At 46.1% G+C, this 1,148,485-nt stretch overlaps 3 protein-coding genes across 6 annotated transcripts; 2 read left to right on the forward strand and 1 right to left on the reverse strand.

The window, feature by feature from the left end:
• Nucleotides 1–122,945: 122,945 nt before the first annotated feature.
• COL26A1 (collagen type XXVI alpha 1 chain) lies at nt 122,946–745,217 on the reverse strand. Of its 2 annotated transcripts, none has more exons than XM_069226960.1 (15): nt 744,041–745,217; nt 573,375–573,497; nt 535,150–535,247; nt 253,988–254,049; nt 229,618–229,771; nt 222,737–222,784; nt 217,381–217,497; nt 210,134–210,277; nt 191,448–191,540; nt 187,242–187,303; nt 173,315–173,377; nt 172,444–172,488; nt 140,373–140,417; nt 138,803–138,887; nt 122,946–130,228 (listed from the first exon to the last, which is right to left on the reverse strand). In XM_069226960.1, the coding sequence occupies exons 1-15, from the start codon at nt 744,193–744,195 to the stop codon at nt 130,068–130,070; spliced, it is 1,455 nt and encodes a 484-aa protein (XP_069083061.1). In that variant the 5' UTR covers nt 744,196–745,217; the 3' UTR covers nt 122,946–130,067. The 2 variants fall into 2 exon arrangements, with proteins under 2 accessions (XP_069083061.1, XP_069083060.1); XM_069226959.1 differs by having other exon boundaries at nt 535,150–535,253; nt 744,041–745,215.
• A 94,021-nt stretch (nt 745,218–839,238) lies between these two features.
• LOC138286569 (post-GPI attachment to proteins factor 4-like) lies at nt 839,239–850,931 on the forward strand. Of its 2 annotated transcripts, none has more exons than XM_069226962.1 (2): nt 839,239–839,420; nt 845,640–850,931. In XM_069226962.1, exon 2 carries the CDS (start codon nt 845,754–845,756, stop codon nt 846,957–846,959), a length of 1,206 nt encoding a protein of 401 aa, XP_069083063.1. In that variant the 5' UTR covers nt 839,239–839,420; nt 845,640–845,753; the 3' UTR covers nt 846,960–850,931. The 2 variants fall into 2 exon arrangements, with proteins under 2 accessions (XP_069083063.1, XP_069083062.1); XM_069226961.1 differs by lacking the exon at nt 839,239–839,420 and adding an exon at nt 839,449–839,569 and having other exon boundaries at nt 845,640–850,371.
• A 143,849-nt stretch (nt 850,932–994,780) lies between these two features.
• LOC138286570 (post-GPI attachment to proteins factor 4-like) lies at nt 994,781–1,087,652 on the forward strand. Of its 2 annotated transcripts, XM_069226965.1 has the most exons (3): nt 994,781–995,202; nt 1,044,704–1,044,873; nt 1,085,810–1,087,652. In XM_069226965.1, the coding sequence occupies exon 3, from the start codon at nt 1,085,912–1,085,914 to the stop codon at nt 1,087,073–1,087,075; it is 1,164 nt and encodes a 387-aa protein (XP_069083066.1). In that variant the 5' UTR covers nt 994,781–995,202; nt 1,044,704–1,044,873; nt 1,085,810–1,085,911; the 3' UTR covers nt 1,087,076–1,087,652. The 2 variants fall into 2 exon arrangements, with proteins under 2 accessions (XP_069083066.1, XP_069083064.1); XM_069226963.1 differs by lacking the exon at nt 1,044,704–1,044,873.
• The last annotated feature ends 60,833 nt before the right edge of the window (nt 1,087,653–1,148,485 follow it).

Here is a 1,148,485-nt window from a genome sequence, read left to right on the forward strand (position 1 = left end):
ATTGATGTATCCTGGGGAGTGCAAAGCCACAGTCTCTCAAGTCTCTACAGTGGGTGGGATGCCCACTGCTGCATCTTGGGGAGTGCAAAGCCACAGTCTCTCAAGTCTCTACAGTAGGTGGGTTGACCACTGCTGCATCCTGGGGAGTGCAAAGCCACAGTCTCTCAAGTCTCTCCAGTGGGTGGTTTGCCCACTGCTTTATCCTGGGGAGTGCAAACCACAGTCTCTCAAGTCTCTCCAGCGGGTGGGTTGCCCACTGCTTTATTCTGGGGAGTGCAAAGCCACAGTCTCCAAGTCTCTACAGCGGTGGGTTGCCCACTGCTGCATCCTGGGGAGTGCAAAGCCACAGTCTCTCAAGTCTCTACAGCGGGTGGGTTGCCCACTGCTTTATCCTGGGGAGTGCAAAGCCACAGTCTCTCAAGTCTCTACAGTGGGTGGGTTGCCCACTGCTGCATCCTGGGGAGTGCAAAGCCACAGTCTCTCAAGTGGTTCTGGAGGGGGCTTTGTGCCCAGAGTGCTTCATCCTGCCAAGGACTGAGGTAGTAGATGGATCTCTCCACTGGTTCTGGAGGGGCCTTTGTGCCCATAGTGCTTCATCCTGCCAAAAACTGAGGTAGTGGATGTGATACTCCACTGGTTCTGGAGGGGGCTTTGTGTCCAGAGTGCTTCATCCTGCCAAGGACTGAGGTAGTGGATGGATCTCTCCACTGGTTCTGGAGGGGGCTTTGTGCCCAAAGTGCTTCATCCTGCTTGTGGCCGCCTCAGTAGCGTCGGAATCTTTGGTGCTCACTGGCCTACGGTGCTTGTTGCGGCGGTGTCCTGTTCTTCGGTGCTGGTGGCAGCGGTGTCCTTGGCAGTGGTGCTGGTGGCGGCGGTGTCCTGTTCAGTGGTGCTGGTGGCGGCGGTGTCCTTGGCAGCAGTGCTGGTGGTGGCGGTGTCCTGTTCAGAGGTGCTGGTGCAGAGGCTGTTGTGAGGTGCATGGCTGTTGGGTGGGTGTGTGGCTGCTTTTGTGTACCTTGGGAGGGGGCTCACAGACACACTGGGAGAGGACACAGGGGATGTGTGAATGGTAGTGGGGATGGTGAGTGCATGTGAGCCGGGTGTGGTGGTGGGTGTGCTGGTGATGGAGGTAGTGGCTGATGATGTAGTGCATGCAGGTGTGAGTGGAGACGAGACAGGGAGGGAGGAGGGAGACGAGGAGGAGGGGGACACAGTGGAGGTAGTGGATGTTGGTATGTCTGCATGTGTATGATGCTTGCATGAGTGCCTGTGGGATGTGTGGTGCTTATGTTTGCCTGAGCTTCCCTTGTGTGTTGACGTGTGTGCATGCTGGTCTGATGGTGTGCTTGGGATAGGCTGAGGTACAGGGGTTTGGGTCTGGGTGGAGGAAGTTGGAGGGGGGAGGCTAGAGACAGGGGCAATGGCTGCCATCAGTGCTGAGGCCAGAGTCTGAAAAGCTTGCTGTTGGGCTGCCTGACCAGAATGAATGCCCTCCAGGTATGCATTGGTTTGTTGCAACTGTCTCTCTACACCCTGAATGGCATTCAAAATTGTACACTGCCCAACAGTGAGGGACCTGAGGAGGTCAATGGCCTCCTCACTGAGGGCAGCAGGGGTGACAGGGGCTGAGGTGCCTGGGGCGAAGGAGATGCCCACCCTCTGGGGTGAGCGGCCACGGGCAAACGCTGAGGTGCTGCTGGGAGGGCGGTGCTGGTGGTGGGGGGGTGGTGGCTGTACCTGTAGATGCGGGAGGCACAGATGGGCCCGCCACCGCAAGGGAGCTCCCATCAGAGGAGGAGTCCGTATTGCTAGTCTCAGCTCCTGTCCCAGCCGTGGAGCTCCCCTCGCCCTCCGTCCCACTGGTGAATTCAGACTCTGTTGTGTCACCATCCAGGACCATGTGGGATGCAGCTCCCTCCTGCTCCGGTGCCACTGCTCCTCCACCTGATGGTGCTAATGCACACAAGAACAGGGAGACCACAAAAAGGGAGGGGAAGAAAGAAGAAAGTGCATGCAATACCGCTACCGTTAGCGGACACTACAGACACAGAAGCCCCCTGCACTACGCCGTGCACTTGGAGTTCCCTAATCAATCACAGGGACATGGGTTAAAAGGCTATGCCCGATTGCTGCACACATGGATGTCACAAGAGCCTGACTAGGTGTAGTTGGCTCTGTACACAGGTGGGGTGGGGTGCCACAGGGCCTTGCCTACTAAAGTCGCCCTGGCCTAGGGGAACCCACAGCCCACCTCCCCCACCCAGACACCTACAATGCGCGCTGAATCAGCTGAATGAGAGTCACTCACCCCCTTGTGGCTGCTGTGATGCCGTCAAGCGCCCATCCACCGCCAGGATCCACCACCAGGATCCGGAACATCAGGGGGGTCATGTTGCGACGGGCACTCCTCCCACGTTGGGAGGCCATCCCCAGCTGGGCCTCCGCCGTCTTCTTGCTCCAGCGGCGAATGTTCTCCCATCTTTTACGACAGTGGGTGCTCCGTCCGTGGTAGACCCCCAGGGTCCGGACTTCCTTGGCAATGGCATGCCAAATATCCTTCTTCTGGTGGGCGCTGACCTACAGGAATAGTACAGGGGAAAAGGAGAAGATATAACCGTCCGCACCGTCACAGTCATTGGCCCGCATCCCTACCCTTGCCATGACGCACATGCTCTCACCGTCGTTTCATGCACTCCTCATTCTCCCCCCCCATCTTTCATCCACACCACTCCAAAAAGCCATTGCCCATACAGCATGCTCAGAGTGTAAGCACCTGTTTGTCTGGAGGACCGTAGAGTAATGTGTACTGGGGAAGGACCCCATCCACTAGTTTCTCCAACTCCTCCGTGCTGAAGGCAGGGGCCCTTTCCCCAGACACACGAGCCATTGTCTCTTCCAGACTGAGGTCACAGCAGCACTTGCAGTGTAGGTCCTCTCCTGTCGAAGATCAGGTATCAAGTGATTGAACAGAGAGAAAATGGCGGTCACGTCCGCGGCGGTGCGTACCATCATCGCCGGCTTACATCGGCTTTGGCTCCTGGGAACCATAGGGTCAAATGTTAACCAATGCAGGATTGCGCTGCGGTCTTCGACCGCCTACCGCGACGGTGTACAACGCCAGCGCAGTTACCTCATATCCTCTTGTCTTTACAGGTCAGGCAGCCGCCATTTCAGGGGCCCACATGGCATTCTTTTGGACTGCGTCACACATATCTAGGCCTTGCTTAAACACTAATACAGCCATATGTCGATTTGCAAACATTTTCCGATTAAGTTGTGTTTACGTACCTCAGAGTTGGTTGACTCTGAGGCAACGTCCACTGGGGCAGGTGAGGAGATGGCAGCATCCTCCGGTGTACAGACCGCTGGTGGACCTGTCGACAATGGAGGAGCGACATGTGATCACCTACAGACTTGATCGTACCACAGTCCTGGAACTGTGTGCCCAGTTGGAGCCAGACCCGATGTCAGCTATCCGCCATCCCACCGGAATCCCCCCTCTAGTGCAGGTGCTGTCAGTACTCCATTTCCTAGCAAGTGGGTCTTTTCAAACAACAGTGGCCATAGCATCAGGGATGTCCCAGCCTATGTTTTCCAACGTGTTGTCCAGAGTGTTGTCTGCCCTGCTGAAACACATGCGGAGCTACATCGTTTTCCCTCAGATGGAGGATTTGCCTACAGTGAAAGGTGACTTCTATGCCCTGGGACATATCCCTAACATATAGGTGCCATCGATGGGACACATGTGGCCTTGGTCTCCCCACACAGGAGTAAACAGGTGTACAGAAACCGGAAGACTTACCATTCGATGAATGTGCAGATGGTGTGTTTGGCCGACCAGTACATCTCCCATGTGAATGCCAAATTTCCTGGCTCAGTGCATGACGCTTACATTCTGAGGAATAGCAGCATCCCTTATGTGATGGGGCAACTCCAGATGCACCGTGTGTGGCTATTAGGTGAGGACATGACCCTATACAGTGTGAATAGGTGTCTGGGTCTGGGGATGTCCCTATGAGTTAGTGTGTGTCTAACAGTTGTCCCTCGCCATTTACAGGTGACTCTGGTCACCCCAACCTGTCATGGCTACTGACCCCTGTGAGGAATCCCAGGACAAGGGCAGCCCATGGGCGAATTAGGAGGATTATAGAGAGGACCTTCGGCCTCCTGAAGGCCAGGATCCGGTGCCTCCATATGACAGGTGGTTCCCTATTCTACTCACCAAAGAAGGTATGCCAGATCATCGTTGCCTGCTGTATGCTTCACAACTTGGCTTTGCGACGACAGGTGCCTTTTCTGCAGGAGGATGGTACAGATGGAGGTGTTGTGGCAGCTGTGGAGCCTGTGGTCAGTGAAGACAAGGAAGCAGAAGAAGAGGACATAGACAACAAGAACAGGGTGATCCACCAATATTTCCAGTGAGACACAGGTAAGAAGACAACACTGCCTGCTACATCTGATTTAATTCTACTACCTCTCATCTGTCTGTCATTTTCACCCAGTGTATGGTCATTGAGTTGTCACTTTCCCTTACGATTTCACAGATGTGGGTCCCACTGTGTGACATCTGCTTTGTTTCTGCATGGACTAGAGCTGTGTGACATAGGTATGTTGACAATACAATGGACATTGCTATATCCCTCAGTTATTGCAAATACACAATTGTGAAAACACAGACTGACTCCAGATTGTTTTGTGATTTAAGGGTGTTTATTTAAGTGCTAAATAGTGGAGGGGGTTGTAAAATGGTCAGGGGTGATGGTGGAGGAATGTCCATGGCAGAGTCCAGTCTATTAGTCTCACAGGTGCATTGTCCAAAGGGGCATAGGAAGTGGAGCTGGGGCAGTTTAAGTATGGACAGGGTGACAAAGTGGGACAGAAGGATGACATTCAGGGTGGTCTTATTTCTTGGCGGGGGTCTTGGCACTGTTCTCTGTCTTTGTCCTGGATTTCAGGGACTGCTTGTGGGGTGGTTCTCCATCTACAGGGGGTGGGATGCTGGTGTCGTAGTCCTGTGGCGGTGCCTCCTGTCCACTGGCGCCGGCAGAGGTGGTGGGCAGTTCATTGTCCAGGCTAGTGTCAGGGGCCCCTTGTTTTGCCACAGGAGTTGCCTCCTGGTGTTAATGAGTTCCTTCAGCACCCCTACAATGGTGCCCAGGGTGGAATTGATGGATTTGAGTTCCTCCCTGAAGCCCAGATACTGTTCCTCCTGCAGCCGCTGGGTCTCCTGAAACTTGGCCAGTACCGTTGCCATCGTCTCCTGGGAATGGTGGTAGGCTCCCATGATGTTGGAGAGGGCCTCGTGGAGGGTGGGCTCCCTGGGCCTGTCCTCCCCCTGTCGCACAGCAGCCCTCCCAGTTCCCCTGTGTACCTGGGCCTCTGTCCCCTGAACCGTGTGCCCACTGCCACTGTCCCCAAGTCCCTGGTGTTGTTGGGGTGGTGGGTTAGCCTGGGTTCCCTGTAGTGGTGGACACACTGCTGATTGACGAGTCCTGGGGACAGAGGGATGGGCCCGCTGGGTGGGTGCTGTGCTGGTGTTTCCAGAGGGGGCTAGCTCTGTAGTGGCCTGTGCCAGTGTGAGGAGAACCGACTGTCCCGAGGTCCCAGATGGGCCGGGCTGGTCATCTTGATCCAGTTGGACAGAGCTGCTGTCATCACTGTGGGCCTCTTCTGTGGGTGGAATGGACATGTCTGGACCCTCCTGTCCAGTGACGTTGGGTAGGGGTCCTGCAGGGGTGTAAAGGCATGATTATTGCATCTGTTTGTGCAATGGGTGGGTGACCCTGTACCCCAGTGCTTGCATTCCTGTGTAGGACCTTGTGTGATAATGGTTTAGGGGGGTGTATTGGTATGTGCAGTGGACATGCAGGGCTTTGGTTTGGGATGTGTAGTTTGTGATATTGGGACATATGTGAGGAGTTGGAGTGATGGGGGAGAGGGCGAGGGTGGGGGTACGTGATAGCATGCAGGTGGGTGGGGGATGAAGTAGTGAAAGATTTGCCTTACCAGAGTCCATTCCTCCAGCTATTCCTGCGAGGCCCTTAGGATGCAGTATAGCCAAGACCTGCTCCTCCCATGTTGTTAGTTCTGGGGGAGGAGGTGGGGGGTCCGCCGCCAGTCCTCTGAACTGCAAGGTGGTGTCTTCAGACCACGGAACGCACCTTCCCCGTAGGTCGTTACACCTCTTCCTGATGTCATCCTGTGTTCTTGGGTGCTGTCCCACTACATTGACCCTGTCCACGATTCTTCGCCATAGCTCCATCTTCCTAGCTATGGTGGTGTGCTGCACCTGTGATCCGAATAGCTGTGGCTCTACCCGGATGATTTCCTCCACCATGACCCTGAGCTCCTCCTCAGAGAACCTGGGGTGTCTTTGCAGGGCCATGGGGTGGTGTGGGTGATGTGTGGGGTGATATTTAGAAGGGTGTTGTGTGAGGTGCTTGGATGTTGTGTGAGTGATGGTGTAGGGTTCCTGTGGATGCTATTGTTCTTTCTGGTGGTGTCTCTCTCTGGCCTTCTGTCTCAATTGTTGACGTAAGGGTTTGTGGGTGATGTGGGTGTGTGTTCTATATTGTATTGGATGTGTGGGAGTGGTGTGTGTATGTATATCAGGTGTGTGTATTTCAAATTGTCCAATATGGATGTGTTTTGTAAATGTGTGTGTATTTTGAGCGCAGCAGTGTGTACCCCCAATGGAATACCGCGGTTGAAAGACCGCTGTGTGGATTCGTGGGTCGTGATAGTGTGGGCGTATTCCTGTTGGTGTGACGGTGGAGGTTTTGTTATCGCCAGTTTATCACTGACCTTTGGTGTGGCGGACTTGTGTGGCTGTCTGGATTTTGGCGGATTCCGAGCTGTGGGTCATAATGACCGTGGCGGAATTCCGCGGCCGCTGCGGTGTGTTGGCAGTCTTCTGCACGGCGGTAAGCAGCTTTTACCGCCAATGTTGTAATGACCCCCTAAGTCATCAATGTACTGAACCAATGTAGATTGGAAAGGCATTTCCAATGATTCCAAATTCTTTTCCAACACCTGATTAAATATTGATGGGGAATCTGAAAAGCCTTGTGGAATTCTATACCAGAAGTACATACGATTGCAGAATTTAAAACAAAAGAGAAACTGTCTATCCTCATGTAAAGGCACTAAGAAAAATGCTTGTGACAAATCCACTACTGTGAACCATTCTGCTTTACATGGAATTTGAAACCAAATCACTGCTGGATTAGGTACCACTCGACAACTTTTGACCACTATGTAATTAATTTTTCTCAAATCCTGAACTATGCAAAAATTCCCACTAGGTTTTTGCAAACCCATAATAGGTGAATTACATGGGCTGCTCAGCACTTCGTTCGAAACCCCTTGCTCAACAAAATCTGCAATTATAGGAGTTACATCTGGTGCCATGTGATGAGGAGTTTTCAGGAAAACTGCATTAGGTTTAACTGTGACTTTGGCTGGTTCCACTCCTTTGATTAGACCAATATCTTTTACAGAAAGATCCCACACTTTTAGAATACCTGTATCTTGTATGTCACTTGGTAGATCCTGTACCGTAAATGGAGGAAAAAGAGTAATGGTAATTCTTCCTTAATTAGATTACAGCCAACTGGTATGCATGATTCCTCATCATCACTATTTGTTTGAATAGTAACCAAACATCATAACTTGCACAGCAAATCTCTTCCCAGTAGACATACTGAACTTGAGTCACAGACTACAAATTTGTGCATAACTTCAAAAGTACCAATTTTTAACAGTAATCTATTCAGTAATCAGATTCGCCAGGTGTTGATTCGCTATTCCTGCAACCTGTACTGTTCTCCCAGAGAGTGGCACATTGGGAACTTATGCAGTTCTGACAGTACAGCATGCAGCTCCTGTTACCCATAACTGTTCAATTTACATAGGGACTGCTCTGATCCACCTCCAATGAAGCTGATAGCACACATTCTTCTTCATCCGAATTCTCACTCACAATTTCATCACTCAATTCATCCTCGCTGTGTAATAGGTATTGTGTGATCAATTGGTGACCATTTTGATTTAACATTTGACCCATGCTCTACTGAGGAACTACTACCTGCTGCTGTGCCATTGGAGCTTGAGGTATTTGCATTTGCTGCGGTTGTAGCATCATTTGCATCTGCTGTTGCATTTGTTGTTGTAGTACCTAAAAACATTGCACCTGCTGTTGGGGAATATGCATTTGTGGAATCTGCATTTGATTATTCATATTCTGAACATTTACATTAGGTTTCCTATTTCTCCATCCTCTCAAATTTGGAAAAAGATAATGTTTATTTATCAGCACAACACCTTCCTGCACCATCAAAGGACATTCCTGCTTCCATTGTTCAAGATCCTCACACCCATGACAAGGTAACATTTTCTTCATTGCCTACACAACACCTAGAGTAACAGTAGTATTCAAATCAGCACAAGTTCTATTTCTAACACCGCCACATCCTCTTCCCCTCGCCTTGACCCAGAATCACTTACATTTTTGTAGTTGTGTTCCCTGCATCCCCGATTGTGCTGCTCTAATGTGCATCACCATTTTCTTTTTTTCAGTCTTTTCTGCTTCATGTAGATGTCATCACCTCAATATTTAGCAAACTGCAATACTTCATCAATTAGTTTTGCTTGCCAGCAAATCAAATGACTCTTAATCATGTTACCAATTTCGAGTCTCAACCCATGCACAAACCTGAACACAAATTGAATTATGTCTTTAGGCTCAATTGTTTCTGAACCTCTATAATGCTTGAATGCCTGCAAGAACCTTACAAAATATGCATGTATTGACTCGTGAGCTTCCTGAGCTGTCCTATCAATTCTGTAATAATCAATATCTTTAGGGTAAATTCTCGTTTTCAAAAATTCAATCACTTTGTAATAGCTTTTCATTACTTCAGGAGATGGTGTACCTGTAACTGGATCTCGTGGAGGCTCTCTTGTCGGCCAGTCAGCACTCCTTTTGCATTCAATCAGTAAATCAGCTGGAACCACCATTTCTAAAAGAGTATTTAAATCCTCTCATAGGCATTTTGCAAGTTTCACAAACCTGTCTATCTGCTGATACCATTCCACTGGTTTCTTTCTCAGTCCTAGGTAATCATTTGTGAATGACAAAATATCACTCCTACTCCAAGGGACATGAACATAATTCCATCCAGGAATTTCTCTCAATCGCAATATTTTTACTGGACTATCAATCTGCTGAGTGTCAGTAGAGTTCGAAGTTGCAGACTCTTTTCTTCTGTTCTCTCTTCTTTACCCATCTGCCTTCCCATTTATCTAATGCTCCCCATGGTTGAATACTTTAGATTAATTCTCTAATATGAATTTTAATTCCAGGTGATCTCATGTTTGCAATGCCTTTTGAATTGATTTTTTGTCTATAACTCCTCTTTAATGGTTTGGGTTTCTCAATATCCACTTCATATTTTTCTGCAAGTTCTGATTATTTCTGATGTGCCAACTCTGCTCTGTTTGTGGCAGATTTACACATAAAACATAATTCAGGAGTTATTGAATTGGGTGTAGCCTCCACCTGGCCCATCATCGGTTTCTGTATAATCTTTGGTGCCACCGGTACTCTAATACTCAGTGCAGAACTAACAACAGGAACTGTAGAATATACTACAGGCAGAGCTACAGTTTGAATCACAGGAGTCTGAGTTGCTGCAATAATAAGAACATTAGTTGTAACTTGAACTTGTCTCTGTGTTACCACAACTGGAGGTGCACTTGGACTAGCACTAACACTTTGATTTGCCTCTTCAGCTGCATATGGAGGAGGGCGATTTCTCAATAATTGTGTTACAAATTCATCATCATCTGAATCACTATTGTAAGTCAGTGATTTTTTTAACTTCATCTGACCTCAACTCAGTTGCTACAGAATTCTTTTTATTTGTCTTTGGTCTGACACTGTTCCCTTTATCTTGTAAAATTACAGGAAATATTCCAAAACCTTGCAAGGTTTCTATTCTCCAAAACTTCTGCTCAATATCCCATTTGGCTTCTAGAAATGTTTTCTCAGCTTTTCGCATTGTCTCCCAAATTTTAAATTCTATTGTTATCTGGCTACTAACTCCCAAATATCTAAAGCTTCAAATTGTGCTGGTCTCAGAGGGGGCTTTAGTTCATAAAGTACTGTGCTTTTGTATGTTCTGGCAGGGCAATTTCATTTCTCCTATTCTAACTAGAATGAAAGCATCTCCTCTTATTGCACTTTTGAATGCTTTGAAAAATTTAATTTTTACCTTCAATAGGGCTTAAACTACAAACAAGGAAGTATTTCAATCCAAAAATCCTTTTTGCTTGCTATTCTCAACCAATAGTTGTTCACGGTTGTCCACCAATCCGTGTGCGGCTCCTTTCACCAACCGACCAATCTCAGTGCGGACCCAGTGAGGTCACATTTTCTCACACAGCTGCTGACAAAGCCTTGCATCTCGCCATTCACACAGAAAACTAACTGCAAATTATTGAGAGCACTAAGAATCAACTAAACTAACTTGTATGCTTACTACAGATAGGACTCAATCACTTTGAAAGCTGTACGGAAATTTCTACTGTGGCCTTTTGCTCAAACAGCTACTCTTCTGGCTGTGGCTTTCTCTCATGCTCAAGTAAAATTCGACCTGCGAATTTCACTCTTGACTAATACCAGATCCTCCTTGTGCACTCAGGAATCACCTAGTACCTGTCAAATCTGCACTCACTTAACACACACACACTAGGAATACAACAAACACCAACATTGTAGACAAGTAAACAACAAGAACTAAACAAGTGTCTCATACACTTGTACAACACTCCAGAGTCTTAGACCTTGCAGAATCTGTTACAACAACACCCATGTGTGCACTTTTTGAGCACACAGCACCAAATTCACTTGACGTTTGATGACTTCCCTACTCTCACCCTCCCTACTCAACTACTTTGGAGTACGCAAACTCACTACACTGAGAACATACCAGTCTCCTCTAACTAACCATTGACAAAACCAAATCTCTCAAAACCAGGATGATCTCTCTCCTATTGAGACAAAACCATGAATGATCTCTGTTAGAAATGGGGTTTTAGAAAAATAGACAATATTTATTTGTGTAAAATAAGACCAAAACGATAAAAATCCAACATACAGGTGGTCATTCTGACCCTGGCGGTCTTTGACCGCCAGGGCGGAGGACCGCGGGAGCACCGCCGACAGGCCGGCGGTGCTCCAATGGGGATTCCGACCGCGGCGGTAAAGCCGCGGTCGGACCGGCACCACTGGCGGGGTCCCGCCAGTGTACCGCGGCCCCATTGAATCCTCCGCGGCGGCGCAGCTTGCTGCACCGCCGCGGGGATTCCGACCCCCCCTACCGCCATCCAGATCCCGGCGGTCGGACCGCCGAGATCCGGATGGCGGTAGGGGGGGTCGCGGGGCCCCTGGGGGCCCCTGCAGTGCCCATGCCACTGGCATGGGCATTGCAGGGGCCCCCGTAAGAGGGCCCCTACAAGTATTTCACTGTCTGCTGCGCAGACAGTGAAATACGCGACGGGTGCAACTGCACCCGTCGCACAGCTTCCACTCCGCCGGCTCGATTCCGAGCCGGCTTCCTCGTGGAAGCCTCTTTCCCGCTGGGCTGGCTGGCGGTCTGAAGGCGACCGCCCGCCAGCCCAGCGGGAAAGTCAGAATTACCGCCGCGGTCTTTCGACCGCGGAACGGTAACCTGACGGCGGGACTTTGGCGGGCGGCCTCCGCCGCCCGCCAAGGTCAGAATGAGGGCCACAGTGTTACAGATATGAATTTTGCAAGATTTACTCAAAAATAGAGTTCCTTGTAGTCAATAGCTCCAATTGGGGCTATCATGGCGTTGTGATCAAGAAAACCAACCGTTCAGGCTGACTGCGGCATCGCACGCCAGACACAGTGTCAGGGAGACCAGCAAACAGTACCTTTTGGAATTGCAGGGCGTCGTGATCCTCGCAATGAGCTCAGGAGAGCAGCGTCACTGGTGTCGCGGTGTCTGTTCCGGAGTCGGTGCGGGGGTTGTCGGGCCCTTGAAGTCACACACATTGCAGATCGAACTCCGGGCTGATGAAGTCAGGAGCGCTGGCATGGATGGCATCCGAGCTGCAGTGCGAAGTGGGATGATGCGACGTGCGGTGCCCACAGGTCATGGCGCAGGCAGTGACTCTGTGATGGTGTCTAGCGGCGTCGGTGAGACCAGGGCTGCGGTGTGAAGCGGGGCAGTGCAGCGTGTGGTGTCACCAGGTCACGGTGCAGGCAGCAGAGTTGTCATTGCTGAAGCGCTGTCGTCGGTAGGCCCAAGCCGGCGATGCGGGATGGGACAGTGCTTCGTGACCCTCATGAGCTTTGTCCACAGACCATGGTGCAGGCAGGGATGCCTGGTGACGACAATGGAGTAGATGGTGCTGGTGTCAGTGGACCAGGGCTGTGGTGAGGGACAGGACGGTGCTTCGTGTACCTCACGAGCAGTGTCCACAGGCCACAATGCTGGCAGCAGTGCCGGTGTCAGCAGGAGTAGTGGAGTCAGGGATGCCCAGGATGCGGTGTGAGCAGGAGATGCCGGAGTGCGGGGCCCACAGGTCACGGTGCGAGCAGCGGCTTGGTGAAGTTGTCCGTCATCGGTGAGACCAGGGTCACGGTGTGAAGCGGGGCAATGGGGCTCCCTGCGGTGTCAGCAGGTCACGGTGCAGTCCAGCGGCGTCATTGATGGCGGCGCAGTGGTTTCTCCTCTTCAACAGCACAAAACACAGTTCCCAGTGCTGCAGGTCGAGGAAACTGAAGTCTTTGATGTCCCTGAGACTTTTAACAGGAAGCAAGCTCTACTCCAAGCCCTTGAAGAACCGTCTCAAGCAGGACACACAGCAAAGCTCACCCTTTGCGCTCTTTTTAGGCAGAAGCAGCAACTGCAGGCCAGTCCAGCAAAGCAACTCAGCAAAGGGACAGTACTCTTCTTCAGCTCTTCCAATGGATAGAGGTTCCTCTTGATTCCAGAAAGATTCTAAAAGTCTTGGGTTTTAGGTTTACTACTTATACCCCTTTCTGCCTTTGAAGTTGGCAAACTTCAAAGCAAAGTCTCACTTGTTTGCAAGATCCTTCCTTGTCCAGGCCAGGCCCCAGACACACACCAGGGGGTTGGAGACTGCACTATGTGAGGGCAGGCACAGCCCTTTCAGGTGTGAGTGACCACTCCTCCCCTCCCTCTCAACAGAGATGGCTCATCAGGATATGCAGGCTACACCCCAACTCCCTTTGTGCCACTGTCTAGAGGAGAGGACAGCCCAACTATCAAACTGACCCAGATGGGGAATCCACAAAGAGGCAGAGTGACAGAATGGTTTAAGCAAGGAAATGCTACTTTCTAAAAGTGGCATTTTCAAACTCACAATCTAAAAACCAAATTCACTAAAAGATGTATTTTTAAATTATGAGTTCAGAGATCCCAAACTCCATATTTTCATCTGCCTTTAAAGGGGATCCACGTTTTAAAGTTATTTAAAGGCAGCCCTCATGTTATCCTATGAGGGAGATAGGTCTTGCAACAAGGAAACCCGAATTTGGTAGTATTTCACTATCAGGACATGTAAAACACACCAGTACATGTCCTACCTTTTAAATACACTGCACCCTACCCATGGGGCTACCTAGGGCCTACCTTATGGGTGCCTTTCATGTACCAAGAGGGAAGGTTTGGGCCTGGCAAGTGGGTACCCTTGCCAGGTCGAATTGGCAGTTTAAAACTGCACACACAGGCACTGCAGTGGCAGGTCTGAGCCACGTTTACAGGGCTACTTTTGTGGGTGGCACAATCAGTGCTGCAGGCCCACTAGTAGCATTTGATTTACAGGCCCTGGGCAACTCTGGTGCACTTTACTAGGGACTTACCAGTAAATCAAACATGCCAATCATGGATAAACCAATCAACAGTACAATTTACCTAGGAAGCACTTGCACTTTAGCACTAATCAGTAGTGGTAAGGTGCGCAGAGACAATAAACCAGCAAAAACAGGAGGAAGAAGGCAAAAAGTTTGGGGATAACCCTGCAAAAAGGGCCATTTCCAACAATCTCCCTCCTACTGTGACGAAACCATGAATAATCTCTCTCCTGTTGCTACCAAATTCTGTGGGCATGTGACCTCCTAATATTAGGCAGGCAGTGACATCTACTACCCTCAGAGGTTAATTCAAATCTTTTGACTCAGACAACAGTGATAGGATCATCAAATCAAACAATGAAAATCAATAGCCATAAACAACAACAATATGTAATAAGGGTTCAGAAGTGTATACGAACCATCACCTATGTGGTCATGAATCACCACACCAATTTAGTAAAGTTTAAACATTTATTGCCCTTTGATTAACAAAGCTAAAGTCACGCAAATGATGCGCAAAACAAAGTTATAGCAATACAGAAACAACCCCGGCTGTCCAAATCGTCTGACGAATCTCAATCTTATAATAGCAATTATCATTAAACACTCGAAAATAATTTTACAGAAAAATAACAGAATTTTTTGAGAAATAATAACAGATTTCATCAGTTGTGCAGTTGAAGCAACCACAATCAATTAATGAACATTTAATTCAGTTATTGGGTCAGACATCCTAACTACCAAATTCTAATTCGAAAAGCATGTGTGGACAACATTTAGGGGGTCATTCCAACCCTGGCGGTCGGTGTTAAAGCAGCGGCCAACCCGCCAACAGGCAGGCGGTAAAAAAAATGGAATTCTGACCCTGGCGGGAACCGCCAACAGAGACCGCCACTTTAACACTCCGACCGAAACGGCGGGACAAACAAACAGCGCGGCGGTCACCGCCAACAGGCAGGCGGCAGACAATGTACCGCCCACCCTATCACAACTCACCAATCCGCCACCTTTTCCGGGGCGGGAGCCCCGCCGATAAAAACACGGCGGAAACAGACTACGAACGGGAAAACGCTCACCTCTATACACTCCACGAGGAATCTGGACAGCATGGAACCCGAATTAAACATCCTACCAGCTATTGTCTACCTGCTCCTCTACCAGGAGCACGAACGCCGGCGCAGATGACAACGGTGAGTACTGCACCTATGACACAGGGGAGGGGGGAGGAGAAAAGATTACGGGCACACACATACGCGACACACCCACACCCCCCCCCCAAATACCTACACACCAATGCAGAGCAACAAGTCAGAGTGACACCCCCCCAAACCCCCCGGAATAATGCAAAGACAAAATAAAATGATCATTAAAAATGAAGTATATTATAGCATATTTGAAGTTAAGTGAAATATTAAATATATACATAAAATATATTACAACATGAACAATATATACATAGCTCAAAAGTCCAGCACATATTGGCTACCTTCCATTGTTCGTGGGCCAGTGTGCATAAACACATGGGCAAAGCCCACACACGAGACCCGATTCCATTGGAGAGAACACTGCTGGGGCATCAGATAATAAAACTACAGGCACCTCAGGGGGAAGGGAAGGGGGGGCACCTCAGCCACATGAGTCCACGACGCCAGATCCACGAGGGGCCTCCATGCCCACTGTACCATCCAGGGGAGTGCAAAGCCACAGTCTCTTAAGTCCCTACAGTGGGTGGATTGCCCACTGCTGCATCCTGGGGAGTGCAAAGCCACAGTCTCTCAAGTCTCTACACTGGGTGGATTGCCCACTGCTGCATCCTGGGGAGTGCAAAGCCACAGTCTCTCAAGTCTCTACAGTGGGTGGGTTGCCCACTGCTGCATCCTGGGGAGTGCAAAGCCACAGTCTCTCAAGTCTCTACAGTGGGTGGATTGCCCACTGTTACATCCTGGGGAGTGCAAAGCCACAGTCTCTCAAGTGGATTACAGACTCCACTGGTTATGGAGGAGGCATGTTGCCCAGAGTGCTTCATGAAGCCCTGCCCGACACAGATCCGGCCCTGCCAATGGGCCAGCGGTGCTTGAGATGAAGGGCCCAGTGGAGCAGTTCAGAGACGGCGGTGCCCAGCGGAGCGGTGCTTGAGATGAAGGGCCCAGCGGAGCGGTGCTTCACAGGAAGGGCCCAGCGGAGCAGTTCAGAGACGGCGGTGCCCAGCGGAGCGGTGCTTGAGATGAAGGGCCCAGCGGAGCGGTGCTTGACAGGAAGGGCCCAGCGGAGCGGTGCTTGAGATGAAGGGCCCAGCGGAGCGGTGCTTGACAGGAAGGGCCCAGCGGAGCGGTGCTTGACAGGAAGGGCCCAGCGGAGCAGTTCAGAGACGGCGGTGCCCAGCGGAGCGGTGCTTGAGATGAAGGGCCCAGCGGAGCGGTGCTTGACAGGAAGGGCCCAGCGGAGCGGTGCTTGACAGGAAGAGCCCAGCGGAGCGGTGCTTGACAGGAAGGGCCCTGTTCATTGGTGCTTGCCACGGCGGGGCCCTGTTCAGCAGTGCTTGTCACGGCGGGGCCCTGTTCAGCGGTGCTTGTCTTGAAGGGCCCTGTTCAGCGGTGCTTGCCACGCCGGGGCCCTGTTCAGCGCTGCTTGTCTTGAAGGGCCCTGTTCAGCGGTGCTTGCCACGGCGGGGCCCTGTTCAGCGGTGCTTGTCTTGGCGGGACCCTGTTCAGCGGTGCTTGTCTTGAAGGGCCCTGTTCAGCGGTGCTTGCCACGGCGGGGCCCTGTTCAGCGGTGCTTGTCTTGAAGGGCCCTGTTCGGCGGTGCTTGTCTTGGTGGGGCCCTGTTCAGCGGTGCTTGTCTTGGCGGGGCCCTGTTCAGCGGTGCTTGTCTTGAAGTGCCCTGTTCAGCGGTGCTTGTCTTGAAGGGCCCTGTTCAGCGGTGCTTGCCACGGCGGGGCCCTGTTCAGCGATGCTTGTCTTGAAGGGCCCTGTTCAGCGCTGCTTGTCACGGCGGGGCCCTGTCAGCGGTGCTTGTCACGGCGGGGCCCTGTTCAGCGGTGCTTGTCTTGAAGGGCCCTGTTCAGCGGTGCTTGCCACGGCGGGGCCCTGTTCAGCGGTGCTTGTCTTGAAGGGCCCTGTTCAGCGGTGCTTGTCTTGAAGGGCCCTGTTCAGCGGTGCAGGCCACGGCGGGGCCCTGTTCAGCGGTGCTTGTCTTGGCGGGGCCCTGTTCAGCGGTGCTTGTCTTGGCGGGGCCCTGTTCAGCGGTGCTTGTCTTGAAGGGCCCTGTTCAGCGGTGCTTGTCACGGCGGGGCCCTGTTCAGCGGTGCTTGTCTTGGCGGGGCCCTGTTCAGCGGTGCTTGTCTTGAAGGGCCCTGTTCAGCTGTGCTTGTCACGGCGGGGCCCTGTTCAGCGGTGCTTGTCTTGGCGGGGCCCTGTTCAGCGGTGCTTGTCTTGAAGGGCCCTGTTCAGCGGTGCTTGTCTTGAAGGGCCCTGTTCAGCGGTGCTTGCCATGGCGGGGCCCTGTTCAGCGGTGCTTGTCTTGAAGGGCCCTGTGCAGCGGTGCTTGTCACGGGGGGCCCTGTTCAGCGGTGCTTGTCACGGCGGGCCCTGTTCAGCGGTGCTTGTCTTGAAGGGCCCTGTTCAGCGGTGCTTGCCACGGCGGGGCCCTGTTCAGCGGTGCTTGTCTTGAAGGGCCCTGTTCAGCGGTGCTTGTCACGGCGGGGCCCTGTTCAGCGGTGCTTGTCACGGCGGGGCCCTGTTCAGCGGTGCTTGTTTTGAAGGGCCCTGTTCAGCAGTGCTTGCCACGGCGGGGCCCTGTCCAGCGGTGCTTGTCTTGAAGGGCCCTGTTCAGCGGTGCTTGCCACGGCGGGGCCCTGTTCAGCGGTGCTTGTCTTGAAGGGCCCTGTTCAGCGGTGCTTGTCACGGCGGGGCCCTGTTCAGCGGTGCTTGTCACGGCGGGGCCCTGTTCAGCGGTTCTTGTCTTGAAGGGCCCTGTTCAACGGTGCTTGTCTTGAAGGGCCCTGTTCAGCGGTGCTTGTCACGGCGGGGCCCTGTTCAGCGGTGCTTGTCTTGAAGGGCCCTGTTCAGCGGTGCTTGCCACGGCGGGGCCCTGTTCAGCGGTGCTTGTCTTGAAAGGGCCCTGTTCAGCGGTGCTTGTCTTGAAGGGCCCTGTTCAGCGGTGCTTGCCACGGCGGGGCCCTGTTCAGCGGTGCTTGTCTTGAAGGGCCCTGTTCAGCGGTGCTTGTCTTGAAGGGCCCTGTTCAGCGGTGCTGGCCACGGCGGGGCCCTGTTCAGCGGTGCTTGTCTTGGCGGGGCCCTGTTCAGCGGTGCTTGTCTTGGCGGGGCCCTGTTCAGCGGTGCTTGTCTTGAAGGGCCCTGTTCAGCGGTGCTTGTCACGGCGGGGCCCTGTTCAGCGGTGCTTGTCTTGGCGGGGCCCTGTTCAGCGGTGCTTGTCTTGAAGGGCCCTGTTCAGCTGTGCTTGTCACGGCGGGGCCCTGTTCAGCGGTGCTTGTCTTGGCGGGGCCCTGTTCAGCGGTGCTTGTCTTGAAGGGCCCTGTTCAGCGGTGCTTGTCTTGAAGGGCCCTGTTCTGCGGTGCTTGCCACGGCGGGGCCCTGTTCAGCGGTGCTTGTCACGGGGGGGCCCTGTTCAGCGGTGCTTGTCACGGCGGGGCCCTGTTCAGCGGTGCTTGTCTTGAAGGGCCCTGTTCAGCGGTGCTTGCCACGGCGGGGCCCTGTTCAGCGGTGCTTGTCTTGAAGGGCCCTGTTCAGCGGTGCTTGTCACGGCGGGGCCCTGTTCAGCGGTGCTTGTGTTGAAGGGCCCTGTTCAGCGGTGCTTGCCACGGCGGGGCCCTGTCCAGCGGTGCTTGTCTTGAAGGGCCCTGTTCAGTGGTGCTTGCCACGGCGGGGCCCTGTTCAGCGGTGCTTGTCTTGAAGGGCCCTGTTCAGCGGTGCTTGTCACGGCGGGGCCCTGTTCAGCGGTGCTTGTCACGGCGGGGCCCTGTTCAGCGGTGCTTGTCTTGTAGGGCCCTGTTCAGCGGTGCTTGTCTTGAAGGGCCCTGTTCAGCGGTGCTTGTCACGGCGGGGCCCTGTTCAGCGGTGCTTGTCTTGAAGGGGCCTGTTCAGCGGTGCTTGCCACGGCGGGGCCCTGTTCAGCGGTGCTTGTCTTGAAAGGGCCCTGTTCAGCGGTGCTTGTCTTGAAGGGCCCTGTTCAGCGGTGCTTGCCACGGCGGGGCCCTGTTCAGCGGTGCTTGTCTTGAAGGGCCCTGTTCAGCGGTGCTTGCCACGGCGGGGCCCTGTTCAGCGGTGCTTGTCTTGAAGGGCCCTGTTCAGCGGTGCTTGTCTTGAAGGGCCCTGTTCAGCGGTGCTTGCCACGGCGGGGCCCTGTTCAGCGGTGCTTGTCTTGAAGGGCCCTGTTCAGCAGTGCTTGTCTTGAAGGGCCCTGTTCAGCGGTGCTGGCCACGGCGGGGCCCTGTTCAGCGGTGCTTGTCTTGGCGGGCCCTGTTCAGCGGTGCTTGTCTTGGCGGGGCCCTGTTCAGCGGTGCTTGTCTTGAAGGGCCCTGTTCAGTGGTGCTTGTCACGGCGGGGCCCTGTTCAGCGGTGCTTGTCTTGGCGGGGCCCTGTTCAGCGGTGCTTGTCTTGAAGGGCCCTGTTCAGCTGTGCTTGTCACGGCGGGGCCCTGTTCAGCGGTGCTTGTCTTGGCGGGGCCCTGTTCAGCGGTGCTTGTCTTGAAGGGCCCTGTTCAGCGGTGCTTGCCACGGCGGGGCCCTGTTCAGCGGTGCTTGTCTTGAAGGGCCCTGTTCAGCGGTGCTTGTCACGGGGGGGCCCTGTTCAGCGGTGCTTGTCACGGCGGGGCCCTATTCAGCGGTGCTTGTCTTGAAGGGCCCTGTTCAGCGGTGCTTGCCACGGCGGGGCCCTGTTCAGCGGTGCTTGTCTTGAAGGGCCCTGTTCAGCGGTGCTTGTCACGGCGGGCCCTGTTCAGCGGTGCTTGTGTTGAAGGGCCCTGTTCAGCGGTGCTTGCCACCGCGGGGCCCTGTCCAGCGGTGCTTGTCTTGAAGGGCCCTGTTCAGCGGTGCTTGCCACGGCGGGGCCCTGTTCAGCGGTGCTTGTCTTGAAGGGCCCTGTTCAGCGGTGCTTGTCACGGCGGGGCCCTGTTCAGCGGTGCTTGTCTTGAAGGGCCCTGTTCAGCGGTGCTTGTCTTGAAGGGCCCTGTTCAGCGGTGCTTGTCACGGCGGGGCCCCGTTCAGCGGTGCTTGTCTTGAAGGGCCCTGTTCAGCGGTGCTTGCCACGGCGGGGCCCTGTTCAGCGGTGCTTGTCTTGAAAGGGCCCTGTTCAGCGGTGCTTGTCTTGAAGGGCCCTGTTCAGCGGTGCTTGCCACGGCGGGGCCCTGTTCAGCGGTGTTTGTCTTGAAGGGCCCTGTTCAGCGGTGCTTGCCACGGCGGGGCCCTGTTCAGCGGTGCTTGTCTTGAAGGGCCCTGTTCAGCGGTGCTTGTCTTGAAGGGCCCTGTTCAGCGGTGCTTGCCACGGTGGGGCCCTGTTCAGCGGTGCTTGTCTTGGAGGGGCCCTGTTCAGCGGTGCTTGTCTTGAAGGGCCCTGTTCAGCGGTGCTTGTCTTGAAGGGCCCTGTTCAGCGGTGCTTGCCACGGCGGGGCCCTGTTCAGCGGTGCTTGTCTTGAAGGGCCCTGTTCAGCGGTGCTTGTCACGGGGGGCCCTGTTCAGCGGTGCTTGTCACGGCGGGGCCCTGTTCAGCGGTGCTTGTCTTGAAGGGCCCTGTTCAGCGGTGCTTGTCACGGCGGGGCCCTGTGCAGCGGTGCTTGTCTTGTGTTCCTAGGGAACCAGATCTGGCCAATATTTCCCGCTCAGTCGCCATCCGACCTTTCGCTTGCGGGGCCCTCCTGTGCTGGAGTCCTGGGCCCGTGGGTGTCCTCCGTCACACCCGAAATGGGGCTGTTGGGGCCCTCCTGGGCAGCTCGCCTGCTGCCGGACTTGTCTGCCCTGCTGCCCTTGCCCTCCTTCGGCGAATCTCTGAGGCCCTTGCCTCCCTTTGTGGATGTGCCAGGTGACGGTGCAAGGGTAGTGTCCTTGGGGGCAGCCGTCTCAGGCCTGTCGCGCAGGCTCTTCCCTTTTTTGGTTCTTTTCCCAGGGGGTGGGCTGGCTGTCCCCTTGCTGCTGGCCGATGTTCCTGCCCTAGGAGCTGGTGGACTCCAATAGCCCTGAACTATGGTCCTAGTAGGTGCAGGGCTTGTGGTGGCTGAGGTGCTGTTTGGACTCTTACGAGATGGAGGGGGTGAGTCAGGTGATGCAAAGAGGTTAATTTTGGAGAGGAAAAACTTTTTAGGAGCAATGGGAAGGGTAGGTGCAGTGGGTATGGGAGTGGAGGAAGAGGATGTGGTTGTAGGAGAGTCAAGTGTGCTGTCTTTGGGTGCAGGTGCTTGTGACGGAGGCTGTCGTGAGGTGGATGGCTGTTGGGTGGGTGGCTGCCTGCGTTTGTGTGGTTTGGAAGAGGGGGTGACAGACACAGTGGGAGAGGACACAGGGGACGTGTAAATGGCAGTGGGGGTGGTGACTGCACATGTGCGGAGTGTTCTGGTGGGTGTGCTGGTGATGGACGTACTGGCTGATGGTGGTGTGCATGCAGGTGTGAGTGGAGACGTCACAGGGAGGGAGGAGGGAGACGAGGAGGAGGGGGACACAGAGGAGGCAGTGGCTGTTGGCATGTCTGCATGTGGATGTTGCTTGGGTGAATGCTTGTGTGATCTGTGGTGCTTATGTCTGGATGAGCTGCCCTTGGGTGTTGAGGTGTGTGCAGGCTGGTCTGTAGGTGTGGCTGGGATAGGCAGAGGAACAGGGGAGTGGGACTGGTGGAGGGAGTTGGAGGAGGAAGGCTGGAGACAGGGACAATGGCTGCCGTCATTGCTGAGGCCAGAGCGTTGAACGATCGCTGATGGGCAGCCTGACCCGAATGAATGCCCTCCAGGTAAGCACTGCTCCGGTGCACCTCCCTTTCTACACCCTGGATGGCATTCAAAAGGGTAGACTGCCCAACAATGAGCGTCTGGAGGAGGTCAATGATCTCCGCACTGAGGGCAGCAGGGGTAACTGGGGCAGGGCCTGAGGTGCCTGGGGCGAAGGAGATGCCCGCCTTCCTGGGCGAGCGGGCGCGGGGCAAACGCTGAGGGGCTGCTGGGAGGGCGGAGCTGGTGCGCTGGGTGGCGGCTGTACCTGTTGTTGCAGTGGGCACGGATGTTGCCGCCACCACAAGGGAGCTCCCTTCCGAGGACGTGTCTGTGTCGCTGACGTCTCCACGGGTCCCCGTTGTGGAGCTCCCCTCGCCCTCCGTCTCACTGGTGAACTCGGAGTCGGTTGCATGGCCCTCCGGGGCCATGTGAGATGCAGCTCCCTCGTGCGCCGATACCACTTCTCCTCCGCCTGATGATGCTAATGCACACATGAACAGGAAGACCAAAAAAAAGGGGGGGGGGAGAAAGAAAGACATGTTGAGTGCATGCATTGGTGACTCCGTTGGCGGAGAGGACAGACACAGAAGCCCACTGCACTACGCCACGCACTCGGGGTACACTACTCAATTATTGTGACTTGGCCTACAAGTCTATGGACGACAAATGCACACATAGGTGAGCCCGGGCCATGGATAGCTGTACTTAGCACCCTACAGAGGTGGGGGGCGGGGGCACAGGGCCATGCCTTACGGAGGAGCCTAGCCTACAGAAACCGCCCTGGCCTAGAGATAGCCACAGCCCTCCTCCCCCACCCAGACACCTCCACTGTGCGCTAATATAGCAGAATGTGCTGATACTCACCCCCTTGTGTCTGCTGTGATGTCCTCACGCGCCCATCCAAATCGGGGTAGGCCACCGCCAGGATCCGGGACATCAGGGGGGTCAATTGCCGTGTGGCACCCCTCCTAGGTTGGGAGGCCATCCCCAGCAGAGCCTCGGCGGTCTTTCTGCTCCCGCGGCAGATGTCCTCCCACCTCTTGCGGCAGTGGGTGCCCCGTCTGTTGTGGACCCCCAGGGCCCGGACGTCCTTGGCGATGGCACGCCAAATGTCGATCTTCTGATGGGCGCTGACCTATGTGACATGTACAGGGTGGGAAAAGAAATATCATCACTTTTCTGCATGGTCGATGTGAGTGGCCCCCCCTCCCCAACCTTGCCATGTGGCACATGCTCTCATCTGTCGTGCGATGCATTCCTCATTCGCTCCCCTCACCACCATCGTTCATTCACCCCACTCAACCCGGCATTGCCCACTAAGCATGGTCCCAGTGTTCTTACCTGTTGGTCTGGAGGACCGTAGAGTAGCGCATACTGAGGGAGGACCCCATCACGAGTTTCTCCAACTCTTCTGAAGTGAAGGCAGGGGCCCTTTCCCCAGTCGCAGCAGCCATTGTCACTTCCAGACCGAGGTCACAGCAGCACTTGCAGTATAGGTCCTCTCCTGTGGATGATCAGGTCTCGAGTGATTAAGCAGATCGAAAATGGCGGTCACGCCCGCGGCGGTGCGTACCGCGACCGCCGGCGCACTTCCTCATTGGCTCCTGAAACCCATAGGGTTCAATGTTAACCAATGCGGCTTTGCACCGCGGTCTTCGACCGCCTACCGCCACGGTGTGCCACGCCATCGCAATGAGCTCACATCTCATTGTCACACTTCACAGGTCAGGCAGCCGCCATTTCAAAGGCCCACATGGCTTAATTTCTACTGCGTCACGCAGGCCTAGGCCTTGCATTGCCACTCATACAAGCCATTCAATGCATAGAGAATCGTGTACTGTGCAAGCTGTGTGAACGTACCTGTGGGTTGATTGACTCTATGCTCCATGTTGTCATTCCTAGGCCCCGTCCGCTGGGACTTGTGAGGAGATGGAGGACTGTTCCCGTGTACAGACCGCTGGTGCACCTGTCGACAATGGAAGAACGACATGTCATACTCACATACAGACTTGACCGTGCCACTATACAGGAACTGTGTGCCCAGCTGGAACCAGACCTGATGTCACCCATCCGCCATCCCACAGGGATTCCCCCTCTAGTGCAGGTTCTGTCAGTACTCCATTGTTTGGCAAGTGGATCGTTCCAAACAACAGTGGCCATTTCATCTGGGATGTCTCAGCCTATGTTTTCTAAGGTTTTGTCCAGAGTGTTGTCTGCCCTGATGAAATACATGCGGAGCTACATTGTTTTCCCTGAGGTGGACGATTTGGCTACAGTGAAGGGTGATTTCTATGCCCTTGGACATATTCCCAACATCATTGGTGCCATTGATGGGACCCATGTGGCTTTGGTTCCCCCCCAGAGGAAGTGAACAGGTGTACAGGAACAGAAAAAGTTATCATTCGATGAATGTCCAGGTGGTCTGTTTGGCAGACCAGTACATCTCCCATGTAAATGCCAAATTCCCTGGGTCAGTGCATGACGCGTACATCATGCGAAATAGCAACATCCCTTATGTGATGGAACAGCTACAGAGACACCGTGTGTGGCTAATAGGTGACTCTGGTTACCCCAACCTGTCATGGCTACTGACCCCAGTGAGGAATCCCAGGACCAGGGCAGAGGAACAGTACAATGAGGCCCATGGGCGTACTAGGAGGGTGATTGAGCGGACCTTCGGCCTCTTGAAGGCCAGGTTTAGGTGCCTGCATATGACAGGTGGATCCCTAATGTACTCACCAAAGAAGGTGTGTCATATCATCGTGGCCTGCTGTATGCTTCACAACCTGGCTTTGCGACGCCAGGTGCCTTTCCTGCAGGAGGATGGTCCAGATGGTGGTGTTGTGGCAGGGGTGGAACCTGTGGAGAGTGAAGAGGAGGAAGACGACGGGGACGACACAGACAACAGGGACAGAGTGATACTACAGTATTTTCAATAACACACAGGTAAGAATCAACACCGGCATTTTACAATTACTTACAGTCTCCTGCCTCTCTACTGTCTGTCCTATTCCCCCAGTGTATGTTAACTGAGTTGTGACTTTCCCTTCAAATTTCAGAGATGTGGCCCCCACTGCGTGACCTCTGCTTTGTTTCCCCATGGACTACAGCTGTGTGACAGTGGTATGTTTTCATCACTGTGTAACTGGACATTTTGGCAGCATTATGTTTAATACATTTGTTCACAATACAGGCAGACTCCAGATTGTTTTTGTGCAATACGTGTTTTTATTAAAATGCTGAATTTAGGGACATGGTGGGAAATCGGTGATGGGTGATGGTGGAGGAATGTCCATGGCAGAGTCCAGCTTTTCAGTCTCACAGGTGCATTGTCCATATGCCTGTGGAAGGTGGAGCAGGGGCAGTTCAAGGTTGGACAGGGTGACAATGTGGGACAGTGGGATAACATCAGGGGGTATCCTTTGCTGGCGGGGGTCTTGACATCCTACTATGTCTTCTTACGAGATCTCAGGCCCGCTTGCGGGGTAGTTCTTCTTCTGCAGGAGGTGGGGTTCTGGTGGCCTGTTGTTGTGTGGGGGCCTCCTGTCCACTAGCGCCGGCGGAGGTGGTTGCCTGTTCTTGGTCCATGCTAGTGACAGGGTCCCTTTGTGGTGCCACATGGTCCCGCAATGTGGTGACAATCTGGTTGAGTGCCCATACGATGGTGCCCATTGCGGAACTGATGCTTCTAAGTTCTTCCCTGAACCCCATGTACTGTTGCTCCTGCATGACCTGGATCTCCTGGAACCTAGCCAGTACCGTCGCCATCGTCTCCTGGGAGTGGTGGTATGCTCCCATGATGGAGGAGAGGGCCTCGTGGAGAGTGGGTTCCCTGGGCCTGTCCCCCCCCTGTCGCACAGCAGCCCTCCCAGTTCCCCTGTTTCCCTGGGCCTCTGTCCCCTGGACGTGTGCCCACTACCACTGCCCCCAGGTCCCTGTTGTTGTTGGGGTGGTGGGTTAGCCTGGGTGTCCTGTAGTGGTGGACACACCGCTGATTGACTTGTCCTGGAGACAGAGGCATGGGCCCGCTGGGTGGGAGCTGTGCTGGTGTTCCCAGAGGGGGTTGGGTCTGCTGTGGCCAGTGGCTGTGTGAGGGGAACCGACTGTCCAGAGGTCCCCGATGGTCCGGGCTGGTCATCTGGGTCCAGGGAGACAGAGCTGCTGTCATCACTGGTGGCCTCTTCTGGGGGTGGGATGGACATTTCTGGACCCTCCTGGGCGGTGTGGTGGCGTTTGGGTCCTGCAGGGGTATAGAGGTATGGTTATTGCTTCAGTGTGTGCCATATCGGTCAATGGGTGGGTGCCCGTGTACCCCAGGGCTGGCATTCCTGTGTGTGGGCTTTTGTGAGGGTGGCTTGTGGGGGAGATTTGTATGTGCAGTGGGCATGCTTTGGTGATGGGTGTCCATGCTTTGTGGACGCATGCAGGTCTAGGTGTTGGGATGGGTGGGTTGTGATGGTGAGACATTTGCAGGGAGTGTGTGTGATGGGGGTGGGGGTGAGGGTGGGGGTATGATTTGGGATGCAGGTGGGGTGGGGGTGGGAAGAAGTAGTTAAGATTTGACTTACCAGAGTCCATTCCTCCAGATACTCCTGCGAGGACTTCAGGATGCAGGATGTGCAAGACTTCCTCCTCCCATGCTGTAAATTCAGGGGGAGTAGGTGGGGGTCCGCCGCCAGTCTTCTGCACCGCGATGTTGTGCCTTGATACCATGGAACGCACCTTCCCCCGTAGGTCGTTCCACCGCTTCCTGATGTCATCCTGATTTCGTGGATGCTGTCCCACAGCGTTGACCCTGTCGACTATCCTTTGCTATAGCTCCATATTCCTGGCAATTGTGGTGTGCTGCACCTGTGTCCCGAAGAGCTGGGGCTCTACCCGAACTAGTTCCTCCACCATGACCCGGAGTTCGGCGTCTGAGAACCGGGGGTGTCTTTGGGGTGCCATAGGGTGGTGTGGATGAGGTGTGGGGTGGTGTATGTGTTGTAGAGTGTGGTGAGTGTGGTGATGTGTGGTGTTTTGTGCGTGGATATTGTGTGGGTGATGGTGTGGTTTGCCTCTGTGTGATGGTGTTGTCTAAGCAGTGCTGTCTATCTCTGGCTTTCTGTCGGTTTTTTTTGTCGTAGGGGTTTGTGGGTGATGTGGGTGTGTGTTTTATATTGTATTGGGTGTGTGGGTGTGTTGTTTGTATGTGTATCAGGTGTGTGTATTTCAAATTGTCCAATGTGGTTGTGTTTTGTAAGGGTGTGTGTATTTTGACCGCGTCGGTGTGTACCGCCAATGGAATACCGCGGTTGAAAGACCGCCGTGTGGATTCGAGGGTCGGAATGGCATGGGCGTATTTCTGTTGGCGTGACGGTGGAGGTTTGGTCATCGCCAGTTTTTCGCTGGCCGTTGGTGTGGCGGATTTTTGTGGATGTCGGGTTTTTGGCGGTTTGCCAGTTGCGGGTCAGAATGACCGTGGCGGTTTAGCGCAGCCGCAGCGGTGTTATGGCGGTCTTCTGACCGGCGGTAAGCACCTTTTACCGCCGAGGTCAGAATGACCCCCTTAATTTGGAAATCATCTAACTATGGCACTAACAAAAATATGTGGTTAGATTTCTAAGGTAAAAAGCTACAAAGGAAAAACAAATGCACATTGGTTATACCTCTCCTAAGTAAAACAGCAGTTAGCAGAGACTTTGTCAGCAGACCACAGGAATAGCAGGTCTTCAGCAATCAGCATCAGGAACATGGAAAGGGGCAACAGTTCAGTAATGTTGGGCCTAATGTACCTGAACTGTTCCAATCACTTATTATTTCACATATAATTCGAAGTGGTGGACTCCATGTCAACCACATTTTAAACATGCATGTTGTACATTTCTAGTACAAGTTTCACTAGTTAGGCCTTTTAGTAAATATTATGGGGGTCAATATGACCCTGGCCAGGGCCACAGTGGGGGTTTCACCACCGATGGGCCGGCGGTGCAGACAGCCACATTATGAGTGTGGCGGGTTGTCCTCTGCCAACCCACCACATCTCCGATCATACTCCCATGGTGGTCGGAATCGCCGGGTTGGAGATGATCATCTCCGACCTGGCGGTCCACAGAAGACCACCGCCACGAAAACCATGGCAGATGGGCTTCCGGTGACAGGGAATTCTTTCCCTGTCACTGGTAGTCGGCTCCCCCACCCTCCCATCAAGCACAAGACTCCTCTCCCCTCAGACCCCCTCCCCCCCTTCAGCCACATTACCCCCCACTTCCCCTTCAGCCACATCACCCTCCCTCCCCACCCTCTCCTGCATACATGCACACAGACACCCACAAGAACACGCATACACCTATTCACCTACACTTACATACACGCATCCATTCACACACATCCATGCACACATTCACAACATCCCTACACACATGCACAACAACTTTCATACAAGCATTCACAACACCTTTCATACCTGCATTCATGCACGCATACTCACACCCATCCAAACATGCATACGCACTTGCAGACAAACACGCATTCACCACAGCACTCACACTTGCATACTCACACGGCTACACACTGACTTGCAAACAGGCATTCACTTCAACATTCAGACACGCATACACACATTCATGCACACACGCATACACCACACACTCATACATGCGCACACAACACCCCCCACCCTCCCGCCACCCTCCCCTGTTGGACGATAACCTTACCTGTTCTGGGGAGTAGGTCATCCGGCAGGGAGCGGGATAGGGTGCTTCCACCGCTGGCAGCGGCCCGCCAGCAGGACACCGCCAGGCCATATTATGGACCATAATATGGCAGGCGGTGTCCTACTGGTGGGGCGGGGCCTGTGGTGGAACCGCCAGGGCACCTCCGCCCACCAGCAAAACTACTGGATTTCTGCCCAAAGTGTGGTGGAAATCCTGCAGTACCCCTGATATGGCAGACGGGAGACCTCCTGTCGCCCGTGGCTTTGGCCGTCTTATGAAAAGACCGCCAAAGTCATAATGAGGGTGTATGTGTTATGTTTTGGTTATTCATATTTTATTAGTAATGTTTGCTCTCTAATAACACGTAGCCTGCTATTTGCCTGTGGCTTCCAGTTCTTGATTGTCCCAGACTGATCCAGTGACCCCTCAGCTGCTTGGGTTTTCCACACTGGATTTTCCCACTCACCTTTCTTCCTGACAACAGAAGCCCTGCCCACTCCAGGCCCTACTTAATGCAGGCCACAGTGTGACCACATCAGTAGGCAGCATGACACCTAGGCTGCCACTTGCCTGTGGCTTCCAGTTCCCACTTGTTCCAGACTGATCCAGTGACACTGTAGCAGCCTGGCTTTTCTTGTCGGGGTTTTCCCAACCGGTTTTTCCTACCTAATGCAGGCCACAGTGTGACAGCGCAGTGGACGCGTGCAGGGGGCATGCTACGGGCACACCAAAGGCAAGCCCTTCTGTTCATGTCTGCTGTAATGCACCCAGCACCATGACCCTTAGGCATCCTTCTCCCTGAAGGTACACCATTGCCCGAGCGCTAAACCCTTGACCCTGGATGCCATAACAAACACTGGCATGTTCCTGACCCATGCTCCATTTTAGGACCTTTCACCTGCACCTACTGCCACTTCACCTGCCACAGCACACACACCAGCCCACTGACCAGCCCCATCCCAAACACACCACAGACATCACCTGAACAAATACGGCAACTTGCATGTGCCCTTCTCAACACATCCTCATTATGCAAGCATTCCACCAAATTATGTGACCTCATCGCCACCCTCGCAACTGACATTGTCTTCCTCACCGAGACCTGACTCAACCCCACATACCCCCAGACATTGCTACAGCGATCCCCGACAGATATAAAATCACTCACCATGACCGCACCAACAAGCTGGGAGGAGGAACAGCCATCATCCAACACAAAGAGACCAGACAGTGCACCACCAACAACACCACCAACCCCTTGGAACATCTCAACGTCAACCTTCACATGGACGACAAAATAACCATCAGAGGCACCCTCGCTTACCGACCCCGTTGGCCCACCCTCCAGGTTGTCAACACCATTGCAGACTTTATTGTGTCCCAGCCTTAGACTCCAAGGATTACATCTTCCTCTGTGACCTAAATTTCCACATCGACAACCCCAACAACACTGTACACCTCCATGACAATATGAGCAGCCTTGGATGGCCCAGTTCAGCCATGACCCTACACACACCACAGGAAACACACTGAGCCCCATTTTTACCTCCAGCAACCGTGTCAAATAGTCATGTCACAGAACTCACATGCACTGATCACTCCATTGTCCATTTCTGCATCTCCAGTCTCTGCACTTCCACCCCTAAGATGGCCAGTGCCCCCCATCAGAGGTTGAACAAAATCTCAGAGACCAGCTGGGCAGGCCCCCTCAACACCTCCAACCCTGCTACCACCACCAACCTTCAACACAAAGTGAAAAACTTCAACACCTGGATCACCAATTGTGCCAACAGCATTGTCCCTACCAAGAGCAACAGCCAGAGAATGTCCTCAAAAAAGGACAGCTGGTGTACCCAGGAACTCAGAACAGTGAAATGAGAGAGCAAACAGCTAAAGAGGAGATGGTGTACCAGCAAAGACACCTCTGACAAAGCACCCTTCAAGACCTCCCTCAACCTCTACCACCGCCTCCTGAGGGCAACAAAAAGACAGCTCTTGCTGCACGCATCAAGCTAGCACCAACAACGCTGAGGATGTTCAACATCGCTAAGGAATTCTCCAACCCAGCTATCAGCGAAAACAACATCGCACCCTCACATGAGCTGTGAAACAACCTTGCCCACTTCTTTCATGACAAGATTACAACCATATTCAGAAACTTCGTATCCCAACCCAGACCTATGGACTTCCTTGACAGATACGCTGCTACCGTAACCAACACAAACCACACACTGACCACCTGGAACATCCTCTCCACCATGAAATCCATTCACTCTCCACCATGAAATCCATTCACTCGGGAGCTCCCACACAACCATGCCCTCACCACATCTTCATCCTTGGAAACCAAAGGATCGGCAGGAGCTCACCACCCTGGTCAGCACCTCTATCAGCATCTCAACATTTCCCGATGCCTGGAAACACACCAAAGTCAGACCACTACTAAAAGACCCTGCACCGACCCCAGTGCACCCAAAAACTACCAGACAATCTCCCTGCTCCCATTCCCAGCGAAGGTACTGGAAAAGATCATCAACAAGCAACTCACGACATACCGAGAGCAGAACCAGCTACTCTACACCTCCCAATGTGACTTCTGCAGCAATCACAGCACCAAAACTGTCCTGATCATATCCATCTAAACCCTCCTTGACCAGAGAAAAACAGCAGCTTTGATCCTCCTCCACTTCTCGGCAGCCTTTGACACCATAGCCCCCCACATGCTGATCAAAAGACTTCCAAGGGGACAAGCTCTGATGGATCACCTCCTTCCTCAATAGAAGAACCCAGAGAATCCACCTCCCACCTTTCACCTCCGAAACCAAGGAATTCACCTGCAGTGTCCTCCAGGGCTCATCCGTCAGCCCCACACCCTTCAACGCATATATGACCCTTCTGGTCAACATCCTCAGATCCCACGGTATCAATATAATTTCCTATGCAGGTGACAACCAGCTGATCCTCTCACTCACCACTGCAGCTGAACCCACTCCCTCCGGCCACATCAGAAACCTCTGAATCATTATTAACAACAAGCTCACCTTGAAATGCCAGGTCAATGCTGTCTCCTCCACCTGTTTCCCCACTTTGCGCATGCTACATAAGACCCTCAAGTGGTAACCCCACACACAAGATGCACCATAACACAGACCCTCATCACCAGCCGACTGGATTAAAGCAACACCCTCTGCATAGGAATCACCACACACCTCCTACAGACCATACAGAATTCTGCAGCCAGACTCATCCTCGGTCTTTCCTGATGAACCCACATCACACCCCACCTCAGGCAACTCCACTGGTTCTCCGTACAGAAGAGATGCCAATTCAAGCTTCTGACCCATGTACACAAGGCTCTACATAACCACAGACCTGCGTACATTAACCACCACCTAAACTTTCACCAACCATCAAAAAGACTAGACTCTGCCTCTCTTTCATTTGCCCATACTACCCGCATCTACCTGAAACTGAAGTGGAGGGTGTGTCTTCTCTAACATTGCAGCAAAAGCCTGGAACATCCACCCCATGCACCTCTGGACCATCACCTCACTTCAGGAACTCCGAATGGCCCTCAAAACCTGGCTGTTCGAATAAGCCTGCAAGCGCCTTGATACCCTATGGGTTGATTAGCCAGGCTTTATGAATCCTGATTGATTGATTCCTTAGGTAACTTTACAATGCAAAGTTGGATGTGTGTTGGAAAGTAAATTCCACCATAACACTTGGGGCCTCCTTAAGACCCTGGCGATCACCAGACCGCCAGAGTCACGGTCGAACCACCGTCAAAGTGGTGGTCTGGCCGCGACATTATGACTGGTGAAAGTGCCATGGTCGGACCGCCAGTACCGCCACTTTTCAGCCGCCAGACGGCCCCAGTGGTCCCAATCCGCCAGGGCAGTGCTGCAAGCAGTGCTGCCCTGAGGAATATGACCCCTCTCTCCACCAGCATTTACATGGCGGTTTTACCGAGACAGGGTGCACTTGCCATGGGCAGTGCGAGGCCCCCCCGCCAGCCCCATCACGCAAATCACTATCTGCTTTGCAGACAGTGATTTGTGCAATGGGTGCTGGTGCATCAGATGCACAACAGCATTGCCACCAGAAGTATTATGAGCCGGCGTCAATTTATTTGTGCGTTTCCCGCTGGGCCAGCAGGCTGAACCTGTGTTTCAGTTCACTGGCCCAGCAGGAAACTCATAATAGGGCCAGCGGGAAGGAGACTGCACTGGCTGTCTTCTGATCTGCAGGAGTTTGGCAGGCGGCCTTTTCCGTCCGCCAAACTCCTAATGAGGGCCTTGGTTTCTGTCCCTTTTTAGTGGTACAACCTAGTGAAAGAGTTTAATCAATTTCCCCTTGAGTATTTCTTCATACTTTGAGTCTATTATAAACTGTGTGCAGTCAGTAATACATTTTGGAATTGTCCCACATATAGCGTTAGATTTATGAGGCCCTAGCTCCACCGGAGCGTCACTTTATGTGATGCTCTGGTGGAGCTGTGCAGTGCGCCATATTTACAAGGTGGCGTTAAGCCACTTTTTGTGGCTTAATGCCACCTTGTAAATACGGCTCCTTCACACGCAGCACTTTGCGTGGCAAGGGCGTGCAATGGGTGTTGCTCTGGTAGTTCCACAGCAACACCCATTGCATTTTGATGCTGCCCCAGATTTATGAGAAATTATAAATCTGAGCCCTTGCCAAAATCTAACGCTACCCCAGTGGTGGCACTAGCATGGCGCAATGAGGAGAAATGCTTTCATTTCTGCTCTTTTTTGCTCTTTCTATGTGTACTGCTTTCTGCTGCACACATAGGAGGAGCAACTCACCATTGAAGATTGTTTTTGTGCAGGAAGGTATCCCATCCTGCACCAAAAAGTATCCACCTCAACGCAGCCATCCTTGCACTATGGCCCAAGGGTGTCTGCTTTGGCGCGCAGCAGCAACCTTAGCGGCGGCGCAGGGGGAAACACAGGGCTGCGCCATAATATTGTAAATACAGAGCAGCCCCGTGTTTTAGAAGTGATGCAGTGCGGTGTTGCCAATTTTGGTGCAACAGCCACTTCTTGTAGATCTGGCCCATAGTGCTTTCACTCCCAGACTGGGACCTCATAGCTCTATAAACACAGAAGTCACTAGTCCCCAGTCCACCAGCCGGTTATACATACAGATATCTGAAGTAATCATATTAACCTAAAGGTGTAGAAGTGGACCAGCCACTGAAAACTCAAGCAGGCTTGAGCCTGAAGCCTGGCTCAGATTGGGTTCCAGTTAGAACCTCAAGCCCATAATGAGATGAGCTTTCATGTGGCTTCTGCCTGTCACCCTCCCTCTACCCTCATGCACAGAAGGTAATAACAAAACATTAATATTTGAGATAAAAAAGAGACAAATAAATGCCAATTTAGTGTCTGATTTGTACAAAGTCAAACCAGAAAACCTGGATTAATCATGGCTTCCCCGCTTAACCAAATTGTGTGACCTTAGGCACATGTTTTATTTTACCCATTTTCTTTTTCTTCAGTATTGCATATGAAAGCACCGTCAGATACATGAGTTCAGAGTACCAGCTGTACAAAAGCTATTGGCCCGAATGTAAGAAAAGTGATGCTGCATCCAATGCAGCAACACTTTTCTTGCGCCTCTTAGTGCCCCTCTACTGCCACCATGTGTGTGCCGTATTTAATATATGGTGCACCATGGAGCAGGGTAGAGGCAATAGCATCAAAACTTGGACGCTATTGGTGTACTGTGCAGGATTAGCATCACAATTTGGGCTCTAATACTGCAGAAAACATAGGGGCCCATTGAAAACAATGGGATGCCCCCTTTTAACGACTGCTCTGTGCAGGTGCTAAAAATAGGCTCTAAAAATGGCCCAGTGGAAATCCTTTAGATTCTACTGGGCCATTTTTGCAGTCTCCCTAACAGTGCAATGCCTCCCTTGCATACATTATTCCTGGCGCAGGCATAATGTGCCGCAAGGGATTACAAAGTAGCACAATGCATGCACTGCAGCACTTTGTAAATATGGCGCTGCGAATTTGGCCTCATTGGGCTACACTAGTGTCATAAAAAATGGCACTAATGTGGTGCAAGGAGGCGCTAGGCCCATTAAATCTGGGCCATTGTGTTTCATTTGATAGACAATCATGTTGCTCTATTTATAAGAATGTGGATTGCATAAAGGATTCACATCACATGACACCTGTCAGGACAGGAATGGTTCTAAGTTCATGTTTAAAAACTCACTTTTAATATATACTTCTCAGTGAAGTGCTATAACATGACACATTGTTGTCAAAACTTCCACATGTTAACGAAATACACTTTTTTGAATTCTCAAGAGAACATATCATAGTTTAAGGATGTTTGGTGTGATTTTCATGACAAACATTTTAAGGGCTCAGCTTGTGCACAGACTCTAAGAGCCAAGCCTTGGCTCAGCTCTGACATGGCTTGCATTGTTAATTTGTGGGCCCGTCCATATCCATATTAACCAACTGAACTTTACTCTCAGAACAATGCATTTCTTACAGATTAATTTATCTTGCATTTTTTTACTTAATGTGTCTGCACTTATATTTTACATGCAGTTATTGCCATAGTCACGGCCACTGGGATTATGTGGCAGGAAAGACCTAATTATCTGACAGTACTGACTAAATTATGCAACAGTAAAAAGCAAATTGTGCTGTCTAATATGACACTTTTTGTGATGGATTCACTTGTACACCTCCTAACACTGTCTGAACAAAAGTTTCACCTCAGTACCGATTTAATGCTCAATATGATATGATATGAAGGCTACCAACCTTCATAGGTGCAAACCTAGCGCTTCAAGCAGGAAGACGGCCGTTGCATTCACCGAATCACTCCCAACCATCTTCAGCACAAGAAATATGTGAGATGCACTTTACAGTGCAACTGGGCCTGTACCATCCACTTTAAAGTTTGCTAAAGGCAACCATTAACTGGAATGAGAAGAGAGGATGGACATGGAGGGCTGGGCCATTAAATAAAATGAATTATAGAACCTGATGACAGACCATAACTTTTTTCATTAAAGATTCTGTTTAAATGCCTTATGTAATGAATAGCTTCAAGGCACTAAGAAAATTAAAAAAGTTATTAACATTGGTATTCTGTCATAAATATTTATGCGACAGTTCCTTGGCACTCACAAGAGTTAGCAAATCATTTTGAAATGCCATTATAATACAATGTGACAGGCTTGCTTATTTATATTTGAAGGAAACTTGCACGACCTTTCCTTTGTAGTAGTTTAATGTGTGAGAAGGTGCTACTGCAGTGTATTTGTCAATGAGTGAAAGATATGGTAATGGAGCCGTTCACCCCAGTTTATCTGCCCCTATCAAGTCATTAGTTGACACCATGGAAGTGTACTGAAGAGTGTGCGAGACCCACAGAGGGCACAAGAAGCCATTAAATAAAAACAGAAAGACTCTTCTACTTTTTTTTTAAACTCTTTATATAACATTTTCAAGCGGTATATAGCAATGCAAGTACAGCGAAGTAGATCCACGTTCAGATAAAATAATCACTGTTCCAGAACACAATATATCATAAGACAGCGAAAACATGGTAGACAGTCTCACGGCATAAACATGACAGTGCAGAACATGGATTTAAACAGTATCATAGAGAAGTGGTCAAGTAATCCCATAGAGGCAAAGTGGTTTATATAAGAATGGCAGGGTCATGGGCTCATCATGCTTCAGCTGATGACTGTGAGGTCGGAGGAGTGTCCAATGTGTGTAAGTCGTCCCTCAACAGCTGCCAAATATCCTGAGGTCTAGATGTTAAAGGCCGTAGCGATGCATAGAGTTCACTGGTATTATCACAATATGTGAGGCTTGTAAGCCATTTACTAACGGATGGCGTGTGTTTAGTGCCCCAAAGGAGCGCTAGCTCACGCTTGACTGGTAATGTGATTGACCAGTAAAAGTGATATGGCTGTGAGGCACCTAATAGTTTTAGGCAGCTCTCCAGTATAGCCCAAGAGGGCCAGGAGCGGGTCAGGGCGTAAGGTAATCCCTCAATACTAGACAATCAATCAAAAAAATCACTCCAAAAGCGCCTGATATTTGGGCAAGTCCACGCCATGTGTGGAAAATCAGCAAGGGGCGCACAGCACTTGAGGCAGGCTGGAGAACGGGCATGATCAATACAGGCCGTATCACACGGTGCAATGTAAATCCTCCTCAAGAATTTATATTGTATTAATTTATGACGATGGTTGAAAGAAACAAAATGACTGTGCACATCACGCTTCCCAGATTTTCTGGGACAAGGGTTGTCCTAGGTCTGTTTCCCAGGATTCTCTGAGCCTGCTGTCGGAGATAGGCAGGCTGTCAATACAAGCAAGGTACAGTTTGGAAACCAGTCGTGCTTCGGAATCTGCTGCAATGACCAGAGTGAGAGAAGCAAAGTCACCCGAAGCTAGCAGATAAGTAGAACACTGTGCATGTAAAGCGCTTTGCAAGCGACAAAGCACAAAGTGTTGCACGTGAGTGCCATTGGTGAAGCGTGCATCCACTGTGCATGAGAAAATATGATCATAGGGGAATACATCACCCAGTGTCTGGAGATTAAGTAATTTTAGGGTTTGTTGAATGCGCGCTTCCTGTGTGATAGCCAAGAAGGGGTTATTTAACAGTGTCAGTGCCAGGGAGTATAGTGCGTCGCTCTGGAGAAGACGAAGCAGTCTGCGCCAGGCCCAGCTAGTGGTGGAAAGAGTTTGAATATCTCTGCGGCACAGGGGCATTCCCTGAGGTAAGAGCGCGCGTAGGGGGACCGGAGAGGCCAGGTCAAGTTCTGGGATTGCACACGGAATGCACGCATCAGGGCGGAACCAGTGGTATGAATAATGGCATTGTTCCATAAGATAATAAATTTGAAAATGGGGAACACCAAAGTTACCCCGCTCGTACGGGAGAGTGAGGATTTCCCAGCAGATGTGGGGGTGTCTATCCGCCCACACAAGCCTAATAAGCGAACTGTGGCGTGTGGCAAAGAAGGAGTTCTTGAGTTGTATGGAGATGTTCAGAAAAAGATATAGGAATTGTGGGAGGATCACCATTTTAATGAGGGATATACGGCTCGCCATAGACAGCGGGAGCTTCACCCATCTATCCACCTGGGCGGTAAGGTTCTCAACTGTAGACCCATAATTTAAACAAATGACCTGGTCCTTGTACCCCTGAATTTGTATACCAAGGTATTTTGTGGTTTTATCACACCATCTGAAGGGAAATTCTACCACAGGTGGGAGGGTACTGTGAGTAAGCGGAAATAGTTCTGACTTACACCAATTAATGTGCAGTCCTGAAAATGTACTGAAGTGGACTACTTCATCTAATATGGGTTTGAGGTTAGCTTTGGGGTGGTGGATGAACAGCATTATATCATCTGCATAGAGCGTGACTAGTAGCCGCATGCTAGTAAACTGTAATCCCCTGTGTATGTCTCTCCTGCAGGTGACACACACGGGGAGCCATTGCTATTATAAAAAGCAAGGGGAAAAAGGGGCATCCCTGCCGAGTACCACGCGTTATGGGGAAAAAAGGGGAGAGTGCTCCATTCAGTGCCTATGTATCCACGCAGAAATCCTAGTTTGCGAGGGATGCCATTCGGGCGAGCCAAATGCCTTTTTGGCATCTAGTAAGGCAATAGCCCCCGCCATCTCTGGTGGCACTCTGTTGAGCACTGCAAAAACAGTACGGAGATTAAGAGACGTGCAGCGTGGTCGAATAAAGCCAGATTGAGCTGAAGAAATAATCTGGTCTAAAAAATGAGAGATGCGGTTAGCAATCGTTTTGGCCAGTATCTTATTGTAAAAATTAAGCAAACAAAGGGGTCTATATGACTCCCAATAAAGAGGATCTTTACCAGGTTTTGGCAGAAGGGTAATGACAGCCTCAATGCATTATTGCAGGGAGTACCCCAGCATGAAGTGCCTCCGTGTAAACAGATACTAGGCGTGGGCACAATATGTTTTTCAATTTTTTATAGATTGTACATGTGAACCTATCAAGTCCCAAGTCATGCACGCCCTCCAGGGAATCTACTGCCTGCATGACCTTTTCTGCAGAAAAGGGCTCGCTGAGAAATTGCTGCTGAGCAGAGGTTAGCCATACCATAGCTATGTTACCTAAATATTTAAGTAATGCAGTGCATGGCGGCATTGGGTGAGTTGTATAGAGGTGTGAATGATATGTATAGAATTAAGATTGGACCTCTACAGTACCAATGGCATGACTGCCGTCCGATCTCTTGATTTCTAGTATGTGAGCCGCTGAATACGGACGGATGAATCTAGCCAGTTTCTTCCCCGTCTGTCACTCTCCCTGTATTTACGTTCCAAAGTGTATTTACCCATGTCATTTGTCGTCCTTCCAACAAGGTCATTAAACTCATCCAGCAGCAATTTACGCCAATGTAATTGAGAGTCAACACCCATCGCCCCAAGCTCCCGATCAAGATCCACAAGCTGCGCCTCCAGCGAATGTCACGCAATACCCCAGAATGCTTAGATATGTAGATGCCCCGGATGTATGCTTTCAACGCATACCACAACACTGCCCAGGTGTCCCACCGATCCCTCATTTAATCAGAAAAATTATATTATTGTTTCCTTGAGGTCTGCACAAAATGGTACATCCTGAAGTGCCATGTCAGGGAACTGCCAGGACCTTCTGGCCGCCCCAGACACTGGGATAACAAGTGTAGTTAGCACTTGTAAGTGATCTTACAGTGTGTGTTGGAGATGCTTGACAGAAGCGACCCACTGGGCAATAGTACTAGTTAGAAGCCAATAGTCGATATGTGACCATGTGCCATGGGGCGCTGAGCGGACTGTGTAGGCCAGTGAATCGGTACCATATAGTCTCCAGGGTCATGTAAAGAATATGCTTCACAGATAGTTTTTAAGGCGCAGTGGGACCAAGGTTTGGACACCGAAACTCAGGAGGTAGTGTCTAGAGCAGGGTCCATTGCCATATTAAGATCGCCTCCAAGGATAATGTGATCGACCTCGAAGTGGTCAATGTGGAAATGGAGATCATGAAAAAAATAAGGGGCGGCAACATTTTGAGCATAAACATTTACAAACAAAATGTTGAGGGTATCGAGCAACCCTGCTACCAGAACATATCTACCATCCCTGTCAGAGTAGGTTGATAGGAGGCGGAATGGAACACTCTTGTGCACCAAGATGCATACCCCTGGGAGTAAGGGCTATAGTTAGCAAAATAACTGTGCGAGCCCCAGGTGGATGCAAACAAGGGCGCAGCGCCAGCAGGAAGGTGTGTCTCTTTAGAAAGGCCACCTGTACGCTGTGCCTATGGGAGTATTGCAGCACTTGCCCTTATGGGGGTTATTGAGATCATGAATGTTCCATGACATGAAGTTGATGTCCAGAGACTGTTTAACTACAGAAGCGTTATACACCATGTGTAACATATGTGTGATCATTTTGAGTTAAAGAGGTAAATGTATGGTCTGCATTGCATAACAAAGAAAGATTTAAACAAATATTCCACAGAAGTAAAGTTGCCCACCCACCTCCCAAACCCGGCCTTGATCTGCCAGGTGGATCTCATGTAACCCCAAATAGGGGTAAACCCAACAAAACAACAAGTATCAAGGTATCAACCACGTTTACAAAGCAACACAATCGCGAGGCGCACCCAGACATCAAAACAGGAGTAATAGCACATTGGAAAGGGAATGGGTGGACTGTAAAAAAAGATCCATCTAAGGTGGGGACAGAGCAATGAAAATTGTTAAAGTCTTATATAGCTCAGTAAAGGCAAATCAGAACTGCGCAGAACACAATTTCCCAGGTAGGCCCAGCAATTTAGTCTGGGGGGAACAAGTCCATGCTAGAGGAGGGCCACGCTTATAGATTGTTATGCAACGGTGCAGTCCCACGGGGCAACGAACCTTGTTTGGACTGTAGCTTGCAGAAGGCCATGGCATCACTGGGGTTGTCTAAGTAAAGTGGCTTACCATTCACCTCCACCCACAGCCAGGCCGGATATAGCATTCCATAGAGAATATCAAGGTTCAGAAATGCCCTCTTGACCTCCGAGGACTTCCATCTAGCGTCCTGCATAGCAGGCGTGAAGGCAGGGAATAGGGACACAACAGCACTCTGGTAATGTTGGGGGCCCTTCTCCCAGGCCAGACGAAGGGCGGTGCCACGGTCTCTGTAATTTAGTAAACGGGCAATAATGAGGCGGGCAGGAGCCCTAGGGGCAGGATGTGGCCCCAAAGTGCAGTGAGCTCTCTACACTACAAACGCGGTGGTGAAACTCTGGCGGCCGAGCAATTCCGCCAGCAGATTCTTAACAAACAGATCCAACCGGCCTGTGTTAGTGGATTCAAAGATTCCAGAAATGCGCAGGTTGTTGCAGCGTCCCCTCGCCTCCATGTCATCATTTTTCACTGCTACTGCTTTTAACCTGCCCTCCACTTTCTCCAGACATTTCAATAGCTTAGCTGTTTCATCTTCTATGTTAGAGATCTGACTATCCACTCCTTCCAAGCAGGTCTGCTGCTTATCCAGTCTGCTCCTCATATCATCCAGCCTGGCAGTCAGGGAATCAAATCGGGTGTCAATAGCATGGAACCCAGCACAAAGTTCTGCCAGTATATCCTCTGTGCCCCCGATTGATCACGGGAGGGGCCACCGGCAGCGCCATCCTCGCTCCCAGCGGGCCCAGTGGCCATATCGGGCGGCGCCTACTATTCAAACGGCAATTTTCTCTGTTTTGGATCGCCACGGCCCATGCCAGAGCAAAAGCGGGGGCCGCCAGTTGCCGCAAACACTGTACCTGGTGGACTAGGGAACCACCAAACTCAGCACTATGGTATCTCAGAGTGGGGCGGGGGACTGCAGTCTTGGAGTTGTATCACTGTGAGGCAAGGGAGGTAGATGTTACCCCACCATTCAGGAGCAGTGTCATCAGTTTTTCCCATGGGGCAAGAGCAGTCCAAAACAAGGGCCCTTGACGTGTCCCAGTTGTCAGGCAGTTATGTGGTGGTCACCCCACCACCCACGGCTGCACAGCACGCAAAGCAATATGAGGAGCCAAGGGTGAGCTCTCCGTTATGATCGCCGGCAAGGTCGTGCCACCCATGAGCCACAACCTCCAGCCCGGGCGCCTCCGTTATTTCACTGACAGGGGGTGGAGTGGGTGATGATTTGGAGCCAGCAGTCACTACTGCCAGGCAGCACTGCGCTGCACGGCTGGCCACCCTCCTCAGGCTCACCTGAGGCCCCTGTGGCCTCAATGGCCTTGGAGACGTGAAAACAGGATAAGCGCAGGCCGCAACAAGAACGGTGGCTGCACACCACACTATAAAGCTAACCGCGGCCCTATGGTACCTCCGACCTGCATGCTCTGCTACGCTACCATCCCCCGACTGGAAATGCTCCGTATTGGCCCATTCCGGTGGATTGCTTGGGAGCCAAACGCAGAGCTTCACCACCAAGCAGCCATCATGGTGTTAAGCATGGCCACGCCCTCCTCTACTTTTAAAGGTCTTTGAATGACCTGTGAAGTACTAGAGCCCAGCACACAAATCAGATAAGGATCCTCTCTGTCATTGAAGCTGCAGCAGGTCAGGCTACCACACAGGAGGTGGGTGGGGTAGAAGATCTGAAGCACTTGTAGAGCAATAGGCATTGTGTGTTTGGAGTCGGGAAAAGAGCTGTGCTGTATTGAAGTCAGCAGCTTATTTAAACTTAATTTCTTTTTCAGTCCCTATGCTTTTAATGCACTTAAAACCAATGGAGTTGAAACAGGGACTGCAGTGCTGCATATTTTTAAACTTTAGGGTTGTTTGTCCCCCTCGTCCTCCCCACCTTTTTTCCCCTGTGTCCTCTCACCTCCAAAAATTGGGGGTGATAAATCCTCCATGTCCTCTACACTTCTTACACCCATGCCCAGTGCAAGCCTTCTGCTCCACTGGGTGATCCACTTTGCGGCAGGGAGGGAGCCGATATGTGCCCTGGTGCTCTTGCTCTTCGGAGCAAGCTGATCGGTGCCTCCAGTCTGACACAGCCCGAGTTGCAGCCAGACCATTCTAGCCTCTCACACAGCTCTCACTTCCAAGGCGGATGGAGGTCTCCATCAAGCGGCTTAAGGTGTAGTCCAGTGGTTGTGAAGGGTAGTAAGTCCTATATAAGTGCAATTACAATTACTCAATCTCTGCAAGCCACTCATAAAGATGACTGACTTGGAACATGTCGAGAAAAAGTAATGCTATTAACCCTTCTTGATAGATTTAGGAATAAAGTTTCATATGAAAAAAATTACTTGACCAAGCAACCTTAGATTTTGTAGGGAAGCATAGAAACATGAAGACCTCTGAATGCACCCATATGCTATTTTAGATTGGGTCACTGCTGATGTTTCACACATTGAATTGTGTTTTTTTGTCTGAACATGACAACGGATTTTCCCTTTCACTATCCCCCATTAAGGGATTCTCAAACTTATGCTCTGTTTGTATAAGCTTTGCAGACTTCAGCATAGAATTAACAATCATTTGAACAATAATGCATTTATGTTGTCACTTAATATAGAGGAACATCTAGAAACGATCTGAGGGATTTCACCCTTTCTGTTGACATCAGAATAATCACAAGTAATGATCTGAATTATGCACCCTTTTTGCTGACTTCAGTGGGACACTTAGGTGGTCATTCTGACCCTGGCGGTCTTTGACCGCCAGGGCGGAGGACCGCGGGAGCACCGCCGACAGGCCGGCGGTGCTCCAATGGGGATTCCGACCGCGGCGGTAAAGCCGCGGTCGGACCGGCACCACTGGCGGGGTCCCGCCAGTGTACCGCCGCCCCATTGAATCCTCCGCGGCGGCGCAGCTTGCTGCACCGCCGCGGGGATTCCGACCCCCCCTACCGCCATCCAGATCCCGCCCGCCAAGGTCAGAATGAGGGCCTTAGTAATGACTTCTGGTACTGGATAATGGTGCAGCTGGCAATATGAAAATGAGGGAGAAGATTAAAAAATCACTTTTGGGGGAGGATGCGTAGATATGTAGTGTCACTAGTAGAAATGCTATGGGCCTCATTTAGGGTTTGCCGAATATTACACCTGCAGTTATAAACCACCTGCCAGAGTGAAGTATCATGCACTCACTGCTAGAGCTCCGTAAGGGGATTTCACACTCGCAGAACTGAACTGGTGTTTGTTGTTACATACCCATTTCTAGAAACTAATAACCAGTACGTGATATCATTTACTAATTGCAAGAAACCAAAAAACAACATATGATACCATACTTTGACTTATAAAAACCAAGTCACAAATGATGTATTTCACACTCATAAACAGAAATCAACAACCAGTGCATGATACGTCAGTCTAACTTCTAGAAATCAGCAGCCAATGTGTGAGACCAAACACTTAAAAATGGAAACACAGACTACCAACTCTTTATGATTTAGAGCAGTGGGTGTGTGATATGAAACAGTCAATAACCAGTGTGAGGTAGTCTGCTCTTAAAGATGCCAACTAGTAATAAAAGGATGAAGACATGGCATTTCAGTCCTACAGTGCCGGAAAATTACATGCATTCAGAAGAGTGCTTGTTGTGCTGTCAGGCAGCATGTTGCTGTATGCCATGCTTAACAGCATGGTTAAGTCACCTCCCTGTTTAGATTTCTCTCAATCAGTCATTCAACCAATCAATCATTTGTAGAGTGCAGCACTATGGCCCCTGGGGGAATCCGGGTGCTGGGGTTCAAGGTCGACGTCGAAAAGCCAGATCTTGAGTTTGTATCTGAAGTGCATTTGTTCCGGGGTGGTGTGTGCGAGGGTCAGTGAGGAGGAGCGCAAGTGTCTGGCAGATTGTTGGAAGTTCAGTCAGTGGTGGCTGTAGGCTGCTCCTTGATCTTTTGGATGAGGAGCCAGTGTAGGTTTCTGAGGTGGGGAGTGATGAGGGCACATTTGGGGAGGTCCAGGATGAGTCAAGCTGCCATATGGTCTAAAGCGTTTGAGGAGTTGGGTGGAGATACTGAAGTAGAGTGCATTACTGTAATTGAGGCGGCTTGTGACGTTTTTGTCTGGTGTTGACTGGAATCCATCTGAAGATCCTGCGGAGCATGTGGAGGGTTTGGAAGCATGTGAAGGCTCCGTATCAACCAGGGTGAGATTTGCTGGTCATGCTTCACTTGTGTAATTCTGGAAGCCACAATCAGAAGTGTAGCCCGTACAGCTTCAAAAGCGTTTGAGTTCCTATCTGTAGTGAACAGACAGGTGTTCTTATTTTTCCGAGTGATTGAAATATTTTGCTTTTACCGTATGTGTGAGCAGTAGTGTAGGAGACAGTTGCAAAACGACTGCAGCTGCGAGTGAAGTGAGTGTGACATCAGTTGTATTGCGCTGGGATAGGCCGGTTAGTGTGAAAGGTGCACACGTATTAGTGCATTGCCATTGGTTGAGAACAGCTTGCAAAAATAATTGTGGGGCTTAATTTACTTCCTGCTTCATTGAAATTCATATTATTGATTGAAAATGAGTACAAAGATTACATTTTTCAAAGCTTTAAGAAGTGTGCTGAGAGGAGATGTGCTTATTCCAGTTAGGGAGGGTAAACAGACAGCACAGTAAGGAACACAAAGGAACACCAACCTATGAAGTGGCAGAGGCAAGAGGAGTTTCAGCATGCATTTGGGTTAAACAGTGGTGTAAAATCACTGAGAAAGAAGGTTCATGGCTTTTTCATGTTACAGAAGCTTTCATTTAAAGGACTATAGAAAAGTTGAGGAGAATATTGTGCCAATTAAAGCCTCCTCCAAATCCCACAAAATTTGATGCTTTAGCTATTTGGGAACTCATTGCTAGACAAAAAGAAACAGCAACATTTCAGAATAGAATGAGGAGAGCAGAGAAGACATTAGCAATAACTAGATGGGATGAGGAACAGAAAATGTGGAGATGAAAGATGTTAGATGGGGTGAAAATGTTTCCAGCTATTATAGAAGAAGGTAATGGGAGTACAAAACCAAAGACAAAAAAGAAGCAGACAGAAAAGACAGAGCAGACAGCAGATGAGGGTAAAAAGACAGCTACACATGAGAGTGACTCAGAAGATGACTTTGTGAATCAGCTTTTACTGAATTGTACCCCGCCACATCATTCAGTTAAGAGGGCAGCTCGGAATATAGGCTCAAGTGTACCAATAGCTCCAGTTTCACAAAGCCCGAGTCAGGTAGCCCCAAGTACACCTGCAAGTTCAGTGATACAGGTGCCCCCAATTTACCCATCAGTTCCTGTTGTTAGTACAGCATAGCAAATTACAAGCCCAGTTGTGAATCAGGTAGTGCCAAGAACAAAAATGATTCAGATGGAATCTGCACCTAGTGTGACAACACCTGTGCCCATTTTTAATCAGAACCTGACTATGCACATGTGTACTCCAATGCAGACAATCTCAAGTATTACCCCAAATCAATCAGGACTGACTTTCAGTACAGTATTAACAGGTCAAAGTGCTGGGGATGTCAATTCCTCAGAGTCAGACAGGACCTGATGGTCCCTGTAACCATAGGTCCGGTTATTCCATTGTATGCTTCAGGTAATTCTGGAAGCAATCTCCAGTCTCCTAATCTTATATCTGCAGGGTTCTCACCATATGATATGCAGTGGTCACTATACTCAGCTAATTTGGAAATGGAAAGATTAGCTTTGTTTGTTCCAACTTTAACCCCAACACAAATTGAACATTCTAATCAGATGTTAAATCAAACAGGGCCGATAGTTGATGTGAGATGTCTGCAGGGAACGCAAATTCCACACATGCCAACACCAGACCAGATTGCCAATATGGATTGCAATACTCTGCAAAATATGACACAGAGGAGTAATATTGGTTTGCAAGGTTTTTTCAGCACAACAGTTAAATGAGTGGTTGGACAGTCTGAGAGACCCCAGAAAGAGACAGGACAGTGAATCTGTCCAGATTAAAATTAGAGTTAAATGAATTATTGAGGGAATACTTGAGCTGGAAAGACTGGATATGTACAATGAAGAAGAATTTTGCTTCACATGCAAAGATGTTACACAATGTGCAGGACTGACATATGAGAAATTAGTAGAATTGGAAGAAAAATATGATGTGGAATTAGGGAAATCAAAGCCTCTAAGAAGGAGTTGCAGCTTAGAATTTAGTTCCAAAGATATTGCAATCAGGAGATCGCCCAGCATGAGAATGCACATTAAAGAATTAATTATGAATATTCAAACATGGGGAGCATTAGGCAAATGGGATGGAAGATGGGCAAAGAAATTAGGTCAAAAGAAAGCAAAGCAGAATTTGCCTCCGGCTGCAGCAAATCAAGCTGACAAGAGTGTAAAAATGCTGCCAATGAGGAATATTCCAGGTGGAGGTTATATACATGTCCCGTGAAGCAGAAGTGACATTGTCATTCATAAATGACCACCCAAGATTGAGGGAGAAACCTGTAGAAATGTATAGGCAAACACAGACGCTTTTAGAACTTTCAAAATGCCTGTGGGAAGATTTGAACACTTTATTTGACACTGTGGCTCCAGTCGATTTATGGGTTTAGTGCAAGCAGAGTGCTGATTGGCCAACTCATGAACCACAGACAGATCCAGTAATAGGTGCCCTGTCTGAAGAGTTGATGCAAGGGTACTAGAAAGTGATTGAGTTTCTGAAAAAAAAAAAGTTCCCCCGAAAGATCTTGATTGGCAAAAGACTGACAGGACAGCACAGGAAACGAAACAGTCAATTCATGCCTAATATGAAATATTGCTGCAAGCTTTTAAACAGCATAGTGGGTCTGAAGTTATTGAGCCAAAAGACATGGCTCATTTTGTGTTTAGATTCATGCAAGGATTGAAACCTGAAATTGGCAACATGATTCAGCAGCATTTGTTTTGTTTGCAAAATAAACCAATTGATGAAGCACTGCAGTTCCAATGAGAAAGAATGCATGTTAGCCGCATCCTTAGACGTAGATCAACGTGGTCCCTAATACATATCAGCATTATTGGCCATGATGTTTCATTCCTGGTTGACAATGGAATAACGCGTTCCACTGTCAGAACTGCAGAAGTACCAAATGTGCCCCTGTCAGGAAGAAGGGTTCTGTGGTAGGAGAAGCAAATCAGCAGTTAGCTAACCTGATTATAGAACATATTCCAGTAAAAATAGGGTAAGTTGAGGACCGGCACCAATATGTGGTTTGCGTTTTAAAAAACCGATGAGCTTGTTAGGACGTGACCTAATGTGTAAGCTAAATTGTTCCATTAGCTGCACCCACAAAGGAAAAGCCATTCAGATAAATAGTGATGATGAAACATCTAGCACAGCTGATGAAATGTATGGAAGTAGCCCCACTGAGACAAACCAAAATTTCTTGATGACAGCAATTGATACCTGGGAAGAGGTTAAGAGATTGCAGGGAGAAGTGACTGAAAGGGAATGTATAGGCTGGAATAGAGCAGGAACTGTTCAGACAGATGAGGATGATGTTTGGGTTTCCAGTGAGGGGAAAGCACTGTTGGCAAATAGTTTGCTACCGTCAATGGCAAGCTACTACCATAGTCAGGCAGACATTGGCAGAGATGCCATGATCAGATCTTTCAAGCAAACATGGTACAATCCCAGATTCAGACAGGTTGCAGAAGCTGTGTGTCACAGATGTGTAACATGCCAACAGATGAATGTAGGGAAATGCACTGTGGTTAATCTGAGCTACATAGGTAGATCAGGAGGTTGTTTCAACCAAATGCAACTTGATTTCATTAAGATGCCTGTTGAGGTATGTGTTGGTGTTGGTGTGCATGTATTGACATTGGATAGAAGCTTACCTAACCCACAAGAATGATAGCCTCACTGTTGCAAAGCTGCTTTTAAGGGAATATATACCCACATTTGGATTTCTGGCTTCTTCAATTCAGACCGAGGATCTCATTTTAATAATGAGATCATAAAATTGTTATTTGTGGCATTACAAATTGAGCAAAGTTTGCACTGCAGTTACAAGTGCCTCTGGATTGTTCAAGCAGATGAATGGAACTCTAAAGTCTCAACTGACTAAAGTGTGTGCATCTACAACATTGAAATGGCCGGATGCATTGCCACTTGTTCTGATGAGCATGTGTAGCACACCCGACAGGCCTGCCCCCCACATGAAATCCTTATGGGGCATGCTATGAGGTTACCAGCTGTGCCTACAAATGCACTTGTGAACATTTCAGATGACTTAGTGCTGGATTATTGCAAAGGACTAGCTGATGTGGTTCACTGTTTGTCTGGCCAAGTTAAAGAAGCAACTGTTCAGCCACCACAAGAAGTGTCACAACTTGAATCCAGGAAATTGGGTTCTGATAAAGAAGCATGTAAGAAAGTCATGCTTAGAACCACCTGAAAAGGGCCATTCCAGGTTATCTTAGTGACTACAACAGCCGTGAAGTATGCTGGTCTTCTGAATTGGGTTCATGCGAGCCATGCATGCAAAGTTCCAAGTCCTCTTGAAGATACAGTGCCTGTTCCTCTAGGGTGAGAATTGGTGAGTGAAGGGGTCCAGAACAGACCTGCACAGACTGGTGGAAATCTGAGTGTGTCAAAAGCAATCGAAGGTGCAGGAGGATCAAACTCCTGCTAGCTTAGTGAACACTGAAAATCCAGTTGTGCCTGAAATGAGAACTATGAGAAGAGTCGAGTGGCCCGCAAATAGGCCAGACCCAGTAGCAGATGTGCTTCTAACTGGAGCTAAAGTAGCTGAAGAATCAGCTCTAAGTGACAGTGAAAGTTGTGCAGCAAGGGGGTCAAAAAGAAAAAGAGTGCCAAGTCGCAGGTACTCAGCACCTGAATGGACTTACTTTGCTGCTAATGAATGGGAGAAGGAATTAATTGTTTTTTGTTTGACAATTTGGATTCAGCTTAATCTTTTGGAACTTCAAATTGCTTTACAACTGAACTTTGAAATGTTATTGCCGCTTAATAAGCAGAGACATTATATGCTGGAAGTGCTAGTAAGTAATTACCAGATTATTACTAGACACATCTAAACTTGTAGTAGTGATGTTTTAACATTTGAAAGTAGAGGAAAAACTTGTTGAACTGTCTAGAAGATTAAGAACTGTTGTAAATAAGTCTGAAAAGACTTTGAGAAGAGATTTCTGATTTTGTTTTGCTTTGTTCACTCACAGAAAAAAAAAAATGAAAGCGGCTTTGCATTTTTTTGATTTTGCATTTTGGATTTTAGCATTTTGATTTTTGATTTTTGAATTTGATATCTTGGTCTGACTCTAGATGAGTTTGAATCAAGGTAAATAACGTAAATGTGTAGGATTAGCAATAGTGCGTGTGATTATGAGTATTTTATTGATTACTGGTTTGAGTGTATCTGTGAAATAAAAGATTAAGCGCAAAATTACACCAGTGCTGGAAGAGTCACATACAAAATGAGATACCCTATATGACGATGAGAGATTGCTTAATTTTGACGACTCAAAGGGAGATTTGTTTTCAAATGTATAGTACAGGTTACTGTATGAATACATTGAAACTATGAATGTGCGTGATTGTTATGTTTGCACACAGATCCCTTCATCAGTGCAGGAAGGAATCAACCTATGGTATTACTTGCAGTCCTTTACTAACTCCAACCAAGAGTAAATACAATCTTTCTATTCTACTGTAGATTTAGGCCCATATTTAAGAAAAGTGGTGCTGCATTATAGCCCTCCCTTACGCCACCATTTGTGAGCCATATTAAACATACTGTGCACCATGGTGCACGCTAGGGACAATAATGTCATCATTTTTTACGCTATTGTAGTACATTGCAGGATTCACGCCAAAAATGTTGGTGATAATCCTGCAAGGTACATAGGGGCCCATTAAGAATAATGGTGCGCCCCCTTTTAATGCCTGCTCTCTGCAGGCGTTGAAAATCACCGCTAAAAAAGGCACAGTGGAATCTCAGAGATTCCACTGCACCATTTTTGCGGTCCCCCTCATGGGGGAATGCCCCCCTTGCATACATGCCTGGCGTAGGCATTATGTGGCGCAAGGTGTTACAAAGTGGTGCAATGCATGCATTCCACTACTTTGTAAATCTGGTGCGGCAAATTTGGCCTCGTTGAGTCACATTAGTGTAAAAACAAATTACACCAATGTGGCGCAAGAAGGCGCTAGGCCTTCCTAAATCTGGGCCTTAGTGTTTTCCTTTGTGCTTATTAATCAGCATCTGAGTAGTATTGCTAAAGTGAAAAACATTGAAATTGTGGGAGGTTTCTTTGAACCAACCCTAACTTTTGGAACTGCATACACACACAAGAATAATTTAAATTGCAATCTCACACAAGTTGAGAAGGAGTTCATTAATCAAGTGGATGAAAGGAGAAAAGCAATGAAAACCAAAATAGAAAAAGAAGTAGTTTTACAGAATTGGCAAAAGAATACTAACCATATTGTAGGTGGTGATACACAAGGAGGCTTAGTTTTAGATTGGCAACATGAGGGAAGCTGTGTATATATATATATATACCGCAGCCAAAGACTGACACAAAATATGTAGGGGCTTGTTGTGTTTGGGATTTTATGTTAAATGGACAGGACCCTGTCGTACCAGGTGTTTATTCCATTTGGGGGGAAAATGTCTATTACAAACTGCCGAAAGGCTGGTATGGTTAATGTTACTTAGGGGTAGTTTTTCCTAAAATCTTCTATGTGGACAATTTCGACAATCTGGAAGGAGAAAGAAAAATCCAGAACAAAGAGAGGAACTAGTGCAGCAGAGATCACAGGTGATGTATTTGGTGCCATTATGCCATCAGTTGGTGTGATCTTGAATGATATCAAGATTAGAAAGATGTCAACAATTGGGTTCAAGATATCTACTGATTATGTTGGAGAACTGTTGCTCATGGATATGGAAAAGGTTTCTGTGAGATCAATGGTTTTGTAAAATTGTCTTGCGTTAGACATCTTATAGGTGAAGGAAGGCAGAGTCTGTAAAGTTTTAAAGGTGCAACATTGTTGCACATTTATATCGGACAATAGTAAGGAGATAAGGAAGCTTATCTCTAACATCACACATTTGAAAAATGACCTGAAAGACCTAAAGGAGACAAGTATTTGGGAAGCAATAGGTAAAGGATTTGCAAGTATTGGATCATGACTTGGAGACTTGGGAAAGGAAATAGTAAGGATGATCCTGAGACATTTATTGATTGTGACTTTGTGTGCTATAATCACACTTAGATTTTACAATCTATACAGTTTTTGGAAGGTACAAAGAGCTAAGAGTAAACATAGGAGGGAAGACATTGAAATGGAGAAAATGAGAAGTGCTTATTACAAGAACCAGAAGAGAATTGAGAGTTTCATTAGACCACGGCCAATACGTTATCAGACCACAAGGCTTTGAGTTGTCTCACTGAAATTAGAGTGTACTTTTTGTGACTGCATACATTGCTGTCAGAGGAGGGACTGTTGAAGCGTCAATTTTAGTAATGCCTTAGTGACCCCGTCGTCAGCATTAGGTGACATTTATAGTCACGTTTAAGAACCTCAGATAGAGAGAAAAAGCTTCATTGACCTGTATTTTAAAAGTACTCACGTTTTATTTTTGTGGTGGACATTGTGCATACGAGACTTGACAATGTGTTAACAAGACTAAACTAATGTTGAAGTATATTTTCAATCAGTAGAGTAACTGCAAGTGGAAATTCATGCGATTAATAATGTGATTTATTAGTATAAAGTTACATGTGCAGAAAAATAAATGCACATCTCTGTCATATTTAATGTAATGCCTTAACAAAGAGTACAATTATGAATGAAATGTTTTTAAATACTCTGATGACACATTATCAATGCTGAATTTATATGTTTGCATATTACATGTGTTTTATTAATAACAATATTAATGCATTATATTTCTTGTGTTAGCATAACTAGGTCTGAAGACTTCATATTTGCTGTAATGTAAAAGTGATAAATCATTACTTTCTCCTCTAAAATAAATTTTTCCATTAGGTTGTTTCTCATGAATAGTATGGGGTCCCATTGTTCAATATGTAAAACTTGTTTCCCATTGACCTTGATTCTAGTACACCGAAACCTGGAGACTGAAAGCTAAAGAAGTTGCTACTTTTCAACTGAACTTTCTCATGTGACCTGTGGAAATCTTCTTGTACCATGAGAAGGAATGCAGATTGCAACAAGTGATGTACAAAACTGTTAAACTATTGGATTGACACGGAGAGACGACTTCTCACCAAACCTGGGAACTTAATATGATGTTACAAATTTGATTTGTGTTCAAAACTGACTGGATGTTGTCCTTTTTGCATAATGTAGGACCACTGAACTGTTGAATCAGAGACATTTGTGCACTTTACTATAGGGATGGACTTACAAAGTATCAGTCAGTCCCCTTTCAAATTGTGTTCTGTTAACTTGCCCCTTGGATGTTTCCTGATTTCACTGTGCAGCTTGTGTATTGCACTTTTCCCTGATGGTGCTTCTAACAGACTTTGCTCATGATCTACATGCTTTGGTGACGAAACTGAATTGAATGCTGACACTAGGAGAGGTATATTCTAATGCAAATGTTAGTTTCCCCTGACCTGCTTTTCTTTAGTAGAAGTTAGCATGCTTACACTTGCCTATTTTAGTTTTCTAGTTAGTTTAACTTAGCCCGAGATAGGTGATTTTCCAAATTATTTTGTGTCTTTCTTTTTGACCATTGCCCGCATGTGTTAGCCCGTTCCCACACAAGCTTCTCATAATTTGGCTAGAAGTAGGGATAACCTATGGCCAAATCCTGATTTCTGAATCTTTGTAATCTGATTTGACTAATGTATTTACATTTTGATTTAAAGAATGGTATAGTGTCACAAATTGGGTCCCTATTAATATGCATTATTCTTCTTGAATGTTTAATGGTGTTGATGTTGAGTAGATTAAACTTGTTTCCTAGATTTGGTTAACCAATGGTCTTTATTTACCTTTACAATCTAATTTTGTGCACTATTTACGTGACTTTGGCTTTGTGGTTATAAAATAAAGCTTTAAACTGTTTTATTGATTTAAGTATTCTTCCGTGGCCACATGGTTCATGGTGTTTAAATTTGTTGTTTGGGTTTCAACTGATTGTGTATGGTTACCACACTCTTCACTGGGGCAAAAGATCCCATCAACCTCAGAAAAACTAGTCTGAATCCTGCAAAGGATGAGAAAAACGCATTAGCAATTGTCACAGGGTTGTTGCCAATAAACGTCATCTTTCATCAATGAAAACCTGCATTGATTAATTTTGACAATTGTGAGGATAATCAAGCCAAGGACCCTCTCCCTGGGACAACCCCTAATGACAATGCTCTCTACTCATATATGTGTGGAAATGTTACATGCCAGCAATAAGAATCAAAGACTTTACATTTTGGGAAAAAAAGAGTCCCTATCCTACCTAGAATTGCGCCCGCCACCCCACTCATTCTATCAGCTGCAAATTGCCATAAATTTAGGTTTTGTCTAACTGCTTGAGTAATGGCCTGTACAAGCATGAACTCTCGTCCTCCTGCAGCCTTTTCTAGTCCCATTGCAAGCTTGTGCACAGTTATCTGAGGGTGCAGCTCTCTCAAATAGTTGTGAACCTCGTACTTCACTGCAGCCTTCAAATATAAGCAATTATAATTAAAACTCCAACTACCGCCATAAAAACCAATTCTCTGCTACTTATGATCCTTTCCCCAGGCCCCTCTCTGCCCTCACGAATCCTCCTCATCATGACACATCATGTGACTCCTCCCACCTACTGGTTACATTTCATATCACTCTCAATTCAACTGTGTTATTGCGAACAATACAACTTCACCTACAGGAGGAAATTAACTATAATATCCTAATATTTTTTTTAAAAGATGAACATTTCTCAAGCAATAATTCCTCCTCCATACTTTATTATTCATCCAGGAACCCCTCCCACACCATAAGAAGTTTGGGTAGAAATTTTGAAAAACTATTGTATGCAATGGATGGCTTAGAATGCTTTTCTGTATGAAAGAAACTATTGCAGCTATGTGGCAGGGGAGAATGCTGCACACATATAATGAGGAAAAACAAGGAGAAATAAAGATGTATCTTCTTGTTACGCCTCCTTTGGAGAGGCGTAAGGTTTTGGAGCATCCTCAGGTTTACAAGGCCTTGTATATCTGCCGATGTATCAAAATCCATGGGTGTGGCATGGGGAAACCCACAGCACTGCCCATGGAATGCCTCCCTAACGCAGAGTAAGGCAACGCAGCGATTTGCACTGCCTTGCCTTACTTTATATCTTTGAAGCAATTCAAAGCCATGTAAAGTGGCTATGCGTGGCCTCATAGATATGATTTTAAGGTTTGTGATGCCATTGGGTCACAAAACGTGATGTCACAGCAGCACAAGGGGCTTTTAAATATTCCCTAACATAACTACCTTTACTGTGGTCCTCATTAAGGCTTGCTGGAAAGAACAGCTCCTGATTTTGACTCTAGATAATTCCAAGAATGCAGCTTGTGGTCTTATTACAGCAAAAATTATTGATCCATTCCAGTTTTCACAAGTTGGAATAACGATTAAACAGCAGTATTGACGTTTGTGCATTCAGTTGCTGCAACTTTTCCTCTTTTGAGTTTAATGCTTAAAAATATTTAGAAGGAAATAAAATCTATGCAGTGTGGTATCACCACACACTTCGGATTACCAGAATTTTACTTAAACAGTGTTTCAGCCCAAATCATAAGAAGGCCCTTAGCCACTGTTATTATTAAATGCACATTTTTAACAGGAGTTAGGGATACAGTGGGTGCACACTACAAATAAAAAATATATCTCAAATGTACATACTCTGTTTTGGTACTTTTGACAAAAACACAAAGTACTATACACAAATGTAACCAATTCGGTCTGATCATCAATAAGACAAGGCTCCCTGCAATACTCAGAAGTAGTTGATGTTTTGTAGTGTGTGGGTGTATTTAAAAAAACACCATAACAGATGTGTTTCATTACTTTTGAGAATTGTTCTTTTTATATCTCGCCTACACACAGATTTTAATTACTGATTGTTTAAAATCTATTCTGGACAATACCAATACTTACAGTTGGGTCAGTCCATTATTTACCATTGGATTCCTTTCTTGCCAATCTCAGTACTTTCCTTCCTCTTTCTGTGCTTGTCTCTCCTCTGGATAGTTTCTTTCCTTTTGACTGAATGACTTGTACACTTTCACAGCTCCACACCACGGAGCTACCTTTTTCTTTTTTTATCAGTGCTCCATGGGAGTGCATGTTCTTTTGGTGTTTCCTCCATGTGCAGCTTTTTCCCACATTCCTGCTCCTCACACTCTGTGTTGTTACCTACTTCCCCTCCTAAACTCATCCGTTGCTCATCCAAGAGTTTTTTTTCAACCCCCACAATCTCCTCAGTTGCTCTCTGCCCTACCACCACTCCACTTCGCTTTTGCTGAGGTTTTGACTTACACCCAATACTTTTCTACATCCTACCCATTGTGTTTTTTATTTTTTAATTTTTCTTTATCTAAATATTTTTGGAGGGCCCAATGGCTAGTTTGCTACTAGGTGACTCCATTATCTTTGGTACTCTTTTGTGCATACTTTTTGTGCATAATTTTGTGAATTTGCTGCTCCAAGATTAGAGTCCACCATCTTGAATTGTATATTAAAAGTTAAAAAATGGCTTCCAGTTAATGATTTATGCACACATATAAGTTATTAAGCTGATATGTTTTTGTTATTGCTGTTTTCCCTGATGCTGCATGGGTAAACAAACATTTTTTTTTCTTTTTGCCCATGTGTAATTGTGTGGGCAAAAAAATATAGGCACTGCCAGAAGGTCTGGTAAAGCCACTGAGGGTCGAGCCAGGGAAATGTCCTTAATAATGTGTTGTAAACAGCGCAGATGTTTACCACGCAAGCGTAACAATGCTTGCCATAACAACAACTGCCTTTTTCTGTGCCTTAACCATGCATGTGCAAAACTATGCATATGTGTGGCTAAGACAGAGAAAAAGGCAGAGAGCTCAGGATAGGACGCAGCGGTAAGTGGGGCTGGGACAGGTTTGGGGTAGTTTTTAGGGGTGGAGGTGTAATAAGGGCTTGGGGTGTGTGGGGGGGTTGGGCTACTTTATTTATAAGGATGAGGAAGTTTTGTTTTTAGGGCTTAGGATAGGTGGGGGGAACTGGGTAGTTTATTTTTTAGGGGCCGGGTGGGGGTTGGGGTATTTATTTTAGGGCTTAGGGTGGGTGGTTTCGTTTTTAGGGGTGCGGAAAGTTTTAAGGAAGGGTGGGAAGAGAGGAGGAAGGATCGGGAGAGGACACAGTGAGGTAAGAGGGGTTGGATTTAGTGTTTAGGGTGGGTGGAGGGTCGGGGTAGTTTATTTTTTAGGGGCAGAGGTGGGCGGTTGGGGTAGTTTTTTTAGGGCTTAGAGTGGGTGGGTGGTTGTGGTAGTTTATTTTTTAGGGGCAGGGTGGGGAGGCGGGGTAGTTAATTTTTTTGGGGTGGGGCAGTCAGCATAGCTTTATTTTTTTAGGGCCTAGGGTTGGTGGGGGGTAGTTTAGTTATGTGGGGTGGGGAAAGGTTTTAAGGCTCAGGGCGGGGGGGGTGTTGGGGGAGTTTTGTTTTTAAGGACGTGGTGGGGTAGTTTTTTTTGTGTTAGGCTTAGGGTGGATGGGGTTCGGGGTAGTTTAGTTATTAGGGGTGTGGAAAGGTCTTAGGGCTTAGGGCAGGTGGGGGGTGTCTGGGTAGTTTACTTATTAGGGTGGGGTAGTTTTGGGCCCAGGGCAGGTGGGGGTGGTTGGGGTACTTTTTTAGGTTAAGAGGGAGGGGTTGTATGACAGATTCACACATGCCGTTCCCACATATGCTTTTACTAGGCATGTCTTTACAACGAAATTTCATGTAAAGGCATTGGTGGTAAAGGCATGTGTGGAAATGACATGCTCGTGGTTCCAACCGCGTTCTTAAGGCATGCGTTGTTCCGGCATGTGTGATTCTGTCATTCAACCGTCAAGACACATTGGCTTTACCAAAGCTTGTTTGTGTGGTGCAGACTACAACTATTGTAACTTTAATATCCGTTGAAACTTTTGTTTGTTAAACAATCATGTGAATTTGGTTTTCTTGTAGTGCTTGATAAAATACATTTAGCTATTTTGTAGCTCTTGAAATTAGCAAACTTTCCTACTCGTTCAGTCAATGATAAAAAAATTATTAGTCCCAGAAAGATAAAATGCTGAAACCAGTGTGCTGCAGGTTACACATGACTGTCACAATACTGCTACAAACACCTGACTAAATACACATGCATTTCGTGTGAATTAAGTAGAATCATTTACATACTGGTCCTTAACTGTCATGATGCAACTTTTTTATGTAGTGCTTCAAGTCAGGATCTGCCTGGCAGTAAAATAACTTAGGGCCAGATGTAGGAAGCGTTTTTTGCATTAGCAAACGGCCTGATTCACAGAATGCAAAAATACATTTTCGTATGTATGAAGACCAAATTGTGATTTGGTAACCTGTTAACGCATGGATACTCAAAGTACGGCCCGCGGGCCTCATGCGGCCCCTCTGACCTTTACATACGGCCCTTCAAGCAACAGGAGCACTGGGCAGCTGTTTGCTCCGCTGCACTAACAATAAAAATATGAAATACACGCACAATCATTTATTTCATGCTCAACTGGTGTTAAAGGAAGTAACTAGGGACTCCTGCACTTAACTTTAGAAATGCCTTCATTTTTAAAGACATCTTGCAACACAAGTGTAAAACTAAGACAGCCTCTTCAAAATTAAAAAAGTGTATTTAGTTAACTGCAGAACCTTTTCGCCTTAGTACAATTTATTTTATCAGTGCATTGAGATGTATCCATTTAAAGTGATATTTTTCAAACATAAATTTGGAAACATGAATTATTTCCCTCACCCTGAGAACACCACCAATAGTAAATTAAAGAGACAAGGCACTTGGTATGTGCGCTTTATAGGTGGCCTGGGTTCCTATCATACATGAACAACATTACACTTTAATAAATCAAACATAGAAGCAGGTTTTGTGCAGCACACACCATGCATCATGTATTTGGAGGTCATCTTAAATGTGATAATGCAGAAAAAGGAGGGAAAGTGAGACTAAACAATTGCCAAGGATCACACAATTTGGTAAAGTGGGTAAGCCGGGATTAGTTCCAGGTTTTCTGGTTTCCCATTGTTTATTTCAGCCACTAGATGTATATAATTTGCTTCTCCTACACCTACTTTGCCACCAATCCCCCCAGCCACCCCACCCGACCGCCACTGCCCTGGCATCAATGCGGCCCCCAGGCACATCACAGACCAAACTTTTTGGCCCCTGGGAAAATGTTTGCGAGTACCCATGTGTTAACGAGTCTCAATTTGGGTTTGCGATTTGGTATTAGGAAGGGGCATGTTTATCTTGGTGAATAAATGTTTTGCAACCGAAATGTGCTCGCAAACATTTGCATTTTAATACCAACTTCAAGTTGGTGATAACCCATTCGCAAATGGGAAGGTGTCCCCAAAGGCCTCTTCTCCTTTGAGAATGGTTGGAAAAATATTTTTTAAGAGCAGGCAGTGGTCCCACGGACCACTGTCTACTCTTAAAAAATTAAAAGAAAACTCTCCATTTTTCTTTTTGAAACGCATCCTGTTACCCTTTAAGGAAAACAGGCTGCATTTACAAAAAAAAGATTGCTTTGTTGAAAAGCAGTCACAGACATGGTGGTCTGCTGACCACAGCAGGCCGCCCTCCCTGTGATTTTTGCGATCCGCAGTGGGTCGCAAACAAAGACCTGCCTTATTAACATTGTTAACAAATTTTTCATCATCCTTCACAGGAATCAGAAAGGCTTCACCGAGGTTGATGGACTTTTGGACCCAGTGAAGTGTATGGTTAACAATGGCGATTGGCACTTCTATGTGTCGTTAGCATGGCAAAATGAGGAATTCTTTTATTCCTCTTCTTTTTTTGCTTTTTCTATGTGTGTTGCAGAATGCAGCACACAGAGAAGTACCAAAGCGTCATTTTTTGAATGATTGTTTATGTGAAGGAAGGGGCACCTTCTTGCACATAAACAATCATCCATGGCACTTTAGCCCACATTTATACTTTTTTAGTGCTGCATTCGCGGCATTTGTTGACGCAAAAGCAGCGCAAACTTGCAAAATACAAATTGTATTTTGTAAGTTTGCGCCATTTTTGCGTCAAAAAGTGGTGCAAATGCGGCGCTAAAAAAGTATGAATATGGGCCTTTGCTTCTTCTATGTGTGCTGTAGAATGGACCAGAGCGGCCTGGCACCGGCACGTAGGTACTCTCCTCTGTAACCCCTCTGGAGTGAGTATGACTACAAGGGAATAACCCTCCCCGTGCACAAGCCAGACCAGAGGCCACCCGCCCCTGATCCCGGGCCATTATAGACCTACCACACCATGAACCACCTGTTCAGGTAGGCCCTTCAATATTCACTTTGAGCACTTTCACTTATTGTTAGTGCTCTGGGATCCTAGACCCTGACGAATGCCCCTGACCCACCAGCACTTTGAGAGGGCAGAAACATGTTGGTCATACGTATTCCTTTTTAGACTCTAAGAGACATTACTCTCTAATGAGCCTTCCCCCCTGTTCTTAACCTTACCAACATGCACCCCATTAAAATTTAACTAGTAGTAATTGGTGACATGTATGGTAATTTTATCTCCACCTCATCTGGATCCCTGTAATTTATCCAGTTAGTATAATTTCAGCACTCCCTCTGGTTCTTATAACCAAGAGGTTGAGTCCGCCCAAGTAGTATCATCTTACTTGGGTGGGGCTAGGTGGTCAAATGATGAAGCAAGACACTATTATGTGTGTGAGACCACCTAGTCCGTAAGGGAACTCCCCCCTTCCCCCCGTAGAGCAACACAGCCTTCCACCCCCGGGGACACTCTCCACCCACACCTTTTCTATTCCGTATCACAAGGCGACCCAAGAGATACCGCCTTTTGAGGGAACACTGACTCGGTTCCACCCTCAAACCCTACACCCTTAGTGGTTATATAGATTTCTTTTGGGAGATGGTGTGGGATAGCAACACTCCCAGTACTCTCTTTTTGTGTTTTATGCTGTAGAATGCAGCACACATATAAAAACAAAAAAAAGAAGAGGAAATAAAGCATTCCTCCTTCTTTTGCCATGCTAACGCCACCCCGTGGGTGGCGTTAGTTTTTGGTGCTGCCACAAATTTCTGATTTCTTGTAAATCTGCAGCAGCATCAAATACAATGGGTGTTTCGATGGAACACCCACTGTAACACCCATTGCACGCCCGACTGATGCAGAAAACTGTGCCGGAGGAGCCCATATTTAGAAGGCGTCGTAACGCAAAAAAAGTGGCGTTACACCTCAGTGAAAAGTGCTAGGGCCTTTTAAATCTGGCCCGTTGTGTTTGGTTTTCAGCACCATGTAACATCCATAAAAATGTTCTTTTATATCGAAACAGAACCTCACATATTCAAAAAGGGAGAGCATCATAGAGATAATTTGCAATAATGTTGATGAGCTACTGCTGCACTACAGCATTGATAATACATGTCACTACCCCTAAATATTAGAATTTGGACCAATGTGTCTGTGGGTGCGTCAGGTACCTGGCCAAACAGGACACGAACGAGCTGTAATTAGATCATAAATTCAAAGTACTTTCGAATAGGGGCCCCCAAAATATGTTTGGCCCAGAGCTCCCAAAATTCTCAACCTGCCCCTGCCTTTTCCTCAGAACCGTGCATGCTATAATAAGCCCAGCCCGTGTCACGAACCCATAACTAGTGCGTCAAGGACACCTCCTGCAAGGTGAACATCAAGTTCACGGCTGCGGCCTTGACTTGGCGCCAGGCACCGTCGTACGAGCGCCCCGGAGGGCACTGCCCTGCGGCCCGGTGCTCCGGGTATACAAACACCGCACTAGCATCAACACCTGCAGGTGCCCCTCTCGTGACAGTCCGACGAAACACTCCGCTCGCTGGACCTGGGCTTGACGACAGGGAAGCAGTTAACACTTTGTGCGCCTGCGCTATTTGCATAATATTACTAAAGGGATTTCACCAAATTAATTTTATAACGTGATTGGGCTCGATGTGTCCGAACCAGAAAAGCAGGTCTTCCTGAAACTCCACAGTTCTCAGACTCAATAAACAACACACAAGGGGGTATAACCCGCTGCGCCATCTTACCACGTGACCTGAGCCTCAGAGAAGATGAAACTCTTTTCTGGAAGGAAAACTTCATTGATCCTAGCGGCCCGTGGTACTCGCTCAGTACTAAGGTTAACTTCCACTCCTGTAGCAAGTTAATTAATGTGTAATTAGCGAAAACAGAAGTGCGGGGGCCCAAAAATATTCTTACGCCACAAGTGCACTGGCCATTTTTATTCTTTTTTTCCTCTGTGCAAAAAACGGAAGCACATGGATTGGCCACAATCATAGCTGCGTCCTTGTCCTCGGTTAAAAACAAAACAAAAATACAATACATAAAAAACAATTACACTAAGGAAAACGGATATTTTTCCTTTTTTAACTTGCTGGAAAAAATGGCGCCACCTTAACTGCTCAGTGCAAGATTTTTTTCGTCACCCTGGAGGCACCTGTGCTGTTACTGCGGAGGCTTAAACTTCTAGGCCCACATTTAAGAAAAGTGGCACTTCATGTTATGAAGCGCCACTTTCTTGCAGCTCATTGCACCCCCTAACGCCACCATGTGTGCGCTATACTTAACATGCAGCGCACCATGGTGCAGGTTAGGGACAATAGCGTCATCATTTTTGACGACATTGTTGTACTTTGCAGGATTGGCACCAAAAATGTTGGCACTAATCCTGCAAAATACATAGAGCGGCATTAAAAATAATGATGTGCCTCCTTTTAACGCCTGCTCTGTGCAGGTGTTAAAAATGGTGCTAAAATGGTGCAGTGGAATTTTATACATTCCACTGCACCATTTTTGTGGCCGCCCTAATGGGGGAACACACCCCTGCATACATTATGCCTGGCGCAGGCATAATGTGGCAAAGGGTTTACAAAGTGGGGCAATGCATTCATTGCCCCACTTTGTAAATATGGCGTTGCATTTTTGCCACACTATTGCCACACTATCGTAAACAAATTATGCTAATGGAGTGATAGTAGGCACTAGGCCCTTCTTAAATTTGGGCTCACAGCTCTAGAAAAGGTCTACTGCAACCAACATCAAGGCATACAGCAAAGTCAAGCGCTAGCTTACCGCAGCGGCCATCCATCCATCGTGAAATTTCATTCCACTCACCCATTCGTAAAACGTAATTCCACCACCCGCCCGTCTATTCCTATAGCCTCACATAGCCACATAAAGAAACTAACATTTCTTTACACCTATCCATCTTCTGCCCTACTGGCCCACTATGCGACATACATTTGATGTATTTTCGGGCAACCAGTCATCTCCCCATCCCTGAAGCTCCACAAGACCACATAATGTTTCTGAAATGTAATCACAGCTGTGAGGCATCCTTTCCTATTACCTCCACAACTTCACTTAAAAGTTGTGCACTTTTGTCGTTCATCCCTTTTCACAGCGTAGCTCCATCAGTGACTGAGGTCCCATCCGTTGAGGACATACATTCTCCATAATTAAACAAAAACGGAATAATGACGTCCGGCATTGATGGGACTCAGATTTATTTTATACGATCACAAAGGATGACCAGCCTTCATGCGAAAGAGAACAAAAGTAAATAAAAGAACGAGAATACAAACTATGGAGCAGTTATTCTGAATTATTTAAAGGAGTTTGTTGATGTCTCTTAATTTTACAATTACATTCTACACCACCTCACTCATGCTGTCATAACATAATGCCTATTTGGAAAGCCAGCGGACACCGCTGGGGGCAACCTGGCACTGAATAACAGTTTATTGTTACCCAACTCGAGGCACTCAGTTATCACATTTGGAAGGATTAAAAGGGGAGTGGTTCAACTGGTATTTGATCCTGATAGCTTAGGGTCAAACACGGATCCCTGGAGTGAGTGAATTAGTCCGAAGGCCCAATAGCCAGTGGCACCTGGTTTACGTGCTCCATTGTCAAGAATTACATTCAATTGGCCAGCACCACCATTTTGCCAGGGTGCGCTGTATTTCAAAGATTACTGTCACTATGCCAGCGACATAATTTTACTATGGGTGGCTCAGAAAGTCTAGGATTTTCTCCAATATGTAGATCACATAATAAAGGATAGGTGGGAGAGATGAGGGGGCTGCTTGGATTGGTAATAGGGACGCCATGCTTGAGTTGGTTCTGCCCCCTAGGAGAGGTGGCTTGTCACCAGTCTATAGGCTTTCCCTTGCATTCGGAGACACTAAGGGGAATAATTATGTAAAAGTGGCACATCATTGCTGATGCACCACTTTTCTAGCACCCCACTGCGTTCCCCTACCCACACTAAGTGTGCACTGTATTCACAATATGGCGCACCATGCTGGTCGTGTCCACATAGTATCATAATTTATGGCGCTAATGTGGCGCTCTGCTGGATTAGTGCCATAAATTATAGCGCTAATGCAGCAAAGCACAGGGAGGCCCTTTGTTTTCAATGGGAGAGTCACCTTAGCACCTGCCTTAGGCAGGTGTTAATAATGATGCTTAAAATGGTGCAGTGAAATCTAGTAAATTTCAGTGCGCTATTTTTCTGTGCCTCCTTACTTGGGAACGCCCCCCTCCTTGCATACATTATGGCTGGCGCAGGCATAACGTGGTGCAAGGGTTTACGAAGTGGCGCAATGCTTGCATTGTTCCGCTCTGTAAATATGAGCGTGGGAAATGCCACCTTAATGCCACATTTGCATAAACAAATGATGCAAACGTGGCGCAAGGTGGCGCTAGGGGCATCATAAATATGCCCCTAAGCTGCCTGCAGTGTAGCCTATCAAAGGCCTTGCTCTTGTGTTGCTTACCCAATTAGGGAGCTGCCTGGGATTTGCTGTGTCTATATTTACGAGTGTTGGGAAGTGTGAGATGGGGCACAAACTCTACTACTTCAGACCAGCTATGTGTGACTTTGGGCAGTTTGAAGAGCACAGCTGTGAGAAACTTGATTTCATAAAGTTAAATGTCTAGGGAACTTACGTATTATTAAAAACAAAGATATGTGTGAGTGTTACCAACAGCAGAATGTATGTGTGTTTGTAGGTATATATGTGGTATTTGTATTGTGCAAATCAAGCCAAATGGAAAAGGAGCACTGTACAGGGTCAAGGACGAGTATACAGTCAAAGAGTGATCAGAGTGGTAGCTGATGCTGGCACTGTTAATGCATTATGATGTAGTCAGTGGCGGTTGGTGACTCACAAAAGTGGATGGGCTTAAGTCACCAGGCAAGCCAAACTTTACATAACTTCGCATTATTTCAATACTTTGTGATGATGGATAGTTTGCACTCGCACAAACACATACATTTCAAAACCAGTCAGCCGTCCAATTCACTGTGGCAGGGCCCGTTCTTAGGCCCGAATTTAAGAAAAGTGGCGCTGCATGCAATGCAGCGCCACTTTTCTTGCACCCCTTAACGCCCCCATACCACCACCATGTGTGCGCCATATTTAATTTACAGTGCACCATGGCGCAGGGTAGGGGCAAAAGCGTCAACATTTTTTACGCTATTGATGTAGTGTGCAGGGTTAGTGGCATCATTTTATTGCTAATCCTGCAGAGTACATAGGGGCCCATTGAAAACAACGGCATGCCCCCTTTTAATGCCTGCTTTGTGGAGGCGTTAAAAATAGCTGCTACAAATGGCGCAGTGGAATCTGTTAGATTCCATTACACCATTTTTGCGGTCCCCTTAACGGGGAAACACCCCCCTTGCATACATTATGCCTGGAGCAGGCATAATGTGGAGCAAGGGGTTACAAAGTGGGTGAGTGTGGGTGTTTAGGTGTACTGGGAGGAGGGGCTGAGGGGATGCAGGGAGATGGCAAGGGGGAAGTGTGAGTGAATGTTGGGGTGGTGTCTGCAGGTAGGGTGGATGTGCTGCATGTGGGGATGTTCAATGCAGTGGTGTGTGCTCATGTGGTGTATGGGGTGCATGTATGGGGGTCTGATACCGTGGTGAGGGTGCAAGTGAGGGCACATGTGGCAGGATCTTGGACTGATGAGGTTCTGACTGCAGGTGTGAGTGGTGTCATGATTGTCAGGGGGGAGATGGTGGATGAGTCGGTGAAGGGAGTGGATGTTAGCATGTCTGCATCTGAATGTTGTGTGTATGCATGGCGGCAGTGGCTTTTGTGGTGTTTGTGTCTGTCCTTGTGTACCGTGTCTGTTGATGTGGATGCATGTGGGTCAGTAAGTGTGCCTTGGATGGGTGAGGGGAGAAAGATGTGGGTTTGGGAACAGGTAGCTGGAGGGGGGACAGAAGAAGAAGGGACACTGCGTGCCATCAAGGAGGAGGCCAGAGACTGAAACTATCTCTGCAGGGAAGATAGGGCACCGTGAATGCCTTCCAGGAACGCATTGGTCTGCTGCCTCTGGGATGACAGTCCCTGGATGGCATTCACAACGGTTGTCTTCCCCACAGGAATGGACCTCAGGAGGTCAATAGCCTCCTCATTGAGGGCAGCAGGGCTGATTGGGGCAGGGGCGGAGGTGCCTGTGGCGAAGGAGACGCCCACCCTCCTGGGAGAGCAGGCATGGGCAACTGGGTGGGGAGCTACAGGGAGCGCGGTGCTAGTAAGGGGAGTTGCGGACAAGGACGGTGCTGGGATAGTCCCACCTGGCTCGGCCACCGCCAGGGAGTGTCCATCGGAGGAGGAATCTGAAGATGGTGTCGACGATCCTGTCTCCCCTGTGGCACTCCTCTTGCCCTCCGTCCCACTGGCGCCCTTGGCTCTGCTGTCTCAGCCTTGTAGGTCTTGTGGGCTGCAGCATCCCCACTCGCCGGTGGCCCTTCTCCTTCGCCAGATGATGCTGATGCACTCAAAGGCAGAGGAGGAGAGGGAGGGAGGGTGGGTGGTAGAGAGAGAGAGAGAGAGAGAGACAGGGTGCAGACGGTCAATGCCAGCACAACAGTCACAGAGAGTAACTACAACATCTTCTGATGCCATGCCATTACACTCCATGCCCTCATCTATACATGCTACAAAAATGGAACACCATGGGGGGCACCACAGCAATGCACATGTACCCCACTGAAGCTGATACGGATGCAATCCTGTACATGATGAGAGGCCTACCCGCCACACCTGCCCAGGACCTGCACTCTTCACATGCCCGTAGAGACACACTATTCCTGGACTACAGAACCAACAGAATCCTGCATGGCTAGTTGGCATGCCAACTAGGCCATTGTCAAATTGCACAGCGACATCCTGGCCCACCCTACCTCACTACACATACAGTACCTGCTGCTCTGGTATCCCATACAACTGTCCATACAGTGGTAGGACCCCCTCTACGAGCTTCTCCAATTCCTCCTGGGTGAAGGCTGTGGCCCTATCTACTGCAGGATGTTGCATCTTGGTGAACAGAGTCAGAACACAGGAGCACATGCAGTGGAGGTCTTCTGTGCACAACTTTCAGGAGTCAAGTGAGCATGAGCACATGAAATGGCAGTCACGGCCGCCGCGGACCTCACCGTCAACGCTGATGGCTATCGCCATTGGCTCCTGTCTCCCATAGGCAACCATGTTAATCAATGAGAAGTTGCACAGTGGTTTAGACCGGCTACCGCCATGACGTGTTATGCCAGCACGATGAGCACATTTCAATCTGTCCAGTGCATGCAGGACAGGTGGCCGCCATTTTACATGTGCGATGTGTATTCAGGGTGCATTTAAGGTGCGTCATGGATGACATATGTTGCCCTGTGCATAGCTGATAAGCGTCCACACAATAAATGCTGCATATCATGATTTCTACTCCTTCCCATTTGCAGGTATGGTGGAAGGTTGAAGATGAGGAAAGCTCCAGTGTACAGGAACCTAGTTGACCTTGCCACCCTGGAAGACCGACATGGCATACAGACCTATTATCTGTACTGTCAGACCATCATGGATCTGGTGACCCAGTTGGAGCCTGAACTATTGCCTGCCATTCGACATCCCAATGGTATCCCTCCCACAGCGCAGGTCTTGTCAGTCCTCCACTTCATTGCCTCAGGGTCCTTCCAGATGACAGTGGGTTTGGCAGCAGGGATGTCACAGCCCATGTTCAGCAACATCCTGTCTTATCTGTCCTATGTGCCCTGCTACAACATATGGCCTGCTACATCAGGTTCCCACGTCGTGCTGATTTGCCCACTGTGAAGGCTGCCTTCTATGATCTGGCAGCTGTCCCTCATTTGATAGGGGCCATAGATGGCACCCACATTGCCCTGGTGCCACCCAGGAGCAGTGAACAAGTGTATAGGAACCGTAAAACCTTCTATTCCACCAATGTGCAAGTGGTTTCTCTGGCTGACCAATATATCACACAAGTGACGTCCAGGCTCCCTGTGTCTGTGCGTGACTCCTACATTCTGTGGAACATCACCGTCCCACACCTGATGGCAACACTACCTAATCGGTATGTATCCTCACATATGTGTGCCCCTCTGCTCTGAACACTCCTCTCAACCTGCACTACATCCTCCTGGTCCTGACATGCTCTTACCTCTGTGCACAGGTGACTCTGGCTATCCCAACCTTCCCTGGCAACTGACACCTGTGAAGCATCCGACTACAGCTGCAGAAAACAGGTACTATATGGCCCACAGTAGTACAAAACAGTTGATTGAGTGGACCATTGGCCTGCTGAAAGCCAGATTCTGGTGTCTGCACATCTCCGGAGGTGCCCTACTCTACACACCACAGAAAGTGTGCCAGATCCTTGTTGCTTGCTGTATGCTACTCAGATTGGCCCTGAGACGTCACATCCGATTGCTGGATGCAGAGGAGGTGGCAGCTGTACCAGTGGCTGATGAAGGGGACATGGGGAGTGATGATAAGGAAGATTATTAGGATGTATCTGACTCTGGAGCAAAGCTGATATGACAATACTTCCACTGAGATACAGGTATGTATCGTATGTATGGTATATGTCCAGTTCCACTGTCTTCCCTGTGCCATGGTACCACCTGTTGTCTGTGTTAACTGTAGATATTGGAGACCTGACTCTGGGTGGTTTGGGGGAGTTACATGGGGCCATGAGTTTGGTAGTTCATGTGCACAGGTCAGTGCTATTCTCATCCTGCTGTTGTGTTGCTGCACTTGTGACATCTATGTGCAGGGCCATTGTCCCCTGAACTGCCAGATCCAGTGCAATCTGTGTGCTACACTAGGTGGTCTCATCTGTATTGCATCCTGTACTGGGATTCAACATTGGGAGGCAGTGCAACATTATTGTCCGTGGCAGTGTGAACTGCCTAACGTGTGGCTCTGTTTGCTGTGAGGGTGGGGCCATGTGGGTGGTATGCCTTGTGAATGTGGGTTTGTAATGGCCATATGTTTTTGGACTTGACTTGCCATCTCTACCTTTGCTTCCTGTAGTTACAGTGCATGTGTTTTGAACTGGCATATGTGACGCCTATAGTGATTGATGTTCCTGTTTTTTTCCTACTTTCAGTACATTGCTGTGGTGAACTCTGGTCCCTGCCTCACCTGTTGCCTTCCTTTACCCATCTCTCCAGCCACTGCCTGCTCCACTGTGATCCTTGCTACATATCGCTCCCCCTGTCACTCACACATACATTGCCAGGACAATGGGTTAACTGTTGCACACGGAATGGCTGTCTCTTACGTGCTCATGACAATAAAGACGTAGGCAGTAATTGTGGTGAATGGTGTTTATTTGGGATGTACAAGTGCAAGGGGTGATGAGTGGGGTCATGGCAGGTGGATTCAACATAGTACTTGGGCCAGCTGTGATAGTTGAGGTCCAGTATAGTGCCCATGGGAGTACGGAGAAATGACAGTGGACAGTCAACCGGGTGCCTCAGTGACACACAAGGGAGAATGTTCAGGAGAGGGTCACTTCCTGGAGGTGGTCTTGGTCGTGGCATCAGTTCCAGCAGGATGTCTGGTTGGATGTCCTCGCTTGCGTGGGGGCTCGTCGGCTACAAGGGTAGGGGTGCTGGTGTCCTGTGGGTCCTGTGGTAGGGCCTCCTTTGCCCTAGCTGCCACTGACATGGAGGGCTCAGAAGTGATGTGGCAAATGGAAGGGGCCTGCTGGTGGGAGATGGACTCATGCAGGATGGTGGTGAGTTCCTTCAGCACCCCTGCCATGGAGGCCATGGTGGTATTGTTTGTCTGCCACTGTGAATAGCCTCCTGATGGTATTCACTCTGTAGCCTCTGGCTCTCCTTCACAGTGGTGAGGGTATGGCCCATGGTGTCCTGGGGTTGGTTGTTTGCACCCAGGATTTGGGTGAGGGCCTCCTGGGCAGCCAGTTGTGTCTGCCCAGTCCGTTGGGCCACTGATCCCTTCCCGTTGCCACTAGCCCCCTGTGCCTGTGTCCCAGTAGCACCAGGCCCTTTATTGTCTGCGGTGTGTGCCCTTGACTCTGGCTCCTGTACTGGGGGGCGCACTTCTGATTGAGATGTCCCTGGGGCACAGTTTTGGGTAGGAGGGGCTGGCTGAGGTGTTGTAGCCACATGGGATGGGGAGTCGGTGTGGCCAGGGTGGCTGCGGTGGGGCTGCTGAGAGTGGACTGACCAGTCACCCCAGATGGCCCAGGTAACTCGTCCCCATCCAGACATCCACTGGAGTCTTCATCACTGGAACTGCTCACTGAGCCTGGCATCCTCTGCTGGGTGGCAGTGGCAGGGTTACCTGTGGATGGAAAGAGGAAGAGTTTCTATGTGGGTGAGTAGTTGTCGTTTTTATGGTGTGGTGCATGCAGTGGCTTCATTTGCTTCCCAGTGATAGCAGTGACAGCTGCAGCACTGCAGACATTGAATTGGTTATGGGGACTGTGTCATGGTTTCTATGTGTCATGGTGGGTTGTGGATGGTGGTTGGCATTGCTGTCATTGCCATGTGTTGGGAGGCAATCGTAGCACACAGTAGGTGTGGGCTGTGATATGGTTGTCCGTGCATGTGTTCCACTGTGAAGTGGTACATTGAATTTTAGCTGTGTGAGATGTGATGCATTGTGGGAATTGTGGTTCTTCACATTGTGATCTGTGCATGAGGGGGGGAGTGTGTGGGTATGGTGGGAGAGGGGTGGTGTGGCATGCAGGGGAGGGGTGTGGGGTGATTGGGGGTTGCAGTAGTGTTGGATGGGATGGATAGGCGATTGGTGGGTAGGCATGCTGGCTAGGAGTGGTTGCTGCCTGGGGCGTATTGTTGCCTTACCAGTGTTGAGCCCTCTGTCATTTCCAATAAGTCCCTCCAGATGCATGATGTCCAAGACCTTCTCCTCCCAGGATGTTACGTGAAGGGGTGGAGGTGGGGGCCCACCGACAGTCTTGTTGAGGGCGATCCTGTGCCTGGAAGTCATGGAACGGACTTTCCCCCTGTGGTCGTTCCACCTCTTCCTGCTATCCTCCCTTATGCATGGATAGGTGCTGAGTGAATTGATCCTGTTGACAATCCTCTGCCATAACTCCGTTTTCCTGGCCAATGATGTTTGCTGGTCCTGGACTCCCATCAGTCCTGGAAAAGGTGGAAAAGTCGGAGTTCGCTTCGTGTCAGTGTCTTTGTGTATTATCAAGGGAAGAGTCTGAGTGTCTCTTGTGATAAGCAGGGAGAACACTCTGAGGGCCTCATTTACAAGGCCCTAGTGGAACATTGCACCACTGGAGCGTCATTTTTTTAATACTCCTGTAGCGCAGTGTGCCAGCCCATATTTACAAGGTCATTCAAAGCCCCCTTGTGTGGCTTTTCATGGCCTTGTAAATATGGCCCCCTTTCCTGCATAACTCTGAATGAAAGGGGTGTTCCATGGGTGTTGCTGTGGGTGATCCCACGCAACACCCATGGCACCTGACGGAATCTGACGCATTCCCAGATTCACAAGGCTGTGAACACATCAGATTCCTACGCCACCTCAGGGGTGGCTTTAAAGTGGCGCAATGGGGAGGAATAACATTATTTCCTGCTGCACACATAGAAAGAGGAAAACACCTTTAATGATTGATTAAGTGCAGGAAGGTGTCCCTTATTGCACATAAACAATCATCCCTGCAACATAGGCACCCTTGCACTACAATGCAAGGGTGCCTGCATTGGCGCTAGGCAGAAGTTTGTGCCCCAGCAAAGAGGAAAGTACAGGCATGTGTCGTATTTCTGTAAATCAGACGCATCCCTGCACTTTAAAAATTACACAGTGCGGTGCAGCAAGCTGGCTTGCAGCCCCACGCTGAGTCATTTCCTCATAAATGAGGGCCTAAGTGCCTCTCGGCATTTAGAAGTCCTTTACCTGACTGCCAGTAATACCTGGCATTCAGAGCTGATGGAATATAGGTGTTTAAAGTAGAGCTCTGCTTCTGGTGAGAGTTGGGTATTTTCAACATTGCTCTGAGTGTAAGTGACTGGAACAGTTTTAGCAAAGCAGAATATCTCATTATACACTCAACATGCAAAGTCCGCTCACCTTATCTGAGTTGACGTAGGTAACGCAAACAGGTAGAATATTCCCATAAAAGTCCGAACTTTCGTTTGTGTCTACTTACTTTCACATAGCAATAATTGCAGGTTGAGACGTGTGTTGGAAATGCTGTCATACAATCATCTTCTGGCAGCTAAAATGAGGGTTTTATCCTACCATGAAATAGTCTGAGGGCAAATAATGTGGTCCAGTATTCTGTGGGCACGGTTTAGGTCCAATATATTAAGAAACATTGTACAAATCCATAGCAGTGGTACCCTGAGTAGTATTTCTTAAAGACTTCTTAGTTTGGGCATTATTGCTACTGGATGTATTGTATTTCAGATGATCCTTGTGCAGTATTCATTAGTGTGTTTTTATGGTCTGGCTTGACAGCGTAGGTGTCACCAGACAAGTATGTATAATATATTTGTATTGGGTAGAAATGTTGTGTTTTCACAAAACAAGTACTTGCTCTCACAAATCATTTTGTTTATTTATCCAGCTGCCTAAATTTGAAATTTCAGGGGCACATTCACATAAAGTTGTAATGCTATTAAACTGTGTTACATATAACTAGATAATTTATGGTGTTTTTCTATGGCAGTAGCACAGATGGGAGGAGGGGAGTCATCATTAACTTATCACGTCTTTTAGGTCTGACCTGGCAGTGCAACTGTCACCTGGGGCCAGATGCATCAAGATGTGCTGCAGGGCAATTCAGCAAGACATCTTGGTGTGCTGCATCAAATAAAGAGGGCAGGAATGCACCACTTTTATTAACATATGGCACATTCTTGATCTCTCTCTGCACTGGTGCACTTGTGGCTGCCATGTGCCAATGCAGACACCCTTGCGTCATGTTGCAAGGCTGCCTGTGTTACACCCAGGATTGTTTTTGTGCAGGAAGGGTCACCTTCCTGCACAAAAAGGATTTTCCCCTTTCTAAGTGTGCTGCGACATGCAGCACACTTAGAAAGCAGAAACAATAAGGAGAAATAAAGATCTTTCTCCTTGATGCGTCTCTGTCAGGAAGGTGTACAATGTTGACACATTCCTAGGTTTACTACTTTTAGTAAACCTGTGAATGTGGCAAAGAGCATGAGTGGATGTGTGGGAACAGCCATTCTCTACCCACGTAACACCTTCCCGGCACAGAGTAATCGAAGGCAGCGACTTGCACTGCCTTGCTTTACTGCAGATTTACCAATCCAAGCAAGGCCACACAAAGTGGCCAAATCTGACTTAAGGATCACATTGCCCTTGTGTCACCTTGCGTGACACAAGAGCCTTGCAACAGCTCGATAAATATGGCACCTGATCTTGTAATCTACCCCAATATTCTTGTACAATCTTTTGCTTCCACACAAATACATATCCATTCCCATGCTATTTACTTTTAATGCTTCATATTACCATATGGCATTCCTTTAAAGACAGGCCTATTGGCATTGTCAATGCTTGTTCTAACCGTAACATGGTATATTTTTCTTGGCATCATATTTTTGGATGGGCATTGCTTGAGCTGTGGTTGTTTTATACGGACGGCGTTTGCAACCACATTTTTCTGTAGTGCATTCAGGGTTGCATATGGACACAATATACCCGAGGGGCTTACATATTTAGTATGGGCTGCAGAAGGCTGCTATATCTCTGCACTGTTGAAAATGTTCTTACACTAGATGACCTTACAAGAGTCACTTCAGACCTGTTTGAAGACAAACAAGTTTAATTTGTGATAAGCATTTACGATTAGGTTGCCAAGAGCTTGGATCTGGCATGTTCTTTGCCCTCTGGTTGATGCAATTTCAACAGATAATGTACCTTCCAGAAACAAATTATTTTGTACCACGTTTTCACCATGTTCTATCAAAGTATCTAGGAATATGTGCTACAAAATGAACCCACTGAATTTAAATGTTTCACAAGTATATTTACAATCCTTAGAACCCTCCCCCATCACTCCCCCGCCCGATGCAGAAGAGGAGGATGGTTCATTAGCTGCACCTACCTTTTTAGCAATGTAGGTACTTTTCAAAACCCTCAACACTGAGCTGTGACCAGCAATCCAACTCTGAAAATTGTTCCAGCTCTTCCTTGATATTTCCAAGGCCAGGGAAACATCTAACCAGTGTTTGTAGACGCTCGGTGTGTCTAAAAGTCGTGGACTTTTATTTCAGCTAGAAATGTGGCATTTTAAAACTATTTGTCTATATGTCAATGATTAGTGATTGTTCTTTCTGTACATTTTAGGGATGGATATGAGTATTTAATTTGCCAATTATATCAACGCATATCTCAGACTTCTGTTACCTGACTCAGTGAAGCCCTTAACATTTATAAAAAATAAAAATAAAAATATTCACATACCATGTGCGATGAAAAACTATATGATGCCGGCAAGCAGTGTTTGCAGTGAAATTATAGAAATACTCCCACCAAGACTATTTGGTAGTGAGAGTTGCCAGTACTCTCGCTTTAAATTACCGTACCCTAGCTAAGAAATAGTTATATTTTCCTGTTCAACTTAAGGAAATGCAGGTACTTAGGGGCATATTTATACTCCATTTGCGCCGAATTTACATAATTTGTTTTTAAAGCAGATTCGCGCAATCCTAACTCCATATTTATATTTTAACGTTTCACACGTCTAACGTCAAAATATTGGAGTTTGCACCATTTTTTAGAAGCGCGAACCTACCTTGCGTTAATGAGATTTAAGATAGGCGTTTCCATCTAAACAATGGTGCTATCCCTATAGCCCCATATTTATCCCCCGTGCTAAAATGAAGCACGGGTGGGAGGAGGGGCCAAATAATGGTGCAAAGCTTGCTTTCCACCATTATTTAACACCTGGGTCAGACCAGGCGTTAGGGGAGCAGTGGACCCATTGCCATGGTTAAACACCATGGAATGGGTCTACAGGTGCCCTCCGTAACCCCCCGGAACACCCCCATCCCCACCAGGGGGACACCGGAGGATGGGGGACCCCATCCCAGGTAAGTAGGGTAAGTATTGGTAAGTATTTTTTTTTTTTGCATTAAAGTGCCATTGGAACCCTAACCTGGGGCCCCCTGCATGGTACAGGGTGCAATGGGCATGCCCAGGGGACACTTGTCCCTTGTGCTGGTCATTGGGGTGGTGGGCATGACTCCTGTCTTTCGTAAGACAGGAGTCATGTTTTTGGTGGTTGTGCGCCAGGAAATGGCACTAGTTTGGTTAGAGGCATTTTTTGCCACAAACCGGGCTATTGCCATTTCCTGGTGCACAACCCCCCTCCTTCCCTACTGCCACCCCCACCCGGCTAGCGTCTTTTTTGTAGATGCTAGCCCAAGTTTAGTGCCAGCTTGCACAATTCAATCATTACGGTGCCCAGCCGGCGTTGCGGAATGGCGCAAGCCGGCTCTATACTTTTTGCCGCAAAACTGCGTTTGTGCAGTTTTGCAGCAAAAAGTAGAAATCTGGGCCTTAGTACCCAACAGTAACAAGCTTTTGCAATGCAAGAAGTCTCTCATATTTAGACCAAATTAATTGTCATCTTTTGACAACAGCACCCACGAGCAAAACAAAAAAAACAAAAAAACATAAGTGGAAACTGAGAAAAGACGACTTAACAAAATAAAATAAAGTTAGATTTAAAAAATAAAACTTTGGAATTTTGTTGCTGAGCACGTTTTTGCCAGTCACAAGCCTTTTTGTTTGTGGGGCACTGGAAGCTAGAACAAAATATTACCTTGATCACGTCTGGAGCAGCGGACGGGCACTAATTAAGTTGAAATCAATTAGTGCTTGATCCCTGCTCCACACAGAGGAATGGAAATTATGCCAGACATGCTTGATAAATTACAAGAGTGCCACACAAACCAACAAATGGTGAGCAACAGGTGGTCTCCAAGCCCTTTACCGAACACAGTGTCTCGCATATGAGACGCATGCGCAAGTGCATGCACTCGCAGACTCGACCCCAAAAACGGGTAGAGCTCATTACATGGGAACACAATGATCATGATATTTCTACTTGTGTTCAACTGGAAAACCTTGAGGGGGAATAAAAGAGAAAAGCAATCACTGCAAACAGCACTTGAAACAAAAGAGCACACAGCATTGAGGGAGGACATTATACACACAATTAAGCATCTCACTTCTCAAATTAAGATTTCATACCTTTAGGGAGTTCTAACAAAGGCCTAGCAGGGCCAGATACAATCCAGCCTCTCAGGTTATCCGTTTAAGACACATGTAAGACAAATTAATTCAAATTAACTAATTAACACTGTTAATCTTGGAAATCTGAGAGGGATCCATTCCTCCACCACCTACGTTGGACACCCCTGTAAAGTGAACTGAGGTTGAACGTCAGGAGAAGAGAAATAACTAGTTTTAGTGCAGGGAATAATTTGTTTTCAAAATATTATTAAGATCAAAATGCTGATAGGTCATAAAGTATTAATCGGCATGATTTTTGTTGGTTTTCAGGTTTAAATTTAACCCACAAAACATAGATCTTTAGAGAATAGTTCTCATGTTGTCGTTTGAAAGGATTTACATACATGTATACATTGTATAGTTGATACAAACTATCTTAGGGGCAGTATCTGTTATCACACATACTCTAGGTGTGGACACTGCTTTTTTGCACAACGAAAGATAAATTAATTTTAAATTAATGAACATCCCTGCCCTAGAATTCACCTGCAAACCGTGGAATGCTGCTAATGTCAAAGGAACTGAGCATGTTCAGCCTTTACATTTTTCTATACTGGTCCACACAGCACATTACACTAGTCCATTTTAGAAGACATTAATCCACCATAGAAAAGTTACTTCTTGGAATGGTCCTTCTTTAGTTGAATGAAATGTGTGTGGATGTAATTATCTAGTAGATTTATGAAAGCTGTGAACCTATCCTGATGAACAGCTCTGCTGTTCAATGGATTACTGAGAGAAGGGGTGCGGCTTCAGGTAGTGCTTGGGGTGTTACACCCCCTAACAAATTCATTTCCTGGAAAATATTTGGGAACTCTTTCAGTCGGGTATGGTGAGTTGTCCGGTAGCGGCTGGCGACTCGGCATAGTAGCGGGGCGGGGGCTGGGGGGAAGCAAATCAAAAATACAAAAAATATATATATAAACATTTTTGTACTTACATCGTCGCTGTGCTGCTCCCGCGTCGCCGCCGTCGCACTCCAGGCACAGGCTCCCAACCTGCCCTGCGCCAATCATGATGATGCTCAGAGCAGCTTTATGATTGGCTGGAGCGCCCTCCAATGCAGACTGGGAGCCTGTACTGGCTCTCTCCAACTCGGCTACACAGTGCCGGGTTGGAGAGAGCCCTTGTGTGCATGTGTGTTTGGCTGGCCCGAGAGGGCCGGCCAAACATACATGCGCACTAAGGGGAGTTCTCTGCGCATTCTCTAACTATTTGTCACCCCCATGGTCCGTCCCTTTAGAAACAAAATGACAATAAGCAGCGTTTATACTCGTTTTGCTTCTAAAGGTTTGTAGCTCCTGCTGCTGCTGGTGGGGTTGGGGGGCGACCGCTCCTCCGCCCTAACGGAGGAGCTACCCCTGGAGATGTCTGTCAAACTTAACCAGGAATTGTTACATAAACACTGACAAAATGCGCACACAGACACACACACATACACTCTCTGCTTTGAAAGACTTAAAAAATGTTGGTTATTTTATAAAATATTAAGTTTCTCTCACTTAGTACCCCTACCAATCAGAATTAGTCTCCCTTTCACTGCCCCTTTAGCCCCACTCCTGTCCTGCTTGTTGTACATTTTGACATTATATGCCAGCATGATAGTTGGAAAATCTGAAGCTCACGTCCCACTGATCTCACTGACCCAGTGTAACCTGCCCTCACTCGGCGAGGCGTGCTGTTCACGGAGTAGCTGACAGCTGTGTATCCTGTCACCTGAGGAACAGCTCTGCTGCATAAAAGGTTTCTGTAAGTTGTGTAAAGAGAGGAATAGCTCTGATGTCCAATGTGTTGCTGAGAGCTGCATACTTATTCATGGACAGTGGCTATTTAGCCGACCAATGGGTAACATTTGGCTGGCAGCCATCCAGCCATGCAAATATCAAAGACACCTTATTATTTACTTGGTTTGTAGCTCCACAGCAAATACTGGTCTTCATTAAAAGTTACTGGAGCAGGATCGGGAGAAGGGATACTGCTCCAGGCAACTACGGTGCTTTGAAGGCTGGAATTATTGGGTTCTTCAAATCCAGACCTATGAATCCCAGCCCCAGAGATACCTGGGACCAGATTTACAAGGCCCTAGCACCAGCAGAGCATCGTGGCGCTTTTCACTGCACCATATTGACAAAGAGGGGCTAAGTCACTTTTTGTGGCTTAACTCCTTGTAAATATGGACCTGTCTGACACAGTTTTCTGCGGCAGAGGAGCGTGCAATGGGGGTTGCTGTGGGTGTTCCACTGCGACACCCATTGCTTTTGACACTGGCCCAGATTTACAAGAAGGTGTAAACCTGAGGCAGCGCCAAAAATGAACACCACCCCAGGGGTGGCGTTAGCATGGCACAATGAGGAGGAATACTTGTATTCCTCCTAGTTTTTTGCTCTTTCTATGTGTTCTGCACACATAGAAGGAGCAAAAGGCCATGAATAATTGTATATGTGCAGGAAGGTGTCCCTTCTTGCACATAAATAATCATTCCAAAATGACCCTTTGGTACTTCTATGTGTGCTACATTTTGCAGCACACATAGAAGTGCCAAATCGCCATTGTAGATTGTTTATGTGCAGGAAGGGATACCTTCCTGCACATAAACAATCTATCCCCTTAATGCAGGCACCCTTGCACTATGGTGCAAGGATGCCTGCGTTGGCGCAGGCAGCTTAATTCAGTGCCCACGCAGGGGGTAACATAGGAGTGTGCCATATTCCTATAAATATGGTACATCCATGTATTTCAAAAGTGGCGCAGCAGAGCACTGCTATTTTTGCTGCGCCACTTTGTTGTAAATCTGGGCCCAGGTACATCTAAGGAGCTGCGGGGGCTGCTGCAATATCAGTGCCCAGCCGACACCTGCCCTCATACTTGAGCTGGGGAGAGCAGACCCCATCACCCAGATGATGTGAAAACATGTTTACGCTCCTGCTGCCTTTGCACCAGACCACCCCCTACCACCAAGTAAAAAAGCCCCCACAACCTTTACCACTTGCTCCACATATGATTTAGACCCATTATTTTGCCCGGAAGGGGGAACACGTGTGCAATTGGACCTGGAATTACCAGGTTTGCATGCTATTCCCTGTCCCGAGTGGAAAGCTTATAATCATCATTATTCCACTGGGAGACAGTGGACGGTACAGCAAAATCTGCTCTGGTAAAACCCCATGGAGAAATGTCTGGCTAAATTGATCCTCATTACACAAATGCAGGTTCAATGCAAGTGGAACACACACTTGTTCATTGATGTTGTGTTAAGGAAGAGAACTATGGATGGTGAGTATGGGAAGAAGATGAGTGGTAGTGAGTGTTGGTGGAAAAATGGAGAGCTATATAAAAAGAAGCCAGAAGAGCTACAGTCGGCCATAGACTCTAGAATCCAGTTAAGCAATTCCTTGAGGTTAGGAGGGACTGGAAGGGGAGAATGAGTAGGTAGGTCATGCCAGGAATGTCGAGACAGGTTTAAGGGTTTCAGATAGAGAGTGTTAGAAAATGAGATAAAAAGGTGATTGGAGGAGTGCTTGAATATTTGAAAAATGCTTCCAGTTATCCTTGGCTTCCTTTCCTAAACAACAGAGAAGATTTCATTTTGGATTTGCCGACTAAGAATTTTGTAAATGATCTGGATGCTAAGGATAAGCTGCACACCAGCATTGGCAAGACGTATCAGTAAAAATTCCTACTCCAATCTTCTTTAAATTAAGATTTATTGTAAATGAATTTACTGGTATCATAGAGTCACAGGAGCTCAACCGTTGCCCTGTGTCTCCAGCTTCTCTCCAGCATAGAATCCCACATCCCGCTACATTCTAAGAATACATCATACTGAACCAAACTGTCAAATAAGGTGCAATAAAGTAAAAGCATCATAATAATGAATACATAACATGCAACCAGCAACCAATACATAACATACTATCACTGCACATCCATTCCCTTTCTTAACAAAAAAGAAAGAAAATTAAAACCTTATTTCTAATCACAATATTGCTAAAATGTACTTATTACTATTATGTATCCGTAAAAGGAGTTATATAACATTTTATTAACATAGGTATTCCCTTAATTTCTTAGGCTTAATAGACATTCTATCAGGCCCACTTACTTTATCACTCTCAGATGTTGGTTGAAATAATAAAGGTTGCTGTAAAGGTTTTTGCACACCCCTTGATCAGAACACGCCTCATTTTGTTCAATAATAAAATTCTCATTTATTACACTTTCCTCATTATGATTATCATCAGATAACCGATAAAAATTCTTATCTTTGTTACTTCATCAATTATTAGTTTCATGTCAACCATCAACTCCTTCACTTTCCACCTCTAAATCTTTATTTTTTAATGAGAAATAGAATTGAAATTCCACATTTTGCCATCACTGAGAAAAGCAGAATTATAAACGATTTTCTCCTCTGTAAGTTATTGTGAAAATTTGCTTTGACCACCTTTAAGGGGGTCCCGATCTCTTCACTTTAATAAAATCTCCAACATTAAATTGAATACTTCTGCTACCATGTTCCTTATCATAATGGTTTTTGTAAACTGCTTGAGCTATATCCGATTTCCCTTTATCCACCACAAATGACCACAAAACCCTTCTGGAGCAAGGCATCCAGCCAATTTTATCCGTAGAGATGGGCGTCTTATCTCCCATAATTTCACAAGGACAAGGAGGATAAGTATAATTGCTTTTGCATTTCCTATAACAATTTCCTAATGGCAATAGGAATTTCTATCAGGAAATCACAATTCTAGTACATTCCATTTTGCATTTCCTAAATAGCGATTTATTAGGATTCGCTATTTAGGAAATACAAAATGGAAGTTCCGTGCATACTGTCCTAGGTTCTTTGTATCCTTAAATATCTCACACATTATTCTCTGAAACATTGCAGTTGCCGAAGCCAAACCAGATGGGACCCTTTTAAATTGGTAGTGATCAAATGGTGAAACAAATGTAGTAAGGCTCTTGCTGTTAGGATGTAGGGGAACCTGCTAGTACACTGTAGTAAGATCTATTGTGGTGAACTACTACACTCCCTTTGTCAAAGCAAAGATAACATCTCATTTATCCTTGGGAAAGGAAATTGATCCACCAAAATGTTTCTATTGAGATACTGTAAATTGACACAAAGCCTTAGTTTACAATTGGTCTATCATGCCACAACCAAAGGCGATACGCATTCTGAGCATTCAACTTGTTCAGTAATATCCGCTGAGCATAACTTGTCTACTTCCTTGATTACTTCATCTCTTTTTTAAAAGAATAATCTAATGCTGAAACCCATTTAATTTTCCAATTCTACCTGTAAAGACTTCAGGATAAGAACATAGAATATTTGACCAAATTTTTCTTCAGGTTCAATTGACAATACCAGTTCCAGACTATTGGGATTTAATTTATCCCCAAATGTCCTTGGTTCCTCTATCCTGGAACAGAAGGTCCGGTTATAAATGGATTCAATTTACATTGTGCTCCTCGATTTTTTTATTTAATAATAACCTTCTGAAACCCACCATATCAATGCGTTCACCTGAGAAAGTATTTGGGTACATATCTGCTGGTTCAAGATCTTCTCCAACTACTAGGGCAAATTCCTTATACCAGACATCTTTGTTCACAATGGTATAAGGTGAACCAGAATCAGCCACTATAGGCATTACCATACCTCCAAAAGACATTCTCCACACAGTTCTTTCTGTCCCTCAAGCTTTAAGACATCAGTGTCCCATTTCAAAACACACATATTCAAACCATCATCAACTCTTTCTTTGGAATCTGAATCAGGGCCACGTTCTATCCCTTTCACAGATTTGTCCTTCCTTTTGTTTTTTACAAACTCTGTTAAAATGACAAATCATTCTGCAATGTGCAGGGCACTTCTTATCATTTGCAAAATGGCCAATATTACCACAGTTATTTTGAAAAAATGGGGCAACCCAGTACCCTGGGACCTGGGTAAGTGAATTATATATCAAAAAATGTTTTGGTCCCTCTGGAGGAAGGATATGAATTAACCTCCACAACAGTGTTTGTACCATAAAGAACTTTCTGTACCAATGAGGTTTGTGAGTAATACATCACATTTACTGGAAGCTTAAATTCAACAATTTGAAGTAAAGTAATTGAGGTGCTCCTGTATTACGGCGCAGTGTGAGTGAATTATGTGTTAGTATAAGTGTTGCAGTGCTATTTACATGAAAACTAAAACCAAACTGTGGTTAAAAGTATCAGGTCTCAAATAGGCACCTATAACCATAGGTGCTGTGATCCTGCTGAATTTTTCAAAGTCGATCCACAATTTCTAATACAATGTCGACGTTTCGACCCCAATCAAAGCAATTAATTCATGCAGTTCATCATCAAGACAGAATATTGAAATAGGAAGCACCTAAGGGCTTCAGAAAGGTCTTAGATCATTCCATGAAAATGAGCCGTGTTTAAAGTCATTTTTAAAATGTGTTGGCGTGGTCCTATGTTAAAGTTAAGGATCTGCGGCCCTGATTTAATCAGGTTAAATGATTTGGCTGGTAGTTCAGCAGCACAGTGAATTTCCATTAAATGTGATATATTACTCACAAACCTCATCGGTACAGAAAGTTCTTTATGGTACCTCCACTGTTGTGGAGGTTAATTCATATCCTTCCCCCAGAGGGACCAAAACATTTTTCGATATATTTTTGATATACAATATTACCACAGTGGTAACGCTTTCCAGAAACTATGCTTTGGTCAGTTTTACTTTTAGCATAGAACTCTGAATTATAGATTGGCTGATCCTTTTTCTCTTCTTAGTATCAGTCTTCGCTACATTCTTATTTTTTTCTCTTCTTCTTCAGTCAGAACTGCTTTTGCGCACCTTCCTATAAGATTATCTCTTTTTACAATATCTATTATATCATTTAATGGTGATTCACCTTTTGCCAATAAATTATTTTGAATATTCGAATTGGCCTCATGTGTAACAATTTAGGCACAAGTTAATTCATCATGCAAGTTCCCAAAGTGGCAAGTAAGTGCTGAACTCTTCAGTACAGTCACATAATCCTTAACAGATTAGCTTTTTCCATTTTTTCTATGATAACACGTATATCTAAAGATGGCAACATATTATGCTGGTTTAAAGTAAGCATGTAAATCTTCCAGCGCATTAGCAAATACATCATCCTGATCATCTTATAATCCACCTCAACCTAAACAATGTGAAAGGATTTTCTTTTTCTTTTCAGTTGTTATTTCCTCATCATCCTCAAAAGTTGAAATATAATAGATGAAATATTCCTTCCATTCATCGTGTTTCAAGGTAGATTCACTAGGAGCTGCAAGGGTGGCAAGGTTCCATACATTGGCTGATGCCATTGCTATTGTAAAGAGATAATGAGAGTACAAAATATATATAGTTGAAAAGAAGATTAAACCTGGAGGTAAATTCTCCCCTTGTTCAAGTTCCTTAGTAGAAATACTCTGTATACCTACTCAAAGTGTAACTTGAGGTAAGATGCAGTTGTATTTTTCATGAAGCATGTGCAACTACAAAATAGAAGCTCATAGTAAATTGACTGCACACTCCTAGTAGCATAGTGCAGCAAATGCAGCCAGCCCGTTAAAAATGGCAGCACGTTGCATTATCCTTCATGACTTGGCAACGTGAGTTGATGATGAGCCTTTCCCGTCATGCAAAGCCTTCATTACGACTATCTTCCCCTTTATGCAATGACAGTGTAAAGCGATCTAGTTACTAGATTGATGCATTCTCATGATGTGATGGACCACCAAGGATTTAACGGCAATCAACTCCAGTGCTCAGCCTTTAAAATAAAATGGCACTGTTTTGATTGCCAAAAATGAATTTTTGTACTCGCTGAAAATAAAGTCTTGGTTCAAGATATCTTGGACTGTTTCCCACAAAGGTCAAAACCGACAAAGCTATAGCACGATTATTAGGTCCCTGCTTCCACAATAACTGGAGGAAATGTAAGACGTGTTGGGTTCAGGTGCCAGGAGCTCGTTGTTAAGTCTGTAAATATTCACACGCCAAACTTCCTTTAAATTCATAATTATTTACATAAATTTCCTGGCACCATACAGTCACAGGAGATCAAACGTTGCATTGTCTCCTCAGCTTCTCTCCAGCATAGAATCCATACCCACTACATTCTAAGAATGCACCATACTGAACCAAACTGTAGACGGTGTCCACTAAAGTACAACAAAGTAAAACCAAAGTTATAATGAATACATGACATGCAAGCAATACATAACATACTATTACTGCGCAATCACCCAAAGCTGAACCTATGTTATGTTGCTGTGGTTCTTTTTGAGAAGGTGCCTAATCTGACCTAATAAGATACAGAGATTACCTACTATCACAAAGCTCTAGCCTGTACTATGTGAGTAGCATAACTGATTCATGGAAGCCTTCAGAACCCCCATCTGACTAAGAAATCTACATGGAGGACAAATGAATTGCAGAGATTGCACAGGTGCCCTTTGATCGCCAGACCTTAGTCAGGAGAAGAAAGAAGCAAGAATTGCAGTTTGTGGGTTTTTGATGAGAGGGGTGATAGCCATACCTCGAGGTACAACCTGACTCGCAGGCTCACCAACTCTAGTCCTGGAAAGGTCAGTGGGCAGCCCACCTTCACCATGAACATGGAGTTTGGATATGTTGAGCCCAGGAGCTTGCCTTGTTTTCAGAATTGTTTTAACCACCTTTTAAACCAACCCTATTCTAGACATTCTGACAATTTCAGTCATGCCTGAGACCCTGATCTTAAATCCAGTTCATACTGAGACATGGGAAGTTATTGGCCTAATGGTACTCAGACCACCATACATTTTCAACTATCATGGGTAGACTTAGGTACTGATAAGAACAGTGTGGTCCCAAACTGGATTTGGACTCCAGTGAAATGAAGCATTTCTTAAAAGAACACCAGTGACAGAATCCTATGTTCCCACTGCCTTCAGTACAGAAGTTCACAAAAATACTTTGGGACACCAGTGCTTTCATTGGGGTGGGGTCCTCACTGTTTAAGTGGTGGACTTTCGGGCCTTGGGATGTTTAAAATATTTTGTTTGGTGCCAGCTAATCAGCAGGTGAGTCCAGTTGTTGATTCTGGTACCCAGGATTGATAATCCTGGTCCCTTTTTCTACTGGCCAAAGTCCTCCTGATCCTCTTAACCCTAGTTTGCTACCAAGGTTTTGGTCCCGTGGCTCCACTTGGTATTCTGTGCTCTAGTGCCAAGGTTCCCACCCTACTGACTTTCCTAGCAACGTGTTCTCTTAGCCCTGATCCTTCTACTCCACCTTATCCTCCTTGCTGTGATCATGGTCCCTATGGCCTCTCTAGCTCATCACCTGCTTTACGTGGTCACTTGGTCTTATTAGCCTTAGTCCTCCTGCTTCTCCTAGTTCCTGTTGGTTTGCCCTATCCTTCAGTCCCTAGCTCTCTTGTTCAGTGGACTCATGGTTCCACACTGACTGGTGATAATTCTCCTTGTTCTAGTTTTTCTGGGCCTGCTTATCCTGTTTCATATCCTCCTGGCCATCTCAGTCCTAGACCTCTGACCCTCCTGGCTGTGGTTAAACTGATCCTGATCTCCCTTGACCTGGTCTTCCTTTAACTCCTCACCCTAGTCCTTCTGGTCTTGAAAGACCAGGTTCTTGTTCTATGTGCCATTGCTTTCCTGGTCCCCTTAGACCTGATCATTTTGACTCTCTTTACCTGAGACCCTGGTCTGATCATATTAGTTCTCTAGAGTCTAGGGTCCATATTCATACTTTTTTAGCACCGCATTTGTGCCGCTTTTTGATGCAAAAGTGGCGCAAACTTACAAAATACAATTGTATTTTGCAAGTTTGCGCTGCTTTTGCGTAAAAAACTGACGCAAATGCGGCGCTAAAAATCTATAAATATGGGCCTAGATGTCCTGGCCCAGATCCTCCTGGTCTGCCTCTCCCAGATGCTGATTCTCCTGACTGTGGTCTTCCAATTCCTTGCCTCAATAGTCCTAGTTTTCCTCATGATGCGGAGCCCACTGGGCTTGCTCCTATTGCTCCTGGTACTTCCTGTTCAGGATCTCTTGCCCCTAGTGCTACTAGACCTTTTTCTCCTAGCCAACCTATTCCTGGTCTCCTTAGCCCTGGCCCTCCTTGTTCTAGTCTTCCTGTACTAGTCTTCCTGATCCTTGGCCTTTTGGCCACCTTTCTCCTTCCAGGTTCTCCCAGCCCTAAGCCCTCCTGGTCCTATTCCTTCCTGGACTACTTGGCCCTCTTCCATTTGGCCCTGGTAATGCCCCGCTAATGTTCCTCCTAGCCCTGGTACTGCAGGTCTTGGTCAAGCCGAACCACTTGGCCCACCTGTTCTCCCATGTCCTGGTTCTCCTAGGCATGACACTCCTAGTCTTCTCCTCCTGGTTTGTGTCATCATGGTTCTCATGCCCCCCATCTGTGTCTTCTTGGTAGTGCACACACTGGTCCTGGCCCACAGACTTTGTTATCTGTGTTTTCAGCATTTTGGGCCTGGGCCTCATGGCCATTCTGGTATAGTCCACTTAGTCTGGCTCTGTTGTCCCAATAATCCTGATCCTCCTTACCCTCAGCTTACTACCCCAGGTCCTGGTCATTATACTCTTCTTACTCTGGTTCCCTTTCCCATTGGTGTAAGTAATCTGACCCTCTAAGCCCTGATCCTGGTCCTCTTGGTTCTGATCCTTCAAGTCCACCTGGTCCACCCGGTCCCCCTTCCTCTGGGTGTGGTCCTCCTGGCCCTTTTCCTCCTGGTATAATTGGCCCTGGACTATGGTCTTCAATCTTGGTAGGCCTGTCTTGTTTTTCCTAGTTGCCTGGTCCGGCTTGCCATATTCCTCCTGGTATCCTAGTCCTACTCAATCTAGTCCTAATACCTGTGGTCCTCCAAGTAATTCTGCTTCTTGTGGTGCTCACCAACTCCTCTTGACCTCCCTTGATCCTCCTTGCCCTTCCTAGTCATCCTGGTTCAGGACCCCCTCTTCCTGCTAGACGTAGTTCTTACTGGTCCTTATGGCCAGTATTATCAGGTACTCTTGCACCTAGTCCTCTGAATCCTAGTCCTCCTGGTTTACAGACTCCCTGTCTTGACCTTTTTATCTTCCTCACCCTAGTCCTGGTCCTCTTTGGTTCACCTGGTTCTGCTCCCCTGGTAATTCTATACCCCCATGCTTTGCCTCTTATGAATTCTTGTGCTCCTAATCTTTGTGCTTTTGGTGCCCGTGGTAAATGTAGTCTTGGTCTTCCTTGTTCTGATATTCCTGTGTCTGGTCCTACTGAACCTGTTTTCTTGGACCTGTCGTCCAGTCCAACGGTTTGACTGATTGACTCTGGCCCCTTTGTTGTCGTGCTCCAGGCACTTGTCTTCCTACTCATTGCCACCTCCGCCCTGCTCCTCCTACTCCCCCTGGTTCGGGTCCATGTAGCCCTTGTCATCCTGGTTTCTAGTCATCCCCAGTCTAACCCCAAAGGACCTTCTGATCATTCTCCCACTAGCTCTGGACCACCTGGGCCTTATTATTCCTCTTGCTCTTCCTCTGCTGATCTAGGGCCTCCTTGACGTTCTAGTTCTGGTCCTTCTTGGTCCCAGTCATTTCAGCTCCTGTCCACTAGTTCCTAGTGCCCTGGCCATCCTTAACTTGCTTTCTGTGGCACTGGTCCTCATGGTCCTTGCACTCCTTGTACTAGTCTTCTTAGGTTTGGGTCACCTTGGTCTGATCTTATCGGTCCTTCTCTCTCTAACTTTCATAGTCCTCCTGGTCTTAGTCAGTCCTCACCGACCTCCAAGTCCTTGTCCTGGTATAGCAGCTACTACCGGTCACTTACTTCCATTACCTCATGTAAGTACTTCATCCAGTAGTTACCACCTGTCCCTCTGTGCACCCCGTTTGCTGCTGCTGTTGTGTTGTTGTGACTGAAATCCTAAGCAAGCACACCCCCTTTAAAAAGAAGCCCAAAACTAGCACAGGGCATTCCATACGAAGCCCAAAAAGAGATAGCGACCAGCTTTCAAAAATCATCAACAGGAGGGGCGTGAACAGTGTGAAAAATACAATGTATTCTTATGGGTTAATAAAAAATGTAAAGGCATACTCATTCTTTTTGCAGGCATAACTTTGGAGAGAGATAAACAAATAGTATAAAACTCGGGGCGTGGCCAAGGACCCGGAGATGGCGCACGCCTGAATTTCTCGCTCCGGAGGGGCCGGCGAGAAAACGTTTAAAAGCGTGCCTTCTCTGGGCCGATCAGGGTCCGAGCGGAGGGGCGGAGCTGACGGAAGTGGCCGGGCGTGATCGGGCCCCTGTGGCGACCCCGGAGGGTGCCGGGGGCGGAATCGGCCCGTCGGCGAGATCAAGGGCCGGAGGCCTGGGCGCGCGGCCAAAGCCGCAGCCTTGCGTGGGGCCGCGACCCGATGCGGCATGAGGGCGGACGGCCCAAAAACAGCGGGGGACTCTGGACGAGTCTCCCCGCGACTGCGGTGATGCCAGAGGGGGCCCGGGAGCCCAAGTAAAGACGCGCCCCCGTCGGGGTGCGGCGAAGCGGCGCTTCTGGAGGCGGGCGGCCCCCTGAAAACACAGGGGCTGACCCGCGAAGGAGATTGTGGCCTCGCGCTGGGCTGCGGGCCGAGGCGGCTCGGGGGTGGTCGGCCCGAGGACAGCAGGGGACTCCAGACGAGTCTCCCCGCTGCGACGGAGATGCCAGTTGGGGCCCAGGGGCCCAATTAAAGACACACCCCGTCGGGAGGCGGAGCGGCGCTGCTCCTGGGCACAGGCGTGACCTCAGAGAGGGTCGGGCCGGTGTGGGGCCACGAGGGAGAAGGAGCAAGACGATGCTGAGGTGGCGGAGCGACCAGGGGGCATGCTGCGGGGCCGCTTGACTGGAGGTGGAGCCCTGGGCCCTGGCAAACGCTGAAGAGACGGAAAGAGTAGCGGACAGCGAACCCTGGTAAGCCCCTGTGGGCACTGATGAGACTGTGGCGGGACAGGTAGACCATTTGAGGTGGGTGCCGGAGTGGAGCGGCCTGGGCCCGCGCCGAGCTGAGACCCCTGGGAGCTGACCTGGAGGCAGGGGCAGGAGGATCCAACGGACAGGATCAAGCCAGCGACGCAAAAGGATCAATCAGTGGTGCTGGTGAGTGGCGGCTCGCGCCCTGGGGGGGAGCGGTGGGTGGAAGGCCCAGCAGATGGAATCGCGGACTCCCCCAGGTACCCGGGAGCGCCAGAGACCCCTAAGCGAGCAGGATGAAGGACAGCATACAAGAGGAGAAAAGCCCTAGAGGGGTGACTGAGGGTGCCTAAAAGTGACTATTGCGCAACAAGGAGTGCAAGAGGGAGGTAACACCGGAGCCAGGAGGAAGGGGGATAGATGCGAGCCTATGACGCACTAAAGGGTACGGAGCTGAAGAGATTAGTGGCTAAATAGAAAGTTTCAGCGCGGAGCCCCCAGCGCCACAACCCGGAAACAGCGGGTCCCGATGGGGTGCAGGGATCCTGCTGAGGACGAACTGGGAACAAAGGCGCGGCCTAGGGAGAGTGGGAGTGAAGACCTGGAGAGGAATTATAGACACCGTTGGGGCTGCTGTCAGGGCCCCTGAGGTGCGGCATCCCACCGGTCTGATGTCCCCCAAGAGCCGCCACAAGAACAGAACCATGGACACCGCGGCACCGGCCGAGAGCGGGGAACTGGGCCCACGGGACCACACGCAGGTCAAAGTCCAAGATACTCTAGATAAAATACTCGGGGCGATTGAGGACACAAAAGCAACGTTGCAGCGGGAGATCAGCCAAGTCGCGGTCGAGGTGAGCCTATTGAGAGCGGATCACCACAAACTAGTAGACAGAGTCAAAGAGACAGAAACCGTACTGGCGGACATCGCACCAAAACAGAAAGACCTAGCGGCCGAAATGACTTCCCTTGTTGACAGAGTGACGCGCCTCGAAAAGAGAGCTGAAGACGCGGAGGGGAGGAACAGAAGGAATAATGTTTGCGTGGTGGGCCTCCCAGAGGGGGCCGAGGGGACGAACATTGTTGAATTCCTGGAGAAGTGGTTCAGTACGACAGTGGCGCCGGAGCGCCTGACTCCTTTCTACACACTGGAGCGGGCGCACCGGGTACCAGCGAGACCCCTTGCTCCGGGTAGGCCCCCCCGGGCCGTTGTAGCTAAACTGTTACACTACAAAGACAGGGACACCCTCCTGCAGAGGGCCAGAGAATCGGGCCCATTTAAAGTTGCAAACGGGGAGGTGACACTATTCCCGGACTTTACCCTGGAGGTACAAAACAAGCGAGCTTCGTTTCTGACAGTCAAGAGAGCCCTAAGAGAAGAAGGAATCCAGTACTCGCTACTCTACCCAGCCAGATTAAGAGTGATGCTGGAAGGGAAGACAACGTTCCTCCGGACTCCAGAGGAGGCATGGGAGTGGCTGGAATCACATGGCTCCCAGGCGGGGGGGCCCGCAGGAGAGGGCCCGACTGGAGGCAGGGCTCGCCGAGCTCTGAAGGGAAGGAAACCCAGAGACTGTTGACGACTGGCGCCAATGCAAACACAGAAGGAGAAAGGCAGGAAAGAAGCGCTGGAAGCTGCGGCATGCATGGGTGGTGAGGCGTCCCCCCAGGAAGGCTCCGAGGAGGAATCGGACAACACATTGGTGTCATCTGCGGGAGACCTGGAACACTCAGCCCGAGCCCCGAAGGTGACTCCGCAAACGGCCGACGAACTTGGCTAACCTGGACCTGCAGTGGGCTCCGGAGATAAGGCATGTCATGGGAACTAGCGGCCCCTCCGGACTTGGCCACCCCCCGGACCAGAACCTCGCCTATCCAACAGAATGGCGAGTACTGCTGACAAGTGGTTGAACAAGTTGCACTGTTGCACAGTTTACTGGGCAACCTATAGGTTGAGAGGCGCCCTGGGGATCGGGAGTTGGGCTACACAGTTACAAGTTAATATGGCAAAGTGGGTGGCGGAACTAGTTTATGGCAAAGACATGAACATGCGGAAAAACAACACGAGGCCTGGGAGAGCCGGGGACAATGTCACCAGACTGATATCATGAAATGGCAGATTACAATCTCTTGACCTGGAACGTTAGGGGGATAGGCACACCAGCGAAAAGGCACAAAATACTCTCCTATTTAAAGAGAAGGGGTGTACAGGTGGCATTGCTGCAGGAGACCCACTTGGCGCCAGGGGAGGGACAGAAGCTTAGACGCAGATGGAGGGGGCAGGTGTTCGCATCGGAATACTCAGCCTACGCGAGAGGTGTATTGGTATGGATCAGAGCAGGGGTCCCTTTCACAATGATCTCTTCCAACATAGACCGGGAGGGAAGATTCGTGATATTAGAGGGGAGGCTACATGGTATACCGATAGTCTTGAGTTGCATTTATGCCCCCAACCAAGACCAGGTACCCTTCATGACGGGCCTATCGAGACACCTTATACGCCAATGCACCGGAGAACTATTAGTAGGGGGGGGATTTTAACGCAGTGCTAGACACAAACATGGACAGGTCCACCCCGCCTCTATAGGGGGCAGCGACAATTAAAACAGCCAAAAGGTTAGGCGAGAGGTTGGACACGTGGGGGTTGACGGATGTCTGGCGAGTGCATCACCCAACTGCTAGAGACTACTCTTACTACTCAGGTCTCCACCGGGTGCACACTAGAATTGACAGAGTGGTCTGCACTGCAGGCCTGATAAATAATATGACACGCTCAGAATATCTAGCCCGCACCCTGTCTGACCATAATCCCTTGCTAGTAACGATGAGGGTGTTGGAGGATAGACCCCCAATACCATCATGGAGACTGCCCCCCTCAGCACTTGAAGACCAGGCGTATAGGGAGGCCCTACAATGTCATCTAACAGAATATATCGAGATGAACAGTGGGTCCACCTCCTCTAGGGCCTTGGAGTGGGAGACACTCAAGGTAGTGACGAGGGGCTACTGCTTGGGGCAATCAGTGGGGGTGAAGCGCACACTTGAAAAGGAACTGAATGCCCTGGAGAAGGATATACATGAGGGGGAATTGGGAAAGGGGAAAGCAGCTCAGGGGAATGAAGAATATAACTGTGCCCGCAGGGAACACTCCCGGATTGAAGAACAGCTTAGGTGCCACAATATGCAAAAATATTTAGCATCCATTCAGGCGGAGGAGGGCAGATCGGGGAAACTGTTGGCATGGCTGGTCCGCCCAGGGGGACAGGGTGAGCCTATCACATGTGTGCTAGATGGGGAGGGATCTCGCAGGCTCAGACCGGGCCCCATAAATGACGCATTCAGGGAATACTATACGCAATTGTACGGGAAACCCAGCGAACTGCGGACGGAGACCTTCGATAGGTACTTACAGCAAACTCCACTGCCAACATTGAGTGCAGAGGAGAGAGTTAGCCTGGGGGGACCAGTGTCGGTGGAGGAAGTAAGCAAAGCCATTGCGCAGTTAGCACCTGGGAAGACCCCTGGAACAGACGGTCTCCCCATGGATTTTTATAAAAAATACAAGTCTCTGCTGGCTCCCCAACTGGCAGAGATGTATGCGGAGGCACTGCATCAAGGAGAGCTACCATGCACGCTGCGGGAAGCTTTAGTGGTGCCACTCCCCAAGACAAAAATCAGGGAAGCTCCGGTGACGGACTTTAGGCCTTTATCAATGCTAAACAGCGATTTCAAGATCCTTAGCAAGATTATGGCGGATCGGCTGCTCCCCCTTATGACCAAGTTAGTCCACGCTGACCAGAACGGCTTTGTCCCTGGCCGCAGTACCTCCCTGAATCTGAGACGGGTGTTTACGGTTTTGCACATGCCTGAGGACCTGAAGCCGCCAATGGGGGTCTTGCTCGCGGTAGACTTCGAGAAGGCCTTCGACTCTATCAGGTGGGACTATCTAAGGACTGTGATGCTTAAAATGGGGATGGGGGAGGAGTGGGTGAAATGGGTGGACCTGTTATACTCATCCCCACTAGCAAGAGTTAAGACTGGAAGGACGATTTCCAGTGCATACCCAGTATACCGGGGAACCAGGCAGGGTTGCCCCCTGTCCCCACTATTGTTTGCCCTGGCAATTGAGCCCCTGGCATCGCAGCTGCGGTGCGAAGGCATGGGCAAGGGAATCATTTGGGGTCCGACTGAGCATATTGTTTCTCTGTATGCTGATGACATACTTCTCTACCTGAGTGACGGGACAAGAGAACGTACGTGGGCATTGGGGATCCTGGAAGACTTCGGGGGCTTATCCGGACTTCACCTTAATCGGAGGAAAACATTTGTGTTCCCCGTGCAGTCAGGCAGCGCGCGCCCTGATGCATGCCCAGCGGATGTAAACTGGGCCCCGCGGACTTTTAAATACCTGGGCATACAAATATTTCACGAAGTGAGCGACCTCAGGGACGGTAATCTTGGCAGGACACTCAGATCCCTGCGCTCCTCGGTGGGGTTCTGGAGATCATTGAAACTATCAATAATGGCCAGAGTGGCGCTCTCAAAAATTATCATGCTTCCACGCCTCCTCTACTACTTTGCTAACTTACCGCTACAGATCCCCTCTGCATGGTTTCGAGAGTTGAACGCTCTGCTTAGAGAGCTGATATGGGATGAGGGCCGCAGAGAACGGCGCTCTCGACTATCTGTAGACCGACACATCTGGGGGGTCTGGGTGCCCCTGACTTCGAGGCTTATTACTTGGCATCCCAGTTACAATGGGTGGCCGGCTGGCTGGCGGGCAGGGGACAGCTGGACCTGTCTACCGCACACAGAGTAATAGACACAGCTCGGTTAGCAGCCAGTATGACGGGCAGGAAGATTGCCCCCATAAGAGACAATATACTGTGCAATGTGGCAATGAAATGCTGGAAACGGTGCTCGAAAAGGACTGGAGAGGGGCCGCCATACTCCCCCGCTCTGCCGATGGCGGTCGTCGCCCTGGACCCGGGAGTGGAGGTGAGGGGGGGACTGGGACTGGGACCATGGACGAGAGCAGGGATGGAGACAATCGGGGGGCTATTCAAGGATGGCGTGTTGAGGAGCTTCACTGAGGTAACAGAGGGGGGAGTGCCACGAGGACAGTTTTTACTCTTCAGGAAGCTGGTGCACACCCTGAAAGATCATTGGGACACGATTAACGCAGAACCCACTGTCCACGGGGTGTTGCATCTCCTATTGACAGCAGGAGAGGAATCTCACTTGATTACTAAAATCTACCGGGCCCAAGTGGAGGCAGCGGTGGACCCCCTGCATTCCCTAAGAGAAAAATGGGTGGGGACAATTGGACGGGACCTGTCTGAATCAGAGTGGGCCAGAGCACTAGCTTATCCCAGGATGATCTCACGCAACACAAGGTTGAGATACATCCAATACAACTACCTACACAGAACATACCTCACTCCTCAACTACTGCACCGCATATATGGTGGGGCGCCCAGGACATGCCGCAGATGTGGGGATGGTAGGGCCGACTATGATCACATGATGTGGGGATGCCCGATACTCCAGAGGGGTTGGGGCGCGATGATGGCAGCCCTCACAGAGATGTACGGGGCGGAGCTTCGGCCAGCCCCCGCCATGTGCCTATTGGGCCTTAGAGCTGGCGTCAAGTGGAGTAGGGTTGGGGGTCGTTTCCTTGACTTGTCCCTAGCTCTCTATAAAAGACTGATTGTAAAAGGCTGGAAATCACCCGGCTGCCCCTCTCTGTCTGGGTGGAGAAGTGATGTCACAAGATGGTCCAGGGCTGAGCTGCAGGTCCTTAAAGCCGGGGAGGCCAGGGGAGTTCGCCAGACCCCCATCGCTTCGGAGTGGGAAAACCTAGTGACAAACTGGGACGACCTAACGAAGAGACCGTTAGCACCTGAGGGGGTGGGATGAACTAGCTGAAACGGCCAATAGATATGATTGCTGGGGAAGATCCCCGAATCCAGGACGAGAGAAATACCAGACGCCCCGCCAGGATAAACGTAGGGACGAAGAGCAGGGGGGATAGGACACAATAACTAAAGGATAGAGGAGGAGGGGGAGTGGAGTACAGGCCACTACTACATGATAAGGAACGCCCCGGTAATCCTCCCTTTAGAAATTAAGCAGATCCACCCACATAAGCCAATAAGTTTACTTACAGTTTGAAGTTGGGTTAAGTCTGTTATTAGGTCACCAAGCACAAAAGTAACAAGGGGCACTGAAAGAACTGATGCCCAAAAAACGGATTGATTAAAGAGCTGGAAACAATGATGTATAAATGCTAATTTGTAATCGAAATGAACAGATGATCATGAAGCACATTGCAAGCAAAGTTAAACAGAGACGCGGCTCAGATAATAGAAATGTACAATAAAGACAAAATGTTATTGCAAATAGACACACTTATGTAAAACAGCAAAAAGTTAATAAAAACATATTTGAAAAAATAAAAAAATTAAAAAAAATAGTATAAAACTCGTTGACTGCAGTAAAAAATATTTGTGTGCCATAAACTGATTTTATAGTTTATATTAACTCTACTTTATGACTTTAGACTAACTTCAGTGTATTTATCCCAAATTTATTTTACAGTTTGTATTTTATCTGTAAGTAATTTAGCTTGATTTATAGGCTTACTTGTAAACATTTGCAACCATTTACTTTGAAATATTTCACCCTTTCATGCACCACCATTACAATATGGCCACCACCCTGCCATTGTCCCTATTTTGCTCATGTCTGGCTAAGTAAAGACCTCCTTTAGATTTGTTATAAGGTCGCTAGGCAAATAGTATATCATTTTTGTTATGTAGTCAGGAGCTGGCTAAGTAATGAAGTTTTTGGATATTTAGCAAGCTATTGGCTAAATAGCAGATATTAAGTAACACTTGGTCATCTGTCAGATAAACAGAAGTGAATATTGAATAACTAGGGCACATTCACCTTTGATATCTTGGCCCGAGGAAACATTAGGGAATATAAACAGTGAAATTAAAATCACAGGTAACAACTAAGGAAATAATAGCATCACTGAAGCCCTGCCAATTTGCCAGAAATCAGAAATACAGGGAAGGGTCGAAGGGTGGGAATTCCAAATTTGGTGACCAAGGACCTAAAAAGCTCTGCCCGAACAATGGGCTTCTTTACTGAGGAAGCTATGACTGGGTGCATTCCCGCATATGGGATCAGTTGGAAAGAAGCAACACACTGCTCTGTACTTACACTTTCTATTCTTGTCAACGCTATTGCGCCAAAAAGTTCTAGCTTAACTTTATGGAAACAGAGCTCCTCCATTAGTTAAACGCCTAACCACGATCATTGGATCATGTGTGGACTTTCATCGTAGGCGTTCTCCATGCATTGTGTTAGGGATCCAAGGATTATAAAGTGGAAGAGGTTCTTCAAAAGTAAAGAAGAAGGGGATTGAATAGATCTGGACAGTCAGTGCTTTGCATGCATCATGGGCTGTTTACAGCAGCAAGTCAGGGTAATGTTAGAGCAGGATTCCTTGGGGGAAGCATGTCCACCTTTCTGCTGCACAAATACTGCGCTGGAATTAGCACGGAGGTTCAGTGTGGCCAAAAAAGGGGAGACCTGCAATGTGTCAATCACGCATCTAGTGGAAAATCTCCCTCGACTATTCATACAGTTACACCTTGTCTGCTCCGATAGATAACTAAAACATTTTACCATAGTTGTCACTTTCTACGGAGCAAGAGACACTGTGCTTTCTGTGTTTTTTAAACAGATACTTACAGAAATTGTTGATATCACAACTCTTTTATAATATGAGATCCTTGTTGCAGAAGTATGGAAGACAAGTGTTTGAGTCATGGCAAAGGGGACATAGTAACCTTGTGTTTTTTCCAAGGAGCTGCCTGCCCCCCTCATTTGCCACCATGTGTGCCTTTACACACAAAGTTTCAGTGTTGTTTAAAATTTCAAACACTTGTGTGTTGATGCACTTGGTGGTCACCTCCAGACTGGTCGGGTAGCTACAAATGTCCCCTGTTGTCCTACAATGAGACGAGGAGTACCGCGTCACAACATGAGAACTCAGAGGTCTTTGGTCAGCAGAGCACCTGCGTCAGCAAGAACTGAGGACAACAGTAGATAAAAGATGGGCCCGAAGTGCCGTAAAACTGCAACTGTGGACTTCAGCAGAATACAGAATGATGTTCAGTTGGCTCTTTATATGGTCCTTATTAGCTTAAAATGGCCAGTGTGGGGGTGTTGTTTGGATTTTTTAGTAAAGCGAGTCCTGCTTTCAAACAAAAAGGTGCCCCAGTTGTGCTAAATTATCTTGCATCTTTGGAAGCAGTGATGGTGACCCAGGACAGGCTACTTTTTCATCTCCAGAGGACGAGGGCAAAGCTGTGGGATTACCTGGTGAAGATGCGAGTTTGTCCCTTTTTATTTGGAAGAATCAAGTCTTTAGTGGACTGTGGAAAACAATTAAATTGTAAGTTGAACTGGTTTTGAAGTGTTACCAGGTGGTGTGCAATTGTGGTGCCGCTTTGGTGCAGCAGTAGTTGTAGTATAGGCAGTTTACCTGCTAAAGATTTAGCTGTGTGTGACAAACTAGCAAATTTAAACTTGGCATACCTCACAAAAACCTGCATTTTTCTTTAGGTGCTAGGTTCTTTTTGTTATTGACTGAATGGAAGCTCAGTCCCCGCCAACCCCAAAACAGAGGCCTCTCTTCCCACATAATCTAACAACTTGATTTTCCCATCTTTCAAACAAAACATCAGAAGGCATAGACTTCCTCTAGCCTTCTTCTCCGTGATGGGATCCACCCATCAAACAACTGATTGTGTATTCAACCCGGTGAAACACCTAAATGAGAATCAGAAACGCCCACATAAAAGCACATCATTGTCATGGGAATGCACAATGTGAATGCTTTAAGTGACACTAATTGACATGCTTGTCACCTTACAGACTGAGCAAAGGTAAGGATGGAGTCAGCATTGTGCTACACTGATCTATTTCTATAGTGGCACAAGAATAAACCCACAGGATATTTTCCATTTTGTTTTATATCTGGAAGAGATGCATGTTTACTGTTGACTTGACCTGTGTTGAGAAAATAGTCATGATTGAGTCTGTTGAACCACACTCTGAAGTATATTCAGAGACTGAAAGTGTTGTCAATTCACAACTGCCACAATAAGTTGCAAGAGCTGAGATGTGGTCGGCAGGTCAATGGCACTTGTAATCTAGACATAGAGTCTCAGGTCACTCTTGAAGTCATTGAAAAAGAAACAAACTAGAGGATATGTGAAACTATAAACCATACCTTGTGGAGAGCAAAACATCTGATCTGTGGTCAGCTGCAAGATAGGTTCGGAATATGACATGAAACAGAACACGTTTCTTCAGAAGGATCATTTCCTCGCAATAAGAAATGAGGTGCAAATGGAAGAACAAGATGTTCCATGAAGACCATGACAAGATGGCAGAAGAAGCAAAAAAGAAAGGTGTCTGAGGAAAAGATGAAACATGCAGGCCCGTATTTATACTTTTTTTGCGCCGCATTTGCGTCGTTTTTTGACGCAAAAACGGCGCAAACTTGCAAAATTCCATTGTATTTTGTAGGTTTGCGCCGTTTTGCGTCAAAAAGCGGCGCAAATGCGGCGCTAAAAAAAGTATAAATACGGGCCGCAAAGTCCTGAAGGAAAGGACAGCACAAAATGAGACAATCAGAAAGACACGGAACACTGAAACTCGAGCACTTCTGACATTAGCCTTGAACAAATATGTGGACCCAGAAGTTCTTAGTCCACAAGCCAATGAACCGTCACCAGATACTCCAGATGTGTACGCAGCCATCAAAGAACAAACCTACATTGGTATCATACAGTGAGACCTCTGTCTTTTCTGATGTGGTTAAGGTGAGTTTCATGTCATCAGACAATGAAACACCTTCATTGGCCAGAATATCAGGTAATGAGGTTAGGTCTGTAGCCCTTAGTTACAGGTAATCTGAAATTCAGCTGCAGAGTATCAATGAGGCTGTGTTAAAGGATCTGTCTGCAATTTTATGTAGATCGAATCAATGTTTCAGGGTTTCAGGTTGTGTCATTTGTAAACAGCTAATTAAACTCTTTTTTCCCATGCATTGCCATGTGTCTCACAAGTGACATGGACAATGCTGTGGATAATGCTCTAGCAAATGAGAGTGTAATGCCAATGACATCCGGGTCATCAATAATGTGTTAACATCTTAATTTGCAACGCAAATGATGTAAAAATGATTGTAGACACCAAACGAGAATTCCAAGTCAGCTTTGCTGAGCATAATACACTTTCTTTACACATTTTGTCAGTCATGTTAAGTTAAAGTTAAATGTTTATAGTGAAGTGAATAAATATGTGTTGTGATTATACACGCTTTGTAATCCTTGAAATACTTGCATCACCACTTACGAATTCTGCAGCCATAAAGTAAGGCCACGTTGTGCATTTTCATTTGAAGAAGATTCCATTTATTTCAAATACTTAGGGCCAGATTTACAAGATAGTGGTGTATCAGCTGTAATGCGCCACTTTTCTTGCACCCCGCTGACACCATGTGTGTACCACAACACGGCGTACCATGGCACACATTAGGACAATAGTGTCAGAATTTATGACTCTATTGTGGTACCTTTCAGAATTAGAGCCATAAATTATGGTTCTAATCCTGCAAAGTAAAGGGAGGCCTTTTGAAAGTAATGGGCGCGTCATTTCAATGTGTGCTCTGAGCAGGTGTTGAAAACAACACTAAAAATAGTGCAGTGAAATGTTGTAAATTTCACTGTGCCATTTCTACGGGCCTCCCTACGGGGGAACTTCCCCCTTTTATACAGTATGCCTGGCACAGGCATAGTGTGGAGCATGACGGGCGCAAAGTGGCACAATGCAAGCATTGCGCCACTTTGCATATATGGCAAAAGAGAATGGCCTCCTTAAGGCCACATTAACGCTAAAAAAAAATACGCTAGTGTGGCTCTAAGAGGTGCTAGGGCCCTGTAAATGTGGCCCTTTGTGACATACTAGTCTTTGACCAGAGCTCCAGGCAGTTCTGACAGCCAGAGGTAGAAAGGCTCAATAACTGCTTCTTAACCTGTCACACTGAAGTTGCATAATGGTATCAGTGACTTATGATCTCTTTATAGAGGCTGCTGCATAAGTCCCATTACCACTTGCAACTGAAAGAGCTTTGCAGACAAACCAAGTAGCAATTATCAATTATACTTGTTAGGCTAATTACATTCATGGGCACTCACCATTATTCTGCAGGGATTGATGCCTACTTTCTACACTTAGGATCTCATTACGACTTCGGCTGTCTTTTTCAAAGACCACCGAAGCCACGGGCGCTATCATACCGCCAATGCTGGCGGTATGATTGCCGCTCTATTCGGAGTTTTCCGCTGGGCCAGCGGACGAAAACAGCATTTCCACCCACTGGCCCAGCAGAAAACTCATTACAACATTGAAGCCGGCTCGTAATTGAGCCGGCGACAATGTTGAGGTGCGTCAGGTGCAGCAGCACCCGTCGCGCATTTCACTGCTCGTAATTCGGGCAGTGAAATGTGCGATGGGGCTGTGCCCTGGGGGCCCCTGCACTGCCCATGCACCTGCCCATCCCTGACGCCCCCATTCTGCCAGCTTTTCCATGGCGGTCTTTGCCGTCATGGAAAGGCTGGCGGTTGGGGACTCGTAATCGCTGCCATGGCGGATTATAACCGCCGGGACCGCCAAGCTGCAGGCTGGCTGCAGCCTGGTGGTGTCGGCGGTATGATTGTGGCGGATCAGCCAGGGTCATAATGGGGCAGTCCGACCCCCCTGTCTGCGACGTCTTAAGACGGGCAGCCTCGTAATGAGGATCTTATATCGGGGCTGATAGAACTGCTGGCATTAGACTGAACCATACATTTACTCAGAGCTCTAAAAATAAAAAGTTCTTACTAACATGTTTTCCTTTGGGCTAGTTATCCAACACAGGAAAGTCCTAGTACTTTATTCTGTATCAGATTGTTTTTTACGTAGCAACTGCACTGTAGTAAAGGAATCATGTTTAAGCTATTTCCCAAATGTGTGTAGATTTTTACATTCCAAAAGGCAAGAGATTGCTAGAAACTATTAATACATTCAGGCACATTGTCAACTATTGATGACTTTTATGTGGTGGTATTATCATTTCTACACCTCTAAATGTTGTGAATAAAGTATTTTTTTTCAAGGAGCAGTGTTTTACGACAAGGGAGATCTTTGCTTTTGCTAAGGCATGCGTATCTGTCTGTGTCTCCTAGTACTCTTGCCTCATGTTAAGAATATTACTAATGCATTACTAGAACAGAGTCTAGTTAGATTGATTAGGATTTACTGTTTTGGGATAAAACCAAACACCAAATATTTTTAATGTAATTGGTTATAAATATGTCTTCATTTCTGTCTTTCATTATATTTTCTCTTATTTTGGCTAGCATCTTTACAATGTTTATTATCACTTTGATTCATCAATTGTGTTACAAATCCAAAAATTCCATTATTATCAATAAGATACTGATAACAAACATTTATTATATCATTATTGGTATATGCAGAGTCAGTGTGTCTTAGGTTCCTTACACAATAACCGGCGAGTCTATTAAAGGTATAAAGGCCCATATTTATTGGAAAATGACGGAATGTGACACTGCGCCAAAATTGGCAGTGCCGCGCTTCGTCATTTTCACAACGCAGGGGTGTGTTGTCCCCTGCGCTGGCGCTAAATTTTGCTGCCAACGCAGGCATTTTTGCACCATCATGCAAGGATGTCTGCATTGAGAGGTGTGATTGTTTTTGTGCGGGAAGGTGTCCCTTCCTGCACATAAACAATCACTAATGGCGCTTTGGCACTCTGTGTGCTGAAAAATGCTTCATTTTCAAATGATTGTTTATGTGCAGAAAGGGACACCTTCCTGCACATAAACAATAATTTCTGGCATTTTGCTCTTTCTCAGCACGCATAGAAAACACAAAAAATGAGGAGGAATAAAAGTACTCCTCCTCGTTGCACCTTGCTAACGCCACCCTGGGGTGGCGTTAGATTTTGGCGCTGCCTCAGGTTTACGAAATCTCATAAATCTGAGGCAGCGTCAAAATGCAATGGATTTTGCTGTGGCACGCCCACAGCAACACCCTTTGCAGGCCCCTCTGATGCAGAAAATGGTGTCGGAGGGGCCCATATTTACAAGGAGGCGTAATGCCACAAAAAGTGGCATTACACCTCATGCAAATATGGAGCAGAGGTTAGCGCCACTGGAGCGTCACTTAAAGAAACGTTCCAGTGGCGCTAGGGGCTCTTAAATATGCCCTTTATAGCTAAACTGATTGACCTGTCATTAGGCCTGGCCTCCACACTTTTTGGCTAAGAAATCTAAACAGTGATTTGCCTGTGTTCTTCGTCAGTCACTAGGATCCAGTCCTTCCCTGTGAAGGTAGTAGTAATCAACTGATTAAAAGGTTTAGGGCCATATTTATACTTTTTGACGAACAACTGCGCCAACGCAGTTGTGCGTCGAAAAAGTTAACGCCGGCTAACGCCATTCTGAAGCGCCATGTGGGCGCCGTATTTATACAATGACGTTAGCCGGCGTTGGCCGGCGGAGCTGCCTGGTGTGCGTTAAAAAAAATGACGTACACTAGGCAGCGCCGGCGTTGGGGAACATGGAGCTTGGGCGCCAAAAAATGGGGCAAGTCAGGCTGAGGCAAAATTTTCGCCTCAACCCGATTTGCGCCATTTTTTTTTTTACTCCCAACCCCCATTGACATGACTCCTGTCTTAGCAAAGACAGGAGTCATGCCCCCTTGCCCAATGGCCATGCCCAGGGGACTTCTGTCACCTGGGCATGGTCATTGGGCATAGTGGCATGTAGGGGGGCACAAATCAGGCCCCCCTATGCCACAAACAAAAAATAAATATATACTTACCTGAACTTACCTTAATGTCCCAGGGGTGGGTCCCTCCATCCTTGGGTGTCCTCCTGGGGTGGGCAAGGGTGGCAGGGGGTGTCCCTGGGGGCATGGGAGGGCACCTCTGGGCTCCTTCCGAGCCCACAGGTCCCTTAACGCCTGCCCTGACCAGGCGCTAAAAAACGGCGCAAAAGCGGCTGTACGTCATTTTTTTTGACCCACCCACTCCCGGGCGTCATTTTTGCCCGGGAGTATAAATACAGCGCACATGCCTTGGAGTCAGTTTTTTAGACAGGAACGCCTACCTTGCATATCATTAACGCAAGGAAGGTGTCCACGCTAAAAAATGACGCAAACTCCATGAACTTTGGCGCTAGATGCGTCTAACGCCAAAGTATAAATATGGAGTACGTTTTGCGTCGAATTTGCGTTAAAAAAAACGACGCAAATCCGGCGCAAACAGAGTATAAATATGCCCCTTAATGTTTTGAGCATAGTTTGGCAAATATGTTTGGCCAAAGTTTTAAAAAACCATTAATACTTGAATTTGTTTAGTGTATTTGGAGACTCTAATGTAGCACATTTGTCAAGAGAAACAGACGCTAAGCCTTGTCCTTAACTTGACAGCCCATAACCCTGAAAAATCACATTTAAATGACCATTCTTACTCTTTCTAAAATTAAACTTGTAACTTGTTGTCGCACGACTAGCCTTAATTTTTCTAATATTAATCTTATAACCTGCAAGCACAAGAATGGTAATTACCTTATCCATATGCTTTAAGTGGTCATATAATTCATCATCTGTAATGAAGCTATTATCCACATATACTACAACTAAGTCATCCTGTAAGAGTTCAATTATTCTTGTATTATTTTTATACCCTTGCAGTAATCAGGTAAATCTTTATCGGATTTCTCCCAGCGAGCAAGCTGTAGGATATTATGACTCACAAGCTATGTTAATCATACAAACCCATTACTCTCAATTATGTTGTTAAATGTTTTCCTTACTAATTGGTTCATTACACTTGCACTGCCAGCATTCCATACAACTTGGGTTTTACAATGTTGGTTCACATTGTGAACATCCAAAGTTAATCTCAAACTTAAATCTACTTTCAAGATTGAAAAAATTGGGGAGCTTGTGGTAGATTGTTTAGGGCCTTCTATACCCTAGAACTGTAACTCGTCTCTGATTCTTTTCAGGTCTCTTTAGCTTTTGGCTTCATTTTACATAGTCTCTGAAATTGTGGTTGAATATGTTATGAATTAGCATGTAATGCTACATCCTATCCCACCCTGATTGTTATAAAGAGCATGAACAAATTACAGGGCCCATTTGTTAGCATAGAACAGTCTAAGAGGTTTTGAGACAAACGTAGAGAAGGCATTCATAAATATTCCTTCTTCTTCAAGAGATGTTATCACTTCTTGTGGGGGCATTGGAAAGATGAGGCCAGAATATTAGCCAAGTAGTCCTTTCATGATCTCTCTCAACTTGATATTCAGTTTCCAAGGATAGATTTGGTTCACTCGAATGTCCAGCAAGTGTTTCAACCAAGCCATATTCCGTTGTCTCAGTTTTTCTCACTGTGTACTTGAGGGCTTGTCAGACAATTGTTCCTTCTGCTATGCTGTGCTGTTTGAGGCAATGCACCGTTTTTCAGAAGAAATCGTTTTTAGCAGAAATTCTCTGACTGATTATGAACCACTTTCTTCTTATCAAGATATCCCTTCTCTACTGAACCTTCCACTTTTTCAGTTGGAACGATAATTTTAAGCTCCTACTGCTGAATTCTTTTGAGAGTATTGATGTTTTCTTGAATTACTTGAGCGTTTCTGATCTCCTTGATCCTGTTGAGAGTAAGAGTATCGCTTATCAAAGTAATATCTTCCAGAAGGCTTTATTTTCCTCACACTTCTAAAATTAAACTCAATCTGAGGGTCATCATCTGTATGTGGCCCTGTGTTTCCTGTATAGGTTTGCCTTTATATATAGATATTTTCTTTTCAGAAGACTTCTTGTCCTGATTCTTGAGGTTTAGAAGCCTTGTACCAGTCCATATTTGCCAAGCACATATTTACATATACTTGTACAATGATTTTAGGAAGTTTAGATTCCCTATTTTCAAAGGCAAATTGAAGCATCTCTGATCAGGCTACTAAACATTGTGCCTAGGCTTTTAAAGGCGAGAATATTTAAAGAAGACTTACCCATTCCTCTATTTATGGATGAACAACCCACATTTATTCTCATTAGTTCAGATCCAAATACAATGATTTCCCCTTAGATCTCAGTAAATCAGAAATGAAATGATATTACCTGTAACATCTGTGCAGGGCTTCAAATGTTCCAATTTCTCTTTGACCGAAGAGACCATTATATGACATATCCAGTTCAAACTAAGAGCATACCTGGATGTTATTGCTTTCTGTTTGACTTCAGCTGGTAGCTCAACCTGTGTTACACCATTACTGAGCAGAATCTGTGGCACGCCATTACTTTCATTACTTACTCAATCATAAAATGCTCTTAAAAATACACAGTATTTCATTTACATGGATTTCACAGGTAACATTCTATAGGAAATGAGATATAGAGAAGATTTACTTTGGTACCTGATGCACTATGGTAAAGGTTCAACCTATCAATGACACAGTTCCTTGACCTTCTTAAAGCCAAAAGAATCATCATGAGACTGCCATAGTTCTGATGTTCTATAGCAGATGTTAATGCTCCACAACTTGATCAGAGACAAAAGTTCACATGGAATCTGCATATAACACTGCACAGGCCCAAAACACAGTTATTACGATATAACATTGAGGGTGTGACTGAATCCCAGTATACTGGTGCATGGGACAGTATATGGGCCCAACTGGAATCCCAAATTTACACTTAAAAATTATTGGAGGAGATGGAAGGGGTAGCTAATAATGCCTAGGACAAGAGGTGGTTGTGAGTGTCTTAGCACCTGTGACAAGTCATGACACCAGGGCGTTCATCGCCCTTCGACGCAGTAAAGTACCATGTCTTGCTACCAAGACCGTGGGACCTCAGAAACCAAGGGAGTGTGCTTGACTTGATATCTTTATATCTCACCAAGAGATTTTATTTATCTCTTTGCCATGGTCATCACCATCCTTCAAGACTTCATCACTGCACTTCTCTTTAACATCTACGTTAGACCTATTTCCCAGATCAATTCCTTCAAACCTTCTACTACAGCCACACTGAAGACACATAGAAAATCCTCAAAGGCTTTGGACATAGACTTTTGAGATGCATGCTTCAGCCTATGGACAGTGGACCAGTGGCTGATAAAATATCACCAAAAGATTAACTCTTCAAAAACTGACATCCTCCGCTTCAACGCTGGTCCATACACCACTTCATTGCCAACAGCCAAAGGAACTAAGGTTCCTTAACTACCACCCGCAAAGTGAAAAACCTTTACTTAACTATGTACATTGAGCTGTCTTCTGCTCCAGATAAATCAGGTTAGCAAAGTGTCATCCTCCACCATGAAACCATTTTATTTTTCCATACCTTCTCATACCTCATATAGATTATACCAATTATTTTTGCCTGGGCCACCTATGTCTGTCCTTCACAGACGTCAGTGTACCTTGAATGCTGTCGCAAGATAGCTACTAAACCTTCATTCTCATGATCAAATTTCTCCTGTCCTTCATGCTCTTCGCTAGTTCCCAGAGGCCAGGAATGTTTTATTAGGGCCTTCTGCATCATCCATCAAACACCCATGGTAGAAGTCCAAACTTTCTCCTACAAGAACTCTATCCAAGAAGGACCCTTGGGTATAGAGTAGCACCGGTTCAATCCATTGTCAGAGAGAGGAAGTCCATGACCTCTTTGAAATACAAAAGTCAAGCTCTGGAGCTCTTTATGCAAGTGTCTGAAACGTTTATATTCACCTGTAAGTTAGAAGAGCTGTAAGGACCTGGCTGTTCCCTGCTAAGTAGCCATCACTCAATCATAGATCACCTGACAACTTTTGGTCCTCCGGTGATCTCCCACTCCAGAGTTCAATCCTCTGATGCTGAGTTCCATCAAGCACATCACTGACTTTATTCCACTTCTTTGTATCACTGTCATGTGTAAGCACCCCACTGAATCTGCAACACAGGCAATGAGTGCCTCTTGAACCTTCACGTATGACGCTGGATGCATCTAGTATAGTTCACTGTGAGAAATTGGGTTAATCCTTGTCAAAGTGAACCACAAATAGTCACTTAATTTACCTGTGCTTAACCCTCTGATAGCTTGGCACAAAAGCAGTCAGGCTTTACTTAGAGGCAATGTGTAAAGTATGTATGCAGCACAGAAACAGAAATAAAGTGAAAACACAAACCAAGAACAAACCTGCACCAATTTAGAAAAACTGAGAAAATGTTAATAAATAATTTGACACCAAAGCAACAAAAATCTAAGTGGTAGAACCAGAGTTATGATTTTTAAAACTTTTTAGTGAAATCTAGCACCTTAATGATAAAAGTGCCAACCACAGATATCTAGTTATGAGAGACCAAGGCAAGTTCAAAAGTTATGGCCTACTGCGATTGAGGGTGGCTTGGATACAAAGAGTGGATTGGGACTGCTCTTGGTTTACCTTCGAATTTAGAACACATTTTGAAGAACAATGTCTGAGAAGAAAGGTTCAGTGGGGCAAGGCAGCCAGCAGTATCCAAGGAGGAGATGTTGTTGTAGGAAAGGCGCGGGACAAAGTCACAGTGAAGATTTCTACGTTCAGACAAAGATTAGGAATAGCGATTTTCAAATAGCATTTTTATTTGAATCTCTGGCAATCGTTATCCCTTATGCATGAAAAGTTTTGTTTATACTTGCGATTCCTAGTGGGTAGTAAAGATACCTACCTCATGAATAGTAATAAAGTAGGTAGCAGTTAGTGACCCCTTAGGAATGCCTGCCATCACAAGGATGGTGGCCTGCTGAGGTCAGCAGACCACTATGTCTGTGATTGCTTCTGGGTAAAGGTTTATATTTTGTTGAAATGCAACCCTTTTTCCTCAAAGGAAAACAGGCTGCGTTTCAACAAACATTTTTTTTTAAATGATATGTTTTCTTCTCATTTTTTAAGAGCCGGCAGTGGTCCTTGGAACCACTGCCTGCTTAAAAAAATAAATTTCAAACATTCACAAAGAGGAAGGGGTCCCATCCCTTGCCATTTGAGAATGAATTACCAACAACTTTGAGTTGGTGGTAAAATATCAAGGTTTTGCCACTGCATTTTGACCATCCTAAACACGCCCCTTCGAAATAGCAATTTCAACACCCAACCTGTGATTCTGGAGAATCATAGTTCGGATGTTTTTGACATCAGGAAAATCATTTTTACAGTCACAAATGGCCTGATTTTGTGAATTGGGCTGTTTGTAATGACAAAATTGCTCTGGTCTTTTAGCACTTAGGCTCATATTTATGGATTTTGACACAAAATTGCACTAACGCAGTTTGGCGGCAAAATCCATAGCGCCTGCTAGCACCATTCCATAGCGCCAACCAGGTGCCATATTCATGGAATGGCACACGCTGGCACTAAGGAATGGCTAGCATTTAAGAAAAAGACGCTAGCTGGGGGGGTGGCAAGTGGGAAAAAGACGTTAGTGGGCCAGAAATTACGTTAGGCTGGTAAGCAGCAATAAATATGCCGCTAACCAGCCTAGCGTCATTTTCTGACACTCTACCACCCAAACATGACTCCTGTCTTAGTAAAGACAGGAGTCATGCCCACCACCCCAATGGCCAGTACAGAGGACCAGTGTCCCCTGGGCAAGCTCATACTACCCAGTGCTGGGCAGAGGATCCCATGTAAGGGGCCCCCAGTGGCACAGAAAAAAAAAATTATACTTACCCAGGATGGGGTCCCCGATCTTATGGCGTCCCTCTGGTGTGGTTGGGTGGTTCCTGGGGCTTGTGGTGGGCATCTGTGGGCCCATTTAATGGTGTTTAGCCATGGAAATGGGTCCACAGGTCCCCTAACACCTGGTCAGACCGAGGCGTTAAATAATGGTCTAAGCAGGCTTAGCGCCATTATTTTGGTCTGCCTACTCGTGTGCGTCATTTTTGCACCAGAGTATAAATATGGCAGTAGGGGGGTTGCGTGATATTGTGGATGGGAATGCCTACCTTGCATCTAATTAGCGCAAGGTAGTTTACTGCATCCACAATATGACGCTAACCCCTATATTTTTATGCTAGACAGGTCTAGCATCCTAATATAAATATGGAGTTAGCAATGTGCCATTTTAGCGTCAACATTTCTGACGCTAAAACGGCGCAAGCAGAGCATAAATATACCCCTTAGTCTCTTTTTCGGAAGTTGAAAATCTCCAGCGGGACAAAGCTGTAGGATGTGTCCAACGAGGGCTCAAGGATGCCGGATACTCTTCTGAAGAGGAGTCATTGAACAGGATTTGCTACTTCAGAGAAGAACATAGGTGGAGCTACTGCGAACGTAGGCCTACCAGTGATGCACCCTGGGTAGATCAGCGAGCAGGTAGGTTTTATTGACTTGTTGGTTCTCAGAGCACTTTTTGTCTGAAATTTTTCCATGTCCTAAGTTATGAATTTTGGATATCTGGGCGCATTTAGCACCACTTTCAATGTACATGGCTATGTGGACACAACTTGCAAGATTGGACTAAATTCAGGCAGGGGACAGGTGCAGGGTTTAAGTTGCTGGGGCTTTTGTGTCCCTGTAGCTCAAAACAAGAGGTCAGCCAACTAGCCCTGGGAGTCACTATGGCAGTGCTGGAGTGAAGCAGTAAGGTAGGACTCCAACAACATGAGGGTACAAAACAGGCTTCTAGCAGTAGGGTAGTCTTATGTTAGCAGCAGGGCAGTACTATGAGGTATGAAGCAGGCCTCAGCAGCAGGGCAGTCCTCTGAAATACAATGCAGGCCTTCTGAGTGTCCTCAACAGGTCCAGCTGTGAATTGAAGAGGGGGTGTAAGGGTCCTATTTTAACACCTGGTGCAAGCATTGAAGTGAAAGAAACTTATGTTGTTTTGCCTTTATAATTTCCTTGCTACCTGCCCCAGCTCTAAGAGATCTGAGGTGACAAAAAGTTTGTATGAAGTCCTTTATGAGTGTTCTGAGCCAGCTTGTTTGAAAAGTAAGTGGGAACTGGGTCAGCTCCTTCCCTCCCATCCTGGCAGAATGGCCCATCCTGCCAACACCCAGTTCTCCTTTGTTTCACTGTTGGGGAGGAATACACAAAGGCCAACTACCATGCGAATCACAGTAATTTGACCCAGGACACAGCTGCCGGCACCAAATAGTTGGGGCTAGAAAATATCAACTTTCTAAGTGTGGCACTTTCAGAATTGTGACTTGAAATCCGACTTCACCATTAAAGAGTATTATAAATTACAATTCTTTAGAGACAAAACATGAAACTTTAACCTATTCCCCAACAAAAGCTATTGCTTATTAAATGTAATAAGGCAATGGTCTCCAACCTGTGGTCTGGGGATCCCTGGGAGTCCATGAAGCCTCCTCAGGGGGTCTGCGACGGCTTAGAAATTTAAATAATATTAAAAGATTAATGAGGTGTACATAGATTAAGTGAATAAATGTATATTTGAAAATGCTGAGATGTCCTGTAAATTTCAAGGAATTGGGAATTGGAGGCTAAAACTTCAGTTTGTATCCTCAGATTGATTTGTAGGAGCAGGATATATCGAATATAGTATGGATAATGTGTGGCTTCAATTAAATTTAGAAAAGCTCCAACCTTCCTATTAAAATTCATTTTTATATTTGTTTGCAAGTTAAATAAAATGTGTTATCATTTGTGTATGTATTTGATTAATGCTTGTTTCTGTATTTTTGTGTATTGTTTTGCATTTCATATCACCAGTAATGTTTAGGCCGTGGTCCCCAGCTCCAGTAATGACTTGGTGGGGGGGTTCCCAGATTCCAATAAAGATTCAGTGGGGATACCCGGGTTCCAGTATTGATAAAATGAGGGTTCACAGAAGTCAAAAGGTTTGTAACCACTGTAATAAGATAACCCAATTTTATCCTTTGATCGAGCTAGGTCTTGCAGTGTTAAAAAATTAATTTTTAGAGTTTTTCACTACCAGGATATGTAAAACTTAAAGGTATATGTTCAACTTTTTGAATACACTGCACCCAGCCCTAAGGGCTATTTAGGGCCTACCTTGGGGGTGGCTTATATGTATTAGAAAGGAAATGTTAGGCTTGACATAGGGGTTATTTTGCCAAGTCGTATTGGCAGTTTAAAACTGCACACAGGCTGCAATGGCAGACCTGGGACATGTTTTAAAGGACTACGTAAATGATGACACAATAAGTGCTGCTGCCCACTACTAGCATTTAATTTCCAGGCCCTAGGTACCCATGGTATCACATACGAGGGACTTAAATGTACTAAACAGGTGTAAGCCAATTAGACCATGTTTTCAGGGGTGAGTACAACACCTTTAGCACCAGTTAGCAGTGACAAAGTGCACAGAGCTTTAAAAGCCAACAAAAACAGTTCGGTGAACAGGAGGGTGCCACTGCAGAGAGGGCGAAGTCCAGCATTTACACTATGTACACAAACACATGTCACAACCTGACATGTAGTAGGAAAGGCTGCAGGGTCAAAGATCACTTGAATGTGTGATATCAATAATATAGTGCAACACAAACCAATAAAGAATCATTATGTAAAATGTGGTTAATGGTGGAAACTGTGCATGAAACGTGGGTAACCACGTATTTCTGGCAATTGTTAGACTGTTACCATTATGATTTACTTGTATTCCATGACAGGTTAGCATTAGAGTACAAAACAATTGTGATAACTTGGTACTGTACCTCGTGCTATTACGTATTCCCCTTTTGCTCGTTGCCAAACATCATGTGGCAATATCATGCAGTATTATTACTACTACCTCTTCATATTACCCAAGGCATGTGCAGCATCATGAACTAATTATTGAGATCTCTGGAAGAATACTAAACACAACTTGCACCCATTTTAGGTCTCAACACTATTAGTGGTCAAGTGCACATTGTGACATTTTCAGCCCAGATCCTTATCACAAGATTTAGGGGGTCATTCCAACCCTGGCGGTCGGTGATAAAGCGGCGGCCAACCCGCCAACAGGCAGGCGGTAAAAAAAAATTAATTCTGACCCTGGCGGGAACAGCCAACACAGGCCGCCACTTTAACACTCCGACCGCCACGGCGGGACAAACAAACAGCGCGGCGGTCACCGCCAACAGGCAGGCGGCAGACAACGTACCGCCCACCCTATCACAACTCACCAATCCGCCACCTTTTCCGGGACGGGAGCACCGCCGATAAAAACACGGCGGAAACAGACTACGAACGGGAAAACGCTCACCTCTACGCACTCCACGAGGACGGAGGACAGCATGGAGCCCGAATTGAACATCCTACCTGCTCTCGTCTACCTGCTCATCTACCACGAGTACGAACTCTGGCGCAGATGACAACGGTGAGTACCGCACCTACGACACAGGGGAGGGGGGAGGAGGAAAGGTTACGGGCACACACATACGCAATACACCCACCCCCCAACTATCAACACACCAATGCAGAGCACCAAGTCAAAGTGACACCACCCAAACCCCCGGAATAATGCAAAGATATAATTAAAGTGAGAAACTAAATTTATGTTGAAAATAGGTTCATTGAAGTCATGGTAAAATAGGAAAATGAAATTAAAAATTTAAGTTTAAACATTCCGTAACCGATAAATAGAGGCAATAAGTCCAGCACAGTCACTGAAATTGCAACAGTCCGTGGGCCAAAGTGCATCAACACATGGGCAAAGCCCACACAGGAGACCTGAGTCCGTTGGAGAGAACACTGCAGGGGCATCAGATGAGAAAACTGCAGGCACCTCAGGGGGAACGGAAGGGGGGGCACCTCAGCCACATGAGTCCATGATGCCAGATCCACGAAGGGGCCACCATGCCCGCTGTTCAATCCTGGGGAGTGCAAAGCCACAGTCTCTCAAGTCTCTACAGTGGGTGGTTTTCCCACTGTTCAATCCTGGGGAGTGCAAAGCCACAGTCTCTCAAGTCCATACAGTGGGTGGGTTGCCCACTGTACCATCCTGGGGAGTGCAAAGCCACAGTCTCTCAAGTCTCTACAGTGGGTGGTTTGCCCACTCTTCAATCCTGGGGAGTGCAAAGCCACAGTCTCTCAAGTGGATAACAGTCTCCACAGGCAATGGAGGAGGCAGGGTGGGCCGAGTGCAGCGTGAACAGTAGGTCGACACAGAACCAGCACTGTCATTGGGCCAGCGGTGCTTGAGACGGCGGGGCCCAGCGGAGCGGTGCTTGACAGGAAGGGCCCAGCGGAGCGGTGCTTGAGACGGCGGGGCCCAGCGGAGCGGTGCTTGACAGGAAGGGCCCAGCGGAGCGGTGCTTGAGATGAAGGGCCCAGTGGAGCGGTGCTTGAGATGAAGGGCCCAACGGAGCGGTGCTTGAGATGAAGGGCCCAGCGGAGCGGTGCTTGAGACGCCGGGGCCCAGCGGAGCGGTGCTTGAGACGAAGGGCCCAGCGGAGCGGTGCTTGAGATGAAGGGCCCAGCGGAGCGTTGCTTGAGACGGCGGGGCCCAGCGGAGCGGTGCTTGACAGGAAGGGCCCAGCGGAGCGGTGCTTGAGACGGCGGGGCCCAGCGGAGCGGTGCTTGAGACGGCGGGGCCCAGCGGGGCGGTGCTTGACAGGAAGGGCCCAGTGGAGCGGTGCTTGAGACGGCGGGGCCCAGCGGAGCGGTGCTTGAGACGGCGGGGCCCAGCGGAGCGGTGCTTGACAGGAAGGGCCCAGCGGAGCGGTGCTTGAGATGAAGGGCCCAGCGGAGCGGTGCTTGAGACGGTGGGGCCCTGTTCAGCGGTGCCTTCCTGCACGGCGGGGCCCTGTTCAGCTGTGCCTTTCTGGACGGCGGGGCCCTGTTCAGCTGTGCCTTTCTGGACGGCGGGGCCCTGTTCAGCGGTGCCTTTCTGGACGGCGGGGCCCTGTTCAGCGGTGCCTTTCTGGACTGCGGGGCCCTGTTCATCGGTGCCTTTCTGGACGGCGGGGCCCTGTTCAGCGGTGCCTTCCTGCACGGCGGGGCCCTGTTCAGCGGTGCCTTTCTGGACGGCGGGGCCCTGTTCAGCGGTGCCTTCCTGCACGGCGGGGCCCTGTTCAGCGGTGCCTTCCTGCACGGCGGGGCCCTGTTCAGCGGTGCCTTCATGCACGGCGGGGCCCTGTTCAGCAGTGCCTTCCTGCACAGCGGGGCCCTGTTCAGCGGGGAGTGCAAAGCCACAGTCTCTCAAGTCTCTACAGTGGGTGGCTTGCCCACTCTTCAATCCTGGGGAGTGCAAAGCCACAGTCTCTCAAGTGGATAACAGTCTCCATAGGCAATGGAGGAGGCAGGGTGGGCCGAGTGCAGCGTGAACAGTAGGTCGACACAGAACCGGCACTGTCATTGGGCCAGCGGTGCTTGAGACGGCGGGGCCCAGCGGAGCGGTGCTTGACAGGAAGGGCCCAGCGGAGCGGTGCTTGAGATGAAGGGCCCAGCGGAGCGGTGCTTGAGATGAAGGGCCCAGCGGAGCGGTGCTTGAGACGGCGGGGCCCAGCGGAGCGGTGCTTGAGATGAAGGGCCCAGCGGAGCGGTGCTTGAGATGAAGGGCCCAGCGGAGCGGTGCTTGAGACGGCGGGGCCCAGCGGAGCGGTGCTTGAGATGGCGGGGCCCAGCGGAGCAGTGCTTGACAGGAAGGGCCCAGCGGAGCGGTGCTTGAGACGGCGGGGCCCAGCGGAGCGGTGCTTGAGATGGCGGGGCCCAGCGGAGCGGTGCTTGACAGGAAGGGCCCAGCGGAGCGGTGCTTGAGACGGCGGGGCCCAGCGGTGCTTGAGACTGCGGGGCCCAGCGGAGCGGTGCTTGACAGGAAGGGCCCAGCGGAGCGGTGCTTGACAGGAAGGGCCCAGCGGAGCGGTGCTTGAGATGAAGGGCCCAGCGGAGCGGTGCTTGAGACGGCGGGGCCCTGTTCAGCGGTGCCTTCCTGCACGGCGGGGCCCTCTTCAGCGGTGCCTTTCTGGACGGTGGGGCCCTGTTCAGCGGTGCCTTTCTGGACGGCGGGGCCCTGTTCAGCGGTGCCTTTCTGAACGGCGGGGCCCTGTTCAGCGGTGCCTTTCTGGACTGCGGGGCCCTGTTCAGCGGTGCCTTTCTGGACGGCGGGGCCCTGTTCAGCAGTGCCTTCCTGCACGGCGGGGCCCTGTTCAGCGGTGCCTTTCTGGACGGCGGGGCCCTGTTCAGCGGTGCCTTCCTGCACGGCGGGGCCCTGTTCAGCGGTGCCTTCCTGCACGGCGGGGCCCTGTTCAGCGGTGCCTTCCTGCACGGCGGGGCCCTGTTCAGCGGTGCCTTTCTGGACAGCGGGGCCCTGTTCAGCGGTGCTTGTTCGGTAAGTCAAGGGAGCCAGACCTGGCCAGGACTCCCTGCTCAGTCGCCCTCCGACCGTGCAGTTGCTGGACCCTTCGGGGACGGTGTCCTGGGCCCTTGGGTGTCCTCCCTCACACCCGGGATGGGGCTTGTGGGGCCCTCCTGGTCCGCGCTCCCGCTGGCTGACTTCTCCGCCCTGCTGCCCTTGCCCTCCTTCGATGTGGCTCTCTGGGCCTTGCCTCCCCTGGATGTTGTGGCAGGTGAAGTGGCAGAACTTTGGTCCTTGGGGGCAGCCGTGTCAGTCTTCTCGCGGCGGCCCCTTACTTTACGGGTCCTCTTTCCAGGGGGGGGGGCTGGCTGTCCCCTTGCTGCTGACCGATGTATCACTGCTGGCAAAGGGGGGACTCCAAAATCCCTGCACAACGGTGACCCTTGAAGCCGGGCTGGTGGTGGCTGAGGCGCTCTTGGGACTCTTAGCAGATGGAGGGGGTGGGTCAGGTGAGGGAAAGAGGTCAAGAGTGGAGAGGTAAAGTTTTTTAGGACCAAGGTAAAGGGTAGGTGTAGTGGTTATGGGAGTGGAGGAAGAGGAGGTGGTTGTAGGAGAGTCAGGTGTGCTGTCCTTGGGTGAAGGTGCATGGGCTGGAGGCTGTCGTGAGGTGGTTGGCTGTTGGGTGGGTGGGTGGCTGCGTTTGTGTGTCTTGGAAGAGGGGGTGACAGACACAGTGGGAGAGGACACAGGGGACGTGTAAATGGCAGTGGGGGTGGTGACTGCGTGTGTGTGGACTGTACTGGAGGGTGTGCTGGTGATGGAAGTACTGGCTGTTGGTGGTGTGCATGCAGGTGTGAGTGGAGACGTCACAGGGAGGGAGGAGGGAGACGAGGAGGAGGGGGACACAGAGGTGGTAGTGGCTGTTGGCATGTCTGCATCTGGGTGTTGCTTGGGTGAATGTTTGTGTGATCTGTGGTGCTTATGTCTGGATGAGCTGCCCTTGGGTGTTGAGGTGTGTGCAGGCTGGTCTGATGGTGTGGATGGGATAGGCTGAGGAACAGGCGACAGAGACAGGGTGGAGGCAGTTAGAAGAGGGAGGCTGGAGACAGGGACAATGGCTGCCGTCAGTGCTGAGGCCAGAGAATTGAACGATCGTTGATGGGCAGCCTGACCCGAATGAATGCCCTCCAGGTATGCATTGCTACGATGCACCTCCCTCTCTACCCCCTGGATGGCTTTCAAAAGGGTAGACTGCCCAACAATGAGCGTCCTCAGGAGGTCAATGACCTCCTCACTGAGGGCAGCAGGGGTAACAGGGGCAGGGGCTGAGGTGCCTGGGGCGAAGGAGATGCCCGCCTTCTTGGGCGAGCGGGCACGGAGCGAAGGCTGAGGGGCTGCTGGGAGGGCGGAGCTGGTGCGCTGGGAGCTCCCATCCGAGGACGTGTCGGTGTCGCTGGTGTCACCACGGGTCCCCGTTGTGAAGCTCCCCTCGCCCTCCGTATCACTGGTGGCCTCGGTGTCTGTGCCATTGCCTACCGGGGCCTTGTGAGTTGCAGCTCCCTCGTGCTCCGGTGCCAATTCTCCTCCGCCTGATGATGCTAATGCACACATGCACAAGAAGATAAAGAAAAAGAGTGGGGGGAGAAATAAAGACAGGTTTAGTGCATGCATTGTCAACACCGTTGGCGGAGAGGACAGACACAGGAGCCTCATGCACTAAGGCGCGCAATCGGGGTACACTACTCAGTACTTGTGACTAGGCCAACAGGTCTAGGGACAACAAACGCGCACATGGGTGATGCAGGACCATGGATAGCTGTACTTGTCACCCTACAGAGGTGGGGGGCGGGGGCACATGGACATGGCTAAAGGAGAGGACTACACTACAGAAAGCGCCCTGGCCTAATGTCACCCACAGCCCTCCTCCCCCACCCAGACACCTCCACTGCGCTTAAACATAGCTGAATGTGCTGGTACTCACCCCCTTGTGTCTGCTGTGATGTCCTCATGCGCCCATCCAAATCGGGGTAGGCCACCACCAGGATCCGGGACATCAGGGGGGTCAGGGTACGACTGGCACCCCTCCTAGGTTGGGAGGCCATCCCCAGCAGTGACTCGGCGGTCTTCCTGGTCCCGCGGCGGATGTCCTCCCACCTCTTGCGGCAGTGGGTGCCCTGTCTTTTGTGGACCCCCAGGGTCCGGGCTTCCTTGGCGATGGCATGCCAAATGTCGATCTTCTGATGGGCGCTGACCTATTTGACATGTACAAGGTGGAATAGGAAATATCATCAATTTTCCGCATGAGAGATGTGATTGCCCCCCCTCCCCAACCTTGCCATGTGGCACATGCTCTCATCTGTCGTGCCTTGCACTACTCATTCTCTCCCCGCCCCACCATCTAATCTGCACCCCACTCAACACAGGCATAGCCCATTCAACGTGCACCCAGTGTACTTACCTGTTGGTCTGGAGGACCGTAGAGTAGCGCATACTGGGGCAGGACCCCATCCACAAGTTTCTCCAACTCTTCTGTAGTGAAGGCAGGGGCCCTTTCCCCAGTCGCAGCAGCCATTGTCTCTTCCAGACCGAGTTCACAGCAGCACTTGCAGTATAGGTCCTCTCCTGTGGATGATCAGGTCTCGAGTGATTAATCAGATAGGAAATGGCGGTCACGCCCGCGGCGGTGCGTACCGTGGCGGTGCGTACCGCGACCGCCGGCGCACCTCGTCATTGGCTCCTGAAACCCATAGGCTTCAATGTTAACCAATGCGGCTTGCCGCCGCGGTCTTTGACCGCCTCCCGCCACGGTGTGCCACGCCACCGCATTGACCTCACATCCCACTGTCACACTTCTCAGGTCAGGCAGCTGCCATTTCAAGGGCCCACATGGCTTAATTTCTACTGCGCCACACAGGCCTAGGCCTTGCATTGCCACTCATACAAGCCATTCCATGCATTGCGATTAGTGTACTGTGCAAACTGGGTGAACGTACCTGTGGGTTGCTTGACTCTGTGCTCCATGTTGTCCTTCCTAGGCACCGTCCGCTGGGACTTGCGAGGAGAAGGAGGAATCCTCCCGTGTACCGACCGCTGGTGGACCTGTCGACAATGGAGGAACGTCATATTATACTTCGATACCGACTTGTCCGAGCCACTATACATGAACTGTGTGCCCAGCTGGAGCCAGCACTGATGTCCCCCATCCGCCAACCCACAGGAATTCCCCCTCTGGTGCAGGTTCTGTCAGTACTCCATTTTTTGGCAAGTGGGTCTTTTCAGACAACAGTGGCCATGTCATCAGGGATGTCTCAGCCTATGTTTTGTAAGATTTTGTCCAGAGTGTTGTCTGCCCTGACGAAATACATGCGGAGCTACATTGTTTTCCCTGAGGAGGGTGATTTGGCCACTGTGAAGGGTGACTTCTATGCCCTTGGACATATCCCCAACATCATTGGTGCCATTGATGGGACCCATGTGGCCTTAGTACCCCCAAAAGACGATGAGCAGGTGTACAGAAACAGGAAAAATTACCATTCTATGAATGTCCAGGTGGTCTGTTTGGCTGACCAGTACATCTCCCATGTAAATGCCAAGTTCCCTGGGTCAGTGCATGACGCGTATGTTTTGCGAAATAGCAGCATCCCCTATGTGATGGAACAGCTACAGAGACAACGTGTGTGGCTAATAGGTGACTCTGGTTACCCCAACCTGCCGTGGCTACTGACCCCAGTGAGGAATCCTCGGACCAGGGCAGAGGAATGGTACAATGAGGCGCATGGGCGAACAAGGAGGGTTATAGAAAGAACCTTCGGCCTCCTGAAGGCCAGGTTTAGGTGCCTGCATATGACAGGGGGATCCCTAATGTACTCACCAAAGAAGGTGTGCCAGATCATCGTGGCCTGCTGTATGCTTCACAATCTGGCATTGCGACGCCAGGTGCCTTTCCTGCAGGAGGATGGTCCAGATGGTGGTGTTGTAGCAGCTGTGGAGCCTGTGGAGAGTGAAGAGGCGGAAGACGACGGGGACGACACGGACAACAGGGACACAGTCATACTACAGTATTTTCAGTAGCACACAGGTAAGAATCACCCACGCCATGTTACATTTACTTCAGGCCTCCTGCATCTCTACTTTCTGTGTTTCCCCCCAGTTCCTTTCAACTGAATTGTGACTTTCCCTTCCCTTTTCAGAGCTGTATGACCCACTGCGTGACTTCTGCTTTGTTTGCCCATGGACTAAAGCACATTGACATTGGTATGTTGTCATCACAATGTAACTGAACATTATTGAACCGTTATGTGTAATACATTTGTTAAGAATACAAGCAGACTCCTGAGTGTTTTAAGTGCAATTAGTGATTTATTTGTAGTGCTACATATAGGTCCATGATAGTAAAACGGTGATGGGTGGTGGTGGAGTAATGTCCATGGCAGAGTCCAGTTCTCAGTCGCACAGGTGCATTGTCCATATGCCTGTGGAAGGATGGAGCAGGGGCAGTTCAAGGTTGGACAGGGTGACAATGTGGGACAGTGGAATGACATCAGGGGGTATCTTATGCTGGCGGGGGTCTTGGCATCCTACTCTGTCTTCCTTTGTGATCTCAGGTTCCTCTTGCAGGGTGGTTGATCTTCAGCAGGAGGTGGGGTTCTGGTGGCCTGTCGTTGTGTGGGGGCCTCCTGTCCACTAGCGCCGGCGGAGGTGGTAGGCTGTTCCTGGTCCAGGCTAGTGGCAGGGGCCCTTTGGGGTGCCACATGGTCCCGCAATGTGGTGACTATTAGGTTGAGGGCCAGGACGATGTTCCTGAGCTTCTCTCTGTACCCCATGTAGCGTTCCTCCTGCTGTGCCTGGATCTCCTGGAACCTGGCCAGTACCGTCGCCATCGTCTCCTGGGAGCGGTGGTATGCTCCCATGATGGTGGTGAGGGCCTCTTGGAGAGTGGGTTCCCTGGGCCTGTCCTCCCCCCCCTGTCGCACTGCAGCCCTCCCAGTTCCCCTGTTTCCCCGGGCCTCTGTCCCCTGGACGGTGTGCCCACTACCACTGCCCCCAGGTCCCTGTTGTTGTTGGGGTGTTGGGTCAGCCTGGGTGCCCTGTAGTGGCGGACACACCGCTGATTGACCTGTCCTGGAGACAGAGGCATGGGCCCGCTGGGTGGGAGCTGTGCTGGTATTCCCAGAGGGGGTTGGTTCTGCTGTGGCCTGTGTCTGTGTGTGGGGAACCGACTGTCCAGAGGTCTCCGATGGTCCGGGCTGGTCATCAGGTTCTAGGTCGACAGAGCTGCTGTCCTCACTGGGGGCCTGTTCTGGGGGTGGGATGGACAAATCTGGACCCTCCTGGTCGGTGTGTTGGCGTTCGGGCCATGGAGGGGTAAAAGAGTATGGTTATTGCTTCTGTGTGTTCCATGGCGTTCGATTTGTGGGTGCCCTTGTCCCCCAGTGCTGGCATTCCCTTGTGGGAGGAGTTGTGAGGGTGGTTTGTGGGGGGGGGATGGGTATGTGCAGTGGTCATGCATAGGTGATGGGTGTCCATGGTTTGTGTTGGCATTCAGGGTTTGGTTTTGGGTTGGGTGGGTTGTGCTGGTGAGACATTGGCAGGGAGGATGTGTGCTGGGGGGTTGGGGGTGAGGGTGGGGGTGTGGGTTGGCATGCTGGTGGTTGGGGGGGGGGAGTAGTTGAGATTCGACTTACCAGAGTCCATTCCTCCGCCTACTCCAGCGAGGCCCGCAGGATGCAGGATGTTCAAGACCTCTTGCTCCCATGCAGTGAATTCGGGTGGAGTGGGTGGGGGTCCGCCGCCAGTCTTCTGCACAGCGATGTTGTGTCTTGAGACCATCGACCGCACCTTCCCCCGTAGGTCGTTCCAGCGCTTTGGGATGTCTTCCCGGTTTCTGGGATGCTGTCCCACAGCGTTGACCCTGTCGACGATCCTTTGCCATAGCTCTGCCTTCCTGGCTATTGTGGTGTGTTGCACCTGTGTGCCGAAGAGCTGGGGCTCTACCTTTATTATTTCCTTCACCATGACCCTGAGTTCTTGTTCCGAAAACCTGGGGTGTCTTTGGGGTGCCATGGGGTGGTGTGGATGAGGTGTGGGGTGGTGTTTGTGGTGATGTGAGTGGTGGTGTGTGGTGATGTGTGCGTAGATGTGGTGTGGTTGATGATGTTGGGTTCCTGTGTGTGTTGGGGTTTCCGATAGCTGTGCTTTCTCTCTATCTCTCGCCTTCTCTCCGATTTTCTAGTAGTGGGGGTTTGTGGGTGATGTGGGTGTGTGTTTTATAGTTCCTTGGATGTGTGGGAGTGTTGTTTGTATGTGTATCAGGTGTGTGTATTTCAAATTGTCCAATGTGGCTGTGTTTTGTAAAGGTGTGTGTATTTTGACCGCGGCGGTGAATACCGCCAATGGAATAACGCGGTTGAAAGACCGCCGCGTGGATTCGTGGGTCGTAATGGCATGGGTGTGTTTGTGTTGGCGTGGTGGTGGAGGTTTGGTCATCTCCAGTTTTTCGCTGCCGGCTGATGAGGCGGCCTTCCGTGGATGCCGGGTTTTCGGCGGTTTGGCAGTTGGAGGTCAGAATGACCGTGGCGGTTTACCGCGGCCGCGGCGGTATGATGGCGGTCTTCTGACTGGCGGTAAGGGCCTTTTACCGCCGAGGTCAGAATGACCCCCTTAGTCTGCAAGGAAAAATATTTTGACATGTTACTAATATTTCTTTTTTACTATAGCAGTATAAATGAAGTGCAAAAACAAACATGCTACAAAACACAAATCGCTTGAGCAGAGGGTTTTGCATGTGCTATTACCGCACTGGTCAGCAGTATATAATATATTTTGATCTGGGACAACTACTAGACGAGATGCTAGTATAAGCTTTTTTAGTAGCATGGTAGCTTTAGATCAGGACCAGTGCTTTCATTAGGTGTAGTAAGACAGGCATAGGGCACCACCTATTGGTGGGACTAGATCACTACAAAAGTTCAGAAAATTGCTTGCTTTTTGTGTATGGGGACCATTCTAGGAGGGCAAATTATATTTTGCCCGAAGAATTGAAAATCTGTGTATATCATTTCTGCCACATAAACACCACTTAAGTACTAAGGCTTGAGTTCAGACGCTGCACACAGAGTGAATAAATGCACACGAGCAGACACCAGCCTTCCTTACAGCATGTTTATTTCTCAGTGCACTATATGACAAGTCTTTAGTTGGCTGTGGGTGCTTGACAACAAACCCCACACCACTCGACACAAAAGCTGAATACAAAACATTTTCCATATGGCAGAAAAATCCACATGAAATACAGAGGAAGAGATTATATGCATTACTCAAGTATAAGACAATAGGCAAATACACAGACTGTGCATTGTAACCACTTATCAAAAGCGGACTGCTCTATTCAATTATTTAGACTAACATGTGTGGTGATTAAATTAACAACAGATAAAAAAACACACAGATTTATGCCAAGGGGTGTAGGGTTCTAGACCCATGGATGCCCCAGTTTCTTTGAAACACACTAGAATGATAACAAAAAACAGAAGTGGGCATTTGTCACATGCTAGACATTATAAATAAAGGCACATTCTTGGTGGACGTTCTAGCTGCTTCTGGACACATTTTAGCACCTTTAGTTAAGCATCAGTGATGGTAGCTGATTAAATAGTCTTAAACACATAGAGTCAATGCAGTCATGTCAGGGAGGGTTTCGGATTGGCCAATAGACGAAGGCAACCTTGCTGGTGAAACAGGCTCTTGGACCCCTGGGGGGAGGATGAGGGCGTGCTGAGGTATAGTGAGTTGTTGTGTTTTTGGTCTCACACATTGATGCTTCACCTCTTGTGAGGTTATGTCTGCAGCTTAAAGAAGCACACTTGTCAATTATCCAACTTCATGCTTTCCTACTGGATTTTATCTGGGACCGCCCCTTCAGTCTGGCCAAATCACCCTGTTTTCCTACATTTACGTGATCGCTTGTTATCTTGAAGAAGGCTATCACTCCTCAGGCACAATCGGTTTATATGACCCTAGTTAATCTGTGTTTGTAAAGAAACCTACAGGATAGCAAACAATAAAAAAAGGGTCCGTATGAGTCCCAGAGGGTGATTTATGAATGAAGGACAGGAGGGTGAGGAAATAACCCATATTCTATTTGTATTTATCCATATTTAGTAGCAATACATCAATTATTAAAGATAATTTACACAGGCTAACTAGGATTGTCCAAAATATTTATTCTTCAAAGGACAGACATTCACATCAGAAAGTGCACTGATCTGATTCATATTATTAAAGTACCAATGAAAAACGCACAAGACAGAGTTTAAATCTCATTATTTGTGAAATAATTATTCGTTTCAAATAAGTCTGTCATTGGCCAAACAATATACTATAAGCATTTTTTCTGATACAAAGAAGTGTCCGAGTAGGTACACATAAGTTTGTTGCATTTTGGCTACGGCGATGATTTTTATGGGCCTTCATCAGGTAAGGAAATAATCTACTCCCAGCAATTCATTTTAGATGTCTCTCAAAAAGCTCCAGCAGGTATGCAAGAGTGCAGAGAGGCATGGGGAATGAATCCGGATGTTCAGGAATGGGATGAACAGAAAGCTGCCTGTAGGGGTCGCAGCTAGAATTGTATGTGGGTGAATTTACTGTTGTTTGAGGAGATTAGATCCAGTGAATGACAGAGACGTTTATTGCCCCAAACATTATTCAATATGTTTTTGAGTCACATAGAATGAAGCCTTGTTGAGCTGCAAGCAACTTTCCAAGGAAAACAGGCTAAAATGAGTGCGCAGTAATATACAAATGATCTAGCAGTCCTTGATAGGACGCAATCAATTTTTGCCATTGGTCAAGGAAAATTAAATGGTAGGACCCAGAAATGATGCAGTAAAACAATAAAAGTGGCCTGGCATACTATTTGACTTTAATTTGTCATGGGAATGGTGTATGCCAACCAATGCCACCTTCTAAAAGGTCTCTGCCAGATATTGCAAATTCTAATGGCAAAAATCCTATCCTTTCATGCCTATTAATCAAGGCCTATGAGGTCAAGTTTCATTCAACTGTAACACATCTTTGTTTACCCAAAATGTTCCTACTCAATTGATAAGATTGAAGCAAGGGCTTGGAAGGAACTGCTTCCACATAGATCCATCCACCAATTGAATTTGTTTTCAAGCTGGAGATGTGCATCAGGTCTGGTTGGATTATTCTACTATTTCCATTTCAGAAGAAGAAGATTTCCACCCAGCTACCTATTACCCTGGATGTGGTCCGAGCTCCACTCAAGTACCCAGGACAGGATTTAAACTAATACATACTCTTGCATGAGGGGGATCACATTGTGAGGTCTTTTGAGCAACTATAACCATTGTAGTGTTTTAATGTTAATAAAGACATCCAATGAATGATGTCTCAAAAGGGCTCAAACCCAAAGGTAAATCATCAAACAAAGGAAACTCGTGCAATGCCTAATGTGGGTGACGGTTAGAGATGTAAGAATATGCAGAAAGAAGTGTTTTTCTACAATGGTTGGTCTCTTTTTGGCTAAGATCTAATTTCTAGGGCACTGCACATAAAAAGTTAAGAGCCGCTGACCTAGCCACAGTCGCGGAGAGTAAAGGATTTAAAACCTACTGTAGTCTATAGTGGTCCTATTTATTTATTTATTGTTTAATTAAAAAATGCCCCACTATGACCGACAGATCAATGCACCTAGAGTAATTACCCATTTTTCAGCTTACAGCACCTTGTCCCAAGGCTCAAGATGAGAATAGACATTGCTAGTCTTCTGGAACTAGTCTGGAATTTCCTCAACATATTTGATTGCATTATTTTTTCGCTTTACAGGAAAGCATGTTCAACGTTCTATTTAATAAGTTACAAATAGCAGAAGGGAGACTGTATGTAAAATAATGAGCAGTGTGGTGGAATGTTGCAATTAATACAGAATTTTGCTAAAAATGTATTTATTAATAATAATAATGTTCTCAGCAGAGGGACGTAATGCACCTACTTGCACCAATCTGGATATTCCTTTGGATCAGAGAAATGTTTCTATACATAGCTTCGTGACTGAACGCCTGATTTGAAACGAGCAGTGACTACTGCAATATCAGGCTTCCACTCTATTTTCAGCATTTTGTCTACAAATATTCAATGGTATAAATATAATAAGTTCATTTTGATGCTGGTGCCAAGAAACACTTTATACGTGTTATTTCATTCATTCATTAATTCAAGTGTACATTTTTTCTTTGAAAAATAAATGTTTTGGAACAAATGTGTTAGCATGCATTTAATTGATTGCTTCAACTATGACTAAAATAGGTAAACAGGACTGGAGGAGGGGTTTGGGTGGAACACAGTCCCTCTCTCATACATGCCTCTCTGGGACATAGATGGACACTTGGATATAAACCCTAGGTCTGGGGACTTTACTAGGGCAGCATACCCCACCACACCAAGGCAGCGCCATCACCAGGATTTCTCCAGGTCTGTCGTGGCAGAGGTGTTTCAGCCGGAAATGCCTTGGTTGCTGACATTAGGGCTGGTGCCGTAAAGAAAAAACACAGAGCAGCCACTGAAACATGGTGGCGTTGGTTAATGACAGATGTGTGCTGAGAAGCCACTTTCAGTGCTTCAGTACTCTTGATAAATCAGACATTTAAGTTTACAATGAGAACTTCTGTCCAATAGACAGCGCAAGGACCTTCAGTGAAGGAGAAGGGTCAATAAACCAAGGAGTAAACCGCATTACATGTAGTCAGGGGCTCCCTGCTGGTGGTGGCCCACAGCTTCCCCAGGTGACTAGAGTTTGGTGCTGGTTTCTGCAGGAGTCTGCCTGAGAGTGGAGCGTGCTGGGCCAAGTTGCTGTTTGACTGAATGTTTAATGCTCCATCTCATCTGGATTATCTCAAGGCTATCCACAATATGTGTGACACTGTGTAACTCATGCCCTCTTCAAGGCAAAGGTGCTGGTGGTCTGACCTCACCTCTGAAGGTAGGTACAGCTGACTCCCTCTAAACGCCTGTCATCCCAATTCCCAGGGGGACAGGGCCTGCCACTTTATCTTCATACAATATACTTATTTTTTTGTACTGGCACATTTTCAGGGTGTGACCCACACAACACAGAGCTTTACAACTCATGAAATCATGTAACAAAGGAATAAAAAAGCAAGATTCCAAGTGACCATTTAGAATAAAAAACTAAAATATCAACCATGCAAATGCATCTTGAACATATGTGCTTTAAGATGCTTCCAAAAACTGAGTAATGGCTTATATCCAGAGGTCAACAGCAGAGAATTTGAAAAGTAATCGCCGCACCGGTAAACAATAGGGTATCTCTAGATGGAGGATCTGCTCGTTTCACAAGGATCTAATTTTTGTAGCCACGTAGGCAAGTTGGGCAAATAACCTTGATGATTGACCTAAGCTTGATGAATGGCCTAGTAGAAGAGACAGCCAAGATTAAGAGTTTTGCTGAGAACCCATTCGAGTGGGCGTGGAGCAGGGATTATACTGTCAAAGTTTACGGCAACAATTATCAGATGAGCCAGAGAATGTAGCATAGCCTGGACAACTATTCTGATGGCCAAAGCAAAAACTTTAATATCTCAGTCGGTGCCAATAGAATTTGTAGAACTGGTGTATAATCCGAATGTGGGCCCACCTGCTCAATTAAAAAGCCAAAGTAAAGTTAAGGGTCTTAGCAAGTGAATCAGAGTAAGCAATATGTAGCCCAAGGAGAACTCCTTAAGCCACTGATGAAAAGGTATGAGGCTACACAAGAGAAGAGTTGCAAGGCCAGAACCAACTCAGTCATGCTGACTTTAAATCCTATATGGGTCACAAAGATCTTCAAACAAATCCCATGAACAATAGTGTTATTTTCCAGCAAGATATCATAAGATAGAAAAGTTATTATCTACAGTACCAGCAATATCTAGCAAATGTGAACTTCTGTGTCTCAACAAATAACAAACAACAAAAAGGTAAATTTTTTAAAAGATCAATATTTCATGAGGGATATTGGTAGCACCATTTTCTCTAAAAAAGCCTAAACATTTAAAGATTTATCAAAAAACAGTTGTACAATTAACGGTGAAAGTGCACAATCACCACCTCAAACGCAAAAGTTGGATTCTTCTAACACCAACCTTTTCTTTGCTGAAAGCAAATGAAGACACGTTGGACGCTAATAATTGTCATGGAGATATGCACAGTTTTTCAACAATTTAACACATTTTCTCAAATTCTTCCCAGTCAGAAGCAAACCCATTAAAGACACTATGAATGCAGGTCAGAGTTGCACCATTTGTAACTTTTCCCACTTCATGAGTCTTTAATATTTAACTCCATCTACAGATCTCTGCCTACCTTGTGATGTGCAGCTTCTTTACTTGCGCACATGGTCTGCGCTCTGTATACCGGCTATCCTGGGTAGACGGCTCTCTGTGCCCTTTCATTTGCAGATATAGGGGCATCTATCTCCTTAGACTGTATGTTTATCAGTGTTGACTTTGGTTTGTATTTTTGTGCATGGAATATGCCTGATGTGACTTCAGGAGAATCTAGATGTTTGCTGATGTCAGGGAGCTGTGTGAAGCTAGTGTGCTAGAATCCCTCTGCCTTGTCCCTGTTGTGGAGGCAGAAGGTCATGGGGATGCCAAATGCGGAATTGCATTGGATGATTCGTGGTCAGCCAAAGACACTAGAAACCATGTATCTGCCCTTCTCTGGGATTGGCAATCCTGCTGATGGCTTTCCGTTATGGCACTTATGGAATGCTAGCAAGCGATCTAGAGCACCCTTCCCAGAAGTGGCTCATGGATGTGAGTCTATCTTTAGGGGACATGTAAGGCAATTTCTTATGAGCCTACCTCTGCAGTTTCAGGCTTTCCATTATCCTGACTGCTTTGTGCAATTCTTGCAAAGAGAGGATTCCCTAAAGTGTTTTTCACAAATTTGTAGCTGAAGACTCAAGTCTGATTCCTTAAAAAGTTAAAATACTGACGTTTCCAAGGCACAGTACATAATCTAGTGGACAGTAAAATGGTAAATTGCAGTACAGCTCTGTAGCTGCCGATAGCAGAGAATTCGGACATTTCTTCTCTACATTGGAAATGGACTAACTTTCAATAGCAGGGCATGGTGAGTGCATGCAAACCAGGTCACAGACGATTGAGAAATTTAAAATGAATAGAAGTGAACACTGCAAGTGAAAATATGTACTTGGTCAACAGGTTTCTGATCAAATGCAGTAATGGCACCTACAAGCAAAGTTTACATATGGTTGGGTATTCTGCTTTTCATAGGGGAGCAAATCTGAACATCAGGAATGATGCCACCTCCCTGCAGTAAAAACTACAGCCCAACATCTGAAGAAAAACACTAGAAAAAAGACAGATATTCGTTTCCAGCTGGTGTTGGGGTTGATAGAATACATAGCACAGAGTTGCACCCCGTGTGCCATATAAATTCACAAGCGTACAGGCATGGTGTCCATGGAGATTACATAACTGAGTGTAAATACAGTAATTCGACATATCTGGTATCACACAGTGTACATTTAGTGTTCCAGGTTGTCATTATATGGTTATGTCATGTTGTGTGGTCAAGTATTCTGGTGGACAAACTTCCTAACCCTTGACATTCCATGTGGAAGGTCTTTCTTACAATGTTTAGATTCCTCTGCACTGCTGCGGATGTGCCATTACCCAGTTCTAATTAGAGGGTGGATAAGGTATGATTCTAAAGTTTCTGTCATGCTGATCAGGAAGAGGGGCCCTGAGTGAGTCAACACAGTGCCCACTGCGATCATGGTCTTTGTTGGGCAATAATCCAACCACAAAGAGTCATAGAAGAAGGTGACAAACTGAGGAACAGTATGAATGATAATTGGATGATGGCAAGCAATAATTTTAAGAGGCTAACTTGGGATGAATGGACACAAAGAAAATCCTCACAGATAATAGCAGTGTTTTCTTCCGCAAATTTTGCATTCAAATATAAGCATTAAAAGTTGGAATATAGGAAACAAAACCTATAGCGAGGTGTAGATGTAAGTAATATCAAACGTGCTAACTTCATCTTGGACGGGAAGCACTCATACATGAGTGTGACCATGGAGAAGTCTTTGGGGAGGATACGCTGCAAAGACAGCCCCTGAAATGCCACTGCCATCAGGTGGTGCACCGGGAGGGGTGCAGGCGAGGGCATCTGTCGGCTCCTAGGAATGTCCATACGCTCTTTCCCATTGCTTCACTTCCTGCGTCGGCTCTCCCGATTGTCCAGCAGTGAGGAGAAGACGTGGTACGGGTAGTGCCTCTGCCGGTGTCCTGCACGCTTGGTTTTGCTGCTTGAAGGGATGATGGGGCCCAAGGTTTCCAGCCCTGAGCCGGGTTCAGTGGAAGAAGACGGATCTGGAATAGGAATTTGGAAAAATATGCTATTTATGATAAAAGAAAGCATGAATTGTTTGGATTACCACACTTGTTGTAAGATTATTAGACAGGTTCAACAGGGACAGTAAAGGATATTGATAAAGCCAAGCTTTGATTTGCTAACACAAGGGAACACGTGCATACCTATCAATGCATGTGTTAACTTTTAATATCTATACCTAGGTCTATATTAAAGCAGAGAGGGAAGAACAATGGCAAAAAGATAACTGAAAAAGAACTAGACATTCATACAGGGCAAAAAGCAAGAAAGTCAATAGGAAAGACTTAGAAGGGAAAGGAAAGAACTATGGGGAAGACAAACAGGAAAACATGTGTATAAGTCCTTATTAAAATATTTTTTAAAAAGCCTGCTGCATTTATTTAAAAAAAGGATTGCTTTTGTAGGCAATGCATGTAAGAGATAAATAATGTGTGATGATTCAGTGCACGCCATTGGAGATAGAAGGATCCACCAACCACAAACAGCCAACAGGATGAGGTGAGAGACAGCATACTCCTTTAGGCAGAGCCAAAGCCCCCTCTATTTATACCTTATTGAATTGGTAACAACACGTCTTGCAGACATCTGTGCTATCAAGTCAGACCTGGAAAAAGGGGACTAGGACAAACATCATACATTTTGTAATTAGTCGACAGATAACCCAACCCAAGAATATCATTCCACAAGCTTTCAAACATGTCATCAGTACTTCTATTATATAGAAATTTTTCATAAGCCGGTGGGGATCCATCCATCTATGTTGAGGAGTCTGTGTTACATTCCTACCAGGATTACTGCAGTGGACAGTATGTAGATCTCACATCAGATTGCTTTGCTTGAGAAGTGGAAACAGTTTTTATTTATGTGCTTTCTCTCAGGGCACCGCCGGACACATCCTAGGAGTGAGGATGTGTGTTCATGCCATAACACTCCCATTTCTGCCCATAGATAAGTGAATATTACTCTGGATTTCATTCTGCAATCTTTTTGGATGTCGATTATCCATTCTGAGTTCGAGGAACATGTTGTTGCTTGTTGTATTTGCTCCCAATATAAATCCATGCACTCTATGGCGTTTGGCTAGCTGCAGCCTTTATCATTGACTTCTGAACCGTAGCATTTTTACAGATAGTTGACCTTCCACCCTCATAATGGAACCATGTGATATAAGTTGCAGGGGGCACTTTTTCAAGTATAGCTAATTTTTCACCTTTGTTGAAACTACCAATGGCTCAGGCAAGGCCTAATGCTCCCTAACATATACTTTTGCCTTTCATGGACTGCCTCATACTATCATCTGTGATAGAGGTACTAAAAATCTATCATGCTTTTAGAAAGCTTTGAGTAGGGCATTCGATGCTGAACAAGCTTTATCTTTGGATTACCCCTGTGTAATGGGCAGATACAGCAAACTAATCAGAGTTTAGAGTAATATCTACCATGCTACTATAATGCATATCAAGACATTTGGGCATCTTATTTGGCAATGTCAGAATTTTCTTACAGTAATACAACTCATAGTGCTACTCAAGTTTCATCATTCTTTTGTATACAAGATTTTCATCACATCATTTTTTCCATCGTTGTCTTGTATTATGCTGTTGGTTCCTGCACCTACCGAATATTTGAATCAATTGCAAATGCACAGACAGCTTGTTTCACAGAGTTCACATCACTCATATGCCAACATAAATATGGTGATGAATAAAGATGAAATTATGTTTCCTTGTTACCTTGACAGACAGTTTGTCTGTGTTCTCGTTTACTTCCAGTTCATACACTGCCAATGAGTTTTTGACCACGTTTGGTCCTTTTGTGATAACTCATCAATTGATGCTTGTGCTTTACAATAGAAATTGCTTTGACCCTGGAAGATTCATTCTGTTTTTTCGTTCTTCTCAGCTGAAGCTATATGTCAGTGAGCTATATTTTCAATTTGCATCTGAACTTCCACCAGAATTGGACAAGTAAATCTGTGAGTCTCTGAAGGTTTGAGGTTGAATTCAATTTCTGATCCAACGGAAGGATTATCCTCCTAGTGAGCATCCTTAATAGATGCTTCTTCTTTTCACACCACGTCTAAACCACTGTTTCTTCCAAAAGGAGACTTGATAACCCCAGGGCTTGATGAGCGGGCCATAGTGTTACATTCATACAGGTTCTAGTGTTGAGCAGAGTGCCCAGAAGCATGGCTTCAGAAGGTAAATACGTTTTTCATATACTTCCCCTCTGCATGTTGCCAAATGTGCACTTGAGCAAATAATGGGCATTGTGGTCACCTAGATATTTGATGTGACTATGCACTTGTGGTGACCAGGAAGTGTTTCCTGCAAGTCACATGAAGTGTGAAAGACAGCACCAGGACTCCACTGCTCTGTGAGGGGTGCAGAGTGTCAAACTGGAGCTTCTTGTTCAAAATTGAACAAATGCCATTAGCTCTTGGAAAGGCATGGAACTCAATCTTATAAAATACCTTTGCAAGATGGTGGAGTGGTTACCTGTATTGAGAATATCCGAGAGGTCTAAGAGGATTAGTAAACAAATATAACTTTTATCCAGAATTCATAATGCATCAAATCATTCACCATTTGCTGCATCAAATTCTCTACTGTGACTGAAAATTGTTGAATAAATAATTTTCCAGCTTTACTGTGCAGCTATACAGCTTCCTGAAATGTTTGCTAGGAAAAGGTTTGTCATAGGGCAAAAATTGTTTAGATTTTCTGAATCTCCTCTAAGTTCTTCTTTTTCAACAGGGGTTACCTGACTACATTTTAAATAATCAGGGACCACTCAATGTCACACGGAAATCTTCGCCACCTTCTCCAGAGAAGAGCAACATAAGTGCCTGTGCCTTTAAGAACGGTGTTGTGATGGCTTAAAGTTAGCTATGTCGATAAGCACCCTGAATTCTCTTTTTTAACTATGTTCAAACATCAGAGCATCTCTTCTCCAGTGATATCTCCAAAGACTGGCAAGAACTACTTAAACGTTTCTTTGGGATTATGGACCAAGAGAAGAGTTGAAGTCTTGTTGACAACTGCAAAGGGTTTCGTTGTAAGATTTTTAATTAAAACTGTTTGTTTCCTGAACAATGAGGATTTAGCTTGAAAAAATATATTTTTTTAAATAATTCTTGCAGTCCTTAAATAGTTTTTGGAGGTTTTTAGCAAAGGGACTATGAAACGATTAAAAAATATATTTTTTCATTTTGGGTGCCTCATTGATCCAGGATGTTTGACATAGTCTCATTGTAGCTGACCATGACATAATTGATCTCTACGTAATTTATAAAAGTAACTAAATCGTAGGAGACTCATCCAGCTAACGAAAAGGCAGTGATGTGTTTCCTGTCTCCGACTCAGTGCATGGGTCTTTTGAGTTTGCCATTCATAAGTACTCCAGGGATAGCATAAAAGCTGTTTTATCTTTTGGACCTCCTACACTCAGAGTGCACTAGAAGTCACAGGCTTGTAAGGTACTACTTAACCCTGTGCCACTGGCAGGGGCATAACATGTAGGGGTTTATTAAAGATTGACTTCTCATGTATGCAACCAAATCTTTGATAAAATTCAGGTTTTGCCTTTTGCTGAATTTCTTTGTTTTTATCTACCGGAAACTGACTAGTTTGGACTGAGCTTCATCAAATGCTGATTCAGTTAATAATTACTGTAGTTCATCAAAAATGTCAATTTACAATCAAGTGAAATAACATTACTGCTTGATAACAGTGTACTGTTTTGTAACTTTCATTTTTGATTTAAAGAAGTGCTGATACAAATACGATAAATAAAAGAAATATGGTGTCAGAGTTATAGGAGGTGCTTTATAGTTTTTAGAAAAGTGTATAAACAATTTGGAATTATAGTCAGTCGCGGCACAGCGATGCGCGGGGAGTCGCACGGGGGAATAAAAAAGAAATTCATTGTTTTTAAAAACCACTTACATCCATAGCCGCACCGCTCCACCCCGCTCCTCTGCTGGCTGCAGGCACAGGCTCCCAGCCTGCCCTGCGGCCAATCCTGACGCTGTTCAGAGCAACGTCAGGATTTGCTTGGAGTGCCCAGCCAGGGCGCTCCCAAGCAGACTGGAAGCCTGTGCATGCTCTATCCAGAGAGAGCTTACTACGCATGTGTGTTTGGCCGGCTCGAGAAACCACCACAGTTTATTTTCGATTTTTGGTAAAAAGGTTTGCAGCTGACGCTGCTGACAGGGGGGGCGATGCTCCTCCACCCTAATGGAGGAGCTGTCCCTGATTATAGTACAAAAACATTGAGGTTGTATGGTATCAATAGACTTCTAAAAATAAATTGTTTTTATTGTCCTAATTATTGTCATAATTTTCTTTGCTTGAAAGAAGTGTATTATTCTTTATTTGAACAAAACCTCTAGAGAATCAATTATGAAGGCACTGAACAATATAAAATACCATATGAAAAACAGAAAAGTAGGAGTAAACACACTGGGCGAAGTAATAGGAAAAGTCAGATTTACACAGGCTGCAACATAACAGCAAATGAGTGCATCAGAGACCTCTTGTGATAGCGAGTCTCAAATATTCGACGCCATTCAAGAAGACAACACTGGATCTAATAAGTGCCATGAGACCTTTGGCTGGAAGAGTCATGGTGTCATGGTGATGCTGATCACCATATGCCTGGCACCAGAAGGGATTATCAGTCCCACAGACCAGGCATGTTCTTGATTTCCCAAGTTTTTAGTGCATGTTCGCAAACTGTACACTACTGACACAGTGGCTGGCCAGTTCTCTCAGGGACTTGTACTCCTGAGCAGTTTCTGCCACAAATTCAGTTAGTGTTGAAAATCAACAATTGTCCACGATTTAATGGTGAATTTCAGTCCAACGTTATCCACCCACCTGGTGGTCAAGGATTGACTTCTATACAGGTCAAAGATCTGAATGTCACCAACATATTGATGGGGCTGCACACCGGGGCTCTGCAGCCAGTCACCTAGATCCCGTACATGCGCACTGAACAACAGTGACACCATTGAGATGTTTGACGGTCAGGATCTATGCATTCAGCCAGTAGTTTCTGCCAGGGTTTGATTACTCAGTACTAGAAAATCAATGGAATTGGTCCTGAGTAGTTTTTATTGTTTTTCAGTGTTGTGTGACACTCATAGACAAAAGCAATAATCTCTCATAAAACACTGTTCTAGTCTTCTGCAAGACCAAAAATAGAGTTTTCACGTTCACAGCTTTCTAGTGCTTTGATGCGGAGTACAGTGCACCCACAAGTTTCATCTCTCTCAATGCCCTATTACGGTTTACTCAAAGACCTGGTAGCAGAGTCTTTTCTTTGTACTATTCGAGATGCTGTGCTCATGCAGCCATAATCACCACACTACTGTGACCTACCAGTAACTATGGCCCGTATTTATACCTTTTTAGTGCCGCATTTGCGTCATTTTTTGACACAAAATCGGTGCAAACGTAAAAAATATAATTGTATTTTGTACGTTTACGATGCTTTTACATCAAACAATTACGCAAATGCGGCGCTACAAAAGTATAAGTATGGGCCTATGTATCTAGAGTTGCCATCCTCCCCCATACTACACACTGCCACCTTGCAACCAAAAACTACAGCCGCCAAGGTAAAAATATTGGTGAAGAATGCCTGGGCTAAAAGGACCATCCAGTGAAGAGAAGAAACAGTTCTCTGTATCCAGTCCTCCATCTCTATTACGTATTCTATTGATGTTTTTGATGATATCAGCTAGAGCTTTGAGATGTATTGTGAAATCATTCACTGGATGCCCCCTTTAAATCCTTCATAAGTGCAGCCCGTTTACCTGTCCACTTGTGAAGGTGGCTTTCGTATGGTGCCTCTCTGTTCAATATGTGTGCTCTTGGCACAGTGTTGGTCATGGCATGCAAGCATCACAAGCAAACTGCATCTAATGCTAGTGCATTAACCGCCTGAGTTCTGCACTATTCTTGGGATTGAACAAAAGATGTGTGTGCCAGAGGAGTAGTGAGCATTCACCACGTGGTCCCAGAGCCTCCTTACAATGCAAACAAGAGTTCGTCAGAAGATGTGGGGATGAAAGTCCATATGACAACCTTCTCCTCAATGTATTACACTAGAAGGCCGGGTATGTATTCTGGTGAGGATCTCCTTTCTCTCAAGTCTCCTGACCTGCACTACCTGATTATAGCATATTTCTCATCAGTGCTAGACTTTGCTAGGTGTTTTGGGTTCACCCAAAATGGTACTTATTTAACTTAGGTGAATACCATCCCTATTACCATACCAACACAATGTTTACGGTTGCACACTGCTGACTGTGTAGAGCAGCAGAGCACTTTTTACTGAATATTAATTGGGGAGATGGTGTACTAGCTATTCCTGATAGGTCTATGAAGTAGGTGTTGAGTGGGTCTCCTTAGGCAGCCGTGATTGTATGTTGATAGTACCTGTGTCTTGTTGGATAACATGTTGCGTTGGATACTCTTATGGGATTCCTTGGGTAAATGTGCTCCCTTAAAGTTGTAGAGTGGTCCGTAGGGTCAGTGATAGGCAGATTTAGCTGCCTCCCCTTCTCCTACATGTTCTTCTGTTCTTCCCCCTATGATTTCATCTTTCCTTTGACATTTATTCTGAATCTAAGGGCATTGTTTGGTTCTGGAAAAACATTCTGCGGAAGGACACTTTGTTGCACTTGCCTAAAGCTGAACCAGTTCCAACAGGTCTTGGTTCAGCAACACTCGAGAGCAACACATGAGCATTCACCGCGGCCTGAAAGGTATGGTCTGCGTCACAACACTTACAGCAGCACGTGGTGCACCTGCTGATCCCCAAAACTATTTGATTTGTATTGATACCAGAAACCTGGAGCCATCATTAAGGAAGTTGTGAGTTTAATCTACTGATGAGTGCCATGGACTACAGCCAGACTATACACTTCACTGTGATTCGTAACCCTCAAAATTTAGGGCATCTCACTCCTGTTACCGAAGCAAGACTCGCCTTGCACCCAACGATTGCAAACATCTTGTGAGCCTAGGATGGCTGCATACAGCAGGCTTACATATTTTCATTGCAGCGGTCAATCCTTCTACATAGCATAGATTTCAGCGTTGCCGCGACCAGTGACCGCTAAGACTGTGCAACCACTGCTGGTGAGCATGGGCTTCAGATGGTGGCCCCATCGGTTCCCTACTCACAGATGACCACCAAGTCTCTAGGTACTGAGCTAGGCTAAATCTAACCCTTACTACCAGGCTTGACTACTAGGTGGGATTTTCCCTCTTTCTCTATCCCTTATGCACAGGAGTAAGTCTGGAACACAGCTCAATACCAAGATAACTCTAGATAAGCTGTCAGAAGACATGCCCATTATATAAAACAATATAGCTACTGAGCGTATTTCTACTCTACCCTTTCAGAAATATACCTTGACCTATCAACCTTTCCATCTCTGGAGGTCACAGCCTAAAGAAGATGTGCATCTGTTTCCAAGGACAGAGGCAGTACTTGTTGCAAGGATTGCTACCTGGTCTTGCATCTCAGAGGCCACCATAGAACTGCCCTAACACAAGGCTTGCAGAAAGAGACAGGATAGTTTCCATGGCCTCCATTGCCATCCATGGTATATGGTGTCTTCCCTCAAACCCCTTCAGGACCAGGACCTCCACAGCTGTGAGGCCTACATCAAATACCAATGTCCGGCACTGTCCCCTGACAACTCTTTCATAACAATGACCAGGTCGGAAGTAACTGCAGAATGCATCCACTCGACCAACCACTTTCTCATCATAGTTTCAGCAGTACTTCAAGTCCCTTTGATTTCAGTTTATTTTTACATTTGCAGACTGTTATGTTGGAGTTGTACATTTATTGTATAGTTATTCGGAGGGGACCACAAAATCACTCTCTCCTGTGAAAACCAGGGGGAGGCACTCCTCCTTCGGGGCGCAAGGGAGGGCATTGGTTAAATTTGTGCATCTGAATGGGAAGTGGGTGTGGCATTTCACACGCTGTGGGAGGGGAGGCGGGGCAGAGGTGTAATGAAACTTGCAGGGGCCTCCCTGAAAGGTACATGGACCCTCCTCCTCTTGGACTCAGTCAGGAGGACTAAGGCCAGGGTACTGGGCTGAAGTGGGAGGCCTGGAGCCCCCCGTACCACAGGGGCTGCGGGAGCTTATGTTATGCCACTGTGGCAGGGCTGGGTTGCCCATTTATTCCTTTTGTGAGTGTAACTCCTGTGGTGGGGACTGGAACCACAAGTCTGGTCAGAGGGGCGTTATGGCATTTATGTGCTTTCTCAAACTTCTCCAGGCAGTTAGAGAAGGCACACACAGATGAGAAAGGAGGGTGGTTTAAACATTTTTGCCAAGGCTACTTGTGGTTTCCTGTCTGGCTCTGGTAGCCTTAACAGAGAGCCAAAGGACCACTGGGAGTTTAGCACAGAGCCTGGAAGGTTCAGGACAAATTCCACCCCCTCCCCCCAACCAGAATTGACTCATTAAGTGCCATGGCTGACCATCAAGAAACACCAGCACAATTTAAGCACGACTCACCATGTATTCCAATCATATGCTCCAAAATTAATACTCTTTCAGCCAAGATCTTCAAAGCCTCTCGCAGCTGCTGAACCCCTTCTCCCTGAAAATAAAAATAAGCTTACACCTTAATGTTTACTTATGACCACTCACGACATGTTAGGACACAATGCCTTGCATCCTGTCTAAAGGGGGTCATGTGTGGTCTGTGTTTATCTTCGGTCGACCCAGTAATGGGTCCGGCATATGCAAGTTCACTGATTGCTGTAGGAGAGTGGCTCTTCACCTGTTTTCTTTTGTGGACCCCCAATTAATCACCACTGAAATCCAGGGACCTCCCTCCTGAATAATTATTGGATTCCGGATACCTCCACAGAGTAATTATTGAAATCCTTGCACCACAGGCTAAGCAATTTTGATGATTTGAACAATAAACAAAAATACAGAAACAAGCATTCGTCAAACCCATACACAAACAATGAAGTATTTTATTTACTTCAGAAAAAAATATATTAAAAAATCAACATTCAATTTGTGATGGGAAGGTTGGAGCTTTTCTAAATTCAATTGTCCCATCGTCCATACCATATTCTCTTTAATGCACTTGCACTGCTCCCCCAAATCAATCCGAGGATACAAACATAGGGTCATATTTACAAGCCCCTCGTGCCTCCTTGCGCTGCCCAACCGTCATTTCTTTTTATGCTAAGAAGGCATTAAGGAGGCCTCCAGTGTGCGCCATATTTATAAAGTGGCACAGTGCATGCATTGCGCCACTTTGTAACTCCTTACACCACATTATACCTGCGCCATGTATAAAGTATGCAAGAGGGGTGTTCCCATGCAGGGAGGAGCAAACAAATGGTGCAGAAATTTACAAGATTTCTCTGCACCATTTTTTCAATCATTTTTAACGCCTGCTCAGGGCTCAGAGCAGGCATTAGAGTGACACTCCCACTATGACTTATGGGCCTCCCTGTGCTTTGGTGGACTAGCGCCATAATTTTTCCTGCTAACCTATGACGCTATTGTGCTAACGTGCGCCCTGGTGCCCTGTATAGTGAATACAGTTCTACCATAGTGACGTTAGGAGGGTGCAGGACAACACAGCAAAAGTGGCGCACCAGAGCTGATGCGCCACTTTCTTGTAAATATGGCCACTAATTCTTCATTTCCTAAGCAGTGGTGGACCCCCTGCGAAGGCATCGCCAACCCCCAGGGGTTCCTGTGCGGCAGGTTAAAAACCGCAGCCCTAAGCTGAAGGACTCCTTAACGCAGCAGACTTGTGGGTCACCTGTGGCTTAGGTCTATAATCAGGGAAGAGGACAATTCACAGTTGGTATAGTTCTCGATTTCAGGGTTTAAAACTATAATACCCCACAGCTGTACTATCCCAGAGGGCTGAAACAAGATCAACTATTGTGCAAGTAATGCATACTGCCCACTACTTAAAAATTTTTAGGAACCACAATACATGTACATGTGCTAAAGGCAATATATCCCAGGCCTCGCTGCCTATTCACAGCCCTTTGGAAGCAAATAGTCTGACCCAGAGCTGCTGCCTGCCCAAGAAGGCTACACTTCTTACCTCGGCCCCTTTTTCTCCGTCGTCTCCTTTCATGCCAGGTTCTCCCTGTGGAAAGGAAGTATTCAGCGTTACTACATAGACAGCGCTCTTTCTATTTATTTCATAATCATGCTTTATTAGGCGAAAATCTTATTCAAGTAACACAAGGGAAATGGAGAACAATAACACTGAACGTACAAATATCACATATGCACTAATTCGATAAAAACATGATGTAAAGGAAAGGTTTAAGCCACCCAGCATCCTTGCTTAGTTGTACCAAATAGCACAGCTCAGAAATAATATCTAACAGGAAACGACGCGTCGGTTCATTCTAATAGTTTGTACACGTCCTGGCAACGAATTAGCTCAGGCCTACAATGAATAAATGAAGACATTTATTATGTGCACCAGAAGGCATCGTGCCAATGGGACTGATGCGCCGGGGGTCAAAAGTGACACAAACCAGTCACTCACCGGAACAAGGAGTGCTGGGAGACGAGACTCACAAAACAGCTGACCATGTGAGACCCAGAGTGGTGGAGGAGAAACGGAGCCCATGCCACTGCCGGGCATCCAGGGTGAAACAAGTATTGGCAAAAAGAGTAGATCAAGCTCTGCTGTGGCAACACCCACAAGCACACTCATGCCGAAATGCCATGTAACCACACACGAAGATCATTCCTAAGCTTGGTAGTCACTCTAATGTTACTGATACTGGTAGTGGTGGTGTGGTATTGGTGGGGATGATACTGGTGACGTTTTTAGGGTTACTGCTGGTGCAGTTGGTTTTAGTGTAGTATTGGTGGAGCGTATAGAGGTGGTAATGTGGAACTGCTGCACTGTTGGAATTGATGGCATTGGTGGTTGTGTTTAATTAGTGGTGTGGTGTTTTTGGTGGTGGCATTAGTAGCATTGTTGGTGGCATTAGTGATGCCAGTGGTGATATTTCTTGTATTGATGCTTGTAGTATTGGTGCTGATGGTTTTGACAGTGTGATATTTGTGGCGGTTGTATTGGTGGTAGGTAACAGTGGGGGGGTGGTATTGGTGGTGATATTGTTAGTGCTAAGGGTATTGGTGTGGTAGTACTGCAAGCTGTGGCGATATGCATTGACAGTATTAGGGCTGATATTTGAGGAGGTGGTATTGTTAGTAGCACTGGTGGTGATTTATGGATGGTGATAGTATTTTTTTTGTAAAATAAGGCAACTGTAGCTTGCACCACCGATTGACCCTGCCAGTGGTGCCCATGACACTACCAACCCAAATACTAACCATCACACTCCTATAAGTGTGGTAATTCAGACTATTCCAGGCCCCCAAAGCAAAAAGAATGGCTTGGACAGCAGGTATTTGTAATTTTGTTAAGTTTATTTGACTTCTAAACAACTGCTGTTTATGCTCATTTCTAAATGAGGTGAACAGTGCCACCACGTGGCAGACTGTAATAAGTGCAAGTGTTGACATTTAATTATTGGTGCCGAGCACTGGAAACTATTGGCTCAAATTAAGCACTGAAGCACTGAAGGTAGGTAACCTACCTGAGCAAATTCTCCCACCAGTGTGCTAAACTAGCTCTTAGTCTGGCTAAGACAGCCTATTCTTTAAGACAGCCTCATCTAACCCTTACTAGTAAAGGGCCGAGACAGCAGGCTACTTCAGGGAGTGTGTGTTCCAACACTTGGATCAAGACTGCACACAGTAAAACTCTTAAACAAATATAATAAAATCATCAGGCATTTTATGATTAAAGAAGCCAAAAATGACAAAAATTGGACAGGTAACTGTATCGGTATAGCTTTTCAAAGTAATAGTTCCGCTCCACATGTCTTCTCCTTTGTGCATGGATAGTCAATTAAATTTCCTATCCAGTATTCAAAAGTGGTCAATGGATGATTTTTATCCCCTGCAGTCATGCCTTAGCATCATGACCCTCATCACCAGGCTGCCTCTTACCTGCAGATAGGCAAGAGGGGCTGGTTGGGAGTCAGTCGACTTGTGCAGGCAGGCACCATTCGCTGCTTTGGAACTTTACAGAGTTCCTGTGGTTGTCTCTCTGGTGGGTGTCTTCCTAGCAGACTGAGAGGGTCATTACGACCCCGGCGGTCGGTGAAATAGTGGCGGTAGTACGGCCAATAGGCTGGTGGTACATACCGCCACTATAATGACATTGGCGGTTTGGCCCAAGCCAAACCGCTAATTCAACACACCGACCGCCACGGCGGTAATGACTGCCGGGATACACACATTCACCCGCGCATGCATACATTCATACACACTCACAGCAACACTCACGAACAACCACCCTTGCACACACGCAATCACACGACACAAAATACATGAACACACACACCCACTCATGCACACACGCATTACACATGCATGCACGCATTCACAGTCACACACACCCCTACACACGCACACAATACCCCCAACCCCCTCTCCTGTCGGAGAACCCAACTTACCTGCTTGCAGGGGGTCCTCCGGCAGGAGACGGGACGCAGCGTTGCTGCCAGCAGCAGCTTCCGCCAGCAAAAAAAACCCAGGTCGTATCATGGAACATGATACGGTAGGCGGTGTTTTGCTGGCGAGGCGCTGCTGCTGGCAGCAGGGCCACCTTACTGCCATTCGCCGCCATGACCGTAGCCAGAATTCCGCCAGCCTTCTGGCGGAATTCCGGCTACAGTCATATTATAGTGGAAGGTCAGTAGCCACGGCGACGGTCTTTTGGAGGCCGTCGCCATGGCGGTAGGTGGAATATTCTGCCAAAGTTAAAATGAGGGCCTGAGTCTCTTCTGGTCCTCCCATGTCTGACTGGGTCCGTATGTGGTACCCCCTCCTCACTTCCCAGTTCCATCCATGATGCTGAGACCAAAGTCCTTGTCTTCTTGTGGAGACTCCTCTTTCTGGGTACCAGTTCACAGTGAGTGCAAGCTGGCTTTGACACGCACCTCCCAGTTTCAACAAAGTTCCAACAAAGACTATTCAGCAAGTCCAATGCCAGACCAGTTACAACTGGTCTGCTTCACAAGAAGAGTCTATTGTGTGCTTTATTGAGACCCTGAAAGCTATCTGGAGATCAGTTGGCACAGATCCTTTCGTAGAACAAAACACACAGGACTTGGTTGGGGCGGTCTTATTCCCATCCACAGTTCAGTCATCTATCATCACCTTCCAAGTCTTCCAAGTCCTTCACCATGCACCTTCATGAATCTGTCTTTCTTTCACGGTCAGACATTCAGCTGTGTTCTGTCTCTTGGAAAACTTACAAATCTGGGCTCAATGGCTAACAAGTTGTTGAAGTTAAATAAAAGGGTCTTCATACAAGTGTCTGATTGAATTAGGATGTGAGATCTTTATTCCATGTAAGGTCCTTAGGTTACAATAACCGAAGGTAGGTCCGTTCAGGGTTCCATCCTCCCTCCTACTCTGCCTTACTCCTAGATACCATTCCACACTGCACATCAATCTTCTATTACAGACACCAGGTCAGGCATACAGGGAATGAGAACACATAGAATCCTGCACAAGCTTTCAGGGCAGGGGGTCTGTCTCCTGGTCTTCTAAGCAACAGATTGAACTAAGCCTTTGTACAATCCCATGCGTCAGTCTGAAAAAACGTCAGATGTTTCACCTAGCAGAGGAGCCAGGGAATGCCCCTATTCTGATTTATACCAACCACAACTTACCACAGTCTCTGACTTACCATGAAAACTCTGCTAAATGGTCAGTTCGACATTTTCAAAGGATTGTGCTACTAAGGTTCAAACCAGGGATGCCCTTGCATAGCCCATTTCCATTGAGTCCCTCCCACAGAATACCAAGGCTTATCTCACTCAAACTGGTTTGGTGACCCCTGATCTTAGACTTCCATGAAGGAACAGGTTAGAACTATATTTCTGTCCAGCTCAGCATCCCAGCTGTGCTGGTTCTTTAAAGCTTCCCTAGCAGTGACCTGGCCTCACCCACACACATTCCTTTCTTATTTACTCTCTGGCTTTCTAGGAAGGTGGTGGGACCCCTTCCTCCAGAGTAAGACTGCAGACCCCTCTGAGGTCCTGGAAAGGGAATCAGCCCTTCTGCAGCTCTCTATTGCAGTTTCGGCTAGTTAAGCGCCTGCAGCTCAGAAACGAAATACAGTGAACTTAAATGGCTTGAAAGAAACGCATATGCTTAGAAGCCATTTAGCAGTTTCTCAGTGCACAGAGTCAAAATACCAGCAGTGACCAGCAGAGTAAAATGGATGGAAAGCATACAAAATGGCAGATTTTCTTACATGTATTCTCATCTACACATAGAGATTCTAATGGTTCCCGCCTGTGCTGATGTAGTAGCTAATGTATCACCTTCTCTTCATTTATGAGCTTGTCTAACACCTTTGGTAAATGTTGATGCTGTACATAACTGCATAGATAAAGAAACAAAGTAACACCTGTGGAGACACTGTTCCCTGTTGTTCTGCTTTGTCTGAATATCTTACATCTCCCTAGGCCTGCTCTGTCTGAAGATACCACTGCTCCTATTTACTACAACTCAGGAAGCCTCGTGCTGCGTAAACTTCTTCAGCCATGTGTTGTGTAAAATGAATAAAATGCACAGCACCATGTTTACAAAGAGTCGAACACGATGATGTCATAAACCACACTCATGCTGCAAATGAGGGTGCAAGGTGTTTGCACGAGATCTAGTGATTGCATGATTAAGGTATACCTCCCATTACAAATATTTGTTGGACAAGGCTAAGCCTACTAAAATATATAATTGGGCAGAATTCACACATTATGTAATACAATATACTGGCAATTTCCGCTTGCCCACTGCTTGCTCCTAGTTTCATTTGGAGCTAGGATTCCAAGCAAAGCCTGGTTGATGCACTTAAGTTCTGGCTTTCCATAAATCTTGGGGTGTCTGAGCTGTTCCTGACCCATTAAGTCCACTTTGCATAGACCAGGGGTTTGGCGCTACATGTTGCAAAGGCATTAGGTGTGAAGCTTGCATTAACTTTTGACACTTTTTTGTCAGCAAATGTTGATCAGTGCTGCAAATTGAGTTGCTTAGTGTTGCACAAGTGCCAAAGCTAATGAACAGTAAAGTTGGGCTCCAGTGGCCTGAAAGCACTGTCGCTTACGCCAGTGTTTAATTTGTAAAAATAAATTCGTGCTTGGGCCCTCGTTAGGTGATCACAGCAGCTTGCACCACATATTGTCACTGTCAGGGCCAAGGGCAGCAACTACACAACTTCTAAGCACCACACTGCTACAAGTGTGATCATTCATATTGTTAGAGGCCCCCAAATCTATAAAAATGGCTTGCGTCTGGTATTAGTTGTTTACAACGTATATTGAATTAGTAAACAACTTCTGTTCTGCTCATCTTTAAATTACAAAAAACAGTGCCACCATGTGGCAACTGTCAAGCACTGGAAACCACAGGCTCAGATTAAGCATTGGTGATAGTATTAATAGTGGTATCAGAAGTATTGATGGTGGTGGTGTGGTTATTGATGGGCGTATTGGTGGCAGTGTGGTATTGTTATTGTTGGTGGTATGGTATTGGTTATTATATGTGTGTTATTGGTGGTGGTGGTGTTGGTGATGATCATGAACTGGAGATGGTGGTACTGATATAGGTGATACTGGAGGAGGTGGTATCGAGCCTTATTCATGGTCGTATTAGTGGTGGTCATAGTGGTGGTACTGCTAGTGTTGTTTGTGGTTAAGAATTGACATTGTAGTGATGGTATTGGAAGTGGTAGTGGTAGTGTGGGTATTGTATGTGGCAATATTAGTGGTGGTTGTATTGGTGATAGCCTAGTATTGAAGGTGGGGGGGTGTTAGAAATGGTGGTGGTGGTGTTATTGGTGATGGTACTGTTTGTGTTATTATGAGAAACCAGGACTTTTTACAGTGTACTCCCACTTTTTGCCCCTATTTTTGACTACTAGATGCTTTTTTTCTGACTCTGAGGGTGCCCTAGGCTCTGCTAACCAGACACAGGGTTTGTACTCTGATTAAAAGTATATGGTAACTAAGTGTAATTATAGTTGGTACTGACAACCTAACTGTAAGTTCCTAGTATATGGTACGGCATGTAGGTTTGGAGACCCGGCAGACTTAATGCACTTAAGTGTGCACTGCTGTGGTGCCCGTGGTGGCATAGCAAGCACATGACCCACGTTTGGGCATACCCTCCCCACTTAGGGTGACAAATGCAAAAAGAACAGACAATGGATTAACCACAGATCTGTGACTGGACACTGTGAGTGTTTGAAAAGTGTCAGCACTCTGTCCATCATCCTTTTGTGTTGCTAAAGTCGCCCTAAGTGGCCAGGGTTAGCCAAGACGTGGGTCCCTTGCTCACTATGCCACTGGATTCAAGCTAGCCTGGCTGATGAAGGGTGATACCCTGAAACCTGTCCCAGGATAATTGTTTCCGTTCCAAGAAGGTCCTGGCCTGGCAGTTCGGGCTGGACTGTTCCCATAGGGAGCAGGGACAAGACTGATTTGCATATGGCTCAGTCCAAACTGGGGTGCAAAAGATTGATGGCTTAAACCCAGATCTGTGACTGGGGGTGAGTGTTTGAGAAGTTTCAGCACTCCGTCCATCGTCCTTTTGTGTTGTTAATGAGGTGTGAAGTGGTCTGCATTGGGAACTGCAGAGCAAAAGGTAGGAATGGGGCTGGTCTTCAAAGGGTGAATGACAGTTAAGACAGGACACAGGCTCACTCCCACTTCTTGCCACCCCAGCCAGATGGGAGCCCCAGTAATAAGACTGGCAGAGGGGCTGGAGGGGGAATGTTGAAGAAAGTTAGCCACACCAGTGGGACTGCTTAGCCAGATGCTAACCTCCAGGGGAAAGTTTCTCCATCTTGGATTTTTAAGAATAGTGCTTTCTGGGAGAATAATATGCCACATTTTGGAGGAAGTGGTCATACTTCTGAATGTCACCCTGTACCCCATTGGTCAGGGGTGGCCCCTCTGCCTGCCAACCCAGGAATACTGAATAGATATGACAGAGTTGTCCAACAACTCACATCCCTGATTGAAACTACAGGGAGAAGAAGGACTTTCCTGCTGAAACCCCAGTCTGCACCCTATCAATCAATCAATATTTGTAAAGCGTGGCTACTCACCTGTGAGGGTCTCAAGGCACTGGGGGAGGGAAGGGGCCTCAAACCCAAAGAGCCACGTCTTGAGGTTCTTCCTGAAGATGGTGAGCGGCGTGCTTTGCCTGAGGTGAAGGGGGATATTGTTCCAGCTCTTTGCTGCAGTGTCTGTGAAAGATCGTCCTCTGGCGGTGGTTTTGCGGATGCGAGGGACAGTGGCCCAGGCCATCTGGGTGGAGCAGACGGATCTGGTGGGGGTGTGGAAGGAGATGCGGTTGTTCAGGTAGGCTGGTCCTGCGTTGTGTATGGCCTTGTACAAGTGGGTGAGAAGTTTGAAGGTGATTCGCTTCTCGACCGGTAGCCAGTGCAGGGCCCTCAGGTGTTGGGAGATGTGTTCTCAGCAAAGGAGGTCCAGAATGAGTCTGGCGGTGGCGTTCTGGATGAGGTGACTGCCCTGCGACAATCTGCTGCAATCCATCTGAAGATCTTCCAAAGTTTGTGGAGTGTGTGCCAGCAGGAAGCGGTGACACAGTTTACCTGGCGGGTCGTGGATAGGGAGGAGTTGAGGATGATTTCTAAGTTGTTGGCATGTTCGGTCAATGCAGGGGGGGGGGGCCTGAGGGATGTGAGCCACCAGGAATCGTCCCAAGCTGAGGTGGCATTTCAAGAGATGATGAGCTCTGTCTTGTCCGAGTTAAACTTGAGGCAGCTTTCTCTCATCCAGGTGGTGACGGCTTCCATTCCTGAGTGAAAGTTTGTTTTGGCCGTATCCAGGTCTTCTGTGAGGGCAATGATGAGTTGTGTGTCATTGGTATATGACACGATGTTCATACCGTGGCTTGTGACGATGGCAGCATGTATACGAGGGGCCATGTATACATTGAACAGTGTGGGACTCAGTGATGATCCCTAGAGGACTCCGCAGTTGACTCCTGTGGTTCTGGAAGTGTAGGGCGGTAGTCTGACCCTCTGCGTCCTCCCGGAGAGGAAGGAGTGGATCCATTCCAGGGCTCTTCAGCGGGTTCCTATGTTGTGGAGTCTGGTGTGCAAAGTGCTGTGGGAAAAGATGCTGAGAGGTCGAGGAGTATGAGTGCTGCAGTGTGGCCGTGGTCTAGGAGTAATCAGGTGTTGTCGGTGGCTGCCAGGAGTGCTGTCTCCATGCTGTGATTGCTGCGGAAGCCGGACCTGGAGCTTTCGAGGGAGTTGTTCGCCTCAATGAAATTCCATACGTGTGCATTGATTACTTTCTCTAGTACTTTGGTGGGGTAGGGTAGCAGCGAGATGGGCCGGAAATTATTTCGTTTTGATGGGTCGGCTGAAGGTTTCTTCAGGAGAGGGCGTATTTCGGTGTGTTTCCAGTCCTCGTGGAAGGTGCCCGTGCTGATGGAGCAGTTGATTGTGTTACGAAGCTCGGGGGCGATGGATGCACTGGCTCTGATGTATATGTGGTGTGGGCAGGGGTCCGAGTAGGCTCTGGAGTGGGTATTGTTCATGATGTTGACTGTTTTCTTTGTGGTGAGCATGGACCAGCCGTGGATGGTCTGGGGCGATTGCAGGTTCTGGTGCCTTGATTATCCTAGAGGAAGCTGTTGTAGATCTCCTGGATCTTGTGTTGGAAAAAGGAAGCGAGTTTGTCACAGAGGTCCTGTGACGGGGATGCTGGTGGCTTCGGTGGGGTGATGTGTGAAGTAGTTGATGACTGAGAAGAGTTCCTTCAAGTTGTGTGCGGAGGAGTTGATGTGTTCTTGTACTGCATCCTTCCTTACGTTCTTGATTTTTCGTCGGTGGGTGGCGGATGAGGCTCTGAATGAGGTGAGGCCTTCACTGGATTGGCTGTTCCTCCATTTTTTCTCTAAATGTCTGCGGGTACGCTTTGATTCATGGAGTTCGGTGGTGAACCAGCTAGCTTACTTAGGTACGCATTTGGCCGATATCAGCCAGAGAGGGGCTAGAGAGTTGGCGCATTTGGTGATCCATGCGTTGAGATTGCGTGCTGCTGTATTGGTGTCGTTAGAAGGGGGATGGAGGGATTTGGCAAGCGATGAGGTGACTTGCTCGTTGATGATTTTGTTCTATTTCCTGTGAGGGGTCCTGGAGGTGCGGGTGCGACTGCTGGGTGCAATGATTGTGAAGTGTATGCAGCGGTGTTCGGTCCAGTCTGGGGTGGAGATGGTCTCGATGGTGATCTGCTTGCTTGAGGTGAAGACAGGGTCCAGGGTTTGTCCTGTGATGTGTGTGGGTTTGGAGACCAGTTGACTGAGGCCGAGGGTGGCAAGGTTGTCAAGTAGAGCGGTGGTGTGTGGGTCGGTGCAGTCCTCAAGGTGAAAGTTCAGGTCGCCGAGAAGGAGGTAGTCGACTGTAGGCCAGGGCCTCGGGGGTAGCGATGTCTATGACATCATGTATGAAAGATGGGCGGGGGCTGGGTGGCCTGTACACCAGTGTACCACGGATGGAGGAGTTGTGGTTGGAGGGGACCAGGAAGTTAAGATGTTCCATGGTGGTGCAGTGTTCTTCTTGGACAGCCTTGACAAGTAGTGAGGATGTGTGCACGATGGCGAGTCCTCCGCCCGGGCGGGAGGGCCGATCTCTCCCTAGGATGATGTAACCGTCGGGAATGGTGATGGTGATGTCTGGACCCGAGGTGGGGTTGATCCAGGTCTCGGTGAGGAAGGCGATGTCCGGTCGGGTGGTGTCAATCAGGTCCCAGAGTTCCGTGGCGTGTTTGTGGAGGGAGCGCATGTTCAGGAACAGGCAGTTGATGGGGTTGTGGAGGTTGATGGTATCTTTGTGTGCGGAGAGTACCTTCGGTTTGTTGAGGCTGGCGCTCAAGTTGCAGTTCCTGCAGGTGAAAGGTCCATGGGTGTCCTTGGGGGAGATGGTGCAGCAGTTGTTGAGAAGTCTGGTGTTGAGATGGAGAAGGCACGGAGTCGTAACGGAGGCAGTCCATGAGGTGGTTTAACGGATGTCCAGGGTTCCTGGCACTGGGCGCGGTCCAGGCACGGACGGATGCAGTCAGGCTTTCCTTTGGCGTGCAGGTGGCACGGCTGCCATTAAGAAGGGGAGGGGGTGGGAGGAGCAGTGAGCTGGAAGGCAGGAAAGGTACTTTGCGGGGTGCAGAGGAGAGAGGGGAGAAAGGAAAAAGAAATAGAGAAATGCAGGGGATGATAGAAGAAAATGGCAGAAAACACAAGAGTGAAAGATTGAGAGAGAGAAAGAAAAGAAAAGGAAATACTTACTTGTGATGGCTACTAGACCACCAGGGATGAAGTACAGGGATGAGCCTGCTGGTGGAGGAGGGCCTCGAACTGAGAGTCAGGTGACTCTCAGTTCGTCCCAGCAAAGGCAGAGGCAGCAGCAGCCAGAGGGGCTGGGGAGGGCCCTAAAGGTCTGCACTCTGGATGACTGCACCTGCTGCACACTGAGGAACTACAGCTCTGAGTCCTTTGCCTGGCTTCAAAAGAGTGAAGGAGTGGACTCCCTGAAAGCAACAGGTTAAAAGAGCTTCACCTGCATCATCTCCACCAAGACGAATCGAGCTAGCCACCTTCACCTTCAATGGACCTTTAAGGATTTTACAGATGTATTCTGGGAAATGTAGTCTCAACATCTCAAGGACCATCACAGAGCTTCTAGACCCTTAGATTGGTTTTGAGGACCACTGGAATGAGATCCAGAAGTTTGGAGCAACTTTGGAAAAAAGTTCAATAAGGTGACCATTCCATCATTGATTGTCAAGCCGCCGGCGTCGAACCGCGACCCGACTTGAATTTCAGGTTCATCCCACACAAGCGCCAGAGCTTTTGCTTATCAACAAGACTTCCAGAAGTTCACCGGGACCTCGTGCTGAGCCAATGCAATATTGTTCACCAAGAATACAATATTGTAAAGTAAAAGAACACAGATTTCCTGTTGCAGGAAAAATTCGAAGCTTTGTTTCCAAAGGTGCAGCTTAGTTAGAGCCGATGGTGTGAATCTCAAATTTATGTCTAAAAAAGTGGTGGGTGGTGGAGTGGAGGGGTGAGATGATCAAGAGTACAGCATCCATGAGAGATCCAACACCTATGGGTTCATCTTTCTGACTTTTGTTTTAATCAGCTACGTCTTAGCCAATACGTATTTTTGAAAATTGGGATGTCAAGTTAATTGTTTTGCCCCAATTTGTGTCAGATTTTGTTGGTGGGATAACCCAAACCTTCCTGGAGAGGTTCAGACTGCCTTGCTATGTTGCACCTGATCAGTGCACTAAGGAACTGGGTTTAAAACATTTTTCAAGGATGTTTTCAGCTCACGGTCTAGCGCTGCAATATTAAGCATTAAAGTATCAGGAGGGTCATTGTGTTCTTTTGATCTACTGTCCCATATCACACGCCACCCCCTCCCCTGGAAAAAAGGGAACCATTGTTATTTACACTGCACTCTTCACCTTCTCAAAGCCAAATTTATGACCAAACGAACAAACTAACGTTTAAACTCTAAAAAACACTGAATTTCACCAGATATATTCACCTCAAGTAACTGTACCATATGCCCCAAGGTAACTATACCTCACGCCCCACCAAGCACAGTTTTCCCATCAACAATTTCATTTGTAAATACTGCAGGGATATTATCAATGATGTCATAAAAGATATCATTAGTCCCAGTGGACTCTATCCCCTAAGGCTGTTTTTTTTTAAATAAAAGGGTTGAAGAAGCGTGCCCCCCCCCCCCTCCTGAAGCCACATTAGACCCTGGGAACCCCATCTTCCAGGGCTGTTTTTTTTAACATAGAGGAGGGGGCCACGTGGCCCCTTTCTCTGAGCTTTATTAGGCCATGGGGACCCCAACTTCTAGGGCCACTGCTTAAAATGAAGGCAAGGTGAGCCGCACTGCCCCATTCCCCAAGCCATTGCTCCTGTCTGCAGGGAGCAGCTATTTATGCTGCTCCCTCCAGGAAGGAGTAATTTGTTGATCTGTTTCTGTGCCTGCATCAGTGCAGGCAGGGAAACAGCTCAAAGTCTGCTCCTAGCCAGTGGGGGCATTTTTAAAGCTCTTTGTATTTGCTCCTGCATAGTGGGAGTTTTTAAAATGCTCCTGCCAGACAGGAGAAAACACAAGGTTTCCTGTCCACGCCGGGGCAGGCAGGGAGACTGCTGTGTCCTGGGGGTGGGTTCCCCAGGGACACAGCTAGTAAGCCGGCCCCAGGAGTTTAGCAGCCCCAGGGTTTCGTGTCACTGGGGCCTTTAGAGGCTTGGGAGTGGGAACTGCGGACCCCTCCCCTTAAAACATAATTCAGGTCACAGGGGATGGGGTCCCTGGGGCCAAAAGCGGTCTAAAAAATAAATAGCATTGTTCCCCCGGGCCCTGGCCCACCCTGGGGTTTAAAACAAGATGCACGTCTTATTTTATTTTTTTAATTGCTGCAAATTTGTGGATTTCTGTAAAATCATGGCCAAATCTAAAAGTAGCAAGGCAGGCAGGATCCCTCTGGGACCGCACAAGCAGGCTAGGGGATCATAGTATTCCTACCATGCCCCGTCTGTTTTTTTTTTTAACCTTTTTGTGAGGGTTTGGGACTGAGCCCTGAGTCCAAAGATGGCTGCCACCACTTCCTTGTGGAGGTGGTGGCAGCCAATCAGATCTCACTTTGAGATCGTCCGGCTTCGCTGAGTGAAATATAGAACTTTTATTATCCTTACTTTCTCCAAAACTACTGAATGGATTTGCACCAAAACAGAAAAAAGTACTCTTTCTGGGCCATGATCTAGCTTCCAGTCAAATTTGGAGTAAATCCGTTTGATGGTTTGGGCTGTATTGGTGTCTGTAGTTCCTATGGAAAAATGAATGGGAAAAAATGTCCTTTTAGGACCCCATGTTTTTCTCAGCCCCCCCCCTTGACGGATCACCTCGAAATGTTCCATTTGCAAACTAGTCAAAAAGAAGATATTTTTGGAAAGTTTTGTGGAGGTTCATCAAATGGGGCCAAAGTTATTAGTAACACAAATATGATCAAAATCAAAGTTTAAAGTAACGTTATAGTTAGGTGAATATGTCAGTGACAAAATTAGTGTTTTGAACGAAAAAAAAAACAGAAATTCACGAGTCATAGTTAGCAGAGCTAACTATAACTTGTGCCTCGCCATGCACTGATTATGTCCTAAAATATTACATCACTCATGACATTTTCTTTGACATCATTTATCACATATCAAACTACATCATTGATGACATCACTGATTACATCATCCACTGAGTGTGTTTGTTTTATAGTTTCCATAGTGGCAGATAACTACCATTTTACTTTTCTACCTATTTTCGCACACCCCGTGCCCAGCTAATGGGTGTAAGTGATTACAAAATCATGGGATTCTAAGGCATCATTGATGTGGAGAGCTATCAAACACATTGTAAATCTTTGTATTGAAGAATAGCTCTGTGTGCAGGTGACAGTTGATGACTTGTGTTCCTTATGTTCCACACAAGATTTTTGTTACTGCTCAAAAAGTTTCCAGCAGGGCAAATATCCTATATAAAACATATTAAGTACTGTAAACAGCCTTAAGTTATTAGACAGAAACGTCTCAGCATGGCAGTTTCTACATAACATACCTAACTGTGTACACCAGGTACTAACCTATGTACATGTGCTTATTGTGCTCCAGAAGATGAGTTATCTGTAACGTTTTCACCATATTATGAAGGCTGCAGGTAGTATGATCTTTAGCAACTTTAGACCTTAATAGTCACTCTTTGAACAAGTTTTACATAGCTTGCACACTTTTCTTAGTAGATAATTTTTAACACTATGTGGTGTATTTCTCATGAGAGTTTTACTGTCTGCAAGCGGTCTCATACACAATAAACTATCTCCATAGAGCAAACTGTGTTAACAGTCACCACTGCTCTATTTATATCTATTTATATCCATTTTTTTCCCAGTGTAGGTTCAGTGACTGTCACAGGTTTGATACTGGTCCATAGTAGGGCATTAATTATGTAACAGGGCTTAAGAATCTGGAGGAAATTGGTTTTCCTTGAACAGTTGTATACAGGTTGAACACTGAGCACAGGATAGGTTACCCTTGATTTTGTGGTTCATAGTCAACATGAACTCGACTACCCATAGCGTGTATGGCATAGGTCAATGTTGCACATAATACAAGCTTGCTTTACCTATGGGGGTTGAATACATGATATCAGTAATAAAGCGTCATATTATTCTGAGCTATCTTGCACCAATATTCACTGCTCTAATGCTATACCCGTTTATAAAGCAACGTGTACATCAATGGTGTCATCTGTGATGTCATAAATAATGTCATAGAGCAAGTCATGAGTGATGCAATATATGAGGTAATAAGCATGGATTGGCAGGGGTGCAAGTTATAGTTAGCTCTACTAACTATAACTGGGGAGTTTCTGTGTTTTTTTAAATTCAAAACGTCAATGTTGTCACTGACATATTCACCTAACTATAATATTACTTCATCCTTTGGGTTCTTTTAAGTAAATTTTTATATATATTTTTTTGTACAGAAACAGATCCACGTGCCCTTCTCCCGTGCCTTATAAGGCCCTAGGGACTAAATCTCCCAGGACCTTTTTTATGTAAGTGGAGAGCGGTGAGTGGCCCCCATCCCAGAGCCTTGTTACTCCCTGGGGACCCCATTTCTCAGGGCCATTTTTTAAATTAAAAAGGAGGAGGCTGTGTGGCATCCCTCCCCGAACCTTATTAGGCCTTGGAGACTTCATCTCCCAGTGCCTTTCTTTTTCTTGAAAGTGGAGGGGGGCCACGTGGCCCCCTTCCATGAGCCATGGTAGGCTCTGAGGACTCGATCCCCTAGGGACACTTCTTTAATTAAAGGGGAGGAAGGCTATCCAGCCCCCCGCTCCAACCGTTGTTAAGGTCTGGGAACCCTATCACAAAGGGCCACTATTACAATTAAAGGGGAGGGGCCCTGTGGCCGTCCTCCCAAGCCTTGTTAGGCCTTGAGGAGCCCATCCCACAGAGCTGTTTTTTTTTTTTTTTATTAAAGGGAGGAGTTCCACATGGCCCTCCATTCCCCGAACTTTCTTAGGTCTTAGGGACCCCATCCCCCAGGGCCTTGTTTAATGAAAGAGGCGCAGCTAGGTGTCCCCCATCCCAAAGCCTTATTAGGCCCTGAGCCCCTTTTTTAAATTTAATGGGGAGGGGAGCTGCATGGCCCTCCTCCCTGATCCTTGTTAGGCCCTGAGGGCTCCACCTCTAAAGGCCACCACTTAAAATAAAAGGGAGGGGAGAAGTGCAGCCCCTCCTCCCCAAGCCTTTCTAGGTCCTGTGACCCACCCTCCCCAAGCCTTCTTCGGCCCAGAGGACCCCATCCCCCAGTGCTGTTTTTTTAATTAAATGGGAGTGGGTGCACTTGCCCCCCTCCATGAGCCTTCTTAGGCCTTAGGGACCCCATCCCCCTGGACATTGTTTAATGAAAGGGGGGGAGGCTACGTTTCTCCCATTCTGCAGCCTTATTACCCACAGCTCTTTTTAAAATTTAAAGGGGAGGGGGCTGCGTGGCCCCCCTCCCTGAGCCTTGTTAGGCCCTGGGGACTTATCTCTAAGGGACACCACATAAAATAAAAGGGAGAGGAGCAGTTCAGCCTCTCCTCCCCAAACCTTCTTAGGCCCTGGGGACCCCATCCCCCAGGGTCTTATTTAAAATTAAAGGGGAGTGGGGCTGTGCGGCCCCCTCTTCAGAGCCTTGTTAGGCCCTGTGAACCCAATCCCCCAGGGCTGTATTTTTAAAATAAAGAGTAAGGGGGCATATGGTCCCACCCCTGAGCCTTTATAGGCCTTAGGTACCCCGTCCCCCAAGACCTTTTTTTTATTTAGAAAGGGGAGGGGGACTGTGTGTGTCCCCCCCCACAAGTTGTTTTAGGCCCTGGGGACCCCAATCCACTAGGGCCCTTTTTGACATTAAAGGGGAGTGGAGCTGTGTGACTCCTCCCCCCACCCCAAGAGCCTTGTTATGCCCTGGGGACCCCAACACTCCGGGCTGTTTATTTAAATTAAAGCAGAGGGGGGCACATGCCCCCTCTCCCCTAGCCTTCTTAGGCCCTGGGTACACAGTCCCCTACAGCCTTTTTTAAATGAAAATGGGGAGGGGCCATGTGGCCTTCCCTCCTGAGTCTTCTTGTGCCCTGGGGGCCCCATCCCCCAGGGACCTTTTTTAATTGAAAGGCAGGTGGGGGCTGCATGGCCCCCTCCCCAAGCCTTGTTAGGTACTGGGGAACCCATCCCCCAGGGCCCTTTTTTTAGAATCAAAAGAGAATGGGGGCATGTGCCCCCGTCTCTGGGCCCTGTTAGGCCCTGGGGACCCCATGTCCCAGAGCCACTAACATAATGAAAGGGAAAGTGGGCTGTACAGCCCCACTCCCTAAGTGTTTTTTTGGCCCCGGGGACTCAATTTCCAGGGGCCTGCACTGTTAAAGTTGGGTGTCTTGGTGCCCCAAACTTGCCATGGCTTCCCACAGCTCCCCCGCATGCAGTGGGAGCCGGCATTGCTCCCACCCGAGGAGAGCAGCTACTAATGCTGCTCCCTCTAGGAAGGAGCAATATTTTTATATGTTTCACTGTCTGCATCAGTGAAAGCAGGGAAACAGATCAAAAGTCTGCTCCCAACTGGCAGGAACATTTTTAAAGCTCCCATCGGCTGGGAGCAGACTTTGTGTTTGCTCCTGCTAGGCGGGAGATTTAAAAATGCTCCCGCCGAGCGGGAACAAACATAGGTTTCCCTGCTCATGCTTGTGCAGGGAAGGAAACCATTATGTCCTGGGCGTAGGCTCCCCAAAACATAGCATAAGAGCCGGCCCCGGGGAATGAGATCCCCTGCACCACTGATAGCTTCGGGAGGGGAGCCACACAGCGAACTTCACCAATCCATTAGAAACACTGGGAAGTACACCTTTGGGGCCAAAAACCATTGTATATGGGGGGGGGGAAATTCACAGCGCCCCTCCCTGAGCCATTAGAGGCCCTGTGTGCCCCCTTCCTTGTATATATTTGTTTCAGACCCGGAACGGGCTACTCGGGCTTGTAAATGCTAGGGAAGGGGGCCACATGCCCCCCCACCCATTATTTTTTAAAAAGCAGCCCTGGCTACCATTTTGTATTTTGTTTTTATGATCCACAAGAGGTTTGGGCAATCATGGCAATTTTTGCCAATTGTTTTTTGTTTTTGGCTCGGGACGGGGGAGTAGGTCCTTCTGTGTCCCCTCCATGGGGCCTAGGGGATCTGGGGATCCTTACCCTGCCCCTTAAAAAAATTTTTTTAAACATGTTCCGGATAGAGACATAGGGCCACATGTACTAATGTTTTTGCATGTCGCCATCTGACCATCTGTAGAGGCAGCTGATTATAGGCTAAGGATTAGTCAAATAAGGTTCGGGCATGGCGCACAAAATATTTCAAACCAACAAAGAGAGTGTGTGTGAGCGCCAGCTGCCTTGTCCCAATTAATCCCTGGCTAAAATCCTCTATATACAACTGAGCCCTAGTTGTAATGATACATGTCTAATACAAGGCTGATGTAGTCCTTAACTGCCTGGGAGGATCAATATACAGAGTTAGTCGTAACAAGGAGCAGATCACTTTGTTCGTGATAGTTACTAGAAGATTTTGCACAAATGTACTTTACATCCCTGCTGTCCCTGAAAAGAATCCTTCATTCAAGTAATAAAAATAATGAAAAAGACAGGAAGACGATGGGAGAGTAAGTCTGATTTCAGGACACTCACGTACAGCTGTCTTCTCTATAGTATGAGTGACAGCACGTATGGCGTATGCCTGGAGACTTCAAGCCTTATTTAGAGTTGGGCAGGTGTGAACATCAGCCAAGAAAGTGGCAGATATACCCCCACCGTATTAAGACTGCATTGATGTCAATGGCACTTTAAATACGGTGAAAGTGACATCTACCGCACTTTAGCAGTCGGCCTGCTCCACTGTGCACTAAATAAGGCCCTTGGCATTGTGCATGATATGCGGAGAGTTCACTTCAATACATCTTCCAGGGCTGCCATGGTCAGTTTGCCCAGGAGTTCAGTAGATACATTGTGTCTCAATGGTGAGTGCAGTATTTTAAGAGAGAGACAGAGAGAGCTATAGATGAAGGGAGAGAAAGAGAGATAGTGTCATGCTGGCAGTGATGCTGTTTTAGGGTAGTGTGAGGCTTGCAGTGATACTGCTTTGGTGTGTTGCCCTGTGGGGCCTTGGCACTGCCGTCCTATCATATATTATTTCACAAGGAAGCGGCTATCAATGGTGCAAAAGGTGCAGTTGAACTGGGGCATGAGGCCTCTAATGAATGCTGATTATTTTTGTACGTTAATATCCAAATAGCAGTCCAGGGCCAATATTCCTTACTTGTAGTAGGCCCCATGGCGCCACTGGTACCCTGTTACTTTATGGGGTATTTGTACTGCTTTACATATGCGAAGGCTTCTCAATGCTAAGTGACATAAGATACAGAATTATAGATGGGTAACAGAGAATTAAGGGGATGTTGGTCACTGAGGGGTTTGAGTGACATCTAATAGACAACAAGAGCGAAGCTCCAGAACTCAAGGTGAAAATCATCACTGTAATCCACTTTTTAACAGTCTATAATTTTATGCAATGAATGGCCCTCAAGATCATCTGCCCCTACAATCAACTGCTATACAAGGTGTTGGACCTGGCCCTTTTTACAGGGTCATCCCCAATCTTTTTGCCTCCTTCCCCCAATTTTTTCTTACCTGTTTTTGTTGGCTTTAGGACTCTGGGCACTTTACCACTGCTAGCCAGTGTCAAAGTGCATATGTTCTCTGTGTCAATTGTATTGTTGATTGGTTTACCCATGATTGGCATATTTGTTTTACTAGTAAGTCCCTGGTATAGTGCACTAGAGGTGCCCAGGGCCTGTAAATCAAATGCTACTAGTGGGCCCGCATCACTTGTTGTGCCACCCACATAAGTAGCCTTGTAATCATGTCTCAGACCTGCCACTACAGTGTCTGTGTGTGCAGCCTTGCACTGCGAATTCAACTTGGCAAGTGTACCCACTTGCCAGGCCTAAATCTTCCCTTTTTATACATGGAAGGCACCCCTAAGGTAGGCCCTAGGTAGCCCTATGGGCAGGGTGCAGTGCATGTTAAAGGTGGGATATGCACTGATGTGTGTTACATGTCCTAACAGTGAAATACTGCTAAATTCAGTCTTCACTGCTGCAAGGCCTATCTCTCTTATAGGTTAACATGGGGGCTGCCTTTAAATATTCTTAAAGTGTATATTCCCTTTGGGAGCAGATAGAAATCTGGAGTTTGGGGTCTCAAAACTTACAATTTAAAAATACATTTTTTAGTAAAGTTGGTTTTTACATTGTTAGTTTGAAAATGCCACTTTTAGAACGTAGACATTTTCTTGCTTAAACCATTCTGGGACGGCCTGTTTGTGGACTGCCTGTCTGGGTCTGCATATCCTGATGAGCTATATGTGCTAGAGTGGAGGGAGGAGTGGTCACTCACACCTGAAAGGGCTGTTCCTCACCTCACACAATGCAGTCTCCAACCCGCTGGATTGTGTCTGGGGCTTGGCCTGGGCAAGGCAGGATCTTGTGAACACCATAGACTTTCCTTTGAAGTAGGCCTACTTCAAAGGCAGAAAGTGGTATAAGTATTGGATCCGAAAACCCTGAAAATCAGATCACTTCTGGAACCACGAGGAACCTCTGCCAAGGAAAACAGCTGAAGAGCTGAGGAGGAGTGCTGCCTCTGCCTGCGACTGTGCTTTGCTGGGCTATCCTGCAGTTGCTGCTTCTGCCTGTGACAGGGGACAAAGACTGGACGTTGTGGTATATTACTGCTTGTGAGGACCCTCCAAGGGCTTGGACTGAGCTTACCTTCTGTTTTGAAGTCTCAGGGCCATCAAAGACTTCCTCTGCTAACACCTGGACTCTCTGCTGAGACTCCTGCCCTGCCAAGTGGTTTCCTATACAGTCCCTGGGCACTTGAAAGGTGAAGTTGGCAGACGAGAGCTCAAAATCCACGCAATGTGTGGGGGGATATTTTCGGTGCACTATCTGCAGAGGCTGATAAACAATGTGCCGCCTGCTTTGCTGCTAAAATCAAAGCTCCACCTGCATTGCGGCTGGGAGATTGACACATTGCGACTGGAGAAATGTCATGCACACCTGCTGGCGGCTGCTGATAATGACGCAAACCCCACGCAGCGCGGTTTTCTTACACTGTGCAACAGGATTTTCCACACATCACCCCTGGGCAGCAAAGTCAACCCGACTCTGCCCGGATCCGAGGTGCCCCATCTGGAAATCGATGCATCGCTCTCTTGTGAGGGAGAAAAACATTGCATTGCCGACCGGAGAAGAAACAACGCACAGCCTCCCTTGCAAGGACAGAATCAACACATTGCTGGGTTTTCTGACGCACGCTCTCCTGTGTGGCTTTATTTTCTACACTAACGAGGTACTTATTCTTTTAAAAATTAATTTCTTGACTTATGTATGTTGGATATTTGGTCTTGTTTGATTTAGATAAATATTACCTATTTTCTAAACTGGTGTGGTGTCCATTTTGTAGTGTTTTCACTGTATTACTGTGTGTGTTGGTACAAATACTTTACACATTGCTTCTGAGTTAAGCCTGCCTTCTCGTGCCAAGCTACCAAAGGGGTGAGCGGGGGTTAACTGAGTGTGAGTATGGGGAGCTATACATAACATGGTCTCTACCTCTTGACTCAAATGTGCAAAAATAAATACCTTACCTACCATCCTTGACCAGTCCCACCACCTTCTCTGCCTTCCTTCCCCCTCCTGAAGCTCTGCTTTCTATTTCAGTCAAAGCTGGCAAGCAACACTGCTCTGACAGGCTCTCAGAGAGACCTGCCTCCTGGCCTGAAAGGCTTTTAAGGCTTAGCAACAGTGGGTAACAAGTGTTGTTATCTATTAGTGCTATTCATGGCTGTGCGTTACCATATTTATATTTTGGTGTAAACCATAGAGGTTTCCCATTGAAGCCATGCGTACATAACAAGGTAAAAAATTGCAGGTATTTAAAAGTGACAGTGGGAAATGAGAAGTCAAAGATTAAAAGCCTTTAAAAAGCTTTTAAAGTGAAACGTGCTAGCATGGTGGTAGAGACAAGAAGGAAAGAAGATCTTTGATGGGAAACCTGAATCTCAGTGGGCCCCTCCTGCTCCTTGAGGATAGACCGTACCGTCATGGAAAGAAAATGTGGCCGGCCTAGCACAATGGGAAGGTCTGAGCCACTGCCGGGCAGTTTGCTCACAGCCAACCTGGGCCCACCCAGTCTTTTGAAAGTACACAACATAGAAAAAAGAGGACCCTGCGACCTCAGCATTGGTTGTGCAGGAAGTGTATGACTCTCTAAGAGCCACCACTGATTGTGATTCCAATCCCGGTCGTTGTGGAAGACTAGTTATGACATCAGTATCTCAGCACAAGACATATAGCACCACTTAACTGTAGATAGAGCAGCAGTGAAGGCCATCATACAGACTTGCAATGCTGGATTGCCAATTTGCTGCTAAGAAATGCTGTACTCTCCCCTTAAGAGTATTGAACCTCTGTTGAAAAGTGCAGGTACACTTCCTCTCAAATTAAAGAAATGCTGGTCCATTTAGAATACTGACTAGGGTTGTGTGTGTGTGTGTGTGTGTGTGTGTGTGTGATGCAACCATGTGTGTTGACTGGGCTACCAGGCATTGTTGTGTTAGCTCTCGTTATAACAATGAGACTGCTAGATTTGGGTGGCAGCACCACTGGATTGTGGAGAACCGAGTCCAATCCCACACCGTGTGACCACTGTCGGCCTAACCCTTTCGGCCAGCTAGCAGTACCTCACCTGCACCCGAAGGTGGCAGTAATTTGTGGCAGCCATGCACGTGACATTCTGATTTCTAAGGAAAATCGTGGTGGAACAGGTCTCATCCTTTTCTATCAGTTATATTTGTCTCACACATGCAAAGACAAATGGAAGCAGAAGACTGGTTCAATGTATTTTATTAAATCAACTGCATTCTAGATAAAATGGCATGTACTGCAATGATTAGGATAATGAATCATAATAATAGCAGAGCGGTGACCAAGAAAGTGAAACACTAGAAAAGTCCCACCATAGTGTCACAGTGCTAGGTATAAGAATGCCTACCGACACCACCAAGGTTCTAGAGTAGAGCACAGCAGTGCTAAAACTAATCTGCCCTTCAGGAACCCTGGGAAAGCACCTTCCCCCATACCTGAATATGGTAGTAGCGAAGAGGGCTGTTGATCTACAAGAGTCCTCTCCCATGTAGGCGGAAAAGACAAAGGGGGTCATTCTGACCTTGGCGGTAAAAGGTGCTTACCGCTGGTCAGAAGACCGCCATAACACCGCCGCGGTCGCGGTAAACCGCCACGGTCATTCTGACCCGCTACTTGAAAACCTCCAAAAACCCGACATCCACAATAGTCCGCCACACCAAAGGTCAGCGAAAAAATGGCGATGACCAAACTTCCACCATCACGCCAACACAAATACGCCCATGCCATTCCGACCCACGAATCCACGCGGCAGTCTTTCAACCGCGGTAGTCTATTGGCGGTACACACCGCCGCGGTCACAATACACACACCCTTACAAAACACAACCACATTGGACAATTTGAAATACACACACCTGATACACATACACACACCAATCCCACACACCCAATACAATATAAAACACACACCCACATCACCCACAAACCCCTACGACCACAATTGAGAATTAAGGACAGAGAGAGACAGCACTGCTTAGAGTAGACCATCACACAGAGGCAAATCACAACATCACCCACACAATTACCACGCATAAAACACCATACACCACCACACACATCACACTCTACAACACATACAACATCCCTCACCTCATCCACACCACCCCATGGCACCCCAAAGACACCCCAGGTTCTCTGACGCAGAACTCAGGGTCATGGTGGAGGAAATAGTTTGTGTAGAGCCCCAGCTCTTCGGGGCACAGGTGCAGCACACCACAATTGCTAGGAAGATGGAGCTATGGCAAAGGATAGTGGACAGGGTCAACGCGGTGGGACAGCATCCACGCAATCGGGATGACATCAGGAAGCGCTGGAACGACCTACGGGGGAAGGTGCGTTCCATGGTATCAAGGCACAACATTGCGGTGCAGAAGACTGGCGGCGGACCCCCACCTACTCCCCCAGAATCTACAGCATGGGAGGAGGAAGTCTTGCACATCCTGCATCCTGAGGGCCTCGCAGGAGTAGGCGGAGGAATGGACTCTGGTAAGTCAATTCTTAACTATGACATCCCCCACCCAACCTGCATGCCAGCACATACCCCCACCCCCACCTCCACCCCCACCACAACAACTCCTTGCAAATGGCTCACCATCACAACCCACCCATACCAACACCAAGCCCTGCATGCGACCACAAACCATGGACACCCATCACCAAAGCATGCCCACTGCACACACACATCACCCCAACAAGCCACCCTCACAAGAGCCCCCACAAGGGAATGCCTGCACTTGGGTACACGGCCACCCACCCATCACACGAAATGCCACACACAGAAGCAATAACCATACCCTTATACCCCTGCAGGACCCGAACGCCACCACACCGCCACGGAGGGTACAGAGATGTCCATCCCACCCCCAGAAGAGCCCCTCAACGATGACAGCAGCTCTGTCTCCCTGGACCCAGATGACCAGCCCGGCCCATCGGGGACCTCTGGACAGTCGGTTCCCCACAGACAGCCACAGGCTACACCAGACCTAAACCCCTCTGGGAACACCAGCACAGCTCCCACCCAGTGGGCCCATGCCTCTGTCTCCAGGACACGTCAATCAGCGGTGTGTCCGCCACTACAGGGCACCCAGGTTGACCCACCACCCCAACAACCACAGGGACCTGGGGGCAGTGGTAGTGGGCACACCGTCCAGGGGACAGAGGCCCAGGGAAACAGGGGAACTGGGAGGGCTGCTCTGCGACAGGGGGGGGACAGGCCCAGGGAACCCACTCTCCAAGAGGCCCTCTCCTCCATCATGGGAGCATACCACCACTCCCAGGAGACAATGGCTACGGTACTGGCCAGGTTCCAGGAGATCCAGGCACAGCAGGAGGAACGGTACATGGGGTTCAGAGAGGAACTGAGGAACATTGGTTCCGCAATGGGGACCATCGTCGTGGCCCTTAACCAGAAAGTCACCACATTGCGGGACCATGTGGCACCCCAAAGGGCCCCTGTCACTAACCCAGACCAGGAACAGCCTACCACCTCCGCCGGCGCTAGTGGACAGGAGGCCCCCACACAACAACAGGCCACCAGAACCCCACCTCCTGCTGAAGAAGAACCACCCCGCAAGCGGAACCTGAGATCTCACAAGAAGACAGAGTAGGATGCCAAGACCCCCGCCAGCATAAGATACCCCCTGATGTCATCCCACTGTCCCACATTGTCACCCTGTCCAACCTTTAACTGCCCCTGCTCCACCTTCCTCAGGCATATGGACAATGCACCTGTGAGACTGAGAACTGGACTCTGCCATGGACATTACTCCACCCCCACCCATCACCGTTTTACAATCATGTACCAATATCTAGCACTTGAAATAAATCACTTATTGCACTTAAAATAACAGGAGTCTGCTTGTATTCTTAACAAATGTCTTGCACATAACGGTGCAATATTTTTCAGTTACATTGTGATGACAACATACCAATGTCAATAAGCTTTAGTCCATGGGCAAACAAAGCAGAGGTCACGCAGTGGGGGCCACATCTCTGAAATTTGAAGGGAAAGTCACAAATCACTTAACAGGAACTGGGGGGAAACACAGACAGTAGAGAGGCAGGAGGCCTTAAGTAAATGTAAAATGGCGTGGGTGATTCTTACCTGTGTGCTACTGAAAATACTGTTGTATCACTGTATCCCTGTTGTCTGTGTCGTCCCCGTCGTCTTCCTCCTCTTCACTCTCCACAGGCTCCACAGCTGCTACAACACCACCATCTGGACCATCCTCCTGCAGGAAAGGCACCTGGCGTCGCAAAGCAAGATTGTGAAGCATACAGCAGGCCACGATGATATGGCACACCTTCTTTGGTGAGTACATTAGGGATCCACCTGTCATATGCAGGCACCTAAACCTGGCTTTCAGGAGCCCGAAGGTCCTTTCTATTATCCTCCTAGTTCGCCCATGGGCCTCATTGTACCGTTCCTCTGCCCTGGTCCGGGGATTCCTCACTGGGGTCAGTAGCCACGACAGGTTGGGGTAACCAGAGTCACCTAATAGCCACACACGGTGTCTCTGTAGCTGTTCCATCACATAAGGGATGCTGCTATTTCGCATGACATACGCGTCATGCACTGACCCAGGGAACTTTGCATTTACATGAGAGATGTACTGGTCAGCCAAACAGACCACCTGGACATTCATTGAATGATAACTTTTTCTGTTCCTGTACACCTGCTCACTTTCTTTGGGGGGGACCAAAGCCACATGCGTCCCATCAATGGCACCAATGATGTTGGGGATATGTCCAAGGGCATAGAAATCACTCTTCACTGTAGGCAAATCTCCCACCTCAGGGAAAACAATGTAGCTCCGCATGTATTTCATCAGGGCAGACAACACTCTGGACAAAACCTTAGAAAACATAGGCTGAGACATCCCTGATGACATGGCCACTGTTGTCTGAAAAGACCCACTTGCCAAAAAATGGAGTACTGACAGAACCTGCACCAGAGGGGGAATCCCTGTGGGTTGGCGGATGGGGGACATCAGGTCTGGCTCCAGCTGGGCACACAGTTCATGTATAGTGGCTCTGTCAAGCCTGTATCTAAGTATGATATGTTGTTCTTCCATTGTCGACAGGTCCACCAGCGGTCGGTACACGGGAGGATTCGTTCTTCTCCTCGCAAGTCCCAGCGGACGGTGCCTAGGAAGGACAACATGGAGCACAGAGTCAAGCAACCCACAGGTTCGTTCACACAGCTTGCACAGTAAACGAATCGCTTTGCATTGAAAGGCTAGTATGAGTGGCAATGCAAGGCCTAGGCCTGTGTGACACAGTATAAATTATGCCATGTGGGCCCTCGAAATGGCGGCTGCCTGACCTGTGAAGTGTGACAGTGGGATGTGAGGTCAATGCGCTGGCGTGGCACACCGTGGCGGTAGGCAGTCGAAGACCGCGGTGCTAAGCCGCATTGGTTAACATTGAACCCTCTGGGTTTCAGTAGACAATGACGATGTGCGCCGGCGGTCGCGGTACGCACCGCCGCGGGCGTGACCGCCATTTTCTATCTGATTAATCACTCGAGACCTGATCATCCACAGGAGAGGACCTATACTGCAAGTGCTGCTGTGACCTCGGTCTGGGAGATACAATGGCTGCTGCGACTGGGGAAAGGGCCCCTGCCTTCACTTCAGAAGAATTGGAGAAACTTGTTGATGGGGTCCTCCCCCAGTATGCGCTACTCTACGGTCCTCCAGACCAACAGTTTAGTACACAGGGTGCACGTTGAATGGGCTATGCCTGTGTTGAGTGGGGTGGATGTAAGATGGTGGGGAGGTGAGCGAATGAGGAGTGCAACGCACGACAGATGAGAGCATGTGCCACATGCCAAGGTTGAGGAGGGGGGGCCACTCCCATTGACCAGGCAGAAAAGTGATGATATTTCCTTTCCCACCCTGTACATGTCACATAGGTCAGCGCCCATCAGAAGATCGATATTTGGCGTGCCATCGCCAAGGACGTCCGGGCCCTGGGGGTCCACAACAGACGGGGCACCCACTGCTGCAAGAGGTGGGAGGACATCCGCCGCAGGACCAAAAAGACCGCCGAGTCTCTGCTGGGGATGGCCTCCCAACGTAGGAGGGGTGCCAGCCGCCAATTGACCCCCCTGATGTCCCGGATCCTGGCGGTGGCCTACCCCGATTTGGATGGGCGCGTGAGGACATCACAGCAGACACAAGGGGGTGAGTAGCAGCACATTCAGCTATATTTGCGCGCAGTAGAGGTGTCTGGGTGGGGGAGGAGGGCTGTAGGTATCCCTAGGCCAGGGCGCATTCTGTAGGCTAGGCCCCTCCGTTAGGCATGGCCCTGTGCCCCCTCCGCCCACCTCTGTAGGGTGCCAAGTACAGCTATCCATGGTACGGCCTCACCCATGTGTGCATTTGTCGTCCATAGACCTGTAGGCCTAGTCACAATAACTGAGTAGTGTACCCCGATTGCGCGGCCTAGTGCTGAGGGCTTCTGTCTCTGTCCTCTCCGCCAACGGTGTTGCCAATGCATGCACTCAACCTGTCTTCATTTCTCCCCCCCCCCCATTTTCTTTGTCTTCCTGTTCATGTGTGCATTAGCATCATCAGGCGGAGGAGAAGTGGCATCGGCGCACGAGGGAGCTGCATCTCACATGGCCCCGGAGGGCCATGCAACAGACTCCGAGTACACCAGTGAGACGCAGGGCGAGGGGAGCTCCACAACGGGGACACGTGGAGACATCAGCGACACTGACACGTCCTCGAAAGGGAGCTCCCTTGCGGTGGCGGCAACATCCGTGCCCACCGCCACAACAGGTACAGCCGCCACCCAGCGCACCAGCCCCGCCCTCCCAGCAGCCCCTCAGCCTTCGCTCCGTGCCCGCTCGGCCAGGAAGCCGGCCATCTCCTTCGCCCCAGGCACCTCAGGCCCTGCCCCTGTTACCCCTGCTGCCCTCAGTGAGGAGGTCATTGACCTCCTGAGGACCATCATTGTTGGGCAGTGTACCCTTTTGAATGCCATCCAGGGTGTAGAAAGGGAGGTGCATCGGAGCAATGCATACCTGGAGGGCATTCATTCGGGTCAGGCTGCCCATCAGCGATCGTTCAACGCTCTGGCCTCAGCACTGACGGCAGCCATTGTCCCTGTCTACAGCCTCCCTCTTCTAACTCCCTCCACCCAGTCCCAGTCTCCTGTTCCTCTGCCTAGGCATGGGGCCCACGCCTGGTACCCCGGTATCACGTCATTTTGCTCTACAGTTTTAACATTTACATTTTTTTATAGCTCGAAGCTTAGAGGCGTGAACGGCCGGGTAGAGGCGCGCGGTGTTAGCGGGACAGCTTGTCCTGGCTGCGCGTGGTTCGGTGAGCAGCTGTCAACAGTGAAGAGGTGTAGAACACCAGGGCTTTAGGGGAACAGTTTAGGGTTCAACTGCACCCCTACTGTGACTGTATTCCACTCCCCAATTGGGAGCGGGGGGCCATTTTTCTTGCTTTTCCAGGGACCCGTGAAACCCTTGCTGCGTAGCTGCTCTCGTCTCCCCTCATCACAGGCTCATTGCAATATACACTCACTCCCTTCATCCCAGGCTTACTGCCCACTCACTCCCCTCATCCCAGGCTCGTTGCCCACTCACTCCCCTCATCCCAGACTCGTTGCCCACTCACTCCCCTCATCCCAGGGTCATTACCCACTCACTCCCCTCATACCAGGCTCATTATCAACTCACTCCCCTCATCCCAGGCTCATTACTCACTCACTCCCCTCATCCCAGGCTCATTACTCACTCAATCCCCTCATCCCGAGCTCATTGCCCACTCACTCCCCTCATCCGAGGCTCATTACCCACTCACTCCCCTCATCCCGAGCTCATTGCCCACTCACTCCCCTCATCCCAGGCTCATTACCCACTCACTCCCCTCATCCCGAGCTCATTGCCCACTCACTCCCCTCATCCCAGGCTTATTTCCCACACACTCCCCTCATACCAGGCTCATTGCTTACTCACTCCCCTCATCCCAGGGTAATTACTCACTCCCCTCATCCCAGGGTCGTTACCCACTCACTCCCCTCATCCCACCACTCACTCCCCTCATCCCAGGGTCATTGCCCACTTACTCCCTTCATCCTTAACTCATTGCCCACTCACTCCCCTCATCCCAGGCTCATTGCCTACTGATTGCCTTCGTGCCCGTAAAAAAGGCCACCTCTTGTTCGTTTCCAGCAGGGGAATTATCTCCCCTCGTGACTGCCTTAGCCGGCAACAGGCGGATTCCCCGTAAATCATTTGAAAGAAGCTCACAAACAGAACAAACTGTGCCCAGCGCCCTGAGTAGAGCGCGTGTGGGCACGCGGCAGCTCGCGCCCAGGGCGGGGCCGAGGATCACAAGTTGTCGAGCTCCGTCGGCGCAGAGCCCATCCCGGCGCGTGCCGCGAGCACTGGAGAACGAGAAAGAAAGTTAACACTTTCGCAGAGGCCTCCTGAGGAAAACGTGCAGCCTGCGGGAGAGGGAGCCGCTATCGCCAGGCACGGAAGAATATGCAGTATGCTCCTTCACGTGTCTGAGGTGTTCCAGGTAACCGGTAGCTCAGTGAGTTAAATGCTCCCATTCAATGCTTTAAATGGCCCGGTACTGAGTACCGGCACTTTTTTATTTTGAGAGGGAGAGTACCGCCACATCTTAAGAAAAACGTTATACTTTTAATTGGAGAGTACCGGCACTTATCGGAATCAAGCAGCTCCTCCGGCACAGTGGTGGGACTCATTAAGCCAAAAATGCCACAAAAGGCCTGGAATGACCATCTGTATACCATGGTCAACATAATGGCAATTATTGCCATCATCATTCCAAGGATTCCCTCGATAAGCCAAGTAAGGCAAGAATTAAGCAGATGTAGGCACCATCATGCCAAGGCTGCTCTTAGGATCCTGACTAACGTTCCTTTACGGAAAAATTTAATTGAAGTTCAATTCATCTTGTATCTAAGTCCAGGTCTGGAGTAAAACAAAAAGCTACACATCAGGAATAAACACTATGGCCCTCATTACAACTTCGGCGGTCTTACAAAAAGACTGCCGAAGCTGCGGGCGCCACTATACCGCCAGTGCTGGCGGTATTTGTGGCTCCCTTTTATCACTTCTCCACTGGGCCAGCGGAAAAGTCACATCAACATTGCAGCTGGCTCATAATAGAGCCAGCGGCAATGTTGATGTGCAGCTGGTGCAGCAGTGCCCGTCGCGCATTTCACTAACCGAAATTCAGGCAGTGAATGCGCGATGGGGCTGTGCCTGGGGGCCCCTGCACTGCCCATGCCAGGTGGCTTGTAATTATGGCAGGGGTGCGGGCGGAAGAGTAATAATTATTACAAAAAAACAAAGGGCCTGATTCTAAGCTTTGCGGGCGGCGGGAGCCGCCCGCCAAGTGGGAACCACCAGAAGACCATTCCGCGGTCATTCTGGGTTTCCCACTGGGCTGGCGGGCGACCGCCAAAAGTCCGCCCGCCAGCCCAGTGGGAAACACCCTTCCCACGAGGAAGCCGGCTCCGAATGGAGCCGGCGCAGTGGGAAGGTGCGACGGGTGCAGTTGCACCCGTCGCGAATTTCAGTGTCTGCAAAGCAGACACTGAAATTCTTTGTGGGGCCCTCTTACGGGGGCCCCTGCAGTGCCCATGCCATTGGCATGGGCACTGCAGGGGCCCCCAGGGGCCCCACAACACCCCATACCGCCATCCTGTTCCTGGGGGGCGACCCGCCAGGAACAGGATGGCGGTATGGGGTGTCAGAATCCCCATGGCGGCGCAGCAAGCTGCGCCGCCATGGCGGATTCCCATGGGCAGCGGAAAGTCGGCGGTACACCGCCGGCTTTCCGCTTCTGGCCGCGGCTGTACCGCCGCGGTCAGAATGCCCGGCGGAGCACCGCCAGCCTGTTGGTGGTGCTACCGCCAACCCCCGCCCTGGCGGTATTTACCGCCAGGGTCAGAATGACCCCCAAAGTCACTTACCTGCGGCTGTCTTCCTCCCGTCATCCTTCTGCTCCTGGAAACTTGAACGCGGGACCAGGAAACACCACTAACAAATCCTGATGCTGTTTTCATGCTGGTAACCAGCGTCAGGATTGGTCTGAGCGGCTCGGACTGCTACTTAGACACAACTCTGGGGTCTGTGCAGTTTATCCAGCCCGGGTGTGTACACAGCCAGGTTGGAGAAGCTTAAGTGCGCATGTGTGTTTGGTTGGCCATAGACGGCCGACCAAACACACATGCGCACTTAGTGCACTCTCTCCTCATCCACACTCCCACCTCCCATGCCCAAGCCCCTCCCCTCCCTGCACTGTTGGCTGAGCCAGCAGATGAAAAACAAAACAATAATAAGCTATCAATTTATTTTTCATATCATGACTCTTAGCCGGGGGGGCAACGCCCCTCCGCCATTGCAGAGGAGCCGCCCCTGCCAGGGAATGTCCCTTCACTACCAATTAGACGTTGTAGTGGCTTAGCTCTAAGTTGACTCGAAGTCATCTGAGACTCTTGAACTAAAAACGAGCTGAGTCAAGAGGCTTCTGCCTCCCCTTACTTTCCTCTTATATACTATTGCAGCATTCTCCAGGCATCCCTGCGGCAGCAGAGGAGGGGCTGTCCTGCGCCGCTGGCCATTTGCATTTCGACAATCAAAAAACAAAAAGCTAAGCATGCAAGGGAGGCTGAATGGTAGGACTTCAGCGCCTGTGTAGGCAGGTGTAGGGAAGCATGCCCATTGACTCCGGGAGCAGAGGGTCGAGTGCTAATCTCTTACTGAGGTATGCCCATTGGTGTGGAAGCGAAGGGCTGGTGCTGGGTTGTGCGTGTGTTGGTGCAGGCGCTCAACACAGATTTGGGATGCACTCACTGTGAGTGGGTAGACACAAAGGTGGGAACGTGACAGTTTTTTGTTGGCTCCGCACAAGTTTTGGCTCTTGGAGCCAAGTTGGACCCCTGGCTTGGCCCTTCCCGTAAATTTTCTGGCTTGCCTACCTGAGTTGGTGGTGATGATCTGCAGTTGATGGTTTGAGGTATCCTGGCTTCCATCAGCTCCCTACTATCTGTAGACTCAACAAGTCTTCCCCAGGAGCAGCACTGGCTGGTCTAGTGGATTCATGGCCACAGCTCCCAGACACACATTGCATCAGATAAATAAATCATTTACTTACAGGCAGTCCCTTAGCACCCTTCTCCCCTGCTGCTCCAGGATGCCCCTGTTTAAAGAAAAACACAAAAAGTGCATTTTAAGTGAAAAAAAGGAAAACTTAAGAAACCTTTCTTGAAACGTTACTCCAGTGTTGCCATGCTGCACCGTATTACTTCCATGCACGCAAGAGGAGGATAATGATGCACATTCATGTACATGTGTCTATGTAAGGATTAGCTCAGACAGTGTTCAACCTATGAAGCATCATGGAACAGATAACTGTGCCTGAGAGGCGGAACAAAGGACACAAGGACAGTGAAGTCCCCCAAGTCTGGTCAAGGTGTAAACAGAGCAGATGCTCAAAGTGTTGGGTCATTTTATCTCTAGCATTCAATATTTACCAATTATCTATCTCTAGGGTGCCTGTGATTACCAAATATGGTGAATGTACATGAAGTCTCAAAATATTCTCAACCCCTTGAACTATGATCTATGGAATGTCAACTACTGAATAATATGAATCAGAAAATGTAAAATAATTCGAGCAGCAAACAGCTCACCATTGCAATGCATAGATATGAGGTATAGTTGTTTAGTAATTTCTGTGCAGAAGTTTGCTAGCATAGAAAAAGGATGGAATGATTCAAGTAAGGATCGGTATGCAGACATCATACATGCCAACGTTTTCGAAAAGGAAGGTGGGAGATTTTTAAGAAACAATTGGGAGAATGTATTTCCCTCATTGACTTCCATTGAATCAGAGGCAATGTTAGGCAGGAGATAGCTAAAATAAAGCCATTGGTGGCTTACAAAATACAGAGTCTCCCGCCACAGCATGTATGAGACAGTCAATGTGAACATATTTTATTGTGCATTGTACGCGACTAACTTACTTTGTCTCCATCGTCTCCTTTCATGCCCTTCACTCCAGGTTGTCCTCGCATTCCTGGCAAACCCTATGAAACACATTGAAAGGATGCTATTAGAAGTTATTGGAACATGGTAAACAAAAAAGTATGTGGGAATGAGTACATTTTAACACAAATTATAGCCTGGAAGAGTCGTATGAGAAGAAAGTTATATTCTGGACCCTTTAAGCGTTGATTGCATCAGACAACCTGGTGGCCAGGTTACTTGAGTCTATAATCTCCCCGATGAGCAGCATTGCTGTCTATAAATCTTATGATTGAATTAGGCAGTTTTTAGGGAAGGTTTTGGAGCACATCATCACCGTTAGAGCTGGAAACCTGTTTTATATGGTTTGTTGTTATCCATTCAGGGTCAGTGTTGCTCAGAACCAGGTCTGCTTGTTTTGTTGTTCTGTAGAAGGCCTTCTGGGTGGAGCTAATTACTAATGATGTCTAGTATACTGAAAAAATCAGTACTAGAGACCAAGTGATACAAGGCTAACCATACAGCTATGGTGAACGTTACTCCTAATCTGAGGCACCCAGGATATACCTTGAGCGGAGCATGCTAAAATATGAAGCTCCAAATCACTGTGCAAAATCTGTTGGCTATCCAAGTGCCCACCGAAGAGCTTTCTGTTGAAGATTTCTGACCATGAAAGATGCTTACTAAAAGACAATGGGTTGCTAAAAACAAACAAAAATAAAGGGCTGCACACTCTTAAAATCAGTGCATTGAAATTAGGGGTGGCCGTAACTTCATGTTACGCAGTCACGCGGAATTATCTAAGAATTCCCCAAGATTATGGTTGAGTTACGTATGAAGAGTGATTCTGCATATAACCCTATTTTTTTGTGCAAAAATACCCTCTCCTCCCCACATTCATGAAAGATGTGAGGGTGGATTTTGGACTAAGAAATAGGGCTAATTGCAACAGAACCTGACTAGCAGCTGCTTGTGCTCGCTAAATGTGCTTTTGGCGTAGGATTTTCCACCGTTTACAACTGGCATTTAGCACTATTTTCATTGTGCAAAATGCACCTCATGTCTAAAATGGATGTGAGGATGCATTTTGTGGTAAGAAACAGAAAATGAACAGAGGGTGTGAGTGACCGTTCGCACTAGCCAAATGAGCTTCACAGTAGGATTGTTTTTCCACCAAATTACTCTTAACTGTTCAAGGAATAATTGCAAAACTATTGATAACTCTGCATCAAAGAGTAACGCAGAATTACCAAAATTACTCCGATTAATTCAGCGTAATCGAAATTTGCCCAGGTCTAATTGAAGAATGGTTAGGAGCAAATGATTCCTTAATATTAAATTGTAAAAAAAAGAGAGACGAACAAGGGAAAGCACAGTGAGTAGGAGATAAACCAGGATAAAATTCACTAAGGAAATAGATTAAGAGCCATAAAAGTAAGGGGCATATTTACACTCTGTTTGCGCCAAATTTACGTCAAAATTTTTGATGCAAATTTGTGCAAACCTAACGCCATATTTATACTTTGACGCCCGACCCCGTGAACGTCAAAATTTAGCAGTGTGCTTCATTTTCGGGATGCGTGAAACCGCCTTGCGTTAATGACATGCAAGGTAGGCATTCACAGCCAAAAGGCCTGTGCCCCTTATTTATACTCCTTCATCATTTTGACGCCCGGGGGGGTGGGCCTTAAAAAAAGGCACCCAGCCTGATTTGCGCCGTTTTTTAACGCCTGGGTCAGGGCAGGCGTTAAGGGACCTGTGGGCTCATTTCCATGGTCTCTGACCATGGAAGCAGTCCACAAGTGCCCTTCCCTGCCTCCAGGGCCACCCCCTGCCACCCTCGCCCACCCCTGGAGGACACCCATGGATGGGGGAACCATCCCAGGTAAGTAGAGGTAAGTATTTTATTTTTATTTTTTTAAGGTGCATAGGGGGGCCTAACTTGGGCCCCCCTACATACCACTGTGCCCAATGGCCATGCCCAGGGGACAGAAGTCCCCTGGGCATGGCCTTTGGGCAGGGGGGCATGACTCCTTTCTTTGTTAAGACAGGAGTAATTTCAATGGGGGTTGTGCGTCGAAACATAGCGCAAGTCCGGTTTGAGCGATGATATTTTACTCTAACCTGACTTGCACCATTTTTTGACGCACAAACCCCATTCTTCCCTACGCCTGAGCTGCCCGGTTAGAGTCATTTTTTTTTACTCTGACCAGCCCGCAGTGCCGGCTAACGTCAATCCATAAATAATGTGCACGCCTGGCGCGTTGGAATGGCGTTAGCCGGCGATAAATATTTTTACGCAAACCAGCGCTGGCGCTGGTTTGCGCAAAAAAGTATACATATGGGCCTAATTCTTTTATTCATCAGTAGCAGACACTGCATTAGCCTGGACAGCTCCTTCAAGAATAAGCCTGTGTGGGAGGAGGAGCAGATACTGAGCCAACTAGCTGGAGGACAAAGAAAACAAAAATCGGATCTAAGTCCGAACTAGAATCTAGAACCAAGTACCCCAAGAGAAATATTGAAATGATATACAACATTGATAATAGTGTTGTCCACTAGTGGAAGCTAAGCTCCAGGAGGAACCATGGATAACCACAGCATTTGTTCATAGAAACTACTGGATGTCTTGGTCAGAAGAATAGAGAACTACTGCCACAGTGGCTAAGATTCTAGCCAGTTCTCTGATCATCTAAGAAAGCTCCTACTGAAGAGAGATCCAGAAGAAAGCGAGAGGTCTATTCAGGCAACTCAGTTTCTATTAAATAGAGAAGACGATTGTGTGAATGTCACAAATATTTGCAAAGTATAAATGACTCATTAACCCAAATCCCCAAAATACCCTACAGTACTATTGATAAGATATGGCCCACTTTGTTAAATCCTGCACCATCTTGTCCTTTAAGATGAAGTCTCTTGGTATCTATTTTGATGCCAAACTATTGATGGAACATCAGAGTAAACTTGTTTCATCATCCGGTTTCTTTCACCTTACGCTGATAAGGAAGAGCCTGCCTTTTCTTTCAAAGCATCTTCACACAGATGGCTTCTGCTCAAGACCTTTCTAGAATGGACTATTGCAATCTTCTTTATTTAGGGCTTCTGTAGACTTCCATTAAAATCCTACAGAGAATTTGGAACTTTACTGTCAAGAGTAGTGTGGGAAAACAGGGCTGATTGCAGAGGCCCCCTAACTTTTTGCCCCCATTTTCCACTTTATGCTGGTGTTTTCCTGACTCTGATGGTGCCCTGGGTACTGCTAACCAGTCCCAGGGCCTGTGCTCTGTGTAAAATGGATATGCAAATTAGGCTAATTATAAGTGGCTAAGTTAACCTACCTATAAGTCCCTAGTATATGGTAGGGCATGTAGGTTTAGGGACCACAGCATAGGTGGTTTACACCTAGGTGCATTGCTGAGGTGCCCAGTGTCATTTTAAAAGCAAGCCTGCCTTGCTGGCTGCTTTTAAATTAAAGTTATATGCAAATTCGACTTTGGAATTAAAGGTACTTCCAAAGTCTTAAACTACCTTATTTTTACATATAAGTCACCCCTAAGGTGTGCCCTATGTGCCCCTAGGGCTGGGTGCCATGTAACTATAAGCAGGGACTTTATAAAAATAGATTTATAAGCCCTGGTGAGGTAAAAACAGCCAAATTCGTTTTTCCCTCATTGAAGTAAATGGCCTTCATAGGCTAGAATGGGCAGACTTTATTTTAAATTTTAAAGTCTCCTTAAATGTTACATACCAAGAATTTGGTATCAAATTAATTGTTGTAATAAATCCCACAACTTCCAGTTGTTGGATTTAATATAACTTGTTCAGGTAAAAAGTTTAGACTTTACCTAAAAAGTTGCCAATTTCAGCTCTGCATTGTTTTTGCTGCTGTGCTCTGATTGGCCAGCCTGCAGCAGCTTCTGCCACGCTACTTTGATGAGGTGTGAAGTGGCCTGGCTTCACACAAAGGAATGTGCTTGGGGGAGAGAATCTCCCCTCAGCAGATGGTGAGGCAGGAAGGGGGAGGGCTGCCAAACTGGTCTTCAAAGGCAGAGAAGGACATCTGGAGCACCCAGCAACACCCCCACATCCTGCAACCCCAGACAGCTAGGTGCCCCCTTGATTAGATTAGGAGAGGGCAGGAGAGGGGTGTGTTTATGATTTTTAGCCACACCAGTGGGTGGGCTCAGCCAGATGTAACCTCCAAAAATCAGATTCAGCCATGTTGGATTTTTAGAGACTGTTGCCTTTTGGGATGGATTTTTGCCACACTTCCCAGGAAGTGGTCATCACAGGGGGACAACCCTGTACCTGATTGGAGAACCAGGGCCCCCCTGCTTTTCACCCAGGAGCAAGAATAAAACTGGCAGACCTGCCCCCACACCTCAGATCCCCTCCAGAATTCAACAAGAAAGGAACTAAAGAAGAAGAAGGACTGCCCTGCTGGACCCCTGGCCTGCACCTGGACCCTGCACTCAGAAGGACTGCACCAGCTGCACACTTGGGCTTCACCACAAGAAGGACTTTGCCTGGCTTCAACTGGTTCAAGGAGGGACTCCCTGTTTGCTACAGGTAAAAAATTGCTAACCAGAGTCCCCTGCACCAACTCCTGAAGAAAGCGACCAGCTGACCACTGTCCAGTGGCCAAAAAGGAGTTTGCGCCAGGTGCATTCTGGGAGTTGAAGTCCGCACCCCCCAAGGACCATCACAGAACTTCTGGACCCTTGGGGTGAGCTGTGGACCCCAAAAGAACCTTAAAAGAACATCTGGGTGAAGCCCCAGAAGTTTGGAAAAGATTTGAGAATTTTTGGAAAAAAGCTCCAGAGAGGGACCGACCCGCCGCAGAAATTCTAGCCGGCTTGCCTCAACCGCGACCCGGCCTGACTTCGTGGTTCGTCCCGGTAAAGAAAAACATCCAAAAAAGAGACTAAGGCCCTCATTACGACCCTGGCGGTATAGAACCGCCAGGGCCGCGGCACGCGGGAGCACCGCCGACAGGCCGGCGGTGCCCCGCGGGGCATTCTGACCGCGGCGGCTTAGCCGCGGTCAGAGAAGGGAAACCAGCGGTCTCCCGCCGGTTTCCCGCTGCCCCCAAGGAATCCTCCAAGCCGGCGCAGCTTGCTGCGCCGGCTTGGGGATTCCGACTCCCCCTCCCGCCATCCAGTTCCTGGCGGTTCTCCCGCCGGGAACCGGATGGCGGGAGGGGGAGTCGCGGGGACCCTGGGGGCCCCTGCAGTGCCCATGCCAACGGCATGGGCACTGCAGGGGCCCCCGTAAGAGGGCCCCAAAATGTATTTCACTGTCTGCATAGAAGACAGTGAAATACGCGACGGGTGCAGTAGCACCCGTCGCACCTTCCCACTCCGCCGGCTCGATTACGAGCCGGCTTCATGGTGGGAAGGTCGTTTTCCCCTGGGCTGGCGGGCGGCCTTTTGGCGGCCGCCCGCCAGCCCAGGGGAAAACTCTGAATACCCACCGCGGTCTTCCGACCGCGGTGCGGTATTCACGACGCGCAACTTTGGCGGGCGGCCTCCACCGCCCGCCAAAGTTGTAATGAGGGCCTAAGTCCGAAGGTAAAAAGTTGACCGGGACCTCCCAGCCATCGTATCCGAGAAGGGCTCCATGGACGTCGGATCAAGATCCAGGTTTACCCCGGTCGAAGGATTTTCATCTCGAAAAAACGACTAAGTCCGAAGGTAAAAGTCTCCACCGAGGAAACCCACATCGCGTATCCGGACAAGGGCTCCAGGAGGTCGGATTCGACTGGCAGGTTCGTCCCGCTGAAGAAAAATCTTCAAAATAAAGACTAAGTCAGAAGGTAACTTTTTAACCGAGGCCTCCCGCGACCTGTAGCCGAGCAGGGCTCCATCGCGGTCGGCCTGAAAGTTTGACTTTGCCCCGGTCGAGGTGCAACCAGATGACCCGATTGGCGCTTTTTGTTTCTAAGCGCTAGAAAAGTAATAATTCTTTAAAAATTCATATCTCCGGTTCCCTTTATCCGATTTTATTCGTTTTGGTGTCATTTTAAAGATAAAAATATAAACTATTGTTATAAATTGGTTTTGGATTTTTAAACTGTTTCCTGTGTTTTATTTAATTACTGTTTTGTGATATTTGAATGCTTTACACTTTGTCTCCTAAGTTAAGCCTTGACGCTCGATGCCAAGCTACCAAGGGTTGAGCTGGGATTAATTTACTGAGACCCAACTGTACCTATGTGGAGGTTAGTGGCTTGTTGCTAGGTGTAGGTACCTACCTGCCCTACCAATAACCCATTTTCCAACATAATTGGAAGCAGCGACGGGATCCTGTACTTGTGTTCAATATCACGTTACAGTTTTAGGTAAAACAAATTAAAAATCCTTTAAATTGTCCTAGTGCAAAAATTGTTTTTAATTTTTAATTTGGATTAATTTCAATTATTGAATTTTTGTAATTTTTCTAAATTCTTGTTTCCAATTTTTGCAAAAAGTTTTTGTTGACACAAAACTAGGGAACCATGGAGCTTGATCTGGCTAGCCTACCCACACTGACAGTAGTCCAGCTTAGGGGGTTGTGTATTGAAAGAGGGTTGCCTGCAACCACTGATCTCAGGAAGCAAATCCTGATCACATCCCTGACAGCATGGGCTGAGGCCCAAGAGGTAGAGTCAGAAGAAGCTCCAGAGGAGGGAGAAAGAAGGGAGGATGCAAGCTCTAACCACTCAGGGGAGGGAAGGCATCTGAGCCCAAGTGAGGATGAGGAAGAACGGTCCTCAGTAAATACAGTCACTAGGGGCAGATCCAAAGCTAGTGGTGGGAAGGGGGTCCATTCAGGAGGAGAGAACCCATCCATCAGAGAAAGAGAGCTGGAGGCCCAGCTATCATACATAGCTTTGGAAGCAGAGAAGCTGGCCCTAGAAAAGAAAAAGTGGGCATACAAAGAGAAAAGAGATGGAAGCAGCGATAAAGAAGCTGAAGTGTCCATGGGTGGGGGAGTTTGCCCCAGATTACCCAAAGGGGTAGTTCCTGCTTATGTAGAGGGGGATGACATAGATAAGTGGCTGGGGGCCTTTGAGAGGGCACTCCAAATGAGAAGGGTTAGGCCTCAATACTGGGGTTCCCTTTTGTGGGAGTTGGTCCCCAACTCAGGGAGGGATAGGCTTCTGACCTTAAGGGTGGAGGAGGCAGATTCATACCCTAGTATGAAGAGGTGCTTAGTCAAGAAGTTTGGTCTGACCCCAGAGCAATATAGAATGAAGTTCAGGGACACCCAGAAGGTCAGTACCCAGTCTTGGGTTGACTTTGTGGACATTTCACTAAAGGCACTAGAGGGCTGGATTATTGGCAACAAAGTAAATACTTATGAGGGGTTATACAATTTGATCATGAGAGAGCACATCTTGACCAATTGTATCCAAGAAAGGTTACGCCAGCATCTAGTGGACTCTAAGCAGACCAACCCTAGAGAGCTAGGGGAGGCAGCTGATGAGTGGTTGAGAACCAGGGTGGTTGTCAAGTCCCAGGGGGGAGACTCCAAGAAGGGGGGGACAGGTCCCCAAAAACCTAAGGAGGGAGGTGGTAAGCCCACCACAGAGACTCCCTCTGTACCCCAGAACCCTAAGAAGGAGGAGAGTAAATCCCACTCTGACCAGCAGAGACAGTTAGACCCAGGGTTAAAAAAGCTCTTGGACAGTAGGGCTTGCTTTGACTGTCAGCAGACAGGTCACTTCAGAGGAGATGCAGCCTGTCCAAAGAAGGTGGTTAGCACTGGGCTGTCCAGTGTAGCCATAGAGGAGGATTCCTCAGATGATGAAGTCCTCCTAGCATTGTGCTGGGAGACAGGACCAGATGGTAAGCTGGTGATCCCTGAGGGTGGGAGTAGGTACTTCCACCACATTCAAGTGAATGGGATCCCTACCACTGGCCTGAGAGACACCTGTGCCAGTCACACTATAGTGAGTGACCGGTTAGTGACCCCAGACATGTATGTCCCAGGAAAGACAAAGAAAGTCAGGATAGCCACAGGGGAGGTCACCTCCAAACCTGTAGCCATAGTGCCCCTAGAGAGGGAGGGTATCCTTGACTGGATTAGGGTGGTAGTCAGTGCTGACCTTCCCCTAGATTGTATCCTGGGCAATGACCTCCCAGAGGTGAGTCTGGTCACAGATTGGGTGGTCGCCCAGGGCGCCCCCCCAACCCAAAGTCCTGGGGAGTCAGTCCCTACAGTTAGGAGACAGGGGTCCCCAAGAAAAGGAAAGAAGAAAAGGAAGGGTAGGCCACTCTTAAAGAGAGTTCCAGGGAGCCAAAGGCCTTCTGCCCCAGTAGGGGGGAAGCCCAGAGTTGGCACTGGTGAGGCCTCCCCTGACCCCAAGGAAGTCCTGAGTAGTCAGGCAGCTGTCCAGATGCAAGGTGTTGCCCCTGCACTGACAGAAGGGAGAGTGGAAGGAGGGTGTCTGCCACAGGAAGTGGTAGCCCCCCACTCTAGACAGCAAGAGGGGTGCCAGGACCTCACAATTGCCCCTAAAGCAGCTCAGCCACCTGTCAGTGGAGCGCTTAGGGTGTAGTTCTGGGTACTGACAGCTGTCAGTAGCCTCTGCTGGGTGCTAGCCTTCCTGGCAGCACTGTACTTGGCCTGGGAGGCAGACCCCAGGGCCAATAGCAAAGTAGGCCCCCTGACCCTATTGGTCATGGTGGGGTTGCTCAAGTGTTGGGTGACCTCTTTGGGTAAGCTAGGTGTTGCCCTAGCAAAGTTTGGAGTAGGGGAGGTGGGCACCTCACTACCCAAGTTGGCAGAGAGAGAGGAGGAAGACCCCCCTAGAGGGAAGTTTCAGTTTGAATTGGGTCCTTTTACTGTTGGGATGGCTTCACTACCCAGAGGGAGTGACCCTGACAGGAGGATGTAAGGCAGAGTAGGCCCTGCAAAGGGACAGCCAGTTTTCTTCACTGTCTTCCTCGCCTAACAAGCCAGGAAGACTCTCCCAGGGTTGGGCTGAGTCTCCTGGGCGTGTGGGCTGGGGGGGGGTTGTGTGGGAAAACAGGGCTGATTGCAGAGGCCCCCTAACTTTTTGCCCCCATTTTCCACTTTATGCTGGTGTTTTCCTGACTCTGATGGTGCCCTGGGTACTGCTAACCAGTCCCAGGGCCTGTGCTCTGTGTAAAATGGATATGCAAATTAGGCTAATTATAAGTGGCTAAGTTAACCTACCTATAAGTCCCTAGTATATGGTAGGGCATGTAGGTTCAGGGACCACAGCATAGGTGGTGCACACCTAGGTGCATTGCTGAGGTGCCCAGTGTCATTTTAAAAGCAAGCCTGCCTTGCTGGCTGCTTTTAAATTAAAGTTATATGCAAATTCGACTTTGGAATTAAAGGTACTTCCAAAGTCTTAAACTACCTTATTTTTACATATAAGTCACCCCTAAGGTGTGCCCTATGTGCCCCTAGGGCTGGGTGCCATGTAACTATAAGCAGGGACTTTATAAAAATAGATTTATAAGCCCTGGTGAGGTAAAAACAGCCAAATTAGTTTTTCCCTCATTGAAGTAAATGGCCTTCATAGGCTAGAATGGGCAGACTTTATTTTACATTTTAAAGTCTCCTTAAATGTTACATACCAAGAATTTGGTATCAAATTAATTGTTGTAATAAATCCCACAACTTCCAGTTGTGGGATTTAATATAACTTGTTCAGGTAAAAAGTTTAGACTTTACCTAAAAAGTTGCCAATTTCAGCTCTGCATTGTTTTTGCTGCTGTGCTCTGATTGGCCAGCCTGCAGCAGCTTCTGCCAGGCTACTTTGATGAGGTGTGAAGTGGCCTGGCTTCACACAAAGGAATGTGCTTGGGGGAGAGAATCTCCCCTCAGCAGATGGTGAGGCAGGAAGGGGGAGGGCTGCCAAACTGGTCTTCAAAGGCAGAGAAGGACATCTGGAGCACCCAGCAACACCCCCACATCCTGCAACCCCAGACAGCTAGGTGCCCCCTTGATTAGATTAGGAGAGGGCAGGAGAGGGGTGTGTTTATGATTTTTAGCCACACCAGTGGGTGGGCTCAGCCAGATGTAACCTCCAAAAATCAGATTCAGCCATGTTGGATTTTTAGAGACTGTTGCCTTTTGGGATGGATTTTTGCCACACTTCCCAGGGAGTGGTCATCACAGGGGGACGACCCTGTACCTGATTGGAGAACCAGGGCCCCCCTGCTTTTCACCCAGGAGCAAGAATAAAACTGGCAGACCTGCCCCCACACCTCAGATCCCCTCCAGAATTCAACAAGAAAGGAACTAAAGAAGAAGAAGGACTGCCCTGCTGGACCCCTGGCCTGCACCTGGACCCTGCACTCAGAAGGACTGCACCAGCTGCACACTTGGGCTTCACCACAAGAAGGACTTTGCCTGGCTTCAACTGGTTCAAGGAGGGACTCCCTGTTTGCTACAGGTGAAAAATTGCTAACCAGAGTCCCCTGCACCAACTCCTGAAGAAAGCGACCAGCTGACCACTGTCCAGTGGCCAAAAAGGAGTTTGCGCCAGGTGCATTCTGGGAGTTGAAGTCCGCACCCCCCAAGGACCATCACAGAACTTCTGGACCCTTGGGGTGAGCTGTGGACCCCAAAAGAACCTTAAAAGAACATCTGGGTGAAGCCCCAGAAGTTTGGAAAAGATTTGAGAATTTTTGGAAAAAAGCTCCAGAGAGGGACCGACCCGCCGCGGAAATTCTAGCCGGCTTGCCTCAACCGCGACCCGGCCTGACTTCGTGGTTCGTCCCGGTAAAGAAAAACATCCAAAACAGAGACTAAGTCCGAAGGTAAAAAGTTGACCGGGACCTCCCAGCCATCGTATCCGAGAAGGGCTCCATGGACGTCGGATCAAGATCCAGGTTTACCCCGGTCGAAGGATTTTCATCTCGAAAAAACGACTAAGTCCGAAGGTAAAAGTCTCCACCGAGGAAACCCACATCGCGTATCCGGACAAGGGCTCCAGGAGGTCGGATTCGACTGGCAGGTTCGTCCCGCTGAAGAAAAATCTTCAAAATAAAGACTAAGTCAGAAGGTAACTTTTTAACCGAGGCCTCCCGCGACCTGTAGCCGAGCAGGGCTCCATCGCGGTCGGCCTGAAAGTTTGACTTTGCCCCGGTCGAGGTGCAACCAGATGACCCGATTGGCGCTTTTTGTTTCTAAGCGCTAGAAAAGTAATAATTCTTTAAAAATTCATATCTCCGGTTCCCTTTATCCGATTTTATTCGTTTTGGTGTCATTTTAAAGATAAAAATATAAACTATTTTTATAAATTGGTTTTGGATTTTTAAACTGTTTCCTGTGTTTTATTTAATTACTGTTTTGTGATATTTGAATGCTTTACACTTTGTCTCCTAAGTTAAGCCTTGACGCTCGATGCCAAGCTACCAAGGGTTGAGCTGGGATTAATTTACTGAGACCCAACTGTACCTATGTGGAGGTTAGTGGCTTGTTGCTAGGTGTAGGTACCTACCTGCCCTACCAATAACCCATTTTCCAACAAGTAGCAAGAGGATTTAAGAAAACTATGCGTGTCTCTAACACTCAGGCACATTTATACTGGCTGCCTATTAAGAAAAGCATTACATTTCAAACCTTGTCCCATGAGCAGGATCTTTACAGTTCAGAAATTCCCTCCTTGACTTATGGTTTGAGCCTCATCACCCAGTTTTAAACCTTTGCTCTAATTCTCATTTGTGATTCTTAGTTCCTTGTGTGTAAAAGACCAAAGTTGGAAGACATGTCCTGTCCTTGCTAGTACCACAATGTTTCAGTAAGCTTTCCCTGGAGATTATGGCCCTCATTATATTATTGCCAGTAAAAAAAAGCCTACCACTGTGGCGACGGCCGCCAAAGGCCCGACGGCGAGGCTTCCAGCTGTCTGATGTATTATGACCCGGATTTCTGCCAGAAGAAGGGCCGAAATCCAGCTGTGGCCATGCCGGTGGATGGCAGTAAGGTCGCGCTGCAGCCACCAGCAGAGCCAGGCCAGTAGACTGCCGACAGCTGTATTATGACCCATAATACGGCCTGGCGGTGTTCTGCTGGCAGACGCTGCTGGTGGCAGCAGCGCCCCGTCCTGTCTCCTGTCGGAGGACCCCTTGAACACAGGTAAGTGGGTGCTCCGACAGGGCAGGGGGGTGTTGTGTGTGTGTGTGGGTGTGTGTGTGTATGTTTGTGCGTGTTTGTATGCGGTTGTGAGTTTCGTGTTGAATGTGTGTGCATGTATGGAGGTGTGAGTGTGTGTATGTTGTGTTCTGTGAATGCGTGCCTGCGTGTATGTATGAAAGTGTGTGCGAATGTGTGTGTGAATGGATGTATGCATGCATGGGTGCATGTGGGAATGGGTGTGTGTGTGCATGTGTCTGTGTGTGTAGGGGGCGTGAATGTAGGGGGTGGGGTTTGGAGAAGAAGGGGGGTGAGAGGGTATCTGGAGAGGGGGTGGGGAAGACCTCTATCAGTGACAGGGAAGGGATTCCCTGTCACTGATAGTGCCTACTGCCATGGTTTTCGTGGCAGTAAGGAAGCCACGGAAACCATGGCGGTATTTGGGGTCATTATCCCGCAGGCAGTACAGTGACGGCCACCAGGCTGGAGATTGATATCTCCAGCCCGGCGGCTGTTACTGCCGTGGGGGTCGGTGTGGTACATTGGCGGTTTGGCTGCCAAACCACCAATGTCATAATATGGTGGAAAGTACCGCCAGCCTGTTGGCAGTACTTTCCACCATATGACTGCCGACCGCCAGGGTCATAATGAGGGCCTATATCTATTAGCTCATACATGACCTTCAAGAAGTGTTTAAATACTTAACTATTTGGTTAATTGCTTGCTGACAGTTGTGGTCGTCAATTTGCCATTAGGCTGTTTTTCTATAGCGACAAGATACCTTTTTGGGTGAACATTTGCACTTAACAAATTTAATCCAATCTGAGACAATCATGAACCAAAGGCTGAGAAGAGAAGGAACTAGTAGGTTCTATCCCTGCTGGAGGATCCGGTACCCTTGCAAAAGGAAGACTCAATCAAGACCGTGGAGAACTGAAGATTTCCTCACATCTGTGCCTGCAAATAGACTTTGTCTCACACTCAAAAGGTTGAAAATACTAGGGGAAAGAACTGATGAGGGGGGATTTTCCTAAAATCATAATAATCCTCTTAACTAAACAAGATATTTATCACATTGTTATGTTTCTAAATTAAAGTGTTAATACACCATTGAAGCAATTGTCAAGCTTTCACACCACACGCAGACCACTTCTACCCTGGATGAAGTCAAGAGTCAGGGTTTAAACTGAGCCATAATCAGCAAGTAAATCAGTTTAGTCTTCTAAAGGTTTACAGGCAACATCAACACTTATTTCAGCTGTACTACAAACAAAATATTGACATTTTAATCATGGCACTTATTTCCACACTAACTAAGCAAATTTTACAGTGGAAGATTTGTTTCTCAATAAATACACATATAGCCTTCATTCGGGGTGAGTAAATGAAATCTTATCCTGCTCCATTAGAATTAGACTTACAGTCACATGTCGATTGGACCTTTACTGTCATTAAAGTCTAAGAACTTGGCGAAGGAAACAGGAGCTAAAAGGAAGAACAATACTATGGCCTTTCACCCTGTTCTTCTGGACTCCTTTAAATTTGTCTTCCCATAAATGGCTGTCGTCTTCATAGCACTAGAAGACGGTATCTGTCTGTGATTTTCTTAGAACTTACTCAGCAAGATTTCAAAACCTTAAAACGTGACGGCGTCAAAGTTTACTCCACATAGTAATCTATTCATTCATTTGCTCCGTCATTTATTTTTTGCATCATTCATTAACAGGAACTATTATTTGCTGTTTGGAAATGATAATTTAAGCAATAACTATGTTCATACCATGGAGAAACAAACAATATCTAACCAAGTGTTAAGCAAATGCTTACCTGTGTGCCTGGAACTCCCATTGGTCCCAAAGGCCCACGTGGTCCTGGTGGTCCTGCTGGCCCTAGTAAATACCAAAATTTGTAATTAGGTGAAAAGTACATATTTCCATTCACCTAACTGTTCCATTTTTCCCAGATCATTCAGAAAAGGTTTGGACCTTAAAGTATTATCTAACACCAGCGTTACCAGCCTTAGGGCCAGATGTAGCAAAATCCGTTTTTGCGACTTGCAAATTGAGAGTCTGAGCGACTCGCAATCTGCAAGACGCAAAAACGGATGCAGAATGGTGTCTCAGACACCTTCTGTGACTCGCTATGGGGTCGCAAAGACCCACCTCATCAATATTCATGAGGTGGGTCGCATTTTGCAACCCCAAAGCGCGTCCCTGCACCCACAGGGATGGTGGCCTGTTGTAGTCAGCAGACCTCCATGTCTGTGACTGCTTTTTAAATAAAGCAGTTTTTTTATTCATTTTGCAGCCCGTTTTCTTTAAAGGAAAACGAGTTGCAAAATGAAAAAAAATCCGAAACCATTTGGTTTCGTTTTTTTCAGAGTACGCAGTGGTCCATAGGACCACTGCCTGCTCTGAAAAAATATTTATGTCGACATTCACAAAGGGGAAGGGGTCCCCTGGGGACCCCTTCCCTTTTGCGAATGTGTTACCACCAGTGTGACACTGGTGGTAACTGCGAGTTGGTTTGCGACCGCATTCGCGGTCACAAAGCAACGCTGAATTGCGATGCGAGTCACAAATAGGAAGGGAACACTCCTTCCTATTTGCGAGTCGCATTCCCAAATTGCGAGTCGGTACCGACTCGCAATTTGGGAACGAGCATCGTGTGAGGCCGTTTGCATGGCGCAAACTGCGTTTTTCGCAGTTTGCGCCATGCAAACGGCGTGCTACATCTGGCCCTTAATGTCTCCACCATCTGCTGCAGGGATGAGATACCTTTAGATTGTGCCATTAGATTCAGCGTAACTCGACCGGCAAAGATGGCAGCCGTCATTTAAATTAAAGGCTGTAGTATTCACGTATATTGTAGCATCAGACATCCTGCACAGTACAATCAGTGCAGCATTTATGAGTAATATATCCTTGGTGGACTCTTTGACAGCAGCAGTGACAGTCCATGGACAGGCTTCCCTTTGTAAACATGGTGTTTTTTTTTTGTTTTGAGTCAGATCCAGGTCACTTTTTAACCACACTCACTCTCTTCTGTGCTCTAAATACAAATCAGTGGTTCAGACCACAGGAGTTTACACTAGATGAACTATTAGAGACTCACATGTAATTCCAATTCGTGTGAAAACTCACTTTTGTACCTGCATTAGGATTTACGCAGGAGTTGGGATGAGAGCCTAAAACTTGTTTTATGAAACTGTAAGCTGACAATGTTGTTTGTCAAGGAACCACAGCACAAAATAGCATCCTTCGACCCAGTAAGGGACGATGTTACGGGGGTGCCACCCCGCATCCTCTAATAGAGGGTCAAAGTACATTCGGAGTGTATGTCTGGGATCATACCATGACTATACATCTTAAAAGTAAGGCAGGCCTAATGCACCCTGTGGCTTTTCGCACGGCCTACCAGTGGCCATGCCTACATAACAGAGCTAGGAGTTTAATGAGGGACTAGCCTTTGCCTCTGTACAGAGTTTTTATCAATATTTGTATAATTAAATCAAGTGTTTAGAAGCCCAGGTCTAGCTGCTAGTAGTATCTATATGTAACTTTACAGATAAAAGACTCGTTCAAATAGATGTTTTAGAAACTTATAGAAATTCTTGATAAGTTTTAGCCACGAGGTTGTGTGCAATACCCACTATCACACATCGCTTTAGAGTTGAGAAACATTCTACTGTCGGCCACCTGGTGAAGGGGGAGACATGAACTCACTATCAGATGCATTCTCAGCACCTGCTGCAGTCATTAAACGAATACAACCACACTCTGCTTTTTATCACTGCAAAAGAACAAGACTATAATATGAACACGGTTTCATTTTCTTCCTGAAACACACGTTCCATTTTTTATTGTTTCAGATTGGTAGAAATTTCACAAAGTTTTATTCGCATTGAACCTTTCATTAATCAATTGATTTTTAAACAATGAACTGAAAGATTGAATATTTATGGTAGTGAATTAATTCAGCTCGCTCCTTTATCGCGTATTGTGCTAGAATACTAACTGCACATCAGTGAGGGCTAATACAATAATTTCAGTGTGAGACCCTTGGGGAGAGGTCAAGAGATGCTACGTGTCCTGCGAAACCTATAACAGGTTTAATCCTAGTAGGACGGAAATTCATTAATCTCAAGCACAGTTTTTGACCTTTTAGTGTTACAATTCAAAAGCACGTCCCTGTTGTGCAACCCTACTGTCCTCCATCTTGGAAGGGTACTGCATTAACAGATGATCCATGGACTTTTGCCGGGGCCTGCAAAGCCTTTTGACAATTGTCTCAGGAAGTAATAGAGACATTGGAAGTTGGTACACCGGGTGGGTGGTTGGTTAATCAGATATCCCTGCGGGAGAGGGGGCGCCATCAAGAGCTGGGATGCGTGGTCAAGCAGATGGAAGGACTCTGGAGCCGTAAGAAGCTGCTGTTCTTCGAAGAGAGGCTGGCGGAATAAAGACATTAGTTTGGATAGTTCTCCTGGAGGTGTCACAGGTCCGGGCCTGCAGTTCCCATAAATCCTGGTGATGTTTAGGACGGTGACCCATCTCAAACAAAGGGGCATATATACAGGAAAGTGGCGCATCAGTCCTGATGCGCCACTTTTCTTGTGTCGCCCGCCCCACAAAATGACACCATGGTTGCACTGTATTTACAATATGGTGCACCACGGTGGTCGTTAGGACAACAGAGTTAAAAATGTAACTTACATTTTTTTACGCTATTGTGTTGCTTTGCTGCACTAGCATTAAAAATGTTGATGCCAGTGCAGCGAAGCACAGGGAGGTCCATTGATTAAAATGGGTGCGGCATTTTAACGTCTGCTCTGTTGTAAATTTCAATGCACCATTTTTTCAGGCCTCCGTGTGTCAGAACAGCCCCCTTGCACACATTATGTCTGGTACAGGCATATTGTGGTGCAAGAGTTTACAAAGTGGCGTACTGCAAGCATTGTGCCATTTTGCAAATACCCCGTGGGAAAAAGGCCTCCTTAGCGTAAAAAAAATGATGCTAGGGTGGTGCAAGGGGACGCTAGGAGGTTGTATATTTGCCCCAAAGTCCACAGGCCATGACCTCCAAGCACAGTTGCAGAAATTGCAGAGAAAAAGCTTTAAAATGATACAGCACCGTGGTGTGTTGTAAGGTACATTTCAATCACCATGTCTTTCAATATGTGTAAAGAATAATCCCGGGCCCTGGATTGACACTGGGGCGGCTGGACCTACTGCAACCCAAGCTCTGGAAAGAACCTAAGAAAGCGCAAAGGCTGCAGGCACAGCTCAACGACCACTGTTGGTTCTCACATTGCTCCAACAGACAAGATGTCAGCACAGACCCTCAGCCTGAAAGCAACACTTCGGTGCAGGAAAAATACTTTCCCCTCCTCCAGTGATGTTGCATAGCCTTCTAAATGAAAGGCCAGCAATGGCTCGAGTATAGACCAAAATTAATACCCCCACTACAGAAAAGGCGCACCACCACAGAGTCCACACTTTACATCTTGGAGCAATACGGGCCCACCCACAGACTCCATTCGTCTCACACACAGGAGCAGCAGTAAGTGCTCTGCCACAAACTGCAGGTCCATCACCGAGTCCGCCATTTACATCCAGGAGCAGTGAGTGTCCACCACAGACTCCCACTTCACACCGAGGAGCGGTAAGCCCTCTGGGACCTTACACCAAGGAGCCCTGACTACAGACTGCACACTCGCCACATGAAGAAAAAGTAAACTCACCACATCCGACTACGCCCGGGAGGGTTAAGCGATCCGCCACAGATTTCACTCCTCACACTCAGGAGTGGTAAGTGCTCTGCTACACGCTCCATGCTTTACACTCCGGATCAGTAATGGGCCGCGCCACAGGCTCCACCCTTCACAACCAGGAGCATTAAGAGCGTTGCCTCAAACAACTATCCTCATGGAAGTGACCACCAAATGTGGCAGTGCTTAACTCATCTCTTATGCAGAGGTAGCACACTAACCAGGGAGGAGCCTTCTCTTACTTTCCCTTTCTTTTACGTTACCTGGAGGCCCGCTCGGGCCGGGTGGCCCCCGGGGACCAGGTAGCCCTGCCCCAGCAGTATCGGTAAACGTGGACGCCAGGTGTGCTTCTCCATCTGTGGGAAAAAGCACATCAATCAGTGAATCAAAATGAATGTTTGATGCCAATCATGAGAAACTTACAGATGCAATATTACTTAGAAGTTGGTTTTAAACCAGACACTAAACAGGTCTCCATGAAAAGTACGAGGTTCCACCAGTCTGCACACACCTCATATTTGTTACTACAGCACACAAAGCAAACATACTGGCGTGCACTGACCAAATCCAGAAACATTCACTGAAATGCAGAGACCACACACATAGTGCAGACGTACCTGTACCCACACAACACACACACATATACACATACACATGCGAGAGAACAGGGCGTTTTTCAGAGCTTTTACTTCCATAGTTTACCCAAAAGAGTAACTTTCATGCAATTGGTTTGTGGTGCTCATTCTTTACCCCTCTGTTCTTGTTGGGTTCATCCTGTTGGGATGTGGTGATAAACTTCAAAGATTGGTGAGATGGTTGGGGACTTACCAGCTGTATGGTTGGCACTGTGATGGAACCTTAGTAAGTTGTACCTTAGGGCAGAGAGTGCATATGTTTAACACTGCTGACGGTGACTGCCAGTGGAGAGTGCCTACCTGAGGACTGTGGTCCCAGAAGTCTACTTTTCAAAGAGGGTTTTTGCAAAAAAAATTGTGGTGGTGTACAGTATATGGAAAAGCAATACAGTTAGCTGTCGACGTTTTTTGTGTTGAATTGGTTTCAAGTCGCGAAAGCGGACTCGAAGGACGCTTGCAAGCTCGGCGCGAGCACATAGTTCCCACTTGCGTTTGGGCGTTCCTTCAGCCCGCTTCCGTGAGTTTACACAGACTGCTGCTCTTGAGCGCGCCATCGATATCTCCGCCACTGTGCGGATGCTGAACAGCATCTCCAAAAAAAAGTCAAACTAATCACCGCCAGCATTTTGATATATACATGATCATAACTCAACGAGCATGTGCACATCTGCGCCATGAGCCTGCGGCAGCCCCAAAGTGATGCCTTATATGCATCACTATGTATGTGTCATGAAGCTCTGCAGCCTTTTTTACTTTTAATTTACCGTTCCAAGATGGCAGACGTCTTTCGTGGAGTAGTACAATAAAAAGAATACAGAAGTGCTTTAAAGTGGAATTAGAGAAAGGAGCAGTCCGATAACAAATTGCAACTGCTGGGCCCTAATAAAAGCTTAAAACAAATAATTAAATAACACAGGTACGACCAACAGAGCTACGGGTAGAAGTGGGAACGCAAGAAGAACCATGCCATCGAGAGCCAGTGAGGTGACAGGAGCACAGGGGGATGATGTCAAAGGGAAGCAGCACATGGCGTATGTCGTTGCCATTTGCACCATTTTGAATGTGTGTGCACCACACATCCGAGTTGAATTGACATTTTTTTAAACATTTTTTTTTGTTTTTTTTTTCACGTGGATGAGTGAAGCAGCATAGAAGTGCGGGTGGGGGAAGCAACATGGAATGCAGGGGAGCTTGAGAAATACGGAGGGCAAGGGGAGAAGTACCCAACATGGGTGAGAGAGAGCAAGATGGCACGTGGGAGGAAGAGAAGCACACGGGCAAGACAGACAGCAAAATGGAGATGAAGTGCTACACAGGTGGGAAAACAATGTGGAGGAAGGACATGAGGGCGAGACCATGGAGACGAGCGAGAGAGAAGCACAAGGGAGAGCAACATGGACTGCAGAGTTGGGGAAAGAAATAAACAGGGAAGACAGCTGTCTCATGGAGCTGTCTCATGGAGTGCTTAAACAAAAAGAAAAAAGTAGTGCCTGAAAATTAATCAGTGGAAGGACGCAGGTAATGAGGACATGCTCCAGGGGAGAGACAAACACTAAAAAAGGAAGGAAAACCCACATAAGCTGACTAATAAAAGAGAAGCAAAGGAGAGTGATGAAAAGTCAACCAATGGTAAGCAACAGGCGAGCTCTGAGCCCACTGTAAGCTAACATTAGGTCTTTTTCACAAACAGACATATCATCCAGCCAAAAAGACTCTAAAGAAGCTCTGCTTCTGGGAAGGGACAAAGAGAGGACAAAAAGCTATAAAAAAAAATAAGCAAATGAGATTGACAAGAAAGCCAGCCACCTATTGGTATTGTACACAATAGGTAGCAGCACTCTGTTTTCAATGATTAATAAAAAACAACTCTCTCGGGGCTCCTAAATAATAATCCCAAATCCTGGGCAGGAAATGTTTTAAAAATAGCAACTTTGCAAAATAGCATTTTAGGCAAAAATTTAACATACCCTGATTCCATATTAATACAATGCTGCTGCTGCACAAAAGAAAGAAAAACAAACAAGCCCATTGCTGTTTATTGGCGCCATGTCATGAGGGTGACTTTCAGTCATGGCTGTAGTTTAACATTTGCACTAGAAATACAGTTCCCATCATGCATTGTATTGCAGACTGAAAAACGGAACTGCCTGGAAGTTACTCTCAGAACATGGACCCATGTGACAGCAATGTAGACAGCAGAAACTGTGTGAAATACAAGTGGTAGCAATTGTTTAAAATGACAAAGAGAGCAACCCTAGCAACGATGCCTCCTCGTCTCTGTCTGTCAGCTGCCTCTACCCAAACTTAAAAACCATTCCGAGAGCGAAGACTTTCATCTAGTGATGGGAGTTCAAGTCACAGGAGCCACATCAAGTCACCTCTGCAGACTCACAAATACCTCCCTTTCACTACTTGTCTAGCTCCTTGTTTATATCCACACTGCTCCCAAGAACCTTCAGTCAAATCAAGCTTTCTGTCCAAGAGAATGATGTGGGATTAGACTCCCGCCTTCAATACAGATGGCCTTCTGTTCACATCGTAACTGGGGATCAGCCAGTTTTTCTAAAGCAGTAACAGATCACCCTATTCTGGTTGCTTGGCCCCATGTGCAAAAGCAAACTAACACAAATGATGGACGGAATGCGGAACCAATCAAACATTCACTCCAGTCACAGATCTGGGCTTAATCCATCAAGTCTTTTGCTCACCACGCCACTGCAGTTTGGACCCAGGCATATGCAAATCAGACTTGACCATGTTCCCCTTGGGAACAGTCCAGCCCGAACTGCTAGGCCAGGTCCTCCCTGGACCGGAAACAAGCATCCTGGGACTGGTTTCAAGGTATCACCCTTCATCAGCCAGGCTAGCTTGAATCAAGTGGCATAGTGAGCCCAGCACCTACGTCTGGGCATACCCGGCGCACTTAGGGTGACAAAACCAAACAAACACAAATGATGGATGGAATGCGGAACCAATTAAACATTCACCCCTAGTCACAGATCTAAGTTTAATCTATCAATTATTTTGCTCACCATGCCACCCCATGTGCAAGGCAGATGCAATGCCCCATATGTGGATCACCTAAAAGAGTCAACCATATGCGCCCTCCTCCACCCAAGTGGCTACCACAAATGCTTTCTTATTGAGACCTGTCCCAAGTGATGCTCGTCAGCAACGATAAAGAACGAGCAGGTAATGCAAGAACTGGGTGGACCCAAAGCCACCATGGGGGGCATGTGTGCTTGGTCATAAAGCACGAACCTAGAGACAATGCAGAGTCTGTGACTCATTCAGGGGATGGGCATACTGTATGGTATGAAGCAGACACATTGACAGCAAATGACTTGGCCATCATTAGCATTATTATTACCCAACCTCTCTCCTGATTGGCTGTAAGTGTGAGGACTGGGCTAAAACAAAGGCTTATACATGCAAAAGATGATGTTTAAAGATCACTGAAGTCAGCTTTAGCTATGTTGATGTGTGGACCCGGAAGGAATGCTGGGAAATTCCAAGTTGCAATAATTTAACCCGGGATGTGTGACACTTGGTGGGGATGCACTTGGCCCTCATATTATTGCATTAACTTGACACTAGAAAAAGGCATTGTTAACACATTGAAGTTACAGTTTGAAAATGTGGGAGTCTGCAGCAGCTGTACCTCCTCATAGAGCTAATTATAATACCCAGGGCCCCCTGAAAGGGGTGGGTGCGGGGGCTACAAAGAAACAAGCAAAGCCATGGAGGGATGAGGGAAACAATGGTGGAGCTGTGGAGGGGGAGGAGGTAGCATTACAGAGCACATGGGGAGAATGGGTGAGTTTTTAAGGGGAAAAGAAGCACATGAGGGAGAGAGCAAGGAAACACGTGCACTTTCCTGAGAGGCCAAAGCCCTTTCCATTGCAGAGAGGGATTCATGGGATAAGATAGTACAGTCCAAGCTCAGGTTATGCAACCATAGGAGAAACCTTAGAACATGTGTGGCCCCAGACCTGTTTTCTCCCCTGGGGGGTAACTCCTTCCCAGAGCAGATATTCAGGCTCTGAAATGCACTCAAACAGGACAACAACCAACAACAACCATCGAAAATTTAGAAGAGAAATAAAAACTTGGCCTTTGCAAATGCTGGACCCAACTGAACCCAAGCTGCAACTGCTGTGTGGTTTGTATATGCTGCTTGTGACCCCTTAGCCCATCTCTTTGGTTTACAGCCACCAGCATTAACCACACATCCATGCTGCTCGCGAGTCTTGGGCACATTGTCTGGGCCTCACAAATGACACTAAAACTCAACAGTAATAGATGTGAATTATACCAACACCTTCTCCCATACACTCACTACACATGGAGTAATTACTTGATGGCACTTTGGGGCCTCAACAAGAGGTAGGAAAGGGCTGTATAGAAATTCCACAATACAATATGAACATGTTAATACTTATAAGTAAACAAATAGAATATGAGCAGCCAGTGGCAATTTTTTTGGGCACAAAACACGTCCTCGTGTTTTTCTGCTAATAACATAGCACTAAAAAATAACACAAAATGTCAGACTGGCGTTGTGCCTAATTTCACATCATTTTTTGCCATTTTGTGACATTTCCGCAGAGGAAATTATACAAATTCCACCAAGACCTAAAGTTATGCCAACAACAGTTACTTCCCTATTTATAGGTTGGCACAGTAGTAAAAAAATAAGAGGAACTGGTCTTTGAAATAGATATTAGCAGTGTTCTAGTCAAAGACAGCTCCTTTATTTTTTGTGCTATGAAGTTTTTTTCCCACTTTTTTTCTTCAGGTCTACAAATGAGTGCCTTACATCTGAAACAACGAGGCATCTCCCATGTGCTGTTTGTGGACTGCAGGGATATTTAATTAGTTCTGGCAGGTCTGGAAACAAACACTCCCATCTTTATATCTCTTCAATACTCAGTGCTTAATTTGAACCGGTGGTTTCCGATGCTTGGCACCGATACTTGATTTTCAACAACGGAATTTATGACAGCCAGGCACATGGCGCTGCTTGTCTAATTTTGAGATGAATACAACAGCAGTAGTTTCCTAATTCTATATACATCAAAAATGAATGACAGCTGCCACTCAAAGCTATAACAATAGCTTGGGTGGCTGGCATTAGTCATTTATAATGTATAAAACGCTTGAATTGTCATTAGTAGCGCTGACAGAGGCGATGGGTGGTGCCAGCAGCAGTGGTCTCCTGTCAAGGGCCCGGGCACTTATTATTATTATTATTATTTTTTAACTAATTATGCACTGTCAAAACCTGATCTGTTCCAGACACAGGTTGCCCTAATGTTATTCACCGTGAAATTATTTTAAAAAAGTGTGAGAACATTTCCTTGCTCCCTCCTAGCTTTAGAGCACAGAGATCACCGGCGAAAGCCAATTTGTTCGGATTAGTAAAAGTCTGACGTTAGCAGATAAACCGACCAGGAATGCCAGAGAATGGACCGCCCAGAATGATTTGTCAGGCTCTAACACAACGAAACAGAGGCTCTGCTGCCCTCTGCTGTTCATATTTGGGATATCGGTATACTAACAGGAAATCTTTAGGTACCATTAGCAGCTGTAGCTGCATGAAAAGCTGGTGACGACCTTACACAGAATTTAAGGCCCGTTTTAGAATCAGACCACGTCATTCCGTAAATGTTTAAATTATCCGCCATTACATTTGTCATTGGTAACTGACAATGGAATATTCCCTCTCAGTCATGCGGTCACCTCCAGGGGCGTAACGCAGGCACCTGAAGCCCCTGCGGTGCAGTGGCGGCCCCAATCTTTGGAAGGGGCCCCTAAACACTGACTGGACCCCGCACCCTTGTGTGTGTATGTGTGTGTTGAGGAGGGGCGGCGAAGGGGAACCCTTGAAAATCAGTGAACATCTGTGAGATCTGATACACTCGGGCCCTCGTCATCACTTTGGTGTTATCATTTTGTGGTACGCACTAGTCAGCTGGGAGTACGGAATCCCACTTTTCTGTCCTCGGTTCTGTGGTCGTTCTCATTGGTGGCTCAGTGTCCTCTGTCGCAGTCCGGCCAACAGCATGCGGTGGCCATCCCTACGATTCCGTGTGTGTGTACATCTCCCACAGAATCACAGAGGGTGGCAGAGAATACACATGAAAGCTGCTATGTTCAAGTGACAATGCACGTGCGTCGTCATTGCTGCAAGTCCCCTACTATCGCCGCTGGCCTGCAAAACACTGCATTCCTCCCCAGGACTGTGGGTCTCTGTAAGCATGGACACACCGTTTCACACAGCCTTGTTCCCCTTACAGGGTGAGTGGGTGTCTCACTGAATCAGTTTAATGCCATGTAAACAGAAAAATAACACAAACCTCAAAGGTCAGCAAAGGAGTAGTTACGCTTCTGCATAAGGCACATGGATTCGAGTACAGGTTTCTTTCCGTAAGGGATCGGGGCTGCTGCAGAACCCAAGCACCCACTCACCCCCCTCCCCCCAAAATAACGTGCAGGAGTTCGGAAAGTGAATGAGCAGTAAACTTGCCTTTAAACTTTGTTTTTGTCTTGCCACATTTGCGGTGCATTCAAGTACAGAGGTCAAATGTCAGGCTGTTCCTTTTGACAAACTGTTTCTTATTGTTTTCACAAGAAAATTGGTGTTTACTTTTCTTATCAATAAAACTGCATGTAAATGCAAATGTAATGGTCATTTCAATGAAGAAGCTGCTGTCTGTAAATGGCAATGTGCTACCAGCACACTCAAGGCGCTGAGGAGGTGGGGGGGAAGAAGAGAGGGGAGGTGCTGCTACTGCTCGAACAGCCAGGTCTTGAGAAGTTTCCTAAAGGTAAAGAGGTCTTTGGTCTGGCGCAGGTGGGTGGGAAGAGTGTTCCACGTTTTGGCGGCGAGGTGTGAAAATGATCTACCGCCGGTTGTAGTTCTGCGGACGTGTGGGATGGTTGCGAGGGCGAGGTCAGCGGAGCGGATATGCCGGGTCAGGGTGTAGAAGGAGAGTTGTTTGTTGAGGTATTCTGGCCCGGTGTTGTGCAGTGCTTTGTGAGCGTGGGTGAGGAGTTTGAAGGTGATTCTCTTGTTGACTGGGAGCCAGTGCAGGTGTTTCAGGTGGTCTGTGATGTGGCAGTGGCGGTGGATGTCCAGGATAAGGCGTGTGGAGGCGTTCTGGATGCGTTGCAGCCTCTTCTGGAGTTTGGCCTTGGTTCCTGCCTAGACGGCATTGCCGTGGTCCAGTCAGCTGCTTACGAGAGCTTGGGTGACTGTTCTTCTGGTTCACAGCATCCCCCCTCAGAGTGCATGTGTGTTTGGACGGCCGTCTCGGGCTGGCCAAACACACATGCGATGTAGGCTCTCTCCAGCCCAGCAGCACATTTTCCCTCACTACAACTGGGCAAAAGTGCCCCTCATGTCTCCATAGCCCCTATTTCACATACATTTCAGTTGTTTTAAAACACTGATGAAGGCTGGTTTTAATAATAAGAATGTATATCTACCCAAACAAACCCTTTTAAGCGACATTATGACAAGATAATAAAAGACTGTGAAAAAAAACATAACGTCCTAACCTGTTTTATGCAGTTTGCATGCAGCTCTTTGATGACAGTTCATAACAGTCACTGTTCTATACTAGGTTGTATCTTATGAACTGTGGTAACAAACGCGGTAATCCACTCAGCTATCAACATAAAATAAGGATCTGTGATTTGCACAGTACGCGTCCTTTGCAGCAGACATATTAACCCTCTGTGCTACTTTATGGCAAGTCAAAACTTCCATTAGTCAAAACTCTGATTTCTCTCTAACAGGAACATTAATCACAAGAGTTATCTTGACATTTTTATTGCTGTCTGAAAGATGGACACACATGGAACTCTGCTGCAGGTGTTTTTAAATCGTACGTTATTGATAAACACAGCGCCCCGTCTCCAGGTCAGTGCCCCCTCTCCAGGTCAGCACCCAGTTTGGCTGCACCAGCCACACCACCATAAGGCCGGCCCTGGCTGCACTTGTGTTCTGTATGATGCATTGCTTTTGCACAATCCCTATAACTTCAATGATGTCTCCTTGATGGCACAACCCCTCTTTGAAAATTGTTCCAGCACCACTGTCTACTGCCATGCTTGTAGTCTGTGTTCAAATCCTGTACCTGCTGGCTGCCCTGAAGTGTCCTCAGAATAGGGAGGTCACCTGCCTGATACAGTGGTGTAAAAAGGCCCCTGCAGACTCCGCGGTGCAGGGGGACCTGAGCTCAAGGGGGCCCCCTCAGCATAGTACCCTGTCCTGAGAGCTCATGAGCGAGTTTGGAGGGGGGACCTCCATGTACTTTGCAGCCCTTGCCCCCAAGTTTCGTTATGCCACTGGTCTGATATTTACCTGGACTGCTGTGATTTCAGACGAGGTTCGACACAAAGATATTAAGAGCCCTTTTGAGTTTGCAACACCATTCTTATTTCCCTCCTGCTGTTTTCACTGGAGCATGCCACCTGCAACTGTCTTGTAAAGGATAATAAAGAAGAATCCATGCAGCCTGACTTCATGAGTTCTTCACGTTACTTGTTTGATATTAAGATGGGCCAGTCACCCTTTTTGTTCAGCTTTGCATACTTCTTTTCTATAAAGTCCCTCCTTCTCTTGAATCTATCTCACTGCAGCAGTAAAGTCGGATATCTGGGAATGTGGATGGAAGAACAATTGTGCAGAGGAAGTTACCTAAAGGATGAGAAGACAATAGCTGGAAGAATGAAAACACTGATGTAGCATGGCTCTCTGCAATGCACTGTCTCACTATGTTTCTGGAGCTGTGATTGGAAAAGGTGGATCAGAGCACAAGTTTGAGCTTTTTTTTGGAGGATAAGGAGCTTAGCTTTGGTGAGAGGTTGTGAATATTGTTGCAAGGTTGTCATCTTTGATGCATGATGAGTGGCATTGCTGTGTGACATGTCATTGTTGTGAGGTGGGTGGTCTTGCTGCAAGATCTTTGCCATTGTTACACTGGGGTCGGCTTTGTTGTGAGATTATTAGTATTGTATTGAGGGTGTGTAATTGGCAGGTTTGCAGTTAAAGTGTTTGCATTGTTGAATATGTTAATTTAGAGCAAGTTCCATAGTAAAGGCTCTTAACTTGCAACATATCGACCTCTTGCAGCGGGTTCATGGGACCTGGTGAAGGCTTTCGTCAGAAGACCATGGGGCAGATTTAAAAGAATGTGGCGTATCAATCCTAATGCACTACTTTTCTTCTGTCCTCCTTGCCCCCCTTAACAACACCATGGTTGCACCGTATTTACAATACAGCACACAATGGGGGTCGTTACTACAACAGAGTCCCAAAAATTTACGCTGTTGTGGAGCTTTGCTGTACTAGCATAAAAAATGTTGACACTAGGGCAGAAAAGTACAGGGAGGCCCATAGATTATTATGGGTGACCTGAGCCTGTGTTAAAAATGACGGAAAAAATGGTGCAGTAAAATCTTGTGTTCAGCATCAATGAGGTGACATTCATATGCTGTTTCCACACTACCAGCCCTGTGGCAGTGTTCTAAATCACTTAAAAGTTGGAAGTTGGCTACATGAAAATTTCACAGTAGCGTTGGGTAACTTAGTAAGGAGTTGAAGCTGAACTACTTCTCTGAGGTGGCTGTGGGCGAGATGTCCTGGAAGGCAGATGTAGTGGAAGACATAAGGGAGTCAGCTGATTTTGAAGTGAAGAATGAGTTCTATTTTCTCATCTTGATGCTGGGGGTCATTAACCAAGGTTGAATGCAAGTATTTGAATGTGTTTGGGGTATTAGTGTGTTTAGGGTAAAGCAGAAGAAATTGCACTTTGCACTTAAGAAAAACTCCCTGCCAAGGTAGGGCCAGTACTAATCAAGCAGATCTCTTCACATGTCATTGGTTTTGCTTGGTCGTGACCTAGTCCTCAGGGAGTGAAACAGAGGTTAAGGGAGATGGTTTGTTCCAATGAGCTCTAGTGGAAGAGGTGTATTTAGAGACAGTATCAGGCCTTAATCCTGCCCAATCAATGGGGAGAAGGATGTAAGTGAAGGAAACTGGAGAGAACCTATACATGATTGCAGTAGCAGGTAGTTTCAGAGTGGGGCTGCTGCCATCAACATTACATCACTGAAGTCATAGGGTTTGTGAAAAATCCAAGTGTCAGACAAAGAACAAGTATAGCAACATATTCATCAGGAGTGTGGTAAGGGGGCAGTATGTAACTGGTGGTGGATTTTGTAGCACATTGTACCAAATGTATGACTGAAGTGTGGTGTGGTAGTGCACTGTCATTACAGACAGTACATTTTCCATTGAAATGACCACTAAAATTTCATAATAAAATTATATGGCACCCAAATGATGCAGTGGTAAAATTGGGTTTCAGAGAATATTTATCATTTTGTACCACCAAGTAGAGTATCTTGATATAGATCCTGTTAACATCTTTGTTTCCGTTACACTTCAGATGTACAAAAAGTGTCTATTTGTGCTGTTCTAACTGCTAATGTATTTTGAAATATTTGCACAGTCCATTCACAGGTATTTAAATGTTGTTGTGTTAGAAAAAAGATAACATCCTACAGCCTTTCCTTTCACACTCCCTGTACTCCAGCGTGATTAACAGATAGTTCACTTTACAAAATCTTCTCACTTTACAGTGAAAGAAAGAAAAGTAGACACCAAAGTGAAAATAATAAGCAGCAATTTGTCAGAAGACATAGCCTAATATTTGACATCTTTTTTTAAAACACCACACGTGATAAGATAAAAACACATTTTATGGCATCTTTTTTAAAATATTCACCTTGTGAACTCATGCATGGTTATTATGGGGGTGCTGCAGTACTACTCACCCCTGCAATCTTACTTCTAGCACCTATGCTTGAATGAGAGGAACTGCCAATCAAAGGAGACTTTATCAGACATCTTTTCTGTTCCTGAATCCCCTCAGGAAAAGCGAGTCATAATGCTCTGATCCTGGGCATCATGATGGGGAGTTACATTTTGATTTGTGTGGGCTTCACAATGATGAGTTCTATTGGTCATGTTCCCACATTGTTGGGTTTGAGGGACATGGTTACTCCTTTGTGGGTGACCTAGAGTGCATTTTCTTGTTTGAGGTTATCATAGGGAGAGAGTATCTTCTGGGCCATAGACCCCAAGCCTCCAACAGGTGCGTGAGGTCCAGTGTTATAGTGTTCCATAAAAATAAGGGGAAAGTAAGCTAAGGGGTATCTGCATGTTTGCTATGTTTTTAGTGTTTAAGTAAGTCAGTTACATGTGAATGTTCGCTCCGTACAGCTATGTGTTATACAAACCAAAGAACGTAAACCTATTTTGGGTAGTACTTGAGTCCGCCGTCTATTTACTTACTTTTACATTATTGCTTGATTTCTGCAAATGGGTCCGTAAAATGTACCTTTTATCCTGCATTTTGACCCTTAGCCCTGACTTTTCACAGTAACTGCCCGGAATCTGCCTCCGTGCCAGTTGGTCACCCTATCTCAGGCCCAGTCCTACTCTGTACCTGCTCAGCATCCTTACACCGCAGAGCACCATCTCTCGCACTCTCTTCTTCCATCCTTCTCTCCCTCTGTCTCTTACCTGTGCCTTCCTGTCTCCTCCTCTCCTCCCTCCCCTTCTCCTTGTCCCCCTCCCCGCCACCTTTCACTTCCCCTTCCTTGCCCTCTCTTCGTCTTCCTCTCACCCCATTTAGACGGTCTCCTTCTCCAGTCTCCCTCTAGCCACTCATTCTCCTATCACTCTTTCACCTTCATTCATTCTTGCCTCTCTCCCCATTTTCTTTTCCATGTCTCTCCTCTGCCCACTTTCACTCCCCTTCGTTTCTTCTCTCCCTCCGTCTACCGCCGTGTATCACCGCTGCCTATCAATTTGTGGAAATGCTGTTTTTTAAGCCCACCACTGGATACTCTTGGAAAGCTCCTTAGCTCAGCAGGATTTAGAGGTTCTAGGGGTCAGAGTGACCTGCTCCCCTCCCTGCACTCCAACACATTCAATCCCCCCACCCCTCCAGGATGCTAGTGGAAAGTCTGAGCACATCACAGGCTTCAGCATGAGCTAAAGATAACCTGGCTGGTGTCTAAGAAAGGGATGCCTTCTTCTACAGGGGGAGAGGGGTGGGTGAGCAGATTCGGATACCGGGGGATCCCTGGCAGCTTCACTGATGCAAAAGGGCGTGCAAGGATATCTTTCTGCAGCCCCTGCCTGGCCTTCATTCAGCAATGAATTCCATTACAGTGCCATATCTCTGTTCCACCAGCCTGTCCTCCCTGCAGAAGTAATACTTGTTCTGGGAAAAGATCTCTTCTCAGTCCCAGCTTGTCCCTCCCCAAGGCCCATACTACCCTTCCTCGCAGAAGTAATTCTTGTTCCAAGAGCATCTCTCCACAGCTCAGCCTGTTACTCCTGGCGGTTGTAATTCATTTTATAAGAATATCTCTCGATTAGCGCTGCCTGATCTCCCTGTGAAATGAATTTCCATTTCAAGAATATTTTTCCACAGTCCCAGCCTATCCTTCCCTGTGGAGGTAAGCCCTCTTCTGATGACATCTCTTCACAGCCCGACCATCTCCCTCCTGCAGACGTAACTCTTGATATCACTGTCTCTCCAAGGCCCTAGCTGCCTCGCTGTCGAAGTAGCTCCTATTTTAACATTTCCCCCAGTCCCAGACCGTTCCTTCATGTAGAAGTCCTGTTATGAGAATATCCCTTCTGCTGAAGTAATTCTCGATAAAAGACTACCTCTCCATATCTCCGGCCTCCCCTACTTTTCGAAGTAATTCACGTTAATACTTCACAGGCCCAGCCTGCCCCTCTCTGTAGAAGTCCTGTTCTAAGAACATCTCTTCACAGCCCCACCATGTCCCTCCTGCAGAAGTTATTCTTGATATGACTGTCTCTCTATAGCCCCAGCCCCCTCCTTGTCGAAGTAATTCCTGTGTTTATATCACTACAATACCCCAACCTGCTCCTTATTTTCTAGAAGTCATTCCTGTAATAAGCGCATTTCTCATCGCTGCAGTCTGCCACTCCCTGTGAAAGTCATTCCGATTACGAGTGTTTTTCTCCAGATCCCTTCTCCAAAGGATGTTAATCATGTCTTTGAGAACTGCCTAGGTTCTCTGCAGGTCTCCTTATCCCTAAGTATAAGCACTGACAAAGCTGTTAGGTCTGGCCCTTATGTACTTACTAATACAAATACAGACAGGCACAAATTCTCATTAACTATTTATGTGTATCTGCACAAAATGCCTCTTTCTGAGCCTCCTATTTGTGTGTCCTATTTTTATTCCCTAACAGCACACACTTAGGACATGCTGTCTACTCTCCATTTTGAATGAGGAAGGAAACCTCTACTGAATTATGGAAAAGCTTGGGAGGTACAACACTGGAATTTATTTTTATTGGGAAGAGCATTCATCATTAGAATAGGCTACAAATATCGGGTTTATTTGATGGAAGCAATCATTCAACTTTGTTAGACTGATGTAAAAAATATCTGAATACAAATTAACTGTTCATATTCTAGATAAACTGGATAGGGGAATAATTTATTGTGAAAGCAGTTGTAGATTTAGGCGTCCACTGCACAAAGCAGTGTTGCAGATGCAAAGTCTGTGATATGCAAAATCACAGAATTTGAGACAACGAAAAGCAGTCGCAATGTACAAAAGACACACTGGTAGTTAGAAATGTCTTTCTTCCTTCCCAGGTGCACTTTGTGACCTACATCGAATGTACGGGCGGGCTATAGGCACTCTCCACTCATTTGCTATTTGTTATGCAATATATGAAAGCTTTGCGACCATGAATGCAATCACAAACCTCCTGAAAGGAGGTTTTATTGCACTGGATAGCTGCTACAAGTACAACAATACTCGTATCCCCTTCTTTCATGACCACCTCTCTCTCACTCTTCCCCCGTCTTCTCCTCTTGTCCTTTCACTCTCCTTTCCTTACCCACAATTACTCCTCCTGTTCTCTTTCTCCCTCTACCCACTCATTCTATCTTTCTTTCCTACCTCTTTTCTTTTACGTCACTCACCTTTTCCTTTCCCTCTGTCTCTCTCCTGCGTCACTTCCCCTTGTCCATGTGCAGCAGGGGGGTGTTGCCAAACTCCTATGCAGCCAGCTCCTATACGGATCTATCCGCGGATCAGAAGGCCCAAATTTAGAGCTATCAATGCTGCAATGAAAACGTTTTCTCATTTCTGGGGGCAGTGTCTGTGGGACTACCCCAGATCATCCTTAGAGTCAGGGTAAGCTCACCCATCCTCCATATTTAGTGCCTTGCCAGTTTCTGTCGGGATGCAGGCTTCAGTGCCTCGCATCCTGCAGTGACCCCCTGCTAATCAGACTCCCTGGATCACTGAATTCTCAGAGGATCTGAAGATCCTGCATTATCATGCATTAAATGAAGAGAAAAAAGTGGGATACAACTGGGATTTGTTTCAAATGTATTTTCCTGGGATGGCTTGAGGATCCGTATCGGCAAATCATCTGAGGATAAGCTGTCAAGACATACAGATGTCCATCTCTGATCAACCCTTTGAAGCCATCCCAGCACATTTTGTAATGCAAATATATTGAAAACTCCTGAATAGATTTACAATAAACCACCAAAAAGACGTAATCCGAATAAAGTTCTAATTTCCAGAAAATTTGTTGTAGTTCTGTTTCTCGGATTTGATTATGATGATAATCTCAGTAAATCTTTCCCAATTCAATAGTTACAACTTCCACAAACTTAATGAATGAGGCAGCAATGTAGAGGTCCTGTCCATACAATTAAAAATGTACGGCTTCCCTACATGAGCATATTCCCTGCTCAAGAAGTAAGGGCCTATGTTATACCTGTACAATGCACCAAGGATGAGCAAATTCAAACAAGATGTACCACATTTTATATGGAAGTATCATATACACAACAGAGGTCAAGCAAAGTTTTACAAGAGGCTTAGTGTAAGTATTGGTAAAATTGTAAGCACACAGATACATGTTTAATATATTTTGGAAGCGGTCATGCAATATATGTTTATTATTTGTGCGAGGGGTAACTATCTTAGATGTGCTTAGCTGGCTTTTTGGCTTTAAATTCCAGAAGATCTGTTTATTGGCAGAGGATCTTATATTATCTTTGTAATGGACTTGAAAACTCTAGCAACACTTGTGATGCTCACGCAGTGAAGTAAAAAACTTTAACAGACTGAGTCAGAAGCAGATCAGCAATTGTCCCCCACTTCCCTCTAAGTTAAGGGCTTAATTACTGGTGATGCTTCAGAATGCCTATGACATATACCCAGAAATTGTGATTATACCCTCAGGGTTTGCCTGTAAAGGTAAAACTCATTCTGAAGTTTGCCTGGGATTATGCTTCAGGAACAGTAAACAATGCAGAAATTGTCACACACTGGGACAAATCTAACTATCAGGACATTTTACCAGAAAAAGAAACCTGGTCATAAAGACGACATGGCACCTTGCTGATGTGACTGACAGAACAGGAGTTACTGATGTGAAATCAACTTTGCATATAGGAGTCTTAAGAGCAGCCACACAGCACTTGTAGCTCCTTTGTTCATCAAACCAAATGCCTGAGTCGTTGTAATTGGCCTTAACCTCCATCATAAGATCACCATCAACCCACCTATTCTTGCCATTAACCTCATGCCAAAGACCACCATTGAAGTGGTGTCCACAAGCTTGTTTTTGATAATAAAACTCTAATTCTGACAAGGACTGATGTAACTCAGTAGTTGTATTATCTAATAATGCAATGCTGTCGGCATACTGCAGGAGCAAAATGTGACTTGACCCGAACTTTGGAGGAAAGTCTCTACCTTTTTGTAGATATACTTTTTCTCAGAGATGTGCATGCTACAACTAATCGGGTGCTAAGATGCACCCCTTCTTCTAGTCCTGATTAGCATAACTTTTCCAACAAACTGACTGATTCTCACCAAGCTGAACCCCTGCCCATGTCCCAGAGGTTTTACTCTTGGAACCAGAAATGGAATCTCCAGTCCTCTTACATTCTCCATAGAAGGGTCCTACAAAACCCATTAAAGGTGGTTTTGTAGCCTAAGGAGCAAACACAAAGCATAGCCTATTTTATGTTGATGGGTGAAGAATCGTAAGAGACAGGGTAAGAAAATAATCTCTGGTTGTCTTAAGAGGATCTGAAACCTATCTGATGACATGGAATAAGAATGTCCAGCTTGGTACAAGCCTCCTTAAAAAGTAAAAGCAAAAACCGTGTCCAAAAAAGCAATTAAATTATACTTGGAGAATGCCCCAGGGGGACCGTTTTTAAAGATGGGATGTTTCACATTTCTGGAATAAACTTGTGTCAAGAAAAGTGTCATAGAAAAGAATATAACGAGTCACGATAATATTCAGGGTCCACCTAAAATGAGTATGCTTGAAGGCCTTTTGGGCCCGAGACTTCACCAAACCAATCAGCAATCATCTGTGCAATGAATTCTGTAGTCAAAGCCCAATCGTGTCCTAGGCACTTGGTAACAGGTCCAGTTTCCTGAATCATTATAAAGAGGTGACATGGTCAATCGAAGGTGTTTCATAATTAGAGCCTTCCCTTAATCCAAGCTTACTTCTAATTCAGATTACATTTGTAGGCAAAGTGCCTGTTTGCTGGTAGGCTTCTATTATTACAGATGCTTATGTTCAACAATATTCTGCGCTGTTGTAAATGTTATGCTTGCATTCAGGCAGATGGACCCTTGCTCTGTTTGGCAGTGGACCACAATGGTCAGACTCATCAGTAAAGTACACTGACCTTTTCAAGTGTCATCTTGTTCTTCTTTACAGGTTGCAATGTAGGTCAGATCCTCCTAAGGCAGTTCAAATCCCTTCTTGCCCTTTCATAATGAAAGCAGCGAAGAGCGTCTATGACAATTCTATTGACAATGGGATTTTTGTAAGTGTGTTTCTGTTCTGTGAAAGTATGCTGACTGCCTTTATTTCGATGTATGTTGTATAATATGCGAAGCTAGTCTAGCAGATAATTTGCCTGCAAGATGTTCAGAAACACTGCCTGATAACCTCTATACATGCATTCCCAGTACTGTGAGGAACAAGTCAGCAAATGCCACGTTCTGTGTGAAACCAAACTTCACAATTATCTTTTGAGAAAATATAGGTTTCAAAATGTACACAGTCACAATTTCCCCTTGTATGTAATTCGTAAATCCTATATTTCAATCCAAATCCCACCTATGTGTAATGTGTAATTCTCTCTTCTAACTCTATTCCTGAAATATCTGGGGCAAGTACTTCTTAGAGGGAGGAGGTGCAAATCAACACTGTAGGCAGGAAGATATTTATGTGAAGTCGAGTTTATGGTCATCTATGATGAATCCATGTCTTTAAAGGCCTAACACACACACCATTTTAAATCTGCAGTGGTTACCCCTGCATGACAGGAATGTAGTTGAACCATATGTTGAAATTCCTTGGCCATCTAAAGGCAAAATAGATCCAGGTTTAGCTTCAACAACTGAAATCCTTGTCATCACTGCAAATTTGAGTTTACGTTTTGGCATAAGCTTTGGCTATATGTCAGACTTCGACTCAAAATGTGTTGTTCCATGCTGGGCATCATAAGAAGACTCCATCCGCCCTAATAGACGACAGGTACTGCACGCAATATCCACAGTTTCCTGCGAGACCAAAGCATTTCATGGCTAGTTCTTTTCTTTCTCTACAGTTGACCTAATGCCAAAGTCTGCAGAAGAGTTTCAGGCCAGAACAAGGGCCTTCCATGTAAATCAATTCAAGCTGTTTCTGCCTAGAAAGCATCCCCCAACCCACACCTGTCCTGTCATCTCCAATGGCAGTGTGATAGGTACAAGCAACTCAAGGAGGAAGGTGGAAGTGATATAGATTGTTGGACATCAAGGCAACAACGTCTGCAGGTTATCACAGCTGAGTTCATATCCATGTAACACAAAATTACCATTTTTGTAGCAGCACGGGAAGTTAAAAGGGAGGACGCACCCTGTGGTCCTGCCTACCTAGTAACCATCCTTCAAAGTAAAATATTCATAAACTGCTGTGCTCTGGGATAACTGAAATCTTCAAACATCGCAGTAGAGCCCATCTCAAGCGCACCCGGCCTAGTACAACACCCCTATGGCACCAGACTGCTGCCAAGGGCAGAACATCCAGTGGGGCTATGAATACCAGTAGGCATTAAAAATGGTGAACTCCTTCATTCAATTTTTGTGCTCTGTATATTACTAATGTATTCATACATTTGGTAACAAGCACAACCACATACTTTCTCTCTCGACTGTGGGCAGCAGAGAGTAGACAACTCCTTGTGGAAAAGGGTGGGGAGGGCCTGGAGGCCCCGGTGGACCGGGGGGGCCGGGAAGCCCCGTCTCGCCAGGATATCCCCTCGATCCTTGTGATCCCGGGAACCCTAAAATGGATAAGAGAAGAAAGAGTTAAATGTCTTTCATCCAAAAATGCATTTAATTACACGACTGGAAATTATTTATTTAACATGCATACTCAGGAGGTCAGGAACTTCTGAAAATAGTCTTTACATTCTATGTTTTATATTTTGCATGTTTCGTTATATAATAATCAAATTATCACCCAAGCAAGATAATGTTCCACTCAGTCTCTGTTTCCAGTTAGAAACTGCCTGCTGGATGCTCTCGATTTCCCACTATGACTTCACTTCTTCTCTTTGTGTTCTACCTCCAAGGTCACAAGTCATCAATACCTGCAACACCTGATGTGGGGCATGGAAGAGGCTGGAGTTGTGCAATCTCTGGTGTCCTACCTGGAGCAGAGACGGACAGAGTACCACTGTCTCTTACAACGCCCTACCAAATCGACTCATGTAGGCTTTTACCCTGGCTCAAAACCCTGTTCTTTCCCAGATATGCCAGTCTTAGGGAACATTTAGTAGTATTCAAAGTTCAACTACATGTACGCCCCACTGCCCAGGATGCTGGATACTTGATCTAAAACTGAAGGCTGGATGCCACACCCTCCTTGACTCTCTTGATAGCTTCGCTGAGCAGTCAATTCATAGCCCCTGGGAGATGGTGTGAATGATGAGCCACACACAATAAAGCACACTTATTACACACAAAATAGATATAAATGTCCAGTCAGAGTTACAGCATAGAAGGAAGATTGTAGGCACCGTCCTGTTGCTAGGGGAAACGAATAGTTGTCCTGCCTTCATTAGTCTATGTTTAGCACTGCCACCTAGACTCCAACAGAGGACTTTTAAGAGATTTTTCATCACTCTTATAGTGAAGTCTATTCCCATAACCTGTGCCTCTCAGTCACCACTGCACTCACTGTGTAGGTAGGATCCCTTACCGAATGACCAGACAACCACATTGGAATTTAGAGCAGAATGACCAGTGCACCAGCCTAGAAATCTATGTATGTGAAAGCCTTCAGGTGAATGAGAAACACTAAAAATGATGAGATGGACTCAGCGGGGTTCCTTGCAGACCTTAAGGGAGACAACTTGCACTGCATCCTCAAAAACATTATCATATAGAATTTTAAGTGACAGAGTTGATTTTCATAAAAGAGTTCCAAGTGAAAACAAAGCGACAACGAGATCAAAGCTTGAGTTAGCTATGATGCCTTTTGAAACTGTGATGTAAACTCAAGACTACTGATAGCTACCCAGAAACATTTTTTACTTGTGTGTGGTCCCCTAAATTCTCTTCACCAACTCAGCGGATCAACTATGTTGGGTAAGAGGAATTACTGAAGAGCAATCTAAAACATTGCCCATCACTATACTAGAACAAGGTACATACAGCCATCCAGCAGACCACCCCAACACCATCTGCACTTCTTCCCACCATCCCCCAATCAAATATTGTTTTAACAAAATACTGCCATCCTGCCACACTCCCCACCACTGTTAACCATATGGACCCTTCCTCACCCAAATGCAGCAGAAAATCTGGAAGCTGCATAATACAAGTATATACAACATATTAAAAGCAGATGAAAAGAAAGTGGTAGATAGAAGGAGCTCAAAGGTAAAAAAGAATCCTGTGAAGTAAGGATTCACCTCTCACAAGGACCATCATGCTGACCACATATGTTCATAACATAAGTTGCTAAGAGCCATAAGTTGCCCATACTTATACCATTAGTGATATTTCAAAAACAATAACTCATCGCAGAATCATAACTGGCATCAGCAGCCTTGCCAGAGAAGAATAACAGCATAAAGTCCACCTTGTGGGAATTTACAAAGAATTCTGTCTTCAAACTATCCACCTTGCAGATCTTTGTAATGTTTTATGTATTGCATCCTCGGAACCACTCATTCATGTAAGACCGCTTAAGAGATGGTGTATTGAAGGACAATAGATTCAAGATTGGAAGAGTAGTAGCAGCATTGGTCACTTATTTCTCCTTTTCATCCCATTGAGAATAAACCGTGATCCTGATGCAGTGAAGCAAAGGAAAAATAAGGATCCACAGCCTTCGGTCGAGTACCCTTTGGAGTTAGGCCTCTGTAGGAACATCACGGTCTTATTGACCATATTTTAGAACCGATGAGGGAATGGATCTGAATCCTTAGGTGCCTCAACAGAGAAACATGTGAAGTATGTTTCTAGAGTCTAGAAGTCTTCAGGATCAATGATTCAATATCCCACAAATATGATTTGGTTTAATGCCCAATGTACACCACCTCAGAACAACTTTAACCAGTATCTAATTAGAATATGGATAATTACAGTGGTAGCAAGGCCACTCTGTAATCAGTGATTAGTGGCCACTGTTGTGGGGAAACAGCCTTTACAATGCAGGCATTACCTCATAATGCCTTTACCACACAAACCTTTACTACGCATAATCCTTTACCACCATTACTTTACCACACATGGTAAGTTTAGTTAAGGTATGCATATATATATATATCTTACCTACTGGTGGTCGCCAATAGGTAGTTATAGTTAGGACCTAGATTTCATTGAAAAAGCATTTTTTGACTTGCCTATATCTTTGGCATCATTTGACCAAATGTTCATGTATTTTTTCCAAAATAAGTGTCCCTGAGAATCTTGTTGTGCATGGGAAGTTTTGTGGTGATCTGTCAAACAGGGGCCGAGAAAAAGGGGGGGTTAAAAATAAGTATATTTACTATTTTAACTCTAATTGGGATTTTAGACATGACTACAGCCAGAACTGCTGGACGGAATGACACCAAATTTGGCAGAAAGTTAGCTCTATGTCCAGAAAGAGTGCTTTTTGTTATTGGGTATAAATGTATTCAATGTTTTTTGAAATATTAAAAGAAAACCGAATTTGTATATCTGGAAGCATGAAGGCTTCTCAAATCCTCCGAAGGAAGTGCGCGTTGGTGGTTGAATTAACGTATTGTAATTAAAATTACTTTACCTTACAAAAACCATGAACATTATAGTTAGGAAATAGAATTAAGAAAACATAGAAGTTCATTTAAAAAAAAAAAAAAAAAAAGGTTACAGGGACATTATAGTTAGGCTCACATTTTAAACATACAAAATCATAGAAATTCACTGGTTAACTTTAGAATTATCTCAAGTAACTATAACTTAAGCCCTAAGGTAACTATAACGTTCACCCTCACCATGCATTGCTATTTACCCCACAAATTACAGCACTCATGACATATTTGATAACATCATTGATGATATCAATGTAATATTTGCAGTAAAATATTTGATTAAAAAACTGTGTGTGGATTTGGGGATGAGTATGGGTGTAAAGTGAGTATTGGGTGATAAGGGTTATTTTAGGGTTTAGGGGTAGGTAAGGACATAGGGTCATAAGGGTGTTTTCAGGGTTAAGCAGTTGGTAGGGTTATAGGGTGGAAAGGGTATTTTAGAGTTTGGCTTTGGTAAGGGCATTTTTTTAGGGTTTAGGGTGGGTAGGAGTATAGCATGGTAAGGATTTTTTTAGGGTTTGGGTTGTGTAAGGGTAGTGAGTGTTGTTTACTGTTTAGGGGCAGATTAGGGTCTTGGGTTGTAAGAGTGTTTTTAGGGTTTAGGGATGGGTAGGTGCATGGGGTAGTAAGGGTATTTTTAGAGTTTAGGGGTGGGTAATGGTATTGGGCTGTAAGAGCAGAATGACCAGTGCACCAGCCTAGAAATCTATGAGAGCTCTGTGAGCGTGGACCAGGAGCTTGAACGTGATCCTCTTGTTGACAGGAAGCCAGTGTAGGTCTCTGAGGTGAGCTGTGATGTGGTTGTGGCGAGGGATGTTGAGGATGAGGCGTGCGGAGGCGTTCTGAATTTGTTGCAGTTTCTTCTGGAGCTTGGCCGTTGATCCTGCGTAGAGGGCGTTGCTGTGGTCCAGTCTGCTGCTGACGAGGGTGTGGGTGACCATCTTTCTAGTTTCGGTGGGGATCCATCTGAAGATCTTGTGGAGCATGCGAGGGTGTTGAAACAGGCGGATGAGACGGCGTTGACTTGCTAGGTCATGGTGAGAGATGAGTCAAGGATGAAACCTAGGTTGCATGCGTGGGTGGTGGGTGTTCCTAGGGTGGCTGGCCACCAGGAGTCATCCCATGCGGAGCGGTTGGAACCGAGGATGAGGATCTCAGTCTTGTCTGTGTTCAGTTTGAGGTGGCTCATCTTCATCCAGTTGGCGATGGCATGCAGTCCATTGTGGAGGTTGGTCTTAGCGGTGGCGGGGTGCCTTGGTGAGGGACAGGATTAACTGGGTATTGTCTGCGTAGGAGATGATGTTGAGGCTGTGGGATCTGACAATGTTGGCGAGCGGAGCCATGTAGATGTTGAAGAGAGTAGGGCTGAGAGAGGATCCTTGGGGAACGCCGCAGATGGTTGTGGTGACTTCAGACAGGAACGGAGGGAGGCGGACTCTCTGGGTTCTGCCGGAGAGGAAGGAAGTAATCCAGTCCTGGGTCTTTTGGCAGATCCCAGCGTCATAGAGGCGCGTGCGCAGGGTGTGGTGACAGACGGTGTCGAAGGCTGCCGAGAGATCTAGGAGGATGAGGGCAGCAGTTTCGTCTTTGTCGAGCATGGTCCTGATGTCGTCGGTTGCGGCGATGAGTGTGGTCTCGGTGCTGTGGTTCCTGCAGAATCCGGATTGGGAGGTGTCTAGCGCATTGTTGTCCTCCAAGAAGCAGGTCAGTTGGCCGTTGACGATCTTCTTGATGACCTGTGCAGGGAAGGGTAGGAGGGAGATGGGCAGGTAGTTCTTGAGGTCTCCGGGGTCTGCTTTGGGCTTCTTTAGCAGGGCGCTGACTTCGGCGTGTTTCCACATATCCGGGTAGGTTGAGGTCTCGAAGGAGCTGTTGATGATGGCCTGGAGTTGGGGAGCGATGATTTCGATGACCTTGTTGAGGATGTGGTGGGGGCAGGGGTCTGTAGGGGAGCCTGAGTGGATGGAGCTCATGGTTTTGCTGGTGTCTTCATCATTGGTGGGGGTCCAGGAGTTCAGTATGTTGGTGCGGCAGGGTGCTGTGGTGTTGGCTGTGTCGGTGGTGGTGATGGTGGGAGATGCCGATGTGAAGCTTTCGTGTATGTCTATGATCTTGTGGTGGAAGTAGTTGGAGAGGGAATTGCAGAGGTCTTGGGAGTGTGGAGGGTCGGTGGCACAGGATTTGGGTTTGGTGAGTTCTTTAATGATGGCAAAAAGTTCCTTGCTGTTGTGCGCGTTGTCGTCAAAGCGTTCTTTGTAGAAGGATCGTTTGGTGGTCCGGATGAGATGGTGATGTTTGCGCATGGATGATCTGAGGGCGGAAAAGTTGCTCACTGAAGGTTCTTGGCGCCAGGCTTTCTCAATTTTCCGGCATTCTTGTTTGAAAGATTGAAGTTCTGCGGTGAACCAGGGGGCTGTCTTGTTGGTGTGGGTGTTGTTGGGTTTTTTGAGTGGGGCGAGGGAGTCTGCGTATGTTTATAGCCATCGAGTGAGGTTGAGAGCGGCAGTGATGGGTCGTTGGTACTGGGAGGTGGAGCTTGTGCGAGGTTGGAGATCAGTTGTTCTTTGGAGATCTTGTTCCACTTGTGATAGGGGATCGAATGTTGTTGGTGGTGGGTGGTGGGCTTCAGGAAGGAAAAGTGGATGCAATGGTGGTCAGTCCAGTGGAGTTCGGTGGTGTGAGTAAAGGTGATGTGGTTGCTGGAGGAAAAAATGGTGTCTAGCGTGTGACCGGCTGAGTGGGTGGGTGAGGTGACTAGTTGCTTGAGGCCGAGGTTAGCGAGGTTGTCCAGCAGGGTAGTGGAGTTGCAGTCGTTGGTGCTCTCAAGGTGGAAGTTTAGGTCACTGAGGAGTAGGTAATTTGTGGAGGCGAGGGCTTGGGAGCTGATAATGTCGGCAATGGCATCACAGAAAGGGGGGCGGGGTCCTGGTGGTCTGTAAATGCATCTTAGGGTGGTGTTGGCGTTGATGTGTACCCGAAAGTGCAGGTGCTCTGCGGTGTCTAGGGTGTTTTTGGTGTTGGTGGAGATTTTGATGGAGTTTTGTGTATTACGGCGACTCCACCTCCAGGTTTGTTGATACAGTCTCTACGGGTGATTTTGTATCCTTCTGGGATGGCTTTGGCAATGTCGGGTTCCGATGATGAGTTCATCCATCAATTAATCATTCCCCAGGCTCTTCATGAGTTTTCATTTCTGATACAAGCTTTGTCTGTTGACAACTTTCTCTAGGGGGTGGTTCATGGGAAATATATTTTGAAAGGCAAAGCTAGTTTTAGATTCATCAGTGGCCAGACTCAACTTGCCGTCAGTGCTTAATTTGTAAAAAAAAAAAAATAGATCCCAGGCCAGAAGCCCACTGCAGCTTGGGCCACCCATGGCCTCTGCCAGCGCTGCCAAAGACAGTACCAGCTGCTAACCAGCGTCCCCCTACAAGTGTGACAATTCAGTCTATTCCAGGACTCCAAAGCTATAAGAATGACTTGGACAGCCAGTACCATTAATTCTAATGTATATTTATTTAATAAAAGACTGTTGTGGTCAACTCTAAATTAGATAGACAGTGCCACCATGTGGCAGACTGTATAAGTGTGGTGTTGACAATTAAGAGCTGGTGCTGGTCACCGTAAACCACTGGCTCAAATTAAACACTACTTGCCACGCTCACAATATTGGAATTAGCAAGGATGGTGTCTCAGAACACAAGAGATGGCCAATGTTGGTCCATTAGGGCCACAGCCATGCCGGATGTTCAATTTAACTATTTAGGTAAGTTCAAATTTGAATCAGGCCATGTAAATGAAACTAATGAAGATATCCTGAGACTTTGGCATGGCTACAGCCTTCATGAAACACCGCTGCTTGTTCACTTTCTGATTTGTAAACCTTAGGGTCATTATTTGGGTCTGAAAGAACATATGAACTGATAGGTCCAGTATTATGTATGATGTGAAAAATGTCTGTTGCACATTTGTGTGAAATAATTGTTGTCTGAACCAATCTTTAACCCATCATATGGGTGACCGTCCTTCCCTTCACTCTTACTGCCAATCTACATAGAAGAACACACCTTCAGACATACCAGCACACATACATGCCGTACCTGGGGGACCCGCTGGCCCACTGTCACCAGTCTGGCCTCGATCACCTTTGGCTCCCGGGGGTCCCAGAAGTCCTACAGGTCCAGAGGGGCCAGGAGGTCCTGTCAGTCCTGGTAGACCTGGTTAGATAACAGAACACACAAAGCTAAAGGTTGGGCCTTTAACACACTTCTCACAGACAGTTATTAAAGGGGCCATATTCTATATTGCACAAAAAACTGATCAATTAACAGAGGAGAGTTTTTGCATACGTTAGAGTAAAGTGGAAGTCGCTATGTGTGTATTAGATTCTACTGTAGATAAGGTGCTATTAACATTATCTTACCAAAGACACATTCAGTCAAAAAACAGAACTGATTGCACCACTTATTAAAGTCAACCCGACCACATGAAAACTAAGGAAGACAACATGGAGAGTCTCTTGAGCCAAGTTCACATTTAGGGACTAACCAGGCCGAAACATGTCGATCAAGGTCACCACTGCTATGAGTGAGTAGCTTAACTGGTTGTCAGTTTCCACTTTCAAATTCTTTTACATAGTAGCATGAAGAATAACATGAACTTCAACACAGTCTGTAAGTCCAAGCTCACTGTTCAACCAGCTGCTATTGAACAAGGGACTGAACGCTGAAAAATCTGAACTAAATCTCCCACGCAAAGAAAGCACTTCCCTGGGTCAAGTGAGGCACCTTCAGCCAGCTGTGTGTCTGTGCATCAGAACTACGGGATCCAGAAATTAAAAGGCACAAAGGCCGTGACTGGTTGACTCTGACTCAAGGAGATGGGGTCAGTGGGAAGCTATTTGTACTTCTGGGCCTGGTCAGTGTTTATAGCGCAAGTTCTGACGTGGTTTTAATATATGGTCAAGTAACCACAGAGCTGGTTACTTCTTGTTCAGCTACATGTGTACAGACCTCGCATAGTGACACAAGCACAGGTAATATGACGAGCACGCTGTCAAGGTCATGCGCAGCTGTAGGACTCATGCGTACACCGGCCACGGGCCTCACATCACAGAGCCCAAGAAAGGTCACCAGTAAAGCATGGGATGAAGCAAGCATCCCCACTATGTCCGCAGAGGATCACAAGAGGGAAGGCGGGCAGCTGGGAATTCGTACTACTGGCACGGGACCCGGTCAGGGGAGGTGGACCACAGGCCAGCATGTCTCTGAGGTGGCAGACTGGCAGCTTGGTAAAAGGGAACCAACCAGGGTACACTGTTGGGAGGTCAGCCTGGTTAGCTGCCAGCCTGAAAATCCACTTGTAACCACCCAACTGGACACCTAACTTTTACTTTCTGAAGCCCAAAGAAGTACACAGTAAGGTGTGACCTGATAACACAGACTGCTCAAGAGCAGGTTCGCTGGGGTCACTCCTGAATTCCTTTACTTCGTGAATCCAGGAATCAGCATTTCGCTGAAAATGTGAACCAATCTGTTACTAAATTACGTATTTATACTTTTTTTATGTCGTTTTTATTGACTATGCAGTAACCTGAATTTGAGATTTAGATACAGCAAAGCTCTGATAAGACATCTGGATCTAAATTACATGAAAGGGCCACCTGGGCTAGTCTGCAGGCCCCCAGGACAGCTGGCATCTTGGTAGCTGTATAAAAAGGCTCGGGTTTACAAGCGAGCACAATATTCTCCGCGGGTGCAAACAGTAAATGATACCAGCTAACGATAAATGTTACCAGGAAATCATTCTAGATGGAATGTGCCTCCAGCCTTTGCGATACAGAGTATGATCGCCTTGAGGAAGGCTGTTTGCAGCTGGTCTATGTTTGTGATCTAAACACCCGATGAAAACGGTGGCAGCCATTTCTACTGTCCAATCTGATGTGCCACTTCGCACAAATGTCCTGGTTAAAGGGAAACGTTACTTACATGTAACATTGGCTTTGTTGCCCGATATCGACTATGCCTATCCTGCCATCTAGTGGCTAAGCTTGGAGAGTGCAACTTCTTTTTAGCATGCAGGTTAAGAAAGACGCACTTCAAAGCGGAACTGGAACCCACAACGCTCCAGCCACATACATCTGAACTTGCAGTTTACGACGATGCACCTCCGCAGTTAGCTGAAATCAAAATGATCTTGCCTACTTGTTACATTTAACCCCATAACACGATGAAACGGTGGCCCACCTGGTGTGGGAGCCACTGCCAATGTTGTGGCACTCAGGGCCAGATGTAGCAAACCATTTGCGAGTCGCAAATGGCGAAAATCGCCGTTTGCGAGTCGCAAACGTGTGTTTGCTATGCAGAAATGCATTTTGCGAGTCGGAACCGACTCACAAAATGCATTTCAGAGTCGCAAATAGGAAGGGGTGTTCCCTTCCTATTTGCGAGTCGCAGTGGTATGCAACTCGTACGCGGTCGCAAATGGAGTCGCAGTTACCATCCACTTGAAGTGGATGGTAACCCACTGGCAAACGGGAAGGGGTCCCCATGAGACCCCTTCCCCTTTGTGACTGGACCCCAAATTATTTTTTCAGAGCAGGTAGTGGTCCAAGGGACCACTACCTGCCCTGAAAAAATCCGAAACAAAAGGTTTCGTTTTTTTTAATCTAAGTGCAGCTCGTTTTCCTTTAAGGAAAATGGGCTAAACTTGGGAAAAAAAAACTGCTTTATTTAAAAGCAGTCACGGACATGGAGGTCTGCTGACTACAGCAGGCCTCCATACCCGTGAGTGCCCATAGTCGCTATGGGGCCGCAATTTGCGACCCACCCCATTAATATTAATGAGGTGCGACTCGCAGACGGTGTCTGAGACACCGTTCTGCATAGCAAATTGCGACTTGCAATTTGCGAGTCGCACGGACTCGCAAATTGCAAGTCGCAATTTGCTATCTTACTACATCTGGCGATCAGTGCTTACACTGGTGTGGGTTCCGTGCTTGGTACATTTACAGTGCATGAAGCCTCTGCTCTTCAGGCCGCTTCTCTCTTTGGTACAAGTTCTCAGATCATACCAAGGCTTTCTTATATCATCTGTGGTACCGCTGGTAAATCCCACTCCATTGATGAACTCTATGATGTGGCCCCCAATCAACTTTTTTTGTCACCGCTACAAAATGTAGATGACTTCCATCTGCAGCACCCTCCGCCATCAGGATTTCAAGCTGCACCTGTGCTCCATTCTGTGTGGCCCATCCTCCTGCGCCCCCTGACTTGCCGTTTTAGATCTGATTATAGCTCCAGTGAAGTGCCCAGGGCATCCTCTGCCCGCCTCTCGCCCTTCACAGTACAATGGACTTACTTCCTACGTTTCTGATCAGCGACTGTCTGTGCAACGCTTGCACTCTATGATTTTTACTCAATTGCAAATTGCATTTTGCGATTGCAAAGCAAGATAATTGGTTCTGTGAAATATAGTGTATGTTGGTACATCAGAATTTGTGAATCGCACAATGCGAGTGGTTGCTTTTTGCAAATTGTGATTCACAAGTTCTGATGTTCATACTTTAGGCCTAAAAATGATAATGCAGGACTTCTAATGATAGCCAATTGTACTGGAATTAAATATGGATTACCTTGAGAATGTAACGTTGGTTACTGAAACTCTGTGATTGGACAGAAATCCTTAAGAACGTTATTTGCACTGTTAGAATCTGCGAACTATGGGCCAATTGTAGCAAAGGTTTTTCCCCATTCTGTGTCTATGGGAAAAAGTGTTCGTACATATGGCCCTATATGAAGCATAAAACCAAAAAATATAGCAGACACAGACATCCAGGCGCATGCAGTTCAGCCATGGTGTCTAATATCTACCAATACAACCACCCAATGCATGTGTGTTATCTTCCCAGTATCAACCAACACTCTGAGCTCGTCCCAGGAGGTTTTATATTAAAGTATTGGATTTGACACATTCACTTCATGTGAAAGCTGATCCGTGGAATCCCTGTTGCTTATTCCACCGATCCAGGGCTTCAGCGGGGGACTCTTCCATTGATCCACCACATCTAAAGTGTGATGTATCCCACATGTATCTAGAACCATAGTTATGGTCAGTGCTTAATTTGTGAAAAATAAGTGCCAGGACTATTATCGCTAGGCCACTGCAGCGTGCACCACTCATTGCACCTGCCAGTACCTCAATGACAGTAGCAACACAGCTACTGAGCATCATACTCCTCCTACTGTGACAATTCAGACTATTCCAGGCCACCAAAGCTATACGAATGGTTTGGGAGGCAGGTATTAGACATTTTAGGATATATTGAATTAACAAACAACTGTTGTTGTGCTGTCTCTACATTAGACTAAGAGTAACACCATGTGGAAGGCTATCGTAATTGTCAGTGTTGACAATTATGTGCCGTTGCTGAGCACCGGAAACCACTGGCTCAAATTAAGCACTGGTTATGGTTGCTTCCATTGATTTCCAAACTCTACCTCAGGCTCTTCCAAGCATGATTACAACACATTTGCTGGGGGCTCTGCTTGGATTCACTTAATTACAGGCCAGCCCCTGAATGGATCCAGCATCTCTGTTGGTTGTTCATTTAAACATGGATCCACTTCTTCACTGGGAGGTGCTCAACCGACCCACCATGTCTCTTTCGGGTGCTTCCATCAGCTATGCTTGGAGCTCCCTCTTAAATCTACTGTATCTGCTGGGTGTTTTTCCACAGATCCTTCATCTCTGTAGTGAGAGCTGAAATGGATCTGCTGGTTCTACAGGGAGCTGTACCAAGGACCCACCATCTGAATTGTGGACTTTTCTGGAGAACCACTGATCTAATATCCTCTTTGTAACCTTTTCCACAGATCCACGATCTTTGCATGGGATCTTGCTTGGATCTAGGACTTCTCTTGTCAACCCCTCCGTAGGTGCAGACGTCTGTTGGGACTCTTCCTGAAATCCAGGATTCATGATGGAGACTCTTTAATGGATCCATGGCCTTTTCATGGATCTAGCCTCTCTGCTGTGGGCTCTTCCATGGTTCTCCCAAATTAGCTTCAAGATGCTGCATGAATCCACCCCGCTACTGCAGACGCCGGAGTGGCTATCCTGTCTCCTTGTAGGTGTTCCTTGTGTCCGCCACCTCTACTGAAGGACGTGCTGGTGTCAGATTTCCTGAGGCACCTCTGATAATATTGACTAAAGGTGTCAGTCAATTGCAGTCCCCATGCCCTCTCCCCTCCCTGCAGGATTTGCAAGGAGCTCAAGTGGCAAGGCTGCAGTGACTGTATTCAGTGCATGACAACACAGACCTATAAAAACATAAAGTGATACAAATCACATAGAAAAACGGTGTCTGTCCCCAGTACCCTGAAATATAGGAGAATAAGTTCCACCGATTTTCAAACAAGACATTTTTACTTGTCAGAATGTAATAAAAGATTTTACCTTGCAATACAAGCTCCTCTCCGGCACCCATGTCACCTTTAGTTATTTCTAAAAAGAAAATGGCAGAAAAACACATGTTCAGCGACTTCCACTATGTTTGAAACCTGGGACTATCTCTTCTAGTTCAGACACAAATGTGCACGGGGTCTGGTCCAGATGCCCCCAGTGCTTCAGAGATGCTGCACCGGTTGTTTATCCGGAGCCCTCGATGCTTTTGTTAGTAGATAACCCGTGGTTATCCAAGGCTCAGAGCTGGACCACCACATACACCAGGGTTTAAATGTGTTTTTCACAATGTCTTGATCAGCATCAGACCATTCTGGGAGTTTGGACAGCTTGCTCTGCTCACCTGGTCCAGGACCACCTTGGCTAAGGGGGAGCAGCTGGACCACCTCATGCACCTTTCACAACTGCAACACCCAAGACCCTCCCCCGTGCGGCAGTATTCACGTTACCTGCCGCACTGTTAATACTCTAAATTGATACTGCGGATCTCGCCTTTGTTCAGGGCACGGATGCTTCCCAGCCAGGTACGCTCCATACAAGTACCTTTAACTGCATACATCGATACACGTAACATCCTCCATGGTCCACTCTGAAAGAGCATCCACGCAGGGGCGTCAATTCACCAAAATGCCAGGGGTTGCGGATGCCACATTACACGCCCCTGGATCTTTACTTTTGCTCACACACATACACAAATACACATACTCTCTGTCACATACACACACACTCTCACCCGCAAGCACGCACACAAGTTACATATAGAAGCATTTTTAGTAACCGCAGCTGCTGGGTCATACTCCAGCTGATTGTATTTCATGATCGGAAAGACAGTGCCAGGGGTCGCGAGGGACAAGCCAGGGGTCGCAGATGCGCCCCCTGGCGGCTTCTAAATGACGTCCGTGCAACCACGCTCACAGACCAACAGCTGTACAGATGCTGATGCAGGCAGACCGGTAAAGATACAGGCGTCCATCCACGCAGACCAAAAGACACACAGACACCCGTGCCCAGGCACCAGTGCAGGGCAAGAGATAAGCGAGGGCACGGGGGTGTGTGGCACCAGACACAAAACACTCAGTTTCACCCATGCAACCTGCGTGCACTAACCAGGGTCACCTTTCTCAATAAAATGCTCTTGCATTTGATGCTTATGATATTGCCAGTTCTACTTATTTATGCTTCTCTCCTTTGAAAGGAATATTGGCATTTTGCAACAGACTAAATGAAAAAACTCAAAGTTGCTGCAATGCACATTATTTTCTTTTTCTATGGCAGCTCAGAGGTATCAATTAATTTATGTTTTACAGTTTATGTATCTCAGGCCCGGCTCATTGGTTCTAAGCAGTCCTGACTTCAGTGACCCCCGAACTGCCGACACTAAAATCTCTTTGCCAGCTTGTGCCAATCTCTGCCAGTGCCCACGTTAGTGAGACTTTGTGCAACAAGTGGTGCTCTTACCTTGACTATAACACCACCAAGGGCACAGTAACCTTCTACACGTCCCAATGTAGAGCTGAAGCAGAGAAGTGTCCCTGCACCCAGCAGAGCAAGAGGGCATCCAAGCAGTGTGTGTACCCTCTGGCAGAAATCCATGTGCAATGCACGGCTCGCTCAGCAGGTAGACACTTCACATCAGGGCTGGCTTTAGGGGGTTGCGACAGGTGCGGCCGCACTGGGCGCTTGGCTGGAGGGTGGGGCACGGACCTTGGTTGGGGGGGAGGGGCGCTATGTTGAACAATAACTTACGATTTAAAAGCACCTGCTGGAGAGTCCCTTGTACGTCCAGCTTTCAGGTAGCAATACAAATGTCATGATACCTCGTGTGATGCATGCTCCTGCTACAGAGATGGATCCGAGTTGTGTCTAGTGGCAGTGTTGACTCGCCATAAAGTAGTACAGAGGGTTAATGTGCCTGCTGCAAAGAACAGATCAGTATTTCATGTGGAAAGCTGAGTGGATTAGTAAAGCCAGACTTTACTAGCGCTTTAAAAACAAATGAAATGCATGTGAGGGAGGGGATATGGGGACATGAGAGGCACTTTTGCCGGGTGGCAGTGAGGGAATCCGAGGAGGACAGGGCAGGGTGACAAGGATTGCCGCATCGGGCACCACCAGTGCATGGTTACCTGCGGGACAGATTTAGGTTATTTCTATGGGGCTATAGGTAGTGGGGCGGAGCGAAACTTCCAACATGAGCAAATAGTTCCACTGGGTTATTTGAGACTGACCGGTATGATCAGTTAATCACTTATTATTACAGGCACCAATCAGTAAAGTGCTGCAAATGAAATAGAAGCCAAACAGAAGTCTCTGCATTTGTTTGGCCCTGAACTGAATGAAGTCATATTGATCCTCAAGCTAGTGCAAGTGAGTGCAGTGTGCTAGTTATCAGAGACGAGCGGCTCGTGAAAGCCTCAGGTCTCACCTAAGCTCTTTAATCATTCACCGTTATAAATGAAAAACACTCCTTGTGCTCAGACTGCATCACGCAAGGTGACTGAGGTTGCCATCCACACGTGGTAGAGGTCACAAGGGACACTTTGGGTCAAGGCAGGACTCTGCCTCGCAAGCAGCCCAGAGGTCACTGGTCAGTGTCACTTTCCCCACTGCCTTTCCATGCCCAATCCCTGACACCTTCATGGCAGGTTGGGTAGGCTGCACTGTCACCCCTATAAATCTTGGGGGGGGGTTGTTCTATTTCGGGGACATGCTGGAGATGCTTCTTGGCTTCATACTCCCACTTGTACATTTCTTTGCTTCTAATGTTACACCCTTGGTAACAAAGATGTCATTACTTGGTTTAATGTTCTGTGTTGTGCTGCAGAATATTACTGCCTAATATGCAGCTTAGGGCTCGGTTGAGGTGTTCCCAGCCTAAAAGGACATCCCTGTAAACCCAGTGAATGAATGCTCCATTTCGGTGGTTCTTACCCTTCTGACTTCTGTGGACCCTGACTTTAGCATTACTGGAATCCGGGGACCCCCACAGAATCATTATTGGAATCCAAGGACCCACTACTGAGTCATTACTGGACGCTTAAACATTGCTGATGATTTGAACCGCCAAACACTACACAAGAAATACAGAAACAGGCATTCCACCAAACACATATACAAAAGATAACACATTTTATTTCGTTTTCAAACCAAGAAAGTAAAACAAAAAAATGTTAATAGGAAGGTTGGAGCTTTTCTAAATTCAATTGAAGTCACACATCTCCCATACTATATTATGTTTGATTACACCTGCACTGCTCCCACGAATCAATCTGAGGATTCTAATTAACTTTTTAACTTCCAATTTCAAATTCCTTGACATTTACAGTACATTTTAACATTTTCAGTTGTACATTTAGCCACTTTAGTTATATATACTTTATTATTTTTTTCTGAGTAGTCACGGACCCCCTTAGGAGGCTTTGTGGGCCCCCAGGGGTCCCCGGACCACAGATTAGGAACCACTGCCCTACGTGTTCTTTCACTTTATATCCCATTACAAAGCTGTGGGTCTCAACATGCGACTGGCCAGTAGCTTTGGGTTGATGGTTGAGGGGTGGGCTAATGCTGTGAGGAAAGTACCACGCAGTACAAAACATGCAGCAGCGATTGATACCCGTGAGAGCAGTAGCTTCTGCCTTTCTCCTCCTGTGTATCAGGCATTCTGGCATTCTTGTAAACGCACTTCTGGCCCCTCCTATTGCTAGCCTGAATGATGGATCAGCCACATACATAAAGTACTGGAAGGCTGCACATTGGTTTATATCTGAACAGTGTGAGCAGGGAGTGGGGCTGCCAGGCTTCAAAGAGAACCAGCAACATATGGGTGCATCATAGAAGACCACAAAGACCCTGAGGAAAGTAGAGAATTCCTTCCATCATTGAAAAGCACTGCTAACCATCTCTTTAGGTCTCGCCTACCAGACAGAGCAAGCTGCCTGTATGAAAAAAGACCAATTGTCGGCTTATAGTGGGCTTAGAGCCAATCCATTGCTTACCATTGGTTGGCTTTACTGCCAGTGCCATTTGCTTTCTTCCTATTTAGCTTGCTTGGGCTTTACTTCCTCGTGTTGAGTTTGCCACTCCCCAGGAGCATCACTACATCACTTGTGTCCTTCCACGGCACACTTTTGAGCAGTGGTTACTTGATTGTTCTTGGTTCTATTTAGTTAAGCACTCCTTGAGAGTGCATGTATTTTCCAGCTGTCTCTCTCAAGTACTTCTCTTCCCCTCTGCTGCACTCTGTGTTGCTCTCCCTTACCTGAGTGTTTCTCCTGAACCCCTCCGTGATGTGTTCACCGTTGTGAACTTCTGGTCCCAGTGTTACTTTCTCACCCATGCTTCTCCCTTCCGGCTCCACATTGCTCTTTCACTCACCAGGGTGTGTCTCACCCCTCTGTGCCCTCTCTCTGTATCACTTGCTTCACCAAAGCTGCACCTTCCACGTTGCTCTCCCACCTGCACCCTTCATGTTTCTTCTACCCTCTCACCCCTCTTGCTGCAGCCTCTCCTGCATGTTGCGTCCACCTAGTGTTGCCTTCCCCCATCTGCTTTAGAAAACACACATTTGGATGTTTTTTTCTTTGTATTTACTGATCCAACTTGGATTGGTTAAGAAAAAGAAAGAGATTTGATTTTGTAGGTGCGCACAAGCATGGTGCACACTGAACAGAATGAAGGAGCCGGCCAACCTGTCATAGGCCTTTTTTATTCCTCTCTAGCCATGCTGCATACCATCAGGAACCCCGTGCAGCGTCACAAAAACATTGGCAAAGCCGATAGATCCGAAAGGTGAGATATATCGGCGTTGCCAATGCTTGTTTTTGTACAGTGACGGGAGAGAGGGACATTACTTTCTGCAGCCTCCCTCCTCCCAGAAATTGTTCCATAACAAACAGAAACCCCTTCCATTGAAATGGACAGGTATTTCTACAGTAGTGAGCGCCTGTTTGTGCCAGCTAAAAATGAGGGATGGTCGTCCAATTCCTGGTGTGGTGCAGCTTCAGCCTGTTGTGATCTCAACCTTGAGCCCTCTCACTTGTGCTAGAAAGGGACACGATTAGAACCGCTTTACACCGCGCCCTGGACCTGCATGAAAGTTCTACTTATTTTACATCCTTTTCACTATGCCAGCATCACTTACCACTCCATAGCAGTACATATCTGCCAGTATTCAAGACAACCTCTCAACATAGTCCAGATTTGGTGCAGAGGGACACGGGGCTCCACGGCAGCACACAATACATCCTTCATTTGATTCACACATATACAATCGTGAGGGGAACTGCACAGGCCAAATCACCCAGCTAGCACACTCGCATCTGACCAGACGTCCGGCACCACCCAAGCAGCTGACAGCAGAGATGCTTATCAACCACAAATATCCACACACTGCCCACGGCTTACCCCAACAGAAACTGGTATTTTAATGGGGACGAGAAGGTACGGGGCAGGATGGCGCTGCTAGCTATACCAAGGGCAGAATGTGCACCATAAAACTATGCACTAACACTGCGCGCGCACGCACGCACTGACGCACGCACACAGAATCCTTTGGTATGTAACAGTTTCAGTGCTTAGCTAGTGGGATGTGCATTAAGTCTAACCACAACTATGCTCCTACAGAAAACAAAGGCGTTGCCATGGTGACCTGAGAGGTTCGCTTCAGGATGAGGTCCCTCCAGCCATGAGAGGAATAACTCAGTCTTCCCATCCTCGCATTCCATTCATGTTACTCACGTTAGGAGATCGCCCGCTCCCTGTGTGCTGGACAACAACATACGTGGTTTCCTAAACCTGTCCCAGCGTAAATCATCTTGTGGCCAAACGGCATAAACATGTTGACAAGTTTCTATGGCGTCCCGCCACAGGCCGGGTGCAGGGATATGTCCCGTCATCCCTAATGTCCCAAACACGGTTTGGTCCTCAGCACATTATCGCAAACATGTTTACTTCCTGTGAGATGTGCAGGTGTCCATCGGAGTCAATGATGAAGTAACGGCATTGTGCTAAGATGTCATCACTGAAGAACAGAGTTCGCTGAGGCTGCCGGAGGGTACCATCTGGAGTTTTATGAATGTTACGTTCAGTTTACAGGTCTGGATGAAAGTCATATTTGGAGGGACCAGTTAGAGCAGATAATTGATGGCAATAGATAAAGAACAGGTGGGATGCTGTACCTCAGCTTAGGGCATGCTCGCCAGGGGGGGCTCTGGTCTGGCTGCTTATCACCGCCCAGAGTCGAGGCGCTTGTCTGTTGTCCATTCCAGTACCACCTTCAGTCCTGACAGGCCAGCACAGGCTGGAGGGTCTGCAGCAGCATCTCCTCATCATGCGAATGCCATTGACTCCCTAAACCTGAGCACCAGTGGGCAGTGGCCTAGGAGCGGGAGGTAGGGGGGCAAATGGTTCCAGTTTTACCTAAGCCGAACCCATGAGAGTGGGGGGCTTCCTGCGCCTGGGGGCTGTAAGGCACACAGAGATATTGACTTGAAGATGGAGGTTGTATGAGGAGGGGAAGCAGCTCAGGACTTCACTGGTGTGGAGGAAAAGCCTAGGACGATGCGACTAGGCATGGTGATGAAAGTGGAGAGGATGAAATGGCCCTGGACTGGACCCTGGGGGACCTCACGCTTAAGAGTGTAAACAATGAAGGTGAGGAGCACCAGGAGACAGCGGAAGACGAAGGGAGCCCGTCCGACACTGTGTCGGTGATGCGCAGGGAGGTACAAGCAGTCAGTAAGGGTTATCCTTGAATGACATGTGTGCCTGCTACTTCTAATCCTGGACCATGCACCAGTGCTTGTTGAGAGACCTGTACCTGTATACTCAAGGGCTAGACGTACACTGCTCTGATGTACAGAAAAGGGTAAACTTACCTGAAGGCCTGAGCGGCTTCCTCAGAATGCCCCCCGGATTGCGCAGCGGAATCGCGTCAGGCAGAAAATCCTCATTCCATGTTTTAGCCCTCCTAGTGATGGGCAAATCATTTTCTGAAGGAGGGGATTTACCAGGGGCCTCCAGAAGAAGAATCTAAAAAAGGTAAAATAAGCACACATCAGGCACATAGCACATTCAGATGGATCTTTCTCTGCTCCTGAATATTGTTTCTCTCAATTTACCACCAGGCTTTCATAGCACACAGGACGGAAGTCACAGTTGGTCCAATATAATACTTGAAAGGTACCTTTTTCTTGATCCCGGGACATGCACTAACGTACAGCAAATTGAGTTATTCTGTGCAAATGTTTTCGACCACTAATATTTTACTCTCGAGCTTTCCTGATCTCCGCACCTTTTTCATACATTCAGGGTTTTCCATGGTTCTGTTGTATTTGATTAGTGGTGTGTAGTTGTGTTTAGTTGTCAAAGGCATGTTGAGAGTCTGTTTCACTAAAGGTACTGTCTCAGTAAAACTAATTTAAGACAGAAAGTTCTTTGTGGTGTGTTATGTATTGGGATCAGTGGACCAGAGAGTCTTGCTACTTTAGTTGAACTGTTTGGTCGGTTGACCATTGCATGGCCTGCATAGACATGTGGTCATGGTGGTGTTGTATGTTTGAACTAACATTATCTGAATGGATATGAGCTATATCTTGGTGTGAGATTGGAAAGTGGTGCGGATTTGCCAGCCAAAAGGCTTTGCTGGTGTGGGCCGTGTGTGATGGTGTCAGGGTTCCACAGCATTCTAGGTGTGATGGGAAATGTGTCGTAAAGTAGGGTTGTTGGGATGGAATTGCTGTTGCATGCCTGGCGCATGTGGTGTGGTCCGTTGTTTATTCTAGGCTGATTGTGTAGTTGTTTGATGTTCACTAGGTTCAGTCATGTTTATTCACACAGCCTGATCTGTGAGGTGAGGTGTGGTGCCAAGTAAGGCCTATTGACAGGCGGCTTGCCTGTGGAACATAAGCAGGCAATGTGTACCATAACGGAAGAGTACGTGTTTTATAACCATAAGTGTGTAGTTTATTGTACGACAAAACAGAAAGCAGTATAAAATCGTATTAAAACAGAACCAAAGTATGGTTACAAATCTGATGATATAGCAGGTACCAGACTGATGACCCCGGACAGGACCAGCAGCAGCCATCCTAGTGGGCTGCTATAAGGAGCTCTGATTTACCTACTGTTACCTGTGCTCCCAACCACAGATTACCCGCTACACCCTAAAGGTTGTATTGTAGCACAACAGGGGTTGAGGGGTCGGGGTTGTGGGTATGACTGCTGCGTGTCCTGTTGGTGTAGGGGTCATCGGAGGGCTCTTGAATTCCTAAGAGGTTGGAAGGATCAGAAGAGGTAGATTTAATATCACAGAATTGATCAAAGATTTCTGCAGCATTGCTCATTGCTCAGGCTGTAGGACCAGCCTGTGTAGGACAGTGGACTCCTCTGGACTGGCAGGCACTCTGATCATTATTTGGACTTGAGGAAGGAAGCCAGAGGGGAGGATGTTGATGAGGGCGTCCCAGTGAATTGAGACAAAACTGTCTGCCAGGGCAGAGAGGATGGAAGTAGTAAAAGGTGAGTGACCGAAAACGACCTGGAGGCGGTTCTCCTGGACCAGCGGGTCCTCAATATTGAGGGAGCACTGAAGGAGGTAGACTCCAAGATACAGAGGGGAAAACAGATGGATGAATCTGTCCTTCCCATGGTAGGGGACATGAAGGCTGAAAGGTTAGGGTGTTATTGGAGTGACATAAATCAGGCAATCCAGAGTTCATCAATGATGAGGCATTGCATAGCACTGGCAAAGACCCTGTTGGTGGAGGTTAAACCTGTGAGACAGCCTGCGAAGGGCCCTTATCTTTCTCAGATAGGAAATTAAATAGTATTGGCAGAGCTCGCAAGCTCACGGCAGACAGAAAGAGTTCCTGGCCAGATAAACAGTGGTGAAAAAGAACCTAGTAATGGCTGAAAAGACTATTCATAATTTCCCGCTTCTCCATTGTGCCACTTTCCAACTATGACAAAGTTCCTGAAGCAGGGTCTTCAAACACTGGCCATCCAAACTGAGGTTGTGACTTGAGGAAAAGTGTGTTCTCCCCTCCCAGAGGCAGCCAAAAGGTTTATAGAGTGTCAAACACCAGTAGCCCGCTACCAATACCTCTGCGGGCTCAACAAGCACTCTAGATTCTGGGGTGGAAAATTGAATATTAATGTTGCTCTGCTCGACTATCTGTCTTTTCAGAGGTGACAGAGGAACTGTGGACACGATCCAGTGGTTCTCTCTTGCACACTAGTGTTCTAAGCTGACTTTTCTTACCCCACTACTTTCCTTTAAATAAAGATCATACTGTTGCTGAGGACAATCAGAGACTGTGATCTAGTGATGCGCTAACAATAGATAGTTATGTGTGGTTTCCTTGCTTCAGTGGTTATCATCGGAGGGCGCGTCTTGTTGACATTGGTTCAGAGTTGACTCCTCCACTGTTCTCTGTGTCCAATTAACCTATTTAGGAGTCCCGAGGGGCAAGGAGAAACATACTTACTCACTTAGTTAAATGACAGTGTAACCCATTTGGTCACACATTAAATCTCAGAGATGAATTTAAAGTTTCAAGAAGTATTTATTACAGACTTAAGTATAAACTTATATAAATAAGCCTCAGAAACATACTATACAGTATATGTACAGAATCACCAAAGGAGAATCAGAGTGTCAAACCAAATTAAATTTTACAAGCATGTAACAGACCAATATCTCTGCAGCAGTGATCCAAAAGATGAGAAAAGGTAACTGATGTCTTGAATCAAGAATTAGATTTTCCTCCCTAATCATTGAATCTAAATAAGCCTAACTATTCTAATAAGGCTAAAGGAATTGGACTTGAGAGTGTTAGCATCACGGGACCCTCACTGGAAGTCCTGCAAGAGAGTTGTGGGTAGCATAATGCCACTTCAGTCAAGTAAAGAAAACATGTCTGTACCACTCTAAGTCTCTAAGAATCCACTCAAGTCAAGGGGCAGAGGGAACCTAAATCTGAAACTAACTGAACAACACTTTAGTCTCTTACAGAACCTTCCAGTAGCTGACATCACAGCCAGTAACTTTCCATTGACAGGGCACAGTTGTAAATCACAACCCTCATCAGCCTTCATCGATTTGGACCGCATCTAAACCTTGGATCACTTCCATATCCAGGAATACGTAGGGGTGTTGTTCTCCATGCCTCCTGTCGTTACTTATTTTGTCCTTGACAACCCAGCTTCTCATACCACCTTATCTATGCCTAACAATGTACTCTTCATTAACTGAAGCCTGTTACCGATGCACCTGCAAATTTAAGAAATATGCAACAAGGACAAGCTTCACGTTGAAAGTTAAACCCAAGAAAACATTTTAGGCATTAATTCCAGCCAACCTAATGTGGACTTCAATGCACACTTGAATATATGACTAAATGTGCATTTCTCATAATCACAATAAATAAAGAATGATTATGGAAATGTATCATTTCTAAGACATCACAGCACATTTGAATATTATTGCATAAATGTGATTTGCGTATGACATTTCTACATTCCTACTTATAAGTGCACTATAATGTCATTTCTTTTCAGCGCACCACATTTTACAACCATGAAATTTTATGCGTGTTATATATGTAACTGATTATTTTATCATTCCTTTCAGAAAAGCATAATGGCACAGCCAAGCTATGCTCTTTCAACATATAATGGCTGTCTCTATTACTTGGAAATGTCATCTCTCGCTAATTTGGAGAAATATTAAGAGTTAGAAGAACTGTTCCATAAGGTATAGGACCCATATCTGAAAACATGACTAAGTTCGCTACTGCTCTTACAGCATGATCCTGGAGTTCCATGCTATACTGCCTGCTTCTTGCTAAACTTGATGGTACAGACATTCTCAATGAAATGGCAAGACATATTGTTTACTTTTCTGTATGTAGTGTATGAAAAATGATTAAAGATCAATGTTAAACAGTATTATTTGTAACTCTAAATGGTCAATCTAATACTTTACTTGAATTCAGAAAAGATACAAATTAAGGTTATATGAGGTCGTTTGGTATAACAAAAAGCTGTTTGTAATAGTCCAAATTTTCCCTCATCTTTGGCAAGACAACCATAGTAACACGAAACAGAGATAATGGTAAAACAATTACATTGTAATAGAATGTGTGAGCTGTACCATGCGGGGAACAAAATTATACATGTGTTACATCGATGGAACACGTCACCCGGAGATCTGTTGCTTGACATGAATATATCTGCGCTTGATTAGTGTCCAGGCTGCCCTCCAGCATCTAGATTGGGAGGCTTGTGGACTTTAACTCTATCATCAGCACAGCAAACAGATGGATCTTGCATCACAATTTTGACAGCTCTTGGGATAGAACACATCTTTTTACATTGAATCTTCGGTTCCTCAACTAGGCAATGTTCCAGAAGCAACAGAATCGTTCACATATATGCAGTTCCTATGTTACATCTTCTCTAGGGTCAGAGAATATAAGTTCCATGTTCTGTTCCAGAAATAGTAGCATTTATCAGTAAGTAACAATACCTAAATACACCACGTCATTAAATGCAACACATATCCAAACAAAAAAATAATAATACATTCATGGTTGTCAATAATGTTAAAGATAATGGCATATTGTTTATGTCATTTGTAATTTCATCTGTTACATCAAGGGTGAGGCCAAGAGCTTTGCATTTGGTGTCAGATTTATGGCTTCATGGCCACCTCCAAGGTCCTTCTCATTGGGTCACATGTCGGCCGTATACATTGGAGTCCAATGTCTCACAGCAGTGACAGACCACCTCACGGGGTGCCACTCGAAGGTTTTCATGTTGGCTTAAGGTCTGCTGCACGTCAATGAGTGGGTTATTTATTGAGGGTCAGGCTGGGCCTTTGGGGATCACCTTCTGTCTCAGTCACACTTAGCAGAGCTAGACACCTAACAGCAGAATTGGCACATGAGATAGCAAGCTTTAGAGGTGAAAGACAGTAAACATGGCAGACTACCTACTCTTCAGAAAAAGCTCAGCAGGATAGATATTCTGCACAGTCCCGGGAATTTGCTCCTAACATCTTAAGAGAAGAATTCCATAAGTTCTGTCTCAGACCTGGGTACTCTCGCTCTACAAAACTCAAAGCTTCAGGGAGTCAACATAATAACTTTGGCTCATGTTTGTCCCGTCTTGTGGACAGTTGGCATCACCAAATGTCCAGTCAAATTTAACATTTGCCTGAAGCTTTTGGAGGGGGGAGGGATCAATCATTGCAGATCACATTAGTTTTTGAAGAAGTCACATTTCAATGGTTATCAGTTGAAAATAAAGCCATCCTCTTATGACTTGTGCTTTTCAGGTAGATATTTTCTGCTCCCAGCATAAGCACACAATGTGGGGATGGGTGACCAGACCAATGTGTGCCTTTTGGTTAGGCCACCCGGCCAAAGTCTTGGGATTCCTTTCTCTGAGCTCAATCCTTCAATTTCTGAAACTGGTTTGAAGTTTCAGCCAGAGCACAAAAGGTCTTTCCTGGGAATACATATTGAAAGTGATACATTGGACTTGGCTTCAACGTGTATTCCAAAGGAATTTCAAGCTAAAGAAGCAGTGTGAGTGAACATGCTGAAAAAAGGGAACACTGCAATTCTTGCACACCCAGGTCACTACAGATCACTGCACCAGGTCACTGTAAGTCACCCGAAAACCTTTTGGACCCTACAACCTTATGGACTTCGCTCTTATGGCCAATTAACTGGCTGTAAGAATTGTTCCGTAGCTTTTAGATTCACATGTGAGTCTTCTGCCTCCCTGATGAAGGAGAAGAGTGCCTCATCAGGAAAACAAAACAACTCTAAGAAGAAAGTCATATATTGGGACATTGTGAGCTACAGTGGGCTCCACCTAGATCAATAAGTCAATACCCAGTTGAAAAACTTTGTAAAAAATGGAAACACTTGCAGGCCCAAATATATGATGGAGGAAAAATACATAACATGAATTTAGAAGAGATTCACACAGTACAACTTGCACACTTTTGCAGTTATAGTCTGGATTCCTTTCAGTGGAACGAAAAGGTCTATATGGACTTCCACTGGAGGAAAGAATGTATGAGTTAATGGACACTTTTTGTGACTACTTAGCAGTAATAACTCCAACCATTACTGAACAAGCCTCTAATTCTTAGGATACCATTACATTCACAGTTCCAGGGGCAAAATAGCCAAACTAGGGAATGTTTCTTTCACACAAAAAACATGAGTTTGCATTTGGAAACACTCAGCCAGGTATGCACATCGGAGAGATTCTCCTACCGACTGTCAATAAGTCTTGGCAGAAATAGAAGACTGAATTTTTCTAAAGTAGGACCACATTGCAGGTAGGGCTAGAGAGATGGCAAGGTGAAGTAGACAACAGTTCTTTTCGAAGGCTTGACCAGGATTGAATATGTGTCTCACTCAAACATGTCAAGAGTCAGGGAGCAGTGGGTGTTGTAAGCTGTAGGAAAGTACCCTCTTTTTAGCATGGTTACACCCACTTTTTGCCTGATGTCAGTGTGTTTGACTGCGTTCACTGGGATCCTGCTAACCAGGAGCCCATTGATTATGCTCTCTCTCTGCAAACTTGGTTTCTTGAACATCACATACCTGACATTTGGCACACTGGTACCCACTTGTAAGTCGCTAGTATATGGTCCCAGGTACCCGGGCATTGGGGTACCAGGGGATCCCCATGGACTGCAGCATGTATTATGTCACCCATAGGGAGCCCATATAAAATGTGACTGTAGACCTGCCATTGCAGCCTGCATGAAAAGGTGCATACACCTTTTCACTACAGGTCACTGTAAGACACCCCTATGGCAGGCCCTCCTAGCCCAGAGGGCAGGGTGCAAGCACCTGTGTGTGAGGGCACCCCTGCACTAGCAGAGGTACCCCCATGAACTCCTGTTCCATTATCCTGGATTTCGTGAGTCCGGGGATGCCATTTTATGAGTGTACTGAACATAGGTCACTACCTATGTCCAGCTACAAAATGGTAACTCCAAAACCTGGGCATGTTTGGTATCAAACATGTCAGAATTATACACCAATACTGTTGCCACTATTGGAAGTATGATTCCATGCACCCTGGGGGCTCCTAAGAGGACCCCCAGCATTGCTGCTAACAGGCTTCTGGAATTTTCCGGGCAGCCCAAGCTGCTGCCACCCATCAGACAGGTTTCTGCTCTCATGCTGCTTGAAAAGCTCAAGCCCAGGAAGGTAGAATAAAGGATTTCCTTTGGGAGAAGGGGGTAACACCCTCTCCCTTTGGAAAGAGGTGTTACATGAATTGGGAGGACTAGCCTCCCCAAGCCATTGGTATGCTTTGAAGGGCACATTTGGTACCCTCCATGCATAAACCAGTCTACACCGGTTCAGGGACCCCAAGTCTCTGCTCTGGCATGAAACTGGACAATAAAAAGGGGAGTGATTACTCCCCTGTCCATCACCACCTCAGGAGTGGTGCCCAGAGCTCCTCCAGAGGGTCCCTGGATTCTGCCGTCTTGAATCCAAGGTGGGCAGGGGCCTTTGGAAGCATCTGAGTGGCCAGGTCAGGCAGGTGACGTCAGAGCCTCCTCCTGATAGGTGGTCACCTGGCTAGAAGACCAATCCTCCTTTGAGAGTTATTTAGCACCTTCCTCTTGGGTGGGTCCTCAGATTTGGCTTGCAAGATTTCAGCAGGGCTCCTCTGCAAACTCTTCATTGACTTCTAGCCACTGGAACTGCGACTAGACTCTCCAGGACCTGACAATCTGCACCCTCGACAAAACTCTGCTTGCAACATTTTTTATACGGCTCCTTCCAGCTTCTGCAACATTTCCTTGGCTGTGCATCTCCAGCTCCAGGACTTCATTGCTGACTGTCTTCGTCCTACCGTCGACCAACTCCTGCAACCACAGAGAGGTGGGTAGTGGTTCCTGCCACCACCAGGCACACCTGCGACTTCTGGACTTGTCCCTTCTTCCACAGGTCTTCCTCTTCAGGAATCCACTGCTGGTTTCTTACAGTCTTGTCTGGGTGTTGCATTTTCTTCCTTTCAGTCCTTTTGGGTGGTTTGGGGAAAATCCAGTAACTTACTCCTTTCTTCCTGGTCGATGGAGGGCACTGTGGTACTTACCTTTGGGGTTTCCTAGTTTGGCCAACTCCCCTCTACACATTCCACTTACCTAGGTGGGGGTCCTGCATTCGTATTCCACTTTTTTAGTATATGGTTTGGGCTCCCCCTAGGGTCACTATTGTCGATTGCTATTGCATTGTTTTCGATTTCTATTTATGTCCATTTCTGTTTACTAGTGTGCATATGTAGTGTGTTATTTACCTCCTATTGGAGGGTTGCCTCTCTAGTACTCTTTGGTAATTGTCAATTTATTTTTGAAACACTGAGTGATTTCTTCATGTGTGTAAGTGCTGTGTGGCTATAGTGGTATTGAATGAGCTTTGCGTGTCTCCTAGATAAGCTTTTGCTTCTCACCCACAGCTACCGCTAGAGAGCCTGGCTTCTAGACACTGCCTACACTTCACTAATAGGGGATACCTGGACCTGGTATAAGGTGTAAGTACCTTGGGTACCCACCACACACCAGGCCAGCTTCCAACATAAGCAAAGTGTTAAACCACAAATCCTAGGTCCCGTGGGAGCTTTCACAGAGGCAGGATTTTAGCTGGCTTACTAAATGCTGCTTGTAGCTTTCACATTCCAAAGTCCAGTGAAAGTAACACTGGCTATGATGCAGGAAGATGATTGCTGGCTTTGCTATTGGTTGAGCTGCCTTAGTTAAGTTTAGCTTTTGCTTGGGATCAACACTAAAATGAACGGATTGTTTTATTGTTACCTGGCAGCGATCCTCTGATCTTTCGCTCATCCTACTACGATTTATTGTATATAGCGCTTTGTGTCTGAGTGGTAATATAAGCGCTGCCCAGGAAAGCGCTTGAAAGTCGCAGGATAAATTACAAGTGAAGCTGTTATTAAAGACAGTTCTAATGTTCGAAATGCTGTCACAAAAAGGTACAATCTGATACAATTGTGAAGATGGACCTGTTGTGTGATGACTGATGCGTGTTGCGAGTGAATATGCTGGTGCTGGACTCAAGGTGTCGGGGGGAAGGGAAACCTCGGGATATACTTCAGAGACCTTGCATAAATAAAGACTGAAAATATTTTTTTAAAGACTACAGTTTTAGGTCTTGCAAGACGCAGATTTACCTGTCGAGGGCGATCGAATGTTAACAATATTTTACACATAAATAGTGCACAGAGTGGGGTTTGGGTCAGCCCCGTTCGGCCACTGGCTACTGAGTAATCTTCAATGTTTTTCTTCGCGTGGATGAGCTGCCACCAAGTCCGTGGCATTTTGAGAAAGGTCACAGTGTTCCAAATCTGTTCAAAGTAGTTCTGTACTTGAAGCGTGTTGGTGTCACCGCTCCCTCTTCCTGCAGCAGATCAGAGAAGCCCTCTGATGCTAAAAGTTCATTTTTCTACCGCTATTAATGTACCATTTTAGCAGCTGGCAGTGGGAAGACCCAATTCTTGCTGCGATTGGTAACATGGAAATATGAAACCCTCCATTCACGCACCTAAACGTCAGCTGCGTCGTAGCGCAGAAATGGTAAGTGTTATTAGCATCCAGCTCAATCATATATATTTTATTGACCTCGAAAGGATTAAATGCTTTGTCGTCCCTGCAAGTTCCACCAAAAGAGCTATAAAGCTGACCATAGCAACAGCGCATAAACTGAATTTCCTCTAGGCGCTTGAATATTTGTCATAACTTTACCAAAATGTCCCTTAGTCTATTTGTAAAGCCAGAGATGCTCTTCTAAGTCCCCCGCACCCCCAGTTCAATAAGCTAAAGTTGTTTGTGCTATTGTAAGAGAAGTGAAAGTCGTCATCTCCTGTCTGTGAGCATCTGATCCCATCACTGTGCCCCCTCCTGTGAGCTGGCTGGCACTGGGGAACAGGACACAATGCACAGAATATTTTAGGAAGCGATAAGGGCCCCCCGGGCGCAAAAATTGGGACTTCTCAGCCACTTTATGTAGAGCACCTTAAAGGCATGTTGTCTCCATGTTGGCACATCACACACTGGGCCGATTAGGCCTTTTACTCCGCCGGGCATTTCCCCGGGAGGCTGGAGCACTTGGAGGTCGGTTTTGAAGGTCCGGGTGCGCCTGTCACTTTCCCCAGATCCTCGAGGGTAACTGCAGAAGGCAAGGCAGTGAGGGAGGGGGATAGATGCACTTCAAAGAGAGAGCGAGAGATAGGGGGAGGGTCCAGAGAAAGATGTCAGAAAGGGAGCAGAGAAGGGGAGAGAGAACAGATGGACAGAGTGCCACAGCACACAGCGAGGAAGGGAGTGGGGCTGGTTTGAGCATTTTTGCCAGGGTTACTTTAGGTTCCCCAGTTCAGCCCTGATCACACAAAGATCATGTTGCATTAAAGGTATGTGGACTTTTCCAATCAAGAACAACAATATTTCTTTCCATATCAGTATTTCTTTTAAACTGTTTTTTTTTATTTCCAGGAAAATGTTACATTGCACCTCTGAAGCATGTTGTAGATAAGTATTATATTTATATATATTGGGACTTGCATATGTATATGTGTGTTATTTTTAACTGCTTAATCTTGACAAGTGGGGTACACACCTGTTAGTGCTGAGTTATGACCTAGGACCGTACATGTGATGCCAAGTAAAGGTAAGAGAAAGGTAATTCTATCTGTCCTAATTTCTAATCTAAACTATCCCTATTTTACATTTTATTATATTTTGGGAAGCATTATATAACCAAATACGTCTAAACATTTCTTGTACTTTAAGTTTCTAATCCTGCTGCAAATAATGACATCGGACTGACAATTTTTGAAGGCTGCGTAAATACTTGATGGATATATACATGTTTTTAAAAATAAAAATAAAAAATTATTTTACTGCAGTAAATAGGTTTTAACTTTTGCTAGATTTGCCAGTCAAAAACTAGTTCTAGTTTTCTAATTTTTAGGTCGAGCGCGCAAGCGCTTTAACCTGTTGTATACATTGTGGGCTTTTAACCACGTCCATCACTATCACTCGTTCATTGGCATGCCTTTCAAAAATCCTTTGTTAACATTGGTATATCCTTTACGTTTGTTCCTCTTTGGGGAGGTTTTGTTACTGCCTTGCTGACTGCCTCTGTTTCATGGATAATTGCACGTTTGCCGATACGTTTGACTGTGAGCGAACTTCTTTAGGTCAAGCACAAGAGTTCGACCTCGTGTATACTTTTAGTATACTTCTTATGGCTTAAAGTGGTTTCATTTGTTGGTTGCAGTGTCCTTTAAAAATTCTTGCTCGCTAGTGGTCAGTTCTGCCTTTTCCTCCCTCCTTTTTCTATTTCAGAGCTGTGACCAACTACTGTATTATTCCAGTTTGGTTTCTTTATCTGCTGTTGTGATGGGCTATTTTTGTTATTTCTGTGGTGCTCCCCTTTTACTGTGGGTGTTTTAGGCTGGCAGCCGCCTGTGTTTTATTGCAGTATTCCGTTCCTCCCATCTTCTCCCATGTCACTGACATTTGTTCTGGCTTTATACCAGTGCTGTCCTGGTTTACCTCTGGCTCCTAAAATAAGCTTATTTTACAAAAGAAACACCTGCATGTTTAGCTCACTGCTCATGAAATCCACAATAAGCCCTTTCCGGTAGAAAGTAGTTAAACCTAGAATCAATGATGTAAAACTTGCTTAGCCTTGCATCGCATCTTGAGTCTCTCTTTCCAGGGCCCCTCCCTGCCAGCACTCATGACATCCCACACAAGGCAGTGCTTATCTCCTTTATTGGGGCCATAAATCTTCTCAGGCTGCTCTGCTCCTCGAAATGCGAGGCAAGAATGCTTGCAAGACTTTTCACTCTGTAAAAATAAATATAAAATGCTTTTCCAGCCTTATTTTCCAATTTCTGTTCAGATGTTTACACAATGCAAGATAGTGCAGACATCTTCTCAACTCTCCTCAAGGGCTTGTGATTTCTGATGTCAGTAGCCGCCAGTGACCACCAAAACATGGCAGGAAAAGACGAAATTATGAGTCAGGGTTGACCAATTTTTGTGGCAAGAAAAGTCCAGTTCTGAATTTACAATGCTAATAGCTCTAACTCAAGAAAATGTGAGACCCATTGCACTGAAAATGCTTGTTTTCCTTTTGTGTCTCTCCTTTGCACTCATGCTCATGGCGGCCATAGCGCTTTGAATCGTCTCGCTTATGTCAACTAATGTTTTATTTTTCATTTTCAATTTATGTGGCAAGAAAGGTCCAGTTAGGAATTTACAACGCTAATAGCTCTAACTCGAGTAAGTGCGAGACCCATTGCGTTGCAAATGCTTGTTTAGTTTTTACTTAAGCTTTCCTTCATTTTTTGGTCATCTGCATTTTGACGCTGGAAAGGTTAAGCGGAGGATTTGAAATGATATCTCTAGAGCTGTTAAAGGAACACATGTTCGATACAACAGGCTGCCTTATTGTTAATTTCCATCAACAAGGAAACCAAACCTTCATTTTGCGACTTTGCTGCTATGAAGTGGATATGCAGATAGCAATTCATGTCCTCTGATGTCAGTCCTTGCCTCAGGGGTAAATGACAGTGAGATAACTAACTGTGGACTTTCTTAAAATAGCGAGACTTACTGACTTTGCCAGTGGATGTTTAAATGGTGTAGGAAAGTACCATCTTGCCGGGCATGTTACCCCCATTTTCACTGTATGTATGTTTGTTTTAGTCCTTGTGTCACTGGGATCCTGCTAGGCAGGACCCCAGTGCTCATAGTATGTGCCCTGTAAGTGTACCCTGTGTGGTGCCTAACTGTATCACTGAAGCGCTGCTAACCAGAACCTCAGTGTTTATGCTCTCTCTGCTTTCTAATTTTGTCACTGCAGGCTAGTGACTAAAGTTACCAATTCTCATTTGTACACCCATATAATTCCCTGTATATGGTACTTAGGTACCCAGGGTATTGGGGTTCCAGGAGATCCCTATGGGCTGCAGCATTTCTTTTGCCACCCACAGGGAGCTCAGGCAATTCTTACACAGGCCTGCCCCTGGAGCATGAGTGAAATAACGTCCATGTTATTTCACAGCCATTTTTCACTGCACATAAGTAACTTATAAGTCACCTACATGTCTAACCCTCACTAGGTGAAGGTTGGGTGCCAAGTTACTTAGTGTATGGACACCCTGGCACTAGCCAAGGTGCCTCCACATCGTTCAGGGCAAATTCCCTGGACTTTGTGAGTGCGGAGACACCATTACACGCGTGCACTATACATAGGTCACTAGCTATGTATAGCGTCACAATGGTAACTCTGAACATGGCCATGTAACATGTCTAAGATCATGAAATTGTCACCCCAATACAATTCTGTTATCGGGGGGACAATTCCATGATCCCCTGGGTCTCTACCACAGAACCCGGGTACTGCCAAACTACCTTTCCGGGGTTTCCACTGCAGCTGCTGCTGCTGCCAACCCTTCAGACAGGATTCTGCCCTCCTGGGGTCTGGGCAGCCCGGCCCAGGAAGGAAGAGCAAAGGATTTCCTCTGAGAGAGGGTGTTACACCCTCTCCCTTTGGAAATAGGTGTGAAGGGCTGGGGAGGAGTAGCCTCCCCCAGCCTCTGGAAATGCTTTGATGGGCACAGATGGTGCCCATCTCTGCATAAGCCAGTCTACACCGGTTCAGGGATCCCCCAGCCCTGCTCTAGCACGAAACAGGACAAAGGAAAGGGGAGTGACCACTCCCCTGACCAGTACCTCCCAGGGGAGGTGCCCAGAGCTCCTCCAGTGTGTCCCAGACCTCTGCCATCTTGGAAACAGAGGTGTTGGGGGCACACTGGACTGCTCTGAGTGGCCAGGGCCAGCAGGTGATGTCAGAGACCCCTTCTGATAGGCTCTTATCACTCTTGGTAGCCAATCCTCCTTTCTTGGTAGCCAAACCTCCTTTTCTGGCTATTTAGGGTCTCTCCTCTGGGGTATTCTTCAGATAACGAATGCAAGAGCTCACCAGAGTTCCTCTGCACTTCCCTCTTCGACTTCTGCCGAGGATCGACTGCTGACTGCTCCAGGACGCCTGCAAAACGGCAACAAAAAAGCAAGACGACTACCAGCAACATTGTAGCACCTTATCCTGATGGCTTTCTTGACTGTTTCCTGGTGGTGCATGCTCTGAGGGCTGTCTGCCTTCACCCAGCACTGGAAGCCAAGAAGAAATCTCCTGTGGATCGACTGAATCTTACCCCTGCTAACGCAGGCACCAAAAGACTGCATCACCGGTTCTCTGGGTCCCCTCTCATCTCGACGAGCATGGTTCCTGGAACACAGGAGCTATATCCAAGTGACCCCCGTAGTTCAGTGATCCTTCAGTCCAAGTTTGGTGGAGGTAAGTCCTTGCCTCTCCATGCAAGACTGCAAACCTGTGTACTGCGTGATTTGCAGCTGCTCCGGCTTCTGTGCACTTCTCCAAGGATTCCTTTGTGCACAGCCTAGCCTGGGTCCCCAGCAATCCGTCCTGCAGTGCTCAACCCTCTGCGTTGGACTCCGACGTCGTGGGACCCTCCTTTGTGACTCTGAGTGGACTCCGGTTCACAAATCTTCTAAGTGCCTGTTCCGGTACTTCTGCGGGTGCTGCCTGCTTCTGTGGGGGCTTTCTGAGTTGCTGCACACCCCCTCTGCCCCCCCCTCTCCAAGGGGCGACATCCTGGTCCTTCCTGGTCCCCAGCAGCACCCAAAAACCTCTACCGTGACCCTTGCAGCTAGCAAGGCGTGTTTGCGGTATTTCTGCGTGGAAACACTTCTGCAACCTCCAGCACGCCGTGGGACATCTTCCTTCCAAAGGAGAAGTTCCTAGCCCTTTTCATTGTTGCAGAATCCTTGGCTTCTTCCACCCAGAGGCAGCCTTCTTGCACCTTCATCCGGGGTTTCCTTGGCTCTTGCCCCCCTGGACACTATCGCGACTCTTGGACTTGGTCCCCTTGCCTTGCAGGTCATCAGGTCCAGGAATCCGTCTTCAGTGCTTTGCTGGTGTTTGTGGTTCTTGCAGAATCCCCCTATTACGACTATTGTGTCCTATTGGGGTAGTAGGAGTACTTTACTACTACTTTTCAGGGTCTTGGGGTGGGGTATCTTGGACACCCTGACTGTTTTCTTACAGTCCCAGTGACCCTGTACAAGCTTCCATAGGTCTGGGGTCCATTAGTGATTCGCATTCCACTTTTGGAGTATATGGTTTGGGTTGCCCCTAGACCTTTATTCACCTATTGCATCCTATTGTAATTCTACACTGTTTGTATTACTTTTCTTACTATTACTTACCTGTTTTGGGTTTGTGTACATATAACTTGAGTATATTTCTTACCTTCTAACTGAGGGTACTCACTGAGATACTTTTGGCATATTGTCATAAAAATAAAGTACCTTTATTTTTAGTAACTCTGAGTATTGTGTTTTCTTATGATATTGTGCTATATGATATAAGTGGTATAGTAGGAGCTTTGCATGTCTCCTAGTTCAGCCTAAACTGCTTTGCCAAAGCTACCTTCTACCAGCCTAAGCTGCTAGGAACACGTCTATTCTACTAATAAGGGATAATTGGACCTGGCACAGGGTGTAAGCACCACAAGGTAACCACTATAAGCCAGGCCAGCCTCCTACATTGGTGGTGCAGCAGTGGGATAAGTACTTGCAACTGCTTTTCCACTTTGTCATTTGGTACTTTTCATAAGAGAATCATATACCAAATAGTTCAGTATATGTACACTTAACCAAAAAAGTTTGTTTTTCTATTCTAAAACATTTAACAAAGTTCTGAAAGGTTTTTGAAAACTTCTAAACGTTTTCCCACAGTTTGAACACGTTTTTTTCTGTGCTTTCTAAAGTTCTAAAACGTTTTCTTTCTCACTATCCTTAAACCTGTACTATCATGTCTGTTGTAGAGCCCACTCACAAAAATGTTAATGCAACATATGAGAGTTTGAACTATAAAAGTTTGAGGGGTCTCTGCCTGGATAGAGGTTTGAGTATAGGTAAGAATCCTACAAAAGAGTTTCTCTTTACCATTCTCATTGTAGAACCAGTCTGGCCCATCTCAGGAGAGGTTAGAAAATGGGGAAGCTTCCCAGCTCATTGCAGAACCAGTCTGGCCCATCTCAGGAGAGGTTAGAAAATGGGGATGCTTCCCAGTCTGACTCAGAGGAGTTCCATGAGGAAGCTGGGGAGGGTTCTTACAAAGTCCTGCCCCCTAGCAGGGCTCCTAGTGACACTGATAGTGTTAGAGGGTCCCACACCAGTAGGGCATCTTTCACCCCTAGAGGCCAGGTTACTAGGGTCCAGACAGTTAGGGACAGGTCTCCCTCTGAAACTTCCCACATTTCGTCTGTGTCTAAACATTGCCAACCCACCCACCCTGAGGATAACTTGTTAGAAAGGAAACTCAAAAAGTTGAGGGTTGAAGAGACCAGACTGAAGTTTAAACAGCAGCAGCTGGCCTTAGATAGGGAATCCCTAGACATAGAGGGGGAAAGACAGAGGTTGGGGTTAGTTCCCCATGGTGGCAGCAGCAGTATTTCTGAGCAATCCTGTTAAAGAGCAAGATTCCAGGAATCTGCACAAGATAGTCCACCCTTACACGGAGGGGGGTGACATTAATAAGTGGTTTGCTACACTTGAGAGGTCCTGTATGGTACAGTTGGTCCCTCAAAGGCAGTGGTCTTCTATTTTGTGGCTATCTTTCACTGGAAAGGTTAGGGATAGGCTCCTTACTGTCAGAGAAAGTGATGCCAATAATTACAAAGTTTTGAAAGATGCACTCTTGGATGGATTTGGCTTAACCACTGAACAATACAGGATTAAGTTCAGAGACCCCAGAAAAGAGTCTTCTCAAGACTGGACAGATTTTGTGCACTGTTCAGTGAAGGCCTTGGAAGGGTGGTTGCATGGCAGTAAAGTTTCTGAATATGAGAGTCTGTATAATCTTATTCTGAGAGAGCATATTCTTAACAATTGTGTGCCTGACTTGTTGCACCAATACCTAGTGGACTCTGATCTGACCAATCCCCAAGAATTGGGAAAGAAGGCAGACAAATGGGTCAGAACAAATGTGAACAGAAAAGTTCATACAGGGGGTGACAAGGATGGCAAGAAGAAGGATGGTAAGTCTTCTGAGAAGGGTGGGGGCAAAAGTAAGCATTCTGAGTCTTCATCAGGCCAACAAAAATCCTCTGGGGGAGGTGGTTCCAAATCCTCTTCTAGTAATCAACCAAAAAAGCCTTGGTGTTATTTGTGTAAAGTCAAAGGCCATTGGGCAAGTGATTCCACTTGTCCAAAGAAAAACACCAAACCTCCCACCACCACAACCCCTGCTGCAAATTCTAGTGCCCCTAGTAATAGCAGTGGTGGTGGGAAATCTACTACTAATAGCCAATCCAAGGCTGTAGCTGGGCTCACAATTGGCAATGTAGTTGGGGTTGGTCTTGTTATGGAGACCACAGAGGCTGTTTTAGTCTCTGATGGTGGCACTGATTTTGCCACCTTGGTTGCTTGTCTCTTTAATATGGGTAAGTACAAGCAACTTCCCCTAATCAATGGTGTTAAGGTTGAGGCCTACAGGGACACAGGAGCCAGTGTAACTATGGTGATAGAAAAACTGGTCCACCCTGATCAACACCTACTTGGTCAGCAGTACCAAGTGACAGACGCTCATAACAACACTCTTAGCCACCCCATGGATGTTGTGAATCTCAACTGGGGGGGTGGCGGGGTTACTGGTCCAAAGAAAGTTGTGGTAGACACTGATTTACCTGTAGACTGTCTACTGGGAAACGATTTGGAGACATCAGCTTGGGCAGAAGTGGAGTTGGAGGCCGATGCAGCAGTGCTAGGCATTCCTGGGCATATTTTTGCTTTAACTAGGGCTCAGGCCAAGAAGCAAAAAGGACAGGGTAACTTCGATCCTGGAACAATGGACCAAGTGCTCCCTAAAGATAGGGGTAGCAAGGGTAAATCCCTACCCACTATCCCTCCCTCTACCGATGATTCCCTTTTGAGGAAGAGGAATTCTCTCCCTGTGCAGAACCTACACCAGACGAGCTGGCAGCAGACACTGCTGAGCTTTTGGTTGGAGGGGGGCCTGCCAGGGAAGAGCTGAGTGTGGCACAGCAAACCTGTCTCACATTAGAGGGTCTCAGACAGCAAGCTGTCAAACAGCAGAATGGGGATGTCAGTGACAGTCATAGGGTGTACTGGGAAGACAACCTCTTGTACACAGAGTCAAGGGACCCAAAACCTCGAGCTGCCAGGAGATTGGTCATTCCCCTGCAGTACAGAGAGTTTCTTCTTACCCTAGCACATGACATTCCTTTGGCTGGGCATTTGGGTCAGACAAAAACTTGGGAAAGACTTGTCCCCTTGTTTCACTGCCCTCATATGTCAGAGGACACAAAAGACTTTTGTCAATCTTGTGTGACCTGCCAAGCCAGTGGCAAGACTGGTGGCACTCCAAAGGCCCCTCTAATTCCACTTCCAGTGGTTGGGGTGCCCTTTGAAAGGGTAGGGGTTGACATAGTTGGCCCCCTTGACCCTTCAACTGCTTCAGGCAATAGATTTATCTTGGTGGTAGTGGACCATGCCACAAGATATCCTGAAGCCATACCTTTAAGGACCACTACAGCCCCTGCAGTGGCAAAGGCCCTCCTAGGAATCTTTTCCAGAGTGGGGTTTCCTAAAGACGTGGTGTCAGACAGAGGTAGCAACTTCATGTCTGCATACCTAAAAGCAATGTGGAAGGAATGTGGTGTTACCTACAAGTTCACCACCCCTTCCCATCCACAAACAAATGTTCTGGTTGAGAGGTTTAATAAAACTCTCAAAGGAATGATAATGGGACTCCCTGAAAAACTCAGGAGGAGATGGGATGTCCTGTTACCTTGCTTCCTTTCTGCTTACAGGGAGGTACCCCAGAAAGGTGTGGGCTTCAGCCCCTTTGAACTCCTCTTTGGGCACCCTGTGAGAGGTCCACTTGCTCTTGTAAAGGAGGATTGGGAACAACCTTTAAAAGCTCCTAAACAGGACATAGTAGACTATGTACTTGGCCTAAGATCCAGAATGGCAGAGTACATGAAAAAGGCCAGTAAAAACCTTCAGGCCAGCCAGGAGCTGGAAGAGCAATGGCATGACCAGAAGGCTGTCCTGATCCAGTACCAACCAGGACAGAAGGTGTGGGTATTGGAGCCGGTGGCCCCAAGAGCTCTCCAGGACAAATGGAGAGGACCCCATCTAATTGTTGAGAAGAAGGGTGAGGTTACCTATTTGGTAGACCTGGGCACTGCCAGGAGTCCCCGTAGGGTGATTCATGTCAACCGCCTAAAACCCTACTATGACAGGGCTGATCTCACCCTGCTCATGGCAACAGATGAGGGACAGGAAGAAGAGAGTGACCCTCTCCCTGATCTCTTCTCCACCACTGAACCAGATGCCTTAGTGGAGGGGATAGTTTTAGCAGATTGTCTAACTGCATAACAGAAAGACAACAGTGTCAGTCTTCTAAGCCAATTTTCAGACCGCTTTTAACTTGTACCAGGGACAGCATCCTGGTGTGAACATACAATTGACACCGGAGACAGCCTGCCTGTCAAAAGTAAAATTTATAGGCAGCCTGACCATGTCAGAGACTGCATTAAACAAGAGGTGCAGAAAATGTTGGATTTAGGGGTGATTGAACCTTCTGAAAGCCTCTGGGCTAGCCCAGTGGTGCTTGTACCTAAACCTCACACCAAAGATAGAAAGAGAGAGATGAGGTTTTGTGTAGATTACAGAGGGCTCAATCAGGTAACCAGAACTGATGCTCACCCTATACCCAGGGCAGATGAGCTCATTGATACACTGGCTTCTGCCAAGTATCTTAGCACTTTTGATATAACTGCAGGGTATTGGAAGATTAGATTGGCAGAAGATGCTAAACCCAAGACTGCATTTTCTACCATTGGAGGGCACTACATATTCACAGTAATGCAAAAGGCAGGCCTCACTATCAAGGCCTCAAAGTGCCAGATAGGGCAGGGGAAAGTGGTTTATCTGTCCCACCTGGTTAATGGAGAACAGATTGCACCACTACAGGGGAAAATCCAAACTATCAGGGATTGGGTTCCCCCTACCACTCAGACCCAGGTGAGAGCCTTTTTAGGCCTCACGTGGTACTATAGGAGATTTATCAAGAATTATGGCTCCATAGCAGTCCCTCTTAATGATCTCACTAGCAAGAAAATGCCTAAGAAGGTGTTATGGACAGCTAGCTGTCAGAAAGCTTTTGAGGAGCTCAAACAGGCCATGTGCTCTGCACCTGTCCTAAAAAGCCCATGTTACTCCAAGAAATGTATTGTTCAAACTGATGCATTCGAATTAGGGGTAGGGGCAGTACTATCACAACTGAATTCTGAGGGCCAGGATCAACCAGTTGCTTTTATCAGCAGAAGGTTGACCCCTAGAGAAAAGCGTTGGTCTGCCATAGAGAGGGAGGCCTTTGCTGTGGTCTGGGCACTGAAAAAGTTGAGACCATACCTGTTTGGTACTTACTTTATTGTTCAGACAGACCACAAACCTCTACTTTGGCTAAAACAAATGAAAGGTGAAAACCCTAAATTGTTGAGGTGGTCCATATCTCTACAGGGAATGGACTATACAATGGAACATAGACCTGGGAGTACCCACTCCAATGCAGATGGACTCTCCAGATATTTCCACTTAGACAATTAAGACTCATCTGGACACGGCTAGTCTTATTGCCCTTCATTTGGGGGGGGTGGTTGTGTAGGAAAGTACCATCTTGCCTGGCATGTTACCCCTTTAATCCTTGTGTCACTGGGATCCTGCTAGGCAGAACCCCAGTGCTCATAGTATGTGCCCTGTAAGTGTTCCCTGTGTGGTGCCTAACTGTATCACTGAGGCTCTGCTAACCAGAACCTCAGTGTTTATGCTCTCTCTGCTTTCTAAATTTGTCACTGCAGGCTAGTGACTAAATTTACCAATTCTCATTGGCACACTGGTACACCCATATAATTCCCTTGTAAATGGTACTTAGGTACCCAGGGTATTGGGGTTCCAGGAGATCCCTATGGGCTGCAGCGTTTCTTTTGCCACCTATAGGGAGCTCAGGCAATTCTTACACAGGCCTGCACATAAGCCATTTTTCACTGCACATAAGTAACTTATAAGTCACCTATAAGTCTAACCCTCACTTGGTGAAGGTTGGGTGCCAAGTTACTTAGTGTGTGGGCACCCTGGCACTAGCCAAGGAGCCCCCACATCGTTCAGGGCAAATTCCCCGGACTTTGTGAGTGTGGGGACACCATTACAAGTGTGCACTATACATAGGTTGCTACCCATGTATAGCGTCACAATGGTAACTCCGAACATGGCCATGTAACATGTCTAAGATCATGGATTTGCCACCCCAATACCTTTTTGGTATTGGGGGACAATTCCATGATTCCCCCGGGTCTCTAGCAGAGAACCCGGGTACTGCCAAACTGCCTTTCCGGGGTTTCCACTGCAGCTGCTGCTGCTGCCAACCCCTCAGACAGGATTCTGCCCTCCTGGGGTCTGGGCAGCCCCGGCCCAGGAAGGCAGAACAAAGGATTTCCTCTGAGAGAGGGCGTTACACCCTCTCCCTTTGGAAATAGGTGTGAAGGGCTGGGGAGGAGTAGCCTCCCCCAGCCTCTGGAAATGCTTTGATGGGCACAGATGGTGCTCTGGCGCGACACTGGACAAAGGAAAGGGGAGTGACCACTCCCCTGACCAGTACCTCCCAGGGGAGGTGCCCAGAGCTCCTCCAGTGTGTCCCAGACCTCTGCCATCTTAGAAACAGAGGTGTTGGAGGCACACTGGACTGCTCTGAGTGGCCAGTGCCAGCTGGTGACGTCGGAGACCCTCTCTGATAGGCTCTTACCTCTCTTGGTAGCCAATCCTCCTTTCTTGGTAGCCAAACCTCCTTTTCTGGCTATTTAGGGTCTTTCCTCTGGGGTATTCTCCAGATAACGAATGCAAGAGCTCACCAGAGTTCCTCTGCACTTCCCTCTTCGACTTCTGCCAAGGATCGACCGCTGACTGCGCCAGGACGGTTGCAAAACCACAACAAAGTACCAAGACGACTACCAGCAACATTGTAGCACCTCATCCTGCCGGCTTTCTCGACTGTTTCCAGGTGGTGCATGCTCTGAGGGCTGTCTGCCTTCACCCAGCACTGGAAGCCAAGAAGAAATCTCCATTGGATCGACTGAATCTTACCCCTGCTAACGCAGGCACCTAAAGACTGCATCACCGGTTCTCTGGGTCCCCTCTCATCTCGACGAGCGTCGTCCCTGGAACACAGGAGCTATATCCAAGTGACCCCGGTAGTCCAGTGATCCCTCAGTCCAAGTTTGGTGGAGGTAAGTCCTTGCCTCTCCATGCAAGACTGCAAACCTGTGTACTGCGTGATTTGCAGCTGCTCCGGCTTCTGTGCACTTCTCCAAGGATTCCTTTGTGCACAGCCTAGCCTGGGTCCCCAGCAATCCGTCCTGCAGTGCTCAACCCTCTGTGTTGGACTCCGACGTCGTGGGACCCTCCTTTGTGACTCTGAGTGGACTCCGGTTCACAAATCTTCTAAGTGCCTGTTCCAGTACTTCTGCGGGTGCTGCCTGCTTCTGTGGGGGCTTTCTGAGTTGCTGCACACCCCCTCTGCCTCCCACTCCAAGGGGCGACATCCTGGTTTTTCCTGGACCCCAGCAGCACCCAAAAACCTCTACCGTGACCCTTGCAGCTAGCAAGGCGTGTTTGCGGTATTTCTGCGTGGAAACACTTCTGCAACCTCCAGCACGCCGTGGGACATCTTTCTTCCAAAGGAGAAGTTCCTAGCCCTTTTCGTTGTTGCAGCATCCTTGGCTTCTTCCACCCAGAGGCAGCCTTCTTGCGCCTTCATCCGTGGTTTCCTGGGCTCCTGGCCCCCCTGGACACTATTGCGACTCTTGGACTTGGTCCCCTTGCCTTGCAGGTCCTCAGGTCCAGGAATCCGTCTTCAGTGCTTTGCTGGTGTTTCTGGTTCTTGCAGAATTCCCCCATCACGACTATTGTGTCCTATTGGGGTAGTAGGGGTACTTTACTCCTACTTTTCAGGGTCTTGGGGGGGGGCGGTATCTTGGACACCCTGACTGTTTTCATACAGTCCCAGCGACCCTCTACAAGCTCCCATAGATCTGGGGTCCATTCGTGATTCGCATTCCAGTTTTGGAGTATATGGTTTGTGTTGCCCCTAGACCTATGTTCACCTATTGCATCCTGTTGTAATTCTACACTGTTTACATTACTTTTCTTACTATTACTTACCTGTTTTGGGTTTGTGTACATATAATTTGTGTATATTACTTACCTTCTAACTGAGGGTACTCACTGAGATACTTTTGGCATATTGTCATAAAAATAAAGTACCTTGAGTATTGTGTTTTCTTATGATATTGTGCTATATGATATAAGTGGTATAGTAGGAGCTTTGCATGTCTCCTAGTTCAGCCTAAGCTGCTTTGCCATAGCTACCTCTATCAGCCTAAGCTGCTAGAAACACCTCTATTCTACTAATAAGGGATAGCTGGACCTGGCACAAGGTGTAATTACCACAAGGTACCCACTATAAGCCAGGCCAGCTTCCTATAAATGGTTTATGGGTTTCCCGCCCCCAAAACACCAGAAATTGCATGTGATTCAGAGTGAAGCCGATATCTTTGCACAGGACCGATTTCAGGACCAGATCAGAGTTTTCTGTTGGCACGTTTATACATTTTGTTGCCCTAAAAATATTACAAAATGACACAAGTGGCTTAAAGCATTTTTGTGTTATTAATAGAGCTGGGGGTAGGCACACTCTTAAAGTAAAGGAGTATCTTTAAGTGATAAGTTGCAGGGTTCTGAATATGTCTGTTTTCAGAAAGAATTTTTTTTTCCAAAGCCTCCACCTCGAAATGAATCTTTTGTCCTTACTGGAGAATCACGTAGAATGAAAAGCGTCATTACATCACTTTGCCTTACTGAGAGAGCAGGTCCCGGGGGTCTCAGTGCTAGCTTGGATTAAGTGGGGCTTAGCACTAAAATGCATTGATTTGCCTAAAGTTATCCTGTTTCCGCTAACTTTGGCACAAGAAATATTCCCATTTCCGAGCAGCAGCTGTGGGTTCCTTTACCTTGGCTTCGAGAGTGTTCAGCCGGTCCGTCATGTCAGCGAGCCGCGTGCAGTTCATGCATTCTAGGAGGAAAGAGGCAGGGCGAGTGAGTGACAGTTCATGGGAGGCACACACTGGGGTGAGCACAATCTGACCACCCGAATATACAGTTTTATACAGCGAAATGCAAAAGGAAAGCCTTGGAAAGACAGAACCTGCTACCCTGCTACTGTGTCTCGTGCTCAACAGCGCAATCTATGAATTAACTACAATAAAGGACTGCTACTAATGACAATTGTAATAATAATCACAGTAATAGATTTTGTAGAAGGCACTGTGTACACACTTGAGCCCAAGCACTGTCCATATCAGGCGCTGACATTAATAAGTAATTCAGTTTTCCTTCTTCACATGTGAACCAAAACTTTGATTGTAACGCTTTTAAGTTTTCGAACACCCTTATCCCCCCTTTTGTGGACAACCTGTTATCCATAATACATTGCATTTCTGACGTTTTGCAGCTCGGCAAAATATTCCAAATGTGTCTGTAGATCTTTGAAGTGCAACACATGTTGTATTCTCTGGTCTGACGGGTAGTGGAACACCTAGACATGCATTCTTGGTGAATGTCGATTTTCAATTTAAACAAAAATCAATACAACGAAACACAACATTTTCCCATTTCCCCTCCAGATTTAGGGATCCTGTTTTCATTCAGCTGCATAAACAAACATTTGACCACAATGTTCCTGATAAAAACAGGTAAAAGAGTCCATCACACAGTAAGAATATAAAAGTTAATACAATACAAAATAGCAAGAACCACATCTACACAAAGTGCAACAGATTGATGAGAAATGTCACCAATAGGGACACAGCAGAAAGCTTTGATGGGCCTTTCAAAGGGTTACCTGGTGGGGCAGGTCAATTAAATACAGTTCATTGCCTGCAGAGTAATGTTAACTCATTAAAAATATCAAAGATGCATGACTGCTGCTGAGAACTGTTGTGCTGTTGTGCCCTGTTAAGAGTTTCCCGTTGGGACAGAGGGAAACAGCAAACATTGACACCGCCTCATAATTGAGCCGGCTGCAATGTTGCGGTGCGTAGGGGGCACCAGCAGACAGTGAAAAGCACAACGGGGCTGGCCAAACGGGACCCTATGCTGCCCATGCCAGGTGCCTGGGCAGTGCAAGGGACCCAGTGGGGCCCCCTGCACCTCATCTCCGCCAGCCTGTACATGGCGGTGCTACCACCATGTAAAAGCTGGCAGAGAGGGGACTCGTAATCCCCAGGGCAGTGCTGCTTGCAGCGCTGACCTGCCAGATCAATACCGCCAGCACTGCCAGACCAACAACAAGTCGTGATCTGGCAGTGCTGGCGGTCTGACTGTGGCAAATCACCACGGTTGTAATGTGGCTGCCAGACTGCCACATTGGTGGCGGTCCGACTGCCACCATGGCCCTGGCAGTCTCAAGACTGCCAGGGTCGTAATGATCACCATAGTGTTCCTCCCTTATGCAAATAAACAACATGTAAAAACGAACTGTAATTAAACAGCAACACATAATCTGATCAGTCAATGATACTTCATTCATAGTCATTTCGGTCAAAGCGGTAAGGGCAATGTGATAAGTAATCCTATCTATGGGATGATTTACAACATTTTAATTACATCTGTTTCACTAAGGATGGGGGCATGAGTGTTGTATTTGGTGTGCGAGTTATGGCTGTTGTGTTAGTTATGGATTCTGCTCCTAACCATAACTTGTGAATTTCAGTGGTTTTTCATCTATATGTACATATAAATAGAGGGAGAGAGAAGAAGGGAACCTACAGAAAGAGAGAAGAAAGTACAAGGTCAAAAGAGGAAGGAACATGAGAAACAGGGAGGAGAAGAATATGAAGCCAGGAGGATTAGAGCAACAGAAAAATCATTGTTATGGAAAGAGAGGCATGTGTATAGAGTGACTAAGTAAGTGAAAGTGACTTGGAAACAACAAGAAAGACAATGATAGAAAAGGGAAGAAAGGACAGAGAAAGAAGAAAGATGAATAGAGATTTGTGATAGTGAAATGAGGAAAGTCAAAGCAAAAGAAAAGAACAAAAGGGAGCTATCAGACCTGCCAAGCACAACAGCGATAGGAGCTCTGATGTAGGGACAACAGAAATAGGGGTCAAGACAAGGGAACTACCTACAGGAGCTAAGGGACAGAGAAGAGGGCCTCAATTCTAAAGGCCATAGACAATTTTGACATCCATGAAAATCACTCTTTGCGTGGGGTTTCAGAAGTATGAGTATATTGGAAAAAGGTCAAACCTGTTGAAATTTAAAGGGTAGAAAATGGTAAATATTGCAATAAACTCCAAAGTCACCATGCTGTGCCCCATTTTGAAGGCAAAACTCATAACTAATTTGCATAACATATAGAATTATAGATTGGTAACGTAAATTATGGGGATGTTTTTCATCGGGGAGGTGGGGTTCTGAGTGACATCAAATGGACAAGAGAATTTTATGTAATGAATGGTCCACAAAATCATTTGCCAACCTTGACCAATCTTCCACCACTTCCCCTGCCTTCCTTTCTCCTCCTGCAGCGGTGCTTTCTGCTTTCAGTACAAGCAGAGAAGCAGATCTGCGCTGACAGGCTCTGCGAGAGCCCCATCAGCCTGGCCTAGAAGGCCTTTACGAGGTAGCAGCAGTGGAGAATGAGTTTTCTTATCAACTTTTGCTACACATAGGAGTGATATATGACATTTGGAAACAGAAATAAATGCTAATGGCTCTCTACCAGTGCCATACATAACAAATCAGTTTTGAAGAACTCATAATTGAGGCCTTGGAACAAAATAAAGATAAAAATGGCGGCACAGACAGAGGGAGTATGGGGCGAAGAGAGAACAAGAGGGAGAGAAAGAAGTGCAGGAAAAGGGCGAAGAGGGGGTGCATTTGTTAGAAATTCCAGTCAGATTAAGGACTGTATGTATGAGGAGAATAATATACAGCGTGAACGGCTGAGGGCGGGCAGTGGATTCATAATTAAGTACAGGCCTGGAGCTCTGTCTTCAGCTGAGACAACAAGGCCCCCTCTAACTTCCATGAAACATCTGATGGGCTCCAGACTGTGCGGTGATACCAGAGGGTCCAGGCAGCAACCAGCCCCCTCCTATAGATGAGAAACACAGCCAGCCCTGTGAGAATCTGTGTCTCATCAGCCAGCTCATTGGTCTTTGTGATAATCCCTCCTTATAACAACACCCTGAAGCTGTCTGAGAGTGGAGATGTGGAGAAGGGTCTGAGAGGAAGCGCGCTGGCTGGGGTACCTGTGAGACGTATGGATATAGAAGGCCACTGGGTGCCTATACATTATAGTGCCTTAAGCTGCAGGGCTTTCAGGTTCAGAGTGTCCAGCGGACAGCCTGCACTGCACATAGATTGAAATAGATCAAGCAAGTTATGAAATGACACTCAGACCTGATGTGTAGTATATAACATTAGAGGGAAAGAGTGGGACACAAGGATGGACACATCCTCAACATCAAAAACTCACATAACAAGAGTGACAACAGGATAGTTCTAAAAGGAACTATGTTAAGTAATCTCAGCTGTAAGAACACTGGACTCTTTGCAGACCTCCCCCACCCCCTAGTTTTACCCTCATTTACATTACTAAATGCTGTTTTTTTACTCTGATGGTGCACTGGAAGTCTGCTAACCAGGCCCCAGTGACTGTGCTCTCTCCCTAAACTGATTTGTCGACATGATGACTCCCTGATTAGAAACATTTTACCCCCTTATACGCCCTAGTGAATGGTACCCAGCGCATAGATGGGAAAGGGGTCCCCAGGGCTGCAGCATAAGTTTGTGCCACCCTGGGTGGCCCAAACCAAAGTGATCATGGCAGACCAGCCACTGCAGTTTGCCAGAGTGGTGCAAACTGTTTGAGTTTAACAGTGTCCTCACCATGAGTGGCACAGTCCCATGCACTGCCTTAAATATATGTCACACACCATTAAGGTAGGCCTCTGCAGCCCAGGAGGCAGAGTGCACTATATTTAATGTGCAGGAAGATAAGCATGAGTTTATATGCCTCTACAGCATCCTTTCAATTAAGGTACACTATCAGTACAGACAGGTCCATAGAATAGCATTGGACCTAGGCCTGGGAAGACCCAGGCTGCTTGTTCCATTATGGTACCGCCTAGATATGTCGAGTTTGGTGTCAAACAATTTGCTTTCTCTCCCCCAGCATGAATCTGGTGTCAAGGGACAGCTGGCATGCAATGAGGGGGCAAACTAGAAGTTGCCCACCTGTTTGCCACCTTTCTTTGTGCTCTGGCTGGTCAGCTCGCTTTTTGTGTGCTTGCTGCTACCAAGTCAGGTTTCTGACCTCCTACCAGGCTGTGTGGGTGCTGCCAGGAATCAGAAACAAAGGCTGATGCACGAAGGAGGTCACACCTCCCGCCCCCAAGCCGGGCTAGTGAATAGAGACATCAGGGAGGTGAGCTTCAAATGTCCCTGATAGCCATCTGTGCTGTCCCCCAGTGGAAGAAACATCCCTCCCTCTGTCTAAGGCACATTTGCTTGTGGACAGGTGGGAAAATAGGTATGCAGGACTGTGCACACTCCCAACAGGCTGACCTCACCTCTAGGGTGAGCAGCCCAGTCTATGCACTAAATTGTGATTTCTGACATTTTAGGAGTGCATGATAGAGGGTTCTGAGTAGCTAAAGGTGACCTGTCCCACCGGATGTGGTCACCTTAAGGGGGGATTAGCTGTAGGAGCTAGCTGCCCACTGGGCACTAGTCTCCACACCCCTAGCTCCTCTAAATCCAGAATTTAAGGGACACTCCTGACACCAGAACCTCAGAATTGACAGATTTACTTCAAAGAAGGACCAAGCGGAACCCTATGTCACCGACAACTGGACAATGCCAACTGCATTAAGGTAAAAGAGGGATACTCTGTCCCTGAGGCAACAGACTGGGAACTGTGAGAAAGACCCTAATCCTTGGCTAAAACTCATCATTCCTAACCAGAGGGACCCCTGTGGAAGCCAGAAACACCCTCAGTCTCCCTTGGAGTAGTGCCACTAGTACCCTACAAACTGCAGGTAAAAAGACGCTCTGGAACCGAAGAATCGCTGGCCATCGGTCTTGCCCTGGGATCAACTGGATCCAGTTAGTGAAGTGCATTGTGGGACTCATAGTCCAGCCTTCCACGAAGTTACAGGCCACTGCCATACTCCCTTGGACCTTCAGACGTCTCCAAAGCATTTCGCTGTGCTTAACACTACCAAGGCTTGTTGGTCACTGGCCCGGTAACCGACCCCTTAACTTGAGCTGCAGCAGGAGGGCACTACCCAGTGACAGACATCAGCACCGACCCTACAGCTGAGTTTTTGCATCCACTTCGTTGCAGCACCATGTACACAGTAAAATCAGCACCATTGTGAGTCTTGGTCAGCAACACGGATAGCCAGGACAACTCTGCACCTGGACCTCACTGACCATGTAGAAGTGAACTGGCTGCTGTGGCCTAGTCCTCGGACCTTCACAACCTTAACCCTGCAAGGGTTCCCAACAGCTCGACCTTCAAGTGGTCATATGTCACCAGTGGCTTCTTGCCATTGACTTCAACGCCAGTCCCGTCCAGCACCATGAACAGCCAGGACAACCCTGCACCCGGACGCCATTGGCCAGGTAAAACTGAACTGATTGTCATATTATGGTCCAAGGGACGCCACAACCCTAACCCTGTAATGGTTCCACACAACTCACGTTCTAAGTGCATTTTTGGGACCAGTGATAGGTCTCCCATAGACTTCAATGCAGCATTTAAATGCCAGTTCTGCTGTGATTTAATATTGCTTCTAAAATCTATAACTCCGGTTATACTTATACAATTCCGTTCATTTGCATGTCTAAATTAAGATAAAAATAAGCTCTATTTCTATAAATTGGTGTTGGATTTCTTTCGTATCCTTCATGTTGGTGTCTGAAATACTTAACACATGTTCCTCTAAGTAAAGTCTGACTTCTCTTTGCCCCTCTACCAGGACTGAGCAAAGGATTTACTAGTGTGACAGGCGCAACGAGGAGAAATATCCACATAGAAAGGAAAATACCTCCATCTATTGTTTTTGTGCAGGAAGGTGCACCTACAAAAGCAATCCTGCATGCAATGCAGGCACCCTTGCACCCTGGTGCAAGAGTGCCAGCGTTGATGCTAGGTAGCAAATTGTGAACCAGCACAGGGGGAAAGGACAGGAACGAACCGTCTTGTAAATACGGAGCACTTCTGCCCATACCCTGTGGTGCAGGGCAGAGCAGCAAGGTCACTTGCTCACTGCCCTGCGCCATCTTTCAAGTAAATATGCCCCTCACATTCAATTATAGGTGGTATTGGTGTCTCCTGACATACGTGTCGGGGGATTGGAAGACAAATTGTTTCCGCCTGGCGATTGCTCCCCTTCCAGACACTGGAGTCTTGCATGCAGTGAATTATGTGTATATGTGCCCCAGACCTGCCACCATGGCGAAGGTAAACTTTGCCACACAGAATTGGAAGTGCGTCAGCTGAAAGAGCTTGGATAGCATGTCCACTAAACAGGCCTCTTGATTACATTACAGTGGGACACCTATAAAGAGAAACTCAAGACTACATTTCTCAACAGAATGTCCAACCGCATGGCACAACATATAGGCCTGTCAACATAGCGAGGACCAGTCAGCTGTAACTATAACACCCAATGAATGACAACATGGAATATGGGGGTGCTAAAACACGAACTGTGTGCACCGAAAGAATGATAAACTGGCAGGCAGTGAATGTTTACCCAAGTGACCTCCCCATGTGGGTAAGAGCACATGCCCACCAAGCATTGGCAAAGCAAATATATTTGACATTTTTATGGTCATGTTGTAGAGAAGTCAGCACAGCGTAAAAGAATTTCCTGCAGAAGCAACCTATGGAAAAGCTGCGAAAAAAGACAGGCAGCCCATATGAAGCTGCTATGAGAGAGGCAGGGATCAGAGGATGGCAGTGGAGAGATGAAGGGGGCAGCAGGAGAGAGTAGTAGGAGGGAGAGAGAGAGAGAGAGAGAGAGATACCGATGGTCGAGGCACTGGCAGGGAATGGAGGGGTGGACCAGGCAGTCTCACAAGAGAGAAAGAGAACTAGGGATGGAGTCAGTGGCCAGGGAGCAAACCAGGAGGTGAAGGAAGGGGCTGGGTAGAAGTGCTTTAAACCAGGGACAGAGGAAGAGGTTCGGAGGGAGGAGTGGAAGTGCCGCTGCCATTCTCATGCTGTTCGCCCCCAAATGAATAGTCACTGGTTTCGGTATTGGTGGAGAACTGCAGGCCTCTTTTGTGAACCCTCATAGGGCTAGAGCACTTCACAAGCCTCTTATGTAGGCCTGAAAAATGCAGTAACTTTCTTGGAACAGTGAGTGTTCTCAAGAGGGCAAGCAAAAGACATTACATAAAATAGCCATGTTAGGGTCAGCCTCTCTCTAGTACATCGGACACCAATAAAATATTCCTGCTGCAATGAAACCAATATTTTAATTGATTTGTAAAGAAAATGCATGGGTGATATAAAGAAATAAAATGCATTTAAAGTAGTCACTTATGTATTTAAACGGAACAGAACGTTGCACTGAAAAACCAATGGAACAATCATCGGCAAAGCCAATAAGTCTCGCCTTTGGAGCGAAGTGGCTTTGCTAATGTTTTTTGCAATGCTGTGCAGCATGGCTAAGTAGGAAACCAAAACAAGCACTGGCAATGCCAATAGGTTTTGCCTATACAAGAGCTGTTGGCTTTGGCGATACGTTTTGGCCATGTTGTACACCTGTGTGCTAAAGTTAGTAGTGTGGGGTGTCATAGAGTGGAATGGGTTGCGGTGGGGTAGATTGGACTGGATTGGAGTGGACAGGATTGAGTGAGCTGGGTTGGATTGGATTAGATTGGGCTGGGTTGGGCTGGAGTGGAGTGGGTTGGATTGGAATGGGGTGGGGTGGTGGACTGGGCTGGAGTGGGTTGGACTGGTGTGGGATTGGGTGGATTGGACTGGTGTGGGGTGATAGGATTGATGTGGGGTAGATTGGATTGATGTTGGGTGGATTGGATTGGAGTGGGGTGAATTGGGATGGAGTGGGGTGGATTAGACACATGTCATCTGAGATCATCAATCATAAATTAACAGCAACATATCTACCAACTGCTATATTTGTATTAAGGAGAAATTACAATATGTTTAGAAGTTATAGGCAAAAATCTGTTTTTTCTAACTAAGGGCCAGATTATATAGTTTGTGATACAGATACGATGTGTAATTCTTTCTGTGACATTGGGTTTAAGAAAAGAAATTAATAATTCTCTAATTCCTTGAAGTGATTTGTAAGACATTGTTTCTGTACCATCCATATTACGAATGTTGTACGTACCATGATGTATCAATGGATTTTCCAATGGATTTAAATTGGGATGAATTGAAATAATCTATATATGTTGAGTGCTCCACTAATCCATAGTCTTTGTGATTAACAGGCCTCGGCAGCTTCTGGGTAATAGTTTTACACATCATGGCAACATGTGTGTTATAGTGTTAGAGCACCTTTGTTGTCTTTACTATATTGCTCAAATTGGGAGGCACGTGCGACTGAGGAATCACTGTTGCCCTTTTTGTTTCATGATCATGGAAAGTAGTTGTTCACTAGTCGGACGCCCTGCGGGTGACTCGCTGACTGATGTGCATGGGTATATGTTTGCATGACAAGTGCCCCTTTCATCCTCTTTCGTTTTATATTGCTCGGTTTCAGTCTGCCTGCCTCAATGTAGCTGTCCTTTCCGTGCACGATCCACATTTCTCCATCTTCCCAGGTACATAAATGCACTCTCCTCAGGTACAATGTTGTTCAAGACTTGCAGCTGCCAAGCTAAGTGATGATGTGGGTGGCAGGAAACCATATTGCGGCCTGGACTTGGGTTTTTAAAACCCACTAAGTGTCCAGGACGCTTGAAAGCATCTCCAGATCTCAAGCTCCCGATCCCATGGTTGGGAAAGCCAGGCTCCATGATATCAAGAGTGAGAAGTGGGAGCCACACCCTCATGACTCTTGTGAGAGCAGGAGGAGCCTGCCTGCATCCCACCACAGAAAGCCAAAGGTGGCTATGAGCCTGACAAAACATTTCACCTGACAACCACCTGACCTCTTCTAGACCCCACAGCACGAGCTCAGAGCATCAGGTTTAGTGCAAGGCATGTTCTCTAGGAGACTGTTCATGCAAAGGCAACGCACTTGACAAATAATTCCAACAGGCACTAAATATCATTCAAGAACAACTGTGCAGAGCACTGAAATGTGTAACACTTTACACAGGTGCGTGGATATGACAAAAGTAACCTACTGCCTTTTACATAACCTTTCGTACTAAACAGACCAGATCCATGGCATCTGGCATAACTATTCCCAGTGCATAAATGAGGCCTACAGCCTGACACTACACTCAACTCAAGCCTACTGTTCTGCATGTAAGCTTTCCTACAAGGCAACCATCAGGCAACAGCCATGCAAAATTACAGTTACCTAAGCAGGATACTGACTCTCCTAAGGGGTACTATGTCCACAGTATGTCACAGGGGGGTAATAAACACCAGAACCCTTGCTTCTACAGTAGTCTATGAGACTCTATGTAACAAATTCCTTCTCTGTAGGCTTTGATACATACTAACAATCCACCCTTAAATGGATTGATGTTAATATAAGCTTTTCACAATAAATACATCATGTCTACTGCCTTTATTGTGACATTTCATAATAAACAGATCAGGCCTATAGCCGTGGTCATTGCTTTGCCACCAGAAAAAGCTCAGCCCTGCTGCACTGAGTATCCGCTTTGCCACAATTTAAAAAAAGCACATTGCAAGTATTCTTTTCAGTGTCCCTTTAAACTTCAGCCCAATTAAATTCTTTATTCTGGGAAACCAACATGTGGATGGAGGCTAAGCATCTCGCTCAGCAGAGGTGCACAACAAAATGGTGCAACCCGTCAGTGGAACGTGATGAGGGGCCCCTGAGTTTCCAATATCTCACAGAGATTCATTGGTCTTGGGCGCAATAGGGTCCCTGGAGTGTTTGGGTCCCGCGGCAGGGGCTTGAATCACAACCCTGTCTCTCCCTTCAGTACTCTGAAAGCGCGTTTTGTGTTGATCACATAAGATGGGGCGAAAGCTGCATTGTCAACAATGGACCAATAATTTATTCATGAGCATGGGCTCAGGCAAAAGCAGAAAAAAGGGGGGTGTAGGTGAGGGCGGACACATTCCACTTTGGAAAAAAATGAGAATGTGTTGAATTAAAAAAACATGCCCCTAGCACAAACAGCAAGATCACGCAGCATGTGTTTATTCTCCGGGCTTTTGAAAGTCCACCAGGGTTACGGTTGCTATCTGCAGCAAATATTTAGAGTCCTAAAAGCACGCAGTAATGGTTAAGTGGGTTCCTAGCAATGCTTGACACCACCCTGCTTTCCAAGGAGCAATGGAGAATGTCATGGTTTCTGCTCAGCCTTCGCCACAAGCATTGTTGTATTTACAAAGAGGAAACCGCAGCCGCGAAATCTGTTTGAACTCTGTGGTAGGAGTGACGAAGAAAATGGAACTTCGTAGCTGCGAGAGAACCTTCTGGAGTCAATCAGAATCCCACCAAGGGGGGTTCTTTTCTGCCATCAGCAGAAAACTATGGGGGAGACGCTCCTTAGCTAGGAAAGCCTGCCTTCGTGATCCAGGGGTTCGCCGCCCTGCAGAATGTGATGATGGGCCCCTGAGCGTCCCGTATCAGATAGATATTGATTGAACTTCGGCTAAGTGGGGGTCACCCTGAAGGGCTCGGAAGCCGAAGCACGCCGTAGGGCTGTCATTACGTACAGCGTTGATGGTGCTATTCTAGAATGTCACCTTTGTGTCGACCTGGCTGCCAGATCCAGTGTTAGAACCTGTGCCTGCCAGCGGGGTTGCCAAAGTGCCAATGGCTCTGTCAGGTCCACTGATGGAGCACCATTCTTCACACATTAGGGGCCTGATTTACAAAGGGCCTCGGCACTCGTAGAGGAGGCCCTGCATTCATGGCGCGGAGGCCGCACTGGTGGGACCTCTGCATTGCAGTTAGTCGTTGTGGTGGTACCACCATGACTGCGGCCAGTGTGGGCCCCCCGCACGACTGGAGGACCTCCGCCACGAGTGTGGAGGCCCTTTGTTTATCGGGCCATAAGGCTCTCATTGTGACTGTATCCTCAGGAGGCACCGTACTACACAACTCAAAGTTTTGTCAGGTGCACCCCATAAAACCTAGTGCTTTTCCAAGCACATCTTTGTCTTGCAGAAAACTAATTGAAAATGTGTGTGGAAAAGGGCCTAAAATCTGGAACTGTATGCAGTTATGGACCCCGTCATTCCAAACCCATCATGTTATTACTTATTCCGTGCCCAAACAATACATCAACCAAAATCAACAGCTCTAGGTGAGGTACCTTCTCTTTCAAGTACCAGCCATATTGGAATGAGGGTGTAGCTTGAGGAGCTAGATTCTTCCAATTAATTTATCCAAAACGGAGTTTCCCCATCAGCTCTTTTTCCTGTGTGCACACTCGGAAGAGAAGGGCAGGGCCAGAAGTTGTGAATACGGGATGCTCTTTCTCAAGAGTAGTAGTACTAAATCTATCGTGCCTGCCTCCTCGTAGTTGGGTCCACCCAGATCACATCACCCTAGCTCTTGCCTCAATAAATGGATTCCCAGCCCCCCATATAAGTTGCTTAACTTCTTTGACTACTGTCTACTGAGCATTTCATAATTAACCTCTATGGAATATTCTGCCTACACTCCTGTTAAATGCCTGGATACCCTCGTGGGTGATTAGTGTGCTATACAACATAACACCGCCCACTAACACTTCACCCACCACAAACCCAGCACCCAACTGCACTCGTCCTCCAATACATTTTTGTAATGCTGAGTTTCCCCAAGCTGCATAGTGCAGCCAGATTCTTCTTGGAAGTTGGTGTGCAGCCTAAAAGCTCCAACCACATCAGGAATTTCAAACAACGTCTATTACGACAAAGTCAATGCAACCTGGGCATTAGGTGGAAATGAACAAACCATAAGCAAGAACACTAGAAATCTAAAATGATCTGTCATAATGGATAATTGCAAAAAGAAGGAAAAGGCTGAGTAACATTATGCAGCATGCATTGGCAAAGACAAAAAGTCTGGCTATTTTTTAGGGGAAGTGTTTCATGTTAATTGAGTGAGATTTTGAGTGTTATCACCAGCTGTCCTTGGAAGAAAATCCCATAATGAAGGGGCGTCAACAACAGAGAGGCTGGGATTGGGTCCCTTTCCTGCTGAGCAGACTGTACAAGCAGAGTTAGGATGTTCCCTCACAGAAGAGTACTATTGTAAGAAATAGGATTATTGGTTGGGGAGGGGTGAAACCCTGTGCTTACCCTTTGGTAGCTTAGCACCAAGCAATCAGGTTTAATGCAGAGGGATTGGGTAAAAGTATTTATGCTGCACACAAACAATAATAAAGTGAAAGCACAACACAAAAAAGTCCCAAACCAATTTAGAAAAATATAGAACAGTTTAATAAATAAAAAAATATACCAAAATTCAGAGTAAAAATAGTGCCTAAACCCACAAAGTGCCACATGTGTAATGTTAGATCAGGAGAAAGCCCTGAGTTCAGATTGACCACGATGGCTCGTGGGTCAGATACAGTTTTTATAAAGAAAGCACAAGCATTTTACCAATCGCTAGCAGGGAAAAGTGCACAGAGTCCTAATGCCAGCAAACACAGGCTCAGAAATTGAAGGCAAATATCTGGGGTTGGGACCCCTCAAAAAGGGCTAGGTTCAACAACTATGAAAAGTAATCAGAATGTGAAGTTTGCATTGTAAGTGGTGAATTTAAAATTCAGTAAGCTATATAACAGCAGATACTTTGACAAAGGACTAGTGTGTTTGCTGTATCTGAAGGCATGCCCATGGGCATGTTAATCTTTTCATAATATTTGTGATAAAATGCTATAAAGCCAATACCGTGTAATCATGGCAGCAAAGCAAAACGAATGGCACACACAGACTATTAGTTAACAGTACTCTGTTTTTATAACAGGCTAATGCATCAAAACAACAAACACCTCCTAAATGAACAATTTAATTAAACCAGCAATGAAAATAGTGTTGTGCCAGCAAAGTAAATACATTAAGGAGCACACACTGACTCTAGCCTTACAAAGCACTACTAGACCTGCATTAGCAACATCTACTAGGAACAGAAATGGGGCACTGGAATCATTCATATAATGCCCTGCCTTTGATGGTTAGTCCATCCAAGCAATCACAAACCATGAAAAATACTTGAAAATCAGTTGCTGAAGGGAGGCTGAGAAGGAGACTGACCCTAAGCCCACTCTCTCTTTCTTGTTCTTATCACACGTTTTTGGAGAATTGACGACATGAGGTTCTCGAAACAAATAAAGGTCTGTGGAGCCAGACCTAAAAAGTGGTTAAGGAGTGGAACTAGGGGCCTTGTTAGGTTAGAATCAGGTGGAGTTAGAGTTAGGGAAAGAATAAAGATTAGGATTTCCATATATTTTAACATTAGGGATAGGGCTGGGTGAAAGGTGAAGGTGGGCAATAGGGTTAATGATAGATTGGTGTTAATTTAAATAAAAGGGCTTGAATTGATGGCATATTTTCAAAATTATGGCATTCTTGATATGATTTATGGTTAAACTAGTGCAAAAGGAAAACTACTGAGGTTACAGGTTTTCGAGTTTTCAGTAGTTATGAAGGTGTTTTAGTTATGACACGATTTATTTCCACATCCCAGTCCTAAACTTAGGAAAGCATCCTAAACAGCTGTCACATATCACCTGTGTAAATCCCCTGATGACACTATGGTGGCTTTTACTGAGCAACACAAGCCTAATAAACTCACAATAAAGCTCAAGGGTTTATACCACACCACTCACTTCGATTACAATAGGGCTTCATCACATTTTGCAACATTGCCAGGCAGATCCATCTTCCAGGCCATGACCATCAGATCTATTGTCACTGTGTAAGATCTAATGCTGTTTCCGTGGATCTTCTCATTCCTGAAAAGGGTTTGGGGGGCAAAAGAGGGAGCGGTCAGCTTGAAGACCTATTGCCTTATCACTCAGCTTCTTTCTTGGTCATACCACGTGCATTCTCTATTGAAACACACCGGTTTAGCACCATCATTACTTTTCAGGTAGCCCTCTTCATCCATTGGTCTGTTGTGGTTTTCACATTTTTCTTCTGCACATTACAGCATATAGCATGGGGCAGGAGGACAGCCTACTTCAGCCATTGGCTAACTTCACAGTGGGAGATTTGAATAGGTGTAACCCCAAGGGTATAACTGAATGGATGCAGGGTATGTGCATGCAGCAAGTGCACAGGTGCATGTACGTGTGTGTCTGTGAAAAAGTGACATTTAAAGAGGTGGAAAAGAGAGAGGATGAGTGGATAAGAAAGCGGTGTGAAAAAGAAGTTTGGGTAGGAAAGGGGTAAGGAGAGAGCGTACTTGGCCTGTTGCCAGCTACAGTGTTCTGCTGCTCCCATTGCTCTCAAGTTTCCCAGGTCGGTCTGTAGTCCGCCCAGCCCAAGATTTGTATCTGCATTCTGGGATTTGTAGTTCTGATTTTAAAAGGGGAGGGTAAAGGGGCTACAAATCACAAAATGCTAATGAAATAAGCATTGGCAAACCAACAGGTCTCACCAATGGAAGCTCTATTGGCTTTCTCAATCTTTTAAGCCATATTGTACAGCGCAGGGCTGCTGTGCAGCATGGTTGAAAGTAAAAGGAAATGCTATGACTGCTTCATGGCACTTTTGTTTTATTTTTCTTGCTATGCTGCACAACACCTGTGCTGCTGTACAAAATAGCTAAAAAAACATTGACAAAGGCAATAGATCTCACATACTTGAGACCAATTGGTCTGCAAATGCTTTTTATCCCTATGGCAGGAGGGGACGCAGCAAGCTGGAATGTGGGGGGGAGGCGAGGTAGGAGAGTAAGCAAGAACACGAGAGGAGGGTGGGTATTATGGTGTATGAAACACATGGGCCGAGCTAACAACAGCAGGGTAGCAATGACAAGGCAAGCAACGATGGGGCAACAATGCTGGTGTAAGCAAAGACGGGCAAACAACAACAGGGAAACAACGACCACAGGGAAAGCAACAACAATGGGGCATGCAACAACAACATGGCAATAACAACAGGGCAAGCAATGGCGGGGCAACAACAATGGGACAAGCAACAACGGAGAAATTACAATGGAGAGAGAGTGGGGGGTTGAAACTGCTTGCAAACACAAGTGCTTACTCAGGGCTACAGCTACAATAAACAAGCATTTGCAATGTACTAGGGTCTCGCATTTCTCTGAGTTACAGCTATTAGCAGTTGGAAACCCCCCCCCCCTGAATTTTTCTTTCCACATTGAAAGAAAAAAACAGCGCGATCGCGCTCCTACACTTCACTCGTAATGAAAGCTATCAGCAAAAGTCCAATTATCTACGTAACCGGCAAAAGTCCAATTAACTATGTAACAAGGTCGATGTTATGCAAAGCGCTCGACTTCTGCCAAGCGAGATCGCACTGCGGACAAAAGATAAAAAGTAGTCCATAAACCGGACGGGAAACAGCGAGCCTCGCATGTTTTCACTACTTGGGTCGCTGCGCTCGAGGAGGGCTAACCACCGGAAAAGGTATGATGTATGCGTGCCATGCACTAATGAAAGCAAGCAGATTTCACAGGCAAGCACACGAACCAATGAAAGACAACTGATGTGACGTGAACGGGGCTCCGAGCCCTTTTCTAACTCCTAAAGCGTCTCACAAGCGAAATGCATGCGCAAGCGCATGCGACGCAGGCTCGACCCTAAAAAAGTACCTCTGGCAACACTTAGGTATTGGAAGACCACTGGGCGCCGAAAGGAAGCAGTACTTACGCCATACTCCGGAAAAGGGACAAACACATGAAGGGGAAGTGTAGCTGGAATGTATTGAGCAAACAGAAGCAAGAAAATAAGAGTGACGTGAAAGCAACCAATTGTAAGCAATTGGCTGGCTAAGAGCCCCCAACAATCTAACAAAATGTCTCACAAGCGACAGAGCATGTGCTGTCTGAGACGAGACCTTAGAATGACATCAGCTGCAGCATCATAAAGCTTTACAATTTATGTTTTTTTGATCGGGCGGATGTCTGCATGGACAGTTCTGGGTTCTAGGCCCTGCCCTCTGAACCCTCCATCCCCACTTAAGTTAGCCTGGGAGAGACGGGCTAAAACCACATACCCAAGACCAGACCACTGTCCCTCCAAGGCGCCACCTCGTTCCTCGGAGTAAAATGTATTTCAACGTTGGCAGGTCTGCCTTACTCGGGTTCTGGATCCTTCTCTGTTTGTAGCTCACCTTGTGAGAACGTCCAGCTCTTTAGAGCGGCACAGCGCCCCCTAGCACCAGGTGCATTAAAAAAAACTTCAGTAATACAGTTTCACTCCGCAGGAAACAGGCAGACCTCTGCTTTTATCAGGCGCATCGTGAGCGCAGACATTTCCCATCTGCGCCTTGTGATTGTTTCCTGGGCTGAGGACCCCTGCGGCGGGCCCGGCTTATGTCTGGGCCCACGGAAACGTCAGCATCCCATATTTAGCTCTTGGAAGGTTAAGGGAGTGGGGGTAGTACGGGCAGTCTGGGTCTGTAAATAATTTCTGGAGGACGCTAACCCCCTCAGGGTCTTGCAGTAATGTTAATAAAATAACATTTGAGGGCTTTTTTTCTGACAAGTCAGTCTCGAAAGAATACGCGCAAAATACCAAACAGCTGGGCTTGTCATCTTTCTCGATAAGTAGAATAACAAGCTGTGAACAGATGCACGCATTCTCCTCCCACTGGCTGCTTGCACACTTGGAGTTGCGGCCTGTCATGCCTGGTTATGCGGGGGTGGGCGCCTTGCCAGCATCATCATGCACGCCATACCTTAGCAATAATCTTACTGGTTCAGTATGGAATCTGCAAGGATGCTGCGAAAAAAATGCCAAGAACAGGCCTCCTGGAGAACGATGAATGGGGAAAAAATAGTCCGCGGGGCCTTCTCCCTAGCACAGAAAAGAGCTCCAAAATACAGGGAAAGAATGGCTAAATGTTTATGCAAGCGCAAATTGAAGTTGCGAAGCGCAGATTGTGCTAATAGAGAAACTTAGGGCCATATGTACGAACACATTTTCCCATAGACACAGAATGGGCAAAACTGTTTGCTACATCTGGCCCTTAGGGGCTTATTAATGAGAGGCTTGCCCAGCGGTAGTGACGCAACGGCGGCGCTAACCTTGCAGCAATATCTATGCGGCCACGCAAAGCCACTTTGCATGTCTTTGAAAGGTTTCAGAGAAATGGAGTAAGGCAAATCGCTGCGTTGCCTTACTCTGCATTAGGGAGGAGTTCCATGGGCGTTGCTGAGGATGTTTCCACGCAACACCCATGGAGTCTGATGCATCCCCAGATTTACAAGGCCATGTAAACCTGGGGATATGTCAAAACCTTACGCCGTAACCAGGAGAAATATATTTATTTCTCCTTGTTTTTCTCTCTTTCTATGTATGCTGCATTATTAGAAAGAGGAAAAAGCCTCCCTGAATAGTTTTGTGCAGAAACCCCGTCCTACACAAAAACAATCTTGCATGCAGCACAGGCACCCTTGCACCTGTGTTGGTGGTAGGCTGCCGAAACGGCGCCAGCACAGGGAGAAAGGACAGGAATGCGCTGCATGCTATGGATAGGGCGCATGCCTGCCCTTTCACGCAGGGCAGTGCAGCAAGGTGACTCGCTGTGCTGCCATGCGCCAAATCCCCATAAATCTGGGCCTCAACTTCTACAGTATGTGATGGTCCCGTCTTGAACATATACTGACAGTAGGTGTGGCACTTGAGGGGATGCGTTTGTATGTGTAGCTTGGTGTGAGCATGTGACCAGGGACACACTTTACATACTTAGGGCTGCCCTGAAGATCACTCCAGACTTATGCGAATGCCTGCTAATGGTGGCTCATGGGCGAATCAAACCTACACATGGGGCATTATCATGGTGGCAGAGGACAGGCAATATGTTTGTGCATTTCATTTGCTCCCTCTGCACCAGTCAAGCATCATCACTTCTTAAACAGATCTCAAGATTATTCCAAAAGACCTTGATCTCTGAATGGTAGCTTTAATTCCAGACCTATCCTTTCTCAGCCCTGCGCTCTGTCTACCAATCACCTTCACCTGGCTGTCTCCCTACATAAGCCTTGTTTTGCAGCTGTTGTAAGCACTCAATGCATTAGGGACAAAGACTAATGTCAAGTTTCTGGATTTGCGTAGACGATAAAAGACCTCTGCAGGAAGGCCATGTCAGCCATAGAGGTCCTCCACTCTTGGCTTGGGCATGTTTAGGCCTTTTCCAGCTGCCTCTCCTTCACAGCTACCTGGCTTAACTTGCTAGCGACCACTGGTCCGTTTCCAGCTGTCCCTCCCTCCCAGCTACCTGGCTTAACTTGCTAGCGACTGCTGGTCTGTGTTGACTGGTCCCGGGCCACTCTGGGCTGCAAGAACCGAGGCTGTTCTAGGAGGTGACCCCAGTCTCTTCCGCAGCCGGTCCTGCCGTCTGGCAACTCAAGGACTGCTGTATTTAAGCTGCCCTCTTCTGCTCATTAGTGACTGGGTGTTGTTTACCCACAGCGTGTGCTTGTCGTTTCCTACCCTGATTATCTGCAGCTCTAGCAATGAATCTACCTTGAGGATTTGAGTCCCTGGATGAGCGATATGATTGCCAGGTTCCGCAATACCTCTTATATTACATTTCCACCTTTGTCGAGTGGGATTGGGCAAGTCCTGGGATTCAAAAATCGCCCGACTGAGCTAATCCTCAGGGAGACCATTGCCCCCCCCCCCCCCATGAGGTAATACACCCATTCCTCTTCCTTTGGTACAAATTCTCCCCACACTAATTCCTGCCTTTGATCCTGGGAGGAAGGATGAGGGGTCTTGCTTCCTTCTTCTTCCCTTTCCTATTGTCTCCGTATGGAGCCCATGGGCCTTCTGCAGAGTTATTATGGCTCTGGCCTGGACCTGCATATGAACTGTGATGTGCAAAGAATTTGTAGTTGTTACGCAGCTGGGACATGCTGGTCACCGAGCTTTTTAAGCACATGTACAGTTCATGTTGGCTTGATCTTGGCGGCTGCATTACGTTATCAAGGCCTGCTTCGCGTAGTGTGACCACCTCACTCCAGATCATTCTGTATACTGCCCCCGTCATGAAATTCTCACCTGCAAATAACTGCTATCAGATGTGTTAGTCTAATTAATTCAATGAAAGCAAAGGAAGGCTACAATAGCCAGAATGCATTAAGGTTATAACATGAACATTAGGGACTGGAATCAACGCCTGGAATGACTTGGACGGCGGGGGTCCTCATAGATAGTCTGCCTACTTAGGGAACATCAGTGGATGTTGTCACCACCTCTCCCTTCTCCCTCACCAGGTCAGGGGTCTCTTAGACAGAATTTAGTATACGAATGCAGCACAACCATGATTAACCACTGAAGTTTTCTAAACTGGAGTCTTCAAACCCTGACTCAAATCGGACTGCTCTGGAATCTTAGAAAACATTTTCTCTGCACATTATGGTATCAGGGCAGTAAATGCAGTTTAGAACCAGGGAGAAGGGATTGCAGGCGTATTTACATTTTAATTTTTTTTTGTTGCCTCCTTAGTACATAAGGCTTCCTCCATGTGAACACTTTTGCCATAAAATCACAAAATACTCTGTACTTGCAACTATCTATAGCCAAACATTTTCAGATTTCAAAACCACTAACTAGCATAATGAGCTTGTCACCAGGATGGACATCACATCCTATTGTGCCATTTGTGACATCACAGGAACACTGTGACAATGGGTGTTCCAAAGAATGTTTACAAAGCAAAACATAGAACTAGTGGCTGTGTCTGTCCTTTTTTATGGTCTGGCTTGACAGTGCAGCTGTCGCCAGACAATTATGTGATCATCACCTGGAGAGGGGCTTTGGCTCCTCCCACAAGTTGGGAGCCTGGAGTACATGTTTTGATTGGGCAGAGGTTATGTGTTTCTACAAAAAAATGCTTGCCCTCCACCAAATGTGATAATTTTGTTAATTTACCCAACTGGTTGATCTTGAACATGCAGAGGACACTCATGACATTGGAATGCTCTTAAAGTGTCTTAGATAACTACATAATTTATGGTGTTTTTCTCTGCCAACAGCACAGATGGGAGGAGGGTCCTTTGCTTCCACAGGCATACATATCTATTCCCACTTACACTATTCTACACTTGTAATGTTTCACATTACCATACACCACTCCATTAAAGCCAGACCTATTGACATTGCCAATGCTGGTTTAGTGCATGTATGTTTAATATTAGAAATTTGCATTTTGTGAGCAAATAAACATTTCCTTAGTTTCATTTTTCGTTCCTTAATTTCATTTTTTTTACATACTGAAATAATAACTATTAAAATAAATACAAGTAAGGGTGCTACTGTGCTAAATTTATAAAAGATCTTCGCTTTGGTGATATTTTCAGAACAGTACATAAAGTGACATTTATAAAATGTCATTGGGCATTAAGTAAATGGAGTATTTATAGAAAAAAAACCATACAACCTTATCTGATCCAGATCACTCTTTGTTACCTACGGGAGGAGAGAGTGGCTAGGCTGAAAGCAATGTGTTAGATATTTTTTGCAATTTGATGTTAGACTTTATCTATTACTGCTGCTTCTCTTTTCCATTAACATGTTTGTTTCACCGACAGCAAAGCCTCCTTTGTAAATTGATGGAGATGGAGAATGGGGAAGGGGTATGTATAACAGCAGAAGGAGCCTGGAGGTTTTCATTTTGTTGACTGAATTAAATACTTTATCAAGGAAAGCTCCCTGACTAATACTGTAGAGTGGAGTAAAGTGTCATGGAGTAGAGTGTTGTGTCATACAGTGCCATGTCATAGAGTTTTGTGTTGTGTAATAGACTATTGTGTCGTAGAGTGACATACTGTGGAGTGGCATAGAGTGGAGTGGCATAGAGTGGAATGGCATAGTGTGGAGTGGCATAGAGTGGAGTAGCGTAAAGGAAAGTGGTGTGTCGTAGAGTAGAGTGAAACTATGTTGAATTGGGTGTTGTAGAGTTGATTGGAGAGGCGTGTTATTGAGTGCCATGTCCCAGACTGTCCTAGAGAGGTGCCTACAAGTCATACAGTCTCTGATGAATGACAGAGTAGGTCTTAGCTGCCAAGTAACCCCATGTCATGCGTGATCTCTTCATCCAGGCCTGCATTTTAACTGCACAACGCACATTGGGACTTGTAGTTTTGCATGAAATATAGTAAGCAGTTCTTTGAATAGGACAGGTCCTGCTGGTGCTTAGCACTGAGAAACGCTAAACATGTGTTGGAGATGGTCTCCTAATGGTTTCCTAATTCCCGCCAAAAATCCTTCAGTGATGGGCTTGGAGGCCTAGATCTTGTGTGGTGTTAATCTAGGGGGTTGGGTGAGTAGGTTCTAGGACAAAGAGGAAGATGCAGAAACAAGGAAGACAATGGCTAGGAGATTCAGGATTAGGATGATCATGATAAGGAAGACTTGAGTTTAAAGGCCCGGGTAAAGAAGGGGACCCATGATCTGGTGTACCATAGGTCTCATGAGCATCGGGGCCTGTGGTACAAGGAGAGGAGCAGGAGGATAAGGAATACCAGGACAAAAGAGGCTATGCCCTTTGTGCCTAGGACCAAGATGACCAAAGCCAGGAGGACTAGGTCAAGGTGCCAAGCACAACAATGACCTGGAAGAACAAGACCAGTAGAGCCTCGAAAAAGCAATATCTGAAAAAGCAGAACAAGAAGAAAGTGATTAGGACAAGTGACCACACAATCAGGACGATGACTAGGAGGACTAGAAGTAGGAGGACAAGGACCAGGAGGGTCAGAAAATACCAAGACAAACTAGGGTCAGGAACAGGCGTGATCAGGACCAGGATGACCTGGGTACCAAGGCAAACAGAGCTAGGGTGACAGGGTCTAAGAGGACCAGGACAAGGAAGAACATTGGCATCAAGACCAAGGGTACTATGATGGCCAGGGCACAGTGGAATAGGAGGGCAAAGACCTGAGTTACCAGAACCAATAGGACCAAGGTGAGATAGGAAATGAAACATAGAGGAGAATGACCAGGATAGAAGGATTAGGATCAGAAGTGCCAGAAGGATGAGGAACAGGATAGCCAGGCCCATGAAGACCAAAACTGAAACAATGACTAAGGGGTCACCAGAACCAGGAGGAAAAGCACCAGTTTGAGGAGGACCAAGATAACTAGGTAGATCAGGAGCAGGTGCAATAAAGCCAGTTTGGCAAAGGGACCAGTATCAGTAGTGCAGAAGGCAAAAAAGACGAGGAGGACCAGAGCAAAGAGACAGAGAGGAAGCTGCCAGTCCATTCCCTTTGTCAGGTTAGGTTTCACTTTGCTCGAGTGTAGATTGTAGATGGACTACAATAACTGGATCCAGGGGGACCAGGGACAGGGCTAGTAGAGTCAGGGGACAAGTGCTAGAGTACCACATGGTACAGAAGGATGATCAGGAGGGCCAGGACTAGCAAACCTAAGACTATCAAGAGGACAAAGACCAAGCCTACGTGGACCAGGGTGCCCCAAACCAGAAGGCCGAGGAATAGGAGGGACAGCCCTAAGAGGACCAGGGCCAAGGGGACTAGTACAACCAGCACCTGTGATACCAGGACCATGGGGAAAAGGTTGAGGGGTATTATGAGGAAAAGGACTTAGGGGACCAGAGCTAGGAAGGACAGAAAGGATCAAGATCTGGATGGATCAGAACTAGGGGTGTAGGAATGACGAGAAGGGCCAGGAGGATGAAGACCACCACAGAAGGACCAGAACAAGGAGAATGTGGACCAGGGCAAGGATGGTTAGGAGGACCAGGTCCAGGGGAACTGTGATCGGGAGGGGCAACTAAGAAGGACCAGAAGCAAAACCAGATACAATGCACACAAAATCCTGAGGGGGATCATGGACTATGAGGACTAGGAATACGAGGATTACAAAACACACACTTTTTGGACCACGATCTAGCTTTCTGTAAATTTGGTGTAATTCCATGCAGCCATTTTGGCTGTAAGTGTGCCTACTTTTTCCTATAGAAAAAAGAATGGAAAGATGTGTTTTGGGTCCTTCCTTTTTTCTTGGCTCCCTGGTTAATGAATGACCCCAAAACTTTCCAGGAAGGAGCTGAGGTGGATGAGACTTTTTGTTGGAAAATGTTGTGAAGACTTGTGAAACTGCACCAAAGTTATTAGCAAATAAAAAAAACCTTTATAGCTGCTGGTTTTCAATTGTCTCCATCTCCTGGGCATCCTAGGGAGCAGCGCTGGTATCCTGGTCAATGTCTGTTCTCATATGTTCAGGACATGCGTATGCTTGCTGGTTCGGTAGGGTCTAATGTCTCATTACACGACATATTTAAATAATACCTATTTTGTGACCTGTACCTCTTTCTCTTACTCATTTAGCATTTGCTACATGCACCATCTGAGAATGAGTCCATGCACTACTACTGAGAGAAAGTGATGAAAGGGTTCTAACTGGCCCCATTTGCAAAGCTATTGTGGGGCAGGCCCTTGGACAGCAGAGGCTTCACATGAACCCCCCTCCAGGGAATTTCGGAAGCAATTTCAAATGCAGATTTTTCTGCTTAAATACTCCTTTTGTAATATGGCTGCCACTAATCAAAAACTTGTGAAACTTGAATGTTTCAAGTTTCAAGAGTGTCGCTTGATTTCCAGTTTATGGTGTCCTAAACCATGGCAGGTGCCATTTTGGACCGAGTTAATTTAGCGGGTGTTTTTACAGAAGACTGGAGAACAATATTGTTAAAGAGCTTCAGGAAGGCAGATTTTCTGCCGTTAAATCTACAGGAATTTTCTTTTCTGATTTTCTCGATAATCCCTGTATCAATCCACTTCTCCTTATTACAGCTGGCCAGACTTTTAAACGTCTAATAGAGCGCATGGATACTTCTTTCGAAGTGTCCCAGCGTTAGGATACTGACTTTGGGAAAAATAGGTCTTAGCCAGTTCCAAAGAGCCAGGTTTCAGTTTTTTCATAAAAAAAGTTTCAGAAGGAGCTAGCCGGAGCTCAGCAGGGAGGGAGCTCCAGACATTTGGTGCAAGTGGACTGGAAGCGCTACCTCCAATTCTGGCTTTTTTTAATTTTTGAATAACTACCTGTTTTCCTGCGGCGGATCATAAGTTTTGAGTAAGAACATAAGACGCAATCATTGTTTGCAAGTAGGAGGGGCTTTGAAAGGAGAGAGGCCTGTAGCAATAACAGAGAGCCTTTAAGGTAATTCTTTGCTTCGCTGGCAGCCGGTGCAGTGTCCTCAATTCGGTACTGATGGAGACACGCCTAGAAAGTCTAAGCAATGCACAAGTTGCTCCATTCTGGACCCGTTGAAGCCTATTCAAACTAGAGTGAGATACACCCAGGTACAGGACATTACAGTAGTATAGCCTGGATAGAACCACTGCCTGTAGTTTTTTGGGTGGATTCAGGAAGGAGATGGAGGATTTTCCTCAAGGATCTCAGCATCTTAAGGCATTTTCCTGCAAGGGCGTTAATCTTGGCATTGAAGGAGAGTTTCTCATCATACCAGATGCCTAGGTTCCTGACCGTGGGCTTGGGAGGTGGTAGAGGACCAAGGCTATCAGGCCACCAGGCATCGGACCACATATTGAGTTGCTTGCCCAGAACCAGTACCTCTGTCTTCCTGGCATTCAACATAAAGCAGTTAAGGTACATCTAAGCCGGAACCTCTGACAAACAAGTATGGAGGGAAGAGGCCATGAGTTCACTCTTCTGAGGTATGGTGATGACAAGTTGTGTGTCATCAGCCTATGAAATAATGGTAAAACCATAGTGCTCAATGACCTCTGCCAGAAGGCTGACATAGACATTAATAAGGGTTGGGCTCAGTGAGGAGCCCTGCCACACTCCTTGCTGCAGAGAACAGGCAATCCAATAAAATGGATTTTGTGAGACCTGAAAGGTGCATCCTTGCAGGAATGATGACAGACAAAGCAGCACCCTGCCACCACTGCCACTGTTCCAGAGCTGCTTGACCAAGATATTATGGCATATGGTATTGAACGCAGCACTGAGGTTAAACATAATAATTGCCGCAGTGTCTCCCTCACCCATATTGCACCGTGCAAACTAAGAGGCTAGCAGCAAGGCGGAGTTGGTGCTGTAGGAGGGGCGGAAGTCAGATTGAGTCCTATGTAAAAGCTTGTTGTCCTCCAGAAATCTGGAAAACCTAGTCTTGGTCGGGTTTGTATTATTTCTTAGATAACATTATAGTCATGACAATCACCTGTGCCCACAATAGCACCTGTGGTATTTATCTGATGTTCCAGTACATATTTTGTTACAGCAAATGAGACATCCAGTGACTGATGTCACAATACATCCCAAAGTCCAACTGACAACATCAAACAAAGACACATCCTGGAACGACTATTTCTGGTGAATGTTAGTGAGGCAGGACGTGGTAACGAGAACAGTTCTAGTTCTACACCGGATGGTCCGCATAAGGTGTGTTCTTTGAAGCTCAGTTTTTAACTTTAGCAATTTTACATCTGGAAACGCACACACCTGGATATTATATGTACACATCGTGCTCTAGAGAAAATCAATCATTTCCATTTTTAAGAGTATACGGTGGACCCCACTCACTTTACTGCAGAGCTCAAGTCAGGTTTGTCTAACCAATGTCAATATTTGGGGTAGTTGAGGGCATTTCAACACTGATTGTAAAAGATCATAAACGGTGATAGTGCAGACTGCCAGTAGATGTTTTCCTGGTTAATAGAAGTGGTGCTCCATTACAGTATAGCACTATAGCAGACACGCTTCCCAGTAGTACCATTGCAAGCCAGGGAAAGCAAGACCTCCCATCTCATAGAGAATGTTGAGCCTGCATATCAACTCCATGCATGCTTTGTTACCCCTGTCCAGTTTACATGAATTGAGATGTTGGCCCATTTTTATGAAGAAACTGCAGAGAACTCTTCTAGTGCACTTAATTAAATGTCCTTTCCTCCCTCCTCTATCTTCCTGCCCGCTGTCATTACCATTTGCCACTGTATTGTAACCCCAACTGCAAGAGCTGCAGCACAAAAACAAATGCTGCTTCCACATCACACCAGCGTCTGTGAAGAATGGGCCACAAAGCTACTATTACAAGCCCAGAGACCAGATTAGCTATGGTGCTGAAATGGAGAGCACCAAACTAAGGTTGCTCTGCTGGACACTTCTGTATGGGGCCCATGAAGGGGGCCTCATGCACACAATGCCCTACTTGCTGTATTTGTATCTGTCTATATCAGTAACAAGCATTGACAAAGCCATCAGGTTTCTCCTATGCGAGATCTTAGTCAACAGCAGTACAGGCTGCCATGCAACATGGCTTAGAGTTAAAAAAAAGTGCTATGATGTGGCCAGCATTAACTGGGTCATAACGCTTTTTTTTTTAGGTCGAAGCCTACCAGACAGCATAGATGTGTGGTAGCAAAATACTTCTTGGACACATTCTGACAGCTGAACTAGGAATGCATTTCGCATATTGCTTATCATTGGCTTATTGTTTTGTCATTGACTTTTCTTTACTTTACATTCACAGACTTTATTAGTTTTAGCCCTCCTGGCTTGTGTTTGTCCAGCCTGTGAAGCATAGCCTGCTTACCCTCTCTCTGATTGGCTGCTCCTGTGCTTCACCAGTGGCAGCTTTATGGGCACTATTTTTTTCTTTTTATTTAAGCACTCCATGAGAGTGGATTTGTTTTCCATCCGGTGTCTCCCTTGTGTGTGTTTTTTCTACCACCACTATCCACTTTCCTCTGTCTCCCATGTGCTTATGTTTGCCCCTCCAGCCCTCCTTCTGCTATCCCACCCTGCTTTTACTGCCCCCTCAACCCGGTGTGTTTTAATTTAATTTCCGTTTTTAAGTGCAATCATTTTTTGGCAGTTTTTGGCAGTTTTATATAGCAAAACCTTGACCCAAAGGTATCTGAATGCTTTACAAGAGCAGCAGCTAAATTACACAAGTTCGCAATAATTTTTAGGCATGGGGAGAATAAGGGGGTCCTTATGACCCTGGCGGTCCTGCCCCACCACGCCGGCGGTGGCGGCCAGACCGCCGACAGTGTGGGGTGCAGGATCACCAAATTATGACCATTGCACCTGTACCGCCTGGGGGGTGGGACCGCCTAGCCGAAGGTTGACCACCTTCGGCCCGGCAGTCCACCTAACACCACCCGCAGTATAATGTGTATCCTTACCGCCAGGGATTCTGTGGCAGCAGCCCCACCACAAAATCCCTGGCGGTAAGGATACTGGCAACCTGAATACTCATTCCTGTCACCACTACAGGACTCCCTAACCAACCCCTCCCTGTAGGAGCCTTCTCCCACCGACCCCATCAGGAGCCCCCCACCCCCACAAGCAGTGACATCACCCCTCTCCAATCCCCGTACTGACCCCTCCTGCCCCCGATCCTCGTACGGGCCCCCCTGATCCACGCATGCAAACACCACACATACAGAAATACACGCACACATCCACACATACATACATACTCGCACACATCCAGGCTTACTCATTCACACACACATGCACACATGGCCAGAACACTCCCCCCACCCCTCGCATACACGCATTCACACAAGCACACAGACACTTGCACACACAGGCACACAAACAAAACCCTCCACTCACCTCCATTCACACACCCACACACCCTCATTCACCCACACAACACTCAACAACCGCACTCCCCTGTCAGTCGATCACCTTACCTGGTGGTTGTCTAGTAAAGAACGGGCTCCACGGGGCCTGCTCCGCCATCACCGCCCCATCACCACAACACCGCCACACCGATTACAAAGTTGTAATACGGCGGGCGGTGTTGTGATGATGTGGCGGTGCCAGCGGAGCAACCTCCACTAGACCACGGACCACCAATATGGCTGCTAGTGGCTCTCCGCCCAGTTTATGGCGGAGAGCTGCCAGGAGTCATAATATGGCGGTCTCCTGGCGGGCGTGACTTCGGCGGTCAACTGTTTTGACTGCCAAAGTAATAATGAGGGCCTAAGTGATTTGCCCAGAATCACAGGACGCCGAAACTCAAACCTGGTTCCCCATGTCTAAAGCATGCATCTCTGGCCATAACATCTTTTCATCTTAGTTTTGCTAATTGGTCTCATAGACCAGACCCATTGGCTTTACTAATGCCTGTAACTGTTTCTGGAATTTCTGTGAAGAGACGCAAACATTCACTAGCATAGTATCAAGGTTATTAAACAACAAGGAATTTGCAATCCTGACCGGGTGAAAGCCCTGAGATGAGGCCTATATCAAAGGCCTTCTTGATGGTCGATAGCCAGAAAAGAAGGGCACAGACACGCAGATATGTGTTGTGGGCAAAAGATCACAAGCAGGTTTTCCCTTTTGTTCATAGCCTCCAGCTGCACCTGGCCAGAGGATGTGGTGCGTCACATCTGGGTTGGGGCATAGAGACCGGGTGGCTCTCTACATCCCCTCCCCACTTTACTCTGATTCTCAAAATTTAATTCTACACACAAAATCATTGAGTCTTTGGTTTGGCTGAGGATATGGGCGTAGTTTGTAATGCTGGCTCTGAGAACTGCTGGGTGCTTCATCTTGGCTCACTGCACCTTGGGAGGTTGTCATGCGCATCTAATTTTGGTCACAGTTCCCAGTCTGATCATTCTTTGTTCACTGGTTAGGAACCTGTCCCTCCGTGGCTATGTCTTCTTCCTCTTGGACACCTTCGTCACCATTTCCACCCCACAGCAGCATTTACCATTGTGCCTTCCACTGTTGTCACCTCCCATACTCCGGGCTCATATGTTGTATGAAACTTCCACCCCATTCAGTGGTTTATGAGGCATACCTGGTCCCCAGGTTCCAGCTGGCGATGACTCACCCTCCTCTTCAGGCTGGCCTTCATGTATGAGCAGGTTGGAGAGGACGCAGAAAGCAGAGAAAGGGTGACTAGCCCTAAAAATAGGGTGTGCTGGCATTTGACCTGCCTCGTACCCATGTCCCGTGGGTGGCTCAGAATTTTCCCTTCAAGGGAATAGTAATTCATTATCAATACAAAATAAGTCATTGTAATTACTGTTAAGCTCCAGAAAGGACTGTCCCACGTGGCACCACTGAGCTCTGGTATTTTGAGGCCTTGAAGAAAGCCGATTACCTACCCTCGTGAAAGTAGGCTGAAACATGTTAACCTAATCAAGTTTGTGGATGTGAAGGATATAAAACTCATCCATAACACGTCTCACCTTTTATTATTCTTGCCCCTATTACAGTTCCAATAAATAGCATTTCTCTGGGATACAAGGTAATTTGAATTCACTGCACTTTTTCACAGATCCCACCATACCTCTATATCCTCCGGGTGGAGGCAAGACGCAATGATGAGGCTATCAGTTAAAAGTACATTAGTGGAAACTACATACCGGTGATAGAAATTAACTGGTGAGGGTCACTATACAATTTTCACAAGATAATCTGGTCTTGAGAATGGTGTGATTTCACAGTTTTTTATATTTTTCTGGCCTTTATGTTATTCATTGCTCACCTGGCTTGTGTACCCTTGCTGTCATATTCAGACATGGACCACCTCTGATACCTTCTTTGCATGAGAGACCAGGGAGGAAATTGAGTCGTGCAATGTGGGGTGCCTTGATATTCCTGCATGAATCCCTATAGACTGATTTCTGAGTATTCACCTTCATGTGCTACGATCCTCAGTGCCTTGTTCAAAACGCACCTAAATCGCTCTGCATTGCCACTGGCTTGTGGCCACTAACGGGTAATATGTTGATGTGGAATGCCCTGCTGTTGGAGGAGCACCTGGAATTCAAGTCCCTGGAATGGCGGGCCATTATCGGTCCTGATTTCTTCTGGGAGGCCAACCAAAGCCAAGACCTTCTCCAGTCCTGTGCCAATACTGTAGAATGCTGTTTAGTCAATCAGTTTCATGAAGGGATATTTTGTGTGGCTCTCCACTAGCACCATGGTGGTCCTCCCATCTGGGAGGCTGCAACAAACTAGGCTGACTTTCTTCCACAGAGTGTCGCAGGACCCAGAAAACTGCCTTTGGTAAAAACATAGCCCAAGAATTTGATGCTTTGCTTGAATAAGGAGCACTTCTCCTGGTGGAGCGTGAGGCCGTGGTCATACAATTGCTGTAGCGTGGCCAATAACTGTTGGTGGTGTTCCTCAACTGTGGCGAGATGTCATCACTGACGTTCATCACTCCCTGGAGACCTGAAAGCACCTTCCTGATGGCGTTTGTTAAGACTTCAGCTTGTGATGATATCCCTCGCTGCTCTCATCCAGCTGCAGCTAGTGGTACCCCGCATTGAGGTCAAGTTTGGAGAACCACCGGGCTCCGCTGGGGTGATGTGTCTCTCCTATTTGATGGCTTTAATCGGGAGGCGCATGTCAATAAGTAGATGTATTCTGCTTAGTTGCTTAGGCTTTTCGGTAAGAACCATTGGGGACACCCATGGTGTGGGTCCAGAGACCTTCTCAATGACACCTAATTTCTCCAATTTGTCAAACTTCTGCTCAACCAGTGGCAGTAAGTGAAAGGGAACAAGCTGGTTGAGCAGAGCTACTGGCAAGACTATCTTGTCTATATGGAGCTCTATCGGGAGCGCTCGGAAGCACCCAAGCCCTTGGAAGAGACTGGAAAACTGCCTCAATATTACCTTAATTTGAAAAATCTGAACTTTCCTGGTGGATGATACCAGACCCAGGAACTCGTCTGTGTGACACCCACTGAGAATGTTGGCTTCCCCTTTGATGTTGTGGAATTTTGCAGGGGTTTCCTTGTCACGGGATCTTATGTGTACACACACAGTCCCTTTTCATGGCAGGGGTTTCTGCCCCCCATATGTGTAGATCTTGGTTGCAAATGGCAAAAGAGCTGGCCTTGGACCTAGTCATCAGTATTGATTAAAACACATCACACTGAACTAATCCCCACTGTTAATAAGTGCCTTGATGGATGTATCTGCCACCTTTACTTCGCACTTGGGTTGGGGCCTCCTGTATCTTTTGAGGTGTTCTGTGAATGAGGCAAGGAATACCTCATCATCTTTGGAGGGTGTCTCATGTCAAGGGTCGCCCAGCCACGTGCCGCGTGGAGCTGGCCTCTGGTTGTCTGTGTCAGTCAGTGAAAGCTGTTGAATACCTTTCGCCCCCATCATCCTCACTCGTGCTCTGTTGTCCTTCGAACCTCCCTAGCACACTTTGGCAAAGTTGTTGGATTTGCCACAGTTGTAGCATGTCCTTCCTTGAGCTAGCAGCTTTCTAATGGATGTAACTCTCATCTGCAGATCCTGCAGTGGCAGGCAATGGTGCGGCTGATCTGGGGCAGGTGCATTTTGGTCTAGTGGACACTGCATCCATGGTTTACACTTTCACCACAGGTGACTTGCTGCTGCTTTGGCCAAGGGTCAAGGCTATGCCCATTTCTGTGGCCTGCGACAGGTCATGAGACTGTGCTAGAAAAAGAATGTCATCTAGACTGATGTTGGGGTGTTTCAGGGTCAGTCCACGGAGCGTCTTGGACTGGCATCTTTGGATATCCGTGCCCAGATCTCCTTTGGTTGGTCATCTGCCATGATTCATCCCTGAAATCGCTTAAATAATATATTTGAAAAATCTGTGCTCTAATTAGCACTGTTGGGGTATTTATTCACATATATGTTGGCAGATCACTCTCTACAAATAATCAGAACCTTAAGACAGGCGTGCTTGCTACACGCACACAAAGTAAAGGGGGACTGGATGGAGTACTTTTGCCACAGCTGAGTTTGGTTCCCAGTCCTCCCCATATCTAATGCCACCAAATATGACTCACTTGCTCACTTGTAACAATATTGAAAATCTACAGCACTCTGACCTAAGCCATAAAGAGGGATTTCAGCGGGTACCTGGATCGCACACCCCTCACGTTATCCATGTCAGGAATGAGTATTAATCTAATCTTGAATTTCCTACAAATGCTGGTACTTTTAGATTTTCTAGTGATTATGAAAACAAAAAACTTAAGGTGCACCAATTCCAAGACTAATTTAAAAAAATAAATGTTTGCATTGCAGGAGTTTTCCTTTTCAACACCTTGCAATGAAGTGTCACTCAAAATGTTGCACATGAGGCATGCAAATACAGTTTCGTTGAACCGGGGGGATGTTTGAACTCAGTAAAGTGTGTGCTTTCAGATGATTCCCATAACAAATCTCCAGCCGTTCAGTAGTGTGTGGAAGGTTCCATAATGCATGACTGTCACGAGATGTGTGACACTTGGCAGGGCTGCTGGTTGTAACCCTGTGGTTTTACTGAACTGAAGTTACTTACAGGGTAGCACAATCCCAGGCACAATCCCAGGCAAAATATGCACAATAAACCTGGATCAACAAAACATAGTCTAATAACATTTAAACATTTTATGTTTCTGCCTGCAGGAACTACCCCCCTCCCCAGCACTCCTTCCATGGTACTTGGAGACAAACTGCACCGAGACCCATGCTTACATCTGTATTTCATTCTCCTTTGTCTTAAACATCAAACCGAGACTGCCTTTGGCGGTCCTGGCTGCAAAACCTGTTCCAAGCAGCCAGCCCCTGCTCAGCCTGCCTTGTGCATCCCTGTGAAACCAGCCTCAGTGCAAGGCTCTTCTCTGGAAGACATTACAGTAGTAGGCATGTAGGTTTAGAGAAAGGTGAAGTGGAGAGTCTCCTCCGTGGAATCTACCATATTGTATGGTATTGCAGCATTTATATAGCACTCACTACCCCTATGTGGGGTGCTGAAGCGCTTGCCTTCATGAGTAACATGTTACATCATGTAGGGTATGTGGTTGGAAGGATGTTGCTTTTGACCCTATGTGGGAAGTATTTCCATGCAACATCACAAAACAAAATAAAATTATGGACGGAGTATTGAAATTTTTCAACCACTCACCCCCAGTCACTGATCTAGGCCACTGGACTCAAGCTAGCCTGGCTGATGAAGGGTGATACCCTGAAACCGGTCCCAGGATGCTTGTTTCCAGTCCAAGAAGGACCTGGCCTGGCAGTTCGGACTGGACTGTCTCCATGGGGAACAGGGTCAAGACTGATTTGCATATGGCTGGTTCCAAACTGGGGTGGCATGGTGAGCAAAAGAACGATGGATTAAACCCATAGCTGGGTTTGATACATGTAGGAAGTGTGACTGAGGTCTGTAATTCCATATTGTAGTGAGGTGTATCCTCAATCCATGGCTCCCAGCTCATTCATAGTCATAAGGGATAGTCCAGCAGCAACACTCTGAGCACCATCCTGGATGATAGCACTTACTGCTAGGCTTGCCATTGGCCACAGCCAACAGCTGAAGACCCATCCTTTGGTCATTAGACCACTCATGACATTCAACAACTGAGTGACCATCCCCTGGACATCAGGCCCCTAATGGCAATCAGAGTGATCAACCCCATGAAGATTAGCGTACCAGTGACAGTCAACAGCTGAGTGCCAGTGAACAGGAAAGTCCTCCAGCCTTAAACTATAAACATCAAAACCAACAAGCATTTGCAATGCAACAGGTCTTGCATTACGTCGAGTTAGAGCTATTAGAGTTGTAAGCTCCTAACCGGACTTTTCTTGCCACATTAAGTGGGAAAAAAACGATTGCATCACACTGCGAAATAAAGAGAAAAAGTAGTCCAGAAATCAAATGGAAAACATGGAGCCTCGTATGTTTCCAGTAGTTTACCGGTGCTCTCGAGGAGGACTAAACACTGGTAAAGGCCTGACGTATGCATGCATTTCACGAATGAAAACAAGCAGATTTTAAAAGGCATGCCCACAACCAATGAAAGAGACTGACATAACATGGGTGTGATTACAATCCCTCTAAAGAGAGATTAGAAGAGGGACGGAGTGTTTTGCGCTCACCCCTAAAAACAACTCAAGGAATGGCACACACTTAAATAAGAATATCACCAGAAGACTATGCCTATAATTGTACTGCCATCCATTAAGTTAACCACAGAACTAGTTTCTACACTGCAGAAAGCTTGTTGAGGCGATGCTAACGGCAGAGAACCACAGCCAAACACATCCAGATAATGTATTATTTGATGGTGCACAAATAGGAGGTAGGCAAATAAGACTAACAGGAAAACCAACCAATGGCAAATAATTCAAGCCTATGTATATTCTTGGTAAACCCACAACATGTCTTGAAAAAGATGCCACATGCCCTGCCAAGTTAGCATGCCCTAAACAGTTAGCTGGCAGGGACAGGTGTCAAACAGTTAACTAAGGAAGTTAACTGATACTAGTCACACCCTACAGATGACCAACATCTTTTTCAAACTGACCTCATGTTCCATGCCCCAGATGTGCATTGTCTTTAAAAAACACTGCATAACCATGTCCTGGTCATTAAACATTAACCAAAATTGAATAACTCACCGTACGAGTGCATTTATCAGAATGTCTTAAAATGTTTTACTGTGAGTGATAAATTATTCTAAAACAGAGCTGGTTGTACTAGCACTTGCCAAAGAACCTGCCCATTTCCCACAGACCATGCCCCTCTCAGTGCCTTGTAAAATGCTCTTACTGTTCCAGAAGAATTTTTAACTGGGAATGACCCAAACTTTAAGACTTTGAATATATCCATTTTTATCAGGTAAAAAGCCCGATTACACCAGGCTACACAAATTAATGCTACGATAGACATCCCTTTTTCTGGGTAGTCCCAGAGATGTATGTGCGAAGGATGTCTTGTTCTTGAGACATAGCATCTCTGCTCCTTGGGGGACCCAACAGACCCATTTACAAATGATGTAGTGATGTATTCACATTTCCGAGAATTGCTGCAGCCACACTGCAAGGTGGGCCCCACAGACAGAAGTACGAATGGTGTCCCTTGACTCCAGACTCATAACATGTCAGCTCCTGGTTTACCCTCTAACATCCTTGTACAAGTGATGTCTGATAATTTCTTAGGGTTGCTGCAGCCTCGCTGCAGAGTGGACCCCACAGACCTATTTATGGACGGTGTCTCTTAATTCCTGACTTCTAAAATATCAGCTCCTGGGTAGACCCTACAGACATATGTACAAATGATGTCCATTGATTGTAGGCTCATACCAGTTCATCCCTTATATAAAGCCCATACATCCTTATACCAAAGATGTCTGTCAGTTTCTAAGGGCTGTCGCAGCATTGGTGCAGGATGGACCCTTCAGACCTAAGTAACATTGTTCAATAAAATGTCATTCAAATACTATCACTTTCACGAAGGGCTTACTTAACCTAGCCCGAGCTAGTATTCGTACAGTTGCATTCACTGCAGTGGCAACCAGCTATTTCAAATAGAGAAACTCGTTTCGAGGTGAAATTTCCAGTAGTCTTTGTTATTACCCGAATGGATTTAAGCACTCAGGTTCCACAGAGATCGGATGTCTTTCTTGCATTCGTGTCTTCCCACTCCGGTGCTTTCCCGAACGGCAGGCAGCCTTTAAAGCATCATAAAAATTGAAGTGCCGAAAAGTTCATCTTCTGAGCACTTGGTGGCGCTTTTGTTCCACTGTTGGTCAATTGAATGTAAGAGCCTTACAAAAGCGACCAATACCTGCTCTGAACGTGAAGGATGCGTGGTTTTGTGCTGTGTCCAGAAAGGTGCAGTCAGCTACATTCACCGTCGTTTTAGGGACGGCTCCTCCACTAGGGCAGAGGAGCACCCCCCCCCCCCTCCCCCCCCAGACTGCGCATCTGGGGCCAGCCAAACACACATGCGCACTGGGCGCTCCCAGCCAATCCTGACGCCGCTTTGAGAATCGTCAGGATTGGTCGCAGGCCAAGAAACTAAGACGCAAAGTTACTGAACTCCAGAAGTACAGCAGGGCCAGAGGGGCCGCAAAAAAAAATTTTTTTACCTTTTACCTTTTTTACCGCACTCCGCTACTCCGCTCTGCTCCTCCTTTGCAGATTGCAGACAGGTACCCAGCCCAGTCTGGTGTATTTTGTTAAGTGTAATTTGTAGGACTCCATATTAAAATAGATGATGTTTGATACTATTTTTCTCTATTACATTCTGTCAGATTAGATCTGCTGAACTTTAAGGAAGGGTGAAGTATTTAGAGCCAGATGTACGAAATTCCGGGTTTGTGACTCCCAAATTGCGAGTCTGAGAGACTCGCAAGTTGCGAGTCGCAAACCCGGATGCAGGATGGTGTGCCTGACACCATCTGCGAGTCGCAAAGGCCCACCTCATTAATATAATGAGGTGGGTCGCAATTTGCGACCCCCTTGCGAGTCGCAGCACTCACAGGGATGGTGGCCTGCTGGAGACAGCAGACCACCATGTCTGTGACTGCTTTTAAATAAAGCAGTTTTTTTCTTTTTGTAATGCAGCCCGTTTTCCTTAAAGGAAAACGAGTTGCAATATAAACGAAAAAATTAAACGTTTTTGTTTCATTTTTTCAGAGCCATTCACAAAGGGGAAGGGGTCCCATGGGGACCCCTTCCCTTTTGCGAATGGGTTACCACCAGCGTGACACTGGTGGTAACTGCAAATTGCTTTGCGACCGCGTTCGCAGTCACAAAGCAATTCTGCATTGCGATGCGAATCGCAAATAGGAAGGGGAACATTCCCATTTTGCGAGTCGGTAACCAGGTTATCGACTCGCAAAATGGGAATGGGCATCGCGATGTGCTTTTTGCATGTCGCAAACAGCGAAATTCGCTGTTTGCGCCATGCAAAAAGTTTCCTACATCTGGCCCTTAATGCCCAGTAATTATCGGGAGCGGTAAATACCACCTAAATTGGAATTGCGACCCCTACGTAAACAGTTATTGGTGCATGGGTCGGAATTCACCCATCCACTCCTAATCAGGGCTTAGATGGTTTATTTGTTCATTGTTAAATGATGTCTGATGTTCTGTTGCACTGGAAGTTCATATGTGTTATTATTTTATTGTAAGTGCTGAAATCCAGACACTTTTTCTTAGCAGCATGAAAAAGCTAGCCACAGGGTCGCACCCTCAGTCAGTGGTACAATTGCTATAAAAAATTCCCTTCTAGCAGGTCTCCCATGACACACCTGGTTCCACAGACAGCTGTTCAGAGGGCGACCGCACAATGATCTCAGGAGCCAAGAAATGCCAACATTTTAATCAGAGACATGATCCCATCACTCCAAACTATGAGGCATGATCATTTCACTCCTAATCAAGAGACATGATCAGATCACCCCAAATCATGAGACATGATCACATCACTTCTAACCCAGAGACAATATCGGATCACTCCAAACTATAAGACATGATCATTCCACTCATAACCAAGAGACATGATCATTTCAATTCCATGCATGAGACATGAATATTTCATTCATAACCAAGAGACATCATTCCCATGCATGAGACATGATCATTTCACTCATAACCGAGGGACATGATCACATCACTCCAAACCATGAGACATGATTATTTCATTCCTAATCAAGAGACATGATCGTATCACTCCAAACCGTGAAACATGATCATTTCACTTTTAACCAAGAGACCTGATCATATAACTACGAACCATGAAACATGATCATTTCAGTCTGAGCCATCAGACTGGATCATTTCACTCCTAACTATGACTCATGATCACATCACTCCGCCCCCAGAGACCTTATATGATCATAATTAGGCCTCCTGGTGTATGGTACTTTTTTTTTTAACATTTCTGTCAGTATTTATGCATATTTATTTTTTGCTAATTTATTCTGTATTTATCCATTTTTACTTTGTATTTACTGTATAAATGAACCTGCAATTTTTTCCGCATTTATTTAACTGATAAATGTATACTCCCACTTGAATGTCTAAAAGGTTTCAGCGGTATACAGCGCAAGAGCACTACCTGAAAACACTTGCATTGTAGAATAGCATAAATAACTGTAGCTCTGCACTTAGTTAAGCTTATATAGGAAATCTGTTTTTTTATCTCCCCACCTTTCAATCTGTACCCCTACTGAGCTGGCATTCACGATTGACAACAGAGAGAATCATCCAAAGAAGGCCTATTTTCCGTATTTTTCTGTATTGAAAAATAAGCACAGACAGGAAAATGAATTTTTTTCTCTCTGTATTTGTCTGTAAAAATACGTAAAAACGGAAAACCGGGAGCCCTAATCATAATACTCCCAACCTTGAGACCTGACTATTTCACTTCTACCCAGGAGACGTGGTCAGATCACTTCGAACCATGAGACATGATTATTTTACTCTGAACCTTCCTTGAGACATGATCATGTCACTCCAAGCCATGAGACATGATCATATCACTCCAAACAATGAGACATGAGAATATCACTCTGAGCCATGAGACACGATAATATCACTCCCAACTAATGAACATGAACACATTACTCTAAACCAAGAAAGATCCTCACAGCATTCTGAGCTGTGAATCATTAATATAGCAATCTGAATAAAACAAAATTATACCACACAGACCAAAGGCAACACAATCATATCATGATAAACCAAGAAACATGAAAGTATCATTGTGACTCAAGAAACACAAGCACAACCCTCCAACCTAAAACACAAGAACATTGGACTTCAAACCAAGAAACACTGCTGTATAACTTTAATACAAGGAAATTTAACATATTACTCTGATCCTCTTAACATGATCACATCATTCCCAGCCTGGACCATCTCCAATGGCTTTCTATGGAAGCGCGCTACATGCTTAGACCTGCAGACTAACCTAAACATCCATATACATAGACAAACCAAGATAACTGACAGACACACTTGCCATATCCAAAGGATTGCGGGGTCAAAGGATATAAAAGGCAGCTCTCTCTAAAAAACCCAATCTTTAAAGAAACACAAACTTTGGGATATTATATTACAGGCTGGGATTCTCCAGAGCCTAAACCTACCTCAAATTCTTCAGGTTAGAACTTCTTCTTTAAGAAGCACCTCACTGGGAGGCCCAAGAGATCCTTCTAGAGAAGGCAAGCTCAATATAGTTATATTAACATATTTGCCAACCCTACCAATTAAGGTGGTTGGCTACTATTTTTTTATGATTCCAACCACCTACTGATTTTAAAACACATTCCTACAGTTTTATTATGCCTGCAAATAAATCGGGTAACGTCTTCAGAGCATGCGCTGTCAACTCCTTCAACTGCAAAGAGCGGCTTTTGTTTAAACCTGCTTTCCTCTATGCTAAGTTATCATGGGATTTTGTCTTGTGTTTCTGAAAGTGACCTAATCGCAGCATTTGAAGAAGAGGTGGAGAACATTAGAGTTTCTCTGATCCAATGTGAACAGAGCCCCCCACCCTCTCACGCAAGAATACCTTTCACCACTAGTCCTTTCATGCTTCCATCCACCAGAGATCAACATATGGAGTACCATTACAGTGAGTAATACTGCACTGCTTATTTACAGCGTTACGAAAGATAATAGGATTTTGATACCCAAGTAGCAATAAAGTCACATCATCCAAACAGATGAAGCTTAGAGCAAATAGACTGATAAAAGGACTTCTATTCAATTTAGTATTATTATCGGACGGATAGATTAATTTTATTGTACGAGTATTTAAAATTTGTACAATCAGGTCCAGCTTCTTACATTACATAGAAAATAGTGGCATATGTCATAGTGCATAATGGTTGCACCTTAAACATTATAGATGAGACATCTTCATAAATTATAGTGCAAGATGTTCATCATCATAAAACGCTTATTGAAAATAAGCCATCAAGTGGCTTTCATTAAGTCGACGTTTCATTATGATCATCATTATCATAATTATGATCATTATTATTATCATCATTTTAATTAAGTGTTTTCCTTCTCCTATGAGCTCCATTCAACATTTTCCACTCTTGGATCCGAGATGCCTGTTGTGAGGAAGTAGTTTATTATATGGTGTGGTTGTGAGACACCACCTTGTGATAAGCTTTCTACCTGCAATGGGTCCAGTCCGATTCATTTGAAGAACCTTAGGTCAACCCTGTGAAGCTGCGGCTCTGACCACTCAGGTTTCATTAAGGGAACATGTTTTAAACATTTAGAAATACCAAACAGTCAAATAAGTAAGAAACAGCACAGGGTTAAAAATAAGTAACCAATTTATAAAAATGGGTTGCATTTTTATCTTTAAATAGACTGCTCATCAACAAAAATCCACTGGAGGTCTCCAGAGATATGAATTTTTAAAGGAACAATAAATCGCTGCTTTTTCATTCAATGCAATAAATCCTTGTAATGGACCCCACTTGCAGTCAGCATTGCAAACTCTGGAAAACATTTATATAGTTGTAAACTATTATTCTGGCTCAGCTTGGGAAACTAACTTTGGCAAGTACTGAGTCACACGGGTGAAAGAGGCTTGATTTAACATTTACCTCAAAGTCAAAGCAGTCTCCAGTCCAGTTTCAGGCACTATGGCTGAAGCACCATACATGTTAATTGTCCTGATGTAAGGAATAAAGGATTTTGAAGATGCTGACGGCTGCTAAGGATGCTGATCCGGTGATCAGTGTCTTTCTGAAGCTACTCCCCAGTCCATAAACATAGTGATGTGATTTTGGCCACAGAGGCCGATGTCCTTTGAAATCCACTTGAAGTCCAGCCAGAAAACACTTGACACTGGTCTCAAGGTCCAGCAAAGCCACTGGCTCCCTTTACCGGGTAATAACTTTCTTGCTGGGCGACCAAACTGCACTTTGATGACTCCACCAGGTCCAGCAGGCTTAGATGCAATTTTTGAGGGTGAGGACTTGGTCTGTGAGGCTGCATGTTGGCGATCAGTGGTGGCCAGGCGTACTTAGCTACAGACTTAACAAGATAGGTTTCTGTGGCCCTGTAGCTGTAACAGAAATTCAGCCAACTGACTGTTGGAGTCACCTCTTCTGTCTGAGGCTCTGGGATGACTTTTCCTTGAACAGGAACCACAGCCACAGTCTAGAAGCAGCATGTGCAGCCTTGGTGCAGCCTATCTTTGCTTGGTCCAGGGAACAGCAGGAGAGTCATATTTGGTCCACTCTTCAGTACAGATGTGTTCTGAGGTATGGGTAGCAGGGGCGCCACTTTTATGCCCTGTTTGTGCCCTCAGGGGATGTGGCGACTACTAGCCAATTAGCTACCAGGTCCCTTCCCGCCCTGTGATGACTTCCTGTAAAGTTTGGCAACTAACTAGCCCAGAACACACTATCCTGCTCACTCCCTAGGTGGCAGAACCCTTTTCCTGGTGTGTTGAGCTCCCTCCCTCACCCTATAGTTGTCACTTCCTGGGGGCTACACATCCACAGAAAAAAACAGCCTGGCAATGGCTTCTCCCTCTCTGTACTCAAAACCAATGTGTTTGCAAGAACAAAAGAGCATCCCCTTTCATGCGTGTCCACCATTTGCCCTTCAAAGGCGGCTTCCCTGTTGAAGCTCGCCTGTTAGACTCACACCCTGTTTGGCCTGCATGTTAGGAGAGGTAACACTTTTCCCATCGTCAGGCCCTTTGTGTTCCTTCCTGAAAGTTGTTCACACCTCTTCTCAGGAGGGCAGAAGGATTACTTGTGGATAACAACTGTAAATGGTCACTGGCAATCTTTTGGCAACAAAGTGGCTACTTACTAAAGTTGCCACTTGTGCAAAAGTTACATTCAATTCGACTTGACCATCAAGACCGTTTTAATGTAATGACTCTTTTTATAACTCGAAGTATCGAGTTTAGTAGTCCCATTCAGAAGTTAGCACTGCTGAGACTGCAGCATGTAACTCTGTACTCGACAATGCAGTTACTAGCCTTACCACAGTAAAAAAAACAATGCTGGGTTTTACTGTCATGACATGTGAAGTTAAGAAACACATATCCAACCTTTTAATATAATACACCCTGCCTTTAGGGCTACCTTAGGGGTGACTTACAAATATTACAAAAGAAGATTTGAGCTCAATCAATCATGGATTTGTAAAGCGCGGCTAATCACCCTTATGGTCTCAAGGTGCTGCTCAGTCGAAGAGCCAGGACTTGAGGTCCTTCCTGAACTGCTTCAGTGATGCAGTCTGCCTGAGCTTGACGGGAAGTGTGTTCCACGTCCAGGCTGCTAGTTAGGAGAAGGATCTTCCTCCTGCTGCACTTTTCTGGATCTTGGGGACGGCTGCAAGGGCGAGCTGGGGGGAACGGAGACATCTGTTGGGTACATAGAAGGTGAGGAGTGGTTGAGGTATGCTGGTCCTATGTTGTGCGGTGCCTTGAAAGTGCGGATTAGGACCACAGCCATTGCTGTAAAAGGCAAAAACCAAGTTAGCAGTTAAAAACTGCTTTGCCATCCAGCAGTGGCGGGCTGGGAGTCAGACTTTGCTTTGTCTCACTTGTGGTTGTACAAATAGGTGCTGCTGTGCACAAGAGAAACAAATTATTTAAAGGCCCTGGGTACCCTTGGTACCTTATATTGGGTCTTAAAAGTAAGTTAACTTAGTTAACTTATGCCAATTGCTGGTGAACCAATCAGACATATACTTATTAAGGGACCGCACACTGGCACTGGGGTCTGTTTAGAAGGCCTCAGTACACCCTCAGAGTAAAAAAACCAGCAGCATCAGTCCAAAGACTTGGGAGTGATCATGTAAAAAGAGGCATTCCTTTAAACCTGAACTTTAAAAGATGTCGGGTTAAGATGTGCTGGCCAGTGCTGGACTTCCTGAATCAAAATTCTCAAGGCTCAGAACAAGGCAGTGCATGTAGCCCAAAGCTGCCATACCCCTGCCCCTCCACCCCCCACCCCCAGATGACTGCTTCCTCAACCCTGCACAAACGTAGGCATGTCTTATAGGTGCTTGTACTAGCCTGGCATGAGCCCATCCAACCTGCCAGGAGCTTTCCAGTCCACTTCCTACCACTGTGTGTATTGGATATTTTAAAACTTGTGGTTATGCCTCTGACTATGCCACCCACCATTCCACCTTCCAAAGCCTTTCAATACTGTTTAGCCCTTTTGTGGCCATAAAACAACCTAAAACGGAGGTTGTTTTCATGGTTAAGTGTCTGTAAAAAGTCCATCTCCACTCCTGTTTTGCCTGTATTTTGTAGGCGTCCTTAGGGTATGACTTTGGACTCCAGTGCACTGCAATAATAATGCTGTGTTTTCTATAGTACTGTGTGTGATTTATTCGAGGCTTTTTGCTGCGAATAACAGGCTCTACTATTTACCACCCAATATAATGGTACTCAGTTTACTGACCATGCAGGTCTCAGCAGATGTCAAAAGTGAGCACGTCACTGAGCCATTTTGACAACTTACCTTCATCTCAAGTGGGTTCCTTTATATAGGACATGGGTTGTAATTGCAATTACATTTGTATAACACCTTATCTTCCTCTCCATGACCAAATGTTAAACAGTAATGGCTTAGTATCCCCGCTGATGGATGTACCCTTCTCTTTCTGTACCTTCTCTTTAGTACTGGTAAGTACTTGGCATGTCCATCTAATCAGGCTTTTTTAAATTGAGTTCCTCTGTCTGCATATTTAATGCTCCTCCACCTTTGAGTGATACACAAACTCAACCTCACAATGAGCTCTTTCTTGTAGGGAGCCATCCAGGTTATCAGGACAGAGACGCTCTAGGATCACATGCATCCTGAGGCTGGGCGACTAAGGGTTTGAATAAAGGGACATGAACTAGTGAAGACAGTCCACACCATGACCACTGTGGAGTGTGAATAATTGACGTGCCTCACCACATCCTACAAGGCCTTCTCCAGCAACAGCATGAACATCCCAACTCCAAACCCTGCTGTGAACATCACCAGTGAAGGAGAAGAAGAAAAGAAAGTGGATTTGTACAAATCCGTGTGGATTGGAGATTATACTCTCCTAGGAATTGAAAGTTGTTGATAGCAAGCATTAAATGAAGGCTGGTAATTCGAGCAGAAAATGTAGGTGAATGTCTTAAACTGACGGCTGTGACCTCTGCAGCTGCTGTATCACGGGTAAAAGTATCTATACAGAGAGGTTGCATGAGATGTCTCACTGTAGGCTGGGGCCAAAGTCAGGAAACATTTCTGGTGGCCAAGGTGTGCAAAGGTGCCTGACGTCACCAGAGAGGCAAGTTTCCCCTGTCCATATTTTAAAGCTTACATGTCCATATTTTATATATATGGTGATATCTTTCTTCTGCCAGATATCATGCAGTAGAACATATGAGCTGCAACTCTACATGTGCTAATGCAAGGTATAAAGGAGCATATGTACAAGAAAGTGGCGCATCAGTCCTGATGCGCCACTTTTCTTGCATCGTCCGGTGCCCCCCCTAATGACACTATGTGTGCGCCGTATTTACTATATGGCGCACCATGGCGAACGTTAGGACAATAGTGTAAAAAATGTTGATGCTATTGTGGCATTTTGCAGGATTAGTGCCAAAATGATGGCGCTAATCCTGCAAAGTCAAGGAAGGCCCATTGAAAACAATGGTAGCAGCACTTTAATGCCTGCTTCAGGCAGGTGTTAAAAATGATGCAAAAAAGGGTGCAGTGAAAGCTTGTAAATTTCACTGCACCATTTTTACAGGCCTCCCTGCGTGGGAACGCCCCCCTTGCACACATTATGCCTGGCCCAGGCATAATGTGGTGCAGGGTATTACAAAGTGGCACAATGCATGTATTGCACCACTTTGTAAACAAGGCGTGGAGTAATGGCCTCCTTAACGCCATATTAGGATAAATAAATGACACTGATGTGGCACAAGGAGGTGCAAGGGGCTGTAAATATGCTCCAAAGTGTGGAAGACAGGGGTTTCCTGGCACATATAAAAGAAAGTTTGGGATGCAGCGGCTATGGGTAGTGTGAGAGGCAGGGAATGAGGCTCTGCTGCCAAGTCCACTTGCTGCCCTGTGTCACCCTGACCAGCAGCATAGACGGTTTCCTGCATCGGCGACTTCACACCATTGCACTACCCCTCCGTAGTCACTTTAAAGAGGAGAGGGAGGCGGGCTGCTTGCCTGCAGGGGCTTGTTCATGCCAAGCCTAGTATCTTTCACAATCTTCCTTACCACTCTCCTCTCCACATCTGTCTCCATCCCACTCTTATGTCTCACTATTACCTCCCCTCCACGCTTCTACTTGTTCACCAGATGCTAGGCCAGCTACCACAATGCACTATCCCTTCACTGCTGACCACATGCCCAGGTCAGCTATCCACAACTGCACTATCTCTTACCCACTGTCCAGATGCCCAGCTCAGGTATCCCCAGCTGCACTATCTCTTACCCACTGCCCAGATGCCCAGCACAGGTATCCACAGCTGCACTATCGCTTATCCACTGACCAGATGCCCAGCCCAGCTACCCACAAGTGCACTGTCCCTTACCCACTGACCAGATGCCCAGGCCAGTTACCCACAACTGCACTATGCCTTCCCTACTGACCAGATGTCTAGGGCAGCTACCCACAAGTGCACTATCCCTTACCCACTGACCAGATGCCCAGGCCAGTTACCCACAACTGCACTATGCCTTCCCTACTGACCAGATGTCTAGGGCAGCTACCCACAAGTGCACTATCCCTTACCCACTGACCAGATGCCCAGGCCAGTTACCCACAACTGCACTATCTCTTATCCACTGACCAGATGCCCAGCCCAGCTACCCACAACTGCACTATGCCTTCACTCCTGACCAGATGCCCAGGCCAGCTACCGACAAGTGCACTATCCCTTACCCACTGACCAGATGCCCAGGCCAGCTACCCACAACTGCACTATCTCTTACCCACTGACCAGATGCCCAGGCCAGTTACCCACAACTTCAATATCCTTTCCCGCCTGACCAGATGCCCAGCCCAGCTACCCACAGCTGCACTATGCCTTCCCTCCTGACCAGATGCCCAGGCCAGCTACCCGCACCGCAGCATCACTCTGTCCTGTGGAAAGCTACCAGTTTGCGAAATACCACTCCACCCTCATGGCTTCTTCCTTGCCACCGCATTTCCTCTTTGCTGGTCTCACTTGTCCCTCATCTAGCCTCCTGGTCCGGACCTAGGGTGGCGTAATGCGCTACACACATTACCCCTTATAACACAAGACACTATGCAATGAAAGGAGCCACAGAGGGCTAAATTCAAGGACAGAGAGATACCACGGGTGTGATGTTAGAGGAACACATGCAGTCATTTGTAAGGGATGATCGCGTGGCGTCTGCTTGGAACCCCCCAGGACAGGCAGTGATTGTGTTACACTGACATAAAGGTTGCTCAGTGTCAGCTGCCGCCCAGGGACACGGCACCCCGAGGGATTAAGCCGCACATGTTTGTCTTTCAAGCCTCTCTTCCCTTCTCCGCCCTCTCCAGGCAGGGTGTCCAGTGTCATCTGTTGATTTAAAGTTACAGTGGAATGTGTGCTATGCCTCCAGTGTCTTTAGTGACATGACAAGGCCGCGGCGGCACTGGTGGAAGTGGGGGGTTGGGGGGGGGGGGGGGTGCTGCAGTCCCCACTTATGGAAACAAAGATTTCTGCAGGGAAGCCAGCCCTATTAATGATCTTTATATTATGTTGTGTAGCAGCACTTGTTGTGTGTTTATAGTCTGTCAAAATGGAGGTGCAATGAGGGAGAAACAAACTTTTAGAAACTACTGTTTTTCTTTCATTTTCTTTTATGAACCTTGTCCACATTTAAATGCATCTGGGTGCAAAACTTCAGGCAAAAGAGCACAACAAAGTTATCCGAAAATCCACAGATGTAGAACTTTTGCAAGTGCTTTTAACTATTTCAAAATATCGACAAAAATGTATAACAACACACGTTCACATAGAAAACTGCTCTTTATCTGACTCCAATATATAAACTAAAAAGCAGCATCTAAAAAAACTTTAGTGAACTACTGCACAGAAAATGCCAGCCTTAATTATTACTCTATACACCTTTAGATAACAAGTGTGGCCTGCTGAGGTATATACTGCAAAATCACAAAACTTATAAAACAATGTTTTCATTTCAGTGGCTAAAAGGGACAAGATAAAATTCTACCAAACACTATTCCAAGTCCAAATCGTGTGCTGCGCTAGATTCTGCAGTAACACCGACTTTTGTCATTCCTCCTTTGATTGTAGGGAGCATGTGCTTGAGCACCTACAGTCTAAAAACTATTTCTAAACGACCACAAGGTAGAGTCTGCAGGTGCCCTGAGAACCTGAGGCGTGGGGATGCAGAGACAAGAGCAGTAGCACTAAGGTGGTCACCCCACCAGATCCAGATCAGTGTGCTTTATTGTATGGTGGTTGCAGTTATGCAGCTCTTCACAGCACTGTGAGCTGCACACTGATGAGCTGCACACTGATGAGCTGCACACTGATGAGCTGCACACTGGTGAGCTGCACACTGATGAGCTGCACACTGATGCGCTGCACACTGATGAGCTGCACACTGATGAGCTGCACACTGGTGAGCTGCTGATGGGTAACACGCAGCTCTGTGGGAGTGCTATGGATGCAAGAGTGCTTCTGTCATCTGGACTGTATGATAGTGCTTCGATGCTGTGTGTGATGGCTAGAGTGGTACTCGTATTGTGTTGCGTTGCTGTGTCATTAACTTACAGCAGGCAGAGGTGAGCAATAAGACACAAAGATGACATCCTTGTGTGTGGCTGGATAGAAAGTGTGCTTAGTGCAGGGTGGCCTGTGTGGGACATGTTTTGGTGGCATGTATAAGGCAGAGACTGATCAAACCAAAAACACAGCAAGTACCAGGTGTGTAACTACACTAAAGCATAGGTGTAGAAGAAAGGTTGCAGTCATGTAGGTCTGTTGTATTCAGTTTAAGTCAAACTAAATGCAAGCATAGAGAGGTTGAAAGGAACAACCCATAGGAATAGTCACTAGGCAACCAGCAATGGTGAAGGTTCTGAGGAGTCTACCCAACGTTGACAAGAAGCAACACACAGACGGGGCATTATGCCACCAGCTCTAACGGGCCCACTGTGGAGCGACGCTGCTATGTGAGTAGCCACAATATCATACATGGGAGTCCACCCAGGTGTGACTTGAGCCACCCATAAGAGTATTTTACAGGCAGCGACTGTATGTACTCTGATGGGTCACTGTGGGGCAACAGGGGGGCAGAAATGATGCCATCGATCATAGAATGTGCCAGAGGAGTGCCCTCAGCTACGGTGGGAAACAGCCCATAACAATAGGGATTATGCAACCAGTTAGGGTACTTGAGCTGAAGAGTTCACCTGATAGCAACAAGGAGCAACCCATAGTCATGGGCATCTTACAACCAGCCATAGTGTATGCTCTCATGGGTCAACACGAAGCAACAAAAGGGCAACCGTTATATGTTCCGCTAAACTATATGCCAGGCTTACGAAGCCTATTCAGGGGAGACAGGGAAAACTATGCTACTGGCCATTACACCACCAGCTGTATTAAATGTTTTGATTTGACTGGCTGAGGACTGAAAATGGGGAGGCATTCTGAGCATCCCTTATTTATTCCCGAGGAGCCCATCCGAGCGATGCAGTAGCAACCCTTAAGAATGGGTGTTATACAGCCAGCCATGGTAGATGCTTGGATGTGTCACTGTGGAGCGACAGAGGGACAATCGTTCTGCGGACAGTCTTAGTATAGCCATCAGGAGTCCACTCAGGTGTGGCATCGACCTATAGGAATCGGTGTAATACAACCAGACACAGCAAGTGTTCCGATGGGTCAGCATGGAGCGACAAAAGGGGTAACCATTATCCTGGCAGATGAGGAGTCCCCTCAGACGGAGCAATGAACAACTCATATGGCTGGGCATTATACACGCAGCCACAGTGTATGCTAGGAGGTGTCTACCGAGGGGCAGCATACGAATAGTCACTGAACAACCAGACCATAATTCTTTACTTTAGAAGAGTAACGGTTGCAGTTTTATTGCATGCTTTCACTTACAAACCATCACGTTTTACCATCCCTCTTGTGCTCTGCACTCAAGGTGGTGCACATTAGTATTCTTGTCCGTGCATGTTCACGGCCAGCTACCTCACTAACCACCCTACAGGTGGCCATGCACACCCAGTATCTTCCATCACTCAATGGCGCCGGGCCGAGGCTCAGGTCTGGTACTTTGCCTCATTCCATTGTTCCAGGTAGTCATAGACTGCAGTCCTCACAGGAAGTGAGGGTTCCCGGAGAGCAAGATGGGGTTACTTAGTGATCCTCCTCACTTACTGCAAAGTCTTCATTTACTGTTCATGACCTGGTGGTGAAATGTAGGGTGTTCTCCTCCCTCCGATGGGATATCGCTTCCATATCTGCCTCCATGTTAAGGAGGTGGCGCTCAATAGGGCACTAATGCCCCCCCCCCAAAGTGCAGGCTACCCCAAGGAGAGAGGCTGAGACCCCAGAACCAGCCGCAGTGTAAGCTCATCCACTACCAGGTACAATGACAGGGCAAACCTGCAGCTAGAGTTGGAGTGTCAGGCTTTAGGATGCAAAGACCCAACAATCTGCCCCAGTATAAACCTATTCAGTGACTGGCATCATGACAAGACAGAGTGTGGAGATGAGGACCAGAAACAAGGTGAGAGACCAGAGAGCAAGACGCATAGGCATACCCAGTATAATGGGAAATGTTAGATTCTACCCCAAGCCTAACTATGGAGACCAGCGTCCATATCCTGCATTTTAACTCTGATGAGGGCCACCCCAGATGCCCCAGTAAAATATAGGACAAATCTCCAAGCATCGAATTCAGACAGGATACTTTACAGTCTTTCCTTTCACCTTCCCAGCACCCCAGCAAGATTGTCAGAAAGTTCACTTTACAAAATTCTCTAACTTTTCAGTCAGAGAAAGAAAAGTAAACACCAATCTACATTTTAAAAGAATAAGCAGCAATTTGTTAGAGGACATAGCCTGACATTTGACTTCTGTCTTTGAACACGTAGCAAAAGACAAGACGAAAACAACATTTAAAGGCATCTTAATTGTTGATTCACCTTTTGAACTCCAGCATGTTTATTTTGGGGGTGCTACAGCACCACCCGCACCCCTTCTTCCATTGCCCATCAAGCACAGCCCATCTCAATCAAAATGAATAGATGAATATGCACTTTTTGGGAGTGCTACAGCACACAGCTGATCCCTACCATCAACACTGCAGAAGCCTGGAGTGATCACGGATCTTGCATATTCACTGAGCCAAAGAGCACATTCTCGTGATTTTACCTAAATTAACAACCTGCATTTCCACATAGTGATTGACTATTAAAAAAACATGTCGAAAGTGTGTTAAAATAGTGTATAGCCACCCTCCTTTTACTGTTTTACCTTAAGAACAGCCCAACCCACTTCTAGCACACACAGGCCCATATTTATACTTTTTTTGCACCGCATTTGTGTCTTTTTTTGACGCAAAAGCGATGCAAACTTACAAAATATAATAGTATTTGTAAGTTTGCGCCGCTTTTACGCTAAAAAGTGATGCAAATGTGGCGCAAAAAAAGTATAAATATGGGCCATGGAGCACAGCACTGGTGTTGCACAAGAACCCATGTGCATGAACTCTGCCAGAAGAACAGTCCTGCACTAACCATGGCACACGAGAAGCTGAATACCTGCTCATGGGCATGACCGGCCCTGGCAAATGACCCTTTATGATAGCAGCCCAAACCTGGCCATTGCATCCCATACCTAGCTTGGCACAAGATGAGTATAGCACCTGGCCTGGCACATGAGCAGCACTGGCACGTGGCTAGCTTTGGCATATGGGCAGGTAAGCACCGACTAGATACATACAACAAGAGCAGAAAACCACCAGCTCTGGCACAAGTGAAGCTTAGCCCTGCCACACATAAGCAGATTAGTCACAGTCCTGGCACATGAGCACCCCAAAACCAGCTCAAGCACAAGAGAAGCTCCGGCAAATTGATGCATTGATTTACATTAGCTTTATGAAGCACAGACCAGCTCTCATGGGCGTCAAAGGCCTGTGAACATGCTTGAAGAGCAATACTTTGGATAACCTCCATTAAAAATGACAAATAAGGAAAAAACAATACATGACATGGGGGATTGGAAACAATACAGCCAAGCAGCCATGTTGTGAGCGTAATTAGCTGGCATTGGGGGTTGCTAGACGCAAAGAGTCAACAGGATGATAGCCGGTACATCCAGCACTGTCGTGTCTAGTTGAGCCCAAACTTCAAGTAGGTCTTGTTATGGTTTTTTTTATAGTGACATACCATCTTTTATAAGGAATGTTGAGTATGTTCTTCAGTATGTTCAAGCAGAGGTTTTCTTCCTGGAGAGTTGTAGCTTGGGGGATGGAGAGTGTTGGGTGGCTATGGAGAAAGTTTAAGGACTCCTTGTTTAGTATTTTGGGGGATTCCAGGCCTAGTTCTCTTTTGCCTTTTGACAGCACACAAGAATGGGTCCATTATAGCCTGTAATTACTGTTTTTTCTCTTTTGACTTTTCATGAAAGTCTTCCGAACATTTGGTTCAAGGGGGAGAATGCCGGTAGCATTCCCCTCATGCACCCATCTCTCACATAATCCATCAGCGCCCATTAGGATTACCATATTATACTTCCCCTCACATAAACATTCTTTCTGTTATTTGGAAACTTCATTGCAGAATTGGTTGTTCTTTACATTCCACCAAATAATTAATAACCCAGGCTTGCTATCTATCCCAGCGTATTCCCTTGTCTTTCATTCAATGCCTGTTTCTGAGCACCTGGTTTCAAGAATAATTTACATTTTCTTTGGTGTAGCCATCCCAAAATATCAACACCATTTTGGGTACATAGATCTTCCCTTCAATTTGTCTGTTTATAAGACTTTTCTCAGAAATAAAATACCGTAGCAAGTTCAAAGCCTGTCCCCTATATGCACTTAGATGGATATCACAGGAAAACAGAACGATTACTGCAGGCCACATGTGAAGAAAATACTATTGTAAAGAAAAGCAATTTTTAATCCAGAACAGCAAATTCAAGTCTACCTCATTTACAGTGACATCAATATACAGATCAATATACACAATATCAGCAATATCGATCTCACCATCAAAGTCATTCTTGAGTACACCTTAAATTTCTGCCACTTGCATTGCTAAAAATGACTAATCCTCCTCTTCTTTGACAACATTCATCATATTCTTCTTGTTGCTCTGCACACACAAGAAAAATGCCCCTTGTGTCTGTAGACATCACTAAGGGTGGGCGAAGATGCAGAGTTTCTGTGGAGTTACATGAAAGCTCAGTAGGATTCCATGGAGTTCTGCAAACAGTCGGAAATTGGCATGTCGTGCTGCTCATGCTGATTTTTTGTGCCTGGAGCTTTTTCTATACTGAAAAATCAGTGCAAATGGCACCATGCAGCACCCCGGATGGTGCTGCTTTTCGAGCTGATCTTGCTGCCACACAAATAGATTTTCTACTCCAGCGACAGCTTTCTGACCGTGACGTCTGAGTTGGAGAAATCTCGCCGGGTGCTCGCCTTGTGCCCAAAAATCTCTCTAGGGGATGCCAAATCTCACTCGTGCTTGCCAAATTACAAAATACCCTACTGCATGGCACTTGACGGAATTTTTCCTGGACTCCACATTATAAGCGTCACCAGAGTGGCCAAAATTCCACAAACTCCGCCGGCAGAGAGGAATCTATTGCTCACTCCTAGACATTGCCATCTTCTCTTAATTTAGTGCATTTTACAAGGTATTCCACATAAGGAATGCTACAGCATCTGTACAATATGTTCCTACCTAGAGTGGACAATGTTACCACTAATCGTTTAGTCATGCATTGTTGTACCACATTCACACTGCTTGACGATGAAGTCAGATGAATGCTTTCCTCTAGTTAGAAATGTACACATTTCAAAACTTATGGCTAGGTCAATGGCTTCAGCTGTAGATGGATTTGTTACCTTTCTCTGCCCTCTTTTATCATAGCATGTTTTAGAGAGTTGATTCCAAATCAGCTGGATCCTTTAAATTTTCAACCTCACAAGATGCAGCAGGCATGTGAAGGGCTGCAATATGAGTCAATAGTGTCATTTGGATATTGTTATCTTGAAAAGAATTTGTGACAATGAACTACTAAACCTGGTTGTTTTGTAGCATGAATCCTGCAAGCCTAATGCACAAATATTGTCAAATCTTGCTTCATGTCTAGAGACGAGGAATGTCCCTTAGCTGTTCACAACCAGCAACGGGTGTTTAACCACACCTCATCACTTTAAACAGGTTTGGTGAAGCAAATAGCTCAAGCAGATGCAAATTAGAAAGATATCAAGGGTCTGGCAAGTAGAAGATTCTTGATGTCACATTCCAGCATGCAGCAGGGTAGGTGTCTGGCGATTCAGGATATTTGCTCGGTCTGACAAAGATTGTCAAAGTCTCAACTAAGGTGACAATGGAAACAAGGCTTCTCTCAGGATGCATCAAGATGCAGGATTGGATAGGCGAGAACGGGTGCACATAAGGAACAAAAACACAGCTATAGTGCAGGGTTCAACTGGTCTGGACAATCGTAGGACTGAAAATCAACACCATCGTGACACACTAATATCGAGGACAGAATATCCAGGGACAAAATATTGAAAAGTAAGGGACCCAAGGGAAGTATAGATTTTTTATTCCTCACTTCACATCTATGTTTCTTAAAGATAAATACTGTACTTAGATAAGGAGTTAGGTACAGAAATCTAGACTTACCTAATTGTCAATATTTTATTTTTTGATATTCAGACCTTGCTATTTTGTATCATTGATACTGTTGATTCGGTTTTCAGGGGGCACACCAGGCTGGACACTCATCACCAAGATATATACATCAGGTGAATCAAGATGAAGGAGTCAAGAAAAAATACCCTTTTATTTGTCTAGCCCCAGACAACTCCATAACACTACAAAAACAGCCGGCCCGGGCCAGAACTGTATCAGTCAGTTTGCAGTGAGAGCATGCATGCTAAGCCCTGTCTTGTGCTGCACGTCCACGTGCCACAGCTCATGATAACTAAAACAGTAGGGGTTTTTTTTGTGAGGAAGTTGGATTATCTAGCAGAATTGCTAATGAAAGGATTGAGGCTACTTATGTGGATTTGAGAGAGCTGGATGTAATGATGGAGATGGTAAGGTTTGCTAGTTGTGGGACAAGTAGATGGGTGGATACAATCCTCGTGGTCTAGAAGAGTTGTTAACAGGAGAAGGGTTGACTGTGGAGAAGGTGATGGTTTAGTTTTATGTAGGTTGTTTAAGGACTACAACATCCTCCTTATAGGTTTGGAGATTGTGTGAACAATTAGCACTGTAGCTTTCAGTAGTTTAGCATTATGTTACATGTTCCTGTAGTTCTAGTTATATTTCTGTGTGAGAATGTTGTGCGTGGGTGAGGTTGAAGTTACGCGAGGTTCCTGGTGGGTCATTGTATGCAAAGGGAGGAGGCATGTGGTATGTGCTCCTAAATGTGATGCATGCAGTGTGGAATGAAGACTGTGGAATATGAGTATAGAAGGTGGAATATGAGCGTGTGGGTTCAACCCCTTGTCAGTCAGGACAGGCACTTGATGGTGTTGTCTTGAACTCCTGTCACTCCTTGTGTTATGCAAACATCTGTCAATACATCTTCTGTAACTACCTACATTTGGGGTCCTTGTTCTTTGCATGAGCAGGCTTAACTGTTTTATGTGTTGTTATATAACTCATACTTTTATATAACTCATTTATTATCTATTTTGTTTATTCAATGCACAGTTGGCTATGAGCTATATTACCGGCATCAGACTCCTCAATGCATAAACACTGATAAGCCCTTTGCATGGATTGATGAGATTACTCAGTCATTCATAATTCTGGTTTTAGGTAGGGGTGGGCAATAAGCTCCTCTCCTCCGGTGGAGTTTGTGGAATTTTTCCCACACAGCTTGGAGCGTGGATTTCTGGAAAAACTCCGCCAACTGTGGCATGGCATAGTTTTTTCTCATGTGCGGCTTGCCAACATTAAGTTGGCGAGTGAGAACATTGAGTGCTAGACCGCTTCCTGGCAGTATGGGCAGTCATGGCAGGTCGCTACCGCTAGATTTAAGAGAGCTGCTGCTCGAGTAGAAAATCTACTCGTGCAGCAGAAAGAAGTAGCACCCTCTGGTGCACCATGTAGTGCTATTTGCGCCGATTGTACAACACAGGCCAAACTCGCTAAAAATCAGCACAAGCATCACGATGTACTGAATTCCTCCACTCGCTGAACTCTGCGGAATCTCGCAGACTTTAGGTAACCCCGCGGAATTCCACAGAATTATTATATGCGAGCTCTGCCCACCGCTGGTTTTAGGTTCTGTTTGCCTATAATCAAGGTTCATTGAGAGCCCATTGAGAGTGTGAAGCACAGATATAAAACACACAGGGATAGTTGGACTGTTGCCCTCAGTTGGGTGAGATTTGGGCGTTGGGTGCTAAGGGCTTTATCGCCCATATACTGTCAAGCATTAGCAGCAGTTCATTTTCCTGGCCCTAAATCATGGTTTGGATTTGGCTCATAGCAATGTGCAATTAACAGACGACTGAACAGTGGTACCTAACACTTCAGCACTTCCCTCATTACATGCCTTAGAAAAATATTGTTAGGCGAAGCAATAAGAGTTCCTCTGTAAAATGCGAGCTGGAAAATAACGTTTTTAAACACAACAAATACAAATAATCCTGGCCCACTCGCTGGTGCCTGCCCCTGAACAGAGTTTATTTACTCATGTGTTGACCGTTATAGTTCAGATATGGACAAAACAATTGCTTGGAACCCCGCAGAGTAATTTAGAGGAATGACGAATTTACCAACCTACACACTGGAAACTTTGAAGTCACTGAACCCCTTCAAAGCAAAAACAAATGCAATATGTTTTAGATATGTGGTTATGGTTCTGTTTGTTGTGCTGCTGAGCACCCCTTGCGCTGTGTTGCCCTCGGGCTTTGGGACGCCGCTGCATGTGCACCCAGCTCCAGAGGAGCTTGGACAGCCATTGCCTTTGAGAGCCAAGATCCAGATGTGCTGATGGTTTCACCTCAAAGGAAGCCGGCTTTTCCCCACTGCAGATGCCTACGGTGATAGATGCACACTGGCATGAATCCAGAACATGGTTTGGGCATTTTAATGAGTGTGAATCAAAGCTGAGGCCCACATGGTGGTCAAACAAAAACAGTGCATGGAATGTGAATGTGCAGTGAAGGATACCTCAATTCAGGACTCCCCTTTGTAGGGTGGCAGACTTTTGTGCAAACTTATCGGATAGTACAAATGTCAAATCCTGGACAAACACATTATATTTTGTCATAAGACACAGTCGACAGAACAAGAGGAGGTGGTATGTACAATCAAGTGTTGCTCTATCAACCTCTAGTCAAGTGTGGATCTACCAATCTTAAACCCTCATGTGACACAGGCGTTCATCAGAGTTGCGTCACGTCCATCGAAACGTGAGGGGAGCATAGAACCCAATGCTACCCAGAGAGGCCACACTATCAACATATATTCTCACAACTAATGCCTAAAATAAATTTAAAAAACTAAGAGGTGTTTGCTACTGGAAAGTGCACGTACTCTCTTTCATATTAAAGAAGTGCAGGCATTTACTAGCCTTGTCATGTTTCCCAGGTCCATCCATGACTAACTGCTTTTGTCCAGGGTCTTCTTTGCATTCTGGCACTCTAAGTCCCAGGATGAAAAGAACAGATCTTTACTGTAGCAGCTATTCACCCAGGAACATGAGAAACTTTGCAGCTATGACTTCGCATTTCTGAGCGCATGTCCATGTAAAGCCCTGCTCTGCCACACGGTGGAACCTTGAGCCTCTTGAATGACCGTCTAAAGATGCACTTCAGGGCCACACTAGTGATATTAAGCACCATACTAATGTTGCAAGACACACGTTACTCCAGGAGCTTGTACTACTGAATATCAACCCCTTCCTCAAAATATCCTGGTACAAGAATTTCGAGGACAGAAGACAGAGGGACAAAATACTGAAATATAAGTGCGTAAAGGGAAGTATAGATTTACTATTCCTAACTCCACATCTTAGTGCCATGAAAATATATGTACTGTATATGTTCATATATGTGGAGTTAGGTATAGAAAATCTAGTCTTACATATTGGTATTTTCTTTTTTGCCCTCAATATTTTTTTGTCCCATCTGTATTCTGGGGTCGAGATTCAGGGTGCATAACACACCAGGAGAAGCAAAACCCAAGAACATTGACATTGGAAAGAGGACACTCAGCATAGCAGGGCCCAAAACGTCTCCTTTCTTGCAGAACACATGGAGGAACGCTCACAACACAAACCCACAGGCGAATCGTCACTCACCCAAGACAAAACACAACCAGGCCACTATGGACAGCTACACCACATGCAAAGTTGAATTTGAGTTCAGGCTCATCTTTTTCTTCCCAGCAGCACGTAAACTAACTTTCTGATCTTAATGTACAAGAGCTTCCAGAGCCTCATACCACGTGACCCCAAGCAGAGATTCTGGTATGTACCCACAAGGACCGATGATTACAAAACCACAAACTAGCAGCATCCAGATGTCATCTGACGTCACTGGCTGAGGGATACACAGTGTTGGGACAAACAGTATATACCACACCATCCTCTAGCGAGTTCTGTGCACAGCTACAAAGTTCATACAGAGGGAGACTGGCGGCTCTGGAAGGTCAAAGGCCTGGGGCAGAGTCAGTCACTATTAGCAAGCCTGACATACAGTACAATAAAGTGACAACGATTGGTTCAAAAGCAGGCACTTTTCATAACAAAGTGAAGAAACAACAGGGCTTCTTTGGAGCTTGGAGGGCTGTACTCCGTTCCACCAGGCAGGGATGAGTGTCCTCCATTGCCCTGGCAGACTACGGTCTGCTTTAGCTAGTGGTTTGCAGCTGCCTGGCACAGATCTCTGTCCCTGGCTCCGCTGAGGGCCCTGAAGCTTTACTGTGCAGGTGCCATGTTCAAAGCACCTCCACAGTAAAGTGTTTAATTCTCAAAAACAAACCCCAATCCGGGACTTTAAAAATAAATAGAAATATCCCTTACACATTGGCAGCTTTCTCCCAGAATGCTGGGGTCATTTATTTGTGTTCTTGTTCGGGCTTTCGCTGGCAGTCCTTAACAGGAAATAAAGTCAATCGGAATGTCCATCCTAAATTGGGTGGACAATCAAAGATACTTTGACTGACCACCCAAGGCCAGTCGTTCGAAGGTTTCCAGCAGCCCAGACTTCGCCAGTGAAAGCATGGCAATCCGTCTGACCCTAAACAGAGCCGACAGCCGGGGGAGTAAGGAGGGCAGGATACACGTCACATGTATGGCAGAGTACCCCATCCACCACACCCTAAATAAGGCCCTTATTATCTACCAACTGGAAAGGAAAATGGTGGATAGCTATAAAGATATATGAAAAAGTAATGGATGAATAACTGTACAGGTACATGGAAAAGTAATGGGTGGAAAACTGTCCATGCATATGGAAAAATTAAAGGGTGAATAACTAGAAAGAAATATAAAAAAAGTAATGGATGGCTAACTGTACAGGTACATGGAAAAAGTAATAAGGGAGACCAGATATCCGTCATGGTTGTTATGGAGTAAATAACCTGTCCATCAAACTTTGTCAGACCCAGAGTTTGTGTCACAAGCCCGCACTAAACCCCCTCCCCCACGGATATTTTCAACAAATTCATGAACAGGCACAGGCCAGGCGGGATCAGGCCGCGTGGTAAGTCGGGGAATCTGCGTGTCCTCGTTAGAACCAGACCCCACATGACCGGCTCGGCCTTCTCCTGGATCCCTCAGCAGCTTGCCTCAGCAGCGGCCTCTCCGCTCGAGTTTCCGTGTAATGAGCTGCAGGAAACCTTGCAGTTCCGAGCCGGGTCTCCATCCAAAGTGTTATTAATGAGCCATGGCCTGCTCGTTCTAATATCATTTTACTTGTGGTGTTCTGAGATCAGAACGTGGTTTACACATCCTTTCGGTGTCTCCTCTTCTTCTGATGGCAAAATAATTGTTTTTGGATTGCCAATGCGGGCGCCTGAGGATCCGATCATGTTTTTAACTCGGTGACAGAGTGTATTTGAATCGGAAGAAGTAACGCTGAGAAGTATTTTCCTGTCAAAGCGAAGATTTCCGCAAGTGATGTAATTTCTCCAGTGATGTCAGTTTGAGAGATCCAGATTGGACGCACGTTTCTGGAGCGCCAAGAGGACATGGGGTGCTGCCCAACGCCCTGCCTTTAAGGACAGCCCCCATCGGCATTGTCGGCCTGTGATCCTCGGAGGGTCCAACGAGTGACCTCAAAATAGGCTCTTTGCGCACTCCTACGAGCACAATGCCAACAGTGGAAAACTAACTTTAAGTTTCTCGCCGAGGTTCTGCGGCAATCACGAAAAGTTGGCTGCGAAGTAACTGATTGCAGCAGCTTGAGTAAAACAAGCAAGAACACTTAAGAGCCAACTACATCAACATTGTGCGATGGTGTAGGACACCAATCAAGCATCCGCAGCTCGCAGGTACCCTATTTGTTACAGGAAGTGCCCTGTGGATGAAACGGGTGATTGGTATTACAGAAAGAGCCGCAGACACTTGTGGAATGTGCTGGCGCACATTATGTCTTTGTGCAATTCTAAAGGAGCATTCCATACTTTGAATGCGTGCATGGCTTGTGGGGGTGGCTCTATGTTAATGGCAGCATGCCTTTACCTCTGCTGTTTTACAGATTTGGGCCATCAAAGGAGCACTTTCAGTGGACAACATACAAAATGGCACAATGTCACTGTGCACCCTGAGGGTGCTCTTTCAGAGGATGGAGGACCTCATGTATCCCCTTGCAAGCAGGTTAGCTGGTCATGGCTATCTGGTTATGTCAGATAGGTGAAAGTCATGTGTCAGGCATGCAGTCATACAATTTTCCTGCCCGCATAGGGCTCTGTGCACATTATGCTCCTCCCTCTGCTTTGTTAGGCAAGTCAGCAGTTTGTGTTACACCTTTCAATGCTGCTGCAAGTTTGCAAGTACACAGGTGACAGGCAATACACTTTGTTATATGGCACACTGTTCCTGTGTGCATGTGGCCCATCAGAATTTCGGTCAGATGGGTCATTATTTCTCAAACCCCATGGTTTTCAAGACTCTGCACTTATGCTGCAACATTTATTTATTTGTAGATTTTAAAGCAAACCTGCTCTATTTATTAATGAGGAAGCAGCTAACCTGACTATAAGAAATTGAGTTACTGTTTGAGAGGGGTGAAACCCTTCTTAAGCAACAGCCTCAGTCCTTCTTAGGGTTAAGTTACAAGCAAACCCCAAATTAACCTGAGCTCAACCTTCTGGTAGCTTGGCAGAGAGCAGTCAGGCTTAACTCAGAGGCAACGTGTAAAATATTTATGCAGCACTTCAAACAGTAATGAAGTGAAAACACAACACAGGTAAAATCCCACAGCAATCTGGAAAAATAGAGTAAACTTCAATACATTATTTGACACCAAAATGACAGAGATTGAATTAGTAGAACCGGAGATATGCAATATTAAAGTTTCAAGTGAAAATACCACCAAAAAGCACAAGTGCATCTTGCGGCAATCTGGATGTGTGAGACCGGGTGAAAGTCATAAGTTCAGGCCAACCGGGATGGTCGGATACAGGGACCAGGCTAGTCCAGCTGAAAGAGTTACCTTCAAAGTCCACTGCAGCGACTTCTCCATCACAGTGGAAGGGGCACTGAAGAGCAGGACTAGAGTCGCAGACAGCAGTCGATGTAGCACGAAGAGCAGGCTAGGCATTTGCAGACGGTCAATGCTGTGGCACGAAGAGCAGACCAAGCGCTGACACTTCACATTGGTAAGAGGCAAGATCTTGGTGCAAAAAGGCCTACCCATGAAGAGCCCAAAAACATCAAGGGAGCCCAACTGAGGCTTCACCAAGGACAAAGGACCCGAAGGGCACCACTTTGACATTAGTAAATCACTCCAGCAGAAGCCAGCAGGGCTCAGGCAAGTCCAACTGCACGTCCAGGCAGCAGGTCAGTTGCGCAGTTGCAGGGAGTCTCTGGAGCATGTTATGTTTCTGTAGCTCAGAACAAGAGGTCAGCGGGCTGACTCTTGGAGTCGCTTTAGCCTGGGATGAAGGTACAGCATCCATTTTAGGACACCGTCATTCCTCACTCCACATCCCTATTTCTCATCCATCATCCCTACTTATCATCCATCAAACATCATCCCTACTTCTCATCCATCATCCCTGCTTCTCTTCCATGTGTGGCTGTCTAGGAAGTATACACAAAGATCAACTGCCAACTACACCCATTCATGTGACCCTGAGACAGGAGACATGCACTAAGGCAGGGAAATGACAACTTTCTAAGAGTGGCATTTTTTAAATTGAAATCAAAAATCCAACTTCAGCATAAGAGGATTTTTCATTCAAGTTCCAAAGGCACAAAATATGATCTTTTTAACTATACCTTTTTTTGAAGTTACAACTTATTCATTGTAATATGGTAACTCCATGTTGTCATATGAGTGTGGCAGGTCTTCTAATGGTTAAAAATAAATCTAGGAGTTTTTCACTATTAGGACATGTAAAACTTAAAAGTAAATGCCCTCTTTTTTACATACACTGCACCCTGCTATCTGAGCTTTTCAGGGCCTACCCTGGGGGTGACATATATAGTTTGGTTATGGCAGAAGTTTTTTTGCCAATGAGAAATGGCACTTTAAAACTTCACACACAGGCTGCAATAGCAGGCCTGAGATAGCTTTGCAAGGCTACTTGAGTGCGTGGCACAACAAGTGCTGCAGGCACACTTGTAGCGTTTAATTTATAGGCCCTGAGTACATGCAGTACTACTTTACTAGGGACTTAAAAGTAAATTAAATATACCAATTGGCTGCAAGCCAATTTACCCTTGTTTAGAGGAGAGAGCAAAAGCACTTTAGCACTGGTTAGCAGTGGTAAAGTACACAGATTCCTAATGCCAACAGAAACAAGTTCAGCAAAAACGTGGAGGGTAAAGGCAAAATGTGTGGGTAACCCTGCAGATAGGGCCAGGTCCAGCACTGACTAATACCACTATCCTTCAACAGATAATGGCTCTGCTGTGTTTGCTCTTGCCCTGGAGGATATTTTTTTAGTTTATAAGACAGACCTTGTCCTTTAGGGAGCCCCGCATGAGTTTGTTGGCACAGGCCTTGAAAGAACTTCTGACATGCCTTGCCTGTGGTTGCCACCTTCAATTGGGGTGGGCCCAGTGTAGATAGGGACCGTGTGTCATATTGCTAACATGGCTTCTTGGGTCTGGGTCTTTGGGTCAGGCAATTTGCAATAGCTTTATACCCTAGGTGATATTATAATATATTTCTTATACATGACCTTCTTGCACATGACTGATGAGCATGTGAAGTGCCCACCTGCTTTGTGCTAATGATAACATTATGGGGGTGATTTTAACCTTGGCGGACGGCGGAGGCTGTCCGCCAAGGTACCGCCGCCAAATGACCGGGCGGCCATTCAAACATTTCCTCTGGGCCGGCGGGCGCTCTCCAAAAGAGCGCCCGCCGGCCCAGAGGAAATGCCCCTGCAACGAGGACGCCGGCTCAGAATTGAGCCGGCGTAGTTGCAGGGGTGCGACGGGTGCAGTTGCACCCGTCGCGTATTTCAGTGTCTGCAAAGCAGACACTGAAATACTTTTTGGGGCCCTCTTACGGGGGCCCCTGCAGTGCCCATGCCATTGGCCATTGGCATGGGCACTGCAGGGGCCCCCAGGGCGCCCGCGGCACCCCCTACCGCCATCCTGTTCATGGCGGGTTTCCCGCCATGAACAGGATGGCGGTAGGGGGTGTCTGAATCCTCATGGCGGCGGAGCGCGCTCCGCCGCCATGGAGGATTCACTGGGGCAGCGGTAAACCGGCGGGAGACCGCCGGTTTACCCTTTCTGACCGAGGCTGAACCGCTGCGGTCAGAATGCCCTCAGGAGCACCGCCAGCCTGTTGGCGGTGCTCCCGTGGTCGGTGACCCTGGCGGTCACCGGCCGCCAGGGTCAGAATGACCCCCTATATATTTTAAAATCTAGCATGCTAGGGGTAGTCGCAAATACTAATTTGAAAAGGAAAATATATACATGAGTATATTCAAATCACTTCAACATGGCCCACTGTTTGTGGTTTGTACCAAAGCTCCCAGTAGTGGCTACAAGGTGCCATGGGTGGTGCTACATAAAACTAATTTAGTATATTTTGAGGAGTAGCTGGAAATTTGAATTTGCACTATAAATGAACAGATATTTGCTCTTGCTTACTCACCCAAGCTACACATCAAATCTGATGTTTTCCAAAAGGCCCAGAGCACCACCGTGAAATGGAAGCCGAAAAGTAACATGTGCTACATTGACTGCCGATCAACCCTGAATCACCTTCAAGAGCACCAGTCTCACCTTGTAATGCATCCACAGAAAATACCCACTAGACATCAAGAAGAAAATATACAAATAGATTAGTGGTTAATTTGTGCCAGTGGCTGCCTATGGATTCCTCCAGCATTTATTTTGGCCCCTCCCACAGATTGTAGTCTGCAGGCCTGACGAAAAATGTCCTAGGCTGTCTGTCCTTCTAGGCCCACCTAGATGCAGGCATTCGTGGAGACTGGCTGCATTCATGCACAGATGGACAGGTTGGTTCTAGCCCCACCAATGTTGCCCCAATAGGAAAAAAGAAACATGCATCCTCACATTAGTCGATTGCAGAATGAGCTAAAGAGCCAATCAGAGGGCAGCTCGGCCAGCTAACCTTTGAACATTTAGTGCCTGCTTCAGTCACCAGGCTGCAGCAGTGTGAAAAAAGCTCAAGCAGGTACAGCAAAGTGAAAAGTTTCAATACTGTGGACCATGGTCCCCATATGTGGTGCGAAGTCACAAGGCCCACATCCCTCCAGGCTCTCATTGTGATGTGCAGTTGTTAACAAGCCCCATTATTTTAGATGATTGTGAATATTTGCCTGCCTGAAATGCAATCTCTGTCCTTTCTCCACTTCACTGATTAACCTCTGATTGCTTCCAAAAATAAAAGTTAGAAAATAAAAAAACTTAAACTTCATATTTTAAACTTTTTACATACTTGCCAAGTGGACCATTAGTTCAGCCAGTCCTAGCTATTCAGGCACCACGATGCTGCATGCTGTGAGTTGTAGTTTTTTAACATAGTGTACGCGGGCGGAAAATCCCAGCACGCCGAGTATAACTGGACAAAAACCCTAGGAGTGCCTATGCGGGTCTCATATGGCATAGAACTTGGATGATAATTTGTTAGTTTCCAAAATCGTCTAGTCCTTTTCCAGTGTCACTGCTTGATCCACATGTCACATTTCTTTATTCATATCGTGCATGAAGACAAGCATTGATCGTGCAGTTTTTTTGGTTTTGGAATAGTGTATAGAGAGAATGTGTTTTTACTGCGTTCACTAACAGCCAGATTCCATAGGTTGACCAGGGACTATATTTAACTCTCTTTCACGTATGAGTCATAGTATCAGTTTTCAATGCAAGTCTAAACTATAGTGCAGACTTGGAAGCTGTTACAAACTTATTTTAGCTTATTTCACTTGTCCAGACAAATTTCAACTGAACCCTTTTACCTGCGGTCAAGGTCCCTCATAGAGAAAGTCCTGGAGCTGGACCTGTTTATACCACATTAATGTCTTCACACCACGGGTGGCGCTCAGGGGTGACATCAACATGGGACTGGTCCCAAGATGACTCACTGGGCTTTAGTTCCACTGCCCCATTCTCCTCTTCTGTCCCACAGTCATCTCCTCTTCCCCAAGTCAATCCGTCTGCATGCCCCTTTGTCACAGGTGGCTGGGCACACCTGAGCGCTCCAGGACCCAGGGCACACCCAGCAGCGCGGGCATACCTCCAGCTGGGCCACGCCTTTTGGTGTACTGGTGAGGGCTGTCTGGGCCAGCAGCAGCCAGGCCTTATGAAGTGGTCCAAGGTTTCTGTGGGGATGGCTGAGGGTTATTTCAAGTAAAGGGTTTGCTTTTGCATATTTATGTGAAATGTTGGAACAAGTATGCAACATTATGCATAATTATGCAAAATGCAAATCTGCCATTTAGCGCTATATTTTAGTGAAGAATGCATCTTTGATACATTTTTGGCAAGAGAACCCATTGCACAACAAAAAGACACAAGAGCACCTCGGATAATAGCTGCTCGTGTTCTGTTCCCGTATGCTGGCTGGAAATGTTTACTGCAAAAGGCGCGTAATTACGCAAAGTAGTGGCATGGCATACTTTCAGGTATTTCACGTAATAAGCGTAACACGAAAATACACAAATTATGCTGGCGTAATTTCAATTTCACCCAGGCCTATTTTTAGCATATCTTATACTAAGAAGTAAAGTAGACATTCTCTGTCGTGAGGCACAAGGTGAGGCTCACGTTTAGGAATCTGGCGGCTTGCATGGGAGGGTTGGCTTATAAGCCAGAAGTGTCCTCTTTGCCTCCTGTACAGTGGGATGGACGCAGGCGGCGTGGTCCTCGGTGTCTTGTGCCACCAGGTTGATGGACAACAATTGTGCTTTCTGATATCTGTGCATTGTGTTGGGGACATGGTAGGATGTTGCTGTGGGTGCGCATGATATGATGGAGTATAGCAGGGTGCCCCTTGGCACAGTGTGGTGGTGGCTGGTCAGACATATATCCGTCCACTGATCCTAAACCAAGGCAGCTGCGTGGGGCAAGTGCTGAGTTTTCAGTCATCAACTACCATGCTGAAATGTGCATTTTGTCATTATTTTCACTTTTACCATAGGCCTACAAGTCCCACTACGAGTAGGGCTGCTAAGAAACAGTACTGGCTTAACAGCACCATCATAGGTGACCAATTCACTACGCGACGCTAAGTTCTCTTGGGCACGGTGCCATTACTGACCTGTGCAGTACGGCAGAGGCCAGGGCCAGTGCTTGTTGCCCTGTTTGAAGTGTCGGGGGACGGGCAGAGTGACACTGAGTGCACTGCAGAGTGTGGTATAAGGCTTGACAGACTGCTGTCCGAGTCTCTACACTGCAGCGGAGTGCACTGTACAGTGTGGCGTGGGGCTGGGGAGACTGCTCTCCGAGACTCTTCTCTACACTGCAGGGGGTGACTGGGCACAGTGATACGCAGTGCACTGTACAGTGTGGCGTGGGGCTGGGCAGACTGCTCTCCGAGACTCTTCTCTACACTGCAGCGGATGGCTGGGCAGAGTGACACGCAGTGCACTGTACAGTGTGGCGTGGGGCTGGACAGACTGCTGTCCGAGACTCTTCTCTACACTGCAGCGGATGGCTGGGCAGAGTGACACGCAGTGCACTGTACAGTGTGGCGTGGGGCTGGGCAGACTGCTGTCCGAGACTCTTCTCTACACTGCAGCGGATGGCTGGGCAGAGTGACACGCAGTGCACTGTACAGTGCGGCATGGCTGGGCAGACTGCTCTCCGAGTCTCTTCTCTACACTGCAGGGGATGGCTGGGCAGAGTGACACGCAGTGCACTGTACAGTGTGGTATAAGGCTTGACCGACTGCTCTCCGAGTCTCTGCACTGCAGCGGATGGCCAGGCGGTGTGCCACGGAGTGCACTGTACAGTGCGGCGTGGGGCTGGGGAGACTGCTCTCCGAGACTCTTCTCTACACCGCAGCGGATGGCCAGGCGGTGTGCCACGCAGTGCACTGTACAGTGTGGCGTGGGGCTGGGCAGACTGCTCTCCAAGACTCTTCTCTACACTGCAGCGGATGGCTGGGCAGAGTGACACGCAGTGCACTGTACAGTGTGGCGTGGGGCTGGGCAGACTGCTGTCCGAGACTCTTCTCTACACTGCAGGGGGTGACTGGGCAGAGTGACACGCAGTGCACTGCACAGTGTGGCGTGGGGCTGGGCAGACTGCTGTCCGAGACTCTTCTCTACACTGCAGGGGGTGACTGGGCACAGTGACACGCAGTGCACTGTACAGTGTGGCGTGGGGCTGGGCAGACTGCTCTCCGAGACTCTTCTCTACACCGCAGCGGATGGCTGGGCAGAGTGACACGCAGTGAGTGCACTATACAGTGTAGCACGGCTGGGCAGACTGCTGTCCGAGACTCTTCTCTACACTGCAGGGGGTGACTGGGCAGAGTGACACGCAGTGAGTGCACTGTACAGTGTGGCGTGGGGCTGGGCAGACTGCTCTCTGAGACTCTTCTCTACACCGCAGGGGGTGACTGGGCAGAGTGACACGCAGTGCACTGTACAGTGTAGCACGGCTGGGCAGACTGCTGTCCGAGACTCTTCTCTACACCGCAGCGGATGGCTGGGCAGAGTGACACGCAGTGCACTGTACAGTGTGGCGTGGGGCTGGGCAGACTGCTGTCCGAGACTCTTCTCTACACTGCAGGGGGTGACTGGGCACAGTGACACGCAGTGCACTGTACAGTGTGGCGTGGGGCTGGGCAGACTGCTGTCCGAGACTCTTCTCTACACCGCAGGGGGTGACTGGGCAGAGTGACACGCAGTGCACTGTACAGTGTGGCGTGGGGCTGGGCAGACTGCTCTCCGAGTCTCTTCTCTACACTGCAGGGGATGGCTGGGCAGAGTGACACGCAGTGCACTGTACAGTGTGGTATAAGGCTTGACCGACTGCTCTCCGAGTCTCTGCACTGCAGCGGATGGCCAGGCGGTGTGCCACGGAGTGCACTGTACAGTGTGGCGTGGGGCTGGGCAGACTGCTGTCCGAGACTCTTCTCTACACCGCAGGGGGTGACTGGGCAGAGTGACACGCAGTGAGTGCACTGTACAGTGTGGCGTGGGGCTGGGCAGACTGCTGTCCGAGACTCTTCTCTACACCGCAGGGGGTGACTGGGCAGAGTGACACGCAGTGCACTGTACAGTGTGGCGTGGGGCTGGGCAGACTGCTCTCCGAGACTCTTCTCTACACCGCAGCGGATGGCTGGGCAGAGAGATACGGGGCGCACTGTACAGTGTGTCGTGGGGCTGGACAGACTGCTCCTGAGCCTTTTCCAAACAGCAGTGAATGGCTGAGCAGAGTGTCCGTTTTCAATGTAGGGTACCCATAGGGACTCTCTCCGGCGTGGCACCTTGGCCCCAGCATGCCAACTACATTGCACGGATGTGCCTTCAACAGCTCTAATCATGTCTGTGCTTGTTTAACATCGTTGAGAGATGCTGGTCTTGGAGTGACATAGTTGCATTATAGTGATGCGGTCTTTAGATTATGACATTAAGAACTTTAGCTTGGAAAAATTGAGGCCACTGAAGCGTGTGTTCCCAAGTGGCACTGGGCTTACACTGGCTCTCTAGCTGTGGCCTGACTCGGAGGTAGAAACAATTCGTAAAGTGCAGCGAGACAGGGAGATGGGGAAATGTCTTTTTTTCCAGCTGCTGATGTAAGTGAGACATAAAGTGGCTGCTGGGCCACAGGAGCAAAGAAAGAAATAAAACAGAGAAAAGATCTATGACCAGCGTGGCAGACAGCCACACACGAGGTAGGAAAATAAAATCAATTAACAGTTCTCTTTCAGGCCAGGGGACTCCGTTCTGGCGAATGGGGAATAAAACAGCCTAGGAGAAAAACAATATTTTCGCGCACATTTTTCCCAGATCCGAAGAATGCCATTAGGCGCTGCTGGCTGACTGTTCGCAGTGCTCTGTGGCAATCTATAACGTAGATACGGTGGCTGGCAGGGCTCCTTTAGGTAAGGCATATGGACAGTGTTAATGGCCAGACCCTGGCTTACCCTGTGCCACAAGCAGCGCAACGCTGAATGATGAGGCCAAATTGCAAGATATGTTCAGGGGTGCGTGAGATTCCTGCCACCCGTGGCATCTGCTCGGCAATCAGCATGCAGCCATCGTTCAGCCCTCTGCTTTGCCCCTGATCACCCCTCAGATGTCTTAGTGGGGCAGGATTTGCCTGCTGCTGGTGTCCAGGGCCCTCAGTTTGAAGACAGTGTGGTTCTGCCCATCTTCCAGGGTCACTTTTGTTCTGGCTGGTGCCTGACACAAGGCCTTTCACATGTTGGACTTCAAGCCCCCGCTTAAAATAAGTCCTCCTGTCACAGCCCCCTGCACTGCAGGGATGTATAAAACAACTATTTGCAGTGTAGCTGGACAAAAGAGAAAAAAAAACTTTGAGCATAAGAGTCACTGCCCAAAACATAGCAACAGTTTAACGTTTTGCAAAGCAGCTTTGGGGTGGGTTGGTTTCTCTTTCACAGCTCCATCTCCTGACTGTACAAAGTGATGTTTCTCACAGCAGGAAGCAGTAGGGGTGGATCCAAGCTGGATCTCCCAAAACATGAGCACAATAAAGTGTGAGATCTCAGCACTTGGCTCTGTCATCCTTCATGAAGCATCAATAAGGGACAGACAAAGAACAGACAGTGCTTAATTTGAGCCGGTGGTTGCCAAAGGGGCCCGCCAGCACTAATATATGGGGACCAGTGCTTATTTTCCTCATGAGACACTTACCAAGAACAAGAAAGTGAAAAAAAAACACTGAAAAGAAGCAGGAAAAGAAAGACAGAAAAAACGCACAAGGTCAGAAAGCAGGAACCTGCATGAGTGAGATAAAGGGATCAGGGGCTTAGCTTGGTCAGCTAAGGAGGTGTGAACTCCATATGTTCAGATAATCACTCTGTAATATCATTTTAATTAATATGTGGGAAACAGCGCACCAGGGGGACTTAGGTTCCAGTATAAAGGAGTGTGGATTGTGAGGGGTACTTAAAAAAAGGTATTTTGTAAAATAACTATGGTTTAAAACCTTCAAAACTGAGACGAATGTGTGTGTATGTGTATGGTGTGTGTGTTTTTGTCTGAGTGAGTTTTTAAAAATCCCCAGTGAAATCAAACAGACATCTTACCATACCCGACTGAAAGCTCCTGCACCTATTTATTAACTAATACATTTATTATGGGGGTGTAACACCCCAAACACCACTCCCCCCTCAAAGCTATGCCCCTGAAAGGGACAGGGAGTGTCTGGAAGGGGATTAAAGAGCTATGAGGAGGATACAAAATTATTCATTCATCAGCCACAGGCTTCTATATATGTATGGGATACATGGGGTACATAATTGGGTTTAAGTTACCTTATTATACTTATAAGGCACCTGCATGGTAAAGGCTGGAGTGGAAAAAGCATGTGTGAGAAAGGCATGCGTTGTGTCATCATACAACCTCTACAGCAAATGAGTAAGCCCATTGCTAAGCACAAGCTACACTTCTGAAGTTACTACATCCAAACAGGTCCCAAAGAAGTAGTAAATGTACTTCAGCACAGCCTTGTAGGAAGTCTAGCACCTCGCACTACAACTCACATGTACTGCAACATGCTTCCATAGAAATAAATGGAGGCAGGTGCTTTAAAAAACACGTGTACAAACTAATATTAAATATATACAATTGGTTTGATTTTTAATATATATATATATATATATATATATATATATATATATATATATATATACTTATATATATATGTGTATAGTTTAATCTTACATATTATATATAATTCATGCATTATTGCATAACATTTAATAAACATATTTCAATAGGAAATTAAACGTTTAAACTTTTATTTAAAATTTAAGGTAATATAAATTAATACTATTCATAATATTCAATACTTTTTAATATATTTTATATTTAATAAAATACTACAGTAGGTTGGATTTTTTCTTGATTATTCTATGAGAAAATGCATTTAAAATTTAAATAAATATATTTTAACTAATTCACATTTAGGTTGACGTGTTGCAACATTTTATTGTATTCATTTAATGTTTAAAATACATACATATAGAGTTCTTCATATTAATATTTTATATTCAAAACATTAAATTATTTTTTAAGGGTAATAAACTTTAATAATTTTCCCTATACTTTTCTATAAGGAAATCGCTGCCATTGTATTGTATTGTAATAGTATTTATATAGCGCTTACTACCCCTGATGAGGCATTGAAGCGCTTTTCGGCGAGTAGCACGCTACTCCGGAACCCAAAAGGAATTAGTGGTGGATTAGCATAGGGAAATAGGAGTACAGTTTTAGTATTATTATGAGTTACTTTGAGCTGCAGATATGTGAGTCTGTTAGTTGGATTGACTGGAGTAATGGAGGGGTAGAGCAGGGGTAGAGGAGGGAAGAATCCAGAAGTGTTAATTGGGAGTTTATAGTAATAGGATGAGGTGGTGACAGAGGTCTCCACCTATGCGTAAAAAGATTCAGGTAGTAAATTCACAATTTCACTTAGGAGTAACTTTGCACTCTGAAATGCTGAACAACAAAAACATTTCATTTTACTACTAAGTGCAGTAGTAGATTTACCAGTCAGTAAATTTGCATGTATAAATGTACCTTGTGACTAGCCCCCATTGCTTACTTTTTCTTCATCCTGTACTTTGATATAGCTCACTTTGCTTTGAAGCATATGTTATGTAACAAATAGTAATTTAAACATAAATATTGTATCCAGTGAGTACCACCAAAAGGAGTGTGTGCACTGTAGATTGCTAAGTGCTTCCGGCAGTGTAGGCAAACCTTCAGACATATGCAGAATTTGGAGTTTGCAATCTTCAAGGATAACAGATGTGGTGCTCAGAAAACTCATGTCTACCTGAACTTGTTGGAATGTTCATGAATGGTAATACACTCCTCTGAGACGGATACAATTTGCATTAAAACATTTAAATTAGCTTTCTATGAGCATTATACATTACAAACTATTAATTTGCATCCAATGCAATAGGAACAGGATCAGTTAGCCAAGTTGTGGGGTGACCATAAACTAGGTCCCTTCAAACAGACTAAAAACAAGGGAGTGCCCATTCTTCCCATAAGAACCTAGGCGTTAAAAGTATAATGTACAAATGTTCCCTGGATACATTTTAAAATGAACTCTTTCCAGTGTACAATAACATACCCCATGTCATTATTGGCATGGTCATATGACCGGCAATATTTTTAGTTTTCTAGAACTCTATCTTACTCTTAAAAATGCAACTTGCCAAATATACTGAAAACTGTGTTTCACCTTTACATTTCCTAATCTTTCTCAGCAACCAGTAGAACAAAACATTAAAAGCATCAGTCCATTTTGTCATTAGCTATCTCATTAAATGTGTGTATGTTTTTAATGGTATGACACCTTTCTTCAGAGCATTTACTTGAACTGTAAAATAGTCAATATTGCATCAGGGCATTGTTATCCTTTTCTCCTGATAGTCTTTATCCTATATAAGGTTTACTTTGGTTCAATTATTACTATTAAAATTACTATAAAATCCTCAAATTGTTGATGTGTTTCAGCCTTATACAATCCCCTAGGCCTCATCAGGACATCATCACTATACATAAGATCATATGTGCACGTTACTCAAAAATCATCAACGGACTTTCTATTCATTACCTCACTTGCATAGTTGTTTCAACCTGTGTGAAAACACAGGGGACACAAATGTCACTAGTTTGAAAAAGATCTAATTATTAGGGTTCCATCCGACAATAAACTCAAAATGTTCTTCTCCCGAATTTATCTCAAGCTTGATAGTCTTAACGACTAGGTTTTCTCAAACCATTTGTGTAATGGACAATTGTTCTATTCTAGTCCTTCTTTAAGGTTTAAAGCGTCCTGGAACCATGACACACTAGATTACCTATTTGTTATAGATACGATTATGGATGATTAAACCAAAGGTGACCCAGTTTTACTTCACAGTTCTTCACATTGATGTGACGTAGGCCATTGTAGCAACGCATACTCATTGCCGCTCAGCTTTAAATAGTAAGATGGCCGCAGGACGAAGTGCATGTGGACGCAGACACCTATCTGATTCAGATGGGAGTGTCATCTTGAACTGTGTGCCTTCCAATGATATGACATTTATGGGGATATTTTTGTAGGGTTTATGTAAAGACAGTATAAAGTGACTCTATTTGACTGGGAAACTCTCTAAAAGTATTATTCTACTCTGGTGTTTTCTTTGCTTAAAATGGGGCATCATTTAAGAGTGTTTCCATCATTTTGATTTCTCGTGATTTGGTTTCACAACTTTTAGGACGGTGGTACTAATTATTATATATACCCATTTGTATATACTTAAGTTGTCTGCCGTGTGTGAACTTGACTGCAGAAGTTATTGTGTAATTCCTCATATTGCTGGAGATTATTTCAAGCACAGCAGTTCAGGCTGGACTGTTCCTATTAGAACAGGGCCAAGACTGATTTACATATAGTTGGGTCCAAACTGAGGTAGCATGGTGTGCAAAATAATCAGCTGTGCCACCACACACATCACATGTTAGTCTAACACATTTAGACAATGTCTCCATATTTTCACATGGCATTAAGATTCTCATTCAAATGCATGCCAATTGTCTGTGTTCTAATTAGCTGAGCAAATAAAGCCGACCAGTGGGGCCAGCTCTGGTTCTTGTATGAGACAGTTGCAGACTACAACAATACCTTGTAGGCCTGGCTGGTGCCCTCCTCTTTTGTTGCACTATAATGTTTGTTTTATTAATTGTGCTGGTGGCCACTTTTTCAAGTACCTCAGAGTGAATCACCCGACTTATAGGAAACGAACTGCAAGGAGAGCAGAGTGATAATCACCTCTCCCTCAAAACCACAGGATGCCCACCAAACCCCTTGGCCACGCACCACAGAGGCGCCTGATAGGAGAAGCATTATTGTGAATTTCAAAGATATTTTCCTCAGGGGGCAGAGTACCAAACGATACCCAGAGTCTTCATCTTTGAGTGAGTCTAGGACTAAGGACCTGATTCCGAGTTTCGCGGTCGGGTTTTCTGACTGCCAAACTCAGAATCAGGCCCTTAGTGTGGAGACCGTTGCGGAGCTGGCGGTCTCCCCACTGGACCCATTACGAGTTTTCCACTGGGCTGATCGGCGGTAAACTAAGATTTGACAAAGCTCACACTGCATGGGAAGTACCATGAACATATATGTTTCCATGCTTGAAGCAATCAGATTGCCATCTCACAGTCCTCATCAGTCTAGTAAGCAAGCAGAGGCTGATGGGCACTATATTTTGACAAAGGATGCGTTCAGCTAAGCAACTGAAAAACTGTGGCCCTGAAAAGAGGCCTATGGCCCTCATAGCAAGGTAAAATGTAACAAAACCCCCCATTACTTTGCTAGGATTACAAAGGCTTTCTGTAGTCCATTTAGATCGGGCATCCACAAATTCAATATAAAAATATTTTCATATATGAAAACGCATCATTTTGTTGATATGAGAATGCCAAAGTGTACATTGCTCATCGAAAGTATGCTGCGCTGTAGGATTGTTTTCTTGGAGAACAGAATTGCTGTGTATCTCTCATCAGATGGTGGTCCTTGTCTGGAAGCTCTTGTCTCAATACCCGAGTCTATGTTTCAGAGTGACTTGCTTAATTCTGGTCACCTGTGTGAACTTTCTGGTGGTTGTAGTATGTTTGCGTTTCAATGCCATGACAACCTACTAAGGTAGCTCTGTAGTTTGAGCACTTGCTGCAAAGAACTGTCCGTATTCTCAAGGGCACACGCACATTAATTGCGCTGAAACTCACAAAATTGCTTTTTTAATTGAGTGCTTTTACTGATCTTCTTTTTAAAATTGTAGGGGCATTTTTATGAATGTACTTGCGGTAAAAACCGAGTAAATCCTGTATTTTTAGTGCATTGCATCTTACACTAGACTCCTCTTCCCATTAGGTCGGCGTTCCAGTAAGAGCTGCCATTTTGGGAATCGGCCGCTCTGGTCTTTTTGGAGGGAAAAGCATTTGAAGGGGCAGATGCCGTGGGCGCTCAGCGGATAGCCGCACATTAATCGCACTGAAACTCACAAAATTGCTTTTTTTATTGTGTGTGTTTACTGGTTATCTTTTTAAAAGCTGAAATTGAGGGGTCATTAATATGATTGTACTTGCAGTAAAAACTGAGGGAATTTACTGAGTGAACTAACTGAACTGTATTTTTTAGCACATTGCACTTTGCATTAGACTCCACTACCTGGTAGAGTGGAGTTCGATTGAGATCCGCCATTTTGGGAAAAGGCCGCTCTAGTCTTTTTGGAGGGAAAAGTATTTGAAGAGTAGTAGCAGCGAGCTCACAGCGGGTGCCCCGCTGGTACACCGAAGGTACGCCAAAGGCAAGCCCGTCCGCGCCTGTCCGCAACCGGATCACAACCTGTGCCAGTCATTCTGTCTGTTTTCAATCAGGTAAATCGTTGTCATCGGACTTCTTAAAATCTTTTAATGAAGTTATCTGGATTGTAGTTTTACTGTATCTCCTTCGAGTACTGAAGGTCCCTTTTCCTGTTTTAAATGTAAATGTATGTTTGGGGTTCCCCCAGAACTACCCTCTGCCAGGATGCAAGCCTATGATGATTGTGTACTAGTAGGTGGCCTTATTAATGCCCGATCTACGTGCGAACTCGCTCAAGAAATCCATGACTTTATTAAAGATCTTGAGTTAGATTTCCTTTTTATTACTGAAACTTGGTTGAAAGAGTGGTGCAGTCCTGATATTGCATTTGCTGGAACCCCTGGTTACACCATCACCAGGCAGGATAGACGAGGGAAGTGTGGAGGGGCCTGGCCATAATCTTTTCAGACGCCTTTCATTGTGAAACGCTTGGCCTAGATCCATTGAAAGGCACAGAAAGTTTTGATTTGTTTCAAGATTGGCCATTCCCAATCTTTCAAAATAGGGTTCATTTATCACCCCCCCAGGCTCTACGTTTATAGCCTACTTAGGAGAAGTATTAGCTCCCCTTCTACTGTGATATGCTCATTTCACATTTATGGGGGAGTTTAACCTCCACTTACTGTGCAGAATCAACCTTGGTAGTCAATTTTCTTGACTTTTAAGCATTGTTGGACTCAATCAACTTGTTACTTTCACCATGCATACCGCTGGTCACATTCTGGATGGTGTTTTTTCCAATAATCCCAATCTGACAGTTGAAGCTCCATTTAGGCAGACTTGGTCTGACCACATACTGCTTCCTTTTAGAGTTTGGATGGAACGAGGTAGCCCTCTTTCGACCAAGTCAATCATGGGTTCTTCCACTATGCATAGCTGGGGCAAATTGTTAACTGACCGGAATCTCCCGACATGCCTATCTACCTTCGGTCTTACCTTGGTGAGTAATATGGTGGCAGGCGTTTTATCTTTTAATAATTGGATCACTAATACAATTTATCAATTAGCCTCTGTAACACTGATAAAGAAGAAGAAATGTAAATCTCAGCCATCAGCGCCATGGTTTACTCAGGTTTTAGCTGAACAATACCGGCATTGTAAGCAATTTGAACAAAAATGGTGGAAGGCCTATAATTCGGAGGACTTGCTTCATTTACAAATGTCCCTAAAAACCTATCGTAGTCAGATTAAGGCTGCTAAAAAAATGTACTTTCTCACTCAGATTGAGGAAGCCTGAAATGATCAGAAAGTCATCTTTAAGATTTCCAAATCATTCTCCCAACCGAAAGCATTGGTTAGGGATATTCCGCCCTCTCAAATGCTATGTAATTGAATTTCTTCATTTTTCATAGAAAAAATACAAGCTATTCAACAAGAATTTACAATCCCCACCCCCCAATAAACGATCCGGTGGTGGTTATCCCTTTGAAGGCAGTGACTTCTTTCACTTAGCGGGAGGATGCTCCTCTGTGAGTGACAGCACGCTTTATAAAAGTGCAATTCAAATCAATTCTCAAAGGCACAAGGTAAAATCCTGGCAAAGCCTATTCTGCATTCCAACCATATGACCTGAGCAAATGAGTGCTGTTCCTTATTAATCGTCCTGTTAAGTCATTATGAAATGTTTGACCTAGTCTGGAGCAGTGTTTTAACAAAATTGAGCACTCCGCGAACTGTTATTTTGGATTGCTACAATAGCAATTTTAAGGTGTGATATTGCAGTGGTTTTGCTAATAATAAATTGAGGTTTGCAAGTCCTTGGATTTACAAAAGCAAACCAATACATTGCCGTACTTTCCATTTATATTTCTGTACTTTTCCATGAATAATGGTGTAGATAAGGAAGTGGCAAACCAAGGACATGGCTGGCTGCTCTCATATTTTGGTTGACTGACATCATCAGTCTGCCCTTGCTTTTCAGCCAGGATGTCATGGAATTCTGCCTTTTATAGGGCTACTTCTCAACTATTGCATTACTCAAAATTCATAATTTCTGATATTTTATTTCTTCGACATAACTGCTCTGTGCTATTAAGTATCAAAGTGTCACGCATATGGAATTAAAATGTCACACATAAGCACACTGAAAACATAGACATATCACACTGTAGAAATCTGAAAACTTGGCAGCTGTGAATGGACTGGGATGCGGCCTCCAGTAATTACCAGTGGCTGAGATTAACTCTAGCATTCCAACCATCATGTTTGTATGCTCCTGACTGATAGAGCATATGAAGCAAGTGTGATACGTTTTTATCACCACCGCAGGACAGACATGTGTAGCCCCTGAGGGGTCTCCAGGTCTGTTCATTCTTTCTCTGAGTCCTCTTCTCTGCCACTTGGAGACCTGCCAAACGGCTGCAATAATATAGGAACAACTCACAACTTTAGCAGTAGTCTGTTTCCAGGCCGGTTCTCTTCAAGGCCACATCTGCTTCCTCTTGAAGGTCCATGCCAAGAACATAGAAACCTGTCTGACTACAATGACAAATCATCCTTCACAGATCTGTAAACCACCATTTAATGGGGAAATCATTATTGGAGACAAAAAAAGTCCCAAATATAGGAGTAAGCTTAGATTCTACCTAGATGCTACAGGCAACAATAGTAGGACTTTTCCAACACTGCATGTCCAGAAAGCAATTCCAAAGAAAATTATGAGTCTACCCTTCTTTCAATACTGGGCCAATGAAGAAAATTACACTGTTGGTGGCATCTAAAACTTCATGAAGCTTGGGGACCTCACAAATGGTCAAAAGCCTTGGTCCGGGCACAGGTTTGCAGAAGGCTTTCTGCATGGCAAGGGATGCGGGCCTCAGTTATGCCTCAGGCCTGTCTTCAGCCGGCTTGTTGTTCTATGGTGAGTATAGCTGTGGGTGGTACAGAATGTGTGAGACTGCTTGATATGGGGCTTTGGAAGTTGGAAGCTGGTTTTCCTGGCCCTGGGAGCTCTTCACTGGCTTTCTTTCTCAAACAGTATGATGTTTACACAGCACTTCTTCAAGCTCTGTGTATGAACAGAGGGGAATGATACGATTCAGCATTTTCTCCATTAAGATGAGGTGAGTGCTATGGGCAACCGTACCCAGCTAACAGCTGAGGGAGTACCGCGGACTGATGCTTTTACCTAACAGGCATGTCCTATAGTTTGCCGTTACAGCTTCTCAAAGCGGGGATTATGGTGCTCCTCTTTGGAGCGGAGGTGAGTATGGCTGTCCTTCACCCATATGTGTCGAAGCGAGTACCACGCTCTGCTTCTCCCTTACAAGTCCGGGTGGGAGTAACGAGGTGCCGTTCTCTCCTATGAGTTGAAGCCAGTAGCAGGGATTTCCCTTCTCCCATTGAGCTTAGGTGAGTAGCAGAAGTTGCCAATTCCCCCCAACCCCGCGTGTTAAAAGGTGTACAAGGCTCGGCTGTTCTCCACTAAGAGCTCAGGGTTAGTCGTTGGATCTCAAGATGGGTGGTTAGTACCACTGTGCAGACCTCTCTCTCCGTGGAACCACTAGGCACAGATATTTGTTAAAGGGAGGGAGATCATTATCAGCCAAGGTAACAAGATAAACCCCTACCACAACTGGGTGGATTCACTTTCATAAATTGCTTTTAAAAACACAACATATCAGACCTGCCAACTTATTTCACTGTTTAAGGAGGGGCCGGTGTCTTGGAGGAGGATTGGGTCACATTTGGTTTACTCCTCTTCTGCTCCCTCCATTACCCCCCCCCCCCTCAATGCACCTCTGCTGTTCAGATCCACCCAAAACAACTGGAAACCCATTCTCTGCAATGATTTCCAGGTGTTTTCTCTGCCACTGTGTGAATCAACTCTTAACCTGGCAGTTCTTTAAAAGGACATTTATACGTGCATGTACTCACTCTTTAAAGTACCAATTTGACACTGAGAAGTGCCCAATAAATGTATTGTAGCAGGGCTGAGAAGTGCAAGTGCTCTCCTTTCCACATTATAGAAGGGCGGGTGCTCAGTATAGGACCGTTCCTTCCCATTTACAGCACTGTCACCGTGTGGCCGTGTGAAGGGTGCCGATATCATGTGACAAACATTGGCTCTATGTGAGTTGCAGGTGAGACAGACTCATGTCGCTCTAGAGCCGTAATACAAGAGCTGGGAACAGCCCCTAGAAGCACTGTTTTGGGGTTAGTGTGCTACAGACACATTCCACCTCTTACATTTTCACACCAGCCAGTGTGACTAAATATTTCTCCCAGTGCATTATGAGCCTATATGTTAGCCTTGGGTAAACTGAACATATTGTATCCTCCTTACTGAGCTACAGCCTTCCAAATGAAAAGAACACTTTGACAACCCTTGCCTGAGTGTGTGCCTAAAGAATTTCTTCAAAACCTTCTAAAGAGGATCAAAATATCAGTTACTTCTGTATCGCACTCACCTGTGATAAGTCTATATAGAGCCATGGAAATGGCCTTATAAAAAAAATAGTCCAACGTTTTGATGTGTTGGTTCTCACTTGTAATTACATTCTGTGTAAAGCTATTTGACCCACGTCCCCCCCCCCCAATTTAAGTCTTGTCTGTATGCTAGAAAACTGCAATATATATGAATGAATGACTAGGGCAAATGTTGGCACTAAACTGATTGAGGTCACTCTGGTCTACACAAGTCTTACAAGAAGCTGAAGCTGACAATTTGAATGGGTAGCCACATAAAAATTCTAAGGGGAATACTGATAATCTAGTATGAGGTATTTGATCAGGCTTTCCAGTCTCCTGAGCCTCTGGTAAATGTGAGAACTGCCAATAAAATCTGCACACTTCTACTCATCCGTCCTGTAAACTGTATGCATGTCTAAATTTGCTCCCCCACACCATGTGCTATAATTTTGAAATATTTTGCCAGGAGTTTATATTTAAGCACTCCATAAACTCTAAACTAAGATCACTAAACTTCTGTCTAAAACTGTGTTCTTGGTAGCCTTTTGTGAACCGAACGGAAGGTACTGTTGTAGGAGGCTGGCCTGGTTTGTAGTGGGAACCCTAGGTACTTACACCTTATACCTTCTATATATTTACCCATGGTTCTAATAATGTAGTGTGTGTGTACATATATGTGTGTGTATTCAAGTGTGTATGTATGTGTGTATGTATATATATTTATATGTATGTGTATATGTTGTTTCTGTGCTTGGCATGTTCGTGGGTCATTGCATGGCTCCTGGCTGGGTTGTTATACTAGATATCTATGAATCCCTGCTCTCATCTTATCACACTTATCTACCCATCATCTGTCATGTCTCTATCAAACTATCCTCCATTCCCACTCTGACTCATCCAAAATCCTTTCTACTACTTTCATCTCCTAAATAACTCTGCCTAAGCTCTTCCCTCCGCTTCCACATCTAACTCACCAAACCTCACTCTACTACCATGACCTCCCACACAAGCCTACTAAATTCTCCTGCATTTATCTCACCCTGCTACTATGCTCTCCCTAACCCTTCCACACTCTTCCCTCCTCCATCCCCCTTTACTCATCCCAAGCCTTTGGGTTGAGTAAATGAGGGATATACTCCCATTTAACACTTCTGGATTTCTTTCCTCCTCCACCCCTCCATTACTCCAGTCAATCTAACTAACAAACTCTCATATCCGCGGCTCAAATTAACTCATAATAATACTAAAACTGTACTCATATTTCCCGATACTAATCCATCACTAATTCTTGTTGGGTTCCAGAGTAGCGTGCTACTCATCGAAAAGCGCTTCGAAGCCTCGTCAGGGGTAGTAAGCGCTATATAAATACTATTACAATACAATACACAGTCTAGCAGGGTACTGCGGCATCCCCCTTCATTGTGTGAGTCGGGCCTCGTTTTCAACACAGGGCTGCTTAATGGGACTACCCAGAGCCTCAGGCAGGCTTGCTTGCATTGAGCACTTCCGGTCCCTTTTCACATCACTCTACACCTCGCGCTGTCATCTATCATGTAAGCACATTACACAGCCCACGAGCGCAGACCAGCAGCTGCCACCTCTCTGGGAGAAGGCCGTCTGCTCCCTGTCCATCAGCCCCTCACCGATGTCACGCTACCGGGTTCCATAAGCAAAACTTGGCAAACCGGGGCTTCTAATACTCATCTCTCACCGACAGACTTGCCACCTTTCCCAGAAAAAAAACATACCGGCCATTTGTTTAAGTTTTAGGATTCTCCAAAGGCCCGGATGTGATACTTAACTTTTTATAAAATCTTATCTTCGTTTACTTTAATTATCGGTCAGGGAACATTAAGGCTACTCTAGAACACATCTTAAAGTGCTTTGTTCTTATATTTGCTGTTTTAAGGATGTAATGATATGGGGAAAAATACTGGCTTTAAATGATTTTCCTCATTTTTGTACGGGGTGGGACATTTAAATACAGGTCATGCCTGTAAAGGTGGCAACCCTACTCGAGGGGGTAAGGGGCAAGGTGCTAGCTCTTCTAACACAAATATACAGCAATCTCTCCAGATATCAGTGCAATGGGAGTCAGAGCTTCCCACACAAGGCACAGGTAGGTAACTGGCAAAACATCCCAGTGCATGAGAGACAGCATTTGGCAACGCCACTCCTTTCTCTAACCAGCAAACTATCTGTTGTTCTCCACAGACTCCTGGGAACTGTGCAATGCAACAGTCACAGCCAAAAACACGATGTCTGATGTGGCTCGAGGGGGAAGCGAGGTCTGGCTAGAATACTCAGCGTAATATATCACACAGCAAAACATACGCCCAGCGTTAAAGTTAGCTGGAGGTGCTCACTGCTCAAAATGCATGTGCCTGTTGTGTTAAAAATAAATGTGTTGGCCCTTAACCAACATTGTTTCTAAAACTCAGGGCTACAGGAAGATCCAGCAAGGAAAACAGGACTTTTCTAGATATCACAACTTGGCTAGACCAAAAGACGTTGTTACAAAAGTTCAGTGTGAAACGTCATTTCATAATTGTGATTAGGTACCAAAATAGGCCTAAGTTTCCATAGGAAACATGGCTGTATTACTGAGCCTGTGAATGAAGATTGTCCTGCACATTAGCAGTGAAAACTTTGTGCTGTTCTTGACACAGTAACATTGGAAGATGGTAAAACCAAATGCAGCTATGAGGATGAAAGACTCTTCTAGAGTCACTTATACAGTCAAAAGAATGAGTAAAGTTCTTCCCTGGAGAAGTATATCCCAACAGCAGGAATCCTGTGCCTCTCCAGGGAATCACTGTCCTGGAATCAATGTTGTGTTAATTCCCAGGAAAGCATGTCCCACCATCAGGAATAACTAATTCACCAAATTCTGCATCTCGTGCCCTCCTACGCCTTCCATCATGTACGTTCGTTTCCTCCCATCTCATGGAACTTCACAGGTTCCCTACAGCCAAACACCCCATCTTTATATTTTTGTTCTTGATCATTAGAGCCCTTCATAACACTAACCCTCTTATTTCTCCGAAAAATTCATCTATCACCAGCCTCCATGAGGTTGCAGCCATCTTCACTCAACCTCTTGGCCATCCCTCGCATACATTGCAGCCACTCAGTTGGACATGCTTTCTACCATTTGGCAGCTATAGCTTGGAATGCTCCCCCCAAACATAAAAAAACACTTTGGGGGTCATTACGCACCCTGGCGGTCAGAGACCGCCAGAGTTAATGTGGCATCCGTACCGCCAACAGGCTGGCGGTACGAGGAGCCATATTACGACCGCGGCGGTAGCGCTGCGGTCGCACCGCCGGGGCCGGCGGTTTCCCGCCGTTTTAGCCCCGGCGGTGATAATCCGCCAGGGCAGCGCTGCCCTGGGGATTATGACCCCCCTACCGCCAGCCTGTTTCTGGCGGTTTGCACCGCCAGGAAGAGGCTGGCGGTAAGGGGTGTCCTGGGGCACCTAGGGGCCCCTGCACTGCCCATGCCGGGGCCCCTGCACTGGCATGGGCAGTGCAGGGGCCCCCTAACAGGGCCCCGGGCAGCTTTTCACTGTCTGCACAGCAGACAGTGAAAAGCATGACGGGTGCTACTGCACCCGTCGCACGGCCGCAACACTGCCAGCTCCATTAGGAGCTGGCTCCTATGTTGCGGCCTCATCCCCGCTGGGCCGGCGGGCGTAAACTAGGTTTGCGCCCGCCGGCCCAGCGGGGATGTTGTAATGGGCACCGCGGGAGTGCGCCCGCATTGGCGGCCGCACGGCGGTTACCGCTTGCCCGCCAAGCTCGTAATGACCCCCTTTGTCTCTTCAAAAAGAAACTGAAAACTTGGCTTTTTGTTGTATCTTAAAATTCTTGCTACTCTATCCCATCCTTACAGTTCCAGGGTCCCCACTTTGTGAGCAACAGCTGCACTCACAAATATGCAAATAACTAACACAATAAAACAAATTATTCTTGTGACTTCCCTGAGAATCCATGTCCCAGGATCTGAAGTCCTTGATGAAGTGCAGCTCTCGCCCCAGTATTTAAGGTACTTTGTACAGCTGGCCTAACTTGATCCCTGTAGAGGCTTCATTGCAGACAGCTGGTACTTGTGACTTTGTCCCGGTCTGGCACGACCAGATACTCACAGTTGGCACTTTGTGCTTCTGAGCACTATTTTTACCTAAACCTTTAAAGTTGCATATCGCTGGTTCTACAGATTGGATTTGTGTCTTAAATAACATATTACATTTTTTTCAAACAAATTATTACTTTGTAGAAAGAAGACACTGGTGAACTATGAGGGTATACCATTCACAGTAATCGAATAACATTTACAAGATACAGAATTTGATCCAACAGACCACCCCTGGTAAACCCAGCATTCCCCAGTCCCCCCCACCTCAACGCATATCCCTTCCCCGTGCGCAGTGTGGATCAGTAACATGCCTTCCATTTTCCAGCCCGTCCATCCAAGAAGCAATGTCGCACAGCCTGTGTCAAACCTTAGGATGGCTAATCTCTGGTGGCATTTCGTCTCGACCCATCCCAGTGTGAAACAGATCGGGGAGTTTGTAGAAGGAGAGATTGCCTGTCTGATTTCTTCCACTAAGATCGTCCATAGCTCTGTCGGATGGTTGACCAATCTGGCGGGCTTCCAGGGCTAAAGTTTCCCCTTCATAATCTGCCCATCTCAATAGTTCCCTCTGCCATGTGAGCACCTGGGGGCCCAAGGTGATTTCCAATTGCGGGTAATCTCCTGTTTGGCCAGGATAAAGCCCGGATCCATGAATTTCCTGGATATTTTTGTTTTCGAAGTGTGGGGAAAATCACTTAACAGGCACTATGCGGGGTCACTATGTACATCCCTTTCGGCTAGCTTTGAGAGGGAGTCCACCACCTCCTGCCAGAAGTTGATGAGTAGAGGGCAGTTCTAAACAATATGAAAGAAATCTGCCCCCACCAGGTCACATTTTGGGCATCTAATCTCGGTCAAGCTAAGCATTCCATTCAACCTGTGAGGGGTTAAATAGGCTCTGTGTAAGATGTAAAAATTAATTAATTTGAACCTGGTATTGCGTGATATTTTAGGTATTTTATCTATTACCGTGGCCCATCTATCATCAGAAAATGCTTTGCCTATATCAGTTTCCCATTTCAGGCGTATGTTTGTTAGGGGCTGAAGGGAGCCCATGTTTATCCTACGGTACAGGCAGGTTACTGCTTTCAACGTGTCTGCTGCTGTTGCAATGTATGCACATCCATTGTGTGTGGGTGGTTCTTTCCAGCCCACCCCTAAGTGTTGTCTTATTGTAGCTACTAATGCCCCATGCAACAGGAAGTGATGAGGGTGTAAATCTAATTCTGCTTGCAATTTGTGGTATGGGAGTAACATGCCATCCCTGAACAGGTCCCCTACTGTGTTTATACCAGCCTCTTTGAGTCAGTAGAGTCCTTGCCAGTTGTTTCCGTGTAGGAGAATCATTAAATAATCAAGTGGGAGATCTAGAAAGTATGGGCGTTTAGTTCTGGTTTTCAGCAGGCATCTACACCAGCAGCACACCACCACCCCATGTTCCATCATTGCATATTGTCACGGATCTCTCATCCCCAGAAGGAGTTGGAGCAACTGGAGGCCAACTTTTTCCGGTCTCTGGTGATTCCTCACCCATTGCGTGAAGTATTGTAACTGAGCTGCTATGTAGTAAACTTCAAAATTTGGCATTGCCAGGCCTCCCAGAGCTGTGGGTTGCTGCAACGTGGAAAGCGCCACTTGCTTGCGACCTGATCCCCAAATAATGGATATAGTCAGAGAATCTAATTCCCTAAAGAGAACACGAGGAATTTTAATGGGCAGCGTCGAGAAATAATAGCGGAGTCGGGGTAGGACAACCATTTTTAACAGCGCTACCCTCCCCATCACTGATAGAGGGAGAGTGCTCCAAAAGTCCATACTTTGTTTCAGGGAGTTAAGCGCTCGCCTAATGTTGCCCTCTAGCACGTCTGAGGAGGCATGGTAAATTCTCGCCCCCAGGTATGTTATGCAATTTGGCTCCCAGAGTAAGGTGCCCAACTCCAAAGGAGGAGGGGTGCCCCGGCAAGCCGGGAACAGACTGGTTTTCGTCCAGTTAACCCTCAGGCCCGACATATCTCCAAATATTTCCAGCAACTTCTGGGCTCCTCGTAGGTCGTTGTTACTATCACGAAGAAAAAACAGGAGATCATCAGCGTAAAGAGCAATATATTGACATTCAGTCATCACCCTGGGGCCCTGATAATCACAGCCCTGGCGGGCTTGGACTGCAATGGGTTCCATCGTAAGAGCAAACAGTAACGGGGAAAGAGGGCACCCTTTGCAGGTGCCGCGCTCTATAACATAGCTTGGTGAAATGTGTTTGCGCCAGAAGATGCGTAGAGCAATTGGACCCAGTGTAAGAACCCGTTTCCCAGCCTGAAACGCATAATTACCTCAGACAGATAGTTCCATTCCAGGCTGTCGAAAACCATTGACATCTACTCACACAACACAATCCCCAATCAATCAAAATGGCAACAAAACAACCCAACTCCCCCTCCCCAGGACCGGTTGGCAAACCCTCCCCGTCCAAACCAAAGTAACAGACATGTGTTCGCGGTGTCTTCCACCCCCAAAGTTGAGCAGTGGATGAGGACAAATGGACCAGTGTGGCCCGCTTTGTGAACCAAGGAGCTACATAGTCATCTGCATGGGAGAGGCAGGCCCCAGAGTGTAAGGTCCAGCTATATTGGCCAGGACAGTTCAAGCCCTTAGATGCAACTGACAATTATAATATCATGTGCAGAAAGCCGATTGCCATTTTCTGCCCGCTCCTGGCCCCCAAGACATTCAGCAACAAGAACCCCCAAGCCCCAGTGTGAGACATCCTCAAATTAAGTCATCTGCTGTGCGGAGTTCCGGTTCAGAGTCTGAGGGGCCCGAGTGGTCTGACTCAACCGTGGCAATGCTTGAGGCAGAACCTTTGTCCATTCCTAGGTCATCTGGATCATCTTGCAATCGAGGCGGGGCTGACTGGCGCCCTCTGCCGAAAAGCCGCAACATCCTTGAGGGCCCGCCGCCGGTCCCGCTGCCGGTCCCGCCTAGCCTCCCCGATGGATGGGGGTACCCCCGGAAACATTCTTTTCTTACGTCTTGGTTGTTTCGATTGCCGCTTCTGAGGGTCCTGGGTTCTTTCGGGGGGGGGCCTAGTGGGCTGCGCCTCTATCCATGCCCACATTGCATAAGGCGTCTTAAAAAAGAGAGTGGTGCCCTGCGACACAACCCAAAGCTGTGACAGATATGGCATAGAATAGGAAACTCCCATTTGCCGGAGCTTTCGCTTTACTGCCAGGAAAATATTTTGCCGGCTCTGAACTTCCTTGGAATAATCAGGGAACACCATAATCTTGCTATTGCCCATTGTTATGTCCCCCTTTTTTTTGGCTTGAGCCAGGATAGTGTCCCTATATTCGTAGTGTAGTAACCTTGCGATGACCACTCGCGGCGGCAAACCAGGACACGCGGGTGAGGGGGGACCCTATGGGCACGCTCTAGGACAAAAAACGGTGAAAGGTCAGTTGGTCCCAGATCCTCTTTTATCCAGGTCTCCAAGAAGGCAATCATGTCACATCCCTCTGAGTTCTCAGGCATTCCCACTATACGGATATTGTTCCCCCTGGAATGATTTTCTGCATCTTCTGCCTGCTGTTCAAGCGAGCGGACTTTGTCCTCCATCATAGATATCTTTAGTTGGGCCTCAGATATACTGGCCAGGACCTCCGCGATCTCTCTCTCTACTACTGTGACCCTTTCGGCCAATCAGCGATGGTCATCCTTGAGCAGTCTGAACTCAGCTCCCAGAGAGTCAATTTTTGTTTCTAGTGCTTCTCGTGACGCTGTTATCACCTTCAGGATGTCTCGTAGTGCCGGGCCCTCCGAGCCAGGAGGAATGTCATCAGGTAGTAACAATGTGCCAGCCCGCAGAAGCTGACCAGGGCAGCCCATTCCAGTGTCTCTTTTCTTGTTTGGCTTTACCATAGTTGCGGATGGCAGGACCAGAGGGGGCTCCGATCTACTTTACGCCGACCCAACAGTAACGACCACCAATTGACGCTATATAGGTTGCCTCTTCTCTGGGCATGCGGTTCGCCACCCTAAACCTATGCCAAGCAGGAGAGTCCAGTCAAACCGGTCAGTCCATAGATCAGAACCACCATGGCCAGGGCCACTCAAGTCAAGAAAAAGCCCTGCAACCCCAGTGACTTTCACCCCCTGGATTCTGAGAAGGGGGACCCAGCTAGCACAGGGTGGGGAAAACACCCCCCTACAACCGCCAGACCTCCACCAAGTTTCGCTGCTCCTCTGAGTCGAAGTCCAGGTCCCCCGATACAGGGGCACACCACGAGGTCGCAACCTTCTCAACCCAGGGTGCACCGTTTCATCTCACTTTGCTTCCGTTGCGGCCCAGGCAACCCAGCTGTCCCCTCACATCAGCTGGGCACCATGTGTTGCCGCTTCCTCCCAACTCTGCCCGCCACTGGGGCCCCACAACCCCAGTTCGAATGCCTGCAGAGCTACTGGGAGCCGGGGTTGCTTGCACCACTTCTCCACGGCCCCCCCATGGCAGGTCTCCAAACACACCTCTCCAGGTCCCCCAAAGCCCACCCGGCGGGGAGGGAGGGGATGCACCCATGTAGTGACCGCCAAGAGGATCCACCGGCCCCCCACCGCTCAGGTCCCCAGTCTCCACTTTCAGGCCTACAGCTCCTGCGACCGCACAGGATGGCAGGGAAGCGCCCACCCCGGTCTCCTTGCCCCCCATCCCTGACCAGGTCAGGGCCTCCAGGAACTTGCCACCGCTGGGCCCCACTTTACTGCCATCAATGCCCCAGCAGAAGTCCAAGGCAAGTGTTCTGCTCAGACTCCACAGGGCCCACTTCAGGAGGGAGAAGGCGCCTCAATGATAATTGCCAGGGAGCCCTTCCGATCCTCTGCCATCCATGCCTCTCGCTGCTCCTGTTAGGCTGCAGCCCCAGCTGCGCTGTGCAGCCCCTGGGCCTCGCCTCGTCCCCAGCACCGGTGGCCACTTAGGACGTCCACTGAGGGGGACTGGCCCACTTCTCGTCCTGGCGCCTTGTCCCTCGGGCTGGGGTCCTCTGAGAATCGCCGCCGCTGGGCCTCCGCCTCTACGACAGTGCAGCTTCCGGGTTTTTGGTGGGCCATGCACTCCTCAGCGCCCGGCTGCCAAACCCAGCTCCAGCCGTGATCTGAGGAGAGCAGCCCGTCCGGGCCCGCTCCGAGGGATTTCTGCAGGACTTGTGCGCTGCTCCGGCAGCGATGGGAGGCAGGATCACCGGCGAGCCTCGGCGGAGCAGGGAATTACTCGTCAGCTCTCTCTGCCATCTTGGCCACGCCCCCAAATAACAAATTACATTTTACTTTATTTTTCAAAGTTGGTGTGGGATTTTCATTGAGTTCTGTTTTCACATTTTGCTGTTTGAAGTGCTGCATAGGTACGTCTCACATTGCTTCTTAGTTAAGTTTGCCTGTTTTTGTACCAAGCTACCAGATGGTTAAGCACAGGCTAATTTGGGATTTCACCCTGACAGAAATTGTGGTTGCTGCTTGAGTAGGGCATCACTCCAACTCCCCTACCCCAAACAGTAACCCAGTTTCCTACAATATCGCATAAGAGTTTTCATCCTGTCTGTAAGAGCTCCTTCTATTGGAAAGTAGGGCAACCCAAGTTTGGAATTCAATTTCCCAGAATCATAAAAGATGAAGCAGATGCAATAGGATCTTGGAACTCCTGAATCTACAATCTGTAATTTAATCCCTTGACATTATAATCTCCCCAGAGACAACTTCTCTTACCTTACATCTGCACCTGTTAAGGATGTATGTGGAAAATGGACCCAAGCAAATGTAAATACAATGATATTTAGATGGTGCCAAGCGTCATACTGGCTCTCATAAAATCAAGGCATTTACGAATCCCAAAACTCCTCACTGGTAGCTTCCAGCGTTACCAGTGTGAAGGCATTTCCTCTGTCCCATTGTATATGACTGGTTCATAAATTAAAGATAAAGAGTTACTTGGTGTGAGATTACTATCTAGATCGGACATCATTTTATTGCAATTTACTGATTATAAAAACCAGTCAGTCACAGTGCCTGACACCAGAAGAAGGTGCTAACAAGCATTCAATCAAGAATGAACCGGATGTTGACAGCCGTTAAGCTGAGCAACTGATATTATGCATGTGGAGAGAGCTATCACTTTTGCTACCTTTGCTGCTCATGCGCGAAATGTAAGGATACGCGTAATATTCTCGTATTCATATAAAGAGTGACAACAGTCAACTTTTTTTATTAAGTCTTAGACTATTGGCAAATATGGGAACCGAGGTCTGGAAAGATGAGCTCATTTTCTACGTCATCACTAAACATGGAGAGGTGGAACAAAACTCCCCAGTGAATGCTGCGGTGTCCTGACATCTGAACCTATATGTTGGAAAGACTCAAGGGGAGGAAGAGGTCAGAAACATGTAAAGGATTTCAAAAAAACAGAAATGACTGTCTGCGCACACTTGCAGTGCCTTGCTCGCTCAAGTAACAAAGCAGTGAAACTGCGGCCATTTGCAAGAGCCGTGGACATCGGTTTAACCTGATTTTTCTGATGTGCGTCGGTGGTGTTTTATCTGTAAAACTAAGACCTGAAGTATTCCTTTTATTTATAATTTTTGCATTTGTAAGGGGAGCAAATGAGAACCAGTACGTAATAAACAGTATAACAACAATGACTAGTTAATTACAAGATCGTATACTTCAGTTATTCGAATTACAACACGGTGATAAATGTGCAGGATCATAGAACAGTAACACAAGGTGATACCCCAGAGTATCCTGTGTTTGTACCATTATAACAGGAGTGCAGAGCCTCACATTTGAAGGACAGCAGTGGAGCAGCATGGTGGCAGGAGTTGCTGATATCTACATGTCATGATTTCGCAGGTTTGCATCGGTGCTCTAACAAAGGTCCCCAGACTTGTTCTAAGAATGCTACGTGGTCTTTCACCCTGTCTATGACATGTTCATTCACTGGCAGCCTGAGCAGTTTTAGAAGCAGTTCCGTTGCGGTGGGTGCATCGGGTGTGCGCCAATATCTAAAAATGTTAGCATTTTTCACACCATGAACGCAAAGAGCCCTACACACGTCCGAATGCAAGCTTGTTCTAGGATTGTAAAACCTGTGCTAGGGCAGTAACACTCTTGTGCCAATAGAGGGATAAAATACCATGGTTGGCTAGAAACACTAAAAGTGGAGGTTGCCTTAACATTTCCAAAAAAGTACACGCCAACTTTGCCTTCAAAGAGAAATTTGCCTTGAGAAAGATGACAGGATGATGGAAACAGGAGCTGGTTTTATTGATGTTGGACTCAGAGCCTGAAGAAAGGCCTGTTCTATTGAATGTGGCTGCACAATGACAGGTATGCACATTCACATGCTATGAGACTACTCACAGTGAATCAATATCTGGTCGGGTATCAGACACAAAGGTCTAATTATTAAGGAGGGCCTAAGATGGAGGAAACACAGAGAAGAGCATTGAGACCAAGCAAAATTCTGTGAATCTATTAACAGAATGTCCTTCTGGAAAAGCCAGGTCCTCAAACTTTTCAAGTGTCCATATTGTAGTTGTATATCTGTGTGCACAAATGCCTTTCACTCCTTTATAGGACTAGGAAGTATGGAATGTGGAGACTGCCTCTTCTCAACCCACCAATATATAGTGCACTCACTAGTGTTCTATGCACTCTCTCTCTTTTTGTGCTAGTTGGTTGCACAGGCTAGGTCTGCTTGCAAACAGTCACCATCTAGTGAACTTGTGCTCTATACTAAAGCTTAAAATGCACTTGCGGCCTTCCACGTGTGTCCCTTCAGTGCCCATCGCTTGACCCGTGCCTTTTCTTCACTGTCCACTTTATGGTCCACAAATGAACATCACCTTTACCCTACACCTTCTGTAGTGTGCATCCGAAATATCCCTCTCTGCTCCAAGTCTTGATATGGGGCATACTTATGTATATGTGTCTATGTGAAGATGGACATAATCTTCAGCCTTCATGTAAGACGGGAAGTACCAGCACGATATACATGCAAACTCTCTGGTAGTGTCGGTGGTCACCAGCAGGTAAAAGGCCAAACAAGACGATGCCTGATTTTAGGAAATTGGGCTATTAGTTGTGCAGGATGTGAGGCCTACGCAAGTAATAGGCATTCACTGTTCTCCTCAATGGGAACCAAGGACCTCACTGTAGGGCTTGACTCTCACAGGGTAGCGAGGCAGAGCAGACTAATGCCTACTTAGAGGAGCTGGTGTTGGCTAGTAATCGCTTTTCACTGACACATAATAATAACACTCAATAAATGATTGTCTAGTCAGTTCCTTTTCTTTGGAAAAGGAAAAACACATTTATTACACACACTATTAAACACTACACATTCAAAATATATTCATCAGGAAGGCAGAAATCATTTTGTTGACATTCTGAAATTACATTTCATCCTTAATGGGTCCTGACACCCAAGATCACAGTGCCCCTCATCCTGAACTATACTAAATATAATATCAAAATCTAGGAGGGTATCACTTTGAATAAAGCAGGCCTATTGGTTTTGTCAAAGATTCCTACATCAGTGATATAGAGCAAAATTACTAACTTTTTCAAGCGGTCACCACATTAAAAACCTAATACTCTAATGTTAAAAATCACCATTCCATTACTGAACTCAGTAAACCCCGTCTAAATACAGTCATTATTGTCACTAAAGCACTGCACAGTCAAAAATATATTGTCAACATAGCATTAAAATCATTATAACATGTGACTGGGTCTTTCTTTTACACATTTAGATCACATAAAAATACAGCCATAGAGCCAGCCACTAGTGGTTCCTCCACTCATAGCCTGTAGAACAAATGTTTCCACCTTAGAAATGCTTAAAAAGTGAAGAAAAGTCCCCTCAGGTCATGCATTTTGGGACATAGGGCTAGTTTCTGCCAGTTATACCTGGGGGCTACTGTATCTCCAGCAGCCCTTCACAATGCATTATAACAATGTTAGTGGTATCCCTGCCTGGTTTGGGGCACACACAGGAACATTATGTAAGTCAGTGTTGGGCATTATGGGGCGCTCCCAGGCCAAGCGCGTGCATATTTTATTAGTGCCTGCGACCACTCTACTCACCTGAGTGACCTCATGCCATGTGACATTTTCTTCTTTTTTAGGGGTGCTCTTGTCCTACCCAGGACACCACTAGCCTTGTTCATCATGAGGGCAGCGAGGGGAACCCACTCCCCTGCTGCCCCGCCGCTTCCCCATCACGCCGACACTGAGATGTGGTAGCGTAGGAGCTGCCATTCTTTCCCTCCTACCTGCAGTCTGTCCGGATGGGAGGAATTCTGTAGACCAGAATGTCCCCCCAGACTTGGGCACAGGTGCAGAAGCACCCATCGGTCTGGGCTCTTCTTTGGCCCTTCTTGGTCTCAGGGATGAGATCTTGGGACCTTGCTTTGATAATCGGGGGCCTGGGGTCCCCAGGCCCTGTAAGAGTCTGGGAAGTGGGGCTCACACACGCCCCTTTGCTGGCCAGTTCAATAAATCCATGGGAGCTTGGCACTCCTGGGGAATTCCGGAGTGTAAGAGCAAGGCCCCACATGCACCATTGCTCAAGTTTGGCATGTTTAAATGAGCCATCTTCAAAGATGCATAACTTGAACCCTGTTGGGCCGATTTCATTAACCTCAGGCTCATTTCAAGCCTGGTGGTGAGCCCTAGTCACCTAAAATATTTTCAGAAGGCCTCTTGCCTTCTAAAAGGGCACAGTTTCAGGAGCAGCTTGTGGCACATTTAAGAGGCGGGGGATTAATAAAAATAAAAATAACACTTACCTGAATCGCCGCCACCACCACTGCACCGCTCCTCTGCCCTCACTGCAGCTGCAGACACAGGCTCCCAGCCTGCCCTGCGGCCAATCTGAACACTGCAGTCATGCTGCTGGCAGCATGACAGCAGCGTCGGATTGGCCAGAGCGCGAAGCAAGGGCGCTCCAAGGCAGAGTGCGAGTCTCTGCCTGCTGTCTTCAACCCGGCAACACAGTGCCGGGTAGGAGAGAGGCTAGCGCGCATGTGTGTTTGGCCGGCCCAAGATGGCCGGCCAAACATACATGCGCACTGAGGGGGAGTGCTGTGCACTCCCCCTCCATGCTCGTCACAGCCCGTGGCCCTGCCCCTTTTACAATAAAACGATAATAAACACAGTTTATTATCGTTTTATTGTAAAAGTTTGGCAGCTGCTGCTGTTGGCGGGGGTGATGCTCCTCTGCCTTAGCGGAGGAGACACGCCTGCACAGTCTGTGAGTAGCTGGTTTCACTGACTCCATGTGCCAATATTCTCCTAGGCTTTACCCTCCAAAGAACCCGAGGCCTCCTAGCTGGCTTGCGGGGCATCAGGGAGTGCAGTGAAGCCCAAGTCTTCCCCCAACTGGTCCCAAATGGTGTGTAAGGGGGCCAGAATCGCTGGCCCTGGAGGGATGCACTAGTCCTGAAGTCAGATGCAGACAGAGCTCTCCTCCATCAGGGAGCTTATCCTTCCAGTTGTCATTGCCACCAGATGGTATTGCCACCACACATCCAGGGTCTTTCTCTCTTTCATGTTCTGCCACTTTTATGCCCAGTCCTGCCTGTGGGTGTGGGGGCACACGTTTGTCTAACCCTAAAACTGGTTCTGGCCATTTCTACCCTCTCCCTGGGTTTGGCTCCAGCCTGGCTAGTGACACAAAAGGCTGATGCCAGGCCTTGTGCTGGGGAAAGTGCCACTGAAGTGTAATTAGGGCAGGGCACAACTCCTCCCCAGCTGTCCTGTCAGAAAGAGCAACTCTCTGTACACTCATGTCTTTTTTGTTCACTGTCTGGCTCCAATACACATTTCCCAGTGGGGGAGCCATCACCAGCCCCATGCAGCTGGAAACTCCCAGTAAGGCCCCTGAAACTTTAGGCAGGAAAACACCAACTTTCTAGAAGTGGCATTTCTAAAATAATAATTTAAGATCTAACCTTACCATTAAAGAGGATTTTAAATTACAATACAAATGAGAGTAAGATGTATTCCTCTAGCTGCTACCAATCCAAATTTGGCATTTAAAAATGTAACAATGTAGCACAATGATTCCCTATGACAGCAGCCAGTCTTGCTACAATGAAAGTAGTTTTTGTGGACGTTTCAAAGTAAGGACATGTTCAACATTAATTTCTACATGTTCTAGTTTTAAATATCTGCACCCTGTCTTTATAGGCTGTAAGGCCCAGATATAGGTGACTTAATAATATTTAAAAGGAAGGATTAGGACTGTCAAAAGGTGTATATTGGCAGGTCGAATATACAGTTTAAAGCTCCAAAGGGCAGGTTACCTGTGTGCAGCTACCAGGCTGCGCACAACTGTATCCTCACGTGCGTCTGAACCCATGTGCACACATGTTCACATGTAACCAGCCCAGTGTCCCTTACCTTAGCTGCGCCGCAGTGGCTTTATCTTAAAAGCAATACACTGGGGGGGGGGGGACACACACACAGTCCAATTTACCATGAAAGTACTGGGAGTGAGACTCAGGTAAGGAGACTCATCCACAATAAAGGCCTTAAAACTGGGTGATCCAAAGCAAAAAATCCTGGAGTAATAAATTGGCAGAACCTAATGGCAACACTGACCATAACCCCAGCCTCTCACAGTGTGAATTTTAAAGGCACATGTTACTGTACCACTGCACCTTTTCACATACTCCTCTACAAACAAAACTAAAGTGACATGTTCTTAAGGGTAAAATCCCTTAGTTTTCTCTCTTTAACAAAGTGACATGGTCTGTATTGAAAAGCACAGTAGGTTGTCCTTATATCACTCGTCACCTAGGAGGAACCTTTGGTCATTGGTGGGAAGGCCCATTTGGGAAAACTGCTGTGATTAAAGGCAGAGTTTTCAGCTCAACATAACATCCACCATATGTCCCTTACCGGCCATCGTCGACTGCTGGCTTCTTCTGAAAACACTAATCATTCAAGGCTGCAGAGGGACTCCACTCCAGACCTTCCAAATGTCCCTCTGTAACCCCTCCAAAATAACATGAATCGGGACCCTTTGCCCACAAAAATGTTTTGCTGTATCAGTTTGACAAATTGTTTGGGGAACACTAATAATTTAGGTCTGAATCTAAAAGCTCTAAGAAAAAAAGGAAAACTGCTTTTTAAACAACAACAAAAACATTCTACTATAGTCTAGACCTGTGCTGGTCATTGCATGTCCCTTGAGCTATAACACAAATCAGAGACAATGCCTATAGGAAGGGAGAAACCTATGCACCATCCACAGTGGCAGAGTCAGGCATAACATTTTAAGTTGGGTTGAAACAGATTCTTACAAATCAACCCCTGCCAACCGCATGAGGTCCAATTATCAAAGTACTTTTGAGTATGTAAAGTACTGCCCCATTAGTACTACTTTACATACTAAAACATGCTATTCACTTACATCTGGATGGAGATCCCTGATTGCGTCTGCCCTACCTCTTATGTGCGGAGTTCTCTCCAACTTCTGTGGAGAAGACTGCACATCTGGGTATAGGTTTTGTGTCAATGTGGTCAGTGTAAGAGGAAATGATTGGAAAATGGGGAATATCTACTACTAATTGGGAGTATTAAATGAAAAAATAAGGAGTGGCTTATGTAAGCACATGAAAATACAGAAACACAGCTATGGATCAAACAGGGTTGAATCTACACCAGCCAAGCCTTGTGGTAAGTCACGCAACATACAGGTGCTGCAAGGCAGTGCCTTAGAAATCAGAGAGGGCAGGGACTACCAACATATAGGGACACATAAGAAAAATATGTAAAAAGAAAAAATATTTTTCGGAGTTAAAAATTTCTTTAATGTTATTGTTAATATTTAGACAAAAAGTAACAAGCACATTACTGTTAGCATGATTAGATATAGTCTATACCACAAGCTTCATTCACATTGAACACATCTGCAAATACAAGATGGTGGGAGCAACAATTCCACCACACCCATCACTCTGCCCACGTACGGGAAACGGCCTGTACAACGCGGCCGGAGCCACGCAGACTGTAACGATGCAAGCGCTACCACGTTTGCCCAGAATCACTCATGTGCCGGAACCATGCAAATGCGTGGTTTAGGCGCCGTGCATATGCGTGGTTCAGACAGACAGCGGGTAGAGGAACGTTTTGGACGGGTAAGTGGGGCTGGGGCGGGTTGGGGGTATGGAAGGGTATTTTTAAAGACAGGGTGGGGTCAGGGGCTGTGGGGCAGTTTTTATTTTTTTATTTTTTTTAAGGGATCGGTTTTAGGGATTATGGTGGGGGGAGGCCATGGTAGTTTTTAGGGCAGAGTGGGGGAGGATTTCTGAGGGTGGGGGGGGAATGGGCAATATTGGGGGGCAGATTTAGAACTCGGGGATGGTGGGGGGTCAGGGTACTTTAGTTTTTAGGAGTGGGGAAGGGTTTAGATCTCAGGGAGGGGAGAGTCTGGGGCCAAGTTTTGGCGTGTGTTACGTTTTTCAGGGTCGGGGAATATTTTAGGCCTCAGGGTGGGTGGGGGACTCGGGGTATTTTAGTTTTTAGGGGTGGGGGAAGGTTTTAGGTCTCAGGGGCCAGGTTTTGGGGTGTTAAGTTTTTCAGGGTGGGGGGTCTGGGTACTTCAGTTTTTAGGGGTGTGGAAGGTTTTAGGTCTCAGGGCGGGGAGGGTCCGGGACCAGGTTTTGGGGGGATTAAGTTTTTCAGGGTGGGGGAATGTTTTAGGGCTTAGGGTGGGGGGGGGGGGCAGGTATATTTTGCTTTTTGTTTGGAGGAAAGTTTTAGTCCTCAGGGTGGGTGTGGGGGTTCAGGGTAGTTTTTTTTCCCCAAGGCCCAGGGTTTTGAGGGTGGGTGGGTGATTAATTTTTTTTGCTGCGGGGAGTGGTTTAGGGCTTAGGGTGGGGAGGGCTTAGGATTGGTTTGAGGTGGAGGTTTTTAGGGGGTTGTATTAAACCTCAGAGCGGGTGGGGGCGGGGTAGATTTCTAACTTAAGGAGGAGGGTTGTATGGCTGAACTACGCAGGTGTTCAGCACATATACCTTTACTAGGCATGCTTAAATTAGTTGCAAAGGCATGCCTGTTAGAGACGTGGTCGTGGTTCCGATCGCATTGTTCAGCCACACGTGGTTCAGTCATACAACCCCCACGTACGAAGGTAATTCACAGACACAGCAGTTTTGTCACCATATTGGTGAATATCTGTGTTACCTTGCTCCTAATATAGAGGAACAGGTTCCTGAGTCCATACAGTATTCGCATGGTAATGTGCAGAAAGGCTTTTCTCTCTTGGTGATAGAAAGGCTATATAAGCAGATGCCCAACATCTTTGAGATAACCAGGGAAGGGCAGTGGGGAGAAACAGCAGGTGTCTCAAATCCAAGCCAATCAAGGTGTTTGTGCCAGGTACTGAGATCCATCACCCATAGAGTTCACTAGTTTAGCATCATGCCACAGTCACTGGCCGAAATAAACAGATAATGTTGGTGACATGTTGCTACTGGCTACATTTAAGTAACTCAGACTAGGACTGAGGGGCTTATATGTACCTTACTGCTGAGCTATTGCTCCATCCAGGTTCCCTCGAGGTGGACCACAGAACAGGATTTAGGTTTACAGGTGTGAGACCAACTATTGGCCTCACTGATCAGCGTAGCTGCTAGTTTTGTGGCCTCATTTCAGTGGGTGGACAGTATTACACCATTTACCACTACCATTCTGAGACGTCTCTGATGCACCATGATGTCACAACATGATATAATAATCAAACTTGTAATTCTAAATGTAGCACACATCCACTGATTGGGCACCAGCAAAATCTAAATTGCAGTGGTGTCATTTTGGAAATGTCATGTTATACTGCTTACGTAAAATAGCACCATTATGGCACATCCTGTGACTACACGCCGCTTGTGGCAACATTTTATCATGAGCACGTGGAAATAACATAATCAACCGGAAATGTGTGGCTATTGCTTGCACCACTTTGTTTTTCAACACTTTTTGTACTGCAAAATGCACCCTAATGACAGATTTGAATTTCATGTAATTGCGCATAACTTTGCATACCTTTTCTAAAATGTCATGTAATTAAGCATACCACTACCAGATAGATTTCAGTAATTTATTAATCACTATATTCCATCATATAACTACATACATCATTCCCCAACACTTGTAACTTCCACTCAGATTAGTACACCCCATGTGTGGTGTGCACAGAATGACGCGTCAGGTAGGAGTACATGCATATATCTTAATAGGTGGTTGTCTATCATATAGGAAATGTGTTCTCTTGACTGTCTATTGGAAGTTCTGTAGTGCCATGTCTTACGTGCAACGTGTTTCATTATATCTATGTTGTGTGTACAACATATTGTCCTCCCAAATGTGTAGTTGAATGAATACCTCAATGAACATTTAGTAATTTTTTTTGTACAATGACACTATTTAAAGTTGTTGTATCATATGTTGGCACACAGGAACTTAATAATGAAAAATCAGCTGTTTGTTTTTGAAGAATGCTCAGGTCACTATAGTCATATGGCCTTAATTTTGTAATGAATGAATTAATATTTATAAGCGCACATAACACCTGTAATGTCTGAAACAGTTACGAACTGTGTGAAAACCCATCTTGGCCATTCGGACTTAATAACACACACAAAATGGTTACTCTCGAATTATGTGTCAATATAAACTTAGAGTCATCAACTGTTGACCTTATAATCACGCCTATGTTCCTGTTTGCCATCATGAGGGAATGCAAGGGTGACATTGCTTGAGTAAGTCAATGCATCTTATATGCTAAGGTTACGTTTCTGAATGTATATCATATCAAAAGATAATGTTTGAGGGGTAAGTGACATGTACTTCTGCAGCACCTTTGCATTCTTTCTTGGGTTCTTCAGAAACAAACAGGTGATTTTCAATTGCTAAGTTCCTGTGTGCCAACATATGGCACAATAGTCACCCACTGTTAAAAGTGGCAATTAGGAAGTCTGCTCTTGCTTTGGAAAGAGGTGTGGGGTACGTCACAATGTCATTCTTTGTCACATGTATTATTCTAGTGTTGAAAGAAGTATTCCATTGAATACATATGCGCTCCAAAGTCTTTTTCTTCGTCACTTTTCATTCTCAGCGGGAACCCAAAGCAGAAGTGGACAAGGTGCGAAAGTCAGATGTGCTCAAGGTGACACCACTACTCCAGGGGAGGCACCAGGAAGGAGGGAGCTGCTGCCAGGGAGTGACTCCATCCCACGCAAACAGTCTCCCTGTGGAGGCGGTGGAGCCCACAGAGAAGGTGGGTATGCCGCACACCACACTCAGAATAGGACTCTTTTCTGATCAAGAAGAAAATACATGAGTGATGTTCAAGGAGCAGATCCCACCATTGTTTAGGGCCTGAATCCACCCACGTCACCACTCAAGAGGACCCAACAACAACAAGGTCTCCAGATGCGCCACCTATTACCTTCCTCTCCCTACAAGCTCCCCCGCCTAAGATCAGAAGTCAAAGGTAACAGCCACCTCAGGGACCCCTAAGCTCTCAAGTGGAGCCCCGTTCCGGCTCCTCGGTATATCTTCATGGCTGCATTCCAGGAAGTTGTTTGCTGGTCAGTGGCTTTCCCTAGGCATCTTGATGAGGTTGTATTGGCAATTTAGAGATAGCAAGAGGCACAGGCTGACCAACAAAGAGAGCTCTGCAGCCGTCGGTTCTCCTGACTGTATCCATTTTGTCTCATCCTGAGACCCTCCTCTTCTTCCGCTATTGTTGTGTCTCCCAGAATGTCTTCTCCCACTGCCCCTATCCCAGTGAGTCCTGAAATTCAAGCGGCGTAAAGTCCTGTTCTGCAACTCCAAATGCCTACACCTGAGGAGGAGACAGTGGTGGTTCTCAAGTCAGAGCCAAAGGATGGCCAGGAACGTCTGCTCTCTTCTATCTGTCTATGCATCAACCTAGGGAGCTGCTGCAGGTGGGTGGACATGATGCTTAAAATCAACATTTCATGACTAAGTCCCATGTACAAACGATTGCTGTTGAAAACAAATGATCTTCCCAAAGGACAGGATTTGACTATTCCAACTCCTGCCCTCATGTGCCTGGCTGGCGGGCACAGCCAGCAGGTTGTCTTTCATACTGAGAGTTGACATCCAGGAGGTTGGGGGTGGGAGGCTGCTGAATGGGGCAGTCATCCTCACTTGGAGTCAGAAAAGATAGAGAGATGACTGAATTGGACCTGGATTGGGGCTTTAAGCAGGTGGGACATCTAGCCACCTGCAGACTCAGGGGTAGGTGGAGGGGAGTCATCTGCAGGCCAGCTAGTTTTTGGCTATGACAGGAAATGACAAATTAGGGGGCAATCAAAATGTATCATTTTCAGTGGCAGCTGGTGAATTTATAAAGTGGTGGGGCTATCAAACAAATTGTCTTTTAGCTGGAATGCACTTACATCTAAACACTAGCTTTTATAAAACTGTAATCAGGACACATACAAACATACACTTGCATACAGGCTCACAAACACACACACTGGTACATGATTGCTGACGGGCACGCCCTCACTCATACACACACAATGTGGCACTTACCTAGAGTAGTCCTCAACACACAGCTTTCTTTGCAATGTGATTCTCAAATAAAAGGTCAACCAAACAAGTCATCAGAGCGAGGCTCACCTCTCATGCCCAATCAGAAGCTCAGATATGGTGGAAGGGTGTCCTTTTTCCTTTCTCATGGCTTCTGATGGGTTATAACGGTGCATGACTGACATGCCCCTCGTCACCATTACCTGACATGCTGCACCACTTGACTCTAGTGCAGCATGTCAGATATGTATTGCGTGTGTGAAAGGACGGAGAGTAACAGCTTGCGTTTGACACATGCGCAACACAGCCCAGAAGAGCCCTCATCTGGTGGGAGGTGATATTGCATCTTTTACATGTAAGCAAATGATCGGTGAGATCGTTTTGTTATATGTAAAGGCTGTTTTATACGAGATGTGTTTGTTGGGGGGGTCACTGCCCATTTGGACCCTAAAAAGAAGCCATCCTTGATCACGTTGGTACAGTTCTACTGTCTGCTTTACAATTACACAACGTTCAAGAGAAGGGGTGAACATTTATATTTTTTTAAAAGACCCATCCACACGAACTATATCCACAATGATGCAACTAGAATGCAGAGTATGCTATTGAACCTACTCCAGAAATCTTTTATTTATCTTATAAGTTACTTGACTGGACCCACTTAGGGAAAACTCAGCATTACCCTTGTAGAGGTTGATAAAAACATGAAAAATTACTTGCTATAACAGTGTCTACTATACTGGTAGTGAGAAAGCATGACTACAAACCAATATATAACAAGCGATGACAAAGCCAATAAGTCACTCTTTGCCAATGCTTTTTGGTTGCCGTTATTGGCTTTGCCAATGCCAGATGATTTTAAAGTTGCACCGGCAAAGATAAATGAGGCTGCCAGATATCTTGAAGGTTTATTTCCTTTACTTCCAGGATGACCACCGCGTAGCGTGACACGACATAGTGTGATTCAACATGTCAGCAATCTTGAAAGTATAGAAACTAATGTTTTTATACTCTCTAAATGGCCACCATATTGTATCACACCATGTTGCATCATGCCATGCTGAGGCTATCTCCAAAGTATCAAAGATAACATTTTTGTGCTTTCAAGATGGCTGCCCCTTTGCAGCATGTAAAATGCGGTTCCCTTGTAGGTGCAGAACATAAACGTTTAAGCTGGCCAGTCACTCCTAGCGGCTTTGCCAATACAGACACAGTTTTAAAAGCAAGTTGCATTGGCAAGCCAAGCCAATAGTGGTGGCCAGCACAAAGCGGGAGAGAGGTGGCAGGAGAGGAACAGTAAGAAATGTGTAAGGGAGGGATTTAAAAGCCAGAAAAGCGAAGAGACAGGGGAGGAGGGGAGAAAGAGGTTGAGGATGGTCATAAGAGAGCACAACACCAAGCTGAAGCTCAAGTAATCAGTGTCAGTGACTCAGTGAGATGGTGGGAGGAGTGAGCTGGGTTAGTGTTGTTTGGGTGACTGAGGTAAAAAGAGCGAGTGCGCTCTATGTGCCGACAGAGTGAGAAAAGGTGAAGGACATGCACTCCTATTAAGTGTGAAATGAAACATGCAGGAAAAACAGAAAACAAATCCATAATGCTAGCAGTGGAAGGATACAACTTGTCAAATCAAAAGTGAGCATAAAGAAGAGATAATTTAGGTGTGGGACAAACACTCCAATTGGTCGGAAAGCCATCCCATCAACAGCAAGGAACCGAGATAGACAAGCTATCAATCCACTTATGGGATGACCCAATGCCTGCTATGAATAAGACTGTGTGCAATGCTGTCTCCAACAGATATCTTATGCTGTTTGTAGCAAGAATGCAAAAAATAGGCGTCATTAATATTACTGCTACAAATCTAGATAAAACAATGCATATAGGCAATTTAGTGGGGAAATCTGTGTTTTTATCAGCTTGATGCACCTAAAGTATGAAGTATGAGCACGCTTTAAACATATGTCAGAAGAGGTAAGTTCGGAATACTTTTTGTACAGCAAGAAATTTGACAATTACTAATGATTAAAGGGCAAATTCCACCCAATACGTTTTTTTTGCCTTAAAAGTTCCACAATACACAATCTTAGAATCAACCAGTCATTTATGATTTTCCAAGGCAAGTTCTGTCAGTCGTTTCGAGCTTTGTCATTTGAAAGTTAACATTAGGTCGCCACTCTCCTTGCTACTCACTGACACATTACATGTGAAAGAGAGGGAATTCCTACTTTGTTACTTCACATAGAGAATCACAGCCAATGTATACATATAATATCTTTTTTCCACTTGAATTCTGCCATAAAAAATCAAACAGAGAAAAAGATAGAAGCTGCCAAGTGTAACTATCAGCTGTCATAGTTGTGGGGAAGAGACAGCAGTTAAAACTCAAAAACATAAAAAATTACTGAATCAATTAATCAGTATTTGCAGAGCACGGCTTGTCACGCGTGAGGGTATCTAGGTGCTGGGTTGCTAGGCTTAGGCGAAGAGCCTGATCTCAAGTCTCTTCGTGAAGTCTGTCAGCAGCAGTGATGTTTGGAGGTGGTGGGGAGGGTGTGCCAAGATTTGGAGGCGAGAAGGGAGAAGAAGCGGCCTCTGCTGTGGCTACGGAGGATGAGCAGTGTGTGAGCGAGGGAGGCGGAGCTACGTTTTTTGGGTGGTTGGTGGAAGTTCAGACGTGGTTCATGTACGCTGGTCCTTGGTCATGGAGGGTTTTGTAGGCATGGGTCAGTAACGTGAATTGGCATCTTTTCTGGGCAGGTAGCCAGTGGAGGCTTCTCAGGTGTTTGGTGATGTGGGTCAGTGAATGGTTCCGGAATAATGTATTGTGGGTCATTCATTCCCCACAAAAACGTGCTTGGTGTAACTTCTCTTTGTGTTTTGAAAGTACATGTATGCTTGACACTAAATTATGGACCCTGGCTAGGATTTTAACCGAAGAAAATTGAAATGTCCACTATTGATACTTGTTTTGATTTCAGTACATGAAGACTGTTCAGTACCCGCTTCAAAGAGAATGTGTATTATTCAAAAAGTAGGTTAGTCAAGGGGACGGTGCCTTCTCCTGTAGCTTTAATCATAGTCACTCATCTAGTGCACTGTTATACGGTTCCTACAAATTTAGTATGGCTGTTTATTATATCAAAAAAACTTCAAAATACTTCAAAATATAGAGACTGAGGCCCTAGATGACATTGGCGGCAAATGCCGCTTACTGGCACGGCGACGGCCGCCAACATACTGTCTTCGTGGCTACCAGACGCCAACCGCATTATGACCGTAGATGGAATCCCGCCAGAAGGCTGGTGGAATTCCGTCGATGGTCATGGCGGCGGACGGCGGTAAGGTGGCGCTGCTGGTGGCAGCAGCACGGCATCCCGTCTCCTGACAGAGGACCCCCTGCAAGCAGGTAAGTTGGGTTCTCCGACAGGAGAGGGGGGTGGAGGGTGTTGTGTGTGGGGGGGGGGGTGTCTGTTTTTGTATGCGTGCATGCGGGTGTGAGTCGCGTGGAATGCGTGTGTAAATGACTGAATGGTAGTGTACGTGTATGTTGTGTGTTGTGAATGCATGTGTGCCACAAAGTATGTTAGTGTGTGTTGTGGTGTGTGGGTGTGTATGTGTGCATGCGTGGGTGGGTGTGGGTATGCGTGTGTGTATCAGTGTGTATGTGTACGCGTGTGGGTGTGTGGATGTTGAGGGGAGATGGAAAGGGGGAGGGTGGGGGAGGACTATGGTGAGGGGGAGGGGGGTGGAGGAGACCACTATCAGTGCCAGGGAATGAATTCCCTGACACTGATAGTGCCAACCCCATGGTTTTCGCGGCGGTAAGATTGCCACAAAAACCATGGCCGTAGGCGGGGTCATAAGCCTGGCGGCTGTTACCACCCTGGTGGACGGAGTGGTACATTGGCGGTTTGGCTTGAGCCAAACCGTCAATGCCATTTTTTGGGGAAAGGTACCGCCAGCCTGTTGGCAGTACCCTTCCCCAAAATACAGCCGTCCGCCGGGGTCGTAATGACCACCTGAGTCTTCTTACATCATCAGTAAATGTTGATTTGTTTGTCTAGCTCACAGTACCACATCTAAAATCCCTAACCTTTCAAGGTGATAGATGTTGTCTTTAACCCCCAAAACAGAGCTAACCGTTTCGCTTGTCACTTTTGCATGCCCGCAGCGTCACAAAGAAAAGATATGAAAATACATTTTCAAATATGTATTGAAAAGATCATATCCTTGTAAATGAAACATGAGCTGGAATTATTAGGCAGATGAGATACATTGTAATTAGCATCATCAGAATGGTGAGAAACACAGACAATTCAACTGTGTTAATTGTTTTTAATGCTACTCCTATCTGTCACTAGTACTTCTACACTAAAGAGAGCACAGCAGTAGTATCAGTCTGCCAGACTTGTTGCAATGACCTATGCACAAACCTTGGCGTTATGTGTCACTAAGCCAGTCTCAGTGCATTAACGAATGCACCAGTCTAAATGTGCAGGCTTTAACATTTCTCTTGCATAGCTATCTTCCTTCTCAGGATGAAAGTCAGGACCAGCAGGACTGCATCTCAGTCACAGCTCACAGCAATTCCATGAAAACGTCAGCGCAAAGTGCCTCGCACAGAGTCAGCATGATGCTGTTTAAGTTATAAAGCACCACCTTATCATACTGTGCTAGAGGTGCAGACCATCATCTTTAGTTAGTCTGGAGAGAAAGAATTGTCGCCTACAAGCACACAAATATAACAAGTGCATCGCATTCTAAATGTGTGACCCTGGAACTAATTGTGCAGACTACAGACTGACAATACTTACCAGGAATAACTGTGTGTGTGTGTGGCACATTCTCGTATTAGGGGAAAACATCTGCAAAGTCCTACAGCAGCACCAAGGTGTTTGGCTGTATCTGAGGGCATCCAGTACAACATCTACAGTTCTTGAAAGTTTGTAAAAACAGCGGTTCCTTAATTACAGTATCAGTCTGTTGGGTGCACATTTTTTATTGTCCGTTAAGAATACCTAAGGTCCTGCATTTTTTAAAGCCCGGGCCTTTGTGTTTAAAAATGTGTTCATCAGTTCTTTCCTTTTGACCATCATTCGCAAGAAATCCCTCTGGACACCACTCATGGTTGGTTTTGTGATGGAATTTGCATGTGCTCATTTGCTTCCGTAATTGCCTCTCTCTAGTGCCTATACATTTTCCAACATGTATAGTCTTTATTGCATGTTTGTGGTCCATCATATAACGATCTCAACATTTCATGCAGGTAAACCTTTATACCACTTGCTGTAGATTCAAAATGAACATGTCCCATCTTCCCTCTTGTGACAGTCTTAACAACAAACTCCATCTCATCTGTCGGTTTCTGCATCAGTCCCAGTAGTGATTGAATTCTCCAGGTCCTACCAAATTTATAGTACAAATCGTAGTGTACAAAAACGGCAGAGGTCTCTACTGTTTAAAAGAAAAACATCCGAATATCTTCTTTGAAGTCGGTCTACAGGATGCAACATCAATTGTGTCGATGCTTTGCGACCACAATAGTTTGCAAAGACAACATCCCAATACCTATAGGCACCAGAACTCAGGTGTCTTAGTCCTACACGTTCACAATCAAGATAACCTACTTAAAGGAGCAGCACACTATGGCTCACAAAGAAGTGAGATTTTATTGACAAGGTGGAGCGCACCCTGAGGCTCTCTGGCACCTCAGAACTGAAGCAAAGCGCCCTAAAACTCCATCACTGACGGATGAAAACCACTGTGGTAAAAAACATTCCAACATTTCTGAAAGCTTTCCATTAGTAATGAGAACAATTGTTACCGATGACTTTGTGCAATATCTCAGGCATTGAAAAGGAGCGGCTTGCGTGGCGCTCCTCTCCTGTCGCTGCTGCAGCCTCCCAGCCTGCCCTGCACCAATCCCGACACTGCTCAGAGCAGCGTCAGGATTGGCTGGGAGCGCCCCGCCAGTGTTGCTGGGCTTGAGAGAGCCTTGTGCGCATGTGTGTTTGGCTGGCCTGAGACGGCCGGCCAAACCCACATGCGCTCTGAGGGGAGTGCACAGTGCACTCCCCTTAGCTCGTCACCCCCAATGCCCGCCCCTTTTACATGGAAAGGATAATAAACAGAGTTTATTATCCTTTCCATGTAAAATGATTTGCAGCGGTTGCTGCTGGCGGGCAGACAACCCTCCTCCACCCTTACGGAGGAGCCGCGCCTGGCAACGAATGAAACAAACCTTAGCAAGCAGACTGTGCCTGGTGTCCTTATCTGTCATTAGTAGTTTTAAAATGTGTGTTTATTTATGAAGGAGGCCTTTAGAACAGCAGGGATTCTGACTGAATCAGGCGGGGCATTGCATCATGGCCAGTAGAAAGGTTATAGAGGTGAGTTATGGATGTGTTTAGTTAGGAATTAGGACTAGTGCTTAATTTGGCAGGGCAGGGCACCGGCACTTATTTTTGAGGGCAAGCACTTATTTTACAGTATCAGGCATTTACAGCGAGCAAAACACACTAATGTGAAAGACAGAGGAAGAGAAAAACCAAAAAGCGTCACAAAGATAGAAAGTAGAAAGTTGCAAGAGTGAGCTGAAGGGACAGGGAGTGGCTGTAAATGGATTAAAGAGGCCTGCGATGGCTTCAGGATTACGCTTCCTCAGTATTCCGTGCTTGAACATTTAAATGCAGCAGCAGCTTGTTTCAAAGGAGAGCTTTGGGCACCGGCACGTTTTTATTTACAAATTAAGCACTGATTAGGACAATACAGTGACAGTAAATTATATAGTACATATTTTTATATGCAAAAGGATAGGCAGCTTCTGATGACTGGAGGATAAGTCTAGGGAGCGTGAGCAGTCTTTGCAGGGAGGATTAGTTATGCACATCATTGTGATTGGGAGGTGGTCAGGACATAGGTTTATTATGGAAGATTCATTCATCACACATCCATTTTACCAATAGTGTGCATGTTATGGTTTTATTTTGCTTGTAAAGGAAGGGCTATCACACCATCTCTCAAATTCTGAGCACATATTCTGTGAAATTCAAAGTAAAAACATTCACAACACAGATCAGGGTTCTACTCCTTCTCATACCACTTATCACAGGGTGCAGTGCCTTTACTGAATTATCTGATGGGAAGACAACAGTCTAAATGGATCAAAACCAATAAATCACATCCAACACCTTTGTGTGATGACTGCCTTAAAGAGGACCCATCTTTGCTTCTTACGTTTTATGAGATGAGAGTGATCCAAAGCAAAACAGAGATAGATTTATGTGGTGAAAATATTGATCAGTTATTATCTTTGTCACAGAAACAGCTTCAAGATTAGATTAAAAATGTTCTTTGTGTATCAAAATACATCTGCAACTAGTAATGGGAAAAACAGAATTAGTCTAGTTTTCAAATACCCCAATATTTAACACATCGATAATACCAGTGGCGGCTCACTAAGCCCAGAAGGGGCGGGGCAGCACGTGGGGGTGAGGGAGGGAGGGGAAAAAAATGTAATTAAAAAAATAAAATAAACTTACCTTTGCCGCTGCGCTCCACTCCGCTCCTCTGCATCGTCGCTGGCTGCAAAAAAGCACAGGCTCCCAGCCTGCCCTGCGCCAATCCTGACTGCTCAGAGCAGTGTCAGGATTGGCTGGGAGCGCCCAGAGCAACTGGGCAGACTGTGAGCCTGTGCAGGTTCTCTCCAGCCCAGCCACTGTGTTGCTGGGCTGGAGAGAGCCCATTGCGCATGTATGTTTGGCCGGCCTGAGACGGCTGGCTAAACATACATACGCAGTGAGGAGGAGTGCTGTGCACTCCCCCTCACTACTCGTCACCCCGTGGCCCCACCTCTTTTACTGAAAAACGACAAAAAACATAGTAAAAGGTTTGCAGCTACCGCTGCTGGCGGGGGGCGACGCTCCTCCACCCAAATGGAGGAGCCGGCCCTGGATAATACCACAACTAAGACTATGAATAGCACCAATATCACCATCAAAACCACCACCATTACCACCATTCACACCAATACCAATATGCAAGACTGCCAATACCACCACCAACACCGACACACTAATACCACCAATAAAAATATCTCCACAATACCAATGTTACCAACAATTCCAACAACACCAACACCACCAATACCTCTAACAATATCATGGCAGCACTACCAAAACCATCATCACAGTACAAGTATCATCACCACAATATTAATACCATCACCAACATGAGCACCCCAATTCTATAACCAATAGATGTAACACTACCATAGGAATACCACCACCACCAAAATACCACAAATACTAAACATCATCAGTTCTACACACCACCAATACCTTACCCCCAATATCACCACCACCTACAGTACTACCAAAACTTGACCAATACCAAGACCACTAATGCTATCAACAATAACGTAAATAAAACCATCATCAGTGCTCCCAACTAAAACACATCAGTTACCACCAACACAACCACTACCAATATAGCCACGGCCAATGCTGTCACCCTCACCAAACCACACCCCCCACAATCACACCACCACCTCAATACATACATCGCCAGTACCATCAATACATAATACTACTAATACCACCAGCACTACACCACCAATGACCTACCAACACTAACGCCACCACCAACATCAGCATAAACACATGAATATTGTCTTGCCCGCCTCTGTTGATCAGGAAGACGCTACTTTAGCTGATGGGCAGAATAGAATCATTGTAACCTGTTTTGTGCATGTGGAGGCCCCGGGTGCTATAGAAATAACCACATAAATCTCGTTTTATGGCTCTGCATGGGGTACTGTGGCACTTTCATGTAAAAGTCGTCTAATTTCAAAGCATGCATTTACTTCAATTATTTTCGCACACTTAGGGCTACTGGGATGATGTCATCTAATTGTAAGCGATCCAGAAGAAGTGTGGTAGCTTACTGCATGTTTTAAATTTGTTTTAGGACGGCTGTGGAGTTCTCCGGAAAACACCCTTCTTTTCCCCCAGATGTACTTTCCTCTGCATGCCAGGTGGTCCCAGCCACGGGGTAATTTCGAATGCACGGAGTCCTGGCGGCAAGTAAACTAGTGATGGGGCCTCGCAAATGGTTACAAGAGGGCTCCTTATTGCAGAAATGGTATTGTTGCTAGTGCAAAGGGAGTGGCCAAATGGCAAACATAATTTTGGCTGGTGCTCCTAAAAACCCCGCACTGGGTCCCGGAGTGTAACGACAACGGAGACTGTTTCTCGTTCATTTCGCAGATTATCTGAACCATCGGAAATGAAACAGTAAAACACTTTGCAAAAAAAAAAACAGACATTGCAAATGCGCTACTGCTGCTATAAAATGCGCGGGTCACTTCCTATTGTAACAGACAGTTTTAGGCTTTTTCCGGGTGTTTTAACATTTCCACCGCTGGGGGCTGGTACATCCGTGCCTCTGAGCTTTAAACATTGTTAGGTTATTCAAACACGGGTCCCTCTTTTTTTTTGTGCACCCATAAAAAATCTGCATAATCCCCGCACATTTAGGACTTTGTATTGGTGCAAACCTTGTATTAAATATCTGATGGTAGCCTAATGATATGAAGAAAAACGTGGAGATATTTTCATGGAGATATTTTCATTTTAAACACATTTCATCAATTATTTATGTTATTTAATTTCTTTTATGGACAAACAAAAACATGAACTCTAAGCAGGGAGCCGCTGTTGTGAATGTTTGCAGTTTGGCAATCCCAAATGTGTGTGGTTTTTCTTAGTGACTCAGGGCTGCACAATCAGTTATGCAATATTGTCACGGGCCATTCAAGTGTGGCATAATCACTGTGGTGTGCTGTTCATTTGTTCACGTGTGTGCGGCACACGGCGTGTTCACTTCCCATAGTTCCATGGTCTTGTGGGTATTGGGCATGTTGAACACACAGAATTACTACACATAAATAATGTTCTAATTAATTATTGATATGGAATTTGTACATTGAATTGAAGTTGATTGCATTTTCACAGTACCACGGTTACACTGCACATGATGAACACAGCTTCAGCATCAATTTTTTTGATGAGCATTATTAGTTACTTCTGTTTGTATGAGAGTTTCTTTGTGTGATTATTTGTAGCACATTCTCCAGATGAAGGAACTGAAGGGCCCGAAATGCACTGGGGACGTCTTCAGTACTTGGACCAACATCTAATAACATGTCGATGATATGCAGATGTTCCATATTAAAAATATTGAAAACATGAAGAACTGTGAAGATATTGTGAAACAAACTTTTTGAATGTGTGTATGCTTTAACATATTCCACTAAAGTCAACAAAAACTTGGTAGAGATGGTTCAGTGCATTTACTTTAGAGGGAAAAGCCTGTGAGGTAATTAGAAGCTGTGCCCTTCAGAACTTTTCTTAAGTTGTTGAGAACAGCTTTGCCACATTCAAATGAGTGATCCTAGAGAGAGAACACGCTGAGGCAGCACACCAAGACAGTGAGCATTATGAGAAAATATAATTATTCTCCAAGAAGTGCAACAGAAATTTCATTTTCTTATTTCAGTGTATTTGATGCCACATATCAAACTCAGAACTTTACGGAAAACTGGTTTGCTGGTAGAACACGCTGTGAATGATTTTTTTCAGATGTTTAGCATTTGTTTTCCAAAATGTGGTAATTTCTGCTGTCTTTCTTGCAGAAGACCATGGGTCATATGTACAAACCATTTTTGAGGTTGGTTTCTGATCACACAAATGCCCTTTTTCATGTAGAAAGAACACTTTGTGATCTGTGCACGTCACTGAATCGCAATTTGCAATTGCACACATATACCTTTTTGGTATTTGGAAGGGGTGTGTTATGGGCGTCCCTTCCAAATACAGATTTGCTGTCGTATGTATGTTTTGTGTCCAAAATACAGCTGCAAAACAATCATTTTTTTACAGACTACTGAAAGGTAGTGGTACCATTGGAAAAGGGACCTCTCCCCTTTGAGAATGTAAAAATAATTATTTTTGAAGAGCAGGCCACCACCACCTGCTCTTAAAAAAAATGAAACATCAAAGTAAAAAAAAAAATATTTTTAAACGCAGGTCAAAAAGTTTAATTTTTTGCTTTTTAAACCCAGGCCATTTTAAGTAAAATGGGCTGCATTAAAAAAAATGTTTTCTTTATTAAAAAGCAATCCCAGCAATGGTGGTCTGGTGAACAGAGCAGGCCACCACCCCTGCGATGGCTGTGATTCCTGCTTCATTAATATTCCGATGCTATTTTGTCTGGTTGTTTCAATTATTTGCTCCAGACAGGCTCCACAAAATTCCATCAGAGCACTAGAGCTTTTCATCCAGTGATCTGGATGTTGAGTATTTTACCGTCTCCACTGAAGTCAGCTTTTGACACCTATCACGAGAGCAGCCTTAGCTAAGCTTGCTATCAACTCTAGACTCTGGCTGTGGCAGAAGGTGGCATGGACTACTGTGGAAAACACACAGAGTCCTGCTCGTGGTTGTGGGGATCCTTGACTGCTCTCTTTCACTGATCACAGAACATTGTTTTCTCCATGTACCTCACTTCATGTGGTATATTAACTGGTTCCCAAATTAAATACACATAGGCTTTTCAATCTTATTACACCACTGTGGAAACTAGTACTTTAACTATTGCTGCTGATCGACACTGACCATTCTGTGGCAGGATAGGGGTGTGGGCCCTTCCGTGCCACATATTGATGGGGCCTGGATGTAAATGAAGGTCGCCACGGGTGCGAGCTGCCTCCCCTGGCTTTCCATTTCCTACCCTTGGCAGTATCTCTGCTGCCCCTGCTCTCAGGTCTTATGAAAGCAGCAGGATCTGACTATGTTTAAGGTCTTAACCTTCCACTAGCCCTTCAACATCAAAGAGTAGGTTACTAAGGAGGTTGTATGGTGTGCGCTGTCACTTCCGCTACTATGATGTGGAACTGGGTCTAAAGTGTATGATGATTGTCAGACCACAACTCCCAATTTAAATTTCTACTCCTGTGTTCAAGACTAGCAACTAAGACTAAAACTGCACACATGTGAAGCTCACCATTAAAAAATTGATTGGCACAGAATTTATCATCCTTTTTCTGCACAGTCAGTTGTTGTTTTTTTTTTTTGCAGAACTTTGTAACACTAAACATGTTGGACCTGATTCACATATTGCATTTTGTGTACAACTACAGTTTTACTATTGATTTCAAAATGAAATTCACAAACCTGCTATTGGAAATCTTCTCCGTACTCTCTTTTCTAAGGGGAGCTCTTGACACGCAAGTTTACTACTTAGTAGTAAATGTGGAACGAACCGAGGGAGTGGATGGGAAAATGGGAATAATTATTATGAAAGAAAAGGGGTGAAGAGAGGAGTACAGAGGGGTTTAGAGAAGGCTAAGGAAAGGTTTAGGGAGGGACAGACACCAACCTACAAAAGAGTATGCCTATCGCTATTCACAGGCTGCACTTCTAAAGTTACTACATTTGAAAAGGACCCAAAACAGTAGCAAATGTACTCCAGCTCAGGCATGAAGGAAGCCAGTAACACACTTAATAAACCACTGGTACTGCACCCCACTCCTGTAGAAAATAATGGTGGTTGGCCCTAAAATAGAGCTACACAGAAAATAATGTTAAACTTAACTTATTTATTTAAACTTTTTAAAAATATATATGCATTCAATTTGATGTTAAAAATGCATAGAAATAATAAGCATTATTTATGATAAAATGTTTTATCAACCTTTTTTAATTTAAAAATAAATGTAGCTTTATTTTTTATTTTTTATTACGTTAACTTACATTATTTCTACACAACGTTTGGTAATTTATAATACATAATATATGAATATCAATATTTTACTTTTTTTTATTATTGGTATTTTCAGTTGCAAAAGAAGCCAACAAGGCTCACACGCAGGTAAGAAACAACACCAACAAGCACATACAACCCCTGCCTCGCATCCCCAAACCATAAGGATATTAAGCAGTCACATATACCCACTAGCATTAGTCCCATATCACCCATACCACACCAATGAGCATTTCTATATTCTCCCTGCCACATCAGTCATCTGCGTGTCACCAGAGAGCGCCAAGAGATACGTAGTTAAGGGGCTCCATATATCCCTTGATATCGACACACTCTGCATTTCCTCCACATATAGTTCCAACTGCGATTGACAATAAACCATAACAGCCAGCCAGGCTCTCTTGGTGCCTCTAACATTGCCACCCAAGTGTATGGTGATTGACACACATCTCCTAATTGCAGGTTAAAGATCCTTACTCAAGCCAAACAGACAAACTGCCGGGTGACATCCAATGGCTTCTTCCCCTATGAGTGTCAAAGCTGCTGTGATCTGTGTTTAATATTGCAGAATCGAAGGGCAGTGCCAGGACAGATGTAGGAAATCAGCCTCCCCTGCCCCACATCTCATATAACTTGCACCCTCCCAAGGCCCATATTTATGCAATTTCACAGGAGTGTAATACATCTGATGCAATAATTTAAAATGCATTATCCGCAGGTTACAATTGGAGTTGAGTGTGTGCAATTGCTTACAACAAAAGTTCCAGTCTACATCGGATAGGGACTGTGGCAAGACTGCATTCCACCCTGCCAGGGCTTTATTATCTGTGTTTATCCTGTCTGCCTGTGCAGCACTGTACAGCTTAGTTATTAGGTGCCACTGTGTTGTACTGGTCAATAGGATCTGCAGTGCAGCCAATGTGGGTGGCTCATATGGAAATTGTGGGTATAGCAAGCGAAGGGCGGCACGAAGTCCGTAATAAAGAAATATCAACAATGGAGTGCCCCTCTGGGCCTCAACTAGTTCCTCGAGTGCTAGAAATTTGCCATCAGGATACGCATCACCCATAGTATTCAATCCTACCTTGCTCAACACTTGGAGTGCTCTCTCCTCTTGTGTGGCCGTGAGGCCAGGGGGGTGTTCTCGGGGTAGCACAGGTGCATCCATTGGGAGTTTCCCCGCCCTCTTTGCCAAACCCCGCCAGGACACAGTAGTGGAGTGTAAAGTTTTTATTTCTGATCTAGGGATTCCAACTCGGTTGTATGGCAGTATAGCGGACAGTGGGATGGGATGTGCATCATCATGTTCCATCACAATATGTGGAATGTAATTGTATGTTGAGTACCAATAATGTACAAAATGTGCCTGCGCATAAAGGTAATATAAATAGAAGTCGGGCGCATTAAAGCCGCCATTGTCGTACTGCATCTTAAGGATATCCCAGGTAATCATAGGTTGCTTTCCCGCCCACAGGAGTGCAATCAAGAGCTCCCAGAGCCGCTGAAAGAAATGCCCCGGGAGGACAAAAGGGATATTTACTAACAGATAGAAAATGTTTGGAAGGATCACCATTTTGATGACAGCTATTCTGCATGTTAGTGACAACTGCAATGTCAACCACTGACTTACCTGGTCCTCCAATTTGGAGATGGCCTTGCCGTAATTCGCTTGCATTACTTCATCATGATCCCTGTGTATCTAGACGCCAAGATATATGACCGGATCCGTGTCCCAGACAAGCAGGAATTCTAGCGCACACTGACCACTGGCAGGCGTGAGCGGAATAATGACAGATTTCGACCAGTTGATTCAAAGGCCAGAGTAATATTCAAATTTAACATACTCCTTAATGGAAACATGCGTGGGGGTCTTTAACATACAGGACCATATTGTCCGTATAAAGGGATATGCTAAGGAACCACAAGTGGAAGCCTAAAGCAGAGTCTGCATATTTTTGATGGATAAGGCATTCCAGAGTTTCTAGAGTGAGAGCAAATAGCAACGGTGACAAGGGGCATCCATGTTGCGTTCCCCTGCCCACCAGGAACACCTCCGATGTGTGGCCATTTACCCAAATCCAGGACAACGGAGCACAATATAGCATCTTTGTCTAGTGCAGAAACGCCTCCGGCACACCTATACACAGCAAGTCAGCCAACATGTGCTCTAAAGCTATGGAATCAAATGCTTTGGCAGCGTCCAGTAGGACCTCTGCCGCCTGCGTTGTGGGTTCTACCTGATGCAGTAGGGAAAAAATTGTTCATAAATTATGTGCAGTCCAGTGGGAAGGTATGAAACTGGATTGGTCCAGTAAGACCAGGTTAGGTAGGAGAGGTTGTAGGTGCAGTGCCATGGCAAGTATTTTCCTGTCTATATTGATGAGGGACAATGGGCCGTAGGACTCAGAGCGCTCCGGGGCCTTATCCGGTTTCAAAAGAGTGGTGCATGGTCGGAGGTAATATTTGTCTCTGGTAGTCTTCCTCATACATGGCATGTAAACGCGGGGCAAGTAGCTCAACAAATTCCTTATAGAACACCGGCGCCGCCTGCTTCCGATGCCAGTCTGCTAATGCAGACCTGTCCAGCATGGGGTCCAAATATGTGTTCAAATCATCCTCCACGGTATATTTGCAGGTGCCAAGGAAAGGATGTGGCGCCAGGCGGATATGAAGAAGTCAGGATCATCTATATTAGGTGCATATGTATTGAGTAAAGTAACAGGAGAGTCGTACAATGTCCCTTGCACAATAGCCAGGCGGCGTTGGTCATCTACTACGGAGCGGGTGAGTGTGAAGGGAGCCCCTTGCTTTACCAGTAGCAACACACCCTTCGCATTCGAGGAATACGATGACGCCAGGCGACATGCAGCCCATTTAGTCCCAATGGCGCTATCTGTGTAGTGTATTAAATGAGTCTCCTGTAGGAGAGCGATCTGAATACCGTGCCGCTCTAAGTACCTAAATACCAATCTGATTTTCTGGGGATTGTTTAGCCCACGTATGTTCCATGTGAGTAAGTTTAGCTTTCCACCCATACTCATCAGTTACTATATGTGTGCACAGGCATGACATAGAACTGTTCCAAGTTCTCATGGATGGTGTGTTCCATTTCATAGGGTGCAGGCAGTAGACAATTAACAAAGAAACAACATCCCTGAAACTGCCCGCTCCCACTTCAGCAGACAGACTTTGCCAAAGCCATACCCTACATGAAGAATGCAAACATACAGCCTGTAGCCATTCCCAGTAAACAAACTTAAAATGAATGCACTCATCAAAACTATCGGGTGCTCCCTCTGAAGAGTCGCTGGGTTCCCGGTAGCCCTCCTTGTGTAAGAAGGTGGCCAGATAATAAGGTTGTACATTGCCATCCATATGCACCATTAGTCAATAGCAGAGAAGCTCCCCCCTACATGGAAAGATCAGCGCTGTGTACAACAAGAGACGTTAATGTCAGCATATGTGGCTACAGGGGGCCACAAGCAGGTTGCCACCTTACTAGGCGTCTTCATTTTCCATCTCTTCCAAACACCGGCCCGTTTCCACGGAGACATGGTCTTGCGGAGATCCCTGCCGGCCGTGAGTGTAGCAAAAAGTAGCTGTTATCCCTTGTAGTCCCCCCCGAGGCATGCTGGTCATAGCATTGTGCATTACGGAATATGTGCCTTCTGCAGTTGCCGCTTAACTTGAAGGAATTATTTACGGGCTGCCTGGGTAGAACACAATCTCGTTACCTTGGTATTCAATTTCTTGCTTTTCGCATGCCAGACAGAGGACCGCATCCCTGTCACGATAATTCAAAAGTCTGGCTATAATCTGTTGAGGGGGTGGCGCTGGGCGAGGGCCGCGCCATGAGGGATCTATGTGCCCTCTCCACCACCAGGAGCTGGGATAAGTCATCTTCACATATGTTTCCATCTTTCTTGTATTTGTTGATTCAGGAACCCCAGTGATGTGAAGGCTATGTCGCCAAGAGCGCGCCTCCGATGCATCGTTCTTAGCAAAACCTTTTCGATAGCGAGGCATTTTGTGCTGACAGATTGCAGTGCATCCTCCTTGTCTAATTTTGCAGCCATATGCTCCATCCTAATATTCAGTGTATCTGTCTTCCCATCAATAGATTGGAGGCTGTTTTGCATGGCCAGTATTGTGGCTTCCAGCATGGGCACATTTTGTGACTCCAAAGGGTGCTCCAGGTCGGGCAGTTCCCCAGAGGATGTCCTGGTGGCCCTCTGGGTCTCAAAATAAGGTGCGCCTGTGTCCTATCCGCCTTCCCAATGTTGACTTTTCACCTCACCCACAGGGAGCTATACAGGGACTGCCTCTCAGGCGGGTCCTGATGTACCGTAAATGTCAGTGTCTGTGCCACTCACTACAATGGGGGGCGAAGGGCGAGGTTCTCGTGCCACTGACCGTCCACTTGTTATCCTCACTCACCCAGCTCAGCCCGGGCTACTCTGCCCCTGTCTGCACTCCCATGGTCCAAATGTGCCAGGCTGTTCTTGGGCTCACCCCACACCCCGACCACGAGCTGGCCTCCAGAGGACCTGTCCTGGCCTGTAATTAAAGGTGAGCAACGTCTGAGGCCCGAAGACAGAGCACGTCACCACCATGGCACTGGGCAGACAGCTGACTGCAATATCACCAGGTTGCGCCACTCAGGCCCTCGAAATGATCAAGAGCAATCTTTCCGCCACTCACTATGGACCCTCAGCAAGGAGAGTTCATTCCGGGGTCCACAATTATGCCTCTCACTCCTCCATGTGCCCTCCAGCAGTCATGTCTTCAGCAGCCCCCCGCCATCAGCCAGCAACCATAAGCCACAATGCATCTCACCGTTGTGGGTTGCGGCCTCCTCGCTGGCTCTGCACGGTGTGAGCCCCTCTCTCCAGGGCAGGGAACACCTATGCAGGTACCTCTCAACCGCTTCTCGGCAGCACTCGACCAGTAGGGGAGTGGACAGCAGGCCCCATGTGCTCTTTCCCGTTGCCGCTCCATGCAGGCAGTTCGGTGGCTCCCCTACACTAGGAGCCCTCCTCGGCGGGCTCCGCAGTTGTAAAGCCAGAAGCCCAGGCCCCCAGCCGGCAGTTAGGCTTCCAGTCAGGATCTCTGCAACTACCACACGCAGGCCTGCTCGGGACCGCCAGCCACCCCTCTCAGCACTCGCCAGCTGCGCGGCCCTCACGATGATGTATCGCAGTTGCCCCAGCTTCAGGCTCCAGGGTCGAAACAGGCAGCGATCGGCTCAGCGTATTACATATCAGTGCTGGGGCTGCAGTTCTCCATGTCTCTATTGCACGGATGGCAAGATAAATGTTGGATTTTGAAACCCTGCCAGCAGAGCTACACTAAAGTTCGGCCATCTTGCTGCCGGCTCTCTGGTGCCTCAACATTTTACTTTAAGGGTTTTGTAATAAAACTTTAAAAAATAATGTTAATTAAATGTACTTAGATTAAATAAACATTTATTTAAAAATTACGTGAATAGCACTGAAGAATTTTTAAAAATATTGTTCTACATTTAAGACAAGTACATACAATTAGTTTACATTAATATTTAACATAATATTTTTGCTATTTTTTTTAAGTTTAATAAACTTTTTACGTGTTCCCAATACTTTAAAAATAGGGACACCTTCGCCTATGTATGAAAAGTTACTAGTAGTGACTTTGCGCTCATAAGTGTGCCTCCACACACCTGTTTCAGGGGATGGGGACATATAAGTCTACACTTTATAGTAAATTTACACTTGGATATGGTGAATAGCCAATAGTTGTAAACTTGCTGCAAAGTGTAAAAGTACATATACGTGTGTAGATTTACTCATGTGTAAATTTACCTTTGTGAATACGCCCCCATAGTCTGCAAAACCCAATTTAGTCTGAGTGAAGCCTGGTGACAAGAAATCCAGGGCTCTCAATGGAGCCTGGCGTTATCTGCCTTTCCCAAGCATCAGGGTTGAAGCATCTGTGAACAGCACAATGTGCATGTTCATGAACTACATACACTCACATTGCGGGACACTAAGATTACATTGTTACAGCAGCCATATCAAATGAATACGGTTCTTCCTCCACTACAGAAGGAGGGAACTTCTTCGTGATCTTGCATTTCTTGTGCACATCTGCAGGCTTCCCAGCCCTATCGAGGGTGTTGGCAAATGTCTGGCCACCAACGCGCAGGACTCAGCAAGAAAGAGGTTTTCTGGCAGGGTGCCCTGCAGTTAATCAGGTTATAGTCCTTTGGGACTTTTTTTGCCTTACTCGCCCTTCTACGCTAAACAAATCAAAGGGAATTGTAGAATAATTTAATGATAGTGAAGACCAACTTGAAAGGATAATCTGTGTTTAGACATTGATCTCACCGTGCTTGCAAACATTTTCCATCTCTGCGCATTCATGACCATACTTCTAAAGGGACTATATAGGCGGTGGATTTCTATGGAACTGCTTCGCGTGTTTTTAAAGTTCTGCTTCATCATGATCAGGCCAATGTCATAAAAGCAAAAGTCCTCGTAACAGCATTTATTAAGCACCAAAGACCCACAAACACTAACCAGTGATAGTGATTCTGAGTAAAAGGAAACAATGGAGTCTCTCAAACAGGAAGGGTTTATCTGCAAAAGTTATATATGAGCCTCGGCTTTTCCTATTTATTTCAGAAGTCTGACTATTTGAGCAAGTACAGTTGATTATTATGGCTGGAAAGGGGAAGTCAATCTTCAATAACTAGGCAGATTTTGTTAAAAAATCAGTGCAGTCAAGTGATCCCACTCAAACTGTTCTAACAACGAAGCAGAGAACCATTAAAGAAGGTCTTACCAAAGAGTCCGGTCTAAATACGGAAGATCAAAAAGATGTTCCCATTCCCGTGTTGGGGTATGGGGCCACAAGAGAAAAGAGCACATCCGATGCCCGCTCTCTGGAATCTGACCACCTGAGAGCAGATGTGGACAAAGGAGCTGAAGTAGCCTATGGAGACGCCTTCACATTCCACGCTACCTAAAGCCATCACAAATCAATCCCTGAGAAAGCACCTGAAGCCAACACAGAGCTGTTTCCCTTCATGGATGACAATGAAATGTAAAGGAACCTTCAGATGTGAGTGTTCTCATTTATGTAAGTGTAATTACTTGTCTTGGAGGGAGGGAGGTATTGTGATATCCTCGTCCATAAGAGGTATGCCTTTTTCTGTGGTTTCCACAAAAACACTTACATTTAGCAGTTCACCATGAACTCATAAAAAACTTTCCTCTCCTTTTTTACAGAGGCAATACCAGGTCCTTGTCCTGGAAGGCCCCTGAACCACAAGGGAGCCAAAATGCGTCAACAGACCGTGGTGGGAGGGACGCATCCCTGAAGACTAACCTAGGGGCACCCTCAAATGAAAACAGACTGACGCTCTTTAGAACAACTCAACCAATGACCTCCAGCATACATTTTCATGCGACCCATCGAGCAAATCAAAAACATGGGAACGTTCGAATGAGTACTATGAATATTAGTTCCCACATTGCACAAATGTCTAGGGACTGGCGCTCCTTTTAATTTGTCATCCAAGGACGATTACATTACTGTTTGTTGAAGTTGAATCACGCTACATTCTATTGCTTATTAAATAAACTCAGTAGCTGGTGATAGCCATTTTTCTTATGTTTCTTTATATATTGATTACTTTGAAAACTGAGCACTATGGCGGATGAGATATTAAGTCACAAACAATCAATCAATCAATCATTTCTATAGTGCATTACTCACCCATAGGGTCTCAAGGCGCTAGGGGGGGTTCTCAGAGATCAGTTGCAGAGTCAGGTCTTGAAGTCCTTCTTGAAGCAAGGCAGCGATGGCAACTCTCTGAGGTGCAGTGGCAAGGTCCTCCAACCTTTAGCTGCCAGGTATGAGAATGATCAAATGTGGCGGATGTCCTGTCCGCCTTATTACAGGTGCTTTATAGCCAATGGCATTTGTTGTACGGCAGACTGGATATTTATAAAAGTTTGACTATTCAGTCCGCCAAATTCCAAATGAGGCCCTTTTTTAATGTTACAGTCTTGTATAACTTGACCAATAACACTTGAACTACTAAGTAATTAGTTTAACTTATTGTTGAAATGCTCTTACCCAAGGTTTTCAGGTGATTTTTCAGTGATTACATTTCATTAAGTTGCTTATAATTTAACTAATATTGAAGGCTTCTATACGCTTTATATTATTTTCTGTTCCCATAGGGTCGCATCCCCTTTAGCTTTATAGGAACCCTACCACATTTTCATACAAGTGCTAAAACACCAGGGATTCCAATGTTCGATTAACAAAGCACTTCAAACCTTTGAGCGCAGTATAATGAACTATAAATGGAAAGCCACCTTCTTTACTCTCAGAAAACTTCCCTCAGCTAATGTGACTGTTCTACTGAAACAAGGCTTGGTCTCCACCAATCATGTTTGTAGTTTCTTTGAAGGCGAGACAGTACACATCCAGGCCTCAGAATCCATTGCCAGTCCAAGGTGTATGAAAATGTCTGAATAAATATGAGATTGATGTTTAAGCTGTAGGAATTAAGGGCCTCAATACGGCCCTGGCGGTCTAATAACTGACAGGTTTGTGGTGGCGGTCAGACCGCCGCCAATGCGGCGTTCCAAGCGTCATATTACGACTGCAGCGCTAGCGCCATGGTTGGACCACCAGCACCGCCAGATTTCACCCCCTTCTCCACCAGTGGTTTCATGGCGGTACCCCCGCCATGAAAAGGCTGGTGGAGACAGGGTGCAGGGGGGCCCCTGCACTGCCCATGCACGTAGCATCAAGACCAGGCCACAAAACAAAGGTAAAATAATTAATCCACAAGTGAGGGGAGTGTTTTGAACTTCCTAATCACTAACCTAGGTAAATGGATGTCACGCCAACCAACACAGTGTCATTATCTTGTCACCATACAATGATTTTCTTGCAACAATGGATAATCAAGACTGATAACTGAATGTATATTAGCAACACAAGTACGTAATTTGCCCTGAAGGAGTTCCATATTGTTAAAGGAATGAAACGAGTGGGCTGGATTGTGTGTTTTTGACATGTCATGAAGAATAACGAGGGATTTTATCTGAACATACATTGTTTTTTCAATACTATTTTCCCATAAATAGCTCTCTTCAAATTGGATTTATGAACTTCTTCTGCCCATGACTGCAGCAGCAAGAGCACCCATAGAAAGTTACATTTGAAGGAATAATCAGGGGAGTGCTGAGTTTCTGCTTTACCAAAGCTGTTTGTTTCACGGATGAGAGTGTTTCTGATTTTATTCCTTAACTCTTCAAAGGACCACCATTTAGCCCCACACATGAATAGCCATGCCGGATTACACCCCGTTTTGCTTTATTTCATTATTTCTAATAGTGTCAATCCAAAGGCATCCTTTGCGGTAGTCTCTATGACCACACGGTTTTCATAATTTGCACTTCCCAACCCAAAATAGTTCTGGTGAACTGCATTCTGCGACACAAGGTTAAACCTTCCTGTTATTCCATTCTCACAGGAATTGGGCATCAGCATAGTTCTCTTTTTAACTTTACTATTTTCAAGGGACCTTAGCTTTTAGAGATGTAAATGTTACTCCATTGTTGCTGAGCATTCCTGCTGTCTAATATATGAATCACAGGCCATTGGGAAAACATGCCTATAAAGGCAACAAAATACTTCTGAGAACCACCAGCTGGGAACATAGCATTGATTGCCACATGCTGCCAGAGATTTCTGAGACACAAATATTCACATATAGGTGGTTACAGTGTTTGTAACTTGGTTGATGAGGCGTCCCAATTAAGGGTGAATTGTTTAATCCAGATGTATACCCTAAAGCAGTGTTTTCCAAAATGTGGGTTGCAAGTTGATTTTTGTTGGGTTGCGAAACTCCAAGCAATAAATAAAGATGCCTTTAAAATTCTGTATTTATTTTGTCACATTTGCTGCGCTTCAAAGAGAGAGGTTATCAGGCTGTCTTCTGAAAAGATTCTGCTTATGTTTTTTTGCCTGGAGATTGGTGTTCACAAAGTTTTCTCACTTCACAGTCAGAGAATGAAACATAAACTGAATTATGTGGCAATCGTGCTGGGGTACAGGCAGTGTGAAAGGAAAGGCAGTAGGATGTATTTTTTTAACACACAACAAAATATAAATACCTGTAAATGGACTGTACACATTCTGTAGTTAGGAAACCAAAAATGAAGCAATTGTTTTTCAAAATCTGAAGTGTAATGGGAAAAATAATTTTAATATGATCAAAACAAGTCAAGACACTTTACTTGATGATGTCCAAATGATAAATATTCACTGAAACCCACTTCTTACACATTATTTGTTTGCAAATATAGCAGAATCAGTAAAACCGTATGTTTGTGCACATTCTATGGAAAATGTGCTATCTGTAAGTAACATTTCACTACCACACAATGTTTTAGTTGCATTAAAAAAATTCCCCACCTCATGTCTATTAAAGCTAGGTGGGCTGCAAAACTTTGTTGTTCTAAAAATTGGGCTGTGCTTTCAAAAGGTTTGGGAAGCACTGCCCTAGACAGTTGTCATGGATTTTGAGTAATGCCAGGGCATGTGAGACAGAGTAAGTAGTGTTGAGGATTTTTGTGCATTTATATTTTTGTGCATCATTAACACTTGTATAAACTGATATAGTACTGTTATCTTCTGAACAAATTCTCTACAGTATGTATAAAAGCGTTTTTCTGACCCTTGTTAGCTAGACTTAGATTTGGGCTTGACCACCATCGCGTTCAAAATGGATGTCACCCATGTCATTCTTGTCTTACTCCTGCATCACTCACTTCCTGTTGTTTCTGCAGCACACAGTCAAATTAATTATTTATTTCTAGAATTTCCAGAAGGGGCAGAATATGTATTCATGTAGTGTGATAGTGCTTTTGTGATAGTGCAATATGACATTTTAGGAGTCTGTGCACTGATTTGCTGATGAAATTTGAATTTGCTCACATCAAAGCAATTTTGCAGTTCTGTTATTTCATATGCAAAGATAATGTATAGAACCCTCGATTTTGGGGGTGAGACAGAGACTTTCCTATTCTACTAGGGATGCCGTTCATTTCTCTCCCGATTTTTCTGCCCGCTTGGGACTTAGACTAAGTTTTTATTTAGCATTTCTCTGTATTGCCCTATTCACTGAAAGCCTTTATACATTGGCTCTGTATGGCCTTACTCTAGAATTTTGTAATAAAACCCTTGAACTAATCTGCTGATCTAGAACTCAGTTATTGAATGGACCCATTTACATAAATTACTGTATTTCTGATATTTTTAATGTTTTGTGAGTTGTGCTGATGCAGGAACACATTTCATCGTGAAATTGAGGTTTAATACCTTCTCTGATTCATCAATTTGTGGGCATAATGTTTTGGTAAAAATTAGCATGCCTAAAATTTCGGGGGACACCGCGCCCACAGTAGCAAGATGAACTTCTCAGAGTCATCCTCATGTACTATGAGTCTTCACATTAATAGACCCTGGTGCTACTAAAGTCACCAATCTACTTTGTTCCAACAGATAAGAGTCCTACTTGAGCCAGGCGAAGAATAGTACATCCAGGCACTTAGGGTTGGCAAATCGTATGTGCTGAGCCAAGACGAGTAAAAAGAGAAAACATGCCTACTACTTTTACTCATTCTTTAAAAAGTATTGTTAGTTGTACCAGGGTCTTTTAATATGATGTCTTTTTTTCACCCAAAGACTTTCCTTAATCTAATCAATGGGAAATACATTGGAATACAAAAGGAACATATTTTTAGCAGCCTGCAGTTGTTCACCAGCAAAGCAACCAACTGCAGCAGTTTTTGAGTATCCAAATAGGTTCAATAAATCGGCTTCTTAATCATTGAATAAAAAAACACCTTCTTCGTACAAAGTAACCTCCTAAAAATAAGTAAATATTACCTGGCCAATGCATGTGCCTTGATACGTGTGAAATGATGCTGCTGCAGCCAATGGGCGAATCTTGACTCTTTGGTAATGAAGCTCTGTCTTGGTGGTTAAAGATCTCTGAATTATGGAGCTTATTGTTTTAAAATCTAAATACGTTAAAACTCTCAATTTGTAAAACCCAACACTATCAATTATTGAATCTAGATTAATTGGATGTGCTAGCAATTATGATTCTGCCCCATTGTTTCAGAATGTACATGATTTTGGAACTTTAGATTAATGAGAATCTGCCCTGTTGTTCTAGAATGTAAATGAGTTTAGAACTCTGTAATAATATGATACTTTTTGTTGTTTCAGAATCTCATGATATTGAAACTATTGATTAATGAGACTGCCTTATTGTTTTAGACACATCATTTTAGTGCATTTGAACAATGAGGAACTATCCTATTGATAGTCTCATGATTTTGGAAGTCTTGATTAATGAGGCTGCCCTACCTTTTAAGAGTGTATATTATTTTGGAAATATTGATTAAAGAAACTCTGCCTTATTGTTTTGCCGTCAAAACCATGTAGGAACTCTTGATTAATTAAACTCAATCCTATTGTTTTCCAATCTACAGGATTGAGTAACTATTTGATTTTGGATATTTTGATTAATGAAACTGTGGCCTATTGTTTTGGAATCTACATGATTTTGGAACTTTTGATTAATGAGCCTCTGCCATATTAGTTTAGAATCTTAAACGATTTTAGTATTCATAATTCATAACATTCGACCTTATTGTTTTAAAATCTCTATATTTTGCATCTCTTCACTATACTTTACATCTATTAGATTATGCGATTCTCCTCAGTGTTTTAAGAAGACAACTATTTTAAACAAGTTGTATCTCTTGGACAATACGTTTTTCTTCTTTGTTTATGAAGTCACAATCATTGTAGCATATTTGGTGAATCTCACTTTCAGAGGATACCAGGAAAATAAATAATAGAAAATGTAATGAAATTGCAGAAGCTACTGATTCTATTTTAGTGGAAATAGACCTGGACAACAGCTCCATCATTTGGTGGTTTGCCTGCGGGCGCACTGCTGGTACAGATGGGGCTGGGTGGCTTGATTTATATAAGGTAGGTCTCCTTCTGTAGTTATGTTTTAAACAACCGCTTGTTAAGGAATCCCAGATACGAATACCCAAACACCTAGCAAAGATTTAGGGTCTCTGACTGGCTCTGGAGCTTTGATTAGGTCACCAAGACTTCATCAACTTCCAAGGTACCTGGCAATGACTTCCTACGTACCTTTGGGACGACTTAGTTCATTTACTCTACTGCGCAAGTACTATTGGACTGGCGGAATTCCTTCATCTAATTGGAACTTTTTACTTATTGACCAGACATAATTTAAAGAAAAGGGCTTGCTTCAGGATTTATATAATTTCCGCTTTTTTGCTCTTGGAATTATCATTGCCTTGACAAAGTCACTTTAGTGACGAAACACGTGTTGGCTGTCCATCTAGACATCTGAAATTAAGATATATATGTAACATATGAACTGAATTTCTACTTTTCTTCGAAATAAAAGAAGATAACTACATATGGAATAACTACATATGCTATACATTTCTTTGAAACACAGAGGACTTAATAATACCATTGGGATCAATCAAAGAGATATATTTGTGGACTCCTTTTCTATCAATCCACCGTGTGCTATGGGTGTATTGTCTTTGAATTTATTATGTATTTTTATGCATATCTCTACTTGTTGGTAGCAGGGTAGACAGCCATTTAGCACCTAGGTGGACCTCAGAATTAAGAGGTTACCACCATTGTACGTTGGGACACTTATAGGAAGTGCATTTGTTTACCATTGCTACCATTTCTCTGTTTATACGTGCATTATAAGTTTGCATAGCTGCCAAGTTTCCCAGGTCCATGCATGATGTGCTGCTCTAGTCCAGTTTTTCTTATTGTGAATTGTGGGACTTGTAGTCCTGTTATATTATGGAAAAAGAAAGACTATGGGGGTCAATTTGACCCTGGCAGTCTTCTGACCGCCAAGGTAAATGTGGCGGTCCCACCACCAACAGGCTGGCGATGAAGACCGTCACATTAAGAGTGTGGCGGGTTGACCCCCGCCAACCCGCAATATCTCCACTCATACCGCTATGGCGGTCGGAACCGCCGGGCCGGAGATCATCATCTCCGACCGGGCGGTCCACAGAAGACCGCCGGTGGTATTAGGATCCGGGTTTCCACCATGGTTTCTGCAGCGGTAGCACCACCACAAAAACCATGGCGGAAAGGCTACCAGGGAATTTCTTCTCTGTCAACGGTAGATGGCCCCCCCAACCCCCCAGCAAGCACTAGACCACCCACCACTTCTTCAGCCACATCATCCCCCACCCCCATTCAGCCATATCGTTTCCCCCCTCCCCCCTTCAGTCACATCGTTCCTCACCCTCCATACATGCACACATTCACAACATCCATACACACATTCACAACTCCATTCATACACGCATTCATGCATGCATACTCACACCCATCCAAACACGCATACTCACACGCATACACACTGACATGCAGACACGCACTCACTTCAACATACAGACATGCATACAACCACGCACACACACATTCATGCACACACGCACACACCACACACTCATATACGCACACACAACACCCCATGCCCTACCACCCCCCTCCCCTGTCGGTCGGTCACCTTACCTGGTCCGGTTAGAAGGCTGTCTAGCAGGGAAGGGACGCTTTCACTGCCCGCCAGCAGGACACCGCCAGGCCATATTATGGCCCATAATATGGTGGGTGGTGTCCTACTGGCAGGGCGGTGCAGGTGGTGGAACCGCCAGAGCGTCTCCGCCCACCGGCACAACTACTGCTGGATTCCCACCCAAAGCGTTGCAAAAATCCAGCAGTACCCGTGATATGGCAGACGGGAGACCGCCAGCACTGGCGGTCTCCTGCCACCCGTGGCTTTGGCGGTCTTACTGGAAGACCGCCAAAGTCACAATGAGGGCATATATGTCCCAGAATCAAAGAAAAAAATGAGTTGGAGCAGCCCATCAGGCATTAACCTGAGAAACTTGGCAGGGTTAAGTTTGGTGGCCCACATACCAAAAGCTAAATGCCCTCCACAGTCTACATAAGAATATACACAATAATGGAGTCAGGTTTCACAGTGCTGAGATATAGAAGGCAAGATGAGTGTTGTACATGCTGTGCATCCATATGAAGTCTGGTGCTACAAAATGATATTCAGCACAAGAGGCATCCAGAAGTGCCAAATTGGAATTTTCAGCCTGATAAGATTCTGTGGCTGAAAAAAACCCACATCTAAACTTTTGATGAGTCCGATAATAACAGTGAAAATCAGTGAGCCCCAGAAGAATGCTTAGGTTTCCAATAGTCATAAATATTGTGCCAAGACTGAAGATATTTTATTACCACGAATAATCATAGCGTTGAACTACATCCAAGAAAGTCTCTCTGGTACTTTGTTTTCATGTTCCCTGTGTATGGGCCAAAAGACATTAGTTTTAATCCTGCTGACAGGGAAGTCATTTTTCCCATAATAATTTAAGAAATACTGTTGAATGTTAAAAATATGCGTTCTTTGATCCAAGATGATGACATTGGTAAAAAGAGGCTGATTAATACCTGGCATTTCTTATTAGGGAATGCAAGAGTATGCCAGATAGACTATTACACTGCTAATGTGTGAGGGTTTCAACAGTAACAGAGCTTCAAATCTGATAACTTTTAAAGCACTAGTGCCAGATAAAAGAACTAAATGCTGCTATTCTAAAATGAATGTGTGAAGCTATACGGCAAGACTACACAATTAATGTGGAGTTAATACTCATTTTAAAAGTGTGAATTGAAGGAAACATACAAAAGACATTCACACCAGAAAATGGAAGGACTGACCATCTTAGAAACTACACTATACCTGGTTCAATAATTCATAATCCCTGTAAATAATGCATGCCATCAAATTAAAAAAATAAATTTTTCAAAGCCAGGACCTCTACTACAAAATGTGTGGGGTGCTGTAGTCCCAGTCAGACATTTTGTAGAAGAATTAATGGTCAGGGCTTTGAAAACATTTCTTTCAAGTACTGCTTTACTTAGAGACTCATGGAACATCAATGGGTAGCATGTTTGCCTCAAGCCTGTTTTGTTTATATGTTCACAGGTTTGAGATGAAACATATCTAATATGAAAATACTCACTTATAGGACAACCTATAAATATAGAATTGTTGACTCTCTAATCAGGAAGGGTGACGAATGGTCAGCAAATAACAACTTCAACATGTGGGCTGAAAACCCAAAGTCAGTTTGTGAATTTCACACACTCAATATCCAATAATGAGCTGCCAATCTTACAAGTATCAGGTAAGGATAGACAGCAGGATCAGTTGACTATGTCCTGTAATTATGGCCAATTTTCAACCCTATCGTTAATGATATTTTTGGGGTGGCTATTATTGCCTTGCACTATAATTGGCCCTTTGAGCAAGTAACACCGGGAATGCTGGGCACAGTCCAGCAATCAACAGAAGTACATGACTCTCATTTCCTCATATGAGGTTCATCTTAGTTTATATATATATCCTGAAACTTTTATTTATCCTGCAGTTGTTTTCATCTCCTTAGATAAAATATAAGTGGATCTATCAAAATAATAACTAGACAATATCAGCCTGACCGATACACCAAAAGGCGAGGCCGCAAATTACAGTCACAGTTTACAGTCTAGTAAACTGGCATCCAAAGATTTACCTTCCTGACGGTCTGACATGCACACCAGCAGCTCTCAGATTTCTTTAATGATATAGTCCTTGGAAACCCACAGACAGTACATGAGGTAATACACTTTCAAAATGATGGGCTTTGAGCAGGATGAAATTGTTATCACCTTAAGCAGAATTTACATTTGTTGCCTCCTCTCGAAATTAGGTGCCCTTTTCTGCATATGTGTTCAAATGTTTATTCTCCTGCTACTGGTACCCAGGTGGTAACCTGTTATCTCCGTGACCTAATACTGACCTGTGACCATATGACATTGAACACACAAGAAGTAAGACAGTGGTCAAAAGTAATATGTGAATATTGTTTTCTCATTTAAGGTTCATCAAAGGTGTCACATTCGGAGAACTTTCCAGAAACTCTGTGTCTCAAAGGTAGAAACTAAGTTCCTGCTAATTACTAGATTAAGGGGTGGGCACCAAAGGAGGTCTAATAAAATACAACACCATGTCACCCTGACTGATGTGGGAGTCTGAGATCAGCTTGGAGACTACTCTATGCTTGTGATCAGACATATATAGAGCTGAAGCAAAGCATTGCTGATTCTCAAGGATCATTCTTTGTGAAGCGATGGTTACCAAAATTCAGTCTACAAGGGATTCCAAACTGAGAGAAGACCTTTCCCTCTTAGAGACCAAAAAATGTATTTTTATGTCATACTAACATGAATGCTACAGCCCTCCCAGATGCTGGACCTGCCATAGCTGTGTGCGGTTCTTTAAGGAATTTTACATTATCCTAAAAAAGGGACTATGTTTATAATTAATGACTTGTATTTTACAAAACCTGGAGTGACTGATTCATTTTCTGGTCGAGCGCAAACTGTCTGGTTGAGAAAGACATTGTGGGCTTACCAAAAGCATACTGGGACTTGAAGCTTTCCCATTGTCTGCCATTGGTTGGCTTTACTATCACTCATGTGCCTGCATCTTATTCATTTCCCAGCTTGTCAAGCCTCTGTTTGTCTCTCCCATGGAGCACAGCACCTCCTTGGCATCTCCTTAATTGGCAGTCATCTATGCTTCTACTGCTTCGTTTCAGCTGTCTCCCTGTGTGCTTTTCTCTCCACCTCCACATTGCTCTCTCTCACTCATGTGCTTCTCTCCCCCCACCCACACTTGTGTTGTGCTCTCTTGCCTTTGTGTATTTCTTCCTCCACACCACTCTGCGATCCACAATTCTCTCTTTTCATTCATGTTTCACCCACTCGCCATGTAGATTCTCCCCCTAGCCATTTCTGTAGCTTCCTCCCAGCTCCTCCCCAACCTGCTCTCGCAATCCGGTCGTCTTTTACATTTTTTGCACCACATTTTAAAACAGTGCTCTTATGCTCCTTTTTTAATTCACCGATCCATCTCGCAAAAGTAAATTAAAAGAAAAAAAACACATCATTTTGTAGGTGCGTGCATGCGTTGTGGATGTATATGTGCCCATGGATGTCATTTAGGGGTCGCCAGAGGTCGCAGCTGAGACCCCTGGCTTTCCCCTTGCGACCCCTGGCACTGCCTCTGCGACTCCTGGCCTCAGATGTGGCATAATCAGTGCTGGGAACACATAGGCAGCTCGTGCTAAGAATGGAGTACAAGTTGCAGGGATATGACCATCCCTGGCAGCTGAGGTGAGTCAAAAATGCATGTTTTGTGCGTGCTTGAGGGCAGGCGCGGCCCGTCCTTTAGGGCGGAGGGGCCACGCCCACCCACCTTTTGCCCCTCATGAAGAGTGTCTGTAAGGCTGAACAAAGGTCAGCCTGACAGACACTCTTCATGTTCAGGTCAGGCAGCCAGAAGCAGACATGGCCGATTTGCGCAGACTCCTGGCTGCCTGAGCTGAACTTTGCTGGGCTGAAGAGGTCACAGCTCCTATGGGCGTGACCTCCTCGGCTCAGCAAAGGTGCCTCGAGGCCCTCCCCTGGGTGACGAGGAAAGCATCACCCATTGATTTCGACCTGGGTGCTTCAGGTTTAAGCCCTGAAGCGCCCAGGGGGAGTGTCAATCAGTGACACTTCGTCACAGAGTGGGGTGGGGTCAGCAGTCTCACTGACCCCATCCGACTCTGTGACGAGGCTGGGACTGCTGCCTTCCCTCACTGGCTGACCTAGGGTCAGCCAGTGAGGGAAGGCAGCAGTCCCAACCCTCCTGGGACCTCCGAGGCTGAAGGTGTGTATGATCTTTTAAAATGAATGTTGTTAATGGATGTGCGTGGGTGCGTGTGTGTGTGTGAAAGAATGAGTGTGTGTGTGCTTCCCGCCTGCCCCCCTCCCTCCTAAAGCTGCCGGTCGCCACTGCTTGAGGGTAAAAGTGTGTTTATGTAAGCGACAGTGTGTGTTTGTGTGAATGTGTGTGCACATGTAAGCGTGTGTGAGTGAAAGTAAAGGTCAAATAGAGTGTGATGTCACTTCTGCTACCTCTAGCATTTCGGTGAATTGACGTTCACGTATGTGCCTGTATAAAATGATGTGACAGGAATGGCATCACACTTTTTTTTAATAACCTTACTGCACAGCAGCTGCAATACTGCAAGGCACAGCTAAAAAAAAGATTGTCAAAGATAAAGGCAATAGGTCTAACAGGTGCAACCTATTGACTATTACTTGTTTTTAGCCACAGTGAGAACTATGAAATGAGATGCGACTTAGCAGAGGGAATGTTGCTCTCACCGTTTTAGAGCACTCGACCTTTGAATCATGCGTCATTTACTTCAGCCTTTTCTTTTCATTTATGAAAGGCATTGGCTGAAATAAGTAAAGCAGAGAGGCAGAAACACCTGTAAGGAATCCACCAAAGCAGCACTGCCTCTGCGGGTTTCACATTCATTCACTGCCCTTGTTTCTTTTCTTTAAATATAGCGCTAAACGAACCCCCATCCCCTAAATTAGGTGCTGGCAGGCTCCATTGAAACCCACCAGAATAATGTAACCAGGAATTGCCTCCCTAGCTCCCTAGATCTGAACACGTAGACAGCGCAATCGCCTCCCCATCTCCTCAGAAGACCCAGGACACTGGTGATTCTTCTTTCAGCAGAAGGAGAAGGAAAAAAATGATAATAACAGAGGGTTATTATCATTTTATTTTTCAGGGGGCCAGGTTACGGCGGGGTGGGGCTGGAGGGAGGAGTGGTTGGTGCACCATAAGTGCGCATGTGCGGCCAAACAGACATGCGCACTTTGCATTTCTCCACCCAGCTGTAGTTCACAGCCAGGAGAAGAGAGTGCACAGGGTTCTCACACCAATCACGGTTGGATGGGAGTCTGGAGGCCTGAGTGCCTCTGGGAAGAGAACAGAGACAAACATGTCTCCGTAGTAAAGAGGTAAGTGTTTCTTTTTCTTTCTTTCTTTCTTTTTTTTTATTCCAATAACCCCCTCCTCCACCCCGCCGCCCCCGCTCAGTGGCAGCCGCCACTAGTGATAAATGTATATATGGAGAGAGAAGGGAGGTCGGAGGGAAAATGATTGGTTTGTTGGAACTAGGACTTCACCTGGGTTTTTGACCGATGGCTTTGGAGGTTTCATTCATTAGTTTAAGGCATCAAGGAACTTCATGCTGGTAATCAGGTTGTTCCTTAATTGACAGTACTAGGTTGTTACACGGCCAGTGGTAGTGGAGCATCTACTCCTCTCAGGGCTGTGGTATGTTTCCTGACGTGAAGGTACTACGATTATATCAAAGCTGAAAGTGCTGGTGTCAGCTCTTCAGCTGATGGCACTCGTTGTTCCGTTACCGTGTGGATCTCAGGTGCTAGGCACAAGGAATGGGCCACCTTTTCATGGTCCTTGGTATGGATATTATACCCTGGGGTTTATGATTCACTTCAGGAGTACTTATACTCACTTTTGTTGGGTCCCAGGCTTATCATGCTAAATCCTTGTTTAATTTCGTTACTATCGCCTAGCGGTACCGGACACCACCGACCTTTTACATCTCTTAAGAGAGAAAGGTCTCTCACTATCCCATTCTTCAGGCTCACCATGGCCATTTCATACTCAGTGATGTACTGAGTCCTCTATATTGCGCTGCTCTGAACTCGTACTTATGGCATTTCAGCCTTGATGAAGTCCATGGGACGAAACACGTCAGCTGCTTCTTTATCAAGAATTTGCAAACACCTATTGTGACGCTTGAGAATAAACCAGTGCTTCGAATACAAGGAACATAATTGTCTGGCTTGGACTTATTATATACTAATGCATGTTGCTTTGGGATCTGTTGTGTTATTAGCACTCGTTGCATTTCACGGTTGCTACCACAGACAGCATTAGAAAGCTGATTGCACACGGGCAGAGGGGACTATTCGTGGCTGGTGACATACAGTTTTTTACAGCATAATAACAAATAAGTGCTGTAAATAGATAGTATGTTATGTGCCTGCCTTTTAATTAGAGAGAACCAGAGGTTGTTTTATGTTGTCATAGAGGTCAACATTTATCAACTGGAAAGTGGGAGATTTCGGAAAAAAATCAGGGGAATGTATTTTCCACTTGAAGTAAGGGCCATTTCAGGTTTGAGACAGCTAAAATAAACCCTTTGTTGGCTTTAAAAAATCAGGAGTCTGCCACCTGAATATGGTGGGTTGGCAAGTATGTGTTGTCTTAATTCAAACTACTTTTAGTGCTTCTTAGCTAATAACTGGGTTTGATCTTTGTTACCTTCTAGACCCCTCCCTGTGACCGCTGGCTCAGGGCTTGTGGGGAAGCGTAGGACCCGAAAGGAATAAGCATTGGCAAAGACAATAGGTCTCGCCTATGCAAGAGCCAATTTGTTTCAGCCATATTGTACATCAGTGTGGCTGCTGTTCAGCAAGGTATCATAGAAAAGAGTGGCATGGAGTGGAGTGTTGTAGAGTGGAGTAGCAAAGAGTGGGGGGGAGTGTTGTAGAGTGGAGTATTGTGGAGTGGAGTTTCGTGGAGTGGAGTTTTGTGGATTGTCGTGGAGTTGAGTGGAGTGTTGTGGAGTGGAATAGTGTAGAGTCTCGTAGAGTGAAGTGGCATAGAGTGGTGAATGGTGGAGTAGTGTATAGTGGAGTAGAATGGAGTAGTGTGTCATAAAGTAGAGTGGAATGGAGTAGTGTAGAATGGAGTAAAGTGGCATAGAGTGAGTGGAGTAGAGTGGAGTAGACCGTCGTAGAGCGGAGCCAAGTAGAGTGGCACAGTGTGGAGTAGAGTGGCATGGCAAGGAGTAGCGTAGAATGTAGTAAATGTCATAGAGTGGAGTGGCATAGAGTGGAGTGGCATAGAGTGGAGTAAACTGTTGTAGGGCGGAGTGGCATAGATTAGAGTGGAATGGTATAGAGTGTCATGTAGTAGAGTGACAGAGTGGAGCCACGTAGAGTGGTGTACTGTGGAGTAGCGTAGAGTAGAGTTGACTGGCATAGAGTGCATTGGCATATATTGGTACAGAGTGGAGTGGTGTAGAGTGCAGTGGCATATAGTACAGTGATGTAGAGTAGCGTGGTGTAGAATGCAGTGGCGTACAATGCAGTGTCATAGAATGCTGTGGAGAAGATTCGAGAGATGTAGAGCACAGTGGTGAAGAGTGCATTGACGTAGAGTGCAGTGGAGTACAGCTCAGGGGGGTAGAGTGCCGTGGTGCAGAATAGAGTAGAGTGGCACTGAGTGCAGTGGCATAGAGTGGTGCAGAGTAGAGTGGCCTAGAGTGTAATAGTATTGTAGAGTGCAGTGGCACAGAGTAGACTGGTGCATGGTAGCGTAGAATGGTAGTGGCTTAGAGTAGAGTGGCGCAGAGTAGAGTGCAGTGGCATAGAGTAGAGTGCTGCATAGTAGGGTGGCACAGAGTGCAGTGACATAGATTGGTGTGATGCAGATTAAAGTGCAGGTGAGTACATTGGTGTAGAGTGCAGTAGAGTAGCACAGATTCAGCCATAGTCGAGTGCAGTGACAGAGTGTAGTGACACAGAGTACACTGGTGCAAATTAAAGTGGCGTAGAGTTCAGTTGCAGAAGGTGCAGTGTTGCAGCATAGAGTGTCATACAGTAGAGTGTTATAAAGTGCAGTGGCGTAGAGCAGAGTGGTGCAGAGTAAAGTTGTGTAGAGAGCAGTAGCGTAAAGTACAGTGGGGCAGAGTAGAACTGAGTGGGAAAGAGTCCTGTGCATTCAGTGCAATGGTGTAGAGAGGCATAGAGTGGAGTGGCATAAAGAGTTGCAGAATCCAGAATGGTAGCATAGAGTGCTGTGATTTAAAGTAAAGGGGTGCAGGGTAGAGTGCAGTGGCGTACAGTGGAGTGGCACAGAGTAGAGTGGTGTAGAGTGCAGTAGTATAGAGCATATTGTTTCAGAGTAGAGTGAAGTGGCATAGAATGGAGTGGTGCAGAGCACATTAGAGCGGTGTAGAGTTGATTGGCATAGAATGGAGTGGTGGCACACAGCTTAATGCATTGGCATACAGTACAATGGCGTACAGTGCAGTGGTATAGAGTACAGTATTGCAGAGTAGAGTGGTATAGACTAGAATGGTGCAGGGTAGAGTAGAGTGCAGTGGCATAGTGAGGACTTTTGCAGCATAGATTGGAGTAGCACAGAGTAGAGTGGCACAGAGAGGAGTAAAGTGGGTTAGGGTGCAGTAATGTAGAGTAGAATGTTTCAGAGTGGAGTGGAGAGGTGTAGAGTGGAGTGGTAAGGGGTCAACTGTAATGGTGCAGGGTAGAGTGCAGTGACATAGAATAGAGTAGCATAGAGTGCAGTGGTGCAGAGTAGAGTGGTGTAGATTGTAGCGGCATAGAGTGCAATGGTGCAGAGTAGAATAGAGTGACAGAGTGGATTGGCATAGAATGGAATGGTACATAGAAGAATGCATTAAAGTAGAGCATTTTTACGTTGAGTGCATTGGCATAGGGTGCAGTAGTGCAGAGTAGAATGGCATTAAGTGGAGTGGCACAGAGTGGTGCAGAGCAGATCTGAGTGGTCTACACTGCAGTGTTGTAGAGTGCAGTGACAAAACGTTCAGTGGTGTGGAGTAGAATGCATTGGCATAATGTAGAGAGTTGTAAAGTAGAGAGGGGAGAGATACAGTAAATTGGTTCAGAGTAGAGTGCACTGACAGAGTAGAGTGGAGGGGTGTAGAGTGAAATGGTGCAGAGTAAAGTGCAGTGGCATGGAGTGGTGCAGAGTAGAGTGGGGTGATATAAAGTGGACTATACATGGTGTGGTAGCATACTACCATTACAGACACATTTTCAATTGAAAATACCATAACATTTGCACAGACATACAATTTTACTGATAAAACTATACAGAGCACAAACAATGTGTGGAAATGTCATCACATAGTGTACTGATTTGCCTTGATTGTATTAAAATATTTGTTTCTACCACACTTCAGAATTACAAAAAATGTGTTTGCTGATTCTGATATATTCTGAAATATCTGCACAGTTCATTTACAGTGAATTTACATTTAAATGTTGTTGTGAGCTAGAAAAAAGCCTTTCCTTTCACATTGTCACATATCCTTTCACAAGACGATTGACACATGAATCCACCTACTTTGAAGTCGGAGACCGAGCTCCCTCAGAAAAAAGAACCTGGCATTTGACCTCTATCTTTAAATGCACAGCAAAAGAGACAAATTAAGAACAAGATTTAAAGGTCTGTTTACTGAGATTGAGCACTAGCAGAAGAATACAAGGATCGATGGAAAACCAACGATACTCCACAGGATGGACAAAGACACTCTGTGCAGCCTAAAACAAATAAAGTCAGGAAATAAAAAGCAAACAAACGAGTTACAAACCACAAAGTCAATGGTAAGCAAAGGGTGGTATGCATTCACAGGGAAGCTGTCCGAATGTCCCCAAGATGTCTTCAGCAAACCAGACATCTGCACAGTGTGGTAGGCTTCGACCTAAAAAGGGCTGTGGGAGTAATGTTTACTTCTTGTAGCTCCCGGTGTCTGACCCTCCCTTAGTACCTAGAAAACAAGTAGGAGGCTGCTGAGGGTGTGGAAGGAGGGAGCTCCCACCCTTTGATTTCCCACCTACCACCAGCAGAGCTTGTGTGAAGATAAGGGTGGAAACTACTGCACGGTAGAGGGAGGAAAAGGAAATGCCACCCGCAGAGGTGCGGATGGGGTGCAAACCTTGCTCTGCTGGGGGTTCCCACCATGTGCCAGAGGAGGAGCCAGGTTCTCTATGCAGCTGTAACTCCTCCTTTTGATTGTGTGTTTTTAGGTATTTTAAACTCTTTCCCGTCTTGTTTTCCATTCTTGAAGCCTCTAGAAGTTCAAATGAAAGCAATGATGATGTCACTGAGGTCCGCTGCCAGCCGGGTTACCAGAGGGTGGACAGGGATGGATGTTGCACCCAGGGAGGTGTCCACGTTCCTCTACGTCCAGTAGCTTTATAATTAATTGTGAACATGTTGATTGTGAACCAGCATGCACTACAAGCCAGACTTCATTAAACGCTGATAACAGACAGGAAGAAAAGTGGCAGACAGCAAACGTAAAAGACAACCTGGAGCCCATTATATTCTAAAGTGGGAGACAACATACCCCAAAAAATTGAACATTATAGATGTGACGTGCCAATCAAATGATGTGTTGACACCTCCCTTGCACCAGGATGCGGATTAACAGCAGATGTATTACACTAATATCTATTTGCACACTAATCTGAAACAACTGTGCGGCTCAGCGCAGACAGGAATTCCGTGGATAAACTGAAAAAGCACCATATTCCAATTATCGTAGTCTGCCAATTTCAAGAAAATGACAAGTACACAAAGGCGGAGCGCAGGCGAGCTGCGGCCTGGTTCATATTTAATAACTGCGGCGACCTGAGCCCAGGCTAATAAACCTTGAACCGCTGGGGGATTGTCGTGCCAGAACCTCGACCCCTCACCTTTACAACTGGGAGTTTTATACCGCGGCTCTTGCGTCCTCTTGAGAATTCCTACAACAAAGCATGCGATGGAATCCAGCCAATCAACGCACAGTTTGGATAAAGTGGCCAACTCGTGCCCTACGGCCACCTACGCTGTCAGTCTCAATTAACTTTACAGTGCACTCTTGAGTCCAAGTACTTCTGCTCTCCACCTCTTGCAAACTATCCCTGGACGTACGTTCAGCCAATTCCTAACTTGTGAAATAAAAGTGCAGGTCCCACAGTTTTTCCTAGAAGCCCACCACTAGTTATGCTGCATGCTGGGGTTGCCAAATACCAAGGCTGCCTACTATGGATTCCCCTCCCTGCCTCTTTCTTTAACTACCCCACTCTTCTTGTTTCCATATCTCACTCTTCCAGTTCTTTGTCATCTGGTGTTCTCTCTCGTTCACTGTTTCCCTACAAATCTCTTCCTCCATTTGCTGCCCTTCTGTTTCTTGCTCTGGGACAAAGTTTGATTATGAAAAATACGAAATGGTCAGAGTAGCTGAAGTGACATCACACACCCTTTGACACTACATTGTTGACCCCTAACCCCACCCTTAGCCCACGCACAACCTTGTATTTCCAGCTGTGAGTCAGATTGAAAACTACAAAGTAAGCAGGGCTCTTAGGGTGTTTAATGGAAACCTGCACCGTTGGTCCTGTGCTGTATATTCTGTGGGTGTGACCCAAGGGAAACTTGAATTGCACATGCTTGCACTGTCCCTGCCCTGTGGGTGAGGGAAGCTTGCACTGTGCATGTCTGTACTGTAACTGTTGTGTATAAGATGCTTGCTACAGTGTCTACTGTGTTAGGGAAGCTTGCATGGCAGGCACTACGGTGAATCCATTTTAGTTTTCTCTGGGGACACAGGAGTCAGCTTAGCCTCTGGCTTGCAGGCCCGTGACCCGTCACCTAGTTACCTTTTGCCTATTTAGCTTGCTCTGTTTTATTTAATTTATATTATTATTTCTTTCAGCTTTCGCCATGTGCTTACATTTTATAACAAATGTTTTGATTTTCATTGTAAGTGCCATTCTGACAAGGCGCCGTTATTGGAATCACTATCAGTGATACACGTAGATATTGTCATTATGTCCCTTTCCCTATTACGTGTGATAAGAACATCATGCACCCTTGTTAGGGATTGTTTATGCAATTGATGACAACAAGTCTGACACATTATCAGTTGTTTAGGAACATACCTGCGTCAGGAATCCTACATGATCTGTACAAATACACCTTACACGGACAAGGTCATTAGAGGGGGTTCCTTCCAGGTGCCATCTATGGTGCACGTCACCTTGCTGCAGAACTAAGCCTTTGTGTCACCATGGAATATGACCCAGATACCTCTTTCCAAGGTTACAAAGGATTGGGGTCGCTTCTCATGGACATGGCACAGGGAGATTAGGTGTAACATACCTAGCTCTCACTAAGGTAGCGAATTAGGCTTTCATGGTTAGGAATTTCATAGCTCATGTTTATTGTAAAATGGTGTGGGGTTTTATAATCACAACTCTCAACTTCACAATTCTGCTTCTTTTACTGTTCATTATCCTAATCATTTCAGCACATGCATTTTAACGTAGATTGCAGTCTTCTCAATAAATATATTGAAAACTCTCCTGCATTTCTTTCATTGCCTTTGTGTGAATGAGACTTGTTGCTAACGAGAGAAAAGGATAACTTGCATTCCACCATGACTTCCATGAGAGCTCTAATCTAGACTCCATGTGTAAGGCTGCCAGAAATCACCTTTGCTTTCTGAATTTTGGTGAGGTACTGCTTGTGTGCTGGGAGGGTTGGATTGACAGTTGCGACTTGTTGTAGGAGTGACTCAGCCACCTACAAACAAAAGTGCTGTCATCCCTAAACCAGCAGTCTAGCTGAGGAGCAAGAGTCCAAATACAACATGGCGCCACCAATCATGGTGTTTTGGCACTAATTTACGGCTAACCTGAGTATCCCTGTCTCACACACAGCAGGTACTCTAAGAACAATTATACAGAGACATCCGTGGTCTTAGGGATAATCCTCCTCAGCTAAATAGGGAGCACCTAACTGGGCTGCAGGTTGATCAAGCTTGAACCCATTAAAAGAATTTTTCCCATCTGGTGTTCTTTCTCTGTACCAATTATTCACCATGGCTAACGCCATAGACATTTCAGAAAGTGTCAGACATGCATTAAAACAACATTTAGTAGCCCATGGCTTAACAGATGAGGGCCGGGATGTCACGTTTATAGTGGAAGCTCATGAAGCTTACCAAACAGAAACATTTTATTCTTGGGTCACCTTCCCTGAAGAAAACGATACAACACATACATTTCACATATACAAAATTGCAAACGTACCACAGCAGTACCAAGCTTACTGGTATCTAGAGATACCGCTATCTTATCAAAAACATAAAAATTGGTTCAATAGCGCCCTACCACATTTAATACAACCCGTGAGATTAGGTCCCTTAAGTAATGACGGACCAACGTGGCCCATGTTTGCCACATATACAGCACATCCTGGCGTACAAGCAATGCAAATAGCTGAAGTAAGCACACTTTATAATGAGCTAGTACAACATTACAGATGACTGGTAAAATTCACTATGGGAACTTTGAATACCGCCCCCAGCACGGGCTGCACCAGCTGGTCACCAATTGGCCGTTACTGGGATTAACCCACAAATAGTGCATTCTATCATGGGCAAGGCGCCCACGGACTGTGAGAAGATTCAATTCTGGATAGCATAAAAAACTAACCAGCTTATTACTATAATGAAGAAAACTCACTAGGATATAGAAATATATAGACAACTATATGGCTTCCAGTGCTACAAAAAACTGCAATATAATTCTTGTCAGAGGGTGACGACCATGATCAATATTCGGTTAGCACACTGGCATAAAATTAGGTTGGTATCAGTTACAGAATTTGATTTTCCTAAAATTAATTGTCCTTGATATCTGTGTAAGTTGTGGTGCCTAAGATTCATAACGAGGCCCTTTTTCCTCTAGGGCAGACGGCAATTTCAGGCATTGATTCAATGACAGAACATTTGTCATACTTTGTGAATGTCTTCTTGAAACCATGATTACCAACCTACTGGCACACATTAGCGATATTATGGATTTGTTGGCCAGATTTATGGATTTAACTTGGGAATCTGAATCTATGATATTGGCAACACTTGATGTAGAAAACTTCCCAGATCCCCATCAGAAAATAATCTGGATGCTGGCTGTGGCCTCTCCTCAAGAAAAGCCAACCATTTTTATCATAACGTTATGCTATTGGAGATAGTGAACCTGATATCAACTGCTACATTTTCATGTATGAGGGCGAATGTTTTCAGCAGCAATAGGAACTGCAATGGGTTACAGGTTTACTTCCTCTTATGCCAACCTTTTTATGGGCCGGTATTAGAGGTTGAATGCCTGGTCCATGGAGGCAATGATCTGGAACAAAGCTTAGCCACTGCTGGGGGAGGTACGTTGATGATATCATAATAATTTCGATAGGGACAGAGAGTCAGTTGCAATCATATCATGACTATCTGAATTATAATTCATGGAATGTAAAATTGGCAGGAGCAAAATGTCATTCTTAGTAGTGTAATTATATGTAGAAGGTAATTAGATGAGATGCAATCTTTTCCGTAAGAATACCTGCAGTGGCAGCATACTGCATTATAGTAGGATGTATCCACAATGTGTAAAGAATGCATCACCATATGGTGAAATGCTACATATGAGCATAATTTCAGTGAAGAGCATCATCCTGAATGGAGTCTAGAAGCAACTAAAACTTGCCTTAAAGATGATTCTACCCTAAATGCTGTAGAAAAAATGAGTTAGATCAGTATTAAAGCATGATAAACAATGTCAAATAAAACAGCAAGGACAAAGGCAGGGTTGCTATGCTGTTTTTGTTATTGAAATTATATAGCACTGAACTTAGCCCCTAGGGGTGCCCTGGCTCTAAAAATAGAGAAACATACAGAATAATGGAAGGAGGCAGATCAGATAGAAGCCCCTCATTGTTGAGAGGATCTCAGCTCTATCTATTTAGCAACTCTCGGTTTTAAAAAGCCACGTCTCGAAGACCTTTCTAAACTGATGGAGAGTGAGAGACAGTAGGAGAATGGTTGGAAGCTTCTTCCACAGCAAGATTCTCACAGAAAAGGCTTTGCCTCCAGACGTCACTCGTTTGTATCTAGGCAGTACCAACAGTTTACCCTCTGGGGAATGAAGAAGATGAGATGGAATTTAGTTGTAGAACATCTGCCTCAGGTATAGTGGCCCCTATTGGTATACCGCTTTATAATTAAACATAGATCTTTGAAGGTAGTTCTCTTGCCAACTGGCAACCGGTGTAGAGTTTTTAATACATCCGAGGCAGAGGAGAAACATGAAGCTTCCAAGGACAGACAAGGTGCCACATTTTGTACTGTCTGTAGCTTCCTCAAGATACATCTATCCAGTCCAAGATAAAGGGAGTTGAAATAGTCCTGGTGACTCATTATGGTCACTACTTGATGGACTGGTTTAGGTAGAAACTGGAGAATCTTTGTTAAAACATTAAGCAGGAAGAAACAGGTGGCTGCTACATGCATGACTTGGGCAGAAAAGGATAGTTCAGGCTCAAGGTAGACTCTCAGGCTTTTAACTACCTCAGCAGGAGCAGGAGAGGCCCAGATTATAACGGTTCAGACAAGCTGGGCTTTTGTTTATCAAGACATACAATAGGAGTAGCCAAGACATGGTCAAGATTTTGGAAAAAAAACACTGGGGTCTCCTTAGGATTATACCATTTACTAAAAAGCCCGTAGTTACACATTGTAGGGGAAAGACTATCTGGGAAGTTGTCAGCCTCAGCTATGTACCCCCACCAAAGCTGACATCTAGGAGGTTGGCTTAACCACCCAAAGGGCTTTTATACATGCGGTGATTGTTCAGTGTGTGCAATAACAGATAATAAAAAAACAAAGATTCAGATGTAATACCTAGAAAGAATATACCATAAACCTTAATGACACATACATGCTCTACAATGAATATTAATTTGCATGGCATTGCTTTTTGTATTAGAACAGCTCAAACAAGGGAGAAAGGCAGTCAAAAACAAAGTGGATATGTCTCCTAAGAGCACAATGGTTACATTCTGAAAAGGAGTTCTATTATTTTCTCTAAGTTTAAAACTCTGGATATTATTATTTTGTGTCTAACGGGATCTATTACTATGATGACTGTGGGGTTTTAACTATTCAGGGTTTTTGCACACTGGAAAGTTAGGGACATAACTGATGCTCGCAGTGATTTGTATTTTTGGTCAACCTTTGCAAGAACATTCTCCGCTGTAAACTATGGTACTGTCAGGACTGTAATTGTTAATTAACAGGTATATTGACCTCACTTGGGACATATCTCATGAAGACATCACTACATCTACAGATGTAGTGATTATACGATACATTGTTGTAGAAATAGTTTAATTGAAATCCCTAAGGATTCATTGTTTCAGTTCTTTTGAATGCCTTTATTCACAACACATGTTTGAGACAGCTTACAATTTATTTTATTAGAATATTGTACTAGTCAGGGTTTAGGGCTTACATGTATTGGACCAGTATGGTGCGTATTCCCATGTGTTACTAAGGAGAACATGATCTACCTGTGTTGGACACACCATTACCTTTATTTGATATGCCTCTCTTGGGACACTATTACCTGGCGCACCTGGACTTAACAATGTGATCGTAATTAGGGGATACAAGTTTGTCTTATTGTAACTGGCCAAACCATTTGCCAAAATATTAAAGATTGTTTATGTCTTCTTTGGAATATTTAATATGATGCATCTGGATGTAATATTGTGAACGCATTTAAGGCATATAAGAACGTATAATCTCTATTGGTTTAACCTTTGTACTCACATTCATAGCCTGTATGAAAGTTTAATAGTGATGTAGTGCAAAAAATATTTCTAGTTAGAATAAAAGAAGCATATTTATCAACCTACCAAGGAATGCTGGCTGTTACACTAGAATGATGATGGAATCTTTCAAGATGTCCCCAACATTTCACTGGTGCTATACATTCATGGTTTCTACATAATTTATGATTTGACAGTCATGTAAGAGTTGTTACAGCCTTTTGATTGGATGTGAGTACTCTTTAGGCAGTGAAACATTTACATTGTTTGTTTGGACCACGGCACACCTTGATGATGCTGTTAATACTTGTGGCTAAGACACAAACTTGTTCTTTTCTGTAATCTTTCATAACAAAAGTTTTTTCCATCCTATATGTGATGGCTTTCTTGACAATTGTTGTTTCCAAAGTTTTAAACTGGACCTCATTTGTAATTCTCTGTCACAATCTTTTTTTGTCTGTTTAATTTATTGTGGCACCTTGGACAATGGTTCTGAGTATCTTAGCTCCAGTTTATATACATGAAGCTATGCTGTAAGCCACATATAGTACATATAGTATGAATTGTGTTGAATATCATGGGCCTAATATCACAACCTTGTTATGATTAGCCACCATTTTGAAGTACAGACCTTTTGTGTGCTTTTTTAATAATACAATTCTGTGCCATGATCACTTGTTGGAATTATTTGTTGGTCAATTGGAATTGACCTGTTTAAGTATAAGTAGTTACCTTTTTCAACTATGTTAATCTTTGACTAAGAACATTGTTACTTCAGTGCAACATGACACAATGTACCCTGCTGTACTGTATCCTTGGGATATACCTCGGGAAGGGTTTTGTCATACAATATGAATGGTTATTGATGATAGTGGCTGGCTTTTGTAGGGAAGCTGGCATTTGTGAGCATGCAATGTGGATGGACGCTGACAGTGAAATACAAACAGGGCAGATGAATCCAAAATTATGAGGGACTGAGGATGGGTGTGAAAATTTACAACATACTTGCACATATAAGAGAGAGAGATGTAACAATCTACAGGATAAGTGAGTTTGACGAAGGGGATGATATTTCTGCCAAAATAAGAACCTAGATTATAAATTCACGGTGTTTAAACCACTGTTAAAGCTGGAAAAAATAATAATGGTTTGCTTTGACAGTATACTGGTACAGCCTTAATATTAACTATGGAATGGATTTTTTTGTTGTTTTAGAAATATGTTGGAAATGGCTTTTGGCATACTCTATGAATGGTTATTGTTGTAACTGAGCAGCCTGAGTAGGGTGTCCATCACGTGCAAACATGTAATGTCGATGGACGCTATAAGCTTAATGCATACAAGATAGCAGCGGACACTGACCTCATGGCACAATTATACCTGCTACAGCGTAAGAGCTAATACCCTTCAGGGTGAGCGGGTCTGACTAAGGAGGCATTATTTCTTCCTTGGGATGGAAAGAAAGGTCATAATGCTATGGAGTTTACACCATTACTATGGATGGATAAAACCAGATTGCTTTGCCGGGACTATTTGTCAACACTATTTTTTTTTTTGGGAACAGAACTGTGAAAGCAGGTGTTCTCCCAACTATGTCAGGTTTCAGTTATGATTTTATACAGAGTTCGCCCAATTCAATATGGCAACGGACAGGTAGGAGTCTTTATGGCTCGCCTCTGTTTATAAGAACAGGAGACCTTTTAGGATAGAAGAGTGTGAGTAGAGTGGTGGTGGCTCTTTCGGATAACAAGAATTTAAGTTGTTATGTTACGGTGCTTGGTACAACTGTTGAGGTTGGCGAAGATGACACTGCCTCAGTTTGTTTGTATTTTTGTTTGATATATTGTTTGTCCATATCTAGTGTTACTGAAGGAATTTATATAAAAAGTATGTGATTTTAAACTCCATTTAGTATTTGTCAGCATTTCTGTGGCCAAGTAGCAGACCATTTCTGCTACTTGGCCACCTTCCTAGGGCATATATTAGTACCGGGGACCACCACCTCCCTGGGCTGATGCTAAAAAATGTGAGGGTGCCCCCCCATGCCCGGGGGACCACCACCTCACGGGGGCAAAATACACTTATAATAGTAGGTGGAGTCCTGTGGACCCCCCGTGACCGCCACCTGCTCCACGCTGTTACTATTATATGCGGGGGCACGCAGCTCCCCCGATGCTTGCAGACTATCACCTCCCCGGGGCGAAATGCTTTTAAAATAGTAGGTCGGTCATGTGGACCGCCGCAGCCCCAAGGACCGCCACCTTCCCAGGGCTACATTTCTAATATATGCGGGGGGCGCACAAATACGTGTGCAGGGAAACAGATGAAAACATTGCTCCTGCAAGCAGAGAGCTGCTACTTAAAGCAACTCTCTGCTTGCAGGAGAAATGCCGGCTCCTGCAGGAGTCGGGAGCCGGCTGAGACCGTGGGGGCCTTGAGTCTCCCCCGCGGTCCCCATAGGCTTTTATGGGTGCCCTAGGCACCCTTGGAGATATGGGTGGGCCACAGGGGATGGGAGATTGAGTGTTGAAGTCAGAGTACAGAGGGGGGCAACATCGTCCCCTCTCTTTTTGAAAAAGTATTTGGCCCCAGGAAGGTGGTGCTCTCCAGGGCCTGGGGGTTCCTTGTGGCCACCCCCCTATTTTATGCAATGAACAATAAGTGGATTATACTAAGTAATTCTATTTGTTGTCACTTTCTTGTCATTTCATTGGAGTGATGTTATTGGTATGATGACCAATGCCATTCATCCTACCAACTTATACAATGGTCTGAATTTTAGCCTCCTAGGCATTGGAATGGTTAACTTCTCATTTATTCTCTATAGTGAGTAGGGATGAATATGTGGAATCATTTATGTACACTTGTACCTGAGTGATCTTTTTCTTTTCAGGACATCTCTTTGCATGCCTTTAAAAACATTTTGTGCATTTTGTGCATGTGTGTAACTTATAATGTTTGGGTTTACCAAAATACACTGAAATATCTAACTATACCATAAATACAAGTTAATTAATGTTAGTTTGCCTCATTTGTAGCTCAAAACACATTTGATGCATAATCCAGACTTTTACAATTTTCTTTACTTCTAATTCATATCAGGTCCTACACCCAGGGTATGTGGACAACAATCTGCCACTGAAGATACCTCCACTCCAGACCAGGATAAAGCCTTCAGTGAGGACTCCACTCCTGCAAGTCTGGGTGTTGTGAAGCAGCAATTTGGTGTGCCTGGGCAGACAGGTCAGTGAGTCTCACACAGCCCACAGACACACCTTCCACCACAGCTGTTACAGTACCTCAGCCAGTGGACACCTCCTCCACTTCCTGTGTCCAAAGGACCACCACCCTAGTCTTGTGCCCCCCGCCTGAGTCTTAGTTGCTGTGGAGCCAATACCAATACCAGTACCACCACCATCTTCAGTTCAGCTAGGACCCAGTGGGATGAGGCACGCTGGCTCAGGGGCACAGGGTAGTGGGGGTAGGTTATGTGGGAGGGAATTTGCGGGCCAGCAAAGTGAAGCCACTGGGTTCAAAATCACCCGAACCACCATTGATCAAGTCTTGAGATTCCTACATCAGTCCCAAGACATGATGGGCCAGGTCGTTACAGAGCTCCGGGACCACAGAGGGAACAAGAGATACAGTCCAATTTGAGCTCCCTGACTGGGGTGCTATTTGACATTTACCTTTTCCACCATATGTAAAGGTCTTTCCCAGCAACATCTACCCTTTTCTGTGGCCCTAAAACATTTGGGCCCACTACACCAGCCTCAGTCACAGAAAGGGAGGCCCTGCCACAAGTTGAAACACCGGCAACCACATCAGTACCTGCAGCTGTGGAACCCCCTCCCTCCCACCAGGAGAGGACGTTCATCCAGTCCACCATGAGAGAATGGTAAGACCTCCACCACCACCAGCAAGAGATGAAGAACCTAATTGCCTCCAGTGAGTGTCTACCATTCACTCTGTGGGTTAGATTCTGGACACATTTACCTTTTAGATGTTAGTTTTATTTTGTACATTGGACTTCAACAATTTTGACTCTAAAATAATGGTTTTGTTCACCATGATTGAGTCTTTTTTTGGTTTGCCACTTTGTTATTTGATTTTCATCCTCCATCAGTTAATGTGTGTGTGTAAATTAAAACACAAAGTCAAGGTCTGGTGTTGTATCTCTTCTCGTATTTCCTTTTTATTTCTTCATTCCAGCATTATTGTAAAAATGCAAATAATCAAAACAATTTATAATCAAAAAAGGTATATATAGGTGATGTTTCTCCCATGTTCAAAAAAGTAAAATATAACAATCACCACAATTGAGAATGTATTAATTGCATACTTTAGTAAGTAAGAATTTGTCAAATTAAAAAAATGAGATCACATGCATAAACCAAATAGTCTGTGTCCTTTATGTTTTTACAGTTCCAGAAATGGATACAATGGAAGAATGGTATATGATTATATAAAATATATTCAGTAAGCAAACTATTAATGATTCAAGTCATCAGCTGGAGCCAGACATCCTGCCTCACAACAGGAATACCACATCAAAAACACCAACAGTCAAAATCATGGATGTACTCAATTTTGTGACTACGGGATCATTTCAATACACTGTGGTGGTATCTGGTGGCACGTCAAAACCAACTTTAAGTGGTGTACTACAAAACTTTCTTTCTACAGTGATGGAAAGATGGAGTACTGCCATGATGTTGTTGATGTGGGATTCCTAATGTGACGCAGACGATCTGGCTCCAGCTGATGACATAGATCAAGAATTGTTTGGCCAGTCAATCTGAATTTTTTGATAATATCATCTTCTTCCATGGTGGCAAAGTCTGGAAATGGTCTAAACACTTGAAAATGTTGCTTTCTACCTCTCCCTGTGTTCCTATGTCTGCATTCAAGAAAAAAGAGAAATATAACTTTTTATGGACAAACAATACTTTGATAATTAACACACGTCTTTGTAAAATTTCATATGTTTTTGTGACATATATGTACGCCTCATTTTTTATGATGTCGTAACTTAGAATAACAATTTTTATGTCTGATATTTAAAAAAATGATGTGTGAATAATGTGTTATAAATGCATTTTTTTTTTTTTTTTTAATTCTGTCAACAGAAGTATAAAATAAACTGTATCACTATCGTAGTTAAACACACTAACACATTACATTATACTGTTTTAAATTTGAACAAATACAGTACTGTTCACATTTTGTTTATGTAAACAAACTAGCCACCATTTTCAGTGGTGGTGATGCACTTAAAATTAAAAAATACACTGTTTTATTTTCTAAAATGGTGGGCACCTGATCTTTCCCACAGGACATTTGGAATCAGCTGGCCATTGTTGGAAGTTGACCGCATAGTGGGTGTAAACTCCATGATGGGCACGGAACTAGGCCAACATGTGTCACTGCACATACGAAAGCCAATGGATGTGTCCGTCTCTGTTGTCAATCACATACGTCATGTATGTGTATGTGGTTTTGTTTTAGAAAAAAAGCTCACTTGCTCCTAACACAGCAGCCAGCTCCATCTCCTGTACTTTTGCTGCTATTACCGACCTCTCTGAGCCAGGATGCCATGCAAAGCAGGTGACAAGGCCCCTAACTTCTCTGCTAAGGAGTTGAAACTGCTCACCACTGAGGTCCTTTCCCTGTACAGCCAGCTGTATGGAAGCCCAGATGAACAGGAACAAGTTTGAATGAAAAATGTATTTCTAACTTACTTTTATTTTTAAACACAGGCTAAATTGTCCCTTTTATTTCCAAAGAGAAGTGTTGTGATTGGAGTGTAGTTAGCTCAATAAATTAGCTGGGAACAAAATGATGTTTAACAAAGTTTTAAATGTCTGTAAATCTAAATGAAAAGTAATCTGGATGAATACGGCAATTTTTCATTTCAATTTGCTCACAATTCAAAATTTTCCATTTACACACTGCATGCCCCTTACTTCCAGAGGCCAGTGGAAAATGTGACATACATATAGCTAACAATTACAGCTATATGTCGAAATGATAGAAAAGTAAAGTACAGGAAACAGTTTCTAATTATGAACTTGTCTGAAGTTTTTTATGCACTTTAAATGTATCCCATTTTCAAATGAATGAGTATCTGAATGTATTACACAAGCAATGGTGCCATGTATGTCCTGTGCTGCAAGTACATATGACAGGCATACAAATATGGCCCATTCCTACACATATATGTTCATACATCATCAAAAACCGTGCTCTCACTGACGCACATGGCAGCCCTCCCATAATGCCCTTGGTCATAGTATGTGGGTCTAACCATGATATCTGGTCCTAAAAACATTAAGCATGAAGCCAATGAAGCTGGGTGTGGGAGGTGCTAACAATGTGCAGGTTGTTTAGCCTGCAGTGGCACATAATGCTTTGTACTGACCAGAAGTAGCTCTCACCATAAGAAATGTTTCAGACCCCTGGCCTAGATGATGTTTGTGGCCTGTATTTGTAAATTGAGGACATTAAAAGTGCTGAGGGTACTCCACAGGCCACTACAAATTAGTATTTTAAAGGATATAGTTAATTTGAGAAAATAATCTGTTCTAACTTTTTAGAAATGCTTGTGATCGATTTGACAAAATTGTGTCACAGCAATACAAACAAAATAAACCTCACCTAACATTTTGTTCTTACTTTTTTCGTATCCATACAGGTCAATGCCCATCAGAAAAAGGAGTTATGGAAGGCCATCATCAAGAAGGTGTGGACCCTGTGGGTCTAGAAGTGACGCAGCAATCACTGTAGGAAGAGGTGGGAAGACCTACAGTGCTAGACCCGAAAGTCATTTACAGTCCAGCTCAGCCAGTCCTCCCAACGTGGAAAGCACATGCACTGCACCTTGACCCCCCTTATGGCCTGTATACTTGCGGTGGCCATCCGGACTTTGATGGGCAGTTGAGAGCCGAACAGCAGCATCAACGGAATACGTTATTTTTTTGAGTTCTTATTGTTAGTTTACTTTTTTTGTTACAACTATAATGTCTTGCATTGACATAAAGGTCGACACACATTCAATCCACAAGAAGAGTTCTGGAAGGTGTAATTTTTGCACAATGTGTATGATAATGCATTTTGTGTATTGATTTGTGGTAAAAGTTGCCACCAGATTTCTTATCACTAACAAAGGACTGTTTTGAGCAGACACATACCTGCCTAAAAAAAAAGAGGTACCTGGATTTTGTCTATGTTATGAGGGTCAGTTGTTTGCTACAACTGACCCTCATAACATAGACAAAATCCAGGTAAAAAAATAGGCCACAAATGATGATTCTGTATGGTGTGATGCTCTACCACAATTGTGAGGAGGTTAAGTTGATTGACCCTATCACAGGCGACCTAGCATACAATGCACTTGTGATACAGTGGGTGTTCTAGAATTCACATTTGTGAGCTGGTATAGTGACTAAACAATATTGAGCATCTGATCCAAAATGACTAGGAACCTGAGAACAATGGCATCATTTCTCAGCAAAAACATTACATAAATATGTTTTCACTGCAAAATTCAATTAAGTTCATGTAAACACTTCCAGACTGACAGGAAGCCTTACTCTTTCACTAATGTGCATATCAGCCAGTCTATATCAACAAACATTAATTTAGTAGGCCATCATTATTAATTGAAACAGACAGGAATGTGTACACAGCGGTGGCAGAGTGACACATATCCCAAAAAGCACATTTTGTGTCCTTTGTTATGTCCAGATGATAATTCAATATTGAAGAAAAGGAGTTATTTAAAGTGACGTTTGTGGATGGACAATGTACATTGTACAAAGCTTTCTTGCACATATATTTATTTTTGTGACAAGAGTTCACAATTCCGAACTACCAATCAAAACCATTCTTGAAGTGTTACACAATTCCAAGAGAATTTTGAAATGCTTAAGAGAAATGATTAAAAATAAAATGGGAGTAATGATAGTATTTAGAAAACTGTGAGAAAATGAGTCCATAACATGCTCCCTACATGCACGGGGTAGTGGTAAAGTATAACCAAGTTTAAAAGCCTTAAAGCAAGGGAAACATAACATTTAGGAAATTTTTTGCTAAAGAACCTTTTTATCATTTTGCTTTGCACATATACAATAAAACTGTTGTACATGTCTTTTCAGCATCTTCAGGAGACATTGCCAATGAAGGCTGGCCACTGTGCATCCTGTGCAGAAACATCTGGCTCCAATGGAGCCATTGAGGGTGAGGGGACTGGCACAGAGGCCACTAGCTCTATATCTTCATTGGAGGACTCCACAAGTGACCAGTTTCTAGTGGTGTTGGCCCCTTCAGGACCTGTTCCATCTGCATCCTTCTTGCTACACAGATTCCCATCTCTCTCTCTCCTCTTTTTCCCCCCAGTTGGCCAAACCCACCCCCCCTAAAAGGGCTGGGGTCTCCTTTGCGGCAGGCATGTCCCCCCTGACCCTGTCCCTCCCCCTGCGCTCAGTGATGAGGCTATTGACCTCTTAGGCAGCAGCGCTGTAAGCCAGACAGCGATTGTTAATGGCATCCAGAGGTTTGCTTCTAAAATGACACAAATGGTCGCATTCCTGGATGCCATTCATAGTTCTATAACTATCATGCAGATATCACTTGCAAAGATAGCCTCTGTACATACTACAGCCCCCCCCCCCAACAAGCCCAACCTTGTGCCACTACTCCGGTGCCTTCGTCATCCCAAATCCCAAGCACACTCACTTCATTGCATGCATCGACTCACACAGACAAAAGCAGCCTACCCAGACATAAACACAAATACACAATAAAACACAAGCATGCACCCATCCAACATACACACACATACTACTTGCACTACACCCACAGGCACTACAAACACCACACCCATAAGCACCACCACCACACCCACAACCACCACAACACCCACAACCACCACAACACCCTAAGCACCACACCACGACCACAACATCCACTATAACAGCACACTCATCCAAACACACACAGTCACACATATGCACATGTCCACACAAGACAACACCCACCAAACACACAAGATCACAGTCACCCGAATACAAAATAGCTACAAAATCTCACACATCCAAACATACACCAGACACACATATATCTACAACACAGAGACTCATGAACCAGAAGCACACCGACCTCCTCAACAGCCCACCCATCCAACCAAACACATTCACAGAAAACAGTATCCACAACAAAACCCACCAAACACAAATGCACACATTCACCTGAACACCACACACCTTCAAACAAACACACACCCAAACATATACCAGATCCACATACACCTGAAAAACAGACAGACACACACACAACACCTACTCCAGCTCCCCCTGACTCCCCATCCCAATCCTCTCCCACCCCTTTTACCCTTTCCCCTCCACCAGAGTTTACAGTGAACCTATCCCTGACCCCTAAAAAACCCAAACCCACCCATGTCAAGAAGGGTCACTGAGGTGCCTGCTCTGCCCGCTAGATGCCCTTTGCTGTGGAGGATGTCCTTTGGCAGTGACATTAGGAGGCAAGTTCTGGGCCTGAAACCCAACCCGTAATTCCATCACTCTGTTTTTGGACAATTATTAATCTATTTTTCATACATTAATTATGAGGGAAGTATCTCATCCATTTATAAAATATCCCTCCCCTTTTTTTAAGTAAGCGGCCAAGGAGGATGAGGTGCTCAGGACCAATAACGGCTCAGGTGAGGGGCCAATGCCCTTTATTTATTTTTATAAATGGCCCTGGGGGATGTGGTCCCAGGGCCTAACAAGGTTTGTAGAGTGGGCCAACATGGCTTCCTCCCCTTTTTAAAAAAAATAAATAAGTGGCCCCAGAGGTTAGGGTCTCCCTCCCCTTAAAAATAAATATAGCCTTGGGGTATGGTTGTCCCCTGGGCCTAATGAGGCTCGGGGCAGAAGGCCATGCGGCCCCCCCCTTTTTGAAAAAAAAAGACACGGCCCCAGGGAATGGGGCCCCGGTTGCCTGATATGGCTCAGGGAGCAAAGCTGTGCATCTCTCATCCTCTTTTAAATTAGAAAATCCATGATGGGGTTCCTGGGCCCTAATAAGGCTCAGGGAGGTGAGCTGCAGCCCCCCCTTAGAATTGTTTACCAGGCCTTTTAGTGCCTTTTGGGGCCTATTAGTGCTTGGGGAGGGGTCTGCACACCCTCCTCCCCTGTTTAATTGTATTTGGCCCGAGGGATGGGATTAAGGGTCAGGGAGGGGGCTGCACGCCTTCTCCCCTTAATATATATGTTTTGACCTCAGGGGATGGGGTCCTCGGGTCCAGATGGCCAACCCTACATTGTGCACGCCAAAAGCTGTGCGCCATGTGGGGTTGGCAGTCTGCTGGGGGTTTGGCCACAGGGTCTGGCGGCAGTGAATGATGTCATTTAAAATGTCATCAGTGATATTATAAATGATGTCACAGAACATGCCATGAGCAATGTAATATGTGAGGTCATAAGCAGTGTATGGTGGGGGTGCAAGTTATAGTTAGCAGAGCTCTGCAAGCTATAACTGGTGAATTTGTGTGTTTGTTTTTAATTTAAAATGTTAATGATATCTGACATATTCACCTAACCATAACGTGACTTTAACCTTTGTGTTTTTTCCAGTGAATTTCCAAGGGTTTTTTTACACAAAAAATATCTTTTCTATCACATCTACATTATTTTAACCTTTGTTTTTTGTGGTGGGAAAATAGATAGATAGATCGATAGATAGATCGATAGATAGATAGATCGATAGATAGATAGATAGATAGATAGATAGATAGATAGATAGATAGATAGATAGATAGATAGATAGATAGAAAATATTGCACAGAAAACGCGCAGGTGGAAAAGCTACAGCAGCTGTTGAACAATGCCAGCTTTCATTTTTTTTTTTTGAGCGAACAGAACAAGCAATGCTCTTATGCCCTATTTTTGACAATAATATCTGGTACCAATTGTTCCCTAGCCTGGCATTTTTTCCAGGCTATTCATACTTTTTTTGACAGAGAGGGAAATGTTGACATTGGAGACCTACGACGATCAGTGACGGATCATCACCACTCCCATCACTACTAGCCTCCCCAAGTCCTTCTTTCAATGTGTGGGGCGTACACGTTGACTGACGCACATAAATACACTGGTGATGGGCCCTCAACTGTCTCCAACTTGGAAATCCCCCAATGATGTGGTAACAGTGCGGTACAGATGCTTTGAACCCCATCAGACGTCAACAGTGACTAAGAAGTCCAAACAGTCGCCAAAAGTTTTCTCGTGAGAAAAGAGAAAACACATTTAGGTATCGACTGCCAAGAGAAAACAATATTATGTTTTCCTAAATAGCCCCATGAAAGAGATGTTGCAATTCAACCTGCAATAAAGCTAGTGAATAATTGACACCCACAATCACTAGTTGGGTCAGATGGAAGGCACATTGTGATTGGGCCGGCGGTAAAACTGGCTGTGGTTCCGCCGCCAGCCACTTTTGCTTATGAAGTCATCGATGCAGATGTAAAATTCTGGCGGTGGCTGCAGGTCGCCAACAGACTATCGTCTTTGGGCCAGTCAGCATCTAAATAACATGGGTGGACCGCCTTGTTGGCAGAGTGATTATCCAATGGAAAAGCAATGGTGGGATCGATTCCGCCAAGATCTAAATCAGGCCCTTATTGTTTGCTCCAGCTTGACGGGAGTTTTGGATTGCCCCCACTAAGTGAAAGCACATATAGGTTTCCCTGCTTGTGCCAGTGAGGGCAGGGGAACCGCTATGTCCGGACGGTGGGCTACGCGGGACATAGCCTGAGCCAGCCCTATGGGACGGGATCCCTAGGGCCATTAATGACTTAGAGAGGGGGGCTTTGTGGCCACCCTCCCAATTTCATGCACTGGGGGGGGCCTAGGGAATGGCGACCCTAGGGTCAAACACGGCCCAGGGAGAAGGGCCACGTGGCTCCCCTCCCCCTTTAAATATCTGGCCAGACCCGTGGGATGGGGCCGCATGCCAGTCTCCCCCTTTATTTAGTGGCTGGACCCCAAGAGATGGGATCCCTGTGGCTGAAATTGACCTGGAGGGGGGGCACACCGCCCCCTCTCACTTGTGAATATTGGCCGGGCCCGACGTTTGGGGACCCTGGGGCTAAATTCAGCCTGGTGAGGGGGGCCACAAGTGTCCCTCACCCTAAATATATCTAGTTCCCCCAGGTTCTTGCCTACCAAGTGGGCGTAAAAAAACAAACACAGGAAACCGCACTTTTTTTTTTTTTTCCTCAGAACCTCTACAAATATGCAGCAACATTTAAAAAAAACATTTGTGGCTGCGTGCCCCCCCCCTCCCTGTGCCTTCAGAAGCCCCAGAGAGCCTACCGCAAGAGCTAAAATTTCTTTACATAGGGAGTGGGGGACGGGGCTCTCCTCCCCGAGCCTCATAAGGCCCTGGGGATCCGAACGCAAGGCCATAATTTAACAAAAAGGGGAGGGGAGCCACCCTACCGGAGCATTAAAGACCCAGGGGAATCCATCTTCCAGGGCCAGCTCAGTAGCTATGTCCCAGGCAACCCACCCAGCGGACATAGCAGTTTATCTGTCTGCACCACCCCAGGCAGGGAAACTTGCATTTGCTCTCGCTTGGCTGGAGAATTTTTTTAATTTCCTGCCAAGCGGGAGCAAACACCAAGGGCCTGATTTAGATTTTGGCGGATGGGATCATCCATCACAAACCTGACAGACATCCCATCTGCCATATTAGGCTCTCCATAGGAAATAATGGGATTGTTATATGGCGGACAGGATATTCATAAAGTTTGTGACACAGTATTCCCCTCCGCCAAGATCTAAATCAGGCCCCAAGTTGGCCTCAGTGGGCAGGAGCATCAAAAATGCTCCCACCCGCTGGGAGCAGACTTTTGATCTGTTTCCCTACAGATCAAAATATTGCTTCTGCTTGGAGGGAACAACATTAGGAGATGCTCCCTCGGGTGGGAGCAATGCCAGCTTCCAATGACCCTCCTGGTGCCTCAACAAGAGTATCGTAGGTGCCCTGGGTGGGAACCAGGGCACCCACCTTTAAATGTCAGGGTCCCGAGGGTCCCAGGGGAAGGGGGTCTCCAGGGCCGAAATTTGCCCGAAGACTTCTGTGTGCCCCTCCCCATAAACGTCACGCCGGGCCCCAAGGGGTAGGGTTGCCAGGGCTAAAATCAGCCCTGAGAGGGGGGCAGTGTGCCTCCCTCCTCCCGAAATGACACCAGGCTTTCCTCCCCTTTATTTAAAAGAGTGGCCCAAGGGCCAGGATGGGATCCCCAGGCCATAACAAGGCTCAAAGAGGGGGGCCTTGCGGCACCCCTCCCCTTTAATTAAATAACTGGCATTGGGGTATGGGGTCCCCAGGGCCGATAACAGCTCGGCCGCCCGCCCCTCTCCCCTTAAATAAATACACAGCCCTAGGGGATGTGGTCTCCGGAGCCTAAAGAGGCTTAGGCTTATGGCCCCTCCACTTTTTTAGACATATATATATATATAAATATAGCCCTGGCGGATGGGGTTCCAGGGCGCATAACAGCTCAGGGAGTGGGGCAGCGCACCCCCCTTATAAAATACACATCCCTAGGTGATATATATATCGCCCTGATGGATGGGACCCCCAGGGTCTAAAGAGGCTCGGGGAGTGGGGCTGCATGGGGTCCTCCTCTTTTTTTAAAAATAAGTGGCCATGGAGGATGAGGTGCTTGGGACTAATAACGGCTGGGGTGGAGGGACCATACCCTTTATTTATTTTTAGAAGTGGCCCTAGGGGATATGGTTCCCAGGGCCTATGATGGTTTGGAGCCCGCACGGCACCCCTCTGCTTTTATTAAATAAGTGGCCCCAGAGAATTGGATCCTCATTGCCCATTAAAACAAATAGGGCCCTAGGGGATGTCAGTTCCCTGGGCCTGATAAGGCTCGGGATGAAGGCCATGCGGCCCCCTCCCTTTTTGAACCAAAAAAAAGACATGGCCCTGGGGGATGGGGCCCCGGGGGCCCGCTAAGACACAGGAGTGAAACTGTGCATCTCCCCTCCTCTTTGAAATGTAAAAAACCCTGGAGGATGGGGTCCCTGAGGCCTATGAGGGCTCTGGAGGGGCCGTCCGGCCACTTCCTGGTTTCATTATAATCGTACCCCAGGGATGGGGTCCCTGGGGACTAATAAGGCGAAAGGAAGGGGCCTGTATGTCCTCTCCCCTTAGATTGTTTTTACCGGGGATGTGGTCCTTGGGGCCTATTAGGGCTTGGAGAGGGGGGGCTGCACATCCTCCTCCCCTGTTTAATTGTATTTGGCCCAGAGGGATGGGATTAAGGGTCGGGGGGCTGCATGCCTCCTCCCCTTAATATATATGTTTTGACCCCAGGGGATGGAGTCCTCAGGTCCCAATGACCAACCCTACATTGTGCACGCCAAAAGCTGTGCGCCATGTGGGGTTGGCAGTCTGCTGGGGGTATGGCCACGGAGTCTGGTGGCAGTGAATGGTGTCATTTGAAATGTCATCAGTGATGTTATAAATTATGTCATAGAACATGCCATGAGCAATTTAATATGTGAGGTCATAAGCAGTACATGGTGGGGGAGGAAACTATAACTGGAAACTGGTGATTTTCTGTGTTTGTTTTTAATTTAAAAAGTTAATGTTCTCACTGACATATTCACCTAACTATAACATTTCTTTAACTTTTGTGTTTTTTTCAGTGAATTTCCAAGTTTTTTTTTATCACACCTACATTACTTTAGCCTTTGTTTTTTGCGGTGAGAAGATAGATAGATAGATAGATAGATAGATAGATAGATAGATAGATAGATAGATAGATAGATAGATAGATAGATAGACAGATAGATAGATAATGCGCAGAAAACACGCAGGTGGAAAAGGTACAGCAGCCGTTCCACAATGTCAGCTTTCATTATTTTTATGGAGGGAAGAGGACAAGCAATGTTCTTATTCCTGATTTCTGACAATAATATCTGGTACTAATTGTTCCCTAGCCTGACATGTTCTCCAGGCTATTCCTGCTTTCTTAGACAGAGAGGGAAATGTTGGCATTGGAGACCTCCGATGATCAGTAAAGGACCATCACCACTCCCGCCACTACTTGCCTCTCCCAAGTCCTTCTTTCAATGTGTGGGGCGTACACGCTGACTGACGTACGTAAACACACTGGCGGTGGGACCTCAACCATCTGCAACCTGGAAATCCCCCAATGATGCGGTAACAGTGCGGTACAGATGCTCTGAACCCCATCAGACGTCAACAGTGAACAAGGAGTCCAAACAGTCGCCAAAAACATTCTCATGAGAAAAGAGTATCGACTGCCAAGAGAAAACGAAGCAGTTATATTTTCCTAAATAGTCCCATGAAAGAGACGATGAAATTCAACTTCCAATAGAGCAAGTGAATAATTGAGTTTTGGTGATGTCATAATGGCTCTAGGTGGAATTCTTCAAAGATTTTGTCATCAATCAAATATTTCAAAGAAACCACTTGCTACAATTTCAGCCAGATGCCGAGCAGTGAGGCATAGTGGGAGGACATTATTGTCAGGCTGAATAAAAGAATGCTTGTATGTACACTGCAAAAGGGATCAACCTTTCTACAACAAACCTGCACATGTGCAGAGATAACCACAGCAGGACTTCTTCCTGCGCAACAACTGGCATCCATTTTAGAGAAGTTCCTCTAAAACGTCACCCAAGCATGGCCTTGTATTTTTCATCGCTGACGGAGTGCCAGTTCCATCCGTTCACAAACACAGAAGCTGCATCAGATCTCATCTACCCTGGAAAATCCACAGATGACCAATGTCATCTAACATCAAGAAAAGCCTTGCACCAATTTTGCTGTAGGGTAGACCATATAAGCTCCTAGAGCTTGCATTCACAATTGCAGTTTCAGAGATCTGAAGTAGTTCCTGTGTCAGTGGAGGTCTCAGTTACTGGAAGGGGGGCATTGAGGCAGAGGGTCGCCTTCACCTCTGCATCCCAAACACAGCAATTTGTAGAACACAACATTTTCGAGGCAGAAGTCAAGGTAGAATGTCTGCAATAGATCATCAAATCATGAGTCAAGCAGTCTAATGCCATTTAGAAGGACAGAATTGCAAAGAAGTTGGCAAAAGTGGCAGAAGTGGCTTGCCCACGTGCTTAGGGTGCCCTTTAACTGTAGGATCCTGTCTGGTTTTGCTTCTACATCTGCACAGCTGTCCCTTTGGACCGAGTGATGAGTATCTATTAAAGAGATGAAAAAACCCTTGATTCATGCAGTGAACTCTACAATAATTGATTATTCTGTACACTATTCCGAATTCAGATCCCCTAAAAAAAAAACAGAGTGTATTGGACTGCTTCACTTTCCCAATGTGGCGGCTGGCAACATACTGTATTAGAAAAAGTGTGCTGAGTATTTTGTGGAGATATTCGTTAGAGGGAAGTTTGTCTAAAATAGCATTCTAGTGAGACACTTCAAAGAACCATAAATTCACCGTGGGAAATCTATCTTTACAAAGAAGCAACCACCTTACTTCAACTAAGACACAAATTGTTTCCAAAAGATTGTCCAGAAGCAGGCTCCGAGAGAAATACCTTTCTTTTTAAGGTTTGGCTTTAGTGAATTTTACTTCAGGCATTCCAGCTGCAAAAGCAGAATTAAGGTAACAGTAATATATCACACATCCAGCGGTCAATTTCCTGTAGAATATGGAGAAATGCTTTTTGAGCTTTTCACCTTTCTCCTGTAGGCGCCTGTTAGCCATCTTTTTCATATTCCCTCCTGGCTCTAGCAAGATCTATCTCATTATTGCTGCTACTGCAGCTTTGAGTTGACCCATGTCTGACTTCACATCATTTTATTTCCTTACTCTGTTGAATGATGCCTTGCCACTAATCTCCTCCGCTTCTAAAGGGAAGCCTTGTGCTTGGCCTGCCATCACCAGTTATCTTTTATTCTGCTCCTCTGCCTACATGGGTTCATTCTGAACTACAGGTTTGTGGCATGGTTGGAGGAGACCCTACTTCACTCCTTACATCCTTTGAGAGCAGGAACTCTGAGGGTCCACCAAGAAATGAAGAATTATTGGGAAGCTTGGTAAGTCCAGATCCTATTCTCCTAGTATCTCTTGAGTTTGGCCCCCACTTCCAGCTGGAGGGTTCAGCTGCCAAGGGGGCTTCTACTGCTGTTACCCCCATCAGAACTAACAGCACTGGTAACAAGGGCCAGGTGCAAAAAATATATACAAAGAAATTGTTCCTTTATTAATTTGCTTTAATATTAATTTGTGTTTGTAGTTGATCATAAACCATGTAAGTAACTAACTCAACAGCACAGTTGGTTAAAGTCAGTCCTTTACTTTACACTTTGTGAGACGCTTAATAAAATTAAGACATAGGTCGTGACTGTCCTTGGTCTCTTACTGCACATTCATTTTGCAGTCGGCTGAGTATGCATGCATCACTGTGAAAAGGATACAGTGGTTTAGCGTACTAACACATTATTACTATGTGCTTCGTCATTATTAAAAAAAAAATCATATACTGTGTGGGAGGCTTTAATAGCTGCATGCAGGCCAGCCTCTAATTTCTTTACAATAGGCTAGTTAACCTGTGACCTCACTTGCAATAAGAAGATGGAATCACTACGAGCATTTGTTACAGTTCAGGTGGGACGCTCTGGCCACTCATAATGTGCAGTGTGACAGGAATTACTACTTAAAGGAAGAACTGTGTGTGCTGTCTTTCCCACCTTTGTTTTCATTCAGAAAACTGGTGGTTAAGGTGGGTAAAAATAAAATATGCCTCACTTCTTCTCCTGCTGTATTTGTGTCTCTTTCATCACACTAGCTCTCGGATCCATTTTATTCACTGAAAATTCATTGTCATTATCTGATATTTATGACAGTACGTGCATGTAGTGGGCTGCAGAAACTCACTACGGGAGAGAGGCAATTCCACTTCACCTGGCTACACGTCTGAACCCACAAAGCCACTTCCCATATTCACTTGGATTACACTTTTTAAAACATGTTTGCAACAATTTGGTGGATTTGCTTCAGCGGCATATATTACACATTTATTGCTTCCACGTACAACGGGAATGTCTGCTGTATGGAGGGAGAAAGAACATAAGTACTGATGCGCAGAGGAAGGAAGGAAGTGATGTCACTATGTTTCCGCTTCTGTACCTAAAAGCACTGGCAAAGCCAATAGGCCTCGCCCTTGTGACCTGCCAATGCTGCTTAACCACTCTTATCAGCAGTCACGGAAACAACACAGAGGAGGGAGGGGGGCCACAGAAAGAACACAGGAAGGGCGGGTGCGGGGGGCACAGGGGCAATAAGGGGAGGGCGGTGGATGCAGCAGGGAGGAGCACACAGGTGCTTATCTCAAGTATCCATAAATTGTGGAAACCTTTTAGAGACATAGGGCCTGATTCTAACTTTGGAGGACGGTGTTAAACCGTCCCAAAAGTGGCGGATATACCACCTACCGTATTACGAGTTCCATAGGATATAATGGACTCGTAATACGGTAGGTGGTATATCCGCCACTTTTGGGACGGTTTAACACCGTCCTCCAAAGTTAGAATCAGGCCCATAGTTCCATTGACACATGAACGTGCTTTGTTCTTTTACACTAAGCCATCTGTGTGTGCAGATAGAGATCAAGGGGGCGTGTCTCTTTGAAGATATTCAGCCTTATAATGTCCTAGCAATGTAGGGAGCCTGCCAGAATGAATGAGGAGCATCAAATGATCCGCACTGCTGCATACCAGCCCTATATCACCGGTCAGATCTGCTCTGCTGCAAGCGAAGAGGCAGCGGAATGTTACATGGGTCATCCTCCGGCTCGACGTTTAATGACAACTGTACTATCATCGCAGAAGGATGCCATTACACTGCAGCTCCCCGATGGGCTCCACCGGGCTCCTCCCGCCTCAAGATGGCGTGCGCTTCATGTTAGCTCACGCACATGGGTGGCAGTATTATTTCTTTCTTTTGTGCAGTTTTATGTCACTTAAACTCAGTCCGATGGCCTAGAAACGCTAAAAGGAGCACCAGATTACCTTACACAGGGTCAGAGTCATTTTTTAGTTCTTGCCTGAGAGAGCGCGCGCATGCACTGTCACTAGTGTGACATTTTGTTTCCTAAAAGGGGCTTGGAGCCTGCCCATTGCTTACCCTTCCTTGGCATCATTGCCACTCTTTTATGCTGCTGCCTAGCTGGCCAGCGCTTGCCAATGTCACTTCCTCTTCTTTCGTTTCTGCCTTCTGTGGAGCATGGACCAAGTGCTGATGGCTTCATTTTGATTAGTAACCTTCTGCTGCTTGTGCTGTAATTGAATTTATAGGCAATTGGGCATTGTAAATGCAATGTTTTAGTTTATGGCACTCTTCTTTGTTATTTGTATCACTGCTGCCGTGGAAGTAGGGTTTTCTGTTTGTTTTTCTGTGTACAAAAACATTTTTTGGATTAAAGGATATAAAGAGTTAACTAAAACAAAGGTTTTTACACAAAAGAAATGATTGACTGTATTGTGCATGTCAAAAATATGATAATTAATAGCCTAAGAGGGGCCCTGTCTTTTTTGCTTAAATCTTTCATTTCCTGCCCCCGTGCCTTTATTAGATCAACCCCTTTTTCTTCTCTTGTGCTGTGACTGAGGTACTATTTTTTCTTTCTTCCTTCCCTGTTGTCATTGGTGTTGCTCGTTCTCCGCCCCATTGTCTGTGTTGATTGTTCCCCCAGCCTCCCATTGTCAGTGTTATTTGTTCCCTCCCACCCTCCTATTGTCTGTGTTGCTTATCCCCGCCCTGCTCCTTCACCCCCATTGCCCATGTTGCTTGCTATTTCTTCTTGTCTGTGTCCCCAACCTACCCACCATAAGAAGAAAGCACTATAATGCGACCATCGCTGGCCACGTCATAGCACTATTTTTACCCTCCCTCTTTCTGTGTTGCTTGTTCTCTCCCAAACTCGCACTGTCTGTGTTGCTTCCTCTTGCTCACTTCCCATCCTGTTGTCCGTGTTGACCCCCTCCAACCCGCCATAAAAAAAGAGCTAGGGTGCAGTCAGTGCTGGCCATGTCATAGTGCTTTTCTTCTAACTTATACTCCTGCTGTACATCAGCACTATTACTAACAGAGACATGTAAAGTTTCCAGCAGGTGAGCGAAGTTCACAGTTTTCTGCTTCTTCGACCTCCATGCACATGTGGAGAACTTCCCAACCCACAAATTGTAAGTCCAATATTTGCAAGAATTATGGGACGTGCATGAGAGATTTTGTAACTTTGCAAAACTCGAGTCAACCACCTTTGGGCCTTTACACCCTTATGAATATACCAATGAATGCAGTGACCTAGACAAACAGACATAATGGCACCCACATATCCACACAGACAAGCAAACAGAGGGTCCATGCACATGTAATTTCTTTTTACACTTTGGTCCCCCTGAAGGAGGGCCACAAAGAAGAGTGAATCTCTCACTAGGAAGAGCTAGGATAGTGCAGTCTGCGGTGTAGAGCTGTAGGGGGCTTCCTGAACTGCGCACAAATCTGTGGTTTTTTTTTAGACAGGACAGGAACTATATAACAATCTCCACACACCTTCAGATGATCACAGAAACACCACAGCACAAAACGTCTGCATTCTGAGGTATATTGTGTGGATGTGAAAGGTTCTTCCATAAGGAGGGAAATACACTGAGACATTTTGTAGCAGGTGCTATGAATAGTGCAGCAGTTGCAGTGGAATTGAGGCCCAGAGGACTGAGGGACCTTCTGCATCCTACTTATGGCTGTATTGTAGTACTTAAACAGAGGATGGGTGCCATTTTGCTTGCTTGCATGAGGGATCCTGGCCTCCTAGAAGCTTTAGACTAGGTCTATGATGACTCTACATGCAGTCTCACTCAAGGGCCACCCTAATTGCTACCCTACTGGCTGCTCACATGCACAAGGGAATTACCAGACCACAAAGACTCTTGGATTCATGAATTGTTTTCATGCAAGGCTCCTCAGTTTATATTGAATCTACTGGCTATTGCTTTCATGGGCCGTGGCGCACAGCCCGGTTCACTTTTACTACAAGTGGTTGTTTATTCTTAAGCCTCATAATAGCAAATAGGAGACTTCCGAGGCTAAGAGTAGGACAAAGGGTAACACTCGTAATGTCACTGATGGCCAAAGCGAATGTGTGATGTCACATCCACTGCCCATGACGTTGCCGATGAAACAATGCTTAGGGCACCACCCTAGGGTAAGGAAACTAACTCTGTTGTTGTGGGTAAACAGTACACGGACTTTGGGACGAATATGAGTGTCTGACACGCTCATTCTCTCCCACTGTCTGCAAGGACACTTAACCGAGGACCCTTTCCACATATGTTGCCTGTCTGGTTGGTAGGAACAGCAAAATGCAGAAACTGAACCACAGGCTCTCTATCCTTCTGGTTTCCACTCTGCCAATGCATCCAGGACCATCCCATTCTTCAGAATGAATGGGGGGAAAGGGGTTCATAGAAGAATACCTGCCAGCAGGTCAGGTTGGGCCTAGTGCTCACAGTGTCCAACTTTTGGCCTACCGCTGAGACCAGCACCATCTTGTAGGGACCTGCCGAATGCTGAATCATCTTCAGGATTGCCTCCAAGGTGTGCAGCATCCTAGCCCTCTAAGGGCTTCCTACTCATCAGAATGTCAAAAACGGATCTGACTTAGGCCTGATTCATATTTCATATGACAGTTTACTCCATCACAACAGCGGCGAATGTCCCATCCCCCGAAATACAAGCTCCATTATGTCCTAAGGGATTTATATTTCGATGGATGGCATATTTGTCACCATCGTGACGGAGTAACTCATCTGCCAAAATATAAACCAGGCCCTTAATCTTCTAGGACATTTAGGCCCAAACAGACTTTAGGACGAAATGCCATCAACCTAGCTAACTGTTCTGTATACATTGTCAGCCAGGTGATATCCATGCAGTCCAGCTACCTGTTCTGTAGTGGGCTGGCAGAAAACTAGAGTCAAACTACCAGCTCAGGGCCAGGACATCACTAGGGAAAGGGGGCATAAGCATATGCACAGAGTACACTAGCTCTCCTAATTATTCCATTCACTTCTGAACAGCAGAAAAACATTGATGTGGTAACTTGTGGAGCACCTGATGGTGAGCCTCAAGGGCACCCTGGGTGATGTGCCACAAGAGAGCCCTGGGTGGTGTCTCTCAAAGAGCCCTGCATGGCGTGCCACAAGACAGCCTTGGGGGACGTGCCTCAAGGGAACCCTGGGTGATGTGCTACAACAGAGCCCTGGGTGGTGTCTCTCAAAGAACCCTGCACGGAGTGTCACAAGACAGCCTTGGGGGACGTGCCTCAAGAGAGCACTGGGTGATGTATCGCAAGGGAGCACTGTGCTCGGCATGACATGAGTTTGAGAAGATGTGTAGTTCCGGGGCACAAGGACTTTCCATTTCATGAGCACTGTGTGTTGAGTGGCAGGAGGCAGAGAGTAATGTGCTACATGACAGAAGTGCCTACTAAGACTGGCAAAGTGGTCCTTGTCCCTTTTCTGACAATTAACTCTGCCCTCCCACTTTGGTACGCTTGTGTCAGTTTGTTTCCAAGAAATCATGTCCATGCCGTTGACGGACAGGAAAGAGAAATAAGTTCTGGATCAGATTGGTATCTAGCATGAAAATGGAAGTAAAGAGATTTGCACCTACTGGCCTCTTTTCTATCTTGACTCTCTGATGCAAATTTGCCCTTTTTGTAGATCATTCCAGGTTTTTTCCTTGTTTTACTGAACCTATTTTTGTTGGACTCTGCACACTTTGCTCCTGCTAACCAGTGGTAAAATGCTTGTGCTAGCTCTTTACACATGGTAAAATTGGCATATTTTTAACTGGCACATTTAATTTAGTTTTATGTGGTATGGCATGAACTCAGGTACTGTAAATTAAATGCTACTAGTGGACTTCAGCACTCATTGTACCACCCACTCAAGTAGCAGTATAAAACATGTCCCCAGGCCTGTCCCCAGGTCTGTGTGAGCAATCGTAAACTGCTGTTTTCACCTGGCAAAATAACACTTTTGCCAGGACCAAACATTACTTCTTAATGACTATAATTGGTGCAGGATGATATATACACATTTGTTGTACATGTTCTGACAGTGAAAAATCTCCAAAGTTGTTTTTCACTGTGGCAAGGCTGGCCTCCCATCAAGTAATACTGGTTTACTCTATTATATTTAGATAGGCTAAATTAAGTTTGGGAGAAGCTAGTCAAATATTTCAAAGACTCATTTTATTATTTAAAATCCAAATTCATCATAAAGTCAACTTTAATTTACTGTTTTGAAAATAACACTTTTAGAAAGTTGCCATTTTGCTGCCAAAACCTAAAACTGCCTTACTGCCAGATACCTGACCCTTGCTGGCTCCTTGGAGTGAGATATGTATTGTTCCCAGCAGTGCACCAAGGGCCCGGGCTTAAGGAGGTGTTGGTCTGCCTGACCGGATGGCTGGGGAGGAGCTATGGTCCTGTCCTAAATGCTCCTGCCCTGATAGCACTTCAAAGGGTCCTGCCCTGGCACACACAGAAGAACCTGACACAAGGCCTGCTGCAGCCTTTGTTTCACTAGCACTAAGATGAAAAGACCCAAAGGTCACGAGGGCAAACCTGGGCTGGGGTTTGGCAAATCTCTCAAGCTCCAGTGCATGCCTACCTGCTAGACACCGCACCATGCACTGCAGCTACACCAACAGGAAATACAATTCTATGTCAGGAACACCCAGGCCTCCGCTTCTAGTGGGGCAATGTAGTGTGGCAAGAGACACTCAGTTTTGTCACCCATCACAGATTAGATCCTGAATCATGGAACCAAGGGCCTAAAACCAACTCTAGGGTCTCCAGATCGGGAGGTTGGTGAAATAGTATAAAACCCGCAGGAGGATCACCATCTTAGTGAGAGCAACTCCCACCATAATGGGCAGTTTAAGAGACCACCAGTACTTCATGTTTCCTCCGAGTTTCCAGAGCGCAGCCCCCAATTTGATCTCCCCTGTGTCTACCTCACCATGAAACACACGCACCCCTAAATATTTCAGCTGGGTCAGAGCCCACTGGATGCGCCAATTTTTCACAGAGTGGGGTGCATCTTTCCTACCTGGGAACAAGGAAAAGACATGTTTTCTCCAGCGGCGGCTGCCACAAATCTCAAGGGGAGGGGCGGGCGGTGGTGAGGGATGGGGTGGGAATACATTTATTTTTTTAAACCTTACCTCTTTACCTTCACAGCATTCACTAGGACACCAGCATAGGCTCCCCAGCAATCCTGGTGCTGCTTTAATGCTAAACCTAGCATGAAAGCAGCGTCAGGATTGGTCTGAGCGGCTTGGACTGCCTCTCAGACACTGCCCTAGGGTCTGTGCAATTTCTCCAGCCCAGCTGTTCAACACAGTCGGTCTGGAGAAACCTAAGTGTGCATGTGTGTTTAGCTGGCCTAAGACAGCCAGCCAAACACACATGCGCACTTAGGTGCACTCTCTCCTTCTCCCCCTCTCTTCTGCCCCCTCCCATGGTCCAGCCCACCCATCCCTTCACATGTTGTTGGCTGAGCGAGCAGCTGAAAGATAAAACGCTAAAGAAATATTGTTTCATTTTTCAGCTCCTGGCTTAGCCATGGGGGTGACGTTCCTTCGCCATCGCTGGTTTTCTCCCAGTTGGTCCTTAAGTCCAGATGCTTCACCCAGGACCTCCAGCATGGACATGCACCACTGCATACCCAAGTCAGGGTGTCCGCGGTAAATCAACATGTATAAAGACACTATGGCCCTCATTCTGACCCTGGCGGTCTTTGACCGCCAGGGCGGAGGACCGCGGGAGCACCGCCGACAAGCCGGCGGTGCTTCAATGGGGATTCCGACCGCGGCGGTAAAGCCGCGGTCGGACCGGCACCACTGGCGGGGTCCCGCCAGTGTACCGCGGCCCCATTGAATCCTCCGCGGCGGCGCAGCTTGCTGCACCGCCGCGGGGATTCTGACCCCCCCTACCGCCATCCAGATCCCGGCGGTCGGACCGCCGAGATCCGGATGGCGGTAGGGGGGGTCGCGGGGCCCCTGGGGGCCCCTGCAGTGCCCATGCCACTGGCATGGGCATTGCAGGGGCCCCCGTAAGAGGGCCCCTAAATGTATTTCACTGTCCGCTGCGCAGACAGTGAAATACGCGACGGGTGCAACTGCACCCGTCGCACAGCTTCCACTCCGCCGGCTCGATTCCGAGCCGGCTTCATCGTGGAAGCCTCTTTCCCGCTGGGCTGGCTGGCGGTCTGAAGGAGACCGCCCGCCAGCCCAGCGGGAAAGTCAGAATTACCGCCGCGGTCTTTCCACCGCGGAACGGTAACCTGACGGCGGGACTTTGGCGGGCGGCCTCCGCCGCCCGCCAAGGTCAGAATGAGGGCCTATATGTACTTAATTTTGTGCAACAGGATACCCCAAGGCATGCCCTCTGCCCTCATTATGCTAGTAAAAGGTTCTACTGCCAATGCAAAGAGCATCGGGAAAGGAGACATCTCTGCAGAGTAACCCAGTACACCCCAAAGGACTCAGAGATTCCACCTCCCACTCTGACTCGAGCTTGTTTATCCGCATACAGAAGGGAGACTCACCTGCATCATTGCTGGCCTAAATTATTTCTCCTCATCACTTCCTGTAACTAAGACCAGCCCAGTGTGTCAAAAGCCTTGCGTATGTCAGGGCACCATGGGGGTATTCCTCCAGCATCTCCTCCTGGAGACAAAACATTTTGCAGATATTGTACGAGGTATTGTGCTGCGGGATGAAACCATACTGGTCGCTATGAATGAGATTTGGCAGATAATCATGCAATTGGCCTCCTAGATTGTACTCAATATCTTATAATCGATGTTCAACATTGATAAGCTTAAGCACCAAGACAATTAAAGCCTACCAAGATGTAGCCAGCAGGTGCCCCTTCTCCAGCACATGAGCATAGAGTGCAGCAATCTTGTGGGCCAGATCCCCAGTGTAAGTTTGGTAAAACTCAGAAGGCAAACCACCCATGCCTGGGGCCTTCCCCACTCCCAGTTGCCTTGTGGCAGCCCTGATCTCCTCCTCCGGTATGGGGCCACCCAGAGCCTCCTGTTCCTCCGCCTCCAAATGCGGAGCTGCACCCTGCTCAGGAACCAGTCCAAGTCCTCGGCCAAGGGCTCTGGATGATCACCGTACAGGTCCCGATGTTATGAGGTGAAAAATCCCACCTTGGGAATACATGACATGGTCCTGACTTTTTCTGACATGGGTGATGTTGTGGCCCTGTATGTCCTTCTGGGTCAGCCAGTCAGCAACCTTCCCACCTGCCCCTACCCTTCTGTTTGCAAGTTGTTCACTTAATCCCTGCAGCTGCTCAGTGACCATCGGAATCTCTTCCCAGTGTTCCAGCAGTCGGGGATGCGCCACCGGGTCAGCAGGCATGGAGCGCTCAATGTTTGCCACTTTGTTTTCAAGTCCTGTCAACCTGTTAATCAGCAATCCACACAGTTCAACCGACTGTTCAATGCAGAGTCCCCTAACTACCACCTCTCATTCAGCAGCTACACTCCCTGCTGTGCCCGCATTCTCTGTAAAGCAGCTACTGGTAAGGGACGCTAGGGGCTCCCTGAAGATAAGCTCTAAGAGGGACGAGGCCACCAGTTCCAAGTAGGAATTGCTGAGATGTGCCTCCCCCACACTAGGCAAGTAGCACTGGGTTATGGTCAGAGAGTGTGTGTGCTAGATAATCTACCCTGGTGTTAACTCTGTTTACAGCCGGGCAGTGCAACCAACCATCCAGGTGGACAGGTAGATCATAGACTGGAGAGAAGTATATTCCCTCAGGCGTGTATGCCACACTGGCCACGAGTCCAATAATTCCAACTGGGAGTCGAGAAATCCAGAAGGGGAAAAGAGGATCGGTCCAGGGCCGGGTCTGCTATTGTGGTAAAGCCTCCCAGAAGCAATGGTACATCTGGTGTCAGCACCAACACCGGGGCCAGGGAGTCATAAAACCTAATTTAGTTAGCATTTGAGGCATATCTGCTGCCCAACACCAACTGCTACTGAGCCATATCTAATGAGGACATACCCCTCTTTATCAATATGCTCTGACATGACTTTCAGGGCATCCACGGTTGGATCGCACACCAGTGTGCTCCAAACATAAGATGAAAATGTTGTGCAGCCTCCCTGCTTGTCAGGTGCATCTCCTGCAGGACAGCTACATCAACCCCCCTATACCATATGTAGGAAAGGTTTTTGTGCTGCTTTGCATCTGAGCCCATGCCCCTCACATTCCAACTAATGGAGTATAAGCTGCGGTTTGTGCAATGAAGATGTATCAAACCCTCACCCGCCACCCCTGGCCTCTTTCTGTAAGTCAAAACGCCTAGTGTATACTCCCTCCTGGATCCACACCAGGTCATAGTGCCCTAGAGGACATCCGTGGAGGTGGACAGAGGCACGTCTATCGCTCACCTTCTGAGCCTGTACTGTTCAGGCTTGGCTCGGAGGAGCCTTGTCAGTGTTTGAGTGCGCGAAGGCAGCAAGGGGGTTGGCAGTCTCATGGACCTCCAGGTGGCCCTGCGTCACCTGGGCTTCTGAAGGTCCTGACACTCACATGCGGCTCTGATGTCTGCACCTCTTCCTATGGGGCCATAGGGGTCTAAGCCAGAGGGCACAATCCCTGACTGCCCTATGTGTCTCAAGCCATTCCCAAACAGACGCAGGGGTGTCAAAAAAGAACGTTCTCTTGTCCACCATGAGTTTGAGCCAGGCTGGGAACAGCAGCATATACTGAATGTTTGCTACTCTGTGTGCTCTTTTTACTTCAGTGCAGAATGCAGCACCCTTAGAAAGAGGAAACAACGAGGAGAAAAAAGGATATTTCTCCTCGTTGTGCCTCTGGTGGGGAGGCGTACAATTCTGATGCATTCACAGGTCTACTAGTGTAGGTAAATCTGGGAATGTGTCAGAATGCATGGTTGGACGCATTGGGAACACCCACGATCCGTTCATGGCACGCCTCCCTGCTGCAGAGTAACGCAAGAAAGCCATTTGCGATACCTTGCCTTACTCTGTGTATATCAAACCATGCAGGGGCATGCAATGTGGCCTTGCATGGCTTGGCAAATATCATTTAGGTTTTGCGTTGCCCTTGTGTGGTGCAAGGGAGACGCAAAACCTTGATAAATATGTGCCCCACTTTCTAATCCTAGTTTGAGTGAATTGTGTGCTGAGGTCAGGTTTCCTCCCAGTACTTTGTTTTATCCGCCACACATTGAGAGTGTTTAGAAACTCGGGGCATATTTATCAAGGTTTTGTATCGCCCTTCTGCCATGCAAGGGACCCAAGGGAGACGCAAAACCTAAATGAGATTTTATCAAGCCACACAAGACCACCTTCAGTGGCCCTGAGTGGCTTGATAAATCTAGAGTAATACAAGGCAATGTAAAATGCTGCCTTGCCTCCCTGTCGCATTACTCTGAGACAGGGAGGCATTCCATGGTTTGAGCATGGGTGTTCCCACGCATCCGCCCATGGATTCTGACACATTGCTAGATTCACTAACATTGGTGGACCTGGGAATGCATCAGAAGTGCAAGCCTCCACACCAGAGGCGCAACAAGGAGAAATATCTTTATTTCTCTTCATTGTTTCCTCTTTCTAAGTGTGCTGCATTCTGCACCAGAGAGGTGAAGTCTTACACTATGGCAAAGATTTCCTTGCAGCGGTTGGTACTGCTTTTGATGTGGTTGGTAAGTGCAGAGAATTTGGTGTCTCTGATTTGCTGATGGTACCATATGAGGGCGGATTTATAGGTCCTCTTGTCAGTGTCATTCTGACCTTGTCTCCATCTGCGTTGAAGTTGCTTGCAGTGTCATTTGCTAAGCCTGAGCTTTACTCTGTACTAGCTTGCATGCCATCTGGTTTTCGTGGCTTTGTTGTCTTTGCGAGGAACCATGGTATCCGTGCAGATGGTAATCCAGGAGTTGAAGTTTGAAATGGATTTAGGGAGGTTGCTGTTGTTGTGTCAAGGCCAGTGGACAAGGAGGTTTGAAAACTAGGATACTTCTGAGATCATGTTCCACTCCCATTGTGAAGATTTGGTGATGATGTTTCTGCAGTGGTGCGGGATCAGTATGCTGAAGTTAATGAGGGTGTGGTCGGACCAGGTGATCAGTGCTGGTTTGTCTACTGTGATGTTGCTGAAGCTGGTGAAGATGGGGTCCTGTAGGTGTCTGGTAGTGCTGGGCCTTCTACTTGCTGGGTGAACCACAGGTTGGACAAGTCATCAAGGAGGTTGGTCGTGTTGGGATCAGTGAGGTCCTCTAGGTGATAAGTAAGGTCGCCAAGGAGGATGAAGGAGCTGGCTTTGAGGATCAGGGTGGGGGAACGATGTTTGCAATGTTGCTGCTAAGTTGGCATGTAGTCGGGGAGTAGAAGGGTAGAAAAGGGTGCCACTTAGGGTGTTGTTGGCGGTTATGAGGAATTTTATAGTTGAGTGTTTCATGTTGCTGGTACTGCTTTCGGAGGTGGTGCAGCATTTGATGGATTCTTTGAAGAAGATAAGGTTCTGCTTCTGGGTCTGTTTGTCCTGCCTTGCAATCTTGTATCCAAGTATGATTTCCATAGAGATGACGGGGGCTAACGGGTCAGTCAGCCATGTTTTGGTCAGGAAGAGCTAGTCCGATCAGCAGTCACGTAGCAGATCCCAAATTTTTATGGAGTGTTTAGTGAAATAGTAAGAGCTGAGGAGTATGCAGGACATGGAGGGGTGTAGTATACTGGGGGCTGGGTGTGGATGGTTGTGTCTGTTGGATGGGTGAAGTACAAGGGGGGAGTGAGGTGTGTGCGGGAAGGTGCATGTGAAGTGGCAGATGGAGCAGGAGAACACACCTTCAGTGTTCGGCTGCAAGGCACAGCAGCAGCATTGGGAGGTGCGACTGGGGCTCAGGGCTGGGAGGGTCATGGTAGAGTAGAAACAGGAGGCAAGGAGGTTGGGAGGAAGACCAGGGTTACCAGGCTGGGCATGGGGGTGCAGACAGGCTTACCTTTGGGGCGTCAGTGGTGCGTCTACACTGCAACTTCCATTAAGGGAAGACAGTTTTGGTGGGAAACCAGTGATGTCACTTCCTGTTCAGATGGATGGTGGGAAATCTAGAGATGTCACTTGCTGTACAGATGGATGATGGCAAATCCAGCGATGCCATTTCCTGTGCAGAAGGATGATGAGAAACAAGTCCTCTTGCTCAGCTTCTTCTTTTAAAGATAGTTTTGGCGGGAAACCAGTGTCCCTTCCTCTGCAGATAGATGATGCGAAAGGAATTATCTTGCTTGGCTTCTTCTTTTAAAGGCAATTTTGACAGGAAACAATTGATAGCAATTTGTGTGCAGATGGACAATGGGAAAACCACTGATGTCCCTAACTGTGGAGATGGATGATGGGAAAAACAGTGATGCAAATTCCTGTGCAAATGGATGATGGAAAGGAGTCCTCTTTCTTTCCTTTTTCTTTTAAACCAAAGATGTGGGGTGTGCTTTCTGGTGAAAGAACACAGAGCTATATAATTTAAGATTGTTAATGGAGTCAGGAGTGCAAACAAAGGACTATATGGAAAAGTAAACAATATCCATGTATTAAACCCTTTCAATATATCCAAGAATTGAGGTCACTGCATTTCATATTAAGAAGAGTAGCTCAAAGGTGGCAATATAACTGTGAGTTGAACATATGCCACAGGCTGTGAAATCTGCAGGTGACAGGCTCCTAAACCAACGAGAAAGCTCAGATGATGAAAGTGTCTGCTGCAGCTAAGTAACAGATCATAGGTTCTGTTCCAATGCCCGCAGAATCGAGGCTTATTGCACCTACAGAGACAGAATGTAAGAGATAAAGAAATAAATAGAGAGAGAGACAGAGAGAGAGAAAGAGACAGAGATAGGGGGAGTGAGCATGTGTGTTGTTACTTGTGAACGTGAGTGAGTAGTTTAGCTGGGGGTTGTGAAAACTTTGGTATAGTCCCTTAAGCGTTTATCAACTCCTTTCCTTTCTGTTTAGGGATTTCCACATTCCACATAATTAAACTGACCGCTACAATTTCTGCCAAATCCACTTTTGGCGACATCTGGTAGCATCACAGGGGTTAAAGGGCATTTCATACATGCAGGGACTATTCAGAGAGGTCTCACGTTGTGCCATGTCAGGCATTTATAAAGCATCCTGGTGCCTGTAGTAGCTGCCCTATTTTAGGCTGCCAAGCACAAGAATGCAAAGAAAAATATCACTAGATAAATTACTCACGTTGGAAATTGGAAAATTTGGAGGAGTATATTGGCAATTGACAACCTTTGTTTCCAATTTATTTCAATGATTTATTTAGATGCTCTATAGTTCATCTCCATCCTTTTGATGCATTTTCCCTGGAGCTTTTGACTTCTGTGTAGTGTGGGTCTGTAAGCCCTACTGCATGTGCCTGCTCCGAAAACAAGAAAACCGTTTTGGTATTTGGTTTGGCATATCTGATGTTTTTCTAATCAAGGTTTAACATGGACACAAACAGCTCAAGTTGTATAACATTTAAATCTCAAATGTGAGCCTGCTGCAAGAGCTTACATCACTCACATTTAGTAAAATCCACACAAAATGCGCTGAAACACAGAAACGTGGTGCTCCAAGTTAGGCATTAATGGTTAAAGTGAAATGGAAAGAGCTGTGCAATAAAATGGCAGATTGAACACTCAGTTTGCCAGCTGTCATTGTGGCATGTAAAACTTAGGCAAAGCTGCATAGCACTTAGTCCAAAATGTTAGCTCTTCTTAACAGTTACATTTTCAAGTGGGTAATGTAAGCTAAGCGCTATATTGCAAGGGAAGCTGCAGCCAGCCTGCACATTGGTTCAAACAGTGCTAAAAAGCCTATTTACATAACATTTAATTTAGGAGAAAGTTGGGAATGTGATTCAAGCTTCATTTGGCTAAGTAAGTAAAATACAAATCAATAGTCAGCATGGGTTGTTATTTTACATGCTACAAAGCTGGCATTCAAAAGAATGTAATGTCCCTGTTCTTTGAGAATTAAAATGCCTTTCCACCTCCATTTGCCACTACTCTTCTGTTTTGACATTCATCTTTAAGGAAAATTCCTGACACTTGTTTTCTTCAAAGGGCAATGATCTTATAGACAGTGGGAGCCAGTGCTCCCAAGTGGGGAAGCATATTTCAGTATTAGAGATGTTTTCTGAATTTGGTCTTAGAGGGGCTAAAGAAAATTGTTTTTTGAATGTAGGTTACAAAAGGAGGAAAGCCTAAACAAAGTCTAAACAAAGCTCAGGCCTGCCATTTTAGAAAACTGGTGAACTAAGCATCTGGGATACCTTTTGCCCCAAGACAGCCCTGGGAAACTGGGTGATGGTGCAGGATGAATATAATGTGAGCTCAGTGAAGACACAACCTCTGCAGCTACCTTTTCCAGGATTATCCAACTCTGGATAGCCATGTTGTTCACCAGTGTGGCTGCTGTTCAGCATGACTAAAGGTTAGTGGCATAGAGGAGAGCGGCGTGGAGTGTCACCAAGAGGAATGGTGAAGAGTGGAGTAGAGTGTTTTAGAGTGGAGCGGCAGTGAGTGTCATGCTTTGGAGTGGCATAGTGTGGAGTCACATAGAATGACGTACATTGGAGTCGCATAGAGTACAGTGGACTGGTGTAGAATGCACTGGCAGAGAGTGTTGCAGAGTATAGTGGTGAAGAATGCAGTGGCACTGGAAGCAGTGGCATTGAATTCAGTGGTGTACGATACAGAATCATGGAATGCAGTGGTGTAGATCAGAGTGGTGCATAGTAGAATACAGTGGTAAAGTGTGGAGTGGTGCAACGTGGAGTGGCACAGAGTAGAGCAGAGTAGAGTGGCATACAATGCAGTGGCATACAGTGCAGAGGCATCAGCAGGACTGAAATCAACATAACCAGCCACAGCTTCCTAGAGACTGACTTCCACATCAAGTATTATGTGAAAAGGTAGAATTTGTGATTGAGGTGAATTGCTCCATCACTCTTTGAATGGGGAAGATGTCTAAATCCTAGTCATCTGTACTTAATAGGATAACATTGGATATTTGGTTAACAATGATTTTCTATGGACACTTTTAAATATCATTATATATCTTGATCTTTACATCCTGTTAAATTGTTTTGATATTTTTAAATAAATACGTTACTATTCCTAAATAAATTGATTCAGAATATTAACATATTTATTTTTTAACTGTAATACTGTTGTGCTTTTGCTGTTCATATACCACATATAGGTTTCTTTAAGGCAGGCCCCGCTGCTTGTGCCAAATAACAAGAAATCTGGTTTACTTTATTTTATTTTTGTGCAAGCTCTGCTACCGCTTTTATCAATAATGAAGCCTATGTCTCCAATCCCTTACCCCTCCTGTTTTTTACTGATACCATCATTAGAATGCTCTGTTTTATTTGTACCTTAGTCGGCAGATCCTCCAAAAGAGCTGTGGAACTTGGCAACTGATGCATTTCTTTTTTTTCCTTTCCATCTCACGTTCATTTTTTTCATGTATATCCTTTTTTATCTCCATGCATGTAATTGCTCGGGTAATAAAGTCTTTTTTTATGTCAGGCAATGAGCCAGGTGCCATTAAGAGCTGACAGACTGCATGAAATGTGTCAATAGTAATTCCCTTTACAGTGCGCCTAAAGTTTGGTTACATTACCTTTGAACTGCTCTTATGCTATACTCAGAGCCACTGGAATTATGTCATTGTGTGACAGTGGCATTTTTTGCATAAATATAGATTTGCCACATTTGCCACATAATCCATCATCTTTTGCATAATCTGAATATTTTAACAAACAAAAACTTGTTTCGAGCTCAAGCAGTTCAAAGGTAACTAAAAACACAGCAACATGTGTTACCACACAGTGGAAGGCGCTTTGCACAGCTTGACTGGTTACCTTTCTTTTGTTTATTGTGGTATATGGAAGAGGAATTGGTACTACTGAGGTGCAACCAATGTCCAGAGAGTGTTTGCAAATGACAAAATAATCAACTAATACTATCGCAAAATGTGCATCACGCCTCCTAATTTGACTTTTCTTGATGCATAATTTACTCAACCCTGCTGCATAATCCGGGTCACCACTGCCGCATATTCTGGCTCTCCGCTGCCGTATAATCTGGCTCTCCACTGCCGCATACTTCCAGTGGCCCTGACTATATCTGCACCAATGTCACTGGTGAATAATCCAGTAAGTGCTTGCTATTACTGTTACATAACACTACAAAATGAATTCAGGTTGTATTCCATGTTTTCAGTTAACTTTCCATCACATTCACAGATGCGGGCTCAATTTCCTGATAACACTGCTGTAAAAGGCAGTCGAGCCAATTTAGGGGGTACATGAAGGTTTTATCATTTGCTGTCCCACCCACTAACTGCCTCAAGGTAGGGGTTGGGGGCTCACAAGGGACTTTGTTGAGACTGTGGAGGGTGGCTTGTCAGTGACGGGGATGGTGCAGGAAGGTAGTGGCTTAGATGCTACATAGCAGCAGCCCATTTGCCTCAGGCCCTTGAGTAGCCTAAAAGTACTGCTGAGATACCCCCTTTGTATGTAAACTTTGGAACCTTCACATGTCAATATGGTTATGCAGCTTATGAAAAAGTACAAAGTTATGAATCATATAACTTTTTAAATTAACACAGCCCTAACACTTCAGTGATGGTTGGGTATCCTCGTAGCCCATGACTTATTGTAATATATCCTAAGTGACCTGAATGGCTTAAAAACTTAGCTACACAGCACAGTTTTGGGGGATGGGGAGAGGGGTGGGGGGCAGGATAGAGGATAAGGAGGAACTAGAGAAGAGAGAAGTAAGGAATGGAATAAAAGGGAAGGCTGAAAGATTGAAAGGAGAAGAAAAATCAACAGAAATGAAGTGTTGGACCTGGCTTTTTGACAGGATCATCCCCAAACTTTTTGCCTTCCTCCTTCTCTTTTTCTGACCCTGTTTTGCTGGCTTTTAGACTTTGCGCACTTTACCACTGCTAACCAGTGCTAAAGTGCATATGCTCTCTCCCTTTTTAAACATGGTAACTCTGGATCATACCTGATTGGACTATTTAATTTACTTATAAGTCCCTAGTAATGTGCACTACATGTGCCTAGGGCTGTAGATTAAATGCTACTAGTGGACCTGCAGCACTGGTTGTGCCACCCACTTAAGTAGCTACCTTAACCTTGTCCCAGGCTTGCCATTGCAAGGCCTGTGTGTGCAGTTTCACTGCCACTTAGACTTGGCATTTAAAAGTACTTGCCAAGCCTAGAACTCCCCTTTTTCTACATATAAATCACCCCTAATGTGTGCCCTAGGTAACCCCTAGAGCAGGGTGCTGTGTAGGTAAAAGGCAGGACATGTACCTGTGTAGTTATATGTCCTGGTAGTGTAAAACTCCTAAATTCGTTTTTACACTACTGTGAGGCCTGCACCCTTCATAGGCTAACATTGGGGCTGCCCTCATACACTGTTGAAGTGGCAGCTGCTGATCTGAAAGGAGCAGGAAGGTCATATTTAGTATGGCCAGAATGGTAATACAAAATCCTGCTGACTGGTGAAGTCGGATTTAATATTACTATTATAGAAATGCCACTTTTAGAAAGTGAGCATTTCTTTGCACTTAAATCTTTCTGTGCCTTACAATCCACGTCTGGCTGGGCTTGGTTGACAGCTCCTTGTGCATTCACTCAGACACACCCCAAACACAGGGTACTCAGCCTCACTTGCATACATCTGCATTTTGAATGGGTCTTCCTGGGCTGGGAGGGTGTAGGGCCTGCTCTCACACAAAGGACTGCCACACCCCCTACTGGGACCCTGGCAGACAGGATTGAACTGAAAGGGGACATGGTGCACTTCTTAGCCACTCTTTGAAGTCTCCCCCACTTCAAAGGCACATTTGGGTATAAAATAGGGCCTCTGCCCCACCTCATCAGACACTTGCTGGAGAAGAAACCTGAACCAGAAACTACATCCTGACAAGAAGAACTGCCTGGCTGCTCAAAGGACTCACCTGTCTGCTTTCTACAAAGGACTGCTGCCTTGCTGTTGGCCTGCTGCCTTGCTGAACTCTTGCCTGGCTGTGAAAGTGCTCTCCAAGGGCTTGGATAGAGCTTGCCTCCTGTTCCCTGAAGTCTCAGGACCAAAAAGACTTCTCTTTTTCACTTGGACGCTTCGTGCACCGAAATTTTCGACGCACAGCTTGTTCCGCGGCGAGAAAAAAACCGAACACCGACGCTGATCGACGCGACACCTTCGGGACGACCGGAACTTCGACGCACGGCCTCGCAAGGACAACGCCGCCCGGCCTCCAGAGGAGAAATCGACGCGACGCCTGTCGTGAGATCGAAACTTCGACGCGCAGCCCCGCAGAACGACGCGCAGCCGGAAAACAAGCAGGAGAATCCACGCACAGACCCGGGACATCTGGTAATCCCCGCGATCCACAGAAAGAGACTGTCCGCGCGCCGGAAAACGACGCACAACTTCCCCGCGTGAAAAATAACGACGCAAGTCCGTGTGTGCTGGGGAGAAATCGACGCACACACCATTTTTACACGTATCTCTTCTTCTATGGCCCTCTGCTGAGAATTTCCACCAGAAACCAGGTACTTTGTGCTTGAAAGAGACTTTGTTTGCTTTTTAAAGACTTAAGACACTTTATATCACTTTTCAGTGATATCTTTACAAATTCATATTGCATCTTTAATCGTTTTGACCTGCAAATACCCAGATAAATATTATATATTTTTCTAAACACTGTGTGGTGTATTTTTGTGGTGTTATATTATGGTATTGTATGATTTATTGCACAAATGCTTTACACATTGCCTTCTAAGTTAAGCCTGACTGCTCGTGCCAAGCTACCAGAGGGTGGGCACAGGCTGATTTTGGATTGTGTGTGACTTACCCTGACTAGAGTGAGGGTTCTTGCTTGGACAGAGGGCAACCTGACTGCCAACCAAAAACCCCATTTCTAACATTGGTGGCAGCGGTGGGATAGGACTTTTATTTGTGCAGTGACATACAGTAGCTAAGTATTTCACTACCTACCCACAGTTGAAGGTCAACTTGATTTTTTATCTCTTTTTGCAAATTCGTTTTTCCTGACAATTTTCAAAAACTAAATCATCACTCAATATGTCTCTGACTGGGTCTTAAATAGTAGACTTTGACCTAGTCCTGTTGGATACGTATACGGTCAAACAGCTACGAGGGTTCTGCAGGGCAATGAGGGTACCCACCCAAGGGGCCTCCAAAAAGGAGGACTTTCAGGTGGCGCTGAGGGCCTGGGCAGAAGCCCATTTAGAAGAGGATGATGAGGAAGAGGAGCCAGAAAATGGCCCCTCCGAGGATTTGTTGCTATCTGTGGATGATGTTACCACTGCAATTGTGCCCCCTTCCAGACCAGGGAGCAGTGTCTCTGTGCAAAGCCTGACCGCAGAGGAAAGGAGAGAGGAAAGGGAGTTCCAATTGCAAATGGCAAAACTGAAAATTGAGGCTCAACAGGAGAAAGGAAGGCAGAGAGAGAAGCCAAGCAAGCTGAGGCTGAAAGAGCAGCCAAACAGATTGAAGCTGAAAGGGCAGCCAAACAAACTGAAGCTGAAAGAGCAGCCAAACAGGTGGAAGCTGAAAGAGCTTTGGCTGAAAAGAAACTATTGTTGGCTCATGAACTGAGTCTCAAGGAGCTGGAGATAAAGGCGAGACAGTCTGAATCCAGCAATAATGGTGGCAGCATACTGACAGGGCCTGCTGGAGAAAAGAAGGTTTGTATACCCAAAAATGTGGTGCCCAGTTTTGTGGTGGGAGATGACATAGATAAGTGGTTAGCTGCTTATGAAGTTGCACTAAGGGCTCATGAGGTTCCTGAAGGGTAATGGGGGGGTAGCTATGTGGGGTTATGTGCCGCCATTGGGGAGGGACACACTTCTCACATTGGATCAACCTGATCAAAACACATACCCACTTCAGAAAGCCACTTTACTTGCCAAGTTTGGGCTTACCCCTGAGGGATACCGTCAGAGGTTCAGAGACAGCACCAAACAAACCACACAAACCTGGGTAGATTTCTTTGACTTTTCCAATAAGGCACTGAATGGATGGGTGCGGGGCAACAAAGTAGATAATTATAAAGGGTTATATGACCTGATTCTGAGAGAGCATATGCTCAATACTACTTTTACAGAGTTGCGCCAGCACTTGGTAGACAGTAAGCTGACTGATCCCAGGAAGCTTGCTGAGGAGGCGGACCTCTGGGCAAGCACCAGAGTGTCCAAAAAGGTATCTGGGAGTGACCCCGGGAAGGGTAGTTCCGGTTCCCCCCGACAGAGTGAGGGGGAGGTTAGAGATGACCCAGACGAGTCCCAGAGTAAGGGGGGAGGAAAGGGTTCCCATACCCCATCTGAGAAATAGGGTGGGGGTTCTGGTGGGCACTGGCCCAAAGCATTCCATTCCCAACCCCGCTGCTTTGAGTGTTCCCAGCTAGGAAAGAGGAAGGGGGACTCTGTCTGTCCAAAGAACTCACCCAATATTGGGACCTCTACAGGGGTGGCCCATGTGGCCTTAGGGGAATGTAGTCCCCAGGGGCAGGTCGTAGACCATGCCTTCATCTCCTTTAGTTGGGAGGTGGACTCAGAGGGTAAACTGGTGATCCCTGAGGGTGGGAGTCGTCACTTCCACTAGGTGGGAGTGAATGGGGTCCCAGTCACCGCTCTGAGAGACACAGGGGCTAGTCTTACCATGATTGTGGAGAGACTAGTGTCACCAGAGCAGTACACCGGACAGGTGTGTAGAGTGACTCCAGCCATTGGGGAAGATTTCTTCCGCCCCATGGCCCAGGTGTTCCTAGAGTGGGGTGGGGAGGTGACCCAGAGGCGGGTCATAGTTAGTCCCCAGCTGCCCATTGACTGCATTCTGGGGAATGAGTTTCCCTTAGTGTCAGGAGAGCTGAGAGGGTTGACCCCCAAGGGTGCCCTGACAGTTCAGATGTCTGGCAGTACCACTCCCCAGAGGAGGGTATGTAAGCCCAGATGGGGAGGCACAGTGAGGAAGGACTCACTCCTGTCCTCTGTTCAGCCTCAGGGTACAGACCCTGGGCTGAGGGACCAGTATCAGGGACCCACCCCTGACCTGGTGAGAGTGGAGAAGGGGTGCAAGACCCCTGGGGTTACTGCCCCCCATTCTGGGATGCTACAGGAATCCATTGGGAGCTCCCTACCAGCCCCCCAGTTGGAGGAGAAGCTCATCCAACAGCCCCCCTCAGGGTATCCACCTAGCAGTGGATGGTCGGGGGCCTGGCTCATAACACTGACAGCTGTCAGTGGCCTCTGTTGGTTTCTGTCCTTGTGGGCAGAGTTTTCCCTGGGTTGGGGACAGAAGTCAGACTCAAGGAATGGAATGGGCCACATCACTTTGTTGGCCATGGTGGTACTGTCTGCATACTGGGATGCATCTGTAAGCAAATTAAAGTTAGGAGCTTTACAGATGGGGTCCTCAGGTGATGAGAAGGGTTCCCCATGGGCCAGACCAGTGGCCCCAGAGAGTACAGACAAAGAAGCCTCACTGGGTTCAGAAAGGCGTAGAACTGGCGAGTGCCCCTGCAAAAGTGGGCCATTGTCCATGTTCTATCGCCTTAAGCAGGGAAGTCCATCAGAGTGTTGATTAGTCTACCCTGGCTTTAGGCTGGAAGGGGGTCATGTTGGACCTTGCTTTTTGACAGGGTCATCCCCAAACTTTTTGCCTTCCTCATTCTCTTTTTCTGACCCTGTTTTGCTGGCTTTTAGACTCTGCGCACTTTACCACTGCTAACCAGTGCTAAAGTGCATATGCTCTCTCCCTTTTTAAACATGGTAACTCTGGATCATACCTGACTGGACTATTTAATTTACTTATAAGTCCCTAGTAATGTGCACTACATGTGACTAGAGCTGTAGATTAAATGCTACTAGTGGACCTGCAGCACTGGTTGTGCCACCCACTTAAGTAGCTACCTTAACCTTGTCTCAGGGTTGCCATTGCAAGGCCTGTGTGTGCAGTTTCACTGCCACTTCGACTTGGCATGTAAAAGTACTTGCCAAGCCTAGAACTCCCCTTTTTCTACATATAAGTCACCCCTAATGTGTGCCCTAGGTAACCCCTAGAGCAGGGTGCTGTGTAGGTAAAAGGCAGGACATGTACCTGTGTAGTTATATGTCCTGGTAGTGTAAAACTCCTAAATTCGTTTTTACACTACTGTGAGGCCTGCTCCCTTCATAGGCTAACATTGGGGCTGCCCTCATACACTGTTGAAGTGGCAGCTGCTGATCTGAAAGGAGCAGGAAGGTCATATTTAGTAGGGCCAGAATGGTAATACAAAATCCTGCTGACTGGTGAAGTCGGATTTAATATTACTATTCTAGAAATGCCACTTTTAGAAAGTGAGCATTTCTTTGCACTTAAATCTTTCTGTGCCTTACAATCCACGTCTGGCTGGGCTTGGTTGACAGCTCCTTGTGCATTCACTCAGACACACCCCAAACACAGGGTACTCAGCCTCACTTGCATACATCTGCATTTTGAAGGGGTCTTCCTGGGCTTGGAGGGTGGAGGGCCTGCTCTCACACAAAGGACTGCCACACCCCCTACTGGGAACCTGGCAGACAGGATTGAACTGAAAGGGGACCTGGTGCACTTCTTAGCCACTCTTTGAAGTCTCCCCCACTTCAAAGGCACATTTGGGTATAAAATAGGGCCTCTGCCCCACCTCATCAGACACTTGCTGGAGAAGAAATCTGAACCAGAAACTACATCCTGACAAGAAGAACTGCCTGGCTGCTCAAAGGACTCACCTGTCTGCTTTCTACAAAGGACTGTTGCCTTGCTGTTGGCCTGCTGCCTTGCTGAACTCTTGCCTGGCTGTGAAAGTGCTCTCCAAGGGCTTGGATAGAGCTTGCCTCCTGTTCCCTGAAGTCTCAGGACCAAAAAGACTTCTCTTTTTCACTTGGACGCTTCGTGCGCCGAAATGTTCGACGCACAGCTTGTTCCGCGGCGAGAAAAAAACCGAACACTGACGCTGATCGACGCGACACCTTCGGGACGACCGGAACTTCGACGCACGGCCTCGCAAGGACAACGCCGCCCGGCCTCCAGAGGAGAAATCGACGCGACGCCTGTCGTGAGATCGAAACTTCGACGCGCAGCCCCGCAGAACGACGCGCAGCCGGAAAACAAGCAGGAGAATCCACGCACAGACCCAGGACATCTGGTAATCCCCGCGATCCACAGAAAGAGACTGTCCGCGCGCCGGAAAACGACGCACGACGTCCCCGCGTGAAAAATAACGACGCAAGTGTGCTGGGGAGAAATCGACGCACACACCATTTTTCCACGTATCTCTTCTTCTATGGCCCTCTGCTGAGATTTTCCACCAGAAACCAGGTACTTTGTGCTTGAAAGAGACTTTGTTTGCTTTTTAAAGACTTAAGACACTTTATATCACTTTTCAGTGATATCTTTACAAATTCATATTGCATCTTTAATCGTTTTGACCTGCAAATACCCAGATAAATATTATATATTTTTCTAAACACTGTGTGGTGTATTTTTGTGGTGTTATATTATGGTATTGTATGATTTATTGCACAAATGCTTTACACGTTGCCTTCTAAGTTAAGCCTGACTGCTCGTGCCAAGCTACCAGAGGGTGGGCACAGGCTGATTTTGGATTGTGTGTGACTTACCCTGACTAGAGTGAGGGTTCTTGCTTGGACAGAGGGCAACCTGACTGCCAACCAAAAACCCCATTTCTAACATGAAGCATCTGCAGATGAGCAAAATGGGAGAAGAAAAAGAAAAGACAGAAATAAGGCTGTCAGGGACAGAACAAGAGGAAGGAGTTTGAACCTAGAGATAGGAGTGAAGACAATATAGATAAATGAGTACAAGATACAGATGTGAGAATAAGTGAGAAGGGAGAATGAGAAGAGGTAGATTAAGAAGATGATGGGGCAGAAAAGGGTAGGATGTACATTTGATGAGAGAATAGAAGAGTCTTAAGATAGAGAGTAAAGGGAAAGAGATCAAGCATTGGCAAAGACAATGGGCCTGATTACAACTTTGGAGGGGGTGTTAATCCGTCCCAAAAGTGACGGTAACGTGACAGTAAAGTGACGGATATACCACGTATTACAAGTCCATTATATCCTATGGAACTCAAAATACGGCTGGTGGTATATCCGTCACATTTGGGACGGATTAACACCTCCTCCAAAGTTGTAATCAGGCCCAATATGTCTTGAATATACAAGAACTATTGGCTTTGCCAATGTGTTTTAGCCACGTTGTTCACCAGCGTGACTGCTGTTCAGCGTGGCTGAAATGTTGTGGTACAGAGGAGAGTGGTGTGGAGTGTCACTGACAGGAATGGCAAAGAGTGGAGTAGAGTGTTGTAGAGTAATTGTTAGAGAGTGTTGTGTATTGGAGTGGCATAGTGTGGAGTCACACAGAGTGGCATACACAGGAGTCACATAGAGTACAGTGGACTGGTGTAGAGTGTATTGGATAGTGTTGCAGTGGCATTGAGTGCAGTGGCATTTAATTCAGTTGTGCACAATGAGGCATCATGGAATGCAATAGATTAGAGTGGTGCATAGTAGACTGCAGTGGTGCAGACACGAGTGGTGCAGAGTGGAGTAGAGTGGCATCAAATGCAGTGGCGTGCAGTGCAGAGTAGAATGCAGTGGCATGGAGTGGTGTAGAGTACAATAGCATACAGTGGTGCAGAGTAGAGTATAGCGGCATAGAATGCAGTGGAGTAGAGTGGAGTAGTGCAGAGTAGAGTGGTGTAGAGTTCTGGGGCACAGAGTGCAGCGTTGCAGAGTAGAGTGTCAGAGTGCAGTGGTGTAAAGTGGCATAGAGTGCAGTGGCACAGAGTGCAGCTGAGTAGAGTGAAATGGTGTAGAGTGCAGTGGTTAAAAGTAGAGTGACAGAATGCAGTGGCATAGAGTGGTGTGGTACAGAGTAGAGTAGAGTGGCACAGAGTGCAGTGGTGTAGAGTGGATTGTTTTAGACTAAAGTAGCGTAGAGTGGAGTGGTGCAGAGTAGAATACAATTGCATAGAGTGCCATAGAGTGTAATGGCGTAGAGTAAAATGGTGTAGAGCGCAGTGGCATAGAGTGCAGTGGTGCTTGGTAGATTAGAGTGGCATACAGTATGTATGTATGTATGTATGTAGGGGTATTTATAAAGCGCATTCCGGCTCCGGAGAGCATCGAAGCGCTGAAAATAGAAGTGAGAACACAGAGCAGAGAGTGGAAGAAGACCAGAAACCTTCATCAGCTAACGTGGGAAGAGCCAGGTTTTAATCAATTTCCTGAAACTCAAATAACTGGATTCCTTTCTAATATAAAGAGGGAGAGTATTCCAGCATTTGGCTGCTACAACAGTAAAGGCCTTGTCCCCCCATCTAGCTTTGTGGGTCCGAGGAACCTGGATTCTAAAGGCCTCGAGGGACCTAAGATGATGTCTGGGTCTGTACCAACAAAGACCCGAAACCAGGTAATGAGGGCCAATACCGTGCACCGCTTTGTGGGTGATACAAAGAGTTTTTAAAGTGATACGCTGGGCCACCGGGAGCCAGTGCAAATGTTTAATGCTGTTCGTGGCTGAAACAGAATGGGGTAACTTAAAAATAGATCTAGCTGCCGTATTCTTAATTAGCTGAAGTGTTTTCAAGGAAACACTGTCCAAGTTGCAGAGCAGGGCATTGCAATAATCCATCTTGGATGTGACTAGAGCTAGAGTAACTATAATTCTCCATTCCTGTTGCAGGTAGGGAAAAACTTTCCGCAACATTTTTAGCGTCCAATAACACCTGGAGACAGTGGAGTTTACCTGGTTTTTAAAGGAGAGGCGGTCATCAAAAATGACCCCCAAATTTCTACTAGCGGTAATGGGGACAGGGAGCGCCCCACAATTTGCTGGCCACCACTGAGGGCTCCACTGTTCAATGGCCGAACCGAAACACAGAATTTCGGTCTTGGCACCGTTAAGTTTCAACCAATTGGTCCTCATCCAATTACTAATAGCTTGCATACAATTATTGCAGCGATCGGCTGCATCCTCCCAATTCTTGTTCGCTGGAACGATTAACTGAGTATCGTCAGCGTAGGATGTGGGGAGAAAACCCATTGACCGAATCAAGTTGGCAAGTGGGGCAATGTAAACATTGAACAGGGGCGGGCTTAATGAAGAGCCACAGTGAATTGGCTTAGAGTGCAGGGGCAACCTGATAAGTAAGTAAAGTGCACTGGCCTAGAGTGCATTGGCATAGAGAACAGTGGCGTAGAGTGCAGTGTTTCAGAGTGGCATAGAATGCAGTGGCATAGAGTGGTGTTCTGCAGTGTAGATTGGTGTGGCCTAGACTGGAGTGGTGTAGAGTGCAGTGGCAAATAGTGCCGTGGTGTAGAGTAGAATAGTGTAGAACGCATTGGCATGGAGTAGAGTGGTACAGGGTAGAGTAGAGAGGCATAGAGTGAAGTGGTGTAGAGTGCAGTATCAAGGAGTAGTGTACAGTAGAACGGTGCAGAGTAGAGTGCATTGGGGTACAGTGGAGTATTCGTGGTGTGGTGGCACACTGCCATTAAAGACAATACATTTTCAATTGGAATGGCCATTACATTTGCAAAGACACACTGTTTTGCTAATAAAACTATACAGTGCACAGACGAAAACGTCAGGAAATTGCACCACTTAGTTTTTTGATTCATTTTGATCATATTCAAGTATTTGTTCCCAACATACTCCAGAAATAACAAAGAATGTGCTTCATTTGTGCATTTATACTTCTCATATATTCTGAAATACTCACACAATTCATTTAAATGTTGTCTTGTGCCAGAAAAAAATGATTTCCTACCCCCAGTATCAAGAAAGATTGTCAGATAAATCTTCTCACTTTTAAGTCAGAAAAAGAAAAGTAAGCAAAAACCCATGGAAGACTGTGCTTGACATTTGATCTCAGTCTTTGAATGAACAGCAAATGTTACGAGCTGAGATCACGATTTAAAGGCCTGTTATCAGAAAGCGAGTCCATGGAAGAATACAGTGAACAAGGTTTAGGCAACGGGAGGGACAAACTGAACATGAAGTGCCTAAAGCAAATAAAGCCAGGAAATGTAAAAGCAGAAAGTGTGAGTTACAAACCACATAGCCAATGGTAATCAACAAGCGGAATGTATTCCTAGGTCAATTTTCTGAAAGTCCCCAAGATGTCTCTTGCAAATCAGACATCATTTACTACGCTTTAAAAACTAATACAATTGAATATGTAATGAGAAATGTGTTGTAGAACGCACAGTTTTTGCCATTTTTCCCAAATGTTCATAAAGGTTCAGAACCCCGAAACCCCATTCTAGTGGTCAGGCTCGCTAGCTATTCGCCCTCTGGGGGCTGGTCTGACAAGATTTGCCAGGGCTGCTTTGAGTTCTCGGTCCTGCCCTGTTCTGGTACCTGGCACCCTTGTGCACCGCTGGCCGAGGGCAGAGTAATTTGCAATATTCCAGAAAGAAGGCCTCAGCAGTTTTCAGGCCCTTAAATAGACAGACCAGCTTGTCATTTTGTTCCACCTACATCCTGTTTCTGCCCCCCTTTGAACCCTGGGCTTTGAAGTGGGCTCATCCCAGCATGAGAAATGTCCCTCGATATCCTGGCTCGGCGAATGATAGAATAAACAGAAAGACGTCCTAGAAATAAAAAGGCAGAGGCCGTCTTCCGGCCGGAGCTGTCAGGCGCACAAGCGCGGCTGCCGGCGACGCGGAGGTATCCTGGTAAAACGCTAACAAAGACCACAACACAGGCCTCCCGCTCGGCCGCTCATACCTGCAGCTCGCGTCTAGACATGACATCACGGTGAGGCATGCCCCGGGCCTTGTGGTTACTTTACAAGAACCAGAACTGATAATCGCCGAGGGTTGGATCAGCAAAATCCCTCGCAGCTGCCGGGGGCGCTCATGTCATTCTGCGTTTGTCTGTCAGGAAAATGTTCTAAAAAGTGGTCCAAAGAGAACTGCCCTTCAGGAAAGCGCAGAATACCGCAGCTGATCTTCGGTTCCACGCTGCACTGCGGTGAATGTTTGGGATTAAAGATATCAAAGGCACGGGAATGGAGGGGGATAAAGCTTAATGCCCCCCTGCTTATACCACTTGGTGAGAATCAAATCCGCAGGCTGCAGTTAAAAGTCGGTGCCCTAATCTATAGGTTATCCAATTAAACGTTAATGTTCGTGCCAAGCAGAGCCAAAGGGAAAAGGCTGCGGGCCATGGAAATACTCGGCAATTGTTTTCAATATGATCCAAGGCCTGTGGCGATGCTTTAGCACAAGATGGCCGACAAAAGCATTCTGTTCCAAGATGGCCACAGAAAGAAACAAGCATTTACAATGCAAACGGTCTCGCGTTTGCTCATGTTAGAGCTGATCGCGTTGTAAACTCCTAACCCGACTTTTCACCTATCGGGCAAAAGTGCATTTATGTACACAACCCGAAAAAGGTGAAATTAACTATGTAAAGCGCTCGACTTCTGCCAAGCGCGATCGCGCTCGTAAATTAGAGAAAAGGAAGTCCACGAGCCCGATGGAAAACAGCGAGCCTCGCATGTTTTCTGTACTTGGTCTCTGAGCTCGAGGACGGCTAGCCACCAGAAAAGGCATGACGTATGCTTGCCTTCGACTAATGAAAGCAAGCGGATTTTATTAGGCAAGCCCACGAACCAATAAAAAACACTGATGTGAAGTTGACAGGGCTCCTAGCCCTTTTCTAAATACAAAAGCGTCTCGCTGCGATACGCATGCGCGAGCGCATGCAACGCAGGCTCAACCCTAAAAACGCTATCCTGCCTAGGTAAACGAGACTGAAGTATACAAGAAATCCATTAATTTTAATGCTTGAATTAGTCTCAGCCACTTGTAATCACTTGGGCTGGATATGCTGGATTTGGGTAAGTTGCTCACAAGGCCAGTGGAACCAACCTGCACCCGTCTGACGAGCCCCAATCAGGGTGAAACCGGATGGAGTTGCTTGTGTTCCGATTCAGGAAGGGCCTGGCAGCTCGGGCTGGACTGGTCCTACTGGAAGAGGGTCAGGACTGATTTACATATAGCTGGGAACAAACCGAGGTGTTATGGTGTGCAAAATAAAACTAGACTGGGATGCTGCCCTGAGTTACTACCAGTGGCTGAGATGAATTCAAGCATTCCATCCATCACTTTTAGGTATACTTCAGTGTGACATCCAAAGTGGGACGTGGATGCCCAGACACGGATCCTATCATGCACACTCTGCCACTGACACCTGGCTATGCCTGGCTGATGAGCCCTAACGAGTGTGAAACTGGTCCTTGGTTGCTTGTGTTCTGGTTGAGGGAGGACCTAGTCCAGCAGTTTGGGCTGGACTGGTCCCACTGAAGCAGGGTCAAGACTGATTTGCATGTGCCTGGGTCTGAACTGAAGTGGCACAGTGTGCAAAATAACAATGCCCAGGGAGGAAGTCCTGAATAATTACCAATGGCTGAGATTAATTCAAGCATTACACCCATCACCTTTATGTATACGTAAGGTAAATGAAGCAGCACAGACTAACCTCTAGAACAATCATCAGAGCTGATAAGATTCCTGGCTGCACTTTAGGGAGCAATGCTTTTCCATAATTCAATGGGAGGGGAACAGAGCTCTAAAGTGGAAACCTTTGCAATGCTGAGAACCAGTCCCTTATCATCTGATCACCGTATTGTGTCTAATCCTGTCTTCCACCTATCATCACAGTTATCTGATCTCAGCAAGCCACATTAACTTTGTGTATCTCATTTCTTTGTGTTCTAGAATCCGAATCGTTCCTGCACGGCCATGCGTAGTTATGAAATCACATACAAACTCAAGTATTTGAGTTATTGTCTGTCCAGGGTATTGCTTCACAAGCTAGCAGCCCAGAGAACATGTTCTAAGATAAAATAATGGACCCCTGGGGTACCAGGTCAAAGAAACAGCAGCTCAGAAACCATGCAGAAACAATCACTGAGGCTGGCAGGGCTCTGGGCTGCTCCCGAGAAGCAGAGATGCTGGACAGGTCAATCCTCTTGTACAAGAGCAGAACTAGGCTTCACAGTGCACAAGTGGATGGATTAACAACACTTACATAGGCATGATAGCAGGGAGTAAATTACCACTGGGCTTAGGATAAAGCCAGATCAGACACTAATATCGGGGTGAGGCTCTCAAAACAGATTCTGTTACAACATAGCCATATAATCGAATGACTGGATTCCTTAAGGTTAACAAGAAGATACTTCTAGGGCTTGAGATCTTGAACCACTACCCACCTGCCTTTAATGCGCAGGCAGATGCTGAGTTGCAAGATTATCTGTTCCATGTGATGGGGGCCTCTCCCTTGGGGAGCACATTATGTTTTTATATGCAGGTAGACCGGGGATGAGAGGTTCCAGCACTGGTTGGTAATGCAGAGAATTCTGAAGCAGGGTTTTCCCTCCTTTGCCAGACACTGGAGCTTCCATGACACAGTCTCTTTCTTGAGACCCAGTAACATCTTGATGCCAACCTTCTGGATTCCTTTTTAAGGAACCACAAGTATCTCATGGAGGAAATAGGGCATCAGATTTACAATTTTCCTAATTTGGTATAGAAGAAAATAAGATATGCTTGGTTACAGGCTTGGCTTGGGACGAGCACCATCTCTTTGTCTAACAAGACCACCAAGTACTTGATCGAGGAAGATGGTACAACTGCTGTTGCAAATGGCATCAACAGCAAAAGGGAGTGTTCTTGATTTTAGGGGGCAGAATAGCAAACTAGGATAACAGTAAATATTTTACATTCAGCTGCAACCAGCTACAACCTATCGCAATCGTTGATTCGATAAAACAATGGTTGAGATTTCTGCGTTATACTCCGATGAAGATGAGGAGAGTGGTGAAGGCTCCTATTTTTGCCTGCTAGTCTCTGTCGAAGCAAGCTAACCTAAACAAGGGACTCTGTAGAGATATACCTACAAAGGTTCGTCATATCATGCAAATGCTTAAGTATTGTCTCTTTTGTTTTGGGGCGTGACCCCTTGACATTGTGTGGACATGAAAGTAGCATCTATGCATTGGTTATTTCATATAGCGATCTGGGTGAGCCTGCAACCTGCTTTCCAATATAAAATTGCCTTGGAGGTGGTTAATCAGGGTCAAATATCCATCACGCCCCTGTTTCCCATTCATAATCCAGTTTCAGGTGGTGGTCTGCAGTGGTGAAAGTACTACTCGGGTCAAGGAGATTGGCTTTGTTCACAAACCCATGCAGATTGAGGATACTGAAGTTTTAAACCTGTGCCTTGAGTGAAACCCAGTTTGATGATGTCCAGTTGCTAAAGGTCCAGGTATGTCTGGATTGCTGACCAAGTCTTTTTAATTACCGGGAAAGAAGGCAATGGGTTTGAGGCATGAAGGGCCCTCTGGGCTCAGATTAGGGTTCTTCAGTAAGGGCGTAGCTAGCAAACAAATGTAGAGGAAATGTAATTTATTACCTGTAAAGCCCAAGTGTGCTATAACGCTGCAGCTTGGAGTGTGTTCTGACCCCTGTCTCAACTCTTAAATCAAGAGGATTATACTAATTGAAAAGCCATGTCTTAAGACGTTTTGTGAAACTGAGAAGGTAGGTAGAAAGGCAATGTAATTCCAACTTCATGCAGCAACCATGAAGAAACCCTGTCACCTAAAACTGCAAATTTTGTCCAAGAGAAAATGATCGGATGATGAAGGGCTTTCCTTGGACTGTACCAGGTAAGACCTAACACGAGGTATTGTAATTCGCATTGCACTGTGGATGAACACCAGTGCTTTAAATATGACTGGCCTCAATCTTGGAGTGTGCTTTAGGTTGCAGGGGATCGAGCAAATGCAGACTTCACTAGCTGAAGAAATAAACATTCATTAAACAATAGAAGTCATGTGGGAAGCTGTGGGCAGGAATGACTCATTTTGGATCCTTTCAAGTCTGTCAGTCTCTTTGGCTGAGTTTTTTTAAACTAAGGTAGTTGTTTTGTAGCTACAATTGAGGTGTCAGGTTAGTTGAGTAGAACAAATAATTATCCATTTGTAGCGCTCTGAGGCCGAATTTGGTGACATGTGGATCTTCTTTGGAAAAGCAAAAAACATTTTGTGGAATAGATGCTCTTGTGGTAGACTTTACCATGTTCTTTGTGGACCATCTCTTCAGGTGTTTTTGCTTTACAATTCTCATTTGTCACCTTTGCTTTCCTTATTTAGACTACAGTGGTGCACCGTTTTTCCCGTGTCAATCAGGGTTGGATTGGCCATTAGGGAAATCAGGCACTGCGTGATGGCCTATTCTAACAGATCGGTGGGTGGGCCGGGTTTTTGACTCCTTGTGGGCCTGTGTAATAGTCTGGTGGTCTGGATTTAATGGATTATTTCCCTGATATTAAAACAAACCTTGGCAGCAGCAAGCACACATCCAGGCAGTCCTCCATACCTTGCAAAACAATTATACAGTGTGTCTTTACAAATTCAAAGCTGCCGCAGTTTGCACACATGGGCCGGTTTTCTGGATATCTAAATCAGTAAGAGTCCACTTTTATTTTGCCGCCTGGGTCTTTTTTGTGTCTCAGTCCGACTCCGGTGTCAATGCGCTAGAAAGTTTAGTGGGCTGATGGAGTTCATGACCTTAGAAAAGGTGGAGTTGTGCTTGGCTTTCCAGGAAGTTAATGATTTTTTCATTTGACTACCTAAGGAAGGGGCAGAGTGACTTGTTGATAGCAAGGGATCTAGCTTCCTTTAAAAACCTGGATGTTTTTCTAGTCATTCAAAGTTGCACAGTGTAAATTTTACCATGGTATACGGTATACTTTCCTAAAACGAGGCTGTGCAACAAATTTAGTTCACACCATGGCTTAGATATGGGTGAGTAAATGATGGCTCTCAAGGGAGGTAGAAAAGTTAGTATGGAGCCACTCTGAAACCCACTCGAGTGTGACACACATAACCTTTCTCCCTCGTCTTATCAGATGAGACATCATCTGGTGGTTATAAGGGTTTTTGTGGAACTAGGGATTCAGGATCCTAAACGTGGTTTCCCCTCTCATTAGAACTGTGTGATTCTTGGCAAATTGGCATCTTCCTATATTCCATTTTCGTCACCTGCTAGCATTGGAAGCATTTATAAACAGCCCAAACACTACATAGGGAATCAGACATTTACAAATATGATCTGTTTTTGGTACAGAGGACATGTGTTGCAGTAGAAGCAGGTCCACTGTGTTTGCTTCGCTCACTGCATGTATTATGCTTGACTGCACATCACTCAGGTTTAAGAAAGGACTTTGCTGGAGGTGGTGCACACCTGTCCTACTTGAATGTGTCATACAAAGGAGTAAGTACATTCATCAGTCTCCCTTTTAGCACCATCCCTGTGGGTCGATCTCCTGAGTAAACTTAGGTAATGGATTTTTCTCAGGCCAGTGTACGGCCTCTTTCTCGACCTGAATGCCCCTAAAATAAAGAACTGGCCACGCTCTCATAAAAGTGAACCCAATACCGAGAGCTGGAAAATTGACAAATTATATACAGTTATGGGTTTATCGTGACAGAATCTCGATTACCTTGTGCCGTACTCTTTGCCACCACAAACTGAATGAAGAAAAAGGTACCAAGTTTGGTACCACCTGCTAACAAAACTGTTTAAAAAAATCCCTTCCGTCCACTACATATTGAACTCGCTCACTCAAAACAGGTGTAAAATATGTGTCATTCACTATTTTTTATCACAGGTACCTAAATTGGGAAGGGTGTGGAGAAGCGCGGAAGGAAACCCACAAAAGTTTCCATCAGATCATGTGGACAGATCCAACCTTACTCTTCTGCGATACCAAGACGTACTGTGTCATCACTGCTGTGATGCCCTAAAACCAGGGGCGGCTCCTCCGTTAGGGTGGAGGAGTGTTGTATCCCCGACAGCAGCGGCAGCTGCAAAACCTTTACAAGAAAACGATGATAAACTGCATTTATTGTTGTTTTCTTGTAAAGGGGCGGGGCTATGGGGGTGACGAGCAGTGAGGGGGAGTGAAACGCACCCCCCCCCCCCCTCAGAGCGCATGTGTGTTTGTCCGGCCATCTAGGGCCGGCCAAACACACATGCGCAGTAGGCTCTCTCCAGCCCGGCACAGCGTTGCTGGGCGGGAGAGAGCATGCACAGGCTCCCAGTCTGCCTGGGAGCGCCCTAGCTGGGCACCCCCAGCCAATCCTGACGCTGCTCTGAGCAGAGTAAGGATTGGCGCAGGGCAGGCTGGGACCCTGTGCCTGCAGCCTGTCTGCAGGAGAGTAGCAGCGCGGTGGTGACGGTGGCAGCAGAGGTAAGTGTTTTTTTTAAAAATAAAATTAATTTAATATTTATTTCTTCCCCTGCCGCCTCCGTGTGCCACCCTGCCCCTTCCACGCCCACAAGCCGTGACTGCCTAGATCCCTGGATTGGTGGGACCTCTTCCGGTACCTTGACCGGTGGCTTGTCTTACAGAATGCAAGACTCTCACCTTCTAGACACACGTGTAAAGTAGACACAGAAACACACCTTTTCATACATGCGCTCATGCACGCTTTAGCGGAACCCGAACCACTATTGAGAGCATCTAGAAAAAAGAAGCCACAGAGGTCACATCACAACACCACAGAGTGGTGGGTATATCACAAGTGTCTGCTTGATGTCAGTTTCTATCACTTTAATGCACAAGAGCAGGTGTGTACAAGGTGTGAATGCATCTGCCACCTCTAAATAGCCTTTGACGGCTGCAGTACCCGGCTGTGCCAGCTCGTGTACAGGGTGTGATGACGTGGGCACCAGGCACACTGTAATGGCACACAACCCGATGTCAAACAGGACAGGGCGGGGCGAGATACAGGCTCAAAAACAGCTCCCCTGTGGCCCCGGCACAAAGGCTGTTTGAGAGGGCCTGCTGCCCCTGGAAAGAGTGATTCAGAAGTACCTCTCCGGCTCTACCTGGAGCGGCACGCGAGCGTGGCACGAGCCGCTACTTTTACAGGGTGGCATAGGATAGGTTTTCATGCCGGGCCTGAAACACTTACCTAAGGCGGTGTGCGGTTACTGCACGTGGGCGAAGCCAGCTCGCGCCGTCCAAGGCCCTTCTGAAGTCTCTATTACATGGGAGGGGCTGTTTTTAATGCTTCATCTCAAGAGAGAGTCACAGACGTGCTAAATACTTCAAGAACTAGCCAGTCGCCTGAACGCAGAGACCAGCGCTCTGAAAATTAATTAGTTTAAAATGCTACTTTGATTGAAGTCTTCTGTTGTCTGGGGTGCAGATAAAATACCGAATTTCACTTTTAACAGGAACTTCCGCAGATTACTCACTCTTGTGAAGGGAGAAGCCTACCCATCTGCTTAAAGCTTACCAAGGAGTGCGTTCTGCCCATTGCCTACCATTGGCTCCATGTTTTGTCACTCATATTTCCTTGCCTTCTGGTCACTGTTTTCATTTGTTTTAAGCTGTCCATCTTGTCTTTGTCCATTTCTCTACCACCTGCATTCATGTTTGGAACCTTATTTTTCCTAATCAGACATTTCCGGAGAGCAAGAGAGGAAAAAAACACAAACGGGAATGAATGGGAATAGAAAGACAGAAAAACGAGAAAAACAGGAAGGTGCAAGACTGACATAAAAGGACAGGGAGTGTCTGGCAGTGGATTAAAGAGGCCTGAGATGGATTCAGGGCAAGCAGGCTTGGTATATGGTGCTCTGAAACTTAGTGCTGAATGAGGGATTCTGAGCACCACTTTGGGCACCATTATTTTACAAGTTAACCACTGGCCCCCCTCCCCCCAGATCTCCCAGGTCTTTTTTTCCCCTGTATTCGCTCTCCCCCAAACCTGCGTGCCCTCCCTTGTCACTTGCTTTCCCTGATCTCTGTTGCTACTATGCTCAGGGCCACTGGAATTATGAGGTCAGAGAGAACAAAATTATGTGGCAGGGATGAGTAAATCAAGCGGCAAGAATGTCAAATTATGCAGCATAATGAGGCACATTTTGTAATAGTAACACTTCATTATTTGTAATTTTTAGGGGCGATCGTAAAGCGCTTCGTCCTGTGTTGTAATCTTTCTTGGGGCTTCGAACCAGGTCCTTGCCATGTCAGTCTCTTTCATTGGTTCGTGGGCTTGCCTTTTAAAATCTGCTTGCTTTCATTAGAGAAAGGCATGCATAAGTCATGCCTTTTACGGTGTTTAGCCCTCCTCGAGCATAGTGACCAAGTACTGAAAACATACGAGGCTCCACATTTTTCCTCCTGTTTCTAAACTACTTTTTCTCTTTTTTCGCAGCACGATCTCGCTGGGCAGAAGATGAGCGTTTTGCATGATACTGACCCGGTTACATAGTTAATTGCATGTTTGCCGGTTACGTAGATAATTGCACTTTTGCCTGTTACATGGATAATTGCACTTTTGTCGATAGGTTTCACTATGTGAAACTTTTACTTTTCAGTTTATATGGCAAGAAAAGTCCAGTTAGTTATGTGAAACTGTTTTATTTTCATTTTCAATTTATGTGGCAAGAAAAGTCAGGTTAGGAGTTTACAATGCTAATTGCTCTAGCTCAAGCATTTTAGTAACTTTTGAACCATTGGAGCTAGAAACAATTGTTTTTTTAAATGTGCATTTTATGGGGCAGATGATGGATTATGGGGCAAATTCGGCAAATCTATAATTAAGCAAACATCGCCGCGTTATCGCAGAATTCCAGTGGCCCTGACTACACTGTTTCCCACCATCCCCCAGCCCACTGTGCCTGTTGTGCTTTTACATGTGCCTTCCCAAACCATTCCCTGCTCTTGTTTCTTCTTGCCCATGTTCTCCTTCCAAAGCCTTCCCTCTCTCTGTGTTGCTTTGTTCCCTGCCCGCTCCCCACCACAACTCACTCGCCTGTTTTTTGTTTCAAAAAGAGTTTCTGCACAAAATATTTAAAAAGAGTCCTGGGCACCACTTTTATTTACCAATACATCACGGATTGGTAAATAAAAATGCTTGCCTCAATTTGTAGACGCGCATGTGTGTTGAAGCGTACCTACAAAACTACTCAACAGCCACGCCATAGGGCGTTTTTAATTTTTAGGCATGATGCATAGCAGCCCTGGAGCTGTTCAGCATGACTATAAATCATTGGCAAGCTTATAGGTCTCATAAGTGAGACCTGTTGATTTTGCCAGGACTTGAAATTCATTTATTGCCTGAAATAGCGTGGACTCTACCCAAATCGGGTTGCAGAGTGCTGTGCAATCAGGGCCCGGTCCACAAAGGGCACTTGCACTCGCTTATGAAATCTATTGGCTTGCCAATGCTACCACAACTGGGGGGGTGTGGAGGCCTTTTGTGAATCCGGTCTTCAGAGTACAGATCTGCAATGGGTTCCTGTGTGGCCAAACATCACACTGCAAGCAGAGCGAATAAAGAGAGCATGTGAGGCCTGAGCTACAAGCAGAGAATAAGTGCAACAAAAGCATAAACAGACACATTTTGTGGATGATGAAAAAGAAGCAAAACCAGCCAAAGCGTTGAATTTCATTGGCTTAGTTAAACTTCTACTGCACGCACCACGAGTAGCAAAGTACTGAAACCTTCCTTTGAAATGCACTAAGACTACAGGACTGGGGACTTGAGTCTTTTTCCCATTGTATATGCAAGGCATGTGCTGTCAATGGGTAAAGCGCAATTGCCACTATCAATGTTACCCTTCTCCGGGGCCACACAATCATACTGAAAAAGGGAGAGAAAGGAATTGAGGGGAGTGTTAGCGCTATTGAACGGTCCGGGTCTACAATTCCTAAAATTACATTCCCATCCTTGAATGAATAGCAGCTAACAGTACTAGTAACAGCAACAGCTTCCCACACAGCTCTTTGTATAACCTACGATTCCATTCTGAAATTATTCCTTGCACTCACATCTCATCTAAAGACCAAAGCCAACAGGATTCAGTTGCAAAACCTGCTATTGACCTTCTCAATGATATGCAGGTCCTCAGTTTCAAGCAAGTGATATGACTTGTTGCTCACACTGTGGGCAACATACTCGACCTTGTGTTCACCTCTAACCTTGAAACGGCTAATTCAGCTGTGCAAACCCAGGTATGGTCATTTTTTTTTACATCCTAGCCAATCCAGTGGATTGGTATTTAGAATGAAGGAGAACAACCAGAGACTAGATTCCAGCCAGTGACACTTGGCCCGGGCTTCTTTGAATGTAGGGTTTAGCTCCAGATCTCTCTTAACAATACTTTTATCTTACCAAATCCTGTTGAGTGTGGATCGTATTTATAAGAAGAACCCAACACTGGCAACAAGCGGAAACCCAGTTGAAGGCGCCTGGAGTATTGCAACATCGAGGAGGAGCAGAACACAACAAGTAAAGGGAACGGCGTCAGTACGAAGCATCATTGCAGGAATCCTTTGTTGAAAGAGCTCCAAAAAAGGCTAAAGAGCTGTAAAGTCAGAAAACCAGACCTGGGCACCTGTACTCACGCGAACGAGTTATTCACAGCACTAACTACGATGCTCGTGCAAGATCTATGCATGTGAAGACGCGCGTGTCAAGAGAAAACTAGACTGCTTATGGCTTAGAGCATTCGCGAACTGAACCAGCATGCCACCACACTGTCAACATATAAATACTAGAGCATGTACATAGCCAGTCATATAACAGCAGTGGCCATACTGGATGTACAATTTTAAGTACAAAGACAGTTGTTATCAGTCGAAGATGTAACTTTTGGGGTGAGCTGTAGGTATTGATCATAGATATGAAGAAATGAAATTAGGCATGAAATAGTTGGCATCAAAAAACGCTGCTGAAGTGCAACTGATTAAGAAAGCAAACAAAGAAAAAATGGTTAGTGGAAAGGGAAAACACAAGGTACTGAAGAGAAAGAGTATATATGTTTTAAATGTGGATTGTCAGGTCACTTAGGCAATAATAAATCATGTTCAGCAATAGGACAAGTTTGCAGATATTGTAAAGCTAAAGGGCATTATGTTAGAATGAGTAAAAGTCTAAAGATAATGGAGTTGAGGTAAACAAACAATAAAACTAATTATATAAAGGAGATCAATCAAGAACCAGATGACGGATCACTGGAGTGAATGAAAAGATAAATTATGCTCCTTTTTGCATTGTTAATATAGGAGGCAAAGAAATAAAAGTAATGGCAGACTCAGGTGCTAGACATACCTTGATTGGTTATGAATATTTAAACAAATTCCCAGGAGTACAGGTGTCACCACCAGATATCAAACTGGTATGCTATGGTAACAAACCGATTGAAGTTTTTGGATATATTTCTTCTGATTTGTGCTTCAAAGATAAAACAATTGAGGCAAAAATATATGTGGCCAAGGAATGATCTTGTTTATTGGGTTTGTCACAGCAAGGATATTTCATGATCATTCTTCACCCAAACCATCCTGATCAGGTTTTAGGATATGATGACCTGATATTACAAGTTAATGAGGATAAGGCAACAGAATGAAAGAGGTTGTTTCCCAAGGTTTTTTCTCCACAAATGAGACTTTAGAGGAATTTTGTGCATAAAATCATAGTAAAACAGAACTTGACACCAAAGGTGCACAAAGTCAGAAATATTCCTTTAGCCACAGGGAATCGATAAAAGAGGAACTAGAGAAATTGTGCAAACATAATATAATAGAGGAAACTGAATCCTCTAAATGGTTACCACCTGCAGTAGTAGTCCACAAACCAAATGGAAAGGTCAGACTGGGTGTTGATTTAAGAGATCTAAATGATTGTGTGTGGGTCGATCAACATCCACTACCTAATATTGGGGATATGCTTTCACTGCTGAAGGAGCAACTGTATTTTCAACACTGGATTTATCTAGTGTATACCATCAGATAGCACTACATGAGGACAGCAAAACAATATACATCATTTATAACATCAGAAGAATGCCATTTGGTTTGATTTTAGCATCTTCTAAAGGGTCATGCATAAATTGTTCAACGATGTGAAGCACATTCTTTATTTTCAAGACAACATTTTAGTCTTTGGGAATACAAAAAAGGAACATGCAGAAACTCTATGTAAGGTACTGAATATTCTACAAAGTAATGGCCTAACTCCAACCAAGGAAAAATGCACATTTGAAGTAGAGGCTGTAGATTACTTGGGCCATAACTTTGCCTAAATAGAGTTTGGTTAGAGTAATAGAAGAAGCCCCTGAACCACAAAATGAGGATCAACTCAGATCATTTTTTAGGTTGGCAGAATATTATGCTATGTTTATCCATTATTTTCAAGCAAAACAGTGAATATCAGAAGTTTGATGAAAAAAATCAACAGTTTGTGTGGGATGAGAGTTGTAAATCTGAGTTTAAAAAAATTAAATCTGAAATAGCTTCAGCTCTGGCATTATCGACATTTGATACTAGATATGATTCAGTCATTGTGACAGATGCCATTAATGTTGCCATTGGAACGGTGCTAATGCAGGATCAAAAAGGCAAGTTGGCAACAATTGCGTTTGCAGCTACACCATTGAGGGGTGGGGAATTTAAATATTAAACTTCAGAAAAGGAAACATTAGAGAATTGGGGAATTAGATACTTTTGAAAATATGTTTATGGTACAAAACTCAAAGAAAGGTCAGATCACTGACCATTGGTAGACTTATTTACCACAAAAGGGCTGTGGTAAGGCGAACTATGCTCCTGAACTGGGCATTCATAAGGAAGAGGATCCATAATCCTGGTGGAGCTCCACTGCTCTCATATAATTTACCAGAAAATCCACTGCCATTCTCTACAGACTTTAGAACCAGCTGTCTAGGGATTGCCTTAAAATATGCATGCAAGACTATATTGCCCCTGCCCTCATAGTGCTTCCCTGGCTTCTCATCAAAGCCAGGATCAAATTTACAGTCTTGCTCACCATCCATGAAGCATGGTGGAGTAAAGGCAAAAACCAGGACCTCAGTACTCCCATCTGCAAAAACTAGAACCTCAGTACTTCCTAGGCAGAGCCTTTCATGCAATAACATCCCATTAGATCAACTTATATTTACTTAAGAGGATGAACCATAGAGAAGGTGCCTGAGATTAAATGGAATGACATCAGGCCAAGGTTCAGATCCAAAGCTAAAAACATGCTTTGCAAGAAACCTTTGAAAACGGAACTAGTAAGATTTGTTTTACTGAGATCCCAAAGGACAAAGAAGGATTTGCGATTGACAGATTTCAGACAAGGTTAATTGACCATCCATCTGAACAAACCCAGTGTCATCTTAAAGATTTCGGGGGGGCCAAGTCAATACACATATTGGAGGCCCCAGTTTGGAACAAATTTGAATGTTAATACCCATTTCCTATTAAGTTGATCGTTTGTGATTCCAAACAATACTAAGTTATATGTTAAACTTCAACTGGGTCACAAACAAAAATCTATCTTGCCTGGGACTCTAAAAATCCTTAAGATAACACTGGGTGGTGGGACAGAGTCAGAGGTAGATGTAATCAGAGAAGAAAATAAGTTTAGAAAGAGAAAGAGAAACAGAAACAGAAAGAGAAATAGAATAGAGAGAGAGAAATTTCACTTTCTGAAGGAGCCCGTTGGAAGCTGGGGGCCAAGGCCAATTGCCCACCTTGCCCATGCTTTAAAACATCTTTGAACCACCCTGTCATATTCTTTACCCGTCATGCTCTTTGAAATACCTGAAAGGAGACACATAGCACATAGTACTATGAGCTCCCAGTAGCAGTGTAACCGCCAGCCTTCAGCTAAGTTTGCACTTTTTGATAAAGCAAATTAAGTTTTAAAGCCACTCTTGAGTGCTGGCTATGAGCTCACACTCAGTGAGATCAGAGAAATAATGGTCAATATTGATCAAACTGTATTGATCTTTAATAATGAAATTAAGAATTAAGATTTTTCTGGTGAGAATGTACAATGACAGAATTCGTTTTTGTCAGTCTAACAAAAAGAATGAGCCACTTGTACTCGTCTCTGCTGATTTGACTCCTGAAGTTCTTGCTGCCAAAATAAGATCAGAGGCTGCAGTAAAATCTGCAGGGACCATTTTAAGAAACATCCTGAAAGGTTTAGATTTTTAACTTAATGACAAATGTTGTGATGTCCCAGAGCTCTGCAAATCAAGGGAGTCAACAAGAATGCCTGATGTTGTCTTAACATTTTTTGCATAATTTTTTTTATCAGCAAAGGAAGACTGTTACAAACTAAAGTTCTTGAGTTCGGAACAGAAGCTGACAACTTTGATGATGGCTTTGAAGATATAAGCGAAGAAGTGGAAGACAATCTAATGAACCAACAGGTTTATGCTGTGCAAATGTACTGTCTTTTCCAAATCATGTTTATGAATTACATGATGGCAAAAAGAAAACTCCGCTGCACATGATGACTGCCCATGCAATCTATGACAAGTGGAAAAGTAGAGAGCTAATCACGTCAATGGATAGGACCGGTGTATCAACAAGTGATAGTGACATAGTATGGAGCAGTAACTTGTTAGCAGCTCATGCTGTGAAATCTTGTGAATCCAACAGCACACCACTTCCAAGTCACTTTACCAGGAAAGGATTTACAATAGCTGCTCTTGATCATTTTGATTTTGAAGACAGCTCATCTTTGTCTGGAACATCCAGCACACATGATACTGCCATGGTGCTTTTTTAAGACTGTACCAATGAAGTATCTGCTGGAAAACAAGCTGTGGCAGCTGTAGGCATAAATAAACAAAGCTGCAAACTTATAACCCAACTGCGTTGCCAACGTGTACAAAATCACTACAAGCCATCAACACGTCTCAGTCTACCCGAAAGTTTCAAAGTGGATGAGGACATGGATCTTCTTCTACCTAATGCTGAGGTCCACAAAGATAATTTAACTGTAAACTTCGTACTTGTATAGCGCACTACTCACCCATTAGGGTCTCAAGGCGCTGTACGCATACCGCTGTGGAACCCCTCCTGGCTTTTCCCTGTGAGGTGCCCACTCCTGGACAACCTCCAAGGTGAAGCCAGGCATCCAGCGCTGTTGGGGCCGTTGTGGGGATTAAGCAAGCTATTGCCCAGAGATACAGAGTGGGACCCATGAATTAGATTAGGCACCGATGCAAGAATTATCAGATCCGAGGAAATTGAGCCCAAGACCTGCTGAGGTGGGAATTGAACCCTGGTCCCAGGCCAGATTTCTGCATCAGGGTCTGCCACTCTAACCATTGAGCCACACTTCTCCAACTGAATTTATCATATTGCTTATTCGGTGTGGACTGAAGGATGAAGAAAATCCAGTTCCTCCATGTGCTTGAATTCATGCTCTGATCTCCAAGAATACCATCCGACTGAAGAATGTTGGGTTTTTACCAGTAATACCATCTCCAGTCACTAACTACGCAACAGTTTACACAGCTCTACAAAATGTCCACAATGTGCATGCTTAGCTTGAAGACCAGCCTATCCTGCCAATTTTCTATGATGAAATGTATTGTAGCTGATATTTTTATGAGTATTCCAGTAGAATTTGATGATCTTTATCCAATTATGGGATTTTTCCACATGCCAAAGTTGTGTTGCAGTGTGCAGGAAGTTATCTAACTGGGTGTGCCATAGACGATGCACTTATTGAGGCTGAAATCTTTGGAAGCAAAACTGTCCAGTCAGTATTAAGTGGAACTCATTTTGTTTGTTTATTACAAGGTATGCTCATCATATCTGAGGCTATAGAAACATTGAGTTGGAATGCTTTCTGGAACAAGAATGACAAATTAGGTTTTGCATTTCTTATCTCAGAAGTAAACAAGGCACAGGGTGCACTTCATTCAAAAGACATACTGCAAAGCCAGGCAATGTTCAATTCACTCAGTTCAAAACCTGAAAACCAAGTTTGTAGAGATTGTTAAAGAATGTGAAGAAAAATCTAAACTTGGCAAGTACTGGGAAAATGTTTTACACATGACAGCTTTAGTGAAAAACTTGGTACATGCTGATAAGGAATTTGATTGGGAGCTGCACATGAAGACTGTGGAGTCACTGAATACCGTGTTTTGCAAGTTCGATTGCATAAACTACCTGAGATATGGGTTCTGGTATTTGGGAAAAGTAAAGAAGCTAGAGGTGGAAAAACCATACCTCTACAGAAAATTCATCCAAAGACATTTTGTGGTGAAAGACAGAGAGGGAAGGTTCAATGCTGTGACTCCAGTTAGAAAACTGGTACAGACGATCCAGAGATCACAGAAAAGTTCCAAGGGAACTGTGTGTCAGTCATGTAAAAGTGAGTATGTCGCTCAATGGCAGCCAGTTTACCATGAAGTCCCTTCTATTTGCAATGTTTTCAGAGAGATGACAAATTCAAAATTAATGGACTATCGTGAAACTGTTTCTCACCACGAACATTGTGGGAAAGAAAGGGGAATGTTTTAATAAACACGTTGACAGCCTTCTTTATTTCATGCAGCAGCAAGGGGGCCCTTTCAAATGACTGCGCCTGTGCGACTACACAAATTCGTGACCAAACAATATGTGGATAATGATATAAAGACACGTCTACTATACGTCCTGGAACAGGGATCGAAACTATATGCAGAACTGAAGCAGGAGAGATTTGTATTGAAAGAGAAAAAGCTGTTTGACATAATCACTGAAGCTAAACTTCCACACTTGAATTGCCATGGTAAAAGTTTTGTCCAACCAGTCACTACAAAACAGGTTACAAAAACGCCTTTGACAAGCACATAGAGAGATGGATGTAACTAAAGAAAGGGGTTAATTTATCAAGGACATTGCCACATGATCCTCTTCCGACAAACACATAACTTGATGGAGACGCTGGAACCAAACCAGTAAAGCACAAACTTGTACAAGAGCTCAAAAAAAAAACTTTCACCTGAAGAATTTCAATTTGAAAAGGTGTCCTCATTGAAAACTTCTGTTGTTGTTGTGCACTATCTGTCATAATTGCGAATGGTCAAGATTTCATCCATGCAAAACTTCGGAGAGGTCGTTCAGACTGTTGTACAGATATCAAAGCCAGCGTGCACCTTGCAAGAACTGCACATTGTCTTTGACAGTTATCTTGAACTATCTGTCAAAGAATGTGAGATACTCATGTCTACAAGTGGAACAATTGACCTTGCCTGTATCAAAAATTCAACACTTATACCTGCGCAACTTATTAAATTCTGGTCATCAACTTCGAACAAGATGAACTTGAAAATGTTAACTCGCCAAAACATTGCTGATGCTTCAGTGAACACTGAATATCCAATTATTGCACGTTGAATGATTGTCAATGAGGAGTTGGTACCTGCAGAGATATATTCAAAAGGTACGGGCCATATTGTTCAAGAACTTAACAGCAAATTGGAGGAAGCTGACCTTCATGTTGTGCCGCACGTTAAGTGAGCTGTTCGGAATGGTTCCAAAGGAATCATTGTCAAATGACACAGATGTTATTATTTTGTTACTTAGGTTTGTTGCAGTCTTCATAAGTCAAGGATTGCCAGAGTTATGGGTACATTAAAGTACAGGCGAGAAAAGACACTTAATCCTGCTTCAAATTCTTTACAAGAAACTTGATCTAGAGATGCCCAGTGTTCTTATCAAGGCACATATTCTTATGTGTGATGACACTATGAGCAAGTTTAGAACTACAAAAAGATGTCCCTGGCGATATGCTCTTCTCAAATGTTTAACATTCTGCAAATGTAGGATGAGTGATTGCTGAAACGAATAAAGTGAACTATAAAAATGTGTCTAAAACAGGGGTGCTAAGCATTTTTTTCATATTCAGATCATAAACAATGTTTTTGTGTATATATAAAAGGATTAAAAAACATTATTTGTATCATTTTTATTTATGTCTCTTCTTCTATTACAGCTGCCATTTTGGAAAATGGCAGAAGGGTTGCTCTGAGCAGTTATTTTTTGTCTCTGTAAGACTACTTGCCCCCCAAAACCTATGTTTTGACGCCAAATTTTGTATATAGATCTCATCGTTTCTGAAATAGTATTCCTGATGCTTCACATTGACATTTCACTAGCAAAAAATGCAAAATCTATGGATGGAAATAGCACAAAATGTGGTAATAACTCATAGGAATTGGTGCAGAAAAGAGGATTTTAATGGTTTTCTCCCATTTCACCTGTGACAACTCAAAGTAATTTTGTATTCTGGAAATACCCATCCATCCACTATTGGTAATTCAGGGTGCAGGATTACCAATGTGCTTCCTTCACACCACTATAAACAAGTGCCATAGAGGGATTGGCTGGAATGTTAATCATTGCAGACACAGAATGATTAGCTAGAATGTGTATCACTATAGACAACGAGTGACTACCTGGAATGGTCATAAATACATACACAGTGATGCCCATCATTACAAGCACAGGCAGATTAGATTAGCTGAAATGCCCGTTGTTAAAGACATAGACATGTTAGCTGGAATTCCCATCATTACATGCACTGACAGATTGGCTACAACCTCCAATATTACAGTAACAGAGAGATTGGCTGGAATGCCCATCATTTCAGGCGCAAAAAATAGAAATTACAGGTCCACGTGCAAGTAGCCTGACAATGCCTGAATCTGATTAAGTCAGATCACATGACCTCAGTCCTGAAAAACCCCAATGGTCATCAGAGAAACCATTAATACTCATATTTAAAACTCTGAGCCGAGCCTCCAAGGTCCCACAATAAATGTCTGGAATAATTATGAATCCTCAAATTGGCCACTTCGAAATCTGAGATGGCCTGTTGAAGAGGCAGAAGATGTGCACACGCCTGTGGAATGCATGTGACATGTGCTTCTGAGCCCTGCCCAGCCTTCCCTTGTTGAAGAAGGACCTTAAGACAGTCCTGGTCAGGGAATCATCTGGCAAGCAGGCAACCAGTGATAGGACATCCGTTTTATCCCTTCTGCAACCCATGATGAATCAGCACCACCAGCCTCAACCTCCTTGGATGTAATGGGACCTGGAGCCCAAGAGACGAATCTTTCAGTTGGCACCATCGGTGAACTATGTCTGAACCCTAGCCCACAGACAGGCTTTAAGGCCACAAGTGGCTACTAGGTGGCAGATGTACATAAATAAGTAATTCACTGTAGTGACCAGTACTTTGATTGATGTACTCAAGTTATCCAGGGACGTCAGCATAACCATGACAAGAACCAGTCGCCCTTGACATAGCACATAACCAGACATGCAGCTCCTGATGTTTGGGGATAGGGTGCTTCCCCTTAGGATACCAGAGGTGCACACTGGATGGCTAAACATCCCATTGTTGACCAGCCATTCACAGAAAGAATCCTCTTGACATATGTACAGATGCAGCAAGTCCAAACCGATCAGGCCAGATGCTTAAGAGGGACCAGGGATGCAAGCTGCCCACAGACACGAGTACAGATGTGGCACAGACAGAAGTAGGTGCAGAGTTCTCCCTCTCTTACACAAATGCACTCACATTTGTGAACACGCACAGACACGCCCACTACTTAGGTAACGGTAGTGCAAAGTTCCAGTGAACTACGTAAGGTGCATCAGGCAGGCTATAGGTTGGTCAGCACAAAAAGTGATGAAAGTATGAATTAATCTTAGCAAGTGGTAACTTGTAAGTACACTTAGGCCATATCCCATTCTAACTTTTTTGAGCTTGCATGCACACATCAGATAAGGGAGAACCATATGCAAGGGGGCCTTGCCCTCCCCAAAAGGGGCTTGTAAAACTACAAATCATGCAATAAAGTATCAGTGTTTGTACTATGCCTTATTTTGATACAAAGTGGGCACCTCTCTAAAGGCTTAAGTCACAGAAACTTCCTGGTACCCAGAAGCCCCACCCTGCCCTGGTGCGCCCATACTCAAGCTCTTAGAGCCAAATTGAGAATATAAACATCTGTAGGTTCATTGTAGGAAAACACCAGAAGAAGACCTTTATGGAGTGCCTTCCCCCAATTAAGGAATGTAGTGTTTAGACAGATACCAGCAGCACTCTCTTAAGTTTGAAGTGTAATTGAACTCGTGCAATCTTTGCCGAGGGTGTGCATTCCAACCACAGCCCTCTTCGAAGTCGCATACCACACAGCACACAACTTTGAAAGCCATCAGCGATCCAGCTGTGCGGTTTATAACTCCCCCCATCCCAAAGGCGCGCGACCACTCTTTGTAACCGGACTTCAGAAGGGCCCAGGAAGCCATGCGCACGTGCGTACTGCACGCTTGCAGGGTCCAGTGATTCACACTCAGCCAGAGGTCACTGGTTGGTCAGGGCTGAAGGATGGACCTGCTAGGACAGAGAAAACAGAGATCCTTCCTTCGGAATCACAGCTCTCAGCTACTAAAGATAAGAGCTTCTGAGAACGTCCCGTTGGCTAATGCGCCCCAACACATTCTTGTAAGGCAAACCTGAATTTATGACACAACTTATGGAAACGATGGAAACCTTCTGGGCTCCCGCCTGCGACTCCAAAGCTTTCGCCTGCAGAGATGCTTTTAAGCACACACAGTACCACGGTATCTCCTGCCAAGAGCAAGCTATACAGAATGCTGACCTAGGAATAACTGTATAGGGTCGTATGAGGTTAGCCAGCCCGGAGGAGCTGTGTTTTTTTAACTCAGAAACTATATCTCTCATAAAGAAGGATAAAGCACGAGTCAGCCGTCCTTTAGTTTGTGCTTTGAGCTTTCATAAAGTGCCTCGCCATCACCAGGCACTGAGTGCCGCACCCGCTGAAACACTGCCCAATGGGGGCCTGACACATGCCCATTTCCCAAAACCTAAGCACTTCAAATGCTGTTCTATGCCCCCTCTTTAAACTAAGGGAATTCCACACTTTAACCCAGGCTTTGCCACTTCTTAGAGCATCAGCCATTCGTCCGGTGCAAAGGGTGCAATTCTACACAGTTTTTGAACAGCACGCGTCTGTCGATAACTTTGACACTTAACGCTTTTACTTGCAGATGTAGGTGTCTGTGTTGTGGGTTGCCCACAATGGGTCATCCCTATGACTATATGTTAAGATTGCATGCCCAATATATGTACAGGGGTTTCCTTGGCAATGAAAGTAGGGATGCTATGTTGGGCTGAGGTGGAGGGGGGTATGTACTGCATAATACCCAAAGTAACAATGCTAGATTCCAGAAGGTGAGTGAGTACTAAAGATGCCTCTAAAGTTTGTTTTATCTTGCCACATAAGCTGTACCTTCAGAGACAGAGGGTAAGTGTCAGGCTACGTCTTCTGACATTGATAATCTGCAGCATATTCTTTTAGCTTGGAGATTGGTGTTTTCTTTACTTTGACAGCAAACCGAGAGGCTCTCAACTCAACTACATGACAATCTTGCTGGGGTAAAAGGAGTAGGAGAGGGAAGGATGTAGGATGTCATTTTACTAACACACAACTAAATGTAAATATCTGTAAATGAACTGCACAAATATTTCAAGATATATCAGCAGTAAGGGAAGCACCACTGAAACACATTTTAAATGCTGTGTGACGGAAACGAAGATTTAAAAAGAATCAAAACAAATCAAGGCATTTTATTTGGTGATGTGCAAATGATAAATACTCGCTGAAACCTGTTTTCCACTCATTATTGTTTGTGCACTAGATAGTTTTACCAATAAAACTCCATGTCTGTGTTAATTTAGCGGCCACTTGAATAGAAAATGCGTATTGTTCCTGCAACAATGAGCGGTTTAGTGCTAGATGCTGGAATTCCCCTGCGGTTGCTTTCTGAAGGGAGGGAATTGTGGCCTGCTGGTGAAAGCCCAGCGAGGGTGAGCTGTTTTCAGGTTGTCTCTGCAGGAGCATCACTGTGTCGGTGCGGGTAGTTAGACATGCCTCTTACCCCATGTCTGGTGTATCTAGCGGTGCATCTGCTTGAGGTCTTGGCAGACCTCATGCTTTACAGGTTACGTTGCACTTTCCTATCTGTTAGTGGTGTATTTGTGTGACTGGATGTGCCTGTAGTTTGGGGCCTATTGAACTGCAGGGTGCTTAAGATAATTCTAATGACAGGGTAAGGGTTTTAATATTTTGTCTAGAAAGGTTCAAAGTAGGCAAGTCTCTATGTAGTGGTGATTTGCTCCAGGCAGTGCTACCCTGATGATTTGCTTGCGCATTAGCTCCCTGTTCCCAGGTCTCAGTCTTATTTAACTGCTTGCTTTCAGTAGTTAGCATAAATTAGGGCTACCTCTAGCTGAAAATCCTAAAGGAGACACTTTTTCAGACCTACTTTTAGTACCCATTTCCTACAGTTCAATTTCATATTGAATGTTTCCAGTAGAGTATGGCTGGTGAATTAGGCCAAGTGAGCAGTTACCTTCAAGCCATTGAGTGAGTGTTTTATTAATGAGAAAATAATGTTTATTATGTATGTTTAAGTTACCATAAGTAGGCTGCATAGTTAATTTACCGGCCCTCAGCCTGCTGGCACTGACATTCATTTTAAAGTTGCTGACAAAAACCTGGCTTTGAAAATTGCATGAATACGTTTGCTACATGCCAGTTTCTCTTCTCTGTTGTTCCCTGCCATAAAAAATTGGGATACATTTTAGTCAAATTTTCTTTATTGAATTTTCAAAGTAGAACATATGCAGGTAGTACATTGTCCATAAATTGGCCTCAGCCTTGAGCATCATTGCTATTAAATCTCACAGTGTCGAATATGATTTGTGTCAACAGTCAAGTGAATAATACAACCTTTACCTGTCTAACATAAAGTGCCGCTCTAGTTCGCTTATCCCTGCTATATCACTGGCCCTTTTGGAAGTCTTACAAATTTGCGGATTACAAGAGCAAAAGGAGAAATAAAAAACACTGAAATTTAGAAAGTACAACAAGAAAAGAAAACAACCAATACCATGACTGCAAACATTTGGAAGCGTATCACTTAGCATCCAAGAGAAAATGCGTTTGTTGAGCTGTCCCCACCCACCCGGGGCATACAGCTCAATTGTTTGTAAGAAGTCATATCTGGAAGAGGTGGAGTGCCTGGGTCTGCATAGGGCAGGCTATAAGCGGGAGACCTCTGGAGAGGAAGGATACTAGGGATCCCCATTTGTATTCAAAATATTTGAACCTATCTCTGAGATTGTCGTTTAGACGCTCCATGGTGAGGGTCTGAGAGAGTCTTGCATTCACTTGATGATCAAGCGAGCAGTCCGTCTCTTCTAAGCCGCAGCCAATGCCATTTTAGCAGCTCCCAGGCACAACCAAAGGTTTGCACGATCACCAGAGTTTTGGTGTTAAGGGATGCATCTCGTAGTCCCTGGAGAGAAAATCCCAGTGTGGCTGGTATAGGATATTCCAGAATCTCCTTGATTTGTGCTAAGATTTCCGACCAGTCACGAGGCAGTCCCATCAAATATGTTGGAAATCACCCACCAATCCACATCTCCTCTAACAAATGTCAGTTGTGTTAGAAAAAATCTTTTTGAGTTTTGTTTGTGGGGTATAAATACCAATCATATAAGATTTTATAGTGGGCTTCCCGTAACCCCATTGCGTGGTTATACCTTGGAAAATCCTGCCACAAGCGATTCCATTGGTCAGCTCAGATTGTCTCACCTATTTAATTAGCCCAGAAAGTTATATGCCGGTAAGGAGTGGGCTGGGTTGCTTCCAATAAAAGTTTATATAGAGATGAGATTGCCCCCCTCGATTATGTCTGATTTCTCTCAAATTTTTCGATGGGGAAGAGATCCCTGATTGCCGCTTCCCTATCTACGGTCAGAGAACCCAATGACATAACTGTGTATAAAGGTATCTCTCCAAAAGTGGTAGTTCGAACGCTCTTTGACAATTCTCAAAGGTGGGTATATCGTGCCCATGGACCAAGTTAGATAACATATGGCAACCCCCTGTCCTCCATTCCTCAATGGGTCACTGGAAGAAAACTGGAGGGAAAGCTGGGTTAATATGAACAGGCGTAAATGGAGACAGGAATTGGGCCTAAACGCCTACATTATTCATGCTATCCCAGGTGTCAAGGGTCGTTTTGTAGAAGCACTCAAGTAGACCTTACTTGGTCTGTCTAATTTAGGTTTCCACAACAGGTCCCAAATTGAGTGGCCTGTCTCAGCGCGGTCCATGTGGAGCCAGTGTTTGTCCGATTTGCAAAGGGACCACTCTGTGATCACACGTAATTGTGCCTTGTGTTATAATTGAAAGTCAGGAAAAGCCAGTCCACCCACTGATCTGGGTAGCCGGGGCACTCTGTACAGGATTCAGGCACTTTCCTTTTGCCAAATTAATTTAATCAGGAGAGACTGTAGTGTAGAAAAAAAGCCTCTCTCCATCTGGATGGGTAATCCTTTAAAGAGGAATAGAAATTGCAGAAGGACCGTCATTTTAAGAGCGTGACTACACCCTAGCCATGTCAGGTTTAACAGTGCCCATCTCTTAAGGTCTGTCATGAGTTGTTGAATTAGTGAGGGATAGTTGACTTTACCAAGGTCAGAAATAAGCGGGGTAAGTTTATTACCCAAATATGTAAGTTCCTTCCTTGCCCATTGAAAGGGAGTACTCAGTACCAATTGTTCCATCTCAGCAGAGGAGAGTGTTAAATTGAGGAGATACGATTTGGACAGGTTAACCCTATAGCCCGCCACTTCCTCAAATCTGGTGAGTTCACGTTGCAAAGCTGGGAGTGAGGTCGTTGGGGATTTTAGAGGCAATAGGACATCGTCTGCAAAAAGAGAAATCTGGTGGGTAGTGGATCCAAGGAGTATATCCCCAATTCCCTCCTCCTGCTGCACCCTTTCTGCCAAAAGTTCTATACTAAGCGTAAACAAGAGACGAGAGAGTGGGCAACCTTGGTGTGTGTCCCTCTCCAAGTATAAGCTCTGGGAACTAATTCCATACATTAATACCCTGGTGACTGGGGCAGTATAGTTTGCCTGCACCATTATTATAAATGTCTAGCTGATGCCAAAGTGTCTCATAGTGTGAAAAAGGAAAGACCAATCGACTCGGTCAAACGCTTTTTCAGCATCCAACGTAATCAGTACTTCAGGGATATGATTTTTAGTGGCTTTTTCCATTAGATGGCCAACTGGCCATAGATTATTGTGGGTTTGTCTCCCCTTTATAAATCCAGACTGGTCTGGATGGATGGGTCTGGCAAAATTCCCTGTAATCGGGTAGCAAGATTTTTTGTGTGTAATTTGGAGCCCATATTCAGTAAGGCGATGGGTCTATAAGAGGAGCAATATTGTAGATCCTTACCAGGTTTGGGGATGATTGATATTAGGGCTTCCCTCATAGAGCATGTAACTCCAGGTTTAGTGGCTATATGGTTAAACAACTTAGTTAAATTCGGTATGAGTTCTGAGCTGAAAGTTTTATAGATTTGGGCTGTGAAGCCATCAGGTCCAGGTGAATTATGAAGTTTAAGTGAGGCTATTGCTGCTCTTACTTCATCTTCCTCAATGTAGTCGCTTAGGACCTCATTTTGTTCTTGAGTGACTTGCGGGAGGGAAACCTCTTCAAGCTATAGTAATTGACCAGTCCTCCTGGCATTTCTGCTTTGTACATGCTTTTATAAAAGTCTCTAAAGGCATTTGCTTTTGCTTTTTCTGTCCTGGCTACCTCCCCATGTTCTAATTGTGAGGAAAGGCCTCTTTTTGACATGGTTAGCCCCCACCTTTTGCCTGCTGTATGATGTAGCCTAAAATGGGAGTGCCCAGGGCCCCTGCTAACCATGTTCCTTGGGCCAGAGCTCTTTCCCTAAAACTGTTTTGATGCATTGGCACAATTGGATACACCTTTAGCTGTCACTGTAAGCCCCTAGTAAAAGGTGCTTCGGTACCCAGGGGATGGGGTACTAAGGGTAGTCCCCTGAGGGCTGCAGCAGATTGTGCCACCCTCAAGGGCCATGCATTGAGATGTACCCAGCACTGCCATTGCAGACTGGGTGTACTGGTTTGAGCCTAAAACAAACTCAACATGGCACACTGCCCATGTGCCCTGCACACCATACACTACATACACAATGGATAAAACACCCTTCTGGCAGGCCTTCCAGCCCTAAGGCAGGGTGCACCATATTATATGTGAGGGCATAGCTGCATGAGCAATATGCCCCCACTGTGTCCTTGCCAAACGTGGGGCATAGTGAGTGAACAGAGCAGGAAAGGGTAGTGCACGGCAGGGAAAAAAACATCTCTGCTCTTTAGGAGTACCCAGGGACTAATCTACAGTCAGTACTACTGAGGCATGATCAGAAAAGGCAATGGGATGGAATTCTGATGATAAGATACTGTGTGTGAGGGGCTGGCTTATAAGTATATAGTCAAGTCAGGAGTAGGTACGATGACAATGAGAGAAAAAGGTGTAGGCCTTAGTTTTTGGATGCACGAGTCTCCAAGTATCAATTAGCCCAGTTTCCAGCAGTGCCTTTTTCAAAGACTTGCAGAAGCTTGCAGTAGGTGTGCGTGATGGATGGGATCTAGCTCTGCTCGGGTCCCAAGTAAGGTTGAAATCTCCCAGTAAAATAATCTCTCCCTCTGCAAATTCCCTTACCTGCTTGAGACAGGATTGAACAAAGGCCACTTTGGCTGTTTTGGGGCATATGTTGTAGCTATTGTACATTAGCAGCCTGAAGTTTTGCCTTTCACCATTAGAAATCTCCCTTACCTGTCAGATTTGTGAACGGATGGCTGAAAGGCAAGAGAGGAGTGGAAAAAGGGCCACCCATTGTGTTTAGTAATATGTAACGATTTATATGCCGTTGGATACCTCTTATGCCAGAGTCTGTGGTCTTCCCTGCGTTTAAGATAAGTTTCCTTTAAAGCCACTATATCGTATCTTGCATCTATTTCAATATTTTTTGCCTCTTGGCAGGAGAATTGAGGCCCTGTACATTCCATGTTAATGTGACTAACACCATATCAATCTACCACAGTTGGCCAATACCTCCCCATCAACACCTCCCACCCCCAACATCCCCCGGCCCCTTCTTCCTCTCCTTTAGAACTTCTGGCGATTACTCTTGTTGCATTGTCTCAAATACCCCTTAAGGGGCCACTCAAGGTAAACAATAAAAAACTACAGATTAAACTATTCGGAAACTCTAATCTACTAAGTAATCTAACTATAACATAACAATCTAACATTGCAGGCATTCTGGTCAGTACCAGCCCTAGCATTTTTAATGGAAGATAATGTGAATTAATCTTTGGTGTATCCGTTTGGCGCTAAACATTTGTTAGGCTATGTCCCACTCCAAGAATGCGAATGACCCCCTTTTGCTGGGTCTCTTACAAATATTCCTAACTTCAGAAAAACCCTTTGACATGTTCCAAGCCTAGTTAGTCCTTTAACTAAAAGCAGGAAAAAAGGATATCGCCCACAGTGCCGCTCAACCTGGCATGGTCTATGTTCATGTGGAGGAGCCCGAATTTCCTTGGTTCTCTTTTTTTGCTTGTTTCTTAGGGCACTTTGAAGGCAGCCATGCATTTTTGTCTCCACTGGGAATGCAGTTTATATTAGGTGCTTCCTTAGTGTTGTCCGTGTTAATGTCAGCAGCAAGCATCCGACCCAAAAGGGTCTCTGCCTCCCCCACATCAGTGAAGTGGTGTGGTTTATTGCGGTATGTGAAAGCGAGTCCAAATGGAAAGGTCCAGCGATATTTCACATTGTTCTTGCAAAGCTTGTCTTTGACAGGTCTGAATTGAAGTCTTCTTGCCAATGTGGCTGGTGCGATGTCCTGGTAGATGAAGCATATTGCTCCCTGGAAGGAGACCGTTTCTGCTTTCTGGGCTGCTTGTAGAATCGCCTCCTTCTCTCTGAAGGAGTGCAACTTCACCAGCACATCTCAAGATCATCATCCTTACCCCACCGATGGAGGTTCCACCCAGTGTGCCCTCTCCAATTTCATTTTTAGTTGAGGATCCCCTATGAGTTTGGCAAAGACGCCCAGCACAAAAGCCTCATGATCGGGGCCTTCCGCTCCTTCCTCTAGATTCCTGAGGCAAACATTATCGCTGATGGAGTGGTTTTCAAGGGTCTTCACATTTGAAAAGAGGATTGTGCAATTGGTCCTGGATTTGAGTGTTGTCTTCAAGTTTCTCTAGGCAGAGCTCCGTAGCCTGGCATTGTTTTTCTGAATCCAGTGTGCGCTTCTGCACTGAGTCAACATCTTGTTGCAGCGCTGTGAGTCTGATATTGAGGTCAGAGCTTAGAGTCCCCAGAGAGCTGGTCATGTCCACCTTTAATTCTTCTCAAAATCCCTTTTTAACTTCCTGTAGCGAAACTAGTAGGTCGTCTTTTATTAACACCATAGTGTCAGGCTCCAATTGCTGTGGGCGAGTCTCCTTGGCCTCCACCGGTTGAAAATAACTGGACACCCTGTTGTGCTGGGTCTTCTTGGGTTGCATGTGTGACTGTGTTCCCCGCCCCTGTTCACGTGGAGTCTAAGGTTTTGAGGTTAGAGTAGATTGGACCTCACCTCAGCAGGTAGGTATGTGGGTTTCGTTTTAAGCTGCTGGTTGAGGCATCGTGCATTAGGCTTCTTGTTGTGCTTTCCAGGCAGAGGTTATTGCGTCTTAAAGACGTCTGATTTCTGTGATTGCTTAATCGGGTGAGGAGAGGTCACTGTGTTAGGGCCCCTTCATGTTTTGCCACCATCATGTTTGCGGTAGCAGCTTAGCTTAGCCCATGCAGTTTCAGAGTTCCCTTTACCCCCGGGCGGCAATGAAGAAGCCACTGATGAAGGGCGCCTTCCGTTCATCGCAGCACCATGGGGAGATGTGTTATGTGTAAAGAATTTGTCCCCGGGGGTCTGGGAGTCGTCACCTCCCAATAGGTTGTCGGGTCTCCTCCTTGCAGTGGTTGTATGTGTCTCTAAGGCCTGCAGGAGGATTCAGTTCTCTGTTACTTCTACCGGGCATGTATCACCTGGAATCCCTGCTAGAAGCCTCTAACGGCCGCCATGTTAGGGCCAGGCACTTTCAGTTTGATCTCACGGGGTGTCAAGCAAGAGCTCCCCTCACTCAGTCTGACCGTTCCCCTGCAGGTAGGTCTCGCTCTTCCTGTTAATTAGGGAGGGGATGCTCCTATTTGGCCTTAACGCTGCATCTCCACTCACCACCCCGCTCCCATTCTAACCACAATGGCGGCCGCAAATCTCTGTGGTGGAAGCCCTTTGGGACTCATGGCCTCAAATCAGCATGTCTGGTTGTTTATCACTTGGGTTTTCAGGTCCCTGGGCGACTAAGGGAACTTCGACATCCGTTGCTGGCAAACTCATTGTCTACGGACCCAGGCAGACTCCATTCTCTTTGAAAATGCAGCAGAGCTCTGGTGGATTAGGTCCACATGGCCATGATGGATGGCCACACCCCCCTGGGATTCATTTTACGGTGTTCTTCTTCTATTAAATCAAAAGTATTAAATTGTGTTCCTTGAGAAGAAAGCCACGTACAGCGACATGTGCCACACAAGTAACATTATTGTCAAGTCCTGGAGCTGCCTAGGCCACAACTCTACTTCATTCAGTTCTAAATGGTTTATTTTGATTTGCTTCAATGGTGCAATGCAATTTCCCTTGTTTTATAGGGTAAAGGAGGTCCAATAATTATTAATGATGTAGGTGTTTTCTAGAGTACCTTATGATATGTAGCACACTATCTACAGTGTTGAATGGTTTGTGTCATGTCTCTTTGTAAATACAGCCCTGTGATCCCACTTTACGCCATGCTGAGTGCAGGTTTTTTTCAAACTATAAATGTGCCCTCTCTGAGATATGTGCCAGACTTTCTGCAGTCTTTTTGCTCACTTTCATTAAGGCAGACTCTGTGATAGTCTGTGTATTTGACTTATACTTAGAAAACGTTCCTATTAAACTGAGTTGTCCCTGTGTCAGTTTATGATTTCATTAATATTTAAGAGTTTCCTTGTCTTTCATACAGAGCAGTGTCTTTGTCAGACTGTTCTCTGATTTATAATTAGCCTCTCCCTTGACTTAAAAACTGAGTATATTTATGCTAGTTCTTTGTTGAAGTATATTTTGGGTTTTGCTAATTCTCTTATGTTAGGACCTTTTACTGATGACATTATTTTTATGTATTACTGATGCTGATTTGACTAACTACTTTTGCTTTCTTTAATAATTCTTACATTTTGGCTGAACCTTTTTAGGTTTGACTCTGAAGTTTGTGAAGGTTGTCTTTATTTCCTCAAGGGCCCCCGTCCTTTGAAACTCACACAGCCAAATCCTGTGCATTGACCCTTTAAATGTATCCATGAAAGTGCAAACACCCTCATTTAGGTCTTGGTTGTAATGTAAATTAGCAGTGAAAAGTTCTGGCAATCCATTTAATGGATATTTTCATCACTCCAGTAATCTAAACATTATGGGTTAAGGTAATTGTGGAGAACTACTGCTATGAGCTAAAGGCTGCCTGGAAAACAGATTAGTAAAGATCTGGAAATGTATCCACAGCAGCAGTTTAACTTAAGTTATTCCCCTTCTTTATCAATAAGCCCTTACAATAGGCATAAGGACATGGAGGTAATTGTAAAATGGCTTCGGTGTCATGATGGAACAGCAACGCACGGTATCTAGAAGACTAGGCGTGGGTACTCCTCCAGAAGACGGACACAATTAAACTGAACTTTAGAATTTTGCCACTTCTGTGAGTACAAAAGGAGAAAATTAATTTTGCTTGAAATATAATTGCTTCTTTCACATTTAGATTTTTTTTCTCTAATTGTTATTATGGAAACTTATCAAAAGGAGTGTAAAATCAAAGTGATACATTTATTGCACTAGTAACAAACTGTACTTTGCAGTAACTATTGTCTTCCCAATTCCATATGACACAAGCAGCAAAACATTTTGTAAACATTACTTCCATATGACTCTAGGAAGGAAGGACAGAAACCATGAAAACCATCACATGATGGCAGCAAAGCTAATGGTTTTTACCTTTGAAAGGCCAGGCGATTGGCTTTGCCAAAGCCTGTTTGCATGGGCAAAAGCTTATTCCAATGTGGCCGCTCGTGATGATGTGAGCATACGTATTGGTGTCTATCTGGGAATGCGTATTCCAGGTTGTTTACTTCTGCAGGAAGTTTAAAAAAGGCACACATTGGCAAAGCCAATAGGTCTTGCCTATGCAAGAGCTACTGGCTTTGCCAATGTGTTTTAGCCACGTTGGACACAGTTAGAAATGGGGTCTCCAGTTGGCAGTCGGTTTGAACCCTGTCCAAGTAGGGACCCTCACTCTAGTCAGTATAAGAGAGATAACCACTCAGATAACCCCTGCTCACCCCCTTGATAGCTTGGCACGAGCAGTCAGGCTTATCTCAGAAGCAATGTGTAAAGCATTTGCACATAACACACAGTAATAAGTGAAAACACTACAAAAAGACACCACACCAGTTTTAGAAAAATAGCCGATATTTCTCTGTGTAAGACAAGACCAAAACGATAAAAATCCGACATACAGAAATAAAGATATGAATGTTGCAAGCTTTCTTTAAAAATACAGTCCCATGAAGTCAATAGCTCCACCTGGGACTGTCACGGCGTCGTGATCAACAAAACCAACAGTTCAGGCCAGCCGTGGCATTGCGGGCCAGCTATGGTGTCGGGAAGACACGCAAACAGTACCTTTAGATTTGCAGGACATCGTGATCCTTGCGGTGAGCACCGGAGAGCGGTGTTGCTGGTGTCGCGGTGTCGGTTCCGGAGTCGTCAGGTCCTTGAAGTTCATATGCGTTGCAGATTGAACTCCGGGCTGATAAAATCAGGAGTGCTGGTGTGGATGGCGTTGGGGCTGCAGTGTGAAGTGGGACAGGGTGACGTGCGGGGGCCACAGGTCACAGTGCAGGCAGCGGCTCAGTGACGGTCATCCTGCGGCGTCGGTGAGACCAGGGCAGTGGTGTGAAGCGGGGCAGTGTGACGTGCTGTGTCACCAGGTCACGGTGTAGGCAGAGGCATCATTGTTGCTGAAGCGCTGACATCGGGTGGTCCAAGTCAGTGGCGCGGGACGGCTCCGGGCGGCGTCTACAGGTCGCGGTGCAGACAGGGACGTCTATTGACGACACTGGAGTCAATGGTGCTGGCGTCGGTGGACTGGGGCTGTGTTGCAGGACTGTGCTTTGTGCTCCTCACAAGCGGTGTCTACACGCCACAGTGTAGGCAGCGGCGCCGGTGTCAGCAGGAGCGCCGGCATCGGGGATGCCCAGGCTATGGTGTGAGTAGGCGATGGCACAGTGCATGGCCCACGGGTCGCCGTATGAGCAGAGGCTCGGTGAAGTTGTCTGATGATGGCGGCGGTGAGACCAGGTTAGTGGTGCGAAGCAGGGCAGTGAGGCTCCGGGCGGCATCGACAGGACACAGTGCAGGCCAGCGGCTTCGTTGACGGCATCCCAGTGGTTTTACTTCTTGTAAGCACAGAACACACCATTCCCATTGCTGCAGGTCCAGGAAACTGAAGTCTTTGGTGTCCCGAGACTTCCAACAGGAGGCAAACTCTACTCCAAGCCCTTGGAGAACTTTCTCAAGCAGGATACACAGCAAAGTTCACCCTTTGCTCTCTTTTAAGGTAGAAGCAGCAACTGCAGGCCAATCCAGCAAAGCAACACAGCAAAGGGACAGTACTCCTATTCCAACTCTTCAGCTCTTCTCCTTGGCAGAGGTTCCTCTTGATTCCAGAAACATTCTAAAAGTCTGGGGTTTTGGGTCTTCTTCTTATACACCCTTCCGTCTTCGAAGTTGGCAAACTTCAAAGCAAAGTCTCAAGTGTTTACAAGATCCTTCCTTGTCCAGGCCAGGCCCCAGAAACCTACCAGGGGGTTGGAGTCTGCATTGTGTGAGGGCAGGCACAGTCCTTTCAGGTGGGAGTGACCACTCCTCCCCTCCCTCCTAGCACAGATGGCTCATCAGTATATGCGGGCTACACCCCAGCCCCCTTTGTGTCACTGTCTAGAGAGAGGTGCAAACAGCCCAACTGTCAAACTGACCCAGACAGGGAATCCACAAACAGGCAGAGTCACAGAATGGTTTAAGCATGAAAATACCTACTTTCTAAAAGTGGCATTTTCAAACTTACAATCTAAAAACCAACTTCACTAAAAGATGTATTTTTAAATTGTGAGTTCAGAGTCCCTAACCTCCAAATTTCTATCTGCTCTCAAAGGGAATCTGCACTTTAATAATATTTAAAGGCTGCCCCCCATGTTAACCTATGAGAGAGATAGGCCTTGCACAGTGAAAATTGAATTTAGCAGCATTTCACTGGTAAAGCATGTAAAACACATTAGTACATGTCCCACCTTTAACATACACTGCACCCTGCCCATGGGGCTACCTAGGGCCTACCTTAGGGGTTCCTTACATGTAGTAAAAGGGAAGGTAGAGGTCTGGCAAGTGGGTACACTTGCCAACTAGAATTGGCAGTTTAAAACTGCACACACAGACACTGCAGTGACAGGTCTAAGCCATGTTTACAGGGCTACTAATGTGGGGGCACAACCAGTGCTGCAGGCCAACTAGTAGCATTTGATTTACAGGCCCTGGGCACCTCTAGTGCACTTTACTAGGGACTTACCAGTAAATCAAATATGCCAATCATAGATAAACCAATCAACAGCACAATTTCTTAAGGGAGCACTTGTACTTTAGCACTGATTAGCAGTGCTAAAGTGCGCAGAGACAATAAACCAGCAAAAATAGACCTGAAAAAATAGGAGGAAGAGGGCAAAAAGTTTGGGGATAACCCTGCAAAAAGGGCCATTTCCAACAGACACCAACGTGGCTGCTGCTCAGCATGGCTAAAACTTAGTGGCATCGAGGAGAGTAACGTGCAGTGGAGTGTCAAAGATTGGAGTGGTGTACTGTGGAATAGTGTGTCATAGAGTGGAGTGCTGTAGAGTGTCGTGGAGTGGTGTGAAGTAGAGTGAAGCATAGTGGAGTAGAGTGGAGTGCCATGGAGTAGAATAGAGTGTTGTGGAGTAGAGGTGAGTGTCACAGAATGGAGTGGAATGTCATGGAGTGTTGTAGAGTGGAATGTTGGAGTGGTGTTGTGTAAAGGGGCGTAGAGTTAAAAGGAGTGGATGGGAGTAGAGTGTAGAGTGTTGTAGAGTGGAGTGTCATACAGTGCTGTAGGGTAGGGTGGCATAGAGTGATCAGCAGTGGAGTAGATAGGAGTAGGGTATGGTAGAGTAGAGTGTAGAAGAGTGGAGTGGCGTAGAATGTAGTAAAGTGATGTGGAGTGGCATTGGGAGATGCGCATAGAGTGGAGTAGAGTGTTGCAGAGCAGAGTGGGATAGAGTACTGTAGATTGGAATGGTGTAGAATGGGATACATTGTCTTAGGGTGGAGTGGTACAGAGTGGCGTAGAGTGGAATGTTGTTGACTGGAGTGCTATACAGCAGAGTGTCGTAGAGTGGCCCAGAGTGGCATAAAGGGGAGTGGCATAGAGTGTACAGTGTCATAGAGTGACGTGTCAGAGTGTTGTAGAGTGGAATAGAGGAGTGTGTCATAGAGTGGAGTGGCATTGGGTGGAGTGGAGTGGTATAGAGTGGAATACAGTGGTGTGGTGGGGAGTAGAGTGGTGGAGAGTAGAGTGGTGTAGATTGGCATAGAGTGAAATGGTGTAGAGTGGCATAGAGTGGAGTAAAGTGTCATAGAGTGGAGTGGTGTAGAGTGGAGTATGTATGGTGTGGTATTGCACTGCCCTTATAGACAGCACATTTTCAATTGCAATGGCTGTTACATTTTCACAGACATACAGTTTATACAGCATACAAATGTGTGGAAATGGCATCACCTAGTGTATTGATTTGTTCTGAGCTTATTAAAATATGTTTCCAGCACACTTCAGAATTACATAAAACGGGCTTCATGTGTGCTTTCCTAATTCTGATATATTCTAAAATATTTGCACAGTTCATTTAGGCATTGTTGTGTGCTAGAAAAAGCCTTTCTTTCACACCCTCAGATTGTCTGATAAATCCTCTCACTTTGAAGTCAGAGATAATAAACACCAAGCTCCTTGCAAAAAAGAGCCTGACATTTGACGTCTGTCTCTGAATGTGCAGCAAATGTGACATGATAAGAACACAATTTATAGGCTTGTGTGCTGAAAGTGAGCTCTCCTGAAAGAATACAGTAAACAGACTATGCTCCATGGGAGGGACAAGACATGCTGGACAGTCTAAAACTTAAGAAGCCAGCAAACAGAAAGCAAACAAATGTGTGTTATAAACCAAACAAACAATAGTAAGCAATGGGGGGGGAATACATTCTTAGCTCTTCTTTCAGAATGTCCCCTAGACGTTTTTAGCAACCCTCTCTGCAACTTGTACCAAAAAATCTTGCAATTTAACCTCCAATGGAAAGAACAGTTACTAGCATCCGAGTAAGTGTCACAGAAAGGTTTACGTCGACTAGGCTTCTTAATGTGATCATTTGGACGTGTGATTATTGTGGGTGCGAAAAAAAGTTGAATTTGACCTAGGCCTCTGCATTTTTTTGTGCCCATTTATGATGTGTCTTAAAAATGTGGAATATGTATTAATTATAGGTCAACCCTTGACAAGTAGCATGGGCAGTTGAATCCAAGCTAAGCCTGACAGTGCATGCCTGTGCAACATGGAAGCTATTCTAACTTACACACCACTCCCAAGTGAGGCTTGTGCTAAAACATGAATAAATTGTGTTTGCACTGGTTTAGTGCAAGTAAATAGGTCTAAGTGACACGGAAATTCTCTTACAAAGGAAAGTGGTTTGAAACTAACACAAAGATGATGTAAAGGATTTCTGTTGAACAATGGCTGCATTCATGAAACACAATGACAGCTATTTTAGTGAGTTCAGGTTTAACAAATGGGGTGCATACCAGTGCCAAATGCCCCACAGATAAAGGAGCATGTCAACTAAGAATATGGAAAATGAAAAAATAAGACTTTTGAATATTAAGTCATAGATGTAGGCTGAAAAACAGTAACCACTGGCACCCCTTGCACAAGGGGCTGGTTTTTGCACTGCTTGCACTTCTTGCTATGCTAATAAAATGCTCTTTTTCAAGCCAATTTTTTTTTCGCCCATCAATGTAACTGTTGCTCTCATGCTTTATCAAGACTATTGTATAAGGTTTCCTCAGGAGTGCAATCATTTTTTACGAGTGCTTGGATGAGTCAGTCCCATACTGAGAAAAATAGAATTGTCATTACCCTACTTGAATGCTGAGTGTGTGAGCCTGAGTAAGTGTGTTAATGCAGTAAACTGTAACTTGAACCTCTCACATTCAACACAGATTGAACCATTGAATAAAACTTCGTAGCAAGTTTCATTAAGGAGCAAAACACTTGTCGGCCACAAGAGAAGCATAATTCTAGACCAATGAAGCAATAACTTTAACAAACCAAATACTTCAGAAAAATGATAGAGAAAACTGACTGAAGGCGATCTCTTAAATCGTAACTTTGCCTTATTTTAAAGAGGTTTCTAATGAACCTACTGGTCAACAAAAAGGAGCGCTGTGCACTGCTAACCTAAACTAGCCTGTGTTTGTATGGAGGGCAGGCAACTCCAGCTAGTTTCCTCAACAGAGCCTTATCAACCACAGAAGATTGAAGTTAATCATCATATAGGGCCTCATTATGACCCTGGCGGCCGGCAGTAAGCTGGCGGTGTTCCGCCAGCTATTATGACCGTGGCGCAATAGCCACGGCCACACCGCCGGCCCCTCCACTATACCGCCAGGCTTCCGCCTGGCGATCACAACCCCCAGGGGATTATGAGTCCCCGATCGCCTGCCTGGCCACGGCGGTAAACACTTCCATAGAAAGGCTGGCGGTAAGGGGGACTTGGGGTGCCCCTGCACTGCCCATGCACTTGGCATGGGCAGTGCAGGGGCACCCACGCATAGCCCCGTCGTGCCTGCCGCACATCAGCATTGCCGCCGGCTCTATTATGGATCGGCAGCAATGTTGATGTGACTCTTCCGCTGGGCCAGCGGAAAAGTCATAATAGGGAGCCAGAAATACTGCCAGCACTGGCGGTATTCTGGCGCCCGCAGCCTCGGCGGTCTTTGGAATGAGGGCCAAAGTGTTTTAGTCAATGAATTGAGCACTCCAGGGCCATGAAGAAACTTGACTTCACCAATGGCAGTGCAGCCCTGATCTACCAGCGATGTCCTGGCATTATGCGCGCATGTATGCGGCCTGCCTGCCACATACTACATTGGGCTGCTCATTTTGTCATCTCCTCTGACCACAGTAATAAAGAATAAGTCAGTTGCAGCAGATAATTATTAGAGACAAGAACAGTGGTATGGAGGCAGGGCTACCAGTCATAAAGGAATCAAAACTTACTTATAGTTAAAAGGGAAAAAAGGCAGATTGTGGAAGCCGGGCTCACATCTGGGTCACAGTCTGTTCATATCAGGGACATATCAGAGATGAGCTGCATTAAAAATGTGATTATGGTATGGGGAATGGGAAAAGGACTTACAAACATGATGAAAATATGGCGGTGCGGCAAACACCCACCAATAGTGTGTGCTCGTATAGCTTATGTAGTAAAATGGCCTAGAACTGAACATCTTATGGAGCCTTGGTCAATCTCCAGCCCTGTTTGCCGTGATGTTTTGCTGTGGAGTTGCATGCAAAAGTGCAGACCCACTACAAAATCTCATCAGTTCACTGCAAATCCTCATGACAGAATGTCTATGGCATTTTTGAGGACTTTTCGTCCAGCAGAGTCAAAAAACAGAGACGCAACTGCTTTGCACCTCCTAAGCAAGGCGGCCCATTAAATGAGACGATCACATAAGTTGCGGCTCACGGCGCGCAGAAGGGGCGAAGCGGCACGCGGGGATGGGGGGAGTAAAAATTAAATTATTTATTTTTTTAAAACACTTACCTCGATCGCTGCCTCCACCGCTGACGCCACCGCGCCGCTCCTCTGCTGCAGGCAAGAGCTCCCAGCCTGCCCTACGGCCAATCCTGATGCTTCAGGATTGGCAGACTTGGAGCCTGTGCATGCTCTCTCTAGCCCGGCAACACAGTGCAGGGCTGGAGAGAGCCCACACCACAAGTGTTTGGCCGACCCAAGACAGCCGGACAAACATACATAATCACTGAGGGGGAGTGCCATGCACTCCCCCTCACTGCTCGTCACCCCCGTGGCCCTGCACCTTTACAAGAAAACGATAATAAACCCAGTTTATTATTGTTTTCTTGTGAAGGTTTTGCAGCCGCCGCTCCTGGGTGGAAGGGGAGCAATGCTCCTCCGCCCTAACAGAGGGCGGACATGGGACACATACCACTTTCTTCATATTGAGCCACACAGCATGATCATGCAGCAGTCCAGTTTGCACCATGTCTAAGAATGGCCATGTCCTTCCATGATTATACACAATGAGTGAGCCCACTTTTAGGATGGCGCCTGGGAAACAAGGCACCTTGAGAACAAGACTCAGCAACATGTTGGCAATCAGGTAGACTGAATGACCGTCTGAAGTAAGACTTCCCTCTCTAAATCCTAAACGTGCATTGGCAGAGTCTGGCATTGGCTGCCAGCCTATTGGGTTTGTCAGTGCTTGTTTTGATTTGCCATGGTTTTTATAAAGCATTGTTGTGCGAGGTGCCAGGCCCTTGCTAATTTTTTTACGAAAATTGTAAAAAAAAATAAAGCAAAAAATTTTCTTTTCTTAAAACGCACACACTGTCATCATGATATGTGCCACTGAAAGGAACTACTTTGTGGATGTGTTCTTTATGAAACAGCGGAATGGAGTCACTCACAGTTAGCGGCGGCTGGAGAAACTGAACAGACCCAAGGACAGTGTCTGAGCACCAGTCCAAGCAGCTCAGACCAATCCTGATGCTGCTTTCATGCTAAGTTTAGCATGAGAGCAGCACCAGGATTGCTGGGAAGTCTGTGCTGGTGACCCAGTGAATGCTGGGACACCAGACGAGGAGCAAGGTTGCACGAGGCGGCGGAAATGGCAAAAAGGTGTTTTTCTTTTTTAATTGTTTCCCCCATCCCCGTCACCACCCCACACCCCTCACCCACCTCCCATTAACATTTGCAGCCACTGCAAGATTTGTCTGGGTGCGTTGGTATCCCTCTCAGACAGCACACTGGAGCCTGTGCAGTTTCTACAACCCAGCTGTGTAACACAGCCAGGTTATGTGTGTTTGACCGGCCTGAGACAGCCAGACAAATATACATGCGCACTTAGTGCACAGAGGCCACTCACCCTCCCCTCTCCCCCTGCCAAGCCCCTGCTGCTGGCTGAGCGGGCAACTGTAAAATAAAACGATAATGAAATATTGTTTTATTTTACAGCTTGGCGCTTAACCAGGGGGCGACGCCCCTCTCCATTGCGGAGGAGCCGCCCCTTCTCACATTGAAGTCAGCCAATTGGTTAAGTGGCTTAACCATTGCCCAATGTTGTTTGCTGTAGTTAGTAGAAGGAAAAAGTGAATGACAACCAGGAACGGCTCCTGAATAAGGGCGGAGGAGCGTCACCCCCCCCCCCCCACCAGCAGCAACCACTGCAAATCCTTTCACAAGGAAGGGATAATAAACTGTTTATTATCCCTTCCTTGTGAAAGGGGCAGGCCATTGGGGGTGACGAGCAGAGGGGAGTGCACTGTGCACTCCCCTCAGAGTGCATGTGTTTGGCCGGCTGGGGCCAGCCAAACACACATGCGCATAGGGCTCTCTCCAGCCCATTAACGCAGTTGCCGGGCTGGAGAGAACCTGCACAGGCTCCCAGTCTGCCTGGGAGCACCCTGGCTGGGCGTTCCCAGCCAATCCTGACGCTGCTTTGCGCAGCGTCAGGATTGGCCGCAGGGCAGGCTGGGAGGCTGTGCCTGCGTGCAGCAGAGGAGCGGCGCGGCATGGGTGCGGAGATAAGTGTTTTAATATTTTATTTTATTTTTTAGATATGAATTCCCCCCGCACCCCGCCCCCATGAATCCCCACGAGCCGCAACTGATAACAACAACATACCCATTGATGAAGAGCGCAGGTTTATTCCTCTATAAGTAGGCAGGTTACATATATAAATTTACTGAAACCAAGAGGACCCGAAGGAGTTTATCATGGATGGGCTGAGGGGATTCAAATGAGAGAACATTTTCCCTAGCTTGATGAAAGCTGCACTTTCTGAAGTTTACAATATTCACCGAATTTGCAGAGAGAAGTCATATTGTCCAAGGGCTCTACCTGCCCAGCAGAACTCTCCACTTGGAAAAAGTGACGTCAGGATCCAAAAAAATCAGACTAGAAAATGAGGATATTTAACGCTATCTTAAAATCTCCTGCAGTCTTCCTTTTTAAAACCAGATGTCATAAAAAGTGCCCTCCATTCATATCGCCCCCCAACCCCCGCCCCCACCGTCCCAGGAAGCCCACGTGAGGGAGCCTCACTCTTCCTCTGCTTGGAATTCTGGATTGTGTTGACTTGACCCCCCGGGACCGACCTCCTCCCAAAGGGGCCTCCCCGGCTTTGAACCTTCAGCATTAAAGAGGAGCCCGGTTTGAAATGTCAGCCTCGCGCTGGACGGGAATCAATCAGCCTGACGGAGCCGAGCCGGAGCCCCGCTCTGCCCTCCTGCACATGTTCTTCGTATCAGCGCTCTCCTTCAGGCTGGGTGGCTGAGCGGGTCCACTTCCTGCTCCAGCTGAATGGGCCGGGCAAACAAAGGGGCCCGTTGCCGTGCCACAGCTGAGACTAATAGGAGCCCGGGGGCACCGAGACCCCTTCCGCCTGGCTCAGCCAAATCTCTTGTGACAGGCGGCCGCCTCTAGGGCGCGCGCATTAAGTGGTTACAGTCGGCGGAAAGGGCCGGGTCACAAATGTGCTTTACAATGGCTGCGGCCGGATGTAATGTATAGGCAGCTTCTCATAAGCGTGCAAAATAATAATGCACTTCTTGTTATGTACACCGATTTTAGTGACTGCACTTCCTGCATCCAGTTACCAGGATCAGCGCAGGGGTTTTCACCGCTCCAGTAGGGAAAAAAAACAGAAACATTTTGGTAAGAGCGCTCCTGGTAACAACTAGGAGCCACATGTACGAAAAAATATGATTGCGCTTTCATAATTGCAAAATTTTACGATTCGCAATTAGGAAATCACAAACACCCATGTGCTAGTGTCTGAGACACATTTAAGGCCATATGTAGGAACTAATTTCCCCGTAGGCACAGAATAGTTAAAACCTTTTGATACATCTGGCCCTTAGAGATTCCCAATGGGTCAGCAAATGGACCTACCTATGTCGCAGTTTGCGACCCATTGGGAATGGGTCAAATATAATAGGGATAGTGGCCTGCTGGGGTCAGCAGACCACCATGTCTGTGATTCCTTTTTCAATAAAGCAATTTTTTTTAAATGCAACCCGTATGTGTTTCAAAAACAAATATGAAACATTTTCCTTTCATTTTTAGGTCGACCATAGCAGAGCGCAAGCGCTGCTTTTCCGACGTGTTGGTATGTATCTGGGCTTTTAACAACGCCCACCTCATGCCCATCACTACCACTCGTTCATGGGCTTGCCCTTCAAAAATCCTTTGATGACATTGGTAAATGGTTTACATTTGTCCCTCCTTGGGGAGGTTTTGTTACTGCCTTGGCCATCGCCCCTGTTACATAGCTAATTGCACCTTTGGCAATAAGTTTGACAGCAAGCGAACTTCTTTTTCTGTTTGTGTCTCTCCTTTGCGCTGAGGCTTATGAGGCCCATGGTGCTGTGAATCGGCTCGCTTATGTGAAAGCTGCTTTCATTTTCATTTTCAATTTATGTGGCAAGAAAAGTACAGTTAGGAGTTTACAACGCTAATAACTCTAATTCAAGCAAATGCTAGACCTATTGCATTGCAAGTGCTTGTTTAGGAGTACGCATTGGTCCATGGAACCAGTTCCTACTCTTAAAATATATTTAAACCCATATTCACAAAGGAGAAGTGGTCCCTAAGTTGATTTGGTTTGAGAATGGGTTGTCACCAATTTGAAATCAGTGCTAACATGCAAATGTTTTGCGACCGCATTTCGGTTGCAAAACATTCTTACATCCCACTGTGAGTCGCCATTACGGAGGGACGCCCTGAACAATACAAAATCGCGAAACCCAAATTGTGATACGGTAACAAATTATCAAATTGCAATTTGGGTTTTGTACATCCTAAGCAGCATTTTGCCATTCGCAAATGGGCCAATTCTGTGAATCGGGCCTTTAACAACTGGAGAAAAGCTTTGTAATTACGGTCCTAGGTCCTAAGTTGTTTTCTAAAAACTCACAATTGCTTTGGCTCTCAAACTGTAAGGAAGAGAGTTCCAAAGAACTGAGACCTAATATTCAAACGACCTGCCCACTTGTCTGTACTTCTTGGCGTTAGAAACCTCCAGAAGAGCATACTATTCTGAAAGGTACATAACGGGACAAAGAGATGGTTAATGAAAGCAAGGTCAAAAGCATGTAGTGCTTCAAAATAGATGCACAGTTATTTAAAAACAATATGCTTTTCCTTTCCACCGGAAGCCAATGAAAGTGGCGGATATGCCTGATAATAGAAGAAGGAGTAAGTTGAGTAGAAGCCACACCGAGCAATTTGCACCAGTTGAAGTAGGTAAGCTGCGATCGCGGGCCAGGAAACAGTTTCCCCTTTCTTACGAGGCCTTCTGAAACGGTTTTCTGGCCCCCGATCGCAGCACAGCTGCGATCGGGGGCCAGGAAACCCCACTAGACACCAGGGATTTCACTTTTGGGGGGCGGCCCCCACCGGAAAACGGGCCGCCCCCCCCTCCGGCATAATTTTTTTTTATAAAAAAAAAGTTAGGTGCCCCCTGGGGGGGGGGGGGGGGCGCGATTGCGCCCCCCCCCCCACAGGGGATTAAAAAAAAAAAAAAAAAAAAAATGAAATGACAGGGGGTCGCCCGCGGGCAGGGTGACCCCCTGTGGGGGCAATTTTTTTTTTAGATGTTGTAGGGTTTCCCTGGGGGCCATTTTGGCCCCCAAGGAAACCATACAACAACAAACAAAAAAATATATGTATATATCTATATATATATATATATCTATGTAGATAGATATATCTAGGTACATGGATATATCTATAGATATATCTATGTAGATATATATATATATATATATATATATATATATATTTATATATATATATATAGGTAGATCTGTATCAAAGAGATTTATAAAGCGCGCTACTCACCTGTGGGGGACGGGACGGGGGGAGGGAAAGGGGCTAGGAGGTTCACTGTTCAAAAAGCCAGGTTTTGAGGCCCTTCCTGAAAAGAAGTAGGTTTTGGGTCTTGCGAATGTGGGTTGTGAGTGCGTTCCATGTTTTGGGTGCAATGTAGGAGAAGGATCTGCCCCCGGTGGTGGTGTGTTTGATGCGGGGGACAGAGGCGAGAGAGAGGTCAGCTGAGCGGACCTTTCGTGTGGGGGTGTGGAAGGTGACTCTCGTTGAGGTAGGCAGGGCCTGTGTTGTGGAGTGATTTGTGTGCGAGGATGAGGATCTTGAAGGTGATCCTTTTGTCAATGGGGAGCCAGTGGAGGGATTTGAGGTGTGGAGAGATGTGTTCGTGTCGGCGGAGGTCGAGGATGAGTCGTGCTGCTGAGTTCTGGATGCGTGTAGTTTGCACTTGAGTTTTAGAGTGGTGCCGGCGTAGAGGGCGTTTCTGTAATCAAGCCTGCTGCTGATGAGTGCGTGAGTGACAGTTTTTCTGGTCTCTGTGGGGATCCATTTGAATGTTTTTCAGTATACGGAGTTTGTTGAAGCATGAGGAGGTAAGAGCGTTGATTTGTTGGGTCATAGAGAGGGAGGAGTCTAGGATGATGCTGAGGTTGCGTGCGTAGTTGGCGGGGGTGGGTGCAGGGCCTAGCGTGGTGGGCCACCATGGGGGGTCCCAGGTTTTTTTGGTGAGGGCCAAAGAGGATTATTTCGGTTTTGCTTGAGTTGAGTTTCAGGTGGTTGGCTGTCATATATACATCACTTTTGTCAATATGTGTGTGGTTTCCCTGGGGGGAAAAGGGTCCGACTTGTCTAGTGGCAGTTTTAGTGCCATAAAGAAGCGCAGAAGGTTTATATGCCTACTGCAAAGAGCACATCTGTATTTTATGTAAATAGCTGAGTACATTAGTAAAGTCTATGGAGAGATGAAGGGCACTTTTGCTGGGTGGTAATGAAGGAATCCGAGGAGGAGGGAGTGGGAGCACCAATAATGATTGTTGGACTGGGCGCAGGAGGTGCTAAAGACTGTGACGAATGGTATGTGACAAGGTGTTTTTTGAGTGTCTTGAAAGTACGTGCTGATTGAGGGAAGAAGCGCAGGTAAGGTGGCCTCTACTGTTGCACGTATCTCACACACACCATCGATTTTGTGACTGTCTACGTAGGCTAGTGTTTTAGAGCAACAGTTTAGCCAATAGCAGAGATGGCATCTTGATGGATGACTGCTGCCTGCACTCGGGTTATAGAGGACCGCTCTGACATAGGATCAGAGACTGAGACATCAGATACTGAGACAGCATCTGAGGGATAGGACAATGGCGCAGACTCTGGGAGTGATTTTTCAGTCAGAGGAGTCCCATTCGAAAACTCCTCTTCCAGTACATTATGAGGGAGGTGATGAGGACAGTCCTGCTGTCCCTTCGCAAGCTGTTCGTGCAACTGGGTAATGGGTCCGAGCCCCGCGAGTCACCCCTCCTTGGATTCCCCTAGGTTAGGCCAACCCAGAGAGCAGGTGAATGCGGCGGCAAGCAGAGAGAGAGTGCTCTCTTGGGAGCTCACCAATTTAGTTCAGCCCCAAATTCCACCACCCAAATCATATTGTGGAGACATCAAAATTGTCTATGGCAAAACAAACTGGTTTTGTAAGGCAGGCACCTGTGTTTTTGGTCCTGGATTCAGCGGCCATATAGAGAAACACACTAAACCCAAACATTTCTGGAAACTAGACATTCGGGGGAGTCCACAGAGGTGTGACTTGTGTGGATTCCCTAAAGTTTTCTTACCCAGAATACCCTGCAAAGCTGAAATGTTGAAAAAAAACTCTATTTTTCTCGCATTTCTGTCACACAAACTACAGGAATATGCTGGGATCCACAACATTCCTACCACCCAGTGACTCCTCACCTGTCCTGATAAAAACACTACCCCACTTGAGTGCCTACACCTAGTGCCTGTGTCAGGAATGGATCACCCCAGGGTCAACAGCTGCCTCACGTAAGGACCAACATTGACCGTTGTGTGATCTATTCCTGTCGCAGGCACCAGGCCTAACCACACAAGTGAGGTATCATATTTATCGGGAGACTTGGGGGAACGCTGGGTGGAAGGAAATTTGTGGCTCCTCTCAGATTCCAGAACTTTCTGTCACCGAAATGTGAGGAAAACGTGGTATTTTAGCCACATTTTGAGGTTTGCAAAGGATTCTGGGTAACAGAACCTGGTCCGAGCCCCACAAGTCACCTCATCTTGGATTCCCCTGGGTTTCTAGTTTTCAAAAATGTGCTGGTTTGCTAGGTTTCCCCAGGTGCCGGCTGAGCTAGAGGCCAAAATCCACAGGTAGGCACTGTTTTCTATGAAAAAATGTGATGTGTCCACGTTCTGTTTTGGGGCATTTCCTGTCGCGGGCGCTAGGCCTACCCACACAAGTGAGGTATCATTTTTATCGGGAGACTTAGGGGAACGCCGGGTGGAAGGAAATTTGTGGCTCCTCTCAGATTCCAGAACTTTCTGTCACCGAAATGTGAGGAAAACCTGTTTTTTTAGCCACTTTTTGAGGTTTGCAAAGGATTCTGGGTAACAGAACCTGGTCCGAGCCCCGCAAGTCACCCCTCCTTGGATTCCCCTACGTCTCTAGTTTTCAGAAATGCACAGGTTTGGTAGGTTTCCCTAGGTGCCGGCTGAGCTAGAGGCCAAAATCTACAGGTAGGCACTTCTCAAAAAACACCTCTGTTTTCTTCCAAAAATTTGGATGTGTCCACGTTGCGCTTTGGGGCGTTTCCTGTCGCGGGCGCTAGGCCTACCCACACAAGTGAGGTATCATTTTTATCGGGAGACTTGGGGGAACGCCGGGTGGAAGGAAATTTGTGGCTCCTCTCAGATTCCAGAACTTTCTGTCACCGAAATGTGAGGAAAACTTGTTTTTTTAGCCACTTTTTGAGGTTTGCAAAGGATTCTGGGTAACAGAACCTGGTCTGAGCCCCGCAAGTCACCCCTCCTTGGATTCCCCTAGGTCTCTAGTTTTCAGAAATGCACAGGTGTGGTAGGTTTCCCTATGTGCCGGCTGAGCTAGAGGCCAAAATCTACAGGTAGGCACTTCTCAAAAAACACCTCTGTTTTCTTCCAAAAATGTGGATGTGTCCACGTTGCGCTTTGGGGCGTTTCCTGTCGCGGGCGCTAGGCCTACCCACACAAGTGAGGTATCATTTTTATCGGGAGACTTGGGGGAACGCCGGGTGGAAGAAAATGTGTGGCTCCTCTCAGATTCCAGAACTTTCTGTCACCGAAATGTGAGGAAAACTTGTTTTTTTAGCCACTTTTTGAGGTTTGCAAAGGATTCTGGGTAACAGAACCTGGTCCGAGCCCCGCGAGTCACCCCTCCTTGGATTCCCCTAGGTCTCTAGTTTTCAGAAATGCACAGGTTTGGTAGGTTTCCCTAGGTGCCGGCTGAGCTAGAGGCCAAAATCTACAGGTAGGCACTTCTCAAAAAACACCTCTGTTTTCTTCCAAAAATTTGGATGTGTCCACGTTGCGCTTTGGGGCGTTTCCTGTCGCGGGCCCTAGGCCTACCCACACAAGTGAGGTATCATTTTTATCGGGAGACTTGGGGGAACGCCGGGTGGAAGGAAATTTGTGGCTCCTCTCAGATTCCAGAACTTTCTGTCACCGAAATGTGAGGAAAATGTGTTTTTTTAGCCACTTTTTGAGGTTTGCAGAGGATTCTGGGTAACAGAACCTGGTCCGAGCCCCGCAAGTCACCCCTCCTTGGATTCCCCTAGATCTCTAGTTTTCAGAAATGCACAGGTTTGGTAGGTTTCCCTATGTGCCGGCGGTGCTAGAGGCCAAAATCTACAGGTAGGCACTTTGGAAAAAACAGCTGTGTTTTCTATAAAAAAAATAGCATGTGTCCATGTTGTGTTTTGGGGCATTTCCTGTCGCAGGCACTAGGCCTACCCACACAAGTGAGGTATCATTTTTATCGGGAGACTTGGGGGAACACAGAATAGCAAAACAAGTGTTATTGCCCCTTATCTTTCTCTACATTTTTTCCTTCCAAATATAAGAGAGTGTGTAAAAAAGACGTCTATTTGAGAAATGCCCTGCAATTCACATGCTAGTATGGGCACCTCGGAATTCAGCGATGTGCAAATAACCACTGCTCCTCAAAACCTTATCTTGATCCCATTTTGGAAATGCAAAGGTTTTCTTGATACCTCTTTTTCACTCTTCATATTTCAGCAAATGAATTGCTGTATACCCAGTATAGAATGAAAACCAACTGCAGGGTGCAGCTCATTTATTGGCTCTGGGTACCTAGGGTTCTTGATGAACCTACAAGCCCTTTATATCCCCGCAACCAGAAGAGTCCAGCAGACAAAACGGTATATTGCTTTCAGAAATCTGACATCGCAGGAAAAAGTTACAGAGTAAAACATAAAGAAAAATGGCTGTTGTTTTCAGCTCAATTTCAATATTTTTTTATTTCAGCTGTTATTTTCTGTAGGAAAACCTTGTAGGATCTACACAAATGACCCCTTGCTGAATTCAGAATTTTGTCTAGTTTTCAGAAATGTTTAGCATTCCGGGATCCAGCATTGGTTTCACACCCATTCCTGTCACTAACTGGAAGGAGGCTGAAAGCACCAAATATAGTAGAAATGGGGTATGTCCCAGTAAAATGCCAAATTTGTGTTGAAAAATTTGGTTTTCTGATTCAAGTCTGCCCGTTCCTGAAAGGTGGGAAGATAGTGATTTCAGCACCAGAAACCCTTTGTTGATGGCATTTTCAGGGAAAAAACCACAAGCCTTCTTCGGCAGCCCTTTTTTCCCATTTTTTTGGAAAAAACTAAATTTTCACTGTATTTTGGCTATTTTCTTGGTCTCCTCCAGGGGAAACCACCAACTCTGGGTACCATTAGAATCCCTAGGATGTTGGAAAAAAAGGACGCAAATTTGGCGTGGTTAGCTTATGTGGACAAAAAGTTATGAAGCCCTAAGCGCGAACTACCCCAAATAGCCAAAAAAGGGCTCAGCACTGGGGGGGGAAAGGCCCAGCAGCTAAGGGGTTAAATGTAATCCCTAGCATCCTGATTTTGGTTAAGTACCTGTATGGGCCTTGATGTCCGATGGCGTAACCTCGGCAAATGGCTACTGTTTGCATCAATAAACAGATGCACAAACAACAATGGTTTCTCACAATGTTCCCACCTAACACAGATTTGAAAGAATAGTTATATTTTAAAGGTTTCAACCCTAGTGCTTCAAAAAATCTAACGACTCCCTTAAAAATGCTCCTAGAGGAATTATTTAGATATAGTATGCGTATGTATGTTCCAGTCTTCAATTAATAAATAAGACAACTCCGTACTGTTTTAATCCAATATATTACTCGATAGGATTCAGGAAGTTAAAAAAAAAAGTACAACAATTCCAACGAATATCCATCTCATCAACAACAGTGAATATAACCCCTCCAGATCATAAGATTGAATCCCAGCTGCAAATCCAGGAAGGCTGAATAATATGTACGCATACTATATCTAAATAATTTCTCTAGGAGCATTTTTGAGTGAGACATTGTCTGTACCCAGTGCCTAGGGGAATACTGGGTTGCCCCTAAGTGTGTTTATCAAAAAATCTAACAGCACTATTTAGCATCAATATACTGTATTGCACAAAACATCATTAGACCAATCATGACATTAATCAGTAGTGCTCTGCTTCACCAGCAGTTGTCAGGTTATCACATAGGTTACTAGTAGTCTGCAAACCAGTAGCAGTCATATCAGCAAATAGTTGCTAGCATTCTACCAGAATAAACAGTTGTCACATCCTCAGTGCCACCAAAGGGAATGCATACACCAGGAAATCATTATCCACATTATCGCCAAAGAAAAGGCACATAACATAAAGCATTCCCTAGCAAGTGGATACTCCCATCATACACTCCTTCTGCAGACATTAACCCCTCAGGTAAAAATGCCACGTAAGAACGGAGAGACAAAGGACCGTAGTAAGCTGGGACTAATCCCAAGAATGGGCCCTCCCACCCGAAAGTGCAGTGTTCCTGTGCATCTCTCAGGGAAAATTCGGAAAGACAAACAGAAAGGCACTCCTCACTCCAGCGTCAGAGAGAAATGCTCTGGGACGTATGTCCCATCATGGGGACCACACCTGCGGCTCTCCACACAGCGGGGAGACCTTCCCGTGTAGAGCCCGACATCTACTCATGAGTCACATATTTGAGGGTGGTGACTCCACTTCTCAGGCCGCCTCAAGCAGGTTACCCTCAACTGGGTGGGGTCCTTCTCATCCAGTGGGGAGCTTCCCGCGCCCCGGGAGACCACGCATATCCCCTTTCAGCAGTGCAGCCTGGCGGGGTGAACCTCCTGACTCGAGACCCCGCACTTCACAGGCACACGCCCTCCAGTCCTCTCCGGCCTCCAGCTGTCCTTTTCTTGCAATTCAGGCCATGGTAGTGACTCCTCAGGAGAGGATGACAGCTTGAGCCCAGGGGGCACTCCAGGAAGCACTAGTTCAATGGCCTCCTCGCGACCTCTCCTGTGTTGGGGGAGGAGGGCTGCACACACAGTGACATAGGGGCGCTTACTTGCGCCCGGAGCAGACAAAAGCAGAAACCGAATTGCTGTTGGCAAGAGATGAAGCGCTGTAATCAGGGAATAAGGCAAATAAGGCTCCTCTTCACGCACTGATGAAGGCAAACACACAGGCCTTCTCCTAGCGCTTCAACACAGGAATATAGCACACGCTTCGCTCTGAGACGTCACAAGCAAGTGGGGAGAGGGCCATACCGCCCAGCCCCTGGAGACAACTGGGGGGCACAAAGCTGCAGGGCTCAGGCAAACAGGCCAGCACCAAGGTCCAGGCAAATGTAAATGCCAGACTCTCTAGTGACCTAGCAGGTCACAGGTGAGCACATCATCAGAGCAGTCCCAAGGTTTATTCCTGGTGAGCCTTTCCAGCAGCATCTAGTGTCCTGTCCACACAGTGTCTCTTCTTGTCCCCAAATGTGGGGGAAAGCCCCTTGTACCTATACTCATTTTTCACAGTGTCCACAAAGGGGAAGAGGGGGTTCCAACCAGCACTAACCGGTCCAAAGAATGTCTCCTTTCTCCTCCAGCACTGGCTCCAGACATCAGTAGGGGGTTAAACGAGCCCTTGTGTGAGACCAGGGCACTGCCTTTACAGAGGCGTGTGTGCCCCGTCTCTACCTCTCAGAGCCCAAGAAGATCATTCAGTATACAGATGTACTCTTGTTACAACTCCACCCTCCCTGTGTACTGGCAGTCTGAAAAGTATGCACACAGCCCAGCTGTCACTCTACCCCAGATGTGGATTGGAGTTAAGCTGCAAAAGCACCAGAGTTATAAGCACAGAGAAATGCCCACTTTCTAAAAGTGGCATTTCTACAATGGTAATAAATAAAAATACACCTACACCAGTAAGCAGCATTTCTCACTACCATTCCAACCATACCAAAGATGCCCACGCCACTCCCTCATAGATCAGAAGATACCACTTAGACATATGAAAGGGCATTTCCAATGCACTCCTATGAGAGAGGCAGTATTCACAGTAGTGAGAAACTAAATAGGCTTTTTGTCACTAGTAGGACATGTAGTACATAAAGACATATGTCCTACCTTTTACATACACGGCACTCTGCCCATTGGGACATCTAGGTCCTACTTTAGGGGTGTCTTATATGTAGTAAAAGGGGAGTTCCTGGCCTGGCAAGTAAATTTAGATGCCAGGTCCCTGTGGCAGTAAACTGTGTACACAGGTCCTGAGACAGGCTTGAAAGGGTACATCTTTGGGGGGGCCAAGCTGCGCTGCAGGCCCACTAGTAGCATTTAATTTACAGGCCCTGGGTATAAGGGATACAATTGTACAAAGGACTTATAAGTAAATTAAATAAGCCAATCGGGTGTAAGCCAGTCGTACCAATTTTAGAATGACAGCACATTAGCACTGATCAGCAGTGATAAAGTTCCCAGAGTCCCAGAGCCATCAAAAAGAGGTCAGAAAAAGGGAGGAGGAAGGCAAAAAGTTTGGGAATGACCCTGCAAAAACGGGTCAGGTCCAACAATCACTCAGGACTCAGGCAGCCCATCACTGTCACCAGTACAGTTTCACTGAGGTGCAGCATATGTCCATCAACATCTGGTTCCAATGCGTTGCATCTTCAGCAGCCCGCTTCTGTGTCGAAGTGATAGATAAAGTGAGTTCAGGCTCTCAGCAGTGCCAGGTTCTCTGAGCTGGTTCAGGGCTTCCACACTGGGCAAGGATGACAGCAGCAGGGTTGTGTACTTCACCTTCTGTATGCTGTGGCTTAGTCCTAGCCCCAAGGAAGAGGGCAGCATGCAGACTCCATGTCAGGATACCAAACAACAACAGTGTCCATCTAGGCTGAAGTCCATAAGATGTTCAGTGAGCTGCAAGGCTTCACTAGACTACATTCACATTGGTAAACAGCGGGCAGAAGCAACATGCTCGTTCACTGCCCAGGGCATGTTTACAGTTTGAAAGTCAAGTCAACCAGGCTTACTCAAGTCTTAGCTCCTCAGAGAGGAGGTTGGGACCCTAAGACCCTCTACCCATTTGTGGGGCTCAGGTGAACCCTGTGGGGGTTCCTCTGGTGGGGAACAAGCAACAACAGGAGGAAGTGGGGGTGGGATTCTTACCAGGATGATATTTTTGATTCATTGTGATTCTTTGAGGTGAACTGAATGAAGCCTTAGGTGTATTAGAAACACATTACGTACACGAGGCCATTTCCCAAGAAGGAACTTTTGCGGCTGATCATTTTGTCGAAGTGAGGTGTATTGAGAGGTAAACGTACCTGCAGCTTTGGGTCCTGTTTTTGAGGGATATTTCCAATATTTATGGGACGGGGCAGATCAGATGTATGGATTTGCGGGTGTGCCTGATTTCAATGCTCGGCATTTATGGGAGTTTAAACCCAGAGTGATTTGGTGGTGTTTACTTGCTCCGGTGACCAGTCTTGCTGTGGAATGGAGGAACCTTTGAGAGGGTTTTGCTCCTGTTTGCTCTCTCTTCACATTGACGACAACCCCCCACGCCCAGGCCCCGGCTACTAAAGGCAGGAGGGCACGAGCCTCGCTCGTCGCCTCTGCCAATGAGCCCTTAATGCACGGGCTCTTACTCCACACAGCGAGGATTACAGAAAGCTTTCAATATTCATTTCCTAGTCAAATACATGATGCTAACAGCAAAACACATGACTCCTAACAAACCCAGAGCATTACAACCTCTCACATATTTTCACACCATCCTGTCCTTGGAGCTGCCCTCGCTCAGCCCTCTGCCCTCGAGTGGTCGGCTGGTGGGCTTCTGGGGTCAATCAGGTGGTAGAAGTGGGACTAAGAGAGTCATTAATAAGGACGTTAGCAGCCTTCTCATGCCCCCCTGGTCCGGGGTTACTGAAGGGGGACAGCCCCCCCCCCCCCCCCCCCCCCCCTCAGCTGCCTCCCTGAAGGAAGAGCACGTCAGACGGAGCCAATTAAAGCGCTCACATTCCAGACAGCCAGGTCAGGGGCTCTGCATCAGCTCGGGTTCTCCGACACTGGGAGCGAAGAGTTAAATTCCTGGCATAGCTCCCACAGACCGGTCCCCAGGCACTAGTCCTGGCGGACGCCCAACAGCTGGCAATTGTTAAGGGGCTGCTTTCTCTGGCTCAGCCCATCCCTGGTTCTCTGGGCTATTGGACCGCCCTCGACTTTGTTTCCCCGCTGGTTGGTCACCTAATCGTAAAACATTGAAGGTTCACACATGTCCTGGGTTTACACTGACCAGTCTAATGTATTCTGGGAAATGTAGTTTTAGTCCACTTCATGTACATGAAGCGGTTTTAAATACCAGCTTGTAATGAAGTGTGAAACGAGCGCCTAAGGCTGGAAATATAGCGTCCATCGCATTCTTTCAACCATACACTCATAAACGGTGCTTAGAAGCCAGGCGCAAATTAGAGCACTTTGGTGCACTGTGAGGGGAAGGATGTGCTAATCACATTCTCCAGTAATGTGCATGTTGACACGGACCAACCACAGCCTCAAAAACACAAACATGAAATCTTTCAAAGCACCCGGCCAAGCAATACTACCACCAACCCACGCTTTTTGCCTTCTCAGGGCTTTTAAAAATACTGTTAACACTCGTTGCAGCGGCCACTGTTCCTCAGTTCGTGTGGTGTAGCGGCTAAAATGCTTATTTCAAAAGTATTTCAAAAGGAGTGGGAGGGCTTAGCAAACCCTCGCAAAGTTTGCAACGTGCAACATAGTAGGCTTTGCAAAAATGGAGAAAAAAAAACAATCGAAATGCAATAAATAGGATTCCGAGCTGCAAATTAGATTGCGACTTATGTTGTCAACACTAACTCCGTGTGACCCAGTGAGTGACAGTCCGTCACTCAACCCGTTCTGTGATTTTGCAGGGAAATCTATCAGTGGTTTGTGACGGCTCTTGTCATCTCAACCACTGAGAGGTTGGTGACTGACCTGGTCTCTCATTAACCACTTCAGAATGAAAGCGATTTGTGAGGGACCTTCCACAGTGCCAGTGACCTCGGTGGGGCCATGCTCCCCTCTATGAAGGGACCCGCGGAGAGAGAGACGCAGTCTAGTCTCTCCGCGGGTGGATTCGGGACAGGGGAAGTGGCGCGCAAGGCGCCCGATTGGGTAGGAGGTAAGTGGGGACGGGGATTAGGATAGGTTTATAAGGGGGTGGAGGGTGGGGTCGGCCCTTTTTCGCGCCGACTTAGGTGAGGGAAGGAGGTTATTGTTAGTGACCACCCACCCACCCAGCTTAGGAAGACAGGGGGAGGAAGGGTTTTTAGTTAGGCAGGTTAGTTAGGGCAGGTAGGGGGGGTTAACAGTCATTTAGGACAGGTGAGTTGAGAAGAGGTAGCAGGAGATGGGGGAGGGTGGAGAGCCAGGTGCGGGCTTGTCCACCCTTCCAGGGGGAAAACAAGGAGGTGAAGCATCAGAGCGGGGAGGGGTAGGCTACAGGCAAGGAAGGCATGGGCGGAATAGGGGAGCATATACGGCAGGAAAATTGAAGGGAGACATTTGAGGAGAAAATGAAGGCAAGGGAGTTGTAAAAGTTAAAGTCTACTTTAAAAGATATACAGTTAAATGTTTTGAAGTATTGTTGTGCTTAAATCCTGTTCTAATAAAATGACCTTTTACACCAACAAGAGTGTCACGTATGTATTTCCCGATTTTCCCTTTTTCAAAGTCCCACTTTTTAGGTCGGACCTCTGTACGCTAGCGCGTGCGCTCTCGCTTGCAAGACTTATTGTGTACAATAAAGGGCTTTGAGCACACCCATTGTTTCCCATTCATCAGCTTCAGTGTCACTCTGGCCAGCGCAGGCCCGGCGTCACTTCCTGTTTCCTTTCTAGTGTAGGGACCAAGCACAGATTGGTTACTCTTAATTAGCATCCATCCAGCCCTAGTACTCTGCTTGATGTACTTTTTATAAGTCCAACCTGCAAAAGTGCATGTTTTCACTTTGTTGCTTATTTCTACTCCCACCAACACTTCATTTGTTGCAGCTTCTTATAGCATAAACCCAACTCGAAAGTATGGGAGTGCTTTACACAAGCGCCAGTTAAACTGTTTGGTTAGCTTATTTTTTGGGGGATTTTTTTCATTTACTTTCTGATTTTTAGGCACGGGGAGATTAAGTAATTCGTCGAGAATCAAGGGATGTTGTAGTCAATGCCGAGACTCGAATCGGTTCCTCACATCCAAAGCCGGCAGCTCTGGCCTTATCGCCACATCCTCTCCCCTTCCCCATGTTCTCTGTGTTGATGCTTTTCAAATCCCCTCCCACCCACCATTTCTAGATGTTGCAGACCCCAGTTCACCTCCAACCGCTCCACACTTGTTGACAGCCCTGAACTAATGACCATGCCACTTGCTTTTTAAGCCTCGCCTCTCCTCCCTGTTTCTTCTCCCCCAGCAACCCCCTCCCTGTTTCGTCCCCTCCTTCCAACCCTCTGTTTATCCTCCTGAGAAAAGGAAAAAAAGAGCTCTCTCCAGAATGGCTAGCACTGGCCGCTTCACAGCGCTTTTTTTTTATCATCCTGTTATCCACACCAGCGGATAACCAGTTACTCATCCCCATTACCCACCTTCAACTGATTGCCAAAGGCAGTGGCACGCCCATAGGCGAGACCTATGGGCTTTGCCAATGCTTGTTTGGTATTGCTAACCATGTCCCTTCAAGGGATATGGGCAACATTAACAGAACTTTTCAAATGAAAAGAAGGTGGTCTACGACTCCTTGCAGGCCCGTGTCCTGCATTCGCAGGCGGTTACGAGGGCTCACATCATTAACATTGGTGAAGCAGGATGTTAGTGAATCCTTAAGACCAACCTCTTTGTGTTGCGCCAGACTGGTGCATCTATTATAGAACACAGGACCAACCCTTATTCCCCCAATATGGAACCATGGTACATCATAAGAATTAGAATAGTGGTTCAGTGGGTCACATTTCTATTATGGTTTATACGGTAAGTGTGTATCCAACACACACATAGGTCATAAATTGCACAAGAGAGATCTTTCAGAATGCAAAATTGTATTCTCATTATCCCCTTGTTTAGTGTAACAATGCACAATTGTGCAGACGATCTAGTACTCAGTGAAAGTGATGTGAACTATATACTATCATAGCATCATATACATATATATGCAATCCAGGGTGTCCTCTATTTACAATGCTTTCAAGTTCAATATAAATATTGTTCATTTACTTGTATTTTGTTTTCCTTAAAGGACTACCCCTGTGCGAATGTTGACGTTGCGACCGAAACCAAGAGTTAAATGGACCACTCATCAGGACAAACGTTCCATCCCACTATCTAGGGAATAAGAAAGGCCATTCAGAGGCAACGGAAAAATCTGCATCATTCAAGTCCAAGTAACCAGCTTGAAAACCTCAAAATACCTTCGTCATGTAGTCAGTCATACTCCTGTGGAGTCTGCCCTACTTCAGGCTCAGATGAAGGGCTATTTACAGAGCGAACTGTAATACGAAAGCATGAAGCTCTCCTGATGGATTATTCAACAAAATATCTTGCTCTCCATTCTTACAAAATTAACCACACTCAATGCAGTAACACAAAATGATGGGCCCCGTAGAGAATGTGGTGAGGGCCCCTGAGTCAACTATATCTCACAGATGCTCATTGGCTTTGGGCTGAATTGGGCACCCTGTATGTTTAGGGGCCCCCTAAAGGGTTGTGGCCCTTGTGTCGCAGGCCCTTTTTACGCTCCTGACCTACCATCAGTCTTGTGTTTTTGTACCTCGGAGTAGGTGAAGGTAGGGAGTTGTCACACAGTCCTGGCACACAGCAGCACTCTGCTTGTGTGGTGCTAACAGCTGTTCCTCCCGCCGGGCTTCCAAAAGATAAAAAAAAGAAATGCGGGAAGAGCCAAGTGCTCTTATCTCTTGGCGGTCTATTATGTGGAGAAAGACATTCGTTGTTTGAGGTCTGACACATTGTTTAAAGTATGGAGTGTCTGTTTGTTACTATGTTGCAAGAGGTGGTGTCAGTGTTACTATGTATCATTCTGCTCTTGCCATTGGTGTGTACTCAGTACTGATCAGCCTGAGTAGGTACATACTGTAAAAAGTTTTATTCCAGGATGTAGCAACACCATACCTTTACTTATTCAGACGTACATAGCCATGAGACACATTTTGTCCCCTTAGAGTGTCGTTAATTTAGAAGAAACCAAGAGAATTATATTGTGTTGAATAACCTCTTAAAGAGAGCTTCATGTTTTCGAATTACCGTTTGCTCTGTAAATAGCCATAGATGTGGCTCTGAGCAATGACAGCCATCAAAGAAGTGTGATTGACTATATAACTCAGGTTTGTCGAGATTCCCAAGCTGGTGTCTTGCAAATTTTACCCATGCATTTAAATGGCCTTGTATGTGATTACCTCCCTAGATGTTAAGTCATCTGGTGCTTCTGTCCTGATGAAACCCATTTAACTTGTGGCTTGGGTCGAAACATCGACATTTGCACAGAGGTTGTCCATTAAGAAAAATAATTTTAAAAAATGAACAATATTTATATTGAATTTGAAATCAATCACCTGAACAGGGGACACTCTGGACAGAAGATTCGCACATCTTACTGAGTAGTTCACATTACGTTCACGTATGAGCACAATTGTGGATTGTTACACTAACCAGGGGTTAATGAAAATGCAATTTTGCAATTTGAAAGGTCTCTCTTGTGCAATTAATGTCAAAGGTATGTCTTGGATACAGGTTCCCACATACAGAATTAACCATGTCAGAAATGAGATTAGTACTTCTAGCAGAATTGCCCACGTCACGTGACAGACCCACCACAGTGCTATGATGCAATCTGAACAATATTTTTTTATCCCACGACACGATCCTCACTTGAGACACATTTGTGATCCTGATCAAATCATCATCATCTCATTATAACTAAGTTACTCTTTCCTGTCAATTGGAAGAACTTGGAAACCAAGCATGACTAAAAACATTTTTTCCCACTTAAGTCCAACTTACATGCCTTACAAGTCTATTTACAGTTGCAAATGGCAACTTCCAATTCGAAGATTCCGGTTTTGAGAATATTTACAATAGCAGATGGAACTTGTAGCCAAATAAATCTGCTGGTGTGTTAGAGTTTCCTAAGTATTAAACATAGGGGGTTAAATGCCAAGTAATGGTTGTTCCTAGGGGAGAAAGTAAGAAGTGGCATTAGGAAGGCTGTGAATAGCCACACAGGTGTAACCTTGTGGCTAATCTATATTTTCCCAATTTTATGTCACCCAAATCATTCACATAATTCTAACAAGCATTTGCAATGCAATGGGTCTCTCATTTGCTTGAGTTAGAGCTATTAGCATTGCAAATTACTAACTGGACTTTTCTTGCCACATTAATTCAAAGGGCCATGGCCGCCACGAGCATGAGCGCAAACGAGAGACACAAAAGGAAAACGAAGTTTGCTTGCAGTAAAACGTATTGGCAAACATGCAATTATCCATGTAACGGAGGCAATGACCATGGCGGTAACAAAACTGCCCCAAGGAGGGACAAACGTAAAGCATTTACCAATGATAACAAAGGATTTTTGAAAGGCAAGCCCAGGAATGAGTGATAGTGATGGGCATGCAGTGCGCATGGTTAAAAGCCTACAGACAGATTACAACACGTCAGAGCACTTGCGCACTCAACCTAAAAAAGGGGGTTGCATAAATGGGATGTAAACGCTCACTAAATGTCCCCATATTTCATTAGCAAAAATATTCTTCCGTAAAAGCAAAAACGCATTGATGCACTAAAAGACATTTCTGCCACACTTATTCCTATGGAATATCTGCCCTCAGCACAATACGAAGTAGGAATACTCAAGGTAGAATTCCCTGAGTGGACCTGGGTTTTTTGTGACTCGCCCAAAAGTCAGAAATCTACTACAATTGTAAGAGAATGAATCACTCCTAAGTGCACAGCTTTATAGGGAATCAAAAGTTTTGTAATGCACTTGTATTCTCTTGGGAACACTGTATTTTGTGACTGGAATATTTTATTTTTGTGTTTGTACATAAGTACTCCCTTTTTTCAATAAAAGCAAGTATTTGACTGGGCAGTTAATTATTGCTGCAGCTGAATATATTTTGAGTTGTGAGTCTGTGTTCACCACCCTCTGCCTACACCAATCCACCACTCTGAGAAGCTATGAACTTGTCGACGTTCGCTACAAGCAAAAGTCAAGTGCTGAAGGGATACAGTTGACCAGGATCTGTAGTAGGTCAGGACCCGGAACATCAGGAGTAAAAGACTTTAACCCCAACTGTTGGGCCCAATAGCTCCTGCTCACCCGTGGCCCTGTGAACGGGTTTCTGGCAGCTATATTATCTAAACCATGGATTATAATGTGCGAAGAATCTCTTCAACATGGTACTAAGGAAAAACAAAAAAAGGCATTAGATATCATAAACAAAAGCTGAAGTGTCCATACAAATTAATTAAAGCATCAAGAATTTATTAAGAAGAAAATCATTGATAAGCAAGAAAAATAATGCTTGGATGAAATGGCTGAAACTGGTGCTGCACTGGTGATGCAGGCGGGAGAGAGAAAATGGGCACAATAGGATGGCACATGAAGCTAATAACTTAAACAAGGCAAAATATATTTTCTAATGAATCCAATCAAACCTGGCATGTGGGACAAAGCAATAAGCACAGCTGCCCAAAACTCCAACATCAATGAAGAACAGAGAATGGTGGATGGAGGATTTCTCAAGATAGCGGATCTCTCTTAAAAAACAACTCTATATGATCCAGTCTTTATCTCAAACCGTCGGTCCTTGTGGAGAACACAGAAGAATGGGGGGAAAGTGACCCACTGAACAAAAAGGTGGTTGGTAAATTGTGGTGTAACATGACGAGATCAGCACTGCCTGATGGTAGGACAGAGACTGGGAGATACGTTGGTCCTACGTCTTGCGGTGGTGGGTGATGCCCTGGAGCGGAGGAGTTCCCTGCAACAGAAATACGGCCGCGGAACAATGGTGGCTGACATGCTCTGCTGCATTCTGTAGGTGGTGTATTGTCCCACCTATCTGTTTGGAGGCCTGGGTGGGGCTGCAGGGTCCACGGGGGTGCCCTGCGGCAGAATGGCTGCTGCAGAGGAGCTGTTGCTGTGAGCGTGTTCCATTCTGGGTGAGTTGCATGGGGCTCGGGTGGCCTGCTGTGCTACTCGCTTGATTAGTTAGCTGTCTGGAGTCTGCACACAGCTCCTGGCTCCTTCCTTCTTCCTATAAGTTGCACATGCTTGACAGGCAGGCTCTGCACCTCCGGGTCTAGTAATGGGGTCTTGGCCATTTTATACAGCCAGACAAAATTTTATTAGTGGTAACACAGTGGATGGCATTAGCTAGAGAAGCTTATTGGGACTAGCGTTTTTGGAACAGGTGTGAAGGAGAGATGGAAATATGTACGGTCATTGCTTTGAAGCAGGTGCAGGGGTGGTTGGCTGAGAAGTTAGCATGAGTTTATTGTTGTTGACAGTGGCAATCCAGGCTGAAAGGGAATAGGTAGACAAGAATGTGCCTGGATGAGTGTGGAAGTTTTAGGTTCATTAACAAGTTAACTTAGTTAGAGGTTAATAGGTGCATTCAAACTGTATGGGAGGTTAAAGGCCTGAAGTGAGGAAGTGTAGCCCAGGAAGAGGGAGAGCCTTGCAGGTTTGAGTTTTGTGTGGGGCGGGGGACATTTTAGGGGTGGGGTAGGTAACTTATTGGTATAGTGAGGTTTAGCTTTGTAAGGCAAGAGGCCTCGGTTTATTATACAGTATGTGATGTGCTGCTGGTTTAATAAAAGCAGCGTTTTTCACACAAATACGGTGTCATTGGTCTGTGCTGTTCCCCCAATTTCCCAAGTTGCTCTTCCTGTGCTCATGCTTCACCGGAGAGACATTACTTACTGTTGACTGTCTAGCTCAATGGTCGGAAGGCTGCAAGTGCATCTACCATTGCCTCCAATGGGGGTCCTGAAACAAGCAGACTCTGCATTGCTGTTCAACGGCATCCTGGCTGGACATTATGAGGTAAAATAGGCCCAGACGCTAAACAACTGGTTAGAAAATGTTTGCTTTAGCACAGTGCTTTGAATAGAAAAAGAGAAGTCCTGATACTCATCGTATTTATAGGGTGGGTCTGGTAGGAATGTGTTTGGTGGCATAGCTTAGTGCCCTTTGGGCAAGTTCAGGTTGTTTGTGCAGGGAATAATTGGTATTTGTTGCAGTTTTATATAGCTGAACATGGCCAGAGGGCATTAAAGCACTTTACATGAGAAACAGACGTTTTACATAAAAGCATACTTTTTTGTTTTTATGGTACAGGAAGATTAATTGATTTGCTCAGAATCACAGGATGTTGAGGTGATGCTGGGATTTCACATCCCTGTGCCATGAAAACAAAAAAATAATGCTTTCATGTAGAACTTGTGCTTCTCATGTAAAGCATTTTAATGCCCTTGTGCCACATTTGTGCTAAATGTAACTGCAAAAAATGTACCAATTGCACACAACACAAATGAGCTGAAGATGGCTGAAAGGACGTCAGGCGCTCTGACAATGAATGGCGAGTGTATTCCAGCGCCGCAGCATTACACTCTGACAAAACAGCAGTTTCAATGTCGGGAGCTCTAGCGGTCGGGCCACATCTTATTCCTTTCACGCTGTTAGAGGTCAGGCTGCAGCAAGGAGCAATCTAGCACCGGAATCGAGAATGCAGCAGCCAGACTTATCCTCAACCTGCCAAAGAGGACCTACATCACCTATCACCTGAAAGACCTCCACTGGCTCCCCATCCAGAGAAGATGCCAATTTAGGCTCCTGAACCACACCTACAAAGCCCTCCATAACTAAGGACCCGCCTACATGAACCACCGCCTGAACTTCCACCTACCTCCCAGGAACCTCTGCTTCACTCATCAAGCCCTTGCTCAGATACCATGCAACTGATGCTGCCGCACCGGAGGTCACTCCTTCACCTAACGCACCACCAAGTCCCGGAATGCCCTCCCCCTCCACCCTGTACTTCACCCTCGCTGACCCACTTCAGGAAGGGACTCAAGACCTGGCTCTTCAACACTGCAGCACAGCACGTAATATCCACTTGGGTGTGAAGCAGCGCTATATACATACCACTTGATTGATCGATACACTCACCATTGACTGTTAGTGCACCTCAAAGACACGCTCCATCTGAAAGTGTTGTTTGTATTCAGAACCATCTGCACTGCACATACTTTTACCCCAGAGCCTGACCCCAGCTTGCCACAAGGAGTACTTGTACTCTCTTGACACAAGGAGAAGTTCTGGTACTTAAGGGGAGAACACTGAGAAGTGCCGGTACTCAGTACCAGCGAGTACTGGCCTTTTTAAAGCACTGCTTTGGCAGGTGCACTCTTCTTACCTTCCACCTCCTATGTCATTTCTCTTTACATATGAGCTCACTACTTCTTCTGTTCTTCTGTACAATGGGAAAAGCTGATCAAAGGCAGAGTAAACTTACATTTGACCCAAGTAAAATTGCATAGAGATCAATCTGACGAGCCACCTATGGGCGGTAGCCCACCTCAAGAGACCAAGGATGATTCTGACGGCTGCTCCTCAATTGGAAAGTGGGTCTCACAGCAATTGGTGGCAAACTCGGTGCCACAGTGATATTTATGGTGCCTTTACAAAGCACTCAGACACAATGTGCTTGGATGGTGCAAAACGCCAAATATCAGACCTGGAAGATGGTGCAGGACAGAGAGCAGACCTTGGAGAAGAAACTCACAGCAATTACCAGCATGGATGAAGCTTTGAAAGTGTGCTCCTGCTGCAACAATATCAGAATTACAGGCCTTACCAGATCCACACACATGGCTAAAGTGGAACATTTTGTGGAAAATATGCTGATGGAAATGTTTGGCTGTGATAACTTCACTGTAATGTTTATGGTAGAACATGCTCATCAATTCCTGGCCCCAATGCCTGTTCCCGGCACCCCTACACTTAATCATCACTTTTTTAGCCAACTACCAGAACAGAGGCGCAATCCTCGGACTTCCTATGAAATATGGTCCGTGACACTATCAGAGTACGGATATTGCACTATTCCCCAACTTCTCGATTGTGATACAAGACAATGCTGTGCAATAAGGGAATTAAATGTGCCATATTGCACCCAGTGATACTCCGTGTTGAACTTGAAGGTAAAATGAAACACTTCCCTTACCACAAAGCAGCCCTGGTAATCATTTAACAGTGCTGGGGATTGGAGGCTCCAGCATTCCTAAAGGCCTCCATGTCTGGATCCAATGCCTCAGGCCCTGACCAGGTTGCCGCTAGTGTAATTGAATAACAATGATTCCATTGATTTAAATACTCTTTTCGGCTGGATCTTATATTACACAATATATTATGATGTCATTTTCCCCTATGGGATGTGCCCCAGCAACCCATGCAAAAAACGGTATTGATCAGTGGTATGTTTTTTTTTTGTTGGAAAGGATTGATTTGTTGACAAATCGCAAGTGCAGGAAGAGGGTCTGGAAATACAGGGTTATGGTTTTCCTTTGGTTGTTGTTTGACTTGGCTGTTTAGTACAGAACTCATCACCAGACTGTGACTCATCATCACAGAGTATTACGCCACCAGATAGCACACGTACACCTCTACAATATGTCTAAGTTGCACTGCTTTTTAGGTGGAGTGTAAGCGTTCGATCTCGTGTATACTTTTAGTATACTTCTTGTGGCTTAAAGTGATTTCATTTGTTGGTTGCAGCATCCTTTAAAAAATCTGGCTTGCTAGTGGTCAGTTCTGCCCATTTCTCCTCTTTTTTCTTAGTAGTGACCAAATACTGTATTATTCCACTTTGCTTTCTTTATCTGTTGCTGTGAAAGACTATTTTTGTTCATAGCAGTGACCAACTACTGCATTATTCCACTTTGGTTTCTTTATCTGTTGCTGTGACAGACTATTTTTGTTATTTCTTTGGTGCTCCCTTTTCACTGTGGGTATTTTAGGCTGGTAGCTGCCTGCGTTTTATTGCAGCATTCCGTTCCTCCCACCTCTCCCATGTCACTGACATTTGTTTTGGCTTTTCCAGTGCTGTCCTCATTTACCTCTGGCTCCTAAAATAAGCTTATTTTACAAAAGAAACACCCGGTCATTTACCTCACTGCTCACGAAAGCCACTATATGCCCTTTCTGGTAGAATGTAGCTAAACCTAGAAGCAATGATGTGAAACTTGCTTAGCCTTGCATCACATCTTAAGTCTCTCTCCTGGGCCTCTCCCTGCCAGAACTCACGCCATCCCACACAGGGCATTGCTTCTCTCCTTTATTGGGGCCATAAATCTTCTCAGGCTGCTCTACTCATTGAAATGTGATGCAAGAATGCCTGCAAGACATTTCATTCCATTAAAATAAAATAAAAAGAAAATACTTTTCCAGCCTTATTTCCAATGTCTGTTCAGGCATTTACAGAGGTAGTGCAGTCATCTTCTCATCTCTCCTCAAGGACTTGTGACTTTGGATGTCAGTAGACTCCAGTGATCACCAAAACATTGCAGGAAAAGAAGAAATTATGAGACAGGGTTGACCAATGTATGTAGCAAGAAAATTCCAGTGCCAATAGCTCTAACTCAAGAAAATGTGAGACCTGTTGCAATGCAAATGCTTGTTTCAGTTGATAGTTGATAGCTTGCATGAATTATGCATGTCATCTCTACTAACTCCAATGACTTGGAATATTCAAATTTTGAATAATCCTATAAAAATATAGGTTGATCCAGGCATACTTGGCTAGACATGCGGTGCATATTGCTTTGTTGTGGGAGATGCACATGTGCGATAACAATCCGAGCAGATTTACCGGGAAATGGGATCACTGCTACCTTGCTTCCAACAGCTCCTACTGGCTTTGGGTTCCACTCTAATATGCAAACATGTAGATGATAAACATAAATGTGAATGAATAGACTCAAAGGACAGATTTATTATAATCCTAGGCTCCCTGAAGGACCACCTTGTGACCATTGTCAATGTTTATGTTTTGAATATGGAAAACACAGAGAAGTTTAGTGACATATGTCATCACAATAATGATTGTTTGATTATATGGATAGGAGATTTCAATTTGGTTATTGGCGAGACTGGAGGCCGATCCAGGCATGCACTTCCCACTCCAGATACACTAAGGTACGAAATGAAATTTCTTGACATACATGATACCTGGCTAGTCTATTATGGGGAAGAAAGTGTGTATTCATAATATTGCACTGTCTGTGACTCATGTTCCAGAATAGCTATCTGGTAGTGTTCACTTGGGTGTTGAGGTGGGTGATTGAGCAGAGATATCTGCTAGGACCCTTTCCCATCTCTCCCCCATGCTTTTATGATAAGCCTTCAGAGCTCACTAGCTGTGCCCTGTTGAGACGACTGGTGGTCTTTGAGGTTCCTGTCTTGGGCGCTGTTGGGTACAGCCTTAACAGCAGAAGCTACAAATGCAATCCATGACTACTTGAAAATAAACCCTGGGTCGGCTGCCCACGGCATTGCTATTGGATGCTTTTAAGTCAGTCATGTGGGTGTATGTGTCTCTAAGCATAGTGGCATTCTGAAGCCAGTCCATACCCGCTCCATATGTTAGAGGACAAGGTCAAAATTCTGTAGGACTGCCATATGTTGGCCATCTATCCGAGGACTGAACATGAAATACATGAAACCTTGTTGGCTTTTAAATAGATGGCTGGGAGGGAGGCGAACATTATGAGCAGCAAAGCAAAAGCCCGAAACTATGGTGAGAGGGAGCATCCTGGCAGGACTTTGGCATGACTACTTAGAGATAATACAAAAAACAAAATGATCCGAATTGCAAGAGATAACAGTGGTTTTCTTAAATTGTGTACAGCCGTGATTGCCATGGTCTTCACTAAATTTTATTCAGAATTATACACCTCCAGGGCACAAGTCACAGAATGATAGATAGCCGATTACCAGGAAGATATAGCTATTGCCTGTAAAAGAGGCAGATTCAAGACTACTACTTAATGATGCTGGAGAATATATCTCAAGACATTAACGGTCTGGCTACAAATGAAAAATTTATCTTCCATAATTATTATTCAATTCAATATTTAATGAACATAAAATAAGTGAATATTACATCTAAATACATTTTACTTTAATTAACTTGCCACAATATTCCCCGAATAACCCAACAACCTTCTACTAAAATATAACTTACTATTACTAATAATAAAGTTGAAATATACATTAAAATTAACAATAAAATGCAAATTGCCATTACATTTAAATTATTTGTAGTTTAATTACCTTCCCACCCTGTTCCCCTACAAACCCAGCAGCTCGCTCCTGCACTATAAATTACTAATTAAATGTAGAAAGAAATTACGAAAACACCTAAAATTATAAACTATATTAAAAAAATTACTGACAATTAAAATAACAATTCTAACAGCTAAAATTAATATACTGAGTAAAACAAATCAAATTAATTAAAAATATAGTTTTCAGAAATTAATTAAAGAAAAAGATATTTAAAACAACAATACTTTTGAAAACGATATTTTCTAACAAAAATATTTTGGAAATAATATTTGTGCCACAATATTTAAAACTCAGCATGTTGTCCAAACGCCTTCTAGGGAAGTAGAAAGTGCAACTTCTGGCACAAACAACATACAGTGCTTATAGATTTTGCGGTGATCAATAGTGTTCTCTGAGCTGCACTCCTCCCGACAAAGTATAAGTTTACACAATGTACCATTGTTTCCACAATTGGCACACCGATAAGTCCCTTGTAAAAGGTACCAGTGGTACCAAGGGCCATGTGACCAGGGAGGGTCCCTAAGGGCTGCAGCATGTGTTATGGCACCCCAAGGGACCCCTCACCAACACATGCACACTTCCATTGCAGATTGTGTGTGTTCGTGGGAAGAAAAAGGCAAAGTCGACATGGCAACCCCTTCAGGGGGCCATGACCACAAAACACTGCCTGTTGCATAGGTAAGTCATCCCTCTAGCAGGCCTTACAGCCCTAAGGCAGGGTGCACTATACCACAGGTGAGAGCATAGCTGCAAGAGCAATATGCCCCTACAGTGTCTACGTCCGTTCTTAGACATTGTAAGTGCAATGTGGCTATATTAGGTATATCATCTGGAATGCTGACATTTCAAACTCCAGAACTCCATAATGGCTTTACTAAATACTGGGAAGTTTGGTATCAAACTTCTCAGCACAATAAACCCCCACTGATGCCAGTATGGGATTAACAAATGCACACAGAGGACATCTTAGAGATGCCACCTGCATTTTACCCAGTCCTCTAGTATAGAACTGACTGGCCTGTGCCAGCCTGCCAATAGCAGACACGTTTCTGACCCAATGGGGGGAGAGCCTTTGTGCCTTCTGAGGCCAGTAACAAAGTCTGCTCTAGGTGGAGGTGCTTCACCTCCCCCCCCCCTGCAGGAACTGTAACACCTGGAGGTGAGCCTCAAAGGCTCAGGCCTCATGTTACAGTGCCCCAGGGTACTCCAGCTAGTGGAGATGCCTGTTCTCCCGGACAAGGCCCCACTTTTGGTGGCAAGTCCGGTGGAAAACTTAGGAAAAACAAGGAGGAGTGACCACTTCAGCTGGGACTACCCCTAAGATTTCCAGAGCTGAAGTGACCCCCTCCCTGCAGAATCCTCCATCTTGTTTTGGAGGACAGAGATCAATAGAGATAGGAATGTGCCCCTCTCCCCAAAGGGAGTGGGCACAAGGAGGGTGTAGCCACCCTCAGCAACAGTAGCCATTGGCTACTGCCCTCTGACCCCTAAAACGCCCCTAAATCTAGGATTTAAGGGCTTCCCTGAACCCAACTCACCAGATTCCTGGAGAACTGACAAGAAGAAGAAGGACTGCTTAGCTGAAACCCCCAGCAGAGAAGAAGAAAGACAACAACTGCTTTGGCTCCAGCCCTACCAGCCTGTCTCCTGTTTCAAAGAACATCTAAAAGACCAGCGACACGTCCAGCGGGACCAGCGACCTCTGCCCAACTCCAGAGGACTACCCTGCAACCAAAAGGACCAAGAACTGCAGAGGACAGCAGCTCTGTCTAAGAAAAACATACAACCAAGGACTCCCACCTCACTCCAGATGCACAAGTCCTGACCCCTGTGCACCCGATGCCAACGGCCCGTGTCCAGGTGGTCCACCCAGTAAGAGAAGGTCTCCAAGTGATTGCGAGCAAGTTCCCAACCTGGGTTGACCTCTCCACTCCTCCACAACGACACCTGCAGAGGGAATCCCAAGGACCCCCTGAATTCGAAGCTCCGGGTGAAAATATCTGATGCCCAAAGACACACTGCACCCACAGCCACCAGGCTTTGGAGAAACCAACACCCAGTGCAGCTACGTTCAGCAGGCGGCCCTCCTCCCTGCCCGACAGGTGGTGTGCCTGAGACACCCTCCTGGACATTGCCTGGCCTGCAACCTCTGAGTGACACCCGGGGTCTCCGCATAGACCAGCATTGGAAACCCAATGTCCTGTTTGCACCCTGCACCCCGCCACCCCTCTGCCGCTGAGGGTGTTTGTTTGGTGCTTACTTGTGGCCCCTCCAGTGCTCTTTCAACCCCCCCCCTCTGGTCTTCCCTCCGAGTCGTGGGTACTTACCTGCAGGCAGGCCTGATTCTGAGTACCCCCTGTCTTTGTAGGAGCCCACGTTAAAATTTCTCATCTTTGACCTCTGCACCCAGCCCGCCCAGTGAGGTGGGTGTTTGGGGTTAGCTTGAACCCCGACCGGTGGACTGCCTAAAACCCGGAGACTGAAACTGTAAGTGTTGTACTTACCTGTAAACCAATCTAACCTTTCTTCCCCTTAGGAACTGTTTCTGAAAACTGCAGTGTTCATTTTTAAAACAGATTGTTTCCAATATTTCAAAAACTGTATTACTTACCTATTTTTAAGGTACTTACCTGCAACTTGAATCTTGTGGTTCTAAAAATAAATCAAGAAAAATCTATTTTTGCTATATAAAAATCATTGGTCTGGAGTTGTCATTGAGTGTGTGCTTCTTCTATTGTCTGTGTGTGTACAACAAATGCTTTGTACTACCCTTGTATAAGCCTAACTGCTCGACCACACTACCACAAAAGAGAGCATTAGTATTATCTAATTCACCCTCTGTTAAGCCTCTGGGGAACCCCTGGACTCTGTGCACACCATATCTCATTTTGATATAGTATATACAGAGCCAGCTTCCTACAATAGGGTTGAAAATCTGCCTGACTCTATGCTTCTCCACAGTTTCCTATTAAATGACTGAGATGGATTATATACCCTCTCCATCATCTGATTGACAAGGATCATATACTCTCCATTATCTGGTTGAGGTGGATTATATACTTTCTCCATCATTGAGTGAGGGTCCTTCATCAAATTGAGATGGATTAAATACTCTCTCCATCTACTGATTGAGATGGATTATATACTATCTCCATCATGTGATTGACATGGAGTATATTCCTCTCCATTATCTGACTGAGATGGAGCAGCCATCATATGCTTTATCCATCATCTGATTGGAATGGGTCAGCCTTTGTAGTCCTACATCTAATTAAAATCCAGTGGTGTTGGATTAATCAATGCTCATAGGCTTAGGACCTTCACCTCTGAATCACAGTCACTCCGTTCTGCAGCTGCACATTGCCTTTCTTCCTGAAGCATGGATTCTGCCTTTCCCTTCTCTATTTGAAGAAAAGCAGTTGGACTAGACTTGCAAACTCCACCAATAATACACTGGCGAAGTCTTGCTGGTCTTCACAAAAACAATGATTTACACTTTCTATCAGGTCTTCAAGTGTAGACCATCAAAACGAATCCTTCTGAGATCTAACAACGCCTAGCACATATCAGAATATTTGGCCACGAGGCCTGCTGCCAGGCACATCTGTGAATGGAGACTAATGGACTAATGATGTTGGATATTCATGAGCAGTACAGGAAAAAGGGAGCGTGTCTTCAGTGACCGGCCTATTTTTGCAAGCTACTAGAACACATGCTCCACCCCAATGCAATTCACACATTTCCTGGCACTTGGGCCCTCTATACAAGTGACATGAAAAATGGCCCCAGTTTCTCCCCCTTTCAAAGTTACAGATATAGTGGTATCAGTAACTCCAAGCTGATTGTTCTGTTAGAAAGGGACAATTGCCCAGGGAAGGCAGTAATTCAGAGTCTGATTCTATTAGTAATTCCTCGTTTTCACCCCGATTTGTATACAGAGACATCAGAATTAGGGGACCCTCATAATGAGGGTCTGTGTGTTCTGTACTCAACCACAAATGGGTACAGGGCCAGGTTAACCTTCACTCCCTATGATTTATACAGTCCAGACTATCAGAGGGTAAAATGTGCAACCTGTAAGGCATGTGTCTGTCTGGAAACCCTTTGCTGGTGAATTCATGGTCTCTAGTACGCTGCCACTGTTACAGAAGAACTATATGGGAACTTATTCTCCATCTCAGGGAAATTCTTCAGATGGGCTCATCCCCTGAGCACGACAAGCACTCCCCTGAAATTCACACTGAGGTAATGTATACAATGGGTGATTGGGGTTTCTTGATCTGGATACTGTGAGCTCATATATTTAATGGTTTGAGTTGAAGTCAATGATGAGGATGCAGACTCCTCTTTCAGTTAATTTAGTACAATGTAATTTGTTTCTTATTTTTTTAATCAATTTGTAGGGCTCATAATTTTGGATCAGGCTGCAAATTCAGCAAGTCCTCCTCCCTCAGACTTGTTCTTTATGGCTGATCCCTCTCTACTGGTCTACTCCTTTCAAAATAAATCAACAAATGGAGGGGTAGGGAGAAATAATGGTCCAGTGTATAGCCTCCCTAGTTGAATGCACAATACACCAAGATACACTGTTCCAAAGAGGAAGACGGAAAAGGAAATCCTATTTTTAGGAGCAAGAATCCTCACACACCCAAGTGGGTGTCATGCTTCATCATCGGAATTGCTCCTCGTCAGACTGGCGCTGCAATGTCTGACGGGCACCCCCGAAGGGGGGCTCTTTGCCAGAGATCTTTACTCGATGATGCCAAGACCCCTAAAAGGTGAGTTTGGAAGGAGAAAAAGAAAGAAGATGATGGCAAAAAGTGTTAAAATTGGCTCAGGACCCAAAACCTACGGATAACCATTTATTCAACCAAAGAGGGTGGAGGCCAAGATTAAAACAAATGAGAAGAGTGAAATGAGTACAATGGTCAAAACACTCTCAACCACATATAATGGAGTAAGGGTGGTGTGGAATTACCAGACCGTCCCTGGTACAAGGGTCAACATGTTTCGCGTCTTTAATGGTCCAGATGGATCCAGCTACGCTTTTTCAGGACCAGATGAAATTAAACTTCTCCTTTTCTATGAATGAAAAAATGCCTATGGACTAAGACTGTCAATTGTCAGTACTTCTGTCACTTACACTAGTGTGTGATCTGGAGGCACAAAGACAGGCCAAAGTAGTACAAGATCTAATCCATGACGATCAATGTGGCTTTATGCCTGGTAGGTTGCTAGCAACAAATACTAACTTTCTCATCCAGGCGATTGATTATTATTCCCCTAATACCATACCGGCTGCCATTATAATGCTGGATGCAGAGAAAGCCTTTGATTTAGTTCAATGCGAGGTGCTTTTCAGGACTTTAGCAAAATTCAACTTTTCAAGACAGTTTATACAAGTAGTCAGAAATCTCTGTTCCAAGGCTCAAGCCAATATTCTTGTCAATAAGCGTATTGCTGGAACTTTACAAATTCAGCGACCAATAACCACATATACAATGTAAAGTGCACAATGGACATTTTCTTTTGAAGAGCTCGATGCACATCCTCAAACCCATATGCCAGCAACAGAAAGATTTAGGAACCATGTATAACTAGTCATCAGGTATCTGCAAAGTATCTAAATATATATTGGAAGCATTCATGTTTCATATCAGTGACCATTTATAATGTTTAAAGTTCTTACCGAATATAAGTAACGGTTAATGTTCCATTAAATATAAATATGAATGGAAATTAAAGTAAGGAACAAAGGCATCTAGGTGAGGGGGCTAAACATCTATAGAACATATCAGATAAGGGGGGTTGCATCCATGGAATACGCGAACTCCATCCAGGGCATATCTGAACTGCTGTGCAGTAATGAGTTGCACATTGTTCATAAACAGTCAGTTCAGACAACCCCACTCATTTACAAGAAGCAAAAGCCGGAAAAATAAAAATTCAAGCCGGTTATGACCTTCACTACTTATTTCTGCATTTGACAAACTTTTTTCTATATCATACAAGATCTGTTGAAGGATGTGGATGTCACAAGGAGAGCTGCATGTAATTCATTCTAGTCTGTTAAAGTTAGAGAAAGAATTGCACCACTTCTCATGTAAAGCATTCTTGTAATTGTGCAGCCACCAGTGACAACTCGAAGTACAGTTGTTATACATCAAACACATGGCAGACATCTGTAATAGTTCTGAGGTGCTGATGGAGTAATATTTTTCCAATCATGATCATTTTGCTCCTGAAAAGACATATATTTGGGCGATCTACAAGCATGTGTTTTTATTTTATTTTATTGTGTTTCTGCGTGAAGCATGCGAATACCGCTCGGTGCAGCCACGATATATACAAGTGTAAAATACAACAATAAATGCAAAAACATGTCTACACGTCCCTTTTTTTCTCCACCAAATAATGCAAACATGGATATGAGATGCTAAGGCTGGCTTGTACTGATGTCGTCATAACACAATTATTAAACTAGAATGATGTATTTATTTTAGCAGATTTAGAACAAAGCCAGTCGCCTACAACATTAATTCTCTGCATCCAAACGTTGGACCAGGTCATCCATCCTCTCCTCTTCCATCTGTCCATCAGGCAGCATCACCCTGCACGAGCTGGTGGCGCCGGCTGCATCAGAGATTGACCACCCTTCCTGGCCATCAAGGATGCAACACCCACCTCGTTCCATTCATCTCTTGATAGAATGTCTTTTTGAATTAAATATTGAGACAGGTTCCGGATGCTTCTCCAAGACATGCAACAATGTTCCACGGACCCGAGACAACAAATTCAAGCAGTCCACCTGCTGCTGAGCTCTTATGGCATTGTCTACTAGTGACTGCTTGCTGGTGTAACGCGCCCAGGGAGTTGTGCATGTCAGTGTGCAACTAAATACAAATGTGTGAAACAAAGGCAGGGAGCAGAGCAAAGAGGAGTAAGGGAAGAGAATTTGATATTTTACATTTTAGGATCAGAAAACATCTGTTTACCACTTCCCTCGAACACAGAATCCAGATGCCTTTTTGTTTGTGGGGCTTGTAAATCCGCTGGCATCATTTCAGAGCCATTCATGATTTGATAACAAACATTGCTGGAGCATGTCTGACGTGCATGTGAGCGGTTCAGGGCCACAGCTCTGGCAGCAGTGAGACCTGGTGGAGAGGCCTTTCCACAATGGTAGGAAGTTGCTAATATACAGCATTTACGCCCCTTAAATTTCTAACATTCCAGAGCTTTGAAAGCACTTAGGCCTGCAAAGGATCCTCCAAGCCTCCCTTCCTTCGTATGCAGTATCAGTTACACATAATGCCAATGAGCTGTTTGTCAGAAAAGAGTGTCTGAACATGCTTTATGAATCACAAGCTATGAGTAAATCAAAAACATGCAAATTGGGAATCAGAAAAAAACATTTATAAATAAAAGGGATATCAACTAAAAATTACAAAATGGTTTTTGTTTGCAATTAATGAAAAAAGCGGGATAATTATGATTAAATGACTACAAATTGCAACCCAAAACTATGAAAATGTTTTTTGGGGGGATAAATATTTCCTCTTGCAGTTAATGGATATTTTCCACGGTTAAAGGCAGAGAAGAATGGTTCCATGTGGAATACTACTAAAAACTATTGTACATATTCTTGCAAGACGTGTACACGCCCAGATCACACGCTTCCATTTTTTCCTACTTTTCATTTTTTCTAATAAGGTACTTTGCAGTTGCTCCCCTTCTCTTAGTGGCTTCACCCTTCTTACCCCTCTTTAAAGTTATTTCGGAAGAAATTGCTATTTTGTGTTGCAGAAATGTAGTAGGTCTTCTGATAAATTATACTCAATGTGAAAAGTGTATATATTTTTGCACTGATCTTTTCATTGTGATTTTTTTTAACATTTTCACTAGTTACAGGGAGGGGTGGACACAATTCACAGGCTTCTTTTGAGAAGTTGGTAACATTCTTTTGTAGGTTTCCATTGGATTCAGAAAATTCTGTGAGACTACTCATTGAAAAATAAGTAATGTATAGATTTTCACGAGTACATCTTCTTTAAAATACATACTTGTGCAGATTATCCGCCATACACACAATCTTTATGTAGAAGTATTCTACATGGATATGCAACCTTCATCTCCGAGGGAACGTATTTTTCCTGTTTTAGAATTGCCCTTTCTTTGTGTCCCCATTAAATAGGGGATTCTTCCCATCGCTTTCTAACCTACAACTCACACTTTCTTTTGCAAGAGAAGTTTTGCATGTTTCCAGTGTGGAGCAAGCCATAGTACATGTAGGAAAGTACCATCTTGCCTGGCATGTTACCCCCATTTTTCACTGTATATATGTTGTTTTAGTTGTATGTGTCACTGGGACCCTGGTAACCCAGGGCCCCAGTGCTCATAAGTGTGCCTGAATGTGTTACCTGTGTAGTGACTAACTGTCTCACTGAGGCTCTGCTAATCAGAACCTCAGTGGTTATGCTCTCTCATTTCTTTCCAAATTGTCACTAACAGGCTAGTGAGCATTTTTACCAATTTACATTGGCTTACTGGAACACCCTTATAATTCCCTAGTATATGGTACTGAGGTACCCAGGGTATTGGGGTTCCAGGAGATCCCTATGGGCTGCAGCATTTCTTTTGCCACCCATAGGGAGCTCTGACAATTCTTACACAGGCCTGCCACTGCAGCCTGAGTGAAATAACGTCCACGTTATTTCACAGCCATTTTACACTGCACTTAAGTAACTTATAAGTCACCTATATGTCTAACCTTTACCTGGTAAAGGTTAGGTGCAAAGTTACTTAGTGTGAGGGCACCCTGGCACTAGCCAAGGTGCCCCCACATTGTTCAGAGCCAATTCCCTGAACTTTGTGAGTGCGGGGACACCATTACACGCGTGCACTACATATAGGTCACTACCTATATGTAGCTTCACAATGGTAACTCCGAATATGGCCATGTAACATGTCTATGATCATGGAATTGCCCCCTCTATGCCATCCTGGCATAGTTGGCACAATCCCATGATCCCAGTGGTCTGTAGCACAGACCCTGGTACTGCCAAACTGCCCTTCCTGGGGTTTCACTGCAGCTGCTGCTGCTGCCAACCCCTCAGACAGGCATCTGCCCTCCTGGGGTCCAGCCAGGCCTGGCCCAGGATGGCAGAACAAAGAACTTCCTCTGAGAGAGGGTGTGACACCCTCTCCCTTTGGAAAATGGTGTGAAGGCAGGGGAGGAGTAGCCTCCCCCAGCCTCTGGAAATGCTTTGTTGGGCACAGATGTGCCCAATTCTGCATAAGCCAGTCTACACCGGTTCAGGGACCCCTTAGCCCCTGCTCTGGCGCAAAACTGGGCAAAGGAAAGGGGAGTGACCACTCCCCTGACCTGCACCTCCCCTGGGAGGTGTCCAGAGCTCCTCCAGTGTGCTCCAGACCTCTGCCATCTTGGAAACAGAGGTGCTGCTGGCACACTGGGCTGCTCTGAGTGGCCAGTGCCACTAGGTGACGTCAGAGACTCCTGCTGATAGGCTCCTTCAGGTGTTAGTAGCCTATCCTCTCTCCTAGGTAGCCAAACCCTCTTTTCTGGCTATTTAGGGTCTCTGTCTCTGGGGAAACTTTAGATAACGAATGCAAGAGCTCATCCGAGTTCCTCTGCATCTCTCTCTTCACCTTCTGCCAAGGAATCGACTGCTGACCGCGCTGGAAGCCTGCAAACCTGCAACATAGTAGCAAACACGACTACTGCAACTCTGTAACGCTGATCCTGCCGCCTTCTCGACTGTTTTCCTGCTTGTGCATGCTGTGGGGGTAGTCTGCCTCCTCTCTGCACCAGAAGCTCCGAAGAAATCTCCCGTGGGTCGACGGAATCTTCCCCCTGCAACCGCAGGCACCAAAAAGCTGCATTACCGGTCCCTTGGGTCTCCTCTCAGAACGACGAGCGAGGTCCCTCGAATCCAGCGACTCTGTCCAAGTGACCCCCACAGTCCAGTGACTCTTCAGTCCAAGTTTGGTGGAGGTAAGTCCTTGCCTCACCTCGCTGGGCTGCATTCCTGGGAACTGCGACTTTTGCAGCTACTCCGGCCCCTGTGCACTTCCGGCGGAAATCCTTTGTGCACAGCCAAGCCTGGGTCCACGGCACTCTAACCTGCATTGCACGACTTTCTAAGTTGGTCTCCGGCGACGTGGGACTCCTTTGTGCAACTTCGGCGAGCACCGTTTCACGCATCCTTGTAGTGCCTGTTTCTGGCACTTCTCCGGGTGCTACCTGCTTCAGAGAGGGCTCCTTGTCTTGCTCGACATCCCCTCTCTCTGCTGGTCCAATTTGCGACCTCCTGGTCCCTCCAGGGCCACAGCAGCGTCCAAAAACGCTAACCGCACGATTTGCAGCTAGCAAGGCTTGTTGGCGTTCTTTCAGCGGGAAAACACTTCTGCACGACTCTCCACGGCGAGAGGGATCCGTCCACCAAAGGGGAAGTCTCTAGCCCTTTCGTTCCTGCAGAAACCTCAGCTTCTTCTGTCCAGTAGAAGCTTCTTTGCACCCGCAGCTGGCATTTCCTGGGCATCTGCCCATCTCCGACTTGCTTGTGACTTTTGGACTTGGTCCCCTTGTTCCACAGGTACCCTAGATTGGAAATCCACAGTTGTTGCATTGCTGGTTTGTGTCTTTCCTGCATTATTCCTCTAACACGACTTCTTTGTCCTTAGGGGAACTTTAGTGCACTTTGCACTCACTTTTCAGGGTCTTGGGGAGGGTTATTTTTCTAACTCTCACTATTTTCTAATAGTCCCAGCGACCCTCTACAAGGTCACATAGGTTTGGGGTCCATTCGTGGTTCGCATTCCACTTTTGGAGTATATGGTTTGTGTTGCCCCTATCCCTATGTTTCCCCATTACATCCTATTGTAACTATACATTGTTTACACGGTTTTCTAAGACTATACTGCATATTTTTGCTATTGTGTATATATATCTTGTGTATATTTCCTATCCTCTCACTGAGGGTACACTCTAAGATACTTTGGCATATTGTCATAAAAATAAAGTACCTTTATTTTTAGTATAACTGTGTATTGTGTTTTCTTATGATATTGTGCATATGACACTAAGTGGTACTGTAGTAGCTTCACACGTCTCCTAGTTCATCCTAAGCTGCTCTGCTAAGCTACCATTATCTATCAGCCTAAGCTGCTAGACACCCTATACACTAATAAGGGATAACTGGGCCTGGTGCAAGGTGCAAGTACCCCTTGGTACTCACTACAAGCCAGTCCAGCCTCCTACATTGGTTGTGCAGCGGTGGGATAAGTGCTTTGAGACTACTTACCACTCTTGTCATTGTACTTTTCATAAGAGAAAAATATACAAAACAAGGTCAGTGTATATACACATAGCCAAAAAGTTTTGCATTTCCTCTTTTCACTCTTTTCTAAGTGCTGAAAAGTACTTCTAACTTTCTAAAAAGTTCTAAAAAGTTTTAAAAGTTTTTTTCTCTGTCTTTCTAAAAGCTCTGACAAACTTGTTATCTTTACTATCACTTTAACTCTCTCTAAAAATGTCTGGCACAGGCCAAAATGTTGATCTGTCCAAACTTGCATATGATCACATTAGCTGGAAAGGAGCAAGGAGTCTCTGCATAGAGAGAGGTTTGAGTGTAGGGAAGAATCCTTCCTTAGAACTGTTAATTAACATGCTTAGAGTACAGGATAAGGCCATAAGTGCCCCATCTGTTGAAAAAGTAGCTAATGGTTCTCAATCTGATCCAGGGACTCCCCCAGGAAAAGATTCAGGAAAGAAACTTCCTAGCCTGCCCATTACTAGACAGTCTAGCATAGTTGGTAATAATGATGAGCCACACCATATAAATAGTGTTGTCTCACATCATAGCAAAAGCATTTATTCTCACCATACTGGTAGTGATGTTTCTGTTAGCCAAGCTGTTAGGGTGGCTTCTGTAAGGGACAGGTCTCCTTCTGTCCATTCTCACCATACTTCTGTTTCAAGGCATGTCCCTCCCACCCACCCTGATGACAGATTGTTAGGAAGGGAGCTCAATAGATTGAGAGTGGAACAAACCAGACTGAAGCTCAAGAAGCAACAGCTGGATTTGGATAGACAGACTTTAGAAGTAGAGAAGGAGAGACAGAAACTGGGTTTAGAAACCCATGGTGGCAGCAGCAGTATTCCCCATAGTCATCCTGCAAAAGAGCATGATTCCAGGAATCTGCACAAGATAGTTCCCCCTTACAAGGAGGGGGATGACATTAACAAGTGGTTTGCTGCACTTGAGAGGGCCTGTGTTGTACAAGATGTCCCTCAAAGGCAGTGGGCTGCTATCCTATGGCTATCATTTAGTGGAAAAGGTAGGGATAGGCTCCTTACTGTGAAAGAAAATGATGCTAATAATTTCCAAGTTCTTAAGAATGCACTCCTGGATGGTTATGGCTTAACCACTGAACAATACAGGATAAGGTTCAGAGAGACCAAAAAGGAGTCTTCACAAGACTGGGTTGATTTCATTGACCATTCAGTGAAGGCCTTGGAGGGGTGGTTACATGGCATTAAAGTTACTGATTATGACAGCCTGTATAACTTGATCCTGAGAGAGCATATTCTTAATAATTGTGTGTCTGATTTGTTGCACCAGTACTTGGTGGACTCTGATCTGACCTCTCCCCAAGAATTGGGAAAGAAGGCAGACAAATGGGTCAGAACAAGGGTGAACAGAAAAGTTCATACAGGGGGTGACAAAGATGGCAACAAAAAGAAGGATGGTAAGTCTTCTGACAAGGGTGGGGACAAATCTAAAAATGAGTCTTCATCAGGCCCACAAAAACACTCTGGTGGGGGTGGTGGGCCCAAATCCTCTTTTAATCAGAACAAGGAAAAGAAACCATGGTGCTATTTATGTAAAATAAAAGGCCATTGGACAACAGATCCCAGTTGTCCAAAGAAAGGCACCAAGCCTCCTACCACTACAACCCCTACTGCTACACCTAGTGTCACTACTAATAGCAGTGGTGGTGGGAGCAAACCTACTAATAGCCAATCCAAGGGAGTAGCTGGGCTCACTATTGGTAACTTAGTTGGGGTTGGCCTTGTTAGGGAGGCCACAGAGGCTGTGTTAGTCTCTGAGGGGGCTATTGATTTAGCCACCTTAGTTGCTTGTCCCCTTAATATGGATAAGTACAAGCAGCTACCCCTAATAAATGGTGTTGATGTTCAGGCCTACAGGGACACTGGTGCCAGTGTGACTATGGCCATAGAGAAACTGGTCCACCCTGAACAACACCTACTTGGTCACCAGTACCAAGTAACCGATGCTCACAACAACACACTTAGCCACCCCATGGCTGTTGTTAATCTCAACTGGGGGGGGTTACTGGTCCAAAGAAAGTTGTGGTAGCTTCAGATTTACCTGTAGACTGTCTATTAGGGAATGATTTGGAGACATCAGCTTGGTCAGATGTGGAGTTGGAGGCCCATGCAGCAATGCTGGGCATCCCAGGGCATATTTTTGCTTTGACAAGGGCTCAGGCCAAAAAGCAAAAAGGACAGGGAAGCTTGGATCCTGGAACAATGGACCAAGTTCTCCCTAAAGCTAGGGCTAGTAGAAGCAAACCACTTCCTACTATCCCTCCCTCTACAGTGGATTCAACTTCTGAGGAAGAAGAATTCCCTCCCTGTGCAGAACCTACACCAGAGGAGCTGGAAGCAGACACTGCTGAGCTTTTGGGTGAAGGGGGGCCTGCCAGAGAGGAGCTGAGTGTGGCACAGCAAACCTGTCCCACATTAGAGGGTCTCAGACAGCAAGCTGTCAAACAGGCTAATGGGGATGTCAGTGACTCTCACAGAGTTTACTGGGAGGACAACCTCTTGTACACTGAGCATAGGGATCCTAAACCTGGAGCTGGCAGGAGATTAGTGATTCCTCAGGAGTACAGAAAGTTCCTCCTAACCCTGGCACATGACATTCCCCTAGCTGGGCACCTGGGTCAAATGAAAACTTGGGACAGACTGGTTCCATTGTTTCATTGGCCTAGGATGCCTGAGGACACAAAGGAATTTTGTAAGTCCTGTGAAACCTGTCAAGCCAGTGGCAAGACAGGTGGCACCCCAAAGGCACCCCTTATTCCACTGCCTGTGGTTGGGGTTCCCTTTGAAAGGGTAGGGGTTGACATAGTTGGCCCCCTTGACCCTCCTACTGCTTCAGGCAATAGATTTATCTTGGTGGTAGTGGACCATGCCACAAGATATCCTGAAGCTATTCCTTTAAGGACCACTACAGCACCTGCAGTGGCAAAGGCCCTCCTGGGAATATTTTCCAGGGTGGGCTTCCCAAAGGAAGTGGTATCAGACAGGGGAAGCAATTTCATGTCTGCATACTTAAAGGCCATGTGGAAGGAGTGTGGTGTAACGTACAAGTTCACAACACCCTATCATCCACAAACAAATGGACTGGTGGAGAGATTTAATAAAACTCTCAAAGGCATGATTATGGGTCTCCCTGAAAAACTCCACAGGAGATGGGATATCCTTCTACCATGCCTCCTTTTTGCCTACAGGGAGGTACCCCAGAAAGGAGTGGGCTTCAGCCCCTTTGAACTTCTTTTTGGACACCCTGTTAGGGGTCCACTCACACTTGTAAAGGAGGGTTGGGAACAACCTTTAAAAGCTCCTAAGCAGGATATTGTGGATTATGTACTTGGCCTCAGATCAAGGATGGCTGAGTACATGAAAAAGGCCAGTAAAAACCTTCAGGCCAGCCAAGAGCTCCAGAAGCAATGGCATGATCAGAAGGCTGTTTTGGTTCAGTACCAACCAGGGCAGAAAGTGTGGGTCTTGGAGCCTGTGGCCCCAAGAGCACTCCAAGATAAATGGAGTGGTCCCCACACAATTGTTGAAAAGAAGGGAGAAGTCACCTATTTAGTTGACTTAGGCACTGCCAGGAGTCCCCTTAGGGTGCTCCATGTCAACCGCCTGAAACCCTACTATGACAGGGCTGATCTCACCCTGCTCATGGCAACTGATGAGGGACAGGAAGAAGACAGTGATCCTCTACCTGATCTCTTCTCTTCCACAGAACAAGATGCTCTTGTGGAAGGTGTAGTTTTGGCTGATTGTCTTACTGCTGAGCAGAAAGATAATTGCATAAATCTCCTAGATCAATTCTCTGAACTCTTCTCTACTGTGCCAGGTACCACTTCTTGGTGTGAGCACACTATAGATACTGGAGACAGTTTACCTGTCAAAAGTAAGATCTATAGGCAGCCTGACCATGTCAGGGACTGCATAAAGCAAGAGGTCCAGAAAATGTTAGAACTAGGAGTGGTTGAGCACTCTGACAGTCCATGGGCTTCTCCTGTGGTACTGGTACCAAAACCTCATTCCAAAGATGGAAAGAAGGAAATGCGGTTTTGTGTAGACTATAGAGGTCTCAACTTGGTAACCAAAACTGATGCTCACCCTATACCCAGGGCAGATGAGCTCATAGATGCACTGGCATCTGCCAAGTATCTAAGCACTTTTGATTTGACTGCAGGGTATTGGCAGATCAAATTGTCAGAAGATGCTAAACCTAAGACTGCATTTTCGACCATTGGAGGACATTACCAGTTTACTGTAATGCCTTTTGGTTTGAAAAATGCACCTGCCACTTTTCAGAGGTTGGTGAACACAGTCCTGCAAGGGCTGGAAGCTTTCAGTGCAGCATATTTGGACGATATAGCTGTCTTTAGCTCCAGCTGGGATGATCACCTGGTCCACCTATGGAAAGTTTTGGAGGCCCTGCAAAAGGCAGGCCTTACTATCAAGGCTTCAAAGTGCCAGATAGGGCAGGGTAAGGTGGTTTATCTGGGACACCTTGTTGGTGGGGAACAGATTGCACCACTTCAGGGGAAAATCCAAACAATTATTGATTGGGTTCCCCCTACCACTCAGACTCAGGTGAGAGCCTTCCTAGGCCTCACTGGGTATTACAGGAGGTTCATTAAGAACTATGGCTCCATTGCAGCCCCTCTTAATGACCTCACATCCAAGAAAATGCCTAAAAAGGTATTATGGACAGCAAACTGTCAGAAAGCTTTTGAGGAGCTGAAGCAGGCCATGTGCTCCGCACCTGTCCTGAAAAGCCCTTGTTACTCTAAAAAATTCTATGTCCAGACTGATGCATCTGAATTAGGAGTAGGGGCAGTCCTATCACAACTTAATTCTGAGGGCCAGGATCAACCTGTTGCTTTTATTAGTAGGAGGTTGACCCCTAGAGAAAAGTGTTGGTCTGCCATTGAGAGGGAGGCCTTTGCTGTGGTCTGGGCGCTGAAGAATATGAGGCCATACCTGTTTGGCACTCACTTCATTGTTCAGACAGACCACAAACCTCTACTTTGGCTAAAACAAATGAAAGGTGAAAATCCTAAATTGTTGAGGTGGTCCATATCCCTACAGGGAATGGACTATACAGTGGAACATAGACCTGGGAGTAGCCACTCCAATGCAGATGGACTCTCCAGATATTTCCACTTAGACAATGAAGACTCATCAGGTCATGGCTAGTCTTATTGTCCTTCGTTTGGGGGGGGGGGTTGTGTAGGAAAGTACCATCTTGCCTGGCATGTTACCCCCATTTTTCACTGTATATATGTTGTTTTAGTTGTATGTGTCACTGGGACCCTGGTAACCCAGGGCCCCAGTGCTCATAAGTGTGCCTGAATGTGTTACCTGTGTAGTGACTAACTGTCTCACTGAGGCTCTGCTAATCAGAACCTCAGTGGTTATGCTCTCTCATTTCTTTCCAAATTGTCACTAACAGGCTAGTGACCATTTTTACCAATTTACATTGGCTTACTGGAACACCCTTATAATTCCCTAGTATATGGTACTGAGGTACCCAGGGTATTGGGGTTCCAGGAGATCCCTATGGGCTGCAGCATTTCTTTTGCCACCCATAGGGAGCTCTGACAATTCTTACACAGGCCTGCCACTGCAGCCTGAGTGAAATAACGTTCACGTTATTTCACAGCCATTTTACACTGCACTTAAGTAACTTATAAGTCACCTATATGTCTAACCTTTACCTGGTAAAGGTTAGGTGCAAAGTTACTTAGTGTGAGGGCACCCTGGCACTAGCCAAGGTGCCCCCACATTGTTCAGAGCCAATTCCCTGAACTTTGTGAGTGCGGGGACACCATTACACGCGTGCACTACATATAGGTCACTACCTATATGTAGCTTCACAATGGTAACTCCGAATATGGCCATGTAACATGTCTATGATCATGGAATTGCCCCCTCTATGCCATCCTGGCATAGTTGGCACAATCCCATGATCCCAGTGGTCTGTAGCACAGACCCTGGTACTGCCAAACTGCCCTTCCTGGGGTTTCACTGCAGCTGCTGCTGCTGCCAACCCCTCAGACAGGCATCTGCCCTCCTGGGGTCCAGCCAGGCCTGGCCCAGGATGGCAGAACAAAGAACTTCCTCTGAGAGAGGGTGTGACACCCTCTCCCTTTGGAAAATGGTGTGAAGGCAGGGGAGGAGTAGCCTCCCCCAGCCTCTGGAAATGCTTTGTTGGGCACAGATGTGCCCAATTCTGCATAAGCCAGTCTACACCGGTTCAGGGACCCCTTAGCCCCTGCTCTGGCGCGAAACTGGGCAAAGGAAAGGGGAGTGACCACTCCCCTGACCTGCACCTCCCCTGGGAGGTGTCCAGAGCTCCTCCAGTGTGCTCCAGACCTCTGCCATCTTGGAAACAGAGGTGCTGCTGGCACACTGGGCTGCTCTGAGTGGCCATTGCCACCAGGTGACGTCAGAGACTCCTGCTGATAGGCTCCTTCAGGTGTTAGTAGCCTATCCTCTCTCCTAGGTAGCCAAACCCTCTTTTCTGGCTATTTAGGGTCTCTGTCTCTGGGGAAACTTTAGATAACGAATGCAAGAGCTCATCCGAGTTCCTCTGCATCTCTCTCTTCACCTTCTGCCAAGGAATCGACTGCTGACCGCGCTGGAAGCCTGCAAACCTGCAACATAGTAGCAAAGACGACTACTGCAACTCTGTAACGCTGATCCTGCCGCCTTCTCGACTGTTTTCCTGCTTGTGCATGCTGTGGGGGTAGTCTGCCTCCTCTCTGCACCAGAAGCTCCGAAGAAATCTCCCGTGGGTCGACGGAATCTTCCCCCTGCAACCGCAGGCACCAAAAAGCTGCATTACCGGTCCTTTGGGTCTCCTCTCAGCACGACGAGCGAGGTCCCTCGAATCCAGCGACTCTGTCCAAGTGACCCCCACAGTCCAGTGACTCTTCAGTCCAAGTTTGGTGGAGGTAAGTCCTTGCCTCACCTCGCTGGGCTGCATTGCTGGGAACCGCGACTTTTGCAGCTACTCCGGCCCCTGTGCACTTCCGGCGGAAATCCTTTGTGCACAGCCAAGCCTGGCTCCACGGCACTCTAACCTGCATTGCACGACTTTCTAAGTTGGTCTCCGGCGACGTGGGACTCCTTTGTGCAACTTCGGCGAGCACCGTTTCACGCATCCTTGTAGTGCCTGTTTCTGGCACTTCTCCGGGTGCTACCTGCTTCAGAGAGGGCTCCTTGTCTTGCTCGACGTCCCCTCTCTCCGCTGGTCCAATTTGCGACCTCCTGGTCCCTCCAGGGCCACAGCAGCGTCCAAAAACGCTAACCGCACGATTTGCAGCTAGCAAGGCTTGTTGGCGTTCTTTCGGCGGGAAAACACTTCTGCACGACTCTCCACGGCGAGAGGGATCCGTCCACCAAAGGGGAAGTCTCTAGCCCTTTTGTTCCTGCAGAAACCTCAGCTTCTTCTGTCCAGTAGAAGCTTCTTTGCACCCGCAGCTGGCATTTCCTGGGCATCTGCCCATCTCCGACTTGCTTGTGACTTTTGGACTTGGTCCCCTTGTTCCACAGGTACCCTAGATTGGAAATCCACAGTTGTTGCATTGCTGGTTTGTGTCTTTCCTGCATTATTCCTCTAACACGACTTCTTTGTCCTTAGGGGAACTTTAGTGCACTTTGCACTCACTTTTCAGGGTCTTGGGGAGGGTTATTTTTCTAACTCTCACTATTTTCTAATAGTCCCAGCGACCCTCTACAAGGTCACATAGGTTTGGGGTCCATTCGTGGTTCGCATTCCACTTTTGGAGTGTATGGTTTGTGTTGCCCCTATCCCTATGTTTCCCCATTACATCCTATTGTAACTATACATTGTTTACACGGTTTTCTAAGACTATACTGCATATTTTTGCTATTGTGTATATATATCTTGTGTATATTTCCTATCCTCTCACTGAGGGTACACTCTAAGATACTTTGGCATATTGTCATAAAAATAAAGTACCTTTATTTTCAGTATAACTGTGTATTGTGTTTTCTTATGATATTGTGCATATGACACTAAGGCGGTCATTCTGACCTTGGCGGACGGCGGAGGCCGTCCGCCAAGGTACCGCCGTCGGAACACCGCACCGCGGTCGAAAGACCGCGGCGGTGATTCTGACATTTGCCCTGGGCTGGCGGGCGGCCGCCAAAAGGCCGCCCGCCAGCCCAGGGCAAATCAACCTTCCCACTAGGATGCCGGCTCAGAATTGAGCCGGCGGAGTGGGAAGGTGCGACGGGTGCAGTTGCACCCGTCGCGTATTTCAGTGTCTGCTGGGCAGACACTGAAATACTTTTTGGGGCCCTCTTACGGGGGCCCCTGCCGTGCCCATGCCATTGGCATGGGCACGGCAGGGGCCCCCAGGGGCCCCGCGGCACCCCCTACCGCCATCCTGTTCATGGCGGGAGAGCCGCCATGAACAGGATGGCGGTAGGGGGTCCGCCGCCATGGAGGATTCAGACGGGCAGCGGAAAGTCGGCGGTAGCCCGCCGGCTTTCCGCTTCTGGCCGCGGCTGTACCGCCACGGTCAGAATGCCCGGCGGAGCACCGCCAGCCTGTTGGCGGTGCTACCGCCGACCTCCGCCCTGGCGGTAATTACCGCCAGGGTGAGAATGAGGCCCTAAGTGGTACTGTAGTAGCTTCACACGTCTCCTAGTTCAGCCTAAGCTGCTCTGCTAAGCTACCATTATCTATCAGCCTAAGCTGCTAGACACCCTATACACTAATAAGGGATAACTGGGCCTGGTGCAAGGTGCAAGTACCCCTTGGTACTCACTACAAGCCAGTCCAGCCTCCTACAGTACACCTTTGAAAATACCCACAAAAGTCCGACTTGGTAGGTGTGCATAAGACACCCTTCACGCTCCCATGTAATTCTCCTTATCGTTCTTTGCCTTCTGTAACAAAGTAGCAGAGCAGAAAAGAATGCATAGGACACGAAAGTCTTCCTCAATTTACTTTGCATTTGGCTTAAGCAGGATAACTGCCTGACAGACTGCTTGGATCCTAGGTCAGCTCTGAAGGTCCCATGAGTGGTTGACTCACGAAACACTCAACCACACTTGGAGCAGCTGTACCTTACTATATTGACTATTGCTACATAGACCCTCAACGACATTTCGTTAACATTGTTAACACTGTTTTTTCAGCAGTTTTTGACACTATGTAGGACCCACACAATCAATTCTACCTATGTCCTAAATCAGCATAAACTTTTTTCATTTGTGATTATTATTCATTATTTTTTTCATTTTGGGTATTCTAGGTGTTTTTTACTATTGCCCTTAGACTAATCTTGACAAATATATATTCTAATCATTTTTAATATAATTGAATTTATTCAATTTGCTGCTTGTCATTTTCCTGCCCTACTACCAGTCATGAACCTAATTTTACATTTTTTTCATTAGTCCCCTTTTAATATTTACATTTATTTTCCTTTATTAATTTTCTGATTGCCTCTCACTCTTACTTTCCCTACTTCTTGATTATTTTAAATTCATTTAAATTTATGTAAAAATAAAACATAAAGGCGTTCATTCTGACCGCGGCGGTCGGCGGTCACCGCCCGCCAAGCGGTTCCCGACGAAAGACCGCTCCGCGGTCAAAAGACTGCGGCGGCCATTCCGGCTTTCCCGCTGGGCCGGCGGCTGACCGCCAGAAGACTGCCGGCCGGCCCAGCGGGAAAGCCCCTTCAACAATGAAGCTGGCTCGGAATGGAGCCGGCGGAGTTGCAGGGGTGCGACGGGTGCAGTGGCACCCGTCGCGATTTTCACTGTCTGCAAAGCAGACAGTGAAAACTTTGTGGGGCCCTGTTAGGGGGCCCCTGCACTGCCCATGCCAGTGGCATGGGCAGTGCAGGGGCCCCCAGGGCAGTGCAGGGGCCCCCAGGGGCCCCACGGCACCCGTTCCCGCCATCCTGATTCTGGCGGTGGACACCGCCAGAAACAGGCTGGCGGGAAGGCGGTCGGAATCCCCATGGCGGTGCTGCAAGCAGCACCGCCATGGCGGATTCCCAGGGCCAGCGGGAAACCGGCAGGAAACCGCCGGCTCCCTTTTTCTGACCGCGGCGGTAACAGAATCGCCCAGGAAGCACCGCCAGCCTGTTGGCGGTGCTTCCGCCGCCCTCCGCCATGGCGGTCATGGACCGCCAGGGTCAGAATGACCCCCAATATCTCTAGGAGAGCCCATAGCACTCTGAACTCTGTTTTCCTTTGTTTAAGTTTATTAAATAATGTAATTAATTGCATGTATTTTGATTAATGGCATTTATTCCAAATTTAATTATGGTAAATTTTATGGGCCTGTCTAGTCTAATGACTGCCAGACTCACGGTGGCAGTCAAGATAGCCGCAGCTGTGGTGGTCCGACAGCCACATTACGACCCTCCCGGTCAGACCGCCATGGTACTGCTGTCTCCGCCAGAACTGGTGATCCCAACGGGTTGATGGCGGGTGCAGGTAGCAATCAGCCAGGGCGGAGCTGGCTGATTGTGACCTGGTTCCCTGCCAGCTTTTTCATGGCAGTTTTACCACCATGAAAAGGCTGGCAGAGAACAGGTGCAGGAGGCCACAGGGGGGACCCTGCATTGCCCATGCAGCTGGCATGGACAGTGCAGGGGTCTCCCTGCCCAGCACCCTCGGAATGTTCACTGCAGACAGTGCTGTGCAGGCAGTGAGCATTGCGAGGGTGCTGGTGACCCCTGAGGACGGCAGCATTGTCTCTGGCTTCACCATAAGTGCTTTTTGGTTTACCTCTATGTTCATAGGTCAGAACACTTGATTGCCATCTGAAAACATCCACTGGCTTATTGACATCTAAAATTGTTATAGACTAGTATTCTAAGGAAGATTTTAGCGTGTGCTACACTAATAAAGTTGGGTCTGGGCATTCCATGGAAGATTCAGTTGACACATACGCATAATCAACATAGGACTTATCTTACTGTCAAAATGTTGACATGATAAACAGGTTTAATATGCTTTTAACCAATTATTATTTTGATACATTTTATGCTGTGAATAATGTCACATTATTTGAAATCTTAATGAAATCTTTTTTTAAAAAAAAATCTCACCTTGACCATGACCATCCCAACTTAATTCATTTACCCTGTAATATGTAACTTTGGATGAAAGGAAACTAGCAAAAACCTCTCAAAATAGGCATACTGGGCCAGGGTACTGGTACTCTAGCTTTGAGGTACAAATAGAGATAGCAATAAATATAGCAAGACAACTTACCTTCTTCACAGTTGGTGCCCATGAAACCGGGGCAGCACCTCCATTCTAGTGCTGTCACTGTCCTGTAGGATGTTTTGTAGGTGGGTCGCACCAGGGTCCTGTAACTAACACAAAAATAAAGGTTAGAAGCCATCACTAACAAAAAAGACATTGTGAGCTCTAAAAATAACTTTGGTTCATGTTATGTGTATTTTTGAAAGGAGTCCTTTTCCTAAAAAATGTCTTCCACTCAATGCATGACTGGGAAACCTCTGAATTCCCTATATTTAAAAATCTGTATCCATTCACCTATGTCACATCGTTAAAATGTGGGCGCAGATTCTTGAATTTTTCAGTTGATCAGTTCAGTTGTTATTAAAGGGAATTTATCTGCACTGGAATCACCTGGTAATAGGTTTGGCGAAATATCCCAAAATGCTGTCCTACACTCCGGCCCAACAGCTTCGTTTCTCTGACCTTGCCCTCGCCACCGTCCCACGCATCCACAGAACGACCGCCGGTGGCAGATCTTTCTCCCACCACGCCGCCAAGACGTGGAACACTCTTCCTATCCACCTGCAACAGACACAGGACATACTAACCTTCAGGAGACACCTGAAGACATGGATGTTCAAGCAGTAGCAGCACTCCCCCCCCTTCAGCTCCTTGAGACCCTCACGGGTGAGTAGTGCGCTTTACAAATGCTTTGATTGATCGACTGATTGATTGATTGTGTCCTCTCTCTGAAGGATGGTGTATGGGTGAGCACACCCCGTTCTCTCAGCAGCTATGTCACAGGGACCAATAGGAGCATGGGAAGAAATGAGTAGCTACTCCGCTGTTTAAGCAGCAGCTGCCGAGAAGACGTGCTCTTCCTACAATGTGTGGCTATGAAAAGGAGGAGCATGTAAAGGATCTTGAATGCATGTACTCAACAGAGGAAGGGGCGTCAGTGGTAGTGTTTTACTGGGTGTAATACATATGAATTACGTGAGAGTAAAATTTTTGATTTTTGCATTTGTAAGACTTTTTTGTGGAGTGACATTCCATGCTTCCTCATCCATCCAAACACATATGAGTCCTTGCCATGCATGGTCTCAAACTTCTAGCCCGGGGCCATGGAAGCAGAACTAGAATATTCCATGGAAGTGTGAGAATCTTCAGTGTTACAAGTAAAATGGCATTTTGATCCTGGTGGGCTCTTCAAACACCAAAAACAGCAATACCTGGGGCCATATGCAATAATTCTGAGCCACCATAAGACGGCATTCTAAAAATGGGCCCCTAAACAGATGCTGAGCTTAGGTTATTCAATTTACCATAATAGGTTATAATATACACGTTCCAGTTTTTAATGCTAAGGTATTTGCTTTGCATTTTTCAGGCTGGGAGGACCATTCTTACCCTGGTAAAGTGCCGCAAGCAACACACCACAAAGAGGTGCTGTCAAAACATGGAATAGCGGTGGACATCTCCCTCATGCACACAATCACTGCCATTTCTGGGGTCGATCAGTGTCCAGAAATGGTACTGGTTGAAAGTACTATAAAGAGATGGAGTATCTGTTTGGTGAGATGAACATGGATAGGTAAATTGTGAGATACAATGTGGCAGAGGTGCTTTCTGAAATTGCTTCAATGTTTCCCACAGATTGTCCTTAAAATTATGAAAAGCATGCGCAAACTCATGTCTGTGCACACGCTCGTACACACTTTAGAACGGTGGGTATTTACCAGATGTGATGCATACTTCGTATTCTCAGTTTTCAGCTTGAAAATAAAGCATACCATGCTTTAACACAATGAACTCCCCACGTTTGTCTTTCTCCCTGGCATTTTTTGGCCTGTTCTGAGTATTGGAGGCTTTTAACCACACCCACCTCACGACCATCACTTTCACTCATTCGTGGGCCTGCCTTTCACAAATCCTTTGTTATCATTGGTCTATGCTGTACATTTGCCCCTCCTTAGGGTGGTTTTGTTAACACCTTCTTTTTCCTTTTGTGTCTCTTCATCGCGCTCATGATTATGGTGGCCAGGGCGCTTTGAATCGGCTCGCTTATGTCAACTAATGTTTTACTTTTCATTTTCAATTTCTGTGGCAAGGAAAGTCCAGTTAGGAACTTAGAACGCCAATAGCTCTAACTGGAGCAAATGTGAGACCCATTGCATTGCAAATGCTTGTTCCTCTATGGATTCCAGCAGGTCACACCTGCAAAGTTTATCAGGGGAAACTGTGAGGATCTGATAATTATCACACAACTGCCAGTTCCAATACCTGTGCAACTTCCTGTTTGCACAGGTATTGGAATTTACCGCTTAACCTAAAACGAGGGTGGCCAGTTTGAATTGTATAATTCAGTAAAAACGGCACCCCTCATACTGACGCATATCCCCACAAAATTGAATCAGACTCCAGTCTGTCACAACAAGTTTGAAAAACGGATGCTATTAAAAAAAGGTGTTGTGATGCACTACAAATTGCAGTTTGTGCACCAAACAAATGGTATTTAACAATAACAAGAATAATGACTTGCTTTTTAGGAGCACCTCAACATCATGAATTAAAAAAATAGTGTTTCGTTCACCAGCAGATGCAGTCATAAAACTGTGCATGTGTACAAAGAGAGAGAATACATGACAGGTAACTGTGTAATATGGGCCTATCTTGCCGTCAAGGAGGTTTGGTGATATACAAAACCACTGGACTGAAGGACAAGTGGTTTATCAATATCACCTCTTACACATATTACTCATTATAAATTGTTTTATTTTACATGATTTATTCATTGATTTTGGTACCGTTTGGAAAGATTTTAAGCATTTTAGCATTATCCATTTAATATTCACTGTTTGCCTGAAACCGCAGATATGTCTTGTCAATGTTTGGTGGAGGATAATGTGCTAATATTTAAATATGTCTTATGAAACAATATGTATTATTATGAATCAAAATTTGAATGCAAAGCTCTTAATAAGGCAATTAAAAACTATGCATTGCAAAATATGTTTTTCCTAAGTCATACATTAACACCGTAGAGTATCTATAATAAGACACATAAAGATAATAAACTACAGTGTGGGGACAGTGTCACGTTTTGCAGACAGGGTTGGGATGTTTATTTTCACACACTGGGAGGGATTCATTGGAAGGTTTTTGCACCAAGGATGGACAGCAAGGTGAACCTGTCAGGTGTGCTGATAATGATTTAAGAGCACCACTGTCATTGTGAAAACATGTTTTTACCTGCATTTAAAAAACCTCAAATATCCGTTACCTAGTGGTGTAACAAAATTTTAGGGGGTCCCCTTACAAAGTACCTGGAGGGACTCCCCCACCCCCTGGACCCAGACAGGCACCTGTCATCCGTGCACAGTGTACTATGCTGAGGGGGCACCCTGGAGCTTGGGGCCCCCTGCACCACGAAGGCAGCGGGGGCCTTTGTTACGCCACTGCCGTTACCCATTCATTGAATTTCATTATTTGTTTAGAGAAGCAAAATATAATTCAAGTTGATTGAGCACTGACTGAATTATTGGAAATAATTGCCAGGCGTCTTTTCTGTGAAATACGAGCTTTGACAATACTAGCAAGTATCCATTAAAAAGGCTTAACATCGGCATGTTTTCCACTGAAAAAAACAAAGGTTAAAATAACATTATAGTTAGGTGGGAATTTAATTGACAATGTAACATTTTAAGTGAACAAAACCACTGAAATTCACCAGTTATCTCAAGTAACTATAACTCATTCTCTAAGATTACTATAAATCGTGCCCCCGCCATGCACAGTTTCCTCATCAATAATTTAATTACAGATGTTGCAGGGATATTGTGACTGATGTGATTGAAGATGTCATGAGTGATGTAATATGTGGGGTAATAAGCAGTGCATGGCAAGGGTGGGAAATATCGTTACCTTAAGGCACGAGTTATGGTTACTTGAGATAATTTTAACTAGTGAATTTTAGTGGTTTTGTTTGTTTAAAACGTTACATTGTCACAGAAATTCTCAACTAACTACGTTACTTAAACCTTTGTTTTCTTCAGTAACTTTCTAGGGTTTGTTTAAAACAAACTAACATTTTATTGCTTACATAAACCACCACCCCGCTGCAGACAGCCACCCTCACACTGCACATGGCCAAAGGCATGTTGCCTCCCTCCACGAGCCAGAAGAAGCCCCAGAGGTACCCCATCCCCTGGGGACTTTAAGGGGAGAAGGCTCACAGGCCTCCTCCCTGAGCGTTTTTGTGGCCCAAAGACACCATCTCTCGGGGCTTGTCCAAATTCTAGGTGGGTGCCCGGTGCCCGCTCGGGGCACCCACCAAGTTGGAGGCCACAGGAGGAGCCTCAGTATCCCTGCGACCCCAGCCTGCTCCCCACATGGCGCAGGAGCCGGCATTGCTCATGCCTGGAGGGGACAGCTATTTATGCTTGCTCCCTTGGGGGGAGCAGTATCTGTCTGTTTTTGCTTGCAGGGAATCAGAAGCCTGTTCCCACCTAGTGGGGGCATTCTTAAATCTCCTGTTGGATAAAAGCAGGCAAGCCTTTCCTGCCCATGCTGCAGGAGACAGAGGAGAAATGTTTGCTCCCTCTCAGTGGGAGATTTAAAAAAGCTCCACCTGGACGGGAAGAAAGATATGTTTCCCTGCCTGCATTGAGGAGGGCAGGGACACTACTGTATTCCGGAGATGTGCTCCCGGGCACAGAGTAATTGAGAAGACCCCAGGGGATGGGGTCCCAGGTACTTTTAAGGCTCGGGGAGGGGAGCCCTCTTCCCCTTATTTTCATAGAATTAGGCCTGGGGTGATGAGGATCACCAGGGCTTAATAAAGCTTGGGGAGGGGGCATGCAGCCCCTCTCCCCTCTTATTGTACATTTCAGCACAGGGGGATAGTTGTCACCGGGGCCTAATAAGACTTGGGGAAAGGGCAGTATTGACCCCAACCTTCATTTTATACCATAGCCCCGAGGTATGTGGTCCCCGGGGCCTTATGGAGGCCTGGGAAGGGGACTATGTCTCCCCTCCACAAAAAAGACATTTTGTGCTGCTCAGGAGCCCTGGCCCACTCCAGGGAGGGATTTAGAAAGAAGACCAGGAGCCCGCACGTTTATTTTTAAATATTTTTAACCACGGAGCCAACCACCAGGCCTAAGAATGTCAGGGTATCCGTACCCTGCTCCCTTAAGTATCTTTTGCACTTTTTGTTTTAAGATGACTGGCACCACATTGTTGTTGAAGGGGTGGCAGCCAATCAGATCTGACCAGGAGAAATGTTGGGTGTGCGAATCCCCGTGGCATAATATATACAAAGTTTCTGAGCATTTCTTGCTCAAAAAACTACTGAACAGATTTCACAAGTAGCATTCTTTCTGGACCAATATCTAGCTTTCTGCCATATTTGGTGCAAATCTGTTCAGAGGTTTGGGCTGTAGCTATGTCTAAGGTTCCTATGGAAAAACGAATGAGGAAAGGGGTTTTTCGGTCCTCACTTGATCACCTTGAAACTTTCCAGGAAGGAGCTGAAGTGAAAACATTTTTTATTGAAAAGTTTTGTGAAGATTCATCAAATGGCATCAAAGATATAAGCAAACCAAAAATGTTGCCCACCTATGTACACAATGCTACTTATAACTTCCATTTTTACTTAAGACACTACCTTGAAATTACTATAAGTTGCACAGCTTCATACACAGCGTCTTCACTCATCATACTACACAACTATAACTCACGCTTTTTCAATGCACAGGTTATACCCTTGAGTATGACATTACTTATACCATGTGAAACATAGCTTTCATAACAACACATAACATCCTAATTGAGATAACGTTTTAAAACACAGTGCACGGTAGAGTCATGAGTTACAGTTTATATGGAGTGACGAGTGAGGGGAGAACACTGTGTATGAAGCTGCACAAGTCAGAGTAATTTCAAGGTGGTGTGTTACGTTATAAGTAACTGTGTACGTAGGTGTGCGACTTATAGTAATGTGAATGTGGTGAGTTAATTGTTTCTAACTATAACTTTAACATTTGTAATTTTTGTGTAGTTTAGGTATGATTTGTATGGAAAGAATAACGTTTTCCCAACTATAAAATATCTGTAACTAGTGGCTTCTTTCAATTTTCTGAATGGTCTTTATGTTTTTAACACAAATGTGTTTCAAGTCATAGTGTTAAGTGTTATTTATCAAGGTATTGTTCATTGGAGTGTCGTTCAGAAAAATGAAGGTGAGTGTCATACAGTCCGGTGTTGTGGAGTGGAGTATTGAATAGTGGAATTCAATGCAGTGTGGTAGAATGTAGTGGGGTAGAGTGGGAACACTGTAGAAGAGAGTTGTAGAGTGGACTTGTACAGAGTACAGTAGTGTGTTGTACAGTGGAGCTGCGTAGAGAGGATGATTGGACAGTGGTGTAGAGCGAGTTAAAATCTCATAGTGGAGCAGAGTGGAGTAGAGGTCAGTGGGGGAAACGGCCTTTACTACGCGGCTGGAGCCACGCAGGCCGTAAGGACGCAAGCGTTCCCACGCTTGCTCTGAACAACGCATGTGCCTGAACCAGGTAAATGCATGGTTAAGGCATCATGTATTTGTGTGGTTCAGTCACACAGGAGGAACAGCCGGAAGAGGGATGCGGCAGCAAGGTAAGTGGGGCTGGGGGATTTTTAAGGACAGGGTGGGATAGGTTTTAGAGTTCAGGGTTTGGGTTGGGTAGTTTTTAGGACAGGGCGGGACAGTTTTTAGGACAGGGTTGGGTAGGTTTTAGGGTTTATGGCGAGAAGGAAGGTCAGGGTAGTTTTTGGGACAGAACAGGGTAGCTTTTAGGGTTTACGGCAGGAGCAGGGGCGTTAGGGTAGTTTTTAGGACAGGGTAGGTTTTAGGGTTAAAGGTGGGGCAGGGGATCGTGGTAGTTTTAAGGACAGTGCGGGGTAGGTTTTAGGGTTTAGGGCCCGGGTTGGGGTAGGGGTAGTTTTTAGGGCAGGATGGGGGAGTTTTTAGGACAGGGTAGGTTTTAGGGTTTAGTGTGAGGGTCTGGGTAATTTTTAGGACAGGGCAGTGTAGGTTTTAGGGCTCGGTAGGGTAGCTTTTAGGGTTTAAGGTCAGATCGTTTTCAGGACAGGGAATGGTAGGTTTTAGGGTTTAGGACGGGGTGAGGGGTCACTCAGTTTTTAGGTCAGGTTGGGTTCGTTTTTAGGACAGGTTAGGTTTTAGGGTTTACAGCGGGGGTTGGAGTAGTTTTCAGTACAGGGCAGTGTAGGTTTTAGGATTAAGGGCAGGGGGTCGGCGTAGTTTTTAGGACAGAGCAGGGTAGGTTTTAGGATTCAGGTCAGGCGGGTGGTTGGGGTAGTTTTTAGGACAGGGCTGGGTAGGTATTAGGACAGGCTGGGGTAATTTTTAGGACAGGGTAGGTTTTAGGATTCAGGGTGGGGAGTTGGGGTAGTTTTAAGGAAAGGGCAAAGTAGGTTTTAGGATTTAGGGTGGAGGTAGGGGGTTGCGTAGTTTTTAGGACAGGGTGGGGGAGTATTTAGGACAGGGCAGTGTAGGTTCTAGGACAGGGCAGGATAGGTTTTAGGGCAGGATAGTTTTTAGGTCAGGGTAGGTTTTAGGGTTTAGGGCGGGGGTCAGGTAGTTTTTAGGACAGGGTGGGATAGTTTTCAGGAGAGGGTAGGTTTTGGGATTTAGGGTGAGGTAGGCTTTAGGACAGGGTAGGTTTTAGGGTGTAGTGTGGGGCGTGCGGTCATGGTAGATTTTAGAGTTCAGGGTGGGTGTAGGGGATGGGGTCAGGATAGTTTTTAGGACAGTGTGGGGGAGTTTTTAGGACAGGGTAGGTTTTAGGGTTTCGGGTGTGGCTGGGGGTCTGGGTAATCTTTAGGACAGGCTGGGGTAGTTTTTAGGATAGGGCAGTGTGGTTTTAGGGTTTAGAATGGGGTGGGGGTTGGGTAGGTTTTAGGACAGGGTAGTTTTTAGGGTTCAGGGTGGGGGTTAGGGGCAGTTTTTAGGACAGGGCGGGATAGGTTTTAGGACAGGGCAGGGTAGCTTGTAGGGTTTAGAATGGGGTGGGGGTTGGGTAGGTTTTAGGACATGGTGGGGTAGTTTTTAGGACAGGGTAGTTTTTAGGGTTTAGGGTGGGGGTTAGGGGCAGTTTTTAGGACAGGGCGGGGTAGGTTTCAGGACAGGGCAGGGTAGCTTGTAGGGTTTAGAATGGGGTGGGGGGTTGGGTAGGTTTTAGGACATGGTGGGGTAGTTTTTAGGACAGGGTAGTTTTTAGGGTTCAGGGTGGGGGGTAGGATAGGTTTTAGGACAGGGCATGGTAGCTTTTAGGGTGGGGCCAAGGGGTTGAAGTAGTTTTTAAAACTCTGTTCAGTGGAGTTATGTAACATAGTTGGACTAAAGTATAATACAGAGTATTAGCATGCCATAGGGTAGAGTGGTATAGTGTGGATTATATTGTAGTTGCATAGTATATAGTCGACTAAGCGCTTATAAATTTGAGGGGTGTCATGTACATTAGAATGGAGGGCTGTATGGTACAGAATTGAAAAGAGTTGTTTAGTGGAATAGAGTGTTGTACAATGGAGTGTATGGGCATAGATTGGACTGTAGAGTTAGACAGTGGAGTGTAAGGGGATAGACTTAAGTGGAGTTATGTACAGTGCCATAACGTGCTATATACTTTTATAGAGTGTAGTTCTAGGAAGGGGCAGACTGTCGTAGAGGTGAGCCACATAGAGCGTAGTGGCATACACTGTAGTGGTGTAAGGTGGAGCACCATACAGTGGAATACCATATACTAGAATAGTGTACAATGGAATACCGTACAGTCTAATAGTGTAGATGGGTGTAGAAGAGATGGCTGGCAGAAAGTCTAGTAGCCTACACTGGAGTTTTGCACAGTAGATTGCCATACAATGGAATACTGTGCAGTGTAGTGGAGTACAGTAAAGCAACATACAGCGGATTAGCGCACAGTGGAGTAGCATGGCATAGACTGGAGTGGCGTACAGCGCAGTGTGATAAACTGAAATACCATATAATGGGGTATAAAGGAACGGCATCCAATGGAATAGAATAGAATGGAGTGTCTTAGAATGGTTTGGAGTACATTTCAGTAGCGTACAGTGAAGTGCCATACAGTGGAATAACGTAGAGTGTTGTGGTGTACAATGGAATATTGTATAGTTGTGTTGTGTACAGTGGAGGGGTCTACACTGGATTGCACACAATATTGTCATAAATACTGCAGTGGCATATAGTGGAGTGGGGCAAAGTGAAATAGCATGTAGTGGAGTGTCGCAGAGCAGAGTGTCATCCACAGAAATAGCATAGAGTAAAATGCCGTACAGCGGAATGGCGTAGATTAGAGTGGTGTACAGGTGAATAGAGTCCATTGGAGTGCCATATAATGAAATAGCGTAGACTGAAGTGTTGTAGAGTGGAGTGGAACAGCTTATAGTGGAGTGGCATAGAGTGAAGTAGAGTGCATTGGAGTGCCATACAGTGAAATAGTGTAGAGTGGAGTTGCATATCGTGGAACAGCGTACAGTTGAGTGGCATAGAGTGGAATAGCGCATAGTGGAGTCACGTACAGTGGAGTTGCGTACAGTGCAGTGGCATACAGTAGAATAGGGTAAAGTTGAGTGGTGTACAGCGTACTGCAGTACAGTGTAGTGGGGTATGGATGTAGTTGAAATTTTAGAGGAATAGTGTGCAGTGGAATACCGTACAGCGTAATAGTGCACAGTGGAGTGTAGAAGAGTGGATTGGAAGAAAGTCAAATAGCGTACACTGGAGTGTCGTACAGTGCAGTGCCATACACTGGCATAGTGTACAGTGTAGTGGAGTACATTAGAATGGCGTACAGTGAATTAGGGCACAGTGGAGTAGCGTAAAATGGAGTGGCACACAGTGGTGCGGCATAGACTGAAATGGTGTACAGTACAGTGTGATCAACTGGAATACCATATAGTGGAGTGGCAGGCAAAGAAGTGGTCTTCAATGGAATAGTGTAGAACGGAGTGTCGAAGAGTGGTTTGGTGTGCATTAAAGTGGTGTACAGTGGAGTGCCATACAGTGGAATAGTGCAAACTGTCATGGCGTACAGTAGAGTGGTGTACAGTGGAACAGTGTATATCCGAGAAACGTACAGTGGAGTTGGGTACAGTGGAGTGCCTCATTTGTGGATGTAAAGTTTTGGGGTGATTCATCAAGCAGGGAGCGAGGAAAAAGGGGGCTCCCAAAATGCAAAATCCCCATGCTTTTTATATAGACTTCTTTGAACAGTGCTACCGCAAAAACTGCTGAACATAATTACCCAAAATTTCTCAGGAACCTAGATTTAGCAAGGCTCCGAATGGCTGTCAGCAACATGAAGAAAATATTGCTGCCATTCATTATAGGAGTCAGGGGACTTGGTCCCCTGTCCTATAATTTTTTGGAAACAATAATATAAGGGGTCAGAGCAGGGATACCCGGCCTCCCTATGCCCTGTGGAGGGGGGACGCACAGGAAACCCCTGGGCCCCAAAATATTTTAAAAACCAGCCGTTTTTTCTGTTATCCCACTGGACTCATGACGGTTCGCAGAAAAAAGAAAATGGCAGTTTGTCATTGTTTATAAATTAATTGGGGAGGAAGATGTCAGTGGGTACCACCTCTGAACCCATTTTGGACCACGAGGACCCCTTCCCTACCAGTGCCAGATACTTTAATTAAGGGGAGGGGGCATGCACCCCCCTCAGAGCCTTAAAAGGCCCCATGGACCCCATCCCAGGACTGAACTAAACTTTAAAGGAGGGGGGGCTGTGCAGGCCCCTCTCTGAGCCTGTGAAGACCAAAGGGCCAGCTCAATTACTGTATCCCAGGGAGCCAACCATGAGACACAGCTGTTTCCCTGCCCACAACTTGCTGCTTGGTGGGTACCCAGGGTGGGCACCCACCTACAAATTAATTAGTCCAAGGGGGACTCCCTAGGGCCACAATAAGCTTGGGGAAGGGGCTTCCCACCCCCTCCCCCTTTAAGTTAACTGCGGCCTCAGTGATGGGTTCCCCGTGTCCTATTAAGACTCTGGGAGAGGTGGCCACATAGCCCCTTCCCCTTTTAATAAAATTTGGCACTGGGGAATGGGATCTCAGAGACCTATTAAGGATCAGGGAAGGGGGTACACACTCTCTCCCCCTTACGTTAACAGCAGCCCCAGCAGATGGAGTCACAGGCCTACTAAGGTTCGTTAAAGAGTGCCCAGTGCACCTCTCCCCTTAAGATACATGTTTTTGCCCCAGGGGCTGGGGTCCCCAGGGCTGCTAATAGCTCAAGGAGGGAGGTCTGTGTGCCCCCTTTCGCTTAAATAAAAAAATGGCTTGGGATGGGGTCTCTGGGTCCACAAGTGGCTCTGGAAGGGGACCAATCCCTGACACTTTGGTCCTGGGGATAGGGTCCCCAGGGCCCATTTGGTCGCAGTCAAATGGTGCCATGCACCCCCTCCCCAGCATTAAATGTTTTTGATCCAAGGGAATGGGGTCACTGGGCCTCTTAAGGCTCAGGGAGGGGGACACACATCACCCTCCCCTATAATTATTGTATGGCCCCAGGGGATAAGGTCCCTAGGACCCATTTGGGCTTGGGAAGGGAGGCCTTAATATAAATGTTTTTGGCCTCAGATGATGGGGTTCCTGGGGCCTCTTCAGGCTCGGAATGGGGGCCGAACACTCACCTCCCCTAATACTATATTTTTTTGGCCCAAAGGATGGGGTCCTCGGGTTAAAAGTGGTTTGGGGAAGGGGCCATGCTATCCTCTCTCCCGAAGGCTGTTCACTCCATGCTTGCCGGCGAGGGGTTGGCTGCCTCGCAATACATGGCCACCAAGCAGTGCGGGGTTTACTTTTTGTATGGTAATAAAATATTATTTTATGTTAAAAAAGCCCTAAAAATTCACTGAATAGCCAAGGGTTAAGTAACATTACAATTAGGTAAAAAGTTTAGTAACATTTTGAACTACAAAAACAAATGAAATTCACCAGTTACAGCTAGAGTTATCTCAAGTAACTATAACTTGTGCCCTAAGGTAACTATAACTCACGCCATCACCAAACACTGCTAATTACCCCACAAGTTACACCACTTCTACGACATCATTGATAATATCACTGGCATTTGCAGTAAGTTATTGATGAGAAAACTTTCCAGTCAGCTACTGAAAGCTTTCCAAGAATAAGATGTATTTTAACTGAAATGTATTTTTTCTTTAAATGTTATGATTTCACATCACTTGGCTGGTCTACAGTATCAGGGTTCACCTGCATTACATTGACTACAGATCCTCTGTAAGGAAACTAATGATAATGCATCTACCTCTTTTTGCAAAGTCTGGAGTATAATAACATCATAATTATAATAATGTACTGCTCCCTCCAGTCACAATACAGAGTATAAAGGCTGATGTAGCACATATGGCTCCTCAAACAAAGAACATCTGCCTGTTTGATATAAACATGGTTTAAATACTCCTTGGAGACCATTGCTTAAATCATTAAGGCCCTCCTTTTGAGTTTGGCGGGCAGCAGAGGCCCCCGCCAAACTATTTAGGATGGAAAACTTGCACTCCAGTTTCCCGCTAGGCCAGCTCACCACAACATTGATGCCGGCTCGTAATCGAGCCAGTGGCAATGTTGTGGTGCGTCAGGTGCAACACCACCCGTTGCGCATTTCACTGCCTGTAATTCAGGCAGTGAAATGTGCAACAGGGCTGTCCACGTGGGCCCCTGCACTGCCCATACCAAGTGCATGGGCAGTGCAAGGGCCCCCATGGGGCCCCCTGCACCCCATCACCGCCAGCCTTTGCATGGCAGTGGAACCGCCCAAGCAAAAGCCATCTGAGAGGGGACTCATAATCCCCAGGGTAGCGCTGCTTGCAGTGCTGTCCTGGTGGATTAAGACCGCCGGCACAGCCAGGCTGTCGACTGGTGGCAGGACCGCCAGTCCCGCCAGTCCTGCCAGTCTCATAATAAGAGCCTAAATCTCCTCTTAGTTATCAAGTTGCGAGGTCAGTAAATAAAGAGGTTGTGCATCAATCATAAAAAAATGCTCTGATCCTATTGCTAATTCTTGTTTCCATTAAATCAATGTTTTATCTATTACTGTGTGATCCTTCATGATAACTAGAGTAGATTTACATTTCTGGAGGAAAGCCTCTGATTCATATTCTAAATATATATCCAATGTTGTCATTCTCCAGAAAGTTCACTGCCCTCATAAAGTACCTCTATTTTCATTATTTGGATCTAGCACGATTTTCCCACACTACCAGTGTCAATTGGCAATGACAAAAACTGGGCCAACATATTAAACCAAAATGATCCCAATTTTCCCATACACTAGGACCTATTAAGTTTGTGCAGTGAAGTTTGTGCAAGATTATTCATGAGGCTTCTCAGCAGCCTTGGGAACGCTTCAGGAAAGGAAGCAGGCTGCTGCCTCTTGATGCTTTTGGCAGTATGCTTGGGAGAGAATCCAGGGGGGTTATTTCTTCAAGGAGCATTTGAAACAGATTTTTAATAATTGGATTGTATTTCTTTCATGCCATTTCTTTCCAGTAGCACTGCGTCATTGTGCCTAATGCAAGAATTGAAAAGCATCCACGTTTCTCCATTGGGTTGTTCTGATTTTTGTCCCTCCCTGGAAAGGGATTTCCTCCAGCCCATTGCTATAATGGCACACATCCCTCCCCTTTTCCATAGAGACAAAGGGCCTTATTACAACTTTGGAGGAGGGTGTTAATCCATCCCAAATGTGATGGATATACCACCCAGCCGGATTACAAGTCCATTATATCCTATGGAACTCGTAATACGCTGGGCAGGATATCCGTCGCATTTTGGCCGGATTAACACCCTCCTCCAAAGTTGTAATCAGGCCCAAAGTGTTGGAAAGGCGTTTGTGAATATCCTCGAGTTCACAAGATTGTTTGTGCCTCTCTACTAGATTGTGGGTGTTCGTAAACCTACAAGGCTAACCACAACGTGGTCCACCCATTCCCCACACCGTGTGTCTGTGTAATTGTATGCAATTATAGCGTACAGTTAGTCAACAGCAAATTCATCTACATTTTCTAGATATCCTTTTATGGTTTCTGACAAACATAAATGCAGTCATTTGTGGCAGTGTGGCTTACGGCAGAAAAAAAGCTTTCTGGATAGGGCCCTAAGAGTATATTTCAACAATTAGAGACCTTGTTTGTCTATCTTGTCACAGAGCAATAACCTATTTAGGATGTCTAAACTCATTGTTAGGGTGGCTCCAACACTCGAGTTGTATGCGTTTAATATTTTGACATTAAATTTTAATGTACAGAACAAGTACAATGCTTGGTGGCTCCACTCATTTATTTTAAGTTCTATTCTGAAATCTACATCATGTTTGATACCCAAAGAGAAACGTTTCTGAGTGAAAGAGTAGGCAATATATTATATTTGTAACCTACTAAAAGAGAGAGAACTATAAATGTAATCAATGAGTTCTGTTCAACATTGATTAATAGTTCGGCCTGTAACTCAGTAACTCTGGCTGAAATTTCCTTTTAGCTATCAGATTTTGCACTTATGCAAGAAGAAGAGTCTCTAAAATGGTATCTATCCTTCCTTTGCAATATGAATTTTTAAAGATTGGCCCAAGACAATGAAGAATCCAGTGGTGTAATGAAAACTTAAGGGCCCTCCCTGCAAAGTACGCTGGGTTGGGCCCCATAGACTTACCATACCCACTATTTCAGCAGAGTGGCAAAAGGGAACACTGAAAAGCAGTTTGAATGGTGCTGATTTACAGAATGCCTGTGTACAGTCTCACTGTGTATTTCACTCCCATGGCAGAAACTCACCTCAAAGCAGCCCTTAAAGAAAAGAACGTCTAAAGGGCCCTTCCTTCCCATCAGAAGGACATGAGAGAAACTGAGAAGTGTGTGGGCTTTTGCAGCACAGTGGTCACAAGAAATGAGTTAGTAAACCTAAGGCCTGCGAGTCTCTCCTGAAAGAGCTCCAAGAGTATTCCAATACTTCAGATTCAATCTCAGAACCCACAACACTTATTTCTTTGCAGCTGCTAACCATGTATCTGCCAACTAGAAATGCAGAAAACACAAAAGACAGAAACCTCTCCCACAACGGAAGCGGTACTTGATAATATCCCTACACTATTTTTCAAGTGACAGTTATTAGTTCATCAAAATGCTTATGTCAGAAAATAAAATACCAGCAGTTTGTTTATTTTCTGGTATAATATATTATAATATTTCATGGTATAATGGCCATGTGGCCTACCTAAAATAAAGTCACACAAGTTAGACCTTAGGGGTTTTATATCACGCCGCAACTGTCGTCAGTGAGTTTTTTACATACGGCATGGAAGGGTCAGCAGTCGGGTGTCTGCAAACCCCTTGCACATGTTCCAGTGGAGACAGGAGCCAGAGGGCATCCCCAGTGCTTCTCCAATGCTGGTAAGTGTCTTGGGATGCTCCCCAAAGGTGGGGACCAGGGCGTGAAGCTCCCGGAGCTGGTCTTCAATCAGGACTTGGGCCCGCACAGATCACCACGACAGCCTCCTCCTCTGAATGACTGTCTCGACCAGATCACATTCCTTGACTTTTCTCTGTGCCCGCCCCCCCAGACATATGGGGTACCTGCCTCATTCTGCACAGGGCTACGACCCAGTTGGTACAGGATCAATCTTCACGGCAGTCCCACCAGGCATTCGGGGTTGCCGAATTCACTCTGCACATGGGCAATGGCCCAATAGTTATAGTAGCAATCTTCACAGTGACCCTGCACAGCATACGGGGTCAGTGATCTCACTCCGCACATGGGCTACAGCTTAATCGGCATGGCAGTAATCTTCATGTGGCCCCATATAGCATACAGGGTTACCAACTTCAAACCAGCAGAGGGCCAACAACCTGATCGGTCACCAATGTTCACGTCTCTCTTCACACTGGCCCTGCTCTGACATACGGGGTTGCCAACTTTAACCTGCACGTCAGCAACAACCCGATCTGTGCAGCAGCCATCTTTTCATACCACACTACAAGGATCCAAATGGCAGGGTCCTCAACGGGTCCTCGCTCCCTCCAACACTCTCCTTTTCCTCACAGGGCACACTGGTCTTTGCAAGTAGGCAGCCACAGGTGTTCGAGGATCCAGTAGCAGGTGGTCTGGGATTCCCTGGGTGATGTGCCCTCACCAAGACTGGAAGTCTTGCAGAGCTTCTTCTCCTCACACAGCCCGAATGGCTGCTTGACAGTTGACAATTTGGGGTTGTCGCTTTCCTTCTTATAATCCATTTCCAGACATCAAATGCGATTTAGAGTCTGAGGGCTTACTGGCGTCACTAGACCTCCAGACTTGCGGATAGCGATCGGACCACCGCCAATGCAGTGGTCCAAGTGACACATTACAACCCTGGCAGTGGGGCCGCCAGGGAACCGCCAACTCCGCCAGGATCAGAGATCCCAGAGGTCTAGAGGTAGGTTGCAGTCCTAATCTGCCCTGGGGATTACGATCTCATTCTCTGCCAGCCTTTTCATGGCGGTAGCACTGCCATCAAAAGCCTGGCAGAGAATTGGTGCAGGGGGCCCCAGGGGGGACCCTGCACTGTCCATGCACTTGTCATGGGCAGTGCAGGCCCCCCCATAGTCAGCACCCTCACAATGTTCACTGTCTGCTTTGCAGACAGAGAACATTGAGAGGATGTTGCTGCACCCTGCAGCATTGCTGCCGGCTCAATTACGAGCAGGAGACAATGCGTAACCTATTTCCCGCTAGGCCAGCGGGCAGAAACTCAAGTTTCTTCCCACTGACCTAGCGGGAAACTCTTAATAACTCCGACAAAGAGGTCGCCACTTAGACGGCGGCCACCGTATTGAGAGTTTGGCGGACGGAGTTTTCCATCTGCCAAACTCAGAATCGGGCCCTGAATCTTTAAAGTTGATGTTGTAAGTCTGCTTACTTTTCAAGTGCCCTCTTCTCTGCCCTGCCCTTTCTCCAGAAAGCAGTAGGTCACAGCAGGAGCAACTCCAATTCTAATAGTCCAACAACACAGGCCATGGGGGTGACTACAGGTTCACACCTTGATGTCAGCCACAGCGATATGTGTTGAAAAAGTTTACCCCATGGCCTCAGCCTTAGTCTTTATGATTCTCTTATCAGCCCCATCTCCTTCCTGAGATGTGCCCGTGCCTCTACCCAGCAACCTCTTTCTGAATTAAAGAGCACCGTTTGAAGTGTACTGGAGAGCCCGGCTATCCCTTCCTCCATTGTGTCCCAACAAGTTCACAGAAATGTAGCAATCCACAAATATGTCTATGGGATTCCTCCTACTCCTCATGTTCCTCCAGTTAGCCGTGGGTCTCCCAAACTGGAATGCAGAATCTTCGAGGTAGTGTACAGTTCACAGGAACACATTCACCCTACATGCCTATAACACACACGCATTGCACAGAACGACATCTCCCATTTACTGCACCATTCACAGGCACCCGTATACATGAGTATAACACATATGCACTGCACAGCACTGCAGCAAACCTATATTATACCATTTATCGACACACACGCAACCAGCACATATATACACACAGCCACTATGCAGTACAACACACTAAACTGATGTAGGCCAACAGTGAGTTAAGCACACAGCAGCAGAACTTTAAATGAGTGAGTGATAGTCCTGTTCAGTCTGACTGAACAATAAATGGCAATACCCTTTTACCATTATCAGGGTAGCACTTTGGGCACTCCTCTCTGCAATCTGTGAGACAGGCCTATGTCATGGTGCACAACCATGATCTGTGGAAAAATCTGCATAAGGGATCCTGACATGATTACAGTTGGGGCACTCAGGGCAAGTGCGCACATCCATCAGCATGAACTTTCCCATCCCAATATTCAGGTAAAGAAAAAAACAGGTAAATTATTCATCTAGGTTGACCTTAGAAGGAAGAAATTGTTTAGGATTACTTGAATGTTGGAATAGCCTGTTTGAAACAAGTTAATATTATTTATAATTAAGAAATGACGACAGGAAACCATATTTTCTGAAATGTTACAAGTTTACTGGAAAGCAAAGGATAAGCTGTCCACTGAAGGACAACATATTTGAAAGGTAATAAGTCTGTGGACTCTGAATGTGTCCCAAGATTATCAGAGTTGCTCATAGTAGACAATTAGGTGAAACTTCAACTAAAAACGTGTCAGATCTAGATTTTGGTGGCCATACATGGATGAATAAGTGATAAAATGTGCTTATTAGTTAATAAAAACCATAAATGCCAAAAGGCAAAAGAAAAGCCAATCTAACCGAACACAGTACGATACAAAGTAACAACATTAACACTGTCACTAGAAAGAAACAATGTGCAAAGATTCTAAAAATGTGCAAACAGACCAATCATGCAATTTTGGACAAGTATCAAAATATAAAATAGCCAGACTACCCAGCACAGTTTGACAACATTAAAAGAGTCATGTGATGACATGGGACCTAGGTCCCACACAATCCACCCTGGATCATGTGCAGATCAGCCCAGTCATCCATATTAATGTGTTCGCTAACCAAGGCAATTTGAAAATTACACAAGAAGTGCAAATGACATGCTAGGACATCTACCTGCCACGTCAGCAGCCACAGTTTGTGTACAATTCGGTATAGATTGTCAATATTAGGGGGGGCACTGACAAATACAGTGTGCAAAGTTACGCACTCTTCATGCAATGCTCGGGCTTATACAGATTGTGCAAGACAGCCAGTGTATAGTCTTATAGATCTTTAAATAAAACTTAAATCTGAGAGTCATAATTTTGACCAGGCGGGTTTGCAATATACGGGCTTATACAAATTGTGCAAAAAAGCCAGAGCATAGACTTTTAAGCCTTACAGCAGACATTGTCTTAGTTTTCTAAATCTAACAGTGGACCAAGTTGATGGCTGGCTAAATTGTTGTGTGCAAACTAACGCTAATAGCTTTATCCAGGGCCTTGTTGATTACTCATTTATGACACCTGGTGAGTGATTTAAAGACTTCCACAAACTGTACCAGCCTCATGTTCAACACAATATTATTTAAGTCAAATGGCTCAAGGAGGGCTGGTCTGCAAGATCTGATCCCCAATACACTGAGTTCTTTTTTCAGCATACTTCTTCGCTGGTGGGCCAGGGCTGGCCATACACAAATAACATGCAGCAATGTTTCCTCGACCTGGCCACATAGGCGCCATTTCTGATTTCCTCTTTGGACTTCTTCCCTCCATTTTTGCGGAAGATCTAATGATGGAATATCACCAAATCTTAGTGTTAGAAATCTCTGCGTTATTTTCAGGGAGTAGGGGGTGTCCAGAATAGATGGCTCTTTATGAGTTTTATAAGATTTTAAAACCAGCCACCCATGCAACCGCTTAGATAGTTCCTCCTTGTCTTCTGTCCATCTTTGCAGTTTGACGGATTTGTTTACTGCTTTTCTGAAAGCTGGCCCAGACATGTTAAGGTCTCACTAATTGCCCAGTTCAAGCAGCTCTATGCTTTTTTAGATGTTTCTTATAATCACCATTACCCATTTCAAGATTAATTTCCGACCACACTAGATTTGCCAGCGTTTCTTCAGCGGTTTGCCGCAGTTTGTGAAAGCATTTTATGAATGGTGCAGGCCTAGCAAGCGACCGCCTTACTAGTGAAAATTCCAGCCTGACTTGAGCAGGTGAAGCTGACCTAGGTAGCTGAGAGACTTCCTTGTACACTCTAATCATTAGCTTGTCCAACATGGATATTTCAGCACCAATCATTATTTCTGAACCATATGAGAGGATGGGTAAAAGTTTAGCCTTCATGAGTGATGTCAGCGGCTTAAGATAATGCCCCCGAATGGTTCTTGCTAATGTTATGAAGGCATGAATAAGGGCCTGAGCTTTTCCCTTTATCGCCTCCCTTTGGGGCGCATTCATGCCTCTTGTATCTATCTTGACCCCCCGATACGTAAACGTTGCGCTTTCATCAACTGTCTTCCCATTTAGGTACCATTTGCGCTGGTTGGAAATTCGGTGATTAAAAGCAATCACTTTTGTTTAATTGCGGTTTATTTCCGGCTTATTATTCTTTTGCATACGTACCTAAACAGTTCAGCAGTAGGCCTATTTTTGTATTAGTGAGCAACAACAGGTCGTCTGCATACAGCATGTTGGAAAGTTACGGACCACCAAAGCTGGGCGCATGCGCTGACTGGCCATCCAGGTCTGAGGAGAGGTCTGCAGTGTATAAATTAAAGAGAACTGATACTAAAACTCAGCCTTGTTTTAGGCCAACTGATGTTTTGACTTCCCTTGACAGATGTGTACCCTCCCCAAGCTTCATCTTGACCCACGTGTCAGAATATAATAGCATAATAGTACTCAAAATATTTGATGGTAACCCCCATTGCTACAGTTTTGTCCAGAGTCTAACAAGCGGGACACAGTCAAAAGCTGCCTTATGGTTCATGAAGCACAAGTAAGTCCTGGTGGCCTTGGCTCTAGTGACAGTCAAACCGAGTGCCAGAAGGTTTGTTGGTGTGCCTTGGTTCTTAGTGAAGCAGATTTGATTAAAGCGTAATCTGCAGTTGTCCACACCCCATGTCTATAGATCTTGAAGAAGGTGCATAGAGAAGTACTTAAGATCAACATCCAGCAGAGCGATTAGGTGGTCCTTATTTGGTGAGGAGGCGATACCCACCTTATTAGGGGAAGGATTATTGAACCCTTCCAACTGTCAGGGTTAACCCCTGTTGCCAAAACATAATTAAACATTGCTGCAAGAAAGGTTGCCCGCCTTGATGTTGAGTGTTTAAACAGCGCTTGTGGAAGCCAACTGGGGCATGGGATACAATTGGTTAGTGATTTTTCAATGATCTTAATTATTTCCATGTGAGTAAATGCTAAGGGGAGCTGCGCCTCGGTAGTCCAGTTGCCACTTTCTCTGTGCACTGGCATTTTTTCACCCTCAGTGCTTTCCTTAAAGTGAGATTTCAAATGACTGGCCCAGGCATTCCCACTTATATTTGCGTTATGGGCCACTCTTGGACCTTTTTTAAAATTATTGATAAGTTTTCAAAAGTGTTTTGAGTCAGCTGAGTTAGAAGCATACAGCAATCTGGCCCACAGGGCCATACCGCCGACCCCTCCATTTTCCCGCCAGGCTTCCGCTTGGCGGGCATAATCCCCAGGGCAGCGGTGCAAGCACCGCTGCCCTGGGGATTATGAGTCCCCGACCGCCAGCCTGTCCATGGTGGTAGACACCGCCATGGAAAGGCTGGCGGTAAGGGGCCGCACGGGCCCCTGGGGGCCCCTGCACTGCCCATGCACTTAGCATGGGCAGTGCAGGGGCCCCCAGGCGTAGCCCCGTCGCGCTTTTCACTGCCCGAATTTCGGGCAGTGAAAAGCGCAACGGGTGCTGCTGCACATCAACATTGCCGCCGGCTCAATTACGAGCCGGCGGCAATGTTGATGTGCCATTTCCGCTGGGCCAGCGGACGGTAATGCTGTTACCGTCCGCTGGCCCAGCGGAAATGTCGGAATAGGGAGGCATGAATACCGCCGGCAATGGCGGTATTCTGTCTCCCCCGGCCTTGGCGGTCTTGTAAAAAGACCGCCGAGGTCAGAATGACCCCCTATATCTCCCTTTTTATTACTTTCCTCTCTTCCCTGATGCTTCTTAGTAGCATTTCATCCTCAGGAGATTTACACAATTGCCTCAGCAGCCTGCCCACTGTTGATTTTCTCAGGTGTAAATCGTGGCATAGGCATGTTCTTATGGCACCCGAGACAGGCTTCCTTGTTCAGTTTCTTAGCAGTGAATTTATTTGCTAGTTCCTTAGCAAGAACTTCCCCTTCCAATGCCAGATTTGCATTTTCTGTGTCCATGCATTCCAAACTGGCCACTGCCTCCTCCTCCTCTTGAGCCTTGACCGTACATGAGCTCCACTTCAGGTGCTTCAAGTTTTCTGTGCCAATCTCTCCCTAGAGGGCTACCATGGCTTCCTGCTTGCACACAAGTGTCTGTACCATGATTATCTGTGGATGGTGGTCACTCTTCCTCACGGTGTAACACTCTGAAGTCAATTACTTGCTTAAACAATGGGAAGTTTACCAGTGTGTAATCTAAGTGCGAGACTGATTTACCAGAGGCCCTTGTCCATGCTGGGGGGATGTCTGGCGGCTTTCGACCATTCAGGGCGAACAGGCCACTTAACTCACATGCCTTTATTAGCTTCTCTCCAATTTTGTCTTTCCTGATGTAATGTGTCATGCTTTGAGTTGAAACAAACCCAGGAATTTCTGCATGCTCCTCGTTCGGGAGATGGAATAAGTTAAGATTAAAATCTCCTGTGACTAACCAGTATGATGGGCAGCTTGAATGTTTTTAACTGAAACAGGTGTGCAGTGAGTTTGTCTGCCACTGCGGCCTTCCTTTTCGGATTGATGTATACATTTATAAGATAATGGGTTTGTATATATTCTTTGCCCAGCCATCCGGGAGCACAGCCAGGAAGAGCTGTTCATCCATGTAAGTTCTGAAATCTTAAGGGTCAAACTGGAATTGATGCAAATCGACAGGCCGCCTTTTGCCCTTCCCAATGGGATGCTTTTCTCTGCCAGTTTATTAAATTATTCATAACCAATAAGAGGAATACTGGCTTGTGGCCATGCCTTTTGAATCGCTATTATATCAAATGCGCCTAAAACTGATTAATAGTTGGGTCTTCAAGTTTTGTCTGTAGGCCCCCTGTGTTCCAAGAACAAATATTCAACTCCCCCTGGGCGGAGGCGGTCAGCTGGGTTGATGTTCAACTCTTATGAGACTTTCCCTGTGATAGTGCAGCGGGCAACCAGCTCCAGTTATCTTGAGTGTTGCACTTTGTTATAATTTTCCAGCTCTTCTCTCAAGATTTGGACTGTTACGGAGGACTGTCCTATGGCTTCTTTAGAGGCTCCCCTGGAATTGTATCTCCCATTTGCCCCTCACAAGACAGAGCAAGGTAAGAGTGCCTTTTTGTCAGGACCGTGCTCCTCTAACAGCTATCTCCTTGGTAGTTTGCAACATCAATGCCTCATGCTTTCAGAAGCTTTTTCTGTTCTTGGACCAAGGCGGGGAGATCTGAAGCCACAAATATTGAGATCCGTGGACCTAGACTCCACGTCGGGTAGTTGGAGTCTTGCTATTGATGTAGGTTCCGGCTCAGGCGTGTTGCGTGCCGACATCAGATCAATTGGCTTAGGACTTCTTCCTAGCTCTAACTTTGGCTCCTCGCGGATACTTTTGCTGCGCTTGCATAGCTGAGGCGGGCTTTCTTCCTGCCCTTTCTTGCATGCTTTTGCTCCCTCTTGGTCATATGAGGAGAGGGGTGAATTTCTATTTCTGTCTCTGTTGAACTCGGTAAACAGGCCAGAGCATCCTATACACCTGAGGCACTTCTTTGCTATTCTCTCAAACCTGGTCTTATTTCTCTGAGGGATCTACTCTTCCAACCTTGCCCTCCTGTTCCATTACATGACTGCACTCCAGCAGTCCCTCTGATGGGATAGCTAATAACTGCTTGGCCTTGGCCCCTGACCCCCCAGCCACCCCCCCCTCCACAGGGCTGGGTTGAATTTCCCCCAGAATTCCTTCCAGAATAACCAGCAGTTGAACTAGTCTCTCCACTAACTCTTTACATGAACAGATGTTAAAGTCATTGAGCTGATATGTTTGGGCTCTCGTAATTAAGGCATTTAATTTTTCAAGTTTACCATCAATTCCAGAGACTAAGACAGCCCAGGTGTTTAACATATCCACCTGGATATCCATTTTATTACAGTGGTGGCTGAGGGCCGTTACTGTCGCTTGCATTGAATTTAATATTGCTACCCACATATTGGTCAGATTCTTTGTAACTTGCGGGTCCATGTGGGGGTCATCTACGTTCCCCATTTGATTGGGTTGAGCTATTTGATCTCCAGTAGGAGTAACCCAGTCGCCTTCTTCTGTCTGGGACAAGTCCCCTGCACCTGATCTCCTGCTTTTATCGAGCAAACTAGGAGCACCCAACTCCAGCACATTATAACTTGCTTCAAAAGCAGGGAAGGAATAAAACGTAACCTTGGGGGCTCTTTAGCGAATTGTAGTTTTCAATATCAGTGTCTGTCGGCGCCTAGCTTATACAACTTATGCTGTCAAGCAAGATTTTCGGTGACAGCATCCCATGATTCTATATGTTACTGACCTCCTGATGCCGATGCTGATGGTAATGACCTGGTGCCCCTAGAGTTGCGGCCTCATGATCTAGCTCACGGGGAGCAGCTGTGGGAGGCCCGCTGTATGGGTGCTGTTTTTTCGTAATCATAATTATTGGAGAGAGGGGGATTTGAGGTGGAAGATCTCTACAGCCTCCTTGCTTCCTTAGATCGGGCGAGGCTGAGAATTTTGAAGGGGGTCATCTGCACCCTGATGTTGGGCAACACTTGGGCCGATCTCGCCGCCTTGCTTACTTGAAGACTGAAAAAAGTCTCTTATCTTGTGGTGATCGGGTTGTTGGGGTGGACCCCTGTTCCCTTATGCATTTTGGAGGCCGCTCTGAGACTCTACTACTTCTTGAACTACTTCTCATACCACTCCTGCTGCATTTTCTATATCCAAGTTGCAATAATCTGCAGGTGACCACCTGGTATTTATACTGTTTATGATAGTTCTCCTGGTTGCACTGTTGCCCTTCTTTTGGACCCTGCTTCACTTGTTGCTGGATCCCTTTTTCTCTTATCAGGGACTGGGGCCTTGTCTCTTATTCTGCCCGATCTCATTCTCAGGTGCTGGTGGGAGGTTTTAGGATGGTAATAAAGAGGTACATAAGCACACCCAGGGCGCCGCCTCACCCTCTTTATGTTGCTATGAGTGGTGGGTGGAGTGGAGGATTCTGGCCAGTCTGTACTGCCGGGTGACGAACATGGGGAATATGTCCTGAATAGTAAACCTGGCGAAAGTTGGCTCCCCGGGGTTCCCCTCAGCACCACCGTGCACTCGGGGCACTTCCAGTTATTTTCCACTTATACTGCGCCGGTTTGTACTGCACCTTACACCTTGCTGGGGTCCAGGGAGGCCAGGGGGCGCGAGCACGCCAGTGGTGCCGCCTCACACTTTTGCAGTCACTCCCCGCTCTATTTCCGATCTATTCCTCATGGTATGAAGTGTAGTATAATATGGTATGACTCAATGGCTTAGTGGCAGGGGGCATAAACTCGCCGGTGGTGCCACCTCACCCGCCTCACACTCCTCCTTTGTACCCTTGTTGTTGTACCACACGCTCACGCCTTGCAGAGTATTTCAACGTGCTACAATGTACATTTCAGATTACTTTTTCACAGTGCTTGGAGGAGCTTTAAGGTGCTTTGAGATGCTTTTTAAAATGCAATGCACAATGTAGAGTGCAATCTAATCAATAACCGGCACTCAGTGTACAGAAGTCAGAAATACAGCAGTCAGAAGCAGTGAGAGGCGGTGAGGGCAATAGTGGTAGGGCGATAGTAGTTAAGTAATCCATAAAATGGGGGCTAGCCAGGCAACCAGCCACCCCAGTCTCCAACTGGGATGCTTCTGTGACTTCTGGCCACCTTCACTCACCGACAAGTGCTGACAGGGGGACCGGGAGCAGGATTCTCTCTCCAACACCGCTAAGCACTCTCTCCCACTCTCCTGCCCACTTCTGCCTGCTCCTCTTCCAACTCCTTAAGGTCACGGCTACGGTGGCTGTAGCGCATGGGAGGAACCTGGAGCACACGATCAAGAACTGGGACCCCAGGCAGGTCACCACCAGACCCCCCCAGGCAGGCTCCCAGACAGAAAAAGCTGCGGCCCGCGGTCCGTGGAGAAAGGTGCGGTCCAAAGATCCCAAAACAGTGTCCCAAGCAGCAGCTCCAAACGGCACTCACGCCCGCTGCGTCCGCGCTGTGTGTCTGCGCTGCGCTTTTTGCACTGACTCCGTCCTCACACTTGCCTCACGTTCAGCAAGAATTCCTCTTCCAAAGACCTACAAATCAAACTAATATTTTGGTTTCTAGGTGACAGGATGAGGAGCAACTCTAAACCAATGAAAATCCAAAGGCAAGAATGCCATCCAATCCGAAGTAAATACATGGATGATATAGTCGCTAGTATAGTAAGGAAATGCACTGTATGTTTGGAATCTAAAAGTTCTTGGAAAATTAGACATACCCCATTGTATTTGGTCATATTTCTGAAAAGAACTTGACTTGGGGACACATCTTCTGGGTCTGTTTCCCTGGGTGGAAGGTGAAACCAAATACATTTTGATTTTAGCTACTATTTAACAGGGGGTGGAATGGAAATTTGTGAGGGAGTCCAACCATGCAGTAGTCTGAATTTTATCAAGGATGCTTTTATAGGGAAGGGTGTCCAAAACCACTGTCTCATACACAAGGGTGTAATCTGTATCGCATAAAAGAAAACAAGATTTAACTAAACATGGTATTGAGCATAAATGTACACCGTTGTAAATATTACAATCCAATAACCCGGTGTAAAGACTTAACAGAGTGCCTAATGAAGGTGTGAAGTCTGTCATTTCCTCTGGTAGGGATGTTAGAAACTGTATTCAAGAAACATGTGAAGTTATCATTTGACTCCACATATTGTTTTGTCAGCATTTGTCCTTTTTAGAAATAGGATTTCTACCTCTGACCTAAACCTTAATTAGCTACTTAAGTACTAGAGTCAAGAAGTTCACAAGATTATACATGATGTTACTAAAAAAGTATTGGTGAAGAAAAGATGATGAAATAATGACTATGTTTAATGCAAAATCATCCAAGGTAAAAGTAGGGGATTAAGTCGAGGTTAAATCTCTTAATTTTGCAGAAAAGGGCGGTTTACAATTTCTGGGCCTTCATAAAGTATTAAAGAAGTTGAAATCCTCTGTCATGTTGGATGATGGGAAACGATGAATTCTAAACAGTTTGGTGTTATTCAGCAAATATGATGAAGATGAAGTGTGTTTGGGTTTGTTTCCTTTCCATCTTCATTTAGTTCCAGGTGTGCTGGATGCAGATGAACTAATGACATTATTTTGGAGAATGTACATGAGTCTGTGAGGGTGACTCTAGATCCGTCGTCAGAAATGGCTACTGGCTGAAACAATTCAGACAGCTAAACTGTCAGAGGCCTGCCCAGTTCGTATTCTAAGCATGCAATGTTATTATACAATTCTGCTTAAGAATGTAGCTTGCATGGAGGGGCAACTCATTTCTGAACATATCCTTGGATGTACCTTTTAAAATGAGTACTGATCATACACTACTGGTGGATTTATTTACCTCTAAAAGTGGTGGTAAAGTCCCTCCTAGGATTGCTGGTATTTTTTTAGTCTCAGCTACCTGTTGATGATGATAAAAGTGAGGATGATGATAGGTATATCATAGCTGCAGTGTCATCTCTAAATGATGCCTCACCAGGTGACGATGCCAAAGGAGGATGGAAAGCAGCTGTGAAGAAAGATGAAGCTCTATCTCAGATTGAAGCATTTATAAAATTTGGTTGGCCGGATAAGGGAATGCTGCAAGGTGAGGTAATGTTGTATTATGGACTCAGAAATTAGATTTCTTGAGCTGATGGAAATAGGTATCGAGAATAACAGTTAATTGTACCTGTCGACTTATGTGAAAGAGTTATGCCATTGGCTCCTAGGGGCATCCTGGAATGGGTGGAACATTAGGGAGGGTGTGAATGAATTTTTGGTCGCCTGCTGTTGATCGAAGTGTTCAACAGAAAGACGGTGTATTCCATGTGCATGGAGAGATAAATCTGAAAAGACAGCAAGATACCTGAGTGAGTTCATAGATGTAGATGATGGGCCCTGGCCAAAAATATTTCTTGATATTTCTAGTCCATACGGAGTTCTGGGCAAACTACCTGAATATATATGTCATTGTGGGTAATGTCCAATTTTCTCAGTGGGCTGAATCATAATTTCTCACTCTGTCAATACCACAGAGGCAGTTATATTTTTTAGCTAAATCTTTAAAAGAGAAGGGTTACCTGAAGTTGTGGTAACTGATAACTCAAACTCAATGGGTTTCATACATTAGCAATTGTGATTTCCTAATTGCGATTTGCAAAGATTCGCAATTACAAAATCACAATCTCTAAAAAAAATTAATGATGCTCCTTTGTTTGCAGCATCCCTTTATTACATATACAGAATTATATAAATGGGAATATGAGTTAAAGAGATTTTAATCATAGAAAACCACGTCTTCCACACTGGATGCAGGATTGTACTGCTTAATTATATGTATATGGATCGCATCTGAGATTTTTGTTTTGTTTCATTTTCATCACTTATGCAGACAAAGTTGAATAAGCATCATATTACTATACAAACTTTAGCTTTTTGTAGTAAGAGCTTCACATTCTTGTTATTATAAGGTCAAAATGTATTCATGTATGTTTTTTATGGGAAATAAGTGTTGTATTGAATGCAAGCAATGATGCCATTAGATTCTGATTAAGAATGTGGAGAGAGAGAGAAAGATAACAGCATCAGTGGCTCCTCCGCTAAGGTGGAGGAGAGTTGCCCCTCTGCTTTATGCAGTGAAGGAAAGGGAAAGATATAATGATAATAACACAATGTTATTATCATTTTATTTTTCCTCAGGAACTGGGTTAGAGCGGGGCTGTACTGGAGGAGGAGGGCTGGAGGAGTGGTTTGTGCACATAAGTGCGCATGACACTTTGGCCTGCCGGGTTGGGCCGGCCAACCAGTCATGCAGACTTTGCATTTCTCCACCTGGCTGCATTGAACCGCCTGGAGGAGAAAGTGCACAGGGTCCCACTCCTTGCCAGAGCGCCGAAGCAGGCCGCTCAGACCAATCACGACTCTGCTGTCATGCTGGTGACGGCAGCATTGTGATTGGAGGTGAGGCTGGAAGCCTGCGTGCTTCTGGAAGTCAGTGAAAAGATGAGGAGGAAGAAGAGACGGACACGTCACTCCCAACATAAAAGGTACTTTCTTTTTTTAAATTTAATTTTGTTCATATCCCCCGCCCCGCCACCCCAGTTGACAAGTAGCCGCCACTTGATAACAGATAAGGCTGGAGTTGAAAGCTCTTCTCCCTACACAATATCTTCCTTGAATAAAAGCACTTTGTTTTTCACTGGTCTGGTGTGCTTTTTTTTCCATTTAATGTGGCAAGAAAAGTCAGGTTGGGGGTTTACAACTGCTAATAGCTCTAACTCAGAGAAATGCGAGACCCATTGCATTGCATATCCTTGTTTGCATTGCTTTCTGGTATGAATATAATTTGAGGAAATGTATTCTTTACAAGGCACTTGTTTCATTATAATGCTTGTGTAGAAATGAAGCAGGAAACCCTTGTGCGTTACCAAGACCTGCATTCGACACTCTCGGGTTCTGATATTTTTTAGCTGTGGAGACCACCTGCTAATATGGGTGGGTGGTGTAGGGGGGTGGCAGCAGATGCATTTCCAAAGAGCAAAGGGGATCATTAAAAGTTTGGCAGATGTGGATGAACCACTAAAACACAGGAGATGTCCCATTCCCCCTAATGAGAATCAAGCTATAATTGCCCCCACCCCACCACAAGTTGTAATTGCAATTCAGTGGCAGATCTGAGTACCAAGTGGCTGCTTCTCGAAGTGTGTGCGTGTGGAGGCCGCGGGGTCCTTTTCTGTGGAAAGATGGATCCTCGTTGAGGTGAGCTCATTAGAAGGCTGACACATTACATTGTCATTCCTACGCCATCAGAAAAGGGAAGAACACCAAACTTAGACGGGGCGGAGGGTGGCTCCTTTTTGTTCCTAATCAATTCAAACAATGTTTTTTTCTCTTAAGATTTTGGAACAGATGTAAGTATGTTTATGTTGATTCAAGCTGTCATGCAGCCAGCTCTTTGAGGTTAACATCTAAACATCACATTCATAGTTGGCAGAAACCACCTCATATGGTCACATGTAATTGCTTCAGGGCGAGGGCCACTTTTTCCCCTCAAAGAAAAAACAAATATATGAGCCATGGTTTATTCAAGACAATTGTGGTAAATATACGAAACACAACGACTACCATGGAGTAAAAGCAGAAGATCAAAGTTCTGCTTGGAAGAGGTTGATTCGTTCCAGGGCTCAGAACAATAAAGACTGTCTCCCACTTGCACCCACAGTCTGGGATTAGCACTGACTGTTCTGGATGTTACCACTATTTACAGTAGGTTTTGGGTCAGCCAGTTGCTTGGCACTGGTTGCCTTTCTTGCCCATTTTATTTGCTTGCATCCTATTGGATGGCTTTCCTTCCTCTTCTTGTGTTTGTCCCTTATCTTGAGCATAGCTTCTTTACCATCCTTTTAATTGGATGATTTGTGCCCGTCCACAGCTCCACACAGGGCGCAACTTCTATCTGTGGGAGTGCATGTGCTTCTCTCTCTCTCTCTGTGGTATGCTGTTTTTCCCATAATATCTTCGTTACCCCTTCATTCTCTGTGTTGGTCCTCTTAAGCGTGTCTCTTGCTTCATCCATCCCTCCATACAAAGCTTTTTTCATTTACACAAACATACACACACACACACACACAACCAGGTCCTCTGTTGCTCTCCCTGCTGCTTCTGATACTTTTCGGCTTTTAGTGTCATCCCCCACTTTCCACTCCCACCACTGTTGCTCCCCACCAGACCCGTTGCGTTTTTTTCTTTTTCTTTTTTTTTGTCTTTTTTGAAGAATCCTAACTGCAGTTTGATTACACGCCACTCCTTTGTAAAAAAAAAATGCTATTTCAAGATGTGCATTTGCTATCTTTGAACAGTAAAGTAATGGAATGGAAGGTGGATTTGTAGAGCTCTGCTTGTCACCCTTGAGGGTACCCAGGCTCAAAAACCAAATGGCCACGGGGTCATGTCACCTGTATACTTGTCTACTACAGCAAGTCATTTTGCCAATTTTGTCAATTCAAAACAGAATCAGCAACAATCATTGGCAAAGCCAAAAGGTCATGTTACGCCGTTGAAAGGGGCGAGCTATTGGCTTTGCCAATATTTGTATTGAAGTTAGCCTGTTCCATGACAGGACAAATGAGCAACAAACAGTAGAGTAGAATGCAGCTCAGAATTATTCCCAGTGGTTCACAAGTGCTGCACAGGGATTTACAGCTACCACTTTTTTAGGTCAAAGCCTACCAGACAGCACAGCTGTCTGGATTGCTAACAACAACTCAGGGACATTCAGAAAGTTTCCCTGAAAATGCATTCTCCCCATTGCTTACCATTTGGCATGGTGATTTGTAACTCACATTCGCTTGCTTTCTATTTGCTGGTTCTATTTTGTTTAGGCTGTCCAGCTTGAGTTCCTTTCTTCTGTTGCCGAAACCCTATTTACTATATTCTTTCACCAGTAATGGATTTATTTGAACTGGTCTTTCAATCTTGTTCTTTTCTTGTCACATTTGCTGTGCATTCAGAGACCGAGGTCAAATGTCAGGCTCTGTCTTCCAGGAAGCTTGATGTTTACTTTTCTTTCTCTGACTTCAAAGTGAGAGGAGTTATATGACAATCATGCTCGCTGCTTGGGGTGTGCGTAAGGAAGGCTGTATGATGTTATTTTTTTTCTAGCGCACAACAAAATTTAAATGTCTGTAAATTACCATCAGGATTGAAAAATCTGAAGTGTGGTCCAATCAAATATGTTAATACAATCAAAACAAACCAAACATACATGAACACTGAGGGCACTGCTGTGCAGTCCCTCTCCGTTCCTGTAAAGCCCCATGGCCCGCCCCTTTTTATAATAAAATGATGATAAACATAGGTTATTATCGTTTTATTGAAAAAGGTTTGCAACTGCTGCTGCTGGCTGGGGTGCGACTTGCTGCAACACATGCCTCTTTAATTCACCTCCAGACACTCCCTCCCTTTTTATCACACTAATTTTTCTGTCTTCCTCTGGATCAAAATCTGTCGAGGAAAAATAAGTGCTGGGAACCAAAAATGCGTGCCATTGGCTTTACCTGCAGACCCAGCTCAAGTCAAGCACTGTCTAAACTTGTCCCCCCAACAAATATGAAGTGAGTTGTGTTAGTTTGCAACTCAGAACTTAAATCTGTCCTTTTCTTTTGTCCATGCCTTGTATTTTATCAAAAGATATCAATAAAAATCTGCATAAGATATAATAGTTTTGATTACAAAGTTCTTTGTGAATATCTACTACCATCTGTACATTTGTAAAAAATCTTTTACTGTTTTATAAGTCATCTGTATTCACTTAGGAGTGTTACTCAATGAAATATTTCTGTAAAATGTTTTCTCCAATAATAAAATAAACAAAAAAAGATTAAAACACAGAAAAAAATCAAGTAAGTATGAAAACAGTATATGTATTCTTTTATTAACCATAGGCTGATGTGTGTGTACTTATTTACCTGTCACTTCAAAGGAGTGGATGTTTGTAGCGACAAATGAATCTACATTTAAATAACAGTACATGAATTGCTAGTTTTACGTATTAAAAAGTGCCATGTGAGACATGAGTGCTGTTTCTCATTCCTGTTTTTTGATTGCGTTATATTTTCATTAACACTCTAAAGCGGCCTCGTGCGTGTATGAAAGCTAAACAAACAAAAAATAAAATAAATACCACACATACAAATATACAAACGTGAAAAGAACACTTGGAAGTAATTTTAACTTGTACATCAGATGCATTTTTTACCAGGGATAAAAGAATATCAGCGCTCAGAAATAATTGAAAGTGACAACGGGCTGTAGTTTCATAGGTGCTAAAGGGCTGTGATTAATGAGTGCTGTTCTGACAGAGAAAACACAGTGTGCTGAATAGTTTTCAAAGGGACAATACCTTGGGGTTAATGCTTAGCCATTGGCGTAGCTTTGGGGTGGGGGGGTACGCCCCCCTAATAAATGAATTTTACCATAAATAGTTGGGTCCAGATGCTTTCAGTTGGGTATGGGGAGATGTCTGCCGGATTTCACCAGGAATTTTTACATTCATTTAGACAAAAACGCACACACATTCTCTCCATCTCAGTTTTTAAAGTCATCAAAAATATTGGTAATTTTACAAAACATTGGGTTTTCTCTCTCCTAGTACCCCTAACAATCCGCATTCCTGTCTCTTCCACTGCCCCTTAGGCCCCTCCCATGCACTCTGCTTGTCGTATAATGTATTTTTACATTATATGTCGGTCTGATTGTCAGAAAATCTGAAGCTCATATCCCCCCAATCTTACTGACCAAGCTACGCCCCTGTGCTTAGCCAAAACGATGAGACGGCCAGCCCTTTCATGCAGTAATGTCCATCACCAGTAACCTTTCACCAAGCATCACGCCAGTCACATCAATCACAACTAGACACCCTTCTAGTCCTTCCTGCCTCTCAGACAGTGCAAGCGCTCAGGTTGTGAAAGACCTACGGCGAACTTACTATGTGTTTACAGCCCACCTATTGCTTACCATTGGTTATTTTTATTGCCACTCTCATTTGCTTGCTTCTTATCCAATTGCATGCCTTCCCCTTTTTAGGTCTCAGCTCTAGACGGTGCGCATGCACTGTCTTGAACCGAGACATGCTGTAACTACATTGTGGGCTTCTGCCGGCCCATAGGCTTGCCATTTTTTGGCACCACCGTCGCTCCATTTTGCGTGCTCCCCACTTGTCAAGGGTATGCATATGTCATGTCTCTTCCGTTGTTTAGCCCTCCAGAGAGCACCAGCCAACTACAGCTCAACACGCAGCAGCCATTTTAACACATTGTTTTGGGACTACTTTTTTCAACTTCTTTACAAGCGCTTTTCACAGCGCTACTATTTTTACCCACATCACAACAGTTCTTTGTTTCCTTCTAGCAAAATTGTGTAGGTTTAATGAAGGAATCTGAATTAGTTTGTCTCTAACCACAAGTTACCATACGTACACGTTGAAAACAATAAAATCACATAGCCGTGCCATGCGTTTTAATTATACTTGTAGGTGTGTATGAAATCCAGTTCCTTGGCCAATCAGGGTCCTCAGGAAGGCACAGTATTTCTGAAAGTGTAACTGTCTGAATTTTCAGTGAATGTGCACTGAGCACTGATTGCTTTGCTGTAGATCTTGGACTCACCCATTGAACAAAATTACGGAACATGCTCTTCGCATCTGCAGCTTTTCACCAACCCAGGGTATTGGACAGGTTTTGTTCTTCCGTCTCAACATACACGTTCTTAATTAGTGATTATGTTTCAATGTGCTAAAGCTTAATTTTTCTTAGCTTATAAAGTCGGTCACACACATATATATTAATTAAATTGAATTCTGTTTACAAATTCCGCTCATTGTTTTATTTGTCTTGGAGCACTCCACACAGAGCTAGTGGTTTCAGTTCACTGGCTCCGTCCTCCGTCTTTTGTTGTTTAATGCAGTTGTATATAGCACAAACACCACCCAAATGTATTATTAGAGCGCTTTAGTGAGCGCTAGTTAATTTACACAAAGACACGTTGGTATTTTTAGAACAGGGAGATTAAGTGATTTGCACAAGATCACAGGATGTTGTGCCAATGCCGAAAGAGCACTATATATCAGTGCCACAATCTTTACACAAGGACACAGCAGTTTCTTGTAGCACGAAGCTGTTTATCATCCATTTCATACTTTTTCTTAAGCCGGGCGGTTGAACCGCGAGTTTGATGCAGTTATAGCGCTCTTTGGTGGTGATGCACAGTGAGTGGTTTAAATGGGAGTTAGGCCTATATTGAGGGGAGTGAGTGGTGTAACACTTATTCACTGGCTTCAGTTATCTAATGCAGTGTTGTCCAACCTTTTTATCGCCGCGGACCGGTAAATGTTTGATAATTTTTCCGTGGCCCGCTTGTCCCATTGTGTGACAAGCGGGCCACGGAAAAATTATCAAACATTTACCGCCCGCCACAGTGGGGCGGCCCAGTGCCGATTGATCCACGGACCGGCACCGGTCCGCGGCCCGGGGGTTGGGGAACACTGATCTAATGGACTGTGTGTTTTGGGTTTAATGCAATCTACATTGGGCACCATGGTGGTTTAACGATGAAAAAAAGCATTTTAAAAGATCAGGACATTTGTTCTGGGGTTTGGTGGTGTCTAGTAGAGTTGAGAGTTAAGGTTTCACAGAGTGTAAATGCCAGGACAGGTTGAGTTTTTATTGATGCTCTGTTCAAGCAATCTTAGATAGGTTTCAGATGCCCAACCAAGCCCCAGGAGTGCAGGAGCACATAGTGAGGCCACGTACCGCACCCCTGGGCTCCCCTGCCACATAGTCCCACAAAGACGCACATGAAGGCGCGGACTCCGTGCAAAGGGCTGTTCATTTGCCGCCAGTGTGGGATAGAAGGTCAGAAACTAGTGCCAGCATTTAGTGAACGGAAGCAGCCAAACAGAAAAAACCTGGTTTATTCTGCATTCCTGGGGAGGGGCGAACAGTTTATTTGTAAATGTATTTAAGAACACTATGTGACTGTCACCCAATGGTTCCCGTTGGAAAGAGCGAATGCCTATTTCACCTGAATGCCTCTGGGTTTGTGTTTGGAGGTAATTGCTAATTATTGTTTCATAACAACTGTAAAAGGGCAGCTTGGGTGATCAACATTGAACTATAGCAACCTTCTTATGAGTCTTCAGAGGAAACCAGGAGGCTTAGATTTATTAGGTCGAGGATAACAGTGCGCAAGCGCTATTGGTATCTATTTGGGCTTTTAACCACGCCCGCCTCACACCCATCACTATCACTCATTCATGGGCTTGCTTTTTTAAGGTCCTTTGATGACATCGGTAAATGCTTTACAATTGTCCTGCCTTGGAGCAGTTTTGTTACTGCCTTGGGGACGGACCCTGTTACATGGATAATTGCACATGTGCCAGTATGTTTGACAGCGAGCGAACTTCTTTTTCCTTTTGTGTCTCTCCTTCACACTCACAGCGGCCGTGGTGCTTTGAATTGACTTGCTTATGTCAACTGTTTTACTTTTCATTTTCAATTTATGTGGCAAGAAAAGTCCAGTTAGGAATTTACAATGCTGATAGCTCTAACTCGAGGAAATGCGAGACCCATTGAATTGCAAATGCTTGTCATTTATTTTGTAGAGCTACTTTCTGACCAGACACAACTTCGTAGAGCTTCCATGTGCTCTCTCTTATGATTTTACTTTGTGCTGAGTCCAGAGGCCACTGGGTCGGTAGACCTGAAGTAACAATGCACCCAGCCTGAAACGTGCGTTTCTGTCTCCTGGGTGGTTCACAGCTGGGGTACAATCTAGGAGCACAAGTAGCAGCTCTATGAACACGGGATCCCTGCCGGGGTGTGGAGATTTTGGGCAGAGCCCGGGTCTGTCAGACCTGGAAGACCAAGGGCGAATTCAGAGTTTTCATTTTAGTCTATTGCATTCTGGGAGTTGTGGTGGTGGCTGACAACCTTTGAAACACATTAGTTGGGGGTACTTTACGGTGGTTTTAAAGGCAATGCCCAGCTGTGGACATCTGGTGTAGCCTTCTTATAGTAATGCCACCCTTGTGTGTGTTTTATGTTTTTAAGTTGTAATTTTGTTTAAAGTGGAACTTTGGCATCTGCTGCTTCGCTCCCACTTCCCCTTTTAAAGGAAGTGGGTCTTAACGACCGAGCTACTGGCCTTAGGCACACGAGAGCTGGCTGCTGACGTCGGTGCTCGCATTTCACAAAATGTGTGATTCTGATCAAATTATTTGACTGCCAGGCACTTTGCACTGAAAATGAGAGAAAAAAACAAGCAGGTGCTATCTAGTGCCCTCCCTTCGACTAACCCCCCTCTGGCACCCCCTAATGACACCCCGAGGTTCCGGCCTCACCAAGACATCTGAGCAGTTTTCTGTATCCTTAGCACCTCATGGTTTCATTGTGTTGTACAGCACATATTACCACTCCACATAATTACAGTCCATGACACATAATATCACTCCATATAATTCCAGTACACTCAATACCACAGTTACTGTCCATATACTCCCAATGCACACCATGCCACATAATTCCACTACACATAACTAAACTCAAGACCGCACAATTCCACGCCACACAATTCCACAACAAACAATTCCAATCCAATTTACATATTTCCACGCCACACCACATACGTCCACTCCACTACATAACACATGGCTAAAAGACATTGTCGTTGACAATGCCAATAGCTCTCGAATTGCCGAGACCTATTGGCTTTGCCAATGCTTGTTGTGTTTGTCCTTCCTCTAGGGCATAGTCTCTTTACCATTGTTTGATTGACTGACCTATATCCTCCCACTGCTCACTTTTAGGGAACTCCATAGAGTGCATGCATTTTCCAGCTCTCTCCTTTTTGTGCTTCCCCCATGTCCAATACCATCTGTCTTTGTCCTCCCATGTTGCACCCTCACTTGTGTGCTGCTCTCTATTGGCTTTTCCAATGCTTGTTTTTTCAGCTGTATCATACCATGCGCCACATTTCGACACCTCAGGAAAGCAGCCATCAATGACTTCACCCTTCTGGAAATTACCCAGTTACCCAGTAGCCACATTGGACATGTTGGGAATGGGTGTGTGTAGTCCATCAGGATACAATTGTGTGATCTCAATTTGGCCTGAGAATGCAGCAAAGGCCCATTGTGCAGAAGCAATTAGGGTCAGGTTCCACAAATGACCGTGCAAGGTGTGGACACAGTTTTACGTTTTTTCTGCCAGGAGCTGTTGCGATTCTTTTAAGGCTAAAGTGATCAGATATTATCAGGTGGCCCTGAGGATCCAAGCTGAAAGTGTCTTGGTCACAAATTATTCAAATTTTCACAACACTCTTTTTGGTACCACCTCTTCATCCCCTGTCACCTTATTCTGTACCCTCACAATCGCCCCAACTGGGCTGCCAAACCGTGCTCAATTTGTCAAAACATAAGTGCCAGGGCCCTCGTTAGGAGGACACTGCAGCTTGGACCACCTATTGCCCCTGCCAGCGCTGCAAATGACAATACTAACAAAACTACTGACCATCACACTCCCACAAATGTGACAATTCAGATTATTCCAAGCCACCCAAAGCTGCAAGAATGGCACAGTGGCAGGTATTAGTCATTTTAGATGTAGGTTGAATTAATAAAGAAACCACCGGGTTAAATTAAGCACTGCTGCCAAATGGAATAAGTTGTGTAGCAAGGCTTACCTGAGGAGGTTGGCACATGGACCCGGCCAGCGACAGCTCTGGTACACTCTCTGGATCACTGTCTCAGAGCCATTATGCACCTGGCAGGAAACAGTCTTGGTCACTGTGTTCTGGCACCAGTTCCTGCAAAGAAAAAACCTTGGAATTAGATCTCAGGAGCTCTCAGTCTCAGCAGAGCAACAATGAAGTTCTGTATTCTGGGTCAAGTATAGCACGGTGAGCCAGCGCAAGTCAAAATATGTGATGCACTATATGCGAGCATCTGAAACGGACATTTATGGGTCAATCCAGTGGTAATTTCCTAAAAAATATTAACAAATTGTGTACACTGTTGGGTTTTGTAAAGGATTTCCTCAAACAGGAAACAAGCAAATGGAAGGGTTAGGCAACAATGGCAGCCAATAAGGGGATCACGATGCAGAGGAACCTTTGTTCTGCGGAGGACAGAATTGCCTTCGACATTATTGACATTATCATGGTAACTCACTGAAATGTGGATGCTCTTCAGGGTGTACCGCTCACAAGCTGGAGCTTGGGTGAAAGTGGGAACTGTTTCTCTCACCCTTGCCATCAAAAACACCACAGCACTTTGCAATGAAAGGGGCTGTGCCCAGTGACAGTGAAGGATATCCACGGCCTCAAGCTTGACCCAATTTTTGGGCATCCTGTGGAGAACAGCCTTAAATATACTAAACTTTTGTTAGCTAAATAAAGTCCTCATGATGGCGAACGATACTGAATTATATGTTTAGATTTTTCCGAAATGGGGCATGCAAACAAAACCACAAAGAACAATCTGTCTGTCACCAGCCTCCCAGATAAGCTAAAGAAAGTTAGAATACGCATTGATGAAGACGGTGTGAATTTCTGTTCTTTGATCTAGCTTTTTTAGGTCTTGCCCGCAGATATTTTTTGCTGTTTGTTGTGAAACGACCTACAGTGTACAATACCAATAGTTAGTTTGGCTTTAGGTCAGCCCACTGATCATGATTGGCTGGCTTTCTTGTCTATCTCATTTCCTATTCAATGGCTTTTCTACCTCCTGTGAAGCACATCTATTTTACGATGTTTCTGATTGGAAGAGTTCTACCCATCCACTGATTTCATTCAGGGAGCTACTTTTTCTTTCAGAACTCCACAGAAATGAATGTGTTTTGCTCTCTCCCCATGTCCTGATTCTCGCTTCCCCCATCATAAGTTGCAAGGTGTTCTCTGGAATTACTGGTCTCTGTGTCATGCTCGCTCCCTGCAGTAGCTTCCGAGGTACCTCAGTTGCAGTGCTCGCGTTACAATTTCTCCCATGCAGATACAACCCTCCACCGAGTTCCGCGCTCCATACCCTCCTCCTTGTTTCTAAATTGCTCCCCAGCACCTACCTATCCTCCTCTTCCAGTTTTTTTTCGTTTTAGAAAGCTGCATCTTTCACTATAGTGTGCTTTTGCAGATGCACACAATTTATTGTTTAGTCTACTGTTTCAAAATGGACGTCTGCCATCTTGAATGTAAATTAAATGTAAGAAAAAGCTTGCTGCAGCTTCATGAAGTGTATGTAAACATGGATAAACCTTTCAGAAGTGTATATAACCATGATGGGCCTGAAGCATTCAGATGCATACATAACCATTGATGGGCCAGCCATTTTCACTGTTTGCCTCAGATGATTATATTCAGTCAGCTTCAGCAACAAGCATTGGCAAAGCCAAAAGGTAATTTAAGATATTTAAAAGACAAGACCTATTGGCTTCGCTGAGGCTTCCTATTCTTGTCATAACTTGATTTAATGGTAAATTCAGTGTCTAATCAGTCTGTTAATCCCCCTGTCAGAAAGAAATGGAAAGGTTAACTTTGTGGATGTTTAGTGGGTTGGTGCATTAAATTAATTAAGATATATTCACATTGCACTGGAAACTTTAACTCTAATTACCAGATATTCATTATCATAAATAAAATGACATTTACAACTGACATTCTGACTACAACAGAGGAAATCAAAGCACTGCTCAGAGAGTTGTCATCATTTTATTGGGTGGAATGTGATCCTCTTCTCTTTAGATCACTTCACCTGCTTTGTCCCGCTGATCTTTCTATGTGAACACTTCTCTGGCTGGACAGTGACCGCTGTCTCTTCTGAGTAATTGAAATATGGGGGAGCAGAAAGTAGATGAAGAAAAGAGGCAAAGAGAGCAGGATATCCTGAGAAGCCAAGTAGAGGGAGAATGGAGGTAAACATACAGATCAGTAGTACCCAACCGCTTGACTTCTGTGGACCCCCCACTTTATTATTACTGGAACCCGGGGACCCCCACTGAATCATTATTGGAATCCAGGGATCCCCCCACTGAATCATTACTGGAAGCCGGGGACCCAGGCCTAACACTGGGATGATTTGAACCGCAAAACAATACAGAAAAAATAAAGAAACACGCATTCCATCAAACACATATACAAATAATAACACATTTTATTTAATTTGAAAACAAATAAAATAAAAAATACACATTTTTAATTTTAATAGGTAGGTTGGAGCTTTTCTAAATTCAACTGAAGCCAAACATCGTCCATACCATATTGCGTTTAATGCACCTGCACTGCTTCCACGAATGAATCCTCGGATACTAATTTAATTTTTAGCCTCCAATTTCAAATTCCTTGACATTTACAGTAAGTTTTAAGATTTTCAACTGTACATTTAGCCACTTTATTTACATATGCTTTATTAATCTGTTAATATCTGTTAATTTTCTCAGCAGTCACGGACCCCCTGGGAGGCTTTGCTGACCCCCAGGGAGTGCCTGGACCACCGGCTGGAACCACTGACATTGATGAGGTAGAGGGCGAGGTGCAGACGTGAGAGATGCCAGATGAATAGAAAAAGTAGCGCAGTCAGAAAGACAAACATTAAGGGAGGGAGAAGTAGGGAGAGAAGGATGCAGTAATGGGAACAGAAGTAGAGAGGGAGGTAAGGAAGAGTGGGGCTCTAAGGATAGTTAGGGGAGGAGGAAGAGAGATTAGTACAGAGAAAGGAACCGAGCCAGAGAGTGTGCTGACTGTGGGGGAGGCACTTGGAAGTTGGGGGTCCGCTTCACAACAGCTCTGGCTGTGCTCGGCTTCATAGTAACGTGGAAAGGAATCAACGCTACCATCGGTGTGACACTAATAATCTGCACAGAAAGGGCCCTTGTTTTAAGGTTATTGTGTATTATGTTATAACCCTAAGTAGATTAGAACTTTGAACGATCCAATAGGGGTTTGACGCTGATAGGGGCAGGGTTAAAGTTTTCGCTTCCTCACTCTTGTCTCTGTAACTCGAGGAACACTTGTCTGATGGGAGCAGGAAACATGGCTACAACAAAATACTTTTATTAAACACCATTCAAACTCTATTGCCTTTTACACATTTAAATAAACACGCCATGCCATAACGTGCACACAGAACTCTCCCATCAGACACAGACATGATGCAGAAATAGCTCTTTCACTGGCTTTTAACTCTGCAAGAATGCAAAGACTGTAGCACAGGTTATTGGTAAATTTCAGAAATGCCTCCTGCGATGTAACTCAATTTGCTGTTTCGGTGACCTTAGGATATGAGGTCACACTTGCTGGTGCTGGGTGTCCATCATCACCCCAGGGTACCGCCCTGGGAAAGCTCAAGAAATCTTACTTCCCTGAGGGTCTAGACATCAGACACAAGGGAAGGGGCTGGAAGATGTTGGATGGGCATTCAGACACAGCCAGAGGGCAAGAGCGAGAAACACTTGTATAATATGAGGCCCAGCATGCCTTCGTTTGGAAACATGCTCATTGGAAACCATGTCAAAGGCTAAAGATGGTAGATTGGTTCGGGTCGGCCCCCTCGACTGGGAAACCCAGACAAATAAACAGAATGTACAGACATAGCTTTATGGAAACATTCTGCTCTGGCCAATTAAGGGGGATCGGCAGCTTCAGCTGTTTGGCAGAGGTAGTGGGGTCTATGCAGAGAAATGGGAAATAGGGACCTGCCACAGACGTCACTTGTTAAATCGGTTTCATATTCATCAGTCCCCAGCATTACACTGACACACGGGGAGTTCAGTGTGCAGCAGTAAGGTGAGTCCACTGGAGAGGACAGTCCTCTTTGTTCAACCAGAAATTATTTACGAGTCGTATGTCCAATGTCATATGTGCAGTGAAAGTTGGAACTACAATGAAGTTCGTTTCTAAACTTAATGCAGAGGAGGCCTCTTGTGGAACAAGCATTGGCAAATACAATAGGTCTCCCCTACGCAAGAGCTATAAGCTTTGACATTGTGTTTCAACCATATTATACACTGGCATGGCTGCTGTTCAGCATGGTGAAAAGTCACTGGTGTAGAGGACAGTGGCACAGAGTGGAGCAGAGTGTTGTAGAATGGAGTGGCATGGAGTCTTGTGTATTGGTGTGGCATAGAGTGGAGCCGTGTACAGTGGAGTGGCATAGAGCAGAGTGGACTGCTCTGGGGCACACTGGTGTAGCGTGTTGCAGAATATATTGTTTTCAAGTGCACTGGTGTAGAGGGCAGTGGCATAGAATTCAGAGGCGTACAATACAGCGTTGTAGACTGCAATGATGTATATTAGAGTGTTGCATAATAAAATGCAGTGGTGTAGAGTACAGTAGTGCAGAGTGGAGTAGAGTAGTGTGGAGTAGAGTGGGGTAAAGTACAGTGGTATAGAGTGCAGTGCTGTAGAGAAGAGTGTCACAGAGTGCAGCAACATAGAATGGTGAAGAGGATACTATAGTGCATTAGAGTGCAGTGGGGTAGAGTGGAGTGCTGCAGAGTGAAATGGCATAGAGTGGGGTAGTGGGGAGTAGAGTGGTGTAGAGTGCATTGGCACAGAACTCATTAATGCAGAGTAGAGTGGCGTAGAGTTCGGTGGTGTAGAGTGCAGTGTTGCAAAATGGAGTATCACACAGTACAGTGGTGTAGAGTGGCATAGAGTGCAGTGGTGTAGAGTGGAGCTGAGTAGAGTGGCATAGAGTGCAGTAGCATTTAGTACAGTGTTGCAGAGGAGAGGGCAATTGTGTAGCGTGCAGCGTCATAGAGTAGAGTGCTGCAAAGTATGGTAAAGTGCAGTGGCATGGTGTGGCATAGAGTATATTGGACTGGTATAGAGTTCATTGGAGTAGGGTGTTACAGAGTATAGTGATGTAGAGTGCAGTGAAGTAGAGTGCAGCAGCATAGAGTGCAGCAGCGTAGAATGCAATGCCATAGAATGCAGTGACGTAGATTAGAGTGGTGCATAGGAGAATTCAGTTGTGCAGAGTAGAGTGGTGCAGGTTACAGTAGCACAGAGTAGAGTGACAGAGTGCAGTAGTGTAGAGTAGAGTAGTGTGGCAGAGACTGCAGTGGCATAGTGTAGTGCAGAATGAAATGGCATAGAGTGCAGTCATGTAGAGTGGCGTGATTCAGAGTGCGGTGATACAGACTAGAGTGACATAGAGTGCCTTGGCATAGACTGCAGTAATGCAGAGTAGAGTGGCATGTTGTTCAGTAGCAGAGAATGCAGTGTTCCAGAGCAGAGTTTCATAGAGTATAGTGGTGCAGAGTGACGTAGAATGCATTGACTTAGATAACAGTGGCATAGAGTACAATGGAGCAGAGTTGAGTGCAGTGGCATAAAGTGCAGTGATGTAGATTGTGGTTGTTTAGAGTGCATTGGCATAGAGTGCAGCAACATAGAGTGGAGTGGCACAGACTGGAGTGGAGGCATGTAGAGTACAGTGGCATAGAGTAGATTCTTTTAGAGTAGAGTGAAGTGGAATAGAGAGGAGTGGTGCAGGGTAGAGCGCAGTGGCATTAAGTAAAGTGGCATAAAGTATAATGGCATATAGTAAAGTGGTGTAGAATGCAGTGGCTGAGTGCAGTGGTTCAGAGAAGATTGGAGTGGTGTACATTAGATGGGTGTACAGTGCAGGGGCGCAGAGTTGAGTGTTACAGAGTGAAGTACATTGGTGTAGAGTGCATTGACATAGAGTGCAGTGGCAAAGAGTAGCACAGAGTGGAGGGACGTAGAGTGGTGTTGTGCAGAGTAAATTTGAGTAGCCTAGACTAGAGTGGTGTAGAGGGTAGTGGTATAGATTTCAGTGGTGAAAAATGCAGTGGTTTTGAGTAGAGTGACATAGAGTGCATTGGCATAGAGAAGAGAGGTGTAGAATGAAGTGGTGTAAAGTGCAGTGACTTTGAGTGGAGTGGTGAGAGGGGAGTAGAGTGCAGTGGCATGGAGTGGTGAAAATGGAGTGAAGCAGAGAAAAGTGCGGTGGCATCGAGTGGTGCTGAGTATAGTGGAATGGCGTGGAGTGGATTAAGCATTGTGTGGTAGCACACTGCCATTACAGGCAACACATTTCCCATTGAAATGTTTGTACAAAGATACAGTTTTACTAATAAAACTATACAGAGCACGAATGATAATGTGTGGAAATGGTATCACCTAGTGTATTCATTTTTTATCATATTAGAGTATTTGCTTCTAACACACTTCAGAATTAACCAAAAATGTGCTTCATTGTGGTGTTCCTAATTCTAATATATTCTAAAATACTTGAACGGTTAATTTAAATGTTGTGTGCTAAAAAAAAAAAAACTTTCCTACCCCTATCCAGCAAGATTGTCACATAAATCCTCTCACTCTGAAGTCAAAGAAAGCAAAATAAACACCAAGGTCCATCCATAAACCGTCTGTCATTGAATGCGCAGCAAATGTAACAAGATAAGAACAAGATTTACAGGCCTATATACAGAAAGGAGCATTGGTGGAAGAATACAAGGGGAGTTGGTGTGAAAAGGCTTTGCTCCTTGGGAGGGACAAACTCACCCTGGACGTCCTAAAACAAATAAAGTCAGCAAATAGAATGCCAGAAAATGTGAGTTACAAACTACAAAGCCTATATTAAGCAACAGGCGGAATGCATACCTTGGGAAGATTTCTGAATGCCCCCAGGATGTATTTAGTGAAACCAGACAACTCTGCTGCCTGGCATACTTTGACCTAAAAAAAAAGTCAGCTCTGCTTCTAACCAACAACTTTGTGTCTAAAGAGATAAGATAATCACAATCATTATATGCTTCAACTGAAAATCCATAACTACAACTACAGGACAATACTGCAATCCTTCACATGCTCCTGTGATGTACAAATAACAAACTGCCCCAAGTGACACCCTGGACTCTCTCCTTAAAAGCTGCAGACACGTTAGCACTAGGGGTGGTGAAAGATTCCGCTCCACCGGAGGAATTTGCGGAGTTTTGTCTGGATCACAGAGTTCAGGCAAAAATCTGCCAATCTCTGTGTGCAGAGTTTTTTCTTGCGCGTAGCTCGGCAATGTTAGGATGGCGAGTGAGAGTTTGCATCTCCTAGCGTGATTTTGGGGCACTAGAATGCCTCCCGCGAGATTTCTCAAAGCGGGCGGTTGCAGCAGGTAACAACAGGATACGGGTGTGAGGATAAAATGTTTAATTTTTCCTGCAAACATTTTCTGCTTGAACCAGTCACTGGTAAGTGGGTCGATTATTTGGAGAAAACGACAAAGAACTTGAGTAGTTTTTTTTTTTTTAATGTAACAATGAATGCTAGTCCACAGGTGAGCACGTCGAGGTTTCGACCCCTGTCATTATTTCCACAAAGTCTTCATCAGTTTTTGAACACAACAATGAATGTCACTCAACGAGTGAGCACTTTGACATTTCGACCCCAATCAGTATTTCCACATGTTCTTCACCAGGACAAATGTGGTAGCACCCTACAAAAATTAAACAAAACCAAGGTGAATCAAGCACCCTATTGTGTCCGTATTAGCAGTCTGCCTTTCTTTACAAGTGTGTAACACACTCATGGCAGTTTCATCTTACATTTAAAGCAACTGCGACAATCCTTTTTGAGATGGGTCCCCCTATGTTGGGATGCCTATCCACATCTACAAACATAATAGAAATCAAAAATGCCACTTACAAATTATTTCACATGGAAAAAGTGTTGAACTAATTAACCTTATTGGGAATCAACTACAGGTCAAAATGGCTGAGAAAAACAGAAAATATGTTCCCTTTACAGTACAGTCCAAAAGGAAAACACTCAATTTAGTTTCAGGGTCCTTGAGGTATCTCTCTGGTAGCTGCCACATTCCAAAGTCGTAAATTTCTGCACCCATATCTGTAGAACAGAGCCCAAATAACATAACATACCGTGGGGATGTACACACCCGTATCCAAAAAAAGAGGTGGATGGGACAAAGACACTACTCACACTGTGCCCATATGTAAAAGCTATGCTCCAATTGAAAATAGTGTGTGACCAACTTAAGTGAACCCATATGAATCAAGAGCACAAAGGTCAACAGTGAACTTACCAGCTCAAAAGATCATGAATCATCAGACACAATTACTATACAACTCTAGATAATGTCAAAGTGTGCTGTGTCACCCACGTCTGTGGGATGGAGCAAAAAGTGTGATTAATGCAAAGAAACATCTCGATTATGGCAAAATCATGCAATCGAGTGGAAAGGTCAACTCTGTCACCAACTAAGCGGTCCAACTGCACTTGCGGATAAAGCATGGCGTGCATGCTATCAAATGAACAAGCATGTAACTATGGCCCAAAAAAGTAAACATTGTAGGGAGCGGCCCTGTGGCACCACCCGAGATGGAGGAGAAACCTTCAAAAAGTTTCTTCCTTGGTTACAATGAAGGTGTAGTTACATGTGACTGCTGAACTACAAAAGACATGGAAGAGTTGGGAGCTAAATCCAGGGATGGAGTGTATCACACGGTAGAACGACTGTGTTTTAATAAAATATATACACTGCTAAATCTGTAAGCAAATTGCTGGTTAGAATGTTGGGGGGCTCAAACAAATGACCGAACTGTTATTTAAAGACGAAAGAATGATTCATCATTAAAAGGACAGACCCAAACATTGTTGTTGGTGCAATTTTGTCTTTACATATAAAATTGCATACCCCTTAATAGATTTCATAGGTGAATCAAAACATTACAAAATTTGAAAAGTATAATAAGAATTGGCAATAGGCCATACGATTCAAGAGGACTCCAAAATCTGAAAACATCCAGTATTTAAAGGACACACATATTCAAGACATTGTTTCTATTACGATAATGCAACTTCAATCCTCTGCAATGTTCAGTCCATTCGATATTTAATCAACTTGATCAAGTTACATTTAAATTTCATGTCCTGGTCCTCTGTAAAATCTTAAAACGTGAACATATGGTGGGTATTTTTTTCTGGGAAAGGTGGAAACCCAAGATATCGTGTGTACCAAGTACAATGGGAAAGAATAGACCAGTATGTATCTGATGAGGAGCATCCTGTAATTAGGGATGGGTGTAACTCCTGTAATTCCATTTAGCGTAATCGCACATCAGTATCTAAAATTTCTGTGAGATTACGCAGAATTATGCGAAAATCTAGACTAGAGCAGCACGTTATGCATGGACTTTGGAAAACTGACAGGGCTGAATGCTAATCACAGAAAGATATAAAATTTGTCTCCAAAAAGAGAACGAAACATTTAACCCATGATTTGCCCCAACCATGTCTGTCTCAAAGAGGGCACAAATGCATAAATTCAAGCGTAAATAGCAAATACTCAATGAGACTCTGGACAATTTACAGCCAAATGTTACATCTCTGCCTGAAAATACTTTGAGGCTGTTTCATATTCACTAACATTCCCAGTAGTATGACTGGCAGTGTTGCTGGGTGCAGGTTTCCAAGAACAGTACTGGAAATGTCATATGATTCACAGAATCCTTCTCCCCCGTGCAGCATTCAACATATAATATACTTTCATAATGTGGGAATGGAACTTCCTGTTCAAAAGCACATTCTTTTTTTCTCCACAGGAAAATATTTTCCTCTTTAGAAAAAACTGTTTGCCTACACTCTAACGAGGGGGAAGTGGATTACTCTAGTCCTTGTTTTGATTAGGTCACCAACCATCTTTAATGTGGAAGGGATTGGATTGAAATTTGGGATGCTCCCAAACACCCGTTCGGTAGAAATTACTAATGCCAATTTTCCCACACTCATCACAGAGAAATCTGCAGTGTTATCTATCAGAAATCCCTTTGTGAATCCCTGGCAGGTGTAAATGGTGGATGTTCAGCTTGGAGGGTAAGCTGACAGATATTAATACCTTTGTGAATAGGACGCACTGAGCAAGGGCAGCTCCTCCATTAGGATAGAGGACCATCACCCCACTAACCCCAGGCAGCTGCAGCTGCAAACCTTTACAAGTAAACAATAATAAACAGTGTTTAATATTGTTTACATATAAAGGGGTGAAGCCACAGGGGTGATGGGGATTGAGGGGGAGTGCCCACCACTCCCTCTCAGAGTGCATGTGTGTTTGGCCAGCCATCTCGGGCCGACCAAACACATGTGCAGTAGGCTCTCTTCAGCCCAGCAACACAGTTATCAGGCTGGAGAGAGCCTGCACAGGCTTCCAGTCTGCCTGGGAGTGCCCTGGTTAGGCGCTCCCAGCCAATTCTGACACTGCTTTACAGCGTCAGGATTAGTCGCAGGGAAGGCTGGGAGCCAGTGGCTGCCTGCAGCGATAGAGGAGACGAGCGGCATGGTGCAACGGAGAAGGTTAGTGTTTAATTATTATTTTTTAATTGAATTTTTATACCCACCGGACTCCCCCTCAGCACTCCCATGCACGCCACCCCACCCCTTTCGCACGGTGCGAGCCGCGACTGCCACTGAGTTGAATCGAGGACAGGGACTACCAACTGAATGGTGGTAGCATGGCTAGGTGAGGCGCTTGCTATACTGACCGATGGACCTGTATACCTCCCTCACTATTGTTGTGGTTTGACAAATCATGTCAGTTTGAAAGAGCACAGACACCAGGGTCTCTCAATCAATCAATCAATCAAATTTCTTAAGCGCGCTGCTCACCCAGTAGGGTCTCAAGGCGCTGGGGGTGAGGGGAGGGGTGTTACTGCTCGAAGAGCCATGTTTTGAGGCGCTTTCTGAAAGTTAGAAGGTCCTGGGTCTTTCGTAGGTTGGTGGGGAGGGAGTTCCAGGTTTTGGCGGCGAGGTGGGAGAAGGATCTGCCGCTGGAGGTGGTGCGTTGGATACGGGGGACTGTTGCAAGGGCGAGGTCGGCGGAGCGGTGCTGGCGGGTTGGGATGTGGAAGTCGATTCGTTCGTTGAGGTAGGCCGGTCCGGTGTCGTGGAGGGCTTTGTGAGCGTGGATTAGGATTTTAAAGATGATCCTTTTGTTGATGGGCAGCCAATGTAGGGATCTGAGGTGGGTGGAGATGTGCTTGTGGCGAGGGAGGTTGAAGATGAGACGTGCAGCGGCGTTCTGGATGCGCTGGAGTTTTTTCTGAAGCTTGGCTGTGGTCCCTGCATAGAGGGCGTTGCCGTAGTCCAGTCTGCTGTTGATGAGGGCGTTGGAGACCGTTCTTCTGGTTTCTATTGGAATCCACTTGAAGGTCTTGCGTAGCATGCGGAGGGTGTTGAAGCAGGAGAATGATATGGCGTTGATTTGCTGAGTCATGGAGAGAGACGAGTCTAGTATGGTGGCGAGATTGCATGCGTCGGTGGTGGGTGTCAGGGGTGGTCCTAGAGTGGCAGGCCACCAAGAGTCGTTCCATGCTGTCTTGTTGGGTCCGAAGATGATGATCTCGGTTTTTCCTGAGTTCAGTTTGAGGTGGCTTGCTGTCATCAAGCTAGCGATGGCGAGGAGTCCGGCGTGTAGGTTGTTCTTGGCGGTAGATGGGTTCCTCGTGAGAGAGAGGATGAGCTGGGTGTCGTCGGCGTATGAAATTATGTTGAGGCCGTGGGGGTGGACGATGCTGGAGAGTGGAGCCATGTAGATATTGAAGAGGGTGGGGCTGAGTGAGGATCCTTGGGGGACCCCATAAATGGTCTTGGTAGCTTTAGACCAGAATGGAGGGAGGCAAACTCTTTGGGTTCTTTTGGAGAGGAAGGAGGTGAGCCAGTCCAGGGCTTTGTGGTGAATTCCGGCGTCGAAGAGGCGTGTGCGAAGGGTTTGGTGGCATACGGTGTTGTATGCTGCGGAGAGGTCTAGAAGGATGAGGGTGACGGTTTCACCCTTGTCCAGTCTGGTCCTGATGTCGTCTGTGTAGGCGATGAGGGTGGTCTCAGTGCTGTGGTTTTTGTGAAATCCAGACTGGGAGACGTCGAGTATGTTGTTGTCCTCCAGGAAGCGGGACAGTTGTTTGTTTACTATCTTCTCTATGACCTTCACTGGGAAGGGGAGTAGAGAGCTAGGTCGGTAGTTTCTGAGGTCTTTGGGGTCTGCTTTAGGTTTTTTGAACAGGGTGTTGACTTTGGCATGTTTCCAAATATCTGGGAAGGTTGCGGTCTCGAAGGAACTGTTGATGACGGCCGGGTCTCTCTAGCACCGACATGTAGGAACCTTCTAAGAGTCTGAGATAAAACCAGTTAAAACTAATCCATATTCAGAAAAATCTTTTGTGACAATAAGGTGAAGCGAAAGGCCAGGGCCCACGATGTAGTCAGCAATTTTGACCTTGAAACGCTCGCCAGCTTTTTGGGTGAATAAAGCTCACTGATAGATCCCACATTTTCCTGGGGTAATCGAGGACCACTACGTTAATGCCTGCTGTGAGAAAGTCTGGATGAGAGCCTTTAAAATAATCTTGCCACTTCTTTACTAATGACCATGCCTTTCCTGCCTCTATCAGTTGCTGTTTGGCTGTCAAGCAACCCCTGGCAACAGCCCTGCCAAGTACCACGCATCAAGGGTTAGACTAATGCACTTTAGTGTTGTGGTCCACATCACCGCACTAAAATGCATAGTCACGCATTAGCACCCCTTCCACACCACCTGCTTGCTGCCTGCAGCAGCCGGCCAGGGGGCTCCATAGAGAATACAGAGGGAAAGCCAGAGGAGCGCATAGCAGTGCGATGACTCCGTGTGCTTAATCTAATTGGCTCGCGCCTCTTGTAAGCAATATGTCTATCACTGCCAGTAATTTTAAAGATGCCAGTTACTAGCTCTCAGCTGAGACCCAGCACAGTACGGCCTGATAACATGACGTCACGTGTGCCCATATATTGCATCACTCGGGAGTCCGACTCGGTACAAAGCTGCCACTTTTGTTGAAAAGTAACCAGGGAGGAACAGGAGTTTCATGCTTGCTTGTAGCAAATCAACAGCAAGCGCAGCAACATGATTTCCTTTCAATTTAGCAGAAAGGGAAAAACAGGTTTGCACGCAGAAATGAAGAGACGTAAAGGCCTCGGTTTACAACAGCGGGTGGCTTGTACACTTTGAAAGTGGTGAGGCGAGTGAAGTGCCCCACCATTTCGCAAAAAAAAAAAACACTCACTCCCTCTAAAACCCTGAAGTAAACCGCCCCTCCCTCCAAAAGCCCAAATAACACCACAGCACTAACTATAAAATAAACATAACCACTACACTTACATGCATTAAACACTTACATGCATTACACACACATACGTTACACACACATGCATTACACATTTAAAATAAAAAACTGCACTTACTCACGGGCTGCGCATCCGCATCCGGTTTCTTCTGCTCTCCGATAGAGGAAGAGCTCCTCTAACCAATCCAGACACTGCTCTCATGCTGTTAAGCAGCATGAGAGCAACACCTGGATTGGATGGATCGGCATGGGTGGACGCTCCTTCAGGCCTTAGAGGCCTGTGCTTGGTCTCCAACCAGCTGTCCTAAGACAGATGAGTGGCGAGCTTCAAAGAGCGCATGTCACTTTGGCCAGCACAAATTAGCCGGCCAAAGTGGCATGCGCACTTTGGAGCATCCAATCAAGGCATTTCTCCAGGCCTCACATGCCCAGCATGTCTTTGGGCTGGTGTGCACTGCACAGGTAAAAATAAAATGGAAAATAAATCTTTTCATTGCCATTTTATTTTTGCCTTCCCAGCTCATAGCGGGTGATGCTCCCCTGCCCTCGGTAAGAACCACTGCTGGTTTACAGGGACTTTCTTTAAAAGTGTGCAGCTCTATTGCAATGTAGAGTAAGGCAGTGACACCTTTTCTTTGAAGCCTTGCTGTGGTCCGGGCAGAGACTCAGTTTAAAGACAAAACGTGGGTCTTTGTCACAGTAAAAGATGCTTCTATGTCTCCTATTCTCATGCTTTTCTGATGCCAACTCTTCTGTTTGATTTTTGAACACTAGTCTGTCAGTCAGGGGCAGCCCTCTGCTAGGCAGAGGAGCATCGCCCCACTGCTGAAAGGAAGCAGACAAATAAAATGATAATAAAAGCAGTCTCCCACTCCCTTCCTGAGAGGCATTTCAGTCAGCTCAGACCAATCACCGGCGCTTCTCTCATGCTGTACAACAGCATGAGAGAAGCATCTGGATTGGGTGGGAAGGGGAGCAAGGTAGAACCGCTGAGGCGGCAGGAGCAGCGGGAGGGTTCAAGGTGGCAGGTAAGTGTTATTTTATTTTTATTTATTATTGTCCCGCCCCCACTCCGCGCTGCCCCACCAGCCCTTTCTAGCAGCAGCCGCCCCTGCTGTCAGTGTCACAATTCTCTGTACTGTGCTGCTGGTGGGCAGGGGCAGGGGGTGAGCTGCAGCCTGGTGCTCAAAAGTCACACACAGATGCATCGTGACAGCACAGGCTCGCTGAAGTCATCTGAGCTCTCACTGGTTGAGTTGACTTGTGTCTGAACTGGAGGAAGAGCAGAGGCTGGAGCTGAGCGCCAGGATCTCTCGCTCTCTCTGTTGCAGTTTAATGTGTGTATGTGCTCCTTAAAGTCTGGATGCCCTTCCATTTGTGGTACTTTGCAGTAGTTTTAAGATCTTCTTAGAGTTTATTGTTCAAATGGGTACAATTTCTGATATTTATGTTCCCCTCGTCTTCATTGCTTGATTTTGGTCATGAGTAAATCACTGAAGTGTCACTCATAATTACACTGAAATTATAAAAATGTCACACATAGCAATCTGAAACCTTGGCAGCTATGTTGCTATGTGTGACAGCTTCCGCATGTCTTTGCATGGATCTTTTAACCAGCAATATGCTGCACACTGGGACTTGTGGCCTGGGCCCTTAATTCTAACTGGAAAAGCTTTCACACAAGTTCCAGGATGCAAACTGCTGCTGCCTCAAAATGAAAGACTAGTTGAAGGTGTCGCCCATGACATGCGGCTACTTGGCAGCTGTGCTATTACCTCAACTTAAGCACAAATCAACTGATTCAAAATGACAGCGCCTCTGGTGGCTTGGGTTTATTTTAGTAGATTTTTAGGGTCGAGCTTGCGAGACTCTGTAGTGTTACGTAAAGAGCTTGGAGTCCGACTGTCGCTCACCATTGGGTGGTTTGTGTGGCACTCTTCTTTACAGCCTCGTAATTCGTCAAGGCATGCCTGGCATCACTTCCGTTTCTCTGTGTGGAGCAGGGATCAATCACTAATTGATGTTTCCCAATTAGCACCCGTCCGCTGCTCCTGACGTGATCGAGGTACTATTTGTTGTTTTTAACTTTGAGTGCCCCACAAACAAAAGGCTTCTGACTGCCCAAAAAGTGCCCTGCAGGCACAAAATTGAAAAGTTTTATTTTTTAAAGCTAACTTTCTGTTGTTTTTCCAAGTCATCTTTCCTCAGTTTCTTCTTATGTTTTCTTTTGTTTTTGCTTGTGGGCGTTGTTGACAATTAACTTGTTCGAAAAAAGCGAGCCGTATTGTATTACAAATGTTTTTTTTTTCTTAAAACCAAAATCAGCAAATTTTAAACATTTTCGTCTATGCAAACAAAACATGATTTGGAAACTTTGCTCCATGCAAGAGCGGCTTTTTCCTAGTTAAAGGGTATGCACAAAAGCTAGAAATACCATTAAGTCGTTATTTAAAAGATCAGCTTTTTGTTCTGATGTTACAATGGTCATCGAAAAATTCCAAAGTACAAGTCATGCTTTTTAAAGCTACAAATCTTTATGATTGTTTTTGAGTGCTTCTTGATATATAGCCATTTTTAAACATACAAAGAGTGAATTGGTTAATAAAAAGTAGCACGTTATTGATAAAACTTTAACAATCAGACCCAAGTTTTCATAACGTTAAAAATGCTTTTTCAGACTTATAAAAGCAATCTAAATTGGTATAACATTTTTCAAAATCTTATGGTTCATGACCTGCTAAAGACACCTGTATGTGACACACAAGGCACTGATTTGAAAGCAGGCAAGAGACACTAAGGGCCATATGTACAAAACCATTTTTGCAGTTTGAAATTGCCCAATTTGCGGAATCGGGTCATTACCAACCCCAAAAATACATTTCTATATGTACAGAGCACAAACTGCGATTCCGTAAAATGTTATTGAATTGCAAATTGTGTTCAGCAATTCCGTATTTAAAATGTGCATGTTGAGAGAGTCCCTTCGTAATACCGAATCGCAATGTTATGAATGAATGTTTTGCGACCAAATAATGGTTGCAAAAAAATCATTTTTTACCTTACATCTGAAGGGTGGTGGTAACCATTTGCAAATAAAAAATTAAACTTCAGCGTTTCCTTTTTTAATTTTAAACACATCCTGTTTTCCTTTAAAGAAAATGGGATGCATTTGGTAAAAACAAAAAGATTTCTTTATTGAAAAGCAGTCACAGGCACGGTGGCCTCCTGATTGCACCAGGCCACCATCTCTGTGAAGGCTGCAGTCAATCACAAATTGCTAGCTACCTCATTAATATTCATGTGGTAGGTCGATTGTGACCCCATTAGGAATTGGTGAATGTAACTCAATGGGCTTCACACATTAGGAATTGGAATTTCCTAATTACGATTCACAAAGAATCGCAGTCCCTAAAACTTGTACATATGGCCCTATGCCTTTTATCCTTCTGAGGTGAATTAAATGAGTACCTTTGAGTTGAATAGGGATTTCAAAAGACAATTCTGTTGATAGTAGACATCCCTAAAACGGTAAGGTGGCTTGCTTATTTATGCTACTGTGAGTAACCAGTCTGTCTTTGGTTTGGAAAATACTAGTTGTAGAAATCTGTGTGTGAATTGTATGTCTCAGGTTCAAATTCAAGTGGGATTTATCTACACGTTCCCCAATCTGAGTTGGATGAAATGAGTTCCATTAAAGTGGATCAAATAATGCTAGTTAGTTAAAGGTGAAAGGTTCAATTGCAAAGAAGTTACTAGCGTTGAAACCAGTGATCTACAGTATACATGCAGTTTAGACATTCTTCCCACTAGCTATTTAAGTTCTCATTTTCTTGAAAGTTAATGGCTTACCTATAGACCTATAGGACCAGCTTGTGAATTCAGATCAAGTCTGTGAAATTAACACATTATCTTTTCTATATATTATTGAAATGTGATCTTATTTAGCACCATGTCCAGCATATCTAACAACACCACAGCACATTTTGGGGTTCAGGACTATGGTGATGGCTGGCTCAAGAATCGGTTGCTTCAATGGATGACTTAGAAGATTGTTTGTTGTTCTGCCTTTCTACTCAGGGACTATCATGTTTCTGCCAGATGGGCCTTTGCTTACTCCCCCATTGGCAATCTTGAACCAGTGGTCTAATACACATTGGGCCGTCGGACTAAGCAAGACAAACCATCCACCCTATTTAGAGTGTGCGTTCAAATATACATTTTTCATGTTCAGGACCACCTAAAAAAGACAAGTGGTCTCAAATTTAAAAAAAATCCTCAAATTCTGTGTGCCTTAACTATAAATAACTTCTAACTATATATAACCTCCTAAGCTGTGCACCTTTCAGCTTCTTCACTTTACGTTTGTGAGCTTGTTCCTCTTGCTTACTTTTGCTGGCTGATCCAAGAACGTTGCCCTTTTTAGACTAATGTGTATTTCTTGCTCTTCTTGTTTGAAGTTTTGTAAGTGTATATCTCCTCCTCATTCTCCATGTCCTCCAGTTCTGCAACTTTCAGTTGTGGGTTTCCATCACAAAACGTTTTTGGGCAGGTGATCTTGCAACCATAAATCCATTAAGCATTTAGAACTACCCATGTGTGTTGGGCCACTGGCTTTAATGTTGGGTTGTGATGTGTGCATCAATGTTGTCACCTTCATTGATGATGGTCCTCTCAATTATGTTGTGTGGTGTTGACAGTGGGTGGAAAGGCCTTTCACTGTTTTATCACTGGGAGTTCCCACCTCAAGCCCCAAAAGACCCATCTAGTCATTAGCTGGTCTTCTTTCCAACACCCCGATCCCGCTTTCTTTCACCTTGCTCCAGTGCAAGGATTCTCAGAGTACCAGGCTCTAAATTTCCTCTCACAACAAGGTAATCTGTGTAGCCACTTGTTGCAATCTGACTCCCTCTTGAGGCATTCTTAGGTACTGCTGTAAGTCATTTGCTTGCAATGGCCTCGATGTAGCATTGGCCCTGTCCCCTCACCCCTCCTCATTAGAGGGCATTCGCCAGACAGGCAGCCATGTTTTTTAAATTAGTTTAGTCCATACCAAGGTAGATATGTTTAGAAACGCAGACAAGTTAGAAGAGTTTACCTGTGGCAATATTCTTCTAAGCATATCATCAAAGTGCCCTCCAGCAAAAGTGAAAAATCCTGGCATTTCTAGCATCTGCTGCTATCTAGCAGAATGGCAACATTTTGCTGCCTCTTCAGTAGTAAAAAGACAATCTTGCTCTATAAATCAACATTGGACGCAGGCCTGCAGGGCCTTTATAAAGCGCAGGCCTGGGGTGATATGTCTCCTTTGTCCTCCCCTTGTGATGGCCCTGATGCTACTATTGTTTAGATGTGGAAAATAGCAAAGGATGTTATCCAAACTTTTTGTAGACCTTTCTCAGCTTCATAGATGAGATTTCTGATCTCCTTAGGTTGTATTTGGAGATGGTGTTGTGTGGTGTATGTTGAACCTATTGCAGTTCTCTCTGCCTTGTTGCCTGTCCATTCCCTGCCCCAATATATTCCCTACAGTCTTTCAAGAAGTATATGCATGAGCAAACCCTTCATGCTGCTTGTTTGTTAGAGAGAGAAATAAGATTTTAAAAGAATTCTGACCACTCATTTCAATGGCTCTTCTGCAGTGTCTTCAGTAAACGCGTGGATTTTTAGCTTTGTTTCTTTTCAAATAAGATTTCTTTTTTTCTTTTTAAAAATCAGCTTGAGGTGGGTTTTGTGTTTCAGCCCTTTTTTTACTGACAAGAATGCAAGCACCCCTTGTGTTCTGAATCAGAGCAGGTCTCACAGATACAGATGCATTTTTTGGTATATTCATCCCCGGTAGTCATACACATACTACATAGTATTTATTTATGTGTATTGTGGTGTACTGCTACATCCTACAATGTGGCTCATACATTTGCTATGGTTATTGCGGTGTGTGCAAACATTATTTGAGATTGCGCACTCTGCATATTGTGGTGTTTGACAATATTAATAAATATCTTATTAGTGCCATGTTTATTTTGTTGTATTGCAATATTATTTAAGGTGCCACATTGTGTGTTGTGCGTATAGTGGTGTATAGTGCTAGTATTTAAAATGGTGAATATTTGTGTTATCTATTAACATGTTTGTTGTGTCCTTTATGTACCCATTTCCTGTCTATCTGAATTGGTGTCTGGAAATCTGAAAGTGAATGATGTAATAGAAGGTGGTGTGGAGTTGGTGCCAAGTGAAGGTGTCAAGGGAAGGGAGATGGCCCTGTCACCCTAGAGGGCTATGCTGGGTCCACCCACCGTCCAATGGTGTCAGATCAGGCTGCTGGGCAGGAGGCGCTCAGTGAGGAGAATGGAAAGGATATGGAGCCAGTGGAGGGGACTTGTAACCTGAAGTGGTGTGTCCCAGTGTATAGTGATATGTTTAAGGGCAGTGATATGGAGATAAGTGATAAGGAAAGTGCTGTGGAGTCCGTGCTGTTTGTGAGACAGTGGGAAATCTCCTTACAGCAAGCATAACTCTGAAATGAACAATAAAACTGCAAGCAGTACTACATTCAACTGTGGCATAGGAAGAATCACTGATGAGTGTGCAGTAAGATTTTTCAATTAAGTTGGCTGTGGCACAATCTAGTTCTTGCCTGAGGAGGGTTCAGTGTGCATTCGTCATTATGTGGCAGCCTGTACTGAGTGACCAGAGGAGACAACACAGCTCATGCTCTTGTGACAATGCGCAGTACCAAATGAATAGTGCAGTGTGTTGCTCTAGTGGGGATGTGTGAGTTGCTTGTAGAAGATGGACAAGGTGTTAAAGTCTGCTGTGCTACGTAGTTTAGAAATGTGAGGTAGATGTCTGGGGACATTGTGTATGAGAGTAGTTGTGTTTATGGGTTTTAGTCGGAGTCTGGCCAAGGGAACCTTCAATTATGAGGCATGGTTAAAATTTCTGGTTTTTCTTTTATGGCATAAATGTGTAAACTTATTTATGAAGAAGACACCCATTGTCGAAGGAAGCCACTGGCTTCTGTGAACGTGCTGTTATGTGTCTGGGTGTCCATGACTATGTGTCCCGCATGTGTAAATGTTGTGAAGCATCATTGCGAGTGTGCAGACATGTGGTGGCAGGGGCTGATTTCTGAGGAGGTTGCAAGACTGCGTGTCAATAGAAGTCATAACCTAATTGTTGTCCCGTTTCTGTTTGACATTAGGTGTGTAGAGCCTCTATGAATGAACAAAACATAATATTCTAAATAAACCAAAATAAAATAAAGCATACCATTGAAACACAGGAGCATCGACTGGAGCAAGAATAATAAAATGGCAACCTCTAAACATAAAATTGCCAAAGACAATAAAATATTCTGTCTGCAAGCCCTTAAAAAGGATTTAACTGCAGAGAAACTTGAATGGACAACAAAGAACTGGTAACTGAGAGAAACAAGGCCTGGCAAGAGATGCTTGAAAAAACACAGAAAGATAGTAGGCGGGAAGATGACAGGATGTGGTGGTATTAGGCGGGGATTAGCCGACATCCCATTGAACATGCAACCGCTGTTGTGCTCACATTACCGAGAATGGATGGCTCGGGCATTACTGCGCTGAGCTTTAAATAAAGATATATCGGATAACATAATGGAAACAGAAGAATCATAGAACTTGATGGAAATAGACTCCTAGCCTATGCTTATTATGCACCATTAAGTAATTACATTCTGAAGCATCTGTGAAGCTCCTTGGCTCATTGTAATGGAAAGCAGCAGGACTGATGTCCCTTAGGGGCAGAATGGGGGGTAGGGGCAGTGGTGGCAGCATACTGCAGTCTATGGAACCCATGGTAGGCTAACCAGTGCTACAGCAACACCTAGCCGCCAGGGAGAGTACAGCACTGACAGATGTTCCGGAGGAGCTCCTTGCAGATGCACTTAAGCTTCATGGGTTGACTACAACATATTCAAGATGTTAGAGAAACAGAGTCAGGTGCTCTTTATTGCTGGTGTAGTGGAAAACAAAGATTTGCCTGATTACTTACTGGTAATCTTCATTACCCAGAGCCCAACTCTTATTTGTCACAGTCCTGGCTCATTGAGGAGTGATGCTGCCAGTATGAAGCAGTATCGCACCTTGGAGGGGCGATGCAGAAGAAAACAGCTGGCTGCTTTGAGGTCCATTGCCCATCACTACTCACCCAAAGGCTTTTTCACCAGGAACAGGACTGAGCAAAGGATCAGCAGCATGAAAGTCTGCTCATTTCTGCCCACTAAGTGTGGATTCGTCTTGGTCAGGACTGTGTGGCACCGTGCTACATTTCTACTTAGTCATCTGTCAATGTCAGTGTGTTAGAGGCCACATGCGCATTCAGGCTTCCCCCTTCTAAATCAGTTCTTCCAATGCGTAGCTGCCAGATGCCCTCTGTATTCGGAGAAGGATCAGTGCAAATGCAGAATCATACAATTTTCGAAACCACGTTGGAACCTGTAGGTTCTTAATCTCAGGGAATTAGGTGCAGATAGAGTGAGGCTCACTGACTTCCAAGCAATGCTGACACTCTGGATGACTGCTGTCTCCACAAGCCAATAAAGGACTTAGGGCCTGATTTAGATATAGGCGAATGGGTAAGTCAGTCACAACAGTGATGGATAACCCATCCCTCAAAATATAAATTCAATTGGAAATAATGGGATTTATACTTTAGCAGATGGGGTATCCGTCTCCGTTGTGACAGAGTAACCCATCTGCAGATATCTAAATCATAATGAGTCTTGATTTAGAAGCATTATTGAACTATTTATTGAATAAAATGTATAAATTACTTAACAATCTTTTCGAGATTAAAGATTTTTATAATTTATTAAAACAACTGCCGTGGAAGTCAAGGGTTACACTTCACCACTGGGGACCAATTATTTTGTTATATATTTACGTACCCAGGTCCTGGGGGTACTGGGTTGCCTACTTTTTCTAATTGATTTCTAAATCAGGCCCTTAATCCAGGAAGCAAACAGAGCCTCTGGGGGACCTCAATGCATCTATCTAACTTGGGGAGGTGATTACATCTCTAACAGATCTCAAAGAGGCTGCACTCCATATGTGACCTGCTCTAAGGGCTTCTCTTGTCTCCTGCTCTTCATCTGCAGCACCACAGGCACATCCTTGATTGAGACAGGCAGCAGTCACATGACTCCAGTCTCAACAGCCTCCATCACACAAACCTTCTTACAGCAGCTCAATAAATATCTGGGCTCAGTCTTTGAGCAGAAGCAAGAGTCTCTCTCCATGCCTTGATGTCTGGCCCCTTCTGTTCTTCACATTGCAGAAGTAGTAAAGTATTTTACCAAGTCCTGAACATTTCCCTACTTCTTCAGTGGACACAGCCAATGCTCCCTGCTTCTTCTCTCAACCTTTCTCTGGATAAGTGTACAGAGACAACCCAAGTGTGAAGAGTTCAGCCTACAATCAGAAACAGTTGCAGTTTGGCTCCAGGTAACTGACCACTCAGATTTAAACTTAGCTTGAAACTTCAGGCATCAATCATTCAAAATGTATTTCCTGAAATTTGCATAACCACTGGCAACCAACACCCAACCAAGGTAAACTGCTATTCTGCTATTCTGGTTATAAAGATTGAAATACCCATCCTCTGTCCTGCCAGAGTCTGTTACACACGCGTTGCATACAGAAGACTAGAACATTCATTATCTCCTGGAAGGGCCCTGCAGGACATGGATTAAAAAACATAGGGCAGTGTATCGTAAGTAGTTGCTGAAAAGTGGTAGTTGTTATGCAAATGCTTATGTCATGTCCTTAGAATACTTTGAATCAGGAAGAAATGTTTTCCTTGTCCGAAAACATGCACAGAAAACATGGAGACAAAATAAAACACAACACACAACAAACATGCACAAAGCACTCTTTCAATCCAACACATAATATAGGCTCACCATCCTCGCCACCAACCACTGTAGAGAAATCAGATTCTCATACTTAAAAGAAAATATTAGACAGAGTACCAGCCACATTCCTTATAAACTCACAGAACGTATCAGTTAAAAACTTCTCAATAGTATAGAGATGTCACACGCCCCACTTCCACTGCTTTTGACCACTGGGCAAAGACCACGTGTACTGATCAATAAGAATAATAAGCAATGCATAAGCTCCTCTGTCCTCTCTAGACTGTGGCTAGTGCCAAATGGCTACAACCACACTGTAATATGTGTAGACAGTTAGGCATTGTTGCTGTTGCTCCTAATGAGACTTGGACTTAGTAGACATGCAGTAGCACTGAATCAGGCTGAGAAGAAGCACAACAGGAGGAGCAGAGAATTCAAAAGATGGAGCACCACTGGTACACTCATCACCAAGCCTTTATATACTGATAGAAAAAGCCAGGGCTTAGCCTGGGGGGGATTGTTAGAGGTGTGACACCCCCCAAAAAAAGGCATTCTTGACTTAGTAATTGGGTCTAGGGTGCCTAGTTGGGTCTGCTATGTCTCTGTCAGTTTTTCTCATCATCCAAATTTCCATAAGAGGCGTAAACATGTTCATTTTTTGGATCATCAACTTGATATATGTATTATATATAATTACTAGTTTACCAAAGAAGTAAAGAAATCTGGATCCATATACTACTTTTTAAAATTGACAAACATCGGCTTTACTAGCTTTGGATCGCTGCACCAGTCTCAGGTTTCCAGGCATACTACTGGTAATAAAACACCCAAAAGGTGATGGGACGAATGCTTGCAAACAGTCTAACCACTGGCAATCCCTCACGGTAGCATTCCATACCACTGTTTTTCGCCTCCCCAGGCAGGGGGCCTGATTTAGGGTTTGGCAGGCTGAGTAAAGACTTTACGTCTGTCACCCTGCTTTTACTCCACTAGCAAATTCTGAGATGTCCGACAGCCTGCAGAGATCTCTATAAATTAGCAGGGACCACAGTCCCTTAGGGTAGCCTTCCAAACCATAGTTTTTTGCCCAATTTGCCACTCTAGACAGAGGGCCTGGTTTATGATTTAGCAGGTGAAATTTGCAGGAATGGTGGCAGAGGACTTTACTGCCATTACCCTTCTCGTCAAATTTAGAGATGTCCACCGGCCCCTCAGACACCTCTGTAGATCGGCAGGGCAGTTCCTGCCAATGTACAAAAAGTTTGATGGACAGCTCCATCAAACATGACAGCTGGGAGTCAAACTTTTCCAAAGTTTTTTTATTTTTTAAAAACCAAGTTTCAACGGAGAAAGATCTTTTCAGAAATTTTTTCAAAAACAAATGACTCCCACACCATGGGAGTTATGACAATGGTGTGGAAGTCATTTTCTTTTTTTACTGTCCATCAACTTGATGGACAGTACAAAAAAAACAGCCATTGTCCATTCTTTCCAAATAGGTCAGACAGTTGGATGGCTTACTTCCGACGGCACCTAGTTTGTCTGGCCATGAGAGGAAGTTTTACACCAATTGAGTAAGTTTTACTCTATCAGCTGTTAAACTTGTGGTTCACCCGACTGAAAATCGGGTGGGTGCACCTAGAGTTTTGCAGAGAGAGTACTTAATTGCTGTTGGAATGGAGTACATGTCAGCTAAACTCTAACTCGGCCCCAGAGGCCCATCTAATGCAACTCAGGACTGACCTTGTTCCTCGTGGAAACAGTCCATCCTGAACCTTGGACACCTGACACATTCACCCTGCAGCCCACAGCTTTCTTAGTTGGGAAATCTGAGATTCACACTCCTCAAATCTCATTAAGTAGGCTTCACCCCTTTGCATATAGTGTGCAGTGTGTGAAGCATATCTGTGGTATGTGCTGGGTGTGTGCACCATGTGTGTGGTTGTACTATGCGTGTGGTATTGTGATTTTACCTAAATACAGTGTGTGTATTGTGTTTTGAGCAGTGAATGGTATATAGGGTGGAAGGTGTCCATGTGATGTCTGTACATGTATTTAGTTAATGTGTGTGTGTGTGTGTGTGAAGTACTATACACAATATGTGGTGTTACTCTAGGGTGCAGTTTGTTTATGGAGAGAGTTATGTCCTTATTTATATGTGTGCCAATATATATGGCACGTGTGTCTATATAATGTCTTGGTATAGTTTGGTGCACTGATGAATGATGTAGTATATGCTTGGATTGTGATTTTCCATGTGTACTTTCTGTATGGCAATTGCATTACACTATGTGTAGTATGTAATGTGTGTGTTTTGGCTATGCACTTGTGCATGGGTTTTCTGAACTTGCAAACTGGTGGACAAAAAAACATATGTGGCTGCTTCTTTAAGGAGCCTGAACCAGCAGGCATTTCTCCCACGAGTTTCAATACACATCTTCGTATGTCACAATTTGTACGTGTGTGTGTATGCTTGCTTTTGTGTGCGTCTTTATCTTTCAATATTTGAGTTTTACTGGGAAAATCTGTGGATGGATTTTCCGCATGCAGGTGTACTTTTCTGTGTGTGATCGATATCACCTGTGTGCTTTAGTGGTGTGTGTCTGTTTGTGCCACGTAGACACTGGTAATCATCAACCAAGCAAAGCATAATGGCATCACACAGTATGGGCCCCCAGCAACTCGCAGGGCTTGTCACTGTACATCACTGTGTGCACAAATGTGTTCATACGCTTGTTTTGTGTGTATCTAAATATGCCAATATTTGTCTTTAACTGGTTATGTCTCTGCATGGATTTTCGACGTATGGCTGTTGTTTTGTATGTGTGCTTGTGCATGGATACCTGGATACCTATGGTGTGTTTGAGCAGGCGTTAAAAATGACGGAATAAATGGAGCAGTGAAATGTTGTAAATTTCACCGCTCCATTTTTTCAGGCATCCCTGCACCTGAACGCCCCCCTTGCATACATTATGCCTGACACAGGCATAAAGTGGCACAAGGTGTCGCAAAGTGGCGCAATGCAATATGGCACAGCAGAAAAGCCACCGTAGCGTAAAACAAATGACACAATGGCGGCACTAAGTTGTAAATAGGCCCCTAAAAGAGCAACAACCAGGTATTATTATGTGGGAAGATAAATGAGCAGTGGTCCCCCCAGTGTCCTGTATTTATAAACCGTGCCTTGCCTGCTTTAAGAAAGAACTGCAAACAGTATCACTTTAATAAAGGTATGAGGCCCACAAAAGTAAAAACAACTGTACAACTGTTTAAAAGGACGATATAGGGCATACATCAGTAGTCGATGCGTATAAGTATTTTTGCAGTAAAAAAATTGCCCAGTTCTGTGAATTGGGCCGTTTTGGACTGCAAAAGTGCTTTGTGCATCTGGCAGCAATGAGAACAAGCAAAAAATGGCACTGTATGAAAGCAAAGGAGCCCATGCAGCAGCTATTTCAGCCAGTTCCTCTTATCTCAGCCTCTTGTACCTGCTACAACCTCTTGCCTGGAGCCAAGGTCGCAGCAAACTTACAAGCAGGGCGGGGAGCAGGAGCGAGGAACTGATGGAAGGAGGAACAGGGGGATTCCTTCTCAAAACAGCAATAACGTGGTCAGCTACACATTACTGCTCTTTTCACGACAATAGGACATATGTAGATTGAGTGGAGAAAAATATGCATGGAGGTAAAGGGCCAATTTTAAACGTACAAAAGCACAAATTGCGATTCAGTAACATGTTATCGAATCGCAATTGTGTATTTTGAAGAGGCGTATTTAGGATGTCCCTTCCAAATACCGAATCAGTATGGTGTGTATTATTATTTTGCAACCAAATTCCGGTTGCAAAACTTTAGTACCACTTTCAAACTGGTGATAACTCATTCACAAATGGAAAAGGATCCCCTCAGGGACCTCTTTTTGGAGAATGTTGAAAAAATATTTTCAGACCATAGCCTACTCTTAAGAAATAAATCTTCAAAAGTTTCATTTTTTTCTTTTTCAATGCATTCTATTTTCCTTCAAGAAAAATGGGCTGCATTTAAAATCAAATAGTCTGCTTTGTTAAAAAAATCAGTCACAGGCATGGTGGTCTGCAGGCCTCAGCAGGCCACCTTCCCTGTGATGGTTGCAATTCGTAATGGGTCACAAATTCTGGCCAACCTCATTAATATTCATTATGTAGGTTGTTCTGCAACCCAGTAGGAATCACTATTTCATAGATGTACGCTTTCTTATCTCAGGAATTGCAATTTCCTAATTGCGATTCTTTTTTAATATTATAAAATCGCAGTTCTAGATTTTTGTACATCCGACCCCTGGAATGTTAACTGCAAACTCCTCCTGGCGAGAATCCATCCCCAACCCTCTGAAGATTCCGCTGTATGATAGTTGGAATCATTGCCTAGGACACCCCATTCAAGTTGTGCAAAAGGCTGATATCTTGGGAGCAAACAGGGCTAGCCCATACATCCTTCAGCATAGCTGCTCAAGCTATTAAAGTCTGCATTTACCTCTACCCCTTCCCTCCTCTCCTAACAGTTAAGGAAGTGAAGTTAAGGCCAGAGTTTCCGGTTTTAAGTCTAAGGAACCAGGATTGAGTCTCACTGTCAATTCATTATCCTATGATTCTGGAGAAATCACTCATTCTTCTTGTGCCTAAAAAATTCATGTGATCTTGTGTAATGTAACTAGGGCTCAGGTAAAGTGCTCCAATACCTTTGAGTCCAGTTTTCTACTTAAAAAAACAACTACATAACAAACTCTGCACAGAAATTGACGTTGATTTACTTTCTTTCTTCAGAGTGACCCTTTTCTTGCCTTCATCCCACACATGCCTTCTATTTATGGTTATAGCCTCCTCCAGTGCTTAATTTGTAAATAAAAAGGTGCCGGTGCCCAAAGCCCTCCTCTTAAACACGCGGCTGCTGCAATTAAGGCCCATATTTATACTTTTTTAGCGCTGCATTGGCGTCATTTTTTGACGCAAAAGCAGCGCAAACGTACAAAATACAATTGTATTTTGTAAGTTTGCGCCGCTTTGCGTCAAAAGGAGGCGCAAATGCAGCGCAAAAACAGGATAAATATGAGCCTAAATGTGTGAATATGGAATATTGAGGTGGCGTAATCCTGAAGCTATCTCGGGCCTCTTCAATCTAAAGGCACCCTCTGCCCCTTCAGCTCACTCTCGCAGCTTTCTCCTTCCTCCCATTGTGACGCTTTCGTATTCCCCTTCATCCGTCTTTCCCATATGTGTATTTTGCTCCCAGCAAATGCTTGAGGCAGAAGAATAAGCCCCGGCCCTCAAAAATAAGTGCAGGTGCTCAGCACCAGAAACAACAAGCACAAATTAAGCACTGGCCTCCTCTCTGTCTCATGCCTGTCCATCTGCCTCATTCCTTCTTATTGTGATTCTGCAAATGGCTGATACCTCATTTCTCATATCGTCACATCTTCTCTTAAAAACCATATCCCTTTAAACTAGCACTACCTAATCTTCACCAGCCTACCTGTCTTCTCACTAACCATTCACTTGTAATCACATAACCCTCAATAATGGTCATACCTTCCTGGCTTTAATATATCAGAAAGTAACTGGAGTGAATGCATGCAATTTCTTCTTGAGACTACATGACTAATCGCAATAACCAACAATAACCACTAGATTAACCACTAGCCTTGGGTTGTGGAGTAGCGTGCTACTCGCCATAAAGTGTTTCAATGCCTCATCCGGGGTAGTAAGAGTTATATAAATTAATTTACAATTGCATAGCAACCCTCCTTTCTCTCCAACAATTCTGACCTTTACCAAACTTTTTGGTCTGATTTAGCTTCCTTATGTGTTCTCCTTTTCATTACCTGCCAATCTATCAATTGCCTAACGTGCGGGTCCTGGACCAGGCCCTCCTTCTTGATTCTCTGTTGTTCCACTCTCCTAGCCCACTTTTTCTGACTTATCTACCTCTCCATTGTTTGAGCCAGCACCGCCAACAGAAAACTACCCCATCCCGCCGGTGTTTTTTCCGTCCCCCGTCCCCCACAGTCACCCTTCACACCCTCCATTCTTCCACACTTTCCCTGAATTTCTCAAGGTATAATCTGCTGCCTAGCAGTGACAAATGCACTACATTGTGGCGGAACAACACAGGGGAACATAAACAATCTCACAATATTTTCTCATCATCCCTTAAAACCTGACATTTCTCTGTTAGTTTCCTTGCAAGCTCTGTAGCTGCGGGTTTCCTAGACCCTTGCAACACTCTGCGGGCAACAGCTGTGTCCAACAAAACACAGTACTTATCCACCTCTCTTTAGAGAGCTCAGATCTTTCATCATTTTGATTACCTTCAACCCTGTAGACAGAACCAAATCATTCTCCCTCCCACATGCGGCCATGCTATTTTGCTCTCAATTCCCACATTTTTGGGATCAGCTGGCCCCACGGCATTCCACCTAAGCTATACCAGTGTAAAAACGCTTTTTCAAAATATATTCCCAGCTGTTTTCTGTAGAAATGCTTTTCCACATGATCCTCAGCCCATTTCACCATCGGATACCACACATATCCAAATCTAGCTCTTCCTACATTCCTTATCATTTGTAATTGCAATATTAGAGTACAGCCATTCAGCGGCGGCTGCTGCAAATCTCAAGGGAAGGGGTGGGGCGGGGTGAGGGACAGGGGTGACGGGGGGATAAATAAAAAATATATAATAAAAAAAATAACAACTTATTCCTATCGGCGCCGACGCCTCCTGCCGCATTGTTCCTCTGGACTTCTTGTGGTGTCCCAGCATTTGCTGGGACACCAGCACTGGCTCCCCAGAAATCCATGCACTGCTTACATGCTAAACATAGCATGTAAGCAGCGTCAGGATTGGTCTGAGAGGCTCAGAGTGCCACTCAGACACAAGCCTGGGGTCTGCGCTATTTCTCCAGCCCGGCTGTGTATACAGCCATGTTGGAGAAACCTAAGTGCGCATCTGTGTTTGGCCAGCCTGAGACAGCTGGCCAAACACACATGCGCACTTAGTGCACCCTTCACTCCTCCCCCCTCCCACATCCCACAGCCGAGCCCCACCCCCACACTGAACACATTGCTGGCTGAGCCATCAGATGAAAGATAAAACGATGATTAAGTATCGTTTAATCTTTCATCTCCTGGCTTAGCCAGGGAGGCGACACTCCTTTGCTGTTGCGAAGGAGCCGCCTCTGCAGCCATTAAGACCTTGCTGTCTACCCCATCATCCCTGACCTCATGTTTCTCCACATGCAATCAGGGCTCCTCCTCCCAAAACTCTTCTGCCAGTCCTCACTCAAACCCACTCAAAAGCCTTCTGTTGCCACCCCTATCATGAGCAAACACTTCCACAAGACTCCGAGTACTTGCCTGTCCATAACCTTCAAGGCATCAGCATGCACAATCAATGGGTTCAGCCCTGAACCTCTCATGTTTAAAAAACATTCCATCAGCCTCACCATGCAAATACCTTGTTCCACAGATTTTCACAGCCCCACAATCTTCTTCACCTTTCTTTCCTCATCTGTTTTGCCGCAATGAAGCTGAAATCTCACCCTAATGTTCATCCTCAACACATCTTCCACCCTCAAACCTGATGCACTCTTCGCCCCAACCAGCTCTGATATTTGAAACGACCCAATAAAACACACAGAAAATACAGTCCCAAACAATACTTCTGAGGAGGATGCACATGCAGATCTCTCCTGGCCGCCAACACCCTACACTTTGACCCGATTCCTCAAGTCTTCCCTCCTATTCCCTCTTTCTGGATCAGTCTTGCAGTATAATCATAGCCTTTTTACCCCATATGGATTATACCCCATAAATATTTCTCATAGAATGTAATCCCTGCCATTTCTTCCTCCAGTGGTCACTAGCACCAGCCACTCTCGATCTGCTGCATCAAAAAGTTGACTATGTTCATCCACCTCTCTTCCCTTCCCCATCCGGAATTGTTCCTTTTTGTTTCTCCTGACCCTAGAAACACAGCCTTCCCCAGCCTGGAAGACTCCCTTGCTGACTCAGCTATAGACTTTTCTACCTGTTGCATGGCTCCCATTGTTCGAACTCCCACAGGTCTGGGGCAGAAGCATGCACCTCTGTTGTGCTTCAGGAGTCAAACCATGGAACCTCACTCATTGCTAACATGATAACACATCAGCCACCCTGTTATCCATTACAACAGTATGCCTCGATCTGAACAAAATATTATTTTCAAACTCATCAGCACCAACTCTCTCAGAAGGGGCAAAGACCCATACACCTTTTTTGTTGCGATGCTGTTGGCCATGTACACCATAGAGGCATTCAAAATCACAAATGTCTCTGTTTTAAGCTCTCAGATCCTTTACCCAAAGTCATAACTCACTCCACTGGGAAAATCTCCAAGGTGGCTATGCTATGACTCATGTTTCTCCAAATCAGTGGTCATTTTTGTTCACACACTGTCCCTTTCAGTACACACCAAAACATCCTGCACCAGAAGCACTGGTGATAGAATATCTCCACGCCATGTCATCAGATCAGTCTGGAGCAGCAACGTCACACTGTTGTACTTTAATCACATCTGCAATTTCCGCCTCACCCTTCTTGTCTCCCTCGCCCTATGGTGCAGCTCTGTGGCGTCCCTCATCGCCCAGTCGTCTGCAGAAAGCCCTATCGGGGGCTACCACCCTGCACTCAACATTCAGGTGACCTAGCTCTGTTGAAGTTTTCATAGCTCCCACTTGTCCGTCTACATCCCCTCATGAAACAAGCCTGAGCTAGTCCTTCAGCTTTTAGCTGGGTAGTTGTGTCGCCATCACAAATGAGTTCAGTTTGATCCTTAAAAATGTCAAATGGGTACACAGGCCCCCCAGTGTTTTTATGAGCTAATGATAAAACTGGTCAGCCAGCCATTCCAGTGTTTCCAGCAATCTCCTACATTCACCCCATGCTCCCACTCTGCCCACCATCAAGAAGTCAAACAAGCAGTGTATTAACTGCCCACTCTCTGCCACTTGTTGTACCCACCATTCCACAAACATGCTGAATACCGTGCAGGCTGCCAAACACCTCACTGGTGTTGCCTGCTCAACATAGTATTGTCATTAAAAGTGTATGCCCAGATATTGAAAGCCATCAGGGAGGGAGGAGCTGGAATGCAGACTTTATATAGGCCTTGCCCATCTCAGCACCTGCGCCAGAGTCACACCAGCTCGGTCACCTGGTCAGTACTGGTATAATGTACCAAGAACTCATTCTGCTCAATGAAATAATTTATGGATGATCCCTCTGGCCAGACAAGATGGTGTAAGAGGCAGAACTTACTGTCCGTTTTCTTCGGCACGACACCAAGCAGTGAAACATTCAATTCAGCTATGGTTGGCTCCTGAATTGGGCCTGCCATCCATCTGCTTTCCATCTTCTTTTATACTTTTTCCATAACCACTTGGATTCCTTCCTTGCAGGAACTAAACTTGTCAAAGCGCCTCCCACTCCTGGGTCCTATGAAAGGAATCCTAAATCCCTGGCTATACCTGTCCCACAGAAACATGGCTGTTTCGTTGTACTGTAGCACCCATGGCCTTATGGCTTCATGATTAGCTGGTGCAGTTGCTTTTATCCACCATGCCTCTGCTCTTGCCCTGTCTCTGCCACACATTCTTGCTGGCCTGTGCCCCACTGCCTAACTGAGTGCTTACCTCTACACTTTGTCAGAATCATCCCTGGTCCCTTTGTTGAAATTCCAGGTGGCTGCGACTGGTCCAATTCCAGCTGCACCAGTCCCCCCCAGCAATCATGAGCAATCTGGTGGGATCATTAATTGTAGGCACAGCTGCTTGTTATCAAAGTCACTCCAATAATGTGTAGGTGCTGCACACTTCCTTGATTGAAGTCTTTCATCGTATAGAAACCACACAAGCCCCTCAAAACATACACCGGCTTACTGTACGGCATCCATATATTTCCACAGCGCTACGTTGTGCTCATAGAACTTCTCGCAGGTGATATGGTGAAAGCTACAAAGCATGTACCTATGTTGGCCTGTACTCTTGGTTCAGTAATCTCTCTCCCCTCACTATGGAACCCTCTTTGCATCTGGTCTATCTGTGCAATCGTTTGAAGATGTCAAAATATTATTTTGCCCAAATCATTTCTTTGGTGCTCAATAAAAGATGACCTCCTGGTGGGTGCAGTACACCAATGTAAGTAAGTTATGTTGCCCACTGCTGCTTCCCTTCCACTTTCTCTTTTCCCAGACCTCCCTCGCTTCTCTTTTCAGAGCTGTAAAACTGCCATCTGTACCTGCTTTGGGCCCGCGTCACATACCTCCCCTGTACTCATAGTAGCTCTCATTGGAGTCATGTCATTATCACTCGCAACTTCATGGTGATCTTCAGTCGCGCTGATGCCTCCCTCTGTCTGCACTTCCATCAATGTGGTCTTGTTTCTGGGCTAAAAACCTATCTCACGACTCCCACCATGCTCTATGAACTCAGCAAAACCCCTCTCGCCCCCATTCATTCTGCGGACAGCTCCCAGCTGCACTCACTCCGTCCTGTGTCCCTCTCCAACATCCAACAGTCTCCCTATGCCCCCCCCAATTCCCTCCATGTTCACATTCTACCGACCCCCAGCCTTCTCTGACCTTTTAGGCCATTTGCCTCTCTTTGGCCTCTCATCTTCCATATCAACTTTGACTCGTCCTTCTGCCCATCACATTCTTCTGCCCCTGTCACACCATAACCTCCCCACTTCTTCCTTAACCTCGCACCCATATTATGCTCCCTGTAAGTTTGTGTCATGTGTCTGAAGTAGTCTGACCTCCCTTCCCACCACCAGCGTCTGCCCTTCCTTCCCGCCAAAATGTGATTGTTCGAGGTCCCTTCTTCCTCAATGCTCAACTCGTCCTCATCCATCACATAGCCTTGTGATGCCATCTCATACCACCCGTCCTTGCCCACGCACCACTGGCACCATCGATCCAGGAACAGCCCAGGGCTCTTGCTTCATTTCAAATAAAACACAAATTCTACTTCGGTGGGGTTGCTTTAGTTTGATTAGTTTCCAGGCCCTCTGGTTGGTCGCTCGCTGCATTTCCTGCCCCAGGGTGGCCATTTACAGAGAAGGAAGCTCCAAATGTACCCAGGAATGTTGTTACAGAGAGAGTCATTTTGTTCACACTGGGGAGGTTACCCAGAACCTGGCAGGTGCTCACCAGGCTCAAGCAAGAATGATGACTCATAACAGCAGATGAATTCCCCTCTCGAAGGTGGCCATCGTTATCTTGATGTGATGTGGTGGCCATCTCGGATGAAAGGATCCCTCACGCTGGGATGATAAGAGGTAAAGTTGTTTTGCTTTTGCTTACAGTGACTCACCCACCGGTTCAGTGGCATACACTTAAACAATTCTCGTTATCCCTTCTTGCTTATGTTTGTAGGATCCTATTAAAATTTTTGACTGGCAGTGAAGAACTACTTTTTAATACTTGTCACACTTGAACACTTTAAAGCACAAAATAAACATCTGTGAAATGCTGTGGGCTGATACTGGCACTCGATGGACCGTCTATGCAGTCAACATCTAACGGGATTGGCTAAAAGGCAGACCCAAAGTCCCTTTCTGTATGTGTACATTCTTATTCTGTTTGCGTTGCGGGTAGAATGTGTGGTGACAACATGTTTAATACACATCTAAAGCTGCTGGTAGCCAGACCTAAAATGCATCATGCATAGACAATGCAGAAAAAAGAGCTTGTAGCAAATTCAAGACACATATTCTAACAATTGCTTACCTGCGTGTTTTACATACTTTGCAACCCCAGCGCATTTCAAATTAGAATTTACAAGTTGTAGTTAAAATGTACGGCAGAAGCGTAAATTGGCATCTTAAGGTCTTGGTTGAATTAAAATTATCTCGTAGCTAGTGGGGCTATCATTTTGGTTGTTGTTATCACCCTTGTGGGACTCCCGGTCCCAGGGTGCACCGGCCGTGACACAGCTGCTGCTGAGGGGAAGGGGAGGCGCTGACATCACGTATGAAAGAGCTGCCTCAACTCCCCACCCGACATGGCACAGGACGTGACCTCTGCTGGGAGTATTGTCTTTGTAGTCATTATCACCCTGGTGGTACTCCCGGTCCCAGGGTGCACCGGCCCGTGACGCAGCTGCTGCTGAGGGGAGGCGCTGACATCGCGCATTAAAGTACTGCCTTCCCCCCACGGCGTGGGAGGTGCCTGGGCAAAGCCCGGGACAAGGGCAGGCCTGTCCTGCGCCCGTCATTGACCAGAAGAGGCCAGGCTGGGCCACATTCAGTCGCGTAGCGTGGTGGGTGCTGGGGGGGCCGGCCGCACCGGGCGCAACATCTGGGGGAGGAGGGCGCGCTCGCACTCGCGAGTGCTAAAATCCACGGGTTAGGGGGCGCAAATTACTTACCTTGCCCCAGGTGCTGACAACCCACGCTACGCCACTGGCCACATTTCTTAGTTTTGCAGTAGGGTAGGTTAATTACAGCCTTTTTATCATTCGTAACCCTGCTCTGCCCCTTGCTGAAGGAAATATCCATGGTGTATATTCTTAACAAAGACTGATAGTTGTGTTTACACCTGTTGTCTCACCAGAGTCTGCTTGCTATTGGGAGTAAAGACATTATGCTCATCTGGAGTGGTATCAGGTAATTGGTTATCAATCGAAGCATAATTACAACAATGGGCAAAAGAAAGCTTACCCACCCTGACAATGGCTGCTTTTGGATAAATATTTAACTGGGCAATGGGGCGTTAAACAAAGAGATTACCAATACAGAGGCAAGGTTGGAGGCTACGAAGAAATCCGTCATGGCGCTAACTGAACTTGATTCTTTAGTGCATAATAGTTCCCCTAAGAGTGTTATGGGTGAAGACTTGGGGCCGTTGTGTGGCCTGAGAAATGGTCACTCCTCCCCTGTTAGCCCTCTTGAACCTGCTTTACCTACTGTCCTCTCTTGTCCAATGGATTCTCCTCCAAAAAGAATACCAAGGCAAGGTCAAAGGGGTTGAGGGCCACACCAACCAAATAAAGTTGCATCCTGAAAGGGCCCTAATCTGACATGTGGGCCTCTTCCCGACAGGGAGGATGTGTGGCCTGGAATAGAAGATATGCTGCTCTCCCACCGTAAGGACATTTTGTGCAGCTATGGAGCTTTGCTTGTCATCCACATTAAATGTGATCAATAATAGACTTTCTAATGTAGAATCTTTGGAGAAGTCTTTTGTAAGCTCTTTAGATCTGATGTCTCATATAGAGCCCACCCCGCTTTTGCATAACCCAGCCCTCCACCTGTCTAGTAAGGTGATGTTATCTACTTCGGTGAGGGGTGACCATGTGGACTTCTGATCAACTTGTCCGGTTGCCCCTGGTGAACTAAAAGATCCTGGTTTTGGGACGAATGATAGATGGGGAGTCACAAATGTACCATCTAGTGGCCAACTTTTTACATCAGACCCTCGAAAGGTCACTATAGCGCCAGTACTTAACCTCCCTCTGGATTCAGCCCCCTGTGTAGTGATCTTTTCAGAGGTCCCTCCACTCCCTAAATATAAAAATGACACATGGTGGGAACTAAAAAATAAATGTCTGCAGTGGCTGAGTTCCAGGGTACGTTCCATTACTGTCAACACTTTGTTTCAGAACATAATCATGATTAGGAGGGTAAGCTGGGTGGGGCAAGTTAGAAAGTCAATTGATGGGGATTGCGTGGTTTTGGATTTTCGTGACCCTGTTTTGGTGGAAAAAATATTGTTGCTCCGTGGGCGCAAGGAATTGACATCTCATGTTATTAAAGTGTTACTTCTAGGCTTTTTCTATAGACCTTGTTGCGACACGCCCACCCCGTTTATAAAAGCTATGATAAGAGTAATGAAAAACTGAGGCTTTGACCCAATGTTGTCAGTAGTAGGACTGAAGCTCTGTGTATTGATATCAATTTTGTGGGGGAGGAAGGATTATCAGTCTGGTTGCCCTAGTGATCCGATTGCCAGCAGGAGGCCTCAGTTTAGCAGTACAATTTTCATGGAGGACTCATGGTCGCAGCACCATAGTTGAAAACTGCTGAGCCTGCTACCCCAACCTTTCCACTCAACCGAAAATAGCGGAAAAGTTGGTGCATGAACTTCAAACGCAAAAAGGGTTGCCAAGGCATGCACTCCAACATAGATGTCATTCCTCAGACAGACTGCAGGCACACTCAGTGGCCCATTTAAACTACCAACTGCTGTCCTGTCAGACTCGCGTGACGGTAGAGAAGTAGCGGTCTTTACACCCCCTCTACATACGTTCATTTTACTTGTACTATGACTGAGGCGGAAGAAATCTCGTCCCTCAAGGACAGGAGGTACCTGGCCAAGCCATTTGGCTGTCCTTAATAGGTCTAGTGAACACCATTGAAGATCGTGCTTAATTTGTGCTTGTATTTTTCCGGTGCGGGGCACCGGCACTTATTTTTGAGGGCCAGCACTTATTTTTCTGCCTCATGCATTTACTAGGAGCAAAAGACGCACATGGGAAAGTTGGACGAAGAGAAAAACGAAAAAGTGTCACAATGGGAGAAAGCACAAAGCTACAAGGGTGAGCTGAAGGGGCAGGGAGTGGCTGTAAATGGATTAAAGAGGCCCGAGATGGTTTTAGGATTACACTGCCTCAGCATTCCTTGCTCGCACGTTTAATTGAAGCAGCCGCTTGTTTCAGAGGAGAGCTTTGGGCACCGGCACGTTTTTCTTAACACATTAAGCACTGCTGAAGATACTAACATGAGAACAAGGAGTGGTAAATTTGGGGTCAATGCTCGGTCTGTTTATCTGGTGAAGTTCTTGCAGGAAAAGAGCAGTGGTTTTAGGGATTGCAGAAGACAACTAATGTCGCACTGGTCACTTCACAGTGCAAGAGTAAGTTACAAGCCCACCGTGGAGGGGGGGGGGATGTCATTCACGAGCTCATTAAGGACATGGCATGTGCATTGGTGTGAGAGAGAACACTAGATAGGTTAAAAAGCCACACCTTTATGTGTACAGTGATGCACAAGAAATGCACTACCTTCTTCAAGCCCACTGAGACACACCTTCATGAAAGCAGCGATTTCATGATCTCACTTCCTCATTGAAAAGAAAACTCTTCCCCAGGTCTCTCTGTTCAGGAGCAGTAGAGGCAGCACTGGCAATGACACATAGGGCCTGATTCTAACTTTGGAGGACGGTGTTAAACCGTCCCAAAAGTGGCGGATATACCACCTACCGTATTACGAGTCCATTATATCCTATGGAACTCGTAATACGGTAGGTGGTATATCCGCCACTTTTGGGACGGTTTAACACCGTCCTCCAAAGTTAGAATCAGGCCCATAGTCCAGTAAATGAATTCAATGTTTGCTGCTGAGCTCTGTGTTGCAAGTTAGTTGTAATCCTGGTGGGTCTTACTTTGCCTTTTAGCTTTCTAGGGTCGATAAAAAAATCAGTAATTGTTGCACCTTTACTAGAGCCACCGAGAAAGAGCAAGTGCATAGCGTTAAGCGCTATAGAAAAACAAATCCTGTAAGTGCCCGTTCAGGAATATGACACCAACTCAGCTGCTTTTTTTTGCACCGGTTGAAGGCTTTTTGGCAGCGATTTCCAACAATTTTCGCTAGTCAATGGTTTATTTTAAGCCAGCCAGCAGGCTCATTTAACTCCTAAAACAAGCCCAATATGCTCATTAGGGTACAGTGGAGCTGTGAAGGGTTAAATACCAGTGTTGTTTGGGTCCTTACTGTGCACAGAGCAGGCCAGGATGGCAGATACCTCAGAGTTCAAGCAGAGCAGGGGCACACACCTGACACTGATTTACTTGACTCTGCGCCATATGGTTTAAGTAAACCTAAAGCCGGGGCCTATCCTTTATGGTTGCATTTCCTCAGCACCGCACTGAGCAAAGCCTGTTGATTTAGTACAAGTGAAGTGCCCCAATCTCTGCTTGGAGCCATCAGCTTGGAATCAAAGAGCCCCGAGAATTCGTCCATCCATCACACCATCCATCCATCTGCCTAGAACATCTTTTAAAGCCTCTCTGTAAAAGTGTTCTCTCTAGACATCTGCTTGTCTGTCTTGCAGACCAAGCGTAGTAACACAAACATGATGCAAGGCTGGACTGACACAACAAATTGTAAAGACGTCTAGGGCTACATTCACAAACTGTGAGTCAAGACCTTTCATGACAACTGATGCACTTTGGGGTAGATTTGTGGTGGATGTGGGTAGATGAGAATCTGTGTCTCTATGCGTATTGCCTGATGCACGCCTACGTGCACTTATCCCTCCTACCACACTCCAGAGTTGTTCTGCTCTCATGCATTACAGTAAAGTAGTAAACCACCAGCCATTAAAGATCCACCAAATCTTGGCCACAAAACCAGCCTCATTCATGCCTGGATGTCCAGCACTTACCTGAAGCTCAACCATACAAAGACATATTGCCTGTTATTTTCCAAGAACAACAAACAAGAGATAGTGTGTGGTGGACACCTATGGTGTTATCACATTATACCAGGTCCAGGGATCCCCTATTAGTGAAGTGTAGGAAGTGCCTAGGAAACCAGGTCTCTCTAGAGGTAGCTGTGAATGAGCCCCAAGACGTATCTAGGAGACATGCAAAGCTCATGCAGTACCACTGTAGTCACACAGCACTTACACACATGAAAGAACCACACAGTGTTACAAAAATAAAGGTACATTATTATGGTAACACAAGTACTAGAATACTTATAGGCAATTCCTCCAACTGAAGGTAAGTACACACTAAATATATACACAATAGCAATCAGCAAAGAGCATAAAAACAACAAGCATTGGCAATAGTGTTAGACAATAGTGAGGGCCCTAGAGGAGGGCCAAACCATATACTAAGAAAGTGGAATGCTGAGAAAAGTCCACCACCCAAGGATGTGGAATTGTTAGAGGGAAGCTTGAATAACTAGGGACCCCAAGAGGTAAGTACCTAAGTGACCCCCAGTGACCAGGAGAGCAGAGGTAAGTACCTGGTTTCCCCAAGGACTAACAGGAGGACTTAGAAAAGGGATTGTGCATGACTCGGACCAGACTGGAAGAACCCAAAGGTGGAGTCTGGCAGAAAAGGACCTGCAAGAGAAGAGGACAGAGTCCAGTTCGAGTTGGAGTGTCTGGTCGTGGCAGGAGCCACTACCCACCCTTCTGTGGATGCAGAAATAGGTTGATGGGGGAAGAATACCAGCTGTGCCACACAGGAGCTGAAGAGGAGTCTTTGGAGCAATGCAGACGATGTTCCAGATCGGCTGTCGGGTTGCAGATGGTCAGTGGTTAGGATAACCACCAACAAGCCTTGGGAAATGCAAGAGGAGCAAAAAGAAGAGTTTCAAGGTTGAAGCGGATCAGGAAGGTCCAGAAAACTCAAGCCTGGGAGGTGAGTCTGAGGTGACTCTCAGCAGTCAGGAGTGCCAAAAGAAGCAGTCACAGCCCCCACAGGCAACCCACTGCCAGCAGGCGCAGTAAATCGCAGTGAAGCCCAGTCAACACACCTGAAGTGGAGCCCAACGTCACTGGAGTAGCAGTGAGGAGACTGTGCTTGGCAGGATGAAGTGCTGGAGGTGGGGCTACATAGAGCCTGAAGATCCCATGGAGCAGGAACAAACAAGACTTGGTCGCTGCAAGAGTCACAGTGCACAGGGTGTCTGTCCTGTAAGAAGAGGCAAGTGCTCACCGACTCTCAAGTTGGACAGCGGGCACAGAGGACCAAGGGAATCACTCCAGACCACCACCTGTGATGCAGGATCCACGCAGTTCTAGAGGACAGCAGATCCATGCGGCCTGTCGTAGTTGCAGTTGGTGCCTTCATATGCAGGGGAGTGACTCCTTCATTCCAAGGGAGATTCCTTCTTGCTTCTTGGTGCAGACTGACGTCTCACTGACCTCAGAAGTTAAACAGCTGGATAAATGTTGCAGTTGCTGGAAGGAGCCAGAGAAACAAAGCTTCAAAGCAAATTCGTCTCTGGAGTTGCAGACTTGTCGTGTCCTGAAGAGTCCAGATGCGGTTTCAGTGGCCAGAAGTGGAAGTTAACGATACAGAGGAGTCCTAGTGGAGTCTTGCATGTCGAATCTGAGGGCCTACCCGTAAGGGAGTCCCTAAATAGACCTAAAAGTGAGTATGGTCACCTAGCACGGTGACCACCTATCAGGAGGAGTGTCTGATGTCACTTACCTGACCTAGCTACTTAGATGCTCCCAGGGGCCTCTGCACATCTTGGTTTCAAGATGGCAGAATCAAGTGGCCACCTGAAAGAGCTCTGGGCACCACCATTGGAGTGGTGATAGAAAGGGGAGTGGTCACTCCTCTTTCCTTTGTCCAGTTTCACACCAGAGCAGGGCCCGGAGGACCAAGGACTGGCGCAGTCGCCAATATGTAACGAAGGTAGGCGGACACAGAGAGGAACCTGAAGATAGATTTATTGATAAGAAGTGCCCCCGACGGGAGACGCGTCCGAAGTTGGTCGTGTCTTGCAGCAACTGACGCACCCGTCATCTCGAAGACCACGAGTGCCAGTTACAAAGTTCCAAGAACAGAACTAAAGAGCTCATGGTCTGGTTACAACACCTTTGTTTTCTCAGTGCTGAATTGACACGTTACTGAAAGTTGTTCTAAAAGGTGCGACATATTTTGTTGATTGCAAAAAAAATATTGAGGCATTCTCATGTGTTAATTTTAGATTTGGCTGTAGTCTTTCCTCACACTATATGTTTATTATTTATTTAAGAAGTTTGATAAAGCGCTTACAAGATGCCACACAAATGATGACAGATATATCGCAAAGCTAGTGAGGACAAATACATTCACCTCAATGCTTTATCCTCTGTACAGATGCTGAAAAGGTCCAATAAAATAAAAGGTCCAGGAGAGAGCTTTGCACGAGGTATTAGATGTTCGAGGAATGTCACAGGTCATTGGTAGGTCTAAGCCACGTCAAGTTTTTAGGATAACTACTAAGTAAATAAGTCCTGTTTAAAGGTATTGTATGTAAATAAATCGTATATGGATATACTGAAAATCTGGCAAAGATCTGACCTTCTTTAATCTATTGGACCTTTAAGAGGCACTCCTATCTTAGACCATTTCAATTAAATATACAGCTTTCAAGAGAGAAAATAATTAATAAAGAGAGTTCACAATCCTTTAAACTAGGAAAGATTTGGATGGCAGAACGCTATAATAAAATGTGTTATGATGAAATAGGACATATACATCCAGTTTGACTATCTTGGGGTGTACTGATGACAATCATCTGAATTGCCCAAGACTTTGGATGGAGTGGGGCCTTCAGGATGAAGAGTGTTTTGTGAGCGGTGTCCAAAGTAAGTACACAAGAACCAGATCCATGCCAGATTTATGGTGACTATTTGCCATTCAAATGATTCGAATGTGGGTTAACTGTGTGCAGAATCAGCTAATGTTAATAACCTAAAGATCTGGCTTGGCCCAAGAATTTGCCGCCAAACTATGGACACCCCTATCTTGCACCACACTAGACTCCGGAAGGGATTGCAGGTTACTGCATGATTATCAAAGATTGTGTTGGGATAGGATGTGCATGGTGCATGGTTTTGAAAGAAGACACACAACATGTGCTTGTCACACTCTGGTTGGCAAGACATGTCCCACCATAAATCAATTCTAAAATTGACTTCAGGACTTGACGCAATGTGTGGATTACTGTAATTGAGGCCACGAGTCCTATACAGCAAATGATTTACTCATCAGTGATCTCAACCTGTGATTTATGTCACCTTCAATTGACATAGGGGAGGGCAACAATCAGAATCCCCCACCTTATATCTGCAAAAGTTGAGGGTGCGTAATGGGGCTCAAGGAGAGCTCAGTGCAGCGTGGAGAAGCAGAGAACTAAAGTGGGGAAACAACAGGTTGTGATACGTTTTACAGGACTAACTAAACGTTATATGTTAAAGTTACTGGACTAACTAAATCCTCATCGCTAAGTGCTAGAGTATATAAACTTTGAATCCCACAGGCTTCTTCACCAGGTGTCAACAAAAGTCGGGTAGACTTCAAAACATTTTCAAGTGCATCACCTCGGTTTACAATTTTTAGTTACTCCATAAATAAATACAACATGAATTTGTTTTTTATATAATATTTTACACTGTGCCTGTGTTGTTTGTACATAACAAATGTTTTTGTTGCTTGGTTTAATAGCATTTGACACACCTCAGAAGGATGGAAAGCAGAGTTGGATTTACAAGGATTCAAGTCTGAGATATTTGGGGGCTTATAAAGGCTGTATGGAAGTTCTTTGAATGATGCCCAACATCACTTATTTTATGGCTGAATGGCAGAGAAAAGGTTTATTCTTAAAAGTAGGAGGAGAAGAGAAAATGTCTCTCTACATGGATGAGGACTAAGTTTAAGGAACACTTTACAGAAACGTTTAACTGGTTTACAAAACATAAAAGGCATACCCATGTGTGTCATTTTATATCTTGTATCATAGGAAATGGAGCAAAACAGTATTCTCCCACATTAAAGTTGTGCACCATGCCAAAACGTAAAGCAAAACACTCATTTTTTTATGTATTTAATTACTATAGAAAGCATATTGTACATTTCCTCTACTTGTCAAATGTGAAATATAGGACCAGGATTGTGGCAAAAAAAAGTTTTTTTTTTTTTTACATTTGCTACTACCGAAGTATCAAAAACAGTCAAACAGTTTGGGTTGATCAAAACTAGGGGTGAGCGGAACTCGTGCTGTTTCACTCCACCGTATTCCGCGGGGTTACATTAAAACTCTGTGAGATTCAGCGGAGGTCCGCAGGCGGAATTCGGGCATGTCATGCTGCTCGCGCTGACTTTTAGCAGCGGGAGCTTCTTCTGTGCTGTAAAATCTGCGTAAACGGCACCACACGCTGCACCAGAGGGCCCTGGTTCTTTCTGCCACTCCTGTAGATTTTCTACTCGATCGGACGTTTTCTCAATGCGAACAGTCACGACCTGCCATGAATGCCCACATTGAGAAATCTCATCAGGAGATGTTCAAGTCTCCCGAAAATCATGCTAGGGGACGCTAATTATCGATTGTGAATTTTATATTGGGGAGCCGCATGCAAGAAGAAACTCTGCCATGCAGCAGTTGGTGGAGTTTTGCCAGAACTCAGTGCTATAAGCAGAATGTGGATTGGGCATAACTCAGTCAACAGAGAGGAATTTTTTCGCCCCCCCTAGTCAAAACACTTTATGATATAGAGATGTACAAAACAATTACTTAATGTAAAAATTATACAAAATCATTTTGTATAATTTAGCAACAATAACATTTACACTCATGGAATGACTTAACTGCAATAACCGTATTCCATTTGTTACAAAGTCATTACAACGCGCTTCCTCCATTTTGACCCAATTGCAAAAACCTGCCTGTAATATGTAGTGGGCAAAGTGTGTTTTCTCAGTTCTATAATCCACAAAATAAAGGATTTGCGCTTTATAGGAACAAATGCGAACGTATTTGTAGGCTTGCCCCAGCGGTTTTGCATTCAGTAGCATTCCCACTGTATATATATTCTTTCAATATTCTATTATGGTATTTTTAGCCTGTTCCCTTCCAAATATAAATCATACAAACACCACAAGTTCCTCTTTGAGCCTGAGACATTGAGTTCCTATTACTTTCTTCAGCATGTTTTCAGAATACTACACTCTTCTCGTAGATGATCTCGGAGTAACACCACAACACCCAAACAATACTTTGCCGTGGGATAGTGTCTGGAAGGTACCAGACATCCGAGATTGTCCGGGACAGTCCCGGTTTTTCACCAGGTGTCCCGGCAGATTTGGTCAAATGTAGCTTGTGTCCCCGTTTTTAGACAGGGTGGACTGAACACAGTGGGAGGCACCTGTGTACGTGTTACAAAGCAGGGTTAGTTGACAGATGTTACAAGAAAGAAATGTAATTAACAGGTATGACACTGGGTTTTAAAATATAATTTTATGTATTATGTTAGTATCCATTCTGTGTTTCTATGCTGATGAGCGCTGTCATTCTGTGGTGCTTGGAGGCTGTAAAATTGTAGCCCTTCTTCTACTTTTGTGAAATGTCCCGTGTTTTTTGTTTGTTTTTAAAATCTGTTCACCCTCCTGGAAGGTGTTCCAGTTTTTGGCAGCCAGCTGCGACAAGGAGCGGCCACCTTGCCTGCACGGGTCAGTGCGTGCTGGATGAGTACATTTCAGATTCTTGTTTAACTTGGAGAGGCCGGCGTTGTGTCACGCATTATGCGTGAAGCACACGATTTTAACAAGCCTTGGCAATGCCAGTCGGTCGTCTAGCTTTAAAGGAACGCTGTGTGGTGATCTAAAGATAAAGTGCAATGCTGTCATCCACATGAGAGGTGATCAGTCCTTGCACTACTGCCCATAGTTCCACTCTCAGGCCGTAAGCCGCTAGCCTGGGCACTACCTTGAAGATGACTACATCTTTTGAGAAGGGCTTGAATATCGATCAGGTGTAGTCGATGCTCTCCCTGGTCTCAGAGGCCGTAAACGCAGGAAGGTCACAGGCTTCGAGGAGAACTGTTTACTTTCTGTAGATTCCTCCCATGGTGCTTGTCTTTGGCCCTTTGCAGCCTAAGGAGAACGTTGGAAGGGGTCAACACTCATGCGATTGGAAATGCAGGGGGGCTGCTGTCACTTCTGCTACCAGTGGTATTTTCATGGGCTCTTTAGTAGATATCCTGAGTTCTTGGGGCGTCAGGATACTTACACTGCACATCTGGACTCTGATCTCAAGAGTACATTTACAGAGATAACCATGGGTGCATATGATTTGCTTCTAGGTGTTTTTTTTCAGATTTTAGTCAACCGGTGCCTCCACGCTGGCGTTTTTGTCTGTTTAGGCGAACAGGGCATCACACTGGCATTATTCAGTGCCTAGACCGATTTTAGGTGAACCAGCAAGTCTGTTTATATAGACCATACAGAATAAATCAAGATCTGTAAAGCTTCAGAGAGAATCAGCCCTACAGGCATGCTTCTGTAACAGGATCCCTTCATATGGCATGTCCTAGCCATGCTGCTCATCAGAAAACTAGCATCTGATAAAGTGTTCAGTGTATTGAAGGCTTCTTTGAATTTAGTTTCTCCTAAAATGTGCTGGCCCCTTGCCCAGCGATTCACCCTCTGAGGCTGGCATGAGAGCTAGTAAGTTTCGGAATCATTGTAATGGGGGGGCTTCATGTCTTTTCAGAGGATCATTTGTGAGGTCCCTCAGCAGCCATCATCCTCTTAGGCGCTCCCATTTCCAGGAGTCTCGGGCCTGGCTTGAAGTTCTTAGGTGGCAACACGTCTAGGCTGCATATTTCTCCAGGAAAATGGAGTCCACACCCGTTCTGTTCACACTCTTTCATTCTGCTTCAGTCTCTTCAGGTCCTCACACAAAATCCACGTGGGTGTAGAGGATAAAGGGTCCTCAGAGAGAAACACCAATAGCTACTGGGACCTAGCAGGAGGACCTCAAGTGTAGTCCTCTTCCCCTGGTGCCACCCTCAGAGTCCTTCATTTTCTTAACTGCCTCCTCCGCCAATGCGATTCTCAGCCTTTTCCGGCCACCACTAACAGCACAGAATCACTTCATAGCAGCAATTCCAAAACAGTAGAGACAAACACCTGTGAAGATTAGGATATGGGATATGCACACGTTTCGTACCAGGATGCAAATTCTTACCTAAACCAACCTGTATGCCCTATGATTCACTACACATAGGTGAAACATTATGATGGGAGTCCCTATGTAGGGGTGAGGCGTAGGACCTGTCAGCACCCAGGACAAAAACTATCAGTAAAGTGCCTGGAGGCGAGGTGATATCATACAAGTGGAGTTTTCCTGAGAAACAATTTCCCCTCCAGTGCGGTCTTTAGTGGCCAGTGCCCAGTGGGACAATGTGTGTTGGTACCCACCCCCTAATGTCCTCCAATGTCCATGGATTATTTCACAACCACCCACCAATAGTGGCCCTCATCTCTCCTTAGCCCCTCTCTCACATGTATTTATTTTATAGCGCTAGACATCCCATTGTAGAGTGTCATAGCGCTTTACATCACAAACATATAATACACACACATACAGAGGCAGTGAGTTATAAAAGTGTGAAAAACCAAGGTAAAGAAAATGTTAAAGACTATGAGGATTACAAGGTGTAAAGATTTCGTCATCCATACTGATAGGCATTATATGCTAAGAGTGCCTGGTCTGGAGAAACTAAGGGGCAGATTTACAAAATGTTCATGCAACGCAGAAACCAAAGTTGCGGCGCTGAGTGAAAAAGGAGGGAGCGTAAGAGCACCATATCTACTAACATATGGTGCTGTTTCTCTTTCCTCTAGTGCTGGTATACCTTAGGCTGCCTAGTGCCAATTTACACACTCATACATCATAGTGCAAGCATGTGTGCCTGATGTCAAGCATCGGTTTTATACTGGAAGGGTACACCTCCAGCAGAAAATTCTATGCTTAGTCGAAGTTTAACACTTTACCACTTTGCACATGTGATGCACTGTACAGCACACACACAACTTCGAAAGGTTTGGAGAAAATAAATATTTTCTCCAACTTTACGTCTGCTTGGAGGAAGCGTAATGTTTTATGTGAATCCTTTTCTACTGAAGTTAGTAGATGGGGATTAGTGTCAAAATCCATGTGGTTGTGAGGGAATGTCCATATACTACCCTTGGTACACCTCCTTGATGCAAAGAAACATAGAGTACCGCTTTGTGTTCCTTCGGGGCTTCTTTCCAATGCAATTCAGGATTTGTGCCGCAAAGTAAACACAAACGCAGCACTTTGAACCAGGTCTGCGTCACTTTGTGATGAAAACCATGTGTAAATCATTAGTAAATCTGTCCTATCAACTCAGGATTTGAAACATATCACAATGATTGAGGGTGAGACACTAATAAAATTGCTAAAAATGGTTCCTTTTGGTAGTAATTCAAACTTAGAATACTAAAAGATTGAGGAAAAAGTTATAAAGTTCTAAACCTATGTCTTTCAATTTGCATGCAGCACTTTGATGCTACATAGCCTCAACATGTCAAAGGGCGCCCCTCGATCTTGGTACCCGGTGCAGTGACACTGATCACACTTCCCTTAAGCAGGCACTGTACCCCACAGCCATAAAGCAAATTAATAAATAGTATAAGATGCACGCCAATGTGCCTAGATTGTTTTTGGATTGGGGCCACATATTTTCGAAAGAGGACCATGAGAGCACTTCTGTGAGGCTGATGCTTTGCGACAACTATCTTCTTCCTGAGCCCTAAAAGATTCTGCAAAATGGCGTCACAGTTGATACATTCTGTGACTTTCCAGGAGGCTGGAGTACATATATAGGTCAACAGATCTCCCTTGCTATCAAAAATCTATCTGTGTTCTCGAAGACACTTCTAGCTTTACCAGTCAGAGTTTACAAGTCCTGATCCTCAGCACGAATGGCCCTTTCCGTTAGACGAGTCACTGCTGGACACCGGTGTGTAAACGTGTGATGGAGAACTGACCATTTGCGCAATGTGGTTTTCCACTGTGACGTGCAATCCTAAGAGAAAAGGTAGGTTATGTTATGTTATCTGTATCTGTATAGCACTCTCTCACCCATGTGGGTTTCCTAGCGCTTTATTGGTGTGTATACGTGTGAGGCTAGGCCTAGGCGAAGGGAAGATGGGACCTACTGGAAGAGCCAGGTCTTCAACTTCTTACGGAATTCAAGAAGAAAGTAAATGGTTGTAATGTGTAGCGGGGGTTTGTTCCATGCTTTAGGAGCAATGTGTTGCAAAGATGAGAACCAAACCTGTGCTTATATCAAAACTCACATTTCCTCGTTATCTTCCAGGTCCTTCCTCCTCATCATCTTCAGGCTTGGAGGAGGGGGGGGGGGGAGACCCACGCGTCAAGACTGACTACCAGCTTGAAACAAGCTGATGTTTGATGTATGTAGTTTAATACATGCCCGTAGCTGGCCAATCAGAACACACTACTTTTCGAGTGGTTTATAATCCATAATATCAACAGGAGACTTTGGTTGAATGATTGCAATTGCACAAGATCACACAGCACAAACCTTTAATGATCTCTGCTAGAAGCCTAGACACTAGCAAGTAAGGTAACTTTTAAATGCATATCTTCCAACCTTGTGAGTCCCCAAGGAGGGTGGGGGTGAGTGAGGAGGGTGATCCCAGTGAGATGAAACATTTAAGGAAGGCTGGTTTTCATGGTGGGTGACACCATCCCAGCCAATGGGAGACGCTGATTGTTTGGAGGGTGATTCAGAATCCAAGGACGGAACCACACTCTAAAATGGGGTGAGCTAAGAGGTACTGTGCGAGCACAGGGAACCCCAAACCCCAATAACGTGGCTGTATCAACAACTGCACCAAGTTACACACTGTGTTTTCACAGGGACGGAGGGGTGTGTGATATACTTAGCACAGATCAGCATTCGGGGCACTGAAAACAGTAGGAATGTTTAGATAAGCAGATAGATTTTCCTAATAATATTTTTCGCCAGGACTATCAGTTTCCATGCAAGACCGGCAGAGGAATTTCATGGGGTCAAAGGTCAGTGGGCTTTAGTGGGAAAGCGATGCTGATGTGTCTCTCCCAGGGAAGGAGCCCCTCTCCCGCTGCAGCCGAAGCACCGCCCTCCTCTTCCTCGCCAAGGCACCAGCTTGAACATGTAGCACCAAGGTCAAGAACCGCCCGCTTTACATTTGGTATTTTCCGAGATGATGGCTGTCCTGTCCCCGGGGGCTGCACACAACAACTCCAAGTGAAATACTGCTCGTCACTCATTATTTAAATTGTGCGTTTCTGTTAATTAGCCTTACAAGGTCAGTGACGGTTTAGAAGCAAATAGGAAGCAGCGTCTCGTGTGGGTGAGGGGCGGCAGGTTTGATCAGCACTGTGGGGGCTTTTGGGGGGTGGGGGGGTTGGGGGGGGAGGCAACCAGCACTGACAAGGAGGAGAAACAAGTGCGCCTTGGGCACGACCAAACAGGTCAATTATTGGAGGGGTGGGGAGGTTGCTGAAAGTACCAGCCATCATAAAGAAGGGGGAGAGAACAGCCAACATAGACTGCAAAGAGAGGGGGAGAGAACCAGCATAGAGAGGAGGAGAAAGCCAGCCAGCAGAGAGAGGGGGAGACAGCCAGTCAACCAGCCAGGATAGAGAGGAGGGGAGATTCAGCCAGCAGAGAGGAACGAGGGGGGGGGGGGGGGAAGGGGAGGGAACCAGCATAGAGATTGGGAAAGAACCAGTGCTTTAAATGGGCCGGTACTCACCGGTACTGAGTACCGGCACTTCTTATTTTTCTCACTCTGAGTACTGGGACTTCTCTGCTGCCAAGGAGAGTACCGGTACTCATGAAAGGTAGGCTTAATAGCTGCTGGTGAGCACTAGGCTGTCAGAGTTGAACCTGCCTCTGACAGCTAAGGTGCTGCTGTAGCTCTGAGCCGACCCCGCTGAGCTATTCAGCAGGGATTAAGTGGCTAATGTCTGGGTATTCACCGTCACGCTGTGTTTGACAGAACAGGGCCCATTCAGGCCCTGTGCTGTCCATCACATTCACACTACTGTGTACATATGTGCAAACACAGGAATTGAGGCAGCCCCGCTGACAGAGACAACCAAGAAAGCCATAGGAGGAAAGTTTAATATGGCTTTAATCCCTCCTGCGTCTTTTAGAACGAGGGTCTGTTTAGGTATGTGTTTGCCTTCTTGTATGTGTGTGTTTTTCTGTGAGAGAAAGGCGAATGAAAGATGGAGAGAATCTGGACACTTTAAGGAGGACAGTGTGGAATGCTTTGTGTCTGCTTGTTTCTTTCTGTCTGTGTGCACGCTCAATAATATATAGTATTGTGCAAAACGACACCAAATAACAATACGGCATTAAGAAGCTGCAAAGATTACAAAACAAAAGAAATGTTAAAATATAATTGTTTCGCTTTCATCTTGTGTAACGAGTTAACCTGTTTTTATTTAAACACACTTATCATGTGTTTTGGTATTGCTGCAACGGGTATTTAAGTCCTAAAGTATCCTCATGTCTTACTCTTGCCCCGCCCCTAGCCCCACCCACCACACTACTAGCTCATTTTAAGCAGTACCTGCACTTATTTTTTCCCATTTAAAGCACTGGAAAGAACCTGCTAGCAGAAAGAGGGAAGGGAGGAGAAGAGAACCAGAATAAGATGAGGGAGAATCAACTGGCATATAGAGGGGGAGACAACAAGCCAGCATAGAGAGGGGGAGAGAAGACAGCCAGCACAGGGAGGGGGAGAGCCAGCCTGGGTAGAGAGGGGAGGAGGACCATCCAGCACAGAGGAAAGAGAACCAGCCAGCATAGAGAGGGGAGAACCAGCCAGCATAGAGAGAGGGGAGAACCAGCCAGCATAGAGAGGGGAGAACCAGCCAGCATAGAGAGGGGAGAACCAGCCAGCATAGAGAGAGGGGAGAACCAGCCAGCATAGAGAGAGGGGAGAACCAGCCAGCAGAGAGAGGGAAGAGAGGGGGAGAGAACCAGCATAGAGAGGAGATAGAACCAACTAGCATAGAGAGGGGGAGAGAGCCAACCTGCAAAGAGAGGGGGAGAGAAAAAACCTGCGTAGAGAGCATAGAGAGGGGGGAGAAGCAGCCACCTAGCCTGCATAGAGGGGGGAAGAGTGCCTTCCAGCACAGAGGAAAGAGATCCATGCAGCAGAGAGAGTTAGAGAGAACCAGCCAGAACAGTAGGAAGAGAAGAAGCCATCACACAGAGGGGGAGAGCAGAAGCCAACACCGGGTGAAGAGAAGCAGCCACTACAGAAGGCTGACAGAATCAAGCAGAACTGCATTGGTAGAAAAGTACCTAGGATAAGGAGGGGAAGGTATGTGTCCATACACCCTAGGGGCACAGGCATCTATGAGGGACACAAAAGACTTCTAGTGTTGCCTTCACTGTTGCTGATATCAAAAGACATTGGATGTGGACACCTCGCCCACAAGGTATTCGTGGCATGCTTCATCACTGGTGTCCACCCTGCACACAGGTAAGTGGGCACCACCTGGTGGCCTCTACCATGTTCGGGAGTTTCAAAGTTATTGTTGACTGAATAAACACAGAGATTCAGATAAATTAAAAATGTCTGAGGGCATGCACAAAACAATATCTTTTTATTGAGTGAGTACCCATAACATCATTAAAAACACGAGATTCTGGATGTTTATTGAAAGTAATATTTGAATTATCCAAGTTTTTCTTGCATGCATATTTTGACCTTATGTTTGGCCAAACATTTTTATCAGTTTATTCAGGGCTATTGGATCCCTAACCGGTGTGCATCCGCTAACACGTAACACAGTTGTGAAGGTAACAAACTCTCCTACCTGGTCTGTTTGACCAGTTTACAGGCACCCCTATATGGGGTGTGATTAAAATTCTAGAGGGCATCTCCCTGTACTCACATATTCTTTAAGGGATTATGTCAGCAATTCCATGTAAAGTTCTACCAGTCACCATAATTGGGGTTAGGTATGCGTCAAGACTGACAGGCGAAAGGATAAACCCGCGCAGAGAGAGTAAGGGAGAGAGAACCAGGTAGCACTTACAGGGAAGAACAATGTGGCACAGTGGAGACAGAAGGAGCATCCAGCATAGAGGATTTAGAGAAGCAGCAAATTATGACTATGAGAAGTAAGTCAAAGTCAAACAATTCTTTATCAGGTTAGAAAACCATAAAGACATACAAAAGTTAAAATATTAAAAGACATAAAACCAATTAAAAATCATCAAACACTTGATATATGGATAGTCAAACAACAATTACTTCCCTACCAGGCCACCCAGTCTCACAGCCGCAGAGATGAACTTATACATTTTCATACATATATATTCAGACTGTAAAAGCTGTAGGTAATATAAAGCAGGTCTTCACCTCCTAATATTCAAACATTGTAACATCGGCACTAAGAAGTTTTTCCTGGGGACTGAATGTAAAGTGCAGAAGAAGATAAAGTGCAGCAGAGATTGAGGGGAAATGGAGTCACAGGGACAGGGTCCAAGAGCAGACTCAGACTACACTTTACTCAAGTAGGCAACTAAGACTTGAGCTATAATATACCCAACTTAAATCTCATAGGGTTGAACCTTTGGTAGGGCTTCAATGGAAAGAGCAGGTAAGGCTCGATACCCTCAGTGGTGACCAATGGGAGAAACTCCTCCACCTCCCTCTTGCCCCTCATAGCAGACATTCTGCGTGCTAAAAACAAGCTCAAAAGATCCTCCTTCAGCTGCTCTCTAGATACCAATGCCAGGCTTGTTGGTGAAAGAAACCACTCACCTCTGCCCAGTGCTACCAAGAGACCCTTCACATGTCTAATCCAAGGGATCCTGCAGGCTTGTTCTAAAAGTAAACAATCTTGCACTATTTCCCAGTTGAGGGAGGTCTCATCATAGGTATCATTCTCATGAGTGCAACTGCATTACTGGTGCCAGCCCAATACGGTCTTGCAGAGGGGAAATGCCTAGCTCTATTTGAAGTAGAAGGCCTGGGACACTTTTAGGAACTGACAATAGCAACCTCAGGAAGACATTTTCTTTTGCCTGCAACTTTAACAGGTCCCTATCGCCCCACATGCCAGCATTGTAGATAACTGTCCAAAGACACTGTGCTTCATAGATGACAAGCAAAGTGTCCAGGGGCGTAGACCCCAGCTTCCTTGAAAACCTAAAGATACCCTCTATGGTTTGCACAAATTTTAGGGACCTGGTGTCAATAAGGTGTGACCAATCACTCCTACTGTCAAAAGGGAGACCTAGATATGTAAATGTGCGGATCACTGCTAACTTTTCCCCTGAATGTCATACGATTTCAGGCTTGTACAGGCATTGCCCATAACCATCACATGAGACTTGGTCGAGTTCATCTTCAGGCCCAGGTTACCCATGTAGTACACAAATTTATTTAAAAGCTTTTGGGGCCCAATCCCTGTCCTTGAACACAGTCATCGGTGTAAAGAAGAGCTGGTAAATTATTAACGTCTACCCTTGGTCAATCTGTTTCCACCTCGTTCAGACATTTTTCTAAATCATTAATGGAGAGACAAAATAAAAACGGGGCAAGCACACACCCTTGTCTCACTCACGTGTCATCTTAAAAGGGACTGTACACTTCCATCCACGGCATGCCTGAAGCGACCTGTTAAATCCTCATGTTTAAAAGATAAAAGACCAATGGTTCATCAATACCCATTGCTAACATCTTGGCTCACAACTTGCTCCTGTCTACCCAGTCAAGTGCAAAGGTCAAGTCCATGAAAGCAAGGTGCAATCACCCTTACTTGACCAAAGTGTATTTACTAATAATTAGGTGCAAGTTGAGGCACTGCTCTACCATACCCAATCCTTTATTGAAGCCATACTGGACCTTGGCAAAAGAGCTCTCTCCATTACCCATGCTTCAAGCTTGGTCAGCAGTACTCTTCCCTAGATATTACTTGTGGAATCAATGAGTGAGATACGGAGATAACAACATGAGTCTGCCCTGTCGCCTTTCTTAAATATAGGCACAATAGTGGCACTGGGCCAAGATTTAGGGAGTCCATTCACAATTGCAGAACTTAGTACATTAGTCAAAGATCGGGATTATCCAGAAAGATGTCAATGGGCACCCCATCTGGCCCTTGGGCCCTGTTCCTTGCACGGTTCTCCAGGGCAGAAAGTACCCCATCTAGCTAGGGACTTAGCAACCTCGTGCCTACCTGGGTATAGCATTGTTCAAAAGGGGCCATAGAGTTGACCTCATCAAGTCACTCCCATAAAGCTTTGAAAAGTTTTTTACCCAAATTCTGGGGGTGATAACCACATCAATGGGGGTTTTATCGGTATTAGATACAGCAGACCACATTTACCACTTCCCAAAAAAGCTGGGTGTCCTTACTAATTGTTGCAGCATTCAACTTTTCACAGGGTTCCCTACGTATAACATTCTTCCTTTCAGTGATTGCTAGTTTGTAGATTGCCCTACAGACTCTCGCTTTAACTTTATCTCTGAGGACCTGTTTCAGAGCAAGGACCAGATCCCTATGGGTTTTTGAGCACCTCACATTAAACCACCTTTCAGGCATTAAAACTCGTGGCCGTTCCTCTCTAGTTAAGAGGATCGAGATGCTATGGCAAATTTCCTCATAGGCCTGCAAAATAAGATTGGGGTTGGCCTCAGAATCCAGGCGAATCTTAAAATCCTCTTGATTCTACTTTAGGAATTCTCTAAGGGAGGCGTGAGGGTCCAGGGATACCCAGTAAGATAAAGAGAGGGAGCCAGCACTGTTTGCGAGAGAAATAAAATACAATGTGGGTTAGAGAGAGGCAGACACCAATAGCAAGGAGTGAATCGTCTGGTATTGACAAGAGTGCAATGACCAAGTCAGAGAGGACCACAGCTAAGACAAGACAAGAACCAGCAAACATGTGAAGGGAGTGAGCTAGACTGCACAAATGAAGGAACACACCAGTTAGCAGAAAGGAGATGGCACAGAGTGAGCACTGAGGGGAGAGGACCGTGAGCTTTGGGGCACCAGCTAAAAGTGAAGCAAGCACACTAGGCGATACTACTAATCAAGTAGACAACGGCTGATGGTCTGTGGTGGTAGTTTTTTATTGACTTTGAACTGCTCCTCTGCATTTCTTTCTACAGGCACTCTTGCCAACTTCTTCTCGCCCATGTATACCACACAGACATGCTGTACTCATCCACACACACATTCACCCAGTCCCTCAAATTCTCACTCATTCACCTACTCTGATGCTTTAAAAGGCAAATGTACCCCCCAACAGGGGTCTTTGCCATGCTCTCTTCCCCTCAACAAGGTGATGGGTGGGATGCTTGAACTAATCTCAGCCACTGGCAATCACTCGGGCCACATCCCATGCCATCAATTTTTTTGCCCATCAGGCCACCCCAGATTGGATAAAGCTGTATGCAAATCACTCTTGACACTGTTCCCCATTGGAACAGTCCAGCCTGAACTGCCAGGCCAGGTCTTCCCTGGACCAGAAACAAGCATCCTGGAACCAGTTTCGGGGTATCACCCCTCATAAGCCAGGCTGGCTTTAATTCAGTGGCACAATGCGCCTGGGACCCACGTCTGGGCATACTCAACGCAATGCAAAAACTACAAGGTGATGGATGGAACACTTGAATTAATCTCAGCCACTGATAATCACTCAGGGCCACATTCCAATTCATCGTTTTTGTTGCCCACTATGCCACCCCCGATTGGCGTGGCGAGCAAAAAACACAGTGGATTCAGGCCCAGATCTGTGACTGGGGTTGAATGTTTGACGTTGTTCAGCATTCTGCTCATCATCTGTTCTTTTTGCATTTGTCACCCTAAGTTGGAAGGGTATGCCCAGACATGGTTCCTGTGCTCGCTATGCCACCGGATTCAAGCTAGCCCAGCTGATGAGGGGTGATACCCCAAACCTGGTACCAGGATGCTTATTTTCAGGGAGGACCTGGCCTGGCAGTTCAGGCTGGACTGTTCCCATGGGGAGCAGGGTCAAGACTGATTTGCATATGGCTAGGCCCAAACTGGTATGGCATGGTGTGAAAAAATATGATGGACTTAGGCCCAGATCTGCGGCTAGGGGGTGAATGTTTGACATTGTTCAGCATTCTGTCCATCATCTGTTCTTTTTGTATATGGAAAAGATAGCACATCCCAGCATTATCTAGTAAAGTATGCAGTGCTAATATTAAAAATAGATTTTTCTTCTTACCCTCCGTGTTGCCAGCAATGTTATGTTCTCTAAATGTTACAGTGGTAGACAGAGCCTTAAGGGGAACGTCTGGTGTAGAGAAAAAATATATCTTACTCCAATCCTGCATCTGTAACAATTACCAGAAACATGCATTCTGGAATGTTTGATGATGGCAGCTAGGGCTTTGAGCTCTCTTGGATATAATTCACCAGATGGCCACTTTACCCCGCAGACCATAGGCCATTTCAAGTTCTGCCGTCTGATAAAATAATATTTGCATGCCAAGGGTTCTGTGGCATCTGGAACATAACATCAGAGGCTGCAGAGCTTCCCTTCACCTCCCATGTCCCCCTAATTAGATATAGGCCCTCATTCTGACCTTGGCGGGCGGCGGAGGCCGCCCGCCAAAGTCCCGCCGTCAGGTTACCGTTCCGCGGTCGAAAGACCGCGGCGGTAATTCTGACTTTCCCGCTGGGCTGGCGGGCGGTCTCGTTCAGACCGCCAGCCAGCCCAGCGGGAAAGACGCTTCCACGATGAAGCCGGCTCGGAATCGAGCCGGCGGAGTGGAAGCTGTGCGACGGGTGCAGTTGCACCTGTCGCGTATTTCACTGTCTGCGCAGCAGACAGTGAAATACATGTAGGGGCCCTCTTACGGGGGCCCCTGCAATGCCCATGCCAGTGGCATGGGCACTGCAGGGGCCCCCAGGGGCCCCGCGACCCCCCCCTACCGCCATCCGGATCTCGGCGGTCCGACCGCCGGGATCTGGATGGCGGTAGGGGGGGTCAGAATCCCCGCGGCGGTGCAGCAAGCTGCGCCGCCGCGGAGGATTCAATGGGGCCGCGGTACACTGGCGGGACCCCGCCAGTGGTGCCGGTCCGACCGCGGCTTTACCGCCGCGGTCGGAATCCCCATTGAAGCACCGCCGGCTTGTCGGCGGTGCTCCCGCGGTCCTCCGCCCTGGCGGTCAAAGACCGCCAGGGTCAGAATGAGGGCCATAGTGTTAATGTTACAGGAAGATACCTATGTAGCATACACGTGCCCAGAGTAACTTTAGGCGAGAATATCCCAAAATTGAGATCCATGCAGATTGAGAAGTATTACTTCCACAACCGATTATTTCAGAAATCTGATTGGTAACAGCTCAGAGTGCAACAACCAATAACATTCATCTGCATCTTTTGTGGTGCCTCTGACATTCTCATCATCCAGAGTTTGTTGAACAGCAGTGGTCAGTAGAAGCAATACTTGAAGATTGTGAACAAAGATGGGCCGCCGTTTGACTGGTCACTCTGGACTGACCCTGCCCTCGGAGTAGTCAATCGCAGTGGCGGCCCGTCCTTTAGGGCGGAGGGGCCATGCCCCCCCACCTTTTGCCCCTCATGAAGAGTGTCTTTCAGGCTGATCAAAGGTCAGCCTGACAGACACTCTCCATGTTCAGCTCAGGCAGCCAGGAGCAGACATGCGCGATTTGCGCAGACTCCTGGCTGCCTGAGCTGAACTTTGCTGGGCTGAGGTCACAGCTCCTATGGGCGTGACGTCCTTGTCTCAGCAAAGGTGCCTCGAGGCCCTCCCTTGGGTGACGAGGAAAGCATCACCAATTGACACTCTCCCTGGGCGCTTCAGGTTTAAGCCCTGAAGTGCCCAGGGCGAGTGCCAATCAGTGACACTTCGTCACAGAGTGGGATGGGGTCAGCAGTCTCACTGACCCCATCCCACTCTGATGAGGCTGGGACTGCTGCCTTCCCTCATTGGCTGACCTAAGGTCCGCCAATGAGGAAAGGCAGCAGTCCCAACCCTCCTAGGACATGGAGGCCGAAGGTAAGTGTCTGTGTGTATGTGTGTGATGTTTTAAATTGAATATTTGGTGCGCGCGTGCATGCTTGAGTGTTATGAGTGTTGTTAATGGATGTGCGTGCGTGTGTGTGAAAGAATGAGTGTGTGCGATCTTTTAAAATGAATGCTTGTTGCATGTGTGCATGTTTGAATGGTATGAGTGTTGTTAATGGATGTGCGTGCGTGTCTGTGTGTGAAAGAATGAGTGTGTATGTGTGTGTGTGTCCCGCCCGCCCCCTCCCTCCTAAAGCTGCCGGCCGCCACTGGTCAATGGCATTTTGAGACTAGTGTTCCCAGAAACCAGACCCTTAACCTGTCACAGCACTTCATGATTGTGTGGCGTTACTGTGAAACATGCCTTGCAATACAATGAGAACCTGACTCTGTGCCATGTCTTGTGTTGCTTAGGTTGTGCTGTAGAGAACCTAACACAGTTGCTGATTGTTTTTTCTTGAAGACTAGAGAAGGCATTATAGAGAGAGTCAAGTCTTTGGACCCTTACACCCAGATACTTTCCCGCTTGACTGATTTAGAGGTACCATAGGAGTATTCCAGGCCGAATGCTATAATGTGCTATGGGTTTCAGGCAGCTCCATGCCTTTCATTAGATACTTACTTTACACCAGTTTTAACAAAGAGCAAAACTGTGGTTGCTCCTTCTCAGTTCCAGGAGTGTATCTATGAGATGTTGATACTTTGTCCATCAAAATTTTATGTAACCACATAGGTTTAAGGGTGTTCTTAATCGACTTGCTCTGGAAAAATTGAAACACGGTCACATTTTCAGGTATTTCATTATTCAGCAACTATTTGTTAGTACACAATGTGTTAAAGAAATGCAAAAATAACATAACATATGAATATTGACTTCTGCACTTGCTCCGAGTCGATTAGGGATAAGCTTGTAACTGTGTGACCTTCGCGGACTATCTGCAAAGGTAACTTCTGTGAGAGATCGCCTCCGGGACCTCTGGGCCCAAAAAAGTAGAGTAGTATAGCATGCAGAACCACACCTAGGCAGCCAAGAGTGTCACTGTGACATATTGGTGGAAGACCATGTGCTATGCAATTGACAATAACTGGAAGCACAGGGGCTTTCAACCAGTGTGTTTGCATTTCAAATAACAAGACTGAACCATTGCTTACTACTTAGAACTGAGCAAGCAAAGAGGAGCAATACTCCAAATCCACTAACTTCAATTATCTTTCAGGTAAGAAAAGGTTGGCGATCACTGCAGTGTTGCCACGGTCTGGGCTTAGGCTTTGGATGCATGGATAACGAGCTATGCAAAATCATCAAGGGGGGGTCATGGCCAGGCAGCCAACATGGTGGACGTATGATTTGAGGGATCCGGACCCGGGTCTAACCATCTACCCGTGATCTACCCTCTATGGCGATTCTACACCGCATAGTTCCCCGTGCAGGCCCGGAGAGGTGCTGGGGTGCTGCATGGTGGTGGAGCGAGGTGGCACACATACAGAGGCGAGGGTAGACGGAGACGACCGGTGGTGTGGCCAGCCTCTCGCCTGCCATCTTCTGTTCCCGTCCACCGAGAGGCCTGACGCTGCTGACCGCTCCGGCAGCACCGGGCAAGGCTGAGGTGCGCTGGGTCAAGGGTTGGTACTGTAGCTGGGCTGCCTCTGGCTGCAGGAGGACGGAGGCAGCCTGTGCGGGGCCTCCTCCCCGACTGACATCTCCTGCTCCCGGCTTCAGCTGGGCCGCCCGGCCGCATGAAGGGTGAGTGCGCAGGGTGCGAGCCGGAGCGACTGGGCCAGGAGAGGATGAAACTGTGCAGAGGGTGGCTCCCGATGGCTGAGTTGCCTGGGGAGTGCAACTAGGAGTGTGCCAGCACGTGCCGGCTGGCCCTCGAGGTGCGACCCTTCCCCCCTCCCTTAGGCCTGGAAATCGGCGGCCTGCTATTGCATTGGGGAGCGGCTGGGTTGCGGGTGAGGAGGCCGGGCACCAGCTGAAACAGGACAAGACTGGTGGATGGACCCACCAGGGCTGAATGTGCGGAGTGGCCTGTAGCTGATCCATTGACGGCAGAAGGGCCCGGATAATGCGCAGCTCCCGATATTAACCCCCAGATGAAACACTACATGAGCACGCTGGGAACAAGGCACTGAGACACACAAGAACACCCTTGACAGGCTAGTCACTGGTGGCTAGGAACAGAGGCAGCGACTGAGGGCGCACAGGACGGACTGGCTTTTAGGCTGGCGCTGGTCCTGCCCCTGTGGGGAGATACGGAGTGGAAGGACAACTAGTGGGTAGCTTTAGTGGCTGCGGCCGTGGGGCTGGCCCGCTTTGGGGGGCCGTGCTGGGCCCTATGTGACCAGTCCATCTGAAGCTTTGGGACCGTTGAGGCACATTCTGGTTCACTGCAGACAGAGCGGGGGTGACACATTCCATGCACACCTACTGGAAGTGAATATTTGGAGTGGAAGGTGTGGACATCAGGCCTTAAGTTGACAATCCCTCGATAACCTGGAAGTAAGACTAAGGCCCCTAGGATGGAGGAATATGTGCAGGGCCAATCCACGCCCTAGGACGACTCGCCTTCCACCCCACCGCAAGACTGTGTTCCCTCTACGAGAGCAGAGGCACCAGCGGACAAGCTAGATCTTATCTTACAGGAAATATGTGACTCCAGAGAAATCACGGAGCAGAAGCCTGGCGCTATCACTACAGACCTTAACCTGCTGAGAGATGACCAGCACAAACTGGCAGATATGGTCAAATCAGCGGAACACACATTGGCTACCTTGGCTCCAGGGCAGATGGAACATGGTTCTATATTACAATATCTGCACAAACAGGTGGAACAACTCCAAGACAGAGCTGAGGATGCCGAAGGTAGAGCGCGCAGGAATAACATCCGAATAGTGGGTATGCCGGAGGGTGTTGAAGGAGATCGGCCCACTTCATCGAGAGCTGGCTGCAATCTACAGTGTCCCCAGAGGGCTTGTCTGCTCTCTTCACAGTAGAAATGGCATACCGAGTACCATCCAGGAGACCCATCCCTGGGGCCTCGCCGAGACCCACAGTGGCTAAAATTCTGAATTACAGAGACATTTTCCTATGTGCCGCATGGGAACGTGTGCGCTTACGGTCGAGGGCACCAGAGTATTTCTTTACCCGGACTATACACTGTTGGTGCAGCGGGGCCAGGCCTCCTTCCAGGAGGTCAAGAAAAACCTCAGAGCACAAGGCTCACACATTGATCTTTCCTGCAACATTGAAAGTGATACATGACAACCACTCCCACTTCTTTGACTCTCCCGCATCAGCCAGGGAATGGCTTGATCAGAACTTTCAAGGACCACGGAGTGGACAGCCACGGGAGTTAGCATCACAAGGCTCGGGTCGGCGGTCCGGGTGTACCCACTGTAAGCGGGATGCAGTGCAGGACGGAGGTGCGGGGCCATCTCCAAGGCAGGCACGTAAGAGCCAACTGGAAGCCATCCAACTCGCAACTAATCTACGTGATCCCAACTGCAGATCTAGCACAGAATTGTCTGTAGCTGGGGATTCCGACACCGAGACTGAAGGCATTGTTCCCGTCCATCATGCCGCAGACCGCATATGATCTGTGTCGTAGGAAATCTATCTGCGCTGCTCCTCGACCACACTACGCGGATACTGTGGTCACCGCTGCAGCGCCCCTTCAGATCATTGGGCAACAAACTGGACTGTTGCTTTGATACTTCCATAATGATTATCTATTTATCACCTATTTCTAAATTGTTCATATCTGCACATATATGTCACAATCTTATATTATGTGCTAGCGTAGGGGATGGATGAAAAAGAGACCAGTTACTGATATGACCCGGTTCTGGACCAGGTTCCGATGGTATGGCTGGAGTACAAATGTATGATTGGGCGTTGCAGCCATCGCACCCCACTAGCGTAAGCCTTACTATTTCTCTGTTGTTACAACTGGTTATATTAGTTAAATTTGTCGAGCATAGTTGTTTCAGCTGGATCGCACATTGGGTAGGGTGGGTACTTGTTCTTCGTATGCTTCTGTCAGCACTGTGATACATGGGGAATGTAGTAGGATCATGGGACTGGCAGTTATACCTCTTACATCCACAGCAATGGCCTTGGTTGGTAAATCATGCAATATAATCACTTGGAATATTAGAGGCCTGGGGACGCATCACAAACGTCACAGGGTGTTAGCACAATTGCATAGACGTCACGCTCATCTTGCCTTCCTGCAAGATACCCACCTCACCACGCCAGAAGCCCTAAAATTACAGTGGAGATGGCGGACCAATTGTTTCATACCTCCTTCTCAGCATATGCTAGAGGAGCCGCCATTTGGATAAGGGTGGGAATTACGTTTTCTGCCCAAGATACTAAAGTTAACTTCCAAGGTAGATATGTCCTTCTTAAGGGACTCCTGGATGGGGAACAGATAGTACTGGGCTGTTTTTATGTTCCACACCAGGAACGGGATGCTTTTTATACACGCTTGTCTCACATGCTAGCAGAATTTGCTCATCTCCCGTGGGTGCTGGGGGCGATTCAAATGCTGTACTAGATGTGCACCTTGACCACTCGCACACGCCCCTCCCTAGTGCCACTCTGGTTCGACAGGCCAGAACACTGCGAAAATAGGTTGAGGGGTGGGACTTAGTAGATGTCTTGCTGCACCGTAATGCAAATGCGAGGGAATACTCCTTTTACTACTACCCTCATGTGCTCCATTCCAGGTTAGACCGATTTTTATGCACTTCTAGCTTGCAACCCCACATAACTTAAGCTACATACTTTGGCAAGACACTGTCTGACCACAATTCGCTAGAGATCCAATTAACCTGGGGAAGGGTACCCACCCCGATACCTACGTGGCGCCTGCAGCCTACTCTCTTGGAAGACCAGGTCTTTAAAGAGACATTAGCTACTACCATAGACGCATATAGAGAATACTGGCACAACAACATCCCCACTGATGGAATGGGAGGCCTTCAAAGTAATTATACGTGGGACATCCATATCTATGAGGGTGGGAGCCTGGACTGAAATTGTATCCGAGCTCACACAGTTAGAAGACGAGTTGGGATTGCTAGAACACGAGATGAAATTGGATGACAACAAACAGAGAGATTGCAAGAGGCACAAGTTCAGCATGCGGAACCCCCAGAGCGCTTGCGAGTTGTAGATTACAGATCATACACCCAGAAGATGCATGCGGAAGCAGACAAACCGGGTGCCCTGCTTGTTAAACTAATCAGACCGCAACAGTCTCCCACACCTATTTTGAGGATACAATCCTGTCAGATGGGTTTCTTAACTAACCAAACTGACATTAATGAGGCCTTTCGTCCATACTATGCGGATTTGTAGGCAGAGTAGCCACCTGCAGACCAACATTCTCTACATACGTTCCTGCACTGCCATCCGCTCCCACAGGGGACAACACTAGAAAAGGAAATGCTGCGTGCCTCAATCTCAACTGCAGAGATTGGTGACGCATTAAAAGAGATAGCGCACAATAAAACCCCTGGCTCCGACGGATTGCCGGTGGAGTTTTATGCCACATACTTCAAGCTCTTCCTTCCCCACCTAGAGAAATTATACTAGAGTTCCCTCGTGGAAGGAATACTACCAGCTATGACTCGCAAAGCAGTAGTGGCCTCGCTTCTCAAACCAGATAGATCTCCAGCACAAATCTCATCCTATTGGCACCTGTATATATTAAATACTGAATATAAACTCCTCAGTAAAGTTTTAGCGTGTAGACTGCTTTCACTACTCCCGTGGCTGCTCCACACGGACCAATGTGGCTTAGTCCCCCGTTGAGGTACATCCATGAATATCTGCTGATTATTTCAGCTAATGGATGAGTCGAAGCACAAATACCCATACGCCGGCTGCATCTCCTTAGACAGCCGGCAGGCATTTGATACCCTCAGCTGGCAGTATCTCTGGGCATCTCTAGAATCCTTTAGAATTCCTCCTAAATTCATACGGTAGTTAAGGCCCCTGTACATGGCCCGAATGCCAGGGCCAAGACAGGGGGGCATATATCTGCTTCTTACCCCATATACTGCTGAACTAGACAGGGCTGCCCTCTGTCCCCACTCTTGTTTGTATTGGCATTGGAGCCCGTGGCACGGCACCTCCGCCACAGTGCCGTGGATTGAGGAATTGCACTCAACTCCACTACACATGCTTGCTCTTTATATGTGGATGATATGATACTCTATTAAAGGTATCTACAGCAGGGCATGCAGAAGGCGGCGCAGAATTTCACCCGCTGCACGCTTCTTTCTGGGCTCCGAATTAATCCTGATAAGTCATATGCGTATTCATTCCAGGGCACCTGGTCGGAGCCTATGATTCCATTTGAGCCCATGACCTTTATGACGGCCCCAGTCTCCTTCTGCTATATTGGTATTCATGTATACGAGCGGACCTGTTAGATGGGAATCTAAACTGGGCAATTACATCCCTCTAATCCCAGGTCGACTTTTGGATTACATTACCCATTTCAGTGGCCGGAAAGGTAACCATGGCGAAGATGGTAATGCTTCCACAGGTCCTATATAATTTTGTGAACCTGCCCCTTATAGTACCTTCTTGTGTGTTTCGGACATTGAACTCTATACCGATAGATCTCATATGGGGGAAGGGTCGCCGCTGAGTCGGAGTGACGAAACTACAGTTACCCACATACTTGGGCGGCTTGGGCGCTCCAGATTTTAAAGCCTACTGTATTGAGGGCCAGTTACAATGGCTGGCCTACTGGCTAGCTGGCTACAATTTAGATGAGATAAACTGTACAGAAAAAATGTGGAAGAGGGGTTTTGTTCACCAACTGCTCTGTCCTGGGTTGCCTAACATGCCCCTTGGAGCTACCTTACAACTATGCACTGCATTGGCCTATTGGAAACTAACTACTCAGTACACGGCTTCACCGACCCCCTATGCGCCTTCCAGAACTCTAACAATGGCTATGCTCAGGGTTTGGGAGCAGCGGGGTCCCCTCACTTTAGGAGACTTGTTGGAAGGCGGCATGTCACTCTCACATTCTGATTTCATGCAATCGCATGGTTTATCGGAGACTCTTTTTTTGACACATGCGAATATACTGTAATTTGTTCGCACTTATTAGGCACCACCGAGTACTGAACCGGTAGCACATGAAACACTCCAGGCTCTCCACACAATGGGACATGGTAGACATCTTGTATGATGGATATATCGTGAAATCTGGGCACAGCTCCACATATCATTGGAAATGTTGACGGCGCGTGGGTAACTGATATAGGCAGAAACATTACTGACAAGGAATGGTCTTTTTTTATTACAATATGCCAAGAAAGTATCTTGTAACACCTGGTTTAAGCTGATCCATTTTTACCTCTTTCACGGCGCATACTTCACTCCACATAGACTCAATAGAATCTACCACACTACAACAGCGTACTGTCCTCTGTGCCACACAGTTGATGCCGATCTTCTCTATATGCTTTGGTCATGTCGGTCCCTCACACAGTACTGGAATGCAATAGGAGCCACTCTGGCGAAGATCATGGACGAATCAGTAGAATTGTCACCTGCTTATTTCCTCCTGGGACTGCACCCTAGGAAACGTGCCTCCAAGGTACGTATGCACTCATGGACTTGGCTCTGCTTTTGGCAAAAAGTCAGTTGACGAGGTGCTGGAAATCCCCCCCCATGCCCCATCTCTCCCTTTGGGGAAGGAGGAAGTGTTACGCTGGAGCCAGGCCAAAAGCACTGCCCTCAGAAGAGAGGAGTATAGAGATCCGAGGAGGAAACCAATATTTCTGGAGTGGGACTCACTAGTGGAAGCGCTTAGGACACAGATTGAGACATAGGGTGGATTGTGGTAGGGCAAATAGCGTGCCTTGTGAGATGCTGAGGGCGAGTCTACGTTACACACCTGTGGCTTCCACATATTTTGTCCTATATATTATGCCTCTTCCTCACTGATGTCTGGCCGGATCGATATGTTTTTTTAGAGTGAATATATAAGTCGGTCTCCCATACAAGGAATGGTATTCTGAGGAGCTTATTAACAGATCCATCCCCTGTGTCTTAATTAATGTGCTAATAGACGGAAGCTGGGTAGGGTGTGGGGTGGGCGGGATGAGGGACTTTTATTCAACACCGTTGTTACATACTACAAGAGTGTTTGCTCACAATAGTAGCCCTATTATATGGAATGTATACTCGACTACAACCTATCCGTGATGTTACTTGATTAATACACTATATGATGGAACAGTTGATAATGGAAACGAATAACATTTTGTGTTAAAATAAAAAGCAAAATCTCAGGGGTGCAGATTCGGGAGGATGTTTGGATGTAACACCCCCCTAATAAATGTATTATCTTATAAATAGTTGGGTACAGGTGCTTTCAGTTGGGTGTTGTGAGATATTAGTTGGATTTCAGCAGATATTTTTACACATGCACAGAGACAAAAAACGCAGACACACTCTCTGTGAAAGTCCTCAAAAATATTGGTTATTTCACAGAATATTGTGTTTTCTTTTTTAGTACTCCTACCAAACCACATTCCTCTCCCTTTCCACCTCCCCTTGAGCACCCTGCTTGTCGTATAATGTATTTACTGACCAGGCTACACCGCTGAGTATTATATTGGCAATGAACTACAATTCTCAGTAGGCCATGAACTCGTGTGTAGTCTGGACAGCTGGCAGACATCTTGGATATCTTGGCATAACTTCCTGTGTCCCTTGTGGCTGATGTCATCTTTGCTAGGCAATTATGCTACAATCTTGATGTACCCAGGAGCTTGCTGCAAGGACCATGGATTTCCTTGGCAAGATCCATCTGTATTAAAGAACACTGGGAGATATAGAGTATAAGTATTTCACGAATAATAATAATAGTAATACATTTACAAAGTGTATGGCTACTCCAACAGGGTTTCCCTGCGCTACCAACAAGGAAATGGTAACAGAAGTCTTAGAATAGCCAGCTTTTGAGCAGTCTACAAAACTCCAGGTAAGAAGTGCAAGCTCGAATTTTGTAAAGTACCATGAAGTAGGACCAAGAACAGCAGAAGGCCTATCCCGCTGCGTTGCTAGTTTATAGTGTAGTGTGGCAGCAAAAAGCTGCTTCCCAGAGCGAAGAATGCATCTGGGAGAAATGAGCCAACACCCTAAGTTAAGAAGGGCCACCCCCATACAGAGCCCTGTGCATAAAGCACAGAGTTTTAAAATGAATATATGCTTCTCTATTTGGAGAGAGTGTAGATGGATAGTGACCCAAGAATGCCTGGGTACGTGACAAAGGAGGTGTGCTGCTCCATTTTGTACAATCAGAAGTTTCCTGAGCATTTTTTTGTTGATAAAAAAATAGCACATTGCTATATTCTAGCCTTGAAATAATCACAGCTTGAACAACGGTTCTTTGAGCAAAGAAAGGAATTTTCCTGAGACATTTCAGCAACAAGAAGCATTAGACTGTGGTCCTCGAGATTTGAAATCCATAAAGAACGTGGAGTCAAGCCAGACCCCTTGGGTCTTAACAACCCTACAAGGAGTGGGAAATGGCTTCAGAGCTGGGTTTGAATGCAGACCTCAAGCACCTGTGTTTTATCACAATTAAACCTAAGGAGGTTTAGTCTCATCCATCCTGCCATATCAGTGAGGTAGAGGTGGGAGATGGGTGCAGCTTTCCCATCCTCCTCACAGAATGAGACAATGATCTAGGTATCATAGGAATACATAAAAAAAGACAGTCCATAGCCCTCAACTAAGTTGGCCAAAGGCTGAATATAGATATTAAAACTTGTAGGGCTCAGGGAAGAGCCCTGGGGAACACCAAATGGAAGATGTAATACTGAAGACTTGTGAGGCTTGGTGAAGACCCTGAAAGTGTGATCCTGGAGATAATAGGTGACCCAGCATAGGACAGAGTCTTGAATGCCAATCTTCGCTAACCTCTGGCACAGAAAACAGTGGGATAAAGTGACAAAAGTGAGACTAAGCTCTAAGAGAGTAAGGGCAGCAGTGCAATCTCTATCCAAATGCCTCCTAAGATGCTCCACTACTCTAAGAAGAGCAGATTCTGTACTAAAGCCAGAGAGAAAACCAGACTGGGAAGAATGTAACAGGTTGTGGCTCTCCAGGTTGGCCGAAAGCTGACTGTTAACATTCTTTTCCATATTCTTAGCATGAATCGGACAAAGGGAAAGGGCCAAAAATTATCCCATACATTAGCATCAAAAGTGGGCTTTTTAAGTAAAAGAACTACCATGGCGTGTTTCCAGTTTGAAGGAACCCTTAAGAAGGAGGAGTAAGTGGGGATAGAGTATGGGTTTAATCTTCATTATAAATTCAGAAGGAAGAAGATTGCAAGCTGAGCCTGATTTAATGGACTCCATCAGAGACTCAAGCGTAGTGGAGTCAAGTAAATAAAATCCCATCAGGACAGAAGTCAAAGAGCAACTTAAAGCTAACCCACTGTCCCAGTTCACCAGAAGCATCCAAAGTTGAATAGATATTGAGAATCATATTGTGGAAGAATGTGGCAATATCCTCTCAATTATGCTGTGAAAGAGCGATAGGCAAGGATGCCTGCACCGGATCTAGCAGAGATTTAAGAATCTCAAAAACACCTTAGATGAGTTATGTGCATTCCAAATTTTATTAGAGTAGTAGTCTGCCTGTGCTGATTGACAAGCTTTGGAGTATTCCTTAACAGCAGCCTTAAGTTTAGATTTAGCCTAATATCCTTAATTCTTTGTATGTTTAAAGAAATTGTTGTTCTAGTTGTTTACATATTTTCTTAAGTAACAGCAACAAATTGTTAAACTTGGGGGCAGGTATATGGCTGCTTTTTTATGCTACCCGGCCCGCCCAGCTTTTACAGACGACGACGTGGACATCGCTACCCCCCAGGCCCTGGCGTCAGTTGAATACCTCCTCATTCGCGACCTGAGCTTCCACCTCGAGGACCGCACAGACCCAAACACCACCGCTCTACTCGACAACCTCACCACCCTCGGGCTCAGCCAGCTGGTCTCCACACTCACACCCACACACATCGTAGGACACAGACTAGACTCCATTATCACCTCATGCGACCGGTTCACCATTGAGACCATTTCCACCCCAGACTGGACCAACCACCGCTGCATACACTTCACAATCACAGCACCCAGTAGGCACAAGGACCCCCCACAGGAAACAGAACTAAATCACCAATGAGCAACACACCTCATTGCTTGCCAAATCCCTCCCTCCCGCCTCTGACGACGCCAACACAGTAGCGCGCAACCTCAGGGCATGGATCACCGAATGTGCTGACACTCTAGCCCCTCTCCGGCTGACATCGGCCAAGCGCGTACCTGAGAAGGCCAGCTGGCTCACCACCGAACTCCAAGAATCAAAGCGTACCCACAGACATTTAGAGAAACAAATGGAGGAACAACCAATCCAGTGAAGACCTCGCCTCATTCAGAGCCGCAACTGCCGACCACCAACGCAAAATCAACAACGCAAGGGAGGACGCACTCCGGAAGCGCATCAACTCTTCTCAGTCATCAACGAGTTCACAGATCCCCCCTCCAAAGCCACCATCATTCCCCATCACAGGACCTCTGCGACAAACTCACCTCCACCACAAGATCCAGGACATCTAAAACAGCTTTCTGTCATCTGGCACCGGAACCTATGACGGACCCCACCCCCTAGAATCCGCCCAGACCATCCACGACTGTTCCACCCTCATCACAGACGAAACTGTCAACATCATAAACAGCACCCATTCTGGAGCCCCCTCAGACCCCTGTCCGCACCATATATACCTCAGAACCAGCGCATCCAGAGCCCCTGAGCTTCCTAGCACAATCAACTGCTCCATCAGCACGGGCAGCTTCCCTGAGGACTGGAAACACGCCCTCTCTTGAAGAAACCTTCAGCCAACCCATCAGAACTAAAGAATTTCCAGCCCATCTCGCTGTTACCCTACCTCGCCAAAGTACCAGAGAAAGCAATCAACACACAACTACGGAATTTCATCGAGGCCAACAACTCCCTGGACAGCTCCCAGACCGGCTTCCTCAGCAAACACAGCACGGCGACAGCTCTCCTGGCAGTCACGACGACCGCTCAGCAGCTTTCAACACGATCTCCCGCAGCACTCTGCGCACCAGACTCCACAACATAGGAATCTGCGGAACAGCCCTGGAATGGATCAACTCCTTCCTCTCCGAGAGGGCGCAGAGGGTCAGACTCCCACCCTACACCTCCAGACCCACAGGAGGCAACTGCGGAGTCCCCCAAGGATCCTCGCTGAGTCCCACACCGTTCAACGTATACATGGCCCCTCTTGCTGACATTGTCAGAGTCCACGGTATGAACATCGTGTCATATGACAATGTCACACAACTCATCATTTCCCTCACCGAAGACCCGGACACGGCCAAAAGGAACTTTCACACCGGAATGGAAGCCGTCGCCACCTGGATGAGAGAAAGCTGCCTCAAGCTCAACTCTGAAAAGATGGAGCTCATCATCTTCGGGAATGCCACCTCAGCTTGGAACGACTCATGGTGGCCCACATCCCTCAGCACTCCCCTTGCGCCAAATGAGCACGTCCCCAACTTAGGAATCATTCTAGACTCCTCCCTATCCATGACCCGCCAGGTAAACTCTGTCACCTCCTCCTGCTGGCACACCCTACGCAAACTCCAGAAGAGCTTCAGATGGATCCCAGCAGACTGTCGCAGGACAAACACCCACGCCTTAGCCATGAGCAAGCTCAACTACGGTGACGCCCTCTACGCCAGAACCTCAACTAGGAACATCAAAAAACTTTAACTCATCCAGAACGCCGCCACCAGACTCATTCTGTACCTCCCTCACTGAGAACACATCTCCCAACACCTGAGGACCCTCCACTGGCTACCGGTCGAGAAGCAAATCACCTTCAAGCTTCTCACCCACACGTACAAGACCATACATAACACAAGACCAGCCTACCTGAACCACTGCATCTCCTTCCCCCACCAGATCCCTCCACTCCACTCAGATGGCCCTGGCGACCATCCCACTCATCCACAAAACCACCGCCGGAGGACTATCTTTTACTTACACTGCAGCGAAGAGCTGGAACAACCTCCCCTGCACCTCAGACAAAGCCCGTTGCTCCCCATCTTCAGGAAGAACCTCAAGACGTGGCTCTTCGAATGAGGCCCCTCTCCTCCTCCCACAGCACCTTGAGACCCTCACGGGTGAGTAGCCGCACTTTACAAATACTGATTGATTGATTGATACCTTACAGGGCAACACTATCTAAATAGGCACTGAACCGAGGGTTAATAGTTTTGCTGTCCTTTTCAAAGATGCCCAAAGTGATAGGACCTTCCTCTTGTAAATAGGTGCTTGCCATTTCTATATTCAATTTGGCCCAGGGTCTGTAACTTCTAAACAATTCTGATGAAGGCTGCATAACAGATTTGATTTGAAGTGACATAGGGACTGAAAAATGGCCTGTCCATGTAAAGGTATTGGGCTAGCCACTGAAAGGGAATCCATATTCTAAAAACCAGGATCGATCATATGCCCCTGCTAAGTGAATCAGAGAGTGCACCAAAGAAATTAGGTCAATAGCATGGAAGTCCTCCATTAGATACTTTGACAGACTTTGTTGCATTGATCATGTTGCAATGGATGTTAAGGCTGCCCAGCATAGTAAAATTTGCAGAATGCTGGACAAATGTAGCGACGGTCTCAGCAATGACTAGCAAAGTCTCCAATGACTAGCAAAGTCCAGGGGCGGTACAGTAAGATGCCAAACTTAGTAAGGAAGTTATGTTGTTGGCAGAAACAAATCTGAACTATTTTTTCAATAATTATTTGACTCTAGTTTCATTTACTGAGGGATATTTTGATGAAACAGGAGGGATTCTTATACTGGACTATGTTGCTCGTGCTCTGTATGAATGTCAAAGTATAAGATATTTAAGTTCTAGTAGGTATATATGAATTGCTGATTCAGTAAATAGTAGAATATTAACATTATTGATTATCTTGCAGTGCTGCAACAGTCATGCAGAACCTATAACTGCACAGTGCCTAAGCTTGAATAGTTATTTAAATCATAGGGAGGAGTTAGCAAACATATTTAAGATACTAATTTTTATATGTTTAGTTTTCAGAAATTACAAGTTTCATATTCAAGCAGAGAGAACTGGTTTCACATAAATATTGCTAAGGTATGTATTCACTACTACGGAAGTGCAGAACCCATGCATGGTAAGTTACCTAAGAAGGCACTTTGATTTTAGATAGCCACCACATCCTGCAGCCAATCTTGACCAACAGAAGTGATGAGTCAAAGTGGTGGAGTGTCTAGGTTTTCTCTCTTATCTTATCTCCCTTTCCCTGTTTCTACCACTGGTTCTCCTATTCCTGTGTCTGTGTTCACTGGAGGAGACGTTCAGAGATGGAAGAGTACATCACTCACCTTGGACTGTAACCGCAAGGTTAGCTCATCCTTATATTGCACTCCCATCTTGACTATGTACCTGCTTTCTGACTTCAGTTACCCATTCATTCTGGCAGTGACCATCCATTCACCTTGTCATTTATAGGTCTGATTTCTCAAACTTATCTATCTATCAAATAATCGTCCCATATGGCAATCCATCTCTCTGTTCATCCATCAATCTAGTCATCCACTGAAAGATCCCAACATCTGTTCACACGTCTAGCCCACAGTCAGTCTATCAGGATAGGAAAAAACTAACCTTACTTGTTTTGCATCTATTTACCAAATAATCCATTCATCCATTCACAAACTCATGGCCCATTCATTCGTCCAGCCATCCTTGCTTAAAGTTAGACTTTAAGGATAGCAGCAAAGATGGTGTGTTGAAAAGCACGATTGCTAAGTGAGTTAAGCGTGCTACTGGTGCATGGTCTGGGGTGCAGACCAAAAACGAGAGTTGGCAAGCAAGCAAACTTGAATTGATAATAACAGTATTGTGTAAGACTGCAGTATGTAGCACTATATTAAAAATATTGTTATAAGAAAAGTATTCCAGTGTAAACAGCATAGGACGTACTTTCGATGTCGTGCATATCCAACTTCCACACCTTTGTCACTTTGTCCCATCTGCATTTTCATTTATAGCTAAGGTTTCTTGATGCATCCCTTGTAAAAAAATTAAAAAAAAAAGGCGGTTTAATTGCAATTGTATTTATATAGCGCTTACTCCCCTAAGAGGGGTACAAGCGCAAAGGAGAGTCATTCTTCTCATTTGATAGACCAGAGTGAAGTTCTGTGGAGATGTTGTAAGTACTCTCAGGCTCTTCTTGACTGCCTCACAGCAGTACCATGCCCTGCTCTGCTCTGAGAAGAGAGGACCAAAAGCACAATCACACCGAGCAAGAGACGCCCACGTGGAATGCATCTCCCTCCAAAAACTTCCACTGTATACACGGCTGGCGCACTGGCTGTCAGCCTGCGCATGCGCCGTTGAGCAAAGCACAGCTGCTCTGCACGGCTCTGCGTCAGACAGGTAAATGTTTTCTTTAATGCTGAACCAGTTTACTTTGGAAACCGTGTTTGTGCTTGTTTTTATTTTAATCCTTCTCTCTGCTCGTCATCTGCGACCAAAAGGCACGGAGAACACGCGCGCGCTTGTGCTCTGTGAGGCCTGGACAACTCGGGCATGCCAGACCCCCGTTCACAACTCATATAGCACATGCCGCCATTCCCCTCAGGTCACCTCCACTTCCCGGGAGGATTTCGTATTTCACTGCACAGACTGGATGACTCACTGTCTTGCTAAATGTTTTTAGTCTCTGGTTGTGGGCACAAAGGGCTTATGGACTCATTGGGGAAGAGAGACCGCGTGGTGCTGAAGGAGGTTGGGGCCTGCTAATTGAAGTTGGTCCACCTACAATTTCATAGATACCTCTTTAGTTCCAAATGACCTTTCATACGGTGGCAAGGGGTCGTACTGGGCTATATGGCAGTCTGGCAGTGCCCAACGGGCTGGTCTGACAGGTCAGTGTGTGGGCCGGCTTTTTGGCTGTTTGTCGGCTCATTTTAAGGTCTGTTGTGTCGGTTTTTACTGCTGGTGTCCCGGTTTTAAAACAAACTTTGCCTGCAGCAGACAAAAGCGTAGTCTCCCATACCTTGCAAAACACTTGTACAGCTCGTCTTAACAATTTCAAAACTGCCCCAATTTGCAAACATGGGCCACTTATGTAGCTTTCTAATTCAGTAATGGGGTCCACTTTTATTTTCGTGCCCCATGGGCCTATTTTCTGTTCCTGTCTGAACGCAATGGCGGCGGGAGCTCTCCAGAAGCAGCAAAAGTTTCCTATTCACAGGCTCCAAAACTGTTGCACCCACTTCTTCAAAAAAGAAACAAGCGATTTCCTATGACAAATTTCTTTCGACATATTTCCAGTGGATTTTGACATTGTTTGCCGAGGGCCACGCCGTAATTTCATGATTACCGCTGATAATGTCAAGCATTCCTTTTAGATCTATTGTATATAAATATATCTTGTGATTATCTTAAAAATATGATCTGGCCCATCACTTAAGTGGGCACCCATGATACAAACCTGTGCAGTTCAATAAAAATGTGTGCAAAATGTTCCAGCTGGCACCAAACTATGTGCAAAGGGGGAGTCTGCGGTTAGTGGTGGCACGCCTGCTAAATCAACAAGCAGTGCTTTAAATGGGCAGGTACTGTCCAGTGCTGAGTATCTGTACTTCATGAATTTGAAAGAGAGTACCTGCACTTCTCAGCACTACTGCAATACAATTAATGGGAGAGTACCGGCACTTCTCAGGGGCAAACATGTACTCTAAATAGTGAGTACATGCACTTCTATATTTGCATTTAAAACACTGTCAGCAAGCCTTCAAACATCTGAAACAATGAGGCAGATAGACCCTGGGAATCCAGGGTTGAAGGCGGCCGAAAGCTCTTAGCCTACATGTGAGTGCCGAGCTAAATCACATTTGATTCAAGAGACGCCTAAAAAGCTTTCAAACTGGCCTTTAAGTAGACTCAGTAGTAGTAAAGCAAATCTAAGCCTGATTCTTCCAGTGCCCAACTGGACTGAACTTTCTCCTCCTTATCTTCACACATACTTATCAGCACAATGCTGTACCAGACAGAAACCAGACGTGCAGTACGTTCCAAAACCTTACACTAAATTAAAAGAAACTCATGGGAGACACCCGAGAGGCCTGTTGTATCACTTGCTAACCACACTAGCTAGGTACAAAAGACAGCCACCCTACCTGAAATAAGAAGTAACTTCGTCATTCTCCTCAGAACCAAAAATGAAACCCAATAATGTCAACGGTACATTAAAAAAAACTATTTAATTAGTTTCCACACCAAAATTCCTTATTGCACCTATTGTCTCCCAACCAGTTGATAGACAAGGAAAAGACTGACCCTACAGTTTGAAGGACCTTCTTGTACTCTTGTGATGTTCCATTTCCCCCATTTGTTTATCTACTGGTATTGAATGTAATGTTCTCATTGTTAAAATGCCAATGAGCCTCCCCTAAGCGACTGCTTATGTTGTTTAAAGTGTAACCATGTTTTCACTTCCTCCTCCCCCATTCGATTAATTAAATGTTTGTGAGTTCTACATCTCTTTGAAGTTTCCTGGAAGTCTCTTCTATTAAAAGTCTTCAAAGTTGTGAACTATGTGAAACATCCCTGTTTTGTTTGCTTATTAACTTTGTCTAATCAACATATTTTCAGTGAAGTCCTCAGATACCGCCCTCCGGTGTTTTATAGCCATTTCACAATTAATTCTGCTTTCATTTCATTTACTTAAAAAAAACGCTTTAACCAGAGACACAGTTAGGAAATAGGTACCATTATAAAACGAGGACACATTAGGAACCAACACCATGCAGAAGAGCGGGCAGGGGGGGGGGGGGGGGTGGCAAACGAAGCTCTTTAAACACAGTGAACAGAAGGTAGGAGGTGGATAAAGAGTGGGAAGAGAATTCTAGTGTTTGAGGGCCCATCCCACTAAGGGAAAGGAACAGGTCCTTGTGCTTGGAGAGCGCATCCTTGAAACCAATGGAGTAAGAGGTACATTTTGCTCCACTCCCTGTCAGACTCCCCAACAGACCTGCATCCTGCTTCCCACTCCATCATCTGTAATGCTAGAGGTCACCACTGAAGAGTAGTCCTTTTGCCCGACCTCCTGGAAGAGTCACTGCTAAGAGGCTGGAAAAGGCACCAAAGCAACACAGGTGGTAGCGACAAAATGGCAGCCGCTCAGACTGCACAGTGCCTGCTGCCGCAGCACGATGGAGAGTACATGCTACTAGATGGGGACCCAGTGTGTTGACTGGGGGTGGTGGCTACCCCAGAAGAAATTGATCCAAAGCTCCCTGGCTCCACCAAACGTAGTTCCATGAAGACATGGTATACCTCAAGGACCACGGGGAGACAGAGTGACACCCCAAAGTACAAGCAAGTTTCTGGTGTACAGGAAGTTGGCGGAGCTCCTTCATCACTGTGAAATGAAAACTCTGAGACTTTGGTGTGAGGGATGCCCCGCTGATACCGGCAAGACTAAAAGTGGTGGTGGGCAATGTAACAGAAGGTGTGTGAAAATGGACTGAAGTGCATGAAGAGAGAAGTGGGGTACAGCTATCCAGCGGCAGGCAGCTAGTGCAAAAACCAATGAAGCAATGTTCAAGATTATGTGACCTAAACGTCCAACGTGCCAGCAAGCCCAACATGAGAGGGGAAAAAGCAGCAGTGACAGCATCGAGCATTTGCGAAGACAGCACAGGGGAGGAATCAATGGGTTCAGAGGATGGAGGTACGCCATCCAAACCATGCAAAGTCTGTCCATTCGAGCACAACTCGAAAGCCAAAACACTCGAATGACTACAATTTCAATAAAGGATCTGATCTGATCAGGGGAGCAAATACCAAGCTTCTGCAGAACCAAATATGATACACTCAAGCAGAGAACCCTGCACTAGCTGTGGACAATGTTAGCAATACCTATGGTTTGCGTAGTGGGGACGCGGTCCTAAGATTGTGCATTTTCAAGCCCGTTCCCTTATCTGCATCAGCTCCAACTAGTGGATCTCGGTGCATACAAATAGACGGTAATGGTTATGTTCATAGATGGGGGCAGTTGCTCGTCGATCCTGGGTTGGGGGATTTTTAACATGCACGTTTCAAATGAGTCTGCGTGTCAGGCAAGTGTAGATGTGCATGGTGCATGCCATGGCCAGAGGCCTCCCGACCTGGCAGAGATCGTAAGTAGATGAACAAGAGTCTTGATAACAACTAATTCACTTGTAGAGCTAACTTAAAACTATAAGATTCCTGACCTGGAACATAAGGAGAATGAATAGTGTAGTGAAAAGGAACAAAACAAATCATGCATTAAAAGGAGAGGAGTGAAATTAGCATTCATGCAGAAAATGCGTTTGACACAGGAAGGATGGAGGGCACTTCAGAGCCACTTGAGAGGGCAGATATACCAAACAAGCTACTCAGCCTATGCCAGATAGTTCTTGACACGGGTTTGTGCAGTGCAGCCCTTCCTGGTGGATAAGTCAATTATAGACAAAGCAGGCACATACATGGTTATAAGCAGTATGCTGAATGGGAGAGAAGTTGAATCTATGCCCATGATCTAGATCAAATGGCTTTCCTATAGTAAATATCAACACTCCTAGCAGGGATGAGACATTACCCATTAATGTTAGGAGGGAACTTTATCTGGGTAGCTTATTCAGACCTGGATAGATCCTACATTAGTTATGATTAGAAATGTCCAAGCCCTGGGAGACTGGCTGGCCTACTGGGGGCTAACAGATTCATGGAGGGCACTATCCCATTCTGAGAGGGACTTCGACTTCTATGCATGACCTACATGTTAGACTTGACAAACAGTATAACAGCGCGCCTGCATGAGTATCTGACAAGATGGCCTCTGACCATAATTCTTCATTAGAGGCCTTCCACCCTGGTAAACAATTAGCGGTGATCCCCACACGGAATCTGCAACGCCCTATGTTGTAGGTCCATGTGATTAAAGTTAAACTGCGGACAGAAATTGAAAATTATTTTGGGACAAAGGGAATACACTTTTCGCATTAGTTGAATGGGATGCTTTTAAGCAGTGGCGGTTTCTCTTTAAGGGCGTCGGAGCTCCGCCCCCTCTACATTCACGGTGAAAAATAATGCATTGAAGCAATGCTGAAACTGCTTCCTTAGAAAAACTTGTAAACACAGTGTAAACATGTTGAATTATCTTGCTGGGGCTGCTCTACACTCCGAACTGACCGTACTCGTTGCTGTGATGACAGTGAGGTGACGCTTTCCTTGAACATACTCCCCTGGGCAGGCACAAAGTCTAGAGTATTTGCCGGAATGACAATCTCACAGCCCTGAGGCCTGTGAGGTCATCAACTCGGCAAAGACACTGTATCAAGGTCCAGTCTCCACCCCCTGATGATGTGGAGGTAGAGTTAGCCCTGGGTGTTTCAGATTCAAGCCCTGAAGCGCTAGGCCTCCATGTCAATCAGGGAGAGGAGACCATTGTCACCACACCCTTTTCCAACTCATCACAGGGTGGGGTGGTATCAGACCCGGTGACGAGGTGGTAAAGGATGGAGTAGAGGCTGCAAGCGGGAAGCCACGAAATCGAGTGTGCGCAGTGTGTCAGCTGGACTTTTGAAGACACACTGGGCAGACTCGAGATATGCTTCCCACGCTGCAGTTCATGCTGAATGCCATTTGAGCTCCGGTGTGTCCTTAGATTTACTGCCAGCAAGCAGACTCGTGGGGACAGTGGAGCAAAGAGCAAGGTGTTGCACATCGCATGTGCGTGTGTTTGTGTGAATTAGTCAGCCTCCCCAACTTGCCTGGCTTGAAGCTTCCCTCCATGTCACCAGGTGAGGTAGTAAAAATGTCAGCTGGAGTTGGCCCATTTGGATAATTGCACACCCTTTTCCAACTGGTCACAAATGCAAATGGATAATTGCATTTATTGAAGGGCCTGTTAAAATGAATGCCTGTTTGGTTGTTTGGAAAATAATTACCTCCTTTGTGCTGTTTCAAGAATTTTGGAAGACAGCAGCTATTTTTATTGAACTATATATGTGGGGGTCTCAGAGACACTCAACAAGTTCCTATGTTGAACTCTAAGGTCACTGAGCCCAAGACCAATGACATAAATAAATAATTGCAATCACTTGGATAAATAAATGGGACACTCCAAAAAGCAGAATAATTCATTGCACTGTAGCACTCTCTAATGGGTGTGGAGTTAACATGGGAGGCTAGAGACAGCACGTATATTTGAAACATTTTCCACATAGAGGTGTTATATCACTGTGAACATACGCACCACAGTCCCTGCTGGCTTTACAGTCTAGCTGAAAAATGTGGAAGTAAGATCCTTAGGGCAGGGGTGGCATGAAGTTCTTAATACTCGTATGGGTTCCTTATAATAGCCGCCAGTTTCAGCTTTTAACTGCCTGCCTGTGCCAGCTGCTAACCACTGACACCAGCATTTCACATACTACCCACCAGAATGTTGTGGTCAACACTCCATGCCCCTTCAATACAGGGCCTCTCTGCTGGAATTAAGGCCCCATGCTGTAGTTGTAGTGGTTTTCTGGAGAAATCATAGCTATATCCCACAGGCAGGAATTGTCACCAATTTGTAGTAAAGTGTTTAATATATATTTTGTGTTCCTATTTAGTATTCGCTCCTCAACAAGGCAAGACAGCTTGTCTCTACTGTTCTTATACATTTCTAGTGCTCAAGGTTTAACCTGCAGGTACCTTTAGCCGCTTTGCATTGAGACACAGTATGTAAGGAAAATAACTGTGCTGCACTAAATTTCAAGCAGCAGGATAAAGAATGACAATCGCCTTTCTCCAATGGGGCAATCACGCACAATAAGAAAGCTATGTTTATTTCTGTCACTCAGTCTTATTTGTCAAATGCAATTCTTGGATGTCTGTGGTGCTGAACGAGACATCAATAGCCGTTATTCTAAGTGGTCAGGTGTTAATGTCACTTATCTATTTTCTTGTAGCTTGCAGACAGTATGTGTTAATACCCTTAAAGCTTGGGCTTGAAAGCTGGGCTCTTCAGAGTCCGATCATTGTGTATTGGATAGCATGTAAATGGGTGAGGCAAAATTTGGGATTTTATTTTGCATTTGTGAAATAGTATTTGTCCTATTTTGTTCTCAATCTCTCTGGTTGCGATGTAGCGGTAACATCCGATTGAAAAGAAAACATGCTTATTTTTCTTCGAGGTGGGAATGATTGGATATTCATGAGACATCTATAAAGGCTTCCATTTGTGTAGTTTATGTTCTTTGACTTTAAAAATAGTTTACTTTTGTTTTCTCCAGGGGTACGTCAGTATCCTGCCACCACCTTCTTGGATGGGTGTGCGATTTCTGTGTGGGCAGAGCCGCACACTAGTTTGTGGAGGTAAGTTGTGTGTGTGTTAAAATAAAAAGGTCTGCCTGCCGCATTTTTTAAGTGCTGAACAGTGGACATGCATGCTTTCACTGTAATCTACTGTGTGCAGTATTAGCTTGTAGAGGATTTGTTAGAGTACATGTTGTGACAATGCTATTAGTGCTCATAATATTGGTTTATTTAGTCCACATGCCCAAAAACGCGCTATATACTGTATATCTGCATGTGAGTTTAGCATGGGTACAATATAATGTGTGCATATTATCAATGCAGTTATTTTGATGACATGCCTGGATAATGTATATGGTTTGTACAGTCTGTGTGGCATACTGTGCATACACATTTTGTGCCCACTTTATGTGCACATTGCCTATACAGTAAAGTGTGAATACGTGGCAATTTTGCTCATTTTATTCAGCACATATTGCATCTGTGTCTATAATATAGTTTACGCATGCGCCAACATGCTGCACCATTTTATCTCATTTATGTTAAATGAGATTTGCACAGGAAATGGTGACTAGCCTCCCAAAAAATGCCATGCCCCCTCACCCACCTGCCAATTTGACCCTCTCCTCCCCCCAACCCCGGGCCAAGCCCAGCCCCACCACTCTCAAACTTCACCAACCGCCACTGCTTTTAAGGCTAATATAAGTGAGGTTCGCATTAAAACAATAGTGGAACTATAGTGAAAGTTCAACCCACTCTCCTTTGAGACACAGAAAAAAATAGTTACAAAAAATGCTAGCTAAAGCAGAAAACACCCAAAGATCCCTTATTCCTTATTACAAGTTATGCTGATAAAGGAAAGGAAGACACTAGCACATCTCACAGAAATACTGGGCAAAACCAAACAACGAACGTGACAAGGCCGGGCCTTGCTGGCATGGTTACCAAGGCTGAAATGGGGGCCTTCTCCCGAGTGTTCCAGCAAATGCTGGAACTGGTGAGAGGAAGAGACAAAACATGTTGCAAAAGCAGCTTGCCTTTCAAAATCCAGAACTGATAGGCAAGGGTCTTACTGTTGCACTAAGGTCGATATTTTATAGGAATGTTATAATTCCTTGAAAGTTTCACCCAATATTTGTTAAGAAACATATATGTAATATGACAAACATACCAAGTAATTGTGCATTATGGTCCTGTAAAGCCGTTTTGTGGTATCAATGACATTCATAAATTAACAGATTCACACAATAGCATTATAGAACAGTAATGCACAGTGTATACACCGTTTTGCCCGTTATATTGGATGAAGTAATCCCTTCTGTATATTATAAGGGTACTGCAAGGGCTTCTGTGACCATATAGTGGAGTGAGTTCCTTCATGAGGTCATGGAGCTACAAGATCAGTGCTTAATTTGTGCTTATTGTTTCAGGTGCTGAGCACCGGCACTTATTTTTGAGGGCCGGGGCTTATTCTTCTGCCTCAAGCATTTGCTGCTAGCAAAAGACACATATGGGGATGACGGAGGAATAGAAAAACGAAAAAGCGTCACAAATGTAGAAAGCAGAAAGCTGCAAGAGTGAGCTGAAAGGGTGGGGAGTGGCTCTAAATGGATTGAAGAGGCCCGAGATGGCTTCAGGATTACGCTCTCTCAGTATGCCGTGCTGGCACATTTAAATGCAGCAGCCGCATGTTTAAGAGGAAGGCTGTGGGCACCGGCACCTTTTTATTTACAAATTAAGCACTGTACAAGATCAATGTGTTTTGGTGCCTTTTTACCAAAGACACTGAAGTCATTTTCCCCAACCCTATCATTCAGGGGCATTCAAAGCATTTGATTTGGCTGAGTTAACCTTCCAAGGTAGGGGAAGTAAAACTAGATGTAGAATTGCACACCTTTGTGAAGTCATGGAGCTACAACTTATAAGCCTTTGGAGCAGCATACTATCTTCTATTAACATATTTGACCTTACAAGTACCATACCACAACAGCATTGTGAAATGGCCAAATTAAATTAAATCACCTCTGGCTGCAGACGCTAAAAAGAAGGGCCAGGGCTATGGCCTTGATTCTGACCTTGGCGGACGGCGGAGGCCGTCCGCCAAGGTACCGCCGCCAAATGACCACACCGCGGTCAGAAGACCGCGGCGGCCATTCAAACATTTCCTCTGGGCTGGCGGGCGCTCTCCAAAAGAGCGCCCGCCGGCCCAGAGGAAATGCCCCTGCAACGAGGACGCCGGCTCAGAATTGAGCCGGCGTAGTTGCAGGGGTGCGACGGGTGCAGTTGCACCCGTCGCGTATTTGAGTGTCTGCAAAGCAGACACTGAAATACTTTGCGGGGCCCCCAGGGGCCCCGCTGTAGGAGGCTGGACTGGCTTGTAGTGAGTACCAAGGGGTACTTGCACCTTGCACCAGGCCCAGTTATCCCTTATTAGTGTATAGGGTGTCTAGCAGCTTAGGCTGATAGATAATGGTAGCTTAGCAAAGCAGCTCAGGCTGAACTAGGAGACGTGTGAAGCTACTACAGTACCACTTAGTGTCATATGCACAATATCATAAGAAAACACAATACACAGTTATACTAAAAATAAAGGTACTTTATTTTTATGACAATATGCCAAAGTATCTTAGAGTGTACCCTCAGTGAGAGGATAGGAAATATACACAAGATATATATACACAATAGCAAAAATATGCAGTATAGTCTTAGAAAACAGTGCAAACAATGTATAGTTACAATAGGATGCAATGGGGAAACATAGGGATAGGGGCAACACAAACCATATACTCCAGAAGTGGAATGCGAACCACGAATGGACCCCAAACCTATGTGACCTTGTAGAGGGTCGCTGGGACTATTAGAAAATAGTGAGAGTTAGCAAAATAACCCACCCCAAGACCCTGAAAAGTGAGTGCAAAGTGCACCAAAGTTCCCCTAAGGACAAAATAGTCGTGTTAGAGGGAGAATGCAAGGAAAACACAAATCAGCAATGCAACAACGATGGATTCCTGTCTGAAGGTACCTGTGGAACAAGGGGACCAAGTCCAAAAGTCACAAGCAGCTCGGAGATGGGCAGATGCCCAAGAAATGCCAGCGGTTGGTGCAAAGAAGCTCTTACTAGGCTGAAGAACTGTGAATGCTGCAGGAACGACAAGGGCTAGAGACTTCCCCTTTGGAGGATGGATCCCCCACGCCTTGGAGAGTCGTGCAGAAGTGTTTTCCCGCCGGATGGACGCCAACAAGCCTTGCTACACGCAAATCGTGCGTTTGGCGTTTTTGGACGCTGCTGGGGCCCAGGAGGGACCAGGAGGTCGCAAATTGGACCTGCAGAGAGAGGGGACGTCGAGCAAGACAAGGAGCCCTCACTGAAGCAGGTAGCACCCGGAGAAGTGCCAGAAACAGGCACTACGAGGATGCGTGAAACGGTGCTCGCCGAAGTTGCACAAAGGAGTCCCACGTCGCCGGAGACCAACTTAGAAAGTCGTGCAATGCAGGTTAGAGTGCCGTGGACCCAGGCTTGGCTGTGCACACAGGATTTCCGCCGGAAGTGCACAGGGGCCGGAGAAGCTTGCAAAGTCGCGGTTCCCAGCAATGCAGCCCAGCGAGGTGAGGCAAGGACTTACCTCCACCAAACTTGGGCTGAAGAGTCACTGGACTGTGGGGGTCACTTGGACGGTGTCGCTGGATTCGAGGGACCTCGCTCGTCGTGCTGAGAGGAGACCCAAGGGACCGGAGATGCAGCTTTTTGGTGCCTGCGGTTGCAGGGGGAAGATTCCGTCGACCCACGGGAGATTTCTTCGGAGCTTCTGGTGCAGAGAGGAGGCAGACTACCCCCACAGCATGCACAAGCAGGAAAACAGTCGAGAAGGCGGCAGGATCAGCGTTACAGAGTTGCAGTAGTCGTCTTTGCTACTATGTTGCAGATTTGCAGGCTTCCAGCGCGGTCAGCGGTCGATTCCTTATCAGAAGGTGAAGAGGGAGATGCAGAGGAACTCGGCTGAGCTCATGCATTCGTTATCTAAAGTTTCCCCAGAGACAGAGACCCTAAATAGCCAGAAAAGAGGGTTTGGCTACCTAGGAGAGAGGAAAGGCTACTAACACCTGAAGGAGCCTATCACAAGGAGTCTCTGACGTCACCTGGTGGCACTGGCCACTCAGAGCAGTCCAGTGTGCCAGCAGCACCTCTGTTTCCAAGATGGCAGAGGTCTGGAGCACACTGGAGGAGCTCTGGACACCTCCCAGGGGAGGTGCAGGTCAGGGGAGTGGTCACTCCCCTTTCCTTTGTCCAGTTTCGCGCCAGAGCAGGGGCTAAGGGGTCCCTGAACCGGTGTAGACTGGCTTATGCAGAATTGGGCACCTCTGTGCCCAACAAAGCATTTCCAGAGGCTGGGGGAGGCTACTCCTCCCCTGCCTTCACACCATTTTCCAAAGGGAGAGGGTGTCACACCCTCTCTCAGAGGAAGTTCTTTGTTCTGCCATCCTGGGCCAGGCCTGGCTGGACCCCAGGAGGGCAGATGCCTGTCTGAGGGGTTGGCAGCAGCAGCAGCTGCAGAGAAACCCCAGGAAGGGCAGTCTGGCAGTACCAGGGTCTGTGCTACAGACCACTGGGATTATGGAATTGTACCAACAATGCCAGGATGGCATAGAGGGGGCAATTCCATGATCATAGACATGTTACATGGCCATATTCGGAGTTACCATGGTGAAGCTACATATAGGTAGTGACCTATATGTAGTGCACGCGTGTAATGGTGTCCCCGTACTCACAAAGTTCAGTGAATTGGCTCTGAACAATGTGGGGGCACCTTGGCTAGTGCCAGGGTGCCCTCACACTAAGTAACTTTGCACCTAACCTTTACCAGGTAAAGGTTAGACATATAGGTGACTTATAAGTTACTTAAGTGCAGTGTAAAATGGCTGTGAAATAACGTGGACGTTATTTCACTCAGGCTGCAGTGGCAGGCCTGTGTAAGAATTGTCAGAGCTCCCTATGGGTGGCAAAAGAAATGCTGCAGCCCATAGGGATCTCCTGGAACCCCAATACCCTGGGTACCTCAGTACCATATACTAGGGGATTATAAGGGTGTTCCAGTAAGCCAATGTAAATTGGTAAAAAATGGTCACTAGCCTGTCAGTGACAATTTGGAAAGAAATGAGAGAGCATAACCACTGAGGTTCTGATTAGCAGAGCCTCGGTGAGACAGTTAGTCACTACACAGGTAACACATACAGGCACACTTATGAGCACTGGGGCCCTGGGTTACCAGGGTCCCAGTGACACATACAACTAAAACAACATATATACAGTGAAAAATGGGGGTAACATGCCAGGCAAGATGGTACTTTCCTACACAACCCCCCCCCAAACGAAGGACAATAAGACTAGCCATTACCTGATGAGTCTTCATTGTCTAAGTGGAAATATCTGGAGAGTCCATCTGCATTGGAGTGGCTACTCCCAGGTCTATGTTCCACTGTATAGTCCATTCCCTGTAGGGATATGGACCACCTCAACAATTTAGGATTTTCACCTTTCATTTGTTTTAGCCAAAGTAGAGGTTTGTGGTCTGTCTGAACAATGAAGTGAGTGCCAAACAGGTATGGCCTCAACTTCTTCAGAGCCCAGACCACAGCAAAGGCCTCCCTCTCAATGGCAGACCAACGCTTTTCTCTAGGGGTCAACCTTCTACTAATAAAAGCAACAGGTTGATCCTGGCCCTCAGAATTAAGTTGTGATAGGACTGCCCCTACTCCTAATTCAGATGCATCAGTCTGGACATAGAATTTTTTAGAGTAACAAGGGCTTTTCAGGACAGGTGCAGAGCACATGGCCTGCTTCAGCTCCTCAAAAGCTTTCTGACAGTTTGCTGTCCATAATACCTTTTTAGGCATTTTCTTGGATGTGAGGTCATTAAGAGGGGCTGCAATGGAGCCATAGTTCTTAATGAACCTCCTGTAATACCCAGTGAGGCCTAGGAAGGCTCTCACCTGAGTCTGAGTGGTAGGGGGAACCCAATCAATAATAGTTTGGATTTTCCCCTGAAGTGGTGCAATCTGTTCCCCACCAACAAGGTGTCCCAGATAAACCACCTTACCCTGCCCTATCTGGCACTTTGAAGCCTTGATAGTGAGGCCTGCCTTTTGCAGGGCCTCCAAAACTTTCCATAGGTGGACCAGGTGATCATCCCAGCTGGAGCTAAAGACAGCTATATCATCCAAATATGCTGCACTGAAAGCTTCCAGCCCTTGCAGGACTGTGTTCACCAACCTCTGAAAAGTGGCAGGTGCATTTTTCAAACCAAAAGGCATTACAGTAAACTGGTAATGTCCTCCAATGGTCGAAAATGCAGTTTTAGGTTTAGCATCTTCTGACATTTTGATCTGCCAATACCCTGCAGTCAAATCAAAAGTGCTTAGATACTTGGCAGATGCCAGTGTATCTATTAGCTCATCTGCCCTGGGTATAGGGTGAGCATCTGTTTTGGTTACCAAGTTGAGACCTCTATAGTCTACACAAAACCTCATTTCCTTCTTTCCATCTTTAGAATTGGGTTTTGGTACCAGTACCACAGGAGAAGCCCATGGACTGTCAGAGTGCTCAACCACTCCTAGTTCCAACATCTTCTGAACTTCTTGCTTTATGCAGTCCCTGACATGGTCAGGCTGCCTATAGATCTTACTTTTGACAGGTAGACTGTCTCCAGTATCTATAGTGTGCTCACACCAAGAAGTGGTGCCTGGCACAATGGAGAAGAGTTCTGAAAATTGTCCTAGGAGATTTATGCAATTATCTTTCTGCTCAGCAGTAAGACAATCAGCCAAAACTACCCCTTCCACAAGAGCATCTTGTTCTGTGGAAGAGAAGAGATCAGGTAGAGGATCACTGTCTTCTTCCTGTCCCTCATCTGTTGCCATGAGCAGGGTGAGATCAGCCCTGTCATAGTAGGGTTTCAGGCGGTTGACATGGAGCACCCTAAGGGGACTCCTGGCAGTGCCTAAGTCAACCAAGTAGGTGACTTCACCCTTCTTTTCAACAATTGTGTGTGGACCACTCCATTTATCTTGGAGTGCTCTTGGGGCCACAGGCTCCAAGACCCACACTTTCTGCCCTGGTTGGTACTGAACCAAAACAGCCTTCTGATCATGCCATTGCTTCTGGAGCTCTTGGCTGGCCTGAAGGTTTTTACTGGCCTTTTTCATGTACTCAGCCATCCTTGATCTGAGGCCAAGTACATAATCCACAATATCCTGCTTAGGAGCTTTTAAAGGTTGTTCCCAACCCTCCTTTACAAGTGTGAGTGGACCCCTAACAGGGTGTCCAAAAAGAAGTTCAAAGGGGCTGAAGCCCACTCCTTTCTGGGGTACCTCCCTGTAGGCAAAAAGGAGGCATGGTAGAAGGATATCCCATCTCCTGCGGAGTTTTTCAGGGAGTCCCATAATCATGCCTTTGAGAGTTTTATTAAATCTCTCCACCAGTCCATTTGTTTGTGGATGATAGGGTGTTGTGAACTTGTAAGTTACACCACACTCCTTCCACATGGCCTTTAAGTATGCAGACATGAAATTGCTTCCTCTGTCTGATACTACTTCCTTTGGGAAGCCCACCCTGGAAAATATTCCCAGGAGGGCCTTTGCCACTGCAGGAGCTGTAGTGGTCCTTAAAGGAATAGCTTCAGGATATCTTGTGGCATGGTCCACTACCACCAAGATAAACCTATTGCCTGAAGCAGTAGGAGGGTCAAGGGGGCCAACTATGTCAACCCCTACCCTTTCAAAGGGAACCCCAACCACAGGCAGTGCGATAAGGGGTGCCTTTGGAGTGCCACCTGTCTTGCCACTGGCTTGACAGGTTTCACAGGACTTACAAAATTCTTTTGTGTCCTCAGACATCCTAGGCCAATGAAACAGTGGTACCAATCTGTCCCAAGTTTTCATTTGACCCAGGTGCCCAGCTAAGGGAATGTCATGTGCCAGTGTTAGGAGGAACTTTCTGTACTCCTGAGGAATCACTAATCTCCTGGCAGCTCCAGGTTTAGGATCCCTTTGCTCAGTGTACAAGAGGTTGTCCTCCCAGTAAACTCTGTGTGAGTCACTGACATCCCCATTAGCCTGTTTGACAGCTTGCTGTCTGAGACCCTCTAATGTGGGACAGGTTTGCTGTGCCACACTCAGCTCCTCTCTGGCAGGCCCCCCTTCACCCAAAAGCTCAGCAGTGTCTGCTTCCAGCTCCTCTGGTGTAGGTTCTGCACAGGGAGGGAATTCTTCTTCCTCAGAAGTAGAATCCACTGTAGAGGGAGGGATAGTAGGAAGTGGTTTGCTTCTACTAGCCCTAGCTTTAGGGAGCACTTGGTCCATTGTTCCAGGATCCAAGCTTCCCTGTCCTTTTTGCTTTTTGGCCTGAGCCCTTGTCAAAGCAAAAATATGCCCTGGGATGCCCAGCATTGCTGCATGGGCCTCCAACTCCACATCTGACCAAGCTGATGTCTCCAAATCGTTCCCTAATAGACAGTCTACAGGTAAATCTGAAGCTACCACAACTTTCTTTGGACCAGATACCCCCCCCCAGTTGAGATTTACAACAGCCATGGGGTGGCTTTGTGTTATGTTGTGAGCATCGGTTACTTGGTACTGGTGTCCAAGTATGTGTTGTTCAGGGTGCACCAGTTTCTCAATCACCATTGTGACACTGGCACCTGTGTCCCTGTAGGCCTGGACCTCAACACCATTTATTAGGGTTAGTTGCTTGTACTTCTCCAAGTTATGGGGGCAAGCAACCAAAGTGGCTAAGTCAATAGCCCCTTCAGAGACTAAAGTAGCCTCTGTGGTCTCCCTAATCAGACCAACCCCAACTAAATTACCAAAAGTGAGCCCAGCTACTCCCTTGGATTGGCTATTAGTAGGTTTGCTCCCACCACCACTGCTATTAGTAGGGACACTAGGTGTAGCAGTAGGGGTTGTAGTGGTAGGAGCTGTGGTGCCTTTCTTTGGACAACTGGGATCTGTTGTCCAATGGCCTTTTATCTTACATAAATAGCACCATGGTTTCTTTTCCTTGTTCTGATTAAAGGAGGATTTGGGCCCACCACCCCCACCAGAGTGTTTTTGTGGGCCTGATGAAGACTCATTTTTAGATTTGTCCCCACCCTTGTCAGAAGACTTACCATCCTTCTTTTTGTTGCCATCTTTGTCACCCCCTGTATGAACTTTTCTGTTCACTCTTGTTCTGACCCATTTGTCTGCCTTCTTTCCCAATTCTTGGGGAGAGGTCAGATCAGAGTCCACCAAGTACTGGTGCAACAAATCAGACACACAATTATTAAGAATATGCTCTCTCAGGATTAAGTTATACAGGCTGTCATAATCAGTAACTTTACTGCCATGTAACCACCCCTCCAAGGCCTTCACTGCCTGGTCAATGAAATCAACCCAGTCTTGTGAAGACTCCTTTTTGGTATCTCTGAACTTGATCCTGTACTGTTCAGTGGTTAAGCCATAACCATCCAGGAGTGCATTCTTAAGAGCTTGGAAATTGTTAGCATCATTTTCTTTTACAGTAAGGAGCCTATCCCTACCTTTTCCAGTAAATGATAGCCATAGGATAGCAGCCCACTGCCTTTGAGGGACATCCTGTACAGCACAGGCCCTCTCAAGTGCAGCAAACCACTTGTTAATGTCATCCCCCTCCTTGTAAGGGGGAACTATCTTATGCAGATTCCTGGAATCATGCTCTTTTGCAGGATGACTATGGGGAATACTGCTGCTGCCACCATGGGTATCTAAACCCATTTTCTGTCTTTCCCTCTCTATTTCTAAAGACTGTCTATCCAAATCCAGCTGTTGCTTCTTGAGCTTCAGTCTGGTTTGCTCCACTCTCAATCTATTGAGCTCCCTTTCCAACAATCTGTCATCAGGGTGGGTGGGAGGGACATTTCTAGATACAGAGGTATGATGGGAATGAACAGAAGGAGACCTGTCCCTTACAGAGGGCACCCTAACAGCTTGGCTACCAGTATAATGTGAGAGCACATCATCAGTATGATGTGATTCAACCTCTGTACCAACTATGCTAGACTGTCTAGTAATGGGCAGGCTGAGAAGTTTCTTTCCTGAACCTTTTCCTGGGGGAGTCCCTGGATCAGATTGAGAACCATTAGCTACTTTTTCTACAGATTGGGCACTTATGGCCTTATCCTGTACTCTAAGCATATTAATTAATAGTTCTAAAGAAGGATTCTTCCCTACACTCAAACCTCTCTCTATGCAGAGACTCCTTGCTCCTTTCCAGCTAAGGTGATCATATGCAAGTTTGGACAGTTCAACTTTTTGGCCTGTGCCAGACATTTTTAGAGAGAGTTAAAGTGATAGACAAAGAGAAAAAAGTTTTCAGAACTTTTTGGAAAGACAGAAAAAACTTTTTAAACTTTTAAGAACTTTTTGAAAGTTTAGAAGTACTTTTCAGCACTTAGAAAAGAGTGAAAAGAGGAAATGCAAAACTTTTTGGCTATGTGTATATACACTGACCTTGTTTTGTATATTTTTCTCTTATGAAAAGTACAATGACAAGAGTGGTAAGTAGTCTCAAAGCACTTATCCCACCACTGCACAACCAATGTAGGAGGCTGGACTGGCTTGTAGTGAGTACCAAGGGGTACTTGCACCTTGCACCAGGCCCAGTTATCCCTTATTAGTGTATAGGGTGTCTAGCAGCTTAGGCTGATAGATAATGGTAGCTTAGCAAAGCAGCTCAGGCTGAACTAGGAGACGTGTGAAGCTACTACAGTACCACTTAGTGTCATATGCACAATATCATAAGAAAACACAATACACAGTTATACTAAAAATAAAGGTACTTTATTTTTATGACAATATGCCAAAGTATCTTAGAGTGTACCCTCAGTGAGAGGATAGGAAATATACACAAGATATATATACACAATAGCAAAAATATGCAGTATAGTCGTAGAAAACAGTGCAAACAATGTATAGTTACAATAGGATGCAATGGGGAAACATAGGGATAGGGGCAACACAAACCATATACTCCAGAAGTGGAATGCGAACCACGAATGGACCCCAAACCTATGTGACCTTGTAGAGGGTCGCTGGGACTATTAGAAAATAGTGAGAGTTAGCAAAATAACCCACCCCAAGACCCTGAAAAGTGAGTGCAAAGTGCACCAAAGTTCCCCTAAGGACAAAATAGTCGTGTTAGAGGGAGAATGCAAGGAAAACACAAATCAGCAATGCAACAACGATGGATTCCTGTCTGAAGGTACCTGTGGAACAAGGGGACCAAGTCCAAAAGTCACAAGCAGCTCGGAGATGGGCAGATGCCCAAGAAATGCCAGCGGTTGGTGCAAAGAAGCTCTTACTAGGCTGAAGAACTGTGAATACTGCAGGAACGACAAGGGCTAGAGACTTCCCCTTTGGAGGATGGATCCCCCACGCCTTGGAGAGTCGTGCAGAAGTGTTTTCCCGCCGGATGGACGCCAACAAGCCTTGCTACACGCAAATCGTGCGTTTGGCGTTTTTGGACGCTGCTGGGGCCCAGGAGGGACCAGGAGGTCGCAAATTGGACCTGCAGAGAGAGGGGACGTCGAGCAAGACAAGGAGCCCTCACTGAAGCAGGTAGCACCCGGAGAAGTGCCAGAAACAGGCACTACGAGGATGCGTGAAACGGTGCTCGCCGAAGTTGCACAAAGGAGTCCCACGTCGCCGGAGACCAACTTAGAAAGTCGTGCAATGCAGGTTAGAGTGCCGTGGACCCAGGCTTGGCTGTGCACACAGGATTTCCGCCGGAAGTGCACAGGGGCCGGAGAAGCTTGCAAAGTCGCGGTTCCCAGCAATGCAGCCCAGCGAGGTGAGGCAAGGACTTACCTCCACCAAACTTGGGCTGAAGAGTCACTGGACTGTGGGGGTCACTTGGACGGTGTCGCTGGATTCGAGGGACCTCGCTCGTCGTGCTGAGAGGAGACCCAAGGGACCGGAGATGCAGCTTTTTGGTGCCTGCGGTTGCAGGGGGAAGATTCCGTCGACCCACGGGAGATTTCTTCGGAGCTTCTGGTGCAGAGAGGAGGCAGACTACCCCCACAGCATGCACAAGCAGGAAAACAGTCGAGAAGGCGGCAGGATCAGCGTTACAGAGTTGCAGTAGTCGTCTTTGCTACTATGTTGCAGATTTGCAGGCTTCCAGCGCGGTCAGCGGTCGATTCCTTATCAGAAGGTGAAGAGGGAGATGCAGAGGAACTCGGCTGAGCTCATGCATTCGTTATCTAAAGTTTCCCCAGAGACAGAGACCCTAAATAGCCAGAAAAGAGGGTTTGGCTACCTAGGAGAGAGGAAAGGCTACTAACACCTGAAGGAGCCTATCACAAGGAGTCTCTGACGTCACCTGGTGGCACTGGCCACTCAGAGCAGTCCAGTGTGCCAGCAGCACCTCTGTTTCCAAGATGGCAGAGGTCTGGAGCACACTGGAGGAGCTCTGGACACCTCCCAGGGGAGGTGCAGGTCAGGGGAGTGGTCACTCCCCTTTCCTTTGTCCAGTTTCGCGCCAGAGCAGGGGCTAAGGGGTCCCTGAACCGGTGTAGACTGGCTTATGCAGAATTGGGCACCTCTGTGCCCAACAAAGCATTTCCAGAGGCTGGGGGAGGCTACTCCTCCCCTGCCTTCACACCATTTTCCAAAGGGAGAGGGTGTCACACCCTCTCTCAGAGGAAGTTCTTTGTTCTGCCATCCTGGGCCAGGCCTGGCTGGACCCCAGGAGGGCAGATGCCTGTCTGAGGGGTTGGCAGCAGCAGCAGCTGCAGAGAAACCCCAGGAAGGGCAGTCTGGCAGTACCAGGGTCTGTGCTACAGACCACTGGGATTATGGAATTGTACCAACAATGCCAGGATGGCATAGAGGGGGCAATTCCATGATCATAGACATGTTACATGGCCATATTCGGAGTTACCATGGTGAAGCTACATATAGGTAGTGACCTATATGTAGTGCACGCGTGTAATGGTGTCCCCGTACTCACAAAGTTCAGTGAATTGGCTCTGAACAATGTGGGGGCACCTTGGCTAGTGCCAGGGTGCCCTCACACTAAGTAACTTTGCACCTAACCTTTACCAGGTAAAGGTTAGACATATAGGTGACTTATAAGTTACTTAAGTGCAGTGTAAAATGGCTGTGAAATAACGTGGACGTTATTTCACTCAGGCTGCAGTGGCAGGCCTGTGTAAGAATTGTCAGAGCTCCCTATGGGTGGCAAAAGAAATGCTGCAGCCCATAGGGATCTCCTGGAACCCCAATACCCTGGGTACCTCAGTACCATATACTAGGGGATTATAAGGGTGTTCCAGTAAGCCAATGTAAATTGGTAAAAAATGGTCACTAGCCTGTCAGTGACAATTTGGAAAGAAATGAGAGAGCATAACCACTGAGGTTCTGATTAGCAGAGCCTCAGTGAGACAGTTAGTCACTACACAGGTAACACATACAGGCACACTTATGAGCACTGGGGCCCTGGGTTACCAGGGTCCCAGTGACACATACAACTAAAACAACATATATACAGTGAAAAATGGGGGTAACATGCCAGGCAAGATGGTACTTTCCTACACCCGCGGCACCCCCTACCGCCATCCTGTTCATGGCGGGTTTCCCGCCATGAACAGGATGGCGGTAGGGGGTGTCAGAATCCCCATGGCGGCGGAGCGCGCTCCGCCGCCATGGAGGATTCCCCCGAGCAGCGGAAAGCGACTTTCCGCTTCTGACCGCGGCTGAACCGCCGCGGTCAGAATGCTCGTGGGAGCACCGCCAGCCTGTTGGCGGTGCTCCCGTGGTCGGTGGCCCTGGCGGCCACCGGCCGCCAGGGTCAGAATGACCCCCTATGTCCCGTTTGTCCGATGCATGTCTAACAAAACGCCAGATTATCAAGCTGTGCGCATAGCCGGAATGTATGTGCAATTAACCTAAGTACAAATCATTTACATAGTCAGATGCTATCCTAAGGACCTACCTAGAGCCGTCCGTTCTAGACTTAAGTTGCACACCCGTACTATATTTGTTGCAGGTCTGCTTTTGTCTGACCCAGCACGGCTACCGCTTTGCCTTTATACACGTGGAAAGCACACATCCTGCACAGACTCATGCACTACACAGGCCACTGGTTCAAAGCAACATTTTGCTACATGTATCCATTACCTTAAACTCCTTCCATGGAGGGTCCAATGGAGAGAAAATGGCCTCACCGGACTATCACAGACGAACACAATAATAACTTGCTTGGTCTTTAGCACTGACTGTCAGACACTTGTGCTGTTCTAACACCGCAAACGAAAGGTGTTACTACCACCCAACGCAATAGTACTGAGTTCATGAACATCTGCATGATGGGCCAGCCCCACTGCAATCTGTCCTCTCATTAGTTGAGTTAGAGTGATGATGGGGAAATACAGACTCTCTCATTCACAGGGGCCTGAATCTCTGGGCTGGGGCTTCTGCCAGAGGCTGAGCAGGGCTTTCTCCAGAGCTGACGCACCAAAGTGGCTTTTTTACCATGTGCTTTAGCGATTAAAGTAGAAGCAGTACTGTCCTTGTGAGCCACAGGATCGGGTGACTTAAGACGAATGCCTCAGTTATCTTGGCACCTCAAAGATTCATGTGTGGTCGCTTTAAGATCATCTGGATGAGACATAAAGGTCTCTGCGACATCCTGTTTTATTGGGGAATGTGAACTGGGGGCTGACTGAGTGGTTTTCTAAGGTATGTAGTCTCCTTTGTGATGTTTTGGTGAGTCATCATTCAGTGCTTAATCTGTGCCAGGGCACTCCTCAGGAGGCCACTGCAGTTTGCACCACCCTTTTGCCCTGCCAATGCGGCCAATGACAGCACCAACACAACATCTAACCATCATACACGTACACATGTGACAATTCAGACTATTGTAAGCCCCCGCGGCTATAACAAGCATTTGCCATGCAATAGGTCTTGCATTTGCTTGAGTTAGAGCTATTGGCACTGTAAATTCATAACTGGACTTTTCTTGCCACATAAATTGGTCAACTCTGCCTCATAATTTCGTCTTTTCCTTCCATATAATTCCAGTGGCTGTGCATATAACTAAAGCACTTCCATTTACCTACTTCTATCTGCAGCTCGACCTAAATGATTGTGTAATGTAATTGGTGCTCATGTAAAGTGCTCCAATACCTTTGGGTCGAGTTCGCACTATATAAAACTGCAAAAAAAAGAAAGTCACCCATACCTCCCTTTACCTCTACCCACCCTGAGCCCTCAAGTCCGTCCCCACTCTTTACTTCTAAACTACACAAAAGTGACGCGGATTGGTGGACACAGGAAAACATCAATCGACAGAATCGGCAGAGTGAATTGCAGTTCTACTTATTTTCTTGTACGCAGAAGTGGGTTTGTATTGAGCGTTTAGTGCAACCAGAGACGCAGGCTGTGAATGTGTGGTACGCATACGAACGGGAAAAGTGCTGCAACTGAGGACATTCTGCTATCTGAATTGTTTATAATGACCTTACGATTTCTGATACGGGGTCCTCATTCTGAACCCCCTTATGCCACATGAAAGTGACATGCCCCCTTTGAATATGATTATTTAAAAACATATTTAGGCATAAGCACATGTGAAATTTTGCATATGTACATGCCACTGTTCATCACAGTCTTGAGGTTTAGAAACAATAGGTTTTTAACATGGCCTAAGATGTTAAGGCACATGCTGTAGAAAGCTATTTGTATCCAGCAGTGTAAGGTGGTATAATTCAAGAAAGAACTCAGGTGGTTGTTGTACCTGCTGTAGAGTCATCTTATTATTAAACTTATGGAAGGTTACACTACTCCCAGTCGGAAGCTTAATAGTAAATGACTACATTAGGGCAGAGTGACACGATAGCCCGGTTGCATGGCAGCAGACTCTAGTCCATAGTCCAGAGATCATCGGGGCTCGCACTCATTAGAGGGCTGGTTTTGCTTCACAGAGCCCTGGGTAAGCCTCGTGAGAATCCCACTCAAGCACTGCAAGCAATGTCAGATTTCACAGCACAACTGAGAAATGGAATACGACCAGAAGAAGGCAGGGATCGGTAGAGTTACAGAGAAAATGAAATATTAATAGAAGCCAAAAGAAATATGTACATGCAGGCTAAAAAATATCAGAAAGGATTTCACTTTTAGGACACAGTACTCAGACTAACTATATTAGTAAAATTTAATGCACAAGGGGATTCCGCGGGGACCGCCGAGCGAAGAGAGGTCTCACCCCCACGGGAAGTTTGAGGAAGGTGGTGCGGCCCATGGGCATCATTTAGACTATTTTTGTGCGGCAGAGTTTGGGCAGGAGGAATGAATATATGAAGGGGACATTTTGTGGGAGGGCCAACATTTTGTATTAGGTGACACGGCAGCCAGTAGTCAGGAGAGTTAAAAAAAATGTAAAGTGAAGAAGTTTCGCATAGCGTAGTTCGGAGGAGCAAGGGCATATATAAAAAAAAAAAAAGGACACATAATACATAATACTTAAATAGTGAAGGGAAGAAGGGCAAGACAGGCTCGTAGGCGGAGTGGTGAAAGGATCGGCGTGATATCGGAAAATAGCGTTGAGGTAGGCCGGAGGCGTCGACGGAGCTTACCTGTACGCAGCAAGGTGGAAGAAATGGTGCGGAAGGCCTTGCAACTGCTCCAAGAGGCCGGGTTTATGGAACTTGTCCATGAGGGTGCATTGGAGCACCTGTGCCCGGCCAGGAAAGCGTTGAGTGGTGTGGCAGCGGCTGTGTTGGCCTGCTCGCCTTTGCAGCGGTTGAGGAGCGAGGGACCCCAGGTGAGGTGGAGAATCCACAGGAAGGGGCAGGGAGGGAGTGGTGGGACGGAGCGGGGTGGGCGGAGAATGCGCGCAGCAACACCTCCTTTAACGGAGGTGGTGCCGCCCAAAACTAGGCGGGTTATGGCGGGGCCCAAATGCGCCCAAGTGCAACATCGCAGGGCGGGATGTGGGTAGGGCGCGCTGTGGCACTAGGATGAGCAGACCAGGAGATAGTTGAATACAGGGGGGAGTGGGGCGGGTACAAGGTGCTGCTGGACACCCCACGGGGCGGGTAAGGCGGGGAGTGCAGAAAACAGGAGCGCGTGGTGAGAAGGAGGAAGTGGGGGCTGGCCTCAAGTACATGGCCAGGTCGGGGTGGGGGGTGTGGTAGAAGAGACGGAGAAGGGTTTGGGGAAGAACCAGGGGCAGAGGGGAGAGGGAGGGGGCTGGTTTCATGGCAGTGGCCCACAATCCTGGAGTGGAGCGACGAGGAAGGGGGGGTGGGAGTGAGGAGGAAGCAGAGGAAACCCCAATGAGGGCTAGACCCCCCTCATTATGACATATGATAGGAAGTGTGAAGGGGTATGCCAGAACCGAGGATGTCAGTGACAAGTAGGGTGGAAGTAAGCAGAAAGGGCGTAGTACGAGCTGGACACGAAGGGAGGACATGGGAGCAGGGACAGTGTGGTTGCAGGTGCAGAGCAGGTAGGGGGCTGAGTTAGTTAACACCAGCACATCTATCGGCCTATTTTGGCAGGACAAGGTAGCGGAGGAGCAGTGCGACCCAGGTGGGTATAGTCCAACCCGGCGACCCTGTGAGGAAGTGAAGGCAGGGCCATGAGCGACCCGCTGGATTCCTTCACCGCAGGAGGATGGAGGATGGCCAACAGGGGCCATGGTTGTCCCGCTGAGACTGTGTGACGGAAGGGGTTTTGCGCCCACCAGTGTCGCGTCTCAGATGAGCAGCGGCCTGGCGCCTCAAGTGGCATGGAGGGCCGGAAGTGGCCCCTAGACAGCGGCCAAAGGACAAGGTCCCTGGAGAAGAAGTAATAAAGGGGGCAAGGGCGTTTGGGAGAGCCCTTCTAGGTTAGTACGACAACAGAGGTTTTGAGGACAGTTGGTTGGATTATGAAGAAGAAAGTGTAGAAGAGGGAGAAATCAGGGAGGCTAAGGAGGGGGAGTGGTGGGAAACAAGGGGGGTGGTGTCTAACCCTGTCCCTCAGTCATTGCAGATCCGCACAAAAAGAGGTGCGTGCGCAGATGAAGTGGTGAAGGAAAGGCACCCAACTGGTGAGGTGAACGGCACAGGAGCGGCCCCTGTCCTTGACACCAGGTAAGGGCTTGGGAAACAAGCAGATGGGTTTGGTGTCTGTGGCGATTGAGGCGAAGGTTGACAATAAAGAAGATAGTTTGCACAAAGAGGTTTGTGTCTCGGATGCAGGGGCTGGGGACAGATGGGGGGTGTCCACCGGTAACTCAGTTGACAGCTGGTGAGGTGGGGGAAAGAAAGGGGACACGGATGCGGACAAGAAGGACTGGAAATTTGGAAGGGAGAATATGTGGAAATGTTGAAGCTTTTGCACAGGGAAGTCAGGTCCAAGGAGGGTTCGAAGGAGGAGGAATATGAGTTATCCAAGCGTCCTAAAGTCCCTGTCACCTTTGAAAATTGGACGGCTGCATTTTTTATATTTGCGAGCGTGTACTGCGAACGCTTTCCGGAAAGGTCAGTTGCGCTGTTTAAATATTTGGACATTATCCGTAAGGCACAATTGAACTATGGGGGGGTATGCCTGGGTGCAGTATGATGAGGAATTCAGGGCAAGAATGGAGAGCGATCCGGAGGTTCAGTGGGGGGGAGATAGACGCAGCCCTATGGCAGCACACGATGAGCCCCTCAAAGTTTGGCAAAACCATTTTTACGCCCAGTGGATTACCCATTACTTACCAGCCCTTTCGAGAGCCCCGCACCCAGGGTAGTGGCGGGGCAGCCACTAAGGGAAGATCAGGGGCAGCTGGGATGGGGGCAACAAAACCAGGAGCCTGTTTGGACTACAACAAAGGATTATGCACTTGTGAATATTGTAAATTTGGATACGAGTGTTCGAGGTGTGCAGGGAGATATGCCCTCACTAACTGCTATGCTAACATCAACAACACATCTCTGGGTATGGGACAGGGACAGTTCAATCCAAGGGGTACCCAGGGAGGACAAGGAACGGCCAGGCCGCGGGAGCCCAAGGAGTGGTGGGAAAAGGCTCTTACTCGGGTTCACTTTGAGAGACTGCAGTTCTGGTTAGCGAGGTATGACAAAAGACGGGTAGTACAAGTTATGACGCAGGGATTTCTAAGGGGATTTGAGTTGGGATACACAGGACCGAGACACAGACGGTGGGCTGAGAACTTGAGATCAGTGAGAGGAAAAGAAGAGGTGGTGAGAATGAAACTTGAGAACGAGGTGGCGGAAGGTCGCATGGCAGGTCCTTTTATGGAATGGCCGCTGGAGAACTTTATTGTGCCCCCGATTGGTGCAGTGCCCAAAAAAGAGACAGGACAGTACTGACTTATACATCATTTATCTTGGCCGGAGGGGTCATCCGTGAATGATTTAATTCCGGAGGAGTAGACAAAAGTTTCTTACGCGTCTGTGGATGTGGCTACTGGAGGCCCTTGGCCTGTGTGCCCTGATGGCGAAGACAGATATAAGTTCATCCTTCTGGCTGTTGCCGGTGGACCAAGGTGACTTGGAGCTTTAGGAAATTCAATTTCAAGGGAGGTGGTATGTAGACAAAGCATTGCCCGGGGGTTGCTCGATTTCTTGCTCTTTATTTGAGTGCTTCAGCACATGTTTGCAATTGATATTCCCTACAATCACAGGGCATAAGGAGGTGACGCATTACCTGGATGATTTTTTCTTTGCTGCACTGGCAGGGTCGGAGAGGCATAGTCTTGTGTGTTCATATCTTAATTAGACAAACAGCAGCACCATGTGGCACACTGTCATCAGTGCCCATGTTGTCAATTTAGTGCCAGTGCCCAGCACTGGAAACCACCAGCTCACATTAAGCACTGAATCATCTACCATGCTGTTCTCTTTTTGGTGCACATTTTTAAATTCCTGTTGTCCTTCAGCTATTACGTCTTATTTTTCTTCCAACATCAAGTGTTACTACAGACTTAGTTTTATGAATACAATTATTTTTTAATAAAAATATCCTAATATTCTACAAGTCAGTGGTCAGCCCTCACATGGCTATTGTGTCTACTTCGGTAGACCTTATATGCAGACAGTGTACAGGTATTCATGTACTTAAGATAGTTGATATGTAATTCTGGGAGCCAGAATGTAAGACTTAATTAGAACATTCGAACGTTGGCAGCTCCATTGAAAACAATGGAGTGCTGCGGGCTTTTACTGGCCAGTAAAAGCCCGCAGCGCCAACATTCCAATGTTCGCTTTGTTCACAGCAACAGCTGTGAACAAAGCCTCATGGAGCCCGAGGGGATTTTAATCCCCTCGGGCTCCGTGAGCAAATTGGTTTTTTTAATAGAACATTCTGCCCTGAGTGGCAGAATGTTCTAATAGCCTTAGAACCCGCCGTAGAGGGCTCTACCGGCTATTAAAGGCCCTTTCCGTTGTTAAATGCCCTCGCCTTCGGCTCGGGCATTTAACGCGGGAGCGGGCCTTTAATAGCCGGTAGAGCCCGCTACGGTGGGTTCTAAGGCTATAGTGGTTGATTGTCTGATGCACTAAGTCTCCCAGCTTAATACATGAGTTTGGCCTGTCAGTTATGGGTAGGCAAGCAGTCTATGAAGGCAGGCATTTTCACCCTTTGCGAATGTCTTCAAAGTCTGCTGTCTTTGCCCAGCCTAGTCACAATTTCATGCAGCAGGGTGTCCCGCCCAAGAAGGGCTTTTCACCCATGCAGTATTGGCTCATCCTTTCTGCCAGGAATCAACAGGTAAATGGAATTGGGCAACGTTGGAGACTGAGGAGGGGGTGCCGAAGAGTTGCTCTTGCTTACCCCACTGTTGAGTGAACAACTTTTACTGACCCCACTGTTACAGCGAAGGGGTATCAGGGCTGCCCCCTCATTTGTTTTATACTGTTCAAGCTGCGCACTTCCTGGACTTTGAAAGGATTTTAAAAAAACATACACAAAATAGCAATTCAGCTATTGCTAAAATATCCTTTCATGAACAGTCAGAAATCCATAAATATTGCCTGGTCTTACTCCTGTTGATTATCTATGACAGGACAATTCCTGGTGGAGGGGTAGTGGAAATGAGCACTTGCACATATTTCCCCCCTTTTCCCTTTATATGGAAAACAATTTATGTGTAGAGAATTCCCTTTCTCTGTACCCCTAGAAAATGTGGAGTTTGCTTCTGTATCTTTCCCTCCCTGCATGCATATGTATCCAAAACTTTCTTTGGAATAGGTTTACATATACATGTATGCTGGAAAAAACTGTGAAAACTCTCAAACGTTTGACTGTGAAGGTTTTGCCAAGACTCTCTATTCCACCCTCTCCTCAGATACCTGCTTTTCCATCTTCTTCGCACACTAATTAATTCCACCTAGGAAAGTAAATATCCATAGATCTCGATTTACCAAGCAAGGATTTATCAATTGCAGTTGCAGATAATATATGTTGGGCTCTGAAGCGAAATTTCTGATGCCCAAAATCTGGTTGAAAATGAATTGCAATGGACCAAACAGTTCTACCCTAGTGAAGAGCTGAGATTAGAATTTAGATCAACTTGAATCTGAGTCATAATCCCTAGAAGAGGATGAAGTGGAAACAAGAATCTTAATTATCCAGGTGAAACATCAAATGGTCATTGCAACATGAGTCGAGAGAGATGGAATCTTACAGCCTGATGTATGAAAATATTGGTTGCTAAACAGGGTTGCAAATGTGCACGGATTTTTTTCCAAACTGTCTTTAGTTTTGCTATGTTTTAATAGTTTGCATCACAAAATCTCCAGTTGCAGTGGGGGGTCAGAGTATAACCTTCCTAATAAATATTATTTGGGCAGGTCCCAATTTGCAGTTCGGGTTGCACTGTTCCGAGGGGGGGACTTATTTGCAAATGGCTAGTCTGATCTGAGGTGGCCTGGTGTGCAAAAGAGTTAAAATGCTACCCGAGCAATTGCCAGGGGGTTAGACTTATTGCAAGCATTCCTCCCATCACTTTTTGTGTATTCACTATTCACTGACACCCTGTGATTGGCTACAAACAGAGAGATATGGCCATCGAAAGACCCCAGACCTCTATTCCTTTATTTAGATTCACAAATGGCAAACTTTATTTTCTTTTTTTGGTTCTTAAAGTAGCCCCTGTTGCTGAAAGGAAGTGGTGCTTCTTTAAATAAATAAATTGGGAATATATTGGAGGGGGAGCATGCAGTTGTCCAGTGGCCCCATGTACCACTACCTGCTCCCATCCAGAGGTTGCCTCATAGAGATTCCAAAGGAGAAGGTGTCCAACGGGGACTGCTTATCCTTTAAGAAATTAGTTACCACCCGTTTTGAGGAGCAGATAACTTTTCAATGGTATGCGATTACAATTGCAGTTTCAAACAATTGATACATAACATTCCAAATTGCAATCAGGATCATCCACCCCTCCCCCTTTTATGTTCCATCCTAATTGTGATTTGTAATGGGTTGGTAAGCCGTTTTTTGTGAGTAGAAAATAGTTTTGCCAACTGCAGGGTTTATAACGCCAAATGGCTTTATACGTCAGGCTCTACATTGTGTATATGATGTTGCGAAAAAGCAGCGAATGAAGCAGAGTGCACTGGTCTGGCTCTCATTATCTGAGAATTGAAAGATGTTTAATAGATATTAACAAGCTAGTGATGTCCAACGTTGGACTATGGATTGGCATGGATGCAGCCGACTTCCACCGCAGGCCCAAGAAGTGTGAGTGGTTACATTTTCCAGTGCAAATAATCCTGACTTGCACAGCCTGGTTAAAGGGAGCATGTGCAACTGTCTGCCACTCTACTCAATACAGCTGTTCCTAATATGAAGTAAAACAAGCAGTGATAAAGCCAACTGTTTAGGACATTGTAAAAAAACAATTCTCTTAAGCTTCAGTTAGAAAGACAGAACAAGTGCCCCTCTGGCAGCTGTGCACGATTCCACCACGCCCAGACCTGGTACCGCAGAGACAACAAAAGTGCACAATTATTTCAGAAACACAAGAACTACTGCAAAGGCAGCAACAGTGCACACTACTCAACAAATAATAGTCAGAAGCAGCAGAAATTTCCCTCACCTGGACAGCAGATGTAGCACAGGCAAATGCATTGTAATTTTTAATTCATGCACAGAAGCAAGTACCACATGGGCATCGGAATACGAGGGTAATAGGACAAGTACTGCATAGGTAGCTGCAGTATGTGAAACCCTCACACTCAGTACAGGAAAACGACATAAGCGCTAGCCTGGCAACCCATAGACTTCTGCAGGGACTCCGCCTGTGGCACTTCTGCAAAGCCTTCCCCAACCTCAAGCTTGCATCATCTCTCGTTGGCCTCTTGGCAGGTGAATGGCGGGCTGCCATTCTAATGTCAAATGATATACAAGGTAGACTAGTTGTTTATTCTAAGCTGAATGGATTCCAACCAATCAGGTGTCAAAGGGATTCTGTGATTGTGATTGGCCGAATGATGCGTTGTGGCCCTTCTCTTAACCAGTAGGACATGGTGATTTGCCGGGCTGGAATGGAACGTAAAAGAATGTTGTGAGAGAGTCTGCCAGTTTTACTGAAATTGATTGAGGGGTTAAGGATAAGGTCAGGGTAGGAGCCTCTCTCTCCACGGCCCTTAGTAAAGTAAGAATGGACTTGAGGGCTGCCTATAATCACATGTGTCTACAAGAGGGGGAATACTGTAGAAGCAAACTGTGAGTGACCAGGGACCTCCATCTCCACCTACACGCACATATGTCTACCCTAGAAGAGGGTTAAAGCCAGAGAGAAGGCACTTTGTGAACAGGGTACATCAGGGCTGCCAACAAAGAGTGAAACACTTTTTTCTTGGACCCCACACTTCACATCCTGGGACTGCCAACAAGGACACACACCCACCTTCATTCAGATACAGCCAGAGAGGGAGATATTGAGATCAGGGACCCTCAGGTCTACCAACAAGGACATGTGGGCACTGAACACCCTAAGAAAATTCATCATCCACTCCCCTTTAGTATTTGATACTGTAACACTTTCCATAGCTTTTTAAAACCACCATATTTCCAGTCCAGAATGCGGTGTGGCAGTGCACCCTTGTAATTGGCAGCATTTGATGGAGTATTCTCTGTAGGGTACTGAGGAAGAGATTTGGTTTTAATTGTGCTGCTTTGAATTTAGGCACAGCAAGCACCAACGTGAAGCCAAGAAACCATCTCTCCTAATGTCCCATGTACTGCAGGGGACAGATGGCTTCTTCTGTACTTCATTTCTGTGGTAGGCAGTTAATTCTCAAGTTAGCAGATAAATCAAAACTCAGAAGCTCAGTGAGTAGGTCACCAGAACACAAGACCCATGGCCCAGGGCATCACGATAAGTTGGATGAGACTCCCATAGTATCATCAGGACACCAGTGGCAAAATGTGCACTACACAAATGCCAGCAGCAAAGCAGAGTTTAAGCCATGTCTTTCAGAGTTTTATTATGCCACTCACCTGACGTGGGCGAAGGGGAATAGCTATAGTTATGCAGAAAGATTATTTTTTTTACGTTTAATACAATATTGAAGTGTGTAAATCACCACAAAAATACTATGGTGCGGCATACAGTGCATAAAAGCCAAACAAAGTTTTAAAACCTGCTACACAATCATCTCACGTTCTAAGTTTTGAACGATCAATTTAATGTTTCTCAATTTACAAATTTTGACAGGTTGCTAAGTTGATTTTCCCTCTTTGGAGTTGAACGTGTGACCTGCAGCAGATGTTAGTTGTGGGGTTTTTGGTTCACCGAGAAATCCGGCCGAGTGTTGGCTTGTCCACGAAGTAACTAGCAAAAAACTGCAGCACAGACCAAAAACCAGCCGATGTCTTGCTTTCAACCCCATTCCCTCAGGCCGACTAGGCCTGCTTCCCTCACAGCGACTAATGACCAGCTGTGCGTTAATCCGTCTTTCAGACGCCGGCTTCAGGAGGCCACGGGGCCAATTAGCAGTGGTTGGGGATCTGCACGAGCGTGAATGATGGACAAGCACGAGGGCGCACCTGCGCTGCAGGGAGGCGGCGACAGAGGCGCCGGAACAGCGCACGCGCAGGAAGAGAGGAAAAGCGGGAAATGGAGCCCTCCACTGACCGGCAATGAACACGTTCCTGTAAAGAGCTGCGTGGTATTACTGCCACTTCAGGATCTTATGGCCTCCTACGCATGGGCCCATGACTGACTGCTAGCTCACCACACCCCTTAGCAGTCTCTATTCTCACTTTCTACTTGTGTAGGGAGGAAGGACACCCTTTGGAGCTCGATACATCTTTCTAAAACCTCTTCACCGCGAAAAGTAGGCAGCTACGCAGAATGATGTTCATTGACTCACCTGGTGCTTTGAAATCATAAAGTCAAAGCTTTGGCGCTATATCCTGGCATTAAGGTGTGTCTTTGACATACTATACATGTGCAGCTCAAGTCACACTACATACGGTCTGCACTACTCATGTGCAATGCAAGGGGAGCTGCTTAGTAACAAATATGACATGCACTATGCACATGCATTGCAGGGAATCCTTTTTTCTATTTCAGTTCCAAACTGTATTCATGGTTAATAAAAAGTAATTAGAAAAATAAAATCAGTTTCAAGCGTTGCATACATTGATAATTCATCAAAACACAGCAGTTCAAAGAAACACAAAGCCTAGTTAGACCATTATAATACAGCAAACGAAACAATTTTATTCACAAGTGATCAAATCAATGACCACAAAGCATTCATCTTGCACATGATTTGTAAAGACCCGATCCGCGATTCAAAAAAGTTATTATCCTAGGCACAGTCCAATTGCCTTTTGATTCTCCCCTTCATTTATCTACTAAGTGGGCTGACCTCCTTACCTTGCCAGTTAAAAGCCTCTTTGAACCTCCAAAAACCGCATTCTTGGAACAGTGGGCAAAAATGGGACCTTTGCTGGATAAAACGCTAGCAGTGCAGGGCAAATATTTGTCAAGCTCTGCTTGTAAGCACTACAGACTGGCACTTACTGTCCAAACCTGGACTTTGGGACCAGGATCCAGTAATTGATTTGTGCCTAACACTTTTATGGACAGGTTCCTTCAAATACATATTTAGGCTCTCCATTTGATTCTATGAATTGGGCTTTTTTTTTAAATCACTCAAATTTTCCAACCTGGCCTTGCTAGGCCAAGCACGGAGCAGGTTCTCTATCAGCGTGTTAAAAGTAGTTTAAGCACCTTGAAGTTTCCCCTTAGAATGTAAAATCTGATCATCCATGTCTAACGCCATGAAGCCGGTCCACGGATCTGGCCTGGTCTCTGCCATGTCCTCACAGTCTCTTCCACAGTCACTCCCTTGATAATGTGAATAATGCATGAGGCATTCTGGCATGTGGAGTATTACATAAGTGAAGTGGTATGTGCAACATGAGTAATAACGCATTAGGTATGTGATACAGGAATACTACATAGGACCAGCGGTATGCTTATGGGATAAATAGTACAAAAGGCCTGTCCCATGGGCAGTACTACATAAGGCCCGTAGTCTGGAAAATGTAGAATATTGCATAAGACTGATGGTGTGCTTGTGCGTGGTGAAAAATAATACACAAGGCCCGTGGGACATAAAACCAGTAGGATGCATGTGCCACGTCGGAATAGATGATATGGCCTCTATAGTGCAATGCACAAATGGTGTATACTATGACGATGATTGGATAAATATTACACATGGTCTGCACTTTGCATCTACAAGGAAGAAGATGAAAGGGATATAGAATGCCTGGCTATACAATAATGAGAATCACCCACAGTGCTGACCTCTGCATGCTCTCTGCTCTATTTTTGTAAAAGACTGAAAATAAATAATTGTGTGTATTCCAAGCAAGATTGTGGTAAACAGATTTTCCTAAAGTTTGAAAGAAACGTTTAATCACCTAAACTGACATGTCTTGACTTTCCTGACATGATACATCTTGGTGCCTACATTGATCAAGAACGGAGCGTGTTTTGACTTTAAAAAGTGATTAGACCCCCTTGCCCCCAAAGCCCCCACAGAGCATTGAACCGGACACTGAATCCCCTCTCCCCCAGCAGGTTCCACTTTGTCTGGCTTTTTATTCCGTCTAAGAACTTTCTTAGTGACTCACTCCTTCCCGGCCTTGGAGGCCCCAGCCAGGATGGCCAACCCAGGGCAGGGCTTATCCCTTGCTGTGGGATCCAGCCGAGTGGGCATAGAGCCAGCCAGGCTGCCAGGAAGCAAAACTGTAACATCATGGTGGCAGGAGGTCGGTGGGTCAACCACAGCAAAAACCTCTTCACCTCAGATCACGGAAGGATGGTTTTGTTTGACTTTTGCCGCAAGAGCCCACTGGTATGAACATACAGAATATGCATGAAAGCATATAATTTGTCGAACATTGGGCCATTTGGATGATCCATTAGTGGTACCACAATAATTAGGGTTATGCTTATAACCACACATCTGTACATTGTTACACATTTTGTTGGCTCCCCCTCCATCTTTATGACACTTTTTTTTGTGTATATATTGTTTTTCTTATTCTTTGCTATTTGAATGAAGATGATATGTCTGATATCCAGCATGGTAGTGCGAGATTTCGAAGTATGTATTATTTTACATGTACATAAAACTTTTTTGTACTTTATTGTATATCTTTGTTATTTTTTTCCATTGTTACAACCCTGATAAAGTTCCGCTCCTGTAGGAACAAACACGTTGGCTGCTTTGTATGTTGAGAGTATCCAGCAAGTTGAAAAATAAAGGACTTTAATCATGGATTAAACTTCGCGGGACTTCTTTCATCTCCTTGATTTGGACTTCATTTTCTGATTTTGAGAAATTATGGAACTAAATACTATGTGCTAACTGATTTGGTGCTGTCTCTCCATTACTGTTTCCATTTTTGAAACTTTTTTTTTACATCCACGAAGGGGAAGGTAATCCAAGGAGACCCCTTCCCTGTTACAAGTACAGTATCATCTGCTTTGCGGTATAGTTAAAATATCAATTTCGGATTTCCGTCAGAAAACATTGATACATAAGATACTGTTTTGGTATTTAGAAGGGATGCTTACAACATGCGCCCTCCAGATACAGAATCTGTATCCATTTGAAATCCCATTTTAGGATTCAGAAAAAACATTTCCAACTTTTAAAATGGGATTAGTACATAAGAAAAGGCATTTAATGGCTGCATGTGCTGAAATAGAGTGTTTGCGATCGTCAAAATGCTTAGTATATTTGGTCCTATTATCGTAACATCTTTTACTACGGATGGGACAAAGCTGGTGCCGATCTGATATCCTGGTGATTTCACTTGCTCCTTCAAATAGCCATACTCTGGCCATAATTCTTGTTTATGTTCCACCTACATCACCGTCCTTATTTCTATTAGCTTCTTACAATCAGATCACCAATTTTCTTACAGTGTACAAATATCCTATTTCACAATTTTAACTTTCAATTTAATACAGACAATAAGACTGCTGATAACGATGTTGATCATATGCTTAATTCTGAGGCTGTTTCACCCATCTTCATCTCCTTTTTTGTATGGTATGGTCATCATTTGAACAAAGTCTGGAATGGTCGATGCTATGTTAACCAAATCCTGAAACTAAATGCAACCCACCCTTTATTTAATTGTTTCTGTACCTAGGTTATAGTTAAACAAAGACCTGATCTCACTCCTTGATTCTCTGAGAAGTTCCTCGTTATGAAAAATAAAGCTAGGAAGGGAGAAGGAGATTAGTGTTGTCTCTGTGACACCATAAAGAAAACAGAAAACAATCTTGATTCACTTTATAGAAAACCACCTTAAAAATTAACAGTATCTGCACCAGAGAGCCAGCCCGCAAAAAATGTCCAAACCCTGGTGAGGTCTTGGTGGTCAGGGGACAAAATCTGATCTTACTCACCTCAATGCATGCACAACTTGGACATCTGGGTGCACTCAAATGCTGGTGAGACTCCCCAGGCTGTGCAATAGAGGTCATTGGTGGCTGGGAGAACTTTAATTACATAACATAACATGACCACACTGAGGACTACAGGAGAAGATGGCAACCAGAGGGCGCCCTGATGGTGCCACTGAAGCATTGCAGTGTTACAGAGATGCCAGAGACTGCATGAAGGCCTCTGCAAGCAATGAGTTTGTCTAGCCCAGGACTGTGGGGAACTGGAACAATTCTCAGTTTGGAGATGTAGTCACAGCCTGGTCAACAGCAGGGGATGCCTGAATGTGCCCCTGAGGCTGGAGAGACCTGGTGCTGTCAGAGTGGCACTGCGGAGGCTGTTGAACCAGCCACTAGATGGAGATATGAGCCTCAGCGAGACTGCTCATGCCACAACCAGGCCTGAGTCTGCTCATGTTCCCCCATTGTTTTGTACCCCGAGGTTCACTGGAAGTTGTTAAGGAAAAGCAGGACTCTGTGGGCACCTCACTCACTAGGATTGAGGACCAAGGACTGTATTACTGGTGCACCGTGGGCTTGCCCTCTTCTCCATACTCTGGAGTGTGAGGCCCTATTGGGAGAGCTCACTTACTTTATTAAGCCTGCGAATAGACATAGCAACTCAGGTGGTGCATGAGAGACAAACATTGACTGTGCACCCACTCCTTGCTGTGACCGGAATGCCACATCTCCACAGTGGCTACAATCCAGCGCACACCTATAACTTGGATAGTGGAAAATTGCCAGACCAAACTATGCAAACAAGGTTTTCGGATGACACCATGCCAGATGCATCATCTTCATCTCTAGCTGCAGGGGATGGGGAGGATGATATGAAGGCACTGCTGAAGGTGATGCAGGAGTGCATGGTATCAATAGACAGTAAAATGGCCTTCCACACCACTCACATGGACTCCATCATTACAAAGCTTGAGAAGCATGAGGATGGACCGATAAAGGCAGAGTGCAGAACCTCGTCAACAGAAGGCAGCCTCTTCACCAAAAGTGAGATTAATATAGAAAGGTGCTCCATGTCATTTCAACCAAGAATGAGGACCTTGTATGTCAGTCCTGACTTAATAACATTCGTATATTAGGGATTTCTGAATCCAGCAACACGGGATGGCTAGAGGAGTATGTTGAAAGACTGCTCTTATTGGTCTTTGGAGAGGATACCTTTCACGCCTCTTAGTGGGGGAGAGGGCTCATAGATTTCAAGCGGCACACTCCCTGCCTAGCGCTCGTGTCCACCCTATCACAGCACACTTATTGAACTTTTGAGACCCGGTCCAGCTTTCCGTCTTGCCAGGGAGAAACAGAAATTGATATATCAGGGCACTGAGATATCGCTGTATCCGGACTAAACCTCTGCCATGCAGGAGCACTGATGACAATTTGAACAAATTAAACAACAGCCCATGAAGGCGAAGATACAATTTGCTCTACCTTCCCGACTAAAAGTCACATATGATGGAAAGCAACATATTTTCCAGACACCATGTCAGGCTGCAGACTTCCTAAAGACCCGTCCAGGTCCACCTGGAAGGACAAGAATTGCTCGGAATGCGCGGACTACTTAATGCACCAAATAGACTCCCATGGACGCCTGCTAACACAACTCATTGCACACTGGCTGTAGTCAGTGTGCTCCACTGATGCTGCTGCAGCAATCTAGCACTGGAATAGACTCGCTTTACAGAAGCGCTCCTCTGAAAGCATTGCATTCGGCAGTACCTGCATTGCACGTACCCATACCCAGGAGCCTGACCCAGCATGCCACTAGGAGCACCAGTACTCTCTTGACACAAGGAGAAGTCCCAGTACTCAGGGGGAGAACACAGAAAAGTGCCGGTACTCAGTACCAGTGAGTTCCAGCCTCCTTAAAAGCACTGGTCGTACGCCCCAAACTGCTGTACCTCTTCGTAAATATTCTGCTGCCACTCAAAAAGTCCTCCTGTCAACAGCTATACGCTCAGCTGCTCCAGCTAGTCTGGGCCAGTGGACATCCCAGAGTCTGACCCTGCTTTTCACTGGGGAGGTTTTGAGGCACCTGCCCTCGAGCTCTACTATCTTTGTGTTCAGGCGCACTTATTGGATTCACCCAATCCCCCTTTGCATGCTGCATCTCATGGTAGAGACTGATGCAGTTAGCATCACCCCACTGCAGACTCAATAGTGGCTTTGTCACCACGTTATACACTCAGAATGGCCGCCACAATATGTACCCTCATGGCCTGGAATGAGGCGGGAAAGCAAGCAGTGTTGAAAGCAATTTATTCCCCCTCTTTGCCCCATTCTCATCACCGGCTGCTGTCAGTAACACATAAACCCAAGACAATCCTACAATTATGTAGTAGAAGCTTGCATAAATGGGAGATCTGAATACTTAGGAGCTTGTTCCAGGAACTACATGATATCTTGATGGCGCTGATATGGGGATCGGGCAGGTGATGAGTGGCATTCTCCATACTACAATGGCCACTGACTATGGGCAGCCTGGGTGCTGCCAACCATGAATGGTGCATCTGTGGTGACTGATGCAACGGTTGGGCGCGACCGCCTGTCCTGAAAGGGTTGCTATTTGCAAGCCCCTTGCGGTGACCCCAATATACATGTTGTTGGCGGACTCTGGAACCCACTCCCAACTGGAGACACATCAAATGAAGGTGGCCCGCCTTCGTTGGCAGACATTTGTGTGCAAAACGGGGACCTCGTTCCCCATACTCCCCACAAATTCCAGTGTGGCAGCTCCTGGAACTTTGTGACGTGGCCCAGAGGTTTGATCTTATGACCTGGAAGGAGGCAGGAGTCGATCATCTTGGGGACTTCTATCATGAAGGAGCTCTTATGGCCTTACAGGACATTATGAATACTTATGGAGTGCTGGTGAGGCAGTTCTTGATGTACCATACAATACAACATGCGATTCACATCACTTAAGGGACCTGATGCAGAGGAACAACCTCAATCTGTTAATGAGGTGTCCCGAAATCCTTGTTTCCACTTTACTCAGTTAAATGATCTACACCAAACATACTGAGCACCATGCTATATTCGCAGCATGTTCCCTATGGCATGCCCTAACTATCCTAAATGTTACACACCTGATGCTGGCTTGTACCATTTGGTCTGGGAATGCACGGGGATTCAGAGGGCCTGGGAAGAAGTTACAGAAGTCACTGCAGTAATTACAGATCACGCTTTACTGGCCTCACCAGAATCCTGATTACTCACACTCTACCCCAAACCAAAAGAGGATAAATGCTTGAACAGCTTCATTGACCTTGACTGCATCTTTTTTAAATGCCACACTGCAATGGCGTGGAAGGTGCCCACAGCCCTAGATGCTAAGTGCGGACTCTAGCTATATTACTGAAGTGGGCACTAGCCAAATCTGATGTCCTTGGGGTGGCGGGTAACCAGACGGAGGGTGATGGGAGATCAGGAACCTAGAAGCGAAAAACAATAACTTCCCGCCCTGACTGACGTTTAGACTCTACATGCTCTCTCCTACTGCGCACTAGATTGGGAACAGTGAGGCAGGAGGAGGAGGCCGGGCACTGCTGGTGTATTCCCTCCATCACAGGGAGATCCATCCCCTGGGGCCCAGGGGGAACAGGGACAATTGGGGGCACAAGAGGGACACTTAAGATTGCAACCCTCATTCAAGATGCCTGTAAACACTAGACTGTCAGTTCCTCTGCCTTATCCTATAAACACATTACTGGGATTGTGGGGTACGAACCTGTAAACATCATCACTTGCTGTGCTGGCATGTCAGTGGTTGCTGCATTAATGTTTGATGCCTACGAATGTACCATATCTGGGTCCTTAGCAGACAGCCTAAATATTACCCTGGGAGGGGCGAGATGCTTCTACCCGCTGATGACTCCACTGGTTTTCTTTATGTTTTATTTTTACTGTGCACAATTATGCTTGAAGCTGGTATCTGGGTTTGCAAATATATGCGATTGTCATATGGCTAGCACTGTCAAGCATGGTACGTTCCTTTGTTTGGTTTGCAGTGCAATCAATGAAAAATAAAAATTTAAAAAAACCCTAAGAGCACCTCATGATCACACTACTTTGGATGAGAGGTTCAATGCCCCATCCCTCTTTAGAATGCAACAGCAGGGAAATTCCAACACCAACAAAACACCTAACTCACTATCCTGGCCATGGTCTGTTCACAACCAGATCACTACACAACTCTCTGTTGGCAATTCACAGCTGAAGATACCCTGATTGGACCAGGTTGGACTGGCCTATAGGGCAATCAGGTCCCACCTGATAGGCTGGTCTGGCAGATCGCCGCATGGGCTGGTTTTTTAGCACTTGCAGGCTGGTTTTATAGCCAGGTGGTCCGATTTTTACTGTTTATTTCCCTGATGTGACCACTTTTTTCGGTATCTGCTTCACTAACGGAGGCCACTTTCATTTTTGAGTCTGGGCTTATTTTTTGTCCCAGTCCAACCCGGTGAGGGAATAGAAAATAACCCATTTTAGCGGAAAATCCACATTTACGTTACTCCTCCCCATCCCTCTATGGCCATTGATCTTCCAGGAAAGCTCATCGATCAGCCCAACAGTTGGGTTTACTTTTAGGTAAGATGACCTAAAATGCAGGTCCCTCAAGGGTGCCAACAGGTTTGATGGGGCAGCCTTAAAGGGAACTTCAAGGCTTGCATTTCCTAAAAAAAAATGGCATTCTCGGCACTCGGTGGTGTATGCATCTGCAATAAAACTGACGTTAAGCACACACCTTTTAGTGACTGTATATTGTTTTGCAATTGCACTTATTGCAACCCCTGACGCTTTCATGGAACTGGCCAATCTTCTGTGGACTCTGCCTGCGCCTTCTTCACCGACCAGCCATTTAACAGACTCGGGATTGTCTCATTAAGTGGCATATTTTCAATTCGAGCAGGAAATGACGAACACCTGGCTTTAACCAAAGCAGGCTCTCGCGCCACGCACGCTGGAGCACGCGCCCCGTGGTTACGTTATTCAAATTCTTGTCCTAACAGCACCGGGGCAACGTGACACGCCAAGGGAAGAGGAACAGATATCACAGGGCTTGAATAAAGAGATGCACAGATCAAAACAGCTGTTGTTTTCGAAGCGGGTCGTGTCTTTGCAAATTCAAACACAAACACGGAGTTGGCAGCTGCATTTTAACCGCAGTGCGTGCCATCGGAAGAAATCCCGCTATCTGCCGCGAGCCTAAGAGGCTTTCCATCACATCCTAAGAACGTTTGCTGTTTTAGCTTTCTTCTGTTGCTTTTGAGCAGCGTGTTGCAGTATGAAGCTATACTGTTCTGTAAATTTGTATTGGTATTTGTAAGTGCACGTGTCTTATCTTGCTTTCTCTCTCTGTTAAGAGTATCACACTTTTTGTTCTACACTCTGAAGTAAGAGCATTCAATGAAAAGCAGGTGGGTGTGTGAGCTCTACCTAATAAAATACTTTTCTTCAATAGGCGTGTTGACTACTTCTAATACTTTGGCCATGACCTACTACTCCACAGAGCTCCCCGGATGAGAGGAATCTCATTTCATTGAGCAAGCACTTCTTTTCTTTACAGTAATTATCCTTAAGATGATGCGTGATGGAGATCTGGCTCCTGTGGAGATGTACCGACCCTTAGAGGCAGGGGTGGCTCTACGGCGGTGCGACCGGTGCCACCGCACCGGGTGCTGACTTCGGGCGGGGGCACCTTGTTTGCAAGTGTATTATGATTTTAGAAGCACCTGCTGCTAGCGTTCCATGCCTTCCACTATCTTCAACCAACAATAACAATGTCAAGGTAACTCTGTGATTAATGTTCTTTCTGGAGAGAGATTGGAGTTTTTTCTAGTGGAAGTTTTGGTATGGCAGAGGGTTACTTTGTCTGCTGCAAAGAACTTGTACCACGTAGATCACAAAGTCTCTATAATGTAAGTAGGTCAAAGTGTTACTGCTTTTGTCAGAGAGGTCCTTTTGTTACTTGCAGTTTATAAGTTAAAATCCTAATATAGAACAGTGAGCAATGAACAGTCATCGCAGAGCTGCATGCAAACTGCAAGAAATAGATTAGAGAGCTATGATTTTTTCCCCCAGTCTTACTTCACCCTAAAGCTGCAAAAGGGATTAATTTGGGCAGAATTCAATTCTTATTATTAAAGAGAACCCCCAACCATGGTGTTACATTTTAAATTCTGAGTTTGTGCTTCTCCAGAACAAGCACTCAAACTTTACTGCCTACCAGTATGGATGACCTGTGACTCCTATACCTTGTAGTGCTTTGTTTTACGTAACATTTCCTCTGCGCTAATTTACACACGTAGGATTGATTGTCTCTGTGCTAGGAAACCCTAACCTACACTAGTATGAGTGATGCTGTAAAACTAATTACATTTATCTGTGAGAGAGTGATTATGGAGACTTGAGTGGCTCTGTTAAAGGGTGGTAATGAGGGAATCCATAGCAGAGGTGGTTACTGGGGGGACACCAACAATTATTGGCGCACTGACTCCAGCAGTGGTAAAGCCTGCCCTGATTGAAGGCATTTGGAGGTGTTTTTGATGGCAGTCAGAGGATACATACTCTGGTTTTGTAATTTCTGATCCCTTCTGCCAGTGTCAATCTCCTGAAGTGGCACCACCTCATGACATCATTCGTTGGCAGCTGATCCTTGATTCAGGCTGCTGTGCGGCAGTGAGTCATGGGATCAGATAGTTAAACCGTGTCAGCCATCTTGGACCTGTCACTTCACTGTGTCTTCACTAAAGAGTACTGTTACTTCTGCCAGAAGGTAGCGTGTCCTATGGAGTTTCTAGCTCGTCTGTAGTCAGGTGTACCTTACTGAGGTTGTTTAAATCAAACCACTTTGTTTTTGGAACTATTTTGAGGTACATTTTCATGTTTTAAAGGTAGTTTGCTCAGAGTTGCTCATTCAGTTCCAGCCAGAGCCAACATTTTGGGTAATTTGCCTCAAAATTATTTTAGCTGTTACCTGCTCTATCAGAGGTACATGCTTAATTGTAGCAAAACATGTGCTCATCAGTGGTGGTTCTATTTCAATTTTACGCTCTTACAATACTCTTCTAATCATCATTGTTCCAACTTAGTTTTAGTAGTGTTCTCAAGGGTCTGCGCTTCGTTCTGACATTTGTCTTACACCTTATTTCAAGCATGCATTTTATAAAAATGTCCATGCAATGTAGAAATCCACCATCACCATTTTTGAGTGCGCCTGGTGGTGAGAAGTGGAGGTTGTTCAAAAATTATATGTTGGCCATAGATGGGGATTACTTTGATTCAAATTTGACGGCAGCAATTATTTTAAATCTTTTGGGTATGGAGGCTGAAGAAGTAGTTGAACACTTACCAGTTCTTCCACCTCCTCAGGTGTTGACACAGCAGAGTATGACAATTTCACAGAAGCTATGTATAGACTTAAAAAACACTTTACTGAAAAACTCCATGACGTCATGGAGAGATTTCATTTCTATAGTAATCCTCAATAGATTCAATGAGTCAATACAGTTGTATGTGGTCACAACAAATTTCTTGTTGCACATTATGATTTTGAAGCTAACATATACATTAGAGATCAAATAATTATCTGTTGCGCTAACAAGATTCAGGAACAATTGTTGAGACCATGCAATCCCACATTAAGTGAATCAATCCTTCTGCAAAGAGGGTTGAGAGATCGATGGTCTTGTTTAAAACTTTACAGATTTAAAATCTGGGGGAACAAACTACAAGGACAAGAATAAATGTACCCATTTGTCTTCCAGGGTTCATGTTGCCACATTTAGATCTTGTCCTGCTCTTGGTAAAGTGTTCAGGGTCTGCAGTGTGTCATGTGTTTGAGGATCATTGTGATCTCCTCCCCTCAGGGCCACCATCAAGCTCACCAATGATGCCTCACATACCAGGAATTGGGAGTCGGAGAAGCAGTCCTTGATAATGAGGGAGCATATCTCCTGCAGGTTACCTTCTGTGCAGGAGTCTCCCATTGTGTGTATTCCAGCCTCCTTCCAATCCCTCATCCGCCAGACTGTAAAGTAGCTGCCTCATGTTGTGGGGAGTCTGTGTGAAATTGTGTTGTTGGTTGCCTGAGGTGTGACCCCTGTTCAAGGAGCACCCCAATCCTACTCACGGTAAGGCACAAGCAAACCTCAAGTAACCTGTGCTCACCCACTGGTAGCTTTGAACAGGGCACTCAGGCTTAATTTGAAAGCAATGTGTGAAGTATTTGTGCCATGCTTCACACAGTAAAACAGTGAAAACACCACATAAAAACAATCTCGTACCTTGTTAGAAAAATAGAACTTGATTTCATAGATAAAACAAAGCCAAAATAACAGAAATCCAATCAGTAGAACTTAAGTGATGAATTTCTAAAGAACAAACTGTGGAATAGCACTGAGAAACAAAAAGAGCCAATTGGGGAGATGTGGTCAAGCCAGATTGGGACAAAGTCAAAAGTCCAGGCAAACCACTATGAAGCGCAGGCCGGCTACAGGGACCCAGTTAGGTCCGCTGATCAAAGTACCCTAAATCCTGGTTGCAGAGCGTTGCACGGCGAAGATGTGTTGTGCAGCCTATGCAATGCGTTGGTTCCGATATTCGGCAAGGCTGCGGTGTGAGGTCCTGTTGCATCAATGTCGAGGATCCCGTCAATAAGACTTGCAATGCTAAGGCCAGTGTCGGGGATGCATTGCGCAGCCAACGCAATGCGCTGGTTGTGACAAGCAGGAAAGCTACGATGCAAACCTTTGGCATGGTTGTCAAGGCTGCTGTCAACAAGGGATGTGAGGACCTGCTCCAGCGAAGCGTCGCAAATTGGTGGTTCCGAAAGCGATGCGGGGTGCAGCGATGATGCAAGTCTTCTGTGCTGGGTCCAATCCATCCAGCAGCGGCGATGCGTCGGTTCATTTTGGGGAAATGGTGCTCAACCGAGAAGATGCATCATTCCGCTTGGAAGCACCTTAGGTCCATTTCCAAGGGTCCAGGACAGGGGTGGCACTACTTGGCAGGGTAGGCTCACAGATGGCAGAGTTGAGGTGCAGAAGCAAGGTGCTTGGAAGTTTTTTTGTAGGGGTGGGCGCTTAACATTAAGTTGGCAAGCACGATTGAGGAAAATCCTACTCCAGACCACCTCCCAGCAAGATTTCTCAACACGGGCAGTCGCTTGTGTTGGGAAACCTTCAGTTCAGGTTGAGGAAGCTGCCTCTCGAATAGAAAATCTAATTGAGCGGCAGACAAGAAGCATTGCCCTCTTGCGCTGCGAGTGGTGCAGTTCAGCACAGGACAAACACCCAGCGCTAAAAATCAGTGCAAATGGTGCAACCTAACGCACTCTGCCGCTTGCGGAACTCCGTGTAGAATGGCAGAGTTTTTTGGTCACTACGTGGAACTCCGCAAACTCTGCCCAGGCCTACTTTTTTGTCCCAGAGTCTTCAGATCAGGAGGCCAGCCAGCCAGCCCTTGGATTCACTCTGGGTTCTGGGTTGGAGAGATGCAGGTACAGTCCTTCTCACTCCCAGGCAGGAGCTCATCAGGCACATGTCAACACAGCAAAGCAGCAGTCCAGCAAACCAGCAGTCCAGCAGAGTGGCAATTCTTCAGCAGCACAACAGTCCTTCTTCCTGGCAGAGCATCCACAGGTCCAGAAGTGTACTGACGTGATGGTGTCTGAGGTCCAGTATTTATTCTTTGGTGCCCTGACTCTGGAAGGTAGGAGGAACTTCTAGACAGTGGCTTTAACGTGCAAAGGGATCACTGCCTCCCCTACCCTGGCTCCAACCTGGCTGGAGTGACAATTCTGGGTCATTAAGCCCTTTGTGTGTGGACAGGACACAGCCTATCCAGGTGTCAGTGAGTCTGTGTCGAGGTCCTCCCTTCCCCCCTGCCCAAGATGATGCATTAAGTCATATTTTGTAAAAGTGGCATTTTTAGAATTGCAATTTAAAATCCAACTTCACCATAAGTTAGGATTTTAAATTGTGATTTCAGAGACACCAAACATGAAGGGGTCATTCTTCTTATTTGGAAGTTAACACTTATAAGATGTCTTAAGGCAACCCCAATGTTAACCTGTGGGAGAGATAGGCCTTGCAGTAGTGAAAAAATGGATATAAGAGATTTTCACCACCAGGACTTGCACAACTAAAAAAGTATATGTCCTGCTATTTAAAAACAGTGCATTCTGCCCTCTGGGGGTCCATGGCCTACCATAGGGGTGATCTATATGTAATAAAAAAGAAAGGTTTGTGCCTGGCAAAAGTTTTTTTTGCCAGGTCGGAATGGCAGTTCAAAACTGCATACACAGGCTCTGCAATGGCAGGCCTGAGGCATGTTTAATGGGCTACTGAAGTGGGTGGGTCAATCAGCCTATAAGTAGCATTACATTTACAGGCCCTAGGCATATGTAGTGCACTCTACTAGAGACGTATAGGTATTTTATGTATGCCACTTCGGTGTATGCCAATGTTACCATGTTTTGGAGAAAGAGCACAAGCACTTTACCACTGTTTGGCAGTGGTAAAGTGCGCTGAATCCTAGGGCCAGCAAAAACGAAGTCAGCAGAAATAGGAGGACTATATGCAAAAAGTCAGGGAGAGACCACACCAAGGATGCCAAGTCTAACAGAGTCCTATTAGGAGGATTGTGAACACGTACCAGGAGATGCGACTTTCACTTGTACTGCCTCCACCAGCATCTGAGCATAATGGCAAGAAGCTTCTGAGGTTTCCGGTCACAGCATTAACGCGACTAAGGCCGTCCCTGCTATCTGTCTCATATTAGTCCCAGTTCCACCTAGCCAGCCCTGTCCAGCCACTGAGCTTTCTGACACAAGGAAACTTGCTTGGATATGTCAATACCGGCATCCGATTTATTTATAGCACCACTATTTACTTCTACTTGTTTATTTATAAACGGAGTTTCTTTTTAATCTATTTAAGAACTTCAATTATCAATGGATATAGCATCATTGGCTTTACATACATGTTGTAACAAAAGACATTGATTTTGTTGTTATTTACTGCGCTTAGTGTCACTTTGAGTCCTTGAAACGTGCCTCCCAAGGAACTCAGGGCCAGATGCAGGAAACGATTTGCGAGTCGCAAACATTGCCGTTTGCGACTCGCAAATCGCATTTTCCTATGCAGAAATGCATATTGCGAGTCGGGACCGACTCGCAATATGCATTTCAGAATCGCAAATAGGAAGGGGTGTTCCCTTCCTATTTGCGATTCGGAGTGGCATGCAATACCATTTGCGACCGCATATGCAGTCGCAAATGGTGTCGCAGTTACCATCCACTTCAAGTGGATGGTAGCCCACTCGCAAATTGGAAGGGGTCCCCATGGGACCCCTTCCACTTTGTGAATGGACCCAAAACATTTTTTTCAGGGCAGGTAGTGGTCCAAGGGACCACTGCCTGCCCTGAAAACATACCAAAACTAAAGGTTTCGTTTTTTTTTTTAAGTGCAGCTCGTTTTCCTTTAAGGAAAACGGGCTACACTTAAAAAAAAAAACTGCTTTATTTAAAAGCAGTCACGAACATGGAGGTCTGCTGACTACAGCAGGCCTCCATGTTTGCGAGTGCCTATAGTCGGTATGGGGCCGCAATTTGCGACCCACCTCATTAATATTAATGATGTGGGTCTCTGCGACCCCATACCGACTCGCAGACGGTGTCTGAGACACCGTTCTGCATTGGAAATTGCGACTTGCAATTTCCAAATTTGCTACATCTGGCCCCTGGTCTCTATTTGGGGTTGGTAAGCATGATTTGTCACGTTCTTTTCTTTTTTATGACCCATCACTTATATATGTTTGTAATTACCCGTATAATTTATATTTTGGGTACTGTCGGTATTTTGTTTATGCTTCTGTCTTCTAGGGTGACCTGTCTTAACCAGTCTACTTAAATGTAAGTGACCGGTGTTAAGTATCCTAATTTGAGATTCTGTGTTGAAGAGGTGTTAAAAATTTTCTTGTAGGTCCTGATGAAGCGTCAATGGATCCGGTTGGACCACTAGACGCGAAACATGTCGACCTTAGCACAGAGGTCCTTTAATATCTAGGGCTTTCTGTAGTATCTTTATTTTTTAAAGGTATTGAGCATTATTTCTCAATCTGTTACTTTCAATTATTGATTTTAATCTTGGTCTTCATCCTCGTTTAATCAGATTGAATAAATGATGGTGTTTGGTGGATGAATAACCAATTTTAACCTCTTTTTCCTCTTTTGTGTACTGGTGCTGAATTCTAAGCATCGTAGTCTGTATAGTTGAATCTACCAGTCACTATCAGAAGAGTTCGGTTCAGAGCCCCCACATCGGGGTGCCCACCAGGCATTGCAGTGCCGGCCTGGTGAGGAGCAATTCTCGATGATGATGCTCATCCATTATGAAGCTTGAGGGCCCTTGCTCCTTAGACTATTGGTCTCCTAGTTTGACAGTCTTTATTGGAACAGTGTATTTTCATTTATTTACTATTATTGGGAGACTGTACACTGGACCATTTAAACTCCCGGCCCCCCCCGTTAACTCAGCCACTGAGCTAGCCATTGTAGCTGGGCTGTCAAGTAATATAGTCCAAAGTCAGAGGCTCCAAGGCCTTCTTCATTAATTGGGCACCACAGGATGGCCAGTGATACTCTGTGCCTGCCTCAGTTCCAAACTAGTTCCCTCAGCAGTGTGTCTCCTCCCCTGAACCATGCTCATGCAATTCACACAGGTAAATTTGTGAAATAATATAGCACACACAGGAGCATCACCATCTTCGACAACGTAATCCTCACCATTATGGGTGGTTGCAATGTGTGCTAATACTCAACACTGTCTTTTAGCGCCTTCAGTGTGCCCTCATCATTCCCTCCCAGGTAGCCTCATTTTTATGGGGGACCTGTATGCCCTGATGCCTTATGGTTACGCATACCCACTTAAGCCCCAGGTGAGATACCGTGGGCTGCACATATAGGGCCACCGAGAATGTACATGATTTAGTCCAGTTCGCGCTAAGGCCCGATACCGCACCTAAGTCCTCCAGGAGATGCATGCCATAGGGAATGCCCTTGGCTTTGCACCCTAGGTACAAAGCACGTCATCTGAATATGCTTCTAACTACAGAGAAGCAGAGACAGAGAAGGAGCACAGCCAATGCCCATAATTAAAATTGATATTATTGTTTTATGTGTCATTTCATTTTATACAGCACTGTGTAACCTAAGCCTGGGTATGGCCAATTCTCTATTAGACGCTCTTAAAAGTTTACGTTTTAAATAGAACTGAAAATTTTGCCAATTGAAAAAATGTTAAATTACAAATGGGGTACACATGATAAAAGGTATGTAGCAGATCCGTTAGCCGTGAGAGATAGCAAGACACTCCCAGAAGGTGAAGCCCAACCTCTAACCAGCGATACCTCTACCCTAAACTTAGCACTGGGTAAAACAGACACCTCTGCAGATTAAAGCTAAAAATATACCAGAAATACATCTTTCAGAGAGCGTAAGAAATTAAAGGAGGCTAAGTAAACCCAGAAAGCTGAAATCCAAACACGAGCAACATAGTATCTAATATACTGACATCCTTTTAGACTCACCGGTATATTCAGTTTTCCCTCTGGGAACAACAACCGAGGGAAGACTGAAATCATAAAAGACATAAAGTCAGCCGCTGCCTCTAAAATAAGCAAAATATCCTGATTACAGGAAGCATCTTGACTGCATACTTAGGCAACAGATGAGACTATCTGATAGATGAGACCACCTTTCATGGTCCAAGCAGTATTGGTTATCTCCAGCAGCAAAGTCACCTGTCGTAGGCTGCCGGAGTCTTTTATGCGAAGGCTTGGAGCCTGTATCTTGCACCACAGTCCTGAGCCAAACCCAAACTGTGACGTTATTGCACCAGAACTGACATGCAGGCTCCCTCGAAAGGCCCCGTTCCCTGTGGATATATGTGCAGGACAAGGAACCCTAAGGCTCCAGGGAGTGCAGACCCTCTTGTATCCTAGAGGATTCCAAGGTCCTGTGTAGAACAGAAAAGAGGGCTGAACCTCAGACAATGGAAATGAGACTCTCACCGTTTCATACCTTCCAGCCAGTCCTGTAGTACTTGCTAGGACTGAAGATGCAGGTGTGTGAGCGGCCATGGGATCTGACCTCTTAACAAGATGCAACTTATAATAAGGATTTGAAATTCTGTGCCTGTCCCAAAGTACAGTATTGAAAGGTGTGGCAAATCCAACTTACTGCAAATATATCATCAGTGACAAAGATTCCTCACCTAAGAGAGTAAACAAGTCATTGTGAAATAGCGCCCGGGTGCACCAGTTTAGTAGCTTCTTTAAGGACCGAGAATAGAGTTGTCTTTGGCAAATTTACCGATATGTTGTTCACAATGAAAACTGAATGGGGTTTCTATGGCTGTGTGAGGCTGATATTAATGGTGCCAGGACTATGGGCTGTTGTCTGAGCTTCCAAGGGTAGATGCAGCAATGGGAGTCCGCCTTTACTCCCAAAAGGGACATACCATGAATAATGTCCTCAGCATTGAGAGTCAGGGTTTGTAAGGGTTTACAGAGGAGAGAAGAGACAAGATGAACCTTTGACTAACAGCCTGTCTCCTGAATGTGTTATTTTCTCTGCAATATATCAGAAGCGTGTATTTACAGTGAGTGTTTCTGCTGCTGTTTTATGACCAGGTGTGGTTTACAAATCATCTTCACAGTATTTACCTAAAGCAGTGCTCACAGGACAACGAGTTTAGATAACATTTAATATTGGCAGAGAGTGTTTCATTTGAAGTGGCTCTTCTTGGAAACCAGGACTGCCTTGGAAAGAGCCCGATCAGTGTCATTTGAGACTCTAGTGCTTCTTGTGGCATGGATAAGCATGTCCTCACTGTGCACTTTTAGGCAATGTTTTCCTGACCCTTCACCTCCACCCTTACTTTTCTGGTAATGTGATATACACCACCCACAACCTTCTCTAAAGAACTCCAATGTCTCCTGCCAGGACCCCAGAGCACGAATTCATGCTCCCTCCTGGCCTGCAAAAGCCCCGAGATCCTTCATGCTTTCCCAATACAGCATCAATAAAGTTTCATCACAGTTATGGTCCTCCTGGTTTCCTTCCTTACCTACTTGGACCATGTGGTATGTTGTGGGCTATGAAAGCACTACAACAAAGCACACAGGCTCTTCTGATGACCCAGACTTCGTACCTGTATGACCTTTTCCCCTCTAAAGTTTCAGTAATACTTTTTTGTAAGCATTCAATCTCCTATGAAGATGTTTCTTGACGCTACATGGAAATGACAGCAACATGTCATGCAACATATTGGGTCTCATAGGAGGTAATTGTAGAAGCAATTTGTAGTGAAAAGAATAAAGTTTTAAACAATTGTTTTAAAAGTTACGTGCTTCTCGGTGCTTCCCAATCTCTTTTTCGTAATCTTAGGGGCTTACACTAAGTTTTGATGAGGTGATTTCAATTAACTTCCACTTTCTTATAGAAGCATTTCCTGTCCGGCCTTGGTAAACAACACCTTGTACTATCTCTTGTTTAACTGCAGGAACAATTGTCCCTCCATGCTGAAGAGACACAAGGCCATGTCGCCACAATCACAATCTATCACCTTTGCAACTAATGTATTAAGGACTTCCAGGTGGGCTCTGGGTAGGTAGTCTAATCCAGGGAGTAACAAAGCCATGCAAAATAGACTTTCTGGGAAATTGATGGGGATGAGAAAACTTAAAAGCTCTTTTGCGGAATTAACTTCATTCATGACTTGTGGGTTGAGAGACTGATCCGCATCCACCAGAATGTTGCAAGCGTTTACTTGCTTCACAGTTTCAGTTCAGCTATCTGCAGAAAGTCCCAGGTCACTTTTGTGGATCCAGTTTTCAGCTCACACAATGTATGTATGCATTTATGCATGTGGCTTTTTTTAGTATGAGAATATCGATCTCCCAAAGGTCATTCCTAGAGGGGGTTGGTGTTGAAATGAAGAATCATGGATCCAAAAGGTATGAAAACTGGTCCTTTATTGGAGCATCCCATCCACAGCCAACTACACTCTCCTCCTCTCAGCTCTGCTCTCCTCAAACCTTTCTAACATTCCATATTCTACATGATGTCAGACTATGACATCAGCCTGAGAACAGAGCAAAGAGAACAATCTACATTAATATTACAATTGATTATATACCACACACCTCCCTCCTAAAATAAAATTGCTCCAGACAACTATATACACAGTTTGAAAGAATTTACAATAGAATAGATAACAAAATACAATGCATAAAAAAAACACTAATCTTAACAATTTCCAATGAATTTTACAATTCTATTAAGATTCCATATTCTACCATCTTTTATCTTCACGGCATTTCTAAATAGTTTAACAACTTCAAAAGGTCCTTGGAATTTACTCTTGCCTTTACTCAATGTCGGTTTTTTGATCAATACCTGATCTCCAATCTTTATATCAAGCTCACACACACCCTTCTTGTGGTCATAATACAATTTCCTTTTTTGCACATGAACACTCTCATGCACATTCTTCTCATCCATTATGTTTTGATCCATTACTTCCTTCCTCCAACGCACCCATGCAGGTGCAAGTGATGTGTTAGCCTTCCGACCTCTGAAAAGTTCGAAAGGAACCTTTCCTGTTGTAGAATGAGGAGTCACCCTATAAGCATAAAGAAATCCTTTTAAGCCTTCCTTCCAGTCTCTATTTGAAGCATTCTCTAGTTGTATACATTCTTTCACGCACCTGTTGAATCTTTCAATTATTCCATTACCTTCGGGATGGTAAAGAGAACATCTTTTGTGCCTTATACCAGACTTCCCAAGGAACTCACTCATTTCTCTTGAGACAAACTGCGGTCCGTTGTCCGTGACAACAGTATCAGGAAAACCTTCACGTCCAAAAATGTCATTGAGAAACTCAATTATTCTCTTGGTTTCTGTACTGTGACATATACCAATCTCAGCCCATCTGGAAAAATGATCAATAAGCACTAACAAATAAGTGACACCACCCCTACCATGTAACGGACCCACAATGTCCACTGCAATTTCTTGCCATGGTTTTAGTGGCATGTCTCTTACACACATTGGAGGTACTCTTGTTTTATAAACTTTGTCACTATTACAACATTCAATACATTCTCTCACTAACCTCTCCACTCTCAAATCCATTCCCGGCCACCAATAGTCCAGACGAATTCTAGCCTTTGTTCTGCTCATTCCTTGATGACCAACATGCCCAAGAGTAACAATTCTATCTCTCAAAACCATAGGAACCACTAATCTCAGACCTCGTAACAACAAACCATTCTGAATAGATAATTCATCCTTTACCTTCCAATAGCCACACAATTCTACATCCTTTTTGGCATCATGTGTCCAACCACCTCTGATCTTTTCACACACTCGTTGCAAAACCTCATCCTCTGCAACTGCTTTCTCCTATTCTTTCTGTTCTACAATACCACCTGTCACACTGCACACAGAAACATCCCTTCAACCATACTCACTCGAACTCTCTTCCGCATTAGAACTCAATCTGGAGAGACAATCCGCAACTCTATTATACGAACCGGGAACATAATGCACAGTGTAATCATACTCTTGTAAACTGATCACCCATTTACTCACCCTTCCTGAAATAGAATCTAACCCTTTCCTCATGAATACCTCAACTAAAGGTTTGTGGTCAGTAAAAACTTCAAATTTTCTCCCCCACACAAAATTTCTAAGTTTGTTAACTGCCCAATGTACCCATAAAGCCTCTTTTTCAATTGTTGAGTAGTTGAACTCCGGTCCCCGTAACGTCCTAGAGCAAAACACTATGGGTTTGCGAATCAAATCCTCATTCTCTTGTAACAACACAGCTCCTAAACCTTTTTCACTCGCATCAGTCATGATTACACTTTTCTTCTTGGGGTCAAATGATTCCAAACACCCTAAAGAAGACAAAATACTCTTGATGTTCTTAAACTCCTCTAAACACGCATCATCCCAAACAAATTCAAAAAAAATTTTCAAGAGCTGACGCATGCACACAGTTTTTGAAGCAAGATCCGGTAGAAACTTTGCGTGAAACTCAACCATTCCTAAAAAGGACATCAACTCATCTTTTTTCGCAGGTGCACGGAGATGCAGAATATTATCCACTAACTCCTTCTTAGGATGCAGACCTGTTGCAGAAATCTTGTGACCTAAATAATCCACCTCAGTTTCCTTGAAATGACACTTTTTCAATTTGAGTGTGAGACCATGATCTCTAAGGATGGTAAGCACTTTCCTAACCCTCTCGTCATGCTCCATCATTGTACTTCCATATACCAAAATGTCATCCTGGAAACACTTGACACCGGCCATGGAACCAAACAAATTATACATTAACCTTTGGAAAACCGCAGCTGCAGAGACTAATCCAAAAGGTATTCTTAGGAATCTGTATGTATCAAAAGGAGTGATAAACATAGTAAGATCACGTGAATCAGGATGTAACACAACTTGGTGATATGCTGAGGTCAAATCAAATTTCGTATAAAATCTAGATCCAGATAGTAAAGTGACCATTTCTGTGATGTTGGGTAACGGAAATTGATCACTGATGACACACTTATTGAGATTCCTCAAATCCACACATAACCTCAGCTCACCAGATTGTTTTCTTGCTACTACAATGGGAGAAATCCACTCCGAAGACTCTACAGGTTCGATGATACCTTCATCACACAGGGGGTCATTCTGACCCCGGGAGCACCGCCGACAGACCGGCGGTGCCCCGCAGGGCATTCTGACCGCGGCGGTTCGGCCGCGGTCAGATGCGGAAAACCGGCGGTCTCCCGCCGGTTTCCCGCTGCCCTGCAGAATCCTCCATGGCGGCGGAGCGTGCTCCGCCGCCATGGGGATTCTGACACCCCCTACCGCCATCCTGTTCCTGGCGGGTCTCCCGCCAGGAACAGGATGGCGGTAGGGGGTGCCGCAGGGGCCCCCATAAGAGGGCCCCACAAAGTATTTCAGTGTCTGCTATGCAGACACTGAAATACGCGACGGGTGCCACTGCACCCGTCGCACCTTCCCACTACGCCGGCTCAATTCTGAGCCGGCGTCCTCGTGGGAAGGTTGATTTGCCCTGGGCTGGCGGGCGGCCTTTTGGCGGCCGCCCGCCAGCCCAGGGCAAATCCCAAAATACCCTCAGCGGCCTTTCGACCGCGGAGCGGTATTTTGGTGGGGGAACTTTGGCGGGCGGCCTCCGCCGCCCGCCGAAGTTAGAATCACCCCCACAGTCTCTTAATTTCCTTTTCCACATCATCCTTCAACGAGATAGGAATAGGTCACACTTTGGCTATAACAGGAACTGAACCTTTCCTTAATTTTATTTGATGAACATAACTCTTCAAACAACCCAACTTCAAACTGAACACATCTTTAAATTCATCAACAAATTCTCGGAAAGACTCCTCTATTCCTGTACTTATTTCACATACCTGACTAAGAGCTTTTACATATTCATCCTTAACCATCACTGGAGAAGGAGAATTAGGATCCAAGATGACTTTCAAACCAGCCTGATGAGGCCAACTCAATACACTACCTCCTTTGACTGGAACATACATTTTCCCAAAAATTGTGTTAGACTTGTAGATAATCTCCGCTTCAAAATATCCCCTCAAACCAATGACTTGACCACCATACCCCCCAGGAACCAGATCAGGACTTTTCAAATTAACCTTGTGACTAAAATTTTGATCAAAGAACTCATTAGAAATCAAGGTTAACCATGCCCCTGAGTCAAATAACATCTCAGTTGATTTTCCTAAAATAGATACAAAATCCTTAGGATGTTTTTTTTTTCAGTAGCCAGTGAAACAGACAAAATACAGTCCTCAACAGTTTTCACAGGTATTTGTTTTTTTGCAGATTTACAACACTTAGCAAAATGTCCCCTCTTATTGCAGGATCTACAGGTGGAATTCACAGCAGGACATTTTTTGTAAGTAGCATAGTGTCCCAAATTCCCACAACGAAAACATCTTGCATTTTTATACCTGTTATCTCCAATTTGATCAATATTCCCATTTTCACGCTGAGATATATCACACTTAGAAGAATCTCCTTTCATTACAATCTTGTTCACTTCCACTTTCCTTTGTTTTTCCAACTCCTCAACACAAGCCAGTGTATGTTCAACCCCTTTGGCCAAAATGATTACCTCATGCAATGTGGGGTCATCTTTACTCCATAATTCCTGCCTAATTTTATCACTCATACATCTCAACATGAACTGATCTCTTATTCTTTCCTCAACTGTACTGCCAAATTTACAAGTTGACGCACGTTTTCTAAGTGCTGTGATATATTCTTCTATACTCTCACCCTGCCTCTGTTCCCTCATCCCAAAATGATAGCGTTCCAATATAGTGCTCATTTTGGGTAGATAATGTAAATCTAGTTTTTTAAGACAGAGTTCAAATTCATTGAGATCTGTAGCTTCCTCACCCGGATCCGGAAGACTCTCAAATATTTCTTGACCCTCACACCCAAGACAGTGCATGAGTAGTGCAGTTTTACGCTCATTCGTTAAATTAGAACCACAAACCCTGGCATAGTGCAAAAAAGTCTTCTTCCATTTCGACCATTTTATCAAAGGTTCACCAGGCGTTGTCAAAAAGAAAGGTGGCGGTGTAATACTTTGCATATTGCCAACACTAAAACCCCAAACAGAAAAACAAAAATACAATAAAACTATAATAGAACAGATATTATAACAGTACAATATAAAACACGTAAAACTTGTAGGAAAGTCAATTTCGTTTTATAACTGGTAACAATTAGTTAACTTTCTAAAGGAAATAGCCCTTGCTACTTAATAAACTGAGTTCTCCTCTGGTATAATCTGAAGAAATGTCAGGTGAGTTGTCTTTTTTACTAGAGAATATCCAGCAAAAGTTAAATAATCTATTCCTCAGTGGCGTATATGCAGCTCAACACACGCAGCACTCATGGAATCCTGCTCGCGCTAGATAGAGCGCACTCAAACCACAATAAAAAACGGTTCAGTACAAAATGCTTAGACAAGCCGACAACTTGAAAAGGAAAAAAAAAAAAATCAATAACTCCTTCACGCTCTCCTGAGCATGAATGGAAAACAAAGTGAAAGCTGTTCAAACAAAAAATATCCTGCTCACGCTCTCCTGAGCGCAAATAAACTGTAAATAAACAAATGTTTCTTCTGCTCACTGCTCGGTTGTCTCCATAGGACTTGGGTGCAAGTCCTAGCTCCCAACCCCCGGTGTGTGCAACCAAGGCCATTCGCAGCAGGGTTGGTTGCTGCATGGGTGCTGCCAGGCTCTTCTATCAGTCCCCCACTGTGTATAGCAAAAAGGACGTTTGCAGTGGGGCTTTCCCTCCACATAGGGAGATGGGCAATCCATGATATGTTGGGCGCGGGTCCTGGCCACAGATCTGGCCCTGTGGCAAACCCCTCTGCCCTCATGTAAAGTAAGTGCAGAGCGAGGGTTTGTCACTTCATGGAGTTGGGAGGTGGGACCACAACCTAGCCTTGTGCCAGGTCCTGCAGCCAAGTCCTGCTGTGCATTGCTGTAGGCCGTGCACCGCTGTGGTTAGGTGCTCATGACAGTTTGGGTGCAGAGCCTTGCAGCCAACCTCTGCTGCCCACAACCAAAGGCTGTGCACAGTTGGGGTTGGCTGCTCCATGCACTTGGCCTACTGCTCATCTCTCCCTGCACTGGTCCACATTAGACTGCCATGCTCCAAGGTACCCTTGCACCATGGTGTAAGGCTGTGTATGTTCTATTAAGCATAGCTCTTGTACTGTAAGGGGATCTTTCCAGTAAAACCACAATGTTTTAATGCTTTTCTCACTTTGTGTATGTGCTGTACAGTGCCCCGAACATGCAAAGTTGAAAAAATATGTTAGGTTTTAAAGCTTGTTCACAACAGCACCTGCTTCAAGGAGGTGTTCATTTTTGGCACAAACCCCTTCTCAATCAATGCTAGTATATAGGGATTTGAATCAAAACCTATAGATGGGCAGGCGCGGCTCCTCCGCTAAGCAGTCAGCAGCATGACAGGAGTGTTCAGATTGGCCGCAGGGCAGGCTGGTAGCCTGTGCCCGCAGCGAAGGCAAGAGGAGCGGCGGGTGGTGGCGGCAGCAACGGCGATTCTGGTAGTTTTTTTTTTTTTTTTTTAATTAAGTTCTCATACTCCCCACGCCCCACTGCCAGAGCCTCTCCGGTGCATGGGAAAGCCCATACAGCACCTATGAAACACTCTCTTGATACAAAGAAGTGAAAAGTAATACATAGTGCTACTTTGGTCAAATATACCAATGCAAATCCATATTTGCACTGAAAAGTAAATACTATCTCAACACTTTGCAACAGGTTTGTATTATAAAAGTAACAAAAGTAAGCAAAAGTGGTAGTAAATCTGCGTTCGTGTTTGTATGCTGCTCAATCTTTGGTCAAAGATTATTAAATGTCCCCTTAAAAACATAGTAACACATTTTAACTGTAAGATACAGACATAGCAAAGAATATACATTGTTTTTTCTATTTTATAACCACAGAAGGTCGTTTTAACAAGAACCTTTCTTAGGAGGAAGGAGTTTAAAACATTTTTTTAATTGTTTTTAATTTCATAATATTTAAAAAGTAAAACAAATCACCAGCATCTGAACTGCGATCCAAAAAATATACATTAAAAAAATACTTTTGCACTCATGGTTGGGGTGCAACCATGCAATTGTCCAGGGCGGCAGCGCTCTGATGACTTTGCAATGAGTTCAAGTGCCATTCGTTAGATGCCAAAAGTGTACTTCTTCCCAGTACCCCTGCTAAATTGTTTGCGGCACAGATTGCATGACACTTGCGGACACTTTCTTTTCTCCAGCCAGAATAGAAAATAATTGCTAGTCGATGGATTATGGTATGTAGCAGGTGCTCCCCCTGCTCCTGAGACTCTGCCTCCGGTGTCTCGCCTTGTCCAGAAGCCATGTTTGGCATCTGGACAAGGCGAGAAAAAAACGATAAGGTCCCTGAAAAATATCCCATGGCACTACATACGATGTTTACACACCCAAATGCAAAACCTTATTAGGGGTACTGGGAAGGGAACTTGTTACAAATGCATCAACATAGCCATTTCAACCAATCAGATGTGCTTTTACTGTGAGTCACAAGTCCGGTGGTACCATGTTTGGGTACCACGACTCCTAAAAATGCAGAAACAAAAATAACAGCCATCTGATTGGCCACTCAGGCGACTACACAAAACCTAAGCCCACAGCCTTTAGTAAAAAAGTTAAACGATTTTTCTCAACACCATTAGCACTTTGGTGTTTTAAAGACGCAGTTTGGTGTGAAGACAATTACAATCTATAACCCACCACGAACTCAGAGAGAAGCGCAGGGGTAGCGGCCACCAACAGCACTATCCACCGACCCTAGCACATGTACAGCATCACTATATGATTTTATTGTGGTTGGTTAAACATCTGCACCACCACAACCGCCTAGATCTGAAAAAGGTACCCAAGCAATGGGGAAGCTGGCATACCCCCAGTAGAACCTGGGCACATGCACAGAACACTACAAAATGATTCTCTACAAGAATAAATTCACCAACCTAATCACTCACTCTACAAAAATATACTTAATTATTATTAGATGGGATATTTTGATTATCAGGCTGAAATTTTGCATGATTTTTTCTGTTCACACATTTACATTAACACATTATATACATGCATGCAGATACAATACAAACATTAAGACATGATAGCATAATTGAATTGTTTTTACATAAATCCATCACACAAAATATCTCCTTTCACCAATATGGAAAAACATATGAACACCCATTGCCCTCATAAATAACATTTCCGAGGAAACCACCAAAAGATATTAGTCTGTAATCAGACTAAAGTTAGACCTTCACCTGGTCATGGGGGTAAGGGTAAAGAATGTTCAATATGCATAATATCCTCCACATCTACAATTTTTTTAAACCATCAAAGTTCTGGTGGTGTTCTCCTATAATATGAAGGTTGACATGTTTCGGCCAATAACGTTAGGCCTCCTCAATACAACAAGGTAAGTATGCACCATGCAGGTATTGTGTAAGACTAGAACAAAACTAAACAGGAATAAACATAGCTCCATAAAAAGGATCAATTTTGACTGCTGCGCTTAATGCCGAAGCTTGGAAGGATGGGCTGAATCATGTCTTGCCAGAGGGGGAACGCAAATCCCTGACATTAGCCTTAAAACATTGCAAGTGAATAAGGAGCCACCAGACCAGGTGCTCTCAGGCCTGCAAAAGAGTCAGTAGCATGCCAGTTTTTCAAACGTCTAGGCAGCTAAAAACAAATAAGACATAAGAAGGCATGTGCACTTTGTGCAACCAGGTGCTCCATAGGGGTAAAGCTGGCCAGTACTCCATGGGCATAAGTAAGATCTGGAAAGACCCGCTGGCATCCCAATAGCTGCTGGCATCCCAACAGCATAGCTTGTGCTGAGGTGGAGATGTGTCAAGAAGCACAAGGAGAATAGAATGGACTAAAGGAAGTGCTGCATTAACATCAAAACAAGGAGGAAGAGAAGATGGAGCATTTTGCCACATAACAAATTGCAGTCACTGCCTAAAAGAAACATAATATTTTCCTGTAAGCCATGGTCCACCATCTTAAGAAAAAACACAAAACAAATGTTTTAAAGTCTATGAAGAAAAGGTACTTAAAAGGAAGAGCAAATACTGCCTTAGTAACCTGGAGAAGAACCTGAAAATGTTTCTTCATCACGCTCCTTAAAGAGAGGTGTTAGAGTGCAGACTGTAAGGCTATAAGGCTGTAAGGCTCTATATACCAAGCAATTGGTGGGTAAATTAGGGGTGGTGTGAACTTCAGATTTCCCAACAACAAACTTGGCATGATGAGGACTTGAGGGGCAGTGCGTATTGTTAGATACAATATTCTTCAAATTAACCAACATTTTTTAAGACCTTCTAAACAGACGAGAGATAGAGTGTGTGTGTTTTTGTCTATGTGTATGTAAAAATCCCAGGCATGTGTACCCAACTATTTACAACAGAGTACATTTTGTAGGGGGTGCCACACCCAAAACAACCCCCACTCCCCAAAGCTACACCCCTAAGTTTATTGGACAAAATGGCCACAGCACACAGAGAGTATAGTCCAATAGTGTGGCAGGGATGAGTATCCCTTATCTTCTGTTGCTATGATTGCAAAGTTGAAAGGAGTCTCAAGTCCTGTTTGTAGAGGGTGTCTTTTATTTGTAGATACTGGAAATCATTGTGTCATCAGCGTGATACAGCCAACACGTGTTTCGTCACAACAGTGACTTTATCAAGGCTTCTTAGAGTAGACCTAATGAGAGTATGGTTGAGTAAGAAAAACTGAATGCAGACCCTGGTAAGCCTGTGGTCGGAACCTGAAAAGGCGAGGGGACGTGTGTCAACAAGCTGTTTTGAATGAGTACTGGTCCTGTCAACAAGCTGTTTTGAATGAGTACTGGTTTATAACTGTGGAGTTTCCTCCACAGTCAGGCTTTGTTTCACTCTTAATAATAAATACACTGGACAGTCTCCCTGGTAATGTAAGCATCGAGTCCTGAAGATGAGTAGGATGTGTCCTACACCTTCAGTTTTTTTTCGTAATCTGCATGAGAGGTACACCCTATGCCTCCGCTACGGGTCACTTTCGTTTTAAAAAAAGGGGCGGGTCTTCGGTATTAGGGAAATGTTTAAGCTGCATGGGTCATATCACATGTGAAATGGGCATCATCTGAGAAGGTGTTAGTTTAATTTCTCAAACTGGCTTTAAAGTGTTCATTAGGAATATCGTGCCCTATATACGCCTCCTTCCCCCCCATCGGAGCAGCAATTAGCTGACATATTATCACTCGTTTCCCAAAACCAACACATCATTGACAACGCTGCCACCTTAGACGGTCCCATTACTATAGAAGAACTGCACTTAGCTCTGGCACAAATGGCACGTAGCAAAACCCCTGGCTCAGATGGCCTACCGGTAGAGTATTTTAACTCCCATGCTACTCACCTCCTACAACCACTCATAGAGGTATTCAACGAAGCGCGCAATAAATTACAATTGCCAGACTCCATGCACGAAGCTCTAATAGTCGTCATTCCAAAGGCGGGCCGTGACCCTCTCGACGTTAAATCAAACAGGCCACTCTCTCTCCTCAACACAGACTGCAAACTATTGGGGAAATTATTGGCAAATAGGCTACTCCCCTACCTATCAAGCTTATTACACTCTGATCAGTCTGGCTTTATTCCAGGTAGAAGCACCTTTTTAAATATTAGAAGACTGATCCACATAATGCACAGCAATACAGAATCAGAAGCGGTGGCCCTCTCCCTAGACATTGAAAAAGCGTTCGATACGTTGAGCTGGGACTATCTTCTACGCACACTCAATGTGTTTGGATTCGGCCCCGGTTTCATTAGATGGATCAAAACGCTCTACTCCAAACTCACAGCTCGAGTCAAAAATGGACGAGCTATCTCCGAAGCATTCCCCATAGGCAGAGGTACCAGACAAGGTTGTCCATTATCCCCTTTATTATTCGCTATAGCCATGGAACCATTAACAATTAAGGTACGTAGCTATGCACACATATGGGGCATCACTGAATCTAACACACATCATATTATCTCCTTATACGCAGATGATGCCCTGATATACCTGCGTAATCACTCCACCTCCATGGCAGGGGTGTTGCTAATGCTTGACTCCTTCGCTCTCGCCTCTGGTCTACGAGTCAACTGGTCTAAGTCAAGTATTTTCCCCCTCGCCCCCATACCAACCGACCTTCACACGGTATTACCACAATATCAACTGCCATGGTCACACACTATCTTTAAATATCTCAGGATACAAATTTATCACTCCGTTGCTGATCTGAAAGAGTGCAATATTGACAGGGCACTCAGCTCCACCCGCAGCTCATTGTCGTTCTGGAGTTCACTTCCCCTATCTCCCATGGGTCGGGTAGCAATAGCCAAAATCCTCATACTTCCCAGGTTCTTATATTATTTTACCGCCCTTCCACTATGTCTACCAGGCTCGTTTTTTTGTAAACTGCACTCATTATTAACTGACCTGCTCTGGGGCAAAGACAGACGCAGAGTAGCGTTAGCTATAACACAATATCCGCAAGAAGCGGGCGGATTGGGCATGCCTAACTTCGAAATATACTATGCAGCTGCCCAGCTGTTGTGGCTATCCACATGGCTCAGAGAAACTCCTCCTCCCGAATGCATAATGCTGCAGGCATATATAGCCCCGCAAACGATACTGTCCTCACTTTTATCCGGCCCTAACCACCTATCATCAAAATCCATATTGTTAGAAGCAGGTAGTTTCTGCTGGCGTAGATACGTTCAAAGCAAGACTCCCTCACCTCCTTATTCCCCTCTGTTACCGCTGTTTCAACTGCTGGGCACCCAAACACTCTCATTACACCATGATACACGTGACATAAGTACACTGAATGTGGGCGATTACTACTCTAGCTCCACAATGCGCACCTTCGCGGAACTAGTGGCCGCTGGGGTTATGCACACTGGAGCCTTTTTGACGTATAGCGCCATTAAACGTCTACTCAATAACCTATGGGGTTCTGGCAACAAGGAACCACCCGAGTACCAATTACTTACCACTATCCTTACCATAGGTAATACAAAAGGCATCATAACTAAACTATATAAAGAGCTGCTAGCTGTAGTCTGCTCTGCCCTGCCGCTTGCTAAAGCACGCTGGGACTCCGTCCTCCCTTCACCATTACCACAAAAAACTTGGGTCGTGGCTCTCACAATGATCAAGTCAATATCCCGCAATCCCAGATTGCGTTACACCCAATTCAATTATATTCACCACTCATACTTATCCATGGCCCGCATCCAAAGAATATACCCGACATGTCCCAGATGCGCTACTCCGGCAGCAGACTTTTACCACATGGTCTGGAGCTGCCACTCAATAAACTCGGCTTGGCACCGCGTTACGGACGTCACAGCAGACATTACGTCCCACACTCTGTTGCTCACCCCAGACTCTTGTTTACTTGGCAAGCGATAAACATCTACACAGATTTATTGATCTAGCATTTGTTGTCTTCAAGCGCCTAATAGCTACGCATTGGAATGCCCCACACGTTCCCTCCCATTCTGCTTGGCTCCGCGACTTACATAGTCGCTCACAAGCCGAAGCTCAGACACTACGCTTATTACAACATAAAGGCCTACTACAAGATGGACCCGAAGTCTGGGATACTTTTGTGGTAGCAATAGAAGCTAGGGATGACACATACCCCCCCTAAACTAGCAACTGTATATGTATTATCTCTTTGCTCAATATCTATACCACGCTACTCCCAGTTGCCCCCCCAACACTCACTCTCTGTACTAACTTCCTCATTTGCCTCCTTAATGCAACAACAAAACATCTCAGGGTGCTTCTCCTACGGTTATGCTCTTATGTAACCCACGCCTAGCCTTGCTCACTATTCAATTGGCTCCGCGCCCCTTCCTGCCCCACAATTCATATTTTCACTATGACCCCACGGCCCCCATACACAGTAGTTGTATCTTTCTCTTTCCCCCTCCACCCTCCAATTGGTGTAGCCAGCACCAGGTGTGATATCAGCATTCATTATTCGGTATTTAGTTGTGACTTTAACCACTTGTTGCACAGTTTCAAGTTGCATTTTCAGCACTTCATTGCGCAATCGCGCTGTACAAGCTTATAAATGGGTGTAAACAGATTGCAAAATTATTAATAGCAAAATGTACTGTTGTGTGTGCATAATGATTAATAAACAGATTTAAAAAATAAAATAAAAAAAGTGTTCATTAGGAAAGGCTAATTGATCAGCCAAAACCTGAGTGTGCTCACTTATTTTTTGTTTCTTACTAGTTAAAAATGAGAATTAATAATTATCCTTGCATGAAAAGACAGTAGGCGTGGAGGAATCAGGAGCAACCGCTGTCGGTTACAGATTGGCTCTCTGCAATACGACTGAGTTCTACTCTAGGATGTCAGAGTTGCTTCTGAAAAGAATTTACAACACTTTTACCTTAAGGTTGCCAAATGTCTTGGCCTGCGCTCACCTGTTAACTACGCACTGCCATTTTCAATTGTCCTGCGTCTTTAGATCACATGTAAATAGGGGCATGTGGGCAATAGCACAAGGGATATTACTTTAATCATCTCTTTCCTGATTTAGTTTTCTGTCTTTCCTATATATTGAGCTGTCATGAGTTCTGCTTATTGGAAACATGCCTTTTTGTTACAGCTGTCAAGACTTTTAATGACCTGTGATAATATTCATGGCATGTTTGTAAAAACGTTCTATTGCCATGTTTATCATCAAATCTGTGATTTCTTCAGCGAGTGAACCCGTTCTTTGAATTTCAAAGAAAAACTAGGTACATTTTAATGGAAGCAGGAAAAAGTTTGTCGATTAATAGCAAAAAAAAGATTTCTTAAAACAAGAACATCCATGAGTAACCCCTTTATATTTACTCACAAACTTTGACAAAAACCTAATGGATCCTGCAGGTTTGCGTATCATTTTCAGTTTTGGATCTATCCAAGTGAAACTTGTGGATCTGATAATTATTTCTTCCAAGAAAGAGTAAACTGAGCAAAGGCATATCTTCAGGATACAAAATACTTTTTACTATAACTGAACAAGTTATCGAAAAAGAAAATATAATTATATGTACTTTAGATTTGTCTTCTCTGCATACATCATTAAAACATCATGCATGCACAGAAGCCGGGCAGCACCAACTACGAAGTCTGGGGACTGAGTGATGTATTTTTCATCTAGCAATTAACTTTCACATTGCATAGCAACTGTTTTGAGTTTTAAATTGATTTTTCCACATTTAAGTTGTACATCACCAGCACTACCTTCATTTGCAAATATTTATCTGGTGACTTCTTGAGAACAATATATATTAAGTGACACTAGATGGAAAAAGTAAATGTTATTCAGATATATTGACTACTTTTCTTGTGGTATGGACCAGAACAAGAGAGAAACTACAAAGCAATATCAAAAAATTGAAATAAGTGACATGACAGTTTGTGAATACAAATGATGATAAAAGTGAGAATTTTCTGGATGAAAATGGATCATATTCTAATCAAAAGTTGACAACTACTTTTTACAAAAGAGTAACAGATTGAATTAGTTTGTTACATAATAATAGTTTTCTCCAGGTTTCCTTTAAAACGCTGCTGCTTTATTCCCAGCTGTTAAAAGTTAAGAGACTAGTTTTGGATGAACAAGTATCCTAATTAGAACAATATCAAATGTATGAAACACTTGTATTGTGTTAAAAAACAAGAATGTGAAACAAAACATGGTTAGCTTTTGTCACTAAGGAGACAAAACCGAGTTGATATTTACTCTGAAATGACCCTGAAAGAGTATCCAAACTATATTAACAAAGAAGGGAGCATGGCTAGGCAAGATGGAAGAACATAATCTCTTTACCCAGGCTTCTGGCTCCCCACGATAACAGAATACTGACAGGTACTGTAGGGGTCATTGTGACTTCGGTGAGCGGTTTACACCGTCCGCCAAAGTCCAGACGGGCAGGTTGCAGCCAGTGCTTCCGCCTCCCAGCAGGCACCACTGCTGGCCCAGTGGGAAACGCACTACAGCATTATCGCCGGCTCGTAATAGAGCCGGCGGCTATGCTGTAGTGCGTAGGGTGCACCACCACCCATCACGAACATCATGACTGGACTGGCCAGGGGGCCCCTGCACTGCCCATGCCACTACACTGCCCGGCCCATGCCAAGGGGGGCCTGCACCCCGTCTACGCCAGATGTTTCATGGCAGTGCTACAGCCATGACTTGGCTACATGTTTTGCGCCCAATCCCTGGTGCACACGACCTTTGCAGGCCTGACACCCTGAACCCATTCCGCCACACGTATCCACCACCTGCTGCTCACAATCTTTGACAGCGAGGGGTCGTGGCAGGGGGTTAACCGCAGGGTCCAACTCTCCATAGGCTGTTAGCGCCCACTCGGCAAAGCTTTAGAAACAGAAGTTGACCACAGGGTCTGGTTTACCATCAGACCTCTCTTCGTTTTTATTGCAATTTATTTTTGGATGTGGGAAATAATCTGCCGGAACTCTCAGGTTTCCCAGTTGCAAGCGTGAACACCATATCAGTTCAGTTTTTTTCTTTTTTTTTCTTTGCAATATGGGATCTGTATTCTTGCTCGTCCTATTATATTGTAAGGACCACAGATCCTAAAATGCAAAGAGTCATCCTGGAATAGATGAGCTTCTCACACAAGTACCTTGGGCACTTGAGAGTTATTCTCTACTCACGCATCCTACACCATGGAAAGGAAACCTACACAAACTGTCCTCCATCCCGATGTACACTTTGTGCCGTTTGTTTTTTCATAACTCAGAGAGCTTGTCCCTTGCTGGTCATTGGTCTATCCAGCAGGGTGCTGTAAAAGGCTGCCATTTCCCCTAGAGCACAGAGAAACAGGCAACCCGCTCCATCTGAAAAGCAGTGTAAATATGGTTCAGGGAACCCAGATCTTAAGTTGTCTTTGCTGAGAGCCTCATCCACTCTTTCTTTAACATTTAAGTAATCTTTTGCCTTTACAAGTAGACAACAGAGGAACGACTGGCAGTTCAGTTGGTTAAAGCATCAGCTGCCCAACATAGGTGTCAACATTCCTCTTATTCAGTGCTTAATTTGTACAGAAATAAGTGCCGGTGCCCAAAGTTCCTCTCAGGAACCTGCAGCCGATGCTGCTGAACGCCAGGGTGCCAAAGGCCAAGGCTTCCACCCCCATGCCTCGTTCACCATCAGACACTTCAAGCCGCTTTAGTTCACTCTTGCAGGTTCTTTTTCACCCCTGCTATTTCATCCTTTGTTATTGTTTTCCATCGTTCTCTTAGTTTCTTCCTTTTGTTTTTTCTTTCTTGCTCTGGATGAAAGTCTGATGAGGAAAAGTAAGTGGTGGTCTCAAAAAATGAGTGCTAGTGGGCCCCACATGCAACCACCAGCTCAAGGGTAACGTCCTTGCTGATCACCCAACACCACTAAACATGTTGTAAATTGTAGGATAACACACCTAGTGGTAAAAGTGAAACTCGAAGTCCCAGCATGACAATTGTTGTTGGGTGAAACCCCGGGGCTTGCTGAAATTTGCCCTTGCAGTTAAATGGGAACAGATCAGTGCTTTAAATGGGCCGGTACTGTCCGGTACTGAGTACCGGCACTTTTATATTTTGAGAGGGGGAGTGCCGGCACATCTCAAGAAAACCGTAATACTTTTAATTGGAGAGTACCGGCACTTCTCGGAAACAAGCAGCTACTCGGGCACAGAGTGCATGCACTTTATTTTTTCCATTTCGAGCACTGGACCAGATGACTGCGGCGCACAAATTACACAAACTTAAACTTTGCACGTTAGTTTCAAAGCAAGGCGGACTTGGACTTGCACAATTCAATTTGCTATGTGTAGCAGCCTTTGTAATTGGCTAATAACATTTAAAAAAACTGATCGCCCGAGGTCCATTCGGTAAAGGTTCTGCGCAAGAGGCAGGTAAGTAAGCATTATTTGTGCATGAGAGCCCTTACCCTGCGCCTCTGCCCCTCTGCCCCCAGACACTACAGAACCCAGACACTACTACCTTCATGTTACATGAAAGCTGAGCGGGAAGTGGATGTGTGAACAAAGGTTGTCGTGAGCAGGAAACGGAGCAGATAAGGCTCGCGAGCCCTACAGCAGCCGCCTCCCTCCCCATCACACAAAGCAGACCTTATCTGCCAGCAGACGCCACCGCAGCCCTTTTCCCATATCGCGGCACCCGCTGCTCCTTCATTCCCCAGTGTTATACCGGCGGCTGCTGTCAGTGCCTCTCCATCTCGGCGGGATCAGCGCCTCTTTAAAGCGACAGGCCTCACAGGAGCAGACAAAACAAAGGCAGGAACAATAAACAAGGGCGCAGAGGGCTGCAGAAATGTCTCCCACGCCTCCCACGCTGGAGGAGGCGCGCGGCGCGGCCCCCTGAGGATCTCTGGGGGGGCCTTCGGTCCACAGGCGCTTTACTGAGTTCTTAGTAACGTTCAAAAATGCTGATCTGCGCCGGAATAAAGGGAAGAGCGGGAGAGAACGCAAGCCTGGGCTGTTTTTTCAATTCATTTTTGATTCAGGCGTGAGAGTCCAGGGTGGTCAAACTAAAACATGACTGCAAGTCCCAGAATGCACAAGGCCGGTCCCAGTTACAGACAATAACCATTGGATTAACCACTCATCATGGGTTCCAGAAAAGAGTGTAGTCCGACATAAAGATTCTAAACGCCGCTTCAGGTATGATAATCCCTGTGTACAATTACATTTAAAATAAATGAATGTCTAGACCAGGCTCCAAGATAGTATTTGACACAGATCTTCTGTTGCACACTATGGGACTCTAGGGTCTCCTCGCCCCATCGCACGTGTGTAGGCAAAAGAAGCACAGGGTCCCCGCAGACCAGGGTAGGTAGCCAAAGACGAAATCTACAATTTCTGAGCTGCAGTCTGGTGAAAATCTAAGAGTGGCACGCCATAGTGCCCAGCACCAATTCAGTTTCACGATGTGGCCGCGTTGACAGGTACAAGGGCAATGGTAAATGTAACCACACTTGAAGAGCACCACCGGCTGTGGCCCCCACCTAGAGTATACCCAAAGAAGCGCCGACATTTGTGCCCAAGTATGAGTCACACCTTTACTACACAAGGGGCCAGGAGCATCCTTCTAGCCTGGGTGGATGCCAGCTGTTGAGGCCTGTGCACAGTCTTTATCCAAAAAGTCAGGAGCTTTACGACACACCCCGCTGTACCACTTCCTGGGTACTTTAGAAAAGGCAGCAATATTCACCAATGGAAAAGGAGGCTGTTGTGATCAATTGGGGATGCAGGCACTTTCATAGTTGCATCTATGGTCATCCCTTTTGGGTAAAAACCGCCACAAGCAGCTGGCGCCCCTCTTCCCAGGATCAGCCCTTTATACCTCCTTTCACCACCAGACTATGAAGTGGGAACCCACCTACTGGAGTACCAGTTTTTGACTGAGGACCAGATTCAACCTCCACTGAATACTTACATGGACATCTCCAACCCACCACGTAATTAATGGGAGACAAAAGAGACATGAGTGGACCACTATGTGGCAATAATAGTAAAAACTATTCTACCAAAGCCATCATTCAAGAAGATGTCACAGAAGCAACAGCCAGAGACCAGCTCCTGCAATTATTGAACAATGTATACAAAATGAATGCATGGAAGAACTCACTACTCCAGCCTTGCAAACGGAAGCTGTCAGACCGTGTTCAGGCGATCATGGGGCAAGCAGGAGTTACTGGGCCACAACTGTGACGGTTGAGGCCTTTTACCACTGCTGTTCTGGGACCTGCCCTACTATGGCTCTGCAAACTGGGCCAAGTACACCCTTTCTGCGGTTGACTCTAAGTAGTAGCTAAGGCGAGCAGTCAGAGGCTTGTCAAGGAGGTTAGTGTGGGAGTTACTTAGGCTCAAAAATCAATGCCACTCTACATCAGCACAATAAGATCAATGTCCAGCCCAGTGCTTCTTGTTGTAGAAATGGCAAGTACTTTGTTACACAGAATAATGCATAATTCCACTACACAGTCAATAATGTATGAATATCCTGTTTACAGGTATGAGTCTTTGGGCTCTAGGGGCTTTTGCCGGATAGACCTCCGTTTTCCCCTCCTGCATCCCCCTGACTCTGGTCTCCCTCCTTCAGTCTAAGCATTCCAGATAGATCGATGGGTGCAACTCGTACTCCCCTCATTTTGTTCTAGTCTTAGCACTAATAGGCCTAGGCTCTTTGAGCCTCTCACCAAGTCTGTAGGAGCAGCATGGTGCCCTGTTTGACTCTCTTGCAGCAAAAGGACCTCATTGGCAACTGGAGCCTCCAGGCAGCACGCAGCAGTATTCTTAGCAGCCGTGCAGCAGTTAGTCATGCACTGTGTCACTCGGAGGGTCAAGGTAGAAGTGCAGGATTCCGGCAGCGGACCTCTTTTAGATGGTGGCCAGCAGATCGCAGCTCACTCTGTGCTCCTGTGGTTACATGATTCAGCTCACTACAACACTTCAGTGAGTACTTGGTGCTTATTCTTAAGTGCGACGGCCACACACTCACAGATAACAATTCTTTAGTATGGCAACGCCAGGTGCTATCTTTGGCACACAGTGTTTTGAGGCTACAACTGAGATTCTTCATGATGAATATTCAGGGCACTTCTCAAGTTATTTAATGGTCCAGACTGGCTCCGGCCCAATGAGATACTGGGCAATGCAGCTCACTTGGGTACACACAGGCCACAAGCAGGTGCTTATCCCGGCTTCAGAGAGGTCTGCCACATGGACACACGCTTCCAGGGGCCTGGTGGCGTAACATAAATGATGGAGGTTGCACTGTCTGACTGGACAGTACTGCGAGATTTTCAATGCACTTGCTCAGTGAGTCTCTGTCAGATGGACCCTACACCAGGGTCACTCACAGCAGCCCATTCCACCATCTGCTCCTACTGCTTGGTTGCTTCCTTTCCTCGGTCACAGGTAGGAGATCTTGGCACCCAGCACAGTCCAGAAATGTCTTCATCAGATCAGACAGGAGAGTTGGCAGTGCGACACCAATCCTAGGCTGCGTAGTAGTTCCTGAGTGTTCTGCGGAGTACCCTCCTCGATAAAAGAGACCAATGAACAACAATGGATCGTGAGCTGCCTTGATTGGTGCAACTGTCCCAATTTAGGACTAAGTCCAGAGCCTATGATTGTCAGATGTCCAGGCCTAGGTCAATGCATGCACGTGATGAGTATGTGGCATGACCATAAATAAAAAAACAGCATCACAAGTATGCACTTTGGGCACACAAGGCAGGGGACATGACTGGACACCATGCAGTGGACATTCTCGTCCCAACAGAAGCCAACCACATTACTTCATGTATGACAGGAACAACAAAGCAAGACCTCATACTGACATTGTGGTACCCATATATGCTGGTTGCCCTGATAAAGAGACCTGTCCAAATAACATACAACAGGCATCAGTGCAGGGCCAAGATTAAGGACCAAGAAGAACTGGAAAATGCCTCATATACCAGGCCACCAGAGATCCACCATCACCAACCCATGTTTCCACTATTCACTCCACTGAACAGGGACACATGCACATTTTCCTTAATCGACCTAATGAAAAATTCCATCAACCGATTTGACATGAAAGATGTAAAGATGCTTTGGTGTGTTTCACCACAAGATCTTCAAAATGTCTCATCAATTAATTGATCATATTCTGAAAGACACTGTCTGTGGGCAACTCAATGTGTTTTTTTTCTCGCCCAAATACATCCCTGTAGAATTCAAGCAAAGCCTTTGTAGCCAACAAATCTGACTCCTGGCCACTTCGACAGTTAATTGAACCTCCATGAAAACTACACCTGTTTGAGCCACTCCCAACCCTACTTGGATCAGTGTTTTCTGGTACCATCTCTGAATTCAGCGTTGAGTTCCAGTGATTTATTTCTCACCGCACACAAAAGACAGTCACACACAAAGTTCTGTAATTCCCTGTACACAGCACATATTCATCGCCCTCACTGCACTCACACATGCCAAAATAGCCAGTAGACCTGAGGCAGAGCTGAAACTTTTTTTTCGATTTGCAAGACAAGTCTATTCTAAGATTCGAGTGGTCTTACAGGTCCATTGGACCTCTCTCAGAGGTTCATACAAGCCTCAGATCTCTCAGAGATTCAGGGGGTTTCTAATAGCATAGGTGAGGGAAAGTGAAACTAATGTTCACGGTTGCCACAAAACCGTGTGGAGGTAGAGAAAAAGTTTTACGAAAAGTATTTTCCAGAAACAGAAAAAATATTTCTAAAATGCCTCTAGATTCCCAACTTGTGCATCAGTGTAGGTGGGGCGAGGTCCCTTTTAGAAACACGGTGGAAACATTTCCTCTACAAAGTCTACTGATGCCAGTGCTGGGTGCCGTCGCGTCGCAGCCACTGGTGGGGTTACTCATTTGGTATTTGTAGAAGCCGTGCTTCATTTGAGTTGGTGGTTGCAGGTGAGAACACCTAGCACTCATTTTTGGGGACAGACACTTTTTTTCCAAGTCAGAGAGCCAGAGAGGGGAAAAAAAACAAGGAAGAAGAGAAAGACAGAATAACTGTAACAAAAGGAGAAAGCAGGAACCTGTGAGAATGAGATAAGGGGGCAAGGACTGTCTGGTGGTGGATTAAACAGGCTCGATTTGGACCGAAGGCTGTGACGCTTTGGGATTCAGAGCTGACATTTACTAGCATCTATGCAGAGCTGTGGGCTCTAGAACTCCTTCTTTTACAAACTAAACCCTCTGCAAAAGAATAAGTGCCGAGTCCCAAAGTTTTTCTCAGAAGCCCATGGCTGGCGTTGCTGAATGTTGGGGTTGCCTAACCCCGGGGATATCTAGTCTTGATTCCACTTCATGCCTCTTTCATTCACTATCAGACACACTCTGTTTTCTCACTCTTCCAGTTTTTTCATCTCTGCTTTCTCCCTTCTTTCTCTTCATCCTTCTTTCCCTCTTTTGTGCCTTTGTCTTTCTTGTTCTGGGGAAAAGTCTGAAAATGAAAAATAAGTGCTGATCCCCAAACAGCAATGCCGGTGGCTCCTCAACTGGAACCACTTGATGAAATTAAGCACGGAAAAGACCCCTTAATTAAGCCATACCAGGAGAACAGCAGGACAAGCACCTCCATGCTGATGTTCAGCTTCCACCCTGTAGCACACCTTGGCAAACCCAAAGATGGGGGAAACGTCTGTGGGGCCGTCTGTAGAACCAGGACCGGGTGAGTCCCACACGTTTGTTTCACTCATCTGTTCATGCACGGTGGTGCAGTAGGTCAGTCCTGCAAAATGCTCAGAATGGGGCATTACCTTATGTGGGATTAGCAAGCACTCTGGCAAAAGGGGAATCCTGTGGAGTCCCTCACTGTTCATCCTGAGAATTCCCATTTTGCCAGGGGGTGGAAGAGTGAGGGAAAAGTATTCCTAGGAGTTACTGAGGTGCCCAGGGTATGGGGAGATTAGACCTTTGCTTCCCGCACAGGAGCTCAGACAGACCCTTATGATGTTCCTTGTTCTCTGCAGTCCTGCACCTAAAATTCCCAGGACTCCATGAGCTCTGGTGAGGTCATCACTGAAGGTACGGCATCTTGCGTTTACAAGGGCCACCGCCTCCTCACCGTTTAACCTGTGCACGTGTAATTCCATGCAAGTGCCTGCTTCCACCAGATTCAAGTTTGGCAGGACTTTGGATGTCTGCTGGGAAAGGAAGAGGTTGAGGTTCTGCCATCCGAATGATGTAGGTTTGCCTTGGCCCCCATCTTGTAAGTTGTAGCCTAGGAGCAGACTATGAGACCTTAGCTGAAGCAAGCTCTCGTAGCCAAGATATGCATAGAGACTTCATTGTAGTGAAGTGTACCGAGATCTCTCATTTTAATCAAGATTGCTTTAAAAATATAGACTTTTAATAAAAAATTTAAATAATTAACAAATACTCAGCACAGTGCACACATAACGAAGGCACACTAAGGCGAAAGCAAAGTTTCTATAAAGTTTTGAGCTGCGAACCCTTCTAAGTAAATCTGTTCTCAGACTTTGCCATATCTGTTTGGAGGTAGTATTTCAATAAGCATTGGCAAAGCCAACATGTCTGAGTTGCACTTCCGAAAGCTGCCCAGGTAGAGCCATCTACCAATCCTCACAGGTGTGGGCTGGCTGAGAAGGGATTAAGGAACTACATTTCACATCACCAAAACCATAATGGAAAGTCAATAACACGGAGTAAACATCTGTGAAATATCGTGATCTGCTATATTTCATGATTGCTAGCACAGACAGCTGAAGTTGTCTTGAGCTAAATGCTAAAACCGGCTTTAGTCAGAGTTATTTTTCCCTCTGTGTCTTACTTTGATTGTACATTACTTTTACTAAGCAATATCCCCGACTTCCCAGACCAAGGTTTTTACTTGTAAAACTATACCTATTGCGTGTTGGTTTTCTAGAGTGGATTGTGAAACCTCAATAGGATTTAATGAAATATTGGACCTTGACAAAACACCAGACTGATGTGAAACATCTGTCAGCTGCATCGTAATGTAGAAATTAATTAAGAAAGAAAGAAAAGGAAATTGTGCTTCTAATATGAACTCAAGTACATTTTATTGCTGGGTTTGACCTGGTTAACTATCTCATTAAAATCGTCTACCTACAATAGATTCATATTTTGTTGAACTAACTGAGCTAAAAGTTGAAGACTTCGTGGCGTTTTTCTGTATTCGGACACTGCGTTTCCCACAGAATATCATTGCCCAAAGATGGAAGCTGCTAATATAATTTCATGGAAGTACTTTGTAGACTACAGAGTTTCGCTGTCAGGATATTATGTCACTGGGAGAATGGTTCTAGGTCTTCAGAGAAGCCATGTTTGTAATGTGTGGACTTCAGGTCTGCAGCTGTTACTCGGCTAGCCTGATTGGCTGCTATTGAGATTCAGCCTCTTCGTCCATCAAGGCCAACAAGGGAGTGCCAGGTGTGGCCAACAGATCCTAGAAACCCTTTGCTGTGTGCTTTCTGCAGGAAAGGTGGAAGAAGCCTGGCCTAGATGTGACTTGTCACATTTACCAGAAGTACCTGGTGGATTGCAAGTCCTTGACACTCGTTGAGTCCAGTTCGACCTTGGTGACTGATAACCAACTAATTAGGATGACGTTTTAAACTTGATATGTTTGAGCCAACATCAAGTTCCAAGGTTCATGATAGGGCATTATCAGCCACACCTTTCGCCTCTGGTGCATCACTGATGTGAGACGCTCTGTTCGGAAGCTGATGCCCTCTGCCTCACCACAAGTCATAATCTTCTGGTTGTAGGGCCTGCAGCAGAATCTTTGTTGCTTCGCCTAGTAGGATTGCTGCTGAGCCAATGTGTGGCCCTCTTCCAACTCTAATTCCTTTATCTTGCCTCTCAAGTGGACAAGTCAGGAGTTGGTGCTGAAGCTCTGCATTCAATCAATCTCACTACAGTGGCAACTGTCTTCCTCAGTCTGACTGTGAACATCAATACACAGTGTCCTACACTGAAGGAAAATTAGAAACCTGAATAAAAGCAGTCAGATCTTAAAACAAGAACTATTGGCTTTGGCAATGTGTTTTTACCATGTTGTACACCAGCGTGTCTGCTGTTCAGTATAGGTAAAGGTTAGTGGTGTAGAGTGTCGTAGAGTGAATTGGGGGAGTAGAGTGTCATAGAGTTGAGTACAGGAGAGTAGAGGTCAGTGGTTCAGTCACAGATAGAGTCATAGAGTGCAGTGTCAGAGTGGAGTGGTGCAGAATGGAGTGGATGGAATAAGTTGAAGTGGGCTGAAGTGGACTGATGTAGTAGGGTGGTTTGTATTCGAGTGGAGTGGGGTGAATTGGATTGGGTGGACTGGAGTGGGGTGAATTAGATTGGACTAGTGTGGATGGGTGGGATTGGAGTGATTGGACTGGGGTGCAGTGGATTGAATTGGGGTGGGGTGGATAAGATTAAAGTGGGGTGGTTTGGAGTGGGGTTAATTGGAATGTGGTGGGATACACTGGGCTGGAGTGGGGTGGCTTGGACTGGACTGGAGAGGGTCGATTAGAGGGGGTGGATTGGATTGGAGTGGGGTGACTGGATTGGAGTAGGGTGGATTGGAATGGAGTGGGGTGGATTAGACCGGAGTGGGTAGATTGGACTGGAGTGGGTGGATTGGACTGGAGTGGGGTGGACTGGAGTAGAGTAGGGTGGATTGGAGTGAGGTGGACTGGACTGGAGTGGGGTGGATTAGATTTGAAATGAAATGAAATGAAAAAGAGACTTATACAGTTATTCATACCCAAAGGTATCAAGTCACTGTGTTGGAGTAGGGTGGATTCAAATGAGGTGGGGTGGATTAAAATGGGATGGGGTGGGGTGGACTGGAGTGTGGATTGGAGTAGGGAGCATTGGATTTGGGTGGGGTGGATTGCAGTGAGGTGGATTGAGGTGAAGTGGATTGAAGTGAGGTGGATTGAAGGGGGGTGGATTGCACCAAAGTGGGTTCGATTGGACTGGGGTGAAATGCCAACCAGTTGCAGCACTCAATGGTTCAGTGCTGGCACAGCAGTAATAGAGAAGTTGCTTTAAGTCTACCTTCATTCTCCAGTCATGAGACCGGGTGTTTGGCATTAAATGATAAACTACTAGTATAGAGAGAAACTCACTTGGAAGTGACGGAAGGTGACTTTAACAGCAAACTGGGCAGCTTTATGGTACTTAAATAATACTACACCAGGTGTCTGTTTCCACAGATTATCCAAGCAGTATTCCCCTCATGAAGTGCAGCTGACAGGGGTGACAGCACTTCAATTAATAAAACTTGTTTTGTAACATCAGAGATTCCATTAAAGCCCTTCGCTGCAGAATCACAGTGCTGTAAAGTAACAGATATATGAAGTGTGGAACCGCAGGCAGCAGGAACCTGCTCTGGGGGGGCCTGTGATAAGTAAGAGAGGGTGGTGTCAGTGCAGTGCTGCCATACACAGCCATTTCGAGCTGGAGGTCTCAGCTTTTAACACAAAACACTTAACACCACTGTGTATCTCCCGTTAGCACTGTCGGCAAGAACTGCTCAAAGCTGTATTAGTTATGGTAGGTACACAAACCCAGCCACATCTGTGGCAGCGCTCGCGTAATATGGACAGTTTGCCTCTGCTTTCGCTGTATGCGAACGGCACATTAATATGAGTAGCAAACACAAACTAAAGATTAAACTAAAACAACAATTAGATTAAAGCGATTGAAGCAACACAAGAATTAATTGGGGCAGTCACGAGGCGACGGAGTGTGGCTCGTGCACCATTGTACACCGTTGGCACTCACTGTGCACAGGCGACGCATTACACGCTAGTTTACTTGCAACTTCATAGGCAGACTGGTCTCTGAGGGCGAGCACGTAAACAAATGTACAGCAATATTTTAATCAACTTTACCATAGTCTGCTCCACAGTGTGTTCTAGGAGCGAAAAAGAAGCAATGAGGGACTCAAATTCAGTATAAACTATTAAGAGGGTCTGGGTAGGGTTGTAGAAACAGGAGGATGGGGGAAGCACACAGGTGGGGGACCGTACTGAGACCTATCCCAAATAACCAATTTATTCACACAGGCTTCCAATCCTACCTCCCCTTCCCTGAGGGGTTGGACTCTCCCCCCCCCTCTCCAAGAGACAGAAACAAGCTGGTGACTTTCCTGTGTTAGAGAATATAACAATTCTCAGGCTGTATTTACTACAACTTCATAAACACAACATTAAAGAACATTATAACATTTTTACAGTACTCTTGCATCCCGATTTACAATATGTATATCAAATCATTTACGGGCCAATTAATACATGGTTTCTCCTAACAACACTTCTTAAAGGAGTCATGGTTGACCAACCCCCAGGCACCTGTGGCATTGACTATTGACTGTGGGCTGTGTTCCCCCCCAAAACAAGTTACACTTCACAAGGCGAAACTCACCTGCCCCTTCAAGCTAGAGAGGGCATGAGCCAGCATGAGAACTGGCCCCCAAAACAAAACTATGCCAGAGCTAACCCTAAGAAGGGGGATGGTCCTGGGCAACCAGGCCATACCTTGGTCTCCTGGTGAAGTCTCCATCCCCCACATCCCCAGGTCCATGTAATGGGGTACCGTGGGAGGCTATGGTCATTCTCTACACCCCAAAGCACCCCCAGCCCTGATCTAAGTCAAAAGGCTTTAGATTCCATCTTGAATTCGCCTGCACTTCTATTCTTGATGCCAAGGTTGCCCACCTGTTTTGTGCCCAAACATGACTCCTTCCCTCCCAGAATGCTCTCCGAGCAAGGCTATCTATAGGGGATGCGTGAGAGGGCAAAAATAAAGAATCCTCAAAAGGGGCAGGATGCCGGGGCATCTGAAGTCGTCAGGGGCAGCCAGGCAAAAACCAGGTGAAGCTGTATGGGAGCTGGAGTTCCTTTTTTAACCTGCCTGGCTGCCCCTGCCAGGCGCCCCCACCATGCGCCCGCCAGCCAATGGGCTCGCTCCGCAGGATGCCTGTGAAAGTTTAAATTGCGGCGCCCACCATTGGGCCGCCGTCCAGAACCAGTCCAATCTGGCGCAGACCTGTCTCGGGGGCCCGCTATGCATTGGTGAGCCCCCAATCCAGGATGGAGGGCAGAGGATGTGGCCTTATGGTGCGGCCTGCCGACTTTGGAACTGGAGATCTGGGTTTGAGCCCCAGTGTTGGCTCAACAACTTGTGATTCTGGGCACATCCTAAAAAAAATGAAGGTGACAGTTTGGGGCTGATTCTTGCTATAATTCGTTTTGAGTCCAATGTTGCTCACCATCCTGTGATTCTGTGCGCATCCTTACAAAAGTATGTGACCTTGTGAAATGTAATTGCTGCTAAATGTAAAGCACTCCAATATCCCTAGGGCTAAGTTCCCACTATATAGTAACAAGAAAGATTGGTTGAAGTAAAAAAGCAATATGGCGCAGTCAGCGTTGACCGCATCATAGAGCATTTTTTTTTAAAAGCTATGTAGCACAGCACGCTTCAATAGGATTATTAAAAGAAAGTGATAGGGGAGGCCTTTAATTAAACTAAATTAGAGACTGTAGTAAAAAATAAAGAGAAAAAAATGTGCGTCGCTCATTAATTTCTTATCACTTTGTTTCACGGAGACACACATGCAAAATATGGAGAGCGATGAGAAGGAGACAGGGTGAAAAAAGTAAGTTGACTCAACATTGTCTGATCCTGAGCACATTACTCGTGCATGACAAATAAAACAATAAATCACAAGTTAAAACTAACCAAGGTTTGCATTCATATATCAAGGCGAGAGAATGTGGTGTAACAGCTACTGCGGCTGATTTTGAAGCTGGGGAACCGGGGTTCGAGTCTCGGCAGGAGGCTAAACATCCTGTGAATTTGGGCACATCACTTAATCTCTCCATGCCTAAAAATGAGTTTGTCCGTTGGTAATGCAACTTGTGCTCATGTAAAATGCTCCGATACCACCAGGTCCAGTATGCGCTATACACAAGCAACACTCCATGACGGTGGGAGAGGGATGGGCAAGTAGCCACAGGGGCGCGTGAGGGAGCAAGCAACAGGAGAGGAGGGTGATTGGGGGATTGAGAAGCAAGAATGCGAAGGGAGAGTAGGGCAATTTGAAACTCATGCAAGCCTTGTGGACGGAGCAGCAGGGATTGAGAGTGGGTAGGAGGGGTAAAATAGTACCTAAATCACGTCGGGAGTCGTGATCGGCACAGATTAAGTTGAATCAATCTGTGCTTGGTCCCTGCTCCACCGCAAGCATCGGAAGTGACGTTTCGGCTTCACTGGCCAATGACCATGCTTGCAAAGAAGAGTGAAGCTGAAGCAGACAATGGTAAGCAGCAGACAGGCTCCAAGCTGTTTTTGGATACAAGAGTGTCTTGCAAGCAAGACCTGTGTGCTAGCGCATGTTCTCACAGGCTCGGCCCTAAAAAAGGCATCCAAACTTCACCAGGTCTTGCTGACTGTGGCACCCAGTAAGTCACCAGAAAGAACACCTGTTGCAATATAAATGTGTCTCTATGCACAAGAAGGAGAAGCCGGGCTTACTAGATTGGATACATCACCATGAATAAGCAATGGGGTGTGGACATTGCCCACAAGCTCAAAGGCTTTAATAGATAGTCATGCTTTAGCGGTGGAGAACATTAAGACTGCATAGGAGTGAAAGAGCTGCAACAATTGAGGCATCCTGAAACATTTTAATAAAATAATTCTTTGACAGGGTCGAAAAGGAGCAAAACACCAGGAATCACAAATAAAGAGCTGCAAAGATGCAAGTAACTCCAGAACTCAATAGGTCTTTAAGTAGTAGTAGAACCACACAGATGGAAGTACTTCTTAGCACCATAAAAGATCTTTGACATAGCAGAAAAGGAGCTAGAGAGTTGGATTTAGATGAGGAAGAGGTGCGCGGTTTGAAGTACCTCTAAGCACCAGGACAGATCGCGGATATACAAGAGGGTCTAGAGAAGTGGATTCAAAAATGCAAGAGCTGCACAAACTATAGTTCTTCTTAGCACCATAGAAAATCTTTGACATATTGTGAAAAGGAGTGAGAAGTGAATTCACAAGTGGAAGAGCTGCACAATTTCAAGTACTTCTAAGCGCCATGAAAGATCTTTGAGATAGTGGAAAAGAAGCTATGAAGCTGGTTTCACAGTTGGAAGAGCTGTAAGGATTCAAGCACCTCCTAACATGTAAATCGTCTTTGACCTAGTAATATCAAAGCTTAAGACAAGGAGGTCATGCATTCATCTCGCTGTAACCTGTACCCTGAATTGGCAGCCAGCCTAAAGCAAATAACTATTAAAGTATGTTGGTGATCTGCTTTGAAACAGTGTGTGGTTATGGTTTAGAACTTTCAGGAGGAGCAAAAATACCAACAGCCACTGCACAACAGACATTTGTTAAGATGAAAATCACGTACAACGCCGTTTTCATCATCACCACTTCCAAACTGCTATTTTCCTAAAACACAAACTATTAACAAGTTAGTAACACAGCTGTCTAGGGACATCTAAGAAAGAAGGGAGGTGAATCAGCGATGTCATGGGAAAAAAAACACTTATCGCTCAGTCACTCCTTCCACAATTTTTTCGCACTGGTGATCCACCTTGAGTTTCACCTGAGAGTACCTCGTGTCCTCCTTTTTAACAGCCAGCAAGAATCAGTCTCTGGACAGTGTCCTGTCTGCACCTCAGGAAACAGCAAAGCATGGATCTCACCACAGTGGACTTCTTCCCTACGAATTGGTTTTCTGAGAACTCAGTCACTGAAATTGACTGATTGAACCATTAACAAACCACTCCCTCCTGCTGCTACTTATGGGTTGGATATTAAAATAAGGATTCTGTAGCACTGGGAGAAAAGAATCACCAGCCGCCCTGGCATTTCCGATCAAGCCACAAATCATCCTCACCATTTGACATCTACTGCTTCCATAGAGCTTGCTAAAGGGACAGTAGAATCCTCAGTTGAGAACCTCTCTGAATGCTGATGAGGGCCTCCGCTCTTGCGCCCAGTTTAAACTCTACAAACCTGCTGTGTAGGACATTCTACGTATGTTCCTTACTGTGCTCAATAGACTTAAGTGACGCCCGGTGCCTGATTGTATTCCACCATTCCCTACACATGCATGTCCAAGTTGATCTCCACTCTCCACAGGACACAACACCACAATGAGACTCCTTTTGTAGCCATGTCCTTGTGCAGTAAAGTGACAGATGCAAGCAAGGCTCTCCCCTGTGAGCCAACTCTTTCTGACCTTTACAGAAGGACCGCTTCCTAGGTTGTGTCCACATTTCTCTGCCATTGCTCCTGAAATTGATCTACTCATAGGTGGCCACCACTTAGTCCTTCAGGATGTGTAGTCCGGTTTAATTCATGTCACAGAGCGTCCACTCCATTATTACTTTAGTATGTCCCCTCAGTGGGGTGGGGTGGGGAGTCATGGGGTCTGAACCTCCCACACTGTCATCCACGTGCTCCTCATAGAAGACAATAGTGTGACTAGGCTTGTCTTTGACACAAATGTTGTACCTTCCTGGCTTCTCCAGGCCATGTCCACGCCCTACTGCTGGCAGATTCCTTACACAGTGCACGCTCACCGCAGGAGTCTCCTCCACGCACACTTGCTAAACCTTTCAAAGCACCCCGTGTAGGATCCTCTGACAAGGGCCCATGCCTGAGGCCGCTGCTCCTGTCTCCACTATTTCCTCACTTGCAAGCCAAACGGTCTGATGTGCAGGAGCATCCACGCGGCGTGACCCAAAGGTGGTAGCGATCCCTTGACAGCGCCACTCAGAGCAGTGCACCTTATATTTGCTCCCAAACTCCACTGATAGCATTTTTCTCATCACCAATAGCTCAGGCAACTGAAAAAGAGAACTACAACAGGGAACCTATGTGGGAAGCTGACATCATGGATGCTAGCACAGCCACTGTGGACCTTTGTCACTGTCCATCGGGGTGACACAGTACTCGGCTCATTGATTGTTTCCTGTTGGTAACACCATAGGTTTTATGAAGACTACCAAAATGGCACCTACGTGGAAATGAGCCTGCCCAGCAAACGCATGACGTTGACTTTGACTTGAGACTATATCACTTGTCGACCCACAAAACTGTAAAACAATGTGGGCATCTTACCCGGGCAGCAACGTCACAACCACCTGTTGTCAGGCACGGACCGAGTCATCATGTCAGGTTTAATACCATTGGACTACTTTTAAACGAATTAAACGCTTTCCAACTAAAATTGTTTTTAATCATCTCTTTAGGATTAATTGTGATTATATGATTCCGCAATTATTTATGTTGCGTTACATTTATTTTTTATTTTTTATTTTTTTAGAAAATTCTGTGCTGTAGACTTTTGATGAATGTCTTTTAAATGTTAGACTCACTTCTCCTTGGCCTACTGAGAAATCTGTCACTACGCTGAAGACAGCTGGCATTGCAGACCTTTGCACCTCTGCCCGCTGGCACTGCAGATAACTGACGCGCTAGGGAAGTGTCATTGCAAGCGGCTGGCACGGGAAGTGTAACTGCAGGGTAGCGGGGCAAACATCACATCCCAAGTGCAAAAGCTTCAGTTCTTTCACGTTTGCCCCATGATCCAGCGGGTGTCTCTTTTTGTCCAATGCCTTCATTACACCTGGCACATTAATTCCATTGAGGCCAGTAAACACAGCTACCGGGGCCATCAGAATTATAAATTTAACCGGTACACCGTCGGTGAGTGGCTTCTACCCGGGCACCTCCCCAGCGGCAAGAATCTGAAGTTTCCGGATAGAATCCTGGGAAAAACATGCGGGAATTGGCACGGTAAGGTCCGATTCCCACAGGGGACTCCCCAAAAATGTATATTCCCCAATATTTTCCTCCTCCAAAATTACTGGGACCCCCGTTAATACTAATGCACAGTGGAATGCAATTCCAGGGATTATAACAGACAAAGAGTAAAATGGGGGCCCGAGTGTGTTTCCATGCTCACAAAAGGGGCACGGAGCCAGGGGTCAGGACAGGTGGGCACCCTCATAATGATTGGCAGCCCCTCCTCGGTTGAGGTGCCTATGCACTCGTGTACCAGACCCCTGTTCAAAGTTGTGCACTGAGCCTATGCAAACCTGGCAGTGCCACTTCCCTAAACACTAGCACCTCGTGGCCATATTGTATATGTACGTCATAAAGCCATATTGGGTACACCCTTTTATGACAAGTATATACATATATATATATATGTATATATATTGTATTGTATTGTAATAGTATTTATATATGGCACTGAAGGGGTTAAGAGTGACACCCCACGGCAGGTTAAAGCAGCTGCCTTTATTTGACGTGTACACTTTGTAGTGCTGTGTGCAGCAGAACAGCTTCACAGCAGAAGTGACAAAATTGGACCAAGAGAGGCTCACTATAGACGGCAGGAAGTACGAAAAGAAAGCGAGGGAGATCAGAATGAGTTACTTTTCCCACCCGCACCTCAGGGTATAGGCGGCTGTTGTGTGCATTCGTCGCCCTGCACAGCTAGAGTCAGTGACGTCACAGACAGAGCCTCAGGGGGCAGGCGGCTGCTGCGATCCCAGCTAGAGTCAGTGACGTCACAGACAGAGCCTCAGGTGACAGGCGGCTGCTGTGTTCTGCCGCTACCCTGCCCAGCTAGAGTCAGTGACGTCACAGACAGAGCCTCAGGGGACAGGCAGCTGCTGTATGTAGCAGGCACCCCGCTCAGGTAGAGTCGGTGATGTCACAGACAGAGCTCAGGGGACAGGCGGCTGGCCGCTGTGTGCCCAGCTAGAGTCAGTGACGTCACAGATAGAGCCTCAGGGGACAGGCGGCTGCTGGGTGCCCAACTAGAGTCAGTGACGTCACAGATAGAGCCTCAGGAGACAGGCGGCTGCTGTATGTAGCCGGCACCCTGCTCAGGTAGAGTCAGTGATGTCACAGACGGTGCTTCAAGAGACAGGCACCTCCTGTGTGCCCAGTTAGAGTTAGTGACGTCACAGGCAGAGCCTCAGGGGACAGGCGGCTGCTGTATGTAGTCGGCACCCTGCTCAGGTAGAGTCAGTGATGTCACAGACAGTGCTTCAGGGGACAGGCATCTCCTGTGTGCCAAGCTAGAGTCAGTGACGTCACAGACAGAGCCTCAGGGGACAGGCGGCTGGCTGCTGTGTGCCCAGCTAGAGTCGGTGACGTCACAGATAGAGCCTCAGGGGACAGGCGGCTGGCTGCTGTGTGCCCAGCTAGAGTCGGTGACGTCACAGACAGAGCCTCAGGGGACAGAAAGCTGCTGTATGTAGCAGGAACCCTGCCCAGCTAGAGCCAGTGACGTCACAGACAGATAACTCCAAAAACTACAGAGAAGAGTATAGAGAAGAGCAGCAGATATGATGAGGGCAAGAGAGTTGAGAAGACAGAGGAAGAGAGCATGAGCAGAGCTTCACAAAACTTTCCTCCAGACCACCCAGGATATTTCAGCTTTGACTGGAAAATTAAGCGGCATTCATACAAAAAGGAAATGTTGTTGCACACATTGCATTTCTTGCTGTCTTTTTGCGACAAATTTAATAATTAGACTGTATTTGCTTTTTGTTTTATTCATCTTTTTGAGATGGCTCAGTGAGACAATCCTTGCAATTATGACCACTGTGGGTGTCCTGCAGCCCGCACCCCTCCCCCCCTCCCCAAATACCTCTAAACCTGGAATCCTGCTTCTCCTCTCTCCATCCCTCTTCTTCTCATCTCTCTCCCTCCCAAACAAAATTGTCTCCATCCAGTTTAGAAATGCAGGTTTTCGGATGAAAGTCTGCAGCACGGACTGAAAAGATTTGCTTTTTTTTTGCTATTCCATCAGCATGATAATCATTTAAAAAATCCAAATTTTCCTTACTATTTGATAGGTGGTACGTGGGTGACCAGGGTACTCAATGTGTACTCCCCGGTCCAACTGAGGACGTCATCCGTCCCCTCGCTCCAGATTAGGTTGTTACTGGGGACGGGGGAGGGTGTGGGTTCATTAATATGAAGTGCACGGACTAACACCGGCTGGGAGGAGAGAAACGCCTCAGATAACCGAGAGAAGAAGAAGTTGACTAGGAGAGACGCGTGACTGGACTGGTGGACTGGCCCCTCCCATATCCTCTCCTAAGGAGTCCATAAGTTACCCTACAAGCCATTCCTTAGCCCGTTTCAAATCGTTCTTGAAGGCCTTTCAGCCAGAATCACCCCGGCCCACCTTATCTCACAATTACCCCAGTTAACTACGGCATCCCAGCATCCCCCGCCTACCGGGCCAGCCCCTCCCTTCACGAACCATTCCATTAACCCCCATCAGCAAGTCACTTAATTCACCCATCCAGATGTCACTCCAAGTTCTCCTAAGCCAATCACTCTAGCTAACCCCTTCAAGCGCTCAAGGTTACGCTATCAGTCAGTCCACCTACCTGCTTACCGAGCCAAGTCTGGCATCTCAGCAAGTTATTTTGAGAGTTAGAGTACCGGCTTATCTCAAGAAAAACGTTATACTTTTAATTGGAGAGTACCGGCACTTCTCAGAAACAAGCAGGTACTCTATTACAGAGTACCTGCACTTCTATTTTTCCATTTAAAGCACTGTCAACAACCACTTACCTCCGCCTCACTTCATGGCTCCATTTACTGCCCTCAGCCAGACACTTGTTACCCCATGCCCTATCAAAAGAGCCCACACCCAGTCCCACCACCCACCGGTCACCCCAAGACTCCTCTAGTCTGACATTTCTGGAGGCTCCTTGTGACCTTCTCTGTAACCAAAGAAACAGCTCCTCTCCCAAGTGCGCCATTGCTGTCCCGAAACTCACTCCGCAGTTACTTCACTTGGCACCCAGGTATATCAGTTGTTGCTGTAATTCCAGCGTCTTTGTACGTCGAGTCCCTTTACTCTAGACTTGTGTGATGTCTATGCCAGTAGGCAGAGGTGGTGTCCACAAAATGGCTGCAAAATATGCCTACTAGTATGTCCAAAGACGTGGGCATCCCTATTGCCTCGTTCAATGGTCCAGTTCTGAAACCTTGTTGCTCAGGGCTCTCACTACACGCCCCTGAGGCTCTCTTCACCTCTAGGAGACCCTGGAGGCAGTGGAGCCTGCGAACCTCGGCAGGGATGTGTCTGCAAGTTGCCATATACAATTAGAGCATCCCTCCTGGGTAAACTTGCCTTGTAGGTACTAAATAAATGTCCTTAGTTGCTCTTCCTCCAGCGAATAGTGTGAAAAGTCTCTGGCATATTGAGTGTTAGACAAACCTACCTCCTAAATAATCAAGACGTTTTCACAGGTTTTCACTGAAAGATGCCCTTGGCCGGGAGTCACCCACTATTTTAATGCAAGTTCAAGACAGAGCTTTGGTTGAAGCAAATCACTAAGTGACTATAAATCCTGGAGCTCCAACCCTGGGGATATAAGTAAAAACTGTGCAATCACCAAGATTTTGTGCAAGTTACAGACTGGTATCAAGCTTGTCTCCTGCCTCCTGCATTGGACCATCTGATGCCCGTCCCTTCGTACTGTTGCACCTGAGAGCTGCATGAATCACCCGCGCACCCACAGCCTACGGCCTGTGAGAGAGACACAGCCTCACTGCCCAGGCCTGCTGGCTCTGCAGTGTTCAACTCACTCATGAGCCTCAATAAGAAGGTGAGGAGGGTGAGGGTGGTCACTCTGCCTGGCACACTCTTAACCTTCAATGCAGCAGAGAGCGTGGGTCCAGCCTGGGAACCGGCCATCACTGCTGCCCTGCTCTCCTCACCTTCAGTGAACAGTCTGTCCGGCGCCAGCTCCCCTCCAAATGTCTGTTTGTACCACCCTAGTGCCAGATACTCTCCATCTAAGACTTACAAATATAAAGGTGTCCCGCCAACATGCCTGTGGTGCGCTCCCACAACACTGGCTCACTGGAGAACCTCATCCAAGGAAGTGACGATGGACACAGAGTGTATCCACTGTTTCATGTGGTTCGGAGCCTCCAGCTTATCCCACTTTAAAAAGAGAATCATGGATGGGACATTCCCATTCATTGACTAGTGATAACTCTGGTACCCAACCTCCAGCATCTCCTCCAGCATCCTGGTCTTGAGTCACCTTCTCACTATTACCATGGGTAAGATGTCTCAACTATGGAGTCTAACCTCAGCCTTCCTGATACTAGCACAGAAGCCAGCATGGAGTGGGCGCAGACCCCCTGTGAGGCACACTGGTGCTGACTACTGACTATCACAGTCTGGCGGTTGACTGACATTATCTGTGCTTGCGGCACTTCTGTTATCTACTTCAGGATGAAAGGCTGAGTGGCCACCCTTGGATTCAAACCTGTGCAGGTTACCCCCTGGATACTGCAGTAGATGAATTAATGGAGCCATCAGAGGCCCAGTGTGGACAATAGGATGTATTGGGCCCTATTGCATTGACTAGTTCCATATGCATGATATTTGAACACTAAGCTCCTCTGGACAACAGATGTTTACAAATAAGGTTCGGATATGATTTTGTGAAAGGAAAGAGCAACCACTGAAGTTGTTCAGTTTCTTTGTAAACAACAAGTGAAGTTTCAAGATATCTCCAAGCAGCACCTGTCCTTATGCAGGAATCAGAAGGTCAGATGGAGAATGTCCTGACAGTTTCTCAGCACACGCCCTTGACCTTTGCCCCACTGTAAACAGGCTGCAGAGTATATTTGCTTTTTTGTGGCCAGTGTTTGCAGCAAATTTCACATTCCTAGCAAAACGCAGACTCACGAAAAGCTGAAGGCTGTGTTTTGGGAGAAGATTTCCTAAAATTAAATGCCTAAAGTTTTAGAGGGGAAGGCGGGGGCAACATTATTTTATTTTTAAACTTACCTTAATGTGAGCTGCTGTGCTTCTCTACAGGCTCCACTTGCAGGCACAGGCTTCCAGCCTGCCCTGCGCCCAATCTTAACACTGCTCTCATGCTGCTGGCAGCATGAGAGTAGAATTAGGTTTGGCTGGAGATCCCTGGCTTGGTGCGCCGAGGCAGACTCGGATCCTCTGTCTGCTGTCTCCAAGCCGGCAACACAGTGCTAGGTTGGAGCAGGTTCAGTGCGCATGTGTGTTTGGCTGGCCTGAGACAGCTGACCAAACACTCATGCGCACTGAGGGGAGTGCTGTGCACTCCCCCTCCGTCCCTCTCACGCCCGTGGCCCCGCCTCTTTAACAATAAAATGGGAATATACATAGTTTAACATTGTTTTATTGTAAAAGGTTTGCAGCTGCTGCTGGCAGGGAGTGGCGCTCCTCCACCATAGTGTAGGAGCTGCCGCTGCAATCTGCACGGTCTCATTTTATTATGGGGACCTCCCTGGCTATCATTGTGACTGCTTCGAGGTCTGTTCTTTTGTGATGGTCTGATGCATTCTGGGTGTTGTAGTCCTGGTTTGCTTCAATTGAACTAATGGGACTAACGCGCCTCAAATTAATGATTTGTAGATGAAAAGTTCAGGACTGGAGGCGGTGTTTGAATGACCTGGAGACACCTTGTTGTAATCACGTTCAATCAATCATTAAATTTATAAAGCGCGCTATGTACCCGTTAGGGTTTCAAGGCGCTGAGGGGGGGGGCAGCTGCTATTGGTCGAAGAGCCAGGTCTTGAGGAGTCTCCTGAAGGCGAGGAGGTCCCGGGTCTGACGCAGGGGGGTCGGGAGGGAGTTCCAGGTCTTGGCGGCGAGGTAGGAGAAGGATCTGCCGCCGGAGGTCTTGCGTTGGAATCGGGGAACGATGGCGAGGGAGAGGTTGGCAGAGCGGAGTTGGCGGGAGGGGACGTAGAAGTTGAGTCTGTTGTTCAGGTAGGCGGGTCCGGCGTTGTGTAGTGCTTTGTGCGCGTGGGTGAGGAGTTTAAAGGTGATCCTCTTGTCCACGGGGAGCCAGTGGAGGTCCTTCAGGTGGTGGGAGATGTGGCATCAGCGGGGTATGTCGAGGATCAGGCGGGCGGATGCGTTCTTGATGCGTTGGAGTCGTTGGATGTCTTTTGCTGGGATGCCTGTGTAGAGTGCGATGCCGTAGTCAAGTCTGCTACTGACGAGGGCCTGGGTCACCGTTTTTCTGGTTTCCGTCGGGATCCACTTGTAGATTCTACGGAGCATGCGGAGGGTGTTGAAGCAGGAGGAGGAGACTGCGTTGACCTGTTTGGACATGGTGAGGGCGGAGTCGAGGATGAAGCCGAGGTTGCGTGCATGGTTGGCTGGAGTAGGTGGGGGTCCCAGCGCGGTGGGCCACCAGGAGTCATCCCAGGCCGAGGGGGTGCGTCCGAGGATGAGGACTTCCGTCTTATCGGAGTTTAATTTCAGGCGGCTGTTTCTCATCCACTCGGCGATGGATTTCAATCCCTCGTGGAGGTTGGCTTTGGCGGTGTGTGGGTCATTGGTGAGGGAGAGGATGAGCTGGGTGTCGTCAGCGTAGGAGAGGATGCCGAGGTTGTGCTGACGGGCCAGTTGTGCGAGGGGTGCCATGTAGACGTTGAACAGCGTTGGGCTTAGTGAGGAGCCTTGGGGGACGCCGCAGATGAGGTTGGTGGCTTCGGAGCGGAAGGGTGAGAGTCGGACTCTCTGGGTTCTGCCGGAGAGGAAAGAGGAGACCAGTTGAGGCATTTGTCTTGTATTCCGGCTTCGTGGAGACGAGTTTGTAGGGTGCAGTGGCAGACCGTATCGAAGGCAGCGGAGAGGTCTAGGAGGATGAGGACTGAAGTTTCGCCATTGTCCATTTGCTGTCTGATGTCATCTGTGGCGGCGAGGAGTGCAGTCTCGGTGCTGTGATTGCGTCTGAATCCGGATTGGGAGGGGTCTAGGATGGAGTTGTCTTCAAGGTAGTGGGTGAGCTGGGCGTTGACGATCTTCTCGATGACCTTCACTGGGAAGGGGAGGAGGGAGATCGGGCGGAAGTTTTTGAGGTCGTTGAGGTCAGCCTTGGGTTTCTTGAGGAGGGCTTGGATATCGGCGTGCTTCCAGCTGTCCGGGAAGGTTGCAGTATCGAAGGATAGGTTGATGATCTTACGAAGTTGGGGGGCGATGGTGGAGTTGGCTTTGTTGTAGACGTGGTGTGGGCAGGGGTCTGAGGGGGATCCTGAGTGGATGGAGTTCATGGTATTTCGGGTTTCGGCGTCATCTACGTGGGTCCAGGTGGTGAGGCGGTCGGCGTAGGAGGAGTTGTCGGGGTGGGGTCTGGCGGAGGTGTGGTGTTGAGGCTGTCGTGGATGGCGGCGATTTTCTGGTAAAAGAAGGTGGAGAGTGCGACGCAGAGTTTCTGGGATGGTGGGACGTCGTTGACGTTGGCGCTGGGGTTAGAGAGCTCCTTCACGATGCAGAAGAGCTCCTTGCTGTCGTGTGCGTTGTTGCTTAGGCATTCTGTGAAGTGGGAGCGTTTGGCGAGTCGGATAAGTTGGTGGTGCTTGCGGGTGGCTTCCTTGTGGGTTGCCAGGCTGTCGGGTGTGCGCTCGAGAAGCCATTTTTTCTTAAGTTTCTGGCAGGTGCGTTTGGAGGTGATCAGTTCGTCTGTGAACCAGGCTGCTTTTTTCTTTTCTTGGTTGACAGTGGGCCTCTTGAGTGGTGCGAGGGTGTTGGCGCAGTTGAGTATCGACTGTTGGGGGTTGATGGCGGCGGAGTCCGGGTCGGTAGGGTCGGTCGGTGGGTTCTTGGCGAGGGTGCTGGTTAGTTGGTCCTCGGTGACTTTGCCCCAGCAGCGGTGCGGCGGTAGTGGGGTGCGGTGGTGTGCGGTGTTTTTCTTGAATGTGAAGTGGACGCAGTGGTGGTCGGTCCAGTGGAGTTCAGTGGTGTGGCTGAAGGAGATGTGGTTGCTTGCAGTGAAGAGTGGGTCTAGTGTGTGACCGGCGATGTGGGTGGGTGTGTTGACCAGTTGTCTGAGTCCGAGGTTGGAGAGGTTGGTGGCCAGTGATGCGGTGTTGGCGTCGTTGTTCTCCAGGTGGAAGTTGAGGTCTCCAAGGAGGATGTAGTCCGTTGAGGCGAGGGCGTGGGTGCTTACGAGGTCGGAGATGGTGTCGCTGAAGGGGGCTCTTGGTCCTGGAGGTCGGTATATGAGAGTTCCTCTGAGGGTAGTGTTGGGGTCCGTGTGGATCTGGAAGTGAAGGTGTTCAGCTGTCTTGAGGGTGTCATCCGTGTGGGTGTGGATCTTGAGGGTGGATTTGTGGACGATGGCTATTCCTCCACCGATTCCGTTGGTGCGATCTCTTCTGGTGATCTTGTAGCCGTCAGGGATGGCGATGGCGATGTCTGGGGCCGAGGAGTCGTTCCACCAGGTTTCGGTCAGGAAGGCTACGTCTGGGGCGGTGGTGTCGAGCAGGTCCCAGAGCTCGATGGCGTGCTTTCGTGTGGAGCGTGTGTTGATGAGGATGCAGTGGAGGTGGTTGGTGTTGTTTGTTGCTGGCTTCCTTGTTCTGTTGCAGGTGCGGCAGGAGAAGGGTCCTTTGGTGTGCTTCGGAGTGGCCTGGAAGCAGGCTGTGGAGGAGCCAGGGTTAAGGGCGAGGAGTTCGCTGGCCGAGTAGCGAAGGCTGGTGGTGCGGGGGGCGTGCGGGCCAGGGGGGGTGGCGCTGGGCGCGGTCCAGGTGCGGACGGGCACAGACGGACCCGTCTCTGGCGCGCCTCCGGCACGCCAGCGGCGCAGACGCGCAGTGCCAGTCATTAAGAAGGGAGGGGGAGGGAGGAGCAGCTGGGCGGCGGGAGGCGGGAGGGAGCGGCGAATGGGGGCGTGAGGGGGGCGGGGCCGCAGGGAGGCAGCGGCAGGGGAAGCGGCAAGGGGGAGCGCCTAAGGGGCGAAAACCAGGTTAAACAAGGCACAAAATGACAAAAATAAGGCACAAGTCAAAAACAGTCACAAAATACGGTAAATGGCACAAAATACAATCGGAATACAGCAATCAGAAGGGGCACAAATGGGGGCAAGAGCGCAAGGAGGCAAGGCGCTGAAAAGTAGAAAAACACAGATACAGCGAAAAAGCGGCAGAGAGCACACGGTCTAGCGAAGCTTACCAGAGCCCACTAGACATCAGGGATGAGGCGCAGGAGGATGCCTGCGGGTGGAGGAGGGCCTCGAACACGCTAGCAGCAGGGTGGGCGGGGGTCAGGGGCACGAGACAGCAAGGTGGTGCTGCGGACGTGGGGGGCGAGCGCTAGACCAAAAACAGGTCAGAGGTCGCAGATGACGTTTAAGCCATCCTGTGCACTTCCTGGGGCAGGACTCAGCAGGACAGAAAAGCCTGGAAATACTGGCTCTGTGGCTTTCTACAGAGTGGACAACTCCAACAAGAATGATTTGGTGCAAACTTTTGGCTCCTGCACTGAAATTTACCATATAAGCTAAATTTTACTCTGGAAAAAAAGCTGAAAAAACATCTCAACCGTAAAAAAGAACTAGGCACAAAATTAGTATCAGAATGTCAACAATGTGTTTTTTCATCTCGGAAATGCCTTTTGTCTTTTCATCACTGTGATGGAAATGTGAAAGCCCTTCGAACAGAAGTACTGTTCTCAGGAAAGGGTCAGTACGTATGGTGAAAGACCAGAATGGGCGTGAAAGTATTTTGAAGTACGATTCAAAATCTTTAGTAACTGCATACAGAAGCATGTGACGCCTCTATAGCGCCTAATTGATGTTTGTGTACGAGTAGCGCACTATTCCTTTGGATTTGGACTATGAGTGTAAACTGACCTGGATGAACAAGGACTTTGATTTTCCGCCTCAATCGGATATAAAACATGGTGCTTTAGGCACCTCCTTGTCCAGGAGCTGCATTCACCAATTGTTAAGAATGTCCTTGTAGTTGCTGTGTGATACTTGCTGGCTCTGTCTCGTCCTATATGAAGCCCCTTAAAAAATAAATAATTAATAGAGCACACTTGCCGCGTCACGCAAACCTGACAACTAAAGAAGAATTTAAACTGCACAAAAAACATACTTAAACTAAACCGTGCTGCACCATTTAAAAGGCAAAGTCTGCAATCAGTGCCCCCTTGTGACTTTCTTTCTCTGACTGTATGATGTGGAAGCACTTTAGTAAAAGTTCCAAATGTGTTTTTATTGGATCATTAACTGTCAACTGTCCCTAGTCATAAGGGTGAGTTACAGTCAAGTCATCTTTAAAGTCACAGCAAGCATCTGGATACTCTCTTGGGTGATTAGTGTGCTATACGGTTCACAGTGCTTTAAATGGGCTGGTACTCTCCGGTACTTAGTACGTGAACTTTTTTAATTTGAAGGGGCGAGTACCTTCACTTTGCACCACTGTTGCAGCACATTTAATAGGAGAGACTGGCACTTCTCAGGAGCAAACAGGTACTTTAAAGGGTGACTACTTGCACTTCTATAGCTCCATTTAAAGCATTGCATAGTTCTACGCATGCTGGGATTTGTAGTCCTGTGCTTATACTGGAAAGTAACATTTCAAATCTCAGCGTGCTCAGTATTGTTGGTTGAAAAAAAAACATCATTTCAATAGTAGGGCCACGAGGCATCCCCGATTTGCCGGGACAGTCCCATTTTTTCAGCAGCTGTCCCGGTAGATTTCAGCAAATTTGACTTATGTTACAGTTTTTAGAGGGGGTCGACTGAAAATAGATGCACCTTGTTAGGTGCTCCAAAGCATGGCTAGTTAGCAGTTGTTATAAATATGCATTTTATTTAACAGGTATGATGCTGGTTTTTAAAAAATCACATTTTATTTATTTTCCAAGTGCCTTTTCTGCGTTCGATGTTGATTGGAGCTGTCACTTTACAATCTCTATTGACCTAAAAATATAGTCCTTCTTCTGTTTTTGCTAAATGTTCCGGTTTTTCGTGTTCGAGATCTGGTCGCCCTATTCAATGGGTCTGGTTTACACTGACGAGGTACTACATAACACTGGCCCAGCACACCTCGACAGTCACACCTGCTTTCACAATCCTTTCAGGCATCTTCCCTTGTCCGATCTCCTACTAGCACAAATCCCACAGAAAACGAGATCCAGAGGTTGAGCCTTCTCCTGCATTGCTGTTAAAGCATGGAACAACCTAGCACTACACATAAGAGCCTCCTTTTCACTTCCTGAATTCTACAAGAAGCTAAATACCTGGCTTTTGAAGTAGTCCCACTAGACCCTAGGTGTGCCTAGAATCACACGTGCTTAGCGCCAGGATACCCTGCCTGGTGATAGTGCCCTCTACAAATCTGCACACCATAACATAGGAAAGAGATGCGCACATGCCTACTGGTCAGGCACCAGAGAACACCATAGGCCACACCACTGAGATTTAATCTGTAACAAACATAAAATCAGATGTTTTGCTAGTTCAAATAAATAATACTTTTAGGGGAAAGTCTGATATCAAAGGCAGTAATCGTTGTCAGGGATAGCATATTATAGGGACGGAACGTCGTCCACTTATGCGAGAGGGGCGAATTTGAGGGTCTCTTGACCGGCATCCCCTGGTGTTTTGAGGGAAGGTCTATTTTAAAGCGCCTACTCAGCGTATATTTCTTCTAAAGAACAATAGTGGCCCCGAGCGGCCATGTAGAATATGGCGCCAACAAAAGCAAAAATCCAAACGTGCAATTTGATACAGCTCGGCACCAGCTGTTTGAGATGAAAACGATGTTTAGCGAGCCGGGAAGAAAAGTGATCTGCGGACACAGGGAACCGATCCACTGTTTCAGGGCTCGGAAGCACGCGAAATACATTAGCTACAGTGTGAAAACGAAGCAGGAGGGGGAGGTGGGGAATGGGCAACACAAGTTGGAACACAGTACCTGTAATTTAGGATGAAAACACGTGAAAGGTTGTCAAATAAACTTTTAACCACAGCATGACACGGTGCGTGATTTAAATACACCAGGAAATGACTCGTTCGCAGGCACTGGCTGAACAAGGGCTCTGCAGCAGGCAGGGTCCGGGTACTCACCGGCGGTTGTGGAATCCTCCGCCCTGGGGGGCCGCTGCTTGCTCCGGGTAGGTGTGCTGCAGGGTGGACGCTGCCGGAAACTGGTAGAGGAACCCGGTACCCAGTACCAGGGCCAGCAAGGAGCAGGAGCAGAGCAGGTACAGCACGGACTGCATCTTTAAAGGATGGCGCAGACCAAAGATACTGCAACTAGGCTGCAGGCGCAGGCTTCAGGTAACGGGGTGCAGGCACAACGGGGTGCAGGAACTGCGTCCAGGCAGAATGGTGCAAGCACGGCAGGGGGCTGCCACAGCAGGGTTCGGATACAAGCACGGGGACCGGTGCGCGGGCACAGACCGCAAGTTTAGGGTGATTGTAGAGGGAAGGGGGAGCAGCGAGCAGGCACCGGGACAAGGGTCGATGCGCTGCCTGCGAGAAGCAGGGTGTTACAGGCGCGCGATCACCTCCGAGGTTCTCTCAGAAGCAGGCAGTGGGTCATTGAGAGAAGATCTCCATTTGTTCAGGATCAGAAGTTTCCGATGGTATTTTAGACACGTCCATTGCAGCAAGCAGAGAAAACTCCGAGAACCTATGGACGGGTACCTGAGAGCAGCAGATCCGCGCCCCCACAGCAGCAAGCAGCTGCTTAGACCCCACTCCAGGAATTAAAGGGCGGGAGCTGCGTGCCCCCACAGTACCATCTCCAGAGGTCAGAGTGTATGTGCCAGCAGCTCCGTGACCCCCCAGAATGTATGTACCAGCAGGTCTGTGCTCCCACAGTTCCCTCTTCAGAGGTCAGAGTGCATGTGCCAACAACTCCGTGCCCCACTCCTCCAGTTAGCGGCAAGACCCTTGTCCCGCAGGGTCCAGCAGATCCTCGGGGACCCCACAGATCCAGGTATAGGCGCAGGCCCCCCTTTAGCAACCAGTCCCGCTGAGAAGTTTAACCAGGGACAGGAAGAGCTTAAGAAGAACAAAAGAAAAGCCCTGCAGGAACCGGACTCCTTCTGATGGGAGCTCGGTAACAGGAGGCTGGCTCTACATTTCAGGACTCCATCAGCTGCGAGGCCCCCTCCCACCCAGGGCAGCCGGAGGGGGGTGCAGGGGGTCTGACAATTAAAGCGAGCGAGAGACGGGGATGCCGGTCTCAGGGAGCCTGGAGGGATCACATGGCCTGACTAGAGCAGACCTGTGAGTGTGAGGGGGTCCTGGGATGAGGAAGAGAGCGCGTGAAGGGATGAGGGCGATCCTGACACTGAGATGTAGCAAGGATCAGGCTAAACAGATGCAACTGTGATCCTGCACAAAGAGATGCAGCACTGACCCTGCAACTACTGCATCAGCAGTGACCCTCCAAAATGGGCTGCAGCAGTGACCCTGCAAAAGGAACTGTAGCAGTGATCCTGTAAAGGGAACTGTAGCAGTGATCCTGTAAAGGGAACTGTAGCAGTGATCCTGTAAAGGGAACTGTAGCAGTGAAGGGAACTACAGCAGTGATCCTGCAAAAGGAACTGCAGCAGTGACCCTGCAAAAGGAACTGTAGCAGTGATCCTGTAAAGGGAACTGTAGCAGTGATCTTGTAAAGGGAACTGTAGCAGTGATCCTGTAAAGGGAACTGTAGAAGTGGTCCTGTAAAGGGAACTGTAACAGTGAAGGGAACTGCAGCAGTGATCTTGCAAAAGGAACTGCATCAGTGACCCTGCAAAAGGAACTGTAGCAGTGATCCTGTAAAGGGAACTGTAGCAGTGATCCTGTAAAGGGAACTGCAGAAGTGAAGGGAGCTGCAGCAGTGATCCTGAAAAAGGAACTGCAGCAGTGACCCTGCAAAAGGAACTGTAGCAGTGATCCTGTAAAGGGAACTGCAGATGTGATCCTGTAAAGGGAACTGTAGCAGTGATCCTGTAAAGGGAACTGCAGAAGTGAAGGGAACTGCAGCAGTGATCCTGCAAAAGGAACTGCAGCAGTGACCCTGCAAAAGGAACTGTAGCAGTGATCCTGTAAAGGGAACTGTAGAAGTGATCCTGTAAAGGGAACTGTAGCCGTGATCCTGTAAAGGGAACTGCAGAAGTGAAGGGAACTGCAGCAGTGATCCTGCAAAAGGAGCTAATGCAGTGATCCTGTAAAGGGAACTGTAGAAGTGATCCTGTAAAGGGAACTGCAGCAGTAATCCTGTAAAGGGAGCTGTAGAAGTGATCCTGTAAAAGGAACTGCAGAAGTGATCCTGTAAAGGGAATTGCAGCAGTGATCCTGCAAAAGGAGCTACAGCAGTAAACCTTCAAAAGAAGCTACAGCAGTGATACTGCAAAAGGAGCTGCAGAGCATTCCTTGAAAAGGACTTGTAGCAGTGATCCTTAAAGGAGCTGCAGTAGTGATACTGCAAAAGGAGCTGCAGCAGTGATCCTTCAAATGAAGCTGCAGCAGTAGCTATTAAAAGGAGCTACAGCAATCACTCCCTTACAATGAATGGCATCAGTGATCCTGAAAAACGAGATGCAGCAGTGTTCCTTTAAAAGGAACTGCAGCAGTGATCCTTTAAAGTGAGCTGCAGCAGCGATCCTGCAAAAGGAGCTACAGTAGTGATCCTTTAAAAGGAGCTGCAGGAATGACAGTGCAAGGAGCTGCCACGAATCCCACACAGTCAGTTGCAACAGTGACCCTGCAAAACGAAATGCAGCAGTGATCCTGCAAATAGTTGCAGCATTGATAGTGAAAAGGATCAACGGCAGTGGTACTGCAAAAGGACCTCCAGTGATGACAACCCAAAAGGAGCTTTAGCAGTGGCACTGCAAAAGGAGCTCTAGTACTGATATTCAAAAGAAATTGAAGCAGTCACCCTGAAAAACGGTGCTGCAGTAATGATACTACAAAAGGAGCTGCATCAGTGATACTACAAAGGGAGCTGCAGCAATGATAATACAAAAGGAGCTGCAGCAGTGATACTACAAAGGGAGCTGTAGTAGTGATTCGACAAAAGGAGCTGCAGCAGTGATACTGCAAAAGGAGCTGCATCAGTGATACTTCAAAGGGAGCTGCAGCAATGATACTACAAAAGGAGCTGCAACAATGATACTACAAAGGGAGCTGTAGTAGTGATTCTACAAAAGGAGCTGCAGCAGTGATACTGCAAAAAGAGCTGCATCAGTGATACTACAAAGGGAGCTGCAGCAGTGATACTACAAAGGGAGCTGTAGTAGTGATTCTACAAATGGAGCTGCAGCAGTGATACTGCAAAAGGAGCTGCAGCAGGGATTCTTCAAAAGGGGCTGCGACAATAAGCCTCCAAAAAAGCTGCAGCAACGAGCCTGCAAAAGGAACTGCATCAGTGATATTGCCAAAGAAGGTTCAGCAGTGGTCCTCAAAAGGAGCTGCAGCAGTTACTATTAAAAAAAACGACTGCAATGACACTGCAAAAGGAGCTGCAGCAGCGATACTGCCAAAGGAACTGAAGCAGTGACCCTCCAAACGGAGCTGCAGTAACAATACTACAAAAGGAGCTGCAGCAGTGATACTACAGAAGGAGCTCCAAAAGTGAGCCTGCAAAAGGAGCTGGATGAGTGACATTGCCAAATAAGCTTCACTAGTCCTACAAACTGCTGCTACAATGACACTGCAAAAGGAGCTGCAGCAGTGCCTGGAGGCCACGTATGTTCAGGAGTCGCTGCAGTTCCATTATCTCCACCCCACTCTGTCTGTAGTTCCCCCATATTTTCAAGTCATGGGGAGCTGAAATGACCCCTGGTACTTGAAAGTCTTCCGTTTCCGGTGCTTTCCCAGCAAGCAGCGCTGTTTATTTTCCCCTGCTTGTGACCCGGAAGCCCCAGTTCATGATTTGGGGTGTGATTGATTTGAATGCCGCTGGGCCTGGCCTGTCGTGCTGCTGATGTGCAGGCACTACCTGTCTCGGGGCAGCTCGCACTGCCGGTGCATGTGTTTGTGCTACTTCTGTCTGTGTCACTGGTGCCCTGCAGAGGAAGACAGCTGTCACTGCCGCCTGTGCCATGGGCCACAGTGCAAGCAAATAAATGGGCCTCCTGCATGCTGTTTACATTATAAAATACATCAATCACCAGGATTCAGTGGGCCCTCAGGCGGCGGGGCCTTGGTGCCACTTCACCTGCTGCACCAACGGAAGCTACACCCTTGCCTCCTTTACAGAGTGATGCTTCAAACTGGTGCTGCTGTCTTCAGTGTCATGCCTTTCCCTCGTGTGTGAGGTTTGCGCTGCTGCTGCCTGTGATGTGCCTGCTGTGTGCACGAAGTCTGCCCTGGCGTGTGTAAGAAGGGGAGACTTGAACTGCTGCTACCCATGTTGTACTTGCTTTATGAATTAAGTGTTCAGAAGTGCTAATGAGTGTGTGTGCCGTGCACCTTTGTCGCCTGTGCTCTCTCTGTTCTGTATGTGTTACAGCATGCATAGCACCTTGCACCTTTGCTGCCTGTGTTACAGTATGCATAGCGCCTTGCACCTTTGCTGCCTGTGTTACAGTATGCATAGCGCCTTGCACCTTTGCTGCCTGTGTTACAGTATGCATAGCGCCTTGCACCTTTGCTGCCTGTGTTACAGTATGCATAGCGCCTTGCACCTTTGCTGCCTGTGTTACAGTATGCATTAGTGCCTTGCACCTTTGCTGCCTGTGTTACATTATGCATTAGTGCCTTGCACCTTTGGTGCCTGTGTTGCAGTATGCATTAGTGCCTTGCACCTTTGTTGCTTGCCTCTATTACACTGCTCTATATGTGTTACAGTATGCATATTGCCTTGCACCATTGCTGCCTGTGTTACAGTATGCATTAGTATCTTGTACCTTTGTTGCCTGTATTACATTTGTTCTGTGTGTGTGTTACAATATGCTTTATTGCCTTGTACCTTTGGTGCCTGTGTTACAGTATGCATTAGTGCCTTACACCTTTGCTCCCTGTGTTACAGTATACATAGCACCTTGCACCTTTGCTGCATTTGCTACATCTCTTCAGTATGTGTTACAGTATGCATAGTGCCTTGCACCTTTGCTGCTTGTGTTACAGTATGCATTAGTGTCTTGCATCTTGGCTGCCTGTATTACATTTGTTCTATATTTGTTTCAGTATGCATACTGCCTTGCACCTTTGCTGCCTGTGTTACAGTATGCATTAGTGCCTTGAACCTTTGCTACCTGTGTTGCAGTACGCTTTACTGTCTTCTATTTTCACTGCCTGTGTTACTTTTGTTATGTGTGTGTTACAATATGCATTAGTGTCTTGCACATTTGCTGCCTGTGTTACATTTATTCAGTATGTGTTACAGTATGCATCAGTGCCTTGCACCTCTACTGCCTGTGTTACAGTATGCATAGCGCCTTGCACCTTTGCTGCCTGTGTTACAGTATGCATTAGTATCTTGTACTTCTGCTGCTTTTGTTACATTTGTTGGGTGAGTGTTACAATATGCATTAGTGCCTTGCACCTCTGCTGCCTGTGTTACACTTGTTCTGTGTGTGTTATAGTATGCATTAGTGCCTTGTACCTTTGCAGCCTGTGTTACATTTGATCTGTATGTGTTACAGCATGCATTAGTTTCTTGCACCTTTGCTGTCTGTGTTACATTTGTTCTGTGTGTGTTACAGTATGCTTTAGTGCCCTGTACCTATGGTGCCTGTGTTACAGTATGCATTAGTGCCTTTCACCTTTGCTGCCTGTGTTACATTTGTTCTGTGTGTGTTACAGTATGCTTTAGTGCCTTGCACCTTTGCTGCCTGTGTTACATTTGTTATGTCTGTGTTACAGTATGCTGTAGTGCCTTGCACCTATGGTGCCTGTGTTACAGTATACATTAGTGCCTTCAACCTTTGCTGCCTGTGTTACAGTATGCTTTACAGTCTATGATTTTCACTGCCTGTGTTACTTTTGTTATGTGTGTGTTACAATATGCATTAGTGTCTTGCACCTTTGCTGCCTGTGTTACATTTGTTCAGTATGTGTTACAGTATGCATCAGTGCCTTGCACCTCTACTGCCTGTGTTACAGTATGCATAGCGCCTTGCACCTTTGCTGCCTGTGTTACAGTATGCATAAGTATCTTGTACTTCTGCTGCTTTTGTTACATTTGTTGGGTGAGTGTTACAATATGCATTAGTGCCTTGCACCTTTGCTGTCTGTGTAACATTTGTTCTGTGTGTGTTACAGTATGCTTTAGTGCCTTGCACCTTTGCTGCATGTGTTACATTTGTTCTGTGTGTGTTACAGTATGCTTTAGTGCTTTGCACCTTTGCTGCCTGTGTTACATTTGTTCTGTGTGTGTTACAGTATGCTTTAGTGCCTTGCACCTATGGTGCCTGTGTCACAGTATGCATTAGTGCCTTGTACCTTTGCTGCCTGTGTTACATTTGTTCTGTGCATGTTACAGTATGCTTTAGTGCCTTGCACCTTTGCTGCCTGTGTTACATTTGTTCTGTGTGTGTTACAGTATGCTTTAGTGCATTGCACCTATGGTGCCTGTGTTACAGTATGCATTAGTGCCTTGTACCTTTGCTGCCTGTGTTATATTTGTTCTGTGTGTGTTACAGTATGCTTTAGTGCCTTGCACCTTTGCTGCATGTGTTACATTTGTTCTGTGTGTGTTGCAGTATGCTTTAGTGCTTTGCACCTTTGCTGCCTGTGTTACATTTGTTCTGTGTGTGTTACAGTATGCTTTAGTGCCTTGCACCTATGGTGCCTGTGTCACAGTATGCATTAGTGACTTGTACCTTTGCTGCCTGTGTTACATTTGTTCTGTGCGTGTTACAGTATGCTTTAGTGCCTTGCACCTTTGCTGCCTGTGTTACATTTGTTCTGTGTGTGTTACAGTATGCTTTAGTGCCTTGCACCTATGGTGCCTGTGTTACAGTATGCATTAGTGCCTTGTACCTTTGCTGCCTGTGTTACATTTGTTCTGTGTGTGTTACAGTATGCTTTAGTGCCTTGCACCTTTGTTGCCTGTGTTACATTTGTTCTGTGTGTGTTACAGTATGCTTTAGTGCATTGCACCTATGGTGCCTGTGTTACAGTATGCATTAGTGCCTTGTACCTTTGCTGCCTGTGTTACATTTGTTCTGTGTGTGTTATAGTATGCTTTAGTGCCTTACACCTTTGCTGCATGTGTTACATTTGTTCTGTGTGTGTTACAGTATGCATTAGTGCTTTGCACCTTTGCTGCCTGTGTTACTTTTGTTCTGTGCGTGTTACAGTATGCTTTAGTGCGTTCCACCTTTGCTGCCTGTGTTACCTTTGTTCTGTGTGTGTTACAGTATGCTTTAGTGCCTTGCACCTATGGTGCCTGTGTTACAGTATGCATTAGTGCCTTGTACCTTTGCTGCCTGTGTTACATTTGTTCTGTGTGTGTTACAGTATGCTTTAGTGCCTTGCACCTTTGCTGCCTGTGTTACATTTGTTCTGTGTGTGTTACAGTATGCTTTAGTGCCTTGCACCTTTGCTGCCTGTGTTACAGTTGTTCTGTCTGTGTTACAGTATGCTTTAGTGCCTTGCACCTTTGCTGCCTGTGTTACATTTGTTCTGTCTGTGTTACAGTATGCTTTTGTGCCTTGCACCTATGGTGCCTGTGTTACAGTATGCATTAGTGCCTTGAACCTTTGCTGCCTGTGTTACAGTATGCTTTACTGTCTATGATTTTCACTGCCTGTGTTACTTTTGTTATGTGTGTTACAATATGCATTAGTGTCTTGCACCTTTGCTGCCTGTGTTACATTTGTTCAGTATGTGTTACAGTATGCATCAGTGCCTTGCACCTCTACTGCCTGTGTTACAGTATGCATAGCGCTTTGCACCTTTGCTGCCTGTGTTACAGTATGCATTAGTATCTTGTACTTCTGGTGCTTTTGTTACATTTGTTGGATGAGTGTTACAATATGCATTAGTGCCTTGCGCCTCTGCTGCCTGTGTTACATTTGTTCTGTGTGTGTTATAGTATGCATTAGTGCCTTGTGCATTTGCTGCCTGTGTTACATTTGTTCTGCATGTGTTACAGAATACATTAGTGTCTTGCACCTTTGCTGTCTGTGTTACATTTGTTCTGTGTGTGTTACAGTATGCTTTAGTGCCTTGCACCTATGGTGCCTGTGTTACATTTGTTCTGTGTGTGTTACAGTATGCTTTAGTGCCTTGCACCTATGGTGCCTGTTTTACAGTATGCATTAGTGCCTTGTACCTTTGCTGCCTGTGTTACATTTGTTCTGTGTGTGTTACAGTATGCTTTAGTGCCTTGCACCTTTGCTGCCTGTGTTACATTTGTTCTGTGTGTGTTACAGTATGTTTTAGTGCCTTGCACCTATGGTGCCTGTGTTACAGTATGCATTAGTGCCTTGAACCTTTGCTGCCTGGGTTACAGTATGCTTTACTGTCTTCTATTTTCACTGCCTGTGTTACTTTTGTTATGTGTGTGTTACAGTATGCATTAGTGTCTTGCACCTTTGCTGCCTGTGTTACATTTGTTCAGTATGTGTTACAGTATGCATCAGTGCCTTGCACCTCTACTGCCCGTGTTACAGTATGCATAGCGGCTTGCACCTTTGCTGCCTGTGTTACAGTATGCATTAGTATCTTGTACTTCTGCTGCTTTTGTTACATTTGTTTGGTGAGTGTTACAATATGCATTAGTGCCTTGCACCTCTGCTGCCTGTGTTACATTTGTTCTGTGTGTGTTATAGTATGCATTAGTGCCTTGTACCTTTGCTGCCTGTGTTACATTTGTTCTGTATGTGTTACAGCATGCATTAGTTTCTTGCACCTTTGCTGTCTGTGTTACATTTGTTCTGTGTGTGTTACAGTATGCTTTAGTGCCCTGTACCTATGGTGCCTGTGTTACAGTATGCATTAGTGCCTTGTACCTTTGCTGCCTGTGTTACATTTGTTCTGTGTGTGTTACAGTATGCTTTAGTGCCTTGCACCTTTGCTGCCTGTGTTACATTTGTTCTGTGTGTGTTACAGTATGCTTTAGTGCCTTGCACCTGTGCTGCCTGTGTTACATTTGTTCTGTGTGTGTTGCCTGTGTTACATTTGTTCTGTGTGTGTTACAGTATGCTTTAGTGCCTTGCACCTATGGTGCCTGTGTTACAGCATGCATTAGTGTCTTGCACCTTTGCTGCCTGTGTTACATTTGTTCTGTGTGTGTTACAGTATGCATTAGTGCCTTGCACCTCTGCTGCCTGTGTTGCAGTATGCTTTAGTGCCTTGCACCTATGGTGCCTGTGTTGCATAATGCTTTAGTGCCTTGCACATATGGTGCCTGTGTTGCAGTATGCATTAGTGCCCTGCACCTCTGCTGCCTGTGTTGCAGTATGCATTAGTGCCTTGTACCTTTGCTGCCTGTGTTACATTTGTTCTGTATGTGTTACAGCATGCATTAGTTTCTTGCACCTTTGCTGTCTGTGTTACATTTGTTCTGTGTGTGTTACAGTATGCTTTAGTGCCTTGCACCTATGGTGCCTGTGTTACAGCATGCATTAGTGTCTTGCACCTTTGCTGCCTGTGTTACATTTGTTCTGTGTGTGTTACAGTATGCATTAGTGCCTTGCACCTCTGCTGCCTGTGTTGCAGTATGCTTTAGTGCCTTGCACATATGGTGCCTGTGTTGCAGTATGCATTAGTGCCTTGCACCTCTGCTGCCTGTGTTGCAGTATGCATTAGTGCCTTGCACCTTTGCTGCCTGTATTACATTTGTTCTGTGTGTGTTACAGTATGCATTAGTGCCTTGCACCTCTGCTGCCTGTGTTGCAGTATGCATTAGTGCCTTGCACCTTTGGTGCGTGCGTTACATCCGTTCCTTGTGTCACAGAAGGCATTACTGCTATTTTTCCTAAAGAATGTGCATCGCTGATGCTGCTGTTTCCTTATAATCTCTCCTACATGCACCGCTCACTAGTGCGAGGTATTCATACTGCCCACCAATGACACATCCTTACGCTATCTACCAGTCTGCTGCCAGTTTCTCACTCTGCTGATAAGTGCCAGCTCTTTACCCTGCCAGCCGATGTCTATATCTCACCCCGCCACCCGTGTCAGCTCCATGCCCCACTCAGCAGTGCCTGCTACTCACGCTGCTCACTGGTGCAGACCTGCCACGCTCCACACCATTTCTTGCTCACGAATGCCACAATCCTGCCTCCCCGCAGTGCTCAGGAGTGCCAGCTCCACACAGCGCCCACGAGTTAGTTTCCATGATCTGCTGACCAGGGCATCTACTTATATCTCCAGTTAGTGCCAGTTCCTCAAACTCCTCGCCAGGGCCTTCTCTCACCCTCTCCACCAGGGACGGCTACTTGCACGACCTTGTACATTTTTGCTTAGAAACTAAGGGCCATATGTACGAACACATTTTCCCATAAGGACAGAATGGGTAAAACCCTTTGCTACATCTGGCCCTAACTGCTTTCTTACTGAGGACCCAGACTAGAGTTGAGAGCCAATGAAAAGTCCTTCAGTTTCAAGTAATACATGGAGAAGATGATCCACTGGTGAAAGTGCCTCCTCTGCACTGTCTCTTTGGTGAAATAAATTCCACTTGACCCGTAAATCCAGCTCTTCCTACCGAAGTTTGAGGATTTGCTGTTACCCCTAAACCTCAAGTCCGGCTCTTTGCATTCACCCATTGAGGCGACTGCCTTTCAACGTAAAGTCATCTCTCAGGTTGATAGCTAATGGATCTAGTCACTGACAGTTTCTGTGGTCCCAGTCTTGGGGCATCACAACTGGCGCGCCAAATACTTCTACTTCGCAATGCCCCAAACTATTGGCTTTGTCAATACAGGCTGTATAACGGAATGTTCGCAAGTTCTCTATTGAGACATCACTATCGATCTTCAACGAAATTACATTTTGCCCTGTATGTGCTTTTATTTGTTGTATTTCTGGATTATTTAGAAAGGGACGCACACTGGGGAGATGCAAGATACAAACACGGGGGGGGGAGTGAAAAGTTAGACATATCACAACAAAGAGCCTAGCAGAAGTACCTAGTGGAGCCGAGACACATCTGGCGAAATAAGATACATTTTGGGAAATGTAAGGGAAGCTGAGAAACACACTGGGGAGGGTGAACGCACATTGGGGAAAGATATGAAACACATTTGGGTTGATGAAGGACACCTTAGGGAAAGATGAAACAGGTGAGGGGTGCATTGGTGCATTGAACATACATTAAGGAAAGTAGGATACCCATTGGGCAAAAATGAAAGACACTGGAGGAACAGGAGAGTCACTGAGGAAGGTGAAACACATTTGTTAAAAAAGACAGTTTAGGGAACATGCAGTTCACATTGAGGGAAGATGAGAGACAAACTGAGGGATAATGAAAAGGGGTTTAGAAAAGGTGAGGCACGCGTTGAAAACAATAGGACCATATTTAGGGAAGCTTAGAGACACACTGGAAACAGTGGGGAAGAGGGGAGACACATTAGGAAAGATGAGAGACTTTTTTGGGAAATCAGAGACAGAGTAAGGAAAGATGAAGGTCACTGGGAAAGGGGAGGAACACTGTGAGGGGAAGGAGAATGAGAGACCGATTGGTGAGAAAATGAGACCCACTAGGAGAAAATTAATCACACTGACAAATGGTGAGACAAACTTTGGTAGAAGTTGAAAGAAACAGTGGAGAAAAGTAAAAGGCAAAAGAGAAGACACATTTGTGATAGATGCAGATATATTGAAGGAGGGTAACAAATGTTGAAGGCAGATAGGAGACAGGTGAGAGGCACAATGGGAGAAAGCTCTAAGAAGTACTGTGGGAAGAAGAAAGGCATAATGGGGAATATCAGAGACGCATTTGTGGGAGAGGATAAACACAACAAGGCTATAAATCAGTTATCATCCTTTGCAATTTTGTGGGACAAAATACTTCCTCTCCTCACATCAATAACCTCATTAATTCCTACGCAGACTTTCACCAAAAATAAACTCCTTTGGGATTTCACAGCTTATCTAAGGACCTAGCAGGCCATACCAAATTCAATACTCGAGCTCTCATATGAATGACACAGAAAGGCCTAGTGACCTTCACAAATTCACTAATGCAAAAACAACAAGGTGATTAATGGAATGCTTGGATTTATCTCAGCCACTGGCAATCGCTTTGGGCGCATCCCATCATTGCACACTAGGTCACCTCAGTTTGGACCCAGCCAAATGCAAATTAGTCTTGCCCCTGCTTCTTATGAAAACAGTCCAGCCAAACTGCTAGGCCAGGTTCTTACCAAACTGGAACACAAGCAACCTAGGGCCAGTTTTGCCCTAGTTGGGGCTCTTCAGACAGGAATAGCTCCATTCCAGTGGTACAGTGATCTCAAGACTCCCATCGGGGCATACCCGGTGCACACAAAACAAGAAGGTGCAAAAACAACAAGGTGAAGGATGGAATGCTTGAATCAATCTCAGCCACTGGCAATCGCTAGGGCCGCATCCCGATCCATTGTTTTTTTTGCCCACCATGCCACTTCAGTTTGGGCCCAGCCATATGCAAATTAGTCTTGACCCTTACTTCAGAACTAACACTGATCAAGGTAATCAGGTTCCTTAAACCATCAATGCAATAGGGACTAGAATGGGAAACCTGCTTCAACAACCAGTGCCAGAGAAACATGGCTCCTGAAGCAGTATCGTTGTGTATATAGCGGGATCACAACACCACCCTTACAGCAATGTGCACCAACGCTTGAGGCACAACAACAGCAGTAATGGAAATGCTCTTTTGCAAAGGGTGGATAGAGAGGTAAGGATACCTGGTGTGCTTGGTCTCTTTCTGCCAGAGGGCTGATTTGCCTTGTTCTAAAAGTGTTGTAGGTTCTCCTAGTGGTCACTACGCATAAACCAAAAAAGAATTACACTTTACACATGCAATATTACTACCTCTGCCTTGTACCCCATACAAATTTCACGCTAGGAATTCCAAAATCCTCCTCCTCCTGCTGTCCAGCTGCCCCCTCCATGCCCCGAGTGAGCCATCCTTTATACTCCACTCAAGTGCCTAGGGCACTACAGAAGGACCTCTCCACCCCTCTTCATGTATGCAGGATGGACACAGAGAGCCCTACCCATTCCTCCACCTTCTGTGTGCTACATTTCTCAACTCTGTGCTATATACCCACCCTCTGATCTACTCACCCACTATGCACTCATATCTACTCTGTGCATTTCTTACCTACTTTGTATCAAAAACTACTCTACTCCTGTCCATCAGCTCTGTTCTCTCATACACTCTGCTATTAAGTACCATGTGCCCACGAATTCACTGTGTGCACCAGAATCCATTCTGAGACCAGTCAACCACTCTATGCTCCTTTTAAGCCATTTGTGCTGTCTCAAACATTTAGTTTCAGTGACCAAACAAATCGCTAACTTTTATTTGAAAAGTATAATGCATGATTATTTTCCTTAATTAATCCACTTCAATTTATCTAACCCTATTCAAAACACTAGAGTAAATGCATGAGATCTCGAGAGCACAAACTTAACACAACTAATTCCACAAGTGTTTTTTTTGTTTTACAAATGGAACCGGTTTTAGTGGAAAACAGATTGTTGCAAACTTTCAGGAGGTTGAGGGTGAAATGCAATTGTTCTTTGCATTCTGTGGGGTTACGTCTTAGTATGAGTTTGCTCACTTGTTTCATTCTGTTGAGCCTGCTTTGGGGATTAGGGGTGGTAGAGTGGTCTGTGTTAGGTTTACAACTACTTTGTTACGTCATTCTTCTTTTTAGGTAGTTGGAAGTGGGATATCAAGTTTAGGAAATTCCTTTCTTTTCAAGATGTTTGACTGTGATGCAGATGTGTTCAGGGGCAAATTTAAAAATCAGGCTGAGAAGGATCTTCCATCTGAACTAGCTCTACAGTAGGAAGGGATGGAGAGGAGAAATCTAGTCCTTGATCTAAGGTTGGCCATAGACCTGTACATATTGATGTGGAGCTGAGAAATTCTAACCCAGCTGTATGAACGGCTCTCTGGGCGATGCACAGAGATTTAAAAGCGATCTGAAGTAGCAGTGGTTGCCAGTTACCGGATTCTTAGGCTGGTATTGTGTGATCTAAGGCCCTCATGTGGACTAAGAGACTTGTGGCTGCATTTGTACAGTCAACAAAGCTGAAATATAAAGGAAGGACCAACTTAAAGGATGATGGGCATGATTGTAGTGACGTTTTGTTTCAGGATATTAAGTGTGAGAGATGCCTTCTTGCTTAGTTTGTTAAAAAAATAAAAAAAAATCAGGGTCCCAAAGTTTTTCATAGCAGCCCCTCAGCAGTACTGCCGAATGTTGTAGTTGCTGAATACTAAGATTAACGAGTGACTCTTTACTTTGAGTTCTTTTTCATTCCAGCTTTCTCCCTTTGTCACTGTTTTCCTATCTTTATATTTTTTCCCCTTTACCCTGCTTTTTCCCTTCTTTCCCTTGGCCTGGGTCAAAGTCTGATGATGGAAAATAAGTCCAGGTCCCCAAAAGCGCTAGTGCACACCATCTGCACAAATTCTGCACTGTGTAGGAAATAAAAATGTAGACACATGTAGGAAAGTAGTATTTTAGGTCTGGCTAAGGCCACACTGGAGTGACTGATTGTCGCCACTACACACAACCCACAATACAAAACACGCACACATATATATTCAGAGAGGCACTTCGGGTGAGCCCCCTTCAACCGTTGATTGTCTTGGGGAAAAAGCCCTTCACGAATTGGTTTTCTGGGGTGCCGGTCACATTTTGGAACTACTCTTAAGCATTTCACGGATGTTTACATTTCTACACTGTGGTTTCCAGTGGTGTTGGTGGTCTTTAAAAAAGTATTTCCGACTGCACACTTTTTATGCAACAAATCTCCATTGACTTTTTCACAAATGCGTAGGTGAAGCAACAATCCATGGGATCTGTAATATTGATAGCGCATAGCCGTGTTTGATTACATTTCCTCTCTGAGAATCTGTAGAGACAAAGCCATTTCAAGCATGCTCTTATAACAAAATCACAGAGTGCAGGTAGCAGGAACCACCCAGTAAATTGACAGAGAAAACGGACAAGTATATAAGTATACCTGCATTTAGAGACACTGAAGTATAGGACAAGATGAGGGTATGGCAGTGAAAAAATAATGTACACAACAGATGTACATATTCCCCCAGCTGACATCATCCAGGGTGAACACATCCTTAAAGAGTTTGGAGGGTGGCTGAGGCCACCCGCCAAACTCTATCAGGCGGAAAACCGCCACTCCGGTTATCTGCTCGCTGGCCTAGCAGAATACTCCCCACAACATTGCCAGTAGCAATGTTGCGGTGCGTTGGGTGCAGCAGCATCCATCGCGCTTTTTACTGCCCGTAATTCTGGCAGTGAAAAGCACAACACAGCTATCTATGGGGGCCCCTGCACTGCCCATGCCAAGTGCATGGACCCCCATGGGGCCCCGAGTCCATCTTTCCAACATCCTTTGCATGGCAGTGGCACCGCCATGCAAAGGCTGGCGGAAATGCAGGTCGTAATCCGGAGGGCAGAGCTGCTTGTAGCGCTGCCCTGGAGGATTGAGACGCCGGCACCGACAGGCCATCGGCTGGCAGCAAGCTGGCGGTGCTGGTGGTCAGACCGTGGCAGCTCCGCCACAGTCACAATAGGGCAGTGGCGGTCCAAGCACCACAGTGAGTCTGGTGGTCCATGAACCGCCAGACTTGTAATGAGGCCCTCGGTCATCAAGCATAGATGGTGTCTCTTGGGACCTGAAAACAAAACAGAGGTACCCCTAAATGTTCTAAATGTTCTAAAAATCTATGATATGACAGAACACCTCTCTTTTTTAGAAGACTCTCACCCACATATTGCTATGTGGCATGGTTTATCATCGAATCCTCATCCGGTACAGTTATTACAGTACCGGCTGGACTCAACCCAACTTATGGGGTGGAGCATAAGTTGTCTACAAATATTGTGACACAGGGACTTCAAGAAAAATGGAGGATTTAAAATACCTAAGGCTACAAAATTAATTTTTAATTGTAACCTGCAAACTTGGCATAATTAAAACAAGAAACGGGACACATTGGACGAATTAATGAACTCCATAACCCACGGTCTCTTGGGACCCAGCATGCCAGACAGCTAGTGAAAACCACATCAACATTTTAGCACAGCACATTCACATTACTGTTCAAGGTGTAGTAGTGCAAGGCATGTACGAGGGGTTCCAGGGCCCTATGCGGTGTGCAAAAAGGAGTTCCAAATTAGGTCAGAGGCTGCCTATTGGTTATTCAACTTGTACATTATGTATTCACAGGAGGTGACCCTTGCCATCGCCATCATCCATTCCTCCAAAGTTGACACTGTGAGTTCCATGCAGTGGTGGAATATTTAGATCTTTGTGCCAGGTTACGCGGTAGCCAGCTAGCACTGCTTACAAATAGGCAGATTAGAAATGTCCCACTTATGGTGTAGCATGACTAACCTTAGAGAAGGAGTAAGAGTGTTCCCATTCATTCACAGACTAGAGGCCCATAATGCTGTGAAATATGGCACTATACAAGAACAGTGCCATACAATATGAATGACGTCAGAGCCAGTTTACAGGCAATGCTACCATCTTCAGTGGTGCAGTAGCCCCACTTTTTATAATTTTATGTGGGTCCAGTACTTACCGTTGAAGATTTTATAGCATGAGAACTTAAGCCTGCCTCCTTGAGCAATCTGAGTTAGTTATTAGCATGGACCAGCCTTCTTCTGAAACATCAGCATGTAATGTCATATGCCAGAAGAACCTGGATGCAGATTTAGGGGATTTATAGAACAGACTGTCAATAATCACAGAATATAGACCTGACATCACTCTTCGGTGCTGGCCAGAAGGTACTTCTTTTTGGGAGATACCGGATTTGTGAATGAACCTTTACTAAGAGGATGCCTAAGGTAATGAAACAGCTGAAAATATTGTCACCGACACAAAAAGCATAGCCCACACAATGCACAGCATTGTCAAAGACTTGAATAAGACTTCCTCAAAGAGTTCTTTCACTTAGTCCCACAAAAGGTCCAGCCCGTCCAGTGTATAATGTCTCGCTTCACAGTTACCATGTACACCTCCAGTTAATGAGCATTGCCTCGCAGTCTATACTGTCATCAGGGAATAAATAGGATCAGTGAGAGCAGGGTCACCCCTACCTTTCTCAGATGCCCAGATTCCCACAGCCAGGGCTCCCGCACTAGTATGAAGAGAGGGGTGATAATGGGGGCCATGTCTCATGAAGCATCTGGATAGGAAGCCTCCACAGTTCACTTGCATAGTTCAGTGACCCACGGTAAATCTTTGCAATATCCAGAACATGAACCCCCGGTTGACCTGGTCAAATGCTTTTTCAGCTTCAGGAGAGACTGCAGGGACATCACATCTTCAACATTTATCATATGGGCAGAGACCTCCTCGACGGGAATCATGGCAGAATCTTGATATCACTGTGGCAATCTGTAGGCCTATGGACACACTTGCCCCTGTTGCCTATGGGTCAGGGCTAATTTAGCGAAAAGGTTAATATTACCAAGGTTAATATTACCATGCCTCCCCTACTTCTTTGCAGCAGTGCTGGTGATCCCCACTAAGGCTTTCTTTAGGAACTTACCGAGCTTACTCTCTGACTTTATATGGTGGGGAGCGCACAAGCGAGTATCCATCTACATACCCCAGTGCCCACTCATGGAGGGCGGCTTGGGTGTACCAGACCTTGTGCTTTACTTTGCGGTGGTGCAATTGCAGTGACCTATGCATTGGCTGTCAGGAGACGTAATGGCCGAAAGTAGATTGTTCCGAGACGAGCTGAATGAACTAGCTACTGCTGCCTGGAGGCCCGACTCGAGATACAAGTAGGCTAGCAAGGGTAGGGAAGCTGTGATGAGTAGATACCTTCATCCGTGTTGTGGTACGCTCCCTTATGCACCACAATTGCCACCAGGGCCAGCTTTAGCACTGGTGGCACCTGGTGCAGAAATCTTTTTTGCCCCCCCCCCCATCCCATGACCACCTCCTCCGATTCCCTGACTGCCACCCAGCAAAAGTGCCCCTCATCTCTCCATAGCCCCTCTCTCACATACATTTCATTTGTTTTGAAGCGCTTGTAAAGGCTGGCTTTACTAATCCACTTAGCTATCCATATAAAATATAATTCTGTTCTTTGCAGCAGGCATATTAATCCTCTACGCCTCTTTATGGCGAATTTAAGCTGCCACTGAACAAAACGCTGATTTCTCGCTCTAGCAAGAACATTAATCACAAGAGTTATCTTGAAATTTAAATTGCTTCCTGAAGACTGGATGCACAAGGAACTTTTCAGCAGCTGCTTTCAAATCGCAAGTTTTGTAAGTTAGTGCTAAACACAACGCCCCCTGAGGTCAGCACTCCCCCGCCCCCCCTCATCCAGGACAGCACCTGGGGCGGCCGCACTGGAGGAATCACCCTAAGGCATGCCTACGATGCGTGCTCTCCTGGAGACACATGACTCGGGCCTTGAAGGGAGTTGGCGGTCACCTGCCTAGGGGACCTGTACAATGATGGGGAACAGCGCTCATTTCAGGATCTGCAGAATAGCAATTTCTTGGGAGCTGGTCAGATTTTAGCTTACCATGCCCTCGTCCTGGTGATCAGGGCCACCTGAACGGTGAGGAGAGTGGCCCCTGTCCTACATCATGGGTTGCATTGTATTCTGACCCATGGTATGGGCCACAGAGCATTTACAGTGCTATATGCGGCATTGCAGACTGCGGACGCACACTCCGCATTACTTGGCAAACCCAGATGGTATGCGTGCTTGGGGTGGACCTGACAGCTAAACAATGGGGGATGGCGCTTGACCAAGAGAAGCGAGTATCTCGCATTGCTCGGCTGAAGTTTACCCAATTCATCTACTCACATCACACTTATCTAACACTGCACCACTTTCATAGGATGTTTCTGGGAGTGACCCCGGTGTTTTCTTGATGTGGGTACCATGACGCAACTTTCCTTCACATGGTATGGGAATGTTCCCAGCTTGCACAGTTATGGGTGCAGGTTATGGCACACATCTGTGCAATAGTGGATGTCCAGCTATAGCCTGACCCCCTACTCTGTTTGCTGGGTGTTACAAAATGCACGAACCGCACCAAGTACTATCTGAAACTGTCCAACCTAGCTATGATCTTCTTCAAGGGCCTGATAGCTATGTCATCGAAGGCAATGCAGCCGCCCTGGGTTGACTGCTGGCTTTAGATGGTGCTTTGATGGGCGACTGCTGAGGCCAACATTATATCATACAACTCGCGCACAAGAGGAGAGGGAGGTGCTGCCGCCGTGTGGGACATGTATGTTCTCAAGCTGCAAGAGAAAGTAGATGCCATTACATGATCATTGATGCGGGCAGGAGAGCTGCCGGGGATTGGCCCATCTGAGATTGGTCACTGAGTTACTAGCCCTGTGGAGCCTATATGTGAGACCTTATTATGCCCCTCAAACACAGGACGGGCATCGCTCTCTAGGGCACTGTGGTACAACAGATGGACCTATATAACTGCTCCTCTACCTACTCCCTACATTCCCACCCTCGCTGGTGTCACCTAGATGGTACCTTCAAAGCTAGACTATGAATCTGTACTGGAAGTGTATGCTTCTAGTATAAAACCTATGATAGACAGGGCATGCTTGCCCCTGTGTCTTGTTGTGAAACTCTGAGTCTTTCAAGTAGGCCTGGGCGAAGTTGCGGGGTTCCACTCCGCGGAACTCCGTGAAGTGTGGAAAAAACTCTGCCGTGCTCCACGGAGTTCAGCAAGCGGCAGAGTGCTGTAAATCGAGCTGCTCACTGATTTTTGGCGCTGGTATTTTGTCCTTCGCTGTAAAATCAGCAAGAGGGAGCTGTTTCTTTCTGCTGCTCGAGTAGATTTTCCTCAACACAGTGGCAGGTTTTTCATCATGAGCGGTAGCGTCCTGCAGAGATAGAAATCTCACCGGGAGGTGGTCTAACGTGTGATTTTTCTCACTTGTGCTCACACACCTAACATTGGCGAGCCTCAAGAGAGAAAAAGACTCTGCACTCCATACAGAGTGTGGAATTGGGCAAAACTCCGCCAGCGGATTGGAATTCATCGCTCACCAGTATTTGCAAGGCAGCTTGTTTGTGCACCAATGCAAGGGATGACATCAGCAGCAGGCTAGTCTTAGCAAACGTAGGTCTCAAGCACGTATCTTTAAGTTCACTGATAAGGGGAAAACTGCCTTTGTATTTCCCCCAGTTTCTTTAGCAAGTAGACGGACTAAGCCTGAAATAACTTCCATTAATTGATCAAAAATTCTCCATTGACACTAAGAGGAACTGTCTCGCCAAAATATCCGAAGTGTAAATAAAAAGCTTGTTGTTGTTATTTGTTTATATTCTAATTAGACGTGCAGTCGGTCTGCGATTGGCTGGGACAGGGTGAATAGATTGTAATGTGCGATGGGATATGGTTTTAAGGCGTGCTTTATAAGGTATATATTGTCTAACGTCTAATTCTGAACGTAATGGGTGTACGGTAGAGAGATGAACTGTAACAAACTGACTATAGCAATAAAGTAAACGTGTTGGTTCTCGGTACTGTTTCAGCATGAATTGTGTGTGTGAAGTGAGTGAAGCGTCACCTCCCTCTTGACAAGTTTGTTAGACGAAATTCCATCTTCCCAGTGCTGCAAATTTCAACTACGTCATGGGATGCGTAGGGTTCCGCTGGGAATCAGCTTTTTTCAACGATTTTAAACGGTTTCAGGGGTTCGATCCTGGTTTACATAAACAATATTTCACGTGCCTTCCCTCTGAAATGGTTCAAGTAGACAGTGAACAGGAGTAAATATTAGCATAGTTCTCTTCTATTTTGTCGCCCAGTGTGTATTTAGACCTCGCCTATCTCTCTTTGTCGATCTCTTGGTACATCATGGCGCTGGGGACTGATTCGTAACACGAGCTATGATATAACAATAAAGTCTTTAATAAGTCAAGTCCACATTGACTTTGTTAGAAATAAAAATATGTCTGTGTTTGTATGAGTTAGCACATAAATCCAGGCCTATTGTTTTTAGCGTTGCTTAGCTGTAGCAGGTGAATGGAAAAGGCGGAGTATAGATGTGCTTCTCAAAATAACCACACGATGGCAGCATTTGATTCATTTTGGAGTCGCTGCAGCAGAAGCTTCAGCAATGAAGAATGAGAAATGGTTACTTGGTGGAGAAAGGTCTAGTTGGTGTTTTTAGGTCGAGCGCGCAAGCGCTTTCACCCCTTGTAATTGTGGGGTTTTAGTCACGCCCACCGCACGCCCATCACTCTCTCTCCTTCGTGGGCCTGCCTTTCAAAAATCACTTGGTCACTGGTAAATAAATGCTTTACGCATAGAAGTCGTTTAGGGGTCGCCAGGGGTCGCTGCTGCGAACTCTGGCTTGCCCCTTGTGACCCCTGGCACTGTCTTTGCGACCCCTGGCCATAGAGGTGACAAAATCAGCCACAGGCAGACAAGGGCAGCCCCTTTTTAGGTCGAGCACAGCAGCACTCAAGTGCTGTGTTTCCGACCTGGTGGTATGTTCTGGGCTTTTAACCACGCCCACCTCACGCCCATCACTACCACTCATTGGTGGGCTTGCCCTTCAAAAATCCTTTGATGACATTGGTAAATGGTTTACTGCCATGGCCATCACCCCTGTTACATGGCTAATTGCACTTTTGCCGATAAGTTTGACTAGTAGCAAACTTAATTTTCCTTTTGTCTCTCCATGTCGCTGAGGCTCATGGCGGCAGTGGTCTGTGAATTGGCTTGCTTACGTGAAACTGTTTTACTTTTAATTTTCAATTTATGTGGCAAGAAAAGTTGGATTAGGAGTTTACAAGGCTAATAGCATTCTTCCTTGTCAATTCTTTCTTTGACTAATAGTGAATAATATGTTGTCTGAGTGTAATAAAGAATGAATTACAATTTGTTGTAATATGATCCTGCCGGGCAAATGAGGAAAATCAAACATGACTTTGTGTGTGCGCTTGAGGGTGAGATTGTGCTTATGTGAGGAGTGTGTGTATGTTTAAATGTGTGTGCATGCGTAAGTATGCGTGTGTGAGTGAAAGTAAAGGTTACATGCATGTGATGTCACCTCTGCTGCCTTCAGCATTTTGATGAATTGACCTCAATAGCTCTATGCTTGTCCCTCCTTGGGGAGGTTTTGTTAACCCCTTGCAGACTGACTGGCATTGGCATATCTAGCATGGACAATGCACATGGGCAAAGGGTCAAACAGCCTACCCACTTGCCTTCTCTACAACAAACGCATTGAGATACAAGTTATTTGTACACGTCAATGTAATGCCAGGAAATGTTAAGGGCTAATAGACAACATGAGTACCCCAATGTGGAATGTCCACCCTTTTCAAACTTCACATACCCCGTTGTATGAATATGACATGGCAATGGGGACACCACCTCAAACCTCATATTGACAGTACTATATTGGCCATACCAAAAGCCTGATTTGGATGTCAGTCTCACATGAAGTCTACAACTGTTTTAGGGCACAGGATAACTAGGCCCTGTAACTAATATGTCAGACCCAATGTTGCACATAGAGCAGATCCATTGAAATAGGAGTGATCTGACACCTTAGAGCTACATAACACACCATTTGGATGATTGGACCTGGGGCCACTAGGTAGGAGGGATAACACAGCAGCTTACAAACATATATGGCTGAGTAAAGTCACACATATGGCTTAGTCACATGTGCATCTCCACATGCAGTCATACATTTTGCCGGACACACGTGTTCAACATGCTTCCATCCACAATACAAAGGCCACATCTCTATTTGCATATTCACAACTAGAGTACCATGTATTCCCAGTAGTCAACATACCTGTAGCACCTACAACATTGTCACGGCTGCTATACTGACACAGCATACACCAAACTATCAAAGGAAAGTATATGGGTTCTGTCAGTACTTACCCCCTTGTGGCTGCTGTGCTGCCCTCAAACACCCATGTGTGGTAGATGGCTTATGTTATCTCAGCAGGGGCAGAGTGTTAAGTATTCTTTGTCTCATGCTGAGGTCACATATGACCTCATTTTAGAATGTGGAATGTTGGGGTCTTGGCTGGGAAGAGAGAAGAGAGATGGATGTCTAGGCTGTTGGTGGATAGGATGCTCCAATAAAGAACCTACTTATAATTATATGGATCGGGAAAATCCCTCTTTTACACTGGCGACGAGTGTCCTTTGGAGCGTCCTAACACTGAATAATTTTCTTAAATTTGGATCTTGGATTTAAGAAGATGTTCCTCCAAGCAACTTCTTATGGAAGGAAATAGGGAACTTTTGGTGAAAAAGCTATATTCAGAAGTTTTTTTTGTTGCTTCTATAACCTTCATCTGATCTGATCTTCCTCTGTTTTAAGGAACTTTTCTAGTGTATTCCACACTTCGGCGTTTGTTACTGTTCAAATTTTGTCTTTTATTTACCTGCCGCAACTGTCGCACTCGGGCCTATCCCAGCGTGCTCTCCCAGCGCTCGGTTTCTCCAAGGAGGCCTCCCAACTTGCACGTGCGGTCTCCGCGTGCTCTTGGATGGTGCAGCACTCGCGCTCCTCACACGTGTTCTTTACGGTGTGGCTCTTGCGCGGAGAAGCAAAGAGCACTCACGCTCCTTGCGCACACCGTCTGCTTTTAAGTGCGGTCCTCGCACTTAAATAGAAACATTTGGATTATCTGCACTTCTCCTTCCGGAGTCAAAAGGAAGGTCAATCTTTGACACGAAAGGGAAATACGTACTGAATTAATAAAACAAGAAAACCCAATAAAAAAACAAAAAACAAAAATGCAAAATATTCCACCTCCTCCTTTCTTCTTAACTATGCCTGGCGAACCACCAATAAAATGGTCTAAATGGAAAAAGACTTTTCTCTATTACTCTAGGGCCTGTGGGTCTAATTTGTCCAACGAGAGGAAAACAGCCTTACTTATGCATTGTTTGGGTTGTGAAGGAAAGCAAATTTTTGAAAATCTGCCAGATCCTGGTGATGAAGCTACAGACCTAAATGAATTTGAAATATGCTTAAAAAAACTTGATCTACATTTTTTACCCAAGATTAGTACTATCCTAGAACGTTATCATTTTGGTATGAGGGAGCAAAGACCTGGGGAAAGCATTGAAGAGTATATTACTGCTCTTAGGAAACTAGCAGCTACTTGTAAGTTCGGAAGCACTATTGATGAAAGGATCTGTGATCAATTTATGTTGAGGTGTGCTAGTGACAAGGTGAGACAAGAGTTATGGAGCAAAGATGATCCGTCGTTGCATGAAGTTGTTATTCTAGCTAAGAGTGTACAGCACACCTTAGCTTGTGTTGAGGAACTTGAAAAAGGAAAAAATGCGGGAGTAAATAAAATCACTTTGAAAAAAGAACAAATTGGTGCGAAAGGAAATAGTAATGACAGAGAGGAAGATAAAATTAACCAAGGAGAGGTGAACAGATTCAGAGATGCAAAGTGTTTTCGTTGTGGGAACAGTGGCCACTATGCATCTTACAGGAAATGTCCAGCGATCACCATAACCTGTAGAATATGCAACAAGAAAGGGCATTTTGCCAAGTGCTGCAAATCGCAAAAGGCCAGACGTCAGTGAAAGTAGTCGAGGATTGCATACTGTCAGTTTTCATGGGTACTGAAAAAAAAAAACATCCAAAAGATGTAATCACCATTTTAGGTGTGACAAGTGAGATGCTCTTCGACTCAAGAGCATGGTTGGTATTGATCTCCAATGAAGTAATTGACGAACAACTGAGTCACAAAGTTGAACTGAAAGACCCTGATGTTATTCCGGGAGGTTATGGAGGACAGGTCATCGATCTAAGAGGATATTTTGAAGCAGAGATCTCTTTCAAATTCAACACAATTTTTGGCAAGATTTATGTTCCTGTAAAAGGGGACAGTGTCCTGAGTTGGCCACATCAAAAAGGTTTGAGAGTTATTCTGGACCCAGACTCTCCCACCTGTCATGATCAAGGATGAGTATGTTAATACTTTGCATGATGTGACTGAACTTGCTGTGCAGAAGGAGGAGCTCTTACCGGATTTTGTTAATGAGTACAAAGACGTTTTTAGTGAAAAGTTAGGCTGTCTGAAAAAGTATACCCATCGCATAAGAATAAAAGAAGGCTCAATTCCAGTGGCTGCTAAGGTACGTCCTGTTCCTATTTCGTTGAAGGATGATGTGGAGAGAGAAATAAAGAGATGGGCGAAGAGGGAATTATTGAGCCAGTAGAGTCCTCAGAATCGATTTCACCAATAGTTGTTGTGCTGAAACAGTCCGGAGAGATAAGGCTGTGCATCGATCTGAGGAATCTCAACAGATGTGTGGTCAGTGATCAGTTTCCTTTGCCAAACATTTCAGAAATGGTCACAATGCTTTCTGGATCCAAATTTTTCAGCAAATTTGATCTGACTTCAGCGTACCATCAGGTTAAATTGCATGCGGATTCACGTGACTACACCACTTTCATTACACCGTTTGGCACGTTCAGATTCAAAAGGATGCTTTTGGTTTAGTATCTGCTGCAGCAGTATTTCAATGGTTAATGTACAATCTGTTTGGCTCCGAACCTGGAGTGAAGTGCTTTCAGGACGATATCTTGACACACGGTAGAACAAAGGATGAACATAATTTGAGGGTTAGGAAAGTTCTGGATATTCTGAGAGATCATGGTTTAACTCTAAAGTTGAAGAAGTGTTCCTTCTGCAAAAGTGAAGTTGAATACCTTGGACACAAAATCACAGCTGAAGGGTTATGTCCTAAGAAGGAACTAGTTACTAATGTCTTGAACCTGCATGTTCCAGAGAAGAAGGAGGAATTATTATCTTTCCTTGGGATGAGTTCCATGCTAAATTCTTACCGAATTTAGCATCCAAGACTATTTGCATGTGTAAACTACTTAAGAAAGGTGCTGAGTTTAGTTGGGACGATGAGTGCATAAGAGAGTTTGAGGAAATTAAGGAAGAGTTATCGACGATTGGGACTCCTAAGTCGTTCGACCCTGATAGGAAGTGTGTGATTATGACAGATGCCTTTGTGAGAGGATTGGGGGCGGTTTTGTTAAAAGATATGAGTGAAGGTGACCTTAAACCTATAGTGTGTTGTTCCAGGAATCAACTACTCTACCATGGAGAAGGAGGCTCTGAGTGTTTACTGGGCGATTAATAAACTCAAGAATTTTGTGTGGGGCAGGGAGTTTCACATTTTTACAGATCACAAACCTTTGGTGGAGGTGTTCATGAGAAAAGGTTTGGATATGATTTCTGGGAGAATTAGCAGATGGGTTGTCAGTCTACAAGATTTCTATTTCACAGTGCACTATGTCCCTGGCCCTAACAATAGAGTTGCAGATTGTTTATCCAGATTAAGTTCGGAAATTGAAGAATCTTCAGAGAGGCAAGAGGAAAATGGTATTAGTGTGTGTAGCGTAACTGGAAGTGTGGTGGAACAAGATGAGTGGGTGAAAGCAGTAGCTGAGGATCTTGTACTACAACGAGTGTGTGAGAGACTCAGAGTCGGATGGAAGTGTAATACTAAACAGGATAAGGACTTGAGTGGTTTTTGGAAAGTGAAGGACGAGTTGTCGGTGGTGGATGGCATCCTTTTACGTGGCTTAAGATTAGTAGTTTCAGTGGTTTTGAGGAAAAAAATTATTCAGTTAGGTCACAAAGGATATCAAGGGATGAGTAGGATGAAAGCTAGGATTCGTCTTAATTATTGTTGGCCAGGAATGGACTTGATGGTTGAGAGGATGGTAAGGGAATGTCCAGACTGTTGCAACAGTGATAAGGTTTACAAAACAAGGGTGCCGCCGATATGTACTAGAGACATACCTCACAAACTATGGGAAATAGTGGCTGCAGACATTGTTGGACCTGTATATGGAAAAGGCGGTTCTCACTACATTTTGGTTTTGATTGGTCAGTTTTCTAGGTGGGCGGAGGTAGGAATCTGCAGTAGCATTGAAACTAAGAGAATTATAGAATTCTTCAAGGATATTTTTGGTCGTGAGGGTTTGCCGAATACGATTGTGACAGACAATGGACCACAGTTTGTTTCGGGTGAAATGGAAGAGTATCTTCAGAAGAATGGCATTAAGCATAAAAGGTGTTCCTTGTATCATCCCGAAGGGAATGGTACTGTGGAGAGATTTAACAAGTGTGTGAAAGAGTGCATACAATTGGAGATGGCATCCAATAGGAACTGGAAAGATGGTCTTAAGAGGTTTCTCCATGCTTACAGAGTTATGTCTCACTCTACTACGGGAAAAGTTCTGTTTGAACTGTTCAGAGGTCGTAAGGCAAACACTCGATTGTCACCAGCATGGGTGTGTTGGGGAAAAAGTGACAGTGTGAATAGGTGTGATGTGAGTAAGGAGAATGAGTATGAAAAGACGCGCATACAAAAAAGAAAGGAACATTTTGAAGACAAGAAAGGCACACTAAGCATTGATGTAAAAGTTAGAGATCAGATTCTAGTTAGGAAACTGACAATGTGTAAAAGTGGAAGTAAGTTTTTAGGACCTTTTGAAGTAATCAAACTCTTCAGGAATGCTGTCAAAATTAAGGATGGGAGAGTATGGAATCTTAATAGAGTAGTAATTTCTAAAAGGAAAAAAGTGCTGTGAAAACATGTAAGTTATTCTCTTTGTTTTAGCTTTAGGTATTTATTCTCATGTACTTTTGTATTAGCATGTATTTATTCTCATGTACTTATGTATTAGCATTTAAGTTTAAATTTTTGGTCTAACCTAAAAAGGGAAGGTGTGTGGTAGATGGCTTATGTTATCTCATCAGGGGCAGAGTGTTAAGTATTCTTTGTCTCATGCTGAGGTCACATATGACCTCATTTTAGAATGTGGAATGTTGGGGTCTTGGCTGGGAAGAGAGAAGAGAGATGGATGTCTAGGCTGTTGGTGGATAGGATGCTCCAATAAAGAACCTACTTATAATTATATGGATCTGGAAAATCCCTCTTTTACACCATCCACCTCAGGGTAGGCCACCTCCAAAATGCGGGCCAGTAGAGGGGGTCAGGGTCCAACAGGCACCCCTCCCTTGTTGGGAGGACGCCCCCAGCTGGGCCTCAGCAGTCTTCCGTGCCCAGGATCTCAGGTCTTCCCACCGCTTCCTACAGTGGGTGCTCCGCCGGCTGTGGACCCCCAGGGCCCACACTTGATTGGAAATGGCACACCAAAACCCCTTCTTCTGATGGGCGTTGACTTGTATAGATGACACAGACAAAAGGAGAAAGTCATGTCCACATGCACCATAACAATAGGAGTGAACAGTAAACATCAGTCACAGCAAGTTGGCACACATTCCCATCTTCTCAGCACACACGCCTTCACAATATACCATCTGCACGCATCAATACCGTCACAAGTTTACATAAATAGTACACCGTCAAACACCACACCTATCACACATTGGTATGACATTGGACTCAACTGCTTCCCTGGTGCGCCATATAGCTGTCCATACAGGGATAGGACCTCCTCCACTAGCTTCTTCAGCTCTTCAGGGGTGAAGGCAGGAGCCCTATCACCTGCAGGACGTGGCATGATAGCTCCCAGAGGCAGTACAGAGCAGCTCAGGTCGTGGAGGTCTACCTGGCAGCAGTGTCAGAAGTCAAGTGAGCAATACTGCAGAAGATGGCGGTCACGGCTGCCACGTACATGACCATCACTGCCGGTGGACATCGCCATTGGCGCAAGTCCACCAAAGGCAGCAATGTCTTTCAATGGTAAGTTACACCGCAGTTGTGACTGCTTATCGCCATGACGAGTTCCACTGGCAGACTTAGGTCACTTCCACCTGTCAAATACAGTAGGTCATGTGCCTGCCATTTTGACACATTTCGTGTATGTAAGTGTTTCATAATCTGCGTCACTAACTTAACCCCCTCTTGTGCTGTACATCTGTAAGTACTGCCCTCATGTTTGGGTGACTTTTTGTACATCTGTGCTATAAATGCTGTGTTGTTTGAGGACATGTGTTGATAGCTATGTACAGCTTCTCAAAGGTTCCTATTTGTCAGGGAAATGTTGATGAAGTCCAACAATATGTGGGAATCATGTATCTCTGATTAGTCTCTCACACACATTGACAGTTGATTTCATAAGTTCTATCCCATTGCTATAGTAGTTATAGTAGGCAATGTGCACCAGGGAGGATGTATAGCTATGTGCAGTACTGTACATGTAAGATGTAGTAGCCATCCCGTACTGCTGTTAAGTGTGCGGAATTTAATTAGCTGTACATGATGTGTGCATTCTGCATTTCTCGTATCAGTTTACATGTTATCACATAGTTATCCTGTCATGAGGAAAGTAAGACAACCACCAGTGTACTGTCCACTAGTAGACCTGCACACCATGGAGGAAAGACATGTTATTCAGACATATCATCTGAATCGTCATTCCATCATGGATCTTTGTAATCAGTTGAAGCCAGATTTGATGCCTGCCATTCGCAATCCCTATTGCATAACTCCCATCATTCAAGCCTTGTCAGTGGTACACTTCCTGGCCACAGGGTTATTTCAGAATACAGTGGCTCTAACAGCAGGGATGTCTCAGCCCATGTTCAGTCTGGTTTTGAAGGATGTACTGTATGCATTGTTAAAACACCTGGACAGCTACATCAGGGTTCCCCACCAAGTGGATTTGGCCTATGTGAAGGCAGACTTTTATGAGATGGGACACATTCCACATGTGGTAGGAGCCATTGATGGCACCCATGTATGCTTGGTCCCTCCAAGTGCCAATGAACAGGTGTATAGGAACAGGAAAAACTACCACTCAATCAACGTTCAGGTGGTGTGTCTGGCAGATCAGTACATCTCACAAGTCACTGCCAAGGATCCAGTTTAGGTGCTTGATTCCTTCATCATGCAAAACAGCAATGTCCCACTGCTGATGACACGATCCTACACAGAGAGGTCCTGCCTGGTTGGTAAGTTACCATTGAAATATGTGTTTGCGATTTATGTCTCCTGCCATCACAATATAGCATGTCACACATACATGTGTGTGTTGTTTTCACATTATGTTCACAGGTGACTCTACGTATCCAAACCGCCCTTGGCTGTTGACACCAGTAAAGTACCCAACCACTCCATGAGAAGTCCGCTTCAATGAGGCCCACAGGAGGACAAGGAGTGTAGTTGAGCGGACCTTTGGGGTCCTGAAAGCAAGATTTAGGTGCTTGGACTTATCTGGAGGAGCCCTCCTCTACTCACCACACAAGGTATGTAAAATAATAGTTGCCTGCTGCAAGCTCTGCGATCTAGCCCTGAGGCGTCAGATACCATTGATAGCAGATGTGGGGGAGGCAGCTGAACCTGTGGGTGGAAATGCTGATATGCCAAGTGATGAAGAGCCAGAGGAAGATGAAGAAGGAGACTCTAGGGCAGATCTCATCAATCAGTACTTCAACTGACACACAGGTATGTGAAGTAGACCTACTGTTGTGATATAACTGAACAACCGAATGTAGCTGGCTAGCATCACACCTCCTTTCTTGCATCATCTGTAGGGGTATAGTGAGCTTAAATGCCTACCAGTGAGTTGTGAATGTAGACTGAAAGTTTGTATTGTGTACAGGACATAGATTTCTGCATTCTCATGGATTGTTACAGCAGATGCAAACTTACAGTTCTGGAAATTACTTCTCTGATGTGAGGAATATTTGTGGTATGTCCTATCCTTTTTCCCTTTCACTCACAGATTTGCCTAGATCCTGTTTGGCTCAACAACCTTGGCTTAAGAAATACTGTGTCAGTAGCAGATGGGAATTGCTGACAGACATGAGAAGTGTACATGACTGAAAACTGGTAATATTAGTGTTGTTTAAGTGCAGTGTAACCTTTATTAGAATGAATGGATTTTAACTTGTATCTTGCAAACAACAGTAGTTTTAATTATTTTGTTGTGGTCGATTAGGTTGGGGGCGAATTACACGATAACCTTAGCTTTAAAAGTGCTCTTGTTTTTTTATTTACGGTCCTTAGGGGGGCTGTTTTAAAACATATATTGTATTTGCACTTTGGTTTTATCCTCACTTTGTTCTGCACTGGTGCCCGGTTTTAGGGGCTCCCGGTTGCATTTCTTTATAACTTTTTAGCCGGCAGTCAATAAGGTGCCATTTTTCGGCAGCCATCTTGGTTGCCGGTCTAGTGGTTGGTCCTGGAGCCAGGTCGGGCCTCCCGCATGCCTTTTTTAAACGCAGGCGGCCACCGGCTCCAGTAAGTACACCCATTGAAATCAGGAACGGCCGTTTTTCTGTTTGCCGTATCACTTTATTAGAATTAATAGATTTTAACTTGTATCTTGCAAACAACAGTAGTTTTCATTATTTTGTTGTGGTCGATTAGGTTGGGGGCGAATTACACGAGAACCTTAGCTTTAAAAGGACTCTTGTTTTTTTATTTACGGTCCTTAGGGGTGCTGTTTTAAAACATATATTGTATTTGCACTTTGGTTTTATCCTCGCTTTGTTCTGCACCGGTGCCCGGTTTTAGGGGCTCCTGGTTGCATTTCTTTTTAACTTTTTAGCCGGCAGCCATTAAGGTGCCATTTTTCGGCAGCCATCTTTGTTGCCGGTCTAGTGGTTGGTCCTGGAGCCAGGTCGGGCCTCCCGCATGCCTTTTTTAAACGCAGGCGGCCACCGGCTCCAGTAAGTACACCCATTGAAATCAGGAACGGCCGTTTTTCTGTTTGCCGTATCACTTTATTAGAATTAATAGATTTTAACTTGTATCTTGCAAACAACAGTAGTTTTCATTATTTTGTTGTGGTCGATTAGGTTGGGGGCGAATTACACGAGAACCTTAGCTTTAAAAGGACTCTTGTTTTTTTATTTACGGTCCTTAGGGGTGCTGTTTTAAAACATATATTGTATTTGCACTTTGGTTTTATCCTCGCTTTGTTCTGCACCGGTGCCCGGTTTTAGGGGCTCCTGGTTGCATTTCTTTTTAACTTTTTAGCCGGCAGCCATTAAGGTGCCATTTTTCGGCAGCCATCTTTGTTGCCGGTCTAGTGGTTGGTCCTGGAGCCAGGTCGGGCCTCCCGCATGCCTTTTTTAAACGCAGGCAGCAGCCGGCCGCGCAGCGGACGCGCCGCTGGCACACCGAAGGCGCGCCTAAGGCAAGCCCGTCTGCGCCTGTCCGCGCTCTGACGCGCCCAGGGCCCAGAGATGCTGCCCGTTTATCCACAAACAGTCTAAGGTATTCCTCATCCCATCTTCATGCTCTTAGAGACACCCAGATATGCTCTATTCCCGTAGGTCCTATCCAGTCTTTTGTATGTCCCCCTTGTCCTAGCTGCTCTTGGTCGCCTACTGTCGCCTCGCCTTCTAATACCTCCTCTCATCAATTAGGCAAACTATTACTGCTTAACTGCCACTCTTTGTCGGCACACTTCTTACATATTCCCACGCTTCTAGAAGAGTTACTACGAGATGCCTTGTTCCTTACAGCAACTTGGCTGAATGAAGAATCCTCAGTGGATATTTGCAGTACCTTACCTCCTAACTACTCTATAGCTCATTTAGACAGACTCCAGATGAGAGGCAGTGGTATAGCTATTATCTACAAAAATTCAACTAAATGTGTGACACTGCCTCTTGAGATCCCAGAGTGCGAAAGTCTGTTCTTTTCTTTGTACCTGTCTTCCACTTTCACTCTCTCAAGAATCCTTCTCTATCGTCCTCCCGGCCCCTGTGGAGCCTTTTTGGAAGTCATTCCTGATGTAGTAGCCAGTTGTATCGGTAAGGCTCCTAATTTAACTGTCCCTGGGGATTTTAATATCCATTTCGATAATTTAGACTGTCCGTCAGCGAAATCACTGTTAGCCTCTTTTACCTCAATGGACATGGTCCAATTTGCTATTGGCCCAACTCATTTGAAAGGTCATACTTCTCATCTTCTCTACCTTTACTCTGTACGGATCATTATTTATTGTCATTTACCTTCCCCTATGATGCTCCCAGAGAGACTCAACCCAGGTCTACCACAGTGGGGCGCACTTGGTTTAAGTTGGTACCTAGTACCTGGCATACGGCACTTCGTGCCTCCCCTATAGTTAATGACTATGCCTCCCCTAATGCGGTGGATCTCTATCTCTTTGAATTCAGTTTTACCCTGTAAACTGAGGGAAAGAAAACCTGCCCATAAGTCTAATCCTTGGTTTTCATCCTCTCTATTAGAACTCAGAAAGAACTGTAAAAAACTGGAGAGAATGTGGAGGAAAGATGATAGCCCTTCTGCTAAAGAAGCTTCGACTAGCTACTAGATTTTATCATCATAATATTAAGGCAGCCCAGACTCTCTATTATAGCAGTTGAATAGAGAATTCTTCTGCTTCTCAGAAATAAAATTTTCAGATTTTTAAGGTGCTCACTATAACTCCTAATCCGCCCTCCCCTGTTGAAGCTTCCACTATACATAGTAATGTACTAGCAGCTCACTTTCAGGACAAGATCACCAAGATATACTCTGGTTTTCCTTCATCTCCTTCTCAGAAGAAACTAGAGGAGCAGGATACGAATCCTCCTTCCGATATGATCCAGCTAACTAATTATTCTCCCCTCACAGACACACTAACTTGGAATTTTCTTTCTAATATCAAATCGGGCTCCCCCTTGGACCCTGCCCCCCCTTCTATTCTCTTGAAGGCTGCAGACATTGTTGTTGCACCTTTGACAGAAATACTTAATAATTCCCTGTCCTCCGGTATCTTTCCCAGCTCCCATAAAAATGTGATTATAAAACCCCTTTTAAAAAAAACCTAAGCTTGATCCCTCCATTCTGGATAACTATCGACCTATTGCCCTCCTTCCCATTTTAGCAAAAATTCTGGAGAAGCATGTAAACCTGCAATTGACCAGGTATCTTGAGAGCCACGAGCACCTACACCCTTCTCAAATGGGTTTCAGAGCTCAACACAGCACGGAATCGGCACTCCTTACTGTAACTGAATTGGCTCGGCAACTTTTAGATCAAGGTGGTCATGTCGCTATTATCCTTCTTGATCTTAGTGCAGCCTTTGACACTGTTGATCATACCCTCCTCTATGACAGACTTTCCAAGACAGGGCTAGGAGGCTCAGCCCTCTCTTGGCTTTCCTCTTTCCTTACAGGAAGATCCTTCCAAGTCTTGGATCGTTCTTTTCTGTCTGACGTCATGCCTCTGACCTGTGGAGTCCCGCAGGGCTCGTCTTTGAGCCCTACTTTGTTTAACATTTATTTATCATCCTTGGCCACAGTAGTCGCTCCCTACAATCTTTCAATGGTCACTTATGCTGATGACACGCAATTGGTGGTATCTCTCTCAAGTAGTGGGGACTCTTCCTCCGCCAACGTGGCCGACTGTATGAAAGATATTGGGGATTGGATGACCTTATCCAAACCTAAATTTAATGACAGCAAATCAGAGGTACTGATTGTAGGCAATGGCACCCCTGCGTCCCTTTGGCAGTGCATTCGGAGGCTTTTAACAGTCTGCCCCCTCCAATAACACAGGTAAGAAGCCTAGGTTTCTTGCTTGATCCCCGTTTGACAATGGAGCTGCAGCCAAAAATAATCTCTTCGGTCTGCTTCAGCTTTATTAGAAGTCTCAGGAAGATTCTTAATCTTCTGCCGTTTACTGCCAGAAGAATTCTTGTACAGGCCTTAGTTCTCTCTCGCCTGGATTATGGGAACTCTATACCTGAGTTCCCCAGAGTATGTAATAAAGAGGCTGCAGGTTGTGCAGAACGCTGCAGCTAGACTTCTTATGAACACCCCTAGGCACCTTTCTGCTAAACCGGCGCTTGCAACTCTTCACTGGCTCCTGATCAAACAGCGCATTCAGTTTAAATCCATGTGTTTTGTTCACAGAGCCATACACAATAGGGGCCCCCTCTTTCTTAGAAAACGGATCTCACTCTATGCTCCCCCTAGACTCCTCAGATCTCGATCTTCTCGACAGGTTTATATCCCTTATGTCAAGAGATCATGGGATGGCAACTCGGTCTCCATCAGGGCTGCACGGCTCTGGAATGCTCTGCCCTTTGAACTTCGTCACGAATCCTCAGAACTTCTTTTCAGGAAGAAGCTGAAAACCATCCTTTTCCGCAGTTAATCTGCCCCCTTTCGGTTCCTCCGTGATTCATTGTGTACTTTAGTGCTGGGATGCCCCAGGGTAGCTATGCACTTTACAAACTCATAAACTCAAACTTATAGTTATACTGTCATAACACTGGGGTGGAAGAGGCTTTTACCGTTTCTTTCACCTGGTGGGTACAGGAGGATGTCAAATGGTGTATTATGTGTCTGGACAAGTGTCTGGCACATGTGTAAAGGTTGGATCATAGCCTCTCGCTTCACAATGGGTGTCATCTACATTGGACCAAGATATCATTGAGTTCGTACTTTGCAGTCCAAGGGACGTCACTGTAGGCTGACATAGGTGTGTGACAATCCTACAGGTATGGGACCAATGTTAGTAAAAGGTTTCAGTACTCACTAGTACCTCTCTTACCATCTTTGTAGGTTCCATGGGATATGTGATTTAGAAGCTATGGTATGGGTATTTGATGAGCCTATATCAGGTGATACAGAGGACCTAGCAGTGTGCCCCTGCCTTGTAGCTTGATTACGATGATGCAGACGTCTGTATCCTGCGTATTTGCAATGTTTGACACCTTACCATACATCCTGATGTTACTCTCAGTCATGCTTTATGTGCTGATTGCAATACTAACTATAAATTTGTATAGAACTGGATGTCAACCTCTTAGACATCTGTCCTGTAACATTTCTGTTGTAATGAGACTCCTGCTGATGAAGTCCCGGTTTGATGTTCATTACAATGGCTGTTCGATAAAGGTGGACATGACCACACCAGAGTTGGCATGCATAACTATTGTACATGGATGATAAAGGACACATACTCAGGACCTGTGTTTAAGTGTGATTTATTGTGCATATCAAAAGGAAATCTGTTACAATGATAGTGAAATAAATTAACATAAAAGTGATGAGTGAAGTCATGGTGGATGATTTCATCAGGGTAGCTGCTACACCAGTTGGTAACACAAGCCCAGTGTCCTTGTACCATGGGAAAATGGAGTTAGGTTTCAGAACCGTTAACAGGGTGTATCTGTGGTACACAGAGGGGGACTAATCAGGAGAGGTTCACTTCCTGGCAGTGGGTTTGGTCTTGGCATCAGCTCCTGCTGGATGTCTGGGTGGATGTCCACGTTTGTGGGGGCTTCTTCTGCTACAGAGGGAGGGGTGTCTGAGGCATGCTCTTCCCCTGGCAGGGCCTTCATTACACTAGCAGCCGTAGATGTTGAAGGGGCTGATGTTTCATTGCTAGTGGAAGGGGCCAGATGTTGTGCAGAAAAACTAATCATGGTGGTATTGATGTCCCTCAGCACCCCTGCAATGGTAGCCCGGTGGGCATTTTGTTTCTGCCACTGCTGCATGACTTCCATGTGATGGTCCCTCTGCAGCCTTTGATTTTCCCCCAACATGGTGATGACTTGGCCCATCCTGTCTTGGGAACTTTGAGAGGCTCTCAAGACTTGGGACATGGTTTCCCGGTCAGTTGTGTCCCTTTGAGAGCCCATCCTCTGGCCCACAGCATCCCTCCCACACACCCTACCCCATGTGTCTGTGCCCTTGGCACAGTGTGCCATCTCCCAGTGGTTGCAGGTCCATCATTGTTAGGGGTGACAAGATTAGACTCAGGTGCCTGTAGTGTGGGGCACATAATAGATGATACAGTCCTTGGGACACAGGTTTGGGGGCGAATGGCTGCCCGTGATGTTGATGCAACAGGGTTGGTAGGAGTTGATGAGGGCAGGGTGAGGCTGAGAGTCATTGACTGACCAGGTGTCCCAGATGGGCCAGGTTGTTCGTCAGTGTCCAGAAATCCAAAGATGTTGTCCTCCCTGGGCCCTTCATCCAGAGGGGGAGTGACAGTCTCTGGTATCCTCTCCATGGTGGCAATGGCAAGGGTACCTGTAGAGGGAGTGAGACACAGAGTTCAGGTTAAAATGGGTCTTTCGTAGCATTTGTGTGAGATAAAGACAGTGCCTCAACATGATTCACTGCAATGACATTGACAGCTGCTGCACAGCATACCTTAGTTGTACATACAACTCTGTGACTTGATTTCCATATTCCATGTTAAGAGTTGTTAGACTAGGTTGGTACTGATTGCACTGCATATGGGATCTGATATTGTTTGATTATTGACATTGCTGTTCACCTCTGTTACCTAGTGAAAAGTCAGGCTTGCTAGATGGCTCACATTAGAGCTGCACAATGGAACCCTTGTAGGAACACAGTATGTGAGCATGCAAGGGAGATGGACCTGTATCTGAATGTAGTGCATGTGCATCGACTCAGCCATCTGACTTTCCAACCCAGGTCAGTCTGTTTCTGACTTGGGATATTTGATCTTGCGGCCATTATGAATTATCACTCAGCTATAGCTGTGTTTTGCTTTGGTTGCAATTGTGAGTGAGCCACTGCATTGCTGTCATTGCCACGTACTGTTCCACACTAGAACAATCTAGATGGTGTAGATAGTAAATTAGTTGTACATGCATTACATGTGATGTTGTGTGCACATTCCAGGTTTTCACAAAGATGAGTTAGTGCATTTTGGGAGTCTTAGTGATAAGATTAGGCAGAGGTTAACAAAGGGCTGTGAGGGCAGGTGGGCTCAGTAGAGAGGTGGCATGCCGCAGAGGGTCATTGGGTGATTTGGAGAGAGGTGTTGTGAGTAAAGTAGTTCATTAGGGTGGGGTTTGGTGGTGAGGGAGCATGCAGGATAAGACAATTTTGTGACATGAATGTTGTGGGTACTTACCAGACTCCAGTCCCCCAGGTATTCCTGTCAGGCTCTCAGGATGCAGTACGTCTAAGACATTCTCCTCCCATGATGTGAAGGTAGGGGGAGGAGGTGGGGGCCTACCGCCAGTCTTCTGTACAGCCAGCTGGTGCTTAGATGCCATGCAACGCACCTTCCCCCATAGGTTGTTCCACCTCTTTCTGACGTTTTCCCTTGTGCGTGGATGACCTACAGAACTGATCCAGTTGACTATTCTTTGCCACAACTCCATTTTCCTGGCAATAGATGTTTGTTGGTCCGAACAGGTGTGGCTCTACCTTTACTATTTCATCCACCATGACCCTCAACTCATCATCAGTGAAACGTGGGTGTTTTTATGGGGACATGGTAGTGGTTGTGTAGACGGTGTTTAGGGGTGAGGTAAGTGTAAGAGTGCAGTGTTTGGTGATTGGTGAGGTGTAGGTGCTGCGATGTGAGTGAGAGATGGTTGTAGCGGATTGTCTGTGCTAGTGATGTGTGTATTGTGATTGTTCTGCTGATGTGGGGTGTGTGCTTAGTAAAATGTGTATGTGTGCCTACAGTGCACAAGAACAAAATCTCATCTTTTAGTCTTCTCGGTGTATGTGTATGGCGTTCTGATGCAAAGGATTGTGGGTTGTGTAGAGGTGTAGGGGTGTGTTATATAGTGGAGTAAGTAGGTGTGTGTCTGATGTGTGGATGTGTGTCAGGTGTGGGGTATTCAAACTGTCCAATGTGGTGTTGTGTTCTGACAGAACTGAGTTGAGACCGCCGCGCTTCGAATGGCCAATGGTTTTCTGCCATGGAAGAACCGCTGTGGTAATTTATGGATCATAATTTGATGGGTGGAATTTTGTTGGGCTGGCGGTGCTGGTGGAACCGCCTCTTTTCCGTCCGACAGTGTCCTGCCAATTTTGGAATATTGGCAGTTTTTTTTGCAGAATGCCAAGTGTGACTCTTAATACGGCGGCCGGATTACTGGCAACATGGTAGTCTTTTGTTGACTGCCACTGAGGCGGTCTTGCAGAAAGACTGCCAAACTCGTAATGAGGCCCTGTGTGTCTGATTCTCAAACTAAGCTGCTTCACTCTTGAGTATAAGAAGGGACTCCAATCTGAACTAAGGGAGAAAACCAATATGACAACAAAATTCTCTGCTTTAGTAATAATTTGCCACTGAGAGAACTCAGCCAGCCAGAAGTTCCGTGCCACGATACACTTTGCAAAGTACCTTCTAACTAAGGTCCAGTAGGTTGTTATTGGCCCCTGGCAAGGCAAGTTTGGGCCAGCGTAAGGAACAGACAGGCTGTAACTGATATGTCTGCCATATATTTAACTGGGCATAATGTATACTATGCAACAAGTATAACCTGCCAAAGATTGTCAGGAATATGAAATCCACACTGTCATATTTTAAAAAGGCTTCAACAAATATTAAAACCCTGTTTTCATGCAGAATATATGAAACAAGCATTTGCAACGCAATGGTTCTCGCATTTGCTCAAGTTAGAGCTATTAGCATTGTAAACTCCTAACCGGACTTTTCTTGCCACCTAAATTGAAAATGAAAAGTAAAACAGTTTCACATAAGCGAGCCAATTCACAGCACCACGGCCGCCATGAGCAGCGTGAAGAGGCACACAAAAGGAAAAAGAAGTTCACTCGCAATCAAACTTATCAGCAAAAGTGCAACTAGACATGTAACAAGGGCGATGGCCAAGGAGGTAACAAAAGATCCCCAAGGAAGGACCAAAGTAAACCATTTACCAATGTTATCAAAGGATTTTTGAAGGGCAAGCCCATGAACGAGTGGTAGTGAGGGGCATGAGGTGGGCGTGGTTAAAAGCCCAGACACCTACTAACATTTCGGAAAAGCAGCGCTTGCACTCTGCTATGCTCGACCTAAAAAGAGTAATTGCCTGTATAAAAATTATGATGAGTAATCTGAAGGCACAATCATTGATGGAATTCCTGCTTTCACAGTCCTAAATAATATCTACATTACCACCAAACTCTTGCCAAAAATAAGATCTTCCCAGATGGTGCACATGCATCCGGGAAAATAAAATAGCACATAGCAGTTATGAATTAAGAAATATATGTAAAGCCTTTCGCAATGATGAGCCTAGCAAACCAAAGATACGTTATGACGTGAGCTTGGAGGCATAAATAAGGTATAACATACCACACCTGCAGAGTGCATCTTTCTATCAATTAGCCACCACTCCAATACAAACATTTGGGGGTAAACTCCTGGAGAAACATAGAAATGAACATCGTTCCTCTTTCTTGGAGTCAAGAAATATTTTCCATCCCACCCAAATGGGGTTCATGCCACAGCATTGTACCAAAACGGCACTGCTAGCTATGGTGGATGAACTCAGACAGTTCCCAGATCAAGGGGACTCTGCAGCAATCATTCTTTTGCACTTCAATGCTGCTTTTGACACTGTTGACCATGCAGTACTTACCCAGAGACTCTCTAACCCAGGTACAATACAGTGCATTGAAGTGGCTTGCTTCCTTTCTTGAGAGTAGGACCATTCGAGTGCTTGATCAGACATGCAACTCAGAATAAATCTAGTTGAAGTGTGGGGTACGACAGGGCTCGGCTTTGAGCCCTACCCTTTTCAATATTTATATGCACCCACTTGGAAAGACAGTCCGCTCCTTTGGGTTGTCAATATTATCATATGCGGATGACACCCAAATAGTCATGTCTACCTCCCCAGAACATAGCTCAAATCTCCAAGTCTAAAGGAGGCGACTAACTGGATGCCAAATTGCTGCCTTAAACTCAATGGTGACAAGACCGAGGTCATGTTTCTGGGTGATAACATTTAGGACCAGGCACTGACACTCCGCCCTGAATATTTAGGGAACTCGTCCATTCCAAAAAGCCCTATATGGAGCCTGGGTGTTTGGGTTCACAACACCCTCACTATGCAGTGTGATGTCTTTTTTATTTTATCATTAGAATTGTGTAAGTTTCCTTTATGGAACCTACAGAGGGATGGTGGAATGTTAGGGCTATGATGTCATGGGGATGGTATAAGACATTCTGATGAAGGGAGACTAGAAAGAGGATGTGCTGCGCTGTTACCAATAAATCATCTAAAATATTGCACTTGACTGGATCTGGATCTTTACAAATTGCCAAGCCAAAAACCTTGCAGCAAGCTGTTTTGGTGTTCTTGGAATGCTTAGGAAGTGTTAGATCTTCTTCCTTCTCCCTCAAGAAGGATTATGGTACAGGCTTTGATAATCTCACATTTGGACAACGGGAAATCTCTGTATCTTGGATCGCCTTGTTATGTAATAAAAAGCTGCAGGTCATTCAAAATGCAGCAGCTCATTTCCTTCTGAACTCCCCTAGGCATCAGCGAGAAAGGCAGATCCTCATTGGCTGCCGGTGAAAGAAAGAGTGAAGTTCGAAGTGCTACGTATTGCGCACACAACCTATTAAAACAAAGGCCCCTAACCACTACAATATTTGGTCACACCCTACACTCCTGGAAGGGCACTGAGATTGGCTAGTGCCCCCACCTGGCAGCACCAAAAGTTTTCAGGGCAAGATGAGGAGGCCGTTCATTTGTTCATATGGCCCCCAAGCTGTGGAGCTACCTTCGGATAGGCTACATCAAATGAACTTAGAATCCACATTTAGAAAGGATTTAAAAACCTGGATGTTTGCAGACTAGCTAGTTCTTCATTCTGGACTCCGCCTCGATGGTGGTGTGTTGGATTTTAGCACTGAGAACCCTTTGGCCAGCCATGCGCTCTACAAATCCAATAGAACAGATTAGAAACATCAGCTTGCAGCTGTGTATTCTCTCAGCATAAATCACAGTATGGAGGGATGGGACATCAGCTCAGTCTTTTTAATGAATGTCTGCCATTTGGCCATGTCACCTAGCCAAAGTCCTGTTAATAGTACCGCTATATATGAGGCCTTCATTTGCTAGAACTGGTTCAAAATGTCAGCCAAAAAGTCCTCCTTAGGAATGCATATTAAGGGGGTTATTACAACTTTGGAGGAGGTGTTAATCCGGCCCAAATGTGACGGATATACCACCAGCCGTATTACGAGTTCCATAGGATATAATGGACTCGTAATACGGCTGGTGGTATATCCGTCACTTTACCGTCACTTTTGGGACGGATTAACACCTCCTCCAAAGTTGTAATAACCCCCTAAATGCCAGGCAGTGCACATGGCTTCAAAGGGAAGGGGAATTTAAAGAAGCAGTACCAGAGAAATCCTCTGGAAAAAGGAAGACTGAAGTATACAAAAAAGTGATGGATGGAATGCCTGAATTAATCTTTTTCACTGGTAATTACTCAGGACTGCATCCTAGTCCACGATTACGTTGCACACTATGCCACCTCAGTTTGAAGCCAGTCATATGCAAATCAGTCTTGACCCTGCTCCAATGGGAACAGTCCAAACCAAACTGCCAGGCCATGTCCTCCTTGAACTGGAACACGGGCAGCAGAAAAGTGAAGACAGCAATGCCTGCCCACCACTAACCCTACAAAGCACACTGCAACAATAGGGACTTCATACACATAGGAAGTACACCAACTCTGGGGCAGAGGGGTCAAGTTATGACCATTAAACTGATTTACAAGGAAGAGCCACAAGAAGTCTCTACAGTCAGGTTGAGGTAACAGGCTTGCACGTCACTACCAGAACTTGCTGCCACCAACCATTAGTAGTGCATAAGCACTGCTATATTAGTCGCCCATGCTATAACAAGTGCCACTTTCGGTGGTCCTCAAAAACCCCAGAGGAGTCCAGTGGGCAACATCCAATATTCATATAGCACTCTGGTCAGGAATCCAATGACACAGGTCTTTTGCACCATAAAACATACAGGCTTCGAAATCATGGTTAACCTGAAGAGCAGGTTGTCACATGGACATTACACAAGGGGCTTTCAATGATAAGAAAGGAATGGAAATTCTACTGTTGTATAGAGGAAGAGTTAAATCTGTAGGATAATCAACTAGCTGCATTCCCTACTCATAAGGTTAGCATGGCGAAGGCAACATTCAAATGCACTGCTTTCTCTAACAAATAGTGGAATTTCAATTACTGGCCAACTGCAGTGACCTGATGTAAACTTTGGTGGTACTGAAAGTCTTCCAATTCTTTAGGAAGTGCTAATTCTGAAGGAGAATCCACCATTGGGATGTCCTCTTCTAACCTACCTGCCACCATAGAGACTGCATGAAGTCAGCCAGGGGCTTCCCCTCAAGGTTTAGGATTACCTTAATAAATTAGAGGATTTCCTGCACCATCCAACTCTAAACCAAAAGGCAGTATTTTCTCACTAGAGCCTAAAACATTACATGATATCAGCTGGGTACAAAGTTCAATTGGCAAAGACTGCATTTTCCCTCAGCCCCCCAGGCACTTAAGTAGACTTATAAAACATCTAAAACATCATTGTACCGGACACGTGCCTTGGATTGTGTAATCTGCCTGTCTATGCACGCCTCAACTGAAATATCCATGTCATCTGTCATGCAAGAGAGGAGCTCTAACAGGGAGTGGAGCTGGGTCGGACGCCAAGGACGCCTCTGAACACAATGAAGACAATTACTTCATTCTTTCTACCTTTGCAGGCCGAATACTAGCTTTGTTTATCCTTTAAACAAAAGGGCAGCAAAGTTGGCAAGATAACCTGGGTCTAGGACTGCATACATTTGTCAGAGGATGATGGGTGATAAATTCACTATAAAGACTTCAGAAGAAACACCAAATTAGCTCATAGATGTGTGTTTTGTAGGAAATGTTGTTGCCATGATTCTGAATCCTCAGGTACAGTACCCCCCAGAAGCCCATGTTACGCCAGTACACAATCTGGGATAATATACACAGAAAGTCAATATGGTCAGACAAGAGCTTTCAGGGGTGGGTACAGCTGGGAAGGAAACTTGGAATGACACAAGAACAGCAAGTTACTGCTAAAGATAAACTATGGCTTGGCATAAATATACAAAAACAAAAGGTTTCCTAACTACAACAATTACCTGTAAATGGAAACTCTTATCCAGCACCAGGTTAATCATTAAGTTCTACAATCATCGTACTTGCATCAGCAAGGGTGCCTGTGTTGGCGCTAGGCGACCTTAAGTGCCCCAGTGCAGGCAGAAAACTAAAAATCCTTAGTAGGTATGGCATTGTTCAGCTCTTTCCCATTCACGCAAAGCAGCTCAGCAACCTTTCTTGCTGTGCATGCTGCGTGAACCTTTAGTACATATGCCCCTTAGGATCTATTCATTATAAAAGTGCAACAGCTACTGCCACACTTTTAATAAATCTTTTCCTCCATATAATTCTAGTTATTATCAGAACACATAAGTACACTGTTAGTAGATATGATGTGTAAACCTGTGCACACTGTAGCTTACTGTGCCACTGGGCGAGAACCACGAACTGACAACTATGAAAGGATCCAATTACTCTAGTTTGTAATTATTGTTTCTGTCAGAAAGCCCCACACACCTCTCTCCTTCCATCTATATTTAGTCTCAGGCAATTTCCATGGCTGCCCTGTTGCTAACAATTGGCATCCTTGACAGGCAGACTGGTGAAGGGGAGTGGGGATTGTGGCTTTCTCTAGCTGCAGAAAGAGGAGCAGGTAAGTGACAATATTATATTTTACTACTCCAAGAGTACTCCAGTCAATGGGGTCATCTTTTTATTGCATGCTCTAGGGCCCATGACATCATTGCTATGCTGCTGTCAGTGGGGCAGGTAAGTAACTATATTGTATTTTACCATTCCATGAGTACTCCAGTCAAAGAGGCCATATTTGTATTGCATGTTTCAGGGCCCATGAAATCCTTGCCATGCTACCGTCAGTGGAGGCAGGGTCCTGAGGTGGACACCGGATAGTGAGTGCCGGTAACAAAGCACGTTCTCATAGTAGCACCAAGCATATCTTTTCCATTGTCCAAGAAGAAATGGAAAATGTCCTTTCACTTATACCTTCATTTAGGATGCCATGCTAATTGCAAGTACAAGTTACGTGTTTAGAGTTACTATTTAGGCAATTAGTGCGTATGGTAATTACCACGTGGGCTATTAGTGCACGGACAATAAGCACATAAACGTAAGATGACAAATCACATCGGAAGCTCCAGAATTCACCCACACGTGTAATAGCCCAATTAAACCTGGCTCGTCATTCTGTATATACTGCAATAGGCAGGTGTCAGAGCCAGTGCTTAATTTGTAAATTAATGTGCTGGTGCCAAAAGCCCTCCTCTTAAACACGCGGCTGCTGCAGTGAAATATGCGAGCATCAAATAATGAGCAGCGTGATCCTGAAGCCATGTTGGGCATCTTTAATCGATTTACAGCCACTCCCTGCCCCTTCAGCTCACTCTCGCAGCTGTCTTCTTCCTCCCTTTGTGACACTTTTTCGTTTTTCGCTTCCTCCGTCCTTCTCATATGTGTCTTTTGCTCGCAGTAAATGCTTGAGTCAGAAAAATAAGTGCCGGCTCTCAAAAATAAGTACCGCACTGGAAACCATAAGCACAAATTAAGGACGGCCAGAGCCTCAACATATAAACACTCACAAGTACTGATCATGTAGGTAAATACAATCAGCTGCAAGAGACGCAGTACAGTAACAGAAGAGACTGCACTTTGCCCATCATTGCAGGAGAAGTCTGATCTATACCACAACAAAAGACACTAATATAGATTGCAAGATGGCTTAGAAAGCTAAATGCTCGCTGTTGACAAATGCGGTGTCTAGAAGTCATGAGTTCAGTCTTGACAAGGCAGACTCAGCTTTCCACCCTTGGAAGGCTGAGGCCCTTGTGATGATGTAAGACACGAGTTGTAGTTAAACAAAATGCTGTGTGCAATTATGTGGTACTAAAGAATTTGCATGAAGTGACCAATAATGTGAAGGCTAAACCCCAGTGTATGACGTAGGCTCAAACTGAAGCTCTCACAACCAACATTCTTCATGTTTGGTTGCACCCTCTTCTGCGTGTGCCAGAGAAACTTGCACGTGCCTGCTCTATGGCATTTTTGTTAGGTAGATTCTGTCCCGGGATTGCCTTTCTTGTACGTTTCTGATGGTTGTTTAACGTAAGCTGTGCTTTTACCTTCATGTGTTCATGTGAGCTACAAAAGGCTTAGGATACCTCACGTGCAGCCTTCCAATACCACTTATATGTGCACCGAAAGTACCGTTTGGGAAACACACTTGTCACCTACTTTCCCTCAAAATGGTCTGCATTTTTCCATTTACCTGTACACGTTGCCACCTGTGACGTAACCAGTTCTTGATGCAGTTTAGCGCATTGCCTCTCATCCCAGCTTGTTCATGCCTGTTCTGTCTGTAGTAAACCAAGGAGCACATCCACACAGTAGGATGGAATGTCTGAACTAATTTCAGCCACTGGCAAAGCCTGAGCTGCATTCCATTCCATTTTTTTTAGCTCGTCTCTGCTATTACAAACAGGAACTAACAATATGCATATTGGCATTGGTCCAGATCTTACAGTTCCCACAGGCTGGCATCGCTTGTGTTCCCATTCACTAGGGACGTGGGCTACCAGTTCGGTCCGGGCTGTCCTGCTACAGGGCAAAGAAGCACTAATAACTCAATGAGCACAGATAAAGTAAGACCCCAGAGTGAAAATAACAACTGCAAACGCATAGAACATTCTCTGCACATGTTCACACTTCTGCTCTTGAAGCAATGTGCACTGTTCAGTTCATCTGTCACAGAAGCACTTACTAATCAGCTATAAAAAAGAAAATACTCAAGCTGGCTTACTATTTGCTGCTAAAACATAAACAATGCTTTGATGAAGCATTCTTGCACTGCCAGGTACTCTACATCAATTACACACAAGTAGGAAAGCACTTCTGTAAGAAATTGGGGTATTATTTGGGGTAGGTGACTGCCCACCGCAAGGAATAACCACACCCCTTTTCAGGGTGACCCTTCAAAGTCTCTAAATTAACCTCGGCTCAGCTCTTTGGTGTGTATGGTACGGAACAGGCCGGCTTACTTAGGCCAATGTGTAAAGTATTAATGAAATACAAAAAAAAGTAATAAATTAAAAGCGTACAACAATAAAAATCCCAAACCGAATGAGAGAAATAGATTACAATTGTTTCACAAAATGCAAAGGGGAGCCAAAGATGTGAATGTTTTAAGATTTAAATTGAAATAGCGCAAAAAAGCACAGTGTCAATGACAGTCGCAGTAGACCAGGACCTAGAAAGAATTTGAGGCTGACTGTGATGAAATGCAGGTCGGATACACCAACCAGGTGGCTCCTGGTCAATGTTTTTACCTTCTGAGATAGTCTTTTAAGTCCCAATCTACCACTGGAGTATATTTCTAGAGCCCACCAGGTCCTCAGGGTAGGCACTTAGAGACCCAAAGGGTGTCAGACAGAGGCCAACAGTAGGTTCCCGTCCAGGTCCAGTTGCCACTATCAGCTGGGTACTTCCATGAAAAATGGCTCTTCTAGATTGTTATATCCCTGTAGCTTGAACAGGAAGTCAGCATTATGACCCTTGTAGTCTACTTCTTTGCCCTAGGTACAAGCGGGAACAGATCCAGTCCTTCAGGCCACAGAAAGCAGAACTAGTCCTTTTGTGATCTGCCACAGGTCATGGAAGTCTTCTCAAGCGGTGTCTGGGCATGCCACAATCATGCCTGGAATTAGCTAGCAGGTGGGAATGACTCCTGGGTGTGCCACAACCAATACAGTAAAAGTCCCAGGAGTGATCCCTACCCATTTTGGGCATTTGCAACATGGAAAAAGTCCTCCGCCACACTAAGTTTTGGCTTTGAAGGCTAAGGGAGCGTGTGGAGATTGTTCTATTTTAATACAAGTGTCCTCCTACATCTAACACTAAAATCCAATTTGAACCAGGCACTATACCCGCAAAACCCCACAGAAGCCTGGTAGGGCAAAGGCAGAGTTTTTCAGCAACCAGTCAGTGGATCCTGTTATCTACCCTTTCAAGTGTGTCCAAAGTGCAATATAGGAACTTGGCAGACCTGCTTAGCACAATGTGACACTGTTGTGGAAAAAATGATGCCCATAGACCTCACCCTGTATACTTAGTGGCGTTCCAAGAAGCCACCTCTGCCCATTCAAGTCAGCATAGTGTTTGCTTCTGGGTGGCATTTTACACATATTCAAGACAAACTACTGGCTGGGAAGTGGCAAAAGCTTGTTAATTAGCCTTCTGACAGTTCAGGCAGGTAAAGGTAACTTTCTAAAAGATGCTTTTCCTTAAACTCCAACCTCTGCATTGAATTTGATTTTAACAACTATTTAAAATAGTTGTTTAACTATTTTCCTAGGTTGTCACTTTCCTGAGATACAGTAGTAGTATTTTGGTAGCTTTTGAGTGCTAGTCACTGTAAGGACATGTGAACATTACATTTCTACACGTCCTTCTTTTAAATACCATGCAATCTGCCATGTGGACTACAGGGCCTGTATAAAGTTTACTTATTAATATCTAAAAGGGAGGATTTTACCTGTCAAAAAGGTTTATTTTGGCAAGCCAAATGGCAGTTTTTAGACTGCTGCAGTCAGGCTACAGTGGTAGGCCTGGAACCATGTTTGCACTGCCATTGTAATCAATGGTTCAACAGGTGCTGCAGTCCATTAGTGAACACACTTAGGGGCATCCCCATATTCCCCTAGGAACTGGGTACAGACAATGTCTCACTTAAAAATGCTCCTAAAGGAACTATTTAGATATAGTATGCGTACATATTATCCAGTCTTCCTGGATCTGCAGTTGGGATTCAATCTTATGATCTAGAGGGGTTATATACACTGTTGTTGTTTATGAAATGGACAGTCGTTAGAATTGTTGTACATTTTTTTGAACTTATTGAATCCTATTGAGTAATAGATTAGATTTTAACAGTACTGAGTTGTCTTATTCATTAATTGAAGACTGGATAACATGTACGCATACTATATCTAAATGATTCCTCTAGGAGTATTTTTAAGTGAGATGCAGTCCATTAGTGGCATTTAACTTTCACACCCTGGATAAATTTTTTTTAATCATATACTATTGACTTATGGGTAAGCTAAATGTAGTGATTAGGATTATGCCTATTCCTCCATGTTAAAAAAGGGAGCACATGCACTTTACTACCAATTAGTAGGGGCAAAGTGCACAGAGTGCTACAGCCAGCAAAAACAACTAGGGAAAAAAATCTGGAGTACAACATGCAAAAGAAGGTCATGTCCTGTAATTCCCAATTAAAACCTATTTTTTTCCAAATTTACAAAAGATTCCCAATTGATAAGTATAATGCCAGAAGTTGTGGGCTGGCATACATGAATCTTTAGGGTGTTTATGTCACAGAAAGCGAGATGAAGCTGCAAAAGTTGAATCAAACCTTCCTCTCTAAATTGTGCAGTCCTGGATAAGCCAGCCAATGTTTATGTTCCATAGTTCACCAATAATTAAGGGAGCATCTAGAGGCAATTTAATTTTGAGGTTGTAATATTTAACGCAAAAGGTTAACCAATACAGGACACAGTTATATATACTCTAAGTGGATGTGCTGCATGAGACTGAGTGACACACCCTGGTGAAACCTGGTGGTAAGTGCTGTAAAAGCGATTAGGGGCAGTACCCACTCCCTAATGTTTGGCAAGATACACTAAAAGAGGCCATAAATGTAACTTGACACCCCTTTTCTGTTGGCCAGCTATGCACTGAGCACTCAGGACAGACCTTTCCATCAGTGCCTGAGACGTGGGTTAGCACATAGTTATCTACCGTGGGGAAGGATAAAGTCAGGAAGGACACACAAGCTAATAAAATAGTTCAGTACACCCTGGCAGTGAGTACACAACCAGCACAATCCTCAGCCATAATGGAGATCTTAGAGGAGGAGCCTCTGGGACCATCGACAGTCGACCTCCTACCCGCAACAAATGACTCTCAACAAATGTTGGAGATGAAAATTGACACTATGGTAATAGAAATGTTTTATGTTCATGATATTGTATGTGTTATCTGTAGCAGGGCGCCTTGATGGAAGGTTCCCTGCGGTGAATTCTGGTGTGCTCAGCGGCATTCCAGAGGATACGGTTGACGGCTTGATCGGTCTCTGGAGGGCTGCTGAGGACATCGGTGTTGATATCGGAATAAAATATCGAAATTCAAGAATACTTCCCGATTTGCTGGTCTTCTTCCCACACCGGATTTCACATAATTTGGCGACAAGCAGGGAACGTATCAACACCAACAGAACCTACGTGTACTTGCCATAGGTACATTCAGCTGTCCTCGCAGTCTTTTTCTCTACTTGTTTTAAAAGGAAAAAGGTTTCATTTTTGGAGCGAAGGGCAAGTTATTTAATCCGGGAGATGTATCTGCATTTCTGCATTTCAAGTCTGCTGCCAGAGTTATTTTGCCGCGATTTATTGACAGTTCCTAGCGCAAGTTATTTAATCCGGGAGACGTATCTGCATTTCCGCATTTCAAGTCTGCTGCTATAGATATTTTGCCGCGATTCTTTGACAGTTCCTAGCGCTGCACGCTGTAGTGCTGAGCTACATTTTACTTGACAATTTCAAGCGTTGTATGCTTATGTCTTGCTTGTGATTTTGGCAGTGCGTGTGTCTTACAATTTGGAGTTCATACTGGCATTTTTTCAACGCTGGTCCGTGCGCGTGCCACGGTTACCATAGTTACTGTTCATTGTTACTAGCTCACTCTGTTTCTACCGTGAGTGGATTTGCCGGGGAGAGACGGAGATTCTTGAGAGCATTTGCTCGGCAATTATCACAGTTGGAAGCTGAGCAATTATCACAATTGTTTCTACCTTTTGCTCATTTCTAATAAACACAGCTGCAAGTGGAATATACTGTGAGTCTCACGCTTAAAACGTTTGGCGAATCATCGAATTTTAATACAGCTCGAGTATTCCTGCGTGTCTTCAGTGATTCGCACACTTTATTAGCGGTTGTTTGATGAGCCATTTTATAGAGACGCACGCAGTTGGAAGAAGGTGAACTGGAGGAGTTGGACTCTCTCTCTGCGTGTTTTCTGTGATTTGCACATTTCTGTCTAAACACTTGTTTTGTGAGTTAATTTCATGGTGACTCACACACCTTAAAGGAAGCGAATTGAAGCGTCATTCACTCACTTGTTCGCACACTCTAAGTTAACCAGTTTTGCACCACTTGTGTTTCATAAACTGTTGGCTATATTCACTATGCAAACAGCAAATTTACCAGTGGCATTTCTACCTGAACCTGGCAATACTACATTAAAATGACACCACTGGTACAAATCTTTTGAACGCTATTTGGTGGCTATGGATGGGCTAAATTTTTCTCCCATTCAGAAGAAAGTGATTTTATACAATTGCCTGGGAACTGAAGGACAAAGGATTTTTGACCACCAACCTCAAGCAATACCTTCGTCCACTGATCGATGGGATGTTTTCACAGAGGCGGTCAATAGACTAGAAAATCATTTCAAAGATGATCTTAGCATTATTGTTGAGAGACACAAATATTTCACCAGGAAGCAATTTCAACATGAGTCAATTGACAGCTTTATAGCTGAGCTCAGGGTATTGGCTGCTACTTGTGAATTTATTGGTCCCCTTGATCAATATCTTAGAGATCAATTAGTAGTGAATTGTTTTGATACAAGAATTCAAGAGAAAAGTTTATGTTGTAGGAACCCAACACTGAATGAAACGTTAGAAATAGTCAGAGGTATTAAGCGCTCCTTAATAGCTTCTAAAGAACTAAGCAAAATGAAAATGAACCTAGTAGAAAATGTGAACATGGTTTTACCTAAATCTAAAACACTTACGTCAGCGACATCTGAGTTAAAGAAAAATAATGCCAAAGGTGTACTTTGTTTTAGGTGTGGCTCTAAGTCACATTTAGCTAAGGCAACTAATTGTCCTGCTATGGGAAAGGTATGCATGAAATGCAAGAAAACTGGTCATTTTGCACGAGTATGTAGACAATCGCAAAAGGTCATGATGGTTGAACAACAACATTCCTCATGGCAGACAGAGAATAGTGAACTTGACCTTGTGAAAAGGTGCGTCTTGATGGTGGGTGCTACGTCTGACTGTAATGCAAGTTGTAACCCTTTGAAAGATCCTGTATGTGAAATCAAGATAGGTGATACATTGTTAGATGTTATGGTGGATTCTGGTTCACCCATAACCATCGTATCTGATGTGAATTACCATTTGAATTGGAATGAGCTTACCTTAATGCCGCCTGACATAAAAACGGTTGCATTCGATGGTCAAGAAATAGATATGATGGGGTATTTTCAGGAGAAGATTTGTTACCAACATAAAACCATCAATACTAAAATTTACGTAGCTAAAAGAGGGTACAACATCTTGGGGTGGAGAGATCAAGGGCAGTTCGGCATGGTTCTCAGACCAGGTACGGATCAACCAATTACTTTGGTTGAGAAGATCGACATAAAGTTATATTCTCTTCAAGAGGTATTTGAAAAGCATACTGCTATCTTCAGAAACAAACTTGGCTTGGTAAAGCGTTACGAACATAAAATTATACTTAAACCTGAGGAAGTGCCTGTAGTACACAAAGTATGGAACGTACCATTGAGTATTAGAAGGAAGTTGAAGGAGCATTTGTGTGAACTATGTGCTGAAGGGGTTATTGAGCCAGCTGACTCATCTCAATGGGTGTCTCCGATTGTAGTAGCAGTTAAGAAAACAGGTGATTTAAGATTATGCGTGGACTTGAGGTCTTTGAACAAGAACATTTTGGTAGACTGTTTCCCGTTGCCTAAGATTCAGAACCTGTTAGCACAATTGGGGGGAATGAAAGTGTTTTCCTCAATCGATCTTAAGTCGGCTTATCATCAAGTTGAATTAAGTAGAGAATCTCGTAGTTTTACTACATTTGTCACACTGTTTGGTGCTTATCGTTTTCTGCGTATGCCATTTGGGTTGGCTTCTGCGGCTTCCGTATTCCAGAAGCTTATGTATCAACTGCTCGGTAATGAGTGCAGCGTATTAGCTTATCAAGATGACATTTTGATTGGTTCGGAGTCAGTCCAAAAACATCTACACAAACTTGACAAGGTTATCGGAATCCTTGAGGTTCATGGAATTACAGTTAGAAAAGAGAAATGCAAATTCATGGTTGATTCGGTGGACTATTTAAGACATAGAATTTCTGCTCAAGGGATTTTACCCAAGAAGGATTTGTTAGGTGCAATCGAAAATTCACCTTCTCCTAGGGATAAAGATCAATTAAACTCATTCTTGGGTCTATGTGAGTATTACTCACGGTTTGTGCAAAATTTTGCTTATCTGACTGAACCATTGAGAAAAATTTTGAGGAAAGGGGAAAAATTTCAGTGGCAAGAAGAGCAGGTGCAAGCATTTTCTACGCTCAAAGAGCTCATAGTGAATGGTCTTGCCCTTCAACCTTTCAGCGAGGATGCACCGTCCATCATTACTGTGGATGCGAGTGGAGTTGGCTTAGGTGCTGTTTTGAGTCAAATGGTGAATGGTAGGGAACACACCATTGCATTTGCGTCTAGGCGTCTTTCTGAGGCTGAGGTGAATTACAGCACAATAGAGAGGGAGGCATTGGCTTGCGTGTGGGGTGCTAACCATTTTTCAACATATGTGTGGGGTAGAGAATTTACTGTAGTCACGGATCATAAACCATTGGTTTATTTGTGGAATGATAACGTTTTTAATAAAACCAGTCCAAGGTTGACCAGGTTGTTAGCTAAGTTATATGAATTCAACATGAAAATGAAGCATATTTCCGATGGAAGTAATGGCAGGGCTGATTTTCTTTCTAGGTGTCCAGTTTGCATGCCTATTGATATGAAACAAATTGAAGATGAAGAGGTTGTAGTGGGCATGATTGATGGTGTGGTTGTTTCAGGAGGGATCATTTCCAGACAGGATTGGAAGGAGGCAGTGGACAAGGACAACTCTCTTTTGCTTCTCAAAAAGTATATTTGTGAAGGTTGGCCTGGAGGAAATAGTGTTTCTGAAGTAATGAGATCATTTGGTAAAGTCAAAGAGGAGTTGAATATGGAGGACAACCTTGTTATGAGAGGGGAGCGTTTGATACCTCCTAGTAGTTTAAGGTACAAATTAATTAAATTGGCTCACGAAGGACATGTGGGAATAACTGGCACAAGAAAACGGTTGCAATTGTATTATTGGTGGCCGGGTATGGACTCGGAAGTGGAGATGGAAGTCAAGAATTGTTGTGATTGTAAAGGGGCAGACAAAAGTTTGCATACGAGGGAGGTGCCATTATGTCCAGTACCTTTTCCTGATAAACCTTGGCAAAAGCTAGGATTAGATTTTATTGGTCCAATAGGGGGTGTGAATGGAGGTAAGAGGTATGTGTTGGTTGCAGTAGATTATCATTCCAAATGGATTTCGTATACATTTTTGAGGGAACCTAATACTATCAGTGTAATTGGATTTTTTAAAGAGATTTTTAATCGGGAGGGAATTCCTAAATATTTGGTCACGGACAATGGCGTACAATTTGTTTCGCATCAAATGAGGGAATTTTTGAAGGGTCTTAGTATTAAGCATCTTACCACTGCTTTATATAGTCCGCAAGGTAACAGTCTTGTGGAGAGGGTAAATAGAATGTTCAAGGAAACTATTCAATTAGCTATTCGTGTGGGGAAGAGTGTGCAGGATTTGGTTGCAGAAAGAATTTGGTGCTATCACAATACTCCTCATTCGTCTACAGGGGTAGCTCCTTTTGTTTTGTTAAAAGGTAGATACTCCTGCAATGAACTATCTCCTGAGTGGGTGGTGGAGGAAACCATGAAGGGAAGGGTCACTCCTGATATTAAACAGGTGAAAGAGAGAGTGGAGAAACTGCAAGGTAGAAGTAAGTTGAGATATGATAATCTAAAAAGTGTGTGGGATATGCAATTTGGTGTGGGTGACAAAGTCAGAGTTAAGAGACCTCAAGGTAAAAGAAGTGGGGAGTCGAGTTTTTATCCTGTTACTAAGGTCATCAGAGTATCAAAGCATTCTGTCATGGTGGAAAATGGTAAGTGGTGGAATAAGAGGAATGTGGTGAAGGTTCGTCATGAGCAAGAGGTGGTTCATGAGGTTCAATCTCCAAGTGTTCTTGTCGGAGGTGAAATTACTGGTGGGGGTATTGTTGGTAATGCTCTGGAAGTGGGCTCTGGCGAAACTATGCAGAGAATCAGGGTGGTACATGAAGGTGGAAACTCCAGTATGGGATGTGTGAGTAATCAGGAGGAGGGCTCAGGTGAAAATGTACAGGGAAGCAATGTGCAACATGGATACAACAGTGGAAATTCGATCATAAGAAGTGAAAGTGTTCTGGGTGAAAACCTGGAGGCAAACATCAATAGGCCCAAAAGGAATGTTGTTAGACCTAAACATTTAAATCAATATGTATTGTATTAGTGCAGATGTATTTAGTTTTAAATTTGGGTATTTGTAGATCAAAGTCTGTTGTTGTATTTGTTAAGGGGGAAGATGTGTTATGTTCATGATATTGTGTGTGTTATCTATAACAGGGCGCCTTTATGGAAGGCTCCCTGCGGTGAATTCTGGCGTGCTCAGCGGCATTCCAGAGGAGACGGTTGACGGCTTGATCGGTCTCTGGAGGGCTGCTGAGGACATCGGTGTTGATATCGGAATAAAATATCGAAATTCAAGAATACTTCCCAATCTGCTGGTCTTCTTCCCACACTGGATTTAACAAAATGACATTGCAGAGAAACAACCTCAGGTAAATATTAAAAGGAACAACAGCAACAAGAACACTGGGTAGACTCTACATACAAATATAAATGAGCTGCAAACAATGGTAATCAAGCTGCATGAGACAAAAAAGATGATTCACGATAGAGATGAAGAAGCAGACGTTAGATCAAGATGTAATTATCTTGAATGTTTGGGCTTCCCATGGCGGGCGGAGGGCCCTTTAGTGGAACGTTTCATCAAAGACTGGATTCTAAAAGTCCTGATACCTGAGAGCCTACCAAACTACTTTCTGGTGGAGAAAGCACATAGGGTGTAAGCTCCTCCGCTGAGACCTGGTGCCTCTCTGAGAACCACAAGAGCCCAGTTCTTGAACTACTGCGATACATAGGCTATTCTTCTATGGACCTAACACAGTAGTACAGCACATGATGATGGTCTAGCAATCCAGACCTACCGGGATTATACTTGTATCATGCAATTAGACAGGAAATCCTGTCTGTGAAGCAGTGAAAAGAAAATTACAGGTAGAAGGCTTCAATTACGTGCTGCTATTCTCTGAAAAACTGAAGGTCATCAGAGATAATAAGACTCACTTTCACTTCACCCAAAACTGCCTGGGACTGGTTAGGGGGATGGTTTGGGAGTAAGGGGACTAGACACACAGGCTGACTGCCAACACAAGATATCCGTTCATAAACTCTTGACCAACCTTTGACTGATGCTCCTGCCTACTCACTGGGGCACATAGAGGATAATTCAGATGACACGTCAAGTGCACAGTGACAGATCAGCACACAGAAAGGAACCCAATGAAGGCAAACACACCCTTATTTTTTTCAGTACTTAAAACGTCTAACTTTATAATACCTACAAGTGGGGTGTTTTGTATATTGGAATCTAGGATGCTGAGAGTTATATTCCCTGGCTTCGAAGAGATACCATTGCTGGCTTCTGCAGTGGCTGCAGAGGTGGTGGTACATTCAGCCTGACACTATATGTGGCCTTAGACCATCCTACTCTTGTTGAGGGTTATGTGTCAAGTTCATTAATGATCAGTGTTTGGATGGGGGTAGGGTATTTGGACCTTAAACCACTACATGTGTTATATGTTCATTACCATAAGCGGGAACTGCAAACTAGATATTTAAAGCAAAATACTAGGTAGCTATACCCAGAAGACGGATGCCTGATACAAAGAGTTCAAAGTTGTGCCTGAGAGCAGGAAATGGGAGATGTGGGATTTGGGGCCAGATGTAGGAAACTGTTTGCGACTCGCAAACGGCAAAATTTGCCGTTTGCGAGTCGCAAAACGCAGTTTCCTATGCAGAAATGCATTTTGCGAGTCGGAACCGACTCGCAAAATGCATTTCCGACTCGCAAATAGGAAGGGGTGTTCCCTTCCTATTTGCGACTCGCAGTGGGATGCAATACCATTTGCGACCGCGTACGCGGTCGCAACTGGCATCGCAGTTACCATCCACTTCAAGTGGATGGTAACCCACTCGCAAATTGGAAGGGGTCCCCATGGGACCCCTTCCAGTTTGTGACTGGACCCACAAATATTTTTCAGGGCAAATATTTTTTCGGAAAAAATTCCGAAACTAAAGGTTTCGTTTTTTTTTTAAGTGCAGCTCGTTTTCCTGTAAGGAAAACGGGCTACACTTAAAAAAAAAAAAATGCTTTATTGTTCAAGCAGTCACGAACATGGAGGTCTGCTGACGACAGCAGGCCTCCATGTTAGCGAGTGCCTATACTCGCTATGGGGCCGCAATTTGCGACCCACCTCATGAATATTCATGAGGTGGGTCATTGCGACCCCATAGCGAGTCGCAGTCGGTGTCTGAGACACCGTACTGCATAGCAATTTGCGACTTGCAAATTGCGAGTCGCAGGGACTCGCAATTTGCAAGTCGCAAATTGCCGTTTTGCTACATCTGGCCCCTGATTATGTAAATTGAAGGAGAAGTAAAGACTGCTAGACAACATAACATTCCTAAGGCACAAGTGTCGATCCTATTATCACTGTCTCAGACCAGCTTAGCTCAAAGCATTTTGATCCTCCATGGAAACAGCAAATCGAATGTGAGAGGCCTAAAGAATGATGTCAAGAGGCACAGGATTTTATCTTACATTAAATGTTATATTGACGTATTGTTCTTACAGGAAACTGATTTAACACTTCACGAATATACTGAACTGGCCACAAAATGGAGGGGGCACCTGTATTCAGCAGTCTTCTTACTCTTACTCGAGGGAAGTGTCTATCTTGATACTAGGTTGGGTCCCGTTTGTGGCTACTGATGTGAAATGAGACCCAGAGGGTCTCTATTTGTAGGTCAGTGGGACTATGAATGGCAGCCACTGACTATGCTAAACTTCTATGACCCTAACATGGAAGATATGTCTCTTTCCCTAGTCTGCAGGACATGGTGCTGCTTCAGTTGTGTGGTCCCATGCTGTGTGTTGGAGTCTTCAATCGTGTTATGTCCCCTGAGTGTGACAGGCGTTCTCAATGACCAGATTCACAACACAGACTTTTAAGTCAATTAGTGGACATTATGGGTCAGATGCAAGTGACAGATGTGTGGAGAACAAGACATCTGGACAAAAGAGTGTATTTCTATTATTCTCCACCTCATGGGTCATATAGCAGACTGGACTATTTTTTCTTATTCCATATATATGTGTGTGGACTGCCTGGATATTATTAATTATATGGGTAGAACCCTCTCAGATCATTCCCCGCTGATGCCGACACTTAGGCAGGGACATAGGGGAACCTGCATACGCACCTGGTGAATGAGGACGAAGGCGCTTCTGGAGGGAGGATTCTCTGCATGCCTTCGACAAACATTAATCGACTACTTCAATATTAATTGAGGGTCAACGAATATGAGGGCCACTGAATGGGAGACAATGAATGTGATCATATGAGGTGTCATCATCAGGAAGGTGGTGGAAGTGGCCGGACAGCTACCCAGAGACATCGCTGAAGGGCAACAGAAGGTCGAAGACATGGAATGGGATCCTGCCTACCGCAGTTGAAGGGAGACATGCTGCCCTTACTACAGCAAAAACAGCAGAAAGCCATATACAATGCCGGGGGATCACAGCTGAAGAAGAATGCATACATCTATACCTACACAAAACATGACACCTAGGGTTACCTCTAGAAAAAAAGACGGAATTAGAACAACCACTGACAGGTGCAGAACTGAGGGCTGTGTTAGGAAACTGCTGGCCAACCGACTGCCACAAGTTGTGTTGATGCTGGTGCAGGAAGATTAAACATGATTTATACCAATCTTCAACTAATGATGATTGGCACACGTGGAACACTATTTGCTCACACATGGTTTGGATTATGTAGGGGCTTAACTTTTAATTTTGGGAAGGTTTTTGGTTGGGATCATATGTTTCATCTGATGACTGAAATAATCCCACAAATATCAAGAACTCAAACACTGTTAAGAAGAATATTGATTTTAACTTATATCGGAAACAAAAAAAATTGTTACCTTTAGATAAATATTTGATATTCCAAAAATATTGCCTAACACAATATCGACTCAAATATCTCCAAAATAATTAAATTACCATTAATAAAAAATAAAAAACAACTTTTTACATCAAACAAATTATTACAATAAACAATATATAACGGGTAAATAAAAAAGTATATTATAGCACCAAAATAATAAAAATTCATCTGAATAAAATATGCAACTAAATATATAATAACAATATAGCTATAGATATATTCAATACTATAGAAATACATATTAAACATTATAAATAAAATCTCAATTAGCGTTTACTGTAAAAGGACATAACTGATAAAAAAAACTCAAACTAAAACTAAACTATAAACAAACTGATCAATAAAATCACACAAAAAATTAAATCAACAATATCAAATGCATATAAATGTAATCAACTGAATACTTCAAAGAATACAAAAGCTGGAAGATGAGGAAGTATGCCAGATTCTCTGACCAGACCCTTAAAAAAGGAATATGTACACCTTGATAACTACCTTGGCAAGAAAAAGTAAAACTTATATTTAAACTAAAACTTACTTATAATTAAAGTTAAAATTGTAAAATCGCAAATAATTAAAACATACTTGTCAACTTGTATCTGTTTACATGTACTTACTAAAAGAAAATACAACAACTTCGAAAAAGGCTAATCTGCCGAAAAACAACACCAATCACAAACCAGAACATAGATCTAAAAACGAAGTATATATAAATTATTCTAAAATACAAAGACACCCAAAAGTGATTAAAATAAAACTGAACAATATCAACTCCTACACACTACCAAAAAATGAACATTCAAAATGAAACTGACACTTGTTTTGTCTTCCAACAGAAAAGAAAGCACATAGTTCACATTACAACACCCCCAACAGAAATGCTGCAAGAAATATCAAACATCTAAGAAGAACATACATCTAATTATGAATATTAAAAGTAGTTGAATAATGTTAGATGTAAATAAACTTATAAACATTTGAAAATGTATTCATGTATTCTGTTACATTACACAATGACAGAGAGAGCAAGATACATAACATCTCAGCAAGGAAAGCAATTACTAAGTCACATGGGTTAATCCTATACCCAAGAAAGTACATCAATGGAAAATATGAAATGGAAATGTACCAAATTTTATTCTAATGCATGCTATGGGAGGGCCACTACAAAAGATGATGTTGTAATTAACGTAAGGGACCACAATCACCTCACAAATGACAGGAAAAGAGGTAAGGGAGGCATTGAAGGATATAAGAAAGGCAAGCACTAGCTCCCAGGAGCTCACAACTAAAATCCTAAAAGGTATACTCCCTAAAGTTCCTGAACACATTACATGCCAACTACTACCTAGACCCACTTTAAAGCATTTCACTGCATGAACCAGTGACAGTCCTCCTGCCCCTAAAAGATACCAAAATATAGAAATACCTGAACACTTAAAAATTACACATAATAAGGAACCCTTTCTGTTATAGGACAACCGAAACAATGATAGACAAATAATTTTCTACAGGAGATAACGTATTAAAACTAAGCTATTGTCAAACATGGATGACGGAAGGGACCTTCAAAATGCATCACAGATGATTCGCTCAGATATACACCACACATGGTGAATATAATAACACAAATATCCCTTCTATATATATCCCCACTACCAAATAAAGTAGCACTTAGTACGAACTCCTAAACCACATGAAACATAAAACAAATAACTATTACCCACAAAAAATAATCATAGACTTTGAAAAAGCCATGATTCAAAAAAATCAAAACATTTACCCCCACACAGTCTTACAAGGCTGTAACTGCTATTTCAATCAAAGCATTTTAAGACACCTCCAAGAATATCCACTAAGGGCCTCATTATGAGTTTGGCGTCCCACCACGGGAACCCCAAACATGAGGAGGATGCCACTGCCATAGCGGTGATGTTCCCTCTGGGCGTATTACAATGTTCCTGCTGAGCTGACCGGAGGGAACATTGTAATACGCGTTTCTGCTGGGCTGACCGGCAGGAACAGTGTTAGGATATTGACCTTGGCTCCCTTAAGAGAGCAGAGGCCAATATCCTAACACTCCAGCACACTCGGATTGCACACTGTCTGCAAAGCAGACAGTGCACCCTGTGGCCCCCAGCACTTCCTTTCCACCAGCCTTTTCATGGCGGGATCCCTGCCATGAAAAGTCTGGCAGAAATAGGGGTTGTAATCAGCCAAGCGGAGCTGAGTTCAACGGCACCATGTTTGGTTGCGAGTCCAACCACTGTCATGCCATCAGGAGCCATGTTCCCAGCGGGGGCGGCAGTCCTTTGGTGGTTGGACCGTCAAAGTCATAATTTGGCAGTCGGACTGCCAAAACCACAGCAGCCGACCGCCACTGCAAGTTAGGCGGTCTCATAACCACCAAACTATTAATGAGGCTGTTGGACCTGGCCTTTGTGGCAGGTTCAACCTCTGAAATTTTGCCTCCTTCCTCCTATTTTTTTCTGACCTCTCGCTGTTGGCTCTAGGACTCTGAGCACTTCATCACTTCTGATCAGTGCTAAAGTGCAGGTGCTCTCCCATCTAAAGTTGGTATGATTGGCGTATAGCTAATTGGCATATTTAATTTACCTGTAAGTCCCTTGTACAGTGTTATCTCCATACCCAGGGCCTGTAAATTAAATGCTACTAGTGGGCCAGCAGCGCTGCTTGTGCTATCCACTGAAGTAGCCTTTCAAACCTGTCTCAGGCCTGCTAGCACAGGGCCTGTGTGCACAGTTTTCTGCCACGGGGACCTGGCATCTAAATTTACTTGCCAGGCCCAGAACTCCCCTTTTACTACATGTAAGTCACCCCTAAGGTAGGCCCTAGCTAGCCCTAGGGGCAAGTGCTATGTATGTAGAAGGCAGGACATGTGCCAGGTTGCGTGGCCTGTCCTGGTAGTAATAAACAGCCTAACTTGGTGACTGTTCTTAAGCTTGGTGTCCTGGTAGTGATAAACAGCCTACCTTAGTGCTGCCTTCTCATAGGATTGCATTAGAAATGCCCTGCCTTATATGTAGGGGGTATTGTCTGTTTTATGAGGGGTAGCGTAGGCATGTTTGGTATGGTTGTAATGGTGATGAGAAATGCTGCTTACTGGTGTAAGTGGATTTTTTATTACTATTACAGGAATGCACTTCTAGAAAGTGAGCATTTCTCTGTGCATATGACTGGTGTTTTGCAGCTTGACTCCAATCCATGTATGGGCAGAGTGGCAGTTGGGCTTTGTGCATACTTTTCAGTCAGCCTGTACACAGGGAGGGTGGAGGTGTCACCGAGGTGCATCCGCATGCTGAATAGCCTTCCTGGGATGAGAGATGGGAGAGGCGGGGCACACCTGCATTTGTAAAGGCTGTGCCCTGGCCTAACACACTAGGGTCATTTACCCCAACTGATGTTTGGAGCCTGTGCCGGAGGAGAGAGGGGGCACTCCCAGAACTAGTTGTAACCGGTTGGAACCTCCTCTCCCCTTCCTTTGTAACACACTGTAAAATTGAGTATAAGTACAGGGGAATTCTCCCCACAATTTGGGAACTCTTGGTGACATTTTTGGAACTGGACACAATGCTGCTGGAGGGACTCATCGCCATGGACTACAGCTGCTGTGCTGACCTGTGACCTGCCTGGTCACTATAAGGAACTGCCACTTGCTGGCATTCACATTGCGCTGGCCTGCTACTGGGCCCTGCCGCCCTGTGCTCCATGGAACTTTGTCCCCCAGGGGCAGGGTGCTGTGGCCCCTGACCCCTGCAGCACTCAGAAGCGCATGAGGAGTGCTCCTCCTCCTATGATTTAGTGCCTAGAAGGCGCTCTGCATAGGTTTGACCCAGTGCTTGGAAACTGCCTTGCTTTATTGCTACAGCGCTTCATAAGCGCTTTGCCACTTCCTGGAATCACCACCGCGACCCAGGCTCTTCAGGAATTCCCCGCGCTCCTAAGCATGTTGTTATTGCCTTTAGACATTCACCACTGTGACCGGGGATGTTGTGTGAAAGCGCGAGGGACGCGCTGCTCCTGGGACTCCTGGGGCACCATCCATTGAGGAAAAGCAGGGAGCGCGCTCCTACCGTGCCCCCGGGGTGAAGCGCGCCCTGAGAAGTGCCCCCAGGGCACAAGCAGGCACCTACTTAGGTGCCTGCACACTGCTGGATTTGAAACAAGACGTCGGGTGGGGAAGGAAGCCTCACCCAGGGCTCCCTGCCCCACCAGAGCCTCAGTGGTGTCGCAGACGGGCGGGGGGAAGGAAGCCTCATCGGAGGCTCTCCCTGCCCCAACAAAGCCTGAACTTGGTTGTGGAGACTGCAGGAGTGGACGTCTCGACGCAGGCTCCCGCACCGCAGGTCCCCTTGTACAGCCCCCCACTGTGGCCCTTGTTGTTTTGTTTGGGCAGAGATCATGGGCCCAGGGGGCCCGTTATAAACACCAGAGGGGGTGCGTGCCACCCCTCTCCCCCAGGATCAACATGTGGCCCGTTTTGCACATAGGAGTGCCGAGGGGGGCCATATCAATCTTCTTGGCACTAGGAATGCCCCTTTTATCATAAAACAGGTACTTTTGGGGACGTATTCGTTCTTGTGATCTTAATATGGACATAGGGGATTATATGTTCCCTGCTTATTTTTATGATGTCACATATATGTGCTGATGTTCCTTTTATGGGCATGACCTGCTAATATGTTTTCTTGACTTGCCATGTGTTTTATAATGTCCTTGGAACAGGCATTTATGATACTTAAATGACAAGTGTTTTATTTAGTAATGTGATCCCTGACTACTTCTTATGTTGCAGAATAATAAGTAACCTGTGTGTTATATGTGACTACTGCTAGTTCTACAAAGTAACTAATGTGTAATGTTCTGACAACTGCTAAGGTAGCAGGATTTTACTGACATGTTGTGTTTGGTCTAATAATTGTGTTGTGTACAATACAGTATATTTTCCTATAACTTGCTGTTGTGTTTCCTTTGTGGTGGGGAAAGTGCGTCAAGTGTTTTGTGTGTGTTGTGCAAACGCTTTACACATTGCTTCTGGGATAGGCCTGACTGTCGTGCCAAGCTACTAAGGGGGTGAGCAGGGGTTATCATGGACGTATAACTCCCTTGCCCTGACTAGAATGGGTGGGTTCTGCCTGGCTTAGGTGCATACCCTAGCCAACCAGAAACCCCATTTCTAACAGAGGCCCTAGGTGTAGGATATCCTACAAATAATCAGTTGGCCTTTGAAATAGAAACAATGATTGAACTAGCTAATGTCTGTCACTGAGGAAGGTAACCACTACACTTTTACACTTTACTAATAGATAGCCCTTTCTACAAACAAAATGAACACCAACTAAGCCCCCTAATAGATTATATCAAAGATACTTGAGTTGGCAGACTACGTAACTCCAGACATAGATGCCAACCCAAATTCCAAATACCATGGTGGAATGTCTATGACAACACCTTGGCACAGGAAGCCAAAACAAACAACAGAGTGGGATGATGCCACAATGCCTTCCAATCCACACTAGGCAGAATGCACCCCAACCTATCAATTTATAGAAGTATTACAAAAAAAGAAAAGATACCAAAAACTAAGAATGGTGCAACTTGTAACCCAAATTGAACCTAAACATAGCAAACAAACCAAAAGAATGTACAACATGCTACAATTTAAAGTAAAACTCTTCACAAACCACAAAGGAGTAGATTACTTAGTAATAATAGCCAAAAGCAAATTATAAAATAAATACTAACCTACAAAACTTCCCAAAAAATTATAAAATGGGGGCTCATTACTAGTTTGGCGATCTGACTGTAGGGCCGCCGTGGCGGCAGCCACTAGAAGACCACCATGTTGGCGGTCATATAGATCGCTGTATTACGAGTTACACAGCCAAGCCTACCAAAAGACTGCCAAAATCCTGACTCCACCAGCACTCTGGAGGAGGGGAAGGAGGCAGTCCCGGGCCCACCGGCCCAACAACCAACCACCGAACCTATTACAACTCTAAAATTACCATGGCGGTCTTGCCATGGCGGTCTTCCAATGGTGGATGAGAACCGCAGCGGTCAGTGGTCCTCTCAGTAGTACAAAACACCACATTGGATAGATCTGAAAACAACAAAGCTGACACACACACACACACACTCGACCCACCCACCAACCACACTATAAAACACACCCCTTCACAGACCACAATACTTTGCTTCCACAACGCAGAACACGACCGTAGAGCAACCAATAGGATAGGCACCACTCCACCTCATATAAGCCACACATCCCACATCCGCACTCCATCCCCCAACACACATATTCACACTATCACACACTTCACTGCACACCACCTACTCATCATGCAGCACTTACAAATTAATTTCTATCCATTCCCTCACTCTATATATACCACCATGTCACCACAAAAGCACCCACGATTCACTTATGAGGAGTTAAGGGTTATGGTGGATGAAATCATTAGAGTAGAGCAACATATATTTGGAGCCCAAGTCCAGCAGACCACTATCGCTAGGAAAATGGAAATGTGGCAAAGAATAGTTGACAGAGTGTATTCTGTAGGCAGCTACAGAGCACAAGGACATCAGGAAGAGGTGGAACGACCTGAGGGGGATGGTCTGTTGCATGGCTGCCAGACACCAGCTGGCGGTACACAAGACTGGCAGTGGTCCTCCTGCCCCACAGTTCACATCATGGGAGTAGAAGGTCTTGACCATTCTGCATCCTGAGGGCTTGACAGGAATACCTGGGGGAGTTGAGTCAGGTAAGTCACAACTACAAAATGTGTCCCCCAAATGTATTGTCATGCATGCCCACTGTTCATCTTTACCAACCTACAATGTCACCCCACTTAAAAGTCCTGTGTCCACCTGTCCATAGACCCCTGTCTGGCCTTCAGCATTTAAATGAAACCCACCTGGGGGGATGGCATGACAGTAAACCAGGTGTACCTCAGCGCCTGACAACACCACAAATCCTAGGAGGCACTGTGCTACTATCACCAATACCAGAACACTGTACCTTTCAAAACAATTCACACATTTAACAACTCCACTGTAACAGGGTTGATGATGCCCTGACTTCTTCCAATACCCCAGGGAACTCGGAACAGTCCTCCAGGGGCGCCTTTTGATTGTCGGATGTGACGTCACCCAGTGGCGACCCGGACAGTACAGAAAAAAGTGAAGACGGAAGAGAGGGGCACGCACACATGCTGGGAGTTGTGGAGGAAGAGAGGACAGGAGAGTTAGAAGAACGGGCGAAGGCGGAGGGCAGAAGAGTTGCGGACGACGGGACAGAGGTGGTAGCGTCCGAGGTGCTATGAAGCGAGCTGACAACCCGGGAAGCCCGGACCGTCACTGGAACCAGCCACGTCCCTGGAGGGATGTGGCTCACACAGGTACGTGCCTGTTTACTAAGCCTCGGGGTACGGCTGGTAAAAGGCATACTTGTAGATAGCAGGATCGCTAACTTTTTGTTTTCCGATTTTTTTTTCCTTTTTCACTCTCGTTTTATAATTTCATAAGGACGGGTTTCACATGGAAGGACGGGTCGCTCTGTGGAACGGTCGGCTCCATTTACTTATCGAATTTGACCGTTCAACAGAACGCTTATTTGTCAGACTCAGAACACTTGTCCTCTCTTATAAGGAGGAGCCCTTATTTATCACATGCACTAGCAGGTTGGTATCCCTACACTCCTTACTCTATAAAGGATTTGATGGAAAGATAAACAAATCTGCTTACCTTTGGTTTCGGTTTAATTTTCTTTCCGGGCATTCCACAAGAGCAAGATGCTCCGATCTGGGACCGCTGTAAAGAAAAAACAGGAGAAACATCATAAAAAAAACGATATACCAAGAGAAAGGAGGGGAAAAGAGTAGAATACCTATTGAAGAAAGAAAGAGGAAGAAAAACTCAAAAGGAAAATAAAAATAAAAGGAAGAACCAACCTGAGAAGCATTCAAATGGATACTGTGTGGGGAGGTCAGGCCATGACAGCAATGCTAAGGCCAGAAGGTACTGGGGATGTCACTCTACTCAGCCGCAACTGTGTACTCACTTACTAGGACCTCCTCCCTCTACTCAGCTAGTGAACTGTACTCACCTGACTGAGGGGATCTCATCTGTATACTGTGTGGGGAAGACAGGCCATGACAGCAATGCTAAGGCCAGAAAGCACTGGGAATGTAACTCCACTCAGGCACAACTGTATACTCACCTACTAGGACCCTCCTCCCTCTAATCAGCTACTGAACTGCACTCACATGAGGGGATCCCATCTGTATACTGTGTGGGGGAGAACAGGCCATGACAGCAATGCTAAGGCCAGAAGGAAGCAAAGTCTTAAGTGTTTGCAAGATCCTGCCTTGCCCAGGCCAGGCACCAGACACACACCGGGGGGGTTGGAGACTGCATTGTGAGAGGTCAAGCACAACCCATTCAGGTGTAAGTGACCACTCCTTCCACTCTAGCACAGATAGCGCATCAGGATCTGCAGGCTACACCACAGCTACCTTTGTCTCACTGTCTAGAGGAGATTCACAAACAGCCCAACTATCAGTCTGACCCAGTCAGGTAATCCAAAAACAGGCAGAGTCACAGAATGGTTTAAGCAAGAAAATGCCCACTTTCTAAAAGTGGCACTTTAAAACTAACAATCTAAAAACCAACTTCACTAAAAGATTTATTTTTAAATTGTGAATTCAGAGAAAACCAAACTCCAGATTTCTATTTGCTCTCAAAGGGAATCTGCACTTTAATAATGTTTAAAGGCAGCCCCTGTGTTAACCTATGAGAGAGATAGGCCTTGCAACAGTGAAGACTGAATTTAGCAAAATTTCACTGTTAGGGCATGTAACACACATCAATACATGTCCCACCTTTAACATACACTGCACCCTCCCCGTGGGGCTACCTAGGGCCTACCTTAGGGGTGCCTTAGATGTATGAAAAGGGAAGGCTTAGGCCTGGAAAGAGGGTGCACTTACCAAGTCGAATTGGCAGTTTAAAACTGCACACACAGACATTGCAGTGGCAGGTCTGAGCCATGTTTACAGGGCTACTAAGGTGGGTGGCACAACCAGGGCTGCAGGCCCACTAGCAACATTTGATTTACAGGCCCTGCGCACCTTTACTGCACTTTACTAAGGACCTACTAGGAAATCAAACATGCCAATCATGGATAAGCCAATTAGACATATATTTTACATAGGGCACTCAGACTTTAGCACTGGTTAGCAGTGATAAAGTGCCCAGGGTATCAAAGAACAGCAAAAACAGAGTCCAGCACACATCAATACCCTGGGAAGCAGAGGCATAAAGTTAGGGGAGACCACGCCAAGGATGCCAAGTCTAACAACAAGTAACATGTTCAACAACATGGTCCTGCTTCTGCAAGCATGACAGTCTGCTAGGTCCCTAGATGAACTAAGCCACATCATGCCCAGCCACTGATTTCACTGCACTGCTGGAATAATAGTAGTTTATGGTCAGTTACCCAAGTACCAAGATACTCACACAACCTGTAGCAAGGTCACTTGAAATAGAATTTATCATCACCTCAAATGTCAGGTCCATACAGTTGACAGCAGGTGTGCCTCTCACACAAAGGGAGAAAAGCAAAGCCAATCTGTATTTGTCATGTTACAAGTCAGTATAAACTATTGGAGGTACAAATCATAAAGTACACTGTTCCTCATGAATAAACAGAGGTTACAGAAGCACTTCTATATTTAGAAGCTAAAACCCTCACACACCCACTGGATGTCATGCTTCATCATTGGGTCTGCTCCTCGTTGGACTGGCGCTGCAATGTCCGACAAGCCCCACAAGGGGGCTCTGTGCCGGAGATCTTTTGAAGTGCGTGCCAAGAAAATGAGTAGGAAAAATTAGGCCTACTATAGAGAACAGAGAGCTGGAAGAAAAAGATTAAAATTGGCTTGAGAACCATACTGCAACAGATTTATTGTACGTGATGGGTCTCAGTCAAGGTTAAAAACGAGGGGGAGTAGGGAGGAAATAAAGTTCCCCTTTCTCTATCCAACTAAGTGCAGGGCAAAAAGATTCTATCTCTAGCCCTACTTGTCGAACTCAGGGAGATCAAACAGCTGCAGAGGGATTCCAACCATGAATGCTTAGAACAGTGGAAGGCCCTCAATGCCACATTGGCCTACCTAACAGGGACATCAACACCACCCTGAGTAGGAATAGGGGCCAACAACACACCTCTTCCACTGGCCCCCTAACATCAGCCCCTTCAACATTTGGGGCACCCAGTAAAAGGGAGGCCCTGCCAGTGGGAGAACCTAGCTCAGACACACCTGCCTCTGTAGCTGAAGAGCAGGCGTCCACCCAAGCATCCAGGATGTGCGATGCCAAGACCTCAACCACTGCCAGGAAGTAACATCTTTCTGATGAAACTCCTTTGTGTGCCACAGAATCACTCTGTTGGTTGTTCTACATACACTTTCCATTTCCCAGGATAGCAAGACAGTTGACTTTATACTTCAAATGTTTTGGCAGCTACTCTAATGACTACATCCACACTGACTGATCCCTTCACTGTTTGTGCTTGATATTTCTCATTACTTTGCATCTTTGACTCAATCACACCTGTACATAAACACATTGAGCACTCTATCTATGTCTAATAATGATAGTGTTTTGGAATGTTTCGGGACGTACAATGTGAAAAGTAAGTGATGTTAATGAGGTACATGTGAGAATGTCAATGTAAGGCGGGATAGATCACTGGCTGGGTCAGGCTGGGTGTCATCACCAACACCAAGACACAAGTGGTCTGGCACCCAGAAACTATTTATTTGCAATGTACAGCCTATAGGCAGCAAATATGTCTGGACTGTAATAGCCAAGAATGACTAAACATTGATTCACCTGTATAGATATCCCAAAGTACAGTCTACCTGACTATAGGAAAAAGGGCCATGTCAGACCTAGTACCACAGAATAGGCAAACAGATAGGTAGATATTGTCCCCAGCTTCCGGTCCCTAATCTGAGGCGACTCCTATTACAATGTTTAGCCATCCACTGCCATGTCACACACCTGTGTCAGTGTAATGGCACAGCTACTGTGGCCTGCAATGAGGAAACACATCAACAGCTACATACAGGGCATTTAGTAACATTGTCAACACAATGAGAAGGGAAAATGCAAGGATTGGCCAGAAGGACAATTCACAAGGGCAAATCAGCACACACACGAGACCACTGAATAAACATACCAGGCCAAATAGGTCTATTCTCAAGCTCAGGAAACTCCCCGCCCACTGTCCAGGCAGCCTGGGCATGGTGCCCACACAAACCAAATTTGTACTAAGCAGTACCTGAATCCATTTCATGCCCCATTCACATCAGACTAGCCACTTCCAACTGCCAATGACACAACTTGGAAATGTCAGTTGAGGATGGCATGGGGATGAGACCTTGAACGAAAAAAGTCACATACAAGTAGTTTAGGCAGGCAAAGACATTCATTAAAACACAAAAGTCAGTTACATCATCTGTAGTTTCACTGGCAATGCAATACGACTGAACATATCAAAGGAGATGCTTAAGAGAGGGACATCTTCAAATCTGATGTTGCCAGCAAACCTTTGCTCTATGATGTGTTGCATAATATCTCCTGTCTCACAGTAAAATACACACCCATGACACCATATCATGACATGTACAGTACCCCATGCAGTGAGAGTAATCACAGAACATCAGGTACTTACACTCAGGTGAAGTACTGATTGATGAGATCAGCCTGCATGTCTCCACCTTCATCCTCATTACTGTCATCCTCACTTGGCATTTCCGGATTCTCACCCTGTGGCACTGCCATCTTCCCCTCATCAGGAATGTATGGGATGTTCCTCCTCAGGGCAAGGTTGTGGAGCATGCAGCAAGCCACAATGATATTACAAACTTTTGCGGGTGAGTAGAGGAGTGCTCTATCTGTTTAGTCAATGCTACGGAATCTGCCTTTAGGAGCCCATTAGCCCGCTCCACGGCACAGCGTGTTCTCCTATGTGCCTCGCTGAAGCGGACTTCCCCTGGTGTGGTTGGGTTTCTCACTGGTGTCAACAACCAGGGACGATTTGGGTAGGGAGAATCTCCTGTAAGGCAAGGCAATATTGTGCAACCATGAGTACGGAGTAAAGTGTCACTAACAGCAGACATGATACATACATACACATGACATATGTGACTTACCAACCAGCAAGGCCCTCTCTGGGTACCATTGTGTCATCAGCTGTGGAATAGCTCTGTTCTGCATGATGAAGGCACCATGGACTGAGCACGGGTACCGAGCACAGACAAGGGAAATGTAGAGGTCAGCCAAACACACTACTTGGACATTGATAGAATGGTAGCTTTTCCTATTCCTATAGATCGGTTCAATGCCAAGCGGCGGAACCAAGGCTACATAGATGCCATCAATTGCTCTAACAACATGTGGGATGTGTGCCAAACCATAGAATTCTGCTTTTGAGGAAACCAGATGTAGCTGTTCAGGTGTTTCAACAGTGCTGAGAGGACATGCTTCAAGACCAAACTGAACATAGGCTGGGACATCCTAACAGATAGGGCCACTGTATTTTGGAAGAACCATGTGGCCAGGAAGTGCAACACTCGTATGACTTGTACAATGAGTGGTATGATATTTGGATGACGGATAGCTGGCATCAGATCTGGCTCCCACTGACGACCTAGATCCATGATCATCTGCCTATCCAGGAGGTAGATCTGAATTACTAATCTGTCCTCCATGGTCTTCAAGTCCTCAAGTGGACGCTACACAGGAGTTTGTCTGATCTGTCTTCTACAACAGTTACATTGTGGCTTATAAAACAAAGAAGTCATTCACTCAATGTGTCCATTACATTTGACATGTAACGTGTGATACGTGAAATCACGTTATGTGTGCCACTGTAAACTTTATGTGCAAACACACCAGGGCTAAGCCTTGCACTTCTTGGGACATTAATGCCCTCATAATTAACATATATGTGACAACCACAGAAAGCTCATGGTCAGATGACTGCCTGTGATTTAATGCACAACCTCCTAGGTCACATGTATGGGAGAGGGTGGTGGCTGTACCTGCAAGCATGTAGTCACATCAGCATAACTACATATCAATATGTCTGGTACTAGGATTGACTTACATGACCTGACTAGGACAGTACTCAATATCCCCCAGAACCTCACTTATTTCATTAGTGACGCATCAAAATATTTCGTGTAATTGCTTTAAATGGCACAAAAATGGCGGGTGCCTGACCCACTCCACTCGTCACCAGGAATTGCCTGTGACTGCCACAGAAGTCGTCATGGCGGCAGACGACTACTACCACGGCGGACACTGCCATAGGATAACACTGCTGCCTGTGGTGCTCTTGGCCCAATGTCAGTGTCCGCCAGCGTAGACGGTCATCTAGATGGCAGGCGTCACCGCCCTTTTCGGCAGATTCCCTCACTTGACTCCTGACACAGTTGCCAGCGAGACCTCCACGAGCTGAGCTGCTGTATACTGACTCTGGGAGCAATCATGCCACGTCCAACAGGTGATAGGGCCCCTGCCTTCTTACCCGAAGAGCTGGAGAAGCTGGTGGAGGAGGTCCTACCCCTGTATGGACAGCTTTATGGTGCACCAGAGGAACAGGTAAGTGCACCATGGGCACATTTACCACCTACTTCTACTTATCTCAGCTTTCATTAGTGTGTGTTTGAGGCCAATTAGTCAGCTTGTATCTGCAAGGACTTATTTTGTGCTGTAAATGTGTATGTATAGTTGATTGAATGGACAGGTATCTATGTAAGGTGAGAGGTTTGAAGTCAAGAGAAAATGTGGTGAGTGTGAATTGAGTGCTGCCTCTATGTTTGCTCCACCTGTCGCTCCCTTCGATGTGCTCAATGCACAATGGGTCTGTCAGTAGGCTTGCTGTTACAACAAATTACTTTTAGCAGCATGTGACATCCGGAGCTTGTGTATCTGTTTGTGCATTGTTTGCAGTGAGCTGTAACTAACACTTGCAACTTTGTGGGATGTATTCCATCTTGCTCCTAATCCATGTCAGGTGATCATGATTCACAAACCATACTGTATTGATAACTGGTCAGTGGAAGGCCTTAGCTGTGGGGTGGCCAGTGCACCAAAATGGTGAGTGTTTGCAGTCATGTCCCTGTGTACAATGACAGCTATGTGCACAGGTGAATAGGAAGGTTTAGACAGGATGTTCTAGGCTTGGTACACTGACATGTATGTAAATCTGTCATTTTGTCGAGGACTTGTAAACATGATTTCTTCTTTTCTTTTTATGCCTCCATGCAGGTCAACATCCATCAGAAGAAGGGTATATGGAGAGCCACCACCAAGAAGGTGCGGATGCTGGTGGCCTACAGCCAGCAGGGCACCCACATTTGGAAGAGGTGGGAGGACCTGAGACGCTAGGCCCAAAAGACAGCGGAGGCCCAGCTGGGGATGTCCTCCCAACAGGGATGGTGTGCCTGTCAGACAATGATCCCCTAATGGCCTCCATTTTGGCAGTAGCCTATCCATCCTTGGATTGGGATTTGAAGACAGCACAGCAGCCACAAGGGGGTCAGTACATATATGTATGACATGCTAGCCCATTTGCCAAGTGATTAACTGAGGGACCGACTGCTCCCCCTGACAATGTGGAATGTCTCATGTGTCACATATCTTCTGGCATCCAATTTTGTGAGAAAGGCCATGTGTCCCCTTAGGATCTAGTACTATACTATGGTGTACCCTCAGTATGCTTGACCAGCATTGAGCACATATGTCAGTGTGAGGTGTCCAACTAAGTGTTGCAAAAACCCTGCTGGATGTGACTTTGCAAAGAGAAACCACTCCAGACAAATATTACAGTCCAGTGGTGAGTAGGATGTGAATCATTGTCCTCTGTCATGTGTCTGGAGCTTGACATGTGCAAGCCAGGGTGAAGTCTTCTCCATTGTATGTTGTGTGCGTGTGCCTTTCAGCAGTCTGTGATGCATGGGTATCCATCATACATGTGACATCACTCACATGGCAAATGTATTGGCAGCTGTAGCAAAGGACTTTCCCTTGGTAAGTGGGGAATGTGCATTGTCATGGATGATGTGTCATCATTGTAGCCAACATGCCTTGTGCCTACGTGTCTGCATCTGGCCCATTTCCAAAATGGTACATACGTATGTGTTAAATGCAGGCATGTGGTAGCCATGTAGATGGCATGATATCCCAGATCCCTCACATATGTATCCATGAGGTCCTGTTGTAGTCAGGATACTACTGCAATGACTGTCTATTTACTGTGATGTCCCAGACAGGACTGTGTCACCATGATATGTCATCAGACTGAAACATTCTTGCCTCATAGTATGTTGTTATTTACGTGTAACAGCAGTAGGCATGATGGACATGACAGGTAGGGGCAGGGAGTTGATCCTCTTGATGTTGATTAGTACCCTTCGCATGGTTTGATGTTTGTGGGTCCCCAGAACTTGTGTGTTGTTTGGGAATTGTGCCCTTACTGGATGCATCATGGATCGACTTGTTGTGATATCAGCATGACAAGTGTATTGGGATTCCTCACAGACAGATGCCATGCTTAAGTCTGTGAAGTGGGCAGTGATGTTTATCTTTGTAAAATTATATGGTGTCCCCCTGATAGTGATTGCAAGGTCTGTGTCCCTCCTTCCAGCATGGTACGGTTATCTGCTACAGATACAATCAGTAGTACAGTTGGACATGGGTGGGAGAAATTTGAGGGGCCTATCCTGGGCCATTCTTGTGTGTATTCAGGAGACATCTCTGCATGAGCAAAGGGACCTGAGGTCCATGGATTTTGTTGAAAGTTCAGATGTGTGCCACATGAGTGTGGGCCTTGAAAATACCAGGGCTGAGTCATTTTAGTAAGGTGTGATTTCTGGAGCTGTACGTTGTGTTGTATCCTAAGTGAAATGGATGTTTCCATGTCACCTAATCCAGGCATGGCATGATTTAAGCATTGTTGATTGCCTTTCATTAGCACCATCAGTTGTCCATGAGACATCATATCAGTGCAATTTAGATGTGTGTATACACATGTGTCAGTGTAATTGTTATGGTACCTTACAGAGTTATCCTTAGCTTGGCTTCTGGTTCCATGTGCTGTGCTGGAAATTGCACGTTTGCTGTGGAGTAGTCACCTAGTTGTGTGTTTGGTGTATTGGGTAGACTACATCCATACCACTGTAGTTATGTGACAGCAAAAATTGATATTGTGTTCATTTTTGAATTCCATATGGAATGCATGTTTTAGTATTGGCACATGATGGTGGCAATTTGCTGTCACTTCATGCGGGTGGTCAATATGTTTTTGCCCCTCTGATTCCTAATTGCACTGTCTTCATGTTGAGGTTATAACCTTACTTTTCAATTTTTCTAACAGCATCAGCACCGGCAGATGAAGGAGATGGGGCCACGCCAAGTGGGGAAGCATCTGGCCAAGGGACCTAAGGCCACGAGACCATTGACATCGAGGGACCCAGTGGCCCGGAGGGCAGGGTGATTGCCACGGGGGAGACCGATCAACATCTTGATCCACAGATTCTTCCTCCAGTGGCCACTCCCTAGTGGTGGTAGACCAATAGGGGACCACCCCTGTCCTACCTCTGTCCGCCTCCCCATTCTATCACCACCCACATTGTTGCTCCCCACCCAGTTGGCCGTGCCCTCTCACCCAGGAGTGTGGGCGTCTCCTTTGCTGCAGGTACCTCTGTCCCTGACCCTGTTAGGCCTGCTGCCCTCAGTGAGGAGGTTATTGACCTCCTGAAGTCTATCTCTGTGGGTCAGACGGCCATTGTGAATGCCATCCAGGGACTGGAAAGCCAGATCCAACAGAGCAATGCGTTCTTGGAGGGCATTCAAGATGCAATCTCAGACCTACAGAGATCATTTCAGGCTCTGGCCTCTACACTAATGGTGCCAATCAGCCCTTGTCTACTGCCCCTTCCACCTTTCTCTTCCTCTTCCCAGTCCAAATCCCCTCCTTCCCTGACCCAGCCAAAGCACAGACAGGCATGCATCCACCTCAACAGCCAAGGTAAGTGCAGACAAACATAAGCACCGCAAGACACACCACCGGCATGCACGCAAACAACATCCACCTGCAAACACAGCAACAGCCACAACCTGCCCTGATACCCCCACCACCACAGACACAACACCTGGAATACCTGCAGACACCATACCAACACTCACTAATCCAGCCACCACACCTACCCTACCAGCAGACAGCACCCCAGCAGACCCTCAAACATCCACCCTAGTCACCACACCCACGGACATCACAACCACTGAAACGCCTACATGCAGCACATCCACCATACCTGCAGTCACCACACCAACTGACAACCACCCACACGCCACGGCATCCCCAGCACCTCCACCCGCCAGCCTAACACACATAAATGCTCTCACTCACCCACCCAACAGACAACCACCACACACAAGCACACCTCTCACAAACATGCACCCAAGACATCCACACCTCAGGCAACCACTCCCTCACCCTCCACACCCAAACCCCCTTCTGACCTTCCCAATGTGTCTAAAAAGGTTGTTCCTTTGTAACCTCGACCTGTTCCCTTTGCCACTGCTTCCTACCCTGTGACACCCCCAAAAGATCAGTTTCCCTCCCCAAGGCCATCCCTTCCACCTCTAAGGCCCCTTCTGCTACCACCCATGCCCCTCCCCCTGCCAAGAAGAGGCCCACCCTCCCAAAAAAGGTTCTCTCCAAACCTAAGCTGAAACCCACCGCACGTCCAAGCTCAATCCCCCCACTCGAAATACTCCCTGAGGTGCCTGTCCCCTTGGTGCCCATACCTTTGGAGGTTACATGGGAGTCAGGTTGGGGCACCATTTTGTGCCTTTGGTGCAAAAAATATGATAATTATGGACTGACCAATGGCCTTGGACTTTTATCTTTTTTGAAAAAAATATTATATTATGACCAACAAGTTGCTATTTCTTTGGTGACATCTTTGTCCTGCATTTCCTTTCCTAATTTTGAGTTGTTACTGGCTAAGTGGGGCCTGTTCATGTGGTCATATTATTTTGGGCATTGTTCAACATTAGATGCGTCCCAGTACGTCCTCCTTCCATGTATGGTTTAGCTGCTCCCCTCGCTGCTGTGCCGGTCTTGTTGTGATATGTTGCTTTGTGTGTTTTGTCTGTTTGTGTCTGTGTGTATTGTGAATGGCATGATAGGTTCAATGTGCTGTGTGTGATGTGTGTGTCAATTGTTGGGTTGTATGCTGGTGTTGTGTGTGTTCCATTACACATGGATGTACATGTGTGTTGTATGTGTCGAGTTCCTGGCCAGTGTTGGGTGTGAGTATTTGAAATGTTTTTGTAGTTGTGCAGTTGTTGTTAGGAGTTTCTATGTTGTATGGAAATCTGTGTGTATGGGCATGTGATGTGTTGCTGTGTGTAAATGTGTGGTATTGATGCGTGATGTGTATGTGTGGGTGCCCTTGATGCAGTACGTGAGTGTGTGTGTCAGTAGGCTGTTGCGTGTGCCCTCCCTATGTTATGTGATGTAACTGTACAAATGTATACATTTAACATATGTAACAGGTGACTGTGTGTCTTTACAGTTGTTGCTGTCCTCGTTGGCGATGAGTCTGTTGTCTTTCAGGGAGCAGGAGCAGCGGGATGACATCTAGTTGTGGTTTCATGGCGGCTCCGGACGTGTACGGCTTCCTTGAGGTGAGTGTCTCATTATATACTGTTCGTTTCTGCCTGGTGCTCCATGGTGGTTCGACTGCGGCGGTCACATTGGCGGTGTGCAACCTCCTAACAGGTCTGGCGGAAACATGGTATCTGTTTGTGCCTCCAGACGACTGCCACGGTCTATGATGGCTGGCGGTGACGGCGGATCGTTGGCAGTCTTCTGTGTGCACCACAGCCAAACTCATAATTTGGCCCATAGTCTTAACCAACATGACAAATTTTTTAAAAAAAATAAATAATAAACACTATATTTTATTACATCAGTCTAAACATTAATAAAACTCCAATATTATATAAGACTGATATAATAAAACAATGTATAAATTATTATAATAAAAATCTAAACCTCACCAACCAAAAAGCTGAAAGAAGAACCTGACGGCCTCATTACGAATTTGGCAGAGGGGATTACTCTGTCACAAACATTACTGATATTCTGTCCGCCGTGGTGCGTGCTGCGAGTTGGCATGAAGCTGCACTGATCCGAATGGATGAGTGTGGAAAGTACTGTTTTAAATCGAGCGGTCAGTAAAGTGGCAAAGAGTTCAACCTTGCCATTAATTAGGGAGATAGGGCAATAGTACGTGCAAGGGGTGGAGGGTGGCTGCTGCTTTGGGATAACCACTATAGTGGCCTCATCAGGCTCGGGGGGAAAAGCTCCATTTCGCCTCTTCATTCAAGGCAAGAAAGTGAAGTGTCAAAATTTATTTTTATTTAATGTAGTACCCCAGTGAGGATGCCACCTGGGCTAGGGGTCTTCCCACGAGGTGATGGCTGATATAGCGGCGCCCACCTCTGCAGCTGTTAGAGCTGAGTCAAGAGTTTGGGTTTCTAAATCAGACAGCTGTGGGAGGAGCACTTCAGCAAGAAACTAACGGGCTTCATCAGGGTCTGGGTGGTAGAAGGGTAAAAGAAATCTGGTGACAATAGCGCGCAAATGCGCTAGTGATGTCCAGAAGGGAGCATTGGGTTACTGCATCCTCATCCACAACTTCAGGTACAATCCTGTTAGCCAGCAGGCGGAAAACTAACCAGTATAGAAGCTTCCCATTCTTGTCAACCCATCCATAGACCCTGGCCGATGTAGCCTGACAAAGGTATTTGGCAGCTTCAAATGATTGATGAAGGTCTGTTGTCGGAGAACATCTCCCATGAGATCGGTAGAGAGTTCACCCTCTATTCAGAGGGTGCATACTTCAAGCTGTGTTATGCGGAGGGGACAGATGCCTTCAAGTGCCTGAATCCATCCCTTAGCATGGCCTCTGATTGTCGCTTTGCTGGTGGCCCATAGCGTTCCAGCCGAGTCGACCGATCCTGCCTTATGTTGAAAGTATGCCTGCAGGTCCTCACCCAGTCCGCAGGTGAAGGTCTTATCCTGGAAGAACCATGCGTTAGGACGCCACATAGGGTGTGGACCTCACTTGGGGGCTCCAAGATGAAGAAAAAGAGGAGCGTGGTCGAAGATGCCTCGAGGTAGGATTTGGACATTGGCCACTGATGTGCTGATGGTGCAGGATCTGCTAGGGGGGAGGTACCCCCTGGGTCATGCAGCGGTGCTCGTTCTAAGAGCCTGACTCCAGAGAAGCTGGAGGGCAGGAGAGAAGCCAGGAGGCACCAGATTGAGTTGGAGAGGCTGAAAATGGAGGAGAAGAAAATGCTCTTGTAGCATGAACTTAAAGTAAAGGAGCTGGATGTGAGGAGCAGATCCAGCCAGGATGGTGGCAGCAATTCCTCAGTACAGTCAGACAGAATTGTGCACAGTCCTAAGAATGTAGGGAGAGAGTACAATAAGGGAGAGGACATACAGAGGTGGTTTCAGGGATATGAGGCATCCATCTATATGAATAGGGCCCCTGAGAAGAATTAGGGGGCAGGATTGTGGAACCACTTCACAAAGGAGGGAGGGACACTTTACTAGCTTCGCTTAAAGGGTACAAACTAATCTACTCTGACATAAAGGAGGCCCTTCTCACTCGGTATGCTCTCAATCCTGACAAGTACAGGGATCATTTTAGGCAGAGTAAGAAAACTGATTCCCAGACATGGTTAGAATGTGTAGATTCCTTCTGCAGAGCACTGGGTGGTTGGGTGAGGGGCAGTAATGTGACAGATTTTCAGGGGCTGTACAACTTTATTGCATGGGAGAACTTGTCTAGTCTGTGTTTTGCAGAGTTGCGCCAGCACTTAACTGATAGTAAGCTGACTGACCCCAGGAAGCTTGCTATGGAGGTGGACCGCTGGGTGAGTACCAGAGTTTACAAGAAGGTTTATGCGGGAGACTCTACCAAAGGTGGTCAGGGTTCCCAGAAGAAGGAGAGGGAGGTCAAGGGAGACACAGACAGGTCCCAGGATAAGGGGGGAGAAAAAGGGTGCAAGATCCCTTCTGACAGGAAGGACAGAGGTTCTGGTGGACGGTGGCCCCGGGCACCCCATTTTGAACACCAGTGCTTTGAGCGTTCCCAGTTGGGACACATGAAAGGGGACTCTGTCTGTCTTAAGACAACCCCCACTGATGGCCCCTCTACTGAGGTGGCCAATGTGGTCTTAGGGGGAAGTAGCCCCCAGGGGCAGGTCATAGACCATGCCATGATATCCCTTAGTTAGGAGGTAGACTCAGAGGGTGAGTTGGTGATCCCTGAGGGGGAGAGTCGTCACTTCCACCAGGTGACAATGAATGGGGTCCCAGTCATTGCTCTGAGGGACAGTGGAGCTAGCCATACCGTGATGGTGGAAAGGCTTGTCTCCCCAGAGCAGTACACCGGTCAAGTATGTAGGGTGACCCGAGCCCCTGGGCAGGACTTCTTCCGCCCTAAGGCCCTGGCATCCCTAGAGTTGGAGGGGGAGTTGACCCAGAGGCGGGTCATAGTCATTCCCCAGATGCCTTCTGGGGAATGAGTTGCTCCAGGTGTCAGGGGAACTGGGAGGAGTGCCCCCCAGAGGCGCCTTCAGAGTTCAGTTGTCTGGGGGTACCATTCCAAGGCGGAAGGTACCGGACCACAGCAAGAAAGACAGGAGGAGGGAGAGCCCACCTCTGTCCCCTGCTCAGCCTGAGGGTACAGACCCAACGGCAAGTGGCTAGTCTCAGGATACCACCCCTGAACTGGTACGAGGTAAAGTGGGAAAAGGGTACAAGTCACCTGGGGTTACTGCACCCCCAATTTTCAAAACCACAGACTAGAGGCCCTAGGATGGCCTGGGGCCCGGCTCTTGATACTGACAGGTCTCAATTGCCTCTGTTGGTTGTTATCCTTGTGGTCAGAGTTTTCCCTGGGAGGGGCACTGAAGTCAGACCCCAGGGGTGGAAGGGGCCACATCACACTGTTGGCCTTGGTGGTACTGTCTGCCTACTTGGATGCATCTGTGAGCAAGCGAAGGTTGGATGCTGCACAGATGGGGTCCTCAGATGAGGAGAAAGGTTCCCCCGGGGTTAGTTCAGTGGGCCCTGAGAGTGTGGACCGAGGGATCCCCCTAGGTTCAGAGGAGCGTAGAACTGGCAAGAGCCCCTGCAGTAGAGGGCCATTGTCCAGGTTCTATCGCCCTGAGCAGGGAAGACCAGCAAGGTATTGATTGGCCTACCCTGGCTTTAGGCTGGGAGGGGGTTGTGGCCCTTTTTGCAGGGTTATCCCCAAACTTTTTGCCTTCTTCCTCCTATTTTTTCAGTTCTGTTTTTGCTGGTTTATTGTCTCAGCGCACTATACCACTGCTAATCAAAGCTAAAGTGCAAGTGCTCCCTAGGTAAATTGTACTGGCATATTTGATTTACTGATAAGTCCTTAGTAAAGTGCACCAGAGGTGCCCAGGGCCTGTAAATCAAATGCTACTACTGGGCCTGCAACACTGATTGTGCCACCCACGTAAGTAGCTGTGTAAACATGACTCATTCCTGCCACAGCAGTGTGTGTGTGCAGTTTTAAACTGCCATTTCGACCAGGAAAGTGTACCCACTTGCCAGGCCCAAACCTTCCATTTTGGTACAGGTAAGGCACCCCTAAGATAGGCCCTAGAACAGGGTGCAGAGTATTTAAAAGGTAGGACATGTACTGGTGTGTTTTACATGTCCTAACAGTGAAATACTGCCAAATTCGGGTTTCGCTGTTGCAAGGCCTATCTCCCTCATAGGTTAACACGGGGGCTGCCTTTAAATAACTTTAAAGTGCAGATTCCCTTTGAGGACAGATAGAAATGTGGAGTTTGGGGCCTCTGAGCTCACAGTTTAAAAATACATCTTTTAGTGAAGTTGGTTTTTAGATTGTGAGTTTGAAAATGCCACAGAAAGTAGACATTTTCTTGCTTAAACCATTATGTGGTCCCTGTCTGTAGATTCCCCATCTGGGTCAGTTTGACAGTCGGGCTCTTCCCATCTCTCTTCTAGACAGTGACACAAAGGGAGCTGTGGTGTAGCCTGCATATCTTGATGAGCCATTTGAGCTAGAGTGGGGGGAGGAGTGGTCGCTTGCACCTGAAAGTACTGTGCCTGCCCTCACACAATGCAGTCTCCAACCCCCTGGTGTGTGTCTGGGGCCTGGCCTGGACAAGGAAGGATCTTGCAAACACTTAAGACTTTGCTTTGAAGTTTGCCAACTTCAAAGGCAGAACAGGTATAAGAAGACCCAAAACCCCAGACTTTTAGAATCTTTCTGGAATCAAGAGGAACCTCTGCCAAGGAGAAGAACTGAAGAGCTGGAGGAGAAGTACTGTCGCTTTGATGTGTTGCTTTGCTGGACTGGCCTGCAGGTTGCTGCTTCTGCCTGACAAGAGTGAAAAGGGTGAACTTTGCTGTGTGTCCTGCTTGAGAAAGTTCTCTATGGGCTTGGAGTAGAGCTTGTCTCCTGTTGGAAGTCTCAGGGACACCAAAGACTTCAGTTTCCTCAACCTGCAGCACTGGGATCTTGCAAAATTCATATCTTTATTACTGTATGTCGGATTTTTATTATTTTGGTCTTGTTTTATATAGATAAATATTGGCTATTTTTAAAAAACTGGTGTGGTGTTTTCACTGTGTTACTGTGTGTTATGTGCAAATGCTTTACACATTGCTTCTGAGATAAGCCTGACTGCTCATGCCAAGCTACCAAGGGGGTGAGCAGGGGTCATCTGAGCAGGTATCTCCCTTATCCTGACTAGACTGAGGGCCCTACTTGGACAAGGTGCAAACCGACTGCCAACTAGAAACCCCATTTCTAATAGGTACCTAAGAGATAAGTCTCCTGAAGCATCAGGACCTCTGGAGAGAGGCGATGGGCATATCCCAGAACCACGGTTCACTTTTACGATCCAGCAGCACATTAGTATTCCACGACTAAACACGGAACGTCATGTTGTCAGGAGGGGGAGTATAAGCGGGCCAAAGAGGGACCCAGTGTCCGAACGTGGAGTACAAAATCTCTCAGCAGACCGCTGGTGAAACATGTTGTGTGGCAGCACATCAGGCCCTGAATCTACACAAAGGCATGGTAGGTGTACATCACGTGCTGCTAATATTATCCAGTAAACAAATATGTGATACAGACCTAGAACAGACAACAAAACAGTGCAAACTCCCCTCCCCCCAATAACCCTCTCCCAATATTTCTACCATAGAGGCATCTGACGCCCAAAAAACTAAAACCAAAACACAATACAGCATGACAAACTGGAGTAGAGTGGTGGACCCCTCCATGTAGTAGTATCGGATTCAGCCATCAATAGAGGAAACTAAAAGCTATAATTGATAAAGAGACCAGCAGACCTCTCGTCTCCATGTGCCGGCCTCTCCCCTTGCCAGCAGCCAGCCCCACATCTGTGACAAGAGTCAGAGACAGGGGATTTGGGAGAGGTCGATGTCCACTAGCGGGTCCTTCGATGATGTGAGGTTCTCAACATGTGGTTCTTCAGGTGCCAAGGACTGCTCCAGTGACTGAGTTGCCTTTGCAGGGTTGTCTTGGGACCCAGGTGGAATACGCTGTGAGGGAGCCGATGAGACATACTTGGATCGGGATGTCCTGTAATCACGCCGAGAGCAAATACGAACCCTATTGACCTGGAGGGCCATGCCTGTCACAATGGGTGCAGAGGGTGGGCTCTCCCAGGAGGGGGGTAAATACCACTCAGACTCTGGTTGGAAATAAAAGGCAGTACGGGAGGCCCAGGGCGCTGAGTTTTTGCTTGACCGCTATGTAGGACCTGTGCTGTTGCTGTGCTTCCCTGATGTAATCTGGAAAACCAACACTTTAGTGTCACCACAACGAAGCTCTGGCCGGTATTGGGCCTCTCTTGAGTAAGATCGTATCTCTATCCATAAAATTCAGGACGCAAGCTATGATGGGTCTGTGCGGGTCTCCCGGGGATAGTCTGGGAGTCAGACCCCTATGAGCTCTCTCTATGGTGAACCACTGGCAAAGTCGGTCTGACGGCATCCAGGACTTGATCCATGTTTCCAGGAAGTCAGCCATCTGCTGTAGCTCCTCACCCTCCAGAAGACCAATGAGACCGATTTTGTTGCGCTAGGATTGGTTTTCCGCATCTTCAGCATGGCAATGAAGTTCTCATGTACGTGCAAGAAGGCCAGATACCTGGTATTTTAAGGGGGTCATTTTTCCTTCCACTATTGAGATGCAGGATTCGGTCTCCGTAATCCTGTCCGTGGCTCTGCACAGGAGGGCAACATCCTCACAAATCTCTCCTATCTTGGGGCCTCATTACGAGTTTGATAGTCCGACCGCCATGGTGGCGGCCCTTCAAACTGTGCCTGGCTGGCGGTCCTAGGACTGCCGTGTTACGAGTTCTACATGGGGGTGAAGTGACAGGCATTCGAAGGCATGGGAAAGCACAATGGAGCTACTGCGGGCCATGCTATCCTTCCTGTCAGCACGATGCACAGGCTGTTTCCCATGCACCACGCCATGCAAAAGACACATTGCACCCCCGAGCCCCCACCTTCCCCTCCATGCTGCTATACCGACTGGGATCCCTGTTTTGGGCCCCTTACCTGCTGCAACACTAAGTTTTCCATGGCTGTGGAATTTTCAATGAAAACTTGGTGGTCCAGCAGGTCGTAATAGCCATGGCAGTCCAGATGCTGGGATCTGTAACACTGACCATCACAGTCCCCGCCATACTGACTAACAGTCAGTACGGCGGGCCGTTTGACCGCTGGCGGTCTTTTGGCAGTCCAATAGCCAAACTCGTAATACAGCAGTCGGACCACCAACACGGCGGTCCACAAACCTCCAAACTCGTAATAAGGCCCTTGGTCTCCACTGTGGTTAGTGAGGTCTGTATGGCGAGGAGGTTAGTGGCCAGACATCTGGTGGCAGAAGGCACCTCCTCTGCCTCTCCCACTCCCCGATGCGTTGGCGTAGAGCCTGTGCCATACATGTTTAGGAAGCCATTGGTCGGCAGGGTCTATCCTTGCCCATGGCATCCCCAGCCTCAGTGAGTGCCCAGCTGCGGGAATTGGGCCCAGCCCGCTTACCCCCAGGTGGAGGCAGCACAAGCAGCCAGGCCTCACAGGAAATCCAGGCCACAGGAGCCACCTAAGGCCAAGTCCCCCTCAGCCACAGGGTAAAAGGCCTTTCCGGGCTATCCAAGCGATGTCTTAGATGAGGCAATGAAAGTGGGCACAGAGGAAGTCAGGCTGCCAGAGGAAACTGGCTAATTAGCGTGAATCCCGTCCCAAATAGGTCCTTATGTCATGTGTGACCTTCCAGAGGCCACTGATAGGACCGGCCATTGAACATTCATAGTCGGTGGTCAGCTAGGAAGAGATGGTTATCAGTAGTGCAGATACCTCACAGGGGGTCCACAAGCAGCAGACCAGAGCAAGTGTGACACAACTCCTTGGGAAAAAGGGCTGTGAACAGATGGCTAATGGAAGTTGCCATAGGAGTGACAGAGGCGGGCTGTCATAGTTCACTGGACCCGCACTCACACGCGCAAGCTCTGAGGCAAGAGGGCCCAGTGGATGGAGGTCTGCGCAACCAGGTGAGCACAAGGTGGAAGATGCGGGGGAAGAGAGAGAAACACCTCCCTGGAGAAGTCCAGAGCCACACGCTTGTCTGGAGCCTCTAGTGCTCACTACGTGGCAGGGAGGGTGCCAGCGGAGCATGTGGAAAGTCTTTTCGTTCACCTATGGCCTCCTGGCAGTTCATCCCCGGCAGCAGGAGTTAGAGACCTCCGCAGCTGCAGGAGGAGCCCAGTGGAAGGCAGGGTGGATGGGGAAGAGGTCACAAGCCGCTATGGTCAGGCCTTCTGCTCAGTGCACAGAGGGCCTGTATACAGCCACACCGCCAACTGTAGGGGTTGCGGGATCTGTGGTGCGGCCAATCTTGACGGGGGAGTAGTGTGGGAGCCGCTGCTAATGTGGGCCATGGCGCACAGCAAGGTTGGGCAAAGCCGAGGTCTGAGTACAGTGTGGGCCGTTCCTGCCAAGGCACTACATCTGTCGGGAGAAGGCCTGCCCTCTGAATCTTCCTCTGCAGGGGCCTCCGGCAGCCTGCAAAGCCCAACTGGACCACAGCTCAGCCTCAAAGGTGTCTCTAAGCCAGGCGAAGTGGAATGGAGTCTCCGAAGGAAGGAGGCTTAGAGCAGGTGACAAAGGGGGTCCGGAGCACTCTCAGAGTGTGACCACCATCTTGACGTTCCAAGCCACGCCCCCAATAATAATGTTGTTCATTACAAATATACAACTAACTACTTTATAGGTCACAGCCTATCAGACAGTAGAGCTGTCTGGTTTGCTAAGACATCTTGGGAACATTCAGAAAATTGACCTAGGAATGCATTCTGCCCGTTGCTTGCTATTGGCTTTGTGGTTTGTAACTCACACTTTCTTGCTTTCCATTTGCTGACTTTATTTGTTTTATGCTGTCAGCTTTAGTTTGGTTCTTCCGTTACCAAAACCTTTTCCACAGAATCCTTCCAAGTGGTTCCTTTCTGAAAACAGTTCTGTAAATCTTGTTCTTATCTCGTCACACTTGCTATGCATCCAAAGACAGAGGTCAAATGCCAGCCACTACCTTCCAAGGGCACCTGTTTACCCTTCTTTCTCTGGCTTCAAAGTGAGAGGATTTATGTGCCAATCTTGCGGGACAGTGGAGGTATGAAAGAGTTTTTTTCTAGCACACAACATTTAAATGAACTGTGTAAGTATTTCAGAATATATCAAAATTATGAAAGCACAAATGATGCACATTTTCTGTTATTTCTGGAGCGTACTGGAAACAAATACTTTAAGATGATCAAGATGAATTATTAAACTCGGTGATGCAATTTCCACACAGTTCCCAGACGTCACTGCACTCTGCACCACTCCACCCTATGCCACTTCATGATATACTTCTATATTCTACCCTGTACCACTCTATGCCATTGCACTCTTTGCTACTCTACACCGCTGCACTTTTCACCACTGCACTCTACAGCACTCCAGTCAAGGTCACTGCAATTTATTCTGCACATCTCCACTCTATGCCGCTGTACTCTACCGCACCTGCAACACTGCACTCTATGACAATACTCTCAACACCCATGCACTTTACTCTATAATGCTCAACTCTATGCCCCTGCACTGTATGTCAATCCACTGTACACCACTCTAATCTACTCTGCACCACTGCACTCTATGCCACTGCACTTTGCTCTTTATTCCATGCCATTAAACTCTATGCCACTCTATGCTACTGCACTCTACTCTGCATCACTCAACTATACGCCACTTCTCTCTACACTGAAACAATCTACTCTATGCCACTGCACTCTGTCACTCTACTCCACTCTGTACCACTCCACTCAATGTCACTGGACTCTATGCCGCTCTACACTTTACAACTCCTCTCTACGCCAATGCACTCTCCACAACTGCATTCTATGCCACTTAAAAAAAGTATTTCACATTAAACTGGTTAAATTAAATAATCACTCTCCAACATAAAGAAAGTGTTGGACACTAAAGTGGAGACATTTACTAGTCCCCCTACAATCTAAACCAATTTGGGAAAAGTGTTGGACACTAAAGGGGTGACATTTACTATTCCTACTCCAATCTAAACCAATTTGGGGAAGGGGCTGGACACTAAAGTGGTGACATTTACTATTCCCAATCCAAACTAATTTAGGGAAGGTGTAGGTCACTAAAGTGGTGACATTTACTATTCTCACTCCAATCTAAATCAATTTAGGGAAGGTGTTGGACACTAAAGGGGTGGCATGTACTATTTTCACTACAATCTAAAAAGTTTTGTGCAAGATGTTGGACACTAAAAATGTTATGTACACAATCAAGACTCCATACACACCCACTTTTTGATTTACAAAATAAATTAAAAATTACTTACAAATCACAATAATCCAAACAAAAAATGTATATATATTTATAATTAAACAGTTACATGGAAAATAATATGTTGACTGCTATTAATAATATATTGGTATTATTTATTAATATTCCAAAACCTTGAAACACATACATAAAACGTTCACATGCTAAAAATGAAAATCTTAATATAAAAAACGAATTTTCAAATTAAATATTGAACATATTTTTTCATTAAAATTGATACATTTTAGAAAATATATTCCAAACAGAACTTATTCCTGTAATACACATATTTTAAAATGTCATTATTAAAATGTTGTTTCTATTTGTTTCTACATTTTTCCTTAATAAACCTATAACCTATAAATGCACAATAAAATATAAATGTATACATCATAATACATTTATTCTTTTTTCATAATTTAATTAGGCAATATTTTAAAAACTCTTAAAATAAATGTAAATATAAATGACAAAAAATTTCCCCAAAATGTATTTACTAGGACATTATAATTGTCAATATTTTTAAAAATCCTTAAAAATATTTTAAAATATTTAAAAAGTTATTTACAAATATTAGAGTTGTATAATATTGTTTTATAACAATTTAGAAATATTTACATTATTACATTTTTATACATTTTAAATGTTACCACATTTTCTGTTGTTTAAATAATTATTTTAATATGTACAATAAAAATTCTACATTTAATCTAATTGATACATACATTGAAAATAATTATAAACTATTATTTAGAAATGTATTAATGTAATAAAATAAATGTATAGATTGTACAATATTCATTTCAAAACCACTAAAATATTTAACATTACATTTAAAGTACCATATTCACTTTACTTACTCCTTGAAAAGCCAACATCCCGCTACCAAACAAATTATATTTATAGTACACTAGCACACCTAAAAAAACAAAGTTCAAAAATGTCATTATTTATATGTCTTACTAAACACACAAATAAAAACATTTTTTAAACTATAAAATCAAACACACTACAATAAAATACACACAAAATAATACTTACAAACTATAATATATACAATATTTTCTAAATCAATATTTTCTGCGCCAATATTTAAAACACTTAAAACAATATTTCTACCTTCGATGTTCCTGTCAACAATATTTTTGACATCATGATAATCTTGACATTATATTTTTGTATCACAATATTTTTTAGATATTTTGGCCAAACACCATTTCATTTAATAGAAGAGATGAACTTCTGACCTCGATTTATGTGTTGGGTGAAACTGTGTAGAACCATCCAATGGTGAAGATGAAAACTGGGAAACTGGTGATATTACAGGGAGAGTTGGGTAGGAGTAAGTGGCAGGTGTGCCCTTTGTTGCCTCTGCCTTTTGCCGTAGCTGCAGAACCACTAGCTAACTTATTGATATTGGAAATTTCTGACATGGGCATCAAGTTAGGCTTCTCAACACAAGTGGTGTTGCTGTTCTCATGGAGTTTGGTCCCACACCTACTGCAACTATTAAACAAGTTTTGGAAATTCTCTGGACTGACTAATAATGAGTCAAAGTCACAACAGTGTTTTATGGGATGTGGGGGGAGTGTAGATCTTCCAAACTGGGGCAGCCTGGATCCTTAAAAAATCTGATTTGAGAATACATGTGCTGCATAATAGTGAAGAGCACATATAATCTAATATTGCAAGGGTTGTGCATAGCATGGAAAAGTGAAACAGTGGCACTTAGTAAGGTCATCTTGCTCCTCAAATGTCTCTATGGGCCTCATTACAACCTTGGAGGATGGGATACTTCGTCACATTTTACAAGTTTTATAGGATATAAAGGATATATCAGGCCCAAAGTCTTTCAAAGGGTGATATCTCTACTGCCTAGGTCTGTGTTATGTAGTATTGACTGTAGTGACTGTGCTTTGTGGCGAAGGTCACCACCTAGTATTAAGCTGGGCATTCCCCAAAACTCCACTTTTATAAGTGGAGTTTAGTCCTCCCAGATTTCGAGTACTACTACTTAGATGCAAAACCTACCACTGTGGACGGAGGGGCATGCTAAAAGAAAGAGGAATATCCTGGAAAAGTGCTATCCCTTACAAGACCTGTCTAGGCACAACTAGTGCTATGGCCGGAGGAACGTAGAATGCCCTACTTACAAGTACTGATGTCTCAAATCTAGTATACATTTTGTGGGTGGTACGATTTGAGGAGGAAATAATTAAATTCTCACTGGGTCCAGGCCTCTTTTTAACATTTGCCAAGATGACAGATGTGGCCCAGTGCTGGTGGACGGGGTTCTGGGACGACCCCCGGAATAAGACATGATGCAGAAAGTTGTTGAATTAACAAAGGGGCAGGTAAGTGCCTCTAATATATAAAGCAATGCTACAGGAAAGAGTGTTACGACAGTTGATGGCTCAGGTTAAATGGAAACAAGACTTAGATGCCCCATTAACAGACTCCTGATGTACCATAACAAGGTATCAAGTAATGCTTGATTTTGCCTTGTCCAGCTTACCTTTCTACATATGATTTGGGCCTATCTAGTACTCAGTGAATACTGAGAAAAGGTGGTAGCTGTCCTGAATTCTGTCTCAAGAGTGTGGGTGGATTAGTTCCTAAAACACTGTATATTGAGCCTACATCCTAAACCCAAGAATGATAAAATGAGTTATAAGTTCCTATCTTTAACTCTATTACTGGCTGTAGGAAAGTGCCCCTTTTCGACATGGCCACCCCTCACTTTTAGCCTGGAATTCGATGCAATTTTGAACGAAAGTGCACTGGGCTTTTGGTCCCCAGGTGTGCCCACAGCCAGCTCTCTTGACCTAAAACTGTACAACTGTTCCACCCAATTGGCAATACCTTTGGTACCCCTGTAGGCCCGAGTAAATGGTACCCCTGGTACCAAGGGTAAGGGCATAGGCACCAAAGAGGGTCCTCAAGGACTCCCCAGGGACCCCCTCACCTTGCACACACAAACTGCCATTGCAGGCTGCGTATCGTGGTGCAGCTAAAGTGAACACCCAGCCTGTGTGCTATGTCCCCTAACATTGCGTGCAATATCTGTAAGTCACCTCTACAGCAAGCCTTCCAGCCCTATGGCAGGGTGCAGTGTATTGCATGTGAGGAAATATATGCACAAGCAGATATGCCCCTGCTATGTCTTTGTCGATTTTTAGACACAGTGAGTGAGCAGGAAAGCCATTTTAAGGACATGTGCTGGACATTGGTCAATGTGAGTTCCCCAACTATATGATGGCTTCATTGAATATATTGACTGAATGTGCGTATTTGCAGATGTCTCACACTCCTCTCTGATAAGCCTAAGGCTGCTCAACCACACTACTCCGTAAAAGAGGACCTTGGGATTACCAGAATGTGCCCCTGTCCACTAGTAAAGGAACCCCTGGACTCTTTGCACAATATATCGCATTTTGATATATCATATAAAGAGCAAGCTTCCTACACTGGCCAAACACAGAATAACGATCTATTGGAAACGGCCAAAGGGCCCCTCCTTGCATTTGTGGTATAAAGAGCCTCTGAGTGGCTTTTGGCTGAAGAGGTTCAAAAGAAAATGGAGCAGACAGATGACAAGCTACAGGATGATTTACAGGAGTGCGAGAGACAGACTGTTAAGAGGGAGGAGATGGCTTCTGCATCACAGACCTCCAGCGTTTCACAAATCTGAACTGGACTCTTCGTATGGACTTTGATAGAAATGTAAATGCGCTTGGTGATGTTTATGTATATGCCACAAATTTGTATTTGTAACTGATTCTATTAACTTGTGGTCTTTTTCCGTTTCCCGAGACTGTTTTGTTGGTGATGAAAATGAATGCAAATGTGCTTAGAAAAAATAAAACACAATCAATCAGGATTTATAAAGTGTGGCAAATCACCTGTGAGGGTCTCAAGGCACTGACATTGCTAGCTGCTTCGCGGTGCACTGTTCATTCAAATAGCAATGTCATGAGTCCCTTTCTGAATTCCAGGAGCGATGCGGCAATCCTGAAGTGCAGGGAAAGGTCATTCCAGGCTTTGCCTGCCAGGTGAGAGGAGTGACCTATGCTGCTGGATCGGTGGATCTAGGTGGTGTCTGTGAAGAAAAGGGATGCAGATTGCAGGTGTCTGGTCGGTTGGTGAAAGGTCATTTGTTTGCTGATGTATGCTTCATTTGTTGATGTATAATAATGCAATGGCTGGGATTGTTTGTACTAACAAGATTTTATTACTACCCAATGGAACCCTTCTTTGCAAACTTAGGATAATAATAGATTATTTGAAAAGCAACAGGGATCTAAACTCATGACTTAGGGCCTCATTACGGGTGTGGCGGTCTGAGGACTTCCACAGTCGCGTTGATGGTTGGACCGTGGCACTTCAGGTGGTTTGACTGCCCAATTACAACTTAGGCAGGCAGATCTGCCTAAAGACAGCCATCCCCGCCAGGATCATAGATCGTGACGGTGGTCGGGCTTGTATGCAGCTATGGCGGCACTGAACTCAGCGCCGCCTGGCTAATTACAACCCCACTTCCCGACCGCCTTTTCATGGCAGGGACTCTGCCATGAAAGGCTGATGGAAAGTCAGTGCCAGGGGTCATTGAAATGTGCAATGTCTGCACTTCAGACCGGGCGCATTCCAAGGGTGCTGGAGTGCTAGGATATTGGCCTCAGCTCCCTTAAAGTAGCCGAGGCCAATATGCTAGCTCTGTACCCACCAGTCAGCCCGGAGGGAATGTGTATTACAATTTTTCCGTTGGTCAGCCCTGCGGGAACATTGTAGTACGCTTGGGGTGGGGGCGGCACCGCCATGGGGTCCTCCCCATGAGTTTGGCAGTACTGTGGTGGGACCGCCAAACTCATAATGAGCCCCTTAGTTTTTGCATGCAGCTCCTTGATGCACATTAATAGCACACTGTGTGATAATAAAAGGATTTTAACTTAGGAACTGAAAGTAACAAGAAACAAGAAAAGGATTTCTTTGTCAAAAGCGGTAACCCACTTACCTATCTACATAAAAAAAATATGTGATATGCATGTTAGACACATGCTTTACATAAGGGATATTAACCCTCTATGCTCCTTTATGAGCCAAACTGCGACTAGACAAATCACAGGTATACCCAGCAAGTGCATTAACCACCAGAGTGATCTTACCATTATTCTTATTTCCTAAAATGTTCTAGGCACACAAAGATCTTTGTAGCAGACGCCTTAACACATAGCATATTTTAAAATACAGCCTCTTTGTGACCAATTAATTAAGCAGAACAGATACACTGCCACATTTGTCCTAGTTGCTAATCTCTTTGTTGCATATTTAAAAAAAAAAATGTATAAGTTGACTGTCAGACTCTGCTTTTCACGACTCCGCCCTACGTGACTCCATCCTCTGCCTCAGCTTGACCCGAATGTATGGGTTCAGAGAGTAATTTTATTCCAATTCCTACACAGGTTGCAGGAGGCGGAAAGGTGTCACCTGGCGCCCCAGCAGTGCAACTGCTTTCATTTCTAGACGCTGTCTGTATTACTTGTCCTCAGGTGGAAACCATTATTCCTGTAGGCAGCATCCCCTTTATCTGTGAGGGGCACAGTAGGGGGTTATCCTTCAATGTCTTATTGGAAAGAAGGAACTGCGCACCATTAACCTTTCTATTGCCTAAAGAACTGCAATTGCATACTTGCCAGCATTTTAGAACAGGAAAGTGATAAATTTCGAAAAACGCTGGGTAAATGTATTTTACCCACTGACATTAATTGAAGCACAGAGGCACTTTCAGGTGGTAGCTAGGTAAAACAAAGCCATTAAGCTTTTGTACTTTGAAGTTGAAAAAAAGAAACCAGGTGAAAGCAAACATGCATAACCGCTCGTTTGTTTGTTTAACAAAATAAATGAAGCGCATTTTGTTTACTCTCTAAACAGTTTTTATAATGTAATACCTGGGTCCACAAGTTTTTTTTGTTTTTTTTTAAACAATGTGCCTTTCAGCCTCATCTGGGTTCAAACACTCAGAAAAGTGAGGAAAACGTACACGTAAGTTATAAAAATTAAAACAAACCAAAAAATGTTGTTTTCCCATTATCATATTAACTTGTTAGTTTTCTCAAGGCTTAGCAAGGCGCCTCCAGCAGTTACTCTGGAACTCCACTATCTTATGGTGGCTCAATCACGTGACCGGCATACACAGATATCGCCTCACCGGCCACACTAGTCCACATCATGTGGAAAAACTTTCTCAGGCCTGGATTTTAGCCAACGAAACCTCAGTGACCCTGATTTTACAAGTCCCAGAATACATCACCCTTCTGTTGGCTAAAAAGCTAGGGGTGATGGAAGGTGTCACTGAAAAAAATGGGAGAGTCTGACCGCTTCCAACAATCGCCGTAGCGCACTCAGCCCTAACCCCTCCTTCCCACTGAACTCTCCACACTGCCCCAAGAAACCAAAAACCCCTTTACTACTTCTTTCATATATAAACTGACTGTGTTGTTAAAATGTTATTTGAAACAAAGTTGAAGTGGACTGCCCTTCCTAAGGGAAGAGGTACCACTCTTTAAAAACCTATGTATCGCCTACTAAAGCACTTAATAAAGGTTTTTGAAACTTAAAAAAAAAAAAGGCAGTGATCCACCGGCAACTCGAAGGTCACAGGTATTAATCTCGTTGGGGCCACCTCAGACTTCCATCCTTCTTGGGTTCAGATAATGTCAATGTCGCATGGTATATCGAGGTTTTTGACTGCAACCCAAGCGCCTCATAAAAATCACCCAGCTGCACGTTTGCGGACACCGAGCTTCTCCCCTGCGTAAACCGGTGCGTGCGCGCGCGCGCAGGGGGCGCGTGTGCGTAAATTCGTGCCCAGCACAGTCACGTTACGTGGACGGTTTCCCCCGCAGTACCTTTCCAAGATGGAGGCTCTAGCCTCCAGGCCTTGGAGGGGAGCGGCTCTGCTCCGGCGTTTCCTGCGGGTGACCTCGCTGCCCGCGGACAGGGTTTGTTTACTGTAGGTAACGCCCAGAGGCACTTCACTGCGCCGAGGAGAAGCGGTGAGTAGGACGAGGGGGCGGGCAGAGGGTGGGGTTGGCTCATAGACCTAAGGATGAAGGGTGCGCATGAAGTGGGGGCGTGCAGACCTGAGGGTGCACGGACATCAATGGAAAGGGGGCGTGCAGGGAGCTAGGACCAGGGACGAGAGGTATGGTTGAGGGCTACAGGGAAGCGGCTACGGGGTAAAAGCGAGATGGGGATGTGCAAAAGAAACGGGTTGGGTTAGTGGCGCAAGCCGATGTGCTTCAGAGACCAGTGTGTGATCTGAAAGAAGGTCCTGGCGAGTTCATTTTTTTTTCTTCTTTTTTTGTAGTTTTACATGTGGCGAACTCGACCAGAAGGCATCATATGACCGCTTTACATGTGCAACCGTTAACTTACGTTACAAGGTCACGTTTTTTCCAGACGCGGTTAGATTTAGGGTCTTGATTTAGAACGCGACGGATATCCCGTCCGCCGTATTATGGTTCCATTTTATCCTATGGGGATCTAAATACGGCGGGAGGGATATCCGCTAGAGTATTCCATCTGCCAAGTTCTAAATCAAGCCCTAAGCGATTTGCCCAAGAATCGCACAATGTTGAGCTGACGCGGAGACTCAATCTTTGTTTCCCAGTTCCAAATTCCGCTGCTTTGGCCTTAAGGGTACATCCTCTTCATCTTTCGTAGATCGCAACTTTCCATATAACGGGATAATGGTCGCTTTTTACGAATATATATGTGCGGTTTCATTGTCCACAAAAGAACCATAGTCCTAGGACAAAACGCGCACACTTTTATAGAAAAAATGTGAGCTTAATTAGGGTTGCAACTTCCTCCGGACACCTGTGTGAATTTAAGAGGCATGGGGAATATAATATAGAAGATGAACTGTAAAGGAGAGAGAGATGAAACTGTAATAAACAGACCTATTGGCTTTCACAATGCTTGTTATTTAGTTTTTAATTTGTATACTCAAGTGGGTGTTCAGTGCGATGTATATATGAACTTTTTGTGCAGAATGTTGTTCCATATATTGATTGGTAACAGCAGGGGCATAGAGTACTTCCACATTACAGAATTAGTCACAGTAGTTTCAGAGGTTGAGTAGATTGCATTATATTGTATGTGTGCATAAATGATAACTTCATACATAGGACAGAGATATGAGATGCTGACAACATCATATAGTGCAGATTAGAGCTGGGCGAGCCAACAAAGTAACAAGGAGAGCCGAGCCAATGTCGGCTTTGGCTCTAAGAGCCCCTGCACGAGCCAATCCTTGAACATATTTGGCACATTATACATGCAACAAAGATTCAAAATAGTGTATATCTTTAACACACTGAAGTTTTTCAACTTAATACAAAAGATTGAAGACTATTTATTAAAAGTGAGAGTTTTTAAGCAAGAAATAAAAAGCATTCTTGTCCCCTTGCTGATGACAATGCTATTAGTAAACTAAGAGGCGAATTAGCAGCCTTGTATGTCTTGTATGTAGCTTACATTCTTATTGATGGAGGAACATTAGAGGTTGGTAAATCAAACATGAGAGGTTTGTATACCTTGCTCTTCTTGATCCCACATATTTGAAGGTGCTCTCATATTAAGGAATAAAAAGGAGGTTAGTTACAATAAAATAAAGCATTCGCCTAGGGTTACACAATTTAGTCAAGCAGGGGAGCCGAGATTGATCCTAGATTTTCTATTTTCACATTATGCAATTCGGCTGCTGGGTGGGCATGTCTGTCAACAAAGGTTAATGCTTTGCTTTTAATTCTTAAAGGATGAAAATAGGGTGAGGGGCACAACTCACGTTTTGTTTTGTCAGTGTCACATAGCACAAACGGTGTCCAAGACCATGTTACAGGTTTTTTTTTTTTTTCTTCAGCACAGGGATATTTGCAGGGATTCACAGGATGCTGAGCTGGGGCTGGGATTCGAGCCCACTATGCCACATTGCCTCCTGTGAAAACTTGTCTTGTTTTTGGTTTCAGTGCGCCTGCATTGTCTCTAGCCTAGGGCTCAGTAAGCCTACTTTATAGCCTAGTGCCTCCATTACCCGTAGCCTTGGGTTCAGTGTGCCTCCATTACCCGTAGCCTTGGGTTCAGTGTGCCTCCATTACCCGTAGCCTTGGGTTCAGTGTGCCTCCATTAACTGTAGCCTAGGACCTCATCCGCCTGCATTGTCTCTAGCCTAGGGCTCAGTAAGCCTACTTTATAGCCTAGTGCCTACATTACCCGTAGCCTTGGGTTCAGTGTGCCTGTATTACCCGTAGCCTTGGGTTCAGTGTGCCTGTATTACCCGTAGCCTTGGGTTCAGTGTGCCTGTATTACCCGTAGCCTTGGGTTCAGTGTGCCTGTATTACCCGTAGCCTTGGGTTCAGTGTGCCTGTATTACCCGTAGCCTTGGGTTCAGTGTGCCTGTATTACCCGTAGCCTTGGGTTCAGTGTGCCTCCATTACCCGTAGCCTTGGGTTCAGTGTGCCTCCATTACCCGTAGCCTTGGGTTCAGTGTGCCTCCATTACCCGTAGCCTTGGGTTCAGTGTGCCTCCATTACCCGTAGCCTTGGGTTCAGTGTGCCTCCATTACCCGTAGCCTTGGGTTCAGTGTGCCTCCATTACCCGTAGCCTTGGGTTCAGTGTGCCTCCATTAACTGTAGCCTAGGACCTCATCCGCCTGCATTGCCTCTAGCCCAGGACTCCATGCACCTACTGCTATTAACCTTGTGCACCTCTGCACTGGACAGTATGTTGTGTACACCAGCGATGTTGACTCATAGGAAAAATGATGACTAATGTAAGGGGAAAAATAACAGCCTAGGCCAGCAGTACAGTCAAACAGTCTACTTTCCGTGCAACCCTGTGTTTCATAATACACGTCAGGGATGCAGAATTGAATGGATACCTCTATTGAAAATATTTCTTCCTTGTGCCCATTCAGAGTGGAGACAATTGCTTTCTTGTTTTTTCTCTGAATAACATACTTTGAGTCTTTTTGTTCCCTGTCATGTGCAGCTGTTGGGACACAGAGTCCTTCACACTCTTCATTTAGGCAGAGTTTATCAGCTCTGCCCCAAATATACTGTGGAGGAAAACAGAAATTGTTAAACAGTTCTGGTTTACGTCATTAGTCACGGGCTGCATTCAAAGAGACAGTAGATAAGGGGGCAACCTGCTGTACACATCTCTATGCATTCGGCATTTCAAGTTGGAATACTGGTCTAGTATCTCCAGTGGTTAATGCACGTGCTGCAGACATTTATCTGTAATCTCTGGTCACAGATTTGAATCGTAATAAATAGCTTTCAGGCTTAAATGTGCCAGTTGCTGAGTATTGTGTGTAACCTGCTGGCGAAAGAGTTGCATTCTGTGTTGAGATAGCTCAGCAGTTTGATGTGTTTGTAGAATTGTCTCTTTGCGAATATGCAGGCAGTAAGTTCTAATACTGGTGGAAAAAGCTCACCGCATTAATGGCTTTATGCAAAAAGCTGCATGTAAACTGCAGGACATACATTCATCTAAATACTTGCAGGTTTAGACTCAATCTTTTGTTCCTTTTAAGGCAGATGAAGTCGTATTCCATTGAGTAGGCTAGATTTAATTCCACGGATGAGCTGCAGAGTCGGATGGCCAGTTGAGAGTGTACAGCTGAGCCCCTTTGACTTCGGCACCAGGTCCCAGGAAGAACACCACTAAACCATCTACTGATTGTCTTCTGACGTAGGATTGCGTTATAGGGGGTTTTGGGCCTTTTGCCCACCCAGTAGCTCATAGTAAGAGCCCAGTGGTTGGGCCAGGATTTTTCACGTTGTTAAAGGCTGGCACTAGCAAGGCTCCTGTATTGTCAAGTGCTGCTTTCTGAAAGTCATGGTATGAAATGTTAATCAGCATTTTGAAAAGCACTGGGGTGGGATGCCAGAGACATTTGAGGTTTCAATTTAAGCCATCTCTCATAATACTTGGTTGAAAATGGTTAGAGATATACCACTCAAGCTAGCATTATAAGTATTTACATACTGGAAAAAAACACTTTTAAAATGCACAAAGCAAACATACCCCATTTTTTTGTTTAACATATAATTGTGACTCAGTCATAGGATCCACTCCTCATTGTGTTGGAAATATACACGACTTGCAATAGGAAAAATAGTGTAACTTTTTTTCACATTTCCGTTTTTTTTTTTATGGAGCTCAAAGTAAGGAGGCCTGCTTGCCTGAAAGAAATGTAAATGTGCACAACTGGTTAATCTGGAAATGTAAAGGCTGTTTGAGGTATTGTCTTTAATTGATATAGTCACTTGAAGCTTCCTGAAAAGACAGATGTATTATTTTGAGTGATATTGCAAGGGAGTTACCAGCTTAATTGAAGTGTGCTTTTAAGGGACAGATATAAAAAATTGCACTAAGTACAGTTTGGGTTTTAAAAACCCATATTCTGGAAGCATTTTTATTTTATCTGAAACCGTTTTGCGCATTTTGTAGCAGCCTATCGTCTACTATGTGTAATGCAAGCTTACAATAATGACTGACTTACTTCACAGTGCTTTCTGTCAGAGACTGGGACCTCGGAGCACTAAACCTACACAAATCACTATTCTACCCTGCACCAACCAGGATTCAATTGAGTTGCTCTCTTGTTACAGACACAGACCTCAGCAGTGCATTAACTAAAAGAGGTTTCATAATGTACGATACATTTACCACTCATTAACTTAACTTGCATTTATTTTTTAAGTTGTGTTTTATTTTCATATGTAGTTACGTGAAGGTAATATACCGAAAAAAGTTACAGAACTTTTTTTTTTTTTTTACCCACGCCTTTTACCATGCCCCATTTCACTCACACGCCCTCCTTTGCACACAGCTTCGCAAGTTAAATACTTTTTTAATGCACTTCGACCACTGAATAAAATGTTTACATTTGGTTAGAAAATCTCATTGTGGTATCGATTTTTGTGTACAGTATTATCTTCTTCAAATGCTCTCTGATTTCATGAATACATGTAATTACCCCCCCCCCCCCGTCCCAAACCCGCACCCCCCGCGTTGGTTGTTAGTTGAGAGCCGTGGCTGACTGAACCACAAGCACTTCCTTCTGTTTCGGTCATTTTTTGTTTTTGATTTACAGTTAAAGGGCGTGTTTGCATTTTATAATTACCTTCACTCCAGTAACCTTTGCCTTCACAGCGCCTTTCTCTTCCTCATACCAACAGCTCTTGTCTGGGTGGTAAGGCTTATTGCAGCCTCTAATCACCTTATGTAGATTATGTATCTTTTGCTGAGCAAAGACACCTGTGCTGACACGTATTTAGTGTGCACGTCTCTGTAAAACCGAAATTCTTTAGTAAAAACGCTATTTATATCGGAGAAATAAATGTTCCTGTATCTGTTCATTTTGGGGCTTCTGGTTCCTATGTGCCTTGACAGAACGGTCCATGATTGGATGTTATCTCTTTAAATCAGCACACAATAATAACTTGTATCTATTAGAGCGCGTCACGGCTCATTACTGAGCACAGTAAATACGTTGTTGTTACCCAATGTAATGGTTCTCCAAGCGCCGACTTCGGAAGGACGGGTGGGCCAGTGAATCGTGCTGTGATTCAAACCTATGATCTTAACGCCAGTGCAGAGGTCACTAGTGAATAGTAACTCACTAAGCCGTCTTGCAGGTTTACAAATGAGTAATATTGATATTTACAATGGTGTGAAATCCTATAAGAGATGAATTCTCTAATACAGTGGTTCCCAACCTGTGATCTGGGGACCCCTGTGGGTCTGCAAAACCTCCTCAGGGGGTCCGCGACTGCTTAGAAAATTAAAAAAAAGTTATCAGATTAGGTCCCCAGCATTCAGTAATGACTCAGTGGCGGCCCCCGGATTCCAATTATGAATCGGGGGTCCACGGTTTCCAGTAATGAGAAAGTGTGGATCCTTAGAAGTCAAAAGGTTGAGAATCACTGCTCTAACAGGTTTTCTCTTCCATTTGCAACTGCACTGTGTGTTGGCGCTTGTTTTGTTTTTAGTTTTCTGTGCTTTCATAGAAGTGGGAAACAAGCAGCAGAGGTTTTCTTGTGTGTTGGGATTGTCTGTGTATGAGATTTGGGATACTTGCACGTTAGCAAACCGTTACAAAAAGGATGTTCTGATACAACTCGATACGTTAAAGCACTTGAGTCGATGTTCAAGAGTAGAAGTTGCTTAGTAACAAGTCTGTGTATCCTTCTATTTCCTAGACGTGTTATGATGGATATCTGAGGATTTATGGACCAGTTCCTGACTGCCTGCCGTACGAGAAACGGGAAGATCGACCGCAAGAGACCAGTTTTCAGCAGATCTAACGTGATAGAATGCCCCTGTGGGGCCTGCGTGCTAGCCATAGAGGGCGCCATTGGCTTGGTACTGCCATACATTTCCTTGTCCTCACAGTGCTGACGTTTCTAGTTTTGGGCCCTGTGATATGCCACCGTCTCCTCTACTCTTACTTCTATGTCCGCAGATGGCACTTGGACCGAATGAGTCAAGACTTCTTGTACCAGAACCTGGAAGATGCACACAATGCTGTCCAATACTTTGCCAATTTTCACCTGCCTGCTAACTCCACCCCAGTGGTGGTTGTGGACGGCCCTCGGCATGCTGTAGCCAAGCCGTGGTTAGTGATAACAATCGTAACAATCGGAAGGAAGCCTGAGTTCCATTACTTGTTGCAGGTGGTCTCCCGTTTCCATCGCCTCCTTGCCGAGTGTGGTGATGCTTGTCGGCATCACCAACTATTCCTCTGCAATGTGGATCCAAATCCAAGGACGCATGAAGACGCCATGCTGCTTGCTAAATTTATTCCTTCAGTTGAGCATTACGACATAGTATCAGAGAATCTGGGCACCAATCTATTTGAGAAGGAGAAACAGGACTATGCCTTCTGCTTAGAGAGGACCCTAATGACCTTTGACCCGGAGTATGTGCTCATGGTGGAGGATGACGCTGTTCCTTTACCAGATATCTTTCCGGTGTTAAACCAACTGCTGTGTGTGCGCTTCCCTGATACTCCACTGGGAGGCGCCCTTTACTTCAAACTTTTTCACCCTGAGCGCCTTCAGCGATATGTGAATCCAGAACCCATGAGGATCCTGGAGTGGGTGGGGCTGGGTATGTTTGCTGGGACAATCCTAAGTTGGACCTATGGTAGGGCTGTAGAGCAACCTGGACCCAGCTGGCCAACATTTGTCTTTTTTGCTCTGTACAGCATGGGACTGGTTGAACTAGTTGGGCGCCACTACCTGCTGGAGCTGCGCCGGCTGTCTCCAGCACTGTACAATGTGGTGCCTGTCACTGAATGCTGCACGCCTGCCATGTTGTACTCCTCTGATTCTGCTCACCGAGTGCTAGCCTACTTTGCCAAGACAGAGTGCCGCCGTGGCTTTGCCAAGGACACAGCACTCTACTATCTCCTTCGTCACTCTAGGGAGTGGGCATTTGTTGTGGAGCCCAACCTGGTTCAGCATGTGGGGCTTTATTCCAGCCTCCGGGGGGACTTTGATGAGCCCAAGCTGCTCTGATGTTACCTTTAATCATGGAAGGAAATGTGCTACTTATCTCAGACAATGAGATACTTTACAAATCTAGTTTAAACAGCACTAACTTGTGGGTAAACGGACATTTACTGAAGCAGATAATGTGGGGAATTTAGAGGCTATTGTGAGTCCCTCCAAAAGACAATCATGTACTTAGATTTCCTAGCTGTAATGAAATCCCAGAGCCACATTTAAATATACGGGTTCCAATATGTGTAGCTTGTCAGAATCCCCCTCGTATTCCACAAACGGTTCCCCAAACGAGTTGAAAACAGTGCCCTCAATTTGCACTTCTGAAATTCGGACATCTGAGATTCTTATATTTGTATGTACTGTATTTTAAGCTTCTGTTTTTGGTTCTATATTTTATCGCTAACTCGCTGCCACAGGAGATAGCAGTTGTTGCTGGGAAGATATGTGCATGCCCTTTGCAAAAGACAGTGCCTTAATACAAAACAGCAATCCTGTCGAGTAGTGGAAGAAGCTGCACCATACATGTGTGTTTACGTTGTGCATTTCAAGTGTTCCTGAATACCAAGATAGCAATAACGTGGACACAGTGGCAGGTGAGAGCCGACCTCCTAAATAAAGCCCTTGGTGGCCAGCTCTTTACTTCTGTATGCCTAAGGTGGTCACAGGAGACTGCATTGTTGTGGTTTGACTAAGCTTGGATTAGATGATAGATTGTCATAAACTGAGACATGAGGTTCATTAAAAATCCATCCAGAATAATCCCCTCAGTTGTTCTCTGGCAGTACTGGAATTGAACAGGAGTCCACATTTTCAGCCCAGTAACTGAGATATGTTAACTTGGACCACGAAGATACACTTTCAAACTAAACAAGTATTAGCAAATCCAATAGGCCAGGCCTTCAATATGCTAACACATGGCAAAGCTATTGGCTTTGCAAATGCTTGTGCACATGGTGGGTGGGTAGCTTTTTAGGTATTCTTTCTTATTGCTTGACTGTATCAAGATGTCTACTCCTTTTAGAAACAGTGCATTGGCAGACTTCGAATGGTAAAGCATTACTAAAGTATGCAAAACACATTCAAAGCTTTATGGCCTTAAGTGTGAGCAGCGATCTTTGAATGTTTTACAAGTATGTTATGAATGGTTTACTTTCTAAAGTACATGACTGGTTTAGAAGCAAAGTATTGGCCCTCTGAATGGTTTCCCAGTACATTAATATTGTTTTACAATTGTAAAACCTGTGTGCCAGTTAAAGTAGTGCATGCACAGGACGACCAAAGTATTCAAAAAGTGAAGGATGGAATGCTTGAATGAATCTGTCACTGGAACCAAACTATACCTGGCCGATGAGCTGTAATAGGGCGAATCTGGTCCTGGGTTGCTTATGTTCTGGTTCAGGGAGGACTTGGCCGAGCACTTTTGGGCTGGACTGTTCCCATTGGAGCTGGGTCAAAAACGTTTTGCGTAAGACTGGGTCCAAACTGAGGTGGCATGGTATGCAAAGTAATGATGGACTGGGATGCGGACAGATTGATTGCCAGTGGCTAAGATTAATTCAAGAATTCCGTCACTTCTTTGTTTACTTTTAGTGCGCAGGAAGCACAGCAGTGCAAGCGGCATTGTCAAAGGCAAGGAGTAAAAGTTAAAAGAGAAACAAGCATTGGAAAAAAAAAGTGTCCCACAAGACCATGGCACAATACAGAGGCAGCTGTCACCAAAAAGTATTGCCTGCTTTGGAAAAGCAGCACTACAAGAGGCAACATGGGAAAAGAGTTCCCTGGTAGCAGAATTTGGGGAGCTGCCAGGCTCTCACAAAACATTGTCAAAGCAAAATATAAAATCTGAAATCTAAATCAAGCATTTAAGCCAAATTAAAAGATAAACTGCCACTCCAACCTTGGCACCGAAGTGAACTTTTGTTGATGGTGGGTATACATAAACGCATAGACAAAATGCTAACATTGACAGGAGGCGGAGAATGGCTCAACTGTGTTGACACATTGACCCATGCTGTGGTGGGCAGAAGCAAAACGTGAATCACTTTTCAGGCCAGTAGATGACGACCACTGACTTAAAGCCCATGTGTATGTATTTATATGTGTGTATGTAATTTATTAATAATAATAATTTTTTTATTTTTAGAAAAATATGAGCCTAACAAGCCAGGTAAAGCAGCCTCCAGTCCAGGCCTAAAAAGGGGTTATCATCAATGACCTCAAAATATTAATTTATCCTCAGCTAGTTCTTCACTACCTACATATTTATGTAGAGGAGGCAGATGCATTTCAACAAGGAGGTCTGAGTGTCCACAAATCGGACCCTTTTAAAAATGCTTACCCATATTTTGTTATATAATTGCCCTCGGTCTCGGGCTCAAGGTGTACTGGTTAATTACCAAACAGCAACTGATTAGACGGCATCAATATGCAGGAAATCATTTTTACTTAAATTTGGCCGTGCATTAGCCTATGGATGATACCACCCGCGCCAATGAGATAGAAGAAACATGAAGGCAGACAAAGACCATCATGGCATCCCTTAAACTGAGCTCTACCCCTCCTTTGACTTTATTCAGTCACAGATGACCAGGGTCACACTTTCCAAGTATATCACAAGCCGAATTATTTAATTTTATTTTTCTGGTGGAATTTGTTACCTCCAATACCACTGGATCGAACGATTGTCCCATTGTAGTCACAATGAACGTTACCTCGACCTGCCCCTGGCAGCAACACCTTTTTTTAGCCTGGATTTAGAATGCTTAATATGCCCTATCAAAGTATTGTCAAATCAAGGTCATGGCCATGAAGTAAAGGTTAGGTTTTTCAATGGGAAGATACTGCAGTGCAGCTGGAGTTTGTGGAATACATCCAATCTTCATATCAGACCCTGGTCTATTTTAACAACAGAAGTGTAAAGCAGGTCGTCGTTAATGATATCTAATGTTGAATCAAAGTCTCGTAATATAAATGGACATCTGCCATGTGCGTCAGATTCTTGTAATAGCTACACAATACTTGGCTTAATTTATTGTATTTTTGAAATGTAAATTTGACCGTGTTGTTTTTGCTTCTGTGAAAACTCTACCTGTACACGATATCTTTTTAAAATATCATATATTTTGATAGTTCTTTACTATCCCTGTGAAAGACACTACAGAATGGAATCGTAGCTCCTACAGATAGCAGTAGCATCTTGGAAGAAAAGATTTAATGGTTATTCACAATGACTTGTAACTCTAGTTCTGTAGATAAGTATTCATTGAAAAAGTAAACAACAACGTACAGTGTTTGGGAAAAGATTTCAGTGAATATCTGTTCACAATCAAGTAATCTGTCTAGTACTTTGATCATCCATGAGCACAAACACAGTGCACAGACTTGTGTTGAATAAAAATACCTTTGATTAGTAAGAGTTGCAGTGTGGTCAAGCCAAAGGATGCACATGATGAAATGTTTCTGGTGCACAGCTGCAATTGGAGAGCGGTTTCTGTTTCGTGTACGTGTATAAATGGGGTCATCTACTTGCTGTGCTCTGCATCCCTGAAGTATAGATTTTAAGGAATGAAAATGACCAAAAGCTCAATCCAGTGTGACTGTTTTTCCATACAGCCCTTACATAGGTTTTATAAGCTGATCGTCTTGTCCATAACCTGAACAATACATTACACATCCAATTTAAGCCACATTTACTGTTTTACATTCAGTCCCTGGAAGGCTGCTCATCCATTCTCTAAACGCTCGGTGAAAGTACCTAAAGTGGTTCCTGAACCTTTGCTTCCATTTTTACCCAGTCTTGCTCGATGACATCAATCTCCTAAGAATATTCTTCTGCTAAAATTGCGTGTTGCTTTTATTTCTTACGCCTTTCAAGAATGCCCGTGGTTTTATCCCACATTCTCTTCATTCTTTACTGTAGTGCACAGTCCTAAAACTGCTACTTAGTGCTATTTGGAACATCCATGTTGATGTAAAGTCCCTGAAGTTTCAATAAAAAAATAAAAATACCGGACCAAAATGAGCGCTCGCTCCATGAGGCCTTCATGATTGGTTCTAAAGTCTGGCACGAGAGAGGACACGCCTGCCATGCCTAAGGAAAAGACTAGTGGCACTGTTCAGTATCTGGCTGGTGGTTTTTCTGGAATGGTAATCATTTACAGGGTGCATAACTGCACATGACCTTGTAGATGAGCCAGTTAGCCAAGGAATGGTAGTTGTCTGCCCAGTTCTGCTAGCAGATTACTTCACTGGTATTGATTGCCTAATCCTCACTTATATGTAGGTTTTAGAGCACAGGCTGTCTTTCGGAAAGTGTCTGAAGATGTTGACACTGAGAAGAGGGTTCAGAATCCTAGAGATAAGTAAGGCATATGAGACAACGTTTTCCTGCACTGGTGAAGCCAAACCTACTGGCCTTTCTTCTTGAGGGGCACTCAAAGCTTCCACTTTCGCTTCCATTTCTGCCTTGGAGAAAACATCCATGCGATCTGTGGACAACTGACTCCGACAAGGTAGGGTCCTGCATAGCACACATGTGTGCAGTCCCGGAGGGATCTCATCTTGAAAGTAAAGTCCTGGGCACCCCACCGAATCTGGAGAACCAGTCTAAGAGTCTGACTCCTATGTGGCTGTGGAACTAGCCCACCCAGAATTTGTATGTAGATGCAGATGTGGCCTGCAGTGCCCATTGGCTGTCAGTCTTTGAACAACTGTGTTTAGTTTTGAGAGGGCATAGTTGTCTGATTGTTCTTCAAAATAGCCCTATTGTCGGGGAACTGGACCCAGGCCTCTCAGAAGAGAGGCTTTTGCCATGACTAGTTTGGGGAAAGGCACTCACAGAAAGGTGTTTTCTGGTTCTGTCTGTCTGCCCTCCCGACCCCACTGCTGGAGTCATAGGCCCAAACCTGAGTTGTGGGCTGTGGATTTCGAGAACCAGTCCTTGGCTGGACACTGTACCTTTGTGGTTCAACAGCTATCTCCAGGTTGGAGAGTAGCTGGTCGTTCTCAATTGAAGGCAGGACAGATCTGTGTAATCTCACTATGAGACTCCTATGAGAGGTAGAGAGTACCTGCTTGGAAGCTCATTGTGTTCAGCCTGATGCCGTGAATGGTCATATTTTGTAGGTCAGAGTTAGAAACTAATGTTGGTCTGTATGCAGCAGCCATGCTGTCAACTATAGAACTATAGGTGGTTCCCCCCCCCCCCCAAAAGAGATTCATCATGGTCAACTAATATGTAAACTAGGGAGAAGGGGCTAAAATTATAAAGCGGCATACAGTCTCACTGCACAGATATGCTTGTCAGCATGCTAATATAGGCCTTGACAGACACCCGCCCACCACACGTCGGCACAGAATAAACCACCATCTGTAGAGTGTCTTGTACTTGAATCTTTTGCCTGACTTTTCTGTTAATGTTGTCATAACTCGCACCCTGTTATGCAGTCACCTTTTAGAATTTGGTTATTAACTGCCAGGTGGCAAATTGCTAATCCCCACAGCCTAATAGCAAAATCCCTGCTCAGATGACTGTGCCCAAATGTACGACCATTTTCTTTTGCAACTTGTAAATTGAGAATTTTTGTGAGTCACAATCTGCGAGTTCAAAGGGAAATGTACCAATGTGTAACAGCCACATTTAGCGATTTCCAATGGGGTCGTAATTGACCAGCCTCATCAACATTCAGGAGGCAGGTCGCAATTTGCAACCCATTGGGATTGGGCAATCACACAGGGATGGTGGGCTGCTGGGAACAGGAGGATATTTTTTTCAGTTTTGCAACTTTTGTTATAATTTCACAAAAAACATTGCCAGTATAGAATAATAACGATCAAGGCATAGGTATGTGTTAAATGCATAAAACAAACAATTGTAAATCTATTCAGGCACAGAAGTGTTTTCAGAGTTTAGCCAAAATATATTTTGAAATGAATTGGTGGATGAGATCAGAATAAATATTTAGTAACCAACATTGACACTGCTGAAAATGTGAATAGATTATTATAACTATAAACCAATCCCACATAAATATAAGGCAAATATTAACAAGTAATAAAGAGAAAACAGTTGACATAGGAAGTAGAGAGAGCAGTGCTGGCTGGCTCTTTCCATTGGGACCAGGTTGCAGCACTGCAGTAGAGTTTAAGCTGCAGTCACTGCACACTGGGGTTGCCCAGGGTGATATGGGTGTGCATCAGCTGCTTAGTAAACTGTCAATCCTTAGCAAAGGGTGAGGCAGCGGCTGCTGAGGGGAAAAGCCACCTGATGGCATGTTCACTATTTTTTAGTATGAAGATCGGCCTGAACTCTATTCTAGCTGTGATGGCATCCATGGTTTTATAGGAAACACCCTGCACGATTGACTGTTATCTGCCTCCCTGGCCAACACAGCTTTAAAAGCCGGTGACTATCACACATAAGAACAAGTATAAGCCTGAGAGTGACACGGATGAAAGTACAAACACACCGCCAAAACAGAACACTGTTCCAACCCAGCTGAGTATGGGCAAACAGTCTAGCCCTGAAGAACACATAAGGCCAAGAAACTTGACCTTCGTAACACAGGTAATGAGCATCCCACTAGATGGTGTTGCAGCTAGTGCAGAGTTATGGAATAATAAAAGCAGCATGAAACATACAACCCAGTAGAGCCTTAGTTATTGAACATCACCTGTGTTTATACACTAGGGCACATTGCACCTACATTCGCCTTATATTGCCTGTAGCCTAGGGCTCAGTGCGCCTACATTGTCTGTTGCCTAGAGCTCAATGTGCCTACGTTATCTGTAATTTGGTGTGCCTACCTTGTCTGCAGCCTAGGGTTCAATGTGCATACATTGTTTGTAGCTTACAGCTCAGTGCTCCTGTGCCCCTACAATGTCTGTAGCCTAGGGCTCAATGCCCCAACATTATGGGCTCTGAGTGCCTACATAGCCTGTAGCTCAGTGCACCTATATTGTCTGTAGCCTAAGGCTCATGCATCTAGATTGTCTATAGACTAGTGCTCAGTGAGCCTACATTGTAGCTCAGTGCACCTACAGTACTTGTAGCCTATGTCTCAGTGTGCCTACATTGTCTGTAGCCTTAGGCTCAATGACTGTATTTTGTAGCCTATTGCTCAGTGCACTTAAATTGTTTGCATTATCTGTGACTCAGTGTGCCTACATTGTCGCTAGCCTATGGTTTGATGCATCTGCATTGTCTGTAGCGTAGGGCTCAGTGTGCTTTTTTTCTCTGTAGCCTGCGGCTCAACATTGTCTGTAGTTGAGTGTGCCTACATTGTCTGTAACCTAGAGCTCAATGTGCCTACATTATCTGTAAGTCACTACACCTATACAGCTTGTAGCCTAGGATTCAATGTGCCTACATTGTCTGTAGCAGAGGGCTGAGAGTGTCTTCATTGTTTGTAGCCTAGGTCTCAGTGCACCTGCATTGTCTGTAGCCTAGGGCTCAGAATGCCTACATTCTCTGTAGCTCAGTGTGCCTACGGTGTCTCTATCCTGGGGCTCTGTGAGCCTACTTTGTAGCCTAATGCGTACATTGTAGCCTAGGGCTCAGTGCATATTCATTACCTGTAGCCCAGGGCTCATTGTGCCTACATTACCTGGTTCCTAGGGCTCAGTGCACATACTTTGTGTGTAGCATAGGGCTCACATTTACTACATTATCTGTAGCTCAGTGCACCTACATTGGTAGTAGCCTATGACTCATTGTGCCTGCCTACATTGTAGCCTAGGGCTCAGTGCACCTACATTGTCTGTAGCCTGGAGATCAGTTTGCCTACATAGTCTGTAGCTCAGTGCACCTACACTGCTCTAGCCAATGACTCAGGGTTGCCTACATTGTCTGTACCCTAAGGCCCAGTGTACCTACATAGTCTGTAGCTCAGTGCAACTACATTGTAGCCCAAAGCTCAGTTCATCTACATTGTCTGCCGACTAGGGCTCAGTGCACCTACATTGTCTGTAGCCTAGGGATCAGTGCACCTCTATTACCGGTAGTCTACCAGCTCAGTGTGCCTACATTACCTGTAGTGTGGGGTTTAGTGTGCCTTTATTGGCTATAGCCCAGTGTATGTACACTGTAGCCTGTTACTCAATGCACCGACTCTGTTGCCTAGTGTCTACATTGTCTGAAGCGTAGGAGACAGTGTGCCTACATTACCTGTAGTGTAGGGTTTAGTGTGCCTTCATTGGCTATAGCTCAGTACATGTACATTGTCCGTAGCCTGTTACTCAATGCACCTCCTCTGTTGCCTAGAGACAATTTGCCTTTTCACCATAGGGCCTTCCTCTGCTATCTTGAACAGGTAGGACCAGTGTGCATTTCACTGTATCTGCTCACGTTTTAGCTGAGCCAGCCATCCCCTTATACAGGAGGGATCGTAGGTCTGGACGAATGCCCCAGACCCGTTTGGCTATAGAAGAGGGCAGAAACATGTTGACCATATAATTTTGGGTGTCCCCTTGAACCATTATGTTCAAGATTCTCAAATTGTTTTTAATCTTACCAACAAACACCGTTACTTAAGGATTAAATTATACAGGTGATTTGTGAGGTAATTTTAGTGTCTATTCCTCTTCAACTGGATCCCCGTTTTATACAGAAAGATAACATTTCAGCACTCCCTCAAAGTTCTTTTAACACGGAGGTTGAGTCCGCCCATCTTTTATGGGTGGGGGTAGGTGGTCAGATAATGAAGCATGACACTGTGTGTGAGACCACCTAGTCCATAAGGGGAACTCCCTCACCCTTCTCTGAACACTTGCCCTCACTACCACATTCCATGCCAACAATTAGATCACCAAGTCAGTGACCTACTTACCTGTGAAACGGGCCAGAGGAGCCCGTTCTTGGCATTCCCCATACACGTTGTGGTATTGTTTTGTGTACTTTAGTCTTTCCACCATTCAGGTTTATGATGACTTATAGTGTAATTTCCTATCTTAGTAGGAACTTTAACTAAAGATTTATCTGGATGATGTGGTGGGATAATAACATTGTCTGAACTATTGGAACTAACAGATGAGTCCAGATTAGCTGGACACCTCCATTTTACAATCTGGGACATGCTGTTTTCTAAAACAACTACATTCCTTCTCACTTCTTTTATTCGAAAAAGACCCATGAATCTTGATCTACCCATAAAGTCCTATCTTAACTACATCCATGGTTTTTCAGGTACTTCAGTAGGAGAAAGTGGAGCTTTAGCTGCAGATTTGCTCTTATCACTCTGTGCACATGATACACAGTCCTTTACAAGTACACTCCTCTCTTTCTACAACTGAATAGTTTTGTTCTGCACACTTGAGAGATCGGGTAGCAAAAGCAATCACTTTTTCCTCTCCACCCACCTTCTGGGACAAAACTGCTCCCAAGCCATTAATACTTCCATCTGTATGTAATATGGTTTTTGCAAATACATCAGTGACCCAAGGTGAGCATTTTGCTGATGCTGTTTTTGACAAAAGCAAATGTGCAGTCACTTGTCCAGATTAATTTGCTCCCTTTCGTCAAAAGAGACCTCAAGAGCTGTACTACACTTGGGAAAAGTAGCAATGAATTTTGCATAATACTCCGCCAAGCCTAAAAAGGACCTGACTCCATCCTTATCCTTGGGTTCAGGCGCCTGGACAATAGTCAACCAACTCCAGCTTGGGTTTAATGCCTTTGCCTGAAATGGTATGTCCCAAATAGGTCACAGCAGTGACCCTAAACTTGCATTTTTCTCTCTTCACAGTTAGTCCTGATGAGGCTAATTTGTTCAACACTTCCTTTAAGATCCTATCATGGCCAAACAACGTCTTCCCATCAACCAAGATGTCAGCCTGAAAAAATAAGACATGCGATATTCCTACTAAGATTATTTTCATAATTCGTTGGAAAAAAGCGACTGCTGACGCTAAACCAAACGGCATTCTTAGAAACTCCTAAGCTCCAACCGGTGTCACAAATGATGTTAGATGCCTGGATTCAGGATGTAATACAATCTGGTGATAAGCTGACAACAGATCCTAAATAATAAAAAAAAAAAACTTGGAGCCAACCAAACTAGACAATTCTTCTGAGATATTGGGCAAGGGTTGGCGATCCACCCATGTATGTTTATTGAGGTCTCGAAGGTCAACACACATGCGGATCTGTTTCCCACCCTCCTTGGGTGCCAACGCTATTGGGGCCAACCATTCTGAAGATTCAATCTGTTCTGTGACTCCTGAATCCAGTAACCTGCAAAGTTCTTTCCTAAGGGGGTTCCATCATTAATTTAGGAACCCTCCTCACTTTGAACACAGAATTATACTCAAAAGTAATGCTGTTCCGTCTGTCCACAAAGTTACTCAAGCAACCTTGATTATAGATTATCACTAAAAACTGTGGAAAATTCCTCAAAAATGTCTTGATTAGTATCCTCTTCGTTCACCACCATCACCTGAAAAGCGGATTTGGGGTCTAATCTGATACCCATGTCCCGTTGATGGCGCCAACTGTTCCCTTGTTTTGGAATTTAATTTTCACAACCCTGTATTGCAATACATTAATCCTAGTTCCTCCATAACATACCTGATTGATATCAGGTTCCAACAAAGGATCATACTCTTTACCAAATATTACCTGCTAATTTTTATCACCAGTCATGGTGTAGGGAGACCCTGAATCTGCTAAAACCTTGTCGACCTTATTGTCTAATTTAACAGAACATTCAGGCATAACGATCGGTCCTTCATCTACAGCGCCAACATTTTCTACAACCTGATTAATGTCAGGTTTTATACAAAATACCATCTTGTTCATATTTTCTGTTACCAAATCCACATTCCTTTGTTTATCACCCTTGCAGACCCTTGTGTAATGACCTTTCTTCCCACATTTCCTACAAACAGAACTTCAAGCATAACAGTTTGGGCTACTGGTGGTATGTCCTGGGTTCCCACAACGGTAACACTATGATCTGGTGTCCTTTTTTTCTTTTTCCTTTGGAGTAGCAGATGTTTTACTATCAGTATTCACTTTAGGTACTCCATTATAATCATGCATACTTTAAATGATGTCAGAACCCAGCGATGATATGTGTTTCATTATCATTAATTTCCTTTAACCAGTTACTTGTACTTTCCATCCCTTTTAATATAGCAGTTGCTTCCCTTAAATCATGAGTCTTTGTTAGTAATTTGTCTTGAACGCGCTTACTGTTGCTGCAACGTACTAGTTGAATTAGGGAATCAGTGACGTCACCAAAGTCACAAGTACGTGCTACAAAATTCCCTACATTCTCAGTTTTTCCTACGAAAAACCTGTCTTTCCAAAACTACATTCTGTCTAGATGCAAAATGTTTTGCTAACATTGCTACACACATCTCATAACTATCTCTTGGTTCCCCATCCCCTCCTCTAATAGGCAGTCTTTCCAGACTGTTATAAATATTCCTTACTTCCACACCTACATTATGTAGAAGAACACCTTGCTTCCTTGCACCTGAAAATGTTTCTCCTCCAATGGCCACGAGAAATGAGTCAAAAAGATTTTTCCAGCATTTCCATGGTAAAAGTGGTTCACATTTATCAGACAAAAAGGCAGGTGGTTGAGACATTGTAGTAGTTGCCATTGTAGAGATAAATTATGGTGAAAGTGAGTTCATAAACTTTTAAACCTGAAATTACTTTTCTTTTGCTTCTAGTATCACGATGGAAAAGGAAACCAAAAATATATTTTATATAGCAACTCAGCATGTAAACAATTTTCCTTAAGTTCCTTAAATTGTACATCCAAAATGGCTGTCTACATGCTAAATGTTATAAAACGTCATTCAGAAAACACGCTTACATCACTACACGAGCGCACAATATAGATGTGCGCATATTTAAGAATAAACCAAGAGAACAGTTCACATGCGTGTGGAGCACCCCTCTGATGAGCATGTGGGAGAAGTTGAACTGTTGTCGTGCCGGTGAGTCGCACAGCTAAAATTAGCACACGCACGCCAGTGTGATCCGAAATGACAGCACCACAAGTGTCACCAGACAAAATGGGATCCTCGCAACGGGTGTTGCGTTCAGTGTAGCGCGCAAAGTAGTCTCTCCCATCCGATCAGAAAAAAACAACACAGCAAAGATACAACGCAGTTGCTCAGTAAAATTTACTGGTACACAGTCCAGTTGATGCCAGTAGACTCACGGTTGCAAACAGGTCAGGACGAAATGGTAGTCCCTCCATTCAGACTTGTTCATCCGTTCCTTAGGAACTAAACATGGGTTCAAAAGGAGAGGTTGGTGGCAATGCCTGTCTCCTCCCAGGCAACTCATCACCGGTGTTACGAGTAAAATCCAGAAGTAGGATTGCATTAAGAGATTTATTGTAGAGCCACCAACCGCAGCAAGTAGCCTTCATGCAAGCTCAGATCAACTGCCATCCGTAAGAACACACAGTTGACAGAGTTCTCTGTTCCATACTAAGATTCTGGTAACATAGCTTACACTGTAAACCATAACACCATCTCTCATAATAATTGGTTGAAAATGGTTAGAGATATACCACTCAAGATAGCAGAACATTTACTTACTTATTTAAAAAATAATAATAATAATTAAATGCAGCGAGCGACCATACCCCATTTTTTGTTTCAAATATAATCTTGACTCGTTCAGAATGTCAACTCCTCAGTGTGTGGAAAATATACACAACTTGCAATAGGAAAAGTAGCTTAACTTTTTTTTTTTCCACATTTCCATTTTTTGTAGAGTGTGGTTAATCTGCAAATGTAAAGGCTGTTTGGGGTATTGTCTTTAATTGATGGAATCAATTGAAGCTTCCTGAAAAGACAGATGTGTTACTTTGAGTGCTATTGTACAGGAGTTTCCAGCTGAGCCGTGAAGTGTGTGCTTTTAAGGGACAAATATAAAACAAATGCTCTATGTACAGTTTGGGTTTTAGAAAATCTATATTTTGGAAGCATTTTTTTTTTATTTGAAACCTTTTTGGGCATTTTGGAGCAGTCTATCTTCTTCTGTGTGTAATGCAAGCTTAAAATAATGACTTACATATTCACAGTGCTTTCTGTCAGAGACTGGGACCTTGGAGCACTAAACATACACACATTCACTATTCTCCACTGCACCAACCAGGTTTCAGTTTGGATGACTCTCTGGTTAGAGATACAGACCTCTGCAGTGCATTAACTAAAGCAAGTTTCATAATGTACTATACGACATTTCTCACTCATTAACTTCACTTGCATTTATTAAATTGTGCTTTATTTCATATGTAGTTACATGAAGGTAACGGACCAAAAAAAGTTACAGAATGTGTGTGTGTGTGTATATGTATATATATTTATTTTTTTAACCACACCTTGACCACGCCACTCTCACTCACCCGACCGCACAGCTTCACAAGTTATGTACTTTTTTTTAATGCATTTCGACCACTGAATACAATGTTTTACATTTGACTAAAAAAATCTCATTTTAAAACTGTTGTTGATTTTTGTGTACAGTATTCTTTTTTTCAGATGCACGCTGGTTTCATGAATAAAGGTAAAACCCCCTCAGTCCCAACCCGTATCCGTCCACGTTGGTTGTTAGTTGAGAGCCGTTTCAGACTGAGCCAGAAGCAATTCCTTCTGTTTCGGCCATTTAAAAAATAAATAAATTGTTTTACAGTTAGAGGGTGTGTTTGCATTTATAATCACCCTCACTCCAGTAACCTTTGCCTTGGCAGCGCCCTTCTCTTCCTGATACCAACAGCTGTTGTCTGAGAGGTAAGGATTCTTGCATCCAATAATCACCTGGTGTAGATTATGTATCTTTTGCTGAGAAAAGATGGCTGGGCGAAACAGATTTAGCGTGCACGTCTCTGTAAAGTTCTTTAGTAAAAACACTATTTATACAGGAGAAATAAATGTTCACCCGTATCCATTTATTTTTGGACTTCTGGATGTTTTCTCTTTAAATTAGCTTTCGATGATAACTTGTATCTATTAGAGCGTGTCCCACTTTGTTACTGAGCACAGTAAATAAGTTGTTGTGACACAATGTAATAGTTCTCCAAGCGCCGACTTCGGATGCGCCAGTGAATCACCGTGCTGTGTTTGATTCGAACCTATGACCTTCACGTCAGTGCAGAGGTCAGTGGTGAAACTAACTCACCAAGCCATCTTGCAGGCTTACAGATGAGTAATATTGAAATTTACAGTGGAGTGAAATCCTATAAAAGATAGATTCTCTAACAAGTTTTCTCTACCATTTGCAACTGGACTGTGTGCTAGTGCTTTTTAGGGTCGAGCGCGCAAGCGCTCTGGCCTGTTGTAATCTCTCTCTGGGCATTTAACCACACCCATGTCACGCCCAACCCTTTATTGGTTTGTGGGCTTGCCTTTTATAATTCCCTTAATTTTATTTGTGAAAGGCATGCATATCTCATGCCTTTTCCGGTGTTTAGCCCTCCTCGAGCGCACTGTCCAACTACTGAAAACATAAGAGGATCCTTTTCCGCATGGTTTCTGGACTACTTTTTATTTCCTACACAGCACACGCTTGCTGGGTAGTAATCGAGCGCTTTGCATGACTACCAGTTTATTTCTAATGTTTATGCAGGTGCTGCTTGGCGAATTCAAGGTTTTACACAGCGAGATCGTGCTTTTTTTTGTTTTTTGTTCAATTATTTTTTGTTAAATTTCTCCACCTGCCCTTCCCTTGAGATTTGCTGCGACCGCCCCTGCACATACGCATTGCCTTGCCTGCTTTGTTTCGTACTTTGTTTCCATTCACCTGGGTTTGGTTGGTTTAACCCCTCGGGTGCCTGGGATGAGGTGGTTAAGTCCTCGGGTGTGGTGCTCAGGTGCCAGGGATGTAACCACCTCGTCCTGCACCCGGCCCACGGTGGAGCGCTAGCACTCTTCCCGGTAGCCTTCACACACCACCCCCCTTCGTAATGTCTGAAGTCGCTGGGGGGAGAGTCGTCCCCAGATCGAAAGAGAAATGCTTGGGGGTGGGTGGGGCAGGCAGAGAAACATGAAAGGATAGACCTTTCCTTCAATACCTGAGCATTTCGGCAGCCCAATTGGGCTGCAGAAATGCCCACTAGACACCAGATTTTATTTTTTGTTTTATTTTGGTATTTATGGGTAAGGGGAGCCTTTTTTTTTAGCATTTTTGCATTTCTTTATGCAACGGTTGTTCCCCTAGGAGCAGTTTTATTTTAAGCCATTTCTGCCCACCTTGGGGCAAATCGGCCTATTTCTGTTAAGCCGATCTGCCTCAGAAATCACTCAGGCACCAGGGATAAGTGTGTGTTTTGTTTGGGGGTGGCAGCCCCTTGGGCAAGGGTTGCTCCCCACGAGGGCACATAACTGTTGGCCATTTTGCCCCTCTTGGGGGAGATTGGCCTATTTTTGTAAGGCCCATCTAAAAGCCCACCAGACAAGATTTTTTGTCAAACAAGAGGGTGGGGGTATGGCCATACTCCCACCCACATACATTGAGACAAATTTGTTCTGTGGGCAGTGGGCAGATGGGGCAATTTCCCCCCGATCCACTCCCTGGCAGGGCAGAAAGCCTAATAGATGCCAGGGAATTAAAAAAAAAAAAAAAAGTGGAGTGTTGGCTACCAACCAGTATGGGCATGGATATGCCCCACCCCAACTGAAGGGGTTAACAGTCTTTCAGCTTCCCCCCCCCCGCAACAACAAGCAAGAGGACATTTGATTAATTTGGGTTTTGGTTTTACATTTGGCCTTTGAGAGGTTGTCTAAGTCTCAAAAGTGTCTCACTTGGAATGGTGAGGGCCGCACTTTTTGGACTTGGGGACGCTGCCATGTAGAAAAATCCACAAGACCTAGACACATCTGAAAACTAAACATCTGGGTGAGTCCAGGGTGGTGTGCTTCACTTGCACCCCGTAGTTTAGTTTAGTTTAAAAGATTTATAGAGCGCATTGCTACCCTAGGGCCTCCCAGCGCTAAAGGGACGTAACAACTATTGAGGCAGAAATATTGGCTAACGAAGAGAGTTAGCTCGGAAAAAGGGCAGTTTTTAGTTTTTTCTGAAACAAGGATTCTGAAGGTTCTTGCCGTAGCTCTAAGGGAAGGGCATTCTGGAGGCGGGCTGCTTAAACTGAGAAGGAATTACCGCCCCATGAGGACCTCTTAGACTGCGCTATATGTACTACCCGGGAGGTGGAGGATCTTAGCGTTTTAGTGGGAACATGAAAGAAGATGCTTTGCCTGAGAAAAAGAGGACCTTTATTGTGCAAGGCTTTATGAGTCATACATAGTGAATGTGTTGTTTTATAGGTAGCCAGTGAAGCGCAGCTAGAGCTGGCTTTGCGGAGTGGTGTCTTGGTAGATTAATGAGGAGCCTGGCTGCCGCATTCTGTACGACCTGGAGTTTCTTCACTACATATTCTGAGGAGCTAAGAAAAAGGGAGTTGCCGTAGTCAAGCCGATAAAGTATCATAGCCTGAATAAGAATTCTGGCCAGAGGGGGTAGAAGATTAAGAATCTTTCTGAGGGTTCTCAGGAGACCAAAGCAGGAGGAGGAAATCTTTTTTTTGACTGTTGTTCCATAGTTAGATGGGGCAGAGCCAAAAACCAAGGCTCTTTATATACTCCTTAGGGGGCGGAAGATTCCTAAAAGCCTCTGAGTACAGTGCCGAGGGATTGAGGGAGCTCCATAGCCCACGATCATCACCTCTGATTTCCCATCGTTGAATTCAATTTAGACCGGTTCATCCAATTGCCAATTACCAATGTCTGCCAGACATAGGGAAAGATTAGTTAGAGAAGAAGCCTTGGTATTAGAGAGGGATACTATCAATTGAGTGTCGTCCGCGTAGGTGACCACTGAAAGCTCATAAGGTTTAACTACTTTAGCCAGGGAAGAAAGATAAATGTTAAAAAGAGTACGGCTCTGGGAAGAACTCCACATGTCAGGGGAAAGGTATCTGATAGAAAAGAACGATCTAAGACTTGAAAGGTTCTTCCTGTGAGAAAAGAGGAGAACCAGGATAATGCTGTGCCTTCTATCCCTATCTTGGAGAGCCTATGACAGAGGATATTGTGATCCTCAGTGTTGAAGGCAGAACTGAGGTCCAGTAGGATATTAGCTACATGTCCTTCCTGATCTAAAAGTTGCCAAGTAGACTCGGTGACTGACAAGAGAGCCGACTCAGTGCTATGTTGGGATCTAAATCCCATTTGTGTTGGATCTAGGAGCTCATGGTTCTCAAGAAAGGTGGTCGATTGGTTATTAACATGTTTTTCCAAATTTTTTAGTTACTGAGTAAAATAGGGTTGAGTTTGAACTTTTTCAGAAGTGGTTTGATAATAGCATGTTTAAAGGATTGTGGCAGTCATCCTACAGATACGGAGTGATTTAAGATCCTTGTCAGTGGTGGAACAATAGTATCAGAAACCAGTGCCAAAATGACGGGGAGCGGGATCAAGAGGAGATCCTGACTTGATATTGAGAAGAAGATTTGTAACCAGAGTATCTGTTAGGGGCTGGAAAACTGCAAATGAGATCCCTGAGGGCTGAAGGTTAGCGCCTTCATCATTCTTGGAATTCTGATTGGTGGTGGTAGGATAGGAAGAGTATATATTGGTGATTTTCTCCTGAAAATAAACTGCTAGCTTATTGCTATGTTCAATTGAAGCCAGAAGGTACAAGGGTAAGTTCTTTGAAAATAGGAAAAGTATTTTTCCGAGAGTTTGCCGATTTTCTCTATTTTGGTGCTATAGTGTGAGGAATAGGCTGATTTAATGTTATGATGATAACTTCTAATGGATTGTAAGTTTCCTTGGAGGAAGGACTATAGTTTTTCCTCCAAATTCTTTCCAACTTCTTGCAGTTCTTTTTGTGTTCTAGCAGTAAGGGAGAGAACCACGGATTAACCTTGCGTATAGGTTTCTTTAACCTCGTCTTAATAGGCAAAATGGAATCTAGGGAGGTGGAAATCCAGTTGTTGAAGGACTCTACATTGGTGAAGTGAGAGTCATTGTAATTTGGGGATGAGGAGTGAAGTGTGTTATGCCATTCTTTAGGCATGAGTTTTGGCTTTAGACGACCAGTGATTTTTGTGATGGTTTGAAGACCGGAGGGAATGTTATATAAAGGTGTGAATGACAAAAGAGGGTGGTCTGTCCAGGTAAGAGGTAGAGGGGTAAGAATAGAAAGAACAGGAAGATTACTGAAAATAAGGTCGATGGTATGGCCTTTGTGGTGAGTGGGTCCAGTTGTGTACCATTTTATTACCCACAATGCCCTGCAAACCTCCAACTTTGCTTTAAATCACACATTTCCTACCAACCAGCATTGTCGCATCTATATTGATAAAAATGCTGCCCCACTTGTCAGCCTAAAAACATTTTTTTTTCAAACTGCCCTTTCGGACCTGCTTTGGTTCACCCTCAATTTCGACATGTTTTTAGCTCTTCCCTGTCACAGGCACTTGGCCCACCTACACAAGTGAGGAATCATTTTTATCGGGAGACTGAGGGGAACGTTGGGTGGTAAGAAATTTGTGCCGGTGCGGGGATCCTATGCAGAAATGTGGGAAAAATGTGATATATATCTATATATATTTTTTTTTTTTAAAGCTAAATTTGAGGTTTACTGAGGATTCTGGGTAAGAAAACACTGGGGAATCCATGCAAGTTATACCTCCCTGGACTCCCTTGGGTGTCTAGTTTTCAGAAAGGTTTGGGTTTGGTAGGTTTCCCTAGATGGCTGCTGAGCTCAGGACCAAGAACGCAGGTGCCTCCCCCGGAAAAACAGGTAGTTTTGTATTTGATCATTTTGATGTGTCCATGTAGTGTTTTGGGGCATTCCCTATCGCGGGCACTAGGCCTACCTACACAAGTGAGGTACCATTTTTATCGGGAGACTTGGGGGAACACAGAATAGAAGAACAAGGGTTATTGTCCCTTGTCTTTCTGTACATTTTCTCCCTCCAAATGTAAGACAGTGTGTAAAAAAGACATCTATTGGAGAAATGCCCTGTAATTCACAATGAAAAACCATTGCGAGGTGCAGCTCGTTTATTGGCTTTGGGTACCTAGGGTTCTTGATGAACCTACAAGCCCTCTATATCCCCCACAACCAGAAGAGTCCAGCAGACGTAACTGTATATTGCTTTAAAAAATCTGCCATACCTGGAAAAAGTGAACGTGGACAGAAGTAAAGCTGTTACTTTCTGTAGGAAAACCTTGAAGGATCTACACAAATGACCCCCTTTTGCTGAACTCAGAATTTTGTTTACTTTTCAGAAATGTTTAGCTGTGCAGGATCCAGAAATGGTTTCACACCCATTTCTGTCAGTAACTGGAAGGAGGCTGAAAGCACACAAAATAGCAAAATTGGGGTATGCCCCAGTAAAATGCCAAAATTGTGTTGAAAAATTGGGTTTTATGATTCAAGTCTGCCTGTCCTAGAAAGCTGGGAAGATGGAGATTATAGCACCACAAACCCTTTGTTGGTTCCATTTCCAGGGCAAAAAACACAAGCTTTGTTCTGCAGCATTTTTTCCCCATTTCTTTTGAAAAAAGTAAATTTTTTTTTTTAGCTGTATCTTGGCTAATTTCTTCTCCTTCAGGGGAACCCACAAACTCTGGGTACCTCTAGAATTCCTAGGATATTATAAAAAAAAGGATGCACATTTGGCTTGGGTAGCTTATGTGGACAAAAAGGTATGATGGCCTAAGTGCTGACTGCCCCAAATAAGAGGGTTTTTGCTTTATTTTACCCTTAAATTTAATTTATTTTGCTCTTTTTTGAAGTGCAGTAATGCCTCTGTCAGGTTTGGGCTACAGAAACTTGTATAAATGAATAGTTAAAAAAAAAAAAAAAACAGAATCTCATGTTCATTATCTGTTTTAGAGGCACCTTTTTTTAAGAGGAAAACAATGCATTGTTTCATTTAGTTGTATAGAATGATCTAGCTGTAGTCCTCCTTCTCTTTTTATACATTAGACAGAGAGACACGCCTCTGAAGGTGGATGTGACGTAGCCGCCTGTTTTGTGTTTGTTTTGACAGGCAGTAAAGGTGCAGTGGGTCACCCTCGCCCTGAGGATCCCAGACTAGCAAAGCTCTGTGACTGAGATGGGTGCGGCGATTGCATGACAGTACCCATTCAAGAGTAGCCGTTATGCTGCAGTGGGCCCAGTGAGCCCTTGGACTCGGGCCCAACAATCATTACCATTTCTGCAGATCCCTGTATCTCAAGAGCAGTGCTCCTATGATGGGCCCTGTCAGACGAATAATAACTTCAGTGCTATTGATTTTGGCAATATAAACATTGAAATGCGCACATGTTTTCCTGGGATAGGATGTATATGGGTGGCTTATCCTTGCAGCCCTGGTTGGTAGATCTTAAATGTCGTGCATAGTGGACGCTTTGCGTGTGTTGCAGGCAGGTGTAGTGCTTTATCTTTGCTTAGTCTGTGTAGGTGACAGGACTTCAGGCTCCCAAGCCTTTGCTGTTGTTTAGTGATTGTCAGACCTGCCAACATTTCGGTGTGCTTATTTGACATTTTCTTTTTTGCAGTAACGTGCACAAACACAACTGCTCTCTGGCCTGTGGTCTACAACTGTCAGTGAAAGAGGCTTGCCTGACCGCTTGCAACCTCCACTGTCAGTTTGCAATATGCATCCTGTCATGCTGATTATTTTGCATGTTGATAACTCTGCTCCCAAATCTGTATCAGAAAAGAAACACAATTATACATATCGCACTGTAAAGTTGAAAAAAAACATGCTGATGACATGGTAGCGAGTACCATCAAAGCTTGGAAATTACAAAACCTATTTTGTACTTAGAGCAGCTGAGTAGACATCCTGGTGTTGCCTAATATTCACTGAGGGATGAGTTCCTGCGGTAGTTCAGTGATGTAAAGTAGTCTGCTTTTTATTTTTTTATTTTTTATTTTTTTTACTGTGCTATATTAACCAACGGAAAAAATGGCCATCCTTTGTTTTGTTTTTGCGCGGAGTGAAGGCCGGATTCTTCAGTGGCACACACACTGTGTTGCACTAGGGTAAACTAGTGGTATGGCGGGTGGCTAGGTTATTCTTTCGCTGCCTTTCACCTGACCTCACTTGATTCTGTGACTGATCTGCATTTCTTAAGTACTCCCACATAAAATGCTCTTGTCGAGGTTGGTCTGTCTGTATTCTTTGAGGGATGGATGTGTCAGGATGGCAAAAATGGTAGTCCGCTGTGAGAGTTGCACATGCCAATAGTAAAGGAATGTTCTGCTCTGCTTCAGACTGAGAGGGAACACAGTGAAAGGAATGCTAAAAATGCCTCTTAGTCTGAGTAATGAATTTACTAAGGAACTTCCCAACTTTCATAAAAGGAAAGAACAAAGTGAGCTTTTATTTCAATTGCAGCAACACATGTTAAATTCTAAAAATAATCACAGCAGTAGAATAATAATGATCAAAGAGACAAAGAAAATGCAATACTTCAACAATAGATATGTTTTTTATATATACTACGTATTCATGCATGCACAACGCAAAGCTAAAAATAAGAATTAAAAATGCATCACCCATGGGGCTTGACACCGACTTCATCACTTTGCCTGCGGCCTTCAGGTTGTGGAACCCGGACCAACCGAGACAGAAGGCAGACTAAACCACAATGGGATTTATTTTCTGAGCAAGACGTCCCTTTTCAGATGAGTTCCTTCTTTCTCTAGTTGCCAAGTCTACCCACCTTATATCCTTTATACAAACGTAAGAGGAAGGTTCTAGAACCCCCTCCCTCCCTTGGAGTAAGTTGTGAAATTCACACGTTGGCTATGTCAAGTCAGTGTTGAGAAAAAACACATCAGACTGGCCATATCTTATGGTATTTTTCCAAGGCCGAGCTGTGCCTTGCTCTATCATAACAGTCTCAGTCTGGTGCCTGCATATCTTCAGCGCTCCCCCCCCATGTTTTGCTCCTTTCCCTGGTGAGAAGAGCGAAAACAATTTAATAAGCTGTGCACGCAAAAATCCCTGCCCCACAAATGTGACGGTGTTTGAAGTTAAGCTAAGCACAAAATTGAGTCAGTGGTCAAGATGGAGCTGGTGGTTAAATACAGATAGCATTACAAGGAGGCACTTAGGGTTGTTTCAGACTTGTGTGTGGGGTTACCACCTAAAATGTGAGGTTGATCCTCATGCCCTACCCTATATCACACACTGCACCTTACCAATGTTACAGTCAATTCTCTTGCACATCTGGTACGACAAAGTGTTAACATTAAGGTGGTCATTACAACCCTGGCGGTCGGTGTTCAAGCGGCGGTAAGACCGCCAACAGGCCGGCGGTAAAAAAATTGGAATTACGACCGTGGCGGAAACCTCAAACGAAGACAGCCACTTTAACACTCCGACCGCCACGGCGGTACAGACAAACAGCTTGGCGGTCACTGCCAACAGACAGGTGGAGGGCAAAGTACCGCCCACAGTATTACAACCTACCAATCCGCCACCTTTTCCGGGGCAGATTCACCGCGGATAAAAACACGGCGGAAACAGGACTTCGAAGGGAAAACACTCTCCTCTACACACCTCACGAGGAACCAGGACACCATGGAGCTGGAACTCCAAATTCTCCCTGTGATAGTCTTCCTGCTCCTCTACCAGGAGCACGAACGCCGGCGGCGATGACCACGGTGAGTACACCTACGACACAGGGGAGGGGGGAGGGAAATAACAGGGAGACACACATGCAACACCCCCACCCACTACAACACACACACTAATACATATTTATAGAATATAGTTACCCCCCTGGAAGAATGCAAAGACAAAAGGAAATGAGTGTAACCATTGCAATATATTAAAACCAAGTACGCAAAAATATATATATACACCATAAACAAAATATACACCAAGCTCAGTAGTCCAGGTAGTGCTCCAATGAAGTCTGTGGAACACTAGGCCCACACGGTATGGGCGAGGCCCACGCAAGATACCCGACCATGACGGAGAGAACACTGCAGGGGCATCAGAGAGCAAGAAAACAGGCACCTCAGGGGGAGGGAAAGGGTGGGCACCTCAGCCCGTTGAGTGCACAACGCCAAATCCACGAGAGGGCCACATGCCCACTGTTCAATCCTGGGGAGTGCAAAGCCACAGTCTCTCAAGTCTCTACAGTGGGTGGATTGCCCACTGCTGCATCCTGGGGAGTGCAAAGCCACAGTCTCTCAAGTCTATACAGTGGGTGGTTTGCCCACTGTTCCATCCTGGGGAGTGCCAAGCCCCAGTCTCTCAAGTCTCTACAGTGGGTGGGTTGCCCACTGTTCCATCCTGGGGAGTGCCAAGCCCCAGTCTCAAGTCTCTACAGCGGGTGGGTTGCCCACTGCTGCATCCTGGGGAGTGCAAAGCCACAGTCTCTCAAGTCTCTACAGTGGGTGGGTTGCCCACTGTTCCATTCTGGGGAGTGCAACGCCACAGTCTCTCAAGTCTCTACAGTGGGTGGGTTGCCGACTGCTGTATCCTGGGGAGTGCAAAGCAACAGTCTCTCAAGTCTCTACAGTGGGTGGGTTGCCCACTGCTGCATCCTGGGGAGTGCAAAGCCACAGTCGATAACAGTCTCCACTGGTTGTGGGGGGGCTCTGTGCCCACAGTGCTTCATCCTGCTAAGGACAGAAGTAGTGGATGTATCTCTCCACTCGTTCTGGAGGGGGCATGGTGCCCAGAGTGCATCATCCTGCTAAGGACAGAGGTAGTGGATGTATCTCTCCACTGGTTCTGGAGGGGGCATGGTGCCCCGAGTGCTTCATCCTGCTTGTGACGGACTCAGTAGCATCAGTGCCCTTGGCGCTCATGGGCCAGCAGTGCTTGGAGCGGCGGTGCCCTGTTCAGTGGTGCTTGAGGCGGCGGTGCCCTGTTCAGCGGTGCTTGAGGCGGCGGTGCCCTGTTCAGCGGTGCTTGAGGCGGCGGTGCCCTGTTCAGCGGTGCTTGGGGCGGCAGTGCCCTGTTCATCGGTGCTTGTGGCGGCGGTGCCCTGTTCAGCGGTGCTTGGGGCGGCGGTGCCCTGTTCAGCGGTGCTTGAGGCGGTCGGTATCCTGTTCAGCGGTGTCTGAGGCGGCGGTGCCCTGTTCAGCGGCGCTTGGAGCGGCGGTGCCCTGTTCGGCAGTGCTTGAGGCGGCAGGCTCCTTTGCAGTGACTCAGCTGCTGGCGGTCCTCTCTAGCCCAGCGGGGCTTGTGCTGGCGGTCCTCTCTAGCCCAGCGGGGCTTGTGCTGGCGGTCCTCTCTAGCCCAGTGGGGCTTGTGCTGGCGGTCCTCTCTAGCCCAGCGGGGCTTGTGCTGGCGGTCCTCTCTAGCCCAGCGGGGCTTGTGCTGGTGGTCCTCTCTGTCCCTGCGGGGCTTGTGCTGGCGGTCCTCTCTGTCCCAGCGGGGCTTGTGCTGGCGATCCTCTCTAGCCCAGCGGGGCTTGTGCTGGCGGTCCTCTCTGTCCCAGCGGGGCTGATGGCGGTGGCCTCCTGGGCAGCGGGGCTGATGGCGGTGGCCTCCTGGGCAGCGGGGCTGATGGCGGTGGCCTCCTGGGCAGCGGGGATGATGGCGGTGGCCTCCTGGGCAGCGGGGAGGAGGACGGTCTCCTCTGCCGTGTTGCTCTTCCCAGACTTTCCTGGTTTCTTGTGGCCCTTCCCCACCTTGGAAGGTGTCGCAGCTGACTCCACACTCCCACCGGGACTCCTGGGAGCGGCTTTGGTGGCTGGGGTCTTCCCCCTCTCCCGCTGGGCACTGGCCAACTTTTGATGCTTCACAGGTGGGGGACTGTCCGTGCTGTGGCTCCGTGCCACACTGGCTGCCCTGGTGGCCGGTGCACTCCATATTCTGGTGACTACAGGCACCACTGGTCCCGGAGATGTTGTGGCTGAGGTGCTAGTTCGGGACCTAGGAGAGGGACGGGGTGGGGGAGGTGTGGGAAAGAGGTCAAGGTTGGACAGGAAAAGTTTTTGGGAGACATTGGGACAGGTAGCTGGAGGGGGTTTGGGAGTGGAGGAAGAGGTTGTGGTTGTAGGAGGTGTTCGTTTGCTGACTGGGTGAAGGTGCATGGGCTGGAGGCTGTTGTGAGGTGGATGGCTATTGGTTGGGTGTGTGCCTGCGTTTGTGTATCTTGGGAGGTGGCATCACAGACACACTGGGAGAGGACACAGGGGACGTGTGAATGGTAGTGGGGGTGGTGACTGCATGTGAGCGGGGTGTGGTGGTGGGTGTGCTGGTGATGGCAGTAGTGGCTGTAGATGTAGTGCATGCAGGTGTGAGTGTAGATGAGACTGGGAGGGAGGAGGGAGACGAGGAGGAGGGGGACACAGTGGAGGCAGTGGATGTTGGTGTGTCTGCATGTGTCTGATGCTTGCGTGAGTGCCTGTGGGATGTGTGGTGCTTATGTTTGCCAGAGCTTCCCTTGTGTGTTGACGTGTGTGCATGCTGGTCTGTAGGTGTGCTTGTGATAGGCTGGGGTACAGGGGATTGGGTCTGGGTGGAGGAAGTTGGAGGGGGGAGGCTAGAGACAGGGACAATGGCTTCCATCAGTGCTGAGGCCAGAGTCTGAAAAGCTCGCTGAAGGGCCGCCTGACCAGAATGAATGCCCTCCAGGAATGCATTTGTTTGTTGCAACTGCCTTTCTACACCCTGGGTGGCATTCAAAATGGTAGACTGCCCAACAGTGAGGGACCTGAGGAGGTCAATGGCCTCCTCACTGAGGGCAGCAGGGGTGACTGGGGCAGGTCCTGAGGTGCCTGGGGCGAAGGTGATGCCCACCTTCCTGGGTGAGCGGGCACGGGGCAAAGGCTGAGGGGCTGCTGGTAGACGGGGTGGCGGCTGTACCTGTAGATGCGGGGGGCACAGATGTTACCGCCACCACAAGGGAGCTCCCATCAGAGGACGCGTCCGTGTCGCTGGTGTCAGCTCCTGTCCCCCCCGTGGAGCTCCCCTCGCCCTCCGTCCCACTGGTGAATTCAGACTCCGTAGTGTCGCCCTCCAGGGCCATGTGTGATGCAGCCCCCTCGTGCTCTGGTGCCACTGCTCCTCCGCCTGATGATGCTAATGCACACAAGAACAGGGAGACCACAAAAGGGGGGGGGGGGGGAAACTACAGAAGAAAGACATGTTGAGTGCATGCATTAACGCTACCGTTGGCGGACACGACAGACACAGAAGCCCTCTGCACTACGCCGCGCTCTTGGGCTCCACTGTTCAATCCCTGGGAAATAGCCTACTAGGCTATGGACGACATCTGCACACATGGATGACACAGGGGCATGACTAGGTGTACTTGGCACTCTACAGAGGTTGGGTGGGGTGCCACATGGCCTACCTTATGGAGGGACCTTGCCTACAAAACTCGCCCTGGCCCAGGGAAACCCACAACCCACCTCCCCCATCCAGATCCCTCCACTGCGCGCAAAATCAGCAGGATGAGAGTGTACTCACCCCTTGTGGCTGCTGTGATGCCCTCAAGCTCCCATCCAACTCCGGGTACGCCACCGCCAGGATCCTGAACATCAAGGGGGGGTCATGGTGCGATGGGCATCCCTCCCACGTTGGGAGGCCATCCCCAGCTGAGCCTCCGCTGTCTTCTTGCGCCAGCGGCAAACGTCCTCCCATCTTTTCCGGCAGTGGGTGCTCAGTCTGTGGTAGACCCCCAGGGTCCGGACTTCCTTGGCGATGGCACGCCAAATATCTTTTTTCTGGTGGGCGCTGACCTACATGAATTGTACAGGGGGAAGAGAAATTTATTACCAACTGCACCGTCAGTCATTGGCCCCCATCCCTACCCTTGCCATGATGGACATGCACTCACCGTCATTTCATGCACGCCGCAATCTCCCCCCCTTCTTACATCCACCCCACTCCACACAGGCATTAGCCCATGCAGCATGCTCCCAGTGTACTTACCTGTTTGTCTGGAGGACCGTAGAGTAGCGTGTACTGGGGAGGACCCTGTCCACGAGTTTCTCCAACTCCTCTGATGTGAATGCAGGGGCCCTTTCCCCAGACACTCGAGCCATTGTCTCTTCCAGACCGAGGTCGCAGCAGCACTTGCAGTGTAGGTCCTCTCCTGTCGAAGATCAGGTATCGAGTGATTGAACAGTTAGAAAATGGCAGTCACGTCCGCGGCGGTGCGTACCATCACCGCCGGCGTACATCGTCATTGGCTCATGGGACCCATAGGGTCCAATGTTAACCAATGCAGCATTGCGCTGCGGTCTTCGACCGCCTACCGCGACGGTGTACAACGCCAGCGCATTTACCTCACATCCCATTGTCCCACTTTAGAGGTCAGGCAACCGCCATTTCAGGGGCCCACATGGCTTCATTTTTAACTGCGTCACACATACCTAGGCCTAGACTAAACACACATACAGGCCACTTTTCGGATTATGATTTGTGTTCTGTGTAAGCTGTGGGTACGTAACTCTGAGTTGGTTGACTCTGTGCTCGCTGTTGTCCTTCATAGGCACCGTCCGCTGGGACATGTGAGGAGATGGGGGCATCCACCGGTGTACCGACCGCTGGTGGATCTGTCGACAATGGAGGAAAGACATGTGATCATCACATACAGGCTTGACCGTGCCACAATCCATGAACTGTGTACCCAGCTGGAGCCACACCTGATGTCAGCTATTCGCCATCCCACAGGAATCCCACCTCAAATGCAGGTGCTGTCAGTGCTCCATTTCCTTGCAAGTGGGTCTTTTCAGACGACAGTGGCCATTGCATCAGGGATGTCCCAGCCTATGTTTTCCAACGTGTTGTCCAGAGTGTTGTCTGCCCTGCTGAAACACATGCGGAGCTACATAGTTTTTCTCTCAGGTGGAGGATTTGCCTACAGTGAAAGGTGACTTCTATGCCCTGGGACATATCCCCAACATCATAGGTGCCATTGATGGGACACATGTGGCTTTTGTCCCCCCCTGCAGGAGTGAACAGGTGTACAGAAACCGGAAGAGTTATCATTCCATGAATGTACAGATGGTATGTTTGGCTGACCAGTACATCTCCCATGTTAATGCCAAGTTCCCTGGCTCAGTGCATGACGCCTACATCCTGTGGAACAGCAGCATCCCTTATGTGATGGGTCAACTCCAGAGGCACTGTGTGTGGCTATTAGGTGAGCACCTGGAAGCAAGACAGTGGGAATGGTTGTCTGGGTCTGGGGTTATCCCTACAGGTTAGTGTGTGTCTAACAGTTGTCCCTCGCCATTTGCAGGTGACTCTGGTTACCCCAACCTGTCATGGCTACTGACCCCAGTGAGGAATCCCAGGACAAGGGCAGAGGAATGCTGCAATGAGGCCTATGGGCGAACACGGCGGATAATCGAGCTGACCTTCGGCCTCCTGAAGGCCAGGTTCAGGTGCCTCCATATGACAGGTGGAACCCTATTCTACTCACCAAAGAAGATGTGCCAGATCATCGTGGCCTGCTGTATGCTTCACAACTTAGCTTTGCGACGACAGGTGCCTTTTCTGCAGGAGGATGGTCCAGATGGTGGTGGTGTTGCAGCTGGAGCCTGTGGACAGTGAAGACGAGGATGCAGAAGAAGAAGACATGGACAACAGGGACTCAGTGATCCAGCAATATTTCCAGTGAGACACAGGTAAGAATACAAACCTGCCTACTACATGTACTTTAACACTACTACCTCTCTCCTGTCTGCCGTTTTCACCCAGTGTATGGTCACTGATTTGTCACTTTCCCTTACGCTTTCACAGATGTGGGTCCCACAGTGTGACATCTGCTTTGATTCCTCATGGACTAGAGCTGTGTGACATAGGTATGTTGACATTACAATTGAAAGAGCTTTTTGACACTGTATTTGCTAATGCACTATTCCGAAATCACAGACTGACTCCAGATTGTTTTGTGCTTCAAGGGTGTTTATTTAAGTGCAAAATATTGGAGGGGTAGCAAAATGCTGAGGGTTGATGGTGGAGGAATGTCCATGGAAGAGACCAGTCTATTAGTCTCACAGGTGCATTGCCCAAATGGGCATAGGAAGTGGAGCTGGGGCAGTTTGAGGATGGACAGGGTGACAAAGTGGGACAGAAAGATGACATTCAGGGTGGTCTCATTTCTCGGCGGGGTCTTGGCATAGTTCTTTGTCTTTGTCCTGGATCTCAGGGACCGTTTGCGGGGTGGTTCTCCCTCTGCAGGGGATGGGGTGCCGGTGTGGTGGTCCGGTGGCGGTGCCTCCTGTCCACTAGCGCCGGCAGAGGTGGTGGGCAGTTCATCGTCCATGCTAGTGTCAGGGGCCCCTTGTTGTGCCACAGTGTCCCTCCTGGTGTTGAGTACTTCCTTCAGCACCCCTACGATGGTGCCCAGGGTGGAATTGATGGCTCTGAGTTCCTCCCTGAAGCCCTAATACTGTTCCTCCTGCAGCCGCTGGGTCTTCTGAAACTTGGCCAGTACCGTTGCCATCTGGGAGTGGTGGTAGGCTCCCATGATGTTGGAGAGGGCCTCGTGGAGAGTGGGTTCCCTGGGTCTGTCCTCCCCGTCGCACAGCAGCCCTCCCAGTTCCCCTGTGTTCCTGGGCCTCCGTCCCCTGGACCATGTGCTTACTGCCCCCAGGTCCCTGTTGTTGTTGGGGTGGTGGGTTAGCCTGGGTTCCCTGTAGTGGTGGACACTATGGGGGCGGAGGTATGGGCCCGCTGGGTGGGTGCTGTGCTGGTGTTTCCAGAGGGGGGAAGCTCTGTAGTGGCCTGTGACTGTGTGATGGGAACCGACTGTCCCGAGGTCCCCGATGGGCCGGGCTGGTCATCTAGATCCAGTTGGACAGAGGTGTTGTCATCACTGTGGGCCTCTTCTGTTGGTGGTGTGGACATGTGTGGACCCTCCTGTCCGGTGACGTTGGGTAGGGGTCCTGCAGGGGTATAAAAGGTTGTTTATTACATCTGTGTGTGGCATGGTGTGCAATGGGTGGGTGACCGTGTACCCCAGTGCTTGCATTCCTGTGTGGGACCTTGTGTGATGATGGTTTAGGGGGGTGTATGTGTATGTGCAGTGGCCATGCTTTAGTGATGGGGTGTCCATGCTTTGTTGTTGCAAGCAGGGCTTGGTGTTGGGATGTGTGGGTTGTGATAGTGAAACATTTGTGAGGAGTAGGAGTGATGGGGGTGAGAGTGATGGTGGGGGTATGTGATGGCATGCAGGTAGGGTGGGGGATGTAATAGTTAAGATTTGACTTACCAGAGTCCATTCCTCCTGCTACTCCTGCGAGGCCCTCAGGATGCAGAAATGCCAAAACCTGCCCCTCCCATGTTGTTAGTTGTGGGGGAGGAGGTGTGGGTCCACCGCCAGTCCGCTGAACCGCAAGGTGGTATCTTGAGACCACGGAACGCACCTTCCCCCGTAGGTCGTTCCACCTCTTCCTGATGTAATCCCTATTTCTTGGGTGCTGTCCCACTGTGTTGACCCTGTCCACTATTCTTCGCCATAGCTCCATCTTCCTTGCAATGGAGGTGTGCTGCACCTGTGATCCGAATAGCTGTGGCTCTACCCGGACGATTTCCTCCACCATGACCCTGAGCTCCTCCTCCGAGAACCTGGGGTGTCTTTGCCGTGCCATGGGGTGGTGTGGGTGATGTGTGGGGTGGTGTGTGTGGTGATAAGTGTGCTGATATGTAGTGGGGTGTTGTGTGAGGTGCATGGAAGTTATGTGGGTGATGGTGTTGTGTGCCTGTGGATGCTAGTATTGTTGATGGTGGTGTCTCTCTCTGTGCTTCTTTCTCAATTGTGGTCGTAGGGGTTTGTGGGTGATCTGGGTGTGTGTTTTATATTGTATTGGGTGTGTGGGAGCGGTGTGCGTATGTGTATCAGATGTGTGTATTTTGAATTGTCCAATGTGGCTGTGTTTTGTATGTATGTGTGTGTGTATTTTGAGCCCGGAGGTGTGTACCGCCAATGGAATACCGCGGTTGAAAGACCGCCGCGTGGATTCGTGTGTTGTGATAGTGTGGGCGTATTTCTGTTGGTGTGACGGTGGAGGTTTTGTTTTCGCCAGTTTATCACTGACCTTTGGTGTGGTGGACTTGTGTGGGTGTCTGAATTTTGGCGGATTCCGTGCTGTGGGTCATAATGGCTGTGGCGGATATCCGCGGCCGCTGCAGTGTGTTGGCGGTCTTCTGCACGGCGATAAGCGGCTTTTACCGCCAATGTTGTAATGACCGCCTAAGTGCTTAAAGTAAATATGTTGCACAATCTCAATGAAATATTACATTTCTTCTGAGGTTTTGTATTTATTCGATAGATATTCACACTTGCGTTTTTTTGTTGTTGTTTTTTTACAGTGAATAGTACTCCGATTTAGAGGACTGCTATTCCGTGAATTCTTGAGGGTTTATTGGATCGTGATATGGCATTGTGTGAATACTGTGATAAACACATTGAGTCATTTTACATATTAGGTGAACTATGATGATTCAACAGCAATGTGATTATATATCAATATTTACTAAGTTGGTAATTAAGGGCCAGATGTAGGAAGCCTTTTGAATGTCGCAAACTGCGAAAACGCAGTTTGCTGCATGCAAAAGGCCGAACGCGATGCTCATCCTCAAATTGCGAGTCGGTACCGACTCGCAATTTGAGGATGCGACTCGCAAATAGGAAGGTGCGTTCCCTTCCTATTTGCGACCGCATCGCCATGCTGAGTTGCTTTGTAACCGCAAATGCAGTCGCAAACCAACTCGCAGTTACCACCAGTGTCACACTGGTGGTAACTCATTCGCAAAAGGGAAGGGGTCCCGATGGGACCCCTTCCCCTTTGTGAATGCCCAAAAAAATATTTTTTCAGAGACTGCCTACTCTGAAAAAAAAGAAACCAAATGGTTTCGGAAGTTTTTTCTTTTTGCAACTCGTTTTCCTTTAAGGAAAACGGGCTGCAAAAAAAAAAAAAAACTGCTCTATTGAAAAAGCAGTCACAGACATGGAGGTCTGCTGACTTCAGCAGGCCACCATCCCTGTGAGTGCAGGGACTCGCTATGGGATCTCAATTTGCGACCCACCTCATTAATATTCATGAGGTGGGTCTTTGCGACCCCCATAGCGAGTCGCAGAAGGTGTCTGAGACACCTTTCTGCATACAATTTTGTGATTTGCAAATTGTGAGTCGCTATGACTCGCAATTTGCAACTCGCAAATTTTCTGGAGCTACATCTGGCCCTTAGACACTATTTTTTTTCCAAAACATGTCTTTTTTACACAATTAGTTTGCAACGCATCAGTATACTATAATACAAAGAAAAATATGGCAGCCTTAGGGTGTAGGAGGGGTACACCTCGTGGATCTGTATCTGTCTAATTAATGGGTGTAAGGGGCAGTAGGCCACACCCCATTCTACTGTGTTTAAAGCTGAAATCTCAGTATTGACACAGACCAGAATGTCACTGTCATGAAACTGGTGTTTCATGACAGAAGATGGGAGAAGGTACAATCACAAGAGAGAGGATGGAAGAGGATACAATGATCTTGGGCGAGGATTGACACCATAAGTGGCTAGAAACTCAGAGCCACCTTACCATATTTTTATAGTGGAATAATTAATATTGCAAACCAGCAATTCTTAGATCAGGCTTAGTTAGCACATTTGAGGTTATGGCAATAAAATAATGGCCCACATGAAGTCTTTCGGGTACTAGTATAGCTGTAAACACCAGCTATTCGAACTAGTTTCAGGCATTACAGTTAATTGATTTGGTTGCAGCAGCTTATTCTTATGTTAAGATGCTATTCATGTATTTAACGATTTGGGACATTGCTTCTTCCAAAACCTTCAAGTTATTCAAGAGGCTTTATTTCCTATGAGTGCATCCTCCGAACAAATTATACTAACAGATTTCATTATTCATATCATGTGGTAAGAATGGATTTCTTGATGGAACCCTTTCCTTGAAAGGTAAGATAGAGGTGTGTGCTTGCCTTTCCCACACACCCCATTTTACCTTTACACCTACCACCTGAAAGAAAAGCTATTAACAGTTCGGGTAGACTCACTTAAGAGGACAAAACCCTATTCCAAAAATGGTTAATGTAGAAGGTCTATGATTTTCAAAGACTCTGAATAGGCATGACCTGCTTTTACTGACTTCTTTGCAATCTATGCAAAGCGTATATGATGCTTTGAATCGGCTCACTTATGGCAACTAATGTTTGAATTTTTATTTAAAATGTATGTGCAAGCAAAGTCCAGTTAGGAATTTACAATGCCAATAGCTCTAACTGGAGAAAATGCGAGACCGATTGCATTACAAATGCTTGTTTTATTTTTAGTTTCTGTGCTTTGACATTGGGGTGCTCGTCTTGGGTGCTGGGAGGACAGGAGAACGAGCGGCAGAGGTTTTAGTGTGTGTTGGGATTGTCTGTGCATGATATTTCGGAGACTTGCACATTTGCAAACCGTTATAAAAAGAACATTCTTATGCAACTCGATATGTCGGTGTTGAAGAGTAGAAGTTGCTTAGTAACAAGTCTGTGTATCCTTCTATTTCCTAGACGTGTTATGATGGATATCTGAGGCTGTATGGACCAGTTCCTGACTGCCTGCCGTACGAGAAACGGGAAGATCGACCGCAAGAGACCAGTTTTCAGCAGATCTAACGTGATAGAATGCCCCTGTGGGGCCGGCGTGCTAGCCATAGAGGGCGCCATTGGCTTGGTACTGCCATGCATTTCCTTGTGCTCACAGTGCTGACGTTTCTAGTTTTGGGCCCTGTGATATGCCACCGTCTCCTCTACTCTTACTTCTATGTCCGCAGATGGCACTTGGACCGAATGAGTCAAGACTTCTTGCACCAGAACCTAAAAGATGCACACAATGCTGTCCAATACTTTCCCAAGTTTCACCTGCCTGCTAACTCCACCCCAGTGGTGTCACTTCTTTGTATTCTTTAGTGCACAGAAAGCAGGGCAGTGCAAGCGGCAGCAGGGTAAGTGGTCCAGTAGCGATATGTGAGGCGCTGCTGGGACCAGTGCTTAATTTGTGCTTGTTATTTCCGGTGCCGAGTACCATCACTTATTTTTGTGGGCCGGCGCTTATTCTACTGCCTCAACCATTAGCTGCGAGCAAAAGACGCATTTGGGAATGACGGATGAAGAGAAAAACGAAAAAGCGTCCCAAAGGGAGAAAGCGGAAAGCTGCAAGCGTGAGTTGAAGCACAGGGAGTGGCTTTTTTATGGATTAAAGAGGCCCGAGATGGCTTCAGGATTACGCTGCCTCAGTGTTCAGTGTTCGCACATTTAACTGCAGCAGCCGCGTGTTTCAGAGGAGAGCTCTGCGCACCGGAACTTTTTTATTTACAAATTAAGCACTCGCTGGCACCCTCCTAAAACATTACTGTCTAAGGCAAGGAGTAAAAGTGAAAAGTAAAATGAGCATAGGAAAAAAAATAAAGGAGAATGTGCCCCACAAAACCCTGGCAACCATACAGAGGCAGGTGTCACTAAAAGGTATTGCCTGCTTCGGAAGAGCTGCACTGCAAGAGGCAACATGGGAAAAGAGTAGCCTGGTAGCAGAATCTGGGGAGCTGCTAGGCTCTCACAAAACATTGTCAAAGCAAAATATAAAATCGAAAATCTAAATGAACCATTTAAGCCAAATTAAAAGAGAACTTGCCACTCCAGCCCTGGCACCGAAGTGAACTTTTTTATGGTGTGTATGCAGAGTTGCATAGACAAAATGCCACCAATGACGGGAGGCGGAGAATGGTTCTAGTGTTGACACATTGGCCCATGCTGTGGTGGGCGGAATCAAAATGTGAATAACGTTTCAGGCTTGTAGTTGATGACCACTGACTTAAAGCCCCTGTGTGTATCTATCTATATGTATGCATGTAATTCATTAATAATATATATATATATATATTTTTTAGAAAAATATCAGCATGATAAGCCAGCTAAAGTTGCCTCTAGTTCAGGCCTAAAAAGGGGTTATCAGCAATTACCTCAATATATTAATTCATTCTCAGCTAGTTCTTCACCACCTACATATTTTTGTGGAGAAGGCAGAAGACAAGTGCAGATGCATTTCAACAAGGAGGTCTGAGTGTTCACAAATCAGACCCTTTTATATATGCTTACCCATTTCTTTTTTTTTATATAATTGCACTTTGTCTTGGGCTGAAGGTGTGCTGGTTAATTACCGAGCAGCAACTGATTAGACGGCATCAATTTCCAGGAAATCATTTTTACTTATATTTGGCCCTGCATTAGCCTTTGGATTATTCCACCCATGCCAATGAGATTGAAGAAACATGAAGGTAGACAAAGACCGTGATGGCATCCCTTACAACAGTGGTTCCAAACCTGTGGTCTGCGGCTGTTTAGCAAATTAAATAATCTTGACAGATTAGGCCCAGAGCTTTAAGTAATGACTCTGGGGGGGATACTTGTAAAAATTGACCAGTCACACTTTCCAAGTATATCACAAGCCAAATTAATTATATATTTTTTGCTGGCGCAATTTGTTACCTCAGCACCACTGCATCGAAGGTTTAACCCATTGTAGTCACAATGAACGTTACCTCGACCTGCCTCTGACAGCAACATCTTTTTAGATTGGATTTAGAATGCTTAATATGTCCTATCAAAGTAATGTCAAATCAAGGTCATGGCCATGGTTGCCGTAAAGGTTAGATTTTTGAAGGGGTAAGATACTTAAGTGCAGCTGGAGTTTGTGGAATACATCCATTCTTCATATCAGACTTTGGCCTATTTCAACATCAGAAGTGTAAAGCAGGGCATCGTTGACAAAGATATCTAATGTTGAATCAAAATCTCGTAATATAAATGGACACCTGCCATTTGCGACAGATTCTTGTAATAGGTACACAATACTTTGCTTAATTTATTATAAGTTTGAAATGTAAATTTGACTGTTATTTTTTCTTTGTGAAAACTATGCCTGTACACATTATATATTTGAAATCTCATAACTGTTGACAATTCTTTACTATCCCTGTGAAAGTCACTACAGACTGAAATCATAGCTCTTACAGATAGTAGCATCTCCAAAGAAACGGATTTAATTGTTATGCACTATGACTCCTAACTCCAGTTCTGTAGATAATTATTCACTGAAAAAGTGAACAACAATGCACAGTGTTTGAGAAGTTTTCATTGAATGATACCTGCTTGCAATCACGCCATCTGTCTATAAATCTGATCATCCATGAGCACAAACACGATGCAAAGACTTGTGTTGAATACAAATACCTTTGATTAATATGAGTTGCAGTACAGTCAAGCAAAAGGATTCACATGATGAAATATGTACAAATGCAATTAGAAAGTGGTTTCTGCTTCGTCCATGTGTATAGGTAGGGCCATCTCGTTGCTGTGCTCTGCACCCCAGAAGTATAGATTTTAAGGAATGAAAATGACCACCAGTTCAATGTAGTGTGACTATTTTTTTCCATACTACCTATACATACGTTTTATAAGCTGATCTTCTTGTCCATAACCTGAGCAATAAATCACGCATCCACTTTAAGCCACATTTACTGTTTTACATTCGGTCCCTGGAAGGCTGCGGAGCTATTCACCAAGCACTCTGTGAAAATGAGTATCTAGAGTAGTTCCTGAACCTCCGGTTCCATTTTTACCTAGTCTTGCTCGATGACCTCAATCTGTTAAGATTAGTCTTCTGCTAAAGCTATGTATTCCTTGCACTTTTTATGGGTTTGTCGCATGTTCTCCCCATTCTTTACTCTGGGGCATAATCCTAAAATGGCTGGGCCTTCCTTTATGAGTATTCCGGCTTAAAATCAGGTAATTATGTTTTTTTTGCTGTAGATTATCCACTAGGGTTTTCAGTCTGCGTCTCCGGAATTATTGAGTGTGTTGGGGGCTGAGACATGTTAAACATGCCACAGACACATGTGCATTGCTAAAATGTTGTTGAATGGAATACTGGGATAACTGTTCATACATCGGCAATAATTTTTTGCCTCCCCTTGCTTGTTTCTAAAGAATTGGGAGAGCTAATCTCAAGACTTGCTTCTTAGTGAGATTTGGATCATCCATGTTGAGGTGAAGTCCCTGTATATTTGAGAACAATACCTGACTAAAATGAGCTGTATCTCCATGATGCCTTGATGATTGGGTCCAAAGTCTGGCACGAGAGAGAACACGTGCACGCCTGCCATGCCTAAAGAAAAGGCTAGTGGCACATAGCAGGATCTAGCTGGTCATGTTTCTGGAATGGTCATTATCTACAGTGTGCATGACTGCACATTACCTTGTAGAAGGGGCAGTTAGCTAAGAAATGGTAGTTGTCTGCCCAGTTCTGCTAGCAGACTACTTCACTGGTATTGATTGCCTAATTCTCAGTGGGTATATGTGGGGTTGAGAGCAGGGGCTGTCTTTCAGAAAGTGTCTGAAGATGTTGACACTGAGAAGAGGGTTCAGAAATCCTAGGGCTATGTAAAGGAAACACGTCAACCTTTTCCTGCTCTGGTGAAGCCAGTAAGCCTACTGACCTTTCTTCTAGAGGGACCCTCAAAGCTTCCCCTTTAGCTTCCATTTCTGCCTTGGAGGAAACATCTATGCGATCTGTGGGACAACTGTCTCCCACGAGGTAGGCTCCTGCATAGTACATATAAGTGTACAGTCCCTGAGGGAATCTCATCTTGAGAGATGCCAAGTCCTAGGCATCTGTTCAGATCCTGAGTTGAACCTTTACCCCACCCCCTCTGGAGAACCAGCCCAAGAGCCTGACTCATCATAAAACTTTATTTTGGCATCCAGTGCCATAAAAGCCACATAGCACCACAATGAATAATAAATTAAGACTCATAAAATGGAAATTTGCTTAAAATAAAATATTGCACAAAAAGCAATACAATCAAATACAATCAAAGAGAAATCCACCAAAGTACCATATGGGGCCCGGAAAATACAAGTAGGACTGCAGGGACATAGGAGCTAGGCAGTCAGCCAGTTTCCTTCTGATGCGCCATAGTCCTCCGAGGAATTTGGCAACTGCTATGGCAATGGGCAGACTAGAGTCTGATTTTAAATTCCTCATGGCTGCAGCGTGATCTCCAGTCCCAAGCTGTTTGCAGGTTGGTGTAAGCCATTTCCTGCGTAAAAGTAGTGTAGGATGGGCATACAAAGAAGACATGGGTGGTTGATTCCTGGAACAGATTGCAGCTGAGGCATAACTTGTTGGTAGGGACCCTATTCTGCCATCTACTAGTAAATGTTCTGAGAGGGAGGGAACCAAATCTAAATTGCATATAGAGCTTCTTATCAGTTAGATCTTAAATGCTATCCAGGTAAGAATCTAGCAACCAGGTAGACTTGAACTCCAGAAACTTGCCAGTTAGTCACCCTATTGAAAGCGAGCGCAATATAGACTGAGTTACCCACTCCCAATAGCAAGACTTCACTCTTTTTTTGGTCGATGGTAACCCTGTGTGTGAAGAGTTCCATGAGTCTCCCATCCCAATGGCAATCAATGATGACTTGACTGAATTAATCCACCGGACCTTATTGGAGGTATCCAAAGAACAAACTTCCCTAAATGCGGTGGCAAAGGAGGAAGGTTCCGTAGTTGCCATGATTCTCCTCCAAAACAGCAACAGTCTGAGACCAAGTATGGCAGCTAATGGTTTACGGGCCAGATCCATGTGCAAAGGAAGAAGCGGGCTACTCTGTGGCCTGGAGCTGAGCTTTCTCATGAACATGTTCTCTGTACGGGTAAGCTCCTTTACATCCTCAAAGCCCCAGAGTTCAGCCCCTTAAATTGCTGCACTGACAGACTTCATGTTATAGATCTGGAGAGCAGCAGCTATTGGTTGTGTAGTTGATGCATGGTGCTCCCTTAGAAGGATGCACACCAGCTGGCTACATTTTAATGATGTGGAATTAATATGGGTTTTCTAGGATATTGGATCTGATAGTTTGATCCCCAGATATTCAAAGGTGTTAACTCGTTCTAATTTAGACCCACCTAGAGAAAGGTGTCCCCTGTACAGTCTGTGTTGGTTAATAACCATCAACTTGGTTTTAGAGGTGTTTATTTCTAAGCCTCTTTTGAAGCAGAAGTCTTTAAATCGATTCGGTGAGGATTGGAGGCCCATCAGGGTTTTGGATACTATCAGGGTGTCATCTGCAAACAGAAGTGTTGCAATCTTTTCATTGCCTAGGGCTGGTGCATCGGAGGGCTGCAGTGTGAGGTGTTGGATGACCTGGTTCAAATAAAAGGAGAAGAAAGTTAGAGCTAGTATACAACCCTGACTACCTTGATCGGATCGGTGAGGTCACCCTGGTTCCCCCAGAGTACTTTTGCAAACTTGACCTCTTGTAATGGAATGATTATGGTCAGGAGCCCTGGAGGCATACCCATCTCGTTGAGGACCTCCCAGAGATTACCTCTTGGGACCAGGTCGAATGCAGATTTGAGATCTATAAAGGCTACATAAAGACTCCCCTTCCATATCACTGCAACCTTCCAACACAGAAACCTAAACACCTGATATATGGTGCTTGTTTTGGACCTGAAGCCAGCCTGGAATGGTGACAGGATGTTGTTATCAGAGATCCAGTCGTGGATTTTTGATGGTAGGGCACGACAAAATAACTTTTGCACTGTATCAATGAGGCTTATGGGCCTATAGTTGGCGAGTAGGTACCTATAACCTTTCTTGTAAATGGGTATTACCTAGGCACCCCTCCAAGACTCGGGAATAAGGGCTCCCCTCGCAATTGCATTGGATAAGAGGAGGATGTACTCAGTCCATTTGTCGATGTTATGGAGAAAAAGGTCACTGTGAATGCCATCGGGGCCAGCAGCTTTCAAACGTTCTATGTTATTTATTGCATCTCGGATGGCTCCCAGGTTGAACAAACCATCCCAATGGGTGGTATTCGGCTGGGGTAGGAGTAAAGGGGCAGAAATGGTTGCGAATTGGCTTTCGACATTATAGAGAGAGTTTGATGTATAGGAACCAGTCTGAGGGCTGGATGTTATTGCCAATTGCGGGAGCTCCCTTTTAGGTTTCTTTAGCTTACCATAAGCCAAAAGGAACTGGAATCCCTGTGTTCACAACCAACCTTCATAACTCTGCCTCTTTCCTCCTCCTAGTCCTTCTTGGCCTTGTTCTGCATCTGCTTATACAGGTTCCGCAGAGTCCTAACTCGAGCAACATCCTTTTGCTTGATTGCACTGATTAAATTTGTTCGGGCCAACTGGCAGTCTCGATTGTACCAATTATCTCCCTCACAGGATACAGCGCTACAAGTGTTGGGGCAGCTGGCAAGGTTAGTAGCTGTTCCAGTCTTTTGAAGAACCTGGTGTGTACATCTAGAAGAGAGGAGCAGTTTCCCTCTTCCATCGTGGATATCAATGCTACACAGTGTGTCAGATCTTGATTGATGGAAGAGAGAATGTTGTCTCGCAGGACGACCTTGCTCTATCTAAGTCGCCATCTGCTGTTCTCGACCTGAACCACCTTAGCTACTTTGGCGGTAGTTGTGGCAATAGGCACCCTTCCCAGCCAGGGCTCTAAGCTAAGGTGGATTGTGGTCACTGTCCATTTGGATCGGGACTACCATATCATTTACCAAACGCCAGTATCGAAGGTCCATCAGTACAGGGAGTGCAGAATTATTAGGCAAGTTGTATTTTTGAGGATTACTTTTATTATTGAACAACAACCATGTTCTCAATGAACCCAAAAAACTCATTAATATCAAAGCTGAATATTTTTGGAAGTAGTTTTTAGTTTGTTTTTAGTTTTAGCTATGTTAGGGGGATATCTGTGTGTGCAGGTGACTATTACTGTGCATAATTATTAGGCAACTCAACAAAAAAAAATATATACCCATTTCAATTATTTATTATTACCAGTGAAACCAATATAACATCTCAACATTCACAAATATACATTTCTGACATTCAAAAACAAAACAAAAAAAAATCAGTGACCAATATAGCCACCTTTCTTTGCAAGGACACTCAAAAGCCTGCCATCCATGGATTCTGTCAGTGTTTTGATCTGTTCACCATCAACATTGCGTGCAGCAGCAACCACAGCCTCCCAGACACTGTTCAGAGAGGTGTACTGTTTTCCCTCCTTGTAAATCTCACATTTGATGATGGACCACAGGTTCTCAATGGGGTTCAGATCAGGTGAACAAGGAGGCTATGTCATTAGATTTCCTTCTTTTATACCCTTTCTTGCCAGCCACGCTGTGGAGTACTTGGACGCGTGTGATGGAGCATTGTCCTGCATGAAAATCATGTTTTTCTTGAAGGATGCAGACTTCTTCCTGTACCACTGCTTGAAGAAGGTGTCTTCCAGGAACTGGCAGTAGGACTGGGAGTTGAGCTTGACTCCATCCTCAACCCGAAAAGGCCCCACAAGCTCATCTTTGATGATACCAGCCCAAACCAGTACTCCACCTCCACCTTGCTGGCGTCTGAGTCGGACTGGAGCTCTCTGCCCTTTACCAATCCAGCCACGGGCCCATCCATCTGGCCCATCAAGACTCACTCTCATTTCATCAGTCCATAAAACCTTAGAAAAATCAGTCTTGAGATATTTCTTGGCCCAGTCTTGACGTTTCAGCTTGTGTGTCTTGTTCAGTGGTGGTCGTCTTTCAGCCTTTCTTACCTTGGCCATGTCTCTGAGTATTGCACACCTTGTGCTTTTGGGCACTCCAGTGATGTTGCAGCTCTGAAATATGGCCAAACTGGTGGCAAGTGGCATCGTGGCAGCTGCACGCTTGACTTTTCTCAGTTCATGGGCAGTTATTTTGCGCCTTGGTTTTTCCACACGCTTCTTGCGACCCTGTTGACTATTTTGAATGAAACGCTTGATTGTTCGATGATCACGCTTCAGAAGCTTTGCAATTTTAAGAGTGCTGCATCCCTCTGCAAGATATCTCACTATTTTTGACTTTTCTGAGCCTGTCAAGTCCTTCTTTTGACCCATTTTGCCAAAGGAAAGGAAGTTGCCTAATAATTATGCACACCTGATATAGGGTGTTGATGTCATTAGACCACACCCCTTCTCATTACAGAGATGCACATCACCTAATATGCTTAATTGGTAGTAGGCTTTCGAGCCTATACAGCTTGGAGTAAGACAACATGCATAAAGAGGATGATGTGGTCAAAATACTCATTTGCCTAATAATTCTGCACTCCCTGTATATAGTCGATGCAGCTCTTCCCCTGTGAGCCGGTGAACGTGTGGGCGGCATGGTTGTTGGATTTGGTTCTTCCGTTGACAGCCCTCAAGCCTTGGCCGAGGGTCAAGGCATTTAGTTGCAGGGCAGCCTGGTGCTACTTCTTGATGGGGGGGGCGCTCTAGCCTAGGTACGTGCCATAAGTTATCTTCTGCCAAGAAATCACCCATATTATCCAAATCAAGGGGTTCAAAAGTGGCATTGAAGTCCCCAGCTACATGGGGGCCTTGCACCCAATTAGGTCTGTAGAGACTGAAAGGTGACAGAGCAGTTTGGCTCTCTTGCCCCCCTAACATAGATGTTGACTATGTCAGTGGTCCTGGATCCCTCGGGACTGATACCAAGAGTGTCAGAGCTCTCAGTGGGTATCAATTTCACTACACACTGTAGTGCGATTTTCACCCATATTAGGAGGCGCCCTGATGGACGACCACCTTACTGAGAACAGCGGGTATGTGGTAGGTTGCATACACAGGTTTGTATGCAGGTATGATTAGCCAAGTTTCCTGAAAAATACATATGTCGGAATGGCCAATAAAAGTATTCCAGTGAGGCAGTGGAAGTTTGAACTTGATATCTGCAACGTTCTAGGAAACAATCTTTACTTTCCAACAGGTGGTCGTAGAGTTAGGCAATGGGGGAGGATTTACCTGGAGATCTAGGGAACCGGTAGAAAGACGACAGGCTTCCTTGGTAGTTGGTGCAACGACATTGGGTGGTACGGTGGCGACCTTCCAGTCTCTCTGGTCGGGCATGTCCGCTGAGTAAGTGCAGAGACAGTTGTCGGAGCTTGCGCAGCTATCAGATCTGTCATAGCAGGCCTGTGCCTCAGGCTCTCTAGGTCAATCTATCTTGGAACAAACTGGCATTGCCTAGAGCCACGTGGGCGGGGGGGCGGTGGCACACAAAAAGGGGTGGGTGGATTGAGTTTGAACTGTATAGTGGACCCATCCGGGGGATTAGTTCTTTATTCTAAGGCTACTAGGTCATAAGCTAGCTGCCCGTTTTCTAGAAGAAGCTTCCTCTGGTGGATGACTTTGTTAATCAAAGAGTTTCCCCCCCCCCCCCAAGAGCTAGATCTAGGTACATTAGTCATAACAAATTTCCGAGGAGGGAGAGTGGTGGCTTCGGCAACATGTGTACTGCCAAGATGACGACCCTCTCCTATTTTAGGAGGTGTGGTGTAGAACTTTTGCTCTGAGGTTAGATGGAAGGAGATTCAATTGGCACGCCTGCAGATGTTCAGGGACCAGCTGTGCGGGCTCCGACCGATGTCTTAGAGATAGTGTCCTCATGTGGTACACCTGTGTGTCCTCCATAGTGTTTTGCATGAGGGGGCATAGTGAAAACAAAGGTTGCCAGAGTGGCGGTGTTGGTCAAAACTAGGATGGGGGCTCTTTCCCTAGCTGTTCTCCCCCTCTCTTCCATGAGATGCCCCACTGTGTCCACAAGATCGTCTATCATACACTTTACAGCTGTTATTTCTGACCTCAGTATTTGTATACAACCTACCAAGTCATCATCTGGGGGGGAAGCATGGCTGGTTGTTTGGGAGGCCACCTGCCCTAACCTGAGTGGGAGAAACCACAAGATCCTGAGTTGTGGGTGGATCCAAGGGGAGTGATAGCTGTAGAAAGCAATTGTTACAGGGAATGGGAGAGGGAGGAGGCACTATTGTTGTGCCATGAGAGGAGCCAGAACTAGGAACTGGATCTACGGGGATTTGGGGTGCTGTATTGGTCTTGTTCCTCATCCATACCCTAGCTTTATTGAACATATTGAATATGCTTTCCCGCTTATTGGACAGCGACTGGATTGCTAAGCACGGTTTTGGACTCAATGGTTGATCTACACCAGATGGTGGGGCTAGTATTTCCCCGCAGTCAGCCAGGAGGTCATCAATGCGATCAAGTATGTCATTGCAGCCCGACATTTTAGAGTTTTTCTTGTGCTTACCTCCCCCACCACCACCGCACCACCATCAATAGCTTTTCTTTTACCCATATCTGTGGCAATGTTTTGGAATGGAACAAGGGGCCTGAGATGGTACTTTGAGGGGGAACTGGAGGAAGACGAAAGTATTCAGAGGTGCTTAGAAAAGAACTAGACTAAGGGGGGTGGCCCAGCCCGGCATCAGTCGGGCGCAGACGGGCCCGCCCTGTCCTGCGCTGCGGTATATCCCCTTGTGCTTTATATCGCTTGTTGGAAGTGGAAAGTGGGAGCAGGTGATGAAGAAAATTGCCGTCTCCTGGGGCCACAAAGTAGTCTGGGATATGTAGTCCCGTTGGTCTCGGCTAGTACGTCATTTCTCAATTCCCAAAATGGTTTCAAGTCACCAAGTACATTTTTTACAGGCCATCCATTTCTAATATATTCTCTTCCTTTTTTAAGTGTCACATTCTTCTCACATTTTTCCTTCCACTCCCCTTTTTAAATGTGTGCACTCCATTTTACCAAATCAGGGCAACTTCAACATCTTCTAGCAAATCATCATGATTTTCAATGATCTCATCAAAGGTGCGCAGTGATCTATGCAGTGGGGGTATCGAGTATTCCGGTGACAGCAGTAAAGAAACCTTCTGTCAGGTATAAATAACAGTCTTCACTATGCCACACTGCCACTAGGTTTAAAGAATGACACTCCATAATCACAGCAACACTGGGTGTGTTAAGACACAGGCACAGCTCCGAACAGAAAAATAATGCCAGACTCGTTTTCAAATTCGCAGTCATTATGTCTCAGGAGATCCAGATAATTGTAGTTGTCCAACTAATTTAAAGACCGATATTTGGTGCTCGAGTGCACTGGATCAATAGAAAACCGTGTATTAGAGACAGCACCATAAGAACACAACCTATTTGTGTAACAGACAGCAGCTAAGTATTATAACCTTTCTCCCAGCACTACACTGTCCAAAAAATCATGTTTGAAGGGTTGGTTTAAAGACTGGCTTCCCTTTTGCAATGCGCTCACCCTTGACTTGAAGAAAAATATACATATATTCCTCCTGCAGTGAAATGTGTGTTTTGACCACTGACTTTGTATTGCACCACTTTGCACCTGGCCAAGCTGTCCAGTGTTCACCAGTTACAGACTCCATTTTGTATTCAGTTTAGCCCTAGCTTCATTCTGCCTATTGACTTTATCATAGCATTACACACTGCCATGTTATAGGCTGCCCATAATTTTCCACACTGTAAACTGTGCATTCTGTCTTGTTTTCATATTAATTCCCGCCAAGGGCTTTGGCTGATAAGAATGTACACAGACGGCAGGAAACGGCCTTGCTTTGACTTGACATCTTGGGATTGTGGCCAAATCCCAACATGTTATTTTCAAAGCATATCTAAACTAGCCAGCATGTTTGAATACTTCTTGCACAATCAGGAGGGGTTTTTCCATAAAACTCCGTTTTTGTTTTTTTAAGATATAAAAGAGACCCGATAGGCAGTAGGAGATTCAGAGACCTCAATCAGAATTCAGACATCAGATTCCTGATATAGATTTCCCATGAGGGTAGCGATCTCTCTGTCTTTCTCACAGTCGAATGGGGTCATCAGCTTGCTGGCAGGAGAAAGATGAAGCACCTGACAGGTCCTACGGTGATGCATTTTTAATTCATTATTTGCTTTGCATTATAATATACACACATATATTTGCTGTGTATATTGCATTGGAGAATTATTTGTGTATGTTTTCATTTCATTGTTGTGACTGTTTTTAAACATGTGCTTTCTACATGCTAATCTCCTTTTAGGAACCTTGCGTAGTGAAATAATAAATGTCTTCTTTGGACTAAGAAGTACATTCCAGAGATTTTTTTGTCAGTGCATGAGTAGTTCAGCTTGGTCATTAGTGAAGAGCAAAACATTTTGGCGTAGATCGGACAGTCTAAAAGAGAGGTTGGATGTTGAGAGTGCACGATTTAAAAGTGTAAATATGTTTTTATTCAGAGAGCTAAAGGAAGCACAGCAAACCATGTTTGAAAATGCATGTGAAATTAAAATGCCACATGATGTCTTGGCAAATGTGGTTTCTTGTTTATCTGGACTTTCCAAATTTTGGGATGGGTGCTTGGATACAACAAAATTATTGAATGTTTTTACATGTGTAGGAAAGGTGCTTTTTGGAACAGAATGATATCCCTTTAATCAATAACAGGAGGGTTTGGATACTTTTGTCTGCTTACAGAAAAATGCATGAGCGATGTAAACAGTTAGAATATGCATATCAGGAATTGAAGGAACAACTTAAGACAAAAAATAATAAGTTATTACAAGCTGTCGCAGGGGAATCTGACTTTACACATTCCAGTAATGAGGTTAAAAAAGGTGGGGGCCAGTGTGAGCTTATCTTAGTTCGTGCGCAGCCAATATTTGGACGAAAAATAAAGAGTAGCCCACAGTTTTCGGCAAGAGTTGAAATGCATTCTTTAAAAGATTACACCCAGCAAGGAGTTAAGGATGTTAATGATATATTCACAGAACTTTTGCAAAGTACGATGTGTACAATTAATTCAGACAAGATACAGGGACTATTTCAAAATGTGCAGCTCGTAGGAATTCATTGGAATCCAGAACATAGAGAGATGTTGTAACAGGTAAAACAAAAGATTTAGGTGTTTGCTACTCCTCGCACTAAGCAAGAGGCACAGATTTTCATGGGATTGTTTACTTATTGGAAACAGTATAACCCTCATCTGAGTAAAATCTTAGCCCTTTGGTACAAAGTGACAAGAAACAACATGAGTTTTAATAAGGTGAAGGACAGTCGTATGCTTTTGATTTGGCAAATGAAATAATTCAACAGGCTTTGGACTTGTGGCCAGTGCAAAAGGGAAACATTGAGTACATGTAACTGTTCAGGGACAATATGCAACTTGGAGTATGTGGCAAAAACAAGGGAGGACAAGGGTGACCCTGGGGTTTTGGACTAGAAAACTAGCTGACTCTAGGGAGCGCTATACTCTTTTTGAAAAACAGCTTTTGGCCTGTTATTGGGCTCTAGTGAATACTAAGCAAATAACACTAGGTCATAATGTAATTCTGAGACCTGAATTACCAATCATGCAGTGGGTGACGAGTTCACCTAAATCTCACTGTATAGGACACGCACAAGAGGCTAGTATCATACGCTGGAAATAGTACATACAAGACAGGGCTCGAGTAGGACCGGCAGGCACTGCAGCCCTACATGAACAGGTGTCAAAAGCCCCTGTACAGGATGAGGAGAGGGTGCAGGAGATACCGCCGGTAACATTCACCAGTGAGATGGGGTGTGCCATTTCAATCCTTGTCCCCTGAGGATAGGAAGCATGTTTGGTTCACTAATGGTTCATCCAAATATGTGGGTACCAAAAGACATTGAAAAGCAGTGTCATGCAATCCAGTTATTAAAAAGTTGTTGACTACCAGAGGAGAAGAAAAACGTAGCCAATATGCAGAGTTGTATGCTGCATATCAGGCTCTAAAGCAAGAGCTGCTTGGGACTTGTCATATATACACTGATTCTTGGTCCACTGCCAATGGATTAGGCACTTGGCTTCCCACATGGCATGCACATAACTGGTTCTTTCACTCAAAGAAGATGTGGGGCAAAGAGTTGTGGCAGGAAATTTGGGAAATGTTAGAACAGAGGAGAGTCACAGTGTACTGTATAGATGCTCACTGTCCCATTGACTCACTAGAACACTGGTTCAATTCCCTTGCAGACAACAAAGCCAAAATTTCAGAGGCAGAAGTGGCAACCCAGAATTCTGACTTGGTGGGGATGGCTAAATAGGCGCACCAGAAATATGGACACCTGGGAGAGAAAGCCACATACAGGTGGGCAGAGATTAGAGGGATGCACATTCCCCTAGATTTGATAAAAATTGTGATTTTGCAATGTCCTATTTGTCAGCACACACAACAGAGATCTGTCCCACAATCAGTCAAAGGTCGATTTGGGAGAGGAAAATTACCAGGACAGATAGACAACAAAGCTATTCTGTTAAATAGTGGAGACGCTGATTTATTCATACAGATTGGAGACAGAATTGCCCAACTTGTCATAAGTTCAGTGTATGAAGAATTGGTGAGGAAGGGGACTGCCCCAGCCCTTCTGACAGTGCAAGGAAAGGGAAGTTTTAGTTCAACTGACAAAAACCCTGATGCTAAGGGGTGGATGGAATCCCCAAATGGCCCTCCAGAACCTGCAGAAATTATAGCTAAGGGTCCTAATAATGTCTTGCTGATTATAAAACCAGGAAAAGAAAAATGGGAGCACATTTTAGATGACAAATGTTATATGCAAGAAAAATCATACTTGTTTCTTTTACAGATCATACTATGACTTGCCACTGACCATGAGTGTGCTGTGTGGTCTCCCTTCGGGCGTTTGTGTGTGGGGTCGGGGGAGGGACGGCACCCCCAACTTGAACCTGATTGATCAGCTATTGTGCCATGCTCCTGCTGCTTTCAAAGTGCAACACCTATGGATCCATTTGGTGCTAATTGTGCTTCACAGGCCAAAGTTCTGCATGGGAACAATGCAGAGTACCATGGATGTTCTGTCAACCTGTTTGACTACATTTTTACTGGAACAAATCCATGGCTTGTATCACCTGATGACTGCTTGCCAGTCTCATTAAGCATGTTTAATTTGCCAATTGGCTGACTATTCTAGTATGGGAACCTCAGTTTTACTTATATTCCAGCAAACATTACAGGTGGACCATGTACCCTTACATGATTAGGACTCATGATGTTTCCATCTAATTCTATACCAACTTGTTATCCTAGAGACACAATTCAATCAATTATTATCCCAACATTTCTTATTGGAGAAGTCTAATAATATAGTAGGTCCTGAAGAAGCGTCATAGGATCCGTGTGGACCAAAAGAGACGCGAAACATGTCGACCGTATATTGAGGAAGGTCTGATAATTACCGACTCCCTCCACATTCTATCGTTGTTTCCAGTGAGTGTTTGAGCATTATCTCTATTTCACTCCCTTGGTATTTTTTAATCTTGGCCATCACCCAACATCAAAGAATAAATGAATATTTAGTGAGGGTTCTGAGCCAATTTTATTCTCTATTTTGTTTTTCTCCTTTCTCTTCGGACCCATATTTGGTTCTGCGGCATCATCAATAACAAAAGACCTCTGGCAAAGAGCCCCCCTCCGGGGGGTGCCCGTCAGGTAGTGCCACACCACTCCTGGCTTGTTTTATGTTGGTTACACAAATCCATGTTGTTAAATGCTTTGAAACCACTACAGAGCGAGAGGTGATTGAGCAGTGGCCACTATGAGGCCAGTGCTGACGAGAGTAGGGCATATCATGGGGCAGTCAGTGAGCTTAATACTGGCACCATGCATTAAATATGCAGAGGGGGCATAATGCACATTCCTGCAGGTCAGGCACAGAAGAATAGCCACAATGAGAGGTCATGGCTTACTCCACACACCAACACGCAAAAGGTGATGAGAAGAATGCTTGCAAAAAGTGTAAACCACTGCCGAAAACATAAATAAAACACCCCCAAGGTAAACCACCCCTCCCTCCAAAGGCGCAAATAAAAACATACTACTAACAACAATATAAAACACAACCACTACACTTACATGCATTCCACACTTACATACATTACACAATTGAAATAAAAAAATAAAAATAAAAAAAAGGCACTTACTCACAAGCTGTCTGTCCTCATGTCCTTCTGCTGTAGAGGAACAGCTCCCCTAACAAATCCAGGCACTGCTCTCATGTTGTTAACCAGCATGAGAGAAGCAGCTGGATTGGATGAAGCTGGCTGGCTGGACGCTCCTTCAGGCTTTGGAGCCTGTGCTTGGCCTCTACCCAGCTGTCTTGAGGCAGCTGAGTGGAAAGCTTCAAAGTGCGCATGTCACTTTGGCCGGCACAAAACAGCCAGCCAAAGTGACACGTGCACTTTGAGGCATCCAGTCAGCAGAGTAAATGCCCAGCATGTCTTAGGGCACGGGGCTGGCCCTGCTGTAGTGTGCACTGCGCCAGGAAAAATAAAATGACAATGAAATATTTTCATTGTCATTTTATTTTTGCCTGCGTGGCTCACAGCAGGCGGGCAACACTTCCCCACAGTCAAGAAGAATCTGCTGCGGATCCAAACCCATCATGTTTCACCCATTGTGTCACTCTTCACAGAGGCACACAAGCCTGGCTGCAATAAAAAGGAGCAGGAGAGTTGGCAGGCTGTGGGGGAGATGCAGGGTGCTCTGTATTGGTGAAGAGCAGCCCGTCAAGCCAGAAGGAGGTGTAGGAAAGTAGTCTCTTTCTAGCATGGTTACCCCCACCTTTGGCCTGTTTGTGAGTGTGTGTCGGTGTGTTTTTACTGTGACACTGGGATCCTGCTAGCCATGACCCCAGTGCTCATAGATCAAAAACCTATATGTCCGTGTGTTTTGCCTGTCTCACTGGGATCCTGCTAGTCAGGACCCCAGTGCTAATAGTTTGTGGCCTAATGTGTATGCCTGTGTAGTGCCTAACTGTCACTGAGGCTCTGCTAACCAGAACCTCGGTGCCTACGCCCTCTCTGCTTGTGGCACTGTAGGCCAGTGACTTCATTTACCAATTTCAATTGGCATACTGGACCCCCCTTATAAGTCCCTAGTATATGGTACCTAGGTACCCATGGCATTGGGGTTCCAGGAGATCCATATGTGCTGCAGCCTTTCTTTTGCCACCCATATGGAGCTCGGACAAACCCTTACACAGGACTGCCACTGCAGCCTGCGTGAAATAGTGCACACACTATTTCACAGCCATTTTCACTGCACTTAAGTAACTTATAAGTCCCCTATATGTCTAACATTCACTTGCGGAAGGTTAGGTGCAAAGTTACTAAGTATGAGGGCACCCTTGCCTAGCAAAGGTGCCCCCACATAGTTCAGGGCCATTTCCCCAGACTTTGTGAGTGCGGGGACACCATTACACGCGTGCACCACATTTAGGTCAATACCTATATGTAGCTTCACAGTGGTAACTCCGAATATGGCCATGTAACATGTCTAAGATCATGGAATTGTCCCCCATTCCAGTCTGGTATTGGGGAGCCAATTCCATGCATCCTGGGGACTCCACCATTGACCCTCAGTACTGCCACACCAGTTCTCTGAGGCGTGCACTGTAGCTACAGCTGCTGCTCCATCACAGACAGGGTTCTGCCCTCCTGGGGTCTGGGCAGCCCAGTCCCAGAAAGGCTGAACAAAGCATTTCCTCTGAGAGCAGGTTGTTACACTCTCTCCCTTTGGAAATAGGTGTTACAGGCTGGGGAGGTGTAGCCTCCCCCAGCCTCTGGAAATGCTTTGAAGGGCACAGATGGTGCCCTCCTTGCATAAACCAGTCTACACTAGTTCAGGGACCCCTTCTCCCTTGCTCTGGCAGGAAACTAGACAAAGCAAAGGGAAGTGACCACTCCCCTGTCCATCACCCACTCCTGGGTGGTGCCCAGAGCTCCTCCAGTGTGTCCCAGACTTCAGCCATCTTGCTTTGCAAGGTGTGGGGGCTCTCTGGAGGGCTCTGAGTGGCCAGTGCCAGCAAGTGACGTCAGAGACCCCTCCTGATAGGTCCATACCTGATAAAGTAGCCAATCCCCCTTTCAGGGCTATTTAGGGTCTCTCCTGTGCGTTCTCTTCAGGTTCTGCTTGCAAGTTTCCTTCAGGAATCCTCTGCAACAACTTCAGACTCTTCTGACCTCGGATCCACTACAGCCTGCTCCAAGAAATGCTGTAATTGCAACAAAGTGTCTACAAGAGACACTTTTCTTCAGCAACCTCAGCTCCAAGTCAGCAACTGCAACAGTTTCCACGGTGTGCACGCTCTGGGGACTCCCTGTTTTCATCTTGCACCAGAATAACACAAGAAATCTCCCGTGGAGTGACAGTCACTCCTCTGCTCCAAGCAGACACCTTCCAAGATGACGACCGGTACCCTGGGACTCCTCTCACAACCACGAGCGTGCTCCTAAGGACACAGAGGATGGACATCATCAACATAGACTGTCCTGAGGTCCTGCTGACGCAATTTGGAGGAGGTAAGACCTTGCCTTCCCCGAGAACGATGGTACCCCTTTGTACTGTGTCTTCGTCACCTCCTGAGGCCTCTGTGCACTCTTTGCAAAATTCCTTTGTGCACAGCCTGGCCCAGGTCCCCAGCACTCCACCCTGCGATGCTCAACTTGCTGAGTTGTTCTCCGGCGGCGTGGGATCCTTCCTTTGTTGTGCTGCATCAACCGTGTTTTTCACCTACAATCCTGATCCTGCAGATCTTGGGGGTGCTGGCTGGCATCCTGAGGGCTCTCTAAAGTGCTGAGAGCCCCCTCTTCCTCCTCACACAGAGTTGAAGCCCCCAGGTCCCTCCTGGGTCCATCCAGCACCATTTTGACAAAAAACCCACTTTTGTCGTAGCCAAGGCTTGTTGGTGCCTTCCAACACGAAATCTCATCTGCAACGATCTTCATGCCGTGGGACATCTTTTGCATCATGCAGGAACCCGCTGGCATCTTCCTAGGGTGCATTTCTGCAGTCTTCGACTAACCAGGGACTGTTCCTTTGCACCCACTTCTGGGTTGGCAGGTGCTCCTGTCCTTCCTGGAAATTATTTCGACTTCTGGACTTGGTCCCCTTCCTTTGCAGGTCTTCAGGTCCAATAATCCAGCAGTTGTTCTTTGCAGACTTGTTTGGCTGCTGCAAAATCCCAAAAACGAGGTTTAGTGTGTCCTAAGGAAACTTGCAGTATTTTACTCCTGCTTTTCTGGGCTCTGGGGTTGGGTAATTGACTTACCTTTACTGTATTCTTACTCTCCCAGCAATTCTGCACACACTACACTAGTCTAGGGGGGAATTCCTGATTCACATTCCACATTTTTAGTATATGGTTTGTGTTGCCCCCTAGACCTAGTTTCTCTCATTCCATTCTATAGGATTTCCTACTGTTTGCATTGTTCTATGACTATTTACTTGTCTAATTTTGGTGTGTAGTGTATATATTGTGTATAATACTTACCTCCAGAAGGAGTATTGTCTCTAATACAGTATATTTTTGGTACTGTATTTTTGGATACCTTTATTTTTGGTAACGCTGAGTATTGTCTTAACTTGAGTATTGCATGAGCTTTGCATGTCTCCTAGTTCAGCCTAAGCTGCTCTGCTATAGTTATCTCTATCAGCCTGAACTTCTAGAACACTACTACTTTACTAATTAGGGATAACTGGTATAAGGTGTAAGTACCCAGGGTACCCACTACAAACCAGGCCAGCCTCCTACAGGAGGGTGCTCAACAGCATCATAGGGGGTCTGCCCCACAAAAAGTAAAATAAATCAGAAATTACTTGTCAAAAACAATAAAAAAAAAAGGTGTTCATTTTCCTCAGACACACTGGTCAAATACCCTGGGCTGATCATAGATATGGCATTCAAGCAGAACTACTAGGTAATAAGAGTGGCCACACCCATTGCCTAAATATCTGGTAAAGCTCTAAACAGATTGCATTCTCTAAAAAAAGGGGTGAAAGTGAAACACTGTGTGGTCAGACTAGAGGAATGCAAATAGTGGAACAAATCATTTTTCCCCGATTGTGTCTGAGAAGGTGGATTGAGTCTGCACCAGGCTCTCCCATATCGGGGGAGTCGCACATATGGTGGGTCGCGCCAGGCTAGGACATGAGGACATAGGTGCAATGTGTCTTTGACCCCCCAATGAAGGGGGCAGCAATTGGGCTGGGGTGCTAGTGTGACACTAGAAGCACTTATAGTGCTTCCAGGTCATGCAAAAGTTTTGCGCACTTGAGCCCCGCCCACAAAAGGGGCTATGGGCAGTGAGCAGCCTTTCACTCCTGCTCGCCCTCCCCCTCCCCTGCTAAGATGCTGCTATGCTACTGACTGGTCTCACGCCCGCAGGGGTGGCACGAAAGGCAAAAAGAGGTCCCAAGGGGGCTCAGGTGGCCCTGGGTCCATGAAGAGGGCCGAATAGGATTCCCACATCTCCTACAACCGTTCAACACAGAGACAGGCTCAGCAAACAGGGGAGTCGTCCGCGCAGTCATCGAACCAAAGGCATATCACGTCTGGTACCTTCTTGGGTGACAGCGTGCCCAGGGGAGCTGCAGCAACAGTGACATCTCTACCCATTCAGGGAGCAGAAACTTAAGGTATGGCGCCTCTTTACCGGCTCCAGGTCTGGGGGATATTCGTTCTGATCATGAACAACTGGCTATGCATGTATCATTGGAGGTGAAAGAGAAGATATGGAAGGGTGCGTATGTGGACATCTTTGATTTGCTGGTAGATAAGTCTGAGATGGAAGAGGCCAAGCACTGTAAAGAATGTTCACACTCTAGGGACTGTGACCATTGGTCATCCAAGAAAAAAGTTGAAGAAACTTTGGTGAATTGGCTTAGAGCTTGCTCAACTTATCAGGCCATTTTGGCAGAGCAATTCAATGACCTGGGAACTCAGTTGGCTTGTTATCAGAATAGGACTGTGAGTGCTCATGATGAATTCAGTGGGTCGGCCTGGACGACCACAATAAAGAGCTCAGGAGGATTAAGGCCCATATACCCACCCTGGGATGGGATCAGATTGATATCATCACGTGGTTACATTACATGAAGCAGCCCAACACTACCAATAACCAGCCCTTTTGGGCAGGGACAGGGTCCGCTAGTGGCTTTACAGAGGGGGAGGATTTGGGGGTCGGTAGGGTATGGGGGGGGTACAAAAAAAGGGCACATGTTGGGATTTCAACTGGCGTACCTGTACCCACCCTCCCAGAAGTTGTAGATTCAAACGTTGTTCCTTCTGTGGGTTGGCATCCCACCCAGAATCCAAGTATTATGAAGTCCAAGGAAATGGGCTCCACAAAGCAGGAATGGCCAGTTGGTTCTTCACAAAACTCCCTTCCCAGTAAACTTGCAGGGAATGGTCCCCTGACATCGTATGAGGGTTTTAGGAATGGCTTCAGGATTCCAGCTGAGGGTTATGTGGGCTCCTCTTACTGTAGAAATCAGCAATCTCTCAGGTCCAACCCTGGGAAAAGATTCAGGAGCTGGACCTTGGTTGGGTGGCGGGGCCCTTCGACATAGTCCCATTTGACAGCTGTGTTTGTTCCCTCCTGGGGGTGGTTCCTACAAAAGAACCAGGAGAGTTCAGACTGATACATAACCTGTCGGCCCCAATGATCACTCGGTGAATGAGGCTATCGATGGGGCTTTATGCTCCGTTAAGTATGATTCCCTTGAACAGGTGATCCAGACGCTACAGGATCTGGGACTTTGGAGCCCTGTTGGCAAAAATCTAACTTTGAGGCTGCTTCCCGTTTGCTCCCAGTCTACCCTCAGGATTTTCATCTTCTTGGTTTCCAATTTGAGGGAGCCTTTTACTTTGATAAGTGTATGCCTATGGACTGTTCTGTGTCCTGTTCCTACTTCAAGACGTTTAGCACATTAGTCTAATGGGTTTTCAAGTGGAAGTAGGGGCACCAATGGGTACTGCACTAGATGATTTTCTCTTCCTGGACCCACTGGGTACTGAGTGATGCAAAGAAGCCGCATTGTTCAATAAACCAGGTACATGCTTGGTTTTGAAGATTACATTCAGTTTCAAACATAACAGTACAATTTCCTTCAGAACCCTCTGAATCATCATGCAAAGAAGCCTTAAGGGTTTTTCAGGCATTGATGGAAGAGCTTGGGGTTCCACACACGCAGGTAAAGACACTGGGACCTGCAACCTTGATTGAGTTCTTGGGAACTGAGCTGGACTCTATGGCAGGGGTGTCCAGGCTTCCACTGGAGAAGATCATTACATTTTTCCAAGCCCTGCAGGCATGCCTGGGAGCCACAGGGGTCACTTTACACTAGTTACAGGTTTTGGTTGGACAGCTAAATTTCACATTGTGATTGCTCTGTGGATCATTCGCATGGGGCTCCCCTTCTCCAGATCCATTGCCCAAGCCTTGGCGGGCCGGAGGTAAAGCATCATCACACCAGACTGTCCAGTTTTTCCACTCCTTGTGCCATTGTCTGTCTGTCCCAAGCAGTTCCATAATCAGTCTGAGGTGTTCTGGTCCGATAATATGACGGTGGCAGACTGCATCAATCATGAACTGCGAAGTGTAAGATGATTCAGAGGGTTCTGAAGGAAATTGTACTGTTATGTTTGAAATTGAATGTAATCTTCAAAACCAAGCATGTACCTGGTGTATTGAACAATGCTGCTGATCCCCTGTCTCATTTCAAGATGCAGGTTTTCGGGTTCCAACATACAGAAGTAGCAGAGTTCCCAATGCCTTTCCCAGAACATCTGTGGTGGCTTGGTGCCCAAGATTACCAGACCTTGTGGCAGCCAGTCTAGCACTCAGGACCAGACGGGCCTGCGAGGGGACGTTTAGTGCTTATTGTGATTCTTGGGGCATGCAGGGACCGCTGATTGGTTTGCTGCATCGACAGTTATGGCATTCCTTGAGTTGCTTACATACGAGGGATGTATGGTGACTTGCGCCAGGCATTCTACTGCGGCAATCTCCTTTTTCACGCAAATGCTGGGGCACACTAATGGGACCAAGTCCTTCTTGGTCAAAAGGGCCTTGAGGGGTTGGCAGTGACTTAAACCCCTCTAGGTGCCCCACTGACGCTGCCAAATTGGCAGCAATTCTGAAAAACTTTTGTAGGCCCCTGGGGGAGGCCAGCCTATTTAGAGCTGCATTTATCCTTGCGTTTTATGGAGCTCTCAGGCTGAGGACTTCGGCTGGCGGGTATTCAGTGGTAATGCACCTCCGACCACTCAATAAAGGGTGCAGTAATTGGGCCCGGGTGCTAGGCAACAACAGAAGCACTTGTGTTGCTTCCAGATCGCGCAAATATTTTGCGCATGTCAGCACCGCCTATAAAAGGGGCCATGGGGCAATGAGCGGGCCTTTCGCTCTCACTTGCCTAAGATGCTGCTGCCCAGGTCCCACACCCACAGGGGAATTTTAGTCCTGTCCACCTCCCCTTAGCAATAGAGTTATATGTCTTTGTTTCATGGGCGATTTGTCTCTGTCTTTGTTGACCTCTTTAGCTGACCAATTTCCTTTTCTAGCACGTTGGACGCCACCATTTTGGGGAGCGCATACTTGCGTTCTTGTAACTGTTATGTTTGCGTTGGTGCAAGTGTTTTGCTAACCCTCCTTTTTTCCTTCTTGCAGGGTGTGGCGGGCTTGTGTATTTTATTAGGGGAGTAATGTGGCGTGGTGAGATCATGATTGGTGGGGCAATTTGGCATACCTTTCCTTACACAACAGTGATGTCACAGGGCCCTCCAAGGGGTGCTGGCAGGGAATCTCATCGAACATCCAGGGGTGCGAGGGCTTGCGAGTAGTCGCTGGAATCTGGTCCTTACGGTCAACCACTTGCGCATGCACAGTGGGCACGAAGCTTGCAAGGGCCCTTGGGGAGGAGAGGAATGGGAGGGGGTGCCTGAAGTATGTATACTGGTGGGAAGGTGGGCACTGGAGGCGATCGGGGGTGGGGGTCTTCTCTTAAAGAGGGACCCATCCCAGGTTGCTTAGATGGAAGCGGTGAATCTGGGATCAGGAGACACCACTAGGACGTAATACGGCGGACAGGATATCTGCTAAGTTTATGTGCAAGTAAGCTTTTTGCCAAACTCTAGATCCGACCCTAAATCTCAGTGTCTATCCTGTTGCTGTGAGTGTTTTTATTCCTCAGGGATGTCCTTCGCCTATGGGGGAAGTGGCTGGTGAGCACATAGTTTGGTCCTCTATATATATGTTGTCAGGCTTTTCTTGTGCCTGGCAGTGTTTCCTCCCTCTGCTGCCTCTATGTCTGGCTCACGGTCTGCCAAGCACACCAGATACATTCAGAACAATGACCATCTGTTCATGAATAGCTATCCCAGTACAAATAACAAAGGTACTGGTTATACAACTCAACACTGTCACGTGTATCAGAACAAACACAGAAAATATTCACTGACAATAGGTTTTAGTAAACTGCTCTTCATAGAGGGAAGGAGCAGTGCAAAGTCTCTATTAGGAGGTACCAGGGCCAAAGCGAGGTGTGGCAAGAGGATCAGAGCTTTTTGGTGCATTAAAGGTACCTGCGCACCCTGGGTCACCATCAGCTCTCTTATGTGTATTTGTCAATGATTTTGACTCATCTGGTCAATCAACCAGGCCCACCCACAGCAGAATGTATTTCAAGACTTTGGTGGGAAAAATGTGTAGAATCACTGGCACCAAGGCTAATGCAGCGGCCTGTGGATCTGTTTAACTATCCCTGCAATGGTTACTCAGTAAGGGCCTTGTACTCCCATGCTGCTCAATTAGGGTACACAAAAAAATGATGAATGGAATGTATTTGTATTTGTTAAGGGCGTTCCGGCCACAACAGTCGAAGCACTGAGAGCGAGTTGAGCAGAACAGAGTAAGCAGGAATACCATTTACTGGGAGAATATCCAGATTTAAGAATGCTTGAATTAATTTAAGCCACTGTTAATTACTCGGGCCTCATCCCAGTTCACTATTATTTTTCATACCGTGCCACCTCAGTGTGGATCCAGCCAAATGAAAATCAGTCTTGTTCTTTCTCCAAAGGGAATAGTCTAGACCAAACTACCAGGTCAGGTCCTCCCTGAAGCAGAATATAAGAATCCAAGGATGAGTTTCTTCCTAGTTGTTGGAGGGTGGATTATTAGTAGGGGTAAGTGTGCACCTACCAGTGGCAGTAAGGCCACTAACACAACATAAGGTCCAGTCAAGGTCTCAATACATTAGCCCCTGGCTCACATCTTGGTACATGGCAGTGAGCAGGCCTGCTTAACTCAGGAGACAGGTACGAAAAGCATTTAAATATACCAATACGGTAAATAAGTACGGCACAACACACACACACAAAATATCTCAAAAATGGCACCAAAATGACAAACATTTAATACAGGGAGCCAGAGATATGAATGTTTAAGGATTAAATAAAAAAATGTGCTTTCTAGTGCCTAAAAGCCAATAGGGCTAACCGGGGACATCAGGCCGCGGTTGACTGTGACCAAGTCACAATTTGAGGCCGACCGCGATTGAACCCTGCTCAGATACACTGAGCAGGAGGCCTCAGTCCAAATTTTATCTTCAGACTTACAAACTTTTCTGAAGGAGTTTCTCTCTATGTTGTGTGGTCCCCTCCAGCAAGCCAATTTCAGTGCAACGTCATCGGATTGCTTCTCTGCGAGGCCCTGAACCAATACTGGAAGTTTGAAGCTCTGGAGCTTTCAGCAGGAGAACCTGAAATTCAGGCTGGGTCACGGTTAAAGGTGGTCAGCTTGCTTTTCGACATCGGATCGGTCCACTGATGGAGCTTTTTCCAAAAGTTGCCCCAAACCTCTGGAACTTCTTCCTGAAGTTTTCCTGAGGGTTCAACGTGTCCAAAACACAAGTCCAAGAGCCTAGAGGCTCAGAGATGGTCCTTGGACGTTTGGAACTAAAGTTTCCACAATGTTCCTGGCCAAATCCTTAAATGTCCACTGGATACACTCCAGGCTGGGGACTTCTTGTGGGAGATAGTGCAGTGAAGCTCTGTTAACCTGTTGCTTTCAGGGAGCCCATTCTTAATCATTTTGGAAGCAAAGCAAAGTCCTCAGTGCTGTAGTTTCCAATGTGCAGAAGAGGCAGTCCTTCAGAGTGTAATCTTTTGGGGTGCAGACCAGGGGTCCAGCAGGGCAGTCATTCTCCTCCTTGCAGTTTCAGGCAGCAGATCTGAGCTGCTATGCAGCTCTCACACATTTATTCAATGACCAGCCAAAGGCTGCTTGATAAATTTGCTTTTGACACATCCCCACCTAGATGATGTTGCTTTGTTTGTGTATGTTTCTCTGTAATGTAAGTGGTTTTCCAGCTCCTTGCAATGTGATTTGTGTAGTGGCTATGATTCCAAGCCAACGCTCCTTCTTTTGTCTTTGTACAGGTACCTTCACCATGACATCCTCATGTGGGCATTTCAGAGTTGTGACATCAGCATGTGATCATGGTCTGACATACGAAGTGGACATGGTCCAGATAATGTAGGCCACAGAGTTTGGGTGTAAAAGACCTGTGCCAAGACTGCTTGCACAGTGTCATGCTGAAAGGTCAGAAGTGTCCTTTGAACTTGTGTGTGGTGTGGTGGGCCAATTGTATCATGTATGTCATCATGTGGGCATGAAATAGTCATAGATTGCAAACAAGTCATTTTCCCTTCACATTTGCTAAACACTTTTTGCATGGCCGGTATGTCTCTGTATATGTGTTTCATCATTGCTGGCCACAGTGCCTGTGTCACAACACTGACATATGTGTGTGTCATACCACCAGATGCATGGTAAGTGGATCATGATAGGAGTGTCATCAGGGACTGTTGTACTGTTATCTGTCTGCCTCTTGGATTATGTAGTGTTGGATAACATTAGTGTGGTATGTGATGAGGCTCAAGCTGGTGACATCATCCACATCATCCACATGTTTGCCTATTCCAAGGGTCAATGTCTGGCAAATCACTTTCCTCCATGGCCTGGGTGGGATGTCCCTTGGGATATGTACTATGACTCAATATGAGTTATACATTCTTGCTTCTAAAAGTCCAGACCTATAGACAGCCTATGTGCTGTACACTGGATTTTTTTTTTATGTGACCAGCCACTTGTGCTAATGTGTTGGTGTGTAATGATTAAACTCCTGAGCAGGACACGGTGTACCTGTGACATATACCTCCTTGCACAGTTTATTACTGTCAACCTAACAACTATATGTACTGAATTCCTAATTGCTTTATTGAGATGATGTATAATATACATGGCAATCTGTGAAAACTCTTGAAAATAATAAAAAGATGTTTAATAAAAAATACCTCCTTGCACAAGTAGCTTGTGTCCTCATCATATGATTCACATAGTCTTACACCTCTACATAGCATTTAGTGGAAATTAAACAAGCAGACAAGTTTGTGATGGGTGAATTTATTACAATGCTGTTGCAGATTATAAATTGTGGACAGACAAAAACCTAAAAGTAAAGTGAAGTGGTCAGTCATGGTAGATTAAATAAACTGAGTAGATGTCACACAATTGTGAGTTCAAAGTCCAGAGTACACCTCCCACTGGAACTGGTAGGTGATTCAGAATCAGTCCACAGAGTGAATGTGTGGCACACAAAGGAGGTCCGTTAGGAAGAGGTCACTTGCTGGCACTGGTGGGTGTCTTGCCATCTGCACCTCCTGGATTCTTTGGTGGACATCCCACGCTTTCGTGGAGGGGGTTTAAGCTGCTACAGAGGCTGGGGTACTTGGGTCTGGTTATTCCCCTGGCAGGGCTTCCCTTCTGTTGACTGGCACCAATGTCGATGTGCCTGGTGTTGCTGTGCCAAAGGAAGGGGTGGAGTGTTGCTGACTAGCCCAGCCCAAGGTGGTGTTGATGTCCACACCCCTGTTAGGGAGGCCATGTTGGTATTGTGGGCCTCCCATTGCTCCCACATGTCCCTATGGATCTCTCTCTGTGGCTGCTTGATTTCCCAGAGTTCAATCACTACCTGGCCCATCACACTTTGGGACGCGTGATGAACCCCCAAGATGTGGCTGATGGTGTCCTATCTGATGGCAGCCCAAGTGGCCTCATCCCGCTGCCCCATAGCATCCCTCCCACGTACACCACTCCCACAGACCTGTACATTTTTGTTGTTGTTGTTGTTTTACAGATGGGGAGCGACCCCTTAGGCAAGGGTCGCTCCCCTGGAGGGGCAAATTGTATTTAGGCCATTTCTGCCCCCTTTGGGGGCAGATCGGCTGATTCTAGGTCAATCTGCCCCCAAGGGGGGCAGAAACAACTAGGCACCGGGGATTTTTTTTTTGGCGCCAATGTCACGCAAGGGGAGCGACCCCGTAGGCAAGGGTCGCTCCCCGGGTGGAGTTGGGGGGACAAATGTATTTTAGGCCATTTCTGCCCCCCGGGGGCAGATTGACCTATTGTTATTAGGCCGATCTGCCCCGGGGGGGGGGGGGGGCAGAAACCTCTAGGCGCCAGGGCTAATTTTATTTTTGTGTTTTTTATTTTTGTTTGTTTTTTTAGAGGTGGGGAGCGACCCATTAGGCAAGGGTCGCTCCCCTGGGGGGCAAATTGTATTTAGACCATTTCTGCCCTCCTTGGGGGCAAATCGGGTGATTTTAGGTCAATCTGCCCCCAAGGGGGACAGAAACAACTAGGCACCGGGGATTTTGTTTTTGCGCCAATGTCACGCAAGGGGAGCGACCCCATAGGCAAGGGTCGCTCCCCGGGTGTGGTTGGGGTGGCGGGGGGCAAATTTATTTTAGCCCATTTCTGCCCCCCCCGGGGGCAGATCGGCCTATTGTTATTAGGCTGATCTGCCACCAGTGGGGGCAGAAACCTCTAGGCGCCAGGGCTATTTTTTTTTTTGTGTTTTATTTTTTTTGTTTGCTTGTTTTTTTAGAGATGGGGAGCGACCCATTAGGCAAGGGTCGCTCCCCGGAGGGGCTAATTGTATTCAGACCATTTCTGCCCCCGTTGGGGACAAATAGGCCGATTTTAGGTCAATCTGCCCCCAAGGGGGGCAGAAACAACTAGGCACCGGGGATCTTTTTTTTGCGCCAATGTCACGCAGGGGGAGTGACCCCGTAGGCAAGGGTCGCTCCCTGGGGGGGTTTGGGGGACAAATTTGTTTTAGGCCATTTCTGCCCCCTCTGTTTTCTGTGAAAAAATTTGATGTGTCCACGTTGTGTTTTGGGCCATTTTCTTTAGTGGGCGCTAGGCCTACCCACACAAGTGAGGAACCATTTTTATCAGGAGACTTGGGGGAACGCTGGGAGGAAGGACATTTGTGGCTCCTCTCAGATTCCAGAACCTTCTGTCATCGAAATGAGAGGAAAACGTTTTTTTTGGTCAAATTTTGAGGTTTGCAAAGGATTCTGGGTAACAGAACCTGGTCAGATCCCCACAAGTCACCCCCTCTTGGATTCCTGTAGGTGTCTAGTTTTAAAAAATGCACTGGTTTGCTCGGTTTCATCAGGTGCCGGCTGAGCTAGAGGACAAAATCCACAGGTAGGCACTTTGTGAAAAACACCTCTGTTTTCTGTGATTTTAGGGCAATCTGCCCCCAAGGGGGCAGAAACCACTAGGCACCGGGGATTTGTTGTTTGGCGCCAATGTCACGCAGGGGGAGCGACCCCGTAGACAAGGGTCGCTCCTGGGCAGGGGGGGTTGGGGGAGTGGGGGGTCAAATTTATTTTAGAGCATTTCCCCCCCCCTGGGGCCGGCTGAGCTAGAGGTCAAAATCCACAGGTAGGCACTTTGCAAAAAACACCTCTGTTTTCTGTGAAAAAATATGTTGTGTCCACGTTGTGTTTTGGGCCATTTCCTTTCGTGGGCGCTAGGCCTACCCACACAAGTGAGGTACCATTTTTATCGGGAGACTTGGGGGAACACTGGGTGGAAGGAAATGTGTGGCTCCTCTCAGATTCCAGAACTTTCTGTCACTGAAATGAGAGGAAAAAGTGTTTTTTGGGTGAAATTTTGGGGTTTGCAAAGGATTCTGGGTAACAGAACCTGGTCAGACCCCCACAAGTCACCCCATCCTGGATTCCCCTAGGTGTCTAGTTTTCAAAAATGCGCTGGTTTGCTAGGTTTCCCCAGGTGCCGACTGAGCTAAAGGCCAAAATCCACATGTAGGTACCATTTTTATCGGGAGACTTGGGGGAACACAGAATAGCAAAACAAGTGTTATTGCCCATTGTCTTTCTCTACATTTTTTCCTTCCAAATGTAAGGCAGTGTGTAAAAAAAGACATCTATTTGAGAAGTGTCCTGTAATTCACATGCTAGTATGGGCACCCCGGAATTCAGAGATGTGCAAATAACCACTGCTTCTCAACACCTTATCTTGTGGCCATTTTGGAAATACAAAGGTTTTCTTGATAACTATTTTTCACTTTTTATATTTCAGCAAATGAATTGCTGAAAAGGGTAGGTCGCTCCCCCTGCCGCTGCAGCTCCTCCAGCTCCTCCAGGTTCCTGAGCTCCTGAGACCCACCTCACAGTAAGTACCCCCCACCTCCCAGCCCCTCGCCCTGCCCCGCGCTACTCACCCTCTCTCCTGCTCCTGCTTCTTTTCCTCCTCCCTGTCTCTTCCTCCTCGCTCCTCCTCTGCAATCTTCTTCTGTACTCTTCTTTTCCCCGTCTTCTCTCTTCTGTGTGCTCCTCAGCCTCTCCTGTCGCCTCTCTTCTTCCTCATCTTGCTCTGTGGTCTTCTGCCTTCTGCTCTTCGTCTTCTGTATATTCTTTGTTGATCTTCTGTTCGTCTGCTCTTCTGCTTCTTCGTCCCCTGCATCTTCCTCGGTGTTCCTCTGTTCTTCTGTGTTCTTCTCTTCGGTTCTTCTGTGTTCTTCTGTTCCTCGGTGTTCTTCTCTTCTGTTCTTCTGTGTTCCTCTCTTCTGTTCTTCTGTGTTCTTCCGGTCTTCTGTGTTCTTCCGGTCTTCTGTGTTCTTCTCTTCTGTTCTTCTGTGTTCTTCTGTTCTTCTGTGTGCTTCTCTTCGGTTCTTCTGTGTTCTTCTGTTCTTCTGTGTTCTTCCGGTCTTCTGTGTTCTTCGCTTCTTCTGTTCTCTGGTCTTCTCCGACCCCTGTCTCTTCCCGCCCCTATCTCTGCCCTCCTGCTCCTGCCTCACCCCCCTCTATCTCTTCACCTATCTCTCACTATCACCCATATCTACCCTTTCGCTGCCTGCCTCCCTCACTCCTCTACCTATCTCTCCATCTAACTCCCTCACAGACCCCCTCCTCCTATCTACCTATTTTTCTATCTCTCCACCTATCTCTCCATCTATCTATTTCCCTATCTCTCCCCCCGTCCCGACACCCCCTCTGTTACCTATCTTCCTATCCTCTCACTCTACCTCTCACCCTCACCCACCTCTACCACCCCCCCTATCTTTTCAACCCTACTCCTATCTATCTCCCTATTCTCCTAAAACTCTAACACTCACCCCCTCCACCCTTAAACCCCCCTACCCCAGCTCTTCTCACTCTACCTGTCCCCCCCTCCCTCGTGCTTTCCCGCCGCGACCTCCTGCACGCCCCCGCCCCCAGCTCCCATTCGCCCCCAGCTGACCCCCCCTCCCTCTTATGGTGCCCGCTGCGCGACAGTGGTAGCGACCCTTGACCCAAGGGTAGGTCGCTCCCCCTGCCGCTGCAGCTCCTCCAGCTCCTCCAGGTTCCTGAGTTCCTGAGACCCACCTCACAGTAAGTACCCCCCACCTCCCAGCCCCTCGCCCTGCCCCGCGCTACTCACCCTCTCTCCTGCTCCTGCTTCTTTTCCTCCTCTCTGTCTCTTCCTCCTCGCTCCTCCTCTGCAATCTTCTTCTGTACTCTTCTTTTCCCCGTCTTCTCTCTTCTTCTGTGTGCTCCTCAGCCTCTCCTGTCGCCTCTCTTCTTCCTCATCTTGCTCTGTGGTCTTCTGCCTTCTGCTCTTCGTCTTCTGTATCTTCTTTGTTGATCTTCTGTTCATCTGCTCATCTGCTTCTTCGTCCCCTGCATCTTCCTCGGTGTTCCTCTGTTCTTCTGTGTTCTTCTCTTCGGTTCTTCTGTGTTCTTCTGTTCGTCTGTGTTCTTCTCTTCGGTTCTTCTGTGTTCTTCTGTTCCTCGGTGTTCTTCTCTTCTGTTCTTCTGTGTTCTTCCGGTCTTCTGTGTTCCTCTCTTCTGTTCTTCTGTGTTCTTCCGGTCTTCTGTGTTCTCCTCTTCTGTTCTTCTGTGTTCTTCCGGTCTTCTGTGTTCTTCTCTTCTGTTCTTCTGTGTTCTTCTGTGTTCTTCTCTTCGGTTCTTCTGTGTTCTTCTGTTCTTCTGTGTTCTTCCGGTCTTCTGTGTTCTTCGCTTCTTCTGTTCTCCGGTCTTCTCCGACCCCTGTCTCTTCCCGCCCCTGTCTCTGCCCTCCTGCTCCTGCCTCACCCCCCTCTATCTCTCCACCTATCTCTCACTATCACCCACATCTACCCTTTCGCTACCTGCCTCCCTCACTCCTCTACCTATCTCTCCATCTAACTCCCTCACTGACCCCCTCCTCCTATCTACCTATTTTTCTATCTCTCCACCTATCTCTCCATCTATCTATTTCCCTATCTCTCCCCCGTTCCGACACCCCCTCTGTTACCTATCTTCCTATCCTCTCACTCTACCTCTCACCCTCACCCACCTCTACCACCCCCCTCCCCTATCTTTTCAACCCTACTCCTATCTATCTCCCTATTCTCCTAAAACTCTAACACTCACCCCCCTCCACCCTTAAACCCCCCTCCCCCAGCTCTTCTCACTCTACCTGTCCACCCCCTCGCGCTTTCCCACCGCGACCTCCTGCACGCCCCCGCCCCCCAGCTCCCATTCGCCCCCAGCTGACCCCTCCCCCCCTCCTCCCTCTTATGGCGGCCGCTGCGCAACTGCACCCGTCCGCGCCTGGCCCGCGCCCAGCGCCACGACCCCTGGTCCCCAGCCCTCCCCTACCCTGCTGACCCGCTACGACCCCACCACCCTCCACGCCCTCAACCCCGGGCGCTCCAACACCTGCTTCCAAGCCCACCCCAAGCGCACCCATGGACCCTTCATCTGGATCTCCTGCAAACGCATCTTCCACCACGCAACTACCACGACCACAAGCCCACGCGCCATCAACCACCTCAAGTGCATCCTGGTCATCGGTCGCTCTGTCCACAAGCACGCCGTTGAACTCTGGGACCTCCTGGACTCCACAGCTCCGGACGTCGCCTTCATCGCGGAAACCTGGATGAACGCCTCATCAGCTCCAGACATCGCCACTGCCATCCCCGAAGGCTACAAGATCTCCAGAAAAGACCGCACCAACCAAGTAGGAGGAGGTATCGCCATCGTCTTCAAAGACTCCATCAGCGTCACCACCTCCACCGAAGACACCCCTCTCGCCGCTGAACATCTGCATTTTCAAATTCGCACCGACCCCAGGACCACCCTCAGAGGATCCCTCGTCTACCGTCCCCCCGGACCGCACGCCCCTTTCAGCGACGCCATCGCCGACTTCATCTCCCCGCACGCCCTCGCCTCGCCGGACTACATCCTCCTAGGCGACCTCAACTTCCATCTGGAACAGAACAACGACCCCAACACCACCGCCCTGCTCGACAACCTCGCCAACCTCGGCCTCAAGCAACTGGTGAACACCGCCACCCACATCGCCGGACACACGCTTGACCCTATCTTCTCCGCCAGCAAACACATCTTCTTCAGCCACACCTCCGCTCTACACTGGACCGACCACAGCTGTGTCCACTTCACATTCCGACGCGAGACCCGCCACCTCTGCACTCAACCCATCCCTCGTTGACAGTGGAACAAGATCCCCGAAGAGCAACTCTTCTCCTTACTCGCCGCCAACCAACCCACCCTCACCACCGACCCAAACGACGCAGCCCTCAACCTCACAAACTGGATCTCCACCTGCGCAGACAACCTTGCTCCCCTCAAACACACGCATCGACAGACCAACACCAAAAAACCTCTCTGGTTCTCTGACACCCTCAAAGAATCAAAGAAAACTTGTCGCACCCTCGAGAAGGACCACACCGCTGACAACATGACCGCCCTCAAGAACGCCACCCGCGAACACCACCACCTGATCCGCGCTGCCAAAAGGAACTTTTTCACCGACAGACTGGACAAAAACAGCCACAACAGCAGAGACCTTTGCAGCATCGTCAAGGAGTTCTCCAACCCCAACGCCAACGCCGTCACGCCCTCACAGGATTTGTGCAAATCCCTCACCACCTTCTTCCATTGCAAGATCAGCGACCTCCACGACAGCTTCGGACACCAGACTCAACCAAACATCACCGAACCCGCACCCCCGGCCATCACCCTCAACAACTGGACCCACATCAACACTGAAGAAACCAAATCCACCATGAACTCTATCCACTCCGGCGCCCCTTCGGACCCCTGCCCTCACTTCATCTTTAATAAAGCCGACGACATCATCGCCCCGCACCTCCAGGCCGTCATCAACTCTTCTTTTTCTTCTGCTACCTTCCCCGAATGCTGGAAACACGCCGAAATCAACGCCCTACTAAAGAAACCGACGGCTGACCCAAGCGACCTGAAAAACTTCCGCCCCATCTCTCTCCTGCCTTTCCCAGCCAAGGTAATAGAAAAGACCGTCAACAATCAGCTGACCACCTTCCTGGAAAACAACAACCTGCTTGACCCTTCACAAACCGGATTCCGAACCAACCACAGCACGGAAACCGCCCTCATCTCAGTCACAGACGACATCAGAACCCTGATGGACAACAGTGAAACAGTCGCCCTCATCCTCCTCGACCTCTCGGCTGCCTTCGACACCGTCTGTCACCGCACCCTAATCACTCGCCTCCGCTCCACCGGGATCCAAGGCCAGGCCCTGGACTGGATCGCCTCCTTCCTCTCAAACCGCTCCCAAAGAGTTTACCTCCCTCCGTTTCGCTTAGACCCCACCGAGATCATCTGCGGCGTACCTCAAGGCTCATCGCTCAGCCCGACACTCTTCAATGTCTACATGAGCCCCCTCGCCAACATCGTACGCAAGCACAACATCATCATCACCTCCTACGCCGACGACACCCAACTTATACTCTCCCTCACCAAGGACCCCGCCAGCGCCAAGACCAACCTACAAGAGGGTATGAAGGATGTCGCAGATTGGATGAGGCTCAGCCGCCTAAAGCTGAACTCTGACAAAACGGAAGTCCTCATCCTCGGCAACACCCCGTCCGCCTGGGACGACTCCTGGTGGCCCACGGCCCTCGGCACCGCACCGACCCCCACAGACCACGCCCGCAACCTCGGCTTCATCTTGGACCCTCTTCTCACCATGACCAAGCAAGTCAACGCAGTGTCCTCCGCCTGCTTCCTCACCCTCCGCATGCTCCGCAAGATCTTCCGCTGGATCCCCGCCGACACTAGAAAATCAGTGAACCACGCCCTCGTCACGAGCCGCCTGGACTACGGCAACACCCTCTACACTGGGACCACCGCCAAACTCCAAAATCGCCTGCAACGCATTCAAAACGCCTCGGCCCGCCTCATCCTCGACGTACCCCGCAACAGCCACATCTCCGCACACCTGAGACACCTGCATTGGCTCCCAGTCAGCAAAAGGATCACCTTTCAACTTCTTTGACAGCTTCTACGTCCCCACCCGCCTCCTCCGTTCCTCTGGCCTCGCGCTCGCTGCCGTCCCTCGCATCCGCCGCTCCACGGCAGGTGGGAGGTATTTCTCCTTCCTGGCAGCCAAGACCTGGAACTCCCTCCCCACCAGCCTCAGGACCACCCAGGACCACTCCGCATTCCAGAGACTCCTAAAAACCTGGCTTTTCGAGCAGCAGTAACCCCCCCCTTTCCCCTAGCGCCTTGAGACCTGCACGGGTGAGTAGTGCGCTTTATAAATGTTAATGATTTGATTTGATTTGATCTGTATACACGGTATAGAATAAAAACCCATTGCAAGGTGCAGCTCATTTATTGGCTCTGGGTACCTAGAGTTCTTGATGAACCTACAAGCCCTATATATCCCCGCAACCAGAAGAGTCCAGCTGACGTAACGGTATATTGCTTTCAAAAATCTGACATCACAGGAAAAAGTTACAGAGTAAAACGTGGAGAAAAATGGCTGTTTTTTTCACCTCAATTTCAATATTTTTTTATTTCAGTTGTTATTTTCTGTAGGAAACACTTGTAGGATCTACACATATGACCCCTTGCTGAATTCAGAACTTTGTCTACTCTCCAGAAATGTTTAGCTTTCTGGGATCCAGCATTGGTTTCTCACCCATTTTGGTCACTAACTGGAAGTAAAAATGGGGTATGTCCCAGTAAAATGTCAAAATTGGATTGAAAAATTGGGTTTTCCAGTTCAAGTCTGCCTGTTCCTGAAAGCTGGGAAGATGGTGATCTTGCCACCGCAAACCCTTTGTTGGTGCCATTTTCAGGGAAAAAACCACGAGCTGCCTTCTGCAGCCCTTTTTTCCCATTTAAAAAAAAAATAAAAAATGTTCACTGTATTTTGTCTAATTTCTTGGTCTCCTTCAGGGGAACCCATAAAGTTTGGGTACCTCTAGAATCCCTAGGATGTTGGAAAAAAAGGACGCAAATTTGGCATGGGTAGCTTATGTGAACACAAAGTTATGAGGGCCTAAGCGCGAACTGCCCCAAATAGCCAAAAAAAGGCTCGGCACAGGAGGGGGAAAAGGCCTGGCAGCGAAGGGGTTAACATCACAACAATACTCGACTTATGTAATTTACAAATTCCATAACCTTGGTGGCCTTGGAACTCAATCATATATCTTTTATACTCAAGTATAGTGATAGGACCAAAAGATGAATTAAATTATTATAAATAATAACATTATATTAGAAAGTAAACAATTCCTCGCCATCCAATTCATGTTTAGTGAGGGATAATTACTTCGATAGACTTTTTACCGTATGTTCTTTTATGCTTATATATTCTTCAATACATTAAGGTAACCCTAAAACGATATGTTGTCAAATAGTGTCCCATTTGGTATACACATACCAATTCTGCCCAAGTGGGCTAATAATATGATAATTTCCCCAAAAAATATTAATGAAAAGACTGATGCAAAACTGTCTTAAATATTTCTAATTTCCTGAAGCCCGGTAGGGCTGAATATACTAGACTCTTGCGTTCTTTGCTTCTTTATTTGGCCTGTCTCCTTCCTATAAAAAACACAGTGAAAAAAATTAAATCACAAAAGAATATAATACATTGCACATTCCATTTGTAATTGTTTCTAAAAAAGCAAATCATTAATCTCTAAAAACCCTAGGGGGCGGCTGACTGACACAGATATTATCATAAACGCCTAAATACTGTTTCCTCTCGCCAATCATCCTAAATGTAAAAAAGAAAAAAGATGAAGAGAAAGCGGAAAAAGCTGCACTTACCTGGAAGGTAAGCTGCAGCACCGTCCTCCATTGATTGACTGGAAATCACCGGCATCTCTACCAACGAGGCCTCATATGAGGAAAAACTGCTTCTGAGCTGAAAACAGTGTCACGGTGACATCTAGTGCCCACACTGGGTACTGCACCCTTTTGGTGTTTAACAAAAGAAAACAGGCAAGCCTGACTGCAGCATAGTTGGCATGCCCACAGGAGAAATCGGCAGCAGCACCCCCAGACAGTGACTGTGCAGGAGAAGCACCCGCAGACAGTGACAGCACTGAAGAGAGAGAGCAACATGTGCAATCACTGCACTGTGAAGGAAGAGACTAGAGCTTCCCCAGCCAAGCTGCAAAAGCATGAGAAGGACACAAGTGCCACATGAGGCACCAGGAGAACACGCGTGGCCTGTGCGACCCGTAGAGGCTGTCTACCACCATCGCCGCAGATGCAAAAAAAATGGCACATGTCCCCAGCAGGAATGGACATCACCGCAAGACAGGAGAGGGGAACGCCAGGTGCCTACAAAAGGACGCCTATGGAGATAGAAAGAGACAATGTCAGAGGGGCTCAGAGGGCTGCACCAGCAAACCTGACAACACAGGCAGGAGCCAGAGAGACAGTGAGCCCTCCAAGAGCGTGACGGAACGTCAGGGAGAGGAGGCCGTGCCAGCCGGCCACACCGCAATACAAGATGGCCACCGTTGGCCCATCATTCAGCAGGTCAGGAGAAGTGATCAACCTTGCCAAGCAACAGAGGCAGGAGAGAGCACTGCAACAGCGCAGTCTCGAGGCGCAAGAGCGGCGCCATCAAGCAAAGACACGGAGGAAGAGAGCGGTGACCCTCCAGTCACAGAGCGGTCCACCAAGATGATCCCAGAACGGACCAGAACTGCAAGAGGTCTGCCAGAAGAATGAATCAAGTCTTACTGAGAGGACTCAGCCTGCGAGAGGCTGCGACAGAAGATGACGCACCGGGAGAGGTGCAGTGTAAACCAGCGAGAGGTCTGCCAGAAGAGCGGATGAAGTCCTACTGACAGCACTTGGCCTGGGAGAGGCTGCGACACAGCAAGATGCACCGGCAGAGGTGCAGTGAAAGGTCCATGTGACGCAGCATGCAACCTGTGGCGTGATGCCACACTGAGGAGGAGAGAGGAGAAAAGAGTGTGGCACAACGCCACAACGAGAAAAGACGAGAAGAGAAGAAGGGTGTGACAGACTAGTCACACTGAAGATCAACTCCACCACAGGTGAGCAAGTGGAAGGAAGAGCGGCACGACTGAGGACTCGTGCTAGTAGACAAGAGGGCATCCATCAGCACAAGCCAGCCACCAGGGTGAGCAGACATCACTGGAGACAGCTACGCGGGTAAGCCCCCACACTTCTCAGTACGACAGTCCTCCCACCTGTCATCGGCTGCTTGAAGGCGATGGCATCCCTATCGCCAACTACACATGCCGGGCTAGAACCGCCATTGGCCACAAAGTCCCTCAGGTCAAAGACACCGTCACCTGTTGATCAGCTGAAAGATCATCATCTTGATGAGGTGCATCGCCTAACTACTGAAGGAGCACAGCACCACCCGAGTAGAGCGTGAGTCAGCAACAAGAACCAACAGTGACAAGGCATCTCTGGCACTGTAGAAACTAACCACACGAACACCTGCCATGAGCCCCGTGAACCGGACACCTGCCGGTGAGAGCAGGCCAGACCATTTGTACTATCTACCCTTGGGGTTGCACAAGACTTGGACATGGCCCTGTTGGGAGTTCAGTGCATCTCCCTTGGCGCAGCCTACATTGGCCCGCACAGCCCACGCAGTCCCGTGGCAATCCAGGGGCAAGGATCTCCAGGGAGTTCCTGTGAGAGAGGAATCCTGCCACGAGAGATGAGTCAGAGACATCTCCACGACAGGCATCGAAGCACATACAGAGACTGGTCACCCAAAGACTACTGCACTATGGCCAGAGCACCTGAATCCTGATGGCTATGCTCATACCACAGTATGCGAACAAATTTTCTTAACAGCAGCCCACTTGGCACAGAGATTAACGCTTGAGTCTGTCGTTTAGCATTTCACAGATTCGAAGCCCGCTCCTATCGGTTCAGCCTACTGTGAGCAAACGCTGTCATTTCCCCACAACTGTCAGCAAGCACACTAGTTATATGCGAGGAAATGCCTGAGCCTGGCATTATTAATTAAGATATGGATTCCGTATGTAAAATCTCTGTACATTCTCTAAATGGGAAACCCACTAGTTAAAATCTGTGACAAGTTCAAGCTTTATGAAAGCTATATGGCTTCATGGCTTCTGCAATTGTCACAGTTTATACTTGCAAATGTACTGCTCTGTCAGGGCATTTCAGGAACTCTAAATAACACAGGGGCGGACTATTTAGGTGGTAATGCTGCATGTCACCATTTCCAACTGAACCAGTGTTTAATTTGTATTATTATTGCTATTATTGTTAATAAATGTTTTATTTAGGCACAGGAGTCACCAAACACACAGCTCCTCCATAAGAGTGGAGGAGCGTTACTCCCCCAACCCCGCCAGCAACGGAAGCTGCAAAACATTTCAAAGAAAGGGACGGGCCATGGGGGTTAGGTCCACTGAGGGGGAGTGCTATGCACTCCCACTCACTGCGCATGTATGTTTGGCCAGCCGTCTCGGGCTCTCTCCAGGCAAGCAACCCAGTCTTCCTGGGAGCACCAAGCCAATCCTGACGCTGCTTTGAGCAGCATCAGGATTGGCTGCAGGGCGGGCTGGGAGCCTGTGCCTGCGTGCAGCCATTACGCGGGAGAGAGAAGCGACGCACAGCGGAGGACGTAATTTTTATTTTAATCAATTTAAATGTATTAATTCCCCCGCGCGCATGTTGCCCCACCCCCAGGAATCCCCATGAGCCGCGACTGACTCTAGTGTAAATGAGTTGCTAGTTCACTATTTCTTAAGCAGCAGCATTACTTCATGTGATGTCAAGACCCCTCAAATCTGTAGTGCCCTGACTTCAGTGAAGAGAAGGAAAAGAGCAAGTTATCTGTATTTTCACAAATATCCACAATGGCAGACCCACCAGTGGTCGAATCTGTTGTGTCGAGTTGTATTACAGGTTTTACAGCTAAAGAGGAATCCAAGATGGCTGCCAGGTTGTGCCGGCATCGGTTGTCATTCTAGTGCTACACAAAAAAAGGGAGCACACTGCCTCACACTCCAGCACAAAATAGCCCAATGCATCATGGTAAATGCAGTCATTTGATTTAAAGGTAGAGACATTTTTCAAAAAGTCTTTCACCTTAAGTAGGCGCAGCAAGTGCTGCATCCCTGGACACGTGTTTCTGGCTTTCGGCCTTCATCAGCAGAGAGAAAATATAGCTGAAGGGGTTGCTTGAAATGCCGCCGAACGTCTTCACAGGTTTTTTTTACCACTTAGTAGGCGAACAGGTACATCACCAGAGCTTGTCAGCTCAGAGGCTCACGGGAGCTGTCAATTGAACACACAAAAAAGGGAGCACACTGCCTCACACTCCAGCACAAAATAGCCCCACTGCATCATGGTAAATGCAGTAATTTGATTTAAAGATAGAGACATTTTTCAAAAACTCTTTCACCTTAAGTAGGCGCAGCAAGTGCCGCATCCCTGGACACGTGTTTCCGGCTTTGGCTATCATCAGCAGGGAAAAAATATATCTGAAGGGGTTGCTTGAAATGCTGCCGAATGTCTTCACTGGTTTTTGCATGACTCAGTAGGTGAACAGGTGCATCACAAGAGCTCGTCAGCTCGTAGGCGCACGGACCCATCAATCAGACACACAAAAAAGGGAGCACACTGCCTCACACTCTAGTGTTGCTCTGCCAAGCTCAAAAGGAGAATAGGCACACGCTGCTGGAGCGCTGCGCACTTCAACTGAGCCCTGACTGAAGTTTGGCAGCAGTATTTTGAAGCGCTTATGCCCTGAGGTAAAAGTGTTTATGAAGACGTCGTTGTTTAAGATTTGAAACGAGTTTTTAAGTAAGTCTCAAATTAATATTACAGTGTGATGACAGCGAGATATTTTCTAAGCATTTCTCAGAAAAATGAGAATTGCGCTTAGAAATTTGGTGTAATCTTGAGGAGGGCAAGTCAAAAGCTTTAAAGTGAGTCAACAAACTAAATTTGTGATGTTTCAAGAGTTGGAGCAAATAGCAGAAGTCTGAAAAAAGATTTGTTGGTTGAATTCTGAGGAGTTTACAGTATAAGGAATAAGGAATATTTTACAAACTTGTAAAGGATGTGTTCAAAGGTTTTGATGAAAACTTAAATAAGAAAAGCCTCATTCAAAGAGTATTGCTACATACAAGGAAGTTTAAACAGTAATAAGAATTCCAGTTTTCTGAGGTTAATGACAGAATAAATACTATATATATATATATATATATATATATATATATAGCAACACTATCTCGCAAGAGGAAAGTAAGGCAAGATATGAACTAATATTATTTGCCTGCAGAGACATTAATATTTCAAGACCCAACATCAAACTGACTATATATATATATATATATATATGTATATATATATATATATATATATATATATAATCAAAAGGATATCAAAAGCCTTGCAAGTAATCTTACCATAAATTCAATCACATATAAGTTGAGAGTGGAAGGTTTAAAAGAAGAATGACATTAATTAATTGTTGAAAATGATAGTTGTTAAAGATTGAATATGTGTCCTTAGTAACTGTGATTTCTTTAGGTCTCGCCTTAAGAACAATATAGAAGAGTCACGTAGTCCAAAACTGAAAGAAGATGAATCGAACCTGCTGAGGTAGTCCCTGTTGTCCCATTCCCCTTTCCCCTTCCAGGGTGCTCTAAACGAGATTCTAATTTGTTGCGAGTAGCTTGGGTTGGGAATTGAGGATTAGTCTTCTACTCCTGAGGGAATCGAATTAAGGTACTCTGACATGTGATTGTCGCAATTCACATGCTTTAACATTTTATTTCAAACTTGACTGCTCTGGTCAGGGAATGTCAGCCACTCTGCTGCTGTTATAATGATACAGAATATTAAAATGTTACTTCTGAGTTAAAGAGTCTGATCGACTTAATAACCTGTGTGACCTTTGTAAGCGGGAAGGCAAAAAATATATAATGAGAGTGAAATTAGCACAATTCGCTAGTTTAATAGGTAGTTGTACTAAAGCTGTGCGTGCCACTGTCACAACAGGGGTAGGCAAAACACACAAATTTATATTTTATCTGATGCCTGAACCTAGCATTCCTAACATATTCATTCATTGTGTACAGTTCTCGCGCTTCCAAAGACAGAACACGCACTGCCGGCAAAAATATTTTGCAGGTTATTTAGGGTGCCTTGAGAAACTCTGTCTTCATGGCTTAAAAAATAGAATTTTTATTCTGTGGTGGTCACAATTTTGTATACATTAACATTTCTGTTTCATCAAAGTTAGTATTTGTCAGGGCATTTGACAAAGCTTCCTGCTGTTTTAGTGCATAGGTAATTGACCTTTAGAGCGCAGGGGGGGGAGGGAGGGAATGCTGTTGTGTGTAGTTAGTAATGCAGTACCTGTGCAAATCCTGCTACCGTTAATGTTGTAATTATTGTGCTTAGGGGGAGGGATTGCAAATCATGACATCTCATCTGATGCCTGAACTAGGCATTCTTAATATAGTTAGGCCCATATTTATACTCTGTTTGTGCCAGATTAGCGTCATTTTTTTTATGCACATTCGGCACAAAGCTAACACCATATTTATACTTTGACGCTAGACCCGTCTAACGTCAAAATATCCCAGTGTGCGTCATTTTCTGGATGCGTGAAACCGCCTTGCATCAATGAGATGCAAGGTAGGCGTTCCCGTCTAAAAAATGACTTAAACACCCATGCGCCATATATCCAATGGCGCAAAAATGGCGCACGGCTGGGAGGAGGAGCCAGAAAATGGCGCAAATCCTGATTTGCATCAAAATTTAACACCTGGGTCAGGGCAGGCGTTTAAATGGGGCAAACACACCAGTACTTAAGGAAAACTCACACAAGCAACATCAGAGCTCAAAAAGGAAGACATGGAGGTGCTATTCATCCAGCATGCACGAAGACGCAGAGAACAGGAGCAACAGAAGCAGCTACCACCACACCAACAGGGACCCCAAAGGCAACGCAGAAGGCAGGAGAGGATATTCACGACCAGGACAACCCTTCAGGGCCTCAGGGAACATGACGTCATCCAGAGGTACAGTCGAAACTGGCAAGCCATACAGCAGCTGCTGCGCCACATTGAGCCACAGTTGGCACCCAGCTTGCAGACACCCCACATCATTCCACCAGAGACCAAGCTGCTAGCTGTCCTGCACATGTGGGCAAGTGGCTCTTTTCAAACCACTGGTGCCCTGGTTGCCGGGATCTCACAGCCCTCACTCTCTGCCTTCCTTCCCAAGGTACTTGATGCTGTCATCTCCCTCACACCCCGCCACATCAGCTTCCCCAACACACAGCAGAAGCAGCAGGAGACCAAACATGGGTTCTCTCAAATCAATGGCTTCCCGCACATGCTTGACTGCACACATGTACATGCCACCTGCTGCAACCGAGCATCTATACCGCAACAGGAAGCACACACACTCCATCAATGTGCAGGCCATTGTGGATCACCGTGGATTGATCACCAACATCGTGGCAAAGTATCCAGGGAGTGTACATGATGCATTTGTATTTCACCACAGCACCATCAATCAGCACTTCCAGGATGGACGACATGGCAATGGCCTACTTGTTGGTAAGTACAGAAACCTAGTTATATACAAACAGCACAGCAACTCTGTAGGACACATCACATACACCACTACATTGACACGTGGCCAGGAAGACACTAAGGTTGTGACACTGCTAGTCATGTTTGATATCCTGACCCAATGGGATATACACCTACGGACAACTGACGGATGCAAATAACAAGAGATGCCACTCCAGAGCCAGAAGGGACCAATTTAAAACCACAGTGACAATGACATGGCCTTAACTGGCAGTACAACTTGGAAGATGAATCTTACAATATCACATCAATAACACTCAATCACATACCCTTCCAAGCTATACATACTGTGTAAGGGGTGTGTAATTTGTTTTGCTGCAGGTCAAACACCATGAGACACATATCATGATGATGCTGACTCTAATGAAGGTGACATGGAATCATTGAGGCAGTACCAATATCTCACATCACTCCTGGGGTGACATTGCCCGCTAGCAATAAGGAAGTGGACTGTGCTATGAAAACATGTGGATGTGACACTAATGCAAAGTGCACACTGCTACACATACGGATTGAGACAATTCCCCATATACATAACAGGTATACAGGCACATGGACCTTCTGACACTAAAACCTTCACCCCCACAACCAAGTTAGCCAACTTACCTGGAGCAAATTCAGTAGTGTAGGTACATGTTTGCACATGAGGCAACTCGGTAAGGGCACAAAAATAGGTTTGCATAGAACCTGTCACACATGGGATAATTGTGCATTGTCAATTGTGAACACTTCAGTGCTGCAAACTCATGGAGATGTGTTGTACATTGTCACCTAGCCAAATCATATGGCTTCACTGTTGCATTTCACATGCAATTACATATGTCGAATTTGATGGGATGTTCAGCCCATATAGCGCAACCGTGTCACCACCACAGTGGAATCGATTGTGTGTGTGGGAGTATCTTGGCACCTCCAGTGAAGGCACATGAACACTTCTTTCACATGACATAATGCCTGGGAGATACACACTGAACTGCAGGTTTAGAAATATACTGCTAATATCAGGTCATTCAGCCAAACACCAGTTTTGATAGTTAAACAACCCAATGCAGAAAGAACATCTTAGAAGCCTAGGAACTCACACAATACCACAAACACAGATGAGTCATAGACGACACAAGATAACAACTGCCATGCAAAATGATAATCAAGGTGCAACCAATACCCAAATATTCACCCTCATTTTCTCTTTCAGCTGATCAGGGTTATGGGATCCAGCCTTGGATCATGACCCCATTTGCCAACGCAATCACAGCAGCAGAGCGTGTCTATAATGAGGCACATCATAGGACACGCACCATAGTTGAAAGGACTTTTGGCATCCTGAAGTCCAGATTCAGGTGCCTGGACATCACCAGAGGCAGCCTCCTATATTCACCTGAAATGATCTGCAAGATCATTTTGACCTGTGCCATTCTGCACAACATTTGTGTAAGGAGGAACATTCCCCTCTATGAACCTGACCCACAAATGCCTGAAGAGGAGGAAGAGGAGGATGCTGTCAGTGAAAATGAGGGGAACATTCAAACACTGCTGCAGGATAGTGTCTCAGACAACACATCGTACAAAACTTCTAACTATAGTCACCATCACCACTTTGTTATCATATATCATTAAACACCTAACTTCATCACTCAATCATGCTCTGGGTAATTTTTTATGCATCACATGATCCCTAGGAATCATAATCAGAGTTTAGCCTCATGGAGCATTGCAAAAATACAGATTAGGATACTGAAAAAGCCACATCACATTTGATGGGTATGACTGTACAGCCAACATCACACACAGTGTAAATGACATATATCCTGTCTATTTTACATGTAAAGGGCAATATCAGAGGACCACAGCTATGAGACACATCCATGTTGCCAACATGGTCCATTGCAGCACATGACACACAACTAAGACACCTTCAATCATAAGGAAAAAAAGTGTCTCATACATGAGGCAGTGGATGTGCTATTGCATTGGTAACAGGTATGTATGACCAGACCCTTAACAGCAGTAAGTGTGACATCAGCTATCTCTGCAAGGAGCATGTGTGACAAGAAGTCCATCTAATCTGAAAATGGATGGCACGAGTGCCCCAAGTATGAATAGCATTGCTCACAAAACATGCCCTGCGCAGTCCATCCCAGGTAATAAGTCCTGCCACTGCCATGTTTTAAGTCTCTCCCCACCCTTCTCTAGGGGGCCCTGTAAATGGACTATCTGTACCCTGAGATTCTTCAGGTACACGCACCCAGACTCCCATTCTGATTCCTGTGTGCTTCCCACTTCAGGATGGCATGCCATATTCATAGTTCATCATTCTGCATGGACTTCAGGTCAAATAATGCACTGCCTGGTAGTCAGTAAAACCTGTAATCAGCTGTCCATTGCTTCCCATGTGAAAGGTCCACTTGGCCCTTTGAACTTGATTCTCAGCTGCAGGACTTGTGAGAGACTGAAGCTGCACACACCTGTGAGCACTACCATGCAAACCAGCCATTTGAACCTGCCCTTGCTGCTGCCTGGAACTGCTTAGTAGCTGCCATTTTCAGAATTTCCTTGTTGTGCATTGGCGTACAAATCACTTGTGTACCAGAGCCCTTGGGGGATTGTGTAACATTGCAGACCAGAGCACAAACAGTTTTTAGTTCCCACAAAGTTGTTCCTGCTTGTCCCAGTCAGAGTCTGCTCACTGTGTATTTGCCTTGTTCATGTTTGTTCCTGACAGAGCCTGCATCCTGTTAGCCAGACTGGTTCCAGTCTTTGCATGAAGCATAGTGGTTCCCTGTGGCTACATTTGTCTCATAGTTGCTTTCCATGCCCCTCTTGCCTCATGGGTTATTGTGTGTGGTAGTTCTACAATGAATCCTCAAATAGATAGTGTATTTTAATCATGTTACTCATCGTAATCAGTTCTGGGACATGTATTCAAATAGCCTAATCCAGCCCCCATCCCTTGTCTGGTTTTGCATGTAATTATTTTTGCCAAACACTGACAGTGTGGTATGGCTGTATGCATGGATTTGATATGGTGCCTCTAGCACAACAAACAAGGGTTGCCAATGTGTATGTGAGGACAAAACATGTTTGTGCCCTGACGGTCCCCACACAGAATCGCTTCTGCCGCCACCTTTTGATGGTGCTTGCGTGGTGACAAGCTGTGAGATTAATTAGCACAGAGGCACTGATGTTCCCTGTTGCAGTGGGACATTTCAAGACCACCCTGTATACACATGTTGTAATGAAAGCTGCCTGTTACCTATTACTCCTGCATAAAGTTTTTGAGCACACCAAGGTTGCCCTGTTGTCCGCCTTATTAAAGTTTTGCAGTGCCATAGCTGGACTATCACTATGTGTGTCGTTAGTTGATCTTTGGCTTTAGTGAAGGATACTCTGTTAATTCAAGGGTTGGCGCCACAGACTCATGACTAGACCTGCACATAACTATGACAACATGGAGGCCAATACTGACACAGGGCACACATGGCCACACACTTAAACTGGGCACCTTTGTGCAATGAACCACTGAAAATATGTGAACACATGCAGCATGGTCTGCTGTCCTCTACAGCTACAGGAGAAACATAAGTCATGTACCTGACTCAAACTGTGGTGAACCAAAACATTTTTGGATTGGATTTGAGACTCTGTGTCACAAACACTGTACCTACCTAGCATGTTCAAATGCCTGACTCATGGGTAGTATACACACAAGTGACCATGAAGTGGTATCCAACATTTCATTACATGTGATGGGTAACATTTCTGACATTGCCATTATCAACTGTCCTCTATCTATCCTGTGTATAGTTTCTCATGGGAGATGTTTTGCCCCCAAAGTCAGGGAAGTTCAGACAGCATAAGACGCAACAGATATAACAAACACATATCATGACTGATGAACCTCAATGAATGGCATCTGATGGTTATCCACAATTACAACACATTCATACATGCCCATTATGCAAAACACTGTGACGTTCACACAGAGGCACAACAACAATTGAAATAGCCAATTCACAGACATAAACACACAGGCCATGAATCTATTTGTTTAGTTGCGTAGCCTTGCTATCCTCTATTGATGCAACACCCGCTCAAACTAGGAAATACCAATTTTATTGATGAAAGTTTATAGTCAGATGTCACATACATAAAGATTGTCTTGAAGGGAATGTTGGCCACATTGACTTTCAGCTTATACAAACCTTGAAGCTGACTCTTTCTGTCCTACACAGCAATATCCTGTTTGTTTTCATGTCACTTTGGAAATAAGCCTAAGGAAGCACAGATGAAGATAAAATCCAGACCCCAGTGCTTAGTTATCAGCCCACATTCTTTCTACACTGTAGTATTGACATTCTATGGCCATTGACATGTGACACACATCACTAATCTCCTACACAGTAGATGTGTCACGTTACACAGAGACAAAGTAGTTGTGTAAGTGCTATTTATTTTGAAGTGCTGTAGTGCAATATTTACATAGTCCAGGATTGTGAATCCATTAGCGTGACGCCTTCTATTGTGATGAAACACAAGTGCAATGGGACATGTCATTGAACATGCTGTGGTGAAGTGTCATACAGTGCAGAGGAATATGAATTGCCAATGAGGTAGTGAGAGACAATTACAGAGCATAGTGTCAGCGTAAACAGTGTGCTGGAGAACAGTGCATGTGACCAACTGTAGCAAGACTGGCATGTTAACAAGCACAGGACCTAGGATATCAGTGCCCATGTGGAAATGGACTTGTGCTACCAGGTACTCCTACGGATGAAGGTGATCTGTTCCACGTCTTCTCTGCCCTTGGTGGTGTGTTTGAAGGGGCAACACACACTTCAGTGTTTGAAGACATGGAGTCAGAATTCCTGGTAGCTGCCAACTATGGGGCTATCAAGGGCATTACTGCAGCAAGGAGGAGCTGCTGGTTCTTGAGTATAGCAGCTACATCACTGTGGTAGGCAGCCAGGTCGGCCCTGAGGGGGTCATGATTGCATTCGTGCACACAGTGAAAAGTTTGGGATGCCAGGTGTTGTGGCAACTCCCTAACTGCTGTGGTGAATTCCCTTACACATTGTTGTAGTCCTTGCAGGAGGGATGGTAGCGCTTGCATGGCTGCTGCCTGTTCTGCAGATGACATCATGCACGTGCGCATCCCCTCAAGGCTGGCTGCCATATTTTGCATCCCCACTCGGACCTCCTTGGCCAGCTCCTGCTGTACTCCCACTACTGTCCTCTCAAAGGTGGTACCAGTGTCCTCAGACTCCTCAGCTAATGTTTGTCAGCTCGTCATCCACGTCATCAGGGAAGTCCAGGACAGGCATATTCCCAGGAGAGCCATCGTCCTCTGCAATGACATATTATACAATTAGTGTGTCTGTGTTGTGGCAGTTGTAATGTGAATTTACTGACTTCCTATTAGTGGAACATTGTAATCTTGGTTCCTGTTCATTGTTCCTGTCATGAATATTATCATTCTCCCAGGCCTATGCCCCACCTGCATGTCACATGTAGTGTGGGCAGTTTGTGGAATTGTGTGCATCACATCCTCTAGGTGTAGGTTCTGTCCAAATTGTATGTTGCCACCTTCTTGTCCTACTCAACCCTCCGTCTACTTCCAAGCATGGTGAGGCCTTGCAATGGCTGTGGGTGTTCTAATGCCACTTGCACCACACTTAACAATATGGAACTGACCCAGTCTCTAGGATATTTCACATACACCTATATGTTGCTGAGACCTAGCATATACTATGTATAGCTTTGGCATGGCACGATACAGGTGTCAGCATTGGTAGTGTGTAATGTTGATGTTGGGGAAAGTGTACTACATTGGCTTGCAGTGATGGTCCTGGCAGTGTTCAATTTCCTCTTATGACGGTGCGGGTGTGTTTAACTAGCTAGGCACATATGTCATCCACCTCAATGCTGTAGTCTTAGCAGTATGACAGTTGGGATGTTGCAAGGTGGCATTGCAGCTATTGTAACTCAGGCAAGGGGTAGACCCTGAAATGTGCAGCATGGGTATGACAATACTGCTGTGTACTTCATAATGTAAGTAACATTAGCTGATGTTTATAGCGCCTATAGACATGAGCATTTGACAGGATTTGCACTTTGTTAGGAATTACAGGGGATTGATAATTTTGTCATCCTGAACCCTCTAATTTGGGTGTGTGATCCATGGGCACGTAACTGCCATTAGCTACTTGACCTGCACACACAGCACAGGTGGTAGTGGCAACTGTTGTCACTGGTAAATACCACTTGCGGATATGGCCTGGGACTGGAAATTGAGCCCTAGTTCATGTAGCGCCAATACCAGCTGTTGTGTGACAGCAGGCCAGTTTTGTGTTGTACCCTACCCTCCTGGATTGGCTTTGCCTTTCCAACATCCTTGACACGGCAGAGTACCCCCATGCAAAGGTTGTTGGTGTAGTATTGTGCTGTGCCCCTGGTTTCCCCTGCACAGCCCATGCACCCATGGTGTGCCCCTTTGCCCTTTCCACTACCTGATTTTCATGGCTGACATGCATTGTGTAGTAGGTATGTCCTCCACCGCTTAGAGTTAACATTTAGGCATTTTTGTCCCCCATGCAACTTACCCTGCTTCTGTGTGGTTTCCTGGTATTCTGCGCTGCCCTGTCCTTGAATCCCTGTGACGATCTCCTCTAGGATGACAGCTGCCACCGTCTCCTCCTTGTGGTCCAGGGCCCCCTGCGGTGCTGGACTCACACCTACAGTCTGCAGTGCTGCCTTCCTGTTCCTTGCCATCTTTTCCTTGGTCCTGCGCTTGCAGTCATGCCAGCGTTTCTTGCACTGAGTGACTGTTCTCTGTACTTCTGCCACACTGTTTATCTTGTCCACAATTTGTTGCCAAATTGCCTCTCTCCTCCCAATTGGTAATTTTGAGGTGACAAAAAGTTGATGCTGGTGTTCCGTCAGATTTTTCACCAGTATTTCATGCTCCTCTGCTCTGAACCGACACTGCCTTTTCTTCTTCTCCCTCTCCTGGGTCTTGTCTGGGTCTTCCTGGATGGTTCCTGGTCAGTTAGAGTCTTCCTGGGGTCTCTCATGGCTTCTGGGATCCATTTTGGGGCTCCTTTGCACATTTTGCTGTGTTTGCGCCGCTTTTTGATGCTATTGCGGGGACAAATGGCGCGTATCCGGTTTGCGACATCGTAAACCGGATTAAAGTCATTTTTGCCGCCTTAATGTTTTTCTTTAAGACGTGGCGCATTGGTTAGAGTAAAAAAAAAAATTACTCTAACCCGTGGTTTGCACCACGGATCGTCAAAGTATAAATTTGACGCCCGGGTGGCGCAAAGAAATGGCGTTAGCCGGCGTTAAACTTTTTGAAGCAAAACGGCGTCAGTGCAGTTTTGTGTAAAAAAGTATAAATATGGCCCTTAGTCCATACTTACAGTGTTGCACATTCTCTAGATTTAAACTATGGACAGGACACACACTGGTGTAAATCCAATGGTTGTTTGCGCTTTCATGAGAAGCCACGTTGCTTCATGGTTTAAAGCTTTAATTTAATTATAAATTTATGTATGTGATTGTCGCTATTCACATACTTTGACATTTTAGTTGGAGCTTGAGTACTGTGGTCAGGGCATATTGGGCAGTCGGCTGCTGTTCCATTTACGCAGGCTATTAAATTAGTGTCCCTTCTACTTTCCTATATGACATTATTGTTTTTCTACATTCTTTGTGGTGTAAATTCGCATAAACTTTCTACACAACTTCAGCCAGCTGTTCTCAATGCAGGTTAAGGTTTTTTCTGCTCATTACCATAGGAAGACATGTTAATTCCCTTCCACAGTGCCTGGGTCTTTGGTTATCCAGTCTATGGTTGACCCCCTCCCCCATCAGCAGCACTGAAAGTGAATACAATGGTTATTTGTGACAATTATCAGAGTTGTTCCTAATTACTCACGTGGTCCCACAGAGCAAGCCGATTCTTGTACTTCTACTGGGCAGTACTTATTGGGGTAGTCCCAAGGCCTGGTGCATTGTATCACAGCATTATCAGCATGTATATGCATTTTATCAGGTACACACAAAACAAGGCGGAAAGCAAGGAGAAAGAAGTGGAAAGGAACGAAAGGCAAGCAGCAGGCAGGCGCACAACAGGGCTGAGAGCAAGGAGAAAGCAGTGAGAATGAGGGAGAGGAAAGCAGCTGGTACACACAAAATGGAACATAGAGCAGGGAGAAAGCAGTGAGAAGGAGGGAGAGGAAAGCAGCAGGCACACACAAAATGGAACCTAGAGCAGGGAGAAAGCAGTGAGAAGGAAGGAAAGGCACGGAGCAGGCACGCACAAAATGGGACTGAGAACAAGGAGGAAGCAGTGAGAAGGAAGAAAAGTCAAGGAGCAGGGAGAAAACAGTGAGAAGGAGGGAAAGGCAAGCAGCTGGCACACAAAACGGGGCTGAGAGCAAAGAGGAAGCAGTAAAAGTCCAGGAGCAGGCACCCACAAAACGGGGCTGAGAGCAAGGAGAAAGCAGTGAGAGCATTTTAAAACTGAAGGATGAACATGATACTCCTTGCCATGATACTGAAGACATTATACAGCATGTCACCACATATTACAAAAACCTGTACCACTCAGTATCAGGCCCAACCCCACAAGAAGTCACTGACTTTCTCAACTCTAATACACTTAAGGAGATTCATAGACATCTAGAAATTCCCTTCACTGTGGCTGAGGTAGTACAGGTGATACTAGATACTAGTTTTATAACCCAATTATTCAAAGAGTATGCCCCCCCCCAGCACTAGCAGTTTATGAGGAGGCCCGACAGGCTGTGATTCTCTTGCTCTCACTTGGAGTGGCCCTGATAGTCACCTTTTGAAAACCGGATAATCTCGCTGGATACTCCTACAGGCCGCTTTCCATGATAAACATCAACAATAAAATATTAGCTGAACTAATCGTCGATAGATTTGCTCCACATAATGGTCAGGCCTGACCAATTACGATTCATACCAGGATGATCAGTCGTCCATAACCATCAAGCAATGTTTGCACTTCTGCATTCACTGGATCTCCAAGCAAAGGCTGCAGAGGTCCTGCTGGATGCCATAAAAGTGTTTGACTCGCTGGAGTGGTGATATATGTCAATCCTCCACATGAATACAATTATTCTACCAGCATCCTGGTGCATGGCTCCGAATCAATGGAGCAACCTTCCCTCTGTTAACGATTTAGAGAGGCATGAGACAGACAGGATGCCTGTCTCTCATTTTGTTTATGATCACGAAAGTAATCGTGGCACTGATCCACAAACATCATTCTGGGAGGAGCCTAAATTATAGGGCTAGTTGCCTATGCAGACGATGTTACTCTATACATCGTAACCCGGAGATGAATACAGCTCCTTTGATCAGAGAGTTCCTGAGGTCGGTTGGCTAACTGGAATTTGTGACTTCCCTTTGATATGGGTCCCAGAGATGATGAAGCACTTGACAATCTGTGTCAGTGGGGACCCTGACACTCTCTAGCAAGAACCCCATGGCAAGTGATCATGTGCTGGGAGAGGTGCGATTACCTGGATCCAGCTTCCTCCGTCCATGGCAGGTCGGCTGTCGGCATGGTTGTCCTCCCCAAATTTTTATATTTGTTTGTCAATATTCTGATCCCACTTATCAGAAATGTCTTCACTAGATTATTTTCCACTCTGCGTGGGTCGATGGCCAAGAGTAAAGTGGGAAGTCCTTACTCTCTCCTTTGATCAGTAGGAGAGCAGACGGGCTTGCCAGTGGTGGAATTATATTACTATTGCGCTCAAGCACAATATTTGCACTTCTCACACCACCTCACCCCATTCTAACCGCAGGTAGCAATTGAAGAAGATAATGCTGCTCCCTGCCCTCTAAATACTACGATACGCTTATATGTGCAGCAGCCACATACTGAGACTGACAAAGCGAAGAGCCTGGTCTAGGCCTGGCACTGTCTCCACCGGAGAGCGTGCCTGGCCTGCATGTATTCTGATAGAAGGCCTATTGTGTGCAGTCCAGCTCTGCCTCTTACTCTTGACTGAAAGGTATGCTATCAGCTAAAGCTAATGCAACTACTTAAACTAGGAGACCTTTATCCTCATCAAAGGTTTCTCTCCCTGGAGTCAGTTATAGCCTGGTCCACTTGTACGGCCCTTGATGCGTTCCTATTTTTTACTAACTTTGAGCTACCAGCAAAGAAGCGCACCATACATTTCAGAAACCCCCCACCCTTCCATGTACCAAACACGATCCTGGACACCCTGTTCCCTAAAGAAACGAGTTACCTTACTGTGCAATACCATGCAGAACGAGGCCCTAGTATGAGTCCAACGACTTGACTCTCAATGGTAGGCAGCCCTGGTGACTCCAGCTACAGCAGAACAATGGCACTTTTGCAGCACCCAAACAAGTATGTTATCCCATAACTATAGATTAAGTCTAAAAAATCTTACATTCTTATACCAAATGTATTGCACACAAGTGTCCTGTCACGAAAACGGATATGTCCGAGGATAGCAGAATTTTGGACATCTTGTTGGTGAATTGAAGGATTCTCAGAAGCATGGCACACCCCACCTTGTCTCATTGGGATATGCCAAAGATGTTAAAACTGGAATGGGAAAACTCACTGTCATCCTGCTTTTGCTGGCCAAGCATACAAGGGGCCCGGTGGGTGAGGCCACTGCCCACAGCCAAAGACTGGTTGCAGGATGCTACATATTGCCAGTAACAGCTTTGGGGACTGGTCGAGACCAGTCGAAACTACAGACATCCGGGGGCATTTAGAACACATTTGGCTAATCAGAAGAGACAAGGCTTTTCGGGGTAGAATGCTGAAACTGATAGGTAACTCTGTGACCCTACTGCTCCGGATATGAATGAATATTGATGGCCCTCCTACAGGAACCCCAGAAATTGAACAGCAAACTGATTATTGCTTTATTGACTGCAGTCCGTTATGTTGGTCAATATGGTAGAGTGTATTATTATACAATAGATGAAGGTGTGGGAAGCGGCAAGGCAGGGTTTAATTAAATAATATCTCATGCTTGCTAATGTTGCAACGCATGCTCAACTTCTGTTCAGTGGTCATAGGCACTGGAAGTAGCGATGCGGGAGAATGCTGCAGAACCATCCAAAATAACCAGGGTTAAATGAGCAATAGAGAGACCTATTTTGTTTATATCTTGTCATATTTGCTTTGCCTCAAAGATAGACGTTGTCAGGATGTGCCTTGTGACAAACTGCTGCGTATGCTTTCAACATGGAGATTGATGTTTCTTTCTCTCACTGCAAAGTCGGAGGATTTTGTAAAGTGAACTATGTGACAATCTAGCTGGGGTATAGGGAGTGTGAAAGTAAAGGTGTACGGTGTCATTTTTTTCTAACACATACCATACTTTAAATACATGCAAATGTCTGTGCAACTATTTCAAAATACATCAGCGGTTAAGAAAGCAAAAATGAAGCACATTTTTTTGTAATTCTGAAGAGTGGTGGAAAAAGATTTTTATTGGATTAAAACAGAGCAGGAAGCTTTACTTCTTTGGAAATGATAAATATTCACTGAAACTAAATTTCCAAACATTATCGTTTGTGCGCCATATAGTTTTACCAATAAAACTGTACATCTTTGCAAATTCAGTGGCTATTCAGTGGAAAATGTGCTATCTGTAAAAGACATGCATTTGATAACATTGTTTTTTCTCAAACTATAATGTTTTGCTCTAATGAAATTCTAACTCTGGCTAACAGATATGTTTAGGACATTTGTTGACCAGATCCTTTGCCACTTGGATCTACTTGTATTTTCATTTCTCAGTAGAATAAAGCTTAAATGTACTTTCCACAAGCAAGACAAGACCTGTTGCTTTAACTGCTCCTTTTCAAGGTTGCACCTAACTGTCATAGCAGAATCACACGATGTAACAAGAAGAAAAAAAAGAATATGATGGCAGTACAGCTCCTTTGTTAAAGAATTATGGGATTGCAGACACCTTCTTGGGTGTATATTTTGGCTGGTAGGAGTAAACAATGTCTGTGGGAATAAAAGCTAACTCAATGTAAGGACTGCATACATGCCACCAGGCCCGATTCAGGTGGGAGATGCTCTTGTTATTTCCTCCTGTTAAATGTTAGTCAATAGGGAAGATCAATGCCCCTGATTTTTTTGCCAAAACCTCCCTCTTACCAGGTTCAAAATGTTGGCATGTGTGGCACTGTGACGAGAAAGATGGACAAGGAACAGCCCGGCTAAGTGCCACGCATAACGAGTTACTCCAACACATTTTGTCAAATTTCAGCAAGAGCATAAGCACCTGAGATTACCATGCAATTATGCTGAGTAGCATGTTCATCCTTAGTGTCCTCACACTTTTGGTTCTATACCTGCATTGCCTTCTCTGTTTTATTTCTTAGCCACAATCCAATAGTGTCAGTAACAGATATGAGAGCGTTAACGCAGCACAGGCTGGGCAAAGGCGGCCAATAGCTTTAATTGCCTGCTTTCTGTTTACGCCCTTCCTGATGGTATGTTGGATCAGCCCCACAGACACTGCAGTCTGCTTGGGATCTCAGAATAAGTGGTGTAGCATGTGAGAAACACTTCATTTGACAGAGTCAAGCTTGCCTGGACTTTTCAGCCTATCTGCTCACCAATTACAAGCTGGCTAGGACACCAATATGATTTGTTTCAGATCTAGCCAAGCCTGAACAAAACAAGTTCCAAGGGAATCCATCATAGCTGGCAGTGCTTGTCAGGTAGAACAGGAGGGTGTCCGACAGTTAGTATTATGCACTATTCAGTTCTTCCCTGACATTCCAAAACTATCTGATATCTATATGGACATCTTTGAGGACAGGCCACCCTGATACTGCATAGTCCATGACAGTTTTTCTTGCATCATTCTTATCACTTCCAATTTCCTCTCTAATTCACAAATAGCTGATTACTTAACCTGCATGATGGGCTGGCTGACGTCAGACTTTACCTGTCCAGACCTGTCAATTAGCAATCTTGACATGCAATCATCCAGAACATCCTTGGTTCCTGGCAGATACTGCACCTGATAGTTGTATTCCAATTACCCCTCTACCCATCTCTTTATGTGTAGAGTGGTGTTTTCAACATTTATGCACCCCAACAAGTGTACAAGAGGTCTATGATGAGTCCTGAGTACGAATGGCAAGCCTCACAAAAAGACTCTAAAATGGTGCATTGCCCATGTGCACGCTAGAGCTTCATGTTTGATTACTAAGTACCTCTCTGCCGCACCCTTCAAAGAACATGAAGCAAAAGCCACAACCCTTTCTTCACCCTCATGTACCTGGGACAACAAAGCTACCAGACTTCTTAAATTGCCATCAGTTGTTAACATTGTCTTCTTAGTGACATCAAAATGGCCAAGATTTGTCATTGTTGCAATTTCACTTTTAATGGTCTTTGTTTAGTGTAAAGGATTTATAAAGCGCATGGCTACCCGAAGACCTCCCAGCGCTAGAGCGAAGACAGAACAGACTGCAGGGAAGGGGATTATACTGTGAATAATAGAGTCTTCAAATTCGTACAGAAAGAGAGCTCTTGACTATCTTGACTGAGCGCCAAGGGAAGGGAGTTCCAGAGATTTGCATCTTTATATGCCAAGGATCTGCCCCACCCCCCCCCACCTCGCTCTCTTGACCGGAGGGATCTTAATCAGGGAGTCCGTCGAGGATCTGAAGAGACCTGTGAGGGATATAAGGCGTTGGAATATGCCTAAGGAAGGCAGGGCCCCTATTGTGTAGGGCTCTATGCAAGGTACAAAGGGCTTTAAAATTGATCCGTTGTCCCACAGGGACCCTGTGGAGGAAGGCTAACGAGTTTCACGGACAGGTGTCTAGGAAGATTCATAAGTGGGCGCGCTGCGGCATTCTGCACCGCCTGAAGTCTCTAATACATATGAGGGTGAGCCAAGACAGAGGACATTCCCGTAATCCATGCGTGAAATTATAACAGCCTGGATGATGAGTCTTTTGAATGATGATCTTAAAAGCCACAACATTTTTCTGTCTAAGAATATTGTACTCCCTTCTTTAGCTGTAATCTGATTGGTTTCACAATACTAGCAAAATTCTTGATGAACTTGGAATAGTATTCTGCCAGCCCGAGGAATGATCTGACCTGTTCTCTATTAGGTGGCGCCTCCACAATGGAATTTGCTAAATCCAATTTTAGACTGATGCCTTTGCCTGAAACGGTGTGACCAAGGTATGATACCACCCCTAGTCCAAATTTGCACTTCTATTTTTTAAGCATAAAACCCTTGTCTCTCAACTTCATCAGTACCATCTCAAAGTGTCATCATCTTGTTACTTGTCCTTGCCGTATACCGCAATTTCATCCTGGAAATACGTCACTGAATCAATTCCCTCCAACACCAATTTCATGAGCCTTTGGAAACATGCTGCCCTTTAGTCCAACCAAATGGTAGCCGTCTATACCTGTATGCTCTTAGAGGTGTCACAAAAGATGTCAATTGCTTTGATTCCTCATGCAATCTTACCTGTTCGTAAACAGCACTGAAAACACAAGTTTCTTTGAGCATGGCTAGTGCCTCATTGATATTAGGGAGTGGCTGGTGATCAATCCAGATGCACTGATTGAAATCTCTAAGATCTACGTACATCCTCAGTTTGGTGCCATTGCCCTTAGATGCCAGCAGCACCAGGGCTAACCAATCCGAAGCCTATCTGCTCACTGATTTCCATGCGAACCAGCTTATCCAGCTCCTCCCGTAAGGGTTTAAACATGAGGTTAGGTGCATCTCACTTTATGTACTAAGAGTTTGACTTTTTTTTTATGATTTATGTTCAGATCCTTTGAGAAGACCAAGCTGTTTTTTGAAAACTTCAGGGAATTCTTCAACTAATTCCAGATCCTCTCCTAATAGAGGAATTGTGATTCAGAATAATCCCTATATCACACTGATGCCTCCACCTTAACAGACTGTCCCTACCCCTAGCCATATAAATCTTACCCACTGTCTCTCTTCCCCTGAAGTTGATCCTCATTTCACTGTAACCTGACAAGTCTATCTTCATACCTCCATACCCTTCAGGATTGATGTCTGGAGGTAACAATGAGATTTTCTCTTTTCCATAAACTTTCTCACAGATTTTATCGTCAGTCAAAGTGAAAGGAGAACCAGAATCTGCTAGAACTATAAGTTCCTTACACCCAATTTCAATTGGACATTCTGGCATAATAATGCATCCACTATCCACATCACCATCCTCTTGCCTTGTCCCCTCAGAAGAAGACCTCACTTGTAGGATTACATTGTTGCCAGTTTAAGGTGCTTCAACTACTTTGGCATTCTTGTACACTCTTGCAAAATGTCATCTTTCGCCAAAATTATGACACATTGAATTTGGAGCATTGCAATTCAGGCTGTTTGACAAAAGATAATCTCTACTGCATTTAAAACATTCAAATTTAGACTCTTTTGTCAAGCCGGGATTCCCTTTTGCAGGACCCTCGGTTAAAGTCATCTGTTGCAAAGAATTTTTCTGATCTTCACTATTTTGTGCTATTATCCTATCTACTGAATGTTGTGTCACTGAATGTTATGAGTTTCCCCGCATCTCCTTCACCCATCCAGAAGTGTGCTCCATGCCTTCCACTGCATATAACGCTTCTTTCAACGTTGGATATTTCACCAAACGTTTTTCTTGAACTCTGCTGTTATTTGTGCAATGTACCAGTTGGTCTCTGATGAGGGACTCCGTTAGATCCCTCAAACTAAACTCTTCAAGCAAGCAACATAATTTGCAAGGTTCTCTTCCTTACCCTGTGTTCCAAAAAAACTTGCACTGTTCCATTACAACATTTATTTATGGACCAAAATGTTTTCCAAGCATCAAAATCGACACTTCATACACATCCCTTGGTTAGTCTGCTACATTGCCCACTACAATTTCATATAGACTCTCATAAATGTTACAGCCTTCTATGCCTAGATTTTGTAATAATATACCTTGTTTCCTGGCCACTGACAATTTTTCACCCCCTATCGTTATCAAACACACTTTTTCCATGGCAATATGGGCTCCCCAGCTTTAGATAAGAATTGCAGCAGTTGAGACATGTTAGCTACTGCCATATTTAAACCTGCAAAAAAATTCTACACGACAAACTAAAGAAAATCAACAAGCTAATTTAACAAACTAACATAATAGAGCTGAGCTTTGCCTGTAAACCTTGAGCTGTGCTTCAAACTTTACTGTTTTCACTTTAATAAAATATGTTCCCCTAATTGTCTCTTCACTGTCTCCTCAATTGCCTCTTCACTATCTCCTCATTCTTCTCTCAGGATTAAAAACAACAGCATTGTCCCTTAAAGAAAAGAGAAAAGAGAAATACTGTCTAATGAAGACATCAGAGATTTACAGTTATCTGCAGAACTGCTGAACACATGTAGAAAGTGGCCGATTACAATAAAATCCTTCGCACTCTTCAGTATGACTGTCATCTGATGTTAACAAGCTGGTACTGGCTTATGATAATAACATCGCTTCTGTATTCGCCAGTGTGGCGTCTGCTGATGAACTAGTAGCACAGCCTCACAGTCTCTGCATAAACTGTTTCTCGTCAATGCAGGCATCTGCCGATGTTACTTGAACTCACACTCCTGCACTGCACTCCCTTCACAAGCTGCTTCTGCTATGTTTGTCAGCACCTCAATTCACTGGCATGCCTGAAATGATGCGCACTCACCACGCACAAGCGGCCTCTAAATATAGCCGCCATGCGCTTGCTATTCAGTGAGCCACACGGCCGTCACTCGAGCTCCAAGACGTGATTGTGCCCTGGCAAGGCCACAGTTAATTAAATAAGTTGCAGTAAGTACTTCCTATAATTTTCCTCTTGCTGCGATTGTCGTACACAGTGCACCAGGAGTATTCGATGAAGCCATTTTCTGGTGTTCGTAATGTTCACTGATGGTTTATTTTTCTCTATCTCCGCATGCCAGATTCGCCAAAGATTTTAGAGGGGTGTTCGTGGAATGATGCCTGCCCTTCGCAGGTATTCCTTATCCCCTTGTTGAGATCAAGAACGACTTGACTTAGGTTAACCTGTAGGTCCTTTATTCCACCAACATAGCATACCTCAGTTATTAATTCCTGCTCTTTCCTCCAGTTTCACTCCTAGCTTCCCGACCTTCCAGTTATTACCATGGTCACCTTCACAAGTCACAAATGTAACATACAAGTTAATCAGTTCCTTAAAAGAAAGTTACAACAGAGTGGTCCACCACTTCATCCCACAAACGTTTTTGGCTCAGTACTGTCTGGAGTTTTCAAGGCTGATAAGAGGATCTGTTCTGAGGATCCATGAAATGGAGCGAGTGCTGCCCCCACATCAGGAACATTGTGGCTCTGTACCAGTCTCTCTTCAGGGCACGTGCTTGGGACCCAATCAGCAAGGGATGAGAAAGTTCAAGATACTGAGAAGGAAGAGGCGTTAATTTTACATTCATTACCTAGCAGAGTCCTCAATACAGGGTCTCACGTATGTGTTATTACAACTAAACAGGTACTAATGTGCAACATAAACTATGATTGCAATTAGCCATCCGTTTTCACAATCCCTATGTCATCTCTGGGGAAGGTAGGTAGCTTTATTGCATGATCGTTGCAAACAAAAATACTATAAACAGACATAGAAAACAAATACTTCTTGTCATATGCTGTAATAAAATAGTGTTAACACAGCAGCGAAAGTGCAAATGTCAATGACGACTATCCTAAAAGTCTGGTATCAAATTAATTGGTATAACATTTCTAAAACTTTGAGCAAAAGTACAAATGCCATAGAGTGCTATAATCGCAGCAATGAAAGTGCAGACGCAAGAAAAGGCTATCCTTAAAATCTGACATTGCCTCTGATATCATAAAATTCTATAATCTTTGCATAAAATACAGAGAAGACGCAAAAAAGATATACCTCTTATCCTACGTTATAATACAGCAATGTAATCACAACAATGAAAATGCAGAGGCTGATTGAGATTGTCCTAGTAGGTTATTATTAAATTCTGAGTCTTAGAAGTAGAGTGTGAATGCCATAAAGTACTATAATCACAGCAATGAGAGTGCAAAAGCCAATAAAAGCTGACCAAAAGTCTGGTATCTCATTTTGTAAGGAAATGCCTCCTTGGCATGGTTACCCCCTGACTTTTTGCCTTTGCTGATGCTATGTTTTGAATTGAAAGTGTGCTGAGGCCTGCTAACCAGGCCCCAGCACCAGTGTTCTTTCCCTAACCTGTACTTTTGTATCCACAATTGGCACACCCTGGCATCCAGATAAGTCCCTTGTAAGTGGTACCCCTGGTACCAAGGGCCCTGATGCCAAGGAAGGTCTCTAAGGGCTGCAGCATATCTTATGCCACCCTGGAGACCCCTCACTCAGCACAGACACCCTGCTTGCCAGCTTGTGTGTGCTGGTGAGAACAAAACGAGTAAGTCGACATGGCACTCCCCTCAGGGTGCCATGCCAGCCTCTCACTGCCTATGCAGGTATAGATAAGTCACCCCTCTAGCAGGCCTTACAGCCCTAAGGCAGGGTGCACTATACCATAGGTGAGGGCACCAGTGCATGAGCACTGTGCCCCTACAGTGTCTAAGCAATACCTTAGACATTGTAAGTGCAGGGTAGCCATAAGAGTATATGGTCTGGGAGTCTGTTTTACACGAACTCCACAGCACCATAATGGCTACACTGAAAACTGGGAAGTTTGGTATCAAACTTCTCAGCACAATAAATGCACACTGATACCAGTGTACATTTTATTGTAAAATACACCCCAGAGGGCACCTTAGAGGTGCCCCCTGAAACCTTAACCAACTATCTGTGTAGGCTGACTGGTTCCAGCAGCCTGCCACACTAGAGACATGTTGCTGGCCCCATGGGGAGAGTGCCTTTGTCACTCTGAGGCCAGTAACAAAGCCTGCACTGGGTGGAGATGCTAACACCTCCCCCAGGCAGGAGCTGTCACACCTGGCGGTGAGCCTCAAAGGCTCACCACTTTGTGCCAGCACCGCAGGACACTCCAGCTAGTGGAGTTGCCCGCCCCCTCCGGCCCCGGCCCCCACTTTTGGCGGCAAGGCCGGAGAAAATAATGAGAAAAACAAGGAGGAGTCACTGGCCAGTCAGGACAGCCCCTAAGGTGTCCTGAGCTGAAGTGACTCCAACTTTTAGAAATCCTCCATCTTGCAGATGGAGGATTCCCCCAATAGGATTAGGGATGTGACCCCCTCCCCTTGGGAGGAGGCACAAAGAGGGTGTACTCACCCTCAGGGCTAGTAGCCATTGGCTACTAACCCCCCAGACCTAAACACGTCCTTAAATTTAGTATTTAAGGGCTCCCCTGAACCTAAGAATTTAGATTCCTGAAACTCCAAGAAGAAGAAGACTGCCGAGCTGAAAAACCCCTGCAGAGGAAGACCAGAAGACACCAACTGCTTTGGCCCCATTCCTACCGGCCTGTCTCCTGCCTTCCAAAGAACCCTGCTCCAGCGACGCTTTCCAAAGGACCAGCGACCTCTGAATCCTCAGAGGACTGCCCTGCTTCAAACAAACCGAGGAACTCCCGAGGACAGCGGCACTGCTCCAAAAGAACTGCAACTTTGTTTCAAGGAGCAGATTTAAAGACCCCTGCAAATCCCCGCAAGAAGCGTGAGACTTGCAAAACTGCACCCGGCGACCCCGACTCGACTGGTGGAGAAACAACGCTTCAGGGAGGACCCTCCGGCGACTCTACGACTGTGAGTAACCAAAGTTGCCCCCCCTGAGCCCCCACAGCAACGCCTGCAGAGGGAATCCCGAGGCTCCCCCTGACCGCGACTGCCTGAACTCCATTTCCCGACGGCTGGAAAAGACTCTGCACCCGCAGCCCCCAGCACCTAAAGAAACGGAACCCCTGTGCAGGAGTGACCCCCAGGAGGCCCTCTCCCTTGTCCAGGTGGTGGCTACCCCGAGGAGCCCCCCCCCTTGCCTGCCTGCAACGCTGAAGAGATCCCTTGATCACTCATTGAAAAACATTACAAACCCGACGCGTGTTCGCACACTGCACCCGGCCGCCCCCGCGCTGCTGAGGGTGTACTTTTTTGTGCTGACCTGTGTCCCCCCCGGTGCCCTACAAAACCCCCCTGGTCTGCCCTCCGAAGACGCGGGTACTTACCTGCTGGCAGACCGGAACCGGGGCACCCCCTTCTCTCCATTGCAGCCTATGCGTTTTGGGCACCTCTTTGACCTCTGCACCTGACCGGCCCTGAGCTGCTGGTGTGGTAACTTTGGGGTTGCTCTGAACCCCCAACGGTGGGCTACCTTGGACCAAAAACTGAAACCTGTAAGTGACTTACTTACCTGTGAAAACTAACAAAAACTTACCTCCCCCAGGAACTGTGAAAATTGCACTGTGTCCACTTTTAAAACAGCTTATTGTGTTTTATGTAAAAAGTATTCATGCTAGTGTAATGATTTGAAGTTCCTGAAGTACTTACCTGCAATACCTTTCAAATGAGATATTACATGTAGAATTTGAACCTGTGGTTCTTAAAATAAACTAAGAAAATATATTTTTCTATAACAAAACCTATTGGCTGGATTTGTCTCTAAGTGTGTGTTCCTCATTTATTGCCTGTGTGTATGTACAACAAATGCTTAACACTACTCCTTGGATAAGCCTACTGCTCGGCCACACTACCACAAAATAGAGCATTAGTATTATCTCTTTTTGCCACTATCTTACCTCTAAGGGGAACCCTTGGACTCTGTGCATACTATTCCTTACTTTGAAATAGTGCATACAGAGCCAACTTCCTACATTGGTGGATCAGCGGTGGGGTACAAGACTTTGCATTTGCTGGACTACTCAGCCAATACCTGATCACACGACAAAGTCCAAAAATTGTCATTAGAAATTGTTTTTGCAATTTGAAATTTTTCTAAATTCTTAAAAGTCCTGCTAGGGCCTTGTGTTAGTCCCTGTTAGCATTTCCTTTTAGAGTTTAAAAGTTTGGTAAAAGTTTGAATTAGAACCTAGAACTAGTTTTAGATTCTTAAAAAGTATTCCAACTTTTAGAAGCATAATGTCTAATACAGATGTGAATGTGGTGGAACTCGACACCACACCTTACCTCCATCTACAGATGAGAGAGCTAAGGTCACTCTGTAAACTAAAGAAAATAGCAATGGGCTCCAGACCTTCCAAACTACAGCTCCAGGAGCTGTTGGCAGAGTTTGAAAGAGCCAACCCCTCTGAGGATGGCAACACAGAGGATGATGATAGTGACTTGGAGGGTGATTCCCCCCCACCAGTCCTATCTAGGGAGAACAGGGCCTCTCAAGCCCTGACTCCACAAATAATAGTCAGAGATGCTGGTTCCCTCACAGGAGGGACCAACAACTCTGAAATCACTGAGGATAACTCCAGTGAAGAGGACATCCAGTTAGCCAGGATGGCCAAAAGATTGGCTTTGGAAAGACAGATCCTAGCCATAGAAAGGGAAAGACAAGAGATGGGCCTAGGACCCATCAATGGTGGCAGCAACATAAATAGGGTCAGAGATTCTCCTGACATGTTGAAAATCCCTAAAGGGATTGTAACTAAATATGAAGATGGTGATGACATCACCAAATGGTTCACAGCTTTTGAGAGGGCTTGTGTAACCAGAAAAGTGAACAAATCTCACTGGGGTGCTCTCCTTTGGGAAATGTTCACAGGAAAGTGTAGGGATAGACTCCTCACACTCTCTGGAAAAGATGCAGAATCTTATGACCTCATGAAGGGTACCCTGATTGAGGGCTTTGGATTCTCCACTGAGGAGTATAGGATTAGATTCAGGGGGCTAAAAAATCCTCGAGCCAGACCTGGGTTGACTTTGTAGACTACTCAGTAAAAACACTAGATGGTTGGATTCAAGGCAGTGGTGTAAGTAATTATGATGGGCTGTACAATTTATTTGTGAAAGAACACCTGTTAAGTAATTGTTTCAATGACAAACTGCATCAGCATCTGGTAGACCTAGGACCAATTTCTCCCCAAGAATTGGGAAAGAAGGCGGACCATTGGGTCAAGACTAGGGTGTCCAAAACTTCCACAGGGGGTGACCAAAAGAAAGGGGTCACAAAACCTCCCCAGGGGAAGGGTGGTGAGACAGCCAAAAACAAAAATAGTAAAGAGTCTTCTACAGGCCCCCAAAAACCTGCACAGGAGGGTGGGCCCAGAGCCTCTTCACAAAACAATTCTGGGTACAAGGGTAAAAACTTTGATCCCAAAAAGGCCTGGTGTCGTAACTGTAGTCAGTCTGGACACCAAACTGGAGACAAGGCCTGTCCCAAGAAAGATACCACTTCTAACTCCACTCCAGCTAAAACTGGAATGGCCAGTCTCCAAGTGGGATCAACAGTGTGCCCAGAGCAAATCAGGTGTCACACTGAAGCTACATTAGTCTCTGAGGGTGGGGTGGATTTAGCCACACTGGCTGCCTGGCCCCCTAACATGCAAAAATACAGGCAGCAGCTCTTAATTAATGGGACAAGTGTAGAGGGCCTGAGGGATACAGGTGCCAGTGTCACCATGGTGACAGAGAAACTGGTTTCCCCTGGCCAATACCTGGCTGGACAAACTTATCCAGTCACCAACGCTGACAATCAGACTAAAGTACATCCCATGGCAATGGTAACTTTAGAGTGGGGAGGGGTCAATGGCCTGAAACAGGTGGTGGTCTCCTCAAATATCCCAGTAGACTGTTTGCTTGGAAATGACCTGGAGTCCTCAGCATGGGCTGAGGTAGAACTGAAAACCCATGCAGCCATGCTGGGTATCCCTGAACTGGTGTGTGTCAAGACAAGGGTACAGTGCAAGGCTCAGGGTGAAAAAGTAGAGCTGGAGTCTGGAAGAAAGGCCCAGCCTACCAAGAGGAAAGGAAAGTCAGCTGGAAAACCAGCTGCAACACAGCAAGAAAAAGAGAACCTCTCTTCTCAGGAAGAAGTTCTGCCCTCTGAGGGAACTGAGCCTATGGAGCTGGAACCTTATCAGGTTGAGCTCTTAGGCCCAGGGGGACCCTCAAGGGAAGAGCTGTGTAAGGGACAAGAAACCTGTCCCTCTCTTGAAGGCCTTAGGCAGCAAGCTGCTGAAGAGTCCAAAGGCAAGAAAAATGGAACACATAGGGTCTATTGGGAAGATGGACTCCTGTACACTGAGGCAAGAGATCCCAAACCTGGTGCCACTAGGACAGTGGTAGTGTCTCAGGGTTTCAGAGAGTTCATTCTGACCTTAGCCCATGATATTCCCCTTGCTGGGCATTTGGGACAAACCAAGACGTGGGAGAGGTTAGTCAACCACTTCTACTGGCCCAATATGTCCCAGAAGGTTAAGGAGTTTTGCCTCTCCTGCCCCACCTGTCAAGCCAGTGGTAAGACAGGTGGGCATCCAAAGGCCCCCCTCATTCCACTTCCAGTGGTGGGGGTCCCCTTTGAAAGAGTGGGTGTGGACATAGTTGGTCCACTAGAACCTCCCACAGCCTCAGGAAATATGTACATCCTAGTAGTAGTGGATCATGCTACTAGGTATCCTGAAGCTATTCCCCTTAGGTCGACTACTGCCCCTGCAGTAGCCAAGGCCCTCATTGGTATCTTTACCAGAGTGGGCTTCCCTAAGGAGGTGGTGTCTGACAGAGGTACCAACTTCATGTCAGCATACCTAAAACACATGTGGAATGAGTGTGGAGTAACTTATAAATTCACTACACCATATCATCCACAAACTAATGGCCTTGTTGAGAGATTCAACAAGACATTAAAGGGCATGATCATGGGGCTCCCAGAAAAACTCAAAAGGAGATGGGATGTCCTCCTGCCATGTCTGCTTTTCGCTTACAGAGAGGTGCCTCAGAAGGGAGTAGGATTCTCACCCTTTGAACTTCTGTTTGGCCACCCTGTAAGGGGATCACTTGCTCTTGTTAAAGAAGGCTGGGAGAGACCTCTTCATGAGCCTAAACAAGACATAGTGGACTATGTACTTGGCCTTCGCTCAAGGATGGCAGAGTACATGGAAAAGGCAAGCAAAAACCTTGAGGCCAGCCAACAGCTCCAGAAGTGTTGGTATGACCAAAAGGCTGCACTGGTTGAATTCCAACCAGGGCAGAAAGTATGGGTTTTGGAGCCTGTGGCTCCCAGGGCACTTCAGGACAAATGGAGTGGCCCTTACCCAATCCTGGAAAAGAAGAGTCAGGTCACCTACCTGGTGGACCTAGGCACAAGCAGGAGCCCCAAGAGGGTGATCCATGTAAACCGCCTAAAACTCTTCCATGACAGGGCTGATGTAAATCTGTTGATGGTAACAGATGAGGACCAGGAAGCTGAGAGTGAGCCTCTCCCTGATCTCCTCTCATCAGACCCTAAAGATGGCTCAGTGGATGGAGTGATCTATTCAGACACCCTCTCTGGCCAACAGCAAGCTGACTGTAGGAAGGTCCTGCAACAGTTTGCTGAGCTCTTTTCCCTAACCCCTGGTCAGACACACCTGTGTGCCCATGATGTGGACACAGGAGACAGCATGCCTGTCAAAAACAAAATCTTCCGACAGTCTGACCAAGTTAAGGAAAGCATCAAGATGGAAGTCCATAAGATGCTGGAATTGGGAGTAATTGAGTACTCTGACAGCCCCTGGGCTAGCCCAGTGGTCTTAGTCCCCAAACCTCACACCAAAGAAGGAAAGAGAGAGATGAGGTTTTGTGTGGACTACAGAGGTCTCAACTCTGTCACCAAGACAGATGCTCATCCCATTCCTAGAGCTGATGAGCTAATAGACAAATTAGGGGCTGCCAAATTCTTAAGTACCTTTGACTTAACAGCAGGGTACTGGCAAATCAAAATGGCCCCTGGAGCAAAAGAAAAGACAGCATTCTCCACACCTGATGGGCATTATCAGTTCACTGTTATGCCCTTTGGTTTAAAGAATGCCCCTGCCACCTTCCAAAGGTTGGTGAATCAAGTCCTTGCTGGGTTGGAATCCTTTAGTGCATCTTATCTCGATGATATTGCTGTCTTCAGCTCCACCTGGCAGGATCACCTGGTCCACCTAAAGAAGGTTTTGAAGGCCCTGCAATCTGCAGGCCTCTCTATCAAGGCATCCAAATGCCAGATAGGGCAGGGAACTGTGGTTTACTTGGGACACCTTGTAGGTGGAGGCCAAGTTCAGCCACTCCAGCCTAAGATCCAGACTATTCTGGACTGGGCAGCTCCAAAAACCCAGACTCAAGTCAGGGCATTCCTTGGCTTGACTGGGTACTACAGGAGGTTTGTGAAGGGATATGGATCCATTGTGACAGCCCTCACAGAACTCACCTCCAAGAAAATGCCCAAGAAAGTAAACTGGACTGTAGAATGCCAACAGGCCTTTGACACCCTGAAACAAGCTATGTGCACAGCACCAGTTCTAAAAGCTCCAGATTACTCCAAGCAGTTCATTGTGCAGACAGATGCCTCTGAACATGGGATAGGGGCAGTTTTGTCCCAAACAAATGATGATGGCCTTGACCAGCCTGTTGCTTTCATTAGCAGGAGGTTACTCCCCAGGGAGCAGCGTTGGAGTGCCATTGAGAGGGAGGCCTTTGCTGTGGTTTGGTCCCTGAAGAAGCTGAGACCATACCTTTTTGGTACTCACTTCCTAGTTCAAACTGACCACAGAGCTCTCAGATGGCTGATGCAAATGAAAGGTGAAAATCCAAAACTGTTGAGGTGGTCCATCTCCCTACAGGGAATGGACTTTATAGTGGAACACAGACCTGGGACTGCCCATGCCAATGCAGATGGCCTTTCCAGGTTCTTCCACTTAGAAAATGAAGACTCTCTTGGGAAAGGTTAGTCTCATCCTCTTTAGTTTGGGGGGGGGGGTTGTGTAAGGAAATGCCTCCTTGGCATGGTTACCCCCTGACCTTTTGCCTTTGCTGATGCTATGTTTTGAATTGAAAGTGTGCTGAGGCCTGCTAACCAGGCCCCAGCACCAGTGTTCTTTCCCTAACCTGTACTTTTGTATCCACAATTGGCACACCCTGGCATCCAGATAAGTCCCTTGTAAGTGGTACCCCTGGTACCAAGGGCCCTGATGCCAAGGAAGGTCTCTAAGGGCTGCAGCATATCTTATGCCACCCTGGAGACCCCTCACTCAGCACAGACACCCTGCTTGCCAGCTTGTGTGTGCTGGTGAGAACAAAACGAGTAAGTCGACATGGCACTCCCCTCAGGGTGCCATGCCAGCCTCTCACTGCCTATGCAGGTATAGATAGGTCACCCCTCTAGCAGGCCTTACAGCCCTAAGGCAGGGTGCACTATACCATAGGTGAGGGCACCAGTGCATGAGCACTGTGCCCCTACAGTGTCTAAGCAATACCTTAGACATTGTAAGTGCAGGGTAGCCATAAGAGTATATGGTCTGGGAGTCTGTTTTACACGAACTCCACAGCACCATAATGGCTACACTGAAAACTGGGAAGTTTGGTATCAAACTTCTCAGCACAATAAATGCACACTGATACCAGTGTACATTTTATTGTAAAATACACCCCAGAGGGCACCTTAGAGGTGCCCCCTGAAACCTTAACCAACTATCTGTGTAGGCTGACTGGTTCCAGCAGCCTGCCACACTAGAGACATGTTGCTGGCCCCATGGAAAGAGTGCCTTTGTCACTCTGAGGCCAGTAACAAAGCCTGCACTGGGTGGAGATGCTAACACCTCCCCCAGGCAGGAGCTGTCACACCTGGCGGTGAGCCTCACAGGCTCACCCCTTTGTGCCAGCACCGCAGGACACTCCAGCTAGTGGAGTTGCCCGCCCCCCTCCGGCCCCTGCCCCCACTTTTGGCGGCAAGGCCGGAGAAAATAATGAGAAAAACAAGGAGGAGTCACTGGCCAGTCAGGACAGCCCCTAAGGTGTCCTGAGCTGAAGTGACTCCAACTTTTAGAAATCCTCCATCTTGCAGATGGAGGATTCCCCCAATAGGATTAGGGATGTGACCCCCTCCCCTTGGGAGGAGGCACAAAGAGGGTGTACTCACCCTCAGGGCTAGTAGCCATTGGCTACTAACCCCCCAGACCTAAACACGCCCTTAAATTTAGTATTTAAGGGCTCCCCTGAACCTAAGAATTTAGATTCCTGAAACTCCAAGAAGAAGAAGACTGCCGAGCTGAAAAACCCCTGCAGAGGAAGACCAGAAGAAACCAACTGCTTTGGCCCCAGTCCTACCGGCCTGTCTCCTGCCTTCCAAAGAACCCTGCTCCAGCGACGCTTTCCAAAGGACCAGCGACCTCTGAATCCTCAGAGGACTGCCCTGCTTCAAACAAACCGAGGAACTCCCGAGGACAGCGGCACTGCTCCAAAAGAACTGCAACTTTGTTTCAAGGAGCAGATTTAAAGACCCCTGCAAATCCCCGCAAGAAGCGTGGGACTTGCAACACTGCACCCGGCGACCCCGACTCGACTGGTGGAGAAACAACGCTTCAGGGAGGACCCTCCGGCGACTCTACGACTGTGAGTAACCAAAGTTGGCCCCCCTGAGCCCCCACAGCGACGCCTGCAGAGGGAATCCCGAGGCTCCCCCTGACCGCGACTGCCTGAACTCCATTTCCCGACGGCTGGAAAAGACTCTGCACCCGCAGCCCCCAGCACCTAAAGAAACGGAACTCCTGTGCAGGAGTGACCCCCAGGAGGCCCTCTCCCTTGTCCAGGTGGTGGCTACCCCAAGGAGCCCCCCCCTTGCCTGCCTGCAACGCTGAAGAGATCCCTTGATCTCTCATTGAAAAACATTACAAACCCGACACGTGTTCGCACACTGCACCCGGCCGCCCCCGCGCTGCTGAGGGTGTACTTTTTTGTGCTGACCTGTGTCCCCCCCGGTGCCCTACAAAACCCCCCTGGTCTGCCCTCCGAAGACGCGGGTACTTACCTGCTGGCAGACCGGAACCGGGGCACCCCCTTCTCTCCATTGCAGCCTATGCGTTTTGGGCACCTCTTTGACCTCTGCACCTGACCGGCCCTGAGCTGCTGGTGTGGTAACTTTGGGGTTGCTCTGAACCCCCAACGGTGGGCTACCTTGGACCAAAAACTGAAACCTGTAAGTGACTTACTTACCTGTGAAAACTAACAAAAACTTACCTCCCCCAGGAACTGTGAAAATTGCAGTGTGTCCACTTTTAAAACAGCTTATTGTGTTTTATGTAAAAAGTATTCATGCTAGTGTAATGATTGAAGTACTTACCTGCAATACCTTTCAAATGAGATATTACATGTAGAATTTGAACCTGTGGTTCTTAAAATAAACTAAGAAAATATATTTTTCTATAACAAAACCTATTGGCTGGATTTGTCTCTGAGTGTGTGTTCCTCATTTATTGCCTGTGTGTATGTACAACAAATGCTTAACACTACTCCTTGGATAAGCCTACTGCTCGACCACACTACCACAAAATAGAGCATTAGTATTATCTCTTTTTGCCACTATCTTACCTCTAAGGGGAACCCTTGGACTCTGTGCATACTATTCCTTACTTTTAAATAGTGCATACAGAGCCAACTTCCTACACATTTGTTATCAAATTCCAAAACTTAGACGTGATAGTGTAAATGGTGTATACTAGGAACACAGCACTAAGAGTGCAAGCGCCTATGAAAGTTATCCAGGCAGTCTAACATCAAAGTAAAAGTAGAATATGAAGTTGAGAATATGGAGCAGAATGGTAGAGTCCAGGTGTTCAAGTGAGAGTTCCCTGTCATATCTGCATCAATATGATCTTGGTCAAAGTCAGTATAGGTATGAGTGAGATTAGCATGAATGAATGAGCCACTTCGACAATAATGTTTTTTTAGGGGCCACATCTCCACTTTTGATTCCTGCACGTTGCTGGCCCCAAGCAAGTTGTAGAGCCTTTCTCATAATAGTGAAAAATGTCCAAAGGCAAGCCAGTTCCAGAGGGATCCCTGCAGTGAATATATATTTTACGGCTTCTTTGCATGTTCTCAAACTATAGTTCAGGAATAGAGGTTTTAGTAGTTGACGTCTCTTTGAGGCCAAGCACGGGCAGCAACACATTTGATGAATAATGGATTCAGTGTGGTAGTTACATAGGGTGCATTCTTGTGAGTATCCCCGCATTGATTTCCAGTTGCATCTAAAGTCCCAGACGGGGAGTGTTAAGAGACACATTTGCAAGATACTCTGAAACGCACAGGCTCCCAGTGCTGGTTTCATGTACGATTGGGCATTAGTAGTTGTATGAGACTCAGCTAAACCCTCAGCTCTGCTAACATCCCGGATTATGGCAATGTCATTCTCTCTAGAAGCTTGCACACCATGGTCTTTCAAAATCTTTCTCAGCAGGGCCTTCAATATGCGGGGTCCGATGAGTACGAGGGAGCTAAATTGAAAAATTCCTCGGCTTGCGTGAGATAGATGGCCCAGCTGCTAGGATCATCTTCAAAGTTTGCCTTCAGGGACCCCCTCAAGCTGTCAATATTGGCCCTGCAGACATAGTGGAAAAGCTTGATTATCCATTTTGCAGTTTATATCCATTCTTATTATGTTGAATTCTAAACGAATCCCTGCGTGTCTGGTTGATTTAGGAATCTGGAATATCCTTTTTTAGGCTCTCATTTGGCATTTCTCCAGCAGTGTAATCAGTTTACCAGGATATGCAAGGTGTCCATAGGTGATAGCAGGTAGTAGTTTTGCTTTAATAACTCTCCTGATTGCCTCTGATATTAGTGATTGGAGCCAGGGGTGGAGTTTTGCTAAAGCATAAGTAGTTCTCTCTGCCTTAATTCTCAGTGTCGCTACCTGATATGATATTTTCCTCGTATTCGATAGCCAAACTCCAAGGTAATGATATTTTCCTTCCGTTTCTATTTTTAGTGGATCAGGTTTCCAATCCCTTTGATGTTTTTTGGTCTGATGTCCAAGGACCAAGACCTTGTTTTTTGCCGCATTTGCCATTAATGCATTTTTTTCGTTGTAGCTATGTAATATGTCCAGGCCCCTTTTCAACCCCATCTGGGTCTGCGCAAGCAGGACTAGATCGTCCGTGTATTGAATTATGGGGAGCACTGTCTTGCCCAGTTTCGAGAGGGAGAGTATTTCCTCTCAGCAATTCCGTGCCAAGGTCAGACGTGTACAGATTAAAGAGAGTAGGGGCGATGACACATCCTTGTTTTAGTTCTTTGTTGGTGTGTATTTTCTTTGAAACGTGTATTTGTGATCTTGATTCTCACCCAAGTGTCAGAATAAAGTGTGATTATGCAAGCTAACAATTTCCTTGGTATCCCCCAGGCTGCCAGCTTCTTCCAGAGTATGTGGTGCACAACACCATCAAAGGCCACACTATAATCAATAAAACAGGCAAAAAGCGGCTGAGCAGGTGACTTCAATGCTTTCTGACCCAGGTATGAAAGATAAAGAACATTATCTAGAGTGGAAGAGCTAGGTCTAAAGCTGGTTTGATATATTGGTATGATGTTATTTTCAGTCATCCAATTTTCAAGCTCTTGAAGCAGAATCCTTGCATAGGCCTTGACATCCACATACATTAATGCTATTAATCTATCATTTTCTGGGAGACTATAGTCTCCTTTTTTAAAGATTGGGTCCGAGAATTCTCTATTTTTGCTTGGTGACTGTAGTGCATGTAAATGGATCCAGCGTTCTTCGATCTCCTTTTGCTTTAGGTTCCATATTATTTCCTTGTACTCTTTCCTCGCCTGCCTCCTAAGGGCTTCTGCTTCAGGAGTTTTGTTCCTTCTACATCACATTTCTTCCCACCTGCATTTTCTTTTGCTTTGTGTATATTCCCTAGTTGCTGTGAACATATCTTCTTTTTGCCTTTTGCTTCCTACGAACCCTTGCTGCGCTAGATAGCATAGAGAACCGTGTAAGTTCTTTATCATGTTTGCCCACTGGTCACTGATCTTGCTTGTCTCGCATTCAAAGTTTAATGGGCCATTGGCCTGCAACCACAAGGGGTTGCTCTAGACCCATCACAGATTCTGTCTCACTGGGCTGTGAGGATGCTTGTTTTTTTGTTGGAATGGAGTCATCTATTTCCTTTTCGCAGCCTTTGCCTTTGGAGTACACCTGGTCAGAGTTTGCTGTGGGCCCTGTCAACAAAGTGATATGACTGCCTTCCATATTTTTGACTGTTTGAGAATTATGTTTTCCTTTTCTGCCTGAGTCCACCCCAGTTACTGGGGTGATATGTGCGTGGGAGCAGCTTTCGGGTGCCAAAGTAGGTAGTGCTCTCTGCTGGAAATTTGGGTAGGTCTCGATCTGCACTGGCATATTCCCTGATGCCTGAGCAACTTTCCCAGTACAATTCAGTCTTTTGTTTTTTTGTGGCTTTGAATGTTTTTTTTCAACTTCTTCTTCTGTCGCCTTGTCAGCTGTAATTGTTGGTTGATCCTGGTATCAAACTCATGCAGTGGTTTGGAGATTACTTCCAGGACTTGCTCTTCTGTGCTATTTTTGGCAGCATTAGTGTCTAGAGAGGTCATCAGCATTGGGTGTGCCACAATTGATTGCCTATTGTTTGATTCCATCTCCCTACTTCCTTCCTCACCTTCTATGGGTGCGATAGATCCCACTTTACAGGTTAACTCGGTAGGCGCCGTTCCCTACTGCTTTTCCACTGGCTTCCCAACGTTCATTTTTAATTAGTTTCATTGGCTGCTTTACAATGTTGGATGAGGCTAGTTAGCAGGTCTGGCAGGGTCGATAGTTTATCTATTATATCATCGCTGTGGGTCCCTTCCACCGCATTGTCATCTTTCCATCTTATCACCCCACTTATGTAGCTTTCCACTTAATAAGTTCAATTTATTATCTAGCATAAGTACACTTTGAGCCAGCATTTGGGTTAGCTCTAGATGGATCTCCATCTTCTGTGACTGCCAAGTAAGTGCTTTAACTGCTGCTAGGAGAGAGGCATTAATGGTATTTATAATGTAGTCTGATCTGGGGGGGCGTGGCCAAGATGGCGACTGGAGCGGACGCTCGATAGTGCACTCCGCTCTCAGCCCTTGAATAGTCCTGGATATATCATTGCCAGCACTCTCCTGACACCTCTGCAGAGGATCGAGGTGGTCCCCGAAGAATTGGACGGGAGACTGAGGAGCGCGCACATTGCGCACTGGCCGGGGCGGTGAATGCGGGGCGGTGAGGCGCGGAGCCCCTCGTAGGTGGAGCGTGGCGGCCGGCAGCTCGGACCCTGGAGGTGACGCGTCCATGCCGCAATCAGCTGGGTGATTGGTGAGGCCCCGCAGGATACGGAGTGGTGCGGCTGAGTGGGCGGCCCGCGCGATACCACCCGACGCACAGCTACAGTGGGACGACGCCCTCCCGTGATGCAGCGGCTCCAGCTGCTGGGCCCGCGAGGCCGGAGCTATTGTGGATACATACGAGGTGAGCAGATGGGGCAGTGCCGCGAGGCATCACGCTAGCTAGTAGCGTCAGGACTTATCACCAGACCGGCAACAGTTTTTTGTGTGCCGTCGGACCGGTGGCCGCCGATGCGGGGCGGGGAAGGATGGGCCAGTGCTGAGAAGCGCCTCGAGGTGGCAATACAGTGTGCGACAATCACCACAATGATGAGTAGCTCTAGCTGCGAAACGAGGCGGCCATCCTGTGCCAATTGACTTTGGCCAGCCCGTCGGGTGTTGGCCCTGAACTTTAGAAGCATTTAGAAGTGTTATCCTGACGCTGGTATGGGCGCTTTCAAGGTTGGGCGTAACAGCACGTGCGTGAACAGGTGTGGATAGACGGTCTGCGAAGCGGTGTAAAACAGTTATAATTGCACAACACAAGTCAGTAACACGCCCGCTTTCTACCATGGTCAAGCCAAAACAGGCGCGACCATCAACAACTGCATCAGAGGAAATTCTAAGCGCTAAACACGCAACCGCGGATCAAACAGCGTATCTCCAACAACTAAGCGACATGCTGCGATCTCACTCATCTCAATTTGATAAACTTCTACAAGCCATTTTAGACAATAAGACAACACTTGAAGGCAAGATTGACTCACTGGCACTTGAAGTGAATCTTTTGAGAGCTGATCAACGCAAGCTAGCAGTCAGAGTATCAACTAATTAAACCTCAATCGCACTAGTCCGACCAGATATTACTGCAATGCAAAATCAACTACATAGCCTGGAAGCAGAAGTAACAACGCTCAAGCGCAGGACAGAAGACGCAGAGGACAGATCACGGAGGAATAACATTCGCTTTGTAGGGTTCCCAGAGCAAACAGAACTGCCCCATACGGAGGAGTTCCTGGATAAGTGGCTAGAGGACACAGTGTTCACAGACCAAACATTGCCTTATATGGTGATCGAGCATGCACATCGGATTCCGGGCAGACTGCCATGCCCGGGGGCTCCAGCCCGCCCCCTGATAGCACAGTTCCTTAACTATCGCAACCAAGACCAGGACCTTCAGAGGTTTCGCTCGCAAGGCCCCTGGCGCTTTCAAAACACCACCATAACTGCATACCCGGATTACAGCATGGAGGTACAATGGAGGCAGGCGTCCTTCGTGAAGATTAAACAACTTTTGTGGGATTGTAGCATTAACTACTCACTGCTATTTCCAGCACGCCTCCGAGTAGTGGATGGGGAAAAGATACACCTTTTCTCTTCGACAAAAGATGCATGGACTTGGGTGCACGCTAAAGGATTGGTTTCCCCTCTAAATGATGCAACCAAAGCTAATGAATGGATCAAACCTCAACCACGTCGCCCAAAAAGAACCTGACGTGCAGTACGACCGTCCAGGGAGCAGGTAGCCGTGAGCCAAGAAAAGGCCCTGAGGGAGGCAAACCAGTTCTCCTTCAATCATTATGCTCCTCTACAGGAAGATATATCAGCTGGCTCGAGCTCCTCGCAGGGCTGCTCCAGCACACCGATGTCCCCGTTGGCTCTTGGCCCTGAACTTACCCCACGTGTAGCGGATGATTTGTAGCACTGAGTATCATGAATGACCTTATGTGCTCCGCTGGGCTAGCCGAACCCGGACCATTGTCTCATTGGTTCCCTATTCGAGTCACCGCAAGTGCAGCAGGGAGGCTGCACATGGGAGTGTTGCGGTGGATGCGCCCTTCCACCAGTGGTGCCTTGACATTAACTTACCTGCTGTTTCCAGGGAGACCTACCTCTGCGCTGCAGGCATGACAATAAACAAGACAGACAAGATGGAATAGGCGAATGTATTAGCTGAAGGGGCCGCAGGCTTACGCTACTTCTGTTCCCTTCCATATGCCCCCCACCACACCCTACACCCCATGGGTTCCCATAGAGACACGTTTGGCATTATTGCCCTATTTTGCACCTGTTGTGCATATATTCGATACGGTAGGTGTTACCTGGCAAGTTTGTATTTGATTTGTTGCTCTGCAATTTACACATGCCACATAACATTTTCACAGTCACAGCAAGGAGGCAGGATGCATCATCAAACACGCGCAATATCGCTAATATATTTGAGCATCACATTCACATTAAATGAGCATTGACGCATATAAAATACTGACGTGGAATGTGAGGGGCATGGCTAATCCCACTAAACGCCATAGGGTTTACACTTATCTGAAGCGGTTCAAAATACAAATAGCAATATTACAAGACGCATCTCACTACATCGGACTTACATATTGTAGATAATAAATGGCGTGGGCAAGTAAACGGTATAACCACGTCCTCATACGCAAAAGGAGTACTGATATGGGTGGCACCAACAGTCCCATATGTTGTAGAGCACCGTCGGGTGGACACTGATGGGCGTTATGTATTATTGGAAGGCACATTAGATGGTAAACCACTTAATATAGCGGGATTATACGCCCCCAACATAAAACAAAACGAATTCCTACAGTCGCTTCAACCCACCCTGTTTAATGATCCGATGTCCACCATCATATGGGATGGGGACTTAAACTGCGTGCCAGATATTGATATGGACTGATCTCACCCGCCATTAATGGGAGCCCCCAGTAGGCAAACCATAAGGGTGCTCCAGCAGTGGATTTCCCAGAGAGGATCAGGAGATGTCTGGCGTCTTACTCAGCCGCTAGATAGGGAATATTCCTTTTATTCCCCGGTACACAGATTACACACTCAAATTGACCTACCGCTTAGTTCAACAGAGTTGGTTGGTGCTTTTCGTCAGACAGCTTATTTGGCAAAGTCCATCTCAGATCACTGTCCATTAGTTGCTACCGTACAATGGGGGGGACTATGCACTCGCATACCCACATGGAGGCTGCAGTCGGAGTTACTGCAGGACCTTCCCTTCTGCGCTGAAATAGCAGGGCATATATCCTCATATTTTGATTTAAATGCAAGTACAACAGCCAAAAGCGCAATAAAGTGGGATGCACAAAAGTTTTGGTAAGAGGCTATTGTTTGTCAGCATCGGGGGGACTGCGCTGTATGCTAACGAAGGAGCTGATGCAGGCGGAATCTGATTCGCGTGACACTAAGTGCGCGGTGGCACAGGGGACTGCAGCTTCTGATGCCCTCATTGGACCACGCAAACGTAGGACCGAAGCAGACACATGCTTGCAGAAATTTGATTATCGCCACTACAGAGCTACATTGCACTCCGAGGGTGACCGGTCAGGGAGACTACTAGCATGGTTGATCAGGGGCGAGACGCCAAGCAGTCCTATTGGGGCTATTCGACTCAGTAATGGGACAATAGTTAATTCACAGGCGGACATAAATGATGCGTTCAGGCAGTACTATAGCACGTTATATGAGGCGAATCCTGACCCCCCCCCCCGGACGAACAGGTAGGGGATTTCTTTAAATCACTTCCTCTCGCTCAGTTGTCACCTCAGCAGCGGCAGGCACTGGAAAGTCCTGTCAATGCGGAGGAGATAAAAACCACTCTGCAGCAACTAGCTCACAATAAGGCACCAGGCAGTGATGGTTTGCCTGTGGAGTAATATCAGACTTTCGCATCACAGTTGATCAAACCGTACCAAGAGATGCTCCAGGGGGCCCAAAAAGGGAGGAGACTATCCAACTCCCAACGCATAGCATTAATAGTGGTCCTTCACAAGCCAGGCCGAGACCCACTAGATGTACGATCCTACAGGCCCCTATCACTACTAAACCTAGACTGTAAGATATTAGGCAAGATACTGGCAAACCGGCTGCTACCGCTAATGCCCCACTTGATACAGGAAGACCAATCGGGATTCATACCTGAGCAGAGCACCTTTTTGAATATCCGTAAATTATTACGCTCATTTCGTCCATCACGGAATCAGATTATGATAGAGCTGCGGTATCCTTAGATATCGAAAAAACACTCAATACTCTTGGTTGGTCATTCCTGAGAGCAGCTTTGAAGTCCATGGGATTTGGCCCGGTGTATATGAACTGGATAGATACCCTGTACTCCAACCCTACAGCCAGGGTCAAAACGGGCAGGATCATCTCAGACAGTTTCCCCATAGGCTGTGGCACCAGAGAGGGATGCCCCTTGTCTCCGCTCCTGTTTGCTATAGCCATGTAGCCACTCGCAGCTCAGTTTAGACTGCGGGCGCAGCAGTGGTGTATTCCTGATGGAACAGGGCACCAAATTATTTCTTTATATGCAGATGATGCACTAATATACCTACGTAAATGTACAGCTTCGCTACCAGGTATACTAAATCTACTGGAGCGTTTCGGAGATATATCTGGATTGCGTGTGAACTGGTAAAAATCCTGTGTCTTCCCGATGACAGTGATACCAGTACACCTACGTGTTAACTCCAGTGTAGGTGGAATGACCTGGTGTTACACTACATTCAAATACCTCGGTATCTATGTATACCATAAATTAATTGATTTAAGGGAAGGAAATTTGGGACGCGCGGCTCGATCTATAAAAGGCTTGTTAACATTTTGGAAGTCACTACCACTATCACCAATGGGTAGGGTGGCTATCGCAAAGATGATAGTGCTCCCTCGACTCCTTTACTACTTCACGGCTCTCCCAATCATAATTCCTCGATCTTTCTTTAAACTCTTAAATGGCCTACTGACAGATTTGATATGGAAAGGAGGACGCAGCCGCGTGGCCCTCACTGCCACTTACAGGCCGCCATCGCAGGGTGGATTGGGGGCTCCAAACTACGAGCTCTACTACGCAGCAGCACAGATCAAATGGCCACTGCTGTGGATGCAAAACCTCCCTAAAGTAGAATTTGAGCCGATACGTGAAGTGCTGGGCCACACAAGTGTATTAAGTTGGCTACAAGACAACACATATCCCCTACGCCACACAAACATCCTGTTGGCATCGCCGTGTCCTTAAAGGGGGAACTACCCCTCCCTACACTCCCAGGATCCCATTATTGGCCATTCAGGGAATAAGGCAACTGAGTATACACCATGATCCAGAATCTTGGACTACACTAGGCATACAAACAATAGGTGACATATTCAAGGAGGGTAAACAAATGCATTACTCCGAATTGGCATTGATTTATGATGTAGGACCAGGACGATTCTTAGCCTATAATGCATTACAACAACTAGCACGTAAGATATGGAATACTGGGGACAACGAACCCATAGTCCATCCGCTATTACACAACTATTAGCGACCACAGGAATACAATACACTATTTCCCAATTGTAAAGGGATTTATTAGGGAACACTGCAGACGCATATATCATGTCGCGCACTAGATGGGATCAGGCTCTGCAGAGGCTGTTGGCACAGCCAGAATGGAACCTGGTGCTTAGCATGATCAAAATGGTGTCACGCAATACGCGTTTGCGTTACACCCAATTTAATTACCTGCACCAAACTTATTTATCCCCACATAGGTTATTGTGCATGTTCCCGCAGAATAGGCATGAATGCCCCAGATGCGGGGAAAGTGAAGCAAACTTCTACCACATGATATGGGAATGCCTGCCGGTCATCCGCTCATGGCACACCGCCACCTCTGTGACGGCTGAACTGGTGGGATGCTCGTTACTACCCAAGCCAGAATTCTGTCACCTGGGAGTACGCAAGAGACCAACTAAAGGGAAGCAATTACACAAATGTATAGATTTACCGTTTGTATTGTTCAAGCGCCTGTTAGTGATGCAGTGGAAGGCGCCAGCGGTACCAGATACACAGCGCTGGTTATGTGACTTGTTAAAATGGGCCAAAGCATAAGCATAAGATCTTCATGCGCTACAGGACAAGGGAATACAGGTGAAAGGGGTCAACATTTTGGACGCATACATAGCCTCAATTGAAGCTAAAGACGACATTAACCCCACATGAGGGATAGGCCACCAGATCACGCAGCCCACATAAAATAGACGCAGTTTCTGAGTCATAGAGGAAGTGTATATAACACGGCAGTGTGAGCCGCCCCTACAGTGCTGCCATGAGCCACAATATGAAGTAGCAACATCAATCATCACTTAAGAAATTCACAGTTTAAAGATCACGAGTAATCAGACTCACGTCCCAAGGCACTTAACAACACAAGCGCGCAAAGCGGTCACACCCCCAATGGTACAGTAATTCATTGACAACCCTGTAATCTGTAGCCCAGGAAAGACTATGGGCCTGATTCTAACTTTGGAGGACGGTGTTAAACCGTCCCAAAAGTGGCGGATATACCACCTACCGTATTACGAGTCCATTATATCCTATGGAACTCGTAATACGGTAGGTGGTATATCCGCCACTTTTGGGACGGTTTAACACCGTCCTCCAAAGTTAGAATCAGGCCCTATATATCTGATATCAATAGAAATGGCCGGTCACACTAAAGAATTTATAGTTAAATGCAAATGCTCTGCCTCCTCACCTCTCCTATAACTGTATGTACCAGGTAACATGATAAACACTTTGAGTCTTACAAAACGACTTACCAAATGTACACACCAACTGACAGTTAAGGCGAATGTGTAATGGGCTGTGATATGTTATCTTTTCTTTCGTTTTGTTTGCATATTCTATGTTATATACTAAACAGATTTAAAAATAATAATAATAATGTAGTCTGATCTGCCCACTTCTCCTGGTTCCTCATTGGGCGAGTTTTCCTTCCCATAAGTACAGTTAACGCTGAATTTTACTAATGAATATTCATGTATTCTGAGTGTTGGATTTGCATAGAAAATGAATTAACATAGAGAAAAAAAATAATACACACATTTGAAGTTGCGCCCAATTGAATGGCCGTCAATGTTCACGAAGTGTACGTTTTAATAGCTTATTAAAGTAAAATGTTGAGGAAATGTTTGATTAAAGTAGTAATATATCATATTAAAGGTTATGTATTAGGTATTAGCTTTATTAATCATAGGCCTTAACTTAGTGAGGTCTTGGGCCTAGTTGCACGCATCATGTCAAGCTGCATTTCCTTAGGAGACTTATAAAATGGCTGCTTAGAGAATTAAATTGTGATTTTCCACTGTACTGACCAAGTGCTTGTACCTGAAATTATTTCTCATGAGAACTGCTTGCTAGAAGATGTTGTACTACTAGGTATACAGTGTTTAATGTAGTGTGTGTAAAGGTGACTTTCCCAGGAGAAGGCAATGGATGCACTGACTGGAGTACAAGCTGATACAATATTGTTACCTGACAAGCCAAACATTATCAACAGGAAAAGAGGAGCCACTCATCGACACAGGAACCATTTACTAGAAAACTTTTAGATTTGGGGTTTTATTTTCATTGGACTAGATGCAAACATGCAATTCTTTGACCAATAAGGATGTCGGAAGTCGTTTTAGGAAATCTAACTTAGCCAGACTGCACCGAGAGGAGAGGACCATTCCGCGCCATTCTCCCCGTTCATCTTGAGCGTTTAGAGATTATTCTTTTCCGAACTGCATGAAGAGACTTTGCTTTTCCTGAACTCTAATGCTGAATCCTGATGCCTTGCTGACGGAATTGATGTCCAGTTGATGAAGACTGTCGCAGCTTGCTGAACCATACTGAGGCAAGATATAAGACGATGTTACTGATTGTTATGTCTATTTGCTTTTGTTTCTAGGTACCAACCGCTATTTTGATAGAGCCATAATTAGATGTTTTCCAAATTTGTGTGACTAAATTATTTTGCATGAAGTCCAAACATGCTATTCTAACCTGATGTTAGTAAAGGTTCTCATTGATGAGGTTCGTTACATGTAATAACAGCTTATGTCTTTTCTTTGCTGAATCTAAATGTTTGCCATTTGTTTTGCGCAGTTATTCTTGCTATTAATTTGTACAGTAACCTTAGAATGTGTAGTGGCTCAACCTTTGATTAGATTGCGATTCTTTAGGAGGTTTGGGCAGCCAGTATTGTTTTTATTTGTGTATCATTTGATTTTGAGACTAAGTTACATGAAATTAGCATTGTTATTATAGGGAAAATAAACATTCTAACTTTTACATAACGGTGTGGTTATTCATGGCTGAGAGGTCTTGGTGTGTGGAAATTACTGACTCCTATTGATTATTGATGTCATTGATTGTTATTGCTATTGATTTGTATTGATACAGGGTTATATGGTGGGAACTACTCAAAGCGCAGTCAAAAGGTCCATTGGCCTATAAGGGTCCACTTAAAAGTTTACTTAACAAGGTCTGACGCGCTAATGGAGTTGTTAGCAGAGAATGATGGTTTGTCTCCTTAAGAGCCCATCATAAAGGCCAGAGATAGGCAGGAGAGTACTTAGTCCCAGAGACAGTAAGAGAGGAAAAACAGGTGTTCCCAGAGATGGTAGTGGGGAAAGATTAACATCCTACCTTTCTGGATCTTTTGATTCACAATGTGAATGGTAAACTAGTAACTGACACCTTTCATAAGATCACTGACAGGAACAGTCTACTGAGATATGACAGCCACCATCCGAAGGCTCTTCGCGATAACCTTCCTTTTGGCCAGTTTTTGAGACTACGTAGGAATTGCTCCTCTGTTCAGTCATTTGAAACCCAGGCATGTGAATTGAAAGACAAACTCCTACGTCGATGTTATCCCACAAAGATTATCAATTCATCCTATAAAAGAGCTAGAAACAACCATAGAGACGCTCTCTTAGAACCGTCCATGCGAGATGAACAAACACGACTTACCTGTGTTTCTACATACACACCCCTCTCCAATACTGTTAAAAGACTCATCAACAAAAGGTGGCAAATTCTTTTGAGTGGGGGATCACAGATCTCAAGACCCCTCTTTGCATTTAAGAGATCTTCTAATATTAGAGATTTAATTATTCACACACGACCGCAAAGACAGCTGGTTTCTCCAGAGCAGCCCACACTATGGAATCTTCCACCTGTCTCCGGACACTATCCATGCGGCTCCTGTAATGTGTGCTCTTTGACCAAACGGGTAGACAGTCTCCAGTTGAAACACTTTGGAGTCTGGCGGTTGACAAAACACACCAATTGTAACACACGGCACTGCATATATTTGATCACATGCCCGTGTGATTTACAGTATGTAGGAATGACAACGAGACCAGTAAAGTTAAGAATCAATGAGCATCGTAGCAACATTAGATGCGCACGAATCACGACTAAATTGAGTTCACATTTTTTAGAAGCAAGACATGGCCCTAATGATCTGTGGTGGACTGTCTTACAAGTACCCAGATACAATGAGAATGACCCCAAATATCTGTTCAGGACTGAACAGCGGTGGATTTTCTGACTTAAAACAGCTAGGGAGGGTCTCAATGACGACATTCCCTGGTGGACCCTATCTCCTTAGCTTTTTTGACTGAACCGTGGAGATAAGAATTACTGTTGTGACCATATGCATTATGACGGTATAACACACCCTCTCACAGCGACATCGGGGCGACTGTCATATTCTTTAAATGCCATTACATACAGTAGGGGGTTCCTTTTCCCTCCCTCCCCCTCCATATGCTTGAGGATTTAGATTGACCCACATATTACTGGGAGCATGTACCCATACTTTTATCATTATGTTTTCCTGTTCCAAGATGGCCGCCGCCATCACCAGTCTCGCGTGAGTCCTTTGTCGATGTCTATTCTGACACCGAACACGACGCAATGTATTCAGGGCCAATTGCCCTAATTAATCTCACACTATTTAAACGCGTCCAGAGCGCGCGTTACCTGTCATTCAGGGTACGCGTCCTGGGGTAGGGGAACGGCATACCAACACGAGGTTCAAGTAAGTGATCGACCTACACGCCGTAAGCCTGTGCACAGCCTGCTTTAAGACTAAGTTTGCCAGCTAATGAGCGATCAGCGCTCTAAGAGGCGCTCTGAATATGCGCTTATCTCGCAATTTTTTACTTGTTACCATATAGAACTTGGTCTTCTATTCACTATTAACCGTTTGCCATCAGCACCCACCTATTAACATGAATGATGGGCTACATACCCATATACCCAGGAACTGGGATGTTCCCTCTATTTTGGCAAGAGATTGAGAAGCGGTCTCGTATAATACTAACAGACCTGATAGTTTGGGTATAGAGAACACTATAAGATCATATATCATTACATTGTTATAGTGATATGACTATCTTTTTCAGACATGGAATTCTCTCACTTTGATTAATCTGAATGTGTTAACCTTGTGCTAACATTACTTTAATTATCATAGATGTTTCAGTCACATTTGATTTTATTATACAACTTTTTATTTAGTGAACTCATCGTGGTTACTAGGTTTACGCGTCCCTATTATGCCCTTTCCTCACATGGGATGGTAAGCCTTTTATGTTATTGTTATTTTTGTCTCCACTTATTTCTTTTTGGGATCCGATGCCTATCACACTTGCTACTTACCATTTAGACACCAATTCATGTCTACCTATTGCACTTTGTTTTACATATGTGCTTTATCCTTTATACAGGGCGACTGTCTATTAGACTGACTGTGACGAATGGTCCATAGACTGTAAGTGACCTCCCAGCATTTACGGTCTTTACTTATCTTTTGGTTTATTTTGTTTTTTTGATATATGAAGGAGAAGTTACAACTAAACGGTCCTGATGAAGCGCCAGTGGATCAATCCTTGACCGAATAGGCGCGAAACATGTCGACCCAGTGTTAGGAGTGAAGACTCTTCCCTCCTTCCCTTCTTTTAGGAGTATAGGAGACATCATTCCCTGAATACTCCTACCAGTTTTTAACCTTGGCCTGACCCTCATTATTTATATTAAATTTAGTTATCAGGTGCTCATAGCCAATTTTTCTTTTCTCTCTCCTTTCTCTCCTCTGTCAGCACATTCTGCGGATTTAAGTTGATCTGTAGAACCATCTTCCGGTTGAAGAGCCACTACCTTAGTGTGGTGGCCCGTCAGACATTGCAGTGCCGGTCTGGCGAGGAGTTAGCCCGATGATGATGCCCAGCATCCTATTGTGATGCTTGAGGGCACTCCTACAATACCGGCTTTACAGTCTTTCTTCTTCGCCCTTTTATTCTTTTCTTTGGAACAGTGTACACATTTATTATAGATCCTCATCAATAGTCATAAATATTGAATAGATTAGCAAGACCATCCCTTACCTCTGCGGACTGTCTAATAGAAGTGCAGGAAATATCATACACTATGCAAATAAATTTCTCAGAGACACTTGACCAACTTGTGCCTCTGCTTTGGCATCTGAATCTAAACAGTAGTGCCTAGTAAACGTATGTACAGATCTCCATGTTTCGGCCTTACAGATCTCAGAGATAGGAACATTGTTAAGGAGGGCAGCAGTAGCCGCTTTTCCTCTTGTTGAATGACCCTTAGGCCTAGCCGATAAATGTTTGTTAGCCAATTGATACGCAGTTACGATACATGAGACTATCCATCTAGAAATAGTTTGTTTTGAGGCAGCATCGCCTGTCCTCATGTGTCCATAGTTAACAAACAGACGGTCAGATCGTCTAATTAATTTAGTCTTATCCAGGTAAAATTTTAGCACTCTCTTAAGGTCCAGGGAGTGCAGAGCTTTCTCCGCCGGAGTAACCGGATTGGGGAAAAAAGTCGGAAGCGATATAGTTTGATTAATGTGAAAATCCGACACCACCTTAGGTAAGAATGATGGATGAGTCCTCAGGACGACTCTGTTATCATTGAACACCGTGTACGGTTCTCTGGAAGACAGAGCCTGAATCTCACTGACCCTCCTAGGGTCGTAATGGCTACGAGAAAAGCTATCTTCCACGTAAGGTGTTGCAAGGAAGCTTTATGGATAGGTTCGAAAGGAGGGGCCATGAATCTAGATAACACTATGTTCAGTTCCCATGGAGGTGAGTGTCTCCGAATGGGTGGAAAAACTTTCTTTAAGCCTTCTAAGAAATCCTTAACTACTGGCATGGTAAAGAAGGATTTCTGAGAGGGCGTCTTACGATTAGCTGTAATGGCAGATAAATGTACCTTAATAGAGGAAAACTGCAGACCTGATTTCGCCAGATGGAGCAGGTAAGACAATATGACCTCCTCCTGAGCCAGAATAGGATTATGACTATGCTGTCGGCACCACATGTAGAATCTCTTCCACTTGAACGCGTAGGAGCGTCGTGTAGACAGTCTTTTGGACTCTTAAAATGTTCATACATTCCTGCAAGAGCCCTAGATGCCCATACTGCAGGAATTCAGGAGCCATGTTGTCAAGTTCAGAGAGGGAAGGTTGGGATGAAGAATCTTGCCTCCTAACCTGCAAAGGAGATCCGGTCTGCACGGCAGCCTCCTGTGCGGTTGTTCTGACAACTGGAGAAGATCTATGTACCAGAATTGTCGAGGCCATTGTGGGGCTATGAGTATCATCCTGGTGTTGGACCTGTAGAGTTTGTTGATCACCGCTGGTATCAGGGGAATCGGTGGAAAAGCGTAGAGAAATATCCCTGACCAGTTTATCAACAGGGCATTCCCTCGAGTCCCTGAACGGTAGAACCTGGACGCGAAGTCTGGGCATTTTTTGTTTACTTCGTCTGCAAACAGATCTAACTGAGGCTGACTCCACTGAAGGAAGATGTCTGCAATGACTTCGTTGTGAAGAACCCAGTCGTGGGCATCCACCAGGGTCCTGCTTAGGAAATCAGCCTCCACGTTTTGTTGCCGTGGGAGGTGGATCGCTGTAAGAGACATCCCTCTCGCTATCAGCCAGTGCCAGATGGTTTGAGATTCCCGAGACAGGGGGCGGGATCTTGTACCCCCTTGTTTGTTTAGATAGTACATTGTTGTTGTATTGTCCGTCTGAACCAGTATAGACTCTCCTTGAATCGATGGTGCAAATGATTTGAGAGCCAGGTGAACCACTCTGAGCTCCATAGGTTGATATGGTAAGTCTGCTCCTTGCTGGACCACAAGCCTTGAGTCTGAAGGTGACCCAGGTGAGCTCCCCAGCCCTGTCCGTTACCAGAGTGTCGGAAGGAATTGGTTGGCGAAACGGAGCCCCTATTGACAGGCGATGTCTGTGCATCCACCATTGTAATGATCGCCGTACTCCGATAGGAAGAACTATCCTGTCCTCCCATTGGCCTGTGTGCTGATTCCACTGCTCTTCTAGATTCTCTTGAGGAGGTCTCATATGCAGTCTGGCATTCGGGACAATGAAAATGCAAGAGGCCATGGAGCCCAACAGAGATGTCACCTGACGGACCATAGATGCAGGGGAACCGAGGAGATTACAACACTTCTTCATTATTGATGATAGTCGTTCCTCCAAAGGATACACTTTTTCTACCTTTGTATTCAGTATCGCCCCCAGGTAGTGGAGGGTTTGCGTTGGGGTGAGAATGGACTTTTGGAAGTTGACTTGCAGACCTAGAGAGTGGAAAGTCCTGAGGATCAGGCTGAGATGGTTTACCGCCTGTTCCGGGGTGGAGGCTTTTAGTAGCCAATCGTCCAGGTATGGATAAATGAAGATCTTCTGCTTTCTTAAGTGTGCCGCTACCGTTGCTACACACTTGGAGAATGTGAGAGGGGCAGATTTGAGGCCAAAAGGTAGCACCCTGAATTGATAGTGTTGAGAGGCGATCAGAAACCGAAGGAACTTTCGATGTTTGGGTACAATCGGAATGTGAAAGTACTCATCTTGCAGATCTATGGAGCACATCCAGTCTCCTCGATGTAGTTAAGGGAAAATCTGATGAAGAGCCAGCATTCTGAATTTTTCCTTCCGGATGAAATTGTTCAGCAGTCTCAAGTCTAGAATAGGTCTGAAGACTCCTTCTCGACCATTTTTTGCTACTAGAAAATATCGGGAGTATACTCCCTGTCCCCTTTGAGCGGCTGGCACCTTTTCTATTGCTCTTTTTTCTAACAGGATGCAAACTTCTTTGCGTAGTAACTCTATGTTGGCAGAGTTTGATCTGGTTGGTGGTAGATGAGGTGGAGGGTGTCTGAAAAGAAGAGAGTATTCATTCTCTACAATGTTCAGCACCCATTTGTCTTTTGTTATGCCGCGCCACTCGTGAGCAAACTCTGTGATACTTCCCCCAACCGGAGTGGTGGACAGAATTAAGGGAAGCGAACCCTCATTGCTTGCCGGGGATTTTGGGGGTAGACTGCTGTGGTCTGCTTGTTCCTCGATCTCTTGCGGCCTTGTGAGACTGAAAGAGAGGACGCCCTTGCTTTTGCTGAGGTCTCTGGGACCAGTGAGGGGTTTGAACCCTCTGTTGGAAAGGACGCCTGACATAAGGTCTATACCTCCTTCTAAAATCTTTCCGTCTCTCTAGACTGACTGCCCTCATCGTGTCGACTTCTGACTTCATGCGTGCCATCTCATCAACAGTGTGGTAACCAAATAAGGAGTTCCCGTTAAAAGGAAGGTTCAGGATGCAATGTTGTGCCTCCTGTTTCAACCCTGTGAGCCTCAACCAAGAAGACCTTCTTGCGCAAACCCCATGCGCGTATCCATGGGCCGCCAAGTCTGCACCATCTGCAGCCACGCTGATGATCTGATTGGCCACCAAACTCCCCTCTTGAAGGATCTCCTGGAAGTCTTGCCTGTCTTCCCTAGGCAATTTCTCCACAAACCTACTTAGAGAATCCCAGAGGGATCGATCGTATCTGTCCAGAAGTGCTGAGGCACTGGAAACCTTCATTACTGATGCCGACGTGCCACACATCTTTCTACCCAGAGAGTCCAGATGTTTTGTCTCCTTATCTGGTGGAGATGACGCCACCAAGTGTGTCTTAAGGGCTGCGGCTAAAATGACTGAGTCTGGTGGAGGATCAGCCTTGAGAAATAAAGGACCCTGATCTGGAGCCTTGCACTTCTTCAGGATCCTAGCTGGTGCTGAACGCAGGCTTGCTGGTGTCAGAAAAGTTTCCATCGTTGGCTGGAGGAGACCAGGCACCAGTGGTAACAACTTCCTGGAAGCTGTTCTGTGCTGCAGGGTTTAAAACATCACTGATGAGGAAGTTGATGGTTCTGGAACATCAGTGTTAAGTTTCTGTGCACCTCTGACCAGCACCTCATTAAAGGTCGTAATGTCATCCACTGGGGAAATTCTAGCCTGTGGAGAGTCTTTCAGAGTCGGACAGTACCCCCTGATAGAAGACCTCGATGATGTTAGCCACAAAGGAGTCCTCCGCTGAAGGCGTGACCTTGACCTAGATCTCCGTAGGGAGCGTGACCTGCTCTGAGATCTTGTAGGAGTGTGTCGAGGCCTAGGGTTAGCGTGGCGAGATTTAGAGCGAGCCCGCTCTGTATGCGCCGTTGGCGAAGGTGTCCTCGGTAATGACGCTGACGGTGAGTACATGCGGGGGGTACTGTGAGTCTGAAGAAGCCGGTGTCTTGTTAAGGCTCTCCAACCATCTGGGAGATAGATTTATGGGCGAGATGTGCCCTGGTGATGAGGCCCTTGACCGTCCGGATGATCCACTCCTAATAGAGACCACTGGACTTCATGGAGGGAGATCCTTGTCGGCTGGTGGTTGTGCTGATGCGTGTGGCTGATGCTCCCCTCCTTGAGAGACAGGTGACAGCTGTCTCGACGTCGACCGGTGGTGTACCGACGTTGAAGGAGGCATCAAATGTGACATGAGCTGTACCGGTCTCGAAGTCAAGCGCCTCGCTGGCGACTGACGGTCCTTTCCATGGGTACGACTTGGCGTCGTATGCTTCAACGTCGAGCGATGGGCTGCTGACGACGGAAGCCTCTGCTCCACACGATGCGTCGACCATGACGTTGTCTTACTTGCCGTCGAGGGTTGAAGCATCTTCGACGGCGAATGAGCACTCCTGTGCTGGCTCGAGGTCGATTGGTGGGTTGCCGTCGACGGAGATCTATCCCGATGAGGGAGATGAGTCTTCAACGCCATATCGTTCAACATCATTCGAGTCGCTGTCGACGCCGATAAGGCCCGGTGATGTGACTACGGAAGGGATGACGTTGACGTGGAGCAGGCAGAAATGTTCTTACTGGCTGACGTCGATCTAGCTTGTCGTGTATGAGAGTGGCCTGTAGAAGTCCTGGGAAGAGAAGAGGATGATGTTTTCTCTCTCTCATGAAGCCCATGAAGTTGAATCTATTCTCTGTCGTTCAGAGTCCTCTTAGACAGGTTTTTACAATGTCTGCAGGTGTCAGGGCAGTGACTCTGAGGCAAACACACTATGCAAACAGAGTGTGGATCCGACTGGGCCTTCTTCTTCCCACAGGAAGGGCACTTCACAAAAAGAGAAGCCATTTTCCAGACAGAAAAAGATCCCTTCACTCAGGAAATGAAAGAAGACATCGAGTGAAGTGGAAAAAACAAGGTTTTTAGTATATTTTTCTGCAAAAAAACTCAGAAAAATGAGAGCTCAATGCTCCAGGATCCTCTCAGAAAGAAGCCGGAAAAAAGAACTGACCTAACTGTGAACCAACTGTCACCTCACCTTCACCCCTGAGGCATGGTGGGATACTGGAGGTGCTCGGGGTCTCAAAGGCACAGTGCCAGATTTTTTGGTTCTGCTGTGTTAACTTGCATGCAGCCTATTGGCTAATAATGCTCTGTTATTTTCAATGTAGTTTTTCTCTTTTCAGATGTGTTGCTTGTATTTTCTGTGTCTTCCAATTGAGCTTCAGAAAGTTTTTTTGTTTTTTGATTTTAATGGGGAGTGTTAATGTATTTTTTTTAAAAAGAACTCCATAGAAATAAAGCATTTTAGCCTGTTTATCAACATAGACTGCATTGCTATTATGAATATGTATACATGATTCTGGTATGGAAATTATCTACTAAAAATGTTTCATATATATTTCATACTTATACATGTGTGTTTTTTTACATATGCTCCAGGGTCCCCGCACGGGGCGGGACTATTCAATGTTTATGACTATTGATGAGGATCCCCTGGAAGAGAATTGTGATGTATGTGAGGGTTTAGGGAGTTTGCGTACTCCAAATGAAGTTGTTGAAGGAGTGTGCGTACTCTGTGTGAGAGTAGGGAAGTCGTCGAACTTCACATGTAGCGCTTTGTGCTAAAAAATTGTCCACGTGGTTGTTGGTATACGGACCATCCGTGGACTAAGACTCCGGATTATACTGAAAAAGTGTATGAGGTTTTTGTTGTAATTTGTCTGGTTTAATAGGTCGATTGGGCGTGGTTGACGAGTCAGAGTGAGCTTCAAAGTGAGCGAAATAATATTTCAACTGAGATCTGGCAAGTCCTTTGTGCACAAGGACAGACCCACTCAAAGTTAAAGTAAATTGCATTAGTTTCATCTGAATTTGTGTTTGGGAGGACAAGCAGCAAGACTTCAGTAAAAAATATGATAATATTAAGGACTCTAATCTTTCCTTGGATGTACAAACCTGTCCTGATACCCTTCCTTCATCTGAAATTGAATCTTCTGATGACTCCGATAACTGTCCATCGACTAGACCGCAAGTAAATGTTTTAGAAGAGGCAAGACGTTACCGCCTGGGAACTTTAAAAGACATACGAGTAAAACCACCAGATACTACACAGGCCGCTCCCAGTACTTCAGGCATACGGACCAGAGCTCGCAGGAAAACAACTCAACCATGATTCAAGAGCAACTGATAGTTAATCTATCCAACTATGAACTATCTGTAACTGATCAATCAATCCTGAACCGTGGTCTGTCCTTCTGTCCCACCAACTTTTGGGATATCACTCAAACCAAAATGTTTTCAAATTTATCTGTTACCTTAAACTTAAGTCTTTCTTTTCTTCTATGTCTTCATCTTCAACTCCACCGTCTCCCATAGATAGCCCGAGTGATATCTCTGTCCAGGACCTTTCTGATATCTCTCTTCTCTGTAACCTCTCTAACACAACTGAACCAGACCTCTCACCATCTTCTATAGGTCATGAACTCGATCTTGATACTAATCAATATTTTCCTCTTGATTTAATATCTAAATCTAATTTCACTCCCACCCTCCAGGCAGGTAATTCTATTGATCTATTTTCAACAGCTGTATTACGAGACCTCGATCGTGAATACAAACGATATTGTGACCAACGTAAATACTTACCCTCTAACATCAACAGTGACCAAGCAGCAGCTATAACACACCTGAGATCTAACAGTCATATCACCATAAAAGAAGCCGATAAAGGTGGAAATATTGTCATTCTCAATACTCATGATTACCTAAAGGAAGCTTATCGTCATCTCCATGATAAGAATTGTTACAAGAAACTCCCACATAATCCTACAGCTGAAATACAACAAAGGCTGTCTGACCTTTTGGAGTACTGGCACTCCCGTCATATTTTTCTAGTCAAGAAAAATCTGCTCTCTTTCTTCAATTCCCAACTATTCCTACACTGTATCTTTTACCTAAAATCCATAAACAAGGTCATCCACCAAAGGGCAGACCTATAATTTCAGGTGTGAACTCTGTCTGTTCCAAGTTGGGAACCTTAATCGACAAGGAGCTCCAGCCATTCATGACCAACTTACCTTCCTATGTCAGAGACACCAAAGACATTCTACAAAAGCTACAAAATATAGAATGGCAATCGGACTATTTTCTTGTAACCATTGATGTTGTCAGCCTTTATACCTCTATTAAACATATTGATGGCTTAGCAGCGGTGAGTAAATGTCTTTCCACAAGATCTGTGAAACATATGGCACGAAATACCATGATCCTGGATATCCTAAAATTCTGTCTTGAAAACAATTATTTTCTCTTCGACTGTCACTTTTACTTACAACTCCAAGGGACAGCGATGGGGGCAACATTTGCTCCGCCCTACGCCTGTATCCTTATGGGAGCAGTGGAAAATTTCTGGCTCTGGACTGACCGTTCAGAGCAGTTCACTCAACATATAGGGGGTTATTCTAACTTTGGAGGAGGTGTTAATCCGTCCCAAAAGTGACGGAAAAGTGACGGATTTACCACCAGCCGTATTACGAGTCCATTATATCCTATGGAACTCGTAATACGGCTGGTGGTATATCCGTCACTTTACCGTCACTTTTGGGACGGATTAACACTCCTCCAAAGTTAGAATAACCCCCATAATCTTTTGGGGGCGCAACATTGACAATATCTTGCTTATTTGGCAAGGTCAGGAGGCCCTTCTCCATCAATTCATTCAGTCATTGACACCTAATCCTTGGGATATCGAGATCACCTACCAAATTTCCAATTGCTCAATTGAGTATCTAGACCTATTGATCTTTATAGAAGATAACAAACTCCAGACCAAGTTCTTCCGAAAAACAACAGCTGCTAATTCAATTCTTCATGCCACCAGTTGTCTCCCTTCTAGCACCATTTGCAACATACCCACAGGTGAATTTAGGAGAGTCCGACTCAACTGTACTAACATTTCTGATTATGACATCATTTCTACTCAAATGACAGAGAGACTCACATCTAGGGGGTACAACCGCAACTCATTAAACGATATAAGGAACAATGTGAGAGGCATGGATCGTAATCATTTGCTGAATAAACCCAAACAAATCAGCAAGAACTCGGCTATCCGCTTTATTACAGTGTTTCATAATGGTCACTATCGCATCCGGAAACTACTTAGGAAATTTTGGTATTTACTATTGAACAATTCCTCCATCAACCAATACATCACCAACCATCCTCAAATTGGCTTCATGCAGGTCCCAAATCTTCGTAATAAACTTTGCCCTTCATTCTTTCAACAGAAGCCTGCTACCACATTTTTATCATCTAAACCAAAAGGCTTCTATACTTGTAGTAAATGTTCTGTTTGCAAATTGGGCCTTTCTAAATCCAAATCAGTTACCATTAATAATCTAACTCATCACATCCTTGATTTCATAAACTGTGACAGTTCTCATGTTGTTTACGCCATTTGGTGTTCCTGTAACCAAACCTACATAGGCAGCACCACTCGTCCTTTAAAAATCAGGATACAAGAACATTACCGGAATATACAGAAGTCTGACATAAAAGCACCATTAGTTCAACATTTCATTAAATTTCACTATCACCAACGTACTTTTACTTTCAGCGGTTTTCGACGCATTACACTATCCCCGAGAGGCGGTAACGCATCCCTACGTCTACGCCAGGAAGAAAGACGTCTTATAATTAAGTATGATACAGTTAATAATGGACTCAACAAAGATCATGAGTGGCATTTTTGGTTAATGTAATCTGCAATTAGCTCAGTCATTTATGGTATACTTAGCCTTTGGTTCGTTTTTCGTAACATTTTGCTATATACCCAATGTGATTTTGTTTTCTTGGCGGATGGGCTTTCAGATCTTCATGTTTCTTTCATTTTTGTTTTATCTTGCTACTAGCAATATGCTAGATATGTTAATTTAGTTTAATTTAGATTATTTGTATAATTCATCTCCGATTAATGAGTGGCATTTGAGTAATGAATTTAACATTTGCTTTGACATTCATTGTATATTCAGAATTGGTCATGGCCTTCTTTTAGTATTGTATAACGCTTTGCCATTTACTAGATGTGATTATGTTCTCGTGATGTATTTGCTTCCAGGCCTTCCAATCTTATGTTTCTTTTGCTTTTACTTTATTTTCCGCTAGTAATATTCCAGCTGTGTTCACTTAGACATTTGCATATTGTTGTCCTTTTTTTCAAGCCTTGATAATTTTTATTATGAATGTATATCCTTTCTTTTACTTTTGGTTACTTCCACCTAAATTTCTGTTTTGCTTTCACCCTTGTTTTCACTTTCACTTTCATTCCTTATTTAATTTTTTACTATTCTTCTTCTACCTCTTCTTCATGTACCTTTATCTGCATTTTGAATTTTAAGTTGTGTTTTATTTTTACTACTTTCCATTTTACTTACATTTTAATTTTCTTCTCACCCCGCTTTTCATTTTTATTTTTACTCATTTTCTATCTTCTTTTTTCTACTATCTTTCTAAAAGTTCTTATTTATTATTATTCATTCATTATTCTTCCCTAATTAACTATCTGCTCACATTACAAGATGGCAGCGCTGGTTGCCAGGGTTCCAAGATGGCGTCACCCATCTTGGTCCTCAGCAGTCTTTTCTCTCTTTTTTCACCTCGTCAATCTTGTCGAGGTAGAACTATCATTCACTTCTTTTTCATTCTTTGTATTTAAACGCGACTTTGGCGTCCTCGCGCCCGTCCCGTTTCTAATTACCGGGGTCGGACGCGATCTTCCGCACTCCCGGGCATCGTTCAGATGAGAACTCCTGCATTATTCCACTCACACTATTTATGCATTTACTAAGTTTATCGCTGTTTTACACAGCTTCTTTCTCCCCTAGTAAGGGACTACACCTTAGCTCCTTCTTAGTTTTCTCTCCTCTTTTGTTAGTTTTCTTTGCTGTTTTTTTGCTGCTTTTCGCTCTTTCGTCTTTTTTTTATTTTTTTTAGTTATACATAACGTTTCTTCTTTAACAGATTCGCTGTATTCGTAGATCACTCCCTCTCTTTCAGACTTTAATTTCCAATATAGTATGGGCTAATGCCCGTTAACACCTAAACTGTTGATTATATTACCCGTCTCATTACTGCTTATTATGTATTCTCTAAAGATTAATCATTTCCACAGCTGGTTATAACGTATCCCTTGCAGATAATTACCATATCAATTTATATATACTATGACTGCATCACAATGCTGAACTTTTTCTGCAGGGTATGTTTGTTTCGTAATTACAAAAGCTTAGTTATTCACAATTTTTCCATGCACATTCTGGGCAACTCTCCCGTTACAAGTTTGCATTTACGGGCATTACCTATCGGTTTTATGGTTTGATTTCTCACCCTTTAAACTTTTCTCAATTCCGAAGGCCAAGCTTATCACATCTTCTCAAGACTTCACCTGGCCCACCAACGGACTTACATTCTCTCTTTAATCACCCCTCTATAAGTTTCAGAAGCTATTGAACATGCCAAGTCTTGTTTTGGTTTCCAATTCTTATCTTATATTTTTCTCTCACCTTTCATCACTATTGGGCTCACGGATCTCTCATTCTTGGGATCAAGTGCACCTGAGTAACAAATATTTTGCACGTAATTCGCACTTATTCACCTCTTGGTGTTGCTTCATCTAATACAATCCTTCTTTTCTACACTATTGCATTATTTTAGAATTGGATTCTTCTTCTTTTCCAGCCTTGAGAAAGCCCCGGGTTATGCGCCTGTGGGGGCGAAACACGTGTTGGCTGACCCTTCATGTTACCATTCTGGATTCATTTTTGATGCCTTTTGTCTTGGAAACATAACGTTTTCTCAACAACAAATAAATAAGTTTAATTTGTTCAACTACGACGCTCTCTGTACCTCTTGTTAACTTGCATCTACTGAATTCTTGGTGCTTGGACCTTAAATCATGACCTAAATTAAGACTACTTCAGTGGGACTTTACCTTTTTCTACATTGAAGACTTTGTCAGCTGCAGTATGTGTGAGTGTGACGTCATTGGAGCAGGGGTGGGATAGGTTGGTTAGTGAGAAGGGTCGGGCATGGGTTGGCGGACAACCGGGAAACGCAATTGGTTGAGAAGGTGAGTGAAGAGAATTCTGGGATTAAAAGTGACTTTCTGATTTGATTTAGAATAACATAAAGGTCGAAAAGATTAAATTTTTCAAAGCTTTAAAGAGTGCTTTCAGACGAGGTACATATATTACAACGAGTATAGGGGATACTGCACCGCCGGAGGGTACACCAGCTTACATTGTGATAGAAGAAAAGGGTGCTGCGCAAACCTTTGGCTGAAGCAGTGGTGCAAAGTGACAGAGAAAGATGGGAGTTTAGCATTTCCTGTCCACTGAACCTTCAATTTGAGGAGCCTAGAGAATCTGAGGAGGGTGCTGTATGATCTGAAACCCCCACCAAGACCAGCACAGTTTGAGGCATTAGCAATCTGGAAATTAGTAGCTAGACAGCAACAGCAACAGAAATTTGAGAGGAGGAAGAGAAAAGCAGAGAAGACACTAGCGGAGGCTAGATGGGACCCTGATCAGAGATTTTGGAGAACCGAGACTTTACAGGGGATTAAGGTCAGCGAGAGGAAGGGCACTAGAAAGACAAACTGAGGCCCTTTGAGAGTAGGGAGCAGAGATCAAAGGAGACTAAGAGATCTTTGACATTTAAGGAAGAGTCAGACGATGATGAATTTATTTTGCAGTTATTGAGAAATCATCCCCCGCCATAAGCAGCACAAGAGAACGGTCCGAGTACCAGTGGAAACCCTTCAGCTCCGACACAGGTTAACGTGACAACAAGTCCAGTGCAGATTAATCCTAGCATGACACCGAGCCAAATGCAGAGCAGTCTTAATGCACCTATTACTCCGGTAGCACAAAACCAGGTGCCACAGCCAAATGTCCCGAGAATTTACCTTGATGTACCCATTGTGGAAACTGCCACAAACTTAATAGTGCCTACAGGACAGGTTTTCCCGAAACCTACATTGGTTTAGACAGAGCCAACTCCACTTTTACTGCCTCAAGTGCAGTCACAAGCAATGCCAAAGTATACTATGATAAAAGGGACACAGTCCAATATGTCTGCACTGATGAACCAGAATGCGGGAATTATGCACCCACAGAACCTGAATGTTAGACTAAGCCCAGACGCTGTATCTGTACCTGTTATCATTGGCCCAATAGTACCTTTGTTTGCACCCGAGAATAGCAGAGCGGGTGGACAGGGAGTCCTGAGTCAGAATTCAATGAGGGGAGGACCTAATGAGAATACCCGAATAGTCTCTCCCTGTAGGACAAACCTTTGATGGAATTAGATCACTGCTAGACTTCAGTCCTTTCGGAGCTCCTTCCGGATACTGTGATAGGGTTGAATGTAGTTGTGCAACCGGTGCCACATGCCTAGGCCAACAACATTTTGATGCAAGGTTTGACTGCCCAGCAGTTGACTGAATGGTTGTACAAGATGAATACCCCACAGACTTCTCCTAGGGGAGTGGAGTACTTGAACTATAAGAGACTAGGAATGGAAGCGGGTGCTCTCATTGAAAGAACTATGGGAGTGAACAGACTAGAATCCTACACAGAAGCAGAACTGAGATATCTGTGGCCGAAAATTACGAAGGGAAGTGAGCAATGTGCATCAAAGACTAGCAGACTTTGCAGAGATGTATGACATAGACATGGAGAAAACAAAACATTTGAAAAGAAGTTCCAGGTTAGATTTTGACACAAAAGACTTTGAACACATGAGATCTGCAGAAATGAAGGCACGCCTTAGTGAGTTACTCCAAAGCGTCCAGACATGGGGAGCATTAGACAAATGGGAAGGCAGATGGGTGAAGAAAAGAGATAAAATGGAATGGGATTCTGTGGAGCTGCCTGCAAATGTGCAGCAGGGCAAGGATCCAGTGAAAATTTTCCAGAGGTATAACAACATCCCTCTCTTACATAATGCCATACACAAGAAGCAAGAAAAAACATAAGTGATAATAATATTGCACATTAATAATATTTATTTATAATAAACACAATAGTATTGTCCTTCATTTCTACATACAAACACCCCCTCTGAAACAATTACGATAACATAGAAAACAAATACAAAGGAGAGCACACCATGCACAAAAACAACATATATTACACAAATGGACACAGACAAAGTCAAAGGGATCTCAACAAAAATCCAAAAAACAGATAAACCCCTCCACACCAGAACATCATTTATCAAAAAAGTTAAATATATACAAATAATAACACAAAAGATATGTAGATTTATAACAATATTCCTACAATTTTTGGTAGAACAAAATGATCTCTCTCTCAAATGCCATGATATAATAAGCAATATGTTACAAAATGTAGTTCCTTCTGTCCGGTATCCAATTGAATTAATCAAAGAAAAAGATTTCCAATAGTCATCTTTCTGGCCCTGAATACTTTCATCCACTTTGGCATGTCAAAAAGTCGCCTACTATTGTAAATAACATGTTGACAAGTTTTTCACTAGCCATGATCCTAATGGATAGAGAAATGGCTGTGGTAAGATCTATGACTCTTTAGAACCGCCTTGCGTTAGACATTCTTTAGCAAAGGATGGCGGAGTTTGCAAAATGCTTAATTCAAGGCATTGCTGCTCGTACATTCCTGATAATAGTAAAGAAATTAGAAGCTTAGGGCCAAATGTAGGTAGAAACCAATTTGCGAGTTGCAAATTGAGAGTCCTTCCGACTCGCAATTTGCAACTCACAAATTGGTATGCAGAAAGGTTTCTCAGACACCTTCTGCGACTCGCTATGGGGTCGCAAAGACCCACCTCATAAATATTAATGAGGTGAGTCGCAGTTTACGACCCCATAGCGAGTCTAGGCACTCACGGGGATGGTGGCCTGCTGGAGACAGCAGACCACCATGTCCGTGACTGCTTTTAAATAAAGCAGTTTTTTTTTCTCTTTGCAGCCCGTTTTCCTTAAAGGAAAACGAGCTGCAAATAGAAAAAAATACCGCAACCTTTTGTTTCGGTTTTTTTCAGAGTAGGCAGTGGTCCATAGGACCACTGCCTGCTCTGAAAAAATAATTTTGTGAGCATTCACAAAGGGGAAGGAGTCCCATGGGGACCCCTTCCCGTTTGCGAATGAGTTACCATCCATTTCAAGTGGATGGTAACTGCGAGTTGATTTGCGACCGCTTTCGCGGTCACAAATCAACTTACATCGCGGTGCGAGTCGCAAATAGGAAGGGAACACCCCTTCCTATTTGCGAGTCGGAAACACATTTTGCGAGTCGGTTCCAACTCGCAAAATGTGTTTTTGCATCGCGTGAGGGCTTTTGTGCCTCGCAAACGGCGTTTTTCGCCGTTTGCGAGGCGCAAAAGCCTACCTACATCTGGCCCTTACTTACTAATCTAACTCATGAAGGTACTGATTTGAAAGAGTTGAAAGAACCAGGTGTTTCGGAGGATGTTGGCAAAGGATTTGTTTCAGTGGGAAATTGGCTCAGAAACATTGGGAAGAGGATAATATTGAAAATAAAACAGGGAATATTGACTTGCAGAATTGGAACATGGAGAATATGTAAATTGTGTAGAATGAATAAATTAAAGAAGATGCAAAATGATCAGAGAAGGGTAGAAATTAAAAGGGCAAATTTGTTTAGGGAAAATTCGAAACGGGAAAGAAGATTAAGAGGGATCGAAATGACAAAATTTTAGCTGAAGCAGAAAATTTGTGTGGGAGGATTTAAGTGTGATGACACATTTAGTCATCAGAGGAGGGATTGTTAACGCTGAATTTTACTAATGAATATTCATGTATTCTGGGTGTTGGATTTGCACAGAAAATGAATTAACGTAGAGAAAAAAATAATACACAGATTTGAAGATGCGCCCACTTCAGTGGCCGCTAATGTTCACGAAGTGTACGTATTAATAACTTATTAACATAAAATGTTGAGCAAATGTTTGATTAAAGTAGTAATATGTCATATTAAAGGTTATATATTATGTATTAGCTCTATTAATCATAGGACTTAACTTAGGGAGGTTTTGGGCCTAGTTGCACGGCCTCATGTCAAGCTGCATTTTCTTAGGAGACTTATAAAATGGCTGCTTAGAGAATTAAATTGTGATTTTCCACTGTACTGACCAAGTGCTTGTACCTGAAATTATTTCTCATGAGAACCGCTAAGAGATTATTCTTTTCCGAACTGTATGAAGAGACTTTACTTTTCCTAAACTCTAATGCTGAATCCTGATGCCTTGCTGACCAAATTGATGTCCAGTTGACGAAGACTGTCGCAGCTTGCTGAACCATACTGAGGCAAGGTATAAGACGATGTTACTGATTGTTATGTCTATTTGCTTTTGTTTCTACGTACCAACCGCTAATTTGATAGAGCCATAGTTAGATGTTTTCCAAATTTGTTTGACTAAATTATTTTGCATGAAGTCCAAACATGCTATTCTAATCTGATGTTAGTTAGGGTTCTTATTGATGAGGTTTATTACATGTAATAACAGTTGATGTCTTTTCTTTGCTGAATCTAAAAGTATGCCATTTCTTTTGCGCAGTTATTCTTGCTATTAATTTGTACTGTAACCTTAGAATGTGTAGTGGCTCAAGCTTTGATTAGATTGCGATTCTTTAGGAGGTTTGGGCAGCCAGTATTGTTTTTATTTGTGTATCATTTGATATTGAGACTAAATTATGTGAAATTTGCATTGTTAATATGGGGAAAAAAACATTTAAACTTTTACATAAAGGTGTGGTGATTCATGGCCGCGAGGTCATGGTGTGTGGAAATTAATGACTCCTATTGATTAATGATTTAATTGATTATTATTGCTATTGATTTGTATTGATACGGGGTTATATGGTGGGAACTACTCAAACCGCAGTCAAAAGGTCCATTGGCCTATACGCATCCACTTATAAGTTTACTTAACAAGGTCTGACGCGCTAACACCTCCTCATACATCCCCCCAGTCTCATTTTCGTGGCCTGGCGCTTCCAGACTAGTTTCTTGCAATGTCCGGCCATCTTGACCCGTTGCAGTGAGCAGCGCCTGGGGAGCTTCTTTTGAGCCTTGCAGGGGGGTGGAGCAGTACCAGCTGTTGCCGGCGATTTCATGTGCATGGGCTTTCCGTTTATGATTGTGCCAACTGGTGAATCTCTGTCACTCTTTGCCGTTTATTGTTGCTTGGAGATGCAGCCTGCCCCCTTTTCGGCTGGCTTGATGTTGCTACCATGGGAGCTGGTCTAGCTATCTCAGGTCTGCGGTGTAGGAGGCTGGCCTGGCTTACAGTGTGTACCTGATGGTACTTACACCTTGTGCAAGGTCCAGTTATCCCTTATTAGTAGATTAGTAGTGTTCTAGCAGCTTAGGCTGATAGAAGTAGCTATAGCAGAGCAGCTTAGGCTGAACTAGGAGACATGCAAAGATCCTACTAAACCACTTATATCATACAGGTAATATATCACATGAAACACAATACTGAGGGTTACTAAAAATAAAGGTACTTTATTTTAGTGACAATGTGCCAAACATATCTCAGAGGATATACTCCCTTAGGAGGTAAGTAAAATACACAAAATATATATACAAACCAAAATCAGGTAAGTAAAACAGTCAGAAAGTAGTGCAAACACTGTAGAATACAATAGGATGCAATAGGCCTGAGGCAACACAAACCAAATACTAAGAAAGTGGAATGCGAACCACGAATGGACCCCTAGGCTAGTGTAGTGTGTAGAGGGTCGCTGGAAGTGTAAGAAAACACTAAGGCCCGTATTTATACTTTTTTAGCGCCGCATTTGCGCCGCTTTTTGACGCAAAAACGGCGCAAACATACAAAATACAATTGTATTTTGTAAGTTTGCGCCGATTGTGCGTCAAAAAGCGACGCAAATGCGGCGCTAAAAAAGTATAAATATGGGCCTAAGGGTGTCCAAGATACCCCACCCCAAGACCCTGAAAAGTAGGAGTAAAGTGCTACTACTTCCCCAGAAACACACTAAACTTGTGATAGAGGATTTTGCAAAGACCACAACAGAATGCAAAGCACTGAAGACGGATTCCTGGACCTGAAGACCTGCAAAGGAAGGGGACCAAGTCCAAGAGTCGTGAAAGTGTCCAGGCGGGGCAGGAGCCCACTAAACCCCGGATGAAGGTGCAAAATGGCTGCCTCCGGATGGAAGAAGCTGAAGATTCTGCAAAAACGAAAGGTGCTAGGAACTTCTCCTTCATGCAGAATGTGTCCCATGGAGTGCTTGAGGATGCAGAGTTGTTTCCTTGGCAAAAGACCGCAAACAAGCCTTGCTAGCTCCAAAGGTCGCGGTTGAAGAAAAAGGGAGCTACTCGGGCCCAGGAAGGACCTGGACGTCGCCACTTGGGAGAGGAGACAGAGAGGGCCCTCACCAACGTAGAGAGTCCACGCACAAGAAGGTAGCACCTGCAGAAGTCATTGAACACAGGTTCAAGAAGACTGAGCACGGCAGTCGTCTCAACACTACAAAAGAGGGTCCCACGAAGCCGGAGGTCAACTCAGCGAGTTGAGCAATGCAGGACGGAGTGCTGGGGACCTGGGCTAGGCTGTGCACGAAGGATTCCTTGCAAAAGTGCACAGAAGCACTGGCAGCTGCAGTTCACGCGGTGTACAGGATTACTGTCTGGAGAGGGGAGGCAAGGACTTACCTCCTCCAAATTTGGACAGTTGGACCACTGGACAGTCTGGGTCACTTGGATCCACAATCTGTGTTCCAGGGGCCACGCTCGTCAGGATGAGAGGGGTCTCTGAGTACCGGTGACGCTGAAGTTTGGTGTCTGCTGAAGCAGGGGGACGATTCCGTCGACCCACTGGAGACTTCTTCATGGTTTCCAGTGCAGGATGAAGGCAGACAGCCCCCAAAGCATGCACCACAGTCGGAAACAGTCGAGAAAGCCGTCAGGATTAGGCGCTACAATGTTGCTGGTAGTCTTCTTGCTACTTTGTTGCAGTTTTGCAGGCGTCCTGGAGCAGTCAGCAGTCGATGCTTGGCAGAAGTTGAAGAGAGAGGTGCAGAGGAACTCTGGTGAATTCTTGCAAGTCGTTATCTGAGGAAAGGCCCACTGGGAAGACCCTACATAGCCCTCAGAGGAGGATTGGCCACCTAGTCAGGTAAGCACCTATCAGGAGGGGTATCTGACGTCACCTGCTGGCACTGGCCACCCAGTGGCCTCCAGAGTGCCCTCACACCTCTTGATTCAAGATGGCAGATATCTGGGACACACTGGAGGAGCTCTGGGCACCACCCCTGGGGTGGTGAGGGACAGGGGAGTGGTCACTCCCCTTTCCTTTGTCCAGTTTTGCACCAGAGCAGGGACTGGGGGGTTCCCTGAACCGGTGTAGACAGGTTTATGCAAGGAGGGCACCATCTGTGCCCTTCAAAGCATTTCCAGAGGCTGGGAGAGGCTACCCCTCCCCAGCCTTTAACACCTATTTCCAAAGAGAGCGGGTGTGACACCCTCCCTCAGAGGAAATTCTTTGTTCTGCCTACCTGGGACTGGGCTGCCCAGACCCCAGGAGGACAGAAACCAGTCTGTGGGTTGGCAGCAGCGGTAGCTGCAGAGAAAACCCCAGAGAGCTGGTTTGGCAGTACCCAGGGTCCATAGTGGAGCCCCGAGGGTGCATAGGATTGGCACCCCAATACCAGATTTGGCATAGGGGGACAATTCCATGATCTTAGACATGTTACATGGCCATAATCGAAGTTACCATTGTGAAGCTACATATAGCTATTGACCTATATGTAGTTCACGCGTGTAATGGTGTCCCCGCGCTCACAAAGTCCAGGGAAATTGCCCTGCACTATGCGGGGGCACCTCTGCTAGTACAAGGGTGCCCTCACACTTAGTAACTTTGCACCTAACCTTCACTAAGTGAAGGGTAGACATATAGGTGACTTATAAGTTACTTAAGTGCAGTGTAAAATGGCTGTGAAATAACGTGTGCGTTATTTTAATAAGGCTGCAGTGGCAGTCCTGTGTAAGATTTGTCTGCGCTCCCTATGGGTGGCAAAAGAAATGCTGCAGCCCATAGGGATCTCCTGGAACCCCAATACCCTGGGTACCTAGGTACCATATACTAGGGAATTATAAGGGTGCTCCAGTGTGCCAATTAGAATTGGCAAACATGGTCACTAGCCTATAGTGACAATTTTAAAGGCAGAGAGATCATAAGCACTGAGGTTCTGGTTAGCAGAGCCTCAGTGACACAGTTAGGCACTACAAAGGCATACACATTAGGCCACAAACTATTAGCACTGGGGTCCTGGCTAGCAGGATCCCAGTGAGACAGGCAAAAACAAACTGCCATACATGTAAAAATGGGGGTAACTTGCCAGGCAAGATGGTACTTTCCTACACAACCCCCCCTCCCCCAAACGAGGGACAATAAGGCTAACCTTGCCCAGATGAGTCTTCATGGTCTGAGTGGAAATATCTGGAGAGTCCATCTGCTTTGGAGTGGGTACTCCCAGGTCTATGTTCCACCGTATAGTCCATTCCCTGTAGGGAGATGGACCACCTCAACAATTTAGGATTTTCACCTTTCATTTGTTTAAGCCACAATAGAGGTTTGTGGTCTGTCTGAACAATAAAGTGAGTACCAAACAGGTATGGTCTCAACTGTTTCAGGGCCCAGACCACAGCACAGGCCTCCCTCTCTATGGCAGACCAATGCTTTTCTCTAGGGGTCAACCCCCTGCTGATAAAAGCAACAGGTTGATCCTGGCCCTCAGTGCTAAGCTGTGATAGAACTGCCCCTACCCCTAATTCAGAAGCATCAGTCTGGACTATGAATTTCTTGGAGTAACAAGGGTTTTTTAGGACAGGTGCAGAGCACATGGCCTGTTTGAGCTCATCAAAAGCGTTTTGACAGCTAGCTGTCCACAATACCTTTTTAGGCATCTTTTTGCTGGTGAGGTCATTAAGAGGGGCTGCAATGGAGCCATAGTTCTTAACGAGCCTCCTATAGCACCCTGTGAGGCCTAGGAAGGCTCTCACCTGGGTTTGACTTTGGGGGGGAGCCTATTCTATAATGGTTTGGATCTTCCCCTGCAGTGGTGCAATCTGTTCCCCACCTACTAGGTGGCCCAGATAAACCACTTCCCCCTGCCCTATCTGGCCCTTTGAAGCCTTGATAGTGAGGCTTGCCTTTTGCAGGGCCTCCAAACCTTTCCACAGGTGGACCAGGTGATCATCCCAGGTGGAGTTAAAGACAGCTATATCATCTAGATATGCTGCACTAAAGGCTTTCAATCCTTGCAGGTCTGTATTCACCAACCTCTGAAAAGTGGCAGGTGCATTTTTCAATCCAAAGGACATAACAGTGAACTGATAGTGTCCTCCAATGGCTGAAAATGCAGTTTTAGGTTTAGCATCTTCTGACAACTTAATCTGCCAATACCCTGCAGTTAAGTCAAAAGTGCTTAGATACTTGGCAGACGGCAGTGTATCTATGAGCTCACCTGCCCTGGGTATAGGGTGAGCATCAGTTTTGGTTACTTGATTGAGACCTCTATAGTCAACACAAAACCTAATTTCCTTTTTACCATCTTTACTATGAGGTTTGGGGACAAGCACCACTGGGCTAGCCCAGGGACTTTCAGAAGGCTCAATCACTCCCAGAACTAACATTTTCTGTACCTCTTGTTTAATGCAGTCTCTGACATGGTCAGGCTGCCTATAAATCTTACTTTTGACAGGCAAACTGTCTCCAGTGTCGATTGTGTGCTCACACCAGGTAGTTGTACCTGGGATCTGTGATAAGAGGTCAGAGAATTGATCTAAGAGATTTATGCAGCTGTCCTTCTGCTCAGCAGTAAGACAATCTGCAAGCACAACTTCCTCCACTAAGCCATCAGCTTCAGTGGTGGAGAAGAGGTTAGGGAGAGGGTCACTCTCTTCCTCCTGTCCCTCACCAGTTGCCATGAGCAGGGTTAAGTCACCCCTGTCATAGTAAGGTTTTAGGTGATTGACATGGAGCACCCTAAGGGGACTCCTGGCAGTGCCCAGGTCTACCAAATAGGTGACCTCACCTTTCTTTTCAACAATGAGATGGGGTCCACTCCATTTGTCCTGGAGTGCTCTTGGGGCCGCAGTCTCCAATACCCACACATTCTGTCCTAGGTGGTACTAGGTCAGGACAGCCTTCTGGTCATGCCATTGATTTTGGAGCTCTTGGCTGGCCTGAAGGTTTTTACTAGCCTTTTTCATGTACGCAGCCATCCTAGATCTCAGGCCAAGTACATAGTCCACAATGTCTTGCTTGGGAGCTTTTAAAGGTTGTTCCCAGCCCTCCTTCACAAGAGCAAGGGGACCTCTTACAGGGTGCCCAAAGAGGACTTCAAATGGGCTAAAGCCCACTCCTTTGTGGGGTACATCCCTATAAGCAGAAAGGAGGCATGGCAACAGGACATCCCATCTCCTCCTGAGTTTTTCAGTGAGTCCCATGATCATATCTTTCAGAGTTTTATTAAACCTCTCAACCAGACCATTTGCCTGTGGATGATAGGGAGTAGTGAACTTGTAAGTTACACCCCACTCCTTCCACATAGCTTTGAGGTATGCAGACATAAAGTTACTACCTCTGTCTGATACCACTTCCTTAGGGAAACCCACTCTGGAAAAGATTCCCAGGTGGGCTTTTGCCACTGCAGGAGCTGTAGTGGTCCTTAAGGGTATAGCTTCAGGATACCTAGTGGCATGGTCCACTACCACAAGGATAAACCTATTGCCTGAAGCTGTTGGAGGGTCAAGGGGGCCAACTATGTCAACCCCTACCCTTTCAAATGGCACCCCAACCCCAAGAAAGTGGAATTAAGCGGGCCTTAGGCGTGCCACCAGTCTTGCCACTGGCTTGGCAGGTCACACAGGAGCGACAAAACTCCTTGGTGTCCTCTGACATGTGAGGCCAGTGAAACAATGGAACACGTCTGTCCCAAGTTTTACTCTGGCCCAATTGCCCAGCCAAAGGAATATCATGAGCCAAAGTCAGAAGAAACTACCTATGCTGCAAAGGGATGACCAATCTCCTGGCAGCTCCAGGTTTAGAGTCCCTTGACTCAGTGTAGAGGAGGTTATCTTCCCAATAGACTTTATGGCTATCAGAGATATCCCCATTCTGCTGTTTGAAAGCTTGCTGTCTTAAACCCTCTAGTGTGGGACAGGTCTGCTGTGCCACACTCAGCTCTTCCCTAGCAGCCCCCCCTGCACCCAAAAGCTCAGCAGTATCTGCTGCCAGCTCATCTGATGTAGGTTCTGCACAGGGAGAGGATTCCTCTTCCTCAAAAGGGGAATCTTCTGGAGAGGGAGGGATAGTGGGCAAGGATTTACCCTTTCTACCCCTAGCTTTTGGGAGCACTTGGTCCATAGAGGGGGTCCTCAGCAACATAGCGAGCCCACGCACAAGAAGGTAGCACCCGTAGAAGTCCTTGAACACAGGTTCAAGAAGACTGAGCACAGCGGTTGTCTCAACACTACAAAAGAGGGTCCCACAAAGCCATGCGGTCAAGGCCCACTGGGCAAATGTTGATGCTAGTTGTTCTATCATTATTATTATGAATGTTCCTGCTTATTCCCAATGCAGTATCTGCCAGTTCTAGCAGTTCTTCAATTATTGAAGCATCCAGGCTGAAGCTTGTAGCACAACTAGTGGGGTCTTGTGCATGCTCAGTTTGTGTGGACCTAAATAATGGCTCAAGCTCCAATATCGGACTAGAAGGAACAGTGGAAGTCTCTGTAACTTGGTTATCTATACATTTGATGGATTCTCCTTCTCCTACCCCACTCCTCGCTCTTGTAAAGTAATTATGTATATATGTTTTCCTGGTATTTGGAGCCTTTCGCTTAAGGCCTGTCTTGTGATCCTTCTGGACTTTAGGCCCATCTGCCGGCAACTGACCTGCCTTGGCGTCCGATTCATTGTCATCTCCATCTTGACACTTTGTTTCTATGGGTTCTGTAACAATTGCAGTAGTCTTTGTAGAGTTTGCGGGGCTTACAGGGCAAGTGGGGCACCCTCCTTTGTCTTCTACTGCTTCCATTTTGATCATGTTTTAGTGGTTGGATGGCCTCAGTCCTGTGTACCCGGATTGAGGCTGGTGTGCTGTTTCGGGTTGTCTCCTCAATTTGCCACGAGCCCTACCTATCGAAAAGATCCTATAAGCCGGTTTCCAACAACCCCCAATTATTTTGAGACTTCTATCTTCTTTCCAATTTTTCAGTTTTTTCTGTGCCCTTTGTGCCTTAGGTACCAACCTCGGAGTATTTGAGATTGCAAGCTAATTTAGTGTTGATGAGTGGGTTGTTGCTTCTCCCGGCCTTGGTTCCGATGCCCGCTCCTGTGCCTGCCCTCCTTCCAGGGAAGACATAGGCCATCTTAGCACCGTATTTGCTCAAGTTGTTTGTTCAGTGAGCTGGCTGGTGTCCCCGGGAGACGTCGTGAGGCATCCTGAGTGGGGTGATGTGTTGAAGGAGAGCTATTAGTGTAGATTGTCTTTTAGTAACACGTTAAATATTTGCTTAGATAATTGTGTGCTTGCTTTCTTGAGTGGTTACGTAGTTCTCACAATATAGAAATATGTCATATAGAAAATGCTGGTCAGCTTTATTCAGTTTGGTTTAGCCACTTGCCCCAGCACAATTGAGCGCCTCCTTGCCCTCTGCCCCTCTGCACACTTTATTTTCTTTTATCACCACGGGCCGGGGGTGGGGAGGGCACGAGCACGCTCAAGTAATACTCTGTTCAGAGGCAGTCGCAATTGACTGCTTGAAGTGCCATGCAATGTTGCAGTTCTGTGGAGCGCTTTGAGAGCCCCCTTATAGCTTTAGTGGCTCCAGTGGCTTTTTGGCTCTTTAGCTCTTGTAGACTGTCCTTGTAAATTGCCTTTAAATTTGGCCAGTGGCTCTTATGATTGCGGTTTTTGTTGTGGATTAGATCTATTGCGGGTCTAATAAGATGCTGGGAGCATAGGGCAAAGTCTGATCACGGCACTCCACTACTCCACCATTCTGCACCTGGCCCCTTCCGCACTCCTTCTTAGCCTTTTATGTGCCTAGAGGCAGTAGCACAGTGGGAAATTGACAGGCCTTGTAGGTGTGCCAGGCTTTGTGGGGGTTTTGGTGGACTTTGAGGGAGTGGGTCGGTGGGAATCACCTGTGCACAGTTTTCAGCATGCGGTTTCAGCACGTTTCTGGCCCTCACTCTGTCGCAATCAACACTCAGCGTTCAAGCAAGCTGAGCGCGCACCAAACTCCGGGACTCACTGATGAGTCGCCGACGATTTCCACGCCCCACGCTCCTGGTCTCACGGAGCTCACTCTCTCGGGCCATGGCTCCAACTGCTCCAATAGTTCTACCTGCTTTGACGGCCCTGGCCTAGCCACCAGGCCACCCCCCCCCCCGCTGGCCTCTGGCTGCTGACCATCATGGCTTGGGGGCCTCCGCGGCAAGCACAGGGAGGGTGCTCTCTTGCTCTCTTGGGTGCTCCCCAATTTAGTTCAGCCCCAAATTCCACTGCCAAAATTGTATATTGGAGACATCATAATTATCTATCACAAAACAACCTGGTTTTGTAAGGCAGGTATTTGCGTTTTTGGTCGTGGGCTCAGCGGCCTTATAGGGAAGCCTACCAAACACAGACATTTCTGGAAACTAGACATCCGGGAGAGTCCACAGAGGTGTGACTTGTGCGGATTCCCTAAAGTTTTCTTACCCTATAATACCCTGCAAAGGTGAAATGTTGAATAAAAACTCAATTGTTTCTTGCATTTCTGTCACACAAACTATAGGAATATGCTGGGATTCACAAAATTACTACCACCCAGTGTTTCCCCACCTGTCCTGATAAAAACGATACCCCACTTGAGTGCCTGTACCTAGTGCCTGCGTCAGGAATGGATCACCCCAGGGTCAACAGTTGCCCTCATATAAGGACCAACATTGACCGTTGTGTGATCTATTTCTGTTGCGGGCACTAGGCCTACCCACACAAGTGAGGTACCATTTTTCTTGGGAGACTTGGGGGAATGCTGGGTGGAAGGAAATTTGTGTCTCCTCTCAGATTCCAGAACTATCACCGAAATGTGAGAAAAAAGTTTTTGTTTTTTTGCCAAATATTGAGGTTTGCAAAGGATTCTGGGTAACAGCTCCAGGTGAGAGTGCCACAAGTTACCCCATCCTGGGTTCCTCTAGGCAAAAATTCACTGGTTTGGTAGGTTTCCCTAGGTACCGGCTGAACTAGAGACCCAAATCCACAGCTAGGCACTTTCCAAAAAACATGTCAGTTTTCAATGTAAAAATTTGATGTGGCCATGTTGAGTTTGTGGGCGTTTCCTGTTGCGGGCACTAGGCCTACCTACACAAGTGAGGTACCATTTTTATTGGGAGTCTTGGGGTAATGCTGGGTAGAAGGAAGTTTGAGGCTCCTCTCAGATTCCAGAACTTTCTATCACCGAAATGTCAGGAAAAAGTGTTTTTTTTGGCCAAATTTTGAGGTTTGCAAAGGATTCTGGGTAACAGAAGCTTGTGAGAGCCCCACAATTCACCCCATTCTGAATTCCCCTAGATGTCTAGTTTTAAAAAAATGTATAGGTTTGGTAGGTTTCCCTAGGTGCCGGCTTAGCTAGAGGCCAAAGACCACAGCTAGGGACTTTGCAAAATACAGGTTAGTTTTCTTTGGGAAAATGGTATGTGTCTATGTTGTGTTTTGTAGCATTTCCTGTTGCGGGCACTAGGCTAAATATACAAGTAAATAAATACTTTGGCACCACTGGGCCTGTCAGCATTATCGTTTGCAGTTTGTCAAGATTGGTGACAGAACTGCCAAAACCGGTCTATGATCTCCCGACTGCACCTGCCTGTCAGGGGCACACCTACTCCTGGGCTATCGAAGGCCGGGCGCCTCGCACGCCTCCTCCGACCACCGGGGTTTCCCCTCGCCAACGCGGGTTCCGCTTCTTGCACCCCCGCTACAAGCGAAAGAGGAAGAAAAAAGAAACACGTGTAGCCTGCTTGTGACTGGGGCATCCGAGACTACTTTCAAAGCCGGACCCTCGTCCGGCAGGCCCTCCTCGCCCGGCTGCCGCTCCCGTGTGAGGCATCTGAAGAGATTCTAGAACACGCCCAAAGTTTGACCACAGCACTGAACCGAAGCCGTTGGCGGAAAAACGGTGTCTGTGGAACCGACCTGACCAGGAAACGCATCGAGGAAGAGGTACTGGACTCCCGCCCGGGGAAGGGCACCGCGCTGCACGCTGTGGAGGCCCCGGCCGCCCACCCGGAGAGCATCGGTAGGTGCTGCGTCAGCGAGGCGACCCCTGCCATCTACGTTTCTCGTCACCTTTCCGAAATAAACACAAGACTGCCGTTGTTTTTTATTGTGGCATTTGTATAGTGCGCATTGCCATCGTGTGAGGGGCTGAAGCGCTTAACCACACGTATATAATATTCTTAAACTTAGGGCCATATTTATACTTTTTTAGCGTTATTTTTTGACGCAAAAGCGGCGCAAACTTGCAAAATACAATTGTATTTTGTAAGTAAGCGCCGTTTTTCCGTCAAAAAGCGCCGCAATTGCGGCGCTGAAAAAGTATAAATATGGTTAGTGCTGAAACACTTTTTAAGTGATTTCTTTAGGTGATTGATGTTTCCCACCTTCTATTTCAGAAAATAATTAAAACAAATCTGCTTTCCCCAGTATTTATATTGGCGTGAGCTTAAAAATGCAGGCCAGACCGGTTAAAATATGCTAGCAGATGGCAACCCCATGTAAAACTTGGAAACTAGGTTCTACTGTGCCTTTGTTCAACATCGTGTAATCCTCGGCAAATCACTTACAACCTCATTTAAGGGTTGATCGACGGTAGTCCACTCGTCAGGGTGGCAGAGCACATTACCTGATTTAGAGATGACCGCCAGACCTGGGGGGGGGGGGCTCTGTACATTGAAAGGAACCTCCGGCACAGTGCTCCTGTGAAGCGCCCTAATAATGCCTTTGAGCCAAGATTGTGCCCTGCAAATCTACAAAAAGCAAGTTATATATACCATGTAGGTTAATGCTCGCAGTTGATGTTTAGGGTAGAAGGTCTGCACTCTGATATATTAGGGATTTGAGGGAGTTAACAGGTGTAGAGAAGCAGTGAATTGAGTATGCTATTGAAGAAAGATACTCCATTTGTGTAGGTGACATTAACTGCCACCATTGTTGAATTCAGGAGTGATTTTTCATCACCAGACATTAACCGAGAAAAAGGGAGAAAGGAGAAGGAGAAGCGAAATACTGTAGGAAAACGATGCCAAATTGAAATGCATGGATGAAAAGCAAAAATACAAGAGACATAAAAAAATAAAGGAAATGCAGGTTGTAGAAATAAGAGGTGTAGAGTGGAATCACAAAAAACATCATTGATAGTAATCTCTACATTTCCTAGGTATGTCATAAGAACATTTTGGAAACCCACACAAGTTTTAAAATAAATAAAATAAACCCTTGATAATTCATGGCATTCTCCCATGGAACACAGCTTCTGCAGATTGTTCAGTATAGCAGACCTCACAACTTTAGAAACATTTGCAAGTGCAATTCACAGAAGTCGGTTGTGGGCTCCAAGCCAGTAAGGCCATTTGTGGAGGATGGAGGTCGAGGAAGTATATGGACCTATTGAAGAAAAACAAGCTCATATTGTAGAATCACAACTATATTTTATAATAATAATGTGTTAGCCTTGAAGCCATATTTTGCAGTCTGATAGACAACTGATTAAATATTTTGATAGCCAGGTTGTACCACAGTAGCTATCTGCGTTATATAGCAGCAGCATATCATGAAACGGTGGCAACCTGTCCAGCCAGTCATCTAGTGAAAAGTGCTGTTCTAAGTAATGGCCTATTTCATCTTTGCCTGGCATTGTTGTATGTTTGAAATAATTCCTAAGGCTTGTGGTATACATGACACATAAAGTTGGCTCACATGCCCTCATAGTAAAATGACAACGGAAAAATGATTTCATAGGTTTGTTTTAATTATTCACTTGTAATGGATTTAAAATTCTAGAGCTAATAGTCACAGTGTTTGAGGGACACAAGTTGAGCAGGAGGGATTTTGGCTAAAAGCCGCCTCCGCCCACAGGGAGTTGGTAAATCTAGGCATCTTGAAAAATTCCCTAGAAATGACCGTTTGTTGAGTTGAAACCTTCACAATGTACACATTAAAATGAAAATAAATGAAGTGCAGATACAGAAAAGTGAAGGAAAATATATTAAGGATATCATCTACTGAAAAGAGTGGTACAATGACAAACTGAACTACCTGAATACCATTATACAAACAACACACCACAGTTGGCAAACATTAACTTCTGGGGCCTATAAAAGGAGTCTCCAAATGGATGCGCACCTTTTGTGCAGCATTTCTTGGTACTTCACCAAGATTCCAGTACTGTTGATCACGCCCTTCTGCTGGAGCAAAAAAATCCAAGTGGTTTATCATGAAAGGGCAATACTAGTCTCAAAATGGAGACCAACACAAGATTACTATGAAAACACCCATTCTTTTAAATATGATGCTGTCTCAGGCCCTAACAATGTATCATCTCAACATGGAGATCATACACCAGGTCAGGCTTGCCATTGAAGATATACTGGAGATGAACATTGGTTTCACAACCTCATACTTGTACTTGTGAAATTACTTGCAGTATTGCATTCCTGTGCAACAGGCGCATTCCAGCATAAAGTAAGCATGGTACCTGGCTCAACACAGCCCACCTTTTTGAAAATACTTCCTCTGATCATAAACACCCTGATGGATATGATTGACTAGCGCATCATATTTCCTACAGACTCACTGAAGATTTATCTAGTGGGGACGATATTTTCAGCAGTAGCAGATTTCCCAAAGGTGCTAGGAACGATAGATAGCATCAATAATTTACTGGGCCTTCCAATGTCAAATGAGCAAGTCCACCAAAGTCAGAAAATGCTGTACACCCTCAGTGTCTCAACTGGTGCACGGTAATATTCCCAGGCTCAATGACTCAATGAGCCTGCAACATAACCCGCACAATGAACCCAATAAACAAATAAATACACAAATGCTGAAAAATTGAATTCACAAATAAATCTAAAAACATCAAAAATACAATTCCAATGTAAAGACTGGAGCTTTTTTTTTAGTTCAATTGAGGCCACCCATCATTCATATTATATTCTGTTTGATGCACTTGTACTGCTCCCACAAAACCAGTCTGAGGATATCAGCTTAATTTTTAGGCTCCAGTTTCAAATTCCTTCGCATTTACAGAACATTCAAATTTTTCAATTTTGCTTCTTTATCTAAATGAACTTTATTAATATATGTATGTATACATTTTAAAAGCAGTTTCTGACCCCCTGCATAGGTATTGCAGATCCCCAGGGGTCCCTGGACCACATGTTAATAACCATTGTGGTAGCACATTGCAGAGTACCAATGTAACAAAGAGGAGGCAGAATATAGATGTGATGTAGATGACTATAAAGCCCAAGTTGTTATAGAGCACCTGGAGAGTATGTGCATGTTACTTCTATGACATCTGACATCAAAACATCTTATGTTTGTAATGAGGTACACACAAAGTGACGCAACATGTAAATAAAACAAAGTACAAACATATAGGGAGGTTAGAAAATTCCCTTTATTTTACTTGGTCACCCCACTTTTTTATTGACTGGTGATGCTAGGCTTTAAACGCAGCATACCTGAGCACTACTGTTTAGTCCCCAGTGCATGTGTTCTGACCCATAAAATGTAAAATTAGCTTATCCCCAATTGGCATGTTTAACTTCCCAGAAACAACATAGTATATTTTGTAGGAAATACACCAATGGCATAGAAGGTAAATGTCGCTTGTGGACTGTACCATGTATTATGCCTTCAGTCAGACTAACCAGTAAAGCATGGCTTCTTTCCTACATGTTTAGCTTGTTTACTGCAGCTTCTAAAACTGCAGGCAGACTTGTCAAAAGAATCTTTTTTGACAAGAAGAAACCCTACTTTTAAATATTAAACAAGCCACCCCCAGTTAGGCCTTGTAGCCTGTGAGGTGCCTAATACTTACAAAATTGGAACATTTAAGAATTTACGGTTGGCATGTTCCTACACTGGCTACCCTGAAAAGCCATTTTCACTATGTAGGGATATAGTTGTTTCTATATGAAAACTAAAATACAATTAAAATACAATTTATACAATTTTCGTAACTTTGATTTAGGATAAGCTACAGAGCCCATTCAGTAATTTGGTTTTAGGATCTATTAAAAATGGAGTTCAATGTAGAAGTTGGAGTTTTGATACATTTACACGAAAAGTAACTTTTATAAAGTTAGTTTTCCTGCGTGAAGCTTCAGTGGCTAATTTGCTTTAACCTGCCTGCAGCTGACCTCCCTGTAAGTGCTTTCCCCTTAATGATGTGTGAAACTGCCAGGACCTGCATACCTGCTTCACTATAAACGGCACAGTGGGTGAGACCCTAGCACCCATCACCAGTAACTGCAGGAAGGAATTAACTCTAAAGGCGTTCCACAGCAGTCTGGTTTCCGAGCTCTCACTATCAGCCATCCAATGCACTGCGTATTGCAGCTGTGTTGCAAGATAGTGAGGCAGTCTGAGTCACAGTCCCGCCCCAGGTACGCCTGACAAGCTCATGCGTTTCCTCCCCAAGGCCCATAAAAATTCAGTGATTAGTTTTTTAATTTCCTGAAATACTAGCCTAAGGATCTCATATAAGTTACTCTGGAAGATATAAAGGCAGCAGGGTAGTATAATCATTTTGGCTATTGCCAATTTCCCCATCAAGGATAGACGTTATGTGTTCTGGATGGTTTCAGTCTCTTTAACACTCTCCCCATATTAGCACCCTCAAACTGAGTTGCGCCATGAGCCAATTTAATCCCCAGGTATCAGACGTTTTTCATCTCCCATGTCAGGGCAGTCCGAGGGAGGGCCTCTGCAGTCGTACCAGCCAATCCTCCCACTGGGAACAGTTTAGATTTACTACAGTTAACTGAAAGCCCAGATATCTTGCTAAACTTGGTGAGAGGTGCCAACAAAATAGAGACAGAGGACTCAGGCTGACGTAAGTAAAGCAGGGCATCATCAGCATACAAGGAGACCACATGTGTGGTCCCTCCTTTCTGTACACCCCAGTCCTGCATGGAATCCCTCAGGCTACCTGCTACTGGCTCCATTGTGATCGCTCGGAAGATACTTGTGTGTCCTGACGGCACATTGGCAGATTCAATCTGTGCGCCAGATTTTTGTGAATCCTTTCAGGACCACAGGGAAGGTGATGGTTATTGTAGTGATGATACAGACTGAGAACAGATGAGACACGGGAGAAGGGTAAACAAGGCTTCCACTGAGCAGCTTGATTCCACAGTACTGATCTATGTAATATGGAGGCGCTGCATCGAAGTTTCACGTATGACTGATTTGCCTTAATTTTGACATGGTTATCATTGGGTGACCTGTATCTGTGATTTTTTTCTTTCTTTTTTTCCAAGAGCATATTTTTCACAAGTTTTTGCATATTAATGTAGAAATGGGGTCTGATTAGCTGGTTGCTGGTGGGTAGGTCATGGTGGGTGGAGGTCTTGCTTCATGTGGATGGAGCGCCTTTGGCCTCGCCATTTTGAGGGGGAGGGGTGAAAAGCTCACAGCAAAACGCTACAGTTACAGTTGGGACTCTGGCCTCAGAGTGACTGAAGCGGTGGGACTGCGTAGTTGGCCTGCCAGTGGGAGGGGGGCAAAGTTTCCTGTTTTTGATGGTTGTTAATTCAAGTGTTTTGTAGGTATTGGCATAAAAATGTTTGGCCGTTTGAACTCTACTACATGAAGGGAGACTATCGGCTTGGACCGCAGGGTGCACGCCAAGATGTGGAAACGAATGACAGTTATGATAACCATGGCCTCCAAATGGAAGTTTGTGACCTGAAACGTGCGGGGTCTGGGTCAACCTGATAACCGGAGACAAGAGTACTCCTACTTACGGTGCTATAGGGTGGCAGTGGCATTCTTACAGGAGACACATACTTGTGGGGACTGCATTATGAGCCTGTGGCGCAGATGGAGGGTTCAAGTTTTTGCAATCTGTAATTCTAGTTATGCCAGGGGTGTCCTAATCTGGGTGGCCCTTGGGGACCCCTTTGTGGCTAAGGGAGTTTCCTTGGATCATCAAGGGAGGTATGTGATCACTTCAGGTGCCTTGGATGGCAGAGATATCTGCTTGATTAATGTTTATGCACCGAATACTGATGATGGGGCCTTTTTTGGTGCAGTAATGGATGTAGCTGAGGAGTGCCTGGGCTATGAAGTCCTTATGGCTGGAGATTTGAATTGTGTATTAGATGGCGAAATGGACCATCTTCCCCCTAAGGCAGTCACTAAACCAGCAATGTTAAGTTCCCACCTGGAGGTTACGGCAGGTTTGGAGTTGAAGGATGTCTGGAGTGCGAGAAACCCTAACAATAAATCAGACTTCTGCTTTGTGCCTGCCACAGATACTTATAGTCATTTAGATTATTGTTTGGCATCCGGGGCATTGCCACATTGTCTGGAGGCTAGTTCTTACCTAGCACATTACATATCTTATCAATCCCTCTTATTAGTTTCCTTTAGGATGTCCAGGGAGGCTCTGAGGATACCCTTATGGAGGTTGCAGGTGGAGGCCCTATCCAACCTAGTCTTTAATGAGATGGTGAAGGAGGTAGTCAGTCACTACTTTACAGACAACTAGGGTAGTGTATCAACAAGAGCAATAGAATGGGATGCCATGAAGGCAGTGCTACCTTCAGAATGTTTGAAAACAAACTTCAGCATGAGACAACAACTTTCCATGTTGTTAGATATCCTGGAACTGAGATTAGGTCATTTTAAGGGCCAGCTGGTAGAAAGGCTCCAATGATTTAAAGAATGGCGGGAGTGTAAGCGTGAGCTGCTGGAAACATGGGATCACATAGATACATTTGGCCATACTAGCTATCAGCAATGTCTTCATATGGAAGGGGATAAGGCAAACAGATTACTTGCCACTCTTTTTCGTAACGAGATGCGCATCCCGCCTTTAGCAGGGAACTGCGATAAAATGGGGAAGATGATATGTATGCAAGAAGGCATACTTGAGGTGTTTGCAACTCATTTACAGGCCCTGTATGGACCTCCACCTCGTGTTCAGTTTTTGGCCGGCACAGTTACCTGGTGGGCATGGAGATGATGTCCCTCACCTGGGATGAGAGGAATACTTTGGATGCTGTGGTATAATGTGGTAATAAGGACACTAAGGACAGCAAAGGCTCCTGGTGGTGATGGTTTGCCAGCGAAGATATAACAATGCAGGGCGGGCACAAAATCCAAGAAACTCCCCGAAGTTTATACTGAAGCATATGGGAAGGGGATACTCGCTGCCCCTAAGAGGGAAGCCCTCATAGTCATGTTACCTGAGCTGAGGTTGCTTCCTATTGTCCATAGTCCATGTTAAATGTGAATGCAAGGATCCTGAGCAAGGTTCTTCCACCCCAACTTTGGCCACATTTGCCCCTCCTAATTCATGAAGATCAATGTGGTTTTATACCAAAGAGAAATACCCTCTGCAATCTACAGAGACTCTCGCTGGTATGGAATGCTTTAGCTTCCTAGAAGGGTCCGTATGCTTTGGCCCACCTCGACATCGAACAAGCATTTGATTCCCTCGCTTGGGATTAGTTATAGGAGGTGCTGCGCAAGGTGGGCACTGGAGATACCTTCCTGAAATGGGATGTTGTATGCGAAACCAACGGCGAGAGTGAGGGTTTGAGGATTGGTGTCTCATCAGTTCTCTTTACATTGCGGACCAGACAGGGCTGTCCCCTATCCTCTCTATTGATTCTGTTTTCCACCCCGTGCAATAAGTGAGTAAGCCTGCCCCCGATCGGTGTTTTGTTTACTTCCCATAGCGTTAACTGTGACTCAACCGATCACTCAGTCACCTCGAAATAGGAGACGTGGCCATTTCCAGCTCCTGCATGAATCATTTGTCTGTGAGGTGCCAGGCGTAAACCCGTTAGGTCCCGAAGGACCAGAGGGCCGTCCCCATAACTCTAACCATACTTGGAAACTGTCATATACACCCTGGGCTAAGTGACGTATATCCACTACTTGAGTCATGTGGGTACTTTGAGTGAATATATAGTCTCGTCTGGAGAGACTCTGGTGTGCCCTGAATAAAAATGTATGTTGGTGCTTTCGCGCATGGCGCTAGTGTCAGCAAGTTCCATCGCCGACAAAAGTGGCTAGTGTAGGGTCCCAGGGTATGAGTCGGGTCTGTGTATGTCTGCCGCGTTCTGCAGATAGAGTGGCATTGAAGTCCACCCCCATGACTAATATACTGTCGAGCAGTTGTTTGTCACCCAGCCCCAGCAGCGTAAGGTGCTGGTGGCGGGGTGGAACTTATATCGAACATAGGTTAATGGGGCTGTCTCCCATATGCCCGACTGGGCAACATACTTCCTGTAGGATTCGGTCCATGTTTTCTGGGGGATAAATAGGACCGAGTTTTTAAGCATGATCACCTCGCCTCTGGAGTCAGCAGTGTAGCCCGTATACGCTATCATGCTGTGTATCCTCCTTTGGTCGTGGCTCTACAAGAGTTACCTAGGAGGTGAGTCTCTTGTAAGAGTACTATATCTGGACTATGGGGGTCATTCCAAGTCTGGCGGGCGGCGGAGGCCGCCCGCCAGACTTCCCCCCTCCGAAATACCGCTCTGCGGTCGAAAGACCGCGGAGGGTATTCTAAGTTTTTCCCTGGGCTGGCGGGCGGTCGCCAAAAGACCGCCCGCCAGCCCAGGGAAAAACTCCCTTCCCACGAGGATGCCGGCTCGTAATCGAGCCGGCGGAGTGGGAAGGTGCGACGGGTGCTGTTGCACCCGTCGCGTATTTCACTGTCTGCCAAGCAGACAGTGAAATACTTGTAGGGGCCCTCTTACGGGGGCCCCTGCAGTGCCCATGCCAGTGGCATGGGCACTGCAGGGGCCCCCAGGGGCCCCGCGACCCCCCCTACCGCCATCCGGTTCCCGGCGGGCGGACCGCCGGGAACTGGATGGCGGTAGGGGGGGTCGGAATCCCCTCGGCGGCGCAGCTAGCTGCGCCGCCTTGGAGGATTCCAAAGGGCGGCGGTACACTGGCGGGAGACCGCCAGTGTTGCCGGTCCGACCGCGGCTTTACCGCCGCGGTCGGAATGCCCTTGGGAGCACCGCCGGCCTGTCGGCGGTGCTCCCGCGGTCCTCCAACCCGGCAGTCATTGACCGCCAGGGTTGGAATGACCCCCTATGTCTTTTGATGTATTGTAGTACCATTTTCCTTTTGATTTTTGTCCCCCAAACCCTTTACATTCCATGACAGGATTTTTAATCATGTTTGGGGAATAAGTGTCAGGGCGCCACTCTGTGTATGGGGTCGGTACATGAATCACCCAAAGGAATGAAGAGGGCCCAGGAGTCCCCATCAACCCATGCGCTTTCACTGCTCTGTAACTTGAACCTGAACTTCCCTTTGTCAGTAAACATGCACCCCTCCCTGCATCCCTACACGACGGGTTCCAAACTATCCACCCTTCCCCAGCTAGCAAGGCGCCTGTCGCCCATAAGAACATTATAGTTAACTTCTAACTGGGGGTGGGAACTTGTCAGCTAGGACTCCCTTTGTCCACCTCCCTCCACATCAGATCTTAACCAGTTGTCCCCATCTCCCTCTCTGCATAATTCGCAAACCACAGTGCCATAAAGTTCCAGTCTGTGGCACCTGTCCTGTTATCGTGGCAGAGTTTCCGGTCCGTCGTTTGCACTAGGGGTCGGTCACCGGTGACAGCTGATTAGTCTTCTTTCTTTGCTTGCATGCTCCTCCTCCAACACTTCACACTGGTCACTGTTCATCTGCCCCTTAATTCGAGCTTCCCCTCAGTGGCTGGGCGGCACTCCTAACTCCGCCGCCCGGTGCAGGGCACCATCCCTCCAGCCTTTTCCCTCAGAAATTACTTGCAGCGTGGTGGGGAAGAGCATTATGTATTTAATGTTTTGATTACGAAGTTCCTTTTTGACTTCTAGAAAGCTGCAGCGCAATTGCTGGACCCTGAATGTAAAGTCTGGGTAAAGGTTGACTGGCATTTTCAATTTTCAAGCCTTGCTTGTGGTGTGCTGCCTGAAGTATAGTGTCCCTGTCTGTGTGGTTGAATATTCTTCCGATAGTGGTCCTGGGAGCAGTCATAGGCACCCTGTGGGCATGCTCAACAGAGAAAAATTGGGAGAGACCATTAGGCTGCAAGATATTCATTATAAAGTCCTCTAGAAAGAGGGCCATGCAGAGCTCCTCCACCCACTCAGGCACCCCGACCAGGCACCCCAACCAGATGGATATTATTGCGCCCTGCCCTCTATGTCTTCCAGTTGTGCCTGCATGGTCGCATTGTCTGTTTGTATTCGGTTTACTTGGCTTTTTGAAGCGTTGACGTTGTGTCAAAGATGTCTGCCATGTTCTTTTGTGTGTGTCTTAAATGGTCTTTTTCTTTGTTGACCTCAGCGCAAAGTAGTGACATCTCTGCTACCACTGAGTCCATTTTAGGTTCAAGGGTGCCCTGTATATTTTAGATTGTGGCCACGATTTCCCAAAGAGTCAGTTCTGGTGATTCATCACCCTGACTCAGTCGATCCTCACCAGGAGAACCGCGCCCTCATTCTGTGCGCATGTTAGGACCGCATACCTGTCCATTTTATTCTGTTGATTGAATTTTTTGTGTCTTTGCCGGCAGCCATTTCAGGTGAAGGCCACCGGAGCAGCTTCCCCTCTCTCTCCTTTTTTTAAATTCTTTTTATTTATTTTATTTGGAAAGGAATAAGAAATAGTTACAGTCATACATCATTTTTGCACAAGATATACAAATTCACAAAAGGAAAAAATTAATGCATAGCCCAGTTAGCCTGGAGGAGGGAAGCTTCAATTATTGTAGATTGAGGGGAGAGCCAGATTTAATTAGATGTTAATGGGCCAGAATCCAATCCTGAAATTGCCCCCATATTGCCTTCCCTTTATTCCTAGCCCGCCTCCCCTTGCGCTCATATAGTGCCATTTCCAGGTGAAAAACAGATAATAGTCTGCCCAGCCATTGCTGCCATGACAGTGGGCGTGAGTTCAACCATGCAGAAGATATACATATTCGATAGACCGCCATGGCCAAAAAGATAAATGCTCTATGGCGTCCCCCTGTTTCTGCAGCGACCCCTAGAGTCATAGTCTCTGGGGTAAGGTCCAGATCATGTCCCAGGACCCCTTTCAGAACAGATTGAATACCATCTCTCAGAGTCGCTAGTTCCCCACAAGTGGCAAACATATGTACAATGTCTGTTTCAAATGTCCCACATCTCGGACAATTTGTTTCTGATGAGCTCCCCCATTTGGCAAGATGCGCTGGTGTATGATGCAAGTCGAACAGGGTCTTATAATGCTGTGCTTGCAGCGACGATGAGAGTAGAATAGTCTGTCCCAATTTTAATGACCTAAAAAAGTTGCTACTCCCGTCAACCAGCTTATCTCTTCACCTCTCACTGTACTTCTCCAAGTCATCAGGTTGTTCTGCCATCAACAGTGAATATATTGACCTGATTGATATATCGGATTTCACCAAAATGTCATCGAGCAGTTGGTTACTTCTAAATCCCTGGGCCCCCCCCTGTTTTTTCCCCAGGTAATCTCATATCTGTAGATATTTTAAAAAATCCCTTTGCTCTAAACCATATTGCTCTTGGAGATCCCCAAACGTCTTAACACCAAAATTGTCGAAAAAGTCCCCTAACCGTTCTATACTTAGGGGAGACCATTTTACCATATATCTATCCTTAAACACTTCAGGAAGCAGTGGATTATTCTTTAATATATATAGTGATTAAATCTGCCAAGCCCATTCTTTTTTTGCCATAATTCCCAACATATATAAGCCACCTCTAATACCTTATATTGGACTTTCTTATAAAATCCAGGTTTGTGAAATGTTAGTAAATAACCATTGGCTGCTGCTCCCACCTGCAGTTCATAGATATTAGGACAGTCCACTACTTCGGTCCCTTCTTTCTTAGCCCCCCATAATGGGCGCTTGTACTGAAAAGCTGCTGCCATTTGGTTTAGTTTCATGTTAGGTAAGGACCACCCCCCTCTTTCTCGCGGAAGAGTCATATATTTGCTCGCTCTTCTACACTTGCCATATGCCCAAATAAATCTCATGATCAATCGGTCTATCTCCTTAAATCTAGAATTTGTAAAGCTCAGTGGTACAGCGCGAAATATATACAAAAGTTTAGGAAGGAGGATCATTTTAACCATATGTGTCCCCATTATAGTTATATGTAGATTATTCCATCTACACATATCCTTTTTAGCTTTCGTGAGTATTGGATCTAAATTCAGATTAATAATCTCTCCTACTTTTGGTGTAATATCAATACCCAGATACACTGCGTGTTCAACCCTCCGATTATCCTGAGTGTTCACGTATTGATTTGTCAATAATTGCGTTTTGGTTCTATTTAGCAAATATCCAGAAAACCTTCCAAATTTCCTTGTCACCTCGTCAATTTCTTTTAGTGCCAGGTCTGGAGTAGGAGTTATAATGGCTATGTCGTCCGCATATGCTAGGACTTTTGTATCCCATCCATGCCTACATACCGGTGGAATTCTACTGCTGTCTTCCAGCTGTCTAAGCAGGGGATCTATATATAGAGCAAACAACAACAGAGAGCATGGACATCCTCATTAATTGTATTCTCACTCCCGGTGACCTATATATAGCCTTTACCGCTAAGATGAATTTCTTCCCAAAACCATAGTACTCCATTACATGCCACAAATATTTCCAGTTCACCGATCGAATGCCTTCTCTGCATCCAAAAATGCGACTGCCATGGGCTCCTCTGCCATTGCTGTAGCGTCGAAGAGCGTAACCACTCTTTGAATATGATCGGTAGTATCTCTCCCCGGGACGAACCCATGTTGTCTAGGTGCTACCAATTTCTTGATCACCGAGGATAATCGGACGGCCAGTATTTTTGAGTATATTTTAACATCACTGTTGATTAACGTAATCGGCCGTTATGAAGCCGGATTTTGTGGGACCTTCCCTTTCTTAAAAAAAATCACTATGTTAGCCATATCCAATGATGGTGGTGTTTCCCCGCCACTCTGTACCTGAATAAATAACTCCATCATTATCGGGAGCAATAATGCTTTAAAGGTTTTATAAAATTCTAAGGGGATCTCATCCGGACCTGAGGCTTTCCCGGTTGCAAGTTCGCTCAATGCCTTGTCTAATTCTGGGGTGCATATTTGATTTGCCATATCTAGGTGCTCCTCCTCCGTTAATCTTACAATCTTATTAGTATTTCTAGCATTTCTGTATCTGAAAATACAGATGTGTCATTATATAGTTCCGCATAATATCTCTGAAACACCTTCCTAATTCCGTCCACATCTGACACTATCTGTCCTTGCCATCTCTAATCTCTCTGATGACCCCAGCTGCTGTTTTCTGACTTGCCCTTATTGCTAACAGGTGCCCTGATCTTTCTCCATACTCATACCCTTCTGAACGTTGTGCAAGATATTTCTCTGCTATTCTTTGTGCGGTAACCTCGTTAATTGCTGCTTTAGCTATAGTGACCTCCTCCTGAACCTTATTTATGTCCTCACCTGTTTCTATGGCTATAATCAATTGTCTTTCTGCATTCCTCAGGTTCATCTGCAGGTCATTTATTCTAATTTGGGAATTTTTCTGCCTCTTGAGGGTGAAGCTCAAGGTTTCCCCTTGTATTCCTGCTTTCAAAGTATCCCAAACCATCTCTACTGAGGCTGACCCCTGATTAAATCCCCAAAATTCAGCTATCCACTTTCTCATATAGTCACAATATTCAGGGTCCTTAAGAAGCCCTCTTTCGTATGTCCACCTCCTGACCTTATGCTCAAACCCGTCCAGCTCCAAGTCAAATACTAATGGATTATGATCTGATATAGTCCGTGGATATAATTCCATCCTTCCACTCTTTAATAATTCAGTGGATATCAAGAAATAGTCAAGTCGCACTAGCTTTACATGAGGGGCAGAGTAGTAAGTATATCCAGGGTCTGGGCTATGTAGCTTTACCCAAGCATCCACCAGTCCTAGCTCTTTTTGGATGCCAGCCATTGCCCTAAATACCCGAAGCTTACGTCCCTGATATTTCTTGGTTGTGGGTGTTAATAAATCCTGCAATCCATCCCAAGAGCCATTAAAATTGAAATCACCACATAAAATATAGGGAGGAGACCACCTTGTTAGCTCTATAGCAAAGAGTGTCCAACACTGCTGGGTCATCCGTGACTCCCCCGTAAACAGAGCAAAGTGTGAAGCTACCCTTCCCATAGCCACATTCTATGATTACCTATCTCCCGTTCCTATCAGCCTTCTGTCAGATGAATTTTAGTTTGTTACTCTGATCTAAAATTGCCACCCCTTATTTCAGACATCTTGTTCTGAGCAAGCGATCATTCTCATACCAAGTGTCCCGAGAATTTTGGAGTTTTTGTATTCGACATGTGTCTCTTCTAGGCAATAAATGTCCGCCTTAAGAATTTTTAGATCTTTGGCAGCTTTCCTTCTTTTGCGGGGGTCATTTAATCCACATATATTAATTGAGGCAATTCGAAGTCTAGTCATTTTCTATTCTTCTTCTTTCTTTTCCCTTCTTTCCCTCCCCCCCTTTCCTATCTGATCGCACGGGGTCCTGAGTTCTCTTCCCAGTTTGCTCCCCTATTCCTATCCTTTTGCTTCTCTCACTTCCCTTTAGCCTTTCCTTTCAGTTTTTATTTTTTCCCCCATCCCCCTGCTTCCCCCCATGCCCGACCCTTTCCCCCACCCCAATCAATCAATCAATCAATAACATTTATAAAGCGCGCTACTCACCCGTGAGGGTCTCAAGGCGCTAGGGGAGGGGGGTTACTGCTGCTCGAAGAGCAAGGTTTTGAGCTGCCTCCGGAATGCGAGGTGGTCCTGGGTGGTCCTGAGGTTGGCGGGGAGGGAGTTCCATGTCTTGGCCGCCTGGTAAGAGAAGGATTTCCCACCTGCCGTAGTGCGGCGGATGCGAGGGACGGCGGCGAGTGCGAGGTTGGCGGAGCGAAGTTGACGAGTGGGCGTGTAGAAACTGAGGCGACGGTTGAGGTATTCGGGTCCCTTGTTGTGGAGGGCTTTGTGTGCGTGGGTGAGGAGCCTGAAGGTGATCCTTTTGTTGACGGGTAGCCAGTGCAGGTGTCTCAGGTGGGCGGAGATGTGGCTGTTGCGGGGTATGTTGAGGATGAGGCGGGCGGAGGCGTTTTGTATTCGCTGAAGACGTTTTTGGAGTTTTGTGGTGGTTCCTGCGTATAGGGTGTTTCCGTAGTCCAGGCGGCTTGTGACGAGGGCGTGGGTCACAGTTTTTCTGGTGTCGGCAGGGATCCAGCAGAAGATCTTTCGGAGCATGTGGAGAGTGAGGAAGCAGGAAGATGATACGGCATTGACTTGTTTGGTCATGGTGAGAAGTGGGTCCAGGATGAATCCGAGGTTGCGTGCGTGGTCTGAGGGGGTTGGCGCGGTGCCTAGTGCCGTGGGCCACCAAGAGTTGTCCCAGGCGGACGGGGTGTTTCCGAGGATGAGGACTTCCGTTTTGTCTGAGTTCAGTTTCAGACGGCTGAGTTTCATCCATTCTGCAACGTCTTTCATTCCATCCTGCAGGTTGGTCTTGGCGCTGGTGGGGTCCTTGGTGAGGGAAAGTATCAGCTCAGTGTCGTAGTCGTAGGAGATAATGTTGATGTTGTGTTTGCGTACGATGTCGGCGAGGGGGCTCATGTAGACATTGAAGAGAGTCGGGCTGAGCGAGGAGCCCTGTGGGACGCCGCAGATGATCTCGGTGGGGTCCGAGCGGAACGGCGGGAGGTAGACTCTTTGGGAGCGGTTAGAGAGGAAAGAGGTGATCCAGTCCAAGGCCTGTCCTTGGATACCGGTGGAGCGGAGGCGGGATATTAGGGTTCGGTGGCAGACGGTGTCGAAGGCAGCCGAGAGGTCGAGGAGGATGAGGGCGACTGTTTCTCCGTTGTCCATCAGAGTTCTGATGTCATCTGTGACTGCGATGAGGGCGGTTTCTGTGCTGTGGTTGGCTTAGAATCCGGACTGGGAGGGGTCGAGTAGGTTGTTGTCTTCAATGAATTTGGTCAGTTGCTTGTTGACGGTCTTCTCAATGACTTTGGCAGGGAAGGGGAGGAGCGAGATGGGGCGGAAGTTCTTCAGGTCGCTGGTGTCCGCCGTAGGTTTCTTCAGGAGAGCGTTGACTTCCGTGTGTTTCCAGCTCTCGGGGAAGGTGGCAGAAGCAAACGAGCTGTTGATGATGGTCTGGAGATAGGGGGCGATGATGTCGTCGGCTTTGTTGAAGATGAAGTGGGGGCAGGGGTCCGAGGGGCCACTGGAGTGGATGGTGTTCATGGTAGCTTTGGTCTCTTCCGCGCTGATGTGAGTCCAGGCGTTGAGGGTGATGGCTGGGGTTGTGGGTTCTGTGGTGGTTGGCTGGGTCTGATGACCGAAGCTGTCGTGTAGGTCGGTGATCTTTCGATGGAATAAGGTAGCGAGGGAGTTGCAGAGATCTTGTGAGGGCGTGATCGAGTTGGAGTTGGCGTTAGGATTGGAGAGCTCTTTGACGATGTTGAAGAGTTCTTTGCTGTTGTGAGTGTTCTTGTCCAGTCTGTCTTTGAAGGAAGTTCTTTTGGTGGCGCGGATCAGCTGATGGTGTTCGCGGGTGGCGTTTTTGAGGGCAGACATGTTTTCTACGGTGTGGTCTTTGCGCCAGGCTTTCTCGAGGGTACGGCAGTTTTTTTTGGATTCCTTGAGGGTGTCTGTGACCCATTGAGGTTTCCTGGTGTTGGTCTGTCTTGGGAGGCGTCTGAGGGGTGCGAGGTTGTCCGCGCAGTTGGTGATCCAATGTGTGAGGCTGAGGGCTGCGTTGTTGGGGTCGGTGGAGATGGTGGGTTGGTTGTGGCTGAGAGTGGAGAGTAGCTGTTCCGTGGGGATTTTGTTCCAATGTCTGTGTGGGATGGGTTCTGTGCGGAGGTGGAGAGTCTTGCGTCTGAAGGTGAAGTGGACACAACTGTGGTCGGTCCAGTGTATTACGGAAGAGTGGCTGAAGGATACGTGGTTGCTGGCGGAGAGGATGGGGTCGAGTGTGTGTCCGGCGATGTGGGTGGGGGTGTTCACCAGTTGCTTGAGACCGAGGTTGGCGAGGTTGTCGAGCAGGGTGGTGGTGTTGGTGTGGTTGTTCTGCTCCAGGTGGAAGTTGAGGTCTCCGAGGTGGATGTAGTCCGGCGAGGCTAGGGCCTGCGGGGAGATGAAGTCAGCGATGGATTTGCTGAAGAGGGCGCGTGGTCCAGGGGGTCTGTAGATGAGAGTTCCTCTGAGGGTGGTCCTGGGGTCGGTGTGGATCTGGAAGTGCATGTGTTCGGCGGCGAGGGGGGTGTCTTCGGTGGAAGTGGTGATGTTGATGGAGTCCTTGAATATGATGGCGATTCCTCCTCTGACTTGGTTGGTGCGGTCTCTCCTGGTGATCTTGTAGCCGTCGGGGATGGCTATGGCGATGTCGGGGGCCGAGGAGGCGTTCATCCAGGTCTCAGTCATGAAGGCGACGTCCGGTGCGGTGGAGTCCAGGAGGTCCCATAGTTCAATGGCGTGCTTGTGGACGGAGCATTTGAGATGGTTATTGGCGCGTGGGCTGGCGGGCGGGGTGCAGTCACGGTGGAAGGTGTGCTTCCAGGTGAGGCATGCGAAGGGTCCATGAGTGCGTTTCGGGTTGGCTTGGAAGCAGGTTCTAGAGCGACCCGGGTTGAGTGCGTGGAGGGAGGTGGGGTCAGAGCGGTGCTGCGGGGTTTGGGAGTGCTGGGGGCCAGGGTTCGTGGCGCTGGGCGCGGTCCAGGCGCGGACGGGCGCAGACGGGTTTGCCTTTGGCGCGCCAGCGGCGCAGCCGCACAGCAGCCGCCATAAGAGGAAGGAGGGGGGGAGGGGTCAGCTGGGGGCGGGAGGCGGGAGGGGAGCGACGAATGGGAGCCCCATGCCTTCCCCGTCCACCCGCCTCCTGCCCCTCTAGGGCTGGTTGAGATCTCCCTCTCTCGTCCAGCCCCCCCCACATCATGATGAGCAATCAGACCCCCAATGGCCTGAATGTTGGTGTCGTGCGAATGTGGGCCTGCCCGCCCACCCATCCCCGAACTCCCTTATCTTTTTCATGCCTCCGCCCCATCAGATATTCTTTCGCTTTGATTTCTGATGTGAATACTTTTACTTTTCCATTCATTACTGTTTTAAGTCGAGCAGGGGCCAACAAATAGGCCTCCCCTCCTTTATCCGAAAAACGTTTGATGAGCTGTTGTAGCCGCCATCTCCGTTTGACAGTTATGTGGCAAAAATCTGGCCGGGTAAAAAAGGTAACCCCTTCCACACTGCGTGGGGCATTAGGGCGAGCTTTATCAAAAATCTCTTGTCGCAATAGGTAGTTGCCAAAATAGACCAAAATAGCTCTAGGGTATTTAGATTCTACCAGCTGACCTCCCTCCCGCCGAATTGCCGGAAACCTGTGAACAAGCTGAAGTTTATTCTCCCAGTCCCAATTACCCAGTTCCAGGAAAGCCCCACGTAGAAGCTTAATCATGTAGTTCCGTATATCACTTCCCTCCAGCCCTTCGGGTATACCCAAGAATCGTAGATTATTTCTTCTCTGTCGATTCTAAAAGTCCTCCAGTTTCTACATTACATCTGTCAATTGGTAATCCATTGCAGCGCTCTGTTGCTTAAGGGCATTGACGTCCTCGTCAGCTGCCCCTATCCTTTCATCCATTGAGCATAGCTTAGCTTCAATCTCTGTGCATGACTTTGCAACCTTGAGAACCGTTCCCTGTAGTCGTTTTGTAGCGACTCTTGCGCGGCGGCTTTCAATCCTGGTCTCTGTTTGAAGCTCTTTAATTGAATTATATATTGACTGCAGCATCCCTGCCTCGGCGCCCGCCAAACACACATTGCTTGCAGGACCTCCTGTGTCTCCTTCTATATTGTTATTAACCAGCCCCTGGTCATTTGTGGTAGGCGTGTCTGTTAGTCTAATACCAGAGTAGTCCCACTTTAGAGTCCTACCACCCGTAGATGTCGGATTTTCCAAGCCCTCTTGAAGACAGGGCCGTGGTTTGGTGCATTTCCGCTGCCGACGCAGCTGCCATACTGTAAGCTCATTGCTTGATGATTTATTTCCAGTCTCAGAGGTTTCGCTACTGCCTGATTCACTAGAGCTAGGCTCACCGCTGCTGAGATCAGATTCTTCCGTCAGAGAGTAGAATTTATCGCTACTGTCTTTAACCCAGTCCAAGGATTTTAGGTCTTTCTCAATTACCTTATTCCACCCTTTGGGGTTTAATGATATCTTCTGCAGTTCTTCAATATCCAGTGTAGGTCTTGGGGTACTCGCATTTCCTTCCCTGATTTGATTCTCAGGTCGCTGCACTTGAGGTTGCGCTTGAAAATGCTCCTTTCCGGTGAGGGGGCCCAGCACCTTCTCTCTTATCACTGTATTACTATCTCCGGCCCCTAGCAAATCCTCACTACCTTGTATAGCTTTAATAAGGGGTTCATTGTTTTCAATAAGAGTCTTCTCACTACTAGTATCTGACAGGATAGTTCCTATTGCCGATGGACTAATTTCAGAGGGGAGGGTTGTATGTTCAAGAGAGCTATCTTGTGCCCCTCCTGTAAGAAAAGTCATGATAGTAGATTGACTTTTGCCTTTCCCCATGACTTCCAGCAGAGGGGTAATGCTATCACTCGTCTTGGCATCTTTCCCCGGACCAGGCATATTTTTCCCAGTTGATTTGCCTATTGTCGACGTTAGGCGCCTATTCGCTCCAGCTAGATCTCCTTTATCTCTTCCAGCACGTGTCATTTTAGATCCATCCAACTTGTCTCCAGAATTCCGGGTAGTTTTAGGTGCCGTACTTATTTTCAGAGCGTAGGGCAACACTCTCATAAATCCCGCTATTCCAGCTACTGCCGCTATCACGTCAGATATTGCCCGTTTGATCACTCTCCTTACAGGTTGAAAGGGAGTGGGAGTGTATGAGTACCTAAATGTACCAACTTGTACATCAAACAGCATTGGGGCCCAAAAACCTTTTTTTTTTTTGTATATCTTTCTTTTTGGTGATTTCTGTCTAGCAGTCTTGCAGTTCTTTCTCCACTCCTACCAGTACCAGGACCCCTATAATAGCGGCAGATAGCAGTTTCATATACTGAATAAACTGAATAATAGTGGCTCTCCTATTTTATTTGCCAAGTGTCTTAATCCTTTTTTCCCCCTTTCTTTTTTTTTTGTTGAAAAAAACTGCTTCACTTTTGACCCAGCTTCCAGGTTTAAAGGGCCATCACAGCCCAGCCTCGTGAAAATCCAACCCGCGTGAAAATCCAACCCGCGATCGGGACTCGAGCCGTCCTGCTACTCGCTCTGCAGAATTTTCGACATGCGCGCTGCTCAAGCTGCCGCCGTGCCGCCACTCTATCCTCCGTTCGGAGGCAAACTCCGCTGACGTGCTGGGAGTTACTGGCGGTTCCTTTCCCCAGCCTCCGTGGTGTTGTGCGGCCGCGAAGCAGCACCGACTGCGGCCTCAGGATCCCGGGTGGGCGGGGCAAACGAGCCTCGCATTCACACGTCGACCATGTTGCTCTCTCCCTGGCCCAACAGCTTTCCCTCTCTTTAAAGCCTCTCCCACCACCACTCTCGGCGATCCACTGGGCCCAGGACCAGGCAATGTCGGTAGATGTCTCCTCCAAGGTGCTGTCTCAGGCCCGGTTGGCGCATGTGCCCCTTGTTATCTCGCCAGCAGGGTTGTTGTCATGTGCTTCCAGCATGCCCAAGCCACTCACCACCAAGAGGCTGTTGTCTGTGTACGAATTCTGCAGACACTGGGATGCACCCCAGCCTCAAGCATTTCCAGGTCCTTCTCCGGCCCTTCATTCTCCTCCCCCCCCCCCACCTTGAGGGCTACGCTCTTTGGGAGGCTCCTAGGTTGATCAGTGCCTATTCGGGCGCAGGGCTCACCACCTTCTGCCCACGTCGGACCTCAGCTTAGGCCGATTGGGGGTGGGGACACACAGTTCGCTGACACCAGGTGCCCCCTCCTCCAAGCAATCACCTCGAGAGTTGGGTCTCCATGGCTACCACTGTGGGGGGGGGGCACCAGGCCAATCCAGCGCAGGTCCAGAGGTCTCACGGAGGAGGGCCGCCGCAACAGGGATCAGCGGGCCCCGACCGCTCCTCGTGTGCCACAGCTCCGGAACGCATTCTCTGTCGGGGTGTCAGGGCCTCTCCAATTGCCTCAGCTCCACACCCCTTCTCAGGATAGAGGTGAGCACGTTGCAGCGGCCCCGTCACATGCTACGTGGCCTCGGGACTGCCCCTGAGTATGCCGCGGTGAGCCGCTGTGTCCCAGGTGTGATTTGTCAGTAGGCTGTTGCCGCCTCCACAGTTGGCGAATCTGGGGCTCAAGGGCATCCCTGGGTTGTGCGTCTTTCCCAGGCTTGCAGGGGAAGAGGGAATGAGGATTGTGCTAGATAGTGTTGGGAAGGCAGCTCAGGGTTTGGAGCTCCGCTAACATGCGACCGCCATTTCTCCCCCCCACTTCCCCACGTCCCCACTCCCCCGCCCCCGTAAGATATCAAATATTAGATAGAACTCTTTCATCATCACTTTCACAACAGGGCACCAACTTATATTGTTGACAGAACCCTTTAAATCAACAGCACTGTCACCAATCAAAGTAACAGATGCCATAGAAACACTGATTAAATCACCTTTAACACGCCACTCCCTCATGTGCAAAACACTGCATCATAATTATCCACTGAGATTGTGAAGCGGTGCATTGATAGAGGGTGCCTTACTCTGGTCAAACAGTGGACAACCAGCCAACCAAATAAAAGTGAGTCTGTTTTGGTGCAGCCACCGATACATATACAGCCTTACAAAGTTGCCAAGTTAGACATTGTGCTACAATGCCATGGAAATGCTTGCTACCACACCACAAATGCAAACAATATAACATGGCACCTAAGTATATATTTGACTGAAAAGTGTGCATTTTATAACTGAAACTCAGTGGTTGTTGGGGTCAGGTTAAGGTGGAAGGAGGATTTGTCAAGTTTCTTAAGGAACGTGAAAAACATTTGCTAGTATATTTTTAAAAGCTTACAACTATTTAAAAAGGTATACCCAGCAGATGACGTACAATTAAGTCCCCATGCCTCATAATGCTGAGGTTTGATGGGACTAAACTTTTGAAGTAAGGGTGGAAAACCAAATCAGTAAGTATTAACTGCAGCAGAGGCTAAAAACTTTGGGGGTCATTACAACCCTGGCGGACGATGTTAAAGATGCGGTAATACCGCAAACGTCAGACGGACCAAAAAAGGGAATTATGACCCTGCCGTAAACCGCCAACAAAGACAGCCACTTTAACACTTCGCCCGCCACGGCGGTACAGACAGGCAGCGCGGCGGTCACCGCCAACAGACAGGCGGGAGACAATGTTCCGCCCACAGTATCACAACAGGCCAATCCGCCACCTTTTCCGGGGCGGATTCACCGTGGATAAAAACACGGCGGAAACAGCTTTTGCAATGGTAAAACGCTCACCTTCTACACATCCCACGAGGAATGACGACTCCATGGACCCCGAACTCCATATACTACCTGCCCTTGTCTTTCTGCTCCTTCACGACCAACAGCGACATAGGCGCAGAAGATACCGGTGAGTACAGCACCTACGACATGGGGGAGGGGGGAGGCAAAAGTTAGGGGGACACCCACCAAACACCCCCACCCCCACCCTCGCATATTACAACATACACACCAATGCAGTCACAAACATCACAGTAACAACCCACAATTCCCCCGGAAGAATGCAAAGACAATGCGAAATTCGGTCAAACTTTGTAATGTGCCAATATACATGTCATACAAAAATAAACAAATATATGTATACTAAAATCACTCTTATTTACATATATACAATCCGAGAAGTAGTGCAGATATATACACAACAATGTCCGTGCACCAACTGTCCAAAAATGCATGGGCGAGGCCCACAATAGATACCTGAACAAAATCGGAGAGAACACTGCCGGGGCATCAGATAGAAACACTACAGGCACCTCAGGGGGAAGGGAAGGGGGGGCACCTCAGCCACATAAACGCAAAGCCAGATCCACGACGGGGCGCTATGCCCATTGATGTATCCTGGGGAGTGCAAAGCCACAGTCCATCTAGTCCATACAGTGGGTGGGGTGCCCACTGTCACATCCTGGGGAGTGCAAAGCCACAGTCTCTCTTGTCCATACAGTGGGTGGATTGCCCACTGTCACATCCTGGGGAGTGCAAAGCCACAGTCTCTCATGTTGATACAGGTCCATACTGGTACTGGGGGGTGACTGGTGCCCAGACTGGATGAGTCTCCCCGTGAATGGTAGTGTCCTGTCACTGTCCCAGCTGCACATGGGATAAGGATGCCTGATGTGGTGGGCCATTCATTCCTACCCGGTGCATTGCCCTCTTCAGCGGTGCTTTGACATGGCGGTCTTTGCCCTCTTCAGCGGTGCTATGACATGGCGGTCTTTGCCCTCTTCAGCGGTGCTTTGACATGGCGGTCTTTGCCCTCTTCAGCGGTGCTTTGACATGGCGGTCTTTGCCCTCTTCAGCAGTGCTTTGACATGGCGTTTCAGGACTGTTCAGCGGTGCTTTGACATGGCGGTCTTTGCCCTCTTCAGCGGTGCTATGACATGGCGGTCTTTGCCCTCTTCAGCGGTGCTTTGACATGGCGTTCTTTGCCCTCTTCAGCGGTGCTATGACATGGTGGTCTTTGCCCTCTTCAGCGGTGCTTTGACATGGCGGTCTTTGCCCTCTTCAGCGGTGCTTTGACATGGCGGTCTTTGCCCTCTTCAGTGGTGCTTTGACATGGCGTTTCAGGACTGTTCAGCGGTGCTTTGACATGGCGGTCTTTGCCCTCTTCAGCGGTGCTATGACATGGCGGTCTTTGCCCTCTTCAGCGGTGCCATGACATGGCGTTTCAGGACTGATCAGCGGTGCTTTGACATGGCGGTTCTGATACGGACATTGGTGTGTGGCATGACGCTTTCCACACTGGACATTGGTGTGTGGCATGACGTTCCATCATTGACCAGCGGGGCTGTGGCATCCTGGGCCCGCCTGGGCTGTGACTCCTGCGGTGGTCTCTGGACCAGTGACGATACTTGAGCCCTCCTGGGCTGTGACTCCTGCGGTGGTCTCTGGACCAGTGACGATACTTGAGCCCTCCTGGGCTGTGACTCCTGCGGTGGTCTCTGGACCAGTGACGATACTTGAGCCCTCCTGGGCTGTGACTCTGGCGGTGGTCTCTGGACCAGTGACGATACTTGAGCCCTCCTGGGCTGTGACTCTGGCGGTGGACCGCCGGAAATGATGGCGCACTTCTCCGCCGTGTCACTCACAACAGGCTTGGCAGACTTCCTCTGGACCTTCCCCACCTTTTTAGGAGTTACAGCTGACTCACCAATCGCCTTCGATCCCATTTCACTTGTTGTCCCACCAGGAGTCTTGACAGGGTCCCGTCGTCCACTCTCCAATTTCGGAGCCTTTACAGGGGGTGGGCTGCCTGTGCCTTGGCTCCGGGTCCTACTGCCTGCCCTGGTGGACGGTGCACTCCAAAAACCTTGAACAGGCACCACTGGTCCTGGAGGCTTTTTGGCTGAGGCGCTAAGATGGGACTGATGAGTTGGAGGGGGGGGGGCAAAAAGGTCAATTTGACAGAGGGACAGTTTCTGACGAACACTGGGATGCGTAGCTGGAGGGGGTCTGGGAGTGGAGGAAGAGGAGGTGGTTGTAGGAGGTGTCACTTTAGCTGTTTTGGTTGCTGGTGCAGGTACTGGAGGCTGTCGTGAGGTGGATGGATGTTGGGTGGGTGATTGCTGGCGTTTGGGTACTTTGGGAGGGGGCGTCACAGACACACTGGGAGAGGACACAGGGGACGTGTAAATGGGAGTGGAGGTGGTGAGTGCAGGTGAGCGGCATGTGGTGCTGGGTGTCCAGGTGCGAGTCCTAGTGCCTGTAGATGTGGTGCATGCAGGTGTGTGTGTAGACGAGACTGGGAGGGAGGAGGGAGAAGAGGAGGAGGGGGACGCAGTGGATGTTGCAGTGTCTGTATGTGGGTGGTGCTTGTGTGAGTGCTTGTGGTGTGTGTGGTGCCTATGTTTGCCTGAGCTACTTGGGTGTGTTGACTTGTCTGCATGCTGGTCTGTAGGTGTGCTTGGGATGGGCTAGGATACAGGGGATTGGGTCTGGGTGGAGGAAGTTGGAAGGGGGAGGCTGGACACAGGGACAATTGCTGCCATCAGTGCTGAGGCCAGAGATTGCAGGGTTCGCTGAAGGGCAGCCTGACCAGAATGAATGCCCTCCAGGAATGCATTACCGTGTTGCAACTCCCTTTCTACACCCTGGATGGCATTCACAGTGGTAGACTGCCCAACAGTGAGTGACCTGAGGAGGTCAATGGCCTCCTCACTGAGGGCAGCAGGGGTGACTAGGGCAGGGCCTGAGGTGCCAGAGGCGAAGGTGATGCCCACCCTCCTGGGTGAGCAGGCACGGGGCGAACGCTGAGGGGCTGCTGGGAGGGCGGTGCTGGTAGGGGGGGTGGCGGCTGTACCTGTAGAAGTGGGGCGCACAGATGGTGCCGCCACCACAGGGAACCTCACATCGGCGGACGAGTCTGTGTCGCTGGTTGGTGATCCGGTGGCCGACGTGAAGCTCCCCACGCCCTCCGTCCCACTGGTGCATTCAGAGTCTGTGGTGTGGCCCTCCATGGCCATGTGGGATGCAGCTCCCTCGTGCTCCGGTGCCACTGTACCGCCGCCTGTTGATGCTGATGTACAAACGGACAGGGAGAGCAAGAAAAGGGGGGAGACAGAAGAAAGAGAGTTTTAGTACATGGCATACCGCTACCGTTGGCGGACAAGTCAGACGCTGCTGCTCCATGCACAACGCAGCGCTCCTGCCCTCTGCACATGCAATTTCATGGATATGGGCTACATGGCAATGCTGGAAAGCAGCGCACATGGATGCCACAGGGGCAACTATACCTCAACTTGGCACTGTGCTGAGGTGGGGTAGAGTGCCACATGGCCTACATTACGGAGGGGCCTTGCCTACCGAACTCGCCCTGGCCTAGGGACACCCACAGCCCACCTCCACCACCCAGACACCTACACTGCACGCAAAGTCCGCAGAATGAGGTTGTACTCGCCCCCTTGTGTCTGCTGTGATGCCCTCAAGCGCCCATCCAACTCCGGATAGGCCACCGCCAGGATCCGGAACATTAGGGGGGTCATGTTACGACGGGCACCCCTCCCACGTTGGGAGGCCATCCCCAGCTGAGCCTCCGCCGTCTTCTTGCTGCAGCGGCGAATGTCCTCCCATCTCTTCCGGCAGTGGGTTCCCCGTCTCTGGTGGGCCCCCAGGGTCCGGACGTCCTTGGCGATGGCATGCCAAATGTCCCTCTTCTGGTGGGCGCTGACCTACATGACATGCACAAGGGAAGAGGAACAGTCATTACCAATTGCTCCATCAATGTGTGTGTCCCCCTCCTTACTCTGACCATGTGGCCCATTTAGTCCCATGCTTTACTGTAGTATGACTTCTGCCCCCTTCCCTCTTCCACCCAGCCCTCTCCACCCAGGCCTAGCCCCTACAACGTGCTCCCTGTGTACTAACCTGTTGGTCTGGAGGACCGTAGAGTAGCGTGTACTGGGGGAGGACCCCATCCACAAGTTTCTCCAACTCCTCCGAGGTGAAGGCAGGGGCCCTTTCCCCAGACGCAGCAGCCATCGTCGCTTCCAGACCGAGGTCACAGCAGCACTAGCAGTGTAGGTCCTCTCCTGTCGAAGGTCAGGTATCTAGTGAATGAAGAGATAGAAAATGGCGGTGACGTCCGTGGCGGTGACGTCTGCGGCGGCCCGCATCATCACCGCAGGCGCACCTGTTCATTGGCTCCTGGGACCCATAGGGTCCATTGTTAACCAATGCAGCATTGCGCCGCGCTCTATGACCGCCTACCGCCACGGTTAGCAACTCCAGCGCTGTTACCCCACAATCCCATTGTCCCAGTTTAGAGGTCAGGCAGCCGCCATTTCAGGGGCCCACATGGATTCATTTGCAACTGCGTCACACATACTGAGGCCTACACTCAACACACATACAAGAAGGGTTATTGTCTGGGGTAGTCTTGTGTGTGACTGTGGGTACATGCTTGGAAGAATAGTGACTTTTACCTCGCTGTTGTCCTTCGTAGGCACCGTCAGCTGGGACAATTGAGAAGATGGCGGAATCCACCGGTGTACCGACCGCTGGTGGACCTGTTGACAATGGAGGAGCGACATTTAATCGTGACCTACCGGTTTGACCGTGCCACAATCCAGGAACTGTGTACCCAGTTGGAGCCAGAGCTGATGTCACCAATCCGCCATCTGACTGGAATCCCCCCTGACGTGCAGGTGCTGTCAGTGCTCCATTTCCTTGCAAGTGGGTCATTTCAAACAACAGTGGCCATGGCATCAGGGATGTCCCAGCCTATGTTTTCCAACGTCTTGTCCAGAGTGTTGTCTGCCCTGCTGAAACACGTAAGGAGATACATCTTTTTCCCTGAGGTGGAGGATTTGCCTACAGTAAAAGGTGATTTCTATGCCCTTGGACATATCCCCAACGTCATAGGTGCTATTGATGGGACCCATGTAGCTCTGGTCCCCCCCGCAGGAGTGAACAGGTGTACAGGAACCGGAAGAGTTATCATTTGATGAATGTCCAGATGGTCTGTTTGGCAGACCAGTACATCTCCCAGGTAAATGCTATGTTCCCTGGCTCAGTGCATGACGCCTACATCCTGCGCAATAGCAGCATCCCTGATATGATGGGTGGACTCCAGAGGCACCGTGTATGGCTATTGGGGGACTCTGGTTACCCCAACCTTTCCTGGCTATTGACCCCAGTGAGGAATCCCAGGACCAGGGCAGAGGAACGGTACAATGATGCCCATGGGCGGACTAGGAGGGTTATCGAGCGCACCTTAGGCCTTCTTAAAGCCAGGTTCAGGTGCCTCCATATGACAGGTGGGTCCCTATTCTACTCACCGAAGAAGGTGTGCAACATCATCATCGCCTGCTCCATGCTCCATAACTTGGCTTTGTGACGCCAGGTGCCTTTTTTGCAGGAGGATGGTCCAGATGACGGTGTTGTGGCAGCTGTGGAACCTGTGGACAGTGATGAGGATGAAGCTGAGGAAGACGAAAACGACAACAGGGAGTCAGTCATACAGCAATATTTCCAGTGACACACAGGTGAGCGCATTTTCTATTTTACCATTACATTCACTTTCACACATCTACCTCTATCCTGTACCTCAAATTCACTCACTATTTGTTAACTGAGTTGTCCCCTTCCATTTCAGTTCCACAAATGTGGTTACCTACGTGTCAACTGTTTGCATCCTTGAAGGGCTTGTGATTTGTGACATAGGTATGTTAGCCTTCCAATAGGTAACCCATTATGCAACTGTAATTGATTATACAGATTTACAAATCATTGACTGACTCAATTTATTTTTGTGTTTGAAGGGTGTTTATTTAAGTGCACAAAAATGAAGGGGGGTGTAAAATGGTGATGGGTGATGGTGGAGGAATGTCCATGGCAGAGTCCAGTCTATTAGTCTCACAGGTACATTGCAGATCTGGGCATTGGGAGTGGAGCTGGGGCAGTTCCGATTTGGGCAGGGTAACAAAGTGGGACAGTGGGAGGACTATCAGGGTGGTCTTATTTCCTGGCAGAGGTCTTGCCATCTTGCTCTGTCCTGTTCCTGGATCTCAGTGCCTGCTTGCGTGGTGGTTGTCCGTCTGCAGGGGGTGGGGTGCTGGTGTGGTGGTCGTGTGGCGGGACGTCCTGTCCATTAGCACCGGCGGAGGTGGTGGGCAGTTCATCGTCCTGGCTAGTGTCAGGGGCCCCTTGGAGTGCCACGGTGTCCCTCAAGGTCTTTTGAATGTCCGTCAGCACCCTTACGATGGTGCCCAGGGCGGAGCCGATGGTCCTGAGCTCCTCCCTGAACCCCAAATATTGTTCCTCCTGCAGACGCAGGGTCTCCTGCAACTTGTCCAGGACCGTGACCATCGTCTCCTGGGAGTGGTGGTATGCTCCCATGATGGAGGAGAGGGCCTCGTTGAGAGTGGGTTCCCTTGGCCTGTCCTCCCTCTGTCGCACAGCAGCCCTCCCAGTTCCCCTATGTTCCTGTGCCTCCGTCCCCTGGACTGTGTGCCCACTACCAATGCCCCCAGGTCCCTGTTGTTGTTGGGGTGGTGGGTTATCCTGGGTGCCCTGTAGTGGTGGACACACCGCTGATTGACCTGTCCTGGGTAGGGAGGTTTGGGCCCACTGGGTGGGTGCTGTGCTGGTGTTACCAGAGGGTGGAAGCTCGGTGATGGACTGCTGCTGGGCAAGGGGAACCGACTGTCCTGAGGCCCACGATGGTCCGAGCTGGTCATCAAGATCCAGTGGATCAGAGCTGCTGTCGTCACTGTGGGCCTCTTCTGGGGGTGGAGTGGTGTTGTCTGGACCCTCTGGTGTGGTGACGTTCCTTCGGGTTCCTGCGGGGGTATAAGTACATGATTATTGCATGTGTGTGTTTCATGGTGTGCAATGGTTGGGTGTGCGTGAACCCCAGTGCAGGCATTCCTGTGGGGGGGCTTGTGTGCTGATTGTTAGGGGGTGTTCTGGGTCTGTGCAGTGTGCATGCTTTGGTGATGGGTGTCGATGCTTAGTTATGTCATGCAGGGCTTGGGTTTGGGATGGGTGGGTGGTGTAATGGGAAGATAGGTGAGGATTTGGGGTGATAGGGGGAGGGTGTGATGGTGGGGGTGTGTGATATCATGCAGGTAGGGTGGGGGTTATGATTTGACTTACCAGTGTCCGTTCCTCCAACGACTCCTCCGAGGCCCTCAGGATGCAAGATGGACAAGACTTGCTCCTCCCATGTTGTTAGTTGAGGGGGAGGAGGTGGTGGTCCGCCGCCAGTCCGCTGTACCGCGATGTGGTGCCTGGATACCGTTGAACGCACCTTCCCCCGTAGGTCGTTCCACCTCTTCCTGATGTCCTCCCTATTTCTTGGGTGCTGTCCCACAGCGTTGACCCTGTCGACTATTCTTTGCCATAGCTCCATCTTCCTGGCTATTGATGTGTGCTGTACCTGTGAGCCAAATAGCTGTGGCTCTACCCGTAGGATTTCCTCCACCATGACCCTGAGCTCCTCCTCAGAGAAGCGGGGGTGTCTTTGGCGTGACATGGGGTGGTGTGTGTGATGTGTGGGGTGGTGTATGTGTTGATGAGTGTGGTGAGTGTAGTGGTATGTGGTGTTTTGTGCTTGGATGTTGCTTGGGGGATGGTGTTGTGTGCCTCTGTGTGATGGGGTTGTCTGTTCTGTGCTATCTCTCTGGCCTTCGTGCGTGAATTGTGGTCGTAGGGGTTTGTGGGTGATGTGGGTGTGTGTTTTATATTGTGTTGGGTGTGTGGGAGTGGTGTGTGTATGTGTATCAGGTGTGTGTATATGTAATTGTCCAATGTGGCTGTGTTTTGGAGATGTGTGTGTATTTTGAGCGCAGCGGTGTGTACCGCCAATGGAATACCGCGGTTGAAAGACCGCCGCGTGGATTCGTGGGTCGTAATGGCATGGGCGTGTTTCTGTTGGCGTGGAGGTGGAGGTGGAGGATTTGTTTCCGCATGTTTATCGCTGACCTTTGGTGTGGCGGTATTGTGTGGGTGTCTGAATTTCGGCGGATTCCAGGATGTGTGTCATAATAGCTGTGGCGGTCTACCGCGGCCGCGGCGGTCTTCTGCACGGCGGTAAGCACCTTATACCGCCAATGTTGTAATGACCCCCTTTGTATTTTTATTGATATTCTTAAATGTCTCCTTTCCAGATTCAGTTTTAGATCCAGGAAGCATTGTGTGTGGAACATCAGAGGCATATATTATGTTTGTTTAGCATACAGTGTAAATTATCTTCACTGTTAGCTTTTCATCAGCCTTGGAACATTCACGTTCATTTCAGTGTATTTTAAGCTATGGTATTCTAGCCCTCGTTTTCTCCCATTTACACAAATTACCTTGGTCAGTGAATCGGGTTGGCACTAACCTGTATAGTCAACAGGCTCAAGTCCTAGTCTAGAGTTGCTATGTATTATGAAAACATAAACATAAGAAACATTGCATCGTATCTCCTCCCTGTTAAACAGTTCAAGAAAACCAACCATGTAATTCTCACACACTCACAGCAATCGCAGATACACTGATGGCTGATTGCCGTGGTCGGATTGGGATCACAATTAGGCTCCGGACACTCCCCAAAAAAGTGGCCTAAATTCCCGGATCGGCCATTTGATAGGTCGCCATTTGCTTAGTCTTCTTGGATTCCTTTTTATAGAAATGCTTGTTAAATAAGCATTTAGAGCCCACAGAAACATTGGTGAAAATTAGAAGCACTGCAGTTTGGCCGGGCTGGCGAGGTAAAATAAAATGGCCCATGGATCACAACCACTTACCTATCTGACTATGGCTGCCACCTGGCTGGTTATTTACCAGTATGACTAGTATTTTAATGTCCTGGCTGGTACAAAAATGAAGAAAATCACCCAAAGTCGGTATTTTTTCCTCTGATCAGTATGTACTTTAAAAGCAAACGTAATGAAAAACTACATTCAAATGTGTTGTAAACGTGACTGATAGTTTAATCTAGACAAAGGCAGAAAAGCCATGTTGATAAGGAATATCAGTGTTTTTACATTAAGAGTCCTCTTTAATTATCGTGGCGCAGGCCATTACAGAATATGACCAATTATTTTTTTTGTTTGTGTAGCTTTATGTGGCGTGAACTCAGCCCGAGGCACTGGAGTGATTTACGTGAGCACTCGTTATATTACATAAAATCAAATGTATTCTTATTTTAGGCCTTAGGAGATTAAGGGGGTCGTTACAACATTGGCGGTAAAAGCCGCTTACAGCCGTGCAGAAGACCGCCAACACACTGCGGCGGCCGCGGAATACCGCCACTGCCATTATGACCCACAGCTCGGAATCCGCCAAAATCTAGACACCCACACAAGTCCGCCACACCAAAGGTCAGTGATAAACTGACGATAACAAAACCTCCACCGTCATGCCAACAGGAATACGCCCACACTATCACGACCCACTAATCCACGAGGCGGTCTTTCAACCGCGGTATTCCATTGGCGGTACACACCGCCGCGCTCAAAATACACATTCACTTACAAAACACAACCACATTGGACAATTCGAAATACACACACCTGATACACATACACACACCACTCCCACACACTCAATACACTATAAAACACACACCCACATCACCCACAAACCCTTACGACAACAATTGCGACAGAAGGCCAGAGAGAGACACCACCAGAAAGAACAATAGCATCCACAGGCACTCAACACCATCACTCACACAACATCCACGCACCTCACACAGCACACCTCTAAATATCACCCCACACATCACAACACACACCACCCCACACATCACCCACACCACCCCATGGCACCGCAAAGACACCCCAGGTTTTCTGAGGCGGAGCTCAGGGTCATGGTGGAGGAAATCATCCGGGTAGAGCCACAGCTATTCAGATCACAGGTGCAGCACACCACCATAGCTAGGAAGATGGAGCTATGGCGAAGAATCGTGGGCAGCGTCAACGCAGTGGGACAGCACCCAAGAACTAGGAATGACATCAGGAAAAGGTGGAACAACCTACGGGGGAAGGTGCGTTCCGTGGTCTCAAGACACCAGATTGAGGTTCAGAGGACTGGCGGCGGACCACAACCTCCTCCCCCAGAACTCGTTACATGGGAGGAGCAAGTCTTTGCTATACTGCATCCTGAGGGCCTCGCAGGAGTAGCTGGAGGAATGGGCTCTGGTAAGTCAAACCTTTAACTACTTCATCCCCCACCCACCTGCATGCTATCACATACCCCCACCCTCGCCCTCACCCCATCACTCCAACTTCCTCACATTTGCCCCGATATCACAAACCACACATCCCAAACCCAAGCCATGCATGTAACACCAAAGCATGGACACCCATCACCAAAGCATGTCCACTGCACATACCCTTACACCCCCCTAAACCATTATCACACAAGGGGCCAGATGTAGCAAAGGGTTTTACCCATTCTGTGTCTATGGGAAAAGGTGTTCGTACATATGGCCCAAGGTCCCACACAAAAATGCAAGCACTGGGCTACACACAGATGCAATAATCATGCTTTTACACCCCTGCAGGACCCCTACCCAACGTCACCGGACAGGAGGGTCCAGGCATGTCCACTCCACCCACAGAAGAGGCCCACAGTGATGACAGCAGCTCTGTCCAACAGGATCTAGATTACCAGCCCGGCCCATCTGGGACCTCAGGACAGTCGGTTCCCCTCACACTGGCACAAGCCACAACAGAGCCTCCTCCCTCTGGAAACGCCAGCACAGCACGCACCTAGCGGGCCCATACCTCTGTCCCCAGGACATGACAAGCAGGAGTGTGTCCACCACTACAGGGAACCCAGGCTAACCCACCACCCCACCAACACCAGGGACCTGGGGGCAGTGGTAGTGGGCACACGGTTCAGGGGACAGAGGCCCAGGGAAACAGGGGAACTGGGAGGGCTGCTGTGCGACAGGGGGAGGACAGGCCCAGATAACCCACTCTCCACGAGGCATTCTCCAACATCATGGGAGCCTATCACCATTCCCAGGAGACGATGGCAACGGTACTGGCCAAGTTTCAGGAGACCCAGCGGCTGCAGGAGGAACAGTATTTGGGGTTCAGGGAGGAACTCAAATCCATCAATTCCACCCTGGGCACCATTGTAGGGGTGCTGAAGGAACTCGTCAACACCAGGAGGGACACTGTGGCACAAAAAGGGGCCCCTGCCACTAGCCTGGACGATGAACTGCCCACCACCTCTGCCGGCGCTAGTGGACAGGAGGCACTGCCACAGGACCACGACACCAGCACCCCACCCCCTGCAGATGGAGAACCACCCCGCAAGCGGTCCCTGAGATCCAGGACAAAGACAGAGAACAATGCCAAGACCCCCGCCAAGAAATGAGACCACCCTGATTGTCATCCTTCTGTCCCACTTTGTCACCCTGTCCATCCATCAACTGCCCCAGCTCCACTTCCTATGCCCCTTTGGACAATGCACCTGCGAGACTAATAGACTGGACTCTGCCATGGACATTTCTCCACCATCACCCCTGACCATTTTACAACCCCCTCCACTATTTTGCACTTAAATAAACACCCTTAAATCACAAAACAATCTGGAGTCAGTCTGTGCTTTCGAAAATGTGTATTAGCAATAACAGTTGCAAAATGCTATATCCAATGTAATGTCAACATACCTATGTCACACAGCTCTAGACCATGCGGAAACAAAGCAGAGGTCACACAGTGGGACCCACATCCATGAAATCGAAAGGGAAAGTGACAACTCAGTGTCCATACACTGGGTGAAAATGACAGACAGACGAAAGGTAGAAGAATTAAATCTGATGTAGCAGGCAGTGTTGTCTTCTTACCTGTGTCTCACTGGAAGTATTGCTGGATCACCGTGTTCCTGTTGTCTATGTCCTCTTCTTCTGCTTCCTCGTCTTCACTGTCCACAGGCTCCACAGCTGCCACAACACCTCCATCTGGTCCATCCTTCTGCAGAAAAGGCACCTGTCGTTGCAAAGCCAAGTTGTGAAGCATACAGCAGACCACGATGATCTGGCACACCTTCTTTGGTGAGTAGAGTAGGGAACCACCTGTCATATGGAAGCACCGGAACCTGGCCTTCAGGAGACCGAAGGTCCTCTCTATAATCCTACTAGTCCGCCCATGTGCCTCATTGTAGCGTTCCTCTGCCCTTGTCCTTGGATTCCTCACTGGGGTCAGTAGCCATGACAGGTTGGGCAACCAGAGTCACCTGCAAATGTTGAAGGATAACTGTTAGACACACACTAACTCTTAGGGACATCCCCAGACCCAGACACCTAGTCACACTGTATTGGGTCCATGTCCTCACCTAATAGCCACACACCGTGCCTCTGGAGTTGCCCCATCACATAAGGGATGCTGCTATTCGGCAGAATGTAAGCGTCATGCACTGAGCCAGGAAATTTGGCATTCACATGGGAGATGTACTGGTCTGCCAAACACACCATCTGCACATTCATAGAATGGTAACTCTTCCGGTTTCGGTACACCTGTTCACTCCTGCGGGGGGGGGGGGGTACCAAGGCCACATGTGTCCCATCAATGGCAACTATGATGTTGGGGATATGTCCCAGGGCATAGAAGTCACCTTTCACTGTAGGCAAATCCTCCACCTGAGGGAAAACGATGTAGCTGCGCATGTGTTTCAGCAGGGCAGAAAACACTCTGGACAACACGTTGGAGAACATAGGCTGGGACAACCCTGATGCTATGGCCACTGTTGTCTGAAAAGACCCACTTGCCAGGAAATGGAGTACTGATAGCACCTGCACTAGAGGGGGGATTCCTGTGGGATGGCGGATAGTTGACATCAGGTCTGGCTCCAACTGGGCACACAGTTCCTGGATTGTGGTACGATCAAGTCTGTAGGTGATAATTACATGTCGCTCCTCCATTGTCGACAGGTCCACCAGCGGTCTGTACACCGGAGGATGCCACCATCTCCTCACCTGCCCCAGCGGACGTGCTCTATGGAGGAGAACAGCGAGCAGAGAGTCAACCAACACTGAGGTACGTAAACACAACTTAATCGGAAAATGTTTTAAAATCACCATATGGCTGTATTAGTGTTTAAGCAAGGCCTAGATATGTGTGACGCAGTAAAAAATAATGCTATGTGGCCCCCTGAAATGGCGGCTGCCTGACCTGTAATTTGGGACAAGGGGATATGAGGTAACTGCGCTGGCGTTGTACACCGTCGCGGTAGGCGGTCGAAGACCGCGGCGCAATCCTGCATTGGTTAACATTGGACCCTGTGGGTCCCAGGAGCCAATGACGATGTACGCCGGCGGTGACGGTACGCACCGCCGCGGACGTGACCGCCATTTTCTGTCTGTTCAATCACTTGATACCTGATCTTCGACAGGAGAGGACCTACACTGCAAGTGCTGCTGTGACCTCAGTCTGGAAGAGACAATGGCTCGTGTGTCTGGGGAAAGGGCCCCTGCCTTCAGCACGGAGGAGTCGGATAAACTAGTGGATGGGGTCCTCCCCCAGTACACGCTACTCTACGGTTCTCCAGACAAACAGGTGAGTACACTGTGAGCATGCTGTATGGGCAATGCCTGTTTGGAGTGGTGTGGATGAAAGATAGTGGGGGGGGAGAATGAGGCGTGCATGAAACAACGTTGAGTGCATGTGCGTCATGGCAAGGGTAGGGATGCGGGCCAATGACTGTGACGGTGAGGACGGTTATATCTTCTCCTTTTCCCCTGTACTATTCCTGTAGGCCAGCGCCCAGCAGAAGAAGGATATTTGGCGTGCCATCGCCAAGGAAGTCAGGACCCTGGGGGTCTACCACAGACGGAGCACCCACTGCCGGAAAAGATGGGAGGACATTCGCCGCTGGAGCAAGAAGACGGCAGAGGCCCAGCTGGGGATGGCCTCCCAACGTGGGAGGGGTGCCCGTCGCACCATGACCCCCCTGATGTTCTGGATCCTGGCGGTGGCATACCCGGAGTTGGATAGGCGCTTGAGGGCATCACAGCAGCCACAAGAGGGTGAGTACACTCTCATTCAGCTGATTCAGCGCACATTGTAGGTGTCTGGGTGGGGGAGGTGGGCAAGTTTAGTAGGCAAAGTCCCTTCTTAAGGCAGGCCCTGTGGCACCCCAACCCCACCTGTGTACACAGCCAACTACACCTAGTCAGGCTCCTGTGACTTCCATGTGTGCAGCAATCGGGCATAGCCTTATAACACATGTCCCTGTGATTGATTAGGGAACTCCAAGTGCACGGCGTAGTGCAGGGGGCTTCTGTGTCTGTAGTGTCCGCCAACGGTAGCGGTATTGGATGCACTCAACATGTCTTTCTTCTGTCTTCCCCCCCCTTTTTGTGGTCTCCCTGTGCTTGTGTGCATTAGCATCATCAGGCGGAGGAGCAGTGGCACCGGAGCAGGAGGGAGCTGCATCCCGCATGGCCCTGGAGGGCGACACTACGGAGTCAGAATTTACCAGTGGGACGGAGGGCGAGGGGAGCTTCACGGCGGGGACAGGAGCTGAGACCAGCGACACGGACTCCTCCTCTGATGGGAGCTCCCTTGCGGTGGCGGGCCCCTCTGTGCCCCCCGCATCTACAGGTACAGCGGCCACCTCCCCCTACTAGCACCGCCCTCCCAGCAGCCCCTCAGCGTTTGCCCCGTGGCCGCTCACGCAGGAGGGTGGGCATCTCCTTCGCCCCAGGCACCTCAGGCCCTGCCCCAGTCAGCCCTGCTGCCCTCAGTGAGGAGGCCATTGACCTCCTCAGGTCCCTCACTGTTGGGCAGTCTACCATTTTGAATGCCATCCAGGGTGTAGAGAGGCAGTTGCAACAGACCAATGCATACCTGGAGGGCACTCATTCTGGTCAGGCAGCCCATCAGCAAGCTTTTCAGACTCTGGCCTCAGCACTGATGGCAGCTATTGTCCCTGTCTCTAGCCCCCCCTCCAGCTTCCTCCACCCAGACCCAAACCCCTGTACCTCAGCCTATCCCAAGCACACCATCAGACCAGCATGCACACACGTCAACACACAAGGGAAGCTCAGGCATACATAAGCACCACACATCCCACAGGCACTCACGCAAGCATCATACACATGCAGACATACCAACAACCACTGTCTCCACTCTGTACCCCTCCTCCTCGTCTCCCTCCTCCCTTCCAGTCTCGTCTCCACTCACACCTGCATGCACTAAATCGTCAGCCACTACCTCCATCACCAGCACACCCACCACCACACCCCGCTCACGTGCAGTCACCATCCCCACTACCATTCACACATCCCCTGTGTCCTCTCCCAGTGTGTCTTTGAGCCCACCTCCCAAGGTACACAAACGCAGCCACACACCCACCCAACAGCCATCCACCTCACAACAGCCTCTAGCCCATGCACCTTCACCCAAAGTCACCAAACGTACACCTCCTAAAACCACTACCTCTTCCTCCACTCCCCCTCCATCTACCCATCCCAGTGTGTCCCAAAAACTTTTCCTGTCCAACCTTGACCTCTTCCCCTCACCTCCCCCACCTCTTCAGTCTCCTAGGACCCGCCTCTCCAGGTCCCAACCCAGCGTCTTAGCCACAACATCAGCGGGAACAGTGGTGCCAGTAGTAACCGGCTTCTGGAGTGATCCAGGCAGCAGGGCAGCCAGTGTGCCAAGGAGCCAGAGCACGGACACTCCCCCACCTCAAAAGCACAAAACGTTTTCCAATGCCTGGCGGGAGAGAGGAAAAAAATCTTCCACCAAAGCCTCTCCCAGGGGTACAGTTGGGAGTGTGGAGACAGCTGCGCCACCATCCAAGGTGGGGAAGGGGCACAGCAAAACAGGCAAGCCTGGGAAAACCTGCACTGCGGACAAGACCGCCACAAGCACCGCTGCCAAGGACACTGCCGCCGCAAGCACCGCTGCCAAGGACACCGCCGCCACAAGCACAGCTGCCAAGGACACTGCAGCCACCAGCACCGCTGCCAAGGACACCGCCGCCACAAGCACCGCTGAACAGGACACCACCGCCACCAGCACCGCTGAACAGGACACTGCCGCCACCAGCACCGCTGAACAGGACACAGTCGCAACAAGCACCGCTGAACAGGACACCACCGCAACAAGCACCACAGGCCAGTGAGCGCCAAAGATTCCGACGCTACTGAGGCCGTCACGAGCAGGATGAAGCACTCTGGGCACAAAGCCCCCTCCAGAACCAGTGGAGAAAGGCATCCACTACCTCAGTCCTTGTCAGGATGAAGCACTCTGGGCACAAAGCCCCGTCCAGAACCAGTGGAGAAAGGCATCCACTACCTCAGTCCTTGGCAGGATGAAGCACTCTGGGCACAAAGCCCCCTCCAGAACCAGTGGAGATTCACATCCACTACCTCAGTCCCTGGCAGGATGAAGCACTCTGGGCACAAAGCCCCCTCCAGACCAGTGGAGATTCACATCCACTACCTCAGTCCTTGGCAGGATGAAGCACTCTGGTCACAAAGCCCCCTCCAGAACCAGTGGAGAAAGGCATCCACTTGAGAGACTGTGGCTTTGCACTCCCCAGGATAAAGCAGTGGGCAAACCACCCACTGGAGAGACTTGAGAGACTGTGGCTTTGCACTCTCCAGGATAAAGCAGTGGGCAAACCACCCACTGGAGAGACTTGAGAGACTGTGGCTTTGCACTCCACAGGATAAAGCAGTGGGCAAACCACCCACTTGAGTGACTTGAGAGACTGTGGCTTTGCACTCCCCAGGTTGCAGCAGTGGGCAAACCACCCACTTGAGAGACTTGAGAGACTGTGGCTTTGCACTCCCCAGGATGCAGCAGTGGGCAAACCACCCACTTGAGGGACTTGAGAGACTGTGGCTTTGCACTCCCCAGGATAAAGCAGTGGGCAAACCACCCACTTGAATGACTTGAGAGACTGTGGCTTTGCACTCCCCAGGTTGCAGCAGTGGGCAAACCACCCACTTGAGAGGCTTGAGAGACTGTGGCTTTGCACTCCCCAGGATGCAGCAGTGGGCAAACCACTCACTTGAGAGACTGTGGCTTTGCACTCCTAAGGATGCAGCAGTGGGCAAACCACCCACTTGAGAGACTTGAGAGACTGTGGCTTTGCACTCCCCAAGATGCAGCAGTGGGCAAACCACCCACTTGAGAGACTTTGGCTTTGCACTCCCCAGAATACATCAATGGGCATTGAGCCCCCTCGTGGATCTGGCGTTGTGCACTCATCCAGCTGAGGTGCCCCCCTTTCCCTTCCCCCTGAGGTGCCTGTTGTATTTCTATCTGATGCCCCAGCAGTGTTCTCTCCATTTTGATCGGGTATTGAGTGTGGGCCTCGCCCATGCATTTTGGGCCCAGTGGTCCACGGACTATGATGGTGGAATACCTTGGACTTGTATTCTTGGTGTATATATTTGTTTCTAGTGTAAATATATGTATATGAATGTATATATTTTTGATTACTGTTTTTGAATAGATTACAAACGTACGACTCATTTCCTTTGTCCTTGCATTCTTCCAGGGGGAGTTGGGGGTTGTTAATGTAATGTATCAACATGTACTTGTGTGTGTGTTGTAGTGGGTGAGGGTGGGGGTGGGAGTGTTGCGTGTTGCGTGTGTGTGTCACTCTTTTTTCCTTCCCCCTCCCCTGTGTCGTAGGTGTAGAACTCACCGTGGTCTTTGCCGCCGTCTTTGTTGTTCCTGGTAGAGAAGCAGGAAGATAAAGGCTGGCAGTATCTGGAGCTCGGGTTCCATGGCGTCCTGATTCCTCGTGGGGTGTGTAGAGGTGAGCGTTTTCCCTTCCAAGTCCTGTTTCCGCCGTGTTTTTGTTTGCGGTGAATCCGCCCCGGAAAAGGTGGCGGATTGGACTGTTGTAATACAGTGGGCGGAACCTTGTCTTCCGCCTGTCTGTTGGCGGTTACTGCCGCCGTGTTTGTTTGTACCACTGTGGCGGTCGGAGTGTTAAAGTGGCTGTCTATGTTGGCGGTTTCCGCCACGGTCGTGATTCCATTTTTTTACCGTCGGCCTGTTGCCGGTTTTACCGCCGCTTTAACACCGACCGCCAGGGTTGTAATGACCACCTAAGTGATTTTCACAGAATCGCAGAATGCTGAGCCTGTGCTGGGACTCCTTCATAGCTTACAGCCTCTCTATTTTTTTGTCTAGTAAAGGTGGCCTCACACCGAGGCATATGCAATGCACACCCCTCCACCAGGGCCTGAAAGACACTGAAGCCGAGGTGACAACACCTGGCCCCCAATGTGGCCTCTGCATACTAACCAATCAACCATGGCTAGAAAGGGGTGGCCTGGTGGGGAGGGGTCAGGGAAAAGCACTGCTGCTGGGCTGGACCCATGGGGGGCCGATGTGAGAATGGTCCAAGGGCCAGAGCACCACCTAGCCCCCAGCTTCAGTCAGGTGGGGGGAGCATGCGTCTGATATGAAGACACATTACAGTAGCCTTTAAAACTTAAGACACTGTGGACCGGTTGTCTGAGGCCCTAAAAAAATGGCCCACAGGTGACCCTGAGGCACAGGGCCATCGATCAATGCCCGACTGCCCACCTTCCCAATCCAACCCTGCTGACTGTCACATTCTTGAAGTTTATCTACTCAGCGTATCTGTTGAAGCAGGACACAATTTAACTTGCATTCAGCCACAAGCTTCTGGAAGAATTGGTAACATCCACTTTCGCTTGAGGAATACATCTTAGGGTGACCACCCGTCTGTAAATTTCACGGGCTGCCCGTAATTTCGCTCTGCCGTCCGTTGTCCGTGATGGAATGCTTAACGGACGGCATTTGTCCGTAATTTTAGCCTTTCACCAAAAGGACAAAGGACGGCAGGGCGAAATTATGGGCAGATTAGTTTCCCCAGCTGACGTGGAAGGCAGGGAGTTTTCTCTGCTCAGAGGAAGAGAGGGAGGGGCAGACAGAACAGAAACAAACCTTCTTGCCAGAGTGTCTCCTTCCCCTAAAGAAATGCAAATGTGGGCAACTGGTAAATCTGCAAATGTAAAGGGGCTTGAAAACCTGCATCCACTTTAACCAAAAGGTGTCACTTGCAGCTTTCTGATGGCAAAGATATTTTCTTTTAGAGAGGTACTGCAATGGTGTTCCAAGGTGATCTGTGGAGTGCGTGGTTTTAATGGAGTGTTATAAAAAAAAATTGTACTAGGTATAAACTGTATATTATTCAAATCTGTAATTGAGAAGCACTTTTTTCATTTAACCAAAATGTATTTGCGCATTTTGTAGCAGCCTATATATGATGTAATTGTATTTATATAGCGCTTACTATCCCTGACTAGGCATCGAATGCATGTTTAAAATAAGGACTTACACATTCACAGTTCTTCAGGGGCCTCAGTACCTCATAGTCCCAACAAACATTGGCAAAGCCAATAGGTCTAGTGTATGCAAGAGTTATTGGCTTTGCCAATGTGTTTTAGCCATGTTGTACACCAGAGTGGCTGCTGTTCATGGCTAAAAGTTAGTGGCATAGAAGTGTGGAGTGGAGTAGAGCAGCATAGGAGCAGTGCTGTGTTGGAGTGGTGCTGGGTACAGTGCAGTTGTTTAGAGTGCATTGGCGTAGAGTGCAGTGGTTTAGAGAGCAGTGGCATGGAGTGGCGTGGGACAGGTTAGAGTGGCATAGAGTGCAGTGGAGTAGAGTGGCATGCAGTAGAGTGGCAGAGAGTGCAGTAGGGTAGAGTGGTGCAGTGGCATAAAGTGCAGAGTAGACTTGTGTGGCAGAGAGTGCAGTGGCGTAGTGTAGAGTGCAGTGGCATAGAGTGGCATGGGGTAGAGTAGCATAGAGTGAAATGGAGAGAGTGGCATACAATAGAGTGTCATAGAGTGCAGAGTAGACTCATGTGAGATAAACGTAGAGCCCCAGACATACACTCAAGTGCTGTGAGACTACAGAGAAGTTGTGCGTACCTCACATCCTGACATTAGGTGTGAGACTGTCGCCCACACCATCTGCCCTGCCGCTTCAATATTTTTTTAGGTGTAAAGTCAATGGGCGGTTAAGGTAAGTCTGATGTTTTTGTTCAATTTGTTTAAACTAGCATAAGGTTAATTACCTTAATGTTTCCCAAACAGTTTGCCAGGGTTTTTAAAATGTTCAGAAACATAATCAAAAATTTGCTGTTTCTTTCTCTTCAAGAAAGATTGGGTAGATTTGGGTAGGGGTGATGGCCCTGCCGCAGTACTGAAGGGCATTAATTTAGTACTGAACAAGGACTTAATGTGACACCTGAATGTAGCATACCAGGAGGCAATCACAAAAAGACCACAGTGAAAAAATTGTGCTACGTTAAAAAAAATGAGTAAATAAATGCACTGATAACATAGTGAGGCATGGCCTCTCTTGCGTTTGTCTGTAACACTGATGTTTGGTCTTGAATTTTTGTCCCGAATTTTGACCCTTTGTCTTGAATTTTTGTCCTGAATTTTGACCCTTTGTCCTGAATTTTTTTACAGTCCTGTCCAGAATTTGCATCAATGCCAGGTGGTCACCCTAATACATCTCATATCGCACGTCACACTCATAATGCCTTGTCACTTCCACCCATAATCTTGTGCGGTAAATTTTCTTCTCTCCTCCACCACCGGAACCCTCTCTCTTCGTAGCTTTGTCTACACAGACATGTTTTTCACCTACTCTGGGGTGGTAACTAAGTAAATTGTTAGGTGGCAACAAGTGTGTGCAAGCAGCTGCAAGGGCTTTCCCTCCGCTGCCCATAGTCGGCCCAACAAAAGTTGGACTAAACCTGGAATTGCTGCCTCGAAATCATGAGGCTTGCACTAATATGTGTGAGCCAAAGGGGTCCAACTCCTTGACCAGTAGAAATAGGCTACTGTCTGGTATCCTGAATGGTTACTTATTACTATATCAAGGTCGACAGTACGGACATACAAATATATTCTATCCACTACATTGCATGGTAAATGTATATGTACTGTTCTTCACTCAACATCTACTTATTTATTCTTACCATGTGATGTAGTGGTTAGGTCAATGAAGTTTGTGTTGCGGTATTTTGTCATGCAAATATCGTATGCAAAATAGTAACCTTTTACCACTCTGAACCGGCTCACCTGAATTAGCAGCCCTTATAAGGGAATTGCCACTGCCACTTACTGCCTACAGAACCAGTCACCTTATCTAGGTCTGTCTACTCCTTTCCATTCACTGCGCATCATTAGGGGCGCCTGCTGGAACAGGCAGGCTCGAGAATCTCTCTACTGGGGGCTCAACCAAGCCTTTTGCCAAGGAACTGCAGCGTTTGGCCCCCCCCCAAAGACAATACCCCCTCCTTCTAGTGGGATCCTGCACTCCTGAATGGATGATGACTGACTATTGGCATGCTCGTTATAGAACTCAGCAGAGAGGAGCCTGCTCTTTCCATTCTGACATATTGACTACAGAGCACACTACCACAAAGTATTCTCTTTACACTGTATAGACAGCCCGAGTTAGTATAAAAAGGATATAAGCAATCTTTTGCTTAACAAACACTTGTACGGGGATATTGAAATGCTTATGCTTATTACCAAAAAGCTAGGGCACACAAAAGTATTGAGGATCCACAAGTTACATGTTTTACTGTGAACACATACTCTTCAATGTCTACATGAGACCCCTCGCCGACATCGTACGCAAACACAGCATCATCATCACCTCCTATGCCGACGACACTCAACTGATACTCTCCCTCACCAAGGACCCCACCAGCGCAAAGACCAACCTGCAAGATGGAATGAAGGACGTTGCAGATTGGATGAAACTCAGCCGTCTGAAACTGAACTCAGACAAAATGGAAGTCCTCATCCTCGGTAACACCCCGACCGCCTGGGACGACTCCACACACGCAACCTCGGCTTCATCTTGGACCCACTTCTCACCATGACCAAACAAGTCAACGCCGCATCCTCCTCCTGCTGCCTCACCCTCCGCATGCTCCGGAAGATCTTCCGCTGGATCCCCGCCGACACCAGAAAGACCGTGACCCACGCCCTCGTCACGAGCCACCTGGACTACGTCAACACCCTTTACGCTGGGACCACCGCAAAACTCCAGAAACGTCTGCAACGAATTCAAAACGACTCCGCCCGCCTCATCCTCGACATACCCCGCAACAGCCACATCTCCGCCCACCTGAGACACCTGCACTGGCTTCCTGTCAGCAAAAGGATCACCTTCCGTCTCCTCACCCACGCACACAAAGCCCTCCACAACAAGGGACCAGAATACCTCAACCGTCGCCTCAGCTTCTACGCTCCCACCCGTCTTCTCCGCTCCACCAGCCTCGCTCTCGCCGCCGTCCCTCGCATCCGCCGCTCCACGGCGGGTGTGAGGTCCTTCTCCTACCTGGCGGCCAAGACATGGAACACCCTCCCCACCATCTTCAGGACCACCCAGGACCACTCCGCATTCCGGAGACTCCTCAAGCCCTGGCTCTTCGAGCAGCAGTAACCCCTTCCCCCTAGCGCCTTGAGACCCGCACGGGTGAGTAGCGCGCTTTATAAATGTTAATGATTTGATTTGATTACATAATTGTATAAACTCAAGAGTAAGTACTGTCGAAGGAAACTTCAGTAATCTGCTTTGGGATGAGTCTGCAAAGTGTATAAATTAAAAGGCAACAGTGATCATAACATAACTGTATGGAAGTCTTCCCAGCATTCACAAAAGAGAGGAGATCCTCTAGGGGAGAGCGCTACACCCATTTATACCCAGTTTATAAGATTTATTTTCTTCCAAAAAGGTCACTTGCACTTTTGGAACAAGTGAGGTTCAAACGTACCAACTTTGGACTGAGGCTTCTGTAAACACAGCAGTTTTCAAAATTCAAACTTCAGCAGCCAAGTTACAGGCCACGCCTAGGTATGAAGGATTAATAGTCCAATAACAATAACTACACCAGATCATACACTAAAATCTTTGTATGCTGGTGCCAGGTCTGCCTTCAAATGCATAGCTATGCATACGCTATCCAATATGAGGGCAGTATCTTTGAGCCCTATGGCTTGCTCTTTGAGCTTTAGGTCTAGGGTTACCTTTAAGATGCATACCTCAGGAATGGAGCAGATCTCTCTAGCCCAGGTGCCGCATTTAGTGCCTCTATGCATCCTCTCCAGAACTCAGTCAGTGGTCACCCCATAGTCCATACCACGCAGGCACTTTTACCTTTACCATAAAATTCAAACACGTGGCTGTTATATATGTCACATGTAGATGGTTAAACTGTGTATATTGAAGCCTGGGATTGCGAGAGACTCTTTAGGTGTATTCCTTGGCCCTCTCCCATTATTTTTCCGTGAGTTCCCAACCCTTATGAACTTCCCATTTAGCCATGGTGGATTGCATACAATATTGCAGCATGTGTGTCAGGGACTTGTAAATCTGAGAAACTAGCTTACTGCCATTCCCCATAGTAAACAGAAGTTGTAAGTCTTCGTGTGTTTGAGGTCTGTCAACAATGCTTTCCAAGACCTTCTACAGACCTCCTTCACACTGAGGGTGGCAGCCAATTCCACTATTGTCTCCTCCATTGTAAGGAATGTGGCTGCTGTTGCTAGTAGCAGTCTCCTATATTAAATGTGTCTACACCGTACCACCTGCGAAAAGCATCCTGCATTTGCGTCCAAGTCAGGATTAGTTCCCAGAGCAAAATAGTGGGAGCATATGTGGGAATCTCTATCTTTGTAGATGCAACATCTAATTGCTAATGTCCCTAAGCATGGGAGGTGTGCATATCTCTTCATGCGCTTCAGTAAAAAGGGGATCAAATCTTTAAAATGATAACTGCTTGCCTTTACAATTGAGAGGTCAAGTAATAGGCTTTGTAATCCAGAGCTTCCAGCCCTTCGTCCGCAATAGGCACTTTCAAAATGGCTAAGGTTACCGTGTGTCACCCTGTTCCCCATTTAAAATCGAACAATAGCGTTTCATATTCACTGAACCAGCAGAGGCTTATCCAGACAGGTAAATTAATAAAGTCATGTAGCATTCTGGACAACGTAATCATTTTAGAATGTGCTATGTAGCCCATTGTTGCCTCTCGGGGATCTCCTTGCTCCCCTCAAACTTCCATCCATAAGATCTGAATCCAAGCAATATATCCTCAATCCCAAGTACAGAAATATGGATTCCACCACACTATGTTCTACTTTCTCAGCACTTAAGGTTCTGTTATCCTGGTGGGGTCTACTGGAAATGCACGTCTTCCCCATTTGGTGTGAAGGCCCAAGAGCTATCCAAACCCTTGTGGTAGGGGAAGTGCCTTACTGAGCTCCGCCTGGCCATCCCTAAAATATATCAACATGTTGCCAGCATATAACGATATGGAATGGGCACCAGGCACCAGTGGTATGCCTCTTGGCTCATGCTCAGCCCTAATTATCTCTGCAAATGACTCCACCCCAAAGACAAAAAAAGCATTGGGGATAGTGTGCCAAATAGATTTCATAGGACTCCGGTATAATTTTTCCAGTTTTCACTTGTGCTAACAGTTTTGCATACAACAACCAAATTCATTGGATCCAGCTCTCACCTATGTTTATGCCTTTGAGAAATGTACATAAGAACTGCCAACTTAGCTTGCCATAAGCCTTCTTCAGGTCATCTGACAAAAGTAGTGTTTTTTTCCCCTAGCCTCATTGGGGTTTTCTTCAAGTATCCGGAATAGGCACACCTGTAGAGCTAACTCAATCATGTGCCCATATACAAGTGACAAAACTCCCCACCCCTTTGATTGGGTTTATTTGTGGAAGTAGAAATAGTAAAAATACACTTAGAGATTAGCTTGCCACACCTTTAAAACGATGACTGACTCAGTGGTGCAATTTACTATGCATTTATTGATTACATTCATGTGCTAATACTCCTGTAGGTGACGAGGTGATACTTTGTAGAACTAATATGCAAACAGGTATGTATATATTATCAGGTACTATCTCTATATTGCAACAAACATCAATTCAAAGAAATGCTTTGTGGAATGGACTTCAAAGCAAATGTGCATTTTGCAATCGTTGATTTGCTGAGATGGCACCCCTTGATGTTTCTAACCCTAACATGACTTTTCTGTCCAGTTTGCCACAGTGGGCATCATCCTTGATTGGGCACATTTTACTGCTAGCGAGAGGGTCATGAACAGGTGAGCGCATCAGTGGCGGCTGGTGAAATTTGAAAGTGGGGAGAGGGGGTGTGGAGGATAAAAATCACTCCCGACTTTGAGCAAGTAAAGATAGAAAGATAGAGTGTAATGCATTTACAACATATTTTGATAAACAAATTGCTTAAAAAGCTGCATGTTTCAATGACAGTTCAATTACAGTTCTGTACTACTGTGCCAGGTACAGTGTTTTCTCTACACAATGCTGACTTGCAGAAGTGGCATAGGTAAAGCTTTGCACTATGTAACACACACCACACACTTACTAACAAAAATGACACATCGACCACAGAATCAGTCCATCAAGCAGTTTGCACTCGTCTGTTTGGGTACTGTGAACCATTCTGTACTTCCAAATGCAATCAGCACACACAGTGGTTAATACTCGTGGAGCCCAATGTTTGCGTTCGGCACTATTTCTCTAATCTGCTTTGTGGATGTTTTTCACAAAAGCATTGATAGTTTTGCATACAGCAGAAGCTGTGACGGTTACATCTGCATGAGAATCCAGGGCTTTTCAGCCTAAGTTCCAATGTCTCACACACTCTTTCAGGGACTGATTACTATTTGATACAGTGTTATGTAGCAGTTGCTTATTTAAGTAGTGATTGGTTTGAGGTTATGTCTGTCTCCAAATGATGAGCTGGATGACCTGATGTGCACAAAGTGCATATTGTTTACCGTTCGAGTTCTTGGCTGAAATATATGTAAGAACAACTCAATGGAGCAATGCAATTTTTGATAAAGATGCCTACTAGCTTAAAGTCATGTGTAACGATTCCGATCCTTAATTTTTAGCCAGCAGTACATATATGGTAAGATATTTGCGCTTCAATGTTAAAAGTGAAATACACGTCCCGGAAAAGCAAATTGCAGTTTTATAGAAATGTTTTATTAGCTGAAGATGTTAGCCAAATCATATACTTTATAGTTAATAACGACTATCTGTGTGCATTCTCAGTTTATACTTTTTAAATCATAGCCATTAGAATACTCTTTGGTAAAGTCCATCCCACTGCACAGCGCACCAGTAACAGTTTAGCTTCCAATAGGCCAGTAAACCTCATTTTTTTATATTATACTTGTCAGAAATGGGGGCTCTGGTTAGCAGTCAGTTTGCCCTCTGTCCAAGCAGGGACCCTCGCTCTTGTCAGGGCAGTGGAGACACACACTTAAGATTACCCCTGCTCACCCACTTGGTAGCGTGGCACAAGCAGTCAGGCTTATCTCAAAGGCGATGTGTAAAGTATTTGTACCACTACACACAGAGTAATACAGTGAAAACACTACAAAATGGACACCACACCAGTTTAGAAAAATAGCCAATATTTACCTGAATCAAACAAGACCAAAACGACAAAAATCTAACATGCACAAGTAAAGTTATGACTTTTTAAAAGAATAAATTCTTACTCCATAGAAAGCAATGGAAAAGTTGTTACAGAAAGTACCTGGTTTGCGTCAAAAATAAAGCCGCACTGGCGAGCCTGCGTTGGAAAAGTCAACAGTGCGTCAATTCCTTACTCACAAGTGAGGCAGTGCGTTGTTTCTTCTCAGGTTGGGTAGGTGATGAGTCGTTTTTCTGTCCCGTATGAGAGTGATGTGTAAATTTTTTGACGGGGCACCTCATATCCACACAGGTTCACGTTGATTTTGACGCCCAGCGATGATGTGTGCAAAATCCGGCCGCACGGTGATGGAAAATCGCACTACGTGGAGCTTGTGTCGATTTCAGCAGCTGCAAGCGGGTGTTGCATCATTTCTCCAGCCGCGACGTAGGTGATGCGTCGATTTCCCAGCTGCGATGCAGGTAGTGCGTCTATTTCAGCTGCGATGCAGTGGCGTGTTGTTTTTACAGCCGCGTTGCAGGTGGCATGTCAAAATTTTCCCTGCACGGCTACTGTGCGTGGATTTCCACCTTGGTTCTACCAGCTTCACCTTTCAAGGGCCCAGGGACTGGATAGGGCAACACTTTGCAGGGCAGGTGTCTCAGCAGAGAGTCCGGGTGCTGGTAGAGGAAGTCTTTGATGGTCCTAAGACTTCAGAATAGGAGGCAAGCTCAGTCCAAGCCCATGGAGACACTTCACAAGCAGGAATATACCACAACGTCTAGTCTTTGTCCTCTTTCAGGCAGAAGTAGCAACTGCAGGCCAACCCAGCAAAGCTCAGTCACAAGCAAAGGGGCACTACTCCTCCTCCAGCTCTTCAGCTCTTCTCCTTCGCAGAGGTTCCTCTTGGTTCCAGAATGTGATCTGAAAATCTGGGCTGGGGTTTTGGGTCCACTACTTATACCCCTTTCTGCCTTTGAAGTAGGCAAACTTCAAAGAAAACCCTCTGTTTCAGACTCACACCAGGGGGTTGGAGACTGCATTGTGTGACGGCAGGCACAGCCCTTTCAAGTGTAAGTGACCACATCTCCCTCCACTCTAGCCCAGATGGCCCATCAGGATATGCAGGCTACACCCTAGCTCCCTTTGTGTCACTGTCTAGTGGAGATTCACAAACAGCCCAACTGTTAGTCTGACCCAGACAGGGAATACAGAAGCATGCAGAGTCACTGAATGGTTTAAGCAAGAAAGTGCCCACTTTCTAAAAGTGGCATTTTAAAACTGACAATTTAAAAAACAACTTTACCAAAAGTTGTGTTTTTAATTGTGATTTCAGAGACACCAAGCTCCACACCTCTATATGTTCCCAAAGAGAAACTGCACTTAAAACATGTTTAAAAACTGCCCCCATGTTAACCTAGAAGAGAGATAGGCATTACAACAGGGAAAAACGAATTTGGCAGTATTTCACTGTCAGGTCATGTAAAACACATCGGTACATGTCCTACCTTTAACATACACTGCACCATGCTTAGAGGGCTACATAGGGCCTACCTTAGGGGTGCCTTACATGTATAAAAAGGGAAGGTTTGGACCTGGCGAATTGGCAGTTTAAACCTGCACACACGGACACTGCAGTGGCAGGACTGAGCCATGTTTACAGGACTACTCATATGGGTGGCACAATCAGTGCTGCAAGCCCACTAGTAGCTTTTGATTTACAAGCCCTGGTCCCCCTGCAGTGCACTTTACCAAGGACTTACTTGTAAATCAAATATGCCAATCATGGAAAACCCAATTACACATACAATTTACACAGGGAGCACTTGCATTTTAGCACTGGTCAGCAGTGGTAAAGTGCCCAGAGTAACAAAACCAGCAAAAACAGAGTCCAGCACAACCATTAAAACATGGGAAGCAGAGGAAAAAAGACAGGGAAGTCTATGCTAAGGATACCAGGTCTAACAATACCATTAACCACATTCTCCTGCATTTGCAGCAGAGTTTTCTGTTTATTTTCTCTTTGGCACATAACCCAATTTCTCGCCTGTGTGGTGTACCCGCTTCCCCATAGTATGTCACCTTGTCCAGATGCCATTTGAAAGCTGCACGCATGTATGCTCTTTCAGCTGACACGGAGGCCATAGCAGAATAGCATACTGTTTCAGCAAACGCCTCGGCCCGCCTCATCCTCGACGTACCCCGCAACAGCCACATCTCCGCACACCTGAGACACCTGCATTGGCTCCCAGTCAGCAAAAGGATCACCTTCCGTCTTCTCACCCACGCACACAAAGCCCTCCACAACAAGGGACCGGAATACCTCAACAGACGCCTCAGCTTCTACGTCCCCACCCGCCCCCTCCGCTCCGCTGGCCTCGCACTTGCTGCCGTCCCTCGCACCCGCCGCTCCACGGCGGGTGGGAGATCTTTCTCCTTCCTGGCGGCCAAGACCTGGAACTCCCTCCCCACCAGCCTCAGGACCACCCAGGACCACTCCGCTTTCCGGAGACTCCTAAAGACTTGGCTGTTCGAGCAGCGATAACCCCCCCTTTCCCCCCTAGCGCCTTGAGACCCGCACGGGTGAGTAGCGCGCTTTATAAATGTTAATGATTTGATTTGATTTGATTTCATTCATTTTGCCAGCTTTATGCACACATTTGCTGTCCCCTCCTGGTTGTTTTGAGCTTGCTATAACCGGTTCCAATATAATTAATGTTTAGCTTTGGCAGTGGTCTTGTGGGTCATTTTTCACATTGTGAACAATTTAAATTGATTCACTGAACCTACTTAAGACTCAGTAACTTCCTGACTGTGGCAGACTTGTTTTCCACAAACCCTCGAGCACACTGTACTACCACGTGCAACATGTGCAAAGAAAGGGAAATAAGACTAGAAGCCATGGGGTAAGGCACTGCAGTGTAAAAGAAGCACAAGTGCATACTGCACCTAGCGATGCACACACAAATTTGTGCAGTCAGGAAATCACAAACACTCCACGGACCAAACACTATTTTAAAATAGCAGTGACACTAAGGCTATTTTACTTAGCTTTGCTCGGACATTCCATTGCATGTGCCGTAGCTTGCTGAGGAATTTAATGGAATCGAGATCAGCAATCACTCCCCTACGTGCCACTGCATATAAAGAAAGCTGATGCATACTTTACACAGAAGGTTAAGATCTGGAACCTTCAAAATTTGCGTGGATGCACAGTGCTTATTTTAAATCTCAGCTTCTGGTAGTGTGAACTCATCTGACCTTATATTTATTTGCAGTTATTTTATAATGGGACACGTTAGAGGTTCGATGGACCTTTTGTCTGCGCTTAGAGGTATTCCCACCTTAAGTCCGATACAAACATAAAACATCAGCAATCAGATGTACTTATCTATTGGAGTCAGTAATTAGTACGCACAATGAGCCATCCGGCCATGAATAACCACACCTTTGTATAAAGTTGTGAAATTTTGTTTATTTCTCTGGATTAACAATGCTAAGCATAGATGAAAAACACTGGTTGACCAAATCTTCTAAAGAATGTCAATTTAAGTAACGCATTTGCTATCCAACATTCAAGAGTAATCGTACAAATCAAAAGCATGAATAAGTGAGCATTAGAGATGGAATACCTTTAGGTTCAGCCACTGAGCGATGACAGCATATTTGTTAATAACACTTTGTTAGTCCCAGGACTTCCCTCAGTCTAACCTCTAATTAGAATTAGCATTAGCATGTGGGGTTTCATGTGAAAACTATTTAGACAACATAAATTTGGAAAAACATCTAGCTAAGACTCTATCAAAACAGCGGATGGTATCTAGAAACAAAAAGACAACATAGCAAGAAAAACATTGCTTGTTCAATATACCTATCCTCACAGGATCAGCAAACTGCAGTCATCTTCGTCAGCAGGACATCTGTTCGGTTAGCATCAGCAGCGGGCCATGGAAGGGGGATGGTTCAGACTAAAAGGGACTCTAACTGTCTGAACCATTGAGAGCAATCTCTAAAGATTTGCATTAAGCATCAGAAATAAGTCAAGAATCATTAGACTGGAAAAGAACTCCAAAGAACTGCGAAGGAACTGAACTTGATTGGAATAGAAGTAGAACTCCCCTAACTCCTCTCTGCAGTCCTGTTAAGTTAAAATCATTGAAAACATTTCCCAAATCGTGATTGGTTAGAGAATCGTACGTTTACAGTTAGTCAAATAAGAACGTATTTCTAAATCTAAGATGTAGCTAGTCTGTCTTTCACACATTGATGATTGTTTCCTCTTCGCATGTTCTCATCATCCAGCTTGTCAAGTAACAATTTCTGTAGTTTCTCACACTCTGGTCAGTGCATCCATTGTTAGTTAGTGGGAACATGGCTGTATTACGCATTACACCATATAATGTATATATCTAGGAACAAGACATTCTAGCAAGTGTTTCTCATAGAAGGATTTTACGGACATCCGTTGACGTCTAGGTCTAAACCAGTGAACAATACATTAATTATTTCTCTAAGGAAGCATTTAATACAATTTTATTAGTTTTTCCATTCTAATTTCTTCCCTCCTCTGATCCTTTTTCAGTTTCTTAATTTTGAACATATTATATATTTTTCTTATTACACATGCTCCAATTATGCAAATACAGTTTTTTAACAATTATTCCCTTGCTCAGGTTGCCAAACCAATTCCCCACTGAGGTAAATCTCTTTCCAACATCTTCTCAAATTCCAGGTTCTTTTAATTCTTTCAAATCAGTACTGTCATTAGTTAGATTAGTAATTAAGTTTCTAATTTCTTTGCTATTATCAGGTATATATGAAGAACAGTGTTGCAAATTCAGCATTTTACAAACTTGCCCTCCTTTGCTAAGAGAATATCTAACGCAAGGCGGTTCTGAAGAGTCAGGGTACCTGAAAAATTTGTCAGCATGTTATCCACAACAGTAGACAACTTTTGGATCTTTATTGAATTCAAAATAACTCCCACTGAAGGAATTATTGCCCCAAAAATGTCTCTGACAGTGCCAGAAGATGATTCTCGCTTTTGTCTAGTATGATGTAATTCAGTCACTTTGGGTAATTTATTCAGGTCTTCAAGTTGGAAAATCTTTGGGAAGACTATCCTCAAATAACATGTGCCATACCACCCTTTTGGAAGATGGTAATACGCATTTGATCTACATATGTAATAAACTCCTGGAATTGCTGGGTCCTGTCCATTCAATATAAATGTCCATTTACTCTGAAACAAAAGCACATGCCTACATTTGGTCGTTTCCACAAACAATGTGTCAGCGCTAGATTTTGGCCTATCTGTACAAAGCTTTCCCACGAGCTGTGCATCTTAAGTTAACTTCCCTTGCTCCTTTATGTCAGTAAATGCATGATCATTTCTAAATGTTCTTTTCTCTAAGCCCTTTTCTATTTTTTCCTTTAATGCCTTTCTTCTATCATCTGTATGATGTAAGAAGCTCTTTTCTATAGGTGTTAGTAAGCGTGTAGGATTATTCCAGTGTGCATAAGCTGTGCCAAACTTTAATGTGGATTCAAAGAATCCTCTCACTAATTCTATGTTATTCTGTCTAGCCTCTCTACTCAAATATTTAATTACAGGGACAAACAAAAACACTAAGTCATGGTTGGAGTAGAAATACTGAATATACTCCTGATTATAAAATCTCGTTAATAGCAGACTACAACTTATTTTACAAGTAAAAGGTAAACAATGATGGGTTACTCCTTTTTCAACTGATGAAGCAATTTGTGTGCAGACATAACAATCTCTCGCATTCATCGTCTCAACATACTCACGCAATAAGCGATAGAAAACATTTGAAGAAACCTCTCCCTGCACATTATTTACCTGCAAATGTTTCTCATCTAATCTGAATTTATCTACTTCTGTAAGTGTAATAGTTGTCTCCAAATCTGAGGTGTGGTTGCCCACATTCTTATTAAGAAGAGTCATTCCCACAATCAACACCAAGCACAATATCACACATGCAATTGCCAAACCAACACCCATGTATTTACAGTGCCTATTCTCTATACCCTGCTGACTAAGATTACTCATGATCTGTAAAGAATCAGAAAGTAGAAGTAAAAAGAAAATTTATGGCTATGCAGCAAAAATCAAAAAGGGAAATCAAAAAATCAAGACAAAATCAAAATCCTCAACCTTCTGTAGCAGTTATTTACAGCTTTCAGTATCTCTTCCAGGACCCTTTGTCAAAGAATAGGTAGCTTTGTCAAAATCAGTTTAGCAGCTTGTCAAATCAGGTTATCTTAAAAGTATTTTCCGGTTACTCTCAATTGTCACATTTTCTTTTCGCAGTTTACAGATTTTACAGCATTTCAGTCTATTCACCTTCTTCATGTGTCAAAGTATTGACCTGGAATGTCTTGATCAAAGCAAAAAGACAAAAATTCAGTCTGCCATTCACTTGTTGTTGCATATGCCTATTCAGGACCTGCGTACCTTCGACTTGCAATCATTTTTCTTTTCAATTTCCTGTCACCTCCTAGTTCTCCATCACTCAGATCTTCTTTTTTAGTTGTGTCTACTTCTTCTTCAGTTGTTGTTACTGTAATTGCTTCTTTTCTCTTTGCAAGTGACTGCGGCCACTTATTACCTTTTAGTGGTCCATGCTCTTTTTAGTGCTGGATTTGCAACTTCCGCTTGTTCTGCAGGATTTTCTTTTGACGTACCTGCGGCTGGTTCAGGAGGAGTCAGAACGTTTTGGCTTTGAGAGCCCTCCTCTGACTGGCCTCTCCTGTCACCTCATTCGAGGCTGGTTCATGGTCACTCTCCTGTATTTACTCCGTTTCGTCTCTCACAGGAGTGTTTGGATCACTTTCAATTTTCTTTGATTCAATCTCTGTTTCTCTTTCTTCTCCCTCTAATTCTGGAGCGGGTCTGGACGTGGTTGGTACTCTCAACAACTCCTCTTCATTGTCTAGAGGACACGGTACCCTCTTCGTGTGGCTTGCGTGGATCCAGTTCAGAACTCCAGTGCACTTCACAGCTGTAGTAGTAACCAGTACCACCTGGTAGGGACCCTTCTACCGAGGGTCCAGACAAGTTTTCCTTAACGTGTTTTCTGATCACAACCCAGTCACCGGCTCCTAGGTTGTGGCTTTGATCTTGAGACTGTTGCAGTGTGGTGACTTCCACCTGATGAGAGAAAGAGTGAACCACATCAGCCAGGCCTTTGCAGTAGTCCAACACCATATCATCTGTTATGTTCACAAGAGCATTGGCAGGAACTGCTGGCGACCTCATGGCTCTGCCCATGAGAATGCTGTGCGGTGACAATCCTGTTTTTCTGTCGGTGTGTTTTTCATAGACATCAGAACTAATGGTAGAGCGTCTGGCCATTTCAGATTCGTGGACGCACACATTTTTGCCATTTGTGATTTCAAGGTGCCATTTATCTGTTCCACAGGTCCTGATGCTACAGTGCAACGTCTGCTCATGTTTAAAGCTGAGCATAGCAATTTATTTACTTAATTGTTGAAGTGACTTCCTCTATCTGATTCTAAAGAGATCGGGAATCCAAAGCGTGGTATCAGCTCCCTAAGTAGCAGCTTTGCAACAGTGAGACTATCATTTCTTCGTGTCGGGTAAGCTTCAATCCAGTGACTAAAAATGCACACAATCACCAACACATAGCTCAGTCCACCACACATGGGCATCTCAATGAAATTGATCTGCATTCTGCTGAAGGGGCCTCCAGCTCTTCCAACGTGGCTCAAACTGCCCACTGTTCCTTTACCCACGTTCATCTGCTGACAGACGACACATCTTTGGCAAACTGCTTCCGCAACTTTTCTAAGTTTTGGATTAAACCAACGTTGGTTAAAGGTCCTGACCATGGCATGCCTCCCAACATGCTCATGACAGTGGTAATATCTAGACATTTGAGTCAGTAAACTATTTGGCAGGACCATTTGACCTTCTCCCGAAACCCAAACATTAGCCTCACGCTGAATACATTTCAATTTCAACCAGCTCTTCTTATCTTTATCAACATTGTCTTGCAACGCTTTTAATTCTTCCAAAGTATCTATTACATGTAATGCATAATTTGTACAGGTTTCTTCTTCAGGCACGATATACAGTTCAGTGCGCAAAACCTTGCGACTTGATCCGCATATCAATTTCTCATTGACACAAAATCTTGTGATTTCAAGTGTGCACTGCATTTTACCACAGCAGTCTTTTCGGGCGTTTGAATAACTTGCAACAACTCATGTATTCTTTTACTATTTCTGACTGGTGGGCCAGAAGAGGTCAGGAAACCTCTCTTTGACCATAGCGGGCGAAAGTCATGGACTATACCAAATCCATAATGACTTACCGTATAAATAGTGACTTTATGCTGTGCAGATACATGGCATGCTCTAGTAAGGGCTACCAGTTCCATCAACTGTGCAGAGTATACTCCTCGAAGCCAGGACAGTTCAAGCATACCAGAAATTGTGCACACGGCATATCCTGCTCTCAATGTTCCCGTGTTATCTCTCAAACAGGGACCATCGACAAAGACAATTTGGTCATTTTCTTCCAATGGGACATCTTTAATATCAGGTCTTAGTTTTGTGCACAGGTCAGTTACTGACAGACAGTCATGTTCATCCTCATTCAATTTATCTGCTTCAATATTTTCCTTGGGGAGTAAGGTTGCTGAGTTAAGCACTGTACACTTTTTCAGAGATACATTAAGGGACCCCAAAACCAGGGTTTTATACCTGGTCAACCTAGCGTTTGTCGAGTGTTGGGTCTTGGTTCTAGTGAGCAAAACTTCAATGGAGTGAGGGACCATGACATTTAATGGGTGTCCCATCATTATGCTCTCACTCTGAGTGACGCTCAACCTAACCGCTGCTATGGAACGCCGACAGCCTGGTAAAGCTGCTGCAAACGGGTCCAAAATAGCTGAAAATATGCTACTGGGCGGTTCCACCACCTTGGACTTGAGTCAAGACAGACAAGGAACATACATCACGTTCATGACAAAACAACACAAATGGTTTTGTGTAGTCAGGCATTCCCAAGGCCGAGGCTTTGCATAGATTCTATCTCAGTTCAGTAAAAGCTTTCGTACATGCCAGGTCTAACACTACGGGATCAGCAATTTCCTTGTAGGTCAGTTTCTGCAATGGCTTTGAAATGACTGAAAAAATTGGGAATCCTTTGGCGACAGTAACTCACCATTCCCAAGAACATCCTCACATCTCTCTGGGTTGCTGGGGGATTCATCTGCAATATGGCTGTAACCCTTTCTCTGGAGATTTTTCTAATGCTTCTTTGAATAGTGTGACCCACATATTTCATTTCTTTCTGACAATACTGTAATTTGGCTGGGGACACTTTATGTCCGTTCTTTCCTAGATGATTTAGTAAGGCAATAGTATCATACTTGCGTGCCTCTTTTGTCTTGGGTGCAACCAACAAATCATCAATGTACTGGACCAATGTCGATTGGAAAGGCAACTCCAATGATTCCAGATTCTTTTTCAGGATCTGATTAAATATGGATGGGGACTCTGAAAACCCTTGAGGAATTCTACACCAACAGTAAACTCAATCCAAAAATTTGAAACAGAAAAGAAATTGGCTATCCTCATGAAGAGACACAGAAAAGAATGCTTTTGTCAGGTCCACCACAGTGAACCACTCAGCGTCGCGTGGGATCTGAAACAAAATCACTGCTGGATTTGGTACTACAGGACAACATTTTATCACAATGTCATTTATTTTCAGCAAATCTTGAACAATTCGAAACCTCCCACATGGCTTTCGCAAGCCCATGATCGGTGAATTACATGGATTGCTCAGCACTTCTTTCAAAACCCCTTGGTTTACGAATTCTGCAATGATGGGTGCAACTCCCTCAATTATGTCTTGTGTCATGTGGTATTGAGGTGTCTGGGGGAAGATTGCATTTGGCTTAACCAAGGCTTCAACCAGTTGTACTCCTTTCATCAAGACCAGTGGCTTTTCCTGTGAGGTCCCACGCTTTCATTTTAACCGTTCCCTGTAAGTCAAAAGGAAGATCTTTCACTGTGAAAACTGGAAGAAAGCTAACCAAAGGGTATTACTCATTCATTGTCTCACAATCTGGTCCTGTGGGTGAGTCATCATCGCTATTGGTTTGGATGGCAATCCCATCACCTGAGCAAGTAATGGAGCATCTTGTCTTGCACAACAAGTCCCTTCCTAGCAAGGATACTGGACTCGAGTCACAAACTACAAATTAGTGCAGTCCTTTAGAGTTGCCAGTTTTAACCTGGACAGATTCTGTAATCGGATTTGTCACGTACTGATTTGCGACTCCAACAATTTGAACTGTCTTTCCTGTAAGGGGTAGGTTTGGAACTTCTGCAGGTTCTTACTTTAGAGCGTGTAGCTCCTGTGTTGACTAAGAATGAGCCCTTGTGACCCTTAACCTTTCCCTTCACATAAGGGCCTTTCTGGTCTACCTCTAGTGATGCTGCTAACTCACATTTCTCTCACTCACCCAGTCATTGTTTATTCCATTCGCACTGTGTTGTTATTCTGATTAAACCTTTGACCTGTGAACTGCTGAAGAAGCATCACTTGCTGCTGTTCCATTGAGGCTTGAGGTATCTGTATTTGCTGTCTAGGTACCGTTTGAGCCTGTGGTTGCATCTGCTGCAACTGGGGCATCTGTACTCGCGGTGTTTGCATCTGTTGCACCGGCTGGAACCCTTGCATCGGGTTCAGATTATTTTGAAAAATTGGATTATTCCCTCTCATTCTCGGTCCTCTCATATTTTGCAAAGGATTGACAATACTCGTTTGCTGAACAATTCCTTCTTGACTTACCATCGGACACTCCAGCTTCCAGTGCCCGAGGCCTCCGCAAGCGTGACATGCCAACATTCTCTTCATACCTTGCATATCACCCTGTACCACCACTGTGTTCAGATCAGGACTACGGTTTCCACTTCCCATTCCTCCACCACCTCTACCTCGCGACTGATTTGGGAACATCACGTTTCCCTGCTGCTGTAGTTGTGGAAAATTTCCCTGTATCCCTGTTTGTGCTGCCTTAATCTGCATCACTATTGCCTTTTCCTTCAACTTTCTCTGTTTCAGCTCAATCTCATCACTACAGTATCTTGCATACTGCAATACTTCATCAGTCGGCTTCTCTTGCCAGCAAATCAAATTACTTTTAATCATCTGACCAATTTCTGGTCTCAAACCTTGAACGCAAAATGAATCATGTCTTTTGGTTCTATTGTCTCCGTACCACTGTGATGTCTGCAACAATCTCTCATAATATGCATGAATTGACTCTTTCGCTTCCTGGGCAGTCCTGTCTATTCTCTGCCAGACTACACTCCTGGGTGAAATTCTAGTTTTAAAAAATTCGATCACTTCATAGTAATATTTCATAACTTGTGGAGATGGTGCACCTGTTACTGGGTCTCTCTGGAGTTCTTGTGTTGGCCAATCTACACTTCTTTTGCATTCAATCCGTAAGTCTGCTGGGACCACTATCTCTAACAAGGTGTTAATATCCCCCCACAAGCATTTTGCGAGTTTTACAAACCTGTCTGTTTGCAGGTACCATTCCACTGGCTTCTCTTTCAATCTGGGGTAATCATTTGTGAAGGACAATATGTCACTTCTGCTCCAGGGGACATTAACAAAATTCCCTCTTGGAATCTCTCTCAGTGGTAAAACCTTTTACTGGGTCTTCAACTTGTGGTGCACTAGCAGTAAGACTTGCCAAAACCCTTTTCCTTTTGTCTCGTTTCTTTACCCATCTGCCTTCCCACTTGTCTAATGGTCTCCATGTTTGAATGCTCTGTATTAACTCCCTAATATGAATCTTCAATCCTGGTACTCTCTTGTTTTCAGAGTCTTTTGGATCAAATTCCAACCTGTAACTCCTTCTCAATTGCTTTATTTTCTCGATTTCTATGTCATAATATTCTGCTAGGTCAGTCAATTTCTGATGTATTAGCCCCACTTTGTTAGTAATTAGTTTGCACAAGTAGCGCAACTCATTTTCTCTGAAAGCCTGTCGATCCCTACTGTTCCCGCGATCAAGTCTTCTGCTTCTAATCTGAGTCTGGTCAAATATGGGCATTTCCTCCACTGACATCCCCCTGAGCACTACTTAATTTTTTTAACCACTGGGTCACTTGTTGGGGTGTCAAACCTTGTAAGGAAATGTTATTTTGATTCATACCTGGCCTCTGCTGTAGTGTCAAGTTTGGGATCTCTAGTGTCATCATGCTTGCATTATGACCTATGTATGATCTCGCTTCACTAGTTGCTGGATTCCTACAAAGGCTCAAATCACTTTGCCCCCTTCCATCCGGTGTGGGGATCATGGGAGTCATTATCCTGGCATTTGCATTAAATCTTTCCAACTCTACGCTCGGATTCAGAATTTTCTGCTCACTACTTCCAGTATTTCCCTGCGCATACAATGGTATGACTGGACCTATGGTAACTGGGAACAATACTGCATCTGCGTTTGATCTGGTATTTGGGTCTCTGGGTTGCATTACATCCATGTTCTGGCTTGTATATACAGAAGTTTCTGCGTGTGACCCCGTTATAGGCGTATATCTCGTGATTGCCTGCGTCTGGATTGGAAATATCAGATTCGGAGTTGGTTCAACTTGAAGTAGTGGCTAACTTTGATAAACCTGTCCTGTTAGTACATTAGATTTGTCACGGTATCTACAACTGGTACATCAGGGTAAATTCTCTGCATCTGAACTTGCTGCATAGGTCTCTGAATTACTAAAGTATTTAGCCCACTATGACTGACCTGAGCGTTTTTCTGAGTTGACTCAACTGATGTCAGAGCTGTTGGGTCTACACATGTCCTGGAACTTTTCTCATGTGCCGCATATGGCGAAGGACAATTTCTCAATACTGTAAAATGAACTCATCATCTGAGTCTTCGGTGTACGTCAAAGACTTCCTAGACTCTGTTGATTTCTGCTCTTTATTCTCAGGAGGGATGAAATCTCTCCTGTTGATACTCCTTTTAGTTCTGCTCCCTTTCTCTTGTGCAATTGCAGGAAACAATTTAATTCCCTGTAAAGTGTCTGTCCTCCAAAATTACTGATCCTCATCCCATCTAGCCCCCGCTAGAGTGTTCTCAGCCTTCCTCATTCTTCTCTCAAACCTTTGTTGCTGTCTAGCTACTAGTTCCCAAATAGCTAATGCTTTGAACTGTGCTGCTCTTGGAGGAGGTTTCAAATCATACAGCACCCTCCTCATGTTTTCCAGTATCCTCAAATTAAATTAAATGTGCCATGTGCAGGGAATGCTAAGCTCTTTAGAAATCTTACGGATTTTTAACTGATGGCCTTTTTGCTCTAGCAGCTACTCTTTCGTTCTCAGTTTACCTGTTCGCAAGCAAAATTCAACCTGCAAATTTTACCCTCAACCGGTCATTGGGTCTGCCCGGGTGCACATAGGACTCGCCAAATCTCAGTCGAAAAATCCTTTCACTCACTTTGACACGCACTCTGACTTGTCGATCACGCCCAATCGACATACTAAACAGACAAATGACAACAATAAACCAAGTGTCTCATACACTTTCAATACTCCAGAGTTAGAGACCACGCAGGGTCCATGTACCAACAACCACGTGGACAATTTTTGAGCACAAAGCGCCACACACATGTGACGTTCCACGACTTCCCTACTTTCACACTTCGGAATACGCAAACTTCTCTAACAACTTCATTTGAGTGTACGCAAACTCCCCTAAATCCTCACAAACATCACAATTCACCTGCGATTTGCTTAGGCTTTGCAAGCGCAAAATCTATCCATTTACTCTGTCATTGAAAACGCAGAGAACATCTTTAAACAACCATTGGCAGCTCCAAGGTTCTGGGAAAGTCGCTATGAATACTTAGGGCGACATTTTCTCTCCAATTTGTGTCATTGAATATATCAAATCTTAACCTTTGCAAATCTCTTTCCAGATTTGCAATTTATTCTGCTCTCTCAAGGAGAATACCCATCTAACTCTTACCACTTCTAAGAAAACCAATCCTTAGTATTGCCTCTTAAGGAGACAAACCATGTACCCGGCCTTAGGATGGTCTGTTAAGGAGACAAACCATCCTACTCTGCTACCATCTTCTGTGAGCACGTCTGACCTTATTTTTCTTTGTAGTTCTTTTATAAGGGGACACGTTAGAGGTTCGATGGACCTTTTGACTGCACTTAGAGGTATTCCCACCATAAGCCCAATACAAACATAAAACATCAGCAATCAAATGTACTTATTTATTGGAGTCAGTAATTAGTACACACCATGACCCATCTGGCCATGAATACCCACACCTTTGTATAAATTTAATTTTGTTTATTTCTCTAGATTAACAAAGCTAAAGTCACGTAAATCAATCTTGCCACAATCTGGTAAGCATAGATGAAAAGCACTGGTTGACCAAATCTTCTAAAGAATCTCAATTTAAGTAACACATTTGCTATCAAACATTCAAGAGTAACAGTACAAATCAAAAGCACCAATAACTGAGCATTAGAGATAGAATACATTTAGGTTAAGCAACTGAACAATGACAATACATTTGTTAATAACACTTTATTAGTCCCAGGACTTTCCTCAGTCTAACCTCTAATTAGCATTAGCATGTGGGGTTTCAGGCGAAAACAATTTTGACAACATAAATTTGTAAAAACATCTAGCTCGGACTCTTTCAAAACAGCGGTTGGTACCTAGAAACAAAAAGACAACATAGCAAGAAAAACATTGCTCGTTCAATATACCTATCCTCACAGGATCAGCAAACTGCAGTTGTCTTCGTCAGTAGAACATCTGTTTGGTTAGCATCAGCAACGGGCCATGGAAGGGGGATGGTTCAGAATAAAAGGGACTCCAACTATCTGAACCATTGAAAGCTATCTCTAAAGATTTGCATTAAGCATCAGAGTTAAGCAGTAAGTCATTAGGTTGGAAAAGAACTCCAAAGAACTGCGAAGGAACTGAACTCGACTGGACTAGTAAAACTCCCCTATAACTCCTTTGTGCAGTCCTGTTAGGTTAAAATAGTTGAAAACATTTCCCACGTCGTGATTTGTTAGAGAATCGTACGTTTACAATTAGTCCAATAAGAACCTATTTCTAAATCTAAGATGTAAATAGTCTGTCTTTCACACATTGATGATTGGTTAGTCTTCACATGTTCTCATCATCCGCCTCGTCAGGTAATAATTTTTTTACTTTCTCATACTCTGGTTAGTGAATCCATTGTTAGTTCTTGGGAACATGGCTGTATCACGTGTTACACCATAAAATGTAACTATCTAGGAACAAGACATTCTAGCAAGCATTCCTCATGGAAGGATTGTAAGGACATCCGTTGACGTCTAGGTCAAACCAGTGAACAATTCATTCATTCATTTCTCTAAGGAAGCATTTTATACAATTTTATTAGCTCAGTGGAGCTTAATATGAGGCTGAGCAAGAAGGCCCAAACCCTGCTAACTTAAGGCATCTGTTTATAAAGCAAGTACTTAATACATATCCATTAGTATGACACACTAGTACATTGTCTTTAATAAAGCACTTCAGTTCAACATTAATATGCAATTTAATAGGTACACATTGTGATTAGTGGCGGCCTGTCAAGTGGGCACATTTTTCCAAGTTGCATGCTTTTTTTACTAGGTTCTAATCAATTGTAAGCAAATTCATTAATGCAGATACATTAATAATTTATTAGTAAAATGTCAGCGTTCACAGTAGCCACAACATCTTTTGCACTAAGTCCACCCTTTCCCAACTTGTCACATGGTGGGTTTGGTCCAAAAGTCTTCCTGACCCCACCCTGTAACGAGTTGCTAATGGGTGTGGTGCCTAAGACTCCAGACCCTGATAAACATCTCGCCTCTGGTGGAACATGGCCTTAGCCTATACCGCCGAGGAGTTAACTAACGTCACACTGTCAGGGGGTGGAGTTCAGTGCCAGATGCAACTGCTTTGCTGGACTGATGACCTCACAGACTTCAGGGCTGTGAGAGCATCAACCTAGTAAATGTAAATTGATGGCAGACAAGGTACCTGCGTATGCACATTCAGCTAATATGAACATGGAAGCAAATAATTTAGTGCTGCCGTCAACGTCATCATTTGAGGGAGAGAGGTAAAAAGCTTTATTTTTCTTTTTCTTAATTAGATGTTAGAAAAATTAAGAACAAAACTGTTAACTAAGGAAGAAATTAAGGAGGGCGTCAGCCCAGAGCCCTCCATTGCAAGCCACCCATGGAGAGCATAGCAAGAGATGATCTAGCCGAAAATGGAGATCTAAGTGCTTTTCCAGTGTCAACACACTTAAAAGGAAAGTACAAATCCCAACAAAAGTAGTAAGGCTAAAATATATTTTACACTGTAAAGTAATAAAATGCACTGATTGTCTTGTAGTAGTGTCACCAAGCTGACACCCTTCTAGCGAAAGGTGTTGAATTATTGAACGGATGCAACTGTCAAACAAGTCTATTCAACAGAAAGAAGGGAGCACGGATTATATTGAAATAGAACAGTCCATTCATGAAACATCCATAATAAGCCAAAGGTGGTTTGTCTCGTGAGTTTTTAATATCCTTGATTGCGTAGTTCACTTTTCCATGTCACTACCGAAACAGTCAACACGGGGGTCAACCAAACAAACTTTTTCAAGGTGATCCATTGACTTGAGACGTCGAGGTCACAGTTAATGTTTGATATCAAGATGCACATCAGTACCGGCCCTATAAAAGTGAGATCAAGGACATCAGATTCCTGCTGTACCTCACTGATGAGGGCCAGATAGATTGAAACTGGTCTAGGGTTGTTTATGTTGTCATCTGGAGAGGATCTGGCCTGAGAGTTCAGTCTGGACTATTTCTATAGGAGTAGGAATGATTTGAATATCTCTGGTCACTGTCTGACGTGACAGAATGGACAGAAAACAATGGAGTGGAATGCAGCTCAAGCGAACGCCACCGATTAACTGAAGCATTCCTATATATTTTAGATATTGTTTGTTATGGATTGCTTTTACTAACTGTGAAAGGGATGTTTGAATTAATCTCAGCTGCTAGCGATCACTTGGGGCTGCATTCTAGTCCATCATTTTTTGCCCACTGTGAGACTCCAAACAGAGACCAGGTGTATACAATTCTGTCTGTTTGGTGAGATGCCGCAGAAGAAACTACTGCAGTGACCTTTTCCTTCATTAAAGACCAGCTGACACTTACGTGTCTCACTACAAGACTGCTATGTTCTGGCAGGACGTTTAGAGGGTGGGACAGTTGCTTGTTTGGAAAGGGATATCTTGGCCACTGTGAGTGACTGAAGGAATGTCTGAAATGTGCATGCCAGAGCGTTGTGTGACTGACAGTGCCTGTAGGTAATTGATTGATGGCATGTCTGCAAGGAGAGGCTGCACGTTTGAAGCAAAGATGTTTGACTATGTAATTACGGGTCTGTTAGAGAGGGGCTGCAGCGTGAGTTAGACCTATGGTAATGAGAGTCCTGTGTTAGGGTGGGTGGAAAGGTATGTTTTTGATTCTGGAGATCCAGAAACTGAGGGTGGCTCTCCATGAGACAAGACTGAGGCTGAAGGACTGAATAGTACAGAATCTGGATGCCTCGAATTACTGGTGATCATATACCCCAGCATCACTCAAGTCCTGCGCAGTCTCAGTGGTCAAAGACCTGGATGTAGGTGGAGAAGACATCAACAAGCATTTGAAGTGCAATAGGTCTTGCATTTGATTGGGTTAGAGCTATTGGCATTGTAAATTCATAACTGGACTTTTCTTGCCTCATAATTTGGTCAACCCTGCCTCATGATTTCATCTTTTCCTGCCATATAATTCAAGTGGGCCTGCATATAACTAAAGCACTTCCATTTAGCTCCTTCCTCTATCTGCAGCAAAAATTAAAATGTTGCCATTTAGCATCCTAATTTAAATCTGCCATGATCATTTCAATAGAATACCACTTTCACCACCCCACCATCAGAGTTGCTGGCTGGCTAACACAATTCCTCAAAAAACTACACAAGACACAAAGGCGAAATAAACTAGAAGGTTCACCCAAACATATCAAGAGTATTCAAACAGTCATAGTGTAATAAGGATGTTAAACTGGCCTGAAATATAGCCATAATTGTAATAAAAAGAGAATATTAAAACATATACAATTATCATGTAAACCTTTACAGGGGTGTGGAATTCATATGACTGTAATGCTTAGAACAGCCTGTAGATGACACCACAATGAAAATAGCATTTGTAAGAAACATGGTAATGTAACTATATAGATAGGCCTAGGAAGGCATAACCACACAAAAAGAAAATGGCAATAATGTAGCTCATAGATAGCATAGTGTATTACATATTACATATCAATAATATTACAAACAAGGCCATTAAAGCTATTCCTAGCTTGAAAACAAATATACTAGCCATGACAATACTTAAATAGACCTTGGATGGTGGGAGGGGTTATTATTTTGGGGTCCCCATTAACTTAGTGTGGGGACCCAAAGATAACAGAGAAAGAAAGAGAGTGTTTGTTGAAAGTTTTAGTGGTGGTCCCATTGTCCTAGGACCACCACAGGCTGAGTTATGGGAAAAAATGTTGTGAATAAGAATGCTTACAAAGCATTATGGGTCCAATTCCTGAGTGCAGTGAATATTATAGTATCAGCAATCCCACTGTGCTGAGAGAGCCGCTTCAATACTGCCGATCGAGTTCACGCTGCGGTGTCTGTTCACGCTGTGGGAACCATGGCTGCCATGCAGCAGGATAGGGAGAGACAAAATAAATTGTTCACCCACCCTGAAGTATATCGGCAATCGTGTAGTAATCCATGTAACAGAGGAAGTCTGCAAGGTGTGAGAAATACAGCCTCAAGGAGGGACAAACGTAAAGCAATTACCAATGACATTAAGTGATTTTTTTAAAAGCAAGCCCAGGAAAGAATGAAAGTGACCGGCATGAGGCGGGTGTGGTTAAAAGTCCACAGTACTTACAACAGGTCAAAGCGCTTGTATACTCAACCTAAAAACTGACACTATCCAACTCCAGGCAATGCAGTAACTGGATGTGGCTTTCAGATCACCATTGTAGGCTCACCAGCCCTGGAGGTTAGGTTGTGGCAGTTGCCACCACGCTCCACACTCTAACAGATGGGAACAGCTCCTCTGCATGAAACGGCTCACTTCCTATATTTGATAATTATTGCTAGAGTAGTGTTTCCTCTTTACACAGTTGTAAGTGACATATAAGCGAACTACCTAATTTCTAGAAGTGTGTTTGAGGCTAAGTCAACCTAAACTCTTTAGAAACACTTTGCACTGATAGTAGATGTTGAAGGGAATGAACCGCTCGTGTTAACCCAAGAATGTTGCACGAATACCTTCACATAGTGCCTCCACTTTGCCTAATTTAAAGCTATTTCTTTCTTTTCCTTTGTGCTCCATGCAATGCAAAATGGGCAAAGACATCATAGCTGAACAGAAGGTGCACAATGTGCAGTGCCATATATAACTGTCTGTCAGCCCAATTTGTATATCATTACAGAGTCCCAGTTTTTGAGTTTGCTTTAAAAAAACAAAAACCTAGTTAAATTTTGTTGGACAGTTATTAAACCCACCGGCGGCCATCCACTAAATCCACCAAACCTTTTGCACCTTAACAGGAACCTCCAATACAGTGGTTAACATCAAAGAATAGAGATCACCGCTAGGCCAGTAGTGATCTCTAAATTATCTGCCAGGCTGACGGGCTGTACTCTATCCACCCAACACTAGATCAGGCTTGTCACCTTTTATGGTGGGTGCAAAACATTCTTCTATAATATCGAACTTTAACAGGGTGCTGATTTTGCCCAGTCACAGACTACTTTAACAAAATTATATTCATATTTCTGCCTGTTGATATAAATCACATGTAACTCAGAAAAACACTCCAGTACAACTTAGAACAGTAATACTAGGATGTACAATAGCTAGATTGTGTATGTTTTTCACATATAACTTTTTTCATTGAATGAATCCTGCCAGTTCGTCTGAGACAGTATTTGGCTTGGTACTCACTCCACATTCTACAGCATTTTGTTTGAGGGAGCAAAGCTTAATTTGAGTCCTCAGAACCCTGGTAACTCCTGCACGATTCATCTGAGAGAGGCCCCTGGTAATTCTGGAATTATGAATTGCTACCTGTATAAAGGCTACTATCAGGGTTGCCTTCACAGAGAGTGACTCCTGACCACCACCCATTCTCTGTTGAACTCATCACACCATTCGCCTCAGCCTTACACGCTGCACTACTTAATATTATCTTGGACTCAGCACTAGTTCCAACATACCAATGATAACATCACAGGATCTCATGACGTGGCTGGCACTAGAACATTTTCTCACATTAGCAATCATATACTCCTGTCATACAGAGAAGGAATCAAAACAATGACAAATGACACACTCTCTATTCGGTAAACAAAACGTCCCTAGGCGCACAAGCTTGGCACCCTAGTAGTCCACTGGCCATACTCCAAAATAATCCCTGCCTCGTGGTGATCTCTGTGTCTTAATTGCACACACATTTGAGCCAGATGTAACTCAGATGAATGCCTGTGAGCTGCTATGTATTTTTTAGCCTGCTCAGCATTTATTTTTCCAGAAAGTAACAGCCACTTTGAGTTAGTTTGCAAAAAGTCAAAGTAGCAATGATTCAACATGCAGGGAGTTTCATCTCTGCTGAGGGGGCTTCTTTTAGGTTTGCCTGCATGGGGCTGTGCTTGTGCAGCATTTTGTTAATTAAAAAAATCTTAAAGGGCTTAGGAACCTGCCCCTTATTTACTTTTACTTATCATTGGCTGTCTCCTACGGCACTTAACCTTCCATTGGCTGGCTCCCGCGTGGGTCCTTCCTCACTTACTTACCATTGGCTGGCTCTAACGAGGGCTTCCATGTCACTCTGCTGGTCAGCATTGTTTAGCAGGCTGTCTTTACACCTGCATTTGTTAAGGGCAGGCCTGTCACCCCAGCCACCTCATTCCCGTGGCTGAACGTAAACTCTCACCTCCCATTGGTCGCCTCATCACTGCGTGCAGCCAACATTCAATTTTAATAACATGATCTTAGCTGTTAACTGTGTAGCACACCGCATGTCAAAAGGAAAACAAATGTGCAGAGACAAGATGGCAGCTGCGTGAGCAGTTAAAGCAGGTCCCCGCTTCCCTAGCTCACCTACTTGCATGACTTGGGCGCTCTGCTTGTCCTGGAATGGAGTGCCTTGTTGCTGCCATAGTGATTTTCAGGCTGTCGTGTTTAAGAGACAGCGGGTCTGTGTCTGGCGCAGATCCCGAACCTGAGGAGGAGTGCTGGCTCTGTGGTCCATAGCGGGTAAGCGCGAAGGCTGGGGGCTGCTACACGGTGAATGGCTCCGTAGTGGTGATGGGGTGAGGAGCAAACAGCGGCGAGCTCACTGGCTCGGAATGGCACCAAAGGTCCCCCGGTGCTCTCGGGGAGAGCGGGTGCAGATGTGGGAGAGCAGAGGCAGCTTCCCCTGCTGAATGAGACTGCTGTCAGCACTGGGATAAATCAAGCAATCAAGCCCAGGGGGCCCCGCTCGTAGAAAGGACCGTCTCGGTCTGAGGGTGACCATTTGGAGGCTGGATTGAACAAGGCACCTGCTGTGAAGCGTGGAGGAGGGCTGTCAATAGCAGACATCTTTGAGGCGCTGAGTCTGATAAAATACTATGCGGCACTGCCAGAGAACAAGGAGGCCAATATGGTGTGGTCCTCTTTGAGGGACCGGCAGCTGGAAGCATTGAAAGGCGGTGACTTTAACTGAAGTAACCAATGCGGCAGCCCAGGACTTAGGTGTGCAGCCGGAGACCATGGCCAGCTCTCTTCAGGTTAGTAACAGTACTTATGATAGCATCTCTTTACCTGCAGAGGCATTTCCCCTCATGTTTTAACATGTGTTAAAACGAAAAACGAATGCTGAGTCCACAAAACAGGGACTAAAATAGGGGAAAGCAAGGCAACCTCTCCCTTAAATTGGTCCACATCTGCATCTTTGTATATAGAGGGCACGACTTGTAATGACAACTGCAAGATAGTTTTTGGACAGGAACAAAATGGCCAGCTGCTCAGCACGTACAGGGGCACGTCCGGGAGCACTATTGGGGATATTACTGGAGTCAGAGCAACCAGGGTAGGAGATGTAGGGCAGGTTGAGATACCAGAGAACTTTTTTTCCTTATCAGATCAACCTAAGGATACAAATGGGTTGCAAATAAGCAGCTCCAAGTATCAGTGAGAAGAATCACTAAGGTCTGCTCTGAGATCAGAGAACGTATAACTGCAATTGAGAACCGTGCCACTTGCTAGAGTCCGATGTTAGCGCCGCTGTTCAGCAATCCGTCGTGCATGAACCACAGATTTCAGATATCTAGTGGAAGATGGAGGATTTTGAAAACCGGCAGCGACGCAATAATCAGTGAATATTAGGGATTCTAGAAGGGGTGGAAGGCCAAGATATGTGAGCTTTTATAATGCAACTATTCAGAGGCACCTTTCCTGAGCTTGAGAGCTTTGACGGGGAGCTTGAAATACAGAGGCCCATCGGTTTCAGCTTAAAAAAAAAAAAACAAAAAAAAAAAAAAAAAGATGAGTCTTCTGAGTCTAACGCAAAACAGGGCTATCATTGTAGATTTTGGCTATTATTTATTCCGACAAGTTGTGTTTGAGAGCGTTTGCCCTGACTCAAAATTTTGAGGCAAACTCTGTGTAAAAAGGCACTGTGCGCATGTTCTCATCAGAGATTAATGGAGACACTTTTAAACTGGGGACAAAGGATAATGGATAAGCTGTAATTACTTATAGCGAATTGTGTTGTATTAGGATGAAAGAGCCTACTCTTCAGTGTGTACACAGAAAGCTAAACATAAGCAAGGTTAAAAGGATTGGATATGGGTTTGCTGGGTGAAGGGGGGACAAGCAATCTATCTTACAGACCTAGTGGTCTGTCTGTCTCATTTGGCTGGAGTGGGGGGCAGGCTGGGGGGCATGGCTTGTCAGGAACTTAGGGTAGGGAATGGGTATGGTGGGGCAGATGAGTGGGGACGGGGTGGGAGAGAGTTGGGAGCGCCCAAAAGGTAAATGGTCTAAACTTGGCAACTTCATATTAACGGGTGATGTGGTGTAGGTATACTTTTGTGTTTGGACTACAGCATATGTAGTAATACGGCACGAGCAAGCAATTTACGTATTGCTACGTTAAATATCTGTGTGCTAAATGTCGGCAAATAAGGTGTTTTGTGGCCGAAGGGCTGAAAAAACTCAGGGCAGTTATTATTTGTATTCAGGAGACACATATTACAGGCTCCAAAAAACATCTGCTGGAATATCCCGGCTATCAGTTACTGGCACACACTACGCAAGGGACAATGACCAGAGCAGTAGTGGTAGTGGCGCGCAACAGAGCAGTAGAATTGACTAAGAAACTTACTGATAAATAAGGTAGCTGGGTGATTTTTAGAATTCTCAGTTGGGAGGATTAAGTTTACATTATGCTCCATTTATGGAGCCAATTTGGACAACCCGGAAATATTTGACTTTATTTACATTGAATTAGCAGCCTGGGCACTCCAGATTACAGTATAAGGGGATTTGGGCGGTATGAGGGAAGGAAGCCCAGAGTATTCCAAGCAGTGCAGAATCTTGTACTGAGTCATGCATTGGTTGATGCATGGCAACATTGTAAGGCACCCAACCCGGGCTTTACCTTTTTTTCCTACCCTCACAAGAAACATGTTAGGTTAGATTATTTCTATGTATCAACCGAATGGCGTAAAGAGTTAATGATTGAAAAACACGCTTGAATTTTGTCCTATCATAGTCCTTTAGTGATAGAGATAGGGGCAGTGCGCAAAGTACAACAACCAATGACATGTTCATTTGACAGGGGATATTACTGGACCAGAAATATATTCAACATATGAAGAAATGTATACCAGATTGTTTGGGAAATCAGTTGTTGGAGTGCCCCCAGAAATGTGGTCTGGGATGCCCTTAATGCAGGGGTAAGAGGTGAGACCTTAAAGTTTTGTTTAAATAAGGAGAAGGTGCACTCTCAGCAAATGAGCGCAGCTCAGGCAAAGTTGGCAAACCTGGAGTCCCAGTTAGTGAAGGTAGTTAGGTGATCTACCTCTGCATGAGATTTTAAACAAAATATCTGTGCCAAAGGCTAGACTCACTCAATTTTATTTGGAGAAGGCCGCGGGGAAGTTTCAGTTGCGTCAGCAGGAATGTTATGGATTCAGTGAAAGGGTTGCTAAACTATTGGCCTTTACAACAAGGCAAAAAATGAATGACTTATGGCTCTATTAATAAAGTTAGGGATGTACATGGACACATAGTGAGAGGAAATCTAGCAGTACTTTGGGTATTCACAGAATGTTATCAGAACTTATATCAGCAGGATGCCAATACAACAGAATATGATGTAAACCAATATGAGGCCAATGTCCCCGTGGGCAATTGCATGAGGAAGAGAGACAGCAGCTAGCGGCCCCGATTTTCATCACTTAGTTTGAAGCAGCCTTGAATCCATTGCCTTAGTGTAAAGGCTGCAGAACCAGACAAGACCCATTTAGAATTTCTTTAGGTATTTTTCTCAGCATTTATGGACAACCTTCTTGCATTATTTAAGGCTATTCAGGATGGCTCTCCAGCACCGGCATCTTGGTTGACAGCTAACATTATTGTCTTTTTGAAGAAAGAAGGACCCACTTAAACCTGGTTCCTGCCGGCCTAGCTCTCTAATTAACAGGGATGTTAAAATCTATGCAAAGGTTCTTGCCACCTGACTGAATACAGTAATCAGCAAATTGGTTTCTCCTTGGCAGCACAGTTTTATTTCAGGGAGGGGAACCACTGACCATGTCAGTCAGGCAGGTTATAGCTCTGTTTGACCCGATACAGGTTGCTAGGTCTCCAATGTCATTAATCTTACTGGACGCTGAGAAAGCTTTTGACCGGGTAAGCATGGCTTATTATTTGGGCTGCGCTTCAGCGAAATAAGATAGACCCTGGATTTATTGGGCCATCCAAGCCTTTTATAAGAAGCCGACTGCAAGGTTACAAATAGTGTGATCAGAATCTGAAGTCTTCCCAATCTCAAGGGGCACAAGGCAAGGGTGTTCTTGCTCTCCTCTGCTCTTTGCAGTGTATATTGACCCATAAATAAGAATGCTGCTAAACAACAAGTCAGTCACCACAATTGAAATGCCTGGAGTGGATGTCAAAACACTGGTGTATGCAGATGATATAGCGATAGTAATACCAGACCCTGAGATGACATTAATAGAGATAGAAAAGGAAACTGCAAGATTTGGCAAGGTGTCGGGCTATCTATTAAATAAGACCAAGTGTCAGATTTTGACTAATGAATGGATATGCCTGGAGGATAAACAGAAGACTGAGCAAGTCCGATATCTAGGGTTCACGATAACTGCCAATTTGGACACTATAGTGGAAGATAATCTTGCCCCAGTGTTAGCTAAGACTAAGGGCCAGATGTAGCAAAGACATTGCGACTCGCAAACGGCGAAAATCGCCGTTTGCGAGTCGCAAATGCGTCTTTGCTATGTTGAAATGCATTTTGCGAGTCGGAACCGACTCGCAAAATGCATTTCCGAGTCGCAAATAGGAAGGGGTGTTCCCTTCCTATTTGCGAGTCGCAATGGTATGCATTTTCATTAAGCGCAGTTACCATCCACTTGAAGTGGATGGTAACCCAGGCGCAAACGGGAAGGGGTCCCAACGGGACCCCTTCCCCTTTGTGTCTGCCACAAAAAATAATTTTTCAGAGCAGGCAGTGGTCCAATGGACCACTACCTGCCCTGAAAAATACCGAAACAAAAGGTTTCGTTTTTTTTTTCAAAGTGCAGCTCGTTTTCCTTTAAGGAAAACGGGTTGCACTTTGAAAAAAACAAACTGCTTTATTTAAAAGCAGTCACGGACATGGTGGTCTGCTGTTCCCAGCAGGCCACCATCCCCGTGAATGCCCTGAATCGCTATGGGGTCGCAAATTGCTACCCACCTCATTATTTTTAATGAGGTGGGTCTTTGTGACCCCATAGCGACTCGCAGAAGGTGTCTGAGACACCTTTCTGCATTCCAAATTGCGAGTTGCAATTTGCGAGTCGCTGGGACTCGCAAATTGCAACTCGCAATTTGGAACCTTGCTACATCTGGCCCTAAGAGAGAACTACACCACTTGAATAATTTGCACCTTGCTAAAGTAAGACATTGCAATGTTATTAAAATGCTCTTTCTTCCAAGGGTTCTGTATTTCTTCAGGATCATTCCATCGGAATTTGGACAAAACTGGTTCAAACATATGGAAGAGCCAGTAGCTTTATATGGTCATTCTCTAAAGCTTGCTGAGCTTTTAAGTATCTAGTATTACAAAGGGAGAAGGGAGGGAGGGAGGGCAGTCTCTAACTTTATATATTACTGTTGGGCTGCAGCCTTGCAATTGTATTATATTCAGCCTTGTATTCAAACACTAATTATACCAGATTATTCTGGTAAAATGTTAGGGGATGCCCTTCCGTCGGTAAATAGAATTATCTGGGGCAATGTTGCTGATGCTGCTTTCCTGAGAATAGTGGAATCAAGTTATTTTAAAAAGGTTACATTTGAAACAGTAAGGGCCGCATTCAAAGTATGGTGTCAGGTCAAGCCTAGAACAGCAATCTGTCTGCTTAGTTATTACACGCCATTATAGAGCACATCAATTCTCCCATCGATTTTCTGTGATAAGTATTGTATAAAATGGGCACAGAGGGGTGCTTTTTAGGTGATTTCTTTTCTTAATATTCATATGAAATCTTTCAGTGATCACGCATATTAGAGACTTTTTGTTGACAGCTCCTAGGGATTGTCCATGTGGGGAGAAAGTTGCAGTGATGAAGCTGCTCGTGAGTCCAACAGGGTGTAATATAAGTAACATTTATCAGCTCCTGCTGGACACTATGCTAGACGATTTGAGGAAACAAGAAGATAATTGGAGACAACGTTTTGGCTCCAGAGAAATATTGTTTTTAGTATCTTTGGAAATTGGTCACCCGGCTGGGCCACAAGCACACCATTACAAGACGTTATTTAATTTATACTGTTCCCCCGCCAAAATATCAAAATGGGGAAGGACTGCTGATGTTACATGTCCACGCTGTGATAGTACAACTGCAGACATATGCCATATGTTTTTCAGCTGATAGGCTTGCAGCATTTGAAACAGATGCCTCAACGATTGAGGAAGAGGTGTGCACGGGTCAATCGCAGTGTTTTTGGCCATGACTGTGATGTGGTGCTGTATTGCATCAGATTGTCTAAAGCCCGATCCGCCAATTTATTCTCAATGGCTGGCTCGAATGCTTTCAATATACTACTTGGAGAGTAGCTTGTCTGTGTGTAAGGGCAAGGCTGGCAGAAAGAGGACAGTAAAAATCTTGGCCCCACTGCCACAATGGTTAATGAATTACTAGTGGGAAGTGAGTTTAAGGAATTGAAGCTGAAATTAGCTGCTATGTAAGATTATATTTTGTGGATTAAGATTAAGATTATGAATTGTACCGATCCCAAGGCTGATGCCTGCCTTATTGATGTATACCATTTCTGCGCCATATAAAATATATAAAAAACATTTTTAACATTTTTTTAAAAGCCTCATCTGCTTTGATAGCTGGCCAGCTTTACACCATGCCAGGTTTGCAAGTATGTGTTATCCTTTTAGCTATAATTTTCTTCTGCACCAGAGCTGAAGAAAGTGGCCTGCACTTGTGCAACTTCGACAAACCATTTGCCTTGACCATGCTGGCCTCAGCTGTAGGACCAATCGAGCAGTAATCTATTGCACCACTTCACCCATCCAAACCTGCTTTCTGAATGGTTGACACAAATATAAACAGAGTTTAGTGTCACAAGGGCACTACAGTCTCCTCACATACCCCTGCGCTTATTTTTAACGCTTTCTTTTACCAATTTAAAAATGTTTGCAAGTATGCTGCAGTGGTCTGAGAAATGCATTTTGAAGGACGCTTTCCTAAATGTACACAGGGCTACCCACGTCACTAATAAGCGCACAGCAGTGGAGGGCTGTAAATGCTGCTCTGCGCTATGCTCTATGCCGGAAATGCTACCGATTAGAACTGTTAAAAGGTACTCTGTATGATGTGGCAACAGCCGGGGTGTGGAGTTGCAAAATACATGTGTGAAACATGCATCGTGCCTCAGGGTAATAAATGATAACGTACTGATCTTGTTTAAAACTAAGTCTTATTTACAGTTCTTACTTACTGGCTTTGACGAGTCTCTTCATGCTGAAACGCATGCTGCTGCAGGACGCACATGTGTGTTCTCAATAGCTGTTCTTGCTGTGTAATATTAGAAACATAAACAAAATACGAGTCCTATCCCTATAGTTAGTTTGCTTCACTTGATGTATTTTCTCTGTTCACAATCTACTTTCTATTTAATATTTACTGCACTTTTGTCTGTCTTACAAAAATTCCCTTTTTCGTCCTTGTGGAATATTTCCAAACGTATTGCTTTCACAAGTAAATCATTTCTGCTTTCATTCTATTGATGCTAAAATACCAATGTTATGCAAAAAAAGATTGTGATTAGCATTTTTAGAACAAATTTTATGCTCTTCAAAAGCCATTCTTGGTTACGATGTTATCATCAACCAGCCTTTGTGTTATAATCTGATGGGGAGCTGGAACCTCTTGGAACGTATCACCCGGTCGCCTTGTTACCACATCCATGATGTCAATAGGAGAATGGATGGAATGTTGGGGAAGAGCTGGAAAGAGACAGTTGAAAGAGAGTAATTGAGGGATTGGTTCATGTTGTATTTGACTTGAATAAATATACCTGGAATTACACTTACACTGTGGATATTACACCACTTTGCTGTCAATGGGATGTCATAAACATCTGTTTTCCTAAAAATATATTTGAAAGAGAATGGCATGGAAAGCAACTGCAACCAAGCGATGTAAAACTCAAGGGATATGGTGGTGATGACATTCCGATCAAGGGTTTCATACATGCAGAATTTTAATTTAGAAGGAAGAAATCAGAAGGAAAGGTGTACATATCTAGTAGGGGTCCAGCAATTTTTCTGGTGGATGCAACAATATGATTTGCATGTGATATTGGATCGTATGAACAGGTGTTGATGATACAGGAGTATTTGAACATTAAAGTGGTATGTGAGAAAAGAGGTGTGCCTGTTAGGCATGGCGTACAAAATTTGCTGATTGTGGTAAGGAAAGACAATGAAATGTTGGTGGAAATGCAAAAGGAGGGTGTCATTGAACCAGTGGAAGCATCGGAATGGTTGTCTCCGGTGGTCCTAACGAGAAAACCGGATGAGTGTTTGAGATTCTCGGTGGATCTGAGGTCCTTGAACCAGTGTATAATGATGGATAGCTTTCCATTGTCAAGCATATCTGAGATGGTTTTACAGTTTAATGGGGCCAAGTATTTCACAAGGTTGGATTTAAAGTTGGCGTACCACCAGAGCAAATTACATGAAAATCAAAATAACTTGACTGCTTTTATCAGAATGGAAGGGGTATTTCAACGTGATATTCTAGTCTATGGTGCTATGAAGGAGGAACACAACAGGACCTTGGTCAGAGTTGTGGAGATCATAAGAGAGGCAGGATTAACCATACGTAGGGAGAAATGCTAGTTTTTGGTAGAAGACATCGAGTACTTAGGATACACCATTTCAGGACAAGGAGTTTGTCCCAAAGGAGATTTAGTCAAATCCATAAGGGAGGCCCCAACATCTACAGGAAAAGAGCAGCTTAGGTCTTTCATGGGGTTAACAGAATATTATTCTACATTTGTAAGATTTTTTGCAGAGAAAATGGAGCCTTTAAGGGAATTACTAAGAAAAGGGGTAGAATTTGGGTGGAGTAAAAGACAAAAACACGCCTTTGTAGAAGTTAAGGATAAAAATTGCTAAGTTCAAAATTGTAATGCCTTTTGAACCAAAGTGTAGGACTTTAGTAACGGTGAATGCAAGCGCAAATGGCGTTGGAACTGTTCTATCCCAATACAAGGATGGGGTGGAAAAAACTGTAGCGTTTGCTTCAAGGGCTCTTAGTCAAAGTGATCACAATTATGCTGTGACTGAGAGGGAGGCATTGGCAGCGGTGTGGGGTATAGAGCATTTCTGCACATATGTGTAGGTGGTCTATTTCACTTTACGTACAGACCACAAACCTTTATTAAAGATGCTGCAGCCCAGGCACAAATAAGGTATCAGCCAGATTGGCTAGGTTGACATCCCGTCTTCAAGAACATCGCTGTTATAGTAGGGAGTATGTGGCTGTGTGGGAGAATGTACAAGCAGATTGTTTGTCAAGATTGCCGGTACCAGCAGAGAGTGAGAATCGAAGTGATGATGAGGTAGTGTGTATAATAGCAGGAGTCAAAGATGCATTGGATAGGGATTTCAGATCTATTACAAGTGAAGAATGGGAGGCAGCTGTGTGTAGAAATGACATTTTTCAGAAAGTGAGGAAGAATACTTGTGAAGGGTAGAGACGTGAAGGGGATCTAAAAGTGGTTGTATGTCCTTATGAAAAATCGCAAGATGAGTTGAGCAAAGGGGCCAATGATTATATAATAATGCAAGGAGAGAAGTTTGTACCGCCTGAAGGAGTGAAAAGCAAATTGTTGGAGTTGATGCACAAAGGCCACTTGGGTCAGACCCTTACTAAAAAACGTTTGAGACAAACTTTTGGTGGCCTGGGATTGACAGTGATGTGAAGGAATAGGTTGAACAATGTGAGCTATGTTGGGATAGTGAGAAGAGATTGAAGGTAACAAACGAAGGCATGCGTTCATTTAGTGAAGGGGGAGGTGCTTTGAAGAAGGTATGTCTGGACATGATTGGACCCATGGACTATTTGAAGGATGGTGAGCGTTTTGATGTAGTAATAATGAATGTATATTCAGCATGGTTGATTGTGGAGTTTGTAAGAAATATAACAACTGAAAGTGTAATTAATGTATTGCACAGAGTGTTTGGAAGAGAAGGAAGTCCAGATGTCATAGTAACACATAATTGTACGCAGCTTACATCTATGGCAATGAGAGCCTTTTTGAGTGGACACGGTGTAATGCAGATTTGTACATCTTTGTATAACCCACAGGGAAATGGAATGGTAGAATGCGCTAACCGAATGGTAAAAGGTACATTTCAAATGGCAGTAAGGGACAAGAAAGGAGTGACTGAAGCAGTCGAGAAAACAGTGTGGGCATACAATACAACTGAAAATGGTGTGACAGGTAAAACACCTTTTTTGGAGATTGAGAGGTAGGGAATCAAAAACAAAACTGTCACCGCAGTGGATGAGTGTGTGCAAAGTAAAGGGACAAACTAACAAAGGGAAAGAAGATGGAAGGATAAGTAAAGGTGATTTTGTAAAACTAAAGTTGGGCAGGAAAAGTGATGGTGCCAATAAGTTTTCGATTGCCATGGAGGTGCGAGAGGTGCATAATTGGCATGTTGTCTTAATTAATGGGCAGAAACGGAACAAACGGACGGTGGCATTATATTGTAAACAATGTGATGTCCCAGAAAGTAAACAAGAAGAATGGAGAGAAGGGACGCAACAATGTTCTGGATTCATGTTGATGTATGACAAGGAAATGCCAACAGGAAGGAAAAGTAGGGAAGGAGGAGAAAAAGGAATGACACGTGGGAAAAAGGCAGGAAGGAGTACGGATTTATGTTTTGTGGGAGGAGAAGGGAAATGCATTTCAAATGCCCATCAAGTTGCATGATTATACAATGAATAGACATTTCATTGTGAGAATTCAAGTATTTGTATGTACTAGCAAAAGTCTGTGACATTAAGTGTATATAGTTCTGTTTCTAAATTTTTTATTCACATGACATTAAGAGGGGAAATGAGTCAAAATAAGTTAATGAAGGGCAGTGTGTCTTTAATGGGAAAGAAAGGGGATATGTTATAATCTGATGTGGAGCTGGAACCTCTTGGAATGTGCCACACAGTCCCCTGCTTACTACATGAGAATGGATGGAATGTTGAAAAAGAGCTGGACACAGACAGTTGGGGGAGAGCAGTTGAGGGATTTGTTCATGTTGTATTTGGGTTGAATAAATATACCTGGAATTACACTTACACTGTTGACATTACTTCACTTTGCTTTCACAGGCACGTCATAAACATCTGTTTTCCTAAAGATGCCCTATAACTCTTACCTACATGTTAATTTGCTAAAACAATTGGCAAATATTCTGCCATTGTGTGTGAATGTTTAAATTAATCAAGAATTGTTCTGTCTTTAACAGACATGCATCCATATTCCTTCGTGGAAATGTGACGTTCCGTGGAAGTGTGATTTTTGGAACCATGTTGTTGTTGGAACCCGCTCACATCAACAACAGCTTCTTGAATTAACAATTACCTCTATGGTGCCACTTTACACAGTTTCATCATTAAACACAGCCTTATCAGTTCTACGGATGAGTATCCAGGATTGCTGCACTACTAAAATGTCCTAACCTGCCAATCGGTCTGAGAGACTACTGACTGCGCACAGTATTCCATTGGTATGGTTATTCACTGGCTAAACAACACTGATCCGACGTTAGTTTGCTTTGCCCACTCAACCCGCGTAGTGTCGGCGGTCGCAGTGCTCCGCTGCCGGAGTGTTCTGGTACAGGAGCGGAAGCGGGTGTGGCGCTGCAGGCTGAGGGGGCCTCCCACAGCCCGCCGGTTCAGCCTGTGACCCGTCCACCTACCTACCGCTACAATCTAGGTCCACCCGCCAGTCTGCTCCTTGTGTGCTTGGCCTGCCTACCTGTGTGTCGTGCTCCAGCTGTTGTGAATCCCAGCCATCCCTCCTGAGCAGGGGAGCGGCGAAGCGTGCAGTGGCCTCCCTGGCCACCATCAGCCTACCGTTGTTTGACCAGTCGTGCAATGACCAGCTGGTACCTAGAGATCCAGAGGCCTCCGACAGAGGTAGCCCCATGGTGAAGTTAGCGGCAGCCTGGCCACAAGCAGCCCCAGGAAAGAGCCCCTGGAAGCCCCTGGAAGGAAGAAGGCAGGGAGACATCAGAGTGGATATCAGAGCGGACAACGGATAACAGCTTGATTGCCCTGGCCAATTTCCTTGACCAAAGTCAGATTTAGTGTCCCATGAGCTCAGGAGTACAAGGTAAGGGGCCGTGAGATTTTGTATGGCGAGCGCAGTGGGTTTAGAGGCCCACTGCTGAGTGCGTGCCCATCCCCCTGCGGAAGTGGCCTGTCCAGGTTGAGTGCGGCCTGTGGGGTTGGGTTGGAGAGACCCTCTCGCCCCCACTCACCCCTGCCTACATACCTACATTCCTCGCTTTGGTTGATCGCAGCTCAACAAAAAAGCTCAACCAAAGGGAAGCAAGCAAGCAAGACACTAAAAAACCAGCTAAGCCTAGTTCTGCAAGGCACCTAAGCCACCTATTTAAGCTACCTAGTCACTCAGCAACTCGGCCACACAATACTGCCTATACTGTTGATAAGCAGAGATGAGATCAGGCAAAATACGAAGCAGGACTACATTTACAAGGAAGAGGAAGGAGAAAGCACTGTCTGCCGAAATTCAACCAAAAAGGAGAAAGTGACCAGACAGCAGAGTCCCTCTTACAAGATCTTCAAGGGACCTCACTCCGAGCTCTCAGAGCCCCCAGAGCCCTTCTCCCCGCCTATTGAGCCTCTGTTAGTGCAGGACTTTGTAATTGCAGCGGTAAAAGCTAAGTCAATCAAAGAGACCAATAGTTTTCAGTCTGGAGGGATGGCCCCCACGGGCAAGGAAGATAGACATTCAACCCTCTGTCCAGCTCTAGCCAAGCCTCGTAAAATATCAGATTACCTCGGGGCAATAAGCAGGACTACTGACTATCAAGCCTCCACCTCCTCATCAATTTCGGTTCAGAATCAGGCCCCGATCAGAGAAGGGACCTAGAGGATGAAGGAAATCATCATCCGCCTCCACCACTCCCTCCCATTATTAGCATCCTGGAGGGTAGAACTATAAGGGCCAGCTCCATGGATAAGAATTTCAAAGACATCAAAGATTTCAAAGATTGCCTCCCTACACCAGGAGGATCTTTGCCCACCGCAAGTGGGCAGGGCCCAGTTTTATGTCCCCCGGCGTGGGAGAGCCTGACCAACAGCACCCTGCCTCTTCTGGTCAGGCTAGTCCAATTAACCCACTTAGTGACGAGGGCAACGCCCAGTGGGGCACGGGCAGATAGGGGTGTCAGACTCCGTCAAGGAGTTCTAGATCTAAATACTACTATTTCCCCACAATCAGTCAAAAAAATGCAGCCCATGAGGGGCTATCCATAAGTGCATTGGAGGAAGGTGGGGAGGTATGGCTACCGACTCAGATTTATCAAGCCCCTTGGGTAGCCCAAAGAAGTGACTAATGACCCTGCTGCCACCCTGGCGCCTGTAATGGACGTATGGGCACCAATTTTGAACTCTATGCAGACAACAGTAACAGCCCTTCCAGTCTCATAAAATGGACATTCAGATAGACCTGTTGAACACCCTGGCAGTATTTGTCGCAGGAATTGATGGCAAACTGCAAGAATTAAATTAATTAATAATAAGGATACAAATAAATCAACTTAAGGACTTTACTATCTGCTCCAGCAAGGAGGCTGTAGATCGCATGGTACAATTGTCAGTAATCTTCGAAGACATTTTGAAGGAGATTCGCAGTCCAGGTAAAGAAGCAGGCATGTGTGTGGAGATCTCTTTGCCAATAAGTCTGCCCGTATGCCCCAAACCTCCAGCACCTTCAGAGAAGAAACAGTGTAGCCCGCAAGGACCCCCAGCTACGAGGTTAAGTAACTCAGAGGGGAACGTAATCAGAGAAACAGTTCCGGCGGTCCAAGGTAATGCTACGAAACACCCCTCACAAATGACTGAACTTAGGAACTTGGAAGGGTACCCCTACCACCAACTGACCAAAAGAGAGCGGAAGCGTGCAAGGAAGGGCAGGAAGAACACTCAGGTGGCTTCTAGAGACAACACAGAAACACCATCCTGCAAAGGGCAGGAGGAGGATGTGGGGTCAGCATACCCCCCCCCAAAGGCATAACAGCCCTGGACATTGGATCATGGGAAGTTCCTGCCCCAGCCTCGGCAACGGAAGGGCCGGAGTTGGGAGATACGGCTAGGCTATCACAGGACCAGCATGTAACCATTTAGTCGCAGTCCTCTGAATCTAATCAGATGGAGTCAAGGCCTCCCCTAGGTGAGCGAGCAGAGGGGACACCCATTGTAGGGGATATAGAGGCTACAGCATGGAACTGTCACTTGAGGTCAGACAGAGTGGATATCGGAATAGCACAGTCAAGTTTGGCAGATTGCTTAAACCAGGGCAGGTTGGATCGAGGTTTGCAGTTGTTATGGACCCCAGAGTACAAATCCAGAGGCCCGCAAGATGTGCTCAACCGTTCTACTATTCTCAAGTTAATAAACACACTCCCTGACCTGGCACTAGTGACTTCTGATGTCATTAGCACTATAAATTGTATCCAAGCGCAGGGTAGCCAGCAGACTGATCCAACTGTCGTGATATTTGCATCATTGGAAATACCAACGCAAATCATGGAAAAGAAAAGTATCCTGAAAGATTGGGGAATTGAGGTATGCTTCCACATAGGAGAAAGGTACCTGCATCTGCTGCTGCAGGCAAGTTATCCAAAGAAGAAAGAAGGAATCACCTAGTCCCTCCTACGAGTAGTAAATGGGAAGTCCCATGTTGGAGAACCTGACCAAGACCAGACAGGACAAGAAGCGGCAGCCCAACCAGCTCTCCCAATGCAAGGATCATTAAGTGTCTGTTCATGAAATATAGGGGGCCTTCAGTCGAAGCTGGAGGACGCAGAGGTTATCAGATTCCTCGGCACTTTCAATATCGTAATGCTGCAGGAAACATGGGCACTTACGAACTTTCCTCTAATTGGTTATGAGGAATTGAATAAGCCTGCAGTGAAACACAACACGTATGGAAGGGCAAAAGGCGGTTTGTCAATCTCTATCAATTCCAAGCTTGGGGTGAAACCGTTCCAGAGGTCAGATGAGAGATCAGCCCTTCCAGTGGGTTCGCTTGAACGGCTGGGCAAAAAATAATCATGATCCTTTGGTCCTGATCAACGTGTACATTAATCCCAAAAAGAAAATGCTGGAAGCCAACAAACTGCTAAAACATCTGCTCCACATAAAGAATGCATACAATTCTGCCTATTGGCTGGTTTCAGGAGATTTTAATCTCAATCTATTTCACATACCAAGTGAGGATCATGTACAATTAGTGGTTCCACTGCCCATTTAAAGCCTACCATACCGAAGAAAGAAAGATAAAATTGGAGATAATCTAATTAAGAGCTGTGAGCTATCAGGTTTCTTTGCATTAAACGGGCGGTTGCCATCAGACTCACGGTTAGGAAATTGGAAAACATGACCAATGATCCACTAAGGGCAGTTGCTATGTGGGAGTCCTACACTGTAAGCCTTATTAAGCAGTCTCCAGGGAGGGGCAGGTTTAGGGGGGCATACCTGGGGTACAGAAATAGCATTCTCAAGCCACGGGCAATACGACAGAGGAAATCAGGGGTGAATAGGCTTCTGAGACAATTGCGGAATCATCCGACTGATGGATCAATTTTAAGAACCCTACGGAAAGAAAGGACTCTACTAAAGAGGGATATTTGTCTCTCTAAAAAATCAAAGCAGAAAACATAATGGGCAAAATTACATTATGCATCGACATTGGCAAATTCTAGCCAGTTCTGGAGCTTGATTAAAAACATCGAGAAAAGCCTCAGAGCTGCGAACAATGCGAGCATCGCAGAGGAGGCATGGGTGGAATATTTGAAATCCCATTTAAAGAAAATCCCCGACAGATACCGACTCAGCCCAATGGGAGATGACTGTGGATAGGTCTGAGCTTCAGGAGCCCATTACCTTCAGTTCACTTGAAATTACCAAGGTAATAGAAAAAACACGCCAAGATTGCGCTCCTGGCCCTAATGGCCTTCCACAGGCCCTATTTAAACAATTTACTTCAGGATGGGTGGTTTTCTTCGCCATAATGTTCAATAACATCCTAGCAACAGGCTCCGTCCCAGACAGTTGGAAGGGCTCAATAATCCACCCCATTTACAAGGGCTTCCTTACCTTGCAATTATTGCATAATCGCCCTTTTGGATGCAGACTTTTCCATAGGAATCCTGCAGCACTTATAACAGTGGTCCGTGGACAAAGGAAGGCTCCCCATTAATTAAACAGGTTTCACAAAAAACGGGGACCTTAATAAACCTCATGGAATTTAGTCTGGTAATTAATGGAGCAAAGGCCACAGGGACACCCCTTTAGATGTGCTTCGTGGATTTTAAAGCTGCATTTGATTGTGTTCCCCGACACAAACTATGGATAAACTTACAGCAGTAGGAGTAGCCGGGGAATCTACTGAATGCTATTATTATGCTCTATTCTAACACCTGGTTAAAAATCAAATTGGGAGACGGCTCATACCTATCTAGGCCCATCAAAACCACTGTTGGTCTGAAGCAGGACTGTGTTCTAGCTCAGTTTCTTTTTAACCTGTATATAGCAGATGTATCTCCACCCCTGGATAAACAGCCAGCTCACCCACCAACCCTGGGGGGTCGTCAAATCTCCAACCTACTTTATGCTTATGATGCTGCTCAGTAATTCCAGAGTAGGCCTACAGAAACTCTTGAACAATCTTGGAGGGTATGTGTTGGCTAATGACTTAGAGATGAATGATGGGAAATCTAAAATAATCCCCCTCAACCGTAGACCTACATTACACCGTAAATGATATTTGAATGGACAGCATATTGAAGAAGAAGTAGCATGCACATACCTAGAGATCACGATTGACTCTAAAGGAACATTTGTAGGCCACAAAGAAGTATTTAGGCAGAAGGCAGAAGCTTTAAATCAGGCCTTTGGAAACTTGTCAAAGTCTATCCTTGGGCGACCCTAAAAGCCGATGACCATGGTTATGAGAGCGAATGTACTTCCGACTCTTGCATATGGGACAGAAATAATCAGTGAAATCATATAAACAAGTCTTTCAACTACCCAGATCGGCTTCTCCGGCCCAAATCAGATTGGAATTTTTGCTAATAAAGCAATCATGGGCAAGGCCGGCAGCATTTGTCAAGGGCTGTTATAAACTACATCTAGCCCTAAAGGGACTATAGCAAACTTAGTTTGGCAGGAAATCAATCTCGAGAGGGGCAATAATATGTTTAAGGCATATTGGGAAAAAGGTATAGCCCAGCTGGAGCTGGGCGACCTGTGGGGCAGATCACTGCCGGCGTCAGCTTTCAGAAAAGCAGTTAAAAAATGAGCTAGGATTCTAAGCAGGCTAGAAGATATGGAAACTCTATCGAAACGATCACATGGATGGCTAGTCCTAAACTCATATGCATTAGACAAGGAATCACTTATCCTGTCCGCCCCACTGACCCGAAAAACTAAACAGAGCCTCTTACGGTTGAGGTTGGGAGATATACCAACTCTTGACTTCCTACCAAAATGGAAAAGAGGCCGGGTTGCAACCACAGGTATACAGACTATGCCATCAGACCAGGGAGTCCCTAATCTATGTAGTTTGCATATGTCCAGCTCTGGGAAACCAGAGAAGGGAACTACTGAAAGGAGAATTTAATGCCCTAGGAGTTCGATCCTGCAGGTCGGCTGTTATGACAGCTCTTGACCCAAGTAACAAAAAGTTAAATATCAGACTAATCCAGTTCCTGAGAATCTTTGCCGCCCTGGTAGTCCCACCCAGTTTTTCCAGTTCACTGTATGTAAAAAAAGGGACTGTTCAGTTACTTAAAGCCACATCCTTGTCTATAGATATTAGGGGGGTCATTCTGACCCTGGCGGTAATTACCGCCATGGCGGAGGTCGGCGGTAGCACCGCCAACAGGCTGGCGGTGCACCGCTGGGCATTCTGACCGCGGCGGTTCAGCCGCGGCCAGAAACGGAAAGTCGGCGGTGTCCCGCTGACTTTCCGCTGCCCTTGAGAATCCTCCATGGCGGCGGAGCGTGCTCCGCCGCCATGGGGATTCTGACACCCCCTACCGCCATCCAGTTCCTGGCGGTTCTCCCGCCGGGAACAGGATGGCGGTAGGGGGTGCCGCGGGGCCCCTGGGGGCCCCTGCAGTGCCCATGCTAATGGCATGGGCACTGCAGGGGCCCCCGTAAGAGGGCCCCAAAAAGAATTTCAGTGTCTGCCTAGCAGACACTGAAATTCGTGACGGGTGCAACTGCACCCGTCGCACCTTCCCACACCGCCGGCTCAATTCTGAGCCGGCGTCCTCGTGGGAAGGGTGTTTCCCGCTGGGCTGGCGGGCGGACTTTCGGCGGTCGCCCGCCAGCCCAGTGGGAAAGCCAGAATGACCGCCGCAGTCTTTCGGCGGGAACCGCGTGGCGGGCGGCGACCGCCGTCCGCCGCGGTCAGAATCACCCCCTAGGTGTTTCCAATGTGAGGGTCTTGTCCATGTTTTTGAATGCACTTTCATTAGCAGTTTGCATTGCTGAAGAAGGTACTGAGTCCCTAGGTGTCCCTAATGTGAAAGTTCTGATTATCTTGAATGTATCTTCAAATAATGTGTTTGTGCTTTAGATTAGTAATTGGGTTTTCTGTGTCCTAATTATGAGGGCTTCTTTTAATTTTCATTGTCTGTATATGTTTTAAGATTAATTGACACTGGAGACTACTCAGCACAATAGCCCAGCACGTCATATGGGAGGACCCAAAAAAACCCTACTGAAATTTTTAGATTTTTAAATGTTTTTTGTTAACTAATAAAGAATTTTACCTACCTACCTTCTTTAGAGAATCTATTGTTAGAATTGAATTAAAGAATCATGTATATATATGGGGGAGGAGCTGAGGGCAGTAATAGCTGCCTTTAGTTACTCCTGTGGCCACACTCTCGACTTCAATCCTTGGGTGGACCAGGGCATGGCTATCCATTTGTATGCTGACACCATTAGTGCATATCAATAAGGTAGCTTGGAAGTGAGCACTGGGCTTCCTCGTCCAATTTACCACTATCCACAAGAGATCAGGTAACAGCAAACTCCTTCTCCCACAAAAGCAGAAGGAGGAATTTGTGCTATTGGGGTGATGGGGGGGTCTTTTTTAAAAAAAAAAGTGGGAGCTGCACTAGGACAGCAAGTAATGAATATATCATAAGAGTGTCCTAGCTTTTATGATGTATATATATGCCATTAGAGCAGTGAGGCATCATGTCAAGAAGCCCGCCTGATACCTTTTTTGTAATACAATTATCTTAAAACTACTGGGTGTATTTTAATCAAACAAAGCCTGAGTTACGCTTCTGAGTACAGTCCTAACCTTCAGGACAAGGTTTGTGTAATTTCTTACAGGAGATGTTGCTGTATTGAAGTTAAAATAGTAATAGGAAAACCAATAGGTTTTGCCTATTGTCCATGTTGTGGCACTTTCTTCTTTTAACTTTGTTAAATTGCACAGCAGCTCAACTACTCTGCAATATGTAAAAACAATTGACTAAGTCAATAGAATCCACAGAGGCACTTGTTTGTTTTTCCTGCCCAAGTCTGCCATGCTGCCCCAGTCAGGGAAAACTAGTGACGATCACCCTTCCAGAAATAGGGTAGAGTGCCTGTATCTGTGACCAGCTGTGTGTCAGTGGTTTCCGACGACAGAATTGTCTGAGCCTAAATGAGGAGCATTAACCATGAGTTTGGAAGGGTGGGAGCCAGTGTTTTAAATAGGCAGGTTCTATTCGGTAATGAGTACCTGCACTTCTTTAATTTGACAGGGAGAGTACCTTCACTTCTGAGCACTACTGTAATATATCTAATGAAAGAGTACCACCACTTCTCAGGAGCAAACATCTACTCTAAATAGTGAGTATATGCTATTTCTATTTCCATTTATGGTGGTGCTCATGTTCCTCCAAGTTATACATTTGGATTATCAGGACCTCTGTCAGAAAAGGTACTCCTCGTCAAGCATTGGACTTGTCCTCCTTCCAGTTATTACATGCAATATTTATGGAAGGTATACAAGTTGGTTCTCCTATATTACAACAGTGATTCAATACTTAAAATATTAACCTTTCCTTGTTAACATGTTTCTGGGACAAACGTAATGTACGAGGCGTGAACAGTGTATATATTTTTTTCAAAACTGGAACCAAAACTAAATATATATGTTTGTTACTCTAGGATGTCTAACTCAAAGGGATGGTGAAGTTGAACTGCCTCAGCCTGGTGAATTGAAAGCTGAAAGAACAGAATAAATGAACCTCCTTTTCCCCAGATTACAAAATGGGACAGCGAGTGACGCACACCTGCAAGAGATGGTCCTGTTTATCCAGTCCAAGACTACAGGGAACTTTGTTAATTGTGCTGACATTCTTTGTGTTCTCCCCCAATCAGATTAACCTCACGACTAAACAGCATCTGTCGCATAGCATGAAGGAAGGACAAGCAGCTGTTGAGTACCTGAAGCAACTGCTTCCACCCATGAATTCAATACTGCCACCTCGTCTCTTTAGGAAATCAGATGGGAAGATGCGGTTGGTAGTCACAGTCATCACTGTCCGGAGGACACCCCAGTACCATTACTTAATGCAAGTGGTTTCACGCTTTCATCGCCTCCTGGTGGAATGTGGAAATGACTGTCCACGTACCCACCTCTTCATTTGCAATGTTGATCGAAAGCCAAGTAGCCATGAGGATGCTGTGATCTTGAACAAGATTTTCCATCACACTGAGCGGAACAACACTGACCCTCAATACTTTACCACTGACCCCCAGCACATACACCGCAACCCCTTTGAGAAGGAGAAACGAGATTATATTTACTGTCTAGAAGAGACATTATTGTCATTCAGTCCTGAGTATGTGTTGCTGGTAGAGGATGATGCTGTTCCGGAAGCAGAGATCTTCAGAGTTCTGAACTATCTTCTGCTGTTCCGCTTTCCAGGTAGGCCTCTTGGAGGTGCTCTGTATATTAAACTCTATCACCCTGAGCGTCTTCAGAACTATCTGAACCCAGAGCCCATGAGGATTTTGGAGTGGCTGGGTGTTGGAATGTTTGTGGGCACAATCTTTAGCTTGTTGTATGCCCAGGCCAGGAGACAGACACGCCCCACCTGGCGTACAGTCATCTTCTTTGCTCTGTACAGCATGGTACTGGTGGAAGTGGTTGGCCGCCACTACCTCTTGGAACTACGCCGTCTGTCTCCTTCACTCTACAATCTGGCACCTGCCACAGAGTGCTGTACGCAAGCCATGCTATACTCTTCTTCATCAGCTCAGCGGGTGCTGGGCTACCTGTCAGAGATACAGTGCAAGCCAGGCTTTGCAAAGGACACAGCCCTTTATTCTATCCTTCAGCAGACAGAGGAGTGGGCTTTAGTGGTTGAACCCAATCTGGTGCAGCACATAGGACTCTTCTCAAGCCTCCCAAGGGGGAGGTCTAAATGAAAGCGACTGTGAAAACGTTACTGTCCAGCTTCAATCAGTCACCCACTAAAGGGATTCTGGCAACAAAATGAACTGGTGGTCTTACACATGTTTCAGGATATACCTGCTAAAATCTAGCCCTCGTTTCATACAGGTTTCGGTATATTTCTCCTCTGCTTTAGCCCATTTTAGACAGGTTTCAGGACCCATCTGCTCAAATCAAGCCGTTTCGCTAAGGTTTTAGGATACAGCTGCCCAAATGTAACCCACATTTCTCATAGGTTTGAGGGTGCACCTGCTCAAATCCACCCATCTCACTCAGGTTTGAGGATAAATCTGCTCAACTCTAGCCCACATCTCACATGTTTCAAGATTGCCCTGTTCAAATCTAACCCACACCACAAACAGGTTTCGCAATATGCCTGCTTGTCAAATCCAGCCTGTGCCATTTCTGATCAAAAGCCATTGCCATCTAGCATCTGTACATTGTAGGGGAGATGCACAGTGGTACATGATAAACTGTGATGAATTGGGGAATATGTGGTATTTTGTTGAAGATTTAGTAATAAAGAGTAATAAAGTTTTTTGATCAACTAAATTACATGTTTTGACTTATGGTAGAGGACATACTTTTGTAGTTCTTGGGCCCAAGCACACTGAGATGAATACTTTTCATGCGCTGAGTGCTAGTGTTACTGTTTATATTGTAAGACACATATCCTGAGTGTTAGACCTGACAGCCTTTTAGGGTAGTCTTCCCCCCCAACGTTTTGCTTGCCTGCTTCCCACCATTTTTGTGATCTCATTTTTGCTGACCAGTGCTAAGTGCTTGTGGTCTCTCTCCTCTAAACATGGTATCATTGGCTCATATCCAGTTGTCACATTTAATTTACTTGTAAGTCCCTAGTAAAGCGCACTACACATGCCCAGGGCCTGTAAAGTAAATGCTACTAGTGGGCCTGCAGCACTGATTTTGCCACCCACATGCTAGCTCCTAACCATGTCCCATGCCAGCCATTGCAAGGCTTGTGTGTGCAGTTTTACTGCCACTTTGACTTGCCATTTAAAACTACTTGCCAAGCTTTAAACTCCCCTTTTATTACATATGTCACCCCTAAGGTAGGTCCTAAGTAGCTCACTGGGCAGGGTGCTATGTAAGTAAAAGGCAGGACATGTACTTGTACGTTTTACATGTCCTGGTTGTGAAAATCTCCCAAAGTCGTTTTTCACTACTGTGAAACCTGCTCCTCTCATAGGCCAGCACTGGAAATTTCCTTGTACACTTTTAAGTCCTCATATCTGATCTGTAGGGGATGGCTGAATGGTAGTGAGAAATCCTGCTTACTGGTGAAGTTGGATGTAACATTACTTTTCTAGAAATGCCACTTTTAAAAGTAGGCATATCTTTGCACTTACTGCTGTCTGCGCCTTACAGCCTGTTTTCAATCCACGTCTGGTCTGTGCTGGTTGACAGCTCCCCTTGTGCATTCTACCCAGACAGCCATAAACTCAGGACACTCAGCTGCATCTGCATTCATCTGCATACTGATGGGTCTTCCTGGGCAGGAAGGGTGGAGAGGGCTTTCACTTACACTTCAAAGGCTAGTAACCTGACCCCACTGGAAGGACTCTGCCTCCCCCCACAAGTGATCTCCAAGGGCTTGGCAGCTAACCTCCTGTTAAGAAGTCTCAGGGCCATCAAAGACTTCACCTAAGGGAGAAAATCCACTGCGCCTGAAAAGCTGACGCAACGCCTAGTGAATTGACGCAGCAGCTTTCTTGTGGCTGAAAACCAATGCACTGCCTTCAGAATCGACACAGCGCCTGTTTCCTCATCACAGTGCATTTGGATTTTCCACACATCGTTCGTGGGTGTCAATTTGTCAGCGCACCACAGTAAGGAACTGAGGCAGCATGACCGGAAATCAATTCATCACCTTGCCGCAAGGAAAGAATCGATGCACCATCCCTGCCGTAAAAATCATTGTATCCCTTTATTTTCTGACACTCTGCCCCCTCTACAACTCCGCAGCATCATTATTTTTGATGTATCCCAGGTACTTTGTGCTAAAGAGATACATCCATTGACTCCTATAGATTTAGACTTGCTTAAACCTCTAAAAGGTGATATCTTGACTTATGCATATTGGATTTGTGTTGTTTTGGTCTTGTTTAATTCAGATAAATAGTCTCTATTTTTCTAAACTTGTGAGGAATACCTTTTGTGTTGTTTTCGGTGTGTTACTGCGTGAGGTATTGTACAAACACTTTACACAATGCCTTCTAAGTTAAGCCTACCTGTTGTGTGACAAGCTGCCAGAGGGTGAGCACAGGATAATTTAGGTTGTGTTGTGACTTACCCTGACTAGGATTGTGGTCCCTACTTGGACAGGGTGCATACCTCTGCCAACTAGAAACCCAATTTCTAACATTGGTGATCAGCTGAGAGGATAGGACTTGTGTTTGTGCAGTGCCGTACAGTAGCTAGGTGTACACTATCTACCCACATTTAAAGACCATTTCAATTTCTTTCTTCTTCTGTAATTGTTCCTGCTTTTCATATTTAATACATCCTATATATCATGTCTCTGGCTTGTTCTACACGTAGAGTCATGGAGGTTGATGAGGCCAAGTTGGAGGAATACACAATTAACCAGCTGAAATGCTTTTTCAAAGGGATGAGGGTACCTGCCCAAGGAGCCCCCAAGAAGATGGAGTTTCAAATGGAGTTGAGGGCCTGGGCAGAGCCCAAAGTACACTCCCATGAAAGCCATTTTGACAGGCAAATTTGGACTGACTCCGAAGAGAGGTATCGCCAACGATTCAAGGACAGTCAGAAGCTTCCCAACCAAACCTGTGTAGATTTCATTGATTACTCCAGTAAGGCACTGAATGGCTGGGTGCAGAACAACAAAGTCAATGATTATGTTAGGTTGTACAATTTAATCATGCACCAGCACCTAGTTGACAGTAAGATCACTGATCCCAGGAAGCTTGCTGAGGAGGCAGACCCCTGGGCTAGCTCCAGAGTGTCCAAAAAAAGCATCTGGGTTGGACACCCACAAAGGTGGTCAGGGTTCTCACCAGAAAAAAGAGGGTGAAGAAAATGTAAAAATAAGGAGTTCTCTAAAGGCCCCCAAAATAATTTCCATCGATGTATTGGTAATCAGTACCAGTCTGATCCTAAAAAGAAAGGGTTTTATGACCATAAGAAAGGGAGGTTTGCACCCAAATATACAGAGTGGTCCAAGTATGGTCACTCTAAGGGCGACCCCAAATGTCCCAAGAGGGCACACACCCCTAGTGGTGGGCAGACACCGGGTTGGCCAGTGTAGCGCTCGGGGAGGAGGTAGTCCCAGCTAGTTTTGGGGAACAGACAGAGGTAACCCTAGTGTCCCTGGGCGATAAAGATATGGTGCCAAAATACCACATGCCTGCCAATACTTCCAAGTATAGGCAATGGGTTACCATTAATGGGCAACATGAGAAGGCTTTACTTGACACAGGAGCCAGCATGACAACTGTCAAGTGTCAGCAGAGCTGATGCTACTGAACACATTCCACCAAGTTATAGTCACTGACAATTGTGAAAGCCATCTACTGGTGGCTGTCGTTCCCTTTGAGCCGTTGAGTGGGGGGGGGGGGGTTCTCTGAAACCCTGAAAGTTGATGTGAGCCCTGCCATGCTTGTAGATTGTTAGGCAGTGACCTGGAGCACACTACTTGGAGGGAGATAGAGCTCAGGTTTCACTTGGAGAAGATGGGATTGCCTAAGTGGGTCTGTATGACCACACGGTCCATGGCTGCCTGGGAAGGGAGTTAAGGGCGCCTGGAGCCTAGAAAAAATGCCCAGACAGCTGCCAAGGAGAGGGGAAAAGGGCACAGGAAACTGCTTCCTGAAGTTCCTACCGTGGAGGTTGACTCAGTCCCTGAGGAGGAGGCCCCTGAGCCAGCCGGGAAGGACATTGCTGCCTTGTGCGACCTACCTGAGCTTGCTGGCTGGCAAGTTGAGGGTGGGCCCACCAGGAATTCTGCTAAGTGCAGAGAGGGTGTTCCACTCTTAAGGGCTTAAGGAGACAGGCCTCAGCCCCTGCAGAAGGTGAAGCCTCTGGGGATCACATAATCTACTGGGAGGATGATCTCTACAACGAGCTTAAGGCTCTGGGTACTGGGGCAGCCTGTGTGCTGGTGGTCCCCCAGTGCTACCGGGCCTTCCTATTGGGTTTGGCTCATGACATTCCCCTGGCAGAACATTTAGGGCAAGACAAGATCTCTGCCAGGCTTGTCACCCACTTTTATTGGCCCAGAATGAAGACCGCTCCAGATACATTCTACAGGTCCTGTCTCACCTGCCAGGCCAGTGGGAAGTCAGGGAAAAAGCTGCAAGCTCTCCTGATCCTACTTCCTGTCATTGACACCTTGTAGTGTAGAATAATGAAGAAAAATCAGCTCCACATCTGTTAGCGTTGTTAAAATATTCATTTCTTATGTATCCATATCCAAAGAAACTCCAACCACATATACAGCAATCGATTCTCCTTTCCTCACTCCCTGGTACACACTGCCATCAACCTTCTAGAACTCCAATCGCTGGTAGCAGTCCATTGTAACAGGGAGAAAGGGAAGAGCAGGTGATACCAACACTAACATAAATACTTTGAACAAAAATGATCATAATAATGGAGGAGATAAGCTTATCAACCTATTTACATTTTGTATTATATTACACCCCCCCACCCCCTTTGTAATGGTGGGCATCGATGTCATTGGTCCATTAGACCCCATTACAGACCTAGGCAACAGGTTCATCCTGATCTTGGTGGACCATGCCACACGCTACCCAGAGGCAATCCCTCTGAGGACGGTGACTGCACCTTTTTGTGACCAGAACTCTGATAGAGATCTTTACCCTTGTGGAGTTCCCCAAAGAGATTGTGTCTGACCAAGGCACTACCTTCATGTCTGTGTACATGAAGCCCATGTGGGATGCGTGTGGTGTAGCTTATAAGTTCACCACACCCTATCACCCCCAAACCAATGGTGTAGTTGAGAGGTACAACAAGACCTTAAAGGGCATGATTGTAGGCCTACCTGAGGTCATGAGACTTAAGTGGGACATCTTCTTGCCATGCCTTCTCTTTGCCTACAGGGAGGTGCCACTAGAGAGGAGTAGGGTTTAGTCCTTTCAAACTCCTCTGTGGCCACCCTGTCAGGGGACCTCTGAGCATTGTCAAGGAGGAGTGGAACAAAGCTCCCAGGAACTCCCCCCCCCACACCCCGTGGGGGGTGGTCACCTACCTCCTGGACCAGATTCCCTGCTTTTGGAAAAAGGCCGAGAGCAACCTTGAGGCTAGCCAGGTGGTAATGAAACACTAGTATGACCAGAAGGGCTCTGGTAGAGTTTCAGCCTGGCCAAAAAGTATTGGTCATGGAGCCAGTAATGCCCAGAGCTCTCCAGGACCGCTAGACCGCCCATGCAAAATCAAGGAGCGTAAGGGGGAGGCAAATTACTTTGTAGACCTCCAGGCCCAGGAACCCCCTAAGGGTGCTCCACATCAACAGACTCAAACCTCACTGGGAGAGGTCTGAAGTGAGCATTCTTCTTGTGACAGATGAGGGTGTAGAGGAGAGGGAACCACCTCTCCCTGACCCTTTCTCCGCACAGGAACATGATGGGTCAGTGGAGTGTATCAACCTCTCTTCCACACTGACACCAGAGCAGCAAGCTGACTGTTACCAGCTGCTGGGATACTTTGCCTCATTCTCACACAGCTGGACTCACACATCTGTGAGTCCATGACATTGACTTGGAAGAGAGTCCCCTTGTAAAGAACAACATTTACAAGTTGTCAGACAGGGTGAGAGCCAGAATCTAGGAGGAAGTCTCCAAGATGCTAGCTTCAGGGGTGATTGAAACCTCTAGCAGTCCCTAGTCCAGCCCTGTGGTGTAGGTACCAAAGGCCTGCCTGCCGGTGCCAAACTAGAACTTCGGTTTCGCTTGGACTACAGAGGCCTAAATTCCGTCACCAAGACTGACGCTCACCACATCCCCAGAGCTAATGAGCTCATTGACAGGCTAGGCGCTATCTAATTCCTAAGTACTTTTGATTAAACATCAGGGTACTGGCAGATTGACTTGATTGAGGGAGCAAAAGAGAGGTCAACATTCTCAACCCCTGAGGGCCATTACCAATTCCGGGTAATGCCCTTTGGTTTGAAGAATGCCCTTTCTACCTTCAAACAGTTGGTTAACAGGGTCCTGGCTGACAAGGAGGCTTTTTGTGCCGCCTACTTAGATATTGACATCTACAGTGCCAGCTGGGAGGAACACCTGCGTCACCTCCAAGAGCTGCTTCAGGCTCTTCAACAGACAGGCCTGACAATCAAGGCCAGCAAGTGCCAAATTGGACAGGATTCTGTAGAATATTTGGGACAGCTGGTAGGGGGTGGCAAGGTGCAGCCCCTCCAAGTCATGATTGAAACCATCATGGCATGGCAGCCACCTAAAACGCAAACTGAATTGAGAGCCTTCCAAGGCCTCACTGACTTCTACAAAAAATGTGTTAAGGGCTGTGGCCCCATTGTGCCCCTCATAATTGAGCTGACTTCAAAGAAGCAGCCCAGGTTGATGATCTGCAAAGAGGCTTGTCAGACAGCCTTTAATTCTCTCAAGGAAGCCATGTGCACAGCACCTGTGCTCAGGGCCCATGATTACTCCAAGGAATTCATCGTGCAGACTGACGCTTCAGAGCATGGCATAGGGGCAGTATTAGTACAGAGGAATGAGGAGGGCCTAGACCAACCAGTAGCCTTCATTACCAGGAGGTTACTTTTACAGGAACATAGGTGGAGTGCCATTGACAGAGAAACATTTGATGTGGCCTGGGCACTGAAGAAGCTAGGACCATACATGTTTGGGGCTCGCTTCCAGGTTCAGACAGACCACATGCACCTCAGACGGCTCATGCAAATGAGGGGTGAGCCTCCTAAATTTTTTAAGTAGTCCATCTCCCTGCAGGGAATGGACTTTATGGTGAAGCATCTCCTGGGGATTGACCATGCCGATGCTCTCTCCAGATTCTCCCACCATAGTAAAGAGAACTCCCAAGGAGTTGGGTAGCTCTCCCCACTTTCAGCTGGGAGGGCACATTTAGACCTCACTGCTTTAGGATGATCTTCCCCCATTGTTTTGCATGCCCCCCTTGATTTTTCTGATCTTGTTTTTGCTGGTTTTAGGACTCTGAGCTCTTTACCAATACTGACCAGTTCTAAAGTGCTTATGCTCTCGCTCCTAAGCATGGTAACATTGGCTGATAACCAATTGGCATACTCAGTTTACTTGTAAGTCCCTAGTAAAGTGCACTGCATGTGCCCAGGGCCTGTAAATTAAATGCTTCTAGTGGGTCTGCAACACTGCTTGTGCCACTCACATACCTAGCTCCTAACCATGTCCCATGCCAACCATTGCAAGGCCTGTGTGTGCAGTTTTACTACCACTTTGACTGTCATTTAAAACTACTTGGCAGGCCTTAAACTCCCCTTTTATTACATATAAGTCACCCATAGGTTAGGCCCTAGGTAGTCCATAGGGCAGGGCACTATATAAGTAAAAGGCACGACATGTGTTTGTAAGTTTTACATGTCCTGGTAGTAAAAAAAAACCAAAAACCCTAAAGTCGTTTTTACTACTATGAAGCTTGCTCCTCTCATAGACCAGCGTTTTAAATGTCCTTATGTACTTTTAAGGGGTAATCCATATCTGGTCTGTGCTGGTTGACAGCTCTCCTTGTGGATTCCATTCAGACAGCCATAAACACAGGACACTCTGCTGCTTCTGCATTCATCGGCATTCTGATGGGTCGTCCTGGGCAGGGAGGCTGGAGGGGACTCTCACTTATACTTCAAAGGCTAATGGCCTGACCCCACACAAAGAACTGATAGAACCCTCTCACCCCCTCCCCCAGGTTTCCTGTCAGACAGGACTGGGTTGAAATGGGAACTGGTGCACTTCAAAACCACTCTGAAGTTTCCCTCACTTCAAAGGCGCATTTGGGTATACATACTGGGTCTGTGACCTCAAATCAGACATTTCTGGACCTACAACTGGACTCTGTCAGAAGGACTGCGTTGCTGCCCAGAGGACTCATCTGGACTGCTTTTCTGGAAGGACTGCTCTCCTGCTTGCTGCCTGCTGCTCCCTGAATCTGCTGGAAGGACTCTGCCCCCCCTCCCCACACACAAGTGATCTCCAATGGCTTGTCAGCTTGCCTCCTGTTAAGAAGTCTTAGGGCCATCAAAGACTTCACCTAAGGGAGAAAATCAACTGCGCTGGAAAAATCAACAAAATGCCTGCAGAATCAACATAGCGGCTGCCTCCTCATCACAGCGCGTTTGGATATTCCATGCATCATCCGTGGGCGTCAATTTGTCACCACCCTGCATTAAGGAACAGAGGCTGCGTGACGGGAAATCGATGCACCTTCCTGCAAGGAAAGAATCAACGCATCATCTCCACCCCAAAAGGGAAATCGACACATTGCTTTATTTTCCGATGCTTCACCCCCTTTGCGGTCCGCAGCATCATTCTTTTTGACGCATCTCAGGTACTTTGTGCTAAAGAGATACATCCATCGATTCCTTTGGATTAAGTTTTACTTAAACCTCTAAAAAGTGATATCTTGACTTGTGCATATTGGATTTTTGTCGTTTTGGTCTTGTTTTATTCAGATAAATAATGTATTGTTTTCAAAACTGGTGTGGAGTAGTTTTTGTGGTGTTTTTACTGTATGAGTTATTGCACAAATACTTAACACATTGCCTTCTAAGTTAAGCCTGACTGCTCTGTGCCAGGCTACGGGAGGGTGAGCATAGGATAATTTAGGTTGTGTTGTGACTTACCCTGACTAGGATGGTGGTCCCTACTTGGACAGGGTGCATACCTCTGCTAACTAGAGACCCAGTTTTGAACACTGAGAAATCTCTCTGCTGAGTGGGACAGGGACTTAAGGATCTATTTAACCTGTAGGTTCTTCAGCCTGTGTGCAACATTTTCCTGTACAGTGAACTTCAGACATAACTGTTATCAATCCTACACATTTCAAGACAGACTACACCTCTAACATGCCTGATTGGTAACTGGCAATAATCTTCTGCTACCAGTCTTTCAGAATCACCATTCCATTGTCAAATCTACTGGGCTGACAGTGGGCGTCTTCTTCCAGCAGCCACTAAGTCAGATGGAGGATTTTGCACATGACTGAGACTGACTCCGTGCCATCCTATCAGGTGCCTAAACCCAGCCCCCATTTACCTCCGACCAGTCCTTTGACCAATCAAGGCCCTATTGGGCCCGGCTTCCTTGCCTCAGAGCTCCTACCTCACTCCTGCTCTTTCTCTTTCTTTGGCTGCCTACTTTTGACCAGCTCCTTTTCTACCTTCTCTTTTACCTGATCCTTAGCCTCTACCAAGCTCTTTCACCCTTTTGTGATTATTGCTCTTTCAGTTCAAGTGTTGTCTTCCATACATTTTTGTGCTTGCTTTCTCGTTCACTCCTTGTTCCTTTGTGCTCTTTTTGCTACTTTAATCACTTTTCACCCATTTTTCTTCTCGCTTTCTCTTTCACCCCTTATGCCTCTGTGCTCTTTTTGTTTGGTTTTGTCAGTCTTTTCACCAATTTTTCTGCTTTTCTCTCCCACTCCTTGTGCCTTTGTGTTCTTTTTATTCATTTAGTCAATCTTTTCACCTGTTTCTTACTCTTGTCTCTCACCTCTCGTGCCTTTGTGCTCTTGTCACAAGTTTTATCAGTCTTTTCACCTGTTTTTCTGCTTGCTTTCTCATGTGCCTTTTTGACCTTTCCACTGTTTTTAGTGTGCCTTTTTGTCCAGTTTCACCTCTTCTGCCCATTATTGTCTCTCTCCCCACAATCCCTCAGCCCTTTTCCACCTTCCCCTGCTCTTTAGCTGCTTTTCCTGCAGCCTCTCCTTCCCGCTTCTTTTTCTGTTCCTCTGCACAGTCATTCTTTGCAGATTGGTCATTCTGCAGATCAAGAATACACCAAACCACAAAGAAAAATTCACTTGTTTGTTTAGTGTTGCTCTCTTTGTGAACCACTCATTCAATACAGCCTTCTTCGTTGGCCAGGTTCCCTACATTCCATGTGATCCAGTCAATTATCCTTTTTTGCTGCCTGCAACCACTACAGACATGTACTACCCATCTGCGCATTGCCAAGGTTTGCCCGACGTCTCCTCAAAATCCATAACTGGTGATGCATCCCGAACATGAGCCTCTCTGTTGTCCATGCTGAGTCCATAAGGAACCCAAAATCAGTGCATTGAGTATCCTTTTGCATTCCTTATCGCCGATGGACATGACAATGTTGGCCATGACAATGTGAAATTCCTCCTAGCGCCATACCTTCTGAGACATTTCTGCACCTGCAACACCTTTTTCAACCTATAATTCTGATGGGTCTCCGCCAAAGAAGTGGACTTTAAGCCTTGTAAAGAAGGTCATATGTCAGTTACTGACCCGCACGAAAATTGCCTGTGGTGTCTGAGTTCCAATCATGAGGGGATGCTCTTCTGGCCAAAGAATGAACCCCAAGGCACTGAAGGAAAGAGAAGCAAACTGTTTTTGGCAAAGGCTAAAAAGAGAAGCGTGGTGGTAGAAGATTGATCCCTTGAGATGAGTCGTCGACGCACAAGTCCTCGAGGTTGCATAAGAAGCAGCATCATTATAGTTCTCAGCGTCGATCTTCCTGTGATGCTAGCCCAAGGTCTTTGTCACCTTCTTAACGCTGGTTGACCTGGGATGTGAGTCCCACCTTATCACCCCCTCAGCCGAAGTCGCCTGAGCTATCACCAGCGCCGTCTCGGCGTCGCCTACGAGCCCAGCACAATTCTCTCCTGTTATTCCAGCAGGCCAGGAGAATGAAGAACAGGAGTCTAATGGGACCTGCCTCAGCAGGAGTACCGTTTTGTTTTCTGACCCCCTGCTGGTGAGTCTGTGGGCCACACAGGTCCTTTTGCCTTTAATCTGGGAGGCTTTCCAGTGCCATATAAAAAGGCTCCTTTCTTGCCTTTTCTGCCAACAGCTCCAAAACCATCGGAGATGACGGCGCAGAAGGCTCTGATACTGACATCGTATAGTTCTCGTCCGGTGTCGAGCCACTCCACTCCTCTTCAGAGTGACATCCTGTCTTCACTGGCATCACAAAATACCTCTTCAACGTCAGTGCATTCCGAGACTGGAATCTAGATTAAGATCTAGAAGAGAAGCCTTGAGGCTTTTGGAAGAGCAACAATATTATAAGGAACAACAAGAACTTGAGGATGGAGAAATTCCTTTACCTTCTCCAGGTTTAAAAGGTATTGAGGTGGCTAGTGGATTGGATACTTCTCCAGAATAGGAGTTGTTGTCACCTGGGGTATTTCTTCTCCAGAAGTAATCAATCAATCGGGGAATCTGTAAAGTGCACTACTCACCTGTGAGGGTCTCAAGGCCATGCCTCCTGAAGGTAAGGCGGTCCTTGGTCTGACGCAGGTGAGTGGGAAGAGTGTTCCACGTCTTGGTGGCGAGGTGCGAGAATGCTCTGCCACCGGTGGTTGTTCTGCGGATGCGTGGAACGGTGGCGAGGATAAGGTCGGCGGAGCGAAGCTGTTGGGTTGGGGTGTAGAAGGACAGCCGTCTGTTGATGTATTCTGGTCCGGTGTTGTGCAGTGCCTTGTGAGCGTGGGTGAGGAGTTTGAAGGTGATTCTCTTGTTGACGGGGAGCCAATGCAGGTCTCTCAGGTGGGCTGTGATATGGCAGTGGTGGGCGATGTCCAGGATGAGGGGTGCGGAGGCATTCTGGATGCGTTGCAGTCTTTTCTGGATTTGGCCGTGGTTCCTGCGTAGAGGGCATTGCTGCTTACGAGTGCTTGGATGACTGTTCTTCTGGTTTCAGTGGGGATCCATTTGTAGATCTTCCGAAGCATGTAGAGGGTGTTGAAGCAGGAGGAGGAGATGGCGTTGACTTGCTGGGTCATAGGTAGTGAAGAGTCCAGGATGAATCCCAGGTTGCGTGCCTGGTCGTTGGGTGTTGGTGCGGTTCCCAGTGTGGAAGGCCACCAGGAGTCATCCCATACGGAGGGGGTGGAGCCGAAGATTAGGACCTCAGTCTTGTAATTCAGTTTCAGGCAGCTGTTCTTCATCCATTCAGTGATGGCCTTCATTCCTTAATGGGGTTGGTCTTGGCGGTGTCCTTGGTGAGGGAGAGGATCAGCTTGGTGTCCTCAGCGTATGAGATGATATTGAGGTTGTGAGATCGGGCGATGTTAGAAGAGGGTCGGGCTGAGGGACGAACCTTGGGGTACGCTGTAGAAGATTTTGGTGGCTTCCGAGCACAATGCAGGGAGGCGGACTCTCTGAGTTCTGCCGGTGAGAAAGGAGGTGATCCAGTCCAGGGCTCTGTCGCGGATTTCTGCGTCGCTGAGGCGTGTTTGTAGGGTGTGGTGGCAGACGGTGTCGAACGCGGATGAGAGGTCCAGGAGGATGAGGGCCGTGGTTTTGCCGTTGTCCAGTATGGTTCTGATGTTGTCGGTGGCGGCGATGAGGGCAGTTTCGGTGCTGCGGTTGCTGCTGAATCTGGGTTGGAATGGGTCCAGAGTGTTGTTCTCCTCGAGGAAACGGGTCAGTTGTTTGTTGACTATTTTCTCTGTGACTTTTGCCAAGAAGGGGAGCAGGGAAATGGGCTGGAAGTTCTTGAGGTCCTCTAGGTCTGCCGTAGGTTTCTTGAGGAGGGCATTGATCTTGGAGTGTTTCCAGCTCTCCGGGAAGTTGGCGGACTCGAAGGAACTGTTGATGATCTTCCAGATTCGGGGTGCGATGACAGAACTTGCTTTGTTGAAGATGTGGTGAGGGCAGGGGTTGGATGGTGAGCCGGAGTGAATGGTATTCATGATTTCGATGGTGTTGTTGTCATTGACGTGGGTCCAGGAGAGCAGGAGGCTAGTGGGTGGTGAGTCTGTGGTGTTGGTGGTTGACTGGGGGTCTGAATACTGAAGCTGTCATGGATGTCTGCGATCTTGCAGTGGAAGAAGGTGACTAGGGAGTTTCAGAGGTCTTGTGATGGCGGGATGTCGTTGAATTTGGAGCCGGGGTTGGAGAGATCATTCACGATGTTGAAGAGCTCCTTGTGGCTGTATGCGTTGTTGTCGATGCGTTCTTTGAAGGCGGTTCTCTTGGCGGTTCGTATGAGTTGGTGGTGTCTGCGGATGGCGTTCTTGAAGGCTGTGTAGTTGTCCAGTGTCTAATCTTGGCACCACTTCTTTTCGAGTCTTTGGCATGTTTGCTTAGATTCTTGGAGGTCGATGGTGAACCAGAAGGCCTTTCTGTTGGTGCGTCTGTTGGAAGGATTTTGATCGGGCGAGAGTGTTGGCACAGTCGTCGATCCATTGCCTGAGCTTGCGGGCTGCTGTGTCAGTGTCGATGGGTGGGTTCCGGAAGAGGGTAGTGATCAGTTGGTCTTTGGTGACTTATTTCCATCTGCAGTGGGGAATCCGTTGCGGGTGGTGGTGTGGTGTGGGTTTCTCGAAGGAGAAGTGGATGCAGCGGTGGTTGGTCTAGTGGAGTTCAGTGGAGTGGCTGAAGGAGATGTGTTTGCTGGCAGAGAAGATGGGGTCGAGTGTGTGTCCTGTGGAGTGGGTGGGTGTCGTGACGAGCTGTTTGAGGCCGAGGTTGGAGAGGTTGTCAAGCAGGGCGGTAGAGTTGTTATTGTTGGTGTTCTTGAGGTGGAAGTTCAAGTCCCCAAGGAGTATGTAGTCTGTGGATGCGAGAGCGTGTGTGAGGATGACGGTGATGGAGTTGCTGAACTGTTGTCGCAGGCTGGGGGGGGGTCTGTAGACGAGGGTCCCTATGAGGGTGGTGTTTGGGTCGGTGTGGATCTGGAGGTGCAGGTGTTCGGCGGTGCCGTGGGTGTCTTCGGTGCTGGTCGTAGTCCTGAGAGTGGTCTTATGGATGATGGTGATGCCTCCTCCTGGTTTGTTGGAGCGGTCCCTGCGTGTGATCTTTTAGTCCTCCGGAATGGCTATGGCGATGTCGGGCGCTGAGGAGGGGTTCATCCAGGTCTCGGTCAGGAAGGCTATGTCTGGGGAAGCTGAGTTGAGTAGGTTCTAAAGTTTGAAGGCGTGTTTGTGGACGGAGCGGGTGTTGAGTAGGATGCATCTGAGATGGTTGCATTCTGCGTTGGTGGGTCTTTGGTGTGGAGGCTGGTGAAGGTGCAGTTCCGGCAGGAGAAGGGTCCACAGGAGAGCTGCGGGGTGGCTTGATGGCAGGTGGGTGAGCGGCCGGTGTTGAGGGCGTGGAGGGTGGTGGCGTCGTAGCGATGACGGGTGTAGCGGTGGTGGGGGTTGTGAGAGCGAGGGGTTCTGGCGCTAGCGCGGTCCAGAACCGGATGGGTGCAGACGGGCTTGCCTTGCCAGAAGTTCAGAGGGACGAGGGCTCTACTTAACAGGTGGAGCTACAGGAGGCAGAGCAGTTCACTGACCAGGTCAGTTGTAGTGCTCGACCAACCGCGCAGCGGCCGCCATTAAGTAGAGAGGGGGGAGAAGAGGACAGCTGGGAGGTGGGATGCAAGGAGAGGGGGCGGGGTCGTGGGGGCAATAGCGGCAGGAGTGCAGCGCGAGATAGAGGAGGGGGGCGGGGCAGCAGCGGCAGAGGAGAGAGAGAGGCGGGAGTGAGAGAGAGAGTGGAATGAAAAGCGCAGAAGTAAAGCAAAAGTCAAAACAAGCACAGAGGAGAGCGAATGGCAAAAAGGGGCAGACACGGAAGAGAGAGCACACAGAGCGAAGCAGAGGAGGGAGACAGCCTAGTAGTAAAGCAGAGCTCTCCCACTAGACACCAGGGATGAGGCACAGGCAGAAGCCTGTGGGTGGAGAAGGGCCTCGAACTCCTGACAGGTCAGGAGTTCAGAGGAAAGAGGGCTCTACTTAACAGGTGGAGCTACGGGAGGCAGTGCAGTTCACTGACCAGGTCAGTGGAACTGTAACTACTTACCATAGAATGATCAGGAAGACAGCTGAACTTTTGGATTTGCCGTTACCCATTTTGAAGCTGAAGCCAGCAGGAGGTATGCTTGGCTTGGGATATCGGGGTTCTCCCCTGATGCACAATACACCTTGATAGATCTCCTGTTTGATGGGTCCAGACTATTTGGGGAAAAAGCTGACGTTGCCCTTGAAAGGGTCAAGGAGAGGAAAGCCACGGGTAAGTATTTAGGTCTTCAATCACTCTCCTTGACCTATAGACCTTTCCGTAGGTTTAGGGGGTTTGGCCACAGCTCCTCCATTCGTGGGAGGCAGCCGTCCCAGAGTCAACAATCTGCCAACCCTCTCTACAGGTCCTATAGGGGTCTTGGTAGACATAGACAATGTGGTGCCACCCAGCAACCTTCCTCCTCCTTCACTTCATCCTCCACTGGAAACCTGTCAGGAAAACAGCCCTATTTCTCTCCTCTTTCAACAGCATGTGTTGCCCGTAGAGAGGGGGTTAATGCATTTATAATAAGTTTGGACATATTTGGAGACCATTTCAAAATGGTCCGGAGTAGTCCTCTTGGTCCTCTCTGCCAGCTGTCCAACTTTGATGGAAGTAAGCCCTTTCCCTCCCATGCAGAACAGTATCCCCATGCACCACGTCTCTTGCAGCTGGCAAAGATTGTTTGCATCTCCTCCAAGGGAACTTCAGGCTAGGTGCAGCTTTAGCCCCTATCATTCCTTTCTGATGGATACACCTACCTGTGGATTCCTCACCTAAAGAATTCTCCCTTGCGCCAGCCCTCGACGGAAATTTCTTCTAGCTCTGCACGTCGACGATGACGTCACAATCGCCCGACTCCATGCGACGCTACATGACGTCATCCAGGCAATAAGAAGTCCTCGTCGACGTGCAGACGTCAGTTCCCTTTTTTCCGTGCCCGAATAATGGTTAATTCTTCGAGGCTCACAGGGAGCTACTGTTTCCAACGGCGGTTACGATGTCGCAGCCTAGAAAATCCGGCTTTAAACCTTGTAGCCAGTGCGGGGGTCGGATGTCGGTTACCGACCCCCACGAAAACTGCCTCTGGTGCCTTAGTTCCGACCATGAGGTCGAGGCATGCGGTTTGTGCCAACGCATGAACCCTAAGGCACTTAAGGAGAGGGAGGCGAAGTTATTCTTGGCTCGGTCCAAGAAGAAGAAGGAGAGGCGTCATAGGAGGGAGTCTTCGACGAGATCTTCGAGGTCTCGTCATCATCATATTGACTCTCGGCGCCGTCATGGATCTCGGTGCCGATCGAGCAAGGGACGGTCCAGATCTAGATCGGCTTCTCCGTCGGCTCGGCGTCGTCCGACGTGGGAGATAATCCCGACCATCACCCCTCCGCCTCCGACGACCCCGACGTCACCCGGGTCGGTCTTCGAGGTCGAGCCTCCCCAGAGACCTGAGGGTTCTCCTGGCCAGGAGTTACCTGGACCCTCTTCGGCAGCTTTGCCGGCACCGGTGCAGCAGCAGCAGTACCCGGCTTTGCCGACTCCGGGATCGGATCCTGCAGCGTTTTTAAACGCTATGTATAACATCTTTGCTTCCATGACGCCTGGTGGAAGTCATGCAGGTCCGTCTGGCCCTTTGGCCTATGATTTGGGTGTTCCGGCGTCTTACGGGTCGGCGCCGTTCACCCCGTTTTTGTCTGCTGCACCTGAAGCGGCGCCGATGCCTACGATGTTGCCCAGGGTGGCTACACCTGTTACGGCGCCGTCAGATTCGCCTCGGATCCGATCGACGTCCAAGAACACTTTGGAGCCGGAGCCTCCTGCTTCGGACAGATCCGAGGTTCGGCGCCGACGAAGATCTTCGGCGTCGGCCGACGCCTTGTCGACTGCAGGCTTGGAGTAAAACCTTAGGTCAAGACGTCTGGCCCTTCGTCTCTTGGAGGAGGAGGAGTACGCGAGGCAACACCTGGAGGAAGGAGAAGTTATAGAGCCCTCAGGTGACTTCCAGGGACTGGACTCAGCTAGTGGCCTTGACACTACCCCGGAATGGGATCTGGCTTCCCCTGGAGAGGTCACGGAGGAAGCTGCTTCTTTCCATGCAGTCATTCGTAAGGCTGCAGACTTTTTGGATCTTCCCCTTCCTACCGCGGAGGTCAAGAGAAATTTATTGACAGAAGTCCTCCATCCTACGTCTGCTTCTGCTGAGCCTCTTCTACCATTCAATGAGGCTCTGCTGGACCCCATTAAGGATATCTGGCTGAAACCTGTATCCACCGCTGCGGTCAACAGAGCGGTGGCTCGGCGGTACAGGACGGCGCCTGGGGATCCGGTGTTTCTTTCCAGGCAACCAACTCCGGAGAGCCTAGTGGTCCAAGCTTCATGTTCTTCCAGATCCTCTCCTGGTTCGTTTCCTGGGGCCCCTGCGGACAGGGAGCCAAAAAAGTTGGACTATTCTGCTAAAAAGACATTTTCATCTTGGAGTATGGCCCTTAAATCTTCCAATGCCACATGCATACTGGGGCGTTACATCCATGCCCTTATGGAAGAGGCGAAGGGCCACCCTAATTTGTCCCAGGAGATGATGCAGCTATTAGCGGATGCTCAGGCGGCTGCGACGCAAGTGATCCAGTCTGGATTGGACACTTCGGACTCTGTGGCTAGGGCTATGGGCACGACCATAGTCTCTAGGAGGCAGTCTTGGCTTCGATCATCAGGCTTCTCGTCGGACGTGCAGGCCACACTCCTTGATCTTCCGTTTGATGGAGAAAAGCTCTTCGGCTCTAAGGCTGACTCTGCCTTGGGACGTTTTAAAGAGAGCAGAGCGACAGCTAGGTCTTTGGGACTCCAGTTGTCGGCCTCATCCACCTTCAGAGGCTTTCGGAGATTTGAGGGATTTGGACGTGGTTCCTTTCGAGGAAGATTGCAAGGGCCACAACAATCTACTTCTACCCTGCCTTACAGATCCTTCAGGGGCAGGGGCAGAGTCCGTATGAGAGGAGCCACCTTGCAGCACTCTGCCTCTTCCTCTTCCTCGGGAGGGGTGCAGCAAGGAAAGCAGCCGTAGTCCTCCACCACACCCTGTCCATTCGTCTCCGGTAGGGGGGAGACTTGCCTCTTTTCTTCCAATGTGGGAGGTCATAACATCGGACTCCTGGGTCATCGACATTGTGAAGAGGGGTACGCTCTTCCCTTTCGGGAATTCCCTCCGACCTTCCCTCCCCGCCCATCCTTCTGTTCGGAAGACCATCTTCTCCTGTTACAGCAGGAGGTATTATCCCTATTACAAAAAGGTGCAATAGAGTTGGTTCCCGAGCAAGAGAGGGGTCAGGGGTGCTATTCAAGATACTTTCTGATTCCCAAAAAGGATGGTCGACTGAGACCGATTTTGGACTTGAGGATTTTGAATTGGTTCCTCAAACAGGAAAAGTTCAAAATGCTGACCTTCTCACAGGTTCTTTTGGCGTTGAACGAAGGAGACTGGATGGTGTTGGTTGATTTGCAGGACGCGTATTTTCATATTCTGATCCTCAAATCGCACAGGAAGTATCTCCGGTTTGTAGTGGGATCACAACATTATCAGTTTGCGGTCCTTACCTTTGGTCTTACTTCAGCACCTCGAGTCTTCACGAAGGTGATGGCGGTGGTAGCAGCAGAGCTCAGAAGAAGGGGGATAGCTGTGTTTCCCTATCTGGACGATTGGTTAATCAAGGCCAAAACTCCGGAGCTCGTGTGGTGCCATCTCCAGTCGACGACTCAATTGTTGTACGACCTGGGTTTTTCAGTCAATGTACCCAAATCTCACCTGGAGCCCTCTCAACGCCTCCTGTTCATAGGGGCAGTATTGGACACGACATTGAATCAGGCCTTTCCTCCGCCCCAGCGGGTTCAGGACATACAGGCTTTGATTCCAATGTTTCGAAATGGAGCGGTAGTTCCAATCCTCAAGGTCCTTCGTCTGCTCGGTCTGTTTGCTTCTTGCATACTGTTGGTCACTCATGCACGCTGGCACATGAGGGCTCTCCAGTGGTGCGTCCGCAGGCAGTGGTTTTAACACAAAGGAGATCTCGAAGATTCGATAAAGATCTCCAGAGACACTGCGGAGGATCTTTGATGGTGGGCAGCGGTCGACAACCTGTCTCAAGGAAGGCCGTTCTCGCTGCCTCCTCCAGTGACCACCGTGGTAACGGATGCTTCCACTCTAGGGAGGGGAGCGCATCTGGGGGATCTGGAGATCAAAGGTCTTTGGTCTCCTGTGGAACAGATGTTTGACATCAATCTGTTGGATTTGCAGGTGAAACTTTTGGCTCTCAAGGCCTTCCTCCCATCCATTTGTGGTCAGTAGGTTCAAGCTTTGACAGACAACAATACAGCGATGTGGTACCTCAACAAACAGGGAAGAGTAGAGTCGTACCTTTTCTGCAGAGAGGCTCTACGACTCTGGTCCTGGGCTCAGGACCATCGGATTTGCATAGTAGCAAACCATTTGGCCGGAGTTCTCAAAGTACATGTAGACACTCAGCTGGCAATTTTCAGCCGATCACAAGTGTTGTCTACATCCAGAGGTGGTTCTTCATGTCTTCCAGTTGTGGGGGCGCCTCAGATAGACCTGTTTGCCACTCACAAGAATGCGCACAGCCCGTCGTTCTGCAGCCTCCAGTATCCGATGAAGGGGGCATTGGGGGACACGTTTCAGTTGAGCTGGAGCAACTGGATGCTTCATGCATTTCCTCCCTTGATTCCTGGGGTTCTGACTGGGCCCGAGTCATATTAATAGCCCAAGATTGGCCAAGAAGGGTGTGGTATGCAAACCGCCTTCAAACCCTTAGTGTGCCCTCCGCTCTGTATCCCTCACAGGGCAGACCTCCTCTCACAGTTGCAGAGGTAGGTTACAGCCCCATCTCCAGAGTCTGCACCTACATACCTGGAGACTGAACGTGGCAATCTGAGTTCTTTTTCTCTGCCCCCAGAAGTGGTGGATGTTATTATCGGCCAGGCGACACTCCAACAAAACTGTCTATGCTGGTAGATGGGCCAAATTTGTTCATTGGTGTGAAGAGAGACACATTGATCTTTTCAAGGCCCATTTGTCCGATGTTTTACAATTTGCTCTCACCTTGGCTCTGCAAGGTTGCGCAGTTGCGACAGTGAAGGGTTATCTGTCTGCACTGTTGGCATTTATTTGTTTGCCTGACCAACCCTCTTTACTTAAGTCCCCTATAGTGTGAAGGTTCCTTAAGGGTTTGACTAATAGGTTTCCTCCCACTCCGTTTATAATGCCTCAGTGGGATTTAAATGTAATTTTAACATACATGATGGGTACACCGTTTGAACCATTACACAGTTGCTGGTTCAGGCCCCTTACGTTTAAAACTGTCTTTCTTATAACGATCACGTCTGCTAGGCATGTTTGCGAGCTTCAAACTCTAAGTGTGAAACCCCCTTTTATCACTTTCCATGTTAACAAGGTGGTTTTGAGAACCAGGGTAGCTTTCTTGCCAAAGGTAGTGACTCCTTTCCATTTAGGGCAGTCATAACCCTTCCATCCTTTTACGCTTCTCCCCATCCTTCTAAAGGAGGAGGAAAGGCTGCACCATCTGGATCCAAAGAGAGTGCTGAGCTTCTATGTGGACAGGACGAGAGAGTTCAGGACGGATGATCAGCTCTTTGTTTGCTATATGGGCAAGATGAAAGGCAAAGACGTCCACAAAAGAACACCATCAAGGTGGGTCATTCTTTGCATTAAAGTGTGTTATTCACTGGCAAAGAAGGATCCTCCTGATGGTATTAGAGCTCATTCGACCAGAGCTACGTCTGCTACTTCTGCTTTGGCTAGATGTGTACCTGTTGTTGACATTTGCAAGGCACCAAGTTGGGCTTCCCTCCACACTTTCGCAAAACATTACTGCTTGGACTCTGAAGTGAGGAGGGATGGCCAAGTTACTTACCTTTGGAAACGCTTTTTCTGGTGGATACAGTATCTACCTGTGGATTCCTCACAGTGTGCCTCCTTGCCTCCCTGTTGCCGGTCTGGTTATACCAAGAATGAAATTGTTTGTATATATTGTACATATGTGTTTCTGGAAAATTCTGTATTCAGAATGTATGCTTATATGTATGTGTATATATATAAAAAATTGTATTGAGTTCGCACATGTGGTGCTTCTGATGTTGGTGTTCACCCATTTGCCTCGAAGGCACAGTAAAAATAAGTGGGTGAAACTGACGTCAGCATGCCGGCAAGGACTTCTTCTGGCTTCAGTGTTGTCAGACGGAGACGCATGCAGAGCCGTTCCATTGTGACATCCTCGCCGATTTGGTGTCTGCAACGTCTCATTCTTGGCCCACTGTGGGGTGAGTGGCCCGTTTTTCGGTCCGCCAGGCTCACCGCGGGCCGCCTGCTCAGCAGCAACATGTTTTGCTGCCTGTGTCGAGGTCAGACAGCCCCGGGCGGATTTCTGACCTCACCGCGTTCAGCGTGCAGCCTGATGCTATGCCACAGAGGCTCCCCGCGGTCCCCCTATTATTTTACTTACCTTATGTCTTGGTCATGGGGCTCTTTTTCCTGTTATTCCTTCAGGACCATGTTTCTTCTTCCCAGGATGCTGCTCTCTTCCCTGCATGCACTGGTTTACTTGTTCTTTTCCCTTTCCAAGATGGTGTCTTTTTTACCAGTTATTCCTATGAAGCGTTCCCAATTCAAGATGGCGTTTTTCTTTCTTCCTCCATGTCACTTCCTGTCCATTGGTATATAAGGAGCCAGATTCTTGTTTTCCTTGCGTTGCAACACTTCCTGTTGGTGGTAGTCCTCTCTCCTGCTTGCTATTCTTGTGGAGTGTTTTTCCTGCTTGTTTTTTCCTGCAGCTTTGGAGTTCCAGCTCCTGTTATAATGACGTTCACCTTTTTCCTGTTTCTGGGACTTCCTGCAAAAGAGTTTTTTTCCCTTTTGGGTTTTTCTTCTGGAACTCTTTCTTGAGGACACGGACTGCCTACCTAGGCGATTTCTTGTCAGCAGCACAGTGGCTACGGCAGGGGTCACCCATATCTCAGCCAGACCAGAACTTGCAAGAACCGGGGTCGCACTCCAGTTTAATCTGACCAGGGCGGTAAGCGAAAGGCAGATCCTGACATGTGGGGAGCTAGAAAGAAAAGATTTCCGTTGAATGCTGGTGCATTGGGAGTATTCAAAAGGTGAGGAATCCACAGATAGATACCGTATCGACCAGAAAAAGCATTACCGAAGGTAGGCAACTTGTTCTTCAAGCCACGTTCATTGTTACCAAACGAGGGAGAGGTTCAAACCTTGACATGACCATCAACGGGTCATTTGTCGCCAGTGTAATGTCATGTCAGCATTAACTTGTATTGAATTGGAGGAATTTTAACCAGAAAAAAGTTAATAAAGCAATTTTTTCTTTACAAATTGTGAGTCCCCAGCTTATACTGAGTATGTTGGTTTGTATGCATTGCATAACTCTCAATCTTATGCAACAGCTTGGCGGTTGAGATTTGAGAATGTGAACTCATGCGTGTCAACTTTAGATGGGGGATCCTCCCATTTGTAACTCAAAATTTATATTATTTTACCTTTCTGAGATAATAAACACACTGGGTTTTTCTGTCTGGTATTCCTGTGTCAGAATCCCACATGAATCTAGTTTATGAAGGTGTGTTGTATAAATAATGTTTGCCAATTTAAATATTAACGATTTTAAAAGAATATTGCCCTCATAAATCATGATGCTATTTAAGGAGATCGAACGTGAAAAAGTATGGATTTTGGCACTGTGCTGCTTGACAGTATGATTTGTAAAAGCATGTTAAAATGGGTATTGCACGGTGTCTCTGCTATGGCTCCTGATAATTAGTATGCACAGAGTACAGCCCGATTATGCAAATTCTAGTCTCTTAAAACCTTTGATTGTGCATCACTTTTGAATGAAGTTTTGCTGAATTTTACTTTCATGTCTTGTCTATGTTTGTTCTTTTTCCTCTGTAGCAGAGCCTTGAAAGCATTTAAAGTATATAATATATATAACCCTACAGACTTAGGCGACAGGATATTGTTTTATAATACTACCTACCGCCTACCAATTCCTACTGCTTTAGATTGTGTTCTGAGCATGTGCTGTGAACTCCTCTCAGCTGCAATGACAGACCTGTATGTAAAGTAGTTTTCATATATGCTATATTACAATTGTGATTTTATTTTGTGTTTGTGGATGTTTCCCATTACTAATTAATGGTGTCACAGAAAAAATGTTTCATCTTTCGAAACCAACCACTTTCTTCTGTGCATTTCATGAATGCAAAGAAAGATTTCAAAGTCCTGCAGTTGTTGCTGGAGTTACTCATCCAGTGTCAAGAGTATTAAGGCTGGCCATGGTTAGTGATGTCATCTGGGTCAGAAGTCACAACATTATTCTGTTTGATCTAGATCTGATTTCCAGTCATTTAATTTCCTAGGATGTCATTCTAGCACAGTGGTTTTGTAGTGTAATTAGCTGAGACTATGAACCTGCACTTGGCTCTCCAGAAGGCTAAGATTGATGAAGAGAAGGCCACTGAGTGCAAGACAGAGAGAGAAAGAAGCAGAGAATACCTTATCAGAAACCAGAGGAAAAGAAGGGCAAGAGACAGGAAGAACTGGCCCATGAGGAGAAAAAGAGGGAATATGAGGAGAAGGAAGGTAAAGCCTGAAAAGGTAAGACCATGTATTTCATTTGAGCAGGTTGGGATAGACATAATGTGGTCTTTTAACCCCAGCCATTTTCTCTCCAAATCAGGCAACAAGTATGTTTTGGTGGATCATACCACCAAGCACCCTGGCACCACCTCTGAGGATCATGATTTCAAATGTGGCAACTAGGGCACTCCCAGGGATTTTTTCCGGGGATGGATTTCCTAAGACAGTGATTTCTGACTTAGGAAACAATTTCAACTCATCTTACATAATAGAAGTGTGGAAGCAAGCTCGTGTGACACACTACTTCTTCATAGTGGTGTAGCAATCACAAATCAATGGGTTAGTGGAGAGGTTTAACAAGACCCTTATTACCATGATAGGAATGTAACAGAGAACTTCAGGAGGAAATAGAATCTTCTGCTATGTCTCTTATTTGTTTACAGAGAGATACCAGAGAAGGGAGTGTGCTTAAGTTCCTTTTAGCGGCTGATATAGCTTGCTCAGGGAAGGAATTTCTGATTCACCTTAGAAGAATGTGGTGGACTATGTGATTGGTCTCAGGAAGCTGAAGGCAAATGAAAGCATTCAGGTTGGTCAGGAGCTGATGAAGGAATGATATGACCAGAAAGAAACACTGACTGGGTACCAGGTCTTGGTGTTGAAGCCCATTTCTTGAGGTTTGAAGGATAAATGATGTGGATCAGGCAATGCAGAAAGTGTCTGATGTGAACTACATGGTAGACACAGGTGCCACAAGGGAACCCAGGATGTTGGATCTGTCGCGCCGCTGTTCGCGGCACGAGCCGAACATTCGGCTTGGGCTGCGGCACGCAGTCTAAAGACGCGCTGCGTCCCCAGCCTGCTCTGCACCTTACGAGGCCCCAAACTGGGCATGGGGCCTCGTTCTTTTTTAGCGCACTGCACTTCCAGGCAGGTCTGTCCTCCCCCACTCACCTGTTCTTCTTTTCTTCTTTTTCTTTTTCTTTTTCTTGTTGTCTTGTGCCTTCCTTTATGTTTTCTCCCTTTCCCATCTTACCCCTCTCTTCCCAGCATTCCTTGTTCCCTACTCTCTATGGCTCCTAGTCCATTCTGTTCTATGTGTATTTCCCTATCTAAGATGGTGTCCTTGTACTTCCTGTTGGTCGCTTCCTGTTTGTTGGTATTTAAGGGCTGTGATTCTTTATCTCCTTGCGCTGCAACACTTTCTGTTTGGATGGTGTCTTTGCTCCTGCTTCCTTGTATCCTGTGCTGGTTCTCGTCGGTTCCAGTGTTTTTACCTGTATTTTTGCTCCTGTTGTTACCTATTCATTTTGTTCCTGTTGGAGGAACCTATTTTTTTGGAGGTTTTTTCCCCTTTCAGTGTTTTTTTCCCTCTGGCACTACTTCTGAGGGACACGGCCTGTTCTTGGCGTACCCATTGCTTTCTGATGGATACAACTACCTGTGGATTCCTCACCTAATGAATACTCCCATGGCGCCAGCATTCGACGGAAATCTTCTTACTAGTCTCTGCACGTCGACGAGGACGTCACTCTAGCCCACGCGACGCCGTCTGACGTCATACAGGCAATAAGAGGTCCTCGACGACGTGCGGACGTCAGTTCCCTTTTTTCCGTGCATTCGAAACGGTTATCTTCGAGGGAGCAACTGTTACTTTTTTGGATACAGTGTATTTTTGGCTGCGTAGTCTTTCGCTGTGGTAATAATGTCGCAGAGAAAGTCTGGTTTTAAGCCTTGTCGTGAGTGTGGAGGCAAGATGTCGGTGACGGATCCTCATTCCGATTGCCTTTGGTGTTTGAGCTCCGACCACGACGTCTCGACTTGTGATTCATGCCAGCACATGAATCCAAAGGCCCTCAAGGAACGTGAGGCGAAGCTGTTTATGGCTAAATCGAAGGAGAAGCATCACAAGAAGTCTTCTCCAAGACATCGGCGTCATCGAGACTCCCGGCGCCGTAGAGAATCTCGGCGTCATTCGAAGGAGACTCGTTCCAGGTCTTCGGATCGGCGCCGAAGGACATGGGAGATCAGTCCCACGGTTACGCCGCATCCTTCGACGCCGTTGCCCTCTCCGGCGTCTCCGACTTCACCTGGACAGGCGTCGGTGATTGAGGTATTGGAGCCTCAGGTGTTTTCTCCGGCGCAGACGCCGAGGCCGGCGTCGGGGTCGCCTCCGAGACAGGCACCTCAGTATCCGGCTTTTCCCACCCCTGGAGCCGATAGTTCCGCATTCTTGAATGCGATGTATGCCATCTTCCAGCAGATGGCTCCAGGGGGTGCTCCGGCTGGGCCTTTGGCCTTTTCTTTGGGTGATCCTGCGCCTCTTCGGCCGGCACCCTTTATGCCCTTTCTCCCTTTTAGGAACGTGGGCTCGGCGCCAGTGTCGGCGCCGGTGGCCGCTCCGGTGGCTTCAGAAGGATTGGCCCCGGGGATTTCCATCCCGTCGACGTCGGGATTTCGGCCTGTGACTCCGGTGGGTCCATCTGCTTCAGCTGCTCTTTTGTCGGCGCCGAAGTTACCTGTGGCGCCGGACGCGGCGTCGGTGGCTTCTGAAGATCGGCGCCGATCTTCGACTTCGGCGGAGGCATTGTCGACTCCGCGTATTGAACAGCGACTTCATTCCAGGAGACCTGCTCTCCGTGTATTAGAAGAGCAGGAGTACCAACGAGCCCTGGAGGAAGGAGAGCTAGAGGACTCGGGTGATGGGCTGCGTGGTCTGGAGTCGGCCAGTGGGCTGGACACTTCCCCTGAGTGGGATCTTTCGTCCCCGGGGGAATATACTGAGGAGGCTGCTTCCTTTCATGCAGTGGTACGGAAGGCAGCTAGTTTTTTGGACCTGCCTTTGCCGGTGGTGGAGGCTAAACAAAACCTTTTAACAGAGGTGCTACATCCGGCCTCAGCTGCGGCGGAACCTCTGTTGCCTTTTAATGACGCTCTGCTGGATCCGGTGTTAGAGGTGTGGAAGAGGCCGGTATCTTCCCCAGCAGTTCACAGAGCCGTGGCCAGGAGGTATCGGGCGGCTCCGACTGACCCTGGGTTTCTATCTAGGCACCCTACGCCGGAGAGCTTGGTGGTGCAGGCCTCCTGTTCATCCAAGTCAGCGCCTGGTTCTTTCCCGACGGTGCCTGGGGACAGAGATTCAAAAAAGCTAGATGCGCAGTCGAAGAAGATTTTTTCGTCCTGCAGTCTGGCGTTAAAAGCCACCAATGCAACCTGTATCCTGGGGAGGTATATTCATGCTCTGATGGATGACATTTCCTCATCGTTTACAGAGCTTCCCCAGGGTCTTTTGGATCTTGTCTCAAATGCCCAGGCTGCTGCGACCCAGATTATCCAGACGGGACTGGATACCACCGACTCGGTAGCCAGAGCAATGGGCACAACTGTGGTGGCAAGGAGACAGGCCTGGCTCCGTAACTCGGGCTTTTCTGCAGATGTACAGTCCACATTGTTGGATCTCCCGTTTGATGGGGACAAACTGTTTGGAGCCAAGGCTGATTCGGCCTTGGAACGTTTTAAGGAAAGCAGGGCCACGGCTAAGTCGTTAGGGCTCCAAGCTCCTTCTTCCACGGCCTCTTCCAGATTTTTCAGGAGGTTTCGTGGATTTGGGCGTGGCTCTTCCTCCTCTTCCTTTCGGGGAAGATATCAGCAACCTGCCTCTTCCCATCCCTATAGATCTTTCAGGGGGAGAGGTAGGGTCCGCACCAGAGGAGCCTCTCAGCAGCACTCTGCCTCTTCCTCATCCTCTGGCGGTGTGCAGCAGGGGAAGCAGCCTTAGGCTTCCACCATTTCCCACTCACTCCTCTCCTGTAGGGGGAAGATTACATCATTTTCTCACCAAATGGAAGACTGTTACAACGGACACTTGGGTTCTCAGTATTGTGGGAAAAGGCTACACCCTTCCCTTTCGGGAGTTCCCGCCCCTCATCCCGCCCCGCCCTTATTGTTCAGAAGAACACCTCTGGTTGCTAGAACAGGAGGTACAAGCCCTCCTTTCCAAGGGCGCGGTGGAGTTGGTCCCAGAGCAGGAAAGGGGTCGAGGATGTTACTCAAGGTATTTCCTGATTCCCAAGAAGGATGGTCGTTTGAGACCAATTCTGGACCTGAGGATCTTGAATTGGTTCCTCAAGCAGGAAAAATTCAAGATGCTGACCCTAGCACAGGTGCTTTTGGCGTTGAACAAGGAAGACTGGATGGTGTCTGTCGACTTGCAGGATGCTTACTTTCATATCCCGATACTCAAGTCACACAGGAAGTATCTCCGGTTTGTGGTGGGATCGCAACACTATCAGTTTGCGGTCCTTCCGTTTGGTCTTACTTCAGCACCTCGAGTCTTCACGAAGGTGATGTCGGTGGTTGCGGCAGAACTCAGAAGGAAGGGGATAGCAGTATTCCCTTACTTGGACGACTGGTTGATCAAAGCCAAGTCCCCGGAGCTTGTGTCGCATCATCTGCAGTCAACAACCCAGTTGTTGTTCGACCTGGGTTTTTCGGTGAACGAGCCCAAATCTCACCTAGAGCCCTCTCAGTGCCTCCTGTTCATAGGGGCAGTACTGGATACAACATTGGGTCGGGCCTTTCCTCCGCCTCAGCGGATTCAAGATATTCAGGATTTGGTTCCAATGTTTCAAAATGGAGCGGTAATTCCACTCCTCAAGGTCCTTCGTCTGCTCGGTCTTTTTGCCTCCTGCATTCTGTTGGTCACGCATGCTCGCTGGCACATGAGGGCTCTTCAGTGGTGCCTCCAAAGGCAGTGGTCTCAACACAAAGGGGATCTAGAGGGTACTGTCAAGATCTCCAGAGATGCTGCTGTGGATTTGAAGTGGTGGATTGCAAGCAACAATCTTTCACAAGGAAAGCCGTTCCAGCAGTTGCCACCAGTGGCCACAGTCATAACGGATGCTTCCACTCTAGGGTGGGGAGCTCATCTGGGGGATCTGGAGATCAAAGGTCTTTGGTCTCCAGAGGAACAGATGTTTCACATCAATCTGTTAGAGTTACGGGCTGTACGTCTGGCTCTCAAGGCCTTCCTCCCTTCCCTTCGTGGTCAGTCGGTACAGGTCCTAACGGACAATACTACCACCATGTGGTACATAAACAAGCAGGGAGGAGTGGGGTCGTACCTTCTCTGCAGAGAAGCTCTTCGACTATGGTCCTGGGCAAAGGACCATCAGATTTGCTTGATAGCAAACCATCTGGCCGGAGTCTTGAACGTGCGTGCGGACAGTCTCAGTCGCTATTTCTCGGCAGACCACGAGTGGCGTCTCCATCCAGATCAAGTCCGTTTAATCTTCCAGAGGTGGGGGTTTCCTCGGGTAGATCTGTTTGCCACTCGAGAGAACGCGCATTGTCCGTTGTTCTGCAGCCTCCAGTATCCGATGCAGGGAGCGTTGGGGGACGCGTTTCAAATAACCTGGTGCGGCCAGTTGCTTTACGCGTTTCCTCCCATACCCTTGATTCCTCGAGTATTGAGGAAGATTCGCGAGGACCGGGCTCTAGTCATCCTAATAGCTCCGGATTGGCCAAGGAGGGTATGGTACTCCGACCTTCTCCAACTCTCAATGTGCCCTCCGCTCCGTCTCCCTTTCAGAGCAGACCTCCTCTCGCAGTCTCAGGGGCAGGTTCTACACCCCAACCTCCAGAGTCTGCACCTACATGCCTGGAGATTGAACGGGGCAACCTGAGTTCCTTCTCTCTCCCGCCTGAGGTAGTGGATGTTATATTAGCGGCCAGGCGACACTCCACTAAATCTATCTACGCTAATAGATGGTCTAAATTTGTTGCGTGGTGTGGAGAGAGGCAGATTGATCCTTTGCATTCTCATCTATCGGACGTTTTGTCTTTTGCTCTGTCTCTAGCGCAGAAAGGTTGTGCAGTGGCTACCATTAAGGGTTATTTATCGGCCTTGTCAGCCTTCATATGTCTTCCAGACCAACCATCTTTATTTAAATCCCCTATTGTTATCAGATTCCTGAAAGGTCTTCTAAATAAATATCCTCCAAAGCCATTCGTTATGCCGCAATGGGATTTGTCGTTGGTCCTGACTTTCCTTATGGGGTCCCCTTTTGAACCTATGCATTCTTGCCCCTTAAGGTATTTGGTTTTAAAAACAGTCTTCCTGATAGCTATAACATCAGCAAGGAGAGTGAGTGAGTTGCAGGCCTCATCAGTAAAGCCCCCTTATACAACCTTTTATGGGGATAAGGTGGTGTTGAGGACCAAGGCTGCTTTCCTCCCGAAGGTTGTTTCACCCTTCCATTTGGCTCAGGCAATTACTTTGTCCACGTTCTATCCTCCGCCTCATCCTTCCAAAGAGGAAGAAAGACTGCACCGTCTGGACCCAAAGAGAGCGTTGAGCTTCTTTATTGATAGAACAAAGGATTTCAGGCTGGAGGATCAGCTGTTTATTGGATACGTGGGCAAGAGGAGAGGAAAGGCAGTCCACAAGAGAACACTATCCAGGTGGGTTGTTCTTTGCATTAAAATCTGTTACTCTTTGGCAAAGAAGGATCCTCCTGAGGGCATTAGAGCTCATTCCACCAGAGCTAAGTCGGCCACTTCGGCCTTGGCCAGAGGTGTTCCTGTGGTCGACATCTGCAAGGCCGCAACTTGGTCGTCCCTTCACACTTTTGCAAAACATTACTGTTTGGATTCAGAGGTTAGAAGGGACGGCCATTTTGCACGGTCAGTGCTGCAGGATTTCTTGGTTTGACCATTTAGGCACCCACCGCCGGGCGTGGTACTGCTTTGGGACTCTATTCATTAGGTGAGGAATCCACAGGTAGTTGTATCCATCAGAAGAACGAGTTACTTACCTTCGGTAACGACTTTTCTGGTGGATACATTAGCTACCTGTGGATTCCTCACGGTCCCACCCGCCTCCCCGTTGCCTTTCTGGTCTTACCAAGTAATCCTTGAGTACGCTCCTCTTGGTCTTTGAGGGTGCAATAGATGTTGTATATATTATATTTATATATATGTATATATCTTTGTGTATATACTTGATGTGTATATATATATTTTAAAAAGAGAGAGTTATATATATATATAAAAGATTTACAGTTATTCATGCAATGTTGTGTATTTTTACAATGTAATGGGATGTTGCCTTGCTCTTTCATTGCATTGCCTGGTTGTTCTCATGCACGTAAAAAATGATTGGTACTGACGTCCGCACGTCGTCGAGGACCTCTTATTGCCTGTATGACGTCAGACGGCGTCGCGTGGGCTAGAGTGACGTCCTCGTCGACGTGCAGAGACTAGTAAGAAGATTTCCGTCGAATGCTGGCGCCATGGGAGTATTCATTAGGTGAGGAATCCACAGGTAGCTAATGTATCCACCAGAAAAGTCGTTACCGAAGGTAAGTAACTCGTTCTGCAGCACCGTGGCTACCAGAAAGTCGCCTCTACCTGGGCCAAGGCCAAACATTCAGGAACAAGATCCTCGCCACTCGTTCTGCGGACTCCAGGTTAAAGCAGCACGTAAGTCGTGACAGGATCTGTGGTAGGGCTACAGCTTGCCCCTGAGTTAACGCCTGAACAGCTGAGAGAAAGTAGGGAGTTTGCCATCTCTTCTCACTGACCCCAGGTTTGACACCATTTTGTGTTCATGCCATTAAAACAGGAGATATAGTTTGCCTCTTAAAAGCAAGACCTATCACATACTGTACTGAGTCTAGAATGTATTAGGACGATGTGGCAAAGTATTGGACTATGAGAGATCTCATAATCCTTGGACTAGCCATTGGTGTTTGTGCCGAAGCAAGGTAGCACAAGTTCCTACAGACTTGCTGTTGGACCTAGCCCTTTTTGCGGGTTCATCCCCAGACTTTTTGCCTCCTTCCTCCTATTTTTTCTGACCTCTCGCTGTTGCCTCTAGGAGTCTGAGCACTTTTTCACTGCTGATCAGTGCTAAAGTGCAGGTGCTCTCCCTTCTAAAGTTGGTATGATTGGCTTATACCTAATTGGCATATTTAATTTACCTATAAGTCCCTTGTACAGTGTTATCTCTATACCCAGGGCCTGTAAATTAAATGCCACAAGTGGGCCTGCTAGCGCAGGGCCTGCATGCACAGTTTTCTGCTACAGGGACGTGGCATCTAAATTTACTAGCTAGTCCCAGAACCCCCCATTTTTACTACATGTAAGTCACCCCTAAGGTAGGCCCTAGCTAGTCCTCTGGGCAAGGTGCTATGTATATAAGGCAGGACATGTGCCTAGTAGGGTGGCCTGTCCTGGTACTGACAAACAGTCTATTTGGTTTCTCACTGCTGTGAGTGCTGCCTTCTCATAGGATTGCATTGGAAATGTCCTGCCTTATGTCTAGGGTGTATTGCCTGATTTATGAGGGGTAGTGTGGCAGCGTGGCATGTTTAGTATGGTTGTAATGGTAGTGAGAAATGCTGCTTACTGGTGTAAGTGGATTTTTTATTACTATTACAGAAATGCCACTTCTTGAAAGCAAGCATTTCTCTGTGCTTATGACTCTGGTGTTTTACAGCTTGACTTCAATTCAAGTCTGGGCAGAGTGACAGTTGGGCTTTGTGCATACTTTTCAGACAGCTTGTACACAGGGAGGATGGAGGTGTCAAAGAGGTGCATCTGCATTTTGTATAGTATTCCTGGGCTGAGAGAAGGGAGTGGTGGGGCACACATGCATCTGTAAAGGATGTGCCCTGGCCTCACACAAAAGGGTTGTTTACCCCAACTGATGTTTAGAGCCTGTGCTGGAGGAGAGACCCAATTGTAACTGGTTGGAACCTCCTCTCTCTTTCTTTGTGAAACCATTGCAAAACTGAGTATAGATCCAGGGGATTTTTCCCCACAATTGGAGACATTTTGGAACTGGACATAGAATGCTGCTGAAGGGACTCACCAGGAACCGCCTGGGACTGCTGCTGTGCTGACCTATGACCTGCTTGGTCACTTTGAGGATCTGCCAACTGCCTGCCTGCATCCACTTGGTGATGGTTTGCTGCTGGGCCCTGTGCTCCATTTTTACTGTTGTCCCCGAGGCGCTGGGTGCTGTGGCCCCTGACCCCTGCCATCACTTGGTAAAGCGCCTGGAAAGCGCTTATGAATATGCCCCCAACATTGAGAGTGCACTGTTTAATTATCTCTTAGCGCTTAAAGAGCGCTTCCTCTTTGATTTCCCCTGTGCTCTGAAAGTGCCTTCTGGAGTCCTGAAATCACTGCTGCGGCCCAGGCATTGCGTGCTGGAAAGAGCTTTTTCTGCTACCCAGAATCACCACCGCATCAGTCGAGAGTGATCCGCGCTGTCCTGGACCCCCGGGGCACGGCCTTGTGAAGATCGGAGCAAGTGCTCTGGATAGTGCCCGCGGAGCGATGAGACTGAAGCAAGTGCCCCCAGGGCACAAGTAGGCACCCACTTTGGTGCCTGCTCACTGCTGCGGCCCAGGCGGGCCTTTCTGTATCAAGAAAGAGACTGGTGGGGAAGGAAGCCTCATTGGAGGCTCCCCGCCCCACCAGGCCCCTAGCTGTTTTTGAGACGGGCAGGGGGAAGGAAGCCTCATCTGAGGCTTCCCCCTGCTCCACTGGAGCCCTAATTGCGCTTTTGGAGACAGTGGGCAGGGCGGAAACCTTAACAGAGGACCCCCGCACCGCAAGGTCGCCCCTTGTGGCCCCAAATGTTGTATTGTGCTTTGCCTAGGAGGTCCCGTCACAGTCCTGATATAAAAATGGAGGGGGTCCATGCTGCCCTCTTCCCGCTAAAATCACCAGACGGCCCCCATTTGCGCTGTGGATCGCCAGGGGCCCGCCAGCTACTTCCTGGCACTAGAGGTGCCTTTACATCACGAGGACAGGTACTTTTTAAGGACCCTACATTGTTTAGATATTCCTGGTATGGGCATTCTGGGACTAGGGTGCTAACCTGTTTTCTAGATGATGTGCCATATGTTTGCTAATGTTCCTTTTATGGGGATAATATACTGATTGTTTTCATGACTTGCCATATGTTTTATAATGTTCCTGATATGGGCATTTATGATATTTCTATGACACGTGCATTTCTTTAGTAATGTGATTCCTGATTACTGCTTAGGTTGCAGAATAATAAGTAACCTGTGTGTTATGTGTGACTACTGCTGGTTTCTGCAGAGTAACTATGGTGTAACATTCTGACAACTGCTTGGGTAGCAGGGTATTACTGACGTGTTTGGTCTAATTATGTTGTGTACAATACAGTTTATTTTTATATAACTTGGTGATGTGTTTTCTTTTGTGGTGGGGATAGTGCATCACGTGTGTTGTGTGTGTTGTGCTAACGCTTTACTCATTGCCTCTGGGATAGGCCTAACTGCTCGTGCTGCGCTACCAAGGGGGTGAGCAGGGGTTATCTTGGATGTGTAACTCCGTTGCCCTAATTGGAGTGAATGGGTTCTGCCTGGCTTAGGTGCATACCTTAGCCAACCAAAAAAAAACATTTCTAACACTTGCACTTTTGCGTGTACTATAGAACCATCAACAAAGTCATTAAGACAGATGTACATCTGACCCCCAGAGTTGATGAGCTTGTGGACTGGCTGGGTGCTGCAAGGTACTTAAGTGCCTTTGATCTGACCGGTGGCTGCTAGCAGATTGCTTTAGTGCCTAGTGCTACACTGAACATGGACGTTAATTAGGGGTCGCCAGGGGTAGCAGCTGTGACCCCTAGTTTAGCCTTTACTTCCCCTGACAGTCTCTGCGACTGCTGGTTCACTGATAATGTCAGCAGGAAAAAATAAAGAGGGCTTACTGGGAGGAACATGACGTTTGGCTGCAGAAGTGTGTTTATAACACTGCCTCCCGGGGGAAGGTATGGGTCCATCTGAGTTAAGGCCCAGTGGTGTAGGGCCCCTTTCAGGTGAGGCCCACTGTCACATTAGCACAAACAGAGTGCTTTCCAGAGACCCTTACTGACAGGCACAAACTAAATGTTGACTAGTGCATTTGTAGTAGCTCAGCTCAGAGCGCTTCTGTATCTGTCCGCTGATGTCGAGGCAGGGCTGAGTTTTGCCTCCCCTAGGGTGGGCTGAGTTGTAGTTCCGACGTCGGGCTGTATAGGGCAGGACTCACATGACTGTCGAAGTGCAGGGAATACATAATCCCAGAGGGATACCAGATATTGCACAGGATGTTTCTCATGCTTCAGTGTGGCCTGAAGGACTAAGGGCCAGATGTAGCAAATTCCCAAATTGCGACTTGCAATTTGCGATTCCCTGCGACTCGCAAATTGCAAGTCGCAGTTTGGGATGCAGACAGGTGTCTCAGACACCTTCTGCGAGTCGCTATGGGGTCGCAAAGACCCACCTCATTAATATTAATGAGGTGGGTCGCAATTTGCGACCCCATAGCGATTCAGGGCACTCACGGGGATGGTGGCCTGCTGGAGACAGCAGACCACCATGTCCGTGACTGCTTTTCAATAAAGCAGTCTTTTTTTTTTCAAAGTGTAGCCCGTTTTCCTTAAAGGAAAACGAGCTGCACTTTGAAAAAAAACCGAAACCTTTAGTTTCGGTATTTTTCAGGGCAGGTAGTGGTCCATTGGACCACTGCCTGCTCTGAAAAATTATTTTTTGTTCCAGACACAAAGGGGAAGGGGTCCCATGGGGACCCCTTCCTGTTTGCGCCTGGGTTACCATCCACTTCAAGTGGATGGTAACTGCGCTTTCATTTGCGACCGCACTCGCGGTCACAAATGAATATACATAGCATTGCGAGTCGCTAATAGGAAGGGAACACCCCTTCCTATTAGCGAGTCGGAAATGCATTTTGCGAGTCGGTTCCGACTCGCAAAATGCATTTCTACATACCAATGTGGCTTTGCGACTCGCTAAACCATTGCTACATCTGGCCCTAATTCCCATATCCTGCATCTTTATATTTGTGAGGAGCACAGTTGATGTTACTTTGAAATTATCTTTACTATATGTGAGATTTAGCACAGTCAGTCTGGCACTTTTGTCCTTTACTGAGCTCCTGTATGGCAGCTGACTGAGGTGTACCTGTTTTGTGACATAGACCTGTTTTACTGTTGCTTGTACTACACATGCATAAGGGCAGGCCTTCTTCTGCTCGTGCTTTACATCTTTTTCCGGAGTCTCTGCTTTGTATACGGCCGGCACAGCTGCTTTCCATGCTGTACATTGTGACCGAAACACACACTATTGCTTTCCCTACCGTAACTCTTTTGTGCAAGGGAAGCCAGCACAGCTTCCTTCCGTGTTGTATATGTTTTATAAGTGAAGCCAGCACTTCTGTTTTTCTAAGCAATAACTCTTCTGTATAAGGCAGGTCTAAACATTAATTCCAGACCTGCTTTGTTATGGAGGCTTTCAGTGCTACTTCGCTTGTAGTGACAGTATGTGACAGTATGTGTGATGTCGACTGCACAGCTGGGTTGTTGCTGTATCCCTTTTGTGAGGGGCCCTTTCGCTGCTGCTTTCCATGTTGTATCTGTTTTGTGTGAGGCCTGCAAATCTGCTTTCTGTGTTCTACCTTTTTGTGTGGGCGCATTACACTACTGTTTTCTATCCTGTTTTGCACATGAGGCGCACCGCAGATGTATCTGCCATATATGTCTATGTGATGTACCCCTAGAGATCCTTTTCATAAGGGTGGCATTGATTTAAAATACTGTAACATGAGGAGCATATTCTATACTGTCAAAATGGTACTACAATAACTCTAAAATCTGTTTACATTGTACTGTACTGGAAATCTCACCACAGGACATGTTGATGTCAAATAGTTATCAGTTTTTCCTTAGAATTTTTTATTGCTGAAATTCCTGCAGGGGTCATTGGGGTGGATGCCAGCAGGAAGGTAGTGCCACACGAAGGGAGGCAAAGTGATTGTATGGGAGTTAGCCCTTTCAGCTTTTGTTGTGCCACAGCATGGAACACTTCTAGTTTGCTTCTGAGCACTGGTATTATGCATAATTTAGAATTTTGTTTTGTTTTAGGCAGTATTTAAAAAAACAGTGAAGCATTAGTTGTAACAGTTGGTTTTTGAGACGATGGAGGGCCAACCGAGCTCTGCTGCCTGCTCCTTGACAAGCTTTAGTTATGCCTTAGCTAAAGCCTCACTGACGTTGGTTTAAGATGTTATGCCTAGGCATATGAGTCTGTGTCTGGGAAAATGATAATTGTGTCTGGGTACTTCATGCTTGTGCCTTGAGAATTAACATGGCAATGTGGGGGGTATGCTGTTTGACTATGACAACTTGAATTTAGGGCTATTGTGGTTGTATCTCTGGCATACCATGGCAGCACTGCGCATTATTTATGTGTTGAAACTTAAGAGGTTTAGCTGGTTCACTACCTTTTCTATTTTTAAGGTAATTTGCTTTTATTGTAAGCCTTTAAAGTTGAATTATGTCACTTCATAGATTGTCATCAGTGTCAAAGTTTGTATGAGGTCACTTCCTTTGATGTCATAAGGGTGGGACAAAGAGTGTAATGTCACTCCTCCTGCCCCTGGCATTTTAGTGAATCAATATTTATGACACAGAAGAGCATATTTTCTATGGCAGAGGTGTTATTCCATTTGAAGGTGATGCCCTTTAGGTTGAAAAATGCTCCTGTCAATTTACAGTGCCTGGTGAAGATTTTATATCATGGCTAGAAAAGTTATGTGTTGCTTAGCTGGATGACATTCTCTTGTTTAGCAATTCATGGGAGGACAATCTGAAGCACCTAGAACTGGTGTTAGGCAGGATACAGGGGATGAAACTGACAATCAAGGCAACCACGTTGTTAGGTGGGTCGGTCCATTGTAGTCTATCTTGGGCATCTGATGGGAACTGGGAATCAATCAATCAATGAATAATTTGTTAAGCGTGCTACTCACCCGGAAGGATCTCAAGGCGCAGGAGGGGAGGGTGCTACTGCTCGAAGAGCAGGATCTTGAGGTGCTTCCTGAAGTTCAGGAGGTCCTGGGTCAGGCGTAGGTTGACTGGGAGGGAGTTCCAGGTTTTGTGCGGCAAGGTGGGAGAAGGATCTGCCGCCGGGTGTGGTACAGTGGATGCGGGGGACGGTTGCGAGGGCGAGGTTGGTGGAGCGGAGCTGGCGTGTCGGGATGTGGAAGCTGAGACCTTCGTTGAGGTAGGCAGGTCTGGCGTCGTGGAGAGTTTTGTGAGCGTGGATCAGGAGTTTGAAGACGATCCTTTTGTTGACGGAGAGCCAGTAGAGTCTCTGAGGTGGGCTGAGATGTGTTCGTGGTGAGGTAGGTTGAGGATGAGTCGTGCTGAGACGTTCTGGATGCGCTGGAGTTTCTTCTGGAGCTTAGCCGCTGTTTCCGACAGGAAAATGCCTTTGGTACTGGAATGGGAGGCGCCCACTCTTAAGATTTAAGTGAGTGCCGTTTTAAGAATCACCGGTTATTAGATGATCTTTGCTGCCAACTACCACAGTGGTCCCATTAACAACTTTGACATCCAAGCCGCAACCCAAGAAGGTGATTTGGACAGAGGATTTCAAAAAGCATTTCAGGAACTCAAGAGGAAATTATTTAATGCACATGAACTGAAGGGTGTCCCCCCTAAATATATACAACAGATGTGTTAGACAAGGGAGTTGGAGCAGTACTGGCTCAACTCAATGACATAAGTAGAGAGCATCCAGTGGCCTCTAACAGTCATATGTTACTACATAGAGAACAGAACTAGGCAGCCATAAAGAGTGTTTGTCATAGTGTGGGCTTTGAGAAAGTTGTTTCGTATCTATTTGTTACTTCGTTTGGGGTCCAGGTAGATCATAAATCACTGAAGTGGCTGATGGCAATAAATGGTGATAATCCCAAATTGTTTAGATAATCTATCTCACTGCAAGTTCTAGATTGCACAATAGAGCTTAAAGCTAATATGAAGGTTAAGAATACAGATGGGCTGTCCTTCCGATTTTGCCGATCCAACATCTGCTCTAACAGTGGAGTAACTTTACAGGTAGTCCGCATATGGGATTTAAGTGGATGTCCATTGCCTGGTGTACATTCATGTTCCCCCGATTCTGAGTGCCCAACTGCAAGGATCTAGTATCCTGGTTTTTGATTTTTGCCCCAGTCTCACCCTAATCTAGCATGTGCACGAAGGCATAGCCCTTTGACATGACTGAAGTCCTGGACCTGGAGGGGTGCACAAAGCTTGCTTTCATTTGTTGGATAGAGGACTACCGTCAAGGTCATGGGTTGAGCATAGTAAGCAAAGGTGGCAGTGTACTAAGTTTTGTGAATCAGTAGTTGTGACCAGACATTTTTAGCTGTGTCACAGGAGTGGAGGCCTACTTGCCGACTCGTTCGTCTCCTACCCTCTAACCTGTGTCCTAGTGCTTACATCCCAGTGCACGCTTGTAAGTATGTATGTGTGTGGCGTTCATGTTGTATACATAGCATGCATGAGTGAACCGGAGTGAGAGAGGCCTGTTGGTCTCCTTTTGAAAGCTCCTGGTCTATTTATGTGCACAAGATGGAGATGAGGTTATGTTCCAGACAGTGGAAGTATATTGCCGATATTTCTGAATCTAAAGGGAGGAGATCTAGAGAGTAGGTGAAGAGGAAAAAGAGCTTCTTAGGAGTTTGATTAGGTCTTTTGCTATAAGAAACTGTTAGTTTCCGAGATCACTACCATTTGGAGGATGGTAGGGAGAGGGGTGGCACAGCAGTCAGTTGTTTGGAGTGTGAAGGGTACTTTAGGTGAGGCCAGGCTTTTGTCTCTCTTCCTCATCTCTGTTAAGTGTTGCTGTTGATAGCTAGGTACAGAATGCTCACATCTCTTTTAAAGAGATTCCCTCATATGCATAGAGCCATGCCCCATGCAAATGAGGAAATACCCTCTCACGATAGCGCTGGAGTTACTTGTGCACCAGCGCTATCAGTATTACAGATGGAACCGCAAGGCATTTGCAGCCCGTTCTGTAATACCATAGTGCCTTTGGGGCGCACTAAACAGAGCAAAGAGATTGGAAACTGCCTTACCTCAAATGAGAAAGTTGATGGCAGCCATCCTGAATGCCTATAACAGGGAGACAGATTGTTATTGTACTTGGTAGTATGGTTAGAACACTAACAGAGTCAGTGATTTCACTGGTGGTCTAAACCTACCCACATAGGCAGGTATCCACTTGCACAACAGTGACAGTACATTACTGCCAAGTTTCCCAGGTCCATGTGTGATGTGCTGCCGCAGTGTAGTTTTTTTCTTTGAATTCTTGGACTTGTAGTCCTATTTTACAATGAAATAAGCCTAAAATTCCCAGAATTCAAAGAAAAAAATTGGACTAGAAAAGGACATCACACATGGACCCGGGCAACGTGGCAATGCAATATGATGCTAAGGAATTAAAGGACTCGAAGCTGAGGCACTCTACTTCTGTCATCCTTTGTTGCATCTGTTGCTTGCAGTAAGCAGGAGATATGAGGAAAGGATCTGGAAGCTAGTGCACTTCCACAACCGGACCTATTGGCTTTCATCCAGGGAGAATGGATAGGGCGGATCTAGGAATGCCACCATCTTAGAAAATAACACTGCCCACTTTTTAACATTTTGTTATTCTAGCTCAGTCAAGAGCTGATAGTTGAAAAAGAATGTGTAAAATTGTCAGTATTCTTTTGTAACATGCCAATTATCACTCTGCTTTAATGATCATTATGAAACAATTTAGACAGCTCTGAAATACTTCTTAAATAATTTTTCTGATGGATACAACTACCTGTAGATTCCCCACCTAATGAATTCTCTCCAATGCGCAGCATTCGACGGAAACTTCTTTCCAGATCTGCACGTGGGTGAGGACGTCACAATTGCCCGACTCCACGCGGCTCCGTCTGATGTCATCGTGGCAATAAGAGACCCTCACGAGCGTGCTGACGTCAGTTCCCTTTTTTCTCTGCCTTCGATAACGGTTATTTCTCCAGCTCTTGTATCATTTGCTGTTGGAAGGGATACTTTGGGGGTCATTCCTACATTGGCGGGCGGCGGTCGCCGCCAGCCATGCGGGAACCGGCGAATGACCACACCGAGGTCAAAAGACCACGGCGGCCATTCTGTCTTTCCCGCTGGGCCGGCGGGCGACCGCCAGAAGGCCGCCCGCCGGCCCAGCGGGAAACCCCCTTCTACGAGGATGCCGGCTCCGAATGGAGCCGGCGGAGTTGAAAGGGGTGCGACGGGTGCAGTGGCACCCGTCGCGATTTTCAGTGTCTGCTTTGCAGACACTGAAAATCTTAGTGGGGCCCTGTTAGGGGGCCCCTGCAGTGCCCATGCCAGTGGCATGGGCACTGCAGGGGCCCCCAGGGGCCCCACAACACCCGTTACCGCCATCCTGTTCCTGGCGGTGAAAACCGCCAGGAACAGGATGGCGGGAAGGGGGTCGGAATCCCCATGGCGGCGCTGCAAGCAGCGCCGCCATGGAGGATTCCCTGGGCCAGGGGTAAACCGGCGAGAAACCGCCAGTTGCCCTTTTCTGACCGCGGCTTTACCGCCGCGGTCAGAATGGCCAAGGAAGCACCGCCAGCCTGTTGGCGGTGCTTCCGTCATTTTAGCCCTGGCGGTCGCCGACCGCCAGGGTTAGAATGACCCCCTTTGTGTTTTTTTTGGATGTCTGCTCAAAAGAAGTCAGGGTTCAAGCCTTGCAGAGAATGCGGAGGTCGGATGTCAGTCACTGACGCGCATAACGACTGTCTATGGTGTCTGAGCTGGGACCACGATGTCCAGGAGTGTGGTTCGTGCCAGGAAATTAACCCCAAAGCTTTGAAGGAGTGTAAGGAAATGCCTCCTTGGCATGGTTACCCCCTGACTTTTTGCCTTTGCTGATGCTAAGTTATGATTTGAAAGTGTGCTGGGACCCTGCTAACCAGGCCCCAGCACCAGTGTTCTTTCCCTAAACTGTACCTTTGTCTCCACAATTGGCACAACCCTGGCACTCAAGTAAGTCCCTTGTAACTGGTACCCCTGGTACCAAGGGCCCTGATGCCAGGGAAGGTCTCTAAGGGCTGCAGCATGTCTTATGCCACCCTGGGGACCCCTCACTCAGCACATGCACACTGCTTCACAGCCTGTGTGTGCTGGTGGGAAGAAAATGACTAAGTCGACATGCACTCCCCTCAGAGTGCCATGCCAACCTCACACTGCCTGTGGCATAGGTAAGTCACCCCTCTAGCAGGCCTTACAGCCCTAAGGCAGGGCGCACTATACCACAGGTGAGGGCATAGATGCATGAGCACTATGCCCCTACAGTATCTAAGCAAAACCTTAGACATTGTAAGTGCAGGATAGCCATAAGAGTATATAGTCTGGGAGTCTGTCAAACATGAACTCCACAGCACCATAATGGCTACACTGAAAACTGGGAAGTTTGGTATCAAACTTCTCAGCACAATAATTGCACACTGATGCCAGTGTGCAATTAATTGTAAAATACACCCATAGGGCATCTTAGAGATGCCCCCTGAAAACATACCCGACTTCCAGTGTAGGCTGACTAGTTTTTGCCAGCCTGCCCCACACCAGACATGTTGCTGGACACATGAGGAGAGTGCCTTTGTCACTCTGTGGCCAGGAACAAAGCCTGTACTGGGTGGAGGTGCTTCTCACCTCCCCCTGCAGGAACTGTAACACCTGGCGGTGAGCCTCAAAGGCTCACCCCTTTTGTTACAGCGCCCCAGGGCATCTCAGCTAGTGGAGATGCCCGCCCCTCTGGCCACTGCCCCTACTTTTGGCGGCAAGGCTGGAGGAGATAATGAGAAAAACAAGTAGGAGTCACCCACCAGTCAGGACAGCCCCTAAGGTGTCCTGAGCTGAGGTGACTCTTACTTTTAGAAATCCTCCATCTTGTGGATGGAGGATTCCCCCAACAGGATTAGGGATGTGCCCCCCTCCCCTCAGGGAGGAGGCACAAAGAGGGTGTAGCCACCCTCAAGGACACTAGCCATTGGCTACTGCCCTCCCAGACCTAAAGACACCCCTAAATTCAGTATTTAGGGGACCCCAGAACCTAGGAAGAAGAAGGACTGCTGACCTAAAGCCCTGCAGTGAAGACGGAGACGACAACTGCTTTAGCCCCAGCCCTACCGGCCTGTCTCCCAACTTCGAAGAAAACTGCAACAGCGACGCATCCAACAGGGACCAGCGACCTCTGAAGCCTCAGAGGACTGCCCTGCACCCAAGGACCAAGAAACTCCCGTGAACAGCGGCTCTGTTCAACCATCTGCAACTTTCTTGCAACAAAGAAACAACTTCAAGGACTTCACGTTTCCCGCCGGAAGCGTGAGACTTTCTACTCTGCACCCGACGCCCCCGGCTCGACCTGCGGAAAACCAACACTACAGGGAGGACTCCCCGGTGACTGCGAGCCCGTGAGTAGCCAGAGTTGACCCCACTGAGCACCCACAGCGACGCCTGCAGAGGAAATCCAGAGGCTCCCCCTGACCACGACTGCCTGTAACAAGGGACCCGACGCCTGGAACTAACACTGCACCCGCAGCCCCCAGTACCGGAAGGAACCGAACTCCAGTGCAGGAGTGACCCCCCAGGCGACCCTCTGTCTAGCCCAGGTGGTGGCTACCCCGAGGAGCCCCCCCCTGTGCCTGCCTGCTTTGTTGAAAAGACCCCCGGGTCTCCCCATTGCTTTCAATACAAAACCCGACGCCTGTTTGCACTCTGCACCCGTCCCCCCCTGTGCCGCTGAGAGTGTACTTTCTGTGCCTGCTTGTGTCCCCCCTGGTGCCCTACAAAACCCATCTGGTCTGCCCTCCCGGGACACGGGTACTTACCTGCTGGCAGACTGGAACCGGGGCACCCCTGTTCTCCATTGAAGCCTATGTGTTTTGGGCACCTCTTTGACCTCTGCAGATGACCGGCCCTGAGCTGCTGGTGTGGTAACTTTGGGGTTGCCTTGAACCCCCAACGGTGGGCTACCTTGGACCCAACTTTGAACCCTGTAAGTGTTTTACTTACCTGCAAACTTAACAATTACTTACCTCCCCCAGGAACTGTTGATTTTTGTATCCACTTTTAAAATAGCTTTTTGCCATTTTTGTCAAAACTGTACATGCTATTGTAATTATTCAAAGTTCCTAGAATACCTGAGTGAAATACCTTTCATTTGAAGTATTACTTGTAAATCTTGAACCTGTGGTTTTTAAAATAAACTAAGAAAATATATTTTTCTATATAAAAACCTATTGGCCTGGAGTAAGTCTTTGAGTGTGTGTTCCTCATTTATTGCCTGTGTGTGTACAACAAATGCTTAACACTACCCTCTGATAAGCCTACTGCTCGACCACACTACCACAAAATAGAGCATTAGAATTATCTGCCACTATCTGACCTCTAAGGGGAACCCTTGGACTTTGTGCCCACTATTTCTTACTTTGAAATAGTATATACAGAGCCAACTTCCTACAAGGAGCGTGAAGCCAAATTATTTTTAGCAAAAGCTAAAAAGGAGAAGAGGAGTCACCATAGGTCTTCGTCGGGGAAGTCGGCGAAGAGTCATTAGAAATGGCGCCATCACGATTCCCGGCGTCGTTCCAGAGGAAGCCGTTCGAGGTCTCCATCTGCTCGGCGCCATAAGTCATGGGAGGTCAGCCCGACAGTGACTCCTCAGCCTTCGACTCCGCAGACTTCTCCGGTGCCGTCGGTCTTTGAGGTGGTGGAGCCTCAAAGTCCTTGCTCATCTCCGGCTCCTCAGGAGTATCCTACTTTCCCTGCTCCGGGGACGGATCCAGCGGCATTCCTTAATGCCATGTTTGCCATGTTTCAGAGCATGGCGCTGAGAGGTGGTGCGCCGGCTGGCCCCACTGTTCCCTTGGCATTTAACTTAGGCGCTCCGGCTCCTTATAGACCCACCCCGTTCATGCCATTCTGTCCGGCAGGGGACACTAGCCCGGCGCCGGTACCGGCAGTGTAGCGTCGCCTTTGACGCCTGTGTCTATACAGATGGAGGCGTCCCGAAGTCGGATGGCATCGATGGGTGGAGATCGATTGTCCACAGCGCCGATGGATCCATCTCCGACGTCGGAGGGGTCCGGAGATCGTGTGGTGACGCCTTCTCGACGCCGCTCTCCGATGTCAGCCAACTCTTTATTCGACGCCGGGGCTGGAGGCAAAATTGCATTCCCGAAGGAAGGCCCTCAGATTGTTGGAGGAGAGAGAATAGCAGAGACAGCTCCTTGAAGAAGGGGAGATTGTGGAGCCCCTAGGTGACTTTTAGGGGTTGGACACTGCCAGTGGGCTGGATACTTCCCCGGAGTGGAATTTGGCCTCGCCAGGGGAATATACTGAGGAGGCAGCCTCGTTTCATTCTGTCATCAGGAAGGCTGCTGATTTCTTAGAACTCCCGCTTCTGGTGGCCCAGGTCAAGACGAATATCCTGACGGAGGTGCTACATCCTGCCACTGCTGTTGCGGATCCATTGTTGCCTTTTAATGAAGCTCTTATGGATCCCATAGTTGAGGTTTGGAAAAAGCCTGTTTCTTCATCGGCAGTGAACAGGTCGGTGGCCAGAAGGTATAGATCAGCGCCTGGGGACCCTGAATTCCTTTCAAAACATCCGTCTCCTGAGAGTCTGTGGTACAGGCGTTGTGTTCATTGCAGTCTGCTCCTGGTTCTTTCCCTGGTGTGCCATCCGACAGGGAGTCCAAAAGGAAGGAGCAGACTGCAAATAAGGTTTTCTCGTCCTGCAGCATGGCACTTAAAGCAGCAAATGCCACATGTATCCTGGGTAGATACCTTTGTGCTATAATGGATACAGCTAAAGCAGCGTTGCCTGATATGCCCCAAGACTTGCAGGGACTCCTCACGGATGCCCAGGCTGCGGCAACGCAGGTCATACAATCAGGACTGGACACCACAGACTCGGTTGCTAGAGCCATGGGAACCTCTATTGCTACCAGACGTCATGCTTGGTTGCGTACGTCTTGGTTCTCGTCGGATGTCCAAGCCACGCTGTTAGACTTGCCCTTTGATGGCGATAAATTATTTGGCACTAAAGCTGACTCTGCGTTGGAGCGCTTTAAAGAGTGTAGGGAAATGGCGAAATCCTTGGGCCTGCAAGCTGTATTGACCCCTTTTAGATAATTTAGATATCTTAGAGTGTTTGGACGAGGGGCGTCCTTTCGTGGGAGATCGCAGCAGACAAGCCAGCAGCCGTCAAGTCTCCCTTACAGATCTTTTAGGGGGCGGGTAGAGTCCGCACTAGAGGGGCCACCCAACAGCAGCACCCTACCTCTTCCTCTTCCTCAGGGGGGATGCAACAGGGAAAGCAACCCTAGTCCTCTAACCATTGCGTCCCATGTATCTCCGGTAGGGGGAAGGTTATCTCTTTTTCTTCCCATGTGGGAGTCGATAACATCAGACTCCTGGGTCATCAGTGTGGTGAGGAAAGGCTATACCCTTCCCTTTCCGGAGATTCCACCTCCCTTCCCTCCCCGTCCTTCCTTTTGTTCAGAAGACCATCTCCTGTTGTTAGAACAAGAGGTTCTATCCCTATTGTCAAAAGGTGCAGTGGAGTTGGTTCCCGAGCATGAGAGGGGTCAGGGATGTTATTTAAGGTATTTTCTGATCCCTAAAAAGGATGTACGTTTGAGGCCTATCCTGGACCTGAGGATTTTGAATTGGTTCCAGGAGAAATTCAAAATGTTAACTCTAGCACAGGTACTTATGGCGTTGAACAAGGAGGATTGGATGGTGTCTGTCGACTTGCAGGATGCTTATTTCCATATTCCCATTCTCAAGTCACACAGGAAGTATCTCCGTTTTGTGGTGGGGTCGCAACACTACCAGTTTGCGGTCCTTCCTTTTGGTCTTACTTCCGCACCTCGAGTCTTCACAAAGGTGATGGCGGTGGTTGCAGCGAACCTCAGGAGGATGGGAATAGCAGTATTCCCTTACCTGGACGATTGGTTGATCAAAGCCAAGTCTCCGGAGTTCGTGCTGCATCACCTGCAGATGACAACCCAGTTGTTGTTCAGTCTGGGCTTTTCGATAAACGTGCCCAAGTCTCACCTGGAGCCCTCTCAACGCCTCCTGTTCATAGGGGCAGTACTGGACACAACATTGAATCGAGTCTTTCCTCCGCCACAGCGGATTCAGGACATTCAGGCGTTGATTCCAATGTTTCAAGAAGGAGCGGTTGTTCCAGTCCTCAAGGTCCTTCGTCTGCTCGGTCTGTTCGCTTCTTGCATTCTGTTGGTCACTCATGCACGCTGGCGCATGAGGGCTCTTCAGTGGTGTCTCCGCAGGCAGTGGTTTCAGCACAAAGGGGAGTCGATAAGGACCTCCAGAGACACTGCAGCAGATCTTCAATGGTGGGCTGCAGTCGGCAACCTGTCTCAAGGAAAGCCGTTCTTGTTGCCACCTCCTGTGGCCACAGTGATAATGGATGCCTCCACTTTGGGGTGGGGAGCTTACCTGGGGGACCTGGAGATCAAAGGTCGTTGGTCTCCAATGGAGCAGATGTTTCATATCAACCTGCTGGAATTGCGGGCGATACGTTTGGCTCTCAAGGCCTTCCTCCCTTCCATTCGCGGTCAGTCGGTTCAAGTCTTGACGGACAACATGACCGCGATGTGGTACATTAACAAGCAGGGAGGAGTAGGGTCGTATCTTCTCTGCAGAGAGGCTCTGTGGCTCTGGTCCTGGGCAAGGGACCATCGGATTTGCTTAATAGCAAACCATCTGGCTGGGGTTCAAAACATGCGTGCGGACAGTCTCAGTCGGCTACTCTCGGCCGATCACGAGTAGCGTCTTCATCCAGATCTGGTCCTTTCCATCTTTCGGATGTGGGGGTTTCCCCGGGTAGACCTGTTTGCCACTCTGGAGAACGTGCACTGCCCATTGTTCTGCAGCCTCCAGTATCCGGTGCAGGAATCGTTGGGGGACGCGTTTCAGATGTCCTGGAACGGCCAGTTGCTTTACGTGTTTCCCCCCATACCCTTGATTCCTCGAGTTCTGAGGAAGATTCGCCAAGACCGGGCCCAAGTCATATTAATAGCTCCTGATTGGCCAAGAAGGGTGTAGTTCACGGACCTTCTCCAACTCTCACTGTGCCCTCCGCTCCGTCTCCCTTACAGGGCAAACCTCCTCTCGCAGCCACAGGGGCAGGTTCTACACCCCCACCTCCAGAGCCTGCACCTTCATGCCTGGAGATTGAACGGGGCAATCTGAGTTCTTTTTCTCTCCCAACGGATGTGGTGGACGTTATTTTATCGGCCCAGCGACACTCCACCAAATCTGTCTATGCGAGCAGATGGGCTAGATTTGTTGGTTGGTCTGGAGAGAGACAAATTAATCCCTTAAGTGCCCATTTGTCGGACATATTGATGTTTGCATTGTCCTTGGCACAGCAAGGCTAGGCTGTTGCTACTGTCAAGGGCTATCTTTCAGCCCTCTCAGCCTTCTTATGCCTTCCTGATCAACCCTCTTTATTTAAATCCCCTTTAGTGTTGAGGTTTTTGAAAGGGCTTACCAATAGGTTTCCTCCCACTCCGTTTGTTATGCCCCAGTGGGATTTAAATCTGGTCTTAACCTTTTTGATGGGCTCTCCTTTTGAGCCACCACATTCTTGCCCTTTGAGATTTTTAGTCCTAAAGACTGTGTTTCTTACGGCCATCACGTCTGCTAGGCGTGTAAGTGTTTGCCCTCCTTTTACGACCTTTCATAAGGACAAAGTGGTGTTGAGGACCAGGGCGGCTTTCCTCCCCAAGGTAGTGACTCCTTTTCATTTGGGACAGTCTATCACTCTCTCGTCATTCTATCCTCCTCCACATCCATCTAAGGAGGAGGAGAGACTCCATCGACTGGACCCAAGGAGGGCTCTCAGTTTTTACATAGTCAGGACAAGAGAGTTCCGCTTGGACGACCAACTCTTTATCGGATACGTGGGGAAGAGGAAGGGGAAGGCCATCCACAAACGAACTCTATCCAGGTGGGTCTCCAGGTGGGTCGTTCTGTGTATTAGGATACGTTATTCATTGGCAAAGAAAGTTCCTCCTGAAGGTATAAGAGCCCATTCCACCAGGGCTAAGTCGTCCACATTGGCCCTGGCTAGAGGTGTTCCAGTGGCAGACATTTGTAAGGCCGCGACTTGGGCGTCCCTCCACACCTTCATAAAGCATTATTGCTTGGACTCGGAGGTGAGGGGGGATGGCCATTTTGCGCGGTCTGTGCTGAAGGATTTCTTGGTATGATCAGTCAGACTCCGAGACGGTACTGCTTTGGGACTCTATTCATTAGGTGAGGAATCCACAGGTAGTTGTATCTATCAGAAGAGCAAGTTCTCTTCCAGGGGATCCTCATCAAACAGTTGGTTCACAGTTAGGTCAGTTCTTTTTTCCGGCTTCTTCTGAGAGGATCCTGGAGCATTGAGCTCTCAGTTTTTCTGAGTTTTCCTCAGAAAAATTCTTTAAAAAAGCGTTTTTTCACTTTTCACTCGACAAGTAACATCTTTGTCTGAGCTAGGAAGGTTTTTTCTGACAGAAAAATGCCATCTCTTTTTGTAAAATGTCCCTCTTGTGGGAAGAAAAAAGCCCAGTCAGACCCACACTCTCTGTGTATTGTCTGCCTGCCACAGAGTCACTGTCCTGACACCTGCAAGTATTGTAAGAACATGTCAAGGAGGACTCTCAAAGACAGAGAGAAGATCAGGCTACATGGGCTTCAGGAGAGGAAAAAGTCAACATCCTCTTCACTTCCCAGACCTACAGCAGAAGGAATGGCCCGATCGACGTCGACAGGTAGGATTGTACCTGTTTGTTCTCCATCGACGTCATCGGCACCACCGTCTCACCGGCATAGATCGCCGTCGACGGCGACCAGAGCGACGTCGAGGGACAAAACGTCGAAGCATGGACACAGGGGTACATCTCCGTCGACGGCAGGCCGCCGTTCGGCGTCGAGTCATCTCCGGCGCTCCCGTTCGCCGTTGAGAACGTCTCACCCCTTGGCGTCGAAGGACACGACACCAAAAACACCTCGACGGCATGAACATCCGCCGTCGACCACTCGCCACTCAACGTCGAGACACACGACGGCGAGTAGGTCCAGGTCCCGCGATAGGCGATCGGCGTCAAGACACTCGACGGCAAGACCTCCGACGTCAAGACCTTCGACGTCGAGAGCAGACCAGCCATCGCAACCTTCGACGTCGAGGATGCAATCGACGTCGACACAACCTTCAGCTGTGTCACAGGCAGTAGAGCCAGCGGACAAAGCTCCCTCACCGGTGGTCTCTATAAGGAGTGCATCATCCCATTCCAGAGCATCGGGGCATGTTTCTCCCATCACAGCATCCCCGGATTCACAATACTCGAGGATGTATTCTCCTACTGCCTCATTACCGAGAACGCCATCGCCTACAGCTAGAGCAGGACGGGCTCGTTCTGCTTCTCGTCAGCCGACCACAAGACCTGCACACTCTGCTACAGCCTCTCGGAGCAGGTCCCGTTCCCGAAGGAGAACCAGGTCACGAACACCACGCAGAAGATCACCTTCTTGGTCTTCTTCAGGATCGTCTGTGGGGCGCTACTCCCCCACACTCACAGATTCTCCACCTGCTAGAATTTCCCCGGTGGATGATATCACCACTTTTAATGAGGTTCTTCTAAGGGGAGCGCAGAAGCTAAATATTGAGGTACCGGAGCCGGCCACCTCATCCTCAGTTATCTTTGAGACCCTACAACACAGATCAGTCTCGAGAAAACTGCTGCCACTAGTACCGGGTTTGCTGCAACCGACTATGGACACTTTTCTGTCTCCAGCCACTCTCAAGTCTGCCCCGGCTAGGATTCAAAAGAAATACAAAGCTCCGGAACAAGATCCTTTATTCCTGCGGAAGGATCCGCCACCGGACTCTGTGATCTTAGCCGCAGCCAGAAAAACACACTCTGTGGCATCATCTTCCACAGTCCCCCCGGATAAGGAGAGCAGACACCTAGACTCTCTGGGGAGAAAGATGTGCGGTACGGCGGCATCTGCTATGAAGGTCTCCAGCGCCTCAGCACTTCTGGGCAGATATGACCGCTCTCTGTGGGACTCACTCCACAGATTTACAGAAAAGTTGCCCAGGGAAGATAGACAGGACTTCCAGGAAATCTTGCAGGAAGGGGGCCTAGTATCTAACCAGGTCATCAGCGCGGCGGCGGACGGGGCGGATTTGGCTGCGCATGGGTATGCGCACGGAATCTGCGCTAGGAGGTCTTCCTGGCTACGGCTCACGGGTCTGAAACAGGAAGCACAGCAGCGCATTTTGAACCTCCCATTCAGCGGGAGTTCGTTGTTCGGTACCCACGCGGATGAAGAGATGGCCCGAATGAAAACGGAAGTCGACACGATGAGGGCAGTGGGCCTGGAACGTAAAAAAGACTTCAGGCGGAGGTACAGGCCGTATGACAGACGACCATTCCAGCAGAGGGTTCAAACCCCTCACTGGTCTCAAAGGCCACAACAACGACAGGGACGTCCCCTGTTTCAGGCACGTAGACCCACAAGAGACAGAGGGTCAAGTAGACCTCAACAGTCTACAGCAAAGACACCATCAAAGCAATGAGGCATTGCTTCCCTCAGCACTGTGCACCACTCCGGTGGGGGGAAGTGTTACGCATCATCTTCGCGAGTGGCACTCAATCACAAAAGACAAATGGGTGCTCAATATTGTCGAACATGGCTATTCTCTCCTTTTCAAAAAACCTCCTCCACACTTGCCGCCAGCAAGGTGTTTTCCTTCTCATCTCAGCCTGCTACGCAAGGAAGTTCTCGCACTCCTACAAAAGAAAGCTGTAGAAAAGGTTCCTCCGGCACAAAAAGGAAAAGGGGTGTACTCCCGTTACTTTCTGGTGGCGAAAAAAGGTCAACAGGGCCTCTTCAGACCAATTCTGGACTTACGGCTCCTGAACAAGTACATAAGAAAACAAAAGTTCAGGATGCTAGCCCTTCACCAGATTGTCCCGCAACTGCATCAGGGAGACTGGATGTGCTCCATCGACCTACAGGATGCATATTTTCACATCCCAATAGCAACCAAACATCGGAAATTTTTACGTTTCCAGATAGCGTCACAGCACTACCAATTCAGAGTCCTTCCATTCGGCCTGAAGTCTGCACCCCGAGTCTTTTCAAAATGTGTAGCAGTGGTAGCGGCACACCTTCGAAGACAAAAAATATTCGTCTACCCCTACCTGGACGACTGGCTAGTGAAGGCCTCATCTCCGGATCAGGCGAGAAAACATCGAGATATCGTTCTAAGAACTTTCGAGTCTCTAGGTCTTCAAATCAACCACGACAAGTCAAACTTGATTCCAACACAAAACCTCCACTACCTGGGAGCGATACTAAACACAGAGCTCCAAAGAGTGTATCCTTCGGAGGAACGACTTTTATCAATCCACAGGAAGTGTCAACATCTATTAACAGCCGATGCACCTACAGCTCGTCAGGTGACATCGCTTCTGGGCTCCATGGCTTCATGCATCTTCATTGTCCCGAATGCCAGGCTACGCATGAGGCCCCTTCAGGAGGCATTAGAGAACAATTGGAGCCAAAAGACTGGTCACTGGGAGGACAGAGTTCGACTACCAGCAGTGGCTTTTCAATCACTACAATGGTGGATGCACAGACCTCACCTGTCGATAGGTTCTCCGTTTCATCAGACAATTCCAGTCGACACTCTGGTAACGGATGCGTCTCTTCAGGGTTGGGGTGCTCATCTGGGTTCCTTCCAAGCTCAGGGTCTGTGGTCCGACAAGGAAAAGAACTATCACATAAATCTTCTGGAACTCAGAGCAGTCCATCTGGCTCTCAAATCTTTCTCTCCATTGGTTCAGGGGAAATCTATCCTAATTCAGACAGACAATACAACCACAATGTATTACCTGAACAAACAGGGGGGAACAAGATCACTACCTCTGTCTCGAGAATCCCAAACGATATGGCATTGGCTCCTGGCCAGGGGAATGTCTATCACAGCGGTACACCTGCCAGGTCAGCAAAACGTAGAGGCAGATTTCCTGAGCAGACATCTGGAAGACGCGCACGACTGGGTGCTACACGACGAAGTCGTCGAGGACATCTTCGGTCAATGGGGTCGACCTCAGTTGGATCTCTTTGCAGACGAAACAAACAAGAAATGCCCAGACTTCGCGTCCAGGTTCTGCCGTCCGGGATCTCAAGGGAATGCCCTGTTGATCAACTGGTCAGGGACATTTCTCTACGCCTTTCCACTGATTCCCCTCATACCGGCAGTAATCAACAAATTTTACAACTCCAGAACCAGAATGATTCTGATAGCGCCACAATGGCCCCGCCAATTCTGGTACACGGACCTACTCAACTTATCGGAAAGACCTCACAGGAGGTTGCCGTGCAGACCGGATCTCCTGAGCAGAATGGAAGGCAGAATCCTACATCCCAACCTTCCCTCTCTGAGCTTGACAGCATGGCTCCTGAATTCCTACAGTATGGGCACCTAGGGCTCTCACAGGAGTGCATGAGCATCTTGAAAGAGTCAAAACGACCTTCCACGCGGCGTTCTTACGCTTTTAAGTGGAAGAGATTTTACATCTGGTGCTCTCAACAAGGTATAAATCCCATACGAGCTCAGGAGGACGTCATACTATCCTATTTACTTCATCTGGCGAAGTCTGGCCTGCAGGTATCTTCTATTAAGGTTCATTTGTCTGCAATTACAGCGTATCGTAAGTCGCCTTCTCAGGAATCCTTCTTTACGATACCTGTAGTCAAGGATTTTTTAGAAGGCTTGAAAAAGGTTTTTCCTCCCATTCGGAGACCTTCTCCTCCATGGGAACTGAATGTAGTCCTGTCAAAACTTATGGGCCCTCCCTTTGAACCTATCCACAAGGCCTCTTTACGTGGAAGACGGCTTACGTGGAAGACGGCTTTTTTGGTGGCCATTACTTCAGCGAGGAGGGTCAGCGAAATTCAGGCTCTGTCTTGCAGAGAACCGTACACGGTTTTTCACGATAATAGAGTGGTTCTGCGAACTCACCCATCTTTCCTTCCGAAGGTGGTGTCAGAATTCCATATCAATCAGACTATATCTTTACCGACTTTCTTTCCCAATCCGGAGACTCCGGCTGAGAAAGCATTGCATTCTTTAGACTTAAAAAGAGTGCTGAAATTCTATTTGGACAAAACAAAACCGATTAGACATTCTAACCATTTGTTTCTGAATTATGGTCATTTAAGAACAGGAGAGGCAGCGTCTAAACGAACTATATCAAGATGGATTGTGTCTTGTATTGTTAACACTTACCAACTGGCTAATAAGCAATTACTGGCTAGGCCAAAAGCGCATTCCACAAGGGGAAAAGCGGCTACTGCTGCCCTCCTTAACAATGTACCAATTTCCGAGATTTGTAAGGCTGCTACATGGAAGTCTGTGCATACCTTTACTAAGCATTACTGTTTAGACTCGGATGCAAGAGCGGATGCCCAGGTGGGGCAGGCCTCTCTTAGAAATCTATTTGCATGAATATGTATTCTTTCCTGCACTTCTTTCGGACAGTCCGCAGAGTTTAGGGATGGGCTTGCTAATCTATTCAATGTTTATGACTATTGATGAGGATCCCCTGGAAGAGAAGGATTAGTTACTTACCTGTAAATCCTAGTTCTCTTCCAGGGGTATCCTCATCAAAGTCATAAACAACCCACCCTCCTCCCCGGACTTAAGTCTCCTAGAAGTGCAGGACAGATTATCTTTCTGATCAGTTACACAGATTGTCACCGTAAAAAAGTACTGACCTAACTGTGAACCAACTGTCACCTTCCCTTCACCCCTGAGGCATGGTGGGATACTGGAGGTGCTCAGGGTCTTAAAGGCACGGTGCCAAAGTTTTTATGGTTCTCCTGTGTTAACCTGCATGCAGCCTATTGGCTAAGAATGCTTCATTGTTTTTCAATGTGGTTTTTTCTATTTTTCTCTGATATTTACTGCTGTTTACTTCCCTAAGTCCAGTTTTTGGGGCTTAGGTAGATATTTATGATCTATTGTGATTTTATAATATAAAAAAAAAAAAAAAAAAAAAAAAAACTTGCATAGAAATAAAGCATTTTAGCCTATTTATGATTATAGCCTGCATTGCTGTTTTACACATGATAATATGTATGTATTTTATATATATATGCTCCGGGGTCCCCGCACAAGGGCGGGAATATTCAATGTTTATGACTTTGATGAGGATACCCCTGGAAGAGAACTAGGATTTACAGGTAAGTAACTAATCCTTACTTACCTTTGGTAACGCTTTTTCTGGTGGCTACACTAGCTACCTGTGGATTCCGCACGGTCCCACCTGCCTCCCCGTAGTCTGTCTGGTAATACCGAGATTTCCCTGGGTGTGTACATGTATATTGGTTTGTTTCTGCATTATGACAGTATACATTTATATATATTTGTATATATGTATATATTTGTATGTATTGGTGTTCATTCATGGCTATATATTTTTTACGAATATGTGTTGATACTGTTTCCTATTATTATTTGTTTACCTTTTCTATAAAAGTTTTCTTGAATACGGTCATGATGAGTATGGAATGTCGATATTTACCCGTTCGCCTCAAAGGCATGTCAAAAATGGTGTAAACTGACGTCAGCACGCCGGGGAGTGCCTCTTATTGCCACGATGATGTCAGACGGAGCCACGTGGTGTTGGGCAGTTGTGACGTTCTCGCCGACGTGCGAGCTGGAAAGAAGTTTCAGTCGAATGCTGCGCATTGGGGAGAATTCATTAGGTGAGGAATCCACAGATAGCTAGTGTAGCCACCAGAAAAAGCGTTACCGAAGGTAAGTAACTTGCTCATTTATGTGTTTCCTGTTTTAGGTTTATGTTTCAGAAGGGAAAAATACAGTTTTCACATCTTTTTCTATTATTTTTACCAGGCTGGACTTAAAAATACAGGCCAGTAGAAAAACGACAAGGTGGAAACCCTATGAGGAGCAAACAACTCAGTCAAGCATAGAAGTAAAAAGAGAAAATGGCTAAGTCAGTATGACTGACATAAATATCAAGAGAAATAATGGCTTTGTTTGCGAATGTTAGGCAGCTGTAATGTTTGGTATTTTTCTACCTATTTTGGTAGAACTTGTGCCAATTTGAAACCCTAATCTCTTCAAGTGAGAGAATGTAACATTGTTTGGACACAGAAGCAGTTTTTATCGCTCACCCCTAAAATGGTCTTTCAGCAGTTAGAATGCATAGCTACCAGGTTTCCTAGGCCCATGTGTGACTAACTGGTTCAGTGCAGATTTTTTTCTTTGCATTCTGAGACCTAAAGTCTTAGTTTTACCAGTAGATAAATAAGACTACAAGCCCCAAAATGCAAAGGAAAACCCTGGACTGGAGCAGCTAGCTGTGCAAAGACGTGGGACACTTGGTAGGACTGAGTCTGGTTAGACTACTCTGTGCAGTGTTACAGCTTTGGGGAAATGAAGTCACCAAATGCAACACAGGCGGTTGCATAGATAAAAAACCACAGAGGTGTGCAGGTGTGCCTTAGTCTGCTCAATCCTTCCCCCTTATAGCAGAGGCCCCCACCCTCTAGGGGCCCATCATTTGGGCTAAAACTAATGAATATCTGTGATATGCAGGAATCTCAGGGGCTCCTTTTTTATTTTTGCAGATTTTAAATGGCACAAATTAGGCACAAGACATTGACGTGCTTTACACGTACCCCAGATTACACAACACAATGTCAGATATTTTCTTTTAGGCACAGAGAGATTAAGGGCCTGATTACGAGTCTTGTAGTCACTAGACTGCCAGACTCACGGTGGCGGTCACGACTGCCGCTGCTACGGCAGTCCTATCACCACATTACGAGCCTCGTGGTCAGATAGACAGTGTACACTGTCTCCACCATGAAAAGGCTGATGGAGAAGAGGTGCAGGGGGCCACCTGCCCATGCACATGACATGGGCAGTGCAGGGGTCCCCCTGCCCAGCACCCTCGCAATGCTCACTGCTATGCAACCAGTGAGCATTGCGAGGGTACTGGTGCATCCTGCGGGTGGCAGCATTACATGTGGTTCGATTACAAGCAGTGACAATGCTGCCGCCACTTTCCCGCTGGGCTGACGGGTGGAAACCTTGGTTTCCACACGTCAGCACAGCTGGAAAGTCGTAAGGGGCCCGGCGGGGAGGTAGCCAGTAGGGCGGCAACCTCCCAATCGAGAGTTCAGCGGATGGGTCATCCCGTCCGCCGAAACACGTAATCAGGCCCTAAGTGATTTGCTCAGAATGGTGATTCCCCAATTAACATACAGAGAGAATCTTGATTTTATTAAAGACAGCAGAGGCTAACATTATGCAATACCCTTTTATTGTTGCCCCAACATGCAGCCCTTTAAAGCAAAACATTTTCAAAACATAATCATCCAGTGATGAAACAAAATAACAGCTTCTTCTTCCTCAGGATACAAAAATAGCAACTTCTTCTCCCCCAGGATACAAAATAGCAATATCTTCTTCCTCAGGTAAAATTTATAAAGTGTTGTCTGGAAAAAACAAAACTCTAAATTAATCTATATAAAAGGATTAACAAAACATTATAATTAAAAACTTAATCAACTGTAATACTTTTAACTTACATGCTCCACAGGTCTTAAGTAGAATTTAGAAAACATATTTGCATTCAACCAGTCTGCTGTGTTTAACATTTCAGGTAATGAACCGTCTGATTAGTACCCCTTCCTAGCCATCACCCCTCTGGAAGAATAAGCACTAAACCTTGAAAGATCCACACCTGCTTCATTCATAACAGAACACATCCACCTGGCTAAAGTAGCTGTAGACATTGCTCTGTAAGGTTTTACATATGACAAAAGCAATTGATTTTTGCCATGTGCTCTAAACTCTAAATGTTTGTTCTCATATACTTTCATACAACTCTCCACACAATGCTTCTCACATTCATGAAAAAAATGAATAACACATTGATTCAGACATCGTTTTTGTTCTCTTCCAAATGTTCCCCCTCTGGAGAATAAAACCTATTCAAAATTTCTAAAGCTTCTGAAAGAAATCAAACAAAGTAGAGTTGCTAATTTCACTGAAATACGTTTTAAAATAAGGTATTTGTTGCCTGGCCAAGAAATACATTATTTTAAAATCAAATTAATGCCCCAAAGTGATTTATAACGAGCTCTAGGTGGTCTCCTTAGTCTCACACCTTTCATAAACCTTATTTGGGGGTCGCTATTGATTGCAAAATTATTGATTAAAGCATAACCAGCAGGAAGAGCCTATCTGTAACAATTAATTGTCCTATAACATTGTCCAGAATTAAAAAGGAGCGCTAAGTAATTGGCTACTTCAGGGACAGAAGCTTCCACAGGATCAAAACTCCTTTCCAAGCACTAGCTTCACCACTTGTTCCATACACCCTTGTATCTCTTCCTAATTCCCGGGCCCCAAGCTTCATCCAGTAGATCTGTAGCTTCTCCTGAAAGGTCTGAATATCTGCCTGTACCCCTGTGATCTTCCAAACAAGAGGGTTAATTTTCCCCTATAAAACTAAAGGATGCTCTTCTCCATCTGGATTTAACAGAAGACCTAAAGATATTGGAATCAACCAGGGGATAGAAACTGCGAGCTCCATCAACCCTGGGAAACAAACTTGAGACTTTCAAAAGGGAGGTACTATAATAATGCTGCAACTTCCCAATCTTACCTTCATTAAAACTCTCTGAATCATGGAGAAGGGTGGAAAGGCATAACCTCCCTTCCTTCCCAAATCCTGCAGAAAGAATCCACTGCTATTGCCACTGGATCTGGTTTCCAACTGAAATAACTGGGAACTTGGTAAGTCAGTCTGCTTGCAAACAAATTTACTTGTATCGGACCGCAAAGTCTCTGAATCTGACTGAAAACCACTGGATTCAATTTTCAATCACTGTAATCTTTGAGGTATGTGCAGTTACAATCTGCTCTTACATTCTGTATGCATGGAATAAATTCTGCTCTCAACACCATCTTGTGGTTCCAACACAAATGCTAAATTTGTTTTGCTAACTCCGCCAGAGCCTTTGATCTTGGACCACCCAAGCAGGTTTATATAAGATACAGCTGTGAAATTGTCTTGATGGAGCAAAGTAACACTTTTTGTCAATAAATTCATGAAACTCATTAAAGCACTGAGTCCTGCTAACATCTCTAAACAATTTATATGGAGTAATTTCTCCTGAAAACACCTTCCAACTGTTTCTAAACTGTTCAGACGTGCTCCCCAACCTAGATTGCTAGCATCTGAATCCTGATTCTGCCCTGGAGTATTTCCAAAAATGACTTTGGCCTCTAGGTTCCTTAACCACCATTCCAGATCTTTCCAAGCATTGAATGAAAGAGAAGTATCCCCATTCCATAAGCCTTTTCTTAAGCCCCATGCTTTCAGTCTCTGTAGGCCTCTGTTATGTAAAGGATCTGGGGAAAATGCCTGAACAGAAGACAAAAGCTTGAACACTCTTGCAAGGTCCTTTAAAAAGATCTCTTCGTGTGACAGAACTAGTTGTATCTCTTTCTTTCTCTTTGATACTTTCTTGTGTGGAAGAATTAGTCTTGACAAAAGAGTATTTACCTGGAAGCCTAGAAACGTTAAATTTTGAGAGGAATCATAACTGACTTTTCCATATTTAATATAAAACCAAGACTCTGAAGAAGCTCTGTTGTAAACTTCAAATGCTCCAATAGCTCTACTCTGTCCTGTGACATGAGTAAAATATAATCCAAGTAGATTATTTGACGGATTCCCCTTTGCCTGAGATAAGCTACCACTGGATGCAGCACCTTGGTAAAACACCATGGAGCTGATGGCAGCCTGAAAGGAGAACGAAAGGAAATGGTATAGAACACCCCTCTAGGTGAAGCGTAAGTATTTCTGACTGTCCCTGTCCATGGGAATTGTGAAGTATGCGTCCTTGAGGTCTAATTTCACTAACCATTCGTTTGTTTGCAAATTCTCTTAGAAGATGGAATCCTTCCATCAAGAAATGTCTGTAAAGCAGACATTTTTTCAAATCTCTTAAATTCATGACAGGACGCCAACCCTTGTCCTTTTTCTTTACCAAAAAACTGTGCTCACTAACCTTCCTGCTCTTTCTGACTTTTGAATATGAATCAAAGCCCCTTTTCCTAGCAGAGCAGCTGTGCTATCTCTGTCTATCAGAGTCACCTTTTCTCTACCCAGGGTCAATTCCCTTGATTGTCTGGCCTGCACTAGTGTTCATCAGAATTCTATTTTGTAACCAGTGACTGTTTCCAGAACCCAAGTATCTCTTGAAATCTTTTCCCAATTGTCGATGAAGAACCTTAACATTCCCCTACCTTTGAATGAAAAGAACTAAGACAACTCACCATGCGCTCCTGAGGCCACAGGCCTTGATCTTCCACCACGTGACCTTGACCTTGAGGCTCTCCCTCTCTGGGGATAGACGTTGGCATTGGAGCGGTAGCCCCTTCCGTAAGTACTGTAGATTCCAGTATCTTGGTTGTAGAATTGGGGCTTACATGAAGCTCTGCTGGCAGCCATTCCTTCTTGCCAGCCCATCCAAAAACAGCTCTTGAACCAAAAACTGTACGCATATTGTTTTGAGCTTTTCTAAAAGCAGTGAATGTGGAAACATATTTGCCAAAACATTTCACAAAGCTTTCGCCAAACAAAAGGCCTTTTGGATCCCTAAAATTCTCTCTGGTTGACATATCTGCAAACTTCGGATTCATCATCATAAGGATAGCTTTGTGTCTTTCAGAGATCAGATTTGTATTGGCATTGCCCAATAAACAGATGGCGCCTTATGCTCACCCTCTCAAGAGTTGCAAATTCACTCTGCCATTCTTATGGTTGGTCTCTTCGCCCATGTCAAGAATGCGGTGAGAGGACCCAAAATGTCAATTACTTAATCTTGACACTTTGAGTCACTTTTTGATCCCTTTTGTAGGGTCCTTACAAAATTTAAACAAGAAGGTTAGGATAGGTTGGGAGTACTACATATTTCATTATCTGTAGAGGGTCTTGGACACTCTGCCTGGAGTAACTTATGAGTCTCCTTATTGATTAAAGAATGACCAGTAGGAACAGCTGATCTATAACAATTATCCTATAACAGAGTCCAGAATTAAAAGAAAACGCTAAGTAATTGGCTACTTCAGGGACAGAAGCTTCTACGGGATCAAAACCCCTTTACAAGCACCAACTACACCACTTGTTCCATACACCCCTGTATCTCTTTCTAGTTCCTGGGGCCCAAGCTTCATCCAGTAGATCTCTAGCTTCTCCTGAAAGGTCTGAATATCTGCCTGTACCCCTGAAATCTTCCAAACAAGAAGGTCCATTTTCCCCTCTAAAACCTAAGGATGCTCTCCTCCATCTGGACTTAACAGAAGACCTAAAGATATCGGAATCAACCGGGGGCTAGAAACTGCGAGCTCCATCACCCCTGGGAAACAAACTTGAGACTTCCAAAAGGGAGTTACTATAATAACGCTGCAACTTCCCAATCTTACCTTCATTGAAACTCTCTGAATCATGGAGAAGGATGGGAAGGCATAACCCCCCTTCACTCCCCAATCCTTCAGAAAAGCATCCACTGCTATTGCCACTGGATCTGGTTTCCAACTGAAATAACTGGGAACCTGGTAATTCAATCTGCTTGCAAACAGAGGAATTAATACATACATAATTTGAGCAACATTATTCTGGCATAGGTGAGTAGTTTGGAGGACTAATCAACATTGCATG

This window comes from Pleurodeles waltl, chromosome 3_2 (genome assembly GCF_031143425.1).
Source record: "Pleurodeles waltl isolate 20211129_DDA chromosome 3_2, aPleWal1.hap1.20221129, whole genome shotgun sequence".
In the NCBI taxonomy this organism is placed as follows: Eukaryota; Metazoa; Chordata; class Amphibia; order Caudata; family Salamandridae; genus Pleurodeles; species Pleurodeles waltl.

Bases quoted from the DNA above. Each gene is read 5' to 3' on its own strand.
- COL26A1 (XM_069226959.1), bottom strand. From the start codon at position 744,195: ATGCAGTCCGTGCTGTACCTGCTCTGCTCCTGCTCCTTGCTGGCCCTG. The intron at 573,498-744,040 runs GTGAGTACCCGG...TTTTCTTTGCAG, and splicing joins GGAGGATTCCACAACCGCCG to GAACTGGTGCCAGAACACAG. The intron at 140,418-172,443 runs GTAAGTAAATGA...TCCTTTCCACAG, and splicing joins AGGGTGCTAAGGGACTGCCT to GGAGAACCTGGCATGAAAGG.
- LOC138286569 (XM_069226962.1), top strand. From the start codon at position 845,754: ATGCCCCTGTGGGGCCTGCGTGCTAGCCATAGAGGGCGCCATTGGCTT.
- LOC138286570 (XM_069226965.1), top strand. From the start codon at position 1,085,912: ATGGGACAGCGAGTGACGCACACCTGCAAGAGATGGTCCTGTTTATCC.